We start from the raw sequence: 1071500 nt of genomic DNA, 5'->3' as shown, positions 1-1071500 counted from the left end.
AGGCTAGACTCTCACTCCATTTTACATATAAACACAAGGTACTTATTGTACGGGTCTGACAATACGAGTTTTCCAGGAATGCAACCGCCAAGTAAAGGAAGAGAAGACTGGGCTTCATTGTGCTCTAAGAGTTGTTCTCACTAAGAGCTGTTCAATGTTTTGGAAAATCACCTACGACAATGCTGCCGTGAACCTGGGTCGGTGATGCAACCGGCATATATATCAATCTATGTTTAAAGCTTTCACATTCCCAGAATTTATATTTATAGGTACAACCTTTAGACTATGTCTTCTTATCTTTCGGTGTGATTGTGCTGGAATGTACACACAGTATTCCAGCACACATAGTATTTTATTATATGTGTCTTTATTTTTGTTTTACGTTATAACTAGAACATGATTAAAAAAAACCGTGTGTCCTAAATTTCATTTTATAATAGTAAGGGAGGCATTAGAAAATATTTCTTGTAAAAAGGAGCTGTTGGGTATGATAGGGTGATGGGTATATTGGGATTTAGCTAGTTCTTGAAGAGTCTTCATAAAACTCACATACAACACAGATGCCTCCAACCCTGTGAACTGTGACAGGGGCGGTGATTAGGGAGTGAGTTTGGAGAAAGCCCTGCATCGCAGGCTGAGCTCTCCGCTGTGTACCTATTAGCCTTGAAGGCCTGGCTGGTGACGGATGCACAGACTCCCTAGGGATCTCTAGGGGTCCACTTTAATAGGCAGATGCAAATGCCACGGTTTTGCCTGTTCAGGGTCTGGGTGGCCCTGAGGAACAAGGACTCCTCTGGATGCCGTCCCCGGAGGGAGGTTTAATTGTCTCTTTGCAACCCTGCCAGTCCCATAGATTTACTCAGGAAACCCAACCCCTGAGCTAAAGTCAACTCCAGCTGGGCCAAACCCAGCCCAGCCCAGGTCCGAAGGTTCACAAGTTCCCAAGAAGGGGGCCTGGGAAGAGGAGGTGGAGGGACATCCCCACCTGGGGAAGAGCCTCGGGCCTCTGAATGCTAAAGTGGGCCAACAGCGGGGAGGGGATGCCATCTGGGGCTGCGGTAGCCAGGTGGCACCTGCAGCTGAAGGCTGAGAATGCCTGGATCTCCGTGGCCTGGTCAGAGTGCACAGCCTCCCTGCCTTGGGGACCTCATCCGCTACCACTCATCCTATCCTGAGTCTTCTGTGGCCTCACTCTGGCTCCCAGTCTCTCCTCCATTCCTGTGCCAGCAGCTCTGGAGGCCATGTAGCTGCTCTTCAGGCCAGTCAAATCCTGCTAGTGATTTAAGACCCTGTTCATAATATCATCAGCAAACATTTATGTAGCCTTTATATATGGGAGACACTGTTCTACCCTCTTTACATAAATAACTTATTTAACCCCCTCCCATTTTACAGATGAGCAACTGAGGCACAGAGCAGTTATGTAACTAGCCCCACGTCACGTCGCTGGCGAGGCGGACAGCCTGTTCACACGTTCCATCTCCAGCAAACCTCTTGCACTCTGCCTGGTCTGAAGGGCTCAGTGCCATTTCCAGGAATCTTGCATGGCTGCAGTGTGTATAGCCCTGACAATGCTGGGCACACCCTGTCTTGCAGGCCAGCTATTGTGTTTGGGTACTTGCCAGGCTTCAGGCTTTCTGGATCTCCAGCGGCGGTCCAGATCAGGAGTGGATTCAGAGCTGGGTCTCTGGCCCTGAGTTCAGCTTCACCAGAAGAGGCACAGAGGGGAGGGAGGCTGGGCTCTGCCCTCAGGGCGGCCATGCTTGGCCTTAAGGAATCTCAGCACCACCAGGCCTGGGTTGTGAACTGTGCTGGGGTGCAGGCCAGCAGGCAGCGGGGGAGCCAGGGAAGAGGGGCTGGTAGGGGACACGTGGTCAGGGAGGCGTCCTGCTGGAGACAGCAGGGTCGGGAAGCTGAGATGGGGTGACAGGCAAGAAAATGCTGGGCTCCTGGAGGGCCTGTGGTTGTGAGCTGGGCCTGAGAGTATCCCCTGTGTGTCTGCCCCAGGGAGGCCACTCAGGTCCCACCGCACACGTCATCAGGCCCACAGAGGCCCAGGGCCCAGGCTGGCTGAACATGCCCACTGGGTGCTGCCACCTCAACAGGAAAGAAAGCCCAGCCTGGGGTGGGGGATGGCGAGGCAGGAGTGGGGGGCCTCTGCTTGTCGTTTTATAGACGTGTGTGCACAGAGAGACACGCACACTGACAAGCACTCCCAGGCACACAGACTCACAAACACACACGCACATATACATACATGTACACTTACTTGGACATGGAGAAACCAGACACAAGCAAACGCAGGCACAGAGAGACACACACAACTCACAGACACACACGTACAGACATGACTGAGCGTGCCACAGACACACACACACACACAGCACACCAGGCAGACACATCCAGGCAGGTCCAGGCTTACACAAACACATGCCTCCAACACACAAAGACACTCAGAGTGAGGCACGGAGCTATACACCCCAGAGGCACAGCCATAGCCCTAGACAGACAGGGGCCAGGAGCACACAGCTGGATGTGCGTGAACATGTGCAGAGCCTCACAGGGTCACGGGCAGACTCACCGCCCACAGACCCATACATGCCCTCCTCTGGATCTCGGGCCAGCTGCCTGGTGACAGGGTGTTGGCACCTGCCATGCACCCTGTGCCAGCAATGACCTCATTGGGATCACGAGGGTGGCCTGCCCTTGGGGCCTATAGTCTGGGGTCTGGGCCTCTCTGGGTTGCGCATGCTCCCGGATCCACTGTGGAGCCTTTCCGAGGCCTGTCTGCAGCCTGGTCCTGCCTCCCTGCCCTGGCAGGGGGGTGGGGCATAGGCAGCAGGCAGGTCCGGCCACCCCTCTGCCCAGGCCGCAGTCTCAGGGCCCTGGGAGACAAAGGGCCGGCCCTCCTTGCGAGCTGGGAGAGGCAGAGGCCCTCCGTGATGCTATACACACGCTCACTGCCTCTACGGGAGGCAGAGAGCCTGGGCGGCAGGGCCCAGGAGGAGGGGCCCAGGACGGGGTGCATAACTGCCAGCCTCAGGGAGATGGGGGCACTGGGAGGCAAGAAGAAAGATGCTCCCTGCTCCTGAGCCAGGCTGCTACGTAACTGTAAGCTCGGCCTCGGGGAGGTGACCTCTGGGAGGGAGGCCCAGAGCTGGTCTGGGCTCCCCACTGCTCCAGCCCTCCCCCTCCCTCACAGGGAGCCTTGAACGCCACAGCCGCTCCCCACCTGCCACGGGCAGTAGGCCTGGGCGTGTCCCAATTTCCCAGCCTCTCTGCTTCTCCCAATCCTGCCCACCCTTCTGAGTCTGGCTCGGGCTGCAACTTTTGAAGGAAGCCATCTACTTCCTTCCGTTCTCACCCCAGGGCTGCTGAGCCAAAGGCGGGGAGCACAGGATCGGGGAATGAAGACCAGAAGGTGCTGCCATTTGATCTGATGGCCTCGACCTGAGAGTGGATCTGGGCTCACGGTGTGAGGGAGGGGGGCTCCTTGGGGGCTCCTTCTTGCCACTGGGGGCCTCACCTGTTGTTTCATTCTCCAGCTGGGCCTCCTTCAGGCACTGGTTGTGCTGTACCTTGATCATCTGCATATAGTCACACTCCTCCTGCTGCAGCCCGACTTCCCAGCCGCCCTGGGGAACAGAGACAGGGAGGGGGACCCGTCACCCTTATCCACAGCCTACTTGTTATCCGCGGACTCCAGGAGCACAGCGCCAAGCAAGGCCCAGTCACCGGACTGATCCAAGTTCCAGACTAAACCCCAATCCCAGCCCCAGAGTGAATTCGACCTTAAACGGAAGCCTGACCCTGACCTAGATCTGACCCCAAACTCTTGTCCATTGTCCCCAAAGCGGGGTCTGCCTTGAGGGCCCTGTCATGGTTTCCTGGTGGCCCTAGCAGTACCATGGCTGTAACAACACTGTCTCTTTGTGGGTGGTACGGCTATGGACAGAGGTTAGAGGGCCTCTCCTTAGAGCCCAGAGCTGGCCCACTGGACTTTCCAGTTTGGGTTGGGAGCCCTCAGTCACTGCTTCCGACTCCATGGATGAGTGGGGCCCAGGAGGTGTCACCTTGTTATGAGCTGGACCCTGGCTTCCTGTTCTTGGAGCCAGGCCTGGGAGGAATCCAGGAGTCTGGCTGCATCTTCCAGCCTCTGTCCCCATTCTAGGAGCCTGTGCTCAGTCCCCCTGGGTCACCAGGCTGGGAAGGGAATTCTGGGCCTCCTTGGCCAGACCCCCCCCCCGCCCCCACCTCCTTAGCTTCTGAATAATTCAAGCTCTGTCAGATCTAATGAGGGTGAGGGAGGTCTCAGGAAGTACAAGAGGCCCCTTTAGGATGGCTGGAGGTAAGGAAAAGGGATGGGAAAGCCCAAGCTTCTCCCCTCCCCTCCCCTGTGCCCTGGCCAGGGATTAGGGGTGAGATCTGACCTGTGTGCCAGGGAGACATTGGCATTGGGTCTGACATGTGAGTAGGGGTGATAGCTGCCCAGGAACAGCCAGAAAAAGCAGGTCTTGGGAGCCACTGGGTGAGGAAGGGGGGTAAAGCCCTCCGTGAAGGAACCACTGGGCTGGTGGCAGCTTCTGCCTGTCTCTTTGGCTTTAGGGAAGTGGCTGCCACCTCGCATCAGCTTCCTCATCTCTGCCCGGGGAGAAGAATGTCACAGTCCCAACAGGGCTGTGGGGAGAGGCCAGCAAGATTGCTCCAGAATCAGAGTTTATCAGCGTCTCTTCCACTTGTCCCCCCCCACCCCGGGACATGGTCTTCACCTCCCTGGACCTCAGTTTCCTGGTGGGCTAAATAGGCCTCAACCACCTCCGTTGCTGACCCACAGTGGGGTTTCCCTTATTTCCTTCTTTTAAGGGGTCCCCATCTGGCGTTGTTCTAAACAAGTCAATCCCATTGTAAGCATGTGACCCCAAAGAGGGACCACCCTCTTAAATCTCATATCTTTTCTTTTTTTTTTTTTTTTGGCGGTACGCGGGCCTCTCATTGTTGTGGCCTCTCCCGTCGCGGAGCAGAGGCTCCGGACGCGCAGGCTCAGCGGCCATGGCTCACGGGCCCAGCCGCTCCATGGCATGTGGGATCTTCCCGGACCGGGGCACGAACCCGCGTCCCCTGCATCGGCAGGCGGACTCTCAACCGCTGCGCCACCAGGGAAGCCCCCTCATATCTTTTCTTTTAAACAGTTATATGAACAAGCGTATCCTGCTCCGTAATAGATCTGTGTTACTTTCCATATGCCACGTTTGAAATGACTTTCCAGCTAATATCTTTACCTTAATTGGCTGGTAGCGTTAATGGTCCAAGATGGAACCCACGTTCACTATGTGGCTTCCAGGCTCATGGCACACGGGCGAGTGAGGTCTGGGTGCTGGGGTCACATGCTTCCCCTCCTGCCCAGAAGGGACGGAAATACTCATGGTGCTTTGTCTTAAGGGATCTGTGTCTCGCTCATCCTGCTGGGGCATGGGAAGAGGGGTGGCCAGAGGGATCCCAGAGGTGGCCTCTGGGAGAGGAGCCCAGGGATTGGCCACCCCAGTTTGTGTCCCACCGTTGGTCTCTCTTGCTTGCTTGGAGCATGTTTCTCCCCAAGGTAACTTCCCAGCTTGTTGTCCTCCAGCAACAGGGTTTGTTCCGCCTTCTGGTTCTCCCCTGGCCTGGCCTGCTTCTCCTGCCCATCACCCCACAACATGAAAGCAGAATGGGTAGTAGTAGACATCTGTGTTGCTGCCTTCTACCATCCTTCACCTTCCTCTGACGCCATGTCCTCACCTCTACCTGGAAAACCACGTCCTTCCCCACTCTTAGTCTATGGGGTTCTGATGAACCCTCTTCCAGGGGATCAATATACGACCAGATTTAAGCCAGTCAAAGTGTTCCTGGCCATAGTCCCTGGCACATGGCCTAATTCAGGCTCCTCAGAGCCAGGAAGCTCATTCCTGGGACCTTGGATTAAGCAATTAGGCAAGTGGATTTGTTCTTTCCCACTGGACTGGAAACCTCAAAGGACGCAGGGGCTAGAACTACTGCCACCACCTTGTTGCCAAGTATAGCACAATGATAAAGCCACACAGTTAAAGGAAGGATAAAGAGGTAGAGAAAAACTGGATCCCCTTGACATTGTCTGAGCCCCTGAAGGCAGCCATGCCTGAAATCAGCCCTGCTTCCAGGAACATGACTCAATAACTTTCTGTACGGCTTAAGCCCGTTGAGTTTTCTGTCCTTGTAACCAGGAGTCCAGACGTGTGCTCTGAAGACAGGACAATGGATGCCCTCATTTGCTGAGCCCTCTTAAGCCTGGGCTATGGCCATGCTGTTTGCCGGGACACGGTTATTTTCCAGTCACTGAGGGCATCATAGGGCTCCTGGTGGCTTCTGCCTGCTATTTTCTGAGGGTGAAGGGGTGTGGGGTCACCTTCTCTAGGCAACTCTGCTCCCCCAGCAGCACAGCCACAGTGTCTCTCCTGAGAGGCAGTGTGTAGAGGAAGGGCAGGAGCCCTTGGGATAACCTGGGAGCCTGGGGGTATCTCTGAATAAAGTGAGGGTGGTCTAGAGCACAGGTCCCCAACCCCCTGGGCTGCAGGATTAAGAACCGGGCCACACAGCAGGAGGTGAGCGGCGGGCAAGCAAGTGAGGCTTCGTCTGAGCCCCGTTGCTCACATTACCGCCTAAACCATCCCCCCCATCCCTCACATTACTGCCTGAATCATCTCCCCCACCCCCGCCTCACCCTGTCCGTGGAAAAATTGTCTTCCACGAAACCGGTCCCTGGTGCCAAAAATGTTGGGGACCACTGGTCTAGAGGATGAGTTCTGCTTTCACCACAGTTGGGTGCTGGGCCCCATCTGGAGAAGGGTAAAGGAAATAGAAACCCAAAGAGGGACTGGAGGTCACTCAGCAATGCACATTTCCAGAGGGACCTAAGTCTCTGGCCACTGGTCTGGACTGCATCAGTCCCTCTCCATGGCCTTGTCTTGGGCCATCTGGTCAGCCATTGCCCTTTGGAGGACAGGGCCGGGACAGCTGTCTCTAGCCCTTATCACTGAGGAATTTGGGCAGACTATGGACTTCCTCTTCTACATACTTCCCTATTCTAAACATCCTCATTATCCATCTGGACTCCAGACACACAAAATTAGAAAATTCCCAGCCAGATGTAGCCAAGTCTAATGGTCCCAGGGAAGGGTTCCAGGGGAGGATAGAGCTGGTGTGTGGGCTTCACAGAGAATGAGCAGTAGTGGTGGGCCTCTGATGTTGCGTAAGAGTTTGACAATTAGAGGTAGAGTAAGAACATTCCAGAAAGTAGGAGCAGTGTGTGCAGAAGCGTGGAGGCATGAAAATGCCTAATACATTCAAGGTTGCAAGAAGCCCGATGTAGCTGCGGCAAGGGGTGCTGGAGGCATCAGGAGACAAGTTGGGAGACGCAGGCAGGGGCCAGGCCTCATCAGCTCTGCCTGGACTAGTGTAGTAGCTTTCATTCCCACCACCTGCAACCTGAGGGATCTTTGTAAATTGTGTATCCCCATCCTCGTTCTCCTGCATCAAATCTCTGATGGTCCTAGGAGTCAAAGCCCAGACATCAAAACTGGCATTCAAGACCCTTCCTAATCCCACCACTGCCTAGGTCTCCCAACTTGCCTCCTGCCACCTCACGTGGAGAGGAGGAAGCAGGCCTCAAAGTCAATCTCACCTTGCAGTTGGTTTAAGATGAGAGTTTCAGGCTAGACTGGACCCCCAAAACCTTCTCTGTGACAGCAGTTCCTGAGCCCAAAAGAAGGGACTCAGGCAAGAGTGAAGAAGTCCATAGCATTCCTTCAATCCTGATCCTGTGTCTCCTGCCATTTTGTTGGCCGGATGTGGGAGGTGACTGACTGGGGGTTTGTAGGAGAGTCCTGAGTATCAGGCTGGGGGCGTGGATTCGCCAAGTCTTGTTAATTCCACTTGCTCAGTAGGCCTCTTCCTTTTTATTCCCACCGTGAGGGGCTTGGGAGAGGCCCTGCTTCCTCTTCCTGACGTGAGGCTGCCTGAGATATAGGGCAAAGGCTGCGGTTCTGGGGGAAAGGGTGAAGATGCTGAGAGTTGTAGCTCTTAGATGCTAGGGGCTCAGAGAGACGGGGTGAGGCCAGCTCAGGTGTTGTGGGCCATACGCAACCCCCTCAAGGGAAGCTTGAGACCACAGCTACCGGTCTTGAATCAGAACCTCCAGCTTCATCCCAGGGCCAGAGAACTATGGCTGCAGAAGCCACGGGAGACGGAAGCAGGGCGATGGGTGCGCGTGAGTCCCTCTGAGGAGCAGCTAGTCTGTGAGAGGGGTCTCGAATGCAGCAGGCTGGAATAGGTGAGACAGCAGAAAGAACTTCCTGCCTGTAAATTACCAAGCACTGTGGGCCACCATGGATGATTTGCGCTTCCGAGGTTTGTCAAAGGAGGGCTCTTTTTTTTTTTTCCTGCTAGGGATGGTTGGAACAAGCTGGGGAATGGGGAGTAGAGAGCGGGGGCTCGGGAGGGTCACATTTACCATCCTCCCATTACCATCCACGATTTATTTAAGCTCCTCCCTGCCCCCCACTGAAATAAGGGGGCAACAAAGAGTCATGAGGGGAAACTGAGGACCCAGAGAGAAAGCAGTGTGATCAAAGGCACACAGGACTGCAACCCAGCTTCCCCTGCTGCCCCCTTCATTTTGGCTTTTGTGTTTGAATCGGTAAGGAGATGGAGATCTTGTAGCCGAGGAGGAGGTGAAGGGGAGAGGAGAGAAGGAGTAAAAGGAGGAAAGAATGGGGGCAGGCATAGGAAGGTAAGGTAAATCATGGGATCCAGCAGTCACGGAAAACAGGAGAAACATGCTCCTGGCTTTGCAGAGGGCACTAAAAGAAGTTGAAATTATCATCTTAGTGGGAAGAGACACAAGGGAGTCTGTTGGGCTGATGGGAATGTATAATAGCTTGATCTGGGTGGTGGCTACACAGGTGCACACGTGTGAGACAATTCCTTGAGCCATCACTTCAGATTTGTACATTTCACTAGTTAAAAACTGCCTCTAAAGTCCCAGGGCGTCACGTGACATGCCATAGCCACTTTGGAAGAAGTAGCTCCTCTTCTAAGACAGCAGAGCCTAGTTAAGTCCAAAAGTTCTGGAATCATACTGTCTGCCACTTTCGGGCTGGGCGACCTTGGGCAAGTCACCTCACCTCACCTGTAAAATGAGGACAATGACAGCACCACCTACATCCAGGGTTGTGTTGGGTCACATGTAAGGGACACGAGGGGATTGCCAAGGGTTAGCAGTTGTTGCCAAAGCCCCAGCCCAGCCCAGCCCCTCATGCCTGGCTGCCTTGCTGTCTACGCCCGGACCCAGCCTAGCGCCAGCCTGAATGCCCTGCGGAACCCCAGGCAGTCTGAATGTCCTGCCCACTGACAAGTGGCAGCAGTGCCCTCCAGAGGAAAGGTCTCAAGCCTGGTTTTCCCCTACCCCGTACTGCAGTCTGATTTCTCTCCCCCTCCCTGTATTTTGACATCCTTTTGCCAATAGTCCAAAGCCTCCTGTCTCTGCAAGTCCTGGGGAAGGCTGAGCTCTGGTGGTGGGGTGGGGTAGGAGGATGGAGTGAGAATTGGTGTTGGTGGATGGGGGGTAAGAAAAAGAGTGGAGACATAGGGCTTGGGATGCAGGCTTGGGTTTGGAGCAAGAAAGAACTTTCCTCAGCTTAGGGTGGTACCAGGGCAAGGGCTCTCATTATTAGGAGAATGCAAGCAAAGGCATTCAGCCTGGGGTTAAGCCTGGTCCCTCAAGAGGCCCTTCTTGCAAGGTTTACTGAGGGGCATGAAGCCTTACAGGCTTTCTTTGCAGAGGATCGCCACAAGAATGGCCAGCAAAGCCGGGGCGGCAGAGACTCAGGTTTAAATTCTCTGTCCTTTGAAAGTCATCCTGGGCACCACTGGGGAAAGACACTCAGTTTCAAACATGGTGTCTGTGGGTGATGTTGATGTCGGGTCACCGGCAGAGAGCAGGGCACCGACACAGGGAGCCATGACTCCTCGATACGTCGGCTAGTGACCTCTTCTCCTCGTCTGATGACCCCCTGGGCAGGAAAAACTTGTTTTTAAGATGGTGGGAGGCACTTCCTGGGAGATATGGACCTTCACATCATGAACCACATGAGAGGAGGTGCATACAAGATTGGGCCCTGTCCAGTGAAGCCCAGCTTCCTGCCCACCCACCCTGCTCCAGACCTCCTGCTCATCCCCTCGCCCACCTGCCAGCTTGCTGTACAGTCCCATCATGGCACAGGCAGGAAAGGTCCTCGTAGTAGGTGCAACCCTCCCACCTTGATAATATCACCACTCATCTTGTGATGCTGGATTAAATGCTGCTGGGGGATATCTGAATATCGACTATTAAGGAATCCCTGTTAATTTTGTTAGGTGCGATAATGGTATCATAGTTACATAGGAAAATATCCTTTGATTTTAGAGATGCATCTTAAAATAATTTGTTCTATGATGTCTATAATGTATTTTAAAATAGTTTGGTCAAAAAAAGCAAATGATGCAAATATTAATGGTTAAAGGTTAATAATTTTCAAATCTAGACATTGGGAGTGGACAAACACAGGACATTCCTATACTGCCTGCCATTTTGCTGACATCACTCCAAGAAATGGGTATTTCCATGTTCATTATACTATTCACTCCACTTAAAAAAAATATGTTTGAAAATGTTCACAATAAAAGTTAAAAAAAAACCCATAATGTGATGGAAAGATTAAATTGTATTTCTTTTTCTTCTGAAATACATCGAAGGTATGTGGGAGAGTTTGCATGTATTGTACATTTTCCTGGGTGCAAAGAGAACAGCTTTGTGTTGGGAAAGTCAGAGAGGGGAGGGCTGAGTCTGGGAGGATGATGACAAAGAGCAGGGAGAAAGGGACAGGGCTCTGTCTAGTCCCCTGGCCCCATTCCTGCATCCACGTCCAGGGGTGCCACAGCGAAGGGCCCCTGCGAGTGGCAGGCTCCACCCAGGCTGGGTTGCCATGAGGCTGCCTGCGTGCAGGGAGGCCCATCATCCGTTGCCTACCTGGGCCTGGAGTCTCACCCCCCAAACTGTCTGGCCGCCCATGAGGAAGCACTACTCCCTGTCCCCAGTACTCCCGCCTGCCCTGGAAGCCCCTGGGCAAGGGGGGCAAGAGAGGGCTGAAGAAGGGTCCCTAGGGCTCCCAAGCTGGGGATCAAGAGGAAAGAAAGACCTGTCACATAGTTCACACAGCACTTTCACCTCCTTCAAGTCTCACTGAAGTCCTGACTGGACGGCCAAGCCCATTTCACAGTCAGTCGTGATGCTGGGGGTGGGTGGGTGGGAAGACTCTGCCCCAGCCAGGGTGGAGCTGGCCTCTCTTCCCATTTCTCTTGAATCTTGGGCCAAGGGTTCTCACCCTCCCTTTTGTGATGGGGAAACAGAGGCCCTTCCAAAGAAAGGAAACATGCTCTCCAGGTCAACTGGCCATTGCCATGGAGTGAGGGGAGGACCCAGCTCAGGCTCCTTATCATGGAAGCTCTAGAAACGTCAGGAAAGATGGAGACTCAGGGGAGCATGGGAGGGTGGAAACCTCTGAGGGGAGCTCGCTCTTCCAGCGCAGTCCCTGGGGAGCCCTGGGCAGGCCTAACTGACGTTGTCCCTTGACTTAAGGAGGAGACCTGACCCCTCTGTAGCTGTGTTTCTTAAAGCCCATAGGGTGGCTTGCTGGGGGCCGGGAGGGCTGGGTAGCCATGGACAGCTTCTGGAGCAGCTGGAAGCAGAGGGCTGGGGCAGCATGCCTACGGCAAGGTGAAGCCTTCAGGAGCAGATGGCCAGCAACCCGCTTCAGAGAAGAATCAGAGGAACCAAGTGTCCCCCAAGCCCAGGGCCACCCCAGTCTCTGGGGGGAGCTGAGGGCTTCCTCCACTTTCTGGGGTCAGGCTCATTGGTCCTGCCAACAGAGGTTGTTTTATGGTCTCAGGTGGAAGGTTGGACCATTTGGCTGAACTCTTCAGGGACTGCTCTTCCTCCTCCAGGGAGCCTTCCCTGACTGCTCCTCTCAGCAACCCTTGCCCCATTTCTGGGCAGCTGCACCCCACACCCACCTGGGCTGGTTCTCCTGGGTCACTGGCTCAGCTCTCCCCTACCAACTGGAGAATCTTCCCAGGGCAGGGCGTGGGTCTGCTCCTTCTCTATGACACCTCCTGCCCCTGCTCTGGGCTGGGTACTGGCCTGAGCAGTTCTGCTACCAGTGAGGAGCCCCTGTGCCTGCTGTCCAGGGGGTGGGAGTAGTGGAAGGCCTGGAGGGTGGTCTTGGGGCGGACTTCCTCTTCTGAGACACTGGAGGTTTTCTTTCCTTTTCTTGCTTCCCTGTTCAGAGATTTCCTCTTCACAGACTGAGGTCAGGGCTCCATAAACAGGAGTGATAAGGCCTTGGGCTTTCAAACTGAACTTTGCAGCTACCATTTTATGACTCTGGTAACGTACTCCCACCCCTGCCACCCCCACCCCCCCGCCAAGTCTGGCTGGAGTAGGATTGCCTGGTGTCAATTCCTTATGGGAGCAAGTGCTGGCTGGTGGGGAGGAGGGAGAAATAGAGAGGGAAATGGGGGCCCCTCATTCCAGCCTGCCCTCATCCACTCCTGGGTGAGTCCCTTCTGCTCTCATCCACTCCTGGGTGAGTCCCTTCTCCCTCTGTGGGCCCAGCCCTGCACTGGGCTGTAGGGAACATGGGAGGGTGAGAGACCTTAGCCCTTGATCCCATGGGATGGTCAAAAGAGCCCAGGCTGGGAGGTGAGTAGGGTTGAAGGGTGGGGTCAGAGGGGGAAGGGCTGAGTGGGCTGGAGCAATCAGGGAAGGCTTTCTGGAGGAGCAGCTCAAGTTGGGAACTAACCAAACAAAATGTGGAAAGAACAGGGGAGGGTAGGCATGGGAAGAGCCAGGCTTTGTACTTTCTCAGGAGGTGGGGGGCAGATGTTGCACGACAAGGGGCCCCACTGAAATCACTCTGCCCCTAGGCTGAGAAGCCTCCAGGGATGGGAGAATGGGGTGCCAGTGGCGGTCTCAAGATCCCTGGCTCATCCAGGGAGAATTTTTTTGTTTTTTTTTTTGCGGTACGCAGGCCTCTCACTGTTGTGGCCTCTCCCATTGCGGAGCACAGGCTCCGGACACGCAGCCTCAGCGGCCATGGCTCACGGGCCCAGCCGCTCCGTGGCATGTGGGATCTTCCCAGACCGGGGCACGAACCCGCGTCCCCTGCATCGGCAGGCGGGCTCTCAACCACTGTGCCACCAGGGAAGCCCCTCCAGGGAGAATTTGAGTGGTTGGAGCCCAAGGGTGGAAGAGCCCGAGGGTTGCTGGTGAGGCCTGGAGGCTTTGTGACACTGAGAGGCTGTAAGTGGTGCCAGAGCTACGGCCTCAGGGCCAGAACTTGGTGGGGCTTTGAGTGCTCAGGAGGTGGGTCTCACCACGGCCATCAGTGGGAGGAGAGGAATTATGCCAATTGTCTTAAGGCCTGCTCCCAGGACAAACGATGAGCACCCCTTCCCGGAGTGTGCAAGACATTAGCTAGATGGAACAGAGATTCCTGCCCTGGTGGAGGTGATGGTAAGGGAGGTAATCATGGGATAGAAGAAACTAGATGACCAATATACTCCATCCACCCACCAGCCAACTTGGAGCTGGTGCCAGACCTGGAACCCACAGGTTTTAGGCCCTGTCCAAGCAGCAACTGCAGATTCCTCAAGTCCTGGGGTAAGGGTAGAAAGAAATCAACCTCAGCCCAGGTCTGATGGGTGGGGGACAGGTGTGGCTCTGTTATCTTTGGGCCTCACTTTGCCCATCTGTAAAATGGGCTTGGGTAGTCTTCAGGTCTTCCCTGATCTTACAGAGAGATGACTCATGCATCTCCTGCCTCAACCAGAATCTGCCCTGCAGCCCAGGTAAGCCACACCCCCAGGCACACACATGGGCACACCCACACATGGGGCACGAGGGCACACATGCACCAGGGGCACACACACACCCATATGGAGATGAAGCAGAAGTGGGAGGAAGAGGGTGGCCACTGTTTGTTGGTTGTTTGTTCCCTGGTTAGCTTTCCCCATGCACATGTCTGGCCCTCCCTGAGAAACACCACTCCAAATCCTTACTGCCCACCACCTTCCACCTTGAGCTCCATACCTTTCAGCTCTGCTCAGTGGGAGGGCACAGAAGGGTCTGCCTGCCAGCCACCTGATCCCAAAAGCCCCTTCCCGGGTCCCAGGGTCCTCCGTGTTTGGTCTGCTGCTGAATGTCACTTCTACAAGTAGCTTAATGCCCCACAGACACCTCCGGTGGGGCACAGCACACAACGACGACCCTCACAGCCTGCCTCCAACCTCCTGTCTAGCAGACCTTCCATTTCAGTGGACCACAGTCCCCGACCCTGCATCCACTGACTTCCCCAACCCACAGGTACTACACGGAAGGCAAGTTTGGAGTCCGCCCTTAACCGTCTCCCCTCCACCGGTGTCCCAGATCCCGGCGCTGAGCGGGCTCCAAACAGCGCTAGAAGGGACTAGGCTCGACGGAGACCCCACCCCGCCCTCGGGTCTAGATCCGGTCTGGGGCGCAGGGGAGGCGAGACACGGTGCTCCGCGCCCCTTATCCCCTCCACACAGACTTGAGCACACGGCTGGGTTCCCGTCACCCTCGCTCCACCCCCAGCTGCCGGGACTCTGGGCGGCTCGGCGGACACTCACCGCTGGCCCGAGGGCGCAGGCTAGGGCGCCGACCAGCACGCAGAGCCAGCGGGCGGGCGGAGGTCTAGGAGGGCGCATGGTCCGCCCCGGGTCCGCGGCGGGCGGCCCGGCGCCGGTAAAGGGCGGGCGGATGGGCGGCGTACCGCGCAGCGGACGTTGGGGAGACTGACAGAGTGGCGCTGCTGCGGTGCCCCTGCGTTAAGAGGCCCCGCTCGGAGCGAGGGCGGGCCCCGGGGGCTCGTCTGACGGGCGGCGGGTGCAGCCAATGGCTCCGCAGAGGCGGGGCGGCCGCGCAGGTGTGGGGCGGGGCTGGGGGAAGCCCCGGCGAGTCGGGTGTCCCAGCGCTCCCTCCGCCAGTCTCACACGTCAGTCCTCAGAGGCGAGGTGTGGGCAGGCCTTCGTCCCTTCGGACCGCATCCCCGGAAGACCCAAACCGTCGCATTCTTTTCTGCTTGGCTCACGACGTTTCCAAGCGCCAGGTTACGATCTCCCACTCCCACACGCCCCCTTAGCCCCACCCCAGGGCGCTCTGCTCGTCCAACTTCAGAGCCACCTCCTCTAGGAGGTCCCCCCGCCAGCCTCCCCATTTTCCACTTCTGCGCCTCGGAGGGCTGGTGCAGGCGGGCCGGATTAGGAGACAGCACAAATCACTTCTGATTCTCTAGGCTGAGGGCGCGACCTGCCTAGGGTCCTGGGCTGCAAGTGCCCCAGATAGGTGGGGCTCACTGTTTGATCCATTTTCAGTCACCCCAACTCATCCCTCGCGCCGGAGAGGCCAGGCTAAGGGAAGCTAGGGCGCGAGTGAGTCCCGACGCCGGGTTCCTTGGTGCCTCCCCTGAGCCCCGGCGACCCGGCAGGGCGCGCTCGGCACCGGCTGGGCTCCCGGACCATTCACGGCCAGGCGGGGGCGGAGGGTCGTGCTTCAAGAAGGATGACGAGTCGGCTCCCTTGCGCGTCTGGGCCGGGGCACCTCGGGAAGGAGGCAGAGCTGAAGTTCCAGCGCCCCCACGCGGGAAGGGAAGGTCTGTTGCCAGCGCGCGGGCCCGGTCTGCGCTCTTCCGACCTAAAACAACCAGAGCCCTCCTCCTCCAGCCTTCCCTATTTTACGTACTGGGAAACTGAGATACGGAGAAAGGCCCGGAGCCGGCCTCTGATGCCTCACTTCCAAGGTTCGGCGGGGGACATCGGGCCAGCCCTCCTCCACCGTGCATCCTCAGAGCTCGGTTTATTCTTCCTTAGAATAAGGGGCAGGTTCACTGGCTCCGCGCCCTAGAAGGGCGCCTTCTTGTGGACCAAATGCAGGTGGCTGCCTTGCCCTCTTTCCGAGGGTTCGAGACTGGTGCAGTCGAGGCTGGAGGTGGCGGTGGTGGCAGTGGGGTAGGGTGACTGATGGGTGACTGTGATAGGGGGATGAGGGCAGGCGATGTTCAGTGGAGAGGCGGAGAGGGCCGCGCGTCCCTGGGCGCCTGCGGAATGTGCGGCTGCTTGAAGGAGGTCTTACTCCAGGCTCTGGCTGATCAGCAAGTGCGTCAGAGTTCCCTGAGGGCGCACCCTGCTCTCCCTCCCTGCAGCGCGGGGTACTCGGGCCGCTGACCTTCTAAAGGTAGGATGGAATTATGGAGAGACAAGGGAAAGCCAGGAAGGGATGAGCGCCGAGCCGCTCCTCGATTTCGGCTTATTTGGGGTGCTAGCATTTGCTTCCTATTCTCCCTCCCTCCCTCCTTCCCTCCCTTGCACAATCATTAAGAGTTTGCTGTGTGCCAGGCTCTGCGCTTTGCACTGGGGCACAGAGATATATAAGACAGTGGCACCTGTTGCCTGAGGAGGACCTGGGGAGCTATTGTACTCCCTCCAAATTTCTACCTCCTTCCAGATATAATCAGTAAGCCTGGACATAAGCCCTTCCCCAGACAGGAGAACTGTGGAGATGCCCTTGCCCTGGCCATTCTGGGGTTTGAACTCGCTTTCTCAGGGGAGGAAGTGTTTGAAGAATCACAAGCCATCTCCTCATCCATTCTCACTTCTGGAGGCCAGGTTAGGCTCAGGAGTCAGAGGTCCTTGCCTCCCTCTGCGACCCTGCCACTACTCCCTCTCAGGCCTCAGTGCTCTAGCAGGGCAGTGGAATTTTGTCCTCATTCTGGAAAGTCACCTTTGCTTGGCACAGTGACCCAGGAATCCTAGATATGAATGGCAAATCCATGAGCTTTGGATCTCATAAACCTTTGCCCACTCTACACACACACACACACACACACACACACACACACACACACACACACACACACCATCTGATCAGCTGCAGAAAGCTGATGAAATCCCACCATTAAAGCATGTCCTTTGGCCTGTTAAAGTTCTGCTCTCTCTGAGGACAAGTATCTTGGTTACTTGAGGGTGCATTTGAGGGAGGTGAGGATTGGAGAATAGGAGAGAGCCAGACCCCACTTTGCCAAGTAACCCTTGGCCAGGCCCAGAAGGGGGCAGATGGAGGAGGGGTGGGAATCAGCTGGGAGTGGCTGCCTCTCCCCTTGTTCTGGAGGGTGTCCACACGACACCCCCTCCTTAGCTTGAGGACTACACGTGGGCAGGCTGGAAGCAGCGAGAGTGACTGGCAGGGCCCCTGGATGCCCTTGCACCCAGGGTGACTGAGGAATAGTAGTTTCCATGCAGATTCTTTGCAATGAAAATTACTTCTTTGTTCTTTCAGAATCGTTCTCCTGGGAGACCCACCCTTCCTTACCTATCAAAAGTCACAAAACAACTTCAGAAGTAAAAGAAGCAGGAAAAAGAAAATAGCCAAAACAAACCAATACCTGAACAATTCAACCAAGAGTATGTTTGACCTTGTTTTGACGAATTGTTACCGCATGTCCTGTTCTATGTCCTGAGGCACTGTGGGGATCACCTGGGGGCCTACTCCTGGGGAGTTCTTGGAATCTGATGAGAAAACCATCCTTTCACCTGTCTGATGATCTGGGAAAGCTTCTGGGGTGGGAGTGGGATATCAGAAACAGGGGGTGTGTGTGTGTTGGGGGGGGCACAGAGGCAGACTATTTGAGGGGGTGGGAAACAGTGACTTGGATCTCCATTCTCCACCCCCCACCCCGAAGCCCGAGTCCCTCTGGAGTTGACCTTTGCCTCATCAGTCCAGGTTTGGGGAGGGGGCCACAGCCACCTCTTGCTCTCTGCTCCCCCATGTCCTCTTGAATGGATTCCTCCAAGGGTATTCTGTTCTGAAGTCTCTCCTCCTGGATCCCTGGAACCAGTGTCCAGTCTCTGGCCCAAGCCCCACCTCCCTTCTGGATGCAGGAAACAGAGGGGTGCAGAAGGTGGGGGGAAAGACAGAGAGGCAGAGTCACTTGCCTTCCCCCGTGATGACAGGCGAGGCAGGAAAGAGTCAGCAGTTACTCATTTGGAGACTGCGTGGCTTCCTGGCTGCCTGCCTCACTCTTGCTGTGGGTGCCACCTTGCCTCCCCCAGTCCTTCTCCCACCTCTTGAGTCGTGCACTCACTGCTTCAAGGCTCCCAGCTGAGGAACTCAATGACGGTGAGGTCTGCAGTGGAGTGGGAAGGGCAGCTGGGGACCACGGTGTGGTCTTGGCCTCCTTGGCAGGGACCTGGCCTGGGGAGTCACTGCTCAGGATGCCCCTTCCGGAGCCATCCACATTTCTGTGTGGATGCAAGCAAGATTTGCCCTTTCTGGGCTTCTGAGTTGAAGACACCTTAGGTCTTTATTCATCGAGTGGGGCTGGCAGCTCCAAGGATAAGAGGTGCTCATCACCTCCCCAGGCCTCTCCTTCTTTGGGGCCGGTTCTTCCTGTGAGAAGATGTTTCTTAACTCCAAGCCATGGTTTGGTGGAGGGCAGGAGAGGCCTATTGCTTAGAGAAGCAATATTCCTTTCATCCTTTCTGTAACTGCTTGCAGTGAATAGCATTCCTTCATCCCTCTTGTATCACCGCCTCCACTGACCTGGCCCTCTGATGAGCACTGGGGATGCTGCAGTGACTTAGACATTGGCTGCCCCTCTAGGACAGCCTACCACTGCTTCAGAGGGCACTGGAGGGATCTTCTGGTGATGCTGCAGCTGCACTAGCTAAAAAACAAGAGTTCATGGGAGTGCAGGTGACGGAGGGAGAATTGTTCTGACTTGAGAGATGGGGAAATGAAGCCCAGGGACGGGTTTGGAAATGGCCAGCATCACTCCTTGGTCCTGGAGGCTGGGCTTAGAGCTCGGGAGGGGAGGGGGCAGAGGGGAGGTGATGGTGCCAACTCTAGGTGCATCAGTTCAGGCCCTCTAGTGATCAGATGCTAAGACGGAGTTAGTATTATCGGAAGTTTATTGGATGGCAGGGGGGCCCTGTGAAAGACAAAGGAGGAAAAGGCAGGACCCAGCAGGGAGAACCTCAGACTGCGACCCAGCTCTGACAGAGCCTCTGCTAGCCTGACCCGGAGCTGCAGAGCAAAGGTGACACGTGGACGCCTTAGTAACCCTACTCTGCACAGTCAGTGTCTGGGGGCCATCTGGGAAGAGCAGAACCCTCACCTCAAATGCTGTGGTGCATCCTGAAAGCGCTACTCAGAAAGCCTGTCAGCTCACTGCATTCCCCACAGCTGAATGGCACATTCTTTCTTGACAGGAGATCCAAGTGAGGCATGTCTACGGCTACCACAGGGGGGAAACTGAGGCGTGGAAAATGAAGGCCGGGGGAGAGCTCCTGCTCCAGGAGACAGAGAAAGAGGAGCCTAAGGTCCTACCCTTGGGGAATGCCTATTCTGGGCACAGACAGGGATGACTTAAGAGGGAGCTCCTTTCCTCAGAATCCCAGGGCTCATTATGAGGGGGTCAGCGGTCTGTCATCAGGCGGCTTGGCATCGTGGTACAGCAAGTCTGGGAGACTCCAGAGGTGAGGACTCCCCGCCTCCCCCATTTACTCTCTAACAGCAGCCACAGTTTCTTGGTCAAATGCCTACTGCCGTATCTGTGTGCGCATGTGCGTGTGTGTGTCCGTGTGTAAGAGCACGTGAGTGTGTGTGCTGTGTATGGGTGTGAGTCAGGACAGACGCATCTGCTCCCAGCCGGGTCTGAGAGCAGGGCGTGGCCAGCGTGTATTGGGAGGAGGCTGAGTTAGGGGCAAGGCTCTGGGTGATTAGTGGCAGAGAGGGAATGAGTCACAGGGAGGGTGCCCAGGACCCCAACACCAGGCTGTGTCTCAGAGCTCATTCCTGAGGCAATGGACTCTGTGGCCCTTGTAGCACCCCGACCCCAGGAGGAGCTCAGCCTAGGTCCACAGAAGATCTCAGTTCCCACGCTCACCTCTCCACTCCCAGCCCCGGGTTCCTGTGAATTGTTGTGTAGCTGGCCTTGGACAGAGATTCTGGACAAGGAAGATAATGTTAACGGGACAAAACAGACCTGGGGATTAAGTAACATAATTGATGCCATCAGAGACTAGTGTGTGTGTTAAAAATTTAAGGCCATCGACGGAAAAAGATGGAAGTCTCAATGGAACTCCCAAACAACTAGAAGAAGGAAAAATAACACAAAGAAAACTCCGTCAATGTGGGAGATTAGAAACAAGAATACATGATACATAGAAGCATAAAATCAGATATCAGGAATAATCACAAACATTAATCATCACAGTAAATGTGAAAGGAGGAGAATTTAAGATGGGAAATTTAAGAGGAATAGTTCGTACTATTAGAACATTCAATCTATCAAAAAGATGAAATAATCATGAACATCTAAGCATCTAATGATATAGCCTCAAGATACATGAAGAAAGGATGAATTGTCAAATCTACAGTCAGAGTGGAAGACCTGAACACCCTTCCCTCAGGAGTTCCATTCAGCTGTCAAAAAAAAAAAAATCAACTAGAACCACATTTCCCAGCAGGGATAGCTATCTCAAAATATGGTATTGAGCAAGAAAAGCAGGTTGCAGAATGAGGTGTACAATACAGTGTTCCTTATATAGAACTTAAAATCTGCAAACAATACTATGTAACTTTTATGGATACAAAAATATATAGAAAAAGTCTAAAAAATGTCCAGGAAAGATAAACGTCTAAGTCCTGTTTTCTCTCTGTAAGGCAAGGGAGGGGAAAGGGATAAGGGAACTGTATTAGTTTTCTGTTGCTGTGTTACAGATTACCACAAACTTAGCATCTTAAAGCAACACCCATTTATTACCTCATATTTTCTGTAGGTCAGAAGTCCAGATATGGTCTACCTAGGTCCTCTGTGGAAATCAAGGTGTTGGCCTCCTACTCTCCAACCTCAGCAGGCAAGTTGAGTATTATTATTGTTTTTTAACTTGTTAAGAAAAGCTTCAAAATATACAAAGTGGATAAAATAGCATAGTGAACTCCCACGTATCCCCCATCACTTTGTTTTCTCTGTGTCCCCACCCCAGCCATGATCATTTTAAATCAAATCACTGATCTATCATTTTATATTTAATATAACTCAGTAGTTACCTCTACAGGATAAGCACTCAAAAAAAAAAAAAGAAAGAAAGACCCACAATACTATCATCACATAATACCATTTTTATGCTCACCACACCTCCCCACCTGCCAAAATTCCTTAACAGCGTTAAATAATGTCATTATTTAATTTTCTTTCTTTGCCTTATAAATACTTCTATTTTCTACCAGTTGTTTGTTTAAATAAGGCTCACATATTATAATTCAATATAGAGGCTCCCTCATCTCTCTGCCTCTCCTTTCCTCACAAGTTCTCCTTGGAAGAAATTGGACTGGTCCTGTTCACTGGCTTCCCACAGTCGGAGTTTTGGTGATTGCGTTCTGTGGTGTTATTTAACTATTTCTCTAAGACTGATTATTTTAAAACACATCTTAAAACATACATGAGGTGATTTGCTCCTTAGTTCAAAGTGCTTACAAATCCTGAGTGAGACCCCCATCACCTCCCCTTTACCTCTCCTCTGCTTCTCCCACTCTTGTCTCCAGCCACCCTGGCCTCCCTGCTAGTCCAAGAACTCATTCCTGGCCCACTCTTTTTTAAAAATTGAAATGTAGTTGATTTACAATGTTGTGTTAGTTTCTGGTGTACAGCAAAGTGATTCAGTTATACATATATTCTTTTCCATTATAGGCTATTACAAGATATTGAATGTAGTTCCCTGTACTATACAGTAGGTTCTTTTTTTTTTTTTTTTTTTTGGTATGCAGGCCTTTCATTGCTGTGGCCTCTCCCGTTGCGAAACACAGGCTCCGGATGCACAGGCTCAGCGGCCATGGCTCACGGGCCCAGCCACTCCACGGTATGTGGGATTCTCCCAGACCGGGGCACGAACCCGCATCCCCTGCATCGGCAGGCAGACTCTCAACCACTGCACCACCAGGGAAGCCCTACAGTAGGTTCTTGTAGTTTATCTATTTTATGTATAGTAGTGTGTATATGTTAATCCCAAACTCTTAACTCATCCTCCCCCACCTTCCCGTTTAGTACCCGTAAGTTTGTTTTCCGATTCCTAGCCCACTCTTGCTCTTGGGTCTTAAGTCCCTCTGCTTGGAATGCTCTTCTTCCAGGTATCACCATAGCTCCTCACCTTTCTCCTTAAGGCTGACTCCCTTACTTCATACTCTAAACTGCTTCCTCCCCTCCGAATCCTGGACTGGGCCCCCTCACCCTGTCTACATCTTTTCCCCATTGTGCTTATCACCTCCTAGGTTACAATGTCCTTTAGTTATTTGTGAACGTACTCTATTACACATATTGGCTGTTTCTCTCTGCTAGAATAGAAGTTCCACGAGGGCAGGGATTTGCAGGTGTTTTGTTCCCCAATGTATCTCAAGTCCCCGGAATGGTGCCTGGCACATGGCCCTCTATTGGTGTTTATTGAATGAACAAATAAGTGAATGAGTCTTCCTAAAACCCATAGCTGACGCCGCCCTCCCTTTGTCCCAGGATTCTAATGCTGCCCTCTCACAAGCTCTGAGGGAAGCTCTCCCCAGCCCCTCCTTAGTCTGGTCTTGGATATGCTTCCCCACTCCTGCCCCAGCCTTGGGCTCTGCCTTGTAGAACATCAAGCTCTTTCATGCCTCCCTGGCATTGCCTGTGCTGTTCCTTCTGTCAGGAATACCCTCCTCCACACGTCTCTCAGGGGAGACTTTGTCATGCTTCAGGGCTTGAGTCCATGTCAGTCACTGCCTCTGGGAGGACCTGGGATGATAGGCCCAGAGTGGTGATGATTGGGTAGCAAGAGAGCTGGAGCTCCTCCTGCAAGCCTATTCTGCTTAGACCTATCTTTGACTCTAGGCCAAATCTGACCCTTGATCACAGGCTGATCCCTAATGACCTAAGGCCTCCACCCAGAGTTACACATGATCTTAGACTGATCCCTGCCTCTAACCTGACCCCTGACCCTTATCATGGGTCTCAATTAAAACTAACCTTTGATCCTGATCATGGGCCTCAATCCAGAGTGACCCATGACCCCAGGATCATACCTAACTTCTGAATATGGGCATCAGCCTAGCCTGGCTTCTGACCCCAATCCACCTTGCCTGTCACAGGGAGTGAGAATGTGTGGCTGGCTCCCGTCAGGCAGTGCCTGAGTCTCCAAGTCCACGGTCCCTAGAGAGAGAGGCCAGGGCCTCAAGGCTGGGAGTCTCCAGGACACCTGGGGGAAGTTCTCACTTCTGCCTGTCTTCTTCCCATCCCTCCCTCTGGCTCCCAGTCCAGTGGGTGCTGCCCCAGACTGAGGGGAGACACCTCCCTATCTCAGGGAGCCCCACTATGAGGAAACACAGCCCTGCTCTCCAAGAACCACAGTCTGAGGGGGAGATGCAGCCCTCGCTCAGGGAGCTCACTCTGAGGAAACCCAGCCCTGCCCTTGAGAAGCCACAGTGAAGGGGAGATAGAGCACTCCTTCAGGGAACCCGACTCCGAGGGGAGACCCAGGCCTGTCCTCAAGGACCTCCAGTCAGAGGGGAGACACAGCCCTAAATCAGGGAGCATGACTCTGAAAAAACACAGCCTTTCCCTCGAAGAGCCCCAGTCTAAGGGCGGAGACGCAGCCCTGCCTCACGGAGCCCGGGAGGGGAGACACAGCCCTGAGGGGACACACAGCCCTGCTCTCAGGTCTCTTGACTTTGTGGCCAGGCACCAGGGGATGGGACTAACTGGCCAGAGCAACCCACACTTCTTTTTGCTCAGATCTGGGTAAAAATAGCCTCAGCTGCCCATGCCTCTCTCTTACTTCCCCTTTATCCTGACCCTGCTCAGGCCCAAGTCACTTGTCAGCTCCCCCTGCCCTCGGCCTCTTCTTGCCTGGGTTGGGACAGGGCCCAGAAAGATGGGGCCAGGGGCCCAGACAAGTTAAACAGTTCTGCTGCAGCCCAAGTGAATCCTGACACCCGTTGCTGCTTCTGGGTAGCCACTCTGGATTGGCTGTTGGCTCTCTTGCCTCTTGATATGAGATAATTTGCTCCAGATATGAGATAATTTATCCACCCTTGAGGTGTGTAGACATCTCTGTCCTCTGCCTTGAAAGGGGTGAGGAGGCAAGGAGGAAGTTCAGCCCCTGCCCTTGGAGCCCTCAGAGTGGTTGAGGAGACCAGAATCTTCTGCACGGATGAGTTAGGGTGTGAGTGGAGGCCACAGGCTGGACTTAGGCTCTCTGAGTGATGCAGCCCAGAGGTGGGGCTCAGTGGGAACAGTGCTCTGAAGGGGCCGGAGCACTAGGGAGGGGAAGTCTGGAACTGGTGGTGGAGGCGGGATTGTGTGTGTGTGTGTGTGTGTGTGTGTGTGTGTGTGTGTATAACCTACAGCTGGGGAGCAAGAAGGGAGTAGAGGGTAGAGGCCTTGCAGGCTAGAGCCAAGGCCACATTTGAGGACAACTGGGCACCACCAGAGGACCAGGAGAAAGGCCTTGGCCCAGGAAAGTACACAACTGTGTGCATTAAAGAAATGTCCCATCGCTGGTCTCAGAGAAGCATCAACTCATGGGGAAGCTTGGGCCTGAGGATCCCTTAATCTGCGACCAGAGTAGGGTTGGGGTCGTGGCCTTCCCTCCATGTGGAGGGGCTGGATGTGTTTCATCATGGCCAGGGTGCTCTAGCCTGGCGCATGCTGGCCACTCAGCTGTTGCAGACTCTTCCTTAGTCCTCCTGACGTCACGGTGAAAAATATATCCATGCAGAACACGTGCCCTTCTGGTAGCACCGTCTTGATTACTGGGGTGGAAACTACTGCTCCCCTACTCTTGGCCCACATGGTTCAATGGTGGAGTGGGGGTCAGCCTTACTCTGGCTCCAGTAGCGGGTACATGCCTTAGGCCTGACCAGTGAGAGCCTTGCTGATGGTCACATGCCTCAAGCTGAGCCAGTGAGCACCAGCCCTGGAACTTTTGCCAGAACTCTGGGAAAAAAGTGTGTTTCTCTGCTAGCAAGCCAGGAAAACATAAGCCTGCTGCTGTTGTGGCCACATTGACCTGCCTGAGATTTGAGCCAGGACACAGGATATCAGACCCAAGAGATGATGAGAGACATATCTGCTGACATTATCTGAGTCCCTGGATCCAGATGCACCTAAGGCGGACTTTTTTTTCCTTGAAACCTTTTTTTTTTAAAAAAATTGGGGTATAGCTGTTTTACAATGTTGTGTTATTTTCTACTGTCCAGCAAAGTGGAGTTCCCTGTGCTATACAGCAGGTACCTAAAGCCGATTTGCCTGTGGACTTTTTAGTTTCTGAGCTACAGCTCCCTTCTTTGCCTAAGCCAGTGTCTGCTGGCCTTCTGTCACATGAAATGGAAGCACCCCTTCTCCCCACCAGAGCCCAAGCTGTTCGGGGAGGCCACCTTCGGATCACGCTAAGCACCTCCATTGTGGATATGCAGAAGCCCAAATCTGACCTCTTTAGGTGAGGCTTATGTTTTAAGTCCTTCTGAACGCATCTTCTCCATCAAAATTTACTTGTCCCATGTCCCATCCCCCTGACTTTTCTCCTGCCCAAGAGCTGGCTAATCTGATTAAACAACTAATCACACATGTAGACCCTGGCAAGCATTTGCTCAAAGAGCCTTTTCAAGAAGGAGAGATTCTAATCTCGAGAATCTTGAGCTCCCTGTGGACAAGGTTTCCAGAGAGACTTTGGGGACCTGTCTCATTTCACTGGTCAAGCTGCCCCTTGGGAGTCCTCGATTCTTCACCTCTGGTTGCCTGCAGTGGGGAGTCCCAGCCTCGGGCCATGTGGCAGCATCACCACCAGGTGGCAGTGGCGCCAAGTTCCTGAGGCCTCAGGACGCCGCTCAGCCCAGTTTACTTGATGTAAATAGAAAGAGGAGGGTGTAAGGAATGGAGCCCCGGCTTTGGAGCCATCCAGATAAAATGAGAATTACTGCTCTGCTACTTAGCGACTCCAGGCCGTGGACAAGGGGCTAGAATTGTTCCTCAGTTTCCTCCCTCAGACTCAAAACTAATTGTGTCACTGCAGCAGCTTTTAAACTAAGCCCCACTCTCCCAGAATCTTAACTTCTTGAGGGCTTTCATGTCTCAGGCCTGCTCTAAGATCTTTACATATATTATCTCATTTGCTCCTCAGAAAGATTGTGAAGCACGTGCTATTATCGTCCTTATTTTCCAGATGTGGAAACAGAGGCACAGAGAGGGTCAGGAGCTTGTCCAATGTCACCCAGCAGAGCTGGCATTTGAACACAGGCAGGCTGGCTTCAGAGCCTCTCTTACCTAACCATCATGCTATTCCACGTCTAACACCAATGTGTGTTACATTCTACTCCCACATGACTGTCGTTGGCCACAGCCTGTGGCAGAGACTGAGTGTTGGGAAGATAGTAAAATCAGAAGAAATACAAAGAGAGATGCTTCATGATCAGGTCACCCCAAATCCTTGCCAGTTTTCCAGAGTTCATGACCTGGGGACTTAAGACTCTGTTGGGAGAGTCTTCTACAAGGCACTGATGTCTTTCGTACCTGGAGAGAACAGCTTCCACCACCCCTGCAAATTCCTTCCACTCCAGATCACAGGGTCTCTGTGTCCTGGCTTAGAGTATATGGGGATTTGTGAGGGAGGCATTGCTGGTTCTCTTCTGGGGCCATTATTCCCTTTTGTTCCCATCCTCAGTGTCTAAAGCTCATCTTTTTTTTTCTTTTTTTTTTTTTTTTTTTTTTGCGGTATGTGGGCCTCTCACTGCTGTGGCCTCTCCCGCCATGGAGCACAGGCTCCGGATGCGCAGGCTCAGCGGCCATGGCTCACGGGCCCAGCCGCTCCACGGCACGTGGGATCCTCCCGGACCGGGGCATGAACCCGTGTCCCCTGCATCGGCAGGCGGACTCCCAACCACTGCACCACCAGGGAAGCCCTAAAGCTCATCTCTTAATCCTCCTTCCTGTGTCCTGGTGTATCCCTGCATTCCCGGGAGGCCAGGGCTGACAGGAGGGAAGGCTGGAGACCCCGAGCATCTTTCGGTCTGGGCTGGCATTCTCCACAGTCCTGGGAGTGTCGTTGCCCGGGCTGCCCTCAGTCATAGACCTGCAACAGCGTCCTCCTGCTCCGGAATTCCTTAGGCCAAGCCCATGGAGGTTGAGAGTGCGGGTTCCGGAACTAAACAGCCGGCCTCACGCCTCAGTTCTGCCACCTGCCAGCAAGGTGACTCTGGGATACTCACCTAACTTCTTTGTCTATATTGCTTCATCAGGAAAATGGAGATAAAAAACACCTACCTTACGGGGCAGTTGCAAGGGTAGAGAGGCTGACAAAGGAAAGAATAACGCATTTAGAAAGGATTAAGCATAAAAGTGCACCAACTGGCACAGGGCTTGATCCATGGGGGTTTTTGCACAGAGGCACATGTATGGGGTGTGTGTGTGTGTGTGTGTGTGAAAATCTGGTCTGAGTCCCACCATCAATCTGCTCTGATGCTCTGAAGAAAGGGGTCCCTGCAGGTGGCAGCTGTGTTCTCCTCATCTGATTTCTGAAACCTTACCCAGAGGCTGGCTCTGGGGCTCCCTGGGATGCAGACCAAACATTTTCCTTCCCCTGCTGCTGGTCACGGGGTGGCGATGCACCCCAGGCTGCTGTGTCCTGCGGCCCTTCCTTGCCTGTGTCTCCCTCTTCAAGCTCAGAGTGAGGGGGCCTTTTAGATTCTCCCAGTAGTAGGGCTGCCAGATTTAGCAAGTAAAAATACGGGTCACCCAGTTAAATTTGAATTTCAGGTAAACAATGAGTGATTTTTTAGTCTGTCCCTAGTATTGTGTTTTATCTGCAACCTTAGGCGTGGACCCCATGCCTGTCTGAGGTCCCTATCCTATCCCCCTGGTCCCTAGGTCCCTAGGAAATGCCCCGCAGTTTCCATATAGCGGGTGGTGGAGGAGCAACGCCATTTCCAGGGAAAGCCCCAGTGTCCACCTCCCTTGCTGCCCACATGACCCCCAGAAGCTGTCCCTTCCTTAATCCTGGGACCCTCCTCTCCTTTGGGGCAGGGAAAACTGGCTCTGAGCTATCACAAGTCTTCAAAGTTTCTAGATGATCTGTAAATTTCATGCCAAGTCCTTCAGTTTCTTACAACTCAGAATGACTTTTGACATTTAAAAGCCAAGCCAAAGTTTTGAGTTTCTTGTTCTCTCATCCTGCCCCTGTGGGAGGTCTTAGCTATTGGGCTAAGAAAGAACAAGGACACACGAGGAGATGCAGCTAATATTTCCACGTGTTCCCCAGCAACACACAGAGGGTCTCAGTGAAATCTCCCCAGTCTCAGCCCTATTCCCATCCCAACCCTGTTCTTTGTTTCCATGGCCACTGGGGTGCTGGTCGTTCCAGGTGTCAGGCTATTAAAGGACAGGTGTACCTGGTCCATTCATATCCTCCTCCCTTGTCACCTGTCAGAAAATACAGCAGTCAGTTCTCGGAGCTGCTTCCCAGAGGGGACTGTCATTGTGTCTGTTCTATCAGTCAAATGCATCGCATCAGAGAATCGTAGCCCATCTCTCTGCCATGAGCTCGGGAGGGAGAGAAGACAGAGGAGCCTGCAGAGACTTCTGAAAACTGAGAAGTGCTTTATCACAGCCAAGGACACCCTCCTGGTAATGTTGCCTCAACATCCCCTTGTCATTCAAACATCGCTGCCCAGTGAGCTGGGAACCTGCACCGCCAGGCTCAGGAGACTGAGGGGACCTGGGCATGACGTCCCCACAGGGCACAGTGAGCCTGCGAGACAAAGGGAAATGGGAATTTAATTCTGGAAAGAGTTCTTCCTCAGCCATCAGGCTAAAAATGCACTCATTTGTGTAAGACACAGGCCTCAGTCACTGAAGAAAGTGAATGTGTGATGAAGGGAAGCGTCCTACACTTGGCAGACTTGCTGAGAATTCACACTTCCTGAGTCAAAGCCACTGACATTTCAGAAGAGCCAAATTTAATCAAGGCGTTTTGAAAGATCCAGACTGAATCAGAGAGACATGAGGCCCTATTATCAGCAGGAATCTCGATGACTACTTGGAACTGTGTTTGCTGGGAAGTATAACTTTCTCTTGAAAGTGATGGCAACATCGATTTTGTAAGAGGGCCTGTTTTTTGGGAGGGGTATAATTGTTTTACAATGTTGTGTTAGTTTCTACTGTACAGAGAAGTGGAGTTTCCTGTGCTATAGAGCAGGTTCTTATTAGTTATCTATTTTATACATATTAGTGTATATATGTCAATCCCAATCTCCCAATTCATCCCACCACCACCCCCGCTGCTTTCCCCCCTTGGTGTCCATGCGTTTGTTCTCTACATCTGTGTCTCTATTTCCGGAGGGCCTGTTTTAAGTCAGGTCATTAGCATCAAATATGGAAAGAATAGTTATGCCTGAGATGCCAGGTTTGCCCCAAGATGCAGCTTGGAGTGTCTTGGGAATACCATGGGCAGAAGTTTTGCAAACTTGAGGATTGTAGCCTTGAGGATTATGGGTTCAAGGGAAACCTCATTTAAAGGCTGAAATGCAAAACCTGAAAACGAGCTGCTCTGAGAAGGCCTGGAGGCCTTCGTCTGTCCCTGTCTGATATTTGCCACGTCTGTCTGTCTGTGTAGTATTTCTCCCCCTTCTAGAATGTAAGCTCCACAAGACCAGGAGTTTTTTAAATATAATTTTTAGAATCAGAAAAAGAATGAATATATGTATATGTATAACTGAATCACTTTACTGTACACCTGAAACTAACACAACATTGTAAACCAACTATATGCCAATAAAATTTTAAAATAATAATAAAATATAACATAATTTTTTTTAAGTTTGCAGTTATTACAAAATATTGGCTGTATTCCCCATGTTGTATAATGCATCCTTGTAGCCGATCTTACACCCAAATGTCTGTACCTCCCTCTCTTTCACCCCTGTATTGCTCCTCCCCTCTTCTCTCTCCACACTGGTAAACCCTAGTTTATTCTCTATAACAGTGAGTTTGCCTCTTTTTTGTATATGCACTAGCTTGTTGTACTTTTTTTTTTTAATATTTATTTATTTGGTTGCGTTGGGTCTTAGTTGCGGCACACAGGATCATCGTTGTGGCGTGCGAACTCTTAGCTGTGGCATGTGGGATCTAGTTCTCTGACCAGGGATCGAACCCGGGCCCCCTGCATTGGGAGCACGGAGTCTTAGCCACTGGACCACCAGGGAAGTCCCATGTTGTATGTTTTAGATTTTACATATAAGTGATATCATACAGTATTTGTCTTTCTCTGTCTGACTTATTTCACTTAGTATAATGCCCTCCAAGCCCACCCATGTTGCTGCAAATGGCAAAATTTCATTCTTTTGGTTTGGCTGAATAGTATTCCATTGTAGGATTTTTTTTTTTCCTGATTTGTTCATTGCCATATCCCCAGTGCTGTGAACATTGTCAGGCACAGGGTAGCCCTTGGTATGTATTCACTCAATGAATGAATGAGTGAATGAATGAATGAAAAGACCTCTGAGGCCAAGCACATCTCATCCTTTAATACTATTACTAATATTACTATTAGCATCCACTTATTATGTGCTCTATCCTGTATTCTTACAGCATATTTAGCAGCTCATACACCTGATCTTATTCAGTCTTACTCAGTCTTCACAATAAGCCTGTATAGTAGGTATTTAAGTTCCTACTTTACAGGTAAGGAAACAGAGGCTTCGAGAGATTTCCACATGGCCAGTAAGTGATGGAGCTGGTATCAGCACAGGCCTGTTTGGCTCAAAGACTGAGGTACCCCACTGCTCTCTCGCTTTCTCTTAAAATAACAGCCTTATCGAGATACAATTCAATAAGACTCAACAGGGCCCACATCTGGTCCACAGGACACACACACACACACACCCCCTTGATTTCCCAGGCAGGAGTACTACTCCAGGCCATGTTGTTCCCCAGCTCAGAGAACCCAAAAGCCTTCTGAATGTTCCCACTGAAGCCCTCTCTCTAGACCAAAAGCAATGGAGGTAGCATTCCATCTAAACTCTTGAAGTCCCAACACAGTTTTCTCCAAAGAATTCCTCCTCAAATCATATCTCGTTCCATGCTTTCATCTTGCTTGACATCCTTGATCCAGCTGAGGGTTCCCACTTACTTGGTAAGTTTGTGTATGGGAAGGCTGTGTCTCAGATTGACTTGGCTATCTTGTGGTTAACATAGTGAAGCATCTTCTGAAACTGAGGCCAGAGGAGCCCCGTTTTAACATCCTTCTAAACAGGCACCAAGATCATACAACTACTCAGGGTTTCCTTTCCTTTTGTCCTCCTGCCTGGATATTGGGAGCTTCATGGTTCGTAGAGCCGAGTTCCATTAGAGTAGAGTAGAATCAGAAGTAGCAAAATGCTGTTTGCCGTGAATTTATGGAGAGATGTTACTTTCAGATCCTGTTAACATTTCTGTCTTCCCAGAGCTACCTGGAGAGGGTCCAGAGAGGCTCAGATGATGATTACCTCCACCTGACTTCCTTCTTCCTCTTCTTTCAACTTATTTACTAAAAATACTTCACACCTTGGAGGAAAGCCCCAGAGGACTGGAGTTGGTGGCAACGTGGAGGAAGGTAGATGAGTTGGATACGTCTCTGGGATCATGAATCTTGGGTGGAACCGAGGTTTTTACTCAGAGCTTTTATCTGTTTATCCCCAAGAATCACTAACATCCACCAGATTTCTAGGAAGCCTGTATTTAAATTCACAAAAGCAGGTCTTCTGTGTCTTTCTACCCAGGAGCTGTACGGAGGAAAAAATGAGTGGGGATTTGGAATAGATATTTCAAAGACTTGCAGTCCCTGATGAGATATATTTCCAAATAGTTCTCTAGTTCTCCAAAGCGTTTATGACTTCTTTTACACACACACACACACACACACACACACACACACAAATTCAGGCATTTGATGTTTCTGAAACCCAGCCCGAGGCAGAACCTTAAACATATCTCAAGTTGTGATCACAGAAGCAACAGGCTCCCACTGGGGTTGAGGTTCTGAAGGGCATTGCATGTTAAATTTATCAAAGCCACAGCAACCAGATCTTTATAAATAATTCTGGCATCCTTCATTGCTCCTTTTTTTGCCATCAGCCTGTGGGGGGCAATTAGTTTTCATAGAAAAGAGAAGCTTCTCACTTACACCGTTGCATTCACAGCACTTTTGTTTTTATGAACACTTCATTTCCTCAGTCTCCAGATGAACTTCTGCAATATTGGAAATTTCTTATTTATGAAAACCCTGTAAAACTGTTATGTTTCAGTTGAACTTAAGGTTTTTCTATCCATTTGCGGGGTCACGTTCTGACAAACTGCGGCCCCTCTGTTTGCTGGGCACTAATGGAAGGGGAAGTAAAGCCCACGCAGACATGTCTCTGGAGATGAGCTGGAGAAATTCACAGAATTGAAAACAGACAGAGTTCAGTGAGAAGAATTCTGACACAGAGGCCATGCATGGAAAGCAGGTAGAGGAAAGGGGGAGGATACCAAGAAGGCTGGTTAGGTTTGGAAGGATGTGTGGAAGTCAGACATACCAAGAAAGAAGGAAGGGTTTTCCAGGCACAGGGAACAGCATGTGTGAAGGCACGGAGGTCTGAGACAAAGAGGACCTTGCCCACTTCTGGTGGATTCTGGGGAGGCGGCAAGATCTCAGAAGGAGGAAGTTTATGCAGTGTGTTTGGGCAAAATGGGCTTGATCCCTGGTGTGTTTGAGAGTAGTACTATATGACTCCAGATGAGTCATCTATTTAGAAAATAGATAAATTAAAAGCTTAAAATATGTTTTTGCCAACAGTAGAATCTTATTAATAAAATCAAAATTTAAAGAGAAGAAAAGGAGACTGATTTTGAGGAAAACAAAACTCAAAACCACCAGGAGTGAAAGTAGCCAAGGGACTTCCCTGGTGGTCCAGTGGTTTGCCTTCCAGTGCAGGTGGTGTGGGTTCGATCCCTGGATGGGGAACTAGGATCCCACATGCCTCACAGCCAAAAAAAAACCAAACCAAAACATAAAACAGAAGCAGTACTGTAACAAATTCAATAAAGACTTAAGAACGGTCCACATCAAAAAAATCTTTAAAAAAAAGTAACCAAAAGAATAATTTCTTGATTAGACTTGGAAATGGTAACATGTATGTAGTATGTAATACATATATTTATAAAATAGCTACATACAGACGTATATATTATATATAAAATGCATACATATATATTATATACGTGTTTATATATAATGTGCATATGGTATGTATATATATTAGTCTGTGTTTTAAAAGATTGGGGTATAAGTTACACACAGTGCAGTTTTAAAATCTTAAGCTTGATGAATTATTTTTTATTGAAGTATGGTTAACTTACAGTGTTGTGTTAGTTTCTGGTGTACAGCAAACTGATTCAGTTACACCTATAAATATATATCTATAATTTTTCAGATTCTTTTCCATTATAGATTAATGGAAGATAGTGAATATAGTTCCCTGGGCTATACAGTAGCTCCTTTTTGTGTATCTATTTTATATATAGCAGTGAACACATCCATTTTTATAGATGGGGAACCGGAGACTCGGATGCAGCCTGAGTTAGTAAATTGGAGGAGCCAAATCTCATCTCAGGTCTGCCTGGCTTTATCGCGTGGCACAGCGTTTTTCACAGGGCTGAAGAGAATTCACCTAAATCTGGGGTCTGGGTGGCTGAAGCCTCTTTCCACTCTGGCTTGCTAGAAATCACCATTCTGTAATCTGCAAAACAATGACATGCGTATCGTTGAGGCCTAAGAATGATCTTGCTTAAAGTTGCGTTTAATGACAGTCATAGCAGTGAACATTTTGATTTCAGAATACCTGTGTTGTTAAGTACTGACGTCCAGAATGTGGACCGCGGGTTAGGCTGCTTTAATCAGACGTACACGATTCACCTATTGTAATATGATATCACAATGTGCAACTCTGTGGTACCTGATAAACATCACTGGTACATGTAAGTGAAGGAGACGTGTATTGGAAAGGGTTTATTTATACAGGAGTCTGGGATAAGCAGAGGATTAACTGTAGGGATGAAGAGATTTCCTGAAACTGAAAGGCCGAAACAAGTCATAAAGAACACTTGCATAGTGACATTATTTGTTTAACTGGTAGCTGCATGAAGGGCCATCAGGCTATCCAATGAGTTAATGAAGATTATTCATCTGAGCACTTTCTGTTGCATGTGACTCAAACTGCTTTAAGCATGAACTTACAGTTTTTTTTGGGTTTTTTTGCGGTACGCGGGCCTCTTACTGTTGTGGCCTCTCCCGTCGCGGAGCACAGGCTCTGGACGCGCAGGCTCAGCACCCATGGCTCACGGGCCCAGCCGCTCCGCGGCATGTGGGATCTTCCCGGACCGGGGCATGAACCCGTGTCCCCTGCATCGGCAGGCGGACTCTCAACCACTGCGCCACAAGGGAAGCCCGAACTTACAGTTTTATTTACTAAACCATCCAAAGATAGATATGACAGGACTTCAAGGCTGAAATGTCGGGTTCAGGATCTGGTTTCTCTCATAATTTCTGGGCTCTGCTTACTTTATGTTGAGTCCATTAGCACAAAGACCCTCCCCTGTGATCCCAAGATGGCAACTGGCAGCTCCTCGCTGCTGTGGCTATAGCATTCCTGTTCCACATCAATAGGAAAGAGTAAATGGCCTTCCTTTAATTTTCACTGAGACTTTTTGGTCCTAAATGGGTTCATGTGTCTATCCCTTGACCAGTCACTGTAGCCAGGAGTATGGGATGCACTGCGTGGTTCAGCCCCATGTCACATGCTCCAACCTTGAGTACAGGGACTGGAAGTAGGTGGACCCCGAAAGAAATAAATGTGGCATTATCAGAAGTGCTAATGAATGCTGGGAAGCAAACCAGCAGAATTCCATTTTGGTCTGCTCCAGGACACTCTAAGGTGGATTCAAGGAAGTGATTCAGGGGTCTGTGGATTCCCTGAAGTTGTCGGTACTTTGTGTAGGTAGTTTGTGTTTATGTCCATTTTTTAAAAATGTATTTATTTTTGTCTGCATTGGGTCTTTGTTGCTGTGCGCAGGCTTTCTCTAATTGTGGCGAACAGGGGCTACTCTTCGTTGCGGTGCGCGGGCTTCTCATTGCGGTGGCTTCTATTGTTTCGGAGCACAGGCTCTAGGCACGTGGGCTTCAGTAGTTCTGGCTCATGGGCTCTAGAGCACAGATTCAGTAGTTATGGCACATGGGCTTAGTTGCTCCGCAGCATGTGGGATCTTCCCGGACCAGGGCTCGAACGCGTGTCCCCTGCATTGACAGGCGGATTCTTAACCACTGCACCAGCAGGGAAGCCCTATGTCCATTTTTTTAGAGAGAGGATCCATAGCTTTGATTAGATTATCAAAGGCCAACCCAAAGAATTGCCTCTGCTAAGATAATGGTGAATACTGAACCAGACTGAACTGCTTTTTAAAACTGAGTCTTCGTGTTTATACAGTCTTCTTGAATGCTTTCAGTATAAGATGTAGAATCTGCTTTCCAGCTGCCTTTTATCAAATATGTTGAACCCATCGGGATTACCAGAGTTAATAAATACTGATTAAAATTTAGTTTATAGGGCTTCCCTGGTGGCCCAGTGGTTAAGAGTCCGCCTGCCAGTGTGGGGGATGCGGGTTCGAGCCCTGGTCCGGGAAGATCCCACATGCCGCGGAGCAACTAAGCCCATGAGCCACAACTACTGAATCTGTACTTTAGAGCCTGCAAGCCACAACCACTGAAGCCCCTGTGCCTGGAGCCCATGCTCCGCAACAAGAGAAGCCACCCCAATGAGAAGCCCACGCGCTGCAACGAAGAGTAGCCCCCACTCGCCGCAACTAGAGAAAGCCACGTGCACAGCAACGAAGACCCAACACAGCCAAAAATAAATAAATAAATTTATTTTAAAAATTTACTTTATATCATTCCTTCAGGTTCCAGATGTTGTAGACCCCTTTTCCCTCCCAAGAAAGTCCTGTTTCTGGGGCCACAACAGAGCCTGCCCTGAGCTCTGTCACAGAGGTTGAGCTCATAGCCCTGCTGGGACCCAGCCGCCACCCACTCTCCTCAGACCCTGCCTCAGCAGCCCCTGTTTGCCCATCGATGAAGAGCTGCTCATTCTGGGTGAGGAAAAGGCCCTTTGGGAATTATTTCCCTATCATGATTCCAAGGCTTCATGCAGGCTGATATTTTCCTGCTAATCCCAGGCTACATGCATTGTTGACACCAGATAATGTTAGTCTTCTGGCTGATACAGTGGTGGATGAGCAAACACTGGGCGGCTGGTAGAATCCCCGACTTCCTGAGTGTCTGCGATCGTGGATTCATTGAAGTTTAAACATATAGAGACCTACCCTGCCCTTGCCCTTTGCATTTGCCAGGAGATGAGGTTATCCGTGAATGATTGCTCTAAATAGCTGCCCCTCATTTCCCCCCTCACTTGTACTTTGGCTTTTAATGGGGTTCATAGCCTGGCATTTTGCTGATTTCCCCCATCTGTGACCCACAGGCCAGCCAAGGGATGCTTAGAATTTAATGTACACACAAGGGACTTCCCTGGCGGTCCATTGGTTAGGATTCCGCGCTTCCACTGCAGGGGGCACAGGTGCAATCCCTGGTCGGGGAAATAAGATTCCACATGCTGTGTGGTGTGGCCAAATAAATAAATTAATTAATCAAAATAAAAAAAAATAATGTGCACACGAATCACCCAGGGCTGTTGCTCAAATGCAGATTCCGATTCAGCAGATCTGAGGTGGGTCTGAGATTCTGCATTTCTGACATGCTCCCAGTGACACCCATGCTTATCGAAGGTCCTCACGTCTAAGAGCAAAGGGCTAGGCCAATGGCTTTCAACTCTGTCTGCACACTGGAGTCACCTGAGGATTTGCAGAAATACCGATGCTTGGGTCCTACTTTCAGATGTTCATAATTACCTGGTTTGAGGTGTGACTCCCCAGATGATTCTGACGTACAGCCAGGGTTGAGATCCAACGGGCTGATGCCCCAGCCTTCAGCCTCTGCCTGTTAGCTCCCCTCACTATCAGTCTGGCTCACTTATACCACCTTTGAACTGCACTCCTGGATTGCCCTTGGCATCCATGGAGAGCTTATTACGGATTAGAACTTTCCACATAACCTGATGAGGTCAGCACTACTTCTAGCCCCATCTTGCAGGCAGAGAAACTGAGATTTGGAGAGTGAAGTTTCTTGTCCTAGGTCACACAGCTATTAAGCAGCAGTATAAGGACCCCCCCAGGTCTTCTGTCCCTGGAGCACAAAAGCAGCAGGGCGTGGGTTTAAGAGGATGGCCTCTGGAGTCAGACAGACCTGGGGTCCACCACTCACTATTGCTGTGAACGTTGGCAGGTTACTCTGAACCTGAAAGCGTTGGGTCCTCCTCTGTAAAATAGAGCCCCTTCTCAGGGCTGTCAGGAGCATAAAATGAAATGACCAGTGTCAGCCATGCCCCCAGAGCCTGGGCCCCAGGAGAGGTTCTGGCAGTCTCCACACCATAGTCCTTCCCGTGGGCCCGTCTGCTTTGGCACTGGGCACAGACTTCTAGATTGTAACTCATCTTTTCTGTGCTCACAACAACTCTTCAAATGGAAAGCAATTTCCTTCAAGGCAGAAAGGTGCACGTATGAGTAAGGACTGGGTGTGAATGTGAGTTTTCTGGATTCATGGCCTCAAATGGGTCTCCCTTTGCCCTAAAAGGCCTTGCTGGGGGAGGTAGTGGGTTCACCAGTGTTTGTCTTTTCTCTCTGACCTGATGGAGGGACTGAAGACAACTCAGCCTGAATCCCCCAAACCATAGGCCAGGCTGGCTATGCGGCTTGTTCCTCCCCATGGTGGCGGCAGGAGGGATGAGGAAGTCGGGGCTGCATCGCCTGTGTATCTCATGTATGCTGGGAAGTACAATATTAGAAGCTCCTCACCCAGGACTTTTCCAGTTTTTTTTTCTTTTTTACATCTTTATTGGGGTATAATTCCTTTACAATGGTGTGTTAGTTTCTGTTTTATAACAAAGTGAATCAATTATACATACACTTATGTTCCCATATCTCTTCCCTTTTGCGTCTCCCTCCCTCCCACCCTCCCAATCCCACACCTCCAGGCGATCACAAAGCACCGAGCTGATCTCCCTGTGCTACGTGGCTGCTTCCCACTAGCTTTCTACCTTACCTTTCGTAGTGTATATATGTCCATGCCTCTCTCTCGCTTTGTCACAGCTTACTCTTCCCCCTCCCCATATCCTTAAGTCCATTCTCTAGTAGGTCTGTGTCTTTATTCCTGTCTTACCCCTAGGTTCTTCATGACATTTTTTTTCCTTAAATTCCATATATATGTGTTAGCATACGGTATTTCTCTTTCTCCTTCTGACTTACTTCACTCTGTATTACAGACTGCAGGTCCATCTACCTCATTACAAATAGCTCAATTTCGTTTCTTTTTATGGCTGAGTAATATTCCATTGTATATATGTGCCACATCTTCTCTATCCATTCATCCGATGATAGACACTTAGATTGTTTCCATCTCCGGGCTATTGTAAATAGAGCTGCAATGAACATTTTGGTACATGACTCTTTTTGAATTATGGTTTTCTCAGCGTATATGCCCAGTAGTGGGATTACTGGGTCATATGGTAGTTCTATTTGTAGTTTTTTAAGAAACCTCCATACTGTTCTCCCTAGTGGCTGTACCAATTCACATTCCCACCAGCAGTGCAAGAGTGTTCTCTTTTCTCCACAGCCTCTCCAGCATTTACTGTTTCTACATTTTTTGATGATGGCCATTCTGACTGGTGTGAGATGATATCTCATTGTAGTTTTAATTCACATTTCTCTAATGATTAATGATGTTGAGCATGCTTTCATGTGTTTGTTGGCAATCTGTATGTGTTCTTTGGAGAAATGTCTATTTAGGTCTTCTGCCCATTTTTGGATTGGGTTGTTTGTTTTTTTGTTATTGAGCTGCATGAGCTACTTGTAAATTTTTGAGATTAATCCTTTGTCAGTTACTTCATTTGCAAACATTTTCTCCCACTCTGAGGGTTGTCTTTTGGTCTTGTTTATGGTTTCCTTTGCTGTGCAAAAGCTTTTAAGTTTCATTAGGTCCCATTTGTTTTTTTTTGCTGTTGTTGTTTTTATTTCCATTTCTCTAGGAGGTGGGTCAAAAAGGATCTTGCTGTGATTTATGCCATAGAGTGTTCTGCCTATGTTTTCGTCTAAGAATTTGATAGTTTCTGTCCTTACATTTAGGTCTTTAATCCCTTTTGAGCTTATTTTTGTGTATGGTGTTAGGGAGTGTTCTAATCATATACTTTTACATGTACCTGTCCAGTTTTCCCAGCACCACTTATTGAAGAGGCTGTCTTTTCTCCACTGTATATTCTTGCCTTCTTTATCAAAGATAAGGTGACCATATGTGCGTGCGTTTATCTCTGGGCTTTCTATCTTGTTCCATTGATCTATATTTCTGTTTTTGTGCCAGTACCATACTGTCTTGATTACTGTAGCTTTGTAGTATAGTCTGAAGTCAGGGAGCCTGATTCCTCCAGCTCCATTTTTCGTTCTCAAGATTGCTTTCGATATTCGGGGTCTTTTGTGTTTCCATACGAATTGTGAAATTTTTTGTTCTAGTTCTGTAAAAAATGCCATTGGTAGTTTCATAGGGATTGCATTGAATCTGTAGATTCCTTTGCGTAGTAGACTCATTTTCACAATGTTGATTCTTCCAATCCAGGAACATGCTATATCTGTCCATCTATTTGTATCATCTTTAATTTCTTTTATCAGTGTCTTATAATTTTCTGCATACAGGTCTTTTGTCTCCTTAGGTAGGTTTCTTCCTAGATATTTTATCCTTTTTGTTGCAATGGTAAATGGGAGTGTTTTCTTAACTTCACTTTCAGATTTTTCATCATTAGTGTATAGGAATGCAAGAGATTTCTGTGCATTAATTTTGTATCCTGCTACTTTACCAAATTCATTGATTAGCTCTAGTAGTTTTCTGGTAGCATCTTTAGGATTCTCTATGTATAGTATCATGTCATCTGCAAACAGTGACAGGTTTACTTCTTCTTTTCCAATTTGGATTCCTTTTATTTCCTTTTCTTCTCTGATTGCTGTGGCTAAAACTTCCAAAACTATGTTGAATAAGGGTGGTGAGAGTGCGCAACCTTGTCTTGTTCCTGATCTTAGTGGAAATGGTTTCAGTTTTTTACCATTGAGGATGATGTTGGCTGTCAGTTTGTCATATATAGCCTTTATTATGTTGAGGAAAATTCCCTCTATGCCTCCTTTCTGCAGGGTTTTTATCATAAATGGGTGTTGAATTTTGTCGAAAGCTTTCTCTGCATCTATTGAGATGATCATATGGTTTTTCTCCTTCAATTTGCTAATATGGTGTATCACGTTGATTGATTTGCATATATTGAAGAATCCTTGCAGTGCTGGAATAAACCCCACTTGATCATGGTGTATGATCCTTTTAATGTGCTGTTGGATTCTGTTTGCTAATAGTTTGTTGAGGATTTTTGCATCTATGTTCATCAGTGATATTGGCCTGTAGTTTTCTTTCTTTGTGACATCTTGTCTGGTTTTTGTATCAGGGTGATGGTGGCCTTGTAGAATGAGTTAGGGAGTGTTCCTCCCTCTGCTATATTTTGGAAGAGTTTGAGAAGGATAGGTGTTATCTCTTCTCTAAATGTTTGGTAGAATTCACCTGTGAAGCCATCTGGTCCTGGGCTTTTGTTTTTTGAAAGATTTTTAATCACAGTTTCAATTTCAGTGCTTGTGATTTGTCTGTTCATATTTTCTATTTCTTCCTGATTCAGTCTTGGCAGGTTGTGCATTTCTAAGAATTTGACTATTTCCTCCAGGTTGTCCATTTTATTGGCATAGAGTTGCTTGTAGTAATGTCTCATGATCTTTTGTATTTCTGCAGTGTCAGTTGTTACTTGTCCTTTTTCATTTCTAATTCTATTGTTTTGAGTCTTCTCCCTTTTTATCTTGATGAGTCTGCTAATGGTTTATCAATTTTGTTGATCTTTTCAAAGAACTAATAATTTATCAATGGTTTGTCAATGGTTTATCAATTTTGTTTATCTTCTCAAAGAACAAGATTTTAGTTTTCCTGATCTTTGCTATCGTTTCCTTCATTTCTTTTGCATTTATTTCTGATCTGATCTTTATGATTTGTTTCCTTCTCCTAACTTTGGGGTTGTTTTGCTCTTCTTTCTCTAATTGCTTTAGGTGCAAGGCTAGGTTGTTTATTCGAGATGTTTCCTGTTTCTTAAGGTAGGATTGTATTGCTATAAACTTCCCTCTTACAACTGCTTTTGCTGCATCCCATAGGTTTTGGGTCATCGTGTCATCCATTGTCATTTGTTTCTAGGTAGTTTTTTATTTCCTCTTTGATTTCTAAAGTGATCACTTCGTTATTAAGTAGTGTATTGTTTAGCCTCCATGAGTTTGTATTTTTTTACAGATCTTTTCCTGTAATTGATATCTAGTCTCATAGCGTTGTGGTCAGAAAAGATACTTGATACAATTTCAATTTTCTTAAATTTACCAAGGCTTTATTTGTGACCCAAGATACGATCTATCCTGGAGAATGTTCCATGAGCATTGAGAAAAATTTGTATTCTGTTGTTTTTGGTGGCATTTCCTATGGATATCAATTATGTCCATCTTATTTAATGTATCATTTAAAGCTTGTGTTTCCTTATTCATTTTGGATGATCTTTCCATTGGTGTAAGTGGGGTGTTAAAGTCCCCTGCTATGAATGTGTTACTGTCGATTTCCCCTTTTATGGCTGTTAGTATTTGCCTTATGTATTGAGGTGCTCCTATGTTGGGTGCATAAATACTTACAATTGTTACATCTTCTTCTTGGATCGATCCCGTGATCATTATGTGGTGTCCTTCTTTGACTCTTGTAATAATCTTGATTTTAAAGTCTATTTTGTCTGATATGAGAATTGCTACTCCAGGTTTCTTCTGATTTCCATTTGCATGGAATATGTTTTTCCATCCCCTCACTTTCAGTCTGTATGTGTCCCTAGATCTGAAGTGGGCCTCTTGTAGACAGCACATATATGGGTCTTGTTTTTGTATCCATTCAGCCAGTCTGTATCTTGTAGTGGGAGCATTTAATCCATTTACATTTAAGGTAATTATTGATATGTATGTTCCTATTCCCATTTTCTTAATTGTTTTGGGCTTGTTATTGTAGGTCTTTTCCTTCTCTTGTGTTTCTTGCCTAGAGAAGTTCCTTTAGCATTTGTTGTAAAGCTGGTTTTGTGGTGCTGAACTCTCTCAGCTTTTGCTTGTCTGTAAAGGTTTTATTATCTCTTTCAAATCTGAATGAGATCCTTGCTGGGTAGAGTAATCTTGGTTGTAGGTTTTTCTCCTTCATCACTTTAAATATGTCCTGTCACTCCATTCTGGCTTGCAGAGTTCCTGCTGAAAGATCAGCTGTTAACCTTATGGGGATTCCATTGTGTCTTATTTGTTGGTTTTCCCTTGCTGCTTTTAATATGTTTTCCTTGTATTTAATTTTTGATAGTTTGATTAATATGTGTCTTGGCGTGATTCTTCTTGGATTTATCCTGTATGGGACTCTCTGTGGTTCCTGGACTTGATTAACTATTTCCGTTCCCTTATATGGGAAATATTTTCAAATATTTTCTCAGTCCCTTTCTTTTACTCTTCTTCTTCTGGGAACACTTTAATTCGAATGTTCGTGCATTTAATGTTGTCCCAGAGGTCTCTCAGACTGTCCTCAGTTCTTTTCATTCTTTTTTCTTTATTCTGCTCTGCAGTAGTTATTTCCACTATTTTATCTTCCAGGTCACTTATCCATTCTTCTGCCTCAGTTATTCTGTTCTTAATCCCTTCTAGAGTATTTTAAATTTCATTTATTGTGTTTTTCATCATTGCTTGTTTCCTCTTTAGTTCTTGTAGGTTCTTGTTAAATGTTTCTTGCATTTTCTCTATTCTACTTCCAAGATTTTGGATCATCTTTACTATCATTATTTTGAATTCTTTGTCAGGTAGACTGCCTATTTCCTCTTCATTTGTTAGGTCTGGTGGGTTTTTACCTTGCTCCTTCATCTGCTGTGTGTTTTTTTGTCTTCTCATTTTGCTTATCTTACTGTGTTTGGGGTCTCTTTTTTGGAGGCTGCAGGCTTATAGTTCCCTTTGTTTTTGGTGTCTGTTCCCATGGCTACAGTTGGTTCAGTGGGTTGTGTAGGCTTCCTGGTGGAGGGGAGTAGTGCCTGCGTTCTGGTGGATGAGGCTGGATCTTGCCTTTCTGGTGGGCAGGTCCACGTCTGGTGGTGTGTTTTGCAGTGTCTGTGGCCTTTTTATGATTTTAAGCAGCCTCTCTGTTAATGGGTGGGGTTGTATTCCTGTCTTGCTAGTTGTTTGGCATAGGGTGTCCAGCACTGTAGCTTGCTGGTCGTTGAGTGAAGCTGGGTCTTGGTGTTGAGATGGAGATCTCTGGGAGGTTTTCGCCGTTTGATATTCAGTAGAGCTGGGAGGTCTCTTGAGGACCAGTGTCCTGAGGTTGGCTCTCCCACCTCAGAGGCACAGCCCTGACTCCTGGCTGGAGCACCAAGAGCCTTTCATCCACACGGCTCAGAATAAAAGGGAGAAAAAGTAGAAAGAAAGAAAGATGATAAACTAAAATAAAATAAAGTAAGATAAAATAAAGTTAATAAAATAAAAAATAGTTATTAAGAAAAAATTTTTAAAAACAAAAAAAATTTAAAAACGGACGGACAGAACCCTAGGACAAATGGTGAAAGCAAAGCTATACAGACAAAATCTCACACAGAAGCATACACATACACACTTACATAAAGAGGAAAAGGGGAAAAATAATATATCTTGCTCTCAAAGTCCACTTCCTCAATTTGGGATGATTCATTGTCTCTTCAGGTATTCCACAGATGCAGGGTGTATCAAGTTGATAGTGGAGATTTAATCCGCTGCATCTGAGGCTGCTGGGAGGGATTTCCGTTTCTCTTCCCTGTTCGCACAGCTCCTTTGGTTCAGCCTGGGTTTGGCTCCGCCTCTGCGTATAGGTCGCCTGAGGGCGTCCGTTCTTCACTCAGACAGGACGGAGTTAAGGGAGCAGCTGATTCGGGCGCTCTGGCTCACTCAGGCCGGGGGGGGGGGGGGGGGGGCACGGAGTGCGTGGCGAGCCTGCAGCGGCAGAGGCCGGCGTGACGTTGCACCAGCCTGAGGCACGCCGTGCGTTCTCCCGGGGAAGTTGTCCCTGGATCACGGGACCCTGGCAGTGGCGGCAGCAGCAGCCTTTGCGTCTCATGCCTGTCTCTGGGGTCTGCGCTGTTAGCTGCGGCTCGTGCCGGTCTCTGGAGCTCCTTTAAGCAGCGCTCTTAATCCCCTCTCCTCGCGCACCAGGAAACAGGTAAGAAAACGTCTCTTTTCTCTTCGCCAGCTCCAGACGGTTCCGCGGACTCCCTCCCGGGAAGCCGTGGTGCACTAACTGCCTGAAGGCTGTGTTCACGCCGCTAGTCCTCTCCCTATGATCCAACCGAAGCCCGAGCCTCAGCTCCCAGCCCCCGCCGCCCCGGTCGTTGAGCAGACAAGCCTCTCGGGCCAGTGAGTGCCGGTTGGCACCGATTCTCTGTGCGGGAATCTCCCCGCTTTGCCCTCCGCACCGCTTTTGCTGTGCTGTCCTCCGCCATCCGCTGTCTCCGCCCGCCAGCGGGCTTCCTGGTGTTTGGAAACCTTTGCTCCTTCACAGCTCCCTCCCACTGTTGCAGGTCCTGGCCCTATTCTTTTGTCTCTGTTTATTGTTTTTACTTTTGCCCTACCCAGGCGCGTGGGGAATTTCTTGCCTCTTGGGAGGTCTGAGGTCTTCTGCCAGCGTTCAGTGGGTGTTCTGTAGGAGCAGTTCCACAAGTAGATGTATTTCGTATGTATCTGTGGGGAGGAAGGTGATCTCCGCGTCTTACGCTTCTGCCATTTTCCTCAACTCCTCTATGTGGGGCCTCTTCTGTGAGGTGGTTCCTGTTTGGTTAATCATCCCCTTTGTGATGTGGGCACTTTGGTGTGAGGTGGTTCCTGCTTGGTTCCTCATCCCCTTTGTGTTGGGGGCTTTTGGTGTGAGGTGGTTCCTCATGCGTTCCTCATCCCCTTTTTGTTGTGGACCCTTTGGTGTGCGGTGTTTCCTGCTCAGTGCTTTATTCCCTTCGTAATGTGGGCCTTTGGGGTATGTTGTTTCCTGCTGTGTTCCTCATCCCCTTTGTGATGTGGGCTGTTGTTGTGAGGTGATTCTGGTGTGATTCCTCATCCCCTTTGGGATCTGGGCCCTTTGACGTGTGGTGGTTCCTGTTGGGTTCCTTATCCCCTTTGTGATGTGGGCCCCTTGGTGTGGAGTGTTTCCTACTTGGTTTCTCATCCCCTTTGTGATGTGGGCTTTTAGGGTGAGGTGGTTCCTGCTGGGTTTCTGATTCCCTTTGTGATGTGGGCTCTTTGGTGTATCATGGTTCCTTGTTGGTTCCTTATCCCCTTGTGATGTGGACTGTTTGATGTGAGGTGGTTCCTCCTGGGTGCCTCATACCCTTTTTAATGTGAGCTTATGGGGTGATGTGTTTCCTGCTGTGTTCCTCATCCCCATTGTGATGTAAGCTTATGGTGTCAGGTGGCCCCTTCTGGGTTCCTCATCCCCTTTGTGATGTGGGATTTTGGTGTGAGGTGGTCCCTGCTGGGTTACTCATCCCCTTTGTTTTGTGGACCCTTTTTTGTGAGGTGGTTCCCAGTGGGTTCCTGATCCCTTTTGTGATGTGGGCTTTCGTTGTGAGGTGGTCCCTGCTGGGTTCCTCATACGCCATGTGATGTCACCTTTTGTTTTGTAGTGGTTCCGACTTGGTTCCTCTTCCCCTTTGTGATGTGGGCCCTTTGGTGTGAAGTGGTTTCTGCTGGGTTCCTCATCCCCTTTGTGATGTGGGTCCTTTGGTGTGAGGTGTTTCGTACTTGGTTCCTCATCCTTTTTCTGATGTGGGGCTTTGGGTTAAGTGGTTCCTGCTGGTTTCCTCAGTCCGTTTGCGATGTGGGCTTTAAGTGTGAAGTTGTTCCTGCTGGGTTCCCCATCCCCTTAGTGATGGGGACCCTTTGGTGTGAGGTGGTTCTTGCTGGCTTCCTCATCCCCTTTGTTATATGGGCCCATTGGTGTGTGGGCTTGCTGATGGGTTCCTCATCCCCTTTGCGATGTGGGCTTTTGGTGTGAGGTGGTTCCTGATGGGTTCCTCATCCCATTTTTGATGTGGACCTTTGTTGTGAGGTTGTTCCTGCTGTGTTCCTTATTGTCTATGTGATGTGGGCTTTTAGTGTGACGTGATTCCTGCTGGGTTCCCCATCCTCTTTGTGATGTGGGCATTTATTGTGAGGTGGTTCCTGCTGGGTTCCTCATCCCCTTTGTAATGTGGGCCCCTTGGTGTGAAGTGGTTTCTGCTTGGTTCCCCATACCCTTTTTGATGTGCGCCCGTTGGTGCAAGGTGGTTCCTGCCGGATTCGTCATCCCCTTTGTGATGTGACCTTTTGGTGTGAGGTGGTTCCAGATGGGTTCCTCATCCCCTTTGTGTTGTGTACCCTTTGGTGTTAGGTGCGTCCTGCTGCGTTCCTCATTTCTTTTGTGAAGTTGGCTTTTGGTGTGAGGTGTGTCCTCCTGTGTTCCTAATACCCTGTGTGATGTCATCTTTTGTTTTCAAGTGTTTCCAGCTTGGTTTCTCATCCCCTTTGTGATGTGGACCCTTGGGTGTGAAGTGGTTCCTGCTGGGTACCTTATCACATTTGTAATATGGGCTTTTGGTATGAGGTGGTTCCTGCTGGGTTCCTCATCTGCTTTGTGATCTGGGTCCTTTGTTGTGTGATGGTTTATGCTGGGTTCCTCATTCCTTTTGTGATGTAGACCCTTTGGTGTGAGGTGGTTCTTGCTGGCTTCCTCATCCCCTTTGTTATATGGGCCCGTTGGTGTGAGAGCTTGCTGATGGGTTCCTCATCCCCTTTACAATGTGGGCTTTTGGTGTGAGGTGGATCCTAATGGGATCCTCATCCCCTTTGTTATGTGGACCCATTAGTGTGAGCTTGTTCTTGCTGGGTTCCTCATCCCCTTTTTGGTGATGGTTCTTTGGTGTTAGGTGGTTCCTGCTGCTTTCCTGATTCCCTATGTGATGAGGGCTTTTGGTGCGAGAAGGTTCCTGCTGGGATCCTCATCCCCTTCGTGATGTGGGGCCTTGGTGTGAAGTGGTTCCTGCTGAGTTCCTCATTCCCTTTGTGATGTGGGCCCTTTGCTATGAGGTGGTTCCTTCTTGGTTCCTCATCCCCCTTGTTAATGGGGCCCTTTTGTGTGAGGTGGTTCCTGCTGGGGTCCTAATCCACTTAATGTTGTGTTTTTTTTTAACATCTTTATTGGGGTATAATTGCTTTACAAGGTGTGTTAGTTTCTGCTTTACAACAAAGTGAATCAGTTATACATACATATATGTTCCCATATCTCCTCGCTCTTGCGTCTCCCTCCCTTTCACCCTCCCTATCCCACCCCTCCAGGCGATCACAAAGCACCGAGCTGATCTCCCTATGCTATGCGGCTGCTTCCCACTAGCTATCTACCTTACGTTTGGTAGTTTTATATGTCCATGCCTCTCTCTCGCTTTGTCACAGCTCACCCTTCCCCCTCTGCGTATCCTCAAGTCGGTTCTCTAGTAGGTCTGTGTCTTTATTCCTGTCTTACCCCTAGGTTCTTCATGACATTTTTTTTTCTTAAATTCCATATATATGTGTTAGCATACGGTATTTGTCGTTCTCTTTCTGACTTACTTTGCTCTGTATGACAGACTCTAGGTCTATCCACCTCATTACAAATAGCTCAATTTCATTTCTTTTTATGGCTGAGTAATATTCTATTGTATATATGTGCCACATCTTCTTTATCCATTCATCCGATGATGGGCACTTAGATTGTTTCCATCTCTGGGCTATTGTAAATAGAGCTGCAATGAACGTTTTGGTACATGACTCTTTTTGAATTATGGTTTTCTCAGCGTATATGCCCAGTAGTGAGATTGATGGGTCATATGATAGTTCTATTTGTAGTTTTTTAAGAAACCTCCATAGTGTTCTCCCTAGTGGCTTTACCAATTCACATTCCCACCAGCAGTGCAAGAGTGTTCCCTCCTCTCCACACGCTCTCCAGCATTTAGTGTTTCTAGATTTTTTGATGATGGCCATTCTGACTGCTATGAGATGACATCTTATTGTAGTTTTGATTTGCATTTCTCTGATTATTAATGATGTTGAGCATTCTTTCATGTGTTTGTTGGCAGTCTGTATATCTTCTTTGGAGAAATGTCTGTTTAGGTCTTCTGCCCATTTTTGGATTGGGTTGTTTGTTTTCTTGTTATTGAGCTGCATGAGCTGATTGTAAATTTTGGAAATTAATCCTTTGTCAGTTGCTTCATTTGCAAATATTCTCTCCCATTCTGAGGGTTGTCTTTTGGTCTTGTTTGTGGTTTCCTTTGCTGTGCAAAAGCTTTTAAGTTTCATTGGGTCCCATTTGTTTATTTTTGTTTTTATTTCAATTTCTCTAGGAGGTGGGTCAAAAAGGATCTTGCTGTGATTTATGTCATAGAGTGTTCTGCCTATGTTTTCCTCTAAGAGTTTGATAGATTCTGTCCTTACATTTAGGTCTTTAATCCATTTTGAGCTTTTTTTTTGTGTATGGTGTTAGGCAGTGTTCTAATTGCATACTTTTACATGTACCTGTCCAGTTTTCCCAGCACCACTTACTGAAGAGGCTGTGTTTTGTCTACTGTATACTCTTGCCTCCTTTATCAAAGATAAGGTGACCATATGTGTGTGCTTTTATCTCTGGGCTTTCTATCCTGTTCCATTGATCTATATTTCTGTTTTTGTGCCAGTACAATACTGTCGAGATTACTGTAGCTTTGTAGTATAGTCTGAAGTCAGGGAGCCTGATAGCTCCTCTAGCTCCATTTTTCGTTCTTAAGATTGCTTTGGATACTCGGGGTCTTTTGTGTTTCCATACAAATTGTGAAACTTTTTGTTCTAGTTCTGTGAAAAATGCCAGTGGTTGTTTGATAGGGATTGCATTGAATCTGTAGATTGCTTTGCGTAGTAGACTCATTTTCACAATGTTGATTCTTCCAATCCAGGAACATGCTATATATGTCTCCATCTATTTGTATCATCTTTAATTTCTTTCATTAGTGTCTTATAATGTTCTGCATACACGTCTTTTTTCTCCTTAGGTAGGTTTCTTCCTAGATATTTTATTCTTTTTGTTGCAATGGTAAATGGGAGTGTTTTCGTAATTTCACTTTGCGATCTTTCACCATTAGTGTATAGGAATGCAAGAGATTACTGTGCATTAATTTTGTATCCTGCTACTTTACCAAATTCATTGATTAGCTCTAGTCGTTTTCTGGTAGCATCTTTAGGATTCTCTATGTATAGTATCATGTCATATTCAAACAGTGACAGCTTTATTTCTTCCTTTCCAATTTGGATTCCTTTTATTTCCTTTTCTTCTCTGATTGCTGTGGCTAAAACTTCCAAAACTATGTTGAATAAGTGTGGTGAGAGTGTGCAACCTTGTGTTGTTCCTGATCTTAGTGGAAATGGTTTCAGTTTTTCACCATTGAGGACGATGTTGGCTGTCGGTTTGTCATATATGGCCTTTATTATGTAAAGGAAAATTCCCTCTATCTCTACTTTCTGCAGGGTTTGATCATAACTGGGTGTTGAATTTTGTTGAAAGCTTTCTCTGCATCTATTGAGATGATCATATGGTTTTTCTCCTTCAATTTGTTAATATGGTGTATCACGTTGATTGATTTGCGTATATTGAACAATCCTTGCATTGCTGGAATAAACCCCACTTGATCATGGTGTCCGTTCCTTTTAATGTGCTGTTGGATTCTGTTTGCTAGTAGTTTGTTAAGGACATTGCATATATGTTCATCAGTGATATTGGCCTGTAGTTTTCTCTCTTTGTTATATCTTTGTCTGGTTTTTGTATCAGGGTAATGGTGGCCTCGTAGAATGAGTTAGGGAGTGTTCCTCCCTCTGCTATATTTTGGAAGAGTTTGAGAAGGATAGGTGTTATCTCTTCTCTAAATGTTTGGTAGAATTCACCTGTGAAGCCATCTGGTCCTGGGCTTTTGTTTTTTGAAAGATTTTTAATCACAGTTCCAATTTCAGTGCTTGTGATTTGTCTGTTCATATTTTCTATTTCTTCCTGATTCAGTCTTGGCAGGTTGTGCATTTCTAAGAATTTGACTATTTCCTCCAGGTTGTCCATTTTATTGGCATAGAGTTGCTTGTAGTAATGTCTCATGATCTTTTGTATTTCTGCAGTGTCAGTTTTGTTACTTGTCCTTTTTGATTTCTAATTCTATTGAGTTGAGTCTTCTCTGTTTTTATCTTGATGAATCTGGCTAATGATTTATCAATTTTGTTTATCTTCTCAAAGAACAAGCTTTTAGTTTTATTGATCTTTGCTATCGTTTCATTCATTTCTTTTTCATTTATTTCTGATATGATCTTTATGATTTGTTTCCTTCTCCTAACTTTGGGGTTGTTTTGTTCTTCTTTCAATAATTGCTTTAGGTTCAAGATTTGGTTGTTTATTCGAGATGTTTCCTGTTTCTTAAGGTAGGATTGTATTGCTATAAACTTCCCTCTTAGAACTTCTTTTGCTGTATCCCATAGGTTTTCGGTCGTCGTGTCTCCATTCTCATTTTTTTCTAGGTATTTTTTGATTTCCTTTTTGATTTCTTCAGTGATCACTTCGTTACTAAATAGTGTATTGTTTACCCTTCATGTGTTTGTATTTTTTACAGATATTTTCCTGTAATTGATATCTAGTCTCATAGCATTGTGGTCGTAAAAGATACTTGATAGAATTTCAATTTTCTTAAAATTACCAGGGCTTGATTTGTGATGCAAGATAGGATCTATCCTGGAGAATGTTCCATGAATACTTGAGAAAAATTTGTATTCTGTTGTTTTTGGATGGCATTTCCTATGAATATCAATTAAGTCCATCTTGTTTAATGTATCATTTAAAGCTTGTGTTTCTTTATTTATATTCATTTTGGATGACCTTTCCATTGGTGAAAGTGGGGTGTTAAAGTCCCCTACCAAGAATGTGTTACTGTCACTTTCCCCTTTTATGGCTGTTAGTATTTGCCTTATGTATTGAGTGCTTTTATGTTGGGTGCATAAATATTTACAATTGTTATATCTTCTTCTTGGATCGATCCCTTGATCATTATGTAGTGTCCTTCTTTGTCTCTTGTAATAATCTTTATTTTAAAGTCTATTTTGTGTGATATGAGAATTGCTACTCCAGCTTTCTTTTGATTTCCATTTGCATGGAATATGTTTTTCCATCCCCTCACTTTCAGTCTGTACGTGTCCCTAGGTCTGAAGTGGGTCTCTTGTAGACAGCACATATATGGGTCTTGTTTTTGTATCCATTCAGCCAGTCTGTATCTTGTAGTGGGAGCATTTAATCCATTTACATTTAAGGTAATTATCGATACGTATGTTCCTATTCCCATTTTCTTAATTGTTTTGGGCTTGTTATTGTAGATCTTTTCCTTCTCTTGTGTTTCTTGCCTAGAGAAGTCCTTTAGCATTTGTTGTAAAGCTGGTTTTGTGGTGCTGAACTCTCTCAGCTTTTGCTTGTCTGTAAAGATTTTAAATTCTCCATCAAATCTGAATGAGATCCTTGCTGGGTAATCTTGGTTGTAGGTTTTTCTCCTTCATCACTTTAAATATGTCCTGCCACTCCCTTCTGGCTTGCAGAGTTTCTGCTGAAAGGTCAGCAGAAACTGATGGGGATTGGGGATTCCCTTGTGTGTTATTTGTTCTTTTTCCTTGCTGCTTTTAATATGTTTTCTTTGTATTTAATTATTGATAGTTTGATTAACATGTGTCTTGGCGTGTTTCTTCTTGGATTTATCCTGTATGGGACTCTTTGTGCTTTCTGGATTTGATTAACTATTTCCCTTCCCTTATATGGGAAATATTTTCAAATATTTTCTCAGTCCCTTTCTTTTACTCTTCTTCTTCTGGGAACACTTTAATTCGAATGTTCGTGCGCTTAATGTTGTCTCAGAGGTCTCTGAGACTGTCCTCAGTTCTTTTCATTCTTTTTTCTTTATTCTGCTCTGCAGTAGTTATTTCCACTATTTTATCTTCCAGGTCACTTATCCGTTCTTCTGCCTCAGTTATTCTGCTATTAATCCCTTCTAGAGTATTTTAAATTTCATTTATTGTGTTTTTCATCATTGCTTGTTTCCTCTTTAGTTCTTGTAGGTCCTTGTTAAATGTTTCTTGCATTTTCTCTATTTTATTTCCAAGATTTTGGATCATCTTTACTATCATTACTTTGAATTCTTTTTCAGGCAGACTGCCTATTTCCTCTTCATTTGTTAGGTCTGGTGGGTTTTTACCTTGCTCCTTCATCTGCTGTGTGTTTTTCTGTCTTCTCATTTTGCTTATCTTACTGTGTTTGGGGTCTCTTTTTTGGAGGTTGCAGGCTCATAGTTCCTGTTGTTTTTGGTGTCTGTCCCCAGTGGCTACAGTTGGTTCAGTGGGTTGTGTAGGCTTCCTGGTGGAGGGGAGTAGTGCCTGAGCTCTGGTGGATGAGGCTGGATCTTGTGTTTCTGGTGGAGAGGTCCATGTCTGGTGGTGTGTTTTGGGGTTTCTGTGGCCTTTTTATGATTTTAGGCAGCCTCTCTGCTAATGGGTGGGGTTGTGTTCCTGTCTTGCTAGTTGTTTGGCATAGGGTGTCCAGCACTGTAGCTTGCTGGTCGTTGAGTGAAGCTGGGTCTTGGTGTTGAGATGGAGATCTCTGGGAGGTTTTCGGCATTTGATATTATTTAGAGCTGGGAGGTCTCTTGAGGACCAGTGTCCTGAGGTTGGCTCTCCCACCTCAGAGGCACAGCTCTGACTCCTGGCTGGAGCACCAAGAGCCTTTCATCCACACGGCTCAGAATAAAAGGGAGAAAAATTAGAAAGAAAGAAAGATAGAGGACAAAATAAAATAAAGTAAGCTCAAATAAAGTTATTAAAATTAAAAATAGTTTTAAAGAAAAACTTTTAAAAACAAAAAAAATTAAAAAACGGACGGACAGAATCCTAGGACAAATGCTGAAAGCAAAGCTATACAGACAAAATCTTACACAGAAGCATACACATACACAGTCACAAAAAGAGGAAAAGGGGAAAAATAATATATCTTGCTCTCAAATTCCACCTCCCCAATTTGGGATGATTCCTAGTCTATTCAGGTATTCCACAGATGCAGGGTATATCAAGTTGATTGTGGAGATTTAATCCGCTGCATCTGAGTCTGCTGGGAGAAATTTCCGTTTCTCTTCTTTGTTCGCACAGCTCCTTGGGTTCAGCTTTGGGTTTGGCTCCGCCTCTGCGTGTAAGTCGCCTGAGGGCGTCTGTTCTTCGCTCAGACAGGACCGGGTTAAGGGAGCAGCTGATTCGGGCGCTCTGACGCACTCAGGCCGGAGGGGAAGGAGGGGCATGGAGTGCGGGGCGGGCCTACGGCGGCAGAGGACTGCGTGATATTGCACTAGCCTGAGGCGTGCCGTGCGTTCTCCCGGGGAAGTTGTCCCTGGATCACGGGACCCTGGCAGTGGCGGGCTGCACAGGCTCCCGGGAGGGGTGGTGGTGTACAGTGACCTGTGCTCACCCACAGGCTTCTTGGTGGCAGCAGGAGCAGCCTTAGCGTCTCATGCCCGTCTCTGGTGTCCGTGCTCTTAGCCGCAGCTGGCGCCCGTCTCTAGAGCTCCTTTAAGCAGCGCTCTTAATCCCCTCTCCTCGCGCACCAGGAAACAAAGAGGTAAGAAAACGTCTCTTGTCTCTTTGCCAGCTCCAGACATTTCCTCGAACTCCATCCCGGGTAGCCGTGGTGCACTAACCCCTTCAGGCTGTGTTTAATCCGCCAGTCCTCTCCCTGCGATCCGACTGAAGCCGGAGCCTCAGCTCCCAGCCCCCGGCCACCCCGGTGGGTGAGCAGACAAGCCTCTCGGGCCGGTGAGTGCCGGTCGGCACCGATTCTCTGTGCGGGAATCTCCCCGCTTTGCCCACGGACCCCAGTTGCTGTTATTAAGAAAGAAATTTTTTAGAAAAAAAAAAAACGGATGGACAGAAGCTTAGGATAAATGGTGAAAGGAAAGTTATACAGACAAAAAATTTTTAGAAAAGAAAAAAAGAAAACGGGCGGACAGAAACTTAGGACAAATGGTGAAAGCAAAGTTATACAGACAAAATCTCACACAGAAGCATACACATACACACTTACATAAAGAGGAAAAGGGGAAAAAATAATATATCTTGCTCTCAGAGTCCACCTCCCCAATTTGGGATGATTCGTAGTCTATTCAGGTATTCCACAGATGCAGGGTATATCAAGTTGATTGTGGAGATTTAATCCGCTGCATCTGAGTCTGCTGGGAGAAATTTCCGTTTCTCTTCTTTGTTCTCAGAGCTCCTTGGGTTCAGCTTTGGTTTGGCTCCGCCTCTGCGTATAAGTCGCCTGAGGGCGTCTGTTCTTCGCTCAGACATGACGGGGTTAAGGGAGCAGCTAATTCGGGCGCTCTGGCGCACTCAGGCCGGGGGGAGGGAGGGGCACAGAGTGCGGGGCGAGCCTGCGGCGGCAGAGGCCTTCGTGACATTGCACCAGCCTGAGGCGCGCCGTGCGTTCTCCCGGGGAAGTTGTCCCTGGATCACGGGACCCTGGCAGTGGCGGGCTGCACAGGCTTCCGGGAGGGGTGGTGGTGTACAGTGACCTGTGCTCGCACACAGGATTCTTGGTGGGGGCAGCAGCAGCCTTAGCGTCTTATGCCCGTCTCTGGTGTCCGTGGTCTTAGCCGCAGCTGGCGCCCGTCTCTGGAGCTCCTTTAAGCAGCGCTCTTAATCCCCTCTCCTCGCGCACCAGGAAACAAAGAGGTAAGAAAACGTCTGTTTTCTCTTTGCAAGCTCCAGACTTTTCCCCGGACTCCATCCCGGGTAGTCGTGGTGCACTAACCCCTTCAGGCTGTGTTTACGCTGCCAGTCCTCTCCCTGTGATCCGACCGAAGCCCGAGGCTCAGCTCCCAGCCTCCAGCCCCCAGCGCCCGGCCACCCCTGTTGTTGAGCAGACAAGCCTCTCGGGCCGGTGAGTGCCGGTCGGCACCAATTCTCTGTGCGGGATTCTCCCCGCTTTGCCCTCCGCACCGCTGTTGCTGTGCTCTCCTCCGCCACCCGCAGTCTCCGCCCACGAAGGGGCTTCCTAGTGTGTGGACGAAACCTTTCCTCCTTCACAGCTCCCTCCCACTGGTGCAGGTCCCGTCCCTATTCTTTTGTCTCTGTTTATTCTTTTTACTTTTGCCCTACCCAGGTGCATTGGGAATTTCTTGCCTATTGGGAGGTCTGAGGTCTTCTGCCAGCGTTCAGTGGGTGTTCTGTAGGAGCAGTTCCACAAGTAGATGTATTTCGGATATATCTGTGGGGAGGAAGGTGATCTCCGCGTCTTACGCTTCCGCCATTTTCCTCAACTCCTCTATGTGGGGCCTTATGTGTGAGGTGGTTCCTGTTTGGTTAATCATCCCCTTTGTGATGTGGGCCCTTTGGTGTGAGGTGGTTCCTGCTGGGTTCCTCATCCCCTTTCTGATGTTGGCCCTTTGGTTTGAAGTGCTTCCTGCTTGGTTCCTCATCCCCTTTGTGATGGGGGCTTTTGGTGTGAGGTGGTTCCTGATGCGTTCCTCATCCCCTTTTTGTTGTGGACCCTTTGGTGTGCGGTGTTTCCTGCTCAGTGACTTATCCTCTTCGTAATATGGGCCTTTGGGGTGTGTTGTTTCCTGCTGGGTTCCTCATCCCCTTTGTGATGTAGGCTGTTGTTATGAGGTGGTTCCTGCTTGGTTCCTCATCCCCTTTGTGCTGTGGGCCCTTTGGAGTGAGGTGGTTCCTGCTGGATTTCTCATATCCTTTCTGATGTGGGTCTTGGGATAAGTTGAACCTTCTGGATTCCTCATTCCATTTGCGATGTGGGCTTTGGTTGTGAGGTGGTTCCTGCTGTGTTCCTCATCCCCTTTGTGATGTGGACCTTTGGTGTGAGGTTCTTCCTGCAGCATTCCTCATCCCCTCTGTGATGTGGGCTGTTGTTGTGAGGTGATTGTGGTGTGATTTCTCATCCCCTTTGGGATCTGGGCCCTTTGGTTTGAAGTGGTTACTACTTGGTTTCTTATCCCCTTTGTGATGTGGGCTTTCACGGTAATGTGGTTCCTGTTGGGGTCCTCAACCCCTTGTGATGGGGCTTTGGGTTAAATGGTTCCTGCTTGTTTCCTCATTCCATTTGTGATGTCGGCTTTTGGTGAGAAGTTGTTCCTGCTGTGTTTCTCATCCCCTTAGTGATGTGGGCCCTTTGGTGTGAGTGGCTCTTGCTGGTTTCCTCGTCCACTTTGTGACATGGGTCCGTTTGTGTGAAGGCTTCCTGCTGGGTTCCTCATCCCCTTTGTGATGTGGCCTTTTAGGGTGAGGTGGTTCCTGCTGGGTTTCTGATTCCCTTTGTGATGTGGGCTCTTTGGTGTATCATGGTTCCTTGTTGGTTCCTTATCCCCTTGTGATGTGGACTGTTTGATGTGAGGTGGTTCCTCCTGGGTGCCTCATACCCTTTTTAATGTGGGCTTATGTGCCTCATACCCTTGTTAATGTGCCTCATACCCTTTTTAATGTGGGTGATGTGGTTCGTCCTGTGTTCCTCATACCCTTTGTGATGTAAGCTTATGGTGTCAGGTGGCCCCTCCTGGGTTCCTCATCCCCTTTGCGATGTGGGATTTTGGTGTGAGGTGCTTCCTGATGGGTTACTCATCCCCTTTGTTTTGTTGACCCTTTGTTGTGAGGTGGTTCCTAGTGGGCTCCTCATCCCTTTTGTGATGTGGGCTTTCGTTGTGAGGTGGTCCCTGCTGGGTTCCTCATACGCCATGTGTTGTCACCTTTTGTTTTGTAGTGGTTCCTGCTTGGTTCCTCTTCTCCGTTGTGATGTGGGCCCTTTCGTGTGAAGTGGTTTCTGCTGGGTTCCTCATCCCCTTTTTGATGTGGACCTTTGGTTGTGAAATGGTTCATGCTGGGTACCTCATCCCATTTGTAATATGGGGTTTTGGTGTGAGGTGGTTCCTGCTGGGTCCATTATCCTCTTTGTGATGTGGGCTTTAAGTGTGATGTGGTTCCTGTGGGGTTCCACATGCCCTGTGTGATGTGGTCTTTTGGTGTGAGCTGTTTCCTGCTGTGTTCCTCATACACGTTGTGACGTGGGCCCTTTGGTGTGAGGGGTTTCCTACTGGGTTCCTTATCCCCTATATGATGTGGGCTTTTAGTGTCAGGTGGTTCCCGCTTGGTTCCTCATCCCCTTTGTGATGTGGGCCATTGGATGTGAAGTTGATCTTGCTGGGGTCCTCATGCCCTTTGCGATGTGGGCTTTTGTTGTGATTTGGTTTCTGATGGTTTCCTCATATCCTTGGTCCCTCATTCCCTTTGTGATGTGGGCCATTGGGATTGAAGTGGATCCAGCTGGGTTCTTCATCCCATTTGCGAAGTGCACTTTTGGTGTGAGGTTGTTCCTGCTCGTTTTCTGATTCCCTATGTAATGTGGGCTTTTGGTGTGGGGTGGTTTTTGCTTCGTTCCTCATCCCCTTTGCAGTGTGCCCTTTAGTGTGAGGTGGCTTCTATTGGGTTCCTCATCGCCTTTGTGATGTGGGCTTTTGATGTGAGGTGGTTCCTGCTGTGTTCCTCATCCCGTATGTGATGTGGGCCCTTTAGTGTGAGGTGGTTTCTGCTGGGTACCTCATCCCATTTTTAATGTGGACCATTCGATGTGAAGTGGTTCTTGCTGGGTACCTCATCCCCTTTGTAATGTGGGCGTTTGGTGTTAGGTGGTTCTTCCTGGGTTCCTCATCCCCTTTGTGATATGGGCTCTTAGTGTGAGGTTGTTCCTTGTTTCCCCATCCTCTTTGTGATGTGGGTTCTTTGGTGTAAGGTGGTTCCGGCTGGGTGCCTCATCCCCTTTGTAATGTGGGCTTTTGTGGTGAGGTGGTTCCTGCTGGGTTCGTCATTCCCGAGGTTATGTAGGCTTTTGTTGTGAGGTGGTTCCTACTTGGTTCCTCATCCTGTTTCCGATATGCGGCTTTGGGTTAAGTGGTTCCTGCTGGTTTCCTCATTGTGTTTGCGATGTGGGCTTTTGGTGTGAAGTTGTTCCTGCTGGGAACCTCATCCCCTTAGTGATGTGGACCGTTTGGTGTGAGGTGGTTCTTGCTGGCTTCCTCATCTCCTTTGTTATATGGGCCCGTTGTTGTGAGAGGTTGCTGATGGGTTCCTCATCCCCTTTGCACTCTGGGATTTTGGTGTCAGGTGGTTTCTGATCGGTTCCTCATGCCCTTTGCGATGTGGGATTTTGGTGTGAGGTGGTTCCTGATGGGTTCCTCATCCCCTTTCTGATGTGTACCCTTTGATGTGAGGTGTTTCCTGCTGGGTTCCTCATCCCCTTTGTGATGTGGACCCTTGGGTGTGAAGTGTTTCCTGCTGGGCCCCTCATTACCTTTGCGATGTGCGGTTTTGTTGTGAGGTGGATCCTAATGGGATCCTCATCCCCTTTGTGATGTGGACCCATTCGTGTGAGCTTGTTCTTGCTGGGTTCCTCATCCCTTTTGTGGTGAGGGTCCTTTGGTGTGAGGTGGTTCCTGCTGCTTTCCTCATTCTCTATGTGATGTGGGCTTTTGGTGCGAGAAGGTTCCTGCTGGGTTCCTCATCACCTTTGTGATGTGGGCACTTTGGTGAGAGGTGGTTCCTGCTTGGTTCCTCATCCCCTAAGTGATGTGTGACTTTTGGTGTCAGGTTATTCCATTCTTCATGCCCTTTGTGATATGGGCCCTTTGTTGTGGAGTGGTTCCTGATGGGTCCCTCATCCCCTTTGTGATGTGCAGCCTTGGTGTGAAGTGGTTCCTGCTGGGTTGCTCATCCTCTTTGCGATGTGGTTTCTTTGGTGTAAGGTGGTTCCTTCTTGGTTACTCATCCCCTGTGTAATGTTGGCTTTTGGTGTGAGGTGGTTCCTTCTTGGTTACTCATCCCCTGTGTAATGTTGGCTTTTGGTGTGAGGTGGTTCCTGCTGGGTTTCTAATCCACTTTATGTTGTGGGCTTTTGTCATGAGGTGGTTCCTGCTTGGTTCCTCATCCTCTTTTTGATGTGGGCCATTGGGTGTGAAGTGGATCTTGCTGGGGTCCTCATGCCCTTTGCGATCTGGGTCCTTTGGTGTGCGGTGGCCCAGGCTGGGTTCCTCATCCCTTTTGTGATGTGGGCTATTGTTGTGATTTGGTTTCTGCTGGTTTCCTCATACCCTATCTGATGTCATCTTTTGTTTTGAAGTAGTTTCACCTTGGCCCCTCATCCCCTTTGTGATGTGGGCCATTGGGTTTGAGGTGGATCCAGCTGGGTTCCTCATCCCCTTTGTGATGTGCGCTTTTGGTGTGAGGTGGTTCCTGCAGGTTTCCCTAATCCCTATGTAATGTGGGCTTTTGGTGTGAGGTGTTTTCTGCTTTATTCCTCATCCCCTTTACGATGTGGACCCTTTGGTGTGGGTGGTTCCTGCTGTGTTCCTCATCCCATATATGATGTGGGCCCTTTAGTGTGAGGTGGTTTCTGCTGCGTTCCTCATCCCGTTTTTAATGTGGACCATTCGATGTGAAGTGGTTCTTGCTGGGTACCTCATCCCCTTTGTAATGTGGGCGTTTAGTGTTAGGTGGTTCTTGCTGGGTTCCTCATCCACTTTGTGATATGGGCTCTTAGTGTGAGGTGGTTCCTTGTTTCCTCATCCCCTTTGTGATGTGGGTTCTTTGGTGTAAGGTGGTTCCAGCTGGGTTCCTCATCCCCTTTGTAATGTTGGCCTTTTGGGTGAGGTGGTTCCTGCTGAGTTCCTCATCCCCGTGGTGATGTAGGCTTTTGTTGTGAGGTGGTTTCTGCTTGCTTCCTCATCGCTTTTATGATGTGGGTCCTTCAGTGTGAGGTGGTTCCTACGTGGTTCCTCATCCCGTTTCCGAAGTGGGGCTTTGGGTTAAGTGGTTCCTGCTGGTTTTCTCATTCCGTTTGCGATGTGAGATGTTGGTGTGAAGTTGTTCCTGCTGGGTTCCTCATCCCCTTAGTGATGTGGACCCTTTGGTGTGAGGTGGTTCTTGCTGGCTTCCTCATCCCCTTTGTTATATGGGCCCGTTGGTGTGAGAGCTTGCTGATGGGTTCCTCATCCCCTTTACGATGTGGGCTTTTGGTGTGAGGTGTTTCTTGCTGGGTTCCTCATCCCCTTTGTGATGTGGACCCTTGGCTGTGAAGTGTTTCCAGTTGGGTTCCTCACTCACTTTCACAATGTTGATTCTTCCAATCCAGGAACATGCTGTATCTCTCCGTCTATTTGTATCATCTTTAATTTCTTTCATTAGTGTCTTATAATGTTCTGCATACACGTCTTTTGTCTCCTTAGGTAGATTTATTCCTAGATATTATATTCTTTTTGCTGCAATGGGAGTGTTTTCATACTTTCAGATGTTTCATCGTTAGTGTATAGGAATGCCAGAGATTTCTGTGCATTAATTTTGTATCCTGCTACCTTACCAAATTCATTGATTAGCTCTAGTCGTTTTCTGGTAGCATCTTTAGGATTCTCTATGTATAGTATCATGTCATATTCAAACAGTGACAGCTTTATTTCTTCCTTTCCAATTTGGATTCCTTTTATTTCCTTTTCTTCTCTGATTGCTGTGACTAAAACTTCCAAAATTATGTTGAATAAGAGTGGTGAGAGTGTGCAACCTTGTGTTGTTCCTGATGATAGTGGAAATGGTTTCAGTTTTTCACCATTAAGGACGATGTTGGCTGTCGGTTTGTCATATATGGCCTTTATTATGTTGAGGAAAATTCCCTCTATGCCTACTTTCTGCAGGGTTTTTATCATAACTCGGTGTTGAATTTTGTTGAAAGCTTTCTCTGCATCTATTGAGATGATCATATGGTTTTTCTCCTTCAATTTGTTAATATGGTGTATCACGTTGATTGATTTGCGTATATAGAAGAATCCTTGCATTGCTGGAATAAACCCCACTTGATCATGGTGTATGATCCTTTTAATGTGCTGTTGGATTCTGTTTGCTAGTAGTGTGTTGAGGACATTTGCATCTATGTTCGTCAGTGATATTGGCCTGTAGTTTTCTTTCTTTGTGACTTCTTTGTCTGGTTTTTGTATCAGGGTGATGGTGGCCTCGTAGAATGAGTTTGGAGTGTTCCTCCCTCTGCTATATTTTGGAAGAGTTTGATAAGGATAGGTGTTATCTCTTCTCTAAATGTTTGGTAGAATTCACCTGTGAAGCCATCTGGTCCTGGGCTTTGGTTTGTTGGAAGATTTTCAATCACAGTTCCAATTTCAGTGCTTGTGATTTGTCTGTTCATATTTTCTATTGCTTCCTGATTCAGTCTTGGCAGGTTGTGCTTTTCTAAGAAGTTGTCTATTTCCTCCAGGTTGTCCATTTTATTGGCATAGAGTTGCTTGTAGTAATGTCTCATGATCTTTTGTATTTCTGCAGTGTCAGTTGGTTACTTCTACTTTTTCATTTCTAATTCTATTGATTTGAGTCTTCTCTGTTTTTATCTTGATGAGTCTGGCTAATGATTTATCAATTTTGTTTATCTTCTCAAAGAACCAGCTTTTAGTTTTATTGATATTTGCTATCGTTTCGTCATTTCTTTTTCATTTATTTCTGATCTGATATTTATGATTTGTTTCCTTCTCCTAACTTTGGGGTTGTATTTATCTTCTTTCAGTAATTGCTTTAGGTTCAAGGTTAAGTTGTTTATTCGAGATGTTTCCTGTTTCTTAAGGTAAGATTATATTGCTATAAACTTCCATCTTAGAACTACTTTTGCTGTATCCCATAGGGTTTGGGTCGTCGTGTGTCCATTGTCATTTGTTTCTAGGTATTTTTTGATTTCCTCTTTGATTTCTACAGTGATCACTTCGTTATTAAATAGTGTATTGTTTAGCCTCCATGTGTTTGTATGTTTCACAGATCTTTTCTTGTAATTGATATCTAGTCTCATAGCCTTGTGATCGTAAAAGATACTTGATACAATTTCAACTTTCTTAAATTTACCAAGGCTTGATTTGTGATCCAAGATAGGATCTATCCTGGAGAATGTTCCATGAGTACTTGAGAAAAATTTGTATTCTGTTGTTTTTGGATGGCATTTCCTATGAATATCAATTAAGTCCATCTTGTTTAATGTATCATTTAAAGCTTGTGTTTCCTTATTTATTTTCATTTTGGATGATCTGTCCATTGGTGAAAGTGGGGTGTTAAAGTCCCCTACTATGAATGTGTTGCTGTCACTTTCCCCTTTTATGGCTGTTAGTATTTGCCTTATGTATTGAGGTGCTCCTATGTTGGGTGCAGAAGTATTTACAATTGTTTTATCTTCTTCTTGGATCGATCCCTTGATCATTATGTAGTGTCCTTCTTTGTCTCTTGTAATAATCTTTATTTTAAAGTCTATTTTGTCTGATGTGAGAATTGCTAGTCCAGCTTTCTTTTGATTTCCATTTGCTTGGAATATCTTTTTCCATCCCCTCACTTTCAGTCTGTATGTGTCCCTAGATCTGAAGTGGGCCTCTTGTAGACAGCACATATATGGGTCTTGTTTTTGTATCCATTCAGCCAGTCTGTATCTTTTGATGGAAGCATTTAATCCATTTACATTTAAGGTAATTATCGATATGTATCTTCCCATTCCCATTTTCTTAATTGTTTTGGGCTTGTTATTGTAGATCTTTTCCTTCTCTTGTGTTTCTTGCCTAGAGAAGTCCTTTAGCATTTGTTGTAAAGCTGGTTTGGTGGTGCTGAACTCTCTCAGCTTTTGCTTGTCTGTAAAGATTTTAAATTCTCCATCAAATCTGAATGAGATCCTTGCTGGGTAATCTTGGTTGTAGGTTTTTCTCCTTCATCACTTTAAATATGTCCTGCCACTCCCTTCTGGCTTGCAGAGTTCCTGCTGAAAGATCAGCTGTTAACCTTATGGGGATTCCCTTGTGTGTTATTTGTTGTTTTTCCTTGCTTCTTTTAATATGTTTTCTTTGTATTTAATTTTTGATACTTTGATTAATATGTGTCTTGGCATGTTTCTCCTTTGATTTATCCTGTATGGGACTCTCTGTGCTTCCTGGACTTGATTAATTATTTCCTTTCCCATATTAGGGAAGTTTTCAACTATAATCTCTTCAAATATTTTCTCAGTCCCTTTCTTTTACTCTTCTTCTGGGAACAATTTAATTCAAATGTTGGTGAGTTTAATATTGTCCCAGAGGTCTCTCAGACTGTCCTCAGTTCTTTTCATTCTTTTTTCTTTATTCTGCTCTGCAGTAGTTATTTCCACTATTTTATCTTCCAGGTCACTTATCCGTTCTTCTGCCTCAGTTATTCTGCTATTAATCCCTTCTAGAGTATTTTAAATTTCATTTATTGTGTTTTTCATCATTGCTTGTTTCCTCTTTAGTTCTTGTAGGTCCTTGTTAAATGTTTCTTGCATTTTCTCTATTTTATTTCCAAGATTTTGGATCAACTTTACTATCATTATTTTGAATTCTTTTTCAGGTAGACTGCCTATTTCCTCTTCATTTGTTAGGTCTGGTGGGTTTTTACCTTGCTCCTTCATCTGCTGTGTTTTTCTGTCTTCTCATTTTGCTTATCTTACGGTTTGGGGTCTCCTTTTTGCAGGCTGCAGGTTTGTAGTTCCCGTTGTTTTTGGTGTCTTTCCCCAGTGGCTACAGTTGGTTCAGTGGGTTGTGTAGGCTTCCTGGTGGAGGGGAGTAGTGCCTGTGTTCTGGTGGATGAGGCTGGATCTTGTCTTTCTGGTGGACAGGTCCATGTCTGGTGGTGTGTTTTGCGGTGTCTGTGCCCTTTTTATGATTTTAGGCAGCGTCTCTGCTAATGGGTGGGGTTGTGTTCCTGTCTTGCTAGTTGTTTGGCATAGGGTGTCCAGCACTGTAGCTTGCTGGTCGTTGAGTGAAGCTGGGACTTGTTGAGAGGGAGATCTCTGGAAGATTTTCACCATTTGACATTCCGTAGAGCTGGGAGGTCTCTTGAGGACCAGTGTCCTGAGGTTGACTCTCCCACCTCAGAGGCACAGCACTGACTCCTGGCTGGAGCACCAAGAGCCTTTCATCCACACGGCTCAGAATAAAAGGGAGAAAAAGTAGAAAGAGAGAAAGATAGAGGATAAAATAAAATAAGGTCTGATAAAATAAAATAAAGTTATTAAAATAAAATTAGTTGTTAAGAAAATTTTTTTAGGAAAGAAAAAAAAAACGGACAGACAGAAAATTAGGACAAATGGTGAAAGCAAAGATATACAGACAAAATCTTACACAGAAGCATACACATACACACTTACATAAAGAGGAAAAGGGGAAAAATAATATATCTTGCTCTCAAAGTCCACCTCCCCAATTTGGGATGATTCGTTGTCTATTCAGGTATTCCACAGATGCAGGGTACATCAAGTTGATTGTGGAGCTTTAATCCGCTGCTTCTGAGGCTGCTGGGAGAGATTTCCGTTTCTCTTGTTTGTTCTCACAGCTCCCAGGGGCTCAGCTTTGGGTTTGGCTCCGCCTCTGCGTGTAAGTCACCTGAGGGCGTCTGTTCTTCGCTCAGACAGGACCGGGTTAAGGGAGCAGTTGATTCGGGCGCTCTGGCTTACTCAGGCCGGGGGGAGGGAGGGGCACGGAGTGCGGGGCGAGCCTGCAGTGGCAGAGGCTGGCGTCACTTTGCACCAGCCTGAGGCACGCCGTGCGTTCTCCCGGGGAAGTTGTCCCTGGATCACGGGACCCTGGCAGTGGCGGGCTGCACAGGCTCCCGGGAGCGGTGGTGTGGACAGTGACCTGTGCTCGCCCACAGGCTTCTTGGTGTCGACAGCAGCAGCCTTAGCATCTCATGCCCGTCTCTGGGGTCTGCGATGTTAGCCGCGGCTCACGCCCATCTCTGGAGCTCCTTTAAGCAGCGCTCTTAATGCCCTCTCCTCGCGCACCAGGAAACAAAGAGGTAAGAAAACGACTCTTGTCTCTTTGCCAGCTCCAGACTTTTCCCCGGACTCCATCCGGGGTAGCCATGGTGCACTAACCCCTTCAGGCTGTGTTCACGCCGCCAGTCCTCTCCCTGCCATCCGACCGAAGCTCCCCCGCCCAACCTGGTGGGTGAGCAGACAAGCCTCTCGGGCCGGTGAGTGCCGGTCGGCACCGATTCTCTGTGCGGGAATCTGCCCGCTTTTCCCTCCGCACAGCTGTTGCTGTGCTGTCCTCCGCCAACCGTAGTCTCCGCCCACAAAGGGGCTTCCTAGTGTGTGGAAAGCTTTCCTCCTTCACAGCTCCCTCCCACTGTTGCAGGTCCTGTCGCTATTCTTTTGTCTCTGTTTATCCTTTTTACTTTTGCCCTACCCAGGTGCGTTGGGAATTTCTTGCCTATTGGGAGGTCTGAGGTCTTCTGCCAGCGTTCAGTGGGTGTTCTGTAGGAGCAGTTCCACGAGTAGATGTATTTCGGATGTATCTGTGGGGAGGAAGGTGATCTCCGTGTCTTACGCTTCTGCCATTTTCCTCAACTCCTCTATGTTGGGCCCTTATGTGTGAGCTGTTTCCTACTTGGATGTTCATCCCCTTTGTGTTGTGGGATATGGTGTGAGGTGGTTCCTGCTTGGTACCTCATCCCCTTTGTGATGAGGACCTTTTGGGGTGAGGTGGTTCCTGCTGTGCTCCTCATCCCCTTTGTGTGCCCTGTGGTGTGAGGTGGTTCCTGGTGGGTTCCTCACCTTTTTTTTTTGGTCATTTTTTAAAGTAAAAATTGTATTGGAATACAGTTGATTTACAATGTTGTGTCAGGTTCAGGTATACAGCAATTTGAATCAGTTATACAAATTCACATATTCATATTCTTTTTGATTCTTTTCCGATATAGGCCATTATAGAGTACTAAGTAGCGTTCCCTGTGCTATACATTGTAGGTCCTTATTAGTTATCTGTTTTATATATAGTAGTGTGTATGTGTCAATCCCAATCTCTCAGTTTATCCCTCCCTCCCTCCCCCTTCCTGCCTGGTAACCATAAGTTTGTTTTCTACATCTGAGACTTCTCATTACCTTCTATTTTATATATTTATTTTTTTGGTACACGGGCCTCTCACTGTTGTGGCCTCTCCCGTTGTGGAGCACAGTTTCCGGACGCGCAGGCTCAGCGGCCATGGCTCATGGTCCCAGCCGCTCTGCGACATGTGGGATACTCCCGGACGAGGGCAGGAACCCGTGTCCCGTGCATCGGCTGACGGACTCTTAACCACTGCACCAGCAGGGAAGCCCTCATTACCTTTTATTTTATTTTACATCTTTATTGGAATATAATTGCTTTACAATGGTGTGTTGCTTTCTGCTTTATAACAGTGTAACTCAGGTATACATATACATCTGTTCCCATATGTCTCCCCTCTTGCGTCTCTCTCCCTCCCACCCTCCCTATCCCGCCCCTCTAGGTGTTCACAAAGCACCGAGCTGATCTCCCTATGCTATGCGGCTGCTTCCCACTAGCTATCTATTTTATGTTTCATAGTGTATATATGTCCATGCCACTCTCTCAATTTGTCACAGCTTACCCTTCCCCCTCCCCATATCCTCAAGTCCGTTCTCTAGTAGGTCTGTGTCTTTATTCCCGTCTTACCCTTAGGTTCTTCATGACATGGTTTTCTTTCTTAGATTCCATATATATGTGTTAGCATATGGTATTTGTCTTTCTCTTTCTGACTTACTTCACTCTGTATTACAGACTGCAGGTCCATCCACCTCACTAAAAATAACTCAATTTCGTTTCTTTTTATGGCTGAGTAATATTCCATTGTATATATGGGCCACATCTTATGTATCCATTCATCCGATGATGGACACTTAGGTTGCTTCCATCTCCTGGCTATTGTAAATAGAGCTGCAATGAGCATTTTGGTACATGACTCTTTTTAAATTATGGTTTTCTCAGGGTATATGCCCAGTAGTGGGATTGCTGGGTCATACCATAGTTCTATTTGTAGTTTTCTAAGGAACCTCCATACTGTTCTCCATAGTGGCTGTACCAATTCACATTCCCACCAGCAGTGCGAGAGTGTTCCCTTTTCTGCACAGCTTCTGCAGCATTTGTTGTTTCTACATTATTTGATGATGCCCATTCTGACCGGTGTGAGATGATATCTCATTGTAGTTTTGATTTGCATTACTCTAATGATTAATGATAATGTGCCTTTGGCAATCTGTATATTTTCTTTTGAGAAATCTTTCTTTTGAGAAATCTTTCATGGGTGTTGGCAATCTGTATATTTTCTTTTCAGAAATGCCTATTTAGGTCTTCTGCCCATTTTTGGATTGGGTTTTTTGTTTTTTTGTTATTGAGCTGCATGAGCTGCTTGTAAATTTCTGAGATTAATCCTTTGTCAGTTACTTCATTTGCAAATATTTTCTTCCATTCTGAGGGTTGTCTTTTCGTCTTGTTTATGGTTTCCTTTGCTGTGCAAAAGCTTTTAAGTTTCATTAGGTCCCATTTGTTTATTTTTATTTCCATTTCTCTAGAAGGTGGATCAAAAAGGATCTTGCTGTGATTGATGTCATAGAGTGTTCTGCCTATGTTTTCCTCTGAGAGTTTGATAGTTTCTGTCCTTACATTTAAGTCTTTAATCCATTTTGAGCTTATTTTTGTGTATGGTGTTAGGGAGTGTCCTAATCGCATACTTTTACATGTAGCTGTCCAGTTTTCCCAGCATTGAAGAGGCTGTCTTTTCTCCACTATATACTCTTGCCTCCTTTATCAAAGATAAGGAGCCCATATGTCTGTGCATTTATCTCTGGGCTTTCTATCCTGTTCCATTGATCTATATTTCTGTTTTTGTGCCAGTACCATACTGTCGTGATTACTGTAGCTTTGTAGTATAGTCTGAAGTCAGGGAGCCTGATTCCTGTAGCCCCATTTTTCGTTCTCAAGGTTTCTTTGGATATTCGGGGTCTTTTATGTTTCCATACAAATTGTGAAATTTTTTATTCTGGTTCTGTGAAAAATGCCAGTGGTTGTTTGATAGGGATTGCATTGAATCTGTAGATTGCTTTGCGTAGTAGACTCATTTTCACAATGTTGATTCTTCCAATCCAGGAACATGCTATATCTCTCCTCTATTTGTATCATCTTTAATTTCTTTCATTAGTGTCTTATAATATTCTGCATACAGGTCTTTTATCTCCTTAGGTAGGTTTATTCCTAGATATTTTATTCTTTTTGTTGCAGTGGTAAATGGGAGTGTTTCCTTAATTTCACTTTCAGGTTTTTCATCATTGGTGTACAGGAATGCCAGAGATTTCTGGGCATTAATTTTGTATCCTGGTATTTTCCGAAATTCACTGATTAGCTCTAGTAGTTTTCTGGTAGCATCTCTAGGATTCTCTATGTATAGTATCATGTCATCTTCAAACAGTGACAGCTTTATTCCTTATTTTCCAATTTGGATTCCTTTTATTTCCTTTTCTTCTCTGATTGCTGTTACTAACACTTCCAAAACTATGTTGAATAAGAGTGGTGAGAGTGGGCAACCTTGTCTTGTTCCTGATCTTAGTGGAAATGCTTTCAGTTTTTCACCATTGAGGACGATGTCAGCTGTCGGTTTGTCATATATGGCCTTTATTATGTTGAGGAAAATTCCCTCTATGCCTATTTTCTGCAGGGTTTTTATCATAACTGAGTGTTGAATATTGTTGAAAGATTTCTCTGCATCTATTGAGATGATCATATGGTTTTTCTCCTTCAATTTATTAATATGGTGTATCACGTGGATTGATTTGCGTATATTGAAGAATCCTTGCATTGCTGGAATAAACCCCACTTGATCATGTTGTCCGTTCCTTTTAATGTGCTGTTGGATTCTGTTTGCTAGTAGTGTGTTGAGGACATTGGCCTCTATGTTCATCAGTGATATTGGCCTGTAGTTTTCTTTCTTTGGGACATCTTTGTCTGTCTTTTGTATCAGGGTGAAGGTGGCCTCGTAGAGTGAGTTTGGGCGTGTTCCTCCCTCTGCTATATTTTGGAAGAGTTTGAGAAGGATAGGTGTTATCTCTTCTCTAAATGTTTGATAGAATTCCCCTGTGAAGCCATCTGGTCTTGGGCTTTTGTTTGTTGGAAAATGTTTAATCACAGTTCCAATTTCAGTGCTTGTGATTTGTCTGCTCATATTTTCTATTGCTTCCTGATTCAGGCTTGGCAGGTTGTGCATTTCTAAGAATTTTTCTATTTCCTCCAGGTTGTCCATTTTATTGGCATAGAGTTGCTTGTAGTAATGTCTCATAATCTTTTGTATTCTGCAGTGTCAGTTTGTTACTTCCCCTTCTTCATTTCTATTGATTTGAGTCTTCTCCCTTTTTATCTTGATGAGTATGGCTAATGGTTTATCAATTTTGTTTATCTTCTCAAAGGACAAGCTTTTAGTTTTATTGATCTTTGCTATCATTTCGTTCATTTCTTTTTCATTTTTTTCTGATATGATATTTATGAGTTGTTTCCTTCTCCTAACTTTGGGGTTGTTTTGTTCTTCTTTCAGTAATTGCTTTAGGTTCAAGGTTAGGTTGTTTATTCGAGATGTTTCCTGTTTCTTAAGGTAGGATTGTATTGCTATAAACTTCTCTCTTAGAACTACTGTTGCTGCATAGCATAGGTTTTGGGTCGTCGTGTCTCCATTGTCATTTGTTTCTGGGTATATTTTGATTTCCTCTTTGATTTCTTCAGTGATCACTTCGTTACTAAATAGTGTATTGTTTAGCCTTCATGTGTTTGTATTTTTTACAGATCTTTTCCTCTAATTGATATCTAGTCTCATAGCATTGTGGTCGTAAAAGATACTTGATACAATTTCAACTTTCTTAAATTTACCAAGGCTTGATTTGTGATCCCAGATAGGATCTATCCTGGAGAATGTTCCATGAGTACTTGAGAAAAATTTGTATTCTGTTGTTTTTGGATGGCATTTCCTATGAATATCAATTAAGTCCATCTTTTTTAATGTATCATTTAAAGCTTGTGTTTCCTTATTTATTTTCATTTGGATGATCTGTCCATTGGAGAAAGTGGGGTGTTAAAGTCCCCTACCAAGAATGTGTTACTGTCACTTTCCCCTTTTATGGCTGTTAGTATTTGCCTTATGTATTGAGGTGCTCCTATGTTGGGTGCATAAGTATTTACAATTGTTTTATCTTCTTCTTGGATCGATCCCTTGATCATTATGTAGTGTCCTTCTTTGTCTCTTGTAATAATCTTTATTTTAAAGTCTATTTTGTCTGATGTGAGAATTGCTAGTCCAGCTTTCTTTTGATTTCCATTTGCTTGGAATATCTTTTTCCATCCCCTCACTTTCAGTCTGTATGTGTCCCTAGATCTGAAGTGGGCCTCTTGTAGACAGCACATATATGGGTCTTGTTTTTGTATCCATTCAGCCAGTCTGTATCTTTTGATGGAAGCATTTAATCCATTTACATTTAAGGTAATTATCGATATGTATCTTCCCATTCCCATTTTCTTAATTGTTTTGGGCTTGTTATTGTAGATCTTTTCCTTCTCTTGTGTTTCTTGCCTAGAGAAGTCCTTTAGCATTTGTTGTAAAGCTGGTTTGGTGTTGCTGAACTCTCTCAGCTTTTGTTTGTCTGTAAAGATTTTAAATTCTCCATCAAGTCTGAATGAGATCCTTGCTGGGTAATCTTGGTTATAGGTTTTTCTCCTTCATCACTTTAAATATGTCCTGCCACTCCCTTCTGGCTTGCAGAGTTTCTGCTGAAAGGTCAGCAGAAACTGATGGGGATTGGGGATTCCCTTGTGTGTTATTTGTTCTTTTTCCTTGCTGCTTTTAATATGTTTTCTTTGTATTTAATTATTGATAGTTTGATTAACATGTGTCTTGGCGTGTTTCTTCTTGGATTTATCCTGTATGGGACTCTCTGTGCTTCCTGGACTTGATTAACTATTTCCCTTCCCTTATATGGGAAATATTTTCAAATATTTTCTCAGTCCCTTTCTTTTACTCTTCTTCTTCTGGGAACACTTTAATTTGAATGTTCGTGCGCTTAATGTTGTCTCAGAGGTCTCTGAGACTGTCCTCAGTTCTTTTCATTCTTTTTTCTTTATTCTGCTCTGCAGTAGTTATTTCCACTATTTTATCTTCCAGGTCACTTATCCGTTCTTCTGCCTCAGTTATTCTGCTATTAATCCCTTCTAGAGTATTTTAAATTTCATTTATTGTGTTTTTCATCATTGCTTGTTTCCTCTTTAGTTCTTGTAGGTCCTTGTTAAATGTTTCTTGCATTTTCTCTATTTTATTTCCAAGATTTTGGATCATCTTTACTATCATTACTTTGAATTCTTTTTCAGGCAGACTGCCTATTTCCTCTTCATTTGTTAGGTCTGGTGGGTTTTTACCTTGCTCCTTCATCTGCTGTGTGTTTTTCTGTCTTCTCATTTTGCTTATCTTACTGTGTTTGGGGTCTCTTTTTTGGAGGTTGCAGGCTCATAGTTCCTGTTGTTTTTGGTGTCTGTCCCCAGTGGCTACAGTTGGTTCAGTGGGTTGTGTAGGCTTCCTGGTGGAGGGGAGTAGTGCCTGAGCTCTGGTGGATGAGGCTGGATCTTGTGTTTCTGGTGGAGAGGTCCACGTCTGGTGGTGTGTTTTGGGGTTTCTGTGGCCTTTTTATGATTTTAGGCAGCCTCTCTGCTAATGGGTGGGGTTGTGTTCCTGTCTTGCTAGTTGTTTGGCATAGGGTGTCCAGCACTGTAGCTTGCTGGTCGTTGAGTGAAGCTGGGTCTTGGTGTTGAGATGGAGATCTCTGGGAGGTTTTCGGCATTTGATATTATTTAGAGCTGGGAGGTCTCTTGAGGACCAGTGTCCTGAGGTTGGCTCTCCCACCTCAGAGGCACAGCCCTGACTCCTGGCTGGAGCACCAAGAGCCTTTCATCCACACGGCTCAGAATAAAAGGGAGAAAAATTAGAAAGAAAGAAAGATAGAGGACAAAATAAAATAAAGTAAGCTCAAATAAAGTTATTAAAATTAAAAATAGTTTTTAAGAAAAACTTTTAAAAACAAAAAAAATTAAAAAACGGACGGACAGAATCCTAGGACAAATGCTGAAAGCAAAGCTATACAGACAAAATCTTACACAGAAGCATACACATACACAGTCACAAAAAGAGGAAAAGGGGAAAAATAATATATCTTGCTCTCAAATTCCACCTCCCCAATTTGGGATGATTCCTAGTCTATTCAGGTATTCCACAGATGCAGGGTATATCAAGTTGATTGTGGAGATTTAATCCGCTGCATCTGAGTCTGCTGGGAGAAATTTCCGTTTCTCTTCTTTGTTCGCACAGCTCCTTGGGTTCAGCTTTGGGTTTGGCTCCGCCTCTGCGTGTAAGTCGCCTGAGGGCGTCTGTTCTTCGCTCAGACAGGATGGGGTTAACGGAGCAGCTGATTCGGGCACTCTGGCTCACTCAGGCCAGGGGCAGGGAGGGGCACGGAGTGCGGGGCGGGCCTACGGCGGCAGAGTCCTGCGTGATATTGCACCAGCCTGAGGCGTGCCGTGCGTTCTCCCGGGGAAGTTGTCCCTGGATCACGGGACACTGGCAGTGGCAGGCTGCACAGGCTCCCGGGAGGGGTGGTGGTGTACAGTGACCTGTGCTCACCCACAGGCTTCTTGGTGGCAGAAGGAGCAGCCTTAGCGTCTCATGCCCGTCTCTGGTGTCCGTGCTCTTAGCCGCAGCTGGCGCCCGTCTCTGGATCTCCTTTAAGCAGCGCTCTTAATCCCCTCTCCTCGCGCACCAGGAAACAAAGAGGTAAGAAAACGTCTCTTGTCTCTTTGCCAGCTCCAGACATTTCCTCGAACTCCATCCCGTGTAGCCGTGGTGCACTAACCCCTTCAGGCTGTGTTTAATCCGCCCGTCCTCTCCCTGTGATCCTACCGAAGCCCGAGCCTCAGCTCCCAGCCCCCAGCCACCCCGGTGGGGGAGCAGACAAGCCTCTCGGGCCGGTGAGTGCCGGTCGGCACCGATTCTCTGTGCGGGAATCTCCCCGCTTTGCCCACGGACCCCAGTTGCTCTTATTAAGAAAGAAATTTTTTAGAAAAAAAAAAAAAACGGATGGACAGAAGCTTAGGATAAATGGTGAAAGGAAAGTTATACAGACAAAAATTTTTTAGAAAAGAAAAAAAGAAAACGGGCGGACAGAAACTTAGGACAAATGGTGAAAGCAAAGTTATACAGACAAAATCTCACACAGAAGCATACACATACACACTTACATAAAGAGGAAAAGGGGAAAAAATAATATATCTTGCTCTCAGAGTCCACCTTCCCAATTTGGGATGATTCATTGTCTCTTCAGGTATTCCACAGATGCAGGGTATATCAAGTTGATTGTGGAGATTTAATCCGCTGCATCTGAGTCTGCTGGGAGAAATTTCCGTTTCTCTTCTTTGTTCTCAGAGCTCCTTGGGTTCAGCTTTGGTTTGGCTCCGCCTCTGCGTATAAGTCGCCTGAGGGCGTCTGTTCTTCGCTCAGACATGACGGGGTTAAGGGAGCAGCTGATTCGGGCGCTCTGGCTCACTCAGGCCGGGTGAGGGATGGGCACGGAGTGCGGGGCGAGCCTGCGGCGGCAGAGGCCGGCTTGACGTTGCACCAGCCTGAGGCGCGCCGTGCGTTCTCCCGGGGAAGTTGTCCCTGGATCACGGGACCCTGGCAGTGGCAGGCTGCACAGGCTCCCGGGAGGGGTGGTGGTGTACAGTGACCTGTGCTCGCCCACAGGCTTCTTGGTTGCGGCAGCAGCAGCCTTAGTGTCTCATGCCCGTCTCTGGTGTCCGTGCTCTTAGCCGCAGCTGGCGCCCGTCTCCGGAGCTCCTTTAAGCAGTGCTCTTAATCCCCTCTCCTCGCGCACCAGGAAACAAAGAGGTAAGAAAACATCTCTTGTCTCTTCGCCAGCTCCAGACTTTTCCCGGACTCCATCCCGGGTAGTCGTGGTGCACTAACCCCTTCAGGCTCTCCCTGTGATCCGACCGAAGCCTGAGGCTCAGCTCCCAGCCCCCGGCCACCCCGGTGGGTGAGCAGACAAGCCTCTCGGGCCGGTGAGTGCCGGTCAGCACCGATTCTGTGTGGGAATCTGCCCGCTTTTCCCTCCGCACCCCTGTTGCTGTGCTCTCCTCAGCCACCTGCAGTCTCCGCCCACGAAGAGGCTTCCTGGTGTGTGGAGGAAACCTTTCCTCCTTCACAGCTCCCTCCCACTGGTGCAGGTCCCGTCCCTATTCTTTTGTCTCTGTTTATTCTTTTTACTTTTGCCCTGCCCAGGTACGTGGGGAATTTCTTGCCTATTGGGAGGTCTGAGGTCTTCTGCCAGCGTTCAGTGGGTGTTCTGTAGGAGCAGTTCCACAAGTAGGTGTATTTCGGATGTATCTGTGGGGAGGAAGTTGATCTCCGCGTCTTGCGCTTCCGCCATTTTCCTCAACTCCTCTATGTGGGGCCTTATGTGTGAGGTGGTTCCTGCTGGGTTCCTCATCCCATTTGTGATGTGGGCCCTTTGACGTGTGGTGGTTCCTGTTGGGTTCCTTACCCCTTTGTGATGTGGGCCCTTTGGTGTGGAGTGGTTCATACTTGGTTTCTCATCCCCTTTGTGCTGTGGGCCCTTTGGAGTGAGGTGGTTCCTGCTGGATTTCTCATATCCTTTCTGATGTGGGTCTTGGGGTAAGTTGCACCTTCTGGGTTCCTCATTCCATTTGCGATGTGGGCTTTGGTTGTGAGGTGGTTCCTGCTGTGTTCCTCATCCCCTTTGTGATGTGGACCTTTGGTGTGAGGTTCTTCCTGCAGCATTCCTCATCCCCTCTGTGATGTGGGCTGTTGTTGTGAGGTGATTGTGGTGTGATTTCTCATCCCCTTTGGGTTCTGGGCCCTTTGGTTTGAAGTGGTTCCTACTTGGTTTCTCATCCCCTTTGTGATGTGCGCTTTCAGGGTAATGTGGTTCCTGCTGGGGTCCTCAACCCCTTGTGATGGGGCTTTGGGTTAAATGGTTCCTGCTTGTTTCCTCATTCCATTTGTGATGTCGGCTTTTGGTGAGAAGTTGTTCCTGCTGGGCTCCTCATCCCCTTAGTGATGTGGACCCTTTGGTGTGAGGTGGCTCTTGCTGGTTTCCTCGTCCACTTTGTGACATGGGTCCGTTTGTGTGAAGGCTTCCTGCTGGGTTCCTCATCCCCTTTGTGATGTGGCCTTTTAGGGTGAGGTGGTTCCTGCTGGGTTTCTGATTCCCTTTGTGATGTGGGCTCTTTGGTGTATCATGGTTCCTTGTTGGTTCCTTATCCCCTTGTGATGTGGACTGTTTGATGTGAGGTGGTTCCTCCTGGGTGCCTCATACCCTTTTTAATGTGGGCTTATGTGCCTCATACCCTTGTTAATGTGCCTCATACCCTTTTTAATGTGGGTGATGTGGTTCGTCCTGTGTTCCTCATACCCTTTGTGATGTAAGCTTATGGTGTCAGGTGGCCCCTCCTGGGTTCCTCATCCCCTTTGCGATGTGGGATTTTGGTGTGAGGTGCTTCCTGATGGGTTACTCATCCCCTTTGTTTTGTTGACCCTTTGTTGTGAGGTGGTTCCTAGTGGGCTCCTCATCCCTTTTGTGATGTGGGCTTTCGTTGTGAGGTGGTCCCTGCTGGGTTCCTCATACGCCATGTGTTGTCACCTTTTGTTTTGTAGTGGTTCCTGCTTGGTTCCTCTTCTCCGTTGTGATGTGGGCCCTTTCGTGTGAAGTGGTTTCTGCTGGGTTCCTCATCCCCTTTTTGATGTGGACCTTTGGTTGTGAAATGGTTCATGCTGGGTACCTCATCCCATTTGTAATATGGGGTTTTGGTGTGAGGTGGTTCCTGCTGGGTCCATTATCCTCTTTGTGATGTGGGCTTTAAGTGTGATGTGGTTCCTGTGGGGTTCCACATGCCCTGTGTGATGTGGTCTTTTGGTGTGAGCTGTTTCCTGCTGTGTTCCTCATACACGTTGTGACGTGGGCCCTTTGGTGTGAGGGGTTTCCTACTGGGTTCCTTATCCCCTATATGATGTGGGCTTTTAGTGTCAGGTGGTTCCCGCTTGGTTCCTCATCCCCTTTGTGATGTGGGCCATTGGATGTGAAGTTGATCTTGCTGGGGTCCTCATGCCCTTTGCGATGTGGGCTTTTGTTGTGATTTGGTTTCTGATGGTTTCCTCATATCCTTGGTCCCTCATTCCCTTTGTGATGTGGGCCATTGGGATTGAAGTGGATCCAGCTGGGTTCTTCATCCCATTTGCGAAGTGCACTTTTGGTGTGAGGTTGTTCCTGCTCGTTTTCTGATTCCCTATGTAATGTGGGCTTTTGGTGTGGGGTGGTTTTTGCTTCGTTCCTCATCCCCTTTGCAGTGTGCCCTTTAGTGTGAGGTGGCTTCTATTGGGTTCCTCATCGCCTTTGTGATGTGGGCTTTTGATGTGAGGTGGTTCCTGCTGTGTTCCTCATCCCGTATGTGATGTGGGCCCTTTAGTGTGAGGTGGTTTCTGCTGGGTACCTCATCCCATTTTTAATGTGGACCATTCGATGTGAAGTGGTTCTTGCTGGGTACCTCATCCCCTTTGTAATGTGGGCGTTTGGTGTTAGGTGGTTCTTCCTGGGTTCCTCATCCCCTTTGTGATATGGGCTCTTAGTGTGAGGTTGTTCCTTGTTTCCCCATCCTCTTTGTGATGTGGGTTCTTTGGTGTAAGGTGGTTCCGGCTGGGTGCCTCATCCCCTTTGTAATGTGGGCTTTTGTGGTGAGGTGGTTCCTGCTGGGTTCGTCATTCCCGAGGTTATGTAGGCTTTTGTTGTGAGGTGGTTCCTACTTGGTTCCTCATCCTGTTTCCGATATGCGGCTTTGGGTTAAGTGGTTCCTGCTGGTTTCCTCATTGTGTTTGCGATGTGGGCTTTTGGTGTGAAGTTGTTCCTGCTGGGAACCTCATCCCCTTAGTGATGTGGACCGTTTGGTGTGAGGTGGTTCTTGCTGGCTTCCTCATCTCCTTTGTTATATGGGCCCGTTGTTGTGAGAGGTTGCTGATGGGTTCCTCATCCCCTTTGCACTCTGGGATTTTGGTGTCAGGTGGTTTCTGATCGGTTCCTCATGCCCTTTGCGATGTGGGATTTTGGTGTGAGGTGGTTCCTGATGGGTTCCTCATCCCCTTTCTGATGTGTACCCTTTGATGTGAGGTGTTTCCTGCTGGGTTCCTCATCCCCTTTGTGATGTGGACCCTTGGGTGTGAAGTGTTTCCTGCTGGGCCCCTCATTACCTTTGCGATGTGCGGTTTTGTTGTGAGGTGGATCCTAATGGGATCCTCATCCCCTTTGTGATGTGGACCCATTCGTGTGAGCTTGTTCTTGCTGGGTTCCTCATCCCTTTTGTGGTGAGGGTCCTTTGGTGTGAGGTGGTTCCTGCTGCTTTCCTCATTCTCTATGTGATGTGGGCTTTTGGTGCGAGAAGGTTCCTGCTGGGTTCCTCATCACCTTTGTGATGTGGGCACTTTGGTGAGAGGTGGTTCCTGCTTGGTTCCTCATCCCCTAAGTGATGTGTGACTTTTGGTGTCAGGTTATTCCATTCTTCATGCCCTTTGTGATATGGGCCCTTTGTTGTGGAGTGGTTCCTGATGGGTCCCTCATCCCCTTTGTGATGTGCAGCCTTGGTGTGAAGTGGTTCCTGCTGGGTTGCTCATCCTCTTTGCGATGTGGTTTCTTTGGTGTAAGGTGGTTCCTTCTTGGTTACTCATCCCCTGTGTAATGTTGGCTTTTGGTGTGAGGTGGTTCCTTCTTGGTTACTCATCCCCTGTGTAATGTTGGCTTTTGGTGTGAGGTGGTTCCTGCTGGGTTTCTAATCCACTTTATGTTGTGGGCTTTTGTCATGAGGTGGTTCCTGCTTGGTTCCTCATCCTCTTTTTGATGTGGGCCATTGGGTGTGAAGTGGATCTTGCTGGGGTCCTCATGCCCTTTGCGATCTGGGTCCTTTGGTGTGCGGTGGCCCAGGCTGGGTTCCTCATCCCTTTTGTGATGTGGGCTATTGTTGTGATTTGGTTTCTGCTGGTTTCCTCATACCCTATCTGATGTCATCTTTTGTTTTGAAGTAGTTTCACCTTGGCCCCTCATCCCCTTTGTGATGTGGGCCATTGGGTTTGAGGTGGATCCAGCTGGGTTCCTCATCCCCTTTGTGATGTGCGCTTTTGGTGTGAGGTGGTTCCTGCAGGTTTCCCTAATCCCTATGTAATGTGGGCTTTTGGTGTGAGGTGTTTTCTGCTTTATTCCTCATCCCCTTTACGATGTGGACCCTTTGGTGTGGGTGGTTCCTGCTGTGTTCCTCATCCCATATATGATGTGGGCCCTTTAGTGTGAGGTGGTTTCTGCTGCGTTCCTCATCCCGTTTTTAATGTGGACCATTCGATGTGAAGTGGTTCTTGCTGGGTACCTCATCCCCTTTGTAATGTGGGCGTTTAGTGTTAGGTGGTTCTTGCTGGGTTCCTCATCCACTTTGTGATATGGGCTCTTAGTGTGAGGTGGTTCCTTGTTTCCTCATCCCCTTTGTGATGTGGGTTCTTTGGTGTAAGGTGGTTCCAGCTGGGTTCCTCATCCCCTTTGTAATGTTGGCCTTTTGGGTGAGGTGGTTCCTGCTGAGTTCCTCATCCCCGTGGTGATGTAGGCTTTTGTTGTGAGGTGGTTTCTGCTTGCTTCCTCATCGCTTTTATGATGTGGGTCCTTCAGTGTGAGGTGGTTCCTACGTGGTTCCTCATCCCGTTTCCGAAGTGGGGCTTTGGGTTAAGTGGTTCCTGCTGGTTTTCTCATTCCGTTTGCGATGTGAGATGTTGGTGTGAAGTTGTTCCTGCTGGGTTCCTCATCCCCTTAGTGATGTGGACCCTTTGGTGTGAGGTGGTTCTTGCTGGCTTCCTCATCCCCTTTGTTATATGGGCCCGTTGGTGTGAGAGCTTGCTGATGGGTTCCTCATCCCCTTTACGATGTGGGCTTTTGGTGTGAGGTGTTTCTTGCTGGGTTCCTCATCCCCTTTGTGATGTGGACCCTTGGCTGTGAAGTGTTTCCAGTTGGGTTCCTCACTCACTTTCACAATGTTGATTCTTCCAATCCAGGAACATGCTGTATCTCTCCGTCTATTTGTATCATCTTTAATTTCTTTCATTAGTGTCTTATAATGTTCTGCATACACGTCTTTTGTCTCCTTAGGTAGATTTATTCCTAGATATTATATTCTTTTTGCTGCAATGGGAGTGTTTTCATACTTTCAGATGTTTCATCGTTAGTGTATAGGAATGCCAGAGATTTCTGTGCATTAATTTTGTATCCTGCTACCTTACCAAATTCATTGATTAGCTCTAGTCGTTTTCTGGTAGCATCTTTAGGATTCTCTATGTATAGTATCATGTCATATTCAAACAGTGACAGCTTTATTTCTTCCTTTCCAATTTGGATTCCTTTTATTTCCTTTTCTTCTCTGATTGCTGTGACTAAAACTTCCAAAATTATGTTGAATAAGAGTGGTGAGAGTGTGCAACCTTGTGTTGTTCCTGATGATAGTGGAAATGGTTTCAGTTTTTCACCATTAAGGACGATGTTGGCTGTCGGTTTGTCATATATGGCCTTTATTATGTTGAGGAAAATTCCCTCTATGCCTACTTTCTGCAGGGTTTTTATCATAACTCGGTGTTGAATTTTGTTGAAAGCTTTCTCTGCATCTATTGAGATGATCATATGGTTTTTCTCCTTCAATTTGTTAATATGGTGTATCACGTTGATTGATTTGCGTATATAGAAGAATCCTTGCATTGCTGGAATAAACCCCACTTGATCATGGTGTATGATCCTTTTAATGTGCTGTTGGATTCTGTTTGCTAGTAGTGTGTTGAGGACATTTGCATCTATGTTCGTCAGTGATATTGGCCTGTAGTTTTCTTTCTTTGTGACTTCTTTGTCTGGTTTTTGTATCAGGGTGATGGTGGCCTCGTAGAATGAGTTTGGAGTGTTCCTCCCTCTGCTATATTTTGGAAGAGTTTGATAAGGATAGGTGTTATCTCTTCTCTAAATGTTTGGTAGAATTCACCTGTGAAGCCATCTGGTCCTGGGCTTTGGTTTGTTGGAAGATTTTCAATCACAGTTCCAATTTCAGTGCTTGTGATTTGTCTGTTCATATTTTCTATTGCTTCCTGATTCAGTCTTGGCAGATTGTGCTTTTCTAAGAAGTTGTCTATTTCCTCCAGGTTGTCCATTTTATTGGCATAGAGTTGCTTGTAGTAATGTCTCATGATCTTTTGTATTTCTGCAGTGTCAGTTGGTTACTTCTACTTTTTCATTTCTAATTCTATTGATTTGAGTCTTCTCTGTTTTTATCTTGATGAGTCTGGCTAATGATTTATCAATTTTGTTTATCTTCTCAAAGAACCAGCTTTTAGTTTTATTGATATTTGCTATCGTTTCGTCATTTCTTTTTCATTTATTTCTGATCTGATATTTATGATTTGTTTCCTTCTCCTAACTTTGGGGTTGTATTTATCTTCTTTCAGTAATTGCTTTAGGTTCAAGGTTAAGTTGTTTATTCGAGATGTTTCCTGTTTCTTAAGGTAAGATTATATTGCTATAAACTTCCATCTTAGAACTACTTTTGCTGTATCCCATAGGGTTTGGGTCGTCGTGTGTCCATTGTCATTTGTTTCTAGGTATTTTTTGATTTCCTCTTTGATTTCTACAGTGATCACTTCGTTATTAAATAGTGTATTGTTTAGCCTCCATGTGTTTGTATGTTTCACAGATCTTTTCTTGTAATTGATATCTAGTCTCATAGCCTTGTGATCGTAAAAGATACTTGATACAATTTCAACTTTCTTAAATTTACCAAGGCTTGATTTGTGATCCAAGATAGGATCTATCCTGGAGAATGTTCCATGAGTACTTGAGAAAAATTTGTATTCTGTTGTTTTTGGATGGCATTTCCTATGAATATCAATTAAGTCCATCTTGTTTAATGTATCATTTAAAGCTTGTGTTTCCTTATTTATTTTCATTTTGGATGATCTGTCCATTGGTGAAAGTGGGGTGTTAAAGTCCCCTACTATGAATGTGTTGCTGTCACTTTCCCCTTTTATGGCTGTTAGTATTTGCCTTATGTATTGAGGTGCTCCTATGTTGGGTGCAGAAGTATTTACAATTGTTTTATCTTCTTCTTGGATCGATCCCTTGATCATTATGTAGTGTCCTTCTTTGTCTCTTGTAATAATCTTTATTTTAAAGTCTATTTTGTCTGATGTGAGAATTGCTAGTCCAGCTTTCTTTTGATTTCCATTTGCTTGGAATATCTTTTTCCATCCCCTCACTTTCAGTCTGTATGTGTCCCTAGATCTGAAGTGGGCCTCTTGTAGACAGCACATATATGGGTCTTGTTTTTGTATCCATTCAGCCAGTCTGTATCTTTTGATGGAAGCATTTAATCCATTTACATTTAAGGTAATTATCGATATGTATCTTCCCATTCCCATTTTCTTAATTGTTTTGGGCTTGTTATTGTAGATCTTTTCCTTCTCTTGTGTTTCTTGCCTAGAGAAGTCCTTTAGCATTTGTTGTAAAGCTGGTTTGGTGGTGCTGAACTCTCTCAGCTTTTGCTTGTCTGTAAAGATTTTAAATTCTCCATCAAATCTGAATGAGATCCTTGCTGGGTAATCTTGGTTGTAGGTTTTTCTCCTTCATCACTTTAAATATGTCCTGCCACTCCCTTCTGGCTTGCAGAGTTCCTGCTGAAAGATCAGCTGTTAACCTTATGGGGATTCCCTTGTGTGTTATTTGTTGTTTTTCCTTGCTTCTTTTAATATGTTTTCTTTGTATTTAATTTTTGATACTTTGATTAATATGTGTCTTGGCATGTTTCTCCTTTGATTTATCCTGTATGGGACTCTCTGTGCTTCCTGGACTTGATTAATTATTTCCTTTCCCATATTAGGGAAGTTTTCAACTATAATCTCTTCAAATATTTTCTCAGTCCCTTTCTTTTACTCTTCTTCTGGGAACAATTTAATTCAAATGTTGGTGAGTTTAATATTGTCCCAGAGGTCTCTCAGACTGTCCTCAGTTCTTTTCATTCTTTTTTCTTTATTCTGCTCTGCAGTAGTTATTTCCACTATTTTATCTTCCAGGTCACTTATCCGTTCTTCTGCCTCAGTTATTCTGCTATTAATCCCTTCTAGAGTATTTTAAATTTCATTTATTGTGTTTTTCATCATTGCTTGTTTCCTCTTTAGTTCTTGTAGGTCCTTGTTAAATGTTTCTTGCATTTTCTCTATTTTATTTCCAAGATTTTGGATCAACTTTACTATCATTATTTTGAATTCTTTTTCAGGTAGACTGCCTATTTCCTCTTCATTTGTTAGGTCTGGTGGGTTTTTACCTTGCTCCTTCATCTGCTGTGTTTTTCTGTCTTCTCATTTTGCTTATCTTACGGTTTGGGGTCTCCTTTTTGCAGGCTGCAGGTTTGTAGTTCCCGTTGTTTTTGGTGTCTTTCCCCAGTGGCTACAGTTGGTTCAGTGGGTTGTGTAGGCTTCCTGGTGGAGGGGAGTAGTGCCTGTGTTCTGGTGGATGAGGCTGGATCTTGTCTTTCTGGTGGACAGGTCCATGTCTGGTGGTGTGTTTTGCGGTGTCTGTGCCCTTTTTATGATTTTAGGCAGCGTCTCTGCTAATGGGTGGGGTTGTGTTCCTGTCTTGCTAGTTGTTTGGCATAGGGTGTCCAGCACTGTAGCTTGCTGGTCGTTGAGTGAAGCTGGGACTTGTTGAGAGGGAGATCTCTGGAAGATTTTCACCATTTGACATTCCGTAGAGCTGGGAGGTCTCTTGAGGACCAGTGTCCTGAGGTTGACTCTCCCACCTCAGAGGCACAGCACTGACTCCTGGCTGGAGCACCAAGAGCCTTTCATCCACACGGCTCAGAATAAAAGGGAGAAAAAGTAGAAAGAGAGAAAGATAGAGGATAAAATAAAATAAGGTCTGATAAAATAAAATAAAGTTATTAAAATAAAATTAGTTGTTAAGAAAATTTTTTTAGGAAAGAAAAAAAAAACGGACAGACAGAAAATTAGGACAAATGGTGAAAGCAAAGATATACAGACAAAATCTTACACAGAAGCATACACATACACACTTACATAAAGAGGAAAAGGGGAAAAATAATATATCTTGCTCTCAAAGTCCACCTCCCCAATTTGGGATGATTCGTTGTCTATTCAGGTATTCCACAGATGCAGGGTACATCAAGTTGATTGTGGAGCTTTAATCCGCTGCTTCTGAGGCTGCTGGGAGAGATTTCCGTTTCTCTTGTTTGTTCTCACAGCTCCCAGGGGCTCAGCTTTGGGTTTGGCTCCGCCTCTGCGTGTAAGTCACCTGAGGGCGTCTGTTCTTCGCTCAGACAGGACCGGGTTAAGGGAGCAGTTGATTCGGGCGCTCTGGCTTACTCAGGCCGGGGGGAGGGAGGGGCACGGAGTGCGGGGCGAGCCTGCAGTGGCAGAGGCTGGCGTCACTTTGCACCAGCCTGAGGCACGCCGTGCGTTCTCCCGGGGAAGTTGTCCCTGGATCACGGGACCCTGGCAGTGGCGGGCTGCACAGGCTCCCGGGAGCGGTGGTGTGGACAGTGACCTGTGCTCGCCCACAGGCTTCTTGGTGTCGACAGCAGCAGCCTTAGCATCTCATGCCCGTCTCTGGGGTCTGCGATGTTAGCCGCGGCTCACGCCCATCTCTGGAGCTCCTTTAAGCAGCGCTCTTAATGCCCTCTCCTCGCGCACCAGGAAACAAAGAGGTAAGAAAACGACTCTTGTCTCTTTGCCAGCTCCAGACTTTTCCCCGGACTCCATCCGGGGTAGCCATGGTGCACTAACCCCTTCAGGCTGTGTTCACGCCGCCAGTCCTCTCCCTGCCATCCGACCGAAGCTCCCCCGCCCAACCTGGTGGGTGAGCAGACAAGCCTCTCGGGCCGGTGAGTGCCGGTCGGCACCGATTCTCTGTGCGGGAATCTGCCCGCTTTTCCCTCCGCACAGCTGTTGCTGTGCTGTCCTCCGCCAACCGTAGTCTCCGCCCACAAAGGGGCTTCCTAGTGTGTGGAAAGCTTTCCTCCTTCACAGCTCCCTCCCACTGTTGCAGGTCCTGTCGCTATTCTTTTGTCTCTGTTTATCCTTTTTACTTTTGCCCTACCCAGGTGCGTTGGGAATTTCTTGCCTATTGGGAGGTCTGAGGTCTTCTGCCAGCGTTCAGTGGGTGTTCTGTAGGAGCAGTTCCACGAGTAGATGTATTTCGGATGTATCTGTGGGGAGGAAGGTGATCTCCGTGTCTTACGCTTCTGCCATTTTCCTCAACTCCTCTATGTTGGGCCCTTATGTGTGAGCTGTTTCCTACTTGGATGTTCATCCCCTTTGTGTTGTGGGATATGGTGTGAGGTGGTTCCTGCTTGGTACCTCATCCCCTTTGTGATGAGGACCTTTTGGGGTGAGGTGGTTCCTGCTGTGCTCCTCATCCCCTTTGTGTGCCCTGTGGTGTGAGGTGGTTCCTGGTGGGTTCCTCACCTTTTTTTTTTGGTCATTTTTTAAAGTAAAAATTGTATTGGAATACAGTTGATTTACAATGTTGTGTCAGGTTCAGGTATACAGCAATTTGAATCAGTTATACAAATTCACATATTCATATTCTTTTTGATTCTTTTCCGATATAGGCCATTATAGAGTACTAAGTAGCGTTCCCTGTGCTATACATTGTAGGTCCTTATTAGTTATCTGTTTTATATATAGTAGTGTGTATGTGTCAATCCCAATCTCTCAGTTTATCCCTCCCTCCCTCCCCCTTCCTGCCTGGTAACCATAAGTTTGTTTTCTACATCTGAGACTTCTCATTACCTTCTATTTTATATATTTATTTTTTTGGTACACGGGCCTCTCACTGTTGTGGCCTCTCCCGTTGTGGAGCACAGTTTCCGGACGCGCAGGCTCAGCGGCCATGGCTCATGGTCCCAGCCGCTCTGCGACATGTGGGATACTCCCGGACGAGGGCAGGAACCCGTGTCCCGTGCATCGGCTGACGGACTCTTAACCACTGCACCAGCAGGGAAGCCCTCATTACCTTTTATTTTATTTTACATCTTTATTGGAATATAATTGCTTTACAATGGTGTGTTGCTTTCTGCTTTATAACAGTGTAACTCAGGTATACATATACATCTGTTCCCATATGTCTCCCCTCTTGCGTCTCTCTCCCTCCCACCCTCCCTATCCCGCCCCTCTAGGTGTTCACAAAGCACCGAGCTGATCTCCCTATGCTATGCGGCTGCTTCCCACTAGCTATCTATTTTATGTTTCATAGTGTATATATGTCCATGCCACTCTCTCAATTTGTCACAGCTTACCCTTCCCCCTCCCCATATCCTCAAGTCCGTTCTCTAGTAGGTCTGTGTCTTTATTCCCGTCTTACCCTTAGGTTCTTCATGACATGGTTTTCTTTCTTAGATTCCATATATATGTGTTAGCATATGGTATTTGTCTTTCTCTTTCTGACTTACTTCACTCTGTATTACAGACTGCAGGTCCATCCACCTCACTAAAAATAACTCAATTTCGTTTCTTTTTATGGCTGAGTAATATTCCATTGTATATATGGGCCACATCTTATGTATCCATTCATCCGATGATGGACACTTAGGTTGCTTCCATCTCCTGGCTATTGTAAATAGAGCTGCAATGAGCATTTTGGTACATGACTCTTTTTAAATTATGGTTTTCTCAGGGTATATGCCCAGTAGTGGGATTGCTGGGTCATACCATAGTTCTATTTGTAGTTTTCTAAGGAACCTCCATACTGTTCTCCATAGTGGCTGTACCAATTCACATTCCCACCAGCAGTGCGAGAGTGTTCCCTTTTCTGCACAGCTTCTGCAGCATTTGTTGTTTCTACATTATTTGATGATGCCCATTCTGACCGGTGTGAGATGATATCTCATTGTAGTTTTGATTTGCATTACTCTAATGATTAATGATAATGTGCCTTTGGCAATCTGTATATTTTCTTTTGAGAAATCTTTCTTTTGAGAAATCTTTCATGGGTGTTGGCAATCTGTATATTTTCTTTTCAGAAATGCCTATTTAGGTCTTCTGCCCATTTTTGGATTGGGTTTTTTGTTTTTTTGTTATTGAGCTGCATGAGCTGCTTGTAAATTTCTGAGATTAATCCTTTGTCAGTTACTTCATTTGCAAATATTTTCTTCCATTCTGAGGGTTGTCTTTTCGTCTTGTTTATGGTTTCCTTTGCTGTGCAAAAGCTTTTAAGTTTCATTAGGTCCCATTTGTTTATTTTTATTTCCATTTCTCTAGAAGGTGGATCAAAAAGGATCTTGCTGTGATTGATGTCATAGAGTGTTCTGCCTATGTTTTCCTCTGAGAGTTTGATAGTTTCTGTCCTTACATTTAAGTCTTTAATCCATTTTGAGCTTATTTTTGTGTATGGTGTTAGGGAGTGTCCTAATCGCATACTTTTACATGTAGCTGTCCAGTTTTCCCAGCATTGAAGAGGCTGTCTTTTCTCCACTATATACTCTTGCCTCCTTTATCAAAGATAAGGAGCCCATATGTCTGTGCATTTATCTCTGGGCTTTCTATCCTGTTCCATTGATCTATATTTCTGTTTTTGTGCCAGTACCATACTGTCGTGATTACTGTAGCTTTGTAGTATAGTCTGAAGTCAGGGAGCCTGATTCCTGTAGCCCCATTTTTCGTTCTCAAGGTTTCTTTGGATATTCGGGGTCTTTTATGTTTCCATACAAATTGTGAAATTTTTTATTCTGGTTCTGTGAAAAATGCCAGTGGTTGTTTGATAGGGATTGCATTGAATCTGTAGATTGCTTTGCGTAGTAGACTCATTTTCACAATGTTGATTCTTCCAATCCAGGAACATGCTATATCTCTCCTCTATTTGTATCATCTTTAATTTCTTTCATTAGTGTCTTATAATATTCTGCATACAGGTCTTTTATCTCCTTAGGTAGGTTTATTCCTAGATATTTTATTCTTTTTGTTGCAGTGGTAAATGGGAGTGTTTCCTTAATTTCACTTTCAGGTTTTTCATCATTGGTGTACAGGAATGCCAGAGATTTCTGGGCATTAATTTTGTATCCTGGTATTTTCCGAAATTCACTGATTAGCTCTAGTAGTTTTCTGGTAGCATCTCTAGGATTCTCTATGTATAGTATCATGTCATCTTCAAACAGTGACAGCTTTATTCCTTATTTTCCAATTTGGATTCCTTTTATTTCCTTTTCTTCTCTGATTGCTGTTACTAACACTTCCAAAACTATGTTGAATAAGAGTGGTGAGAGTGGGCAACCTTGTCTTGTTCCTGATCTTAGTGGAAATGCTTTCAGTTTTTCACCATTGAGGACGATGTCAGCTGTCGGTTTGTCATATATGGCCTTTATTATGTTGAGGAAAATTCCCTCTATGCCTATTTTCTGCAGGGTTTTTATCATAACTGAGTGTTGAATATTGTTGAAAGATTTCTCTGCATCTATTGAGATGATCATATGGTTTTTCTCCTTCAATTTATTAATATGGTGTATCACGTGGATTGATTTGCGTATATTGAAGAATCCTTGCATTGCTGGAATAAACCCCACTTGATCATGTTGTCCGTTCCTTTTAATGTGCTGTTGGATTCTGTTTGCTAGTAGTGTGTTGAGGACATTGGCCTCTATGTTCATCAGTGATATTGGCCTGTAGTTTTCTTTCTTTGGGACATCTTTGTCTGTCTTTTGTATCAGGGTGAAGGTGGCCTCGTAGAGTGAGTTTGGGCGTGTTCCTCCCTCTGCTATATTTTGGAAGAGTTTGAGAAGGATAGGTGTTATCTCTTCTCTAAATGTTTGATAGAATTCCCCTGTGAAGCCATCTGGTCTTGGGCTTTTGTTTGTTGGAAAATGTTTAATCACAGTTCCAATTTCAGTGCTTGTGATTTGTCTGCTCATATTTTCTATTGCTTCCTGATTCAGGCTTGGCAGGTTGTGCATTTCTAAGAATTTTTCTATTTCCTCCAGGTTGTCCATTTTATTGGCATAGAGTTGCTTGTAGTAATGTCTCATAATCTTTTGTATTCTGCAGTGTCAGTTTGTTACTTCCCCTTCTTCATTTCTATTGATTTGAGTCTTCTCCCTTTTTATCTTGATGAGTATGGCTAATGGTTTATCAATTTTGTTTATCTTCTCAAAGGACAAGCTTTTAGTTTTATTGATCTTTGCTATCATTTCGTTCATTTCTTTTTCATTTTTTTCTGATATGATATTTATGAGTTGTTTCCTTCTCCTAACTTTGGGGTTGTTTTGTTCTTCTTTCAGTAATTGCTTTAGGTTCAAGGTTAGGTTGTTTATTCGAGATGTTTCCTGTTTCTTAAGGTAGGATTGTATTGCTATAAACTTCTCTCTTAGAACTACTGTTGCTGCATAGCATAGGTTTTGGGTCGTCGTGTCTCCATTGTCATTTGTTTCTGGGTATATTTTGATTTCCTCTTTGATTTCTTCAGTGATCACTTCGTTACTAAATAGTGTATTGTTTAGCCTTCATGTGTTTGTATTTTTTACAGATCTTTTCCTCTAATTGATATCTAGTCTCATAGCATTGTGGTCGTAAAAGATACTTGATACAATTTCAACTTTCTTAAATTTACCAAGGCTTGATTTGTGATCCCAGATAGGATCTATCCTGGAGAATGTTCCATGAGTACTTGAGAAAAATTTGTATTCTGTTGTTTTTGGATGGCATTTCCTATGAATATCAATTAAGTCCATCTTGTTTAATGTATCATTTAAAGCTTGTGTTTCCTTATTTATTTTCATTTGGATGATCTGTCCATTGGAGAAAGTGGGGTGTTAAAGTCCCCTACCAAGAATGTGTTACTGTCACTTTCCCCTTTTATGGCTGTTAGTATTTGCCTTATGTATTGAGGTGCTCCTATGTTGGGTGCATAAGTATTTACAATTGTTTTATCTTCTTCTTGGATCGATCCCTTGATCATTATGTAGTGTCCTTCTTTGTCTCTTGTAATAATCTTTATTTTAAAGTCTATTTTGTCTGATGTGAGAATTGCTAGTCCAGCTTTCTTTTGATTTCCATTTGCTTGGAATATCTTTTTCCATCCCCTCACTTTCAGTCTGTATGTGTCCCTAGATCTGAAGTGGGCCTCTTGTAGACAGCACATATATGGGTCTTGTTTTTGTATCCATTCAGCCAGTCTGTATCTTTTGATGGAAGCATTTAATCCATTTACATTTAAGGTAATTATCGATATGTATCTTCCCATTCCCATTTTCTTAATTGTTTTGGGCTTGTTATTGTAGATCTTTTCCTTCTCTTGTGTTTCTTGCCTAGAGAAGTCCTTTAGCATTTGTTGTAAAGCTGGTTTGGTGTTGCTGAACTCTCTCAGCTTTTGTTTGTCTGTAAAGATTTTAAATTCTCCATCAAGTCTGAATGAGATCCTTGCTGGGTAATCTTGGTTATAGGTTTTTCTCCTTCATCACCTTAAATATGTCCTGCCACTCCCTTCTGGCTTGCAGAGTTTCTGCTGAAAGGTCAGCAGAAACTGATGGGGATTGGGGATTCCCTTGTGTGTTATTTGTTCTTTTTCCTTGCTGCTTTTAATATGTTTTCTTTGTATTTAATTATTGATAGTTTGATTAACATGTGTCTTGGCGTGTTTCTTCTTGGATTTATCCTGTATGGGACTCTCTGTGCTTCCTGGACTTGATTAACTATTTCCCTTCCCTTATATGGGAAATATTTTCAAATATTTTCTCAGTCCCTTTCTTTTACTCTTCTTCTTCTGGGAACACTTTAATTCGAATGTTCGTGCGCTTAATGTTGTCTCAGAGGTCTCTGAGACTGTCCTCAGTTCTTTTCATTCTTTTTTCTTTATTCTGCTCTGCAGTAGTTATTTCCACTATTTTATCTTCCAGGTCACTTATCCGTTCTTCTGCCTCAGTTATTCTGCTATTAATCCCTTCTAGAGTATTTTAAATTTCATTTATTGTGTTTTTCATCATTGCTTGTTTCCTCTTTAGTTCTTGTAGGTCCTTGTTAAATGTTTCTTGCATTTTCTCTATTTTATTTCCAAGATTTTGGATCATCTTTACTATCATTACTTTGAATTCTTTTTCAGGCAGACTGCCTATTTCCTCTTCATTTGTTAGGTCTGGTGGGTTTTTACCTTGCTCCTTCATCTGCTGTGTGTTTTTCTGTCTTCTCATTTTGCTTATCTTACTGTGTTTGGGGTCTCTTTTTTGGAGGTTGCAGGCTCATAGTTCCTGTTGTTTTTGGTGTCTGTCCCCAGTGGCTACAGTTGGTTCAGTGGGTTGTGTAGGCTTCCTGGTGGAGGGGAGTAGTGCCTGAGCTCTGGTGGATGAGGCTGGATCTTGTGTTTCTGGTGGAGAGGTCCACGTCTGGTGGTGTGTTTTGGGGTTTCTGTGGCCTTTTTATGATTTTAGGCAGCCTCTCTGCTAATGGGTGGGGTTGTGTTCCTGTCTTGCTAGTTGTTTGGCATAGGGTGTCCAGCACTGTAGCTTGCTGGTCGTTGAGTGAAGCTGGGTCTTGGTGTTGAGATGGAGATCTCTGGGAGGTTTTCGGCATTTGATATTATTTAGAGCTGGGAGGTCTCTTGAGGACCAGTGTCCTGAGGTTGGCTCTCCCACCTCAGAGGCACAGCCCTGACTCCTGGCTGGAGCACCAAGAGCCTTTCATCCACACGGCTCAGAATAAAAGGGAGAAAAATTAGAAAGAAAGAAAGATAGAGGACAAAATAAAATAAAGTAAGCTCAAATAAAGTTATTAAAATTAAAAATAGTTTTAAAGAAAAACTTTTAAAAACAAAAAAAATTAAAAAACGGACGGACAGAATCCTAGGACAAATGCTGAAAGCAAAGCTATACAGACAAAATCTTACACAGAAGCATACACATACACAGTCACAAAAAGAGGAAAAGGGGAAAAATAATATATCTTGCTCTCAAATTCCACCTCCCCAATTTGGGATGATTCCTAGTCTATTCAGGTATTCCACAGATGCAGGGTATATCAAGTTGATTGTGGAGATTTAATCCGCTGCATCTGAGTCTGCTGGGAGAAATTTCCGTTTCTCTTCTTTGTTCTCAGAGCTCCTTGGGTTCAGCTTTGGTTTGGCTCCGCCTCTGCGTATAAGTCGCCTGAGGGCGTCTGTTCTTCGCTCAGACATGACGGGGTTAAGGGAGCAGCTGATTCGGGCGCTCTGGCTCACTCAGGCCGGGTGAGGGATGGGCACGGAGTGCGGGGCGAGCCTGCGGCGGCAGAGGCCGGCTTGACGTTGCACCAGCCTGAGGCGCGCCGTGCGTTCTCCCGGGGAAGTTGTCCCTGGATCACGGGACCCTGGCAGTGGCAGGCTGCACAGGCTCCTGGGAGGGGTGGTGGTGTACAGTGACCTGTGCTCGCCCACAGGCTTCTTGGTTGCGGCAGCAGCAGCCTTAGTGTCTCATGCCCGTCTCTGGTGTCCGTGCTCTTAGCCGCAGCTGGCGCCCGTCTCCGGAGCTCCTTTAAGCAGTGCTCTTAATCCCCTCTCCTCGCGCACCAGGAAACAAAGAGGTAAGAAAACATCTCTTGTCTCTTCGCCAGCTCCAGACTTTTCCCGGACTCCATCCCGGGTAGTCGTGGTGCACTAACCCCTTCAGGCTCTCCCTGTGATCCGACCGAAGCCTGAGGCTCAGCTCCCAGCCCCCGGCCACCCCGGTGGGTGAGCAGACAAGCCTCTCGGGCCGGTGAGTGCCGGTCAGCACCGATTCTGTGTGGGAATCTGCCCGCTTTTCCCTCCGCACCCCTGTTGCTGTGCTCTCCTCAGCCACCTGCAGTCTCCGCCCACGAAGAGGCTTCCTGGTGTGTGGAGGAAACCTTTCCTCCTTCACAGCTCCCTCCCACTGGTGCAGGTCCCGTCCCTATTCTTTTGTCTCTGTTTATTCTTTTTACTTTTGCCCTGCCCAGGTACGTGGGGAATTTCTTGCCTATTGGGAGGTCTGAGGTCTTCTGCCAGCGTTCAGTGGGTGTTCTGTAGGAGCAGTTCCACAAGTAGGTGTATTTCGGATGTATCTGTGGGGAGGAAGTTGATCTCCGCGTCTTGCGCTTCCGCCATTTTCCTCAACTCCTCTATGTGGGGCCTTATGTGTGAGGTGGTTCCTGCTGGGTTCCTCATCCCATTTGTGATGTGGGCTCTTTGACGTGTGGTGGTTCCTGTTGGGTTCCTTACCCCTTTGTGATGTGGGCCCTTTGGTGTGGAGTGGTTCATACTTGGTTTCTCATCCCCTTTGTGCTGTGGGCCCTTTGGAGTGAGGTGGTTCCTGCTGGATTTCTCATATCCTTTCTGATGTGGGTCTTGGGGTAAGTTGCACCTTCTGGGTTCCTCATTCCATTTGCGATGTGGGCTTTGGTTGTGAGGTGGTTCCTGCTGTGTTCCTCATCCCCTTTGTGATGTGGACCTTTGGTGTGAGGTTCTTCCTGCAGCATTCCTCATCCCCTCTGTGATGTGGGCTGTTGTTGTGAGGTGATTGTGGTGTGATTTCTCATCCCCTTTGGGTTCTGGGCCCTTTGGTTTGAAGTGGTTCCTACTTGGTTTCTCATCCCCTTTGTGATGTGCGCTTTCAGGGTAATGTGGTTCCTGCTGGGGTCCTCAACCCCTTGTGATGGGGCTTTGGGTTAAATGGTTCCTGCTTGTTTCCTCATTCCATTTGTGATGTCGGCTTTTGGTGAGAAGTTGTTCCTGCTGGGCTCCTCATCCCCTTAGTGATGTGGACCCTTTGGTGTGAGGTGGCTCTTGCTGGTTTCCTCGTCCACTTTGTGATATGGGTCCGTTTGTGTGAAGGCTTCCTGCTGGGTTCCTCATCCCCTTTGTGATGTGGCCTTTTAGGGTGAGGTGGTTCCTGCTGGGTTTCTGATTCCCTTTGTGATGTGGGCTCTTTGGTGTATCATGGTTCCTTCTTAGTTCCTTATCCCTTTGTGATGTGGACCCTTTGATGTGAGGTGGTTCCTCCTGGGTGCCTCATACCCTTTTTAATGCGGGCCCATGGGGTGATGTGGTTCCTGCTGTGTTCCTCATCCCCTTTGTGATGTAAGCTTACGGTGTCAGGTGGCCCCTCCTGGGTTCCTCATCCCCTTTGCGATGTGGGATTTTGGTGTAAGGTGGTTCCTGATGGGTTACTCATCCCCTTTGTTTTGTGGACCCTTTGTTGTGAGGTGGTTCCCAGTGGGTTCCTGATCCCTTTTGTGATGTGGGCTTTCGTTGTGAGGTGGTCCCTGCTGGGTTCCTTATACGCCATGTGATGTCACCTTTTGTTTTGAAGTGGTTCCAGCTTGGTTCTTCCCCTTTGTGATGTGGGCCCTGTTGTAGTTTCATAGGACAGGGCTGAAAGTAAGCTCATCACACGAGATGAATTGTGCCGAAGCACAGCAGTAGAGGGCTGCCGCTCGCTCAGGCAAAACAGCGCCGTCTGTCTTGCTGTGGTAACTTTTATTAAAGCATTATCTAGATTTACACTTTAAGACTTGTTTTCTTAACATTTCAGAAGTGCCAAAGCAGCAACCTATGTTTTTATTGATTATACAAGGAATAATTGGCTTTCGTGAGCACCTGCCATGCTTCGTCCTTGAGCGCAAGAGCAGCACAAAGTTCCCACCATTATTTTGATTATACTGAAGTAGCACAAGGACATTTTTCCTTGCGTTCCCACCACTCTGATTATACTGAGGACATCTCATGGATCAGTGCCCAAAGCACTCAGTGCTTCTTTTGCATGCCCCTGGTTTGCCGGGGGGGCTCAAAGCCATCAGGACTGTTTGCAGTTCTGGCTTATTCGCCAGCCCACAGTTTGCTGGGGAGGGGGCTCATGGGTCACGTCTCCTTTCCATGTCCTCAGTTATCCCACTACAGGGCCCTTTGCTGTGAAGTGGTTCCTGCTGGGTTCCTCATCCACTTTTTGATGTGGACCCTTGGTTGTGAAATGGTTCATGCTGGGTACCTTATCCCATTTGTAATATGGGGTTTTGGTGTGAGGTGGTTCCTGCTGGGTCCATCATCCTCTTTGTGATGTGGGCTTTAAGTGTGATGTGGTTCCTGCAGGTTCCACATGCCATGTGTGATGTGGTCTTTTGGTGTGAGCTGTTTCCTGCTGTGTTCCTCATACACGTTGTGACGTGGGCCCTTTGGTGTGAGGGGTTTCCTACTGGGTTCCTTATCCCCTATATGATGTGGGCTTTTCGTGTGAGGTGTTTCCGGCTTGGTTCCTCATCCCCTTTGTGATCTGGGCCCTTTGGTGTGTGCTGGTTCATGCTGGGTTCGTCATACCTTTTGTGATATAGACTCTTCAGTGTGAGGTGGTTACTGCTGGGTCACTCATCCCCTTTGTAATGTGGGCTTTTGTTGTTAGGTGGTTCTTGCTGGGTTCCTCATCCCATTTGTGATGTGGATCCTTTGGTGTAAGGTGGGTCTGGTTGGGTGCCTCATCCCATTTTTAATGTGGGGCTTTGTGGTGAGGTGATTCCTGCTCGGTTCCTCATCCCTGTGGTGATGTAGGCTTTGGTTGTGAGGTGGTTCCTGCTGTGTTCCTCATCCCCTTTGTGATGTGGACCTTTGGTGTGAGGTTCTTCCTGCAGCATTCCTCATCCCCTCTGTGATGTGGGCTGTTGTTGTGAGGTGATTGTGGTGTGATTTCTCATCCCCTTTGGGATCTGGGCCCTTTGGTGTGTGGTGATTCCTGCTGGATTCCTCATCCCCGTGGTGATGTAGGCTTTTGTTGTGAGGTGGTTCCTGCTTGGTTCCTGCTTGGTTCCTCATCCCCTTTGTGATGTGGGTCCTTTGGTGCGAGGTGGTTCCTACTTGGTTCCTTATCCCGTTTCCAATGTGGGGCTTTGGGTTAAGTGGTTCCTGCTGGTTTCCTCAATCCATTTGTGATGTGGGCTTTGGTGTGAAGATGTTCCTGCTGGGTGCTTCATCCCCTTAGGGATGGGGACCCTTTGGTGTGAGGTGGTTCTTGCTGGCTTCCTCATCCCCTTTGTTATATGGGCCCATTGGTGTGTGGGCTTGCTGATGGGTTCCTCATCCCCTTTCTGATGTGTACCCTTTGGTGTGAGGTGTTTCCTGCTGGGTTCCTCATCCCCTTTGTGATGTGCACCCTTGGGTGTGAAGTGGTTCCTGCTGGGTTCCTCATTCCCTTTGCGATGTGCGGTTTTGTTGTGAGGTGGTTCCTAATGGGATCCTCATCCCCTTTGTGATGTGGACCCATTCGTGTGAGCTTGTTCTTGCTGGCTTCCTTATCCCATTTGTGATGTTGGCTTTTGGTGTGAGCTGGTTCCTGCTGGGCTCCTCATCCCCCTGGTGATGTGGGCCATTGGGTATGAAGTGGTTCCTGCTGGGTTCCTCATTCCCTGTGTTTTGTGGGCTCTTGCTGTCAGGTGGTTCCTTCTGGGTTCCGCATCCTTTTGTGATGTGGGCTTTTAGTGTGAGGTGGTTCCTGCCAGATTCCTCATCCCCTTTGTGATGTGATGTTTTGGAGTGAGGTGGTTCCAGATGGGTTCCTCATCCCCTTTGTGTTGTGTACCCTTTGGTATTAGGTGGATCCTGCTGAGTCCCTCATTGCTTTTGTGATGTTCGCTTTTGTTGTGAGGTGGTTCCTGCTGGGTTCCTCATACCCTATGTGATGTCATGTTTTGTTTTACAGTCGTTCCAGCTTCGTTCCTCATCCCCATTGTGGTGTGGGCCATTGTGTGTGAAGTGGAACCAGCTGAGTCCACATCCCATTTGCGATGTGCCCTTTTGGTGTGAGGTGGTTCCTGTTCGTTTCCTGATTCCCTACGTGATGTGGGCTTTTGGTGTGAGGTGGTTTCTTATTTGTTCCTCATCCCCTTTGCTATGTAGGCTTTTGGTGTGATGTGGTTCCTGCTGGGTTCCTCATCGTCTTTGTGATGTACGCTTTTGGTGTGAGGTGGTTCCTGCTGGGTTCCTCATCCCCCTTGTAATGTTGGCTTTTGGTGTGACATGGTTCCTGCTGGGTTTCTCATCCACTTTTTGATGTGGGCTTTTGTTGTGAGGTGGTTTATGCTGGTTTCCTCACCAACTTTGTGATGTGGGCTTTTAGGGTGAGGTGGTTCCTGCTGGGTTTCTGATTCCCTTTGTGATGTGGGCTCTTTGGTGTAACGTGGTTCCTTGTTGCTTCCTCATCCCTTTTGTGATGTGGGCTTTCGTTGTGAGCTGGTTCTTGCTGGGTTCCTCATACCCTCTGTGATGTCACCTTTTGTTTTGAAGTGGTTCCAGCTTGGTTCCTCATCCCATTTTTGATGTGGACCCTTGGGTGTCAAGTGACTTCTGCTGGGTACCTCATCCCATTTGTAATATGGGCTTTTGGTGTGAGGTGGTTCCTGCTGGGTTCCTCATCCCCTTTGTGATCTGGGCCCTTTGGTGTGTGCTGGTTCATGCTGGGTTCCTCATTCCTTTTGTGATGTGGATTCTACAGTGTGAGGTGGTTACTGCTTTGTTCCTCATCCCCTTTGCAATGTGGGCTTTTTGTGTGATATGGTTTCAGCTGGGTTTCTCATCTCCTTTGTAATGTGGGCTTTTGGTGCATGGTGGTTCCTGCTGGGTTCCTCGTCCCGTTTGTGATGTGGACCCTTGGTGGGAGTTGGTTCCTGCTAGGTACCTCATCACATTTGTAAGTTGGGCTTTGCTGTGAGTTGGTTCCTGCTGGGTTCCTCATCTCCTTTGTGATGTGGCCTTTGGTGTGAGGCACCTCCTGCTGTGTTCCTCATCCCCTTTGCGATGTGGGCCCTTTGGTGTGAGGTGGTTCCGTCTTGGTCCCTCATTCCCCTTGCGATGTACACTTTTGTTGTGAGGTGGTTCCTGATGAGTTCCTCAGCCCCTTTGTGATGAGTGTTATTTGTGTGAGGTGGTTCCTGCTGGTTTCCTCATTCTCTGTGCGATGTGGGCTTTTATTGTGAGGTGGTTCCAGCTTGGTTACTCATCCGTTTTGTGATATGGGTTTTTGTTGTGATTTGGTTCCTGCTGGGTTCCTCATCCCATTTGCAATGTGTGCTTTTGGTGTGAGGTTGTTCCTGCTCGTTTCCTGATTCCCTATGTAATATGGGCTTTTGGTGTGAGGTGGTTTCTGTTTGGTTCCTCATCCCTTTTGTGATGTGGGCCCTTTGGTGTGAGGTGGTTTCTCTGGGTACCTCATCCCGTTTTTAATGTGGACACTTCGATGAGAAGTGGTTCCTGCTGGGTACCTCATCCACTTTGTGATATAGGCTTTTAGTGTGAGGTGGTTCTTGTTGTGTTCCTCATCCCCTTTGTGATGTGGGTTCTTTGGTGTAAGGTGGTTTCTGCTGGGTTCCTCATCCCCTTTGTGATGTGGATCCTTTGGTGTAAGGTGGTTCCGGCTGGGTGCCTCATCCCCTTGTAATGTGGGCATTTCGGGTGAGGTGGTTCTGCTGGGTTCCTCATCCCCGTGGTGATGTAGGCTTTTGTTGTGAGGTGGTTACTGTTTGGTTCCTCTTCCCCTTTGTGATGTGGGTCCTTTGGTGTGAGGTGGTTCCTACTTGGTTCCTCATCCCCTTTGTGATGTGGGCCCCTTGGTGTGAAGTGGTTTCTGCTGGTTCCCCATACCTTTTTTGATGTGGGCCCGTTGGTGTAAGGTGGTTCCTGCTGGATTCGTCATCCCCGTTGTGATGTGAGCTTTTGGTGTGAGGTGGTTCCAGATGGGTTCCTCATCCCCTATGTGTTGTGTACCCTTTGATGTTAGGTGGGTCCTGCTGAGTTCTTCATTCCTTTTGTGAAGTTGGCTTTTGGTGTGAGATGTCTCCTCCTGTGTTCCCAATACCCTGTGTGATGTCATCTTTTGTTTTCAAGTGTTTCCAGCTTGGTTCCTCATCCCCTTTGTGATGTGGACCCTTGGGTGTGAAGTGGTTCCTGCTGGGTACCTCATCCCATTTGTAATATGGGCTTTTGGTATGAGGTGGTTCCTGCTGGGTTCCTCGTCCCCTTTGTGATCTGGGTTCTTTGGTGTGTGATGGTTTATGCTGGGTTCCTCATTCCTTTTGTGATGTGGACTCTTTGGTGTGAGGTGGTAACTGCTGGGTTCCTCATGCCCTTTGCGATGTGGGGCCTTGGTGGGAAGTGGTTCCTGCTGGGTTCCTCATCCCCTTTGCAATGTGGGCTTTTTGTGTGATATGGTTTCTGCTGGGTTCCACATCTCCTTTGTAATGTGCGCTTTTGGTGCATGGTGGTTCCTGCTGGGTTCCTCATCCCCTTTGCAATGTGGGGCTTTCGTGAGAAGTAGTTCCTGCTGGGTTCCTCATCCCCTTTGCAATGTGGGCCCATTGCTGTGAGGTGGTTCCTTCTTGCTTCCTCATCCCCCTTGTTAATCGGGTCGTTTTGTGTGAGGTGGTTCCTAATGGGTTACTCATTCCCTTTGTAATGTTGGCTTTTGGTGTGAGGTGGTTCCTGCTGGGTTCCTAATCCACTTTATGTTGTGGGATTTTGTCATGAGGTGGTTCCTCATCCACTTTGTGATCAGTGTTCTTTGGTGTGGGGTGGTCCTGCTAGTTTCCTCATTCTCTATGCGATGTGGGCTTTTGGTGCGAGGTGGTTCCTGATGGGTTCCTCACCGTCTATGTGATGTGGGCTTTTAGTGTCAGGTGGTTCCCACTTGTTTCCTCATCCCCTTTGTGAAGTGGATCTTGCTGGGGTCCTCATGCCCTTTGTGATCTGGGCCCTTTGGTGTGAAGTGGCCCCTGCTGGGTTCCTCATCCCTTTTCTGATGTGGGCTTTTCTTGTGATTTGGTTTCTGCTGGTTTCCTCATACCCTATGTGATGTCATCTTTTGTTTTGAAGTGTTTCCACCTTGGTCTCTCATCCCCTTTGTGATGTGGGCCATTGGGTTTGAAGTGGATCCAGCTGGGTTCCTCATCCCCTTTGCGATGTGTGCTTTTGGAGTGAGTTTGTTTTTGCTTGTTTCCTGATTACCTATGAAATGTGGGCTCCTGGTGTGAGGTGGTTTCTGCTTTGTTCCTCATCGCCTATGTGAAATGGGCTTTTTGTGTGAGATGGTTCCTGCTGTGTTCCTCATCCCATAAGTGATGTGGGCTTTTGGTGCGAGAAGGTTCCTGCCAGCTTCCTCATCCCCTTTGCAATGTGCGGTTTTGTTGTGAGGTGGATCTTAATGGGATCCTCATCCCCTTTGTGATGTGGACCGATTCGTGTGAGCTTGTTCTTGCTGGGTTCCTCATCCCCTTTGTGGTGACGGTCCTTTCGTGTTAGGTGGGTCGTCCTGCTTTCCTCATTCCCTATGTGATGAAGGCTTTTGGTGTGAGAAGGTTCCTGCTGGGTACCTCATCCCCTTTGTGATGTGGGCCCTTTGGTGTGAGGTGGTTCCTGCTTGGTTCCTCATCCCCTATGTGATGTGGGTCCTTTGTTGTGCAGTGGTTCCTGCCAGGTTCCTAATCTCCTTAATGATGTGGGCCCTTTGTTGTGAGGTGGTTCCCGATGGGTTCCTCATCCCCTTAGTGATGTGTGACTTTTGGTGTCAGGTTATTCCTTCTTGGTTCGTCATCCCCTTTGTGATGTGGGCCCTTTGTTGTGCAGTGGTTTCGGCTGGGTTGCTCATCCCCTTTGTGATGTGGGGCCTTGGTGTAAAGTGATTCCTCTGGGTTCCTCATCCACTTTGCGATGTGGGCGGGCCCTTTGTTTTGCAGTGGTTCCTGCTGGGTTCCTCATCCACTTTGCGATGTGGGGCCTTTGTGTGTAGTGGTTCCCGCTGGGTTCCTCATCCCCTTTGCAATGTGGGCCCTTTGATGTGGGGTGGTTCCTTCTTGGTTCCTCATCCCACTTGTTAATCGGGCCCTTTTGTGTGAGGTGCTTCCTACTGGGTTACTCATCCCCTTTGTAATGTTGGCTTTTGTTGTGAGGTGGTTCCTGCTGGGTTTCTAATCCACTTTATGTTGTGGGCTTTTGTCATGAGGTGGTTCCTGCTTGGTTCCTCATCCCTTTTTTGATGGGGGCCCTCAGGTATGAGGTGGTTTCTGCTTTGTTTCTCATCCCGTCTTTGATGTCGGCCCTTTGGTGTGAGGTGTTTACTGCTTGGTTCCTCACCCCTTTGCGATGCGGGCTTTTGGTGTGAGCTGGCTCCTGCTGGGCTCCTCATCCCCATGGTGATCAGTGTTCTTTGGTGTGAGGGGGTCCTGCTGGTTTCCTCATTCTCTATGAGATGTGGGCTTTTGGTGCGAGGTGGTTCCTGCTGGGTTCCTCATCCCCTATGTGATAAGGACTTTTAGTGTCAGGTGATTCCTGCTTGGTTCCTCATCCCCTTTGTGATGTGGGCCATTGGGTGTGAAGTGGCTCTTGCTGGGGTCCTCATGCCCTTTGCGATCTGGGCCCTTTGGTGTGCAGTGGCTCCTGCTGGGTTCCTCATCCCTTTTGTGATGTGGACCCTTGGGTGTGAAGTCGATCCAGCTGTGTTCCTCATCCCATTTGTGTTATGCGCTTTTGGTGTGAGGTTGTTCCTGCTCGTTTCCTGTTTCCCTATGTAATGTGGACTTTTGGTGTGAGGTGGTTTCTGCTTTGTTCCTCATCCCCTTTGCAATGTGGGCCCTTTGGTGTGAGGTGGCTCCTGCTGGGCTCCTCATCACCGTTGTGATGTGGGCTTTTGGTGTGAGGTACTTCCTGCTGTGTTCCTCATCCCATATGTGATGTGGGCCCTTTAATGTGAAGTGGTTTCTGCTGGGTTCCTCATCCCGTTTTTAATGTGGACCATTTGATGTGAAGTGGTTCTTGCTGGGTATCTCATCCCGTTTGTAATGTGGGCGTTTGGTGTTAGGTGGTTCTTGCTGGGTTCCTCATCCACTTTGTGATATGGGCTCTTAGTGTGAGGTGGTTCCTTGTTTCCTCATCACCTTTGTGATGTGGGTTCTTTGGTGTAAGGTGGTTCCAGCTGTGTGCCTCATCCCCTTTGTAATGTGAGCCTTTGGGGTGAGGTGGTTCCTGCTGGCTTCCTCATCCCCTTTGTTATATGGGCCCATTGGTGTGAGAGCTTGCTGATGGGTTCCTCATCCCCTTTACGATGTGGGCTTTTGGTGTGAGGTGGTTCCTGATGGGTTCCTCATCCCCTTTGTGATGTGGACCCTTGGGTGTGAAGTGTTTCTTGCTGGGTTCCTCATTCCCTTTGCGATGTGCTGTTTTGTTGTGAGGTGGATCCTAATGGGATCCTCATCCTCTTTGTGATGTGGACCCATTAGTCTGAGCTTGTTCTTGCTGGATTCCTCATCCCCTCTGTGGTGATGTTTCTTTGGTGTTAGGTGGTTTGTGGTGCTTTCCTCATTCCCTATTTGATGAGGTCGTTTGGTGTGAGAAGGTTCCTGCTGGGTTCCTCATCCCCTTCGTGATGTGGGCCCTTTGTTGTGAGGTGGTTCTTGATGGGTTCCTCATCCCCTAAGTGATGTGTGATTTTTGGTGTCAGGTTATTCCTTCTTGGTTCCTTATCCCATTTGTGATGTGGGCCCTTTGTTGTGCAGCGGTTCCTGCTGGGTTTCTCATCCCCTTTGTAATGTTGGCTTTTGGTGTGCGGTGGTTCCTGCTGGGTTCCTAATCCACTTTATGTTGTGTGCTTTTTTTTTTTTTAGCATCTTTATTGGGGTATAATTGCTTTACAATGGTGTGTTAGTTTCTGCTTTACAACAAAGTGAATCAGTTATACATACACATATGTTCCCATATCTCCTCCCTCTGGCGTCTCCCTCCCTCTCACACTCCCTATCCCACCCCTCCAGGCGGTCACAAAGCACGGAGCTGATCTCCCTGTGCTGTGCGGCTGCTTCCCACTAGCTATCTACATTACGTTTGGTAGTGTATATATGTCCATGCCTCTCTCTCGCTTTGTCACAGCTCACCCTTCCCCCTCCCCATATACTCAAGTTGGTTCTCTAGTAGGTCTGTGTCTTTATTCTTGTCTTACTCCTAGGTTCTTCATGACATTTTTGCCCCATAATTTCCATTATATGTGTGTTAGCATATGGTATTTGTCTCTCTTTCTGACTTACTTCACTCTGTATTACAGACTGCAGGTCCATCCACCTCATTACAAATAGCTCAATTTCGTTTCCTTTTATGGCTGAGTAATATTCCATTGTATATATGTGCCACACCTTCTTTATCCATTCATCCGATGATGGGCACTTAGATTGTTTCCATCTCCAGGCTATTGTAAATAGAGCTGCAATGAACGTTTTGGTACATGACTCTTTGAGAATTATGGTTTTCTCAGGGTATATGCCCAGTAGTGGGATTGCTGGGTCATATGGTAGTTCTATTTGTAGTTTTTTAAGGAACGTCCATACTGTTCTCCATAGTGGCTGTACCAATTCACATTACACCAGGAGTCCAAGAATGTTCCCTTTTATCCACAGCTTCTCCAGCATTTATTGTTTCTACATTTTTTGATGAGGCCCATTGTGACTGGTGTGAGATGATATCTCATTGTAGTTTTGAGTTGCATTTCTCTGATGATTAATGATGTTGAGCATTCTTTCATAGGTTTGTTGGCAGTCTGTATATATTCTTTGGAGAAATGTCTATTTAGGTCTTCTGCCCATTTTAGATTGCGTTGTTTGTTTTTTTGTTATTGAGCTTCATGAGCTGCTTGTAAATTTTGGAGATTAATCCTTTGTCAGTTGCTTCATTTGCAAATATTTTCTCCCATTCTGAGGGTTGTCTGTTGGTCTGGTTTGTGGTTTCCTTTGCTGTGCAAAAGCTTTTAAGTTTCATTGGGTCCCATTTGTTTATTTTTGTTTTTATTTCCATTTCTCTAGGAGGTGGGTCAAAAAGGATCTTGCTGTGATTTATGTCATAGAGTGTTCTGCCTATGTTTTCCTCTAAGAGTTTGATAGTTTCTGTCCTTACATTTAGGTCTTTAATCCATTTTGAGCTTTTTTTTCTGTATGGTGTTAGGGAGTGTTCTAATCCCATACTTTTACATGTACCTGTCCAGTTTTCCCAGCACCACTTATTGAAGAGGCTGTCTTTTCTCTACTGTATATTCCTGCCTCCTTTATCAAAGATAAGGTGACCATATGTGCGTGCGTTTATCTCTGGGCTTTCTATCCTGTTCCATTGATATATATTTCTGTTTTAATGCCAGTACCATACTGTCGAGATTACTGTAGCTTTGTAGTATAGTCTGAAGTCAGGGAGCCTGATTCCTCCAGCTCCATTTTTCATTCTCAGGATTGCTTTGGATATTCGGGGTCTTTTGTGTTTCCATACAAATGGTGAAATTTTTTGTTCTAGTTCTGTGAAAAATGCCAGTGGTTGTTTGATAGGGATTGCATTGAATCTGTAGATTGCTTTGCATAGTAGAGTCATTTTCACAATGTTGATTCTTCCAATCCAGGAACATGGTATATCTCCCCATCTATTTGTATCATCTTTAATTTCTTTCATTAGTGTCTTATAATGTTCTGCATACAGGTCTTCTTTCTCCTTAAGTAGGTTTATTCCTAGATATTTTATTCTTTTTGTTGCAATGGTAAATGGGAGTGTTTTCTTAATTTCACTTTCAGATTTTTCGTCATTAGTGTATAGGAATGCCAGAGATTTCTGTGCATTAATTTTGTATCCTGCTACTTTACCAAATTCATTGATTAGCTCCAGTCGTTTTCTGGTAGCATCTTTAGGATTCTCTATGTATAGGTATCATGTCATCTTCAAACAGTGACAGCTTTATTTCTTCCTTTCCAATTTGGATTCCATTTATTTCCTTTTCTTCTCTGATTGCTGTGGCTAAACCTTCCAAAACTATGTTGAATAAGAGTGGTGAGAGTGGGCAACCTTTCTTGTTCCTGATCTTAGTGGAAATGGTTTCAGTTGTTCACCATTGAGGACGATGTTGGCTGTCAGTTTGTCATATATGGTCTTTATTATGTAGAGGAAAATTCCGTGTATGCCTACTTTCTGCACGGTTTTTATCATAACTGGGTGTTGAATTTTGTTGAAAGCTTTCTCTACATCAACTGAGATTATCATATGGGTTTTCTCCTTCAATTTGTTAATATGTTGTATCACATTGATTGATTTGTGTATATTGAAGAATCCTTGCATTGTTGAAATAAACCCCACTTGATCATGCTGTATGTTCCTTTTAATGTTCCGTTGCATTCTGTTTGCTAGTAGTTTGTTGAGGACATTTGCATCTATGTTCATCAGTGATATTGACCTGAGGCTTTCTCTCTTTGTGACATCTTTGTTTGGTTTTTGTATCAGGGTGATGGTGGCCTCGTAGAATGAGTTTGGGAGTGTTCCTCTCTCTGCTATATTTTGGAAAAGTTTGAGAAGGATAGGTGTTATGTCTTCTCTAATTGTGTGATAGAATTCGCCTGTGAAGCCATCTGGTCCTGGGCTTTTGTTTGTTGGAAGGATTTAATCACAGTTTCAATTTCAGTGCTTGTGATTTGTCTGTTCATATTTTCTATTGCTTCCTGATTCAGTCTTGGCAGGTTGTGCATCTAAGAAGTTGTCTGTTTCCTCCAGGTTGGCCATTTTATAGGCATAGAGTTGCTTGTAGTAATGTATCATGATCTTTTGTATTTCTGCAGTGTCATTTGTTACTTCTCCTTTTTCATTTCTAATTCTATTGTGTTGAGTCTTCTCCCTATTTATTTTGATGAGTCTGGCTAATGGATTATCAATTTTGTTTATCTTCTCAAAGAACAAGCTTTTAGTTTTATTGATCTTTGCTATCGTTTCGTTCATTTCTTTTTCATTTATTTCTGATATGATCTTTATGATTTGTTTCCTTCCTCTAAATTTGTGGTTCTTTTTTTCTTCTTTCACTAATTGCCTTAGGTTCAAAGTTACGTTGTTTATTCGAGATTTTTCCTGTTTCTTAAGGTAGGATTATATTGCTGTAAACTTCCCTCTTAGAACTACTTTCGCTGTATCCCACAGGTTTTGGGTCATCGTGTCTCCATTGTCATTTGTTTTTAGGTATTTTTTGATTTCCTCTTTGATTTCTTCAGTGATCACTTCGTTATTAAATAGTGTATTGTTTAGCCTCCGTTTGTTTGTATTTTTCACAGATCGTTTCCTGTAATTGATATCTAGTCTCATAGCATTGTGGTAGTAAAAGATACTTGATACAATTTCAATTTTCTTAAATTTACCAAGGCTTGATTTGTGATCCAGGATAGGATCTATCCTGGAGAATGTTCCATGAGCACTTGAGAACAATTTGTATTCTGTTGTTTTTGGATGGCATTTCCTATGAATATCAATTAAGTCCATCTTAATTGTATCATTTAAACCTTGTGTTTAATGTATCACTTAAAGTTTGTGTTTCCTTATTTATTTTCATTTTGGATGATCTGTCCATTGGTGAGAGTGGAGTGTAAAAGTCCCCTACTATGAATGTGTTACTGTCCCTTTCCCCTTTTATGGCTGTTAGTAATTGCCTTATGTATTGAGGTGCTCCTATGTTGGGTGCATAAGTATTTATAATTGTTATATCTTCTTCTTGGATCGATCCCTTGATCATTATGTAGTGTCCTTCTTTGTCTTTTGTAATAATCTTTATTTTAAAGTCTATTTTGTCTGATGTGAGAATTGCTAGTCCAGCTTTCTTTTGATTTCCATTTGCATGGAATATCTTTTTCCATCCCCTCACTTTCAGTCTGTATGTGTCCCTAGGTCTGAAGTGGGTCTCTTGTAGACAGCACATATATGGGTCTTGTTTTTGTATCCATTCAGCCAGTCTGTATCTTTTGATGGAAGCATTTAATCCATTTACATTTAAGGTAATTATCGATACGTGTGTTCCCATTCCCATTTTCTTAATTGTTTTGGGCTTGTTATTGTAGATATTTTCCTTCTCTTGTGTTTCTTGCCTAGAGAAGTCCTTTAGCATTTGTTGGAAAGCTGGTTTGGTGGTGCTGAACTCTCTCAGCTTTTGTTTGTCTGTAAAGATTTTAAATTCTCCATCAAATCTGAATGAGATCCTTGCTGGGTAATCTTGGTTGTAGGTTTTTCTCCTTCATCACTTTAAATATGTCCTGCCACTCCCTTCTGGCTTGCGGAGTTTCTACTGAAAGGTCAGCTGTTAACCTTATGAGGATTCCCTTGTGTGTTATTTTTTGTTTTTCCCTTGCTGCTTTTAATATGTTTTCTTTGTTTTTAATTTTTGATAGTTTGATTAATATGTGTCTTGGCATGATTCTTCTTGGATTTGTCGTGTATGGGACTCTCTGTACTTCCTGGACTTGTTTAACTATTTCCTTTCCCATATTAGGGAAGTTTTCAACTTTAATCCCTTCAAATTTTTTCTCAATCCCTTTCTTTTTCTCTTCTTCTTCTGGAACCACTTTAATTCGAAAGTTGATGTGTTTAATGTTGTCCCAGCGGTCTCTTAGAATGTCCTTAGTTCTTTGCATTCTTTTTTCTTTATTCTACTGTGCAGTAGTTATTTCCACTATTTTATCTTTCAGGTCACTTATCCGTTTTTCTGCCTCAGTTATTCTGCTATTAATCCCTTCTAGAGTATTGTAAATTTCATTTATTGTGTTTTTCATCATTGCTTGTTTCCTCTTTAGTTCTTGTAGGTCCTTGTTAAATGTTTCTTGCATTTTCTGTATTCTATTTCCAAGATTTTGGATCATCTTTACTATCATTACTCTGAATTCTTTTCAGTTAGACTACCTATTTCCTCTTCATTTGTTAGGTCTGGGTTTATTTTTACCTTGCTCCTTCATCTGCTGTGTGTTTTTCTATCTTCTCATTTTGCTTATCTTACTTTGTTTGGGGTCTCCTTTTTGCAGACTGCAGGTTCGTAGTTCCCATTGTTTTTGGTGTCTTTCCCCAGTGGCTACATTGGTTCAGTGGGTTGTGTAGGCTTCCTGGTGGAGGGGAGTAGTGCCTGTGTTCTGGTGGATGAAGCTGGATCTTGTCTTTCTGGTGGACAGGTCCACGTCTGGTGGTGTGTTTTGCGGTGTCTGTGGCCTTTTTACGATTTTAGGCAGCGTCTCTGCTAATGGGTGGGGTTGTGTTCCTGTCTTGCTAGTTGTTTGGCATAGGGTGTCCAGCACTGTAGCTTGCTGGCCGTTGAGTGAAGCTGGGTCTTTGTGTTGAGATGGAGATCTTTGAGAGGTTTTCACTGTTTGATATTCAGTAGAGCTGGGAGGTCTCTTGAGGACCAGTGTCCTGAGGTTGGTTCTCCCACCTCAGAGGCACAGCCCTGACTCCTGGCTGGAGCACCAAGAGCCTTTCATCAACACGGCTCTGAATAAACGGATGAAAATGTAGAAAGAAAGAGGATAAAATAAAATAAAGGAAGATAAAATAAAGTTATTAAAATAAAAAATAGTTATTAAGAAAAAAATTTTTTACAAAAGAATAAAAAACCGGATGGACAGAAACTTAGGACAAATGGTGTAAGCAAAGTTATACAGACGAAATCTCAAAGAAGCATAGACATACACACTTACATAAAGAGGAAAAGGGAAAAAATAATATATCTTGCTCTCAAAGTCCACCTCCCCAATTTGGAATGATTCATTTTCTATTCAGTTATTCCACAGATGCAGGGTATATCAAGTTGATTGTGGAGATTTAATCCGCTGCATCTGAGTCTTCTGGGAGAAATTTCCGTTTCTCTTCTTTGTTCGCACAGCTCCTTGGGTTCAGCTTTGGGTTTGTCTCCGCCTCTGCGTGTAAGTCGCCTGAGGGCGTTTGTTCTTCACTCAGACAGGTCGGGGTTAAGGGAGTAGCTGATTCGGGCGCTGTGGCTCACTCAGGCCGGGTGACGAATGGGCATGGAGTGCAGGGCGAACCTGCGGCGGCAGAGGCCGGTGTGACGTTGCACCAGCCTGAGGCACGCCGTGTATTCTCCCAGGGAAGTTGTCCCTGGATCACGGGACCCTGGCAGTGGCGGGCTGCACAGGCTCACGGGAGGGGTTGTGTGGACAATGACCTGTGCTCGCCCACAAGCTTCTTGGTGCTGACAGCAGCAACCTTAGCGTCTCATGCCCGTCTCTGGGGTCTGCGATGTTAGCCACGGCTCGTGCTCGTCTCTGGAGCTCCTTTAAGCTGCGCTCATAATCCCCTCTCCTCACGCACCAGGAAACAAAGAGGTAAGAAAATGTCTCTTGTCTTTGCCAGCTCCAGACTTTTCCCCCGGACTCCCTCCGGGGTAGCCGTGGTGCACTAACCCCTTCAGGCTGTGTTCACGCCGCCAGTCCTCTCCCTGCGATCCGACGGAAGCCCGAGCCTCAGCTCCCAGCCCCCGGCCACCCCGGTGGGTGAGCAGACAAGCCTCTCAGGCCGGTGAGTGCCGGTCGGCACCCATTCTCTGTGCGGGAATCTGCCCGCTTTTCCCTCCGCACCCCTGTTGCTGTGCTCTCCTCCGCCACCCGCAGTCTCCGCCCACGAAGGGGCTTCCTAGTGTGTGGAAACCTTTCGTCCTTCACAGCTCCCTCCCACTGGTGCAGGTCCTGGCCCTATTCTTTTGTCTCTGTTTATCCTTTTCACTTTTGCCCTACCCAGGTACGTGGGGAATTTCTTGCCTATTGGGAGGTCAGAGGTCTTCTGCCAGCATTCAGTGGGTGTTCTGTAGGAGCAGTTCCACAAGTAGATGTATGTCATATGTATCTGTGGGGAGGAAGGTGATCTCCGCGTCTTACGCTTCTGCCATTTTCCTCAACTCCTCTATGTGGGCCCTTATGTGTCTGCTGGCTCCTGCTTGGATCCTCATCCCCTTTGTGATGTGGGATATGGTGTGAGGTGGTTCCTGCTTGCGTCCTCATCCCCTTTGTGGTGAGGACCTTTTGGGGTGAGGTGGTTCCTGCTGGGTTCCTCACCTTTTTTTTTTTTTCATTTCTTAAAGTAAAAATTATTTTGGAATACAGTTGATTTACAATGTTGTATCAGTTTTAGGTATACAGCAATTTGAATCAGTTATACATATTCATATATTCATCCTCTTTTAGATTCTTTTCTGATATAGGCCGTTATAGAGTACTAAGTAGCGTTCCCTGTGCTATACAGTAGGTCCTTATTAGTTATCTGTTTTATATATAGTAGTGTGTATATGTCAATCTCAGTCTCTCAGTTTATCCCTCCCTCCCTCCCCCTTCCTGCCTGGTAACCATAAGTTTTTTTCTACATCTGAGACTTTTCATTACCTTCTATTTTATATATTTATTTTTTTGGTACACGGGCCTCTCCCGTTGCGGAGCAAGTCTACGGACGCACAGGCTTAGCGGCCATAGCTCATGGGCCCAACTGCTCCACGGCATGTGGGATACTCCCGGACCAGGGCAGGAACCCGTGTCCCCTGAATCGGCAGGCGGACTCTCAACCATTGCGCCACCAGGGAAGCCCTCATTACCTTTTATTTTATTTTACATCTTTATTGGAATATAATTGCTTTACAATGGTGTGTTGCTTTCTGCTTTATAACAGTGTAACTCAGGTATACATATACATATGTTCCCATATGTCTTCCCTCTTGCGTCTCTCTCCCTCCCACCCTCCCTATCTCATCCCTCTAGTTGTTCACAAAGCACCGAGCTGATCTCCCTGTGCTATGGGGTGGTTTCCCACTAGGTATCTATTTTACGTTTGGTAGTGTATATATGTCCATGCCACTCTCTCAATTTGTCACAACTTACCATTTCCCCTCCCCATATCCTCAAGTCCATTCTCTAGTAGGTCTGTGTCTTTATTCCCGTCTTACTCCTAGGTTCTTCATGACATGTTTTTCTTTCTTAGATTCCATATATATGTGTTAGCATATGGTATTTGTCTTTCTCTTTCTGACTTACTTCACTCAGTATTACAGACTGCAGGTCCATCCACCTCACTAAAAATAACTCAATTTCGTTTCTTTTTATGGCTGAGTAATATTCCATTGTATATATGGGCCACATCTTCTGTATCCATTCATCCAATGATGTACACTAAGGTTGCTTCCACCTCTTGGCTATTGTAAATAGAGCTGCAGTGAACGTTTTGGTACATGAATCTTTTTGAATTATGGTTTTCTCAGGGTATATGCCCTGTATTGGGATTGCTGGGTCATATGGTAATTCTATTTGTAGTTTTGTAAGGAACTTCCATACTGTTCTCCATAATGGCTGTACCATTTCACATTCCCACCAGCAGTGCAAGAGTGTTCCGTTTTCTCCACAGCTTCTCCAGCATTTATTGATTCTACATTTTTTGATGATGCACATTCTGACGGGTGTGAGATGATATCTCATTGTAGTTTTGATTTGCATTACTCTAATGATTAATGATCAGTTTTCTTCCATGTGCCTGTTGGCAATCTCTATATTTTCTTTTGAGAAATTCCTATTTAGGTCTTCTGCCCGTTTTTGGATTGGGGTGTTTGTTTTTTAGTTATTGAGCTGCATGAACTGCTTGTAAATTTTGGAGATTAATCCTTTGTCAGTTACTTCATTTGAAAATATTTTCTCCCATTCTGAGGGTTGTCTTTTGGTCTTGTTTATGGTTTCCTTTGCTGTGTAAAAGCTTTGAAGTTTCATTAGGTCCCATTTGTTTATTTTTATTTCCATTTCTCTAGGAGGTGGGTCAAAAAGGATCTTGCTGTGATTGATGTTATAGAGTGTTCTGCCTATGTTTTCCTCTAAGAGTTTGATAGTTTCTGTCCTTACATTTAGGTCTTTAATCCATTTTGATCTTATTTTTGTGTATGGTGTTAGGGAGTGTTCTAATCGCATACTTTTACATGTAGCTGTCCAGTTTTCCCAGCACCACTTATTGAAGAGGCTGTCTTTTCTCCACTGCATACTCTTGCCTCCTTTATGAAAGATAAGGTGACCATATGTGCTTGTGTTTATCTCTGGGCTTTCTATCCTGTTCCATTGATCTATATTTCTGTTTTTGTGCCAGTACCATACTGTCGTGATTACTGTAGCTTTGTAGTGTAGTCTGAATTCAGGGACCCTGATTCCTCCAGTCCCATTTTTCATTCTCAGGATTGCTTTGGATATTCGGGGTCTTTTGTGTTTCCATACAAATTGTGAAATGTTTCGTTCTAGTTCTGTTAAAAATGCCGGTAGTTGTTTGATAGGGATTGCATTGAATCTGTTGATTGCTTTGCGTAGTAGACTATTTTTCACAATGTTGATTTTTCTAATCCAAGAACATGGTATATCTCTCCATCTATTTGTATCATCTTTAATTTCTTTCATTAGTGTCTTATAATTTTCTGCATACAGGTCTTTTATCTCCTTAGGTAGATTTATTTCTGGATATTTTATTCTTTTTGTTGCAATGGTAAATGGGAGTGTTTTCTTGATTTCAGTTTCAGATTTTTCATCATTAGTGTATAGCAATGCCAGAGATTTCTGTGCATTAATTTTGTATCCTGCTACTTTACCAAATTCATTGATTAGCTCTAGTAGTTTTCTGGTAGCATCTTTAGGATTCTCTATTTATAGTATCATGTCATCTGCAAACAGTGACAGGTTTACTTCTTCTTTTCCAATTTGGATTCCTTTTATTTTCTTTTCTTCTCTGATTGCTGTGGCTACAACTTCCAAAACTATGTTGAATAAGAGTGGTGAGAGTGGGCAACCTTGTCTTGTTCCTGATCTCAGTGGAAATGTTTTCAGTTTTTCACCATTGAAGACGAGGTTGGCTGTCGGTTTGTCATATATGGCCTTTATTATGTTGAGGAAAATTCCCGCTATGCCTAGTTTCTGCAGGGATTTTATCATAACTGCGTGTTGAATTTTATTGAAAGCTTTCTCTGCATCTATTGAGATGAGCATATCATTTTTCTCCTTCAATTTGTTCATATGGTGTATCACGTTGATCAATTTGCATATATTGAAGAATCTTTGCATTGCTGGAATAAACCCCACTTGATCATGTTGTACGTTCCTTTTAATATGCTGTTGGATTCCGTTTGATAGTAGTTTGTGGAGGACATTTGCATGTATGTTCATCAGTGATATTGGCCTGTAGTTTTCTTTCTTTGTGACATCTTTGTCTGGTTTTTATATCACGGTGATGGTGGCCTCATAGAATCAGTTTGGGAGTGTTCCTCCCTCTGCTATATTTTGGAAGAGCTTGAGAATGATAAGTGTTATCTGTTCTCTAAATGTTTTGATAGAATTCACCTGTGAAACCATCTGGTCCTGAGCTTTGGTTTGTTGGAAGATTTTTAATCACAGTTTCAATTTCAGTGCTTGTGATTTGTCTGTTCATATTTTCTATTCCTTCCTGATTCAGTCTTGGTAGGTTGTGCATTTCTAAGAATTTGTCTATTTCCTCCAGGTTGTCCATTTTATTGGCATAGAGTTGCTTGTAGTAATGTCTCATGATCTTTTGTATTTCTGCAGTGTCAGTTTGTTACTTCTCCTTTTTCATTTCTAATTCTATTGTGTTGAGTCTTCTCCCTATTTATTTTGATGAGTCTGGCTAATGGTTTATCAATTTTGTTTATCTTCTCAAACAACCAGCCTGTAGTTGTATTGATCTTTGCTATCATTTCGTTCATTTCTTTTTCATTTATTTCTGATATGATCTTTATGATTTGTTTCCTTCTCCTAACTTTGGGGTTGTTTTGTTCTTCTTTCAGTAATTGCTTTAGTTTCAAGTTTAGGTTGTTTATTCGAGATGTTTTCTGTTCCTTAAGGTAGGATTGTACTGCTATAAACTTCCCTCTTAGAACTACTTTTGCTGCATCCCATAGGTTTTGGTTCGTCGTGTCTCCATTGTCATTTGTTTCTAGGTATATTTTGATTTCCTCTTTGATTTCTTCAGTGATCACTTCGTTATTAAATAGTGTATTGTTTAGCCTCCGTTTGTTTGTATTTTTTACAGATATTTTCCTGTAATTGATATCTAGTCTCATAGCATTGTGGTAGGAAAAGATACTTGATACAATTTCAATTTTCTTAAATTTACCAAGGCTTGATTTGTGATCCAGGATAGGATCTATCCTGGAGAATGTTCCATGAGTACTTGAGAACAATTTGTATTCTGTTGTTTTTGGATGGCATTTCCTATGAATATCAATTATGTCCATCTTATTTAATGTATCATTTAAAGCTTGTGTTTCCTTATTTATTTTCATTTTGAATGATCTGTCAATTGGAGAAAGTGGGGTGTTAAAGTCCCCTACTATGAATGTGTTACTGTCACTTTCCCTTTTTATGGCTGTTAGTATTTGCCTTATGTATTGAGGTGCTCCTATGTTGGGTGCATAACTATTTACAATTTTTATATCTTCTTCTGGGATCGATTCCTTGATCATTAGGTAGTGTCCTTCTTTGTCTCTTGTAATAATCTTTATTTTAAAGACTATTTTGTCTGCCATGAGAATTGCTAGTCCAGCTGTCTTTTGATTTCCATTTGCATGGAATATCTTTTTCCATCCCCTCACTTTCAGTCTGTATGTGTCCCTAGGTCTGAAGTGGGTCTCTTGTAGACAGCACATATATGGGTCTTGTTTTTGTATCCATTCAGCCAGTCTGTATCTTTTGATGGAAGCATTTAATCCATTTACATTTAAGGTAATTATCGATACGTATGTTCCCATTCCCATTTTCTTAATTGTTTTGGGCTTGTTATTGTAGATCTTTTCCTTCTCTTGTGTTTCTTGCCTAGAGAAGTCCTTTAGCATTTGTTGTAAAGCTGATTTGGTGGTGCTGAACTCTCTCAGCTTTTGCTTGTGTGTAAAGATTTTAAATTCTCCGTCAAATCTGAATGAGATCCTTGCTGGGTAATCTTGGTTGTAGGATTTTCTCCTTCATGACTTTAAATATGTCCTGCCACTCCCTTCTGGCTTGCAGAGTTTCTGCTGAAAGATCAGCTGTTAACCTTATGGGGATTCCCTTGTGTGTTATTTGTTGTTTTTCCCTTGCTGCTTTTAATATGTTTTCTTTGTATTTAATTTTTGATAGATTGATTAATATGTGTCTTGGCATGTTTCTTCTTGGATTAATCCTGTATGGGACTCTCTGTGCTTCCTGGAATTGATTAACTATTTCCTTTCCCATATTAGGGAAGTTTTCAACTATAATCTTTTAAAATATTTTCTCAGTCCCTTTCTTTTTCTCTTCTTCTTCTGGGACCACTTTAATTCGAATGTTGGTGTGTTTAATGTTGTCGCAAATGTCTCTGAGACTGTCGTCAGTTCTTTTCATTCTTTTTTCTTTATTCTGCTCTGCAGTAGTTATTTCCAGCAGTTTATCTTCCAGGTCACTTATCCATTCTTCTGCCTCAGTTATTCTGCTATTAATCCCTTCTAGAGTATTTTAAATTTCATTTATTGTGTTTTTCATCATTGCTTGTTTCCTCTTTACTTCTTGTAGGTCCTTGTTAAATGTTTCTTACATTTTATCTATTGTATTTCCAAGATTTTCAATCACCTTTAGTATCATATTCTGAATTGTTTTTCAGGTGGACTGCCTATTTCCTCTTCATTTGTTAGGTCTGGTGGGTTTTTACCTTGCTCCTTCATCTGCTGTGTTTTTCTGTCTTCTCATTTTGTTTACCTTACTGTGTTTGGGGTCTGCTTTTTGCAGGCTGTGGGTTCATAGTTCTCGTTGTTTTTGGTGTCTTTCCCCAGTGGCTACATTGGTTCAGTGGGTTGTGTAGGCTTCCTGGTGGAGGGGAGTAGTGCCTGTGTTCTGGTGGATGAGGCTGGATCTTGTCTTTCTGGTGGAGAGGTCCACGTCTGGTGGTGTGTTTTGGGTTGTCTGTGGCCTTTTTATGATTTTAGGCAGCCTTTCTGTTAATGGGTGGGGTTGTGATCCTGTCTTGCCAGTTGTTTGGCATAGGGTGTTCAGCACTGTAGCTTGCTGGTCATTGCGTGAAGCTGGGTCTTGGTGTTGAGATTGAGATCTCTGGGAGGTTTTCGCCGTTAGATATTACATAGAGCTGGGAGGTCTCTTGAGGACCAGTGTCCTGAAGTTGGCTCTCCCACCTCAGAGGCACAGCACTGACTCCTGGCTGGAGCACCAAGAGCCTTTCATCAACACGGCTCAGAATAAAAGGGAGAAAAAGTAGAAAGAAAGGAAGAAAGAAAGAAAGATAGAGGATAAAATAAAATAACGTAGAATAAAACAAAATAAAGTTATTAAAATAAAAAATAGTTATTAAGAAAAAAATTTTAAAAAAGCAAAGCTATACAGACAAAAATCTCACACAGAAGCATACACATACAGACTCACATAAAGAGGAAAAGCAGAGAAAATAATATATCTTGCCCTCAAAGTCCACCTCCACAGTTTGGGATGATTCCTTGTCTATTCAGGTATTCCACAGATGCAGGGTACATCAAGTTGATTGTGGAGATTTAATCCACTGCATCTGAGGCTGCTGGGAGAGATTTCCGTTTCTCTTCTGTGTTCCCACAGGTCCCTGGGGTTTAGCTTTTCGTTTGTCTCCGCCTCTGCGTGTAAGTCGCCTGAGGGCAGCTGTTCTTTGCTCAGACAGGAAGGGGTTAACAGAGCAGCTGATTCGGGTGCTCTGGCTCACTCAGGCTGGGGGAAGGGAGGGTCACGGAGTGCGGGGCGAGCCTGCAGTGGCAGAGGCCTGCGTTACGTTTTACCAGCCTGAGGCCTGCAGTGCGTTCTCCTGTGGAAGTTGTCCCTGGATCACGGGACCCTGGCCGTGGAGAGCTGCACAGGCTCCCGGGAGGGGTGGTGTGGACAGTGACCTGTGGTCGCCCACAGGATTCTTGGTGGCGGCAGCAGCAGCCTTAGCGTCTCATGCCCGTCTCTGTGGTCCACGCTGTTAGCCGTGGCTCGCGCCCGTCTCTGGATCTCCTTTAAGCAGCGCTCTTAATGCCCTCTCCTTGCGCACCAGGACACAAAGAGGTAAGAAAACGTCTCTTGTCTCTTTGCCAGCTGTAGAGTTTTCCCGGACTCCGTCCCAGCTAGCTGTGGTGTACTAACCCCTTCAGGCTGTGTTCACGCCGCCAGTCCTCTCCCTGCGATCCGACCGAAGCCCGAGCCTCAACTCCCAGCTGCCACTCGCCCTGGTGAGTCCCGGTCGGCACCGATTCTCTGTGCGGGAATCTCCCCGCTTTTCCCTCCGCACCCCTGTTGCTGTGCTCTCCTCCGCCACCCGCAGTCTCCGCCCACGAAAGGGCTTCCTAGTGTGTGGAAAGCTTTCCTCCTTCACAGCTCCCTCCCACTGGTGCAGGTCCTGTCGCTATTCTTTTGTCTCTGTTTATCCTTTTAACTTTTGACCTACCCAGATACGTGGGGAATTTCTTGCCTATTGGGAGGTCTGAGGTCTTCTGCCAGCGTTCAGTGGGTGTCCTGTAGGAGGAGTTCCACAGGTAGATGTATTTCGGATGTATCTGTGGGGAGGAAGGTGATCTCCACATTTTACACTTCTGCTCTTTTCCTCAACTCATCTATGTGGGCCCTAATGTGTGACGTGATTCGTGGTTGGATCCTCAACCCCTTTGTAATGTGGGATTTGGTGTGAGGTGGTTCCTGCTTGTTTCCTCATCCCCCTTGAGATGTGAGCCCTTTGGTTTGAGGTGGTTCCTGCTGGATCCTTCATCCCGTTTGTGATTTGGTTCCTTTGCTGTGAGGTGGTTCCTGCTGGATTCCTCCTCCCATGTGTGATATGGGCTTTTGATGTGAGGTGATTCCTGTTTGGTTTCTCATCCCCGTTGTGATGTGGGCCCTTTGGTGTGAGGTGGTTCCTGCTTCTTTCCTCATGCCCTTGTGATGTGGACTTGTGTGAGGTGGTTCCTGCTGGGTACCTCATCCCCTTTGTGATGTGGACCCTTTGGTTTGAGGTGGTTCCTGCCTGGTTCCTCATGCCCTTTGTGATGTGGGCCCTTTGGTGTGAGTTTGTTCCTGCTGGGTTGTTCATCCCCATTGTGATGTGAGCTTTTGGTGTGATGTGGTTCCTGCTGGGTTCCTCATCCCCCTTGTGATGTGGCCCTTTGGTGTGAGGTGGTTCCTGCAGGGTTACTCATCCCGTTTGTGATGTGGACCCTTTGTTGTGACGTGGTTCCTGCTGGGTTAGTAATTCCCTTTGTAATGTGGGCCCTTTGGTTTGAGGTGGTTCCTGCTGGATTCTTTACCCCCTTTGTTATGCTTGCACTGTGTTGTGAGGTTGTTCTTGCTGGTTTCCTCATCCCCTTTGTGACGTGGGCTTTTGGTGTGAGGTGATTGCTGCTGGGTTCCTCATCCCCTTTGTGATGTGGACCCTTTGGTGTGAGTTTGTTCCTGCTGGGTTATTCATCCCCTTAGTGATGTGGGCTTTTGCCGTGAGGTGGTTCCTGCTGGGTTCTTAATCCCTTTGCCATATGGGCTTTGGTGTGAGGTGTTTCCTGCTTGGTTCCACATCCCCTTTGTGATGGGGGCTTTTGGTGTGAGGTGGTTCTTGCTGGGTTCTTCATCCCCTTTGTGATGTGGGACCTTTGGTGTGAGATGGTTCCTGCTTGGTTCCTCATCCTTTTTTTTTTTTTTTTTTTTTTTTTTTGGCGATACGCAGGCCTCCCACTGTTATGGCCTCTCCCTTTGTGGAGCACAGGCTCTGGACCCGCAGGCTCAGTGGCCATTGCTCACAGGCCCAGCCGCTCCGCAGCATGTGGGATCTTACCGGACCTGGGCATGAACCCGCGTCCCCGGCATCAACAGGCGGACTCTCAACCACTGCGCCACCAGGGATGCCCTTCATCCCTTTTTTCTGTGGGCTTCTGGTTTGAGGTGGTTCGTGCTGGGTTCATCATCCCTTTTGTGATGTAGGCCCTTCTGTGTGAGGTGGTTCGTGCTGGTTTCTTCATCACCTTTGTGATATGGGATTTTCCTTTGAGGTGGCTCCTGCTGGGTTTTCATCCCGTTTGTGATGCGGGACCCTTGGTGTGAGTAGGTTCCTGCTGGGTTCCTCATCCCATTTGTGATGTGGGCCCTTTGGTGTAAGGTGGTTCCTGCTGGGTTCCTCATGCCTGTGGTGATGTAGGCTTTTGTTGTGAGGTGGTTCCTGCTTGGTTCCTCATTCCCTTTGTGATGTGGGCTTTTCGTGTGAGGTGGTTTCTCATGGGTTCCTCATTCCCTTTCTGATGTGTACCCTTTGGTGTGAGGGGTTTCCTGCTGGGTGCCTCATCCCCTTTGTGATATGGACCCTTGGGTGTGAAGTGGTTCCTGCTGGATACCTCATCCCCTTTGTGATGTGGGTGCTTTGTTTTGAGGTGGTCCCTGCTTTGTTCCTCATGCCCTTGTGATATGGGCCCTTTGGTGTGAGTTTGTTCCTGCTTGGTTGCTCGATGTGGGCTTTTGGTGTGAGGTGGTTCCTGCTCGGTTCCTCTTCCCCATTCTGATGTGGGCCCTTTGGTTTGAGGTGGTTCCTGCTTGGTTTCATCCCCTTTTGATGTTTGTCGTTTGGTGTGAATTGTTTCCAGCGTGGTTCCTTATCCCCTTTGTTATGTGGGCTTTTGGTGTGAGGTGGTTCCTGCTGGGTTCCTCATCCCCTTTCGTGTGAGTCTGTTCCTGCTGGGTTACTCATCCCCTTTTTGATATGAGCTTTTGGTGTGATGTGGTCCCTGCTGGGTTCCTCATCCCATTGTGATGTGGGCTTTTGGTATGATGTGGTTCCTGCTGTGTTCCTCATGCCCCTTGTGATGTTGGCCCTTTGAAGTGAGGAGGTTCCTGCTGGGTTCCTCATCCCATTTGTGATGTGGGCCCTTTGGTGTGAGGTGGTTCCTGCTGGGTTCTTCACCCCCTTTGTTATGTTGGCCCTTCGTTGTGAGCTTGTTCTTGCTGGATTCCTCATCCGCTTTGTGACATAGGCTTTTGCTGTGAGGTGGTTCCTGTTGGGTTCCTCATTCCATTTTTGATGTGGGCCCTTTGGTGTGAGGTTTTTCTTGTTGGGTTCCTCATCCCCTTTCTGATGTTGGCCCTTTGGTTTGAAGTGGTTCCTGCTGGGTTCCTAATCCCTTTCCGATATGGATTTTTCATGTGACGTGGTTCCTTCTTGGTTCCACATCCCCTTTGTGACATGGACCCTTTGGTGTGAGGTGATTCCTGCTGGCTTCCTCATCCCCCTTGTGATGTGGGCGCTTTGTGTGAGGAGGTTCCTGATGGGTTCCTCATCCAATTTGTGATGTGGGCCCTTTGGTGTGAGGTGGTTCCTACTGGGTTACTCATCCCCTTTGTAATGTGGGCCCTTTGGTTTGAGGTGGTTCCTGCTGCGTTCTTCACCCCGTTTGTTATGTTGGCCCTTCGTTGTGAGGTTGTTCTTGCTGGGTTCCTCATCCCCTTTGTGACGTGGACCTTTGGTGTGAGGTGGTTGCTGCTGGGTTCCTCATCCCCTTAGTGATGTGGGCTGTTGCCATGAGGTGGTTCCTGCTGGGTTCCTCATCCCCTTTGTGATGTGGTCTTTTGGTTTGAGGTGGTTCCTGCTGGGTTCTTCATCCTCTTTGTGATGTGGGACCTTTAGTGTGAGATGGTTCCTAGTTGGTTCCTCATCTTTTTTTTTTTTTTTCGGTACACGGGCCTCCCACTGTTGTGGCCTCTCCCTTTGTGGAGCACAGGCTCCGGATCCGCAGGCTCAGTGGCCATGGCTCATGGGCCCAGCCGCTCCACAGCATGTGGGATCTTCCCGGAACTGGGCACGAACCCGCGTCCCTTGCATTGGTAGGCGGACTCTCAACCACTGCTACAACAGGGAAGCCCCTCATCCCTTTTTTGATGTGGGCTTCTGGTCTGAGGTGGTTCCTGCTGGGTTCATCATCCCCTTTGTCATGTGGTCTTTTGGTGTGAGGTGGTTCCTGCTGGATACCTCATCCCCTTTGTGATATGGGCCCTTTGATGCGAGGTGATTCCTGCTTGGTTGCTCATCCCCTTTGTGATGTGGGTCCTTTAGTGTGAAGTGGTTCCTGCTGGTTTCCTCATCCACTTTATGATGATGGCTTTTGGAGTGAGGTGGTTCCTGCTGGGTTCCTCATCGCCTTTGTGATGTGGGCCCTTTAGTGTGAAGTGGTTCCTGCTGGTTTCCTCATCCCCTTTATGATGATGGCTTTTGGAGTGAGGTGGTTCCTGCTGCGTTCCTCATCCCCTTTGTGATGTGGGCTTTTGGTGTTGGTGGATCCTGCTGGGTTACTCCTTTCCTTTGCGATATGGGCCCGTTGGTGTCAGATGGTTCTTTCTTGGTTCCTCATCCCCTTTGTGATGTGGGCTTTTGGTGTGAAGTGGTTTCTGCTGGGTTCCTCATCCCCTTTGTGATGTGGACCCTTTGGTGTGAGGTGGTTCCTGCTGGGTTACTCATTCCCTTTCTAATGTGGGCCCTTTGGTTTGGTGGTTCCTGCTGGGTCTTCACCCCCTTTGTTATGCTGACCCTGTGTTGTGAGGTGATTCCTGCTGGGTTCCTCATCCCCTTTGTGATGTGGTCCCTTTGGTGTGAAGTGGTTCCTGCTGCGTTCCTCATTCCCTTTGTTATGTGGGCTTTTGGTGTGAGGGGGTTACTGCTTGGTTCCTCATCCACTTTGCAATGTGGGCTTTTGGTGTGAGGTGGCTCCTGCTGGGTTCCTCATCCACTTTGTGATCAGTGTTCTTTGGTGTGCAGTCGTTCCTGCTGGGTTTCTCATCCCCTATGTGATGTGGGCTTTTAGTGTCAGGTGGTTCCCGCTTGGTTCCTCATCCCCTTTCTGATGTGGGCCATTGGGTGTGAAGTGGACCTTGCTGGGGTCCTCATGCCCTTTGTGATCTGGGCCGTTTGGTGTGAGGTGGCTCCTGCTGGTTTCTTCATACACTATGTGATGTCATTTTTGTTTTGAAGTGGTTCCACCTTGGTCCCTCATCCCCTTTGTGATGTGGGCCATATGGTTTGAAGTGGATCCAGCTGGGTTTCTCATCCCATTTGCGATGTGTGCTTTTGGTGTGAAGTGGTTCCTGCTCATTTCCTAATTCCTTATGTAATGTGGGCTTTTAGTGTGAGGTGTTTCTGCTTTGTTCCTCATCCCCTTTGCGATGTGGGCCTTTTGGTGTGAGGTGATTTCTGCTGGGTTCCTCATCCCGATTTTAATGTGGACCCTTCAATGTGAAGTGGTTCTTGCTGGGTACCTCATCCCCTTTGTAATGTGGGCGTTTGGTGTTTCTTGCTGGGTTCCTCATCCACCTTGTGATACTGACTTTTAGTGTGAGGTGGTTACTTGTTTTCTCATCCCCGTTGTGATGTGGGTCCTTTGGTGTGAGGTGGTTCCTACTTGTTTTCTCATGCAGTTTCTGATGTGGGGCTTTGGGTTAAGTGGTTCCTGCTGGTTTCCTCATTCCGTTTGCAATGTGGGCTTTTGGTGTGAGGTGTTTCCTGTAGGGTTCCTCATCCCCTTTGTGATGTGGACCCTTGGGTGTGAAGTGGTTTGTGCTGTGTTTCTCATTCCCTTTGCGATGTGTGGTTTTGTTGTGAGGTGCATTCTAATGGGAACCTCATCCCCTTTGTGATGTGGACCCATTCGTGTGAGTTTGTTCTTGCTGGGTTCCTCATCCCCTTTGTGGTGAGGGTCCTTTGGTGTGAGGTGTTTCCTGCTGCTTTCCTCATTCCCTGTGAGATGTGGGCTTTTGGTGCGAGAAGATTCCTGCTGGGTTCTGCTGGGTTCCTCATCCCCTTTGTGATGTGGTTCCTGCTCGTTTCCTGATTCCCTATGTAATGTGGGCTTTTGGTGTGAGGTAGTTTCTGCTTTGTTCCTCATCCCCTTTGCAATGTGGGCCTTTTGGTGTGAGTTGGCTCCTGCTGGGTTCCTCGTCACCTTTTTGATATGGGCTTTTTGTGTCAGGTGGTTCCTGCTGTGTTCCTCACCCCATATGTGCTGTGGGCCCTTTGGTGTGAGGTGTTTCCTGCTCGGTTCCTCATCCCATTTGTGAAAGGGATGAGGAACCTAGCAGGAACCACCTCAAAGCAAAAGCCCACATCGAAAAGGGGATGAGGAACCAAGAAAGAACCATCTCACACCAAAGGCCCCATATTGAAAAGGGGATGAAGAACACAGCAGGAACCACCTCACACCAAAAGCCCACATCGCAAAGGGGATGAGGAGCCTATCAGCAAGCTCTCACACCAACGGGCCCATATAAAAAAGGGGATGAGGAAGCCAGCAAGAACCATCTCACACCAAAGAGTCCACATCACTAAGGGGATGAGGAACCCAGCAGGAACAACTTCACACCAAAGCCCAAATCGCAAACGGAATGAGGAAACAAGAAGGAACCACTTAACCCAAAGCCTCACATTGGAAACGTGATGAGGAACCAAGTACGAGCCACCTCACATCAAAGGACCCACATCACAAAGGGGATGAGCAACTAAGCAGGAACCACCGCACAACAAAAGCCTACATCACCATGGGGATGAGGAACCCAGCAGGAAGCACTTCACCCCAAAGGCCCACATTGCAAAGGGGATGAGGCACCCGGCCGGAACCACCTTACACCAAAGAACCTACATCACAAAGGGGATGAGGAAACAACAAGGAGCCACCTCACACTAAAAGCCCATATCACAAGGTGGATGAGGTACCAGCAAGAACCACTTCACATAGAAGGGTCCACATTAAAAACGGGATGAGGAACCCAGCAGAAACCACCTCACACCAAAGGGCCCACATCACATATGGGATGAGGAACAGAGCAGGGACCACCTCACACCAAAAGCCCACATAACAAAGGCGTTGAGGAGCCCAGCAGGAGCCACCTCACACCACAAGCCCACATTACATAGAGAATAAGGAAACGAGCAGGAACCACCTCACACCAAAAGCGCACATCGCAAATGGGATGAGGAACCCAGCTGGTTCTACTTCAAACCCAATGGCCCACATCACAAAGGGGATGAGGAACCAAGGTGGAAACACTTCAAAACAAAAGATGACATCACATAGGGTTGAGGAAACCAACAGAAACCAAATCACAACTGAAGCCCACATCACAAAAGGGATGAGGAACCCAGCAGGAGCCACCTCACACCAAAGGGCCCAGATCGCAAAGGCCATGAGGACCCCAGCAAGATCCACTTCACACCAAATGGCCCACATCACAAAGGGGATGAAGAACCAAGCAGGAAGCACCTGACACTAAAAGCCCACATGACATAGGGAATGAGGAACCCAGCAGGAACCACCTCACACCAAAAGCCCACATTACAAAGGGGATGAGGTACCCAGCCGGAAGCACTTCTCATCGAAATGTCCACATTAAAAACGGGATGAGGTACCCAGAGAAACCACCTCACACCAAAGGGCCCACATCGCAAAAGGGATGAGGAACCAAGCAGAAACCACCTCACACCAAAAGCCCACATTACATAGGGAATCAGGAAATGAGCAGGAAACACCTCACACCAAAAGCAAACATTGCAAATGGGATGAGGAACCCAGCTGGATCCACTTCAAACACAATGGCCCACATCACAAAGGTGATGAGGGACCAAGGTAGAACCACTTAAAAACAAAAGATGACATCACATAGGGTATGAGGAACCCAGCAGGAACCAAATCGCAACAAAAACCCATATCACAAAATGGATGAGGAGCCCAGCTGGAGCCACCTCACATAAAAGGCCCCAGACTGCAAAGGGCATGAGGACCCCAGCAGGAACCACCTCACAACAAAAGTGACCATCACAAAAACAATGAGGAACTCAGCAGGATCCACCTAATACCAAAGGGTACACAACACAAAGGGGATGAGGAACCCATCTGGAACCACCTCACTCCAAAACATCACATCGCAAAGGGGATGAGGAATCTGGCAGGAACCACCTCACACTAAAAGCCCACATCACAAAGAGGATGGGGAACCCAGCAGGAACCACCTGACAGCAAGAGCCCAAAAAACATAGGGAATGAGGAACCCAGCAGGAACCACTTCACACCCAATGTCCCACATCACCAATGGGATGAGGAACCAAGCAGGAACCACCTTACACCAAAGAACCCACATCACAAAGGGGATGACGAAACAACAAGGAACCACCTCACACTAAAAGCCCATATCACATAGTGGATGAGGAACCCAGCAAGAACCACCTAACAACAAAAGCCCACATTACAAAGGAGATGAGTGACCCAGCAGTAACCACCTCACACAGAAGAGTCCACATCACAAAAGGTATGACGAACCCAGCATGAACCAGCACACACCAAAGGGCCCAGATAACAAAGGGGATGAAGAACCAAGCCGGAAATACCTCACACGAAAAGCCCACATCATATAGGGGATAAGGAACCCTGTAGGAAACCCCTCACACCAAAGGGCCCACATCACAACGTGTATGAGGAACACAGCAGGAAACAGCTCACACCAAAAGACCACATCACACAGGGCATGTGGAACCCTGCAGGAACCACATCACACTTAAAGCCCACGTCACAAAGAGGATGAGGAACCCAGCAGGAACCACCTCACACCAAAACCCCATATTACAAATGGGATGAGGTACCCAGTATGAACCATTTCACAACCAAGGGTCCACATCAAAAAGGGGATGAGGAACCCAGCAGAAACCACTTCACAGCAAAGGGCCCACATCACAAAGGGGAAGAGGAACCAAGCTGGAACCACTTCAAAACAAAAGGTGACATCACATGGCGTATGAGGAACCCAGCAGGGACCACCTCACAATGAAAGCCCACATCACAAAAGGGATCAGGAACCCACTGAGAACCACCTCACGAAAAAGGGTCCACAAAACAAAGGGGATGAGTAACCCATCAGGAACCACCTTACACCAAAATCCCACATCGCAAAGGGGATGAGGAACCCAGAAGAAGCCACCTGACACCATAAGCTTACATCACAAAGGGGATGAGGAACCCAGCAGGAAGCCTTCACACAAACGGGCCCATATCACAAAGTGGACGAGGAAACCAGCAAGAGCCACCTCACACCAACGGGTCCACATCACTAAGGGGATGAGGAACCCAGCAAGAACAACTTCTCACCAAAAGCCCACATCGCAAATGGAATGAGGAAACAAGCAGGAACCACTTAACCCAAAGCCCCACATCACAAGGGATTGAGGAACCCAGCAAGAACCATATTACGCTGAAAGCCCACATCACAAAGGGGGTGAGGAATGCTCCAGGAAGAACCTCACACCAAAGGTCCACATCACAAACAGGATGAGGAACACAGCAGGAACCACCTCACAACCAAAGCCCACATTGCAAAAGGAATGAGGAACCCAGCAGGTACCACTTAACCCAAGACCCACATCAGAAAGGATATGAGAAATCCAGCAGGAACCACCTCACTCCAAAGGGCCCACAGCACAAAGAGGATGAGGAAACAAGCAGGAACCACCTCATAACAACATCCTACATCACAAAGAGGATGAGGAATCCAGCAGGAAACAACATACCACAAAGGCCCACATTACAAAGGGGATAAGGCACCGAGCAGGAAACACCGCACACCAAAGGGTCCACAACAAAAAGGGGATGAGGAACGCATCAGGAACCACCTCACACCAAAAGCCCCCATCACAAAGGGGATGAGGAACCAAGCAGGAACCACTTCAAACCAAAGGGCCCACATCAGAAAGGGGATGAGGAACCCAACCAGAACAACCTCACACCAAAGGGCCCACATCACAAAGGGGATGATTAACCAAGCAGGAACCACCTCACACATAAGGCCCCACATAGAGGAGTTGAGGAAAATGGCGGAAGCGTAAGACGTGGAGATCACCTTCGTCCCCACATATACATCAGAAATACATCTACTTGTGGAACTCCTCCTACAGAACACCCACTGAACGCTGGCAGAAGACCTCAGACCTCCCAATAGGCAAGAAATTCCCCACGTACCTGGGTAGGGCAAAAGTAAAAAGGATAAACAGAGACAAAACAATAGGGCCAGGACCTGCACCAGTGGGAGGGAGCTGTGAAGGAGCAAAGGTTTCCACACACTAGGAAGCCTCTTCGTGGGCGGAGACTGTGGGTGGCGGAGGAAAGCACAGCAAACAGGGGTGCGGAGAGATTCCCGCAAAGAGAATTGGTGTCGACCGGCACTCACCGGCCCGAGAGGCTTGTCTGCTCACCCAACGGGGTGGGCGAGGGATGGGAGCAGAGGCTCGGGCTTCTGTCGGATCGCAGGGAGAGGACTGGCGGCGTGAACACAGCCTGAAAGGGTTAGTGCACCTTGGCTACCCAGGAGGGAGTCAGGGGAAAAGTCTGGAGCTGGCAAAGAGACAAGAGACGTTTTCTTACCTCTTTGTTTCCTGGTGCGCGAGGAGAGCGGATTAAGAGAACTGCTTAAAGGAGCTCCAGAGACAGGCACGAGCCGTGGCTAACAGGGCAGACCCCAGAGACGGGCATGAGACGCTAAGGCTGCTGCTGCTGCCACCAAGAAGCCTGTGTGCAAGCACAGGTCACTGTCCACATCGCCCCTCCCGGGAGCCTGTGCAGCCCACCACTTCCAGGGTCCCGGGATCTAGGTACAACGTCCCCGGGAGAATGCACAGCGCACCTCACGCTGGTGCAATGTCACTCTGGCCTGAGTGAGCCAGAGCGCACGAATCAGCTGCTCCCTTAACCCCGTCCTGTCTGAGCAAAGAACAGACGACCTCAGGCGATTTACACGCAGAGGCGGAGTCAAACCCAAAGCTCAACCCCAGGAGCTGTGCGAACAAAGAAGAGAAACGGAAATTTCTCCCAGCAGCCTCAGATGCAGCGGATTAAATCTCCACAATCAACTTGATATACCCTGCATCTGTGGAATAACTGAATAGACTACGAATCATCCCAAATTGGGGAGGTGGACTCTGAGAGCAAGATATATTATTTTTTCCCCTTTTCCTCTTTATGTAAGTGTGTATGTGTATGCTTCTGTGTGAGATTGTGTCTGTATAACTTTGATTTCACCATGTGTCCTAAGTTTCTGTCCGCCCATTTATCTTTTCTAAAAAATTTTTTTCTTAATAACTAATTTTTATTTTAATAACTTTATTTTATTTTATCTAACTTTATTTTATTTTATCCTTTATCTTTCTTTCTTTCTACTTTTTCTACCTCTTATTTTGAGCCATTTTGATGAAAGGCTCTTGGTGCTCCAGCCAGGATTCAGTGCTGTACCTCTGAGGTGGGAGAGCCAACTTCACTGGTCTTCAAGAGACTGGTCCTCAAGAGACCTCCCAGCTCTACGTAATATCAAACGGTGAAAACCTCTCAGAGATCTCCATCTCAACACCAAGACCCAACATCACTCAACGACCAGCAAGCTACAGTGCTGGACACCCTATGCCAAACAACTAGCAAGACAGGAACACAACCCCACCCATTAGCAGAGAGGCTGCCTAAAATTGTAAAAAGGCCACAGACACCCCAAAACACACCAACAAACGTGGACCTGTCCACCAGAAAGACAAGCCCAGCCTCATCCACCAGAACACAGACACTACTCCCTTCCACCAGGAAGCCTACACAACCCACTGAACCAACTGTAGCCACTGGGGAAAGACACCAAAAACAACGGGAACTACGAACCTGCCTCCTACAAAAAGGAGACCCCAAAGACAGTAAGATAAGCAAAATGAGAAGACAAAAAAACACACAGCAGATGAAGGAGGAAGGTAAAAACCCACCAGACCTAACAAATGAAGAGGAAATAGGCAGTCTACCTGAAAAAGAATTCAGAATAATGATAGTAAAGATGATCCAAAATCTTGGAAATAGAATAGAGAAAATGCAAGAAACATTTAACAAGGACCTACAAGTACTAAAGAGGAAACAAGCAATGATGAAAAACACAATAAATGAAATTTAAAATACTCTAGAAGGGATTAATAGCAGAATAACTGAGGCAGAAGAACGGATAAGTGACCCGGAAGATAAAATAGTGGAAATAACTACTGCAGAGCAGAATAAAGAGAATAGAATGAAAAGAACTGAGGACAGACTTAGAGACCTCTGGGACAACACTAAACGCACCAATATTCGAATTAAAGTCATCCCAGAAGAGAAAAAGAAAGGTACTGAGAAAATATTTGAAAAGATTGTAGTTGAAAACTTCCCTAATATGGGAAAAGAAATAGTTAAGTCCAAGAAGCACATAGAGTCCCATACTGGATAAATCCAAAAAGAAACACGCCAAGACACATATAAATCAAACTATCAAAAATTAAATACAAAGAAAACATATTAAAAGCAGCAAGGAGGGCTTCCCTGGTGGCGCAGTGGTTGAGAGTCTGCCTGCCGATGCAGGGGACATGGGTTCATGCCCCGGTCCGGGAAGATCCCACATGCCGCGGAGCGGCTACACCCGTGAGCCATGGCTGCTGAGCCTGTGCGTCCGGAGCCTGTGCTCCTCAACAGGAAAGGCCACAACAGTGAGAGGCCTGTGTACCGGTTAAAAAAAAAAAAAAAAAAAGCAGCAAGGAAAAACAACAAATAACACACAAGGGAATCCCCATAAGGTTAACAGCTGATTTTTCAGCAGAAACTGTGCAAGCCAGAAGGGAGTGGCAAGACATATTTAAAGTCATGAAGGAGAAAATCCTACAACCAAGATTACCCAGCAAGGATCTCATTCAGATTTGATGGAGCATTTAAACTCTTTACAGACAGCAAAAGCTGAGAGAGTTCAGCACCACCAAACCAGCATTACAACAAATGCTAAAGAAACACAAGAGAAGGAAAAGATCTACAAAACAAGCCCAAAACAATTAAGATAATGGGAATAAGAACATACATTTTGATAATTACCTTAAATATAAATGGATAAAATGTTTCCATCAAAAGATACAGACTGGCAGAATGGATACAAAAACAAGACCCATATATATGCTGTCTACAAGAGACCCACTTCAGACCTAGGGACACATACAGACTGAAAGTGAGGGGATGGAAAAAGATATTCCATGCAAATGGAGATCAAAAGAAAGCTGGACTAGCAATTCTCATATCAGACAAAATAGACTTTAAAATAAAGATTATTACAAGAGACAAAGAAGGACACTACATAATGATGAAAGGATCGATCCAAGAAGAAGATATAACAATTGTAAATACTTATGCACCCAACATAGGAGCATCTCAATACATAAGGCAAATACTAACAGCCATAAAAGGGGAAAGTAACAGTAACACATACATAGTAGGGGACTTTAACACCCCACTTTCACCAGTGGACAGATCATCCAAAATGAGAATAAATAAAGAAACACAAGCTTTAAATGATACATTAAAGAAGATGGACTTAATTGATATTCATAGGAAATGCCATCCAAAAACAACAGAATACACATTTTTCTCAAGTGCTCACAGAACATTCTCCAGGATAGATCCTGTCTTGGGTCACAAATCAAGCCTGGGTAAATTTGAGATAATTGAAATTGTATCAAGTATCTTTTCTGACCACAATGCTATGACACTAGATATCAATTACAGGAAAAGATCTGTGAAAAATACAAACATATGGAGGCTAAACAATACACTATTTAATAACGAAGTGATCACTGAAGAAATCAAAGAGGAAATCAAAATATACCTAGAAACAAATGACAATGGAGACACGACGACCCAAATCCTATGGGATGCAGTAAAAGCAGTTCTAAGAGGGAAGTTTATAGCAATACAATCCTACTTTAAGAAACAGGAAACATCTTAAATAAACAACCTAACCTTGAACCTAAAGCAATTACTGAAAGAAGAACAAAACAACCCCAAAGTTAGGAGAAGGAAACAAATCATAAAGATCATTTCACAAATAAATGAAAAAGAAATGAAGGAAACGATAGCAAAGATCAATAAAACTAAGAGGTGGATCTTGAGAAGATGAACAAAATTGATAAACCATTAGCCAGACTCATCAAATAAAAAGGGAGAAGACTCAAATCAATAGAATTAGAAATGAAAAAGGAGAAGTAACAACTGACACTGCAGAAATTCAAAAGATCATGAGACATTACTACAAGCAACTCTATGCCAATAAAATGGACAACCTGGAGGAAATAGACAAATTCTTAGAAATGCACAACCTGCCAAGACTGAATCAGGAAGCAATAGAAAATATGAACAGACAAATCATAAGCACTGAAATTGAAACTGTGATTAAAAGTCTTCCAACAAACAAAAGCCCAGGACCAGATGGCTTCACAAGTGAATTCTATCAAACATTTAGAGAGAGATAACACCTATCCTTTTCAAACTCTTTCAAAATATAGCAAAGGGAGGAACACTCCCAAACTCATTCTACAATGCCACCATCACCCTGATACAAAAACCAGACAAGGATGTCACAAAGAAGGAAATCCACAGGCCAATATCACTGATGAACATAGATACAAATGTTCTCCACAAACTACTAGGAAACAGAATCCAACAGCACCTTAAAGGAACGTACACCATGATCAAGTGGGGTTTATTCCAGCAATGCAAGGATTCTTCAATATACGCAGATCAATCAACGTGATACACCATATTAACAAATTGAAGGAGAGAAACCATATGATCATCTCAATAGATGCAGAGAAAGCTTTCAACAAAATTCAACATCCAGTTATGATAAAATCCCTGCAGAAAGTAGGCATAGAGCAAATTTTCCTCAACATAATAAAGGCCATATATGACAAACCAACAGCCCACATCGTCCTTAATGGTGAAAAACTGAAACCAATTCTACTAAGATCAGGAACAAGACAAGGTTGCCCACTCTCACCACTCTTATTCAACATAGTCTTGGAAGTTTTAGCCACAGCAATCAGAGAAGAAAAGGAAATAAAAGGAATCCAAATTGGAAAAGAAGAAATAAAGCTGTCACTGTTTGAAGATGACATGATACTATACATAGAGAATCCTAAACATGCTACCATAAAACTACTAGAGCTAATCAGTGAATTTGGTAAAGTAGCAGGATACAAAATTCACAGAAATCTCTGGCATTCCCATACACTAATGATGAAAAATATAAAAGTGAAATTAAGAAAAAACTCCCATTTGCCATTGCAACAAAAAGAATAAAATATCTAGGAATAAACCTACCTAAGGAGACAAAACACCTGTATGCAGAACACTATAAGACATTAATGAAAGAAATTAAAGATGATACAAATAGATGGAGAGATATAGCATGTTCCTGGATTGGAAGAATCAACATTGTGAAAATGACTCTACTACGCAAAGGAATCTATAGATTCAGTGCAATCCCTATCAAACACCACTGGCATTTTTTACAGAACTTGAACGAAAAATTTCACCATTTGTATGGAAACACAAAAGACCCCGAATATCTAAAGCAACCTTGAGAACGAAAAATGGGGCTGGAGGAATCAGGCTCCCTGACTTCAGACTATACTACAAAGCTACAGTAATCATGACAGTATGGTACTGGCACAAAAACAGAAATATAGATCAATGGAACAGGATAGAAAGCCCAGAGATAAATGCACACACATATGGTCACCTTATCTTTGATAAAGGAGGCAAGCGTATACAGTAGAGAAAAGACAGCCTCTTCAATAAGTGGTGCTGGGAAAACTGGACAGGTACATGTAAAAGTGTGCGATTAGAACACTCCCTAACACCATACACAAAAATAAGCTCAAAAGGGATTAAAGACATAAATGTAAGGACAGAAACTATCAAACTCTTAGAGGAAAACGTAGGCAGAACACTCTATGGCATAAATCACAGCAAGATCTTTTTTGACCCACCTCCTAGAGAAATGGAAATAAAAATAAACAAATGGGAACTAATGAAACTTAAAAGCTTTTGCACAGGGCTTCCCTGGTGGTGCAGTGGTTGAGAATCTGCCTGTCAATGCAGGGGTCACGGGTTCGAGCCGTGGTCTGGGAAGATCCCACATGCCGCGGAGCAACTAAGGCCGTGCGCCACAACTACTGAGACTGCGCGTCTGGAGCCTGTGCTCTGCAACAAGAGAGGCCGCGGTAATGAGAGACCCGTGCACCGCGATGAAGAGCGGCCCCCGATTGCTGCAACTAAAGAAAGCCTGCGCGCAGCAACGAAGACCCAACGCAGCTAGAAATAAATATAATTAATTAATTAATTAAAAAAATAAAGAGGGGTGTTTTAAAGGGTTTATTCTGGATCTCCTGTCCCCCTAAATTATTAAAAAAAAAAAAAGCTTTTGCACAGCAAAGGAAACCATAAACAAGACCAAAAGACAACCCTCAGAATGGGAGAAAATATTTGCAAATGAAGTAACTAACAGAGGATTAATCTCAGAAATTTACAAGCAGCTCATGCAGCTCAATAACAAAAAAACAAACAACCCAATCCAAAAATGGGCAGAAGACCTAAATAGGCATTTCTCAAAGGAAAATATAGAGATTGTCAACAAGCACATGAAAGAAAACTCATGATTAATCATTAGAGTAATGCAAATCAAAACTACAATGAGATATCATCTCACACCGGTCAGAATGAGCATCATCAAGAAATGTAGAAACAATAAATGCTGGAGAAGCTGTGGAGAAAAGGGAACACTCTTGCACTGCTGGTGGGAATGTGAATTGGTACAGTCACTATGGAGAAAGTATGGAGGTTCCTTAGAAAACTACAAATAGAACTATCTTATGACCCACCAATCCCACTACTGGGCATATACGCTGACAAAACCATAATTCAAATAGAGTCATGTACCAAAATATTCATTGCAGCTCTATTTACAATTGCCAGGAGATGGAAGCAATCTAAATGTCCATCATCAGATAAATGGATAGAGAAGATGTGGCACATATATACAATGGAATATTACTCAGCCATAAACAGAAATGAAATTGAGTTATTCGTAGTGAGGTGGATGGACCTGCAGTCTGTAATACAGAGTGAAGTAAGTCAGAAAGAGAAAGACAAATACCATATGCTAACACATATATATGGAATCTAAGAAAGAAAAACATGTCATGAAGAACCTAGGGGTAAGACGGGAATAAAAACACAGACATACTAGAGAATGGACTTGAGGATAAGGGGAGGGGGAAGGGTAAGCTGTGACAAATCGAGAGAGTGGCATGGACATATATACACTACCAAACGTAAAATAGATAGTGGGAAGCAGCCACATAGCACAGGGAGATCAGCTAGGTGCTTTGTGAACACTTAGAGGGATGAGATAGGGAGGGTGGGAGGGAGAGAGACGCAAGGGGGAAGACATATGGGAACATATGTATAACTGAGTTACATTGTTATAAAGCAGAAAGCAACACACCATTGTAAAGCAATTATACTCCAATAAAGATGTAAAATAAAACATAATGAGAGCTTCCCTGGTGGAGCAGTGGTTGAGAGTCTGCCTGCCGATGCAGGGGACACGGGTTCGTGCCCTGGTCCGGGAAGATCCCACATGCCGCGGAGCGGCTGGGCCCATGAACCATGGCCGCTGAGCCTGCGCATCTGGAGCCTGTGCTCCGCAACAGGAGAGGCTACAACAGTGAGAGGCCTGCGTACCAAAAAAATAAATATATAAAATAAAGTTAATGAGAAGTTACAGATATAGAACACAGACTTACGTTTACTAGGCAGGAAGGGGGAGGGTGGGAGGGATAAACTGAGAGATTGGGATTGACATATACACACTACTATATATAAAATAGATAACTAATAAGAACCTACTGTATAGCACAGGGAACGCTACTTATTACTCTATAATGGCCTATATCAGAAAAGAATCTAAAAGAGGATGAATATATGAATATGTATAGCGGATTCAAATTGCTGTATACCTGACACTGACACAACATTGTAAATCAACTGTATTGCAATACAATTTTTACTTTAAAAAATGAAAAAAGAAAAAAGGTGGGGAACCCAGCAGGAACCACGTCACACCACAGGGCACACGTAACAAAGGGGATGAGGAACACAGCAGGAACCACCTCACACCAAAAGGTCCTCATCACAAAGGGGATGAGGTACCAAGCAGGAACCACCTCACACCATATCCCACATCACAAAGGGGATGAGGTTCCAAGCAGGAACCAGCTCACACATAAGGGCCCACATAGAGGAGTTTAGGAAAATGACAGAAGCGTAAGATGCGGAGATCACCTTCCTCCCCATAGATACATCCGAAATACATCTACTTGTGGAACTGCTCCTACAGAACACCCACTGAACGCTGGCAGAAGACCTCAGACCTCCCAATAGGCAAGAAATTCCACACATAGCTGGGTAGGGCAAAAGTAAAAAGAATAAACAGAGAGAAAAGAATAGCGACAGGACCTGCACCAGTGGGAGGGAACTGTGAAGGAGGAAAGCTTTCCACACACTAGGAAGCCTCTTCGTGGGCGGAGACTGCGGGTGGCAGAGGAGAGCACAGCAACAGGGGTGCGGAGGGAAAAGTGGGCAGATTCCCGCACAGAGAATCGGTGCCGACCGGCACTCACCGGCCCGAGAGGCTTGTCTGCTCACCCACCGGGGTGGCCGGGGGCTGGGAGCTGAGGCTTGGGCTTCGGTCGGATCACAGGGAGAGGACTGGCGGGGTGAACAGAGCCTGAAGGGGTTAGTGCACCACGGCTACCCCGGAGGGAGTCCGGGGAAAAGTCTGGAGCTGGCAAAGAGACAAGAGACGTTTTCTTACCTCTTTGTTTCCTGGTGCGCGAGGAAAGGGGATTAAGAGCGCTGCTTAAAGGAGCTCCAGAGACGGGCGCCAGCTGCGGCTAACAGCGTGGACTCCAGACAAGGGCATAAGACGCTAAGGCTGCTGCTGCCGCAACCAAGAAACCTGTGGGCGAGCACAGGTCACTGTACACAACACCCCTCCCTGGAGCCTGTGCAGCCCGCCACTGCCAGGGTCCCGTGATCCAGGGACAACTTCCCCGGGAAAACGCACAGCGCGCCTCAGGGTGGTGCAATGTCACGCAGGCCTCTGCCGCCGCAGGCCCGCCCCGCACTCCGTGCCCCTCCCTCCCCCTGGCCTGAGTGAGCTAAAATGCCCGAATCAGCTGCTCCCTTAACCCCATTCTGTCTGAGCGAAGAACAGACGCCGTCAGGTGACTTACACGCAGAGGCGGAGCCAAACCCAAAGCTGAACCCAAGGGGCTGTGCGAACAAAGAAGAGAAACGGAAATTTCTCCCAGCAGCCTCAGATGCAGTGGATTAAATCTCCACAATCAACTTGATATACCCTGCATCTGTTGAGTACCTGAATAGACTACGAATCATTCCAAATTGGGGAGGTGGATTCTGAGAGCAAGATATATTATTTTTCCCCTTTTCTTCTTTATGTAAGTGTGTATGTGTATGCTTCTGTGTGAGATTTTGTCTGTATAACTTTGATTTCACCATGTGTCCTAAGTTTCTGTCCGCCCATTTTTCTTTTCTAAAAAATTGTTTTCTTAATAAGTATTTTTTATTTTAATAACTTTATTTTACGTAACTTTATTTTATTTTATCCTGTGTCTTTCTTTCTTTCTTTCTTTCTACTTTTTCTCCCTTTTATTCTGAGCCGTGTGGATGAAAGGCTCTTGCTGCTCCAGCCAGGAGTCAGTGCTGTGCCTCTGAGGTGGGAGAGCCAAATTCAGGACCCTGGTCCTCAAGAGACCTCCCAGCTCTACCTAATATCAAACAGCGAAAATCTCCCAGAGATCTCCATCTCAACACCAAGACCCAGCTTCACTCAACGACCAGCAAGCTGCAGTGCTGGACACCCTATGCCAAACAACTACCAAGAAAGGAACACAACCCCACCCATTAGAAGAGAGGCTGCCTAAAATCGTAAAAAGGCCACAGACACCCCAAAACACACCACCAGACGTGGACCTGTCCACCGGAAAGACAAGATCCAGCCTCATCCACAAGAACACAGGCACTACTCCCCTCCACCAGGAAGCCTACACAACCCACTGAACCAACTGTAGCCACTGGGGAAAGACACCAAAAAAAAAACGGGAACTACGAACCTGCAGCCTGCAAAAAGGAGACCACAAACACAGTAAGATAAGCAAAATGAGAAGACAGAGAAACACACAGCAGATAAAGGAGCAAGGTAAAAACCCAGCAGACCTAACAAATGAAGAGGAAATAGGCAGTCTACCTGAAAAAGAATTCAGACTAATGATAGTAAAGATGATCCAAAATCTTGGAAATAGAATAGAGAAAATGCAAGAAACATTTAACAAGGACCTACAAGAACTAAAGAGGAAACAAACAATGATGAAAAACACAATAAATGAAATTTAAAATACTCTAGAAGGGATTAATAGCAGAATAACTGAGGCAGAAGAACAGATAAGTGACCTGGAAGATAAAATAGTGGAAATAATTACTGTAGAGCAGAATAAAGAGAATAGAATGAAAAGAACTGAGGACAGTCTCAGAGACCTCTGGGACAACATTAAACGCACAAATATTCCAATTAAAGTGGTCCCGAAGAGTAAAAGAAAGGGACTGAGAAAATATTTGAAGAGATTATAGTTGAAAACGTCCCTAATATTGGAAAGGCAATCGTTAATCAAGTCCAGGAAGTACAGAGAGTCCCATACAGGATAAATGCAAGGAGAAACACGCCAAGACACATATTAATCAAACTATCAAACATTAAATACAAAGAAAACATATTAAAAGCAGCAAGGGAAAAATAACACACAAGGGAATCCCCTTAAGGTTAACAGCTGATCTTTCAGCAGAAACTCTGCAAGCCAGAAGGGAGTGGCAGGACATATTTAAAGTCATGAAGGAGAAAATCTTACAACCAAGATTACCCAGCAAGGATCTCATTCAGAGATGATGGAGAATTTAAAATCTTTACAGACAAGTAAAAGCTGAGAGAGTTCAGCACCACCAAACCAGCTTTACAACAAATGCTAAAGGACTTCTCTAGGCAAGAAACACAAGAGAAGGAACAGACCTACAATAACAAGCCCAACACATTTAAGAAAATGGGAATAGGAACATACATATCGATAATTACCTTAAATGTAAATGGATTAAATGCTTCCATCAAAGCATATACACTGGCTGAATGGATACAAAAATAAGACCCATATAGGTGCTGTCTACAAGAGACCCATTTCAGACCTAGGGACACATACAGACTGAAAGTGAGGGGATGGAAAAACATATTCCATGCAAATGGAAATCAAAAGAAAGCTGGACTAGCAATTCTCATGTCAGACAAAATAGACTTTAAAGACTATTACAAGAGACAAAGAAGGACACTACATAATGATCAAGGGATCGATCCAAGAAGAAGATATAACAATTGTAAATATTTATGCACCCAACATAGGAGCACCTCAATACATAAGGCAAATACTAACAGCCATAAAAGGGGAAGTGACAGTAACACATACATAGTAGGGGACTTTAACACCCCACTTTCTCCAATGGACAGATCATCCAAATGAAAATAAATAAGGAAACACAAGCTTTAAATGATACATTAAACAAGATGGACTTAATTGATATTTATAAGACATTCCGTCCAAAATCAACAGAACACACATTTTTCTCAAGTGCTCATAGAACATTCTCCAGGATAGATCCTATCTTGGGTCACAAATCAAGCCTTGGTAAATTTGAGATAATTGAAATTGTATCAAGTATCTTTTCCGACCACAGTGCTATGAGACTAGATATCAATTACAGGAAACGATCTGTGAAAAATACAAACACATGGAGGCTAAACAATACACTATTTAATAACGAAGTGATCACTGAAGAAATCAAAGAGGAAATCAGAAAGTACCTAGAAACAAATGACAATGGAGACACGACGACCCAAATCCTATGGGATGCAGCAAAAGCAGTTGTAAGAGGGAAGTTTACAGCAATACAATCCTACCTTAAGAAACACGAAACATCTCAAATAAACAACCTAAACTTGAACCTAAAGCAATTACTGAAAGAAGAATAAAACAACCCCAATGTTAGAAGGAAACAAATCATAAAGATCATATCAGAAATAAATGAAAAAGAAATGAACGAAACGATAGCAAAGATCAATAAAACTAAAAGCTGGTTGTTTGAGAAGATAAACAAAATTGATAAACCATTAGCCAGACTCATCAAATAAACAGGGAGAAGACTCATATCAATAGAATTAGAAATGAAAAAGGAGAAGTAACAACTGACACTGCAGAAATACAAAAGATCATGAGACATTACTACAAGCAACTCTATGCCAATAAAATGGACAACCTGGAGGAAATAGACAAATTCTTAGAAATGCACAACCTGCCAAGACTGAATCAGGAAGCAATAGAAAATATGAACAGACAAATCACAAGCACTGAAATTGAAACTGTGATTAAAAATCTTCCAACAAACAAAAGCCCAGGACCAGATGGCTTCACAGGCGAATTCTATCAAACATTTAGAGAAGAGATAACACCTATGCTTCTCAAACTCTTCCAAAATATAGCAGAGGGAGGAACACTCCCAAACTCATTCTACAAGGCCACCATCACCCTGATACAAAAACCAGACAACGATGTCACAAAGAAAGAAATATACAGGCCAATATCACTGATGAACATAGATACAAATGTTCTCCACAAACTACTAGGAAACAGAATCCAACAGCACATTAAAAGGAACGTACACCATGATCAACTGGGGTTTATTCCAGCAATGCAAGGATTCTTCAATATATGCAAATCAATCAACGTGATACACCATATTAACATGTTGAAGGAGAAAAACCATATGATCATCTCAATAGATGCAGAGAAAGCTTTCAACAAAATTCAACATCCAGTTATGATAAAATCCCTGCAGAAAGTAGGCATAGAGGAAACTTACCTCAACATAATAAAGGCCATATATGACAAACCAACAGCCAACATCATCCTTAATGGTGAAAAACTGAAACCATTTCCACTAAGATCAGGAACAAGACAAGGTTGCCCACTCTCACCACTCTTATTCAACATAGTTTTGGAAGTTTGAGCCACAGCAATCAGAGAAGAAAAGGAAATAAAAGGAATCTAAATTGGAAAAAAAGAAATAAAGCTGTCACTGTTTGAAGATGACATGATACTATACATAGAGAATCCTAAAGATGCTACCATAAAACGACTAGAGCTAATCAGTGAATTTCGGAAAGTACCAGGATACAAAATTAATGCACAGAAATCTCTGGCATTCCTATACACTAATGATGAAAATCTGAAAGTGAAGTTAAGAAAACACTCCCATTTACCACTGCAACAAAAAGAATAAAATATCTAGGAATAAACCTACCTAAGGAGACAAAACACCTGTATGCAGAACACTATAAGACACTAATGAAAGAAATTAACGATGATACAAATAGATGGAGAGATATAGCATGTTCCTGGATTGGAAGAATCAACATTGTGAAAATGACTCTACTACGCAAAGGAATCTACAGATTCAATGCAATCCCTATCAAACACCACTGGCATTTTTCACAGAACTAGAACAAAAAATTTCACCATTTGTATAGAAACACAAAAGACCCCAAATATCCAAAGCAACCTTGGGAACGAAAAATGGGGCTGGAGGAATCAGGCTCCCTGACTTCAGACTATACTACAAAGCTACAGTAATCACGACAGTATGGTACTGACACAAAAACAGAAATATAGATCAATGGAACGGGATAGAAAGCCCACAGATAAAGGCACACACATATGGTCACCTTATCTTTGATAAAGAAGGCAAGAGTATACAGTGGAGAAAAGACAGCCTCTTCAATAACTGGTGCTGGGAAAACTGGACAGCTACATGTAAAAGTATGCGATTAGAACACTCCCTAACACCATACACAAAAATAAGCTCAAAACGGATTAAAGACCTAAATGTAAGGACAGAAACTATCAAACTCTTAGAGGAAAACATAGGCAGAATACTCTATGACATAAACCACAGCAAGATCGTTTTTGACCCACCTCCTAGAGAAATGGAAATAAAAATAAACAAATGGGACCTAATGAAACTTAAAAGCTTTTGCACAGCAAAGGAAACCATAAACAAGACCAAAAGACAACCCTCAGAATGCGATAAAATATTTGCAAATGAAGTAACTGACAAAGGATTAATCTCCAAAATTTATAAGCAGCTCATGCAGCTCAATAACAGTAAAACAAACAACCCAATCCAAAAATGGGCAGAAGACCTAAATAAGCATTTCTCAAAAGAAAATATAGAGATTGCCAACAAGCACATGAAAGAAAAATCATTAATCATTAGAGTAATGCAAATCAAAACTACCATGTGATATCATTTGACACCAGTCAGACTGGGCATCATCCAAATATGTAGAAACAATAAATGCTGGAGAAGCTGTGGAGAAAAGGGAACACCTTGCACTGCTGGTGGGAATGCGAATTGGTACAGTCACTATGGAGAAGAGTTTGGAGGTTCCTTAGAAAACTACAAATAGAAATACCATATGACCCATCAATCCCACTGCTGGGCATATAAGCTGAGAAAACCATAATTCAAAAAGAGTCATGTACCAAAATGCTCATTGCAGCTCTATTTACAATAGCCAGGAGATGGCAACAACCTAAGTGTCCATCATCGCATGAATGGATACAGAAGACGTGGCACATATATACAATGGAATATTACTCAGCCATAAAAAGAAACGAAATTGAGTTATTTGTAGGGAGGTGGATGGACCTGCAGTCTGTAATGCAGAGTGAAGTAAGTCTGAAAGAGAAAGACAAATACCATATGCTAACACATATATATGGAATCCAAGAAAAAAAACATATCATGAAGAACCTAGGGGTAAGACGGGAATAAAGACACAGACCTACTAGAGGATGGACTTGAGCATATGGGGAGGGGGGAGGGTAAGCTGTGACAAATTGAGAGAGTGTCATGGACATATATACACTACCAAACGTAAAATACATAGTTAGTGGGAAGCAGCCACATAGCACAGGGAGATCAGCTCGGTCCTTTGTGAACACCTAGAGGGGTGAGATAAGGAGGGTGGGACGGAGAGAGACGCAAGAGGGAGGAGATATATGAACATCTGTATATGTATAACTGAGTTACATTGTTATAAAGCAGAAAGCAACACACCATTGTAAAGCAATTATACTCCAATGAAGATGTAAAATAAAATAAAAGGTAATGAGGGCTTCCCTGGTGGCGCAGTGGTTGAGAGTCCGCCTGCCGTTGCAGGGGATACAGGTTCGTGCCCCTGTCCGGGAGGATCCCACATGCCGCAGAGCGGCTGGGCCCATGAGCCATGGCCTCTGAGTCTGCGCGTCCGGAGTCTGTGCTCCGCAACGGGAAAGGCCACAACACTGAGAGGCCTGCGTACCAAAAAAATAAATAAATAAAATAAAAGGTAATGAGAAGCCACAGATGTAGAAAACAAACTTATGATTAGCAGGCAAGAAGCGGGAGGGAGAGGGGGATAAATTGAGAGATTGTGACTGACACATACACACTACTATATATAAAATAGATAACTAATAACGACCTACTGTATAGCACAGGGAACGCTACTTAGTATTCTATAATCGCCTATATCGGAAAAGAATCTAAAAGAGGATGAATATATGAATATATATAACTGATTCAAATTGCTGTATACGTGAAACTGACAAAACATTGTAAATCAACTGTATTCCAATATAATTTTTACTTTAAAAAATGAAAAAAAAAAAGGTGAGGAATCCAGCAGGAACCACCTCACACCAAAAGGTCCTCATCACAAAGGGGATGAGGATCCAAGCAGAAACCAGCACACACATAAGGGCCCACATAGAGGAGTTGAGGAAAATGGCAGAAGCGAAAGACGCGGAGATCACCTTCCTCCCCACAGATACATACAAAATACATCTACTTGTGGAACTGCTCCTACAGAACACCTACTGAACGCTGGCAGAAGCCCTCAGACCTCCCAATAGGCAAGACATTCCCCATGTATCTGGGTAGGGCAAAAGTAAAAAGAATAAACAGAGACAAAAGAATAGGGCCGGGACCTGCACCAGTGGGAGGGAGCTGTGAAGGAGGAAAGCTTTCCACACACTAGGAAGCCCCTTCGTGGGTGGAGACTGCGGGTGGCAGAGGAGAGCACAGCAACAGGTGTGCAGAGGGCAAAGCAGGCATTTTCCCACACAGAGAATCGGTGCCGACCGGCACTCACCGGCCCGAGAGGCTTGTCTGCTCCCCCACCGGGGTGGCCGGGGGCTGGGAGCTGAGGCTTGGGCTTCGGTCGGATCGCAGGGAGAGGACGGGCGGCGTGAACATAGCCTGAAGGGGTTAGTGCACCATGGCTACCAGGGATGGAGTCTGGGGAAACCTCTGGAGCTGGCAAAGAGACAAGAGACGTTTTCTTACCTCTTTGTTTCCTGATGCGCGAGGAGAGGGGATTAAGAGCGCTGCTTAAAGGAGCTCCAGAGACAGGCGCGGGACGTGGCTAACAGCGCAGACCCCAGAGACGGGCATGAGACGATAAGGCTGCTGCTGCCGCCACGAAGAAGCCTGTGGGCGAGCACAGGTCACTGTCCACACCACCACTCCCAGGAGGCTTTGCAGCCCGCCACTGCCAGGGTCCCGTGATCCAGGGACAACTTCCCCAGGAGAACGCACGGCGCGCCTCAGGCTGGTGCAACGTCACACCGGCCTCTGCCACCGCAGGCTCGCCCCGCACTCTGTGGCCCTCCCTCTCCCCGGCCTGAGTGAGCCAGAGCGCCCGAATCAGCTGCTCCCTTAACCCCATCCTGTCTGAGCGAAGAACAGACGCCCTGAGGCGACTTATACGCAGAGGCGGAGCCAAACCAAAGCTGAACCCAAGGAGCTCTGAGAACAAAGAAGAGAAACGAAAATTTCTCCCAGCAGACTCAGATGCAGCGGATTAAATCTCCACAATCAACTTGATATACCCTGCATCTGTGGAATAACTGAATAGACAATGAATCATTCCAAATTGGGGAGGTGGACTTTGAGACCAAGATATATTATTTTTTCCCCTTTTCCTCTTTATGTAAGTGTGTATGTTTGTGTGAGATTTTGTCTGTATAACTTTGCTTTCACCATTTGTCCTAACTTTCTGTCCCTCCGTTTTTTTTCTTTTCTAAAAATTTTTTTCTTAATAACTATTTTGTATTTTAATAACTTTATTTTATTTTATCTAACTTTATTTTATCCTCTATCATTCTTTCCACTTTTTCTCCCTTTTATTCAGAGCTGTGATAATGAAAGGCCCTTAGTACTCCAGGCAGGAGTCAGTGCTGTGCCTCTGAGGTGGGAGAGCCAACTTCACTGGTCTTCAAGAGACTGGTCCTCAAGAGACCTCCCAGCTCTACATAATATCAAACGGCGAAAACCTCTCAGAGATCTCCATCTAAACACCAAGACCCAGCTTCACTCAACGACCAGCAAGCTACAGTGCTGGACACCCTATGCCAAACAACTACCAAGACAGGAACACAACCCCACCCATTAGAAGAGAGGCTGCCTAAAATCGTAAAAAGGCCACAGACACCCCAAAACACACCACCAGACATGGACCTGCCCACCAGAAAGGCAAGATCCAGCCTCATCCACCAGAACACAGACACTACTCCCCTCCACCAGAAAGCCTACACAACCCACTGAACCAACTGTAGCCAGTGGGGAAAGACATCAATAACAACGGGAACTACGAACCTGCAGCCTGCACAAAGGAGACCCCAAACACAGTAAGATAAGCAAAATGAGAAGACAGACAAACACATAGCAGATGAAGGAGCAAGGTAAAAAAACCCCAGACCTAACAAATAAAGAGGAAATAGGCAGCCTACCTGAAAAAGATTCAGAATAATGATAGTAAAGATGATCCAAAATCTTGGAAAAAGAATAGAGAAAATGCAAGAAACATTTAACAAGGACCTACAAGAACTAAAGAGGAAACAAGCAATGATGAAAAACACAATAAATGAAATTTAAAATACTTTAGAAGGGATTAATAGGAGAATAACTGAGGCAGGAGAATGGATAAGTGACTATAAAGATAAAATAGTGGAAATAACTACTGCAGAGTAGAATAAAGAAAAAAGAATGCAAAGAACTAAGGACATTCTCAGAGACCTCTGGAACAACAATAAACACACCAACATTCGAATTAAAGTGGTTCCAGAAGAAGAAGAGGAAAAGAAAGGGACTGAGAAAATATTTGAAGAGATTATAGTTGAAAACTTACCTAATATGGGAAAGGATCAAGTCCAGGAAGCACACAGAGTCCCATACATGATAAATGCAGGAAGAAACATGCCAAGACATATATTAATCAAACTATCAAAAATTAACTACAAAGAAAACATATTAAAAGCAGCAAGGGAAAAACAACAAATAACACACAAGGGAATCCCCATAAGGTTAACAGCTGATCTTTCAGCAGGAACTCTGCAAGCCAGAAGGGAGTGGCAGGACATATTTAAAGTGATGAAGGAGAAAAACCTAGAACCGAGATTACCCAGCAAGGATCTCATTCAGATTTGATGGAGAATTTAACATCTTTACAGACAAGCAAAAGCTGAGAGGGTTCAGCACCACCAAACCAGCTTTACAACAAATGCTAAAGAACTACTCTAGGCAAGAAACACAAGAGAAGGAAAAGATCTACAATAACAAGCCCAACACATTTAAGAAAATGGGAATAGGAACATACATATCGATAATTACCTTAAATGTAAATGGATTAAATGCTTCCATCAAAGCATATACACTGGCTGAATGGATACAAAAATAAGACCCATATATGTGCTGTCTACAAGAGACCCACTTCAGACGTAGGGACACATACAGACTGAAAGTGAGGGGATGGAAAAAGATATTCCATGCAAATGGAAATCAAAAGACAGCTGGACTAGCAATTCTCATGTCAGACAAAATAGACTTTAAAATAAAGATTATTACAAGAGACAAAGAAGGACACTACATAATGATCAAGGGATCGATCCAAGAAGAAGATATAACAATTGTAAATATTTATGCACCCAACGTAGGAGCACCTCAATACATAAGGCAAATACTAACAGGCATAAAAGGGGAAAGTGACAGTAACACATTCATAGTAGGGGACTTTAACACCCCACTTTCGCCAATGGACAGATCATCCAAAATGAAAATAAATAAGGAAATACAAACTTTAAATGATACATTAAACAGGATGGACTTAATTGATATTTATAAGACATTCCATCCAAAATCAACAGAATACACATTTTTCTCAAGTGCTCACAGAACATTATCCAGGATAGATCCTGTCTTGGGTCACAAATCAAGCCTGGGTAAATTTGAGATAATTGAAATTGTATCAAGTATCTTTTCTGACCACAATGCTATGACACTAGATATCAATTACAGGGAAAGATCTGTGAAAAATACAAACATATGGAGGCTAAACAATACACTATTTAATAACGAAGTGATCACTGAAGAAATCAAAGAGGAAATCAAAATATACCTAGAAACAAATGACAATGGAGACACGACGACCCAAAACCTATGGGATGCAGCAAAAGCAGTTGTAAGAGGGAAGTTTATAGCAATATAATCCTACCTTAAGAAACAGGAAACATCTCAAATAAACAACCTAACCTTGAACCTAAAGCAATTACTGAAAGAAGAACAAAACAACCCCAAAGTTAGGAGAAGGAAACAAATCATAAAGATCATATCAGAAATAAATGAAAAAGAAATGAACGAAATGATAGCAAAGATCAATACAACTACAGGCTGGTTGTTTGAGAAGATAAACAAAATTGATAAACCATTAGCCAGACTCATCAAATACAAAGGGAGAAGACTCAAATCAACAGAATTAGAAATGAAAAAGGAGAAGTAACAACTGACACTGCAGAAATACAAAAGATCATGAGACATTGCTACAAGCAACTCTATGCCAATAAAATGGACAACCTGGAGGAAATAGACAAATTCTTAGAAATGCACAACCTGCCAAGACTGAATCAGGAAGCAATAGAAAATATGAACAGACAAATCACAAGCACTGAAATTGAAACTGTGATTAAAAATCTTCCAACAAACAAAAGCCCAGGACCAGGTGGCTTCACAGGCGAATTCTATCAAACATTTAGAGAAGAGATAACACCTATCCTTCTCAAACTCTTCCAAAATATAGCAGAGGGAGGAACACTCCCAAACTCATTCTACAAGGCCACCATCACCCTGATACAAAAACCAGACAAGGATGTCACAAAGAAAGAAATATACAGGCCAATATCACTGATGAACATAGATTCAAATGTTCTCCACAAACTACTAGCAAACAGAATCCAACAGCACATTAAAAGGAACGTACACCATGATCTAGTGGGTTGTATTCCAGTAATGCAAGGATTCTTCAATATACGCAAATCAATCAACGTGATACACCATATTAACATATTGAAGGAGACAAACCATATGATCATCTCAATAGATGCAGAGAAAGCTTGCAACAAAATTCAGCACCCAGTTATGATAAAATCCCTGCAGAAAGTAGGCATAGAGGGAATTTTCCTCAACACAATAAAGGCCATATATGACACACCGGCAGCCAACATCGTCCTCAGTGGTGAAAAACTGAAACCATTTCTACTAAGATCAGGAACAAGCCAAGGTTGCCCACTCTCACCACTCTTATTCAACATAGTTTTGGAAGTTTTAGCCACAGCAATCAGAGAAGAAAAGGAAATAAAAGGAATCTAAATTGGAAAGAATAAAGCTGTCACTGTTTGAAGATGACATGATACTATACATAGAGAATCCTAAACATGCTACCATAAAACTACTAGAGCTAATCAGTGAATTTGGTAAAGTAGCAGGATACAAAGGTAATTCACAGAAATCTCTGTCATTCCTATATACTAATGATGAAAAATCTGAAAGTGAAATTAAGAAAACATTCCCATTTACCATGGCAACAAAAAGAATAAAATATCTAGGAATAAACCTACCTAAGGAGACAAAACACCTGTATGCAGAACACTATAAGACACTAATGAAAGAAATTAAAGATGATACAAATAGATGGAGAGATATAGCATGTTCCTGGATTGGAAGAATTAACATTGTGAAAATGACTCTACTACGCAAAGGAATCTACAGATTCAATGCAATCCCTATCAAACACCACTGGCATTTTTCACAGAACTAGAACAAAGAATTTCACCATTTGTATGGAAACACAAAAGAACCCGAATATCCAAAGCAACCTTGAGAACGAAAAATGGGGCTGGAGGAATCAGGCTCCCTGACTTCAGACTATACTACAAAGCTACAGTAATCACGACAGGATGGTACTGGCACAAAAACAGATATATAGATCAATGGAACAGGATAGAAAGCCCAGAGATAAACGCACACACATATGGTCACCTTATCTTTGATAAAGGAGGGAAGAGTATACAGTGGAGAAAAGACAGCCTCTTCAATAAGTGGTGCTGGGAAAACTGGACAGCTACATGTAAAAGTATGCGATTAGAACACTCCCAAACACCATACAGAAAAATAAGATCAAAACGGATTAAAGACCTAAATGTAAGGACAGAAACTATCAAACTCTTAGAGGAGGAAAACATAGGCAGAACACTCTATGACATAAACCACAGCAAGATCCTTTTTGACCCACCTCCTAGAGAAATGGAAATAAAAATAAACAAATGGGACCTAATGAAACTTAAAAGCTTTTGCACAGCAACGGAAACCACAAACAAGACCAAAAGACAACCCTCAGAATGGGAGAAAATATTTGCAAATGAAGTAACTGACAGAGGATTAATCTCAGAAATTTACAAGCAGCTCATGCAGCTCAATAACAAAAAAACAAACAACCCAATCCAAAAATGGGCAGAAGACCTAAATAGGAATTTCTCAAAAGAAAGTATAGATTGCCAACAGGCACATGAAAGAAAACTCATCATTAACCATTAGAGTAATGCAAATCAAAACTACAATGAGAAATCATTTCACACCGGTCAGAATGGGCATCATCCAAAAATGTAGAAAAAATAAATGCTGGAGAAGCTGTGGAGAAAACGGAACAATCTTGCACTGCTGGTGGGAATGTGAATTGGTACAGCCACTATGGAGAACAGTATGGAGGTTCCTTAGAAAACTACAAATAGAACTACCGTATAACCCATCAATCCCACTACTGGGCATATACGCTGAGAAAACCATAATTCAAAAAGAGTCATGTACCACAATGTTCATTGCAGCTCTATTTACAATAGCCAGGAGATGGAAGCAACCTAAGTGTCCATCATTGGATGAATGGATACGGAAGATGTGGCACATATATACAATGGAATATTACTCAGCCATAAAAAGAAACGAAATTGAGTTATTTGTAATGAGGTGGATGGACCTGCAGTCTGTAATACGGAGTGAAGTAAGTCAGAAAGAGAAAGACAAATACCATATGCTAACACATATATACCTAGGGGTAAGACGGGAATAAAGACACAGACCTACTAGAGAATGGACTTGAGGATATGGGGAGGAGGAAGCGTAAGCTGTGACAAACTGAGAGAGTGGCATGGACATATATACACTACCAAACGTAAAATAGATAGCTAGTGGGAAGCAGCCGCATAGCATAGGGAGATCAGCTCGGTGCTTTTTGAACACTTAGAGGGGTGAGATAGGGAGGGTGGGAGAGAGACGCAAGAGGGAAGACATAAGGGAACATATGTATAACTGAGTTACATTGTTATAAAGCAGAAAGCAACACACCACTGTAAAGCAATTATACACCAATAAAGATGTAAAACAAAATAAAATGTAATGAGAGCTTCCCTGGTGGCGCAGTGGTTGAGAGTCCGCCTGCCGATGCAGGGGTCACGGGTTCGTGCCCCGGTCCGGGAAGATCCCACATGCCGCGGAGCCGCTGGGCCCATGAACCATGGCCGCTGAGCCTGCGCGTCTGGAGCCTGTGCTCCGCAACGGGAGAGGCTACAACAGTGAGAGGCCTGCGTACCAAAAAAATAAATATATAAAATAAAAGGTAATGAGAAGTTAGAGATATAGAACACAAACTTATGTTTACCAGGCAGGGAGTGGGGGGTGGGGGGGATAAACTGAGAGATTGGGATTGACATATACGCACTACTATATATAAAATAGATAACTAATAAGAACCTACTGTATAGCACAGGGAACGGTACTTATTACTCTCTAATGGCCTATATCAGAAAAGAATCTAAACGAGGATGAATATATGAATATTTATAACTGATTCAAACTGCTGTATACCTGAAACTGACACAACATTGTAAATCAACACTATTCCAATAAAATTTTTACTTTAAAAAATAAAAAAATGTAAAAGGTGAGGAACCCAGCAGGAAGCACCTCACACCACAGGGCACACATAACAAAGCGGATGAGGAACCCAGCAGGAACCACCTCACACCACAGGGCACACATAACAAAGGGGATGAGGAGCACAGCAGGAAACACACCTCACACGAAAACGTCCTCATCACAAAGGGGATGAGGATGCAAGCAGGAATCACCTCACACCATATCCCACATCACAAAGGGGATGAAGATCCAAGCAGGAACCAGCTCACACATAAGGGCCCACATAGAGGAGTTGAGGAAAATGGCAGAAGCGTAAGATGCGGAGATCACCATCCTCCCCACAGATACATCCGAAATACATCTACTTGTGCAACTGCTCCTACAGAACACCCACTGAACGCTGGCAGAAGACCTCAGACCTCCCAATAGGCAAGACATTCCCAACGCACCTGGGTAGGGCAAAAGTAAAAAGAATAAACAGAGACAAAAGAATAGGGACGGGACCTGCACCAGTGGGAAGGAGCTGTGAAGGAGTAAAGCTTTCCACACACCAGGAAGTCCCTTCGTGGGCGGAGACTGCGGGTGGCAGAGGAGAGCACAGCAACAGGGGTGCGGAGGGCAAAGCGGGGAGATTCCCGCACAGAGAATCGGTGCCGACCGGCACTCACCGGCCCGAGAGGCTTGTCTGCTCACCCACCGGGGTGGCCGGGGGCTGGGAGCTGAGGCTCGGGCTTCGGTCGGATCACAGGGAGAGGACTGGCGGCGTGAACACAGCCTGAAGGGGTTAGGGCACCACGGCTACCCAGGATGGAGTTCGAGGAAATGTCTGGAGCTGGCAAAGAGACAAGAGACGTTTTCTTACCTCTTTTGTTTCCTGGTGCGCGAGGAGAGGGGATTAAGAGCACTGCTTAAAGGAGCTCCAGAGACGGGCGCCAGCTGCGGCTAAGAGCGCAGACTCCAGAGACGGGCATGAGACGCTAAGGCTGCAGCTGCCCCCACCAAGAAGCCTGTGGGCGAGCACAGGTCACTGCCCACACCACCCCTCCCGGGAGCCTGTGCAGCCTGTCACTGCCAGGGTCCCGTATTCCAGGGACAACTTCCCCAGGAGAACGCACAGCACGCCTCTGGCTGGTGCAAGGTCACGCAGGCCTCTGCCGCCGTAGGCCCGCCCCGCACTCCGTGCCCCTCCCTGCCCCTCCCTGCCCCTGGCCTGAGTGAGCCAGAGCGCCCGAATCAGCTGCTCCGTTAACCCCATCCTGTCTGAGCGAAGAACAGACGCCCTCAGGCGACTTACACGCAGAGGCGGAGCCAAACCCAAAGCTGAACCCAAGGAGCTGTGCGAACAAAGAAGAGAAATGGAAATTTCTCCCAGCAGACTCAGATGCAGCGGATTAAATCTCCACAATCAACTTGATATACCCTGCATCTGTGGAGTACCTGAATAGACTACGAATCATCCCAAATTGGGGAGGTGGAATTTGAGAGCAAGATATATTATTTTTCCCCTTTTCTTCTTTATGTAAGTGTGTATGTGTATGCTTCTGTGTGAGATTTTGTCTGTATAACTTTGCTTTCACCATTTATCCTAAGCTTCTGTCCGTCCGTTTTTTTTTTCTAAAAAAATGTTTTCTTAATAACTATTTTTTATTTTAATAACCTTATTTTATTTTATCTAACTTTATTTTATCCTCTATCTATCTTTCTTACTTTCCACTTTTTCTCCCTTTTATTATGAGCCGTGAGGATGAAAGGCCCTTGGTGCTCCAGCCAGGAGTCAGTGCTGTGCCTCTGAGGTGGGAGAGGCAACCTCAGGACACTGGTCCTCAAGAGACCTCCCAGCTCTACATAATATCAAACGGCAAAAACCTCCCAGAGATCTCCATCTCAACACCAAGACCCAGCTTCACACAATGACCAGCAAGCTACAGTGCTGGACCCCTTTGCCAAACAACTAGCAAGACAGGAACACAACCCCACCCATTAGCAGAGAGGCTGCCTAAAATCGTAAAAAGGCCACAGACACCCCAACACACACCACCAGACATGGACCTGTCCACCAGAAAGACAAGATCCAGCCTCATCCACAAGAATACAGGCACTACTCCCCTCCACCAGGAAGCCTACACAACCCACTGAACCAACTGTAGCCACTGGGGAAAGACACCAAAAACAACGGGAACTACGAACCTGCAGCCTGCACAAAGGAGACCCCAAACACAGTAAGATAAGCAAAATGAGAAGACAGAGAAACACACAGCAGATAAAGGAGCAAGGTAAAAACCCAGCAGACCTAACAAATGAAGAGGAAATAGGCAGTCTACCTGAAAAAGAATTCAGAATAATGATAGTAAAGATGATCCAAAATCTTGGAAATAGAATAGAGAAAATGCAAGAAACATTTAACAAGGACCTACAAGAACTAAAGAGGAAACAAGCAATGATGAAAAACACAATAAATGAAATTTACAATACTCTAGAAGGGATTAATAGCAGAATATCTGAGGCAGAAGAAAAATAAGTGACCTGGAAGATAAAATAGTGGAAATAATAACTGTAGAGCAGAATAAAGAAAAAAGAAGGAGAAGAACTGAGGACAGTCTCAGAGACCTGTTAAATGAGGTCTCCGAATGAAAAGAAGAATGAAAAGAACTGAGGACAGTCTCAGAGAGCTATTAAACGCACCAATATTCCAATTAAAGTGGTCCCGAAGAGAAAAAGAAAGGGACTGAGAAAATATTTGGAGAGATTATAGTTGAAAACGTCCCTAATATTGGAAAGGAAATAGTTAATCAAGTCCAGGAAGTACAGAGAGTCCCATACAGGATAAATGCAAGGAGAAACACGCCAAGACACATATTAATCAAACTATCAAAAATTAAATACAAAGAAAACATATTAAAAGCAGCAAGGGAAAAATAACACACAAGGGAATCCTCTTAAGGTTAACAGCTGATCTTTCAGCAGAAACTCTGCAAGCCAGAAGGGAGTGGCAGAACATATATAAAGTGATGAAGGAGAAAAGCCTACAACCAAGATTACCCAGCAAGGATCTCATTCAGATTTGATGGAGAATTTACAATCTTTACAGACAAGCAAAAGCTGAGAGAGTTCAGCACCACCAAATCAGCTTTACAACAAATGCTAAAGGACTTCTCTAGGCAAGAAACACAAGAGAAGGAAAAGATCTACAATAACAAACCCAAAACAATTAAGAAAATGGGAATAGGAACATACATATCGATAATTACCTTAAATGTAAATGGATTAAATGCTTCCATCAAAGCATACACACTGGGTGAATGGATACAAAAACAAGACCCATGTATGTGCTGTCTACAAGAGACCCACTTCAGACCTAGGGACACATACAGACTGAAAGTGAGGGGATGGAAAAACATATTCCATGCAAATGGAATTCAAAAGAAAGCTGGACTAGCAATTCTCATATCAGACAAAATGACTTTAAAATAAAGATTATTACAAGAGACAAAGAAGGACACTACATAATGATCAAGGGATCGATCCAAGAAGAAGATATAACAATTGTAAATATTTATGCACCCAACATAGGAGCACCTCAATACATAAGGCAAATACTAACAGCCATAAAAGGGGAAAGTGACAGTAACACATTCATAGTAGGGGACTTTAACACCCCACTTTCTCCAATGGACAGATCATCCAAAATGAAAATAAATAAGGAAACACAAGCTTTAAATGATACATTAAACAGGATGGACTTAATTGATATTTATAAGACATTCTGTCCAAAATCAACAGAATACACATTTTTCTCAAGTGCTCACAGAACATTCTCCAGGATAGATCCTGTCTTGGGTCACAAATCAAGCCTTGGTAAATTTAAGAAAATTGAAATTGTGTCAAGTATCTTTTCCGACCACAATGCTATGAGACTAGATATCAATTACAGGAAACGATCTGTGAAAAATACAAACACATGGAAGCTAAACAATACACTATTTAATAACGAAGTGATCACTGAGGAAATCAAAGAGGAAATCAAAAAATACCTAGAAACAAATGACAATGGAGACACGACGACCCAAAACCTATGGGATGCAGCAAAAGCAGTTGTAAGAGGGAAGTTTATAGCAATACAATCCTACCTTAAGAAACAGGAAACATCTCAAATAAACAACCTAAACTTGAACCTAAAGCAATTACTGAAAGAACAAAATATAGCAGAGGGAGGAACACTCCCAAACTCATTCTACAAGGCCACCATCACCCTGATACAAAAACCAGACAAGGATGTCACAAAGAAAGAAAACTACAGGCCAATATCACTGATGAACATAGATACAAATGTTCTCCACAAACTACTAGCAAACAGAATCCAACAGCACATTAAAAGGAACGCACACCATGATCAAGTGGGGTTAATTCCAGCAATGCAAGGATTCTTCAATATATGCAAATCAATCAACGTGATACACCATATTAACATGTTGAAAGAGAAAAACCATATGATCATCTCAATAGTTGCAGAGAAAGCTTTCAACAAAATTCAACACCCAGTTATGATAAAATCCCTGCAGAAAGTAGGCATAGAGGGAATTTTCCTCAACATAATAAAGGCCATATATGACAAACCAACAGCCAACATCGTCCTTAGTGGTGAAAAACTGAAACCATTTCTACTAAGATCAGGAACAAGACAAGGTTGCCCACTCTCACCACTCTTATTCAACATAGTTTTGGAAGTTTTAGCCACAGCAATCAGAGAAGAAAAGGAAATAAAAGGAATCTAAACTGGAAAAGAAGAAATAAAGCTGTCACTGTTTGAAGATGACATGATACTATACATAGAGAATCCTAAACATGCTACCATAAAACTACTAGAGCTAATCAGTGAATTCGGTAAAGTAGCAGGATACAAAATTAATTCACATAAATCTCTGGCATTCCTATACACTAATGATGAAAAATCTGAAAGTGAAATTAAGGAAACACTCCCATTTACCACTGCAACAAAAAGAATAAAATATCTAGGAATAAACCTACCAAAGGAGACAAAACACCTGTATGCAGAACACTATAAGACACTAATGAAAGAAATTAAGGATGATACAAATAGATGTAGAGATGTAGCATGTTCCTATATTGGAAGAATCAACATTGTGAAAATGACTCTACTACACAAAGGAATCTAAAGATTCAATGCAATCCCTATCAAACACCACTGGCATTTTTCACAGAACTAGAACAAAAAATTTCACCATTTGTATGGAAACACAAAAGAACCCGAATATCCAAAGCAACCTTGAGAACGAAAAATGGGGCTGGAGGAATCAGGCTCCCTGAGTTCAGACTATACTACAAAGCTACAGTAATCACGACAATATGGTACTGGCACAAAAACAGAAATATAGATCAATGAACTGGATAGAAAGCCCAGATACAAACGCACACACATATGGTCACCTTATCTTTGATAATGGAGGCAAGAGTATACAGTGGAGAAAAGCCAGCCTCTTCAATAAGTGGTGCTGGGAAAACTGGACAGCTACATGTAAAAGTATGCGATTAGAACACTCCCAAACACCATACACAAAAATAAGCTCAAAACGGATTAAAGACCTAAATGTAAGGACAGAAACTATCAAACTCTTAGAGAAAAACGTAGGCAGAACACTCTATGACATAAACCACAGCAAGATCCTTTTTGACCCACCTCCTAGAGAAATGGAAATAAAAATAAACAAATGGGACCTAATGAAACTTAAAAGCTTTTGCACAGCAACGGAAACCATAAACAAGACCAAAAGACAACCCTCAGAATGGGAGAAAATATTTGCAAATGAAGTAACTGACAGAGGATTAATCTCAGAAATTTACAAGCAGCTCATGCAGCTCAATAACAAAAAAACAAACAATCCAATCCAAAAATGGGCAGAAGACCGAAATAGGCATTTCTCAAAAGAAAATATGCAGATTGCCAACAGGCACATGAAAGAAAACTCATCATTAATCATTAGAGTATTGCAAATCAAAACTACAATGAGATATCATCTCACAGCAGTCAGAATGGGCATCATCAAAAAATGTAGAAACAATAAATGCTGGAGAAGCTGTGGAGAAAACGGAACAATCTTGCACTGCTGGTGGGAATGTGAATTGGTACAGCCACTATGGAGAACAGTATGGAGGTTCCTTAGAAAACTACAAATAGAACTACCGTATAACCCATCAATCCCACTACTGGGCATATACGCTGAGAAAACCATAATTCAAAAAGAGTCATGTACCAAAATGTTCATTGCAGCTCTATTTACAATAGCCAGGAGATGGAAGCAACCTAAGTGTCCATCATTGGATGAATGGATACGGAAGATGTGGCACATATATACAATGGAATATTACTCAGCTAAAAAAGAAACGAAATTGAGTTATTTTTAGTGAGGTGGATGGACCTGCAGTCTGTAATACAGAGTGAAGTAAGTCAGAAAGAGAAAGACAAATACCATATGCTAACACATATATACGGAATCTAAGAAAGAAAAACATGTCATGAAAAACCTAGGGGTAAGACGGGAATAAAGACACAGACCTACTAGAGAATGGATTTGAGGATATGGGGAGGCGGAAGGGTAAGCTGTGACAAACTGAGAGAGTGGCACGGACATATATACACTACCAAACGTAAAATAGATAGCTAGTGGGAAGTAGCCGCATAGCATAGGGAGATCAGCTCGGTCCTTTGTGAACACCTAGAGCGGTGAGATAGGGCGGGTGGGACAGAGAGAGACGCAAGAGGGAAGAGAGATGGAAACATATGTATAACTGAGTTACACTGTTATAAAGCAGAAAGCAACACACCATTGTAAAGCAATTATACACCAATAAAGATGTAAAACAAAATAAAATGTAATGAGAGCTTCCCTGGTGGCGCAGTGGTTGAGAGTCCGCCTGCCGATTCAGCGGACACGGGTTCGTGCCCCGGTCTGGGAGGATACCAGATGCCGCGGAGCGGCTGAGCCCATGAACCATGGCCGCTGAGCCTGCGCGTCTGGAGCCTGTGCTCCGCAACGGGAGAGACTACAACAGTGAGAGGCCTGCGTACCCAAAAAATAAATATATAAAATAAAAGGTAATGAGAAGTTACAGATATAGAAAACAAACTTATGTTTACCAGGCAGGAAGGGGGAGGGTTGGAGGGATAAACTGAGAGATTGGGATTGACATATACGCACTACTATATATAAAATAGATAACTAATAAGAACCTACTGTATAGCACAGGGAACGCTACTTATTACTCTATAATGGCCTATATCAGAAAAGAATCTAAAATAGGATGAATATATGAATATGTATAACTGATTCAAATTGCTGTATACCTGAAACTGACACAACATTTTAAATCAACTGTATTGCAATAAAATTTTTACTTTAAAAAATGAAAAAAAAAGAAAAAGCTGAGGAACCCAGAAGGAACCACCTCACACCACAGGGCACACATAACAAAGGGGATGAGGAGCACAGCAGGAACCACACCTCACACCAAAAGGTCCTCATCACACAGGGGATGAGGATCCAAGCAGGAACCAGCTCACACATAAGGGCCCACATAGAGTTGAGGAAAATGGCAGAAGCGTAAGATGCGGAGATCACCATCCTCCCCACAGATACATACGAAATACACCTACACGTGGAACTGCTCCTACAGAACACCCACTGAACGCTGGCAGAAGACCTCAGACCTCCCAACAGGCAAGAAATTCCAACGAGACTGAGTAGGGCAAAAGTAAAAAGAATAAACAGAGACAAAAGAATAGCGACAGGACCTGCACCAGTGGGAGGGAGCTGTGAAGGAGTAAAGCTTTCCACACACCAGGAAGCCCCTTCGTGGGCGGAGACTGCGGGTGGCAGAGGAGAGCACAGCGACAAGGGTGCGGAGGGCAAAGCGGGGAGATTCCCGCACAGAGAATCGGTGCCGACCGGCACTCACCAGCCCGAGAGGCTTGTCTGCTCCCCCACCGGGGTGGCCGGGGGCTGGGAGCTGAGGCTCAGGCTTCGGTCGGATCACAGGGAGAGGACTGTCGGTGTAAACACAGCCTGAAGGGGTTAGTCCACGACGACTACCCGGGATGCAGTCCGGGGAAAAGTCTGGAGCTTGCAAAGAGAAAAGAGACATTTTCTTACCTCTTTGTTTCCTGGTGCGCGAGGAGAGGGGATTAAGAGCGCTGCTTAAAGGAGCTCCGGAGACGGGCGCCAGCTGCGGCTAAGAGCACGGACACCAGAGACGGGCATAAGACGCTAAGGCTGCTGCTGCCGCAACCAAGAAGCCTGTGGGCGAGCACAGGTCACCGTCCACACTACCCCTCCCGGGATCCTGTGCAGCCCGCCACTGCCAGGGTCCCGTTCTCCCGGGGAAGTACGGCGCGCCTCAGGCTGGTGCAATGTCACACCGGCCTCTGCCGCCGCAGGCTCGCCCCGCACTCTGTGCCCATCCCTCCGCCGGCCTGAGTGAGCCAGAGCGCCCGAATCAGCTGCTCCCTTAACCCCGTCATGACTGAGCGAAGAACAGACGCCCTCAGGCGACTTATACGCAGAGGCGGAGCCAAACCAAAGCTGAACCCAAGGAGCTCTGAGAACAAAGAAGAGAAATGGAAATTTCTCCCAGCTGACTCAGATGCAGGGGATTAAATCTCCACAATCAACTTCATATACCCTGCATCTGTGGAGTACCTGAATAGAAAACGAATCATCCCAAATTGGGGAGGTGGACTCTGAGAGCAAGATATATTATTTTTTCCCCTTTTCCTCTTTATGTAAGTGTGTATGTGTATGCTTCTGTGTGAGATTTTGTCTGTATAACTTTGCTTTCACCATTTGTCCTAAGTTTCTATCGGCCATTTTTTCTTTTCTAAAAAATTTTTGTCTGTATAACTTTCCTTTCACCATTTATCCTAAGCTTCTGTCCGTCTGTTTTTTTTTTTTCTAAAAAATTTTTTTCTTAATAACAGCAACAGGGGTCCGGAGGGCAAAGCGGGGAGATTCCCGCACAGAGAATCGGTGCCGACCGGCACTCACCGGCCCGAGAGGCTTGTCTGCTCACCCACCGGGGTGGCCGGGGGCTGGGAGCTGAGGCTCGGGCTTCGGTCGGATCACAGGGAGAGGACTGGCGGCGTGAACACAGCCTGAAGGGGTTAGTGCACCACGACTACCCGGGATGGAGTTCGAGGAAATGTCTGGAGCTGGCAAAGAGACAAGAGACGTTTTCTTACCTCTTTGTTTCCTGGTGCGCGAGGAGAGGGGATTAAGAGCACTGCTTAAAGGAGCTCCAGAGACGGGCGCCAGCTGCGGCTAAGAGCGCAGACTCCAGAGACGGGCATGAGACGCTAAGGCTGCTTCTGCCCCCACCAAGAAGCCTGTGGGTGAGCACAGGTCACTGCCCACACCACCCCTCTCGGGAGCCTGTGCAGCCTGCCACTGCCAGGGTCGCGTGATCCAGGGACAACTTCCCCGGGAGAACGCACAGCACGCCTCTGGCTGGTGCAAGGTCACGCAGGCCTCTGCCGCCGTAGGCCCGCCCCGCACTCCGTGCCCCTCCCTGCCCCTCCCTGCCCCTGGCCTGAGTGAGCCAGAGTGCCCGAATCAGCTGCTCCGTTAACCCCATCCTGTCTGAGCGAAGAACAGACGCCCTCAGGCGACTTACACGCAGAGGCGGAGCCAAACCCAAAGCTGAACCCAAGGAGCTGTGCGAACAAAGAAGAGAAATGGAAATTTCTCCCAGCAGACTCAGATGCAGCGGATTAAATCTCCACAATCAACTTGCTATACCCTGCATCTGTGGAATACCTGAATAGACAATGAATCATCCCAAATTGGGGAGGTGGAATTTGAGAGCAAGATATGTTATTTTTCCCCTTTTCCTCTTTATGTAAGTGTGTATGTGTATGCTTCTGTGTGAGATTTTGTCTGTATAACTTTGCTTTCACCATTTTTCCTAAGTTTCTCTCCGTCCGTTTTTTTTTCTTTTCTAAAAATGTTTTTCTTAATAACTATTTTTTACTTTAATAACTTTATTTTATCTTACTTTTTAAATTTTATCCTCTATCTTTCTTTCCACTTTTTCTCCCTTTTATTATGAGCCGTGTTGATGAAAGGCTTTTGGTGCTCCAGCCAGGAGTCAGTGCTGTGCTTCTGAGGTGGGAGAGCCAACTTCAGGACACTGGTCCTCAAGAGACCTCCAAGCTCTACATAATATCAAATGGCGGAAACCTCCCAGAGATCTCCATCTCAACACCAAGACCCAGCTTCACTCAACGACCAGCAAGCTACAGTGCTGGACACCCTATGCCAAACAACTAGCAAGACAGGAACACAACCCCACCCATTAGCAGAGAGGCTGCCTAAAATCATAAAAAGGCCACAGACACCCCAAAACACACCACCAGACGTGGACCTGTCCACCAGGAAGACAAGATCCAGCTTCATCCACCAGAACACAGGCACTACTCCCCTACACCAGGAAGCCTACACAACCCACTGAACCAACTGTAGCCACTAGGGACAGACACCAAAAACAAAGGGAAGTACGAACCTGCAGCCTGCAAAAAGGAGACCCCAAACACAGTAAGATAAGCAAAATGAGAAGACAGAAAAACACACAGCAGATGAAGGAGCAAGGTAAAAACCCACCAGACCTAACAAACGAAGAGGAAATAGGCAGCCTACCTGAAAAAGAATTCAGAATAATGATAGTAAAGATGATCAAAATCTTGGAAATAGAATAGAGAAAATGCAAGAAACATTTATCAAGGCCCTACAAGAAGTTAAGAGGAAACAAGGAATGATGAAAAACACAATAAATGAAATTTACAATACTCTAGAAGGGATTAATAGCAGAATAACTGAGGCAGAAGAATGGATAAGTGACCTGTAAGATAAAATACTGAAAATAACTACTGCAGAGCAGAATAAAGAAAAAAGAATGAAAAGAACTGAGGACAGACTTAGAGACCTCTGGGACAACATTAAACGCACCAACATTCGTATTAATGTGGTCTCAGAAGAAGAAGAGAAAAAGAAAGGGACTGAGAAAATATTTGAAGAGATTATAGTTGAAAACTTCCCTAATATGGGAAAGGAAATAGTTAATCAAGTCGAGGAAGCACAGAGAGTCCCATACAGGATAAATCCAAGAAGAAACATGCCAAGACACATATTAATCAATCTGTCAAAAATTAAATACAAAGAAAACATATTAAAAGCAGCAAGGGAAAACCAACAAATAACACACAAGGGAATCCCCATAAGGTTAACAGCTGATCTTTCAGCAGAAACTCTGCAAGCCAGAGGGAGTGGCAGGACATATTTAAAGTGATGAAGGAGAAAAACCTAGAACCGAGATTACCCAGCAAGGATCTCATTCAGATTTGATGGAGAATTTAACATCTTTACAGACAAGCAAAAGCTGAGAGAGTTCAGCACCACCAAATCAGCTTTACAACAAATGCTAAAGGACTTCTCTAGGAAAGAAACACAAGAGAAGGAAAAGATCTACAATAACAAGCCCAAAACAATTAAGAAAATGGGAATAGGAACATACATATCGATAATTACCTTAAATGTAAATGGATTAAATGCTTCCATCAAAGCATACACACTGGGTGAATGGATACAAAAACAAGACCCATATATGTGCTGTCTACAAGAGACCCACTTCAGACCTAGGGACACATACAGACTGAGAGTGAGGGGATGGAAAAAGATATTCCATGCAAATGGAAATCAATAGAAAGCTGGACTAGCAATTCTCATATCATACAAAATAGACTTTAAAATAAAGATTATTACAAGAGACAAAGAAGGACACTACATAATGATCAAGGGATCGATCCAAGAAGAAGATATAACAATTGTTAATATTTATGCACCCAACATAGGAGCACCTCAATACATAAGGCAAATACTAACAGTCATAAAAGGGGAAATCGACAGCAACACATTCATAGTAGGGGACTTTAACACCCCACTTTCTCCAATGGACAGATCATCCAAAATGAAAATAAATAAGGAAACACAAGCTTTAAATGATACATTAAACAAGATGGACTTAATTGATATTCATAGGAAATGCCATCCAAAACCAACAGAATACAAATTTTTCTCAGTATTCATGGAAAATTCTCCAGGATAGATCCTATCTTGGATCACAAATCAAGCCTTGGTAAATTTAGGAAAATTGAAATTGTATCAAGTATCTTTTCCGACCACAATGCTATGAGACTAGATATCAATTACGGGAAATGATCTGTAAAAAATACAAACACATGGAAGCTAAACAATACACTATTTAATAACGAAGTGATCACTGAAGAAATCAAAGAGGAAATCAAAAAATACCTAGAAACAAATGACAATGGAGACACGACGACCCAAAACCTATTGGATGAAGCAAAAGTATTTCTAAGAGGGAAGTTTATAGCAATACAATCCTACCTTAAGAAACAGGAAACTTCTCGAATAAACAACCTAACCTTGAACCTAAAGCAATTAGAGAAAGAAGATCAAAAAACCCAAAGTTACCAGAAGGAAAGAAATCATAAAAATCATTTCAGAAATAAATGAAAAAGAAATGAAGGAAACGATAGCAAAGATCAGGAAATCTAAAATCTTATTCTTTGAGAAGATAAACAAAATTGATAAACCATTAGCCAGACTCATCAAGATAAAAGGGGAGAAGACTCAAATCAATAGAATTAGAAATGAAAAAGGAGAAGTATCAACTGACACTGCAGAAATACAAAAGTTCATGAGACATTACTACAAGCAACTCTATGCCAATAAAATGGACAACCTGGAGGAAACAGACAAATTCTTAGAAATGCACAACCTGCCAAGACTGAATCAGGAAGAAACAGAAAATATGAACAATCCAAACACAAGCACTGAAATTGAAACTGTGATATGGGTTGAAGAGCTAAATAGACATTTCTCCAAAGAAGATATACAGACTGCCAACAAACACATGAAAGAATGCTCAACATCATTAATCGTTAGAGAAATTCAAATCAAAACTACAATGAGATATCATCTCACACTGGTCAGAATGGCCATCATCAAAAAATCTACACACAATAAATGCTGGAGAGGGTGTGGAGAAAAGGGGACACTCTTGCACTGCTGGTGGGAATGTGAATTGGTACAGCCACTATGGAGAACAGTATGGAGGTTCCTTAAAAAACTACAAATAGAACTACCATATGACCCAGCTGAGCAAACCATAATTCAAAAAGAGTCATGTACCAAAATGTTCATTGCAGCTCTATTACAATAGCCAGGAGATGGAAGCAACTTAAGTGTCCATCATCGGATGAATGGTTAAAGAAGATGTGGCACATATATACAATGGAATATTACTCAGCCATAAAAAGAAACAAAATTGCGCTATTTGTAATGAGGTGGTTGGAGCTAGAGTCTATCATACAGAATGAAGTAAGTCAGAAAGAGAAAGACAAATACTGTATGCTAACACATATATATGGAATTTAAGGGAAAAAATGTCATGAAGAACCTAGAGGTAAGACAGGAATAAAGACACAGACCTACTAGAGAATGGACTTGAGGATATGGGGAGGGGGAAGGGTGAGCTGTGACAAAGCGAGAGAGAGGCATGGATATATATACTCTACCAAATGTAAGGTAGATAGCTAGTGGGAAGCAGCTGCATAGCACAGGGAGATCAGCTCGTGCTATGTGACCGCCTGGAGGGGTGGGATAGGGAGGGTGGGAGGGAAGGAGACGCAAGGTCGAAGAGATATGGGAACATATGTATATGTATAACTGATTCACTTTGTTATAAAGCAGAAAATAACACACCCTTGTAAAGAAATTATACTGTAATAAAGATATAAAAAAAGACAGGAATAAAGACACAGACCTATTACAGAATGGACTTGAGGATATGGGGAGGGGGAAGGTAAGCTGTGACAAATTGAGAGAGTGGCATTGACATATATACATTACCAAACGTAAAATAGATAGCTAGTGTGAAGCAGCCGCATAGCACAGGGAGATCAGCTTGGTGCTTTTTGACCACCTAGCAGGGTCAGATAGGGAGCGTGGGAGAGAGGGAGACACAAGAGGGAAGATATATGAGAACATAAGTATATGTATAACTGAGTCACTTTGTTATAAAGCAGAAACTAACACACCCTTGTAAAGCAATTATACTCCAATAAAGATGTAAAATAAAATAAAAATAAAAGGTAATGAGAATACACCAATGTAGACAACAAACTTATGGTTACCAGGCGGGAAGGGGGAGGGAGGAAGGGATAAAGTAAGAGATTGGGATTGACATATACAAACTACCATATATAAAATAGATAAGTAATAAGGACCTACTGTATAACACAGGGAATGCTACTTAGTACTCTATAATGGCCTATATGGGAAAAGAATCTAAAAAAAGGTGAATATATGAATATGTATAACTGCTTCAATTTGCTGTGTATCTGAAACTGACACAACATTGTAAATCAACTATATTCCAATAAAATTTTTTTTTAAGTGAAAAAAAAAAAAACGGGATAAGGAACCCAGCAGGAACCACCTCACACCAAAGGGCCCACATAACAAAGCGGTTGAGGAACCCAGCAGGAATCACCTCACACCAAACGGGCCACATCACAAAGTGGATGAGGAACCCAGCAGGTACCATCTCACACCAAAGGGTCCACATCACAAACGGGATGAAACCAAGGAGGAACCACCTAATACCAAAGGGCCCACAACACAAAGGGGATGAGGAACCAAGCAGGAACCACCTCACACCAATGGGCCCACATCACAAAGGGGATGAGGTACGAAGCAGGAACCACCTCACACCAAGGGTCCCGCATCACAAAGGGGATGAGGAACCCAGCAGGAACCACCTCACACCAAGGGTCCCCCATCACAAGGGGGATACGGAACCGAAGAGGAACGACCTCACACCAAAAGCCCACATCACAAAGGGGATGAGGAAACAAGCAGTAACCACCTCACAACAAAGGGACCACATCACAAAGGGGAGGAGGAACCAAGCAGCAACCTCCTGACACAAAGGGTCCACATCACAAACGGGATGAGGAACCCAGCAGGAACCACCTCACACTAAAGGGTCCACATCACAAAGGGGATGAGGAACCCAGCAGGAACCATCTGACACCAAAGGGCCCACATCACAGAGGGGAAGACAAACCAGCAGGAACCACCTCTCACCAACTGGCCCACATCACAAATGGGATGAGGAACCCAGCAGGAACCACCTCACACCAAAGGGCCCACATCACAACGGGTATGAGGTACCCAGCTGGAACCAGCTCACAACTAAATCCAAATCACAAACAGGATGAGGAACCCAGCAGGAACCACCTCACACCAAAGGGGCCACATTACAAAGCGGATGAGGAACCCAGTGGGAACCACCTCACCACAAAGGGCCCAAATCACAAAAGGAATGTGGAACCGAGCAGGAACCACCTCACACCAAAGGCCCCCTTTTCAAAGGGGATGAGGAACCCAGCAGGAACCACCTCACACCAAAAGGCCCACATCACAAAGGGTCCTTATCCCTTTTGTGATAGGGGCCCTTTGGTGTGAGGTGAGTCCTGCTGGGTTCCTCATACCCTTTGTGATGGGGGAACTTTGGTGTGAGGTGGTTTCTCATCCTCTTTGTGATGAGGGCCCTTTGGTTTGCAGTGGTTCCTGCTGGGTTCCTCATCCCCTTTGCAATGTGGGCCCATAAGCTCCCGGACCATAACGGTGGCTCCCTCCTGCGATGTCGTGATGTGTCCCCTGCTTGCTTCCTGCTCAGAGTCTCTCTCTGTTCAGCCTGAAGTCTTTCTCCTTCCATCTCAGCATCCGAGGGAGGCTTTGTCCTACACGGGCAACAACAAAAATTTTCATAGAAGAAAACACCTCCTCTCCCCTCTCCCTTTCCGCGAACACACTTTGCCTCAGACAACCCCTCAGTGAGTACACAAAAGTGGGGCTGTTTTCTTTCTGATGCCGTTTCAGCTGAAGTGTAAAAATATCTTTTCAAACTAGGGAAGCAACACCACAGCTAGAAATGCTTGGATTTGAAAATAAACATGTGGCAGATTTACACAAATCCCTTGAATCTGTCAGAGATGCTTTCGGCAGAAGGTACATTGCCTGACAAAAGGGGGCTCACGCCACAGAACTTTGCTTTTCTCGCGTAAGAAGAAGTCTGGAGATGGGCGACTGCTGATAGTGATTCAGGGATCAGGGGTATCAGGCTCTGATTTGGTATCAGTGTCATTTTCTAGGTCCCCTAATGTCAAATAATGGCAGCAGCATCCCTCGTGAGGCTGAGTTCAAAGGGGAAGCAGGGTGGGCTCGAATGGGACTCTCTCCTTCTTTGTGTCTGTTACCAAAAGGAAATCATTCCCAGGAGCCCTCTCCTCAGTGCATTTCCCCTTACATCTTACAGGCCAGAACTAGGTCATACACCCACCCCTAGGCCAGAGACAGGGGTCCTGCCCAATTCAGGGCTCTCTGCCCACCATGGAGGTTCTTTTAGGGAGGAATGGTTTTGGCTGGATGACCAAAAATATATTCTCAGACCTCTTTCTTTGGGCGCAGAAGCCCTGAGTTCCGGACCTGGTCCTGTTTCTGCCTTACTCAGATACGAATAACATGATGAACTGGTTACATCTTCCTCAAGCCCTGATATCATCCCTATGGGCCACTTGCAAAGGCAGCAAAGAAGGTGAGCTGTCATCAAGGGTTTCTGCATGACACTGGCTTCACTGGCAAGAAACAGTTTTGAGAACAGGCAAACTAGATCATTTCAAAGGGAACTTCTACCTTGCATGTTTTTGAGTGTCTGTAGGATTGGCTAGCCAGCCTCTTTTCTTGTCTCCAGCCTTTTTTTTCCCTTTTTTTTTGCAGACGCTGTACAGATATAGATGCAGATATTGACACAGATACAAACGTAATTATAGATTGTGTTATCGGGTGATGTCTGAGGAGCAGATGGAGATCCATCTGTTGGGGAAGGCTCGGGTGAAGTCCGGCTAAAGCCCGGGGCTGGGGCAAACCGAGAGGGCTCAGCCCTGCGAGAGCAGGTGAAACTCAGGGATTCAGGGCTGGCTCCCTGTCCCCGACTTAGAAGTGGCTGATCCCGGCCCCAATTCAGGGATCCTGGCTCCTGTAGTGGACTTGGGACTTGAAGCAGCCAAATTCATCTTACAGTTGGATTATAGTTGACAAATGATCTTTGCAATAACCAAAGCTGTGATGGAACAGTTGGCAGGGGCCCCCTTATGCGCACATCTCTGTATTCTGGGGCTAAAGGTGGCCTTCGTGTATACGCAGGTGTTCTCCACTTGTGGGAGGAGGGATCCTAGCAGCTTTGCTGGAAGACTCAGGACCATGGAGCTTAATGATTGATGCCTTTTCCTGGGTCACCAGGCCTGGGGAACAGAATGTGAGGGGCCAGTGTGATGTTGTGTAGGGCACGAGTGACACGTAATGTCAGGCCATCCCACTACTGTCAGTGCCAAGCCTGACACCTTGGTTAGAGTGGTGCTGTCAAGACTTCTCCACGCAAAGTACATTTCCCCCTTTGTAATTAGTACAGGCCAGGGAGGGAAGGAAACTACATCAGGTTCTAGGGCTGCAGGAGAGGATGGTCCCACAGTGCGCCTTCCTCAGGGCACGCACATCCCTGCCACTCCCGGAACCTAGAGAATGTCCAGATGACAATAAGCACTTATGATATTGACTCCCAAGGCCACAGTTTTCTCCCCTCATGCAAATTCAGTTAGGTCATAGTAAGTGAGGAATGGAGGCTGATACATTATTCCTGAGAGAGTGATTATAGCATCAGAACTTCTGGGGATCCCAAGACCCAGCCAGGGCCGCTCCCCTGGAAAACCTCCCAGAAGCAGCGTGTGCGTGCCCCATAGTAGAAATGAACATACCCTGACTCTGCCAGTCCAGGCCCACTGACAGAAGCTTGTTTGGGGGTAACTCCAAATGACATAAATGGGGAGATTATCCTGGAGAGTCTGGGCGAGCCAGTGTAATCACATGTGTCCTTAAAAGCAGGAGGGGAGGCAGAAGGTGAGTCCATGAGATACAACAGTGGAAGGAGAGGCAGATGAGATTCAGCGTGAAAGAGAGTTTTCACCCACCCTTGCTGTCTTTGAAGTTAGAGGAAGGAGGTAGAGTCCAGAAATGCAGATGGCCCCTGGCAGCTGGGAATGACCCTCAGCTGACAGCTGGCAAGGAAACAGAGATCTCGGTGCTACAGCTACAAGGACTGTATTCTGTCAACAGCCCAAATGAGCAAGGAAGTGGATCCTTCTTTAGGGCCCCCAGAAAGGAGCATGGCCCTTCCAACACCTTGCTTTTAGCCTGGTGAGCCCTGTTAGACTTCTGACCTATAGAACTTTGAGTTCATACATTTGTGTTGTTTCAGCTGCTAAGCTGGAGGTGACTTGTTATAGCAGGAATAGAAAACTAATACAAATGTGCTGGTGACCAACTCCTCCCTGTTTCAGAATACCCTGGTGCATAGCAACTGATGCCACAGAAAAGATTCTAGAAGAGCAGGTCACGAAGAAGGACTTAGGGTTTGCAAGCTCTTGGGTGAAGGCAAACGGGTTATCAAGGAAGGGACATCTGAAAACTCCAGGGAGCCGAGTGTAGATAGAGCGACTTTCCTGCAATAAACGTCGAGCCTGTTGCAGTGGCTGCTCTTCCCTTCCCCTGAGGAGGCACCAAGGGCCCGCAGAAGGATGGTAAGTGGGTGTACGGTGGGCACGAACTGGGACAGACATGACTATTCCCAGCTGCAGGAGATGCTCATCAGCACATTCACTTATTGCTCATCCGATGACAGTCCTGTTGGGAAGAGTAGGTTTTTGTTCAATCATTCATTCATTCATTCATTGATCAAAGATTCACTGAGCACCTACCGTGCCCCAGGTTCTGTTCTAAGTTCTGAGGCTAAAGCAGAGGACAAGACAGGCCAGTTTTCTGCATGTCTGGTGTTTACACTCTGGTATGGGAGGTAGACAAATGAACGAGGAACTTTCTGGAATTTATTTACATTGTGAAGAAAATGAAAACTATTTTCTGGGATGGGCAAGTGGTCAGACAATCCTATTTGAAGTGGTGAGCTTGTTTGAGCTGAGACCATGACAGGAAAGAGCAAGCTCTGTGGTGGTTGGGGGAATCATGTTCCAGGCAGAAGGGATAGCAGGTGCAAAGGACCTGGGTGGGAATGAGATGGGCAGGTAACAAAGAAATGGCCAAGGTGACTGTGACGGTGTGAAGGTGAACAAGAGGAAGAGAGGAGTGAAAGCAGAGGTGCTGTGAGGCTAAGAGACTTCTCTGCTCTTTCCAGTGACGACCCAGCTAATCACTGGCAGGTCCGGGCTGGACCAGGTCTCCTTGTGAGGACAATGAGAGAAAAGGTCACTGGAGTTTGGTTTGTAGACCACAGCTCGGAATATATTCCAGGATAAAAGGCAATGGTGGAAATAATTCAACAGGACAGTGGCTGTTGTGCTCATCGTGGTGGGACCGTGATGAGTTATTTTTTTCTTTTCTCATTTTCTATTTTCCAAAATGTGTTTCATGAACAAGTTCTGCTTTCACAGTAAAGAGGAAAAAAGCATTTGAGCATCTGTATCTACTGTCAGGAGAAATGATTCGGTTTTGCTGGAGGGAAAGAATGGGGGTGGGGGGTGGGAAGGAGACCTTGGAGAGAGCAGTTTCCTGAGAAAACAGGAGGTGAAGGGGAGGAGGAGAGGCAGGGCCTTGGGTACCATGGGTTTGCAGTGACACGAAACACAGAATTAGGATGGGAAGAGGTACTGTGATTAAGCCAGGAGGGCATCCCTGAATTGCACACCCCCAGTCCCACAGCACCCTTCTCTTCGGCCAGAGTCCCAGTGGTCTCGGTGAGAATTACCTGTGACTCCATCCACTCACCTGGCGGCCGTCACCCTGAGCTGGAGAGGATGAAGGCGTCCATGGTGCCCTGCCTTATTGGGTACCTGGTGGTTCCAAGTGGCGCTGCTGTCTTGGGGCGCTGTGTGGTGGCTAAAAAGCTCCACGAAGGAGGCCTGAGTGATTTTGAGGGCTACAGCCTCGAAAACTGTAAGTAGCCCCTCTCAGCCCCACTCCTCACGTCTTTTCCCACTGCCCCCTGCCGAGGATTCCCCAGCTCTCCTCTGAGCCACACCCCTCCCATTCCATCTTAGGGGTGTGCCTGACTTATTTTGAGAGCAAGTTCAACCCCACTGCTGCCTACGACAGCTTGCGCGGTGACTACACCGGCTACGGCTTCTTTCAGATCCGCAACCGTGACCGGTGTGATCACGGCAAGAACTGCTGCCACGTGTCCTGCTCTGGTAGATCCCTCCCTCCTTCCACCCTGGGGCCCGCGGGGGTGGCCGCATTGAGCTCAGAGGGCTGGCCAGCGCTTACAAGTTTGGAGCTGAGAGAAGGTGGGCCCGGCAAAGACAGGGCTGAACCAAATCCAGGATGGACCCCAGGGGGGCCAAGCAGAGCACTGCACTGCCAAAGGTCCGCGAGGAGAAGGGGCTGCGGTGAGTCAGGCTGGGCAGCCTGGGACGCAGCGATGGAGACCCACGTGCAGGTGGGCAGAGGGGGAGGCAGGGAGGAGCCTGACGGGTGAGGGCAGAGGGCTCTGGCTGGGCCTGATATAGAAGACACTCTTCTTCAAGGGGAGCGGAGGCTGCCACTTTGACAGGCAGAGTGATCACCGGGAGAAGATGGGCTGTAATTTATGTCTCATAAGAAGGTTATATATGTTCATCTCCAGAATCCAATACAATTATCTGTAATAGAGGTGGTATTGAGTGCTGTGATGAAAATACGGTGGACTAGATATCTCAAAAAACCCTCCCACTAGATAAAATGTAAAAAAGTAAAAAAACAAAACCAAAAAACCCCCCATCTTTTAAAGTATCTAGCTGAACTGGCAAGAAAGTAAGAAATCCCTAGAGGCAAAAGAGAGGAGCAAGAATGCAGAGAGATAAGTGAAGACTGAAGCCGATGATGACCCTGGGGGTTTGAGGTCACTGTGTAGACAGGGTCTGAGCAAGGTACGCAGGCGCACTGGCAACGTCCAAAGAGCCCTGAGAGCCCTGAGAGCTACCCTGTCAGCTGAAACGGATGAGCTAGAAAACCCCAGAGGGAAGACACTCTAACGAAAGGGGTAAGACAGTCTTCCCTGGGAATTTGTAACCACAAGCCAACAGGACTCACAAGGCACCATCTAGAGGGGCTAGACCTTGTGCTAAGTACTGGGGGCAATTCAGAGGAATTGCATAGTTCTCCTGTCAGGCAGGGTGGGGAACAGAAAAAGCACAGGCTTTGAGGTCAGACAGAACCTTGGCTCTACCTCCACATAATCACTAGTTATGTGATTTGAGCCTCAGTTTTCTTATCTAGAAAATGGAGTTATGGGACTTCCCTGGTGGTGCAGTGGTTAAGAATCCGCCTGCCAATGCCGGGGACACGGGTTTGATCCCTGGTCCGGGAAGATCTCACATGCTATGGAGCAACTAAGCCCATGCGCCACAACTACTGAGCCTGTGCTCTGGAGCCCACGTGCCACAACTACTGAAGCCCGCGTGTCTATAGCCCATGCTCCACAACAAGAGAAGCCACCGCAACTAGAGAAAGCCTGCGTGAAGAAACGAAGACCCAACGCAACCAAAAATAAATAAATAAATAATAAAATTTTAAAAAGAAAATGGAGTTAATAATAGTACCTACCTGACAAGGCTTTTATTTTATTTTATTTGATCTTAGCAGCTTTTTTTTTAATAGAACCCAAAAACTGGAGCAAATGTCCATCAACAATTGAATGGATAAATAGATCATGGTATATTCTTATTTAGAGACTCTTTAAAAACCAAAGTGCATGAAGGAATGTTTTCCTAAATATTTTCTTTTTTTTTTCTAATCACACATTAATGGAAATGAATAAGTTACAGCTATAAGCAACAACATGGATAAATTTCACATAATGTTGAATAAAATAAGGTAGTCACACAGAGTACGTACTATATGAACCCACATATAAAGTTTAGACACAGGCAAAACTAATCCATGAGCTACAGGTCAGAATAGGGATGAGGTTTTGGGGGGGGAGGGGAGTGAGGGGTGCTCCCACAAGGCTTTTACAAGTTTTAAGTCCTGAACATGGTGTCTGGTGCTTGATGAACACAATTTTCCTTTATTTAAAGAATTTACAAGATAGTTGGGCATTAGGACTGATACACGTATGTATGCGTGCATACTATGCAGGTCAGTATGTTTGTATGCATGTATATAACAGATAAGTGCCGAATCAGAGTGACGTTTTATTCAGAAAAGGGGAGAGGGCACAGTGGGCTAGGTGGTCAGTGACAGACTTCTAAGGACTATACTTTTGGATGAGCAGATGCAGGTTGGGAGATGAGTGTGAACAAAGTCTGGGAAGAGGATCTGTGCATGACCCCCAAGCTGTGGGTATCGGTACCATCAGGGTTGGCACTGTCTTTGCCTCCTGCCCCTTGACATGTCTTGAATGGTGGGGTCGTGGAGGAAAGCAGTGGAAGTGGAAAGCCACGTTGGGCAAAGTTGGACAAAGCCAAGGATTGAGGTTCTGTTTTCCGGGCAACGAGGGGGCAATGAAATAATGTTTTAAGGAGAAGCAATCAGACTAGGTTATGGAAGTGGGGAGACTGTAGTGCGGGCAAGAAGGAGGGGGTCCCATGTGGGAGGTCTTGGTTCCACGGTCCAAGGAGGGAATGGAAGGATGGATGCATAGACATGTTGGTTCTTCAGGGGCACCTCTGGGCCCTCTCACATGCTGTTCCTTCTGCCTGGAACAGTTTTCCTTCTGTGATGTCCTCAACCCCTTTTCCTTACCTACTCCACTAGATGTCACTTGGCCCAATAACCCTTCCCTGACCCTAATTCAACTCTGAATTAGGTGTCCCCACTCAATGCTGCATTCCTCCATGGTTCCAGGTATCCTTTGTATTATAATTGACTATAATCTTTATCTACCCCCTTCCAGACTGTAGGCGTTATGAAGGCAGGGATGGATTTATTGTGTTTCTCATTCTATCTCCACTGCTTCTTCTATAGCCTAGCACAGGATATTCACTATACATATACATTTTTTTTGGCTGCATCGGGTCTTAGTTGTGGCACATGGGCTCTTTCTTGCAGCGCGCAGTCTTCTCTCTAGTTGTGGCGTGCGGGTTTTCTTTTCTCTAGTTGTGGCACGCGGGCTTAGTTGCCCCACGGCATGTGGGATCTTAGTTCCCCGATCAGGGATCAAACCCATGTCCCCTGCATTGGAAGGCAGATTCTTCACCATTGGACCACCAGGGAAGTCCCCATCATATACATTTTTAATGAAAATATCATTATAAGGATTATAAGAAAAAATCAATAGATTTAGTAAAAGATGACCACATCCTGCTACTTCCCAGTGTTGTCTGAGAAAAATACAGGGATAGATTTATTCTTGGAATCACATGGAAGCCTCTCTAACGTGAGCCCCTGGTAGCTTCCTTGACATCACTCTGATTTAGCTGCCAAGTGGTGACACGGCATCATTCCACTTCATTTTCTTCTTTCACACCTTCACTGAATCCAAATTTAAAGGAGACAATTGAATGTGCCAAGAAAATTGTAAAAGGAAAAAGAGGAATGGGAGCGTGGTAAGTAGCCTGTATTAATGACTTTCACCCACTCATCAAGTCCCACTGGTTTGGGACTGTACGTGTATAGCAACCAAGATTAAGATGAAAGATTCTAAAGAAATCAAGCCATGTTTCCCTCTATATCAGAACAGTCCCTGGCACAAAATACCCTATGTTAAGTTTTTGTTAAATAAATTATAAAATAGAATTTTCATGGCTTTATACTTAAATGTTGGTCCTTCTTGGAAATTATTTTGGTATTAAAAAGTGAGACAGGGCATCCACCTTCATATTTTTCAAATGGCTGGTCGGTGGTCTCAACACCCCTTATTCGTTAACCTATCTTTCTCACTAATTTAATAGATTGCATTTTAAAGTGGGAATCCTCTTGTTAATGTTAACTGTCTTCTGGGTGTTGGAAATATCTTTCATGCATAATCTTGACTTTCCAATTAATCTGGAAGCTTGGCTGACCCCTAGGGCAAGCACTAATGAGCTAAAACCATCTTCATTGTATGGCACTAAGTAGAGATGTGTTGGGCCAGTCTGATCAAGGTCTCTTACATGCTCAGGATTTCCAGTGAAGTGAGCTCTCATTAAGCTAATAAGCCGCCATGGCTTTTCCAAAGCTCAGATCAGGCTGCTCTGTGGAACTTGGGGCGGACAGGAAGGGAGAAGACCCAGGCTCCCCCCACTCGCCTCCCCGCGGAGTCCCTTCTGCAGTGCCTGCCAGGGGCTATGGAGGGCACTGCAATTTCTGAAAATACGTCTGTGTGTGTTTTCCCTGCTGCTCTGTAGCTATGAGGGGCCAGGGGGTCACCGCCCCTTCTCCAACTGTGTGACCCCCTACCCTGGAAGACTCATGAAGCTTCATGCCCGGTCGAGGGATGGGACGAACTGATGTCTAATGGCCTGCAGTGGCCTGGTGACTCCCACCACTTCTAGGATGGGAGAGGAGGACCTGGGGTCTGAATTCTGGCCAAGGGGCTGGGAATAGGAGGGTCATGTTTGGGGGACCAGGAGAAAAGGTTAGAGAAACTCAGTCCAGCTGACCTTGGTTGAGGAGCTGGAAGGAATTTTGGAAGGTGAGGGGTGAAGCAGGTGCATGGAAAGGTAACAAGAGGCCGCGGCTGTGGGACAAGTGTTCCAGTTTCAGGACTAGGATCTGCCCAGTACTCACCATACATGTCACAGAGCTTCTCTGATGCTCACTTCAGAGAAGCTACAAATGCTTTGCAGGGTTGGAGAAGGATTTCGCAGTTCACAGCTCAGCCTCTCCATCTTGCAGTGTGGGGTTTACGGGAAGGGGAGATGTCGTGAGCAGGATGGAGGAAGCACCAGCTCTCATGCCAGCGGGTGGTGGAGCCAGCCAGCGAGAGAGACATACTTGGGATGCAAGAAAGCTTTCAGAACTGGGCCCACTCACATGCTCCAGGGGCCAGGCAGTGGGTTTAAATTGGCCAGCGGGGGCTGAGCTCCCTGGAGATGCCGAGCTGTGAGTATGGGGAGCCCCCTCCGGTTCTCTCTCCCTGGCCTTCCTCCCCGCAGGACCTCCTGGACCCTCAACTGCCAGGACTCTGACACTCTGGAGCGGTGGTTGGACGGATGCAAGCCGTAGCTACTGGGAAGCCCTCGCTGCACTTGCCCCTGGCATCTTCCTACTGAAGATGCTCTCCTGTTCACTGCCTTCACTCATCCCATTGATTATCTCACCGCTTGATGGCTCCAGGTGGAAAAGGGCAAAATTTGCTTCATCCAGGGACGCAGGATGCAGAATAAACCACTAGTTATTCAACCTGGTTCAAAGGGCTCCACTTGTCCTACTATACTGTGATTGTTACGATGAAAATCATTACTTACCATTATCATGCTTCCTTAGTATTTAATCTCAGGTGGAGGATTCGAAGGAAGGAAAACATCTGGAAAATAAGATGTGCCCATGAATGTCAATATTAATAGAGAAAGGAAGAAAAGATACAGAGGATGGGAAGGGGAGTCAAAGAAGAGAGGAAGAGACGCCAGTGCCAGCAGGACCCCCAGCTCCAGCTACGGTGTCCACACTGGGACACCCAGGTGGCAGGGAGGAGACCACAAAAATCCTCTCTGCACTTTTGTGGAGAGACTCCAGTGACAGTTGATCTTTCTTATGAAATGTTAAGTTTTAAAAACTTGTCAACACATACTTGTATTAGAGAACTTGTGCAAAAGACAGAAACATAAACAAGGAGAGTCCTCCTGTGATCTTAGAAGCCAAAGGCAATCAGTCACTGTCATGCTTTGGCTGCATTCCCTTTCGGTCTTTTTTCTGATTGAGGTTTTTCTTCTTTTCCAACAAGGCTGTGATAATGCTCTAGAGAGAGTTTTGTACCTCACTTTTTAGAAAGGAAGAGCATTGGTAATGAACCTTTCCCTACATGTATTTCCATTTTAAGAAGAAAGGGGTTTATTTCCAAAGCTTCGTGGCTCACAGAATCCTTGCACGGAGTGGAGCAGCAGGTGACAGTCTGGGCTTCCAGGGCGCACATGCCTGAGACATGGAAGCAGTAGTAGCGGCAGAGGACCTGTTCCTCGGAAGCCAGTTCATTTGCGGGAACCCAAGCTATGATGGGGGACCCTTGTACAGGAGGGAAAGAATGGAAGTGGCCCTAGAGAGCCTGTCTGAAGGCTAGAGCCTTCAGAATGAAATCTTAAGGCCAGTTAACATGCCATTGGATGAATACACCAGCTTTTACTTAACTTTTCCCCCTACTGTCAGATTTTTCGATACAGCCATTTTTTAAACCATTACAAAGAATGCTGTAGTGCCTGTTTGTGGCTTCCCCCTTTTCATTTTCTGCCCTTTTAAAACTAAACAACATACATTTCATAAGGAAAACTCAGAGAGTACAGAGAGTCATAAGGAAGGAAATTTAAAATGCTCATCATCCCCCCACCGGAAGCAGAAGTTTTCATTATTGTTAGGTAGACACAGCTGGGGGCACCCTGCCGCGGTGATGGTTAGTGTCAATCTCTTCATGTGTGCTCTTCCCAACTTCACTGTGGGTGTGGGCACATTTTTTCCTTATAAACGTGAACTACTCCTGGGTATACAGTTCTGTATCTTGCTTTCTTCACTTAATATTTCGTGGTCTAAAACTTCCACGCCTAGGACAGGGATCCCAGAACCATTTTTAACAACTGCACCGTATCCACTTAGTGGACACACTATAACGTATATAAGCCCATCTTGTTTCTCCGGTCAATCTAGACAGAAAGTAAACAATATGCGTGAATCATGGCCACCTGAAAGGCAGGCAACACTGAGAGCAAGTCAGCCCTTCCTTTTGTTTGCTTCCTGGTCATTTTCAGAAAGGAGAAGAAAGAGCTGCAAGTTAGAATTTCAGGGGCAGAACTTTTCATCATTCTCAGTACTGACTGATTAGCTTCATCAGTTGGTTTTGGGTGGCTTCCCCTACCTCTAGAGAAAAGGGTACTTGATAGTTCCTGCCCACACAGCATGAATCGTACAGTAGAATTCCTGCTGGTGGCCTCCCTTGCTGTTGAGGTCATTGAGAAGCTTTTGAGAACTTGAGAGCCCCTTTCTTCTTGAGCTGGGAACCCACATTGTTTCCGAGGTTGGGTCTGCGTGCGATAGTACACCTGACCTCAAGCCAACCTTATCCCAGACATTAATGACCACCTACAATTGATTAAAACGCTATCTCCTCAAGTGCCACATCCAGCGTGCTGCCGCCTCCTTCCAGCCCATTACTTCTGCCATGGCTGGTCATCGTCCTCTAATGGCCACTTGTGTCAACATGGGCATGAGCCTTGATGACAAAGCAAATGTTAGTGTATTGATTGGACCGGCCTCTCTAGGGTTTCCCAACACCAGCTCCTGGCGTGTTGCTCTCAAAGCCACCGATAATGGGTGTTACGATGAGCACTCATCCCAGGGCCAGATCTCCCTGTCTGCTTTACAGAATGATCAAAGCTAGGTTTCAAAATATCACTAACAATGATTCCTGTTACTATTCTATCACCAGCAACTACCATATTAACGCCAGTTTTACAAATAGTACACATAGGCCCTTACATGCAGTATTTTCAGAACTTGCAAAATCTTACAGGGTAGGTATGAAGGTATGAATCATAACTATATCATAGGTGGAGAAATTGAGGTTGGAGGAGCTAAATAACTTAGCTTTACTCCAGTCTGGTAAGTGATGGAGATGGAATGGGTATCTCCCCAAAACCTAGAGCTTCCCCACACAGCCCCTCCAAACTCTGGTACAGTACTGGTGTTAATTTTCCATCCCATTCATTAGCTGGAAAATCGGGTCTCCAGCTTTTTAATTAAAGACTTTGCATTGAAGATGTTTTAGGCAACTGGCACATAATAATGGGTCACTATCATAGTGTCCAAGTCAAAGGCTGGAAATTGAGGCCCCAGGAGATGAAGTAACTTTCTCAGCTACGGAAAATCAATAGAGAAGGCAGCGTGGTGACTTGCAATGTTTCCACACTTGTGTCATGATAAAAATCACCTGGAGTGGCTGTTAAAATGGTGATTCCTAGGCCATGCCCTTTATCTACTGAGTCGTAACTGCTGCAAAGAACTCTGGCCTGTGGATTCTTAATGTGCGCCAGTTTCTGTGAGATGGAGAATGTCTATTACCACCCTTCTGCCTTCTAAATTTCTGCAAATGTAGCTCAGTGCGGAAACCAAAACTGCATCTGGAACCCTGTTGGTGCAGGTACCTCCCAGGCCCCCAGCTCCTCCAACCCCAGGTAAAACAAAGAAGCAGGAGTATTGCTCACGACACCATCTTTTCCTCGGTGGGAAAGATTCATTTACTTGAAAAGAGACAAAGAGGATTGTACAAATCCTCAGAGAGGTCTGGTTTAATTAGGTTCATTTGTTAAGTACTTATTGCAGCGAAACACTTTAAGTTAGCGCGGTTTGTTTCTTTTAATTATTAATTTTTACATCGCTATATAAGCTCATAATATAAAGAGCAAAATAGGTTTTGTGGTGAAAGGGACGAGCGTTCATTGTAACGCACTCATGGTGATCTGACAGCATCACACCAGGAGCTGGTGTTGGGAAACCTGGGGACCTTGCCACTACGGCATCTCTGAGAACAGCAGCTCACAGATCCAGCATGGATGAGCCCTCACAGGTTGTGTCTACACTGCACGTCCCCACCCTCTTGGCCATCCCTGGCTGATATATGGGAGAACCCAATTTTGGCTATGGCCATCATGTTCTCTGCCCTTGAACTGAGGGGCTGGACCTTGGGTTGCTAAGTCGCGGACAAGTCAGTTCACCAAAGAGGTCATCAGCAAACCTACTGCTGAGTCCACAGACCTGTCCCTGGATCTTGCCCTTCTCCAGCCTTGGGTTGGCTGTTCCTTTTTACTCTGCGGGATCCAGCAGTATTTACACGGTAAGTACTGCTTTTTGTCTCATTTGACACCCTAAGAAACTTAATATGATGGAGATTTAAAAAAAAAAAACAGCAAATGATTTACACAGTGAGGGTTCAAAGAGATGCTATTATACAGTCAAGGTTACCAGCCCTGTGTCTGCGCAAAGTAGGTCATCAGGACACGCAACACGTACCTAGTCTCCCTTCCCCCTTTCCTTCTCTTGGGTACCCTACGCGCGGGAGAGACACACTCATTACCACAAGAATGCCCTGGAGTGTTGTCCTATTGCTTCAGGAGCCCACAGCCCTCTGCCCATCTCATCTACATACTAATGCAACTTCTCAGTATGATATATCGTAAGCGTGGCTAAAAATCCTGGAAGGTTTATTAAGTTCCCTAGTTCTTATAGATCAGGGACAATTTTTTATAAATTCTTGCTTTTGCTAAACACTTTAATATGCCATCATCTAGGCAACAAAATTTTCCTCGATTCGATTTTAAGGCTAATCTGGGGAAGAACTTTCCCCCTTCCTCTCCAATACTATTAGGAAAGGCCATAAGTCCTGATCAAGAACATTTGCTGGTGCCTCACAGGGAACTTCAAACCTGATTCTGTTTTGCAGCAGTACTGGGTCCTACTTTCTGCCCCAGACCTGATGTCTTGCTGAGGTGCTTGAGGCTACTAGGGGAAAGAGCCCTCACTCACATTTGGGGTCTTGGTACTGGCCATACAGAGAGGCCCCCACCAGGGAACACTGACCCTGGAGAATGAGTCACTCATCTGGTTCTTACCTTCAGCCGTGTAAGCTCAGAGATTGAATCTTTTCAGTCCCAGAAGTTATTGATGCTTGAATAAACATAACCCACGCGGGACCTGAGAACAAACCAGAAAGAAAATTACTAATTTCAAGCAGCCTGGAGGTTGGCAGCAGTGGGGTGAGAACATTCTCTCCTGGGAGGCATTGCTCCTCAGGAAGCCAGGTTATCCGATGGTGCCTTGGTGAACATGAACTCAGAAAGCGAAATTTTAATGGCTCCAGCCTCTCTCTTGGGCAGTGGGTGGGCAGACCCCACCAACGTGCAACTTCTGCCTCTCCTTCAGGCTTCCCTGTTTCATCAGCCTTCACCAAGGGACCCATTCTCCCTGCGAAGGAGTGATTCCATTGTGGGCCTGGGGCCTCTGCATTTCTGTTCACTTGATCATGAGCTGATTTTCTGGTGTAAGTCTCAAGACATCCTTAATTCCTTCCTTCCCATGCTCCCTGGGGTCTCTGTCTCTCTCTTTTTTTTTTTTTTTTTTGCTGCACCATGTGGCCCATGGGATCTTAGTTCCCCGACCAGGGATGGGACCTGCACGCCCTGCAGTGGAAGCCTGGAGTCTTAACCACTGGACCACCAGGGAAGTCCCTCGGGGGTCTCTTTTAGTCACCATGCAGATAGAATCTTGGTTTGGACTGGACTTGAAGGTGGGCACGAGGGAGGAGTTAAGGCTGACTCAGGTCGTAGGTTTGGGTGGCAGGCTGGGCAGTGGCACCATTCTGAGCAGTGTGACAATAGTCCCTGTGTATGGAGTGCTATGCTGTGGACCTCAGAATCATCATCTCGCTTAATCTTCTCAGTGTTCCAATGAGGAAAGTACCAGGATATTTCCCACTAGGCTGAATGGCAACTTTGATAAATTCACTTCTTTTGTTTAATCATTTCATTTTAATTGAAGTTTTCATTATGTCTTTATAGCAGCATTTAAAAGGAACATTCAGAGTGTCCTTGCTCCCATTTCCTGCTGCTGCTGTTGGAGCCTAAGGGTGGAGAGGGGGAGGGGGAGGGAAAGGAGAGTAATATATTCTTTAATAAGGAGAATTCTTATGAGCGTATTCTTCATTCATGCTTTCTTATTCATATGGATAATGTATTCATGAGAGTCTTCATAATAAAGAACACAGTCTCATGAATGTATTCTCTTTATGCATCGCCCCCAGTCCCCGCCCCAGCCTGCCTCCCTTTAATGCCCTGTCTCCCCTGTAATCTTCTCCCCCACTTGGTACTTCAGTCTCCAGCTGCAGCAGTGGAGAGCTGGGGAAGACAAGAGCTAAATATCCCGTAAAATCCTGATATGGGGACAAGACAAGAGCTGATCAACGGAAACAGGATACTTCAAAGAATCAAATGATTTGGTGACTCGCGCATTTGGCAGACTGGCTCTGTGTTTTGGGCGAACTGAGCATTTGACTTGCCTTTTGCCTAACTGCCCACGTTAAGTGACCTGGAGTCCTTTTCCAGATGGGGAAGCAGAGGCTGGGGAAGTTAAGGAAGTTGCCTGAGGTCACAGTAACTCACGTGAGATCCACAATTTTAAAAAGGCTCGTTCGTGGGTGTTGGTGTCTTTGTGCCATTCAGCAGGATAAGAGCACAGGAGAGAGGACAGTCAACCTAGGATGGTTTCCTGGTGTCTCTAAAGAACCGAACTGGGGAAGCTGATTTTCTTTTTTAAACAGTTAAAGAGGAATTTGTTTATTAATTTTTAAATGGATAATAGAGAGTATCAAATAACCATTCCATTGAATTCATCTAAAGAAGCTGATTTTTAAGTGTCAAAACCTCAAATGCCTACAGAGGCCAGGAAGGTGAGAAAACAATTGCGGGGGTAAAGGAATTAGAAAAATCTAATGCACTCTAAGAAAAAACAGAGTGCAAAGTGTGATGCTACCTGGCTCCTGTCACTTGGCACCAATGATAGGGAGGCATTAGAGATGGGTGGGGACTGCGGTGAACAGAAGAGGGAGCTGCCATCAGCATTGTAGATCCTCTGATTATTCACAAAGACCTGGAAATCTTGATTTTGATATCAAATCTCTCAAGCTATAAGTGTAACTTCAAATTACTTTTAAATACCGTGTAGGCCAATGTAAGCAAATCTGCAGCTGGATCTGGTCTATAAATTTGCAGCCTTGTCAGTTGGTTGGCATGGGATCATCACCAAGTCTGCAAGTCGAATCAAAACCATGGATTCCATGTGGCTGTGGGAATTCTGCAAATTCTGATTGTGATAAAGAGTAGATAAAACGGTCAAGAAATGACCTCAATACTTCCAAGAATACCATTTTACCACTCAAAGGAAATCAGTTTCAAATATATCACCTTGTACATGGAGTGAAGAATTTAAAGAGCAAGCTTTGGAACTTGAGAAATCTGGTGCTGAATCCCAGCCCTACCACTTAACCACTGTGCAGCCTTGAGCAAATCAACTAACCTCTCGGTGCCTTTGTTTCCTCATATCTGGATTCTTGTGAGGCTTCAATGTAATAAGATACAAAAATCAAGATAAGTGGCACATGGGAGATTCTCGAGAAATGGTGCTTGCTAAAATAGCAATAGTGATTGTTATCATTGATAATAATGATTGTCATCAGTACCTGTATTTATAAACTCTGAGGAAAACTCTAATGAAACTTGTGTTCTAAAAGCTCCTTTTTTTGTTTTTCGGCCTCAGCACGCGGCATGCGGGATCTTATTTCCCTGACGAGGGAACAAACCTGTGTCCCCTGCAGTGGAAGTGCAGAGTCTTAACCACCGGAGGGAAGTCCCCTAAAAGCTCTTTTCCTGGGTGATTTTTCCATGAGAATGGCGAGGCGTTTTGATGTTACTTTCTCATTTCATTATACTTACATTTGGAAGTCACAAAGTCTCTGTAATTCTGTCTGCAAAGCATTCAGGGAACCCAAGTAATCCGTTCAAATCCAAACCAGGTGGGAATTTCTGACACTTGACTTAGACGGCGTAAGGCATCTCCAGATACTGTTATCCCCTGGCCTTTGAGGGAGGCTGCGCCTTGAGAGGATTCACACAGAATTCAGCCCGTTTCTCCTGCACAGGGCTCCTTAATTCTGTTCTCTGCCCCTTCCATGTTGCCTATCTCTTATTGTGCTATTCATCTCAGCCCAGTCTGCAATCACTGTATTCGATGCGAGAAGGGGTCGTCCTCCAGGCAGTCCTCCCAGGACCTGCACACACACACACGCGCACAAACACACACACACACACACACACACACACACACACACACACACACATACCCCACACACGTGCACGCTCTCTCCCACTCTCATGCTTGGGGTGAATCTAAAGAGCTGGTACTGAGTGCTGAGTGAGGGTATGTGTGGGAAACAGGGACCCTTATGTTTTGAAAAGACTGAGAAAATCTCTCAACATAGTCCCAGGTCATCCCGGCAGAGAGAAAGCTAACCTGCCTCACACTGTGGCTAGTGCCCAGGAACACAAGACTTGGGGCTCCAGGACAGTTGATGACAAATGTCCAGGACCCCTCACCTCATTCCTGGCTCACTCCTCACCTCCCAGGGCCACCCGCACCAGCTCCTGACTTTTAGGTTTCGCATCCTAATTCTAGCCCAAGCTCAGACCTGATAGGACAGATCTGACTTCTCCTGATGAGCTGTGTTGCCTTGTAGCAGATACTGTGGGTGGCTTGCCCTGACCATTCCCATCCACGTGGACCCCATGATGTCCCCAGCAGCGGCAACCTGCTGCCCAAAGAAGGCTTTCTCTGGCTACTTACGCCCACTGAGCTGGCATAAGGAGCAAGCTGTGCTGGGAAATTAAGCCCAGTCCCCCGGCAGCCCTCAACCAATGGTGGATGGTCACTGGGGTGGATAAATATTCCAACTTCCTCACCCTTTCCTGGAGGGACAATCTGAGGTGTGTTCCACCTGCCTTCCAGAGGTCCCAAAGGGGTTGAACTCCAATTGCTCACAGGGGTAGGCTGCACATTAAAACATTCCCTTTCCTGACTCACTTCCCCACGCTCATCCTGGTGTTTCCTAAGATCACCTCCCAAATAAACTCCTTGGCCCAGGGTCTGCTTCTGGGGGAGCCCAGCCTGAGACCGCCCTCTTTCTTATTCTACAGAGTAAGATAATACTCACTGACCACCTTTATTCACCTCACGTCAGCTCCCCAGGGTGAATGTTTTTAATACTCCCACTTTTCAAGTGAGAAAATGAGGCCACAGGGCCAGCAAGCGGCAGAGGCAGAATTTGAACTCAGATCTTTCTGGCTCCAACAGTCCTGCCTGTCCCATCACAAGACACTCACCTGGTTCCTTCCATCTTGGATGTCTCTCCTGCCTGTTCAAGCCTCAGCTACCAGGAAACAAGTGGGCATGGTTGACCAGTTACTGTGATACCAATTATCACCACAAGTAAAGAGCAGGAAATTGTAATTCAGGAACCGAGTGTACCAAGACAGCTGGCTCCAGCCCACAGAGGCAGGCAGCACTATTATTTTGAGAATGCTCCTGGGCACGGAATAGCAGCCTTTGTGTCTGTGGAGGTTGGCACAGGGATGCTGATGCCCTCCCCAGGCTGTGTAGGAAGACCCAGTGGAAAAACCCAGCTTGGACCCTCTCTTGTCTGTCACTCTTTGTAAGAAATAGAGGACAAACACTCTGGAGTCTGCGCTTCTACTTCCCATGCTTCCCTTTATTTTCTGTGTGAATTTTGGTTTCTTGCTTCCCCACTCTGGGCATTGGTTTCATGGGTTCCATGTGCTGAAGCTATGAGCGCAGGCCACCATGGTCCCCTCAACTGCAGCAGAAAGGTTTGAGTGAATTCTGTGTTGGGTGCTCCATTCGGATGTTTTCCCATAAGGTTTGGCCCGTGGCTGACCCCAGACCCAACTTCATCCTTGGACAGGGTAAACAAGATCATAGCCATGTCCCACCTCAGGATAGAAGGAAGCACATCACTGGCCCCAAATTTATTTGTATTACGTGCTTATTCTGACCTGAGATTCTAGAAAAGATGGACATTTGTTCATGCCTGCATTCAAACAACCAAAAGCTCTTTGGAGTATACCTTTGTTCTTGGCTCTGAGCTTGACACCATGGATACAAAAATAGATACTACAAGACCCTTAATCTCAAGCGTCAGTGGCACCCCAAATGCTGCTGGAAAGTGACTAACAGGGATGAATGTGATGGAAAAGGTCTTGGGCTCCCTCTGCTCCCCCTGAGTGTTGGTCTCAGTGAGTCCACCCTGGTAAGGGAATAAACCATACAGCTCGTAAAGGAAGGTAAGCTGCCTCCGGACTAGGGGCAACTGCTTCCAGTATTGCAGAGGGGAGAGGGGATGCCCGGAGAACCTAGACATGGTGTTTGGGTGAAGTCCTGAAAGGTGCACAGGACTTCTGCCTCTGGAGATGGAAGAGGATGACCCAGGCAAAGCAACTGTGTACAAAGCCCCCTGACATTGTCCAGGGTACATACTGTTTCAGTTGGAAGCAGCAGAGGCCATTGAAAAAGAAAGGATGGTGGGGAAAGGCTGGAGTGGAGCATTCAGATCATATGATAGAGCTTCTGAATTCAGCCCAAGGAGTGGGCAACTCTGCAGAGGAGACTTGGCCCATGAGTTCTACAATCCGGACTGTGTGACAAGCCACAGAAATCAATTCCAACTAACTTTAGCAAAGAGAAGAATTTATCAGGAGGATACGATGAAGCTTGCAGAACTGAAAGGAAAGCTGACCAACCAGGCCTCAGAAAATGCAGGCACCAGAACATCTAGAAGAAAATTGTGGTAGGAGTAAAGAGCAGTGTATTAGTCAGGTCTTGCTGCAAAAAAGCTGCTCAACAAACAGTCCTTGAATCTCAGTGACTCACAACCTTTCATTTTTCTTGTTCTGGGCATGGAGGTTGGCTGGGATGGTTCTGTTTCAGGCTACAGCTAAGTTCAGATTGTGCAATACACACCTCCTCATTCTCATTGGACCTGGGGCTAGCTGGGGCTTGTCTTTTCATAATAGAGAACAGAAGAGTAAGACCAACCACAGAAGGACATTTGAGACCTCTGCTCCTGTCAAGCTCAGTAATATTCTGTTGGCCAGAGCAAGTCCATGGAGAAAGAGAAGGAAAACTAAGAAGGTGGGAATCCATGAGGGGTGTGGGTATGTATGTGGGGGAGAGGAGGGTGGTTTTTCAAGGAAAGATACTATAACTACCAAATAGGGGCAGTTTGTCTGTAGGATTACAACACCAGCCAGAGCCCCCTACTCTCCTCAGAACTCCACTTCCTGGGGAATGCCCTGGGAGTGCTACAATCCCCCCCCTAAGCCTCATGGTATGGGAGACCCTCAGGTGGCTTTACACATTCCTGCTCAGACCCAGGTGATAAGGCTGGACCCCCAGGGAGCAGCCTTCATGTCCACATTCTTTTTTTTTTTTTAAGTATTTTTTTAACATCTTTATTGGAGTATAATTGCTTTACAATGGTGTGTTAGTTTCTGCTTTATAACAAAGTGAATCACTTATACATATACATATGTTCCCATATCTCTTCCCTCTCGCGTCTCCCTCCCTCACACCCTCCCTATCCCACACCTCTAGGTGGTCACGAACCACCGAGCTGATCTCCCTGTGCTATGCGGCTGCTTTCCATAGCTATCTATTTCACGTTTGGTAGTGTACATATGTCCATGTCACTCTCTCACTTTGTCACAGCTCACCCTTCCCCCTCCCCATATCCTCAAGTCCATGCTCTAGTAGGTCTGTGTCTTTATTCCCATGTTACCCCTAGGTTCTTCATGACTGTTTTTTCTTAGATTCCATATATATGTGTTAGCATACGGTACTTGTTTTTCTCTTTCTGACTTACTTCACTCTGTATGACAGATGGTCACCTTATCTTTGATAAAGGAGGCAAGAATATACAGTGGAGAAAAGACAGCCTCTTCAATAAGTGGTGCTGGGAAAACTGGACAGCTACATGTAAAAGTATGCGATTAGAACACTCCTTAACACCATACACAAAAATAAGCTCAAAATGGATTAAAGACCTAAATGTAAGGCCAGAAACTCTAAAACTCTTAGAGGAAAACATAAGCAGAACACTCTGACATAAATCACAGCAAGATCCTTTTTGACCCACCTCCTAGAGAAATGGAAATAAAAACAAAAATAAACAAATGGGACCTAATGAAACTTAAAAGCTTCTGCACGGCAAAGGAAACCATAAACAAGACCACCCTCAGAAAGGGAGAAAATATTTGCAAACGAAGCAACTGACAAAGGATTAATCTCCAAAATTTACAAGCAGCACATGCAGCTCAATATCAAAAAAAACAAACAATCTAATCCAAAAATGGGCAGAAGACCTAAATAGACATTTCTCCAAAGAACATATACAGATTGCCAACAAACACATGAAAGAATGCTCAACATCATTAATCATTAGAGAAATGCAAAACAAAACTACAATGCGATATCATCTTACACCGGTCAGAATGGCCATCTTCAAAAAATCTAGAAACAATAAATGCTGGAGAGGGTGTAGAGAAAAGGGAACCCTCTTGCACTGTTGGTGGGAATGTAAGTTGATACAGACACTATGGAGAACAGTATGGAGGTTGTCAAAAAACCATATTCTTTTTTTTTTCACACCTTTTATTTTATTATTTTTTTAACATCTTTATTGGAGTATAATTGCCTTACATTGTTGTGTTAGTTGCTGCTGTATAACAAAGTGAATCAGCTAAGTGTATACATATATCCCCATATCCCCTCCCTCTTGCGTCTCCCTCCCACTCTCCTTATCCCACCCCTCTAAGTGGTCACAAAGCACGGAGCTGATCTCCCTGTGCTATGCGGCTGCTTCCCACCAGCTATCTGTTTTACATTTGGTAGTGTATATATGTCCATGCCACTCTCTCACTTTCTCCCAGCTTACCCTTCCCCCTCCCCGTGTCCTCAAGTCCACTCTCTACATTTGCGTCTTTATTCCTGTCCTGCCCCTAGGTTCTTCAGAACTTTTTTTTTTTAGATTCCATATATATGTGTTAGCATACGGTATTTGTTTTTCTCTTTCTGACTTACTTCACTCTGTATGAAAGATTCTAGGTCCATCCACCTCACTACAAATAACTCAATTTCGTTTCTTTTTATGGCTGAGTAATATTTCACTGTATATATGTGCCACATCTTTTTTGTCCATTCGTCTGTCAATGGACACTTAGGTTGCTTCCATGTCCTGGCTAGTGTAAATAATGCTGCAATGAACATGTGGTACATGACTGTTTTTGAGTTATGGTTTTCTCAGGGTATATGCCCAGTAGTGGGGTTGCTGGGTCATATGGTAGTTCTATTTTTAGTTTTTTAAGGAACCTCCATACTGTTCTCCATAGTGGCTGTATCACTTTACATTCTCACCAACAGTGTAGGAGGGTTCCCTTTTCTCCACACCCTCTCCAGCATTTATTGTTTGTAGAGTTTTTGATCATGGCCATCCTGACCGGTGTTAGGTGATACCTCATTGCATGCCCACATTCTTGAATGAAGCTTTGAGCCCTGTGGCTCCCAAGTATTGGCCACTGGGGAGCACCAAGTGTTCCAAGAGCCTCAGCTACCTGTCTCAGATCACTCAGGGGTGTGGCACCCAAGTTGTAAATACTGAGCTTCTGGTCACCCCTCAGAGTGGGGATCAAAGCTCCCAGAGGTTGTCCCTGAAGCCACGCCCCACCCCAACTCTGCCTCAGGACTCAGTGAGCCTAGGGTTCCCCTGGGAAAACGATCTTGGCTCTTCCTTCTCACGCAGTGCTGTGGCTCTGGCTGCTCTCAAGTTCAAAGCTAAAACTTTTCATTCCAATTGGTGATTTTCCCCTCTTGGCCAGGCCACAGCTTAGGTTTCTATAAGCAGAGCGCTGGTTGCTAGGTGACAGCCTCACTCCCGGTTCCAGAGGCAGCCAAGGCAGATATGAACCTGAGAATCTGCAGCTTCCCTTTTCAAGACAAAATATGAAAACTAAAAGAGGAAATAAGACCCTAAATTAATTGGAGGGTTGTATAACAGCCAGACACGGTCCTCATGCCCTCCCCACCACCCTGCCATGACCAGAGGGATACATTTAAATGTATTTTTCAAAGTAGACAAAAAAAGTAGGAAGTTGAACTGATAAATATAGTTGGGTCTTTTGATCGGGAGAGGACATTTCTAATTACGTTGCTTTTCTAAGCTCCCACAATCAGATCTACACCTTCATTAACCACTGAGTCATTAGTGAGACTTATTAAAACAATTAGATCTGCAGAGAACTGCAGCCATAAGCAGTTCTGACAGCTGCACCAGGAATTTAAACTTTTCATTAAAATTGGATGGAGGGTCTTGCAAATCAATGCGGAATAGATGAGCATTCCAAGCGAAAAATGAGCAAGGAACGTGAATAGGCGATTCATAAAAGAACCACAAATGGCCAATAAACAAATGAAAAAAAGTCCCAATTCATTAGCAACTGAGGAAATACATTAAAACAATAACGAGAAAGCATTTTTTTAGCCTATTAAATGGCAAGAATTTTAAAAATGATATTCTACTGGATGGTCAAATATACAGAATATCTGCTTTTGGGATACACTGTTGGAATGAGGATAGAGAAGACCTTTCTGGAAAGCAATTTGGCCACATATTGAAAATGGTAAACAGATAAGCATCTTTTGACAGAGTAACGTGATGTCCTTATTTACAAAGATGTTCGTTCATGCAGCAGCGTTTATAAAAAGGGAGAAATTTGAAAAAATATCTATCTAAAAATGGTATGTTAGTTAAGTAAAAAGAAAGCATTTAATCCTGCAAGTCATCCTTCCCCGGATGTGGTAGGAAAGTGTGCAGGGAAGAGGGGCCAGTTCTCATGAGTTGAGTGCACACATGTACCAGGTAAACTCCAGTTAGAATCAGGGCGGGACTCCTTGTCGCCTGGGTGATGGCTGCTTTAGCAGTTGCTTTTCTCTTTTGCTAAGAAACCCAGGGGATTGTAGAATGTGAGGTGATAACCCAGGGTGGGGTTCCTTCCTTCAACCTCACCCTTGGACGTGAGGCCCTGAAGATAAGCCTGCCCCTTATCACGGATTCATTTTTACTGTCTTTCAAGCCCTGGACTATAGGGCTACAAGCTGTTTGTAGGTGGTTGTTGAGTTGAGTGTTGATTTTGCTTTGGAGGAGCCATGTCCCTGCAATCTGCACATCGACAATCTTCATCCATAATGCATGAAGCTGGAGACCCAAACAAAGAGTACATTCATGTGATGGCCTGTGGGAGTTGATTATCCATACAGAAAAATGAGGAACACTTTCTCCTGGAAGAGTTAGCATTTATCATCACTGTTTCTGTCATCGTCCTAGGCTTTTATTTCTATGCAATTTTGTATCTTTCAGTGCTCCATGATTAGAAATGAATCAAACTCAACTCAGCATATCAACCAGGAACAGAGCACCCCGAAGACTCAGAGGATGTGCATGTAGTGTGGTGGGAAGAGCACTGGTCAGGAAACTGGAAGATCCAGACCTGTCTCCAATTTTCTGTCCCTTACCAGCTTTGGGTGTCAGCTTGTTTTTGTTTTTAATTTATAAAATAAGATATTTGAATGATATTATATTAATCAAGTGTCTGGTATATCATTTGTGTCAAATGTAGCTGCATCAATATTTATCCACCAAAACTCAGGCATAAAATGTAATTTTGTGTGTGTGTATGCATGTATCTGTGTGTGTGTGTGTGTGTGTGTGTGTTGTATGATATATATGAGAAATATATATGACCATATCTTGCTTCAGAGTTATTTCCCTCTGAGGGCAGAAAACCTTTACATTTATCAATTAAAGGTAATGAATTCTTTTAATCAAATTCTTCTGATCTGAATGCCTCTTTTGTGTAAATATTCAGTTAATTCTAAGTTCAAACTTCATGTCTGGAATGACGATGCTTGCCTCTCAAGAAGTCTCCTTACCCCTTTTCCTTCCCAAGGAAAATGCAAATCAAAACCACAATGAGCTACCACTTAACACTCACTAGTGTGACTAATGACAGCTAACAAGTGTTGTTGAGGATGTGGAGAAACAAACCCTCAAACGATGCCGATGGGAACGTAAAACTGTGCAGGCTTTTAGGAAAACAGTCTAGCAGTTCCTCAGAAGGTTAAACATAGAATAACCGTATGACCCCCTAATTCCACTGCTGGGTATATACCCAAGAGAAATGAAAACATATGTCCACACAAACACTTGTGCACAAATGTTCATAGCTTCATTGTTTACAATAGCCCCAAATTAGAAACAAACTCAAATGTTCATCAACTAATGAATGGATAAATAAAATGTTGTATATCCATCCAGCAGAATATTGTTAGACAATAAAAAGGAATATAATATAATACTGATATATACTACAATATGAATGAACCTTGAAAGCCTTATGCTAAGTGAAAGAAGACAGTCACAAAGGACCACACATTGTTTGATTTCATTTATGCGAACAGTTCAGAATAGGCAAAGCAGTAGAAACAGAAAGTAGATTGGTGGTTGTCTAGGGTTGGAGGTGGGAGCTCCGGGAAAGGGGGAATGACTGTTAAAGGATATAGAGTTTTGTTTTGGGATGATGAAATGCTCCCAATTGATTGTGATGATGGTTGAATAATTCTGTGAATAAATATACCAAAAACCATTGACTTATCAAGTGGGTGAACTTTAAGAGAGTGAGTTGTTTAATATGGGAATTATACCTCAAGAAAGCTCTTAAAAAAAGTGAAGAGTCGGTCTCTTACCTCTGATGTTAAGCTGGTAGAATAAAAACTTGAAACTGCTAGTGGTCATATTTATCTATTTCTGAATGAAGCCAACACAAAGGAAAGCAAACACAAAAAAGGTAGAGAAAGTTTCCTGTAGATATTATCTGAGCCCCTGCTTCAGCCATGCCTGAAGCCATATACTCCCAGGACTTTTTTGGTTATGCCAACCAACTAATTCTTTTGTTTAATAAATTTTATTTTGAGTCTCTCTCTCTCTCTCTCTCATAATTGAAAATATCCAGACTTGTATAGCAAGATGGGCAATCTGTTTTTGTAGAGTTTACCTTGGCTATGATTCCAACTCTACTTTTGAACAGGACTTCCAGAATTTTCTCAGCTACATAAACCTCAGTGTGGGTAAGAGGTGGCCAATTCTGCACACAGGTGTGCTGGGCCCTGAGAAACATCTGTACTGAGTCCATTCCTCACCAGGGATTAGCATGGATGGGACCCCAGTGTCTTGGGGCTCATAGTCACAGGATGGCCTGTAACATGAGGCTGATTTTGCTGCAGGGGTAACTATTTCAATCTCCACAGCTTCTCACTTGAAAATGTCTCAGGACTTCCCTGGTGGTGCAGTTAAGAATCCGCCTGCTAATGCAGGGGACATGGGTTTGATCCCTGGTCCGGGAAGATCTCACATGTCACGGAGCAACTAAGCCCCTGCGCCACAACTACTGAGCCTGTGCTCTGGAGCCTGCGAGCCACAACTACTGAAGCCCATGCACCTAGAGCTCATGCTCCGCAACAAGAGAAACCACTGGAATGAGAAGCCCGCGCACCGCAATGAAGAGTAGCCCCCGATCAGTGCAACTAGAGAAAGCCCACGCGCAGCAACGAAGACCCAAAGCAGCCAAAAATAAAATAAAATAAATAAATAAATTTATTTTTAAAAAAGAAAATGTCTCAGATGCTCAGACATAAAGTGTAGAGTGAGCTAACTCATTAAAGCCATGGAATACTTGAACTGAGGATAAAAAGTTACGCAAAACCCTGTTCGTTTCTGAAAAGCTATGTGAAATTTATTCAAGTTATTCAATTTAGCAAAAGCAAGACCATAAAAACAAACGTTTAAGCTGGAAGAAATCTAAGGCATTATCTGGCTCAGGAGCGTCTATTTTCAAAACTGAGTTAATGAAAAAAGAAAAATACTTTCCTTCCTGTACATTTGAAATAACAGTACTAAGCTCTGATTTCACTCCAGAGAAGTGTAGGGTGACATGGACAACCACATCCACATGTTTGTCTGTCAAAGGTGCCATGGGTTGGCCATGCAGGGACCACTCAATAAGCCCATTTTCTTATTTAGACCAAACACCATCATCTTATTAAAATTCACTTTAGAGCAGATTTCATGTTAAAATTTAATGACACAGTTTGAGTTTGTCAAGAAGTGAGGATGAAGTAGATGTAGGGTTGCGGACCGAGGGGCAGTGGTCAGGCTCAGAAAGAAGGGCAAAAATGGACAGAAAAGGCAAGGTGTCTGAAACTCAGGAGGCAAGAGGAGTCCAAGGTCAGTCAAAGGTGGAGAAGAGAAAAAAAAAAAAAAAGATGGAGGAGAGGGAGGCACTAAATCAATCAGGTCTCCATCCAGGGCTCCAGCAAGAGCAGGGACTCGGGGTGCTGGGTGGGAGACTGGACAGCAAGAACCTAGGAGTTTGGACAAAGGTCTGGGTCAGCAGAGGTCAGGGAGGGGACAGAGCCTGGGAACCCAGTGGAGCTCAAGGCCAGCAGGAAGGGCTCACAGAGCTCCGCCCTTGGGCTGAGGGCTACCAGTCAGGGCAGGCGTTCCTGGCTGGGTGGGGGGTCAGGGGCCAGTTCTTCCTGCACCCCAACCTGGCTCTCCCAAGGTCTCTTTTCCCACCTTGACCCGGCGCACTGTCCTCCAATGCTGGGCTCTGCTTGCTCTGGCTTTGGACATGGCTCCTGTACTCAGAAGTTAGCTTCTGACCTCCAGACATTCACCCTGTCTGCCAGAGCTCTGGTCTCTACCATAACTCACCCCACAGCTTGGAGCCGGAAACCCACCACTTATTCCCAGTCTCACTGTCACTGTCCTGTGGTGTCCATTGTCCCTCCCCTCCCCCTATGACACCTCTGCTCCCACCAGACTGTCCCAGCCTCCCGGGCACAATTCCCTCCTCCCCAGGAACCCGCCCGGTCCACTGCAGCTTGAAGGAACAGTGCTCAGACCATGATCTGAGCTGCTCTTTTAGCCCTTAGATTGCCCGTGAGTGTTAGTCATCTGATTTGTGCAAACGTCTTACCTCTCAACTAAAGTGAAAAGTCCCTGAAAGCAGGGAATTCCTCGCAGCCCTTATGCAATGCCAGATATACATGTCGTTGATGCCCAACATAAGTTACAGTTGAGTGAATGAGGCCTTTGCGTAGTTTTCTTTTCCGACCAGTTTCTCAGCCTGATTGCAGGAGGCTTTTGCTAACAAGCTGTTCTAAATAACGTTGGTTTTGTACTTCAGAATTTGGAATTGCTTATTGGGCTGTTGGTAAAAACCAAACCCAAGGGTGCCGTTTAAGTAAAGGACCCAATGTTTAAAGCTCACGGTGAAAATAAAATAATGAATACCCTGGAGGGATCTTGAAATCAGGGCTGGAATTTCAAATTGGTTATAATTATTTTCTGTCCAGCTTGAGAGCTCTGAAAGCAACTCAGAATTTCCCTTAAATACAATAAACAACCTCAAGTAAGGGAATGAAAGACTGTCCCTGGACCAGAGTCACACGGGGAGGGTTGTAAACGGGGACACCTGTATAGCTGGGCCAGGCGATTTACCTGAGCAACAGGGGGCTGCTTGCAGGCCAGGAGACGGAAGAGAAAGATGGAAATGCAATGCTTGTTTTTGTAGAAAAGTGCCAATGAGTAAAATAAACATAAGTGAGATGATATTAGATCATTATTGAGAATTTTTGATGTTGATAATGGTATTGTGGTTATGCTTCTAATAAAAGAATCTTTGTATTTTAGAGATATCTACTGCATGATTTACTAATGAAGTGATAAGCACCCTCCCTGGCATTTGCATAAAAATGAAAATAGATGCAAGTAATGGGTAAACGAGAATTTGTGTATACTGTTTTCTCTACTTTTATATGTATTTGAAATTTTCCATAATTAAGAAGTGAAAATGAACAATAAAATAGTCCTGAGCCATCCCAACTTGCTTACTGCTCTGGCTTCAGAATTTCTCCATGAGCTGACTTGGGGAGGTAGGGGGAGTGAGGGTAAGCTAAGGATAATTGTTTGCATGACAAGGGCACTCCTTTTACTTAGATGGTTTATTTGGAATGGCCTGGTGAGGGCCTGTCGGTAGTTATGGGAGAGGGGATGGTAAAGTCCCCCAAAGACTGGCTAATCCTAGGGACCTCCCAGTGAGTTTTTTCTTGAAGTCAGAAACATTCTGGAACGTGTGACCTGTTCCTGCAGGTTTGGGGACTTAGAGGAGGAAGAGAAGCAGCGAAACCACAACCGCTGTGTTCTCTGGCTGTAGAGGGACTGGGTCTACTCCTGTGATCTAGGCTGGTCTGGCTCTGTATGGCCAAGCCCTGGACTCAGAGTTCAAAGAGTATTTGAGGATTGATAAATTGACTGATTGACTGATCAATTGGTGATCCCTGTAACGCCAAGTTATTGGGAGGATTACTTGAGAGCACACACCTGGCCCAAGGCTAGGCACACTCAATAAATGGTCATCCTCTCCCTCTGATCCCACATATTATTTACCCCTTGCATACATCAAAACTGCACAGAGCAGTGCCTGGAAACAGAATTTTTCTCATTTCCGTTTCCTTGCTTTGCTGTATTCAGGTTCTGAACTTAGTAATTCTTTACCAGCTTAAATTTTAAAAGCGTGGGTTTTGGAGAAAACTTCCTACTTAGATGCTGCCTAAACTCAGCAACCATGTATTCTTTCTCTAAAAAATACATTATACACAGTTAAGCAGTCAGCTCAGGGTCCTGAAGATGCAAAGTGAGCACTATTCACTTATAATGAATATGGGAAAGGCACACGAAAAAGCCCACCTGTCATCACTCTGACCCTCACTTCTTTGTCCCCATGCTCAGTTGATTCTGTCTCCTGAACACCTCTGGAATCTATTCACTCTCTTCAATCTGAGGACTTTTTTTTTTTTTTTAATAAATTTATTTATTTATTTATGGCTGCATTGGGTCTTCGTTGCTGCGCGCGGGCCTCCTCTAGTTGCAGCAAGCGGGGGCTACTCTTCGTTGCAGTGCGCGGGCTCTAGGCGCACGGGCTTCAGTAGTTGTGGCACACAGGCTCAGTAGTTGTGGCTCGCAGGCTCTAGAGTGCAGGCTCAGTAGCTTGTGGGGCATGGGCTTAGTTGCTCCGCAGCATGTGGGATCTTCCCGGACCAGGGCTTGAACCCGTGTCTCCTGCCTTGGCAGATGGATTCTCAACCACTGCACCACCAGGGAAGCCCAATCTGAGGACCACTGATGGTTAAGAAGTTCATCATCTCTCTCCTGGATCCTGACAGCAGACTACAGCCTCGATACTTCCAAGTGAATGGATTTAAGGTATTTCCTTGAACAATGAGTGAATAGACAATCTCAGGAAGATAAGTAGGGGCAAGTCCATACTGAGAACTGGGTCTTTATCTATGCTCTTTACACTATCTTTGCAGGGAGGGGTAGGGGGAGGAGAGATAAGGTCCTTAGCCAAGAGAAGGGCACCATGGCACTGTTCTAGAAACCACAGACAACTCACCTTTGTCCTTGATTCCAGGTAGTCTCATATGGGTACATTAGCTCAGCACAACTTAGGAAACCTTACTTACAAAAAAATCTGGAAAATGTAGTTTTTAGTTTTTCAGAGGCTGCAGGACCAGAAGCCAAGCAGAAGAGGAAAGTGTGTGGTGGGTATTGAGTGAGTCCGTCTACAGTATCTGCCCCAGTGGCTCCCCAAACTCTTCCAGTGAAACTTTCAAGAAAAAAGGTAAGAGGAGATTCAAATAAATACTACGAAAGCTGTGACGACAAACAGCCTAAAGCCACCCTCCATAATTCTAACATTTCTTTGACATCTCGTATTTTATCTTAAAAATTAATGGTGAGATTGCTATCTACTCCATAATATGTCTGTTTGTTTGTTTACATAAAACTGTGATGCTTTCCCCTGAACCTTTCTGGAAAAATTGATATTTTAGATAAAAGTACCACTTTTATGTAACAGCTGCTCATACTCCTGGGATGCTGAGAAGCTCCACTGGGGTAGATTCACCTGCCCTGGCCTGAGAAGCTTGGGATGAAGCCAACATGACAAAGTTTGGCGACATGCCTGGAGCTCACCCAGGAGCTCACCCAGGTTCCAGCACCACCAGCAAATGAAGTTGAGAATTTCTCAGCGCTGAGGCTTCCTCTCTTACCTTCTGTAGGGTCAGGAACCAGGCAGGAGGAGCCCACGGGTGGTGAGGGATACTGTTTAGTACTCCTTCTCAGAGGAGCTGGGGAAGGTAGAATAGTGTGGGTATTCTTATTACCTCTACTGCTTTCATGGGCAATTTCTCCTGTACCACACAGATCCCTATCAGTTTGCAGATAAATTCAACTTCTTTCCACCATGATGACTGCTTCCCATTTGTAATTCTCAAGCTCTTACCAGCAAAACATTTAACATTCTTATTAAAGCTTGTTTAAAGATGTCTTCCTTGGATAAAGTGGCAATTGCCAGGCATATGGTTGTGACTTGGAATCATCTATTATCTTATGATTAATGGGATTGATTTAGATTCTGAGCACTACGGATCTGAATGTTTTCCAGCCAACAGTAGCATCACGGAATGGCAACCAGGTCATTGTTATTACAATGGATGACGGAGGAATCCCTGACAGGAATGGGATTCGAGAACACCATGATTCCCTAGGGTCCTTCCTTTGCAGTCTTAGGATCATTAATGGGAAATAGTTCAGATCGTAATTTTGCAGTTTCCATTCCTACTCTGGGAGCCCAAGGACAATTTTGTCAATGCGGCCTAATTGCCTGCTTATACTTTTTACAAAGTATAACCTTGGATCAAGAGAATTATACGTATCCACTGCAGTCTCCTCATTTAAATCCCAAGAAATTCAAGAAAATGTATCTTTTAAAAATCCATAACTATTTTGGAAAACAAGAGATGATGCCATTAGTGGACACTGTGAGAGATACCTGAAAGTCAGAAGGCCAATGGGATCGATTTGAAGGAGGACACCAAATTCCAAAATATGGAAAGGAAAGGACTCAGAAAGGAGGAAGGGATTCTAGGGGGAGCTCCGAGGTGGGAAGAGGTGGGTACAGAGATCTGAAGGGGTTCTGGCTGGGATATGACAGGAGAAGCAGACAGGTGGTTCAAAACATCTCCCACCTTCCACTGCTTATGCTACTAGTAGGTGACAGAAGTGTCAGCGTTCAGGAGGGAGAAGGGAGTGTAGATGCTTAGGTCACCAGGCAGGCAGTATCCTTCCCGGCCAATGACTCAGAAAGAAACCAGTGGTCCCCACATCCAGATATCTGGACTCTCCCCAGGCAGCTGTATGTCACCCATTGCCTGCTTCAGTGATGATAAACTGTGGCAAATAATAGCACACACACAGACAGGCTTTCAGGACAACTCAAATGCAAAAATGAACACACAACCAAAATTTACAAAACACCTGAAAAAAGTCAAGATCACATAAGAGAGCACTAATGAAGCAGAGAGAAGAATGAACACCCGAGGAAGCACAGTTAATCAAGAGAATAAAACTTCAGAAGGATGAGAGAGAATTTCACATTAAGCAAGAATAGGTTAGCTTAAAAACCAGCTTCAAGGGGACTTCCCTGATGGTGCAGTGGTTAAGAATCCGCCTGCCAATGCAGCGGACACGGGTTCGATCCCTTGTCCGTGAAGATCCCACATGCCATGCGTGCAGTAACTAAGCCCGTGGGCCACAGCTACTGAGACTGCGCTCTAGAGCCTGCGAGCCACAGGTACTGAGCCCGCATGCCACAGCTACTGAAGCCTGTGCACCTAGAGCCCGTGCTCCGCAACAAAAGCCACCACGAGATGCCCACGCACTGCAACAAAGAGTAGCCCATGCTCGCCGCAACCAGAGAAAGCTTGCGCGCAGCAACGAAGACCCAATGCAGCCATAAATAAATAAATAAATTTATTTAAAAAATAAAAAACCAGCTTCAGGTGTTTAAAGGAATGCATCCATATTTTCTTTCAGTACTTACGATTTCATTTTTTACATGTAGATCTCTGATCTATTTGAAGTTTCTCTTACTATACATATGAAGTGTAGGTCCAGTGTGATCTTCTCCCAAATGGCTGGCCAGTTGTCTCAAACCAGTTATTACATATCCCATTTTCCCCACTGATTTGAGACACCGCCTTTATCCTGTACTGGAGTGATATATGTACTTGGGTCTTACTCCAGGTCTTTCTACGGTGCTCCATTGCTCTGTCTCTTCAGGCACCAATTAGTTTAAATATTGAGGATTTCTAGTATGTTTTAATATATGATAAGGCTATACCATATTCTCCAGTATTTTTCTTTTTTCATGGTTTTCCTGGCCAATTTTGCCTTTTTGTTTCTCCATAGGAACTTCATATCTATCTTTGCAAGTTCCTGGGGGGCGGGGGTGGGGGGAGGAGGAAAGCTTTGTGTTTTTGTAGAGACCACATTAAATTCTTTAAATAATTTGAGGGGGATTTAAATTTTTATGATGTTGTCTTCCTATCCAAGAATACGTTATATCTTTCATTGGTTTAGGCCTGCCTTTTTGACTTTCAGGAGTGTTTCAGAGTTTTGCACATAAAGGTTTACACATTTCCTGTTCAATTTACTTCTAGATATTTTATCTTTCTGATGCTAAAGTGCAGTGGCAACAATTTCTTTCTTGCCTTGTTCTTATCTTTAGCAGGAACGTCTTCAGTATTTCCCCATTAAATAAGAAGCTGGCTTTGGGTTGAAACATATCTATTTTATCAGAACGTGACCTAACTTTTGACGTATTCTTTAGCCAGCTGGAGAATGAGCAGAAATTGTGCCCCAGGATTGTGTAAAAGAAAGGCATATTTAGAGAACAGTCAATAATTTAAAATCATTGTAAGTGGCAGGAGAGTAGGTTGCCTGTTACAGGAAAGGCAGGAAATGGGGATGGAGACGGTTAGAAGAAGATCATGAAGACCTCACAGGCTGTGCTGGGGAGCTTGGACTTCTTTCATAGTATAAAAAACCACCAAAAGGTGGTAAGTAGGAGAATGGCATGATTAGATTTATATCTTAGGAAGATTCTTCTGGAGGCAATGGCTGTTGATTTCCATTAACAAAACATTTCCAGTAAGACAGCAAATCAGACCAGATACGACCCCACTGGATAAGCCGGGAGGATGAACAAGATCGGTCCAGAAAAATACATTGCAGCCGTGCCACTTTTTTTTCCTTTAATGTCTTAAAAATTATGGAGTAAGTAAACCTATTCGGGACTAAACGTGAAAGATATTTTCTTTTTTTTTTTTTTTTCTATATTTTCAGGACATTTTCAGGGTTTTTTTCAAAGCCTGAAAGTCTTGCTGGGGAGATTCAGCTCCAGGAGGCTGCTGAATCCTCATCCGACCTCAGCGTGAGCTCGAGTGGGCAGACCTAGTCAGGAAGTGGCCCCAGTGGCATGGCAGGGCCTGAGGGACACTTACAGCAAGCCCCAGAATCCCTTCCTTTTGCTGAGGACATGACTCTCTTCTCTCCCTTTCTGTTTTCCTGAGTGGAGCGCTGGAAATAGTCAAGCACAAAGCACAGATAGTGGACAAAGAATATGATGTTTGCGTTCATGAGAAATTCAACCCTAATTATACCTCTGGGAGCCAGTGGGAGTTATTGAAACAGTGTGCCCAGAATGTTCATCTTGTGAATAGATGCTGGCCATGGGGTACTTATTTTCCATGCCATTTATAAAGCCTTTGATGGACAGAAAGAAGGTACTTGCATCAGTCCATAAAATAATAAGATATGAAGGATATTATAATTCTTTGGGGTGATTTTCTTTTAGTATCTGGTCTAGGAGAATGCCGTTCCTCCCTTCAGTGCAATTTCCAGCAAACGCAATAGTCAGCTTAGCAGGAGCTCTCAAAATATACACACTAACTTTGGTTCAGACACCAGGGGTGCATTTTGCTACCATTTAAAAGTAATTATTTTCAATATGTTTATGAAGGAAAGTCTTTAAATTTTATTTCTGACTCTCAATTTAGGAGTGATAGCTCCTAGATTGCTATCACATGGACTGACATACAGAAACCTTTCAATCACATGGTTTTGGACCCAACTGAAATGGGGAAAGCTCAAAGAAAGTTTTCTAAGGACCAAGGCAGACAAGATCCACTTATTCCAGCACGACAGCCAGCTTTCTGAAAGCAAATGAGCAGTCAGATAAGGTAAACACAAAAGAGTGAAAAGGGAAAACTGGCTGGTCCTTTTGTTAGAAGGACAGAGAATATACAAACAAGGGTCTTCAGCCTGAAACCAAGTTCAAGAACTCTACTTTAGCGACTTCCATCAATGCTTATGTATGTTGAACCATATGTAGCTCCTGACCTACAAAATCAGTCATTTGATACAGTTCAACCTAATGCTTTAGGAATAACATCATGTCCACACCCTAGAACTTGGCATAACCTGCCATTGCTTTAACTCTAAAGCCTTAAACTACCTGACTGCAGCTTCCTGTCCTTCTAGACCTCTTAGGTCCTCCCTTTCATCACAAATCCATGTCTGCGGCCCAGACCAGTTTGCTAGTCTTCAGGCCCAATGGAGCCAAAAGTCCCCTGGGTGTCTCTACAAGGAACTCCCCCAGATACTTCAGTGTGATGGTTTAAGAAATATGTCTACAAATTCTTTGAAACTCTTCCCTTTAAGAGGTGGAGTCTAATTCTTCTCCTCTTGAGTGTGGACTGAACTTAGTGACTTGCTGTTACTTGCTGAATAAAATGAAGGAGAAGTGTGTAGCTTACGAAATTGGCTCATGAAAAGCCTGTGGCTTTTGTCTTGGTGTCTCTCTCATCTCATCAACTCAATTCGTCTGTTGAGTTATTTTGAAAGTGGAGAGTGGTTCCTTCAGTTCCAATCAAGCTTTCAAAATCCTGCATCTTTGGCTAACATCTTGACCACAGTGTCATGACAGACTATAGACAGGCTTACCCAACTAAGAATGTCCTAAATTCCTGACTCACAGAAAATGTGAGATAATAAATGTGTTACTATAAGCCAGTAAGTTCACGGTAATTTGTTATGCAGCAGTAGATAACTAATACAACCAAGAATAAGAAGCCCGACTCCTAATTCACCATTGTATTGGTTTCCCAGGATTACTGTAGGAAATTACCACAAATTACCTTTCAACCCAGTCAGTCATTCCAGGAACGCAGGAATGTTTTAGACTCTTCTGTTTTACTCACTCTGACCATCAGTTGGTTACTGAGTTTTGTCAACTTTACTTGCTAGACACCTCAGATCTGCCCCATTCTGTCCATCCCCACTGTCACTGTCTCAGTTGGGGTTCTCATTTCCTTGTAGCCAGATGGCTGGATTTGCTTCCCAAGTGGGCTCCTTCACTCCATCTCACTCCCCATTTCTTTGCAGCCAGAATGGTTTTCCTAAAGCTCACCACGTCACTCTTCTGCCTGCAAAATTTTGATGACGGCTTGTTTCCTCAGGAACTCTTTGGGTTAACCCTAAAACAAATCCATGATCTAGACTCACCTACCTCACCTCCTGCCGTTTTTTACAAGCATCCTTGGCTTTAGCAATACCAAATTTGCCTTCAGACATCAGAAAAGCCAAGCTGTTTCATGCAGGTGCTGTTCTTTCCATCTAAAATGCCCATGACTTTCTCCTTTCCCACCTTTATCTAGCTACATCCAAATGTGTTTAAAATTCAGGTTATATTTCATCTCTTCCTAGAAGACTTCTCCAAGTCCCCAAAGGGATTCTGATGCTTCCCCCTACAGCCTCCCTGGGCAGAGGGTGTAATTCTAAATCCATCTTCCCCTTTAGAAGTGTGCTTCTGGGCTTCCCTGGTGGCGCAGTGGTTGAGAGTCCGCCTGCCGATGCAGGGGACACGGGTTCGTGCCCCGGTCTGGGAAGATCCCACATGCTGCGGAGCGGCTGGGCCCGTGAGCCATGGCCGCTGAGCCTGCGCGTCCGGAGCCTGTGCTCCGCAACGGGAGAGGCCTCAACAGTGAGAGGCCCGCGTACAGCAAAAAAAAAAAAAAAAAAAAAAAAGTGTGCTTCCATGAAATTCCAGGATAATGTCCATGTTCATCTACCTTTTTATCCCTAATGCCTGGCACAGTTGTTGCATGTGGTAGGTAAACAGTAAGAGTTTGCTACCTAATAAGTGACGGAATGAGAGCGTCAGGGAAGGCAACATTTATGGCATGATTATAGAGCCCTGATTGAAAAAAAAATCTTCTTCTTTGATAATACAACTTCACCCCTTTATTTAGATTAACATGGTGGTACCGTGTAAAAATTCACCTGTGTATTAACTGGGGCCCTGCTCACACCTCTGACCACGGAGGAAAGGGACAAAGCAACAGGGAAACATCACAGTCTTAATTTACTTCCATGCCTGCCATCCAGGAAGGATGGGGTTAAGTTTCCTCATTCCTGAAACAGCCAAGGGTAAACAGACTGAGCTTGAGGGAATCCAAAAATCGTCCTCTGCTTCCAGAAGACATGCTAGTCAAATTAAATGGAGGCCTGAAGAGTGCTGCCAGATCTCTGTTTTAGAAAAGGAGGTGGTATCTCCTCTTCCAGCAGATGGAAGGCCTCTGTGGCCTGAGGGGGAGGGAGCATTTCTAAGGTCCATACCAGGGCTTCCCACAGGTGCACCTCCATGGCTACCTTTTCATTGTCACCAGAAACAAGGGCCAGGCTGATGTAGACATCCGCCAGAGGGCAACTGGGATTTTCCAGATGGAACTGCCACACCCTTGATAGAGAATACCCAGGAAAAGAGGAAAGGGGGCAGGGCGGGTAGAAGCGGTGACCTGAGGGCTTGACGGGCCAGCAGAGGGAACCACCAACTAGCCTGAGAGAGCGGCCCAGGACACCAGCCTTGGGGAGCACCCTGGAGAAATGGGAAGATGGCTGGGGTAACAGGAGAGGATGGCGAAGCTCACCCAGCAGGACGGGCAGGCTAAGCAGTGTCCTTACACATCAGGAAGAGAGGCCAGGAAGGTGACAAGAGGCTGACAGGGAAAGGCTGGGCTAGGCAGGGCTGCAGAGTCTCAGGATCTTTATACCTGTCCCTGGGCCTTACAGAGGTGAGCATTGTTTTTCGGTCCCAATAAAGATGGTCACAAAGGATGCCCCTAGGTCTGAGCAGAGGGACAGGGATGTTTCTGGAGCAGATGGGGGGAGAAGTTAGAGCCTATAGGAAGATCCGCAGTGATGACCTTCGAGAATGGGGGTAGGAGAACACTGCAGGTGAGGGGCATTCGCATGCTCTCATTTGTGGTGCAATCTGTGATTCTTGAGTAGGAGAACTAAAACCTGCATGAGAGGGACCCCTCCAATTTCCTCCTTGCCTTCTAACCTTGTCCCTTTTTCTTATTTCTTTGCTATATAGCTCCCTCATGCTGGAAACCTTGACTAGAGGATAAGCCATGGCTTACAAAAATAATTCTTGGGATATACCATACTGATGATGGTATTGGGATTGCACTGATGACATGAGCAAGAGGCAGAAAACCAGGAGTGACTTTTAAACCATGAGTTGCTATTAAAGGTGAAAACTGTTGCCTAAACCCAAACCACATGTCCACGTGTTCAGCTCTCCCGTCCTATAAAAACCCCGACCGTGGTTTAATCCAGGGTCACCTGTCCTTTAGGTACTCTCTGATGTGCCTTAGTTGAATAAAGTCTTTAATTTCTATTTGTCACTTAAATAATTTTCTGATATTCAGAAAAATGGTCCTAGAATGTTATTTGGGTTGTCTGTCCCAAAAGCCACATTTTGGCAAGTGTCCAGTGGCATTCAGGGAGGGGATTAGCCTCTCTCTGCCATGGTTTTGGGCTTCATCTGACCTCACTTTGCCAAGCACACAGCTGTACAGGACGGGGAGAGTTTGAGGGCAAGCACGTAGGAGTTAGTGCAAACCAGATGGAACATAGCAGTCAGCTTACCCCGTCTCAGTCCATGTGCGAGGAAAGGAGGTGGGGTGGAGTAGGGGCAGGAGAGGGGAAGTTTAATGTCCTTGGGTGTGTGATAAGCATAAGTTTCATCTTTTGAAATAAAGAATTCAAGAACTAGAACTTGCTTTGTATCCTATGACTCTACTTAATTTCTTGCTCAAGTCCCCATTCTGCTGGGCTACAGGAAAAACAACCTCAGTCCTTCCTGGGAAACCCCACTCTCTAGGTGGTCCCACAATCCCCGGTCTTGCACAGTGCCAAGGCATTGGGGTAGGGGAACCCTATTTGGTCCTTCGTCATCAGTGCTCACAGGGAGTCATGACAACACGCGTCATCCTGAATTCCCAATTCCTTCAGGCTGGGCAGCTCTTGAAGAGAATTAGTACGTCTTTGTGAAGCACCAATTCGAGTGAGGTCAACATGATCTCCAGGCCAGGGGAGACCATCTCCTCTGGCAGAGGGAGGAGGTTGCTTTTGACAGCCAGGAAAGTTCAAGGGAATCTGGGGATTCAAGACTGTTGGGTTAAGCCACCAAAATGTTTCCCACCCAGGTGTCAAGCTCTCACTCTTTCCCTATTAGCTACTCATATAGGAAGTGGGATTGTTTTCTTAATTTCTCTTTCTGATAGTTCATTATTAGTGTATAGAAACACAACAGATTTCTGTATATTAATTTTGTATGCTGCAATTCTCCTGAATTCATTGATGAGTTCTAATAGTTTTTTGGACCACCAAAAAACTTAGGATTTTCTCTAGGGTTTTCTATATACAGTATGTCATCTGCGAACAGTGACAGTTTTACTTCTTCCTTTTCATTTTTAAAAATATATAAGAAAGATAAGAAGATATTGACATTCTTTAATCCAATAATCTAATTCATGGAATTATGCTTTAAGAGAATAATGAACTTAAAGGAAAAAGATCTATTCACGAAGGAATTAGGCCCTTACCTCCTTAAAAAAAAAAACACTGGGGCTTCCCTGGTGGCGCAGTGGTTGAGAGTCCGCCTGCCAATGCAGGGGACACGGGTTCGTGCCCCGGTCCGGGAAGATCCCACATGCCGCGGAGTGGCTGGGCCCGTGAGCCATGGCTGCTGGGCCTGCGCGTCCGGAGCCTGTGCTCTGCAAAGGGAGAGGCCACAGCAGTGAGAGGCCCGCCTACCGCAAAAAAAAAAAACACTGGAAATAATATGAATGTTCAAGAGTAGGAACTCTGGGGACTTCCCTGGTGGTGCAGTGGTTAAGACTCACACTTCTAATAAAGGGGGCCCGGGTTAAATTCCTGGTCAGGGAAGTCGATCCCACATGCATGCCTCAACTAAGAGTTCGCATGCCACAACTAAGGAGCCCGCTTGCTGCGACCAAGACCCAGTGCAACCAAATAAATAAATTAATTAATTAATTTTTTAAAAAGTAGTAACTCTGGTTCATTCATTCCTCCATTCAATAGATGTTTACTTAGCTTTTACTATGTGCTAGACATTAGGTTAGGAACTAAGAACCTAAAAACAAATGTGGCATTTGCCTAGGGATCTGCTGGGGGGAACATGCAAACACATTCAGTTCACAATGTGAGAAAACCACAATGAGGATGATTTCCCATCTTTAATGATTTCTGTGTACTTCACCCCGTGCACCACGACCTCCCCAGATGAATTGATTTCCAATTCATTTGACATTAATTTCTAATGTAATTGCAATGTAGTTTTATAAAAGATAAACAAAATGATTTTTCAGGTAGCACATATCGATAAACCTGTATCTCTGAAATACTGAAGAGTCCCACGATATGGGAGATGATATTTGTTCAACAATAGAATTCGATCCATCAAGTTTTAATGGCCTGAGAGAAAATGTATGGGGGGAAATGAGCATGATTTACTTGTAGAGGTAAATCTTATCAGTTTTTTTTAAAATAAATGTATTTATCTGGCTGCATTGGGCCTTTGTTACTGTATGTGGGCTTTCTCTAGTTGCGGCGAGTGAGGGCTACTTTTCATTGCAGTATGCGGGCTTCTCATTGCAGTGGCTTCTCTTATTGCAGAGCACAGGCTCTAGGCACGAGCGCTTCAGTAGTTGTGGCCCACGGGCTCAGTAGTTGTGGTGCACGGGCTTAGTTGCTCGCGGCATGTGGGATCTTCCCAGACCAGGGCTCGAACCTGTGACCCCTGCGTTGGCAGGCAGATTCTTAACCACTGCACCACCAGGGAAGTCCAAATCTTATCAGTTTTTAATGATGCCTTTTTACTCTCTCTGAGCCTAAAATTATGTCCCAAAGGTTGCTTACTTCATGGCAGTGGGGGGTCAAGTTTACACCATCACCAGGCCCAGGTTAGCAGTAGGGCAAGCACATGGGAGCAGGTGTGTGAATAGACCCATGTCTACATCAGAGGATCTGCTCATTGCTGACCTTTCTCAACACAAAGGCTTTCTGTTGATAATCTCAAAATGGAGCTTATCAAGTTAGGCTCAGACACTTTTAAATGTTCACTTGATAAGCTATTCTTCAAAGTATGTTTATGTAAAACACTGTAAAACTTTTTATGATTGAATCAGACCTGGATGAAGATTTAGGATGTCTGTAGTCCATTCCTCTGCCTTTAGACTGGACGGACCAAGGCTACTTCAACTCAGAAAGATGAGAATTTATCTTTTTTCCTGGTAGCATTATGGGTAGTAGCCAAAAACTGGAAACCCTCAAATGACAATTAGCAGAATAAACTGTAAGATATATTCATTCTATGAAATGTAATAAACCGAGCAAGGAAAATGAGTAAACGACAGCTACAATTAATTCCCCCTTCTATCCTATCCCTGCAACATCCCAGCCCTTCATAAAAAATAAAAAAAAAAAAATCAGTGATAATGATAATTGCCCCAAGAGCTAGTTAGCCATTTCTGCTAATTTGCTCCATTGTTTGGAGACATTAACATTTAAAGGCTTCCTCCTACATTCCTTGTGTTTCAGAATAAATTTAGTCCCTTTGGTTCTAATCTTGGCAAAATGAAGGGCCTTGGATCAGTCCCTTGGCCATCTCGCCCCCCTTATCTTTCTCTGCATCGACCTAACAGCCTTGGCTCTACTTGGATAACTCTTATTGCAAAGTTTCCAAACACATGCCACCCCCTGGGCTAGCCTATGGCTCATTTCTCAAGGGACAGTGAGAGGAAAACATCTAGGAATTTATTGTTGGGCAGAGAGGGTATCTGCTCCCAACTCCACCAGTTCAGGGGAGCTTTCCCCATTTGTTTTGAGGAGGCAGCACTGTCTTATCTAAACACTGTTTTCAACTCACTTTAAAATTATTATTAGCGAGCCTAAAAAATGGAAACAAATCTATACTGACAACAGATCAACGGTTTCCTGGGGCTTGGGAGGGAAGGTGGGAACAGATACTTGGAAACTTTGCAGGAGATGGAAATGTTTGCTGTCTTGATTGTGATGGATTCAAGGGTGTACACATAGGTCAAAAGTGATCCAACTGTATACTCTATGTGCTGTTTATTGTACTCTATACCTCAATAAAGTTATTTAATAAATTCTCAGCTGTTAGTTCAACATCCTTCAGACCTCGCCTAATTTCAAACGCCTTGGTTTACTGATTTGGAAAGCAAAATCCCTCAGTCAATAGCTGGTCTCCCCAGTCCTCAGAGCTGGAAACCACAGCAGTAACATCCTAAGCAAGCCCTGCTTTGTAAGACAGCCTTAGTTCCCTGTAATCATGCAACCAGTTCACTGTCAATGGAGCTCAGAGAAATTAAGTCAATTGCAATTTGTTCTTGCCAGAGAGCCTCATCCTTGTAGTTCAGCTGGGCGTGGGCCACTCTGTGACATTGGAGAGGCAGTACAATGGACATTTCCTAGATGAATATTATGAAGAGGACGTTCAGCTTCAGATATATGGACCACCACCGCCACCAAGACCTCCTCAAGGCCATGACTAACACTTTTCCTTTCTGAATGTGTTTGTCGAGGGGCCTTGGGGTTCACCCAGTGTCTCCTTCCCGGCAGCATCCCAGCTGTGTTAAAGGGAAGGGAATCTAAGGCTTTCTCTTCCAAATCAGTCCTCATCAGTCCCTTTTCTCCATCCCCTTCATGGGGGAGCAGTGGGGAGAGAACAAGAGAACCCTGGGCATCTTAGAACACCTCCAGAGCCTTCCTCAGCAAAGGCTCCAATTGCATTTCGCTCTAAGGCAAGGTAGAAGGGAGGAGAAGATGATGATGAACACGTGTATCCACGTCTGAGCTGCCTTTTCCAAGGAGTGGCGTGAGTCGTTGATTGTAATCACAAATACCCTTCCTATCCCAAGAATAGATGCTTCTTCCTCCATTCACCTGGATAAACGAGGCAGGACAGACTTGATAGAAGTCAAGGTTCAGACTGAAATGAATGTGACAAAAGCCTGGCTCAAACAAACTGGCACAGAATTGGAATTTACTGACTACCATTACTAGGAAATCCAGATGTAGGTCTTCTCAGGCACAGATGGATACAGGAGTTAAAATCCAAAATATGAAGAAATCAGAGCATCGTTAACATAAATCAGCACTGGAAGGGAACATAAATCTTTTCTTCTGGTTTGCTTTTTTTTTTTTTATGTACCATTAAATAGTCTATCAAAGGTCCTAAAAGAAATGAATGGCTCATTTTTCCTAAGGCTTACATCTTATGATTACAGGCATTCTGCGTTTTCTTTGTCATGTAAATTTTAAGAATCTCGCTAGTGGGCTTTCCTGGTGGCGCAGTGGTTGAGAGTCCACCTGCCGATGCAGGGGACACGGGTTCATGACCTGGTCCGGGAAGATCCCACATGCCGTGGAGCGGCTAGGCCCGTGAGCCATGGCCGCTGAGCCTGAGCGTCTGGAGCCTGTGCTCCACAAGGGGAGAGGCCACAACAGTGAGAGGCCTGTGTACCGCAAAAAAAAAAAAAAGAATCTCGCTAGTAAAATTTCACTAGTATTGGAAAAAAAGGCATTGTCCATCTCTTTTTCTCTTTCCTGTCTCTCTCTCTCTCAGTCCTCCATACTGGCTGAATTCTCAGGCAGACTCCTGCATTTTTGCAACCACCCACAGCCCTTGATTACAAAGGCCCCTACTGATCCTACTGTATCCTAGATAAAGACAAGCCAGCTCCCTCAGTGGTAATATATCAAGTCCTATAGAGGAACTCTGATTGGCTCTGCTTGGGTTAAGTGCTGATTTGGGAACCAATCACTGCAGCCAGGAGAAAGGCCATACCTACTGCCATGGCCCACCCATGAGGGAGTAGGTGAGGAGGGGAATTATAGACCCATCCAAAGCACATGAGTTGGTTCCCCCACAGTAAAGAGGAGCTCTGCTAGCAGAATGGGAGAGGAGATGGCATTCTGGGAAGCTGTCATGGTCCACTAGAAAGAGGAAGAGAAATTGCTAGCATCATACCAGAAGGCTGTTGCCTGAGGATAAAACTCTCTCCACTTGCTACCTCCTGGAGGGTCACAGAACTCGTCTTCTCTCTTGTGAACCTCCACAGTTCTCATTCATCTGGGGGAAAAGGAGATACTTCAACTCTGCTAGAAAGGCTACTGCCCTGCCTCTGCCTGTGCTATCTTGCTTCTGCAGCAGGAGGAAAAGCTATGGGACTGCCCTCCCCATTCACAGTAAGATAACGATGTCGGCTTGCGATTCATTCAGAGCACAGAGAAACCTGACCTTCACAGAAAAGAAATAGCTCAGAGGGGCAGAAGTGATGATGAAGGAAATGTCATTTTTCTTGGCCTTGACCTGGAAGACTTAGACATATAGTGATGACATTCATGGAGGAAAGGGGCACCTGTAATCATCTTCTATTATGTGCTTGAGGTTTATGTTCTCAGAAAGTCTGTAATTTGAGGTTCTTTCTCCCCCTCCCTTATTCAGTGCTATTCCACTTAAGAGAAAGGAAATTTTAGCTGATATTTCTGTGATTTGAAAGCAAGTCTAGCTTGTGCTAAAGCTTCTACTTTTACCATTGACCCCCCATTTCCCTGGTCCCTGCTTCGCCATCTGTTGGCTCTGTGGCCTCGGACAAGTACTCTAATCTCTCCAAGTCTATTCCCTAAAGGGCAGGTAGAAATAATCAGACCATTTTGGTAGGGAGACACACCAGAAAATGTTCCTCAAATTTCTTTCTTTCCCCAAAACCTAGGACAGCTTTTTAGAACTGCATTTTTAAACAGACTACACCAATAAAATGACACTTGTGCTATATACAAAGGAAGGTTATCCAGACCTCCTAAAATGTGAATTTATACACATTTGATATCACTCTGTGCTATTCTAAGAATTGTGTTTTTATCAAATGCTTTTCTTAAATCCATGCACAATTGCATCCCCTTTCTCCTGACTCTGATGTATGAGCTACTTCCTCATGAACACAACTAGGACAACAACAGGGGAAGGGAAAGAGAAAGAAGTGTGTGTGTGTGTGTGTGTGTGTGTGTTCCTGCACGTGCACACACAAGTATGTGGTGAGGTGGGTACCATGATTATTTGACCTGTGCATTCCTACCTAGCAAGGAAGTATTCTGATTATCACGTATGGGCTCCACTCCCATGAGGATCCTCTGTGGGAACCCAGTGCCTCCATGATGTGAGTGGGCATTCAACCAGTCCTAACTTCATACCTAAGGGAAGGGACTTGTCCTCCTGCAAAGTTATTCCACTCAGAAAAAGCAGAAAAGAAAAAACCCTGCATGCCTGTCTCCTTTCCTCTGCCCTGTTCTGTATCCTGATTGCCAAGTAGAGAAAAAAAATAATAGCTTAGGCTTGGTTGGAGCAGTGTATGAGGACAGAGATTTCAGGATGACTTTAAGCCCTTGACTATCGTTTGCTGAGAAAATACAGAATTGCAATCATTTCTCCAAACAATGAATATTTGCTTCACTGACAATATATCTAGGTCTTACTGCTGTTTCTGTGTAAAAGAAACACAGAAGAACCTTTTATTTTGATGCCAAATTGTAGTGTAACCTTATGAAAGTCATGAAAATAGTGTTTAAACTCAACACGCAACAATGCCATTACTTAGGTGAAGCGATATCAATGTGAACAACTACAGCAATCTAGTCTCCAGCAGTGGTGAGATGCCTGATTTCAAATGTTAAAATGTGAAAAAATATCTACATCTTAGAATTGATAAAATATGATAAACAGGGACTTACCTGGTGGTCCAGTGGATAAGACTCTGCGCTTCCACTGCAGGGGGTGCAGGTTCGATCCCTGATGGGGGAACTAAGATCCCCCTTCCGATTATAACCTGCCATCTCAATGAAAAATCGTGCTCCATCCAAGGGGCTGTCTAACAAGGTGAGGAATTAATGCTAAACTCACACCTCTGATTGCACAGCGAGCCCACTATTGGCAGTAGGTGTCCTATCCCAGAGGATGGGGAAAAGCGCAGCTGGTACCCCATTTTCCAAACACAACAGGCTTGGTCCATACCTGGTTTGCCACCATCCCCAAAGTGAAGATTACCAGCTCTCCAGTACTTACTCAGTCCCTTAAGCTAATGTTAGCCTTAAGAGGGGGTACGAGAATATGCCCCCAGGTGTTCTTGGGCCACATTTTGGCTCCAAGTGGGAAAGGTAATTATAAATTTCACCTAACCAAGAAGAAGGAGAGAATCCAGGCTTAAAATGGGGGACACCTGGTCAGAGAAATATTTTTCTTTAGATGCCCTTATTCTGGTTTGGCCCCAGATCTCACACAGACAGAGGATAGATGCAGGTGGGGAAACTGTAGAGGCAGGGGGATGTGGAGGTCACTGCCAGAAAAAGCTAGTTTTGGGGTGATTTGTTATGCAGCAATTGATATTGGAAGGAAGGGAAGGAGCGGGGATTGTTAGAGGCTATGATAACAGCCCCAGTATGAGCCCATGAGAACCTGAACTATAGCCTGAGAGAGAGAAAAAAATCACCTTTGATTTGACCCAGAAGACTCAGAGCTTCTAAGCCCTGACAGACATGAAATAATCCAGCAGCCAGAATTTCCACTGTCAAAACCTTCCAGATTGGACAACAAACCATCAGACAATTTTGGTCACTGCCCCATATAAAGTTCTACTCTGTAAATTTTCCCTGAAAGGAAGAGTGTGTTTTCATTCGCAGTGGTGATCAGGTTCTAGCTACAGAGAGGCTTCACTGATCTCAATGTCAAGCCCTTCTGAGGAGTGTTCTTGAGAAGTGGCTGCTCTGAGGAACAGAAATGTGTGTGAGGGTGGGAACAAGGTCCAGAAGCTCCTGGCATCCTCCTTGCCTCCTTTCCTAAATTTATCTGCTCTCACTTTCTTTTCTTTTCTTTTTTTTATTAGTTACCTATTTTATACATATTAGTGTATATATGTCAATCCCAATCTCCCAATTCATCCCACCACCACCCCCGCCCCCGATTTCCCCCCTTGGTGTCCATACCTTTGCTCTCTACATCTGTGTCTCTATTTCTGCCCTGCAAACCGGTTCACCAATACCATTTTTCTAGATTCCACATATATGCGTTAATATACAATATTTGTTTTTCTCTTTCTGACTTACTTCACTCTGTGTGACAGTCTCTAGGTCCATCCACGTCTCTACAAATGACCCAATTTCGTTCCTTTTTATGGCTGAGTAATATTCCATTGCATATATGTACCACATCTTCTTTATCCTTTCCTCTGTTGATGGGCATTTAGGTTGCTTCCATGACTTGGCTACTGTAAATAGTGCTGCAATGAACGTTGGGGTGCACGTGTCTTTTTGAATTATGATTTTCTCTGGGTGTATGCCCAGTAGTGGGATTGCTGGGTCATATGGTAATTCTATTTTTAGTTTTTTAAGGAACCTCCATACTGTTCTCCATAATGGCTGTATCAGTGTGCATTCCCACCAACAGTGCAAGAGGGTTCCCTTTTCTCCACACCCTCTCCAGCATTTGTTGTTTGTAGATTTTCTGATGATGCCCATTCTGACTGGTGTGAGGTGATACCTCGTAGTTTTGATTTGCATTTCTCTAATAATTAGTGATGTTGAGCAGCTTTTCATGTGCCTCTTGGCCATTTGTATGTCTTCTTTGGAGAAATGTTTATTTAGGTTTTCTGCCCATTTTTTGATTGGGTTGCTTGTTTTTTTAATATTGAGCTGCATGAGCTGTTTATATATTTTGGAGATTAATCCTTTGTCCGTTGTTTCATTTGCAAATATCTTCTCCCATTTGGAGTGTTGTCTTTTTGTCTTGTTTAGGGTTTCCTTTGCTGTGCAAAAGCTTTTAAGTTTCATTAGGTCCCATTTGTTTATTTTTGTTTTTATTTGCATCACTCTAAGAGGTGGGTCAAAAAGGATCTTGTTGTGATTTATATCATAAAGTGTTCTGCCTATATTTTCCTCTAAGAGTTTTATAGTGTCTGGTCTTACATTTAGGTCTTTAATCCATTTTGAGTTTATTTTTGTGTATGGTGTTAGGAAGTGTTCTAACTTCATTCTTTTACATGTAGTTGCTCAGTTTTCCCAGTACCACTTATTGAAGAGACTGTCTTTTCTCCATTGTATATCCTTGCCTCCTTTGTCATAGATTAGTTGACCATAGGTGTGTGGGTTTATCTCTGGGCTTTCTATCCTGTTCCATTGATCTATATTTCTGTTTTTGTGCCAGTACCATATTGTCTTGATTACTATAGCTTTGTAGTATAGTCTGAAGTCAGGGAGTCTCATTCCTCCAGCTCTGTTTTTTCCCCCTCAAGATTGCTTTGGCTGTTCGGGGTCTTTGTGTCTCCATACAAATTTTAAGATTTTTCGTTCTAGTTCTGTAAAAAATGCCATTGGTAATTTGATAGGGATTGCACTGAATCTGTAGATTGCTTGGGGTAGTATAGTCATTTTCACAATATTGATTCTTCCAATCCAAGAACATGGTATATCTCTCCATCTGTTTGTGTCATCTTTGATTTCTTTCATCAGTGTCTTATAGTTTTCTGAGTACAGGTCTTTTACGTCCTCATGTAGGTTTAACCCTAGGTATTTTATTCTTTTTGTTGCAATGGTGAATGGGATTGTTTCCTTAATTTCTCTTTCTGATCTTTCGTTGTTAGTGTATAGGAATGCAAGAGATTTCTGTGCATTAATTTTGTATCCTGCAAATTTACCAAATTCATTGATTAGCTCTACTAGCTTTCTGGTGGCATCTTTAGGATTCTCTATGTATAGTATCATGTCATCTGCAAACAGTGACAGTTTTACTTCTTCTTTTCCAATTTGTATTCCTTTTTCTTCTCTGATTGCCGTGGCTAGGACTTCCAAAACTATGTTGAATAATAGTGACGAGAGTGAACATCCTTGTCTTGTTCCTGACCTTAGTGGAAATGCTTTCAGTTTTTCACCATTGAGAATGATGTTTGCTGTGGGTTTGTTGTATATGGCCTTTATTATGTTGAGGTAGGTTCCCTCTATGCCCATTTTCTGGGGAGTTTTTATCATAAATGGGTGTTGAATTTTGTCAAAATCTTTTTCTTCACTTTCTTTTCATTATGATTCAAAAATATATTTATTTTATGTGGACATAACCCCTCCCCCACCCAAAAGAAATAATAATAAGCCTGGTTTTCCCAGGACAGTCTTACTGCTTGACACCAAGGCATCTGCTTAAAAATACAGCCATTGAAGTGACTCTCTCCTATTGTTCAAGTAATTACACCCACCTCTCCACTGTGAAACCCCGTAAGGCATTGGGATGTCCTTTGCAGTATCTGTGGGGAGGGAAGGAACTTGGCAAAAGAGCCCTGGGCCTCCTCTTTCCCTTCCAGCAGACAGAAGGAAGAAAAACCTTTGAAGGTTTCATCCAATTATGTTTACTCTAATGGCATGTGTGCATGCTTGTACATTAAAAGTTACCCATTAGACAACCAGGAAGACTGATCAGGCACATCTGCACATCTCAGTGGTGGAGAGATCTCGAAAGGAGCTGGCTTGGAGAGCCAAGCCCATCTGGAATTGTCTGACCCAACCACACTCCCCAAAGCACCCTCCATCCCCCGCCCGACTCCTGTCACCATCTCCACTCCATGGAGTTAATTCTAGTCCAAGATCCTGATTTCAAATAAGAATCAACAGATACGTGGACACGGTCTGTGTTCTGCCAAGGTGGATCAGTTTTGTTGCTTCTAATGGCTTCCACTTGTGATTTTATCTAGAGGGCTGTGCTCGGGCTACTGGAGTTTCTGCCTGCACCTACAGAAAACCGGAAGTGCCCACACCGCCCTCAGCCAATGATTGACGGGTGCAGCTATGAAAGCTCAGCCCCCTTGCCTCAAGGAGGGACATCACTGAGCTATAACTTAAATGCCAGAGCTTCCCTGAGGATCAAGTGGAGGCCATCCTGTGTGGGATTTCTCTGGGATCACACCCTGCCTTGGCTTCCCCATCCCTGTCTTGCTTCCCTCACTCTTCGACCAGTCTTCCCTGGGAACACTGCCTGCTGCATCACTCAGATCAGCTTCTGGGAAGACCAGCCAAGACATTTCAGGAACTTGTTAAAAAAGCAGACATCTAACTCATCTCCAGAGGTTCTGATGCAGTAGGTCTGAGAGGAGACCCCTAGTCTGCCTTTTTCATAGGCATCCCTGATGATTGGGAAGTAGGGGATGGATCCATGGACTCCACGTGGAGAATGATTAGTCCAAAACATGGCATTCAGACTCAAGGAAATATATACCTGGGGGTTACCCCGTGGTTTGATGGTCCTAAGAAAGCATGAAAGTCTGGATGCTGGATTGAGGCCACCTCTGCGGATTAGGGGCCATGAAATATTCAGCAAATGCTTTGCCAACGTGCGCAAAAGGAAGCTTCTGCGACCTGCCAAGATAAACCCTCGTGTTCACATCTACACGTCAGCCCCTGATGCCTGGGAGAAGTAGACTCTTCAAAGCCAACACGACACCCTACTAACCACAGCATCCCAGGACTGTGCAGGTCTCTTAGCCACGTGACCAGCAGAAGTTTATAGCCCATGGACAGGGGTAATAAGCAGGAGGAATACATTTAACCCTGGAATATGACTCAGGTTGATGGAAGCTGAAAATTCAACCATTGCAGTTTGGGTTTTTGCAGAAGTAGACCCTAAGCAAAGACTTTGAGGGCAAGTGGTTAATGTGGGAGGTGATCCCAGGAAGCACAGGGATGGAAATAAGGAAGTGAGACAAGTCAGGGAAGGCAGCCAATAAAGGGTGCATTACTGAGCATGATACCACCAAGGGCCATTAGGGCTGAACTGTGCTAGGGACCTATGAAGCCAGAATGGAACATGGTTCAGCATGAGAGAGCTGAGGTATGTGGTCACCACTTCCCACTAGTTGCTGGTTGAGGGCTGCTCCTCGGGGCATTCATTCCTTAGCCCTTGAAGCAGGTTCCGCTCTATGAGAGAGAGCACTCCAGCAAAGAGTCATGGGGGCTGGGAGCTGGAAGTCAGAGCAACCCACACAGGAAAGTTAAGTGCTAAAGAGACATGGGCAGGGCACCCATGGCATGTGATGAAGCACCTACACTAATACGTGAGAGCCTGGTCTGTGAAGGCAAGTTCTTTCCAATCACAGTGCCTATTGCATGGGCCTTTTTAAAGCAAGAAAGCAAATTGTTATGGGCAGAAGAAAAAGAAACACGACCACAGCCAAGAAATCAGTAGCATTTCTCCAGACAAATCCTTGAGACCCATCTGTATCTTCTCAAGGAGAGCAGATTGCCTTGTGAGTTCCAGGGTTTTGGCTGGTAACAAACCCAGCTCCTCGCTTCTGATTTCCCAGCTGTGTGTACAGCACAGGCGAATGCCTTTAGCAGCCTGGCAACTCTTGCGGCAATTAGGGTTGCCAAGAAATAGCTACACGTTCACTCCTGCTCTCTGCATCCATGATTTCCCGTTAAAATTAGCATCTTGTTATACAAGGGGTCGTCCCCAGGGAGCCCAGAATAAACCTCCTAAAACTTGACGGTTTCAGTGGACTTGAGTGCTGTTCTCTGTCACTTTGACATCAGTGGAGCTGCTGTTCTCCAAGTAACTGATAGAACTCAGGAGCCCTGGATCTGAAAAACTCCCAAGATTCCTCTCACCTCTGCTCTTCCCTTCCAGGGGCCGTGTCCTACTCAGTATCTCATTCTGAGGTCAATATTTTTGTTCCCAAAATTGCTGAATATGGAAAAGGGCTGGAGGTGCGAGTTTTCTTGTCCCCGAGCCCTCACCTCACAGGGCTAAGGTTTATCCCCTTGACGGTTTACATCCTACTAGGAAGTGATTTCTCCCCACCTTGGTTGGTTGTGCAAACGCAGGGTCGTGAAACCAAAGTGGCTTGCTCTGCGTGACACAGACAGTGGGTGTGAGACCTGAGACTCAGAACTAATACCATTTTCACTATGAAGTTCCCAGGGTCAGAGAAGAAAGAGAACAGCACCCACCATGAAAGAGGACATATTCCTTGAACATTTCTCCAGGTCAAAATATTTGTACACATTGGTGCACATGTTCCCCTCCAAACAAGAAGAAAATAGGGAGATTTGTGTGTTTTCACAGTTCAAGAATGTAATGGGGTCTTTCCTGAGACTTGCACTTAGGGGCTGCAGGAGCCGCTGTTGATGTTTCGCCTGATATCCCCTCTGCCTCCCTGAATTCACCTGCAGCTGTGGGGGGACACTTCCTGTACCAGCTGATGGCTTCCCATGCCGAATACCTGCATCTCTCTTCTCTGCCTGTTAGGTCTCCCTCTTTCACACTTGCTACAGAAACCCTCAAACAATAGGACATAGGAGTCATGGATAAACGCTCTAGTGGGAAAATTTTGAAGTGATTTCTATACAGCTTCTTTGAACCCCAGTGGGCCCCAGCAGTAGCCTGTTCTTTTTTTTTTTAAGACATTGTTTGCTTTATTATTATTTTTTAAATTTTTTTATTTCTGTCTTCGTTGCTGGGTGTGGGCTTTCCCTAGTTGTGGCGAGCAGGGGTTACTCTTTGTTGCGGTGTGCAGGCTTCTCATTGTGGTGGCTTCTCTTGTTGTGGAGCATGGGCTCTAGGTGCACGGGCTTCAGTAGTTGTGGCACGTGGACTTAGTTGCTCCGCAGCATGTGGGATCTTCCCAGACTAAGGATCGAACCAGTGTCCCCTGCATTGGCAGGAGGATTCTTAACCACTGCATCACCAGGGAAGTCCCAGTAACCTGTTCTTTAACCCATGTTGTATCGACTTTTCTCTCTTCCCCACCTTCTCAGTTCAGCTTCCTGGGATGCCCTCCCAAACACACCCCCTGCATCTGGACTTTGTCTCAGGGTCTGTTTACAGGGAGTCCCAAACTAAGGGACTCAAAATATAAGCCAACATTCTTGCTTAAAGACTGAGTCTCTTTTTCCTCCCCACTCCAAGCTCTAGAAACTTACATAAGAAACCCAATCTGGCAGCCACCATCATATTCTCACTCCTCTGCACGTCCTCGGCGACCCTGGGCCCAGCACCCTGACGCTCCCCGCTCAGCTGGAGGCCTGTCTGTTGCCAGCGTCTCCAGGGAAGTCTCAGAATGGGATAAACAAACCCCTTCCTTCACTCATCATCATGGGTGCTAGGAAAATCTATGCACAGATCCCTCATTTCCGGGCTGCCAATTTCCGCACAGGCTGCAGGTTCCTGTCATTCCTTAAGGAATGGATGTCGTGAAAATCTAAATAGAACTTTTACTTTCATGGTTAAATTCCCTCTGCTTTTTTTTAGCACTGAATGATTTTCTCTTTTCCTTTTGCTCCCTTTCCCGTCGACACGCCCTTTGCACATTGCTCAACATCATCCCTAGGCAAAGTAGCCCCAAACTTGCTTCTCCTAAAACCCTGAACCTCTGGAGCACCTCAGCTGGCTCTGCCCATCTCTGCGCTGAAATCTGACATCTCCCTTTCCACCCTCAGGTCTCAGGCTTGTCCAGGAGAAGCTAGTGCAAATGGGATGCCGTGGTCAGGCCCAATGGTCAGTAGCTTGGTGAGGAGGAGCTTCTAGGCTTGAATAATTATAGATAAGATTTTCACCCACATGAATCACCGGGGGTCATCCAACATCATGTGCTTGTCCGTCCAGCAGGTTGTCAGACACCCTGCCTCCTGGCCCCCTCCCACCAAATGCCAGTAGGCCTGCCTATTACCGTGCTCACCCAAAACTTCCTCATAAATTTCCAAAATGTCACCTAGAGAGCAGTATCTGCCGCATTGAGAAGTATCACCCACCCTTTGCCCCCTACATGCACAGGCCACAGGAACTCAAACAGAACGGTGACCCGAAGATAAAACCCAGTGGGTTCAGTGGGGTCAGCTCTCCACCACCTCAGACCTAGTGTTCTCAGGCAGTGAGGAGGTGGCCAAGAAGCTGGAGCTGAAGCATCAATAAGCAAGAAAAGATAAACATGCTGCCCTACGGACAGGTGCGGACAATTGCCCCAAGGGTAACTTGGCAATATTTACCAAAAGTTTAAGTGTACATACTCTTTAATTCAGCAGCTCCACCTCTAAGAATTCATCCCAAAGGTAAAAGTGTGCATGAGCAGAATGGTATATATTCAAGGATCCTCAGTTATAATTGGAACATATTGGAAACTATTTAAATTTTTATCAGTAGGGCACTGGCTAGATGAATTAAGGCACATCCATCCAGTGGAATGTTCTACAGAAACAGAGGTAGAATTATGCCAACAATACAAAGTGACCTCAATATATATTTTAAGTGAAAAAAGTAAAGCAGAGAACATTACGTATTATGTGCTTCCAAGTAGGAATTATATGTGTGTGTGTGTGTCTGTGTGTGTGTGTGTGTTTGACACTTAATTGATTTGCTTGTATGCCCGTGGACTCTCTGTGGAAGAATTCACTAGAAACTAGAAGCAGTCCTTGCTTCTAGGGAAGGACAGGGGCGAGGGGGAGACTTAGTTTTAACTATATACCCTTTTCTACCTTTAAATTTTTGAATTAAGTGCATTTAATACCTATTCAAACCACTTTAATTTGTAAAATTAAGAGCCTTCCCTGATAAGGCTGTCTAGGAACAGCTGTGTCCTCAAGCATTAATTTGGAGTAGGAGAAACAGCCGCCATTGACCAGCAGCCAGGGTGGGAGGTGGGACGTGTCTCTGCTGGAGGCTGGGACATTGCAGGGACACTTGCTTGTCCTCTGCTATGAGGGGCCCGCTTCAGAGGGAATCTGGATCAGCAGGACCTCAAAGACTTCAGACTGCCCCTCAAAGAATTTAAGTCTCCCTGTTCATTAACTTTTCCCAATTATGGCCATAGAGGCTGCTCTTAAAACTTCTACAAAGGCAAGTGACCCAAAAGACAGGCCTGGAGACACTGGTCGATGGTTTCCCCGGCAACTACAACTCCGTTGGCTTTTCAGTATTAGCTTGAAAAGCAAAGGCTCATTCTGCATGTGGGGATCAATGGGCTGGGAGATGACCTCTCCTCTTTCCTGTCCCCTGTTCAGGAGGCGACCTCCCATTTCTGGTGGCTCTTACATCCATGGCTGAAAGAAATGGTGTTACAAACAATTCCTGTGGCTATCTGGGAGTCCATGACCCACCAAGGGCCAACCAATGGCTTTTCATTCACCGCTATATGTCTCGTAAATCCAGTCAACTAAACTAAGAGTTGTTTCCTCAGTGAACATGTATTGATCACTTAGCATGTGTCCGGGTTCATTCTTGCATTGGGAGAATAAATCATGGCTCCTGTCCTCTGGCGTACTGGCAGATGAGATGTTCGTATAGGTGAAGAGTTCAGTTAAACATCTACTGAGCAACTGCTCTCCTCCCAGGCTCGGGAGTGCTGGTTAGGATGTGTGTGCCTTGGGTTATCTCACAGAGACCTCAGCGAGATTGTGTCCACAGCAGTAACCCCCTCATTAACGTGCACTTGATTTTCTTCTGTCTCTTCCCTGCTCCTTCACTCCTGCTTCCTTGAGATCACTCCCAAGTAATCTCCCTGCACCCAGGTGCTTGTCTCAGCCTTGCTTCTGTGAACATCTGAACTAAGACAAGAGATTCTGAGGGAACTCATCATTAGGAACAGGAAACTGTTCACCATGACCACAGCTACTTCTTTCTTTTCTGTCAAATTGCTTCATGTAATGGCAGATGACATTGGCTATGTGGGCCTTTGGAAAATTCCAGGGCAAATAATGGCATTTCTAATACAAGGTTAAGAGAAAAAAATTCAAGATCCCAAACAGAAGCCTTCAAACACATTTCTAATCACAGCAAACATTCTCCTGACCTCCTTTAAATGGGGATCACTGTAACAAGTTTAAATTCCATGAATAATAAAGTAGGAGTCTCTAGTAGGTCCCTGGAAATTCCACTAAGTTTTGTACAAAAGCAAAATGGACATCTATCTTTGAGATACTTCCCACGTCTTTGAGATACTACCTGGAAACGATCACATTCCTGTTTCAGGGACTGTTTTGGGGATGCCTCCCCAACTCTGGATGGGACCTCACTAAAATTATTTTCACCACAATCAGATGGAAATTTCTAGATTCCAAACCAATAAACAGTCATAGGTTTTCTCTCACCTCTACTCTCTCTCCAATGACACATCTGGATATGGTTCCCACCCTTTCAGTTCCCTGCATGAAGCTAGGGACCTTCCACATCATGGGGCATCTGAGTCCCAGCTGTGAGTCTCACTCAGTGATAAGAGGTTGGCTGGGGCTGGGGTGGGGGCAACAGAGAGGGCTCTGCCCTTTTCTATTCCTTTCCTGAGACAAGGGTAAAATTTAATTGCCATCTCACACTTGGGAAAATGGAAGAAGAACCTCCAAACAATGTAAAATTCCATTACAACTCCCCTGGTCTTTATTCGTACTGAGAAGAAAAACCATTTCACCTTAACATGAGCAGTGAGGTCTACATGTCAAAGACCCTCACAGAGGGACCTCAAGCAGGGGTTTGCACGTGTTCATGCAGATACCCTGCCCAACCCCCCTCATACCCTCGCCCGGCTCTACTTTTCTCCTAAGCATTTGTGACCATCCATCACCTACTGCACCTGCTAATATTTTTCTTGCTTATTATCTGTCTCCCCAACTAGAATGGAAGCACCATAAGTGCAGGGATTTTGCCTGTTTTTCTCTCTGCTGTAACCCAACAGTGCCTGATAGACAGTTGGTATCTTCAGTAGTATTATCCTGAAATTAGACAAAAGCTTGGGGGCAGGTGGTTTATTCGGGAGATGATCCCAGATACCAGAAGTGAGGAAATGAGGAGAGGACAGACAGGACACAAGGAAAATTGTTCAATAAATGTTAACTAAATGGATGGAGGGAAGGGAATTCAGTAACTGGCTTACCCTAAGGAAAGTCTACAGCAGTGGGTCTCTAAGTGTGGTCAGGGAAGCACCACCAGCAGCATTAAGGAACCTGTTAGAAATGCAGATTCCTGGGCTCTACCTCAGACCTACTTGAATCAGAGACTCTGGGAGGTGTTTCAACAAGCCCCTTAGGTCAGCGGTCCCCAACCTTTTTGGCACCAGGTACCGGTTTACTGGAAGACAATTTTTCCACAGACGGGGGTAGGGGTGGGCGGATGTTTCACGCAGTAACGCGAGTGATGGTTCCGGCGGTAATGCCAGCGATGGGGAGCCATGGAGAGCGGCAGATGAAGCTTCACCAGCTCGCCCGCCACCCGCCACTCACCTCCTGCTCTGAGGCGGGTCCCTAACAGGCCGCGGACCGTTAGCGGTCCGCAGCCTGGGGACTGGGGGCCCCTGCCTTAGGTGATTATGCTCTATAACAGCTTTTGTGTTCTCAGACACTTCTTGGCCACAGTCACAAATCAAACAAGTTTCCCCAACTGAACTACACAGCAGCCTCGTGGGAAAACCACTGGAAAACACCTAATCTGCAGCTCTGTTTCAAAAATGTTGCCTTTAGATTGCAGAAATGCAGCAGCTTCTAGAGTTTAGAAAGGGGGACGGCAACCAGAGGCGGCTCCCCGCCAAGCTCCCTGCCCCGTGCCAGCTCCCCACCCACTTCGATCCCTACAGTCCCACCGTCCCGCGAGCTGAGTACAGATTCCCATTTTGAAAGAATCACTTCCAAATCTTTCTCCGGGAGGGAAAAAAGGGGGAGGAGTGGAGGACCCCGGGAGGGGACGAGGGATGGGTGGCGACCCCCAAGTCCCAGGCTGGAAGGCCTCGGTGCGCTGAGGCTCCAGGGGTCTGTGGAGGAGCCTTGGCCAGGCGCTGCTCCTGTTCGCGCCTAGGTTGCCGACGGTGAAATGGGGTTGTCAGTGACTTTTGCAGGACGCGGCGAACTGGAGCACCAACTAGCGGACTCTAACCCAAACGGCTTCAAGGCGGAGGTGGATGTAGACCCCTACGGCGCACTAGCTGGGGGTCGCCTAGCTACGGAGCCAGGGACGCGACCGCGCAGGGAAGGGCGCACAGCGGCCGCGGCGCCACCCGTGTCCCTACCAGGTGGTGGAGTGACGAGGTCCTTATTTCAAAGCCGGCGGGGACCGGGCCAGGTGTGAGAGCTCGGGTACTCAGGGAAGGTGGGAGTGGCGGATGCCGATGCCAGAGGGGAATGGGAACTGGGAGGATTTGGGGGACACTCGCTGACGCCACTTGGCCACAAGGAGCCGCGGCCACCGCGGGCAGGAGGTAGCTCCGCTCGGAAGAAAACACAGCCCTTTCCCAAACTCCAGGCGAAGCCCAGTGGTGTCATCCTCCTTTTACAGCTATGTGAATCGGGGCCCAGGACGCCAACAGCCAGCCGTAGCCGAGCCCTTTCACTGACCCGGGAACCCTTGCCCTCGGAATCCTGGAGAACTTCGAGGGCTTTTCATGCGGCTGAGAACAAAGTGAAGACCCCTCTTCCCTCCCCCGCGGAGGAAGCCCACTCTCGGGTCAAAAGACCAAGCGGGGCCGACACTTCCTCCATCTCAGAATTACACTTTGCTGACACCCAGCCTGGTCTAGCATCCCCTCCACCCCACCCCCAGTTTCCCTTCTGGCCCCTCTGGTCCCCCGAGCGGACTATAGGCGCGCGGGCAGCTTCTCCATCCCGGAGGAGGGTCCCCATTCCTTGGTCTCCCGCCCTGAGAGGGGGAGCTTCGAGCTGGAATGGGCAAGCGAGAGGGGGTGGGCCCGGCTTGGGGAGGAAGCTCTCCCGACAGAGACAGGGCTGACGCCGGACACCCCGCCTGGGCCAGGTTCACCCGGCTCCGCTGGGCCATTGCCCCCTCTCTGCCGGCAGCCACCTCAATCTTTTGTCGCCCCGGTTGCCGCCCTCTGAGCACGTGTCGCTACCCGGCTGCGTCAGCGCTGGGTAAATAGATGACTGGCCAACGGCTCGGGCGGGGCTATTTAAGAGGCAGCCTCCTGCCCGCCTACCAGGAACTTGGCTCGGCTCCCCCGCTGCTCTGGCAGGAACGCGAAGCCGGTCGTGTCCTGTTCCGAAGGTAGGTTCCCCGCTTTGGGGGATCCAGGTGCCAAGTGTCCTTCATCCAAGTGAAGAAGGGTGTCTTCACTTTTGTGCCCCTTCCGTTTCATTTTTCTGTTTTCTGTGTCTTCTTTCCGACAGCTCGAAAGACATCTCTTGTAGTCAGAAAGGACAGTGCGGGTGGGTAGAGCTGCTTTAGGGACTTCTGCTCGCCGGCTTTGTTCTTCTCTCGCGCAGGCAACGCGGGAGTATCTGTCTGTTGGCTCGGATTAGCATGTAGATCGCGATTTGCTAGATGTTACACATCGGGGCAGTCTACTTTGCAATCTTTTCAAATAAACTACCGAGAGGTTTTAAGATTTAAATTCCTTTTCTGAATACTGCAGGGAAATTCAAGTCTTTGGGGGATAGAAACGTGCGTGTTTTCTCTGCCGGCGGATCTAAAATGCAGCGGCGCTTGGCTGAAGCCCGATGACTGAGCGCAGATTTCTGACTTTCTTTAAAAAAAAAAATCTGCCTGTGCTTTGCGTAGTGGCTTATTGCCAGTCCCCATGTACACCTTGAAGAAACTTGAAAGATGTGGCTTTTATTTATTGCTCCCACATTTTAAGCCGTGCTTCTTGGTTTTTCACCATTTCCCTATTGGAAGCTTCTTAGCTCTCTGGAAAGGTGCTACTATTCCTCAGGGGTCTCATTTCTCCCACAGAGTCTTCTCTTTAGGATAATTTTCACTTATCTTTAATCTCTTGCTTTTCCAGTTAGGAGAAGAGAGACGACACTCTGTAACACTTCCTCAAACTAAAGGAAAACAGAAGACATTCCTTCTGCTAAACAGGGCAGAGGACAGGGTCTCTCTCTCCTTCCCCTGCACCATTGCCCAGCCCCGGCTGTGGTTCCCCCCAAAGATGAGCGCGGTGAGCCCGGACGCGCGCGCTGGGGTCACGGCTCCCTCGTGCTTGCACCTGCCTGGCGGGTCCCGAGCCCCGCGCGTTTGGACTGAGCCCCCTTCTCCGTACCTCGGGGGCCCGACCCTCCGCGAGAGCCCGCGGAGGACCCACCTTTTCGTTCACGTCCCCTCCCCTCTGCTCCCCGCAGCCATGAACGGTGGCTTGTGCCTGTGCGTGCTGATGGCTGTCCTGGCGGCGGGCGCCCTGGCGCAGCCCGTGCCTCCCGCGGACCCCGCGGGCCCCTGGGCGCAGCAGGAGGACGAAGCCCCGCGGAGGCAGCTGAGGGCCGTGCGGAGAGTGGACGACGAATCCCGAGCGCACCTGGGCGCGCTGCTGGCCAGGTACATCCAGCAGTCTCGGAAAGGTACGCAGGCCGCCTCCCTGTCTCTCCCTTCTGCCTCCAGCAGGAGCTAAACAAGCCACACTTTTCTCAGCCTCAAAGTCTTTCTCCAGGAATAAGGTGATTCAGCAGCTCAGTAGCTGAGTGGCATATGGACAGCCCTGTCCCCTTCCTGGGCCTGGCTATCTCATCTGTAAAAAGGGCATGAGGGTGGGTTCCCCTCGGCCCCTTCCGGGTCTTTCTGAGATTCAGAGGGAGGCTTATTCATCTCTAGAATTCCTGGAAATCATGATTTGGACTGGGGCAGATTTTTTCCTACCACCTTTATCCACAGTGATACTGATGGCGAACACACTGACTGGGGAGCGGTATTTTAAACTGGACCAACACAGCTGGACCATAAACCACAGCTGCTGGGAGGGGGAGGGGTGGGCTCCATTCCCACGAGGCTCTCTTAACCTGCTGTTGTGCCACGACCTGGATTTGAAATTTAACTCATGGCTTGACGAGATGGGGAGAAAATAAAGGGCTTGGCTCTCCAGAATCTCCTATAATTCCATACGAAGGTGAGAAGGGACCTTTTTACCAGGGGATTTCAGAAGGAAAGAATAGAAGATGATTTGTTATATTTCATCCTCTCATTGGGAAATTGTCCCAGCTACCATCTTCTATGTTGCTTTCCTGCTAATTAAACGGAAAGATGTGGAAATACTAGTCCGATGACAGAGAACATCCGAAAATTTGGGGGGTGCCTGCTGTTTGTCTGCCTGAAAGTAATTTAGTATCTGTCGTTGGATATGGGTTGAATTGCAGCCAGACCAGTCTGAAATATCGTAGGCTTTTCATTGACCATAATCTGGAAGCCCCTTCATACCTTCAAGAAAGACCCACCAGAAACAGTTGTGGGTAAAAAAGCCAATTACCAGATGATTTCCCTAGAACTGACACTCGACAGTGGCTTTAAACCACAGATCTTAGCTGGAAGGTCCTTCCTGGTGCCTCTTCTCAGCCCTTTGCCTTCAGCCTGCCGTGACACACAAACTCATATGGGAATACCCGTCACTTGGAACTTCAGCTGCCAACACCCAGGATCAGCAGTAACTAGAAAATAATCATGCTCTTCTATTTGACAAATATGAACTAGAAATAAGTGTCTACATCTATAGAGTTTCTTTGACTGTTTTACACATTTTGAGATGACAGTGAATATTTACTCAACTATAGTATATATTATGCTTAAAGATTCCAAACAAGAAAACGCACCCTTTGGGGAGTGCTCAAGAGTTTATCATTAGAAACTGTCTGTAGAGCTTTCCGTGATCTGAGGAGAAGCAATTCTGTTAATGTACACCTGCCCCAAGTCCAGCAAAGCCCAGTGCTACATCTGTATTGTCTCTCTTCATCCTCACAACAGCCCTGCACAGTAAGGTCTATTATCCTCCTTGTGTCAGTGTGGAAGCTGGGATTCTGGAAGACTGAGTGACCTACATGAGGTAGCACATCTAGGCAGCATCAGGGTTGAGAGTCTACTCAAGTCCTGCCCTTCATTCAGCTTCCCAGCTGTACTGTCCATTTTACGAGATTTAAAATTTCAAGGAGCCCGGACCTTCAATTGTGTAAGTCAGGTGTAAGTGCCTACTCTGTGTCCACTAAGTGAGTGAGGACCCTGGTAAACGCACAGAACCATGTGTACGTCAGCAGCAACAGGCAGGAGGATGGGGCATATTGCCGTGTGACTGTGCACAGATAACTGGGTCTGAGAGTTTGGCTGAATGCAAGGACTAATATTTCACCTGAAAGTTGTTGAACAATTAAACAGCAGGGGCTGTTTTTCCTCTGCGTAGACTGGGGATACCTGCAAAGGGGCTGGAATGGGCTGGGGTGACGCTTAGTTCCAAAGCTGGGAATTAATGGAGCGGGGGGTGGGGGAAGAGAGAGGGGAGAGGAAGAAAGGGTGGGGATATAACCTGCTCTGTAGGGTTGTTTCTGGTTTTTAATTTAGCTAGCTTTATTTGATTATCCAACAAGACAGAATACCTGCTTCTGCACTGTCATCAATGAATAAGCCATGGTCTGACTCGATGCAGCCTGTGGGCAGGAGTTGGCAAGGGCAGCCTTGTACAGAAGAGCTCAATGTCAGCTGTGGGACCACGGTGGCTCCCAATACAATAGGAACCATCGAGTGCTCCTCCACCCCTCTGCCCTTGAAGCCACCTGGGCTTTGCCTGTCGAGGTCCCTGAGGGACCTTTCTTGGCCCTTAGGTTGTATAAGAGAAGGCATGATACTCATTTTCTACCCAGGAGACCACTCTGTGTGATCCGTAGGCCAGGACTGTCACACGCCTCATCATGGCTCTATCCGCTCAATGTGAATCACTCCTGGACTCACCCTGTTCCTAAGAACTTAACTCCCATCCCTAAGGGCCCAATTCAGGTTCAGTTATTGCATTTTGGTCAAAGTGGCTGAATTAAATTACCTCTTTGTTCTGCCCACCCTTCTTTGAGTGTTACTGAGGTGCTGAGATTTTAATCCGATGGTGTGCCTTTTTCTCAATACCATTTTTTTAAAAGAGAAGGTAGCTTTCAAATTAATCATTTTAAAACAGTATTTATCTAGCAGTGGGACTGGATTCCATTTTTAAAAAAACATCCTAACATCAAAATATCGTAATTGCATTACCTTAAAAAGAGTCGGGGGCTTCCCTGGTGGCGCAGTGGTTGGGAGTCCACCTGACGATGCAGGGGACGTGGGTTCGTGCCCCGATCTGGGAGGATCCCGCGAGCCGTGGAGCGGTTGGGTCCGTGAGCCATGGCCGCTGAGCCTGCGCGTCCGGAGCCTGTGCTCTGCAATGGGAGAGGCCGCAACAGTGAGAGGCCCGCATAACGCAAAAAAAAAAAAAAGGGTCAGGCAGGCTCAGGGATATTAAGGTGTAAACTTTAGAAGTGGGTAGTACTGGGGAAATCCTGGGTTAGCACCTGCTGAGAGCCAGCTACATAAGGGAAAACACCCCTGGGAGTAGAAAAACCTAGGCAGGTCCCAGCTGTGAAAGGTGAGAGTGAATGAATTCACCTAAATTCATACAGATCGCAAACCACACCCACGACTAGAAAAGACTACCCTGTCTCCAGTTAAACAGACATGGGTCCCTCTCCTCGCTTAGATTTTGGCCCAGCAGTCCCACTATCTTGATACCTCTTTGATACCTTTCAGAAGGTACATGTTACGTATTGTCTGGCCTTTTCTATTGTTTTCCTTTACAAACTGAACATGTGATGCTCTTAGATATAATGGTCCCGTTTCCTTCCTCTCTGCCCCTTGTAGCTCCTTCTGGCCGAATGTCTGTAATCAAGAACCTGCAGAGCCTGGACCCCAGCCACAGGATAAGTGACCGGGACTACACTGGCTGGATGGATTTCGGCCGGCGCAGTGCCGAGGAGTATGAATATACCTCCTAGAAGACCCAGCCTTCATCAGCACAACAGGAGGCAAACTCCTGACTCAGAGGAGGCAGAATAAGAAAACAATCACGCTCATAACTCGTTGTCTCTGACGTCTGACATTTAAAGTATCTATTTATTAAGTGTTCAATGTGAAAAATCTGTCTGTAACGTTGTCCAATGTAACCATGCACCTTAGCACAAATGTACAAGTGGAAGACAAAATGTTTCCCTCATCTGTGACCCACGCTCCCCGTTCTTAAAGTGTTGCTATGCTATTAAAGTGATTTCATTCTGCCCCTTATTCCCTGTTTCTACCGAGGGCAAAGGGTCCTTTAATCCTCAGAACATTCAAGGAGGGATTCCTGATGTATGCGTCCCAAGGAGGAATCCCTGTGGTAGATGGTCCCAGAAAGGGCTTGAGAAATGAGGGTCAGGCATAGAGCTGGCTTCTCTACTTCAGGCCAGGTAGCTAGTGAAAGGGCCTTCTGTGTCAGCCCTGGGCCCTGGGCCCCAGTGGGGCACCATTGCAAAAAAACCCTGCCCAGCTTATAGTGCTACTCGTTTGTCTGGGTGAATCCCAGAGAGGCAGCTGGAGATGGAGGTTTCCATCAGCCCATCCCCACGGGGTGTTCTCTACCAGCTCCATCCCACACCAGGGTTTCTCTGGGGGTGCTCTTGGCCTTTAAACAAATAACGGGGCAGCGCTGGTCGGCACTTTTATATGTATTGGACCTCTCCGTGGCCCTGTGGCACAGAGGTTATTGTCCTTTTACAAATGAGGAAACAGACTCTGAGAGATGAAAGTAACTAGCCCGTGGTTCCCCAGCTAAAGAAATTCACAGACTTGTGGGCATATGGCTCCTAGGTTAGCGTGACCTCCATCGCTCTAGCACTTCTCAGACTCTGGAGTGGGTATGAGTCACCTGGAAATCTCGATGAACTGCACATTCTGACTAAGCAGTTCTGGGCTGTGGTCTAAGCAAGCCCCCAGGTAATATCTGGTCCTGGACCACACTTGGGAGTCACGACAGTATAGAAAAGAGTCTGTGATTACAACCCCTTGGGTCTCACTGTATTCCAGAGATGTATTGCCGGGCATGTTCTGGGGGATCTGATAGTTACCCAGAGCAGAAGCTCTCTTTTCGCGGGCCACTCCCTCTATTGGGTCTCTGCCGGGATCAGCAGAGAGAACTAGTCCAAAGGAATGTCCAGGGATCATCTAACACCAGCCATCACACAGCAGCTTTTCTGTACCTCCTGGCTGAGGCCCCCAGGAACCCAGGGTTTTATCCAGCAAAGGCCGCAGGTGGCCCAATACAACAGGACATGCAGCCCCAAAGGGGACAGACATTGGAAAGAATGGTGGTCAGTTCAGTTTTCAAGGAAGGCATACTGCTGTTTGGTTCCATATCAGTTGGGCACCACCCAGTGACCAGTCTGGGAAGTAGATGGTGGTCTATGTGTTACTTTAGTTCTCAAAGTCTTTGATATGCTAATTAGGACCAGATTCAAGTATGCATGGGGTGAGCCCTGGAGTTCATGAAGGACTATATGGGGTTGCTTTCCTGAGCTACTCCCTTTCTACGATCTCCCCAGTACTTTCCAGTTCCCTGGGGCTCCCCTTTTTGGTCCTCCACCCAAAAACTTGGGGCTCTGGTTACCCTATTCTGCCACACACTGCCACGTTTGGGCCCATGTTCAGCTCCAAGTAACAGAAGAATAGAGAGAGAAAAAAAGCAATGGGGATTGACTCCACCCTCTTGGGATCACAGCTCCTCTGATCCAAGAGCAAGTTTCCCCTTCCTTAGAGTTTTGGCCCTGGCCAGGCTCATGACTGACTGCTACCACAGCAGCTGTGTGTTTGCCTGGGGGCTGTGGCATGAAAGAAAGAGAAGAAAGAAAAAAACAGGGAATGTTCATGCTCTCTGGCCATTAGGAATTCCCTTTTTCACTCCTCGAGCCAGAACTAAGGGGCATCTCCCGGAGGTGTCTGTGGCCCAGACCCCACTTCTGGTCCTCAGCTGTGTTAGGCTCAAGAAAGACCCCACTCATAGCCTTCAGGGACTGTCCCTGCCTCCTCTCTGCCCACCAGGGCCTGGGAGTTTCCGCTGAAATTCTAGGATCTTGATGAACTATTATCTCAGATGTGAAATTTAAAAACCCAGTTATTCACAGCACCAGCCTGATTGGGTAGCTTATTTTATTCTCTTAATTTTGAATCCTTTACTGTGACTCCCAAGAGGCTTCCGGTTTGGAAAATCCCAAGACAGCACAAATGGGATTAGTGACAAGTGGGATGTTACATCTAATCTAAGTTACATCTAATCTAAGCTCCAAGACTAACAACTTCTCTACCTTTCCTTTCCACGGCTCACATGCTGGTCTGGGCACATGGAAGCAGGCAGAATTGGCAAGAGTTCAAGCCTTACCTGCCCTAACACCTCTGGACTGTAGCCAGAGTGACTCAAAGTGTTTGATCTTTTTCCAAGTTCCATTCTAGAAAGGATTCAACCGCTCTCTGGCATCACCTCGTGTGGACTGTTACAAGCTCTTCACTAGCCCGACAACACTCAGGGAAGCGCACCTGTGTGTCAGGCACTATACTGATGTGGCAGGTACAGCAACCAAGAACTCCAGTGGGAGGTTCCCAAAAGCACAGTATAATGTTCCAAGAATGATGGCAGGTAATATTCAGAGGCTGGGAGAGAGCTGCAGAGCTGGCTGAATTAAGGGGCAAGACAGCTGGGCAGCTGCCCCAGGAGCCAGTCCCAAAGAGACATCTAATCATCACTGCAGCATTGGAATCTGGGTATCAGTGAAATTCTGCATACTCAGTAACTTAGCTAACTGAAGAAATGGGCATCGATTCCTCCTCTACAGAAGATGACAATGCCCTCAAGTGGACAGTTTTTTAAAACAACCACTCCTGTGGGTGCCAGCTTCTCTCCATAGAGAAACACGTTGAAATCTGCAGGATTCTCTTTGCCAAGCTGCTGGTTAACCCACCTAGTCAGCTGAAATTTTAAAACCAGATAATTCAGGCCCTCAGACTGTTTATTCTAAGAATGGGTGATTTATTTTATCTTAACATTGGAACTTGAATATGACTGCCAAAAGGCTCCAGAGCTTGGAAAATCACTCAATGAAACTGAAAAGAGAACAAGAACCACCGACAAATGAAATGCTTTTTGTAGAATTAAAACCAAGAAAAAAAAAAAAGGAAATCTTAGATGTATTTTAAAGATAACTTGGTAGCTATGGTTACCTCTAATTAGTGAGCGCCTCACGCTTTCCAGATTTGAGCGGAGGAAAGCTGAAGTGAAAAACAATTCCAAGTTATTAAAAATGTTAAGTTCCAATGAGTGCATGTAATGTACTTTGGAAATGTAATTTAATGTCTGTTGAATCCAGTAATTAAGAAGTTGGTCTTGCATTTTGGATTTTTTAATTCTATTTTTTTCTGTAACTTATCATTATAACGTTACAAAAAATATTGCCCCCTGACAGATCAACTTAAAAAGCAAAACCAGGGGGAACCTTTAAGATAGCAGAGGAGTAAGACGTGGAGATCACCTTCCTCCTCACAAATACATCAGAAATACATCTACACGTGGAACAACTCCTACAGAACACCTACTGAACACTCGCAAAAGACCTCAGACTTCCCAAAATGCAAGCAAACCCCCAAGTACCTGGGTAGGGCAAAAGAAAAAACAGAGACAAAAGAATAGGGATGGGACCTGCACCTGTGGGAGGGAGCTGTGAAGGAGGAAAGGTTTTCACACACTAGGAAGCCCCTTCGCAGGCGGAGACTGCGGGTGGCGGAGGGGGGAAGCTTCAGAGCCTCGGAGGAGAGCTCAGCAACAGGGGTGCAGAGGGCAAAGCGGAGAGATTCCCGCACAGAGGATCAGTGCCGACCGGCACTCACCAGCCCGAGAGGCCTGTCTGCTCACCCGCCGGGGCGGGTGGGGCTGGGGGCTGAGGCTCCGGGCTTCGGGGGTCAGATCCCAGGGAGAGGACTGGGGTTGGCTGCGTGAACACAGCCTGAAGGGGGCTAGTGCGCCACAGCTAGACGGGAGGGAGTCCGGGAAAAAGTCTGGAGCTCCCTAAGAGGCAAGAGACCATTGTTTCAGGGTGCGCGAGGAGAGGGGATTCCTTCCCTGTCTGCCCACAGAAGGCAGAGCACTGCCTAAACGAGCTCCAGAGATGGGCGCGAGCCGCAGCTATCAGCTCGGACACCAGAGACGGGCATGAAACGCTAAGGAGCATTTCACCTCCTGCAGCCACCAAGAAGCCTGTGTGCAAGCACAGGTCACTATCCACACACCCCCGGGAGCCTGTGTAGCCCGCCACTGCCGGGGTCCTGTGATCCAGGGACAAGTTCCCTGGGAGAATTCACGGTGAACCTCAGGCTGTTGCAATGTCACGCTGGCCTCTGCCGCTGCAGGCTTGCCTCGCATTCCAATTATAACTACCGTACCCCACACCCCCCAGCATGAGTGAGCAAGAGAGCTCTAATCAGCCGCTGCTTTAACCCCGTTCTGTCTTGGAACAGACCTTGGGGCCAAAACCAAAGCTGAACCCCAGGAGCTGTGCGAACAAAAAAGAGAAAGGGTAATTTCTCTGCAGCCTCAGGAGCAGCAGATTAAATCCCCACGGTCAACTTGATGTATCCTGCATCTGTGGAATAGACAACTCATCATCCCAAAATTGAGGCGGCAGACTTCGGGAGCAACTGTAGGCTTGGGGTCTGCTGTCCATGACTGATTTGTTTCTGATTTTTATGTTTATCTTAGTATAGTTTTTAGCACTTGTTATCATTGGTGGATTTGTTTATTGGTTTGGTCGCTCTCTTCTTTTTTTTAAATTATTATTATTATTTTTATTTTAATAATTTTTTTTCTTTCTTTTTTTCTCCCTTTCTTACTGAGCCATGTGGCTGACAGGGTCTTGGTGCTCCGGCCTGATGTCAGGCCTGAGCCTCTGCTATGGGAGAGCCAACTTCAGGACATTGGTCCACCAGAGACCTCCTGGCCCCACGTAATATCAATCGGCGAGAGCTCTCCCAGAGACCCCATCTCAACGCTAAGACCCAGCTCCACCCAACGGCCAGCAAGCTCCAGGGCTGGACACCCCATGCCAAACAACTAGCAAGACAGGAACACAAACCCACCCATTAGCAGAGAGGCTGCCTAAAATCATACTAAGTTCACAGACACCCCAAAACACATCACCAGACACCAGAAAGACAAGATCCAGCCCCACCCACCAGGAAGCCTACACAAGCCACTGAACCAGCCTCACCCACTGGGGGCAGACACCACAAACAACAGGAACTACGAACCTGCAGCCTGTGAAAAGGAGATCCCAAACACGGTAAGTTAAACAAAATGAGAAGACAGAGAAATAGGCAGCAGTTGAAGGGGCAAGGTAAAAACCCACCAGACGAAACAAATGAAGAGGAAATAGGCAGTCTACCTGAAAAAGAATTCAGAGTAATGACAGTACAGGTGATCTAAAATCTTGGAAATAGAATGGAGAAAATAAAATAGACATTTAACAACGACCTAGAAGAACTAAAGAGCAAACAAACAGTGATGAACAACAGAATAAATGAAATTAAAAATTCTCTAGAAGGAATCAATAGTAGAATAACTGAGGCAGAAGAATGGATAAGTGATCTGGAAGATAAAATAGTGGAAAAAACTACAACAGAGCAGAATAAAGAAAAAAGAATGAAAAGATTTGAGGACAGTCTCAGAGACCTCTGGGACAACATTAAACACACCAACATTCGAATTATAGGAGTCCCAGAAGAAGAAGAAAAAAAGAAAGGATCTGAGAAAATAGTTGAAGAGATTATAGTTGAAAACTTCCCTAACAAGGGAAAGGAAATAGTCAATCAAGTCCAGGAAGCGCAGAGAGCCCCATATAGGATAAATTCAAGGATAAACATGCCAAGACGCATATTAATCAAAGTATCAAAAATTAAATTCAGGGGCTTCCCTGGTGGCTCAGTGGTCAAGAATCTGCCTGCCAATGCAAAGGACACAGGTTCGAGCCCTGGCCCGGGAAGATCCCACATGCCGCAGAGCAACTAAGCCCGTGTGCCACAACTACTGAGCCTGTGCTCAAGAACCCGCAAGCCACAACTACTGAGCTCACATGCCACAACTACTGAAGCCTGCGTGCCTACAGCCCATGTTCCGCAAGAAGAGAAGCCATGACAATGAGAAGCCCACACACCACAACGAAGAGTAGCCCCCGTTCACTGCAGCTAGAGAAAGCACACAGCAATGATGACCCAACACAGCCAAAAATAAAAACAAACAAATAAATAAATTTATTAAACAAAATTAAATTCAAAGAAAAAATATTAAAAGCTGCAAGGGAAAAGCAACAAATAACATACAAGGGAATCCCCATAAGGTTAACAGCTGATCTTTCAGCAGAAACTCTGAAGCTAGAAGGGAGTGGCAGGACATATTTAAAGTGATGAAAGGGAAAAACCTACAACCAAAATTACTCTACCCAGCAAGGATCTCATTCAGATTCGACAGAGAAATTAAAACCTTTGCAGACAAGCAAAAGTTAAGAGAATTCAGCACCACCAAACCAGCTTTACAACAAATACTAAAGGAACTTCTCTAGGCAGGAAACACAAGAGAAGGAAAACACCTACAAAAACAAACCCAAAACAATTAAGAAAATGGTAATAAGAACATACATATCAATAACGACCTTAAATGTAAATGGATTAACTGCCCCAACCAAAAGACATAGACTGGCTGAATGGATACAAAAACAAGATCTGTATATATGCTGTCTACAAGAGACCCACTTCAGACCTAGGGACACAGACTGAAAGTGAGGGGATGGAAAAAGATATTCCATGCAAATCGAAATCAAAAGAAAGCTGGAGTAGCAATACTCATATCAGACAAAGTAGACTTTAAAATAAAGACTGTTATAAGAGACAGAGAAAGACACTACATAATGATCAAGGGATCAATCCAAGAAGAAGATATAACAATTTGTAAATATTTATGTACCCAACATAGGAGCAATTCAGTACCTAAGGTAAATGCTAACAGCCATAAAAGGGGAAATCCACAGTAACACAATAATAGTAGGGGATTTTAACTCTCCACTTTCACCAACGGACAGATCACCCAAAGTGAAAATAAATAAGGAAACACAAGCTTTAAATGATACATTAAACAAGATGGATTTAATTGATATTTATAGGACATGCCATCCAAAAACAACAGAATACACTTTCTTCTCAAGTGCTCGTGAAACATTCTCCAAGATAGATCATATCTTGGGTCACAAATTAAGCCTTGGTAAATTTAAGAAAATTGAAGTCGTATCAAGTATCTTTTCTGACCATAACACTATGAGACTAGATATCAGTTACAGGAAAAAAAACTGTAAAAAATACAAACACATGGAGGCTAAACAATACACTATTTAATAATGAAGTGATCACTGAAGAAATCAAAGAGGAAATCAAAAAATACCTAGAAACAAATGACAGTGAAAACAAGACAACCCAAAACCCATGGGATGCAGCAAAAGCAGTTCTAAAAGGGAAGTTGACAGCAATACAATCCTACCTCAAGAAACAAGAAAAATATGAAATAAACAACCTAATCTTACACCTAAAGCAATTCGAGAAAGAATAAAAAAAGAAACCCAAAGTTAGCAGAAGGAAAGAAATCATAAAGATCAGATCAGAAATAAATGAAAAAGAAATGAAGGAAACAATAGCAAAGATCCATAAAACCAAACACTGGTTCCTTGAGAAGGTAAACAAAATTGATAAACCATTAGCCAGACTCATCAAGAAAAAGGGAGAAGGCTCAAATCAACAGAATTAGAAATGAAAAAGGAGAAGTAACAAATGAAACTGCAGAAATACCAAGGATCATGAGAGATCACTACACACATCAATATGCCAATAAAATGGACAAATTCTTAGAAGAGCACAACCTTCCGAGACTGGACCAGGAAGAAATAGAAAATATAAACAGACTTACCACAAGCACTGAAATTGAAACTGTCATTAAAAATCTTCCAACAAACAAAAGCCCAGGACCAGATGGCCTCACAGGCGAATTCTAACAAACATTTAGAGAAGAGCTAACACCTATCCTTCTCAAACTCTTCCAAAATATAGCAGAGGGAGGAACACTCCCAAACTCATTCTACGAGGTCACCATCACCATGATACCAAAACCAGACAAAGATGTCACAAAAAAAGAAAACTACAGGCCAATATTACTGATGAACATACATGCAAAAATCCTCAGCAAAATACTAGCAAACAGAATGCAACAGCACATTAAAAGGATCATACACCATGATGAAGTGGGGTTTATCCCAGGAATGCAAGGATTCTTCAATACACGCAAATCAACCACTGTGATACACCATATTAACAAACTGAAGGATAAAAACAATATGATCATCTCTATAGATGCAGAAAAAGCTTTCGACAAAATTCAACACCCGTTTATGATAAAAACCCCCAAGAAAGTAGGCATAGAGGGAACTTACCTCAACATAATAAAGACCATGTATGACAAACCCACAGTGAATATCGTTCTCAATGGTGAAAAACTGAAACCATTTCCTCTAACATAAGGAGCAAGACAAGGTTGCCCACTCTCACCATAATTCAACATAGTTTTGGAAGTTTTAGCCACAGCAGTCAGAGAAGAAAAAGAAATAAAAGGAATCCAAATCAGAAAAGAAGGAGTAAAACTATCACTGTTTGCAGATGACATGATACTATACATAAAGAATCCTAAAGATGCTACTAGAAAACTACTAGAGCTAATCAATGAATTTGGTAAAGTAGCAGGATACAAAATGAATGCACAGAAATCTCTTGCATTCCTATACACTAATGATGAAAAATCTGAAAGTGAAATTAAGGAAACACTCCCATTTACCACTGCAACAAAAAGAATAAAATACCTAGGAATAAGCCTACCTAAGGAGAGAAAAGACCTGTATGCAGAAAACTATAAGACACTAATGAAGGAAATTAAAGATGATACAAATACATAGAGAGATATACCAAGTTCTTGGATTGGAAGAATCAACATTGTGAAAATGACTCTACTACCCAAAGCAATCTACAGATTCAATGCAATCCCTATCAAATTACCCGTGACAATTTTTACAGAACTAGAACAAAAAATTTCACCATTTGTATGGAAACACAAAAGACCCCGAATAGCCAAATCAATCTTGAGAACGAAAAATGGAGCTGGAGGAATCAGGCTCCCTGACTTCAGATTATACTACAAAGCTACAGTAATCACGACAGTATGGTACTGGCACAAAAACAGAAATATAGATCAATGGAACAGGATAGAAAGCCCAGAGATAAACGCACACACATATGGTCACTTTATCTTTGATAAAGGAGGCAACAGTATACAGTGGAAAAAAGACAGCCTCTTCAATAAGTGGTGCTGGGAAAACTGGACAGCTACATGTAAAAGTATGCGATTAGAACACTCCCTAACACCATACACAAAAATAAGCTCAAAATGGATTAAAGACCTAAATGTAAGGCCAGAAACTATCAAACTCTTAGAGGAAAACATAGGCAGAACACTCTATGACATAAACCACAGCAAGATCCTTTTTGACCCACCTCCTAGAGAAATGGAAATAAAAATAAACAAATGGGACCTAATGAAACTTCAAAGCTTTTGCACAGCAAAGGAAACCCTAAACAAGACCAAAAGACAACCCTCAGAATGGTAGAAAATAATGCAAATGAAGTAACTGACAAAGGATTAATCTCCAAAATTTACAAGCAGCTCATGCAGCTGAATAACAAAAAAACAAACAACCTAATCCAAAAATGGGCAGAAGACCTAAATAGGCATTTCTCAAAAGAAAATATAGAGATTGCCAAAAAGCACATGAAAGAAAACTCATCATTAATCATCAGAGTATTGCAAATCAAAACTACAATGAGATATCATATCACACCAGTCAGAATGGGCATCATCAAAAAATGTAGAAACAATAAATGCTGCAGAAGCTGTGGAGAAAAGGGAACACTCTTGCACTGCTGGTGGGAGTGTGAATTGGTACAGCCACTATGGAGAACAGTATGGAGGTTCCTTAGAAAACTACAAATAGAACAACCATATGACCCAGCAATCCCACTACTGGGCATATACCCTGAGAAAACCATAATTCAAAAAGAGTCATGTACCAAAATGCTCATTGCAGCTCTATTTACAATAGCCAGGAGATGGAAGCAACCTAAGTGTCCATCATCGGATGAATGGATACAGAAGGTGTGGCACATATACACAATGGAATATTACTCAGCCATAAAAAGAAACGAAATTGAGTTATTTGTAGTGAGGTGGATGGACCTGCAGTCTGTAATACAGAGTGAAGTAAGTCAGGAAGAGAAAGACAAATAGATATGCTAACACATATATGTGGAATCTAAGAGAAAAAACATGTCATGAAGAACCTAGTGTTAAGACGGGAATAAAGACACAGACCTACTAGAGAATGGACTTGAGGATATGGGGAGGGGGAAGGGTAAGCTGTGACAAATCGAGAGAGTGGCATGGACATATATACACTACCAAACGTGAAATAGCTAGTGGGAAGCAGCCGCATAGCACAGGGAGATCAGCTCGGTGCTTTGTGAACACTTAGAGGGGTGAGATAGGGAGGGTGGGAGGGAGAGAGATGCAAGAGGGAAGAGATATGGGAACATATGTATATGTATAACTGAGTTACATTGTTATAAAGCAGAAAACAACACACCATTGTAAAGCAATTATACTCCAATAAAGATGTAAAGTAAAATAAAAGGTAATGAGGGCTTCCCTGGTGGCGCAGTGGTTGAGAGTCCGCCTGCCGATGCAGGGGACACGGGTTCGTGCCCCGGTCCAGGAGGATCCCACATGCAGCGGAGCGGCTGGGCCCATGAGCCATGGCCGCTGAGCCTGCGTGTCCGGAGCCTGTGCTCCGCAACGGGAGAGGCCACAACAGTGAGAGGCCCGCGTACCAAAAAAATAAATATATAAAATAAAAGGTATTGAGAAATCACAGATGTAGAAAACAAACTTATGGTTACCAGGCAGGAAGGGGGCGGGAGGGAGGGATAAACTGAGGGATTGGGATTGACATATACACACTACTATATATAAAAAAGATAACTAATAAGAACCTACTGTATAGTACAGGAAACGCTACTTAGTACTCTGTAATGGCCTATATCGGAAAAGAATCTAAACGAGGATGAATATATGAATATTTATAACTGATTCAAATTGCTGTATACCTGACACTGACACAACATTGTAAATCAACTGTATTCCAATACAATTTTTACTTTAAAAAATGACAAAAAAAAAAAAAAAGGTGAGGAACCCAGCAGGAACCACCTCACACAACAGGGCACACATAACAAAGGGGATGAGGAGCACAGCAGGAACCACCTCACACCAAAAGGTCCTCATCACAAAGGGGATGAGGTACCAAGCAGGAACTACCTCACACCATATCCCACATCACAAAGGGGATGAGGATCCAAGCAGGAACCACCTCACACATAAGGGCCCACATAGAGGAGTTGAGGAAAATGGCAGACGCGTAAGACGCGGAGATCAACTTCCTCCCCACAGACACATCCGAAATACATCTACTTGTGGAACTGCTCCTACAGAACACCCACTGAACGCTGGCAGAAGACCTCAGACCTCCCAATAGGCAAGAAATTCCCAACGCACCTGGGTAGGGCAAAAGTAAAAACAATAAACAGAGACAAAAGAATAGCGACAGGACCTGCCCCAGTGGGAGCGAGCTGTGAAGGAGGAAAGGTTCCCACACACTAGGAAGCCCCTTCGTGGGCGGAGACTGCGGGTGGCAGAGGACAGCACAGCAACAGCTGTGCAGAGGGAAAAGCGGGCAGATTCCCGCACAGAGAATCGGTGCCGACCGGCCCTCACCGGCCCGAGAGGCTTGTCTGCTCACCCACCGGGGTGGGCGGGGGCTGGGAGCCGAGGCTTGGGCTTCGGTCCGATCGGATCGCAGGGAGAGGACTGGCGGTGTAAACACAGCCTGAAGGGGTTAGTGCACCACGGCTACCCGGGATGGAGTTCGAGGAAATGTCTGGAGCTGGCAAAGAGACAAGAGACGTTTTCTTACCTCTTTGTTTCCTGGTGCGCGAGGAGAGGGGATTAAGAGCGCTGCTTAAAGGAGCTCCAGAGACGGGCGCCAGCTGCGGCTAACAGCGCGGACTCCAGACACGGGCATAAGACGCTAAGGCTGCTGCTGCCACCACCAAGAAGCCTGTGGGCGAGCACAGGTCACTGTCCACACCACCGCTCCCGGGAGCCTGTGCAGCCCGCCACTGCCAGGGTCCCGTGATCCAGGGACAACTTCCCCGGGAGAACGCACGGCGCGCCTCACGCTGGTGCAACGTCACGCCGGCCTCTGCCGCCGCAGGCCCGCCCCGCACTCCATGCCCCTCCCGCCCCTCCGGCCTGAGTGCGCCAGAGCGCCCGAATCAGCTGCTCTCTTAACCCCGTCCTGTCTGAGCGAAGAACAGACGCCCTCAGGCGACTTACGCACAGAGGCGGAGCCAAACCCAAAGCTGAGCCCCAGGAGCTGTGCGAACAAAGAAGAGAAATGGAAATTTCTCCCAGCAGCCTCAGATGCAGCAGATTAAATCTCCACAATCAACTTGATGTACCCTGCATCTGTGGAATACCTGAAGAGACTAGGAATCATCCCAAATCGGGGAGGTGGACTTTGAGAGCAAGATATATTATTTTTTTCCTATTTTCCTCTTTATGTAAGTGTGTATGTGTATGCTTCTGTGTGAGATTTTGTCTGTATAACTTTGCTTTCACCATTTGTGCTAAGTTTCTGTCCGTCCGTTTTTTTTTCTTTTCTAAAAAATTTTTTTCTTAATAACTATTTTTTATTTTAATAACTTTATTTTATTTTATCTAACTTTATTTTATTTTATCCTCTATCTTTCTTTCTTTTTTTCTACTTTTTCTCCCTTTGAGTCTGAGCCATGTTGATGAAAGGCTCTTGGTGCTCCAGCCAGGAGTCAGGGCTGTGCCTCTGAGGTGGGAGAGCCAACTTCAGGACACTGGTCCACAAGAGACCTCCCAGCTCTATGTAATATCAAACGGCGAAAACCTCCCAGAGATCTCCATCTCAACACCAAGACCCAGCTTCACTCAACGACCAGCAAGCTACAGTGCTGGACACCCTATGCCAAACAACTGGCAAGACAGGAACACAACCCCACCCATTAGCACAGAGGCTGCCTAAAATCGTAAAAAGGCCACAGACACCCCAAAACACACCACCAGACGTGGACCTGTCCACCAGAAAGACAAGATCCAGCCTCATCCACCAGAACACAGGCACTACTCCCCTCCACCAGGAAGCCTACAGAACCCACTGAACCAACTGTAGCCACTGGGGAAAGACACCAAAAACAACAAAACTACGAACCTGCAGCCTGCAAAAAGGAGACCTCAAACACAGTAAGATAAGCAAAATGAGAAGACAGAAAAACACACAGCAGATGAAGGAGCAAGGTTAAAAAACACCAGACCAAAACTATGAAGAGGAAATAGGCAGTCTATCTGAAAAAGAATTCAGAATAATGATAGTAAAGATGATCCCACACCTTGGAACTAGAATGGAAAAAATACAAGAAACATTTAACAAGGACCTAGAAGAACTAAAGAGCAAACAAACGATGATGAACAACATAATAAATGAAATTAAATATTCTGTAGAAGGAATCAATAGCAGAATAACTGAGGCAGAAAAATCGATAAGTGACCTGGAAGATAAAATAGTGGAAATAACTACTGCAGAGAAGAATAAAGAAGAAAGAATGAAAAAAACTGAGGACAGTCTCAGAGACCTCTGGACAACATTAAATGCACCAATATTCGAATTAAAGTGGTCCCAGAAGAAGAAGAGTAAAAGAAAGGGACTGAGAAAATATTTGAAGAGATTATAGTTGAAAACTTCCCTAATATGGGAAAGGAAATAGTTAATCAAGTCTAGGAAGCACAGAGAGTCCCATACAAGATAAATACAAGAAGAAAGACACATATTAATCAAACTATCAAAAATTAAATACAAAGAAAACATATTAAAAGCAGCAAGGGAAAAACAACAAATAACACACAAGGGAATCCCCATAAGGTTAACAGCTGATCTTTCAGCAGAAACTCTGCAAGCCAGAAGGGAGTGGCAGGACATATTTAAAGTGATGAAGGAGAAAAACCTAGAACCGAGATTACCCAGCAAGGATCTTATTCAGATTTGATGGAGAATTTAAAATCTTTACTGACAAGCAAAAGCTGAGAGGGTTCAGCACCACCAAACCAGCTTTACAACAAATGCTAAAGGACTTCTCTAGGCAAGAAACACAGGAGAAGGAAAAGATCTACAATAACAAGCCCAAAACAATTAAGAAAATGGGAATAGGAACATACATATCGATAATTACCTTGATGTAAATGGATTAAATGCTCCCACTACAAGATACAGACTGGCTGAATGGATACAAAAACAAGACCCATATATGTGCTGTCTACAAGAGACCCACTTCAGACCTAGGGACACATACAGACTGAAAGTGAGGGGATGGAAAAACATATTCTATGCAAGTGGAAATCAAAAGAAAGCTGGACTAGCAATTCTCGTATCAGACAAAATAGACTTTAAAATAACGATTATTACAAGAGACAAAGAAGGACACTACATAATGATCAAGGGATCGATCCAAGAAGAAGATATAACAATTGTAAATATTTATGCACCCAACATAGGAGCACCTCAATACATAAGGCAAATACTAACAGCCATAAAAGGGGAAAGTGACAGTAACACATTCATAGTAGGGGACTTTAACACCCCACTTTCACCAATGGACAGATCATCCAAAATGAAAATAAATAAGGAAACACAAGCTTTAAATGATACATTAAACAAGATGGACTTTATTGATATTCATAGGAAATGCCATCCCAAAACAACAGAATACAAATTTTTCTCAAGTACTCATGGAATGTTCTCCAGGATAGATCCTACCTTAGATAACAAATCAAGCCTTGGTAAATTTAAGAAAATTGAAATTGTATCGAGTATCTTTTACGACCACAATGCTATGAGACTAAATATCAATTACAGGAAAAGATCTGTAAAAAATACAAACACATGGAGGCTAAACAATACACTATTTAATAACGAAGTGATCACTGAAGAAATCAAAGAGGAAATCAAAAAATACCTAGAAACAAATGAAAATGGAGACACGACGACCCAAAACCTATGGGATGCAGCAAAAGCAGTTGTAAGAGGGAAGTTTACAGCAATACCATCCTACCTTAAGAAACAGGAAACATCTCGATAAAACAACCTAACCTTGAACCTAAAGCAATTACTGAAAGAAGAACAAAACAACCCCAAAGTTAGGAGAAGGAAACAAATCATAAAGATCATATCAGAAATAAATGAAAAAGAAATGAACGAAACGATAGCAAAGATCAATAAAACTGAAAGCTTGTTCTTTGAGAAGATAAACAAAATTGATAAACCATTAGCCTGACTCATCAAGATAAAAAGGGAGAACACTCAAATCAATAGAATTAGAAATGAAAAAGTAGAAGTAACCAACTGACACTGCCGAAATACAAAAGATCATGAGACATTACTACAAGCAACTCTATGCCAATAAAATGGACAACCTGGAGGAAACAGACAAATTCTTAGAAATGCACAACCTGCCAAGACTGAATCAGGAAGCAATAGAAAATATGAACAGACAAATCACAAGCACTGAAATTGAAACTGTGATTTAAAATCTTCCAACAAACAAAAGCCCAGGAAAGATGGCTTCACAGGTGAATTATATCAAACAATTAGAGAAGAGATAACACCTATCCTTCTCAAACTCTTCCAAAATATAGCAGAGGGAGGAACACTCCCAAACTCATTCTACGAGGCCACCATCACTCTGATACAAAAACCAGACAAAGATGTCACAAAGAGAGAAAACTACAGGCCAATATAACTGGTGAATATAGATGCAAATGTCCTCAACAAACTACTAGCAAACAGAATCCAACAGCACATTAAAAGGAACGTACACCATGATCAAGTGGAATTTATTCCAGCAATGCAAGGATTCTTCAATATACGCAAATCAATCAACGTTATACACCATATTAACAAATTGAAGGATAAAAACGATATGATCATCTCAATAGATGCAGAGAAAGCTTTCAACAAAATTCAACACCGAGTTATGATAAAAACCCTGCAGAAAGTAGGCATAGAGGGAATTTTCCTCAACATAATAAAGGCCATATATGACAAACCGACAGCCAACATCATCCTCAATGGTGGAAAACTGAAACCATTTCCACTAAGATCAGGAACAAGACAAGGTTTCCCACTCTCACCACTCTGCCCACTATGTTGAATAATTCAACATAGTTTTGGAAGTTTTAGCCACAGCCATCAGAGAAGAAAAGGAAATAAAAGGAATCCAAATTGGAATAGAAGAAATAAAGCTGTCACTGTTTGAAGATGACATGATACTATACATGGAGAATCCTAAAGATGCTACCAGAAAACTACTAGAGCTAATCAATGAATTTGGTAAAGTAGCAGGATACAAAATTAATGCACAGAAATCTCTTGCATTCCTATACACTAATGATGAAAAATCTGAAAGTGAAATTAAGAAAACACTCCCATTTACCATTGCAACAAAAAGAATAAAATATCTAGGAATAAACCTACCTAAGGAGACAAAAGACCTGTATGCAGTACATTATAAGACACTAATGAACGAAATTAAAGATGATACAAATAGATGGGGAGATATACCATGTTCCTGGATTGGAAGAATCAACATTGTGAAAATGACTCTACTACCCAAAGCAATCTACAGATTCAATGCAATCCCTATCAAACTACCACTGGCATTTTTCACAGAACTAGAACAAAAAATTTCACCATTTGTATGGAAACACAAAAGACCCCGAATATCCAAAGCAATCTTGAGAACGAAAAATGGAGCTGGAGGAATCAGGCTCCCTGACTTCAGATTATACTACAAAGCTACAGTAATCAAGACAGTATGGTACTGGCACAAAAACAGAAATATAGATCAATGGAACAGGATAGAAGGCGCAGAGATAAACACACGCACATATGGTCACCTTATCTTTGATAAAGGAGGCAACAGTATACAGTGGAGAAAAGACAGCCCTTCAATAATGGTGCTGGGAAAACTGTACAGGTATATGTAAAAGTATGTGATTAGAACACTCCCTAACAGCATACACAAAAATAAGCTCAAAATGGATTAAAGACCTAAATGTAAGGCCAGAAACTATCAAACTCTTAGAGGAAAACATAGGCAGAACACTCTATGACATAAACCACAGCAAGATGCTTTTTGACCCACCTCCTAGAGAAATGGAAATAAAAACAAAAATAAACAAATGGGACCTAATGAAACTTAAAAGCTTTTGCACAGCAAAGGAAACCCTAAACAAGACCAAAAGACAACCCTCAGAATGGGAGAAAATATTTGCAAATGAAGTAACTGACAGAGGATTAATCTCCAAAATTTACAAGCAGCTCATGCAGCTGAATAACAAAAAAACAAACAACCTAATCCAAAAATGGGCAGAAGGCCTAAATAGGCATTTCTCCAAAGAAGATATACAGGTTGCCAACAAACACATGCAAGGTTGCTGAACATCACTAATCATTAGAGAAATGAAAATGAAAACTACAATGAGGTATCACCTCACACTGGTCAGGATGGCCATCATCAAAAAATCTACAAACAACAAGTGCTGGAGAGGGTATGGAGAAAAGGGAACCCTCTTGCACTGTTGGTGGGAATGTAAATTGATACAGCCACTATGGAGAACAGTATGGAGGTTCCTTAAAAAACTGAAAATAGAACTACCATATGACCCAGCAATCCCACTACTGGCCATGTACACTGAGAAAACCATAATTCAAAAAGAGTCATGTACCACAATGTTCATTGCAGCACTATTTACAATAGTCAGGACATGGAAGCAACCTAAGTGTCCATCGACAGATGAATGTGCTGGCAGAAGATGTGGCACATATATACAATGGAATATTACTCAGCCATAAAAAGAAACAAAATTGAACTATGTGTACTGAGATGGATGGACCTAGAGTCTGTCATACAGAGTGAAGTAAGTCAGAAAGAGAAAAACACATAAATATGGAATCTAAAAAAAAAAAAAAAAAAAGGTTCTGAAGAACCTAGGGGCAGGTCGGGAATAAAGATGCAGACATAGAGAATGCACTTGAGGACACGGGGAGGGGGAAGGGTAAGCTGGGACGAAGTGAGAGAGTAGCATTGACATATATACACTACCAAATGTAAAATAGATAGCTAGTGGGAAGCAGCCGCATAGCACAGGGAGATCATCTCGGTGCTTTGTGACCACCTAGAGGGGTGGGATAGGGAGGGTGGGAGGGAGATGCAAGAGGGAGGAGATATGGGGATATATGTATATGTATAACTGATTCACTTTGTTATACAGCAGAAACTGACACACCATTGTAAAGCAATTATACTCCAATACAGATGTGAAAAAAAAGGTGGTTGGTTACAAGCAAATCAGAAAAACAAAAAAACAAAACCAACCAGCCAATCCTTCACCACTGAGGGCTGAGAAGCAGCACAGTACATGTTGTTAAAGTCCCAGGGGCTTGGCTGGCTGTTGACACCTGGCTAAGACCCTTGTATTCATCCCTGTGTCATCTGCTGGTCAGAACTCTGGCCTTGAGAGGGCAGCCTCAGTGGGGCCCAGAGACTGGATATGAGCCGACGGGAGTGGAGGTACCTTCCTACCCAGTTCCTGAGCCAAGCAACCGTTTCTGTGGTGGGTCAGCCGCTCATACATCCGAGCATGCAATGCAGTTTCTTCTCCAGTCACAGACTAGTAGCCCAAGGGTGGTGAAGGCCACCGGTGGCTGGACGTCATGTAACCAGGAGAGTCAGGGGTCACATGCTGTCACTGCTACTCTGGGCCTTAGTGTCACAGGTGACACATAGAAGCCCCTGGGGGGACCAAGGGTTTATATACTGGGGGGCTTGGGAGAACGACACACCTGTGGCTTTTCTCTTCTGAATAATGTCCGTAAACTTTAGCCTGCAGTTGGGAGTCTCTGCTACCGACGGCCCCCCAGTACTGCAGCTGCCTGGCCCTAGAAAATCCTGCGGAATTCTGCCCTGCCCTCTGTCTTACCTCAGACGGGGGCTCTTCGAGAGCAGACCAGTTTTTCCTCGTAGTCAGGCACCCTGAGGCAGGGCTGTGTCTTCCCTCAGAATGTGGCCCCTCAGTAGCAGTGCTGTGTTTTCTGAGAGTGGTTTCCTGAGGCCGGGCTGTTTCTGTCATCAGACTAGGGCTCCCTGAAGTCACGGCTGTGTCTCCCCTCAGAGTATGGCTCCCTGAGGCAGGGCTAGGGCTCCTCTTTTTTCTTTCTGGCCATGCCCCTCATGGCTTGAGGGATCTTAGTTCCCTGACTAGGGATTGACCCCGGCCAGGGCCAGTGAAACAGTGAAAGCGCCGCATCTCCTCCTCACTGTGTCTCCTCAAGGGCGGAGCTGTGTCTCCTCAAGGGTGGAGCTCTGTCTCCTCAGCCTGAGGCTCCCTGAGGCGGGGCTGTATCTTGCCTCAGGCTGGGGCTTCCTGAGAAAGAGCTGCGTCTCCCCTCAGACTCAGGGTTTCTGAAGCAGGGATCTCTCTCTCCCTCTTTGAGAGCAGGGCCGTGTTTCCTCACACTGTGGCTCCCTGAGGGTAGGGCGGTGTTTCTTTCAGTTTCTGGCTCTCTGAGGAAGGGCTGTACCTCCCCTCAGAATGGGGCTCCCTGAAGTCGAGGCTGTTTTAATCCTCAGATTTGTTTGCGCTCCCTGAGGCAGCTCTGTGTCTCCCCTCAGATTCCGGCTCCCTGAAGGATCGCTGTATCCCCACCTCCTCACTGTGGCTTCTCGAGGACGGGGCCGTCTCCCCCTTAGACTGGAGCTCCATGAGGCCAGGGCTGTGTTTCGCTCAGATTCGGGCTAAGGAAGGGCTGTATCTCCCTTCAGAATGGGGCTCTCTCAGCAGGGCTGTGTCACCTCTCAGACTGGAGCTCACTGAGAACAGGGCTGGGTCTCCCCTCAGATCTGGGTTCCCTGACGGAGCTCTGTGTCTCCCCCTCACTGTGATCCTCAAGGATTGCAGGGCTGTGTTCCCTCATAGTGCGGCTTCCTGACTTAGGGAGGTGTTTCCCCTCAGAATGGAGCTCCCTGATTGCAAGCCTCTTCTTCCCCCTCAGCTTCCCGCTCCCTGAGCCAGGGCTGTATCTTCCCTCAGCCTGGGGCTCCCTGAGCCAGGGTTGTATCTCCGACTCAGACTATGGCTCTTGGACAGCAGGGCTGTGTTTCCTCAGACTGGGGCTCCCTGAGGGTAGGGCTGTTCTTCCATAAGATTTTCTGGCTCCCTGAGGAAGGGCTGTATCTCCCCTCAGAATGCACCTCTCTGAAGGCAAGGCTGTTTTTTTCCCTCAGATTGGGGCTCCCTGAAGTCAGGACTGTGTCTCCCCTCAGAGTGAGGCTCCCTGAGCGAGGGCTGTATCTCCCCCTCAGACTGTGGTTCTTGGAGAGCAGGGCTGTGTTTCCTCACAGTGGAGCTCCCTGAGGTAGGGAGGTGTCTCCACTCAGACTTGGGCTCCTTGCAATCAGGGCTGTGTTTCCCCTCAGAGGGGTGCTTCCTGAGGCGGGGCTGTCCCTTCCCGCAGACTGGGGCTTCCTCAGGGAGAGCTGTGTCTCCCCTCATCTCGGGCTTTCTGAAGCAGGGCTGTATCTCCCCCTCAGACTATGGCTCTTCGAGAGCAGCGCTGTGTGTCCTCATGGCAGGGCTCCCTGAGGAAGGGCTGTATCTCTTCTCAGAATGCAGCTCCCTCAAGGCAAGGCTGTTTTTCCCCTTAGATTCGCACTCCCTGAGGCAGGGCTGTGTCTCATCTCAAAGTCGGGCTCCTTAAGTCAGGGCAGTGCCTCCCCTCAGAATGTGGCTTCCCCAGGTTCCTGTCTTGCTTGCTTTCTCTGAACAGATACTTCCTCCAACTCTGGATTCAATCATAAAGAATAAAGATTATTTTTAAAAGGAAGATGTATTAAAAGTGGGGTGGGTTAATTTCAAAAGATGGAAATACCGTAACATAGAATTTTTTTTGTAAACTATTTTAAAAAGGTGATTTCGGGCTTCCCAGGTGGCGCAGTGGTTGAGAGTCTGCCTGCCGATGCAGGGGACACGGGTTCGTGCCCCGGTCCGGGAAGATCCCACGTGCTGCGGAGCGGCTGGGCCCGTGAGCCATGGCCGCTAAGCCTGCGCGTCCGGAGCCTGTGCTCCGCAACGGGAGAGGCCACAAAAAAAAAAAAAAAAAAAGGTGCTTTCCTCTGTCTCCTGAGTGTGGCAAGAGGATATTCGAGGTGGTTTCCTCCCCATTCTACACTCAGTTTTTTCACTAATGCCCCAAACCTGTGTGTATGTCATGCCCTTCGCTGTGAATGCCTGCCTTGGGTTCACCTGGTGAACTTAGACCAGGCCTCATGACTTTCCTCAGTGTCTCTACTAGGACAGCTGCCTGCCTTGAATTACTTTCCAGGGAAAAGCACACCCACCTGATTTTAGGATTGGATCATCAGGGCAGGTTCCTTCAGGTCTTCTGCTGTCTCCAAGTGCCCTCTACAGGCCAAAGAAAATAAATCCTCCCAGGATATGGTGTTTTCCAAATGTGCAAAACATTAATTTTTTTCTAAATTTGACTTAACCCCTATTATGATCTCCCAATCAATTCAGGTAATTCAGAGTAACTTTCTACCTCCACCAACTTCTCCCCAGGAAGCACCTAAGTTCTGTGCACCGGCTCTCATTCGAGCTTGGGGTAGGCACGGGTCCACTTTCTTTATCCTGTTGGGAAGCCCCCAGACCATACCTGCCTCTGCTCCCAGGCAATGTTTGGAAGTGAGTCCCACATTTGCCTGGTGCTAGACGCTTCGGGACCTCCTGCGGATCCTTCCACTGAGACCCACTTGCTGCCACTTCTACTCTCCCTGTGGTCACTGCCCTGTGATGGGGGTGAGGAGCTGCGCAGGGGTTCTGGAACATCTCCACTTTCTCAATCCCCTCAGGAAATGAGCTTGCCTGTCCTTGGATCCCCACACTCATCTGGGGCTTCCCCCGGACCCTGGACTTGGTTCAGGGACAGGGAAGGGGAAGGCTGCCGCAGCAGCTCCCTCCTTCCTGCATCAGCTTGGTGAACCTGTTTGGGCCCTGGGAGGCATGGAGTGGGGCATGGGGGAGAGGCAGTAAACAGTAGAAGGAAAAACTGCTAGGTTTTCCATCCAGATCTTTTTGTCCTATGCCAAAACAGATACTCGGCCTTTTCTTTCTTCGTAACTAAAAACCAAGACTTTGACATCTTTGTTTCCTGGTCCCATCAGCTGCCTCTTTGAGAACTTCCCTTTGGGCCATGGTGCCCTCCGGTCAAGCTCCCTGGGCAGGGGGCAGGGCTCAGATATACAGAAGGAATTTCGTCATAGAACAGGGAGGGGAAAACCAAACCACCTCGAGCAACCCTCTGCCACAGTCACAAGACGGAAGAATGCATTCATTTTTGTATTTACAAAACATATAGTACGAGGGTGCTTCCCACCTTTTGAGGGTTCCTTTTCTTGCACCTTCCTTTAAAAAAAATTCTTATTTGCTTTTGCAAGAAATATCTGAAGGTGACTTGCAGAGAGGCAGCAATCCCCTTTATTTTAACCCTTTGGCTAGTCTCTGCTAGGAAATAGGACATGTTTTCACATAGAGTACAAGGACTGAATTCAGGAAATTTAATATTAATACAATATTTTAAAATATACTCCCAATATTCAAATTTCTCCGATCATCCCAATCTTTTCTTGTATAGCATCTTTTCCAATTTGGGATCATGAATTGCATTCGTTGTCCCTTTATTCTGGAACAATTCCTCTTTCTTTCATGGCATTGATGTTTTTCAAGGGAACAGGTACATGGTTTTATAAAACGTCCCTCAATTTGGGTTCGTCAATTTGCCAACTTCATGATTCAGGTTTTGCATTTTTGGAACAGCTGCATAGAAGTGCTGTGTCCTTCCCAGGACATCACACATGAGTGGTACCTGATACCAGTTTGTCCCATTTGGGTAATGTTCAGTTGGATAACTTGTTTAAAGTGTTGCCCGACAGGTTTCTCCACTGCAAAGGTACCTCCCCAGCACTTTGAAAATTAATAAACATTCTATGGGAAGGTACCATGTATGTAAATATCCTGCTACCTAACAAATTCTTACCCAATAGTTTTAGCATCCACTGTTGTCTAAACGAGTTAGTTTTGCAAAACTGTGGCTTTTCTAACTCTATTGTCCCTTCTACTCAGCATTCTACTTAGAAGCATGCATTCCAGGCTCCTTTTCCCATCCCTCCTCCCCTTGGAATGCCCTCCCCACTTGGCAAATCCTGCCCATCCTGGAAACCCAGATCCAGGGTCACCTTGTCTCAAAGCCTTCCCCGCCCCAGCCGGTAGATTAACCCACCCACGCTCTCTCTCCACTTCAGGCAAGGTGGCTACAGCTACAGCTGTCTGGCCTCCCTGAGCTCGAGATAGGGAGACACCGGGGAGGGGAACCCACTCCTCCCACGGCAGGACTCCCACCCGAACTCCGCCTGATCGAGCACAGTGGTTCTCAGAGCCTAGTGAGCCCCAGGACCCCTTGCCGGGCTTGGTGAAACACATACCTGGACCCTACCCCCTGGGATTCTGATGCAGCACCCCAAAACCTCACTGGCTTAACAACAAAAGTGGGTTTCTCCTTCAGAGCATATGTCAAATGCTAGAGGGCAGGGAGTCTGGTCCACACAGAGACCCAGGATAATGGTGGCTCAGCCAACTTGTGATGCCATCATTTCAACATGTGGCTTCAGAGCAAGAGAAGAGCAGAGAAAATCATGCATGGACTTTTCTCTGCTCACAGCTCACTGGCCAGAACGAGTCCTGTGCCCTGCCCACTGCAAAGTGACTGGGAAACATGGGGATCAGAAGGGCCATTTGGTGACACTGGTTTCTCTGCCGTAACCATGCTCCCCTTCTCTACTGGCACACAGCCATGCAGACCTTCTCTCTGTTCCTCAAACACACCACATGCTTTCCTACCTTTGGGCCTTTGCACCAGCTGCTCTCTCTGCCTAGATGCCCGTGTGCCGGCTCTCACATGGTTGGCTCAAATGCCACCTCCTTGGAGAGGCCTTTCCTGACTGCCCAAAGTAGCCAGCCCATCTCTCACGCCAGCCTATTTCAATTCTCTGTTGAAATAGGCCTTATTATGCCATGTTTGGGGTCATCCCTCTCTTATTAACAGTTTCTCCATGAGAGAAACTGATCACTTATCACCATGTCCCACAGATGTTCAAAACACATCTCCCTCAGCTCATCAACCCTAAGGTGTATTACTATTCCCATTTTACAGGTTAAAAAAATGGAGGACCCAAACAGAAGTGGCTTGCCCAAGGTCACACCACTACCAAATGGTAGCACCTGATTGAAATCCATGCCGCCACCACCCACTACTGTTTGCTTGTGTGATTTCACTGCTCCCAAATATTAAGGTGGCAGAAAATTTTATTTTATCCTTTTGTTCTCCATATGGTGATCCTCCACTGTGCTTGGTTTTTAAGTCTCAACAAGTTCTATGGGGGGCAATTTGGCAACATCTATCTGGGAATATATCCTACAGATATGCTCATGTATGTGGAAAATTACACATACGCAAGACTTTTTCATTACAGTGCTGTGAGAGCAAAAATTTGGAATTAACTTAAAGGTCCAAGGGGGTGTGTATGTATTCACAGTGGGCATGTGCACGTGGTGGAGTAGTATGCAGCCCTGAAAAGTGAGAAAGAGCTTCAGGTTCTGATTGGAAGGTTATCTAAGGGAATGTATTACATTAAAAGAAAGGTGGGTTATGACAGAAGTATATGACTTTCGTTTCAGTTCCCCCAAGAGCTGCATACCTTCAAGTCTTTCATAGAGATTGTCTCCTCAATGAAAAGAACAAAATACAAATCAGAATAGCAGTGTGCTTTCCATCATTTGAACTTATTTTATTGGTACTCACTAGCAAATAAAATTTAATTGTTGATTTTGGATGCATTACAACACACTTTTTGGTAGTGGGTGCACAATGTTGATCATTTATTAACTATACTAAATACTGCAACCTCCGAATTGTTGATTTTTACACGGGTATTTCCTTTATGATGATGGGTGGCCCCTCTCTCTGAATACATAAAATGGTCCGTTCCATCCATGGTTTTCATATTCCTTTGTTATTCTACCTACGGCTTTAAAATACATTCAAATAAAAAGATATAAGTTCCTTGCAGTGAGTGCACACATACCACAGCGAGGAGAGTTGAAAACACAATTAACCAACACCCTCGTGTTCAGAGAATAAATAGCATGAAATCATAGGACCAAAGCTTGCTCCTGGGGACTTTCTCGAAGTATCTTCAGTGGACGTAAGGTCACACTCACTCAACTGAAGGATACGTCTTTTGCCAAGGGTGGCGGGAGGAGGGTAATGGGGGGTGCAAATGACAATTTCATTTTCCTATGGTGCTATCCTTCCATAAATGTCTGGAAGAAATGGCCACAGAGCACTGTGATATGCAGTGCAGTCCTCAGATCAGAATAAATAAATGACCTGCTTGGATTGGAAAGCCGCAGGCGCACCGTGACCGAGCTGGAGAGGACAGAAGATGTTTGTTTAAAATACAGCACACACAAATAATAAATAGAAGTTTGAAACTGAGTCAGTGACGGCGATGGGACCAGACTCCCTGTCCATTCATGGTTCTTCTCACAACACCTCTACCTTTTCCCAAGGATGAAAAGTGGTACAAGGACACAAAGGGCTTTTGGGGACCGCTCTGTTCTGAAACAAGAGGGCAAAACGTGTTTTGAGGGCATCGAACGGCTGCAGAAGAAGACCACAGACATGAAAGCAGGCTCACCAGTCTAGGGTCCAGAACAAGGACCAGAACAAGAGGACCGCCAAAGCCTCATTTCTCTGTGAACCAGTCTGGTGTTACCTTTGGCCGCGGTTCTTCTCTTTTACTGTCGACAAAATTTCATCCACCACCTTTCCCCAACCCCCTTTCCTTATGATCCTATTGTTAAAATCGCCTTGGTCTTAATTTGGTTGTGACACTGGGTCCCAGAAATAAGCTGCTATCTCATGAGCGGCTTGGTGTGTCTGAAACTTGTATTTTGGTGTCACAGAACCACAGAGAGAACATTCACTGCGACTTCCCATCTAGTACCATTACTTCCCTGCATATATTAAAAAAAAAAAACAAAACAGAAAAAGAAAACAAATCACACAGAACACACAGGGGCTGCCAAACGGGGCAGCAGGAGTGTAAATACATTCTCTTTCAGGTCAGACGTCTGGCCCGACGGTGGATTACAAAACACGGAGGGATGAATTCAGGTTGAAGGCATGAGAAGAAAAAGTCACAGCTCAAGAAAAGAAGCGACCGTCCGTTGGGGCCGAGCCGTGATGGTCTTGAAGAAGCTGGGACCCAAGAAAGAAAGAACAGCTCTCCCATCGTGAAAGCTACGGCAGCTGCACGTGGCAGCGGACGGAGGCCCCTTACGCTCTTACAGGGAGGGTGAGACGAGGTGCCCAGTGACACCAGGCGGCACAGCCACTGTGCTACGTGACAGCTCAGGATGCGTGGCTCCGGCAGCCAGCCACTTCACTGGTTTCCTATCCATGGGATAAGAACACACGTGGGGGTTTCAACGCTTCTCAAAGGAAAGAAGGAGGAAAGACACCGGGCTGCCCCTGCCCCCGGCCAGCACGGGCCAAGTCCTCAAGAGAGCGATGTCGGTGCTGGGGTGCTTCCCGTGGGATTCGAAGGAAGGGCAGGGCAGATACAGGTCTCCAAGTCCTATGTACACATTATACAGAGTCTCCACTCTGCCCCCATTAGGCACGAGGTTGATTTGTCTAGCTCAGGAGGGGATGGGCAGAGGAGAGCAGAGGAAGCGTGCGCAGTGAAGGGGGAGGGGAGGGAGGGGAGAGCAAGACTGGTTTCCTCTAGGGGAAGGGCCTTCTCCCAGCCTCACCGTAAGCTAGTTTGTTTGGGGAGTTTAGCACCCATCAAGATGCCCGAGGTGAGCGTCACGGGGGCTTTCATCTGCATGCTGGACCCCACCATGGTGGGGAAGCTGCGGTTCCGTCGGATGCCACTGTTGAGCTGGAGCCCGCCGATGGCACTGGTGACAGTGGGGCATCCAAGGGGCAGGCCCTCAGGTACCAGGCCTCCGGGGACAAGGGCCTGCGTGGGGCCCGGGGGCCCACAGAGGAGAGGTCCCTGGTCCTCAGTCAAGGTGGGGACGTGGGCTCGCCCCGAGTTCACCACTTTGGCCACACCAAACCTCCTAACTTTGTCCACGAGGTTAAGGTTGGAGACAGACACATCGGTCTGGCTTTCGCTGCTCCGGACAGGCTTCTTCTCCCTCACCTCCCTCAGGATGGAGCTGGCTGGCTTGGAAGCCAGGAAGTTGTCGTAGGGAGGGCTCGTGCACTTGAACTCGAAGGAGGGCGGGGAAGACATGGGCGACTGCATAGGCGAGTTGGGCGGGGTAGAGGGGATCACGGCCATCCTGGGGGTGTAGGAGTGTAGGAGAGAGCCCCGGCCGGCCCTGTCCCAGCTCTGGGGGTCGTAGACAGCCGCGGAAATGCCCCGCTCCTTCAGCAGCCACACCAGCCCCAGGGATGTGCTCATGGTGGTTGTGGACTCACGGACGTTAGTGAAGGATTCGGCCAGGCTCAGTCTCCGCGGAGTGCATGGCGTGGCCACCGGCGTGGACTTCAAGTGGCTGCTGCTGCCACAAGCTGGAGTCGGGGCCGAGTTAAGGCTGATAAGAAAAGACAGGTCATTGATCAGAAAACGCCCATGAGCACCAAGGAAGCAGTCCGTGGCCAGCCGCCTGCAGGGGTGCAGCGCAGGCCTAGGACATGCTAAGGGGACTCCCCCAGCCCAGGCTCCCCAGGTGCCTCTTTCCATGTCTGCTTTTCCTCTCACCAAAGGGGCCATGGATTCCCCGAAGTGGGGACGTGGTTTAAGTTAAGGAAGCTGCATGTGATTTCCCTCTTTCAGCCCTAGAGGGTGGGTACAACTGCCCCCTTTGCAGGTGAGGGAACTGAGGCTCAGCTTAGGTGACTTACTCAACGTCACACTCAGCTACTCAGTGGAAGACCCTGGATTTAAACACAAGTCTGAGTGACCCCAAAGATAAGGGGAGGAAGGCCTTCAGCAGAGAGGCTTTCTGTCCCTACCAAATTTACTCAGATTCCTGCCCTCCTTCCCAGTAGCCGCTTCCCTGAGGCAAGACGTTAACCAGGGCTACGGGATATGGGAGTTTATCCTGGGAATGGCCGAAGCAGGTGGGACATCTCGGTGGAGGACCCTAGGACCTCTAGTCCTTCTCCCGTGGGTGCCCAAGTCCACCTTGATGAGTGGAGTTATTGGGACAGAGCGAGCCACGTCACGTATTATCAGATCTTCATCTATGGAACCACCTAGAAAAAGGCCCACTGGGTGTATGAAACCTGGTTACTAAAGGAAAAGTGGAAACATTCGTCTACTCATGCCATGCTGACTGAGGACCCACTATGTTCCAAAAGCTGGTATCCAGCAGTGAGGGAGTTAGGGCAGAAGGTGTAACAGAGGGGCAGCAGCGGGGAATGCACTGCTGTCTGCCTGAAAACCAGGAGAGATCCACTTTTAACAACTGCTTCAGGGATGGAGGGAGGCCACCCAGGCACAGAGGCCCTGAGCTGCTGCTGGATGAGCAACTGAGCGGCACAGAAAACACATCCCTCCTGACGGTCTCATGAGATCTGCCCTGGCACCTGCCTAAGGACGCAGCAGGGGCTGCAGGTGCCCCTGGGAACAGGCAGCTGGGTGGTCTGTGGGAGCCGGGGGATAGAGCCCTCTCTCCCCAGCCTGACAGGGGACAGGCCACATACCTTGGACAAAGCACCAACTTAGGGAAAGGGGAGGAAGGGGATGGGCTCTGGAGCAGGTCCTTGGAATGAGTGGAGCAGGGCACCCTCCTGCAGGAGGGACAGGTCAAGGGCAAGTACAAGCGGAGGCATCACTTGGCTGCACACTCAGGTGACCTCACCACTGGCCAGTCTGCACAGGGTGAGGAACCCAGAACAGGCCTGTCTCACACAAGCTCGGGACTGGGGATGCTGGTGGGTCGGGAGTACTCAGAGGAACATGGGATTAGAAACCACAGCAGATTCCTAAGGTTAAAAGGTGGATTCTTCAAAAGGCACAGGTGGGGCTTCCCTGTTGGTGCAGTGGTTGAGAGTCCACCTGCCGATGCAGGGGACACGGGTTCGTGCCCGGGTCGGGGAAGATCCCACATGCCGCGAAGCGGCTGGGCCCGTGAGCCGTGGCCGCTGAGCCTGCGCGTCTGGAGTCTGTGCTCCACAACGGGAGAGGCCGCAACAGTGAGAGGCCCGCGTACCGCCAAAAAAAAAAAAAAAGGCACAGGTGGAATTCTACAAAATTGACCTACAAGCAATAGAGGGCCCAAAAAAATCTGGACTTAAAATCTTGTTCACAGAGCCATTCCTAGGGAGATCCTCTATCTTGTTTCACGCTGCCATTCTTTCAAACTCAGGTAAAAAGCCTTTTCTTACTACTGACTTCTCAGGCTTTTTCATCCCTGACGAGGCCAGAAGGACTTAGAGAAGAAGGCAGGAGTGTGGTGCTGAGTCCTACGGCTACAGTCAGAAGGGCACCAGGATGCCAGCCTCTCCCAGGGCGAAGCTCTGTCCAGTGGTTTTAAACACGATCTCTTCAAACATAAAGCTGAGGGATAGGGAAGCCGGGTTCTCCAGAGGCAGGAAGGGAGACGGAGAGACAAGCTAAAATTTCGAGGTCCCCTTCCGGTGAGAACCTCGGTTAGACCTGTATTAGTGCTGGCACTCGGAGTGACTGGGGCATTTAGACAGGTTAGGGGTATCCGTTGTCAAGGCCGAGTTAGCCAGGCACAATCAGAGACACATCCACGCCTACATCGTGGGTTAGTGGCGGCCACGCGTGTACACACAGCTCCTTCACGGGGCCCTGCTGGTGGTGTTCTCACCCCCTGCCTTGCCCGCGGGCTCACTCTCTGCCCTACATCTGCTCTCAGCTCAACGGGGCCTGGGGCTGCTTCGTCGTCCTCCTCACATGACCTGCGGAGAATTATTCATCATTGAAGGTGCTCCTTGGGGCAGCTGCTCCCTCCGAGCTGGCCCTGCTCGCCTCTCTCCCGTAAGTTACCTTCCACTCACCCTGCCACCTCGTACCACAGAGAAACCAGCTGATGGGGTCACGCTACCACGTTGGGGGAGACCATTTTCCCTTTTACTGGAAGCTCTGAAATCCAGCCAAGCTGACCGCACCCCACCCCACCCCCCCGCCCAGGCCATACAAGTCCTCTCGTCCTATGGTACCAACTCTTATCGCTTCTCGGAGGTGCCCAAGGGAAATGGACCACGCTGGGCATGTGGTTCCATTCAAGTTTTATCATTTCGGTCATTACAGGGTGGCTGTGATGCATGGCCCCTGGGGCCATCGCCAGAGGCATAAGTGCTACCACAGGGCTCAGTAACTCCATTCCGTGAAAGAACACGTTCTACTGACAAACTTCGGGGCAAAAAGCCAACAACTTGGACTTAGGGGCTGTGGTAGTGCCCTAAACTTCAGCTGGTTGAGAAGGGACGTAAGAATCTTCCACGGCCAATAAAAGAGCAACTAAAAGTGGGTCCAGGTCTCTCTATCTGTGCTGGATCTGAATCAATAGGGGTCTTGATTCAAAAAGAAAGAAAGAAAGAAAAGAAGATGGGACTCAGAACAGGCGACTGCAGTGCTTGGGAGATGCTTCCACTGGCTGGGGGTAGATTTGAAGGAGCCTCTCTACTTTGGCTTTCCTCAACGTTAAGTCTCACAGGGAGTGTCTCAACCTCACCCCACCCTGCCCACCCCCCGGCCGGGTCCCTTACCTTGGTGTGACCCGCGTGAGCTCGTCTGAAGGGTGCAGGATGCGACAGGTGGTGAAGGTGAAGGTGGAGTTTGTCTGTGACATGCACTTCCCAGGGTGGTGGGCTAAATCGGGGTGGGGGGGAAGGGAGGAACAAAATATAGTCCTTGCATCCAAGTACACCCATGAGAAAAGTCAAAATCCCGCATGACCCTGGACAGATGCAAGAAGCGATGGGCTACCTTGTGAACTGGATCTGGGCGAGGAAGGTGAAACGCAAATGTTCTGGATCGAAGGTGGTCCCTCAAAAATAACCACACTTTTGAGCACTGGTGTGCAGAGCATCGAATTCCAGCTTCCAAACCAGTCCAGACAGGGTTTCCCATCAGCGTTCTTTGGCCAGTAGTGGATCCAGTTTGAAGGGCTAATGGGCCCTTGGGGGTAAATTTGGGTTCCCTCCTCAGAGGTCCAAATCGGCTTCCTTCTTTTGTTGCTTTACTTTTCTTTTCATTGGCAAGTAGGTGCCAAACTCTGCCAAGGGGAGGGGAGAGGTGCAGGGCAGGGAGGGGCACTCGCGCCTGGGAACAGGGCAAGGCTCACGGGCTCCCTTTTCTGTTTACACAAAAAGGGGCTTGAGGAAGCTGGCTCCACTACTGTCTAACTGTGGTCGACAGGGAGGGAGATGGGGCCTCAGCTGCCTCAGCAACAACGTGGCAGGAGTCCCAGGGCCTGGGTTCTCCGTGGGGCTGAAGTCCCAGGACCTGGGCTGGGCTGACACACAGTGGTGCAAAGCAGCACCAGTCCCCCTGGGCTGCTTTCTTGCCATCTCTAGGATGTCTGGTTTCTGATGAAAATGAGACAGAACAAGTCGTCCTCAACTTATTTCCTCTGAAAGCTCCAAAGAGTTGTTAAGGCAGCTGAAAGACTAAGATCTGGAGCGAAGTAAATCACAGAAGCGTTAGGACCATGCACCAGAAAGCCGGCAGGGGATAAGGAGGAATAGAGTCTACGGGAGACATCATGATTGTAGAGGTCATCCTCATTCATAACTCAAATGTAAAAAAAGAAGAGAGAAAAAAAGGAAAAATGATGCTGCTCCCAATAGCATGCAAGGTGAGGTCTGGGTCAGCCCCCCCTCCCCACCCACTCCACCCCTGCAGCCTCTCAGCCCCCAGAGACCTCCTTGGGAGACAACGGATTAGGATATCGGAGGCCATGAGCACGCTGAAGATTCGAAAGGCTGGAACTAGAATCTTCTAGCTCTTTATGGCAAGTTTTCTCTTGGATTTGACAAAAAGGAAAAGGAAAACAAACCAGAAGAGATCGGTGCCCCGAACCTACAGATCCACACACGGGTGATTGTATCTTAAAACAAAAAGAAAAGAAAAAACTAGAACCCAGATGAAACAAACAAACAAAAACATGTTGGAGACACGCAAATTGAAGGCAGGCAGGACACAGCCAAGGCACAAAAATGGTGGCAGTGACTCAGGAGCTACGCAAGGCTGGTTTCCCGATTATTGTGGTCCAATCCATGTCTTTGTGTCAAGGAAGGCTCCCATGGCCCCTGGCATGGCAGCCAGCACCACGGCCACAAAAGCAAACTCTCAGCCACTGGGAGCTCCAGGCAAAGCAGGAGGGGGGTGGAAAGCACACGTAGAAATAGCCTTTATGCATCTTGGTTTCTCAAGCCAAAAAGTAATGGTTTAGGAACTCAGATAATTGAGAAATGACTGCAAGCAAAACAAAAATGTTAGAAGCTATGAAGAAAAGGCAACCAACCAATCACGATTCTCTGATTGCAATAAGGTCTAGAAGCAAAAGCAACAAAAAACCTGAGAAAAGCATTCCGAATAACAGGCGTGAGGGGTTATTTGGAAGGGAGGAAAGAAAAGTGCAGTAAGTGGAAGTAATTAAGACAGAACAGTTGAAAGAGAGAGAACATTTTTTAAAAAAATCAAACAAAAGCAAGGCTTGATTTAAACTTAGAAGTGTACCCCATTTAAATAAATACATGGCCAGAATATCAAATCAAAAGGTCACACGTGTTCACCTTCTCCACCCCATTACATATCGGATCTTCAATCGCAACAGTTAGTGTGAGATGGACATTTTAGAGAGACAGTTGCATCAGCAGAAGCAAAACCCATCTTATTGCAAATGGGTTTTGGGAATAGGAAAAGGCTGCTAAAATTCAGAGGTCATCATTCCCCAGAAGCGATGGACAGCTTTAGAAGACCAAGGAAAATCAACAACAAGGATCAAAAGTGCCAAAGCCAGAGGTTCGGCCCCTCCGCAATACCACTGGGACGCCTGGACCGGCCAGCTCTCCGAGTCACCACTGCCCACCGGGCCGCTGCAGCATCTCCCTTCCTTGGGACACAACACAGAGACAGTGAGTCACCCGAGGCTCCTTGAGCTGCTGGGGGCTGATTCCTACAGTTCTGTGAACAGGAGAGAGCAAATTCCCAAAGCAGGAGGCACTGACAGAGTCTTCTAGGCAGGGAGCAGGGGCTCAGTGGGAGCGCTCACTACTGCAGTCACCACTGCACCCCAAAGCCCTGCCTTAGGTGCTGTGGGTTGACCGCATGCTGCTCGCTTGGGGCCTCCAAGGACAGGGGTTTGGGATTTAATGTTCTGACTTCCTACTTAAATCCTCATTCCTTTTCTCGGTCTGACTGGAGGACTGCAGTGTCGTGAGCCAAAAGTGTTAACACTGACAAGTACTTTCATCAAGTATTTTATTTAGGAACGAACTTGCATTTCACGCCCTCAAAAGACCCTAACCTTTATTATTTTTCTTTGTTCCTCCCGCCGTGGGTTCTGAAACTGGTACAAAATTCTCATCTGTCAAAGAGAACCTTTAAACTTAATTAATCCTTGATTATTCAAGACCGTCTACGTTGGTGAACTGCCTACAGGTAGCTACGGTGTAGATTTTTTGTTCTTTAAAATGTGCCACGCAAGCACACACCCTGCAGCCGAGGTGGGGTCTCGGAGGGCTGTATAAGGAGGACAGTGCCCCTGCCCACCTGCACTCGGACCGACCCCGGTGTGCTTTCTGCCCAGAGCAGGTGCACTTGGTAAATGGCTCTGACTGGCTGTGCTCCTCTGGGGGCACATGGTGCCTGGTACCGACTGGAACATTGGGTGCTTGGGACCTTGCCGCCGCAGCCAGTCGTGAGGGAGCCCTGGCCCAGCCCTGAGTCTCCAGTGAGTTGGGGCTTCCTTCTTGGATGCCCTGAAGCCCACGCTGGGGATTATCTGCAAGTGTGCTACCCAGACCAGGTTGACTGCTGCTTGGGGGAAGGCTCGGGTCTCCAGGGAAGATGGGCAGGAAAGCCCAGGGCTCTCCTCGCAGCCCAGGAATCCAATGGTGAGAAGAGGAAAGAAACACGGATAAGGTTGGGTATACCGGCAGGGACCTGCAGGGTGACTGGGCTCTGCAGCCTGGCCATCCACGTGACGAGATCTGTTCACACGAGCTCATACATGTCGGTCAATTGGAACGATGCTTTCCTTCCCCCACCCACAGGGAAGGCCAGGCTGGGAATGTGCTGGGGAGACCAGAAACTTCTCTCTCTAAAGGCCATCGTAGCATCGTCCTTAAAAGAACCCTCCCGGGAACCCACACAGCTGTCAGGATGCAGCTCACCTACTGAACTCTATGGGGAGCTGGGACCTACACACACACACACACACACACACACACACACACACACACACACACACACACACACACACACACACACCTTCCAAGGGGATCTCTGAGGACAGAGGAATGCTGGCCATGCTACACATCCAAGCTATTTTTTGGCTTACAGAAGTAACTTATTAAAATATTTTCTTTAAAATGACAAATCCATCCCAAAATCTTGGAAAAAGGGGTTTTATCTTTGTGACATACTGAGAGCCTTCCACATTCTTTTCCCTCTCTTCATGGGAAGAGGCCAACTTGTGTAAAATAAACAAAATGCCTTGACCTTTTTCCCCTTTTCTTCATTTGAACATGTCGTGTGAAGCTACCATCACACGACTTGGATCTGCTCTGCCATTTCTATAAACTCATTCACCAACACACACACACACTCCCCCCACCTCCTTTAATTCTAGTAGCTGCCACCACAGCAACAGTGGCATCCACTGGCCGACCTTTTCCGTCCAAGAAAAAACAAACCTATTGAAAGTAAAAGCATTGTCCATCCAGCTTAAAGGCATGGCTTGAAAGCCCTGCAAACATCAGCACTTTTTTTTTTTCATCTTTTTACCAGCTTCTAATGACTTTGTTGTTTTTGCTCAAGGAGTAACCACAGTGGAGGTGGGACGCGTATCCTTGCCTGTCAGCTACAAGCCCTTTTTTTTTTTTTTTTTTAAAGCAATGTTTTAGAATTCTTCCTAAAAAACTAAACTCTCAGGGCATAGAAAGATGCTCTAAAGACTTTTTCTATCACTTCTTTATATAACTCTGCATGTGAATTTTTCTGGAAAAAAAAGTTGATGAGTCCATGTGGGAAAAACTCCATAAAACCTTTGTTTGCCGTGTGCTTCATCATTTACATAAATGTTACATAAAAGGGATTAATGTGGCTTTAACAAGTGTTTTTCTCTGGGAGGGTAGGGAATCAAGGGCAGTTTCAGATACAGCAGTACAGCTTCTTTTCTTTTTTTAAAAATAAAAGTGATATTAAACTACACAGTATTACAAGATGACATTTTTAAGCCCTTAGTTCCAGGCTTAACATGGGCCTGTGACTCTTTTTCTCTGCTTAAGCATTTCTTTTATACAGCCCCTGTCTGGTCCTGCAGCTCTAGGGATCCCTGAGTCCCCGATGCAGACATCCAGCCCATAGGCACTGGGGAGGTTTCTGGCACAGAGATTGTGAACCACATCACAAGATCTCTTCCTGGTTTCTGTACAACTTGTGTTTCCTGCAAAATTTTTAAAAATAAAAAGTCTACTTGTCCCCCTACACCAAGCTGTCTACTGTTTCATCTAAAAAGTGACTTAACAGAGGAACAATCTCACGGAATGGCAAAGAGAGGACCAGAAATTCCCTCAGGTGGCCCTTGGGGTATCTTCAGGAGATAAAATGAGTTAAAAAAAAAAAAAGATATATTTATTTATTTTTGCCTGCGGCAGGTCTTAGTTGCAGCACGCAGGATCATTGTTGAGGCATGCAGCATCTTAATTGTGGTGCCCGGGCTTCTCTCTAGTTGTGGCGTGTAGGTTTTCTCTTCTTTAGTTGTGGCGTGCAGGCTCCAGGGTGCATGGGCTCTGTAGCTGTGGCCCGCCGGTTCCAGAGCACATGGGCTCTGTAGTTTGCGGCACGCAGGCTCTAGCTGAGGCGCGTGAACTCAGTAGTTGTGGCACGCCAGCTTAGTTGCCCCGCGGCATGTGGGATCTTAGTTCCCTGACCAGGGATCGAACCCATGTCCCCTGCATTGCAGGGTGGATTCTTTACCGCTGGACCACCAGGAAAGTCCCCAAATCACTTTTTAGAACGCTGTTAAAATATCAAAAGGGCAAACGCAAGAGTCTCTTTGGATCCTTCGGATGCCAACAAAGCTGGACCCTGCGCCCTCTGCCTTCATGTCCGTCCTGTGGCAAACACCAACAGGTGCGGGGAGCGGGCCTGGCTAAGCGGCCGCAAGTCCATCATCCAGCTAGTGCTACCAGAGCCTGTTCAAGAGCGTACTTCTCCCGTGCGTCGATAGGCGGCGCAACTGGACAACTCACCGGAACCTCAACCCGCACCCACGTGCTACCTCAAGGGCCCTCCACTTTAGAAGAGGCATTGTGCAAACAAACGCCCACTCAACAATCCAAGTGGGTGCCCCTTGGAGCACGGCAGTGCCCTCCTATGGTTTTCAGAGGTGAGGTTCCATAGAAAAAGCGACTCCAGCAAGCGGGCTTGTTCTGGAAATGTTAAGCAGGGTTGACTCCGAGCTGTTTGGGACGAGTCAATTACGTGATTCTTCATTCATTTCTCACTTTGGGCTGCACTGGCCTGGTTCCGGTTTACTATACATTTTGATGCAAGAGCACAGGGCTTCCTCAGCATCTCCTAATACAGGGGGGTGAGAGCAGACCCCAGCTTTGTCCGTAATAACCAAACTCCTGTCACTGCTACACACCAGGGTGGGGTTGAAAAGTCTTCTCATTAGAGTGGGATCTCTTTGTCAACTCCCTGGGTGGAGATAAGAAGGAACCTTCCCAGAGGGTCTGTGAATCGAATGTATCAGACTTTCCCTTCTACCTTCATCAGGTCCTCACGGCCAACGTTCCCTCACAAGCCCCTTTGGGTCCTGCTTCTGCAGTGGGACTGACAGTGCAAGAGGATGCCCACCCGGGGCTTTGCTCACACCAGCCCCTGCCCCAGAGGAGGCTGGAGTGATACACAGTTCCTCGAGCTTTCTGTCTGCCTCCTTTCAACCACCAGCTGTTCCCTTCTCTTCACGTAACCTCTCCTGAACAGAGCCTGGACCTACGTATCAAATAAGCAAGCTACAAAAGAAGCTAGTTCCTGGCTTTTGCTTCTGGGGGCCCAAGTGCTGCAGCTTCAGGGATTTTCAAGGGCACTTTTGACCAGATGTGATTTTTGCCTTCAACGCTCAGCCTCAAAAATGACACACAGCTCCACTGCGGCACCACTGCCAGATAGGCTGCCATGATTTATCGGAGCCTGTTTTAGGATATTTCTCCCACTGGAAATGGTCTCCATGTGTATAAGCATTAAGTAAACTGACCTTTGCTTTCTTCTATGCCTCTGTCTCTCCTTTAAGAATCAAGGCATCCACGATAATTCACCTGGACTGTCCATCCAACCATCTGCTGACCTAACGGTGTGACTTTAAACTCGGACCTTAATCCTTTACCACACGCAGCCTCTTCTCTACACATAAATACCTAACATTCAGAACACTGGCAGTACGAGATTATGTCTATTTCTGATAAAAGTGCACTTTCTATACGACTTAAAACATAAAATATATGACTGAAATAAAGTAAAACTGTAATCTAAAAATTGTTTTACATAGTCCATTTTAATCATCTAAATTATTTACAAATATAACAAGGATTTATCCTCTTTAAAGACATGGGATTATAAAAATCAAATAATGACACAATAATACATTAAAATATATTAATAAATATTTTTCAGTACTCAAAATGTTTTCTCCATGAGAGCAGGCTCTAGACAAAAGTGCCTAATATACAAGTTTTCCCAATTTCCTCCCATAATACCAGTTGTTAAAAAAGAAAGGTTAATCACCTTCTGTCTTCAAAGGTTCTCCCTACTAAGTCTTGCCAGGCAGATGGCAGCTCCTGGAACTCTGCTGTTTGGCAACAGGAAAGGGCAGACCAAGGCAGGAACCAGGCCAGCAGGCGGTACAAATTCCAAGACAGAGGAAGCCCCAGGCTTTCCCAATGAAACTTATCTGTCTGCCTGTGACTCCAAGATTGTGTGCGTAATGCCACTCAGGGTCCCTGGGATGATGTATGTAGAGTGACGTGCTTCTTACATTCCTAGAATCAAAGTGGTTCTGTCATTCCCCACAGGGAAAAAAGAGCCAGATCATTGTCCGTGTCTTTCCCTCCTGCACTGAGCTTTTATCAAGTCTTACCCAGAAAATAAGCTCGAAAGAACCTTTGCCGAGATGATCAGACCTTCCCTAAATTACCTTCAGCGATCTATATAATTCTTTCTGGTTGCACGCTACCATTGTGACTCCTCTGTAGTTTCCACTGTACGTCTGTGTGCCTCTCCTCCAAGTTGCTGGGATGGATTTGCTGCAGGTTTGAGGAAGGTGGGAAGAAGCAATGGATACGCCTTTGTGTGTGGTAAGGAAAATGGTTAGGACTTAGCTCCTCATAACCGGTCCCCTTGCTCCCTCTGTCCTCAGAGAGATATTCTTAGCTGAATTGATAAGCTTTAGTCCTTCTCTACAACTTCTCCAAGAGAAACCGAATGGTGCTTCTTTAAATTTACAGGATTCACCTTCTAATCCACCTGCAAGGCTGCAGGGAGGGGTCACCACACTCAACACGATGCCTGCCCCTTCAGCCACAAAATTAGCAGACACAGTGTCTCCTGTACCACGGTCTGCCTTCCAGAGGGGCACCAGTGCCGATGACACAGGGAGGTAACAGTACCGGAGGGAAAAGGGTTCCTTTTCTTAAGTGAGAAGACCCTAGATAATGTGCATTTTCATTCCCTTGCAAGCTTAATCTGGTAACTCAGTGGCTAAAAATTAAAATAAGACATAAATAAACCCAGGTGCTAAATAATCCTTTTTACTTGATGATACGTCTAAAGTTTATGTCAAAGAAAAAAGAAAAGTTCCTTGGCCAGAGGTGTGTGAACTTAGCCAGGGGATGGGAGACACCACCATGAACCTCAGCTCTCTCCTGCCCTGTACTCTATGGGGTGTTGTACCTCTCAGGAACGAAAATTATCAGTCACAAAGATGAACGGCCTCTCCTCAAATCTGGTGGCTTGGGAATGTCATGAGGATGACGACATTGGGTTAATTCATCTTTTTCTGGGTCTCTCCCCTCAGCCCAAGCAGCCAGGGGGTCCAGGAAGTCTGGGGTAAATAGTAAACCACGTGACCCTGTGATGCCAGGGCCCTGGGCACAAAGCTTTTCATCCCAGTGAGGCCTAGGATGTGTACTTCTGCAACCTCATGGTCATATCTTTAATATTGGGGTGGAGGGAGGTGGGCACAGAGATCAGCCAGTGCTCTTTCCAGATCCATCTAGAGTTCTCTCTCTAAAAAAGCTTACTGACATCCTCTCAGAGTTTGCTGGATTAAGGAGTATTGCTAAAACACTTAAAAAAAAATCTGCTTTGGGGCTTCCCTGGTGGCGCAGTGGTTGAGAGTTCGCCTGCCGATGCAGGGGACACGGGTTCGTGCCCCGGTCCGGGAAGATCCCACGTGCCGCGGAGCGGCTGGGCCCATGAGCCATGGCCGCTGAGCCTGCGCGTCCGGAGCCTGTGCTCTGCAATGGGAGAGGCCACAACAGTGAGAGGCCCGCGTACCACCAAAAAAAAAAAAATCTACTTTGAACACATGTATAAGCTGGAAAGAAAACACATACGCCTTCACTGCAGTTAGGAAAGGGAACAGGCTGATCTATGAAGTGATCTCTGAGATCCCGAACACTTTCTGGGCTTCTTCCAATTTTAATGCATCGTGTAGGTAACAGATCCTCTCATTCACCTTCTGAACGATCCAGCACTCATAACTGCCCCTAAAACTGCCCAACTCAGCTCAGCTCAGTTTGGAAGTCACCAGGGGACCCGAGAAGCTGCCTTTTAGACAAGGGGAGAGAGCCAGAACAGGAAGGGGGAGCTGATGCTCGGGGCGGGTAGGGGGCAATCATCCACTTCTTTTTAGCAGCCTTTCCTGCTCCCCTTTAAGAGCCCACCGGGCCATGCACCTCCAAGGTGGGCAGGGAGCCGCACCTATCTGTTACAAAAGGAGGCATCAGACTCTATTAAAAAACGGAACCGCACAGTGGGAACGCTTTCATCATCACCCACACAGACGAGCAGAAGCTACAGACAGAGAGCCACTACGGATGGCGCTTGGGACAGAAGTGAGAATGGCCCGGAACTCTGCCTCCGGTAGAGATGCCAGGTTTACAGGAGTGATCGCGATGCCCTCACCAGACCCCTCCTCCTCCTCGGCCGCTGGCGGCTCCTGCATCTCCTCTGGGAAAGCCTGAGGCCGGCTCGGGTAACTTCTGCTGTCTGAGACAGTCACGCGTGCTCGGGACCTCTCACCTGAGGTCTCTGGGTGCTGAACTGGCGTGGAGGTAGCTAGGCCCGGGAGGGAAATGTGGTCACCTGTGTCATCTTCTTCGAAGTCGTTAAGGCAGTACACTTCGTCCAGGTCAACGTCCAGCGTCCGGAAGCCCTTGGTGACCACACCAGGCCGGGGGTCCAGGATGCCCCCGAGGTGAGGCTGGGCCAACTGCTGCCAGTGGTGAAGGGTGGCAGAACCTTGCAGGAGAAAGGGCAGAGGGGGCGACAGGGAGAAGAGAGGGTTAGGACGGGGGTCTAAGCGGATGGCTGTTCACCACCCTCCAGTGCGGAGCGTGAGCCCCAGGGGGCCCTGGGTGCCACAGGTGGACTCTGGTAGGGACACCCATTGAGCTTCCCTTGCCCCTCCTGCTGTGCAGCAGGTGCTAATCCCCTTCCATGCCTGGAAGGGGCACCAATTAAGGAGGAAAATCAATTTTTTTACAAAGTAAAATTAACGCCATACTATGTGACAAGGATGTTTGGTGACAAACTCTTTATTTTAATCAACTGATGTCAACCCCCAAATCCAACACAGAATCACTTTAGGAATAGAAGAGGAAAAGATAAACGAGGCAAGCACAGAAGAGGGGTGGGAGGGGGGAATGTGTATAGATTCTATACCAAGTACACACAGCTGGGAACAGGGAAGACAGAGCAGAGGCAGAATAAGACGATGTCAAACCAACTCTAGGACCCACAACAAGAGAAAAGCAAAAAGAAATTAAAGGAGCATACAGAGAAGTGGTGGGCACGGCCGTTACCTCCTTTACCTAGGTTTTCTGTATTCCGCCAATAAGCCTGACAGGCTGCAGGCTTTGGGGAGTGGGAACTGACTTAAAGAGACGTGATTTAAGAACACATAAGTCCACACAGAGGTCTGAAGCAGAGGAGCCCATCTCCTGGCTGACACCAGAGCCTGGGACTCGGATGACACCAAGCAAGGTCTGTAATAACACCGGAGTGCGTCCTTGAGGACCTGGAAGGTAAACCCGGTGCTCCCAAAGAGAGGTGTTCCAAGACCAAGTCTGCTTAGGAAACTTTGGTTAAGAAGTGTATTTACTGAGGCACTACATCTCAGAACCTTTAGCATGTTACTCTGTGCCGGGATTCTGCCCAACCCATCTGCTAGAGCAAACCTTCTCCCCCTTAGGACACTTAATACCCCTCACATGGCCCTGGTACTGTGGGTGCCCCGCCCGTGGGCATTCTATCCCCATTCCACAGATGAAGAAGCTAGCCACACCAATAACATTCCACGCTCAACAGAGAGACTTTGAGAACAGTTCTCAATGAACTCCCAGACACTCACTGTTGGTTTCCCGAGGGCATCCTCTGTTGGGAGGGCAAGAATCCCTCCCGACTACCAGCATGCCCTGGGGAACGTCAGAAAGGGGAACCAGGGATGCCAGGGGCCAGCAGCTCAGGAGTCAAGATGAAAGAGAAGTGAAAGGCAGGCAAGCAGGCAGTGGGCTCAGGAAGTGGTCCAGGAACGTAACTGAACTCCCCGACCCTCCCCTGTGCCCAGTGAGTGCACTGCCTCCAAAACACTGCTGGGAAATAACTCTTCATGGGGCAGTCTCGGCCGAGGAGTCTTGAAAGGATTTTGCAAATGGGCAATTTCAAATCCACTTAAAAGAGAAAAAACTGTACACACTTAGGTGTCTCTCCCGGTTTTAAGTGTCCCAAGTACGATAGCAATCTACGTAACCCCAACCTATTGACTATAACTAGAAAGTACTCTAAATGCAAAAAAGAAAAGAGATGCAAGGTACATATAATGAAACAAACCTGTGCGTGGGATCCTGAGTCCCAGGTGCCACGGCACTATTTTTTAACAAGCTACCCTGTATGGAGGCGTACCAGCAGGGCAGTTTGGTTTACACGTTATCACCTAGACTCACTCCTCAAAATCGCCCTGCAAGGTTAAGTATTATTACCCACACCTCACAGACAGAGGTTCACTGAAGTTACGTAACTTCCAGAGTCACTGAGTTAGCGGCAGCATAGCCAGGGTTCAGTGCTAAAGGCCCAGTTCTTTCTGTAAACTCATCCTGCCTCCCTCCTCAAACCATAGGTCTGAAAACTAGCCAGGAAACTGGGCTCAGTGAGAATATGGAGGAATAAATGGCGGGCAGGGCAGCTTCCCCGTGGGCGTCCGGGGCCTGCCAGGAGATGCACACTCTCCCACCAGTGGGGTTTCTCCTGCCACTCCTGGGGACCTCCACGCATAATAGTCCAAAATGGGCCCCCGGTTTGTGTGTTCACTGTTCACATGTCCACATTCCTGGCAACAAAACTGCACTGGGGAGAAATTTTAAACAAGGCAATACGACACCCAGCTTGGGGCGGTGCATCCAGGTCTTAGAAGGAAGATGAGAAATCCCCAGATGCAATGTGGCCATGGCCACACGGGGGAGGGGACTAAAGGGAAAGTCAACACAATGGAAAGTGAAGAACCATGTCAAGGAAGTGGCAGATCTCCTCATCCTTCTGAAGGGGGTTCTAGATGTTTACAACGCACCGGGAAAGAACTCATTGAGGCTGGAGGTCTGGGCCCGGAAAAGAGTCCTGTGGGCCTCCATTCTCTATCTGTTTAACAGGTTGCCCCACCTCTCCCCACCCCATGCATGAGTCCGAGAGAGAAATGAGGCTACAGAGAGTTGCTATTTGGAGTTAAAGAGGCTACAGAAGTACATGGAGTTTTTTGCATTCCCTGAAAATGCAGAGCAAGGAAATCTAGTGAGATTACAATGGAAAGGTTATGCGGAAAGATGCATAACACGTGCCTTTTTACCCCACGCCTCAGGCCTCCTTTACTCATGGAATAGCCAACCTTTACTGAGCACTGAGGGCCAGGCTCTCTTCTAAGACGCCTACACTTACTGACTCAGTCATCAGGATAACCCTGCCATCCTCACGTTACAGATGAGGAAACCGGGCGCAGGGAGGTAAAGTGACTTGCCAGAGGCTGCACAGCCAGGCTTTAAACCCAGGCTGGCTCCAGTGCCCAGCCTCTTACCATAAACACCACCTCTCAGACAGCACTGAGGAGGCCTCACATAATGTGAGCCTCAGAACTCAGGTCAGTAACACACGTGAATGGTGTTCTAATTCTCAAACAGGTGTTTTCTATTCTACAAAAGTGACTATTGGTGAAAACCTCTGTAAACACGACTGTCATGTGAGTTATGCCATGCAGGGAGCTCATGGACCATCTCCACTCCCGACTGGTTCTGAGGGCCTGAGCAAACGTGGTGGTCCAGGCGTGGCAGTGGATGGGAGGTGGAGTGTGAGGGGTTCTGCCTTATTCAGAGCCTTTGTTGTCTCTTTCCTATCCCGTTTCCCCAGCTCCCCACCACCTCCCGTGCCCACCCCTCCTGGCCTCCTTTATTTGTCAAGCACAAAGCAGGAGGATTGCTGTACTATTAGCTACCTCCCATTACCATCACCTTCTCCCACCCACATGAGAATGAAGCTGGGGTCAGGCAGGCAAAGAGGGGAACCTTCATGTTCCTAGCTGGCACCAGGATGGTCTATGGAGCAGGGCGTGGACAGCGCAGAAACGTAATTACAGTCACTGCCCCTTTCCTTCTGTTTGCTTTCTTTCCACACCCCACTGTTCTAACTAAAAGGTTTTCATGTCACCAAAGGAGAAGAAAACTAAATCCATGTATGTCAGCAGAGCACCTAGGGCTTAAAAGTTAGAACTAAACCTGCTGGATAATGTACAGCTTGGAAGTGTATGCTTTTCCCTAATTACATATTAACTTGTTTATATTTGGAAATACTATCTGGTTATAATCAATCAGAAAGGAAGAGCAAAATAGAGGGGAAAAATACTGCCTGATTCATCCTTTTAATGCCGATATATCTCTTTCTAGTTTGAATATTTTGTTTGTCCTTTACCTGCTTAAAACGTGTAAGATAAGATGAAGAGACAAGAGTGCTAGCATTCTTAAACACCTAGCCCAGTTATTTTGGCTGACACCAATGAGCAGATAGCAAGATTAATTAAATAGGTAAGGGAGACACAGATGGACGACACAGATTGGCTCTCTGCTATGATCCCAGCCAACATTCTCCAGGGGCCTCACCACAGGTACATTTACCTGGGCCACTGGAGAGCATGGGAATCCTATCAGCTTCTTGGTGGCAGTGGAAAAGGATGTAAGAACACTGGCCCCAGCAAAATACTGGTCCAGGTCTCAACACTGGTAAGGCTAGCCCTTATACCTGAATTACTGGAATAGGGGCAAGTGCAAGGAGCCTACAAGTTAATAAGCACCTATCAGATGCTGGGCACGATAAAAACACATCACATTTATTCCTTGACACAATCTTGTGTGGCAGATGTGAGCCCTATTTCACAATAAGGGAAACAGGACTCAAAAAGGTAAAGTAACTTATCCAACACCACAGTTAGAGCTGTAATGAACCCAGCATCAGGCAGACTTCCATGTCAGCACTTCACCATATCAAATTAAACATGGTAACACAGAAGTAATTGTAGAGGAGAGGAAGAAAAAAAATATTGGTTGTATTTTAAACAACTAAGAAGTCAGAGCACTACAAAATGGAGCCAGAGGGACAGATCTCTATCATGAGGATACCTTACAGCCCATAGTGATAAGACATGACTTTTTAATGGTAGTGATATGGGTTCCTGGTGAGCAGGGTACTAGAGTTGAAATTTATCTTGCAGATCTAATGGGATTTCCTCTTATTCTATTATCACAAAACTACGGCTATCTACGTCACAAGATTAAAAGAGAAAAGGATGAATTGGTCAAAATAACTTTTAAAAAAATCTCTTCCTACAAAATGCTTGGAAAATGAATCCAAAAACATATCCTTAGATGATCTAATGAAACACAAAGTAAAATATAGAAAGCAGACAAGATAGAGATGATAAATTCCAATGACCTCTGAGAGACAAAGGAGAAAAAAGAAAAGAAAGGCAAAAAGTAAAATTGCAGAAACGGAAGATTTTATTGAAAGAAAAACAGACATAATTATGGATCAGAAAACAATCACCAAGCTTACAACTGAATAAACAGTTAAAAAAAGGATGAGCCATCCCTCTTCTGAAATCTAAGAAGGACCTAAATTATACAATTAAAAAGTAATTATGAAAAAAGAATGTTCGCCCACCCTCTTCCTTCCTTTGGAGAGTTATGGCATCCAGCATTTCTTGGGTCTTTTACAAGTACAACCTCATCTTACGGCATGCATCCTAACAGGGGTGATACTGCCCCCCAGGGCTGAAAACTGGGTCTTCTGGGGTGAATAACTGTACTCTCTTTAGGCACAGATACACATATAACACATATATCTATGGCATTAACTTTTCTGGGGGGGGGAGGGATTGGGAATTCATGTCTAAAATGGCTTCTTAAAGAGGGTAACAAAAAAAAGGTGAGAAATACTGCCTTACAGAAATTCTGATTTGGCTTTGCGTTAGATACATAGTAGAATTCTGAAATACCTTCTCAAACTCTCTTGGGTTTCCAAACTAAAGAAGAAAAAAAAAGAAAATTACAAGCACTTAGTGGCTCTCAGCAGGGTAGCGGGAGGTAAGGGGAACACATGTTATAATGCCTAAAGCAAAAAGAAGGAAAAAAGGGGAGTTTTTCCATGGGGTTAATCATCTAGGGTGTCCATGACACTAGAAACTGAATTGCCCCTGGAAAAGGTAGGCTTAAAGAGGGACAGGACTCACTCGCCCCCACAGCCACCCCCTTCCCGGCCCCCAAATTGTGGAGGTCTACAAGCCTTGCTCAGAACACTGCATCTGCGGAAAGCCACACCCTCTTTATTTGAAGACCAAAGCGGAACATGTGAGTCAACAAATAGCAAACCGCGTTCACCTGGTTATTGAAAAAAGCAACTTACAGCGTTTGCTTTGCACACCCCCTCCCTGACACCAAATTTTTTGAGAAGGCAAAGCATCAATTGGCTACACTTCTCACACCTCCAGGCATGTCCTGATTAACCTCTGAGGATGTTAGGAGCGCCTCTGCCTCCCCAAAAGATTTGTACTTCTAAGGTCCTAAATGCAAGAGAAAGAGAACTAGGAAAACCGGCGCCAACACGTTTTCTTTTCTTTGGCTGTGTTGGAGGTTAGTCTGGGCTGCCTGTGTGTGCATTTCCAAACCTGCACCGGGAGAGGTGGAGGCCTGGGCACTTAGAGGAACTCAAACCAGCAGCGCGGGTGGCTATCTCGGAAGAAAAACGAGTAGGCGTTACAGAGGTTGCCAGCTTTCCGGTGGTGGATCAGGGACCACAGAGAGTCGCTGAGGAGGGCAGAGAGGGGCCGAGGCCCCTTGTGATCACCTTCCAGCGGCTTGACGATCTGCAGCTTCTCGGGCAGGTAGGAGCGGCTGCTGAACGACATGCCAGAGAAGCCGGTGAACTCCGAGAAGCGCGAGTGCGTGCCCAGGGACATGATGCTCTCGGTGGGCGTCAGGGAGCCGCTGAGCAGCTCGCCCTTCTCCGCCAGCTCCCTGAGCTTCCGCTCCTGCTCCTCCTCGAAGAACCTCCTCTCCGAGAGGTAGTTCTCCCGGCGGAGGGACAGCCGCCGCAGCGCCGTCTCCAGGTCGTGGGAGCCCGGGGTGCCCGGCGTGCCCGGCTTCTTGCTCCGCTCCTCGTTTCTGGAAGGAGGGGAAACGGGGTGGGGGTGAGCGCGGAGCACCCAGCAGGGGGCGCTAGACAACAACGGCCTTACTGCTGGTTTCCAGGTGGCAGCTGGATCTTTTAAGGAAACCAAGGCAGTTGAAATTTAGGCTAAAACGGGGAAACAAATGCCTGTCCAGAATAACAATTCCCTCTGTTGGTTCTTTTCTTCCTCAGGGAGGTGAGGAGGGAGCACTAAGGTGCATTGCAAATTTGCACACACTACATAAAATCCAACCCCTACAAAACATCTCCCTCATGATGCCTTAGGAAGAAAACTTCTTCAGGCTGATAACCAATATTTTATAATAACTCTAAGTGGGCTATAACCTTTAAAAATTGTGAATCACTATGTTGTCCACCTACCTGTAACTGACATAATATTGTACAGCAACTATACTTCAATAAGAAAAATGATAAAGTCCAGAAAAACCCAAAGTTCTGATAGAGCAGTTTCCAACTGTCTAACCCATCAGTCAGAAAAGCCAATTTTGTGAAGTCACAGGAAAAGGATGGACAATGAAATGGCGGTGGTGCTGGGGTCCTGCAGAACTTCAGGATGAGAGGGACAGACCACCACTGAAGAGGACCCATCCCAGTAGACACCCTGCACCCCACCTCCTGAAGCGAACCAGATTCTGCTCACAAGACCCAGCCTGAGTCCTCCTCAGCCTTTCAGAATCCAAGCTACAAAGGGGTTCATGAAACGAATGTCTGGTCTGTAGCCTAACAGATAAAGGTTAACAGAAAAAAACTGTCATTTCTCCTCTCCTCCAACATTTTACAGGAAAGCCGACTTCTGGTGCATCCTGTTATAACTCTTTAAACTGGTTAACACAGCAGCATCAAGATAAGCATAAGCTCAGCCGGTTGGATCACAGATTTGAGAACTGAAAAGTCTACACTTTTCAGGCGACTCTTATCAGCCCCCCTTCTTCTGATTACCGAACCTGTGTTCAATCCCCCCTACCTGTCCCCAAAGCAGAAAGATAAAAGACCCTGGCTGGCTCACCCCAGGTCTGCTGACTCTGCTTCCAGGATGATGCTGTTGGTCTTGTTGTCAAGGACGACACTGCTGACATCGCTGCCGTAGAAGCTGGACCGGGGGGTGCTGACACAGCTGGACAGGAGGGAGTTCATGGCCGAGGACTGGTTGGAGCCAGGGATGTTCATGGGGGACGGGGTCAGAGACCTCTGCTTGACGACCTGGTTGATGTTTCTTACGGTCTCAAAGACTCGCTTCTGGTGACTGGGGAGAAGGCACAACATCATCCATGACTAAGCAAATGCAGGAATGACCCTGGAGTTCAACCCTCCAAACACTATCCACTGAGAAGCCAACAGGCAGCTGGCCCACTGTGACCCCCAAGCAACCCGACACCCTGTGCCTTTCACGTGTTTCTTAGGGTGTTGGTTGGAATTCAAGAGACTCAATACCCACAGAATTCAGGGCTCCACTATGTGGTTGTGTCCTAAAGTTGATACTGCTTCCTACCGGAGCACAGGCTCCGGATGCGCAGGCTCAGTGGCCATGACTCACGGGCCCAGCCGCTCCGCGGCACGTGGGATCTTCCCAGACCGGGGCACGAACCCGCGTCCCCTGCATTGGCAGGCGGACTCTCAACCACTGCGCCACCAGGGAAGCCCCTACAAATATATTTAATGGTAACTTTTGTCTCCCACCTAGTTTTCTTCTCTCATGATAGTCTCTAGAAAGCAAATTCCAGGAGGGCAGTGTTCACTGCTCAACACATAACAGGGCTCAATAAATTTTTGCAGAATGAGTCTTTGTTGACCATTCATATTAAAAAAAAGAGTAAGACTTAAAGTTAGTCTTAAAAACTTCTATAATGAGATGATAAACACCAAATTAGTCTTTTTTTATTTCCTGGAAACTGCCATTTCTAAGAGCAGAACCACATTTTGATGCTCATTTGTTCTCTTTTAAGAAGAAAAAGGTAGGTATGTTTCTATAATGGCTGCTTCTTTCTGGGCTGCAAAGGGTTTCACATATGCACCGAGGCTTAGGGACTGGTCACTTCCAGGATCCCGTTTAAGTTCTGTCTATGGGATTTGGGTACAGAGAAAACTTGATGAAATCAGATCCACAGGTTCCTTACACCTCTGAGCAGGCCAAGTGCAAGGTCTTAAGTTAGGAAGAGAGATGGCACAGGCCGGTATGTATGCAGAAAGGAAACGGAAGCCTTGCTCACACCCCATCCCCCAAAGAGCCCTCTGTATCTCAGATTGCATCTTATTTTTCTTTTCCTGACAGACGTCAGAATTTTTTTAAGTAACATTTTCCACTGAAAAGAAAGATAAAAATGAGCGGTGGTGTCAAGATGGAGCCTGTGTGAAGAGAGATGGGAAATACATCCGTCCTTCCCTAACTTTCTGCAAGTTCATAATATATATTTAAAACCCAACCAGAGGAGGACGGGGGCTGTCAGCAGCATTCTCTAATTTCCCTTAGTCTAGACTGTCTGCGGAAGGATCACAGCGATCACTGCTGCCATCTGAGGCCCACCCCACAGTCCCTGGGAGCTGAGAACCAAGGCCGTACGCGATGTCTGGCGACTCGGGCTCTTCCAGCTGCAGCTCCTTGCGCATGGTTCCCTCGATCTCCGCCGCCAAGGAGTCCTGGGAAAAGCCGGGAGACACACAGTGAGTGAGCAGCAATTCGAGTGCTCTGTCTTTAGAAGAGGCGCCAAGACAGCCTGGACACAGCATAAACCGAGGCCTCGGAACACAGGGTGACAGCATCTGCCACGGGCAGAATGCCGGGCTGAGCGATCCCCATGGAGCTGAGTGTAAAGCCCCTTAGTCCTATGAACTGAGGGTCTGATAGCAAACCCTACGTTCCCTGGGCTAAACCATGGAGCTGTGGCGGTGACCACAAGAAGAGGCAGAGAGCTTGCGGGGGAGGACCTGAGTGATAGGTGCTGTCATTTGGGCTCTGCTCTTGTGATCCCCGGCCTCCGGCAGGGAAAGCTCCCGTGCCCACCAACCATCTGCGGCCCACCCACCTTTAACAACCGGCTCACATCTCACTTCCGCCAGGAATCCTTCCTCTCCTCCCCAAGGAGACAGCAAACACACGAAGACCTTGCCAGTTCTCTGAACACTCCACTTGCGTCTTTCTCTAGCCAGGTTGTGAATTTGTGGGTCTGGGGAAGACCAGTCATTGAGGACTTCTCACCTCCTGGATGGGCCAAGCCCCAAGCTCAGACTCAGCAATGGAGGGGCCTGCTGAGTACCCCTCTCCCTGAACCGCCCACCAGGCCAGGCCTCACTGGGCGAAGCGGGGCCTGACAAACCATCCCTCATGCTCACGCAGGTGGATGCCGACAGGACCAGGGTGTGCAGAAAAGCACCCGCTGAGGCCTCAGAGGAGGACACCACCTAGGAGAACCTGAAGAGAAGGGCTAAATGCGTGCTGAACAACAGAACTTCCTGCGGTGACGGGAATGTTCTCTTTCTGCACCATCCAGTATGGGAGACACTGGCCACACGTGGCTACTGAGCGCTTGAAATGTGACCAGTGTGACTGAGGAACTGAGTTCTTCTTTTTTCGCGGTACGCGGGCCTCTCACTGTTGTGGCGTCTCCTGTTGCGGAGCACAGGCTCCGGACGCGCAGGCTCAGCAGCCATGGCTCACGGGCCCAGCCGCTCCGCGGTATGTGGGATCCTCCCGGACCGGGGCACGAACCCGTGTCCCCTGCATCGGCAGGCGGACTCTCAACCACTGTGCCACCAGGGAAGTCCGGAACTGAATTCTTAACTGCACTAATTTTAAGTGATTTAAATTTACATAGTCACTTGTGGCCAGTGGCTTCCCAGCTGACAACGCATGGGGCCTCGTCCAGGGTTTCCACCTCCAGGGCCCCCCAGTCCACTGGGGATGCTCCCGTCTGGAATTTGTCGTTTTTAAACTAGTTTATTTTTCTTAATACTGTTTACATTCCAAGTTCTGCACAAGGGAAGGACCTTCATACCACTTAAGAGAAACAAGATACCAAACTACTAATGACACTGCTGTTCTGAAGGAAAGTCACAAGCAAGGTCTGTGACATTTGTGGCCATGATCCCCTCTGGGCCATCTGGAGATGAGCATGGATCCCTTCTCAGAATGATGTTCTTAAATGAATAAAATAATTAGGATTAAAGAGGAAGCCAGATATACTGAGTTAATTACTAAAATATTAATAACTGCAAGTATGATAGAGTAACACACAGGATCGGGTTTCAGGACTGGTAATGACTGAAGCGGAGATTAGCACAGGTGGTGTCTTGGGACATCTGTGGCCACTGACATGTGCTATGAGAAGAGCTGTGATTTCGATGGATGACAAAGTCACGGGGATGCTAATATCGCTGTGGTTTGTTACCTACCTTCATGAAGGAAGGAAACACCAAATACAGTTAGGGATTAATGAACATATAAGATATCATCCTCCCTCGAAGTTCAAGGGCCCACTGAATCCTGTCTGTAGATCCCAGATTAAGAACTCTTGGCCATAACGCAAGAGAACTGGGAACATACTTGAGCAAAACCTGCTACTCACTGTTTTATTCAGCCGTTAGAAGGGCTGGGAGCAAGAGAGGCAGAGCCGGGTGTTCTGCTCCAGAGACACAGGCATGATGCAAGTTTTAGATTGCCTTAAATACCTTTCATGCATAATGCACTTTAAAAATAGCCGTCTTCAAAAACTGAGCTCTGCCAACAGCAGAAAAAGGGCAAACAAAAGGTCCACCTCAGCAAATAATAAACACTGAGAATCAATCTCTCCAGAAGAAATCCAAGTGCAGACTTTCAATTCAACTTTTCTTACATCCTGGTTTAGCTTTAAAGGGCAGGTCTGTCCTTGAGAGCAGGAACACAGGAGAGTGAACCCCAGGCATGCAAGAAACAAGACAGCCCCAGGAGATGTGAAACCGGGAAGGAGGGAAAGGGAGGCAGGGAGTGTACAAAGCTACACGGGCCTGTCTGTGAGCCGAGCATAGGCAGCTCTAGATGGGGATTCAGGGGATATATTGTCCTTTGCTGCCTTCACTGGGATTCTTGGAATCACTGGATCACCAATCTGCTTCTTGGAAAGCTGACTTATTTACGTTGTGTCTTTCTTTTTGGTTTCCCTTAGATTTCAATCAGGTGGAGAGAGAGCGCCTGACTTTATATACGAAATCAAAGAAGAAAAGGAGATCATGATTTAGAAAAAGTGGTTCAGACAGCAAGGGGTTGGGTGACAGTGTCTGCAATGGGGAGGGGGAATCTGTGAAGAAAAAAGAGCCCTAAGTAAAGGTCAATTTGAAAGGGACCAACTTTCACAAACATTTATACAGCCCTCCACTCCTAGTTCACTTAGGGGAGTTTCTCTCAAAAGTTCTTCTCTCCTCAGAGAGAACTGGTATCTCATCAAAGCATGGAAATAGAGCCTGAAAAGTTCTTGGTGGTTTGCTTTTCAGTCTGTTGATCCAGTCATCCAGATCTAATACCTACAATATACCAAGCACTGTGCTAGGTGCAGAGTATTAAAGAGAGGGAAGGAGGAAAGAGCAAATAAGACATGGTCCCCACCTTCAAGGGGCCCTAGTCTGACAGAAGAAGATAAAATGAGAAAGTTCCCCAAATACTACTGGGAAATGACCAGCAGAGGGGCACCACCCTGTGCTGGCCATAGGGAGAGGCCAGCCTCCTGGAAAGCCCCCTTCTCAACCACATTCCCCTAACGCTTAAACACGAAACAGATCAGGCCAGGGTGAAAGAAATAGGATTGTGGGGAACTAAGACGAAAAATATAAAAACGTCACACCCAGCATAGAGGGAAATCTTTTTTCAGATCACAGATGCCGAAAGCCACCAGAACGGTTAATAAGCATACAAAGAACCAGCGGAAGCTTAAGGCAATTTAAGAATTCTCGAATGCGCTTGTGAGCCCAAAATAGCACATACGCTAAAAAGCTGGGGGGGGAAAATAATGTAGACTGCCTTCCCAATACCTGAGGTGCCTACTAAACCTAGTTCCTACTAAATTTATCTTCCAAGGGCAGGAGTAGAAAAGACAGATTCAGAGGGACGGAATATAAAGGACCAATTCGTCTCACGTGGTTAAGAAGCCACGGGCTGGGCTCGCGAGCCCTCACCTCGGATCCAGATCCAAGCTGCAAAAGGAGAAGCCACCTGCAGAGGCTCAGCTCCAGACCCGCCCTCCTCCCAGGAGCACCCGCTGGCCTGAGGGTGGGAAGTGGGGGTCAGGCAGCAGGCGGGCACTCACCATGGGAAACAGGCCCAGCGAGTGGTAGCGCCTGGACGTGGTGTTGGGCATGGTCTTGTTCCGGAGGTTCTTGAGCTCTTCCTGGGCCTCGTGGAGCATCTCCATGCACTCGGCGTACTTGTCCTCCAGCTCGCGCAGCTGCGGGACACCAGGAAAGAGCAGAGGGCTGGGATGTGAGACCTGGTACCGCCCACCCACCCACCAGGATCACTACCAGAGGCTCCCGCCCTCCACGGGGACCAGCTGCCCTGTGTCCTGAGGCCAAAGAGTCCTCAAGGCACAGTTTTTCTTTTACTTGCAGACTCGGAAATCTCCTAAAACACTAACGAGCAACTGAGAGAAAACAAACGAGAGGGCGAATCATCACTCCCTCGTTTCCTGCCACGTCTTTGAACGGGGCTCCTCTGACATGGCGTGCTCTGTGTCCTTTCCCTTATTGGAACGTTTGTCGGGGGCCCGTGAGCGCCGGGCTCCAGGCTGGTGTACAGCCCAACCTCCCAGGTGCTCACGACCAGCGTCAGCTCAACTGGGAGCTGCCTTAGGAGTAAGAATGACATTCAATTCAAAATCAGAATGGCTGTTAAGATGGACGGGACCCACACAGCCTGCTGGAGGGAGGCTGATGTACCCCAGCTGGGACCGGGGCCCTGATGAAATGAGGGAGAGCCACTCACCTCGGCCGTGAGCTGCCGCTGGGCATCCTTGGCGGCCCCCAGGTGTTGGACAAGTTCTTCATTTTCCACTGCACACTAGAACGTGGCAAAGGGAAATCAGCTTCTCTTTTAAGACACGTAGAAAAGTCTAACTTTTCCCCTCTTATTCCCTGATCCGTTATGATCCTATCACACGTCCACAGGGAGATTTTATCTTATACTGGAGTAAAATTTTGTCTTTTATATAGTTTGGAAGGCAGCGTACTTCCTGTGTCGGCGTTCATTCCCTATCGCTTACCCCTCCCCTCCATAGTCACAGCCGCTCTCTGGAAGCATTTCACCTCAGGCTTCTAGCAAAGGCCTGACGTGGGGAAACTTAATTGTTTTTCCGCTGCTTCATCTTAAATCTAAAGGCGACAAGGTTCTACTGCAGAATATACAGATGCCCTAAGGACAAATACCAAACGGGATCATTCAGACTTTGAATTCCCAAACTCTCTGTTTACAGCCCCTTTACCTTTCTTAAAGAGTTCTATTCATTTGCAGATTTTTCTTCGGAGGTAAGTGGTGATAAATGTGATCCCCTTGCCAATTCAGGGCAACAAATTTTATGCTATTGAATCCGCTAAGCTTTAGCAAAAGCTCTAAAGGGACGGCACAAATTCCTAAAATATGAATCTAAAGGGCACTGTCTTTGGGGTAAATGCCCCTTCTCGATCTCAGAACAGCTAGTTTTGCATCGGCCAGAGAAACAGAAGCCTTACAGCTTTTGCCTTCTTCTGCAAATCAACTATTTGAGAGAGCAGGTGTGTGATCTCCTCCTGCTGGCGGGCAGCATCTTCCGTCTTCTTGGCCAGTTCCTCCGAGATACTGGCAATCTGCACGTTGGCGTCCCCTTTGACCAAGAAACGACAGTCACAAGAGCCAGAGAGAATGGTTTCTTTGTGGTTTGTCCAAGAAAACAACATCTTTATTACAAGACAGGGGGGAGTAGTGGAGAGGGCACGTGAAGATGGCTTGGAGGGAGAGTCCCCATCTTCCTATATGGGCTCGGTCTGTCGTGAGGAGGAACCGGCCCACCGGCTGTGGCTCGCAGGCTCTGTGTGGGTCCTCACCCCACTGCCCAGAGCCACCTCCCCAGAGAAAATCGGGCAGGCATTCGCAGTCAGCCCGGAGGTGCTATAGCAAACAGAAGACGCCTCTGGCCAATTCTGCACGTTCCACACAGGAACACACCCCCATCAGTAACAGGAACCCCTGCTGCACTCTGTTCTAGAAAGGAACTATCGCCATGCACAACACAATTCCCCTGGGCGTTTTCAACCCATATTCAGAGCCGTAACTCATTTGACTAGATTTAAACATAGGGTGCGTTTCATTGACTTAGTGTTTCGCGGACACTCAGAATACTGTGTTGCCCGTTTGTCTTAACGTGTAAACTTATAATGGAGAGGGTGGGGGGAAGCACATCGTATTTGCAAAGCTGAGAACTCTGGCCTCAACGTTTACACATCAAATTACTGATACTATAAGGCTGTTCTTCCACATCTTCAGCTCAGGACTCCGATGCTGGACCTAACTCAGACATTCGATAACCAATATTCCAGCAGAAAGCCAAAATTAAAATTAATTTTAATTAATTGCGAGAGACTGGGAATGTATGGCTGACAACACCGCACCCGCTGTCTCATACACGAGGGTGAAGGGAGCCACACAAGATCAGGGAAGGCCTCTAGTTTTCAGAAAAAATGCTACTGAGCCCAGGCTGGCAGGAAGACCACACTCTATCAGGGGATGCAAATCCGTCTGGTCTTAATGATGGCAGGTGGGCAAAGTAAAAGCGGGGGACAGGAGGGGCGGGGGGCAGGCCATACTCAGCTCCTTCACGCAGTCGTTGACCAGCTGCTGCTCCTTTTCTTCATAGGTAATGGTCTCCGTCTTCAGCTGGCAGGCCTGTGGACAAGGCTCAGGTCAGAGACCCCACAGTCGCACCTGGACAGCCTAGGGGATGCAGCAAGGGCTAACCTGGGTCTGGAAAGCTGCCCTTCAGCATCTCCCCAGCTGTGACCCACTGAGCCCTCAGAGATAGAAAGTCAATCCCAACCACTAGAGGGCACCACACGAAGCAGCTGCTGAAACTCTTGTGAGCGCCCCCTCTATCCGTCGGCCTGTCTATTCACGTGTGTCTGTCCTGGCTCACACTCATGGACCCCCTTGTGACCCAAACAGTGGCTATGACACAGCCCTGCCTACCGTGGGCATTCTAAGGATAATCACCACCACAAGAATGGCTAACACTTAGCACACCTACTACGTGCCGGGCACCATCCTCTGAGTTTCTGAGTGGGAGTTAGACCTGTTGTATTCAGCTGAGTAAAAACAGGGTAGAATATGAAAGCATTAAAGTTCAGAGACCCAAGAGCTACCCCTCGGACTCTGGATGGCTTTGCTCCTGGCTGAAAAGGTGGGAAGATAAGACACCTGAAGGCCCCAAGAAAATGCCCCAGTTAGAGAGGTATCTCTGAGCCCTCAGGTCCTGGCCCCAGAGATGCCACAGTCCTGAAAGCCAGATGCAGGAGCCGGAATCTGTGGCTGGGATCAGATTCCCTCCGCTTGCTTTAGGGGAAGACTCCGACACAGGGACAAATTGCTGTGTGCCTGGGGCTAGAGCATTTACTTGGGACAGATGCTGGAACTCAGAATGGGGAAAACTGGACTGTCGTCGTGGCTCAGCCACTGCCTGGCAGAGAAAGCTTGGTCGCACTGGGCTTATGTCTCCCATCAGTAAACGAGAGGCTGGAAGTGTTGATGGCTAAGAGACACGAATGACCCTTTCCTCAGGCAGAAGAGCATCCTGTTAAGCCCAGACACGAGGCTCTTCCCAACACGTGAAGCAAGTTAGAGGTGACAGGTGGTCTGCCCTACTGGAGGGACTTTGGGGAGCCCTGGGCCAGCTTAGGTGAACATGCAGCCCAAACTTGACAGACAAGGGCCTGATCGATAGGGCTGTACCACACCTCTGGCTAGAGAGCATAAACTCACTGATAATTAAACAAAAAGTACTAAATTTGCATGCATCTGTATTTCTGGATGGGGTAGTGGGTGAAGGGAAATAATGTGGGGTTTGGAGCCACAGAGACTTACAAACCCTGGCTCTGTTGCTCACTAATTTGCAAGATCTTCGGCAATCAAAACACTTAGTAGGGCTTCCCTGGTGGCGCAGTGGTTGAGAGTCTGCCTGCTGATACGGGGGACACGGGTTCGTGCCCCAGTCCGGGAAGATCCCACATGCCGCGGAGCGGCTGGGCCTGTGAGCCATGGCCGCTGAGCCTGTGCCTCCGGAGCCTGTGCTCCGCAACAGGAGAAGCCACAACAGTGAGAGGCCCGCGTACCACAAAAAAAAAAAAAAAACACTTAGTAGCCTGGGTCCCGGTTTTCCCTACTGTAAATGAGAATCAGAGTAACCAGCTTCCAGCCTTGTTGTAAAGATTTTTTTAAAAAAAAGAATGCAGGCAAAGTACCCACCACAGTGACTAGCCAATCAGAAATACTCAAAAGCACGGGTTTCCAAGCTGCCTCACTCAGTTCAACCTTTTTAAGTTAACTGTCTAAGAAATATGTCTCCAAGTTCTCGGGTACTATTAGGGCACATCTGACCTGCAGTAAAGTGAAAACGAGGCTTTCACACCAGGCCTCCAAGTCACTTCTACGTCCGAGCTGGAGACCACCACGGCAAGGCCCCACTTTCCAGGAGCTTTGGCCCTGACCGAGAAGGAGAAGGGTTTGCCACTCTTACCCAGCCTCACGCTGCATAATTCGCCAGTCCGTCTGCTGCAGCCCGGACAGTATGTGCTGCCCTTTGAAGGCAATGCCCAGCTCATAAATGAGGCACGCCCTCTGGGCACTTGGTGTGGCTGTGACCCCAGGTCCACATGGCTCTTTCATAGACCATCACCCTGGAGGATGGCGGGGCTGTAATCACTGCTATTCTCACCAGACATGCAAAACGGGACCACCACCCTTGCAGAGGGGACGAGGGCAGGGAGTGCACTTCACCTCTGATCGAAGTACAACGTTCTCCTCTTCAAGGTCCTTCAGCTTCTTCTGGAGAGAATCCAGATGGAAGTAATTCTGGACGGAGGAGGACGACTCATTCCTCTTCAACCTGGGGGAGAAAGTTCACTTTCTAGGGAGGGAGGCATTTCCTCCGACCACCTGGCAAGCCATGGAGAAGCACAAAGAAGGGCCGTTTCAAGGAAAGCTCATGAAAGGTGCAGGGGTAACAATGACCCATCAGGCTGCTCCCTCACCACCAGGAAAACAGCACAGGCTTACAACACTTCAGAGCCACATCCCAACCCTTTGCTGCCACTTTGCCTCAGGTTTCGGGGGAACCAACTCTATTTGAAGTCTACACGATCTGGGATGCCTTCTATGTGCCAAGAACTATTTTAAGTACTCTACGTGTATGAACCCATTCAGTGCTCACAGCCCTAAGAACTGAGTACTATTATTATGCCCACTTTACAAATGAGGAAACAAGCACAGAGAGGTTAATAACTTGGCCATGAGCCACAGAGCCAAGATCTGAACTCAGGCCATCGGGCTCTAGAGTTCATGTTCCTAATAGGAGACTCTGCTGACACAGAGAAGCCCCTCCCCCCAGGCACCCCCCAAGGACCCACCACAGCACTGCTGGCTCCAAATGCAGAGTCCAGCCTGTTACTCCTTAACAGCCAGGCCAAACCAATCTGAACTGACAAATAAGCAGTAAGACCCAGGAAGAGGAAAACTAAAATCCCATCAGAATAGGAAAATCCATCTGTCGGAGGCACTCAGAGATGTCTGGCTGAGAAGGCTGAGAGCAGCTGACCTGTGCTGCCAGTGAAGGTGATGCTGTCTAGGCAACTCCAAGCACATGGACCACAGCCAGCCAGTGCTCTGGCCTCTAGAGACAGGCCCTTGGGTGACTTACGGGGTGGAGCACACAGACTCCGGCTCGCTCTCCTCTGCGGCGCTGGTGTAGAACTGAAGCAGCTCATCCTTCATGGACAGTTCATGCCGGAGCTGTGACACCTGCACAAACACAGCCCGTCACGCGCTCTCTAAATGTGACAGCATCCCCACTCGTGCTTAAACACTTATTGCTCACTGACAACATTTTTTAAATTCCTCATTCAACGTGAAGGCATGCCACCGATTTTGTGCTATTCAAGGAAAACAAAGGGTTGAGTCTGATCCCATTCAAGAAAAATACAATCAATTACTTTTTGGCAAAAATCCCTCTGTTTAAATTTGTAGTTTTTACTTTGGTACAAAGAAGAGGTGAGAGGGGACTAGAAGGTGCTAGAATGATGGCTGGGGCGGGGGGGGGGGGGTGGGCAGCAAGACAGCAGAGGGGCTTTGCAAGTAAATGGATGACCAGCTGGGAAAACACTCAGAGAAGCGGACCATGTTACCACATGGAGGAAGAGGCCATTCACTTCTGCCAAAACCAAATCCCATCTCGGACCAGGACCCCTGGTGATGTCAGTCCCGGGTGGGCAGCTACAAGCAGCGAGCCCGGCAACCCTTGTTCTCCCGGCTTGGAAAATCTCCTAGCGCCACCCTGTGACTGCTACACCCTCACAGGAATTCTGGCCAAGCTTGGCCAGACCTTGCTTTGTACTCAGTGACTACAAGATAGGCATTCCAGATACAGGAAGAAAAGAGGCAACCGTGAGGAACTGGCCGTACCGACTACTCTGCAAGGATGGCTCTGCAAGTCGCACTTATTTATACTTCAGGTTTAAAATAAACCTGAGCCATAAAAATTTTCACCTGCCCTTTCACCATTCAGCACCGATGAATAGGCAACCAGCACGGTGAGCGAGGATCATAATCGTTTTAATTCTTTCTTGTTTCTAATTTGATTTGGGGTCTAGAGTTTATCCCAACTTTCCTACACAACACCGTGAATATATTTTATCTTCCATGGAGAAACCAGCTTTATGTGCGTAAAGGCTTCGGATTCAACACCTAGACTGATCATTTAATGACGTGCCCAGGGGAAACAGTTTTCAAACTCCAAGGTTTCCCAAGGGGACAAAAAGTCACTTCCACCCCCAAGCGCGGGATGCACTTTGTGTGAGGAAAGGAAGCCCCAAGCAAGGGCAGCACCTTGGAGAAGTAGCGCGTGAGGGGCGACGGGTGACCATTTACTGGTTCCTGATGGCATGTCCCTCTGCTCAGAAGGGGCCAAGTAGGGGGCCAGGCTGACCTTCTCCCATACTTGGGAGAAGGGAGATTCAGGTCATGATGCTGGAGGCCAGGAGAGCAGGGGTCAACTTTATTTCTCCTTGAACACGACCGTATCTTACCTCATCACCTTTTAAAGAAAGCCCAGGATTAAAACTTGCCTTTATACAGTGCTGTACATCACTTATATCTCAGTAACACCGGAAGGGGAAAAAAATCAATAAAAATTACAATAAACCCTTAAAAAAATGTTTTCTTATCGAGTGGCTACTCTGTTTCATCACATTAAATGATTGGTAAACACAGACAACAATAGCTGGGAATATCTTTAATGAGGAAAAAGTCTGAATACGTCTTAGGGACATGAATAAGGGCATCCCCGTCGCCCCCCCCCCCAACTAAGAAAGTTTCTGATAGAAAATAAGGGAGAAGAAATGAGAAGAAGGAAAGCCAATCAAAGTCCTCACAGTTCAGATTCACTGTTCAAAGGCCAGTTAGGGGGTTTCCCTGTTGGCACAGTGGTTGAGAGTCCGCCTGCCGATGCAGGGGACGCGGGTTCGTGCCCCGGTCCGGGAGGATCCCACATGCCGCGAAGCGGCTGGGCCTGTGAGCCATGGCTGCTGAGCCTGTGCATCCGGAGCCTGTGCTCCGCAACGGGAGAGGCCACAACAGTGAGAGGCCCGCGTACCGCAAAAAAAAAAAAAAAAAAAAGGCCAGTTAGGATGATGGCAAAGACACTAGCAAGGGGGGCCTGGCTGTAAGCTCCTAATGCTGGTTGTAGCAAACCCGCCCGACTCTGCAGCCTTCCTCCTCCCGTCCACACCGTATTCCTCCCAGAAAACCAGTGCCGCTCCTCTGAGACCTCAGCCCCTAAGTTAAGCCTAAAATGTTCTTCCCCTGCCCCCCCACCCCCCATAATGATGGGGGCTGAAGATATAGACCAAGATTTGTATCATTAACATAGTAGGGCTTCGATCATGAAAACAATAGGCTATTTTTGGTTTTGTTTTAGAAACACAAAATTATATTGTGCTGATGAAGGGGCAGTCACTGCCTCACTCTGCAGCATGGCTGCAGTTCCTTCTCCGCCTGCCAACGCCCACCCCGGCTCAGGAATCTCCGCTCATTGTTGGAATAGCCTGTGTGCCCTTCAGCCAGCTCTGAGTGTCTTTCTCAGCTGACATGATGATCTAGACTCTTGGAGGACACGGGCTGTAGCTGGTCCACACTGGGGGCCTACTGACCATGTGAGGGCTGGTCCCAGCCTGGGTGACCCGTCCACACTGTCGGAAGGAGACACAGATGAACAGGAGGGGCAGCAGGAAGGCAGCTCTCCATGTCCGGGGAGGGCCTTCCCCAGCGGGATGCCGTGAAATCATCACCTTCCTCAGGCACGCCTTTTGCGGCACCCAAGCCCCTGCAGACGCCCCTGCTGGCAGGTCCTCACCTCCTCCCTGATGTGTTCCACCTGCTCCTCCAGCAACTCATTCCTCTCGGTTAGTGTCTTGTTCTTCTTCAACAACGACTGGCCGATCCGAGCAGCCAACTCTAGATCCCGCTCTTTCTGTGAAAGGCAGAAGCGAGAGCAGAGGTTGAGAAAACCCGTGCTTCCAGCAGGAGCCCACAGAACTCAGGGTCAACTGAGGAAAACAAGGGCGTTCAGCAAGGACAAGGGAATCAACTAATTCACCATCCACGCACCAGCGTCTGATACCTGTTCAAAGAGGAGCTCACTCAGCTACCAGGGCCCCAAGCAATGAAAGGGAACCTTCCGATCTAATGAAAACAAGTCTCTTCCTACAGGAAAGACATGCTTCCAAAAACCTTTCTATCCAACTGCTTTTGGTCCTTGTGTAATCATTTGATAACCTATCTCTCTACCTGAAGGGCTGAGCTATTGTATCGCCAGCACCCAGCACAGGGAGACACTCGGTAACTATTTGCTCAATGAATAAGTGAATCCAGAAATTCCAAAGTGCACTTAAAATAGCCAAGGCAGCCTCTCTGGCACACGTTAAGCTGGAATTTACTGAGTTCCTTAGATTTACCGCGTATGAAACAAAAATGTTTAAAGTTACTCTAAAACAGGATACAGTTATGTTTCTTTTACTTACGGAAGGTAGGCTACTTAGGCTTTATTTTTTTAAAAAAATAGCTTTAAAAACAGAGAAACAATGCATAACATTGCCCTACTTCAGAAACAAAGACTGTTGCAGACAGAATTTTCTGTTAGCTCAGTTGCTGACATTTAGAGCACAGCAGGGCACAGAGGAAAATCTTTACTGGCATACAAAGATACAGCTGCCTTTATGGGAGGAAAGTTGTTGCCTGACAGTGGGGACAGCGGGGTGGATGCCGTCACCAAATGCAGACTCACTGATCCTTGCTGGTGAAACTGCTGGCCATTACGAGTAGATGCACTTGCTCACTTTTAGGCGGGGATTGGCATAGGGGGGAGAACTCCGGAAAATGAAATCCTTTTAGAAGCCTACGCTAATTATTCTGCTCATCTGGTGTCAAAAAGCAGAAGAAGAGGGACATGGGGTTTTGAGCAGAAAAAAGCTGGGGATTCAGGAATCCCCGCTTCTGATAACCATGTAGTCTTATGGCTTCCACTCATCCCAAACACAGACTAGAAACCATCAGTAGGTTGAGAAGCATTTTAGTCATGGCAACCGCCATTTTGTTTTAGATGACATTCAACAGCATAGAACTGAAATACCAAAGTGCGTTCCACATAGTAAGGTTATCACTTCATGCTTAAATTTTGCTTGTCACACATTTACCGACAACCTGAGAGGCATTTCTTATAGCAGGTACCCGTCAAAAGTTTAACTGCTCCAGGTGAACCGTTCTACCCTAAAATTTGAGAGTCTGGGTTCTGATTCAACATCCCTGGGGCCCAGTTCCCTCGTCTGTGAGATGAGGTAGGGTGGATGGGCAGACTTGCTGAGGGACCCTTGGAAGAATCTTCTAGCGCTATGATTCATTGAGTGGTAAGATATTTCAAAAAGCATCTTTTGTTTCTAACTTTTTATATATCCACCAAATTATACCATGCAACAGTAGCACACCTTCCTTTGCTCATCATGGGAGTTTGGCTGAATTACGAGCAGAGCACTGGAGGTCAGAGCATGGTTTGGGGGGACTGAATCCAACAGCGATTTGGCTCTCTGGAGCTCTTGCATGAATGATGGTCTCTCTCCCCTAGGTCTTCCATGGTCCTGAAACCTGTAACTGCTGTTCCAGAAGCCAGCTGGGTGTCAAGTGAGCCATAAATTCCTCCAACTCTTTCCCAATCTGTGCCTCCCCCTCATGCCCTCCCAGGGAACAAAGGGGACCAGTGAGTCTGCCCAACGAACCGAGACGCCCCTCTCTGTGCATTCATCCGTGCCGGCTACTGTGTCTACCAAGGAGGGTCCTTATCTCAGCGGCCCTTTATTACTTTTCAGACACAACGGTTATGCGTATTTGGTACTGGGAGGAAATGACCCACAGGGATTGTGTGAGGGAACCCACTTCTCCAGGGGCCGTCTCAAAATTAGCAACTAGTGCAGGTGGTTTCAGCTGGCTAACTCTCCGTGAAAACTGTAGTACCACCGTCCATTTCCCTTTGGAAGTGTGGTCTCCATAAAGCTCTCACTCCAGTCAGTTAGATCTTTCTACTAGAGCAAGCCCTCAGACTGAATACCCAGCAGGTGCTTCATGCTCGCTGGTTCACTGCCTACCGTTCTGTGCTGCTTGCCGTCATGCAATCCAGCTGCTAAGCTCCAGCACACATAGACATTTCGTAGGCAGATTTCAGTGCAAACGAATCAAGCCAGAATCATAATGATGAAGACAGGCTGGGCAAGGCACCGATGAGCACGTGAAGAATGCTGAAGGCGTCCCACGGCACACAGGGGCCAGAACCCAAGAGGAATGGGACGCAGGCAGGGGAAGGAAACAAATGCTGAGGGGCTCGACAACGAAGCCCCTCGCCCCTCCCCACTATACCCCAATACACGTCAAATCTCAGACTTGAGGGCCTCCTTGCCCTCCGGAGGGGACAACTCTCACTGTGTCTACACCCAAAATCTAATCTGTATAGTAACATAAAGAAAATGCTCTGCTGGAAAAAAAAAAGAAAAAAAAGGAAGTTAGAGTAAAAATATTCAGAGATGAAATGAAATTCTTAAACAAAAAAGTCATCAGAAGGTCTCTGGTTTTTCAAAGGCAAAAGGCCAGCTGGGTTTCTCTTTAAGAATTTCAGTAATCGGGCTTCCCTGGTGGCGCAGTGGTTGAGAGTCCGCCTGCCGATGCAGGGGACGCGGGTTCGTGCCCCGGTCTGGGAAGATCCCACATGCCGCGGAGCGGCTGGGCCCGTGAGCCATGGCCGCTGAGCCTGCGCGTCCGGAGCCTGTGCTCCGCAACGGGAGAGGCCACAACAGTGAGAGGCCCGTGTACCGCAAAAAAAAAAAAAAAAAAGAATTTCAGTAATGAAAAGAGTCTCATTTCTTACAACCAGCCAACATGTGATAAATATTTACTTCGAAAACCAGGAAAACAGCTAGGAAATGACCACTGGATCAAACTCCAGTGAGAAAATGAGACATAAATAAATCTCAATTGGGAAATCAGCTATTAGAAGAACTGGTTCTTTTATTCCCCAGGAGATGGCGGTCAGGTGGGGCTCATTCTGGCTCTCCTAGCTCCCTCTCCGCAGCTATGTTTCGCTGAAAACTTAATGCACTGTAGGATATACGTATATGTATGGCTGATTCATTTTGCTGGGCAGTAGAAGTTAACACAACCTTGTAAAGCAACTATACTCCAATAAATTTTTTTTTTTAAAAAGACTGTGGCTTGTGTCTCAGCCCCTTTTAGCAATGACCATGAACACTCGAGCCGCCTGGCACGGCCCCAGAGACGGAGAGCTGCCTGCCTCCCACGCTGAGCAGCTGACTCATCTCATTCACCCATTTGGGGATAAAAAAGCATGACTAAGGAGCTCCTGGAATAACCCTCTCCGTAACTGGGGAGGAGACAGCTTTGCCCAAAGGTAAATTCCGAACAGCAGCAGAAGCCAGGGCGAGCTGCAGAATCCTCTTCCCCTTTAACCCGAAAGCAAACTCTTCACATTGGCCAAGGGCTGTGCTCCAGCATCCCGTGCAAATCCCGCCAGCACCCCGCCTGCCTGCGGCAGCCGTGCAAAACCAAAGCAAACGACCAGAGGAAACGGAACCAAAGCCAAGAAAAGCACAGCATGGCACAACCTTCACGCGACTGGGGCAATTAGACTTTAACCAGAAAACCCGCCTAGTTCCAAAGAAAGGCAGCAACTCAGATGTGATTCTCATCAGGAAAAGGAGAGGCACAGCGTTGTATATAAAACACGCTGATGCACACAGACCATGGCCATGGTGAGCTGTTAAAAATAAAACAAAAAAGCACGGCAAAGAGCCACCTGAAGAGACTGCCCCACAAATATTCTTTTGAGCAACTCAGTTTTTTTTTAAAGATGACAGCATACTTCTTGATACACTGACACTCATTTAAGCAATGAGCTGCGAAGTGTTGATGACCAGGATCTCCATACAGGGCTGGAGTCCCAGGCTCCTCTGACGTGGTCCTCAAACATCCAAGCAGAGACGGGTCTGGCCCTGCAAAGTCCTCACCCAGCCCTGCCAGCTCACACCCGGCAGAAGCCAGGAACCACGGGCCATGGATACTCACTGAAGCAGCATCCCATTAAAAAAAAAGTTATCCAGTTCATGTTTTTAAAGTAAAAATGTCTCATTGACAATCAACTCACCGTATTCCCCAAAACTAAATAAACAGGGCAGTAAACAACTACAGCCAAAATCAACAGGGCCACGTGCATAGTGGTTAAGGGCCCGGGCTGGAAGGCAGCTGAGCCACCGGGTGTCGCCTGTCCTCTCAAATGTAGGTCCCCTCACAGTAGGATGGGGGAAATAGTGGCACCTACTTCTGAGAACTATCGCAGAATTAATGAGATGATGCACAGACGACATGCAGCTCTCAAAGTTTACCCTTAATTTTAAGCGTGACCACAGAGGCAGACACTTATCAAAGGCCCATCATTTCCAGGATTAAAAGGGCGAAAGAAATCAGGACCCAACAGGGTCCTCGCCTTGGAAAAACTTCTAACCAATCCAGTTGGATGAACAAAGCCAACAGAATGACAGGGTGGCTCCCGAGCTCAGGGCTGGCTGGGGCACGGACTACCTGGGGCTGGAGGAGTGTGAGAGCTTCAGAGATCCCCAATGAGCCCTGCAGTATGACACTCAAGGCAAGAAAAGACAGAGGGGCCAAACGGTGCAAAAGGTCACAGGTGGGAGAGCAGGAGGCAGGTCCCGGTGATGAGTATTAAGAGGATTCAGGAATGTGATCAAGTGTGTAGCCTTGAATGCCGTGCCAAGGAGTTCTGAGTGTCGCGGGAAGCCGAGGTCATTAAAGAGGGCGTGGGAGGGTGGCAGCTGCAGGGAAGATGACAGCAGAGAGAAAACTCAAATCTCACTGCCAGGGCTCCAGAAGCTGGAGTGGTGGCCTTGGAAAAAAAATAATAAAGGTACAGACGTAGGACCTCCCTCAGAAGACTTGAGGACTAACTGGGTATGGAGTGAGGAGTGGATTAGAAACAGGACAGTGTTGGGGAAAATTGACACAGCAGGAAGGGGGAACATGGTAAAAACTATTTTCAAAAGTTGGTGGTGCCAACCAAGCTAGCCTACGAGGTCAATAATGCCAGCCGCCAAGACGGCTGCAACTGGAGAGTCACCAGAAGGCCAGTGCCCTAAAATGCCTCACCAATGGCCCTGTCACACGGCCAAAAAATCTAAACTCACTTATTCGGGGCTGAGGAGTTTGTAACTTCCCTGACATGCAGGTGGTCAAGCGGGTCTCGGCTCCTGCCCTGTCTCAGCTTCACTGGGTCTACCCGTGGGTGGCCTTCAGGAGAATGGGAGGGGAGTGTGTAGCAGGGCAGGTGAACCCTCAGGAACTTGAGGTAGGGGTAGGGGAGTATTGGAAGGGTCCAGCCCTCAGAGCAGGTAGGAGAACACTGGCTGTGCAGAAGGGAAAAGCGCAGGGAAAGAGAGAGACATAAAAATGGGGTGAAAAGGGCTTCCCTGGTGGCGCAGTGGTTGAGAGTCCGCCTGCCGATGTAGCGGACCCGGGTTCGTGCCCTGGTCTGGGGGGATCCCACATGCCGCGGAGCGGCTAGGCCCGAGAGCCGTGGCCGCTGGGCCTGCGTATCCGGAGCCTGTGCTCCGCAGCGGGAGAGGCCACAGCAGTGGCAGGCCCGCGTACCGCAAAAATAAATAAATTAATAAAGGGATGAAAAGATGCCCCCCACCAAAAAACCTCAGGTCCCACACTCCTGCTTGGTCCTGTGTTTCAACTTCGTTCTGCCACTGGCTGAAAATGATGATTTCTGTGTCTCTCATATCTTTCTACTCTCTTCCTCAAGAAGGGCTAATGAAGAGTCACATGACCCCAAATCATTCTAGATTCTAGAGCAGAAACCAGGGTCTAAAAGTCAGCACCTCTGGGACTTCCCTGGCGGTCCAGTGGTTAAGACTTCGCCTTCCAATGCAGGGGGTGTGGGTTCGATCCCTGGTCAGGGAGCTAAGATCCCACACGCCTCAGGTCCAAAAAACCAAAACATAAAACAGAAGCAATATTGTAACAAATTCTATAAAGACTTTAAAAATGGTCCACATCAAAAAAAAAATCTTTAAAAAAAAGGTTAGCACCTCTGCATCTGAGGTCTGATTTTGTGGGGAGAGTGGGAGGTAGTGCTTTAAGATGGGCACTTATTCAATAAATACTGAGAACCTACCATGTTCTGGCCTGTTGAAGGCATGGGGATACACACATTACACTCATCTGCTTCCAGAGGCCACCAAAGCACCTTAATTCTCAACTGTCAACAGAATGCTGAGAAGAAATTGAGAAAAGCATAGTCTCTAAACTAACTGCAGCTCATCTAATCCCAAGCACGTTTCCTAAATTTTCCTTGCCATGCTTGTTTTGGTTATTTCCATGCTGACACCGCATAATAATATTCCCTTAACCTGATGTAAATAAAAACATAACAAAATACAACTAAAACATTACAAAGATGGATAATGATGTATTTTTCTGACATTTTTTGTATACACTTAACATATATCATTAGTATATATTTTAAGGGTTTATAAATCTTAAACAGGGTATTCTACAGCAAGTATTTAAATGCCACCCTATTCTGTGTCATTAATACATTCCTTTTAAAATCCAAAATACCTCGTACAAAGTTACAGTGACAGAAGCCAACATAGCTCTCAGTTCAAAAGATAAATAAAATAAAGCCACTGAATTCTACCCTGAGAGGGCTCAGTTGCTGAGATCCTTCACCGAGAAAGATAGTAATGTATGCTTTAATTGATGTAAATTATAATCAGCTGTAAATGACTCTTTGCCTTGCCCCAAATCACTTACCTCCTCAAGAAGCCGAGTTACAGAATCTATGTCATTATATGTCTTAGTCATCTGGCCAACTCTTTCAGCACATAAAACTGCAAGAAATAAAAACGACAATGAAACTACTGATGCTGCAAGCCTGCCAAACAAACAACCCACCTAAAAAAGTGACTAAAGTCGTACTGGGCATAAAGGGTGATTGGTTTTGCTGGGTTCAGCCCCACCAGGTTTTGTTCCCCGGTTCCAGAGAAAAGATTCAAGCTGTGGGGTGAGGGGGCAGGGTCTACTGTTCACTGCAAAGCCTTGACGCCGCGTGTGTGTGTGTGTGTGTGTGTGTGTGTGTGTGTGTGTGTGTGCGCGTGTGCGTACGTGCACATACGCACGTGCACACTCGAGGGTGGTGCTGAGGGCAGGGCGCTGGAGTGGAAGGGGGTCTGGCTTCGTATACGGTCAGCAAACCAAAGTGGGTCAGCAGCACAGCGACCGAGGTATGAACCGACAGAAAGATCTAGAGGATCTCGAACCCACTCACTGTACAGACCCCACTACGTGGATAGGCTGGGTCCTTCCCAAAGCAGCTCTTGGTATGATTATTAAACAGCCTTAGCTGATAATTTCATAACGGCACACAGCCCACTCTTCTAAGGCTATGCAACCGGTTTCCAAACCGTGAAAACCAGGGTGACAGATTTTGTTTTTTTAATCCACACTCCCACCCAATACTCTCACATATGGTATTTCATGACATATGCCATTTGCTTAAGAGGCCTTAAGAGGCGGTCTGCGGGCCACTTTAGGACTGTGTTCTTCCACTGGAGAAAAAGGGTGTGCACTGAAAGGAGGTTTTAGTCTCCAGAAAAGTCTCAGGGTGCTTTTATTTTAAATCAATGGCAAGGAATTGATTTGTAGTCCAAATACCATGAAGGTAGCATGGGTTTTATTCTGAGGAGGAAGGAGTGAAAGCAAATGGATTTAGGGCCAAAGTGTAAAATTTTTTGAAACCAGCCACTTAGGGGCTACATAATAACTTGTTAGTAACTCCTAATAACTAAGACTCTAGAAAATCATTCTTTTAAGCGTAGAGGACTTAGCTTTCACAACAACCCACTTGCAGTCACAGCCCATGCAAGGCCTTTGGGAACTGAAGTGTATTGCTAAACCAAACTCAGTAGCGTTACTAATGGCTAACTGCAACTGGAGAGCGATAGGTCTCTAAATATTTTATAAATCCAAGTAGAGATCATCCTGGTGGGTGAGCGCAGAGAAATCTGATCTGTTGGAATGATTTTCTAGCTTAAGGAGGAGACCTGAAATCTGGTTCCAAATCTGAAACCCTCCCAACACAGGGCCCGCAGAGCTGGGGGCTGGGGGGATGAGCAGAGGTTCCTTTGCTGGCCTCTCCTCCACCCAGTTTATGGCAGGAACCCTCCAGCCACTGGAGGGAGCATTGCCTCAGGCATCTTCCTTCTCTTCCCACAAGGAAAAGCAAGGGAGATGTACAGGGTTGCTTTGAACCAGAATTTAATTTGATGGAGATGGAGTCCAGCTCAAATTGCTCTAAATAGATCATCAGCTCCAGGTCACAAGAAATCCTTAAGTGGAGATTCCTGTGCCTCGGACAGGAGGTGGTTTTCATGCTGCACAGCTGTGATGCTCTGCAACGGTACAGACAAGACCCGGGAGCCCTCTAGCCAGGTCCCTCTAGGATGAGCATGGCGTCCCCTGTCATCTACCGGCGGGTACAAAGGCCTCTCTGTTGAAGCTTGTGCTGCGACTCTAGGGCCAGCTAATGTCTCCCTTGCTCTCCTCAAAGGACCAAGTCCTCTGCTTTCCTGGAAAAAAAGACAACCAGGCTACATTTTAAACTAATCTTGGTTCTGTGTCACCCTAACATAAGAGAACAAGATTCAGAGCAGCTTTTTGCTCTGGGATTGTATTAAACGGAAATTACACTTATATTTTTGAAGCTATTTTTCTTTAATTGAGATCACTGTCGTTAATCACGTGTAGATAATCAGATGCAGATGTCAGAAATAACACAGAGATCCCATATACCCTTTAAGTGTCACCCAACAGTAACATTTTGTAACACTATATTCACAACCAGGGTACTGACATTGCTACAATCCAGGAATCTTACTCGATTTCCCCATTTTACTTGAATGCGCACGCGAGCGCACGTGATTGTGAGTGTGCATGTGTGTGTGTGAATATTAAGCTCTAATGATGTTATCGCCTGTGTAGTTTCTTGTATCCCCCAGCACAAGGACCCCTTGTGTCGCCCTTTTATAAAGCTAATTGTAGAAATATTTAACATGCTTTAACAATTGAACCCGATAAAACGTACACCTGGGCCAGGGTTTTTTCCAGCATTAACCAGTCAGGCACATAGCGTCACCACCTACACAGTGACCGGAGGCTTGGGGTGCAGAAGATGCAGGGAGAACCTCCGGGAGGTTCTGAGGTCTTTGACAGAGCCCACTTACAGAAGTCAGAGGCAGAAATGAAAAACTCCTACGGAAGCATGTGCACTATTACTCCAGTTATGTTTTCAAAATACATATAATCTCACCGGCGGGGGGGTGTCCGGATTTACAATACACACAAGAAAACAGCAAAGCCATTAAAAACACTGATATTTGGATAGAACTTACCAATTTTAATATTCTTTTGTGTGCTTAAAAATTTTTTTTTGTAGTGATCATGCCCTGATGGGGAAAACATTACTTAAAGTATTTTTCAAAAAATATGCAGTTGACTACAACAGAGGGTCCTTCCTGAGGTAACTTTTAAGAGAAATTAGTAGCAGCAGCAGCCTACTTTTACCAAAGCATGCTGTCTACAGCCTGGCCTTGTTCTTAGCCCTCTAGATGGATTATACCATTTATTTCTCAGAGCAATAAATACTACAGGGTAGGCACTCACATTAACCTCATTTTACACATGAGAAACTGAGACCCAGAGAGGTTAACTAACTCATCCAACGTCACACAGCTCGCAAATGGCGAATTTCAAAATAAAAGGAGACTCCTAGCAGGGGCAGCAGCTAACATTTATGGAGGCCCTGCTACGTCCGGGGATTTAATGTGCTTCTTTCGTTTACTTCTCAGAACTATCTTGCAGGGTAGGCGCTGTTATGATGACTACTCCATGGATGAGGAAACTGAAGCTCAGAGAAGTTAAGGACCCGACCAAGGTCACAGCAAATGAGGTTGCATATGGAGGGAACTGAACCGAGGCCAGTCTGGCTCCTGAACTAAACTAAGGAGCCACAGAGGACGCCAGGGCAAGGCTGAGGTCAGCACAAATCAACAAAGTTTAAGAAGCACAAAGAAAGAAAAAGCATCTGCGGTGTAGGTCAGATCCCTGACTCTGTGGCCCTGAGGCTGAGGTTTTCATAGGAGACTCTACCAAGGTCATGAGGCCCTGGGCAAACTCCTGGAATTGTGTGTCTTGGGTTTCTCTTCCGAGAAATGAGGAATAACAAATGACTCTTTAAACAGGAAGACAAACACAAGCTGCACTTTTCAAGCACCAGTTTTCTAGATACTCAATCTAAAATAAACCGTCACAAGTTTCTCTCTCCAGGAGAACAGTATTTCAAATAGAAGTTCCACTTCTGACCAAGGGAGCTCTACCAAATAAATCCACTTCCCCCAAAAGGTGTCCAAAACAAACGAAAATGTTATGCTCAGTAGAAGCTAGACATAAAAGACCATCTATTATATGACTCCATTCATATTAACTATCCAGCATAGGCAACTTATAGAGACAGAAAGCAGATCGCTGGTTCCCTGAGATTAGTAGGAGTAGGAATGGGGATTAACTGTAAACAGGCATGAAGGATCTGACAGGAGGGAGATGTGTATGTTCCAAAACCGAATTATGGTGATGGTTGCCAACTCAGTAAATTTACTAAAAAACACTAAACTGTGCACTTAAAATGGGCGAATTTTACAGTATGTAAATTATACCTCAATATTTTAAGTTACCACCAAATAACACGGAAACAAGCATCCCTGAACTACCTATGCCATGTTCCAGCCACGTCCCCAGAACAGGACAAGGTAAACACATTCTTCCACGATCTCATGACGGAGCCTTCCTCCGGCCACAAGAATGTTCTCAGACAGCAAAACTGTTTAGGAATAGCAAATCATCCGTTCGAAAAATCAGCATGATGAACGGCACATAAATGTACTAATCTATCTCACACAGACTATTTTTATTTTTTATTTTATTTATTTATTATGTATTTATTTTTTATTGGAGTATATAACTGCTTTACAATGTTGGGTTCGTTTCTGCTGTACAATGAAGTGAATCAGCTATTTGTATACATATATCCTCTCCCTCGTGGACCTCCCTCCCACCCCACCCCCCATCCCATCCTTCTAAGTCATCACAGAGCACCGAGCTGAGCTTCCTGTGCTTTATAGCAGGTTCCCACTAGCTATCGATTTTACACAGAGATAGTTGTCATAAATACTTGCTCAGATGGCAGAAGAATTTCATGATACGTCCATAAGAAAACCGAGAGCCAGCTTTCTCCAGTTTTACTCTTCCACCCTTCTCCCAAGTTACAGCCACTTCTTGGAGATTCAGCCATGCCCTTCCTTTGCCTGTTGCCCTTCAACATCTATCTTCAAAATAATTTAGACTTGGCCCCAAAACCCAAGGGTATTAACTACTAAGACCCATAAGACACACATGATTTGCCTTAAAAAACAAATAAAACCTAACTATTTTCATGCAGCCCTTGAAGTGTGTACAGGAGTAGGGTGAGGCCCACAGTACCTGGTAATAAAAAACAATGCTCATTTGTCAGTAATTAGAACAAAATGAAAAAAGGCAGAACAAATGCTTTGTATTCTTGTTTAAATGGCTTCACGTCAAAAATGGCCAGAAGCATAACGAACCCAATTCTTACAAATGTCCCAGGTCCCTTCCCACCTGTATAAGTCACATGATGGCAGCTGAGTCTTATTCATTTGGGGCCCGACACATGGTTGATGCTCAAAAAAAATGGAAGGTTTTGTTTTACTCCCAGACCAGTCTTTGCAAAGAAAGGCTCATTTCTAAGCAACCAGAGGGCCCAGAGAGGGGTGAAAACATAAAAGCCTGGTGTATAGCTCATCACCTCCAGAGGAGCATGTGTCTTGGAAAGGGGAGGTATCCCCTCCCCGCCAGGCTTCCTGCATGAAAAAGAAGCCATCTGGAAAGAGGCAGTCAAGTTCAAATCCAGTGTGACACAAAGACATGATGAGGCACAAAGCTGCGAAGAAAGAAGCTGCATTAACAGAAAGGCATCAACTAATAAGCCGCTGTGGTCTTAAGCTAGAAGCAAATGGGCAGGCTGCTGGCTACTACGACCGCTCTTAGGTGGAAGGTGCTGGTTTATCATGGCAGCTTCAGGGACGGTCTGTGGGACGGCGTGGTGGCAGAGGCCGGCCTAGAGCCCAGTCCATCGCGAAGAGGGGTCTGTTTGGCCACGACCAGCATCTGCATGGTGCTGGGTCTGTGCACTGGGAGGCGGGCGCGAGGTGTCTTGCCAAGAGCAGAGACCTGACCGTACAGCTCTGGCTACATTTACCTGCCCATCAACATCACCATCAGCTGAAATTTTAGTGTGACGGTTGCACAGGCTCACTTCCCCTTGCCAGGGTAGTCTGAGAGCAGGGCACCAAAGCAAGTTACTGAAGAGGCCGGGAAGAAGAAAGGAAATAACTATTAAGTATTTACAACATGCTAACTGCTACCATGGGCATTTTACAAATATTATTTCACTTAAAACCCAGAATAACCCGATGACACAAATATGACCCCTGTGAAACACCACGAGACAGAGAGAGGGGCTAAGTGACTCGTCCAAAGCCAGACAGGACATAAGCATGTACTTGAACCTGGTCTGTTGGGTGCTATAACCATCCACCCTTCCCTAACCTTGAACACTCAGAGTTGACCTATGGTGGCCATTCATCACCAGAGCATTGAATGAAGGCCTCCTTGGTAATAACCAAGCTTCTCACTTATGGACCGCTCACTGTGTGCCCAGCACTCTGCTAAGTGCTAGATGTCTAAGTGCTGGGTGTAGACCCCGCCTTCAGGGTCTATCCTCATCCTAGGAAGGAAGTAATACTATTACCCACATTTTAGACATGAAACTGCACAAGGTCACAGAGCTATCATGAGAGGGTCTGATTCTATTTGACCCCCAAGTTGGGGCCCTTAACCACAGCTGAGTAAACACATGAATCCTACCCTCGAGGACTTCGAGGCCTAATTGGGAAGGTCAGACACATGTATAAATTCGTATGGAACAAGCAGGAAGTACCAGGTGACAAAATGCTCTTGGGGAGTTCAGACACAAGATGGCTGGGGACTGGGGGACAGGTGCCCCAAGAGGGCAGGGCAGAGAGGGGACCCCAAAATGCACAGGCTGTTGGCCAGCTTTGCCCATGGCCAGCCCTGGGATGATGCTGGTACCCCCACCCCAGAAAGAGAACCGCCCTGAACAAGGGACGTCACCAGAGGCCCACGTGGAGTAGCCATGGATACTAACAAACAAACCCTAGGCTGAAACCAAGGTGATGAAAACCATGGGCAGAGAGACCTTTGTAACAGTGCTGAGGTCAGTGCTGATAAGCTAGGGCAGCTCCTTTCTCTAATGTGACCCTACAGGAGACAGTCCTGTAGGGACTCAGTGCTGCTGGCCACGCTGAATCAATACAGACCGCAGGGCCCAGGCCTGATGGCTCTTTCCATGGGGTGGACATTCCCACCCCACAAGACAGCACAACCACCAGCGGGACGCGGCACCATTCCCCACATGGCCCAGTCTTGCCCCTGCAGCCCAGGATGTCCCTCTCAAACTGGAGGAATGAGCTCCATTTGCACTGCTTCTTGTGCTTCACCTTGGAACCATCTGGAGAATTTGGACATGGGACGTTGGCCATCGTTTTCATCTCAGCTTTTGCAGGTGATAATTACTGGTTAGTGCTCAGCACCTGCAAACTGCCCTTTGTGCGGAAGACTGACAGCAGCCGCCTCTGAGGAGGGGACGTGCGCTGTCCCACGGTCTCAGTAAACCCCAGACCATGCCACATGCTCTTTTCAAATCCTGCCACCCGAAGGCAATCCTGAATGACGCCTGCCAGGAACTGAGTGACCAAGCTTGCAATTGGGTAACAGCCTCAGAAGCGTCCAGGTGAAAAAACATTACACAGTCGGGCTTCTTCAGGCCTCTCCTTGAGAAAGCTGAGGGAAACTGCCATGCAACAAACTACAAGGGAGTGATGACAAAACTCCACTCTTCACCAGTGTTTTCCTGGTGTAGGTGCCGCCACTCGGGCACAGAGGGGGTGTGACCACCATGTCACTCAGCATCACTGCGATTCCCCCCGCTCCAGCTCGTCCTGAGCAGACGGGATGGGGGAAAACAAGCAAAGCCTGTCTTCAAGAACACCACTCAGTAAGAAATCACTTGAGATCGACTCAGTTTCTGCACAACGCAAGCCTCCAGTGACCAGAAGACACAGAGCCCAGGTATTTTCTCTCCTGAAGACAGAAAGAGCAATGCTGCCTCTGACAGCTGTGTGAGCCAAGCAAGCTGCTTCTCCGGGTGCCTTGTGGGTTATGAGGATGACAGGAGGTAATGGGAGGCAAGGGCCCGAGGCTCTACTAGCTGAGAGCCTGGGTGTGGCGGAGGGCAGACCCCAAGGCAGGGCGAGGGCCCTGCTCTGTGCTTGTGGCCCTGGGACTCTGGACGACATATCTGAGCCTCAGTCTCTTTGAGTGCAAAATGGGAGTAATGCTTATTTCAAAGGCTGTTTTGAAGATTAAACGGGTGACACTGGGAAGCCTATCACCCCCACAAGGTGACCTGGGAGGGAACAACAAATGTCTCCTGTATCCATGGCTACCAATATGAGTGTTACCCCAAACTCATTTTGTCCTTCAGTTTTCAATCAGAAGTATCTCTTTTAGAACCATTAGTGGTATAGAAAACCACCTAGATCACCTCAGAATCCAGGGAACATGGTTACATCCATGTCTTGCACATATTCTCACTATTCACAGGGTCAGAAGAAAACAGGGTCCCGCCCAGTGAACACCTTGCTCTGGGATACAGGTCAGGCTTCCAGCAAAACTGGACACAGAAACCAAGCCTTCCAAACCAAACCTCTGTCTTCCTGATCTACGCCACAGACTTCCTTCAGGCCGGGAACAAGTCTAGTGAATTTCAATTTACAAAGAAAATTAAGCATGTTGACAATGAAGTCTAGTTGGCCTTCCATATCCACGGGTTCTGCATATGCAGATTCAACTAAGTCCAGATTGAAAATATTCAGGAAAGAGAAAATTCCAAAAAGCAAAACTTGAATTTGCCACACTGGCAACTACTTACATAGCGTTTACATTGTATTAGGTATCATGTGTAATCTAGAGATGATTTAACGTATACGGGAGGACGTGTGTAGGTTATATGCAGATACTATGCCATTTTATATAAGGGACTTGAGCATCCGTGGGTTTTGGTATTCAAGGGGGTCCTGGAGACAATCCCCGGCTGATACCGAGGGGCAATTGTATCTTTCTTTTGCAGTTACTGTCCTGAAAATATTATTTTCACCTTCAGGACAGCTAAAAAAAAATTTTATTACAGAAAGGAGGGAAATTGGATGGGAACAAAGAAGAGACAAGGAAGAGAAATGTAACAGTCTATCTTAAGACGGCAAATACAGAGACTGTTCCCCCCAGCCCCCCCGACCCCTACCATCGAATGTGATCACAAAGTAGAGACCCTGTCATCTGTGAGATGTGGACCAGCACAGGACGAGGTGCACTGGAATCACCCAGAAGGTGTGTTAAAACCCAGATTGCTGGGTCCCACCCCAGCATGTCTGACTCAGCAGGTCTAGGGCGGGGCCCAAGAATGTGCATTTCTAACCCGTTCCCAGGTGATGCTGCTGCTGCTGTGTAGGGACCCTACCTTGAGAACTGCTAGCACAGTACCTAAGAGCAGTCTATGCAGGGCCCTAGAGCCAGTCTATGTAGGCTGAAATCACCTATGAGCTGTGTAACTTCAGAAGAGTTGCTGAAGCTTCCTCTTATAAGTCTATGAAATGGAAAATGATAACAGTACTTAACCTCTTATGGTTATTTTAAGGATTAAATGCATGAATCCACTTAAAGTACTTGGAATGGTGCCTGGCACATGGCAAGTACATACTAAACACTGGTATCATCATCATCTGGCTATCAGTTTAAAAAAAAAGTTCAAAATATATAGATATATGTACAGAAAACACATACAATATGATTTTTCTTCTCTTGACGAGGATATATGATACTGCTCTAGAACCTAGTGAAACCTTTCATTTTAGAATCATATAGTTCAATAATTGATTTTAAAAATGATCTTACTATGCTTTTAGGCAGCAGCTCATCTCATACTTTAATGTGCATAGGAATCCCCTGAAGGTCTTGTTGAAATGCAGATTCTGACCCAGTAGGTCTGGGGTGGGGCCTGGGAGTCTGCATTTCTAACAAGCTCCCAGGTGATGTGGGTACGCAGGATGCACGCTGAGCGGCCCAGCTTCAAGGGACACGAGCTGATCCAGTGAAACGTGGGCTGGCCCTAGTTCTTAAGAGCAGAGGGAGGCCTTTCTCTTGATCACTTCCAGGAACCCAACAAATGCACAGTCCCAGTCGGTCTTTCACTCCTCTCTCCTTTCACCTCCATCATCTCTTTCATGAAAGGACCAGGCAGGGGGTGCCAGGTTTCAGCACTGCTCTCCCCTTTTCTCCAATTAAACACTTTTAACTGTCCTATAGGTGAAGTGTTAATATTTTCAGGGCAGTAACCTCAAAAGAAAAACACTTTCAGTATATAGCCAATTGTAAACCATTTAAAAAATAAAAAGTTATTCTGAGACGTGAAAACAGGCCATCACAGAGGAGAATTCTGAAAAAGTGTTTTGATTGCTTTTACTCAAGACCTAAAGAACTTCTTGCAGTCACTCTTTAAACATTCTTTTTCACAATACCCCCCCCAAAAATCCCTTTTTCCGGGCTGTGAGTGAAAGCCCCAAAAGCCCAATTAGGAAACTCACACTCAGCATTTAGGTGTATCTTTATTTAAAACACTCCCCCTCTTCTCCAAAAGCAGCACCCCTCTGATACAGCCTGGTGGTGAGTTCCCAGGTAATTTCAATGTCAGCCCTTGTACTTTTCTATTTGAAATATTTCCAAACTTTTTAAAAATCCCTATTTCAAATTGGTGATTAATAATTTTTTAAAATAAACAATTTCCTAAAGTAAACAAAAACGTATTATTTAATAATGACTCAGTTTCTTGTCCATTAATCAACCAAAAGCCATTCAGTCAGAAGAAAACAATGAAAACTCTTAAAACAGAGTGCTGGAATGCCGTAAAGTGTGTGCATGCGGGGGGACTACCGACGTTTGCAAAAAGTATGAATTTCAGGGCTTCCCTGGTGGCGCAGTGGTTGAGAGTCCGCCTGCCGATGCAGGGGACACGGGTTCGTGCCCTGGTCCGGGAAGATCCCACATGCCGCGGAGCGGCTGGGCCCGTGAGCCATGGCCACTGAGCCTGCGCGTCCGGAGCCTGTGCTCCGCAACGGGAGAGGCCACAACAGTGAGAGGCCCGCGTACCGCAAAACAAAACAAAACAAAAAGTATGAATTTCAAAGACCTCGGTTAAGCAACAGAAGCTAGACAAAATAATACACACTGTTTGATTCCACTTACATAGATCGAGAACAGGTAAAACAAATCTAAGGTGATACAAGTCAGGACAGTGGTCTCCCAGGAAGGAAGTGTAAACTAGAAAGAAAGGGGGGCAAGGGGACTTCCCAGGATGCTGGAAACGCAGCTTCTCTCCTGGCAGCTTTACATTCGCCACGTAAGACGTGTGTACTTGACCTTATACCCCACTACGAAAATAAAAGACTGCTGTGAGATCAGTGAAACAGCCAGGCCTACATAGACACTGAGAGGGAAAGGATCAGACTGGCACAAAGAACAGAATTTACCCTCCTCCAAGAGGTCCAGGGTTTCAGGCTGCTTGTGGATGGGCTTCCTCTCTTCACCCTGGCAGTCACACTCAAAATATTCTTCTTCTCCTCCCACATCTCTTAGGGACATTGCTGAAGTCACCCCAAAGCCAAAACATCACCCAAAGGAGCGGTCCCTGAAGGAGCTCCTGGCTGCCCTCCCGGAGGAGGCATTGGGGCCAGGGCCCCCGGGGCGCACGCTGGGCCTTGGCTGGGGCCACGGACAAGCCCTGGCTCAGCCGAAGTGGAGAGTGTGCACAGGGCCACTGGCCCATTGGCACCCAGGTGACCCGGAAGCGGGTGGCTCCCACAGAAGGAGGCGGGGCGGAGGGGGGGGAGAAGCACCTATCGGAATGGGAAAGCCCTGCCCAGCCCTGGGGTGGCCCTAACGGGTGCTCTGGAGTCAGAAGGAAGGTGAGCAGGCAGGTGCACGGCCTTGGGCCAGCTCTCTGCATCCAGATTCTTCTTCCGCTTTTGCTCCCCCAGAAGCAATGAGGAATGGTAGCTTCCTGGAAGTTTCGCAGCAACTGCACAGGGCAATACCATCCATGCCTCAAGCAGGCACACCTATCTAAAGGTGGAGCTCTGGCGGAGGAGATGCCCTGGTGACTGATTGCCCAGTTCCCTCAGGTGAGAGAGTTCCTGTGGGCGTGCTTCAAAACTTGAGACAAATCTGACTGTGACAACAGCATGACACAGGGCTGAAGAGGGAAGGAAAAGATCATTCTGGTTTCTAGCAAGAGGAAAAGAGAAAACTGCAGTGAGCACTACTTGTATTAAGCTTACTTCATCCCAGCTTTTCTTTGGTAATAATACATCACATTTGCTCTTTTTTAAACTGTGTTTTGTAAATCACACTCTCACCCTACATCTGTGTATACACAGCCCAATTTATAAAGATCTTTTCTAATGGCAGGATAAGGGGAAAAAAATCTACAGCCTAATAGTTTGCAAAGTTGCCTGAGAAAAGAATCAAGTTTTATTGCACATCTCACGACCAATTCCTCTACACGGTTTGATTTTGCCTGTAACAGTGAAATGGCAGGTCCTTCCATCAAACGCACTGAAAGGTGGCCCGAAGCAATGGTGTCTCAGAGAATCATGGCACATTCTACAATTCCTTTGCTTCAGCCACCTCCCCGCTACACTGTGGCACGTCTCCCTGCTCCTAAAAGCTATACCAGCAGACCTACACCACCTCTCTGCCCAGTCACCTCCCTCAGGTAACCAAGGGGGCCTTTAGCAGAGGCCAGATCGTCAGCAAGAATTCTCTGCACAAGTTCAGGAACCAGGTCTCGTCCATCTTTAAATCCTCAGGGCTGCAGATCCTGCTAAGTCGGCTAAAAATGTCTGCTAAACTGAATCGCTACCTCCATAAAAACCAACAGAAGACCACAGACCAGTGTCTATAAATACAAAACCAGAATAGAATAAAGATTTTATTAAGAAATTAACACCTAGAGACATACTCGTTGCCAGGTTACTTTTCTGGAACCTGAAAATGATTGCTACATTTTAGGATGATAAAAATGTGTTCTTTGTAAAACGTAGGGTCAGGGCTTCCCTGGTGGCGCAGTGGTTGAGAGTCCGCCTGCCGATGCAGGGGACACGGGTTCGTGCCCCGGTCTGGGAGGATCCCACATGCCACGGAGCGGTTGGGCCCGTGAGCCATGGCCGCTGAGCCTGCGCGTCCGGAGCCTGTGCTCCGCAACAGGAGAGGCCACAACAGTGAGAGGCCCGCGTACCACAAAAAAAAAAAAAAAAGTAGGGTCAGTAGAAATTCAGTAGCAGGGAGTTCAAAATCACATTTCGAAAATCTTCATAAGCTTTAAATACAATGTTTATAAAGGCAGACACTCAGGGGAAAAAAATCGTTCTTTAACGATTGGGGCTTGTTAACTCAATGCAAAGGACAGTGAGTCTGAAGCTCTGGGAGGGGAGGGAGGGAGGGAGGAAGCTCCACTGTGCATTATTCATTCCGCGAGTATCAGATTGACTATAAGATGTGCAGGCTAGTGGGAGGGGCTGTAGTATATATAAATGAAAAAAAAAGCTGATTTCATATATTTGAAAATACTTTTAAGTGATTTTACTCATAACCAGTTGGTTATACTCATCTTTTAACTCAATTCTAGGCTACCTTTAGCAAATGATGTTCAAGTCTCTATATATTATATAATTAAAGTATATATACATGTAAATTAAAAGATAAATTTAGGACATGGCATTGTGAACACAAGAGCATCCTAGCCTCCCCATGTCACCCCATTTCTCTCATTCTTCGGGGTACTCCCCACCTCAAACCCTTCCTCCTTCCCTCCCTCCCTCTGCAGGGGTGTGAGGGAATTCTCCAACCTCATCCCCATCTGCATTCACTTCAAGGTTAAAGGCAGAGATGGGACAAAGTGTACCTTCTCTGAGAGAACAGCTTTCCAAAAGTCAAAGCAGAACAGACCCCTAAAGACCAGCACGAAAGCCCGGGAATCCCTGTGCCAGGTGACGGATGGACCATGGGACATGGACATGGGAGGTGGAGCTGAGGGTGGCCCAGCTTACCCCGGACAGTCAAGCAGCGACAGTGTGTGCTGTCCCAGAAGTAAGGACTAGAGCCGTGGCCCAGAGCAGGGGCGCAGGGCACGGGTTCTGACCCACGTCCGGGAACGTTCAAGGCCACAGAAGGCAAGTGGCACTCGCCTCCCTCCAATCAGAGGGAGCTCTTCCTGTGAGTGTCCTCTCCAGATTTATTCTGCACACCCCACAGAAGTCCACCCTCCGCTGCCCAAAGAGTGGTCACGAGCCACTAGGGCTATTTACATTGAAATCTCTATTGATTAAAATTAAATAAAATCCAAAATTCAGTGGCAGTAGCCACATTTCAGATGCTCCATAGCCACATGGGGCTAGTGGCTACCAAACTGGACAGCACAGAACGTTTCCATCATCACAGAAAGTCCCACTGGACAGGCACGCCCAAGGATGCCCCTCGTCTTCAGACATGAACTTGATGCTCCTCAGCCAGCTTGACCTGCTTTTCCCCTGCAACCTGTTCCCGCTGACACCCCCTCACCCTCTGCCAAGAGTCTCCTTCCCCTCTGTATCCCATGCATTCTGCTCCTCTCCACGAGCCTCCCTGTCCTTTTACTTCTCTGCCTGTACAGAGCAGGGTGGCCCGTCACTGAGGGTCACTTCCCCAAGGCCCTTACTTATGCTATTTTAAAAAAATAAATGAGAAACACAAAGCTTGGGCTCTAAGCTCCCTCTGGCCCTCTCACCAGTCCTCTAGTCCTCCGCTTCCACATCTGAGGGAGGACGTTATCTCTGCTTTACCAAAGTTGCTGATAAAAATGTACAGCTACGTCATACATTTACATTTAGTTCTTTTTTTTTTTTTTTTTAAATCATCTTAACAGCCATTCAGAAGACTGCTGAGTTGGAAAGGGAAAGTCAGCCTCTACCTCCAATGGTGCGTCCCACAATAAACACACATGAAAAATGGGGCCTGTTTACATGTCTGAACACAAGTGCAGGAAAGTTAGAAAAGCATCTCAAAAGCCTAGTAACAGTTTTTCAATTAATGCTTAAAATACCTCTGACAAAACTTCGCTCGCAAACCAGCCACCCTGAGCCTGGGTGACATTTTAGAGGTCACTGCAGTCCGGGAACAGCACCCGTGCCACCTGTGTGTCATGCTGTGGGTTTTCATTATGGAATAAGAAGTCCTAAAAACAACCACTGCGCAATCTGCCTGAGTGTCCCCATTTATAAAACCAGTATGAATTAGACCACCTCCTGCTGTGACATTCAAACCTATAATGTTGTAAAAGGGGACACGACGGTGGATGATTACAAAAGAGATTGCAGCAAGAAACAGGTGGTCAAGATACTACACCTGTTTTTTTTTTCTGGCTGCGCTGCACAGCTTGTGGGATCTTAGTTCCCCGACCAGGGACTGGATCTGCGTCCTCAGCATGAAAGCGTGGAGTCCTAACCGCTGGACCCCCAGGGAATTCCCAAGATACTATACCGTGTTCAAAATACCAATTACCTTTTGAAAGGGATTTTTAAAAAGAACTTAATAACTAGTACTATTTCTGAAAAAATAAAATTAAGCACTGGCCTGGCACTTAGCCGATCACAAAGAGTTTTTACTTTATTTACACACATTACCCTCCTTCGCGATGGTTCTGGCCAACGTAGTTACCCCCATTTGCCAGATGAGAAAGCTGGGTTGACAGAGGCTCACTGGGGTCCCAGGATGTACCCAACCACTGGTAAAAAGAAACAACAGGCCCCAAATGGAGTTGCTCGTGCTAAGCCCCAGGGCAGCCAACCAAGACTTAATACCTGACCTAAACGCAGTTTCAGCCTCTCCCAGGAATGGAGTCTTAACCAGTCCGTCTGGAATTTCCCGGTCAGCAGTAATGAGGTAATCTGCCCGATAGACCCCATCCATCCCCCAAAGAAAGAGAGATAATCTGCTTTTTCCCTGTCCCTGCTCCCATCTGTCTATAAAAGCCTTCCATTTTATACAGCTCCTCAGAGATCCTTTCTACTTGCTAGACGGGATGCTGCTCAATTCATGAATCGCTGAAGAAAGCCAATTTGATCTTTATATTTATCCGTTGAGTTTTGCTTTTTAACACCACACAGCCATGCAGAATGCAAAACAGGCCCCAAAGGCAGACTCCAGGCCAGCACTCTTTTCTGGCATTCTACCTATTTCTAGAATAACTACAAAAGTGCACTCCAGGGCTTCCCTGGTGGTGCAGTGGTTGAGAATCTGCCTGCTAATGCAGGGGACACGGGTTCGAGCCCTGGTCGGGGAGGATCCCACGTGCCGCGGAGCAACTAGGCCCGTGAGCCACAACTACTGAGCCTGTGCGTCTGGAGCCTGTGCTCCACAACAAGAGAGGCCGCGATAGTGAGAGGCCCTCGCACCACGATGAAGAGTGACCCCGCTTGCCACAACTAGAGAAAGCCCACGCACAGAAACGAAGACCCAACACAGCAAAAATAAATTAATTAATAAACTCCTACCCCCAACATCTTCTTTTAAAAAAAAAAGTGCACTCCATTTCTTTAACTTAGGGACATATATAATTGAACCCAAGCCTTTCTGAAAATTAAAAAAGCCTCACACTCTTTATAAGCATACTTTTTTTAAGTGACCAGTGTAGCCAAGAAACAACATAGGATTTCGTGACAGACATAAAGAATTATCTTCCAGACCCCTGTGCCCAGGAATGGTCTCCACTCACACTGGCATAGTTTCCCAAACACACCTGATGTAAGGAATCACCGAAAGCGTGCACTAAAGATTCAGATTTCTCAGGGCCTCTCCTGGTCTGGAGTTAGTCTGGGAATCTGCTTTTTTAATAAGCGAAGGATTGCCATTATTTGCCAGCTTTTAGAGGTTCCTGCAATGAGAGGTGGGACACAGCCAACGTAGGTAACCAGGACCCTGTTTGACGCTACAGTTGTTGTTGTTGTTTTTTTCATTTTTATTGGAGTAGAGTTGATTTACAGTGTTGTGTTAGTTTCAGGTGTACAGCAAAGTGACTCAGTTATACATATACCTATATCCACTCTTTCTGATGCTAGAGTTTAAATGGTAAACACTGAGTACATGTGTGAAAATTCTGCAAAGACCACTGCTGTACTCTGTTGATCGCTAGCTATTTCAAACCTCTAAAAATTACCTTAAGGTATTGGGCAATCAACCCCTCCAATTTCCTACTATTCTAAGCCCCTGCCCCATACCCCTTGTTTGGGCAGTAGTGGGGGACACAGAGTATTAGACTCCACAACTAAAACTGATTAAGGGGGAAGGATACAATCAGTGGACTGAATAAAGCTCTCCTAAACCTCAAAGAGAAAAGAGAAAAGCAGCCATTTCTTAATTCCACCTTTAAAAGAGGGGTCTCTAATCATCCTGCAATCTATATTCCCACCCATATGTATTACTTTTTCGGTACTCACCCTGCAATTTAAGTGCGAGTCGGTAACTCTGACATAAATGATGATTTTGCATCTTTTTCAAAACATATGACTTATCTTTTGTTATTAGTATGGAAAGTTCCCTAGAAGCTTCCCTCACTAAAGATTCGAATGGCAAATAACAAGAGAGACAAAGCAACGCTGTGTGTCTAACTCCTACCTGGCCTCCTCACCAGGAAGTTCAGGACCAGGAGATGAAAGGGTTACTCAAAGACTGATTTGCAATTTTAAAGATGCATAAACACAAAGGCAAATTGCCTTCGTTTCCAGACTAACCTGCCGAGGTCAGGAAAGAACCCTAGTTAGACACGTATAAACAAGTAACGACAACATTAGCATATTCTTGAATTCCACCCCCTTTTGTGGGGTTTCCTAAACCAGATTAGTTCTGAGCTTCCATTCCTTTAATTCCCTGCTTTACTTAACTATCTTTAAAACGAAATGTAACGGGGATTACGAAAATGTCAGTTGCCACAGTAAATTCCGTCCCAGTGGCCTTCTCTGCTTCATCTAAATTGGGATGGAGGATAAAGGCAAGTATTTTACTCAACATAATTCCGACAGTAATTGCAATCAACATTTATTTACCCTTGGACAGATGAGCTGCCTCTTCTTCCATTTTCCTTTTCTGCTGGAAGAAGAGAGATCTGGCTGCCTCGGGGCCAAAAGACTCAACTGAGAAATGGCTGGGTAAGAAAATCCTTCCGATAGACACTCAGATAAGAGCAGGCCTCCTCTCACCCTTCAGATTAACCACCGAGAGTGACTGGCTTCATTTCCTCAGACAAGAGTGTAAACAGAGCTGGACGGTGTCGCAATTGGGTCAAGACAGTAAGAAACCTTCCTCCCTCACTTCCAGGATGGCTCCGTGGGAGCCATGGCCACACCCAGTGCATCCCCGGGCTGTGAGACAGGGCCTCTGCTGTAACCAATGCTCCGTGACCCTGTGGTCCATACTTTAAAAAGTTATGGAGGGTTCAGCGAGTCACAAATCACCAAGAAAACTTCAAGAGGTCAATGATGGATTCTGAAAAGAAGCACCCCTATAATTGCCTCCTGGAGTTGGGTAATAGGATGGGAACTTGCTTCAAGAATAATATACCCCAAAGAGAAAAAACTGAGTCATCTTTTCCCCTCATGACCCTGGAAGTTGCCCACCATCATCATTACTCAGGATGTTTAAAGATGCACAGGGACTCAACATGGCAAGGTCTTCATCTAATGCTTGGGGATGGTGGGGCTCAGCTAGGGAAGTTTCTCAGCACATTTAAATATCCATTCACCCCCACTAAGAAAGGCTCTTGGCCCTTTTCCTGCAGCCCATAGTCAAGGCACAAATCAGCAGATAACGAGGTAATTATGTAGTTCTTAGCTTACTAATGAGGTCAGGTCCCAGCCTGTTACATCATTCAGGTTAATCAAATGTAGTCATGTTAGAGAGACTGAAACTCCAGATTCAATTAAAAACCAGATAGTTACCTTACCTATTACTGGCTCGTGTGAGGCTGGGAACGTATCATCACTGGGGGAATGGACCCTCTAAGTATATATATTAATTGTGTCCTTTTTGTGTGTGTCTACGTAAAGGCATAGATTGAGTCACTTTAAAGAAGAAATTAAAGACGACAGGTTAACTGTGTCATATACAATTTGATGCAAACAGCACAGGAGCCCGAGGCTCCTCCCCTGTAGCCTGAGAATGCACCTCAGTGCAATTTCCTGATGCCTAGAACCTCCTGAGGCCGATCCAGCCACATAAACTCCACCCAGTCTCCTCTGGAATGTGCCACACCCTCCCTGCACACACAGCGGAGGATACAGGCTCTTCCAGCCCCTCCCAACATCTCCCACCCCCATCTCTGGGAGCCCACAAGGAAAATTCATTTGACTTGTCTGCCAGGTGGGAGGCTGCTTCTGCCTTTTCTCCAGCCTCCCCTGTGCCCCCAAGTCTGGGCTCAGAAACGGGTGGATTCTCCCAGGGCAGAGGACCACTTCCTGAAGACACTAGTCCCTGAACCCTAACGAGGACCACATCTCCACTTGCGCGCGCGCGCGCGCACACACACACACACACGCATCACCCCAGAGAGAATCCAATCACACTGAAGTGTGATGTTCACAAGCCCATCACACACCAACACCACCTCCAAACTGCCAAGGAGCCTCCCACAATCACGAGCCCTGCCCACCTGCTGTCTCCACCATGCCTTCGCAAGGGTCAGAGCCATGCGGTGCTGGTCCCGTGGCCCTCCTTCTTCCCGTCTCCCCAGGAAGATTCCAGGACACCCCCTCCCCCGAAGGAGACAATGGCCCTACACATCCCCGCTCTGTTCTGCAGGAGTCATAATTACCGTCCGAGCATTCTTCATAATACCAGTCTAGTTCATAATAATCCGCTTCGATAAATTTCTGCATAGTCAGTATTCTTGCAGAGGAGAGAATGCACTTCACGGCGCCATCGACGTCAAGTGAAACGCTGCCATGCCTCCCCGCCCTTCCAAAACACTGGGCAGAAGAGCGTCCCAAAACACGCCAGAATTAAGCTGTGCATTCTTAATGACAGTCTGGAGCCAAAACAGAAAAGGGGAAGTGAAAAGAAAAATTGTGGAGGGTCGGAGGAGCAGAAAGAAAGGCAATTTGCAGAGCTATCAGAGACCCTGGCAGCCCCGCTAATAAAGCGGCACCAGCCAGCAGCCCTGAATGGGAGTAGCCAGAATCGTCCTATCCAGAAGCACAGAAGGTGACGTCAGGGACACACACCACCACCCTGAGGTCTCACTCCAGCCTCGCCTCCCGCTCCCGCTCATCTTTCAATCTCACAGTTGCCATAGAAACAGGCCGGCTCTGAAAAATGATGCAGAGATGGAGGAAATGTCTTCCAAGGATGCTGGGAGCAGGGGCTGAGAGGTGCCGCGCTGGCAGAAAGGAGGGTGCAGGTGGAAAAGGGGGGCAGCACCAGGGACCTTACCACCATCGTACCCTCCAACAAATGTCAGCACAAGTTTATTTGCTTAATTCTGGGTCACTACAGAATCTGCATTTGAAAAGGCCACCTTTAAAAATCTGCAACCATTACTTCTTTCCTCAACCTGATTTTAAACATTAAGCATGTTTTCTTAAAAATTTTAACGACCACCTAAAGGAAGTGTAAAATACTCAGAAAATGGAAACATTTTCATTTAGATACAGTCCTGTTCTCTGCTCATGCCTTTGCTCAAACTCCTAGAAAAAGAGCCTGCAACATACAAATAGAGGAGAAGGCCATTACAAAGGGGCCCGTGCAATACAATAGGCTGTTTTCATGGACATTCATATGTGTAATCAAGGTACAAAAATACACACCCGAAGGAAACAGCTCACCCTCAGGAAGGTGGTTCCCTCTGGGGAAAGAGTGAAGGAATGGGACCTTGAAACTGTACTTATAAATGCATCGGTAACGTTTTATTTATTAAAAAAAAAAGTGAAGTTAACATTTATGAGTCCTAAGTGTTTGGCATGTTTGAGATATTTCTTTTAAATGAGTAATGGGATAATTAAACAGATTTGAGACTTCCTATAAGTTAAACTCACTCCCCAAAGCAGGGTTTCTCAACCACAGCACTACTGACATTTAGGGTCAGATAATTCTTTGTTGCGGGGCGCTGTCCTGCTCTAGCAGCATCCCTGGCCTCTACCCATTTAGGTGCCAGAAGCACCACCCTCTCTCTCTGTAGATGTGACATCCAAAAATGTCTCCAGATGCTGCCGAATGACCCTTGGGAGCAAACTCTCCCTCGGAAAACCACTGCCCTAAAGCAAAACTACCTATAGAACCTCACCAGCCTGTTAGCCAGGTACTGTAACCATCTGTTGGTGGCAACAGCAACAAGTGTGGCCTTGATTCAGTTTTCCTCTTCACTTTCTACTCAAGACTGTATAATTTGTGAACGAGTAATAGTAAAAGGACCCTTCAACCACCACTGGGAGGGCAAGCTTCCTTCCTTCCACAGTGACCAAACGGGGACAATTTCCCTTTATCCTTCCAATGGCATATGATACCTCAGTGAATGAACTTGGAGGAAAAGGCATCCCTCTAGGGCAGGGCTTCCCAGGCTTTAACGAGCATGAATTACCTGGAGCTCTTGCTAAAGTGCAGATTCTGAGGCAGCAGGTCTGCAGTTGGGCCCAAGATTCTGCATTTCTAACAAGCGCCCACATAATAGCAATGCTGCTGGTCCCCAGACTACACTGGATGGCAAGGCTCTTCAATGGAATAGACAGATTGGGGTGGGGGCAGATTTTACCGTGTGTGTGTATATATGTGTGTGTGTGTGTGTGTGTGTGTGCGTATCTGCCTGTCTGTCTGTGTGTCTGGTAGAAAATTTAGAGGAAAACTATATAAGTGTGTGTGTGTGTGTGTGCGCGCGCGCGCGCGCGCGCGCGCACACCCTCCTCAGACCCTAACTTGGATACACATTTAAAATTTTCTAGGACATTCACCTAATTAAAGTCAGCAGCCAATGATTTTAATTCCTGCTGTAACTGCCCCCATTATCTGAACATATCTCATCTCTCCCTTTGGTCCTTATCATGTCTCTTCCTGGCAATGATGGCACGTCTCAAGAGCCCCACAGCAAACCACTAGGCGACCTCTCAGATGTCATTCCTCATGACAGGTGAGCTGAGGCTGGTGTCCTAAGGTTTTCCGAGACTTTATTTTTTTAAAGTTCCCTAAGGTGTTTCTAAAAAGATGATTATAGGCCTCATAAATAAACCGATCAACAGTTAACAGGTTCCTCAAAATCAGCATGTTCAACAAGTTCAATCCAATATTCGGGGTGGGGAGAGTCCAATATTAATTTTCAAAATGAAGATGTAATAAAGGAACGGGAAATGCAAACTCCACAAAGCATCATAGAAAAGTTAGGTGCAGTTAGAAACCCCTTAAACAAAGGCTGGGCCCATTTACCTCACAGTGCTACAAGTTTCAAAAATATTTTATTCATCCCACATCACCATAAAAGCAAAAAATCAACGGATGGATGGATGGATGGATGGTCAACTAATGGCAGGCAGTTTAGCTTCATAGCTAAGAGCGGAGCTTCTGGAGTTGGGCGGCCTGAAGTTTGGTCCAGGATCCTCATTTCCCGTCTCTGTGACTTCTTAGACACCTGAGTCTTATCTGCTCAATGGGGTGACTATACCTGCCGCATAGATGGGGCGAGGCGTTAATTAATTAATGCATGGCAGAGCACTTAGCACAGTGCCTTGGGACAAAGTGAGTTTGCGATAAATGTTAGTTGGGATCATCTTCATCACTCTAATTCCCTAAAAAAGGAAACAAGCCAGTATGAGCAATTAAAAACAGAGTACAATTTTCTAAGCTGTAATTAGGGAAATGAGGTAGAAACGTCATTTATTAGCTTTTCCCAGCATAATTCATTAGAAGGCATTGAGTTCACAGTAATGAGCAGAAGTGGCAATCTGGGGGTGGGGTGAGGCCATTTACAAATTACTGAACACAACTTACATCAAATCCGAAGACTGCATATACCCAATTGACTTTTTTTAAAAAATTAATTAATTATTTATTTTTGGGAGCTGCGTTGGGTCTTTGTTGCTGCACGCGGGCTTTCCCTAGTTGCAGCGAGCGGGGGCTACTCTTCGTTGAGGTGCGCGGGCTTCACATTGCGGTGGCCTCTCTTGTTGCGGAGCACGGGCTCTAGGCGCACGGGCTTCAGTAGTTGTGGCTCGTGGGCTCTAGAGCGCAGGCTCAGTAGTTGTGGCGCACGGGCTAAGCTGCTTTGCAGCATGTGGGATCTTCTCAGACCAGGGATGGAACATGTGTCCCCTGCATTGGCAGGCAGATTCTTAACCACTGCGCCACGAGGGAAGTCTCCCAATTTACTTTCTTAGAAAATGCGAAAGAAAGCAGAATGTGTATGAATAAGGAAACAGCATCATTTATGGGTGAATTTTATGGGCCTTGAGCAAATTTTAAATTGAACCTCTATACCAAAACTGCCATGTGATAGGCTTAGAAGGATGCAGTAATCCATCCACAACTCTGCAGAGATGGTTCCGAGGTTAAAATACAGGTTTCTCTGCCTTCAAATCCACACTTTCCTCCAACATTCCCACGACTCGAGAGAGTTACAGCCCTTCCTTGGCCCAGGCTTACTGCAGCTGAAAAAGCACCTCCTCCTCCGATGTTCCTGGGCTCCCCCCCATCACTGCCCCACCCCAGGAGGATCAGGAATCAGGACTGGTCCCAGGAGCAGCCTCAGAGAAGACACCCTCACTCACCCTCATGTTCACACAACACTATTTAAGAAATGCTGACTGCACATCAGACAACAGCCCTTTACAGCTCACTCACGCCTCAGACCCCTGCTACCTAATATCCCCTCATTGGGCAGACAAGGAAAGGGGGCTCAGAAAGTTGAACTCACTCGACCAGGATCACTCAGCAAAAATCAAGAGCAACTGAATCCAAACCGGGCACCAACCACCTCCAAAGCCTTTTCTGTTTATAATTGAGAAAACAGGCCTGGGCTCTGAGCAGCGGCGGCCGGAGCGCTGGGGCGGGCCGCTCTGCTTTCCCAACGCCTCCCGCCGCGCCGCCGCCTCCTGCTCGGCCAGCCGCCGGCTTCTCCTCCCCAGACGGCCCTCAGCCCGCACGCCAGCCGGCTCCGTTACGGCGACCCGCAGTCCCAGCGTCGTGATTAGTGATGATGCACCAGGTTATGACCTAGATTTATTCTGTAGACCTAATCAGTATGCTGAGGATTTGGAAAAGGTTTTTATTCCTCATGGACTAATTATGGACAGGGCGGAACGGCTGGCTCGAGATGTGATGAAGGAGATGGGAGGCCATCACATTGTGGCCCTCTGTGTGCTCAAGGGGGGCTATAAATTCTTTGTTGACCTGCTGGATAACATCAAATGAACAGAAATAGTGATAGATCTAGACCTTTGACTGTAGATTTCAACAGACTGAAGAGCTCCTGTAATGACTAGTCAACAGGTGACATAAAAGTAATTGGTGGAGATGATCTCTCAACTTTAACTGGGAAGAATGTCTTGACAGTTGACGATATAATTGACACTGGCAAAACAATGCAAACCTTGCTTTCCTTGGTCAAGCAGCATAATCCAAAGATGGTCAAGGCTGCAAGCTTGCTGGTGAAAAGGACCCCTCGAAGTGCTGGATATAGACCAGACTTTGTTGGATTTGAAATTCCAGACAAGTCTGTTGTAGGATATGCCCTTGACTACAATGAATACTTCAGGAATTTGAATCATGTTTGTCATTAGCGAAACTGGAAAAGCAAAATACAAAACCTAAGATGAGAGTTCAAGTTGAGTTTGGAAACATCTGGAGTCCCACTGAAATCACCAGGAAAATGATCAAATGTTCTAGTTCTGTGGCCAGCTGCTTAGTAGAGCTTACTGAATGTATCCTCTAAGAATTTTATCCGTTTTGTATTTTAGAAAGGTCAGTGGCTGCATCCGCGAACTCTTTATTTGCACTATGAGCCTATAGACTCTCAGTTCCCTTTGGGTGGGTTGTTGTTTGACTTGTGAATGAGAAATCGCTTAAACCACACCACTATTTAATGACAATATTGAAATTGTATCTGTAAGAAACATTTAAAGAGAAGAATATATTAGTTTTTTAATTGGTATTTTAACTTTTATATATTCAGGAAAGAACAGAAGTGATTGAATATTGTTAATTATACCACTGTGCGTTTAGAAAAGAAGCAGTCAGTTTCATATCAGTGACAGCATTTAGAGGTATCGTCATGTCGGATAAACCATATGTCCTGGAATTATTTTAGTAGGTTTCAGTAGTATTAACTGTATTTTCCCGTTTGTTCAGATTATTTCTGGCGAATCTTTGTCAACAGTTCCTTTTAAATACGGGTCAGTAAGTTCTAAAAACCTACCACTTTTTGAAGTCTTCAATGTAAAAATCCTTAAAATAAAGGCTGTCTCTTTAAAAGAAAAAAAATAATTGAGAAAACATTCAAGGAGTATTTACAAATAAAATTTGAAAGAAAAAAAAAGAAGGGGTAGAATTAAAGGAGATAACTCAAGTTGGCATCGCACAGAGAAAACAAATTGAAAAGATATTTTTAAGAACGATATTAAAAATGATCAGGAGAGTAAGAGTTAAGTTAAAATTACCAATGTGTCTTTTGTGATGTTAAAAAAAATTCTATAGGTATACCTCAGAGATCCTGCGTTTTTGGTTCCAGACCACCACTTTCATAAACCAAATATCGCAATAAAGCAAGTCACATGAAATTTTTGGTTTCAAAGTGCATATAAAAGTTATGTTTGTATTATACTGTAGTCTATTAAGTGTGCAATAGCATTATGTCTTAAAAATATGGACATACCTTAATTTAAAAATAACTTATTGCTAAAAAAAATGCTAACCATCATCTGAGCCTTCAGCAAGTGGTAATCTTTTGGCAACTGTAACATCAAAGATCACTCATCACGGGCTTCCCTGGTGGCGCAGTGGTGGAGAGTCCGCCTACCGATGCAGGGGACATGGGTTTGTGCCCGGTCTGGGAGGATCCCACATGCCGCGGAGCGGCTGGGCCCGTGAGCCCTGGCCGCTGAGCCTGTGCTCCGCAACGGGAGAGGCCACAACGGTGAGAGGCCCGCGTACCGCAAAAAAAAAAAAAAAAGATCGCTCATCACATCACCATAACAAATATAATAATAATTTAAACTTTTGAAATATTGAGAGATTTATCAAAATGTGACACAGACACACAAAGTGAGCAAATGCTGTTGGAAAAATGGTGCTGACAGATTTGTTCGTTAAAAAACCTTCAGTCTGTAAAAAATGCAGTTATCTGCAAAGCACAATAAAACGAGGTAGGCCTGTATTGTCAGCTCTGTCAAGAAAGCGGCCCAACTAGGACACTATTCCACCCAGCCCCAGCACATCAACATTCTGGTGCCCAGATTTGGGTTAAATCTTAACAGAGCTCCTTGGAGAGTTGCTGATTCCACGTCTTTGGGCAGGAAAATTCAAGACAGGCCTGCAGTAGCGTGTTGCACAAAAGCAAAAGACCATTCCAAAAGGTCTGGGGTAGAACTGATAAGGTATAGGCACCTGCTTAAAAGGACATCACCAGCCCGCTTGTGATAATTCGAACACCAAAAAGAAAAGATAGCTAATAACAGTTAAAGGAAAGGGGATGAGTCTGTAAAGGCCACAAACATCAATGAATATGAAAATAAAAAGGGCAACCAAGTGAACAAGGCAACTGATATATTGCCTTAGGGAAAGGGGAAAATAATAGAGAGACATTTTTAATCCATCTTAAGAAGTAGGGGAGGGCGGGTGTGTATGACTGTTCTCTTTCTGGCACTAATACCTTTTATAAAGCACTGTATGAACATTTCTCTAAGTAGGGTGGCTATGAATAAGCCAACCGCATATGGAATGAGGAGGTAGGTAGAAGAACAGAAAAACCTCATGTTGTGGCCACAACTACCCCCAGGTAGGAGGAGGATCAGATCCTGGGCTGCAAAGTTAGTTATATATTGTCTTTTGTGAGCATTTAAGAGACTCTAATAGATTTGGTCTGCAAAGTTAAGAAAACTCTAATTAAATAAACCTGTAATCAAAGTTAAATGTGTACAAGAATTTAATAAAATTTCTGAGTTTCTAATTATTAGTTGTGTGAACACATAAGTATTCATATACACATACACAATTTAATAGACCCATATGCATATATATATACATATAAGAATTTTTAAGTTATTCAATCCATTTTAAAAATGACTGAATGCTAACAATTTTGGATTAAATTACTACTGATGCAGTTATGAGTTTGCAGATAACTGCAAATTAAGATGAGTTTCTGATCTTAATTTTTTAAAACACTGCCACTACCAGCCACTGAGCTTCTGTGGCAGAAGGCAGGCTGCTAACGAACAGCTTGCTGTCAACTACCCCCTCCCAAACCATCTCCACCTCATTTCAAGCGCAGGAAAAGCAGGCACCCGTCCCACCTCCAGGGAGAAGGTGGGGACAGAACAAAGGCAGGAGACGGCACCCAACAGAGACCTACAGACTCAAGTGCACCCCAGCCTGGATGCAGTCCTCATTAAAATCACTCATACATCTGAGAAGGATACAGAGAAGAAACAGAGTTCGGATATGTTGCACGGTTCCAAGTTTGCTTCCCGCAACCTGGGAGGGCTGCACAGGGCATCTCACGCCTGGGACCAGCAGGTCATGTAGCAGACGTCACAGGGTTCAAAACACAAACCAGAAGCTCAGAACACAAACCGTACCTCAGAACCACTACGGCCTGAGCCCATCACCCAGGAGGGGCGGATGGGCTACAAGCTGAGCTGTCATGTCAATTTCCCACCTGAGTCCGTTCCAACTTTGTCTTAGACATGCTAGATTCACATGAAAAGGAAAACGGTCAATCTGTACAGAATCGCTTGCCAAGCATTTCTGTTCTTAAAAGAAAAAGCAAAGATAAATCAGCATTGGAATCTGGAATGATGAGAAAGAGTGAAAGCTGGCAGGTGGCAGGTGACAAAGTAGGCCTAAGGGTCACCGGGTAATCTGCTCACTAGGATAAGTAGCTGGCAGCCCTGCTCACCAGACACTGTGCCCAGGGCTCCTGGTCCCGGTCGGTACCCTGCACGGATGTGGCTGTTTTGGACCTTCAGAGATAAGCCCCTTCAATTCTCCCGGACGCCTGGTGCCCAGGCCCACGCCTGGAGGGGAATGGCGGGGAGGCAGCGCCTTGACCGCGTGTCGCTGACATGTGGGGAGTGATGGTGCAGCCAGAGCTTCTCTGCTTCCATCTTTGACCCTGCAGGCCTCTGTGTAGCTAAAAGCAATGAAAATGGGCCCAAGGAAGAGCCCGCTCACAGGAGGAGCGAGCAAGAGAGGGGAGAAGACACAATTCCAGGGCTCACTCAGGTCCTCACCTGGAAACAAAATTGCCTGAGGTCTTGAGAGCAGCAGAAAGGACACAACCAGTACGTGGGCGTTTACGTGAGAGAAACTCACGGCAACTATTTATAAATATATTATAATGTATACATTTTAGTATTATTTTTGTTAGCAAATGATAATGAAATGTTTTCTCTGGCGATTAGATCCCTTCTCCATGCCCTGTACAACCTCCCCTGACTCCCATCTTTTATCTTTCCTTCCTTCTTTCAACCCCACCTACCACAATGTTTGTCAGTGCTCCACGTGGCTCCCCTCCTGCAAACACACACACACACGCATGCACACAGTGTTTTCTCTTAGGTCACCATCTCATGTAACTTCTGACCCCTCCCTTTAGAAGGTCAGCATTGTGTGTTATTGATCCCTTTAATTTGCACAGGCTCAGTGCATATTGTGGTGCCTTTATTTTGGTTTCACTTACAATTTTAGTTAGATGAAGGCAATCTTTGGAAGGGGGCAACAAACAAAATGATCTTTCTATTCTGTACGTTGTTTTTAATTTTGCTTTGTTTTTACAAAAAAAGAGAAGAAAGGAGAAAAACTTGTTTTTAATTTGAAGAAGATGCTTTTCCATTTTCTCTTATTTAAGAAGCACTTATTAATCACCTACTTAATACAAGGCACTGGGCTGAGGACTCTGGCCTATTCGAACATGAAGTGGACATGGGCTGTACCATAATGGTTGGACTAGATCAACGGCCTTTGATTTTTTTGCCGTTGTTTAAATTAAATGTTACAAAATTAAAATGGGACGGAGAGCTGGTTTAACATGCAGGTTCCCAGACCCCATTCACTCCTCCCACACAAGCAAGGTAGACAACTCAGTACAGGATGCCAACGGAAGGCCTCAAGGGCATCTTGTGTTGGCCCAACCTGGTGCAAAGTCCCTGGTTAGGTAATGAAAGAAAATCAATAATCAGATGTCTTTGCTTCCTTAGCCAGAAAACCTCAGCTGAAACTCAAACAAGTCAAGCTCATGAAAGATTACAGGTACATAACAGGCACTCAATAAATACCTGTTGACTGATTCATTAATCATACTTTACAGCAAAAGCAAACAGTGAGATGCTATCTTGAAACTCTTATTTGCTTCATAACCTTCTCTTCTTAGGAAAAGGATTGTTCCAGATAAACTCAGAGGTGAAGTTGTCAGCAGATCATTTGCACTTGATACAGAGAGAGATTTCTTCTCTCGTCCAATGCTCCTTAACCAAAAAGTTAACAAAAAGCAGTGCTCTTAGAAAAGGAATCAGAAGGAGGCGTAACTACCTACATACCAACACGGCAACCCTCGTGGCTGGTGTCCACTAAATGTTATGAGACTAGAAAAATTTACAGCACACAGAGTCATCTCCACTTGAGTTCAGGGAAGCATAACCTATAGACCACAGGACACAGGGGCAAAAATCACAGGGAAGAAAGAAACCTCATCTTGAAATTAAGCTACATCAGGCTAAGTTTCACTTGGGACCGTGACCTTGAGTGAAAGAAAATGAATTTTGAATATGTCGGACACATTTTTATAAATAAATAAGCTACTGACATATTCTAAAGCTGAGGGTTTGCTTTCTTCACGTTTACTAAATGTGTTTTATTCCTAAACTAGAATTTTTTTCTTATTTAGCTTCTCTGAGAGAATGGCTAATTAAGACATAAAGTGAGACCAGACAACCTAGGTTTGAAACTCAGCACCCCACCTTACTAGCTGTGTGATTTGGGGCAAGCTCCTTAACTTCCCTGAACCTCAGTATCCTCATCTGTAGAATAGGGAGAGCAAGACTATTTTATTCAGAGGTCACTGTGAGAATTAAATGAGATACTTGTAAAGCATTAAAAACAGTGCCTGGAGGCTTCCTTGGTGGCGCAGTGGTTGAGAGTCCGCCTGCCGATGCAGGGGATAGGTGTTCGAGCCCTGGTCCGGGAAGATCCCACATGCCGTGGAGCAACTAAGCCCGTGCGCCACAACTACTGAGCCTGCGCTCTAGAGCCCGCAACCCACAACTACTGAGCCCACACACCACAACTACTGAAGCCCACGCACCGACAGCCCGTGCTCCGCAACAAGAGAAGACACCACAACGAGAAGCCCGCGCGCCGCAACTAGAGAAAGCCCGCGTGCAGCCACAAAGACCCAACACAGCCAAAAATAACTAAATAAAATAAAACAGTGCCTGGCACACAGTAAGACTATCCTTTCTTCCTGTTGCACCATCGAATCCTAAATGCTCCATATTTATGGGTACATTTGCTGTGTGGGTCATTTTCATTTTCTGTGTTTCTCAGACTCAACAGGACTGAAAATCCACTTGACTGTTGAAATTTGTCTGAAAAGGTCATTCTACCACCTGGTAAAGGTGGAAACCCAAAGCTTTCTTGCCTCTTCTTAACAAGCCAGGTGAGGGCCAGATTTAAAAGGCAAAGCATCGTTTCTCTCCTCTGGGGGATGACATGTAGGAAAGGGAGATGAGTTTTATCCCACCCAAGGTGTCCACTCTGATCTGTGTAGCAATGGTGTAGGTGACCCTCTTGTCCAATGGTTCTCACCTGGGGGAGCGTATCAGAACCCCCTGGGGAACCACTTACCCTGATTCCCAAAGAGAACCACTGCCCTGATTGATGCAGAAAATAAATCTAAAATGAAAGGAAGGTTTACGTTGTCTTCCCACACACCTCACGACTGATTTAATACGCTGGTGAGTCTCAGTGGTGTGAACCATGGCGTGTCCTGGGTTACACGTGTAAACAAACAGATGAAATCCAAAAAGGACACCAGGTACAGAGCAGGGCTCCTAACCTCTGCTTCCACCGACCCCTGGGCCAGTCCGGCCAGGCTCACAGACCCCTCCTCAGACGAAAGATTTAGAGACGTAAAATAAAATACAAAGGACTACATAGGAAACCAATTGTATGTCAATGCAGTTATTAAAACTTCAAAAAGAAGTCTGCGATATACGTGCCTCTTTATCAATGCACATTAAATAACAAGATCAGCACATCTAATAACGAATGTAATTTCAAAGCAGTGATGAGTAAGGACCTTATTTCTTCTGTATCTGCTTCTTCTGTAGCATGACATGAAAATATCTGTGATTTCTACTGGTGGCAAAGTCACAGGCCCTGGTAATACCACTGTGCTTTGTTTTGTCTATGTTCACAATGAAAGTAAATGCTGCATTTCAGTTAGAAGTTTATGAAATTAAGGATGTCATTTTTTTTTCCTTTACAAGTTAACAGAACTCCAATTTCTCTCTACAGACTCTTTGGGGGTCCCAGGACCTCAGTTTGAAAGCCCTGCTCTAGAGGGCGCTGTATTTAAGTTAAGAGTTAACGCTTGATCGTTCATTTAATTGATATTTAGCAAATACCCACTTTGCTCTAAGCGCACGTACCACAGAAGAAAATACAGAATTAAGGTTAGACTTGAAGGCAACCATGCTCTAAGAACTTTCGGAATCTCTGCTCAATGTTTATTTTGATTTTCTAATTTTATTATAATTTGTGTTATGCACTGCCAAATCCAGCAGGATTTTTTTTCTCTCTCTCCTTTAAATATCACTAGAAGCAAAACAAACAAATAATAACAAGCCACAATGTCTGTTCAAGTATACTGTTAAAAGGATGTTAGAAGCTATAGATCAGTGCTACGGAATAAATACTACGAGCCCTCCACACCTCAATTTCTTTGATAATAAAATCAGCCTGGCCCAAACTGTAGACATTTTACACGGATGAGATGAGCCAATTCATATGAAAGGTCTCTGACAACAGTGAAGTATTATCCTTGGGTGGTGTTCCAATCATACTGTGAATGTAAGTGATTAATCAGTGTGTGTATGAGGGACCCGGCAGCCTCCCTCAGCAGAAATGGCCAAGCGGAGTCCTGCAGGATCATAGGAGGGTCTGTTAAGGAAGAGTAAGTAACACACAGGGATTTCTGGAAAAATAACTCTGCTGTGAATTCTACTGTGAAGCAGTCTGGAGAAACCAAATACGAAACCTACCAGGGAGGTCACCCAGGACGCGGTTTTCCACACAATACCACATGTCCCTGGGCATACAGATACCGTGAGTAAACAAAAGTGACTTGTAATGAGCCTCCTCTAGGCTACAAGATACACTGGAAGTTCTGAAGCGTCAACTTGACCATTAGTTCAAGTCTAATGTGCTTCATCTCTGCCCTGGTGTAGACTATTCTATTTTTACTCCTATCAAAACTGACCGTCTGCAGTGCTCACAAACAGACTGTAGGGTTTGCATGAAGTATAAAAACACAGGCCAATTTAAACAAAATTCCTTCCTTACTAATATCTAATAGAGAAAAATGTGAAAATAGCCCAGATACATGCTAAAGAAGAAACTTGCAAGTTCGACTTGTTTATTATTAATGACTTCACAAATTCAAGAATATTGGAGATTGGTTTGTATTAGCAAAAATAATTACAGAAAACTTTACAGATGCACAAAACGCTGGGGGTTTTTCCCCCACTTTATTTATTTATTTATTTATTTTGAATAAGTCGGTTTTGAACCAAGTTATCTCGAAGTAGAAGCAGGACTGCTGTACTCTTTTTTTTTTTTTAAAGGTGACACAATGATACATGGATATGTAAATGATGTCACTTTCAAAGTGACATCACTAATTTAGACTAGGTTCAAATTAACTTGAATTTTAAGTCAGGAGGGTCAAAACAAAAGAGAACTGGTCTTCCCAATCTCACAGGGCTGCCGTGAATTTCTAAAGAGAAAAATTACATCTTGAGTGAACATCAGAGATATCATTGGTATGTTGTAAATCAACTAGACCTCAATCTAAAAACAAAAAAAGCAATATCACTGGTGTGAATTTTTTTAATTATCGTATATTTTTCAAACCTGCAAAATCAAGTTTCACATCCTTGTCATCACAAACACACTGAAAGAAGCCCCACCTAGTGTACTGCTCACCCTAACAGGTGTCAGCTCTGCAGCCCACGGCAGGACCAGTTTGCTGCTGCAGCAACATTTTGCCTCTCCTGAATAACCAGCTTAGTGGGCTTTCATACAGAAATCAGCAGCCTTGATATGTCAGGCTATGTCCTATAAACACTGAGCAGCCTAGAGATTCCCAATACCTTGGGTTTTAAATGCAGACAAGCTCCTCTCCAACACAAGTTTCTAAGGATTTACATGGAAGGAAATGGGAGCATTTTTTTTTTTGGCCCTGGCTAGGGAAGTCCCTGGGAGCATTTTCTTTTTTTTTTTCCATCTTTTTTTTTGTTGTTGTTAGTAAACTTTTATTTAGTTAGTTTTTGGAATTTTATTTATTTATTTTTATACAGCAGGTTCTTATTAGTTATCTATCTTATACATATTAGTGTATATATGTAAATCCCAATCTCCCAATTCATCCCACCACTGCCCGCCCCCGCCCCGCTTTCCCCCCTTGGTGTCCATACGTTTGTTCCCCATATCTGTGACTCCATTTCTGCCCTGCGAACGTGGGAGCATCTTCTATTCTTCAATATGGTTAAGAGAAAGCTGGTTTAAATGAAAACTCATCCTTGTCCCCACTACTCTGACATTTCTATCCAGAAGACTCAAAGTCAAGGCCTTTTATGGGGCTAAATCCCACAGCCGCATTTCTTCAAGTACTTTCCACAGATGGCAGGCTGCAAGATGCAGCGGCCAGGACAAGCGCTCACGTGCGGCCATGGCTAAGGAGGACAGGGCATCACAAGAAAGGGGAATCACTCACGGAAGTACTTCAGCGTCTCCTCAATCTGCTCGGTCGTGAGGTCAATGTTGGCATCTGGAGAAATGAGGGGGGTATGAAGCCAGTCGTCGTGGTCATAACCGTAGATGGTGTCAGCTCTTAGCTTGTAATGGGGCAGCTGCTCCTCCAGCAGGCTGATGATCTCAACTTCCGGAAGGTCAGTGCTGTTGCACACGTCTGGAGGGGACAAGATGGAGAGATGAAAGCCCGACCTGGTGGTGGCCCTGCCGCTGCTGGTGGCCTAACCCTGGGGCCTACAGCCAGTGTCTTGGCTACTTACCCGCAGCACAGAGAGGCCAGATGAGGCCACATCAGAGATCCTTTTCCAATTTAAATTCTACTCTTGAAACTAGGAGTTATGCATGCTTACTGCCAGACCTACCTGAAATAGTTCCTGCTTGTTTAGCTGCCCACTTTCTGTGATGTAAAGCCAAATTTCTTGTGCTTTCACCATTTGGGCTAAGTCTTTCTTTCCAACCCTTTCTCTGGCCATTCTCTCAATGACTCTACAATTAAGCCAAACCAGTTATAATTTCACCAATATGCCAAACTTCTTCCTGCCACTATTCAAACCGTGTCTCCACAGAGATAAGATTTTGCCTTTGTTTAATTCAGTCATTCACCTGTTCATCCTCCTGCATTTCCTTCCATCCACCGATCCATCCATCCATCACCATCCAACTACATCCTGAGTCCCACAGTCACAGGAGACACGATGCAAAATGCAACAGTCATGGTCCTGCCTTTGCAATGCTTGTATCCTCATGGGGCTTCCAGCCATTAAACCAACAAGTGCCCCTCCGTCAAGGCACAGCTCGAATACCACCTCTCCCCCGACAGAATGGTGTTTTGAGCATACCAGGCAGTATTAACCTGTCTTCCTCAGGAAGAATGTGGACACCTTTGCCCAGAAGAAGGGCTATGCCAGAGACTTACCAAAATCCCCATCTCCTTCGTATTTAATAAGAAGGCTGCACGGCGGCCAAAAAAATTATGGAATCACAGGTAAAGAGAGCGTTCAGCGGCCAACTTCCCCCCTTCTGGGGCAGGAGCCCAGGGAAAGCACCTGCTAGCCGCCCCCCCCCCCGCCAAACCTCCTACCACTCCACGCTAACCGTTCTTGCTTAACTCAACATATAAAGCTTCACTGCAGGACATTTCGACTCAGGAAGTCCACATGGCTTTTCAAGTGCTTGTGGAAAGAGTTATAAGTGGAAAGTAAAGACATCTCAAATTTTCCTTGGAGCTCTGGGGACTGGAGGGGGACATGTGAACGCTCAGGATTCTCTGTCTCATGTGGGAAATGTCACAGCCAGCGCACTTGGCATTTCAGCCAGCCCCCACCAGGCTGGAGCTGCTCAGACACTCTGCAAAGGTCTGCGGAGAACAGAGAGATGCCCTCCCCTCGGTCAGGGCCAGCAGCCCAACCTCGAGGCAGAAGATGCCTCATATCTCTTTATCATCTCCCACCAACGACAAAACACCCTCCAAAAGGCTCCAGCTGAGCTCCTAACTAAGGAAGTACTTCCTCGTCTCACAGTCGAGTGGGGAGTAAGTTCCCACAAAGCTCATCTCGAGGTGAGGCCTCACAACCATAAAATGACGAGCATCTGGCTGAGGGGATACAGGGTCAAGGAGGGATGACACCCAAACGATGGCATCTCTTGGCTAACCATAGATCTGCTCCACAAAAGCCCACGCCAGCCTGTCCCTAGGAGGACGGGCAGGGTACCAACACATTCCTGCGTGACGCTCCCACACGACAGGCTAGAATCTTCTGGTGTCACTGCCATTTGGTGGTGGGAAAGGCAACGGACTCCAAAAAATAAAAATAAAATCCCTTCTAAGAACACCGTGTTACTTGTGAGCACACTGGCAGCTGCTCAAACGCTGAGACTCCCCTGTCCTTCCAGGTTCCCAGGGCTGAAGGTCACCATATTTACAGTGCGGGTCCTTGTGCCCGAGAGGTATCGTTTTCCTTAAAGTGTTTGATGACCAGCGAGATCAAGTATCCAAAGGTGAGGCTGTGTCAAAAAGCCTTTTTAAAAAACTCTGAATGTTTGATTTTTCCGTAATGTGACCCGCCATGTAAACGTCAACAAGTTTTCAGCTGTGTGGCAGGCCCAGAGAATTAGGAGACGATTATAAAGACTGCCCCGGGAGCTTTCCTGGACCCTGGCTGCAGGGCTAGGGGCCCCAAGGACCCCCTGTGGAGCGGGACACCACCTCTGCCACATGGAGAAGACACATCTGAGGCCTGAGGTTGGGTAAACATAATATGAGAGCCTTTGAGAATTCCCCCGGAAGGCTTTCACCGTGCCAAGTACCAAGCCAGGAGCCTTCAGTGCATTCTCTGACCCTCCCGGCAACCCGTGACGTAGCTAATATTTGCTCTGACTGATAGGTGAGGAAGCTGATTCACAGGAGCTGTGGAATGTCTTGTAGGGCAAGGTCACCTGGCTAAGTAAGTGGTAGGTTGTGTGCGAGAAGCCTCAGCCGTCTGACTGTGAGCTGTGCCCTTCCCTCTGCCAACTGCTGCCCGTCTCCCAGGCGAGAGCACTAGAAATGCTGGGGGATTCCCAGGCTATTCTCAACGGGAAGTTTTCGTTCTCAACAGGTACAGATTTCCTAAGTATGGTAGAGGTGTCCAACTAGACACACTGACAAATCAGGGAGGTGTCTGGATGATTTTTCCTTCCAGAGCGTAGGAAGTAGAGACAAGAACTGAAGTAGCTTGTCTGCCAACCCACCCCCACCCCTGGCGCTTACTCAAGCTCAAGTGCGTGAAAGGGCACTGCTGGCCTCACCTGGAGGAAAGGCACCTTTGAATGCTCTCTACGGTCATCATTTCTCCACTGCTCCAGCTCACACTATTAACAAGCTATACCATGGAGTCTCGGGTAAGTCTCAAATGAAGGGCATCCACCTCCTGAGTGAGCCCAGGCCCCGAAAGGTCCATGGCTTCTGGCAGATCGACAGCAACAGCAGCCCGGAACCCACCGACCCCCAGCCTGGCAAACCATCGAAGGCCAGGCTCACCCAGGCAAGTCGGGTGGACTTAGGCTCAGCATCCTCCCCTTCTCCAATTACAACAGCCCCATGGATGCCGGCTCCATCTGTGAAAAACACTTTTAAAATCACAGTATTGCCCTGCTTTAAAAACCTCCCAGCTGCCTATAAAGTGCTTCATGATTCAGCCCGCACTTTCCCAAGACAAAGTCTACTGACTGCTTCCCGATATCCAATTTCTGCTTCTTTCTTTCGGTAAAGTCACCCCGAAGGTGTGGCTGGGCACGTGGCCACGCAGCTAAAAACTACATTTTCCACCTTTCCTTGCAGTAAGGTCAGTCCATCTGCCTGGTTAACAGGATGTAAACAGAACTTCCGAGTCAGACCCTATCCAACTGTCGAAATGCAGAGATGGGGTGGTGCTGGAGGAGCCGCCTTCAACTGTATAAGTAAAGGCAGCACCTAGGGGGTTACCAGAGCAAACCTGGGTGCCTCGGACAAGCAGGCAGGGGCAGCACTCCTGGGCCATCTACCACTTGGACTTTTAAGAGAGAAAGAAATACACGTCTACCTTATTAAAGCCACTTCTCAAATATCCCTTCAGTGAAGCCACACCAACTTTTTGCCATCCTCCAAACACATTTTTGCACAGACCTTGGTTTGGACACCAGCTGTTCTCGCTGTCTGGAATGCCCTTCCCTGCCAGCAAACTCCATCGCAAAATATCACTCACATTCACCCCATATTTCAAGCTTCCCTTGACCTCTCCCCTCTGGCTATGTGTTTAGTACAGAGATTATTTCACTACAATGTGACATGCGTTTTCTAACAGAGAGTCCCTGGGGAGGAGCTCTGAATTACCCCTTAACATCTAACCCAGCCCTCAGCATCACGCTGGGCAACAGGAAGTGCTCCGTAAGCGCTGGATGAATGATGGGAAAAAGGGAGGAAGAATCAGCAACGGGTGGCAAGCCTAGTCGGACAAACACCCAGCCTTTAGCATGGGGGAGGTGGAGCCATCTAGTGTCCATGTCTTTTCAAGTCTCGCTCAGTATCTCCGTCCAGCACAGAGGAAAGTCCCCACGGGGAAGTGAATGTCGCCTCAACCGCTCAGCAAACGCAAATCCAATCCAATGTCCAGCATTCTTATAGCACCGCCCTGGGAGCAGAATGTAAGACCTCTTTTCACCTCTTCAGAGCTATAACCCTTCCTAGCTTTCTCCAAGGCGTAAGGTTTGAAGCGGGTCCTCCTGTCCAAGGATGGGGGCTTCACTGAGGGCTGTGGGAGGTGGGAAAGGGCCCTGAGGGTCTGGGGCTGTAGGTCCAGCTATGTCCACTCTCCACCTGACTTGGGCTAGATCCATAACCCCCAGACGGGGCTTGAAGGGGACCCCTCCATCTAAGCATTTGCACTGATGCAAAGGTGACACGCCAGGTTCATGAAACGTGCCAGGCGCCCCAGATGATGCATACACTTTACAGCAGAGACTGCAGCTCTAAATTAGTGTCCAACGTTTAAAAATCAGAGAATCTCATGCAGAAATACAGATCCCTAGCCTGTTGGAAAAAGCCAGCATATCTAGGACCACACAGTTATAGGCTCTGAGTGGTGGCCACCTCCAGATGGGCGGGGGGGGTAGCTCCACTGGGGTTTCTGGGCCTTCTGCCTGTACACAGGAGCTGAGGGCGCTGGGCCCAGGAGAACAGAGAGCTGCAAGGGAGAGGAGGACAGTATCCTGAACACTCCCCCAGGCTCCGGAGATCCTAGGAAAAACAGCAGGGGGAGAGGCGAGGATAAAAGGAGGGAGAGAGTGCAGTGCTGGACAAAGGGGAAAAGCTTGGCCAGAGAAAATCTGGCAAAATCAAAGTAAGAGAGGAACAGAAGGGCACAGGAAAGGAGGAAGGAGGAAAGCCAGACCCTGAGGCAGGCCAGCCAGCACCACGACTGCCACCTGCTGGCAAGTGCCTGAGGCCCTGGATGCAGCAAGAGCGGCTCCAGGAGTTCGGAGAATGGGCTCCCAGCCCTGGCCCTGCCCCCAACTTCGCCACGTCACCCGCAAGTCACGTCTTGGTTTATCTGGGACTTTGTCTCTCCATCTGCAGAACAAAGGCATCAGGTTGCAGAAAAGCTCTTTTTCTACCCAAAGTGTCTCTGAGCCACCAGGCTGTGTCTGGGGGTGGCCGCCACTCCCAGCACACCCCACCTCCACCGAGGGGGGCCCATAGCACCTGGATATGCCGACTTCTTCTGAGAAGGCGGGGATCTGTATTTCTACATAAGATTCCCTGATTTTTAAATGTTGGACGCTAGTTGGGAATTCTGTAAATACCTGAGGTCAAATTAAACACATGTGCCTCCGGTTTGCACGCCGGGGTTTCCCATCCTGGTGTCTAACTCTGGGCCTTGGGAGAAGGTTCCAGACTGCACTAAAGGTGACAAGCAAAGAACGTGACCCCAGCCCGCGCTTGAAGAAGTTCTGGCTAGGGTCCTAAGCCCCTGTCATTACCCATTAACCTTGGCAGTGACTGCAAACCCATAGCCATGTTTTAAAGTCTTCACAAGACGAGGCAGCTCACCTACTCAGCCGCCTGCAAATCATTCTGTACAGACTTGGAAACAACGCCTTTTTCTGGAGTTACTAGGATTAAAGGGCATGGGCTCAGAGACTCACACACAGGCCATACTGGTGCCAGGGACACACCTGATACTTTGCAACTGGTATCTGCCAGACGTCCTTCTGGAAAATTCTTCTCTATCATAGGGTCACATAGTTAAGAGCCTCACCTAAGCTTCGTCGGGGAACTCAGTGTTAGTAATTATTCTCTAGAATACCACAAAAGTTATGATTTCACCAACTACAAAGGGACCTTTAGAACTAGAAATCACTGGCTCAACCACGTCATTTAATAGAAGAGGGCTGCACTCAGAGAGGCTGAGGAGGTGGCTGAACGTCACACAGCAGCCAGTAACAGACGTGAGACCGAGGCACGGTCCGCTGCATGGCCCCCCGCACCAGGAGCCTCAGGAAGCGGCAGGACCACCCCGCAGGCTGACATTCTCCACTGTTTACCCAGCACCCTGCCTGGTAACCAGTAAAATGCTCAATAAACATTCTGCTGAACGATACAAACCACTTGTATCTATTCCTGCATTTCACTTCCTCTCACAAACCAGCAGGCAGAGCAGGGGGAAGGGCGGGAACACATTTACAAACCAGGAAACCACGGTCCCAAAGGTTACACGAGGAGCCCAAGTCATTCCACTAGGAAGGGACTGAGCCCACTGCACACGCACCCCTGCCCCCAACACCGTCCCCCCAACTCTAATCCACACGCGACTCGCTGCTACTCTCTGCGGCCCCTTGAGAGGATCACCTAGGGAAGGAACCTGCAAGAAAGCATTTCTCCTCCCTTCACTCGTTTGTGGGCATTTCAGCAGAACTGGGGGACCCTCCCGAGAACTGAGCCTGGGGTGATGGTGCCCCGGGGCAGACAGCATTTCTGTAATGGGCTCTTTATATGCTCCTTCGCTTCTACCGCAGACCTTCTGTGCCAGGATCTATGACGGTGGGATCCAGGAGCTGGCTTTTACGTCAAGTTCTCCAGGGGGATCTCGCCCATCAACATTTGAGAGTTGACAGCCCCTTGTGATTTTCATTAACTAAATTTGCTTTCTTTAAAAAAAACTGAGAAATAAGGCCTGTGGCTCAACGTTCAAACGGTCTAAAAGGGCAACGTGGTCCCCTCGCGCGTCCCTCCCACGCACCTGCACTCTCCCCACTTCCACCGGAGACTTCTCAGACCCCTCCCCAGGGCTGGCGTGAGCTCACACCCAAGCCAGCCTCTCCCAGCCCTGCCACTTACAGAAGGGGACACTGAGGCCCTGCCAGAGGTGCGGGGACCTGGGCGAGATCTCGTGGCTGAGCAGTGTTGGCACTGGACGCCAGGTCTCCCAATGCCTTCCTGTCCCCACCATCCTGAGTTCACCTCCCGCTCACATTCCAGCCCCACAAGGACATGACGGGGACAAGATTTCTCTCCTCTTCCTTGATGCCTCGCTGTGAGCAGTAACCAGTGTCTCCAGAGACACTCGCATGGAAGCAGAGAGGCCAAGGTAATCAGGATTCAGAGAGAGAAACAAAACCTGACGCTGGAAGGGCCGTGGCCTTACCTGCCACCAGAAGTGACTCTTTCTAAGAAAAAGGATAAACAATGACCCCGGTTCAGTTCCACACAGATGGGGTGTCAGGTTCTGAGCAGTGGCTTGATCACACACGACACCAGCTCCCCATGACAGCAGCACAAACGGAGACGGCCGAGCCGCCCAGCGGCCGCCTTCACGAGCAGGGTCTCCAACACAAGGCTGAAGTGCCGCCTCGTGCAACTGAACGTGGCCCCGTCCACTCAGACTCGCCAGCGTGTTGTGCAACCAGAGGGCAGGAAGAGGCGGGACAAAGCAAAGTCAGAAGAACCCTGCTATGGAGGCCCCCGGATATCAAACTGATTGCAGTGTTTTGCAGAAATAGTGACTCCAAGGGGCTTGGCACAGAAATCTACAAAAGCAGACGATACCACATTACAAGATAGATTGATTCTAACACTAAGACATAAAGCTAGAACTGCACAGAAATTTTATTTTAAAAGGAAAAATTAATGTGTTAATTTTGAGTTAAACCTGCAGGAAAATGCTCAAAATATGGGGTGGGGTGGGGTGGATTAATATTCATTTCAATTTGTTTTACTAGGAAATAAATAGAAAAAAATACTTTGGTTTTCCAGTTTTCTTGATAATTTCTCTTAAAAGCGTACATATTATATATCTTATAATTATTAAATTACCAGGCGAAAATATTTACATGAAAATAGCCAGTGTCAGTGTGATTGTAATTAATGCGCTCACAGCTGAATTAGTGTTTAGCCAGATGGAGCTGGTGGAAATTGGAACGACACTTGCAGTAAACGGTTTGACAGCATGTTTGGAGAACCAAAATTCTGCCATGACCCTCAAACAAGTAATCTCCCATATGGGATTAAAAATGAGAGCGGAATCCAAAACATCTGAAGGGCAAAATACATAAGTGTGTTTATAGTACATACCTGATAAAGTTAAAAACATGCACAACCAGGTTCCTTGAAAAGTTAAACAGAATTACCATATGATCCAGCAATTCCGCTTCCAGGTATATACCCAAAAGAAGTAAAAGCAGGGACGTGACCAGATATTTGTACACCGGGTTCATAGTAGCATTATCACAATAGCCAGAAGGTAGAAGCAACCCAAGGGTCCTTTAGTGGGTGAACAGATAACAAAATGTGGTAGATATGTACAATGGAATATTATTCAGCCTTACAAAGGAAGGAAATTCTGACATAAGCTACGATATGGATGGACCTTGAGGACGTTACACCAAGTGGAACAAGCCAGTCACAAAAGGACAGACACTCTGAATCCTCCTGTGGGGGCTGTTAGAGGAATCAAATTCAGAGACGGAACGCAGAAAGGTGGCTGCCAGGGGCTGGAGGAGCGGGGAAGAGGAATCTGTGTTTAATGGGTGCAGTTGCATCTGGGGAAGATGATGACGTTCTGGAGATTTACAGAGGTGATGTGTGCACAACAAGGTGAAGTGTACACTTAAAAATGGCTAAAATCGGGCTTCCCTGGTGGTGCAGTGGTTAAGAATCCACCTGTCAATGTAAGGGACCTGGGTTCGAGCCCTGGACCGGGAAGATCCCGCATGCCTCGGAGCAGCTAAGCCCGTGCGCCACAACTACTGAGCCTGCGCTCTAGAGCCCGCGAGCCACAACTACTGAAGCCCGCGCGCCTAGGGCCCGTGCTCCACAATGAGAGAAGCCACCGCAATGAGAAGCCCGCGCACCGCAGTGAAGAGTAGCCCCCGCTCGCCTCAACTAGAGAAAGCCTGCACGCAGCAAAAGACCCAACACAGCCAAAAAAGGAAAGGCTAAAATGGTAAACTTTATGTTATGTATGTTTTACCATTATTTTTTAAAAATAAATAAAAGATGACCACTCTACTCACGTTATCTCCCAATGTACGGTTTTTATTGGTTCTGGTTACAAAGTCACATAACTCCTGTTATTTTTAGTGTCCCATTTTGTAGAACACAAAGTTTTTCAGAAGCAAATACATTGTGCTACAGCAAGAATGCCTGTATAAAGTTTAATTTTTGTGCAGTCAAATTTTTTTCCACCAGTTTTACTGAGATATAATTGACTTACAGCACTGTATTAAGTTTAAGGTGGACAGCGTACTGATTTGACTTACACACATCATGAAATGATCATCACAATAAGTTTAGGCAACATTCATCACCTCATATAGATACAAAATTAAAGGGAGAAAAAATTGTTTCCGTGTGATGAAAACTCTTAGGATTTACTCTCAACAACTTCCATATATAACAACAGAGTTAATTATATTCATCACGTTGTACATTACACCCCTAGTACTTATCTATCTTATAACTGGAAGTTTGTACCTTTTGACAGCCTTCATCCAGTGCTCCCTCCCCCGAAGCACCCATCCCCCCCTTTGGTAACCACAAAGGTGATCTCTGTTTCTATGAGTTTTTGTTTGTTTGTTTCTGAAGTACAACTGACCTACAACACTATGTTAGTTCCTGTTACACACAACATAGTAATTCAATATTTCTATATATTTCAAAATGATCACTAGGATAGGTCTAGTCACAGTCTGTCACCAACCAAAGATACTACAAAACTACTGACTATACTCCCCACACTGTACATTTCATACCGTAAATCATTTGTTTTGCAACTACAAGTTTGTACCTCTTAATCTCCCCTTGATCATTTCCTTTGTAATCCTAGCCTTTGGATGGCCTTCCCCATCTCAAGATTACTAAAATATCCAGCAATATTTACTTCTAGCACTTCTATGGTTTCATTCTTAACATTCTATCTTTGAATCACCTGGATTTTATTGGGTTTGAAGGAGCTATATAGGGATCCAGCTGTACTTTTTATAACGATAACGAACAACAGCAATAATAATGGCAAATGTTTATGGATGCTACCATCTCCAAGCATTTATCTCCACTGACTCATTTAAACTTCCCAACAGCCCTAAGAGTGGAGACTACTATCATCCCCACTTTACAGAAGGGGAAACTAAGGCACAGAGGTTAAGCAACTGGACCCACATCACGCGGTAAGTATTAGACCTGGCTTTCTCACACAGAGTCTGGACCCATTGGCCACAGCCACCACCCACGCTGCCTCTGGCCCTCTGGTCGCACTGATTAAATAATTCCTCCGCGTAACTCTCTTTTCTCTAAATTCTCCTCCTCCTCCCAACTTCCACTCTCTTGAGTACTTTGCTTTGAGACTTCCTAAAACATAGCACATCGCTAAAGCTTTACTTTTGACCCATTCAGAGACTTTGTCTTCAAATGTCAGACATAACTGATCTTACTTTTGTCCTGCCTCCTGGTGGTTCTACTCTCGAGGTTCTGTTAGTTACCTGTCTTTTGTTTTATAGAATATGTGTCACCAGATTCTTTTTTCTTTTCCCTAGTGATTTAGGGCTGAGTTTCCTCCAAGTGCTGGGAATGGAGGGCGGCAGGCACTAGGCAGGGTGGCCTCCAGCTATGAGTTACCATCACCATTTACCTTTTTGTTTGTTTTGCGGTACGCGGGCCTCTCACTGCTGTGGCCTCTCCCGTTGCGGAGCACAGGCTCCGGACGCATAGGCTCCGCGGCCATGGCTCACAGGCCCAGCCACTCCGCGGCGTGTGGGATCTTCCCGGACCAGGGCACGAACCCATGTCCCCTGCATCGGCAGGCGGACTCTCAACCACTGCGCCACCAGGGAAGCCCACCATTTACCCTTTGAGCTATGCAAACATCATCATTTTCTTATGGGGGTCATGTTGTGAAAGACAAGGAAACACTGATTTGGAAGGTTCACACTATCTTTAAGATATGACACCTTATGATATCACACCAAAGAGGCATGGTAGACACTGCTAGTGGCTTCCCAACCACCCATCCTCTCCTACTTTCCTTAGTATCAAAGACCTGGGAAGTCTACATTTCTCAGCCTCCCTCCTAGCAAGGTATGACCAAGAGCGTTAAGTTCTGGCCATTGAGATTTAAGCAATGGAATGGTGAGGCTTTCCCAAAGGCTGCCTTCCTACAGCCTGGAACTTGGACATGATAGCTGGAGCTTCAGCAGCCTTCTAAGACCATGAGGTGACCTTAAGGATAGAAACCATGAGTATGGTGGAAATGAAGGACAGGAGAAGCCCAGGCCTTTGAGGACAGGAGGGCCACACCAGCACTGCAGAGCCTCCCTCTGAACTTCTTTTACGTGAAAGAAAAATAAATCCTATCAGGTGAAGGCACTGTTCTATGCAGCTAAGCTTAAGCCTTGCTGATACAGGTAGTTACCTTTAAATTACTAGAAGGTAAATCTGTATTTCTCTCATTATCTGTAGCAAAAATAGGATAACTTGCTTATACTTCATCTCACTAATCTTCCTCCCCCCTCTTAGGTTGTGTTGCTCTAATCTGGGGGTTCAGATCCAATTTCCTGTTTTCAAATTATTAACTCTTTACACTTAACCTTTGCTTTCTGGTTTCCAAAAACATTTACACCCAATATTTACAGTTAGACTCTCAAAGACCTTCAAGGCAGCCTGAGCAGCTACCAGAGTTCAGGGCCCAATCCTTCTGTCCATCCTCTCCTCCCCAAAGTCAGCCCTTACCAAGGAACAAAGGAAGTCAGTTAGCATAAGGGATAAACTTTGAGATAAAGACTTATGTGCCAAATCACAGAAACTTTATTTTATTAATAGAACAAAATTTTGTGAACCCGAAATTCCTGCTGTGCCTCTACCATTCAATGCAGTCAACTGTCTTATTGTTAATCTAAACTAACTTCCGGAACAGGAAATTCTGTTTATAAATGAACAATGGTTACTTTTTCAGAACATCACATGAGATCATCTGGATATTAAAAGATTTCAAACTCATCCAAAAACAGATCACTACAGCCTGATAATAAACAGTTAAAACAGATGAAACAATAAAACCTGGGCGTGAAACGATTCCACGTTACTTGAACCAGGTTTCAAACCAACACAAATGTAAACTCAAAATGTAGAAAATTACAAAGGATAACCTCCTACAAAGAAGAATACACATGAAGAAATACAAGCCTTTGTTAAATATAAATAAATAAAGGAAAAAAATTAAAGTTATCTCATCAGGTGACGTATGTATGATACACAAGTGTCAGGAGCAGTTAAAGTTCCTCTGAGGTGCGCACTTGAATAGCATGGATGACCACTCAAGATTCCTTGCTCAACTCCCCAACGCCAGGGATGAGCCAAGAAAAGCAAGGACAGCAGAAACCAAAAAGCGACTCTCTGAAAGCTTATTGAAAATGCAGGGCTTCCCTGGTGGCGCAGTGGTTGAGAGTCCGCCTGCCGATGCAGGGGACACGGGTTCGTGCCCCGGTCCGGGAAGATCCCACATGCCGCGGAGCGGCTGGGCCCGTGAGCCGTGGCCGCTGAGCCTGCACGTCCGGGGCTGTACTTCGCAACGGAAGAGGCCACAACAGTGAGAGGCCCGCGTACCGCAAAAAAAAAAAAAAATGCAGCCACACTGGGAGACATGTGAGTGTATTGGTGAGTGACAGCTAAAGGGCCTGGGGTGTCTTTTTGGGGTGATGAAAATGTTCCAAAATTAACTGTGGCGATGATTGCACAACCCTGTGAACATACTAAAAACCATCAAATTATACACTGTAAATGGGTGAATTCTATCTCAATGAAGTGGTTACTCACACACCAAAAATGTAACCCCACAAGGAATGTGAAAAAAGGTCTCTGGGCACACCTACCACCCTTGGGCATGTCTCCAAATCTCCTGCCAAACACTGTTCATGAAAGACGTATCTGAATCCATCCAAAAGGTTAAATCACCTTCCCTATCATCCTAGGAAAGCCCAAGGAATTTCTAATACCCTTCACTGCCATTTCTACTGAAAATGGGTCAAGCAAAATGAGATTTCATGCTTAGAAACAATAAACTCTGGCTGCCTGGAGACTCCAACGATAATGGAACAACTGTTCACGGCTTAACAATGCTGAGGGGAATGGGCTATTACTGGACCCAACAGGAGCCCTTTGAATTTTTATTTTTGGCTTCTCAGCTAAAAAGGGATATTTCTCTCTTATTGTTAAGTTGAAGTCCTGATACAGATCATGGCTTGAAGGTCTAGACCAGCAGTCCACCAACTACAGTCCACAGTAAAATTCGGCCCCCTGCCTGTTTTAATAAATAAAAATTGCATTGGAAAAGAGCTACGCCCATTCCTTTAGGTATTGTCTGTGGCCGCCGTCAGCTACAACAGCAGAGACCACGGAACTGACAAACCTAAAATATTTACTCTCCGGCCCTTTAGGGATAAGTCTGCTAGCCCCTACTCTAGGCCATTGGAGCCCAGGTCCTTCCCCTACCCACCCCCACTGAGTTCCCTAGCCCAGCAGAGCTAAGAGACTAGGCAAAGGGCTTAAAGGTCACTGACACCACTTCAGGGGCTTTCCTGAAGACCACCTACATGCCTGTGCCATTCAAGACCACTACTGCTACCTGAGGGTCTCCTAAAATCCAGGCTGATCTTCCCTCATTCCCCACCCTTGCTATGGCTCACTTTGAATGAAGTATCATTTTGCAACTCAGTGACCTTGAGCTAGGCCATGGAACTTCCCTGGGCCAATGGAATGTGTCACTTACTGCATGTCCAATCAGAGGCTATGACTGTGCCTGTGTGGTTACATTTGTCCCCTTGAGCTCCTGTCCCCTGCCGGGAGAAGAACACGGCCCTACACAGCTGCTGCCCGTCATCCCAAATCTTCAAATGAGACAAGTGAAGCAGACCTGAACTGAAGCTCAGGCATGGAAACTTAAGACAAAGAGCAAGGAGTAAATGTTGCAGTAGCCACTGTGAAATTGAGAGTCGTTTGTTACCCAGCATTTCTACAGCAAAACCTAACTACTACACACACCCAATTTAAAAGCATGTAAAGTACGGCCACCGATAACTAGGAGGATAAAGTTCACTGCATAGGACTGACATTCCATCACCATCAGGATCTCCTAACAAGTAGTCTAAGCAAGGAAGATGTGGCCACTCTTGGCTTTCATAACACCCTCCCTTAAAAAAACAACTCCTGGAATTAACTCCAGCAAATAGCAGATGGGAATAAAATAAAATAAAGGTGGGATGGACCAAGGCAGGAGAAGAGATGGGAGCAGATTTCTTTTGTTCTACACATCTAAAGTTGCCGGCCCTACCTGTCATACTCTTTAGACAAGTAACTCCTCTCTCCTCCAATCCCTTTCAAAAGTTGCACACCCAGGGCACTGCAGGTGTCTGGTCTCAAGGTTAAGGCTACCACTCCAGTTGCTAGTGCTCCTCTTTCCCACTAGGTGGCGCTGCATCCGCACCTGGGCAGGCCCACACCCTCCCGCAGGTCCCAGACAAAGGGAGGAGAGGACACCAGAATGCAGTACTTCCAGGCCTGCCTCAGACTCAGACTTGACCCTTCCCATTTCTACTCTCCACAAACCCCTCCTTAAATAGAAATGAAATAGCACTGAGCAATGGAGTTCAAACCTACAGTTAACGACAACCTGAGTTGTCTGTTGTGAGGTTTTTCCAACACCGAAAAAAAAAGTATAGTTATTAGATACACTGAAATCTAACGTGTTGGGTTGGGTGTGAGAACTGAATTCCTACCAAAAGAAGAGAAGGGAGGTCAGGGTTCCCATGCCCATCGGCTCTGCCTCATCATCATGTTTCTAACCATTAAGAAGCAAGACCTTCCTTCTCTCCCACCAAGAACATGACCCACATGCACGGTCCATCATGTAGATCAAAATCCAGTTTAGCGCTGAAAACCTCCTGGAAGAGGAAAATTCGAGTCTTGCCCTAAGCTGACTCTCTGGGGGTCTGGGCTTCGTGTTGGCAATCTCTGACTCCTCTGGCCATACCAGGTCATTTTCTTCCACCTGCCTTAAAAAGTCCTTGCTAGCTTGAGACTGAAAAATGGAATACTGCCTGCTATATCAGTAAACAAAGGATGTCACAGTCATCACCGATTGCAGCCATCACCAGACAGTGAGCTGGCGAGCCCCGAGGGAACTCGGGAAGGAAGAGAATACCTGCCATCTAGCAGCCTTCAGACTGCAGCCACTCCCTACCGTGAGCCCCGAGGAAACTCAGGATGTGAAAACACAGGATACTGGCTGGCCCCAGATAGCTGAGATGCCTATCAAAGGAATGATTTCGGTGAGCCCAGACTCTTTCATCTTCCCATACATAGAGAAGTGCTAAATGCCTTAACTTGGGATATCTGTTTGTTTTTAATTAACAATTATCTTTTTTAAATTTTATTTATTTATTTATTCTGGCTGCAGAGGGTCTTCCTTGCAGCACACAGGATCTTCCTCGCGGCATGTGAACTCTTAGTTGCGGAATGCACGCGAGCTCTAGTTCCCCCACTAGGGGTCGAACCCAGGCCCCCTGCATTGGGAGCGCGGAGTCTCACCCACTGGACCATCAGGGAAGTCCCATAATGATATTCTTTTTTTGTGTGTGTGTGGTACGCGGGCCTCTCACTGTTGTGGCCTCTCCCGTTGCGGAGCGCAGGCTCCGGACGCGCAGGCTCAGCGGCCATGGCTCACGGGCCCAGCCGCTCCGCGGCATGTGGGATCTTCCCGGACCGGGGCACGAACCCGTGTCCCCTGCATCGGCAGGCGGACTCTCAACCACTGCGCCACCAGGGATGCCCCAATGATATTCTTTTGACATTCAGACTACCTGCCCTTTGTTGCAAAACTTCTATACAACCTGGCTCCCCACTTGCCTCCTTGGAGCAGTTCTCTCAGGGTTACTTGAGATGCTGCCTCTGGGTTTGAAGTCCTAAAAATTCCCACCAAATAAAACATAACTCTCAATCGTTAGGCTGTGAATATTTTTGAAGTCGACAGGACTCACGCTGCCCCTGGCTTGTGCTCACTTGTCCACTGCCCAGTCCGTCCCCCTGCGGCATCAGGCTTGCAGTCATCATCCCCATGACGTGATGGGCACGTCACCTCCAAGCCAAACACCGTCCAACTCCCCACCGCTCAACTCCTGGACCCCATGCTCCCCCTCTGCCAGCGACCTCTGAAATCTGAAATCCACACATCTCCCTCCCTGCCCACAACCCCCAGTCCTCACAGTTCTCAAGACCCCCTCCCCTTGATCCCCCATATCGCCTCCATCGCCTCTTCCCATGCAGCTTCAACCCCACAGCCCGCCCTCCCTCCCTCCCTCCCTCTGTGGTACTTTCGCGGCACCCACAGGACAAAACCCAATTCTGCACAAAACCAACAGTCCACCTTACTCTGCCCTGAAGCTGGGCTCTGGGGGGTGAGAGGTAATCACAAAGCATGATGGGCAGACGGAGAGCCCTAGAATGCCGTGGGCTCCCAGGCTCACCGCGCTCGGTACCCCAGCTCCTCCTCCAGCCCGGTGCCCAGGGGTGCCAGGGAAGAAAGTCCGATGGGCTGGGTAGGGTCTGAAACAGCCTCTCCCTGGGCGGGAAACTAGGGTAACACAGCTTCTGCGCAGCTTCCAGGTGCCCAGAGCGGAGGCGAGCTGGTCCTCTCTCCTTTCCTCCCCTCCCAGAGGTCACTTCCCTCCCGAAGACTCCCAGAACTTCCAGCCTTCAAGCCTCCTCTTCACTCCATTCCTCTCCCAGCACGTTTACCTCCATCCAAGAATTCAGAAGATGTCCTGCCCAGGGACTGCAGGCAGAGTGAGACAGGCCCTCCTCCCTCCATCCCCTCACCTGCAAGCTCACACCTTCACGACAAACCCCTGTGTTTCCCAATGAGCATTACAAAGCCCTTCGTTATCACAGGAAGCCTGTTACCTAAGACACTACAGGGAAAGGGCCAGCTTTACAACAGGCCAACCTCACCTCTCCCACATGCTGGAAAACACCAAAGAACATTAACGCAGCACTCCCTGTAACCTGCTGTCTTTACCTAAGAGGTTCTGACTGAACGGGACGGCGAGGCTTACCAAGTCTTCACCAACCGAGATCCACCTCCGTTGTCAAATTGTTTTACAAGGCAAAAAATTAAAAACTGTAACTGTTTCTTTTTATGCAGTGGGGGAGGGGAAACACAGGGAAAGGAAGGAGAGAAGGGAAGGAGTAGGGAGATGGGGAACAGGTAGCACGGAGGAGAGAAAAGGAGTGGGAGGAAAAAGAAAGAGGTGGAGAGAAGAAGGGGGACGCAGTGGCGAGAGGAAGAAAGAAGCAAAGGAGAGAAGAAAGGAAAACTGAAAGCAAAAGTTCTCCAAGAGCGCCCTCTGGAACCAGAAAGCCTGCTGGCCCCTGTCTCTGTTCGATTTCCCTATTCCGGACATTTCACGTGTGACCTTTTGTGTCTGGCTTCTTTCAACGAGCACACTGTTTTCGAGGGTCATCCATGCCATAGCATGTATCAGTACTTCATTCCTTTTTATTCCTGAACTATATATACTCCATGGTATGAATATACCACATTTTGTTTACCCATTCATCAGTTGATAGACATTTGGGTTGCTTCTACTTTTTGGCTATTGTGAATAATGCTGCTTGGAACACTCCCATAAAGTTTTGTGTGTGGAATTATGTTTTCATTTCTCTTGGGTACGTAACTAGGAGTAGAATTGGTAAGTCAAACAGTAACTAGTATGTTGAACCTTCTGAGGAACTACCAGACTGTTTTCCACAGTGCAAGCTTTCACCTTGACTGCAACATCATGAGGGACCCTGAGCCAGAGCCACCTAGCTAAGCTACTCCTCAACACCTGACCCACAGAAATATGTGAAACTATAAATGTTTGCTGTTTCAAGCTGCCAAGGTTTGCGGAAGTTTGTTACACAGCGAGAGATAACTAACAGATGAGAATTAAACGAAGTTAGACACAAAAGGTGTTTAGGACAGTGTCTAGCACATAATAAGTGCTCTATCAATGTCAGCTACTATTATCACAGTATCTTCCTACCACAGGGCCTTTGCTCATGCTATTTTCACTGCTTGGAATGCTCTTTCCCTCCCTCCCTTCCTGCTATCTCCTACTTATCCTTCAGATTTCTGCCAAGACTACTTTCCCACAGAAACCTTCTTAGAAATGCCACTTCAGGGAATTCCCTGGTGGTCCAGTGGTTAGGACTCTGCACTTTCACTGCCAAGGGGCTGGGTTGGATCCCTGGTCAGGGAACTAAGATCCCACAAGCCACGTGGCGTGGCCAAAGAAAAGAGAAAGAAATGCCACTTCAGAAATCCCCTTTACACAATCTCTTAGCACCCTGTACTTCTGTGAATATCAAACATAGTCATAGTTAAATCGTATTTTCAAGACATTTTTTCCTCTTCCGAAATATAAAAGAATCTCAACCTGGCACACCGCCCTACCCTCTGTACACACAACGATATCTCAAGAATACCTCTTAAAGGCCAACAACCCACCAGAAAAATGAGCAAAGACAAAAAACAGGTTGTTTGCAGAAAATGAAATAGAAAGGAGGCAGAGACTCATTCATAATTAAAAAGAAACAAAATAAGATGAAATACCATTTTTTATGACTATCTGATTAACCATGATGAAAATGGTTGATCAAACTCAGAGACTGCCACTTCGCCACGTGGATGCTGGGCACTTAATGGGGGCAGGCTCTCTGGAGGGCCGTGCTGCGATGCACGCAAAATCCTAAATGAACGTTTCCTGTTAGCCCACAGACATGCAGGATAAGTGACCCAAAAGATGTACACGCAAGAACGCTGTTCCTTGGAGCACTGTTAAAAAGCAAACACTGGAAACAACTTAAAGCATCCGTCAAGAGGGGACAGACAAAAAACAGAGGCTCTTTTTTGGCCACTGAGTGGCGAGTATGATGAACTCCCTGCCCTCGTAGCTGCTACTTGCACAGCAACCCTGTCTGCAGGGGCAGTGCCTGCCTGCTCACTACATACCCTAATGAGGCCAGGTCCACACACCTACAATCAGAATCCAGGCTCCATCATTTTAATTTAGTTTCTCCTTTACATTACAGTAAGGCATTACCCTGGTTCTTCTAAGATGATGTGTTTAGAGGGATTCGTTACCTATTAATTTCTGATTAATAAAGGAGGAACTACACAATGTTTGTTATAAAAAAAAAATCATGTCTGAGAACAGCTGGTTTAAATAAATGGAGATGATAACGATACAGCCAAATGAGTGACTATAGAGCCACTGCAAAGCATAAGGCAATATTCTAAGTACTGTAATGAAACAATCATAAGTAGTAGTTAATTTTTTTAATGCAGATTAGGGTATATGGTATGGTCCCATTTGTGTATTTCTAGAAAAGGAATTATGTGCATAAAAACTTCCTGGAATGATTTTTTTTAATGGTTAAACTGTACAGATGGACGAATGATTGTTACCCTACGTTGACTATGCTTTGGTACAATTCCAAGTTTTACAATTTGCATGTGTTACTTTCATCATTTAAAACCCTAGTTAAATGAAATTATGAGAAGAGAAAAATCCACAAGGAAGGAAGTTAAATAGGGTCAGAAAACAACACTACTGGATTGTAAACCCAAGGATGCCTGGTTTCCATGAGAGGACAGGCCACCCCACTCTGCACCTCCTTAAAGGTGAGGGTGGTAACAGTACCTGCTTGGCAGGATCGTGCTGAGAAAAAAGTGAGTTTCCAGAGCAGCGCCTGGAAGCCTGCCAAGCACAGAGCAACTACTCAATAAGTGTCAGCCATTGCTAGGACCTGTGATGGCTGTCAACCTGACTGAGCCATGGGGTACCCGGATACCTGGCCAAACATTACTCTGGGTGTTTCCGTGAGGGCGTTTTCGGATGAGATGAAGATTTAAATCGGTAGACTGAGTAGAGCAGATTCCCCTCCATGATGTGGGCAGGCCTCATCCAATCCACTGAAGGTCTGAAGAGAACAAAAAGGCTGACTCTCCCTCGAGTAAGACAGAATTCCTCCTGCCTGACTGCTCTCCAGCTGACATCAGCTTTTTCCTACCTTTGGACTCAAACTGAAATACTGCCTCTTCCTAGGATGGCGAGCCTGCTAATCTCTGGACTGGAATTACACCACTGGTTCCCCTGGATCTCCAACTTGCCAACTACAGATCTTGGAACTTGTTAGCCTCCATAATTGTGTAAGCCAATTCCTTATAGTATGATATATATATGTAATATTTTATATATATATATATATATATATATATATATATATATATCTCCTGTCGGTTTTCTCAGGAAAGCCCTAATACAAGATTTATGAAATTTGATTTGTTCCAGGTCTAATTACAGTTACAAAGTTTCTGTTCATAATAGTTTCACTTGATTTGCTCAAGTCTGTCAATGTTCACACAAGATCAGACGTCAGAGAAGAAAGTCAAGTTTCTCTGGGCCGTGAGTCCCAGAGTCACCAGTGAACTGTGCGGCTGGGAGAACATCCAAACCCAGCTGCAAGGCACACCCAGCACCCTCTCTTGCTGAATCCCTGGGAAGCCCCTACAGCAAACCTCCGCAGAGTGGGACACACAGGGTGCTGACGGCAGAGGCCCACATCTGGCCGCTCCAGTCCCACTAGAGAGCATCTTGAACGAAGTGTGTGTGAAGTGACACTTGCTCTAATACTTGCAAAACAAATTAATGTAAATCCGTTATGAAAACTTGGCATCTAAAAGAACACCCTTAGGAATACTATTTGTGGCTGGGACCAAAGCACCCCTGATCAATTCTTTAATAAGATTACTCTTTACTTTTCTTGTAATTTATTATTTGGCAGCTTCCTAAAATGGTTTAAAGTAGGCAAGGGCTAACACCAATACATTAGGTGCATTAAAAACCTGCTTCAAATTCAGAACGAAACCAATTAGGAGGATAAAAATATAGCAGGCACCTGCAACTGTAACCTCCCAATCACATGTCAAGAATCTTACTAATACATTTTAACTCAATTTTACAGTATATGTCAAAACCTTGTGTGATAAACATTCTACCCACTCACCTAAGGATGAGAAATGGAGAAGCAAGGTCAGCTGGTAACTCCCAATCTCATTTACAGCATGTTTAAAAGGCCAATGCGAATGTTTTGTGTTTTGCTGAAGATTAAGTGTTACCTCTAAAATCAGCACAACAAGGTCCTCCTCCTGCACTGCATTTGCAAAAACAAACCAACTGCTAAATAGGGGCCATTCCACTGAGAGAAGAAGCAAAGAACATTTCTAAATGATAAATTTGAAAAAAACTTGTAATTCCCTAGATTCTAATTCACGTTTTCTCTCTCTGTGAAAGAAGAGATGTTTCACTGTCCATTCTTTTCTGTTTCACCCAGCCAAGTAAGTACGATTTACATCATATATTTTCAATGGAAAACACAGTAAAAGTTTTATTCTAGACAGGAACTGACAAGCAAGATTTTACATTCAATTCATAAAAGAAGTCCATAATACTTTAATTTGAGCATGTTTTCAGAGGACAAATCATCAACTCTGATGGCTTTAAATCAGTGACAGAAAAGGAACAAATCTGAAATGGTGGCCCTGTGATGACAAGGACACCAGACAGGACAGTTCCCGTAAGCATAGTGGCAGCAATCCTGTCCGGGGTCACAGCGAGTCATTTCCACCGCTGCCCACCTCCAGGGCTCTGAGGGAGAGGCCAGAGCTCATCTACGGACACCAGCAAAAAGCTGGCCTCGAACAGATGCCAGTTGAACAGAATTATTGAACAAGCCTGAAAATACTTTAAATATACAGACACACACACACACACACACACACACACACACACACACACACCCCACAGCATCTCCATTATCTCCCATCCAGAGTCTCATCTGTCTTGAAACCTAAAACTGAATAGAACAGGGCAAGAGGAGCTCATGCCACTGAGGAACTCACTGGTTTGTGGCCCAGCAGATTGTGAGTAACAGCATATAGACAGGACAGAAACCAGATGGGTCATCAATCATCAGACTCTGATCAGCCTGGAGGAAGCGAGGAGAAACGTCAGCCCCACATCAAGAGACAAGCCAGAGCAGAACTGATTAGCAAGCTCGCCGTCACCGGGGTGTGGATGGAGGTACAGGGCCAAGGACATTTAGTGCAGAGAAAAAGAAAAGTGGGGCAGAAAAGAGAGAAGGAGCGGGGGAGACACCCTGCCTGACCCTGTTCTTCACCTGAAAAATTCCTTGCTGACCCAGACACCAGGTGAAGCTTTAAGAAACCAGGATAGGACACAGGATCAGGAAAATCAGTAGGAGAGGCCAGAAGGGGCCTCAGAGATTGTGGTCAGTCGCTGCAGAGAATTTCAAAGAGCAAGGTGGTGGAGTCCAGAAGCCCGGTCCCAACTCAGACCCACTGCTCATGGCCCTGCAGGGGTCACCTGCCTCCCCTGAGCCTGGATGAGGGGCTGAGGGGTGAGCAGCCTCCGAGGTCCCTCTGCTCTGCCTGTCAATAACTCGATACTGCAATTCCCCACCCCAGGTCCAAGGACAACCTGCCAAGCCGAACACAACAGGAGAGAAACAACTTTCCCCGTGGCCTTTTCACCCTTCCGGCCGCAACTTTCACAAAGAAAAGCAACAGCGGACATGCCGGGCAAACACACTTACCACGTGAGCTTGTCCGAATGAGCCTGCCTGGGCAGAGTCTTGGCAGAGGCTGGGCCCTCACGGGCTGCTCAAACCGAAATACCAATGCCATGTGCAGAGAGAAACTCCAACGGCAGTTCAGAGCGAACAGCGATCCCCCATCAGAACCCAACCCAGGCAGCACCTCAGCACAGCCAGCTTCTGCACCTACTCAGCAGTTCTCTGAGCTTGCTTGTTGGGGCAAATCCTAAGACTGCTCGCTGCCCTGGAAGCACAGTGGGTTACGTAACTAGAGGCAGCATGGGCACCCTATCGGCTCATCTTGTTAAACTGCCCCAAGAAGAAAATGACGCACCCCAAAATGTGATATCTCTAGGTTGAGGATAAGGGGAGGGAGAGGGGGAGCAGGGCTTTGTGACGGGCGTTTGGGCTTTGCCTAAAAATTAAAGAGGAACAAAAAGCTTGCTGTTCATCTCAGCGCTCCCCAGGAACTGTGGGTGGCGTGGATTTATGAGAGGCCGGGTGCCAAACGGTCTCCCAGGACTGCACTTGGCAAAGCCCTTGGAGTCCACATACGCATTCTCGGAGAAACTCCAGATCTCTGGGAAATGTTTTCTGTTTTGTGTCTTCCTCTCAGTGACCGACAAATGAGACTTTAACCTGAGCGTGTTCTGCGTTGTCGGGCTGCACCTTAAACACGTAACCGTGTCTGTGTTTACGCTCCTGTTTACCAAGCCACTGCCAAACGTGACAGCACTGAGCTGCTTCTCAGCTGTCCTATGGTGCTTGCTACAGATGTTCCCGCAAAGAACCCCCAGCTACCATGCCCCATAGCCTCTGAAGTTTCAGCACTGCAATTCTGCCATTACTTTGCCCTCGGTTGTCATGTTCAAAGCGAAACGACTTTAGCAAGCTAAATGTTTCCCGGATTTCACTGGCACAGATGCCACTAGAATCCCAGCGATTAGCTCACGTGTTTAGACAAATGAAGATGCAGTTGGGACACTGCCTCCTCCGAGAAGCCCTCCTAGTCTCCCGGATCCTTTCCCCTCCAAGGCTCACCCAGGCACCCTCCTTGATGCTCTCCCGTGTGCTGTGCTTATCACTGGTGTAACCATTCTGCACAGCCTATTTCCACTCACTCATCTACGTCCCCACCCAACTGGACAGTATTCCTTGGTGGGGGTGGGGGGCAGGTGGCAGGGAACGCATACCCCGGGGGTCATGACCTACACGCAAGCCCCGCCCCTTAGAGCTCAGGATCTTAGGCCAGATGCTGAACCTTTCCTGATTTAGTCTCTTTACCTGTAAAAACAGGACAACAGTCTCCATTTAATGGGGATGCAGTACTAATTAAATGACACAACTCATTCATTCAGCAAATGTTTACTGAGCACTGGCCACAGGCAGGCGCTCTTTCAGACACTGGGACTCGGTGGTGCACAAAGTCCTTGCCCTTAGCGACTTTCTATTCTACTGTAAGTTTGGTCAACGAAATACAAACATGTAGTACTCACGGCTAAGTATGGGGAGACAGCTAAAGCAGGTAAGGGAGATGGGGAAGGGGGGTGTGGACCACCCTCTATGCAGGGGAGTCACAAAAGGCCTCTAAGGAAATGCCATTTGGAGAAAGTAAAGAAGGAATCAGGAGGACATCTAGGGTTAAGGCGATCCAGGTGCTGAGCAGCAGCAAGAACAAAGGCCCTGAGGTGGGATGTGCTGGGTGTATCCAAGAATTAGTGAGGAGGCCAGTGTGTCCGGAATGGAGTGAGTGAAGAGGAGATAGGTCAAAGGGGCACAGGCAGCTCTGTCACTTAGGCCACGGTCAGAAGGGAGCCCGCTGGAGGTTTGGAGCACAAGAGTTAAACCACCTGACGTTGTATTTAAAAAGCCACTCTTTTGGCTGGGCAGAGATTGGATTGCACAGAGGCAAGAAGGGAAACAGGAGGCCCAGTTAGGAGCCCACTGCAATGATCCGGGCGTGAGATGAAGGTGGCTTGGACCAGGGTAGTTACTGTGGGGCTGGTGAGAACCAGTCAAACTCTGGACACACTGGGAACAAAGAGTCAACAGACTTCCCAGCAAACCAGGGTCTGAAAGAAATACAGAGGTCATGAATGCTTCCAAGGCTTCTGGCCTGGGCAACTGGAAGGATGTAAGTACCATTTAGAAAGACTGCAAAGAAAGCAGGTGGAGGGAGAAATCAGGAGTTCATTTCTGGCCAAGTTAGTCAGAGATGCCCAACAGGCGTCCAAGTGAAAGTGTTGTTATGTGGAGTCAGACCGACACATCTGGCCTTCGGGGCAAAGGTCCAGTCTGAGGACAGGAACTGGAAAGTGCTCAGCGTAGAAGCAGATTCTAAATCCCGGAGCCCGCGTGAGATCACTTAGGGCGTGGGTTACCCAAGAGAGCGAAGGGCTGAGCCCCGGGGCCCCCAAAGTTCCCAGAGGGGAGCAGCTAGCAAGGTCGGGACCCAAAGCCAAGGGAGGACCGTATTTCCAGGAGAAGGGGGTGGTCGGCCGTGTCAACTCCTGCTGAAAAGGCTAAGGATGGACCCCTGAACCGAATGAGGCCGTCAGCACTGGGGGCACGGTGGGGTCACAAGCCTGCTCGCGGTGGACACAGGAGAAAAACAGGAGGAAAAACAGAGCAAACCGAAGAGCAGAGACACAGGCGCTAGCTGCAGGGAAAGCAGAGCAAAGAAGGATTCTTTTTAAGAAGGGAGCGACGATAGCATGCTTTTGTGCTAACAGGGAAGATCCAGGCACAAGGAGAAACGGATGGTGTAGTAGAGAGAGGGCGGGGGCCGGAAGCGTGTCCTTCAGGGCACAGGCAAGCAGCAGTAGGATTTAGTGCACACGTGGAGGGGAGGCCCCTGGTGCCATCGGGAGCTCAGGGGGTCAGCACCCAGGCATTCGGCTGGGATCCCGGCACCTCCAAGCCCCTCACACCCAGGAAGCTCTTGACGTGGGGTGGGGCTGGGGGCCCTCAATGCCTAACTGGAGAGAGAACAGGGGAAAACTACACACCATTCCCACTCAGAGCCCCCTCCTGTGAGGGCTCCAACAGTTGTCTCAATGATCCCTTGAGGAAAGACACAAACGAGAGCTCCGTTACAATGTGCCTGAATAGCAGATGTAGCCAGTGCGCTGGGGGATGAGCGCCCTGTTCTCGAGACACTGGGAAGGCATGACTGACAAAACTCGACAAAGTTTTTGTCTGTGCAAAACTTGACAGTGTACAAAGGGTGCTGCAGGGAGTTCCCCATTGCCGCAGCCCACAGCATCATGGCATGTTATTTCCATTACACCTATCTTATGTCTGAAGAAACTGAGCCTCAGAGAGAGGGGCAGCGGGCCAAACTACACTGAGCCCCGCTACGGGCCAGGGACGCTGCTCAAGGTTCAGTGATCCCGTCTTTAACCTTCACGACAGTTCTGTGAGGTGCTGTCTTCATCTCAGACAAGTCAGTTCTGGATGGCCAGTCTCACGATCCCAAAGCTCAGACTCTTTGCACTTCGGTAGCCCCTCCCCACTCTCCACATCCCTCCCCGGGACCCACTCCTACGGCCCCACCCTTCCCCGGTCCTCACTGCCTTCCCCGGTCCTCACTGCCTTCCCCCGTCCCTGGCAGGGAGAGGCGCCCTTACCAGTGATGGTGCAGGCATCCCGGTACCCTCTGCAGCCGGGAGCATCTTCCACAGCCTCGCTTACATAGTGTTCCTCGGGGATGCCCGGGCTGCAGGCTAGGACTGCATGGTTGCACGCCTCCGAAGGGGGCACGGAGTTGGCCAAAGTGTCGTCGTGCAGAGCTGTGGCGTCCAGCTTGGCAGGTTTCACGGGGAGGTGCCCACTGCCATCGGGGACCCCGCTGCCGGAGTCAGGGGCAGTCGGGCAGACGGCCCCCAGGAGGTCTGGCACACCAGCAGCAGCTCCTCACGGGGAATCTATGGGACAATCCAGAGAGAGGAGCTCAGTGACTTAGAGTCTCTGAAAAAAAAAGAACAGAATCTTCAGAAAATAAGGACCCCGAGATGATGTGGGATCAGACTGTAAATTCTGTTTCCTTCAAGCCAAGGTACTTCCAATTGAATTCTTCAGTTTCGATAAAAGAACTGCAAGTGAAGTTCCATTCACCCAATCAGGTCCCAGTACAGAACAAAATACAGAGTGTGTGGCTTCATTTACTACCTGAAACCTGTCTTGAAGCAGCTCTAAGCAAATCAACAGACTGGACCACAGCTGAAATGATGACACCTACCCTGAAATGAGCACACCCAGGTCACCTGGCAGCCACATGGAGTGTGGGAAGAGCTATGCACGAGCATCCTGGGGAAGACATGCACCCCTCTAAAAAAAAGCCATCTTTTTTTTTGTATATTGAATTATGTAAGATGTGATACCTCTCTTAAACCCTTTCCAACCACCGTATATTCTCAACTCTCCAAGAGCTTGAAGGCATGCCGCAACCTTAAGCTACAGCATGAAGTTAGAAGACTTCTTTAAGAATATGATGCAAACTACAGACCTTAAGCCAAAAAAACACACGCAGGTTCAGGAAAATCAGCCCATTCATAGGCTCTCAGGAATCTAAGGGCAGCAGGTGAAGGGTCTGGGGACTAGCAGGTCACTCTCTCTAGGGGCCATTCCAGCAACATCAGCCTGACCCAGGGTCCACACCCCCACGTAAAATCTGGATGGGCCTAAAAAATACCTGCTAAAAAAGGGATGGTGCATGGCAGAGGCTACTGAGAACCCCACTTGGTTCCAGTAACAGCAAACCTACATGCAAGAGATGTCTCCACACGGTTCAGGAGAGCGCTACTGCCTTAGACATTAACTTTCAATTCAGCTACGCCCCTTTCCTCCCAGCCCACCTCCACATACCACATACTGTAGGTATGCACACATATACCCAGAAAAAATGCCAAACATGACCATTATGAACAAGACAGAAAGCCTGAGAAACATTCTTCAGCAGGACAGTTCTCAAAGTGTGGCCTGAGAACCCCTGGGGTTCCCTGAGACCAGTTTAAACGGTCTGCAAGGTCAAAATGATTTTCTAAGGTACTTTCACTATCATTCTCTCACAGATGGTACGATGGAGCTCTCCAGAGATTTCCATGATGTGTGATGATACCTTTGTTCTGAAGGTTAACGAAGGGAATGTGTACTTCTGAATCCTTGTGGTTTAAAATTTTCTGTTTTGATTTCTAATACAATATATGTAAATCAAGGTGACACACATGAACAAAAGCTCTTTGGGATCCTCAAGCATTTTCCTGGGACCAAGAAAGTTTGAGAATTATTGTTCTAGTAATGATATATTTACAGTTCATTTTTTTTTAAATAAGAAAAAAAGAGAAAAAAGAGGAAAGTTAACAGAGATTTACTCAACATGGTGCAGTCAGTGATGAAGGGAAACTACAGCCCTCAATATGAAGTTATTTACCAAAATACACCAAGAGTTCCTATTGTAAATGGTGATAAACTCCCTGCCCTCATTAAAATGAACACACAAATATAAAGTAGGAAGAGGTGCGGGAGCCTGTACATCCCTGGTGAAAAGTGATAGGGAACCAGAGATAAAGAACAGGATTGTATCAACAACATCTCCTCAGTGATTCAAGTACAGGCAAACGGAGAAGCCGCCCAGTAAGAAAAAGCCTGGAATTTTCAAGAACTCCCAAAATACTGTGGGCAGCAGAGGCCTGAGGGCGTGGACTAGAAGACCTTCCAGAAGGGAACCAATTAAGCTATTGTTATAGGGTACTCTGAGATATTTAAAGACATAACGACCCCACTCTTCCCGAGGAGCTGCAGGTACTCGGACCACACCTTGTGAGCTATCACTATTAAACAGATGGACAAAAAGAACTCAGAGGGGGGGAATACAAGCTAAGTAGGAACGGCAGTGAAATTAAACCAGGGACACTTAAAAGAAGAAAAATGGGCAAAGGATATGAAGATTCTCTCCCCTCCCCAAAAAAGAAGTATACAAACACACACACCAAACATTTTCAGGACCCTTAATTGTGATCCAAAAAAAATCTCTTTATCAGACTGACAAAGATTTAAAAACTGTAACAATGCTCAATTTGATAAGACTTTTAAGAAACTTATAGTGGAGCGATGGGTAATAAATTCAGAAGGGCAGCTTGGCTAAATGCATGTGGCTTTTTGGCCCGAGGATGCACAGACCAAAGGTGCTTATCACAGTGAAAGGCTAAGAACAAGCTAACACGTAACAGAGTATGGAGCTAATTACGGTGCAGCCACAGAGACGTGAACTCTGCCGCTGCTAAAAGGAAGTCTCAGAGCAGATATGAATTGATCAGCGTGGAAGGATGCTCTACGCAGAGAAATGGCAGGTAATGAACATGGGCTCTAAAAGGTTTTGAAAACTCATTAATGGATTGGACCCTCATTCGAATTTTCTTTAATCTGTACTTCCACGCAGTCTATAGGATCCTTACACAAAAGTTTGAAATAGTTTCTCCCTTTGTAAAATGCCACTGTCCCCCTGAAATCAATAGGGTTTTTTTAATTGAAATATAATTGACATACCATATTTTGTTAGTTTCAGGGGTACTACATAGTGATTTGACATTTGCATACGTTATGAAATGATCACCGTAAGTCTAGTAACCATCTGTCCCCACCAATCAATGTGGTTTTTAAAACAAAGGGTCAAAAACATAAAGATTTCTTAAAGAGAACTTCAATCATGGATTTTACAACGTTTGCTTTCATTTTCTATAAAATGAGGGAGTTGGCCTAAATCCCGATCACCAGCCCCAAATCACTACTGTCCCTCCTCCTAGTACCTTTGCTTCAACTTACAGCTCTCACACACTAACTCAGGAACACAGCCGAATAGTTCAAGTAAGTGCAAACATTTTCTCAAAAAAACAAATTTTAGAGACACCAGCCCGTGCTCACTCAAGCCTCAAGGGGAACTCAAGCAACCACATTCAAGTCCAAAGTCCCCTTTTTATGAGCATCAATTGGCAAAGCCTTCAAAAGTTTGAGAAGCCCTCTTTTTCTTTTTTTTAAAGTAGAACAAAACTACTCCCATTGATTTTTTTTCATCTCAAACCCCAGTTAAAATAATTAAGCACACAGATGTGTATATTCACATGCATACCAACTTGAAGTCCATCATATCCCATGATCTGTGAATTTTAATTCTCACCGTATGCCTCTTTTGCCAAAACAGTATTTTTGTTTTATTGTGGTTAAAAACAAACACATAACATGAAAGGTACCATCTTAACCATCTTTAAGCTCAGGAGTGTTAAGCACATTCACACTGTTGCACAACCCATCTCCAGAACACTTTGCATCTTGCAGAAATGAAACTCTGTACCCTTCCGCTCCTGCCAGCACAGGGCAGCCACCAGTATGCTGTCTATCTGTATCTCTATGAACTCACTACTCTTAGTGCCTCCTATAAGAGGGATCCTACTGTATTTCTCTTTTAGTGACTAGCTTATTTCACTTAGCATAATGTCCTCAAGGTTCATCCATGTTACAGCATGTCAGAATTTCACTCCTTTTTAAAGCCTGGATAATATTCCACTGCACTGAGAAACCCTTCTTGAAGTAAAAAGATCAATCTTTAGCCCATGAAAATCTAGTGGGAAATAATCTAAATCTCTATCAATACAAAAGCAGTTTATAAATTATGGCCCGCCCAAATCACTGGATTTTATAAAATAAGATTATCCACATAAGGCACTTACATCCATGCCAGGTACATATCACATTCTCAAAATAATCATTATCATTGAAAGTATCATTTCCAGACTCTCGGAATCAGGCACCTTTCTGGACTCTCCGCCAACATCCATAGGCCAACATTTCCAAACCTATTATATCACGAAACCTTTTGCCACAGGATACCTGGTCCCATGGCATTTATTTCATGGAACAGACTTTGGGGAAAGCGTCTCTGTATTTGGCAAACCTCCATGCCTTCATCACCCCCTGTCTAGGACTCATCTCTCCCACAGGCTGTGGGAGCTCCTTGAAAGCATGGGCTGGCCCTAGCACCTGTTAGTTACTGAGTAAATATCTGCAGAATAAATAATAATGAATGAAACAAGGGGTTTGGTCCAAACGACCTGAGGATTTCCTGAAGCTACGAAGCTGTAGTTCTATGATCCATACAGGAACCAAAGGGTCAAAACTCCCAAATTACACACAGCTAACCCTGAAGATTCACAGAAATCAATGGGGAAACTTTCTGAAACACTCCTGAGGTGTTCCGGGGATGCAGACCCCCTCCCATGGGCCCTTCAGAATGGCCTCAAATGAACCGCACTTCATCCTTTCCAATACAGATCAACAGACACCAAATGTGATGTCATGATTAAACGTGTAAGATCATCCATATACAATAATTCAGGAATCAGGAAGCCTCATTTATAGACCACTCAAAATCTGGGTTGCAAGTCCCTCATCCAGTTTCTAGAAGAAAGAGTCACAGCAGGTACCCTCTGAGGAGACCCAGGGACCGTGCAGTGCTGAGTGGTGCTCAGAAGGACATCGTTAAGGACTCAGTTTCCTAGGACAACTGTTTGTCAGTGTTTTTATTCATAATGCATTTTTTCTGCTGATAACTCAGGATCTCTAACAGCTCAAGGATCAGAAATAAACAGAGCCAGGCATCTGATCAGACTCGCAGAGAAGGCAAGCATCCACTGTGGGAGAGACCGCCTAGCACATGGCGTCAACGACCCCAAAACATCGTTTGGGGTGAAGAGGAGAGAGATGAGTTCCTGTAGGTCTCCAGCCTCAGTCTCCTCCTCTCTGAGGTAATAATACCCACACCTCTCGGACTGTTAAACTGATTACGGACACAGATGCAAATAATGTACCCAGCACAGTGCTAAGCACACAGCAACCCTCCAAGTTCACACACTCTCAAAGTGGTCACCTCCCCCTCAAAATGATTCATTTACTGTCTAAGAGAAGTGACCCTTGCATGTTCCTAAATTTTCACAATTTCCCACACCAGTATTCTGTAAGGAGGTGCACAATTGTAAAATCTTAACAGTATCAACTTTTGTTGAGACTTATGGTGTGCGCCAGATACTATGTCAAGTGCTTTGGAACCTCTAACTTCTACCACCTGCCGCTGGTCACCTCTCTCTTAGCTGCGTACTGTTACCAGTTCCATTTTACAGCTGAGGACAAGAATGCTCAGAGAGGTTCAGTAACTTTCCAAAGGTCACAGAGCCAGCAGGAGGGGGAATCCAGGTCTGAACTGAGATAAGTGATGGGAACCCCATGGGAAAACGATCCTTGGCACCTGGTTACTGCCCCTCACTCTAATGGACGCAGGCATTTCCAAGACTTCACACAGGGTTCAGGAACAAAGCAGCCACAGCCCTGGATGCTCTCTGGCTCTGGCCAACCCTGGCACACCAAGCAAAAGGCTTCTTTCAGGCAGAGGGAACAAACGAGGCTTCAGCAAAGTGAGAGAGTGGATGGCCCTGAGAGATGAAAGCGCCTCTGTCTTATCGATTCTGCTTGGGGAGCCTTTGGGAAGGAGAGATTTTTCTTCGCAGAGGAGTGAGAAATTCTGCAACCTGGTCAAATTTTCAGCAAAAGAGGTACCAGGAAAAGAAGCAGGAAATAGTACCCAAGGAGGCAGGCTGTTTTGCATTTGAGCTGAGAGGGACCTCCTGCCTCTCGCCTGGGGCCCTTGGCCCAGGTCCGGTGCCTCACTCTTCTCCTCAACTGTGATCAAGATTCCAGCCCCTAGGCTGTCAAAGAGTACTGACCGAGCTGCTCAAGGCTAATGCAGTTTGCTGCTGACAGAATACATGTGTGCACGATTTCCTTCCCCTCCAGCATGGGATTTTTGAGGTTCAGAACCTGAGCAAAAACTCCAAGAGCTGTGTGACACTGAGGGGATGGTGTCACTCCTCTGGGCCTCAGCCACCCCATCTGAACAAAGAAGAGACTGAATGAGCAACAAAAAGCCAGTGGCCTTGCAGATAAGCCATGCCAGGAACCCCAAGTGCAGGCAGGTGGAGCTGCAGGAGGGCTTCTGTGTGATAGTCAGCCCTTCCCCCACTGCCCCAGTGCTATTAGCATGAACCCTCTGCCACCCACGTGTAGGCAACTTCTGGCAGGAGAGCCAAGTGATACTGTGCAGACAGAGCTGTCCTTTGTGAACATAGATCACCTGTTTCCCAAGGGCTAAAGGAGGAGCTTCCTCCAGGACAAACTCAGAGGCTGTCAGGAGAAAACCAGAACAGAGCTTCGGGGTTGGCGGCCCAACAGGTGACAAGGAGAAGCCCGTGCTGGGTGACCCCCCTCCATGGTCAGCCAGGTGCCTGCGCTTTCAAGGTTTATGTTTGGGGGGTAGAGGCAGCCAATGTATCTGGGGGACTGGCTTACTGTCACAGTTCAGCAATTCTGAACAAACAGGTACCAGTGCAGCAAAAGTTTTCAAAAAGGGACAAATTGTTCTCCAGGATCGTATCAGCCCTCTATTGCTATTGTGACAAACTGCCACAAATTTAGTGGCTTGAAATAGTCATTTTTCAAGTCACAGTCCTATAGGTTAGCAGTCTGACACGAGCCTCGCCGGGAGCCAGCGGAGGCGTCAGCAGGGCTGCGCTCCTTCCCGGAGCTCCGGGGAAAAATCCGTATCCAGGTTTATTCAGGTTGTTGGCAGAAATCAGTTACTTGTGGTTGCAGGACTGAAGACCATACTTCCACGCTGGCTGTTAGCCGGGGGCTGGTCTTTGTTCCTAGAGGCTGCCCGTGTTCCTTCTCCTCCTTTCCTCCTTTCCATGGGCTCCTAGAGGCCTCTCTCCAGTCCCTGCATGCGACCCCTACATCTCAGAGCCAGCAAAGGCATGTCGAATCCTTCACACACTCTATCTTCTCCTTCTGCTGCATCTTTCTAGTCTCCTCTTCTGTCCTTTTCTGTTTTTAAGGGCTCAAGTGATCACACTTCAGATAATCCAGGACAATCTCCCTATCTTAAAGTCATGTGACCAATAGCCTTAATTCAACCTGCAAAGTCCCCTCATAGCAGTACCTAGATCATTACTTGACTGACGAACCAGGCGACAGGAGCCTTGAGAGAACAACTTCAGAATTTTGCCGCCCACAAGGGCCTTCGGTTCTAAAGGCACGGTATGCCTTAGAAGCCCCCACTAGCCCCAAGCCTAGTGAGAAGGCAGACGAGGGTCAGCCCACAGCCTCCCAGGCCCTTTCAGCCCCAGAGCAAGATGACTCAGATCCAACGATGGGTACCACACAGGACTGGGTTTAGTCCCAGCCCAGCCACCCCCTACTGACTGCAGTCCCGGGTCAGGTTCCAAGACGTCCCATCTATAAAATGTGGGTACGACCAACGGTTGACAAGCTGCCGGAAGAAGCAGACACAATGAAAGGAAATGGGCTGCCAGGCCTAGGACGGCAGGCCTGAGACCGAATCAGAAGTCTGGAGACCCGCCTTAGGGATCACAAGCATTTAGCACCTGGACATGCAATGGAGGCGCTTTTTCACCACATTGTTTCTATCTTAGGAATAATCACATGAGGCCAAGGAACTTGCAGGCTGTGGATAGTCCTAAAGGAAAAGAGCCATTTGAAATCAGGGTGAGCACCCCAGAACCTTGATACCTGCTTGAGGCCGACACGCTCGCAAAGGATCTTGACTAAGGCATGACTAGCACCCGGGTTCCCCCCTCTCTGGCCAGGGCTATTTGCTTTGATGCTATCTTACAGCTACTTCTCTGAGCAAACGGCTGCCTGCTGACATGGTGATAAGACGAACATGTGCTTTTTGAAAGTGCAGAGAGCCCCAGCACTCCTTGCAAAATGAGCTACAGGTCTGGCACTGGGCTTGTTCATTTACATGCATGATCTCGTTTAAGGATCACAACCTATGAAGTAATATCCGTATCTGCTTTTTACAGGAGAGAAAACAGGCTCAGAGAGATTAAATTACTCACCCAGGATGTGAACCTAGATTTGAATGGCTCCAAAGATGTTGCTGTATTACAGTTCTGAGTGTATTGTGCTTATGTGCTAAAGTTGTTCGAAGTCCAGTGGAGAATCAGATATTTCATGGGGTCCTCGACCAATGATCATTCTCCTGCATCTAGCCACTGTCTCTCAAAACAATGCTCTTGCCATAACAGAGGCAAAGGAACTCAAAGCGAAGACCCCACTGAGACCACTCAAGCCTGTATAAGAAATATGCACACCCCGAATTCAAAAAGAGTCACGTACCAAAATGTTCACTGCAGCTCTATTTACGATAGCCCGGAGATGGAAGCAACCTAAGTGCCCGTCATCGGATGAATGGATAAAGAAGATGTGGCACATATATACAACGGAATATTACTCAGCCGTAAAAAGAAACGAAATTGAGCTATTTGTAATGAGGTGGATGGACCTAGAGTCTGTCACACAGAGTGAAGTAAGTCAGAAAGAGAGAGACAAATACCGTATGCTAACACATATATATGGAATTTAAGGGAAAAAAATGTCATGAAAAACCTAGGGATAAGACAGGAATAAAGACACAGACCTACTGGAGAACGGACTTGAGGATATGAGGAGGGGGGAAGGGTGAGCTGTGACAAAGCGAGAGAGAGGCATGGACATATATACACTACCAAACGTAAGGTAGATTATTAGTGGGAAGCAGCCGCATAGCACAGGGATATCAGCTCGGTGCTTTGTGACCTCCTAGAGGGGTGGGATAGGGAGGGTGGGAGGGAGGAAGATGCAAGAGGGAAGAGATATGGGAACATATGCATATGTATAACTGATTCACTTTGTTATAAAGCAGAAACTAACACACCATTGTAAAGCAATTATACCCCAATAAAGATGTTAAAAAAAAATATGCACACCCCAAACAGCCCAAAGATGGGGGTCTGACCTCCAGGGCCATGTAGGGCTGGCGGACAGCTGATGGGCGACTGTGCAGGTCTTCTCCTCTCCTACTTCTGCATCATATCACTCCCCACTTCATCTGACTTTTCTGGCTAACGGGACAAGGGGCTAAGGAGTAGAAAAGATCATGTAAGAGTTGAACAGCTGGAGGAGGAGGAGATGAGTTGCAGTTTTGCAGCAACGGTGTCAGGAAAGAGCAGGACCGCCAAGAAGCAGCCACTGGCCCTACAGGACAATGCTGCTCTCTGTGGGCTTTCACACGCGTAACGCCATTTGTCCCGTAAAATAAATCTATGCCATAGCTTGGTAGAACCGTTCTCATTCTGTGAGGTGGGGAAAGATAAAGCGACTTGCTCAAAGTTTTCTCTCAGATAATGGCAGAAGCATCTCAGATAATGACGGGAAGCATTTCTTATTTACTCAAAAATGTCAACTACTGCTATACCATGCTGCAAAAGGACGGAGCATCTTGGGAGAGGGCATGTGTGACCACCCACAGAATGAGGAAGAATACTCGGAGGAGCTGATATCAGCAACTACAGCCAGAAAGTCGGAGCCACGTGAGGTAACCAAAGGCACAGGAAAGGAGATGCCATATGGTCTCCAGGACGGCAATCAGGGCTCTCTGTGAAGTCCTATGAGCACGCCTGAGGGTTCCTAAAAAAGGAGAGGCCAGGACAGCTGGAGACTAAGGCAGATACTGTCAAGGTTTCCACTAGGATGACTGAAGGGAAGAACTTGAGCACGGAATGGGGGCTGCACGGGTGTGCCCGTCACATATGCCCAACACCTGCGCCTGTCACTTGTGTCTGTCACGTCTGCCTGACCCGGACACCTGACAGGTGTGCCCGTCACGTGCGCGGTGCCCATCACGTGCACCCGTCATGTGCCCCTGACCCGGGCACCGGACAGGTGCGTCAGTGCTCCCATCACGTGCGCCCAAGACGAGTGCGGTGCCCTCACATGTGTCTTTCCTCCCTTGCTCTCTCTCTCTCCCAGGCTCTCATGCCCAGGCACACACAAGCACCCACAGACACCAACATACACGTGTGAAGTAAATGCCACTCTTAAGGCCATACTGTTCTCTAGCTCTGAAGGTGAATCCCTCCGATTTTTTTTTTTTTAATCAAGAATCACTCAAAGAAAATTTCCATCACTCAAGTCAAGTGGAGAAAAATGCCTCCGACCCAGCTTAGTCCCATAACTCAGCCTTCTCTTTCTAAACTGTGCTGAGGACAGAAGCAAACCCACCAATACAAGGCACTGCCCCCCGCAGATGCCTACGAAGTAAGGACAAAGCCATTTCATCGGTCAGGTCTCACTGAATGAAAAGTGTCATGTGACCAAATTCCCCGGTTGCCAAAAATAATTCTGCTACAACCCAGAGCACTGAAGTGCCCAGCCACGCTGCCTTCTGTAAGCCCAGTGCCCTCTCCCAGAATAAGGAAGAAGGGAGAATAAAAAGGCAGCGCGCTCTGGCAGCCTTACGTAACAGTCCCTGTCTCTCCGGCTGGCAGCAGCAGATTTATAATGTGCCATAAATAGCTCCCTCTCCGGGGAAAGGAGACCACGCTGTGAGGCTGAGCTGCAGAGCCTCACTGACAGCCTGCCTCTCCTCTTCCATCCCCAACGGAACCTTCATGCGTCTTGCAGCACAAAGCGAGTTCAGTGAGAGCAGCTGGCCCGAGCCCAGCGCAGACCTAAGAGACCTGAGTCACCTAAGAGACCCTAAAAGCTGAACAAGACATTCAGGGAGCACCGTGTAGCACAAGCCAGTGTAGGAGCCGTAACTACAGCACGGTCCTCTGCAGACAAGCCTCCCCAGTATACCAGGCCGACAGAGCCGCTCTGTGCTCCCAAACCAAGTCGGGACAAACAGCAGCCTCTGGACGTTTCATTCTGCCAGCCGGAGAGCGTAAGCCACCCTGGCAGGTGGCAGGCAGGCTGGAGGCGGTTCTCGGTGGGGCATCACGGCCCGTATGCTCCCTGCCCCAATTCGAACCCCCATCAGAAAACCCCGATCTGCACCAGAGTCCTCTCCACATTCCCAGGTCCAGGGAGGAACCCTAGAGGCTGGCCAAAGCCAGGCAGGGTGTAGCAGGAGTGGGAAGCTCATCCCAAATCCCTGTGGGGTGGCTTGGTGGAAATCTCTGTGATTCCAGGCTGGAAAGCGGTTGCTCTGAAGAGGAAAACTTGCCCTGAGAAGACTCAGATGTTTTAAATGAGGAAGCCCTGCAGCCCACACTGCACGTGCTGTCACTTCGAAGGGGCGTGGGGTGCAAGAAACGGGGAGAGAGAGAGTCGGGATCCACGGGGAAGGCAAGTACGTGAGACCTGTTAGTGATAAAACCTCACCCAGCCAGAACAGTGGCTGCGGAGCTGTCACGCTCAAGGATAAAGGTTAATATAATAACCAGACTGAGGAAGAGGCCTGGGAATGCGGGGCAAGGGTGAGAGAGGAAGAGAGGGAAAGAGAACAGTTCTCTGTACGGGACCCCTTCTTGGGTCCCGGCTTTTACTGCACTCACTCCCCGGGTGGAGTCTGGCTTTAAAAAAAATCATAATGACTCCAACAGGGAAAAGAACACGAATGCTTCCCGGTTATTGCAGTGACCGTGAGCCTGGCCAGGCCCGGGTACATTACCCCAGGGAATGCTGACCTAAAACTCAGGGCAGCCTGCAGGCCTGCGTCATGGCCCTCCTCCAGTTGCCGATGGGGAAACTGGGGCTGGAGGCAACGCCCCACAGTCCCAAGAACCTAGAGGCGGGGCCGGTGTTGAACCCAAATGTGTTTAATGCCTCAGCACATGGCAAACGCGCCAATAAATGCGTAACGACAACGTCAACTTAGTTCATGGTATTGTTCTCTTACCACTTATGTAGATCTAAAATTTTCAAAGCCAGTTGGGACATAAAAAGGAGCGATCCTACATGAAAAAGAAAATTTTAAGATTATAAGAGAATGTCGATTTCAAGACAAATGCTTTCAAAGAAACCATGAAGATTATTTTACACTGAAAAATGTTAACCTCCCCAATAAAAATACTCATGTAGGAATCATTATGAGAGAAAATTCAATAATAGTTTTCAGGAGAGAAATCACAAGTAATCAGAGAAATGAAAATGAAAACAAGTATGAGATACTCTCTTGTTATCTATCCCACATGCACATCTTTTCCCCCTAGTTATAACCTGTGCCTCTGACCATGTGGGTAAGGAGGTCACTCACACCCGGGAGTACGCATCAAAAGCAGTTCCACTTGGGGCTTCCTGGTGGCTCAGTGCTTAAGAATCCACCTGCCAATGCAGGGGACACGGGTTCGAGCCCTGGTCCGGGAAGATCCCACATGCCACGGAGCAACTAGGCCCATGTACCACAATTACTGAGCCTGTGCTCTAGAGCCGGCAAGCCACAACTACTGAAGCCCACGCGCCTAGAGCCCGTGCTCCACAACAAGAGAAGCCACCGCAATGAGAAAGAAGCCTGTGCACCACAAGGAAGAGTAGCCCCTGCTCGCTGCAACTAGAGAAAAGCCAGAGCCCAGCAACGAAGACCCAACGCAGCCATAAATAAATAAATTTATTTTAAAGAAAAGAAAAGAAAAAAATAGCAGTTCCACTTCTACAATTATTTCCTAAGGAAAAGTCATAACGGTGCACAGAGATTGAACTTTCCTCTTCCAGCACTGCGTCACAGTGAAACACTGGAAGATAAAAAATGTCTAATAATACGGATTTCAATGAAATAAAACATGGTCCATCCATATAACAGGTCTGTACATGTTCCATTCCTAATGATGCTGCAGAGAAACCCACGGAAGCCAAGAAAAGGTACTCGGGATAGCCTGAGTGGGAAAAAGGCAGCTCACCAAACAGGGTATAGAATATAGTGTCTCTGTTTCAGTAAAAATGAGACACATACAAATATAATTGAAGAGTATCTCCAGTAGAATTTCATCTCCGCAGGCATCCTTTTCCCATCCACAGAACTACACCCAATAACCCTGTTACCCCTCCTTATTAGGTCCTTGGCTGTCCTCCAGCACGACAATCGAGCCCTCACCTCTCCACGCTTCAGCACCGCTGCACCGTCCTACCAGCCCACACGTCTAAACAGCCTGGATATGAGCACATGTCCTCACCATGGCCACAGAGGTACAAATGCCATTTCCTAAAGCACATCCACTACAAGTTCAACCCCTCTGGGGACATTAGTCACTATGGGATGTTGAGCAGGTGACATTAGTCACCATTAGTCACTATGGGATGTTGGGCAGGTCAGTTTAACTTCTACAAGCCTCAGTTTTCTCATCTATAAGATGGGAAATAATAATAGTACCTAATGATGCAGGGCTCTCACAGGGATTAAAGGAGATAATACACTAAAGTCAAATGTCCTCTAAGCCCTTAGTAAATGCTCAATAAAGCACACCTCTGCTCAGACCTCTGAGAAAACTCCCCAGAAGCGGGGGTTAACCTTCTGGGGAAATGGACGCCCTATTTCAACAGGCACTTTCCTACAATCAGACTTTATAAAAAGTTCAAGCACACATAATTTAAATTCCATGCCTCCTATAGTATTGGCAGAAACTGAGTAAAATAAAAACTTACTCCTGTCTGTTTTGTTCACTGTTGTGTCCCCAGTGCCTGGAACATAGTAAAAGTCGAGTGTAGAACGAATTAAATGATTCACACTTTATGCTCAAACCTACTGAACACAACCAACCCAACTGTTCTATCTTAATCACAACTACACGATAGGCTAGTCACCACGATAACTGTGGTGACATAAAGTACAATGGATTTCCACTGAGTCATCTGTCATATTAGGAAATGAGAAGGAAATGTGGGATCTTCCCGGACCAGGGCTCGAACCCGTGTCCCCTGCATTGGCAGGCGGATTCTTAACCACTGCGCCACCAGGGAAGTCCTTAAATTGTGTTTTGAAGAAAGCTTCATTTCCATTTCCATATGAGCTTCTCAGTGTGCACTGAACCTACAGTGAAATCATAGCCTTGTGTTTTTGAAAACAGATTCCGCAGCTATGGAAACAAGTTGTCACTGTATACTGACTTCACTGTAGGATCAAGTGAGAAGAAACATCTCAGCTTGGACACAGCTACTTAGCTACAAACATTGTTCTTTTCAATAAAAGTGCTTAACCGTAATCAATAAAGCCCTTAAGTTCCTAATTCTCTAGACAAACTGTAGCACATAAAAGTTCCTTCAGCCAACAATTCATACTTCAGGCACATGTGTAGTAAAAAAAAGTGTCCCATTCCTGATTTTATTAATTCTAAATAATCCCCCGAGAGGCAAGTGGGTTCCACTTGGTCCACATTCAAAGTCAGATTCTAGACTTAAACCAGCCTGACGGCAAAGAACAAATTCTCTATAAAGCACTAATGCAGGCATCTGGAAATTACCAGAAAGGAATGGGAAATCTTAGCTCAATTTTTATCATCCACTTTCAGTAAGTAATCCAAAACAGACCTTGGAATTACTCATGAAGTAGCACAAATAATTAGGAATGTGTGGTACTGACAGCAGAAGCCCGAAGTCTCTATATAAGAATATCCCAGGAAGCAGTGAGGTCAGAGATCAGAGCCACCAATGGGCTGAAGGAAGCACGTTTTTCCCCCAGAAAAAGGCACTCCATTAGTCTTTCTGACTGAAATTAACAGGGCCGTTACTAGGAAACTCGTCAAAACAGCCATGCAAACATTGAGTGAACACTGACAGCTGGGCCTTCAGTCACAGAGCTTCCTGGGATGGCTGGATCTCACTAGGGTGAGGGATTATGGTTAGTACAATGCATAAAGGCAACAGCAAGACAGGAAGTGAAAGGAGGAAACACACCAGCTAGGAACTGGATGGCGGGGAGCCGGGGGGGAAGGGGGCAGGGAGGACTGAGTCATCCCCAAGCAGAAGAGGGCTGGTGCCTCACTAGTCCCCACCAGACACCACCCCCAAGGGTGCCAACTGCGGGAGGCCCCACAGAGGCACCCCATCTGACCGTTGATGACCTTGCTCAGAGGGACCAATACCCACATGCAGCTCTATTTAGCAAGCCAAGCTATCTCTTTGTCTCTCCATCATATTTCCAGAACAGAGCAAGCAGCGTCTCTGCACAGCCTTGGTGGGTCTGACACACCTCACAGCTCCTCTTCACAACTTAAAGTTGAACAGCAGACCCAGCTAAGACAGCTTGCTCATAGCTTTAAAACACCACCACCCACGTGGCCTCAGGGGAACTGATGGGGTCACATTTTTACAACTGTGTTATGCTTTGCCTACACTGTGTTTTTAATTTTTGGACTAACTGCCAAGTTTTAAAAATCATAAGTTTTCACACACAAAAGTCTGGATTGCTCAGCCCCTCTTGATAAATGTGGAGATCCGGCTACTTGAGGCTCACATTCGTGAGATTTTGCTGACAAGTAACACTTGGTCAGGACCTAGAAAGCAGCTGCCCTCCAATGTGCCAAAGTCCCCACCACTCCCTAGTACCTGGTACCCAGTTGATCTCATCCCTTTGTGTTATCCACCTGGCCTCTGTTAGCATGTTCTATAGGAAAAAAAGGGGGCAACATTCTGGAATAGCTTTGCTTCCACTAATACAGAATGATTCCAATCTTGGCAGATCTCCTTTTATATGTCAATGTCATTTGCAAAATTTCAGTTAAAAAGAATCTCCGGAAAGGGGATTGGTTTTAGGTAGAGTTCTGATTAGTTTATTGTTTATACTTACAATTGTGACATATAACCCAACATAAAGATTTTTTAAGAAATCCTTAAACTTCACATCATGAGAATTTTCTCCAACAAATTCTACCGTTCAATTTACAATCAGAATCTTACAGGAGATCTATTAGACCTTCAAAGACTAGATCATCCCAATTATACTTAAATTGTTCCAGAGCAAAGGAAATGAAAAAGAAATCCATTTCTTTTTATGAAGCACGTATAACACTGACACCTAGGTACTTCCCTGGTGGTACAGTGATAAAGAATCCGCTTTCCAATGCAGGTTGGGTTCGATCCCTAGGACCCCACATGCCGCAGGGCAACTAAGCCTGCGCGCCTCAACTAGAGCCCGCGTGCCGCAAACTACAGAGCCCACGTGTCCTGGAGCCTGTACGCCACAACTAAAGAAGAGAAAACCCACATGCCACAACTAGAGAGAAGCCCGTGCACCACAACGAAGAGCCAGCAGGCCACAATGAAAGATCCCACATGCCACAATGAAGAGCCTGCATGCCGCAACTAAGACCCGAGCCAAAAATAAATAAAATAAAAATAAATAAATAGGGACTTCGCTGGTGGCGCAGTGGTTAAGAATCCGCCTGCCACTGCAGGGGACGTGGGTTCGGGCCCTGGTCTGGGAAGATCCCACATGCCGCGGAGCAACGAAGCCCGTGCGCCACAACTACTGAGCTTGCACTCTAGAGCCCGCAAGCCACAACGACTGAGCCCGCATGCCACAACTACTGAAGCCTGTGCGCCTAGAGCCCGTGTTCCACAGCAAGAGAAGCCACTGCAATGAGAAGCCCGCGCACCACAACGAAGAGTAGCCCCCACTCGCCGCAACTAGAGAAAGGCCGCACACAGCAATGAAGACCCAACGCAGCCAAAAATAAGTGAACAAAAATAAAATTTATAAAAATAAATAATAAATCTTAAAAAAAAAAAACACTGACACCTAAACCAGATAAATACAGCACAAAAAAATGTAAACTAGAGACTAACCTCACTCATGAATAGCAACACCTTACTCCACGAGGAAATGCCAGCAGCATTCTCAATAAGGTTGGCGACAAAGTTATATCTATACTACTCTAATATCTCCACAACTATGTAACAATGTGCACAATAATCAACAGCCTTCATCAGTAACCAGTTAGAAGATGCAATGGAAGATAAAACGCCAAATACGACAACAAAATATAATACTCAGAAGTAAATTGAACAAGATATATGTAAAACACAGGAAAACATTTTTAAAAATCCAAGTTATTCATTATGACACAAATTAATTGTAAGAGTAAAATACTGGAAGCAACCTCAATGTTTACATATAGGAGTTTATACCAAACAATGGAATACTACGCCGCAGTAAACAGAAGAATATATCAGGAAGATCTCCATAAACTGATTCTAGAACAGTCTCTGGAATATACTGCTAAGTGAAAAAGAAAAGGTTACTACTTTCTCTACAAGGAAAAAGGGAAATAAAATATTCACACATAAGTAGCTATTTATTTTTACAAAAAGAAATAAGGAATAAACTAACAATGGAAAATGGATTACCTTTGGGGGTGGGTAGGAAAAGGGTGAAAGATTAAGAAGGTCATGAGCCACCTTTGGGTAGAGCTTTTCCTACACTTTGGACTTTGGATCATGTTAATGTTTTACATAATCTAAAAATTTAGTTAAGCCAATGAAGATGGAGACTCTAACACTGAATATAAACAGAAAGAAATGGACATAACCAGAGAGCAAACGGTAACAACCTTGGCAACCTTAGCACTCAGAAGAAAAGAAAGCATCAATCAATGTCACTAGTGCATACAATACTCTTGTATGTACTCAATGAGATACATTCTCTAAGGGTCAAAAAGAACTGCAAAAAGTAAATCTTGAATTTTATATAGTAGGTCTGTTGATGGTAGTGGTATGGGTGTAGCCAATTTTTAAATTATTTGGGGTGCAGTGTGTAAATATATTGGTGTTGTTTATAACAAGGTTCGGGAGTTGTCAGTTTAGTTGGAAGGGCAGGGAAGGCATTTTTGGCAGAAGGCACAAGAAAACCGTAAAAAAGTTCAACGTGGGTGGAACTTAAGATTTGGGGAGTAAAGGTGGAGAGGCGAGTGCAGACGCAGGCCACTTCAGCACACAGCTCCGGGGGGCTACTACTCACACTGTAATCTATGTAATCGTACACTAAGGTGGCCCTGGCCTCGTGCCGCATGCTAAAAAGAGCTCGGCCTTTGTCCAGAGGCAAATAATCCACCATGGCAGACATTCTCTCGGCTGCAAGTTCACCCTGAGATGCTCAATGATTTAAAGGTAACCATGGGCTTTGACATGAGAGCTTCATGGCCTGGAGGTCAGGAATACTCAGTATAAACCAACACTGCCAATTCAGATCTGCAGAAAGACATGTATTTTAAAACCTATTCTAAAACCTATTCTAGAATTTCCACAATTCTGTGACCTCTGATTAGACTCAAACAATATCAAAGCAAACGGCCTTTACCCAACGTAACTACTGAAAAAAATGTGGCTACTTAACCCATTGAAAATATATCCTTAATATTCTAAGGTAAAATCAATTCATAGATCATTTTCAGAAAAGCGTTTTCATTTCCCAGAAGAAATCTAGCACAAATATTTTAACTTCAGTATTTTAGGAAACATTCTGTAAGCTGCTTAACATCTTTACTTTTCAATTGCTTTTCCATGATAAGTTCATAATAAAGCAAGATTCATCCTGTCCTTATTAGTCTAGAATCACACGGTAGCTTCCCAGATTCCACTTGAGAACATCCTAAGAGTTCTTAGGAATTACATTCAGGTAACTCAGCAAGTTCAGCAAACTGTTTCACAACTCAAAAGTCCTCCTGCACTGACTTGGGACTGTCTGTGAGAGAATTCACATTTTTGTGATGTGTCACCATCACCCAATCCAGGAGCCTTCTGTGGCGTGTCCCCCAGGTCCTATCTCACCTTGGTCTTGGGGTGTTTCAGTTATCTACTGTTATACAGCAAACCACCCCAAAACATAATTGCTAAAAACAACGACGACTGACTATCTCTCACATTTCTGTGGGTGTGGCAGAGGCTCAGCAAGATGGTTCTTCTTCTGGTCTCACTTGGGATCTCTCACGAAGTTGCATCAGATGATAACAAGGGCTAGGGCATTTAAAATGAGTTCCCTCACATGTCTAGCACCTTGGCAGCGATGCCTGCAAGACTGGGACCTCTCTCTCATGTGGAAACATGTTGTTTCCACCATTGGGCTTCTCCAGTGGTGGCAGGAGCGTTCAAAGTATGAGGCAGAAATCGAAGATCTCTTTAAACTCGGTCTTGAGAGTTACACAGTGTCACTTCTGCCACAGTCTACCGGTAACAGTAAGTCCCAAGGCCAGCCCAGATTCAAGGGGAAGAGAAACAGACTCCACCTCTCCACAGGAGTGTGGCAAGAATCTGGAGCCCAGCCCAGATTTGTATAAACTCCTATATGTAAAGACAGCATCGTTCCCCTCGGACAATAAGGTACAGCTGTGCTGCCCCTGCCTGCTTTCTCTTCGTTCACCATATGGCTCACAAGAGAGTAAGAACTTGGGACTTCCCTGGTGGTCCAGTGGTTAAGACTTCGCCTTCCAATGCAGGGGGAGCTAAGATCCCACATGCCTCGCAGCCAAAAAACCAAAACATAAAACAGAAGCACAATTGTAACAAATTCAATAAAGACTTCAAAAACGGTCCACATCAAAAGAGTAAGAACTCACAAAGTCACCAAGCCTTTCCTGCAAGAAAAGTCTGATTCCACAAAGAACCTTAATGCTTCTTCGGCTATGGTCAAGGACAAGAGTTGCCAAATTTTTTCTATAAAAGGAAAGAGAGTGAATATCTCAGGCTTTGAAAGCAATATGGTCTCTGTCACAACTATTCAACTCTGCCGCAGCAGCAGGAAAGCAGCCGTAGATAATATGCAAACAAATGGGTATGGCTGTGTTCCAATAAAAGTTTATATACAACAACAGGTTGGAGGGGGATGGAGTTGACCTACAGGACTTAATTTGTCAAGCCCTGGGCTAGGAGAATGAGTGCTGGATTTCGGACTGGAAAATCAGGCCTGGAATTCTGACTTTTCTCACTAACCATGTGACCTGAGTTTCTTCAACTTTCTGAGGTTACCTTCTTCATCTAAAACGTAGAGAAAATGCCATTCATCTTCTGAGGCGGTTGTAGGAAGGGCTATGCGTGAAAGTGCACAGCCCCTTCCCTCAGTAAGAAAAACATGCCTTAGTTCTAGCCTGCAGCGCCTGGAGAACAACTCCTCCAGAGGGGGGTCCCAGGGAAATCTAGCTGGCAGGACAGAAGGACTGTCCACCACTGTTTCCCAATGAAATGGAACCTTCACTGATGAAAATTGTATTTCGCAGCAGACTGAACAGTCTTTGTTAGAGACCTGGCCCTGTTTTGCTCTTCCTCAATAGCAAAATATCTTGTTTTAAGGCATATAGACAGTATGGACACAGATGGTTTTTCACAAACAAGTAAGCATACGTGGTCAGCGAAAAGAAAAAACATACCGAAGTAAGCAAGCCTCAGAAGTGTGATTACTCAAATAGAAAGTCTGTTCAGTGGCACAGCAGTATAATCGTATTGTAGTTAAGCTGGTTTTGTAGCTTCTGAAAGGTTAAACAAAAAACAGTCTCTGAGACAAGTATATAGATACATTTTTTAATGCTAAAGGCGTAACTGGAATTTTTTTAACATGGGAGTGCAAGCTTTACTTTTCTAAAATTGGCCCTGATAGGGAAAAACAAAGTATTCAAAAAATCTATTCTTAGCCAAAAGGAATTTAAAGCATTAAAGTACTTTGTTTGCATCTCCCCTAATAGGGCAGTGCTTTGTAATACCAATAGTCCTCTAAGAAAATAAGAGATTTCTATGTAGCTGGCAGCGTTCTACTCCAGCTTTCAGAAGATTCCATTCATCCACAGGAAAGTAGACAGATTAGAAGCTGAGTGATTTGTCCACTGTCAAAACCTTGTCCGCTGTAGGATTTTCCCGCAGCACCCACACGAGCAGGATCTCAGCCATGGCCCCTCTTGCAATTTCATCGTCCCCTTCTGCCACAGCAGTGTGGCCCTGGCCAGAGCAGCTGTCCCAGTCTCCAGGAGAGACAGCTGCGTTCTGGGGGGACGGCGTTAGAAGGGCGTGCGTTCCCTCCTAAGCCCCAGAGTGAGTGCCAATGGCTGTCATCATTTGGATTGAATGTCCCCTTCCAAAGCAATCTGGATTACTTCCAGAGCAAAATACTACTGAATAAAGTTAAAATCTAGGCAAACGGATGGATGGAAGGATGGATGCTTCGGACTTGTTGCTCCTGATCCATAAATTAATAAATGGATGCATATTGTTGGTCTTCTGAGTCAGAAATGAGATGGAAAAGAAGTGAGATGACTTAGCATGAGAAAAGCGAACATTCCCAGATTCCCTTGTATTTGTACTTGAGCGGAATGGAATTCTCACATGATAGCTGGGATGTCTATATTAAGGATCTCAGGCCAATCTTCTACTAAATAAAGTTCCAGTGGCGTTGAGTTCACATGATACCCAGAGCTCTCCAGACAGCTGCTTGTTCTCCCCATATCTCCCGCTTTGGAACTGCAGCTTCAGAGTAGCTCCTTGCCTGCTCTTGCCATGGCCAGAGTCCATGCTGTAACCAGGAGGTGTGAGGGTGATGAGCTATCAAAGGACTGACAGATAACAGAGCTGCCTCTCTCACGCTCTCTCTGTGTGTGTGTGTGTGTGTGTGTGCGTGCGCGCGCGCGCGCGCGCACGCACGCACATATGTCTCTAACTGCCTGCATATGTACACATAAACCCACCACTGAAGGTCGATGGGTATGTAACGTGTTAACATCAGGGGAAGATGGATCAAGGGTGTGTGGGAACTCTCTGCACTCTCTTTGCAAATTTTTTGTAAATCTAAAATTATACCATAATAGAGGGTTTTTTTAATAAATAAATAAACTTTAGGTCAACTTGAAGCCTTGAAGCATATCATTCCAGTTTCCAAAGGTTCCTTCTGCATAAGGAGATGAAGCTGATCAGGTCCCCAAAGGACTGCAAAACACACCTGACATTCTGTGGCTGTTTAGTGTTGACATTAAGACGTTTCCCCCCCTCCCCGATGGCAGGCTGCAGCTATACACTAGTGAGATTGCTAAGCGGAGTCCCACCTGCAGGACAGGCAGTCAACTGCTTATTATGTTCCTAAGCCTTCCCACACTGTCGGTGCCTCTGCCTCCACTCTCCCAAACGCAAAGGGACAACAAACATCAAGACGTGACAATGCGCAGGGGAAGCAGAGGGGCAGTATTCACATGTCTCCTTCTTACCCACAAGAACCTTCCTCAGGAGACCGAAGCAGACTGGTCCTAATTGCAACGGCCCGTGTCAAAACCATGGCAGGGGGTGGTGGGGAGAGGGTGGGGGGATGGAGGGTATGGGGGTGATGGTCACTGGGGGTGGAGGGTGGGGGAAATGGGGGCGAAGAGGTGGGGGGATAGGGGAAGGGGGGGTGAAGAGGTGGGAAGGGATGGGACCACGGTGATGGGCCTGGACCAGTCAATGCCTGCTCATGCCTCCCCCTCCCCCAGCTCCAGGTGTGGCAAAGCAGGAGGCTAAAGAGTGGAACAAAATCCGGATTCTGTTAGGAAAGAGGAAAGGGTAGTAGAAGACGGATATGTGAATTGGCAATCGGTTTCTGCTACTCCCATCATTCATTCGCTCCTTCATTCATTCAAGCAGCACGACTGTGAATCTGCTGACAGTCTGTGTCTTGAAAACTCTTGCCCAGAATTGGATTCTAGCCCTCCAGGAGCTTATGGTAGAGCCACATTTGCATAAGAATATTCCATTTCTCTGATATTCAAAGTAGCACTGGATATCCCAGGCCGTCTAAATACAAAGAGTAATTTACTGGTTTCAGAGTGATTTTAATTACTGCATCGTAAAATGCACCAGTGCCCCACTTCCCATCTCCATGGTCACTGCTGGCTGGGAAGCTGCTTAAGCTGAATCGGTTGAGGCAGCAGAAGGTGCCCTTCACCAGGCCCCATCCTATTAATAGCAGCTGTGCGTGACTCAGGTTACAGGTTGGCTCAAATCCGTATCAAACTGGCTCCTCCAACTGAGGCAATTTTGGTACTTAACTTTGTCTCTCACATGAGATTCTTATTTTTAAAACCCAAGTACTGGAAACAGAAAAGTTGATGTTGAAGTATATTAGAAAGGATATAGAGCAGTCTATTATTACAATTAAGGCCAGAAAAAAGTAAGCACTGTGATTTTCAAAAAAAAAAAACATCCCAAGTACTCCATGTTGTATCCTCATGTGGCACACAGTTAAAGCTTAAGATACGAAAAACACATACTATTATGTTGCATTTGGGACATTAAAAAGCAGGATTTCTTACCTTGCTTCTACAAGATTTCTGAGTGAATAGAACAAAAAAGAATGCTTTTGATTTTACAATTTCTAACATTCACCTGGGTTAAACAAACTAATCTGTCAGTTAACAGATATACTATCTATAATTTTAAAAATCAATGATACAAGAGAAAAGGGTATATTTCTATTTATGTTGAAATATGGTAAGCATTTATTGCAGGATACCTAACCCCAGGTATATTTCAATTAAACAAAATCATTTCAAAGGTTTGCATGACACAAATGGCCAACAGGCACATGAAAAGGCGCCCAACATCAACAGACATCAGGGAAACGCAAATCAAAACCACAGTGAGACACCAATTCATACCCTCTGGGATAACTAAAATCAGAAAATAATAATAAGGTACTTCCCTGGTGGCACAGTGGTTAAGAATCTGCCTGCCAAGGCAGGGGACACAGGTTCGAGCCCTGGTCCGGGAAGATCCCACATGCCGTGGAGCAACTAAGCCCATGCGCCACAACTACTGAGCCTGTGCTCTAGAGCCCGTGCTCCACAACAAGAGAAGCCATCACAATGAGAAGCCCGCACACGGCAATGAAAAGTAGCCCCCGCTTGCCGCAACTAGAGAAAGCCTGTGCGCAGCAACGAAGACCCAACACAGCCAATAAATAAATTAATAAATTAATCAAAATAAAAACAAATTGTTTTTAAAATAAAAAAAGATAATAACAAGTGCTGGAACCCTCATACACTGCTTGTGGGAAAATGTAAAAGGGTGCAACCACTCTGGAAAGCAGTCTGGCAGTTCCTCAAAAAGTCACCATATGACCTAGCAATTCCACTCCTTCCCATCTACCCAAGAGAAATGAAAATATATGTCCACACAAAATCTTGCCTATGAATGTTCGTAGCAACATTATTCATAGGAGCCAAAAAGTGGAAACAATCCAAAAGTTCATTAACTGATAAATGGATAAACACAATGTGGTATATAACCACACAGGGAATATTATATGGCAATAAAAGGGAATAAAGTACTGATCCATGCTAGAACATGGATGAACCTCGAAAACATCATGCTAAGTGAAAGGAGCCAGACACAAAGGACCATATATTATATGATTCTATTTATGTGAAATGTCCGGAATAGGCAAATCCAAGGAAACAAAGCAGATTAGTGGTTGCCTGGGGCTGGAGGATTGGGGGAAATATGGAGGAAGTGGTGATGAGTACGGGGTTTCTTTTTGGGGTGATGCAAGTGTTTAAAATTGATTATGGTGATGGCTGTACAACTCTGTGAATACACTAAAAACCAGTGAATTCTACACTTTAAAGGGGTGAATTGTATGGTATGTGAGTTCTATCTCAATAGAACCATTTTTTTAAAGCTGTTAAAGTCTATGGGAAGGGGTGACAATAAAGGGATAGGCACAATTTGGAGTGATGAAACTATTCCGTATCCTGGTGGTGGTCACACAACTCTATACATGTATTAAAATTCACAGAAGTGGATGCCAAAAGAAAAAAGTCTATTTCGCTATATGACAATGTGAAAAATAAACATTTTTCCATGAGTCTATGGCTTTGGGTATGCACAGTTGACATATTATGAACAAATGCTCAAAGATAATCACGTCAATGATTAGTCTGTCCACTAAAAGTCAAAGGGAATGACTGACCTCTTGCTGACTTGGCTGTATCTGCTTCAGTGAATAAAATAACCAAGTCACCTCCACTTAGCACCATGCATAAATTGTAACATTCCCTTCCAAACAGTTCAACCATGCTGGGAACAGGTATGATGGTGATAAAACAGCAGAAGGCCATTTTGATAGGAAATAATGGAGTCTTCCGATATAATGCTGCTTCTTCCAGCCACTAGGTGAGGAGTGGGACTGGCTGTACAACTGGTGAGCAGGTGACCTGGGGTGAGTTATTTCAGACACTCCTGCTTAAACCTACCCACAGCTTCTCATCATTGCTTAAATAAAACCCAAGCTCCGGATTCTGGCCTGCAAGGCTCTCACTGTGCAGCAGGTATCTGGCTGTACCAGGCTGGGGGCCAGGACAAGGCAGGACAGCAGCATGGGCCATGAAGCCAGCCAGGCCTGACCCTGTAGCCAAAGGGAAGGCTGAAGGAGGTCATTCACTCCACGGGATTGATTCATTGATCACGCTGACTCAGTGCTCAGCGCAGTAACTGGCACATATGAGCCCTCAATAAACAGCAGCTACTGTTACTAATTTTTTTTTTTGGGGGGCTATGTTGGGTCTTCGTTTCTGTGCGTGGGCTTTCTCTAGTTGCGGTGAGCGGGGGCCACTATTCATCGCGGTGCGCAGGTCTCTCACTGTCGCGGCCTCTCGTTGCAGAGCACGGGCTCCCGACGCGCAGGCTCAGTAGTTGTGGCTCACGGGCCTAGTTGCTCCGCGGCATGTGGGATCTTCCCAGACCAGGGCTCGAACCCGCATCCCCTGCATTGGCAGGCAGATTCTCAACCGCTGCGCCACCAGGGAAGCCCCTACTACTGTTACTATTATAGACACACAAGTTCCACACACATACACAGACACACACACACACACCCCAACGTCAGCTTCCTAAGGACAGGTGTCTGCCTCCCCCGTATCCTCAACACCCACAAAACCAGTCTTAGAGAACAGAGGTAAGATTCAGGAAGAGCCCAAGTGTTTAGAGAAAATTCTACAAAAACTGAAAGCAGACCTTTCCCAATATCTCTGTCACAGCTTACCTAAGTGTCAGGGTAGAGTAGGCTGTCTTCAGGGAGAGAGATTTTGGTTCCCACCTGTGTGAGACGAGCAGTAAATCCATTGCTGGTCATGGAAAAGGCACAGGGGACCCTCAGCAGACAGGGGCTGGGTCTCATTTCTCTCAGGAAAGACAAATCAAGGAGGCAGGGAAGGCAGTGTCCCTGGATTTGGAGAACCTCTTTGCTCGGGCCAGTTGAGGCCTGCTCTACCTGCCCAGCCAGGTCAAGCAGGGTCAGTGTGAACTTGGCTCAGAGCAGGCCCCTGCCAGGGCTCCTGTGGGCCTGGATCCTGGGGGTGGCGGCGGGGAGGCGGTGGCTCTTCTGACAGCATTTCTCCAGTCTTCACCCGGGTCCAGGAGGAAAGGAGACCACACCACAGAAGGGGGCCAAGCAGAGTGCACCCAGCTCCCTCACGGAGAGGAGAGGCTTAGCAGGACCCTCGAAAGCAGTCACTTGCCCCAAGGGTCCTCTTTTACCCTCTTCCTTCGCCACCAACATGATCCCTAATTCTGAATGGGACTGTGGTATTTTCTCTCTCGCAGAGTGTTCGGGTTTTTTTTTTTGGTTTTTTTTTTTTTCAGGGATGGGCGGTTGGGGGGTGGTCATCATCCACCTTTTCTTTCTCTAGGTGCAAAGGATGAGCTCAGCTATCACACTACACAAACTGTAAACGTCCACTAAAAGTCAAGCAGATGGGGTCCATAAGGTCCACCAGCTTAAACAAATGGAAAAGAAAAGATTTCATTGTATGGGGCATTGCCTGGGAGAAGCAAGAACTCATAAAAACAGCCATTGTTCGCGAGGAAAGAATCCGACGGCTTTATTCCAGGCAGCACATGAAAAAGCAACATTCAGCCAGCTTGCAGAGTCAGGGAATCTAAATGGCAGTGGAGTGGCCGGTCAGCCGGCTCCCCCTGCCTTTCCCCCTTAACAGAAGGCTTGAGAGGAGCCAGGCACACCAACACCACCAAATGCCATGGGAAAATGACTTCTTGAGGGCCTGTGCACCTGGCCCCCGATTTGCTTAGGATGCAGGGAACTCTGACAACGGGAACTCAAATCCTGAGGCCCCTCACCACCCCAGTCCTTAGCACACTGGTGTCCGCGGCTCTTGCATGATGGGGGGGGGAGGGTCAGAGGGAGACAAGGGAGAACAATGCATACAGTGTGAGCTCAGCCAGGTTAAACACACATCTCATAAGCATATGCACACAGAATAAAGACTGGAAGGAACCCCCAGAATGCCAACTGCTGTTATCACTAGTATCCACACACACAGACCTTGTTAGTTCTTCACATCATGTACAATAAGACAAGTTATTTTTTCCTTCCAGATTTAATCATGCTTTGGGTCCACTTGGCTACTTTCCCAAATCAGAGGCTGAAATTGCTCCACAATGGCATAAGCAGCCTTAAGCAGTGACGCGGCAGGGACATTTCCCTCAGGAAGCCTCAGGTGAGATGACGGCTCCCTAGCGGGATAGCTTTCCAAGTTTTCTGGGACTAAACCCCAAACCCACAACAACTGACTTTTCTGTGTGTGTCTACAAGATCATCTGAACGAGTTAGCGTGCACTAGAACCTTCTGGAGGGCTTGCGAAAACACAGATTGCTGGGTCCCAAGCCTGAGTTTCTGTGGTCTGGAGTAAGGCCCGAGAATTTGCATTTCAGACAAGCTCCCAGGTTAGCTGATGCTGCTGGCTGGGGACCAGCAGGAGGGCCACTGTTCTAAACCAAAAGGTTAATTTCAAGCCAGACGCATCCCTAAGACACCAACACACTGAACTCCAGCACAGGGCTGATGCCATGCCCCTCAGAGCCCTACCTGGGGTGGAGCGTTTTTGCTCTGTAACCTCCTTTAAATTCTTGTGAGTTTGGACTTCAATGATTACTCCCTGCTTCTGACGGAACCTGCAGATCTAATAATTCAAAAACTGGGCACGCGCTAAGTAAGCTATCGTATCACGAGGCCATAGCGCAGCTGCAAATCACAAAAAGGTCTCCAAATAAGTCACTGGGGTGTCGCCAGGCAGGAGGGAACACAGGAATAGAAGGGGGAAAAGGCGATCCTGATGAACAAGAAATAAAGTTATTTTAAGACCCTCAGAAAATACCAAAACTCACAGTGTTCAGAATTGACAATCAAAAAGCATACATGTACTGGGAACGAGGAGAAAACTACTCAATGAGCACCAGAAATATGACCCATTGGTGCTTTATGGATTTATGATTGGCAGTTAGTTTTAAGGGAAAACATTTCTATTTCTTCCTCCCAAAACAAGTACTATAAATTGCAGCAGACACTGCACCTTCTAGCCTAAATCCAAGCATAACAACTGTGAACACACTGACCCATCTTCCCCCCGTTAGACGGGCTCCAAGCATGCAGTAGACATCCTCTGAATTCCATCTTCGCAGGAGTGGGAACTCCAGCAAGAGCTGGTTTATCCTCCTGTCCGGTCAGCTGAGCCACAAACTCCTCCAGAGCAGGAAGGTCTTGTACAAGCAGCCAGGCAAGGCAGCACAGAAGCAACCAACCAGAACCCACACCTGCCCGTGGAGCCACCTAACTCCAGCCTGCCTTCCTAAGCTATGGCCTTCTGAGGGGCTCTTAGGAGTTCCAGATTAGTGCAAAACTTACGTGTGATTTTTTTTTCCCCCAGATGTGCTCTATGGCAGATCTGAATCAATAAAAAGAAATAAAACTGTAACAGCTGGACTTCCCTGGTGGCGCAGTGGTTAAGAATCCACCTGCCAATGCAGGCGACACGGGCTGGAGCCCTGGTCCGGGAAGATCCCACATGCCACGGAGCAACTAAGCCCGTGTGTCACAACTACTGAGCCCACATGCCACAATTACTGAGCCCACGTGCCACAATTACTGAGCCCACGTGCCACAACTACAGAAGCCCGCGCGCCTAGAGCCCGTGCTCCACAACAAGAGAAGCCACCGCAATGAGAAGCCCACACACCACAACAAAGAGTAGCCTCCGCTCGCTGTAACTAGAGAAAGCCCGCGTGCAGCGACAAAGACTCAACACAGCCAAAAATAAAATAATAATAAAATAAATTTTTTTAAAAAACAAAAAAACTGTAACAGTTGCTCAGCCAAAACACAACACTTCCAGTGATGCAACGCTACCCACGTGAGTCCCCAGTTTTTATCTGTTTGCCACTCAGTTGGGAGACCACTGCCCCAGAACACACATTACTGGCTCAGATACCAGCCTGGTACAGGAGGGAGGGAGGGAGGAAAAGAGGGCCAACCTCTGCAGGTTCAGAGGTGTGCAGGCACAAGTGCTCTGCTTATATACTAAATTGTTCAATTACCTGAAGTTCACGCAACCAAAAAGCTCCAACAAACAGATTTTTTAAATTACCTTTATATGTAACGGGCCATTATGACAATTCTGAAGAACGTCTAAATAAAGAGTACACTGTGCAGTGTTCCAATTTATTAAGCACAACAGCCTGATTTCCAGCCCTTGCAGGTGAAGGAGCCTCGGCTAAGTGGAAAACACATGCCAAGTCCTCGGGATCACAGAACACCGCAGGCTGGGCTGAGATCTGGGTCCCAGTCTGGGGCCCAACCACGGCAGCGAATGGAGAATCCAGGGGCCTCAGAGGCCCCATCTTCACTTTAAGCGTTAGCATTAGGCAAAGGGTATCTGATCTTCCTTATCCCAGATTAGACCCATGACTACCCAACCTCACAGAGAAACTTCACCTTTTGTTTAAATGAATTAAATAACAATGTGATTCCACCTTTAAAACTTCTACCCTGGAACAGTTTCCACAGTGGGTTTCCTGTAAGTGAAGATGAGTCCAGCTTCTAAATAAGATTATAAAATGAAAAGGTATACATTTATAGAGATAAAATATACTATAAAGTGTGTTCTCATGAGCAGAAGTTTATGGTAGCAATAGGTTTCTGCTTTGAGAAATTTTAATCATCACATTTCAAGATTGCCACATCTTACAGGAAATCTTTTTTTTTTATATCTTTATTGGAGTATAATTGCTTTATAATGGTGTGCAAGTTTCTGCTTTATAACAAAGTGACTCAGTTATACATATACATATGTTCCCATATCTCTTCCCTCTTGCGTCTCCCTCCCTCCCACCCTCCCTATCCCACCCCTCTAGGTGGTCACAAAGCACCGAGCTGATCTCCCTGTGCTATGCAGCTGCTTCCCACTAGCTATGTATTTTACGTTTGGTAGTGTATATATGTCCGTGCCACTCTCTTGCTTTGTCACAGGAAATCTCTTTAAAGAAACACACAGGCATCAGCTGGTAAAGATTTTATTTTCTTCAAGGAAACTGGTTTTATGGCTTGAGTTTCTTAAACGGAGCTAACTTAAAAATCCAGAGAAATCATGTAATTCAAGTGAAAAAACAGAGCCCAGAAAGAAAACTGGCAGCAGGCTCATAGCTGTTTCAGTGGCTGACCAGCTGACCTTTGCTACTAAATATTTGTTATAACTAATAGATAGCATTTATTAATAAGCACTGAACCTGTAGCACCTCCCCTCACCCTCACTACCTGATGAACAAAGCACCCCATCTCAGTCCTACTGAGCGGGAGACCGCAACTTTAGAAGCTTAGGAAATGATCACACGGCTGGCAAGGGGTAGAGGGGGCTAGAACCTGGGCGGTCTGGCCCCAGAGCCCAAGCTCTTGGCACCGCAAGACGAAACTTGTACTGGCGGATCCAATTTATCGACTCTACTTTCTAGGAAAGTTGCCCTCTTACACAGAGAAAACTCCTTCCACATAACACAAATGAGATGCAAACGACCTTTAAAAAAAAAAAAAAAAACAGCCTGAGCCTGGATGGGAGGGGAATCTGGGGGAGAATGGATACATTCTCAGCCATATGTATGGTTGAGTCACTTTGCTCTGCACCTGAAACTATCACAACATTGTTAATCGGCTATACTCCAATATAAAATAAAAAACTATCACAACACTGTTAATTGGCTATACTCTAATATAAAATAAAAAGGTTTTTTTTACAAAAAAAAAACGGGCTTAAGAGTAGATGGGGGTGAGGGAGGAAGACACTGTAGTAATGAAAAAGCAGTATTTTAAAATTCCAGCATCAGTGTTATGGTCCACAATCTACAACAACCCAGTGCCTGGGGCCACCTGAAAGGTGGGTTTGTACCCAAGCCAGGGGACAGGGACACCTGGACTCCAGCAAGTCAAGAGAACTAGCTGGTCACGGGCCACACTTTTCATCCCATACCAATCCACTTCCGGAGATCAGCACAAAGAATCACAACCAGACGGCAAGGAACACTCGCGTTTCCATTTTCAAAACACTAAACTATGATCACAGTCATCATTTTGTTTTATTTAAACTATACAGCCTCCCACTAACCAAAGGCATTTTAAAGGGCCAGGAAGAAGGCTGTCCATCAAGTTATCAAGAGCTCTAAGAGGCCAAAGCATTGTCCTCTTCCAAATCCCAGTCCCCTGGGGAAGGAGTAGGGAGGGGCTCCTGTTCCCTCAGCAGGCCACTGTGTGAGAACCGGAGACACAGGGAGCAAAGCCAGGGACTGGCTCAGAAACGGCCAGACCTTGCAGACACAGCCTGTCTGAGACCATGGACACTGGGATCCCCTTTACTCCCCACCTCCATGGAGAAAACAGGACACAGGGGCTCGCGTTGGTAAAACCCACAGGCAAAGAGCCAAAGACAACATCCATCTAAAGCTGGAGAGATTCGCCCACAGGGCTGGGGGTTTGGAGCAGTTACAGGGGTGCTGGGGTCAGAGCAAGGACAAAGGATTCCCAAGACAAAGGGGGAAGGGAGAGGGCAGGGGTCAGGAGGAGGGAACTAGGGAGAGGAGGAGGGATGAAGGAGGGACCAGCAGGAGAGGCCACGGGGAGGAGACAGGAGGAAGAGAAATGGGGAAAAGACAGGAGGAGAGGGGCGAGATAGAGGGGAGAGAAGAGGACAGGCACGAGGAGAACTAAAAGCAAAGACAAAATGAGACAGCTTAGGGCTTCCCTGGTGGCGCAGTGGTTGGGAGTCCGCCTGCCAATGCAGGGGACACGGGTTCATGCTGCCCCGGTCCGGGAAGATCCCACATGCCGTGGAACGGCTGGGCCCATGAGCCATGGCCGCTGAGCCTGCGCGTCCGGAGCCTGTGCTCCGCAACGGGAGAGGCCACAACAGTGAGAGGCCCGCATACAGCCAAAAAAAAAAAAAAAAAAAAAAAAAAATGAGACAGCTGAGCTCCATGAAACGGTTGCCAAGCTGCTGCCCATAAACCCACAATAACAACCACCGATACACTAATCCTTACCCCAAAAGGGGAGGAAAGGTCAGCAAGAACCGTAAAGCAGAGTTCCCAGGATCGAATTCCACATAAGCATCCTTCCTAATGAATTCTTTACAAAGGAGACCAACGTCCTCTGGTAATAAGAACCCAGGATCATCATTCTTTTTAAAAGATGAGACAAAGAGATCAGTATAATTAGCAGCACTTCCAGACCATGACAGGTCAGGGTCTACTTCAATATTAAAGACAGTAATCACAGCAGTGGCAAGGATACATAATCAGCCCTAGAGAGTAGAACAGCCCTTTCGCCATCCAAGTTAAGAATTGTATTCCTTGTCTGGGACATATATTGTGAAGCAATCACTTTTATGGGTTCTTTTTCCAAAAGAAAAAGGACAACTTTAGTTCAATGAAAAAGAATTTTTCAAGCACAATTTCTCTTAAGAAGTGTCTATTTCATTGAAAAGAAAAGGTATTTTCACTTAATGGCAGTTCTGAAAAATAATATAAAAACGTAGTGAGGCAATTTCTGAAAATCATTTATTGTAATATACCATATTAATAAAATAGAGGACAAAGACCATATGACCAGCTCAAGAGATGCAGAAAATGCATTTCACAAAATTTCAACAACCTTTCATGACAAAACATTCAACAAATTGGGAATAAAAAGAAACTTCCTCAACCTGATAAAGAGCATCTATGAAAAACATACAGACAACATCAGACTTAATAGTGAAAGACTGAATGTTTTCCCCTATGATCAGGAACAAGACAAGGACGTCCACTCTTGCCACCTCTCTTTAACACTGTCCTGGAAGTTCTAGCCAGAGAAAGTAAGCAGAAAACTACTTGCCGGCTGGGCAACCTCCAATTGGTTTCCATGAACCCACCTCTGGGGGGGGGGGTCGGCTGTGAGGATAAAATGCTATAATCCATGTAAATGCTCAATAAATGTTATCCACTGTTATCATTAAGAAAGAAGAATTTCCACTAAGATCAGGAACAAGACAAGGTTGCCCACTCTCACCACTCTTATTCAACATAGTTTTGGAGGTTTTAGCCACAGCAATCAGAGAAGAAAAGGAAATAAAAGGAATCCAAATCGGAAAAGAAGAAGTAAAGCTGTCACTGTTTGCAGATGACCTGATACTATACATAGAGAATCCTAAAGATGCTACCAGAAAACTACTAGAGCTAATCAATGAATTTGGTAAAGTAGCAGGATACAAAATTAATGCACAGAAATCTCTGGCATTCCTATACACTAATGATGAAAAATCTGAAAGTGAAATCAAGAAAACACTCCCATTTACCATTGCAACAAAAAGAATAAAATATCTAGGAATAAACCTACGTAAGGAGATAAAAGACCTGTATGCAGAAAATTATAAGACACTGATGAAAGAAATTAAAGATGGTACAAATAGATGGAGAGATATACCATGTTCTTGGATTGGAAGAATCAACATTGTGAAAAATGACTCTACTACCCAAAGCAATCTACAGATTCAATGCAATCCCTATCAAACTACCACTGGCATTTTTCACAGAACTAGAACAAAAAATTTCACCATTTGTATGGAAACACAAAAGACCCCGAATAGCCAAAGCAATCTTGAGAACGAAAAACAGAGCTGGAGGAATCAGGCTCCCTGACTTCAGACTATACTATAAAGCTACAGTAATCAAGACAGTATGGTACTGGCACAAAAACAGAAACATAGATCAATGGAACAGGATAGAAAGCCCAGAGATAAACCCACGCACATATGGTCACCTTATCTTTGATAAAGGAGGCAGGAATGTACAGTGGAGAAAAGACAGCCTCTTCAATAAGTGGTGCTGGGAAAACTGGACAGCTACATGTAAAAGTATGAGATTAGATCAATCCCTAACACCACACACAAAAATAAGCTCAAAATGGATTAAAGACCTAAATGTAAGGACAGAAACTATCAAACTCTTAGAGGAAAACATAGGCAGAACACTCTATGACATAAATCACAGCAAGATCCTTTTTGACCCACCTCCTAGGGAAATGGAAATAAAAACAAAAATAAACAAATGGGACCTAATGAAACTTCAAAGCTTTTGCACAGCAAAGGAAACCATAAACAAGACCAAAAGACAACCCTCAAAATGGGAGAAAATATTTGCAAATGAAGCAACTGACAAAGGATTAATCTCCAAAATTTACAAGCAGCTCATGCAGCTCAATAACAAAACAACAAACAACCCAATCTAAAAAAGGGCAGAAGACCTAAATAGACGTTTCTCCAAAGAAGATATACAGACTGCCAATAAACACATGAAAGAATGCTCAACATCATTAATCATTAGAGAAATGCAAATCAAAACTACAATGAGATATCATCTCACACCAGTCAGAATGGCCATCATCAAAAAATCTAGAAACAATAAATGCTGGAGAGGGTGTGGAGGAAAGGGAACACTCTTGCACTGCTGGTGGGAATGTGAATTGGTACAGCCGCTATGGAGAACAGTATGGAGGTTCCTTAAAAAACTACAAATAGAACAACCATATGACCCAGCAATCCCACTACTGGGCATATACCCTGAGAAAACCATAATTCAAAAAGAGTCATGTACCAAAATGTTCATTGCAGCTCTATTTACAATAGCCAGGAGATGGAAACAACCTAAGTGTCCATCGACAGATGAATGGATAAAGAAGATGTGGCACATATATACAATGGAATATTACTCAGCCATAAAAAGAAATGAAATTGAGCTATTTGTAATGAGGTGGATGGACCTAGAGTCTGTCATACAGAGTGAAGTAAGTCAGAAAGAGAAAGACAAATACCATATGCTAACACATATATATGGAATTTAAGAAAAAAATAATGTCATGAAGAACCTATGGGTAAGACAGGAATAAAGACACAGACCTACTAGAGAATGGACTGGAGGATATGGGTAGGGGGAAGGGTAAGCTGTGACAAAGTGAGAGAGTGGCATGGACATATATACACTACCAAACGTAAAATAGATAGCTAGTGGGAAGCAGCCACATAGCACAGGGAGATCAGCTCGGTGTTTTGTGACCACCTAGAGGGGTGGGATAGGGAGGATGGGAGGGAGGGAGACGCAAGAGGGAAGAGATATGGGAACATATGTATATGTATAACTGATTCACTTTGTTATAAAGCAGAAACTAACACACCATTGTAAAGCAATTATACTCCAATAAAGATGTAAAAAAAAAAAAAAAAAGAACGAAGAGACAAGTCCATTCTCTATGTCTACATCGTTATTCCTGCCCTGCAATTAGGTTCATCAGTACAATTTTTTTTTGATTCCATATTTATGCATTAGCATATGGTATTTGTTTTTCTCTTTCTGTCTTACTTCACTCTGTATGACAGACCCTAGGTCCATCCCCCTCACTACAAATAACTCAGTTTCGTTTATTTTTATGGCTGAGTAATATTCCATTGTATATATGTGCCACATCTTCTTTATCCATTCATCTGTCGATGGACATTTAGGTTGGTTCCATGTCCTGGCTATGGTAAACAGGGCTGCAATGAACACTGTGGTACATGTCTCTTTTTGAATTATGGTTTTTCAGGGTGTATGTCCAGTAGTGGGATTGCTGGGTCATAGGGTGGGAGGGGGAAGCTGGGGCGAAGTGAGAGTAATATCAACATATATACACTACCGAATGTAAAACAGTTAGCTAGTGGGAAGCAGCGGCATAGCACAGGGAGATCAGCTCGGTGCTTTGTGACCACCTAGAGGGGTGGGATAGGGAGGGTGGGAGGGAGGCTCAAGAGGGAGGGGATATGGGGATATAGGTATGCATATGGCTGATTCACTTTGTTGTACAATAGAAACTAACATGGTATCGTGAAGCAATTATACTCCAATAAAGATCTATTAAAATAAATAAAATGAAATACCTTGCCCAACATCAAAAAAAAAAAGAAAGAAGAAGCAAGTGTTAGAGCCCACTTTTAGAGGCTGAAAGAGATTATCCAGATCTTGCTCGGGTTGGTTCCTCTAACACACTCTCCCAACACAGAACATGCTATTCCCTCCACCTGAATGGCACTGTCCCCTCAGTTTGACTGGGTACTTTTCCTTTAGCTCTCGGCTCCTCAGGGGAGCCTTCCCAAACTCCCTAAGTCACAAGTTCCTATGATAGCCCTCCAAGCACAGTGGCCTCATGGTCACAGTTACAACTTTACATTTGTTTGTGAAATTGCATTATGTCCATGTACACAACCATACTGTAGACTCCGGGGGGCAGGTCTGTGTGTCTGTTCACCATCCCCAGCATTGTGCCTGCCATTCATTCAACAAAATCACTGTGCCAGTTATCTAGAGTAATCTTTACTTAAAACCAACTGATTATGGACTGTAATCACATTTACAAAATACCCTCAAAATAACAGCTAGATGCGTGTTTGATTGCATAACTGAGGACTACAGCCTAGCCAAGTGGACACATTGAACTGACCATCACACCCCCTAAGATCAGGAACAAGGCAAGTATGTCACCTTTTACCACACTTACTCAGCACAGCGATGAAAGTTTGAGCCAGTGCAATAAGGCAAGAAATGGAAATGAAAGGCGCATGGGTAGGAAAGGAAAAATAAAACTGTCTCTATTTGAAAAAAACAAAACAAAACACTGTGCCAGGCACTCTGCTAGTTCCTGAGCATCCCCAGTTCACATGATATATGACGTCCCTGACTTACAGCAGCTTCCATTCTATTTAGGGGAAAGGCTGGAAACAAAACCCATAAACCAGTGAGTAAGATCGTAAAAGAAAATAGGCAAGAGTGGTCCAGTGGTTAAGACTCTGTGCTTCCAATGCAGGGGGCGCAGGTTCGAACCCTGTTCAGGGAACTAAGATCCCACATGCGGCGCTGCCACAAAAAAAAAGAAAGAAAGAAAATGGGCAAAAAATGGGCACACCGTAAGTATCTGTCCAATAAAAGAACGACAAAGACCCTTCTCTAATTAGTTACTTAACTCCTAAAACTATCAAAGTAACTCTTGTTTGTATCAGACCACAATAGCACGGCTCTCCTCCATGGTTCCACAGCGCTATCTACTGCACTCTGCCAGGTTAACTTCAAAGGAGCATAAGCTCCCCAGAAGGTTAAAAGGCACTTCAATAACCAGAGACAGATCTGGCCTGAAAGTGAGGCGACACTGCCTCTAATTCTCAGGACCAGAAACACATCAATTTTTCCCAGTTGCGACATGAGTCAGAGCAGCCACGGCTATCTCATGACCCAGGAATTCTGTTACATGGCTCTTGTGACTACAACTTGTGAATGTGTGATAAAAGAGAGCACAGGGAGGCTGCAGAGAAAGTCGGCTCCTGTGAGGCCGGCTGCTATTTCCAAACCCATGCCCTTCTATCACCCTGGCGGAGGGACGGAGCAACTTAAACCAGCACCATGAAAACCAACTGAGTTAAGATTGGAAAGCTCACTTTTGCCCTTCAGTCATTCGAGAAATATTTATTGAGCAACTATTATGTGCCAGGCACCATTATGTGCCCCCCTAGTCCTGGGAATATAGCAGAAAATGAATACAACAAAAACTCCTGCCCTTGTGGAACTTGCAATCTGTGGGGAGTAACTATCTCAACAAGTTTTGTCCCCTATACTACACAGACAGGAATGGCCCTTTGGGTCAAGAGCTGAATGCCGAGTCAGACGTCTGCATGCCTTCCACTGTCCAACTGAAGCCTTGCACAATGCTCTTTACCGTCAAGGAGCCACAGACAAAAATAACAGCAGTGATAGGCCACTGGAAAAAAACCTGCTGATACAGATGGGTAACCTGGTGTCAGGAAAGGCTTCCGAGGCCAATCTCAGGTCAGAACGAAAAGGTGAGTGGGAATTAGCCAGGCTGCCAGAACAGGCTGTGCAGAGATTGGGGGGGGCGGGCGGGGGGGTCCTCTACAGGAGAGGTAACAGCAGAGGCAAAGTCCCAGAGGAGGAAGAAAGCATGGCTCAGTTAGGGAACTGAAAAAGCTCTGAATGGCTTCAGCAAAGGAAGGAGGGGCAGCAGCCTCTTTGGCCCCATGGGGAGTTCCTGAATGGGTTTGAAGCAGGGGAGGGATGGGATTCTATCTGCACTTTAGAAAGGTCACTTTAGCAGCAGAGTAGAGAAAATACTGGAGTAGCCAAGCCTTAGCAGGGCATTAAGGGAGATCTGGGAGGCGACTGCCCAGAAGGGAGGGAATAACAGAAATGGAGAGTCAGGAAAAGGTCCAGGTTCCTGCCTGAGCAGCTGAGAACAGTGGTGCCCTCCACGTGACTAGGCAGACCCTTTTTATGGCGGGGAGAAGGCGAGCACGAGGGGGAGTACGTGGTGGCACTGGCGGTGGTAATGAGCTGGGCAGTGTCTGTGCATCTTAACACGGAGGTGTGCGGTGCGCAAGCCGGTAGGTAAATGGGTCCAGAGCTCAGGAGAAAAGATTTGGGTTGTGATGGGAACCGAGGCCACAGGTGTGGTGGCCTGTAGGGGCAAAGTACAAGGCAAGGTGCTCACCTGAGGTGACACACCCTGAGGACACCACCACTGAAAGGCTACACGGGGGCAGAGGAGGCTGCAGCCCGCCAAGGCGGGGTGGCGGAAGGAAGGCGAGGGAGACCGTGAGGGTGTAGCTTTCCAGAAGCCAAGGGAAAAGAGTGTTTTGGGATGGAAACGATGCAAGTAATGCAGTCTGTGCTGTCAAAGGTCAAGAACGCCAGGACTGGAAGGTGTGCTCCGGGCTTAGCACCAAACTCACTGTGCTGGTGGTGGTGGAATCATGGGCTCAGGTGTCCAATGGTAATAGGGCCAGAAAGAAGAGGAGAGGACGTTTCAGTGAGACTGGCAGCGAAGAAGAGAAAAGCTATGAATGGGGGTGAAGACATGGGGTCTAGGAAGATGGCAGAGAACTGAGTATGTTATAGGATAGTGGGTGGGGTCCACGGATAGATGATGCTCTCCTAAGAGACAGAAAGGAGGGCCGATCAACAAGCACCAGCTCTGAGTAGGTGGAAGAGGATGCGATCCAACAAGAGGGCACAGATCAGCCTCAGGCAGGAAGAGGGTCCTTCCCTCACGTGACAGGAGGGCGGACAAGAGAAAGGCACTCCCACGGCCGGCCGGGCCTGAAGGCTGCAGGGCAGCTAGGCTGCTGTCTCCTGCTCACTCTGTTAAAAGTATCTACTGGGCTTCCCTGGTGGCGCAGTGGTTGACAGTCCGCCTGCCGATGCAGGGGACACGGGTTCGTGCCCCGGTCCGGGAAGATCCCACATGCCGCGGAGCGGCTGGGCCCGTGAGCCATGGCCGCTGAGCCTGCGCGTCCGGAGCCTGTGCTCTGCAGCGGGAGAGGCCGCAACAGTGCGAGGCCCGCGTACCGCAAAAAAAAAAAAAAAAAAAGTATCTACTGAAAGCAAGCACTTAGGTATTTGAAAGAGGCATGGGAAGTCTACATCAGTCACTGCAGCAAAACGCAGAGAGAGAAGCCCAAGGAGCCACAAGGGAACCGCTGGGCAGAGCCCATGGCCCGGCTGAAGCTGCTTTTACACGGTCATCACGCTGGGTGACAGGTGATTATATAATTTCTCCAGCCATCCCCAAAAGGCAGGGGCAGAGTTCTGCCAGGTGGCACCAAGGAAGGACAGCAGGTACTCAGTGAAGACAAGATAGGGTGGAAGGGGAGAAGCCAGGAATCTGGAGGGGGCAAGGAATGCGTGCAAAAGGCTGGAAGGACTGGAGTTCAGAGAGCAGGGACGTTACGCCTAGGATCTGAGGTGGAACAGATAACTCCAGATGACACAGTCCAGCTGTGACCGGGGCAGAGGGTGAAGCAGGGTGGAGAAGCCACTGCTGGAGGGGAGACAGGCAAGGTGCTAGGTGAGTCATCAGAATCCAGAATGATTCAGAAGTAGGTCGGGGAAGATGACCTGAAGTCAAATGCTTAAGTCTTCCCTGGAGGAGGCAGTGAGGCTGGGAGCCGACAGGAGGAAGGAGGGGATAATACACCGAAACTCACCAGCCCCAAAGGAACGGGCTCAGAGCCTCTTCACTGAATGCCTGCTACATGCTGCCAACCAGCAAGAACAAGGCAAACCTTCCTATACATCCCCTTCTTTAATCCCTGCAATCACACTACACAGTCTTATTCTATAGATGGAAAAATCGAGGCTCATTGGCTAAGAACTCGCCCAGGGTCACAGTGCTGGACCCAGAATATGAGGTTCCGGCTTCTGAACATCAAATCAGCTCGTGCCCACCACATTCACAGAGAAGACAGGGTAGATTGCATTATTTATGCCCCAGCAATCACATATGCCCATGCAAGGGTTCTCTAATTGCGCCTCACACCATCTCCGAGGAGGAGGGGGTCAGGGGCCACCCGCTGGTGGCTAATAAGCGACCACCTGTCCTCCTGAATGGCTCACTGTACTCACTGAGATGGAAGGCCACAGTAATTACCCAGAGCCCATTAAAAAGAGCCCAGAACATGATGTGCTAACAATTCCAGAATAAACTCATCGAAATATCTGTTTTTAAGGAAACACTAGTCTGGAATTTATATTTCTAAAAGAGCTAACTTGACCCTACTCAACAGGAAAAATCCCTTCCTTCCCACACTTCCAAACAAAGCAGCCAGCGTTTTAATTCCAATGACAATGGATTTTCATTTTTAGGAGGACAGCGGCCTACCACACTTTTTTAGGGAGGTAAAAAATATTGGTGCCACCGTCTCAGGGTGATTTAAAAAACAAACAAACAAACAAAAAAAACAACTCTGCCAGAAAGCAGCATGATTTTCTGTCCTCAAATACTTCAGATTCCAAGAGAATGCACCCTTCAAATTCTTTACCCATAACCTCAGCCTCTGACCCACCTGAAGCATGAGCACCTGCTTTACAAGGGAACCTGCTAAGCATTCTTAGCTCAGTCCCTCCAAGGCTGCGGTGGACCAGCCGAGTCCCCTCACTTCTCAGGAGCTATGGCTGTGTTTAGTTTCTCCCCTGTGCCACGCCTCAAGGCCAGCCTTGCAGGGAGGGAAATAATCTCAGATTGCTGATGTGAGCAACAGTGATAATGATAAACCTTGGATCAGCTGTTTAATCTTTTTTAGTCTCCCTGGCCCCTGAAATTCTGATCCTCCCTGGGGGGAAAATGCTATCATCCACATCCATCATAAGGAAACCGGAAGCGTACCTTCAGATAGCCCCAGTCTAATGTATGAGAGAAGCGTTTTAAAATAGTCAATTTCCCAATGCCATTTGCAGCAACATGGATGGACCTAGAGATTACCATACTAAGTGAAGTAAGTCAGACAGAGAAAGACAAATAACACATGATATCACTTATATGCAGAATCTAAAAAATGATACCAATGAACTTATTTACAAAACAGACACAGACTCTCAGACATGGAAAACAAATTTACAGTTACCAAAGGGGAAAGGGTGGGGGGAGGGATAAATTAGTTTGGGATTAGCAGATACACATTACTATATATAAAATATATAAACAAGGTCCTACCCTATAGCAGAGGGAACTATATTCAGTATCTTGTAATAAACTATAATGGAAAAGAATCTGAAAAAGTATATATATACAAAAATAACTGAGTCACTTTGCTGTACATTAGAAACTAACAACATTGTAGATCAACTACACTTCAATTAAAAAAACGTGAAAAATAAGAAATAAAATGGTCAAGTTCCAATAGGGCACTGTCTCCAGACACTGGTTAAGCAAATATGTGTACTTACACTGAGACAATATTATCGAGCCCTTTAAGAATCCCGGAGATTTTTCAATTTTGAAAATCCATATTCCTAAGGTTAACAATCATCAATTGTTATTGATACTGTGCTCTGAGGCATATTGCTCCTCTGTCTCTTCGTCATCTGTTCAGTGGTTACTTCACGCTCATTGATTTGAGATGCACCTTCTGACTTCTGTCACGAAGCGTCGTTTCTCAGCCATAAAAGAAAATAGCATTCTCGTCCTTCTCACTGTTTAGCTCCAGCTTGAGATGAGGATGCCTCCACTCATTGCTTTGGTGTTGGGAAAACTTAAACCCCAGTGCCCCTACCAACCACTTGACCAACAAATTGCATGTAACGATTTTTAACACCAGGATTCTTAAACTGTGTAAATGCTTTGTGATGTTAAAAATTCCACTTAGAATACATGTAAGGTTGAAGGCATCACACTAGATCTTCTTTGCTCGTGGCTTCCCTCACCCAGGGCCAGGTGTCCCGAACTGCCAGCCACCGGGCCACAACACATCCTTCCACTGGCCTTCAGCTGCTACCACTCTCCCTAGGCCTGTACCAACCTCTCCTCTCTCCCTGCTTCCACTCCTGCCCCCATACCCTGGCTCTCCACACAGCAGCTGGGGGATCGGTGAAAAAAGTCAATCAATTCATGTCACTGGCCTGTCCAGAATCCTCCAGCAGCTTCCTTCCAATCATACTTGGATTAACATTTCAATTCCGGACCAGGGCCCAGAAGGTCAATGAGATGCAGGCTTGTGCTGACCATCCCCCTATCCGTGTCCACTTACCCAGTGGGGTGCTGCCCTCCAGCCACACTGGCCTTCTTGCAGAGGCCTGGGCGCTTGCTGTCTGCCCTACCCGGCACTCTGTGCCTCCTTATTTTCCCATGGCTCATTCCCCTCCCCTCCCCAGTACTGGGTCTCTTCTTACCCACAACCTTTGCGCCTCTCTCGCCTGGCCCCAGACCTGGACTGTCTATTTACTGTCAAATCTCAAGGCCTGGTCCAGAGAAGCCACTCAACACACGCTTAGCAATCATTCTTCTAAGGAGACCTCCAGCTCCTACCCTGCCAAGAACACCCTCACTCCAACCAAAGGTGACTCTTACCTGCAGAAGGCCAATGAAATCAGAACCAACCACCTTTCTGGAGAAAACATGAACCACTCAGCAAATACATCGGATGTGGCATGTACACATCTCTGCCCACAGCCCGGAGCTCCAGCACCTGCACCCACCAGTCTGTAAGATTCCTCTTCTCCAGATAAAGTTAGGAAAATGAAAAGAGACTGTTCTTGTTTTTCTTTCCTATTCTCTCAATTGGCAGAGATACCAATGCGAATAATTAGTTGCCCAGTTCAGTATCACTTTTCTCATGCTGATCTCACTCTATAGTTGGAGTTTGGGGTGTGGTTTTTTTTTTTTTACCTTTTTTGCAACTAAATACTTTTTTAAATTCAAAAAAGTATTTTTCTACAATAGTTACATTTACTCTCTCTTGAAGAAAAATGCCTAGGTTACAGAAACTTTTCTTAAGATCTACTTCTGACAGTTATAGCCATCATTAGAGTAAGAAAAGATGCTAATGTACGAAAATATTATTTCATTATTTTTGAAATAAGAATATAATGCTGTGTCATAGCTACAAAATTAATATAAATATTTCAAAATATCAACACTTTGAAATAAACACGAGGAAACTTCTATAATGAAGCCTGCATCACTCTGAGCTTTAAAGAATATACGTTGAGGTCATATCATATAACAGCACATTTCCTGCAGAAATTCAGGCTCCTAGAACAATAATTTAAGTCAATTTGATATTGATTCTATCTTGTGATCCCAAGCTGAGATGTAGGTTACTATAAAAAGAAAGGGAAAGGGGGAAGGGCCATGTGGAAGCTGACTGATAAAAGCTGGTCAATGAAATGCAGGAGAGGTCATCAGCAGAACCAACAAGGCACAAATCGTGTGCCAAACTAAACAAAAATTACCCGTGCTCCAGGCCAGCTCATCGATCTGTTCAGGCTTAGAGTGGCCCTGCAGCCACCGCTGTGCGACAGGAATGAAGAGGGCATTTAAAACGGACACTTGGCCAAACAACCTCCAGTGTAGTCTCACCCTCGGACTTACCTGCCCTCCTTATACTTTCTAGAAATGCCAAGGTTCACTTTTACCCTAACATGGGCAAACTTTCTTCCTGTCCTACTGTGTCTTTTTCTAGTTCCACACAGGGTTAAATAAAAGGGCCTAAAAGGAGAAAATAAGGAAGTATGGAAGGGAGGGACAGAGGGAGCACCAGGGGAGTGAAAACAACACAGAAATGGAGAGAGAGAGACAGAGGGAGGGGAAAAGACACAGAGAAGACACACAGAGAGAAAACAGAGAGAGAGACAGAAGGAACAGCAGAGAGAGAGAAAATGACACGGAGGGAGTGACAGTGAGAGGGAAAAAAAAGGAAAAAGTTCATGGGAAAAAAGGAATAATGTGTTTCATGGAAAAGCTATTTGTTTCCGAGTCGCTCTTTTTTCCATGTACTGTATTATGCCATATGTGGGAAGTGAGGGAGGCTGGAACTCCGCCTAAGAACATCTGCCAGGGACCTTAAAAGCCTTAATAATAGCACAGCTGGTGTCCCCAGCCTAATGAGCTCACCACCCACGTGACCCTCCTTCCTCAGAGGCTCCTCCGGGGAAACGAGGGGCCGAGGGCTGGCCCAGGCCCGCCTCCTGCCCTCCCCCACGTCCAGGCTCTCCTTCCTCCACTGCCTTCGCCCTCCCTTTCCTGAAATCACCCCCACCCGTTTTCCTGAGCTAACTTACTCTGATTCCCCCAGCTCCTCGGAACACAGAGGTTCTTAACACGAAAGGCAAATATCAGAAATAAAAGAGGTGGACATCACTACAGATCTTCTGGACATTAAAAGCACAATAGTTATGCCAATAAATAATTCAACAGCTTAAATGAAATGGACACACTCCTTGAAAGAGGCAACTTGCCAAAACCAACACCAGAGGGAAGAAAAGGTCTGAAAAGCCCAATATCTATTAAAGAAATGCAACTCCTAAATGAAAAACCTTTCCACATTCAAGGAAAGGCCAGGATGCCACCACGTGGGCCTTTCTGCCAGGGTACAGGCCCCTCCAGGATCTCTGGCGATTCACTGTCTCTGACAGGGAGGCTCTCGGCCAGCTTGACTTTCCCACTCATCACTGCCTGTAACTAGGAGGAAACCATGCACACAAAATTGGAAAGGAGGGTGCTGGGGCATGGGAACAAAGAAGTGAAGCTTTACAAGTTTGGGAAGTTTTAACCCTCGCTGCTATAATTTTTTGAAACCAATTCCCATCACAGTGCACTTTTAAAGGCCCTCTGGCACTTGAACAAAGGGCACCTTAGCATCAGGATGGGCAAGGATTTCAACTTCTAAGGGGAAACCTATTGGAAACTGACAGAGAGGAGACTCCAGTTGGCCCTGACACGGTATCCATAGTAATTGGAAGAAGCTGAAAAATCTGCGATCTCTCTCTCAGTCCGAGCAACACATCCCAAGCACAGTGAGGAGCCAAATGGACATGATACATGGGGCTTATTCACCAGAAAAAGACAAAGGAGGCCACGTTTCAGAAACCGCGCTTGGGGACACACAATACCATGGATGTCTGTAAGCTCACAGTACTGAGGCTAGCAAATTACATGATTCTATCCCTGCCTACCAGGCAATTATATCAACAGCAATCACATGATTAGCTGAAAGGTGGGCAATCATTAACTTTTCCTACTGTTAAACACTGTTACACACCAAAAGACAGTGTTTTATACCTTGTTAATGCCATGAATAAGTTATCTAAGCCTTGACAACTTCCTGTTTTGATTTATAACACCAATGCCACTCCTGCCATAAGTTAACATGGCAAAATTCACAAAAATTTAAAGAAAAATTATGGTATTTTAAGGACTATAAGCACTTTTATACATTATTCCCTTTTGTTGAAATGTTTAATAAACTGAGAATCCTTTCCAAAAATAAGAGTTGTTTCCGTTCGCAAAACACCAAAAGCATTAACAGAATCAGTATATTCTTCATCAACCTTGTCCTTCCACTTTCACTCTTTTTAGGTTATACATCCAAGGTCAAGTCTATGGTTCTCAAGTCTTAGGGACTCCTCCTGGCTCCATCTTCGGGCCCATAACAGTACACCTGGCCAAGCTGTATTTGTGCATCAGGCAAAAAGAAAACTCAGTAATACCAATTCTGTCTTTATTTAAAATTTTGATTTTTTTCATCACTGGTTTCTTTACATTAATTTAGATTTTTTTTGAAATATTGCACTAAAATACCATTGATATTGATTACTTAAATTTTTTGGCAACTCCCCCGCCCTTAAATTTTGTACTGTAGGCAAGTGCCTCACAGTCACTTTAACTTAGCCGAGGTCCTAGCCCACAATAATAACAATACACCTTGGGTGAGCCAATGAAGCAGAATAAACACCCATGCTCCCTGTCAGAGACTGGACAATAGCTGCCTTACGGACCATCTACTAGGGGTATGTACGTGTGTGTGTTCTAAATGACTCCAAGGGGACGGGGGATTGGTATGAAAGCCACAAGTTCGAGCACAGTTAAATTCTGTGGAATAAATATTTTACATCATGTTGCATTAAAATCTAATAGTGGCCAAATTAACTAGAATCTTTAATTATCTTACACATTCAGCTCCATTAATTTTTATTTACATATATACTACTTCCTCGGAGGTAACCACCACTATTCTGATCCTTATTACAGGATAGTTTTGCCTGTTTTTTTTGTTTTATTTTTTGTTTTATTTATTTATTTTTGGCCTCACCACGCAGCATGCGGGATCTTAGTTCCCCAACCAGGGATCAAACCTGCACCCCCTCCAATGGAAGCGCGGAGTCTTAACTGTTGGACCGCCAGGGAATTCCCTGCCTGCTTTTGAAAACGGAATCCTACAGTGTATAATTTTGTGTCTGGTCTCTTTTGCTCAATATTTTGCCTGGAACTTTCATCCATTTGTTGCATGGATTAGTATTTCATTCCTTTGTACTGCTGAGTAGTACTCCGTTGTGTGGATATACCAATTTGTGTATACAGTCAGCAATAATTAATGGACATTTGGGCTTCTTCTAGTTTGGAGCTATTGCTAGTAAAGCTGCTATGAACTAAGTAAAGAACACTGGTTTCTGCTGAGTACACGCCCAGAAGTGAATCACTGGGTCATAATATATACGCTCAGCTTTAGTAAATATTGCCAATGTTCCCAGTGTTTGTTCTTCTTTGCATGCGGTGCATGAGGATTCCAGCTGTTCCACATTCTCACCAGGGGTTGATATTGTCAAATTTCTTATTTTGTCCATTCTGGTGGGGCTGCAGAAGCATCTTTGCTAAAACAAGCGATTTCTAATTCCAATTTTACCACGATTCTACAGCTCCAATAGTACCAACCGGAAAACCTCAAGTAAGATGTACGTGAGTCAGAAAGCGCAGAAAAATCTCTAATTCAGAGCTCATTATTTCAGGAAGTCATAAAAATATGGACACAAGCCATATGTGAGACAAACACACATGATGCCTGGCAAGAAAACCTGAACACATTCATGAAGACCAAAGCAATTCTTACAGTCAACGTGTTACTGTAAGATGTTACAAGGCTAAGCCAGCATCTCTCCTGAACCATGGAGAAGCGAGTGATACAACTCTACAAATAAATGCACACCTATTATGTACGAACGAACCCAAAGAACATTTTAGCCCTTATCCTCCTTGGCCTCTCACAGCAGAGGGACCCTATGAACCCCACCTATCGCCACAAGAACACTCTCTCCCAGCATTTCTGGTCTCCTCCTGGTCAATCTCTGGGAGTGCTTCTACATGTGGTATCACCACTGTCCACACGGGGATAGCCCCCAGACCCTGACCTCACACTCAGATCTTTCTATGAGCATCAGCCCCAGATGTCCCACTGCCCTAAATACCTCCCCTTGGAAATCTCAGGAGCACATCAAACTCAGCACATTCACAATAGGATCCTCCAGGCCTCCACCCCTACACGACTGATCGATGTTAATCCAATGTGGAAATCTTGGCCCCAGGCTTGACTCTGCCCCCCTCCCCCAAACCCTACCACCATCTCCCCGAAGAGCAGGGCTCATCCCCTCAACATCACTCAAAGGAATCCACTTCTTTCCACCTACAATATCACTTACGACCCCAGGTGAAGTCACCACGCTCTCTCTCCCTGAGTAAAGCCAGGGCTTTCACTGCAGGTCTCAGTCAACCAGGAGGTGGATGAGGCCTGGGACCACACGCCGGCCTGGGCATGTTCACCAAGGGAAAGCCAGCCACCTCCCCTAAACGACACCCCTGCCCTGCCATGGCTTTCTCTTAGGAAAGTCTACAAACTGCATCCCTTTTCCGCCCTTGTGAACAAATGTAGCTGCAGCTTCAGAGTTTATGAGGGAAATTCTGAGACTTGATTATCCTCGTCATTCTCTGTCTTGCTGCCGCTTGCCAAATAGAGAATCCAGTATATCATAAACGATAAAGGTCTGACTATAAGATAACCAAACTCCCAGGAATATTTATTTTCTTTTTTCCCTTCCATAGGAGTATTATTTCTCTTCTAGTATCAAGAGACTTACCCAGCTAAAAGTTTTTCATGTCATGGATAGACCTAGAGATTGTCATATTGAGTGAAGTCAGAGAAGGACAAATATCATATGATATCACTTATATGTGGAATCTAAAAAAATGGTACAAATGAACTTATTTACAAAACAGAAATAGAGTCACAGATGTAGAAAACAAACTTACGGTTACCAGGGGAAAAGGGGGGAGGGATAAACTGGGAGATTGGGATTGACATATACACATGACTATATATAAAATAGATAACTGATAAGCACCTACTGTGTAGCACAGGGAACTCTACTCAATACTCTGTAATGGCCTATATGGGAAAAGAATCTAAAAAATAGTATATATATGCATGTATATAGCTGATTCACTTTGCTGTACACCTGAAACTAACCCAACATTGTAAATCAACTATACTCCAGTAGAACTTTGTTTTTTTTTTTTAATTTTTTTTTTTTTTTGCGGTACGCGGGCCTCTCACTGTTGTGGCCTCTCCCGTTGCGGAGCACAGGCTACGGACGCGCAGGCTCAGCGGCCATGGCTCACGGGCCCAGCCACTCCGCGGCATGTGGGATCTTCCCGGACCGGGGCACGAACCCGTGTCCCCTGCATCGGAAGGCGGATTCTCAACCAATGCGCCACCAGGGAAGCCCTCCAATAAAACTTTTCAAAAAATAAAAAGTTTTTCATGGTAACATTCAACAGTTGCTATGACATTCCTCTTGTACTTGTAAAGTACCTCCTCGTTTAATAATACAAACTATTTTCCCACCTTGCAAGTATAGTATAAATACATCCACTGCATTAGCCAGCACTTTAGCCTATTTTCCCAATGATCTGTTTGTCATTCCTTATCTACTGTTGTAGTAATAAGAATATTCTGCTTATTTTCTCAAATAGAAAGGTATTTTCTCAAAATTTTAACACCAAACTACACTTCTCCCTTTAAGAGACCTTTGAAATGTCTTGATATTTGTGTCCAAATATCAAGTCAAAGGGATTTCTCTAATACCTTGGGATTCTTGCAAAGTTAACCCTTTCTCCTCAGAGCTGAAGGAGGGAAGATAGTTGTCAGATGAAAAAAAACCACAGCCTACATCACTGCCTTAGATCGTGGGGGCTATTCCTGTTAGTATCACAAAGATGAAGGCCAGCACACACCCCTAGGGCATGGCACAGATATGTGCTCCAAAATTATCTGTGGATGAATGGATCATAACGAGTTCAATAACAGCAACAATAATAATGGCTAACACAAAATGCTTACTGAGTTAAGCGTACATATTAATTCATGTGATCCTCTTAAATAACTATATGAGGTTATCATATAAGGTAATGATTCAGGAACTCACTATCATAAACAGTTCTTTGCTGGGTTCAACATATCTAGCCCTGACAAAGCACCAATCTTGAAGTGGGGAATAAAAAAGGAACACGGCTTCAAACACATCAACAGTATGGTAGCTTATCCAGACACATTGTTAAATCTGGACGTTTTTATTTTTTTGACAAATGAAAAAAAAAACAAGGCTATACACTACTCAGGTCCATAAAGCAAAATTTTACAATTCCCATAGTACTCAGCCTTTTACTGAAAACATTCTAGATACAAAGGTTGAAATGAAATACCCACCGTCCAGATAACAATCTTTTCTTCTCTGCAATGAAAGCCAGTAAGCCAGTTGTCTCAGAAATTCTGCACCCAAATGTAGCACTCACAGAGCACCAGTGAGTCATACATGTAACAAATTGCTCATTTTCCTGCTCCCCACCTTTCCTCTAAATCATTACGCTGCTATCCCAGAATCACAGGTTTGGTTTTTTGTTTTTAATCCCCCATCACAAAGCTTACCAATTCCAACTTCGTTCCAATTTCGTAACTCAACAAGAATCTGCCTGTCCCTTTAGTTTAAGTAAACCTCCAATTTTCTTCCCAGGTTTGAAATTCTCCAACGAAAGCAAGGCCCACATCTCTGGACTCCTCTTTTAATTGAGAAAAAAAAAAGGCCCTTGCCATTCTGACTGTGCTGCCAGATTTCTGCCAGTGTCAGACCACCAACACCCCACCCCCACTGAAAGTCAAGGTCCAAGGGGAAAACCAAATTCACTGTTTGAACCCGGTATTCAGAATCACAAAATGTAACAGATTGTCTTCCTGAGTTGCCCTTCTGTTTTATCCTCTTTGGTCCTCCAACTCACACACTCCAATTTCCATTCAAAATAAAAAAGGTGAGGGAAAAATGGAGGCAAAGACCATAAACACAGAGACCCTAAAACACTGGTAGCGTCTAGAAACCTTATTAACCTGAATCCCACTACACTTGCTAAGTAAATTAAATGTGACGCTCCCAGAGCAGCAATCAAAAGCAAGGGCTGAAGCAAGAACTCCTATTACCAACCACTTTTCAGGAATTCCCCACAGCTCAAAGCAAGGCAAAGACCATGGTTAGTGCTGGGAGGATAACAGAATGAAGGGAGAAAAGTGACTTGAAATAACCATGTCACAACCATTATGATGGCAACTATAAAAAACAAAAACAGAAAATCGGACTTCCCTGGCGGTCCACTGGTTAAGACTCCATGCTTTCAACTCAGGGCTCATGGGTTTGATCCCTGGTCGGGGAACTAAGATCCCACATGCTGTGTGGCTAAAATAATTAATTAATTAATTATACATAAAGTAAAATTTAATAAAACAGAAAATCACAAGTGCCAGTGAGGATGTTGAGAAATTGGAACCCTTGTGCACTGCTGGTGGGAATACAAAATGGTGCACTCACTGAGGATAACGGTATGGTGATTCCTCAAAAATTAAACACAGACTTACCATAGGATCCAGCAATTCCACTTGTGGATACATACCCAAAAGAAGTGAAAGCTGGGACTCTAACAGTTGTTTGTATACCCATGTTCATAGCGGCATTATTCACAACAGCCAAAAGATGGAAGCAACCCAAGTGTCCAAAGATGGATGAATGGGTAAACAAAATGTGGTACATATAACAATGGAATAACATTCAGTTTTACAAAGGAATGAAATTCTGGTACGTGATACAACATGATAAACCTTGAAGATATTATGCTAAGTGAAATAAGCCAGATACAAAAAGACAAATACTGTATGATTCCTCTTATATGAGGTTGCTAGATATTCAAACTCATAAGAGACAGAAAGTAGAATGGTGTTTGCCATGGGCTGAGGAGAGGGGGAGAATGGGGAGTTAGTGTTTATTCAGTACAGAGTTTCACTGGGGTAAGATGAAAAAGTTCTGCAAATAGATGGTGGTGATATTTGTACAACAATGTGTATGTACTTAATGCCACAAAACTGTGCACTTTAAAATGGCTAAAATGGTAAATTTTATGTTATATTTACTTTACCACAATTTTTTTAAAGAAACAAAAATGGTCACTGCATTAGGGATTTCCCTTCATCTCTCAGACTGGAGGACTTGGGCACCTCTAAGGGAAAAACAGAATTTGGCAAAGATAGGTTATCTGCTCCCACACCCCACAGGAGGTTATGGAAGGGGCACGGCAGCCCCGTGGCGCTGCACCTGCTAAGGAAGCAGGAGGGAAGATGGTAAGGTGAGGAGAAAGTTACACATACTGGGGTCAGATCCACTCACCTTCCATCTGGCTCCCATTCTGTCATTCTTGTGGTCTCCCATATTCACAGTACACAGGAGCCAGCACTTAAGATTTACTCTTCAAAGGGTAGGTAGGTGGATAGGTAGGTGGATAGATGGATGGATACATGAATGGACATTTCAACTACTTGGCTAGAATTTGAGAACTGCCTATGACCGCTCTGGCATATTTTTAAGAACTCAAAATACCTCCCAATGTTGGGGTAGGGAGGGTAAACCACTGGTTAAATTTTGGGCTGCTTTTCTCACTACTGATTTAGAATGACAGTTTGTCCCTTCCCTCTTGGGTCCTCCGATTATACAGTTCATTGCATACAAGTGAAGGAAGGGAAGAGGTGGGTGTTGGGAAGAGAGTGGATTCAGCAATCTTTTCTGAAAACCCCAGCCCCTTTCTTTTCAGTGGAGGGCAAGGGGTTGAATCCAGCTTTGAGCACCAATTCTCCCCAGCAACGCAGGGAGCAAGTGTGTGCTGGCGACTTACTCTTCCCAACATACAAGAAGTCTGGCCTTGTGCTTCTGAAAAGAACATTCTGTGTAACCATGAAGGAATGTCTAACGATTAATACCACCTGGGGACGTGTTTAAAATTCAGATTCAGATTTAGCAGGTCCCGGACAGGGTCTGCCATTTTGCAGGTCTTACAAGCTCCCAGGTGGTGCTGAGGCTGCAGGCCGACCCACCACACATTGAATAATAAGGCCTTACACTCCTGCGATCAGCTGGAACCATGACAGCAGGGACCAAAATCAGGCAGAAACAGCAACAGTCAGGATCTCCCTCTAATGAGCATCACTCTCCTCCCACTGCCATTCTCCACCCAGGCCACAGCCACTTGGTTCCACCATGAATCTGGACCCTTTGTCACTTTGGCATAATTAGCCAAGCCGTCTGCAGTCACTCACTCCCAGCTTTTCTCATCATACTGAAGACAACTGATGCTCCTGGAGGTCAAAGACATTTTTGCTCCCCACTCCCCAAGAAAAGTTTCCCCATGGTCCTCAAACAGAAACTCGAGGATGGCTTCTGCATTCATTGCTTACCTGCTCCTCTTGGCTAAAATGCATGATTCAATAATACAAGTGAAGCCAAACTATTTTCAACACTCTAGGGAGACATTTTAGCTTTGGCCACATCACAAACTGGAAATTTTGGGGGAAGGACCATAATAAAAGGAGGCGAGCATACACTAGATCATGCCTCCTCTACTTTTTGCAAAACTGAAAAACTGAGAGCTTGCAGGATGCTACCATTAAAAAAAAAAAAAAAATCCAGGCCCACCCACAGTATATGCTGTTGATATTAAAGAACTGCCTGGAAGGACTTTTTTGACTTTACCAAAACATCAGAGGAACTGATGGAGAACCTCGAAAATCCTCTGGTTCTCCATATGCATGGATGATGCTTCTCTCCAAACCTGGAGAGAGAAGAAAAAATAAAATCTCATATTCCTATTCTAATCAGTACCTATTTTAAGAGCTGCAAATACACCTGCATCTATGTTATCAAATGTAGAATTTACCAATAGCTAATCTGTGTAAACACAAGTCAGGAGACTGGCATTTTTTTTTATGGTCTTCCTTTTTTTAAAATAAATTTATTTATTTACTTATTTATTTTTGGCTGTGTTGGGTCTTCGTTGCTGCATGCGGGCTTTCTCTAGTTGCGGCGAGCAGGGGCTACTCTTCGTTGCGGTGCACAGGCTTCACATTGCAGTGGCTTCTCTTGTTGCAGAGCACGGGCTCTAGGCGTGCGGGCTTCAGTAGCTGTAGCACGCAGGCTCAGTAGTTGTGGCTCATGAGCTCTAGAGCGCAGGCTCAGTAGTTGTGGCACACGGGCTTAGTTGCTCCGTGGCACGTGGGATCTTCCCAGACCAGGGGTCGAACCCGTGTCCCCTGCATTGGCAGGCGGATTCTTACCCACTGCACTACCAGGAAGCCCTCCACAGTCTTCTAACTGAGGTCACACACCTGGTTTTAGGACTTAATTAAGTTCAGGTTCTTGATGTCTCATCGCAGAAAGAATTCAGTGAGAGACAAAGTGATAGGTTAGAAGCGGATTTATTTAGAGAGAAACAAACTCCAGAGTGTGGGCCATCTCAGAAGGCAAAAGCACAACGGTGGCATTTTTTTAGTCAACATAATCACACTATCTACTAACTAAGCCTAGGCATTAGGAGAAGTACAATAAAGAGGGAAGGGCTCTGAATGGTACGCTAAAGGATACTCGTCAGAAAAAGTCAAACCACTTACTCCACATGTTTGCAGTTATTTCCAACTAATTCTTTTTTTTTTTCTTTTTCAATTCTTTTATTTTTCGTTGCATTGGGTCTTCGTTGCTGCCCGCAGGCTTTCTCTAGTTACGGTGAGTGGGGCTACTCTTGGTTGCGGTGTGCCGGCTTCTCATTGCAGTGGCTTCTCTTGTTGTGGAGCACGGGCTCTAGGCATGCGAGCTTCAGTAGTTGCGGCACGTGGACTCAGTAGTTGTGGCTCATGCGCTTAGTTGCTCTGTGGCATGTGGGATCTCCCTGGATCAGGGATCGAACCCGTGTCCCCTGCATTGGCAGGCGGATTCTTAACCACTGTGCTACCAGGGAAGTCCCTCAACTAATTCTTTTTTTAAAAAAAGATTTCAAAGCCCCCTGCATACCCCGAGCAGGGTCTTCCTTAACATTCAAATCCAGATAATTTATATTCTGGTGGTTCTTTAATTTACTCATATACCTATTTCCCCTAAAAAATGGAGCATCCTTTTCAGATGTCAGTACAAAACCCATTTCCTCTGGGAAGATTACCTTCTGCTGTGAAGTGTCCTGGCGTATCATAAAATCTGGAACTAGAAGAGATCCTAGAAATAATCCAGCTACAAGACTGTCAAACTGGGGTACAGGTGCTTATGCTGTGGGGAGCCCCCAGAGCCCCAGGGAAAATAAGGTGCATCTTCCCTGAGCGCTTTTTGACTCAAGGCAGCAATTTAAAGCATTTTTATACTAAAATACGTAAGATGAATCCTGCATTCCATTCTACATCAAAGGAATCGCTGAGGGCTTCCTTGGTGGCAGAGCGGTTAAGAATCTGCCTGCCAGCCGCATAGCACAGGGAGATCAGCTCAGTGCTTTGTGAGGACCTAGAGGGGTGGGATAGGGAGGGTGGGAGGGAGACGCAAGAGGGAGGAGATATGGGGATATATGTATATGTATAGCTGATTCACTTTGTTATAAAACAGAAACTAACACACCACTGTAAAACAATTAAAAAAAAAAAAAGAATCGGCCTGCCAATGCAGGGGACATGGGTTCAAGCCCTGGTCCAGGAAGGTCTCACATGCTGTGGAGCAACTAAGCCCATGCACAACAACTACTGAGCCTGTGCTCTACAGCCTGCGAGCCACAACTACTGAGCCTGTGTGCCACAACTACTGAGCCTTGTGCCACAACTACTGAGCCTGTGTGCCACAACTACTGAAGCCCACGCGCCTAGAGCCCATGCTCCGCAACAAGAGAAGCCACGGCAATGAGAAGCCCGTGCACTGCAACAAAGAGGAGCCCCCGCTCGCCGCAACTAGAGAAAACCCGCCAGCAGCAACAAAGACCCAACACAGCCAAAATAAATAAATTAATTAATTAAATTAACTAATTAATTTCAAAAATAAAAGGAATTGCTGAAGTAACACTGAAAAGTCGTGGAAATCTCAGGCTGAGCTCCCCCATCCCCCTTTCCAGGGTTCCTTTGCCCTGAAGGTTATGAGGGCAAGTTTCAGAAGCATGAAGAGAATCCATTTCCTAGCTTGAGACACGGAAACCAAAAGACTTTCTCAAGGCTGTGAGTGGCCATCTGAAAGGTCACTGCCCCTAGATAGTCTTCAGAGAGATTTACAGTGCTTCTCACCACCACCCAGGTGAGTCTGGGAGCAGTCTTTCCTAGAATGCCAGACTAGAAGCACAAACAAGGATTTTAAGAGCTCGCTTCCCACCCAGTTCCACCCTCTTCTACCTCAGGTGCAGTATTAACAAACACATAATTAAATAGGCTTCTCAATGAATAATGAAGCCACACAGCCCTTCATAAACACATGTTAAACCCTTTCTTTAATCAGCTACACATCATTTGGTATTATATGTAGCTCAGAGGCATCTAGATTGACACATATGCTATTATTTACTGTCTCTTTGCTGAAGCTTTGAATTTTTCAACAGTGCAGGTGGCCTCCATTTGGATACACCTAATAAGAAGGCAAGTCAAAATAGGGAACATTTATTCAAAAAGAAGAAAAAAGAGTGGGGGAGGAACCAGAAGACCCATTCACAGTGTATCTCTATACAACAGACACTCACCCAAGATAAAATCTAAGAACACACATGAGCCTTGGGCTTGGTGGAGATAGTTCTCTCCCTAACATCTGAATCACCTTAAAAGAACCATCCCTGGGCTTCCCTGGTGGTGCAGTGGTTGGGAGTCCGCCTGCCGATGCAGGGGACATGGGTTCGTGCCCCGGTCCGGGAAGATCCCACATGCCGCGGAGCGGCTGGGCCCGTGAGCCATGGCCGCTGAGCCTGCGCGTCCGGAGCCCGTGCTCCGCAACGGGAGAGACCACAACAGTGAGAGGCCCGCGTATCGCCAAAAAAAAAAAAAAAAAAAAAAAAGAACCATCCCTTTGTCCTCCCTCAAAAATCATGATGCATACCAAATACAGATGAGTTAAACAGATCAGGGTTCATTTTCAAAACCAAGGGTCATGTAATCGTATATTTGAACAGGCTGGCCACTGTAATATTATCCTCAAGTTTATTAAGCTGCAAGACAGGTGAAAGGCTTGATTTAATATCTGCAACCCTCAGTGAGTTTAAAAGAACTCTTCACCCTCCAATGCCTTTCTCATTGGAGCCCTATAGGAGAAATAAAGAACTGCCCCTTCAGGAAAAGCGGCCACCAACCTGCTTGCCTTCCTCGGCTGTCTTCCAGGCTGTATGGTGCCAAAGAATAATCAAGTGTATGAAAACACCAACAGCTGATGGGGCAGAGAAAGCCCAAGGTCTGCTGCCCATCTTGGGAGCAGGCAGTCAAGATGGGAAGCCCAGAGGGTTAATTCCAGACTCATCTAACAATTACAGAGACCTACTATGTGCAAAGTCAGGGGTAGGGGCTCAGAAGAAAGTCCACATCAGATGGCAAACAGTAAGATGTCGCTAGTTTGGAAACTGAAAGTTTAGGAACTCCTCGGAATGCGAACAATGCTATTTTATTTTCAAAGTCCTTTTACAGGATCTGATTCAACCCTCACAATAAATCTATAAGAAGGAAAATAACCGCTATTATATCTGCTATCTTATCCCTGTTAGGGCTCAAAAATGTTACCAAGTCACAAATCTAGACATGTTGGAATGAGACCTGAAAATCCTCCCAGGTCATTCAAACTTTTACAGACACTTTCATTCAAAACACTCTTTAATCCTTACAACAGTCCAGTGAGGTTTGTTTGGGTTTTGTTTGTTTGTTTTAGGGGGGCCATCCCAGAGAGGGGGAAGCCAAGTCAAAGAGGTTAAAAAAGGACCCAAGGTCACCCAGCCAGCAAAGAGAGAGAAGAGCTGGAATCTGAATTCAGGTTCCCCACTCCAAGACCAATGTCCTTTTTTAACACACCAGAGAGGAGTGTGGGCAACACAGCGAGAGTGGAGACACCCTCCACGGAGAGCTGGGGATGGGAAACCAAACCCCACAGGTCCCTGGGGCATCAAACAGGAAACGGCTTGTGCTCAGGCCAAGCTGAAACCCAACCCTTGCCAAACCTGCTGCACACAGACATGGGCTTTCTACGCAGCTCAGCATCATCCCTGAGCCCGGCTCAGCGCTCCAGGTGGCTCAGCCCATGACTGTCTGGGCACCTCTGTGATAAAGCTGGGGCCAGAGGTCGAAGCGCAGACAAGACTGATCTTTCCAAACCAAGAGGAGGGTGCCATCTGTCACTCCAGGTCGAACTCTGAACCTGCCAGCCAACCTGTCATCCTCCACTGGAACTTGGGACACCCTTCCCAATGCAGCCTGCCCAGAGCCCACACCGCTCAGTCGGCCACCTCCCTCTCTGCTGCTCTTGTAGTTGGAAACCGGAAAGGACCCTGTTCCTAGTTTCCCTGGGGTTTGTCTCCCCCCCACGCCATAACCAAAAGATGCTCCACGGAAAGGGTACCCAGCCGGCCTACACACTCGCAGACACTGACAACGTCCACACATTTGTTTGAAGCAAACAAAGTTCTAGGGAAGCTTATGGGAAAGAATATTTTTTAATCAGAGGCCTAGACATACTTAGGAGGCGCTCAAAGTGGAGGCTGATTTCAGTTTCTGAACAAGTGCAGCGAAGGGTTCTACAGCACGTAGACTGAACGGGTAGGGGCCATCCAGCGCCAGCCCCAAGAGCAGCGGGGCCGGGCTTTTGACCTGTACTTCCCTAAACACAACTTTACAAAAGAAGCAGCAATACATTTCATTAAGTTTCTTGTTACCTGCAGGAGGCTGACCTTGGAGATTCGAAAAGAACTGAAAAACTCAGGTCAAAAAAGTGACAAAGTGAACTTGTTAACTCTCAGGACGGAAAGGAGGGGTCCTAAAAGCCATTTGTCTCGACCGAAACACTCTCAGAATATGTAGTTTACATTCGTTTTGCGGGTGAGTGGCAATCGGGGTTCAGCTCTCGCTCAGCTCGGGACTCTTTGAAGGTCGCCTCACTGTCACTTCGGAGTGCCGGAGCCCGGAATCCAGGCCACGCGGCGTGACCGATACGATGCACTACTGGCACCCTCCTGTGCCCCCCAGGGCCTCCCGCAGGTGCGGCCGATGCCAGAGGGGGGCCGCCCCCTCAGGGTCCCTGCCTCTCGCCGCTACCACACCACGCATCCACACTCCCGGGACACCCGTGTCCTTCCCCACCCACCCCCGGGCCCGATGCGCCTGAGGCACGGGTCAGCGGTCCACGGGCTTACCCTCGAGAGGCGCACGAAGCGCGGCCCCGTAGCAGGCGTGATACCGGGGGCCTCCGGCGCGGGGCTGCCCGGGCGCTCGGCTCTCCTGGCCGCCTCCTCTTCGTTGTCCTCGGCCGAGTCCCGGCCGCCCGGCGGCTCCGGTTCCCTCCTCAGCAGCCGGCCGGGCGGCACCGGGGTGCACGCGACGGGCTCGGCTGGGGCGCCTCCTCCTCCTTCCTCTGCCCGCCCGCCGACTCTGCGCTCCCGGGCTCGGGGTACGAGGTTCCGGACGCGGGGTTCGTCGGGGCGCTCGGGAACCCCAGCGCTCCCTCCCGCGCCGCCCTCCCGCGCGCGGCCGCTCTCTGGGGGCGTCTCGCTCGTAGCGCGCGGCCGTCAGGGGCTCTGGGTGCGCGGGGGCGGCGGCCGGGTGGGCCCCAGGGCGGCGGGCGGGGGCGCTGCTGTGGACCGGGGCACTGATGCGGGCGCCGCGCCGCGGCCTCTCGCCATGGCTCTCGGCGGGCGGGCGCTTCGCACCTCCCCTCCGCGCTGCCGTCACCGCCCGACGCTCGCCGAGCCCTCCCCTTCCCCCGGCCCCGCCTGCCGGCCCGCGCCGCCACCTCCAGGACGCCCGCCGGGCGGAGCGCGTCCCAGCGGCCCAGAGCCAAGCCCCTCCTACCTCGCTGGCAGGTGACCCGCTCCTGCGACTTTGGGTCTGGAGCAGTCCCCGGCGAAATACCCCGGGTCAGGAAAAGATACCACACACCACCACCACCACTACCACCACCCCCGCCGCGAGCGCTTATTTACTTCTAGGACTTCTCCGTGCCCGTCCAGCCAGTCTAAGGGCAGGGTGGAACTCACGCGGAGGCTGTTTGCCGAGAATACAGTAGAAGTCCAGACGTTTCGTTCCTGCAGGCCGGGCCGTCCCTTAGGAAAGCAATCCTTAGTCTTAAATAAGGGTGGGACAGAGCTGGGAGGTGGGGGGAATATGGATGAACAAAATGCCACCAAAGGGTAAGGGAGGAGGACAGGTGTGTGGCGGATCAGGAAACGTTCCAGGAAGTAAGTCCTCACAGGCTACTCTATTATGTAAATGAACGGTGGACGGTGTAACGGGGAACAACACGCATGACCTCATTTCCACTTGAGGCTGCTGAGTCTACAGCGTTGGGCTAGTCCCTGGCCAAAGGTCATAGAGGACATTGGGAGGACATGGAGAAGACTCAGACCAGAACCGAAGACCCAAGGAAACTAAACCATAGAAAACCTGGTTTCCAGTACTGGAAGAGTCAGTGTATAGTAGAGACTGGGTCAGGCAAGAATCATCAATGGATACTCACCCTAGGGGAGACTTTACTGGGGAGCAGATATTTGCCTGGATTAATGTGTTTTCCCATAGGTGGTTTAGGCTTATTAGTAGCAAGAGGGAAATATTCAATATATAAAGGCACAGGGAGACAGCACCTTGACCAGGATCAAAACTGACATCACTGGGCTTCCCTGGTGGCGCAGTGGTTGAGAGTCCGCCTGCCGATGCAGGGGACACGGGTTCATGCCCCGGTCCGGGAAGATCCCACATGCCATAGAGCAGCTGGGCCCATGAGCCATGGCCACTGAGCCTGTGCGTCCGGAGCCTGTGCTCCCCAACGGGAGAGGCCACAACAGTGAGAGGCCTGCATACTGGAAAAAAAAAAAAACAAAAAACTGACATCATTAGTGAAAGCAGATGGATATCTTGTCCTCAGAACACATCACCTATGCAGTATTTCCAGGAAGAATGCATAACCTGAATCTAATGATAATGAAACCCCAGACAAACCAAAATGAAGAATATCAATTAAAAGGGGGCAGGAGTTGTATTCCTCAAACATGTCAATGTCACAAAAGAAGGCTTGGGAAATGTTCCAGATTAAAGAGTGCTATAAAGTCGTGACAGCTAAATGTGATACCTGGTCCTAGACTGGATTCTTTTGGGGAGAGGGGACGCTGTAAAGGACATTCCAGTGGACAAAATTGGAATCCTGAGAGTAAAGTATTGGATCAATGTTAAATTCGCTGATGTTAATAATTTGTACTATGTTCATGTGTAAGAATAGCCCTATCCTTGGAAATACACACTGCAGTGTTGTGTAGGGGTAAGGGGGCATTCTGTATGCAACTTACCCTCAAATGATTAAGGAAAAAAATGTTGATAGAAAAATGATAAAGTAAATGGGCAGAATACTAACAATCAGTGAATTTGGGTACAGGGCGTATTGGAATGTTTCCATAAGTTTGAAATTATTTCCAAATAAAAAGATTTTGAGCAGTGGCGCAGTGGATAAGACTGCGTGCTCCCAATGCAGGGGGCCTGGGTTCGATCCCTGGTTGGGAAGATAGATCCCACATGCATGCTGCAACTAAGAATTCACATGCCACAACTAACGAGCCCTGGAGCCGCAACTAAGGAGCCTGCCTGCTGCAACTAAGACCCGGTGCAACTAAATAAATAAGTAAATAAATATTAAAAAAAAAAGATTTTGAAAAACCATCAAGTGGGAGAAGAGATGAGGTGGGAGGAAGGCAAGAAGTGGTTATAAAAAGACAACACAGGGGATCCTTGTGGTTTTAGAGCTTGTGGCTTTAGAACAGGTGATAAAATTTATATAGAACTTACACAGACACACATAAGTACAAGTAAAACTGGGGAAATGGAGTAAGGCCGATTGTATGAATGTCAGTATCTAGTTGTGATACCATATTAAGGTTTTGCAAAATGTTATCACTGAGGAAATTGGGCAAAGTGTTTTATTTCTAATGACTGAATGTGAATCTACAATTATCCCATTAAAAATTTCAATTGGGGGCTTCCCTGGTGGCGCAGTGGTTGAGAGTCCAATTTCAATTGGGCTTCCCTGGTGGCGCAGTGGTTGAGAGTCTGCCTGCTACTGCAGGGGACACGGGTTCGAGCCCTGGTCTGGGAGGATCCCACATGCCATGGAGCAACTAGGCCCGTGAGCCACAACTACTGAGCCTACGCATCTGGAGCCTGTGCTCCGCAAAGGGAGAGGCCGTGATAGTGAGAGGCCCGCGCACCGCGATGAAGGGTGGCCCCGGCTTGCCACAACTAGAGAAAGCCCTCGCACAGAAATGAAGACCCAACACAGCAAAAATAAATTAATTAATTAATAAACTCCTACCCCCAACATCTTCTTAAAAAAAAAAAGAAAATTTCAGTTACAGGGAGTTCCCTGGTGGCCTAATGGTTAGGATTCCAGGCTTTCACTGCTGTGGCCAGGGTTCAACTGAGATCCCTGCAAGCCACGTGGCAAGGCCAAAAAAAAGAAAAAGAAATTCAATCACAAAAAGAGATCAAGCATATTCCAGGTGTACATAGATGAGCATGGCTGCCTGGGAATTCAAAGAGCAAATGTGCTGGAGCTGACTCCTAGTGGGTTTAGAGCAGACATGGAGCTGTTACCAACAGCGAGGGTTTTTAAGGAAAAAAAAAAAAGGCTATGTGAAGTATAACTGACAGATCAGGTTCCTACCAGTTCTGTAATTTAAGAATCCTAGAGCTGGGGGATCTTTGAGATCATCTAGTCCAACCTTCTCATTTTCAGGAAACTGCGGGCAGAAAAGTGGTACATGACCAGAGGAGCATCAAATTAGTGGTAGACCCATAACTACAACTCTTGTCTGCTGAACATGAGCAATGGTCTTTGCACCTTTACCAGCTGCCTGTCACTCTCTATATCCATGAGATTTAGTCAAGTTTGGTACAGAATTTTGAAGTCATTCATTCACCCGTTTGGAGTGTGACAGTGGCCTTGTGGGAGCAGGGTCTTGACATTTGGTTTCCAGCACCAGATGGCAGACATGTGGATCCCGCTCAGGAGGAGGAGGGGCCAATCTCCCTCTAGTACTCCCAGCTTGGAGGAAACAGGTGGCAAGCGGAACGCCTGGAGTGAGTGAGCCCCTCCCCCCAGCTATGGGCCCTGAGCTACTTGGAGATGCTGATAACCTGCTGCAAGTCAAGGGTGCAGGGCCCTGGGAGGGAGGCAGGATGGGCACACAGAAGAGAAAACAGTCATTGCCCTGGTAGGTCCCAGCCTCATCCAGTGTTAGCAGAGGTCTCTGCACCAGAAGTGACTCTGGGCTTCCCTGGTGGCGCAGTGGTTAAGAATCCGCCTGCTGGGCTTCCCTGGTGGCGCAGTGGTTGAGAGTCTGCCTGCCGATGCAGGGGACACGGGTTCGAACCCTGATCCAGGAGGATCCCACATGCCTGGGAGCAACTAAGCCCGTGTGCCACAACTACTAAGCCTGCACTCTAGAGCCCGTGAGCCACAACTATTGAGCCCAGGAGCCACAACTACTGAAGCCCGCGCGCCTACAGCCTGTGCTCTGCAGCAAGAGAAGCCACCGCAGTGAGAAGCTGGGGCACCACAACGAAGAGTAGCCCCCGTTTACCGCAACTAGCGAAAGCCCGTGCACAGCAACGAAGACCCAATGCAGCCAATAAATAAATGAAATTTTTTTAAAAAAGTCACTCTGGCCTCCCTTGAGCCACAGAAAGCCATGCCATTCTTTCCTTTTGTCAAATCAAATCAAAATCAACACGTTTGTTGATATTTGCCAGGCTCTGAATTAGTAACTGGGGGAAAATACAAACAAAACAAACAGCAAAAAAAACCCCGTATCTGATCCCTGACCTTTAGGAACACAAAATACAGCAAAGGACCCAAGATGGAAATGTAGAAAATGATCTGACAAAAGAATTAAAATGCTATTAGCTCTGTAGGCTCGGGTTCTCCTCAAAAGCAGTGTTGGAGAAGGGCTTGAGGGCCGTGATCACTTTTGGTAAGTGATCCCATGGAACAGGGATGGGAAAAGGAACCAGGACCACACAAAACAGAGAGGGAGAGAAAGCCCATCCAAGGGTGCTTAATCTAGGTGGTCACCTCTGTGATCAACTGAGCTCAGTCCCACTGGGGGGCCCTCTGAGGAACTGCATAGAATGCAAGGCAAAAGGAGGATACATCTATCCACCAGCTCCTACCTCTCATTGGTCAAGTGGTTGCTGAGCAAAAAAGTAAACCAAGCAAGTATGACACAGGACATACATGCATAAAATGATGGCTGACTCACCAGCAAAAAAGCAGCCTGAGGGCAGGGATTTTTGTCTGTTTTATTCATTGTTGCTTTCCCAGCGCCTGATTCATAATGGATGCCCAGTCAATACATGCGGAATGGTTGAAATACTAACTCAGGTTGATAATAGAAGACGTTGTAAAAAAAATAGGAGCATAAGTCATTTTTTAACAATTTGTGTCTATATGTGTCTATTTGTGCCAGGTGTTGGATAGGCTAGGGTGACAGTATAGTGAAAACAGGTATAGTCCTGGCCTCATTGGATCTTTCAGTCTAGGAGAGGTGTCAGGTAACATGATACATACACACATTGAGTTAGCTTGTGACAAGTGCTATGAAGAAAAGGATGCAGGCACTAGAAGTAGGTAGTAGGCAGATTTAGGATAGATTACTTGGTCTGGGAGGACCTGTCTAAGGAGGTGACGCTTAAGTTGAGACCCAGAGGAATAGGAGCCAACCATGCAAAGGGGAGGGGGCAGCATGAGACAGAGACCCAGAGGCAACAGAGACTCGCGATAGCTGGAGCTCTGGGGAAGAGCCAGACCATGGGCCTGTGATGGTTTTGGTAAGAGAAGAGTTTTAGGTAAGGGAACTTGAACCTGCCACCATTCCAGAATGAGAACAAAGGTCCAACTACCTTATATCCACATTCACATTATCATTGAATGTCTTATCTTGGGGTTTTAATCTAACATATATTGAGCACATATATGTACCAAGCACAGTACTAAATGCTTTCATAATAACAGCTCATTGAATCCTCACAGTAACTCTATGGGGTAGCTGTTATCATCTGCAGTTTATAGATAAAGAAACTGAACCTCAGAGAAGTTAATTAACTTACCTAAAGTCACATACAATTGACAAGGTCAGAATCCACTCCAGGTTTCCAGCCTCTTATGACTAATTAAACACATTGCTTTTGTTCCCCGCATATAAAGGAGAATCAACCTGAGTCTCGGAAGATGGGAAGAATGGAGAGGTGAGGATTGGGGCGGGAAAGGAATCCTATAATTAAGACATTAATATCGATGCATTGCTCACAGATTCCTTAGAAGGAAAAAAAAATGGATTAGTACCAATAGCTTCTTTATTGCATCTGGTGTTTATCTTGAGACTTTAAACACCAGCTATGCATGGATAGCTTCCAAATTTATACTTCTAGCCCCGACTTTCCCTCCTGAACTCCAGACTCCAGAAGTTTATAAACAAACTTCCTACCTGACGCTGCCCTTTGGATGTCTAATAGGCATTTCAGCCTTCTATGCCCTAACCTGAACTGCTGGTCTTTCCCCAATTTCTGCTCTTCCAGGCTCCTAGGTTTCAGTGGCTCAGGCCAGAAACCTTGTAATCATTTATAACTTCTCTCTTTTTTCCACCCCACATCCAATCTGTCCTCAAGTCTGTAGGTTCTACCTTCAAAATATAGGCCAGAATCTACTTCTCACCACTGTCACTGTTTCCGTCTTACTACAAACCACCGTCACCTCTCCCAGATTCCTGTTAGGGCCTCCTAAATCCCTGCTTGCTCCCCGGCCCCCATCTCCCCCACAGTCCATTGTCAACACAGGAGCCAATGTTCTGGAAAATGTGAGTCACATCATGGCTTTCCTCTTATCTATCTATTTATCTATTTATTTATTTAGTTTTGGCTGCGTTGGGTCTTCGTTGCTGCCCACGGCTACTTGTGGAGAGTGGGGTGGTCTACTCTTCACTGCGGTGCACGGGCTTCTCATTGTGGTGGCTTCTCTTGTGGAGCACAGGCTCTAGGAGCGCAGGCTTCAGTAGTTGTGGCACGCGGGCTCAGTGGTTGTGGCTTGTGGGCTCTAGAGTGCAGGCTCAGTAGTCGTGGCGCACGGGCTTAGGTGCTCTGCAGCATGTGGGATCTTCGCGGACCAGGGCTCGAACCCGTGTCCCCTGCACTGGCAGGCCGATTCTTAACCACTTCGCCACCAGGGAAATCCCAGCCTTCCTCTTTTAAAACTCTAAAGTCTCCCCAGTGCTCTCAGTATAAGCAAGAGTCTTCCCAATGACCCATAAGACCTACATGGTCTGCCCCCGACCTCATTTTCCTCTTTTCTCCGACTCACTCACTCATTCCAATGGTCTCCTTGCTGTTCCTTGAACGTGCCAGGGACACTCTCACCTCAGCACTTTGGCTCTGTTCCCTTTGCCTGGAATACCCTTCCTCTCCTTGAACCATCTCATTTAATAATGCCACTTCTATTCCATTTGCATCACACTTCCCTTGCCCTGCTCTATTTTTTTCTTATTTAGCACATTTAAAAATACTATAAAATTTATTATTGTTTATTTTCCATCTCCTCTTTCTTGATCCATGAGGTAGACTTATTCCCAGATGTATCCTCAGCACAATATCTAGAACATAGTAATTGCTCAATAAATATTTGTTGAATGATCAAGCCTTCAGAATCTAACCAAAGATCAACATTTTATTGTTTACAGGGTGGAAAATGTAGTAATTTTTGTTTTTCATATCAAACTTAAAAGATCTTCAGGATATGTCCCGAACATTCTTAGCTGTCTTTTCACAGCCCACTGTGAAGTGACCATCTATCAAAAACCTACTAGATTGCATTTGTTTTCAAGATCTACATTATTATCCTTGGGGTAATGAATGTCCCACATTACTTTCTGATTATGGTAGAAAAGGACTTCTTATCTCCAAGTTCTAGGACTCTACAGTTTCATTGGATGACTCTGTTGACACTGGCTAAACCTCCGGCTTTCATGGACTTTGAGCTCATCTAATCCTCTAAGCTAAAGAGTCCTAATCTCAGTTTAGCCTGGTAGAAAACTACCTCTGCTATTTTAATTCTCTAGGTGCTCCTATCTAAATCTTTTCAAATGTATATGCCTTTCTGAGTTTCTGGTATATATTTTAAGTGTGGCTAAAATTATCCTAGATGCTTGTTTCCTAGTGTTGTGGGTATATGTTTTGTTTTATTTTCCCCTGAGCAAGGATTCTTCATCCAGGGTCCATGGGGGTCCCAGGGTAGGTGTTGGGGTTAATTAATATTACAGTGGACTAAAGTGATATAATAGGTAACACTAAAATATAATGGCTGAACACAATGCCAATTTTTTGCTCAAGTAACAGCCTAGAGTAATTCCAGATTGTTTCACACCTTATTAAAAGACTTGGGCTAATTTTGGCTCTGCCGTCTTAGGTCACCCTGGGCCTGGCCATCTCAGTTAGGGGCTGGGGTAAAGAGCATGGAGGAGGTTTTATGAGTCAGGCCTGGCAGGGGCACACATACCACTTTCACTCAAATTTCACTGGCCAGAGTTCCTACTGACGTAGCCACACTTAACTGCAAGGGAGGCTGGGAAAAACAGTCTAGCTGAACAACAAAGAAGAAGGGGAAAATAGATTTTGGTGCTCAGCTAGCATTTTCTGCCAAAGGGGGGTCTGAGAAATGGACACATGCACAAAATATATTTTTTATTCCATTTGTTTTGTGCTATTTTGAAAATTATCAAGAAAATTTGCTTCATCAGTTAAAATTATTAGCTTATGGTTTTACTATACTTTATGCTTCACCAGGAAGCATGAAGTTATATGACTGGCCCAGCTCGGTCACATGACTGTAAGGACTTAGGGTTGCCGTCTGTTACTCATGAAAGATGCCAATACATATGATCTGGCAAGGTACAAGCATCATCATACCATCATACTGTGTTATGACATCTGAAATAATTTCTTGTTAATAAGAATGGAGCAAAACCTGCTCTGAGGGACACTCTTGGGGCTCCAGCCACATCCTTTGTGGCCCTACAGTTTCGTGCAGCCAGTACCAGCTGCCAGCCCCTGCATCTCTTTCACTGTCTGCCTCCCCTGGGCACTGAAGGCTGCTCTGCTCAGTACAGTGGCCTGGAAGTTCTGGGGAATCGATGACCTTGTACCAGAAGTTTCTCTGTCCCTTAGGGCAATGTATGTTTTATGCTGGCTGCCAGAATCCCTCCACGTGATTAAGTTCCAGTTAGTTTTGCTTGATTAAACATCCTTCATTGGCTATCCTCCTTCCCCTGTCTCACTTCTCTTCTCTCCTGCCTATGTTTCCTGGGATCACCAAATAAATTGCTTGCATAGCTCTGGATCTTCTTCTGGAAGAACCCAAACTAAGACACCTATCCTGCCATGAGTATTACGCATATTAGTTAGTGTTTGCGCTCAGAACAGGTTATATTGGAAGCTGTCAAAGCAAAGAAACGAGCCTCAAAGAAAATTCTTTAGCCACTCTGTGATTATGTCACAGTAGAAGGGAGGTGAGGAGAGGCAGGGTCAGCTGTTTCCGCACTGCAAGGTCTCTGAGAAGAAAACGAAAGTAACAATCTTGCACGGCTCAGCACCATCAAGTAGAACATTTTCCTCCTGGTGTTACTAAATTTATCGCATTTAGCAAAATAAAGCCATTGGCCCAATATGAATAGATTCCTGTTTTTTTGACTGGGCCCCGGGAATAAAGAACCAATAAGAAACAAACTCCAGGGCTTCCCTGGTGGCACAGTGGTTGAGAGTCCGCCTGCCGATGCAGGGGACACGGGTTCGTGCCCCGGTCTGGGAAGATCCCACATGCCGTGAAGCGGCTGGGCCCGTGAGCCATGGCCACTGAGCCTGTGCGTCCGGAGCCTGTGCTCCGCAACGGGAGAGGCCGCAACAGTGAGAGGCCCGCGTACCGCAAAAAAAAAAAATAAAAAAAAAGAAAAGAAACTAACTCCATGTAGGGTATACTAACTTGGCAAAGACACAGCTGAGTTAAATGATGGAATAAGGTGGCGAGACACAGTTTAACTTATTCCTCCCAAGCCCACCCTGCATGGACCAATTAAATGGAGGATGCAGCAGCAGCAGTCTCTTAAAGGAAGATGCCAGGCCTGTCAGCTGAGTACACAAAGAAGGACTTTCAGGAATGGAACGAAACGCTCATTCCTTTCATTTTACTTGAATCACCCCACAGGACAGGACACAAAAGCCACCTCATCACATGGGATGACATTATTGCCAACAAAAGCACAAAGCCCAGGGCAAAGTGCAGGAGTGCCTACGTCTGAGCATCTTGGACATTCTGAAGAAAGCGTGAATCTTTTTCCTGAAAAGTCAAACTTGAGTCAGCTTCCATTCAGAAACCTTGTTTGAAGCAGCCTTCAAGGTCATACATCCCAGTGCCAAGCAGGAAAAAATGACACACTATTCGAAGAAACTTGATTAAGTCATTGTTTTCCTTTTTCCCCCCTATTTCAGAAGCTTGTTGGATAAAACACATTTTATTGATTCTTTTCCTCCCCCTCTCAATGGGTTTGAAAGTTTTGCAAACTATTTCTATTTCTTTAATATTTACCATTAAAATTTTAACAAATTTGTATTTCTTTAAAACAAGATGTAATCTTACTTGAGGATGTACTCTAGGAAAACAAACAAGAATGAACACAAATAAAGAACGTAATCGTTCACACGCAAAACATGATGATAAAATACAATATATGCCTGGAGCATCTGGGAGTGCCAGCAGGTAAGAAGTGCTCAAAACACAAAACCCAATCCAGCCCACAGTGATAGGGTATGTCAAAGGGCACAGGAGTTCACTGAAAGAGCATCCAATGGCCAAAGCTGAAATAATATGAACCACAAAATAAAGTAGTATTGGATTATAACCCAAAGTACAAAATACATAGCCATGAATCCACACTGATAGAGATAAATGATTGAATAAATAAATACATGGGGAGGCAGAGACAAACCTCTCATGCAGAAGAATTCCAAATAAAGTGTGTAGATCTCTACTCTCAAGTGCGTGGGGCACAACTCCCCACTCCATAAGTGTGGACTGCACATAGTAACTTTCTTCAAAGAGGGCAGCATAGAAAGGGGGAAGAAATCACTGTACGGTGGAAAAACCTGACAACCACCAGCTCAGTTAGGCAATCAAGGTTTTCAACAGTGATAAGTCAGGTTGATAGTATGTAATTTTGATATGATGTGATGAGAATGGTACTTTGCCTCGGTGGTCATTCTCTCCCAAACCCACAACTCCAGTCTAATCATGAGAAATATATTATAAAAATCCCACTTGAGGGACATTCTAAAAATATCTGACCAGTACTCTTCAAAACTGTCAAATTCATCAAAAAGAAGGAAAATCTGAGAAACTACCACAGCCAAGAGGAGCCTAAGGAGACACAACAGCTAAGTGTAATGTGGTGTCCTGGATAAGATCCTGGAACAAAAAAAAAGAATATTCAGTAAAAACTCAGGATATCTGAATAAAATATGGACTTTAGTTAATAAGGTATCAATATTTTTTCATTATCAGTATTTGTGAAAAATGCACCACACTATTATGAGATATGAATAATAGAGGAAACTGAGTGTTGGTCATATGGGAACACGTTTACTATCTTTGCAATTTTTCTATGAATCTAAAACTATCTTAAACTAAAAAGTTTACTTCAAAAATAGTGGTAAACATTGAAATTGGTATAATTTAAGGTCTAAATAATTTTTAATAATGTGATGAGGATGTTTAATGTATTGGTTATTAAACAGCCATTTCCATTAACAGTATTATTTAAATGTCAACAAAATGAATGACTTGAAATTAAGATATAATTTCTGCAAAGTCTGGACCGTTATGGGAGACGGAAGAAGATGGAGAAAGGAGATCAGTCTAAAGGTTTCATCCTGTGTAAGGTATGATTTTGATGGAGAAAGGTAAGTTTTTTTTAGATATTAGGGGTTATTGCTAGAGAAACTGAAGTATAGCTGTAGAACATTCAGATCAATAGAGGGGAACAGTGATAAAGTCAAAACAAAATATGACAAGAATAAGGGCAATGAGTAACCGATGGTCAGAGGAAACATTAAAAGGTAAATCCTCCTTTAGAAAGAGAAGACTCTCGGACAGGGTGAAAAAACAAAGTCCAACTTTCTGGTGTTTATGAAAGACACACCCAAGAGAACACGATTTTTAAAAAGTTGAAAGTAATGGGAAGGGCAAAAATACAACAAAAGAATGCACAATAGGGGGCTTCCCTGGTGGCGCAGTGGTTGAGAGTCCACCTGCCGATGCAGGGGACACGGGTTCGTGCCCCGGTCTGGGAAGATCCCACATGCTGCGGAGCTACTAGGCCCATGAGCCATGGCCGCTGGGCCTGCGCGTCCGGAGGCTGTGCTCCGCAACGGGAGAGGCCACAACAGTGAGAGGCCCTTGTACCGCAAAAAAAAAAAAAAAAAAAGCACAATAAGTTAAGAAAAGAAAAAATAAAGAGAAAGCACAGGTGACTGTTAATATGGCAGCAGTGTCCTCAAATTCTGTACACCGGCCTTTCTCAGTCAGCTCACATACAACCTGAGTCCACATCTGGCCTGGGTGCAAGGAGTTGTGCCCTTCCCCCCAGTAAACCTGAGGATCCTGAAAACTTCACATTTTCCAAAAATCCATCCCATTATTCTCATCACTTCTTGTGCTGGGCCTTTAAATGACCCATTGCAGGCCCCTTGCCTCTGCAGATCTCACTAGCCAATGCCACTTTGAGGCCCCCCAACTGTCTGCCTGAGCACAGCTAATATAAGGTTGTCATGTTTAATTAGAGTTGACTAAGACCTGCGGATAGTAATTACACGTTAGCCCAGTTAACCAGATGGAAAGACTCGATGTTGTGATATGTCATTTATCCCCAAATTAATCCGTGAATTTTATGTAATTCTAATCAAATGCCAAAGAAATCTTATTTTAAGGAAATGACAATATATCCTAAAGTTCATATGAAAGAAAAAATACATAAGAATATACATGACAATTAAAAAAACAATCAAGGGGTACTAATTTTGACCAGAAAGAAAAATATGACATAAAGTGACAGTAATTAAGGGGTTATTTCTGTCATAAGAATAGATGAATTGCACAGAACTGAGAGTAGAAAAGCAGAATAATGTATCTGTGAGGTTTTAGTTTTATGGATAACGACACTATTTTCCCCTCATTATAGTAATCTAGATTCTTAAGGGTCCTGGATAATCAAATAGAAGCTATTTTACTGGAAGAAAACTGTATTAAGTTTCATTAATCCTATGGTGCCCACTGTGACATGGGTTTTAGGCAAAATCCTGGGACAAATCAGAGAAAACACTTTTCAAAAAAACCACTTTTCTCTAAGTGTTCCAGTCTTCTCTAATTTCTTCTTCCTCTTTTTTTTTTTTTTTTTTGGTACGCGGGCCTCTCACTGTTGTGGCCTCTCCCGTTGCGGAGCACTGGCCCTGGACGCGCAGGCTCAGTGGCCATGGCTCACGGGTCCAGCCGCTCAGCGGCATGTGGGATCTTCCCAGACCGGGGCACGAACCCGTGTCCCCTGCATCGGCAGGTGGACTCTCAACCACTGCGCCACCAGGGAAGCCCTCTTCTTCCTCTTTTTAAAGAGATGATCCTGATAATATATCCCTAGGGGCCTCACTTCATCCTTAGAAATTCCAAGATTAACAGCCACCACCAATAAAATCAGCCGTTATTATTATTTTTTTTTTTTGCGGTACGCAGGCCTCTCACTGTTGTGGCCTCTCCTGTTGCAGAGCACAGGCTCCAGACGCGCAGGCTCAGCGGCCATGGCTCACAGGCCCAGCCGCTCTGCGGGATATGAGATCTTCCCAGACCAGGGCACGAACCCGTGTCCCCTGCATCGGCAGGCGGACTCTCAACCACTGCGCCACCAGGGAAGCCCTCAGCCGTTATTTTTAAAAAGTTATATTATAAAAAATTTCAAATATAAAAATAGAATCAAAGGGATTTCCCTGGTGGTCCAGTGGCTAAGACTCCAAGCTCCCAATGCAAGGGGCCCGGGCTCGATTCCTGGTCGGGGAACTAGATCCCACATGCCACAACTGAAGATCCCACATGCCGCAACGAAGCTCCCGCATGCCGTGATTAAGACCCAGTGCAGCTAAATAAATAAATGTTAAAAAAAAAATAGAATCATAGAGTGAGCTCGATGTATTCACCACCAGCTTCAAGAATTATCAGTGTGGAGCCGACCTATCTCTATCCTCACACAATCCCCTCATCCCTTGAATTATTTTGAAGCAAATCCCAGTCCCGGACATCATATAATTTCACTCATAAACATCAGTGTTACAATTAGGGCAAAAATTAGAGTTCGGGTTAAGGTTAGGTCTAGGGTTGCAACAGAGTGAGTTTTAGGGTTATGGCTTGGGCTTGGCTTCGGGTATTTGTTAACCTTAGGACAAAGAGCCATAGGGTGGAGGTAGGGCTACGTCCCAGCGTTATAATTAGGATTAGGGTTAAAGCCAGTGGAATGCTCATATGGTGAACGTAGTACATGTTCTTGATTTCACACCCAGGTTTTCTAGCCTGGCTAGTGTGCGCATCCTCCATTCACTTCCTTCTTCTGAAATTTACTCTTACCTTAACTGTAACAACCTCAACCCTGGAAATTAGGTTGCCCGTCCCTAGTAGCCTGCAATCACAGTTTGACTGCTACAGGCATTCTAAAGTGACACCCTTGCCTCAAGGTGGGACCAGCTCTGGGGTGCAAATTTTGGTTCCAGGCTCCCCGTGGGTTCAGGCCTATTGTAGTCTCCATTGCTTAGCTCTTCTCATGCCCTGTCTTGTTTCCCTCACTGCCCTCCCCCTACAAGCACTTTCCCAGTAAATCACATGCACAAGAATCCCCTTCTCAGGTTCCACTTCTAGGCAACTCAACCTGGGAGTGATCAACAACCCAAATATAAGAAGGAGATTAATATTCTGAGCTGTCAAAAACTGACAATCACCTACAATGCTTATCTCAATAAGAAAAGGAAACAAGATGCATAACCCCCACTGACTACATATCCTACTCCAGGCACAATATTTTTCTCTCTCTCCTTCCAGTAAGCTCAAGGAGGCAGAATTCCATTTTTTTGTTCACTGCTTTAGCCTCAGGAGCTAATAATGTAGTACCTGACACATAGTGGGCCTTCAATATATATCTGTTGAATGAATGGACAGATACCTATGGTTCCTCTAACCCTGCTCCTGGACTATTGCCGACTCCAGGCAGTCACGACGCCAGACTTTTCTCTCATAATTTGAGGTTCTTTAGTTAGACGGCTCAATGCCTTGACTCGAAATGACCCCCAGTCACACACACCGCACTGCCTTGTCTTAACCATTTTCCCTCTCTGTATCTTTTGTCATCCTTGCCCCTTCATTCTCTGCGATAATTTTTCTTTCTTCTGTATTATTAACATCTAATACCCAGGGGATTAAGAACCATCTCCAACTGGTTCAGAAATGGAGAACTCAATGGCGCAACTTTAATAAGCTAGCAACAAACCTCAATGTGCTTATTAAAAAATTGGTCTGTAATGAAGGAGGCACTACAAATTCCTGAGGAAAGGAAGAATTTCAGCGCTAGGATAATTGGTTAATTATTCTGAGGGGTAATAAAGTTATAACCTAATTTAGCAATGTTCATCAAAACAAATTACAGATGGACTAAGTAATCTGATACCCAAAACTGAAACAAGTAGAAAAACAGGTGAATAACTAATCTCCATGTGGGAAATGCCTTTCTAAGGTTAAAAATAATTTTTTAAAAATCACAAAGGAAGTGTTAAACCTTTGGCACCACCCCATCACATATGAATTTATCCTCAGGCAAAAAGTCAGAGATACTTGCCAAGATGGATGTATAAAAACGTTCATTTCAGTGTTAACTATGTATCAGGAAAGAGGAAAAGAAACTGGCGTTTACTCTGGACAAGGAGAGTGTGCCTCTCCTCTCCCCTATCAGAGACTGTTAGGGAGGTTGACCTAGTAATTTGTAAGAGAAAAATCTGAACTCAAATAATCTGCATATTCTTTGCACTGCTAAAGGTAAAAGTCAGGAGTGGGCGACATTTGTTTAGGCAAACTCCTCAATGACTTCGCTGATGATGAAAGGTTAGATTAGGTTAGTTCTGTCTAGAGGGAGGTGAGTAATGGATAGAGAGCTCAGATGCTCCAACAGATAACATGCTAAGACTTACAATTTTCCCCTGAGGACAAGGAAGAAATGGAGGTAAAGTCCTGGATGAGTAGAAGAGGTAAGAAAACTTGCAGGCTGTAGATGGGCCACACTCCATTTTGTCCATTTAAATTATAAATGTATAAAGTACACACTTATATAAAATATAATTTAAACATATATTCATTTAAATTACATGGTGTACAGATAGAATAGGTAGTACAGTTGTGTGCTTCCAAATTAGAACTGTTCAAAATGCATCTCTTATACCCAGTCCTGCACCCATTCACCCACTTCCCCTCCACGGAGTCAGTAGTTACTGGTTTCTCGTCCATCTTTCAGGAGATGGTGGGTCTACTCTTTTATATATGAGCGACGTATATTCTTGCCCCTCTTTTTTTCTTTCCACAGATAGTAGTCTACTACACTCGGTGTCATGCACCTTGTTTTTTCCCCTTAATCATTAGTCTTGGAGATATTTTCATACCAATGCACAAAGAGCAAATTCATTTCTAATTTAATCAGTCTCCTGTGGATGGACATTTGAGCTGTTACCAATTTTTAAAAATTACAAACAAGGCTGTAATGAATACTTTTGTGCGTACGTCGTTTTGCAAATGTAAGAATATATCCACTGGATAAATTTTTAGAAGTAGAATTTCTGGGTCAATGGGGATGTGCATTTATTATTTTGATAGATATTGACAGATCGCTCTCCCATCAGCAATGTGAAGGTGCCTGCTTTCTAACACCCTTATAAGCATCATGTCTAACATTCACTTAAAATTTTTATTGAAATATAGTTGATTTACAATGTTGTGTTTCAGGTGCACAGCAAAGTGATTCAGTTATACATACATACGCACACATATATTCTTTTTTAGGTTCTTTTCCATTATAGGTTATTACAAGATACCAAGTATAGTTCCCTGTGCTATACAGTAGGTCCTTGTTGGTTATGTATTTTATATATAGTAGTGTGTATATTTTAACCCCAAACTCCTAATTTATCCCTCCCCGACTTTCCCCTTTGGTAACCAGAAGTTTGTTTTCTATGTCTGTGAGTCTGTTTCTAACACTTTTCAGTTGTTCTCTTTCTGGGTTGTAACCTCCCTCTGTTATTGCCACAACCTCAGTAAAACCTGTTTCACACAGTAACGTGGGCTTTGGGGAAGGAAGAAGAAGAAAGCACTGTCAGGTACATGAGGGGAGTCAGGGCCAGAGGTGGACAGGATGTGCTGGAGATAAGATGGTCGGAAGGGACAAACCATTAAGAAATTTTTTGCAAGAAGTGACCAAAAAATACATTTTCACTGGAAATCTAGTTCATCCAGGAGTTGCCACAGTATGTGCAGTGGATGTTAGAGTGATTAATTTTGTTATTAAAGGAAAAAGACATCCTAGGAGGCCAGACATTTTACGGGCAATGGGTTAGTATTATAAGGTTGAAAATCCCCCATCCAAGAGGGAGGTGGTGTTTGGCTTTTCAGGAATAAGTTGGTGCTGGAAGGATGATGATGCTCTCTCCCAGGTCTTCCAAAGTGATGGGGCGCAGCAGTCCTGAGGCTCCAGGACTCCAGCTTCTGTCTCCAGGAGAATCTGTTCCCTGAAGGGAGGGCTGGAAACCCCATGACACCTTGGCCAGCCTCTGTGCCCAGTTCTCTGGGGAAATGACAACCTGGAATAACATCATAGAAACCATCTCCTGCCCTCTCGGTTTATACCCCTGGTTAGTGGATTCCTCCCCACCCTCCATTCTGTTTCATTCATTTCTGTTTTTTTTGTTTGTCTGTTTTTGTGTGTGTTTTTTTTTTTTTTTTAGGTACGTGGGCCTCTCACTGCTGTGGCCTCTCCCGTTGCTGAGCACAGGCTCCGGACGCGCAGGCTCAGCGGCCATGGCTCACAGGCCCAGCCGCTCTGCGGCATGTGGGATCTTCCTGGACCAGGGCACGAACCCGTGTCCCCTGCATTGGCAGGCGGACTCTCAACCACTGCGCCACCAGGGAAGCCCTCATTTCTGTTTTTATCTTTACTAATGCTTTCCTTCTATTTCCATGGGGATCATTTTGTTGTTATTTTTCTAAGCTCACTGTCCTTGAGCTAAACCTAACAACAAAGGATTGGCAAATCCGCAACCATAACGAGTAATGGTTCTCAGGAACTGGCAGAGCAAGCAGGACAAAGCAGCGTAAAAAGAGGATTTGGAAGATTTGAACATGCCAGTTAATAAGCTTGAAGATATGCATATGAAATTTTGAACCCAACAAATCTTCTTTTCAAACTCCTGTGGAACATTTAAAAATAGTAACCACTGATTAGACAACAAAGGAAATTTCAAAAAATCCCCCAAAGCCAAATAACATACAGGCCAACCGCAACAACAGCAAAATTTGTTAATTAAAACCAAACAAAACCGTAACTCTTAAATATCTCTTAAAGAAAAAAGATAATGCAAACTATGGATGCTATACATTTTCACGTCTATAAGGCTATTAATTATAATTGTGAAGTTTTAGTCTGCTCTCTGCATTGTTTTTGTTTCCTTTGTGTTACTTTATTCGTTTGCTTATTTTAATCTTTGCCTTTAGAGTCTTTTCTTGTATATCATGATATTTCTGGCTATGTGTTCACATGCAAGGGTAAGGCACTAAAAGGCTCATTCAGTGTTTATTGCACATTTTGAGGGTTTATTGATGAATAAGCTTCATTTTGTGTCAAGGCACTGAAATAGCTCTTTTATTGGGAGAACTTGCCTAAGCCAGATGTCAGTATTTTCTCTTGGGTAAATCTCTTTTCCCAGCAAGGAACCTTCCAATCTTTGCACCAAAGATGAGAACACTAGCTACTGCCATCGTTCTGGTCAGGAAGGGCCACAAGGTTCAGAAGGCATTCTCTATCCTCTAATGCTCTAAGTCCTTTATTCATGTCATTAACAAAGTACTTCCAAGTTTTTATCTTGAAAGCAGAAGCAAGGGCAGAGAGACACTGCCCAGAGTTTCGAGTCAGTTGGTAGCAGAGGTGGAATTCCTTTCATCCACTACCAAGACGAGGATTAAATGCCCAGAGACTCACATGTTAGTGGCTGAGTTGGGGTTACTTCTGCTATAGATCCTCTGCTTATGTGAAGCCAAGTGCTTTCTGTGTTCCAGATGGAAAAGCCTCAGATTTTCCATCTGATGATGATTTCTTTCCTTGTTCTTAAGTTTGGTTTAAGTTCTGATTCAGTCATTTTAGTGAGGATTTGGGAGGCTGCATAGTAAATTCACGTGTTCAGTTCCTTGAATCATGAGTCCCAAATTATTTTGTTAGGACAGTTATAGCCTTTTACAAGTGTCCTGGTTTGGCTTCCTTCTGAGTAGAAGTGGAGCATCTTTCTCAGGTTCCCCAGTTGTCATAAGAATATGTGAACTTCTTTTTTTTTTTTTTTTTTTGCGGTACGCGGGCCTCTTACTGTTGTGGCCTCTCCTGTTGCGGAGCACAGGCTCCGGACGCACAGGCTCAGCGGCCATGGCTCACGGGCCCATCCGCTCCGCGGCATATGGGATCTTCCCCGACTGGGGCACGAACCCGTGTCCCCTGCATCGGCAGGTGGACTCACAACCACTGCGCCACCAGGGAAGCCCAGAATATGTGAACTTCTTCAACACAGGTGCTGCATATTTAAATGGCTTTAAGGAAAAACTACACTCCAGGTATTTTTCATGGTAGATAAACCTGGATTTAAAGTTCTTCTATCATTAAAAGTTGTGACCTAAGTGTAGCAGTGTCAATGGAAGCTTTTCTGCTGAGCCTCTACTCTGAAAGCTTCCCCAGACTAAACAGACCAAGAGGGCTGAGTGCCCTGAAGCATACCCATTCCTGAAGAGGCCAGCGGCATTGAATGGGGTAAAGCTATCTGCTTATGTGGAGCGAACATGAAGAGGAATCCGCCTACGAACTCATAGTGTTTACAACAGTGCAGCTTTTCACAGCACATGTTATAGACCTCGAGGATGCATTTATTTCAGGAATAAATTTTTCCTGACTAAACGGTTTGTTTTTACTTTGTAGCCAGTGAAGATTTAAGATTTTCTCTCTAATAGCAGCTAGAATACACAAAGCCCATTTCAGGGCCCATTCTGCACACTTACCATCATTCAGAGCCTTCAAAGTATGTATTTTTTTGTTGTTGTATCTTCTATCCAGGATCCAGGTGAATTTTCTTAATTTGTTTGCCCTTTCCCTAATTTTTTTTTTTGCCTAACTTTACATGTATTATTATTTTGCACGCTTCTTCGAATGAAGAAAGATAACCAATAAGTGATTTTTTCTCCTCTGCAATGTCTAACATAGTGCTTTGTTCGAAGGAACTTTGTATGTGACTGAATGAAGAGATTCTTTATGATAATCTAGACAGTAGGAAGAGGAAGCAGAAGGTATTTCTGAGAGGAAGAGGTTGCATGTAATTCAGCATTTGGTATCCTTCATGTCAGATTCATTCTTACCAACTATAATGAGAAGGAAAATCTAAAATTAAGGTGAAGGCAAAGGTCACCCTGAAAGTGCCCAGGAATTGAAGCAATTAAGAACATGGTATTTCAGCTCTGCCCTGTTCAAGAACCTAAACAGCACTCAGCTGTTTTTTATTTTTTGAAATTGAACTAATGCCTGTTGAGGTCCTACCTTTGGTCCAGTGGTTGTCACTGAGCGGGGTGAGTTTTTCCTTCAAGTACTCTCTAGCTTGTGTTTGTGATATTGTCTTAAAATTATCTATAGCAGTTCTTAAACTTTTCTGGGTCATTGGTACCTTTGAGAATCTGATCAAACCATGGCCTCTCCACCCAGAAAAATGCACATGCACACAACATTTTAACTGCCTTGGCAGGTTTATGTATTCCCTGGAGGCATCCAAAGAACTTAGGCTAAGAAGCACCAGGATTTGGTTTTGTTTCTGACATGAACGCGTAGGCTGTCAGAACTCGGAATAAACTAGCTGATATTTCATTGTATGTCTTGATTAATTAGGAAGTGATAGATGAGGAATTTTTTCTACATCAATTCTCTTAAATACAAAAAACTGACAATAATGGCTAATGTAAGACTCCTGAGAAGGCAAGAAGGGTTAGAAGAATAGGAGACGTGGTTAACTTGAGATCAGAGAGAGGCACGGTTCCTACACGTAAAGGTTTGCAAAGCGTGGTCCCTTATTGGCAATATCCACATCACCTGGAACCTTGATAGAAATGCGAAATTAGGGGCCTCGTCCTGATTTACAGAATCAGAAGTGCTGTGGGTGGGTGGGCTTGTTTTAACAAGCGCTCCAGATGATTCTGATGCCAAAGTTGATAATCTCTGCGCTAACTCGCATGGAAGAGAGGAGCTGGTGTTAACGTTTCTGGTGGTTGGAATTTGAGAACGTGGAGCTTTGAAAGTCATAAGCAACCAACTGGAGATCAGGGATCTGGTCTGTTTTCTCATGTACAAGAAAGAAGGTAATTCATAGCCTTCTTTTTTCTAAAGGGTCAGGAAGCTATTCGAGGAGCCATTCGTTATCCGGATTATGCCGTCACGTCCACCTGAACTCTGGAGGGCGTCAGAAAGAAAAAGGATGGAAGGAAACGGAGGACAGTGGGTGCAGGAAGAAATGACGAGGGCCCAGGACTCCACTGCCGCCAACTATGCAACTACCGCCCAGGCAGTTCTCCTCCACCCGCCCAAGCCCCCAGTCCCCACACACAGCTCGGATGGACAGACACTCCAACACTGCCGCCCACTTCCGGGCCCCAGCCAATAGCTACTCAAAGTGCTCAGCCAGTCAGCGCCCCTGCGCTCCTTCCGGCGTTCGGCGTGCTGCCCTGGAAACGGGATGGGCTAATCCAAACGCGGAGGGGTGCAGAACTCGCAAGGCCGGTCGCCGACGCTCTGAGCCCTGCACTTTTTACCCCGACCTAGGGTAGATCGGTGGACTCGTCCTAACGCTGGGCGCGAGGCGGTGTCACTTCCAGGCCCCAGCCAATGGGAAGCGAAACTGCTCAGCCAATCAGCGCCCTGCGCTCCTTCCGGCGTTCTGCGTGCTGCCCTGGAGACGGGCAGGCCGAATGCAAACACAGAGGGGTGCTAGACCTGCACGGCCTCACGCTGTCGGCCTTGCTCCATTGCTTCGCCCCTGGCTTTTGGCCAGTGGACTCGTCCTAAGGGGTCGGGGGCGAGACGCGCGCACTGGCGGCAGGCCTCCAGTGGACCTGCGGCTTCTCCCCACAGAGCTAGAAGGTGAGCGGTAGTGCCGTTTTTAAAGTGGGTTCCTGTGTCTTTCAGCGTTTGTTGGAGAGACTAGGCCTGCAGGGGAGCTGCCCACCACCCTCCCTCCCTCCGTGGACCCTGTGCCCTCAGCGCCCCCTCTCTCTCTTCGGGTTCTGCTTTGTGTTTGTGTTAAACCCCGCACAACTTTTGGTTCAGGGTACGCGGGACACCTATTCTAGACCTGGGTTCGGGAGACGCGCTTTATAGACGCCCCGTATTCGGAGTTTTATACCTTAAAACGCTGACTTAGCTTTCCGGGTTCTAAGCCGGCCTCGCTGACTGATGTCGGTGGACGTGGGGAGGCAGTGAAAGCCGCCAGTTCGCTGGCCGCGATCTACTTGGGGTGGGGAGGAGAGGGTGTTTACGTAGAGACTCAGAGCCTACACTTTCGACGTCAGACCACGCTCAAAGCTTGCAGTTGATTTGGTCCGAAAAGTGTTGCGAGGAGGAGCACTTGTTTAGTGCTTAGCATAGTGCCCGCCGCCTTTTGTGCCCTCGGGAAAGGTTGACTTCGCCTGCGGTTTTCAAAGGTAGCGCGCATCCGGACGGCGAGTTAAAACGCAAAATTGCTGGACCCTGTTTCGAGAGTTTCTGATTCAGTAGATCTGGGCCCAGGGCGAGAATTTGCATTTCTATCGAGTTTCCTGGTATTGCTGATTGCCGCTAGAGAGGGAGTTAATGATTTGAAGGTGGGGATGATTAAGAGGAGGGTTCACTCATGTCTTTACCAGCGTGCTGTTACCACCTGAACCGTTTCAGAGTTTGTTGAATGTAGGCTCTGTCCGCTGAATCTTAAATGCTTCAGTTGCTCGTATGTGTGAATTCCTCTGACTTCTGGCTTCTCAGATGATACCTAGGTGAACTTGTAGATTAAAAGAGACTTAAAAATGCGCCATGCTTTTAGAAAATGTGGAAGACTAAACTCTGGTGTCTGGGAATGCACACTACAGTGAGAAAACTATAAAGAAACGCATCAAAGTCCGGAGAGTGATTACTTTTGGGGAGTAGGAGTTGTTAGGGTCCTAGGCTCAGGGAAGGGATTCTGGGGTCGCTGGCAAAGTGCTATTCCTGACCTGAGTGATGATTATGAGGATGTGTCTCTTACAATAATTCATTAAAGTATACATTTATTTTGTGGGTTTTTCTGTATTTGTGTTTCATTTTACAAGTTGAGGTTACAAATGTTAAAAAAAATGCATATTAGGAAGTCTAAGGTGAGGAACATCCCTGGAGTGAGTCAAAAAGAACCTTAGTCACGGGCTTTCAAATTTGGAAGATAACTTAAACTTAGAAGACCATCTGATCCAATTCTTATTTTAGCCTAAGGAAGTTGAGCTCTCAGAATCGGGAAGTGCTGCAGGTAATAAACGCTCGTCTAAACCCAGTTTGTAATTGATGTGTTTTGTTAATTTCAGCTGCCTGCTCTGCTCAGGTGCCTCTATTCAGTGAAAGATTGAGGACGTGAATTTGGCCTGACTCAAATTCAAAATTTTAAGATTTTATTTTTTTTTTGTGGCCTAAAACCTTATTGTCAAGGAATCACTTACTCATCTTACATAAAAACTTATTATTTCAACATCTTATTCTGATGTATCCTAATGTACCAATTCGTGAACGTTTAATTAAGGTATCTGGTGATTTTTTTTTGCCACATAATTACTCCTGTTAAGGCTGCATTTTAGTGGGTCAGGACTCAGCACTGGTTCTGTTTACCTGAACCAAAAGACTGGCACACATTTCTCCAGGAAAGATGGGTTTATTTGGCATCAGCAGGGAATCCCAATTCAGGGTGTGTAACCATGACAAGCCACTGTGCAATTCCCCAGCATGGCAGGGAAGGCGAAAGCTTTTTTAGAGATGAAAAGGCAGTTGGGAGGGCTGTAATAAACAAAGAATCCATGGCTTTTCATTGAGTTGAGTCCTTGCCAGCAAAGAAGAGGAATCTTTCTTCTTCTCGTTGGGCTCTGCTATCTTTGCAGGGCATGAGAGCTCCCCGCTTCTGGTCTTCTGACTCTAATTGAGGTTTCTGTTTATTAGTTTTTTACACTTCTCCATTTTGATCAAGATTTTTCTCTGAAAGCATTGCTGATCAAGAGTCAGGTTTTCTAGTTTCAGGGGCTTTTTGTCCCTCAGTGTCGGGAAGTATCTTTCCTGGGTGTAGTGTCTCAAGTTGGAGGGAAAGTGCACAGATGGGAAACCTATTAAGGTCACAAGTAACAAGGAAAGGTAGGAGGGAGAACTCTCAGGCACTTTTAATCTAAAATCCATATGTTGTCAAGATGATAGACATTGGCGATCCTCTGAAGTCTTAGGCCATCATCAAAGGTTTGGCTACTGTCTGGTTAGGCCGTTCAAAATGGCTGTTCTCTGCTCTCTGTACACGCCCAGCTTGACCAGTCCCTGCTTCACTCACATGACTATCCAATCATCTTAATTATAGAGGTTAATTAGTCCCTGGTAACTGATGAGCCCATCTGATGTCAATTCCCGCCCCCATAAATGGTAGCCTCCTCCTCCCTTGAGTAGTGAAGAGTGCTGCCGTGTCCTGTCCTGCCTGCTGTCTGCCATACACGGTGGGGTGTCACTCCAGGACCTTGCTTCAGGCATGTAAGATCCTCTGTCCAGTAAGCCATTTATGTCTCTGTCACTGAGTCTGGGCTCTTCGAGGCTTGGCAGCTACAAGGCTTGCAGGCCTGAGGGGTGCAGCCTAACAGTGGCAACCTTCCAGCAGGTCTGATCTGGATATCTTGGGAAAGCTGTCTCATCAGATACTGTCTGCTTCAATTCCGGGAAATCTTTACTTTCAGGTCACCAGAGGATGTGCAGGTCCAGTCAGAGTGCGGTGCTTCCTGTAGATGTATTGTGAATCCAAGAGTTGTATTCCTTGGAGTTTGGTGGCACAAGGGTTGGTTACTAGTACTTGATAGGGGCCTTTCCAGTGATGCTGAATACAGTTCTTCTGGAAGTGTCTTTTCCAGTAAATGAAATCTCCAGGTTGCAAGGTGTGATGCTTAAGGTCTTCATGCCCTGAGGGTGCATGGTAAAAAGACTGCCCTACCGGGCTTCCCTGGTGGCGCAGTGGTTAAGAATCTGCCTGCCAGTGCAGGGGACACGGGTTCCAGCCCTGGTCTGGGAAGATCCCACATGCCACGGAGCAACTAAGCCCGTGCACCACAACTACTGAAGCCCGTGTGCTTAGAGCCCGTGCTCTGCAACAAGAGAAACCACCGCAACGAGAAGCCGGCCCATTGCAACGAAGAGTAGCCCCTGTTTGCTGCAGCTAGATGAAGCCCGCACACAGCAACAAAGATCCAGCACAGCCAAAAATAAATAAAATAAGTAAATTTAAAAAGACCGCCCTACCAAAACTTGGTTTTTTTTTTTTTTTTTTTGTGGTACGCGGGCCTCTCTCACTGTTGTGGCCTCTCCTGTTGCGGAGCACAGGCTCCGGACGCGGAGGCTCAGCGGCCATGGCTCACGGGCCCAGCCGCTCCACGGCATGTGGGATCTTCCCAGACCGGGGCACAAACCCGTGTCCCCTGCATTGGCAGGCGGACTCTCAACCACTGCGCCACCAGGGGAGCCCATCATGGTTCTTTTTAATAGAGACAATTAGACCTTTCAGTGTTGGAGTATCTCTCCTTTTATTAATTGTGGGTAGTAAGAAGCAGGGGACAAGTGCTTTGGGTGTCCTGTGATGATCTCAAAGGTTGAGAGTTTCTGAATTCCAAAAGGGGTGGATCTGAGATTTAGAAGAACCAACAGCAATGCTTTTGGCTAAGGTGTTTGGAGGGTCTTTACACATTTTGCCAGTTGAGTCTTCATAATGCTGTTAGTACGTTCAACTAAACCAGAGGATTGAAGATGGTAAGTAAAGTGTAAGTGTTGTAAAACCAGCTGAACAGTGCACACTTGTTGAAGCACCTGGCCTGTGAAATGGGTTACTTGATTACTATGAAGTTTGAGAGGAGTTTCCCAAGTAGCGATACTCTTTTCCAAAAGGACTTTAGCCACGTTAAGAGGCAGTAGGCTGTCTGCAAGGGAAGTCCAGTGAAAATGTACAGACCGTGACTAAAGCATACTTCATTCACTAGATGAAGTTTTATGAAATCCATTTGCCAGACCTCAAATGGTCCATCATGCAGATGAAGATGTCCCAGGACAGTACGCACAGGCCTACATGGGTTGTATTTTGACAAGTGAGGGAGGCACCTTTTGTGGCGTTCTTAATGTTTCCGCAGCAATATTGATTCATGAAGGCTTTCATTTTGTCAGTAGACTGATGCTTTAATGCATGTACAGTGGTGAGGAGTGGGGATCTTGGTCTCCCATAGGACTGTTGTTACTTAGTTCAAACCAGAGCTTTCTGTTCTATCAAACCAACAGTTGCTGAATTTCTAATTTTTTTTAAGTCAGCAGGCAGCTTTTTAAATTTATTTTTATTATTTATTTATTTAATTTTGGCTGCATTGGGTCCTTGTTGCTGCGTGTGGCCTTTCTTTAGTTGCCGCGAGTGGGGGCTACTCTTCATTGCGGTGCGCGGGCTTCTCATTGCGGTGGTTTCTCTTGTGGAGCACGGGCTCTAGGCACGCGGGCTTCAGTAGTTGTGGCACATGGGCTCAGTAGTTGTGGCGCACAGGCTGTAGAATGCAGGCTCAGTAGTTGTGGTGCACGGGCTTAGTTGCTCCGTGGCATATGGGATCTTCCCGGACCAGGGCTCGAACCCGTGTCCCCTGCATTGGCAGGTGGATTCTTAACGACTGCGCCACCAGGGAACCTCCTGAATTTCTAATCTTGTTTTTCCTTTTCTGAGGCCAGCTGTTGGGCCTTTCTAGCCAGTTTTTCTAAATTATCATTTGGAGAAATATCTCTTTGGACCATGACAGAGGATTGGCTGTCGTTGGTCCCTTTAAGGGCAGCATTCCTTGCAGAAATAGCAGCAAGGTGATTTCCTTTTGCTTCCAGAGAATCAAGCTTAGAATGCCCTGGAATCTTAATAGCTAAAGCGGCAGGTAAGAGTATTGCATTCAATAATTCCTGAACATAGGGGCCACTTAAAATTTTATTTCCACTGGAAGTAAAGAAGCCACATTGCTTCCCCAACATTCCAAAATCATGAGCTACTCTAAAAGCATATCTACTGTCAGTGTAAATATTGACACTTTTGTCCTTGGCTAAACTACAAGCCCCTGTAAGGGTGTATAATTCAGTATGTTGGGCTGAAGTAGCCATAGGTAAAGATGCTGCCTCAACAACATCAAAAGGAGTTGCAATAGCATACCCAGCAAAGTATTTGCCATTGTCACCTTTAAAATAACCATCAGTGAACCATGAGAAGTCACGTTTACCCAGTGGAATTTCCTATAGAACCATGAGGTGATTCGTGTGGAGAGGTACTTTGGTGGAGGAGGGGAGAAGAGTAGCCAGGTTAAGTTATTACAACAATAAAAGAGTTATGGGAGAGGCAGTTAACAAAAGGATTTCATAGGCGGTGAGGAGGCCAGCTGATAAACGTTGAGTGTAATGAGAATTTAGGAGAGCTTCTATTGCATGAGGTACAGATGGTTAAAGGGGATCCCGCATGATTTTCCCAGTGGCCTTAACGAAAGGGCAGTGGCTGTAATGGCTCTAAGGCAAAGGGGTATCCCTGTGCCACAGGGTCCAGTTGCTGTTTATAATACCCTTTGGGCTGATGGTGGTCTCCATGGTTTTGGGTGACTACCCCAAGGGCATGCTCTTCCTTTTCGTATACAAAAAAGAAAAAGGGAATGTGATAATGGGGATGCCCAGGGCACATAGGTTCATCAAACTCTATTTTAAGGCCTTGAAGGCTGTGTCTTGTGGTCCTTCTCAAAAGGTGGGGTTGAGGTTGTTATTGTTGAGTAAAACATGTAGCGATTTGGCAGTAAGAGAAATTTGGGATCCAATTTCTGCAGTAACCAACTAGCCTGAGAAAACGTCCCAGCTGGTGCTTAGTTTTGGTTTTGGGAAATTTGGCTGCCATGAAGTCTGCCTGGGTCTAGGTGTAGCCCTTTTTCTGATATTAGATGCCCTAAATATCAAACCTGGGTTTGGGCAAATTGTAGTTTTTCTTTGGTGACCTTATGTCCCTTTAAGGCCAAAAGCTTTAGGAAGTGGATGCTATCTTCCTGCGTTTCTGTTTATTAATTCAAAAAAAATTTTTAATTGAAATATAGTTGATTTACAATGTTGTGTTAATTTCAGATGTACAGCAGAGTAATTCAGTTAAACATGTTTGTTAATTTTTTACAGTTCTTTTTAATGAGTGGGTTTCAGGGAGGAGAGGAATGTAAAAGGGACTTAGTAAAACTGTTTCTTAAAATAGATATTATCTGTACCTTTTTTGGGTTTGATTGATTTAAATTCAAAACTGTCCCACATTTTTTCTACTTAGAATTTAGAAATTTCGCTGTTAATAGTTTGATTTCTTATTTGATCTAGATACCAGGTTTATAATCCAAATTACTAAATGTAATTACTAGCCTATAAGTGTTCTTAATTTTTATTTTGGCTGCATTGGGTCTTTGTTTTGTGCGGGCTTCTCATTGCGGTGGCTTGTTGCGGAGCACGGGCTCTAGGCACATGGGCTTCAGTAGTTGCAGCACATGGGCTCAGTAGTTGCTGCACATGGGCCTTAGAGTGTGTGGGCTTCAGTAGTTGTGGTGCACGGGCTCTAAGGCACGCGGGCTCAGTAGTTGTGGCTCGCGGGCTCTAGAGCGCAGGCTCAGTAGTTGTGACGCAGGGGCTTAGTTGCTCCACGGCATGTGGGATCCTCCTGGACCAGGGCTCGAACCCATGTCCCGTGCATTGGCAGGCAGATTCTTAACCACTGCACCACCAGGGAAGTCCATGAGCCTATAAGTTTTTATAGTAGAATTTTTCCCATCTTGCAGTAAGTTTTAATTTCACTGGAAGTTGGAATCAGAGTTATTCCTAGATTCTTAGATTAATGGTTTCCTATACCAAGATAGGGGTCAGTAAACTATTGCCTACCGGCTAAATCTTGCTCCTCTGTCTGTTGCTGTATGGCTTATAACTAAAGATGAATAAGTTCTGGAGATATAATGTACATCATCGTGATCATAGTCAGCAAAAATGTACTATGTACTTTGAAGTTGCTAAGAGACTAGATCTTAAATGTTCTTGCCAGAAAAAAGAAATAATTATGTGATGAGATCGTTACCATCATAGCATTACTTAACACTATTATAATGTATAAATGTATCAACACGTTGTACCCTTTAAACTTACATGCTGTTATATGTCAGTTATACCTCAGTAAAAGTATTGAGATAAAATTCACATACTATAAAATTCACCCCTTTAAAATTGTACAATTCACTGAATTTTAGTGTATTTACAAAGTTATACAACCATCCACATTATCTAATTCTAGAACATTTTATCTGCCCCCAAAGAAACCCCATACCCATTAATTTATTGCTCTTTTACGTTCTGTTTCATAGGGATTTTGCTATGTTCTGACTTCCTGGGTACCATACAGAAACATAAGCTGTTTTTAAAGAGGATATCTTACTGCTTGGATAATTTCTGGGAAGTTTTATGTAGTCTAGCATGTATAATCCTCTCAAAGAGATGCCATTTTAAAAGATGTTTTTGGTTGAGTAAATAACTTTATGTTGGAAATATGTTTAATATATCAAGTCCATTATTTTATTTCAGTTTTAATTAAAAATCTAGACTAGTGGGCTTCCCTGGTGGCGCAGTGGTTGAGAGTCCTCCTGCCGATGCAGGGGACACGGGTTCGTGCCCCGGTCCGGGAAGATCCCACATGCCGCGGAGCAGCTGGGCCCGTGAGCCATGGCCGTTGAGCCTGCGTGTCCGGAGCCTGTGCTCCGCAACGGGAGAGGCCACAACAGTGAGAGGCCTGCATACCGCAAAAAAAAAAAAAAAAAAGCTAGACTAGTAAAAGACTACGTCAAATTGTTATTCACTCAGGAATATTAGGGAATTTTTCTTGGCGAAGAAAATGAACTCATTATCCTTGATAATGATGTGGATGTTTAAAAAAAAAATTCTTGATTTAAAACAGGAGTTGGCAAACTTTTTCTGTAAAGGGCCAGATAGTAAATATTTTAGAGGGTGTGCAGGCCATAGGGTCTCTGTTACAACTACTCAACACTGCCATAGTAGCCTGAAAGCATCCTTGGGCAATATATAAATGATTGAGCATGGCTATGTTCCAATTAAGTTTAATTTATAGAATAGGCAGCAGGCTGGATTTGGCCCAGGAGCCAGTAATTTGCTCAGCCAGTAGTTTATTTGCTTCGAATAATATTTGGATTGACGCCAGTCCTTATGGATTAGATAGATGTACTATCATTCCATATTTGTTTATAGAGTGTATTCACAGACATTGTCTCATTTCTCATCATTTGGGTTTAGGTGGGGCATATTACCCCATTCATTATACAGATATTGACACAAAGTGCTTTCCAGTGTAACAGAGAAAGTAAGAGAGGTATCAAGATACACTGGCTGAAATCTCATTCATTGCCTGATTTTGTTCCATGTGTTGGAAATAGCTGTCATTTTCATTATTTTTATTAAAGTCTTGTGACTAGGGTGTTGAATATTAGTTTGTGAATTGTTTATTTTTTTCTTTTTTTCATTCTATGAAAAAGACTTGTATTCAACATTTGTAGGCGAATATTTTGAATTTATAGAATTATTAGATTTATTTACATATTAAATAGCTTAGGCTAATTAATCATGCAACTAGCTTGCATTTTTAAAAAATAAATTTATTTATTTATTTGGCTGTTATTTGGTGTTCGTTGCTGTGTGCGTACTTTCTCTAGTTGCAGTGAGTGGGGGCTACTCTTAGTTGCGTGGGCTTCTCATTGCGGTGGCTTCTTTTGTTGCACGGCATGGGCTCTAGGTGCGTGGGCTTCAGTAGTTGTGGCTCACGGGCTCAGTAGTTGTGGCTCGCAGGCTCTAGAGCGCAGGCTCAGTAGTTGTGGTGCACGGGCTTATTTGCTTTGCGGCATGTGGGATCTTCTCAGACCAGGGCTTGAACCCACGTCCCCTGCATTGGCAGGTGGATTCTTAACCACTACGCCACCAGGGAAGTCCCAAGCTTGCATTTTTAAGTGCCATTTTTGTTTACTTTTTAGGAGCTAGAGATGCTATTAGGCTGCCATTTCATCAAACGTGAGAAGTCAGCCCAGAGATGGAAAACTTCATTCTGTATGAAGAGATTGGCAGAGGAAGCATGACAGTTGTCTACAAAGGGCGACGGAAGGGAACAATCAATTTTGTAGCTATTCTCTGTACTGATAAGTGCAAGAGACCTGAAATAACCAATTGGGTAAGTCAAGTATGTTTCCCTCCCTTTGGGAAAAGACAGAGTTATGATCAGATAGAATAAGTAGTATGTAAACAGAAGCCATTGAACTCACTATAGCAAATGGCACATTTTCAGTTTGGAATGGGCAGCCTTTTCTCTGTAGTGCCACCAATCCTGAATAATGACTAATAAACATACCCAAGTAATTAGCAACTTAGGTTTTTGTTGTTTGTTTTTGTAAGAGTCAGAGAAAATATACTCTATTAGATCACTTACTTTTAAATTTAGTATATGATTATGAAGCTTTCCAAAGGAAGGACATTGGGTGAGAGTGACTTGGGTTTGCAATAGCTGTACCAACTTTACAGCCCAGGCTCCTTGGACCAAATCTAGCTTTTTTTTTTCCAACTTTATTTTAATTGCGGTAAAATACACATAAAATAAAATTTATCATCTTAACCATTTTAAAGTATACAGTTTGATATTAAATACATGCATATTGCTGTGTAGCCATCACCATTTTATATGAGGTAACTTTCAGAAACAAAGTACAAAGGTGATTGCCGGAGGCCAGGGAAAGGGGAAATGGGGAGTTATTGTTTAATGTGTATAAAGTTTCAGTTCTGCAAGATGGAAAGAGTTCTGGACAGTTCAACAATCAAACTCTTGGTATTTTCCCAAAAAGAGTTGAAAACTTATGTCCACACAAAAACCTGCACACATGTTTATAGTAGCTTTATTCATAATTGAAGCAATCAAGGTGCGCTTCAGTAAGTGAATGAATAAACAAACTGCTACATATATGCAATGAAATACTGTTCAGTAATAAAAAGAAATGGGCTATCAAGCCACAAGGAGACACAGGAACCTTAAATGCACGTTGTTAGGTAAGAGAAGCTGATCTGAAAGGCTACATACTGTATGATTCCAACCATATGACATTCTGGAAAAGGCAAAAGTATGGAAACAGTAAAAAGATGAGTAGTTACCAGAGTTTGGGGGGCGGGGGGAGGAGTGGGAAGGATGAATAGGCGGAGTACAGAGGATTTTAGGGCAGTGAAACTCTTCTGTATGATACATGTCATTACATATTTGTCCAAGCCCATGAAATATACACTCTTTTCCACAGAAGCTATACCATTTAATATTCCCACCAACAGTGCAAGGGATCCCATTTCTCTACATCCTTGCAGGCACTTGTTATTTTCTCTGGTTTTTTTTTGGTTGGTTTGGTTTGGTTTTTGTTTGTTAAAACAGCCATCCTCATGTGCATGAGGAGGTGTTGGCTTTTGAAAGGTGTGTGAACAGTTAAGGGAAGACAGGTATATGGGTGGCAAGGTGCACAGTAGTTGGTAGATTTGGAGCTGGGGACATGAGGAATTTCTCTTCTGATTAGGATTTCTCTGAGGTGAAAATCTAAGCCTTCAGTTAGGAGATGGGGGAAGGGGAAGGCAGTGTTCTAGAAAAGAGGAAAGAAAAGGTGTGAATTAGTCACCTGGAGAACAGACCAGCTGGGGCCATTTGAGATTGGGACTCATCAGTGGAAGGTAGCTCAGTCAGCGTGGTTTGTGTCTGCTTAAGTGCCTTGGGTGTACGCAGAGCGTGTGGAGGGTTGAATTGAACTGGAATAGCAGTACTAGAGCAAGTGAGCTGGAAAGTGAGTGAGTGATCATGGACTAGGATGTGTGGAAGAGATTTTGGAGAGAATACAGTTATCAGTAAAAAGAAAAAATATAGGGCTTCCCTGGTGGCGCAGTGGTTGAGGGTCCGCCTGCGATGCAGGGGACGCGGATTCGTGCCCCGGTCCTGGAAGATCCCACATGCCGCGGAGTGGCTGGGCCCGTGAGTCGTGGCCGCTGAGCCCGTGCGTCCAGAGCCTGTGCTCCGCAACAGGAGAGGCCGCAACAGGAGAGGCTACAACAGTGAGAGACCCGCGTACCGGAAAAAAAAAAAAAAAAAAAAAGAAAAAAATCTAGCAATGCTGTCCAGTAGGAATATAATGGGGGTTACAGACATTTTTATTTATTTTTTATTTTTGGCTGTGTTGGGTCTTCGTTGCTGTGTGAGGGCTTTCTCTAGGCGGTGAGCGGGGGCTACTCTTCGTTGTGGTGCACGGACTTCTCATTGTGGTGGCTTTTCTTGTTGCAGAGCACGGGCTCTAGGCGCGCGGGCTTCAGTAGTTGTGGCACACGGGCTCTAGAGCACAGGCTCAGTAGTTGTGGCCCGTGGGCTTAGTTGCTCCACAGCATGTGGGACCTTTCTGGACCAGGGATCGAACCTGTGACTCCTGCATTGGCAGGTGGATTCTTAACCACTGCGCCACCAGGGAAGTCCTTGTGGTTACAAATCTAATTTTAAAGTTCATAGTATCTACGATGAAAAAGGAAAAATCAGTGGAATTCATTTTATTAATATATATTACGTAATCCAATATATACAAAGTGTTATTATTTCAGCGTGCAACCAGTATAAAGTTATCGAGATATTTTTCTAATTTTGATGTTAAGTGTTGAGCATCTGGTGTGTATTTTACACTTGGGGCTCGTCCCAGCTCAGACCAACTGCTCCTCAAAAGAGCACAGTAGCCATCTGTGGTGAGTATTGGCCGCTGTATCTCCTGCATTGGCCAGCGCAGGCTGCAGATGGGTGGTTGCGGTGAGGGTGGAGGGTGAGATTGGCAGCCCAGCGTCTGGAAGAGTGGGTACTTGGTATGTACTGAGTGTTGAGTGTACAGGAGGGTCCGGAGGGGTGTGCTGTGGCCTGAATTCTGTCGGGATTTATGTACCTCTTTTATTTTTTCACTAGGACCTTCCCTTTTCTGTGACAGAATCAGCAGAGATCCCTTTAAACTTGCTCACTGAGGGTTCTCCGCATTTTCTGTTGGCCTTATATTAGGGATCTATTACAAGGTGCTCTTCAAATTCTTTCTTAGTCACTCTGATGCTTGGTTTTCTACTCATCTGTCTTCTAAGTCATGTAGATTCATTTTCCTTTATTTTTGGTACAGTATGAGCCCACCTAATTGTTCCTAGAGTGTGCCAAATTCCATTTCTTTTTTTTTTTTTTAATATTTATTTATTTATTTGGCTGCGCCGGGTCTTAGTTGCGGCACATGGGATCTTTTTTTCTTTTTTTTAGCTGAGGCATGCAGGATCTAATTTCCTGACCAGGGATCGAACTCAGGCCTCCTGTATTGGGAGCATGGAGTCTGAACTACTGGACCACCAGGGAAGTCCCCAAATTCCATTTCTAAAACGGGGAGCTCTGTATTTCTACTCATTATGGGCCCGTTAGCCTGTGTTGAGTGACAGTAGAATTTGTAATTTTTTTTCTTTTTTAAAGAAAATCAGAAAGCAAGGGTGCAAAGCACTTTGGTAAGTTAGTCATCAGCAATCCTGAGTCTTGATGGTTCGCATACATTTTTGTGGTTTTTAGTTCCTATATTTAATGGGAATTTTAAAGGGAGAAAGCAAAAATTCCAGAAGCAACTTAGCGTTTTTAAACGGACAGGCTTTTGCATCTTTATTGTTGAGTTTTGAATTCACTCTTGTTTTTGGTGCATAAGTATTCTTATAATCTAATGGAAATGTACATTTTAAGATCAGTATGTTCATTGTAATCATTCCTCTTTTAAGAATCTAGGTGAATTAATATTAGAATTCACTAAGGATATGCTGAAAAAGAAAATAGAAGGCTTTGAGAGTTCTTTTCAATATTGTAAAAGTAATACACTGTCATTATAGGAAATTTGAGAATATAAAGAACTGAATAGAAGGAAAGAGCAGCATTGTTGTATCACCCGAAGGCAATCATTGTTCTTTTTGGTTTGTTTGTTGTCTTTTTTTCTATGGGCTTTTAAAAAATTTTCTAATCATGGTATTACATAATTTTATTTCTTGCTTTTTTCACTTAACATTATAACGTCATTTTTCCATGTTATAAAATTCAACAAATACTTTAATGTTGGCCCAATAATAATTATTAATATACAACTTATTTCACTATTATTGTATTATTGAGCCTTTAGGTTATTCTTACTTAAAGGTTTTTTTTGTTTCCTTTAAAATTATTTCTTTTTTCCTCATTATGAAAGTACTGGGTACTTAATATAGGAGATAGAAGATGAGAAGTAGAAAGAATTTAAAAACACGAGTAATTCTACTCATAACGGCAGCTATTTTGATGTATATCTTCTGGTCATTTTTCCTATGAATATTCTTTTGTGATGTTAATTTACACAAATACACAAAACTTTTGTACAAGGTTTTGTTTGTTTTTAAAGACTGTATATTGAATTAGCATTTTTCCATGTCACCAGCCTTCTTAACCATCATTCTTAATGTCTGTATAGAATTCCACTGAATAAATTCCAGTGTTTTCTTATTTATTTCCCAGTTGTGTATTTAGGTGTTTCTTAATAGATGCAAGGGTTTAAGAACTTTTTTATTTTAGTGTGAATGCTGTGTGTTTTTATAGGTTCGTCTCACCCATGAAATTAAACACAAGAATATTGTAACTTTTCATGAATGGTATGAAACCAGTAATCATCTCTGGCTAGTCATGGAACTCTGCACAGGTAAGGTCATGTAAGAAGTGCTACGATTGTAGCCACAATATATAGTTTTGAAAAAACATATGCAGTTTTTTTTTTATAAATTTATTTTATTTTATTTATTTTTGACTGTGTTGGGTCTTTGTTGCTGTGCGTGGGCTTTCTCTAGTTGTGGCGAGCAGGGGCTACTCTTCGTTGCAGTGAGTGGGCTTCTTGTTGCGGTGGCTTCTCTTGTTGCAGAGCACAGGCTCTAGATTCGCGGGCTTCAGTAGTTGTGGCACGCGGGCTCAGTAGTTGTGACTCATGGGCTCTAGAGCGCAGGCTCAGTAGTTGTGGCGCACGGGCTTAGTTACTCTGCGGCATGTGGGATCATCCCAGACCAAGGCTCGAACCCGTGTCCCCGTTTTGGCAGGTGGATTCTTAACCACTGTGCCACCAGGGAAGCCCTGATATAGTTTTTGCTATTTTCCATTTTTCTTCTATTACAGATATAAGCAGTGTTGATACTATTGAGTATGTTAACTTGAACACCTATTGCTTGATAGATATTAGGGACTGGAAAAGGGTAAAGGTGTTTGGTAAGAGGAAGACATGTAAAATTCAATTTGGGGTTAACTTTACTTTGGTATAAAATAATGCTAAATCACCTGTATAACACTTAGAAATATTTTTTAGTGATTATTGATCAAAAAAGCTTTCCCATTCAGTAAAAACAAAGTATTTTAGGTCAACTAGCTATTAGCTAATTAGTTTATAAAGTGCTTATCTTTTTATGCAAAGGATACTTGCTCTTAAAAACTTAAGCAATATGGAAAAATACAAAGATGAATCAACAAATACCACCACCTAGCAATAATTAGAGATAACATGTTATAGCTCTTGCTTGCTATAACTTTCTAGGAGTATATACAGGAAGAAAGGTGACTAAATACATAGATACTGTATTATCTGGGCTTTCAGTTGCAGTGTCTTTAGGAAAAAATGTAACAAGTACCATGGTTAGTGTACTTCTAGTTATACACTGAGTAATAATAAATCATTAAATATTAGATGAAATATAATTATTTATAGCTTTATGAATCTCCTACATACTGGCACTTAGGATTTAATGCAATCATTAAAGAGGTTATTTGGAATAATTTATTTGCCTTTTATTTTTCTGAATCAATAGGAGGAGTCTGTGGTTTAATTACTTTCATGAGATGTACACACTTTTGAGGTAGTCAGGGCACTCAACCTGTTTTACTTTTTGCTTCAGCTGTTATTTGTGACCCCTGGCCATTGTAATAGCCTAACTCTAATTTATGCCTGTGTTTGGAATGGTTCCTCACCCGCCAAACAAAATGAACAGACCCCAACATACTCCTACCTTCATTGCACTAATTCTGATTGAACTTTCAGATGCCAGCTAAGACTTCACTTTCTCTGAACTTGACTCCTGTTATAATCTTGACCCTAAAAAAAAAAAAAAAGGCTTGTTTCTGGCACTTAGATGATAGGAGATGTGAGTGGGACCCTGGTAGGGTATAGAAATGGAATTTGCAGTGTGTCTGCCATTGGCCTTTTATTTCATCAGTGGTGTACATCAGAGTTTGTGATTTTCTAACTATTGAGGAAGAGCACCTTTTTTTGTTATGCAGTTCTTGTAGAATGTGACCTAACTTTGCACAGGAGTAAACATAACTGTACTTTGCACAGTGTGATTAAAGTGCACAGCTTAGGTTAGTATTTAACACTAATTTTTGTAGCTGTTTCTTGCCTGAGGGATCTGGAGTGAGAAATCACAGCACCAGAGTGATTCTCCCTTCATCCCACTGGCTTATTTATTGACTATTCTTACAGTCTGAGCAGTCATTCTCCCTGAGCTGGCTCTGGAGCGTGGAGGTTTTCATTTACGGTGCTTGGACCACTGTTTGTTAACATGTATGTTTCCCCTGCCAGCCTGTCCAGGTATACTGATTTGATCATGTTTTAATGCTCAGGTCCCAGCATGGAACCTCCCAGAGGCACTGTGTAATATTGGTGGGTTAAAGTGGGTGATTTTAATCAACTTGCAGGTGGTTCCTTAGAAATGGTTATTGCTCAAGACGAAAACCTCCCAGAAGATGTTGTAAGAGAATTTGGGATTGACCTGATTACTGGATTACATCATCTTCATCAACTTGGCATTCTCTTTTGTGACATTTCTCCTGGGAAGGTAATTCATGAAAGTTTGGCTTTCCTGTTTGTGTTTCAATTCATAGGGCTTCCTCAAAGATGTTTTTATTTTTAGATACAATTTTGATACAGAACATCTTGAAATTTTAAGTTAACTTTTTTTTAAACAAAAGGAAGTACATAGTACTATGTTTTAGGTTCCTATTTAGCTACCTATTGAAGTAGCTTTTAGAAAGGGAAGTCTCCCCTCCTTTCAGGGTCCTTTGAGTAATTATCATTGCTCTTGAGGTATATGGTGAATGATGAGCTCAACAGGTCTGTAAAATAAGATTCCTTGCTCTTAAATTATAGTACACAGTTATGAGCCATTATTTTAGTTTGATGATGACATTATTCGCTATGTATGTATGATTCCTGATGTTATGGATCAAATATTTTTCTTTTCTGGTAAAACTAATTAACCATAAGTAGACGTGCTTCAGTGTAGTAGAGTCACAAAACCTGCTTAGAGCCTGAGCCACATGAACGCTGATATTCAGAAGCTGTGGGCCCTGGACAAGTTACCTTTTCTCTCTCTCTGTACCTTGGTTTTCTTGCCTGTGATGTGGAAGTAGATATTTCAGGGAGATTGTGAGGATTATGCATTACGTTTAGGTTAAACTTTTAGGACATTTTCTTAGGGATTGTATGTGTTACTGGTCTTAGCTGCTAGTTCTTTTCCTTTGTTAATGTGAACACAATGAAATGAAAAGTTGAATATTTCCTTGTTAAACATTTCTCTAGGCCATCTATATAAGAACCTAATTAAACCTACAAAAAGCTCCATAAAAATTCTGTATAACAAATAGAAGTTCTTGTTGAAATATTCATATACTTGTGTCAAGACTATAACCACTTAACTGCATTACAGCCCTGAAAGCAGCTATAGACAATATGTAAATGCATGGGTGTGCCTTTGTTTCAATAAAACTTTATTTATGGACACTGGAATGTCAGTTTCATGTAATTTTCACATGTCAAGAAATATTAGCTTATTTTCATTTTTTTCCAGCTGTTCAGAAACATAAAAACCTCTCTTAGCTCATGCTTGTACAAGCCTAGAGGCTATAACGTACCAACCTCTGTGTGGGAGCTCTTTAGTGAGGTCTAGTATCAGCTCTTTATAACCTAGGAGCTTCAGGCTGATAAGTAAGGTTACTTTTATTCCAGAACTGGGGTTAGCAGAGTTCCGGCAGGATGACTGTTTCTGTAAATGGAGTTTTACTGGAACACCCACATCCTTTCATTTATGTATTGTCAGTGGCTGCAGAGTTGAATAGTCAGGACAGAAGCCTTACAGCTTGCAAAGTCCAAAATATTTACTAACTTAAAATTTTTATCTACCCCCTGCCGGTGGTTTTCAAAGTGTCTTCCCTGTACCAGCAGCATCAGCATTACCTGGAACTTGTTAGAAATGCAGGTTCTTGGGCCCTACCCCAGGCCTGTTGAATCAGGAACTCTCAGGGTAGGGACTAGTAGTTTTTCTTAACAAGGCCTCCAGGCGCTCAAAAAAGAAGTTTAAAGATCACTGTTGTAGACTAACTGACATCCTTAGTATTTGTGACTAGAAGCTGAGGGTGAGGGTAAACTTAAATTGCTTTTAAGGACCAAGAAAGCCCCCTGATCCATTGCCAGGGAGGAAGAGATAAAGGTATGATTTCAACAATCAACAGATAACTTCTAATCACAAATTATATTAGTAGACGTGCGCACTTAACACATGCCAGTCACTGTCAGAAGCCCTCTGCATTGTGTATAACCTCAGTCCTTACAACAGTCCGAAGAGTTAAGTATCATTTTTTCCATTTTGTAGGTGAAGAGACAGATTTACAAAGGTTAAGTAAAGTCTGCAGGTCAGACTGCCAGTAAGTGGTGGACCTAGGGCTCAAATTAGATCTCTAACTTCAACACCCTAGTCTTAACCCTAAATCATACGTCCTCATTTGAATGAACAACCCCTAGGACAGGTGGGCTTCCAAATCCTCTTTCAACTGTCACTGAGAATAGGTGAGTATAGATTGTTTCATATACTTTCCTCTTTATCTTTCCCAAAAGACTGAGGTTTCCCTCTGTGGTTAAATGATATGTTTTTCGTCTACATCTGAGAAGGGACAATTTAATATTTGATTTTCTTACTAGTCAAATGTTGAATTTATGTTTCTTTGGCTTCTTTTTTTAAAAAATTGTAAGCATTTAATTTTCTGAGTTGTGATGAAGCAAGAAAACCAATACTCAGAGTTCTATAGTGAGATTATAAGAGGTACGGATGGAAATGCAAATTGAATAGAATTTGTTTCTAAACACATTTGTTTTTTTAACCTTTATAGATACTCTTGGAAGGGCCTGGCACACTGAAGTTTAGTAATTTTTGCTTGGCCAAAGTGGAAGGTGAAAATTTGGAAGAATTCTTTGCATTGGTGGCAGCAGAAGGAGGAGGTGATAGTGGGGAAAATGTACTGAAGAAAAACATGAAAAGTAGAGTCAAAGGTACGTGGAGAGCTTCCAGGTCAGAACTCTAGTTGTGGGCCGCCCAAGTCACGTGTTTAGGAGATAATATGTCCACCTTTTATGTTGCCAGTCAAAAAATGTATTAAAAATGATCAGGAGAAGTCTGGATTTATGGATGGTTTTGTCCAGGGCCTACCTTTTCCGTGTGGCTCTAATGCCGTGTGAGGCGCAGGGGACCTCTGACCAAGCCTTATCCTTAGCTTTGTCACTGACCACTCATTGGAACATAAGGAGGGGGGTTTTGTCTCCCTTCCTGCTGTATCCTCAGCACTTAGAACAGTGTCTGGCATACACTCGTGGCTCCGGAGATACTCAACGTTGTTGAGCAGCTGATAATCTTCTGCAAGTAAGGAAGATTTTTAAGGGTGCGTCCTTGGGAGGTGGTTTTGTCAGTGAGATGGGGCCTGGGCCGTTAGATTGCTGTGCTTGAGGGGAGACTGTGAAGTCATATTTCTTAGACCAGAACTTTTGATAGAAGTGATAAAGATCTCTTTTCCTCAAGTTCCTGGTGTATGTACTTGAGACTTTGGACCACCGAAGCTCTGGTACACTCACCAGGAAGCAAAGGGCACTGAGAGAGAGAGTGGCATCCTTGGGCTTGGTGGTCATATGGCCGTGGATGAGAGGAATGAGGGAAAGGGACGGGGGGGGTGGGGGGGAGCAGCGGGTTAATAGAGGCCCCATAAATATGAGCAAGGAACTTTAACTTGCAGGGCCAGTCTTGAAGTAAGATTTCACGCCCAGGAAGAAGGCTTTCTAAATCCCCAAATATCATTCCGTGGCCTCCTATGAAAATGAGTATTATGGACTATGCTTTTATATAGAAACCAAGGAGGGCAATATGTTTCAGGAACGTGTATTTGAAATTTTCCCCCAATTTTCCCCTTTCGTAAGGGGAAGAGGGCTGTGTTGTGAAGAAATGTCAGAGTTTCTAGCAGTGACACTCGATTACTTCTGAGCTTAATCTAAGAACAGTCCCCATGGTGGGCGCACATTAACCTCTTTTCCAAGGGATTGCTGATTACTCACTTCATGGTAAGAACATTCTCATTGGAAGATGGGAGGCTGTGGGTTTTGGCGAGCGCTCTGGTACTGCCCAGCTCTGTGACTTAGAGGATGTTAGAGTACCTTCCAGGCTTCAGCTGCTCTCATAAGTAAGCAAGGGAACTTTCTGTCTCTAGAATTTGGTGTTTCTATGTAATACTAAACTCTGTATCAAGTGTACATGATACACACTAGTGCTGTTCACCAAATAGGTCCTGTTCTGTTCCTCTTCTGGTTACATGGTAGGATTGCATCTTCCCTGCCAAAGCTCACCAAGTGTGCGTAAAAGTGATGCGAGTCTCTTTGGGAATTTTAAGAGCCAGTGTTTAATTTGCTACGTTCTTTGCCCATGCCTTGGTGATTGAGGAAGCATGGTTGAAATGAAGCCTGGGTCTTGGATGGACTGACTGTGAGGGTCGGGGTCCCTTGGCTGACCTGTGAGGGACGTGTAGTTTCAGTTATAAGAAAAGCTGTGTGGTTAAGTCAGTGGGAATTTGGGGTGCTTACTGCTGCATAACTTAACCTATCCTATTCAAAATACTACAATCAAAGGTTCTTTTCTTTCAGCTATTTGAATTGTTAATTTAAAAAAAGAATGCACCTCAATGTGCCACACCTCTTACTCAGGTGAATATTCAAAATCTTTGTATTTTTATATATTCTCACATAGTCTTGGGAAGTGGGACCTTAATATTAGAAAACATTAAAAAATGTGAAATATGCATGAAATTATATTTATGTGCGTGTTCTCCCATCTTTTTTCACCTCACCTGGTCTCTCCTAGGTCGATTTGTGTTGGGAACAGGACAAACGCCTAACAAAGCTGTCCTTTCTCCCTTGTTCTTAGGATCTCTTATCTATACAGCTCCAGAAATTGTGAGGGGTACTGACTTCTCCATTACCAGTGACCTCTGGTCCTTGGGCTGCCTGCTCTATGAAATGTTTTCAGGTGATTACTTTCTGGTTCAGTTTAAAATCAGAGCTGGACACACACACACAAAGGTTACATCTGGAGTTTTCAAAGAGTTTACCTATAAGATGTGAAAAAGCTAGTTTTCCTAAAATTTTCTATGTACTGATTTTGGCCGACTTGCTTGGTGTCTAGGCATAAGCAGATTTGTAGGAACTTTTGACATAGAGGTATTTTTCATGATAATCATTTGGAATGTTGAAATATGCCTAACTGATGTGTCTAACTGATTATTAGTAGAAAGTCTTGTAAAGGTACCTGTGACTGTGAATTACCAGATGTATCCAGTAGCCCATGTAGCCATTGGATCATGGTTGTCTATAAGTGAATTTTGTATTTGTTAGGTTGATAAATTTTGAATTACACAACTATAAAAATACAGACAGTGTGCCTGGTATGTACTAGGCATTCAATAATTAGTTATTGCTATATACATATTTTTTCCTGTAAATTATGCAATCCTGAACTATCTGTAGTTGAGATTTCTTAAGAATTACTGGTAACAGCAAACTGTTGTTTAATTTTGCAAGTTTTCACATGATTTCAGGAAAACCTCCGTTCTTCTCAGAAAGTTTCTCAGAATTAGTTGAAAAGATTTTTTATGAAGATCCTTTGCCACCTATTCCAAAAGGTAGGACGTTTTTATTATAAATGCAGTTAATATACTCCTTACGTGGACTAAAGGTGCACTTTCATCCCCAAAGTGTGTTTGTATTGATTCATAACCCCTCAAATTTATATTTTCTAAATAGTCACAAATTGATATTTTTAGAAATGCTAGCATTCCTTTTGCTATTTTTAAAAAGATACTGAAATGGAAAACAAAGTACTACTAAGACTTTCCGTCATTTAAAAATACAAATTACCTTGTGCTCCTATATCAGAAGAAGTGTGGTTCAAAGATTTAAGAAACTCAAACTTTTGTCTTTTTTTGGTGTGTTCATGTGTATGTACCATTTACTTAATGTGTAGTCATGTCCCATGTAGTTATTTCTATTTAGTGCTTGAAGAGGAACAAAAAGGTGTTTCTCAGTCCTTATCTTGATGAATCAGAATGCTACCCAGATAAGCTTTTAAAGTCTTTTAAGCTAGATATGGTTGTATTTTTTTTTTTTTTTTTTTTTCTTTTTCGGTATGCGGGCCTCTCACTGTTGTGGCCTCTTCCGTTGCGGGGCACAGGCTCTGGACGCGCAGGCTCAGCGGCCATAGCTCACGGGCCCAGCCGCTCCGCGGCATGTGGGATCCTCCCAGACCGGGGCACGAACCCGCGTCCCCTGCATCGGCAGGCGGACTCTCAACCACTGCGCCACCAGGGAAGCCCATGGTTGTATTTTTAAAGTGTTGGCAATTTAATCATACAAAGTGTAATTAATGTAAGTCTACCATTAACAATTTTAAGAAAAGAAAAAGAAGGTACAAACATAATAAAACACTTTGCTACACAACTCAAAAGATGTGAATCTTAATTCACAAAGATGAAAACAGGACTTTATGAAAAATAAGGTTGTGAGTTTTTAAAGAAAAAAAATCCTCAGTAATTAATGGAAAGAATAGAAATACGGAATATTTTCAATATTTTAAGAATCATCCTTGGTGAAAAAAACAAGTCTCGATATTTTGAAAATGGTCTCTATTTCTTAAAAAGCATTTCTTTTTTATTAACTTTATTTTAGTTTTCGTAGAAATCAGTCTTTCCTGTCTCCTATAATGATGACTTCTGATTTTTTTTGCTGTTGTTTTAAGTACTCATAGTACTGAGTATTGTTTTCTCCTAATAAGTTAAAGATTTTTATGTAGGGAAGAGAAATCTGAGAATGAAGGTATCAAACGTCTGGTCAAGATACCACTTTGGCCTAAGTGTAATTATTTCACAGGGATCTTGATCAGACTGTGGCCACAGTGCCTGATAGCACCATCTGTTCTGATGGCTTTGGCCGTTATCTTCATGGCCACTTCTTTTAATGATAGACTGATAATTTGACCATGGTATGTATCTTTCTAATATAAAAAGACAAAACGCTTGGAGATTAATGGAATTGGACATTGTCATAATATTGTGATGGTTATTTTCCTGTTAAAAAGTCTTTAAAATAAAGAGAGATGGCAAGTACTCTAATCATAGTATATTATAAAGCAAAGCTGGTCAAGTTAAGAGAAAATGGTCAGAAAATGAGGCATAATTAATAGCTGAAGACCAAGGGTATGAGTTTGTCAAGCTGGTGGTCCTTACTGGGGTTGTTCAGTAAAGAGAAAGTTTAGAGGTTAGTCAGAACTTAGTTTTTGAGATTCATATTTTTTGTGGTCCAGGGAAAAGTTTTTAATTTTTGTGTCCTGCCCCCGCCAGCCCTCTCCTGGCATTAAATGAAGACTGTAATTGTTACTATGTATTCTGTGTTCTCTTAAAAATAATTTATGTGCTTAAAATACTATTATTATGATGTTGATGTAGGGTGTGTTTTCAGCTACTTATCACTTTTTTTCTTTCTTGGGTATTACTTTGTGTATAGATTCTTCTCGTCCTAAAGCTTCTTCAGATTTTATTAATTTGCTTGATGGTTTACTTCAAAAAGATCCTCAGAAAAGGTATGTATGGGTAGTACTTTAACATGAATAGAGACTGGAATCCTTTTTGCCTTTAGTGTACTTCTAACACTGTACCGGTCTTAATATAGAAAGAACTGTTCAAATTATCTTTTTTGAAAAAAAAGAAATCTGAGTTTACACTGAGTGGCTGCTCTCGGTTTACAGGTGTTTTTAATCATGAGGAATTTTAACTCTTTTAATGTAGCAAATAGTTGCCTCATAGGTTGACAGATTTTCTTGTAACTCCCAAATCCAAGAGGTACATTTTTTTTTTTTTGCCCCCCCCCGTTGTGGATTTCAGGCTAAAACTGACTTAGCCTACTCAACTAGGGATGACACTGCCAAGATACTTAATGTAGTAACGACTAACGGAGCAATATTTCAATGCGATGTGATTTATGATAATCCTGTCATACTGGGAATATCAAGTGACAGGATAATAGGCACAGTGTGAATTTTCTGTGTTGCAGGGATGGCAGGAAGTTAGAAATCCTTATGGTGTGGAGTGGGGGAGGGCAGGAGGGAGTGGGGAGTGAAGAGGGGGTCTCCCTGGCCTGGGAGACAAGAGAACCTAGGTTCTGGTTCTGCCACTAGGTATCTAGGGGTTTTAGGCAAGCATTTGGGGTCTCTGCTTCAGGGTATAAAATGAAGAATAAATTTAGTGTAGCATGTAATGTATCTTCATTAAATTTAACTGAAAAACTGCAGGAGAAAATGTTGATTCTCCTATAAGTTGTAAGACACTCCTATGCTTACAATAGAATGCTTTTAGGATCAACGTTATTTTAGTGGATACCTCCCCAGACGTATTTGGATAAGATATAAATATACTTAATTTAACTTACTTTATTTAGAATTTATTTAGGACACATTTCCACATATTTATATCCCATATTAAATACTTTTTTGCATACATGAGACCACCCCATAATCTAGTCTTTTTCTCTCTATATAGTTGCTTGGTTATTTTAAATGGCTGCTGATTGTACATGTAATAACCTGTAATAACAACATTGAGAGTTTTCTTGATTTAGAATATCATATACACTGACTGCTACAGTAAATATCCTATTTTTGTTGTTGTTGTTCACTTAGGCAGTTATCACCTTTGGATAATTTTCTTAAGGTGGGGTGGCTGGCCAAAGGCTGAGAACAGTAAAAAGTTTGACACATTTGCTGCATCCTAGGAACACGGGTGGGTTTATACCTCCAGCATTAGAAATTTCCTTCCCCCCGCCATTGTTACCTACAGTGGGTTTTGTTGATCTTATAGATTTTTGCTAATCTAATGGATGAAAAAAGTTCCATTTTATTGGTAATTTTAATTGTTAGTGAATTTTAGGAGCCCTTTGTATAAAAGGAATATTATATGTGGTTGCAAATTCTCTCTTTTACATTTGTGTTTTAATTTTGATCAAGGTAGTTTTTATTTCAGTATGGAAATTTTGAAAGATTAAATGAATCAGATACAAATTACTATTTTGTTTTAAAATTTTAGTCGAGCTTAATCATTCTGAGTTTGAGTATACCTCAGGTATAATCTATTTAATTAATTAATTTATTTTTTGGCCGCCTCTGCGGCATGCGGGATCCTAGTTCCCCAACCAGGGATTGAACCCGTGCCTCCTGCAGTGGAAGCATGGAATCCTAACCACTGGACTGCCAGGGAATTCCCCTCAGGTATAATCTACTAGTAGTAAAATTTGATGCTTTGCTAGTGAGTCTGGGTTTTAAATATGGCCTGAAGTCATTTTAAAGTGGGTGAACTAGTTAGATAACATTTTGACTTCTAAAGAGAAGTGTGACTCTGGATATAGTCATGAGGTTGATAATCTTGTTTCTTTCTGAATGAAGTTCTAAAAGTGAAGTTCCAACAAGAATGTGTGAAACAAATCTGATCTGTGTAACTGGGGCATGTCCTGGGAATTCTCCATGGTAAATCATGTTAAAATAGATTTTTAACATTTATGTTTTATAAAGATTAACTTGGGCAGGACTACTGCAGCATTCATTTTGGAAGGATGCTTTCACTAGAAAAGATCAGGACTCAAGCAACGAGGATTCCAGTGTCAGGTAGTATAAGCTTATTTTTGTGTGTGGGGCATGGTTATTAAACACTTGTACCCTTGCTATTCTATTTTTGCAGCATCAATGACACGAATTTCTATGCCTTCATAATAGGAGAAAATCAAGCATGTGTTTAATTAAGGGTTGCTTAAAGAGTTCAGTCATGACATTTTGTGTTCATGATTTTGCTCATTTTCTGGTCAATTGTTTATCCAGGCAGGGATTTAGTATGGTCGTCATTAGTTTTTGTTCAGTGTGTTCAGCTGGCTTCCCACCTTGTCAGCACATGGTAGGATCTCATTTCCCCTTTCAAGTTAGGTGCAGTCATGTGACTTGCTTTGGCTAATAAAATGTGAGCAGACGTGACCTGTGTTATTTCTGGATAGAAACTCAAAGAGCCACTGTGGGATGTGCCACATTTCTTTCTCTTGATGAAGTAATTGGGAAGGAAATGTCCACGTGGAGTTGCTGTCAGGCTGGGTCTTTAGTGACCATGATGAGCATAGCTTTCCTGCCAGCCTTCAGTGGCTGTGTGCTTGAGTGAGACGTAAAGCTAGGAGATTCTGAGTTCTAGGATTTGTGGATTTTGTGTTACCACAGTATAACTTAGTTCATCCTGACTAATCCACTTCACTTTTATTATAAAATCTTTTTAGCCCAGGACAGTTATAAAAGTGATGGTATTTTCAAAAAATTAATTAATTAATTTTTGGCTGTGTTGGGTCTTAGTTGTGGCATGTGGGATCTTTTGTTGCAGCTTGCAGGCTTCTCTCTAGTTGTGGTGCACAGGCTCAGCAGTTGTGGCGCCTGGGCTTAGTTGTCCCACGGCATGTGGGATCTTAGTTCCCTGATCAGGGATTGAACCTGTGTCCCCTGCGTTGGAAGGTGGGTTCTTAACCACTGGACCACCAGGGAAGTCCCAAAGTGATGATATTTTGAAAAGAACAAGGTGAGAAGTAGATGAATAGAGGCAAAGTCCAGATAATTGACTCCCCCTCTCCTCCATTCATTCGATGGTAAGTGGTTGTCTGATTCTTAATTTTAATCTTGTAAATTCAGTGTATTGGATAGAGAAGTCTGAATTCTATTTAAGGTCTCTCCCAAACTTCGGTTTCTGTGATCCATTGAGCTTCAACTATGTTTTCACATTGTATCAGACTCTCTGAAAAGTACAGAAACCTGGGCTTAGGACCTGGTCCATCAGTGTCAGCAAATCCCAGGACACCTTTCACCTTAATTTGTCAACTTCCTTTTAATCTGTATGCCTTTTATTTCTTTTTCTTGCCTTACTTCCCTTGCTGGGACTTTTTCGGTAAGGTAATGAATGAGGAGTGATGAAAATGAACACATTGCCTGGTTTCTCATTTTAGAATGAAAGCATTCAGCCTTTACTTGTTAAATATGATGAGCTGGAGGTTTTTGTAGCTTCCCCTTTTCAATTTGAATGAATGTTAAATTTTGTCATTCTTTCTGTATCATTTGATATGATCATGCGGTTTTTCTTCTTTAGACTCTCATTATGGACTCTTACATAAAGTGGTTTTCATATATTGAGGCAGCCTTGCCTTCCCACAATAAACCCCACTTAGTCATGGTGTATTATAGTTTTTATGTCTTGATGGATGTGTTTGGGACCAAGTAGCAGTAGGACAAGGAGAGAGGAGAAAAAAGAGAACAGAGCGACAGGGATTTGCTTCACATTCTTGGGGGTCATAACTCTCTGGCTAGAGAAGAGAATGTTCCTCCTTCAGGGTTTTAGGCACTGGCCAGAAGCGGCTACTGTCCCCTGTAGCTGCTGCAGGATTACCTGCAGGCTGGGGAAGGACAAAATGGAAAAAGCAAAAGCAAAAGAACAAACAAAAAACTAGGGTGTTTCTACTGCTCTGACCCTTAGGGGTCCCCTTTCCTGTTCCTTGGAACAGAAATAGAGGGCTTCTCTTGGGGCTCCTGTCTCTACTCACTGCTTTTGAGTCCAGGTCGAACAATACTGGAAGGGAAAAAAATAAAAGGGAAACTCACTACTGGTTCACTGATATCTTGAGTTCTGGTTTACTTCTCCGATCTGCCTGCTGTTACTTATTTTTCAGGGATAAGGTTTATAGGCTTCTTAGTACAATACCTACCATGTAGTAAGTGCTCATTTTAGCTACTCAATGAAAAATATTACTTTTCTGACTCGCTAGTTGTTTTTTTTTTCTGGCCACGCCACACAGCTTGCAGGATCTTAGTTCCCCGACCAGGGATTGAACCCAGGCCCTGGCAGTGAAAGAGTGGAGTCCTAACCACTGGACCACCAGGGAACTCCCTCTAACTCAGTAGTTTTGCCAAATGTCCTGTACAGTTTAAGTATCTTTTCCAACCTCTTGTTTGACAGAGAAAACTCTACAGAAAGCTCAGTAGTAAGCTTGATTGTGTTGGGTTTCTGTCGTTGAACAGCAGAAACCTGGAGTATTCTGGGTCACAAGATTCCAAGGAGCTTCTCAAGAGCCCTCATTGTGGACAAGCAAAAGGGGAGAAGAGTGGTGAGCAGCTCAGTCACTCGTTCAGACTAGGTGAGCTTTCATTTGGCACTCTTGAACTCAATGCTATTTCTGAGAGTTCCTAATTTGCGTTACCTTTCTCTTTAAATCTCTGTGTACGTCGTGCCCTGCTCATATTTTTGTTCATTGATGGATATTGTTTTATCTTCCTGCCACAGAAAATCCATCTGAGTTGCGGCCTAAGAGCACTCTTGGGGGTCAGTTGAATGAGTCCATGTTTCTTCTCAGGTATGTAAAATGACAGAGCAATAAGGGATCCATGGGAGATGAAAGTGAAATCTTCTTCAAGTGTCTGTTGTCTGGCTGGTAAACCATGTTACACAGAAATAAAGGACAGGGAGAAATGCAAATTCCAGTCTCACTCTCTACTTTCAAAGTTACTGTTAAGTGCTGGCCAATGGAATGTAGACGTCGCTACGTATTTTTAAAAAATTTTAACCAAACCACCTTATTTTTCCTATTTATAAGGGTTAATTAAAACTTTTTCATTTTGTACTTCTACTTCAAATAAAATTGAATTTAAAATTTCAGAACTCCAGCTTTATTTAGATAAAGACTTATAGAAAAAGGACAGGTTGTGTTTTTATTTAAATGTCGCTTTATCTAGGAGGCTTAAACAATATTTGCAATCATTGAAATAATAAAATCAGAATGGTATTTAAAGTGACTAAGACCAGTGTATTTAAAATTTTATTAATGTGTAAATATTGTGTTATATTTTATTTATAGTTTTAGTCTCATAGAGAAATAGTTTAATTTCATGACATAGGGGTTATAATGATAAACTAAAATTTCCTGATTTGTTTTACTCATATTTAAATATAAAGCATGTTAAATTTATTTATACATATCTTAGGCATTTTAAATTCAGTTTTTTAAAAAAAATTTTGTACAATCTCTGGTATATTTTATGACCTAAGTAAGTCCTCGTTTAATGAATGAATAAAAAGGCAAGTAGATGAAGGAGGGGTGATATTTGGAAATTTGAAGGAATTCATTAAAAGAGACCATAATGATCTGAATGGAAGAATTTCTTAAAATGCAGAAAACTCAAAATCAGAGACGTGGGTGTAATGGAGTGGTCCACAGAGTATGGCAACCATCGATAAGTGTAGGAGGAATCATTAAAAATAGATACAGAATATAACTTGTTGCTTAAGTAGGTACCAAGGTAATTTTCCATTTCAAACATTTTATGAAATAAAATTGTAAACCTTGTCTATGCTTTGTAGAATATCTGTTCTATTTTATTATGTTAATCCTGCCTAGATCAGCAGACATTAAAAAAATAAAATCTTTTTTTTAGGTTTCTGGTTAAAACAGAAAATACTGTATATAGTATAGAAGCTCCAAATAAAAAAAACAATTACCCAGGAAATTACTTTGAAAACAGTTTAAAAAAATTAGTGTCATAAACACAAATTAGAGTTTAAAGTTTTTAAAGTCTAACGAGGTCACATAGAATCATCATATTCTACCGTTTTTCATGAGATGTGTTTTTTAACCCAGAAAACAGTAAACAGGATAAAGTTTCTGAAATGTGAGTAATGTTAACTGGTGTGCACTTTTCAGTTCTCGTCCGACTCCAAGAACTAGCACTGCAGTGGCATTAAATCCTGGTGAGACTATGACTCAAAATTCACCACAGAAGACTTCTCCCTTGACCAAAGTAAGCAGAGATGGAATTTTCTTTTTTCTTTTTGTGTAGGATACAGGGATTCAGAAGAATAATTGCAAGTTAATCTCTGAACTGTGTTTTTAATTGCCAAATTTACAGCTGAGTCATCTTCCTTGATTATCACTGGTTTTTCTAGTAAGTACTCTTAAGAGAGAGGTGCTTCATAGGTGTTTTTTTGATAACAGCTTTATTGAGATATAATTGACACACCATATAATTCACCCATTTAAAGTGTATAATTCAGGGGCTTTTAGCATAGTCACAGAGCTATGCAGTCATCAGCACAGTCGGTTTTAGAATGCTCATCATTCTGCAAAGAAGCCCTGTACTCATTAGCAGTCACTCCTATTTTCTTCCAGTTTCTCTACCCTCTTGCCTGAGGCAACCACTAATCTACTTTCTGTCTTTATAAATATGCCTATCCCGGACATTTCATATAAATGGGATCATGAAATATGTGATCTTTTGTGACTGGCTTTTTTCACTTAATGTAATGTTTTTAAGATTCATCCAAATTGTACCATGTATCAATACTATATTCCTTTTTACTACCCAATAATATTCTGTTGTATATACCACATTTTATTTTTCCATTCATCCATTTGTGGACATTTGGACGGGTTTCCCCTTTTGGCTATTCTGAGCGATGCTGCTATGAACATTTGTGTACATCGTTGTGTGGGTGTGTGTTCTATGCTGTATCATATGGTAACTGTTTAACCTTTCGAAGAACCGCCAAATTGTTTTCCAAAGCAGCTGTACCATTTTACATTCTCAGCACCAGTGTATGAGGGTTCCAATTTTTGCACATCCTCACCAAAACTTGTTATTATGTCTTTTAAAAAATTGTGGTAAAATACACATTACATAAAATTTACCGTTTTAACCATTGTTAAGTGTACAGTTTGGTGGCATTAAGTACATTCACACTGTTATGTAACCATCACCACTATCCATTCCCCCCTACCCATCCCTCCCCCCAACCCCACCCGCTGGCAACCGCTGTTCTACTTTCTGCTTCTGTGAATTTGCCTAGTAACCTTATATAAGTGGAATCACACAATATTTGTCCTTTTGTATCTGGCTTATTTCACTTAGCATAATGTCTTCATGATCCATCCATGTTGTAGCGTGTATCAGGAATTTCATTCCTCCTTAAGTCTGGATAATATTCCATTGTGTGTATGTACCAATTTATTAATTCATCTTTTGATGCACACTTGGGTTGCTTCAACCTTTTGGTTATTGTGAATAGTGCTGCATCGTCTCTTTTTGGTTACAGCCATCTTGTAGGTGTGAAATTATATCTCACTGTTGTTTTAATTTGCATTTCCCTGTTGGCTAATGATGTCGAGCATCTTTTCATGTGCTTATTGGCCATTTGTATATTTTCTTTGGAAGAATGTCTATTCAAACCTTTTGCCCATTATTGAGTTGTAGGGATTCTTTATATATTACAGATATATGATTTATAAACATTTTCTTCTGTTCTGTGAATTGTCCTTTCACTTTCTTGGTGGTGTCCTTTGAAGCACAAAGGTTTTAAATTCTGATGTAGACCAAATTATCTTTTTTGTGTGTTTGTTGTTGCCTGTGTACTCTTGGTGACATAACTAAGAAATAGTTGTCTACTCTAAGATCATAAAGGTTTATTTCTATGCTTAGCTCTTACATTTAGGTCTGTAATCCATTTTGAGTTAATTTTTGCATATGGCATGAGGTAGGGGGTCCAACTTCTTTGTTTTGCATGTGGATATCCAGTTGCCTCAGCACCATTTGTTGAGAAGGCTCTTCTTTCCCAAGACATTAAATAATGTCTTGGAATTCTTGTTGAATATTAATGAACTTTAAATGTGAAGGTTTACTTCTGGGCTCTCAGTTCTATTCCATTGATTGATATGTCTTTCGTCATGCTACTAGCACACTGTCTTAATCACTGTGGCTTTTTAAGTAAGTTTTGAAATTAGGAAGTATGATTTCTGACTTTGTTCTTTTTCAGAGTTTTTTGTTTTTGGCTATTCTGGGTCTCTTGCATTTCCATATGAATTTTAGGATCAGTTCGTCAGTTTCTGCAAAGAAGCCAGCTGGGATTGTGACAGCAATTGTGTTGAAATCTCTAGGTCAATTTGAGGAGTATCGCCATGCTAACAATATAAAGTTTTCTTCCACAAACATGGGATGTCTTTCTATTTATTTAGTTATTCTTTAATTTCTTTCAATCATAGTTTTTTTGAATGCAGAAATATTTTGAAGTAAAAAATTTGCCAAGTTATCATTTATTGTACTTATTGCAGTTGTTGCTGTATTTTTTATGTAATGTGAAATGCATTCGAACCATGTGAAACTTAATTTTGTATTGAAATGAAATGTAAATAGGTTGTAATAAAATCTCACTGTGCTAATAATTGTTTGGTTATATGTGAGATAGAAAATCAGTGTAAAAGTAAAAAATGCATTCTGAAATGCGATAGATGTTGAATTTCTTCTGCCAGATGTTTATTGTGGAGGAGTGTATGTAATTATTTTATTGAGAATATTTAAGCACTAATTATATAAGGGAGCTTATGTTTTGTAATTTTTTAAAATAAATTTCTAAGTTTGTTTACTGGCTGTGTTGAGTCTTTGTTGCTGAGCATGGGCTTTCTCTAGCTGTGCCGAGCAGGGGCTTCTCTTGTTGCGGAGCACGGGCTCTAGCACAGGCTCAGTAGTTGTGGCGCACGGTCTCTACCACTGCGCCACCAGGGAAGCCCTCATTGCAATTTTTGATTAGTTTATTCCTGAGCATTTTATTTAACAGCTTATTTTTTGCTATTGTGAATGGGATGTTGTATTTTTATAACCTGTTTTTGTGCATACATTCACTTTATGTATATGAAATTAATTTCTACATATAATTTTCTAATTGGTCTACCTTACTCATTTTTAGATTATTGTAAAAGTTTTTCAGTTGACTTCATTTTGGCTTTTCTTTCAAGTTTATCTGTTTTGAAAGTCCATGTTCTTAAATTTTCTTTAACATATTTTTTTACAAAAGTTCCTCCTTACTTATTCTTCATGTGTTTTTAATATGTCTGTCTTCTAAGTTGAAGAAGGGTTGTTGTGGTTTCCAGGAACTTTGTTAGCTAATTATTCTGTCCCTTACCTTAGTTTTGGATCATTTCCTTTTCTACTTAACCTTTCACTTCACTGATTTGATTTTCTGGTTAGCATTTTTTTGGTCAAAGTTTCAGTGGAAGTTCTTAATGCATAAATCCTCTTTTTTTTTTTTTTTTTGTCTGATGTGAAATACTAAGGCATAGCACCAGGAATAAAAGTTGAGTTTTGGGCTTCCCTGGTGGCGCAGTGGTTGAGAGTCCGCCTGCCGATGCAGGGGACGCGGGTTCGTGCCCTGGTCCGGCAGGATCCCACATGCCGTGGAGCAGCTGGGCCCGTGAGCCATGGCCTCTGAGCCTGCGCGTCCAGAGCCTGTGCTCCGCAACGGGAGAGGCCACAGCCGTGAGAGGCCCGCGTACCGTAAAAAAAAAAAAAAAAAAAAAAAAAAAAAAAAAGTTGAGTTTAAGGAGAGCACAAAGAAACATCTTGAATAACTGATGGGGAACATCTAGTTATTCATTTTCATTATGTGTCAATTCCGCTTTAACTAGGATTTGTAAAGATGTGGGTGTTTAATACTTATATAACAGGTCAGTACTTAAGCTTGAAATTTTTTTATGCTGTAATTTAAATTTCATATTGAATATTCTGTAAAGCAGAAATAAGCTGATTAATTTTTGGTCGATGAAAGATAACAACCCTGCTGGTAATTGAAAGACCAATTTGTCTTATCATAGTTTAGAACATCAAACTGTAGAAGATCTGTTTTCTAGTTCTAACCAGCCATTGTGGTAAACACGAGCAAGTCAGTTACTTTCTCTGAGCCTTGTTTTTTTCATCTGTAAAAATGGGAATAATGATACACTAGATTTAGGATTTTTGTGAAGATCAGATGAGACTGTCTGTGGAAGTGTTTTGAATAGCAGTGGAGGTCCATTGATACAGGTGACTTTTTTCAGTGGGGTCTACTCAGCATCTTACTAGCTCCGTCTCTTAAAGCTTTTCACTAGTCACAGAAACTGGGTCTAATTTTTGTTCTTGTTTCAGATCACAAGTGGACACCTGAGTCAGCAGGACCTGGAGACCCGGATGAGAGAGCTTATCTACACAGACTCAGATCTTGTCATCACCCCAATTATTGACAATCCGAAGGTGCGAGAAGGCACCCTAACAACCGAGGGCTGAAATCTGGGTGATGTTTTCATTCCCAGTATACTTTGCCTTATTTTACTTTTTAAAAAAAATTATTTATTTTTTTGGCCATGCTGCATGCGGAATCTTAGTTCCGCGACCAGGGATTGAATCCACGCCCCCTTTCAGTGGAAGCGCAGTCTTTTTTTTTTTTTTTTTTGTGGTACGCCGTCCTCTCACTGTTGTGGCCTCTCCCGTTGCGGAGCACAGGCTCCGGACACGCAGGCTTAGCGGCCATGGCTCACAGGCCCAGCCGCTCCGCGGCATGTGGGATCCTCCCGGACCGGGGCACGAACCCGCGTCCCCTGCATCGGCAGGCGGTCTCTCAACCACTGCACCACCAGGGAAGCCCGGAAGTGCAGCCTTAACCGCTGGACCACTAGGGAAGTCCCTTCTTTGCCTTATTTTCTCTCCTGTTCTTGTTGTCTTCTGCTTTTCTTTCTTTCTTGCCACGTGTCTATATTCCTAACCCTCACCCTTTTTGTAACCCTCTCCTCTTCCTGCGTCACTCTTTCACTGGAAGGGTAAGTTTTCTTCCCCCTTTGCAGCAGCTCTGCCTGTCAGTACATGAGCTGGAGAGTGGCTGCTGACTTCTAGACCTCAGACCTTAGCCTCAGTCCCTTCATTTCTCCATACTTAGGTGAATTACTCCAGACATTCTCCTCGCTGATGTGTTGTGAAGGCAGATATCAGGGAGCAGCGCTCACCAGACTGGGGTGGGTGGGCAGATCACAGGGAGACCACACCTCTCACAGGTTGTCAGGATTGTAGGGCAGATGATGGGGAGACACGGGGAGCTTGGGGAGCCTTGGTTACAATGCACTTCTAACCCAGTGGGATTTTCATTGCTTCACATCTTTGGAATATAATACTGTATTAGGGAATGATGAGTACTCTCCTTGGAAAAGGAAATTAATTTCTCAGTTCCTCTGTTTTCTGTTGATTTTCAGCTCCAACACACATTTCACCACCCATTATGCATTTTTATTTTCTTCCTTTTTTAAAAATGTTTTTTTCTTTATTAATTTATGACTGTTTCATCTCACTGGGGAAGCTTCTATAGTTTGGAACAAAAGGCTTCTTAGATCAATGTTTATTTACTAGATAGATAACATTTAATATAGATTACTTAGCTATTTGTCATAATGGAGCTATCTCTCTTTTTATGCATTCAGGTATCTGGCAGAGTAACTGTATATTATACCAAATTTCATGTGTAACAGGGTATTTTCCCAGTGGAACTTCTAGAACAATTTGTGCTATCTTTTGACCATATTCTGTATTTCTTTCTTTTTATAACCAGACTTAGTTGTTTCTGGGAAACCTTAGAAGTTTTTTTTTTTTAACTTTTAATTTTGAACTAATTTTAGACTTAAAGGTTCAAAAATAGTAGACTTCCTGTATACCTTTTACCCAGCTTCTCTTAGTGTTAATATTGTACAGGAACACAGTACTGTTAGCAAAACCAGGGGATTGACATTGGTACAGTGCTGTTAACTGATGAGCTGATTTGAATTTCATCAGTTGTGCCACCAGTGCCCTTCTTCTTATGTTCCAGGATCCCATGTTACAGTTTTTTTTTTTTTTTTTTTTTTTTTTTTTTTTTGCGGTACCCGGGCCTCTCACTGTTGTGGCCTCTCCCGTTGCAGAGCATAGGCGCCGGACGCGCAGGCTCAGCGGCCATGGCTCACGGGCCCAGCCGCTCCGCGGCATGTGGGATCTTCCCGGACCGGGGCACGAACCTGTTTCCCCTGCATCGGCAGGCGGACTCTCAACCACTGCGCCACCAGGGAAGCCCTACAGTTGGTTTCTATGCCTCCTTAGTTTGCTCCAATCTGTCCTTGTCCTTCACAGTCATGTGGTAATTTCGTATTCTTTCCTTGTCTGTCATGACCTTGACACTTTGAAGAGTACTGGGCAGGTATTAATATTTTGTAGAATGTCCCTCAATTTGGGTTTGCCTAAGTGTTTCTCATGATTAGAATGAGGGTATGTATTTTTGGTGAGAATACTACCAGCAGAAGTTTAAAAGATGCTCTATAGAGAGGTTTTGGAGAAGTTAGACATAGAAATGATGGTTGAATTTTTTTTAAATTAATTATTTTTGGCTGCATTGGGTCTTCATTGCTGCATGCGGGCTTTCTGTAGTTGTGGCGAGCGGGGGCTACTCCTCATTGCGGAGTGTGGCTTTCTCATTGTGGTGGCTTCTCTTTGTTGTGGAGCATGGGCTCTAGGCACATGGGCTTCAGTAGTTGTGGCACTCGGGCTCAGTAGTTGTGGCTCACGGGCTTAGTTGCTCCGCAGCATGTGGGATCTTCCCAGACCAGGGCTTGAACCTGTGTCCCCTGCACTGGCAGGAGGATTCTTAACCACTGGGCCACCAGGGAAGTTCGATGGTTGAATTTTTTAATTAAAAGTGTCATGTTGAAGTACCCCAGCTATTCCAAACTCATGAATCCAGCTGCTATACACTTTCCTCACTTTGCTCAAGGAAATCGTGTGCTTTCCTATTCATGAAGTTGTATCTTCGCCAATTCAGTCATCAAGTCCTCACCACTCTTCAAGACCTCATGCCACTTTCCAGGTCTTCCATAAGCCCTGCCCTGACCACATCAACCTAAAGTCCTTTCTGATTCTCTATCTTTTTGGAAACATTTCTCTGAGTATTTTGTCTGTAATTATGTCCCGCCTGTTTTGCATTCTAATTTAAATATCTTATGTTTTTCTGTTGTTTCACAGATGTTTGTCTTATCTTTCTAACCAGTGTGTCAGCTCTCTGGCAGTAGGATCATGTCTTTGTATCCCCCTTAGCACTTAGCATAGTGCCTCACCCTAGCAGGTATCCAATAAATATTTGTTGAGTAACTAAATTTCTAACCTAGAGGTAAATTAGCCTAAGAGTAAGCCAGGATAGGGTGACCCTTTTCCATGATGCTTTATTTTATTGAAGATATCAATTGAAATGATATTATTTTATGCATTATTACCTATATTTGTATATTTTAATCTGAAGGGGCTTTGCTGAATGCTTATTCTTTTTGGTGATAAATTTTACAGTGTTATTTTCTGTCCTCATTGATTTATAATCTGATATAGGAGACATATCAGGAGATAGATACCCATCTTAAAAGGTTTTGTTCTGTTTTTTTAACCACAGATAATGAAACAACCACCAATTAAATATGATCCAAAAATATTGCATCTACCAGCACATTCAGGTAGGATCATAAAGGGCTTATCAAGCACATAGATTCATGGCGGACAAATACAAATATGAAATTTAATAGCAAATGGAATATTTTATTTATGAATAGCTAAATTTTTATTTTCTTGCCAACTGGCTATATTCTTGAGACACTGTATAAATTATTAACAACCTGTAATCCATTTGAGCCAGCGTTTGACCTTACTCAGCTGGGTCTAGGCTGCTCAGTACTCTTGTGAGTGGGAAAGTTCCTATGAAACTGGGCGAGTTTTCCTGTTGAACGGGTGGGCCCTCCTCCTGTCCTTTCCCTTGTAAAGCCAGTTGAATTTCCAACATTAATGGTGCTCTTATGGGTACAGAAGGTTGGAAACCACAATGAAGAATCGAGAGTCTACTTGAGGGAGTAGGGCAGTTGAGATCAGGGTCAGATGGTTGGTTCACTTTTGTGGGGTTGATGTAGGACTGGAGATACTTAAAGGTTGATTGTTACATTCCCTTTCCCCTAACAAAGTCTTACTTAGGGTGAGCATAAGAATTTTTCTTATACCTTAAACTTTGATGTATTTTGTTTGATAAGTTATATTTTAAGCTGTTAAACTAGATCTGGAAAAATTCTTCATCATAGAGTAGAATCTACGATTTGAAATCAAATCAAAGTAAATTCAAAATAAACAACATAGGTTCAAATTGAAATAAACTGTTCCAAGTAGAAGCACTATTTATGAAAACTTAGAGGAAAATTATCTCAAAATAGTATTCCGTCCCTTTCCCCCTTTACTTTGAATTATTTTAGGAAATTATTGTTATAGCTTATTTTGTTTAAATATAGAGATTAGGTGAAACTATGTTAATTTTAGCTGGCATTTCATTTCCCAGTTTTTGTCTTTTGTTTGTATAGGGGTTTGGAGGTGGGACTCCCAGATGATTTCAGCTTTGTATTAACCTAGTTATGTTTACTAGTAATTTCACTGGGACCTTATAACATCTGTAGAAATTTTGGCTTTTCCAGTACTTCAAGGCTAGGTTGCTTTATTTTATGCAAAGGGTATCTTGTTTTTTCCATAGTACCGTTTTATTTAAGTTTGCATTTTGTTATGTTCTTGGTTGCAAGAACATTCTCCTAAATTTAGGCATCTACCTTCTTTTTTTAAGCATAGGTTTCCATTGACATAGTGCAAACCGTCTCCATGGGGAGAAAAAGAGATGAACATAGAAGAGCAAATAAAAGTAGTGATGTCTTTCGAGTATTTTTGGTTTTGACAGTGTAAATTTATAATTTTCTGTGTGCCCTCACCTTAGGTATTGAAATTCTGTGTTCCATTTTATTCTTCTTGTAATGTTCTCAGCAGTCCTTTTTCACGTGGTCCCCACTTTTAATATTTTCTTTCCTCTGCAGTGGATAAATTAGTATTTCTAGAAGACCAAGATTGGAATGACTTTCTGCAACAAGTGTGCTCACAGATCGACTCCCCCGAGAAGAGCACAGGGGCCTCCCGAGCCAAGCTGAATCTCCTTTGCTACTTGTGCGTGGTGGCCGGACACAGGGAGGTGGCCACCAGGCTCCTCCACTCACCCCTGGTACGTAGTTAAGTCGTGAAGTAAAGACTCCTCTTATCACGGGCTTGCAGCTCTCCTTCTGCACATAACTCTTTTATTTCTGTAGAGATTAAAACAAGTGCTAAAATACTAATAAGATTTAGTTACAATGAAAAAAAGTGACTCATCAAGATGATAGGTTTGCCAGAATTGTCCTCTGTTTAATGCTTAGATCTAAAAGCAGTCGAATCGACAGTGATTTTGAACAACTCCTTTGGTAACACTCAGCTTGCATTTTACGTTAATTTGTAGTAGTTGTAAGGTATTTTTCATCTGTGAAATCATAAGACAGAGGTCTTGTCATCAGCTGCTGGAGTGAGCTGCCCACGTGGAATAGGGGCTCTTTTTACTGGGTCTTCCTGGTAAATTCCAAGGCTTCCGATGTGACACTGAACGGGGAACTGAGTCTCTAAGACTTTTCTTTTTCCTTCTTCCCCTGGAGATATTTCTTGGACCGTCTTGATTCATCGATGAAACCGTGGGAACTCGGCAGATCTTTTGAAGTCGTCCTCAGAAAGGAGTTACAGTGGTCTGGGGCCTTTTCCCTTGTGGGCCTTTGTTTGGGAACTGGCTTGAAAAAATTTAAGTTCATTTTCTTCCAGGATAGTATTACAGTTCCTTATTTGGTACTTGGTGTGTGTTTGTGGGGTGAGGGGCAGAGGCATATTTAGGGAATATAATTCAGTTGGAGAAACTGAACGTTCTTATTCTTAGTTTTTATTTTTATCTTATATTTACAAAGATGCAAAAACACTGAATGTAATTCATTTCCTTGGTGCAGGCTTTGCATTTCATGTGTATACTGGTTTGATTTGTTAACTTAGTGGTCACTTTCTGTGTCATTTCATGAATTAAATACATCTTAATTTTTTTTTCTAGTTCCAATTGCTAACCCAGCATTTGCGAATAGCTCCAAACTGGGATAGGTAAGTAATATTTACATCTTAATAAATTATTATATTATTAAGTAGTTAAAACATACATATTTATCAAAAGCACATAGTCCTAAATACTTATCACGAAATAGTCTAAAGTAATGATGACCCTGAATCATAGCACTTTCTATAGGCATCCCAGTTGTCCATTTAAAAAGATTTCAAAATAGTCTTTATTCTAATATTATAAATATAATTCCAAGGTTATGTAAACTACATCTGGAAGCTTTATTAATGATTACTCTTTTGAATATTCTTTATCAAATACTTTACAATTATCCCTGTGTTTTAATTTAGTTATGCTTCTAAGGCGTTTTCCCTTGCCACTTTATCTTTCCTTAAGATGGTTTACAAAATCTAATGAGATTGTGTTCTGTAAACTCCTGATGGAAGGATGTGTACTTGCTTATATGAGGGCAGCATACTCGGTGAAAAGCTCATTAAAGTGTAAGAAGGCTCTGTGCTCTGGTTGCCAATGAGACTTGGTCAGATAACTGATTACCTCTTTCCGAGTCTCAGCTTCTGGGGGACTGTTTGTGGGATGATGAAAGTGCTTTGGATTCAGACAGATGTGGGTGTAGATCACAAATCTGCCCCCAGGCAAATTATTATAACTGCTGAGTGTCAGTTTACTCATCTGTAAAATGGGCATAGTGTATCAACTTCATAGATTTTTGGTAACAATCAAATTTTTTTTAACTGAAGTATAGTTGATTTACAGTGTTGTTAGTTTCAGGTGTACAGCAAAGTGATTCAGTTTTATATATTCTTTACAATTAAATTTTGAATGAAGTAGGTGTATGAAATACCTTGCCCGGTGCCTGGTTCTTATTGGGTACTTAGTGTATTTTGGGGGTTTGGAAGTTGGTGTTATCAATCCTACTTATCTTGTATTATTGTTGAGAAGCTTGTGAAAACTTGAATGTGAAGGGGTTTTGTAAAATGTGCCAGTGATAGGATAGTAATTATTTTCCCATGCTGCCAAAATATAGGGGAAACACTAGGTGTTCAAAAATGCTTTTTTGGATAATTATTCCTATGCATCTTCTAATGTTACTCTCTCAAGGTAAAATCTGGCGTTACAAAATAGGATTTTTAGATCATTTTTGGGCATGTTAAACTTTGAGAAGGATTGTGGCATGCTCACTGTAAAAGAAACCAACAAAAAAATCTTAGCACTTCGGCTAAAACAAATTATATCCTTGAATAGGGTGCCCTCTGCTGATTTTTAAAAAACAGACATTCTTAATCCTTTCCAGGTACTACTATTTTTTTCCATTTTTTAGATCTAAGTTTAATTGTAAAACAGTTTTTATTTGAGGAATATATGGATAGATAAGCCCTATGCTTGGAGCCTTCTTTTACTCTCTTTCTCCATTCAAATACTACTTCTTCCAGCGAGGCCTTCTCTGTCCTGGGTCATATCACCTTGACAGCATATGATAAGGGTCTTTAACTTAGCTGGGGGACAATCACTGTTGAAGTATGTATGTTTATTCCTTGGCTTTGTTCAGTATATAGAAAAAATAACATATAACTTTTTATGTTTCTCCACTTTATAACATGTATTCTTTTAATGTCACTAATTAATTTGTCTGAGTTTTTTTATGGTATGCCTCTTTTTATATGCTATGAATATTTGATCATTTTATTTACCCTTCCCTATTTTTGGATAGTATTATAATATTGTAAATAATATATTGATGAACATTTTGTGCTTAAATCTTCATGCCTATTTTTCCTTTCTCCCCTAAGGGCAGATTTGTAGAATTAGAATGAATGGGTAGAGGGCAATAGATATTTTTGTGACTTCTCATAAGTTGCTGAAATGCTCTATAGAAATATGATATCAACATGCATTCCCAGTCAATGTGTGTAAAAATGCTGTTTTGTTAGAACTTTTAACAGTGAATACTTATCAAATTTTATAGCCTTTGCCAATCAACTTTATTGAGGTATAATTTACAGATAATGCATAATATTTTAATTTAAAAATTCTATTATAAAATATATGTAACAAAATTTACCATTATAGCCATTTTAAGTGTATAATTCAGTGGCATTATGTATATTGCGATACGTATGTTGTGCAACCACGATCACTGTCAATTTCCAGAACTTTTTCATTATTCCGAACAGAAGCTCTTCCCCATTAACCAGTAACTCCCATCCCTCCTCATCCCAGTCCCTGAAAACCTTTGTTATACTTTTTGTTTCTATGAATTTCCCTGTTGTAGGTACCTAATATAAGTGGGATCATACATTTGTCCTTTTGTGTCTGGCTTATTTCACTTACCTGAATGTTTTCAGAGTTCATCTGTGTTGTAGCATGTATCAGACTCATTCTTTTTTAAGGCTGAATAATATTCCATATGTGTATATGCCACAGTTTATCTTTTCATTTGTTGATGGACACTCGGGTTGCTTCTACCTTTGGCTGTTGCAAGTAGTGCTGTTGTGAGCATTGGTGCGAATATACCTGTTTGAGTCCCTGCTTTCAGTTCTTTTGTGTATATACCTAGGAGTGGAATTGCTGGATTATTTGATAACGTTATGTTCAACTTCTTGAGATACCATCATAACTGTTTTGCACAGTGGCTGCACCATTTTACATTTCCACCAGCAATGCTTGAGGGTTCCAATTTCGCCACATCCTCTTCAACCCTTATTTTTTTTCAGTTTTTTTTAATAGTAGCTCTCCTAATGGGTATGAAGTTATATGTCGTTGCGGTTTTGATTTGCATTTCACTAATTACTGATGTTGAGCACCATTATTTACCTTCTCTGGAGAAATGTCTGTTCAGGTCCTTTGCCCATTTTCTGACTGGGTTTTGTGTTGTTTATTTATGGGAGTTCTGTATGTATTCTAGATATTAACGACATACTAGGTATATGACTGACAAATACTTTCTTCCATTCTGTGGGTTGCCATTTTACCCTGATAGTGCCCTTTGCATAAAGTTTTAAGTTGTGATGAAACCTAGTTTTTCATTTTTTCTTTTGTTGCCTGTGCTTTTAGTGTTCTAAGAAGTCACTGCAAAACCAATGTCATAAATCTTTTCATTTGTTTTTTTCTAAGGATTTTATAGTTTTAGCTCACATTTAGGTTTTTGATCCATTTTGAGTTAGTTTTTTTTAATACAGTGTTAGGTAAGAGTCCAGTTTCATTCTTTTGTTACGTTTATATCCAGTTTTCCCAGCACCATTTGTTGAAAAGGCTGTCCTCTCCCCATTAAACGGTATTGGCACTCTTGTTGATAATCATTTGACCGTATATGCTGACGGTTTGTTTCTGGGCTCCCTGTTCTATTCCCTTGGTTTATAAATCTGTCTTTATGTGAGTATCACAGTGTCTCGATTACCATAGCTTGGTAGTAAGCTTTGAAATCAGAATATGTGATTTCAACTTTGTTCTTTCTCAGGTTTATTTTAGGGTCCTTTGATATTTATATTCTAGGAAGGATTTTTCTAATTTTTAGTATAGTTTGGTACTTTAATAAAGTAAATGCTCATCGTCAATTTTTAAAATACAGTTTCTCCATTTGTGAATTACTTCACTTCCTGGTTGATGGGATTTCATTATTTGGTAGTTTTTTGTTTTGTTTTTTAAATAGAATATCTCTCAGGCTCTGCTTCTGGAGTTCCTCCTTCCTTGAAGCTTTCTGCCTGTGGTTTTGGGGCTCAGGCATAACAGGCTGAATGAGACCTTCTTGCACCTTCAGGCCACACTCACCTCTGTGCCGTGCTGCTTTGTTGCTCACTCGTGTGCTGGCTGCAGCTCTGGAAGACTCAGGGACCAACCTGACTTTTTCTTCCTCTTATATGTGACTAGTTTGATTTTGTTTTCCAGTGAAAAAAGAATTTTTCTTTATATTCCAGGCTTGCAAACTTTTACTAGAATGTATCTAGGTATCCCTTTTTACTAATTTGCTTTGCCAGTCGGTCTGTTAAATGCTGCAACCTTTCTTTCGCTTTCCTATTTCCTTATGATTTCCTCATCTCTATTTCATCCTTTTTCTGCTCCTGAAACTCCTGTAGGATGGGTGTCTCTCTCTTTTTTTTTTTTTGCTTGCCTATTTATTTATATTTTTGGCTGCGTTGGGTCTTTGTTGCTGTGTGCGGGCTTTCTCTAGTTGTGGCGAGTGGGGGCTTCTCTTCGTTGTGGTGCATGGGCTTCTCATTGCAGTGGCTCCTCTTGTTGCGGAGCATGGCCTCTAGGCGCGTGGGCTTCAGTAGTTGTGGCACGTGGGCTCAGTAGTTGTGGCACATGAGCTCTAAAGCTCAGGCTCAGTAGTTGTGGCTCACAGGCTTAGCTGCTTCGCAGCACGTGAGATCTTCCCGGACCAGGGCTCGAACCCGTGTCCCCTGCATTGGCAGGTGGATTCTTAACCATTGCGCCACCAGGGAAGCCCAAATTTAGTGTCTATTGACTTAATTTTCTTTTGCTTTCTCACTCTTCTATTGAGATACAATTCACATATCAAAAAATTCACCTTTTCTTGGTTTTTGTTGAGTTTATTTTTTAGAGCAGTTTTAGGTTCACTGCAAATTAAGGGGAAGGAACAGAGTTTTCCCACATATCTCTGCCCCCACATATGCATCGCCTCTCCAATTATCACTATCCCCTGCCAGAGTGGTACATCCTAAATTGACACATCAAAATCATCCAAAGTCTATACATTACGATTCCGTCTTAGTGTTGTACATTCTGTGGGTTTGGACAAATGTATGACGATGTGTATCCATCACTGTGGTATCACACAGAGGATTTCCACTGCCCCCAAAATCTACTGTGTTCTGCCTATTCATCCCTCTGACAACCACTGAACTTTTTATTACCTTCATAGTTTCTCCTTTTCCAGAATGTCATGTAGTTGGAAACATAAAGTATGTAGTTTTCTCAGATTGGCTTCTTTTACTTCGTAACATTCATTTAAGGTTTCTCCATGTTTTTTCATGGCTTGATAGATCATTCTTTTCAGTGCGAAGTATCCCATTGTCTGCAGGTACCACGGTTTATTTGACCATTCACATACTGAAGCTCATCTTGATTGCTTCCAAGTTTTGACAATTATGAGTAAAGCTGCTGTTAACATCCATGTGGACATATGTATTCATCTCCTTTGGGTAAATACCGAGGAGCCTGTTTGTTGGATTGTGTGGTAAGAGTACATTGAGTTTTGTAAGAAATCACCAAACTGTCTTATAAAGTGACTGTACCATTTTGTATTCTCATCAGCAATGAATGAGGGTTCTATTGCTTCACATCCTTGCCAGCATTTGGTATTTTCAGTGTTCTGGATTTTGGCTATTTTGATAGGTGTGTAGTGGTATCTTGTTGTTTTAACTTGCATTTCCCTGATGACATATGGCGTGGAGCATTTTCTCATATGCTTATTTGCCATCTGTATATCTTCTTTGGTGGAGTGTCTGTTCAAGTCTTTGGCCCATTTTTTCATCAGGTTGTTTTCTTATTGTTGAGTTTCAAGAGGTCTTTGTATATTTTGGAAAACAGTTTTTTATCAGATGGGTCTTTTGCAAATATTCTTTTCCAGTCTGTGGCATATCTTCTCATTCTCAACATTTCTTTTGCACAACAGAAATTATTAATTTTAATGAAGTCCAGCTTATCAATTATTTCTTTCATGGATCATGCCCTTGATGTTGTGTATAAAAAGTCATTGCTGCACCCGAGGTCATCTAGGTTTTCTATGTTATCTTCTAGGAGTTTTATAGTTTTGCATTTTACACTTAGGTCTGTGATCTGTTTTGAGTTGAAGTTTTGTGAGCAGGTGTAAAGTCTGTGTCTAAATTCATTTTTTTTCTTGTAGATGTCCAGTTATTCCAGCACCATTCGTTGAAAAGACTGTCTTTGCTCCATTGTATTGCCTTTGCTCCTTTGTCAAAGATCATTTGATTATGTGAGTCTATTTCTGGGCTCTCGATTCTGTCCCAGTGATCTGTTCTTTTGCCAATACCACACTGTCTTGATAACTTTCGCTTTGTAGTAAGTCTTGAAGTCAGGTAGCATCAGTCCTCCAACTTTGTTGCTCTTCTCCAGTATTGTTGGTTATTCTGGATCTTTTGCCTCCATATAAACCTTGGAATCAGTTTGTCAGTATCCACACTGACAATGTGGAATCACATCGAATCTACAGATCAATTTGGGAAGAATTGACATCAGGACAATATTGAGTCTCATTCATGAACATGGAATACCTCTCCACTTGTTTACTTCTTTGATTTTGTTCAGTAGCGCTTTGTAGTTTTCCTCATATAGATATTATACATATTTTATTAGATTTGTTCCTATGTATTTCACTTATTGGGTGCTAATGTAAATGGTATTGTGTTTTTAATTTCAAATTCTACAAGTTTATTGCTGGTAAGACTTTTATATATTAACCTTGTATCCTGCACCTTGCTGTAATCACTTAATAGTTCCAGGAGGATTTTTTGTTGTTGTTAATTCTTCAGGATTTTCTGTATAGACAGTCATTTCATTTGCAAACAGTTTTATTTCTTCCTTCCCAATCTGTATGCCTTTTGTTTCCTTTTCTTGTCCTATTGCATTACCTGGAGCTTTCAGTGTAATATTCAAAAGGAACAGTGGTGAGAGGTGATGTCCTTGTCTTGTACCTGATCTTTTTTTTTCCTTAACTATTATTTATTTATTTTGGTGGCGCCAGGTCTTAGTTGCGGCACGTGGACTTCTTAGTTGTGGCACGTGGGCTTCTTAGTTGTGGCACGAGAACTCTTAGTTGTGGCATGCATGTGGGATCTGGTTCCCTGACCAGGGATTGAACCTGGGCCCCCTGCATTGGGAGCATGGAGTCTTACCCACTGGACCACAAGGGAAGTCCCTGTACCTGATCTTAGTGGGAAAATTTTGAGTTTATCACCATTAAATATGATGTGAGCTGTATTTTTTTGTAGATAGTCTTTATCAAGTTAAAGAAGTTCCCTCTATTCCTAGTTTACTGAGTTTTTGTCATGAATGGGTGTTGGAATTTGTCAAATGCTTTTTTTGCATATATTGATATGATCATGTGATTTTTCTTTTTTAGTTTCCTGATATGATGGAAATTCACTTTTTAAAACTGTACAGTTTAGCGGTTTTTAGTGTAATCACAAAATTGTGCATGTATCACCACTATCAAATTCCAGAACTTTTCATCACCCAGTGAGATCTCGTACCTGTTACCCTCTTCCCCTCAGTCCCTGGAAACCACTAACCTACTTTCTGTCTATAGATTTGCCTATTCTGAATATTTCATATAAATATACAAAATGTGATCTTTTGTGACTGGCATCTTTTCACTTAGCATAATGTTCTCAGGGTTCATCCATGTTGTAGCACGTATTAGTACTTCATTTTTTTTGGCTGTGCCACATGGCTTGTGGGATATTAGTTCCCTGACCAGGGATCGAACTTGGGCCCCTTCAGTGAAAGCAGGGAGTCCTAACCACTGGACCACCGGGAAATTCCCACTTCATTCTTTTTTATGACTGAATAATATTCCATTGTATGGATAAACCGTATTTCATGTATCCATTCTTAATGGACACTTGGGTTGCTTCCACATTTGGCTGTTATGAATAACACTGCTCTGATCATGTGTATAAAGGTTTTATGTGAACATATGTTTTAATTTCTCTTGGGTACATACCTAGTAGTGGAATTGTTGGGTCATATGGTAATTCTGTGTTCAGCCTTTTGAAGAACTGCCAAACTCTCTTTTACTGCTCTTCCCTGATTTTACCTTTGAGTTTTCAAGCTTGATACTTATCCTTGCTCATTTTACTGAGAATCACTATTTTATTTCAGCAGTCATATTTTCAAGTTTTTGTTCATTTGTTCTCTGATTGGTCCTGTTTCCTAGCTGCCTATATTTGATTTAAAATGTACTTTTGAATTTGAGGATAAAGTATAGGATTATAAAAATTCCGTTTTGGCATAGAATTTAGGGTTAAATATTGTGACTAATATTTAAGGTTAAACATTAGGATTATAAAAATTTTATTCTTTTTAACCTGTGGGTCACTTTGTTTTCATCATGGTCCTGCTTTTTAATGCTGTTGGTTCCTCAAATGCTTGGTGATCTTTGGTACTTAGTTTATATTATGAATAAATGGTTAAATTGATCAGCATAGAAGCTGGCAGTACACATTTCCCCTATGGTTCTCTTAGTCTGTTTCTCCAACAGCGTCTTCTTTAAAGGGCTGGCCTGTGAGTGGATGATGCCTGTTGACTAGTTGGCTTGTATGTTGGGAGCCCACCTAGCTGAAGGAGCAGGTAGGCAGGCTGGAGGCCTCGTCAGTTTCCAGGCTGGGTTTTTCTTTGGGGTGGGGCTGGCTTTCCTCCAATAACCTCTTTCCTTGCTCTGGTATCTGGTGGGGAGGACCACTCTCTGTTCTCCACATCCATACTTGTATCCCACCCCAGAGTAGATTGCTCACTGCAGGGATAATTTTACATTTTTACCCTGGAGGCCAGGACTGAGGGTTTATTCTGTGTATCAGGGAGGGAGATGGGAAGGAGGCAGGACCTAATTGGCTCACCTGTTCATTGTGAAGTTCTCTAATCTGATGATTGTCTATGACTCATCCTTGCTTTCTGTTTTACTTTATTCCAAGCCTCTGTGGCTTGTTGGGAAGACCTGTCTTTACCTGTGGTTCTTAGACAGGAATTTCTTCTCTCCATTTTCTGTCTAGTTCCATCTAAGTGTGTCATCTAGGATTTCCTCAAACATTCTGGTCTACTTTCAGCCCTTCTTTCTGTCTCCAGTTATTTAATTATAAACTTCTTTTCTTTTAGCAGAATCTTGAGGGAACAGAAAAGTGGGTGTCAGTGTCCCGTCTGCTATCGTAAAGTTTTTTTTTTAATTTTATTTTTTTAAAATACAGCAGGTTCTTATTAGTTATCTGTTTTATACATATTGGTGTATATATGTCAATCCCAGTCTCCCAGTTCATACCCCCACCCCCGCGTTCCCCCCTTGATGTCCATACATTTGTTCTCTACATCTGTGTCTCTATTTCTGCCTTGAAAACTGGTTCATCTGTACCATTTTTCTAAATTCTACATATATGCGTTAATATATGATACTTGTTTTTCTCTTTCTGACTTCACTCTATATGACAGTCTCTTGATCTGTGTTATTTACACGATTGTGATTAATGGGCAATTTTTTTTTTTTTTTGCGGTACGCGGGCCTCTCACTGTTGTGGCCTCTCCCGTTGCGGAGCACAGGCTCCAGACGCGCAGGCCCAGCGGCCATGGCTCACGGGCCCAGCCGCTCCGTGGCACGTGGGATCCTCCCAGACCGGGGCAAGAACCCGTGTCCCCTGCATCGGCAGGCGGACTCTCAACCACTGCGCCACCAGGGGAGCCCTAATGGGCATTTTTGTTTTTCATTTGCTGTCTAAGCTATACAGAAGTGCTTCTAAATTTACAAATGTTTAGGATTTTTGGTTTATGTTTGTTATTTCACTTTTATTATATCATCATATGTCCTGTATAACTTCTGCCTTTGGGAATTCTATGAATTTATCTTTGTGCTCTAATAAAAAATCATTAAAAAAATGTCATGGGGCTTCCCTGGTGGCGCCGTGCTTGAGAGTCCGCCTGCCGATGCAGGGGACACGGGTTCGTGCCCTGGTCCGGGAAGATCCCACATTGCCGCGGAGCGGCTGGGCCCGTGAGCCATGGACGCTGAGCCTGCGTGTCCGGAGCCTGTGATTCGCAGCGGGAGAGGCCACACCAGTGAGAGGCCCGCGTACCGCACACACACACAAAAATGTCGTGACTGTAGTAGACAATGTGGTAATCATAGCTAGCCCATTCAGCATATATTAAATGTTAGACACCATGGTGATTTCTCCACACGGATTATTTCCTTTGACTCTTTGAGTAACTTGGTGAGGTACATATTGTTGTTAGTCCTACTTAACATGAAGTCATCAGGCACATGAAGGAGGAGTAACTAACCCAGGGTTCCTCTCCTCCCCCGCCCCAACCATGGGGCCAAGACTGGCCTCAGGACATTTCATTCCAGAGTCCTGAACACCATCCTATACAGCCTCCCACTGAGTAAGTGTGGTCCGAGTTTAGATCGTAGAGCTTGATATGTACATCTGTTACTATGATGCTTGTATGTTTGTATTCACTGTGGCTTTCTTGCTGTGCTTGGGAGAGAGGTAGATTGGAGTTTCCCACTACTATTGGGTTTACTTTTTATTCTTTATTATTATTAATATAATAATATTATATATTATTATTCTTTATGAATATGGTTTGTAACGACTCACAGCTTACATCCTTTGTAGGTCATACTGTTTTTAGTCCTCAAACAATCTTTTCCTCATTTAATGATTTTAGCCTTAAATTCTGTTTTGATATTTACGTTGAAAATCCTCCAATTTTGTTTACCTTTATTCAGTCATATTTTTACCCACCCATTTTCTACTAATGTGTTTAGTTACTTTGTTTTGATGTTGATATTATATTCATTCAACAAACATTTATTGAGGGACCATGCTAGGTACTGTCTTAGTGCTCGCAGCCCTGCGTTCATGGACCTTGTGGGCTAGTGGAGGATATGGAAAATAAATAGTCTGTTTTATTAAACACACAAAGAAGTAACTGTAACATTTTAGATCTGCTCTAATACAGTAGCCACTAGCTGCATGTGGTTATTTATTTAAATTTATTTATTTATTTAATTTTTGGTTGCATCGGGTCTTCGCTGCTGCATGCAGGCTTTCTCTAGTTGCAGTGAGCGGGGGCTACTCTTTGTTGCGGGGCGCAGTCTTCTCATTGTGATGGCTTCTCTTGTTGCAGAGCACAGGCTCTAGGCGCACGGGCTTCAGTAGTTGTGGCACAGGGGCTTCAGTAGTTGTGGCACAGGGGCTTCAGTAGTTGTGGCTCGCGGGCTCTAGAGCACAGGCTCAGTAGTTGTGGCACATGGGCTTAGTTGCTCCGCGGCATGTGGGATCTTCCCAGACCAGGGGTCGAACCCGTGTCCCCTGCATTGGCAGGCGGATTCTTAGCCACTGCGCCACCAGGGAAGCCTCATGTGGTTATTTAAATTTAGAAATAGTTCCATATTTCTCAAAAAACTAAAAATAGAACTACCCTGTGACCCAGCATTTTCACTCCTGGATATATATTTGAAAGAAACAAAAACACTAATTTGAAAAGATAATGCACCTCAATGTTCATAGCAGCACTCTTCACAATAGCCAAGACATGGAAACAACCTAAATGTCCATCAACAGATGAATGGATAAAGAAGGTGTGGTACATATATACAATGGAATACTACTCAGCCATAAAAAGAACCAGATTTTGCCATTTGCAGCAATGCAGATGGACTTGGAGGGCATTATGCTAAGTGAAGTAGAGATAGACAAATACTGTATGATATCACTTATATGTGGCATCTGAAAAATAAACTAGTGAATATAACAAAGAAGCAGACTCATAGAGAAGAAACTAGTGGTTATCAGCAGTAAGAGGGATGGAGGAGAGGCAAGATAGGGGTAAGGGATTAAGAGGTACAAACTAATTTGCATAAAATAAGCTACAAGGATATATTATACAACACAGGAAATATAGCCAATGTTTTATAATTATATGTGGAGTATAATCTTTCAAAATGGTGAATCACTATATGGTACACTTGTAACTTATATTATACATCAATTATACTTCAGTAAAAAATAAACTAGTTCCTTAAAGTAAATTTTGTGTGTGTGTGGGTATACATATACACATATATATTTCTTCAGTTGCACCAGCCATACTTCAAGTGCTGGATAGTCACATGCATGTGGTGGATACTGTGTTGAACAATGTAGACGTGGAATGTTTCTGTTATCGCACGAAGGTTTATTGGCCATTGCAGCTTTGCGTGCTGTTATGGATGTGGGATGTTCTGAGCTACAGCATAATGGGTCATGGGGGCACCTGAAATGGTGACCTTTAAGAAGAATTCTGAATTATGAGACGGAGACAGTTTTGTGAGGGCATTACATATAGATATAGTTGTATGTAAGTATTTGGTATAAATTGAGAAATACTGTCACTATTAGTTTAAATAGTTTACAACTTAAAACTGTAGGAGTTTCAAGGAGGGTGTTTTCTCTAGTTCTGATAGGAATTGTTTCTCGTGAGAATGGGAAAAATATTTAATTAGCATGTCCTGATACATTTTTCTTTTAGTTGGATAAATCTGGTTGCCATTATCTAATTTTGTAGATTGTAAAAATGCTTCAAGGTTTCTGAAGTATTTTGAGCTTGTCTTTGAACTGAGATAAATAAGTTTTTGCCTTGCATCCTTTAATTCATTAGTGAGTTTTTGATAATAGCATTTGTTTTACATTGTGAGAAAACTTAGAAGTTAATCCATCTGACCTTCTAAACTGCACACATTTAAGCAATTCAAAACTGAAGTGTAATTGACTTGACTGTGGTCCCGTATCTGGTCAGTGACAGAGCTGTGACTGGAAGCTTTTCCTTGTAACTTTTGGGCCAGTGTCCTGCCAAATCTTTTTCAAACCCATTACTTTTAAAACATAATCTTCTTACTCAGAGGCAGAATGCTAATCATAGAAATGCCTAGGACTTCTTTAATCTGTTTATGTTTAGAGATTTAGATGGCTAATCCAAGAAGCATTGAAATCCATAAGAATTATCTCTGTATGATAGAGTTCTGACAACATGAACACTTACCTGTGGTACTTCTCTGAGTGTGATTTGTTTCCCTCCACGGGTTCTGCACAGTTTATTTTACGAATATGAAAAGTAGAGGCTCTCTGGATGAGGAACATGCAATGCAAGCATTACTAAGAGTACAGTTATAATCAACTCAACCATTTTTTTCCAATTAAAAAAGTCTTATCAAAACTAATTTTCTCCGTGAAGTGAACTTTTCCAAATCACCTGAAGTGATATTTAATAATTTATATTTCATTATAAAACTACTTTTATAATTTAATACTTCATTTTCCGCTGGGTAATGAAACAAAACACCTCACTGAAGGTATTTTTACAAGATTTGTTAGACTTGTAAAAATTTCTTTTCAAGTGAATATATACACATATGCTTCACTATCCTGATATTAACTACTGACTACTTGCGTATAAAATCATTGGTCTACTAATAAGTAGAGCAGAAATCTTGAGAAAGAAAGACGGAGCTGGAGGAATCAGGCTCCCAGACTTCAGACTATACTACAGAGCTACAGTAATCAAGACAGTATGGTACTGGCACAAAAACAGAAATTTAGATCAATGGAACAGGATAAAAAGCCCAGAGATAAACCCTCGGACATATGGTCACCTTATCTTTGATAAAGGAGGCAAGAGTATACAATGGAGAAAAGACAGCCTCTTCAATAAGTGGTGTGGGGAAAACTGGACAGCTACATGTAAAAGAATGGAATTAGAACACTTCCTAATACCATACACAAAAATAAACTCAAAATGGATTAAAGACCTAAATGTAAGGCCAGACACTATAAAACTTAGAGGAAAACATAGGCAGAACACTGTATGACATAAATCACAGCAAGATCCTTTTTGACCCACCTCCTAGAGAAATGGAAATAAAAACAAAAATAAACAAATAGGACCTAATGAAACTTAAAAGCTTTTGCACAGCAAAGAAAACCATAAACGAGATGAAAAGACAACCCTCAGACTGGGAGAAAATATTTGCAAATGAAACAACTGACAAAGGATTAGTCTCCAGAATATACAAGCAGCGCATGCAGCTCAGTATCAAAAAAACAACCCCCAAATGGGCAGAAGACCTAATTAGACACTTCTCCAGAGAAGATATACAGATTGCCAACAAACAAATGAAAAGATGCTCAACATCACTAATCATTAAAGAAATGCGAATCAAAACTACAGTGAGGTATCACCTCACACCAGTCAGAATGGCCATCATCAAAAAATCTGCAAACAATAAATGCTGGAGAGGGTGTGGAGAAAAGAGAAACTTCTTGCATTGTTGGTGGGGATGTAAATTGATACAGCCACTATGGAGAACGGTATAGAGGTTTCTTAAAAAACTGAAAATAGAACTACCATATGACCCAGCAATCCCACTACTGGGCATATACCCTGAGAAAACCATAATTCAAAAAGAGTCATGTGCGCTTCCCTGGTGGCGCAGTGGTTGAGAGTCTGCCTGCTGATGCGGGGGACATGGGTTCGTGCCCCGGTCAGGGAATATCTCACATGCCGTGGAGCGGCTAGGCCTGTGAGCCATGGCTGCTGAGCCTGCGCGTCGGGAGCCTGTGCTCTGCAACGGGAGAGGCCGCAACAGTGAGAGGCCCGCATACCGCACCAAAAAAAAAAAAAAAGTTATACCACAATGTTCATTGCAGCACTATTTACAATAGCCAGGACATGGAAGCAACCTAAGTGTCCATTGACAGATGAATGGATAAAGAAGATGTTGCACGTATATACAATGGAATATTACTCAGCCACAGAAAGAAATGAAATTGAGTTATTTGTAGTGAGGTGGATGGACCTAGAGTCTGTCATACAGAGTGAAGTAAGTCAGAAAGAGAAAAACAAATACCGTATGCTAACACATATATATATGGAATCTAAAAAAAAATGGTTCTGATGAACCTAGGGGCAGGACAGGAATAAAGACACAGATGTAGAGAGTGGACTTGAGGACCTGGGGAGGGGGAAGGATAAGCTGGAACAAAGTAAGAGAGAAACATTGACATATATACACTACTAAATATAAAATAGATAGCTAGTGGGAAGCAGCGGCATAGCACAAGGAGGGTGGGAGGGAGATGCAAGAGGGAGGGGATATGGGGATATACGTATGTATATAGCTGATTCACTTCGTTATACAGCAGAAACTAACACAACATTGTAAAGCAATTATACTCCAATGAAGATGTTAAAAAAAACAAGCAGAGACTTTAAAAAATTTTTATTTTCCATTTCACTATTAAAGCACAACTTGTTCAGTTTTTGTCACTGTTACAGATGGTGCTACGGAGGGCATTGCGTTCAGGTCTCCCTGTGTACACAAGGGAACGTTTCTCTGGACCATATATGTACAGGAATGTTTGCTCACCCTGTCTCATTCCACTTCTATCTCATGTTAATGCTTACAGTTGTGTAATGTGACTAACTGGGCTTGGTTTCCTCGGTCCTAACTCTCCACTTCTGAGCCCATTTTCTCTCTGTTTACAGAAGGGCCAAGGTAGCTCGGTTGATTGGTTTACTGGCTTCGCACACAACGGAGCTCCAGGAAAATACACCTGTTATTGAGGTAATTTCTTTTATTACTGAAATGTTACGAATGGCAAAGATTGTTCTTGATTTTAGAACATGCAGCTTTCATTGGTGTTAAGTGTGGAATTGTGGCAGTTGTTATAAAATAACCTCAGTAGACCTGTACACTTCAGCACAGCCGCTCGTTTACAGCATAGTCTGTTGTCAAAGGTGGTGCGGTGGAATTACAAGGCTTGTGGACTCTAGTCATCATTACTGCATTTCAATAATTTATGGATAAGGTTTATTTCATTACTAGTTTTCATGTGGTCTACTCAACATTTTATTATAACTAAAGTATTTTCTACTGGAAACCCAGCTCAACTTCAAATTAAATTTTTTTTGGGTTTTTCACATTGAATTTAGTGTTTTTATCCCCACCAGTTGTCATTTATTTCTGACAATAGTGACAGTATTTAACTGCCAGGCATGCACTAAAGGTATTTTCAAATGTGGTCGGCACTGTGTATTCACGGGTTCTGAGTCTGTGGATTCAGTCAGCCATGGATTGAAGATATTCAGGGGGAGAAAAGTTCTAGAAAGTTTCAGAAAGCAGAGCTTGAATTTGCTGCACACTGGCAAGTATTTATATAAAATTTACACTGTACTAGGCAGTATAAATAATCTAGAGATGATTTAAAGTATGTGGGAGGATATGCATAGGTTATATGCAAATACTAGGCCATTTTATATAAGAGCATCTGTGGATTTTGGTATTTGTGGGGTTCCTGAAACCAGTTCCCCACAGATGCTGAGGGACAACTGAATCAGTCATTTCTTTCAAATACCAATATTGGGAAGCCCTTATTAATTAACCAGTAATTCCAAGTCCCACGAAGTGGATGCTACCATTGTACTGCCCTTTTTTTTTTTTTTCGTGGTACGCGGGCCTCTCACTGTTGTGGCCTCTCCCGTTGCGGAGCACAGGCTCCGGACGCGCAGGCTCAACGGCCATGGCTCACGGGCCCAGCCGCTCCGCGGCATGTGGGATCTTCCTGGACACGAACCCGTGTCCTCTGCATCGGCAGGCGGACTCTCAACCACTGCGCCACCAGGGAAGCCCTGTACTGCCTTTTTGAATGTTCCTGAACACTAAAAACTACTTTCTATCTATCCTGTTAATGTGTACTGCACTTAACTGGCAGTAGATTTTTATCCCTTGGACTAGGAGAGTGTTGAGTCAAAATAGGTGAGAAAAACCAAGGCTGTTAAGGGGGAAGGGCAGAACTCCTGAAGGAAGGAGAAAATGGTAAAAAGAAGGGATTTTTGTAGAGCCAGACCTGCTAGTGTGGTTTTTGGGGCTTTGAGAAGAATTGTTTAGCCAAGTACCGTCTAATAGAACTCTGCGGTGAAGGAAGCTGTCCTGTGTCTGTGCTGTCCAGTACCGTAGCCAGTTGCTGGGATGGCATTCCAGCTAGTCCTGGGCTGTCTAGGTGGAAGCAAATGGGGGACTAATTTGTGCTCTGTGCGTTTCCTCTGCTTATGATTCCGTCCCCATTCCCTGCAATTATTAGACCTCTGAGCTACTGAAGAAAATGTTACTAAGTCTAAACTTTTCCTTCTTTTTGTGACCAAGAAAAATGAATTGTGACCTGTATGATCACTGATGGTACCCAGCTTGGCTATCAGAGATCTGTAAACTAGATTTTTATGTAAAAGACCAAGCAGATAGGGCAGTGACACTTAGGCAGAAGAGGAGAAGACTTAGGAGCTCAGGAGTGGAGGCTCCTTCTGGTGACTCAGAGCAAAGGGTCTCCAATGAAACGGATTTGCTGCAGGAGATGGGAGAGAACTTGATGAAAATTCTAAGACCAAGTCCTGACATTCTGGAGGACATTCCTGGATAATCAAAATAGGAGGGAACAGTGTGCCATGAAGAAGGAGCCCCTGAAGGTGTAAAATATGACTGAATTAAAATATTCAGTAGATGCAGTAGTAAGTAGGAGATACTGGGTACCTTAGAAGCCGAGTTAGTGAATTTGAAGATAAGTAAGATGTGAATTCTCTTAGGATTCAGAAGAAGAAAAAAGGATAAAAATCATGAATTAAAAAGGCACGGAAGACAGTTGCAGAACATCTCTTACACTGTCCAGTATGGTAGCCATCAGACAAAAGTGCTACTAGGCACTTGAAAAGCAGCAAGTCTGAATGGAGATGAACTGCAAGTAGAGACCACACACCAGATTTTGAAAACTCAATATGAAAAAAAAAATAATGTAAAGTATCTCACCTGTAATTTTCTTTATAGATTACATTTTTATTTTAAATTTTTATTGGAGTATAGTTGATTTACAGTGTTGTGTTAGTTTCAGGTGTACAGCAAAGTGAATCAGTTATACAAATACATATATCCACTCTTTTTTAGATTACGTTCTAAAACAGTATTTTTGGATATATTAGGATAAATATTAAAATTTTTACTTTTATTTTTTAATGTGGCTACTAGAAAATTTTAAATTGCCCGTGTGGCTTGAGTTCTATTTCTCTGGGACAGCACTTATCCAAGATAAACGCAATGGGATTTCCAGGAGGAGAGATCCAAGCAAACAGAAATGAAAAATAATAGGAGAAAATTTCACCCTGAGCTGAAGAAAGACTCACATCTTTAGATGAAAGGTTTTTCACCAAATGTCAGGCAAAACATTGAAAAAAAGAATGCATACGTAGACCTATCCTGGTGAAATTTGTAATTTCAAAGATAAAAATAAAATCTAAAACCCAGGTTATAAGCAAATAATAGCACGTTAGACTTACATTTAATTTTTCTGTAACACTAAAGGCTAGAAGATAAAGAAAATGGTGGAAATGGATCGACACTTAGGAGGTCATGTGATGTTAAATTTCTCTGTTACGTCCATTGTACTGCCTACTTGTGGGGACAGAAGACATTTTCAGAAACTCAATCTGAATTTCACCAACATTTCTAAAACAAATTTACTTGAGCAAGCTACTTGAGGAGCTGCCAACTTCAACACCCACTTTCCCACCCAAGTTTTAAGATAATGTAAAGGAGAAACAAATAAAAACAATGAATCTATTTAAATGTAAGTCTAAATAATAGCTGCTACTGTTGTGAAATATAATCTGGAAAGAATGGATTCTTGAAAAAAATATAAATATTCTTAAAAAATAGTAGCATGGAAGTAAATTCTGCATTGTTTTAGAGGGTCTGAAAAGGTAGGGGAGAAGGGAATGGAGAAGGAAAAGGCAAGTTCTTTCTTGTTCTTTTACAAATTGAACACTTACGGAGTACCTCTTGTGGGTATGGCCTGTGTTACTTGCAGGAAGACCGTCGTTCCAGGCAAGTTCTTGTCTTGTTCTAGAAGGAATTCATAGATGCCGTTTTATTCTTGGCACTGATAATCCATTTCATTCTTGGCATTGATACTCTTATTCTTTTTTTTTTACATCTTTATTGGAGTGTAATTGGTTTACAATGGTGTGTTAGTTTCTGCTTTATAACAAAGTGAATCAGTTATACATATACATATGTTCCCATATCTCCTCCCTCTTGCGTCTCCCTCCCACCCTCCCTATCCCATCCCTCTAGGTGGTCACAAAGCACCGAGCTGATCTCCCTGTGCTATGTGCTGCTTCCCACTAGCTATCTATTTTACGTTTGGTAGTGTATATGGGGAGGGGGAAGGGTAAGCTGTGACAAAGCGAGAGAGTGGCATGGACATATATACGATACTCTTATTCTTAACAAATATTTGTCAGTACCTGCGTATGTACAGGGTGCTATCTAGGTGCTTATTTTATAAAAATAGATGGCAATCTCTGTTCTTGCAGAGCTTGTGTTCCAGTGTAAGGAGAGAGATAATAAACAAATAAATATATAAAATTTGGTGGTGATAACTTCAGTGGGAAAGACGTAGCAGGGTTTGGAAATGATGAGGTGGCAGCAGCGGTGGTTTAGAGATTGGCTGTTTGGGGAAGGCTGAGCAGAGACCTGAGGGAATTGAGGGAATAGTTCCCTCAGCTGGGGAAGAACATTCTTGACGGGAAAGACACATGCACCCCAATGTTCACTGTAGCACTATTTACAATAGCCAGGATATGGAAGCAACCTAGATGTCCATGAAGAGAGGAATCGATAAAGAAGATGTGGTATATATATACAATGGAATATTACTCAGCCATTAAAAGGAATGAAATTGGGTCATTTGTAGAGACATGGATGGACCTGGAGACTGTCATACAGAGTGAAGTAAGTCAGAAAGGGAAAAAGAAATGTCGTATATTAACTCATATATGTGGAATCTGAATAAATTGGTATAGATGATCTTGTTTACAAAGTGGAAATAGAGACACAGATGTAGAGAACAAACGTATGGATACCAAGGAGGAAAGGGTGGTGGTGAGATGAATTGGGAGATTGGGATTGATGTATATACACTATTGATACTATGTATAAAATAGATAACTAATGAGATCCTACTGTAGAGCACAGGGAACTCTACTCAGTGCTCTGTGGTGACCTAAATAAGAAGGAAATCCAAAAAAGAGGGGATATGTGTATACGGATAGCTGATTCACTTTGCGGTACAGTATAACACAATATTGTAAAGCAACTATACTCCAATAAAAATAAGTAAAAAGAAAAAAAGAAAGGACTGGGGGTAGATAAGTGATCGGCACGTTTCGAGAAGCAACGAGGAGGCGAGTGTAGCTGGAACTGAGCATGAGGTACCGATGGGAGATGAGGTTAGTGAGGTAGCCAGAGGCCAGGCCATCCAGAACCTTGTTGTAAACCATGGTCAGAGCTTGGGGTTTTAGTCTGAACGAGATGGGAAGCCATTGCAGGATTTGGAGCAGAGGAGTGCCGTGGTGTGGCCGATGTTTGGAAAGGATCACTTTGTTACAAGGACGGGGGCAAGGTGGAATCAGACCAGTTTAGGGGGCTGTGACAGTTCAGATGAGGGATGGTGCTGGTGACTTGGACCAGGTTTGTAGTGGTGGAAAGAGTAAAAAATGATTTTATTCTGGATACGAGTTTTTTTTTTTTTTTCCACAGATAGATTTTGAAGAGTGTTGATAGATCTGCCGATTGCTATGATATTTGAAGGCAGACGTTAATAACCAAGTCTGGCCAATATAAATTCTAGTATTCAATATGAAAAGTGTTGAGGCATCAGAAAAGCAAATCCGAAATGAAATTTCAACACAGGCACCGGACTGGCAAAAATTAAAAAGCCTTAACAGTCCTCAGTGTTGGTGAAAATACTGAGCAGAAGGAGGGCTCACATGCTGCTGAGGAATGTAAATGGGCAGAGCCGCTCTGGGAAACTGCTTGATCTCTGAAAGCTGAGCACGTCACTACCCTGTAACCCAGGGTAACAAGTGACATGTACAGGAATATATATTGCCAGCATGATTTGTAACAGCCCGAGATTTGAAACAACCCACGTGTCTATCAACAGCAGAATCGACAAAGTATGTCGCATTCCCACAGTGGAATGCTGAATAGCATTGCAAATGAGTTCATCCTTTCAGCACTGGGAAATACGCTGAGATGAATCTCACAGTCATAGATAGTTTGCCTAGACATCAGTAGGACATTCCCTGGGCAAGACTGATCTATACATTCAGGAATGTCCTGGGGCTGTGATGGCTCTTGTTTAGAGGGTCAGCTCCCGCTCGGTGCCAGAGGTGATGAGGGAGACGCATACGTAGGTAGGAGTCACGGAAGGTCTGGAGATGAGGGCTGCCTTGGGGCACAGAGTCTGGGCAAGACAGAACAGAAGGCAGGGCTGGAGCTGAGAGGCTGCCCAAGTCCTCGTGCTTGGGACTCCTGTGGCTCTGATGGGATAGTGTATTCTGCCACAGAAACTGGGCAGGTCTGGGCAGAAGGCATCAGCTCACCCCTGGCTCCATGCCTGTGGCCTGGTCCCCCTGGAAATTGCTGCGGCTGCGGCTGTGGCTACTGGGAGCATTTGGCCCAGCAGTTCTTGAGCTGAACCTGTCCCCGTGCTCACTCGGGTTGAGTTCTGTGGCCAGTGCTTTCTTCTCTTCAGAGACTGGGTACTCTGTGTTCTCAAAATATTTCCCCAGCTCCTGTTGCTGTCCCTTATTAAACATTGCATTCCTGGGCTTCCTTGGTGGCGCAGTGGTTGAGAGTCCGCCTGCTGATGCAGGGGACACGGGTTCGTGCCCCGGTCCGGGAAGATCCCACATGCCGTGGAGTGGCTGGGCCCGTGAGCCGTGGCCACTGAGCCTGCACGTCCGGAGCCTGGAGCCTGTGCTCTGCAACGGGAGAGGCCGCAACATTGAGAGGCCCGCGTACCGCAAACACACACACACACAAAACAAAAAAAACCCATTGCATTCCTGATGCTCCATTGAGAGGAGGAGGTGCGTGTTAATTCCTGAGGTCCTTATGTACTCTGTTCTTTCACTTTTCCCTCTCTGGGTGTTTGCTGATGTTTTATTAATTTGAAATGAAACTTGGGAAAAATCATACTTAATTTAAAAAAGCAAGTGTATATTTAACTACCTAGGAAACTTTTGAATTATGAATATACTATACTGTGAATTATTTTCTGTTGGATAATGACGAGTTTACAGAATAACTTGAAATTGTGTCAGGTGCTCCTTTGTGATGCCATCTTTTTTTAAATTCTGTTACTACTTAACGTTTTTTAGTTCTTGATTAATTCCTATGACCAATTGGCTGTAACAATTAAAACAGCCACAAGAGGGCGCTCAAACACTGGAAACAAAGTTTTTCAAGTTAAGAATTTATTTTACAACTTCGGGAAGAAGTAGGCTTGGCAGGTATTTGGTACCGTGTTCATCTTTTCCCTGTTTTTTGGAGTTTCTGCTGCATGAAATGTGGTTCCAGTCCATTGGCAATGATTACCATTTGAGATTAATGAAAGCCATGACAGCCTCTCCAGAACAATGCAGTCATTCCAGGAGATTTGGACTCCTGGGAGGCCCTATGATGAGCCTTAGGTTCAGAACTCTTGAGACCAGCTTTCTGGAACACAGTTGTGTCTTCATACATAGTTTTTCAGTAAATCATTAATAAAATGTCAAGTGTGAGACGCGTTCTGATTTTTCCAGTAGGTTTACTACCAGCAGACAATAAAACTCATGGTTGAAGATCCTGTAGGCATTTTAAAGGCATAGAATCTTATTTTATTTTATTTAAGTAAGTTATTTTTTAAATTTTATTTTATTTTTTATTGGAGTATAGTTGATATAGTGTGTCATTTTCAGGTGTACAGTAAAGTGATTCCGTTATGCATACATATATATTCTTCTTCAGATTCTTTTCCCTTATAGGTTATTACAAAATATTAATGGTTTCCTGTGCTATACAGTAGGTTCTTGTTGGTTATCTATTTTATATATGGTAGTGTATATATATGAATCCAAAACTCCTAATTTATCCTCCCTCTCTTTCCCCTTTGGTAACCATAAGTTTGTTTTCTATGTCTGTGGGTTTATTTCTGTTTTGTATATAAGTTGATTTGTATCATTTTTCTTTTTTTTAGATTCCACATATAAGCGATACCATATGACATTTGTCTTTGGCTCACTTCACTTAGTATGATAATCTCTAGGTCTTTCCATGTTGCTGCAAATGGCATGATTTCATTCTTTTTTTTATAGAACCTCATTTTTTTTTTTTTTTTTTTTGCGGTAACGCGGGCCTCTCACCGCTGTGGCCTCTGCCGCTGCGGAGCACAGGCTCCGGACGTACAGGCTCAGTGGCCATAGCTCACAGGCCCAGCCGCTCCGCGGCACGTGGGATCTTCCCGGACTGGGGCACGAACCCGGGTCCCCTGCATCAGCAGGCAGACTCTCAACCACTGCGCCACCAGGGAAGCCCAGAACCTCATTTTAAAGATAGATTTTATTCATTTTGTTTTATTAATTTTGGCTGTGTTGGGTCTTCGTTGCTTCAGGCGGGCTTTCTCTAGTTGCGGAGAGCGGGGGCTACTCCTTGTTGCGGTGAGCAGGCTTCTCATTGCGGTGGCTTCTCTTGTTGCGGAGCACAGGCTCCAGGCGTTGGGCTTCAGTAGTTGTGGCTCGCGGGCTCTAGAGCGCAGGCTCAGTAGTTGTGGTGCACGGGCTTAGTTGCTCCGCGCCATGTGGGATCTTCCCGGACCAGGGCTCGAACCCGTGTTCCCTGCATTGGCAGGCGGATTCTTAACCACTGCACCACCCGGGAAGCCCTAGGACCTCATTTTATTATTCATCACTGTAATCCACAGTGCCTAGCCAGCCAAGTAATCTGTATTTCTGGTATTCAGTCAGTGTTAAAGGATTTAATAAATGATTATAAGAATGGTGGGAAAGTGTGGCAGTATAATTTGTTACAAAGAGACAAGAAGAGATGGAGAAAAATCCATTTTACTATCCTTATGATACAATTTAAGTCCCTTCCATTCCTATTCTATCATCAATGGCTACAGAAAAGAGTTGGTCATGATCTCTTGTATATATTGAATATTTAGAAGCATTTATTCAATTCTTCTTTATCTTTTCTACAGAAGAATATTGCCAGCTTCTTAAACTTTTCTTCCTAGATATCACATTTACCACCCTGTTGTGGTTTGTTGTGGTTCTTGTGTGTAATAATTTAAAGTAAATGTTATATTATCCTATATATATGTAGTCTTAAGCATGCAGTGGATATATTTTATGGAATTAAATATAGAGCCTTAAAATTTAGAACTGGAAGGAATATTAATAGACACTCTAGTTTGATCCCTTCATTAAACATTTTTATTATGGAAAATGTCAACATACATAAAAGTAGACTGAAATAATGAGCTATCAATTCCAACAATTATTAGAATTTTACTAATATTGTTCGTCTGTTGTCTTCTCTCTCTCTCACTCACCCTCCCTATCCCATTCCTTCTCTCTGTTCTCTTCCCTCTGTCTTCCCCCTCCTCCTTTCCCTTCCCCTTGCTATAATTTTTTTTTTTTTTTTTTGGCTGTGCCGTGTGGTGTGCGGGATCTTATTTCCCCAATCAGGGATTGAACCTGTGCCCCCTGCAGTGGAACTGTGGAGTCCTAACCCCTGGGCTGGCAGGGAATTCCACCACCACCTTGCTATAGTATTTAAAAAAAAAATTCCAGACATCATATTATACTCTTAAATACTCTAGTACATATATCTAACAGAAAAGGTTTTTAAAAAATACAATCACAATACCATTATCACACCCAACAAAATCGACGGTGGTTTCTTAATATCATCTAATACCCAGTGTTCATGTTTTCTTGATGATCTTACACATGTCATTTTTTTTTTTTGCGTCACGTCTTAGTTGTGGCACGTGGGCTCTTTGTTGTGGCGCGTGGACTTCTCTCTAGTTATGGCTCATGGGCTCCAGAGCACGTGGGCTCAATAGTTGCAACATACAGGCTTAGTTGCCCCACGGCATGTGGGAGCTTAGTTCCCTGACCAGGGATTGAACTAGCGTCCCCTGCATTGGAAGGCAGATTCTTAACCACTGGACCACCAGGGAAGTCCCTCATACATGTCATTTTGTATTTTATCATTGAACCAGGATTGAAACAAGGTCCTATACTGCATTTAGATAACGTTGACTCTTAAGTCCCTTAATTTCAAATATTTTCCTATTATCTTTTAGTGCCATTTATTTATCAAAGACAAATTGTCATTTGTTTTAGCCAAAGCTGGAATGTTGGAAACTTTCTTCTGTCCTTTTGGTGCCATGGTTCTCTCTCACCTGTATTTCCTGTGACTGCTAGTTAGGTGTAGAGCCTTGATTACATTCAAGTTGCTTTATGGAGGAAGGGTAGGAATTCCCCCTACCTGGTGCTGTGTGTTTCCTGTTGCCTCATAGGGAGATGTGTATAGTAATGTCTGGTTGCCTCCTTATTACTGGTGTTGTGATTGCTTGCTGGCTTCAGGTGTGGTCAGCTCTGTGGTTATGAACTTGCCCATCACTCTCATACTTAGTAGTTTTAGCATCCGTTGATGATCATTGCTTAGTTGCATTAGTCCTTTAGGGTTGCAAAAATGATCATTTTCTCATTCTGTAATTCCTTTCTCATTTACAGCTGGGAGTTTTCCTTACATAAGAGCTTTCCCATATCAGCTAATTGGTTATCCTAAAATACAGTTTGTTTAGCAAAGGCAGGATAAATGATTGTTGCCCTTTATAGACCAATATTCAGAATAATAAGTTGGTGCCTTAGTTGTCTTAATCTGTCCAATGAGATTCTCTTTATATTAAGAAATTATGGATTTACATATGTATGTTTATTTCAGTCTGTTGCAGTCATTAGTCTTTTGGGTGCTAAAGTTGTTCCATCTCAGGCCAATGGGAGACCGTTCTAGTTTGGTCCTCTCTACTTTCTACATGAGCCTACTACTGTGTCTGATACCTTACTTGCTTCCTGTCAACAAGATTTCACTGTTCTTGGGAAAAGTCAGCCCTAGTTCTGAAGTCAATTCTATAAGGAACCTTGTTTAATTTTAGCTGAAAATGGTGCTTCGAGAATGCAGTCTGGGTAGGGGTGCTCATTGCTGCTGGGATTGTCGTTTCTTTTAGAACTTTTCGTGGGTGAGAGCTAGGAAATATTTCTTAAAGAGAAAAGTCACAAGTTCTTTCGTACCTATACTTCCAGTTCACATTTAAAATTATGGTTTTTACCTTTTTATTTAAAATTTTAATTTCTCATAAACTGAAAGTCTTAGCTGCTAATGACATTAACGTGCCTATTTTCTTTAACCTATAGTTTAGATTAAATAGTTTAAAAATAATAACCATATTATTCCTAACAGTAAAACTACAAAGTGCTGTTTAAGATATTTCTGTTTTGTTTTGGTTTTTTTGGTCCTTGGGATACAATCCACTAGGTGATATATACAGTCAAAATACTGAGTTTTCAGGTCAATTCAAATAATTCTTCACTTTGTACTTCTGTCACCAGTATGATATATAATTATGTATATTTTTCAATTTGTATTACATATTTTGGCATTACAGATTTAGGGATTGCTTTGTGCTTTCTTTTTGAATCAAAGATGGTAATGCTTTTTTTTACTGAAGAGTTACAAATATACAGAAATGTGTACAAAACATAAATTTCATGCTCACTGAAATGTCACAAAGTGAAAACCCAGGAAGCTGCCACTGGTTCAAGAAATAGAACATTGCCAGCCCACGAGCACACCCCGTGTGCCCTGTCTCGATCGCTAGTCTCTCCCTTTGCTCTGAAGGTATCTACTACCGTACCTTCTGGTTCTCAATCGCTAGTCTCTCCGTTTGCTCTAAAGGTATCTACTACCGTACCTTCTGGTTCTCAGTCGCTAGTCTCTCCCTTTGCTCTAAAGGTATCTACTACCATACCTTCTGGTTCTCAATCGCTAGTCTCTCGCTTTGCTCTAAAGGTATGTACTACCGTACCTTCTGGTTCTCAATCGCTAGTCTCTCCCGTTGCTCTAAAGGTATCTATTACCATATGCTCTGGTACTGTGATTATTTTGCCTGTTTCTGAATTTTATTTAAATTGAATCATATGACGTGTTCTTTGGTATCTGGCTTATTTTGTTACGTGTCATGTGTGAAATTCATCCTTGTTTTAGGTGTCTAGTTCCTTTACAGTATCACACCACTAGTGATGGACATTTGGGTTGTTTGCCATATTTGGCTATTATAAATAGATCTTGTAAAAACATTTTGATGCACTTATGTGAACTTTCTGTTAGATAAACCTAGGAGTTAGAATTGCTAGGTCATAGGGTATGTGTATGTTCAACTTCAGAGGGTAGTCTAAACTGTTTTCCAAAACAGTTGTATAAACTTAAAATCCTTTCACCAATGAAAGAGAATTTTCAGTGATTTGTATTCTCATTAATACTTGGTTTTGGTATAAAATCACGTTAAATTAGTCTCTACCAAGTTCTTTATTTTTAACATGAGTGAGTATTGAATTGGTTATATGATATCTATAGAGGTGATTGATGGGTTTTATTCCTATCTCTGTTAACAGGTGGATTATATCAGTGGCAACCCTAAAATTAAACCACCCTAGCATTTTTCAAAGTAACTCTACTTGAGTCATGATGTAGTAACATCTTTATAATGCACTGTTGGATTCTTTTTGCTAATATTTCTTCTGGATTTGTCTCCCCATTTTTCCCCCCATGACACTGAGTTCTTGAAAAGCCCAAGCCAGTTGTCTTGTAGAATGTTCCACATTTGTCTACTTGCTTTTTCTTAGTATCATGAAACTTGATTTTCTAGTTCCTACATTTCCTATAAAGTGTAAGTTAGGTTTGGAGGCTTGATTAGATTCAGGTTAAAGTTTTTTTTGTTTTTTTGTAAGACTATATCATAGGTGATGTTGGGTGCTTCATATTTCGTCATATCAGGAAGCATATGGTGTTTGTACCCTATTAATTGTACTTACTTGGATCACGTAAAAGAGGTGATGCCATGTATCTCCATTGTGAAGTTACATCTTTTTCCTTTGCAGTGTCACTTTCAGTGCCAAGTTAAGTATACAATAAGGAAATAATTTGAAAAGTTATAGAGATTGTAACTCGCTCGTTTTAACCTTTTTCTAAATTGAAATGCACAATTTTAGTTAGTTCATGACATGTTAATGTATTAGCTGTCGTTAATTGCCATTGCGTTTTTCTCATTTCATTTTCAACAGATTAATTCACTAAGTTCATCGTGCTATGCAACATTATTATTGCCATTGCTGTTTTGAAATTCATCTAATTTTCAAGTTTATTTTGCTTTTTATGTCCTAATTTTTTTTTTTGGTAGGATAATCGCATCTTGTGATTTAGTTGCTCAAAAGATGAAATCTTCTCTGAATTCTTGATTTAAGAATATTGACACTGTTATTCAGCCTTCTGCTGAATTGGTTTTAGACTTGAACTTTATGTTAAGCAGTAGATATATGGTGATTTGAAGCATTAGTCAACTTAGTTCTCTCTGAACATTGTGTACTTGTGGAACTCTAAACACGGGACATGATGAACTGTATTTAGGGACAGTTGGCTGTTCTGGCATCTGTTTTAGAGGTTGTGGTGTAGCGTGCTCCACTTTGGGCTCTTGCTCTCTATTAAGCTGCACAATTGCACCACTTCCTCCGCTGTCCCGGCGCCTTGCATGCTGTAGCTTTTCATTACTGGAACAACTGCACATGGCAAGCTCAGTCATGGTCCTTATTTTCCACAGTCCTCATTTCCAGCTTACAGCTGTTTTGAAGAACAGATGATACTTGTTGCACTTTTTGGGGATGTACATATTTTATGTACATAAATGAAATTGTTTTTACCTAGAGTTTTCCCCATGTAGCATTTATTATGCTTTTTTCTAATTATAAAATAACGTATGGTTTTCTTCTTTAAAAAATATTGCATTTATTTATTTATTTATTTATTTGTCTGAGCCGGGTCTTAGGTGTGGCACACGGGGTCTTTAGGTGTGGCGTGATCTAGTTCCCTGACCAGGGATCAAACCCTGGCCCCCTGCTTTGGGAGCACGGAGTCTTAGCCACTGGACCACAAGGGAAATCTTTGGTTTTCTAATTATAAAAACTTAGCTACTTAGATTACCTGGAAATCCTCCCACAGCAAAATAAATATCTAGAAATTCAGGATAAAATGTAACAAAAAGATTTGTAAAATACTTAGGTGCACAAGAAAGGGAAATTCTCGAAAGTCAGAAATGGGGAGCTGAAATCTGAAATGGTAAGACTTTGAGGCTGTCTGAGGCAGAGCAGGGTGGTGGTTATTGCTGTTAATTTTGAGATCTGGTAGAACCTAAGAACAGTAGATGAGGCCTTCGGTTCCCCAGTGCGCGTTAGTTGGAACTAAGGCTCTTGAAGAGCTATCCCTGTAGTAAAAGGGGAATTTTGCAGGGAGAATAAAAAGAGGAGCAATCCATTTATCTACACGGGGAGATAACAAGCAAGCTTGTTGATTTTATCTTCAGCTCTAGAAAGGTTAAAAAAAGTTTTCATGTAAGTTTGTAACCACGGTTTTTTGAGTTCATTAATGTTTGGAGTATGCATTTATACTTCTTCCCAACTGAGAAATTAACATAAAAATAAGACCTGGGTTGGAGTTCTGGTTCTGGTCATGGTTGAGAAGCTTCTGCCAATAATGATAATGAATCTGGACAGATTATAAAAACGGAAGTAGGTAGAAGCTAGAGGGGACACACAACTTGAAAGAAAGGAAGCTGTGTGAGCTGTGTTTTTAACTGGCTTATCTTCAGGCAGGTGCTCTGAGTTCACACAGGGGAACAGAGTTCAAGTAGAACCCAACAGTCTTCCTGGATCAAGGAACTGAGTCCCACCACTTAACTTGGTGGGACTTGACCTCCAAACTCCATCTCCCCAGCACACTGAGCAACTGTTGAAATTCCTGCTCCTCTTTGACCTCTCACTCACTGCTTTCTGCTGGGGTCCAGGGAGTTTCACTCAACGCGCACACACAGCCTCCAAGTTAGCCAAGGACCTCAGAAACTTTTGGAAACTTTTCCACAATTATCCCATCAAAATTTTTTTCTATCTCATTCTATATTTTATGTGTATATTATGTTGTATGTACACATTGTATGTGTTTTTGCATTGTATGTGAAATAGGTAATGTTGATTTAAGGTGAAATGTGATTACTTAACGGATGCTATCGTAACCTGAAGAGTATCCAGTAAAAACGTAAACAAAGAGCTATAGCTAATTTGGTCAGTAGAAGAAATGAAATGCAATTCTAAATTAATACTCAATCAAAAATAAGTCGGGAAAGGAAGATTAAAGGGAGAAAGATCAAATGGGACAAATAGAAAGCAAATAGCAAGATGATAGACTTAAACCATACCACATTAATAATTACATTAAAGTTCAGTGGCCTAGATACTTGAGTCAAAAGGCACAGATTGTCATACTGGATTAGAAGGAGAAGCCTAGCTATATGTAGTTACATAAGCCATACTTTAAACATGAAGATAGACTAACAACATGGAAAAAGATATACCATGGAAACACTGAAAACAAGAAAGCTGCATGGCTATGTTAATAACAAAGTATATAGTAAGGGAGTTACACTAGAGATAAAGATGGGTGTTTCATAATGAGAGTTTCAATTTTTTAGAAAACATTAACAATCCTGAATTTGTAGGCACCAACCAAGAGCACTTTAAAATAAATGAAGGGAAAATTGACAGAACTAAAAGAAGCAGACAAATCTGTTATTGTTGGGTAAGTTTTAAACAAGCAAGACAAAGTCAGAACACAGAAGATTTGAATGATATGAATGAAATTGAAATAATTGACATTTATAGAATACTAATTTGAACAACTGTAAAATATTTACATTCATTTAAAATGCACACTGAATATTCACTAAGACCATAAAGTCAGCCGTTAAACATATCTTAACAACAAAGGATTAAAATCATTTAGAATATATTCTCTGACGACGATGGAATTTAGAAGTTAATAAGAGGAAATCTAGAAAATCCCTCAAATATTTAGAAATTAAGCAAAATACTTTTGAGTAACTCATTTTTTCCCCTCTTTTTCCATCAGTTTCATGATTTATTTTTATTGAAGTATAGTTGATTGACACTGTTGTGTTTCAGGTGTACAGCACAGTGATTCAGTTATACATAATATATATCTATTCTTTGTCAGATTCTTTTCTCATAGGTTATTACAAAATATTCAGTATAGTTCCCTGTGCTGTATTGGTCCTTGTTGGTTATCTATTTTATATGTAGGAGTGTATATATGCTAGTCCTGGACTCCTAAATTATCCCCCACCCCTTTCCCCTTTGGTAAGCATAAGTTTGTTTTCTATGTCTGTGAGTCTCTTTCTGTTTTGCAAATAAGTTCATTTGTATCTTTTTTTGTTAATTCCATGTATGAGCGATATCATATCTGTCTTTAACTTAGTATGATCATCTCTAGGTCCATCTCTGTTGCTGCAAATGGCATTATTTCATTCCTTTTTTATGGCTGAATAATATTCCATTGTACACACATTCTACATCTTCTTTATGCATTCTTCTGTTGATGGACATTTAGGTAGTTTCCATGTCTTGGCTATTGTAAGCAGTGCTGCAGTGAATTGTAATAGTGCTGCATGTGTCTTTTCGAATTAGTTTTCTCCAGATACATGCCCAGGAGTGGGATTGCTGGATCACAGTGGTAACTCTAATTTTAGTTTTTCAAGGACCCTCCATACTCTCCTCCATGGTGGCTGTACCAGTTTACATTCCCACCAACAGTAACTCATGTGTTAACGAAAAACTCTGAAGAGGATTTAGGTAAATTTTAAACTGAATGATAATGGACACCTAACACATCAAGAGTTTTGTGATGCTGTTGAAGTGGGAGTGAGAGGGAAATAGTCCACAGCTTTAAATGCTCAGAGTAGAGCACTAGCTATGAAAAGCCGAACACATATCCCAGTTGCCTGGAAGGCTTGTTAGAATGCAGATTGTTGGACCTCACCTACAGAGTTTCTCATTCAGTAGGACTGGAGTGGGGCACAATTTGTATCTTAATAGATTCCTAGATGACTTTGTACTGCTGCTGGTTCCAGGACTGTACTTTGAGAACCACTATATGAGAAATCAAGAATGTTCTAAGTTCCAATTTAGGAAGTTTAGGGCTTCCCTGGTGGCGCAGTGGTTAAGAATCCACCTGCCAATGTAGGGGACACAGGTTCGAGCCCTGGTCTGGGAAGATCCCACATGCCGCAGAGCAACTAAGCCCATGTGCCACAACTACTGAGCCTGTGCTCTAGAGCCCACGAGCCACAACTGCTGAGCCTGCGTGCCACAACTAATGAAGCCCACGCACCTAGAGCCCATGCTCTGCAACAAGAGAAGCCACTGCAATGAGAAGACCGTGCACCACAATGAAGAGTAGCCCCCTCTCACTGCAACTAGAGAAAGTCCATGTGCAGCAACAAAGACCCAATGCAGCCAAAAATAAATAAATAAAATAAATAAATTTATTAAAAAAAAAGTTTAGGAAAAGGAAAGCAAATTCAACCCAGTGCAATTAAAATAAAGGAAATACTAAAAAATAAGAGCTGAAGTCAATGAACTGGAAAAGTAAAAGTATATAAAAACCAGTAAAACTGGTAGTTCATATGTTGATAAACTTATTAAACTTGTAGCCAAATTGATCAAAAGAAAATAAAGAGAAAATACAAATAAGCCATGTCAGGACTAAAAGGGAGACAGCAAGGGAGTAGATTCAGCACTCAGGGTACTAAGGGGGTAATATGAATAGCTTTATGCCTACTTACTTGACAGCTTAAATGGACAAGTTGTCCGAATAACACAACTTTCTGGAACTGATAGAAGACAGAAAAATTTGGAGAACCCTATGTGTGTGAATACATTAATAAAAAACCTTCCGCTCCAAACAGCTCTGGGCTTCTATGAGTTCATTGGTGATTTCAACCACCACCCTGCCCATATATTAGTGTGTGTGTGTGTGTGTGTGTGTGTGTGTGTACACATATATAACAGTATATACATTGATATACGTTTATATTTACTCAACATCACGTTTACTTAGCTTTATGAGAAGGTACAAGACGGGCAACATAGCATGAATGATAACAGGGTAATTGTCCTTAAATCAGAAGGGACACGATTCACTGTCACAGGAAGAAAGGATTAATAAATGGAGGTGGAGTGGGGGGTATGATTTGGTGGTGGGAGAATGAGGGATCTTGTATCTAATGGCTTCTGACAATGGAGTACCTCAAGGTCACCACCAGAAAGAGGTGGAGGAGAAGATATGAAGTTGTCATTTCAGAGAATGGGAAAGAGAATAAAGCACAGAAACCAAGTTCGGTTTGTTTCACCTTAAATTGTTTATCACAATCTGCCTAGTTGTGTGATGTTCTCCAGAAGATAGTTGGGTCTTTAATTAAGGGAGGACTTGAGTCTGTTGAGGGGGGAGAGTGGTCATTTCCAAACCCTCTTGCCTAAGGCCTTACAGTTTTAGGTCTTTTCTGTTCAGAAGCCAGTCTATGTAGGAAAGCATGTAAAGAAAGACTGTGAGAAGGTGGTGGGATCATTGGCTTGGGTGTTTAAAGGAATATTGCTGAAGGGCTTTGAATAAGGAAGCTTGAGAGAGGTATGAGTGAAGGTGAGAGGGTGTCTGAATTGGAGAAGTATTGGGGATACTGTGAGGGTTCTGGGTGTGACTGTGGATGAGTCGTGGTAGAGGAACAGGTCAAGGGACCAAGTGTTCTGAGCTCAAGGGACCGTTGTGTGGTCAGGGTTCCAGTGTGTCTCCCATAGGGACATCCACTTGGCGGAAAGTGAGGACAGGAGTATAGGTGGGGAGGAAGGTGGTGAGCCAGGAAGGAAGCCGTGTCCTCAGTGGACAAGAAGCATGAACAGGGGGGTCAGTAGCCAAGGGCACTGAGGAGAGAGGACAGTGTGATAAGATGATGGGAGACTCAGAATCACAGGCCCTTGGTTAGGACAGAGGGTGTGAGAGCATCAGCAGGAGTGAGGAGGAACGCAGCCTCACCCAGCCTCAGAATACACTTTGAGTTCGGCTAAGGATGTTTGCTGCTTGGCAGGGCAACAGGAAACAGAGAGAGACGTAGGTTTTCCACGTAAATCTCAGGGAAAACGATCTCTCTCTTCTTTGGATAAAGTGCTATTGATAAATTTGGCCCACCATAAGGACTCGCTTAACAACAGTGCCGCCTGTGTGAGGGTTTGTGTTACGGCCAAACACAGAGCACTAGTCAAAATGTTGCCGGTGGGAAGAGCTCTTAATGAATTAGCCATGTTTTTGTGAATACTGTTCTTTCTAAAACCTGCATTTGAGCAGGATTTTCTTGTTGATGGTAATTTATGAAAATGGTGCTAGGTGCTTTCCTGAAAAAACTACCTCTACCTTGTTGGGCTTATATTTCCCCCCTTTTCACAGGTATCAGATGGCCCCGCAGGGTGCTCTGTACCCCACTGCTGCCTCAGTGTAGCATCCTCAGCAGTTTCTGTGCTGAGCGGCTGTAAGACGCCATCTTTCACACCAGGCACTGCGCGACCGTTTCTGGCTTGTTTGAGGGCCTGAGCTGGGACTGATTCTCATTTATAATTCTTCCTCGTGGTTAGTTTCAGTGAATTTGCCCTTGTAACTTTCTGCTAAACAAACTTCTTTTTCTGTTACTTTATGGACAGCATGAGAGACAGATTTGTTAAATAATAAAGCAAGGGTTGAATGATATTCATACCTTTGTGTAGAACGAAGTGAAACGTTCTGGGTTTATTATATTAAGCCATGGTGCTGAAGTGCGTATCGTTTGGGGAATTGCCATATTTGAATCACTTTTGCATACAAGTTAAACATCTCACATCAAAGGATATTTAAAAGGCATGCTTCCTAATTTCTTATAATAATAGAATTCATTTAATTTCTTACCTGACATCTTGTAGAACAATTTTCAGCCTCTGTGTTTGCTGCTCTAATTTTTATGCTCATTTTACCTGGACTATGAACATACCTTTGTTATAATATTTTTAGGACAGCAGTTGTGAGGCTTATATATTTGAATGTGATATAATTTAGTAATCCTTGGGAACCTAGCAAAGCATCACATTTAATTTTCTGTTAGATGAAAGAAACATGGGAAGAGAATTGGTGATGGAAAGAATTGCAGAGAACACGAAATGAGAGCTGATTCCTGAAGCAGAAAAATGCAATTTAAAAATGAGCTTCCCTTATATTTCTATTTGAGGAGTGTGGAAAAGATGACATTAAGAATATAGTGACGGGCTTCCCTGGTGGTGCAGTGGTTGAGAGTCCGCCTGCCGATGCAGGGGACACGGGTTCGTGCCCCGGTCCGGGAAGATCCCACATGCCACGGAGCGGCTGGGCCCGTGAGCCATGGCCACTGAGCCTGCGCGTCCGGAGCCTGTGCTCCGCAACGGGAGAGGCCACAACAGTGAGAGGCCCGCGTACCGCAAAAAAAAAAAAAGGAATATTGTGACAAGTAAATAATACTAGTTGTATATAGCAAGCTCAGAACTACAGTATTGGAGCTATGTCTTTGTGCCATAACTTTTAAATTATTATACATCGAAAAGAATTTTAATGAAGGACAATGGTAACTTGACCTCTTAAGGAAACATTTATGTCGTGAGCATGATTGTCTTCTGCTCTTCCCAAGTAAAATGTCATTTAACCCTCAATAAATAAATAAATAAATAAATAAATATCTCCTTTGCCCCCCAGTAGATGCTTACATTAGATACAGAAGAGGGGACCTGCCACCGTGTGGCCATACCTGGAATATATGTCTGGCTTGGTTTCTTCTGCCTGGCCTGGAATGGCCTCTTCCTCTGTCTGTGTCAGGTTTAGTTTGTGGTCACCAGAAGGAAGCAGAGAAGAGTGGAAGGAGGGTATATGCCTCTCTTTCTGGTATGGCTGCCAAGAATTGTGACTGTAGTACCCTATGTTGGTAAAAAGGCACGTGTTAGGGCAGCACTGCTGTTCTCGTCTCCGTAGGTAGACTCTCGCTGGAGGCCTCTGCAGGCTGCCAGTGTCTACTTTGCACCCCTCTCCTTAGCCTCTGCCACCCAGTTGCCATCTGTGTACATCGATGCTTGAGGAGTAGTCAAGAAGTGGGATTCAGAGGCTGATTCTCTGATGCTGAGATGACATATGAATTCAGTGTCCCTGGTGATTCCAGCAGTTTCTTTCCCTTTTTAAAAAATTTGAGTAAGACTAACTCAAAACTATAAAACCAGTAGTTTGTGAAGGCTTAAAAGACCATTGCTCAAAATGAAGCCTGACAACTTATTAACTGGTCAGTCTAAGTGTACGATATGGGGTTCCACCATTCCTTTCCAAGGTGGAAAGGATGAATCCAGCTATTGGGGTGAACCTGTCATTTTCAGTATTAATTGATTTCACAAGATGATAAGGAAAAACTGGCAAGTGAAGCTTTTCAAAGGGGACTACCATTCACCCTCCCTAACCTGTGGCACACTCAAATTGGGATCATTCAATGATGGTTTATTTACAAAGGGGTGATTGAGTACAAGGGATGGTGCCGTTTTCCAGGGTTGGTAATAGTAGAATTGTTCTCACCTTTCGGGCCCAAAGGAATAAGTGGGTTGGGGAACTCCCTGGCGGACCAGCGGTTAGGACTTGACACTTTCACTGCTGTGGCCTGGGTTCAGCCCCTGGCCAGGGAACTAGGATCCCGAATGCTGTGTGGTGTGACCAAACAAAAAAAAAAGAAAAAGAAAAAAAGTGGGTTGGGATGAATGTGGTTCCTGGAGCCCAGAAGGAGATGCGTTTGGGAGGCTGATTGAAAGGGGCAGGACCGTGGATGGTGGAGTTGGCACAAGTGCAGGGGCAAGGATGGCTGATCCGTACCTGGAATGGGCATCTCTTCCTGTGAGGGCACAGTGCTGTCCCCTCCATGATCAGAGGGTTCTAGTGTAGTCAACCTGCTGCTGGCCGGCCGGCCAGGCCCTCCAGGGAATGGAACTGTATCATGGCTCAGTATTGGCCTCTGTTCATGGCAGGTTGGGCACCCAGCAGTGGCAGTAGCCAGGTCAGCCTTGGGGAGCAGAAGCCCATGTTGTTGAGCCTATGCATTGCCTCCATCCTTCCCCCCACGTTCTTTGTACATGGCCTCGTTGAGCGAGCACCAGTGTAGCTGGTGAAAGATGCTGCCTGGCATCCGCAGGATCGTTCTGCTCTTCCAGCTGACTGGTGATGCCCTCTTGTGGGCATTTATATGGTGGGCTGGAATGTCTTTACACTCTGTTCCCATTCCAAGAGCCCATCTATACCTCTCTCCCCCAGACTTTTTTTTTTTAGTACAATTGTTTTCTTTCTAAGTATTTGACCCCCTGGCAAGCCTATTAGCTACTGCTTTCTGAGTTGGTACAGATGCATCCCTAAGTCCATCTCTCTCTGGGCAGTGCATGTACATTTACCATAAACAAAGTCCTGCCCACTCAGGATTTCCTTTCACCGCTGTCCTTCCGGGCCACTTTTGGGTGGGATTGCACTGAAGTGGCCATCGACTTGGTACTGGTGCCAAAGTACCATGCAGAGCCATGTGTGCACCAGGTCTGTTTATGCTTTTTCGTCCTGGCAGGGAGGAAATGTAGAAGTCCCTGGAAAGTCACGGGGATGGGCTGAGGAAGGGCGAGACAGCTGAGCAGTGACAGCAGATACCATGGGAGTCCGAGCTGCCTGCATATGGAATGTGAATGAGTGAATCTGCTTAGCTTGGGCTCCTATGTACCATTTCAATTTTAAAATAAGATGCTACTGTGCATAACCAATTTTATGGCAACATCCGGTTCATGATGGGCAGATCAGGTCCCGAAGTATCTGGAGGCAGGCATTCAGTCTCAGCCAGGGCCCAGCAACAAGCCAGGAATGGCTTTTCAAATGGAGAATGACGGTCGGCAGAGGGGAGGGCAAGACTTATTCCAAAATCTGGGGCATTTGTGCTGTGAGTCTGCCACAGGGGCTTGCCATGGGCTTTCTATAGCATCCCTTTCTGCCACAGGCAGTTCTGACAGTGATATGACACGTCTGCTGGGTCTGGCAGACAAGCCTGGACCTGCTGCAGAACTCCTCCTTGGGCCTCTCTCAAAACTGGCAGCCTTATCAATGATCACTAAATGGTTGGAGCCTCTGAAGTCCAGATGGGCTCGCTAATCATTGGACCTCCTAATCGTGGTGGGTAGTGCCAGGTGTAGCAAATTCTGTCTCGCTTTAGAAGGAATGTAATCACATGCTCCAGGACCACTGGATTCCTAGGAACTTCACCAATGTTAATAGACCGTGAACTTGTGGCAGGATTTATCCCCTACCCTCTGGCATGTAAGTTAGGGTGCTGCTCACTAGGTCCAGTTAGCATAATATCATCGGTGTAATGGAATAGCATGTTGTCCCGCAGAGTATCGAGATGATCAGGGTCCCTCTGGACCGTATTATGACAGAGTGGGAGACTTGATATAGGGGCAATTCAGCAAGTAGAAACAACTTTTTTTTTTTTTTTTTTAACACTGATTGGCATAGAAAAGAAAGTACCAGGGGCTGTATTGATTTGCTTCTGTAAAGATGCCACATCTAAAATTGCAGCTGCAATCAGCATTGCCATCTGATTAGATTTGCAAAAGCTGCAGTCATTCTGCATGACCCAAGTGGATTCTGCCCTGGCCTAACAGGAAGTTAAATGGGCATGTGGTGGAAATCACTGCCCCGACACCTCTCAAGTCTTTAATGGCACTGATCCCTACTCGTTGATCTCCATGGATATGATTTGCTTTTGGTTTACTGTCATCAGGTGGGCAGGCAGGGGAGGTTTTCTAGTTCTAGTTGCTGCCACTTTGGTCCTTCCTACTCTAAATAGGGATCTGTTGTGGGAATCCTGCTAATTAATATCTTTTTTCACTGTGTGTTCTAGGGCTAGGAAAATAACCAGGGCTAGGTGTGTGGGCCCACTGGACAGATGTGAGATGGATTTGGTTAAGACTCCACGCAGCCCCAGGCCTTAATAAGCTCCTCCTCTGACTCCTGGAGTATAGTGGCACCTTAGGGCTTCAGAGGTCAACCCTCGTTCAGAGCCAGTATCTAATAAGTTCAGAGAGTCTGAGCACTTCCCTTTCCCCAGTGCTCAGTCATGGTAAATGGCTGAGGACCCTCTGGGGAAGCAGAGTGCTGGGACAGATTCACAGCATTTACCTGTGGCCAATTTGTAGACATCTCTTTCAGGGGGACTTCAGCTTAGTCCAGGAGCTCTGGGTCTGTGAACCAGCTTGGGCGTGGGATCTGGATAAGATGCTGTGAGTCCTTGTTACGGGGGTTTTTGTTAGGTCTCTGCCCAAATAGACCCAGACATTTTCTTACTGTATGTCAAGTATCACCTTTGTAGGCTGATTTGATGGTCAGTTTACCACTGTCTGAGATTCTAATGGGTCAGAATACTCTGATCACCAAATTGCCCTGTGACTCACTTGTACAGTTAAGTGCTGCCATTGGTCTTTGCTATCCCTAAATTCCTTTGCTCCCTCTGTGATCAGACCCAATTCCATCGTCAGTGTGTCTTCCCACTGTCATTTCTGACCTATAAAGGATCCCGCTGCAGAGCTGCTCAGAGGCGCTGGTGCCCACCCCCCCCAAGGCATGTTTCTTAGGCCCTCCCAGGAGAGGTGGTTTAGGGGGATGGCTGGGCAGATTGCACTTTGCAGAACCATTCCAATGTTTCCAGTTCCCTGAGCTTTCAGACTCTGTCCTCTGTAGCAGTGGTTCTCAACTTTAGTGGCTCATAAGAATTCCCGGGGGGCTTTAAAAATTCTCATGTCCAGGCTATACCCCAGACCAGTTAAACCAGAATCTCTGGGGGTGGATGCAGATGGCTGTAGTTTTTAAAGCTTCACAGGTGAGTCGAATGTGCAGACACTGGAGTCCGGCAGTAGTGATCCTCAGTGTGGTTGAGGCCATCAGCATTAGCATCTCTTGGCAACTCGTTAGAGTTGCACGTTCTTAGTGCCCATCCCAGGCCCACTGCATGAGAAGCTCTGAGGGCAGGGCCCAGCTTTCTGTGTTTTTACAGATCCTTCAGTGATTCCGTTGCATACTAAAATTTGAGAACCAGTGCTCTGCAGTATGCTGGTGAAATCCTAGCGTTTTGACCTCATTAATTAAAGGCCATCATTAAGGCCACATTTCAGTTGGTCAAGCTAGGAAACGTCCAGGTGTTTGAACCTCTGGCCTCCAAGGTGAGAGGCATTGTGACTGTGAGCTGCAGACCTGCTTTTTTTAAAAAATTAATTTATTTTGTTTATTTTTGGCTGCATTGGGTCTTTGTTGCTGAGCGCGAGCTTTCTCTAGTTGCGGCGAGAGGGGGCTACTCTTCGTTGCGGTGCACGGGCTTCTCATTGTGGTGGCTTTTCTTGTTGTGGAGCACGGGCTCTAGGCGTGTGGGCTTCAGTAGTTGTGGCACATGGGCTCAGTAGTTGTGGCTCGCGGGCTCTAGAGTGCAGGCTCGGTAGTTGCGGCGCACGGGCTTAGTTGCCCCTCGGCACGTGGGATCTTCCCGGACCAGGACTCGAACCCCTGTCCCCTGCATTAGCAGGTGGATCCTTAACCACTGTGCCACCAGGGAAGCCCTGCAGACCTGCTTTGTTTTGATTCTCAGGGAAGATTTTTTTTTTCCCCCATTGCTTCATTCAGTACCAAGGTCTTGAGGTTCCTTACTGCCCTCTCTTGCAGGCTGGTTCACTTCTTATTCGTACATCCTTGGGGTACCAACTTAATGTGAATGATTTCCTGTGTGATAGCACACCATGCGTAAGCCCTAGAGTTTGTGTCTTGTTCCATTTCAAAAGGTCATTTCAAGGTCACAAAGATTCACCCACACGCCTGCAGGGTTAAAGTGTCTTGAATGCTTACCTATTTCTTTATTTTCTTGTTTTCTCTCTGTTTGAATATTTTTTAAGTTTCTGTCTTTGAGATTTCCTTAATTTTTTGCCAGTTCAGCTGTGCATTTTGTAAGGATATTTGAAACTATTTTATCTGGCATTTTCCAATTACTTTCCATGGGAGGAATCTTTAGGATATTTTGTCTGCCATCTGCCAGAAATGGACAAAAGAATTTTAATGATTAATCGGGTTTTGAACTACAGATATATTACAGATTTATTGCAGTTTGACATTGAATTTCTTAACCTGTATAGCAAGATTTCTCAGTATACTTCTCATTCGCAGCTTTTCTGGTGATTGGTGCTTTGCGACACTGGTGTCAGTTCCATGATGTAAATGTTGACGGCAGATCTTAGCTGCCACACAAACGGTCTTTTACCCTAAGATACGGGTGCAGTAGTTTACTGACTTGTTTTGTCAGTGATTCTTTTAAAATGGGAAAACGTCATCATTCCTATGTATCCTTAGAGTGGTCTCTGTGAATTGGATGATTAGCGCTGTGTCTCAGTCAGGATATGACTCGCTAAAGATATGGTAATGGAGACCATCAAAATCTCAGAGGCTTAAAATTCTCTTGCTGCAGGCCTAGGTGGCTCTGAGGGCAGCTGCCCTCAGCATTCCAGGCAGCTTCCAGCTCACGTGGCATCTCCATTCAGCAGGATGCTTTCATGTTTCCTGGGGCAGGGGAATAGAGTAGGGAAAATTGCACGTAGGTGTACATACATCATTTCTACCCAGCCAGTTGGTCAGAGCTACTCACATGGCCCCACCCAACTCCAGGGGAGCTGGGAAGTATTTTTGTGTGTCCAGGAAGGGAGGGGAACTGGACGGCGCAAGTACTGTTTACCGCTTTTGCAGGTTGACTCTGCCTAACTTAAGCATAAAGGGTATTTATTAGGGGAAGTGAGCAAGGTCAGAGACTCCAAGAGGAGGTCTGGAACAGTCAGGACCTGGGAGCTCCAGAGGGCCTTTGGAGCAGGACCCTCTTGGAGTTTTGCTTGGGACCATTGCTAGAAGGAATGAGTGAACTTCAGCTGTTCCTTTATTCTCTGTCACCCGACTCAAGGTTCAGATTTCTGAGCAAGAGCCTTGGCTGTGGGAGGAAAGATGTTTCTGAAGGGAGCCAGGGGCCCTTGCAGGTTCCATGTTTGGAGGGCTTCCCACACAGTGCCTGCTTTGTCGTCCCACAGACCAAGCACAGTACAGGAGAGGTATTTCTTCAAAAGGAAGTTGGGTGATGTTAGGAAGAGGGATTGGGTGACTGTTGACCAAAAAAATGACACATTCTTTTGCAGTTGGAATTTGTTGACATCTAATTAAAAAAAAAAATCCAGGAACTTGATAAAGTTTGTGTACCTACTACTTCTAAACTTTTTCTACGGCTGTAAAAGACTGAGAAATTTACTATGCATTTTATTTGCTTTTCCTGACAGTTCATAATCTTTAAGAGAAAAAATTCCATCAGTTACAGGTTGTTTGTTTACATTTAGGCCTTGACAGGGAAGTGACAAGATAGCAGTCCTTACTTCTCCCTGATTATTTACTTTTAGGAGTTCGATGCCACGTAGTTACCCAATTAACATGCAGAGAATTAGGGATTAAAGTTTACATCCATAGATGCTGTTTTTTTTAAACATCTTTATTGGAGTATAATTGCTTTACAATGTTGTTAGTTTCTGCTGTAAAACAAAGAGAATCAGCTATATGTATACATATATCCCCATATCCCCTCCCTCTTGCGTCTCCCTCCCACCCTCCCTATCCCACCCCTCGAGGTGGTCGCAAAGCACTGAGCTGATCTCCCTGTGCTGTGCAGCTGCTTCCCACTAGCTATCTATTTTACATTTGGTAGTGTAGATATGCCAACACTACTCTCTCACTTTGTCACAGCTTACCCTTCCCTCTCCCCGTGTCCTCAAGTCCATTCTCTACGTCTGTGTCTTTATTCCTGTCCTGCGCCTGGGTTCGTAAGAACCATCTTTTTTTTTAGATTCCGTATATATGCATTAGCATACGGTATTTGATTTTCTCTTTCTGTCTTACTTCACTCTGTATGACAGACCCTAGGTCCATCCACCTCACTACAAATAACTCAGTTTTGTTTATTTTTATGGCTGAGTAATATTCCATTGTATATATGTGCCACATCTTCTTTATCCGTTCATCTGTCGATGGACACTTAGGTTGCTTCCATGTCCTGGCTATTGTAAATAGTGCTGCAGTGAACATCGTGGTACGTGACTCTTTTTGAATTATGGTTTTCTCAGGGTATATGCCCAGTAGTGGGATTGCTGGGTCGTATGATAGTTCTATTTTTAGTTTTTTAAGGAACCTCCATACTGTTCTCCATAGTGGTTGTATCAATTTACGTTCCCGAGAACAGTGCAAGAGGGTTCACTTTTCTCCACACCCTCTCCAGCATTTATTGTTTGTAGATTTTTGGATGATCGCCATTCTGACCGGTGTGAGGTGATACCTCATTGTAGTTTTGATTTGCATTTCTCTAATGATTAGTGATGTTGAGCATCCTTTCATGTGTTTGTTGGCAATCTGTATGTCTTCTTTGGAGAAATGTCTGTTTAGGTCTTCTGCCCATTTTTGGATTGGGTTTTTTTTTTTTTTTTTGATATTGAGCTGCATGAGCTGCTTGTATATTTTGGAGATTAATCCTTTGTCAGCTGCTTCGTTTGCAAATATTTTCTCCCATTCTGAGGGTTGTCTTTTCGTATAGACGCTAATGTTAAAACTTTGATATCCAGACATCACCAAGGAGAACTTCTTACAGTGTTGCCACATTGCAACAACATTTTTAGTTATTAGATACAGAATTTTTTTTTTCTTCAAACAGGTTTACCATCTTTCTGTTCCTGCCTGTTCAGCCTTCTCCTTCTGTCTAGTGTGTTTTCTCTCTCTCAAACTTTTTAAACCAACACTTGTGAAAATGAGAACTTGAAGTTTCAAGTCTACAGATCTGAAATGCAATACCCAAAGAAATCTAAGATTTAATAAAATTGAAGAAAGAATTATGGGGCTCTTCTTTTTTGTGCCCGAGCTCTGTTTGGGACATTGAAAATGGTGTTCTAAGAAAGAAAAGGGCTGGGCAAAGTGGTATCAATTGGAATTCTCTGTTCATTTGAGATTGTGGAATGCCTCTTACTTCAGGCATTGGGGAGGAGTACTGAACAGTATCTAATTTAGAAGACTCTGTTGTTGTGATGGCTTTTGCTGTATCTCCCTTTGGGAATAGTTGTATAGGGTTTCAAAAATGTCCCTTTGGCCTAATAAAACACTGGGTCTGGAGTTTAGTTCAGTTTCTCTTTGTAGCTGTTAATTGTATAACCGTTAACATGGACATTTAAAAACTATAATTTGAGAGTTAAGAGCAAGCAAACTCTTTCTGCAAGTTCAGAATATTAGTTTTATAACTGCAGAACTTCTTATTTCATCATCTTCCTGTCTTTCTGCCTAAGAGGCTCAGTCCAGGGTATGTGAGATTGAAGCACATTTGACCTTTTAATGTCGATCTGATGATTTCAGATAAAGCCAAAAGAGGCCTGGCTTCACTTTGTCAGAGTTGTTGTAAAATGGGTTTTGATTTCAAAATAGTTTAGGAAATAGCATTACAATCTTAAATTATTACTAGAAATAAGCAACCCATCATGCCCGTGGTTGCAGAAGGATAGTTTCTATTAGGGTAATAGAACCAGTGATGGCGTAGATATGCCTCAAAGCATAATGATACTAGAAATAAGAGTCCCCCCACCAACCCCCTAATTTTCCTTAGGTTTTCCAAAAACGCACACAATAGTAGCATAATACTTGAATATCCCATTTTTTAAATCTCTTTTAGTTTCAATGTTAGAAGACCAGGCAAATTTTTTTTTTATAAATTTATTTTTGGTTGCACTGGGTCTTCGTTGCTATGCAAGGGCTTTCTCTAGTTGCAGAGAGCGGGGGCTACTCTTCGTTGCAGTGTGTGGGCTTCTCATTGTGGTGGCTTCTCTTGTTGCGGAGCACAGGCTTCAGTAGTTGTGGCACACGGGCTCAGTAGTTGTGGCGCACAGGCTTAGTTGCTCCTCAGCATGTGGGATCTTCCTGGACCAGGGCTCAAACCCATGTCCCCTGCATTGGCAGGTGGATTTTTTTTTTTTTTTTTTTTTGCGGTACGCGGGCCTCTCACTGTTGTGGCCTCTCCCATTGCGGAGCGCAGGCTCCGGACGCACAGGCCCAGCGGCCATGGCTCACGGACCCAGCCTCTCCGCGGCGTGTGGGATCTTCCTGGACCGGGGCACGAACCCGTGTCCTCTGCATCGGCAGGCGGACTCTCAACCACTGCGCCACCAGGGAAGCCCATAGTTTTCCTTTTTAATATTAATATTTCTTTATATTTTTATAGAACAAGTGGAAAATCTATACAAATAATATTGCAGGGAAACATTATTTGTTGTGTATTGTTTAGTGGTATCCAAAGTTAATTTTTGCAAGTGAGATGTCATGTTGCTGTGGCATTACTGGCATAGATTATATGATGTTTGTCAATTTACAAGACACTGAGCTCCAAAGCAATTTCTTTTATGCTGGAGGCAGTTCAGTTTTATCTCTTTAAGGGTCTGCAGCATTAAAATGTTTTTAATTTCCTGTGATGCTTACTGATACAAAATGCCAGTGGATGATAAAATGGAGAAAGGCTATATGTCCCTGCTATGAATTTTGTGAAGCAGAAAGTTGGATCTGGATTTTAAATTTAGCATGAGGTTGACTTGAAAAGAAGTAAACCTTTTAGTCTGAGATAATTGTAGATTCACATGCAGTTGTGAGAAATAGTACAGAGAGACACTGGGTATACTTCATCCAGTTTTCCCCGATAGTGACATCTTGGAGAACTATCGTGCAATATCACAACCAGAATATTGACGCTGAGATAGTTAATGAAGAGAACAGTTTCATCCCCACAAGGATCACCCTTATTGCCCTTTATAACAACACCCTCTTCCCTCTGTCTCATGCCCCTCCTTCCAACCCCTGGCGACCACTAATCTGTTCTCCAGTTCTGTACTTCTGTCACTTTGAGGATGTATGAATGGAACTGTATGGTCTGTAACCTTTCAGAGTTGGCTTCTTTTCACTTAACATAATTCTCGGGCTATTCATCCTGGTTGTTGCACGTGTTAACAGTTTGTTACTTTTTTTTATGATTTTTTTTTTTGATGTGGACCATTTTTAAAGTCTTTACTGAACCTGCTACAACATTGCTTCTGTTTTATGTCGTGGCCCTCTGGCTGCGAGGCATGTGGGACCCCAGCTCCCCGACCAGGGATTGAACCCGCACCCCCTGCATTGGTAGATGAAGTCCCAACCACTAGACTGCCAGGGAAGTCCCAACAGTGTGTTACTTTTTATTGCTTAATAGTATTCCTTAGTATGGCTGTACCACGGTTTATTTAACCACTTACCTGATGAAAGATACCTGGATCATTTCCAGTTTGGTTAGTTACAGATAAAGCTGTTGTAAAATTGATGTACAGATTTGTATGTGGATGAAAGTCTTCATTTCTCTGGGATAAATGCTGATGAGTTTCTGGGTTCTCTGGTAGCTGCATGTTCAGTGGTTCATTTGTGTCTTAGAGGAACTGCCAGCCTACCTGTACCAGTTTACATCCCCACCAGCAATGGTATGAGTGATCCAGTTTCTCTCCATCCTCAGCAGCAGGTGGTGGTGTCACTCTGTTTTATTTTTGTGATTCTGATAGGTGTGTAGTGATGTCTCATTGTGGTTTTAATTTGCATTTCCCTAATAGCCAGTGATGTTGAACATCTTTTCATGTGCTTATCTGCCAGTTGTATAGCTTCTTTGGTACAATGTCTCTGTGCTTTTGGTATCAAATCTACTCTTTACCTAGATTCTGAAGACTTTAGCTTATTTTTTTACTTCTAGTTTTCTGTTTTACATTTAAATCCATGATCCATTTTGAGTTGATATTTTGTATAAAGTGTCAGATGACTTAGGTTGATGTTACCTTTTTGTTTTTCCTGTGGAGAGCCATTTGCTCCAGCAACATTTCTTGAAAAGATTGACTTCCCTCTGTTGTATTGCCTTTGCACCTTTGTCACAAGTCAGTGGGCCATACTTGTATGGAGCTAGTTCTAGATTCTCTGTTCTGGTCCATTGATCCGAGTGCCTGTTTCTCTGACGATGCCACACAGTCTTGATTACTGTAGCTGTATAATAAGTCTTGAAATCAGGTGGAACAGTTTCAACCACCTTATTCTCCTTTTTCAAAATTGTTTTGGCTCTTCTGACACTTCTGCTTTCCACATGAATTGTAGGATAATCTTATTGATATCTACCAAAAAAATCTTGCTAGGATTTTGATAGGAATTTCAATAAGCCAAGCTGTCAGTTTGGGGGAAATTGACATCTTTACCGTGAGTCTTACTATATATGAACATAGTATATCTCCTTTTTGTATTCATTTATGAGATGGTCAGTCAGGAGTGGCCACAAGAGTAGAGAGAGGAGAGGCTCAGGAAAATAAAGTTTAGTATGTTTACAGGTCCTAGAGACAGGCATGGCATAAAGGGCCATATGGAAAAACGCCAAGTGGTCAGGAGGCAGAGAAGGGGAGTGCTTAAGCCATAGTCTTTATTGGGGTTTGCACGGGAAAGGCGAGGCAGGATAAACACCTTAGAATTGGCTAGTCTGAATAATTTCAGCAGGCTTTGGGCTATAGGAAGAGTCTCTCGTTGCATGGTACCTGGTCCTGGGATGATGAAGACGAAGAATATTGCCTCCTGAGGTGTAAGGGCCAGATAGAGGAGGTGTGGCTCTGGATTGGCGAGTTTGCATATTAAAGACATGCTCTCCTGGGCCTTTGCTACCTCTAAGAATTGGCTTGCCCTGGGAGGGTAGGGTCATTCTCTCCCCAGCCAGAAAGGTTTTTTTAAGATGTCAAAGCATCATATAGTACAGAAAATAAAATACACAGACACAGACACACACACACACACACACACACACACACACACACACACACCTTTTCATTTATTTAGCTTGTCTTTGATTTTTTAAAAAACAACATTGTTTATATTTATATTATACATAACTTTATCAGTCTAGTGGTGTCATCATTTTACCCATTCAAGTGAAGTATGGAAAACTTACTTCCCTTTTCAACATTTCACCTCCCTCATTTTTATATAGTTGTCTTAAATATATCCTCTAAATACATTTAGAACCAAATCAAGCATTTTCCTAACATTTACTTCACCCATCCAACATAATTTAGAAAACTTAATAGGAGGCGGAAAGCCTATTGTATTTACCTGTATTTTTGCCTACCATGTTTTTGCTTCCTTCCTGATTTTCCAAGGTTTTTTTTTTTTTTTAATAATTTCCTTTCTCTTTAGAATACTTCTTTTATCCGTTCTTTTATGACAGGTATGCTGGTGACAAATTGCTGTTCTTGTAGGTAAAAAGAAAAGGCTGAACATTGTTAATTTCAGATGGGTTCAAGGTAATACTAGTGGATGATCAGTACAGGTTGAAAGAAAAGGAAGACTGTGTGTAGAAGTGACCTGCAAGGGCTAATGTGATGTATATGATTCCTTTTTCCTCCTCAACCACTTTATATGGGGGATTCACTGTGTGTAAGGCAGTGGGTAGTGGGAGTTACACAAGGTGGTATCTGTGTACAGGGGAATACTACTCAGCAATGAGAAAGAATGAACTATGTATAAACATAACAACATGGAAGAATCTCAAATGCATTATGCTAAGTGAAAGAAGCCAGACAAATAAGAATACATAGTATATGATTCCATTAACGTAAACTCTAGAAAATGCCAACTAATGACAGAAAGGAAATCAGTGGGAGGAGAGAAAGTTAGTGAAATGGAGGGATTACCAGGGAAACTTGAGGAAACACTTGGGGGTGTTGCTATCTTGATTGTGGTGGTGATTTCACTGGGACGTGCATAGGTCAAACATATCTAACTGTACACTTTAAATATATGCAGCTCTGGAAATTCCCTGGCGGTCCAGTGGTTAGGAGTCGGCACGTTCACTGCCGTGGCCCCGGGTTCAATTCCCGGTCAGGGAACTAAGATCCTGCAAGACTCACGGATGGCCAAAAAAAAAAAAAAAAAAAAAATGCAGCACACTGTAGGTCAGTTGTAACTCAATAAAGCTGTTCATAAAAAGCCACGTCAACAAGTGTTCCTCCCATGCATGAGTATCGTGCAGCTCCCTGATGTGTAACTCCAAGTTGTTCACGCTCTTGTTTTACAATACGGGACCAGTGATTACATGCTGGGATGTTGTAGCATCTGTCAAATTGCTCTGAAAGTTTTAAAGTGCTCAGTTTCAGTTTTTAAACTTTTTTTAAAAAATGTATTTTATCTTTTGTTTATTTATTTTTGGCTGCATTGGGTCTTCATTGCTGCGCACGGGTTTTTTTCTCTAGTTGTGGTGAGCGGGGGCTACTCTTCGTTGTGGTGCGCGGGCTTCTCATTGCCGTGGCTTCTCTTGTTGCGGAGCATGGGCTCTAGGTGTGTGGGCTCAGTAGTTGTGGCTCACAGGCTTAGTTGCTCCGTGGCATGTGGGATATTCCCAGACCAGTGCTTGAACCTGTGTCCCCTGCATTGGCAGGCGGATTCTTAACCACTGCTCCAACAGGGAAGGCTTAATTAATTTTTAAAGTGAGATATAATTGACATATAACATTGTATTAGTTTTAGCTGTAAGACCTAATGTTTTGATATATGTTCAATTTAAAAACTTATATCTTGTCACAGTAAGAAATCATCTTGTTTGTGCACCATGTTTTCAGTTGCATGCACTGTTTTGGAGCAATGCTTCACACTATTTATATGCAATTTTTCCCCATCTCATTCTATATGTATCATTCTGAAACCATTATACCCTACTTCATGGTCACAGTATCATTTGATTAGCCTGTGTTCTGGGGCATACATTCTGGCATGGAGCACATGGGATTTTCTCAGCATGAGTCCTAGGAAATTAACTAGATCTGATAAAACATGCTGCCGGATTTCAAAGTGGATTATAGTGGAATGTTGGTATAATGTTGCCCCACTTGTATTTTTGAAGGAATCATTTAAAAGTTTCATGCAGTGTAAGAATTTTTCAAACTGGGGTGCGCTGGAGCATCCCAGGGATCTGGCATGGGAAAATCTGTGTTCAGATTCTGGTTTCCAAGTGGACTGGATGGCATGGGGGCAAGCTGCTGCAACTCTCTCAGCCTAGGTTTTCTGGCTTTAAAGATAGAGCAACGGTTCCCTCACAGAAGATTGGCGATATAGTGAAAATGCTTGGTAACCTGATAAGGGCTGTAAGTCGGTAAGTTTATTTCACTGGGTGTATTTGTATCTTCGTCTGGGAGAGTTCCTGTTTTTTTCCTTCAGGAATAAGGCCCGTATATTGAAAATAATTTGGAAACCAGTTCTTAAAAATGCAAGGTGAATTTTGTAGAGTGTCTTGCCTGTTACATATAGGCTAAAGAACCTAGAGATACACATGAAATAATAGACTTTTCCCCTCTCTTTTCAGGCAGTTACTCTCTTAACCGAATTAATTAGGGAAAACTTCAGGAACAGCAAATTAAAACAGTGCCTTTTACCAACCCTGGGGGAGCTGATCTATCTTATAGCCATCCAGGTAAGATTGTCTGGTTAACTCTGTTGTTCTTTGATGTGTTCTGACATATCATGGCGGATATCAAAATCAAAGTTTTTTGATTTTGCCCCTTTGAGCACACCTAAGGAATTTAGGAAAATTTTGACCTCTGGAGGAGAGAGGCTCTCAGTGTCTTTCTGACTCTTCTTCTGTCTCTCCTTGTCTGTCTTCCCTCTCCCCCAGTGCCTCTTTTTCTTTAAAGTGTAGGAGATTCTCAGGCTGTATTTTAAAACCAGTGGACCAGAGTCCCCAAAGTACTTCCTAGGTTGCTGCCATCTTTGACTCCTTCATGCAAGAGGGTCCTGTTGGTTCTCCCAGTGTAAAGGCGCCATTATTATTTAAAACGCTGTGTGTAAATATAGCTCTTAACATGGCACGAGAATGTGTGACTGCAGAATTTGACTTCTTATATTTGGGAATATATTGAATAGATATAGATAAATTATGAGTTATTCATTTCATGTGATGCTCTGAGTGTTTTAATGAGCACCAGTAAGTTACAAGTTAATCAAAAGTTCTCTCCTTGTACTTATGTTTTGCTTCTAGAACTTGCTTAAATGTTATATAACCTGAGTATCCTTAGTATCTAAATTGACTTTCTGGATGATCATCATTTTAAGGTAGTTAACTTAATTACTATAAAACATCAGTATTTAAAATCATTTAGTTCCATGCTTAGTATTGATAACCTGTACGGCAAATCTCACCTCCTTAGTCTTCGTTTTCATAAATGTCTTGGCTATTCCTGGCCCTTTACATGTCAGAATAAATTTTAGAATCAGATTGTCCAGTTCTGAAATCATCTTTTGAACCCTACATTGACTATACAGAAATACTGCTGTCTTTGTGATTTTGAGTCTTCTAATGCATGTTCGGGATTGTACTGCATCTATGAGGAAAGTATTAGCACATTTATGATACGTTGTCCTTTAATGCACACAAAAATGGTGTTTTCATATATTTATATTAAAAGATTTTTCATTTAAGTCATTTAAATTATTGGGTTGGCCAAAAAGTTCGTCATCTTAACAGAAAAACCCAAATGAACTTTTTGGCCAACCCAATATATTTCACTCATAAAGCTTTTGTACATTTAGCTTGGTTGAGTTTATTCTCAGGTAATTTTATATTTTGAAGAGATAACACACTCATGAAACTAGAAAACTTGGAAGTATAGAAAGGTATACAGAGAAGGGTCTCTTTTCTACTTTTGTCCCCCATCTGTGTAGTTCCCCAATAAATAACCAGTACGATTACCTTCTTACTTATATTTACAGCATTAGTTTTGCACAAATGAGCGATTAGAAATGTAGATTCTTACTTTGTCTCATTTTATATAGCAAGTAGAGCAACTTTTTTCACTTAATAGTTACACAGTATTAAAAACAGTGTATGGCGATACATACACTGGAGCTATTTCTTAATAATTAATATGGATGTCTTTCTCAGTTAGTACTTAGAGCTCCCTCCCTCCTCCTCTTGCACTGGAACATTCTCTTGTGTGCTGAGTTTTGTGAAAGACAGTTTTCCTCGCAGTTCTTCGGGGGCGGGGCTGGAGAGTTTATATTGACTTTACTCTTACCTTGGGCCCTGGAGGCCTTGACATCAAAGCTCAAATTTACCAAGTTCTGCAGGCCCTCAGAATAAAAGCAAACTTCAGTGCTCTGTTTATCCCTTCACGCTTGCAGCTAATTTTTGGCTTGATTATTCTTTGATTTCTTGTCAGCTCTCTGAGGCATTTTAAGGATACAGAATAAAACTGCTTTCCTTAGAAGAAAGGTCAGGTATCTCAGACCACAGGAAGTGTGGTCTGCCATCTTATCATGGGTGGGAGTCTAGTCCAATTTTTGGGGGGGGGCATGTGTCCCATTTTTTTTTTACCTTTCCCCCCAGCTTAATTGAGGTATAATTGGCATACCATAAACTGCACACGTTTAAAGATTAGAATTTGATCAGTGCTAATATATGTATACATCTGTGAAACCATCACCACAGTCAAGATAATGAAAATATCTATCGCCTCCAAAAGTTTTCTCAGCACCGTTTGTTACCCCTCCCTCCTGCCCCTCTCCCCACCCCCAGGCAACCGCTGATTGCCTTCTGTCATATAGACTAGTTTGCATTTTGTAGAGTCTTATATAAGTGGAATAATGCAGAATCATACTTCTGTTTGTTTCTAAAAGTAGATCTAGAGAATCATTTCCCTTCGTTCTCACTTTAATTGGATGTAAGCTAGGCTGTTTTAATAAAGGGATGGTTCTGTGGCCATGACATTTGACCACATTTTATGATAGCAAACCAGAAAAGGAAGTTATGTCCCTGGACCCACACAAGTCACTAATATTTCATGAGATGAGGCTGTTTGTGGCGTTGTCACTTAGCATATAGGTAAACCTTAACATCTCAGGTCAGTGCTGACGTAGTGAGACTGACCTGAAGTGATATATGTATACGCACACACACATACGTACATACGTGCATATCGTATATAATGTAGACACCTAAGTCCTGTCCTTTTGATTCCCTGGTAACACCCTAAGGTTATAAGCATGAGAACAGAAGACCAGACTGTGATTCTGACGAGGATATTATGAGGCAACACACTTATAGTTTACATATTTTTTTTTCTGACTTTTGTCAAGGATACATATCCCATTGAGGCCAGGTATTCTTATATTTTGTCCTTTTTGTCCAGCCCGTAATCATTTCCAGATGATCTCCTTGCTTCACTCTTGTGTCCATTGAAGTCTTCCCCAGACATCAGCCAGAGTGAGCCTGTTAAACCCATGAGACTCTGCCGTTGTCACTCCTCAGAGCCCTCGCATGCTTCCTGTCTTCCCGGTTGTCACAGCTAAATCTCCAGTTACCTTCTGGGCTCTTGTGAGCTGCCTCCCCAGTCCCCATATGACCTCTGCCCTCACGACCCTCTTACTTGTTTCCTCCTCCCAGGCGCACTGCCCTCCCCACAGTTCCCTGAAACCCCTCGTACCCTGATCCTGCCTCCACACCTTTGCATTTGCTGTTCCTCTTGCTTGCATTGTTTTCCCCCTAGATGTTTACAGTTTCTCTCTGCTCACGTGGATCCCTGCAGAGAGCCTTCTCCTGGCCCTGAGCAATGTGAGATGGAGCCTGACTACAGTCTTCCTCTAACCCCTTAGCCTGCTGTGCTTTTCTTCCTTTTTTTTTAATTAAAAAAGGTTTTTTATTGAGGTATTTGATGTACATTGATGTACAATGTTGTGTTTAATTTCTGCTGTACAGCAGAGTGACTCAGTTTTTTATATATATATTCTTTTTAATATTCTTTTCCATTATGGTTTATAACAGGATATTGAATATAGTTCCCTGTGCTATACAGTAGGACCTTGTTTATCCATTGCTATGCTTTTCTTTATAGCGCTCATCACTATCTTGACTTGTTTATTTTGTTTAATGAAAAGAAAAAACTTTGTCCCCCACTAAATACCATTAAGACAGAACGTTTATCTTTCTTGCTCACAGCTGTGTGGCTATTGTTTAGAAGAGTTCCTGGCACACAGTAGGCGCTTTTTTCCACTCATGAACTGCACCAAGGCCAATGGGACTGGAGGGGAATGAGCAGGAAGTAGGGCTGCAGAGACTGGCAGGGACGTGACCATGGAGGTCTCCTCGGCCAAGTCGGATGCCTGGGTCTTGATCCTGAGAGCAAGGGGAAGCCGATAAAGTTTTAAGAAGGGTAAGGGTGTCATCTGATTTAAGTGCCACAAAGATGACTCTGCTTTAAATGTGGAGAATAGATTGGAGGATGGTAAGAGAGGCGTCTGGATCCTAACGGAGAGTAAGTGAAGCAGGAGCAGACTTAGGAGAGGAGTGGGCATTTCAGAAAAGAGAATGTCGATAGGGCTGAATGTCCAAGAAAGAGGACCACAGAGTCCCCTGTCTTGAGTGACACGAAAGTCACCGGTAACCCAACAAGAGCTGTTTCGTGTATTTATTTATTTAATGTGGAGTGAGTGAGGCCGAAGAAGTCAGACGGCAGCGTGTTGAGGATTTAGGGGGAGGTGAGGACACTTGAGGAAGTGAACGTAAAGCTTAGGATGGTTGTGGGAAAGAGCGGAGGGGCGAGGGGCTGTTTTGAGAATGGGAGACAACAGGGGGCCAGATCAAGCTGGCGGAACAGAAGGACGTGGAGCTCACTTTCTCCCACAAAGACATCAAAAATACACCTCCGGGGGACTTCCACTGCCGGGGGCATGGGTTTGATCCCCGGTTGGGGAACTAAGATCCCACATGCCATGTGGCCCAGCCAAAAAAAAAAAGGAAGAACATCTACATGTAGTTCTCACAGCACATCTGAAAATGGGAGATGACAGTGAGTCTGTTCTAGTGGAAATGGAAGGGATCCCGTGGAGACAGGGCATCGAGCACTTAGGAGCAATAAGGGATGGTCCAGACCCTCGTGACCCTGAAGAAAGCAGGGTGGGAATGGGCTCGTGGGCCCACGTGGAAGGGGTGGAGGAGCCCGTCCTGCTGTAACCACTGGGTATGAGCAGCAGCTCGCTGCAGGTGGAGGTGAGGCAGTAGTTCCTCTCTCATCAGTTCCATGGTCTACGCGGAGGAGGAAAAGTAGGTGAAGTGATGGCAGGGCCACGGGGTTAAAATACTGTGGTCCTTTAGGAGAGGGAATTGGTCAGAGAGAGAAACGGGCCTGGAGAGTGACGTGGAAGGTCCCTGGGCTTATCTGATCCTGGGTCCTTTGTGGACTCTGTGTTCTTGGTGTCACCCCTCCAAGAGCCCAGCTGTCTGAGCGCAGGCCTGGAGAAAACAAGCCACTGGCTCCCTCTAAGGTTGAGTTTCCCCGGGCCCAGGACAAGGGCACTCCAGAGGATGAGGTCATTCAGGCCTTTGGCAAGAGTGATTAAATGATAGACCAGGAATCTAAATGGCTGTCAGGGAGGGTAGGGGATAGACTGGGGGAAAGGGAAGGGGTGGGGGAGGGGAGACGGGGAGCAGAGTCCAGTGATGTTAAGGAAAGGTTGTGGTGGGCCTCCTGAATAAATGATCTGGAAGGGAGGAAAGTTGTGTTTGGAAGTTGAATTGGGTGCTGAATTCACGATTTTGGGGCTGGAGCAGCTCTGGATGGTAATGTCTAGATTATGACCGTATGTGGAATTCCATGATTAAGGGTACAGTTTTAATGGGTCACAATTCTCATCATGGGTATTAAATACTTTTGGATCAGTAAGGTACCAGTTCTAACATTTGGACAATCTTAAAGACACATTCTAAGCAGAGCTGAATTTCTTCTGCTATAAAGAGATTATTGTTTTGCACCTTTCTCTGTGGCCCCTGGTTTAGTTTGTGATTTTATTTCATAGGTTCCAGGAGTGTTCTTGTGGTTCTCTCTCTAATTTGGTTCTTCTGTGGAAGAACGTTTCCTGATGTCATTAAAATCAGTGTACCCGCTAATCATAATTGTTGACTTTTATTGAGCTTTGTCTTGCTAGGTAGCATCCTGAGTTATACTAGTTCCTGTGGATTATCCGGAGATATTACTCAAAGCTGTGTGTTCTGTGCTTTCAAATCGTTACAGATAATGTCATACCTTTTAGGTAGGAGTAGCTGTATCATCACCTACAGTTATCAGTGGAATGGCTTCTCTATCGACCAGGTCATACTGTCATTTCTTAGTTCTTTCCATCTAGCTACTGCTGAGGGGATCTTATCAACATCATATACAACATAATGAGAAACAGAAGAAATACCTTGTATGTACAGTGCAGTAAAAGACCCCTCATCAGGTCATAATTGTCAGGCTGTACTTTCAATAGAATGTTAAGAAGTTTTAGGTAGTTTGTATATATGAAACCGAGCCTTTTTCTTGAAAGGGTTAATATCTTTTGTGCTATTAGCTTCACTGCCTTTCCTTCCACTTCATTTTAGGAAGAAAAAAAAAAGAAGCCCCGAGAATGCTGGGCTGTTCCCTCGGCTGCATACACGGTGCTAATGAGGTGCCTTCGGGAAGGGGTAAGCCTCCTTTGTTGTCCTCTGTAGACGCTTGCAATTGTAATAACCCTTCAGGCACTGTGTGAGGATTGTAGCCTGCAGCAGTGCAGGAGCCTGTCAACCAAGCACTGTATTGCTCCTGAATTTAAGCAATGCCGACAAGCCACTGTGAGCCGGGGACCTACAGTGGATCAAGTGTAAAAACCAACTAACTCTCATTCACTCGTTTAAATGTCTTGCTTTTTAAGAGGTGATAGCAAATATAAACAACCTAACTTGTTCTCAATAACATATACTTAATCCTCCCCTCTCTTTTAAAGTTATCAATACAACAGTTTAACAGGCAAGGTGTATGCAGAGAATTTTCTGCGAACCTCAACATCCCTGTGATTATCTTGTCAGGTTGCCATTTTGTGGTTCAGAAACGGGGAAGCTGCCACTAGTATCTGTTGATTTTAATATTAAGTAGTAATTATTATGTGATGTGGGTTTTTTTTTTCAATTTATTCACATCCCTTCTCATGCTATTGTTAATGGCTGAAAACCAGCCAGCTGACCAAACAACCAACCTGAATACGTAGCTCCTGTGTGTAATTGTGTAGAGGATTTAGTAACTGACCTAGAAGGTTGGCATTTTTCTGTTTGCTTTAAACCTTGACATTGTTTCACCCAAGGCAGAGCCATAAGCTAAAAACATTCCTTAAGGAATGAAAAAAACACATGTCAGAATAAACATCTTTCTTTTGAGTTCATTACTTCATGCGTTATATGGTAATGGAATGATGTCCCAAGTGTAGAAAAATCTCTGCAAGGTTTTCCCCTGGTGATCCAGAAAGGAGGTGTGAACACTTACCCGCCTGTAGGGTTAACTGTGTAGTCATTTGTCACTGTGGGATGTGAATGAAGCCAGTATTCTTTACTTTATCAACAATATGAGAATTAAGTTATTTTTATCTGTAGTCAAAAGACATGTTTGGATTTATCATTCAAGGCCTCAAGCTAGGCACACCTGGGGGCACATGGATGAAGAAGGTGGAATTTCTATTCATGCACAGATCCTACCTGTTGTGGGAGCTAAGATAAAAATATAAAGTGGAATCTGTCAAGTACATTCATGCAAAAGAATAAAATACAGGAGCTCAAAGGAGAAAGGAGTCTTCTAGGAATTTTTTAAATGGTGTAAAGAAATTTTTAAAACTTTGTGTCTTTAATTTATAAAACTTAGATTAATGCCTAGTAAAAGATGATCAATTCTAATCCATGAGGTGGTATCCTTTATTAAATATATCCTCCCCATGCCCTCCTGTGTTTTCATTGAGTACATACTGTAAAGAATACCGTTTGAGGGCTTCCCTGGTGGCGCAGTGGTTGAGAGTCCGCCTGCCGATGCAGGGGACACGGGTTCGTGCCCCGGTCCGGGAGGATCCCACATGCCGCGGAGCGGCTGGGCCCGTGAGCCATGGCCGCTGAGCCTGTGCGTCCGGAGCCTGTGCTCCGCAACGGGAGAGGCCACAATGGTGAGAGGCCCGCGTACCGCAAAAAAAAAAAAAAAAAAAAGAATAGTATTTGATATACATGTGTATTGTTAACAAATAATAACTGTAAAATAGCGATGTAGCTAATGATATAGTTAACGAATATACACACTTGCCTTTTGTCTTGGTATGTATGACAAGTCTTGTATACTTTTCATTAAGAGGGAGAAAAGTCCAGAACTCTCTAATTTATGAAAATTTTATATGTTTGAAAAGCATTTAAGTGTATGCTTTGGCAGCATGTACACTAATATTGTCCCTATTAAATAAATTCAGAGGTGATCATCCCCCCCTAAAAAAGGATTTCTATCCTTACAAAAATAATTCAATTGTAGCAATTTTTTAGCATATTTGTCTAATGTATTCAGGACATAGTTGAGGTAAAAAAATTTTAAGCCACTTCAATGATTAAAAAAAATTTTTTTTTAATGTAGAAAACTGTTTTCCCAGCCCCTACTGGTATTTCTGAATGTAGGTTCTTTAATAGTGAAATGTATCTCATATACAGAAGAGTATACGAAATGTAGGAGTATGGTTAAAAGCACACACTCTGACGCACTTACTCTATTTAAAAAAAAAGGGGGAAGGGACTTCCCTGGTGGTGCAGTGGTTAAGAATCCGCCTGCCAATGCAGGAGACATGGGTTCGAGCCCTGGTTCAGGAAGATACCACATGCCGCAGGGCAACTAAGCTCATGGGCCACAACTAGTGAGCCTGCACTCTAGAGCCTGTGGGCCACAACTACTGAAGCCCTTGTGCCCTAGAGCCTGCGTGCTGCAACTACTGAAGCCTGCGTGTCGCAACTACTGAAGCCTAGGGCCCGTGCTCCACAACAAGAGAAGCCAGTGCAATAAGTCCATGCACTGCAACGAAGCCCCCACTAGCTTCAACTAGAGAAAGCCCGCACGCAGCAACGAAGACCCAATGCAGTCAAAACAAACAAACAAACAAAAAAAAACAAAAAACGCCAAGGGAAAGTCACCGGTTGCTTAGAGAATTTTTCTGTCTCCCTCTAGGATTGCAATTTGTACTTTCTTTCAAAGAGTAAACACTATTCTGAGTTCGGTGATAAACTTTCCCAAGGTTTTCTAATTGTTTTCTCTTTTTACTTTCCCAAGTTTTTCTTTATAGTGTTTCCCTTTTTGATTGTATTGCTAAATATTATGTTGATTGAGTCTAAATGTTAAACTCTATAAATGGACTGGCACTGTGTTCTTTTGAGACTTAAGTTTTTTGCTTAAAGTTAGGTTGAGATTGGTACATGCTGATTGTGTAAAGTGTTTGTACCACTGAATAGTATGTTGTTGATGTGTGCCTCAGAGACACACGTGTGTATCAGTTTATACTCACACCAGCAGTGTATAGGAGTATCCATTAACTCACATCTTCTTGAACATTTGATATAGTCAGACTTTTAAGTTTTTGTCAGTCTCGTGGGCATTAAATTGTTTCTCAAAGTATTATGTATTATGTAATAATGTATGTATTTTCCTGATTACTAACGATAATGACCATCCTTTTCTATTTATTTTGGTTTCTGTAGTTTTTCCTGTTTTGAAAATGATTGTCTTAATTTTTTCTGTTGCTTTGTAGGAATTCTGCACACCTTCATTCCCACTCTCCCACCCACCCAGCCTATTGTTATAAAATGTTTCAAGTATTAGAAAAGGAAAGAAAACTATAATGATCACCTCTATTTTCATCACCTAGGTTCAACTGTTAACGTTTTGTCCTCTTTGCTTTGTTGTAATATGTGTGTGTGTATATCTTTCCATATGTGTGTATTTATTATTCATTCATTCATTTATTTTCTGAACTGTTTGAAAAAAATTCAGATGTCATGGTACTCCACCCATAGGAATTTTTAAAAAATGTATTCTGGGTATTAACTTTTTGTTGTTTATGTGTATCCCAGATACTTTCTAATTTGTGTTTGGTCTTTTCATTTTCTTTACAGTGTCTGTTGATAAGCAGAAGTTCCTAATTTGAATAGAAATTTATCAATCCATCCCTTTATTATTTGTGTTTTTTATATCTCAAGAAAAGCTTCTCTCCTCCAACTTCATTAAGATGGTCTATTACATATTTCTTCTGAAAGTTTTATTTTTCCTTTTTCCCTTTAGAAGTTTAATCTATTTGTAATTGTTTTGTGTGTGTGGTGCTATGTGTGGATCCAGTTTTATTTTTTAAAATAAACATAATCTGTTATCCCAGCATCACTTAATTAAAAGTCCTTCTTCCCCCCATGGCTCTGCAGTGTACCTCTGTCATGTCAACGTGCATGTCTCTTGTCTTTATTTAGTTCTGTTGGCCTATTATCTGTGCCATGCTGTCTAAATTAATAGTATTTATTTTTAATAATTTAAGAATATAGAGGGGCGTTTTTTCTTACCATTTTAATCTTTTTCATGAGTTTCTTAGCTTTTTTGGTCCCTTTTTACTTAAAAAGTTGATTCTAAAAGTTACATGCAAGTTCACCTGTTGGGATGTTGATTGAGAGTATATATCTATGAATAAATTTGAGGAGAATTGGTTGATATTAGTGAAAATGGAAGGCATACTCAGTGAGAAAACTAAAAGGAGAATGACACATTTGGTTTAGAAAACACTGGAATAAGATGATTGAAGTTCCTTTGAATTCCTGATGACATTCAGCTAATGTATTTAATTCATTGCTTAAGGTAACTCTCTCATGTACAGCTCCCGTTCTTTACAGGTAGCATTTATGAAACATATTATGTACTGGCTGGACACAGGAAAGGCGAAAATGATTAAGACACTGCCCTATCTTCATTTATTCGGAAAGAAAATTTTTTTTTATCCCTGGTTCAGTATGCCATTTATTGTTGTTTTGTAACTACATTTGCTTTTTTTTTTTCCTTTTTCTTTCTTGCGTAGTTACTAAGACATTTAAGGCTATTAACTTTCAACCTAGTGTTAGCTGTATCCCATTGTTTTGACATGTAGTGTTTCCATTATTGTTATTTTATAGATAATCCCTAGTTTAAAATTTTATCTTGGTCCAGGGTTGTTTATGAGATGGTTTAAACTTTTTCAAGTGGGTGGGATTTTATTGCCTCTTTTTTCTTTTGTTGCAATAACGAAGTTGCATTACTGTATAGATCAAGAATGTGGTCTGTTCTATTTCTCTTGTATTTTTTTAAATTGTGGTAAAATATATATTTAATACAAAATTTACCATCTTAACCTTTAAGTATATAGATAAGTACATTCACATTGTTGTGCTATCTCTGTTGTTCTTAAATATATTGAGATGTTTTTTTGCCTAACTTAATTGACTTCTTTTTTCACTTTCAAAACTTAGTAATGTACCTTTTTGGACATGGGCCGTTGATTCTGGTTTGTACTCCCTTTTCTCCTCCCTTTAATCTGTGCATTGAGAGAAAAGCGGAATGGAAATTTTACTTTTTTGTTTTAATTGATATGTAGACTTCTTAGAAGACAATTTTAGTTTTAAATTATACATATTGTTTTTGTTCATTGTGCATAGATAACTAGCTTTGCCATGGGAAATTCAGACATGTTTTAAGGGTTTTCCAGTCAAATATCTTGGGACACACTGGGTTAAACAAGGTTGAATAGTTTCGTTTTGTTTGTAGTTAGTACTTTTCAGAGCTTTTATTTATTTATTTACTTTTTTCAGAGCTTTTAATTATGAATCTCCATGGGCGCATATCGAATGCGATGTTTTCAAAGTTATTTGCCCGCAGACCCACCTTATCCTGTGGCATGCTGTGAGATCCACTTAGGGAGAAGAAGATAGTCTTACACTGGGGCTGTCATGAGTTTGTTTAAATAGTTTTCAGTAGGTTTTCTCTTTTTCAAAAGGTTACCTAAGAGATCATGACCTTGTTTTCCAACCAGGTCAACCTGTTATGATTTCTATAATTTTAACAATGGTAATAGAGATGTGAGTCAAATGCCTTTGATCTTGTTACAGGTGTAAACGCTCAGGTGGAAAGAGAGGAAGTATTTAGAGTGAGAGACTTAAGGTGGAACACACACACACACACACACACAAAAAGGAAGATCTGGTATAACTGTTTTAAAAAGAGTGTGGCAGTATAGAAGAAAAGGTACCCATGATGACACTGAGTCATCGTTTCAGAGTTGGGGCTGGCATTTTGGAGACCTTGAGCTGGGAGTCAGAGGATGTGGATTTCAGTCCCAGGTGTGCCACTCTTGAGTAGTTTGATACTGGCCAAGCCCTGGGGCCCCAGCTGATGTTTTGTATAAGGAAAGGTACCTGTGTTGGTTGATCTTCCACATGCTTCTGACTTGGGCCCTCTTTGACAGCTTTCCATTCCATTGCTTTGACCTATTGTAGACAATGGCAAAGAGCAGTTCTCCCCTTGGTATCATTGCTGTATTGATCTCAGGAATATTTGGCATTGAACTTAGATGGCATATGTTCTGTATGTGCATGGAATAGGGAGGCTGAGAAAGCTGGCTTTTCTTGAAGGTAGTTATTTTTATCTGGGTAGGTAGCAGCCTCCTGTACAGTGCGCACAGAAGCTGGAAATAGTACCAAGAGTGTTTCCACGTGTTTAGAGGAGATTAATTTATGCATTTGTATCTAATCAACCACCTCTTTTTTTTATAGCTTGCATAATAGTCTGTATATAATTATGGGTGCTGAACTGACACCTGGCATATGTTAAAATGTGAGGTTCAAAACATAAATGGTTGGCTTTATTATTCATTTCTGAACAATAGCTTATTAGATAATTTTGATGTAACAAAATTCTTTTAAGAGGAAATTGAATTTTCAGTTTTAGTGCTTTTTAAAAAAGAAAACTATTGGTAAATTGCTTGTATTTAATTAGGAAAAGATGGGGCTTGAATTAGAATGTATAGAGGTGTTAGCCATTATATGTATTATCTTTGAAGTGTTTTTAGACACTAGTTAACGAAAATGAGAGAGAAGTTAAAATTCTTGATACTGGGTAAAAGTGAAAATGTACAGCTGTATTTTCTGTTTTTGTAACTGTCACAGTTTAAGTTTAATCTTCCTAATAAAGAATGTGTGTGCCGTCAACATTGGGTTCTCTGCGGGTACGCACAGTTCTCCTCGCCTTTATGTAGTGAAAGTGAGCAACGTGTATGTGGAATAGGAATGATGCAGGGTTTCTTGTGTTTTTCCTTTTAATATCACTATTCATAATATTAGGAATGCTGTTATTAGTAGGATGCAGTACTAAGTATGGAGTTACCTAATGTGTCTTGAAGCAAACCTTTGAGAATGGCACAAAGAAGCGATCCTGAGTTTGCACTGAGTAGGGAGTAGACCAGCTTCCAGAGACTTGGTGGGCTAAGAGGCACAAAGTATGGTATGTTCACTGCTAGGGTGAGGTTTATACCTCCTCTTCTCCTGCGGCAGCTAATCTTCAGGGGGAAGCTCCACGGGGTTCTACGATTTATATTGGTTCGGTTTCTCTGTAAATTTTCATGTTCCTTTAACTGTTTTATCCCATTACATGCTTTGTAAACTTAACAAATTCTACACCTCTTTTGTTTCTTTCTCATTTAATACCTGTCTCTATATTTTTTCTATTTATCTTTTTATTGTTTAATGGTATTGTGGTTAGAGGGAGTGGTATATGTATGATTTTAAATCTTTGGTATTTGTGGATACTTCTCTCATGGCTCAGTATGTATATGTACTTAGGGGGAAAGAAAGGTGAATTCTGCCATTGTTGGGTGATGTGCTTTTTTTCTTATAGTAGCTCAAGCTTGTTAATCTGATAGATAGATATAGATATAAATCTATGTTGATGCTGATTGTTTTTTGTCTGTTTTATCAGAGATAGGGATTTAAATTGTTTTTCAGCTTTATTGAGGTATGATTGACATAAAATTGTAAGATATTTAAAGTGTACAAAGTGATGATTTGATATATGCATACATTGTGAAAGGATTCCCCCACTGAGCTAACACATCAGTCGTCTCATGTTTTATCCCGTTAACCTTTTTGGGGGGTTGGGGTGAGAACATTTAAATTCTTCTCTTTTAGCAAATTTCAATTATACTATATGGTGTTATCAACTAGAGTCACATTGTTTTACATTACAGCCCCAGACTTTATTCATCTTACAGGTGAAAATTTGTACCTTTTTACTAACCTGTCCCTATTTTCCTCACTTTTACCTTTGTTCTTTTTTTTTGTTTGTTTTTTTAAGAATGTCCCTTTTCTTTCGTTCTTAAATTTACTTTTTAATATTTATTTATTTATTTTTACTTTTGGCTGCATTGGGTCTTTGTTGCTGCGCATGGACTTTCTCTAGTTGCGGCCAGTGGGGGCTACCCTTTGTTGTGGTGCTAGGGCTTCTCATCGCGGTGTTAGGGCTTCTCATCGCGGTGGCTCCTCCTGTTGTGGAGCACAGGCTCTAGGCGCGTTGGCTTCAGTAGTTGTGTCTCATGGGCCCTAGAGTGCAGGTTCAGTAGTTGTGGCACATAGTTGCTCCGTGGCATGTGGGATCTTCCGAGACCAGGGCTTGAACCCGTGTCCCCTGCATTGGCAGGTGGATTCTTAACCACTGCGCCACCAGGGAAGTCCCTTACCCTCTTACCGCTGCGGCCTCTCCCGTTGCGGAGCACAGGCTCCGGACGCACAGGCTCAGTGGCCGTGGCCCACAGCCCCAGCCGCTCCGCGGCACGTGGGATCCTCCCGGACCAGGGCACGAACCCGCGTCCCCTGCATCGGCAGGCGGACTCTCAACCACTGCACCACCAGGGAAGCCCTTTACCTTTGTTTTTGAAAGGTGTTATTGTTGGATATAGATTTATAGGTTGACAGTTATCTTTTTTCTTTTTCTTTTGGTACTTTAAAGATTGTTCCACTGTCTTCTGGTTTTCATTGCTTCTGATGAGAAGTCTCCTGTCATCCTTATTTTTGTTAGGTTATGTGTTAGATAATCTCTACATAATGTGTCTTTTTACTCTAGCTGCTTTTACAGGTTTCTCTTTATTACTGGTTTTTAGCAGTTTGATGATGATGTACTTTGGTGTGACTTTTCTTTTTTCTACTTGAGGTTCATTGAGTTTCTTAGAGTGTGAATTATTAATTTTCATAAATTTGAAAAAATTTCAGCCAGTAGTTCTTCAAACAAATATTTTTTCTGCCTCCCTCTGCCCCCTTTTGGGATTCTCATTGCACATACATTAGGTTGTTTGAAGTTGTCCCACAGTTCACTGATGTTCCAATGCTTTTTTCTTTTTTACCCAGTCTTATTTCTTTCTGTGTTTATTTTGGATAGTTGTTTCTTTTTTTTCTTTCTTCTTCTTCTTCTTCTTTTTTTTTTTTTTGTTAAGTGTTGTGTCTTCACTAATCTTCACTAATCATTGAGTCTGCAGAGCCTAATATGTTAATCCATTTCAGTGTATTTTTCATATAAGACATTATAATCTCTAGCCCTTTGATTTGGGTCATTTTTTAATTTTCTATTTCTTTCCTTATGCTTCTTTCTTTCTTCTTGAGTGTATGGACTGTATTTATAGTAGCCATTTAAATACTTTTTTCTTATTCTGTCACCTGTGTCATTTCCCTTAATTAAATTTTCTTTTTATGAGTCATATTTTCCTGCTTTTTAGTGTGTGTGAATTTAATTGGTTGTCAGACGTCGTGATTTTTATGTTGGGCACTTTTGTTTCTTTATAGCCTTTTAAGTACTTTTGTGCTTTTTCTTGGACTCATTTAAGTTACCTGGAAACAGCTTGATCCTTTTTGAGACTTTTAAGCATTGTTAGAACAATCCAGAACAGCCTTTAGTCTAAGGGTTAATTTGGTCACACCACTGGTGCAGTCTCTTTCTTCGGGCTTTCCTTGATGCCCTGTATTCAGGTGGTCTTTAGCTTATTGGTACACTAATTATTTCCAGCTCTGAGTAATTTCTAAAGATTGTTCTGCATACTCCTTATGATTTTAAAATTATCTTCCAGTTTTTATGTTATGCTGTAAGCTATAATTGTGTATTTTCCAGATTATTTCAGCCTTTTTATTGAAATATGTGGAGAATTATGTTATGCTAGGTTTAGTGATTGACCAAATGTAATCGTTTTATAATAGCCTGAAAAAATGACCACACCTCCTAAAACACCTAACACATCCAGGGGCACTCTCGGTATCAGGGCTTTATTTATAAAGCAGTGATTATGAAGAAAGGATGTGTATATATTTCTCATAATAATACCTATTTAATTTTTCATTGTTTTCTACTCCTTCTCTCTCTCTAGGAAGAACGTGTTGTGAATCACATGGCAGCAAAGATTATTGAAAATGTCTGCACTACCTTTTCTGCTCAGGCCCAGGGCTTTATTACAGGAGAAACTGGGCCTGTTTTATGGTACCTATTCAAACATTCTACCGTTGATTCTCTTAGGATAACTGCAATATCGGTAAGATGGAGCATCTTTTGGGGATATATTTGCATGTATTTAAATACCAAGCTTGAAGAACTGTGCTAGATACAGAGTAAATTTCATTGGATAGGTAGAAATCTCAGAGTAACAGTTGGTGAGAACAGTAATTTGATTTTCTCCTGAAGCAGGAGGACTGTCAGGAAATTCCAATAGGATCTTATATGACCATGAATTACAGTTTCAAAAACTATTTGGAGGTGATAGTGGAAAACCATGGCAGTGGTTAGGGCGCAGGATTTGGTTTGGTATATTTCTAGTGTCCCTTGACTTTTCCTGTTAGCTCCCCCTTTCAGACTTTACGTTAAATGGGTTTATCATGTGGTTCAAATGAATTCATATTAATGTTCAAGCATCTGTGATTTTGCAGTTTCTGTATTTTGATTGGTTGTCTACTGCTTTGCTTCCATGGTTATAATGACTTGATGTAAAGGATAATTATGTATGAAGATGTGTTAACCTGGTTGTATCAATTTAATAGTCGGTTGAACAGATACAGGCCTTTCTCATGTGATTTATTTATATATTCTTTTTGATCACCAGTCTTATCTGGACTCTCAACGTTATCTGGTACCCTCCCTGTATTTCTCTAGTCTCCTCATTCTTGTGCTTCTCACTGTGCCAATTTCAGACCTTATCCTCTTTCCTTAACCCTCCAATCCCATGGTTTCCCTCCTGCATCCTCAGTAAATGGCTTCCCCCTCAGTAAATACTTCCCAGAGAAAAATGGAGACATCCAGCGGGAATTATCCCAGTGTCTGTCTTACACATCTTTGGACCTATTTGCATCCACAACTATCCTGCCTCAGTTCTTTCTCTCCTGTTACAGCTGATGAACTGTCCCTTCTCCTGTCAGAGACAAACGCGTCCATGATTCTTCCATCTCTTCTTTTTTTGAGAATCTCAACTCAAATGGTTATTTTTGCTCTTTCCTAAATCTTTACCCTCTCCTTGTGTACTAGATCTTTCTAATCAGTGTTCAAGTATTCTTTACCACATTAAAAATAAAAAGACACACATAAAAACATATCCAGAGTTTCTTAGGCGGTACCTCCATCCCTTCTCCCCCCGTCCCCCCCACCCCACCCCAGCCGTACTTCTTTAAAGGGTTATTGCCACAAGCTTGCTCCTTTCTGGACTGTTTTCTCTTCAACCCTATCTGGTATCTGTCCTAAAAACACCAGTGAACTTTCTCAAGTCATCTTTGAGTCACATCTTAAGGCGTTCGTTTTAATCCTGGGCCTTTAAAAAAAAATCCTTGCTTTAATTGGGTTTATATTATCATTTTCATTTTTATGCTCAGCATGATTTCTTTTCTTGGCAGAGATTTTTTTCCAGTTGTTCCCACCAAAGTCTCACATCTTCTAGCTCTTTCTTCGTTTGACACATTAAGCTTCACTCTTTGATCTTGGGCTTTTTATATTTTGTTCTTAGTGTTCATCTAATTTATTAATTTTTGACTGTAATTTTTCCGATTTCCTCCAAAATGTCTCTTCTTTTCTGCTCCAGGATCATGTTCAGTATCATACGTTATATATTGTTTTCATATTTCTTTAGTCTCCTTCAGTTTGAAACAGTTCCCCAGTATTTCTGGGAACTTCATGTCATTTACAGGTTTAAAGGACACAGGACTTGTATTTTGTAGGGCAAGGCTCAACTTGGGTCTATATAGTGTTTTCCCGTTAAACCTCCTTAACATCATTGAGGACCCTTACCTGTAGCATATGCCTCTGTGATGGTTGCCATATGATGACCATCTGTTTCATTCCTTTTATATCAGAGATTGGCAAATACTTTCTATAAAGGGCCAGATGATATGTATCTTGGGCTTTGATGACCACATATGGTCTGTGTTCCATATTCTCTTTGTTTGTTTTATTTAACACTTTAAAAATGTAAAAGCCATTGTACATTGTTCTCATGAGCTGTACAAAAACAGGCCTTTGGTATTGGTTGGAATTCTATTTTAAAGAAGCTCTTTCCCTTCTCCCACACGTATGTGTGTATTTATATCCTTATGATCATGGATACCTTTTTTTTTTTTTTTTTTTTTGGTGGTACGCGGGCCTCTCACTGCTGTGGCCTCTCTCATTGCGGAGCACAGTCTCCGGACACGCAGGCTCAGCGGCCATGGCTCACGGGCCCAGCCGCTCCGCGGCATGTGGGATCTTCCCAGACTGGGGCATGAACCCGTGTCCCCTGCATCGGCAGGCAGACTCCCAACCACTGCACCACCAGGGAGGCCCCATGGATACCTATTTTATTCAATGAATTGTAATGTGATACTACTATTACCACTATTATTATTTATTGTTTGGATGCTCAGATCATCCTAGAAGCCTTACAAGCTGGCTTTTGTGTCACATTGACCTATTTCTTTTTTTAAAAAATAAATTTATTTATTTATTTTATTTTTGCTGCATTGGGTCTTCGTTGCTGCGCGCGGGGTTTCTCTAGTTGCAGCCAGCAGGGGCTACTTACTCTGCATTGTGGTGCTCAGGCTTCTTATTGAGGTGGCTCCTCTTGTGGAGCATGGGCTCTGGGCACACAGGCTTCAGTAGTTGTGGTGTACAGGCTCAGCAGTTGTGGCGCATGGGCTTAGTTGCTCCATGGCATGTGGGATCTTCCTGGACCAGGGCTCGAACCCGTGTTCTCTTCATTGGCAGGTGGATTTTTAACCACTGTGCCACCAGGGAAGCCCCCATTGACCTATTTCTGTCATCGATCACTTCCGTACTTTCTGACACCATGCAGTTTCTGGGCTACTTTTGTACTTGCTCTGCCAGCCCTGGAACCAATCATTTCTCCAAGGGACCTTTGGTATTTAGAAACCAGGATCTGAGTGCTGTGCTTATTGCTATGGGGTGTTATTGTTTTCAGGCCTTCTTAGTATTCAGAGCTAGAAAAAAGTATAGGTACTCATAATACGCACGCATATAGAATTGTTCTTATATCTATCATTGTGGGTATTTGGAACAAAACTCATGCATTCATATTGATACTTCCAATTTGAATCCCATACGTAGGATTCTTTTTAGCCTTCCCATTTTCTGTGTTTGTAAATCTAATCTCATACAGAAACCTGGTTTCAGTTATTCTCAGTATATTTACTGATCTGTTCAATCAGTTAATTTATTCATTCAGCGTAACAGACTCCATCCACTCTGGCCGCTGCCTCTATGTCATTCTCTTTCTCCCGTGTCACTGCCGAGTGTGTCCTGAGCCACTTGTGCTCAGTGCTCCCATTCCCCTCTGACCTCTTTCCTCAGAATCTGATGTATTGCCCTTGGGAGGGGAAGGTAAGGGAAGATAGACTAAGGAAAACAAAGGGTTAGGTATCATTTTTGTTGCTTTATCTTCCCTAATTCCTTCCCCTTCCCTGTTTACATCCAGCCAGTCAACCTGTCCTCTGATTCTAATTCATAGATACTGCTCAGATCTGTCTGCCTCTCTCTGCAGCTCTGCTGCTGCCTCCATAATCCAGGCCACCACCGTCTCTCACTGAGACCAGTGGAGTGGCCTTAACTGGTCTCCCACGGCCAGTTTGCTGCTCCACTAGTTCCATTTTGCATACAGGGTGAACTTCATAAAATCACATCTCCTCTTCTTACTGCTCTGCTAAAACTTTTCAGCATCTTAAAAAAAATTTTTTTTTAAAGGACGATAATACTAGATAAATACTACAGAGTACTAGGTAGAAGTTAAGAATTGGCAAGTGCTTTGAGTTTCAGGATAAAATTTAATGTTTAAAGCAGTTAGCACATTTTGTGGGGTAAATCAGTTATGCTAGCTTATTTTACTATAATCCCTTATAGACTGTAAACTCCTGGAAAGCCAGGACTGTGTTTTGTTCATCTTTCTGTCAGTTTGAAGCCAGGTCTTTGGTTGCAGGTTTGGACTTTTCCTGCAAAGGTTGGTATGGAGCCTCTTGTCTCACGTCATGAGTGGAGGGCAGGAGGTTGATAACATTAAACGTTCTTCTTTACTTGGGCTACAAGGGGAAATAGGCCACAAAGGTCCTGCTAATAACAGAATGGGGAATACAGTATGAGATCATTGTTTGGGGATCCTAAACAAAGTTATTCTAACATCATAATCTTAAGAAAATTCATTAAAGGTTGAGGATATAGAAACTGAAAATACGCATCCTGAAGACACTTTACACAGATTCCTAGAGGGATGACAGTTGAATTTTCCCCAGCACGCCTTACAGAGCTGAACTTCTTTTTTGGTTTCTTTTCCGATAACAACCTTTCAGGAATGTGCTCTGGAGGTTAACGTACCCATTTAGTGATAAAGATCAGAATTCTTCACGTGACTTTCAAGATGTTGGGTGATTTTTGCCTCTGCCTGCCTCTTTTGTCACATCTCCTAACACTCATTCCCTCACTTCCTGTGCTTCAATGACACACATGTTCTGATATTTTCAAGAATTTCCAAGCACTCTTCGGCCTCAAGACTTTTCCCCTTTCTATTCCCTGTGCCCAGGATGCCTTCCTCTGGCTTTTCACATGGCCGATTCTTCATCTTTTAGTTCTCAGCTTAAATGTTACCTCTTTCATCAGGATGTGTCTTGCCCCTCGTGTCTCTTTGTATTTTCTGTCATAGCAGTCAACACAGCTGTATTTATGCAACCTATGTGTGCACATCATCATACATCCTGTTAGGAGGTCAGTTCTAGGAAGGTAGGGACCCTGTTGCCGTTGTTCCCTCCTGAGCACGTGTGGTAGGTGCCCGGTGGATATCCGTTGACTTGATGGCTGCAAGAGCAAGGCTGGAGGATGGTGTCATCAGTGCTGAGTCACCAACTTGCTCCTTGTTCCGCGTGTTACCAGTCTGTGCCTACTGCCTGTGTCACTGACTTTCTGACCCATTTCTCCTAGTCATCTCTTGGCCCCATAGAGTCCCCCTGGACCAGTGTGATGCAGATAACCAGCATTAACATCACCTGGGAACTTGTTAGAAACACAGGTTTCTGGACCCTGACCCAGACCTGCTGACTCAGAATCTCTGCAGGGAGAGGCCCAGTAATCTGCATTCTAACAAGCCTCCAGGTGCTTCTAATGCCTGCTGAAGTTTGAGAACCACTGCCCTAGACCTTGGAGCTCTTGAAAAACACTGGCCTGGCTTGGAGTGAAAGATGGCTAATGAATCCTTCCCGCTCAGGAGTGGTGGCATCCATTGCTTAGGGATTAGTTGTTGAAGGGAGCGGACCTGACTTGGGAAGTGTATTGAATGCATAAAAGGGTTCCTAGAATTATTAGGATTACAGGGAATCTCTGTATGAGCCACAGTGGGAACGAGAGAAACCTTTAGAGTTAGATTGAGTAGAATGGCTCCTATGAGGGAGGTTACTGGGCTAATTATAATTACTGAAGTGCTGAGAGGAAAGGTGACAAAGTGAAGAGTTTTTCGGGGCAGTGGTTCTCACTGGGGTTGGCGGGGAGCTTTTCAACAACACTGACTGCTTCCTCCTCTCTCTCCACCCCCTGCCCCTGTTCTGATGGGTCTTAAGATCTCAGAGGTCAGATGAGAGTGTGTCTAGTTTGAAAAAGTTCCCAATGTAATTTTCATATGACATGAAAAAATCATTCAAAAGACAGAAAAGAAATGGTTCTTAAACTTATTCCGTGGAGATTGTGTTCATGTTTCTAATAGATATGCCGCCTTCAGTTTTGAATTAATCTCTTTCTTAGACATTGCTTTTAATAAATAGATGGTCACAGGTTCTGGAGGTAACACAATGTCCTTTTGGAGGCAAATTTTGAAGTGAATTTTGAACTGGAAGTGTTCTTTCCAGTTTTAAAATGTAGTCTCAAGCTCTATTTTATTAAGTAAATATTTCAAAACCTAATCACTGAAGGTCTATCTTGAGATTTGATTTTTTTTGATTTGGAGAATACAAGCCCTCATGTGCTCTTAAGCTTCTGTGAGCTTTCAACTGTGTTTGATATCCAGAAGTGACGGGTTAAAAGTTATTTGCTGCGTGAGCTCTTCAAAATGGAAGGTAGGTTAGGCTTTTGAGCAGCTTTCTGTAGAGGAGAACTTCCAGTTGCCTTCATATTGCTTTGAATACACTTAGAAGCAGTCTGGACAAACCTTGTATCAAGAAACATCCCCATTATGATTGCATAGGGATTTTATATCAATAGGAAGTCAGTTGTGCTGTGAAAGCCTCTCTAAGAATTGTTACAGTGCTAATGAGACTTACTGTTCATTGTCTCGAAGCCAGTTTAAGGGAGACCCCTAAATGTCCTTGAAAAATTCCAATCGTAGCGTGATCTTTAGGGACTCTATTTAGACTGCTCTTATTGTTTTTAATCCAGGGATTGAATAATCTTTGAAATAATATTGACTGAAATAAATGTGTTTTCTTAATTGAAATATAATTGATTCACAATATTATATTAGTTTTAGGTGTACAGCTTAGTGATTCAGTATTTTTACAGATTATACTCCATTAAATGCTATTCCAAGATAATGCTATTATTTCCTGTGCTATATTCTGTCTCCTTATTGCTTATCTATTTTATACATAAGTTTGTATCTCTTAATCCCATACCCATGACTTGCCCCTTCCCCTTTTTCTCTCCCGTCTGGTAACCACTAGTTTGTTTTCAGTATCTGTGAGTCTGTTTCTGTTTTCCTATACACATTGGTTTGTATTACTTTTAAAAATTCCACATATAAGTCATATCATTACAGTATTTGTCTTTGTCTGATTTATTTCACTAAGCATAATATTCTCTAGGTCCATCCACATTGCTGCAAATGGCAGTTTCCTTCTTTTTTATGACTGAGTAGTATTCCATTGTGTATATATGTACTACATATTCTTTATCCACTCATCTGTTGTTTAGGTTTCTTTCATATCTTGGGTATTGTAAATAGTGCTGCTGTGAACATTGGGGTGCATCTATGTTTTCGAATTAGTGTTCTCATTTTTTTCTAGATATATACCCAGGAGTGGAGTTCCTGAGTCATGTGGTAGTCCTATTTTTAGAGTTTTGAGGAACATCCATAGCAGATGCACCAATTTGCATTTCCACCAATAATGTACAAGGGGTCCCTTTTCTCCGCATCTTCTCCAACATTTGTTATTTGTAGACCTTTTTTTAAAATTATTTCTTTGGCTGCGTTGGGTCTTCGTTGCTGCGCACAGGCTTTCTCTAGTTGTGGCGAGTGGGGCCTACTCTTTGTTGAGGTGTGCGGACTTCTCATCGCGGTGGCTTCTCTTGTTGCGGAGCATGGGCTCTAGGGTGCGCGGTCCTCAGTATTTGTGGTACGCAGGCTCAGTAGCTGTGGCCTGAGGGCTCTAGAGCGCAGGCTCAGCAGTTGTGGCGCATGGGCTTAGTTGCTCCATGGCATGTGGGATCTTCCTGGACCAGGGCTCGAACCCGTGTCCCCTGCATTGGCAGGCGGATTCTTAACCACTGTGCCACCAGGGAAGTCCCTGTAGACCTTTTGATGATAAATATTCTGACAGGTGTGAGGCCACCATTAGCCTGATACCAAAATCAGACAAAGACAGTACAAAAAATAACAGGCCAATATCTTTGATGAACATAGGTGCAGAAATTCTCGACAAAATATTCGCAGAACAAATCCAACAGTATGAAAAAAGGATCATACACCATAATCAAGTTGGCTTTATTCTAGGGATGCAAGGATGGTTCAGCATTTGCAAATCAATCAGTAAGGTGCACCACATTAACAAAAGGAAGAATAAAAATCACACGATAATCTCAGTAGATGCAGAAAAAGCATTTGACAAAATTCAACATCCCTTCATGCTAAAAACTTTCATTAAAGTGGGTATAGAGGGAACATATCTCAACATTATAAAGGCCATTTATGACAAATCCATACTACCATTATACTCAGTGGTGAAAAGCTGAAAGCTTTTCCTCTAAATTCAGAAATAAGACAAGGATGTTCACTCTCACCACCTCTATTTAACACTGTATTGGAGGTCCTAGCCATAGCAATCAGGCAAGAAAAATAAATAAAAGGCATCATCTAAATTGGAAGGGAAGAAGTAAATTGTCACTGTTTGCAGATGATATGATACTTTATGTAGAAAAACCTAAAGTCTTCACCAAAAAACTATTAGAAGTAATAAGTGAACTCAGTAAAGATTCAGGATACAAGATTAATATACAGAAATTTGTTGCTTCTCTATACACTAATGAACTATCAGAAAGAGAAATTTAAAAAAATATCACATCAAGGGACTTCCTAGGTGGTCTAGTGGTTGAGACTCCAAGCTTCCACTGCAGCGGATGCAGGTTTGATCCCTGGTTGGGGAACTAAGATCCTGCATGTCATGTGGCCAAAAAATTAAAATTAAAAAATAAAGTAAAGTCACATCAAAAATACTAAAATACCTAGGAATAAACTTAACCATGGAGGTGAAAGACCTATACTCTGAAAACTATAAACACTGATGAAGGAAATTGAAGATGATTCAAAGAAATGGAAAGGTATCCCATGCTCTTGGATTGGAAGAATTAATATCAAAATGACCATACTGTCTAAAGCAATCTATTAGATTTAATGCAATTCCTATCAAAATACAACATTTTTCACAGAATTAGAACAAATAATCCTAAAATTCTTGTGGAACCACAGAAGATCCCTAATTGCCGAAGCAATCTTGAGAAAAAGGAATGAAGCTGGTGGCACCACACTCCCAGGCTTCAGACTATACTACAGAGCTACAGTAATCAAAAAGTATGGTGGGCTTCCCTGGTGGCGCAGTGGTTGAGAGTCCGCCTGCTGATGCAGGGGACACGGGTTTGTGCCCCGGTCCAAGAAGATCCCACATGCTGCGGAGCAGCTGGGCCTGTGAGCCATGGCTGCTGAGCCTGCGCATCCAGAGCCTGTGCTCCGCAACGGGAGAGGCCACAACAGTGAGAGGCCCGCGTACCGCAAAAACAAAGCAAAACAAAACAAAAAAAACAGTATGGTGCTGGCACAAAAACAGACACATAGATCAATGGAACAGAATAGAGAGCCTGGAAATAAACCTATGCACCTATGGTCAATCTTCAACAAAGGAGGTAAGAATATACAATGGGGAAAAGACAGTCTCTTCAATAGATGGGTCATCATTTTCCCTTCTTTACTACTCTCTCTGTCCTTCACCTGAGAGATACATCAGACAAATTTCCCTTCCGAGAACCTGCTCTGCTCTTTGTGTCTCCATGTGAATACTTGTCCTCTTCTCTCTGGCTAGAATTTTCTTTACTTACTTTTTCACCTTACTTTCCCACTCACCTTCAAAAACCGACTCAATTATCATTTTCCTTATGTAGCTTTTGTTCACTTGCTTTTCCTGCCCTTCCAAGCATAATTGAGCCCATTTCTATTACAATACTTTAAATTCTATTAGTTTATTAATTTTAAGTTTCACCTTTGATAGTCTATGAGCAGTTGAGGAGTAGCTCAGGGGTCTGATTACCGTGGTTTGAATTCTAGCTTTGCCATTTACTAGCTATACGCCTTTGAGCAAGTTACTTAAATATTCTGTGCCTTAGTTTTATCACCTATAAAATGGGGTTAATAATAATACCTTTCATGTATGTTATTTGGAAGGATTAAATGAGGTAGTCTTCAGATATTCTCAGATCATGTTTTTTACATACTGAACAATAAACAAATACTTTTATGACTATTTTTCAACCCTTAGCTTAGTGTCTGCACAAAGAAGGCTTATCTTAATGTTTTTTATTAAAGTTTTTCTGTGTAGACTCATGAATTATTTTCTCATTTTAGTTAACTCATAATGCATATGATCATTGTAAGAGTTTCTAATGTTTTACAGCAACTTAAGTATTTATTGGTAGCTGGATTATTGTTTTAATTTTACCTGTGTTGAAATTGCCCAAATTTCTTATGCCAAGGTAAGTAATGAAGGAGCAAGGTAAACACCTTCTACTCCTTTCCACAGAAGTATTTGTTCTCTTTCGGGGGACTGGTTCGTGGGCTTGGAGTAGTCTGATGGATCTGTTCTCCTGTCCCTGCAGGCCTTGTGTAGAGTCACTCGCCATTCTCCTACTGCCTTCCAGAATGTTATTGAGAACGTGGGACTGACCTCAGTAATAAACTCCCTGGCCTCTGCCATCTGCAGAGTCCAGCAGTACATGTTGACCTTATTCAGTGCTATGCTGTCCTGTGGGATTCATCTTCAGAGGCTAATCCAGGAAAAGGTTTGACCTGTTACTCTATTTGAAAAATTGTTGTGTTCTCATACAATTTTAGTGGCTCAATAAGCAATGTATCTCTGTAGAATTTATTTTTCATCTCAAGGGGCCCTTTTGAACTTTGCCAAACCTCTGTACCACAGGGCATTCATCTGAAGTTGTTATAAAGTCTTTTAGTGATTAAAATAGAAATCTGCCTGCTTGTCCCATTTTAGTAATGAAAAGTTAGAAAATTTATGAGTCCTTCTTACATGCTAATATTTCTTATGCCTCCTTGTCCTCAGCCGTCATCTCTTTTCCCATATCCCTTGCCTGCCTTAAGGAGGGGTCCCTTTATATTCTCTGTTTGCCCTGATTCATTTTTATTCCTTTCCTTGTCCTAATACCCTGCCAGTACACATAACCTTCAGAGCTCCCTTTCTCTTGTTTTTAACTTAGTCTCCTTCCAATCGTTTGATATTCCTTTATTTTATGGAGTGTAGAGTTTGTAAGTATTCAATTCGTATCAGAAAACTACATAGCTACAAAGGAGTCCCTGTAGTAGCTTTCCTCAAAGTGTCTTCTCTAGTGCCTGCTAAGGAGTGATCCCTGGACCAGAAACATTGCATCACCTGGGAGCGTATTGGATACACAGACCCTCAGGCCCCACCCACACCTGCTGAATCAGAATTGACATTTTAATGAGGTCTCTTGAGGACTTGTTGGAACTTTATGGTTGGAGAAGCCCTGCCCTTGAACATTAGTGTTCAGTGAGGTGTTAACAGGTGAAAAAAGTGGACCATGGTTATATACCCATTTGGAAAGCAATGAGTCAGACATATTTTCAGTTGTACAACCTTTTCCACTTTTTCGTGTGCTCATGTATATTATGAGTCTTCATGAGTGTAGTGTAGTATGCAGTATTCTTTATACTTATTGGACCAATTACCCTTTTTCTGAGGGGAGATAACTGTCAAATTGGAGTTTTGTACAACATGGTGAAGGTAGCACTGCTAGGAAGTATGGAATGGAGCCACTTAAATATAGTGTTTGCCATGTTTCTCCTGCATGAAATGCAACACGTTAAATTTGGTTTTTTATAAAACTAAAAATTTCAGTAATTAATAATTGTCAGGCTTACATAATAAACTTGATCTTGAAAGTCAAAATAGAAAGCAATCCATTTTTTGCCTTTAATTAATCTGATTTAATTCTGTGAAGAAATTTGAGCCTCAGAGAAAGTATAGTCTGTGTCTAATTTTTTGCTATTAAATTTTCCAAGTCATTGTATTAGAAAAAGTACCACTTGAGTAGTTTTGCTATGTAAATTGTGGTAAGAGAGGCTGAGAGTTTTATTTTTCTCGGATTTATTGAGTTTAAGATATTTCACAAAGGTAGTAAAATAATATGCACTAATTAATATGACTTTGTAATTGTTTTATAATGTTTAATGTCCCATGTATCTTAAATAAATGATTGAATAATTACATGTATTAAATGAGAAATAATCTTTTGATTCTAACTAATATTGACACTTAAAAACTTTTTTTAAATTGTGGTTAAAAACATAAAATTTACTGTTAACCATTCTTTTTTTTTTTTTTTTTTTTTTTGGTGGTACGCGGGCCTCTCACTGCTGTGGCCTCTCCCGTTGCGGAGCACAGGCTCCGGATGCGCTGGCTCAGCGGCCATAGGTCACGGACCCAGCCGCTCCGCGGCATGTGGTATCTTCCCGGACCAGGGCACAAACCCGTGTCCCCTGCATCGGCAGGCGGACTCTCAACCACTGCGCCACCAGAGAAGCCCTGTTAACCATTCTTAAGTGTACAGTTAGGAGTGTTAAGTAGATTCACATTGTTGTGAAACAGAGCTCCAGAACTCTGTCAACTTGTTTAACAGAAGCTCTATATCCATTGTATATTTTGGGTGTTATGTTTTAAGACTCTGGATTTTATTTAAATCTTCTGTTTTAGTAGGCCTCCTCTGACACCGAACTGGCAGAGGAAGGATGGTGATGCTTTGTTCCTTCCAGGTTGGGGTGAAAGTCCAGGTTCCCCTGTAGACTTCTCTTGACACCCGAGGTGTGTGGTAGAGCCCCTCCTTACTGCAGGGCAAGGGTGGAAATCCAGGCTTTCCACTGGGCTTCTTCCTATGCCCCCCTGGCTGGTAGGGGGAGGGCTCCTCATTATTCCTCCACTGACACTGGTTGGGTAGGGGTGGGCGCCCCATTCCTGGTGGGAGGTGGTAAAGTTGCAGGCTTCCCACTTGCCTCCTCTGATGCCATCCCAGCAGAAAGAAGGAGGGGAACGTGATTACTGCTATAAATGGGTGGAGGTCCAGGCGTCCCATCAGTATCTCTACTGATTCCATGGTTGGGGCCAGGGGGCCTTGTTATTGCTGGGTTGGGATGAAAGTCCCAGCTCTCTCTTGGTCCTTTCTATTTCCCTGGCAGGGAAGAGTGTTGGGGTGCCTTGTTACAGTCACGTGAGGGTAGGAGGCTAGTCTCTCCTCTTGCCCCTTGCTGAAGGGGCCATCGTCTTTCCGTGGTGTTCGGCTAGAGTAGAGTAGCTGTTGTCTTAATGTTTTTGGTCTTTCCACGCTGCCCCTTTCCTGATCCTTTGGCTTGAGAGAGCTGATTTTTCCTGTGTATTTGTGTTTGTGTGCTGTTTGGCTCCTGGATTATCCAGCACCCAATCTGGGATGTATGAGGCAGAGAGAAAATCCAGCAAACTCAGTGATATACTGATCCTCAGGTGCTGAGGCCTCTAACCATTCTGCATCTTTTCTGCCTTGTCCTATAATCTTTAAAATGTATCTGTGGCCACTCAGTAATATACAGTGAATTGTCATTTAAAAGGTAAGGTTCTATTTTTTTTTAATTAAAACAATTTATTATTATAGCGAACATTTATTATAGGCCAGACACTTAGTGACTTATAACCCTGGGTTATTCTCAAATGAGACTTAGTGTGTTGAGTGATTTTGTCAAGTTCATGGAGTTTATAAATGCTAAAGCTGATGCTCAGGCCAGGCAATAAAGAAGGAGACAGAATTATTTTGGATAGTGTTAGCGCTCTGAAGAGCATTACACAGGATGATGTTGATAGAGTGTCTTGCAAGGGGAGGTGTGCAGGGAGTGGAGCCAGACACCGTTTGCTGGGAGGGAAGTCAGGGAGGGCCTCTCTGAGGAGGTGATGTTCCAGCTGAGCCCTCAGTGACAAGAAGGAGTGTGCTGTGTGAACCGCAGCAGGAAGAACTTTGTAGTTCAGCTTCCCTGAGGTGTGAGGGGTCATGGGGAGACCCGGGAGGAGAAGGAAGGCCAGCAGTGCTGAACGCAGTGAGCAGTGAGGAGGGGACATAGAAAGAGGCTGAGCAGTAGGAAGAAGACCCGGCTCATGTACGGCTGTGATACTGGCCTTAGGCGTTTCGACACAATGGCCATTGTTTTATTTTTACTTAAAGAAAAGTACAAATATTTGTATATAGGTGTGTGTTTTAGGGGCGGGTTTACCAATCTTAGTATTGCTAATTGTGTTTTTTTCAAGTGCTTGGTTGTTAATGGGCTAGAATGAGTGAAAGAGGAAGGGACCCAGGAACAAATACCAGGCTTATTGCTTCCTGCTGGACAGGGAGAAAGAACTGCACCTGTTTTTTTGGGGGGATTGATGCCTCTATATGGTGATATTTTTTTGTTGTTGAAATTCAGTCCCCAAAAGAGGCCCATGCCATTCCTTTTAAATAAGAGAAATTACTATTTACTGCAGAAAATGTAGTAGAACCTAAAGAAGAAAACAAAATCGACTGTAATTTCACTACCCAGAGCTAATTACCGTTGCCATGTGGGTTTATCTCTTTTGAGCCTTTGGTCCGTATGTCTATGAATTTTATGCATACATTTATACAATTACGATAAAAATGTGTCGATTTATCATTTTCATGAATATGTCATTAAATATACCATAGGAACATTTAAAAAATTACTATATAATTTTTCATTTTGTGCCACTATGGTAACTTAACCCTTCTCCCACTGTCGACCTGTTTGCCTCTGACTTTTTGGTTTGCACTCACCCTGATGCAGTAAGCATCCTGTTTACATACAACTTTTTTTTTTTTTTTTGCGGTACGCGGGCTTCTCACGGTTGTGGCCTCTCCCGTTGTGGAGCGCAGGCTCCGGACGCGCAGGCTCAGCGGCCATGGCTCACGGGCCCAGCTACTCCGCGGCATGTGGTATCTTCCTGGACTGGGGCACGAACCCGTGTCCCCTGCATCGGCAGGCAGACTCTCAACCACTGCACCACCAGGGAAGCCCTACATACAACTTCGTGTCTGCTGCTAGTAGATTACCACAGGTGTTATGCACACTTAGAAGGCTGTGCATAAACAATGCTAAATTGTTCTCTAGAAAGGTAGATGATGAGAGTACAATTTACTTGTGATGGTATGAAAAGTGTTCACAGCTATGGTGACAAGGGAACTCTTTTGAGTTACAAATCATGTGTTCTGCATATTCAAGTAAATAGGAAAATTGGGCAAAACAAAAAGTGACAAACTGTTTTTCTACCCTGTTTTCAAAAAAGAAAAAACAAATGAAACTCTTAAAAGGATACTTTCTGTACCCATGGTAGATGGTCCTTTGTAAGTAATTCTTGCATCATCACTAGATGTAGGGAATTGATAACCTTTTCACAATTCAGATACTTGAATGACTCTCAGCGAGAAGCTGCTGGAAGGCCTGACCAGGCATAAGAGAAAACCTTGTAAGTTAGGTGTGAGTTTATTTACTAATCTTTGCCCTGTAAACTGATTTTTTAAAAAGAATTCCTGGTTTACTTTGTAGTTTTATTTTTCGCATTCTTCCAAGCTTATTAATGTGTCCTACAAATATTCGATCTTGAAGATCTGGGGCTGGAGGCGTTTGGGAGTGCATAAAGGTGTTTCTTGCCGTTTTACTAGGAAGACAGGTATTGGATGAGGTCATTGCAATTTCCCTTAATTATAATATCTACAAACCTAAAGTAGCTAATGCCATTTTAATTTATTTTTATCAGATTATGTTTATAACTTTTATGAATTTGAGTTTAGTATTGAAAATCTAGAATATATGAGATATAGAATACAGAAGACTAAAATAAACTGCTTAACCACCCCAAAATAATCTCTTTAAAAATTTTGATGTATATCTTTCAAATTCATATTTATTGTGCGTATATATGTACACATACACAGACCTTCACGAATTTCCTTCTCCCTGCTGCCACATACACATGCTACTAGAATCTTTTTACAGTAATTGGATCAGTTGTATACTGTTTGTTCATATTTTTCCTATTCAGTGATGTTGGGATTGTGTGTCTAACTCAGTATAACTCTTCAATATTGTTTTTAAAGTGTTATGACGTTCCATCATGTGAAGTTATCCCAATGCATTCCAGCAGTTCACTACTGCACATTTTAAAATTTCCTTTTTTTGCCAGGGAGAACATTCTTATGGCTAAATCTTTTCACATGGACATCTGTAATTATTCCTTTAGGATAAACTTTTAAGTAAAATTAAGCACTATCTTAGCTGCTCCTCCCAGAGTCTCTCATCAAGGATTTTATATTCAATATCTTGGGTGTTCTGTTACAGAGACCACAGGTAGGTGTATGAACATGGAAGAGATCAGTTCCCATGAACTCTTTCTGAGGAATCTGTCAGAGGATGAGCTTTAGACAACCAAGAAATGTTTGAGTAAGTTAAGACCAAGTAATGTGGGACTTCCCTGGTGGCGCAGTGGTTAAGAATCCACCTGCCAATGCAGGGGACATGGGTTTGATCCCTGGTCTGGGAAGATCCCACGTGCCGCAGAGCGACTAAGCCCGTGTGCCACAACTACTGAGCCTGTGCTCTAGAGCCTGCGAGCCACAACTACTGACACCTGTGCACCTAGAGCCCGAGCTCTGCAACAAGAGAAGCCACCACAGTGAGAAGCCCACGCACCGCAACAAAGAGTAGCCCCTGATCGCTGCAACTAGAGAAAGCCGTGCAGCAACGAAGACCCAATACAACCAAAAATAAATAAATAAATAAATAATTAAAATAAAAATTAGAAACAAACAAAACAGGGCTTCCTTGGTGGCTCAGTGGTTGAGAGTCTGCCTGCCGATGCAGGGGACACGGGTTTGTGACCCGGTCCGGGAAGATCCCACATGCCGCGGAGCGGCTGGGCCCATGGGCCACGGCCGCTGGGCCTGCGCGTCCGGAGCCTGTGCCCCGCAACGGGAGAGGCCACAACAGTGAGAGACCCGCGTACTGAGAACAAAACAAAACAAAACAAAAAAAACAACAACCCAGTGCCCGATTCTTGATGTTAGAAAATTGAAAATATATAAAACCCCGGGAACCCTACTCTGCTGTATTTCAATTAATTGAGCATAGTATACTCACATCAACTTTTTTACAAGTTACATAGATTCAAACATCTGCCTCATTTATTTATTTTTTTTTGAGGTATGTGACCTTGAATGTACTTTGTAACTGCATAATCAGTGATGCATACATTGCACTTCATATGCTTTGGGGTCACTTAACAATTTAAACATTACTCTTTAAAGTCATACCGTGTTTCACAGGTGGGTTTGTTCATGCTCGTTGGTAAGATGATTTCCTCCTGGGTGTTACTGACTACGGATACTGCCTTTCTAATTTTTGTCTTATTTGCTAGTTTTGATAGGAGCTGCTGTCCATTTTTATTTTAGCAGTCTAGTTTGACTGGAGCTGTTGCTTCAGGTTTCATGTTTTGACCAAGTAGCACAACAGTGATTAATAATAAGCCGGAAGGTGCAGACCGCTTATGTTGTTTGGAAGTACTATGGAAGATCACTATGAAATTTCATGCATAGAAAACTTTGAAAAATTTGAAAGCTCATTCAGCTCAGGTTTTTTTTTTCTCACAAAGTCACTAGGCATCCTGACTCAGTGGTTGCTAATTTAAAATATGGTAATTAGTTTATGCATTTTAATAACATGAGTTTGTATTGACATTTTTTTGTCTACGCTAATAAATATGTCTATAAGAAACATTTTACTAAGCTACTTGGCTAAACTTCTTTAAGGAAAGTGTAAACCAAAAACAATTTTAGATTTAATCAGTACATTTTTCACTTCCATCAACCTTAAATGGGAAAATCGTGTCAGTGTATTATCCACATGATTTCTTTTTTTTTTTTTTGAGGCTATTATCATTTGATGGCCAGGCTGTGCTCATTGATTTTCACCTGTGACAGTTGCTTGAAACAGATCAGTTTTACCTCTTGAGAAATAAATAACTTGGACGTTCTCTACATCATCATTATTTTTTATTTATCTCATAATTTTGTCCTTATGATATGTACTGGAGGGGTTTTTATCCTTTTGCTTACTTTTGATCAAGATTATCATTTTCTTTGTGATGGAAGCTTCATATATTTCGACCAGTTCCTCACATTGTGAACATTTCATCACGCCATCTTTACATTACGTAGGTATGTCCGCTCTGAAATCACTGCCAAGAACCATTTGAATGTTGGACATGAACTCGTTGTTCCGTGGTTTGGGCTATAGACCTAAACAGCTTCTGTTTTTTTTTCTCCACGTGTAAAATTTAGTTATGTTGAGCCAAATGGCAAGATGAATTTAAATCAAAGCTGAATACATAGTGGATTGCAAACTGAAGTGACCCGAGGTCATTTTTGGTTCTCTGAAGTAGCTTTGATTATTCATCCTTGGCACTAGGCTTTGCCTGCAGCCTGTAATCTTCCCTCCTCAGTGTTGTAAGATTAATACTGTTCTAGAGGTCTGGTGCATGTTGCTTAAGATTAAATATGGTGCCCTGGGCAGTTAGTTTTAGGGAGTCAGTCAGTACTGTTCATTTAGTTTTTCTGAAATGACTAAATGAGAATTTATTTAGGGCACAAGATGCTTGTAGGTTTAGATCCAAAATTAGAGTCTGTAGTATATTGTATCTTCTAAGGGACTTGGAATTACTATGTTAGAAACAAATCTTGTATGCAGTTTCTTTTATCTTCGGGTATTTGCTGTGCTAGTTTGTTTCACTCAAAATAATAGGCATTATTTTAGTTTTGCCAGATTGTTAGTAATGGCTGCATAACACTCCGTCAATAAGAAATATGGTAGACCTTATCATCACTTCTTAGTGACATGTCTGTGTTTTTAAAATTATGACTCTTGCTGTACGAAACTTTTGTTGCGCCTGGAAAAATTTCCTCTTTTGTTATATGCTTAAGCTATATTTCACTTTTGCTGTGTAACTACTTCAAAATGTAGTGGCTTAAACAAGAGCAGTAATTTAACTTTGCTCACCAATCTGTAATTTGGGCAAGGTTGGGAGAGATTGAGTGGGAGCTGGAGAATAAACTTTCCAGAAGGCTCACTCAGATGACTGCGAAGTTGGTGCTCGCTGTTCCCTGGGAACCTTACTGGGCTGTGGGCTGGGAGCCTCAGTTGCTTTCCACATGGGCCCCTCAAGGCTGCTTGGGCTTCCTCACAGTGTAGTGGCTGGGTTCCAAGAGAGAGTGTCCCAAGAGAACCAGGCAGAAGCCGCATGGCCTTTCAGAGCTGGCTTTGGAAATCATGTAGTGTCACTTCGGTGACTTCCCTTTCCTTCTCCACCTGCCCTCCCCACATGCATCATTAGTGTTTGTAATGAAAGAAGGTAAAACTGGATATGGGTAGATGCAATCTTTTCTACAATTGGGATTTAACAAATTCCCTGTTTTGGGAATGTTAAGGTGGTTTCTATTTTTGTTTGTCTTATAAACAGTACTACCATGAGCATTCTTCTTCTCAAAGCTCTTTTGTTCATCACTTGGTTAGGCTAAAATTCGTAAGATATAACAACTGTGTCAGAAGAAAATAACAGTTTTAAGGCTTTGGAGAAGTAACAACTCACTTTCCTACCAGCTGGAGGAAAGGTTGAACACTTACTCTCATATGAGCTATATTTGAGATTTATCCATTTACCCATGACCATGCCAGCTCATCTTTGCTAGTCTGCTTTGTTTTAAAACAGATTCTTATTCTTCCTAAATTTGCATTTCTTTGCCTACTAGTTAGGGTACATGATTTATTTGCTTGTAGGCAGCTTAGAATTCTTTTATTTGTTGTTTGCTTGTTTCTGTAATTTTTTACACTAGAGTGTTCATAAAAGTTATATTGGTAAAAGTTATTTATACCTAAAGATATTGATTCTTTGTAAAAAGTTTCAAATATTTCAAATACTTTTTCCAAGGTTGCATGTTTATTTTGACAGATATATAGTATCATAAGTTTGTTTTCCCCCGTTATTTAAAATTTTCACAACCTGTTGAGAGTCTTTCTGGTAAAGTTAGTAAAGTAAGGATATCATTAGATGAATAGTCTGCCCTTTATCTTTTTTATTTACTGAAGTCTTAAATATACTTGTGAATGCTTTGCTCTTTCTTTTGTTTTATTTGTATTTTCCATACAAATTTCAAAAATGGAATTCTTGCAGCTTTATGCCTTATGATATTTTCTGGTATCTAGTTGGACAAACGCCTTCAGTCATTATGTCAAGGCTATGAAATGTGTGTGTGTAATCATCTCCGACATGCTATTCTGTCAAGCACTGTTGCACTCACACTCAGGTTTCTTGACTCCAGATTACAAGTTCTTTACCACTATATTAAGCTGCTGCTTCATTTTTTCCAGTGTTTTCTTATCGCTCCATAACAATCTATAGTTTTCTTTGTGTAAATCATACATTTCTCTTTTAAGTTTTCTTAAATTGTTCTGTATTTTTGTCATCCTTAATCAGAACACATATTTATGTGTTTACTAAAAGACACGTATAAGAATGTCCATAACAGCTTTACTCATTGTGGTTCCAAACTCCAAACAACCCAAATGTCCAAGAGTAAATGGGTATATACATTTTTCTGTGTTCACACCATGGAATATTATACAGCAATAAATTATGAACTACTTCTATACATAACATAGCTGACTTTTTACACCATTAAATTGAGGTCAGGCAGTGGTAATTTTTCTTTTTGTGTATCTTTGCTGTCTCCCCTTTTTCTTTTCTTTTTTTTTTGCGGTACGCGGGCATCTCACTGTTGTGGCCTCTCCCGTTGTGGAGCGCAGGCTCAGCAGCCATGGCTCACGGGCCCAGCCGCTCTGCGGCATGTGGGATCTTCCCAGACCGGGGCACGAACCCGTGTCCCCTGCATCGGCAGGCAGACTCTCAACCACTGCGCCACCAGGGAAGCCCTCCCCTTTTTCTTGATTAATTTAGTGAGTGCTTTATCTATTTTGTTGATATTTTTCAAAGGCAGCATTTGGATTTATCATTTTCCTTTTTTTCCTTTTACCTTGTTAGTTTCTGCTTGCATCTTTATTTTCTCCCTTTGCTTCATTTTGCTTTACCTTGTTCTTTTTACAGCTTTTTGTGTTGGGAATTTATTTCACACTCTTCTTTCATTTTAATTTACAAATGTATTTGCAGGTCACATTTTCTTCTGATGACTGCTTTAATTGTATCCTATAGATTCTTCTATATAGTGTTTTTACTATTTTTTTTTTAAGTTCTACAATTTTGGTTTGCATTTTTCCTTTACTCAAGGATTGTTTAATAGAGTGTCTTAAAATTTTCCAGGTAGAAGGGCCTTTTGGATATTGATTTTTTTTTTTTACTTTCTACTTCTACAGCACTGTGATCATTACAGTCATTACTTTTTACTTTATGGATTCTATTAAGGTTTTCTTTATCACCTATTATGTAGGTACCTTAAAGGAACATTTCATATTTAAGAAAAAGGTACATTTTCTATTACTTGAGTCTAAATTTTAATACATACCCATAATATCTAATGTTTTACTTATGTTATTTAGGTCTTCTATATCCTTATTTTTGTTCTCATGACAGTCTTGGACTGAGAGTAGTGTGATTAAGTCTTCTATTCCTTCTTCCATCTCCTGTAGTCTTCACTTTTTAAAGGTGTTCACTATACTATGTGAGGCATAACCTTCCTTACTGTATTCAATACTGTTGTGTATGTGTTGTGAATAGTGGCCTTCGGCATTAAAAATGTTGTTTACTTCTTTTGGGCCTAAATTCTACCCTATATATCAGGAAAAATCATTATGTAATTCTTTGTATATCAGTAACAAACTTTCTGCTTTCGTTTTTGCTTGAATTTGCCTGATTGTGTGTTTATATGTATTGATTTATATATAAAATTTATACACAATGCAATTCATATTTTTTTGGAGTGTAGTTGTACGAGGATTAACACATGCAGAGACTCTTGTCACCACCATAAGAAGGATACAGAACTATTCCAACATCCCAAAGAATGACCTTGTGCTGCTCCCTTTTTTAGGTAAACCATGTCCCATCCCAGTCCCTGGCATTCAGTGATGCCCGTATGGTTTTACCTTTTCCAGAATGTTATATAAGTGGGATCCTATATGCGGTATGTGGGCCTCTCACTGTTGTGGCCTCTCCTGTTGCGGAGCACAGGCTCTGGACGCGCAGGCTCAGTGGCCGTGGCTCACAGGCCCAGCCGCTCCGCGGCATGTGGGATCTTCCTGGACCAGGGCATGAACCCGTGTCCCCTGCATCGGCAGGCGGAGTCTCAACCACTGCGCCACCAGGGAAGCCCAGTATGTAATTTTTGAGACTGGTTTCTTTTACTTAACATCATGCAGTTGAGATTCCTCTGTATTATTGTGTGTACCGTTAGTTCATTCCTTTTGATTGCTGAGTAGTATTCCTTTATGTGGATATACCACAGTTTATTTATCCATGTACCTGTTCAGGGACTTAAGGATTGTTTCCAATTTTTGACTCTTATGAGTAATGTTGCTATCAACTTTTACATGTAGATTTTTCTGTGAACATAAGTTTTCATTAAGTGAAATGATATGCAGTGGTTGGGGCATATACGATAGATATGTGTTTAACTTCTTTTTTTGGCTGCATTGGGTCTTCGTTGCTGCACGGAGCTTTCTCTAGTTGTGGTGAGTGGGGGATACTCTTCGTTGCAGTGCGTGGGCTTCTCATTGCAGTGGTTTCTCGTCACAGAGCGTGGGCTCTAGGCACGCAGGCTTAAGTAGTTGTGGCACGCGGGCTCAGTAGTTGTGGCTTGCGGGCTCTAGAGTGCAGGCTCAGTAGTTGTGGTGCACGGGCCTAGTTGCTCCGCGGCATGTGGGATCTTCCCGGACCAGGGCTCGAACCCGTGTCCCTTGTATTGTCAGGCGGATTCTTAACCACTGCACCACCAGGGAAGTCCCTGTGTTTAACATTTTTATGAAACTGCTAAACTATTTTCCAGAATGATTGTGCCATTTTGCGTTCCCAGAAGCAGTGTATGTAGAATTCTAGTTGCTCCACATACTTGTCATTGTTAATTTTAGTCCTTCTAATAAATGTGTTGTGGTGTCCTGTGATCTTAATTTGTGTTACTATAATGATTATGATGTTGAACATCCTTTCATGCGTTTATTTGACATCTGTGTACATTCTTTGGTGAAATGTCTGTTTAAATATTTTGTCCTGAAAAATACTTTTCTTAATGTTGAGTTTTGAGAGTTCTTTATATATTCTGGTAACAAATACTTTCTCCTAGTATGTGGCTTATCTTTTCTTACAGTGTCCTCCCCAGAGGAGACATTCTAAGTTTAATTCATCAATTATTTCTTTTATGGATTGCAATTTTGGTTTATATCTAAGAATTCTTCCTAACCTAAGGTCATGAAGATTTTCTCCTCTGTTTCTTTTTAAGATTTTGTGTTTTTACATTTTACATTCAATTCTATGATCCATTTTGGGTTAGTTTTTGTATATGGTGCAAGGTGTGAGTTGAAGTTTAGTTTTTTTGCATGTGGATATCCAGTTGTTTATAGCAAAAACATTTTTCCAAAATTCCCTTTGTACTTTTGTCATAAACCAATTGACTATAATATTTCTGAACTCTCTACTGTTTCCCCTTAGTCTGTGTGTCTGTCATTTTGTCAATACCACATTGTTTTGATTACTGTAGTTTTTAAAATGTCTTAAAACCATTGTGTGATTCTCCTGTCTTTTTTCCCCCCAAATTGTTGTGCTTATGCTAGTTGCTTTGCCTTTACGTATAAATTTTACAATTAGTTTGTCTGTATCTACTAAAAATCCTGCTGGGATTTTGATTGGAATTGCATTAAATCTATGAGTCAGTTTGGGGAGAATTGATATGTATATTAACTATCTTGAGTCTTTTAATACATGAACAGATAATGTCTTTTATTTATATCTTAAAAATTTTTTCTTACTGTTTTGTAGTTTACTGTGTACAGATTCTTGGCATACTTTTTAAGGTTTATACCTATATTTCTTTTGTTTTTGTAGCTATTTAAAAAAAATTGTTTTCCAGTTGTTCATTATGACTGGAATGTACAAATTCCAGTGTATACAAATATATCATATCTTGCTAAAACTCACTTATTTAGAATTTTTTTTTTTAAGATTATTTGGGCTTTTCTATATTGTCTTGATATCTGATACTATTTCTTCCATTCCAATCTGAATACCTTTTACTTTTCTGTCCTTATTGTACACTGCCTATGACTTTCAGCAAAATATTGAATTATGAATGATGGGACAGCCTTGCTTAATTCCCAGTTTCAGGGTGGGAGGAAGCATCAAGTCTTTGAACATTTAGTAGTTTGCTGTAGGTTTTTTTCTAGATGTTTTTGAGACAGGGGAAGTTCCCTTCTATTCCTAGTTTGGTGAGAGATTTTATCATGAGTGGATATTGAATTTTGTTAGATGCTTTTTTGTTATCAACTGATGTGATTGTGTGGTTTTCCTTTTTTAATCTATTAATATGGTGAATTACACTGATTGATTTTCACATATCGAACCAGTCTTGAATTCCTGGGATAAATCCCACTTGAGTGTAATGTATTATACTTTTAATATATTGCTGGATTCAGCTTATATTCTGTTGAGGATTTTTTTGCATCTGTGTTCCTAAGGCATAGTGTCTGTACTTTCTTTTCTTGTATAGCTAACTGTTTTGGACCTTTTTTATGTCTAGAAATGCTTGTTTAATGATACTTCCTTCTGATTGAGCTGTTATATTACAGATTCCCTCTGTTTCATTTTTTTGTTTTGCTTGGGTGGTGTTGGAGACTCTTCATTGGCTGAAGTACTTTAATTCTCACTTTTTGTTGCCTTCTTAGAATAGCTTTATATGAAACTTGCGTCCTGTGTTCTGTACATTTTGAAACGTCTTAAATTATTCTGGGATAATGTTCCATGTAGAAGAGATCAGAGGTTTCAGTTGTCTCTAGGGCTCTTAGTTATTTTCATTTCCCTTAGTTCTTTTTGTGTTGTTGTTAGTGATATTTATATATCAAGAAATTTAGCAATTTATCCGTAAAATGTGCTACAATTATCTTACCTTGTTTATGCAATTCTTTTTTGTTCATTTATAGTGTTCTATCTCCATATAGAATTTAACATTTTTTGGTATTCACATTTCTCATGCTTGTTTTCTTCCTTTCTAATACATTATTTATGAACATTTTCTCAAATCTGAGATTTTATTTATTTATTTATTTTTGCGATACACGGGCCTCTCACTGTTGTGGCCTCTCCCGTTGCAGGGCACAGGCTCTGGACGTGCAGGCTCAGCAGCCATGGCTCACGGGCCCAGCTGCTCCGCGGCATGTGGGATCTTCCCGGACCAGGGCACAAACCCGCGTCCCCTGCATCGGCAGGCAGACTCTCAGCCACTGCACCACCAGGGAAGCCCTCAAATCTGAGATTTTAAATATGCATAAATATGTATCTGTATCTTCCATGGCATCTTCTAGATCTTTTAATCATTTGGTGTTTATTTTTTAAATCTTAGATTTGTCTAGGGCTTATTTTCAAGTAGGACAGAACCACCACTCATGACTCAGTGTATTAATTTTGGTTAGATCAACATTTAGCAAACTTTTATAACATCACTTTTTGTTTTCAAATTGCATTCAGATGCATCAGGTATTCTGTCAATTTTTTCTTCTTAAAGATATCTCTCCTGGAGCCTTCTGACCAACTCTGTTATGAATAGGCAGCCTCTGTACCTGGTTATAGTAGCTATCACCGTGGAATCATCCTGGGATTCCCTTTGCCTCTTTCCTGTGTTCTCCGCTTCCTTGTTTTATTTCCTCATGGTGACTGTTGGGAGTATATGAGAGGAGTGGTAGTACGATAAGTGATTTTGGAAAGGTAATAACAAGCCAGATCATGAAGGACCTTGTATGCCGTGATAAGGGACTTTAGCTTCTCTCAAGGGTTTTAGCAACTGCTGAGGATATTTTATAGGCGAATAATGTATTTGCTCTTATGGAAGATCACTGTGGCTGCAACTTGTAGAATACGTGGAACAAAGCAAAGTTAGACAAAGCCTGCTACAGTAATTCAAGAAAGATATAAGGATGCATTGAAATAGGGCAATGACAGTGTGAGTGGTGTTCTCATAGAAATTGGGTATCAGTTGGACACCTGAGAGAGGAAGGAAGAGTCAAGGAGGGTGCTCATTGATGACCTTCATAGTAGGATTATCATGCTTAGGGTAGGTGCCAAGTTTAGTGTTGGATGTGCAATACAAAGAATTGCACTATATCCTGTACCCACATTCACCAGATGTTAACGTTTTACCTTATTTGCTTTATAGTTTCTATCTTTTACCATGTGAGTGAGTGTCTGTGTGTGTGTGTGTGTGTGGGTGTGTGTGTATTTCTATTCATTTGAGATGAGGTCACAGACCTGATGCTCCTTTACCTCTAATTACTTCACTGAATATTCCCTAAAAAATAAGCCATCAATTTAAAAAGCAAGAAGCTAACATTTATTTAACATAAATTGCTAATCTGGACCGTATTCAGATTTTGAAATTGTCCCAGTAATGTTCTTTGACGTGAAATAAAACTTCCAGATCTTGAATTGCAGTCAGTTATCATGACTCTCTAGTCTTCTATAATCTGGAACTGTTTTTAAGTCCATGGCTAGTGGGTATTTGAATGGTTTTGGAATTAGGCACGTGGATGTGTGGGAGCAATGTTAATGTGGGAAACAGATTTGTGGTTTTGGTCCTTGGACCACAGTGTATAAATTAGAACTTGGGAGCTGACTGTGGGGAAATGGGCTTTCTACTGTCGACTGGAAAGGTGGAAACAGATCTGTTACTCAAAGGCACCTTGGTGTTGATTCTGTTTTTTACTCCAATTGATGAATTAGTTTATTTGGTTCAGGATCTAGGTGAGCCTGATGCAGAGGTACAGATAAATAGTTATACAGATGTATAGGTATATCTCCATCCTTAAATAGAAGCATATACCTGGCTGTGTAAGCTCTTCCTGCCTGACAATATAGCACTCAATGTAAAAGAACTTCGGCAAAAAATTGAGCTTTTTACATCTACGTTGGACACACAGTGTCACTGCTAGGTGCTTACCTCTGTCAAGGACTCTAGGGAACTTAACGTTCCTGCTCTCTGTAGCCATCTTGCTAACAATACGATTCCATATTTCTGCCTACTTACATTCATTAACGCTGTGTGTGTGTATTCCATTTTTTTTGCATATCAATAGGCACCTGAAGTGATGTACAAATCTGTCTGTTAGAAGAGAAAATGACACTAATACTTGTCAACAGTTATTCCTCTGTGTTGTATTAAACCTTTAATTAAAGAATGTTATAGAAATATAGGTTTTTCTTTTGTGTCCCATACTGGCTGTTTTTTTTTTTTTTTTTTTTTTTTTGCTGTACGTGGGCCTCTGACTGTTGTGGCCCCTTCCGTGGCAGAGCGCAGGCTCAGCGGCCATGGCTCACGGGCCCAGCCGCTCCACGGCATATGGAATCCTCCCGGACCGGGGCACGAACCCGTGTCCCCTGCTTCAGCAGGTGGACTCTCAACCACTGCGCCACCAGGGAAGCCCTGGCTGTTGTTTTTATTTTATGTCTGTAGGACCTCAGCTGTGTAGACTAGAGACGTGATCTCTGTGTGTGCAGGTTTGCTCAGAAGTTGATGTCTCCATGCAGTTGTGACTTTCAGTTCTAGTTATTTATTGCTACGCTTCTAGTCGTGTGATGGAGGGGTTAAGAAGCAGGCTTTGTCATCTGCCTGGCCTGGATTTGAATTCAATTTTGTGAATTGGGGCAAAGTGCTTAAATTTTCAAGATTCCTTTTCCTCTTTAAAATAGGGATAATATTATCAACTCTTCATAACTTCTTTTCAGGTTTAAATGAGATCATACATATTAATAACTTGGTATAGGGAGCAGCACAAATTAAAAATGCAAAAGCAATAGCTCATATTATTTTATTTTCTGCTATCTGTTTGGTTATTACAGTCTATTGACCCTCAGAGTTGACTGCTCTATTTATTTCATGTTTTCTCAAAAAATATTCTAACATCTCTCACAGGATTTTGTCTCTACAATTATCCGTTTACTGGACAGCCCCTCGACATCCATCAGAGCAAAATCCTTCCTGGTTCTTCTGTATATTTTGATTCATAACCACGAGATGCTGCTGCTCAGCTGTCAAGCACGGTAAGATTTTCTCTGACAGTTTCACCAATGACGTCAATTTGACCCCTGTTTATTAGTTTTATTAGTAGTATTTCTTGGCCCCTATGTACCTGGTATTCACAATTGTTTTCCTAGATTTTTCCAAGGGTTTAATGTTTCACTTGTCACCTCAGCTTGGAAACACTGAAGCAGGATGTTGGGAAGTGCTTGGAGTTTCCTAGATCTGAGTACAGTCCAAGACAGGGTGTTAAAGTTGGTTTTGGTTTACATTTTTGCAAGGCGTTCTTGACTGGTGGTTTGGTCATAGTTCTGATTTGTTCGAGCTTCTGGAATGAGTAGCTGAAAGCCCAGAGGAGCAGCCTAGAAAAGCGGAGGAAGAGGCAGGGCGAGGATCAGGAGTACATGGACTGGTTCTCAACTAGGCAGATCTCTCACTGTCTCTGGGTCTCACCTCCTTCCTCTAAAAGGAGAAGCTGTTCTGATGCACCTCAGGTTCCCTTCATCCTTTTTTTTTTTTTTTTTTTTTTTGTGATACACGGGCCTCTCACTGTTGTGGCCTCTCCCGTTGCGGAGCACAGGCTCCGGACGCGCAGGCTCAGCGGCAACGGCTCACGGGCCCAGCTGCTCCGCGGCATGTGGAATCTTCCCGGACCGGAACACGAACCCGTGTCCCCTGCACTGGCAGGCGGACTCTCAACCACTGCGCCACCAGGGAAGCCCCTCCCTTCATCCTTTGTTGCTTCTCGATTAACGTTTTTGAAACTGTCTGGTCCGTGCTCTTGAACATACGGTTTATCGCCTGTTTCTCGATCTGGCTTTTTACTTGTTGTAGGATACTGGGGAGATCCTAGAATTGCTGAGATGGATCTAGGTTAGGAACTAGAAAACTTCTCCTGGAAACAGAGAGTAAATGTTTTAGGATTTACGGGTCAAGAAGCAAAATTGCTAACACATATATATGGAACCAAAAAAAAAAAAAATGTTCTGAAGAACCTAGGAGCGGGACAGGAATAAAGACGCAGATGTAGAGAGTGGACTTGAGGACACGGGGTGGGGGGAAGGGTAAGCTGGGACGAAGTGAGAGAGTGGCATGGACATGTATACACTACCAAATGTAAAATAGATAGCTAGTGGGAAGCAGCCGCATAGCACAGGGAGATCAGCTCGGTGCTTTGTGACCACCTAGAGGGGTGGGATAGGGAGGGTGGGAGGGAGACACAAGAGGGAGGAGATATGGGGATATATGTGTGTCAAAACTCAGAGTTGTTTAGGCTTTGTAGATTAAAATTAATAATATAAATTACTTTCAAAATCACATAGGTAGCCAGTCCAGACTATGGAAGAATGGTTAGTATTTGTTCTTTTTTGCTTTGCAGCCCAGGTATTACACTAGTGTGCATATAAAATGCAATGTTGAATATAAAGGTATGCGAAAGGGAGGCAGACTTCAGGTTAGCGAGATGTTAAAATTCTCTGTGATGAGTTTGTATAGCAAACTCTTCTCCCTTCCACACCTGTGCCTTGAAACTCCGCTAGCAGCTGTGTTTCCGAGCTAACCGTGATGCTGCCTGTCTGCCGGAGAACTGAAACCTCATATCAGGAGCCCACGATAACCTTTGCTACATTATGTAGATATTTTTTCCTGCTTACCATCATCACCATCAGCCTTTTATGGATTAAATTTCAGCACGGTTTCTATGATGTCAGCTCTCAAATCTATCTAGTACAACAGGCAGTGAAATTGAGCTGTCAGGGTTAGATAAAAATGATATAATAGCCCCCAAGTGTTCACCTGTTTCTCCAAACGATTTCATACTCATATTGAAAATGACAGGAGATAAAATAGAGTCTTGTGTGTCTCTAGAAATGATAACCGTTTGAGGGATGAATGGTCTTGTAAGTTCATTGTGTAGGTTTGCTGTGAGCCTGCAATGTCAATGCCTCCTGATGGATCAGGTTTTCCTAGAGGTTTTTTTTTGTTTGTTTCCCCATAGCATTGCTATTAATATGGTAATCAGTGGGGAAAAAATCTGCTTTGATCTTAAAAGAAAGATTTTTTTTTTAAAAAAGGAAACGTTTACTTTGTATAATTGGTTAACTGTGTGGGAAAATGTTTTCTCAGCTTATACCATACAAAAGTCAATTCTAGATGTATTAAAGAATTATATATGAGAAAGAAACTGTAAACAGCTGGAAGAAAATATGTTTACATATGGGCAAGGAGAGCTTTTCTGAGCAGAAAAGGGTTGAAAGAAACCATGAAAGGAGATAGTGATAGTTTAGCTATATATAGTTTAGAAACTTTTATATCCCCCGCAAATCATAAATAAAATTTCATGGTAAGAAAATCTGTAAATTATTGCATTGTATATAACACAGAGTTAATCTGTGTACTGTAAAAAAGATTCATAAAGGTATTCAGCTTCAAGTCTAATCAGAGAAATGCAAATTAAAATGATAACCAAATACTGTTTCTATCCATCATAATGTCAAATTAAGGGAAGAAACCTTGCAGTGTCTTATATCCAAAGTACAGTTACAGGGGCAACTTTTAGCCAGTAGGTGAGGTTACCTTTTTGAGGGCATTTAAAAATGTGTGTCATGAATCCTTATGATTCAGAAGTCCCACTGTTATAAATAAACTTGAATCACAGATTCGTACTTTTCTGGGGATGTCAAGTACCTGAAGGACCTGAACCAGCCGTTTCTTGGTTGCTTAGATTTTTGTTAACTTTAGCTTCTAGATGTGGAAGTACCGTGAGGCTCTTCAGAGAATCTCCTGGGTAGCCCCAGTCTGCACTGTTTGACAGCAACGTAATATTCCCTTGGTGATCATGAATCCCTCACTCTTAATCAGTAGAGTAATCCTCTTCATCCCCCAAAATGGAATTTTTGCTATGTCCTCTGGTGGAAATCTTTCTTCCTTGGACCCATTCCAGCAGAGCTCAGGGTCATGGAGACTGGAAGTAAAAATCTTGTGAGTGGGCTCTTAGGTATAATACCGAGAGGCAGTCACTCCCACTTCTACCCCTTGATTACCAGACCTGTGTGTTTTGACTGTGGGGAAGGCAAAAGCATACATTTTGTTTACTGGTTCAAAGCATACACTTGTTATTGTAAGGTAGGACCCAGTTTTTCGCTGTGTTGTTTCCCAGCTGGCAGCACGACTGGGTTTGCAGTCGGCCATTCCTCCTTTGAGTCAAGCCAGGTGCCTCTGGGTGATGGCGTACTCGCTGACGAGCAGATTTAGTGGGCTTGAGCGTATTAACACATTTCTTTTGCTATGAATAAGTTCCTTGATCAGATATAGTGTTACATTGATTATCATGATGATAAATGAGGTATTTCTTAAGTCTGTACGTAGTGGCACTGGCAGAAGCATGTGGCAAGGACAGCGAGTCCATATTCAGGGTATAACTATTCCAGCGAGGAGAGTTTACTGCCCGTTTTGTACACCAACCTGTTGCTAGATGACTGGCTGTTCCCCCCAGGATATGGGCCCAGGCTGAGGGCTCAGCACTGGTTTCTCGTGTTGGATGGAGCGGCAGAATCTAGGCCATCGTTGATGAGGAGCCTTCCTTACATTGAGTGTTAGGATTCTAATGTACATTTTGGGGAGGACACAAATCTTCAGCATATAGTGACCCAAAGATCAGGGTTGTGATTCACTTATTGATGCTTCCCTGGGGCTCCATGCATCACCCCTGTTTTCCAGGCACCGAGAATATCAGTAGACGTGCTAGGTCATAAGGCCCAGCATACGGCAGAGCAGCTACACTGCAAGTTGGAATTGCAGCAGAGTCTTTATTCACTCCAATTCCATTAAAAACTATTAAATTTATGAATCTCTCAGATAATGAGTCAGAGGGACACATTCAAAGGTGGTATGTATGTATTGCCTCCTAAGTTCACAGAGCCCACTTTTTGGGTCATAATCAGTAGAAGACGCAATAACTTGTCTTTGACCTGGAGGGATAGCCCAACATGCTGTAGACCATTGAGCCCTAGGAACTTCATTGAGGACTAGCAGACCATGGATTTTTATGGGGTTTATCTGTCTCTCACATGTTTTACTAAGCCAGCTAAAGTGCTTGCTGCTCCCTGTTTCTCAGATCCAGTCAGCCTCATGTCATCAAAGTGCTAGTGTGCAAGTACAGGTGTGATGTTGATGGGACATCAAGAGGATGTGGATCTTTGCGGACTGTTTTGATGGCCAAGAGCAGGATTGTCAGCATAGCTCAAAGGCAAGGCAGTGAACTTTACTGTTTGCCCCGAGTAAGAAGCAAACACGTGCTGGCGGTTCTTCCAGATGCATACGTAGAACAAAGCCTTTGCCAGGTTGGTAGCGAGTACCACGTCAGGGCGATGTTGATTTGCTCCAGTAGAGGTACCAAACCTGAAACTGCAGCTGCAGTTGGAGTCACAACCCGTTTATATCTTGGATAATCCACACAGTCATTTTCTAAGATTCTTCACAGACCAGACAGACGAACGGGGATATGGTAGATTTTATCATCCCCGTACCTTTCAAGTTTTTGATGTTGGTATCCACTCCTATGATTTGGTTTTCTGTGGATATGGGTTGCTATCTTTTTTTAGAGAGGGGACATGCCAGGGGCTTCTGTTTGTCCCTTTTTACCATAATAGCCCTCACTGCACAGATCAGATGGCCGATGTGTGGATTCTGCTAGTTGCCAAGTATGTCTATTCCAGTTATAAATTTAGGAGCTGAAGAAATAAGCATGGAGTGGGTCCATACATGTGGTGTGTCAGTGTAATTTGAATTTGGGCCCAAACTGACTCTAGCCTGACCATCATAACCCAAGAGACAGCAGCTTTCATTACAGACAGAAGTGTTGGATGATGAGTTTGCTGAAGATCCCATATTTATTTTTTTATTAATATTTTATTATTTATTTATTGAAGTAGAGCTGATTTACAAAGTTTCAGGTATACAGCAAAGTAATTCATTTATATATACATATATATATTTTTTCAGATTCTTTTTCATTATAGGTTATTACAAGATATTGAATATAGTTCCCTGTACTATGCATTAGGTCCTTGTTGTTAATCTATTTTATACATAGTAGTCTGTATCTGTTAATTCCAAATTTATCCCTCCCTCCCAAGATCCCATATTTAAACTACAAATTTTTCCTTAAGGGGGAAGATACACTTATAAGTTAAAGGATGTGCAGTAGAGAGATAAAAATGGGTTTAGATTGAAGTGAAGCAAAGACAAGCATGGTGTCTTGATTTTCTGGAATAGTATATGGTCTCAACAAGGACCTGTTTGTGAGGTGGTCCAGGGTGAATCCAAATGGGATAGATTAGCCACAGTTTGCATCTCATGTCAGCATCATACTGCACTTGGGGAGATCTGCAGTAGAAATAGACAGTGGAGTAGTCCATTGATGGGCACCGAGCCCAGTAGGACCAGAAGGGGAGGGAGGATGTCTCAGGGGGGTAGGAATGGGGGTGGGGCAGGGGTGAGGGCATCCTGGAGGAACCCGGATTAAGGTAAAGCAGGGGGTGTGGCTTCTTCATGTTTAAACCCCGTATAATTGATTTCTCACCGTGTGAATGTGCCATCCTCTCAGTAAGAGACTGGTGGAGTCTTGTCTGCGGTTCACACCATTTCCAGGCAGCCAGCTCTTCTCTGCTCTTGAGCTCCCTTCTGTTTCTCCTGTTCACCTGCATACTCGTAACTCCTAATTGCCCTCCCGGCTGACTTCCTCTCTCATCATTTATCTGTGCCATTACCAGATTCATAGTCCTCAAATGCCACTTTCATGACGTCATTCCTTTGCTTTGTCCTTCAGTCTCCCTGTGACCCCTCTCCTCTTAGTTACCATGGTCTTTGTTCCACGTTTGCTGATACTAGTTCCTTTAAAAATGGTTCATAGCGTTGAGAAACTCACCTCTTCGTATCAGCTTCGAAGCGTAAACTTGTTCCCCTGCCATTCAGAGCTTAGGGTTCTGCTGGGGTTCTCCTTGCTTCCCAGGCACGTTTTTCCTTCATGTGAGCTTGGGCCTTCCCTTAATGCACTTATATCTGCACCATCATCCTTAGGAAATTCTTTGAAGGTTCTGGCTGTGAATGGTGCAATTTCCTGTTTTTTGGGATAATGTGAATCTCCTTTGGGAATGTGAAGAAAAAAAAAAAAAGGGAAGTATAATATTTGGGTTCAGTTGGCCAACTTGAACCAGAATGTGCCTCTGTAGTTACAGGGCTCATGGTAGGAAGTTAGCATACATTCTTTGCTTTTGTCCCACCTCAGTCTCTTCTTTGCTGGTTCTCCCTCTTCTGCATCTTCCTGGGCCCTCTGTTTCTCTTACATTGCTATCCTAATGTGATTCCACCTAATCCAGTGGCTTCAAATACCATCTATTTATTGATATGCACCTGTATGACCTCTCTACACTCCAGCCTTATATTATCTTAACATATTCAATGGCATGCCCAAGAGGAATCTTCAAGTTGCCATAAACGAACCAAATCTGTTCCCGAAGTCCACTTCCACTGCCAGACTCCCACCATCTCAATAATACTTGGATTACTGTTCAAATTGTTTATCTTTTTAACTTGATATCTTTGTAGACCACTAAGAAATAACATTTGCAGTTCCATCGTAGAACAATTTTGAAGTGTTTGTGGACACTACCCTCAAATGTTTCCACATCTTATTTCCTTCATAGAATGTGAGTTCTTTTACTAACTAATGTTCCACTGTCAGTAAAGTCAATTTATTCTACTATAGCCTGTGTAAACACATCCTGTAATGTGAAGGCGTCAGGGAGAGCATGAAGAAATGAAGCATCATTCTAGAGTGAGTTTTATATTATTTATAAATATATTATTTATAATATATTATATGGATCCCTTCAGTCTTTTATTTCTCCCAGCAGAGGTAATAGATATTTTCTTATGTGTTAACAGTCTGTGCTAGTGGTTGAAAAGTGAGTAGTTTCTGCCTTAAAGAAATGGTATTTCATACTGTCATAATTAAGTAGCACATTATTAGATTTTGTAATAGATAATATGGATTTTAGAAAAAATTGATTCCTTAGAGACAAGTGTGAATTTACTTTTTATACTCTGTAAACTTTGATGGGATTTCTTTTGTATTCTCTGATTTCCAAAAGATAAACATTTCCATTTTCCCTGCCCTCTGTTTCTGGCAACCCTGTTATTTATATGGAGGATTTCCAGGCATAGGGAAAGAACCACTTTTGAATCATCTCAATCTCTGGTTGGGTTAAGGTGATCCAGGATTGTATGTAAATCCTGTCTCGGGAAGTCTAACCCTAGGCCTCAAAATATCCTTCCACTGTTCACAGACTGTGTGGATAGAGTCTAACACTCATCAGAAAGTAATCAGGCGTATGAGAAGATAAGATGATATGATACAAAAACCAAATGAGATAAACTACAGTATCCCCAGGAGTTACAATGGAGTTAATCAGATATAGACCTTAAAATAACTACGATCAGTATATTCAAAGAATTTGGAAGATGGAGAATTTCAGTAGACAATTAGAACTATAAAGACAAACAAAGTGGATGTTCAGTAACTGAGAGGAAGAACTCAGTGGATTGGGTTAACTGCAGATTAGACACAGCTGAATAGAGAATTAATATACTGTACTCAAATCATCTGGGATCAATGGAGAGTGACAAAAGGATGGAAAATATGGAGAAGAGCAGAAGAGACATAGAAGAAAACAGTGGGGAAATGATGGTTTTTAACAATAAATGGTGCTGGATCATTTTGGCATCAATATAAAAAAAACCCTTTATCTCTAAATTACACTGTACAAAGGAGTTAATTCATGTAGATTGCACATTGAAATGTAAAAAGATAAAACAATACAATTTCCAGTAGATCAGACACATGAACATTTCTTCATTACCTTGGAGTAGACCAAGAGTTTTTAGCAGGACACAAGAGCACTGTCATAAAGGAAAGTATTGATAAATTGGATTGCCTTAAATTTAAGAGCGTCTGTTCATCAGAATGCATCACGAAGAAAGTAACAAGAGTAGCCATAGAATAGGGAAAAGTATCTGCTATACACATAATCGACATGGGCTCTTAACTAAAATATATAAACAACTGAAGGGCAGATAACCCAATAGAAAACTGAGCACAGACTTGAACAGGAACTTTACAGAATTGGTTTTCTTTGAATGGCCAATTAATACCTGAAAAGATATGTTAATAATCATCAGGAAAATGCACTTTGGTCACAATGAAATACCAATGGATGTCCCGAAGCATGGCTATAATTAAAAAGCCTGATAATGCAGAATTGTGGCAAGGGTATAGAGCAACTGAAATTCTTATACCTGCCTGTTGCAGTGTAAATAGACTTAATCACTTTGGAAAACTGATCATCAGCAATGCCTATTAATCTGAAGCTAGGCATACCTTATGATCCGGCAATTTCACTTCCAAATACATATCCGACAGAAATGTTTCCATGCATTCAGCATAAGAAGTGCTTGGCCATATTCATTAATTGAAATAGCCCCAATGTCCATCAACAGTAAAATGAATAAACTGTGGTATATTCACACACTGGAATACCACACAGCAAGGAAAAAGAATGTAGATGAAGACCTGTAAATATAATGTCAAACAAAGAAGGCATGCTCTCAGATAACTGGTAATATTTAGTCTGGTGGTTGAAGAGTTGAGGGAATGCCAACCTGTTCTAGAAGTTCTAGAAGTTCAGCACATGGGCAGATTTTGTTGACTTTGAGCTTCACACCAAGATCATCTCTATGGGCATTTTGACATGAACTTTCGCATCAGTATCTCTAGGGTGTTTCTCTTGGGCCAGTTAGTTTCACCGAAGTGCGTTGCAGGTGTCAGCCTGGAGGGCAGGGACCTGGCTGCCTGGGTCTGGGGAGCCACCCTGGGGAAGGTGGCTGGAAGTTCTAGTATTCATTGTGCAGAAATTCACCTAGTCTCCTGGTTTTGTTTGGTGGCCACCTCCTTTTTTTTTTTGGCTGTGCCATGTGGCTTGTGGAATCTTAGTTCCTCTACCAGGGATTGAACCTGTGCCCTCGGCAATGAAAACACAGAGTCTTAACCACTGGACCGACGGGGAATTCCCCTGGTGGCTCCCTCTTTGACTTGGTTTGCTTTCTCCTAGTGTAGAAACTTTCTGTTTGACTTTCTTTAGAGAATACATCTCCAGACTTCCACCTGTGTGCAAGTCTGGCAGTAGTCACCTAGATTCACTGGGTAGAGGAGGTAATCTAAACATCAAACACTTTTTAATCAGATTTTGCCAAATATTTGTATTTTTGCTCCTTTTCCTTCACCCTTAGTTTTTAGAAGTATCTTTTCAATGCGTGGTACCAGGGCAAGTGGTTATCTACTTGGAAAAACAGTGGAATTAGATTTCTTCTGAAATCCATATGATGAATCGGTTTCCAGTGGATTGAAGACTTCTGTGTGAAAGACACTCAAAGGAGAAGAAAGAGAAAGAAGAAAAAAAGAAAAGGAAGGGGAAGAGGGACAGTTCTGGATCATATAAATAATGCCTCCAAGTCAATAACAAAAGATCAATAACCCGTGGGAGAATGTGCAAAAGACCGGAACAGGTATTGCACAAAAGAGAAAACATGAACAACAAAGAAGTAACAGAATATGCTTACCATATTAATAATTACTAAAGTTCACATTAACACCACAAGATATAAATGAGTAAAAATTGGATACTACTAGATATTGGTGAGGTGGTTGCTCAGGGGGACTTGTACACTGCTGGTGGGAGTAATTGGGACAACCATTTGGGGAAACCATTTGGCAGTGTTGTGAAGTGGGACATTTGAGGTTCCATTTCTTTTTTTTTAATTGAAGTATAGTTGATTTACAGTATTGTGCTAGTTTCAGGTGTACAGCAAAGTGAGTTATACATGTATATGTATATCTATATTTTTTCAATTCTGCTGTAGTTTATTATAAGATACTGAATATAGTTCCCTCTGCTACACAGTGAGTCCTTGTTGTTTATCTGTTTTATACATAGTAGTGTGTATCTGTTAATCCCATACTCTCAATTTATCCCTCTCTCCCCTTCCCCCTTTGGTAGCTGTAAGTTTGTTTTCTATATCTGTGAGTCTGTTTCTGTTTTGTAAATAAGTTCATCCCATTTATAATTAGAAAACTGAAGCTTTAAAGAGCTTAAGAAATTTGGGCTTCTCTGGTGGTGCAGTGGTTGAGAGTCCGCCTGCGGATGCAGGGGACACGGGTTTGTGCCCCGGTCCGGGAGGATCCTGCATGCCGTGGAGCAGCTAGGCCCATGAGCCATGGCTGCCAGGCCTGCGCACCCAGAGCCTGTGTGAGCTTAAGAGATTTGTTCAAGATCACGCTGTTAGAAAGTGCTAGGGTGGGAATTATAGCCAGATTTGTTGAAATCTCTGTCAATATTATCAAGTTAAAAGAACGACCCTACTGAAGGAAAGGAGAAAAATAACCTAGAAATCATAATGGGGCACAGGCTGTAATAAAGTTTTGGGGTACTGGTGTGGTATTGCTGTTGATTTATCTCTTTTTTAAAGTCAGCCTGACTCTTGGCACAGTGAGAAGATGGAGGTCTATAGCTCTTACAGAAAGTGGTAGTCTGTTTGCAGGGCACACGGCATTTATCACCTGGTAGCGTATCCTGTGTAATTGAGCATTACATCACCTAAAAGTTTGTTTTAAAAAGTTGGCTGTGTAGAACAATGATACTACTTCATGTTTTCAAAACATTTTAGCTTAAGTTTTGAATAGATAACTCCTACTCATGGTTCATAATCCAGAAAAATTCAAAAAGTAAGAAATTACACCTCATGCTCCACAGCCCCAGATTACCACCATACGAAATAAAGCATTATTATTACTTGCTTATTCATCCTTCCAGAATTTTTTTTTAAATCCAAGCAAAAGTGAGTATAGATTATATTCCTCTCTTGTTACACAAAAGCATGCTATTTTGAACTTTGCTTGTTTTACTTAACGTACCTTGCGTTTTTCCCAAAATATATGTAGGCTTGCTTATTTTATTGGTAGCTGCATTGTAACAGTGGACTGTATTTTATTTAACCAGTCCGCTTTTGCCGGACAGTTTCCACCTCAAATTTTTGCTGTGTGTCATATGTATACAAGTATTTTAATAGGAATTGGAAATGTTTTTTCCCAATTTATCTTAAAAATTTTTTAGCTTTATTGAGATATAATTGACATATAGAATTATAAGACATTTAAAGTGTACATCGTGGTGCTTTGATATATACATACATTGTGAAAGGACCCTCCCATCTAGGTAACACATCCATCACTTCACATATTTTCTGTTTCTGTGTTTGGTGAGAACATTTAAGTTTTACTCTTAGCAAATTTGAACCGTATAATACAGTGTTCTCAATTATAGTCACCAGGTTTTACGTTAGACCCTCAGACCTTATTCATCTTGTAGCTTAAAGTTTTGTACCCTTATACCAGCTTCTCACTATTTACCCCAATCCCTGGCAACCACTTTTCTATTCTTAGTTTTCTATGAGTTTGACTTTTTTTTTAGATTCCACATATAAGTAATACCATGCAGTGTTTATCTTTCTCTGTCTGGCTTATTTTAACTTAGCATAATGTCCTTAAGTTCCATCCTTGTGTTGCAAAGCAATGATAATTCCATTGCATGTATACACCACATCTTTTTTTATCCATTTATCTATTGATGACCAAATGGGGGACATAGTTTTCCCCAACTTATTTGTCTCTTGGTTTTGCTCATGGTACCTTTTCCTAAGCAGAAGATTTTTTTTACTTCTTATGTGATCCAGCAGTCTAATCAAACAGTAGAATTAAGAAAAAGGCCTTGGGGGAAATAAGGACCAAGGAATTGATGTAGAGAACTAGGTAAAGTCTTACAGCAATCTCAACAGCCATATGTATCTATTCAGCTGATGTTTATTGAGCCCTTATTTTGTGTCAGGAACTATGCCCATAAGTGCAATGATGTTGTGGTGAGAAAAATCAGATACAGTCCTTGCCCTCGGCTATTTTTAAATTTACTGGAAAGACAAACATTATCAGATAATAACAAATATATCAAGAAATTGCAGTTGGGTAAGGGCCTTAATGCTATGAGACAATGTCATAGGTTTAATTTAAGAAGTCAGTGAAAACTGCAGTGAATTATGAAATATGTATAGGAGTTCGCTGGCAAGGAGCGGAGAGAAAAGCCATGCAGGCAGAGAGGCAGTACCTTGTTGCTGGGGGAGGTATTGAGTTTGAGGGACTGTAAGAAGAACAGTATGACTGCCGGGGAGAGAAAGCAAGTGGAAGCTGGAGAGATAGTTGAGAGTGTTGTAAGTTATGATAAGGAGTGTTAAGAACTCCCATGTTAAGAAGAGTGGGGTTCCACTGAAGGGTTTTAAACATGGGAGCAAGGTGGTGGACAAGATCAGTTTAGATGTAAGGTGTGTAAGGGTTAGAGTAGAAGCAGGTAGGCCAACTAGGAGGCTCTGGTGGGAGAAGAAGGAGAAGGGAATTTGGAAGCTTGCATTTGGTGAGGAGTGGAAAAGTGTAATGGTTTAAGGAGTATTTAATGATTGACTTGGTGTGGGAAGTGAGAGAAAGGGAGGTGAGAAGGATGACTCCTGGGTGTCTGGCTGGTAGAGAGTGGCGCTGTATGGTGGAATATTATATTCTGAAAGACAACCAGTTTTGTTGGGATGATAATGGTGTTTTTTGGGGATCTGTAGAGTTAGGAATGCCTTTGAGACAAGCAGAAGCAGATGTCAAATCAAGTCAGCAGTTGAGTGTACAGGTCTGTAGCTTGAGACACCAGGTTTGGGCTGTACATAGGTGACTGGAAAATGTCTGTGTAGATAGGTGGTAAATTAAATCATGGGTGGGGATGAGATGACCTGCGTGAGATGGGTACAAAGGAAAGAGTAGTGGACCCAGAACTGAGTTTTGATAGATTTGAGCATTTAGGAGCATGAACCAACAAAAGACACAGAGAAGGAAACTAGAACTGTATGCTGTCATGATGTATAGACAAGCAGGAGTGGCAGGTGTATTGAACCCTGCTGAATTGTTCAGACAGGTGAAGGCAGACAGGTGTCCATTGGCTTTGATGTCATGGAGGTTGTTGGTGACCTCAGAGCAAGTGATGGGAGTGAGAGCAGATTGTGGTGGGTTGAGGAAGTTAGGAGGAAAAATGGAGATACAAGGTGTAGATTTCTCTTTTGAGAGGTTTTACCGAGAAAGGGAAGAGAGAGGCAACGGGGCAGTTTGTAGAAGGATGTGAAAAGCGTTTTGTTAAATGGGAGAGAGTGAATATATAAAAGCAGAAAACGAGTGATTGGCAGTTTTAAGGTTCTGAGAAAGTGGAAGGGAATGTGATCCAAAGCACAGTTGGAAGGAGAGAGAGGTCTGCAGTTGTGATGGGAGGAACGGAGCCTAGGATAGGACACACAGTATACTGAGAATTAGGAAGAAGAGTTTTTTTCATGATGCTCTCTATTTTCTCTCTACAGTAGGAGGCAGAAGCACTCACTGAGAGTCTCATGAGAGGATGGAGATTTCAGGGTATAAAGAGAAGAAAAATTTGAAGCTAGACTGAATAAGTCGACCAGCGAAATGTAGTTGGGTCGCTGGTACTGTCCAGTGCCGCTGAGTACTGGTGACATGCATTTACAATAGAGTGAATCTGCCCCATATTTAACTTGAGCAGCCTCTCTGCAGATGTACGGAAAGTATACAGATCATTGGATTCATCCAAATCATTTGGCTACATGGGTGCAAAGAAAAGAAAGAGGGCAAGAGTGTAAGTGAAGAAGTGCTGATGGACTGGGAGAAGATGTCATGGATTTAATTAGTGGAAGTTCCCAGCAGGCTGAAGAACTGTCACAGTGGAAGATCGTGCAAGTAGGAATAAGAGCAGATTATGGTCAGAGGGCATGTTTGTAATACTTAGCTTGGAGGGGATGCAGTTAAATGCCGGAATCTTTAATGTTGGAAAAGCTGTTCAGCAGATGGCGAGACTGGGCAGGGAGATATCGCGACCCATCTTGGGGAACCGAAAAGGAAGATGGTATTTTCTGGTCCCGCTCCTTAGCTGGGCTGATGGAACAGGTGTCAACTAACCAAACTTCTGATTTGGTTTCATTCCCAGGTGCTTTACTAATAGGGCTCCAAAAAATAATAAGCAGGAAGGCAAAAGGCTGCATAAATCTACTAAGAGAACCACGTAAATGCTAAGTGTTAAGATTTCAGTGTACGTTACGTATGTGTATTGTGTCCAGAACCACCCCTTTCCGGTTTATAGTGGGAATTTTTGGAAGTTCTGAGAAGTAGAAGTTGGATGGGATGAGTGATTGCAACAGAGCTGGAGAGATGGATAATGGCAAGGGAGTCCAGCAAGGGAGATTGCTGTAAAGGGGCCTTTGAAGTCAGGGGACTCATTGCCTTTTAGGGTTTCGGGGACTAGGAACTTGGGGAGTGGGTCCAGCAAAGGGAAGGAAATGTGGGCCTAAAACTTTTCAACAATACCCTAAGTAACCAGACTGATGGTTCAGTATGTCCCCTAGCTCTGGATTGGAGGCAGTTGGTTCAGAGATTAATATTTAATAAATGCCAATTGTTTGAAGAAGAAATAAGTTTATTGAGACAGATTTCATAAAACCAGTGGACAAAAGGGCACGTGAAATCCAGATGTTCAAATAGTGTCTGCTATCTATATCACCCAGTGCTGAAATGAAACTTTTTCTTTGGATTTATATACACCATTTAATGAAAGAACTGGAATTTATGTGACTTGCCTGGGGTTCAGAGCAAGTTTAAGACTGATGACCAACACAAGTGCAGACAACTTGTGGTTCTACGTTGAATCTTCAGAACACCAAAGCCCTCTTCTCTCCAGTCGCTTTTGTTTGCCTTTCATCTGTCATCTGAAGAATGTGGTTTCCTTTCATGGGCCGGAGGCAAATGAAGTCAGGGCATTGTTTTGTAATACATTGGCAGAGAGATTCAAAGTTGCCTTATTTTCTCTCTGCATAAATGTTTCGATTTTTCGAAGGCAAAAATAGACTGTGCTTGACAAGTTGCTCCAAATCTAAATGTCAACAAGATGGGGACTGTGCCCCCTGGAAACACTTGCCTTGGTGGCATGTTCAGGCAGGTGCTATCAACTGTTTTATCATGAGAGGTAATCTTTTGCATTTTGCTGTGTGTAGACTGGTGATGTACATCGAGAGAGACAGCAGAAAGACCACTCCAGGCAAGGAACAGCAAAGCGGCAATGAGTACCTGTCCAAATGCCTGGACCTGCTCACCTGTCACATCGTGCAGGAACTGCCACGAATCCTGGGTAAATTGGAGTCTCGTCCTCAGGCCCCTTGCTGCTTACCTTTCTGCGACTTGGCATTTAGGCATCCCTTCTTTTTTTGTTCTTGCCGGTTTTTTTTTTTCAGGCGAGTGCAATGACGCTTTGTCTTGAATGTGTAGTTTCAAAATTTGAATGTGCCTTATCTGTTTTCATAATTATTTTGTATCAGTGACATGAATGAGGCAATGAGCAGGCTAACGGTTACATTGAGTGTCATCTAGCAGTTTTGGAAAATAGAAGGAAAGCGTTTTAATTGGTTAAAATTGGACTTAGGCTATCATTTTAGGTAACTTTTCTCAAGATTTCTCTCTGCATAATTCTGAAGAAAAGCTTTTTCCTTCAGGTTATAGCCACAAATTTATTTTTTGTTAAAAAAAATTTTAAATGCATAGGCATTCACATTTAATATTAGAGAATTTTGATATTAAAGTTCAACGTTTGAAATTTTCTTTGGTCTGAATAAAAGATGAAAGTAATAATGGTTTGCAAAGGGTGTTTATTACAGCTAGCAAAATTGGTTATTCCACTGTTATTTACAGACATGAAAATAATCTAAGGAATGCGTACGCGTACGTTTAGTTTAAATCTCATTCCATGCTTTTCCAGCAGATGTAGCTATAAACCAGAAATGTTTAAAATGTTAAATTTGACCCAACCCATTACGGTAAAAGATATTTAGATGCAGAAATTCAGAATATTAAGTCAAAGTAATGAAAATATCTTCATGGCAGATTTGACAGTAACTTTTTGCTCCTTACTAATACTGTGGGAGATTTTTGCCTGTTAATGACTGAAAATAGAGCATTTCAAAATTTATTTGGATTGTAACCTTTTTAAAATCTGCAAACCAGAGGCCATGAGCTGGTCAATTGATAGTTGAGTTTCTTATTACCTGACTCATCCTATCTTAGGAGATGAGGGATTCAGGTATCCAACAAACAAGTTTTATTTATTATTGGACTTGCCATCCAATGAGAAGTATTAGGAATTGATATCTTATAACTACCATCCTGTTCTATTATTAAAAAATTCTGATCTATAATCTGTTCACTTGTAATTTTTTAATAACTTTTTTCTGTTTACAAAAGTAATGAGTGCTCATGGTTGAAATTTGGCAAGTGCAAAAAAAAAAGAAAAAAATCATTTCTATTTTAAATTTCTAGGTGAGAGATCAATTTTATATCCATCCTGACCCCAGAGGCCACAACTTTCTGTTGTAATGTCAAGAGTTGTGAATAAAACAATGCAGCTCCTACCCACTTCTTTTATTTGGAGATTAATTGCCTCACTCAGCAATCCCATTAGTGTTCAACCCACAACCAGTGGTCCCTACGTATCTGTGGTCTCTAACCTCACGTGTGCTCTGGGGTGTGCTTCGCAGGTGACATTCTGAACGCCTTGGCTAACGTTTCCGGTCGTAAACACCCATCCACAGTTCAAGCGAAGCAGCTGAAGATGTGTCTCCCCCTCATGCCTATAGTGCTTCACCTCGTAACGTCTCAGGTATCATCCTGTTTGGAAAAAATGTATATAAATGTGACTCCCTTCTTTGTAAACTGGAGCTGAGAAACATCAACTCAGACAAAACATTTTCATTTTTCTTTTGTACATGGCTTTCGGGATTTAATCTGTGGAAACTTTCGTCACACAGGTATTTCGACCTCAAGTTGTAACGGAAGAGTTCCTTTTCAGTTACGGAACTATTCTTGTGAGTAATGCTGAATTCTTCACGTTCCTAATAAAAATGTGGCTGTCTACTGTTTGTGGGATTTGGTGTCAGAATGAGGTAATTTTAAAGTCTTAGTGGTATTTATTTGTCTCTAGGGAAGTGACCTTTTTGTATTTTTATCTGTTGACTGTAAGAAAATTTGACATTTGGAGGAAAAATACATTCTCTCCTGATAATGCACTTTGTTCAGAGACAGACCCAAGTAGCGTAAATAAGTCCATAGAAAACATTTTCATAGATTTTGATATTAAACATCATGAAAAAATTTAAAATAATAAATTAAAAATTTTAATATATTTATATTTAAAGTGTGCACTTTGATACACTTTGGTATGTGCACCCCTACGTTTATAGCACCACTGTTTACAACAACCAGGACATAGAAATAACCTAAATGTCCGTGGACAGAAGAATGGATAAAGAAGATGTGATACATATATACAATGGAGTGTTACTCAGCCATAAAAAAGAATGAAATAATGCCATTTGCAGCAACAGGGATGGACCTAGAGAGATTATCATATTAAGCAAAGTCAGTCAGACAGACAAATATCATATGATATTGCATATATGTGGAATCTAAAAAAAATGATACAAATGAACTTATTTACAAAACAGAAACAGAATCACAGACATAGAAAACAAATTTATAGTTACCAAAGGGGAAGGGAGGGATAAATCAGGAGTTTGGGATTAACATATACACAGTAATATTTAGAAAATAGATAACCAGAAAGGGCCTACTGTATAGCACAGGGAACTGTATTCAGTATCTTATAATAACCTATAATGGAAAAGAATCTGAAAGAGAACAGATTTATACATATATAAAAAATGGAATTCTGGGAATATAGCATCGTCATTTACTTTGGCTAGCGTTGTTGAGTTTTGTGCAGTATCTCTTTTTGTGATGGTATTTCTCTAACTTGAGCTCAATTTTTTTTTTTTTTTGAGCTCAATTTAATCTTGCCTTTAATGTTGAAGAGATGAGTAACAATGAAAAACAAATCATCATATTATCTTTCACTTTGATTTTTGCTCACAAAAAATAGCCTCTTTGTTCAAGTTGTGGCTCGTGAATTATGTTATCTTTTTCCCTTGCCTGGAATAGTTACAGTATGTACTATTGATAAAATGGGGAGCTGTACAAAGGGTCACACAGCATCTTCGGTCTTACTTTGATATTAATAATAAACAGTGAACGGAGATTTTCAAAATGCCATGTCATATAGGTATCTAGTTAAAATGAAGTAAACATCTCAATTTTATTGCTTGTTTGGAATAAAAAAAAAAATGATTGCCACCCACAAGAGAGAATATAGTTTTCTAGAAGAGTCATCATACGGTGAAGTATGATGTTTTGAAGTATGAATGTTGAGAAGAGAGGTCACTGATTTTTGTAAGCAGTGTGTTTAGTCAGCACAGTATAGGTCCTTTTGTACTCATTTTCAAAGTGTTACCATCCTTGAGTCCTGAATTCTACAAAGCACATAATTTTCCTAGTACATTCATGAATTTGAAAATTATTAGAATTTTGTCTGCCACCTCCTTTAATTTGCTTTTTAATCGTTTTAAAGGACAATGTGGGCATCATTTTTAACAGAACTATAATTCTATATTTGTAACTCCACTGCACTAACATATTGATGCCTGAAAAGAGTAATTTTGCCCTTGTAGCCCACCTTGGAATATTTTGGCACAGTGATCGTTTGGGACAGATATAATTGTGTTCATTCTCTTATTTTTTCTCATGTGTAGTACTTTTCTGGGCCTACATTAACTGAGTACAGTTTAGGTTTTCAAGGAACTACCAATATAAAAGTCCTCCAATATAAAAGTCTTTGTGGACTTTAGGGAGACCTCATCTGCTCCATGTAACTCATCGGCTTCCACTGAGAAAGGGCCTCCTAATCTTCTTCTCCCAGGGGTGGGTGTACCCTTTGAAGGTTGGGGGTGTTCTGTAGGGCTCTGTGTGGGTTTTCTTAACAAAAGCACTTTCAGGGCATAGAAAACAACTTGCCTAGTTCAAAGGTAATTGTGATAACTGAAAATTCTTTAGCAGTCTTTCCCCTGATAATGTCGCTCAAGTACTGGGAGTTCATACACATAATGAAAAAGGTCTTTTGGCTCTCTTTGGACCATTTTCCTGGTTTGAGTCATGGCCAGTCCCGGAAATCTTTTGTTGTTTTTCTTAACTCATCTGTTATTTGGCCTTAGCTGTGTGTTCATCTTTCTTTACTCGGTGTTGATGGCACTGATGAGACACTAGTCCAGGGAGAATAGTATTGGCTAAAATCAAGGACCTGGATTTAGTTACCCACCCAGCTCTAGTGTACGTTATGATGAACCGTTGAGAGTTAGATGTTGCTTCTGTGAGTTGATTCACAGTCTACTCAGAAGATGCCACAAATACTGTTGAAGTCACAGTGCCCCTCTGGTGCCGGAGGCATAGACAACTCCCCGGCAGCCTACAGCCCCTTAGAAGTTCATGGTGTTCATTTGCACAGTAAAGCCTCTTGAGTTTTCTGCTTTAAAAGAATTACTTTACATTTTGCATAGGCAAGGCTTTCCTGAAGTTGTTTGAGAGGTTTTGGGTTTGTTTTTTCTGGGGGGGTGGTGGTGGGAAGGTTGCACAATTATAAATGTTTGTAGGCCAGTGTGCAGAATGGCTTTGTGGAACTGGCCAGAGCACAGTGCTTCTCCCGTCCTGGTGGCCTGAGGGACCAGACCATTCATGTGTATACACTTAGCATGGTGTTGTGAAAGCCCTGCTGTTCTACCTGGAGGTAAATGATTAGTTTTAGTGTTTCTCAAAATGTGTCTGGTTGAGTAGCTACTGTATTATGGCAGGCCTGTTGTCCTTTTATATTTAAAAAATACACCTTACTTTGAGGTATCCAAGCTTGGTCCACCTTTAGTAGCTGTATACTTGACTTCTGCTGAAGGAGCTCTCCAGGAACTGCTGGCCTGCCTCAGGTGGTATGATCTCCCCTCATTAGAAGGCTCCTGACGGCACAGGCCGGAGGGGGCATTGGAATTGTGTTTCCCATTGGCTTCCGTTTTCCTACTGGCACCAGGCATGGTTTGCCTGTTAACCTATAGACATCTTTTATCTTTTTGGTAGAAAAATTCAGGGTACTTCTTAGATGGAGGCATGAGTAGAGGAATTAACTTTTTGTAAACACTTCTTCTTCCCCAAGTAAAATGAAGTTTTGGTCTCCTTATGTTTTAAAGAGGCAAGTGTTTGGAAGCAATTTAACAGGGCACTTTTAAACCATTATTAAGCTTTCAAAGGGTCCAGGCCAAAGAGAACTACATAGCTGATAATTTCTATTTTCACTTCTTATTGGCAGAAGCAATGTGCCATTGTATCTGCCTCCCTCTCCAGTTTAAAAAAAAAAAAAAAAAGTACCTAGGGATACTTTTAGCAGGGAAGCATCTAGGGAAGTGCTATGAGGAAGTTCTGTGGTTAATTTCACTGTAGTTCTTTTGAGCCTCCGTTGAATTGGGCTGAGAAACAGGAAGTAATGACAGGAAGGAAATCTGTTTGAGAACTCATGATGTGTATTATCCTTATGTTCACTGTGTTTCTTGTGTCCTTCTGAAAGTGCTCTTGATTAATGAGCTGAGGAAGAGGACTTTGTTCTTAAGTTCTGGCCTCATCAGTTTATAAAAGTACAGTGGTTGTGTGGTGGTTATAGTTTTCTACAAAAAGACATCAAAATTCAGATTTTCAAATGAAAGATGATAAAATTATTGTGATTTTTCACATAAGAATATAATTACAATCTCTGTCATTGATAAATCTTCACTCATCCTGGGCATTGGGATGATTATTAAAAGACATACTTCTGCCCTCTGCAGATTTTTATTTATTTTATTTTATTGTTTTGGCTGCACTGTGCAGGTTGCGGGATCTTAGTTCACTGACCAGGGATTGAACCCGTGCCCCCTGCAGTGGAAGCTCTGAGTCCTAACCACTGGACTGCCAGGGAATTCCCTGCAGATTTTTATTTTAAGTGAATGTTGTTTTGTTGATAGATTGTGACTTCACTTGTAGCAGATAAAGCAGAGAGAGTGTACTCCTGTATTTTTTTAAAAATATACTATATAATTATTTTTTTAAACATCTTTATTGGAGTATAATTGCTATACAATGGTGTGTTCGTTTCTGCTGACTATATACTTACTCATTGCCACACGAATGTTCTTGTTGTAAGGTTTTTTCCTTTTCTCTTTTCTTTTCTTTCTTTCTTTCTTTCTTACTTTTTTTAATACAGACCCCGAATTGATATACCCACCTTGCTTTGAGAGCTTATTCTCAGCTTCTCTGAAGTACTGGATAGTAATGCAGGGCACTGGTCTGCCCTGGAGACACAGCTTTCCCTTTTTCTCTCTAGATAGGGCCATTTTTTTGCCCCACAGTAAGTGCCCATCCTATTTGTTCCCCTGCTAAACTCCCAGCTTTGAAGCTCACGCCCTTAGAAGATGCCCCATGTACTGTGGTCATCTACAGATTTTTCTGGGTCATTGCTTCTCGCTCAGAGTCTTTTAGCACTGGGCTCACTGTCATTCTTAGAGAATCGGGTATCCCTAGGGAGGATCCTTCCAACATCTCAGCCTCTCAGCTCCTCAACCACCTCTCTCCCCATGAGCTTGTCTTTCCCTCCCTCAGTTCCCTCCACCCATGGCCTTATATTCAGCGTCACTGCTCTCTGGCTCCCACACCTAATTTTCAGCTCTCTAGCCCTGCTCCCCATCTCCAACAGCCTTTTAATTCCTCTGAGACTTAAATTGGCCTTTTACCACTTTGCACTCACCATCCTGCCCTCCCTGGGCCCAGTGACTTTTCTCTTTACTCCCCTTAGAGTCCCTGGTTCAACCCCTATCCCTGCCACACACACCCGTAATCCCTCTCCTGTCTCTTCCTCCGTTGTCCTCCTCTGGCAAACCCAAGTCCTCGTTCAGTTTAATTCTCTACCTACCCCACCCCTGCTTTGAGTGACTAAGTATGGCTAGAGGAAAACACGACGAAAATAGCTGGTCTCACTTTAAATTCATGACTGCTCATCTCAAACAAGCCCTCTCTGCAGACTGGGACATCTAGTTCCTTTTCCTAATTTATACACCTTCACGCTCACCTAGATGACTCTTCATACGTTCCCTCCTCTCCTTGAATCTGCAATGCCTCCTGCCCTGTCCTCACTCTCACCTGATTAATTCCTATTACACTGAGAATGAAAAAGAAGGAATAGATCCAAAGAGATTTAAATTGGTAAATCAATGAAACATTCAGTAGGGATTTTTTTTTTAAAATTAAACTGGGGAAGTATAAGGAAGAAAATAAATTGAAAGAACCCTATAGTTTCACCATCTAGAAAACCCTTGTCGCTGTTAAAACAGAAAAAAAATGAATGCATGTGCATAGCTAGAAAATTCCAACAGTGCAGAAAAGCAGAAAATGAATAGTGAAAGCGTACCTCCTGGGCCAGTAGTCCTCCCCAAAGGGAGCCTCTGCGAGTGGTTCCTGTGATTTCTTCCTCGAAAATTTTTGTTCACATCTATGTTTGTATATTATCTATATATTCTTTAAAAAATTATATAGAAAGATCATACTATAAATACTGTTCTCCCTCTTCTTTCTTTACTTAAGTAAGCTATTGACATTTAAGTAGATTTATTGAAGTCAAAAGACATCTTTTTATGAACTCTTTTCAACATCAAATCCATATTTATTCAGCCAAAGTTATGTGCCCATGTTGAAATTTTATGAAATTATTTCAGCCAAATTATTATGAAAAGCTTACAGTGCCTCTTTTTATTATTTATTATGTTATTTCGTTGTTAGTCTTTTTTGTTTTAGTTATAGACTGAAAAAGAGAATTCAAGCATTTATAAGATATATGCTTATTAAAGAAAATGTAGAAAATTATAGTGATATTGGAAGAAAAATATCACCTATAACTATCAGTCGTTAACAACCATTGTTAACATATTGTTGTTTACTTAGTGTTTTCATGTATATGCATTTGTGTGTAGAAATCTACGTATGTATATATAAGATATGTATATGACTTATACCAATACATGTGGTTGAAACTATGTTGAGTATATATAGATTTGTATTCTTTTTTCCATTTAACATTGTATCATAACTATTTTCCCGTATCTTAAATTTTTTTTTCACATTTTTTTTTTTTGCGGTACGTGGGCCTCTCACTGTTGTGGCCTCTCCCGTTGCGGAGCACAGGCTCCGGACGCACAGGCTCAGCGGCCATGGCTCACGGGCCCAGCTGCTCTGCGGCATGTGGGATCTTCCCGGACCGGGGCACGAACCCGTGTCCCCTGCATTGGCAGGCGGACTCTCAACCACCGCGCCACCAGGGAAGCCCTTTTTTCACATTTTAATGGCTACATACTGTCCCATCTGTATGAAGTGTATACAGTTTGATATCATTTCAGTTAAGTTTAAAAATACTGAAACAAAAATAGTATTTAGAGACATATGTATATGTGGTAAAACTATTAAGAAATGCTGAGGAAATGATAAATTCATGGCAGTGGTTATCTCTGGAGGAATGACAGGCAGGTGGGATGTGGGAAGCTCATGCAAAGAATTGGGAATATCTTAGTTCTTAACTCGAATGGTAGGTTTAAGAGTCTTTATTCTTTATAACATAAAATCTATCTATATATCTTCTTTTGTGTATGTTATATATAGTCTTGTTTTTTGAATTTTTGAATTTTATTTTTTTATACAGCAGTTTCTTGTTAGTCATCCATTTTATACACATCAGTGTATACATATCAATCCTAATCTCCCAATTCATCACCCCACCCCCCCACCCCCCACTGCTTTCCCCCCTTGGTGTCCATACGTTTGTTCTCTACATCTGTGTCTCAATTTCTGCCCTGCAAACCGGTTCATCTGTACTATTTTTCTAGGTTCCACATACGTGCGTTAATATATGATGTTTGTTTTTCTCTTTCTGACTTACTTCACTCTGTATGATAGTCTCTAGATCCATCGACGTCTCAACAAATAACCCAATTTCGTTCCTTTTTGTGGCTGAGTAATATTCCATTGTATATATGTACCACATCTTCTTTATCCATTCGTCTGTCGATGGGCATTTAGGTTGCTTCCATGACCTGGCTATTGTAAATAGTGCTGCAGTGAACATTGGGGTGCGTGTGTCTTTTTGAATTATGGTTTTCTCTGGGTATATGCCCAGTAGTGGGATTGCTGGATCACATGGTAATTCTATTTTTAGTTTTTTAAGGAACCTCCATGCTGTTCTCCATAGTGGCTGTATCAATTTACATTCCAACCAGCAGTACAAGAGGGTTCTCTTTTCTCCACACCCTCTCCAGCATTTGTTGTTTGTAGATTTTCTGATGATGCCCATTCTCACTGGTGTGAGGTGATACCTCATTGTAGTGTTGATTTGCATTTCTCTAATCATTAGTGATGTTGAGCAGCTTTTCATGTGCTTCTTGGCCTTCTGTATGTCTTCTTTGGAGAAATGTCTATTTAGGTCTTCTGCACATTTTTGGATTGGGTTGTTTGTTTCTTTAATATTGAGCTGCATGAGCTGTTTATATATTTTGGAGATTACTCTCGATTTTGTCTTTTATAGCTGTTATCAGTTGCCTTATGTATTGAGGTGCTCCTATGTTGGGTGCATATATATTTATAATTGTTATATCTTCTTCTTGGATTGATCCCTTGATCATTATGTAGTGTCCTTCCTTGTCTCTTGTAACATTCTTTATTTTAAAGTCTATTTTATCTGATATGAGCATTGCTACTCCAGCTTTCTTTTGATTTCCATTTGCATGGAATACCTTTTTCCATCCCCTCACTCTCAGTCTGTATGTGTCCCTAGGTCTGAAGAAGGTTTCTTTTAGCCAGCATATACATGGGTCTTGATTTTTTTATCCATTCAGTGAGTCTGTGTCTTTTGGTTGGAACATTTAATCCATTGACGTTTAAGGTAATTATTGATATGTATGTTCCTATGACCATTTTCTTAATTGTTTGGGGTTTGTTTTTGTTTTGTGGTACGCGGGCCTCTCACTGTTGTGGCCTCTCCCGTTGCGGAGCACAGGTTCTGGACGCGCAGGCTCAGCGGCCATGGCTCACGGGCCTAGCTGCTTCACGGCATGTGGAATCTTCCCGGACCAGGTCACGAACCCGTGTCCCCTGCATCGGCAGGCGGACTCTCAACCACTAAGCCACCAGAGAAGCCCTGGGGTTTGTGTTCGTAGGTCCTTTTCTTCTCTTGTGTTTCCCACTTAGAGAAGTTCCTTTAGCACTTGTTGTAGAGCTGGTTTGGTGTTTCTTAATTCTCTTAGCTTTTGCTTGTCTGTAAAGCTTTTGATTTCTCCATCAAATCTGAATAAGATCCTTGCTGGGTGGAGTTATCTTGGTTGTAGTTTCTTCCCTTTCATCACTTTAAGTATATCATGCCACTCCCTTCTGGCTTGTAGAGTTTCTGCTGAGAAATCAGCTGTTAACCTTATGGGAGTTCCCTTGTATGTTATTTGTCATTTTTCCCTTGCTGCTTTCAATAATTTTTCTTTGTCTTTAATTTTTGCCAGTTTGATTACTATGTGTCTTGGCGTGTTTCTCCTTGGGTTTATCCTGTATGGGACTTTGTGCGCTCCCTGGACCTGGGTGGCTATTTCCTTTCCCATGTTAGGGAAGTTTTCGACTATAATCTCTTCAAGTATTTCCTCGGGTCCTTTCTCTCTCTCTTCTCCTTCTGGGACCCCTATGATGCGAATGTTGTTGCGTTTAATGTTGTCCCAGAGGTCTCTTAGGCTGTCTTCACTTCTTTTCATTCTTTTTTCTTTATTCTGTTCCACAGCAGTGAATTCCACCATTCTGTCTTCCAGGTCACTTATCCATTCTTCTGCCTCAGTTATTCTGCTACTGATTCCTTCTAGTGTAGTTTTCATTTCAGGTATTGTATTGTTCATCTCTGTTTGTTTGTTCTTTAATTCTTCTAGGTCTTTGTTAAACATTTCTTGCATCTTGTCGATTTTTGCCTCCATTCTTTTTCCGAGGTCCTGGATCATCTTCACTATCTTTATTCTGAATTCTTTTTCTGGAAGGTTGCCTATCTCCACTTCATTTAGTTGTTTTTCTGGAGTTTTATCTCGTTCCTTCATCTGGTACATAGCCCTCTGCCTTTTCATCCTGTCTGTCTTTCTGTGAATGTGGTTTTCGTTCCACAGGCTGCAGGATTGTAGTTCTTCTTGTTTCTGCTGTCTGCCCTCTGGTGGATGAGGCTATCTCTAGCTCATTTTTTAAAGGAAACAAACTGATATATTTCCTGATTGTGTGTTTCATAATAAACTGGTAGGAACACTTTAGTGATTGTGATGAATTATTGGAGAGTCAGCATGAACTAGCTTGAGAGTTGAAAACTCCTGGGGGCTCAGTCTAAGGTAGGGGACACTTTGTGGGTTTTACCTCCAGAAGCTCTACCTAGTTCTCACATTAAAGATTGGGAAAAAATCTCATGTTCTTGACAGTCCAGTGATTAAGACTCTGCGCTTCCAATACAGGCGCTGCAGGTTCGATCCCTGGTCTGGGAACTAAGATCCCACATGCTACTAGTGTTGGAGGGTCTCCTGCAGAAGTAGGGGGGTGGCTGTGGTTTACCATGGGGACAAAGACACTCTATAGTCTTTTATATGTACCAAAAATTTTAAGAAAATCATTGGATTATAATGAGATCTATTGATATTTTCCGCTCCAGGCTAATTGCTGACATAATTAGTTTTTATTCCAAGGCTATCTTATATTTTATTTGCTATTTGTTATCATATCTAAAATATGATATATGTATTATTTTGTGAGCTGGGGCAGGCACTCAGCTGCAGTGTCTCCGTGCATCACCAGCACAGGTGCTCCGCCTGTTATTAGCCGGGGCAGTGATGGTTTCATTCACATCATGTTCACAGAGCACCCCTTCTGTTCGGAGCACTCACTTGGGGTCTGGGAGGTTCACCCCAGGTTGTTCACAGCTGAGCTGCTCAGGCCTGCCTCTGAAACATTGTTGGGGGTCATCCCACAGGGAGGCATGGGCATGGTGTGTGGGGCACAGTTAAGGGAGTTGGGATTGGGGTACAAAGTATGTAGGAGGGTCTCAGAACAGTGGTGAATTTTGAAGACAGGCCTTTAACTGCTGCATCTTGATGCAGTACTGATGCTCAGGGTAGCTAAAGCTTGACCTCCCTTTGAGATGACTGTTGCTCCTGATTCAGTGCCATCCTCACTAATGTCCCAATGTACTGCGTGAGTAAGTGTGGCACGTTGGAAATGGTTTAGGTGTCAACTGGATTATCCTCACTTTACCAGGTTGACCTTTCTGTGCTTATATTGCTATTGATTTTATTTTAACATTTCATCTCACTGGTAGTGATTTGTATATTTAAAAATGATTATAGTTTATAGTGTATATATACTATTCATATGATCATGTTTCAAAGCTATGATTATAGTGTTCATAATATGTATATAGTACTTAATGCCTTCCATGAGTTATTTCATTAAGAATGATAGAGAGAGTTTTGGGCAAAATGTTACTGTTTTTTAAGGACTGTCTTATAAATATTATTTATTTGCAGTTACCATTCATGTGTAGTTTAGAATTATCCAAGTTTTAAAAAAAATTTCTAATGACTTTTGTGCATTAACTCCATCAAGAGACTTTCTAAAAATATTATCTTTCCGCTTCTGGGTAAAGAAATTAATGCCTACTTATCGCATGAAATTTAGAAACTGTAGAAAAATATAATGCGAAGATAAAAATCACTTGATCCCTACTGCCTGGAGTTCATCATGGTGAACATCTATAGGATCATATATTCAGTTTTTTCTGTGCATGATTCTTATATCAGAGCTATTTTAAAATCTCTATTTATTAACGTTTTTATTTTTTACAGAGTCATATTAAATCAGTAGACTCAGGAGAAACTAACATAGATGGAGCTGTAGGTGAGTAGACCATGGGACATTTTACATCTGTACTTGAGGTATTCTGATATTATGATTTTGGACATATAAATAAACATCTATAATAATTAACTGTATTTCTAGGACTGATGGCATCAGAAGAATTTATCAAGATCACCCTGTCGACTTTTGAAGCAGTGATACAGTATCCTGTTTTATTGAAAGACTATTGCTCTACGGTCAGTTCTGGCAACTTTGGAGAAAGATACTTCTTTGTTTACTTGGTAATTCCGTATATAAAGAGACTAGTTGACATGTGCTTGGTTCGTATATGTTCCTCACGTGAAATAACCATTGAGAAAAGTTGCCCCTTGACAGGATGAACATAAGAAATCCCTTCCTTCCTTGTTGACTTGTTTCTGGTGGTTCTTTGCTCATTATTCCCTTTCCCTTCTGGTCCACACCTTACCCCCAGTGTGCTCCTTCTTACTCCTTGCCTGATTATTGGTTGTAACCAACAGCGAAGACTCTTAGCACAGAGTTTCTCAACCTTGGACTGTGGGCATTTGGCGATGGGCAGTTCCTTGCTTTGGGGCATGTCCTGGGCATTGTAGATGTTTAACAGCATCCCTGGCCTATACATAGTACATGAGGGTAGCACCCAGTCCAGCCCCCCTCGGCTGCAACAACCGAAAGGGTCTCTACACATTGCCAGATGTCTTCTGGGCAGCGAAATTGCCCCCATTTGAGAACCTATGCCTTAGGGTGATCCTTAGGTGAGCTGAGCGATGACTTTAGAGGAGGGAGGAAAGTTTTGTGACTACGTTCTCATCAGCAGAAAGCCCTCAAGAAAAGGAGCCAGGTAAGACGAGGACCACAGCAATCATTTTCGTATTCTCTCTCCTGGTTCTAGGGGTTGACTTAGGTCAGCAAGGCAGTTCTCAGTCAGGGTCTTTCAGGAGGTTCCAGTCAGTGGTGCCTGGGGCTGGAATCATCTGAAGGTCACTCCCTCACATGTCTGCCTCCAGCTGGGACTCTGCAGGCATCTCTCTCCATCTCTGTGGGTGTCTCCAGCAGGGAGACTTCAGGGTGGCCCGACTTCTTACATGGCAGCTTAGGACTTTAATGATACATTCTCAAGAGAGAGGGGATAATTATTTTTTGAGGGTAGGAAATGTCTACCAGCCCTTTATGGTTGTTTTCTTTTCAATATATTTTATTATAAAATATAAAGTACAGAAAAGTGTATTAACGTGTGTGTAGTTTGATGACTAGTTGTAAAGCAAGTGCTCAAGAAATCACCACCCAGTTAAAAAAGAAAAACAAAACAGAATGTTACCATTCTGAGCCCCGAAGTCCCCTCAATCACAAATCCTTTCCTCCCTGGAGAGGGGACCACTGTCCTGACTTTCATAGTAATCATGCCTGTGTGTTCCTTTGTGGGCCTGTGCCTGCATTCTTAAACAATGTAGGCTGGTTTTGCCTGCTTTTGCTGTTTGTTTCAATACGGTATGTATTCATTTGTGACTTGTTTTTTTTGCTCAATGTTTGTAACATCCATGTTGCTAAGTATCTTTGTGCTTTTATTCTTCATGAGTGTATAGTGTCCCATTGTAGAAACCTGAGTATATGAAATATCACAGTTTACTTATTTATCCTTGATAGACATTAGGCTATGTCTAGTATTTGGCATTTACAAACAATACTGCTATAGATATTCTTGTTTATGTATTTTGCTCCACATAAGCATGCATTATTTCTGGGGTACATACATAGGAACGGAATTAGTGGTTATAGGAAATATGCAAACTCAGTTTGTCTAGAAAGTGACATTGTGTTTTCCAGAGAGGGGGTGCCAGTTTACTTTCACAGCAGCACTGCAGGACCTCATGTCCTCGTTCTTCCCAATTCTTGTTATTTCAGCCTTTTAAATGAATGGGTGTATAGTGATGTTTCACCATAGTTTTAAATTGTATAGTCAAGACTACTTATGAGGCTGAGTGGTTTTTCAACTGTTTACTGGCCCTTTGGGAATAATCTTTTATGACATGCTTGTCCACGTCTTTCTAAGATTTTGGTTTTCTTGGGTAGTTTTTCAAATTTATTGGCATAAAGAAGTTCATAGTATTTTCTTGCCAATTTTTCTTAGTGTTTGTGTAATCTAATAATATATCCTTTAAAAATATTTGCTATTTACTGTTATTCCTTCTTTTTCTTCTCTTGAACAATCTAACTAGAGGTTTCTTAGTTTTACTGACTTTATCAAAGAGCCAGCCAGTGTTCGGTTTTGCTAATCTCCTACATACTATATGTTTCTTTTCTCTTTTATTAGTTTCTGTTCTGTTTGCTTAATTTTGTTCTAATTTTGTTAATTTCTGTTCTGTTGGCTTCCTTTCTCCTTTCTTTGGATTTATTCTGCATTCTTTTCCTAACTTTTTGAGATAAATAGTTGATTTTTAAAAATATTTCTTCCTTTCTAACATATGCATTGAAGATTGTGTCTCCCTCCTAAATACTGCTTTAGCTGCATTCCACAAATGTTGGTATGTAGCATTTTTGGTATATTTCAGTTAAAATATTTGCTTTCATTCATGGGTTATTAAGATAAATAAATTTTCAAACATACGGGCACTTTTTAGTTTTTTTTAATAATTGATTTCTGACTTAATTGCATTGAAGTTAGAGCAATACTCTAATTTCAGTCTATTGAAATTTATTAAGGCTTGCTTCATAGTCCAGTACAAAACTTTTTGGTAGATGTTCTGTATGTGTTTGGAAAGAATAGGTATTTTGCAATTCTTAGGTGCAGTATTCAGTTATATGTCTGTTAGGTTAAATTTATTAGCTATCTTGTTCAAATCTTTTCTATCTTTTTAAATTTTTGTCTGTTTGTCCTAGAAGTTACTAAGAGAAGTGTTTCTAAATCTCCTTTAAGGCTACTATGAATTTGTTTATTCTTGTGTAGTTCTGTAGTTTTTGTTTTATATGTTTTGAAGCCATATTATTAGGTGCATGCAAATTTAAAATTATTGTGCCATTTTATGAAATTGACCTTTTTCTCATTGTAAAGTGACCTTTATTTTCTAGTAATGTTTTTGTCTTAAGATCTGTTTCATCCCAGCTTAATATAATCATACCTGCTTGCTTCCTGATACATCTTCTCTCATTCTTTTCCTTTCAACATCTCTCTGTCCTTATGTTTAGATCTGTGTCAAGTAAATATCATATAGTACTTAAAAAAATCTAATTTGACTTTTCCCTGGAACATGTACTCCATTTACATTTACTGTAATTGTTAGTATATTTAGATTCATTCCACCATCTTCTTTCAAGCTTTGTCGTACATATTTTCTCTTTTCCTACTTCTACTTTCTTATCTTTCTTTTCTGTTGGCTAACTTTTTTCTGCATTTTTTTTTCTCTATGTAAGGTTGGTAGCAAAAGCTGAACTTAAAAAGAAATGATCTTTTCTTTAAGTAAAATACAGGCCATAGCCTACTCAACTCCATTTAGTCCTCTCATGATATATATGTAACTTTTACCTGATACATATATATATTTTTTGATATTTTAAAGTCTGTCTTGTTTCTCTCTCTTTTTAACTCCCTTTTGTTATGAAATGATAAAAGAATACTCATTATTACTACTATAATATGTTCATTTGCCTTTGCCCCCATATTTACTACTTTTCTTGCTTTTCTTTCTTTCTTACTTCTCAGTCCTTCCATCTGGGTTCACTTATTTCTGACTGACATTCATCCTTCACAGTTTTCCTTAGCTTTGGGTGAACTGGTGGCAAACTCTGTCTGATAAAGTCATTGTTTCTTTTTGTTTTTCCCCAAATATTTATTTATTTTATTTGGCTGCGTCGGGTCTTAGTTGCGGCATACGGGACCTTTTAGTTGCAGCATGCAGGACCTAGTTCCCTGACCCTGGATTGAAACCCAGGCCCCCTATATTGGGAGCACGGAGTCTTAACCACTGGACCACCAGGGAAGTCCCAAAGTCATTGTTTCTTGAGGTAGATTTTTTTTTTTCTGAGTGTTGAATTCTAGGTTGGCAGTTAACTTTTGTTGTTGTTTAGTACTGTGAAGATACTATTTCATTATCTTATGTTCTCGGTTGTTGCTATTGAGAAGTTCACTGATAATCGGTTTTTCCTGTGAAGATAATGTGTCTCTCTGTTCCTTGTTTCCTCCTAAGACTTTTTCTGGGGTGGAGGGGGGAGGGCCTTTGGTTTCTATAGACTCACTGTGTCATGACTAAATATGAACTTCTTTTTGTATATTCTGCTGAGGATTCTGTGTACTTTTTGAATCTGTGGATTGTCCCTTTTTCTTGAACGTTGCAAAATTCTCAACCCTCATCTCTGCTTATCTTCTCTCTCCCCTGCTCCGTCTCCTTTTAGCAGCTCAGATCCCGTGTATATTAAACTTTCTCACTGTATTTTCTATACTTCTTACTGTCTTTCTGTATATTTCACCCTTTCTCTCTCAGTTATATTGTGGTTAATTTTGCTCTGTTTCTGTCTTCTGTGTTCAGTCTGGTGCCAAATACATCCACAATGTTTTAAATTTTGGTTGTTTTTCACGTGTAGAAGTTATGTTGTCACTAGAAATTCTGCTTGTCTGTTTTATTCAATCTACTGTATTGCTTTTTATAATTTCCTCTTCCTTATAGTTATTTCCCAGTTTGTGCTTTGTTTATTCACATTTGTTAGATGTAGTTATTTTACAGTGTCTCATAATTTCAGTGTCAGAAGACTGTGATGTGGTGTCTGTTATATCTTGCTCATACCCACTTCGTCTTGTTTTCTTGCACACCTTGTTAACGTTTACTGCGTGTTGGTCATGGGACTTGAAATCTGTTTGTGGGCATTTCCTCAAGCCTAGTGTGGATGTTCCCTCCTCCAAGAGGCTTCCTGTTTGTTGGGGCCCTGCCAGCCAGGGCTACCTCAGACCACGGTCATTTGTACCCAGTGTGAAAATTCCTGAGACCGTAGGTCTGAGAGCATAACTTCTCAGGGCAGCCTTCTCAGCAGTTCCCAGGAGTGTGAATTTATGTGGAGGGGTTGGTGACTAGATCTGGTTTTCCTAACTCTGAGGGTATCATCCCCACACCTGCCCCAAAGTGCCCAGCTCCGTGTAGAAGACTCCCAAAACTCCACACGCTGGGCAGACGTGAGCTCAGACCCCTGTCTCTCTGGTCCCACTGGCCTCCATCGGAGCCTTGTGTTTGTGGTATTGGTAAATGCCTCCAGAGCGCTGTCAGTTCCATGCTCATATGTTCTACTCAACTCTCTAGTTAAGGCTTTCATTCAGAAATTGGTAGGAAGGCTCCCCCACTGCCTTTTCAGGTCTTAAATATTTTAAGGTTTTGTTTGTTGATATTTTATCTGGCAATTTTTCATTGTGAATTTTCAGTGAGAGAATTAATCCAAATAACCATACTCACTATTGCCAGAAAGCCTGTTTGTTATGGTCACTTTCTTAGCAATGATTTCTCAGTCTTCCATTGAGATACTACTTGCTTGAGTGTTGCTTATTAATTCTTTTCCTTAATGAGCAGTAACCCCATGGATAATTTGTTAAGATCCAGTATTTACAAATGTCTATACTTATATTTAATGAGACATTTAATTAGTTTACTTTCTAATCATGAAGTGCTACCATAATAATCATTGCAAGGACAGCCTGTGTTACTATAGGAAAGCTATCACTGTAACTCATGGACTTCCTAAAAAATATTTTTTTAATGCTGTAACTCATGGGAAATCCTCTAATTACCTCTTGTTGAGCATGACTGGAACACGTGAAATTGAAGATCCAGCACCGCAAAGGGTATCACATTGTTGGAAATGTTAGCACAAACTGTATTCAAGGGTACTGGTCAGTACTTTGTTATATGGAAGTGGTTACATGCACTTAATTCTTGCCGAGCACAGATAGTTAACTCACATTCTTTCCCATAGTTGAGATCATTTAGTGCCTCATAGTTGGAAATTATCAGTGTGGCTTGCAGAGCAGTTAGAAATACCATAATGATTTGGTTTGTACAGAGAATTTGTTCCCATTCATGGTGGTTTCAAAAAAATGTTATTAATAGCAAAGGGGAAAATAAAGATGATTCTTTATTAGAAATTTCTAACAGTAATATACATAAATTGCCTAAAATATAATCTGTTTAAACTTTAAAAACCATAAAAGCTTAAGCCATGGCTTTAAGCTAAGCCATCCATAATACCTTCTTTAATGAAAAGCCTGTCCTTTTGTAAGTTTTTAAACTGAAGGCTGGAGGCGAATAAACATTGAGTAGTTTAACTTGAATGAAACTAAAGTTTTGAGTTAGTACCAAGAGTTGGTAAGGATGTAGAGCAAATGGAACTCTCAGAAACTTCTAGTGGGAATGTAAGTTGGTACAATTCCTTTGGAAACCTGTTTGGTAGTAGCTACTGAAAGTAAACATAAATACATTATGACTCAGCAATTTCACCTATAAATATACATTCAATAGAAATGCAAGCGTATGTTCGTTCACCCATATACACATAGAGGATGCTCATAGTCCCAAATGGAAAACTATCCAAATGCCAATCAACAATCTAATGGGTAAGTAAACTATGATTTGGTCATGCAATAGAATACTATGCAGCAAGGAAAATGAACGATCTGTAGTTACACTTAAGAACATGGATAAATCTCACAAAGTTAATCTGTGACAAAGATAACAAATACGAAATAACATGATCGATTTGCATTAAGTTTAAAAACAGAGAAAACTAATCAGTTACAAGTCAGGTTAGTGGATACCCTTGGGGCAATTAAGGGTTTGCAAGGGGGCTTTGTCCAAAATGTCCTGGAAGTGCCTTTTTTTTTTTTTTAATCTGGGTGCTGGTAATATGAGTGTGTTCATATTGTGAAAGTTAACTAAGATATATACTTAGGATTAGTACATCTTTGTGTTATATTAAAAAGTTTACATAGATATGGAAAATTTTTTCTAATAAAATGTTTAGAGCTTAATGTAAGCCTATTTTTTTAAGCCTATTTTTTAAATGAAGTTAACTGATATGAATTAGCATATCTATGTATCATTGACATGGACTTGTATTCTGTATTAGTTTCCTGTAGCTGCTATAACAAATTACCACAAATTTAGTGGCTTAAAAAAACACAGATTTATTATTTTAGAATTCTGTAGGTCAGAAGTACAGAATGGGTCTTTGGGGCTACAAGCAAGATGTCAGCCTACCTGTGTTCCTTTTAGAGGATCTAAGGAGAAAATCTGGTTGTTTGTTTGTTTGTTTGTTTGGCTTTTCCAGCTTCTAAGAGCTGCCTGCATTCCTTGGCTGTGACCCCTTCCTCCATCTTTGAAGCTGGCAGTGTAGTACCTTCAAATCTCTCTCTCCCCTCTCTCTCTCTCACCTCTGCTTTTGTTGTCACATCTTCTTCTCTGACTCTGGCCCTCTTGTCAGGGACCTTTGATTTTACATTGGGCCCACCTGTATAATCCAGGATAAACACCTCAAGTTCCTTAACTTAATCACATCTACAAAATCCCTTTTGCTGTGTAAGGTAACAAATGAACAGGTTTCAGGGATAAGGGTGTGGACATCTTTCTGTCTACCATCATTCTGTCTACCACAAATTCCTATTTTTTTCGATGGCTTCATTACTATAATTATTTTGGTGCTCTAATTATATCAGATTTGGCCTTTCAAGTTGGCTCCTCTGTCCTTGTGACATACCCTCTCATTTTTTGAGTGAGTTTTTACTTTGTGTCACAGCAAGGTATTCTTGCCTCAGCTTGTAACTAACCTGACCTGGCTCTAGAATCAGTCATTTCTTTGAGGAGCCCTGGTTCCCTTTCGTGGGAAATGGCTTTAGAGACCACAATCAGGGCGCTAAATGTCTCCTGTCTCCTGGGATGTCTTAGCTTCTAGACGCTTCCAAGAAACAGAGCTAGGAAATATATACATGTAAGTACACGTATGAACACACAGAGGACACACTTGTATGCATACTTACATATACACGTACACACACATAAACATATTTTGAAATCATGAGTTCACACCAGTGTCTTCAAATCCAGTTCATCCCCACATGGTTCTTTCTTGCCTTGCCCCATTCCATATTTTTGTGTCCTTCCTTTGTAAAAATTCTGGCTTCTAGCAACATCAGCACATTTCCTCATTTGCTTAATGTTATAATATGTCTGAAATTGTTGCAGAATTGCTTTACCCAGACCAGTACGAAAACAAACCTCATGAAATCAGGATTTGTTTGCAGGATTTCCTCCTCCCCCCCACCTCCCAGATGTCACCCAAGCAAGGCTGGGGTGTACAGTCAATACTTGGATTAGTGCCCCGTCTTCCCTTTTAGTGTGGTCATATTGAATAATATTCATTTGAAATATAGTTGATTTATTTTCAATTTGCTTTCAATTTTAGGTTTTCTTTTCTTCCCTTCTTATGCTTTTTGATTTGATTTGATTTTTTTATTTTATGTATTTATTTATTTTTGCGGTACGCGGGCCTCTCACTGTTGTGGCCTCTCCTGTTGCGGAGCACAGGCTCCGGACGCACAGGCTCAGCGGCCATGGCTCACGGGCCCTGCCACTCTGTGGCATGCGGGATCTTCCCGGACCGGGGCACAAACCCGTGTCCCCTGCATCGGCAGGTGGACTCTCAACCACCGCGCCACCAGGGAAGCGCATTGATTTTATTTTTTGAATATGTAGAAGGTTAGCATGCTTCCAAAAGTAAAAACTGTAAAAACAGACATATTCAGAGCAGCATCACTCCCTTTCCCTCTCCCCCCCGGGTATATAGCCTGTTCACTTCATCACCATTCCATCATACCCTCCCTACTCTTATAGGTAACCAGTCTCGTTTTCTGGCTTGTTCTTTCAGTGTTTCTTTTTGTAGAGATAACGTTTTCTTATTTCCCCTTTCTTCCTTATACAAGAAGTAACATACTATATTTTCTCTTTTGCACTTTGCTTTTTCATTTAGTATGGATACTGGAAATTATTCCATCTCTTTCTTCATAAGAGCAGTGTAGCACTCCGTCATGTTTGTGTATATCATAGGTTGTTCAACCCCTCTCTGATGTGTGGACATTTGGGTAGTTTCTAATCTTTTCAATCACAAACAAATAACCTTGTGCATGTGCAGTTTCCTTCTGTTGGAGGTGTCTCTTCAGTGCAAATTCCTAGACTGTGGGATCAAAGGGTAAATGCGTATGTAGTTTTGCTAGATACTTCCCGAGTCCCTTCCACATGGGTTTACTATTTTGCTTTCCCACCAGCGGTGATCAGAGGGCCTGTTTCTCCCCAGTCTTGCCAGTAGTGTATTGTCAGACTTTTGAAATTTTGCCAACCTGATGTGGCCTCGGGAATTCCTTAACATCTTTTTAAGCACTTAATATTGTAAAGAAGATTTAAACAGTGTTGTGTCTAGTTTTTATAGTTAGTTGTTCTCCTCAAAGGGGCCTTCTGAATCATCTGCTCTGCCGTTAGCAGTGGTAGAGGTCATGTTCTAGGCACGTTTTTCCTGGACACCTGACAGTACCTTGTGTGGGGTAAGGAGACTTGCAGTTGGTGTGAACATGTTAATTGTTGTGCTGTCAGATGTATCAGATTTTTTTAAGGTCTACTGAAATGAAGGAACTGCTGATTAATTTTCAAAGGTAGAATAGGAATTTTAGTTGAGTGCTTAGAATAGTAAACTTCCATTTTCAAATTATTTACTTCCATCAGTAAATTTTTTTTTAAAGTAAGAAAAAACACCCTCTACAAAAATAAGAGTATAAAGCATACTTTCATTATAAATGATTAAGGGTTAGAAATACACTTTCCATAGGTTATAAGATTGTTGCTTTATTCTTTGTGAAATAAGAAAATTTAAATGTGGGTACGTGGTTACTTACAGTTTAAAGCTGCTGAACTTCAGTATCTCATGTTCAACCTTTCTTAAAATGGAAAAGAAGTTTTTAAAATTATAAACAAATCTTCATCTTGGGCATCAGTGGCTTTACTTAAGAACAAATGAAATATGGTTTAGCGTGAGTGTAATTTACATGTTTCAGTGCATTTGTGATTGTTTAGCTTGAAGGTCTTAGAGCTGTCTTTAGCATCCCTACCTCACAGACATTCATTTCTTCTGAGCCGTATTGTTGAGGACCATTAGTAGTAATTAATGTGCATATACAGACACATGTTTTTTGAATGAGGGACCCAGTTTTTGAGCACAGAAATTAAAAAGTCCCTAGACTTGGGAATCTGCATTTTCAAAAAGAGTTCAGAATGACTCTGTTTTTATGACATGTCGTGAAATGGCCTTTAGCACATATGAATATCTTTATTTAAGAAAGCAATACCACTAGCATTAAATATTAAAATTCCTTGGATTGCTCCATATAGGTGTATTACCTCTGCAACTAAAAAAAGTAATGAATGGTGGAATTTTATGATAGAGAAAAGTCATTAATGCAGGGACATTGCATAGAGTTACAGTGGTATTTATTTAAATGGTGTACATGTTGTTTATAAGTTCTGTGGAAGATTCTAGAAGGGGAAGGCACTGATGAACAAATCATCTAACTCCACAGCAGCAAAAGGGCTCTCAGTCTATTGTCTCAGATGTTCCAGTCTCTTCTTTTTAACAAGGAGACCTAGTACCAGTGAGCAAACCATGCCAGTTCGAAGGGTTAGAAGAGTTTCTCTGTCATAAGCTGTATCAGATTTTTGTCATCCTAGATTCCTCACTGTGACTTGGAAGTGATTTGGTAAAGAGAGTTTTTAGGTTTTTGTCCTTTTTTCTTCTTCATTGTTATCTATTTTATTGCCATTTGGCATTGGGTTGTCATTAAAGCATACCATTTTCCTTGAAGAAACAGTGTGTGGGGGGGGTGAAGCGTAAGGTGGGACGAACTGAGAGAGTGGCATGGACATATATACCCTACCAAATGTAAAATAGCACAGGGAGATCAGCTCGGTGCTTTGTGACCACCTTAGAGGGGTGGGATAGGGAAGGTGGGAGGGAGATGCAAGAGGGAGGGGAAATGGGGATATATGTATACATATAGCTGATACACTTTGTTATACAGCAGAAACTTAACACAACATTGTAAAGCAATTATACTCCAATAAAGATGAAAAAAAAAGATACACGCAAAAAAAAAAGCATATCATTTTCATGTGACTTCTCAAAATGCAGATTGAGGTTCATCATGGGTCAGACCGCACTCCCCAAGTGATATTTTTGAATCACACATTCTGCAACATGATTAATCGATAATCATTCTTCTTATTTTTTTTGAAGATGTTGGGGGTAGGAGTTTATTAATTAATTAATTTATTTTTGCTGTGTTGGGTCTTCGTTTCTGTGCGAGGGCTTTCTCTAGTTGTGGCAAGCGGGGGCTAGTCTTCATCGCGGTACACGGGCCTCTCACTATCGCGGCGTCTCTTGTTGCGGAGCACAGGCTCCAGATGCGCAGGCTCAGTAGTTGTGGCTCACGGGCCTAGTCGCTTCTCAGGATGCGGGATCCTTCTGGACCAGGGCTCGAACCCGTGTCCCCTGCATTAGCATGCAGACTCCCAACCACTGTACCACCAGGGAAGCCCGATAATCATTCTTCGTATTGGTATTGAAACTGCACAACCTCAGGTGAGATTCAAACACAGCCAAAACTCAGACTGGAGCTCAGACCCACTGTCTTTTAATTGAAGTCGCACACCGGGAAGCTCAGGTTCTTTATGTCTCAGTGCAGAAGGAATTCAGTGAGAGGCGAAGTGATAGGTAAGAAGTAGATTTATTGAGAGAGGTACACACTCCACAGACAGAAAGCAGTCCTTCTCAAAAGACGAGAGCAGCCCCAAAATACAGGGTGGTTACTTTTTATGGGCATGGTAATTTCATCGGCTGATCAGTAGGAGGATTATGCCAGCTATTTTGGGGAAGGGGCAGGGATTTCCAGGAATTGGGCCACCGCCCACTTTTGGGCTTTTTATGGGTGGCCTTGGAACTGTCTTGGCACCTGTGGGCGTGTCATTTAATATATGCTAATGAGGGAGGGCTTAAGGTGTGCCCTGATTGCCATGGGGGGACTGGAGTCAAGCTAATGAGAAACAGAGCATCCTATGTGGTTTGGATAGGAGAGCATATTTAGGTTTCTCTGGTTGGTCTTGAGTCAAAGGGACACAGTACAAAAAAGAGTGAGGCTGGCAGTTATCGACCAAGTCCTCACCATTCTGAGTTTATGGCTGCAGCTGTTACAAAGTGGCTTCCATGCTGTTTCCTGCACAGGTTGCGGCAGGAGTTCTTTTGTCATAAATAGTCTGACCACTGTTCATTTGTATATTCAGACTCTTGGAAGCAAACATTAGGAGAAGGTGAAAAGCAGATAAAATACTAGAGTCAGTGAGGTAAAAACTCAAGCATTGGCAATGAACCATGGAAAGTAAATAAGCCCTTGCACATTCCTATAAATCTTGGAGAGGACACTAGATTTCTTAGAGCGTGCAGGGCTAAGGGTTTTCCTTTTAAAGCTCAAAGTTTGGGGTGATGGCAGCTGACAACTAGGATACAAAATCAAATGAGGTTTTTTTTTTTTTTTGAGAAATTAGCATTCTATAGGACAAGCACTTTTTATGTTTCAAAGTTTTTTTTTTTACATCCTATTCATATTAATAGGATAAATTAGTATGAATAGAGGTATAGCAGTGATATAAATATGGACACAGAAAACACTTAAGTATTTTGTTTACTCATATATTCATAATAAGTGCCTTTTGCAAACCACCTGTTTAAATGAAGCACTGAGAATACACTGGGGTGCTAGAATCAGGCCCTGCTCTGAATCGGTTCAGTGTTGGTTGAGAGGAAGGGACCCATATGGAAAGCAAAGATTGGACCGCCGTAGTTGATTGGACTGTGTTGGTGGTACGCATGGGGCATGCCGCGAGCCCTACTCAGTCTAACAGGGTCTGGAGATGATTTTTTAGAGGAGGCAATTCTTGAGCTAAATTTTGAAGGCACGTAGGAATCAACTCCTGATGGGCTCCTGTGGGAGGAGTGGGTGTTATAGGCAGAAAAAAATCATGTATACAAAGGGAGAGGAGTGTGAAACGATTTCATAAGTCATTTTATGGTTTCTCCGAGTATTATTTTGAGAAACCTAGTGTAATTTACTTGAAACTACTTAACCTTTCACAAGAAGTGTGAAATTATATGCATGAGTTAGTTTTTTTTTTTTAACTGAAGTAGAATTGATTTACAATTTTGTGTTAGTTTCTAGTGTATGGCAAAGTGATTCAGATATATATATATATATATACACATACACACATACATACACATATATACTTTTTCAGATCCTTTTATAGTTTATTACAAGATATTGAATATAGTTCCCTGTGCTATATAGTAGGTCCTTGTTGTTTATCTGTTTTATATATAGGAGTTTGTGTATCTGCTGATCCCAAACTCCTAATTTATCCCTCCCCACCCTTTCCCCTTTGGTAACCTTACGTTTGTTTTCTGTGTCTGTGAGTCTGTTTGCGTGAGTTACTTTTAATCTCTGTCCTAGGAGAGGTCAGTTTATATGTGAAGTACACTTTCAGGAATACATCCTCCAGGGGTGATTAGTTAGCATTTGAAAAACTCTGATCAGAAGTTCACACTTGTGAGTTGTCTTTATATTGATGATACTTTTGTGAGAAAGATTTTTTTCTTTGGTGAAATTAGTCCTTTTTGCAAGAGATGTGGATTAGCTAGAAATATTGTACAGGTGGCCCACCCTTGGAAGGGTTCAAGAAACCACTGAGCCCAGCCGAGTGGTGTTCTTGGCATTGGATTCATTTGTTCCTGTGTTTTGTATGCTGGAAGCCTTGGGCAGTCTGCCGAGGTTTGCGGACTCCTTCTAAGAATGGTGTTTTTAAATGCATAAAGCAAATTAAATAAAATGCACAGGGTTATATAGGAAACGATTTGTACTGAAATACAGTTGTCAGGATATTTTTTAAAAAAAATTTGCCCTGCTCCTGGGCCCAAGTAACCATCGTTACTGTGGTTGCAAGAGCCTTTTCCTGTGTTTGTTCTCCCCTGTGCCCCCAGATCACTTCGAGCACCCTTGGAGCTGCTCTTTTATTTTGCAGCAGTCCCCTTCTGTGAGCGAGTACCTGTGACCTCCAGAGATTTGGGGCCGGAGGCTGAGGCTAGAACTTTGCTTCATTTGTCATCTTGAGACAGTCTCTCAATTTAGAGTTCCTTTCTCATCTCTGACTGGAATCTTGCAAATTGTATGTCTAGATGATTGTTTTAATTCTCATGTGAATGTTTTCAAATTAAATTCAGAGTAAATTACTCTAAATATCTCAGAAAAAGAAGAAAGCAAGCCTAAGTCATCGCCTGGATCTCTAGGCCTTTAAATCTAACTTCTGGCAGCTCTTTAGTTTAAAGGCAGTGGCAGCAACAATAAAATACATCCCAACCTCTTCCAGGAAATAATGTTATAGTTACTTTATACATATGTGTATACATATTTGTAAATGGGCTCATTTCCTTTCTGGCCCTTAGTAGCTATTAAGTTCTGAGAGTGGTGGTGATAAAATCCCCTTACCTACATACTGTGAGCTCATCTAAATCATTTATTTTATGTTTGTGTGTATATGTATATGTATTATATACACACACAATTAATGTTTGTAAATGTTGGGATGTGTCAGTTATACAGACTTTTTTCCCTTGCTTTTTTTTTTTTTTTTTTTTTTTCGGTACGTGGGCCTCTCACTGTTGTGGCCTCTCCCGTTGCGGAGCGCAGGCTCAGCGGCCATGGCTCAGCCGCTCCACGGCATGTGGGATCTTCCCGGACCGGGGCACGAACCCCTGTCCCCTGCATCGGCAGGCGGACTCCCAACCACTGCGCCACCAGGGAAGCCCTCTCCTGCATTTTGTTGAGAGTAGATACCCTTCTGATTTGTATGGGAATTTATTGAAATGGTTTATTTTCTTTAACTTCCTTTGTTACATTTTCTTTACATTTTCTGCCTTAAATGCTACTCCAGGAACTAAAGATGTTTCTTTGCTCTCATCTCCGAAGTAACTAACATTTTAAATGTTTTATTTTCATGTTGTCTTTTTGGCTGGAATCATTGTATATGTAACTTTAAGTGAACATTTTGCCAAAAGATATTTGGTCTCCTTTTTCTTGTGAGGATTTAAAAAACAACAGTCTTTTCCTGAACACCATTTATTATTTCAGTCTCTGTAGTTATTGAATAGAGTATAAATAAAACTAATGAAATTGTTCTTCAGTTTTTATATCCTTTGCCTGTTTTGACTAGCTAAGCATGCAGATATTTTCAGTGTAATTTCATTTTTCAGTTCACGTCTTAATGGGTAGCTTTCGTTTGATAAAGTAGTCAACTGTCATTGCTCACCAAAAATATGAATTAAAGGTGAATAGTCAGATAATGTTCTAAACTTTCTTGTATTCTTCATTTACGTATTATAAAAAGCATTTTATCTTTCCATTACCACCCTCCTGTTACTTCTTCTCAAGGATCATTCTCAGTTGGAAGGATTAAATTTGTATCATCTTGGGATGCTATTATAATTGCCTTGAGTTATTCAGAGGAATACTGTGTTAATTTAAAAATTAAATAATATTATAATTAAATAGATTTCTTCTTTTAAGACTTACGAAATACATTTTTAATACAGAAATTTACATTTAGTATGTATTTTAAGATTATAGGTGTTGTTTCAGGATACATAGTGTCATGCTGCCTGTATCATTTTGAAAGCTGATGTTTTCATTAAATAATGAAATATAAATGTAATGATTTATTCACTCTCTTTTCGCTCCTGAAATCAGATCTGCAGTGAGTGTTTTTAAATATGTCACGTAGAAGCTGAATTGCTGAGTTGTATGCTGTGTTCATGTTCAGCTTTGGTTGGTATTGTGAAATTGTTCTTCCAAGTTAAATACTGATTTACTGATTTTTTTTTTTTGTGGTATGTGAGTACCCATTTCCCCCAGTCTTGGTATTATGTGATTTTCTAACTGGATTTGTGTAAATTGGTATCTGTTTTGTTCTGCCTTTCATTTCTCTGATTATTAGTGGAGTTGAGTAGTTTTGATATGGTTACTGGCTATTTAGGTAGTCTCCTTCGGGGGGCTCCCTGTTCATGTATTCTGCATATTCGTCCATTGTCAGGTATAGGGATTGCAGAGCTTTCTCCTAGCCAATGGCTTTTCTTCTCATTTTGTTTATGAGGACTCATCTTCTACGAGTATTTTTCATTTCAATGTCAAATTTATTAGTATTTAAAAAAAATTATTTATTTTGGGCTGCATTGGGTCTTCGTTACTGCACGCGGGCTTTCTCTCGTTGTGGCGAGCAGGGGCTACTCTTCACTGCGGCGCGCGGGCTTCTCATTGCGGTGGCTTCTCTTGTTGTGGAGCACGGACTCTAGGTGAGCAGGCTTCAGTAGTTGCGGCTCGCGGGTTCTAGAGCGCAGGCTCAGTAGTTGTGGTGCGCGGGCTTAGTTGCTCAGTGGCATGTGGGATCTTTTCGGACCAGGGCTCGAACCCGTGTCCCCTGCATTGGCAGGCAGATTCCCAACTGCTGCGCCACTAGGGAAGTCCCTGTTAGTATTTTCTTTTAGTTTGTACTTTTTAGGTATCATTTAAAAAGCCTTCTCCTACTCTAATAACACAAAGACCATTCTCTCATGTTTTCCTTTAAGAGCTTTTGTTTTAACTGTTAGATCTTTAAGCCTCCAGTAATTTTTTTTTTAACATTATGATATATTTTTTTTTACCAAATAGACAACTAAATTGTACCTATCCCTTCAGTGAATAGTCTATATGTTTTTCCACTGTTGGTAGTACTCTATCTGCTACTTACTGCGTTCCCATATGTATCTGTTTCTAGGCTCTCTGTTCTGTGCCATGAATCTCTCTGTCCACCCCTTTGCTTGTGCCATCATGTTTATTTCCATCACAGTAAACTTGGAAACTTGAGAAGGTGAACCAAATATGCCTCATGCTTTTTGGAAAATTTTCCATTATTCCTGACCCTCTCCTTTCCAAATACATTGTAGAATCAGTATGAGGAGTTCATGCAAACCTCGTTAGAATATTTATTTTTATTGGAATTACAGATTAATTTGCACAGAGTTGACCTCTCTGAGGCTTCTCATCAATTACTATATTTTACCTTCATTTATTTTTTCTCTAACGTATAGATCTGAGTGTCTGACCTATGTCATTTTCCTTCTTTCTGAAAAACTTAACATTTCTTGCAAGGCAAGTCTACTGGCAAAACATTGCTTCAGTTATTGTGTGTGTGAGAAAGTCTTTATTTTTCCTTTTACTCTTGAGGGATAATTTCACTCAGAATTCTAGGGTGGTGTTTTTTTTCCCTCTCAGCACTTCAGATATTTCACTCCAGCATGATGTATCAGGTAAAATGAACTGAGATCACTGAGCCGTTAGTGTGAAGTTTTATGTTTATCTGGCTAAGAGCCAGGCTGTGTTTACTGTTTGCCGTAGCTGTAGGTTTCAGAGGCTAAAATTCCCCATAATGTCCTTACTTTGTCTCTCCTGTTGTCTTGGGTTTCCCTAATAGCTCCTTCTGAAATAAAGCCTGTGTCTTTATAATAAAGCAGCTCTCTGTTGTAATCCTGTTATTACACAGGAGCCCTATTGATGTGGTGAGGTGGGGGGAGGAGGGTTCCGTAGCCCCTCTGATTTGGTCTCATTCCTCTTCTGAGCATGTGCGCCTGGGCTGTGAACTTCACAAGTGCTTCTCACCTCACCCCCCTCCCCTTTGTCAGGTGCAGGTGCACGCAGGGCCTGAAGGAGGTTTTCTCTCTTCTGCTCAGACACCAGCAATTAGTCAGTTACCCTTTATGTTTTTGCTCCAGCTGCTGGCTCCGCTGGTGGTTTCTGCTCCTGTTAAGCCATGATTCTCTGTCTCTGCCTGTCTCTTCACTTCTGGGGGACAGCTGGTTTGCCCTGTGACTTGAAGTCTCTGGTATGTCTGAGAAGAGTTGCTGATTTTCAGTTTGTCTTTTCTCTTGTTGTGAGCATGGTTGTGACAGCTTTCAAGCTGTTTTTCAGAAGTCCATCGATGGCTGTCATACATATTTTATATATATATGTATATATATACGCACACATATATATATATTTCTATGAAAGTCATGATATCATAGACGCCTTAGAATTTTATTACTGTTGTAAATGGTATCTTTTTCTAATTATGTTGTTTGTTTGGTTGTTGTAGACATATTGGAAAACTACTGATTTTTGTCTCTTCATCTTCTGACAGCCTGGCTTTTTGGACCATGCCTAATTGTTGGTTTTCGAACTTATTGAGTTGGACATGTAGATAATTTCAGTGGGAATATTAATTCCCACTCCTCTCTTAATATGTTCTCTTAAACCTTCAAGATAGATGTTGAGCGTGTTGATAGCGGTTGATAGTGGGATGTATTTCTCTTCTTTGCATAGTTTTTGCTTTTGATGTACCTGGGAGTTTAGAGTTCTAAAAATTCCTTAGTGAAGCTTGATGTCTATGCTTTGAGTGATGTGATGTCACTTAATGGAAGAGGGTAAACAAAACATCCCTAGTTCTTAGGGTTGTGGTACAAATATCTAGATATAATGTTACAGTAAACTTATTTTGTGGAGTGGAGCTAGAACAGGGTAACACTGACGGACCCCTACCCATGTGTGGAGATCCTTACCCGTGTAGGGTATCCTTTCATTGGTTTGGACAGCAAGAGGGTGGTGTTGGGCCATGGACCGCTTTTCCTGCCCTTTTGTCAGTGTGGTGAGGAGAGCAAATACACATCTTAGGATCAGGAATCAGTTCAGCTATAAACAACAGGAATTTTGTTTATTGTCACCAAAAGAGTTCACCAAATGAGATAGTAGTTTTCAGAATTACACTGTGGAAATGATTTGTCCTTCATTATCCATTTTCATTTGGGGGGTAAATTTGTTATTTTGGAGTAGGTTGCAAACCATGTTTGATTGTGCTCTGTCTGATACAACTAGAAAATCGTAGAGGTGGTTTGTGTAATGGGTTTAGATCTCTGGAATCTATTTCTAAAAATCACCAAGATTAACTTGTCATAGCGCTTTGATGTATTTGCAAAAGCATGAGGATTATGTATCTCCTTTTCCTCCAACGTTTGAATTGTTGTTTACTTTAAACTTGACTAATTATCACCACCTTACATATCTTTATTTGACGGTTCAATGTCAACCCATGCCAACCAGAGTTTGTATTATATACTAAAGATCCTTTCGTAAACTCTGAAGGTTTTGATAAACTACTGTCTTGATGACCATAATGTCATTTTGACCTGAGGACTTTTTCAGATTTAAATGAGCTTGGTGGTTTATTAAATGTCATGCAGAGTGTAAATCCTGGGTAAATTTAGCTGTTGCTTTTTTTTCACTCCTTTGACTAATGATTCTGTCAGTGGAAAAGGCATGAGTAGTGGTTGATATTGTAATAGGGGTGGAGCGGGTGCGAGTGACAGCGTGTGACCCTTAGTGGGGTGGTTAGATGTCCTGCTCCCCCAACAGTCAGCCTCACAGTGGTCTGCGTGTAGCAGAGAGTGCGGTGAGAGACGGATCGTGGCTGGCTTCTCCTTGGGGCCCTCCAGGCCCTCTGGCCTTGGGCCGGCGGGTGAGCTGGGGGCCTTGGGGGTAGGCTGCGGACTGTGTCCTGCAGGGCTCCAGAGCCCTCACCAGGCCGCCCACGGTCCAGGCTCGGCCTCGAGGCAGCGGCAAACCTCTACCCCATCCCTGCCTCCACGACCTAATGGCGGTGGCGGTGGTCTCCGTGGGTCGCAGTGCGTGGGACCCGGCCCCTGATTTGGGCAGCCTGAGGGCCGGCTGGGTCCTGGGCGCCTGGCTCCCTCAGGGATGACGGCTGGGCGGGGTCTGGGGACCTGGCACTGAGGGCGCCTCCAGCTGAGATCTGCCTCCTCAGCCGGGCTGGGCACTGGCGGGAGGACCCGGGCTGGGTGCTGGACCGGCACTCCTGGGCAGGGTGACCGGCCCGTGCAGGGACCCCTCCTCTTAACGAGGCCTGGACCTCGGTGGGCGAAAGTTGAGCCTTGAGATCTTGCCCCTTCTTGTCAGAACAGAGACTAACATTTGTTTGGTGGACGTTTACAGGAACATCATGACCTGACCTCAGTAACAAAGGATCTGACACCAAGAAGCTTCCAACAACTAACCCTGCCCCTCCCTCGCCTTTCCTGTAAAAGGGCTTTGCTCAAAGCTTTCGGGAAGTTCAGGGTTTTTAAGGCAAGAGCCACCCGTCTCCTTGCAGGGCCCTGCAATAAACCTTTGTCCGCTCCAAACTCCGACGTTTCGGTATTGTTTGGCCTCACTGTGTGTCAGGCACATGGACTTGAGTTCGCTAACAATATCAGTTTTTTGTTTGTAGGGATTTGAACCAAGTCTTTTACGTCTTTCCTTTTAGGTGGTTGATTATATCCTGCCACCCTTGGTCTCCTTGGTTCAAAGCGGGAATGGTAAGTGTGACCACATCAGTGAGAATTCCATCAGTTACACATTCTGTTTTCATTCTATCTCCATGTGGTCACATTCTTGGCATTTTTTTTTCTTTCAAGTGGAGTGGAGACTCTTCAGCTTGCGGCTGCTCTCAGAAACCACATCTCTGCTCGTGAACCAGGAGGATGGTGATGGCAAGAAGGAGGCGAATGTCGATTCTGACAGCAGTCTTCTGGCTCTCATTAGAGATGTCTTACTTCCCCAGTAAGTCCCATGCACTGCACTCAGGCAGAGAACTGTAGGGTGCCCAGGATGCTTCTGGCAGACGAGGTCCAATGATGGGCTCGGAGTCGCAGGGACCTTATATTTTTGTCCGGGGGCTTATGCACTCGCTGTAAGAGGTCTAGAAAGAGAGGCAGTAACTACTATGCTGCACAGGATGCAGGAGAATCTCAGTCCATCTTCAAAAACATCCATTTAGAACTTTATCTGTTTTCTACAGGGGACATGACTGGAGTTTTGCAGATTTAAAAATGTTTGTGGCCAGAGGGATAAGGTTTATTATTCAAGGTCCACATGACAAGACTCCTGAACATAAAATTGGGACTTTTCCTGGACCTACTCAGAAATAATAGAGATGGAAGAAATCTTCCTTTCCTCCCCTCCAAACTCTTGGAATGGAAATTAAGTTGAGTTAAAAACAGAATGTTTTTTGCGGGGGAGGGATGCTGGCAGAACAGTTAATGAGTATTAATGAACAGAAGGGGAGTATTTTTTTCCTTTTACTCCATTGCTCACACAGCACACACAATAGGATGACTGCTAAGAGCACCCAGTGCAAATATGTTAAGCTCTAAAATGGCACCTTATAATTCAGACAACACTGTAAATTTTATCAAAGAAAAAAGTTGAAGTTAAAAAAATTGAAGCTTAAAAAAAGTGCATGCCACATATCACTATTAAATAAATTTTTTATAAAATTAAACAAATGTTGGAAAGCGCGTCAGGCATTAAAGCGCGTGCCTGATTCTGCTTCCTCAGGGCCTGGCCTGCAGTCTGAGTCAGTTCAGCAAGTTTTCAAGGATGGCAGCTCCACCAGATGCTCCCCGATATTTGTTAAACTTCTCAAGATCTGTTCTTATTAAAAATCCTTTTTTTTTTTGCGCAATATAGAAACCAGACCTAATTATATTCCGAAGAGCTCAACCACTCCTTGTTGGCTTAGGAAGGTATATTTTATGAAGTGTGTAGCCAGCGTGTGACAACCCTTCTCCCTGCTGAGGGAGCCTGTCTTGACTGACGGGAGCTTGACCTGTGACGGCTTGATTCACAAGCTAGCCCCTTGGTTCTTTTTGCTTCCCGTGCTTCTGCAGTTGGCTTCAGGGAGACTCCTGGTAATACATACAGTAAGAATACTTTTGATACTCAGAGTAAGAAAATGATTATCTAAATGAAAAACAATTAAACTTTGTCATGTGGAGCTTTCTCAGTGATAAACTATCAGTGAATATATTTTTGGTTGCATTTGTTATATATGCGTGTGTGCATGTGTGGTTTGTACTTAATGTGGGTAGATATAAGATTCCAATCTTGTTTCATGGGATTAATTAATGCTATCAGTGCCATCTTATCTGCTACCCGACGACTTGTACTGAAGCATTTTTCAGGACCTGAGATGTCCCCCAAGAGGGACAGGATTTCCTCCAGCAAGACTTCTCAGTTTAACAATAGTTTGTTAGCACCGATGCACATTTGAAATAAAATCTCATCGTTTCTAAAGTCTGCCCACTTATGGAACAGTCTGTAGTATAAAAAGTATTGAATCTAGGGCTTCCCTGGTGGCGCAGTGGTTGAGAGTCTGCCTGCCAATGCAGGGGACACGGGTTCATGCCCCGGTCCGGGAAGATCCCACATGCCGCAGAGCGGCTGGGCCCGTGAGCCATGGCCGCTGAGCCTGCGCGTTCGGAGCCTGTGCTCCGCAATGGGAGAGGCCACAACAGTGAGAGGCCCACGTACCACAAAAAAAAAAAAAAAAAAAAGTATTGAATCTATAATTTTAGTGCTCCTGTTTTATTCATTTGAGCTATCATAAATAATATGTATTTCCTTTAATGGGCATCTTTACCTTTTCCAGAGATGAGGAATTAAAGAGGAAAACACAAATGTAAACTACATGGCAACTCAAGAACAAATGTAATGTAGATGAGCTCAGGTTTTGATTAAGCAATTTGAAATGCACTTTGGATAATGTTATGGGATTTATTGGGATGTGGTGTGGAATGTTTTCCAACCTTGTGTACTGATTCTGATGTGAAGTGCAGGTCTTGGCTCTGCATTTAATTCTTTAAGCCTCAGTTTCCTCATCTATAAAATGAGGATAATAGTACCTAATTTAGAAGATTCAGAAATGAGGATTACGTGGGATACTTCTTGTAAAGCACTTAGTACAGTGTGTGGGACATAGTACGTTCTTTTTTTTAGTGTTTATTTTATTTATCTTTGGATGCATTGGGTCTTAGTTGCAGCATGCGAGGTCTTCGTTGAGGCATGCGGGCTTCTCTATAGTTGTGGCGTGTGGGTTGTTTTTTCTCTTCTCTACTTGTGGTGTACGGGCTCCAGGGCGCGTGGGCTCTCTAGTTGAGGAGCGCAAGCTTAGTAGTTGTGTCACGTGGGCTTAGTTGCTCCGCAGCACGTGGGATCTTAGTTCCCTGACCAGGGATCGAACCCACATGCCCTGCATTGTAAGGCAGATTCTTTACCACTAGACCACCAGGGATATCCCCCATAGTACGTTCTTGACAAATATGTAGCACCACTACTGTTATTATTAGGACCATTGTAATCCCTCCTATTAAACTTTAAAATGAAGATTGTAATGGTACAGTGATAGTAATACTACATACTTCATAGAAGTGGCCATTAAATAGATGCTGATGATTGTGCCCACCTGGCATATATAGTAAGGGCTCAATAAATGTTATGTAAAAAAATTTAAAAAAATGAAATACAAATGATGAATTCATTTAACTTTGATACTGGAAAACTAGAAACCTTGACAAGGAATTTGGTCTTTGAAGATAGCTCTTGGTAATTAATAAGTTTAGAAATGCTCATAATGGAAAATTCATGTTCTTCAATGAGTATGTGCATATAATGGCTTAAGAATAATGAAGTTTCTAGAGCTTATAAGAGCTATATAAAACCTGCTTCAATGTGCAAATAGACATATTAATGTCGATCCTTTTAATTTTGTTAAAGTTTTAATCCTTCTTTGACCTTAAAAAATACTTTGGGTAAAGCCAAGGTGACAATCTTTTCAATCTTTTCACCTGTAAGTGTTGTATTAAGACGATTTCTTTTTTTTAATAAATTTATTTATTTTATTTATTTATTTTTGGCTGAGTTGGGTCTTCATTGCTGCATGTGGCTTTCTCTAGTTGCGGCGAGTGGGGGCTTCTCTTTGTTGCGGTGTGCAGGCTTCTCATTGCGGTGGCTTCTCTTCTTGTGGAGCACGGGCTCTAGGTGCACGGGCTTCAGTAGTTGCAGCACGCAGGCTCAGTAGTTGTGGCTCATGAGCTCTAGAGTGCAGGCTCAGTAGTTGTGGCACACGGGCTTAGTTGTTCCGCGGCATGTGGGATCTTCCCGGTCCAGGGCTCAAATCCGTGTCCCCTGCATCGGCAGGCGGATTCTCAACCACTGCACCACCAGGGAAGCCCCAGTTAAGACGATTTTATGTGCAAACAGTAATACTTAACTCAGACTAACTTGCAAAGTAATTATTTGCTCACATAATGAAGAAGTCAGAGACTTGTGCTGGTGTCAAATATAGCTGGATTCAGGGGTTTGAATTATGTCTACAGTACTGTGTGTATGTCTCTTTCTTACCATCTCTTCTCTGCCTACACCTATGTGGCTTTGTTCTCAAAGAGGCTTTTTCTACTTGGTGGTTAAGTGGCTCCTGGTTGATGATTCTAGCGAAAAGAGTGGATGTCTTTTCTAATGGCTGTTACAAAATTTTCAGGGAGCACAATAATTTAATCTTGTTAAATACCATGTAATACCTCTGTTCCAGGTGCTTTTCAGAGCTGCGGTGTGATATGAATGAAAATTCAGTTGTAAGAATAAATATCATATTAAAATAAGTATTAGTTATGGTTCTCAGAACAAATAGGATATATATATATATATATATATAGAGAGAGAGAGAGAGAGAGAGAGAGAGAGAGGGAGAGAGAGGGAGGGATTGAGATTAAGGTTTATTATAAGGAATTGGCTCACATGATTATGGAGGCCAAGAAGTCTTAAGATCTGCAGTGTGCAGGCTGGGACCCAGGAGAGCCAATGGTATAGTTCCAGTTTGAGTCTGAAGGCCTGAGAACAAGGAGAGCTGAGGGTATACTCACCAGTACCAGTCTGAAAGCTGACAGGCTGGAGACCCAAGAAGAGTTGATGTTTCCATTCAAGACCAAAGGCAGCAAAAGACCCATGTCCCAGCTCAAGGAAGTGGGGCAGGAGGAGTTCCTTCTTACTTAGTCTTTTTGTTCTGTTTTGGTCTTCAGTGGATTAGATGAGGCCCACCCACAGTAGGGAGGGCAATCTGCTTTACTCAGTCTACTGACTCAAACGTTAATCTCATCCAGAAATACTCTCACTGACACACCCAGAATGTTTGATGACACACCAGTAATCAAACGTTGGTGGCCTGTAGCCCAGTCAAGTTGACGCGTCACCCCTTCTATCATAGATGACATGAGTGAATGGCTTACTATATAAATTGTGAATATCAAAGAACTGTTACCCCTTCTCACCATGCATGCTTTGCTTTCTAAAGAGATGAAGTTTAGCTACAAGCATTTGTTTAGTGCCTTTTGTATGTGGAGGGTTATGTAATAACCACATATAGAGAGATGGTATTTGAGTTAGACTTTGAAACCTGGGTATGATTGGATGGAAGAGGCGTGGCTACCCCAGGCAGGAATGGGGTAAGCAGAGGTGTGAAAGTGGCAGAGTGGTGGGCAGTAAGCAGAGCAGCTTATTTCTAGCAGAAACCTGTATGTGAGAGTTCTGTGAAATAAGCTTGGGAGAAAATGTTTTCTCTCTTCATCAGCCCGTTCATTCACTGACACTAACTGTATCCATCTTATTTCATGGGCATATTTCTAATAATGGCTAAGATAGGCACAGCCTCTGCCTTTGTGGAATGGATTGTCTGGTAGAGCCAGGTATTTCATAAATGAATCATTTTTTTTAACCATGGAAGTTTGTAAGTCATAAATGTTTAAGTATAAATTAAATAAATATCAAAGCTACTGGCTTAAAACAACAGAAATGTGCTCTCTCACAGTTTAGGAGGCTGGAAGTCTGACATCAAGGTGTCAGCAGGGTTAGTTCTTTTTTGAGACTCCGAGGGCGGATCCACTCATCTCTCCCAGCTTCTGGTGGCTGCCGGGCATCCTGGGTTTATGGCAGCATCTCTCCCGTCTGTGTCTGTCTTCGCGTGGCCTTCTCCCCTGTGTGTCTGCCTCACATTCGCCTCTGCCTCTCTCTTGTAAGGACATCTGTCATTATCTTTAGGGCCTACCCTTAAATTCAGGGTGATCTTACCTCAAGATCCTTACCTACTTCTGTAAAGACCCTTTTCCCAAATAAGGTCACATTCACAGGGGGTCAGCACTTGGACATATCTTTTGGGGGCCATCATTCATCCCAGTATACAGATGCAGGACCAAAGTCACTGTTTCTGTGCTGCCTCACGTTCTTTTAGGTGCCCGTAATTCTTTTCACGTGGCCCCTGCATCTTCACGTCAACAGTGGTTTGTCAAATCCCCTTCATGCTTGCCATTACTGTGACTTCCTCTTTGGCCACCAGCTTGAGAAAACCATATGCTTATTGAAGCTGGTAGTAGTGTTCATTGGTAATGTGGATCTTGTGATTAGAATGTATTTGTATTCAAATCTTGGCTCTGCCATTGACTTGGTGTGTGTGCCCTCCCTTCCTCCTTCCCCTTCCTGCTTTCCATTTCTCCTCCTTTCTTCCAGATAGTTGAAATGCCAGGAACGTAACTGCTATCTGTATGGTTAATGAGGAAAAGTTTTTTTCTGGGAAGAAAGATAAACCACATATACTCAGAAAATTGCCATGACTTTTTCCAGCAAAGAGATAAGATTTAATTTTAAAGGTTCATGCAGAAGAGAAGAGGCAATATTTAATGGAACTTAAGCCCAGAGTGACCTTATTAATTAAAAGCAGCATCTCTCAGAAGTTTTATATCAAAGTCATTATCAGTGAAATCTTAACATTGAAAGTAGTCCTCTGCTGACTGTTTGAACTTTTTCTTCTGACACTTGTTACATAAGGGGAGAGCATTGCTCTTTCAGTATTTAGCTATGAACAGGACTAGATCCTCCACTCAGGAAACACATCACTGCTCTTGGGGAAGAGGAAATTCTAATATTCCTACAAATGTAAATAATGTAATTTGAACTACCTTGTGTGATTGTTCACAGGAGGTTTAAAACCCTTTCTCTGCTCTCCTCTCCCTCCTTTCTCCCATTTATCATATAAATGATATATCAAGTGACTTCTGTGTGCCAGGAACTCAGAATACAGTGGTGAGAAAGACTGAATCCTTGCCCCTCGGTGTTCTTACAGTATATTGGGTGAGACAAAGCAGTAAATAAATATGTAAGGCGATTTCAGTTAATTGTGTGTGCTCTGAAGAAAATACAGAAAATGGTGTAAGTAGGTAGAGAATGACACCTGCCGTATCAGTAAACAAAGGGTGTTGTGGCCATCAAGCCCTCAGCCACTGCCACCACCCCAGACTGTGCACCCTGGGGGGATTCAGGATGGAGAAAAGCAGGACACTGGCCCCAGGTAGCTAAGGTGCATATCAAAGGAATGATTTCAGTCAGCCCAGACTTTTGCATCTTCCCATACAGAGAAAAGTGCTAGATTCGTTCACTTGAGGTGCCTGGTTTTTTCTTTAATTGACAGTAATCTTTTGATGTTCCGACTACCTGCCTGGTTTTTGTTGCAAAAGCTCCTGTATATCCTGGCTCCTCCCTTACTTCTCTGGAGTAGTTCCTCAGATCGACCTGAGAGGCTGCCACTCAGGCTTAAGTCCTCAACAAGTCTGCCAAATAAAACATAATTCTCAACTTCTAGGTTACACTTTTTTTTAAAATCGACAAGGGGAAATGGAGGGAGTGCCTATTTTATTTTATTTCAATAGCATAGTCAGGAAAGGCTTTATGCCAGGCAGCAAGCCGTGGGGAAAAAATGCGCTGAGCAATTTGCCTTTGGTAGCCTGGAACCACTTTGCGACATGTTTTGTTCTGTTTTCATCTTTTTCTTTAGCTTTGAGTGTTTTGTATTGAAAAGAGATCACGCTGATATAAATGTGTTTACAGTGTTTTTATGACAGTAGGACATTCAGCATTTCTCTCCTGGGGAAAGTGAGTACTGTCTTTTTTTTTTTTTTAACAATTCTCTTGTGACCTGTACAATCATCAGGGCCATAATGACTTCATAAATTATTAAGGCTTTGTTTTTTAAAATCTCAGAAAGGACTGTATCCTTGACAGCTTAGAATTGTATTTCCTTTTAGAAATTTGAATTTATAAATGGATTTGATTAGTTGCAACACACTGTAGAGTTGATGTCTCTGAAATAATACCCAGCAAAAGTCATGAGTTTCACTACCTGATTTCTGTGTTGGTGGCTCAGAGGACATCCAGATGTTTCTGTATTGCATCTTTGTCTCCCTTAACTACAAGTATTCTATGTTAAAATAGGCATGAACTTGACCATCTTTGATGGGAATCAGAATATATAGGAGTATTTCATTTTTGGCCATTCCTTAGATAAGGTTTTCTTTTTTTGCAGATAATATTTAATTAAATATTTTTGCACCAAAAGAAAGTTCCACTTTGTTCTTTTTACTTAATCCTTTTATGTTTTGAGTGTGTACCTAAATCAGTGCATTTAGGTGGAGTGATTTTTCCTCTTTTGGGGGTACAACCTATGGGAATCTGAATTGCGATAATTTGGGAGTTAGAGTAAAGGTAAAGGTACTTTCATCCTTCTGAATCAGAATAATTCTAGTGCTCCAGTTCTTGGGATAATATTTTGTAAACCTTAAGTGTTGCTTTAGTGAAGTCATTGTTTGGTTGGTTTTTTTTTAGCCTTTCAGACCTTCATAATGAAAATTTGCTGTTGATTCTATCGAAGAAGCCCAGACGTTAGGGCTTACTATCTGAAATTATATTTAATACTTATTTTGAAGTCTTACTTATCTTTCTCTCACTTAAAAAATATAATATATATATGTATGTATATATGTGTCTTCCCACCATTTGTTTATTTCTCCATCCACTGTGTATCCATGTAACTACTGATATGCCTAAGTATCTATGCATCCATGCAAGACAATAGAGTGTCGCGTAGAACTTAGGTCACATAAAAACACAAGATTGGAAAGTCTCAAGATACCAACTGTTTATCTGATTTATGCCCTCTCTCAGTTCATAAAATTTTGGAGTTGACTCAAGATATCACCTAGTGCAAATTTTGGAAGAACCTGTACAGAAAATGCCCAAAAGAGTAGGCTATCTTCCCCTTTGTCATAGCAGTCCAGGGAAAGTCCACAACCTTCTCCGAAGGTAGATTTCACCTCCATGCTTTTGCTGTTTGGCAGCCTTCTCTTTATCTAACCCCACACATCTGCTTCCTTTAAACTCTTTAAGCCTGGAATCCCCCTTGCACTGTTACAAATGCATTTTAACATAATGCCTTCCTCATAGCTTCCTTTGCTCAGAAACCTTGAAACCTTTAGGTTGCAGAAAATAACATTAATAGTTCTTACCCCGCCATTCAAGACTCTCAGTGTTTTGCCTCTTGCCTACCATTTTATGTTAACATCTGCCTTCTCCACTATACGGTTTCTCCATTCCTGGTGAGATTTACTTAGTACTTTCTGAAATTTCCTCCTTGGAACCTGTGTCTTCCTCCTACCCCCAGACATCATACTGTGAATATCTGTATCTGTACTTATATAACACTCTTTTATTGACTGTCTTGTAATCTCCTTACCTATACCTACATTTATAAATGTTTTAAAATCATTAAACAATTCCTGGTTAGTAAATATGTAGGATTTTCCCAGTATTTCACCATTATATGTACTGCTACAAAGACCATTTTTAGGGCTACATCTTGGGGTGCATACTGATTTCCTTTTGTTGAATCTCTAGATGTGGAACCACTGTGTTGAAAGTTAAATACATGTTAAGGGCATTTGACATGTTTTGACAATTTTCTTTTGAAGATGACAAACGGTGTATACTACCAGCTTCTGTTTATGAAACTGCCTGTTTTTCTGTACTCTTAGCTTCAGCTTGCATTCCTTCAGATAGTCATGATGCTGACAATTTTCTCCCCATATTTGTTGGCCATTTATATTCTTCTTAGGTGGATTTTGTACTTTTTTTTTTTTTTTGGTGGGATGGTTGTTGGTTTGCAAATAGCTCTTTATATATTAAGAATGTATAAAATATACCAATACTCTGCAAATAAATTTTCCTGCATTTGATTTGTTTATGGTGGTTTTGCCACTGAGAAACATTTACTACTTAAAAACTTTAAAACTGTGAATATTTTTTGGATTCATTTCTCTTTGTTGTCATGCTATAGAGGCCTTCTCACCTAAGAATATGTGAATATTTACTCATTTTAGTATTTCAACAAAGTTAAAAATTGGTACTTGAATTTTTAATTTATTGATGATACATTTTCTTAAGATATGGCCTGACCATTCTGTCTCCCTTTCTGTGATGACTCTTTCTTGTCCAATGTTGGGTCACCTTTCTTTCCTTTTAATATTTGTGTCTATTCTTGATCCCACGCTACACTTAACAATTCTAGTGGTTTTGTAAAGTACTTTAGCTTTTCTTTTAGCAGCTTCTTCCTCATTGTATTTGTCCTTAAAAATTCCTTGGATATCCTGGAATCACTCTTTCCTCCCAGATTCTCAGAGTACACTCCATTGTCCTGTGAAATGTGCGTTTAGGGTTTAATTCCAGCAGAGTGGACCTTTTCATGATGTGGTGCCTCCCCTTTCCCTCAGTGAAATAGGCACTTCTTTCCATGTGGGCAATTCTTTGGTCACACCCCCAGAATAACTCCTCACAATAATCAGTTATCTAGGTAGCCTGTTTCAATGTTCTGCCAGCCTACCTGCTTGACACTGGTTACTCCAGGCACTTGACAAGGTAGAGAAGAGTCTATCCCTCGGATCCCTGAATATGTGATTTTTAGCGCTTTTCTCTCCTCTTGGATAGAGAATTTAGTATGAATGGCTTTTCTTGCCTGGTTTTCAGCTGTTTGGGACCTAGCAAAGATCCCTTATTTGGGGAGGATCCTAGAAGTGGAAGAGAAGGGTGTTGGGACACTATCTGGACAGCATGCTCTCATGTCGATAGCGATCGCAGTCTCTGGCCAGGCTCAGGGCACTTGGAGGGCTCCTCTCCAGCCTCCGTCCATCCAAGTGGGCCAGTTCCTCACTGGACACTCTCCTTTATAGCCATATCAGGAGTCTGGCGTTATCTTTTTTGTTTTGTTTTCCTGCCAAGTCTTATTCAGAGGAGTGCAAAATACAATTACTATCAGCTCAGTTGCATTCTCTCTCTTGAGAAAGACAAGCTTAAGAAATCACAGCATTCTTTTGGCTAGTTCTTGCTGACCATTAGAAACCTATCTAAAATATGTTCAGTAGCTCAATAGTTCTATTCTAAACATATCCATTATAAAATTTGCCCTTCTTTTTCCAAGGGGGGAAAAACATAGCAATATTCTTTGGGAGAATTGTTACGCGTTAGGCTGGTACAGGCTTCATCCTTCCCTCCTGTTTCAAGGTTAGATAACCTTCAAACGACCTCAACACATTTGTATTTCAGACAGTAAAAGTTTCATCAGTGTTTTGTTTTTAAATGTAGGTTCTACATATTCTTAAGTCCCTTTAAAAATATTTCATAGTTTTCAGTCCTCTGGAGATTGTTTTCTCTATTATATTTCTAACTAATTGTCCATATATTCTCTTCTGCTTTCTATACAAGCATGTGAGTAAGGACATCCCATGGGCAGCTTTTTAAAATTCATAGTTTTGTGGTCCTTTCCTCAGTGATTCCAGTAAGTCTGGGAGTGGGGACGAGGGGAGCTGGTCATCTGGGGTATGTGAGTGACTCCTAAAGGAGCTTCTTACTCCTACTTCTGTTGAAATTCTCTGGCTGACAATTTGCGAATACCAGTCATCAGTGGAAGAGTGCATTCTTCTCTCATCTCTGACTTTAATGCCTCACTATAAACTCAGCAGTGCCTCCGTTTCCCTGTTAAGGATGTGTGCTGCAAACGCTTAGCTCAGCAGGTGTGGGGTGGTTCAAACCCTGCACATTATGAAGAAACTGGCTCTTGACTCCCTTCTGGGAGAGTCCTGAGCCTTTGGAGTATCCTTCCTGATAAGAGAGTCTGTATCCCTGGGGCCTTGAGCCATGCCAGATAATTCACGCTAACAATGTGAATTAAGGCGGGGCATTGGGCCACACCGTATCAGCTTGACCCTCGGAGGGGCTGGAGACAGAGGTTAGCCACACAGGCACTCCACACCTAGGGGACTGACCGCTAATAAGACCCTGGACGCCAATGCTTCCCTGGCTGGCAGTACTTCACACGTGTTTTCACGCCTTGTTGCTGGGAGGATTAAGCTCTGTCCACACAACTGCACTGGGAGAGGACAGCTAGAAGCTTGTGGCCTGGTCCCTCCTGGACTCTGTACTATGTGCCTTTCATCTTTGCTGATTTTAACCAGTATCCTTTCTCTGTAATAAACCGCAATCGGGAACATAACAGCTTTTCTGAGTGCTGTGAGTCCGTCTGGCAAATCATTGAACCTAAAGGTAGTCTTGGGTGCTCCCAATTGAGGATGATAAGAGCTTTTTATTTTATAAGACTATTAAGAAAAGGAAAATGCTGAGTTGTTCCTTTTTAAAAACATTTCAAATTGTATGTTAATTTCACAAATATATTTTTATCACCTCTAAAGATGTTCCTTGATTTTTGTTTTATTCGTATGATAAAATGTCTGGTTTTCCTCAATTTGATTTTTATTTGTTAATATTTTATTTATGAACGATTGGTATTTTGTCTTTTATCTTTGTCGTACATGGGTGAATCTTTAATTGCTGTAACTTAAAAACATTTCATCAGAAAAATTACTAAAATATGGTACTTCCTGGCTCCTTAAACAGAGTGTTCTACCCAGTTTAACATTTTCTTGACTCACTACCCCCGTTTTGAACATTATGGTGTGTAATGGGCCCTCAGGTCCCATTGGGGGATGAGCGGCTGCTTCCTCTGCGTTAAATGCTCCCTGGACTGCTTTCTGCTAGGAGTTCCTGGGTTTGCTTTCTTTTGTTTTTCCTATGCTTTCAAGCCCCACTTCTTGTAATTCTTGGGTTGTCTTTCTGTAATAGTCCCTCTCCTCCCTTTATTGGCTCCTTTTTTAAGGACTGTGGGCTTAGAGGCTGCATAATTAAGCTTGTTATGTAATGATTTCCAAAATGAGAGTAAATAGGCTCTGAGTGAGAGCCTGGGGCCCTCTTCTCTAGAGGATAAAACATCTGCTTCATGTCATGGAGTTTTAAATACACATTTTGGATTTTTGGAGATGTTCTGCTCCCTCGTTAGTTGGTTGTTCTGGAGAGTTAAGTCGTAAAGTTGATTGGTTAGTTTGTCCATTTATTCATTCATTCATTTGGTGCTTATTAATTGAGCATCTACATGGTGTTGTTTACTGGATAGCTGAACCTAAGTAGGTCACACACAGTATACAGGCCAGCTCTATATCTAGCAGATAACATGGGGGCGCAGTGGAAACTTTGGATGAAGACATTTTGTTTTATTCTCTCTGGTAATACTTTTCATTTCAGGTTCTAAAGTATTAATAAGAATGCCATTCAGCAAAGAGTTGACATAGCAGATCTGAGCCTGCTCTCCTGAGAAAGCCCTGCTTGCAAGGTTGGCCTTGGCTGCCATCTTGGAACTTGGCTTTCAGAGAGCTGCCAGTCAGTGTTTAATTGATGAGGGTAGTGCACAGTGCCCAGACTGTTTGTGCAGACAGTATGGTTTATGCTGGATGCCTGCTTTCATTCTGGGAGTCTGGGATTTTTGATACTTGTTAGGTTGCCTATGCGACCAGTCCCACATGATAAATACCTTGGTCACCTGAGTGTCTAATGGGCTTCCTTGGGCAGTAACATCACGCACACATGCTGCGTTTTTGTGGCTGGGGGGAGAGTGTGCTCTGTGTGACTGCTCGTGGGAGGGAGAGAGGATAAGAAGGTTGGACGTAGAATCTTCCAGCCTCCACCTGTGTCTGTCTCCCTTATGACTCAGCTGTGTGCCCTTGCTGTGCTGCTGTACAAAGTCTGTACTATAAATACAACTGTATGTGAGTCTCATGAGTCCTCTAGAATCCCCGAATGTGAGGGTGGTCTTGCGACACCCAAGACAAATGCCTAATGTTTCTGGGCCTCTTGCTGTGTGTGCAGCTCAATACTGATCATTTTACCTGCATTGTCTCATTGAATTTTCCCAACATCCCTACTCTGTGAGGTAGGTCAGTCTCATCACCACCATTGGCAAATGCCGGTCCTATATCTCCTACATTTATCTCAGTATCTATTTTCTTCCACATGTTTAAAACATGGAATATTGTTTCTGTTGTTCAGAGGAAATGTTAAGTGACAAAAGCACTGAGTGTTTTTTAATCACGTTGTCATTTCAGGTACGAGCACATCCTCACGGAGCCTGACCCCGTACCAGCATATGCTCTGAAGCTGCTAGTTGCCATGACTGAACACAACCCAACTTTTACCAGGTACTGTCACTTCAAATTTTCTTTTCTTTGTTTCTCATCTAGAAAGTGAGTTTTCTGTGTTCTGAAAATGTTGTTAAAGATGATGAGATTCTACAAGGCTTATGTTTGAGTTACCAAAGTGGTAAATTTTCATGTTTTATGGTTTGTAGTATCTGTCATCTGTGGTGTTTTGGGTCATGTTCTCATATTTTTATTCTTTATTAGAGTTTGCATACTGTGGAATTCATAATGCTTTAAAATTATAAATTCTTTAAAGAGAAAATACTAACACATATACTTTTATTCTTTTTAACATCTTTATTGGAGTACAATTGCTTTATAATGTTGTGTTAGTTTCTGCTATATAACAAAGAGAATCAGCTATATGTATACATATATCCCCCTGTCCCCTCCCTCTTGCGTCTCCCTCCTACCCACCCCATCCCACCCCTCTAGGTGGTCACAAAGCACTGAGCTGATCTCCCTGTGCTATGCAGCTGCTTCCCACTAGCTAGGTATTTTACATTTGGTAGTGTATATATGTCAGTGCTACTCTCTCACTTTGTCCCAGCTTACCCTTCCCCCTCCCCGCGTCCTCAAGTCCATTCTCTACGTCTGTGTCTTTATTCCTGTCCTGCCTCTGGTTTCATCAGAACCTTTTTTTTTTTTTTTTTTTTAGATTCCATATGTATGTGTTAGTATACGGTATTTCTTTTTCTCTTTCTGACTTACTTCACTCTGTATGACAGTCTCTAGGTCCATCCACCTCACTACAAATAACTCGATTTCATTTCTTTTTATGGCTGAGTAATATTCCATTGTATATATGTGCCACGTCTTCTTTATCCCTTCATCTGTTGATGGACACGTAGGTTGCTTCCATGTCCTGGCTATTATAAACAGAGCTGCAATGAACATTGTGGTACATGGTTCTTTTTTTTTTTTTCAGCATCTTTATTGAGGTATAATTGCTCTACAATGGTGTGTTAGTTTCTGCTTTATAACAAAGTGAATCAGTTATACATATACATATGTTCCCATATCTCTTCCCTTTTGCATCTTCCTCCCTCCCACCCTCCCTATCCCACCCCTCCAGGAGGTCACAAAGCACCGAGCTGATCTCCCCGTGCTATGCGGCTGCTTCCCACTAGCTATCTACCTTACGTTTGGTAGTGTATATATGTCCATGCCTCTCTCTTGCTTTGTCACAGCTCACCCTTCCCCCTCCCCATATCCTCAAGTCTGTTCTCCAGTAGGTCTGTGTCTTTATTCCTGTCTTACCCCTAGGTTCTTCATGACATTTTTTTTCTTAAATTCCATATATATGTGTTAGCATACGGTATTTGTCTTTCTCTTTCTGACTTACTTCACTCTGTATGGCAGACTCTAGGTCTGTCCACCTCATTACAAATAGCTCAATTTCATTTCTTTTTATGGCTGAGTAATATTCCATTGTATGTATGTGCCACATCTTCTTTATCCATTCATCCGATGATGGGCACTTAGGTTGTTTCCATCTCCGGGCTATTGTAAATAGAGCTGCAATGAACATTTTGGTACATGACTCTTTTTGAATTATGGTTTTCTCAGGGTATATGCCCAGTAGTGGGATTGCTGGGTCATATGATAGTTCTATTTGTAGTTTTTTAAGGAACCTCCATACTGATCTCCATAGTGGCTGTACCAATTCACATTCCCACCAGCAGTGCAGGAGTGTTCCCTTTTCTCCACACCCTCTCCAGCATTTATTGTTTCTAGATATTTTGATGATGGCCATTCTCACTGGTGTGAGGTGATACCTCATTGTAGTTTTGATTTGCATTTCTCTAATATTAATGGCATTGAGCATTCTTTCATGTGTTTGTTGGCAATCTGTATATCTTCTTTGGAGAAATGTCTGTTTAGGTCTTCTGCCCGTTTTTGGATTGGGTTGTTTGTTTTTTTGATATTGAGCTGCATGAGCTGCTTGTATATTTTGGAGATTAATCCTTTGTCCGTTGATTTGTTTGCAAATATTTTCTCCCATTCTGAGGGTTGTCTTTTCGTCTTGTTTATGGTTTCCTTTGCTGTGCAAAAGCTTTGAAATTTCATTAGGTCCCATTTGTTTATTTTTGTTTTTATTTCTGTTTCTCTGGGAGGTGGGTCAAAAAGGATCTTGCTGTGATTTATGTCATAGAGTGTTCTGCCTATGTTTTCCTCTAAGAGTTTTATAGTGTCTGACCTTACATTTAGACTTTAATCCATTTTGAGTTTATTTTTGTATAAATGACTCTACTGCCCAAAGCAACCTACAGATTCATTGCAATCCCTATCAAACTACCAATGTCATTTTTCACAGAACTAGAACAAGAAGTTTCACAATTTGTGTGGAAACACAAAAGACCCTGAATAGCCAAATCAATCTTGAGAAAGAAAAACAGATCTGGCGGAATCAGGCTCCCTGACTTCAGACTATACTACAAAGCTACAGTAATCAAGACAGTATGGTGCTGGCACAAAAACAGAAATATAGATCAATGGAACAGGATAGAAAGCCCAGAGATAAACCCATGCACATATGGTCCCCTAATCTATGACAAGGGAGGCAAGAATATACAATGGAGAAAAGACAGCCTCTTCAATAAGTGGTGCTGGGAAAACTGGACAGCTACATGTAAAAGAATGAAATTAGAACACTCCCTAACACCATACACAAAAATAAACACATATACTTTTAAAAAGTCAGTTCTCGCCTCATTGTACTGAACAATTATTTATTAAATCTCTGTAGTATTTATAGACTATAATTTTTCTGCTTTTTTTTACAATTAATGTTTTTTTAAAAAATAAATTTATTTATTTATTTTTGGCTGCTTTGGGTTTGTTGCTGCGTGTGGGCTTTCTCTAGTTGCAGCGAACGGGCTACTCTTTGTTGCGGTGCATGGGCTTCTCATTGTGGTGGCTTCTCTTGTTGTGGAGCACGGGCTCTAGGCGCACGGGCTTCAGTAGTTGTGGCACGTGGGCTCAGTAGTTGTGGCTCGTGGGCTTTAGAGTGCAGGCTCAGTAGTTGTGGTGCACAGGCTTCATTGCTCCGTGGCATGTGGGACCTTCCCTGACTAGAGCTCGAACCCACGTCCCCAGCATTGGCAGGCGGATTCTTAACCTGTGCGCCACCAGTTAAGTCCTTATTATTTATTTATTTTTTTAGTTGACATATTTTCATTGTGTAGTGGAGAGCTTTTTGTCTTTATTGAAGACCCTACCTGTGATGATACCAAATTTTTTAGTGCTAGTTGCCTAGGGTAGCAGCAGCTGCTTCACACTTGCAAAGAACGGTTTTTCAGAGAGCACCCAACTCTGCAGAAAGGCAAGAGAAGAGTTGTTGCTTTCAAACAAGAAGACTAGTTTTGGTTGTATGGGTGATGTGTGAGGACCTTTTGGGTTTGGATCCTGTACCTGTAGGTGCAGTGCACCTGTAGAGTTTCCCTTTGATCTTTCTCAGAGAACTAAATCATACAGTCCCAACCACCTGGATTTCACCTGGTCTTCTGTTTACAAATCCTGCATAGTGATGAGCCAGCATCATATTGTTAGTGCTGAACAAGAAAGGCTATTTGTAGAGTATCTGTATTGAGTGAAAGGCTGACCTAAGACAACCTTCGCAAGGGGTGTGCCAGGGCCCGGGGTATGCCATGACCCAGTCACAGGGCTGCCCTGGTGCTCTGGGTCTTCAGGTCAGCCACAGTGTGGGGCCTGTCACAGCTCTCAGGCCTATGTCCTGCTGTGAGCAGCCTCATTTGTTTCCAGAGAGTGACATATAAACATTACCCTGTACTCCCTGTTCCACGTTGCAAAAGAATTTGGGGAGCACTTAACCCTTTATATTGTTGGCAATTCTGAATCCTGTGTTTCTGTAGTCTTTTAAAAGTCTGTCCAATGCGCCTTCTAAATTTCTCACTCAGAAGGCACCATTCTCTATTCCTACAGAAGAAGTTTATGTCTAAAGAGTGATCTGTGTTAGGAGTTAAAGCCAAATTCAGATAGTTGTTTCTTTTCTGGACCTTTGATACCAAGTGGGAATAATGTATACTGATTTTATCCTTTCATTAGATTGAACAGATTGCATTTCCTTTTTTTTTATGTTGACTCTTGCTCATTGATGTGGCATGTTTTCAGGCTACTTTCTCTTCTTGCCAATTCCTTATTAAATTCATCTGAATATCCTCATATTGAGGGAAAAAACCTAGTGAGATGGAAACAGATAACTGATGACCTATAACCTTTTTATTTTAAAATGGTTAGACAATAGGTTTAGAAGTCAGTTTATTTTTTGTTTTAGTTTGCAAGCAGAATTCAATGGATTAATTTTTATAAACTTTTTCCTTTGTTTTCCTTGCATAATTAATACTTGAATATGTTGTCTTTGTATTAAATTCCAACACTATGATCAAGAGGTCCCCTGGGCTTCCTCATTCCCCACCACTGCTGCGCAGGTCTCTCCCCCAGGGCTAATACTTGTTATTATTTTGGTGAGTGTCCTTCCTGAACTTTTTGGGGGGCTGTTTAAATTCAGTATGTATAGCTTTGCTTTGTGGTGGTCAGTTTTTTAAAAAATCATAGATAGTATCATTGGGTATGTGTTTTTCTGAAATTTGCCTTTTCATTTATCAAAATTATTTGAAGATCTTTTTGTATCAGTATTTATTCACAGTCTTGGCAATATCTTTGCCAAAATTACGGGTGAAAATGGGATTTCATTTCATTTTGCATTCACTTATCTACTGATAAACTCGAACCTCTTAGTATTTATTCACTAAATTCAATAGTAAAAGGTCCACAGCCTTCAACTGTCAGTTCTACTTCTAATTATCTGTTCAAGAGAAAAACTCATATATACACAAAGATTTCTGCCTAGGCAAATAATTTTTAAAATGAGAAAAATGGTTTTAAAATTAAGTTATGTTATAGCTATAATAAACACAACTATGTAAGGGTTTGAAAGGGCAAGATACATTTTGAATACTGCTCTACAAAAATATCCTAATAATTTTGTAAACTGAAATTGTTTATCACCCCCAAACCCCATTTAAATACCACTTTGCCTTTTGTAGGGTCTCTTTCTGTCTTCACTGTTCTCCTCTGTTTGCCTTTTCTCTTGAAACAGGATATTAAAATGAGAGTTGTCCCATGTCGATTTTGGCTGGGGCTCCAGAGGTCAAGAGCAAAGCATTAAAGGCCTGTTTCCACCCACCCGCTCTCTTCTCCCCAACCCCTTCTAAAGGGAGGTGCTAGATCCCACAGGCCGTAGCAACCTGTGTGCATTTTGCAAAATCCATTCATATACCTTGAAGCGGGGGGTGGGGGAAAGGAAGTTTTTTATTTCCCTAACTGGATTTTCTTTTTTTTCAAAAACGAATTTTAAGTGCAACATTTCAAAATGGGTAATACATTTCTATTTGGGGGAAAAAAACAATATAAAAAGATAATACCGAGAAGACCTGTTCCTTCCTCTCACCACTGTGGTCTTTCCTCATCTTCCCATTATATCCCTACGGCTGACTGCTTTATTCCTTTTATGTCCAAAGGCAAACTAATGTGACTGTGTGTTTTGTCATCTCTCCCTTTCACACACAAATAGCATATTATGTATGTTTTTCTACCCTATGACTTTTTTCCCCGATTTTGTTTCTATGTCGATACATAGAGAGCTTCCACGTTGTGTTTTACAGTTATAAACTCTTCCATTGTATAGATATACCATACTTTGTCTCATTAATGTCTAATGGATAGACTTGAGTTCTTTCTAATCTAGTGATAGAGCAAAGAATGAATAATCTTATATTCATACTTCATTTTGTATGTATGCATGTACGTCTTACAGGCTAAATCCCTAGATATGGTATTTGTGTATCAAAGGATAAATGCACTTAAAATTTGTTTTCGGGTTCGGCCAACTTGCCCTATGGTGGGGACTTTACCATTTTGCATCTCCAAAGGACATGTTTGAGGATACCTGGCCCCCTACAACCTTGCTATCAGAATTTGTTGTTAAACTTTGGAACTTTGCCAGGGTGATGAGAGGTTATTTCATTGTAATTTTAATTTGCATTTTCCTTTTCATGAGTGCAGTTGAATACTTCTTTATATGGTTAAGGACCATTTGTATTTTGCTTTTTGCTCATGTTCTTTGCCATCAGTCCTTGGTCTTGGCAATGCCACCCTTCAAACTGAAACACCTCCTGCTTGGCTTTCCATTGCACAAATACGTTACAGGGCACTAATCCGTTTTACGTCTAACAGTGGCTACACTATTCCTATTTTTTTTTGCTGTCGTGAGTAGCGTGACCATGGCTGTTACTTTGTATGCTACTTGTGAATCCATGTACGTGTCTCCATTGTGTATCCCTTCTAGAATGGAAATACTGTCTCACAGAGCTTGTGCTTGCCCAGATCCAGTAGATACTGCCAAGCAGTTTTCCAAATTGGTTGTACCAATTTACATTCCTACTAGCATTGTTCACAAGGTCTGGTTGTCATGTAAGCTTTTAATTCTTTTTTTTTTTCCTGCGGTACGCGGGCCTCTCACTGTTGTGGCCTCTCCCGTTGCAGAGCAACAGGCTCCAGACGCGCAGGCTCAGCGGCCATGGCTCACGGGCCCAGCCGCCCCGCGGCATGTGGGAACTTCCTGGACCGGGTCACGAACCCGTGTCCCCTGCATCGGCAGGCGGACTCTCAACCACTGCGCCACCAGGGAAGCCCTAAAATTTTTTTTTTAAGTCAGGTTTATTGAAGTATAAGCTTACATAGAGTAAAATTCACTCATTTTAGGTACGCAGTTCTCTGAGTTTTGAGAAACATACACCATCATGCAACCATCACCACTATCAAGATAGAGTATTTCCATCATTCCAAAATGTTCCCTCATGCCCCTTTGATTGTTAGCTTATAAAAATTCTGTTTGCCTGGAGAATGATATGACCAGACTGATTTTAAGTTTCATTTTAATTTTTAAAATTTATTTTTTAAGAGTTAATATATAACACATTTCAAATTTCAGTGTTTGAAAGAGTTTACATAGAAAAGCATATTTTCACCCCAGAGATAGCCACCCTTTGACCAGTTTGTATGTGTGTGTATATTATCTTTCACATATATGGTAGTATGTCGACTGCACCATTCTATACTTCTTTTCAAAAATATGTATAACAGCTTTATTGAGATATAATTCACATACCATCTGTACTTTTTAAAAAAACAGATACATAGTATTACATTTTATGAATATTCCGTGTTTATTTAACAAGTCACCTTTTGGTGAACATTTATGTTTTTCTAATCTGTTGGTATTATAAAACAAGGCTACAATTAATAATTAATTATTCATCATGTGTGTATATATATGGATAAGATAAATAATGAGAGGTGGAATTGCTTCATCACAGGGTACATAATATCATCTGGGGATCTTTTTTTTGCTGTACGCGGGCCTCTCACTGTTGCGGCCTCTCCCATTGCGGAGCATAGGCTCCAGACGCGCAGGCCCAGCGGCCATGGCTCACGGGCCTAGCCGCTCCGCGGCATGTGGGATCCTCCCAGACCGGGGCACGAACCCGTGTCCCCTGCATCGGCAGGCGGACTCTCAACCACTGCACCACCAGGGAAGCCCTGGGGATCTTTTAAAAAGTCTAAAACCCAGGCCAATTAAATCACAATCGCTAAGGCTGGACATAGACATCAGTAGTTTTTGAAGCTCACCAGGTGATTACAGCGTGCACAGAAGAGGATTTTCTTTTTCTATTTCAATTGAGACCTGTTTCTCTGCCTTTTCATTTTGCTTAACTTACTCTGCCTCTGTAAATTTAGGTGAAACACTTAGAGGTTGCTGTCTTGAAGTGTTGTCCTTATATGGGAGTGTCCCTGTGTAGACTGCGCGTGCCCAGTGCCTTTCTTGGGATATCTGGATTTGACGTGGACCCAAGTCACATCAGTGAGTGCTGGCAGCTCTCTCCTAGGTGGGGGTGGAGCTGGAGATGGAGGGGCTAGAGCTGGCGCCAGGTGTGAGGCAGGACCACCCCTCTGCTCAGTGGCCATCACCACCTAACAGGGGCAGGGTCTGATCCCAGGTTGTAGAGCAGAGGCCCTAACGGTTGGGCCGGAGCTGGCTCTTTGCCTTTAAGCATGTGCCTTCCCTGCTCCGTGCCCTGGGACCCTTGCCCCAGAGGAGGCAGTGCTGAAGTAAGGGGTCCCGTGGGGGCTTTTGGCCCATGTCAGCTGCAGACAGAGGTTCGATCTGTCTCCAGTGCTCCTCCTGCAGAGGCACCAGCAGTTGTTTCCCTTGCTCTGCTCAGACACAGTGAGTCCAAGTCCCCTTCGTCCCTCACAGCCGCCCACTCCCCTAGAGCAGTCCTCAGTTTGCACTCTCCATCCTGCCTCGGGGACGAGCCAGCATGCACTTGTGCAGGAGTGGAGTCCAGGCTTCCCACAGCCCTCCTGTCGGTCCCAGTGGTCCTCCAGCCAGCCAAGGGGGCTCATCTCCCCTGTGTAGGACCCCAGGGTTGGGGCCCAATCTGTGGCTCACAGCACTCCCTCTCCAGGGCGGGTCTCCACCCGTGTATCTTCCCCTTTCCTCTGAGTTCCCTCCCAGTGGCACACGTCCCAGCCTGATTGCTTTTCTTCCCTTCCTACCCAATTACTTATGGATCTTTATCCCAGCCTTAGTTGTACAGAAGTCTTTTTTGCCAGTTTCCAGTTAGTTTTCAGTGAGAAGTGTTCCTCATGTGGATGTATTTTTGATGTGTTTGCGGGGGAAGCCGAGGTCCACATCCTCCCCCTCTGCCATCTTGATAGATCTCCCACTGTTGTTAACTATTTTTTGAAGGTAAAATATCTTACATTCTTATGGAAGATTTTATAGATGGATGTGTTTATGTTATACTGTCTGGTTGTAGGGAAATCCGGAGTGTATACACACGTATTAGGATGTCTGTCTGCTTTCCTTGTAAACGATTTTTTGATTTGTGACCCTGTTGAGTTTGTGACCCCTGGACTTTAGACAGGATGCTTATTTCAACAAAGGAATCTTTTCTCATTGTTTTCTTTCAACACAGATGTGAATTCATGGTTACATGAATACTTAGCAGCTATTTCGGGGTCAGGAGTGTATGGTTTCAGATTGCTTTTCTGGTGTGACATTTACAAGGCAACCACTTAGAGTTTACTGTACACCTTTAAAAGTAGTGGTTCCCCAGTTGTGTACAATAGAGTGCTGGTAAATCCTAGTAGGGGTTCAGTAAAGCTTTTTGTGTTTCACAAGGCATCCTTATCTGTAGGCTTTCCCTGGTTGTCTAAAACAGAGATTCACAAGCTCTGGCCCACAGGGCCAGGGCCTGTGAGGTAAGAGTGGGGGTTATGCTGTTAAAGAGTTGTGCAGCCTAAGCGGGCTTCCCTGGTGGCGCAGTGGTTGAGAGTCCGCCTGCCGATGCAGGGGACACGGGTTCGTGCCCCGGTCCGGGAGGATCCCACATGCAGCGGAGCGGCTGGGCCCGTGAGCCATGGCCGCTGAGCCTGCGTGTCCGGAGCCTGTGCTCCGCAACGGGAGAGGCCACAACAGTGAGAGGCCTGCGTACCGCAAAAAAAAAAAAAAAAAAAAAAGAGTTGTGCAGCCTACAGACACAGACGAATTTGAGGCACAGAGAACTTGCGTCTGGCAAAGCCTAAAGATATACTTTCTAGCCCTTTTCAGAGCATGTTTCCTGACTGCTGAACTGAAGGAGTACAATTTTTTTGTCTTTATTCATGAGAATAGAGAAATATTAGAACATTAGCACTATATGAGACTTTGGGGAGATCATTAAAATGTACATTAACAAAAAATTACTCTTGATCGCTGAGATCAACACACCAGGAAATGACTGCCCTCAAAGAGAGGGTGTGTTACACTCACAGATTACGAGAGGAGGGAGCACACCACGCCACGGGCAGCCACGTGGGGAAGCAACAGAGGCAGTCGGGAGGCAGAGGAAGGAAGAGGAGAACATGGGCCAGAGCCTTTGTTGTAGTTGACAAGGGTAGGAGTGGGTGAGCAGGCTTAGGATTGGCTTCTCAAATCATTTCAGTGGGCTCTGAGGTGTGGGGTTTATCTCTACTTAGCTGGTACCTGGCCCTGGGATGGTCAGGGCAGGGAAACAGTGGCCTGGAGTTTAAGAGCTCCATATAAAGGAGGCTGTTGGGGGTTTGGTTGGCTTGCATAGGAAAGGCGAGCTCAAAGGAGAGTAGTTTGCTATCTCTGGGAACTGTCTGGCCCTGGGAGGGGCCTTCCCCCCAGAGTTAGTAAGATCTTAAGATGTCAAAGAATCAAAAATACAGAATAAAAAGACATGATTAGTATCCTGGGCCGATGTCTTCATGTGTAAACATGAGGAAAGTGAGGCCCCAGAGGGAATTTGTGTGCCCCAGACACCATAGTCAATGCGAAGAAGATCAGGTTTCAGATCTAGACCTCCCAGTCCCCTGTTGTTTGTACTTATCCAGCAGAGCCACATTTTCAAAGACACCCAAGTGAATATCACAGTGGATTTTGAAATAGGATTGTTTTAAGTTTCTTTGTGTCACATTTACCTGTAAGAGTGGTCCAGTTCCTCAACATACTTGTCTTCAGTGTCGTGTGGATCTGATAATAGCACACGCATGATTCTCCTTTGTTTCCCTCTGCCATCATCGTTAGGTTCTGGCACTCCTCTCTCTCTATTTTTATCATTGAGGCAGCTCTTGGCACAATTCTGGTTAGTAATATCCTGGTTGCTGACCTGTGCCTTCCCTCACTCTCCTGGATTTTGAACCCTCCTCTGCTCATGACTTAAACCACACTTACAGGGTTGAAATCCTTCCTTATTATGTTAATTATGATATAATGCATCATCCTGTCTCCTACAGGAATTAATGTAAGTCTTTTGTTTTTAAATAAACTTATTTATTTTATTTATTATTTTTATTTATTTATTTATTAGTTTTGGCTGTGTTGGATCTTTGCCGCTGTACGCGGCTCTCTCCACTTGCCGTGAGCAGGGGCTACTCTTCGCTGCGGTGCATGGGCCCCTCACTGCGGTGGCCTCTCCTGTTGCAGAGCACGTGCTCCAGAGTGCACAGGCTTCAGTAGATGTGGCGCGTGGGCTCAGTAGTTGTGGCTCGTGGGCTCTAGAGCGCAGGCTCAGCAGCTGCGGCACACAGGCTCAGCCGGTCCGTGGCATGTGGGATCTTCCCGGACCAGGGCTTGAACCTGTGTCCCCCGCACCGGCAGGCGGACTCCCAACCACTGCGCCACTAGGGAAGCCCCTAACGTAAGTCTTTACGTAAGCACTCATGGAGTAGGTATTAAATTAATTCTCTCCAACCATCCCAGTCTTCTGATAGAATTATGGAAGGACACCAATCTAGAGCCTTAGGAGTTTGATCCAAGGCATTCTGTTTTCCTTAGTGCTTTGTGAGGAAGATCAACAGTAATTGATCCAAATCTGTTTTGATGTTTTTAAAAATCTTTTCAGGAAATAAAAAACTCTTATGTGAGTTTTTCCTGGTGCAAGTGGTAGTAATACTTCTGCTTATTTTCTTCTATTATCTTGTTCATCATCACAGAGATTTCCCCTAAGTTCCTGGTGACTTGGTACACGCTTTATTGCCTAACCTTACTGTATGGGGATCAGTTGGGTCCATTGAGACTGTTGATCTCGGTCCTTAGAAACAACTTAATCTCTTGAATCTGTATTCCCATAGCAACCCTGTATGCTGGAGGCTTACTCACTTCAGTTATCCTCCTCTGATTCTCATGGGACCAGAGACAACTTTCCTTATGGAGTGGCAACCAGGGCCTGGCCAAGAGCCCAACATGCTGATGTGTCTTTGGTCACATGATGCCTGGGCTTGAGCCACTCACTTGTCGTGTTGGAAGCCAGCATTTAGTTGAAGTCTTTGGTCAGAGCAGTCCCTGGCATTTTGGGGGCTACAATCAACAATAATTCGCAGTTCCTTCCTTCTTTATTTAAATAGACGTTAAGGGATTTTTAACAGAATGCCCCCTAATGTTTCCTCTTGAAGTAGTTCCTTACTTGCCCACAAGAAAGTTCATTTGTTTCTTTTCTCTTCTTCACAAAGTCTCTTGAAGGTTTACAGTTCATTTCCATTGTAGAATTATGGAACTTCAGGGCAGAATCAGCTTTGATATTTTTCTACCTACAGGAAAAGTTAGTATTATTTATTCATTCACTGAGTCACCTCACAAATAGTTGTGTTCTCTGAGTTGGACAAAACATACACGGTCCTGATTTTCATGGAGCTTATGAATGCATGGGGGTAATAGACAATAAACAAGGAAATCAATTAAAAAAACCCATGATTTCAGCTAGTGATGTAAGTGGTGTACAGAACAGTAAAGCGGGGTTAGAGAATGGAGAGTGATGGGCTGGGGTCAGCTGTTTTCAAGAGGGTGGTTAATAACGAGCTTCTTTGGGAAGGTGACAACATACAAGATTGAGGTGACGAGCTGCATTAATGCTAGCTTCATTATTAAAGAAGCAAGCCTCTGATTTTCTGCAACTTTCAGCTGAGGGGAATAACAACAGTGTCAGATGCTGCTGCGAGTGTAGGTAAGATGAGGATGGAGAATTAACCATTAGAGCTGGCAAGAGGAGCGATTTCTTAGGGGTTATTTTTGGTGGCATTCAGGGGCAAAAGCCTGGTGGAGTTCACTGAGAAGGGAATGATGAGGTGGCGACAGGGAACATCAGTAATTCTAAAGAGAGTTTTGCTATAAAGCAGAGCTGGAAAATGGGGAGCTGGAGGGAGATACAGGATCAAAGCAATTTTGTCGTTCTGAATATTTTAGTGATGTTTTTATGTTGATGAGGATCATCTAGTGCAGAGGTTGGTAAACTACAGCTTAGGGGCCAAATCCAGCGCACCTGCTTTGGTAAATAAAATGTTATCAGCACACAGCCACACTGATTCATTTATTTATTTATTCATTTATTTATTGTTTGTGGCTGCTACAGTGGCAGAGCTGGGTAGTTTTGAAAGAGACCACATGACCTGCAAAGCCAGGAGTATTTACTTCTGGCCCTCAACTGGAACAATTTCCCAACCCTTGATCTCATCGGAAGGGTAAAACTGATGAAGCAACAGGGTGAGCAGTGCCTTGTTAGACTGATATCCTTGCCTCCTAGGTGGGTAGCCCCTGCAATGCTCCCTAAGGGGGAGGTGTTAGAATCCAGTGCACGGGCGCAGGGGTAATTGAGCCCGGAAGTTAGGAAGTGTTGCTCTGCCTCTGGGATGCTTGAAAGTGAGACTTTTGAAGTGGTGCAATTAGTAGTCATAAAACTGTCTAGAAACTGGGTGCCTGAGGGGGGATTAGAAAAGAGTTTGGAAGTGATGAGGTCATTGAGTTGAGTGGTCAAGGTACTGAATTCTTATTTGGGTAACTGGAAACTATGTTCTGTATTCCTATTTTTAGACTATTTATAAAAACGAACTGTACTAAAGCCTCAATGTTGTCTACATATTTCTGTTTGGGGCTGTTGCCATTTGTTACTATCCTTCGTTTCCTACTTTCAGATAGAGAGTAAAATGGTAACTATTACTGTGATTATTGTGGTCATTATTTTTTATGAGTTCCTCTTTTTATACTTGCGTTTTAAAAAATTATTAAGACATTATTTTCTCTATGGAAAATGCATTATATTTCCCTTATTAAACTGTTTAAGCATGCTCAGAATTACTATTTATTCTTAGCTCTTTGAGGTAGGACAGAGCTCAGTCCTCCCTGGAACCCTGCTTAGAGGTGTTTTTTAGCCTGGGTCTTCTATCTAGAGTAGATATCTTCTGCCTAGAAACATATCTAACCATAGAATGTTGGTTAAATCTCAGGTGTGCTATGCCCTTGGCCATATTTTATCACCTGCTCATTACTTGCTCAGACTTAAGCATTAGAGACACAGTTTGGGCCTGTGATTCTCCATGTCTTCCCTGGTGCAGCTTGATGGAACCTTGGAGTGGTGGGCAGTGTGTGCAGCTCATAGGTCCCTGGTCATTTCCTCCTCAGCTGTTCACTGTCAAGAGCCTTAGGCTTCGTGCGCCCCTAGACAGAGCCAGAGACTGTTCTGCAGACTCTGTGGCCATTGTAGAGATGACATGAAAGCGCTGGGAAGATAGTACTGCTCACATACCACAGTTCTTTTAGCGCAAGAGTCTAGCCTGGGCTGTCAGAGCATAATGCGAATTCTGGGACTGCATTCCAAGCCTCCCAAGTAATTGAACACTGGGCTTAATTCAGTGGCAGGCTCCTCAATTCACCAGTCATTATTAGGGAATGAGTCAGTCACGTAGAGAAACCTTTCTCTGGGTTTTGTGCCAACTGTTTTATAGGTGTGAGTCCGCAGTGAGCTTTTCCTGCCAGTTCTATGAGGAAGTGAAAGCTCTAAGTGGCCTGTGTGCCAGTAGAGATGAGACCTTCCCCTTGGACAGTTCTAGGGTGAGAGTGTCAGTGTCCATGGCTAGATGGCAGTCGTGGGCATTGGTAAACCCAAAACCTTCAGTAGCTTTCGTAAGCCATTGCCGTCTAAATACTGATATCCTTCAGTAGAACACTTGATTTCTCATTTACATATAGGGTATGCCATCAGAGCAATCTACTTTATTCTTTACCATAATAAACAGTTTTCCATTTCTTTATCCAGCCACCATAGGCATCATTATCTTTAGGATTTAAAAGGAGTACTCTTTAAATTATTTGTTTATTTAACATCAGATTAACATCTTCATTTAATTGGTTCGTTAAGGAATATGTCAAGATGACAGTTGAACCAATGGCCTCAGACCAGAATATTAATGTATGATATGTTTATTTTGACTGATGCATTTATTTATCTTTGCTTGGTGGGAGTTTCCAACTTTTCTTATTTGCGTCTTTGATTCTTTTTGACTCATCAGCTAATGCCTTTTGGGTATTTTGTACTTGTAAAACAAATTTGTTTTACTTCAGATGGTGTTAAAATGTGCAGCACTGGGGACTTCCCTGGTGGCGCAGTGACTAAGACTCCACATTCCCAATGCAGGGGGCTCGGGTTCGATCCCTGGTCAGGGAACTAGATCCCACATGCATGCTTCAACTAAGAGTTCAGAGGCCCCAACTAAGGAGCCCACGTGCCACAACTAAGAGCCTGCCTGCCACAACTACTACCCACCACAATCAAATAAATAAATATTAATAGATAAATAAATAAAATGACTTGGCTGAAGAGGCCCACCAAGTCACTAAAAGAGCCTTCATTTAAAAAAAAAAAAGGGCAGCAGTGAAAACGGTGGCAAAAGGGAAAAGATAACATTGGCAATGAAACATTTCTATATTTCGTACTTATACAGTTATTAGGTCTCTTTATGAATCATAGTTAATTTAGGAACCTTTGTTTACTTGGTTATTACAGCCAGCGAACCATCATGGCATCCTAACTGTAGAAATAACAGCTAAACAAAGTCTTTTGACATGATCGGTGTACCTTCTGAAGTCTGAAAGAATAAGTCCCTTGATAATTTTTGGCAAGATTTAGCCTCATATTTCTGTTGTCATGTTTGCACTTTCTTTTGGTGATTTACCAAGGTAATGGACCATTTTAGAATTAGCAATGTACTTATGCTGCAGACTCGTCGTTGTTGTTAATCTACTGTTGATGAAGCCAGGCGTTGTCTGAATCCATCACATACACCTGTCACTGTCAGTCATCTTTATAGAACAAAGTGAAATCCAACCGAGTGGAATGTAACATGAGGCACAAAGCACAGATTACCAATTCAGTCCTCTTGTTTCAACACCACCCCTCTTCCATGTCAGGTTTTCTGATTTTATATGATGACAGTTATTGGTCAGAATATATTACAGTGTTTGCTGTACAGACGGGGCCTTTGTCACGTAATTAAAGAGCATGAGAGCTGCCAGACTAAACAGTGGTCTGAGTTTCAAATAATGTTCTGCGACTTCCTTGGCACATTTTTATCACCATCTCGAACATGTGTTATTACTTAGTATTCTTTACCATAGCTAGATTACAGAGGAAAACAACCCAGGCAGTGAAGGAGACTAACCCTGGTTCTTCAAGGAGATAAATGCCTCCGAGATACCTTGTACCCTCAGAATGCACCATTTTTGTGTGTGCATCTCTCTGCTTGTACTCATACATCCTGCTTAAACCAGCTGTTTACAAAGTCAACATAACGGTCAGCTTTTACGGACAGACTTCATTAGTTATCTTGAAATTCTAAAGAAGGGTAGGCCCAAAGGGCAAATGGACAAAGAACTTGAAATAAACATGAAAAAAAAGAGCCCCCCTCATTAGTAATCAAAGAAAATTCCACTACGATGATAAAAAACATCAAACTGGTAGAGTTTTTTAAAAAAATAGCACTTGTTCAGAGGCTAGTGAAACATACACTGTCATAAATTGGTACATCTTTTATGACAGGCAAACTGACAGTATGTATTAAACCTTAAATGTAGCCTTTGATTCCACTTCTAGGAATTCATCCTAAGAAAATAGTACAAGATATACACAAATACTTATATACAAGAATGTCCATTAAAACATGATTTAAAACAGCAACAACAATATTAGTAAAGACAGCTGGTATCTGTCTTTACAGAGAGCTTTGTATGTAACAGGCAGGGCTGGGTGCTTCACAGGCACAACCTTATTTGCTCCTTACCATCAGGAAGGGAAGTAGGCAGTGGTATCACACGGGAGGAAAGTAACGCTTGGAGTTATGTGTGCAGAGCTAGGAAGATTGAATGAGAAGTTGAACTCATTTGACACGATTCCTTAACCATTACATTTGTTTTTTTCCCTAAAGAATACTAGTAAAAAGTGGAAAACAGGGTTTCCCTGGTGGCGCAGTGGTTGAGAGTCCACCTGCCGATTCAGGGCACATGGGTTCGTGCCCCGATCCGGGAAGATCCCACATGCCGTGGAGCGGCTGGGCCCGTGAGCCATGGCCGCTGAGCCTGCGTGTCTGGAGCCTGTGCTCCGCAGTGGGAGAGGCCACAACACTGAGAGGCCCGTGTACCGCAAAAAAAAAAAAAAAAAAAAGAGGAAAACAGGGGTCCATCAATAGAGGACTCGTTAAATACAATGTAGGGTAGAAAAGTATACAATGGAATATTACTCAGCCATAAAGAAGAATGAAATAATGCTATCTGCAGCAACATGGATGGACCTAGAGATTATCATAGTAAGTGAAGTAAGCCAGACAGAGAAAGACAAATATTGTATGATATTGCTTATATGTGGAATCTAAAAAAATGATTGAAATGAACTTATTTACAAAACAGAAACAGACCCACAGACATAGAAAACAAACTTATGGTTATCAAAGGGGAAAGGAGGGGAGTTTGGGATTAACAGATAAACACAACTATATATAAAATAGACAACCAACAAGAATCTACTGTATAGCACAGGGAACTATACTCAATATTTTGTAATAACCTATAAGGGAAAAGAATCTAAAAAAGGATATATATATATATATATATAAAAAATATATGTGTATATATATATGTATAACTGAGTCACTTTTCTGTACACCTGAAACTAACACAACATTGTAAATCAACTGTACATCAATTAAAAAAAAAAAGAAAAAAAAGTTGACCCTAATAACAAAAACAAAAAAAGTATGTAGGTATGAGAACTCATACTTTAATTGAATATGTGATAACATGGGAAATGTTTTAAATACATTTAAAAAATCCCAATATATGTAGGATGATTTGAGTTTTTCTCTCACCCTCTACTGTGATATAATACACCTAACGATCTATTAAAATAGGCAGATTCCAGTTCTAACCCCAGATCTATTGTTGGCTTTGTGAGTGAGTGTGAGCAGGTTGCTTCACTAGCCTAAGCATCAGTGTTTTCCTCTGTAGAATGGACTCAGCTATGGTTATTACACATTAAACAAGGCATGGCTGTCCAAGCAACACAGAGTACATGTACAAGAAATGGTAGCTATTATTTTAATGAGTTGGTCCCCTGTCTTATATGAATCAAAAAACAAGGAAATAATACATTAAAACTTATTATTTTCTTAGAGTGCTGGCATTATAATATTTTATTTGTAATGCTTTGCTATTCTCCCAAACGTAGCATTCAGTGTATTATATTTTATGCCTCCGTATGTATATATTTTATAGAAAAAATTTTATATAAATAGCTACATACAATTATTATGCTTTTTAATAATTTTCTATAATCAAGAAAAAATACATTTGTTAAACACATACACACAGAGACACAGGCTGGTGGTTCTTATCAAAAGTTAAAATGTGAATGACAGTCTCTAATCCATCTTACGGTTTTTCTGGTCAGCAAGGTAGCCTTTGGTTCAGTAGCTTCAAGTTGATCGTCACTCTCTATTTTTGTCTGTTAGTACCATAGTATCATGGATTGATCTTAGAAGTAGCCCCTGAAATGAGCTTGGGGATACTGAAATTATTCAGCGTAATGAAAGTACAGTTTATAGGAATTGGGACTGAAGCGAAGGTCTGAACATCAGGGAGGTTGAGCTGAGTGTTAAGCTGTTCTTTTTGACCCTTTTCCATTCCACTCCCATTGACGTCCTTGCTTCCTACCTCCTGTGAACTTTTGAGACTTCCAGGTTTTCTTTTTCTTGCCAACTCTTTAAATGTTGGTGTTCCATGGGTTTCTGTCCTCAGCTCACTTCTTACTCCTCTTTCCAAACTTAACTCACTTCTTCTCCAAACTAGCCTTTCCCCCATACGTTAGCTTAATATTGTATCTTAGAGCAGTTAAAAATCATGAACTCTGAAACTGATTAGCTGTGTACCTTGGATAAGGTTCCATGCTAGTGTCCTCCTCTATAGAATAGGTTACTCATTCCTACCTCAAGGTAAGGATTAAGTAAGAGGTGAAGCCCTAAGCCCAGTGCATTATTGCATAGGAGCTTCCATAGATGAGATCCTTTGCCGTGATGTTTGTTGTTCTGGTGGCGGTCATGGCGGTGGCCTCCAGGTAGGACAAGTCAAGCACCTAGAGTCATTCTGAATTTCCTTCCTCCTCTGTCTCTCCTGCATCCAATAGATTTTCAAGTCCTGTTGATACAACCTCGTTGGTCTTTTCCTATTTACTCCTGCTTTGGTTCTTATCACCTCTTATCTTGAAAGTGGTCATTGGCAGCTACCTGACCTTCCTGTTCCCAGTCCTTTTTGCATTCAGTCCATCCTCTCACTGTAGCCTGAATAATCATTGTAAAAAGGTAAAGCTGGTGATGGCATCATTTTGCCTAATCCTTCTCTTAGTGGTACCCAGTCACCTAGAGCAGGGACGTGTGCTAGCTCAGCAAACTTTTTCTGCAAAAGGCCAGGTAGTAAATACTTTGGGCATTGCTGGCCATATGGTCTCTGTTGCAGCTACTCTGTCATTGTGGTGTAAAAGCAGCCATGGACAATATGTAAATGAATGAGCATGGCTGTGTTCCAATAAAACTTTATTTATGGAAGCTGAAATTTGAATTTCATGCAGTTGTCATATATCATGAAATATTCTTCTTTTGATTTTTTTCCAACCATTTAGAAACCTAACAACTTTTCTTAGCTCGTGGGCCACACAGATACTGGCTGGTGGCAGGGTTTGGCCTGTAGGATGGAGTTTACCAAATAAGTTGAAGTTCTTCAGCATGGATAACAAGATCTTTTGTGATCTGCCCTGGTTTATTCCTCCAGCCTGATCTTTTAAAAAAATTATTATTATGTTTTAATGCAGACTTTATTTATTTACTTATTATTTTTGGCTGCATTGGGTCTTAGTTGCGGCACACGGGATCTTTCCTTGCGGCGTGCGGGCTCTTTGTTGAGGTGCACGGGCTTCTCTCTAGTGGTGGTGCGTGGGTTCCAGAGGATGTGGGCTCTGTAGTTTGCGGCACACGGGCTTAGTTGCTCTGCAGTATGTGGGATCTTAGTTCCCTGACCAGGGATTGAACCAGTGTTTTCTGCATTGCAATATGGATTCTTAACCACTGGACCACCAGGGAAGTCCGCAGCCTGATCTTCTGTTACCTTCTCCTTACTTCTTCCATTTATTCAATAAACTCACCTTTTCTCTGTCCTTAATGAGTCATCATGTTTTTGCTTTCTCTCATGCTGTTCCCTTTGCCCAGGGCACAACTCATTCTTAGCTGTCCTCCCTCCCCTTCTACCCTGTCTTCCATCCACTACTTGTAGATAACCTACTCCTCTTTCAAGGTTCAGCTCGAGCAGTACTTACTCTGTGCAGTGAGGACACTCATGTCAGCTGCCTGGGTTTATATGTCAGCCCCACTTCTTGTCTCTCGATCATTTCTTTGTCTCTCAGTTTCTCGTCTGAATAAAAAAAGGAATTCATCATCATCATCATCATCCCTATGGTTTCTCTTTGTTAGAATCCACTGAGCTAGCACATGGACAGCACTGGGAATCATGTTTTTCACATAGTTATTGTGCAATCCACGTTTACTCTGCATCTCAGATAGAAGAGGCTATTTCTGTTGTCCCTTCTGTACCCTTTATAGACATCTGTCATAGCACTTATAATACTTGATATAGCTCTCGGCCCAGTGCATTGCATTCAGTAATAATAGGTACTCAGTAAATGTTTATTGGCTGAATGAGAGAGAAAAGGGAAAAATCTTAGCTTGACTTTAAGTGGATTCCAAAACAAAAATCTCTTGCATGTTACTAAGTAACAGGACAAAAAGGGGCCATAGAGAATAAGGTTCATTAAATTGAAAATAAATTTTAAAATATCTTATATACAATTGCTGTTTTTTAGTACCGGGCTCATGTCCATAGGAGGAAAGAAATGCCACGTGGACAGTCTAGTGGTCCTCTTAGGAACCTGTGTTCCTGCCAATCCTTTCTCTTACTGATTTGCGTTTCTTTCTGTTCCTTCCCCTCCCCAGTCCTGCAAGGATGAGCACACTTCTTACCTGTGGTTTCAACATGGGGAGCTGTGGGACCCATACAGAATCATGTCTTGGAGAAAGTGCCAAGGATTCAGTGAATTTTTAGAGTAAGGAGGCCAGCTGCAGAGCCACGGGGTTCAGAAAGACAGAAGGTGAGGGCTCAGGACCCAGGCAGAACAGAAAGCCCTGGGCTGGATGTGGGGAGGCGGGGCCAAAGCCCTTGGCTGGTTAACAAGAGCGTCGTTGCCTGTGCAGGGACGGTTTGTGTAAAGCCGAGGACAGAACAGGACTTTCAGGCATATCACAGCATCTAGAATTGGAAGGAGTCAGAGATGTCTTGTCAATGAGCGATACACTGCGTGGAGAGCCTCTTGGCTACTGTTCTTCCTTCTCACCTTCTGTACTTTCTGTGATAGAAACATTCTGTTGCCTGGATTCATTCAACAGATGTGGATTATCACAGGGCTGTATTGGGCATCTATGGAGGTAATAGGTAGAAAAGCATTTTTGAAAGTTGCTAATGTAAAGTTCTTCTGTTTCCACCTAAAACCTCCTTTCTATTGGAAAATGTTTGCTTTATACATAAGCAAAGTGTCTCTTACTGAAATTCATATCTTTTTCATGCTGTTTTAGGCAGTGGGAGATTTTTGTACATCAGAGGTACATTCTGGTATAGCTCGTGTGCTAGCTTAATTCTGACACTTTCTCAGCAAATGAAGCAGTCAACTTTATAACTTGGGTTAAGTTATTTTTATATTGTTTATGTTTTGTGACCACTGGGGTGCAAATTTCCTCAGGGAATAAGTAGAATGCCTATCCTAAGGAGGATTCTGTAGATGTTGGTAAAATGACTAGATCTGAAATTCTCTGTGCTAAGACTGCTCACCTCTTAACCCTGCCCCTTCTTTTGGGGAAAAATAAGTCTTTATATGTGTACCTTTATTGGTAAGACTTCTGCAGTTCTCTGCAAGAGGATTAGCAAGCATTGCAAGCAAAGGCAAACATTTCAAGGAAAAACCTTACAAATATTCTTGCTTTCAAGATAGACATAATATCATGCCATAAGTAAACATGAAACCATTTCCTTTTGAAGTTGATTCACTGAACCAATAATTTGAAATTCAGCTTGATGTTAGAGACCTTTTATTTTAAATGACTATTGTTGGTCCACTAGACTGGTAAATTAGGTGAGCCATTAAGAAACAAAAAAGCTTTGTGTGTAGTCTAGCAGTCAGTTATTAACAAATATGAAATCTAAAACTCCTAACCAACGTTGTTGGAAAGCTAACAGACGTCCAGCATCTATTTTGGGTTTGTACACAAGTTGGCCAGAAGCAGCTTAATTCAGAGAATGAAATCTGAATTATTAAAACAAAGGAGGCGGGGGTAAGATGGAATTGGGGTGGGGGGAAAGGTCAAGTTTGTAGTGGGCAGAATTCTAAGATGACCTTCAACACTCCAAGCCCATCTTCTCCCAGTGATTCAGTTAAACACTAACTTAGTCCTGTTGTGAGGGGATATTGCAGATGTCATTAAGGTCCCAAACTAGTTGACCTTAAAATACGGAGATCATTTGGGTGGCCCTGACTAATCATATGAGCCATTTAAATCTGGTCTAGAGGTCAGAGACAGGTAAGTCAAAGAGATTTGAAACTTGAGAAGGATTCTACGTGGAGGAGATTCTCCGTTGCTGGTTTTGGAGATGGAGGGAGCCACGTGGCAAGGAGTGTGAGTGGCCTCTAGAACCTGAGAGGGACCCCTAGCTGACAGCCAGCAAGGAAATAGGGGCCTCAGTCCTACAACTGCAAGGAACTGAGTTCTGTTAACAGTGATGGGAAATGGATCCCTTCCACCCTCCAGATGAGAATTTAACCCAGCTGGCATCTTGATTCCAGAATTTTGATACTCTGAGCAGATAACTCAGCCATGCTGAGCTAGACTTCTGACCTACAGACCTTTGAGCTAATCAGCAGGTGTGCTTTAAGCCATGAAGTTTGTGGTCATTTGTTATGCAGCAATAGAAAACTAATATGAGGCCTCTGTCATGTCTCCTTTGCGTCCCTGTAGTAGCCTATTAACTGGTCTCTCTGCTTCTAGACCAGTGTTGCTCAAACTGGTGAAGAAACAGTTTTTGAAATTCCAGTGTGTTGCAGACCAATACTGTAGCAGATTGTGCAGATGGCTGCAAAAACATCTCCCGTCCCTGTGCTCTTCTGTCACGTGACCATGCCACTCCCTCTCTCAGGAGGCTCTAGTTTCCTCCACCTGAGTCTGGGCTGGCCTTAATGACAGGCTTATAACCTCTTACCATTTTCAGGTGATACCCTGTGTTGCAAGGCTGTTAGAAAAGGCCGTGCAGCTTCTGCCTGGTTCTCTAGGAAGGCTCCTCCTTGGCGCTCAGCTGCCATGCTTTGAGAGGCCTTGCCACGTGGAGAGGGCAGTACTGGGTGATCCAGTCAACGGAATTAACAGCCTTCCTTGAGTCATCGCAGCCCAGATGCCCGACATGTGAATGAGAAGCCTTGAGATAATTACAGCCCCTAAGCTGGTCTAGTCAACCCCAGCCTTGTGTCTTCCCAGCTGAGGCCTCAAACATCGGGGACAAAGACAGGTCATCCCCACTGTGCCCTGTCCAAATTCGCGACCCACAGAATCAGTGAGTGTCATAAAGTACTTACTGCTTTCTGGCACTACATTTGGGATTGGTTTGTTATGCAGCAACAGATAACCAGAATAAACATTTTAATAAAATGCTATGAAAGCGAAATTATAAAAGGACAGAATATAAGCAGAAAACACACAGTGTCACTGCTATGCTACTCTGTCGGTCAAAGTAGTTACAAACCTGCCAAGATTCAAGAGGAGAGGATACAGGCCCCACTTCTCAAAGAGAGGAGACTTGAAGAATTGGGGAGCCATTAAAAAAAATTTAAATTTTGAAATAAATTTAGCCTTATCGAAAAGTTGTAAAAATATTACAGAGAATTTCCATATGCCCGTCACCCAGCTTCCACTAATGGTAACATCTTATGGAACCATAGTACCGTTGTCAAAACCAGGAAATTATCATTGATGAAATGTTGTTAACTGATCTGCAGATTTTATTCCAGTTTTGCCAGTTTTCCTAATAATGTCCTTTCTCTGGTCCCAGGTCTAATCTAGGACTCCATAGTGCATTTAGTTTTCAGGTCTCCTTAGTCTACTCCAATATGGGACAGTTCTCACCCTTCCCTGTCTTTCATGACTAACGCTTTTGAAGTGTACAGGTAGTTATTTTGCAAGATGCCCCTCAAATTTGCTTTAATTTTTTCATGGTTAGATTAGGGTTATGCATTTTTTACAAGAGTGCCCCAGAAGTGATGATGTGCCCTCCTTTGTGTGTGATATCAGGGTGTACATGACGTCAGTATGTCTTATTCCTGGTGATGGGAAACGTGCTCCTTGGGGAAGGTGCTCCCTGCCAGGGTTCCCCACTGTAAACACCTTGTGGATAGGTCCTTTGAGACTATGCAGATATTCTCTTTGTCATCATATGTTGCTGGGGCCTTGTTACAAAACTGCCACAAAGTTTAAATTTTTTATCATTAGATCCAACAGATTAAAACTTAATCTTTCCAGTTTCTGTCGTTATAGTGTCATAGATGTGGGCTGTTTGCAGACTGGCTCTGGTCTGCAGACCACACTTTGAGGAGCAATGTTCTAGGCTGCACTGCTTCGCCAGTTCCTTTATTCCTATTACTGTCAGACTGGAGTTTGAATAGCAAATCCAACGGTGTCATTCTTCAGCTTAAAATTCGTCAGTCTTCCCATCCTTTTAGGGTGCAATCCAAACTTCTAAGCCTGACGGTCAAGGCTACATCATTCTGCTCCATCTTTCACATTGTCCCTTTACTAGTTAGACTTCTCCGATTATCCTCACCATTGTATCCATGTAGGCACACCTGGCTCCTCCACACACTGTAGCTGGCCAATCCCCTGTCTTTCAAGGCTGATGAGCACCTCTTTTCAGTAGTCTGGGCTCACTAGGTTTTCCCCACGTCTAGTCCTCTGTATCCTGTGCATATATCTCTGATAGAAGTTGAATTTTGTTTTTATGTTTGGTTATGTATATGTCAAGCCATTTTTTAAAAAAAATTTTATTGAAGTATAATTTATTTACAATGTTGTATTGGTTTCAGGTGTACAGCAAAGTGATTCATTTATATATTAGCTATATCATATGATATTTGTCTGTCAAGCTATTTGACTTGACTGAGCTTAAAGGCATCGATTTTGAGTTATAAGATTAGCCCATGACAAGGGTTCAAGAGTGTTAACCATAACTTGAGATAGTATCCACGAAGAAATGTCTCCAGTACTAAGTAAGATCTGTATGACCAGATGGATTCCAGAAATGCAGAGACAGTGTGTGGAGAAGCCCTTTGGGGAGGACATTGTCCCTGATGGATAGGGTTGACTGTTGGGGCCTTTGGCTCTAGACTTGTGGCCCTTCTTCCTGTGTATGGTCTCTACCCCAGGGGTAGATAAAAACTTCAAGCGAGGAAGCAAACTCAAGACAGTGCAGCTCCATGGGTGGACCCCTGTGTCTCTGTAGGCCTGTTTTATTGCTTTTGGGGACCACTTTCTTTGTCCTGCAAAACTGAGCAAAGAGCAGGTGGAGATCCTCTGCCTTCCTCTCCCTGCACCTCCTTCTAAGTTTTAAAGGAAAATTTTAAAGAATGCTAATAATGGTTTGAAATTCAACCCAACCAAGTGTTAATAGCTCTCTGAACAGAACAGGAGTGATCTCCCTGTACCAATTTTTCCTGTGTTGCAACTAGTCTTTTATATCTAAATATTGCTAGGCTTACTTTATATTTAGCCCTATTTTCAAATTATATGAAATGTAATTGTGCCAGAAAATAGAGAAAAAGCAAGGCCGCCATGATTCCATAGGTCACTGATAATAACTTTACCTCGAACGCAATTGTTGTTTCTTACGTCAAAAGTGTTGACCTATTATTTAAAGTATACATTTTAGTCTTTTTGGTAATCATTTAGCACATTTTGTGATAAAATCTTCTTAAAATTTGTGCTTATAGCTTCCAGAGATAAATCTCAACTTTAAGTATTTATCAGAATTTAAATACATGGTATTTTAAATGAGTTATCAAGCATTAATAAATACATGAAAATGTTATCAATAAATGATTTATCAATTAAAAATTATCAATAAATAATTGATCAATAAATAGATTTTTAAAAATTTCCCAATACCAGTGGCAACATTTACATTAAGAACAGGAGGGAGTTAGAATGCCAAATAATGTATCCTAAAGATTTTCATAAATTCATTCAAAATTTTCTAATTCAAACAGCACCTCTTTTGTTAATAACATAAACCACATATATACAAAGTCTCAGTCAATCTCCTGTAATAAAACCTTGTACGGAAAACTCTTTCACCATGTACAATCTTATCATTAAATTACACTGTTAAGGGGAAGAAGAACCGCCCCTCTCCAACAAAAAACCCAAGGTAAAGTAGTCCCAAGAATGGAATTTGGAAAGGGCAGTATATTTCAATTTAATCATCTGGAATTACTTAAATACAGTGTGCTTAGATGGCTAACATAAAGGAAGAAAAGTTTACTGTGCTACAGTTACTAGCGTCACAGTCCTTTGAAGATTTGGGATAATTTTAAAAAGATCTCTACTTTGTTTTTGGTTTAAAAAATTCAGATAAATCTTTTCCCTTCCTGTCCTTCAGGCTGTCTATAAACCATAGAAATTTCATTCTTTTCAAATTTAGGAAATAACAGACTCGTAGTAAGATGATACTGGTCATTTAAATCATGGGGGCCAACCACAACAGAGCCCCCGGATAAGATAGCCTTTTTTTTTTTTTTTTTTTTTTTGCGGTACACACAGGCCTCTCACTGTTGTGGCCTCTCCCGTTGCGGAGCACAGGCTCCCGACGCGCAGGTTCAGCGGCCATGGCTCACGGGCCCAGCCGCTCCGCGGCATGTGGGATCTTCCCAGACCGGGGCACGAACCCGTGTCCCCTGCATTGGCAGGCAGACTCTCAACCACTGCGCCACCAGGGAAACCCAAGGTAGCCTTTTGAGTCATGATTTTCCAAAGTCTCTGTGATGACTTAAGACCTGCTGCCTGAATAAATCCCTGAGAACCGGCCACATCCACTTCGCTTAGAGGTAAGCCTCCTCCTCCCTGCTCTACAGAGGCCTGAGCACCGGAGCTGCTCCCCAGAGGACCAGGTCAGAGCAAGAGAGCTCCATTACTCAGAGCACATCAAGGGTTGATCATTTGAGAACCGAGCTACTAATTGGACTTATGATGATATGAAAGGAGATGCTTAAAGTAAGGAGACGTATTTTTAAAATCAAAATTTAAGAACATATTGAAAACTGTGATCTCTAAAGCAGTCTAAAATCTGTGGATTTCAGATATTTTATATACAACTCACAATAAAACAAAATGCATTTTATGTCACTACCCAGTACACGTATTCAGAGCCATAAGTGAAATAAAAATGCCACGGACAATACTGTGTGTGACACCCTTGAATATTTTCTATTGTATTGTTTTAAATTAAGAAAATGCTACTCAGTAGCCAGTAAACTCATTGCCCACTTATCAGTCACTTCCCATGGTCTGGAAAGATGCTGCCTCAGATAGTTGTAAGTGTATGCAGCCACCGTTGTCCCATACCTGCTTTAGAGTGCTTTTGGGATTACATGTGAGGTTAGTGCACGAGTCACAGAAAATGTCATAGAAAAAAATTTTTTTCACTAAAAGTGATTTTATTTAGCTTGAGTTCCCTTTTTATTTACCACATGTGGCTCTAAATTATGTGTTAGTCAAATCAAAGAACGAAATTTTTCTGGTTGATTGTGTTCAGAAGAATGTGAGGATCGAAGTGTTAGAACTTGAAGGAGACTTAAGAGGTAGTGCAGGCCAGCCTGCTCGTCATGCAGAGACCAGGAGACGAACTAGTTGCAATTTTTAAGAAAGAATTAAGGTTGTTTATGTAATCATATGTTAGTAATAGAATGTATTTTAAAATACCATCATAGAGAGGCTGGTGTTGTGAGTGGCTGCTTCTGGATCTGAATGTTGGGGTAGACTGTGATACAGGGAGCTGTCACTTCTAGGTACCGTTGGGGAGGCAGTGGTGCCTGTGTCCCTGTGACTTTCTTGGCTGTGGTTGCTAGGGCCACTTGGAGATGTATGTGCTTGGCTCTTTCAGCCTGGGCCTAATAAAAGTATATATCATAAAAATTGAAAAAGACCTATTTAGCAAACGATATGGTTAACATCTAGGAAGCTGAGGAAGAGGATTAAGAATGTGCTGACGTAAAGTTGCGCTTGCTCCTGAGTCTGTGCATTTCCTGTCCTGCCCAGGCGTGGTATAAGGAGCTCCATCCTCACATCTGAGCCTTCAGTTGCCCAGGAAAGTGAGAGAATGTAAATGAATTTAATATCTGTAGTCAAAACCTTTTCCCTCTAATATGTCGAGACTACAGAAATCATCGCGTTTATTTTTGCTGGATACTGAGCTAGGGCTTTCTAAGTGCTTCAGTCTCTGAGACTTCTCTCTGTATCTCACTTTTCCTTAACAGATATTTGTAAAACACTGTGATCTTTTTTTTGGCTAATCTCATAGGCTTTTCTTTCATCAATGTATTATCATAGACAAACAAGCTCTAGGGAGGCCAGGCGATAATTCCCTTCCTGTCCTCCTGGCCTTTTCTGTGAAATAGACAAACAACACATACATGCAAGGAAAACAACATGCTTGTCTTAAGTGCTGTAGTTTATCCTACAAAGTAAATTCTAGTCAAGTTAAGGAATCTGATTGTTTTTTTTAACTGGAGCAGGATCAGAAAATTATAGCTTGTGGGCCAAATATGGGACACTGCCTGTTCTTATAAATAAAATTTTATTGGAACACAGCCATGCCTATTCATTTATGTATTATTTATGCCTGCTTTTACATTATGGAGACAGAGGTAAGTAGATGCTATAGAGACTGTGTGGCCTGCAAAGCCTAGAATATTTACTATTTGGCCTTTTATAGAAAAAAGTTTACTGACCCCTGGAATAAAGGAATATTTAGAGATTGAAGTATTGTCCTTAAAAAACTATCACTTTTGAATCAAGGCTATTTTCCCTTAAGTAGCATGAAAAAATTCTTCTGTTACGAACAGATGACAATTTATAACTAGGTTTGATGAGAGAAAGTGCCTAGAAACTATTGAGTGATTGATGTCTACCTTTTTTAAAGATCATTAAAAATCATTGTACATTAAATCATTAATGCTGAGAAGATAACTAATGAGGCATATATGAAAGATTACAGTGTGGCATGCTAATAATTTAACTACAGGGAGGATTGGTTACATTATTTCAACTGGCATTGCCTATTTTGACAGTCTTTATAATAATTGTGAACTTTAATAAAATTTTACATTTATAAATATCAGTCTGAGGTTTTACCTGCTACAGTCCAGTGAGGCTAAGCTAATAGTCATTTGCAAAGAAGCCTCATATTTCTTGTGTTTAGATGTAGTTTAGTGTATTAAAATGAGTATTTAGTCATAATATTTTTCGGTCACAGAATTTAAGCAATAAAACATGGGGCTGCAATGCTCCATACCAGGGTAGCAGTTTAAATAATTTTAAAATAATTAATAAATTATCTTTTCATTTTTTAACAGACTTGTGGAAGAAAGCAAACTGATCCCACGCATTTTTGATGTAATTCTGGTAAGAGAAGAAATGTGCGTCTGAAATTCAAGTGAAATTTAAAAGTTTTTAAAGTTTTGAGCACGTTGTTTGGTTGGGTTCTAACCCTAACTCTGCCCAGAAGGATTGTGTGTCCATCATGTCACTTAACCTTATTAGGACTCAGTTTCCTTGTATGAGCTCTTGTCCAGCTCTGAAATTGTGTAGGGATGCTGTTTAATGACCTGCCCTCTTTCTGAAAATCCTTTGCATTTTATTTCTATAAAGTTAAAAACTATGTTATCTAATATAGAAAGAATACTGTATCTGAGGTTGGTTTGTGGAGGAAAGGCAGAATGACGATCACTGTGCTTCAATATGAATTTTCTGATTTTCACCATGAAGCTCTCTGACTTTGTCATCACTGGGTCAGATCAACAATTTTATGCCTATGGGCAGAAGTTGTCTTCTTCAGAACGTAGAATAGCTTAGCTTCTGTACACCATTTTTTCCATTCGTAGGACACAACTTGATTGAAAACCATCGGTTAAAGAAAACCTTTCCTCTCTGGTTCCTATGTGTAGAGAATAAAATGGGACGTAGGGTTGGCTTTTCTCACTTCTGATAAATCCCTATTTATACTAAATAGAAATCTGAGAATTAGGCTGAAAACTCAGTTGGTACTTATAGCAAGGGAGTGCCCTTAGCCAAAGAAGTGTTCTCTTGTACCTTAGTGGGTTGTCCTCTCTTTACCAAAATGTTTCCCTCCATAGCTGACTGACAGTGCAAGGGACAAAGGAGGGGGACATGTCCGCAGTCAGATCAGCCGAGCCTGCCTTGGTCATCAGTAGAGCAATAGCTGTTATTGTCTGATAACCCTACCAATGGAAGATTAGCCCTGTTTAATCATCCTAAATTATTAATCTACAAGTTGTTTGTGTGCTGATAGGGCTGTATGGTAAAAACATTATTTTTCTTAGCTGCAGATCGCCCTTTTTTTTGGTGGAGAGCTGTTGGGTTTGCTGAGCTATTTGAGTTAGGCGGGGAGTAGGGGTGGGCATGCGTAGTATTCCCAAAGCACGCTCAAGTGACAACAAGATGACCCAGAGCTGCCATGCTAAGAGAATTGTATTGCTTCAAATAGTCAACGGGGATTTTAGAGGTAGTATCAGGAGAAGAAAGGGAGAAAAAGGAGATGAAGACCCATGGAGATCATCAGCTGTCTAGTGGGGATTTTTAAGCTTTGCCCAGTGGTATGTGCATCTCCCACCTTCAGTAGGACATACATCACTTGCTAATTCGTTGTGGAGTTGGATTTGCTTTTGGAGGGCCACGGGGGCCGTTAATGTTGGGTTCGGCTGCACGGTTGGGCAGGGGGCAGGAGCCAAAGCTGTCCACATTCAGCCACCTCTGGCTTGCACTTGAAAAGAGACTTGGTGCTGCAGACAGAGAGAGCTGGAGCTAGACTGGACCTTAAACTCATGGATGTGACTCGTCCCCTTGCTGTGCCAGGAGGGCTTCTGACCTGCTGAGGTCAATACAGCTCCTTTTGTGACTGATAGAAAGTTCTCTACCCAGCCTTTGGCAATCATCTCAAGGTCTAAAATCCCACACATGGAAAATTCTTCCGTGTATGTTACCGAAACCCCTCCATACGTGATGAATCTTTGTATAACAAGCACCTAGCAAGGCTTCATATTGCGCAAATGTTTAACTGATTAATGCCACCATTGAAACCCCTGTCATTGTGTTGTAGCTGTCGTTGGGGGTGCGTAGAAGTGACATATACTTTCCAGGTCAGGATTTCAACTTGCCCTGAGCCCTGTGACCTCGGAGGCATTTCTGGGAGGAGGCTTTTCCTCCTGCCGGAACAGCTCCATACTCAAGTGTTTTGTAGGCCCTTATTTTGAAAAGAGGTCCTGCTGCTAAGAAAAAGTAAAGAAAAAAAACTGTTGGAAATCACTGCTTTTTGGGACAGGACTTTTGATGTATTTGAAAAACATTATTGAATCCCTATTCTATTTTTGACTTTCTTGAGTTGAATAATCACTACTTTTTTCTCTGTATAAATACATTTTTAATCAATGAAGTATCTTTGTAGCAGTTATCCTATGAACTATTACCTTATCCTTTCTAAATTTTTGTCACCGAGCTAGACATAATATTTTATTGATTCTATGCTGTACTTTTTTTTTTCCCCCTCATATTTTAACATTTCTGAATCCAGGCTATACTTCCCAAACCAATGACATTTTACAGTTGCTTTCAGCCAGGTGACCTGGTTGTCATTGCCTTAACCAATTCACTTCAGTTTTATTTTTCTTTTTATTAGTGCCCAAGAACGATATATTAGAAAAATATGTCTAAGTTTAAAAGCGCTCTTTCAATAAAAATAAAATGAAAATTCTAAGTAATAAGAAACCATGCCATAGTTTAATTGGCAGCATTTTTCTTCTTTAGTGCTTGATAAAATAATGGTGTATCTTAGAACTGATGGATTCCTGGATTCAAGAAAACACAGTGTATACTTCAGTTGGGTTTGGTTTCTAAGTTCAAGGGCCTAGGTGGTGTCTGGCATATATATAGCAGCTTCTAGCAATGGTTTGATCAGAACGAGACGTAATGAAAAGATTGTACAAGACCCTTTGGCTACTGCTTGTGTCTTTTAGCCACTCATTAAAAAACACAGCAGCATTAGACTCGTTTAGCTGGTGGTCCACTGTGACCTCTTGATGATTTTTTTCTTCACTCTTAGCACATAACTGTTTTCCATCTTCGGTTTGATGTACTTAGAGCCTGATAATGGGCTTTATAACATCGTTGTTTTCTAGAGTTCCTCGTACGATATGCTCTTACCCACAGTGTAAGACATCCTCTCCTAGATGTTTTTCATTACAAAGCAAAGCTGTTTCTTCTGGTGGGCAGGAATTGCAGTCAGCTTCCATGTCTTTCCTGCAGGCTTGGAGGGAGGTGAAAATGAAGGCAGCAGAATTCTAAATTTGTCATCCTGTTTGGTAGGAGGTTTCTCAAGGGAGAAAGAGAATACTGTGAACTCCAGGGGAGGGAGTGATTGGCTCTGCTCCGTGTAGGGAGAGGAGTTTCACAGAAGAAGTAACCTTTGAACAAGGGCCTTGAGCGGCTTGTTGTGAGGAGAGGGGGCATTCCAGCTTTGGGGGTGGTGAGTACTTAAATGTGCCTGCACCAGGGCCGTGGAGAGATGGTAGGGAGTGAGTAGTTTGGGACCAGATTCCCGCAGGGCTGTGGTTCTTTCTTATTTGTTGGCTTTGCAAATAATTTATGCTCTTCAAAATCACAGTCCTCTAAACAAACTAGTGGTTACCAGTGGGGAGAGGGGAGGGAGGAGGGGCGATATAGGGGTAGAGGATTAAGAGGTACAAGCTATTATGAATAAAATAAGCTGCAAGGCTATATTGTACATGGGGAATATAGCCAGTATTTTATAATAACTGTAAATGGAGTATAACCTTGAAAAGATGTGAATCAATATCTTGTACACTTGTAGCTTATATAATATTGTACATAAACTATACTTCAATTTAAAAATTAAAAAAAATCAGGATCCTCTATTTAAAAGAAGACTTTTTGAGCCCCTCTGCTGCCTGGCCATTGAGGTTGGGTCTGGGAGAGGATCAGGATTAGGATCACGGGCTTATACTGGAAACTTGAAATGGGTTGAAAGCTGGATTCTGGGAGTCACCCGTAGGACTCCATCAGCGAGGCTTTTGACATCAGCCAAAGGGACTGTGGGAAGGGAGCTTAAAAGATAGAGCCGGTCTCAGAGATCTCATCTAAGGGTCCAGGAGTTCTAACACCACATTCAGGCCAGAGAACAGGCAGGATGTTTTTAATCCTGTGTTCCAGCTGCAAGTGTCCCCACTCTTGGCAGGCCAAGCGGTGGGAAGAACCAGGTAGCTGATAGCTTACAAAAGGGAGCTGTCACAGCAGCTCGGTGCTGCTTCCCTGGCAGACACCGCATTTTCACTGGCAGCACAAGGCAGCTGTGTTGAGGGGAGTGGAGGCTCAGGCAGCCTGCATCGATTTTAGCTGACTCAATTCCCACATACAGCCTTCAGGGTCTATGACTCTGAGGCAGTCTGGATCTGCTCAATAAATGTGGGCTCCTGGAGAAAGTCAATCATAGGAGGACCTGGTGGCTTGATTTTTGAGTGCAGAGTTGCTTGGCAAGCAGGATGGAAAGCATTCTTCTTTCTCCTTTGCCACTTTCCAAAGAGTAGATATTGCTTTGAAATGTGTCTTAAGTATGAATTTGGATGGATCAGCCTTTGGGTTTTGCTATAACTCTAATCTCTCTTCATTTTATTTCAGTGGTTTATGTTTTGACCTACTTCCGTAAATCATTTTAATGCCAAGTAATATGGGCAACCTGTATTTTATTGGAAAAAAAATCTATATTCATAGCAGATTTTCCAATATGTGCCAAAATATTGCTGTCATGATATTTTATGTGTCTATTCCAGAGCAGACAATTAAAGAGCAATCTCATTGGCAAATGTTAACAATAAAAATGGGATTAACAGCACACGAGTTTGACAATTATATTGTTTTAACAGTTCTCGAGGATAGCAGTTGAAGCAAGCTTGAGTAAATCTTCCAAGTCAACTGTATATTTAGAAAAGAGCCTCTTTACCAACCTTTGGAACCTAAAGGATTTAGTCCCTGAAATACCAAAGTAGTACAGACTGGTAGCCTCATCCCATTTAAGGAATGTTTCCAATCCTGAGCGTTCATCAGGCTTCTAAAATTACTTTGCTCCATTCTAGTTGCAGCCCATCTAATGTGAATTGGGTCTCAGGGTTAAAATGACAAGTTACTTATAAGTTTAAGCGTCTGCAAGCTTGTGTCCAATATGCCATTAATAAGTGCTGCTCTGCACTTGAGCATGAGTTGCTAAAATAGAAAACATGACTTGATTAAAATTTCAAAATGCTTGACTCAGGAGGTTACTTTAAAAGTTACACAAAGAGTACTTACTGGATGCAGGGGATAAATCTGAATCTTCAGTCTACATGGATACCTATCAGGGATTCTGTAGACTGTAAGATGGAGCTCTGTAACCAATTCCTGGTGTATACGAAGATGATTTTATACACTGCTAACACACTGCCATTAAAGTATGTACTTCGAAGTGTTTTGTTCAGTGGGGGTGAGGAAGGAGATGGATTTGCGCAGATCTGTTCTGTAAACTGATATTTACAGAATAACTCTCTGGGGCCAGTGTGCAATGTATTGATACTGGATTGAATGAAGTGAAGTTGCCCATACAGCAGCTGAACTAATGGCTTTGATCTGATCAATACCATGTTATCTGGTTAGCTGAATAAATGGGTTGAAGCTAAGTAAAATAAACTTCTATCAGTATACTTGGACTCAAGCATGACTAGTTACTGCATCATCAGCCCAAATGGTTTGAAAGAAGATGGACTGTATTAAGATAAAAACTACATGTTATATCCACTGAAAAAATGCTAAAATAGGGCTTAGGATATCTTTGGCCAATCACAGAGCATATATTGGGAGTGTGTTACATAGGGCTTCTCCCAAGTCAGTGTAATCTTGCATGATATCATCATCATTCTTGTTTCTAGTTCTGCTCTAGTTCCTGGGCTTCACTTTGAGGAAACAGGTACTATTCCCTCTTCCTTCTCTGTAAGGAGATGGTCTAGTTACAAACCGTAGAAGTAGAAAGTGATAGGATGTCAAATAATGTACTTCCTAAGAGTGTTAAGCTTTTGTGTTTTTTTGGTTTTATTCTTAATTGATCGTGGGATTAGACTTGTGAAGAAGTAAGTGTAAAATTAGGGCATAGCAAATAAATGAAACCTCAACAAGAATGAGTTACAGACCAGTGAAAAGAGGCGCATGGTCCAATAAGGTGTTATAAGGGAGAATCAAGAGAAAACAAACACTGGATTAAATTTTGAACAAGCAAAAGAATTAGTATAGTACTGGAAGAAGAGGCGGTGTTCTTGTTTGAAGGGCTGTGAATCTTAGGTACTTATGTGAGCCTGTCCCCCTGCACTCATCTCATTGCCTGTGCTGTTGATTAAATTTCTCCTGCAGACCTGCGCTTTTCAATATGGTAGCCAGTAGCCACATATAGCACAACGAGCACTTGAAACGTGGCTGTCTGAATTGAGATGCGCTCAGAGTGTCAAATAGATACCAAATTTCCAAGGGAAAAAAGAGTGTAACGTAGCTGATTAATTTTCCTGTATTGATTACATGTTTAAATGGCAGTATTTTGGGTGTGTTGGGCTAAATGGAATATTATTAAAATTAATTTTATCTTTTTCTTTTTTTACTGCAGCTTTGAGAATATTAAAAATACGTGGCTTGCATTATATTTCTGTTGGATAGTGCTGCAGTAGGTGATTTCCTGTCTTGTATCCTCAGTCACATTGTGACTTTCGCTTCAGGAGGAAATTGCTCTATGTACAACCAAACCGCGTTTGTCCCCAGCACATTGCCCTCCCTGCTTTTGGTTTTTCAGTACGTTTTGATTTATTAGTGAACAAGTGAGGGAAGTGAGGCATGGCTGTTATATTTAGACCCTTTCTTCAATCACAGCTGACCTTTCGCCCCTTGATGGTGGATTGGAAGATGAAACGGTAGGAAGCGCCAGTGTTCTTCAGTATAATGTACTCACAAAAGGCAGTGTGGTTGTAGCTCCCCTGAATTTCGGCCATGACTAGTGATACCACTCAATTTTACTTCTTTCCTAACTCTGCAATATATGAGGATGCCCAGTGATTGGCCATTGGTCAACTTTGGGTTCAGGCTTCTGTTAAAATGCCCACTGTGGTCATCAGGCCTTGCCCATTCTCACTACTCCAAAGCCCTGTGTGTTTGGGGCCCTTTGATAGATAGAACAAGGTGAGGTAGCTTGTGGTATATACAAAGAGGTACTGGAAGAGCCAAGTTTAAAAGCAGTGATCATTCATTCTCAATATATGACCAGTGAATGTTATGTTATCTGAAAGTTCCTCAGTAATGTAGGACCCCATAAGTTTATTCATGAACAAAATTATTGAGATACCCACTTTTTTGAGACTATGGAAATATCAGTAAAAAGTTACTAGTTTTGATTAAAGCAGCAAACATCTACTAGCATTTGCTTTTGATGCTCTTTGCGTTTGTTTTCTTGGATGAGCAAGAAAAAGCAGAATTTATGTGCTTACCCCCTCGCTGCAAAGGATTTTCAAGCTGAGCCAGGAAATCTGATGCAGTAAAGCAGTTTACAGATTTATGGGGAAAGGAGAGCTTTTTAAATAGCTCTAGCAAGTGAATTGCGTTTTGGATTTATTAGAGGTACCAAATTGGAGAAACACTATGATGAGATGCCAGTAAGGGCAAGTTATTACTCAGGATTTTTTGGTTTATTTTTTTCTGACAACAAAAACAATACATGCTTGTAAAAAGTTCAGATCGTACAGAAATGTCTAAGATAGAATGGGAAATTCTTCCATAATATCACAGCCTACAGCTTGATGCATATTTTCCTCATTGTTTTTCATGTATGTATTTTTTAAAAAATATTTATTTATTTATTTGGCTGCACTAGGTCTTAGTTGCAGCATGTGGGATCTCTGTTGCGGCACACGGGATCTTTAGTTGCGGCATGCGGGATCTCTAGTTGCGGCATGTGAACTCTTAGTTGCAGGATGTGGGATCAAGTTCCCTGACCAGGGATCGAACCCAGGCCCCCTGCATTGGGAGTGTGGAGTCTTAGACACTGGACTGCCAGGGAAGTCCCCCACATATGTATTATCTCTCTCTTCTTTTTTTTAAAAAAATGGGACCCTACTAAATAATATATTTTATATCTGTCTTACTTTACAATGTCCATGGCAGCAGGGTGTGTGTGTGTGTGTGTGTGTGTGTATGTGTATGTATGTATGTACACCCATATGTATTATTTGTTCTATTTGATGGCCATATAATATTTTTTGTATTAGCACAATTTATTTAGCCAATCCCCACTGACGGACATTTCAGGTTTCCCCCCCCAACTTTCTGCTAATATGAGCAGCACTGAACAGAGAATATCTTTGTACATCTGTGTGAGTTTCTATAGGATACGTTCTTAAAAGTTGCATATTATACCAAAGTATATACATCTTTTGTATTTTAATATTACTCTCTGGAGTGGTAATATAAAATTCCCCACGCAGCAGTAGTATAAAACAACACCTGCCTTGCCATACTCACAACTGAGTGTTACTGGTCTTTTAAATCAGGGGTCCCCAAGCCCTGGGCCACGGACCAGTACCCGTGGTCCTTGGCCTGTTAGGAACCTGGCCGCACAGCAGGAGGTGAGCGGTGGGCCAGTGCGTGAAGCTTTATCTGTGTTTACAGCTGCTCCCCATTGCTCACATTACCGCCTTAGCTCAGCCTCAGCATTATGGTGAGTTGTACAATTATTTCATTATATATTTCAACGTAATAATAATAGAAATAAAGTGCACAATAAATGTAATGCACTTGAATTATCCCCAAACCATCCCCGCACTCCGGTCCGTGGAAAAATTGTCTTCCACGAAACCAGTCCCTGGTGCCCAAAAGGTTGGGGACAGCTGTTTTAAATTGTCAGTTGTTTGTATTTTGACCCGTGTGCTTTTTAATATCAGAGTCAAATTTATCAGGTTTTTTTGCTTATAGCTTCTGTTAGGAAAGAACTTCTCTTCGACAAGGTTATAAAGTATTAATCCATCTTTTATTCTATACATTTATGGTTTTATCATTAAATCCTAAATCTTTGCTCCAAAATAACTTTGTTGTGAGGAACGACTACAAGTCCAGCTTTTCTCTTCCCCATACCTCCCTCTCACCATCACCAAATTCTTTCAGTGGTGTTCGTTGATGTAATTCATCATGATGGTGACTTGAAATGCCATATTTATCATTCATTCACTGTATTTTGTTTATTGTCTGTATTGACATATGTAAGCTGCATATATTAAGTGTATCAATATAATTTGATGAGTTTTTACATAAATATTCAATCAAGATAATGAATGAACATACCCATCATCACCAACATTTCCTTGTGCCTATTTTTAACCCATCCCTCCCTACCCCCATTCCTGTCCCAAGCAACTATTAATTTACTTTGTCTCTGTAGATTAGGTTACATTTCCTAGAATTTTATATAAACTAGTAATAAGGGATGGACTCTTCTTTTTTAATGAATCCCTGGCTTCTTTTGTTGAGCATACTTACTTTTTCCTAGGGAGAAAGCGTTATGTCTGATTTGAACCATTGGGTTTTGTTAGAATCCTTTAGCAGGTTGAGAAGTTCCCTTTCATTCCTAGTTTGCTGAGAGATTTCACTGATGGATTTTTTTTCTTTATCTCTTAAAATCATCATGTAATCACTTTAAAACATTTTTTAATATGGTGAATTTATTGATTGATTTTTGTACGTTAAAACAGTCTTGCCGCCTGGAGTTAAAAACCCATGTGATCATGCTGTATTTTTTTAATATATAATGCTGGATTTGATTTAGTAAAAATTTTAAGTATTTTTGTGACTATGTCCATGAAGGATATTGTTCTATAGTCTTCTTTCCTTATAATCTTTTTCTGTTTTTTTGTATCAGGGTAGTGTTGGTCCCAGGGAATGAGTTGGAACATGTTCCCTCTTCTGCAAATTTTTGGGAAAAATTTTCTTTTAGAATTGGTATTTATTTTCTCCTTAAATGTTTAGTAAAAATAACCGGTGAAGCCACTGGGGCTTGAAGTTATCTTTGTGGGAAGCTTTTAAAGTACAAATTCATTTTCACTACTGGATAGAGGGTTATTCAGTTTATTTCTTTTGGTATCTTTCAAGGAATTTGTATATTTCATTTAAGCTGTGAGATTTCTTGGCATGAAGTTGTTATGGTGTTACCTTATTATCCTTTTAGTGTCTGAGAATCTATAGTGATGCCTCCCTCTCATTTCTGATACTGCTTTTTTGAACAGTGATGAAAAATTGAGTGTTCTCTTTTTATTTCCCTTCTAATTTAGTTAGCTAGAGGTTTACTGCCTTTATTTGCCCTCTGAAGGAACTAGCTTTTGGTTTTATGGATTGTTTTTCCTATTTGTTTTTTCATTAATTTCTGTTCTTTATTACACCTTTTCTATTTCCTTTGGGTTTCATTTTTTGCTCTTATTCGGATTTTTTAAGAGATGCTGAGGTCATCAGTTTGTGACTTCTCTGTTTTATTACTGTAATCACCTAGTACTATAAATATCCCTCTAAGCACTGTCCTAGTTTCAATTTGGATATGTTTTATGTCATTTTCATTTAGTTCAACATAATTTCTAATTTCCTTTGTGATTTCTTCTTTGATTCATGGATTATTTAGAAGTCTGTTAGTTAGTTTTCCCATATTTGGGGCCCAAATGTATTTTTTATTGATTACAACTTAATTACATTGTGGTTAGAGAACATACTTTGTATGATTTGCATCCTGTGCAATTTCTTCAGACTTGTTTTATGGCCCAGTCTATGGTAAATGTTTCCTATATACTTGTGGAGAATGTGTAACTGCTGTTGTTGGTTGGAATGTCCTGTGAATGTCAATTAAGTCAAGTTGGTTGTTAGTGTCGCTCAAGTCTTCTGTGTCTTTACTGGTTTTCTGTCTACTTGTCTGTCACTTACTGAGAGAGGGGTAATAGTGTCTCTGGCTAAAATTGTGTCTTTGGCTAGTTCCCTTTCAGTTATATCACTTTTGTTTTCTGCTTTGAAGCTCTGTCATTCCATGTAAAAATTAAATTTGGGATTATGTGTCATTTTGAGGAATGGATCTCCTTATCATTATGAGATGCTCCTCTTTCTCCTTGGTAATATTCTTTGTTCTAAAACCCACTTTGTCTGATGTTAGTATCACCACTGCAGCTTTCTTTTTCTTTTTCTTTTTTTTTCTTTTTTTTTTTTTTTTGCGGTACGCGGGACTCCCACCGTCGTGGCCTCTCCCGCTGCGGAGCATGGGCTCCGGGCTCACAGGCTCAGCGGCCACGGCTCACGGGCCCAGCCGCTCCGTGGCATGTGGGATCCCCCCGGACCGGGGCACGAACCCGCGCCCCCCACATCGGCAGGTGGACTCTCAACCACTGCGCCACCAGGGAAGCCCATGCAGCTTTCTTTGATTAGTGTTAGTAGGCATATCTTTTCCCATCCCTTAACTTTTAACCTGTCTACATCTTTGTATTTAAAGGTGTTTTCCTGGAGATAGATGTACTTTGATTTTACCTCTTTATCCATTCTTACAATATTAGTCTTCTTTTGGAGGTGTTTAGAACATTTTCATTAAAAATATTTAAATCTACCATCTTACTACTAGTTTCATGTCGCATCTTCTGTTCTTCTTTCTCATTTATTTCTGTCTTTTCCAGCCACCTTTTATATCAGTTGAGTATTTTACCTTTTAATGGTTGGTGTAGGGTTTACAATATGCATCTTTAATTTACCTCAGTTTGCCTACTATCATGTAGGTAATTACCCTGATGTAATGATTACCTCCCAATATACTACCAGGCAAAGTAACCAAGGGTCATTGGACATAGGGGATCACAGATCAAATAAAAAAAACTCACATCACGTGATTTATTGACCCAATTAAGTGCGTATAGTGAGAAGTAAGGCATAGGGTAAATTAACACCTTTTAATAGGGTGCAAGCAGAGTGAAGTACACTCCACCTGAATCCTGAGGAACAGTGTGTTCGTATGCTCTCCCCCCGCACCCCCAGGCTGCATCAGCCTTCCTCAGAGTTGCGTCTGAGGAACAGTTCCCACCGATGGAAAGTATCTCAGGCCAACAGCACATACTTGGAGCGACATGTATAGTTGGCCCTGGCCGTACTTGCCAGTGAACTTGCTGACCATCCATGGGTTTTATTTGTGTTTCTTAAGCAAAGAACACACCTGAGTAGATGTCACCAATGTGTGGCTTAATTAAAACTTCATGTATTGGTATCTGCTATTTTAGTATTTAGTTTAATATTTAGTGTATCATGAACGTTTAGGGCCCAGATGTCTTATGTATGTTTAATGACTCGTGAATACTAGGTATCTTCTGGTCGTTTCATCCATTTTTATTCATCTCTAGCACACTTATGCTCTATCTTTATATGTCACATCGTATGGGCATCAGACATTGCATTTTCTCTTCCGTCTCAGAATTAAATCCTCCATGTGATATGGAAGTGTACGTCACACCACTCCGTGTCTTATGTGAGAACCTTTCAGCAGCATATTTCTATTTGTAGTGGCTTCTTATCACCTACATCATGAGATCCAATTCCTTCCGAACCCTGCATGATCTGACTGTGGTTTCCTGTCCCGCCTCATGTCATCCTCACTTTCCCTTCCTGACTGTGCTGTCATCATGTTGACAGCTCAGTTTACTGAGTAGGCTACGCATAGGCCTCCTTTTCTCCTCCTCAGGACCTTTGCTTCTACTAGTCCCTCTCCCCAGAATGTTCTTCTCCCGTCTCCTTGCATGGCTGAGTGCATCTCATCCTTTGAGTTTCAGAGACCTCTCTACCTCGTCCGCACTATGAGAATAAGGAGCCACACCTGTCTCTGTAGCCTCGCCTGTCATCTGGCACAGAATAGCCTTAGGTGTTACGTGGCTATATTATATAGTTAAGGTATAATGCATTATTATTTCTAATGTCGTGCTAGATTTAATACGTGAACTTGTAGAAGGGTTTTTACTTAAGTATTTGTAAATGTATGAAATTGGTCTGTAGTTTTCATGTGAGGCCTACTACTGTTCTTAACTTTATATTGGGATACAGCTATAGTTTCACAAGAAACTGGAAAGGTGGCACAGAGAGGTCCTGTGTACTGTGCTCAGTTTCCCCCAGTGGTTGTAGCACACTTAACTATAGTACAGTATCAAAAGCAGAAAATCTACATTGGTACACCATGTTCTGCATCATTCAATTTGTGTACATTTTTTGAGGGTTGTTTTATGGCCAAGGATATGGTCTTTTGGTTTATGTTCTGTGGATGCTTGAAAGGAATATGTATTCTGCTGTTATTGGTTGAAGTGTTGTATAAATGTTGATTAGACTGTTTTGGTTGATGGTGGTGTTGACTTCTATATCCTTGTGATTTTCTTTCTAGTTATTTTATCAGTTGAGGAGAGAAGGGTGTTGAAGTCTTTAATTATAATTATGGATTTGTTTCTTTCTCTTTTCTCGTCTCCCAGTTTGTGTTTCCGTGTGTTTGCATCTCTGTTGCTTGGTTCATACATATTTAGGATCGTTAAGTCTTCTTGGTGATTTGAATCATCATGTCATTTTATCATTATAATTTTGTCATTATGTAATATCTGTGTTCCTTTTAATTTTCTTTCCTCTAAAGTCTGTGTTTTCTGATTTCAATATAGCCACACCTGCTTTGTTTTGATAAATGTTTGCAAGGTATGTCTCTTTCCATCCTTTAAATATTCAGCCTCTCTTTAACATTATAGTTAAAATGAGTTTCTTGTAGGCAGCATATAGTTGGGTCATTTTTATTTCTTAATCCACTCTTCAAATCTGTCTTTTCAGTGATTTATTTAGACCTTTTATATTTAATGTAAGTATTGATGTTAGATACTAAGTTTGCCATTTTATTTTTCTGTTTTTCCTTTTTTGTTTTTGGTTCTTTCTCTGTTTTCTTTCTCCTGCCTTCCTGTGGATTACTTGAATATTTAGTTATCATGTCTCCTTAATCTTCTCTAGGCTGTGGCATTTCCTCAGACTTTACTTGTTTTTGATGACCTTGGCAGTTTTGAGTGTTACTGGTGTTTTGAAGAATATCCCATAATTCGAGTATGTCCAATTTTTTTTCATGATGAGATAGTTATGGGCTTGGGGGGGGAATACCACAGAGGTAAGGTGCTGTTTTCATCACATCATATCAAGGGTACAGGCAATCAACAAGACCTGTCACTTAGTGTGTTAACCTTGATTATGTGGCTGGGAATTGTCAGGTTCCTCTACTCTAAAGTTACCTTTCCCCCCATTTCCATCCTTTACTCTTTGGAAGCAAGTCATTAGACACTCAGAGGTTGGGGATTAAGTTCCACCTTCTTGAGGGCAGAGTAACTAAGTAAATTATTTGGAATTTTCTATACAGGAGATTTATCTCTTCTCCTCATTTAATTACTTTTTGACAACTTTAAAATTTCTTCCCTGGTTATTGGCTCTTCAGGGTTTTTTTTTTTCCTTCTTTAATTTACTTTGGAAATTTGAATTTGTCTAGAATATGCAATCCATTATTTATTAAAGTACATTGTGTAAATATTTATTTTCATATTGGACATTTACGTTTCTTCCTAATTTGGTGTATTTGTGACTTCTCTCATTTTGTCTGCATTAAGATAGTGTTTAATGCTTTTTTTCCCAAATCACTAGGTCTTGGATATTTACCAATTCGACTGATTGTATTCTATTACATTAACTTAAAAAAATCATTAATCATTCCTTTTTCTCTCTTTTTTTTTTTTTTTTTTTTTTGGCGGTATGTGGGCCTCTCACTGTTGTGGCCTCTCCTGTCGCGGAGCACAGGCTCCGGACGCGCAGGCTCAGCGGCCATGGCTCACGGGCCCAGCCGCTCCGCGGCATGTGGGATCTTCCCGGACCGGGGCACGAACCCATGTCCCCTGCATCGGCAGGCAGACTCTCAACCACTGCGCCACCAGGGAAGTCCCCTTTTTCTCTTTTCATTAGAATTATTTTGTTCTTGTCCTGGTCTTTTGATTTAAGTGCTTTTATCCATTTATCAATTTTCCTTCTGAGAAATAACAGGCATCAACCTGAGCTACATCTGTTTCCTGAGTGTGTGTCAGGGAGAGAAGTGGAAAGTGGTATCATGTGGAGTTTTGGGGTGTGACCTGTGGCCATCATTGTTGTTCAGTCAGTTGGTCATCAGGCACTGCTGGGATTAGAGAGGAGAATGAAACACAGGTCTTGGCCTCAGTGAGCTCACAGTTTACTGTGGAGGCAGACATAACTCGAAAGCTATAACACAGAATGGTGTAAATTGTAACAGAGGCACAGTGGGCCAACTCCCTGCTGTGGGGTGATCAGCGCCCCTTCCAGGAGGGAAGCACACTTGGGCTGAGCAAGAAGTGTTGCAGTTTGCACATTGGACCATATTCACCAGCAGAAGTGTGTATTTGTTCTGTCTGCTCCCTTCCCCAAAGGGCGGGCGTGCCTGTCCTTCCTGTGCTTGGATGACTCTGTTCTCCTGCCAAGGTAAACTGGCAGTGAGTCCTTGTCTCTTTTCCCAACTGTCTCTTCTGAGGATCACCTGGTCTCTGTTGACCAGGTGAGAGGCCTTTGTCACAGGTGTTCACAAAACCCTGTCCTTCTTCATAGCACTTGTCATTTTGCAGTTTTATGCTTGTTTTGTGTGATTAGTTGATTAAAAGTCTACCGCATGATTACTGACTTCGTGAAGCAGGAACTATGTCATATTTGGTCGCCATCGTATCCCTGCACTCAGATCACTGACTGGCACATAGTAGGTGCTCAGTGAATACCTACACGGTCGAGTGAGTGTGTAAGGGGGAGTGGTGGTGGATGGAAGGGAGGTGCTTGGGGTCCACACCCCTGCCAAGGGGTTCAGACTCTGCTTCTTGTCCTCTGTGAGCCTCAGAAGAATATTAACCAAGGATTTGACATGGTTCCATTTAATTTAGAAGTATCTACCCGGGAGCCATTTGTGTGCAAAGCACATTTTACAACACGTGAGTAAAACAAGCAGTGTTAAGTAGATTATTTTTGTAGATATTAACCAGTAGTTATTATTCACTAACCTTCCCATTTTGAAAATGCCTTTTCTGAGCAGTCTTTTTATATGTTAATGTAGATTCTCTCCTGTGCTGTGGGTAGGAGTGATGTTGAGAGGTTTTACCTATGAATATTGTCTCCACCCACCGAGATGTCCACGTCCTAATTCCTGAAACCTATGCACATGCTAGGTTGCTGGGCGACGGGAATTTAAGGTTGCAGGTGGAATAAGGCTGTTAATTAGCTGACCTTCTGATAAGGAAATGATCTGGATTTTATCCCCCCGGGCCCAGTGTAATCACAGGGTCCTTAACTGTGCAAGGAGGAGTCCTCAGAGATGTGACCAGGACTCCACGGTCACGGGTGGCTTTGAAGGCGGAAGGTGGGGCCCAAGGGATGCAGCGGCCTGCAGAAGCTGGAAGAGAGAAGGAGACAGCTTCCAGGAAGGAATGCAGCCCTGCCAACATCTTGATTTTCAGTTCCGTGAGACCCGCCTTGGACTTCTGACCTCCAGAACTGTAAAATAATACTTTTGTGTTAAGCTACTAAGTTTGTGGTTAATTTGTTACAGCAATAATGGAATACTAAGGGAACACCGCTTACTGTATTTTATGATAAGCCTATCTTGTAAACGATCATGAGGAACATCACAGAGTAGTCTTTGTAGAAGCAGCAGCTGAGACTGACTTGGAAATCTGCTTGGGTCTTTTTGTGTTGGTGTATTTGGTAAGTGATACAAATATCCACATATATTTGATGTTTTCTTAGATTAAGACTCACATGATGATTCTTGATCTAAATTGGTCGAAGCAGAAGAAATGTTCTCTTTTTATGCTGATGCTGCCCACATGATTCACACGTGAATACTTCCTGCCGCACCAAATAACTACGGCAGTTTCTAGGTTTCGTTGTAAAAATGATTCATTTTGCTCTCCATGACAGGCTTTCGTTTGAAATATATTACTCGTGCTCTGGGAGATTGCTCGCATACGTCTCTCTCCCCCTGTCTGGTCTCCTGAGATGCTCTGTATCCGTTGAATCACTGGAATTTTATTTTACTTCACTATAAAATGTTTTATAGTTTTCCATAGCTCCAGTTGAGCTACTTTTTAACAATTAATATTTTAGAGGGTTTAGTTGAGAAAGTATGCAGTGCTGTAAACTGTTTAGACAGATGCCGGGGGTTGCAGCTGGAGCCAGGCCTTTCTCCCTGCGATGGAGGCTGCTCAGCCGTGGGGTGCTGAGGTCAGCTGGGACCAGGGCGAATCTGCTTTCATTGGTTTTGCATGTTGGGGATACTTGTAATGTTTGGTGGGTCCACTCAGCCCTCAAGGGCCTTAGAACTCTTAAGGGTTATTAGCTTGGGTTCTTTGGGAAGTCAAGGATTGCCAGTAATGAAAGGAATGCTTAGAAAAGAGTTTTTGTTTTTTTAAGGAAGTGGTCATTATTTTTTTAATTTAGGGAAATACATGTCAAGAGGCACGTTTTGGTTTTCACTTTTTGCCACGTGGTATGTTTTGCCAGTGTATCTCCCTTGGTCCACACAGAGAAAAGAATTCTTGGATCCTGTTGAGTTGCCTCAAGAATCCTTAAGGAAGGCCCAGCTACAGAAGAAGAGTTAGCTCTTGGGTTGGCTTTGGATGGCACGTGGGGACATATGTCCCTTAAGGCTTTTCCACGGTGCCCCACCAGAGGGTGGGGAGATACCAGAACATCTGGGTGTCCATTCTGGGTGGGACTTCCCTTCTCAGTCACCTCCATGCTGCCTGCGAACAGGGGCGCTCAGTGGATTTTACCCCTGACTCTTAATTGAGGACTCTGCAGGTGTGGCCTGTTCTCAGGCCTGGCCGCCCACCCGGGGAGCTGCAAAGAGACACTCGGGGGGGATGCTACCTCTGTCTCGAGGGTGGAGGTCAGGGATGCTATGGTAGCATGCAGGACACAGGGTTGGCCCCAACAGAGACCTCCCTGGCCCCAAATGTCAGTAGTGCTCACGTTGAGAGAGCTTTTCCTGGAACCTGGCTCACTTTCTTCCTTCCCACGTCTACTGCTGTCGTCATTCTTGGTAACTTCAGTTTTCGTGTAGATGGCCATCAGTATACCTCAGCTGTCTCACTTCTGATGTTCTGTTCCATCCCCTGCACATACCTCGTGTGTCCAGCCTGGGGGACACATTTCTAACCTTGTCCTCGCTCATCAGGGAACTCCCTTCACAGTCTCACTCCAAGCAGCCCACTTTGACTGCCCCTCCTGTCCTTCCAGCTCACCTACTGTGGTTCTCTCAGGAGTCCTTCCGCCTCATGGGGGTGTCCAGACCCTTGATGCCGCCATTCTCACTATCTGCCCGTCCCTTATGTCCTCACTTGCCTTTCTCTGCTCCGTGATGTATCCGTCTCATGCCCTTGGACCCCAGTTCCCTTACCGCCCCCCCATTCCTTACCTGTCACAGCCACAACTTTTATTAAGCCCAACTCTTTTCCTGTTTTCCATCAACCCTAACCTGATAAATTAAAATCTGCTGGAGAAAAACACAACCATACTGACTATACCGGTTTCTCTTTAACTGACTAAATCTCAACTGGGAATCCGTGGTGCTCTGTGTGTTCCCACTTTCAAACCACAGCTCCCACTACCAAGTGGCCTTTAGCTTCGTTGAAACATTTGCTCACCCAGCACCAAAGCTGCCGACCTCTAGGCACGTGTACCCGTCTCCTTCTCTTTCTCCCCCACCGTCCCCTTGGTGGAATGACTAGAATAACCCTCCTTTTATCGATGGCAAACCAAGTCTTCGACTTGTGTTCTGGGCCCACCCCCTCTGGCCTTTGTAAGGTTTTTCTCTCAGCAGTTGTCTTCTCTGGCTCTCTTGTTACGAAATAGTGACACGCTCTTCTTCCCACACTCCTCTGCAAGCTATTACTTAATTTCTCTTAGCACCCTCATAGCTAAATTTCTTGAAAGAGTTGTCTTTGATGCTCGCTTTTTTACCTTAGGTGGTTTCCTCAGCTACTCTGTACGTTTTTGTTTCACTTCTTTACTGAGATTGTGCCTGTCAATGTCAGCAATGACTTTCACACTTGCACATCCCGTGGTCTCTGTTGTTACTTCCTTGACCTGAAAACAGCTCTTGATAAAATTGCCTGCCCTCCCTTGTTGAGACCATTCTCGGCCTTGGCTTCTGTGGCCCCACCCTCTGCAGTTTCCCTCCCACCTCCCTAGTTCCTGCTTCACAGGCCCCTTTGCAGACTCCTCAAGCTGTATTTGACCTCGAAGATACAGGGCGCTGCAGAGCCTGTCTTGGGACCCCTTCTCTTTTTTATCTGCATACTTCGCCGTAAGTAAATCTATCCATGTCCATAGCTTCAAATACCATTGCATTAGTAATTCTCCATTGACTGCCCTTTTTAGGACGAACAAACTGCATTTTTAGCCTGCTCAGTGCCCCGGGAGGCCGACCCAACCAGCTGCATCACCTGGTTTCCTTAGCCTCTGGCTTCTTTGGGGTTCTGCCAGTAGGAGGTGCTGACGTGATTGAGGGCATCTCCCCGCCTGGTGGCCGTCCTGGCAGTGGCTGAATTCCTTTATAACTGCACTTCCTGTCTGGGGTCCCCTCCTCTGTGGCTCCAGCTCCTCTGGGGCTGTGGCAACATGATCCCTTTCCCTTGTCACTTCGGGCCTAAGAGTAGCCACTGCTGGTCCCTGGGTGCTTCAGCACCCCTGCAGGCTCTCTCCAGCTTGCCTACGCATCTGTGGAGAGTCTCTTCACTCTGCATTTTCAGCTGAGTCCTTTTGAGTGTGCCATGTGTCATCTCATCTGTGCACCACCTGTAATCTGATAACACTGTCTGTATCTGCTGCAAACTTCCAAATCTTATGTTCAACCTTGGTCTTTCATTTGGAGCCCAGAGTCTTGTGTTGAGCTGCCCATTTGAAATCTCCACATAGGTGTCTTAAAGGTATCTCAAACTTCACCTAGGCAAAGAGGTTTTCTGATTCTGTGCCCACTGCCCTTCCTCACCCATACCCAAACTGTTGCTTCTATAGTTTTCTCCATCTCCGTAAAATATACCTCTCTCCATCCATGTAGGACGATCCCAGATTATATTCTCTTCTTCTTCTAAACATACCTCCATTTGCCTACTTTTTCCATCTCTGTTACCACCACCGTGTCCAGCTCACTGTCATATCTCACCTGGATTGCTGCGATGTGTCCTGCCTGACTCATCTCTCTGCTTCATGGTTTCTTTTTCTTACTATCCGTGCTCCAGATGGCAGCCAGATTTTACCTTCTTAAAATGAAAATGATATATCCCTCTCCAGTTTAAAACCTGCCAGGGCTTGCCATCCCACTGAAAAGAAAACCAAGCCTCTTTACTCGGATTCACAAAGTCCACATCATCTCTTCCTTGCACCCCTCACCATTGCCCCATCACCTGCTTCAGCCACAGTGGCTGTCCTGTTTCTCCAGCTTGTCGACGTGATATCCACTTGGGACCGTTATGTAAAGTTCCATTTGCCTAGAATGCTCTCCCCTCACCTTGGTATGGCTGGTATCCACTTATCATTCAAGTTTGTCTAAATCTTACCTCATCTGGGAGGTGCTTCCCCCAACTGACCCAGTATTTACTTAGTCACTATTTATCAGATCACACCATTTTAATTCTTAATGTGGCCCTTAATACTTTTTGATAGTTTTGTTGCTTATTTGTCAGTTTTGTGTCTTCACTCAGTAAGATTTAAGCTTCATGAGGGCAGGGACCTTCTTTGTCACATTCAGCACTGAAACCCCAGCACCTGGAAGAGTGAGTGACATTACTAGAAATTGTATTTGTTTTTCTATCGATTGCCTATTCATGGCCTTGCCCATTTTTCAATATACATATGTATCATTTTCTTAGTGATTTATAAGAGCTCTTTATATGTTAATTACATTAAATTTATCACATATGACCTATATATTTTCTTCGTTTGTCATTTGATTCTTAGTCGTATTTGTTGATCTTAGACATTTCAGATACTTTTGGAGTCACATCTATACACTTTAAGATTTTGGTTTTGATATTAGACTTTAAAATAATTTCCCTGCTCCTAATTAGAACAACATTTCTCTCTCTTTTATGGTTGTGATTTTATTTTCTAACATTGAACTTTTGAATCTACTTAAAATTTGCTTTGGAGTGTGATTTAAAATAAAGATCTGAAATTGTCTTTCTCCAATATTTAATGATTTAACACATATTTAGGGCGTTTAGTATATACAAGGTGCTTTATACATATTAACTTCTAATCCTCATAACAACCTTATGAAGTAGTTTGCCTCATTGTTACCATGAAGAACGCAGAGGCACGGAGAGGCTAAGTACTTGCCCAAGGTCACAGGGTGGTAAGAGTCAGTTCTGTCTTGCTCCGGAGTTTTGTACTGTTAACCATTAACAGTCTGCTACCTCTGTTACTGTTAAATATTCATTTCTGCACTGTTTTGTAAGTAGCCCATCCATCTCTACTGTTTGGAAAAAGCCCCTTTTAGCATGATGTGAAGGTATATACATACTCAGGTCTCTTCACAAACTTTCTCACCTGCTTAATTGTTTTAACCTCTATTGTAGTGAAAGTACCACACTTAAAAATTTCGACTTTCATTTAATCTTTTCCGCATTCTTCTTCTTCAGGTGTTTTAGTATCGTTATACATTTTTACTAAAACCCAACTCTATAGAAAAATAAAAACCTGGACCATCTCTATTAAGGTTGTTTCAATTCCATAAATTCTGGCTTTATTATAAGGAACCATGAACAGACTCTTAGTGGGATATGAGGAATTACTTTTTCACACTATGATGACTCAACTCTACGGCCACTGCAGGTCGAGTCTTCATTGGACATGAAATTGTAGTGTGAACGTGATTAGCACAAGGCTGGTGACAGAATAGATGCTCAATAATTATGCTATAAATGTAGAAATGAGAATAATGTGTCAGTCTCCACATTCTTTTTCTAATTTTCATTTGTATCCTTTCTGTTAGCCTTACATATTTAATGAGTAACAATGACTTTACTCAAATGAGCTGAGGCATTGAAATCTATCCCCTTGTGCCAGTTCCTTTTGGGGAGAGAAAAATGCTGAGTTTCCAGGGTTACCCTTTCCTCCTCCACTGCTATTATCATCCCTACTGGAATGGATTAGGAGAGGCACCAAGATGTCTGGCTTCTCTGCAGGGACTTTCAGAGATTTTATTTTCAGAAAACTTTCCTCATTAGAGCCTAGGCAATTTGGGTCCACAAGACGAAGTTTAGTAACACAAACCCATCGTTTCTTACAAGGAATCGTTACGTAACCCATTGTTTCTGAGAGAAATGGAAGCATCCATTATATGAAACACTAGTCATTGGAAACCAAGATGAGCAGGGAGATAGAGAGAATATCACTGGGTAACCTTTTGTTCTACTGAGATTGGCATTATGTATGGCATCTTTCCAAAACCGATCTATAAATAAAATTCCATACCTTTTTTTTTTATTATGCCGCATGCTTTTCTTTAGGTCAGCCTAGCCACAGAATGGTTTATATCCTAGGGATGAATGACGTCATTCCAGGAAGAGTGTTTTCCATTGAGTATTTTCATAGAATGTTCCATATATCAATATTTGTAATGGATTTCTTATGATGAGGCTTTGGAATTGATGTGCTACTTTGAGGACCACATTGTTTTCTTTTTTAAAAAAATTAATTAATTTTAAAATTTATTTTTGGCTGCATTGGATCTTCGTTGCAGTGGGTGGGCTTTCTCTAGTTGCCGCGAGCGGGGGCTGCTCTTTGTTGCGGTGCATGGGCTTCTCATTGCAGTGGCTTCTCTTGTTGTGGAGCATGGGCTCTAGGGCACGCGGGCTCAGTAGTTGTGGCTAATGGGCTCTAGAGTGCAGGCTCAGTAGTTGTGGCTTGCGGGCTGTAGAGTGCAGGCTCAGTAGTTGTGGTGCACGGACTTAGTTGCTCAGCGGCATGTGGGATCTTCATGGACCAGGGATCGAACCTGTGTCCCCTGCATTGGCAGGCAGCTTCTTAACCACTGCACCGCCAGGGAAGTCTCCATATTGTTTTCTAATAGATAAGACATTAACCTCCCACTTATATGGAGTAATTGTTGGTCCTAATGGTTAATCCTTGAAAACCACCCCCCCTAAAAAAATAAATAAAAAATGTCAACTGAGTCATGCAATTTGGCTTGTATTATGCATGTATTATATATGGCTTGGGTTCAGTTGAAAAGTGAAAACAAAACTGGACTTTAGTGACCTGTGGCAACATTCACACTTTGCAGTGCAGATGTATGGTTCTATATGACTCAGTGTCAACTGAATATATTTTTTCTGTGTGTGGTTAGTTTGTGTGTCATTAATGAGGTTCGTGATATTAGTTGCTTAAGAAAAATACACTCACCAAAATACTAGGGTGGGAATGTTAATGTACCTACCAGAAAGCAATTGTGTAAGTAATCAACTTAATGGTAATATTATTTTATACACTTATTTCTGCATGTATTAATATTTCCTCTTTTATGTTTCAAGTTAAGGGGCCATTCAAGGGTAAAACACTTCACATAATATATGGATAGAGTTTGATAAACTCCTAGGCCAAGCTAAGGGTAGTGCAAGTTTTTGTTTCACTTACTGTGTTGTTTTGTGCTTTCACCATGTGTGTACAAACTCTATACACATCTGCATAATTATTGACATGTACACATCAACATTTTTCCTTTGACATTTTCTCAGGCAAACTCGTTGCACTTATATTGTTGGGGAGAAATAATTTATGCCAAATAATTTTAATAAGGTAAATATTTAGGGAAATGAGCTATGACTTTTCCCCCCTGGTTAAATGTTAAAATATATTTACAGAACCCATCACTGCTATAGGAGTCAAAGAACTTGGGAAAAGGAAGAAAATGTGACAGTTTGTTCATTGGAAAAGGAAAAACAAAACGAACTAGAAAATATTTGCGGCACTTAGATGAAATAGTCCCTGTGACGTTTGATCAGTATTTACCTAAGGAAAACTGTGGGAAAAAATACGCATTTTCTGATTTCCGGTGTTTTGTATGAGTTTAAAATTATATATGTTTGGTCTTCCCTGGTGGCGCGGTGGTTGAGAGTCCGCCTGCCGATGCAGGGGACGCGGGTTCATGCCCCGGTCCGGGAGGATCCCACATGCCGCGGAGCGGCTGGGCCCGTGAGCCATGGCTGCTGAGCCTGCGCATCTGGAGCCTGTGCTCCACAACGGGAGAGGCCACAGTGGTGAGAGGCCCGCGTACCGAAAAAAAAAAAAATTATATATGTTCTACACCAGGAAATGGTAACAGCCTGGATCATCAGTTTGAAAAACTTAATATTGTCCTTTAAATATAGTGATTGCTTTTCCTTTTTGTACAAGTGTTACATTTAGATCTTCATTGTATGAAAACTGAAATACACAGAAAAGCCCAAAGAAGAAAATAGAAATTAGCTATAACCCCATACCCAGAGATAATCATAGTTAATATTTAGTGTATTTCTGTGTTTGTTTCTATGTGTCTTTCTCTCTATACGTCGTTTCTGTTTTAGATATGAACTAATAAATTTCTTTGTGTGGTTCCAGTATGCATGAATTTCAACTACTGTGGTTTAGTTAAGTAACTCCAGTTTCCTAGAAACATGGCTCACGTTTCACTTACCATGGTATATAAACTGTGAGTAATTGCATTAAGTATACAGTTCACTGCTAGCTTTTTAAATCAAGTCACTAAGTGAATAACAGATGCACATCACAATGAGTGGCCTATCACATCGCTTCTTTCAAAGTCTGTTGGTGATTTGTCACGGTGTTTCTGTTCAGGCTTAGACAGCAAAATCTGTAGTTGTGTTTCCTTCTCATCTTCCAGTGATAAACCTACAGGACATTTCACAAATGTGGATAATTGAAAAAGAGATTGAAAGACAAAAGTTCGGCAGAGAAAGGAAATGTGATAATGCTGGAAATAAAATTTTAATCAAATGTAAATGGAATTAGAGAATAAAAATCTGTGGGAATGTTGACCCCTGCTGCCATTCCAGGAAGTCTATATATGCAGCCAGAGGAACTCAGCAAAGGTGCATGTATTGACACTAGTGAGGAAGGTGGTTGTGCTGAAAAGAGTTAAGATCTCCCAGAGGAAGTGACATCAGTTAAACAATAGCATGAAGGGAGCTCTCAGAGATATTTCACAACATGGAAAGGCAAATGATAAAATATTAGAAAATGAGTATGACAATTCCCCAAAGCATAGAAGAGATGATCAGTTTATAAGTTATATGATGAGGAAAACACAAGTACTGTTCAAACTGTTGTTTGTTGGTGTTTTACAGCGATGAAATAAAACACTTTAATTCTCAATGTTTCTAATGTTTCAAATGACAGTGTAGTAAATATCAGGGATTAAAAATTCCCCTCTACATGCATAGCTGATAATAAGAGTTTTGAATGTTTCAACAACAAATTTTAAAGGTCATGCAACAATTATATTTTTTTCCCATTAATTATTAAGGTCACTTTGTGTGATTTTTAACTTGCACGGTCATTGTAGCAGTAGTTTCTGTAATAACTGTAGAGGTTACAGATAGTATATTTTCCATCAAAGAGAGATCCTTTTTTTCTTAGGCATTTAGGGTAAGGGGTGGATCAACTTAATCCAGTCAGAAAGCAAGCTGTGTTAGGGCTGTCTTATTAAGACTCCGTTCTAACTTTGGTACAGTCTGTTCCTTAGGTGTGGCTTTCCTGGATGTTTGACTGAGACCTCTTAGTTCTTTGTCCCCTCAGCTCTGTAAGACTGGAAGATTCAGCTCTATGCTTCAGAATGTCCCAGCCTCATTCTCACATCTAATGCCTCATGTACATGCAAACATATTAAGGCAAATATCTTAAGGGAGAGACCATCTGAATGCTTGAAATGGATTGCTTTTCCTGACTTGTTGTTGTTTCTTTCTTTCTTTCTTTCTTTCTTTTTTGTTATTGGAGTATAGTTGATTTACAATGTTGTGTTAGTTTCATGTGTAGAGCAAAGTGAATCGGTTGTACATATACATATATCCACTCTTTTCTTAGATTGTTTTCCCATACAGGCCATTACAGAGTATTGAGTAACTCGAGTTCCCTGTGCTATGCAGTAGGTTCTTATTAGTTATCTATTATATATATATTATATATATATATATATATTATATAGTAGTAGTGTGTATATTTCAGTCGCAATCTCCCAATTTATCCCTCTCTGCCGCAGAGCAGAATAAAGAAAAAAGAATGAAAAGAATTGAGTACAGCCTCAGAGACCTCTGGGATAACATTAAATGCAAGAAAATTTGAATTATAGGGTTTCCAGAAGAAGAAGAGAAAAAGAAGGGGTCTGAGAAAATAATTGAAGAGATTATAATTGAAAACTTCCCTAACATCGGAAAGAAATAGTCAATCAAGTCCAGGAAGCACAGAGAGTCCCATACAGGATAAATCCAAGGATAAACATGCCAAGACACATACTAATCAAACTATCAAAAATTCAAAGAAAAAATATTAAAAGCAGCAGGGAAAAGCAACAAATAACATAAAAGGGAAACGCCATAAGGTTAACAGCTGATCTTTCAGCAGAAACTCTGCAAGCCAGAAGGGAGTGGCAGGACATATTTAAAGTGATGAAAGGGAAAAACGTACAACCAAGATTACTCTACCCAGCAAGGATCTCATTCAGATTTGATGGAGAATTTAAAACCTTTACAGACAAGCAAAAGTTAAGAGAATTCAGCACCACCAAACTGGCTCTACAACAAATGCTAAAGGAACTTCTCTAGGCAGAAAATACAAGAGGAGGAAAAGACCTAGAATAACAAACCCCAAACAATTACGAAATGGTAATAGGAACATACCTATCGATATTTACCTTAAATGTAAATGGATTAAATGCTCCAACCAAAAGACACAGACTGGCTGAATGGATACGAAAACAAGTCCCATATATGTGCTGTCTACAAGAGACCCACTTCAGACCTAGAGACACATACAGACTGAAAGTGAGGGGATGGAAAAAGATGTTCCACGCAAATGGAAATCAAAGGAAAGCTGGAGTAGCACCACTCATATCAGACAAAATAGACTTTAAAATAAAGACTATTACAAGAGACAAAGAAGGACACTACATAATGATCAAGGGATCAATCCAAGAAGAAGATATAGCAATTGTAAATATTTATGCACCCAGCATAGGAGCATCTCAATACATATGGCAAATGCTAACAGCCATAAAAGGGGAAATCGACGGTAACACAATAATATAGGAGGAGACTTTAACACCCCACTTTCACCAATGGACAGATTATCCAAAATGAAAATAAATAAGGAAACACAAGCTTTAAAAGACACATTAGACCAATAAACTTAAGTGATATTTATAGGATATCCCATCCCAAAACAACAGAATACACTTTCTTCTCAACTGCTCATGGAACATTCTCCAGGATAGATCATATCTTGGGTCACAAAGCAAGCCTCGGTAAATTTAAGAAAATTGAAATCGTATCAGGTATCTTTTCTGACCACAGCCCTATGAGACCAGATATCAATTACAGGAAAACAACTGTGAAAAATACAAACACGTGAAGGCTAAAAAATACACTACTAAATAACCAAGAGATCACTGAAGAAATCAAAGAGGAAATCAAAAAATACCTAGAAACAAATGACAATGAAAACAACAATGACCCAAAACCTATGGGATGCAGCAAAAGCAAGTTCTAGGAGGGAAGTTTATAGCAATACAATCCTACCTCAAGAAACAAGAAAGATTTCAAATAGACAACCTAACCTTACACCTAAAGCAATTAGAGAAAGAAGGAAAAAAAAAAAACCAAAGTTAGCAGAAGGAAAGAAATCATAAAGATCAGATCAGAAATAAATGAAAAAGAAATGAAGGAAACAGTAGCAAAGATCAATAAGAATAAAAGCTGGTTCTTTGAGAAGATAAATAAAGCTGATAAACCATTAGCCAGACTCATCAAGCAAAAAGGGAGAAGATGCAAACCAACAGAATTAGAAGTGAAAAAGGAGAAGTAACAACTGATACTGCAGAAATACAAAGGATCATGAGAGATTACTACAAGCAACTATATGCCAATAAAATGGACAACCTGGAGGAAATGGACAAATTCTTAGAAAAGTACAGACTTCCAAGACTGAACCAGGAAGAGACAGAAAATATAAACAGACCAATTACAAACACTGAAATTGAAACTGTAATTAAAACTCTTCCAACAGAAGCCCAGGACCAGATGGCTTCACAGGTGAAATCTATCAAACATTTAGAGGAGAGCTAACACCTATCCTTCTAAAACTCTTCCAAAATATAGCAGAGGGAGGAACACTCCCAAACTCACTGTATGATGACACCATCACCCTGAAACCAAAACCAAAGATGTCACAAAACAAACTAAAGACCAATATCACTGATGAACATAGATGCAAAATCCTCAAGAAAATACTAGCAGACAGAATCCAACAACACATTAAAAGGATCATACACCATGATCAAGTGGGTTTTATCCCAGGAATGGAAGAATTCTTCAATATACACAAATCAATCAGTGTGATACACCAGATTAACAAATTGAAGAATAAAAACCATATGATCATCTCAGTAGATGCAGAAAAAGCTTTTGACAATATTCAACACCCGTTTATTATAAAAAATCTCCAGGAAGTGAGCATAGAAGGAACATACCTCAACATAATAAAGGCTATATATGACAAACACACAGCCAACATCATTCTCAATGGTGAAAAACTGAAACCATTTCCTCTAAGATCAGGAACAAGACAGGGTTGCCCAGTCTCACTGCTATTATTCAACATAGTTTTGGAAGGCTTTGCCATGGCTCTCAGAGAAGAAAACGAAATAAAATGAATCCAAATCGGAAAAGAAGAAGTAAAGCTGTCACTGTTTGCAGATGACATGATACTACACATAGAGAATCCTGAAGATGATACCAGAAAACTACTAGAGGTTGTCACTGAATTTGGTGAAGTAGCAGGATACAAAATTAATGCACAGAAATCTCTTGCATTCCTATATGCTAACGATGAAAAATCTGAGAGAGAAATTAAGGGAACAATCCCATTTACTACCGCAATGAAGAGAAAAAAATACGTAGGAATAAACCTTCCTAAGGAGAAAAAAGACTTGTATGCAGAAAACTGTTAGACACTAATGAAAGAAATTAAGATACAGACAGATGGAGAGATATACCATGTTCTTGGACTTGAAGAATCAACCTTGTGAAAATGACTATACTACCCAAAGCAGTGTACAGATTCAGTGCAATCCCTATCAAACTACCAATGACATTTTTCACAGAACTCAAACAAAAACTTTTTACAATTGGTATGGAAACACAAAAGACCCCGAATAGCCAGAGCAATCTTGAGAAAGAAAAATGGAGCTGGAGGAATCAGGCTCCCTGACTTCAGACTATACTACAAAGCTACAGTAATCAAGACAATATGGTACTGGCACAAAAACAGAAATACAGTTCAGTGGAACAGGATAGAAAGCCCAGAGATAAACCCATGCACCTATGGTCACCTAATCTATGACAAAGGAGGCAAGGATATACAATGGAGTAAAGACATCCTCTTCAATAAGAGGTGCAGGGAAAACTGGACAGCTACATGTAGAAGAATGAAATTAGAACACTTCTTAACACCATACACAAAAATAAACTCAAAATTGATTACAGATCTAAATGTAAGGCCAGACTTTATAAAACTCTTAGAGGAAAACACAGGAAGAACACTCTATGACATAAATCACAGCACAATCCTTTTTGACCCACATCCTAGAGAAATGGAAATAAAAATAAACAAATGGGACCTAATGAAACTTCAAAGCTTTTGCACAGCAAAGGAAACCATAAACAAGACGAAAAGACAACCCTCAGAATGGGAGAAAATATTTGCAAACGAAGCAACGGACAAAGGATTAATCCCCAAAATATACAAGCAGCTAATGCAGCTCAATATCAAAAAAACAACCCAATCCAGAATTGGGCAGAAGACCTAAACAGACATTTCTCCAAACAAGATATACAGATTGCCAACAAACACACGAAAGAATGCTCAACATCACTGATCATTAGAGAAATGCAAATCAAAACTACAATGAGGTATCACCTCACAGCAGTCAGAATGGCCATCATCAAAAAATCTACAGACAATAAATGGTGGAACAGGTGTGGAGAAAAGGGAATCCTCTTGCACTATTGGTGCGAATGTAAATTGATAACGGCCACTCTGGAGAACAGTATGGAGGTTCCTTAAAAGACTAAAAATAGAACTACCGTATGACCTGGCAATCCCACTACTGGGCATGTACCCTGAGAAAACCATAATTCAAAAAGAGGCATGTACCACAATGTTAATTGCAGCACTATTTACAATAGCCAGGACATGGAAGCAAGCTAAGTGTCCATCGACAGATGAATGGATAAAGAAGATGTGGTATATATACACAATGGAATATTACTCAGCCATAAAAAGTAATGAAATTGAGTTATTTGTAGTGAGGTAGATGGACCTAGCATCCGTCATATAGTGAAGTAAGTCAGAAAGAGAAAAACAAATACCGTATGCTAACACATATATATGGAATCTAAAAAAAAAAAAAGTTCTGATGAACCTAGGGGCAGGACAGGAATAAAGACACAGAGGTAGAGAATGGACTTGAGGGCACTGGGACAGGGAAGGGTAAGCTGGGATGAAGTGAAAAAGTATCATTTGATATATATACACTACCAAATGTAAAATAGATAGCTAGTGGGAAGCAGCTGCATAGCACAGGGAGATCAGCTGGGTGTTTTGTGACCACCTAGAGGGATGGGATAGGGAGGGAGGGTGGGAAGGAGGTGCAAGAGGGAGGGGATATGGGGATAGATGCATACATATAGCTGATTTAGTTTGTTATACAGCAGAAACTATACAGCAGCACTGTAAAGCAATTATACTCCAATAAAGATGTTAAAGATGTATATATATCCAAAAGCATTGAAAAAAAAATAGTACTGCTCATTGACAATGCATCTAGTTATCCAAGAGCTCTGATGGAGATGTACAACCAGATTAATGTTGTTTTCATGCCTGCTAACACAACATTCATTCTGCAGCCCATGAATCAAGAAGTCATTTCAACTTTTAAGTCTTACTCTTTATGAAAGACATTTCATAACGCTGTAGTTGCCATAGATAGTGATTCCTCTAAAGGATCTGGGCAAAGTCAATTGAAAACCTTCTGGGAAATATTTACTATTCTAGATGCCATTAACGTCATTCATGATTCATGGGAAGAAGTCAGACTCTCAATATGAACAGGAGTTTCGCAGAAGTTGGTTCCCACCCTCGTGGATTACTTTGAGGGGTTCAAGACTTCAGTGGGAGAAGCAACTGCACACGTAGTGGACATAGCAAGAGAACTAGAATTAGAAGTGGAGCCTGAAGGTGTGACGGAATTGCTGCAATCCTGTGATAAAACTTTCATGGATGAGGAGTTACTTCTTGTGGATGAGCAGAGGAAGTCGTTTCTTGAGATGGAATCTACTCCTGCTGAAGATGCTGTGAAGATCGTTGAAATGATACAAAGGATTTAGAATAGTACATACACTTAGTTGATAAAGCAGTGGCAGCGTCTGAGAGGAGTGATTGCAATTTTGAAAGACGTTCTGTGGGCAAAATGCACTCAAACAGAATTGCAAGCTACAGAGGAATTGTTCATGAAGGGACAAATCCATGGATGTGGCAGACTTCATTGTCGTTTTAGTTTAAGAAATTGTCGCAGCCGTCCCAACCTTCAACAGCCACAAAAATGACCAGGCAGCAGCCATCAGGATCAAGGCCAGGCCCTCCACCAGCAAAAAGATTGTGACTTGCTGAGGGTTCAGGCAGTGGTTAGCATCTTTTGGCAATAAATTATTTTTAAATTAAGGTATGTATGTTGTTTCTTTAGACATGACGCTTTCGCACAGTAGACTATAGTAGAGTGTAAATGACTTGCACGTGCCCTGGGAAAGCAAAAAGTTTGTGTGACCCACTTTATTATGATATTTGTGTGTTTGTGATGAAACTGAACTTGCAGTGTCTCTGAGTTATGCCTGTACCACTGACTGTGGGAGATTTTACTCAGCCTTTACAGACTTTCTGTTCGGCTTCCTAGCCTTGTGCAGCTTCAGAATCCATAAAATGTCTTCCGGGGACACTGCTTTTGCATTCGAGGCCCCTGAAGTTTCCTGTTTGTCATTCCAGCCCCATACAACCTTTCAAACCATTGCTAGTTTCTCATGCCTTCAGTGGAGGCCCTCTCTAGGTACCAAGCTTAACTTTCAGCCAGCATCTAGAACCAGCAGATGTCCCCCTCCCTAGTGGGGGAAATGTTTGGAAGTGTCAGTTCACCCTGGAAAAGTTCTCTACTTTCTGGATTTTAGTTCAGTTACTTCTTGGTGCTTTTGAGCCCCCTGTTATCTCTACAAATATGATTTTGTAATTTTTCTGGAGTTTTCTAGTTGTAAGGTGGTATTTTTGGCCTTTGTGACCCATTGTATCCTACTAGAGGCAGAAGTGTCCTAATTCATTATACTTTGCTTTTATCTTTTTGAATTTTCTTTTGCTTTCTTTTGGTAACTTCAGTTTTTCCTTAGCTTTTTAAAAACTGAGTGTGTATTTGTATATTTTTATTGTTGTAGTATCTAATGCTGTATGTTTTCCTCTGATAACTTTAGCAGTATTCCATAGATACTAATGCGTTGTTTTCATTATCCTTATTTTCATAGAACTTTGCAATTTGGATCTGTATTTCCCTCAAGAGTTTTAAAATAGCATTTCAGAAAAGCTTGTTTGGTTTTTTAATTACTTAATAGTATTGGATAATTGCACTGAAGAATTTTTATTTTGGGGGAAATTTATTGATGTTTTCTTTGTGTCTGCTCTGTTGAATTTTCATGAATTCCCTGCGTATGCTTGTGTACACTCTGTGTACATATGTCGGAATTTGACACATCTCTAAGATACGGCTTATGGAGCAGTTATCATGCATAGCCATACTAATAAGCTATCTCAGATGGAAGGAGGTGGTATATAGTACCCGATTATTAGTGTGGTTTCATGTATTTCTCTTCACTTCTTCTGACTTCTGAGAGTTGGTGCTGTGTTATTGGGTGTTTACATATTAGTAATCATTATGAACTTATTACATTTTATGATCTCTAGTTAAAGTTGTTTCGTAAGTGTATCCTTAATAATAATTTTTTTTCATTCTCTTCAGACCTTAATACAAAGTTAGAATGGAAAGTTGGTACGGATTTATGTCTTCATCATATAACACCCTCCCAACCTCTTTTCCCATTGGTACCATTCTTTCTAAATGTGAGTTTTTCTACTAAGTCCTTTATTTCTTAATAGCCTCCCTTAGGATTTGGCCCAGAGACTCATTTAATTAGCGAATGGTGATTCTAGTTAAGCTTCATAGCTTTATCATCGTGACACGTTTTGCAAGTAAACATGCTTTGGAAAGAATATCTAAAACCCCACCTACCTATTCTGACAGGTGCTTCCGGTTCTCTGCAGAGACCAGAATGAACACCCTCTCCCATCTTCCTCTGTGGCATTCCTTGAGAGATCGCATGATTGTTGACAGTCGTTTGCCTGCCCCTTGACAGATTGTGTGATTGTTCACAACTCACGTACTCAAGGATTCACATCTAGATGGCTATGCGGGAGCGTCTTGCTGGACGCAAACAGTCCGGCAGTTCCAGTCTGTAGTAACAAAACACTCGGAACATGGTACCAGTCCATCAGAGTCGTAGGAGGAGAACAAGCATGGGGGCTAAGTCCTGAGGAGGTGAGGTGGCTGGTAGTGTGGGACCCACCAGCGGCTGAGGTGGGGATGACTGTGACTCCCTTTCAAGCCTGGTCTAGAAGGAGTTGCCTGGTTGGAGATAGTCTCTCTAGCAGGTAATACGTTACTGTTGAACAGGATTCTAATTAGAGTGTAATGTTTTCCTCTGAAATAAATATAAAACAAAGTATTCATCTCTCTGAATGGTTACTTCCTCACTGCAGAATGAGTAAAATTTTAGATGATCCGTCTCATCTTATTAATCCCACTGGCTTTATTAAATGAGACTTGTTTATGCTTGCAACTCAAATTGCTGTAAAAGGTTGTTTCAATAGACAGAGGTAAAATCATAATAAAATAATTTAGTAAAAGTGGGAGCTAGGATTATGCTTAATGGAACATGATTAGATTTAATTTTCTTACTGTTTCCATCATTAAAGCTCCATTATCTTTTCTGAAACCTCATTTAGGCTTCCAGCCACAGCACAACTCTGAGGCATTTCTGGGGAGCACATAGAAGCCGTGAGTTCCATTAAAAAACAAAAATAGCCAGTAATATGCTGTTCTTTCATTTTTGCTATTTGATATCAGCATCTCACATCCAGAGTATTGTATATCCTCCGTCTAACCTCATCTCTCTCTTTTTTTAAAATATTTTTTTAGGCATAATCACCATGTGTGGTTATGTTTTTGGTTTTGGTTTTTGGGGTTTTTTTGGCTGCATTGGGTCTTCGTTGCTGCCTCTGGGCTTTCTGTAGTTGCAGCGAGCGGGGGCTACTCTTGGTTGTGGTGTGCGGGCTTCTCATTGCGGTGGCTTTTCTTGTTGTGGAGCACGGGCTCTAGGTGTGTGGGCTTAAGTAGTTGCAGCACGCGGGCTCAGTAGGTGCAGCACGTGGACCCTAGAGCATGCGGGCTTCAGTACTTGTGGCTCGTGGGCTCTAGAGCGCAGGCTCAGTAGTTGCAGCGCACGGGCTTAGTCGCTCTGCGACATGTGGGATCTTCCCGGACCAGGGCTCGAATCCGTGTCCCCCGCATTGGCAGGCGGATTCTTAACCACTGCGCCACCAGGAAAGCCCTCTGACTTCATCTCTTGAAAGCCGTATGTATCGTTATCTGAGAGCTTTCATACAAAAGAAGTTTGGTTTTATAGTTGAAAAGAAAACTAAGACCTACTGATGACTGTCCCTAAAGTGCAGAGGCTCTGAGAATTCCTAAGTATCCTTCTGGTTAGCCCTCTGCCTTCAAGGATATCCACAGCTACATCATATTTGTAGATAATAACAGAATCAGTGTTAGCCTTCTACTTATGGTAGAAAGATAGTTAAGAATCCATATGCCTTAAAAACCTCCGGAAGTTTTTGCCCCCTCTGTTTGCTGTAACTAAGGAGTGAGAACTGGCCTTTCCAGCCAGGGAGGTAGAGCCTAGTGAATTCAGGCTCAGTCTGAAGTCAGTGCCCAGAGGCCCGCAGGGCCAAGTGAAAGCAGGAAGGGAGGTGTGGAGGCCAGGTGATGAAGGCTGCTCAGAGGTGAGCTGAGCGAGGTTGGCAGGGAGTGACCCCTGTGGAGTTGACCACGAGGGTGACCTGGTGCCACTCCTGCCCACTCTGTGCGGAGATGATGTAACTCAGATCCTTGAGTCATAGTGACAGTGGATGTCTAGTTTGCTTTCAACTCCCCTGAATCCCCAAGAAATTAATATCCTGGGCATTTACTATAAACCAGGATTTAGTGTGGGTTCCAAAAGTCTTAGCCAAGTGTTGAGAGTAACCGGCCTCAGTGTGCCCTTGGAACGTCTTCTGTCTCTCAACTGCATGTTCCTAAGTTGCAGGGTCTCTGCTTTTCCTCAGGTTCTAGACCTCCCCAGGTTCCTTCCCAGGTCCGTTCCCGTCTCCTGCCTAAAATCTTCTTTCATCATCTCAGTTCTCCAAGGTCTCATTCCCTGGGATACTTAGAGTAGGGCTTGCCTTGATTGGCACGCTGTGCTGCCCCTTAGCCTGTTCTGACTGTCTGCCCCGCCCACCCACTGGATGGGAAGCTCCCCAATGGCAGGTATCTCGGGGCAGGTTTGGGGCACTTCATCAGGATCTAGGGCAGGCCTGGCATGTGCTGGTCTTCAGTACAGATTGTTGAAGGAGTGACATTCATTTGTGTGCAGAGGAGATTTTTCATTTTTTACCTTCTTCAAAATTATATACTCTATTTTCTGTAATACAGCAGGGTATCAGTTGGGCAGACTACTCAAAATGATGAATAATTAACAAATTGTTCATGTAGTACTTTGTAAAGAGTTTTGTGTATGTCTGTGCAAGTGTATGTGTTTGTATGTTTTTAAATTTATGCAATTTCACACTAAGACCTTTTTGCTTTTTTAGTGTGGGGTCTTAGCTACCATCCATTTATTCTGTCCAAGTCAGTTTTGTTTTCTATGTTATAAAACCCTGTGATTCAGCAGACAGTAATTCATAAACATACTCTTTTTCTCCCTCCCTTCCAAAATTTATGCGGTGAGGTTGGCATTGATGGTAACTCAGCTGGATTCTGCTGTTTGGGGTTCTTCTAGGGGGCTGAAGAAAGGCAGGATTCTGAGGACTTTTTTCCTCACATTATATCACAACTTTATATTGTTCTTGGGTTTGATCAGTGAGCATTCTGTGGAGGGGTAGATGGGGGGATGCCAATCTAGTGCTAAAACTTATTTTTAAGTGATCTTTGCCACAACCCACAGATAAATATTTGAGACTGTGCAGAACAGTTTCGTTTAACTATAGTCCCAAAGCTTAGAAATTGTTATATAATTTGACATTGTTTAACCTCTCATTCAGAGATTCATTTGGGAAAGACACAGCATCGGGTATAGCATCAAAGGATGTTAGGGAAGAAAAGGACCTTAGCTGGAGTCTCCAAGTAGATGATTTCTCTCTGGGCATCCATTTCTGCAGCCATAAAAGACCCTGCTGCTGCTTCCAGTGGAGCTCGCAGCCCTGCACCTGGATAAGGCAGCTGATGCAAAATGATGCATCTGGGCGCTCTGCCCCTCTGAGTTGCTGTAGGGGAAAGTCTCTCTGTCATCTGTATGGCTTTAGACAACGTGTTTCCAGCTGCCTGAGGTTTTGCCTCTTTCTCTGCCCTTGTTGGATCTGGTGACAATGAGTTGGACGATGTGGCCTAGAGGCATTGCTCTCGGCCTCTCTCTCTGGTGGAGTGCAGATCCCTGGTGGGAGCAGAACCCACACGTTTTGTTGAACTTCAGAGCACAGAGACGTGCAACGTTTCAGAACTGGAGCTACGTGAATTATTTCTTCTGCTTCCTCAACAGGTTTTGGTTGGTTGATTGGTTTGCTTAACCTGCTACTTGTGCCCTGAGAGATGAGATTCTAAGTTTAGCCAATAAGACTGGCGAATGATAAAGTCCAGTCCTCCGGGAGTGGGCTGTTTATGCCTGTGAAGCTCAGGGCCATCGCCTAAGGATCAACACCCCTTCTCTGTTCACCCCACACCAACACAAGCTCATGACAGCCGTCACCATTCATTATCATGCACCCCAACAGGAGGAAGGATTCCCGGCCAGCCAGTCAGCCCGAGGGGACCAGGCATCTAGTCATTTGCAGCTCATCAAAATTCACATGCAGGCCCCCACTCACTGCAACTAGAGAAAGCCCGCGCGCAGCAAGGAAGACCCAAGGCAGCCAAAAAAGAAATAAATGTAAAGTAAAAAAAAAAAAAATTTCACATGCAGGAGGGGCTGTGACACCATCACTCTACTCACAGGTGAGAGTGTGGTAGCAAGAAAGCAACCCAAAAGGAGGGCTCCACGAATCCAGAAACAGCTGGAAGTGCCCAGAGTTAAAGAGAACAGTTAAGGTGCCCAGACTTAAAAAGCACTTCCTCTTGCTTTTCTGCTCCCTGGCTGTTCAGAATGGCAGGGGTCCCCTGGGGGCTGACAGTAGACAGTGGTGCCCTGCAGGAACAAGAGCTCTGTCTGTGTGCACCTCCCTCTGAAACACTGGTCAGCATTTCATTGCAGGCACCCAGTGGCTGGATGTGTGCTAGGTCTGTGCCTCATTTTTCGTTCCAGACGGAGGTGAACAGCTGCCTTGGATGCAGAGACCTCTTGATTCAGCACCTGCAGACGAGGGGTTATTCCCTGAGCTCAGCCCTACTGGGCTGACTTTTCCTCTTGGGGAAAATCCTTCTGACCCTCCTTTCTTCCTTCCCATCCTTTCTCCCTCCGTAGTCTGTCTCCCTTCCATCCTTCCTCCCTCCCCTTATTCTTAGCACTCGTTCTGATTTCTGGTTTTCTCTCAGACCTGCATGAGGAAAATTTAATGATGCCAACTTGACATCTAAGCTCTTCAAGCTGAAGTTCATTTATTGAAATACAGGAGTTAAAAATATGAAAACACCATAGCTTTCCCTTTTCCCTCCTCCTCACTTGCTCATTCCTGAGCTCAAGGGACTTTTCATGAACTGGTGGGACTGCTGGTTTCATGCAGAAACAGTGCCGCGACCAAATGGGCACTCCATAGATGAGTCTTGGATGCCTAACCTATAGCCAAGGCTGCCAAGGGTGTTTGTCCCAGAATAGATATTAAAGGGGAGGGTCAACTGATGTCTCAAGGCTCTTAGACATACTGCCTCGTTTGGCATAAGAAATTAATTTAAACTGTCATTTCCCTTTTCAACTTCAGAAATGGACACTGGCAAGTATATGGCCACTTTCTCCCATGGTCAAGTTGGTCAGTCTCCTGACTCTTCTTGTTTGCCCAGCCCATGCCCTGCAGGTTTATTGATCCTTTTTCTCAAACCTTTTCCCAGCAAAATACACCTTGATCCCCCCTGTGGTTGTCCAGCATGAACCACATTAACACTGACCAGTTTATGCTTATATCTAGGGAATCTTCCAATTCCATTTAATTTTTTAAATGCTAGTAAGAACACAAAATATCATCTAGGAAATGAAAAATTCCTGAGATGATTTTATCACATTGCAGCCAGTTTGTTTTCCAAGATGTTGTAGTTTTTATCGTCGTGTGGCCAAAAATGAGCTCATCGAACGTTCCAACAAATGTAACTGTTATTATCTAAGTAGAGTCTAAGAAAAGGAAAACTGCCCTCCATTATGGAGATTGAGAACAAAAGTGTGATCATGCATAAAATACCAAGTGCAGCAAATTTTAGGGAGAGTGACAGAGATCTGGGCTGCCTTAGATGCTGCTGATTTTTAAACATCACATATATGTGTTTGCAGTTCCCCTGATGTCTGATTTGTTACCTGCTCAGAATCATTTATTGGGAAAAGGTGCTCCTTGTTTAACATTTCTATGAGATGGCTAGGCTCTCCTATCACCTCTTTAGAGATAACCCTCTGCAACAAAAACTGGTTGAAAAAATCCTGTCAGCTCCAGAAAGTATGTGCTTCCCAGGCATGGGGGTCAGTAGGCATTATGTTGAGGTTTTCCCATTTCCCCAACGCTATCTCACCTACCTGTTCAGGGATAAGAGCTGACCTATCAAAGAAGATGCTAAGGACAAATGAGTCTGCAGCCTTGGGGAGCAGTACTTAAAGCACTACTCCAGTGTGCACAAAATTTGTATCCATCTTTAAAGTTACCTCCTTGACTCTGCATACCTCGATATGATCGTTATTTATTTTTTTTATTGAAGTATAGCTGATTCACAGTGTTTTGTTAATTTCTGCTGTACAGCAAAGTGATTCAGTTATACATGTATATACATTCTTTTCCATATTCTTTTCCATTATGGTTTATCACAGGATATTGAATATAGTTCCCTGTGCTTTACAGTAGAACCTAGTTTATCCATTCTGTATATAATAGTTTGCGCCTGCTAATCCCAAACTCCCAATCCATCCCTCCCCCACCCCCCTGCTCCACCTTGGCAACCACAAGTCTGCCTCTATATCTGTGATTCTCTTTGTTTCGTAGATAGGTTCATTTGTGTCATATATTAGGTTCTGCATATAAGTGACATCATATGGTATTTGTCTTTCTCTTTCTGACTTACTTCACTTAGTATGATCATCTCTAGTTGCATCCATGTTGCTGCAGATGGCATTATTCATTCTTTTCTATGGCTGCGTAGTATTTCATTGTGTATATGTACCACATCTTCTTTATCCATTCCCTGATGTGAATTTTAGAATCGTGAGGGCAAAGTGAGGTAATGGAAAAGGAAGATGCACTTCTGAGTTGAAGTCCTGGCCCTATTCCTTATGTTCCCTTCTCAGGGCTTTGATTTCTTTATTTTTAAAATCAAATGATTGACATAGAAAGTCCTCTCCAGTTCTTCCAAAGTCTGGTAGTATGATTCTTGCTTTGCTCCAGGCTTGCCACCTGTTTTGGGGCAGGCCAAGGAGCTCTTATGTTTTTTTCAGCCCGGTTTTTTTTCACTTACTGCACCATTTCTTTATGTGCCTTGCAACCCTAGGTTTAAGTAAACTTCCAGTCGTTTCCCGGTAATATCTTTTTCCTGCAGGTTTTACTGGTTCTGCTTTGGGACAGGAACCATGAGTACCAACGCCTGGGGAACTCCCACTGCAAAAACTGCCAACTCCCACAGTCACGATAGCTGTAATTGAAAGCTGTCTTGTGCTAATTCTGTGTATTGATCTTTTCATTCATTTTTGCCTTCTGTAATATTTTCTTTCTTTAGAATAGGACACTTCTTTATATTTGTGAGCAGTTATCTTTAACGGAGGGTCCCATTAAAACTGTCAGCGTCTTTCAGAATTTTAGAGTGTACATTTTCCATGCTGATTCAAGTGCTTCATGAGTACTTGACAAATATGTAGCAGGCGAGAGATTTTATGTGTTTCATTTTAAGTCAAAATATCTGAATGCATCACTTACTGCAAACATTATTCAGATGTAAATAGATACTGGTTGAAAACGTTTTGAGAAAAGTCTTTTTTTTTATCCTTTTGTAGTTCTGTTTCATACCCTTAAATAGCAAACTTTAGGCGCTCCATAAATATTTACTGATTGCTTCATTGAAGGCAGTTTCTAGTTGCTGACAAGTTCATTTCTCGAAAGAGCATCCCCCAAGCTGTATATCCCTTCCCAAGCTGTGTTCCTATAAGCGACATTGAGCGTTTCCTTATTTTACCAGAGGCCACTGCATACTGGGCACTGCACCTAGGCTCTGGAGACCCGGCTAAAAGTCCTGATTTTTCCCTCAAGGGGCTCGGCACTGGCCGAGGAATCGATGAACAACAGTTAAGGGATGTGGTAGGTGCTGTGATGAAGGCAAGCACGGGAAGGTGATAGAAACGCCGTCCAACGTGAGAAGGGCAGCTTTCGTGCCTGCCCGCACCCCAGCTTCAGCAGACAACGTCTGGCCTGAATTTTTAAGAGGGAATATGAGTTTGCCAAGCCTTTAATGTTGTTTTTTTATTGTTGTTGTTGTTCTTTTCCTTTTTTTTTTTAATTCGGGTATAGCTGTTTTACAATGTTGTGTTAGTTGCTACTGTACAGTGAAGTAGAGTTCCCTGTGCTATACAGCAGGATCTCATTAGTTATTTTATACATATTAGTGTATATATGTTAATCCCAATCTCCTGATTCATCCCCCCCTCCTCCTTGGTGTCCATACGTTTGTTCTCTACACCTGTGTCTCTATTTCTGCCTTGCAAACTGGTTCATCTGTACCATTTTTCTAGATTCCACAGATAATATACAATATTTGTATATTATATACAAATAATATATATAATAATATATCATTATATTATATATAATAATATACAATATATGTATATACATATATATAATATACAATATATATAATAATATACAATAATATACAATATTTGTTTCTTTCTGACGTACTTCACTCTGTATGACTGTCTCTTATATACAAATAATATATATAATAATATATATAAAATAATATACTATATATAATAATATACAATAATATACAATATTTGTTTCTCTCTTTCTGACATACTTCACTCTATATGACTGTCTCTAGGTCCATCCACATCTCTACAAATGACCCAGTTTCGTTCCTTTTGTTGTTGTTGTTCTTACTTTGCACGTTGGCAGGGATGCTAAGAGAAGGCAGGAGGGGTTTTGTGTCTGGATGCACACTTGTATTTTCTCTTTCTCATCTGTCCCCGCTATTTCAGGCCTGTATTTAGCTCAGAGAGTGTGTTGTGGGCCAGAGTGGCCTGTCTTTCAACACTCCAGGCAGACACATGAAAGGGGTACAATCCATCCCTGGGGACACTGGTCCTGGCAGCTTCCCTTCGGCTCCACGGCCAGGGTTCTCCCTCCTGAATAGTGTTGGCTCGGGCCTACTACGCCTGCCTTGAGGCCTAGGGCCCTGCTGGGAGCCCAGAGGACGGAAGCTTCCTGCTAGAAGCCTACATAATGTGAAAGGGCACGGCTGGGGAAGCCAAGTGACACAATTAACCTGCCGGAAGGGCATCCACAGTGCACTGCCGTTGGTGTTGCACAGCACTGGGATTCTAGAGCCGAGCTGGCACACTGATTGACAGATGGTACCAGCCGAGCCAGACTCCCTTCTGTGCCAGCTGGAATGTATTGCTGATAATAACTTGTGTTTGCTGCCAGAGGGGCTCTACCATGTTTGTCAGTCAAATTTAAAAACAATTTGAAACTCTTTTCTCTTGTGTGTTTAACCAGAAGGATGGAGGGAGATCTAAATAAAAGAAAGGACTTAATTTTATACCTCTAGGCCCTTAGGGTGAGAGCATCATATGTTTTTGGCTACAGATTGGAGAATAACATTTCCAGGCCCTTGGAGTCTCCTCAGAGCCTGCTCAGCCCCACAAAACCCCGACCACAGGGCAGAGGAGCTGGTTAACTGCTTCACAGCTGGTAGAGCAAAGGCCCAGTAGTGGTTACCCCAGCACCAATTTCCTCATACCCCAAACAGTCCCACTTTGGACCCCTACATCCTGGCCTTTCTTCCCAGGAAATCCCATATATATATTTATGAGTGAATTCATTTTAAATCACTCTGTGCCCTTGCCGCTTAATCCAGTTTGTTTCCTTCCCTGTTTCTCACCCCCAGGGGTCAGTATTTGTCTCGATAAGTCTTGAGACTATTTCGAACTCATAATGCAATGCTCCTCTGGGATTGAAAGCCTTGGAGCTCCAGTGCCCTTGCTCTGTCATCTCCTGGTTCTTGTGGCTTCTCCCCCTTTCAGGCCTTGGAATCCCACTGGGACTTTGGACACAAACTGGACTGTGGGTAACAGTGGCCTCCCTCCACCCTGGATCTACTGTAGACTCTGACACACTCACTCCCCAGGCTCGCGGCCCCCGATGTCAGCCCTGAGAGTGGAGCCTAATCTCTGCCACTTTAGAAAGAGGAAGCTGGTTAGCAGTCAGAACGGTGAGGCCGGAGGTAGAGATACCTTTAGGAGACGGTGGTGGCCCCGGCCAAAGAGGGCAGTGGCAGTGGGGTTGGAGAGCAGACGACAGATTCAGGAGGGGCTCGGGGAGAACCAGGGGACTGTCATGGCTGATTGGATGTGGGAGATGAGAATAGAGACAGCAGTCCCGGGTGATTCCAAGATTTATGACTGGGTAGCTGGGCAGATTGGAGGGTCGTTCATTGAATTGGAAAATGGAAAAGGAGAAAGTGTGAGGGGAAAGGAGCTGAGTTCAGTTTAGATTCCACTGAGTTTGAGCTGCCTGTGGGACAGCCTTGTGAAAAATCAGTAACATGAAAGTGTCCTCTTCTGCATGCATGTACTCATGTGGTTTGGGTGCTCTGAAGGCTCGATTCTGCAGGCTCCAGATCTCTAGCATTCTGGGCACGCAGGAGAACGTATGAAAAGGAGAGTGGATGGACACCCCACTACGTCCTGGGGCAGCACATCTGTACCAAGTGCAAGTACACGTGCAGTACAGGGGCAGCTTGCAGAACAACGTAAGTTTTTCCCCCTGAAAGGTAATGTGAATGTGTGTTGCATGGGATATGCTGTGTGTTTATTTCTAAGAGATCGTGGATGTCACGTGTGCATCACTTGTGTGTGCTTCTGCTTTTCGTTCTCTCGGTGCTCTCTCTAACCTTGTAGGATCGGTTCTTGTCTTCTAATGTGTTGTCTTTTGAATCCCGACCCACACCAAGGGCGGAAGAGAGTTGCCACAGTTCATTATTATTTTTGATCGTTAAAGGTATCTCCTACCTGGACTGTTCAGACCCCAGCCCCACTTTTTCATTTGGACATCTGGAGTCTTCTAGTGCCGTTTCCATCGTCAGATATTAGCGTCAAGTATAATGCTCCGTTTACAGTGAAAGCATTTTGGGAAGGCTGATCGTTTTTTAGCGGTGTTTCCTTGCTGTGCCCTTGGTGTTGCAGAGCTGTCCTCTTCAAGCACTGAAGCAATTAGTTTCGAGAAGGCTGATTCTTCAGGGTCCAGTGCTCTCCTTCCTTTCATTTGCTGAAGCTGTACATTTTAATGAAGTTGTTTCATCTATGTTGCCAAACACTAGAATTTTGTGGCTTCCATTCTAATTATCTCTACTGGCAAATGCTATGTTTTATTAGAACTCTCAAGTGCCCTGTTTGTTAAACGTCTGTACACTGTGGCGTTGGGCACACAAATTAGGTCAGCCTTGCTTATTGGGCTGTGGATGAAGGAGTTAAAGATTTTTGTCATTATCTTAAAGTGCAGTAGGATCGCCTTGGGTGTCTTTGTAGGATAGCAGTGATGGCTTCTCCTGTGAGCTCAGCTTTCTTTCTCACCCGTCAAGCCTACACTGACACTGAGCATCTCAATCATGTGGCTGTTGACTGTGGGGCCAGTATGTGATTTCATCCTTGGGGGTAGTATGCCCATTCTTCCCTTTCCTTAGTTGCCTAATACCCACATCTTGCTTCCCGGGTTGCACGTCTTACAGCAAATGATCTGTATTAAGGGCTCTTGTGAAGCCAGGAGTTCCCAGTGGTGGTGACACAGGGCTGGTCACATTGTAGCCGAAGACGGAGGGCAACATTACAGTAGTGGCCCCGAATCAGTATGTCTGTGCCTCTTTCCACCTCTGCCTCTGGATTCTTTTAAGTCCGTGGGTCCTCAGGTCATGTTGGCTAACCGGGGGTGTGCTGGCTGGTGACCCTGACACCCCACCCTCCGCTCTCCTGCTCCATTAATGTGGTCACCAGGCAACGTCGCTTGGTGATTAGGGACCCCTGCCATCCTACAGACTGGATCCCAGCTTCACAATAGAGGAGCTGGGTGATCCTGGGCAAGTGACACTTCATCTCGCTAACCTCAGTGTCCTTATCTGTAAAGAGGGGAGAACTGTAGTCACTTCAGGATTTTGGTGAGGATTAAATGAGATAGAATGCTTGGGGCAGAGGCCATGGCACATAGTACCTTATCAGTATATTGTCAGTGCTGCCTTGTCCTGGCTCGGGCCCACGTGGCAGCTCTGCTTCAATCAGCACAGAAGGTGCTGGTGCCTGGGCCCCAGACCCTGTGCCAGAGACCCTGTTGCAGGTCATTAAAAGCTTCCTTCTCTCCACACACCACTTTTCTTCCATGTGTTGGGGTGCCAGTGGTGTGGACCCCTTTCTTTATTAGTGAGCCATGGGGATTAAAAAAAAAAAAAGACACCAGAATTTTACCTAGGCTTCTCTTACAGTCCTTTCACCCTGGGTCTCAGGTAGACTTTTTAGGGAGAGGGGTTGTCTTAGAGGAACATCTAATGAAGACACAGCCTTTAATCAGCATCTTCCCTTCCCTCCAGCTCTGACCCAAGGTCTTTGAATCAAACTTGTGGTTCCCTTTCCTCTTTACATCAGTCTTCCAGGGGCCCAGGAAGAACCCTTGTCCCACATGTTTACCCTGGTGGTTTCTCCCTTCATATAATTGTCTACTCTGACTTTGAAAGTAAATATGATGTTTTTCAAAGCATAATTTATCCCCTGTGGGCTATGAATATGGTTGTGAACAGCAAGAACAAATCTTAATAAAGTTGCTAAGAGAAATGAAATAATTCAATTTGATAGAAAGTAATAGAAGTATGCTTAATTCACATTTATACCTTCTCAACTACTCTTCGCCTGTCTTTAGCATTCTTTCTGGGGGAAGTTATGATCTAGGCCACAGCAATAACTGTCTAGGTTCCCCCTCGACAACCATGTTGTCATCCTGAGCAGGAACAGTGACTCTGTTCCGTGGTCTCCCTCCCTCACACTAGGTAATAAACATTTATACCTACAAGAAGGAAGAGGAAGTAAGTACAATTTTATAATATAATCTTAATAATGCCCCTACTTTATTTAGAACAAAGTTCAGTCTATGAATGGTCTGAAAATCAACAACAAAGAAACTAAAACACAACAGTGTTTTGAATAATGGCTAGAATAGAAAAGGAATCATGCCTCCCAGTCTGGTTGTAGGATTATTGGTCTCTATTCTCTGCATCAAATATGGTGCCCTGAGTGTTTCCAGTGATAAGGTTAGTGGGGGCTTTTGATAGAGTGTACCTTTATGCCCCTCTGCGGATTGAGTAGTGGGGCTGGCAGAGCCCTTCCTTCTGCAGTGATTCTGGAAACTCCAGGCCAGGAGTCTCAGGACCTGGTTGGCTGGGGTATGGTCCTGGGTTCTTAGTGTTCAGGGATAACGGAGGTTTGGAAACTTGGCTTTTGTACTTAAGGGAAATGCCTACATCAGCAGGTGGCTGTCGCTCTGTGAGCACAAGGAAAAACTAAAGTATTGGCTTTGCAATGAGCCAGAAATACTGCCAAGAGCACAGAAAAGGTGCATTTAATCATAAAAACATGTGTATGGAAGGAACAATGGATTTATCTCCAGTAAAACTGACCTATATTTGCCGACAGACTGGCCTTTGAACCAGGAGTGGTATGTGTTATTTTACCAAATGGGACCAAAAGAAGAGATTTGTTAGTGTCTTTATTCTTCACAAGAATAGGTTTCCTGTGTATCGTTAGTTACTTTATCATGAGTAACATGTCACGTCATCTTCGTGCTTATTAATCACCCTTTCCTTCCAACCAACTGTAAGAATAATTAGATGAAATTGGTGGCAGCCCATTGCTTCCACATTAATATTCTTAAGCTGGTGTCAGTGAATTTTATATGGTTGAGGCTGTTCAGTTTGGCTTCTCCGTATCTATCGATTGCCCTTTTTGAGCAGAATGAAGGTGTTTTTATTAAGCTTGGATGCCAATGAGAGTTATTTTATGGTGACCACAATGCAAGGCACTGTCAGCATGTCAGGGAATGGCAGGCGTGGCGCTGGACGGGCTCGGCTGTCCCCCGGGCCCGGCTGCCAGCCCCGCAGCTAGTAAATCTTCTGTTTAGGCTCGTCTGATGTCTTTCCCTCACTTATACTTTCAATGACCTTTTGTGTATCTATCTGTAAAGGTAAAACAGAGAAACTCACAGCCTAGTAGCATCCAACATTAACATCCACTCTTAAGCCTGTGTTTCTAAAGAATATAAATTTTCAGCCAGTGGTATTTGGAAAGTAGACCTTTTGGCTTGTATTAAAGATATAGATGGTAAGACTCATGAAATCAAGTGGCTCCTGTTGGTGGGATGTACAAGTCTGTTAACTGCAGTTTCAGAGCCTGATGCCGTGTTGGTATTTTGGTGCGCTTTGGAAGCCGTGTGTTCATCAGGGGAGTCCCGGTGTCTCTGCTGCACGTCCTCACTCTGAGACCTGGGCTACTGGAGCCTCTACCGTCTAGACCATCACTGGTCTTAAGGGCAGAGGAAAGACAGGACGGCGAAGCCCTCTCTGACCCTTAAAGCGTCTGCCCAGATGAGTCTAATTGGCCAAAGTAAGTCCAGTTATGGGCATCTCGAATTATGAGGGAGCAGGGACGTGTCATCCTCCTGCACATGTAGGAGGGGGAAGTGGGAAATCGTGTACATTTGTAATGACTAACTCGAAGTCACAAATGTAGATTCTTGAGTAAAACGGAAAGCTGGGTCCTTGAAAAGACCAATAAAATAGGCAAGGCTTTGGTGAGTCTGACCAACAAGAAAGAGGGAGGAGGCAGGTAAAAGGTGATGTCAGTCGGTTCAGAGAAGACAGGTGAAGACTGGTGACTGCTGTGTACGGTTCTATTACAATACGTTTGGAAACTTGGACATTATAGGTGATTTTCTTGGAAAATGGAAATAAAATTGGGTCAGTGTGTACATTCCTGAGTATAAGATGTTTTTCAAAAAAATATTTAAAGATCTACCGGTAAAAATACACTGAGCCCAGTTGCTTTTATTAGTGAGTTCTACCACGTCACCCAGAAATAGATGCACAATAAGTTATTTGTGGAATAAAATGGATGGACAAGGCTAGCGTGAAACTGATACTAAAATCAGATGAGGATGTCACTCATAGGCCAATAACATTGAAGAACATTGATTCAACTACCCTAAAACAAACTAGCTAACAGAACCTGGCAGCATAAAGAGTAAATCCAAACCAGCTCAGGCGCTGCCTTCCGAAGGAGGTATGCCTTACGTGCCTTGTTTAAAACTGCAGCCTTCCCCCACGGCACTCCCAAACCACTTTACCCTGTTCTGTTTTCTCCTGTAGTGTGTATCATCTTTAACATACCATGGAATTATTTACTATGTTGTCTTCCCCCTCTGCTTCAAGGTAAACTCCACAGGGCAACCGCAAGGGCAGGGCTGTTTCTTAAAAAAAATTAGTGAAAAAAAATTTTTTTTGGTCTCTTCTATTCACTGACATAAGCCAAGTACCTAGAACAGTGGGCACTTAGTAAATATGTATTGCAAAAATGAGTTAATTCTAAATGCACTATGGGATCCTGGATTGGATCCCAGAACAGAAAAGGATGTTAGTGGAAAATGTGAAATTTGAATAAAGTCTGTAGTTCCACTGTGAGTTTTGTATCAGTGTTAAGTCCCTAGTTTTGTTTCTTATTTTAAAGATTTATTTATTATTTATTTATTTAATTTATTTTTGGCTGCGTCAAGTCTTAGTTGCAGCACACGGGATCTTCGTTGAGGCATGCGGGCTCTTTCGTTGTGGTGCGTGGGCTTCTCTCTAGTTGTGGCATGCGGGTTTTCTCTCCCTAGTTGCGGCATGCAGGTTCCAGAGCGTGCAGGCTCTGTAGCTTTCCAGCACGCAGGGTCTCTACTTGAGGCACGTGAGCTCAGCAGTTGTGGATCATGGGCTTAGTTGCCCCGCGGCATGTGGGATCTTAGTTCCCTGACCAGGGATTGAACCTGTGTCCCCTGCATTGGAAGGCGGATTCTTTTTTTTTTCTTAATGTTTTTATTGGAGTATAATTGCTTTACAATGGTGTGTTAGTTTCTGCTTTATAACGAAGTGAATCACTTATACATATACATATATCCCCATATCTCTTCCCTCTTACGTCTCCCTCCCTCCCACCCTCCCTATCCCACCCTTCTAGCTGGTCACAAAGCACCAAGCTGATTTCCCTATGCTATGCGACTGCTTCCCACTAGCTATCTATTTCACATTTGGTAGTGTATATATGTCCATGCCACTCTCTCACTTTGTCTCAGCTTACCCTTCCCCCTCCCCGTGTCCTCAAGTCCATTCTCTAGTAGGTCTGCATGTTTATTCCTGTCTTGCCCCTAGGTTCTTCATGACCTTTTTTTTTTTAAGATTCCGTATATATGTGTTAGCATACAGTATTGGTTTTTCTTTTTCTGACTTACTTTACTCTGTATGACAGACTCTAGGTCCATCCACCTCACTACAAATAACTCAATTTTGTTTCTTTTTATGGCTGCGTAATATTCCATTGTATATATGTGTCACATCTTCTTTATCCATTCATCTGTCGATGGGCACTTAGGTTGCTTCCATGTTCTGGCTATTGTAAATAGAGCTGCAATGAACGTTGTGGTACATGACTCTTTTTGAATTATCGCTTTCTCAGGGTATATACCCAGTAGTGGGATTGCTGGCTCAAATGGTAGTTCTATTTTTAGTTTTTTAAGGAACCTCCATACTGTTCTCCATAGTGGCTGTATCCATTTACATTCCCACCAACAGTGTATGAGGGTTCCCTTTTCTCCACACCCTCTCCAGCATTTATTGTTTGTAGATTTTTTGATGATGGCCATTCTGACCCCTGTGAGATGATATTGCATTGTAGTTTTGATTTGCATTTCTCTAATGATTAGTGATGCTGAGCATTCTTTCATGTGTTTGTTGGCAATCTGTATATCTTCTTTGGAGAAATGTCTGTTTAGGTCTTCTGCCCATTTTTGGATTAGGTTGTTTGTTTTTTTAATATTGAGCTGCATGAGCTGCTTGTAAATTTTGGAGATTAATCCTTTGTCAGTTGCTTCATTTGCAAATATTTTCTCCCATTCTGAGGGTTGTCTTTTCGTCTTGTTTATGGTTTCCTTTGCTGTGCAAAAGGTTTTACGTTTCATTAGGTCCCATTTGTTTTTATTTCCATTTCTCTAGGAGGTGGGTCAAAAAGGATCTTGCTGTGATTTATGTCATAGAGTGTTCTGCCTATGTTTTCCTCTAAGAGTTTGATAGTGTTTGGCCTTACATTTAGGTCTTTAATCCGTTTTGACTTTATTTTTGTGTATGGTGTTAGGGAGTGTTCTAATTTCATTCTTTTTTTTTTTTTTTTTTGCGGTACGCGGGCCTCTCACTGCTGTGGCCTCTCCTTGCACAGGCTCTGGACGCGCAGGCTCAGCGGCCATGACTCACGGGCCCAGCCGCTCCGCGGCATGTGGGATTTTCCCGGACTGGGGCACGAACCCGTGTCCCCTGCATGGGCAGGCGGACTCTCAACCACTGAGCCACCAGCGAAGCCCTAATTTCATTCTTTTACATGTAGCTGTCCAATTTCCCCAGTACCACTTATTGAAGAGGCTGTCTTTTCTCCATTTTATATTCTTGCCTCCTTTATCAAAGATGAGATGACCATATGTGCATGGGTTTATCTCTGGGCTTTCTATCCTGTTCCATTGATCTATATGTCTCTTTTTGTGCCAGTACCATACTGTCTTGATTACCATAGCTTTGTTGTATAGTCTGAAGTCCGAGAGCCTGATTCCTCCAGCTCCGTTTTTCTGTCTCAAGATTGCTTTGACTATTTGGGGTCTTTTGTGTTTCCATACAAATTGTGAAATTTTTTGTTCTCGGTCTGTGAAATATGGAAGGCAGATTCTTTACCACTGGACCACCAGGGAAGTCCCATTTCTGAGTTTTGATCAGTGTACCTTGGTTGGGTATGCTGTTAACATAGGGAACATCTGGGTGAAGGGTATATGGAAACTCTCTACACTGTCTTTGCAACTCTTCTGTAAATCTAAAATTATTTCAAAAGAAAATTTTATTAAAACTAAGTCCAAAGAATTCTAAGATCCTTCAGCATTTAAAAAGTAAAATAAAATTTCCACTCAGATGACACCTTCTCAATGAGTCCCACCCTGACAACACCATGTAAAATGACGGACAGCCTCACTGCTGAACTCCCAACCCTCCTTTCCTGCTCTGCTCTTTTCTTTTTCTACCATAGCACTTGTTATCTTCTAACATGTAGTCCAGTTTACTTACTGTGCCTGCTTTTTTTTTTCTTTTTTTAGTATTTATTTATTTATTTATTTGGCTGCTACGGGTCTTATTTGTGGCACGCGGAATCTCTGGTTGGGGCACGTGGGATCTAGTTCCCTGACCAGAGATCAAACCTGGGCCCACTGCTTTGGGAACACAGAGTCTTAACCACTTGACCACTAGGGAAGTCCCTGTGCCTGTTGTTTGTTGTCTCTTTCCATGAGGACAGGGAACCTTGTTTTGCTCTCTCAGGTGCCTAGAACAGTGCCTAGAACAGGTACATAATAGGTCTTCATTAGTTATTTGTTGAGTGACTTAATAAATATGATATAACTTATGTTTAGATAACAGAGCAAACCATGTATTCTGTGTGTGTGTGTGTGTGTGAGAGAGAGAGAGAGAGAAAGGGAGAAAATGAATAGGAAAGGGTCTGGATGGAGTCTACTAAATTGATACACCCATAACTCTTTAGGATAGGACTTGTTATTAACAGAGTGACCAAGGGGCGGGGCCAGGGCTAGTGTGGGACAAGCTAGCCGCCTAGAAGCACTCACTTCCAGCAAGTGCTTGCATTGGCACAGTGCTGAGAGCGAGTGCCTCCATTCTTTCTATACTCTGTGCAGCTGGCTTGCCTCCCCTAGTCCTGGAGCTTAAAGACTTTACTTTTATACTATTTGAAATTTTATAGTTTCAATCACAATCAGTGCTAGTTTAATTTTTTAAAAATTCAGAAGAGTGAATAGGAAACAAAACTAAAGCAAGTTATTTTTTTTAATTTATTTATTTATTTTTGGCTGTGTTGGGTCTTCGTTGCTGTGCATGGGCTTTCTCTAGTTGCGGCGAGTGGGGGGCTACTCTTCATTGAGGTGCACGGGCTTCTCATTTCTGTGGCTTCTCTTGTTGCGGAGCACGGGCTCTAAGCATGGGGGCTTCAGTAGTTGCAGGATGCGGGTTCAATAGTTGTGGCTCGCGGGCTCTAGAGCGCAGGCTCAGTAGTTGTGGTGCACGGACTTAGTTGCTCCGCAGCATGTGGGATCTTCCCGGACCAGGGCTCGAACCCATGTCCCCTGCATTGGCAGGCGGATTCTCAACCACTGCGCCACCAGGGAAGCCCCAAGTTATTTTTAAGGTCCCTTAAAAGTTACAAAGAAGTTGTCTTTTGTGTCTTTACAATGAGAAATGAAGGCCAAAGTTACTCCCTGCTGTATGATGCAAAGCGTTAGGGAAAGCAAAATTCACTTTTTCAGGTCCCAAGTGTAGTTTATTACACTGAAGCAGTGATGCAATAAGTCATATCCGACATAACCAGCAATGTGTAAGACTAAAGAAGGAGCACAGCAGTTTACTCTCCAAACTGCAGAAATTATTTCTTTCAGAAGTTTTTCTTCTGTGATCTCAAAATCACTTTCATGTGGTTTCCTAAGTTCCACGTACTTGATCTCTGATCTCTCTGACTCCTTTGGTGCCCTTTGAAAGCACAGAGGGCTATGTGGTTGTCCCTCAGTGCATGGGCAGGGGACCGCATGCAGCAGTGCTGGCGCTGAGCGATTCGTACTGCCTCCCGCTCACCTAACGCACTGATGGGGCCTTGCCACAGAGGGGTCTGCTTCACCCAAGTGCAGAAAGATAATCATTCAACCTTGTAAAAGAATGCAGGGATGGAGGTCGTTTGATCATTTGTCTTTATTACGATGTAATGCTATTTCTGTACTGTTCTGATGGAATGGTGGTCTGTTGCAGGAACATCAGACGAACATTCTGGGTAACACCATGCAAAGTGTGGTTGCATTGCTCAACAATCTGGTCACCTGCAAAGATCTGAATATGAAGCTCCTTTATGAACAAGGTAAATGTTTCTTAGACTTCATCTTTGATTGTGTTGAATTTTGCCTATTTGTAAGTTTCCTCATTTTACCTAGTAGAGAGTCGAGAAGTACTATTTAAAGTTGATCAATCAAAATAGATGTTTAAAGGTGTACAAATAATGATAACATTACCAGCAAAAATGGAAAGTGTCGTTAGATTGCGATAGATTCTCTGAGTTAATTCATTGTCCTTCATGGCACAAAATCAATACAAACTCCTTACAGATGAGAAACCAAGAAGTAGAGTGTAAGCAGAGTATTTAGACTTATTTGTGCTTATCAAAATGAAAGCATATATGGTCAAAAGCACCTTGGAAAATGAGACTGGATGAGTTGAGGGTGGCTTTACGTTGCACTTTATGGATATCTGTAATATTAAAATGAAAAACTTTTTAAGGGCTTCATTTTTTTAGAGTAGTTTTAGGGTTAAAACCAAACTGAGAGGGAGGTACAGAGATTTCCCATAAAACCCCTGCGCCATTGTCAACATCACTCACCAAAGTGGTATGTTCTTTACTAAAGATAGACCAACACTGACATCCTAGTCACCCAAAGTCCTTAGTTTACAGTAGGGTTCACTCTTGGCGTTGTACATTCTATGTGTTTGGACAAATGTATGACATATATCCATCATTACAGTATTACACAGTGTCTTTTCTTTCATTGCCCTAAAAATCCTCTGTGTTCTGCCTCTTCACACCCCTGCCTTCTGCAAACTCTGATCTTTTTATTGTCTCCCTAGTGTTGCCTTTTCCAGAATGTCATAAAGTTAGAATCACACAGTAGGTAGTCTTTTCAGATTGACTTCTTTCACTTAGTACTGTTTATTTAAGGTTTCTCCATGTCTTTTCATGGTTTGATAGCTCATTTCTTTTTAGCACTGAATAATTCTCCGTTGTCTGGATGTACCACAGTTTATTAATCCATTCACCTAACAAAGGACATCTTGGTTGCTTCCAGGTTTTGGCAGTTCTGAATAAAGCTGCTATAAATATCTGTGTGCAGCTTTTTTGTTGTTTTGTTGTTCAACATCTTTATTGGAGTATAATTGCTTTACAGTGGTGTGTTAGTTTCTGCTTTATAACAAAGTGAATCACTTATACATATACATATGTTCCCATATCTCTTCCCTCTTGCGTCTCCCTCCTTCCCACCCTCCCTATCCCACCCCTCTAGGCGGTCACAAACCACCTAGCTGATCTCCCTGTGCTACGTGGCTGCTTCCCACCAGCTATCTATTTTACATTTGGTAGTGTATATATGTCCATGCCACTCTCTCACTTTGTCACAGCGTACCCTTCCCGCTCCCCATATCCTCAAGTCCGTTCTCTAGTAGGTCTGTGTCTTTATTCCTGTCTTACCCCTAGGTTCTTCATGACCTTTTTTTCCCTTCGATTCCCTATATATGTGTTAGCATACGGTATTTATTTTTCTCTTTCTGACTTACTTCACTCTGTATGACAGACTCTAGGTCCATGTGGACTTAAGTTTTGAACTCCTTTAGGTAAATACCAAGAAGTGCAGTTGCTAATCATACACTAACTGTTTGATTTTGTAAGGAACTGCTAAATTGTCTTCCAAAGTGGCTGTACCATTTTGCATTCCCACAGTGAGGGAGAGGTCCTGTTCCTCAGCACCCTTGCCAGCAGTCTGTGTTGTCAGTATTCTGGATTTTGGACATGCTGATAGGTGTGCAGTGGTAGCTCATTGTTTTAATTTGCCTTTCCCTGATGGCATATGATGTGGAGCATTTTCTCATATTCTTGTTTTCCATCTGTATATCTTCTCTGGTGACCTCTGCTAAGATCTTTAACCTAATTTTTAATTGGGTTATTTGTTTTCTTACTGTTGGATTTCAGGAATTCTTTGTATATTTTGAACAAATGTCCTTTATCAGATCCGTCTTTTGCAAGTATTTTCACCCAGTTTTGTGGCTTGTCTTCTGATTCTCTTGGTATTGTCTTCTGCAGAGGACAAGTTTTCAATTTTAATTAAGTCCAGCTTATCAGTTATTTCTTTTATGGATTTTGTCTGTGGTGTTGTATCTCAAAAGTCATCACTATACCCGATGTCATCTTGTTATGTTATCCTCTAGGAATTTTATAGTTTTGAATTTTTTACAATTAGGTCTGATCCATTTTGAGTTAATTTTTGTGAAAGGTATAAGGTAGGTTTTGTGTGTGTGTGTGTGTTAATTTTTGTGAAAGGTATAAGGTAGGTTTTGTGTGTGTGTGTGTGTGTGTGTGTGTATGTATGTGTATGTTGCTGTCTAGTTCCAGCACCATTTGTTGAAGGGACTGTCTTTGCTCCATTGTATTGCCTTTACTCTTTTGCCAAAGATCTTTTAACTATATTTATGTGAGTCTGTTTCTGGACTGTCTGTTCTACTCCATTAATCTATTTGCTTATTCTTTCACCAGTACCACACTGTCTTTGATGTCTGTAGCTTTATAGTAAGTCTTGAAGTCGCGTAGCATCAGTCCTTCAACTTTGTTCTTCTCCTCAATATTGTGTTGGCTGTTCTGGGTCTTTGCCTTTTCATATAATCTTTAGAATCAATTTGTTGATACTAATAAAATAACTTGCTTGGACTTTGATTGGGATTGCATTGATTCTATAGATCAAGTTGGGAATATTGTTGCATTTTAAACATAATGTCTACTACTTTTATATTAATAAAATCTTTCATTTGAATGTTCATAAAAATAAGACTTGAATGAGATCAGTCAGATCATTAAGATCAGTCAGATCATTAAGATCATTAAGTCCCTGTTCTGATTTTTTCCCCCAAGAATTTAGAGTTTTGTTTCTATGTGGTCATTATATTTAAATGTTGGCAGTATTTTTTTCCTCCCCTAAGAAAAATGTACATTCCCAGTAGTGATAAATATTGCCAACAGTTGAGGGATTTTAGTGCATAGAAATATTTATTCTTTTATACAGCAGCATCCTATTCTGTTTTATGAGTATGTCAGAATAGACCAGTACTCTAATGGATATGGGTAATGTCCAATCTTTTGCTGTTACAGATAGTTCTGCAATGAATAACCTTATGCATGCATACCTTCACACAGGAGCAGGGCTATCTATAGGGTAAATTCCTGGGGTTAGAATAGCTGGATCAAGGGGTATATGCATCTGTAATTTCCATAGATATTGACAAGGTATTGTAAGTAACATGCCAATTTGTACTTCCGTCAAGTCACATGAGATTGGTTGTCTTCGGACCTAAGAGTATGTTATGTTTTCCCATTTGTTTGACTTTGTTTCTTTATAGTTTTCCTTATATAGGCCATATGCATTTCTTGCTGTTTATCTCTTCCCAGGTTTCTTCCCATCCTTTTATGCTTGCTGTTAGAAATAAGGAACTTTCTGCCAATATAGTTTTCAGTTATTTTTTTAGCATGTGTTTTTGATTTCTATTTATTCACTTTGTTCCTAGGTTAATTCTCTTATTATTTTACATAGTAATCGTTTCTAAATGATTCTGTTTACTTTCTGGTTATATAATAATAACCATTAGTAACCATCTTTCTTTTCAACTTTTATAGTTCTACTTTTTCCTCTCTTGTCCAGCTGCAAGATTCAAAGAGAATGAGGTAGAGGATACCTTTGTATTACCTCAGAATCTTTTGTTCTGTTTAAGAAGTACCTATCTATTTAAATTTTATCTTTTGTAATCAAAAATAAATAATGACTTTTGTCAAATGCTTTCTTGGCATCTCTGGAAATGAGCAAATGATTTTTCCTTGGATCTATTCATGTAACAGATTATATTTAATAGATTACGTAATATTAAATCATCCTAGCATTTGAGTCAGTAACCACACTTAATTGTGATATAATATTCTTTAATTGTGCTACTTAAATTCTTTGTTAATCTTTTATTCAGGATTTTCCATTGCTACTCATAAGTGGGATTGGTCTGTAGTTTCGTTTCCTGTTTCTTTTTTAAAAATACTGTTTTTTGCTAGATTTTGGTGTCATTGCTATGTTGCTTCTTTTTTTTTTTTAAAGGAAGTTTTCTCTCTTCTTTTCTCTCTTCTTTTGAACTGAATTGAGATAGCAGGAATTATGCAGTGATAGGAGATATAGGAATTCCATCCTAGCAGAAATTATGCAGTGATAGGAGATGTAGGAATTCCATCCTAGCCAGTGAAGAAACCTTGCTATGCACCTAAGTAAAGTTATACCAGCCTGAAACTAAAGGCTACTCTAACCTGCCATAGAGTTTCGACCATGTCCTAGGACTAAGGATTAAACCACTATAGACCTTTCCTAACAAATAATAAAACTAATCCCTTAGGGTCAAAAGATTCACAAGGAATTTAACTGCCTGCTAGAACAAAATACCACTTAAGAGATGACAATATAACCCACACTCTCTACAACGTATTATCCACAGTGACAAGTATACAGCCAAAACTTAATGTACATGAAAAAGAAGCTAGAAAATGTGGCCCATGATGATGATGATGATGATAATAATAATAATAATAATAATAATAATAAAATGTCAGTTCAAACCAAGCCCAAGATCACCCAGATGTTGGAATTACCGATCAGGCACTTTTTGCCTATCTGTTAAAAATGTTTATTAGCAAATAATAGAGAGGTAAGATAACCCTAGCACCCAGCTGATGCTTTCTTGACAATCAGGAGATTTGAAAGGAGAGTAATGCTCTCACTGTATTATTCAAGGTGATTTCATGTCATCTTGGCATTCTTGTACTTCCTAAAATCATCCCAAATTCTGAGAAGCTCAAAACCAGGAATCTGTACCAGTTTTCACGTGTTGCACTTTTTTTCTTTGTTTTTGGTTAGAGTTTTTTCCAGCTTTTTAAAGATGCAGCCGAACTACAACAATGTGTAAGTTTAAGGTATACGATGTGATGATTCGGTAGGTGTATATATTGTGAAATGGTAGATCAGGCTTTTAAACAACTATTATAAATATATCCAAAGCCAAAGAGAAAAGAGGTAGGGAATTTCATCAGAGAAATGGAATCTATGAAAAACTAGAGCCAAGTAGAAGTCTAGAACCAAAAAGTATAATATCTGAAATGAAAACTTCCCTGGAGTTTAGCAGATCAAAAACTGCAGAAGAAACAGTAACTAAACTTGTAAGATTAGTAAAGTTTTCCCATTTGAAGAACAAAGAGAAAGATTTTTTAAAAATGAAAGAACGTCAGTGACCTGCGGGACAGTAATCAAGCATTCTAATATATGTGTAATTGGAATCCCAGAAACAGAAGAGGGATGATGGGGCAGAAGAAGAATTTAAATAAATAATGGCCAAAGTATTCCCACATTCGGTGAAAATATTTGCTTATAGATCCAAGAAGCTAAGAAAACCCTTAGCAAGACTGAAAAACAGAAACTACCTAAGGACACAATATCCAAACTTCTGAAAATTGAAGATAAAAATTTTGAAAGTGTTCAGAGAAAAATGACACTTCAAGGAGGTCAGCAATACAAATGATGGCTGATCTCTTGTCAGAAGCAGTAGAGGCCAGAAGAGCAGAAAAATACCTTGAGTGTTGACATAATAAAAGCTGCCAACCTAGATTTTTATATTCAGTGAAAATATCCTTTCAAAGTGAAGGTGAAATATGGACATTTCAGATAAATGAAAGGAAGGGGAATATTCTGCCTAATGGTAAGTGTTAAATTAACTTTTCAAGATACAGGGAAGGGATACCAGATGAAAACTGAAACTCAGGTCTGCAGAAAGAAATAAAATATACAAGGCAGGGCTTAACTAGAAAAGAATATCTTTTTTTCCCTCTTCTCTGAAATTCTTTAAAAGAAAACTTACTAGGCAGGCTTCCAGAATGGGTACATTGATGACCCCCATAAACCTATCTTGCAATGAAAGTAACAAAAACACTGGAAAAAAAAGTTTGGTAGTAAACTTTGTGAGCTCTGGAAATTACCAAATTACTATAGGCTTGCAACAATGTAAGGAATGTTTATTCAAGAAAAACTGATGAGTCTCTATAAGAAGAGAAGAAGGCTCTCTGGCTGGAGCTGTAAAGTGCCTAAATGTTGAAGGCATTCTCCAACACACACACACAGCCCCTTGGCAAAGGTGGAAGACTTACTGATTCAAGGCATTTAAGGAAATCTCTGGCCAGTCTTTAGCTGGGTGCTGAGCTAAATGACACAGACTTCTGTGGCTTGACACTACAGGTAATACAGACTTAAAGAATTAGCACAGGAAAGTCACTGAACTAACTACAACAAAACAGCAGTAACTGAAAACCGTTAGTGTGTGTGTGTGTGTGTGGGGGGGGTCTGATTTCCAAAGTTTACACATTATATGATCTAAGATATCCAGTTTTAATCAACAATTACAAAGCATGCCCCAAAAAAATAAAAAATAGGAAGGTATGGCCCATATACAGGAAAAATGCAGTCAATAAAACTATTTCAGAGGAGATCCATATGTTGGATTAACTAGACAAAGATTTTAAATCAGCTGTTATCAATACATGCAAAGAACTATAGGAAACCACGTCTAAAGATTTAAAGGGAAAGCATGAAAATGATGTCTGCACAAGTTGAGAATATCAATAGAGATAACATTATAAAAAAGAACCAAATGGAAATTCTGAAGTTGAAAAGTATAATACTTGAGATGAATAATTCACGAGAGGTTCTCAACAGTAGATGTGAAATGGCAGAAGAAAGAGTCAGCTAATTTGCGGATAGGTACGTCATTACTACTGACCTTATAGAAATAAGAAGGATTATAAGGGAATACTATAAACTAACTCTATCCCAGTAAATTAGATAACTTAGATGAAATTTCTAGAAAGGCAAACTATTAAAATTGTTCAAACTATTAAAACATCTGAATCATTGTTCCTTTTCCATAAGAATGACCCGTATTTATAGCTTAGTAGGTTTTTCAGCCTGATTCCTGTGCATGGAAGTTAGGGGGCCCCAACACCTCTTTTCATTCTGAAAATGAATTATCCCTGTCCTTTTTAATCCAAGCTGGTGGTTCTTCTGACGTTATAATTCTAGCAAAAACTTTGTTAGTTTCCTGTAAATCTTATTGAAGTTTATTCCATTAAACAAAAAGCCTACCCATGAATCCTTCAAAACATTCTCCTCTCTAAGGTGGGCTGAGAATCAGGATACTGTGGAATAATGCCTGTAAGATTCTTAGTAGCCCTATTGGCCAGCTGAGAGAGTGGATGAGGAGTCAGGTGCCTGAAATTGAGATTCCAGTGGTTGCAGCTACTAGCCCATGAAAGCATGGGATTGCATGGCCGAGGCAGGATGAAGGAAAAAATCCTAGAAGACAGAATCTTAGGGAATTGAGAGGTCAGGCATGGAAGGATTGTCTATGATGATGGAAGGCATCTACTGAAATTTTGTGTTCAGAGGACTGTTAGATTTGGAGCACCGGAAGAAGCACAGGCGGATTTAACACGAAGCTTAAGTGTCAAGGGCCCTCATTTATGCAGGGACAGTTTACATTCATAGTTTTTGTCTTCTTACAGCCTATCCCCACTCCCCAGCTGGATAAGCTTCAGTTCTCATAATATCTAGCCCCTTGCCATGTTTTGTGGAGTGGAGTGGACATCACAAAAATAATTATGGCAAGAGTAGTGTTAGTGTAAAGTTGAGCTCAGAGAATAAGGCGGCAGGGGTGATCTAGGATGATGGCAGTTGGAGGAGGGGAAGTAGGTGGGACAGACTTTTGATCTGAGATTCAGTACATTATAGCCTGCCAGCTGGCTGCTTACTTTTACAAATACATTTTTGTTGAAATATATATATGTCCATTCATTTGCATGTTGTCTATGGCTGGCTTTGTCGTATAATAGCAGCGTTGAGTAGTTGAGACAAAGACTGAAATATTTTCCTCAGGGCCTTTTAAGAAAAAGTTTGCCAACATCTGGTCTAGAAGCAGCAATAGGGTAGAAGGCGACACCACTAAGGCCCAGTGTTAAATGCGGACAGAGTGGACAAAGAAGTATCCATCACTTGAAGGTCCTGCTGAGGAGACAAGGCTGTAAAAGGGGCAGGTTTCAGGTAGAGTAGCAAGATAAAAGGTACATATAGATGAGAAGTGGATGATTTGAGGGATTTAGCTGATAACTGACTGTGAGCTCCAAATATCACAGTGGAAGGGGTTCAGAGGTTGGGCAGGGATGGGATGTGGCCTCTGAAAGGAGATGCACAAATCCTCTTGCTGTTTCTACTATTTGTGAGTGACTGGGAGTCCTGAGCTTCTTGTGACAGCATGAGTAGGGACAGAGGGCATGTTGAGTCCAGGTGGTCTTAAGGCTGAGAAGGGTGGTCAGGCTGCAAGTGTGGTGGGGTGAGGAAGGGTAGTGGGATTCCAGGAGTACACCAAGGTTGGGATCTCCTTCCTGGCCCTTGCTAGGGGAGGTTAGAGGGGAGGAGAGGCGAGGCCCTTGTGGCTGCAGAAAGTCTGATTTCATTCTCCAGAGATAACACCAGGTCTGACTTTCCGTTATACTCTGCTGCTTTCCAGACCCTTTGGCTACTAAATGTGTGGGCTGATTTTTCCAAAGTTGGGTAAAAGAGCTGTTGGGTGTTTGCCAACCCAGAGTGTATTAAGATTCAGTGGAGCATGGCCACATGAAGAGTTACTAATGATCTGCCACTGTATGGGCTTGAATGTATATGGTTGGCTTGAATGAAGTCTTCTTGTTAATTTTTATTTTGGATCAATTCTGGCTCAATCATTGGTTTATGTATTCATTACTTGTCATATGGAATTAAATTCCCTCTTCCAAACATAGTTAACTTGTAACATTAATACCTTAAAAAATCACCCCAATATAAGTGAGCTGTACTGCAGATGGAGTAGAAATGATTATTCCTGCCTTGAAATGCTTCATTACGGTGCTGTATTAGGCCAGTGTCAAACTGACTTTCATCCTCAGACCACACACTAACATCCAGTGGTAGAATGAATTCTAAGGCATACATTTTTTTGCCCCTCCCATTTTAATATCTCTGAAATAAGTACTTCAACCATTGCTATCCACATGGCAGTCCTGATATAGTTTTTGCTGCTGACATGTGTGTGTTGAACCTTGTGGACTGGGTGTGAGTGCCCTGGAAGTGAACCCAGAGACCTCAGGAGAGATGCTTTGCAGTGCTCTCTTGCATCCGTGTTCTCATGGAACAAAGCTTACGGAGCAACGTGGACGTTGGTGATTCCGAGTTGACAAATGAGACGAGTCAGCCTCCAAATGGGAAGAATTTTTTAGAAAAACTCAAGCGATTAATTTTACTTAGATTTCCTTTTTTATGTATTATAAAGGCAATATATGAGAAAATTCATATCAAAATAAGTCTCAGAGCACTTGCATTGAGTGTTAAGACGAAGTTCTAAGTGATAAAGCGTGTGCCATGTAATTGGTAGCGTTTTTTTGTTCTTAGTGGTACATAAAATAATACTGTTCCTTCTGATCACTGGCATCTTAGGCTCACTGAGGTGTGCTAGGTAATATATGTGAGGACCTCCGTACAGCGTCTGCCACCTGGTAGGCATCCCACAAAGTATGCAAACTCTGAGAAGTAGAGTCATTGACACATCTCCAGTATGCAGCTACATTGTATAATTCAGGTGTTTTGCTTAAACATTTTCATTTTTAAATGAAACGTTTAGGGAAAGAATTAAAAAACAAAGACCTTTTGTTTATATTTGAAAAAAGTGTTAGAGTTATTAACATTTTAAAATGGGCTGCCGGCTCATCTCGGTGCAATGACCTTTTGATAATGGATATTAATTCCAGCTTCAGTTTTACCAGCAGAGCTGTCAGCATAATGGATGTACATGACACACTGCAGTAGCCAAAAAACTGTAGCACCTCCAAAGGAGCATTTAAGGAAATTGTTTGTCCCCGTTGGTTTATGGTGTGTCAGAAATCAAAACACTCATTTCTTGCTAGGTTTATTATAAAACTGCCTAAATCGGTGTTTCCTCAAGAGACCAGAAAATCACTATGAGAGCTGTTTGGGCTTTGAAGGTGTACTTGATAGCTCTCTTAGATTCCTTTATATTTAAGAATAACATTCAAAATGATGTCACAGAGCAGGAGTTGGCAAACTTTCCTGTAAAGGACGAGATAGTAAGTATTTTAGGCTTGTAGGACCATATGATCTTTGTCGCTACTGCTCAATACTGCCAGTATAGCAGGAAAGCAGCCACAGAGAATGCATACATGAGTGGTTATGACCTTGTGTACATAAATTTTCTTTAAAAAATTAGGTGGCCAGCCCACTGGCCGTGGTTTGCCAACCCCTCTTGTACAGTAACTAACTCAGACTCTCCCAAAACTACTCTGAAATTTTCACATCAACATACTGGTAAAATTCAGTTATTAAACTATGATTCAACTTAAGAAGTAACCGAAAATTACATTTAAATGAATATATTCAGAAAGAGGCCACTGCCTTCACAGTAGTGTGAGGATTTGTGAAGAAGAAGTGGAATATTTGCCCTAAGGGCTTAGTCTAAAAATCATAATAAATACATCTTACTGAGTCAATTAGCCTTTGTTAGATAATAAACCACCCCTTAAAGCTAAGTGACTTAAAATAATATTTGCTTACTCTTCCGTGGGTCGGCAGCACAGTCTGGGCCCTGCTGGTGTCAGCTGGACTCGCTCGTGTGTGTGTGTGTGTGTGTGTGTGTGTGTGTGTGTGTGTGTGTGTGTGTGTGTGTGTGTGTGTGTGTGTGTGTGTGTGTGTGTGTGTGTGTGTGTGTGTGTGTGTGTGTGTGTGTGTGTGTGTGTGTGTGTGGAGCCTTGTGTGGCTGGGGCGATGCTCACCCTCAAGGAGGCGCCCTCAGGCTTTTTCCCGTGGTGGCAGCATTCAAGAAGAGTCTGCGTGGAAGCTGCAAGGGCCCTCGTGGCCTGGGCTCGGGAATCTTCTGTCACTTCCATCACGTGCTATTGACTGAAGGAAATCACTAAGCCAGCCTGGGTCTAGGGATAGGGAAAGAGGCTCCGTCTTTGATGAGAAGAGCCGCAATGAATCCATGGCCGTCTTTAGTCTAGTATAGTTACCTAGACATTTAGAACCAGAGCGTTACATGACACCATGACTGGCGCAGTTGGGGTTGGCACACTACCCTGTAAAGAGCCGGATTTTACATATTTTAGACTTTGTCGGCCATAATCTGTTGCAGCTACTCAGTTCTGCTCTTGTAGCAGAAAAACAGCCATAGACAATAAATACATAAAGGGATGAACATGACTGTGTTTCAGTAAACATTTATTTACAAAACAGATGATTTTCCACCCTGATCTAGATCATCCAGTCTTTCAACAAGTATTTGTGCACCAGGCATTGTTCTCGGTGTAAGGAATGTGCAATGGACAAAACTGGCAAGACCTCTGCCTTGGGGCAGGCATTCTGGTGGAAAAAAATAGACAACAAACCAAAAAAACGAACAAGAAGTTTACATTAGATAAAGTTAGATGTTACACGGTGATAAATACTGAAGGAGTCAAAAAAGAAAAAGGGGGTATGAGGTGTCTGGATGGGAGTGAGGTCGACATCCTACCTTGGGGAGCCAAGGAAGGCCTCACTGTCAATATGGTTGTTAAGTAAAAGCTGGAAGGAAGTGAAGAAGCAGCCATAGGGATAAACCTGAGGGAAGGTGGGCGGAGAGAACAGTAGGTGTGAATCCTAGGTGGGAGCCTGCCTGGCAGGTCAGAGGAACAGTGGGGAGGCCAGTGTGGCCGCAGCAGAGGAAACACTGGGCAAGACACGAGGAAAAGCCAGCAGAACTGGCTGGTGCCTTCGGGGAGTACAGAGTCATTTTTGTCAAAAGCTGTTTGGAAACTTATGGCTAGACTGCAGTTCAATTTGAACTGAGGATTAGGAAATTGGTTGGTAATTACTGACTGACTACTTACCCCTCTATCTTGGTTGACTTGTGAAGATTAGACCAGTAGCTTGGGAAGCAGTGGGACTGAGGACGGTTCCAGGTGAGGCTAATGATAACCCAGGTTGGAAAATCTTTGCTGTATGGACTCAGCTCCCACACAGAGCCGGACTCTTGTTTGCTGTCACCCTGAGGGATTGCTGTGTGAATGGGTCTGGAATTAGAAAGCCCTTTTCCCACAGGAGCAGCACACTCCATCCTTTGAAGAATTCTGATTGTTAGAAAGTGTTTCTTTACCTTGAACTAAAACTGGCTTATCTGTGATTTTTACCTTAGTTGATTCTAGTTTTCCCTGTTGGGACTACTTAGACAACATTTGTTTCCTTCCTTCTTCCTCCCCCTCCCCCTCCCCTCTCCCCTCCCTCCTCCCTCCCTCTCGCTGCATAGGGTCTTAGTTGCAGCACACAGGATCTTCATTGAGGCATGTGGGATCTTTCATTGTGGCACACGGCTTCTCTCTAGTTATGGTGTGGGGGTTGTTTTTTCTCTTCTCTGGCTGTGGTGTGTGGGCTCCAGGGCGCATGGGCTCTGTAGTTTGCGGCACGCAGGCTCTCTAGTTGAGGTGCGCAGGCTCAGTAGTTGTGGCACATGGGATTAGTTGCCCCGCAGCATGTGGGATCTTAGTTCCCCGACCAGGGGTCGAACCCCTGTCCCCTGCCTTGGAAGACAGATTCTTTACCACTGGACCAGCAGGGAAGTCCCTTAGATACCATTTGTTATTTCAGTTACTTATAGGAGGAATTAAATACCTTCCAGTATGCAAGTAAAGTTTAGACTGTAGTAATATCACAGTTGCTATCTTATAATATTTTACATTTAAGATGCCAGAAATATTGTATTGAGTTTTTTCAGCTAACTATTGATAAGAGGCATGTGTATTTCTTTACTACCCTGTGTAACTATTTATAGCATCCCTTGTTAACATATCTGTCAATGTTTGGTGTTCCTTGATTTCAGTGTTCACTTTACTTGTCCTTTATTGAGGGGATTTATTCAATTATACCTATTCATTCTAGATGGAGTTTATTTCAAGTTCATTTGGCTGTTGTTGGATTACAAACCACCCCATAACTCAGTGAATTAAAACAAAACCAAAAATCTGTTATTTTGACTCTCGTGTCTGTGGGCTAAGCTCTAGGGTAAGCTGTGAAAACTCTTACATTAACAAATTGCCTAAGTTGGGGTAACTCCAGTGGAGCCCAGTGAAGTTGGGTTCTTCTAAAGTTCTACTTGGTTCTGGGTTGTCTTCCCAATCCTTAAATGCATTCAGTGGCCATGGTCAACGTCACCAAAATAAGCATGGTAGTCTTTTACCAAACAAGGGCCCCTGACTGTGACTCCCTGACTGCTATGGCTTAATTTCCTTAATGGTCTCGAGCATTTCACGTGAGTTTCCTGCACCCTCATCTTTCTGAATGCCCTGTTCTACCTATCAGCAGTTCCTGTGGTCTCCATGCCTAAAGATTCTGTGATGGGGGAGCTAAGACTGATTTAAAAAATTTTTATTTGTTTATTTATTTGGCTGCATTGGGTCTTAGTTGCGGCATGCAGGATCTTCGTTGCGGCATGTGGGCTCTTCGTTGTGGTGCATGGGCTCTCTAGTTGTGGTGCTCGGGCTCCAGAGCACACAGGCTCAGTAGTTGGGGCACACGGGCTCTCTAGTTGTGGCGCACGGGCTCTAGAGCACACCGGCTCAGTAGTTGTGGTGCACAGGCTTATTTGCCCCATGGCATGTGGGATCTTAGTTCCCTGACCAGGGATCGAACCTGCGTCCTCTGCCTTGGAAGGTGAATTGTCATCCACTGGATCACCAGAGAAGTCCCAAGGATTGATTTTTTTTTTTTTAATGTTACCTCCAAGATAGTTCTAGAAAATGCTTAACTCTTCTGTATTTAGTGAAATTTCACTTGTTTAATGTGTAGGTTTAAACACTGAGGTGTAATTCACATGCCACAAAATTCACCATTTTAAAGTGCACAGTTCACTGCTTTTTAGTGTAGTCACAAGGTTGTGGGACTGTCTCCATTATCTAATTCTAGAACACTGTCATGACTTCAGACAATCCCGTGTACTCCTTAGCAGTCATTCCCATTCGTTTGTTCCCGCAGAAACCACTAACTCCTTTCTGTCTCTGTGGATTAGCTTATTCCGGACATTTCATATAAATGGAATCATATAATATGAAGCCTTTGTGTTTGGCGTCTTTCACTTAGCAAAATGGTTACATTTTAATGTTAAAAGAAAAGGCACAAATAATCTAATTTATTTTTTTTAAGTCTTTATTGAATTTGTTATAATATTCTTCCTGTTTTACGTCTTGATTTTTTGGCCGCGAGGCATGTGGGATCTTAGCTTCTCAACCAGGGATCGAACCTGCACCGCCTGCATTGGAAGGTGAAGTCTTAACCACTGGACTGCCAGGGAAGTCCCAAATAATCTAATTTAAAATCTTGTCACCTGAGAAACTTCTGTATGTTTAAGTAACAGTTATTTTCATCATGTACTTGAACTTTTCTGATTTCTCACTACCTTGATATCACTAAAACTTTGCATTAACAAACTGTCCCTATTAGCTTCAAAGAGTATTTAAACATATCTACATGAAGTTTTGAATCTGAAGTAAATTCTTATGCGATGAGTAGGTATAATCCAGCTCTTAGTTTTAAAAATTGTTCTTATTTTAAGTGACTATAGGGGAAATGTATAAGATATGAATGCTCTCAAAAATATTGAACTTAGGCTGAACATAGAGTGGGCATTTCTTGAATTTGACATGACATTATTCAGTAAGATAATATTACCAGACTTCATTTAAGAATAGTATAAGGTGGATGTCAAGTTGGCTTTTCTTTTCTCTTAAAGATGCTTTGAGAACTCTTCTCTGTTAAGCTAATACTTGGATAAAGATAGGCTTGTGATAAAACTTGAGGAAAACAAGGATCCCAACTTAAATCTCAGGTTATATCTTCCTTCTCGGACAAGAACACACTGCAGCATTAGTTTTCAGTGCTGCATGTGGGTACGACATAAAACTAGGTATCTGGAAAAGCCTTCATTGAACTAGATATATTTTCCTTTAATGGAATCGCGAGGTAAGACACAAGGTTCTCTTTCAGTTTCTATTGCTACGAAGTGTATCTTTTCATTTCTTGTCTTGCCACTCATATGAACCAACAGTTTACTGTACTGAGTGAATCAAAGAAAAAGCAGATACTTTTCCCTTTTCCCCATTTACTTGGCTTCCTACTTGTAAAGTGGCTGTAGTATTACTTGACTCATTCAGGTACTATGCAGGTAAATGAAGTCTTAAAGACTTCTGAAACCTGTCAGGAAAGATGCTGTAGTTAACAAAACCCTCCCTAACAAGTGGGCTGTAAGATGAATTCTTTATACGTAAATGTCTGTGTCTATAAATTTCCATTGATAAATTCAAGTATACAGTTAGACCTAAGCTCTAACAGAAAATGATAAAAAAACATTGACCTGTGAAGGCAGTAATTTGAAGAGTGGTTTCAGGGTATAGTAGTAGTAAGTGACCTCCAGCCTAGACTGTGCCAGTCTGTGCTTCTCAAGGGCGTGTCTGTCTATGGGCTGTGGTCAGTCTCCTGTCTGATCGTTATTTATACCTCCTGCTCTCTGAGGGAGTACATTATTTTAATTTTCCTTTCAGAAAGTGAAAATTTATGGAGATCTGAAATTCCATCATTCTATTCTGTCCTTACAGTAGCACCGTGAAGTTGGTTTCCTCATCAATAAAATAGAGCTTAAATCTTCTTTGCAGGGTTGGTAAGATTTAAATGAGATAATGTATCAATATGTAAAGTGCTTAATAAATAAAGGACTCCCAACAAATAGCTGTATTATTACCACTATTTGTTACCATCCTTGGGAAATAATAATGACTTGCTAGATGAATTAAAGATTTGATTTTTAAAGGCCCTTTTGAATGTTTCTGGTAATAGGAAAAAAGTGACTTTAATTTTACATCTACATTCCCAGACCCAAATGGAGCAAAAGTACAACTCCATTTTTAGTGAAGTTTTTAAAAATTGCAAAACCTTTGAAATATATCTGCCAAATATTGTGAATTTTATACAAAGGTAAGCAATATATACCTCATTAGGCTGAGCAAGGTATATATTTTCCCCACATAAGCGCCACAGTCCTGAAAGACAGCTTCCTGGGCCCTGCGTGGCACCCAGGGCTGGGTGGGGAAGGGTAGAGAGTGGATTGGGAAGGGAGGCAGGAGACATACAGCAGGGGAATCAAGATCATTTTTTCTTGTTAGTTAATCAAGAAGCTAAAATTAGTTTTGGATTCTGTTTTGTTTATAGGAATAGGCAATGCTGTCTTAATTCCCCTCCAGCCATGCTGTAGGACTTGGGTCTCAGTGAGGCCCTGTATGAGACCTACAAGAGATGGGGGGCAGAGGGGGGCTCGCAAGAATCTTTCACTTGCTCAGTGGGCGCAGATGCCCCAGTTGGACAGTTGTGTGGAATAAATCACAGCAGAGAACAGAAGCAGTGTTGCAGAATCCTAAAATGTTTATTTGGACCCTGTTATATTTTCCGGTGATGTTCTCAGTCCCACCTTTCACCTGGGTTTGCCTTCTTTACTTCAGCCTTCGCTCTTCTTCCTCTCTCAGGTGTATTCCTGTCTCTGGCCTACTTCAGGCCAGTGGACTCCGTACTTGATCCCAGTTTTCTTTTCAGCTCTAATCCTGAGTATTTTGGAGATCAGGAAAGACTGGAGGAGAGCATTGAGGGCCAATTTTAGGACTGTGGTATTGATAGGTTTTCCCTGTACTTTGTCCTGGACTCCTGGTTGGCCACTGGTTTGTTACCAGGGTCACTACTGGGCATCCCTTTGAAAGTCCATTCAAAGGATGAAGAGGTGAGAGAAGGAAGAATAAGAATGGGGAAGGGGAGGATGCATTTGTGTGAATGATAATCGCTTGTTCCTGGACTCCCTCTACCTTTTAGTCACTGTTTTAAAAACAGCTTTATTGCGATTTAATTGACATACCTTACAACTCAGCCATGTAAATGGTACAGTTCAGTGGGGTTTTTTTTGTGTATTCACAGAGTTGTGCAATCAGTTTTAGAACATTTTTTCATCCTAGAAAGAAACCCCATGCTGGTCAGCAGTCATTCATCACATCCCCCCAATCCCCTCTGTCTAGGAAACCATTTATCTATTCTGTCTTTATTGATTTACCTGTTCTAGAAATTTCATATACATGGAATTATATAATATGTGGTCTTCTGTGACTGGCTTCTTTCACTTAGCATCATGTTTTCAAGTTTTATCCATATTGTAGCATATCTCAGGACTTCATTTCTTGCAGAATAATATTCCACTGTATAGATATACCACGTTTTGATTATCCATTCATCAGTTGATGGACATCTGGTTTTTCCATCATTCAGTTATTGTGAATGCTGTGAATATTCATGAACAAGTTTTTGTGGGGACATATGTTTTCATTTCTCTTGGCATATATCTAGGACTTGAATTTCAGGGTCATATAGTAACTCTATTATTAATCTTTTGAGGAATTGCCACACTGTTTTCCAAAGTGGCTACACCATTTAAAATTTCTACCAGCAGTATTATGGGGGGTTCCAATTTCTCCACACCCTTTCCAACCCTTGTTATTATGTGTCCTTTTTTATTATGGCTATCCTAATGGTATGAAGTGGTATCGCACGTGGTTTTGATTTGCATTTCCCCAAAGGTTAAGGATGTTGACATTTTTTTCATGATTTGTGGAGGACTGATCTTGGAACAGAAGAATCTTGGAGAAGGAGATGAGAACTCTCTGATGTATTTTTCATGTAGCGACAGCCAGAATGATCATTTTAGGGGGCAAATTTTATCATATCACTCTGTCTGCTAGCTTTCTGCTGCTCTTAGGAGCAAGACTGGAATCATTAACATAACCAATAGCTCTTATTTCACCAACTTCATTTCAAGCCACTTTTCCCTCTTTTGTCTGTGCTGTAGCCACAGTCACCTTGTCTCTGGTTCTGTCAGGTACTGTGTTGCTTTCCACCGCATGCCATCCCACGTACCATTCCCCACCCTTCTTACCTTATTACTTCCTTCAGTGCTCAGTTCAAACACCATTTTCTCCAGGAAGCCTTCTTTGATATCCTATATTCTCCTTTGTTGCACATATTACAATTTTAATTAAAATATGAATTATGTAATTAATTGGTTAATGTCCATGCCATCTGCTAGAATGAAAGCCTCACGGAGACAGGAACCTGCCTGTCCCATTCACAGTTGCATCCCCTGCACAGTTCCTGGTGCGTGGTCATCGCTCAATATACACTGAGCAAGTAGTGAGTGAGTGATAGTGGCTAAGAGTAGGGCTCACGTTCCACAGTCTCAGCCGCAGTATGCCCTATGCCATATGTGTTGTCTGACTTCAGACCTCATCTGCAGTGATGTGTTTCATATATTTATTCCCTCGACGTATGTTTATTCAGAACCTGATATACGTAAGACAGTAGAAGCTGAGTTCTTTTAAGGCCACCAAAATGGTTAAAATTTGGGCTGCTTACCCAGGTCTTACCCAGTTCCTCACTTTTGGAATCCAGCTGACTAATCTCCAAGGGGCAGATCCTGTTGCTTTGGAGCACAACGAAAACCACTGGTAGAAACTGAGAACATAATCTTGGATTTTGCAGAGCAATTTTTGGGAGCTACAGACTTACAAGCAGTGATTCTATTTTTGCTTCCTTCATTTTGTCTGACCTTAATCTTGAAATATGGAGAACTATGTGTTAAATAGATTGAACTGTCCACTTTTCCTTCTTTAATGTTTCATTGAGATGGAATGTCTTTATTCCCCTTCCCAAGAGTCTTGTCACCAGTGCTCACTTACGCTTCTTAATCTGAAATACTCTGAGATATCAAAGCCATATTATAACTTACCAAAAAAGTTTTTTAATAAAAGAAAAGACATTTAACAAGCTCTTTGGCTAGGTCAGATTAAAAGCATGTTAAAAATAGGAAGGAGGGACATATAATAGAAAGTGCAAATCTATAATAGTGTCGGGAAATAGCATACAATGAGTTGTACCTCTTATAAATATATCTCAAAGAGCTACTCAAGGAGGTTTGAAGTTATCTTCCCAGAAAAAGGAAATATGTAAGTCCATTATTTAGGGAAGAATTTGAGAAGTTAGCATGTGAGTGGAAGAAAGTAATATGGTATGGTCATTGAAATAGCTGGGTTTAAATCCTGAGTCTACAGTTTATTTGGTGAGATATTTTGGGTCTTAATCTCTTTAGGATAATGGTACCTATTTCATATGTGTGTTTGGAGGATTAAATGATCATATATGTAGATTTGTCATGTATAATTAATACACTTAGCATAAGTATTTAAAAATAAGTACTAAAAATAACTGAGTGGTCCTCGCATGGGACCATATAAGCAGATCATTAGAGTGAGAAAAGTGAAGCCCAAGATAAGATATTAGATTCTAAGACAGTATCAGGCATTTTAAATGAGTTAAACTTTACTGCTCCAAGTAGGTTACGATGCAGTGTATTGAAAAATTCACAAATATGATCTCAGAGCCCTTTTTAAAAAAAAAAAAATTGAAGTATAGTTAATTTAAAATGTTGTGTTAATTTCAGGTATACAGCAAAGTGTTATACAGGTATATATATATATATATACACACACACACACACACACACACACACACACACGCACACACACATATATATACTTTTTCATATTCTTTTCCATTATAGTTTTTTTCCACAAGATACTGAATATATTTCCCTGTGTTATACAGTAGGACCTTGTTGTTTATCTATTTTATACACAGTAGCTTGTTGCATCTTCCAATCCCAACTCCTAATTTATCCCCCCACCCCTTTCCCCATTGGTAACTATAAGTTTTCTTTATCTGTGAGTCTGTTTCTGTTTTGCACTTATTTAGTTCATTTGTATCATATTTTAGATTCCACAGATAAGTGGTATTGTATATTTATCTTTTTTCGCCTGACTTACTTCACTTAGTATGATAATCTCTAGGTCCATCCATGTTGCTGCAAATGGCATTATTTCATTCTTTTTTATGGCTGAGTAGTATTCTATTTTGTGTGTGTGTGTGTGTGTGTGTGTGTGTGTGTGTTTGTTTATATATCTCACATCTTCTTTATCCATTTTATATGTGAATGGACATTTAGGTTGCTTCTGTGTCTTGGCTATTGTAAATAGTGCTGCTATGAACATTGGGGTGCATCTTTTCGAATTAGAGTTTTCTCTGGATATATGCCCAGGAGTGGGATTGTTGGATTATATGGTAACTCCATTTTTAGTTTTTTAAGGAATCTCCATATTGCTTTCCATAATGGCTGCACCAGTTTACATTCCCACCAACAGTGTAGGAGGGTTCCCTTTTCTCAACACACTCTCTAGCGTTTATTATTTGTAGGCTTTTTAATGATGGCCATTCTGACTGGCTGTTGTTCTTTTTTTATAATTAATATTTATTTGTGGGATCCTTCCTTCCTTCCTTCCTTCCTTCCTTCCTTCCTTCCTTCCTCCCTTCCTCCCTTCCTCCCTTCCTCCCTTCCTTCCTCCTTCCTTCCTCCTTCCCTCCCTCCCTCCCTTGCTTCCTTCCTTTTCTATTGAGATATAATTTACATATAATGTTGTATATGTTTAAGGTATACACTGTTGATTTGATACACATATATTGCAAAATTATATTATGCCACATAATTACCATTTCTTTTTTGTGGCGAGAACATTTAAGTACTACTGTCTTAGCAGCTTTCAAGTATATAATACTGCATTATTAACTATAATTACCATGCTGTACACTAGATCCCTAGAACTTATTCATCTTATAACTGGAAGCTTATACTCAGAGTTATAGTTCTTAAGAAGTTACAAAGAAATAGGGGTGCCTAAAGAGCTTAGGATGGAAAATATCTCATTTACAGAAAGAAGAATGGAGGAATTTCAGAACTATAGATAAATCTGGCTACATAAAATGATGATGATGTTAGTCTGTGATAATTGAAAAACAGAGAGGCTAATCAGGGAAGGCCTGAGACCATAATTAAGAGGCACTAATAGAGAGGACATCTTGGAGATGGAGATAATTAACTCTTAGATGATATAAGTAGGCTGTGAACATTTGTACAGACAACTGTTAAGTTGGGTAATGCTAGCTTGTGGGAAAAAAAGAACCAAAATTTCAGTAGATTAACACAAAAGAAGTATATCAGTTGTATAATTGTAGAATTTGTGGCCTTCCTGGTCAGTGGGCTGCTTTCTTTCATCTCATTCCATTTCATGCATCTTGAAACTGTAGGATCAGAAGATCCTGAAAAATTCTTATCAAACATGAGCCACGTAAAAGAAATGAATATTAAAGTTCCCATTTTACTAATTATAGTGTATGAAATGTTTAAAATGAGTAAAGTGTTCCTTATATTGTTTGTGTTTGTTCCATGTCTTATTATTAAGGTTTCCATGAATGTACTTTGATTTTCCTGTCCCTGTTTTCCCCATATGTTCACACGTGCTTCAACTTCAAATTCTCGACCACATTGCTTTCAGCAGGTGGACTACTATCTGATGGCCCAACTGTGGGGCATCAAATGACTCGTCTGTATAAGGAAGAATGTTGAGTTTACTTCTGGGTTAAACATTAAAGAAACGTTGCAGGAAAAACTAGAGGCTCCTTAGCTTTAGGCATCCATGGTGGAGAGGCTAATGGAAACCATTCCTTCTAAGGAGTGCAGAGGATGCTGGGATGTTTGGCTTGTAAGCCAGATGATTAATCAGAGCTTCCAGCACTGTCTGCAAATGTGTCTGCCTCTCCTGGGAAACGGGAGGAGGTTCATGTTGTGAGTTGCTCCAATAGGCAGGACTTTGGGTCCTAGGGAAAGTTCCAGGGCAGCCACTTCCTGTTCAGCATAAGACAGTTCTTTCCAAGGGTCTGAAAACTTAAGTAGAAAGATGTCGGCTTCTGGACAAAGTGAGTGCCACAAGTCTTCAAGGGAGACCAAACAGATAAGCAATTCCAGTGTGGGTGGGAGGTTGGCTGAGGGCCTCTAGAGCCCCTTGACAGCTCTAGAGATTCTGTGATTCTTTCTCATACTTGCCAGTAGTTTGCAAATATTCCTACAACCTCTCAGATGAAAAGCAGAGGAGAAGTTAACGTAATGAAAGAACACTATTAAGATGTGAATCGTTTTCTCTGTTAAGTGCTTTCCCAATGTGCTGAAACACACATTTACTTTTATTCCCTCCTGTCTAGGCTGCTGACACTCAGGAACTAAAGACGAAAATGTGGAGTCAAGCAGGTTATACCTGTACGAAGAGAGACAGCTAACATCTGGCTCTTTCTTTTTTCCTTTAAATGATATAATCAGTGTTGCACAGTGTGTCTAACGCCTTCTCTTTTATATCCTTAGTTTTAGAGAAAAAAAAATCAAATGCCAGGTGACCATTATTGCAGCACATTGTTGACATATTCAGCAAACAGTAGGCCATTGAAAGTGATGACAGTTATTAATGGGATTAGAACAGTAATAAAACTTTATAGAGGAGTTTAATAACTCGTTTACAGACCATGAAACAAAGCTAATAGTCAACCTTCATGGGTGAAGTGTTCTATTTGTCCTGTGGTCCACTGCTTTGACTTTCAGTCCAATATCAAGAGATCACTTAGATTTCAAATGTCTTAATGTGCATCTTATTGTTAAAGCCTGTAGAATTTCGCACAATTAAAAAATGAGTCCCCAAAGAGCAATGATTTAGTGTTAACATTTTCAGTAAAATGTAAGCTATCAGCTCTTTCCATTTACAGATACATAAATGAGTGATTGGCAGACAGTATGATCTTCTGTCTATATAAGCACCAAATTTTGGATTTAATCCAGTTTTTTTCTTTAGGTATCTCTTGGATATTAGGTATAAATAACTGAATAAATCATAGGGCTTTTGTTTCTCATTCTGTTAACAGTTTCCACCGTAACTGAGTCTGGGCATTATAGTTTGTCCTCCCCTCCCTCCTAAGAGCTCTTCCACTGCACCATGCCCAGAAGACTTCGTTCCTGTTGGAAACAATTCTTCTGATTTGGGTTTTGTTTCCTTCAATTTCATTCAGTAACCCTTTTTTGAACCACAGAGGGTTTAGAGATAGAGTATTCCTGAAAATCATTTATTCAAAAACCGCTCATTGTACGGAGGATGAAAGCAAGGCCAACAAGGTGCAGAAACTTGCCCTGGGCTCCCCGAGCTGGAAAGCAGCTGGGATGACCCTGAGATGTAGAGATCGTAACTTGAGCCCCTTTGCTCCCTATGCCTTCTCCAAGGGCTGGCTTACCTCCATCTTCAGAACTGCAGGTGTTTGGTCAAAGCACCATTGGGTATTTTCTTCTGCCTCTCATTTGGAACCAAGCTTTTGCTTTAGTTTTGTTTGCTGTTGATGAAATTGACTGGAACACTGCCTTCTTTCTTTGAGGGTAATATTACTGATGACTCATGGTCCTCCTTTAAAGACATGGGTCAGTATCTTCTCCCTTGATGTCCTTGGTGACCAGTGGCATGCCATATCTATCTATCTATCTATCTATCTATATAGATAGATATATGTATAGATATATCTATCTATATAGATAGATAGATAGATAGATATCTGGCCAGTGTTAAGAAAAGACATCTCTGCCCAGAGAATAAAGCCATGCATTCTTTAATCCTGGGCTTCCACCAGCTGAGCTTTCTATCTGGGGATGGCATTCACCCTAGTTCTCTGATATGTAACTGGTATGGAAAGCTTGATACCTACTTTAAAGATAGGTTTCAAATAATCAAAAAAGTGAGGAGTTGTTATATTTGAAATAAAGAAGAAAGAGTAATTGTTTGGGGACAGGTCCATTTTCTGAAATTGAAGTAGTAAGCAGGTTGGTGGAATTCTCAGTCCTCCTAATCATGTCTTGACAGGGTGGCCAATCCAAAGGGTTTTGACTCAGACAGCTTGATCAGGTATTTGTTATTGGGTAAAGGGATACTCATTCAGATTTTTCTAGCACAACACTGGGCATGTCATTGTTGCTCAAGAAATATTTATTAAATGAATCAGTAAAAGAATGAATGAGCAAATGCACTTGCAAATTAAAGATCATTGCATATGGTGTGTGCCTGTGAGAGGATCAGGTGATAGGAGAGAGAATAGGTCCAATAATAAAAATAATGACAGTAATTACAGTAATAAGATGTAGGACCCAAGATGGCATGTTTTCTAAAGACCAAGGTGTCTGTCCTTGAACAACTCTGAATCAGGGTCTCTACCTGGCAAAGTGAATGTCCCTTGAGGAAAACCAGTCATCCACATCCTGGGAGCCCATAGGGGGAGCTTTCAGAATGGCAACATGAAAGTGGAACCTGGTTTTGGCCTGAGGGGTTATTTTACTTTAAAGTTGAAGTGTCTTAAGGTAAAACATATGTAGCCAATGATGCCGTAGACTCATATATTGTTGAAGGGCCAAAAATGTACAAATATATACCAATGTAAACATTTTCACAGGCCTCCATTACAGCTGTGTAGCAAAACCAGAGAGAGAGAGAGAGAGAGAGAGAGAGACACACACACACACACACACACACACACACACACACACACACACACACACACACACACACACACACACACACACACACACACACACACACACACACACACACACACACACACACACACACACAGAAAAACCCTGAAGCGTTAGTCCTCAAACGTGGACTTTCCAATTAAATGTGCCTAATTCTTTTCTGGTTTAAAATGGCCCGATCGTAACTCACTCTGCAGTCTTTTCAAAATCCAGCTCCCTTTGAGAACAGTTTCTCCTCTCCCACTCCTCCCCAAGACAGTCTGGACCTACAGGGGTGCTTGTGTGTCCTAGTGGGCTGGGGGAAGAGAGAGGCTCTTTGGATCCCCTTACAATTAGATACAGATAAACATTATTTTAAGCTCATTTCCTTCATTTTAATGGTATGAAATGCCTTTTAGATTTTAATCAAATATGCTCCATTATTTTTGAAAATGTGATTTAGCATTTTATGATAGAGCAGTTGGTGATTTAGTTTATCTTTTTTCTTAATTAGTAGACTTTAGTTTTTAGAGCAGTTTGAAGTTTATAGAAAAGCTGAACAGAAAGGACAGAGGGGCCCCTGTATGTCGTCCTCCCCTATCTCCCCTGTACGGGTTCCCTTCTTATTAACATCTTTCATTAGTGTGTTATATTTATTATAGTTGAATCAATTATTATAATTGAACCAATTGATACATTATTATTATATAAACTCCATAGTTTTCTTTAGGGTTCACTCTTTGCATTATACAGTTCTGTGGGGTTTGCCAGGTATATGATGTCATGTATCCACCATTACATTATCATACAGAATAGTTTCACTGCCCTAAAAATCCTCTGCTCCACATGTCCATCTCTCCCTCCTTCCCACCCCAAGCCCCTGATCTTTGTAATATCTTTCTAGTTCTACCGTTTCCAGAATGTCATCTGTTTGGAAGCATCCAAATGCAGCCTTTTCATACTGGCTTCTTTTACCAAACAATATGCATTTTAAGGTTCCTCTGTGTCTTTTTGTGGCTTGATAGCTCATTTCTTTTTATTGCTGAATAACATTCCATTGTATTTACCTTATTTATTTATTTAGGCTGCTCCGGGTCTTAATTGTGGCACGTGGGATCTTTGGTGTGGCATGCGGGCTCTTTAGTTGTGGCCTGAGGACTTCTCAGCTGCAGCATGCATGTGGGATCTAGTTCCCTGACCAGGGATCGAACCCGGGCCCCCTGCATTGGGAGTGCGGAGTCTCACCCACTGGACCACCAGGGAAGTCCCTACCATATATAGTCTATCAGTATTCCATTGGGTTACCACAATTTGTTTATCCAGTTACCTATTGAAAATACCTTCGTTGCGTCTAAGTTTTTGTAATTATGAATGAAGCTGCTATAAGTATCTGTGTGCAGGTTTTTGTGTGGACTTAAGTTTCCAGCTTGTTCTAGTAAACACTAAGGAGCAGAATTGGCTGGATTGTCTGGTAAACCTATGTATAATTTTGTAAGCAAGGCCCAGACTGTCTTCCACAGTGGCTGTACCGCTTTGCATTCCCACCAGCAACGAGTGAGAGTTATTTTTACTGTGTATCCTCACCAGCACTTGGTGTCAGTGTTTTGGATTTTCACTATTCTAATAAGTTTGTGGTGGTGTCTTGTTTTAATTTGCAATTCCCTAATGATGTACGATATGGAGCATCTTTTCATATGCTTATTTGGCACCTGTGTGTATTTTCTTTGATGAAGTATGTGTTCAGATCTTCTGCCTGTTTTTTAATTGGGTTGTTTGTTGTCTTATTGTTGAGCTCTAAGGAGTCTTCCCGTATTTTGGATACAAGTCCTTTCTCAGATATGTGTTTTGCAAATATTTTCTCCCAGTTTGTGGTTTATCTTTTTATTTTCTTCTGGTTTGATTAGTTTTGATACTTGGTTTTAATGGCTGTTACAGCTGAAAAGTAAACCTCATCACAGTGCATAGATCTTTGTGGAGAAAACGCACCATTGACTCTGCTTCCTAAATTATACTTATTTTCAAAACCGTATGCCAGTTATGCAAATATTTTAAAAAATAATTCGTCTAGTAAAATTTCATTTTCCCAGAACATTGCCTATTCTTACAAACTAATTGGAACACATCACATTCTTCTATAAGAATTGCTTGGAAAACATTTAAGTGGGTGTGAAAATAGCCTCCATTTTTTGGTCCTATCTCATTTACTTTTTACTGAGTTTTAACATGTAGTAATAAACTACATAATTTTTAAGCATACAGCTTAATGAATTTTTACATATGTATAAACTTATAAAACCAACACATAGATCCAGATAAAGAACATTTTTACTACACCAGAAAGTTCCTTCTTATCTCTTCCCAGCCCATGCTCATATCCAGGGCCAATCAGTATTCTTATTTCTATCACCATTGATTACTTTAGTCTGTTCATGAACTTCATATAAAAGAAATATAAATATATCCACTTTTGTGTCTGGCTACTTTCATGGCATAATTTCTGTGAGACTCATCCACCTTGGTTCTTTTATAAGTTTTTTTTTTAACTTAAAAAACTTCTGTTTAGTATCCCATTGTACTAATGCATTACAGATTCTTTCTTTTCCTACTGCTATACATTTGGCTTGCTTTCAGTTTATGTCTGTTATGAATAAAGCCGCTGTGAACATTCTTTTTTTTATATATAAATTTATTTTATTTTTGACTGTGTTGGGTCTTCGTTGCTGCGCGCAGGCTTTCTCTAGTTGTGGCAAGCGGGGGCTACTCTTTGTTGCCCTGCGTGGGCTTCTCATTGCAGTGGCTTCTCTTGTTGCAGAGCACGGGCTCTAGGCACGTGGGCTCAGTAGTTGCGTCTCGCGGGCTGTAGAGTGCAGGCTCAGTAGTTGTGGCTCATGGGCTTAGTTGCTCCGCGGCATGTGGGATCTTCCCGGACCAGGGCTCAAACCCGTGTCCCCTGCGTTGGCAGGCGGATTCTTAACCACTGTGCCACCAGAGAAGTCCCTGAACATTCTTGTACATATCTTATTGTGCACATATCCCCTCATTTGTTTCAGAAACATACAGAACCACGCATGCACATCCACACAGACACACATACCTACATACATACATCTACTAGTGGAATTGCTGAGTCATAGGGAAGCCATGTTAGTCTTGAATAGATTTTGCCAAACCGTTTTCTCAAGCGTTATGCTAATTTGTACGTAAGCTGGCAATGTAAGAGAATTCCAGTTGCTCTACGTATTTGGTCTTTGTCTTTTTAATTTTAGTCTTTATGTTGGTGTGTAGTAATATCTCGTGTTTTAAATTTGTAACATTTTTATATATTGATTGGCCATTTGGATATCCTCTTTTGTGCCTCGCATGTCTTTCACTCATTTCTAATGTTGACTTGTGTTTTTCTTACTGAGTTATAGGTTTCTTTATATATTGTAAGCAGGAGTCCTTGGTTGGATATGTGTATTGCAAATAATTTCTTCAATTCTCTAGTGTGCCTTTATACCCCTCAGTGATAAACTTAAGGAACAAATGTTCTTAATTTAATGAATTATACAGCAAGGCCCCTACATATGAACGAATTCCATTCCGAGAGTGCGTTCGTAAGTCTAATTTGTTCGTAAGTCCAACAGAATTAGCGTAGGTACCCAACTAACACAATCGTCTATATAGTACTGTACTGTTATAGATTTATAATACTTTTCACACAAATAGTACATAAAAACAAACAAAAAATAAAGAAAACATTCTTAATCTTACAGTACAGTACAACAGGGGCTGGCAACGAGTAAACAGGCAAGACGAGTTGCTGACTGGAGGAGGGAGAGGAGGTGGGAGATGGTAGAGCTGAAGGGCCATAGCAATAGGAGACAGAGGGCAAGCTGCAATTTCACTCATGCCTGACGTTGATGGTTCTGCTTCCTTGCTGGAACCAGATGCACGTTTGCATCTTTGAAAGTTCTCAACTTGAAGGTCCATTTGTAGGGGACTTACTGTAATTTATATTTTTATGGTTCATGCTTTTTGTGCCTTGTTGAAATATTTTTGCCTGTGCCATAGTCATGAAGATGTTTTCCTATGCTTTCTTCTAAGCTTTATTATTTTCCTTTTATATGTAGGCCTATGAAACATCTCCAATTACTATTTGTGTATGGTGTGATAAAATGGTCATGGTTCATTTTTTATCTTCTGCATTATTCATTTAAAGACATTTTCTCTTTGTCTAATTTTTCTTATGGTATATATCTGAGGATTTTCAGCAGATATTAGAACAAATTATGCTATAGAAAAACTCCATCAGATGATGCTGTATACTTTTTCAAACATCCTTTTTCAAAATGCTCTCTTTATAGTAGTTAACTTTTTCACTCAATGTTAAAACTTCTCTTTCACCTTGAAGGGACAGGTGAAGAGTGTGTTAAGAAGGGATGTGTGTGTGTGTGTGTGTGTGTGTGTGTGTGTAATCATCTGCTAGATAGCATACTGACAACTTATTTGTTACCACACAAAATCTTAGCAAGTTTCTTTTTACAAAGAAAAAACTGCGTAAGTCATTTTCAGGTTTAGCAGCTCTTTTAAGATCTTGGTCATGACATTAACAATGATCACTCTATACATCTCATTACAAAATATTATAAAGACATTCCTATTTTAAAGATCTTGCTTTTTTTTTTTTTATTGTTTTTAAAAAACTAACCCCATCACTGGCTTAGTGTTTGAGAGTGGGCTCTCTTGATCCAGGTTGCCTGGGTTTAAGTCCTGGTTCTGAAACTTATATCCACAATGACCTTGGGCAAGTCTTAACTTCTCTGTGCCTCAGTGGCCTCACCTGTAACAATAGGTTTAATTACAGTGTCCAGTATAGGGGTTGTTGCAAATAGTACATGAATGAGTGTAAAGAGGTCAGGATGTTGTCTTGTACAAAGTTCATGCTCCATAAATAGTATACATTCAAATACTGTCAAGTATGAAACCTCAAAGAGGCTTCTGTATATCTTTCATTGTTTCCTAAAATGTTGAGAAATACTAGACTGAAAATCACATGAAACAGTTTTATTTTTCTATTGTAGGTGCTTAGTATAAAATTCTTTCCAATGATGGTGGGAGTTAATATAACTAACATAATCATATAATTTCTAGCGAAAATATCAGGATAAAATACATTGCAGGATTTGTTGCTATAGTAGTAGCTTTCAGAATTTTAGTTTTTTAAACTGACTTCTTTTCAGGACTGATTAGGTTGTCATTGCTTTTAGCATCATGCTGTAGCTGAGGAAAAGTGTAGGAAGCAGAATTGTTCTGAATTTTTGTTTGTTTGTATTATTAGTATTAACTTCAAGTTCACTTTTTTTCAGGACTGAGATACTTTACCTTTTTTAAAAAAAATTTTTGGCTGCTTTGGGTCTTCATTGCGGTGCGCGGGTTTCTCATTAACGTGGCTTCTCTTGTTGCGGAACACAGGCTCTAGGCACGCGGGCTTCAGTAGTTGTGGCACGCAGGCCCAGTAGTTGTGGCTCGCGGGCTCTAGAGCGCAGGCTCAGTAGTTGTGGTGCACGGGCTTAGTTGCTCCGTGGCATGTGGGATCTTCCCAGACCAGGGCTCAAACCCGTGTCCCCTGCATTGGCAGGAGGATTCTTAACCACTGTGCCACCAGGGAAGTCCAGTACTTTACCTTTTGATTATAATTTAGTTAATACTAAATAATATAGTTGGTGGCATCCATTGAACCAGATGCACATGAACTGCTATTATGTCCCAGTCCCTGGAATTTTACAAAACCCATGGGATTGCCCACTCTCCCCAAGTCCTGCAGCTCACTCTTTTCCCTCTGGATAACCAAGCGCCACTCTCTTTGTGCAGCAAAGTGATGCATAGATCCAGTGGAAATACCAGTTTTGTTATTTTTTTTGGTAAAAATAATTATAAGTTAAGTTCTTATATTTTCTTATCACACTCCAGTTGATCACTTTGGCCTGTGGTCTAAAATAGCAAAAACACTAGCTTAAGTAACAGAGGACACGGAAATGATTCAATAATGAAGGACTCAGTGTTGGAAGGCAAGAAAATTAATCTGAGAGGAAAAATAAACTATTTATGGGAGACAGGCATTTCTAGTTTAGTTTTTCTTACTATGTGGACAGTTAAAAGAATAACACTACAGAAATGCATTTGACAAAATATAACACCTGTTTGTAATTTAAAAACCATTAGCTTACTAAGATTAGAAGGGAATTACCTTAGTTTGATAAAGAATATCTGAAAAAAAAAAAGCCCAAAACTAAAGCAAAATGTCATATTCAATGTTAGAACATTGAGAATTTCACCCTGGGATTCAAATAAATCAAAGATATCCATCATCATCACTTTATCAGTAAACATTGTATTGGATGTCCTAGCCAGTGCAAGAAGGTAAGAAAAAGAAATAGATGTGTAAGAATTGGAAAGAAATAAATAAAAGTACTATTATTTTCAGATGACATGAATGTGAACCTAGAAAATTCAAAAGAATCTCTGAGCTATTGACATTAATAAGAAAATTTATCAAGGTTACCAGTGACAAGGTCAATATAAAAATCAATTGATATAAATATTAAAAAATCAATCATGTTTCCACCAAGTTTAAACCAAAAATTTAAGACTTGCTGTGTATAAGTAGCATCCAAAATTCAAGTAACTAGGAGTAAATGTAATGGGCAAAATGTCTACACTGAAAACTATAAGATGTTATTGAGAGGCATGTACAAGGATGTTCATAGTACAATATTTATAATTACAGAAAAGTGGAAACTACTCAAATACTCATCAACTTTAGAATGTTTAAATATACTTTGGCATATTCACACATTGTAATGCTACACAGCAACGAGAATAATGAACTACAACTACTCTTAGTACAGTGTGAATGGATCTCATGAGCATAACTTGTGATTCTAGTTCTGCCGACTACAAAACCAGGCAGTTAATCCTTGAAATTGGAAGTCAGTGCAGTAATGACTTTTGAGGAGGAGAATAATGTCTGGCGGAAGAATAAGAGGATTCTGGGTAATGGTGATTTTCTCTCTCAAGCTGCAGGCTCTTTACATGGGTGTTTTCAGTTGGGAAAATTTCATCTAGCTGTGCACTTATGACATTTACACATTTTTTTTGTTTAGATCAATAAAAAGTTTTTCTAAAAAAATCTATTACTGTTTGTATCCACAGATGGTAGGTTAACACTGAGTATATGCCTACCTTAGATTCAGTAAGTCAGATTGGTTTGTCATTTGATAGTACCACATAATAGCTGTGTGACCTTGTGCACTCAGCTAGGGCACATGTGTGAATTGCTTCCTCATCTGTAATATGGGGATAATATCATCATTGTTTAGTTATATTGAGAATTAATATGGCACATAAATGTCACTGAGAAAATGATCATTTCCCTTTAAGGGACTGTGTGTGTGTGAATGTGTGTAAAAAAATATATGTATATGTGTGTGTATATAAAAGTATGTGTGTATGTACACATACACACATATCTATGATAGAAAGCAACAACTCAGTGGAATTTTATATTACAACTCACGATTAGATGATCTTTCTACAAATGAAACCGTATGTCTAAATGTACGTTTATAATTTACATTTTGAAACGAAAGTATAGCCATATATTTAGCTATGTTCAAATATAGAGCAGAGTTCATTCAAAAATTTTTTACAGTGAGATTGTGGCCGTATTTTTTTTCCTCTAAAAGCTATTATGTATGATAAAATGTATCATTAGTTACATTTAGGTTGTTATAGATGATAGGTTGGGATCTAATAATGATTTGTCTCCCTTTGCAGCTTGTCAGCTTTAATCAGTAGGTAATGAGACATTGATGGAAAATGAAATTCAGAGTTATGCTCTACACTTCCATATTTGCATACATCACTCGGAAGACCTGAGCCATTTTATAGTCCAAAATAACAGAAATAGCTTTTATTTCCGTTCATGTACTCATTCAAACGTTTATTTATTTGAATATTTGTTGAGAATGACTAATTCCAACTACTTTTTTAGGCACCAGTCATAGCAATGGATAAAACAAGGGCCCCTGTCTTACCGGTGATTATATTCTAAAGGAGAGAGGCAGTAATAATTTGTGTGTCAAATATATGTCAGATCATGACATGAATAAAGGGGCAGGACGTGCGAGATGGGGGTGCGTACAGGAAGATTGGGGAAAGCTTCTCTTTTAAGATGACATTTGAGCAGAGACGTGAGGGAAGGAAGAGAAAATCATATCATTGTGAAGGGGATGAGCATTCTCTAGCTGACCAACTGAATACCTCGGTCTTAATTCAAAATCAAATGACCCAAAATAAGAATTTAAAAAACATATCTACTTCAATGGGGTGTTTTTCTTCTGTTTATTTTTGTCTATTTCGACTCAACCAAAATGGCCTTTCCTATTGCTGAGATCAAAGCAGTGATTCAAATGACTAGTTCTGAGTGGTGAGGCTCTGTAATTCAGTATTTCTAGCTCTAGCTCCCCTTTTCAGAATCCTTGCTTTCAAAATGTATTTATATCATGAGGGACTTCCCTGGTGGCGCAGTGGTTGAGAATCCGCCTGTCAATGCGGGGGACGTGGGTTCGATCCCTGGTCCAGGAGGGTCCGACATGTCACAGAGCAAGTAAGCCTGTGTGCCACATCTAGTGAGCCTGTGCTGTGGCGCCCGCGAGCCACAACTACTGAAGCCCACGCGCCTAGAGCCCGTGCTCTGCAACAAGAGAAAGCCTGCACACAGCAACAAAGACCCAGTGCAGCCAAAAATATAAGTAAGTAAGTAAATAAATAAATAAATAAAATGTATTTATGTCATGAGTAAAATTCAGATTTTTTTTTCAGAAGAACACGGTATTGTTTTATGTCATTTTAGAACATTCAGATGTCAACTATTAATCATCAGGTTTCTTCTTAACAAACCAGGAAAGAAAAAGAAAACCAAATGATTCATAAAGCATGTGTACTAATTACATATATGTTATATTTTTAAGTTAAATATAATGTGAAAAAGGGACTTCCCTGGTGGTCCAGTGGCTAAGGCTCTGCGCTCGCAATGCAGGGGGTCCGGGTTTGATCCCTGGTCAGTGAACTAGATCCCGCATGCTGCAACTAAGACCCGGCGCAGCCATATAGATAGATAGATAAAATGTGAAAAACTCATTATTTAGGTTAATTTTTTAGCCAGTTCAGAACTCAGTGTCTTTAATCTTTTTCAACATTCTAACCTAAATAAATGATTTCTAAACAAACAAATAAAAATTAGTTATCCTGTGACATTAGCAGGAATTTTTCTGAGATTTTTAGGGCAGACAGGACCTTTGGAGCTCTTCTAGTCTGATTCCTTAGTGTCGGTGAGGAGGTCCTGAGGAAGGTAGGGTGCCTGCAAAACTAAATGAGACAGCTGTGATCTGCAGGCTCTAAAACCAATGCCTCTTCCTCTTCCCCAGACCAGTTATAGTTTTGTCTTTTAAAAAATGTGCTGGGGGCTTTCCTGGTGGCTCAGTGGTTGAAAGTCCGCCTGCCGATGCAGGGGACACGAGTTCGTGCCCCGGTCCAGGAAGATCCCACATGCCGCGGAGCGGCTGGGCCCGTGAGCCATGGTCGCTGGGCCTGCACGTCCGAAGCCTGTGCTCCGCAATGGGAGAGGCCACGGCAGTGAGAGGCCCGCGTACCGCAAAAAAAAAAAAAAAAGTGCTGGACTGAGAGTTCTGGGACATCACCAGCACTTCTGGTGTCCCCCACAGTGTAAAGAAGAGGTGATGTCATGATTATTTGTGTAAATAATCTCTGAAACGTTTTACATATATTTAGTTTGTTAACAACTAAAGTTTGATCTCTGTTGGCTTTGTTATTTGCCTTTGTGCTCCCAGTGGCAGAGCCACTGACGGTCCTTCGGGTCGTCAATTACATCTTAAGCGATGTCCAGCTCCCTGAGATTTTGTTGCACTAACCTGGTTTCTTGTGAGAGTTACAAAATTAAATGGTGACTTGCTGAGAAAAGGCTTCCTTGCTTCTAGAAGACTGAGGCTCTGGGCACCTGACATTCATAATTCTAACTTAGTCTTCGGTATGTAGGATTCCTTTTCACAGTCATATGGGGCTAAGTGTTTTCTGTTCTCTTCGTTAATTAGCTGATTAGTTACCATGCCCATACCTTCTCTGAACTTCCGCAACTATTGAAAAGTCCATTAAAAATGCAGGTATTTTCTTCTTAGGCTAGTTTATCAGTCTGGTGTATTTCTATGTCAAAAGGCATTGCTTTTTTTTTTTTTTATAATTGGAGTATAGTCGCTTTACACTGCCGTGTCAGTTTCTGCTGTACAGCAAAGTAAGCATTGCATTTTTAAGGCAGTCGATGCGTAGATTTGGTGTGCGTGTTTAACCAGATTTATTAAGATATAATTTACATGTAATAAAATACACTAATTAGGTATGCAATGTGATGAGTGTACAGTTGTGAAACCACCACCATAATCAAGATATGGAACATATTCCCCAGTTTCCTTGTGCCCCTTTGCAGTGAATTTTCTCACCCACTCTCAGGCCCATGCAGCTGCTAATTTTTTGTGTGTCTATAGTTTCGTCTTTTAAAAAATGTGCCGGACTGAGAGTTCAGGGACATCACCAGCACTTCTGGGAATTTCTGAGTTGACCTGATCCTAGAGATTGGCTACAGGGAACATGAGGGCCCTCACTCCATCTCCCTGATTCCTGAAGAAACGTTTCCTACCTTTGCTCAGCTTGGCTTCTCCTTGCCCTTTACACCATCTCTCCTGCCTCCCACCACCAGAGATAAAAAGACTAAAATAAGGAAGCTGAGACCCTGGCCCCACCTTAGACCAATGAAATTAGGGTTATTGTACATTGGGACCCTGGCATTGCTATTTTCTAAATATCAGGGTGTCAGCCAGGATTGAGAACCACTGCCTTAAATGGTTTCAGTAGAAAAAAAAAGATAAGATGAAAACTAATGAACTAGGATTCAACTTAAGAAGTTAGAAAAAGAAAAGAAAGGGGAAAAACCCAAAGGAAGGTGATAATAAAGAGGAGAGCAGCAATTAATGAAGCAGAAAAGTTCGTTAATACAGTAGAGAAGATCAGCAAAGGCAACACATAGGTCTTTGAAATGATTGATAAAATTGATCAAACTCAAGAAAGCCTCAACAGAAAAAGGACAGAGGGTACAAATAAATAGTGATAAGAATAAAAAAGAGCAGTGACTGAAGAAATAATAAAAGAATATTATGGAAATATTATGGCAATAAATTTGGAAACATAGAAAAACTCTTAGAAAAAGATAACTTACCAAACTTGATTCAAGATGTAGAAAGTCTGAATTGTATTATAACTAGACTGAGTATATAATTTATCATCCAAATCTAGTACTTTCAAAATATTTGTTTAATATGTGTAAATCAGTAGTGTTCCAGACCAAGTAGAATACCTAGTCACCTTCCCAGAAAGAATAAATCAGGCCCAGATGGTTTTACATGGGAGTTCTACCGAAAGTTCAAAGGCCAGATAATTTCAACTTTACACTCTTCCATTATCCCCTACTCATTCTGTGAGGTCAGTTTAATCTCATACTGAAACTAGCCTAGGACAATACATTAACAAAAAATTACAAATCAGTCTCATGTATGAACATAAATGGCAAACAGAATTCAGTGAAATATGAAAGAGAAAATACAGTGTAAACATAGGTTTTAATCCAGTAATCTAAGAATGGTTCAGCGTTAGAAAAATCTATAAAATGTCACTAACCACGTTTACAGACTAAAGAGGAAAAAAGTACAATTGATACAGAAAGCCATTTGATAAAATTCAACACCCCTTTAAGATTAAAAGGAACCCCCCCAAAAAAAGCTCTTAGCCAAATAAAAACAGAAGGAGACTTCCTTAACTTGCTATAGAGCATTTACCAAAAATATCCAGCAAACCTAAATTGTAAGATAATGCCTAAGAGGCATTACTTCTGAAAATTAGGAACAAGATTATTGCCCATAGACACAGTAAGCCCCTATCCAGCACGGAATGATGTTTAAAGAATATAAAAAGTATAACAATTTTAAAGAAACAAATTGTTGCTATTTATAGATATAATTTTCTACATGGAAAGCCACTACAAGAAAATTATTAGAAATAAAGGGAATTAGCAAGTTGGCTCAATTTAAGATTAATATATAAAAATTATTTCTATATATAAAAATATAATATTTAGCAGTAAAAAGTGAAGTCCCAGTACATTAATCTAAAAATCTATGTGCAAGGCCTTTATGTGGAAAATTGTAAAACTTTATTGAATGACGTTAGTGAAGACAATTGGAGAGATCTGTCTTATTCATGGACTAGAAGACCTGACTATAGCAGAGGTACTAATAGTCTCCCAAATTGGTTAATGAACTCAGTACAGTTAAAATAAGTGTACTATCAGTGTTTTGATTTTGATTTTTGAAAGTTGGCTATCTGATTCCAAGCTTTATATCAAAGAAGAAAGGCCATGTATAGTCAAATTCTACTAATTAAGACAGCAGAGTTTTGGTTCAGATATGGTCAAATAAACCCATGGAACAGAATGATTGCTTAGAATTAGAGCCCTACTTGTTCTGTGGCAGAAGTAGCATTCCAGATCTCTGGAGAAATGATGTAATATTCAATAAATGGTCCTATGATAATAGTTTCTTAGGATAAAGAAATAAATGGGGCCTCTGCTTCATACCATTCACAAGAATCAAGTCCAGATGTTTTATATATTTAAAATACAAAAGAGTGAACTCTAGGGCTTCCCTGGTGGTGCAGTGGTTGGGAGTCCGCCTGCCGATGCAGGGGACACGGGTTCATGCCCCGGTCCGGGAAGATCCCACATGCCGCGGAGCGGCTGGGCCCGTGAGCCATGGCCGCTGAGCCTGCGCGTCTGGAGCCTGTGCTCCGCAACAGGAGAGGCCACAACGGTGAGAGGCCTGCGTACCGAAAAAAACAAACAAACAAACAAAACCGAGTAAACTGTAAAACTTTTAGAAGAAATGTTGAGTGCCTTAAGGTTTTAAAAATTTGTTCATCGTAAGGCACCATATTCAAAGTGAAAAGACAAAGCATAAACAGAGAGAAGCTGTTTCTGACGTACATAATTGGCATAGGATTAGTTTCCCATGTATATGAAGAACTCCCACAATTCAGTGAGAATTGAAAAAGACAAACAGCCCACTAGAAAATTAAGCAAAAGAAATGAATAGGTGCTTACTGAACAGATATATGGCTAATAAATATGAAATTGCAAATAAATATGAAAATAACAGTGTTTTTAATAATCAGGAAATACAAATTAAATTCTCAACGAGTTATTTTTATACTATTAGATTGGCTCTAGATTACTGCTAAAGTTAATGGATCAAAGTGAGCACTGTGTATGGGTGTCTACAGTCATGACGCGACTGTGGACAATAGTTACACTATCTTGTAAAATCGAATATTTGTATGTCCTTTGAGCAATTTCTCTCCTACAGATATATCTTGGAGAAGTTCTTGCATATGTGAACCCAGAGAAATGTACAAAAATATTTATAGCAGCATGGAAACAACCCAAATGAACATCAATAGGTAAATGGATTTATCAGTGTGATAAAACCGTATACTGGAATATTTTCCAGCAATGAAATTGAATGTCTCCTAGCTATATGCACCAATAAATATTAAGTGAGAAAAAAAGTAGGCTGCACAATTCTATGTGTAGTATAATAACCAACTTTATAAAATTCAGAAACAAAATTAAACAATACATTTAGGGATACGTATAAATAATAGGATTGTGAAAGCAAAAGCAAGGGAATAGAACATTCAAAATCCAGAATAGTGGGTATATCTATGGAGGATTATCGAGGAAGGTTAAATGGAGTTGGTGAATTTTTAAGTTCAGTGTAACATTTCTGTGCATTTTATTATTATGCTTCATAATTTATATGCCAATATTTTGATTACATCAAAATAACAAAATTTAATAAAATGTTGGAACTACAATGACAGATTATTTAGAAAATAATGGCTCAGGAAAAATGATATATTCACACTTTGTTTTTTCAGTTAAGCTCTTCTCGGACTGAAGTTAATGGGTTTGAATTCTTTTGTTAATAAATAAGAAAAATGAAGATAAATGGACCATGTATTCAACTCAGGGAGTTCAAATGAAAGCAGCAATAGAATGGAAGAATTAATTAATAAGTGTTAGGCAAATAGTTCAAAGCTAAAAATAAAGTTAGCAGAACAAATATCAGAGCTTAAACGTTTCTGCAGAGGCAGATAGGGCTATGCAACAACGTCAGGCAACTACAAAACGTCCAGTGGACCTTTGTCTGGAGGTGCTCCTGTGGGGAGCTGAATCCCCATGTAGGAAACTTCTATGCAGAGAGATGGGTGAAACCTCTCAGGAGACGCTGGGCCATAGCACGTGGTACACTGTGGGTTACAGGGACTGGAGAACTTGGTCATTCTGGCCGCAGGTGGGTAGGACTGGGGTGGTGGGTTCGTAGGCAGGGAGTCTCTGGTCAAAAACAACCTTGTTCTTTACCCTACTGTGCCGTGCTGATGTTATCTTATTGTCCCCCACGAACGTGCCATTTCCATCAACATAAAGCTAGCAAGCTCTTGTGGAATTAGTCCATTAATTAAAATTTCAATACATTAATTGTTTATTGCCAGATATTTAAAGCCAAAAGTGAAACTGGACAACTGAAAAAATCTTTAAACTCCTACCCCTTGCATTTTGCAGTGGATTGTCCTACACACAGGAAAAAAGCTGCCCCTTGCCAAGAAACATTAGTATTCCACTGTGATGCCTCAGAGGCTTTGCAAGTATTTATTTACTTCAGACTTTAATGTAGTCGTCTCATAATTGCCCAGGCCACCAGAAGGGGAAAGTGCATGGTTGGAAGGGGGCATTTAAGGATAGATCACAAGCAAGACATCTTTCTCTTCAACAGTGCACCTCTACTCTCAGCTGTTTTGTATATTAGGGTTCTTCATGATATTTCCTAGCAAAAGAGTTTTCATCAGTTAAAAAAATTTTGAAAACCAGTGTTCAGTTGCACTTTACCTGTAAGAGTTGAGTTCCTTGCTCAATGAAAGTATTAGCAAGAGAATGAGAGAATGGATGAATGAAGTGGTCCCATGGTAAGAACATGTAACCGAGTCAATTTTAATTCAGCTTGATATTTAAATTGTCATTAGATTTGATAGCACAGTATAATACAGAGGCATGAGATTTAGGGCAGGTTTTTTGCTGGGCCCGATTTCCCATCTGAGCTTTTGGTTTCTAGAGATTTGTCTTTTCAGGTCATTTCACATAAATGGAACCATACAATAGAGTATAGTCTTTTGCATCTGACTTTTTAAAAACTTACATAACACTTTTGAGGTTTATCAGTGTTGTAGTGTGTATCAGTATTTTGTTACTTCTCATTAAAGAATAGTGTTCCATTGTGTTTATTTTTTTTAACTTTTTATTTTGTATTGGAGTATAGTTGGTTAACAATGTTGTGACAGTAACTGGTGTACAGCAAAGATTCAGTTGTACATATACATGTATCTATTCTTTTTCAAATTCTTTTCCCATTTAGGTTGTTACATAATATTGAGCAGAGTTCCCTGTGTTATACCATTGTGTTTTTACTTCTTTATAAATTTATTTATTTATTTATTTTTGGCTGCGTTGGGTCTTCGTTGCTGTGCACGGACTTTTCTCTAGTTGCAGCGAGTGGGGGCTACTCTTGGTTGCGGTGCTCGGGCTTCTTACTGTGGTGGCTTCTCTTCTTGCAGAGCACGGACTCTTGAGCACAGGCTCAGTAGTTGTGGCACACAGGCTTATTTGCTCCGCGGCATGTGGGATCTTCCTGGACCAGGGCTCAAATCCGTGTCCCCTGCATTGGCAGGTGGATTCTTAACCACTGTGCCGCTAGGGAAGTCCTAGTTTTTATTTCTTAAAGAATTCTTCCTGTTAATTCATTATGATCATATTTTCTTTTATGTCTTTCAACATGTTTTTATTTGCTGCTCTAAACCCTGTGTCATCTTGGTGTCTCTGATGTATCTTTTCTTGGTTATGGATAACATTTCCATGACTTTTTGCATATTTTTCATTGCCTGGTGGCAGTTCTGGAGGCTGTATTGTGAATCTGAATTTTCTTGTCTTCCTTTAGAGAATGTTGACTTCTGTACTGGCTGTCATTTTATTTACTGGTGGTTCTGTTTGATTCTTTCAAGGCTTGTTTTAAATTTTTGTTACCACAGGTTATTAGTAAGGTGTGGTTTTTCTATGGTCTCAGTTGAATACTCAGTGTGTTTAACAAGGTCTCCTTTCTCTGGATTGTCAGAACTCCTTGTCTCCCAGCTCTGTGCAGTTTTCACACTCTCCATTCAACCTACAACTTCCAAAGTACTGTTCTCTATCACATACCCTGGAATCTCATCCAGTGAACATTTTAGTATTTGGCTGAAGACTTTAGGGTACCACTAAGCAGGTCTCTAAAACTTTTTTTTTTTTTTGCAGCACACGGGCCTCTCACTGTTGTGGCCTCTCCAGTTGCGGAGCACAGGCTCTGGACGTGCAGGCTCAGTGGCCATGGCTCATGGGCCCAGCCGCTCCGCAGCATGTGGGATCTTCCCGGACTGGGGCACGAACCCATGCCCCCTGCATTGGCAGGCGGAGTCTCAACCACTGCGCCACCAGGGAAGCCCAATGACCTAATTCTTGCAGATCTGAAACTTTTTTTCTGGACAGCTCCACCCTCTTCATTAGTCTCCCTGGCAAATTCTAGCTGCTTCAGCAAACCCTAGCTTCAGTCTCCTGCTCCTCAGCAAAGTGAGTCTGCGATGCTCTGCTTGGGCCCCATCACCCTGTGCTTAGTCTGGAAAGTTCTTTTGGGAAGAATGCCAGTGTGATTATAGAGCTCATTTCATGCATTTTCCCTCTCTTCAGGAATCAGAATCCTGTACTACTTGTCTTACATCTGAAAAACAGTTGTGTCTTTCATTTTGTCTAGGTTTAACATTATTTATGGTAGAAGGACTAGTTTGATACCAGTTATACCATCATGACTGGATGTCAGATTCCTCAGTCTGTTTTAAATTAGAAGTTTACTTATTATCCATATCTCATCCTTTATTCGAGTCATTTGTGTTTCCTTCTTTTCAAAAGGTATATCTATTTGTTTCGTTTGAGCACTTTTCTTCTGTGTTTTTAGTGTTTTCTTATTGGCTTGTCAGTGTTCTTTACAAATAAATGAACATTGACCCCACCATATGTTATGCAGGTATTTGCTATTTTCTTGTTTGACTTTTAATGTTGTTTGTTAATCTTGCATTTTAGTACAGAAATACGAGATTTTTATAAATATTACTTATAAATCTTTTATGGCTTTTGGGTTTTGTGTTATATTAGGAATGCTTTCTCAACTCTAAATTAAAAGTTCTCTTTTATTTTTTTCTGTTACTTTTATGAATTCAGTTTTGATTATTAAATCATTGATTCACCTGGAATTTATTTGATTTTAAATTGTGAGAGTGGGATTTATTATTTTATGAATACTCAGTAGTGCCAGTACTGTTAAGTGAATGTTCCGTCTTTTCTCCATTGATCTGAAATGCAATCATATTACATTTCTGTGTATTTTTGTGTGGATTTCAGGCCTCTTCATTTTTCCCTCCAAGTTTATGTACTCACATGCCAGTGCCAAACTCTTAATTTTTGTAGTATTGTTAGTTAAATGTTTGATTGGGATAATTCTCACTTCTAGTTACTTTACCTTTTTCAAAAAAGGTTCCTTGCTATTTTGATTTCTTTCCATGATAACTTTGTAATTAGGTTGTCTAGTTTCAGAAAACACACTGAGTGCTTATTCTTATCTCAATTACTTTGAATTTATAGATTAATTTAAGCATCAAAATTTTATGATTTTGAGCTTTTCTATCTAAAAACATGTTATGACTCTCCATTTGTCTATCTGTCTGATTCAGTGTCCCTTGATAGTGTTTTAAGCGTGTCTTCACATAGACCTTGCAGAGTTCTCATTACATTTATTCCTAAGTATCTCATCTTCTTTTGTTGCTATTGTAAATGGAATTGTCTCTTCAATTCCGTCTTCTAAGTGGCTATTACTCTTTTACACTGAATGTTTTTCTTTTTGCAACAAATTTTAATCTGTGATATTCATAACCTTCATCTAAACGCTGTTCCCTGTCTCTGTCTACTTTTGTCACTGTCAGTCACACAGATATCTATTGAGCACTGGTAGATGTCAACCACTGAGATGGACTCTGGGTATATGATGCGGAAGATGTAGTCCATACCCTCAAGCACCAGTGATTTTATTGTCCCTCTCATCTAAATTAATTTACATATGCATTTATTCGTTCAGAAAGTACTGAATATATTTCAAACACCATGATAAGCATTAAAGGACCCACAGAAAAAGCACCCTGTTCAATTCAACTATATATATTCCAATATTTTTTAAATGTACTTTTCATTCCATTATAATTTCTTTCTTTGAGGAACTTGCTGTCTAGTTGGGGAGAAACATTTTGCGTGAAAAGATAAGTAGTACCAGAAGATGATATTTCAAAAATGGAAGGCATAAATGGAAGCTCTCAAAGGAGAAGGAAGTGAGTGGAAGTGTGTACTTTGAGTGAAGTGGAGGCTGTTGGGAAGATGAGGAGGAAAGACCACCTTGGCTTGAAAGAACAGCAGGAACAGAGGTCAGAGGTAGGAGTGAAGGAGGAGGTGCAGGGTGCCGAGAATATGCATCCTGGCTTGACAGGTGGGTCTGTGTTGGCAGGCAGGGTGTGGAGGACCTTGAATGCTGGGTTGGACTCTGACTTGGTCAAGTAGGTGATGGCACAGTGCTCGGGATCTCTCTTGGCAGTGAAGGGACATTACGTCAGTGATACTGAGCCAAGATTAGGCTGCCCCACTTGTGGGATGGAGATTGGAGGCAGAGAGAACTGACAGGAGGCTGAAACAGTAATTGTAGATATGTGGTGATACAAGCCAAAACTGGAACAGGAGAGGAACAGCTGTAGCATACAGGGTCATTCAAGAGACACGGCAATAGGGCACAGGCGTTTGGGCGGAGAGGGAAGTGATAGCCTTGCTACCAAGGTTTCAAATCTCGGGAAAATTCATCATACCTTTGACCTTTTCCTGAAGATGTCAGTCAGGGGGTCCTATCCTCTGAATCGAATTAACATGTAAAGTTGGGGAAGTGAAAGTATTCATATGTTAGAATAATCCTAGTCATACCCTTTGTGTATTGATATTAATACTATATGTTTTAGTCTTTATAGTTAGAATACAATGATTAGAATTTTGCTAGCCAAGGTAGGTGGGAAGTGACATCTGAAGGACAGTCTCCTTTGAGAGACATCAGTTGAAGAACTCCTCCATAGTAGAACTTGTGTTTACTGGATGTCAGAGTGTTAGTGCTGAATGCTTTGGAAACTTAGCAGCAAAGTAGATGCATTTCTTATACTAGAAACAAGAACTTTGCACGTAGTGCCAACGGAGATGAAGCTTAGGGGCAAAGCATGTATTGGGGGGGTTTAGGGGGAGAAAAGATTGTGCCAGGAAGGGTGATGGTGCTGGCTTTTGGGTCATCACGTTATTAGTAGGATTTGGCTCCACTACCAGAGGAGACCCACCTATTAATTGTGAAACACTGGGCCAAGCAAGAGAATGAAAGCATAACACCCCCTACCATCTAGATACTCCCAGTCTTCAGAAAGATCCTGTTACTGTCCCCTTGTGCCCAATGAAACATTCTCTTACCAACCAACTGGTGATGAGTGACAGAGAACCCAGCAAGGCAGTGAGAAATAAGCCGTTGTTGAAAATAGATGATCAAATGCTAAAGTGCTTGTAGTGAAGTACTTTTTGAAAATTCTATTGATAACTTTAACAGTAGGAAAAATAGGAAGGAAACAGACTTATCTACACTGTATGTAAAAGAAAGAGAGATAGGGCTTCCCTGGTGGTGCAGTGGTTGAGAGTCCGCCTGCCGATGCAGGCGACATGGGTTCGTGCCCCGGTCCAGGAAGATCCCACATGCCGCGGAGTGGCTGGGCCCGTGAGCCACGGCCGCTGAGCCTGCACGTCCGGAGGCTGTGCTTTGCAACAGGAGAGGCCACAACAGTGAGAGGCCTGCATACCGCAAAAAAAAAAAAAAAAGGAAAGAAAAATAGGATGGTAATTTTGAGGGACCACCAAAGCCAAAGCCAGTGGGAGGTTTCCTTTGGATTGAGAAATTGGCTTAGTTGAAAACAACAGGTGAAAGGGAGAGAGGAAGGAAACTTAAGTGAAATTGAATAACTCAGAAGTGAGGGTGGGTTGGGGGGAAGTGGGTCGAAGGTTTGGAGAAAGCAGAAGGGTATGGGATAGCAGTCCTGTTTTTTTTTTTTCCCCCATAACATTCGGTTTTTTTCTCTCTCTCTTTTTAAAAAGAATTTATTGGAGTGTAGTTGATTTACAATGTTGTGTCAGTAGGAATGAGACTGCTTTTGCTCTGAGACCTCCAGGAAGGATGACCAGAGTATGTCATTTTCTCAGCTCCATTTTCTGTCTCCTTGACTTTCACAATTCCTGTACCAAAGCCATCCCAATTAGATAAGCAAAGCCAGTACTTAAATGTCTCACAAGCTTCCAAGTAGTATTTATTTTCTTGGTATCAAGCTTCCTCAAAGCTGAGACACTTGAAACTTTCTTCAAGGTGGAACAAACCTCATGAAAGTGTCAGAATGGAATACAAGTATACTTGGTGTTACAAAGGTTAAAACTGAACTCTGAACAGAAGCCTTACTCACTGCTAACAAATTTGTAAGTTTCAGATCATGATTAAAAAAAAGAAAGTGCTGTCAATTTACAATTCAATTTTTTATAAGATGTAAAATATCTGTATCTTTTCCAATCATAAAAGCAACATATACTCATTATGAAAATTTATATAATGAGGAAGTGTATGAAGTTAAAAGCAAACCCAGGTGACCTGGGTTATCCATGTACGTAGAGCTTTCCCAGCAGAAGTAGACAGTGAGGAAGAATCCAGGTCTGGAGTTAGCTTGCCTGGGTTTACACCTTACTTACAATTCTCTGGGAGGTCCCCACTTTCTCGTCTGCAAACTAATGGGAATAATAACTGGATGGCCATGGAGGATTAGATGAGATGTGTGTAAAGATAAAGTGTGTAAAACAGCACTGTGCTGAAAAACTAGGAAGTGTTTAATAAAAAAAATTACTCTTAAATGCCTGTAGTATATATGCTATTATACTGTATGTATTATTTATTAACTTGGTTTTCCATATTCTATGCTGTAGACATGTTTCTGTATCAGTACATGTAGCTCTACTTCATCTTTTTTAATGGTTGCAAACCTCATTAGTCCCCTCCCCACATAGGCTTTTAAAGAAGCCTGTTAACTATGAAAGTAGTTAACTATTATTATTGACTTGGCTAGATTATCCAACAGAATTTTTATTTTTTTAACTGAAGTATAGTTGATTTGCAACATTGTGTTAGTTTCAGGTGAAGAGCAAAATGATTGTTATATATGTGTGTGTGTGTGTGTGTGTGTGTGTATAAACTGAATCATATATACATATATATATTCTTACATTCTTTTCCATTATAGGTTGTTACAAGATATTGAATGTAGTTCCCTGTGCTGTATATACAGTGGGTCCTTGTTGTCTTCCAACAGAATTTTTAATGAAAATTGTGAGAGTGGGCATCCTCTCCTTGTTCCTGCCCTGAATGCATATGCCTCTATTGTTGATTGGCCAGTTATATAAATGGACAGTGGTCAGATCCTATATGAAAATAGACTTCCGACTTACAACCTCTGCAGCAACCATTCCAGGACGCCAGACCATCACCTCTGTAGCATTTGGCCCAAATCGGTCAGGACTTGGTCAGTAACTGCCGGCTTCCTTAATTTTTTCCCCTGCTTCCAACTCACGACCAGCCACAGAAAGTCAAATATGCTCCCCCAGACAAGGACAAGGTGCCTTGCTCTTAGTTAACCCACCTCCAGCTTCCCCATGCCAACAGCCTCCAATCAGTGTGTTTGCGAAGCCTCTCTGTCTTTTCACTGTAAAGCTGTCTCTCTCCTGCCTGCCTGCCTTTGACTCTCTGCCAAACACAAGTGATGCTAGCTGACTCCTTTGCTACAGCAAGCTCCGAATAGCCTCTGCTTGTTCTCATTTGGGTAATATTTGTTTATTCCCACACACTGTTAAGTGTGTCTTCTATTAATGGTTTTTCTAATGATTAATCAGCTATGAATTTCTAAACTGAGCCCTTCTTCGATCTTGTTGTAATGTCAGTTACTCAACACAAGTTTGTTGAGTACCCAGTATGAGCCAGGGACTGTGCTAGGCTTAGGTGAGACAGGAATAGCCCCAATAGATGTGTTTCCTGCTCTTGTAGAATTTACGGTCTAGTAGGGAAGACATACAACTCATCAGATAAGTACACACCTTGATTGCGGTGTGAAGGACAAAAGAGCTTCAGGAAACTGAGGAGTGAATGGGGAGGAAACCCAGAAGTGTGGGGTATCCTGTAAGCCGAGAAGGCGGCAGCATTTCCAGGAGGTCAAATGTGTCAAGAGCCATGAAGAGGTCAAGTGTAAGGAGGTAAAGAATGAGTATTACGTTTTTCTGTTTTTAACCAGTATTCCTCATATATTTTCTTCTATGGTTGTTTCTGCCAGCTTCATCGTTTACATTAATATTTAAGTGAGTTTTTTGCAAGTTCCTTTATAGCTTGAATTGATTTCCAATGTGACTTCAGATTTTTCATAAATTCGATATATAAAAGCTACATATAAAATTCTTTGTGAGGATTTTGGCCAGACAGGTGAAAAGGAACCCTGAGGCCAACTGGCTGTAATGAGAGTCAGCCGGAAAGAAGACATGGCCCCAGGAGAATCCTTCCCTGATCCTCTGGACCGGCTCTGCAGTCTCTCTGGTTTCACATCTCATGTCACTTCATTGGTATCTCCCGGTGGCATTTGACATCTTCTGCTTTGGGTTAGATGTGTTTGTCTGGTGTCTCCTCATCCCTGATTTGTGGCCACTTACCCAAGCCACAGAGGGAGGGACCCCTCCGCCTGTGCCTCTATAAACATCAGGAGTGCTGCCTTGTACTTGACAGGTGCTCAAGGATTTTTTTTTTTGGACTTAAGTTCAGGTGTTGAGGATCTAGTGATAGCTATCACTAAGAAGAACAAATTCCAATAACTGTTTAGAAAAATCTTGATGAATTTATTCAATTAGATGTTTGAAAAGAATGATGGGGGAGGATCCATGCTAAGCTCCGAATTTCAAGGTGGAGACCTAGGAGAATGGTGATGGCTGCCACAATGCTGATGTTTCCTAACACTGCATTTGCAAGCTCGACATTCAGTGTTTCTTCATTTAGAGTCCGCAGCAATCGCTGGGCAGTGCCGGGTTTTGGCATGAATGCAGAATACTATTGTAAAGATATTTTGCTTCATATAAAGACAAGCACAGCTGTTGTTAAGCATCAAAGCTAAGTACAAATAAACAAGGACCTGCTGTATAGCACAGGGAACTATACTCAATTTTTTTTAATAACCTATATGGGAAAAGAATCTGAAAAAGAATATATATATTCATATATATATATTAATCACTTTGCTGTATGCCTGAAACTAATACAACATTATAAATCAACTATACTTCAGTAAAAAATAAAAAAATTAAAAATGCAAAAAAAAGAAATTCTTCCTAATGTTTATTTTCTCCACCAGAAAATGGAAAAGGATATACATTCCCTGCTGATTGTTGTCGTTTACTTGACAGCACTGGTGTGGAATACCTAATATTGCTTTGTGTCTCCTGCACCATCAGCTAGAATAGGCTCATTCTGTGAGTGGCATCTGTTAATTAACTAATGTGGAAAGATGTCACTGACGTGGAAGACTGTTGTGGGATAATAGACCTGCTGTGTACAAATGCCAAAATCACTTTTGCAAAATAAGATTTTTTCTTTTTTCTTTTTTTTTTTTTTGCGGTATGCGGGCCTCTCACTGTTGTGGCCTCTCCTGTTGCGGAGCACAGGCTCCGGACGTGCAGGCTCAGCGGCCATGGCTCACGGGCCCAGCCGCTCCGCGGCATGTGGGATCTTCCTGGACTGGGGCACGAACCCGTGTCCCCTGCATCGGCAGGCGGGCTGTCAGCCACTGCGCCACCAGGGAAGCCCACAAAATAAGATTTTAATGAAGCAGATTGATTTTCAAGGCAGAGTGTCTTGGTGCCATGGCAGTTTTCTAGCCCTTCTTTTTGTTTACACTTCTTCTTTAGCCCTTTCTATTTCTCTAGTAGTGGGAGAGATTCAACTTGCTATGTAAAGCCCTCCCCATTACCTTGCTTATCCTTATCTCTTCCTAATTACATCTTTTAAAATAAATCTGGGGTTTTTTTTGCATTCACTTATTAGACTGAATAGTTTTATTTTCCTCTTTTTCCTTTTTCAGTCATTTCAGTTACAGAAAAGCAATCTTGCATAGTGTGTAATAGCACAGACTGTGGAGCCAGATTGCCCTGGCAAAGGCATCTAACCTTTCTCAGCCTCAGTTCCATCTTCTGTGAAATGGAGCTGTTAAGGAGATTTTTTTTTTTTTTTTTTGTTAGATATCTGTTAAAGCACTTAGAATAGTACCTGGCACGTGATAAGAGCCATCTAGGTTTTTGCTATTATTACTGTTTCTCTGGCTAGTTCTAATATCTAGCTTTTAGTTTAGAGTATTGATGCTATTTTATTATTTATTTATTTATTTTACTAATAGTCACAGTTTGTTATTGTGAATCTTTATTGAAGTGTCTGCAAATAATTTTCCATGTAGCATTTTAGTAGGTTTAGAAGAACACAACATTCATTTGCCACATTCTGACTTATAATTACAAAGTATCAGAGCTAAAGGAAACCTCAGGTGTCACACAGTGCTCCTTCATCATCATTTTCTAGTAAGGAAATTATGGCTCAGTAAGAAGGAGAGAGTTGACCACAGTCACTCTGTTAGGTTCTGTAGGGCTGAGACCAGGATATGTGTCTCCAGGCTGTCAGTCCATTGTGCTTTCTCTGCTATAATTTGAATGATATAGTCTCCCTCTCCATATTTGGCCAACCAGAAATGAGCCAATTCATAAGCTTTTCCTACAGAACAAGGTAATGACTATAGAACATCTCTAACATTATCAGATTGGGTTCTCTAAGGCTTTGGTCTATCAGCTGATGCAAACGCAGAAGTATGTCTCATCAGTAGGAACAGTGGCTGAGGACTTCTTGGTAAAGACGACAGACTAAGCCAAAAGAATTGCTTTTGTTTCCTCCTTGTATTAGTTTCTAACAAAGCGACAGGTTTAGCATCCTAAAACAACATAAAAAATGTATTCTCTTACAGTTCTGGAGCTCAGAAGTCTAAAGGCATCTGTTGGCAGGGCTTCGTTCCTTCTAGAGGTTTCTGTTTTCCTGCCTTGAAAACCCAAGTTGAAGAGCTGCTAGAAGCTGCTGTATTCCTAGGCTTGGGGCCCCTCCCTTGCATCACTCCAACCTCTTGCTTCTGTCGTCACATTTCCTACTACTATCTCCAATCTCCTGCTTCCCTCTTCTAAGAACCCTTGTGATTACATTCGACCCACTTGGATAATCCAGGATAATCTCTCCCTCTCAGGATCCTTAATCACATTTATATAGTCCCTTTTGCCATTATAAGGTAATATTCACAGTTTGCAGGGATTAGGATGTGGATACCTTTAGGGAGAGGGGGCATTATTTATACTACCATGGTCTCAAAATGCCATTAAAATAAGAGTCAAATTATTAAAATTGAAATTATTAATAATTAATTATTAAATTATTAATAATTTATCATTAATAATTATTAAATTATCAAAATTTTAAATTATTAAAATAAGAGTTAAATTATTAACTCCAGGGAAAACAAGAAATTTCCCAGGAAAGGAAAAATAATCATAGTTTTCTATATGATTTATTTAGGAATAGTGTTTACAGTCATAGCAATGTAATCACTGAACATCAATCTGATTAAAAGTAAGAGATAATCATAGTTGGGGATGAGGTGTGGGAATTGTGTGCATGTGAGTTGGGGTGGGGAAAGAGAGCTGCATCTTCATTATTTTTAAAAAAAATTTATTTATTTATTTATGGCTGTGTTGGGTCTTCGTTTTCTGTGTGAGGGCTTTCTCTAGTTGTGGCAAGCGGGGGCCACTCTTCATCGCGGTGCGCAGGCCTCTCTTGTTGCGGAGCACAGGCTCCAGACGCGCAGGCTCAGTAGTTGTGGCTCACGGGCCCAGTTGCTCCGTGGCATGTGGGATCTTCCCAGACCAGGGCTCGAACCCGTGTCCCCTGCATTGGCAGGCAGATTCTCAACCACTGCGCAACCAGGGAAGCCCTGCATCTTCATTATTGCGTGGTAGGAAGTCATCAGATAATGTGTAAAGCTAAAAAACTGCAAGCGTGTTATTTAGTGATACAGAGATAAAAAAACAATCAAGTAAAACTAGTTGCCTCTGGGGAGAGGAAGATGACCTGGGGCTGCAATAGACTGACAAAAATAAAAATAAATAAATAAATGCAGATTGAAAGAAAGGGAAGTAGGACGGAGATAACGCATGGAGTCAAGAAAGGATTTTTTTGAAGATGACTGAGTAACTTGAAAATTGACAGTTGGGGAACTGCTAATCTATCCAGTTAAAAGAGGACTTAAAAACAAGAATTCCCAGTCTCCTGTGTTGGTTAGGACTCTTACCTGCATGTATCAGAAACCTGACTCAAACTAGCCACCTGAAACGTGGAAGGTCTGCAAGTCCAAGGGTGTCTGATGGCACTCGAGGCAGAATCATTCCTGGGCCCCAGAAACAGCTAGAACCAGGGACCGGAATGTGACACCTGAAGCCCTTCTCCCCCCAGTTTCTCTTTTCTGTCCATCACTTTCCTTTTCTTTCTTGCTATAGCCCTGCATCCTTGCTGTTTGATCCTTGAGATGACGCATCACAACTGCCACTCCCCTGTTTCAAATGTTAAAATGTGTTCCCCAGAGAGATGTGGCTCTCTCCTTCCCTGCCCTGCTTCTGGAACTCCAGGGGAAGAAAACAGGGCTGGGGACACAGTCGCCTCGCGCAGAGCATACAGCGGCCAGGCGATATCTAAACTTCCCGGCTTCTCCTTCTTGGGATTAACTTTATCATGGAATTTTATTTAAAAAATGGGATACTATCTAGTTATTTAAAAGAACAAGTAAGCACGTTATATAGTGCGGGAAGATGTCTCTGACAGATTCTTCAGTGAAAAAAAGCAAGCCATAGAATCTGTTCCATGCATGTATGTGTGCGTGTGTTTATGTATATTTCACATGCCTCGAAAGAATCCATAGCAAGCCCTTATGTATCGTGATGTTTAAGGAAATGGAATGTCTGGGGAGTTTTAATTCTCTATGTCACACATTTTATATACAAATACATATATCTGTATTCGAATATTTACAGAGTGTAAGAAAAAAATGCAAAATGTGAATTTGTCCATAATGAGTATATATCGCTTTTATAATAAGAAACCAATGGGAGAAATCTTTGCCACTTTGCATTGTCTATAGGATAAAACCTAGGGTCTTCTGCCTTGGGAATCTGACTGCAGCCGCCCTCTCACAGGCCCTGTGTTCTAGCCCTCACACAATTGCTTGACTACGGCATGTTCAAATCCCAACTGGAAATCTTTCTCGTGTTTCTTGACCAAAACTAGTGAGCCCCGCCTCCCTCCTGCCTATCCAAACCCTCATGTCCTACCAAGGCCACTTTTAGTCCCTCCTTCCCCTGTCCTCCCACCGATCATTGGTCTCTGACAGATAGCACCAAGCTGACCTTTTATTCTGTGATGTTTCCCATGTGGATATCTTTTTAATGGGCCTTGCAAAGAAGGAGCCACTTGTTGAGTTTTTTCCCCCATTGTCTGGCACTATGAAATGTACATCATATGAGCTCTGCATATTGCAAATGAACCATTGGCTAAGGGACTGATGCATGTTTTCTCCTGAACGTTTACCCACCAGCTGGGAGGTAGATGGCAGGGGAAGGAAAGACTGAAAGTCTTCTGGGCCCTCAAGAGCACATCTCTAGCTCAGGGCCCAGCTCACAGAAGCCCCTTCATAATTCAGCAAGTGCTGCGTTGTAGTTGGAACGGAATTAGACAAAGCTTCCAGGCTTTGGGGAGTGGACTTCGGGCTGTGTTGCTGCTGAGGAGTCTCCCTCCCTCCCAGGAGGGTTTCCTTCCCTGCTCCTCCACTCCACTCTCTTCTAGCGCTTTCCTGGGCGTTGCACGTGTATGATTCATTGTTCTTTACCCATTAATTTCCTGATAAAAACTGGAAAGTTTCTGTACCTTTGAGTTAATAAAATTTACTTAGTCATAAACAACATTGTATTATAAATTTCAGGTATGAAATTAGCATCCACTTCTACTTTTTATAGTCTCACTTTCCAAAATTGTTCCAGGCATATTTGTTTAAATTAATCCTATGCTCTCTTAGCTGTCTCTGAGTAATTAAAATTCACGTTATCTTCAGTGCATAAATCCTTTACGTGTTAAGCTGCTCCTTTCAATGGTTTTTATAATTGAGTTCATTCTGTCCAAAACTTTTACCTCTCAGGTATGCAACTAGAGCCTCATTCTGGCCACACAGAAATAGGTTTATGTGTTGCTAAAATTCAGGACCTCTGTTTAAACCAGAAAAGGGCATTGCAGCCCCTGAGACAGGTGGCCAGGATAAATCATACACCTGGAATAATTCAGTCCAGTGTTCTTTATCTGTGGAACTAAGTGATTCTGTGCTAATCACAGGAGAATCCAGGGAGAGTTGTAGACTCAGGGGAGCTGGAGTGAGTTTGTTTTTAAGATACTCTCATAGACAAAGTTTTCTTAGGAAAGTAATTCAGAATGAATGCCCTGAATACAGAGTCCGTTCAGGTTTTCGGAAGAAAAATGTCATTTAAACATTAGTGTCTGTCATATTTGAGAGGTCCCAGCCTATGACATACTTTCCGTTTCAGGTTCAATGAGTTAGTAATTTCAGAGCACAGAATTATGAATTGGCTAGTCATCCTCATCTAGCAAGACCTACTCAGTGTTCCTCTCCTGACTGGGGAAAGCCAAACTCTCATGGGCCCTCGGTGTTTGGGAGGGACAGGTGTGAGGCTGAGGGCTTTAGGTGAGAGTGGGCACCAAAGCTCCAGGGCAGAGGCATGCAGAATTGGAAGGGCAGGGACTTCCCTGCTGGTCCAGTCGTTAAGACTCCGTGCTTCCACTGCAGGGAGCGCGTGTTTGACCCCTGGTCAGAGAACTAAGGTCCTGCATGCCACATGGCATGGCCAAAAAAAAAAGAAAAAAAAAAAAAACAGAATTGGGAGAGCAGATGCGGGAGGAGGATGAAGGCTGGGGTGAGGGGTTGGGCTGGGACCGGGCACTGTGTGGACACCCAGGGCCTCTTAGGAAGCACCTATGCCAGCCTGTGCAGGCAGGTTGGACACAGATAAACGGGCTGGAAAAACAGAGGCAAAGACTGACACTAAGATGGTTCAGTAATTCTTAACCTCAGAGATGTTTAGACGTGTTTTCGTTTGGGGTCATTTCTGTGTGTGTGTGTGTCAGCTCCTTAATTTTGGCCAGGAATGGTTGCTGGGATGCTACAGCTCAGGACCCATGCCGTTCACAGATGCCTCCGTTTACCCTTCAGTGTATCCAGGACAGCATTGCCCCTTTCACCCTCCATGTTGTTCTATTTAAAAGGAGACGTTTAACTCAGCTGATGTGATGTGACTTTGGTGGTTTTGGTGGTTAAGCATTGATCATTTTGGGAAAAACAAAACCATTTCCCCACATCGAGTTGCACAGATGCTTTTATACTCCTCTTCCGGATTGTCTGTTTAGGTTGACTCTAATGAACCCTAGTGGAAATGACCACATGTTTGTATGATGTAAAAGTAGAATTATCTGCAAGGGAGCCTCTATCTGGGGAGCTTATGCTTGGATTTAGAGTGTTGTTTTCAAATCATTAATGATAGAAATGGAAAGTACTTTCAAAAGCTTGGAATTTCAAAGTGTACTCTTATATTAGTTCTCTGCTCCAACAGATTTTGAGAAAGTAGTGTTATAATAAGGACACAGTGACCAAAGCTGGGAACAGCTCATGCACATTAATATTTCTGGAATATGAAACGCTTGAAAATAACTTATGGGGATGACCCCTTTAGAGATTTGCTTATAATTAACACAGAGTAATTCTTGGATTTTTTTTGAAGAGTTGGTTATGATTCATGTAAAATAGTTCTTGCGTTCTATGACTTAATGAATTTTGATTTCTTTTAGAGATGCTGGGATGGAGTACTAAGATGGCATTATGGCCAGAGGACTGGGAAGTACTAGGACGCTATCCCAAATGTCTTTGTACAGCATCTCTAAGGGAGATGACAGGCAAGCAATGCACAGAAACCCTTTTCATTATACTGGTCTCCATAGAGGACCGCCCTTAGCCCCACTTCCTATACTAGGTCCATCTGCTGGCCTAGAAACAGAGTTGGGTGTTACTATTCCTGTGTATTTGCCTCGGCGTTGGAACTTCACTCTTGGATCTCAACACCCTCCTGCAGGAGAGCCTTCTCTTCCTTGCACACAGATGCAAGCCAGCTAGCCCGAGGGGAGGGCCAGGGGACATAGCAAGGGGCTGTGCATTTGCCCTGAGGGTCTGGAGCAGAGCTGACCTTAGCCACAGGTGGCTAGTGTATCTCAGACTGGGTCTGGTTGAGGGAAGAGGAGCAGAAACCCCCTCCCAAGACAGCAACAAAAGAAATGGCTGGGCCCTTCCCAGGGGCTCAGGCCTCTGCCTCTGCTGTATTGTCATTAGCCTTCTTAGGGGCAGGGGAAGGTAGAAAAGAGCCATATACACGTGCCTGCTGACAGGTGAATCCCTTGGAAAGTTTTCACTCTGGAGAACACAGCGTCGCAGTATCCTGGAACTTCATTCAGTCTCTTGGGAGGTGGAGTGTCTTTCTCTTGACTGGGGAGAGTGAAAGTACAGAAATAGGGAATGTTAACTTCCTTTCCTCCCCTTCGCCACCTCCTTAGATTTATGCCTTCACTTTAGTAAAATGCATCATGTGTTAGCTCATTCACAGAGCTTTGCCTATTTGAACAGTCTAATCCTCAAGTTCCATAGGGTGAGGTGAGGGGACCAACAGGCTGCCTTCTTTGCTCCCACAGAGGATGTGGACAACTGATGTGGTCAGCTTTATGCAAATGCCAGTCCACGCTCTCCTGCCTTCCAAGAAACTCTATTTCCTAACTCCCTCTATGGGGAAATTCTGGACAGCATGGAAGCAAATATGTCAAAACCTACATGGTATGTGGGAAAATGTAACAAGGAAGGTCTGGCAACTTGAAGTCTGACTTCAGGGCACAGGACCTAACAGATTTTACCAACAACAGTCATCAGTAACCTGGAAGTGACCCAATCGGTGAACTTTTCTCAGGCTTTGAACTGTGTCAACTAGGTACCCTTGACGCCCTTTTTCTGTTTGATTCTGGTCATTTGTTGATGTCTGTGGCATTATGTTATTATGGCTCTTTCTCTGTTATGTTGGCACCTTTGCCTCCATCTCCCCTGTAAATTCCTCCCCTGTCTGGGACCTACTCATCTTTCAGTCTTTAACTCTGGGCCTCTGTCTTGCCCGTCCTCGGGAACTTTTCCACTTTCTCCAGTCGTCTCCCACCTTTTTCCGATCTGACTGTTAGCTGGTTTCTAGGCCTTTATCTCCAGCAGCCTTTGGGCCTTGGCTTTTGGATGTTATCTCAAACCCAGTGTGTCTTGAAAACTAACGTACATTATAGTTCCTGGGAAACTCGCTTGCCCATTTCCTCCAGTGAGGGTCTAGTTCTCCTGTCTCTTACTGAGGCTGTTTGGCCACACCTCACTGTTGCCAGGAAGTCACAAATCACACTTGCTGAGGGATGTTTCTGCCCCCTCCTTGCTTCCCACCTCACCAGCACTTGGTCATGGCATAACTGCAGAGGTTTCCTCATTGACCTTCTGGTCTCAGTTCCCCACTGGTTGCTCCCAGAGGCTCCGTGGTATTGACAGAAATGGACCTTGGAGTTATATGCAGGTTCAGATCACTTTGTGACTCCTGCTTACTCTGTGACCTTGAACTGGTTACTTAAATCCCCCGAGTTTTCGTTTTCACATCTAGAAAGTGGAGATATTAGCATCTGTCCCCTGGAGCTGTTAGAGAATTCAGGTGAGATATCAAATGTAAAAAGCCAAGTAAAAGTCCAGTGCCAGGCACAAAGCAGGTGCTCAGTAAATGCTGCTCTCATCCCAGCAGAGACCACACTTCCTGCTTCACTGAACTTCCTCCGACCTCTCTCAGTCTATCCCAACTGATTTTCTTTTAAAATTTAGGTATGGTTTATATACAGTGAAAGGGACAAATGTTATATATACAGTTCAGTCATTTTTGAAAAATGCATACATTCCTGTAACCAACACCTCGTTAAAGTATAGAACGTTTCTGTTACCCTAGAAAGTTCTGTTCTGCCCCTCCCTCAGAAGCGGCTACTATTCTGTTTCAATCAACATAGACGAGTTTTCTTTAAATGTATTCATACAGCTGAGTTTATATACCCTCTTTTTGTTCCCGGTGTCTTTCTTTCAGCCCTGTTTTTGAGATTCAGCCATGTTATTATGGGATTTAGTGGTTCATTCCTTTTTGTTGCTGAGTGGTACTCCATTGTATGAATATATCTCAGTTTGTTTATCTGTTCTCCTGTTGATGGACACCTGGGCTATTTCCGATTTGGGGCTATTTTGAACACAGGTCTAATGAGTCTTTCTGTGGACATACGTTTTCATTTTACTTGGCTAAACCCCTAAGAGTGGAATTGCTAGGAAATGTACATATGTATTTAAATTTATAAAAAAATGCCATCTGTTTCCCATCAGCAGTATATGGAAGTTCTGGTCATTCTACATCCTCACCAACATTTGGTGTTGTCAGTTTTTTCATTATAATTATTCCTGTTTGTGTGTGGTGGTACCTCCTTGTAAATTTGGAGTTTCCTGATGACTAATGATGTTGAACACTTTTCATGTGCTTACTGACATATCTTTTGTAAACTAAGTGTTCAAGTCTATTATCCATTTTAAACATTGGGTATTTTGGGTTTTTATTATTGAGTTTAGGAATCATTTACGTATTCTGGATATAAGTTCCCCTTTTTTTTTTATCACCGGTGTCCCTGGAACTTTATAATGCCACCACTCTCTCTGATTGTCATTGTCATGACAGCGCAAGTGGCTAAATATGGCTACTTGTGATACACATGATATTTGGACTTCAGTTATTCCAATTATTGCTTACTTAAGGTCAGTTCAACATACATGAAAGAGAGTTTTAAAACCCACATCATCTGTCAGTTGACACCATCCATGTCGCATTTATTCCATTTATCCCATGATAGTTTGCTAAGAGAAACTGTCAGTTGCCAAGTGTCACTTCTGTGGCCAAAATCTGAATTATTTTTTAATTTTTATTTTATTTATTTATTTAGGAATGTTAAAATATTTATTCAGAGATTAGCCATATATTGGGAGTCCTTTCCTAAAACCCAAACATGAAAACCCCCAAAGGAAAATTCCATATAGACTATGATTGCAAATGACTAATGCAATATAATTTAAGTAAAACATGGAAAATACATTGCCTTTTTAATAAAGATCTAAATTGTGTTCCTTTTTGAAGGCTTTGTTTTGTTTTTGAATTTTATTTTATATTTTTTATACAGCAGGTTCTTATTAGTCATCCATTGTATACATATTAGCGTATACATGTCAATCCCAATCTCCCAATTCATCCCACCACCGCCCCCCACCACTTTCCCCCCTTGGTGTCCATACATTTGTTCTCTGCATCTGTATCTCAATTTCTGCCCTACAAACCAGTTCATCTGTACCATTTTCTAGGTTCCACATATATGCGTTAATATACGATATTTGTTTTTCTCTTTCTGACCTACTTCATCTGTATGACAGTCTCTAGATCCATCCACGTCTCTACAAATGAGCCAATTTTGTTCCTTTTTATGGCTGAGTAATATTCCATTGTATATATGTACCACATCTTCTTTATCCATTCATCTGTCGATGGGCATTTAGGTTGCTTCCATGTCCTGGCTATTGTAAATAGTGCTGCAGTGAACATTGGGGTGCATGTGTCTTTTTGAATTATGGTTTTCTCAGGGTATATGCCCAGTAGTGGAATTGCTGGGTCATATGGTAATTCTATTTTTAGTTTTTTAAGGAACCTCCATACTGTTCTCCATAGTGGCTGTATCAATTTACATTCCAATCAACAGTGCAAGAGGGTTCCCCTTTCTCCACACCCTCTCCAGCATTTGTTGTTTGTAGATTTTCTGATGATGCCCATTGTAACTGGTATGAGGTGATACCACACTGTAGTTTTGATTTGCATTTCTCTAATGATTAGTGATGTTGAGCATCTTTTCATGTGTTTGTTGGCAATCTGTATATATTCTCTGGAGAAATGTCTACTTAGGTCTTCTGCCCATTTTTGGATTGGGTTGTTTGTTTTTTTAATATTGAGCTGCATGAGCTTTTTCTACATTTTGGAGATTAATCCTTTGTCCATTGATTCGTTTGCAAATATTTTATCCCATTCTGAGCGTTGTCTTTTCGTCTTGTTTGTAGTTTCCTTTGCTTTGCAAAAGCTTTGAAGTTTCAGTAGGTCCCATTTGTTAATTTTTGTTTTTATTTCCGTTACTCCAGGAGGTGGATCAAAAAAGATCTTGCTGTGACTTATGTCAAAGAGTGTTCTTCCTATGTTTTCCTCTAAGAGTTTTATAGTGTCTGGCCTTACATTTAGGTCTCTAATCCATTTTGAGTTTATTTTTGTATATGGTGTTAGGGAGTGTTTTAATTTCATTCTTTTACATGTAGCTGTCCAGTTTTCCCAGCACCACTTATTGAAGAGACTGTCTTTTCTCCATTGTATATCCTTGCCTCCTTTGTCATAGATTAGTTGACCATAGGCATGTGGGTTTATCTCTGGGCTTTCTATCCTTTTCCATTGATCTATATTTCTGGTTTTGTGCCACTACCATACTGTCTTGATTACTGTAGCTTTGTAGTGTGATCTGAAGTCAGGGAGTCTGATTCCTCCAGCTCCATTATTTTCCCTCAAGACTGCTTTGACTATTCGGGATCTTTTTTGTCTCCATACAAATTTTAAGATTTTTTGTTCTACTTCCGTAAAACATGCCATTGGTAATTTGATAGGGATTGCATTAAATCTGTAGATTGCTTTGGGTAGTATAGTCATTTTAACAGTATTGATTCCTTCCATCCAAGAACATGGTATATCTCTCCATCTCTTTGTATCATCTTTAATTTCTTTCCTCAGTGTCTTATAGTTTTCTGCATACAGATCTTTTGTCTTCCTAGGTAGGTTTATTCCTAGGTATTTTATTCTTTTTGTTGCAGTGGTAAATAAGAGTGTTTCCTTAATTTCTCTTTCAAATTTTTCATCATTGGTGTATAGGAATACAAAAGATTTCTGTGCATTAATTTTGTATCTTGCAACTTTACCACTTCATTGATTAGCTCTAGTAGTTTTCTGGTGGCATCTTTGGGGTTCTTTATGTATTATATCATGTCATTTGCAAACAGTGACAGTATTACTTCTTCTTTTCCAATTTGTATTCCTTTTATTTCTTTTTTTTCTCTGATTGCTTTGGCTAACACTTCCAAAGCTATGTTGAATAATAGTGGTGAGAGTGGGCAGCCTTTTCTGTTCCTGATCTTAGAGGAAATGCTTTCAGTTTTTCACCACTGAGAATGATGTTTGCTGTGGGTTTGTCGTGTATGGCCTTTATTATGTTGAGGTAAGTTCCCTGTATGCCCACTTTCTGGAGAGTTTTTATCCTAAATGGGTGTTGAATTTTGTCAAAAGCTTTTTCTGCATGTATTGAGATGATCATATGGTTTTTCTTCTTCAGTTTGTTAATATGGTATATCACATTGATTTGCTTATGTTGAAGAATCCTTGTATCCCTGGGATACAAGGGATAAATCTCACTTGATCTCTTTCCTAGTATTTTGTTGAGGATTTTTGCATCCATAATCATGAGTGATATTGGTCTGTAATTTTCTTTTTTTGTAGTATCTTTGTCTGGTTTTGGTATCAGGGTGATGGTGGCTTCGTAGAATGAATTTGGGAGTGTTCCTTCCTCTGCAATTTTTTGTTAAGTCTTTGAGAAGAATAGGTGTTAGCTCTTCTCTAAATGTTTGTTAGGATTCACCTGTGAAGCCATCTGGTCCTGGACTTTTGTTTGTTGGAATCCTTTTAATCACAGTTTCAATTTCATTACTTGTAATTGGTCTGTTCATATTTTCTGTGTCTTCCTGGTTCAGTCTTGGAAGGTTATTCCTTTCTAAGAATTTGTCCATTTCTTCCAGGTTGTCCATTTTATTGGCATAGAGTTGCTTGTAGTAGTCTCATAGGATGCTTTTGTATTTCTGTGGTGTCTGTTTTAACTTCTCCTTTTTCGTTTCTAATTTTATTGGTTTGAGTCCTCTCCCTCTTTTTCTTGATGAGTCTGGCTAATGGTTTATCAATTTTGTTTATCTTCTCGAAGAACCAGCTTTTAGTTTTACTGATCTTTGTTATTGTTTTCTTTGTTTCTATTTCATTTATTTCTGCTCTGATCTTTATGATTTCTTTCCTTCTGCTAACTTTGGATTTTGTTTGTTCTTCTTTCTCTAGTTCCTTTAGGTGTAAGGTTAGATTGTTTATTTGAGATTTTTCTTGTTTCTTTAGGTAGGCTTGTATAGCTATAAACTTCCCTCTTAGAACTGCTTTTGCTTCATCCCATAGGTTTTGGATCATCATGTTTTCATTGTCATTTGTCTCTAGGTAGTTTTTGATTTCCTCTTTGATTTCTTCAGTGATCTCTTGGTTATTTAGTAACGTATTGTTTAGCCTCCATATGTTTGTGTTTTTTATGTTTTTTTCCCTGTAATTGATTTCTAATCTCATAGTGTTGTGGTCAGAAAAGATACTTGATATGATTTTAATTTTCTTAAATTTACCAAGGCTTGATTTGTGACCCAAGATGTGATCTGTCTTGGAGAATGTTCTGTGCGCACTTGAGAAGAAAGTGTAATCTGGTGTTTTTGGATGGAATGTCCCATAAATATCAACTAAATCTATCTGGTCTATTGTGTCATTTAAAGCTTGTGTTTCCTTAGTAATTTTCTCTTTGGATGGTCTGTCCGTGGGTGTAAGTGAGATGTTAAAAGTCCCCCCATTATTATTGTGTTACTGTCGATTTCCTCTTTTAGAGCTGTTAGCAGTTGCCTTATGTATTGAGGTGCTCCTATTTTGGGAGCATATATAATTGTTATATCTTCTTCTTGGATTGATCCCTTGATCATTATGTAGTGTCCTTCTCTGTCTCTTGCAATAGTCTTTATTTTAAAGTCTATTTTGTCTGATATGAGTATTGGTACTCCAGCTTTCTTTTGATTTCCATTTGCATTGAATATCTTTTTCCATCCCCTCACTTTCAGTCTGTGTGTGTCCCTCAGTCTGAAGTGGGTCTCTTGTAGACAGCATATATATGGGTCTTGTTTTTATATCTATTCAGTGAGTCTGTGTCTTTTGGTTGGAGCATTTAATCCATTGACGTTTAAGGTAATTATTGATATGTATGTTCCTATGACCATTTTCTTAATTGTTATGGGTTTGTTTTTGTAGGTCTTTTTCTTCTCTTGTGTTTCCCACTTAGAGAAGTTCCTTTAGCATTTGTTGTAGAGCTGGTTTGGTGGTGCTGAATTCTCTTAGCTTTTGCTTGTCTGTAAAGCTTTTGATTTCTCCATTGAATCTGAATGAGATCCTTGCTGAGTAGAGTAATCTTGGTTGTAGGTTCTTCCCTTTCATCACTTTAAATATGTCATGTCATTCCCTTCTGGCTTGTAGAGTTTCTGCTGAGAAATCAGCTGTTAACCTTATGCGAGTTCCCTTGTATGTTATTTGTCTTTTTTCCCTTGCTGCTTAGAGATGAGGTTCCATTTCTGGAGTGTGGAATTGGAAATATCTGCATGAACTCATTATTTTTTTTCCGTCTAGAAGATGTATACTTCTCATCTCTGTCCACTGAATCAGTGACCCAGTAGCAATGAGTGCTTCTAGTGCTGAGACCATGGTCTCTAAATACCAGTCTCATTAAAAGAAACTGGGACTCCTTCGAGAGGTAGCTAATGCACAGTCTTAGGCAGGAATTCATAAGATGAGCTTGAGACATATTATCTTAGTAGAAGGTAGGTCACTTTCAAGGGGCTCTCAGTGGCCAAAGATGGAACAAGTTTAGCATAAAAATAATAGTGATTGAAATCAACTAAAATCCATAAAATATGTTATTTAAGAATCTATTATATTCACATTGATGCTCCAAAGTGAACTGATCAGTAACCTTGGTGATTTCTAGCTTCCCCCACCCCCCTACCTCAGTCCCATTTGGACTTGCAAACACTCCAAAATCATTGTTGTGAAAGCTGGTGAATGATAACAAAGAAACATTTATCAAGCATGTACCTTGCCTTTCCTTTACAAACCATATTTTAGGATAGCAAAATAAATTGATAAATGAAGGTTCTTTATGGAAGAAAAGCAGATGAAAAAATATACAAGGAATGACAGAATTTGGAAATTCCGTATTGCCATGTCTAAAGAAATAATACAACTGGACATTGGTCATTAGTAGATAACGTTTGATGTGGAAGTTTATACTGGATGAGTTAGGCTAACAACCCGTGAACCCATGGGTCAATTTCAACATCATTAAGGGTAGACCAACCAGACCGTATATCCTTCCAGATATAATGCGACAGGATATACACAGTAGCCAGCTCCAAGTATTCTTGCCAAAATAATCAAACCTGAATTAAATTGAGTCTCTAGGTCTAATTACCAGTTTACAGGAAATGCAGGGATATAAGAACAACCCAACAAGAGTATCTGCAGGAAAAGTATTCTCATTTCTCCAACAAATAAATGGCCTGAAAAATTGCAGGTGGGGAAGAGGACTGTTAGAGGTTGAAGGAGACTTAAGATCTGTGGCCAAATGGAATGTGTGGACCTGCTTTGTATCTTGAGTCAAACAGATGAACTGTAAAAAAAAGACAGTTTTTTTTGTGACAGTTGAGTTTTGAACGCAGATGATATATTGAGTATGTTAAGAAGAGGGTTAGTTATATTAGGTGGTAATGACGTTGTGGTTATGTTTTTTAAAAAAAGGTATTTGTGAGACTTACAGAAGCAGTTACAGGAGAAATAAGATGATATCTAGAATTTGCTTTAAAATACTAAAAAAAAGGAGATGGGGATAATTAAACAATATTGGCAAACTATTGATAATTATGAAAGAGGGTGATAGGGATTCATTTTACTGAAATTTCTCATGACTTTCTTTGTTTTCATAATAAAACGTTTAAATAAGAAAAACTTGCATTTTCATCTGAAGTGAAAGTTCTGTCTATGAAGAGCAGTGACTATATGGCTGAGCTAGGCCATGTAACATCGTATTAATGGACTTCGCTGGCATTTTCACTGTTATGAAAAAATATTTAGGTCACACTTCATTTCTAATCTCATATGAGCACCTTCCCTGACAGCAGGTGACTTCCAAGTGTAATGTCAGAGCTTGGTGTTCGTTGCCTGTTTTTTCACAGGCTGGAAAGGCTTGCCAGCCCAGCGTGGATTCGATCGCATTCATTGTTTGTGCTCCTTGCTTGAAAACTGAATAAAGATCAAGAAGAGCACAGTTGTTCATCAGCTGTTTCGTCTGAATCAAGCAGCATGTAGATGGGTATCCAGGGGTCCACCTCCTCCTTCTGAAGGACCGCTGTTCACATAGCTGGGTCCCTTGCACCTCTGACCATCAGCATGATGTGTCACAAAGTAATCATGAACTCCCCAAAAGAGAACATCTCTCTTGCAGCATATGTTTACCACATACTACGTTTTAAAGCCCTTCTACCCTACCTGCAGCTCACAGACGCCAAGTGCCGATTCATAGAGTGCACTTGAGTGACGCATGCTAACTCAGAAGAGAACGCCTGTCGGTGTAATGCATGTGTCCTAATAATTGCTTTTCTTTACTATGTGTCATCGATGGTTTATGCTATGAAACCTTGTCACTTGATAGAGAAATTTTGCTAATAATTCATTCAACTTTCCCTTCAAGTGTGTTTATTTTCAGCTTTGCGGCTTATACCGGTTTTTGCCGCAAGGATTACAACTTTGAATGATGCTCTGTAATTTTGGTTTCTCTCTGCCTTTAGTGATAAAATTAATTGCTTTTGTAGTCTAATTACTTTGCACTTGTCTAGGAACACTAGATTGGTTTACTGAAAATGACCGTGTGCAGTGTCTGGGAAAGGTACCAAAGGTCGGATGGCTGTGCCTGGCAGAGTTTCCATCCGATTGTCCTGAGAACTAGCGACCAGTGGATTGCAGGGCCAATAAATAAGTGGATGGCAGGTCCAGCTTACAACACGTCCTCCTTCCTTACCATGTTTTATTCCCCATCTGCTCGTGTAAAATATTTATAGTCGAAGATTCACTTTTTTCTAGAACATTGAGATCTGTTGATACTGAAGGACCCCCTTACCGTTTCGGTTTATAACATTTCATGTTGTCTTTTCACCACGTTTACATCTGAATCATTTTGGGAATTCAAAATGTAATGCTGTGTTACAATAATAATAAAAATGCCAACTTAAATGTATTGGTCATAACAAACTACATCAAAGTGAAAGTTGAGGGCTTCCCTGGTGGCGCAGTGGTTGAGAGTCCGCCTGCCGATGCAGGGGACACGTGTTCGTGCCCCGGTCCGGGAGGATCCCACATGCCGCGGAGCGGCTGGGCCCGTGAGCCATGGCTGCTGAGCCTGCGCGTCTGGAGCCTGTGCTCCGCAACAGGAGAGGCCACAGCCGTGAGAGGCCCACGTACCACAAAAAAAAGAAAAAAAAGTGCAAGTTGATGAAGGCCAGCCACAGTGTGAATATGAAGTTTGCAGACACAGACCTGGCAATTTCTCAATTTCACATTGCTTAAAATCATTATCGTACACTTTGGAATGCATGTGAAAAAAATCACTTCATTTCTTTAGCCTCTGGAGGTGACCCAATGACTTTTCCATCCTTGATAGCTCCCCAGTTCACTTGTGGTCTCTGAGCCACCCCATGAAGAACTGTACCTTTAAACAGAACCTGGGGACAGGATGTTTGCTTACAGCACTGTGCAGTGTCAGGGAGTCTTCCATCCCTGGAAGCCTGTCCATGTAGTATAGTGTTTCTCAGAGTGTAATTTGGGGAACCCTTCCATCAAAATCAGCGGGGGAGCTTTTTAACAAGTATATTCCTAGGCCTCATTCCAGGCTCCTGAGCAGACTCTCTGGGCGTGTGGCCTGGGAACCTGCATTTTAGAAACCTTTCCCAAGTGTACCTGGTACAAATACAGTTGAAGGACTGTTTAGAGTTTATGCAACGTAGACTATGTATGCCTGCTCTGCTGGGTTTACGTGACACGTTATTTTTATATTTTATGATGAATGTTTTACCCTTCTCCTATTTTACCCCCAGGACTGGTCCATCATGTCTGTAACCTGTTCACTGAAACTGCCACACTGTGCTTGGATGTGGACAATAAAAACAACAACGAGATGGCAGCCGCCCTGCTATTTTCCCTGCTGGATATTTTGCACAGCATGCTGACCTATACCTCCGGGGTCGTGCGACTGGCTCTGCAGGTAGAGGACCTCTTTCTCCACATCTTGAACAACCCCGTGCCACGTCCCACTTCCCTTTCCTTCTCTTTTCTCTAATCTTCCTTGAATGTGGCTTTATTTTTGGAAAAGAACATATGATTCCATAGGGAGGGAATACCATATTTATTAGCCATCTTTGGGTGACCAGTGTCAAGGACAGGTAATTTGAACACAAAGTCTGAAAGGAAAGCAGGAGAGGCCCAAGCAAAGAATTGGTGAGTACTCATTAGGGAACTGCTGGCGACCCAGAGATCATCTGGACTGTGAGGTTGGCCAAGCAGTGTGTAGTCTTTCCTGTCCAGAGATGGCACTCCAGCCCACCCCCAGCAGGATGGATTAGCTAGCGAGCAGCAGCGGATTGAGGTTTTAGGTGCGCATACACACGCACACATAATGTGTTTGTATGTGCATAGATACACACACATACATATACATGCATATGCAACACATAAACCCTCACACTTGCTTTCCCGTTATGACTGATAATGTGGAATTGCAAGATGGTTTTTTGGTTTTTTGTTTTTTAATATCTTTATTGGAGTATAATTGCTTTACAATGGTTTCTGCTCTATCACAAAGTGAATCATCTATACGTATACGTATATCTCCATATCCCCTCCCTCTTGCGTCTCCCTCCCACCCTCCCTATCCCACCCCTCTAGGTGGGCAAAAAGCACCGAGCTGATCTCCCTGTGCTATGTGGCTGCTTCCCACGAGCTATCTATTTTATTTATTTTACATTTGGTAGTGTATATATGTCCATGCCACTCTCTCACTTTGTCCCAGCTTACCCTTCCCTCTCCCGGTGTCCTCAAGTCTGTTCTCTACGTCTGCATCTTTATTCCTGTCCTGCCCCTAGGTTCTTCAGAACCTTTTTTTTTTTTTAAGATTCCATATATATGTGTTAGCATACGGTATTTGTTTTTCTCTTTCTGACTTACTTCACTCTGTGTGACAGTCTCTATCTCCATCCACCTCACTACAACTAACTCAATTTCGTTTCTTTTTATGGCTGTAATATTCCATTGTATACATGTGCCACATCTTCTTTATCCATTCATCTGCTGATGGACACTGAGGTTACTTCCATGTCCTGGCTATTGTAAATAGAGCTGCAATGAACATTGTGGTACATGACTCCTTTTGGAATTATGGTTTTCTCAGGGTATATGCCCAGTAGTGGGATTGCTGGGTCGTATGATAGTTCTATTTGTAGTTTTTTAAGGAATCTCCATACTGTTCTCCATAGTGGCTGCATCAATTGACATTCCCACCAGCAGTGCAAGAGGGTTCCCTTTTCTCCACACCCTCTCCAGCATTTATTGTTTGTAGATTTTTTGATGATGGCCATTCTGACCAGTGTGAGGTGATACCCCACTGTAGTTTTGATTTGCTTTTCTCTAATGATAGTGATGTTGAGCATCCTTTCATGTGTTTGTTGGCAATCTGTATATCTTGTTTGGAGAAATGTCTGTTTAGGTCTTCTGCCCATTTTGGTATTGGGTTGTTTGTTTTTTTGTTATTGAGCTGCATGAGCTGCCTGTGTATTTTGGAGATTAATCCTTTGTCAGTTGCTTCATTTGCAAATATTTTCTTCCATTCTGAGGGTTGTCTTTTCATCTTGTTTATGGTTTCCTTTGCTGTGCAAAAGCTTTTACATTTCATTAGGTCCCATTTGTTTATTTTTGTTTTTATTTCCATTTCTCTAGGAGGTGGGTTAAAAAGGATCTTGCTGTGATTTATGTCATAGTTTTCCTCTAAGAGTTTTATAGAGTCTCGCCTTACATTTAGGTCTTTAATCCATTTTGTGTTTATTTTTGTGTATGGTGTTAGGAAGTGTTCTAATTTCATCCTTTTACATGTAGCTGTCCAGTTTTCCCAGCACCACTTATTGAAGAGGCTGTCTTTTCTCCATTGTATATTCTTGCCTCCTTTATCAAAGATAAGGTGACCATATGTACGTGGGTTTATCTCTGGGCTTTCTCTCCTGTTCCATTGGTCTATATTTCTGTTTTTGTGCCACTACCATACTGTCTTGATTACTGTAGCTTTGAGCTAGAGGAATCAGGCCCCCTGCAGGATGGTTTTTGAGGGCTAGAGATGTATTGGATTGGCCAAAACGTTCCTTCGGTTTTTAAGTAAAAAGACACATTTTTCATTTGCACCAAGAACTTTATTGAACAACATATTCACCCTTTTTTGTTCCACTGCCTTCTGCCATTTTCAGGCAACTTCATAATTCCATTTTCCCAAAACTTTTTGTCGTTTTGAGCAAATAACTGTTCCAGGTGACTTTTACAGTCTTCCACGGAATGGAAATTTTTTACATTAAGAGAATTTTGTAAAGACCTAAATAAATGGAAATCCGAAGGTGCAGTGTCTGGTATATATGGCGGATGAATCAGAACTTCCCAGCCAAGCTGTAACAGTTTCTGCCTGGTCATCATAGAAACATGCAGTCTTGCGTTATCCTGATGGAAGATTATGTGTTTTCTGTTGACTAATTCTGGACACTTTTCATTGAGTGCTGCTTTCAGTTGGTCTAACTGGGAGCAGTACTTGCTGGAATTAATCGTTTGGTTTTCTGGAAGGAGCTCATAATAGAGGACTCCCTTCTGATCCCACCATATGCACATCACCTTCTTTGGAAGAAGACCAGCCTTTGGTGTGGTTGGTGATGGTTCATTTCACTTGCCCCACAGTCTCTTCCATTCCACGTTATTGGGCAGTATCCACTTTTTATCACCCATCACAATTTGTTTTAGAAACAAAACGTTTTCATTACATTTCAGTGGAGAATCGCATGCGGAAATACGGTCAGGGAGGTTTTTTCCCCTTATGTGGAACCCAAACATCAAAATGATGAACATAACCAAGTTGGTGCAAATGATTTTCAGCGCTCGATTTGGATATTTTGAGTATGTTGGCTATCTCCTGTGTGGTATAATGTTGATTTTTCTCAGTTAATGTCTCCGTTTGATCGCTCTCAATTTCAACTGGTCTACCCAACCGCGGAGCATCAGCCAGCGAGAAATCTCCAGCATGAAACTTCAGAAACCGCTTTTGACATGTTCGATCAGTCACAGCATCTGCTCCATACACTGCACAAATCTTTTTTTGCGTTTCAGTTGTGTTTTTACCTTTCTTGAAATAATAAAGGATAATATGCTGAAAGTGTTGCTTTTTTTCTTCCATCTTCAATATTAAAATGGCTACACAAAAATCCACCAATTTTGATAAGTTTTTTTTTTTTTTTTTGTGGTACGCTGGCCTCTCACTGTCGTGCCCTCTCCCGTTGCAGAGCACAGGCTCTGGATGCGCAGGCCCAGTGGCCATGGCTCATGGGCCCAGCCGCTCCGCGGCATGTGGGATCTTCCTAGACTGGGGCACGAACCCGTGTCCCCTGCATCAGCAGGCGGACTCTCAGCCACTGCGCCACTAGGGAAGCCCGATAAGTTTTTATTTAAATGCATGCTGATATGACAGCTGTCACTAACAAAATTGTTTCAAATGAAGTTAAAGACAACTAAGTGCCACGAGGGCCATCTTTTGGAGAAACTGAATGAATCTTTTGGCCACCCCAATATTTAGTGGCTATAGAAAAGTCAGGTAGCTCCAGACTGTAACCTGGCATCGTGCTCTGAGGAAGGAAGGGCATGTGAGTTCACTGAGTAGTACTTTCTTTGTTAGGTACCACCACATGCTTATCTCCTTTCATGTTTTCTCTAAAGAATTGAGTCAGCTGATACTTAGATCATGGGATAGCACACAGCCAATATGAATTCACTGTTATATTTAGAATCCCAATAAAATTGCAAGAGATGGTATATCAGTGGTAGCATCCTGGCTTGGATAGATGCAGAAGTTGATGTTGAAAGCAGACTGTTCTGTTACCTTGCCAAGAGTCACAGTAGCACACCCAAGAGTGAATCGCCAGACCTCGGTTTAGTGTCTGTTATTCATCATTATCTTTTACCCGCAGTTAAGGTGGTGAAGTATGTAGCTTGTCTTGTGTGTTTTAATAAATAATTCCAAGATCCCCTCAACCAAGATGATAGTTAGTCAATAAGTTTTAACCCAAACTTGTAAAGCCAGTAGATGAAAATGGCCTTTGGACTACGTTGCTGTTTTTATTTGCACATATTCTAAATGAACAGTAAAGCTTGGCTAAGTACTTATGGAATCCTGAATTATGGATTTCTCTTAGTTTTCCCTCTCTTTTCTAATAAGTGTCTCTTCAGAGAGCATTGTTTCTTTTTCTTAAAATTTTTATTAGAATATAGTTGATTTACATTGTTGTGTTGGTTTCTGCTATACAGCACAGTGAATCAGTTATACATACACATAGATCCACTCTTTTTTAGATTCTTTTCCCATGTAGGTCATTACAGAGTATTGAGTAGAGTGCCCTGTACTATACAGTTGGTCCTTTTAAGTTATCGAGAGCATTGGTTCTTATTTCAGTTTCCACAGTGGTAGCTTTATGTAATTCTTCAAGGTGTCGTTGATAGTTACTCTCACAAGATGCTTTGATGATATCAATCTGTAAAGATTATGGGGCTTCCCTGGTGGCGCAGTGGTTGAGAGTCCGCCTGCCGATGCAGGGGACACGGGTTCGTGCCCCGGTCCGGGAAGATCCCACGTGCCGCGGAGCGGCTGGACCTGTGAGCCATGGCCGCTGGGCCTGCGCATCTGGAGCCTGTGCTCCGCAACGGGAGAGGCCACAACAGTGAGAGGCCCGCATATCGCAAAAAAAAAAAAAAAAAAAAAGATTGTGTAGGTTGTGGATAAAAAGGATCAGAAGTCTAAAAATTCTTTAAATTCCAGAACATAGAAATCCTCTTTTATTTCAAGTGATCAGGTAGGGTGTTTAAAAGGAAACTCCTTAGTACAAAATATTTTCTAATTCTTTTTTTCAATTTGTTAGTGTACCAACAGATCACTGTTTTTTATTCTTTCATTTTCTTCAGCACCACTTTTTTTTTTTTTTTTTTTTTTTTTTTTTTTTTTGCGTTACACGGGCCTCTCACTGTTGTGGCCTCTCCCGTTGCGGAGCACAGGCTCCGGACGCGCAGGCTCAGCGGCCATGGCTCACGGGCCCAGTCGCTCTGCGGCACGTGGGATCTTCCCGGACCGGGGCACGAACTCGTGCCCCCTGCATCGGCAGGTGGACTCTCAACCACTGCGCCACCAGGGAAGCCCTCAGCACCAGTTTGTATTTTACTGCTCTCATCTTTCTAAATCTTTCCCTATAATATCTGCCAAGTATTGCTTTTGACCTTGATGACCGACTTTGATCTACATGATACCTGGTGTCAGTCTGAAAGAGGTAGGGTCCTTGAGACTGAATTAGGGAAAAGGTTGGGAAAAGAAATGGAGTGGGCACCAACGACACATCCTTCTAGAACACTGAGCTGAAAGTTCTTTCCAAAGCGTGTCACCTCTTCCATTTGTCTGCACACCTGGGATTCTTCTGCATTCAAAGCTCATGTCTGCTTTTAACAGGAACCTCTCGAAAGCAGAAGAGCTGAGTGTTGCCAGTGTTTAAAATGATAATAGTGCTTAGATTTATGAAGCGTTTTCCTTTTTCAGGGAGGAGAGGGATATGATGCAGGAATGTGTACTGGGAAGGTGAGGAGTAGGGGAGGGAGGTGTCACAATCTCTACTAGGAGTCCAGTCCCTATCCCCAACCGACCTTGTGAGTTTGTGTGTGAAAGATGTGGAAGCAGAGACAAATAGATGCTCAGGACTCACTGGTGTGGTGGGAGCACCTGGGCCTTGTGGGCTGGAACACCTTGGATTTGAATCCCAGCCACGTCACTTTTTTTTTTTTTTTTTTTCGATACGTGGGTCTCTCACTGTTGTGGCCTCTCCCGTTGCGGAGCACAGGCTCTGCACGCGCAGGCTCAGCGGCCATGGCACACGGGCCCAGCCGCTCCGTGGCATGTGGGATCTTCCCGGACCGGGGCACGAACCTGTGTCCCCTGCATCAGCAGGTGGACTCTCAACCACTGCGCCACCAGGGAAGCCCCCAGCCACGTCACCTTTACCTGTGAGGCGCTGGGCACGTTACTTGACCTGAGTATCAGTTTCCTTGTCTGTAAAGTAGACATGCTAAGTACTCAGCAGGGGACTTAAATGAGAGAATACAAGATATGTAAATATGATGTGCCTTAAGTATACCTGGCCCAGGGAAGGTAAGCGATAAATGGTTGCTGTATTATTAATAGCAACAAGATGAAAGGTGCTCACTTCCCCTTCCTGTTTACAGAGGGTTCCTGGGGGCGGTGATTTCTTCGTTTCTGTGTCCTGGCACATGGGAGGGCACTCAGTTCGTATTTACGGAGTGAACTAACTCCTAGCAGGCTTACGAGATATAAATTTATGGTTTTATTTTGCATTTGTGAGCCTAGCCCAGGGCTTGGCGCCTGTGATTTTGGCAGGAATCGAGAGAAGAAGGGTGTTAAGTGTCAGGGAGCTTCATTTTGGTATGACGGTCAATACCCAAATAGTGGAGCAAATCAGCATCTTAATACACTGAGATGCCTCACCACTGGAAGGTACAGGGTCCTGCAGAGTGAACAGTGGCGGGGGATGTTACCAAGTTTGGGGGCTAGGGAAAGAAAATATTCAATATTAAAATCCAGGTCACCTGACTTCCCAATCTGGGCCTTGTCTCTCACTTCTGGAGTGATGGGAGACAGCTTGATACATTACTCTGGTAATAGGACGGTTTAACTGCTGTTGGTCGGCAGGTGTGTCGGCATTGCCTGGAAGACTGAAATGTGGCCCCTGAGTCGTCTTTGATCTCACACTCACGTGAAGTCTGCCAGGGTAGGGGCTACAGTCTCTATTTCAGTATCCCTTGGAGTTACCAGTTCGACTCCTCCAGGCTTTGCCCTTATTGTTGTCCCCCATGAGCTACCCTGTCTGGTGGCTGAGTGCAAGTGAGATTTATCTGCTGTAGTCCGTGGTCCTCCTCGTTTCTCTCCTGCCCTTGAAAACTTCGATGACATCTCACTATCTACATATCATTTTCTAACTCCTTGGCAAGACGGTCAAGACCTCGTATGATCAGCCCCAGGGTGGTTTTCCAGCCTCGTCCACCAGCCCTCATGCAGCCCACGCGCACCCCAAACAGTCACCTTGGCATTTTCCACATGGATCCGGTGCCTTGTCACTCCCGGCCTTTCCTCACGTGATTCCAGCACCTGAAACACCAGCTGTCCACGTCATTCCCTGCAGACCTCGTCCCCACCATCCAAAAGGTGACTTTGTGTCACCTTTTCCTACTCCCGCCCCAGCTCCTCTATTCCCTCCTCCACTGTGGCAGTTTTCACACTCTGCCTTTAGTGCAGTTATTTGAAAACTTGCCATTCTTCTTCTTCTATTTTTAAATTTTATTGAAGTATAGTTGATTTACAGTGTTGTGTTCATTTCTGCCGTCCAGCAAAGTGACTCCGTTATGCATATGTGTACTCTTTTTCATTATGGTTTGTCACAGGATATCGAACATAGTTCCCTATGCTATACAGTAGGACCTTGTTGTTTATCCCTTCTATGTATAATAGTTTGCATCTGCTAATCCCAAACTCCCAATCCATCTTCCCTCCCCCACCCCACTCCTCCCGCCTTGGCAACCACAAGTCTGTTCTCTATGTTTGTGTCTGTTTTATAGATAAGTTCATTTGTGTTGTGTTTTAGATTCCACATATAAGTGCTATCATATGGTATTTGTCTTTCTCTTTCTGACTTACTTTGCATAGTATGATCATCTCTAGATCCATCCATGTTTCTGGAAATGGCACTATTTCATTCTTTTTAACGGCTGAGTAGTATTCCATTGTATATAGGTACCACATCTTCTTTATCCATTCATCTGTCAGTGGAGATTTAGGCCGTTTCCGTGTCTTAGCTACTGTAAGTCGTGCTGCTGTGAGCATAGGGGTGCCTGTATCTTTCTGAATTATAGTTTTGTCTGGATATACGCCCAGGAATGATATTGCTGGATCATATGGCGACTCTGTTTTTAGTTTTTTGAGGAACTTCCATACTGTTTTCCATCGTAAAGCACGCCATTCTTTTAATGAAACCGTGGGGTTCTACAGAGTGGGGACTGAGTCGTATCATCTGTGCATGGCAAGCGTGTGGATGATGGTGTCTGGGGAGCGCACCGAGTGTTGACTTGAATTGTCTAGGCCACACCATTGCACGTTGTGCTCTGTTGTGCTTGAACCTGCTTAGGGCGTTGGCAGCAGCTGCCTGAGGAATTGACTCTTGTTCACTACAGGCGCCGTATCTCTGTGTTTATGTAACAAAGCTCTGTTGAGGACCTGCCCCCTGTGCACTAGATTCATGTAGCAGTGGTAGATGTAATAGAGTTATATTCTTCCTGGCCTTTCTTCTTGTGCCAAGAAGTTAGCTGTATCCCCTTATCTCATTTTGGGTAATGCTGTAATGCCATTTAATATTACATACGGCTCATAAGTTGACATCCCGTGTTTTATATGTTTACAGCTATTAAATTTATATTTGTACCTAGAGTTCTCGTCTGAGATCCATACTTAATATATTCAGTAGCTTCCTAAACGTGACCACTAGAATGCCCCACAGTCCCCTCAAATTCAACATGTCTAAAGCGGAGCTCAGGATTCACCTCCCAAACATTCCCCTGCCAGCAAGCCCTGCCCCTCTCATCCTGCTGTGCAAACTAGAAACCTAGGGGTCCTTCTTAAAATTTCCCTTTTTCATATTCCTCATTTAATTTGTCAGCAAATAATTCAGATTTTGCCTCAAGCACTACTGCTAGCACCCAACTCAGGCTGCCCTCTCCTCTTGCCCAGGCTGTAACAGCTGGGTGAGCCAAGAACCATGGATGGCCAGGAGTGGGGTTGGTTACCAGCCAGCAAGGACTGGGGCAGTGAGTTGCTGAAAGGGATCAGTGGGACAGAGGCAGAGGCAGAGGACTGGACAGGGAGGACCGTAGCAACATCACGGTAGAGGTGGGTTTTCTTGCTGTGGAAAGAGCCCCTTGCAGAATGCACACGTAAGGTATCTGGGAATCGAGAGGCTGACTCTGGAGAGTGTACCGTTGGGGAGCTGGAGAGACCCTGAGAGAGGCTGGCCAGGCCCCTGTATTCATTGCTCGGCTACCCACACGTGATCTCCTTGGCGCACAGAGTTTCTGCTGTGGGCCTGGATTTTTGTGAGGACAGTTGAATTTCATATGCATTCCTGATGTGCACCTTCCTCTTGTGCAAGCTATAGCATTCCCTTTCTGGAACGCTTGGCATCTTTATAAGGAGGTGGTACCCGAATACTGGCGGGCTGGGTCAGGTTGTTTCTTGGTGACAATAACAAATGACTGTAGAGGGTCTGGAGGCCCACTGGATATCCTGGCGGGAAGAGTCCCACAGTGTGTGCTTGTGCTTGTAGCCGTGTCTCCTTGCTTATGTGTGTTTGGAAAGGAAGCAGTGGCCCCATGCCCCTCCCTGCCTAGGTGCTGGTTTGCAAGACTGCCTTATTTTTCCCAAGAGACAGTCGGTCCTCTCTAAAGGATAACATATTAATGTGCAAAGGCCGATATTCCACCTCACATGGTGCTTCAGAAGGCAGGATCAACAGCTGAACTTCAGAAAGGTTCAGACCTAGGGTAGTGCTACGCGTTTGTTTTCTGGGAGGAAATTTCACCTCTCTAACAGAGGCCAGGGGTTGAGGTAGGGATAGGGGAGGGGAGAGGGGAGAGGAAACTTCTAGCTACCAATTATTGTTGTCCCCCTCGGCTGCAGAGAGGTGCAAGCTGTTAAAAGGAAGGTGTCTGATTTTCCACAACATCCATTTTTTTTTTCTTTCCTTTTGAACGAAGGAAAGTGCGCCACTTAAATTCTCTCCATACGCCCGAAGGCAGAAGGAACCTTGGCATTTATGAGAGGGTTAGTGACCTAAGGCGGGGCAGCCTGCTTTAAAAAGGCTCTGGCAAAGGTCATTACCTAAAAGTAGTTTTGTTCTGAGTGAAATTAAAAACAGAGAGGGTGTATGCGAATGAAATGTATATGTGCTATAGCAAATACAATAAATAATCAGTGCCTTCTCTCAGTATAAAATTATTCATCTCTATGATAGAAATCTTCTCTGAAATGAGGCAGTTCTATAAAACTCCTGGGAAAGACACACTTAAAGTTAAAGCCACTCATTTGTGAATTCTTACTTCCATTGTGTACTTCCTAAGCAACGTAGACCTGTATCTGAAGCTTCTTCATGCAGTGGTCCAAAGCCTGTTCATTCGATAAATATTCTAGATGTTATTTGAGCAGGTGTGTGCATATAGAGAAGGAAAGCACAGCAGAATGCATTTGGTCTGCGTCATATAATGTGTATGTATAACAGTGCCCAGAAGAGGTGAGCTTGTGTGATTTGGAGGCATTTAGCCTGGATTCATCCTCCAGCTTTGTCACCCATTGTCCGTGGGACTTTGGACAAACTACTCAACCTCTCTGAACTTCAGTTTTCTCCCCTGAAAAATGGGGATAACTGCACCTCGTCTCAGGATGGTTGGGAAGATAAAGTGCTTTACCACCCGCAGTGTGTGAACATCAATATCATCCCTCCAACGACAGCCCTGGTTGTTGCTTTATCTGTGGTCCGCCCAGATCCGCCTCTGTGGCCTCAGCTGGTGGCAGTGTGTGTGCTCTGTCACGTGATTACCGAGCATAACTTCTCTTCAGGGGCCTGAGGTCAGATGCTTCCTCTGCGCCGTCGTCTGTTGGGACTGGGTGGACCTGTCTCCTTCGGCCAAACTGACTAATCTCCAAGACCCCCTTCCCCTCTCCTCCCCCTGTTCAGGCACAGAAGTCCGGCTCTGGAGGGGACACTCAGGCCGCAGAAGACCTGCTGCTGCTCGGCAAGCCTCTGACAGACCTTATCAGCCTGCTTATCCCGCTGGTAAGAGCTCACACACCTGCTTGTGTGTCTCTCAGGTCGTTGCAGAGGGTGAAGTGATTTTATTTGAATTTCATGATGTCTTGAGTTGCTATGCTCTTTTGATTCCTTTCAAAACTAGAACCAAAAGAAATTTCAGAAGATTATTTAGTCTGGAAATACTAAATTTCTACTTTAATATGCGGTGGCTAATCGTTCATTTAGGTGGATATTTAAGTAAGGCAGAGCCTCAAATTCTTCGTAATGGATGTGAGGTTAAAATAAAAAAAAAAAGGAAAATCAAGAAATGAATTCCAAGAAGGAAGAAGAAATCCATTGTGGGCATCAATTCTCTTTCAAAAAGATATTTTAGGGTTACTTGGCATGCAGGACTACCCTGAAATGCAGAAGCGCAGACAGAGCTAGAGCATATCCACCACAGTCTCCATAGAAATAGAATGAAATAAGTGAAATTACACGAAAACAGATGAGACTGCACGAGACTACTGAGTATGTGAAAAGAACCCAATGGAGACTTGGATCAACTGAACCTCATTGTAGTTTTGACGTGCATTTCCCTGATAATTAGCAATGTTGAGCATCTTTTCATGTGCCTGTTGGCTATCTATATGTCTTCTTTGCAGAAATGTCTTTTTAGGTCTGCTGCCCATTTTTTGATTGGGTTGTTTGTTTTTTTTGTTATTGAGTTGTATGAGCTGTTTGTATATTTTGGAAATATGCAGGACATAGATGGGGCTCCAGTGAACAGAGGGAAGACTAACCAAATCATGCACTCTTTAAGGACATATAAAAGACTCTAAACAGCCCCATTAAATATAACTGATGCAATATATGGTATGTAGGATAATACTCATATTAATAGCATATAAGATTTAAACAAAAAAAGCTTAAAGGCAGTTGAAGAATCTATTTCAGGTAAACTTCTAGGACACTCTATTTCACATATGTATCTTATAGACAGGGTTTTGGTGTTTGCCACATTCTGAGATTTGCTTTAATAGTTGAATTTATGCCAATTAGATTTATTCTTAAACTTATCTTTGGTCTTAATTTTATTGTCTTATTGTATATTTGCTTTCTAAACGTTTTCCTCTATTAGACGTAAGGTTTAATGCAAAACAAAAAACCTTTATCAGGACAAAGAGAAGGACTCTACAATGGTAAGGAGTAAAATCCACAGGAAGATACAATAACTATGAACCTTTTTGTGTCAAATATCAGAGCACAGAACTATAAAAACAGAGAAGGACCAAAACATACAGGGAAAGACCAAAACATATAGGGGGAAAAAAGTACAGTAATATCAAGAGATTTAACCTGTCTTTCTCATTGCTTGACGACCCAAGTGGATGAAAATGATGATATAGAGCAGGAGTTGACAAACTAAGGCATGTGGACTAACTCTGGCCCACTGCCTCTTTTTGTAAGTAAAGTTTTATTGAATACAGCCACACAAACAATTGTCTATGGCTGCTTTTGCATCTTGAGGGTAGAGTTGAGGAATTACAACAGGGACTCTGTAGCCCACAGGCCTGTGTTGTTTACTATCTGGCTCTTTACGGAAAAAGTTTGTTGACCCCTGGTATAGAGGATATGAAAACTTTAGTAAGATTAATCTAATAGAAGTATATCTGTCTTTCTACCCTGAAAATAGAGACTGTGCCTTCTTTTCAATTTTCTGGAAATACTTTAAAAAGTTCACCATGCATTAGGTTAAAAGCATATCAATAAATTCCAATAAGTAGGAATTGTATAGACCACATTGTTTAACCGTAATATACTTAAACTAGAAGGAAAAATAAAAACAATAAAAATACACTGTTAGCAAATATTATCGATGAGCACAGTCAAAGACATTGTGATTGCGTCAGTCTGGGTCCCATCAGAAGACAAACCACATAGTGATTTAAATAAAAGAATTTCAATATAAAGAATTATTAAGCTATAACTGACGAGTAAATGTAAGATTTAAAAAGAACTCTGTAGGGTATCCGAAAGCTGAGGGAGAGGGAGAGTACCTCAGGAAGGACAAACTTGAAAGGGGATACCTCTTCCCCAAGGCTGTGGGTTAGACCTCATTGGAGAAGGTGTGACTACAGCCCACAGGACAGTGGGCAGATTTGCTGGGTTGCCCAGGCCAGAGCTCGTCCACAATCCCTGGGAAGCAGGAAGCAACCCTTGAGAGTGCCGGTGAATCGTAGCTAGTGGGCAGACACACAGAGGGTGGCAGGGTGCCGCTGCTGGTGGTGGGAGGCCTGGAGGGTCCGATGTCTGTGTAGGGAGGACCACAGGAGAAGAACCCAGAGAGGCAGGCAAGTAGGGGGAGTCGGGGTGCCAGTGCTCGGGAAAGCCTGGGATGTACAGTCTCCACTAGGGAGAGCAGTGGAACTGTGATCACAGGCCAGGCTAGGATGAGGGCTGCAGAGGGGCCCAACATTGTGGGCCCCCCGTAAGGTCAGACCTCCACCAGATGCCACGACACCCGTACTTCTGGCCTACACTATAGCTGCCAGAAATAGCTGGGGAGCCCCTTCTTGCTGCAGTGTATCCTCTGAGATATTTTCCCCAGCCTTTGGGACTCTGAACTCCTGTTACTAGTAACTTGATCACACTTAGGTTCTAGTACATTGGCCAGATGTCTGCCTAAAGTGTGTGAACTGTGTTGTGTACATACACATTTACCACTGGAGTCATTAGGTTTAAAAATGGCCTGCGACAAACAATATGTCTTCTCTGGAAAAGATTAATACACATTTACAGCTGTGTATACAGTGAAGAAAAATAGTAATAAGGCTATTGAGGGCCTCAACTAGAGCACATACAGACCAAAGATAAATTTTTACAGTGGTTGTTAAAAATGTGATAAGTTACAGAATGAGGTGCTGGAATTGCTTTCCCACAGGGAAAAATAAGCAGACTTTTAGTTTTCACTGGACTTGGGTAATTGTAGAGGTATTTTACCTAAAGGAAGGAGAGTGAACTTGTTAGCTTTTGAGGTTCCTTCCAGATAGGGTCCTGTGAAAGTAAGCATACTTATCCTTCAGGGAGCATGAAACCTGTCAACCCATAATTTACGACCCATGTTTACACTATAAAATCATAGTGAACTGTGGGTATTAGATGGATTCTCAGTCTGTTTTTTTTTAGTATAAACTTATTTATTTTTGGCTGCTTTGGGTCTTCGTTGCTGCACCCCGGCTTTCTCTAGTTGCGGTGAGCGGGGGCTACTCTACGTTGCGGTGTGTGGGCTTCTCGTTGCGGTGGCTTCTCTTGTTGCGAAGTCCGGGCTCTAGTCGCGCGGGCTTCGGTAGTTGTAGCTTGTGGTCTCTAGAGCTCAGGCTCAGTAGTTGTGGCTCACAGGCTTAGTTGCTCCGCGGCATGTAGGATCTTCCCAGACCAGTGCTCGAACCCATGTCCCCTGCATTGGCAGGCGGATTCTTAACCACTGCGCCACCAGGGAAGTCCTCTCAGTCTGTCTTGAGTGTGAACTACTTAGAGAATCTGATGATTCTAGACTCTCCGGGAAAAATGCCTAGACTCGCCTATATGCAAAGTTCTGTACACAATACAGAATTTCAAGGGGCTCTTTGAACCCTCAATTGGTAACCGTACTGTGAGTAAGATATGGCTAATAAAATATATAACAAGTTGACTATGTCTCCTGAAGAAAAGACAAAGCAGGGTAGTTGTTTGATGTAAATATTTTCTTTTTTTAAAAATAAATTTATTTTATTTATTTATTTTTGGCTGCGTTGGGTCTTCATTGCTGCACACGGGCTTTCTCTAGTTGCGGTGAGCAGGGTCTACTCTTCATTGCAGTGTGCGGGCTTTTCATTGCAGTGGCTTCTCTTGTTGGGGAGCATAGGCTCTAGGAGTGCAGGCTTCAGTAGTTGTGGTGCACGGGCTCAGTAGTTGTGGCTCGCGGGCGAGCGCAGGCTCATTAATTGTGGCACATGGGCTTAGTTGTTCTGCGGGGCTCGGAACTGTGTCCCTTGCATTGGCAGGCAGATTCTTCACCACTGTGCCACCAGGGAAGCCCCTAAATATTTTCTTTTTCAAGAAAATACAAAGCCAGGATATGTATCCCAGATGAGTTTTGTAACTAGATAATTAATTGCTATAAAAATTACACTGCAGCTTCCTTTTCCCCTATTAAAATAAGTATTTTCAAATTTATAAGAGAGAAGTGTTTTTAAGGTTTTCCTTATTATATGCCAAAGATGCCAGTCTTCAGCCTGGCTTATACTTTTCATATTAACCATGCCTTTCTTGGCCACCGGAAAGCTGTCCCTCTGCAGTCTGGGTAGGATTGCAGTCCTCACCTAGCATCCCCGATGTTGATCTCCTGTAATATCCTCTGGATAACTTTTTTTTTAGTGAAGTGTCTGGCATTTCTTCTTGGCTGTAAACTTGTAGCCTCCTGGCAAAAAATTATTGAATTACAGAGATCCAGCATATACTCTGCAGATAATAATATACAGGATCCTCAGTATACCTCCATAAGCATCATGCATAAGATCAAAGAACAGCCATTGAGTACACAAACATGCCAATTTATCACACAGTACAATATAGAAATTCTTTTGCTATGCTTCTAGGTTCCCTGGGGCCCTGTGGAGGGAATAACTAACTACATGATTTGGGCCAAGGAAGAAGGGCTGTTTGAATTTTTCTCTTTTTTTGTTGTGATGAAATAAACATAACGTAAAATTTACCCCGTTAATCAATTTTAAGTGCCCAGTTCAGTAGTATTAAATATATTCATAATGTTGTGCAGTCATAACCACCATCCACCTCTGTAATTCTTTTCATCTTGTAAAACTGAAACTCTATTCCCATTAAACAGTAACTATCCCTTCCCCGCTCCACACAGCCACCCTTCTATTGGGTTGGCCAAAAAGTGCCTTCTGTTTTTAAGTAAAAATAAAAGACACATTTTTCATTTGCACCAAGAACCTTATTGAACAACGTATTCACCCTTTTGTTCCACTACCTTCTGCCATTTTTCAGGCAACTTCATAATTCCATCTTCCCAAAACTTTTTATCTTTTTGAGCAAATAACTGTTCCAGGTGCCTTTTACAATCTTCCAGAGAATGGAAGTTTTTTCCATTAAGAGAATTTTGTGAAGACCTAAATAAATGGAAATCCGAAGTGCAGTGTCTGGTATATATGGCGGATGAATCAGAACTTCCCAGTCAAGTTGTAACAGTTTTTGCCTGGTCATCATAGAAACATGCGGTCTTGCGTTACCCTGATGGAAGCTTATGTGTTTTCTGTTGACTAATTCTGGACACTTTTCATTGAGTGCTGCTTTCAGTTGGTCTAACTGGGAGCAGTACTTGCTGGAATTAATCGTTTGGTTTTCTGGAAGGAGCTCATAATAGAGGACTCCCTTCTGATCCCACCATATACACATCACCTTCTTTGGAAGAAGACCAGCCTTTGGTGTGGTTGGTGACGGTTCATTTCACTTGCCCCACAGTCTCTTCCATTCCACGTTATTGGGCAGTATCCACTTCTTATCATCCATCACAATTTGTTTTAGAAACAAAACGTTTTCATTACATTTCAATGGAGAATCGTATGTGGAAATACAGTCAAGAAGATTTTTTTCCCTTAACTTATGTGGAACCCAAACGTCAAAGCGATGAAACATAACCAAGTTGGTGCAAATGATTTTCAGTGCTTGATTTGGATATTTTGAGTATGTTGGCTATCTCCTGTGTGGTATAACGTTGATTGTTCTCAATTAATGTCCCAATTTGATTGCTATCAGCTTCAACTTGTGTACCTGACCGTGGAGCATCGGCCAGTGAGAAATCTCTGGTCTGAAACTTCGTCAACCACTTTTGACGTGTTTGATCAGCCACAGCATCTTCTCCATACACTGCACAAATCTTTTTTTGCATTTCAGTTGTGTTTTTACCTTTCTTGAAGTAATAAAGCATAATATACCGAAAATGTTCCCTTTTTTCTTCCATCTTCAATATTAAAATGGCTACACAAAAATCCACCAATTTTGCTAAGTCTTTTTTTAAATGCACGCTGATATGACAGCTGTCACACACAGTCTAACAAAATTGTTTCCAATGAAGTTAAAGACAACTAAATGCTGCTAGAGCCATCTTACGGGAAAAGTGAACAAAACTTTTGGCCAACCCAATATTTTCTGTCTCTGTGATTTTGACTATTCTAAGTACCTCATGTATGTGGAGTCATATATTATGTGTCATTTTGTGACTGGCTTATTTCTTTTAGCATAGAAGTGGTATTTCATTGCAGTTTTAATGTGGTTTTCTCTTAACTATTAGTGATATTGGGCACCTTTTCACATGCTTATTGATCATTTGGATATCTTCTTTGATGAAATGTCTATTCACGTCCTTTGCCCATTTTTGAATTAGGTTGTTTGGTTTCTTGCTGTCGAGTATTAGAAACTGTGTAATCTGAAAATTAACCCATTATCAAATATATGATATTAAAATACTTTATGCCATTCTGTGGATTGCCTTTTTACCTTGTTGATATTGTGTTTTGACGCACACTTTTTGAAAATTTTCATGAAGTCCAGTTTGCCTAATTTCTCATTTGTTGCCTGGTGCCTTTTGTGTCATATCCAGGAGATCGTTGCCAAATGCAGTGTCATGAAGATTTTGCCCTATGTTTCTGCAAAGAATTTTATAGTTTTAGGTCTTACACTTAGGTCTTTCATTCACTTTGAGTTTATTTTCACGTATGGTGTAAGGTAAGGGTCTAACTTCATTCTTTTGAACGTAGGTATCCAGTTTTCTCAGAACCGTTTGACGAAAAGACTATCCTTTCCCATTGAACGGTCTTGGCACCCTTGTCAAAAATCATTTGACTATATATGTGTGGGTTTATTTCTGGAATCTCTGTTCTCTTCAGTTAGTCTGTATGTCATTCTTCTGGTTTGATCATTGTAGAGTAAGTTTTAAAATCAAGGAGTCCAGCTTTATTGTCCTTTTTCAAGATGGTTTTGGTTATTTGGGGTGACTTGAAATTACATACGCATTTTTGGATGGGGTTTTCTATTTCTGCAGAAAACTTTATTGGGATTTTGAGAGGGATGGCATCGAATCTGTAGATTGCTTTGGGTACTATTGTTGTGTATTATATTAATTGATTTTCATATACTGAACCATCCTTACATTCCAGGAATAAAGCCCACTTGTTCATGGTGTTTAATACTTTTAATATGCTGCTGAATTTGGTTGTCCAGAATTTTAAGATTTTTGCGTCAGTGGTCATTAGGGATACTGATCTGCAGTTTTATTTTTTATACTGTCTTTGTCTGGGTTTGGAATCAGGGTGATGCTGGACTCATAGAACAAGTTAGGTGTTCCCTGCTCTTCAATTTTTGGGAAAAATTTGAGAAGGATTAGTATTAGTTCTTCTTAAAATGTTTAACAGAATTCATCAGTGAAGCCCTCCAATTCTGGTTGGGGAACTAATATCCCGCAAACTGCACGGTGTGGCCAAAAAAATTAATAAATAAGTAGGGACTTCCCTGGTGGTCCAGTGGTTAAGAATCCGCCAGGGGATGTGGGTTCCATCCCTGGTTGGGAAACTAAGATCCCACGTGACGTGGCGCAACTAAGCCCGTGCACTCTACAGAGCACGCCACAACTAGAGAGCCCATGTGTTGCAACTACTGAGCCTGTGCGCTCTGGAGCCTTCACGGCACAGCTAGAGAGCCCTCACACTGCGACTGCTGAGTCCATGCGCTCTGGAGCCCACGTGCCACAAATACTGAGCCCGCATGCCACAACTAGAGAGAAGCCCATGCGCTGCAACAAACACACCGCACACTGCAAGGAAAGGTCCCGAATGCCGCAATAAAGATCCCGTGTGCTGCAACTAAGACCCTAAGCGGCCAAATAAATAAATAAAAATGTTAATAAGTAAATAAATAAATGAAAGAAAGGAAAATAGGAGACTATTTTTTAAAAAAATCACATTATCTCACTTGGCATCCAGCACGGGCAGCAGAATTGGTGTTTGACGTGTAGCTGAGGAGCCAGCCCCATGTGCGTGCCAGGAGATAGCACCTAGGCTCTGTGCTGTTGTGGTCTGCAGAGGTACTTGCAGAAGATTTTTGATTACTAATTCAATTTCCTTACTAGTTACAGTTCTCTTCACATTTTCTACTTCTTCATGATTCAGTCTTGGTTGCTTTTGTGTTTCTGGGAATTTTTTCAGCACGATATTTTTTTTTGTAGGAATTGTTTAATTTGTTCTAAAATGTTCATGAAATACAAAGAACCTTAGTATAGCCAAGACAACTTTGGAAGAAAACAAAGTTGAAGGGTTGACACTACTTGATGTCAAGATGTACTATCAAGTTACTATAATCAAAATAGTGAGGCATTGGTGGAAAGATGCCTTTGAAGTTTGTGGATATGTTTGTTACCTTGATTGCTGTATGTTATAAATAAATATGTGTAGTTTTTTGGCATGTCAGTTATGCTTCAAGGAAACTGTTAAAAATAAGTCCTTTTGAGGCTACTCTATTATTTTCATTTCTTCCTGAATGAATTCACCCGGTAGTCGTTGTGTTTAGTGGTTCTCTTTCTCTATTTTAGGCTTCCTTCCTAGTCAGGCTCATTAGGAGTGGATGTTATTTGTATTTTGTGATGCTGCTGTTTCTTTTCTCTGCACCAGCCCCTTGCTATCTAGTGATATTATGGTTACCTTGACTCTGCTCTGGGTCCCCAAATTCCAATATCATGATGATACTGGATTTATCACAAATCCAGACATCGAGCCTGCAGGGGATTTGGCACAGGTTCTGTTGCTGCTCTTTTCAACAGTAGAGCAGCTTCATTTATTATCCAAAGCCCCAAGGCTGGAACAACTTCTTCAGCTTCCTTTTGTGGACAGGAACCCCAACCTCCATTTCACACTCTGTGCCTGACTTTTGTCCTAGCTCCACATGGGGTGTGGCCCCAGTTGTACTGGAGATCCTAGTTGGTATAGATACTTCTAACAGCTTTTGAACCTCAAGCTTCCGTGTGTTTGTTTCATTTCTGGTCCACAAAGATATTTGTATCGTATAATTTTTTTTCTTCTTGTAGTTATTATGGAGGTAGTAGTGCAAAATTTGAAGTCACACACTATCTTGACTGAAAGTCACTTGTCTGTTTAGTTCCCAGCCTTACTACCCACCCTTTCAAAGTGGTTGGCCATCACAAGCTCTCAGTAAATAATTGTGGGGTGCATGAATGAGATATAACAAGTGCCAAAGCCTAGTTACAAAATTGTAATACGAGCTGATTTATATCATGCTGTTTGTATGTGTGTATAAAGGACACAAAAAGAAGTGAGGGTAGAGTGATTTATACCAAGGACTTAACAGGATATTTCTCGACAATTTTTTATTAAAATTTTGATTTAGGGTGTGAGTCATAAATCAGAAAGGTTTAGTGTAATGAGGTGGGGCAAGGATCCTCCCGAGAGGGCACAGGACAGGTGACATTCAGCCTCAGCCTTGGAAACATTCTTCCCTCAAGAGTGGCCAGAAGCTGGCCTCAGAGGCAGCTCTCACCCTGCATCAGTGGGAACCAAGGGGTCTTCTTGCTTTTGCCTGAGTATAGTATGTAAGGCATGGAAGCAAAGCAAGGAAGCAGCTTAGTGCCAGCTCTTTCCTCTCTAGAGATATCTGACATTCTGTCCATCAGGTGGAGAGTTGTATCTGGACTGTAATTTTAGCTTCAGAATCTTGAACATTTTTCCTAATACACCTTATTTTTAGTAAACAGTGAGGTTTTGTTTCCTTCTAAATTTAGGATTCGAATTCTCAGAGTCAGATCTGACGGGTACTCCATGCTTCTTGAATGATTCAGAAGCATGTATCTCTTCCACCATCTCTGCCAGTGGCCAGCACAGTAGGAAAACTTCATAAATATTCACCAGCTCTGCAACTCTTAAGTTTCTCACAGTAGCTGCTACAACAGAATTCACTCTTTAATTCTGCCAGTAAGGGTCAACATACTGTTCTGTTCAATGGAGATGAAGAACGATTTGGTTGGATTTCCGGTGGCAATAAATTCGCTCTGTGATGCTATACTAAACTATATTTTGATCCTCCAAAGTAAGCAACTAGGTATGTCTCAGTAGAGCATAAAAGTTTATGTTGAATTTTAAAATGTTGTTCTTCTACTTTAGGCTCAGGAAGTTCCATGTCTGGGCACCTGTGCTACATCCATGAAATGATAAGAATAGTGATTTCTTTTAGAAAAAAGCAAATGAAATTTTTTTGATCTACATTCATTGTGATGATTTGCTAATCGTAATTCTTTTTTAAAAAATATTCTTTTATCTTTTTTCCTATTTTTTAAAAAGTGAATCATAGTTAATTTACAATGTTGTGTTAGCTTCAGGTGTACAGCACAGTGATTCAGATATATACTTTTATCAGATTCTTTTCCTTTATGGGTTGTTACAAAATATTGAGTATAGTTCCCTGTGCTATACAGTAAGTCCTTGTTGTTTACCTATTTTATATATGCTACTGTGCATATGTTAATCCCAGACTCCTAATTTATACCACCCCACCGCCCCCTTTCCCCTTTGGTAACTGTAAGTTTGCTTTCTATGTCTGTGGGTCTATTTCTGTTTCGCAAATAAGTTCATTTGTATCGTTGTTTTTAAGATTCCACATTTAAGCGATAGCATATGATGTTAGTCTTCCTCTGTCTGGCTTACTTCACTTAGTATGACAATCTCTAGGTCCATCCATGTTGCTGCAAATGGCATTATTTCATTCCTTTTTTTAAAAAAATTATTTTATTTATTTATTTTTGGCTGTGTTGGGTCTTCGTTGCTGTGCGTGGGCTTTCTCTAGTTGCGGCGAGCGGGGGCTACTCTTCGTTGAGGTGCACAGGTTTCTAATTGTGGTGGCTACTCTTGTTGCAGAGCAGGGGCTCTAGGCACGCAGGCTTCAGTAGTTGTGGCACGTGGGTTCAGTAGTTGTGGCTTGCGGGCTCTAGAGCGCAGGCTCAGTAGTTGTGGTGCTTGGGCTTAGTTGCTCCACAGCATGTGGGATCTTCCCGGACCAGGGCTCGAACCCATGTCCCCTGCATTGGCAGGTGGATTCTTAACCACTGTGCCATGAAGGAAGCCCTATTTCATTCCTTTTTATGGCAGAGTAATATTCCATTCTTGATGCCCTTCCTGAGTAGGTGTGTCACTAGCAGCAGCCCCTGGGTCTCCTTTCTAATTACTGTCAAAGAGCATGACTACCTGGTCCCCCTTCCCAAGCAGGCCATTTTGGGCAGATGGACCCTAACATGTCCTTATCCAGTGACCCAGCACAGCCAATTGACACAGTGTGTAAAAAGCACCTTTTTCATCCAATTTATCTGAAAGGTTCACCAGGGAGTTAAAATGACCATGTCTTGCCTACAGGTCAGTAGTTGGACCAGAAGAGCTCTGCTGGTCCCTTCAATCTCTGTCATTTTAAAATTCACTCCAGAGATAATGAAAACTACCTAGTATCAGTATCAGAAAAGGTGTAGTATTTTTCAGAAAAAAATTCTCAAGGAATCTTGGTTACATGCCGTTCCATGTTCCTACTTTTAAGTATCACTTGGGCCAAAAGATAATTGTATTCATATTTAGTTCAAAGTTATGACTTATTCTCACATAGAATCTTAGCAATTTTAGACTTATTTGGGGCCATGTCTGCATGATCTGGTGAAACAAATTGAGAATCATCAACCTTGACTGAGTTGAACTCATTAGCATACTTCTTAGAAATTGGTGTATCGTTGTGTGGATTCTAAGCCTACGTGTGTACCTTCTAATAGGTATTTTTATTTTTATTTTCATTCGATTCCCTAGGGTCATTAGTAGTCAGGTTTCCATAGTTTCTGTCTGTCCTTGAAATTGAGCCATCTTCGGGAACAACAGTATGACATCACTAAAGACTTGTCATGCAGAATTCATTTCCTGTCATCATTCTACCATCAAGAGCATGCCTTTTGGACTATACACTTTCAAATGCAGTAGACAAACACTCATTTTACAGAGAAGTAGATTTGCATATAAACTGTTTGGTTAGGCTTCTCCTGGCTTTCTTTTTGTCAGTGTGAATGGAGGGGTTAAATTTTCAACTCACAACTTTTTTTATAAGTGTGGTTTAGCACATAATTAAAGATACACTTGAGGCAAAAACAGGAAACTCACATTTCACATAAATGAAACCTCAAAGCTGTTTGGAATGTGGAGGCCCAGATAATTACAAAATCCATCATGCAGAAACACTGCAAATACAGAAAATTCAATGTGTAACTTTGTGATCAGTTTCTCTTAATTTATCACTGAGAGAAAAATAAATTGAATATTTAATAACTAACCTCTTCTTTCCTGTACTAGTTATTGTTTAAAAATCAGTTCAAAACATTTTGAGCATTAACACTGGGAAAATATAAAGTACCAAAATATAAAATAATAATAGAATAATGTATTATGTTTTTATGCTGGAAACTCACATACATGATGCCAGAAAGTGCAAATGAAAAATGAAACATGAGACGGTAATCCTGATGTATGGGTAGAACAGCTCCCTTCTGAGTTTTCATTTGTTTGTTTGTTTTTAATGCTTATAGTGACATGTAGTTTCTGGGTGTGCCTGTGAAGGTGTTTCTGAAAGAGATTAGCATTTGAACAGTAGACTCAGTAAAGCAGGCAGAGGAAGGTCAATTTGCTCTGCGCTTGAGCTGGGACTTATATCTGCTGCCATCATATGTTAGAACTCTTGGATCTTGGGTCTTTAGACTCAGACTAGGATTTACACCATTGGCTCCCTTGGTTTTCAGGGCCTTTAGGTTTGGAGAAGAACTATACCATCAGCTTTCCTGAACTTCGAGCTCATGGATGGCAAATCATGGAACTTCTCAGCTTCCATAACCATGGGAGCCAGTCCTTCATAATACATCTCTTTCTGCATAATTATATATCTCCTGTTGGCTCTTTCTCTGGAGAATCCTGTCTAATATACTAGGTGAAAGGGTTGTAAATTTTAAACTTTGATATATATTACCAAATTGCTATCCTAAAAGGTGGAGAACCAGTTTTCATTCTCACTAAAAGAGAGACTGCCTGTTTCCCCACAGCCTTGCTGATACTGAGTTTTATGAAATTACATCATTTGCTTTTCTTATAGATGAAATTTTGTATGTCTTTGGTGTTTTGTATTTATTTCATTTTAAATTTAATTTAGCATCTTTTGTGGGTTTGTTAGCCGTTTGTGTGTTTTTTCCTATAAATTGCTTTAGTGTAATCTTTGCTCATTTGTTTTCTATTTAGTTTTTTTCTATTGATTTTTAAAAATTCTTTGTATATTAAGAAGTTTATAATTTTGTCATAACAAATATACTTTTTTATTTTCTCTTTGTATTTCTAATTTTTATTGGTACTTTAGCTATAAAGGTAGTTTTCATTCAGTAGTCAACATTATCAGTGTTTTTCTTTCTTTTTTTGGTGGTACTTGGGCCTCTCACTGTTGTGGCCTCTCCCGCTGCAGAGCACAGGCTCCGGATGCGCAGGCTCAGCGGCCATGGCTCACGGGCCCAGGCGCTCCGCGGCATGTGGGAACTTCCCGGACCGGGGCACGAACCCGTGTCCCCTGCATCGGCAGGCAGACTCTCAACCACTGCGCCACCAGGGAAGCCCATCAGTGTTTTTCTTTATGACTTTTGAATTTTATGTCATCTTTTAAAAGGCCTTCTCATTCCAAGACTATAAATATATTCACCTGTATTTTCTTTTAGTACTTTCATGTTTGTTTGTTTTCTACTTTTAGATATTTGATTTAGTCAGGATTATTTTGTTGTAAGGAGAAGGGTGGACATCTACAGGGTGGTGTATTTGTAAAAGATTTCAAACATCAAGTACTATTAAGATTTTTGTTTTGTATCCTTTGCCATATAATTATTAGATAAGTGGGAGTAGCACCTGCATATCTTATGAAAATACCATTTCTTTGAATATAATTGATTATATTTATTCTTTGTGCCACAATCAGTAAATAATAGGGAGCAGTTTGTGTCCTAAGAGATAATAGGAAAACATGTCCTATGAAAATAGCATCTCTTTGGCCTAATTGGATGTTTTCCTAATAAAACTGAAGGGGATGAAACCATAGTGATTCTTTTATAGCATAGAAAAGGAAGTGAGTAGTAGCCTCCAAGTAGGAGAGCTATTCTGACATATCCTGCCAGGGGTTACACAGAAGAGCCTTGCTTTTACATTATGTGATCCTCCAGAGAAAGTAGCATTTTCAGCTGGTTTCCTCTGTGGAAAGACACCTTTTCTCCATTGGTTAATCAGAGAGAAACAGTCACACTCAAGACATGCGGGGTGATGAAGAAAATTCCATTTAAAGTTGCGAGGTGTTGATGGATAACAGATAACTTGAGATATATATTTATGTATGTGTGTGTGTGTGCGTGTGTGTGTGTGTGTGTGTATTGTATATAGGTATTTTATGTCTACTTTAAGGTCATACTGATTGCGTTTTACTTTGTCAATGCTGCTCTTTAAATATCCCGGCCTCGTACAGTGTATGCTAGATTTTTAAACTGTGGAAACTGCTGTTACTTGTCTTCAACAGGGATAATAGCCTAATAACGCGGAGCTCTGCATTTATAGATAACAGCAACAAAAAGAAAATGGTTACATCTTTAAAAAGGGGAAACAAAACAATGATATCTGATTGATTTGACAGTCCATGTGAGGCTGTTTGGCAAGGCACAGTGGCATTTCCATGATGGAGTTGGGTCACCTCTGAACACCAGTTAATTTAATTACGGTTGTGTTGGCTTCATTGGTTGCCCAGACGAAAGACCTTGGGCAAGTTAGTAAGTCTCCATTTCCATGTCAAAAAAAAGGAGAAAATTTTAACACCACACGGGGTTGTTGGGAAGACTAAAGGAACAGTGTGTGAAGAACTGTTGGCACGGCACTTGGCACATAGTAACCCCCACCACCAGTGTGCTTTTCTCCCTCTGTTGTATCCATACTGGTGGCGGCGTTATCTTTATTACTCAGTAGTACAGTAACATGCGATGCAAAAACCCCTACGGCTACAACCTCAAAATGCAATTCCCAGGTGCCTTCAGACCATATTTAAGATGAGCAGTAAACACCCTGAATTTGTTTTATTTTTGCCACCCGGAAAAAAGCCCTTTGATTTCATGTAACTTCAGAAAGCATGCCGGTGCATCATTTTTGAAGCAGAAAAATAATGTGGATATTTACCCGTAACTGTGGTACAGTGAAGTTAGCAGTTTTGATAATGGTGTTTGGCTTTTTTGTTTTGTTTAATGCCCGCAAAATTATCCTGCCTATAGCTCCCAGAGGTCCTTCCCATACAGCATGTTCTGTAGTCATATTACGGATCTAATAAACATCTCTCTTATTGTAATAAACTCTTTGTGAATAGCCTCATTAATGTGCTGAAATAATGTACCCAGGGGTATTTCCAACAATTTCATTGTAGCTCTAAAATAAGCTGCCCTAACTGCCACTTCATCTCCAGTGAGTGTGCCCTGCAGTGTCTCACAGATCACGAAGGTACAAGGGGCAGAGCCTCCCAGTAAAGCTGCTTTGGGGGCAACAAAGTCCCACAGAATAAAACTTCAGACAAACAATCTCACTTTTATTTTAATTCTGGATCAGTTTCTTTGAATAAGTGAACCATTAGTTTGTAAAGCTGAGACTTTACCATATGGAATTTATGCTTAATGTCTAGATAATAAAGCCATAACTATAATTAACCATTTTATGCAGAGAATTTTCTTCTCCCAATTGTAAAAGGTTGCCTGGTTTCATAAGTTTTTTACTGTAAGGAAGTGTTTTTTAAATTTTATTAGCCTGGTAACTTTACTATAAAATATCCATTCGTTTAATGGAAATAAAAACCCTTTTTAGGGATAAATGTATTATCTCCTATACATTTTCCTTTGGGGTATATTCTCTACCTCAAACCTGTATTATTTAGATATGAGCTTTTCAGAAAGGGATTATTTTAGCATAAAGAGAACTCCAGGTGTTTTTTGATATCCTGGATTCAGTAAACAGTAATTTTTGCAGAATTCTAATCCATGTAATTCTGTAATAAATTTTTGAATCCTTTTTTATTATTATTATTTACTTATTTATTTTTGGCTGAGTTGGGTCTTCGTTGCTGTGCGTGGGCTTTCGCTAGTTGCGGCGAGCGGGGGCTACTCTTCATTGTGTTGTGCGCGGGCTTCTCATTGCGGTGGCTTCTCTTGTTGCGGAGCACGGGCTCTAGGCACATGGGCTTCAGTAGCTGTGGCTCTTGGGCTTAGTTGCTCCATGGCATGTGGGATCTTCCCGGACCAGGGCTCGAACCCGCGTCCCCTGCATTGGCAGGGGGATTCTTAACCACTGTGCCACCAGGGAAGTCCACATTTTTGAATCTTATAACCAAAAAGTAAAAAATTCGAGTTTCTTTGTTCATTATTTGGCAGTCATAAGAAATCATGATGGTCTGTTGCAGGAACTGTTAAATGCAGCCTTAGCCCTTCACATCTTCTCCAGCCATTATCGTTCGTTATAGTGAGTCTTGCGTTTACCTCTTGACAGTTTGTGAGGGTCATTACCGAAGGTACCCAGGAAATTTCCCCTTTTTAAAATTTTTGGGGTAGGGAAGACAGCTTTACTTCAGATATTTGAATTACAAAATATGCCATCAGCCCATTAAAACAACTCCAAGCAATACAGAAATGATAGAAGTAAAACTAAAGTCTCCCCTCCCCGAACCAGGAACTACCTCCAGTGTAACTATGGCTTACATTTGATGTGTGTCCTGGCATTCTTTTTACTTTGCTTACAATCACATGCGTTTGTATCATTGTTTTTCTCTTGTATTGTTTTAGCTTCCATTTCTAAAAATAGTACCAGAGGATAGATATTTTGTAACTTGCTTTTCTTTTTACTTATGGCAATAGTATGGACATCTTTCCAAGTCAGCATTTATACTAGAGAATGGACTTGAGGATATGGGGAAGGGGAAGGGTAAGCTGTGACAAAGCGAGAGAGAGGCATGGACATATATACACTATCAAACGTAAGGTAGATAGCTAGTGGGAAGCAGCCACATGGCACAGGGAGATCAGGAGCTTTGTGACCACCTAGAGGGGTGGGATAGGCAGGATGGGAGAGAGGGAGGTGCAAGAGGGAAGAGATATGGGGATATATGTATATGTATAACTGATTCACTTTGTTATAAAGCAGAAATTAACACATCATTGTAAAGCAATTATACTCCAATAAAGATGTTTTAAAAAATGATCTCGTTCTTTTTATTTTTTTAATTAAAAATTTTTTTTTCTTTAAACACAAGATAGCATATATTTTTAACATCTGTATTAGACTATAATTTACAATGGTGTGTTAGTTTCTGCTTTATAACAAAGTGAATCAGTTATACATATACATATGTTCCCATATCTCTTCCCTCTTGCGTCTCCCTCCCTCCCACCCTCCCTATCCCACCCCTCCAGGCCGTCACAAAGCACCCAGCTGATCTCCCTGTGCTATGCGGCTGCTTCCCACTAGCTATCTACCTTACATTTGGTAGTGTATATATGTCCAAGCCTCTCTCTCGCTTTGTCACAGCTTACCCTTCCCCCTCCCCATATCCTCAAGTCCATCCTCTAGTAGGTCTGTGTCTTTATTCCTGTCTTACCCCTAGGGTCTTCATGACATTTTTTTTCTTAAATTCCATATATATGTGTTAGCATACAGTATTTGTCTTTCTCTTTCTGACTTACTTCACTCTGTATGACAGACTCTAGGTCTATCACCTCATTACAAATAGCTCAATTTCGTTTCTTTTTATGGCTGAGTAATATTCCATTGTATATATGTGCCACATCTTCTTTATCCATTCATCCGATGATGGACACTTAGGTTGTTTCCATCTCCGGGCTATTGTAAATAGAGCTGCAGTGAACATTTTGGTACATGACTCTTTTTGAATTATGGTTTTCTCAGGGTATATGCCCAGTAGTGGGATTGCTGGGTCATATGGTAGTTCTATTTGTAGTTTTTTAAAGGAACCTCCATACTGTTCTCCATAGTGGCTGTACCAAATCACATTCCCACCAGGAGTGCAAGAGTGTTCCCTTTTCTCCACACCCTCTCCAGCATTTATTGTTTCTAGATTTTTTGATGATGGCCATTCTGACTGGCGTGAGATGATATCTCATTGTAGTTTTGATTTGCATTTCTCTAATAATTAATGATGTTGAGCATTTTTTCATGTGTTTATTGGCAGTCTGTGTGTGTTCTTTGGAGAAATGTCTATATAGGTCTTCTGCCCATTTTTGTATTGGGTTGGTTTTTTTTTCGTTATTGAGCTGCATGAGCTGCTTATAAATTTTGGAGATTAATCCTTTGTCGGTTGCTTCATTTGCAAATATTTTCTCCCATTCTGAGGGTTTGTCTTTTGGTCTTGTTTATGGTTTCCTTTGCTGTGCAAAAGCTTTGAAATTTCATTAGGTCCTATTTGTTTATTTTTGTTTTTATTTCCATTTCTCTAGGAGGTGGGTCAAAAAGGATCTTGCTGTGATTTATGTCATAAAGTGTCCTGCCTATGTTTTCCTCTAAGAGTTTGATAGTTTCTGGCCTTACATTTAGGTCTTTAATCCATTTTGAGCTTATTTTTGTGTATGGTGTTAGGGAGTGTTCTAATCTCATACTTTTATATGTACCTGTCCAGTTTTCCCAGCACCACCTATTGAAGAGGCTGTCCTTTCTCCATTGTACATTCCTGCCTCCTTTATCAAAGATAAGGTGACATATGTGCGTGGGTTTATCTCTGGGCTTTCTATCCTGTTCCATTGATCTATATTTCTGTTTTTGTGCCAGTACCATATTGTCTTGATTACTGTAGCTTTGTAGTATAGTCTGAAGTCAGGGAGCCTGATTCCTCCAGCTCCATTTTTCGTTCTCAAGATTTCTTTGGCTCTTTGGGGTTTTTTGTGTTTCCATACAAATTGTGAAATTTTTGTTCTAGTTCTGTGAAAAATGCCAGTGGTAGTTTGACAGGGATTGCATTGAATCTGTAGATTGCTTTGGGTAGTAGAGTCATTTTCACAATGTTGATTCTTCCAATCCAAGAACGTGGTGTATCTCTCCATCTATTTGTATCATCTTTAATTTCTTTCATCAGTGTCTTATAATTTTCTGCATACAGGTCTTTTGTCTCCTTAAGTAGATTTATTCCTAGATATTTTATTCTTTTTGTTGCAATGGTAAATGGGAGTGTTTTCTTGATTTCACTTTCAGATTTTTCATCATTAGTGTATAGGAATGCCAGAGATTTCTGTGCATTAATTTTGTATCCTGCTACTTTACCAAATTCATTGATTAGCTCTAGTAGTTTTCTGGTAGCATCTTTAGGATTCTCTATGTATAGTATCATGTCATCTGCAAACAGTGACAGCTTTACTTCTTCTTTTCCAATTTGGATTCCTTTTATTTCCTTTTCTTCTCTGATTGCTGTGGCTAAAACTTCCAAAACTATGTTGAATAGTAGTGGTGAGAGTGGGCAACCTTGTCTTGTTCCTGATGTTAGAGGAAATGGTTTCAGTTTTTCACCATTGAGAATGATATTCACTGTGGGTTTGTCATGTATGGCCTTTATTATGTTGAGGTAAGTTCCCTCTGTGCCTACTTTCTGGAGGGTTTTTATCCTAAATCGGTGTTGAATTTTGTCGAAAGCTTTTTCTGCGTCTATTGAGATGATCATATCGTTTTTATCCTTCAGTTTGTTAATATGGTGTATCACATTGATTGATTTGCATGTATTGAAGAATCCTTGCATTCCTGGGATAAACCCCACTTCATCATGGTATATGATCCTTTTAATGGGCTGTTGGATTCTGTTTGCTAGTATTTTGTTGAGGATTTTTGCATCTATGTTCATCAGTGATATTGGCCTGTAGTTTTCTTTCTTTGTGACATCCTTGTCTGGTTTTGGTATCAAGGTGATGGTGGGCTCGTAGAACACCTCATTCTTTTTAATAGCTTCACAGTATTTTATAGTGTGAATGTACTATTGTTCATTCAGTTGAAACATCTCCTGATGCATGGCCAGTCAGGTTGTTTCCACTTATTTGCTATTAGGAGCATAATACAATACACATCTTTGTTTGGGTTTAGGTACTTCTGTATTTCCTTTGGTAGATAAGCACCCAGAAGTGAGATGGCTAGATTAAAAGGTACTTTTCAATTTTAATAAATATTAATTGCTATATGGCTTCCCAAAAGATTTTAGCAGTTTATATTCTAATTAAAAGTGTATAAATATACTCATTTTCCTACATCTTCAGCACTACATCTTCTGAGTCTTTCTGAAATTTTGTCCATTTGACAGGTAAAAATGATGTCTCACTAACTATATTAATTTGGATCCCATGGCTGTAGCATTGGGAAAGAGAAAGGAAATATAGCCACACAAATGGAAACTATGTGTAACATTAAGGCATTAACTTTGTATAGAGAAGTAGATGATTTTATAGAAAACTAAAAATTACCAAAATTGGCATCAGAATAGATAAAAATATCAAACTTCAAAAGATGTAAGTTTGATCATCTAATAATATGTCTCTCAAACTATTTAAATAGGAATCCACAAGGTCTAAACTTGTTTTCACCACAAGCATGTGGAAAGGAAGGATATGGCAATCCAACGGAGATGTTATGAGTATATATACCATGTAGAAATTCACAGATGTCAATATAGGTATTATCACGAAAGCAAATGTTGTTAGGTAAGGTAAAAATCAGAATTATTTATGTTTTAAAAGTTACACGTTGGTTACAGAGGACATGATCACCCTCTTTGCCTTCTAGATGTCTTATGAGACTCCATTATTAGAAACGATATTTTCAAGGACAACTTTATGATATACAATAGATTCTCCTTTTCTGCAACTGCAGGGAAAGAAGGAACATTTTCCTCTTTATTATTCTGCTAAGATTTCTTTCACAAACAGTTAGAAGGGCTGCCAATTTGAAGGGTAGATACTAGAATTGCATCAGTTACTACCGAAAGAAAAAACTTAAAATATAGAAAAAAAAAAAAAACCCAGACAACCAGATTCTAATAATGTGATATTTTGCATCTACAAGATCTATCATTAAAACATTGCAGGCCTGGGTGGTTTTACAAGTGAGTTCTAAATTTTCAACAAATAGACAACCTCTATACTATTTAAATAATTTAGAGTACAGAAAAAGATGGAAAGCTTTTTAGTTTATTTTCATAAAGCTATAATAAATCTAATACCATAACCTACTTTAAAATAGTACAGAACAAATGAAGATCACTTTTACTTATTAACAGAGGTGAGAAAATTTCAAAAAGGTAAATCAGATCTAGCAGTATATTAAAGGACCACTGTAACCAAATAGGTTTTTATCCAGGAATTCAAGAATAGTTCAAGCACTCGAAAAGCATAATTTAATATTTTAAGAAATTGAAGGAGAATAAAAACATGATCATAATAATCAGTGCTAAAAATTAGTTCAGCTAAACCAGTCTTCATTTTTAAAAACTCCATTTAAGATAGAGTGAATCTTCCAAACATGTTGAAAGTTATTTTCTAGAAATTAATTGTAAGCATTTAAAATAAACATTGAAAGCATTTTCATTAAAATTGAATAAAGAGGGCTTCCCTGGTGGCACAGTGGTTGGGACAGGGGACAGGAGTTCGTGCCCCGGTCCGGGAAGATCCCACATGCCGTGGAGCGGCTGGGCCTGTGAGCCATGGCTGCTGGGCCTGCGTGTCCGGAGCCTGTGCGCCGCAGCGGGAGAGGCCACAACAGTGAGAGGCCCACGTACCGCAAAAAAAAAAAAAAAATTGAATAAAGAGGAATGTCTTCTACTGTCCCGAAGTAGTCAGCAGTGGCGGGGGGAGGGGGATGTGTTGTTGGTAATGCTGTAAGATAAGAGAAATATTAAGTCTAAAAATGACAGTTACTTTCAGTTGCTAAGGTTTTTATACCTAGGGAAGAAAAGATTGAAATAAAAAACTTGTTGGACTAAAAGCAAATTTCAGTAAGTTGGTGGCTTAAAACATAATACCCCAAAACCAAGAGCTTTTCTTTATACTGGCATTAATCTGTTAGAAGTTTTTCTGTGAAAAGAACTCCACACCCCTGCCCCCCGCAAAAAGGCCAAAACTAAATGTAACGAGAAAATGCAAGTTATATGACGATAACTGTGTAACATTCTCAAAGACATAAGATAGGACCTGAATGAATGGAGAGACATGCAGGTACCTGGTGGTAAGATTTAAAAATACAGATTCTTCCCAAACTCATCTACAAATTTTAAATCATAATTTCATGCACACTCTTTACTTCATTAAAATGGTCCTGTGGAATAAATGTGAGATTTACGAAGAAAATCTTGAACAGGAAGGTCTCTTTTCACTGCTCTCACTCTTCACACGTCCATCCCCTCTCACAAGACGCCTTTAAAGGAAAAGTGCAGGAACTCAAGAAAGAATAAAGCTAGAACAATGAAGAGAAAGGGAACATGGGAGTCAGTAGCAGATTAAGATTTCAACATATTTCTAGGAGATAGAAGGAAGCCTGTAGAAGGATTAAACAGGCAGAGGAAGCCTGGCCCCAAAACACCCTGCGGGGTTGCCAGCAGGGTGGTGGGAGTTGGCCTTCCCACTGAAACCCCACAGCATCTCTGGCCTCTGGGGAGGAGATGAAAATAGGGATGTTTTCAAAAGTCTGTATGAGGAAAGCTCTGCACTTGATCCCTCTTACGCTTTTCTCCAATTTCCACATACAGAAGACCAAGTAGCCCTAGTACATGTCCTCCAACATGATGCCGGGACTTTTCCTAAAGAAGTCGAAGCTGAGAAGAAATCAGACAGTACCCCAGAGTAACGCCTGCCTGAATTTTCTGAGGAGGGTGGTGGTAGAAGTGATTTGAGTCTTCCCTGAAGAGAAGCTTTCCAAGCTCCACACTGCAGTGTAGGGCTGGGCTACCACGCTCTCCCCGGGTGATCTCACTCAACTCCTTGATTTCAGTGGTGGCTATACAAGGAGGATTTCCAAGTTTGTATCTTTAGCCATGACCGTCCCTGGAACTCCACTCACATATCCTATAATGCTACCTACAATATCACCATGAGAATATCTAAGCCCATGGTGGTTCAAGCAGTGAATGAGGATCTGACTCAGGTTTGTGCCGGCTCTGCACCATCTTGCCCTCTCTGGCCTCATTGTCTAGCCTCTTCTACCACATTCACTCCAGTCATGCTGCCTCGTTGCTCAGACAGGGTCTTGTCAGCCACAGCAAGGCCTTTGGACTATATCTAAATGCGCTGAGAAGTTTTCGGAGGTTTTGAGCAGGAGGGCGATATGATCTGATAAAAGTTTTTTAAAAAATCACTGTGGCTTCTGTGTGGAAAATAAATTGTAGGGAACACAAGTGGAAGCATAATGGAACATTTGGTTACTTCTTGGGTATCTGTCTCGAACATCTTTCTGTCATCCAATGACAAAAGCAGAATCCACCTGAATGTCTACAGTGGAGAGAGAGAAAAATAGCAGAAAGGGACATATGATCAGGCCAAAGCTTTTACACAGAACCCTAGCATCTTAACAGGCGGTGTTGACGTATTTACCCTCTATGGTTTCTGCAACTTTGGTGCTTCAGTAGAATTAGTTAAATCTTCTTCTATATTGACTGGTTATAATTTTTTAAATGAGCTATGTTTTCCCATTCTTTAGTTATTGATGAGGAAAATGTGAAGTTTATTATGAAACTAGTCAGGGCAGTGCAGGAGGCCCAGAAGTCGATGCTGATTTGACCTACCAGTGACTTTCAACTTATTTTTGGATTTTTTAAAAACCCTGGTACTCTAGTCCATGATATATAGACTTACAACTGAATCAGTAATGGTAATGGCAGGTTTTCTTCCCTCAAAATTTCCACATTTAGGAATATAATGTGCCTGGGGGTCCAAGAAGTAAGGATAACTTCTCAGGGGAAGGGGACAGTGTCAAGGCTGTGGTCAACAGTGTTTCTGGGATGCTGTCATAAGGAATTAACCACCATTCATCAGCTTAATGCTCTTTTCTGCTGCCTCTTCAGCTGAGTTTGGGCAGGAGGGATGTATTAAAATGAAGAGGAACAGGGATTCATGGCCTAATGTGAAATCTTGTTAAAGATGTCCTGGTGAAACAGAGGGAATCTTTTCTCCAGGTGTTTAAATAATATCAAAAGGGTAGAAAACCTTGTATTACTAAGTGTTTTTCTTTCTTGATTAATATATTCTCTTCTCTGAAAATAAATATTCCCTTATAATTTTGGCAAAACACTGTACTAGGCAATATTTTAAAAATAGAATATAAAATGAGAAAGGTTTTGAAATGCTGTATTGTATTATGCGGGTTGAGTAAAGGGAAGTGAACAGTACAACTGCGATTTTCAATTGTTTTAAAACAGTTTTTAAAGTTGAAGTATAAGTTTACTTTGAGATATATCCAATGTGTGTGTGTGTTTATATTTGTTATCTCTCTCACAAAGCATTTGAGTTTGCTAATGACAATGTTTGCTATCAAGTTAGGGTTGTCCGGTAAATTACAAGATGCCAAATGGATATACTTACACTAAAAAAGATAAATTGTTTATCTGAAATTCAAACTTAATTTGGGTGTCCTTTAAAAAAAAGGTCTGGCTGAAATTTCTAAGTAGAAAACGTGAAGAAAACAATGAAGGTAAGATAGGGTGAAGCTTCTATACAAATATGAAGTCTAATATAATTGCTAAAGTTGGGCCATGGTTTTGGCCTTAAGAGTCCTGGTTGCAAGACAAAAATGAGAATATAATCATTTACAAGATGTACCTTGCCCAGTAAGTGGGGTGAGTAGTGGGGTGAGAGTTCTTTGGGGCAAAAAACATATTCTAGTTTTTAGCTCTGAAAGAACACTTTTTTTATGGGTCTCCATTAAAGGGATCCTTTGCAATGGGGGTGGTGGCGGTACTATCTACCCCTTATTGAGCATTTATGAACTAGACAGTGTTTTTCAAAGAGAAGTTTTTGATTAAATGAAGTCCATTTTACCTTTTTCTTTTTCTTTTGTGAATTGCACTTTTTGCATCATATGTAAGAAATCTTTCCCACATCTAAGGTTAACAAAGTTTTTGCCTCTGTTTTCTCTTAGAAATTTTACAGGGGTAGGTTTATATTTAGGTCTATCAATATATATATTTTAAAGAACCATATGAGTTTCGGGGATTCCTGAGGATTCTGGCTTCTTTCATTTACTGTGGATGTTCCTTGGTGGTTCTGAGCTACCTTAGCTAACCCTAGAATTGGCACGTGCTATCAACTATTTTGAGTTAATTCTGGTACGTGGTAAAAGGTCTAGATTGAAGTTTATATTTCTGCATATTGTTTGAGCACATTTGTTGAAACTGTATTCTCAACTGTATTGCCATTGCACCTTTGTCAAAACTCAGTTGTGTTTGTGAGGGTCTAGTTCCTGGGCTCTGATCTGTGTCTAACTTTATGCCAATGCCATACTGTTTTAATTATTTCAGCATTATAATAATGTCTTGAAATCAGGTAATATTATTCTTTCAACTAATATATACATGTATAATATAAAAACTTAGTTTGTTGATTTCTACCAAAAAAAAAAAACCTATTGGGGTTTCGATTGGGATTACATTTAGTCTTAATTTTGGGAGAATTGGCATTTTAACAAAATTGAGTCTTCTCACTCATGAACAAGATATATTCCTCCAGTTATATGGATCCTCTTTAATTTCTCTCGGCAGTATTTTGTGGGGTTTAGTGTACAGGTCTTTCATCTTTTGTCAGATTTATCCCTAAATCTTTGAATTTTTTAGATGTTATTGTACATGATATTGTTTTTTTATGAGTACATATTATAATTATTTACTGTTGGACATTTAGATTGTTTATAATTTTTTCACTTACAGCATTGCAATAAATAACTTTGTACATGCAGATATACTCACATGTGATTATTTCCCTTTAAAATTTTTTAAAATTATATTTTATTGAAGTATAGTTGCTGTGCAATATTATATAATGTTATGGGGGTACAATATAGTGATTCATAATTTTTAAAGGTTATACTCCATTTATAGTTATTGTAAAATGTTGGCTGTATTCCCCGTGTTGTACAGTATATCCTTGTAGCTTTATTTTTAAAAACTGATTTATTTATTTTTTAGTATTTATTTATTTATCTATTTATTTATTTTGGCTGCACCGGGTCCCAGTTGCAGCATGCGGGCTCTTAGTTGCAGCCTGTGGGCTACTTAGTTCCGGCATGCAGGCTCTTAGTTGTGGCATGTGGACTTCTCACTTACGGCTTGCATACTCCTAGTTGCAGCATGTGAACTCTTAGTTGCGGCATGCATGCGGGATCTAGTTCCCTGACCAATGATCGAACCCAGGCCCTCTGCACTTGGAGCATGGAGTCCTACCCACTGGACCACCAGGGAAGTCCCCCTTGTAGCTTATTTTATACCTAATAGTTTGTATCTCTTAATCACCTACTCCTATTGATATATTGCCCCTCCCCCCCATTGGTATCCACTAGTTTGTTCTCTGTATCTGTGAGTCTGCTTCTTTTTTGTTATACTCACTAGTTTGTTGTATTTTTAAGATTCCACGTGTAAGTGGTATCATACAGTATTTGTCTTTCTCCATCCCACTTATTTCACTGAGCATAATGCCCTCCAAGTCCATCCATATTGCTGCAAATGGCAAAATTTCATTCTTTTTATGGCCAAATAGTATTCCATTGGGTGTGTGTATGTGTGTGTACATATATTTATTTATTTATTTATTTATATACTGCATCTTCTTTATCCATTCATCTGTTGATGGACATGTAGGTTGCTTCCATATCTTGACAACTGTAAATAATGCTGCTATGAGCATTGGAGTGCATGTATCTCTTTTCCATTTAGTGTTTTTGTTAACTGTGTTAAACTCATTTATGGGGTCTAGTGGATTGTTTGTGAATTCCATTGGATTTTCTACATCGAGAATCATGTCTTCTGCAAATAAGCAGTTAAGTCTTCCTTTCCAATCTGGATGCCTTTTATTTATTAATTTATTTTGGCCTGACTGTGCTGACCAGAACCTCCCATGTTGAGCGGAAGTGGTGAGAGCAGATGTTCCTATCTATCTTTCTGATCTCAGGGTGAGGCATTCAGTCTCTGACATATTTTTTATCAGGCTAAAGAAGTTTCCTTCCACTCCTTGTTTGCTGAGTTTTTGTTAGAAATAGGTGTTGAATATTGTTAAATACTTTTTCTACTGAGATGATCATATGGTTTTTCTTTTTTAGTTATTATGGTGTTATGGGTTGACTGTATCCCTCAAAAAATATGTGTTAAAATCCTAACCCCCCAGTACCTCAGAGTGGGACCTTATTTGGAAATAGGCTCATTGCATGTATATGTAATTTGTTAAGATGAAGTCATACTGGAATAGTGAGGGCTCCCTAATCCATTATGACTGCTGTCCTTATAAGAAGATGGCCATATGAAGCCAGAGACACAAGGGAGAATGCAGTGTGACAATACAGGCAGAGATTGGAGTTCTGCTGCCACAAGCCAAGGAACGTCTGGGGCTACTGGGGGCTGGAAGAAGCAAGGAGGGATTCCCCACTGGAGGCTTCAGAAGGGGCATGGCTCTGCCTTGATTTCAGACTTCTAGCCTCCAGAACAGTGAGAAGATAAATTTTTGTTGTTTTAACCCACCTAGTTTGTGATCCTTTATTATGATGGTAGCCCTGGGAAATTAATACATATGATTTATTACATTGACTGATTTTTGAACATTAAACAGACCTACATTCCTAGGATACACTCTGTTTAGTCAGGATGTATTGTCTTATTATTATCCTTTTAATATTTTGTTTGATAATATAATATCCTTTTAATATTTTATTGTTCCTTTATTTAATATTATTATCCTTTTAATATTATTATCCTTTGATTTGCTATAATTTTGTTTAGAATTTGTGCATCTGTGTTCATGTTTTGTAGTTTACTTTTTTATACTGTTTTTGTCTGGTTTTGATATCAGGGTAGTGTTGGTCTCAGAAAATGAGTTGGGAAGTATTCTCTCCTCTTCGTTTTTCTTGAAGACTTTGTGCAGAGTTGCTGTTGTTTTTTTAAAAAAGATTTATCAGGGGCTTCCCTGGTGGCGCAGTGGTTGAGAGTCCGCCTGCCGATGCAGGGGACACGGGTTCGTGCCCCGGTCCGGGAGGATCCTACATGCCGCGGAGAGGCTGGGCGCGTGAGCCATGGCCGCTGAGCCTGTGCGTCCGGAGCCTGTGCTCCGCAACGGGAGAGGCCACAGCAGTGAGAGGCCCGCGTACCGCAAAAAAAAAAAAAAAAAAAAAGATTTATCAGGAAGTATTTGTACCTTTAACCCCTGTAAAGTGTACAGTTCACTGCTGTTTAGTATTTTCTCAGAGTTGTGCACCATCACCATTATCTAATTCCAGAACATCTTCGTCTGAATGTTCAGAAAGGAATTTCATATTCATTAAGAGTCACTTCCCATTCTCTCCCCTCCAGACCCTTTTCAATCACTAATTTACTTTCTGATTCTATAGATTGGCCTATGCTGGATATTTCTTATATATGGAACTATATAATATGTGGCCTTTGTCTTAGCATGATGCTTTTTCCAAGGTTCATTCATGTCTGTAGCATGTATCAGTACTTCATTCTTGGTTTTGGCAGATAATATTCTATTACATAGATACACCATAGTTGCTTATCCATTTATTATGGACATTTGAGTTGTTAACACTTTTTGGCTATTTTGAATAAGGCTACTGTGAACAATTGTGTACAAGTTTTTGTGTAAATGTGCTTTCTTTCTCTTGAGTATGTATCTAAGAGTGGAATTGCTCAGTCCTGTGATCAGTCTGTTTAACCTTTTGAGGAAATAGAGTGCTTTACAAAGCTGCCATCAGCACCAGCAATGTATGAAGGTTCTAGTTTCCCCACACGCTCACCAGCACTTGTCATTGTCTGTATTCTTAATTATAGCCATCCTAGTGGGTGTGAAGTGGTATCTCCTAGTGGTTTTGATTTGCATTTCCCTGATGGCTAATGATGTTGAATATCTTTTCCTGTGGTTATTGACCATTTATATACCTTTTGGGAAGAAATGTCTATTTTCTTTGCCCTTTAAAAATTATGTTATTTGTCTTTTTATTACTGAGTTGTAAGAGTTTTTATATTGTGTGTGTATGCAAGTCCCTTATTAGGTATTAGATTTATAGCAATTTTCCCTTATTCTGTGGGTGGTCTTTTTACTTTCTTCATGGTATCATTTACAGCACAAAATGTTTTAATTTTGTTGAAGTCCAGTTTATCAAAATTTTTTTGGTTGTTGCTTGTGCTTTTGGTGTCATACCCGAGAAACCATTGCCTAACCCAAGGACACAAAGGTGTAATTACTCCTATGTGTTCTTCTAAAAGTTTTATATGTTTAGCTCTTGTATTTAGGTATTTGATCCATTTGGAGATAATTTTTGGTTGTGGTGTGGTGTACAGGTCCAACTTCGTTCTTTTGCGTATGGATATCTAGTTGTCTTAGCACCATTTGTTGAAAAGACCATTTTTCTCACCACCCCCCCATTAAATTGTCTTGGCACTCTTGTTGAAAATCAGCTTACCATAAATGTAAGCGTTTAATTAGGGGCTCTAAATTCTATTCCATTGATCATTATGCATGTCCTTATTCCAGTACTACATTTACTGGATTACTGTAGCTTTGTAGCAAAATTTGAAATTGGGAAATGTGATCCCTCCAAATTTATTCTTCTTTTGTAAGTTTGTTTCGGCTATTCTTAGTCCCTTGCATTTCCATATGAATTTTAGGATCATCAATTTCTAAAAAAAAAAAAAAAATCCAGCTGCAACTCTGAATGCTTTTAATCTGTAGATCAGTTTGGGGCATGTTGCCAACTTAATAATGTTAACTCTTCCAATCCTTGAACATGGAATGTTTTACCGTTTATGTACCTTGTTTAATTTTTTCCAAGAATGTTTCACTTTTCAGTGTACAAGTTATGTACTTCTTTTAACATTAGTTCTAAATATTCTGTTATTTTTGATGCTATTATAAGTGAAATTGTTTTCTTAATTTAGTTTTCAGATTCTTCATTGCTAGTGTATAGAGATACAATTGCTTTTTTTTATTGGAGTGTAGTTGCTTTACAGTGTTGTGTTAGTTTCTGCTATACAGCGAAGTGAATCAACTATGTGTATACATATATCCCTCTTTTTTGGATTTCCTTCCCATTTAGGTCACCACAGAGCATTAAGTAGAGTTCTCTATGCTATACAGCAGGTTCTCATTAGTTACCTATTTTATACATATTAGTGTATGTTGATCTCTTATTCTACCACCTTTCAGAACTTGTTTATTTTTATAGTTAAAAAAAAGTGGATTCTCTAGGATTTTCTGTATGTAAGATCATGTAATCTGCAAATAGGGTTTGCCTTTCTAGATGATTTTTATTTCTTTTCCTTGCCTTATTGCCCTAGCTAGAACTTCCAATGTAGTGGTGAATAGACCTGGCAAGAATGGACGTCTATCTTGTTCATGATCTTAGAGGGAAGGAATCCACTCTGTACCCATTAAGTATGGTGTCAGCTATAGATTTTTCCCTAGATATCTTTTATCAATTTGAGAAGGTTCTCTTCTATTTATAATTTGTTGAGTTTTTTTTATCCTAAAAGAGGTTTTAATTTTGTCAAATGCTTATTCTATGACTGTTGAAAGGCTCTTATAATTTTTGTCTTTTATTCTATTAATATTGCACCTAACATTGATTTTTAGATGCTAAACTAGCCTTACATTCCTAGGATAAATCCCACTTGGCCATAGTATACAATACTTTTAATATGTTGCTGAATTTGGTTTGCTAACACATTTTTTCATCTATATTCATAAGGGCTATTGGACTGAAGTTGTCTTTTCTTGGAATGTGTTTGTCTAGTTTTGGTATCAGTACTGGCCACATAGAATGAGTTTGGAAGTTTCCATTTCCTTTAGCTTTCTGGAAGAATTTGTATAGACTTGGTAGTCACCAATAAAGCCATCTGGGCCTGTAGTTTTCTTTGTAGGAAGGTTTTTAACCGTAAATTCATTTTCTCTAATGGATAAAGTGCTATCCAGGTTACCTGTGTCTTCAGAGTGAGCTTTGACCTGCTCTCTTCTCTCTGGTACTTTGTCCTATGAACTCTAGCTGCTTTGGTTTTCTGAGACTTTTCACTCTGTCTCCTCAACTTAAAATTTTTATCTGCTGGTTTCCACCTCAGTTGCCGTCCCTGTGCTTAGGCCTGGTGACCTCGTAAGCCTCTGACCTGGGACAAGAGTAGAGCTCACCTCAATTGTTCTCCATCCCTTGGGCATCACTGTCCTACATTACCTGATGTCTAGTGTCTTAAAAACCATTGTTTCATGTATTTTTCTGCTAGTTTGTTTTTGCAAGCACTTGGGTATAATCTTATCCTGTTAGTCCAGGGAAGATGGAAAGATTTTTATACCATCACAATCTTTTTGGTAGTGGTGGGGCAGGGCACACAAAACAAAACAAAACACAAACATTATCAAGTTTACAAGGATCCAAGAAATAAGCCGTCTTTGAAATTATTACTTATGATAAGCATCCTCCCATCATTTCAACAGTGAAGCAAAACTAACTCAGAAATGTTAAAGTAGACTGAAATAGAAGCATGAATGCCTGTTCGTATCTCACTAACTACCCAAAAGCTATGAAAATAGAGAAAGGATTAAATATCTTACAATCATGGGAGAATGGAAGGAGAAGCTGTTAGTGGAAAAGAAATTTTGTGCAGTTACTAGATGATAGAAAGCAGATGGAACTGAATCGAAATACAGTGAAGAAACCTATCACCCAGAACATACATAGGAAGAAACTAACCAGAAGGTAGGAACAGATGCAGATGATCTATAAACTCAGAGTGGAAAACTGATGGAGGCCCTAGGCACTTAACCAGGCTAATTGAAGGTGCACATTTAGAACTGGCAGGCCTGTCAGTCCCCTTCCCTTATTAATTTTGCTCTGCTTTATTGCAACATAATAGGTCAAGAACTGCACTGTAAAGAGAATGAACTATCTGATGTGATTTCTAGTTTGGGGTTATGCCCTAGAGAGAAGCATTGTGGAGCTTGAGGAAATCATAGAACACAGGCAGAGGAGGCAACTTGAAGAATCAGACATATACAAATGGAAAGGAAATGGAAGCCAGCTGCCTATAATAATCTGACCAATCTTTCATTCATAGAATAGAAAGCCAAGGACCACCAGACATTTGGGGAAGCATAACAGCCAGAAGGAGAGAAACCAACGTGAATAAACAGCTGAGCACAAAAGAAAGTTGATAGGAAGTGTAATGGGTTGAATTGTGTCCGCCACAAAAATGATATGTTGAAGTCCTAACTCCCAGCACTTCAGAATATTAAACCTCATTTGAAAATACTGATGGTCTAGATGTAGTTAATTAAGATGAGGTCATACTCAAGTAGGGGGGGGGCCCTAATCCAATATGACTGGTGTCTTTGTAAGAAGACAACCGTGTAAATTCAGACACACACAGGGAGGAAGCCATGTGATGGCGGAGGCAGAGATGGGAATTATGCAGCCACAAACTAAGAAATGCCAGAGGTTTCCAGCAAGTCATAAGAAGCAAGCGAAGATTCATACTATGAGTTTCAGAGGTAGCAGGGTCCTGCTGTTTGATTTTGAACTTCTAGCTTCCAGAACCGCGAGGTAATACATTTCTGTTGTTTATGTCACCCAGTTTGTGGTACTTTGTTATGGCAACCCTAAGAAAATAATATTGGGAATAAAAGAGAATTTAATAATACTTAATGAAAACATAAAACAAATGTTTAAGTAACCCACAGGAAGGTTAAAAAAAGAGAGAGGGAATCAGAAAAATAAGAAACAGGGGAAATAAATAGAAGACAATAAAATTGCATGTTGGACTTAAACCCTAGCATCTTAATATTTATCATAAAAATGTAAATGGTCTAAATGCACCAATTAAAAGACAGAGATGACTAGAATGGATAACAAAACATGGTCCAACAGTATGTTGTCTACAAAAATCTCACTTCAAATATGATACAGGCAGGTTGAAAGTAAAAGCTTGAAAAGTATATACCATGCAAATATTAATTTTTAAAAAGCAGGAGTGGCTGCCCTAATATACATGTTAATTTCCTGATTGTGATCTTGTACTATAGTTATGCAAGATGTTTCCATTGGGGAAGTTGGGTGAAGTATGTGTGGTATCTATTTGTATTGTTTCTTACAGTGGTATATGAACCTGCAAATATCTCAAAATAAGATTTACTCACCTGCAAAAGAATGAAGGTGGTCGCCTACTCATACCGTATACAAAAATTAATTCAAAATGGATCAAGACCTAAATGTAAAAGCTGAAACTATAAAGTTCTTAAAAATAAATGTAAGAGCTAAAACTATAAAAATTCTCAGAAGAAGCTTAAATCTCAGGACCTTGAAATAGGCAATGGTTTCTTAGGTTTGACACCAAAATCACAAGGAATAAAAGGAACAGATAGGGACTTCCCTGGTGGTCCAGTGGTTAAGACTTTGCCTTCCCATGCAGGGAGTGTGGGTTCAATCCCTGGTCAGGGAGCTAAGATCCCACATGCCTTATGGCCAAAAACTCAAAAAAACATAAAATAGAAGCAATATTGTAACAAATTCAATCACGACTTTAAAAATGGTCCACATCAAAAAAATCTTTTAAAAAATGGATAAATTTGACTTCATCAAAATAAAAAAATATTTTGTGCCTCAAAGGACACTATCAAGGGACTTCCCTGGTGGTCCAGTGGCTGAGACTCAGTGCCCCCAATGCAGGGGGCCCAGGTTCGATTCCTGGTCAGGGAACTAGATCCCACATGCTGCAACTAGACCTGGCGCAGCCAAATAAATAAATAAATATTTTTTTTAAAAAAGGACACTATCAAGAAAGTGAAAAGGCAACCCACAGAATGGGAAAACATTTTTGAAAATCATATGTCTGCTAAGGGATTTGTATTTAAAATATATAAAGAACACTTAGACTCAATTCTAAAAAGACATATGACCTATCTTAAAAAGTGGGCAAAGTATCTGAATAGACATTTCTTCAAAGATGATATGCAAATGGACAATAAGCACATGAAAAGATTTTCAACATCATTAGCCATCAGGGAAGTACAAATGAAAGGCCGCCACGAGTTACCACTCCACATGCACTAGGATGACTGTAATTAAAAATATAGGTAATAACAAGTGTTGGTGAGGATGTGGGAAAACTGGAAACCTCATGCATTGCTGGTGCTAATGGCAGCTTTAGAAAACAGTCTGGCGGCTCCTCAGAAAGTTACACATAGGCTTCCCTGGTGGCGCAGTGGTTGAGAGTCCGCCTGCTGATGCAGGGAACACGGGTTCGTGCCCCAGTCTGGGAAGATCCCACATGCCATGGAGCGGCTGGGCCCGTGAGCCATGGCGGCTGAGCCTGTGCGTCCGTAGCCTGTGCTCCGCAACGGGAGAGGCCACAGCAGTGAGAGGCCCGCGTACTGCAAAAAAAAAAAAAAAAAAAAAGTTACACATAGTGTTATCACATGACTCAGCACCTCCACTTCTAAGTATATACCCAAGAGAAACAAATGCTTGTCTGCACAAAAACGTTTGCACACATGTTCACAGCAGTGTTATTCATACTAGTCAAAAGGTGAAAACAACTCAGATGTCCATCAACTGATGAATGGATAAACAAAATGTGGTATATCCATACAGTGGAATATTACTACGTAATAAAAAGAAATGAAATACTAATACATGCTACAGCGTGGATGACTCTTGAGAACATGCTAAGCGAAAGAAGCCAGTCAGATAGGGTCATATTTTGTATGATTTCAAGTATCTGAAATGTCCAGAATAGGCAAAGCCAGAGAGACAGAAAGCACGTTAGCACTGGGCAGGGACTGGGGGTAGAGAGGAAGAGATGACGTGAAGGTAGCGGTTACAAGGTACAGGGTTTCTTTTTCAGGTAATGAAAAAATTCTAAAATTGGTTCTGTTGGTGGTTGCACCACTCTGAAAAATACTAAAAACCATTGAATGGCAGATATATGTTAACTGACTGAATTGTATGTCACAGGAATTATAGCTCAACAAAGCTATTAGAAATAAAATAAAACATTAAAAGGTTAAAATGCTTATGGTATGATTATTATTTCATAATATACCTTTTAATACAGAAACAATGCTTTCTCTCTGCCTGTTTAGTCAATAATGATTTGGAAACAGACAAGTTCAACCTTGTCTGTTTCTTAATATCTTCTAGAAAGTGGATTTTCCTAAACAAGTAAACAAGAATGTAAGTATTGTGCCTCGGAAAAATCAAAGTGTTTTCACACCTATAGATGCGCATACACCTGTATGAATATATGCATATATACATATGCATATAAAATATATGTTGGTCCTTTGCTTGTCACAGGTCATTCATCACTATGGATTAAAGAAAGGACTGCAGGATTTCCTTCTGATTTTGTGCTGTTAGCCTTGTTTGAGTTACTGTATGCATTTTGAAAAAGATCCATTCAAAAAAATACTCCTTTAATTAAACTTTGTACTCAGACTGACATTTTATCCGTTACGCCAAATTTTACTGTGGTTCTTGAGGAATACCAACACCATCTTCAGTTAAGCTTAAGTCATCCAATTTATTAATTTTCAGCTTCCTAACGAGGATCCTGAAATTTTTGAAGTTTCATCCAAGTGTCTGTCTATACTGGTTCAGTTGTATGGAGGAGAAAACCCAGACAGCCTGTCTCCCGAAAATGCAGAGAATTTTGCTGATTTACTGATGTCCAAAGAGGACCCGAAGGAGCAGAAGCTTCTGTTGAGGATTCTCAGAAGAATGGTGAGTCCACACAGAAACTGGGGCTTGGGTGGGTGGCCTCAGTGGCAGCCAGTAGATGGGGAGTTGTCATTTTTTTCGACCTAGTTTCATTAAAGAACTCCCAGTTACCTTTTCCCGTAGTCACCTACTGTTAACATTTATCATATTCTGCATATCTATCTGCATATACAAGTATTTTTCTTGAACTGTGAGAGAGTAAGTTAGACACATTGTTCTTGCTTACTCCTTAGTATGTGAGTGTGTATTTCCTAATGAAATGGATGTTCTGTTACTTAACTACAGTTATCAAAACCAGGAAATTTAACATTGATACAAATCTTTTACTAATCAGCCATCTGTATTCCAGTTTTGTCAGCTGTCCCCATAATGTGCTTTATAGCTTGTTTTCTGGTGTAGAAACCAGTCCAGGATCATGTATTTTAGTAGATGTGTGTCCTTAATGTGGAATAGTTCTGCAGCCTTTCTTCGTCTTTCATGACATTTCTGAACAACGGGCCAGATGTTTTGTAGACTCTCCCTCAATGTAGGTCTCTCTGATGTTTTCTGGACAATTGGATTCAGGTAAGCCCCAGAAGAAACACTGTGTCCTTGTCAATCCATCAGATCCAGAGGCTTATGATGTCTGTTTGCCCTTTACTGGTGATGTTAATTTTGATCACGTCATTAAGTCAATGTGTTGTTGTTATTTTTAAATTTTTTAATGGTTGCAAAAGGGAGATTTTCAAACTCGCAACGTTTCTAATCCCCAGTATGGTACTGTAGGAAAAATTTTCCCTTTTGCCCATTTATTTTTTATTTATTTTATTTTAGTTTAGTTTTTGGCGGCGTTGGGTCTTCGTTGCTGCACCAGGGCTTTCTCTAGTTGAGGCGAGCGGGGGCTACCCTTCATTGCAGTGCACGGGCTTCTCATTGTGGTGGCTTTTTTTGTTGCAGAGCACAGGGCTCTAGGCGCACGGGCTTCAGTAGCTGTGGCTCACGGGCTCTAGAGCGCAGGCTCAGTAGTTGTGGCTCACGGGCTCTAGGGCACAGGCTCAGTAGTTGTGGCGCTCGGCTTTAGCTGCTCCGCGGCATGTAGGATCTTCCCGGACCAGGGCTCGAACCTGTGTCCCCTGCATTGGCAGGCGGATTCTTAACCACTGCGCCACCAGGGAAGTCCGTCGCCCCATTTATTTTATTTTTAAAAATACAAATAGCTGATGTTTACTTGAAAGTACTTTTGAAGACTGACTTATTTTCTTTTTCCAGTAGATCTCGTTCTGCTGCTTTCGAAGGCCGTTATTTACAGCAGCTGTTGTGGAAGTTAGTCGAGGAGTGGAGGTCCCGTTAGTCTGTGTCGTGTTCTGGCTTGTCAGTCTGTGTTCACTTCTAGATCCAATTATCTTGAGGGGTCCTTTGGCAGTGGAGGCCATGGATGCTCCAGAGAGTTGCCTTCAAGACAGTTTTTATGCTAGTTTGATAGACAGCTGAAGTACGTGACCCAGCTAGATCTACACAGCAGGTTATGGGTGACAGAACTAGAACAGAGATAGAGAGTTACCCTCCTCGCTGCTACATTATGCTTCTGTACGGCCAGACCTCCCGACCGCAGCAATGCTTCCCGTCTAGTGGAGTCATTCCCTGAGTAACCGGATGATGACACAATCTAAGCGAGCCTCCCAAAGTGTAGGATAAATACTTCTGGGGAAAGTAGATCTTGGGCATGGTACTCCAACCTAGCACTAGATGACATTGAATCACATAGTAAGGCAAATATTGCCTCTTCCATTTTATTTTGATCTTTCTGATGATTTAAGGGGAAAGTCTCAATTTGGTACTACTGTGTCTTTAACATCTCTCGAATCCTTCAGAATGTCCCTTTTTAACAGAGAGGAAGCCTCTCAGATGACTAGCTTTTTCAGTAGAGATAAGATATTTCTTTCAAAAAATAATTTTATTCATTTAAAAATGGTGAGTCAATGTGAGGTCAAGTACTACAAAATATGGTAATATGAGTGATACGTACATGTGGCAGAATCGTGTGTTTGGTACAGAAACAAAAGCTTGGGGATATTGACCTCACATCTGATACAATTAATTTTATAGAGATTCACCATCTCGTATTTGAAAATGTGAGGGCCAGATTTAGTTTGGAATTTATAATTTCCAGATCTTTTGGGCATGGTGCTTATACTATATATGATATGACTCCACAGCAGTCACCTGGGGTGGTACCGTCGTCAAGCATGGTAATATTTCTGCTACAAAGTGTATGAACATTCACACCAAGTGGGTAAATAAAAACTGTATGTGACCCCACGTGGGTTAGGTCAGGTTTTGCCACCAAATATGGTTTTGAACCAAACTTAAGAAAAAAAGTTTTGATTTTCAGAGCTTTCTAGATTTTAGAATTGCAGAGAGATTATGGACCTATCTTTGGAATAAATTACATCATTTTTAAAAACCAGGTTAATTTAATCATGCAGGAAACAGTTAGACCCCAACTTGGTCAAAGTAACCAGATTACACCATCTTTTAGTTAATTTTACTGTCTGAAATGATTTCCTTATAGTTTCTGACCTGCCACATATAGGGCCAGGTAGGTTTTGTTGGTGGAAGAAAAGTTGAATCCAAGTGACTTTATCTGTGTATGTGAAAATAGAAGTAGTTTCTGGTTCTGCTCATCTGCTTGTTTTTTTTTTTTTAATTGTAGTAAAGTAAACATAATATAAAGTTTACCAGCCATCTGTGATAAGTGCTTTATATAATCTTCTGAAAACTTTCTAAATTAGCCATGGATGGGTCAGTGTTGGGTTCAAGTGGTACAAAACACACAATCAGGGATTCTGGGCCTTGAACTTGCCTATCCTCGGTTCTGCTTAAACTTAGTACTGAGTTCAGTACGTTTGGAGAGAAACAGCAGCAGATGACCCAGAGTTGTATGATGCCAGCGCGCACTCCCGACTGATGTGGTCCTTCCCCTCTCTCTCGCCGCTTCCTGTCCTCACCTCCGTGATTGCCATTGTTTTGTAACTGTCAGCTTACCGTCTGTTCTCACCTTCACATTACCCTTGTTCAGGGTAGTGATGTGGTCTTTTTCAGCGTGTTATAGTGTCTAGCCCATGAAAGGTTGTCAGCAGATGATGCTTCTAACTGTGTTAAGGACTTCTGGTGAATTATCTCATTTAATCTTCACAGCTCCCTTAGCCGTCAGCTCCAGTGACTGCTTCCATTTATAGGTTACAAGCTAAGGCTCAAAGAGCTTACGTAACACTCCCAAGGCCACCAGCTAGGACTCGGCAGAGCTGGGACCAGCCAAGCTGACCTGACCCTAGCTTGTGCTCTTGCCAAGTAGCTAGCCACCTTGCTGCCGCTCTGTCCAGGACTGATCTGGACTCTGAGGGCATTTGTTAAGCTGAACCTGACTGAATTTCGATCTAGAAGGCACCGAAGAGATTCATTCTTTCATTCATGGGAAAATAATAGTTATTACTATGTGCATCCTCTACGCTGGGGGAACTAAGACAGTAGGATATGCTCTTCCTGCTGCCTGTTCTCAGGGATCCCTAACTGGAGCGAGAGAGAAACGCCAGCTTCATTATAAAGCAGAATGCAATCAGTGCCACGCTAGAGGAGCCAGCAAAGTTCCACAGAAACATTCCCTTTGGGGAGGAGATTGGCCAGGACATGGTGTTTGAGCAGTGTGTAGAAGGATGTGTCGGTCATCCATGCATGGACCGGGAAGAAGCACATCCTGAATCATGGCCCCAAAATCCACAGGGCTAGACTGACAGACATAAAAAATGGACCAGGAGAGGCCAGAGGGTACCAAACATTTGGAGTTCGGACACCGTTGTTAGAATTAGGAAGTTCTGGTCTCTGAAACCAAAGGACAGTGGTAGCATCTCAACTGAATTCAAATTATGTTTACGGTGAAATAAAGCTTTCTCACAGTGCCTGGCATGTAATTGGTATTTAATAAGTATCCACTGAGCTGAGTAAGAAATGTCTGTAAAATCTCTACTTTTGTTATTGGCAGTTGTTCATTTTTGCTCTTCAGTGTATATTGTGAGCTCATTTGAGTGCTTTGTAGATGCACAGGCCAGAATGAGAGGGACCTTAAAAGGCATTTAGTTGTTCCCCAGTCTGATGCTTTGGTCCCCTCCACACTGTCCCTGCCAAGTTTCTTAGAAGGGGGTGAGATTGGATAGGTAGATGCATAGAGGATGGGAACCTGGGAGATAGAAAGAATGTGAGCAAAGATTTCCTGTGATTTTAAGGAGGCTGGTGTCTCAGGCTCTCCTCGGTGGCCTGGGGGAGCCAGACTTGATAGAGAGGCAGGGAGCAATTTGGATTTGTTACCTGAATCAGTAATTGGATTAAGGAGGCTTGTTAAGTGCAGCCTTCTGATTGTAAGAAGTTAAGGAGGTAAAGACAAGCTCTTTAAGGACCTACCTCAAAGGGCATTTATTAATTGCACACTCCTTCTGGGAGCAATTCTTTTTTTCTTAATTGAGGCAAAACCGGCATATAGCATTATATTAGTTTTAGGTGTACAAGATATTTGTATATATTGCAAAATGATCAGCACAGTAAGTCTGGCTAACATCCATTGCCATAAATAGTTACACATTTTTTTCTAAGATTTACTTTCTTAGGAACTTTCAATTATACGATACAGTATTATTAACTATAGTCACCATGCTGTACATCACATCCCAATGACTTATGTATTTTATAACTGGAAATTTGTACCTTTTAATCCCTTCACCCATTGTACCCACTCCCAACCCCTCACCACCAATCTATTGTCTGTATCTATGAGCTTGGCTTTTACTTTCCATTTTTTTTCTTTTAAGATTCCACACAAAATTGAGATTATGTGGAATTTATCTTTCTCTGTCTGACTTATGTCACTTAGCATAATTCCCTCAAGGTCCATCCATGTTGTCACAAATGGCAAGATTTCTTTTTTTTTTTTGCTTGCACCAGGACTTAGTTGCAGCAGGTGGGCTCCTTAGTTGCAGCTCATGGGTTCCTTAGTTGTGGCATGCAAACTATTAGTTGTGGCATGCATGTGGGATCTAGTTCCCTGACCAGGGATCAAACCCAAGCCTCCTGTATTGGGAGCATGGAGTCTTATCCACTGCACCACCAGGGAAGTCCCAAGATTTCATTCTTTTTTATGGCCAAATAATATTCCATTGTGTGTGTGTGTGTGTGTGTTTGTGTTTGTGTATCAAATTTTCTTTATACATTCTTCTATCATTGGACATTTAGATTGTTTCCGTATCTTGGCTATTGTAAATAATGCTGCAGTGAACATTGGTGTATATTTCTTTTTGAATTAGTGTTTTTGTTTTCTCTGCATATATACCCAGAAGTGGAATTGCTGGGCCTTATGGTAGTTCTAATGTTAATTTTTTGAGGAACTTCTGCACTGTATTCCATGGTGTTTGCACCAGTTTACATTCCTACTGACAGTACACAAGGATTCCCTTTTCTCCACATCCTTGCCAACATTTGTTATTGGTTGTCTTTTTGATAATAACCATTCTGACTGGCATGAGGTGACATCTCCTTGTGGTTTTGATTTGCATTTCCCTGGTGTTTAGTGATGTTGAGCATTTTTTCATATACCTGCTAGCTATCTATATATCTTCTTTGGAAAAATGTCTGTTCAGGTCTTCTGCCCATTTTTTATTCAGATTGCCTTTTTACTATTAAGTTGTATGAGCTCTTTCTATTAATATATTTTGGATATTATTCCCTTATAAGATATATGATTTGCAGATATTTTCTCTCATTAGGTAGGTTGCCTTTCATTTTGTTGACGGTTTCCTTCACTGTGCAGAAGCTTTTTAGTTTGATGTAGTCCCACTTGTTTATTGCTTTTGTTGCTTTTGCTTTTGGTGTCAGATCCAAAAAAATCATCTCTAAGACCAGAGTCAAGGAGCTTACTGCTTATGTTTTCTCCTAGGAGTTGTATGGTTTTAGGTCTTATGTGCAAGTCTTTAATCCATTTGGAGTTAATTTTTGTGTGTGTTGTAAGATAATGGTTCAGTTTCATTCTTTTGCATGTGTTCAGTTTTCCCAACACCATTTATTGAACAGACTGACCTTTCTCTATTGAATATTCTTGGCTTTTATGTCAAAAATTAATTGAACATATATGCATGGGTTTATTTCTGGGCTCTCTATCCTGTTCCATTGATATATTTGTGTGTTTTCAATGCCAGTACCATACTGTTTTGATTACTATATCTTTGTAATATAGTTTGAAACCAGGGAGTGTGATGCCTCCAGCTTTGTTCTTCTTTTTCAAGATTGCTTTGGCTACTTGGGGACTTTTGTGGTTTCATACGAATTTTAGGATTGTTTGTTCTATTTCTTTGAAAACATGCCATTGGAATTTTGATAGAGATTGCACTGAATCTGTAAATAGCTTTTGGAGCATTTCTAAAAACAAGAGGGCTCTACTCTGTGAAACTGTTTCTTTTTAAGCCCTGATTGAGGAGTGCCTCTTTCCCCAAAGCTGAGCAAGCCGGGATGATTTCAGAGAGGGCAACCCCAAAATACCCTTGGCCCTACAGTTTCTATGGCCACGTAATGAGCGTGTCCATGACCGGTAAACTGTGGTTATTAGAGAGCCATCTTAGGAATAATGTGGCAGATTCCTCCCTGTGAGTTACACAAAAGGCCCTTTCTTGAAATATCTGTTTCAGCTCCCAATCTTGTGACTGTAACTTTCTAAAAGCAGAATTTTCACTAACAGATGAAAGAAATAAGATGTTTAATTTGTGCTGATGGGGTTGGGATATGTTTTGCCCCTAGGGTGCTCTTTCTTATTTAGTCTGCATTTAGAACAGTGAGAAAATGTTGGGGAAACTTGAGAATTTAATTATGTGCTGTAATTTACCAGGATGTTTGGTGGTTTTATAATTATACTTTGTACTCTGGCTTTAAAAATGTGATGGAGATCCTTCCGGTTGCTGCCAGGTTTACCTGTCCCTTAAACTTGATATCAGTGGGAGTTTTCTCAGGGTAATGATCGTGGATCAGCTGCTTGTCACTTAATTAAAGCTAGCTTTACTCCAACACTCAAAATATTGACTACACACAAGCCACCACAAACTTGTTCTGTAAAACTGACTGCTCTCTGAAAGCAGAGGGTGGTCGTAACACGCTGAGGTTGCTAACTCCTTTCACCTGCCCGCTCACCCATCTACCTGGTACAGCAGAGGTGGCAGCAGTGGGACTTGGGCTCGCTTTCTGAGGGTGATTAGTATTAAAGATTATTACAAATATCCATCCCTTGGGGACCCTTTACCCTGCCGCCTTCAGAAAATCTTGCTATGCTCGCCACCATTTTTCTTCCGAATTCTCATGTAGGTCCCCTGGTCCTTTCCATTTTCACCATGAGAGCAGAGATGTTGTGTTGCTGAAAATCAGTGTAATAGCATTTCTTCACATACAGAGTTTTTAAAGCTCTGAAGAGACCAAATGAGGAAACTAGGAAATCTGCAGCCATTCTTTTTCTGTTTTAGGAGCAGGATGAGTTGTAGATGTAGAATCAGAAGGGACCTAATTTCTATTAGAAAAGTAAAGAACTGTTCCTTGAGGTGTAACAAGAAGGCAAAATGATACCTCTCCCTCCTAGCTTATTTTTCTCATGGTAAGGCCTTCTTTTCTTGACTTATTTTCCTAAAGGGAAAGAAGTGGGGAGATTGTTGTGAAGCCAGTGAAAATTTTTAGAGAAACACTATGTACCCAAAGGAGTGAAAAGCAAATGTAATCAATTTTTGTGAAATCTCGCCCCTTAGAACGTTTTCCTGAGACTCTGAGAGGATGCTCTTAGGAGTTTCCAAGAGGGATCTTTCCCTGAATCCACACACACCGTTTATTGGTACACTGGATGAGCGTCTATGCCCGCGATTGCCATAGGACTCACAAGTTAATTGGGAACTCTTTGATTAATTTGGTTTTATCTTTCCAACAAAGAAAAGAAACATCTTGCTGAAAAATTTTTCCTTAGTTCCCTGAGGGAACATTCCTGAGATTCTGAGCAAGACAAAATCAGGAAGCTTATGGCCAGTGGAATAGGGTCATTTACAGCCAGTCGCTGTCAAGACCGAACCTTCTGTGTTTCTGTGAGTGAAGCCACATCCACCTCAGAGAGGAAGTATGTGGATCTTTGCCGTGGGTTTCCTGAGGATGTGCAACATGTCTTATCCCTCTGAACATGTCTCATTCTCATGCACATTTCCCGTGTGCATCTGCCCTCTCCCTTGCCCCTTCCCACATGGAGGTTCCTCAAGGTCAGGCTGGGCACCTTCCTGTCCTCCTTCTCAGTCTGATGTTTGCGGGCCCTGGGCAGCATAATTTCCCTTCTGTTTTGACTTCTTGTTTCAAGAGATTCAGCTCCCTACCTGCCTCCTGAAATTCTTCTGTCAGATAAAATTCGTTCTCTAATGAGTCTTTTCCTCTTTCCGTTCCCATTGCCATGGATGGTATCTTTATCCACCTTTCTATTATGAAAGGTTTCAAAACCACTCGAAAGTTGAAAGAGTAATATGATTGAGAACCTGTGTAATCAAGAATTATTTTCAGAATTGTTATCATTTCACCATATTTTTCAAGTCTCCGTATGTACTTTATTCATACAAAATGTTGTCAGCCTGATATTTTTTATTTCTACGTGTGTGTTTTAAATCATGTGAAAGCAAAGGAATCATGACACTTGGCCCAATAACATTATCACACCCAAGAAAATTAATAACGATTCGTAATATCATTAATACCCAATTCATATTTAATTTTCCTAGTTAAAAAACGACTTAATAGCTTTTTTTAAAAAAGCCATGTTCCAGTCAAGGCTCACATACTGAATTTGTTGTTTTCTTAGCCTCCTTTAATCTAGAAGAGTCTTCCTGCCTTTTTTTTCCCCTATGAAATTGACTTTTTGGAGAGTCTGAGTCAGTTGTCTGGTAGAATGCCCAACAGTCTGAAATAGTATGAATATTTCCTCCCGGCATTTTTGGTCACAGTATCTCATTGGTAACGGCCCCTAATCTTGTATCCCATCAGGAAGCATATGATGCTAGGCTGCCCACTTTCAGTGATGCTAAGTTTGATTGCTTGGCTAAGGGGTTATCTTCTGCTTCTCCATCAGGTAGATACATGTTTCCCTTCGCGATCACTAAGTAATCCTCACAGAGATGCTTTGGCACTGTGTGAATATCTGTACTCCCCACAACTTCTTGAAGAAAAGACTATAAAAAGACTATAAAAACTGGGCTAATGGTGATGGAGCAAAAGAAATAGTTAATTTTTAAGCATTCATTTTTAAACTGTGGAAAGGACCAATCTGCTATCCTTGAGAACAGGTATCCCTCAAAAAGAGAGAAGACTTACTGCTTTCTTGCATAGTATTAGTTTGTTGAGAATCTACCCATTGTAAATTATAAGTAAACAGCTAAGGGTCCTTGGAATTTGTTTTATGTTTTGTATCCTCCTCATGACCAAGGAGGGGAAGAAGCTGTGAGGGATCATTTATTTATTCAAACTTTGAATATTCTCATTTATAGGTACTTATTATCTGGTTCAAGTGATAGTGATTACAAGTAACTGTGGACTTTTCCTGATTCTTCGTGATCATTCTGACCATCATCAAGCCCACTGTGCAGCTGTTGCTGTGCAGAATGCTCTAGACTCTCTTGGTAATGTGGGATTTTTTTAATGACATGCTTTTTTTTTTTTTTTTTTGGCGTTACGCGGGCCTCTCACTGTTGTGGCCTCTCCCGTTGCGGAGCACAGGCTCCGGATACGCAGGCTCTGCGGCCATGGCTCACGGGCCTAGCCGCTCCGCGGCATGTGGGATCTTCCCGGACCGGGGCACGAACCAGTGTCCCCTGCATCGGCAGGCGGTCTCTCAACCACTGCGCCACCAGGGAAGCCCATGACATGCTTTTAACAAAACCATTCTTAAAATAGTGAACATTCAAAGCATGTTAAAAATTAGGATGAACACGTTTACTTCCTTGTGGATACAGAGAGCAACGAAAATTGCTCTGGAGGACCTTTCCTTAGGAAGACCTGTACTAAATGTTTCTAATTTTTGTATTTAAAAGAATATTTTAAATGCAATTTTCCTTTGTATAATCTATAACAATTTTAATAAATGAATTCTGTCCGCTAAAAGAATAGTTAATGTCTACATTATATTCATAGGAATATCTTCCTTTCCTCAAAAGGGTTGTTTTCAAGTTGTTTTACTGTATATGACAAAGAACCAGAGTTGGGTTTTGGGTTTTCAGTTTTTAAATAATCATGGGAAAAGCTAAAGATAAAAAATCTTTCAGTTGATATTTTACATATTTATCTGAGAGAGTATTTTAAATTCAAGCCGTTAGAAAAGTTTAATTTAAAGGTGAATTATGACCTCTTATTGTTGTTTTGTATAAGCAAGTGTTTTGAAATTGATCAACAGAAATACTTGACCAAGTTTAGGTATATGATTTTGCAACACAGGGGTTCCTTTTTGTTATGGAATAAGTAATACTGGAAAACTAACCACCACTTCATGTAAATTCACTTAAACTGGCCGCCTAACAACTGTGGTAAATAATGAAAAAATGTGTGGCTGGGGCTTGAGCTCAAGAAATAAAACTGACATTTATTTAAATGCATTGATTTTGTCTTTTAACAACATTACGAAGACATTCTTGTAATGGGTCACTTCGCATTTTGTAAGCCTGTGCAGAAGAAGTCTTCGCTAAGGGTGACCACTCGCTCAGCAAGTAGTTATGCAGTGCCTGTTCAGTGCTGGGGATAGAGCTGCGAACAACACAGACTAAGATCCCTGCTCTACTGGAGCTTACCAGGGAGAGTGAGATGACAACTGCATTTATTAAATAAACTATTGATATTTTAGATAGTAAAAGCACTAAGAAGAAACATATAGAAGGAAAGAAAGATAGGACGTACAGTGGGACATCTGCAGCCCTGGATGATGTGACCAGGGAAGGTCTCACCGAGATGACATCTGAGTAAAGACCTGAAGGAAGCCAGGGGGAGATTTGGAGCAAGACACACTAGACAGGGGACAGCATTTGCTAAGTCTGCAAGGCAGGTACCTACCCAGGAACCCCAAGGAAGCCGGTGTGTCCAAAGCAAAATGAGCAAGAAATAGATATGTAAGATGTGAGGGAGATGACAGAGAAGGGTTTGGTGGAGGGAGGAAGTTATCCTTGCAAGACTGGCCTTCATCCTGAGTGAGACGAGAGGCTGTGGAGGGTTTTGAGCAGAAGGGTGAAGCGATCTGGTTGCCACGCTGAGAGCGGTCATTGAAGCGGGCGAGGGGTGAGAGATGCCAACAGGTTATTGCAGTCCTGGGGAGTCCTGGTCATGGCTTGGAGCGGTTATATTTTGGATAAATCTTGACAGTACAACCAGTAGAATTTGCCAGCAGATTGGATATGGGCTGTGAGGCAAACAGTAGTCAAAGATGATTCCAGTTTAGGCCCAGCCCAAAACCTAGATGGCCAAAACTCAGGAGGAGCTGGTCTGGGGGAAGAGGGGAAATCGGGAGCAGTGTTTGGGACACGTTATGGGTAGATGCCTGTCAGCCATCCAAGTGGGAATGTCTAGTTGGCTGTTGGATCTACAGGTCTGGAATTCCAAGTAAGAGAAGTCTGGACTGGAGGGAGAAGCGGTGAGAGGTGGTGATCAGAACATGGGCTGTTCGAATGTGGATTCTGGAAGGCTGCCAGTTAATGGCAAAAACCAGGTCTAGAGTAAAGCCACAGGAGTGAGTGTCTGAAGTGTGGAGGAAGACAGGGTCATGGGAAGGAAAGCCAGAGACCTGAGTGGTACTAGAAGGACCCTCTCTATGGACAGCCATATTACCAGGCACTGTGACAAGAGTGGCACTGGGGACAAGGACAGTGAGCTGGGAAACCAGTGATCCACAGCTGCAGTAGGGAAGAGTAGCAGGCGGTATTCTCTGGCGACATTAGGTTTAAAGCTGGGGGGGGGCGGCGCTTCCCTGGTGGCGCAGTGGTTGAGAGTCCGCCTGCCGATGCAGGGGACGCAGGTTCGTGCCCCAGTCTGGGAAGATCCCACATGCCGCGGAGCGGCTGGGCCCGTGAGCTGTGACCACTGAGCCTGCGCGTCCGGAGCCTGTGCTCCGCAACGGGAGAGGCCACAATAGTGAGAGGCCTGTGTACCGCAAAAAAAAAAAAAAAAAAAAAAAAAAAAACCCTGGTGGGTAATGGAGGAGAGGTGGGGAATGGTCAGGAAGCAGCAGGGAGGACCACGGAGCCATCTCCGTGAATAAGGAACCCGAGAAAGGGCTGTACAGAGCACTGTGGGTGTGAGCCCAGGGGAAGAGGGGTGACCTGGGAGACCTGGGCTCTGCATTGTGATCAGTGTAAACTAGGATGAAGTGTGGGTGCTGGAGACTGGTCCCGACTGAGATTGCGCCGACAGGATGCATGAGGCTGTGAGCAGGAGGCAGGGACCTTGCCGGTGCCTGCAGAGTTCTGGGCCTTCTCCTGACTCTAGCCAGGACAGAGGTGACCCCACGTCTCTCTGCCCACGAGAATCAACAGAGGGCTTGTCTTGCTCTGAGTGGGCAGAACCCACCCGAACCCTGCCAGGGCGGCCTGTAGCTGGGCCCTTTTCCTCCGTCACATTGGGCTGTACCAGCAATTCTAGACATTTTTGCGTGTCATCTTTCACATTCTCAAAAGTGCATGATAGCACATTATAACCGCCTTCATATCTAACCTTCTCAGCATCATCATAAAATGCGGTCTTTTTTGCAAAACTGTTTAAGGTCTTAATTAATTTTCCATTGCTATTCAAATTAGTATTCCCCTTTGAAGTTCCTGCCCTTTCTTCACACTTGAAGAGATTTTTCTCTTCTTTAGCTGGTGACCATCCGGTGTTGTCTATCTGTCAGACCTTCCCTCTTCAAAGACTTTGTATGTCTGTGTCTTTATTTCTGTCCTGCCCCTAGGTTCATCAGAATCATTTATTTTATTTTATTTTATTTAGATTCCATATATATGTGTTAGCATATGGTATTTGTTTTTCTCTTTCCGACTTACATAGAGAATGGACTTGAGGACACAGGGAGGGGGAATGGTAAGCTGGGATGAAGTGAGAGAGTGGCATGGACATATATACACTACCGAATGTAAAATAGGTAGCTAGTGGGAAGCAGCCGCATAGCACAGGGAGATCAGCTCGGTGCTTTGTGACCACCTAGTGGGGTGGGATAGGAAGGGTGGGAGGGAGATGCAAGAGGGAGGGGATATGGGGATATATGTATATGTATAGCTGATTCACTTTGTTATAAAGCAGAAACTAACACAACATTGTAAAGCAATTATACTCCAATAAAGGTGTTAAAAAAAGAGACTTTATGTAATTCTTCCACTATTGCTGGCAATGATTTAATGAAATCCCATATCTTTTGTAAGATTTGAATTTTCCCTTTGCAGTTGATTTCTATATCACAGATATGCTAATTAAAAAAAACAAGAAACATTGTGCCTAGGCCTGGCTGAACACGTGTGTGTGTGTTTGTGTGTATGTGTGTACATGAGAGAGAATCACCCATCAGTTTATCAGTAAACATATTCATGCCCCAAGCTCCTGGAGGCTGGGTTTTTGAAAATAAAAATTTGGGTAATAAGAACCCTTTGCCACTCTGTAATCACCCTTTCAGCTTAGCAAATCTGATGATCCCACATTCAGGCATAGTTTCTGCTTAAGAATTTGCCTTTAAAATTAACCATCACAATAAATGACCCTTCTGATCTATGTCAGTAGACGTTTACTTTGATCTTTCAGTGTTTTGATTTGTGGGGTGGATGAGTAAGCCTGAGCAAACCCACACGATCTCTTTCTAGTATTTCTCCTTAGGACTTCAGGAGATAGATGAGGAGGTTAGGTGGCTGACATGTGGGGTACAGAGACCAATTCTCATTGACATCTTAGGGAGTTGAGCCAAAAATCCTAGACCAGTATCTCAGGGGTTGTTACTGAGACCTGTCATAACTTTTTCTGTTTCGGGGATTAGCTTTGTCTAACAACATTGCTAAAGGAAACGTATTGAAAGTGCTCCTGAGAATTATTTCCCGTAGCATCTTGCTTTCCTATTTCAGTTGCAAACATGCCACTGTCATGACCTTCCTGGAAGCAAATAATGATTGAGACTCTCATTTCGAATTATCCTCGCCTCCCTTGCTGATTTATACACAGAACAGATTTATCCTTTTGTCAAAGAAAGTTGTTAAGTTCTACACAGTATAATTTTTTTCAGGATATTAAATACTTTTATTTACTATAAACTGATAGTACTTTCTTTCTTTAAACCCCAAGAAGCATTGTAGGTTTCATTAATTGGGTCACAAAGATACTTGGTTTTAAGTACCACAGAAGTTTTGATGCCATTTGCTTTTTTTAAAATTCCTTCATTATTATGTCAAGAAACAAAGACTGTTTATAAACTCCACATGGACTTTTTGTGTGATGGTTATGAGAAGGTTTTAATGAAATTTGAGAGTGTCTCTAGAGATCACAGATCCTGGGGCCTTTAACGTTACTGTGTTGCTTAGCAACCTGGAAGTCATTTCATTTCCAGGCTCTGTAATAATATGATATACTTTTCTTTGCCAGTCCCTGATGAAAATGTAATGGAAATAATCCCTTTCTAAAGGTTGCACTCCATGAGTGGGCGGCAACATAGACTTTTTTTTTTCACCGTCTGGGCAGGTTTTTAATTCATTGCACAAGTATTGCCTTCTGAATGTTGTACGTGACAGAATGAAATATATTCTAAGATGGTATTCTTAAAAGGAAGACCTACTCTTCTGATATAATGATTAGAAATACCATAGAAGTTGTCAACATACATAAGTGTACTTTCACCATGTTGAAAAAAAGGGGTAAACTTATCAGTTGACCACCAGTTAATGCAAGAATGTCTGCTTACTCCTAGATAATTTATTAAATCCAAGTATTTGCAGGTATTAGACAGGTCTTAAGAGTACAGTAAAACCAAATGCTTTTGAGTAATAGGAACAAAGCCAGTCTACATTAGTGAAAAGTTTGACTTATTTACTGTTTTTGAAAAAATATTTTTGTAATTTTTCTAAAGCAGTATTTTTTAATTATAAAAGTAATACACAGTTTGCACATGAAGTTCATACATAGTAGCATTGGTCATAAGAAGTGGTAACAATCCAGATGTCTGTCAACTGATGAATGGATAAATAAAATGTGGTATATCCATGCAATGGAATATTATTCAGCCATAAAAAGGAATGGAGTACTGGTACATGCTATCACATAGATGAACCGTGAGAGTGTTTTGCTAAGTGAAAGAACTTAGATGCAAAATGCCACACACTGTGTGTTTCCATTTTTATGAAATATGTACTAGAATTGACAAATCTACAGAGACAGAAAGAGTAGTGGTTGCCAAGGGCTGGAGAGAAAAGGGAAGGGAGAGTGACTGTTAATGGATACGGGGTTTGGGGGAATGATGAAGGTGTTCTAAAACCTATTGTGGTGATGATTATACACCTTTGTGCATATTCTAAAAACCACTGAATTGTACACTTTAAAATGGTGAATTTTATGATACGTGACTTTGTTATAAAAAATAACGGCATCCAAAAAAAGGAATATGACTTGGGAAATATATAAGAGTAAAAAGGAAATAAGGTCACCCTTAAACTTATAATCCATACATTACCATAGTTAATGTTTTATTTCTTTCTAGACACACAGATGACATATATGTATCTATGTGTATATACATATGCACATAAACACATACACATATATTGACATACAATTTCTAAACAAGATTTTAAATTATGATGGTGAAAAAGTTCATGTGTTTACCTTGATTGCCTCCCAAAATCATTGAAATGATCAAAATAGGTATAAAAATAAGTGAAAATGCTCAACCTCACTGGAAACAAGGAAAGGTATCAGTGATAGATGCCTAATTTGGGAAGTTTCTACAAGACACAATTAGTTTAACAGAAAGACTATTCAGAATTTAGGAAACCATAGACCGCCATAGGGAAAGAAGCAGAAATGCTGAGACGCTCTGGAAGAATCTCAGGAACAGCAGAGGCTCAGAGGAAGGGCAGAGCCCAGGCCCAGCCCACACCTTGGAGCTGTTCACTGTGCACAGGGTCTTCCCTAGGGTGCCCTGTGGTGGGCACAAGAATAACTGAATTCCAGGCTGGGCTGCCCTGGTCCTCCAGAGCCACTGCCCTCCGCCAAAGTGGGTGCTCAACCTTCCATCCTGTTCCTTCTCTGAAGTTAAGTCTTCATTCATTTTTCTTACATTTCTCTCACTCACCCCAGGGCAAGGCTGCCCATAGCTCTCAGCAGCATCCTTCAGGAGCAGCTTCCCCAAGGAAATCAAAGCGAGATCTTACAAATTCCTGAGGTACCAGTCCTCACTCATTAGATCTTCATTTTACGAAAGATGGGCAGACAAAGAAGAATTGCTGGACATTTGAGGAAAGTCTGTGGCCAAAGAGTGGCCACAGGTGAACCAGAAAAGCCAGTGGCCACAGGAAAAAAAATATAAGAAAGAAGACTTAAAAAAAAATTCTAATTAGTATTCTCACAGAGACTTCAAAGATTATCGCATCCGTAAAACAAAACATGACGTTCCAGTTTTAAAACCCAGTAGAGGGATTGAATAACGGAATAAACTGACAAAAGCCAAGTGAATTATTTATGAAACCAACTTGAAGAATTCTTCCTGAGCACAGAGTGAGAGAAATGTTACGAATTGTGGCAGATGGGTCCAGGAAACCCCACAGCTCTTCGTGGGAACAGTATATTAGCAGGTCTGATGATCCACCCACATTCAACACCCTCCTGGCACAGAGAAGGTGATGAAACCCTCAGTTGTGGACAGTTTCCCCACATCCTCCACAGGAGAGCACTTTGCTTATAGCGTATGTGCCTAAGTGGATATCTATTCCCTTCTTTTTGGTCTTAAATGAAGCAAGTGTTAATGTTTACTGTGATGTGAAGAAGTGTTCACTCACGACAGGCCCTGGTAGGACAGCTAGATTTTCCAGACCAGATACTGAGATGATTCAGCAAAAGGCACTTTTAAAAAATTGAAGCATAATTGATGTACAATGTTATATAAGTTACGGGTGTACAGTACAGTGATTCATAATTTTTAAAGGTTATACTCCATTTATAGTTATTTTTAAATATTGGCTATATTCCCTGTGTTGTATAATATATCCTTGTAGCTTGTCTTGTGATAATGGTTTGTACCCTTTACTCCCCTGCCCTTGGATTGTCTCTCCGCTCTTTCCCCTCCCCACTGGTGACCGCTAGTTTGTCCTCTATGTCTGAGTCTATTTCTTTTTTGTTATATTCAGTAGTTTGTTGTATTTTTAATATTTCACATATAAGTGATGTCATACAGCATTTGTCTTCCTCCGTCTGACTTATTTCACATAGAATAATACCCTCCAAGTCCTTCCATGTTGTTGCAAATTTCATTCTTTTTTTATGGCTGAGTGATATTCCATTATATATGTATACACATACATACATATACATGCGTGTATGTGTATATATACATATACATACACACACACACACACACACACCACATCTTCTTTATCCATTCATGATGAACACTTTGATGAACACCTAGATTGCTTCCATGTCTTGGCTATTGTAAATAATGCTGCTATAAACATTGGGGTGCATGTATCTTTACCAGTTAATGTTTTGAGGTTTTCTTGGATATATACCCAGGAGAGGAATTTCTGGGTCATCTGGTAGTTCTATTTTTAGTTTTTTGAGAAACCTCCATACTGTTCTCCACAGTGGCTGAACCAATTTACATTCCCACCAACAGTGTAGGAGGGTTCCCTTTTCTCTGCATCCTCGCCAACATTTGTTGTTCATGGTCTTTTTGATGATAGCCATTCTGACACATGTGAAGTGATATCTTGTGGTTTTGGTTTGCATTTCCCTGATAATTAGCGATGTTGAGCATCTTTTCGTGTGCCTGTTGGCCATCTGCATGTGCTCTTTGGAAAAATGTCTATTCAGGTCTTCTGCCCAATTTTTAATCAGGTTGTTTGTTTTTTGGATGTTGAGTTGTATGAGCTGTTTATATATTTTTGGATATTAACCCCTTATAGGTCATATTATTTGCAAATATTTTCTCCCATGCAGTAGGTTGTCTTTCATTTTGTCGATGGTTTCCTTTGCTGTGCAAAAGCTTTTAAGTTTAATTAGGTCCCATTTGTTTATTTTTGAAAAAGCACTTTTGGATTCAGAACTGAGTCTAGTGAAAATACTGAAAAGTGCCACCTTGGGCATAGTTTCCTGGTGTGGTGGAGTTAACAGGACCTCTAGGCCCTTGCTACTCAAAACGTGATCCCAGACCTTCAGCAGCTTCATTACTTGGAAGCTTATTTGAAATGCAGAATCTCAGGCCCCACCCTATGCCTGTTGAGTCAGAATTTGTGCTTTAACGTGGTCCCCAAGTGGTTCTAGAGGTGGTTCTAGCATGGTCTAGAGGTGGCTTCTGAAAATCCAGAATGGGTGGTTAGCAGAGCCGTAAGCAAGATTTGAGTCTGAGAGATGCCCTTTTCAGAACCCAGTGTGTCTTTAGCCAATTCCAGATACTTTCAGTTATGTTTGCTGGGAAGGGGACTGGAACTCTTTTGCTTTTTGAGACTGGAACTCTTAATTTGTGTCTGTCCATTTATTTCTGGAAGACCTACTGACATCAACTTCTAAAAATCTTTTTTATTTCTTATTTTAATTTTTCTCTTATTTGAAAATGATAATGACATTCAAAATTGACGTAACTGTTCAGGGTTTCTGTCTCTAAAGGCTATTTTATCTAGTAAAGAATTCACAAGGGGAGAGACTTGGAGCAACACCAGGAGAGAAATATCAGGAAGAGAATACTGATTAAATAAAGCTGTGAAACAGGCTAGCGGAAAGTAGGAGAGTTTTTTAAAAAATCTGTTAAAATGGTAATATCCTCCGGCTAATGCATTAATAATGCAGTAGCAAGGGCAAAGGGCCCAGCTTAGGGGCTGGCGGAGAGCAGGTGGGCCAGCATTGTTGCTGATCCATCAGTTCAGGTGCAGAGGCTGGGACATGGGTTCGGGGGAGTACTGAGTGAGCCCTTTTAGACAGTCAAGCACCAGTGACTGGATTAAGGGAAGACACTTGGACATGGACAGGCAGGTTCAGACCTCACTCTGTCCCTTACCTGCAGTGTGTCCTTGGACAGGTCACTTAACATCTCAGAGCTGAGTGCTAATTTACCTGGTAGGGCCCTTAATAGAGGATTACAGGAGATAGTTACGCAAAGGGTTTATCATAGTGCAGTGCATCCCTTGTCACAGCACAGAGAAAGCCACCGATAAAAGACTTAACGTACACGCGCGCACACACAGATACATATTTTGGAAATGGCAAGTGTCTTCCTAAATATCCGGGATCCAGGCATACACGCCTACCAGATTGTACACTCACATCCTTCTTATTTGCTCAGTAAAGGCTTTTTCTGGTTGAGAATGCATCCTTCCTGTCAGGGATACACACCTCCTGCTGAGGGGTTCAGTGGCAGCCGAATGAGAACACATACCGCATGACGCACGTGTTTTCATTGCTTGTCTCTGCAAGAACCCAGAGCTCGGAAGTCAGCTTTCTTGCAGCTACAGTCAGCTGTGGGGAAGCAAGCCTGGGCCCCAGCAGTCTCCCGGCACAGGGAAGGCGTCTGCCGTCTGCTTCGCTGAACTAGGGATCTGTCTCGCCCAGGAAAGCACAGAGCAGTCACCAGGGCTGCTCATGACTTATGCATGAAGCGAGGTGATCCCATCTGGCCTCCCTCAAGGTCTTGACCCTTCCTTGGCCCTTCCCTGCTGCCAGCACATAATCCTTAACCCCTGGGGAACCAGAGGCCCGTGGCCAATTACTGTGGGCATCTCCGTGTGCCCCCCAAGGAGCTCCTTGTGCCTTGTTAGGCTTAATTGCATGGCCCCTGAGAGCTGGGCCTCTGGTATGGGTCTCATCAGTGGCCCCGGGGCATTCTGAGGATGGGCCGCACTCCTGGGAGAGTCCACTGCGAGGTGGTGCACGGGCTGGCGGCCTCCATTACCACTACAAAGGCTGCAGGCTGGCGGGCTGGCGGACTCTGCATCACTGCACAGTAACCTCCCAGGGACAGTGCAGCCAGAGTGGGGCTCTGTTCTCCGGAGCTTCTGAGCCATCGTAAAGCTGGAGTGTTCTCTGCTGCTAAGTGCAGGGACCTTCCAGTTATTGTCACTGTTAATCAGATGACTCTAAAGACTAGGAAACGGTTTTCTTCAAAGTTACTGTCTTGACCACCCTCTTCATAATGATATAACAGCCAACGTGTATTGGGTGTTTTCTCGGCTGGCCACTAAGCTGAGTCACTGACCTGGAAAACATTAGAGCCACCCTATGAGGGGAGATAGGAACACCCCATTTCCCCAGTTGGGGAAACTGAGGCACAGGAGGCCCCGTGAGTATGTGGGGAATCGAGGATTTGAATCCAGATATTTTAATTTAACATCTTTAACCATCATAAGTAGTGTATATTGTATCATATTTACTGCAAATAAGGAAGAAATTGTACACCTTAAACGATTAAGATGGTAAATTTTATGTGACCTGTATTTTACCACAATTTTTAAAAATTGAAAAAAGGAAAGGAAGAATGGGCAAAATCCTCCAGGGACCTGTTTTTGTAAACGTGTTGCTGATGTGACTCTTCCTAACTGATCTCTGCTTTATCAGTAGCCTGAATATGTCAGTCTCTAATTCAATCCCAAATGTCTTTTCTCTTAAAATCGTCTTTTCTCAAAAAAAAAAAAAAAATCCCCAAATAATTTAGCACTGTCATACCTAGGAACTTTCTGTATATTTCAGGCAGCAGTACTTGGAGGGGCTGCATTTTTCATGCTCTTTAATCCACAGGTCTATGCCTGTAGGACCTCACACCTGAAATGAATCACCTTACTATAATTAACCCTCTGCTGTCTGCTCTGGCCCAAGAGGTGGGCTGTTCTGGTTCATTGAGGCATTCAACTGATGGTGTCTCAGGAAACTAGACTGCAGTAAGAGAATGTTTATCAGCAAAACTCTTCTAAACACAAATTAAGCTCTGCTTGACTATTTTGAGCTCCTTTCTGAGTAGACAGTGACCTGTGTAATGTTTCAAACAGCGAAACGCCAAGTATAGGCTTACTCAGTTATTTTGTTGTTTTTTACAAGAAGGCTGAAGCTCTTACTTCATAATGATATAAATCCATAATATAAACCACCTTCCCTAGAAGCAACTCCAAAGCATTAGAATCTACCTTTAAAGATATTATGGCAGAAACTTGCATGTAATACACATCTATTATATCAGAATTTGAGTAAGGTGCTGCATTTTATTATCATTATTGCTATTACACACTCACACAGAAACATGTGGAGAACAAAATAATAAAGACTCATGTAACCACCACCCAATAAGATGCTGCTTTGAAAAAAGGTTTAATCACACTAGGATATGAAAACTGATGGTAATGTTGTAATATAAAATAATCCCTTATAATGATGTATGTCCAACAGTACAGCTTTCCAGCTTCTAAGCAGTTTTCTGGAGTATATGCAACAAGTTCTGATGGATTCAGTTGCCCGCATCCTCAGGGGATGGCCCGTGTCAGCCCTGATCCCAGGAAAAGATGAATTTGTGTCCCAGAGCACTTTTCAAACAACAGGAGAGGGAATTGGTACTTTTGATAATTTTGTCTATTTTTCCTGAGTTGTATCTCATCAAATGAGGGTTTTCTCTCAGTCGACTCTTAGTTTACTGTTTTCTCTTTCAAACCTTTTTAAAAGATGTCCAAACCCATCATTTTTTTTTTCATCTTCTCTCTCGGCTAATGATTTTTCTTCACACTTCGCTGAGAAATTAGATCAGGAGAGAGCTGCCACAGGCTCCCACCCCGACATCGCCACCTCCCTCCTCTTCTGCGGGGGAGGCCAAGGCCTCCGTCCCCTCCCTCTTGCTCAAGGATGTGCCTGCAGCGTCTGTTCCCCTTCCATCTCCTGCATCACAATGTTCCCCTCAGCGGGGTCAGTCCCATCAGTGTACTGATACGTTGTCACATCAGCCATCTTTAAAAAGGAGAAAACACTTTCTGTACCCACATCTCTGCCTAGCTGCCCCATTTCTCTCCCCGTCCCAGCACAGCTCCTTGGGATCCAGCTAGCCAGGCTTCCGTACGCACCCCTCCGTCAAAACAGCCCTGAGCATGGTGGCTTGTGAACAGCAGTTCTCGGCCTTCCTTTCACTCGGCCTTGGCACAGCTGGTGGCTCCTTGAGGAAACTCCGCCCTTGGATTCCGGGACGCCACACTCTCTTGCTTCTCCTCCTGACACGCTGGCCATTCCTCTTGATTTCCCTTGCTGGTCTCTCTAAACACTGTGGCGCTGAAAACTCCGCCCTAAGCCCACTCCTCTCCATCTGCGTCTGCTTCTCAGGGAGCTCAGCTCCCGGGGCCCCTGAACTTGAATCTGATGGCGTCGGCAGCCAGCTCCCCATCTTTGCTCAGCCGACCATGGGTATCTCAGATGTCCTGTGGCCTTCCTTCCCGAAGCCTGCTGCCCCATCACCCTCCCCATCTCAGCCATGGCAGCTTCAGGTGTGTCAGGTCAGACCTTGCACAGGCTATACGAGTGCTTCTCCAGCAGGGCGGCCTTTGAGCGGGGCCCAAAGGAAGCAGGGGAACAAGTGACGGCATCTTTAACTTCTCCCCATCTCGCTCCAACCCCGTTGTCCACACAGATCAAGAACCTGATCTTTTCAGTACCTCCACCTCCCCTGTGCTGATCCATCACCTCTCATGTCAATTATGATAACTGCCTGAACGGGCCTTCCTGCTTTACCAGTGCGCCCCCCCACCCCCACCCCCACCCCCATCCGGCCCCAGCCCCGCCCCACAGGCTGTTCTCAACACAGCCACCAGGGCGATCCTTTTAAAGCCCAAGTGAAGTACGGCTCCTGTCTCAGAGGAAAGTCACAGCCCTTTCCTCACCTGCAAGGCTCTCACAGTTTGGCCTCCACTCCCGGCACATATCAGCGTCCCTCCTGCCACCTTTCTTCTTGCTGCCTCCAATCCAGACATACTTGCTGCTCCTCAAACACACCAGCCACGCTGGTACCTCAAGGCCTCTCTCTCTGGAAGATGCTTTCCCAATCCCACATGGCTTCCCACCTCCTTTCAGGTCTTGACTCAGGTGTCACCTGGACCGAGAGGCCTTCCCTGGGCAGCCTCAGTGAACGAGACGCCCCTTTCCCTGCCTCTGTGCCCTCTGCCTCCTGACCCAGCTTGCTTTTTCTCCATTACACTCATCGTTTGCTGGTGTCTTGTCTGTTTGCTTGTTTATTTTCTATTGCTTATCTCCGTCACTAAGATATAAGCTCTATGAGGTCTGTTTTTAGCATCTTTTCTGTGTCCCTCACACACAGAATTATACTGGGCCTGTGGTTTGTTTGGATAAATGAATGGTTTTTATAAACATTGCACCTGTTCCTCCTTGGCTGGACTCAAGCCACAGGCTGGCCTGCAGAGCCCACTACTTCGTGGTGTGTTTGCCCCCAAATGCCCTGTGGCAAGAGATCGTGTAAGAGGCAGCGTGGCATAATGATAAGCAGCCAGGACTCCAGAGCCAAAATCGCTCGTTTGAAACGTAGCTCCGCTTACCAGCCCTGTGACCTCAGGTTCCTTAACCTGCAGTGTCCCAATGTCTTCATCTGTGGCATGGGATTCTAATAATACTGTCTTTGTGTAGCGCTATTGTGAAGATCAGATGAGTTACTTCTGCAGAAGCAGTTAGAACAGTGCCTAGCACATTGCGAGGTACTATCTAAGTGTCAGCTCTGTTATTTTTATTTATCTTTGGATCTGCCGTGACGCCAGCCACAGCAGCCTGAATTAAGTGAGCATTCATCAAATTGACATGTCTCCTGTCGGGGGGACGACGTAAGGGAGAGTGGGTGGCATGTTGGATCGTTGGGCTGCAGACTGATACCCAAGCCACTCCCATTTCATAAAGGTGTTCAGCAAACGCGCTGAGCCCTGCTCTGCACCATGCTCTGTGCTGGGCATCGGGCAAAGCATGATGGGCAAACCCAGATAGGTCTCCAGTCCCAGGGAGCTCTCAGCCCTGCCCTGTTGAGCCGTCCCGCTCCGAGAAGCTGACAGTGAGGGAAGTAGCCCAAATGCAGTCTGTGGTTTCATCTCACTGGCTCCCACCCACCCCAAGGCGGTTGTGGTCTTCCTGCCAGCTCCGTGCACCACGCTCAGAGGAACGTTCTGCCCACACACCACTGACGTTCTCAGAGTTGGCTCAGAGCTGCTTCCCTCCAAGATATGGTTCATGAGGAGACAAGGCTTTCATTTCCAGTCTAGGTATAAGTCCCTGTTTATGCCATTGGGAAACCTTGGATAAGTTACCTAACTTCCGTAAACGTTCTTTGTTTTATCAATGAACTACAGATGAAAGCATCTGCCTGTAGGCTACTATGAGGATCAAATGTTTACCTAAATGTCGTCACATATCCCAAGCTTTTAGCGTCACCATTTCCCTTAATCTCCAAGGAAAATATGCCATAGGGTCCAGCACTCCCCCAGGGTTGCAGAGGATGCCTGGAAAGTGGAGGGGGCTTCGATTTTATAGGTTACTTACATCCCCAATTCCTGCCTGCTGCTGGCCTTTCTGTCCCTGCCCTGCTCAGAGCTTGGACCTGAGCCACCTTCAAAGTTCCACCTTCCCAAAGGTGGAGAATGGGGTGTTTGCAACCTGCTGCCTGAATCGGTAGGCCATATTCTACTCTGCATCCCACTTCCACGCTGCCCCTTTATTTATTTATTTTTTTGCGGTACGCGGGCCTCTCACTCTTGTGGCCTCTCCCATTGCGGAGCACAGGCTCCGGACGCGCAGGCTCAGCGGCCATGGCTCACGGACCCAGTCGCTCCGCAGCATGTGGGATCTTCCCAGACCGGGGCACGAACCCGTGTCCCCTGCATCGGCAGGCGGACTCTCAACCATTGCGCCACCAGGGAAGCCCTGCCCCTTTCTTTTCAGCTCCTGCCTTGTCCCCTACCTGGGACTTGCCCTTGCCACTTGAAGCTACCCCTCAGGCTCCTGGCTCTCATGGGCTTTGCCTGGTATCACCTTACCTTCCACACTGACCCTGCCTTCCTTGTGGACCACCTAGACTGGAGGAACATTCTTGTTTTCTTAGCTAACAAAATTCAATCTTTATTTTATTTGCTGATTGTACAGGTAACATCAGACCTTTAGTCATAATCATTCAAATGTTGCAGAAATGACTAAGAAAGTTAAAAATCCCAGAAAAGGGAGTCCGACTAAACATACTGTCCCACAGCTGCCCTTTTGCACTGGCTGGTATGGCGTGGAGTTTTAAATCTGGTTCGTCTACAATTAATAAATAGGAAGCGTATAGTTTACCATGCTGTGATTTGGAATACCACCGCATTCTCGGACTTCTGTGAGTGATTGTATCAGAAAAGAAAGGTCAGAACCACTAAGAATTCAAAAGGGAGTATCAAGAGAAAGGGCACTAGCTGATAATAGGGCAGACCCGACAATAACAAGTCAGATGCGTTTCTGCCAGGCAGCTTCAGGTCTCGTCTGTGTGTCTGACACATCCCAGTGACTGTCACAGCTCAATCTCCTATTAACAAGACCTGATGTTTTTTTGAGCGATCCTCTTTCCTTTATAGAAATGCACGTAAGGTCACAGTAGAGCCAATGAACAGTTCGGCACAGAGAACACGAAGGGACAGGACCCCTGCGTGGTAGCCTTCAATATGAACATAAATTTAATTACGAGGGCCATGGCCTATTATTCATCTTACCCAAGTAAGAATGATTTTTAAAAATTACCTGTATGGAAAAATTACTGGAGAGTTAAATGAAATATCCAGGTGTTTACCTGAAAGAGGCTGTGGGGTATCCTCAGGGCTAGAAATCAGGTTTACCAAGAGTTTTTGTTCATAAGTTTTCTGTTTTGAATTTGATGACATTTTTCAAGCTAGCGGTTTCATTTTAGCATACCCAGTAATGAAATAAACAAAGTGTGAAGTGTGAGACACTGCTAGTTAAACATTTATACCAGCCCTACCCTGTCATTTCTTGAAACTATTAAAATGTAATGTTTTTATATGAAATCATTATAAATTTATAACAAGTCTAATCTGTGGTGATGCGCCGTTCCATGGACTGTGAATTATTGTTCTAAATTTCGGGTGGCAAATGCTTTCTCTGAGCTGTGGTGCTCAGATTAGTTCCTATGATGCAGTGTAAGAATATATCTTCTAATTTGCATAAAACATGAGTGCTGATTATACAGTTTGATTTGAGACCTTCTAAAATATTTTTCCCGAACAACAGTCTTGACAATCAGCTCTCTTACAATAAGGAAGTGCTGATTGATTTGTGAATATTTCCCTGAAGACTTTCTACCCCAAAATCTTTATTATTAAGAATGTATCTGTAGCGATGATGACACCAAAAAACATCACCAAGTCTTCAAGATGGGTGCAATAATTGGGCTGTAAGCAGATGTCAGGTTCTGCAGGGCTTTAGCTACGCCCAAGGGCGTTCTTGGGCTTGGAGGTGGGGATTTAACCCAGGGCTGGATCTCTCTTCCAGGGCAAGTTTAGGTGTGGATGGACCAAAAGCTACCATGTTTTGGGGGTGATTGAAGAGTATTAGGAATGCCTTTTCACCTCAGAGTATCTCTGCCTTTCAGGTCCTCCCTGAAACCATCATCAGTTCCTAAAATTCCACCACTAGAGATCTTTCTTTGGGGAACGAGCTCTCATTAATAGGCAGGCACTCTTGGAAAACGTGTTGTGTTTGCCCTTAGCACCGTTACTTCCTTGGCAAATAAGAGTTTTCTAGCGGCTTTCCAACGTGGTAGGGAGCTGAGAACAACTCCTTGAAGAATGATGAAGCTAATAGGAAGAGGGCAGTGATTTGATGCATGTGTTAGGGGAAAGGAAAGAAGATGATCCAGATCACTGGGGATAAGGGAATCCACAAGGTAGGAGTGGGGTCAGCAAGCCATTCTGGATTTCCACAATATAACAGAAGGCAAGTGTTTACCTAGACAACACTGCACGGTAGCTCCTGTCTGCAATTGCATGAATACAGATTTGGAAAACAAGTTATACTGTAGTAAACACAGGTTCTTTGGTGGGCTGGCCTGAACCCCTCAGAGTTTCATTGCTCTGTCTCACAGTGGGGCCTTCGTTTCCTGAGCGTCCAGGACCCTTTTATAAGTTGGCCTCGGTTAAGCTTCTCTTTGGTTCCCTCACTTAATAGCAGATAAAGTACAATAAAAGAGCACTCTATTGGGTCTTGACCTCAAAGAGCTCCCAGTCTTAACAGGCAGGAGGCCTGTTACCACACATTGTTTGTAATTAGAAGGTGAAATCAAGAAACAGTTAAACAAAGATGAGAATTACCTGCAAATGGGGTCTAAAGGTAGCTGGTTGAAAACCATTCAGCATGGACATCCCGGAAACAGCCAGGGAGGCTGGTTTGTAATGGATGCAGCCTCTGCTAAGTCACTCAAGCCTTCAATAAAAGGGCATTGGTCCTCACGGTCTCATAAGGCCCCTCCCCATGAGGTCACGACCCCAACACAGCCTTCGCTCAGCCACTGTGGACTGATGGGAGAAGGAGGGTGACGGGAGCCAGTGATGCGCCAGCCATAGTCATCCTCTCATGTGACTCACAACTGGACTACATATCCCAGCACCCCTTGCATTCGGGTTCTAGCCAATGGGGTGTGAGCACAGGTGTGGCCTCTGAGCTGAGGCTCCTTAGGAGGCAAAGGTGTCTTTTCCATCATCTCTCTTCCCCTTTGCCAGTTGGATACACAGGGCTGTGAGGTCCCCGTGGGACAGTGGGGCCACAAGATGGAAGGAACATGTGCCTCGGAGGTATCAGGTCACCTTTGAAGCTTGCACTGAACTGTTAAAGGAGACAGTAATAAACTTCTAGGGTGTTAAGTCCCTGAGGTATAGGTGAAAGAGTGGTAGGGACTATCTGCTACTTCATCTAGCATTATTTTAACCAATGTAGTAGATGTTACGTTAGTTACTTCTATGGAAGTAAGATGGAAAGTTGTTTTGCTTTAGTTGTGATTGACTTTTTTTTTCTTCTGTATATCCTTACAATGAATATTATTCAGCCTTAAAAAGAAACAAAATTCTGACACATGCTACAACATGGATGAACCTAAAAAAATTATGCTAAGTGAAATAAGTCAGACACAAAAGGACAAATAGTGTATGATTCCAATTTACTTGAGGCACATAGTGGTTGACTTCTTATTAACGGATTGTTAACCAAATACGTCAATATAGATGTGTGCCTATTTCCCTGGCCTTCTGAGAGCCTTACCGGGTTTGTATTCAGTGAAGTAGGTCACTGCTTAGTGGAGCCAGGCCCAGCAGGTTCTAGCCCATGGGAACCTGATGTCCAGAGAGGCTTCTAAGATGGGGAGACTCAGCAGAAATGGGTGTTAAGCTTAGAACTTCATAGAGTAAGCAGGTAAGCAGGAAACAGTATCCCTGGGAGAGGCCAAAGTCAGATGGTTTCTTAGATTCTTTAAGCCCAACGAGGAAGGCCACCAGATACTGCTGGCCTTGAAGGCAAGTCCAGTTGAGGAAAAGCACGGGAAGGAAAGAGTAGGAGGCAGATGTCGAGGCCCATGGGCACCATTCTGACCCAGTGGAAGAGGCTACTGATCTGTTTTGCTTGGGATTGGAAAATGCATATACCCTGTTCTCTTGTGAGTTGACCTTGTCTGACCTCGAGAGCTTTCTCATCCCCTGTTAACCATCACCTTAGGTAAGATCCCCTGAGTCATTTGCCTTCCTCCGTGCCACACAGCTTCCTGTTTGGGTTTTGGGCTCCGCAGAGGCTGGGAACCTAGTCTAAAGGAGGAGGTTAAGCAAAGAGGACTGCTAAGTTGCTCTGCTGGGCCAGTCAAAAGGGCACTTTTCTGGGAGGGGAGGTTACTGTGGTGTTAAGTACTTTTGGCTTCTTCTTGGTGGCCAGAGAGTCCTGAGCCTGGAATCAGAGCATGGGGAGAATGAGCTTATACCTGAGAGAGAGGGGTCCCAGCAATATGAAGAGGACAGGGAAAGCACTGGTTAACAGGCGACCAGCTAAAACCCCTAGAGGGACACAAAAACTTGATACAGACTTCTAGGTGTTCTTTTTGTTTTTGGTGGTGGCCTTGGGTCTTCGTTGCTGCGTGCGGGCTTTCTCTAGTTGTGGCGAGCGCGGGCTACTCTTCGTTGTAGTGTGCGGGATTCTCATTGCGGTGGCTTCTCTTGTTGCGGAGCACGGGCTCTAGGCGCGTGGCCTTCAGTAGTTGTGGCTCGCGGGCTCTAGAGTGCAGGCTCAGTAGTTGTGGCGCACGGGCTTAGTTGCTCCACGGCATGTGGGATCTTCCCGGACCAGGGCTCTAACCCGTGTCCCCTGCATTGGCAGGCGGATTCTTAACCACTGCACCACCAGGGAAGCCCTAAGTCTTCTGTTTTGAATGGCAAATCCTTTCTCATACTCTCAGTAAATACTGTTGTAAATATTATTCAAGAAAGCTGTGACTGGAGGGATAAAGGAAGTGGGAGCAGTGTGCACCCTGGCAGGGGCAGCGTGGGGTGTGACCTCACCTTTGTGGCTACAGTGACCGTTGGAGCGCTTGTTGGGGAGGGAATCAGTGGTGCCCGAATCCAGGTGGTAAGTAGGAGCTGAGTCAGAGGATGCCTGCAGCCGAGTAAGAGTGTGAGGACATAGCTATACCTGGGAACAGTCTGGAGACATCCCATCCCCCTCACATACACTGGAGCAGTGTTTGTCTTTTTTTCTTTTGCCATTTTGTACCCAAGGAAACTTAAGACATTTTTCCTATTTGCTTCTCCCTATAAAATTTAAATACCACAGATATTTTATATATATACATACATACATATATACGAATATACGTGTGTATATGTGTGTATATATATATATGTGTGTGTGTATGTGTGTGTGTATATATATATATATATATATATATATATATATATATAGTGGTCCTTTGGAGGGACACGAATCATTGTAATAACTAAGGTGTAGTCCTGTCCCCAGCCAAAAGCCAATTTCTACCCCTATGGGAGCAATATTGCCCTGGTAAAAATGCATCTCCTAGAAGGTGACCTGGATAGAGGAGGGAAGGTCGGGTCCTGTACCCCGTGGATAGGGTGACCCCAGCAGTCACTTGGGTGACTGACGCTGGACACAGAGGAACACCTGTCCCTCTGGCGTGGAGATTCACTAGGTGGTACGGAAGTTGGCTACGTTTGAAAAGGCAGAAACTTGGATATGTCCTAAGTTTATCTTTAGGCAGTCCGTAAGGCTCCTGTAGCAATCCTGGGGCGTGGGTGGCAGGTGGGGAAGTGTCTACAGCTTGTAGCTGGAATAAGAAGAGAAAGAATGAAGCAGTGCCCTGTCAAATACCATCCACTCTGGAATGCCTGAAATTTCTAATTATTTCAAAATATATCCTGGAAAAATTGGCGATTATGCCACTTTTTATCAGCTGCAACTGGATGCGTGTGGTTTCAACCAAAGAGCTTCTGGTTTGACTCCTTTTGCGAAGAAGGAAGGGCCATTAATCTCTGCCTCCACGGGCTCTGGTATCCGGCCTTCCACCAACAATCCCAAAGAAGTATTTCCTGCCAGCCTAAGTTGTCATTTAGGAGAGTCAAGGCCTTGACTCACCAACTTCTGAAGGGGTTTGTCAAGTGGTGACACAGGGTGTGAAGTTCCCCTCTCCTGCCCAGAGGCTTGCTGGTTGTCCAGAGGACAACTCTCGGGTGGTTTGGCCCATCTTCCGTCCAGAACACTCCTGTTGGGAGTGAAAAAGGTGGCCGCTCACTCTGAGAGCCATCTGGAAGGGAGAAATTGATCATGTGACACACTTAGAAGTTTTGTTTTGGCTTTTGCCGAATGAATGAGGGGAATCTTTCATTACAAGGTCCTACGGTTGCCATCACTGATGCTCCTGAGAAACCCTGAGTTCTTTTGACTGAGCTTTCATTGTGGAAAAGCCGGGTGGAGGCAGATACTTCGTGAACCTCCCTGTGGGGGAGGAAGAGACCCTGCCGCTCACCCTCCAAAAGGACCAAGTCTCGTTAATTCCTCTACAGAAAGAAATCTGCAGACGTCTGGCGACAGTACCCAACTCCTTTGAGACTTTAAAATGGAAATTCAAACTTCTGGATCTTTTCTGTGATGACAGGGGCAGCTCCAGTGAGGCAAACCTTTCCAAACACAGAGACACTTCTTGAAAGACGTAGGAAAGAGTGAGCCATGAATACTACACAATTCTGGAGTTGCTTGATGCGAGCCTAGATTTGGTTACTGTAAAAACCTACACACGCACACACACACACACCCCTGGCTATCAAACACTCTGCCATAATCTCACTTTCTTACTGAAGCTAAATATAACAGCAAGCCTTCAAACTGAAGTTTATTCTGAAGCAGGATTACTTTTTGGTTTATATGCACAATAGGCATATAAAAAGGATAATGAAAGGTATATAATACTTTATACAGATTATTTCTACATTGTATTCATCTTAAAGAAATAAACTTGCAATGAAATATAACTAGTTGCATGAAAACTCTTGCGTTTCTGTTCATGCACATTTTTCTGGAGAATGGATCCATGACTTTTAGTCTTAAAAAGGCCCATGACTTAAAACAAAAAACAAGAAAAATAAAATAGAAAACAAAGGGTCAAGGACAGGCTCTATAGGGGAGAGAGAAACAGCCACGTTAGAATTTTATAAAATGATTCCCTCAGCTTACGCTTTCATTATCTTCTTAGGTTAAATATGAGGGCGCTAAGTATGATGAATAGTAGGTTTGCATAAAATATGGACAAGATCTGTGTTTATGAAGGAATGACTCAAATCACATTTATCATAATGTAATACTAAATTATAAAATATATGCCATGTGCCTGGAAATATACCCGTGAAATAGCACAGAGAATTTATGTCCATATTAATAATGGCAAGATGGTCAAAGTAATCTGGGTCTTATTTTTCAGAAGGATATGTGTGACCTTGACAGTGGTGCCACGGTGATACTTCCTTTTATGGAGGAAAAACCGACATAAAGGAAAATTATTCTGTCTCATTGAAAGTAGAGATGAAGTACCTTGGGCCCTATATTCCATAGCGAGACCCCTCCAAGGAGAAACTTGTATGCCTTGTATGTGTGCTCAGAGCTCCAAGGGGAAATTGGCCTTATGTTTATATTTGATAAATGGGATGAGGGTAGAAAAGACCCTGTTCCTGTTTTGCCATTCTAAAGCCTGCCTTTGCCTTTCCTAGAGTTCAGTTCTACATGAGGGACAGGACTTTGAAGCTGCTTCTTATTACTACGACTAGTAATACTTCTACTAGTAACACTACTACCAGTGCTACCACTACAGGTCCCTCTCACCTATCTGCTCAAGAAATGTTGGGTGTTGGCGAATGGGGAAGTTCCATGCTGGCCCCTGAGGAAGACTCAGGCATAGGGGCTGGGAGGAGAGGAGTTTGGCTTAAGTCATCCCAAGCTGAATGGACTTAGAGGCCAGCTCTCAGGAACCAACCTAGAAAATCAGACTTCCTTAAGGATGACCCCAGAGACCTGCAGCTTCTGAGCGTGCATTATTCTGCAGGTGCTTCTTTTGCCCCAGTCAAGTCACAAGAGTCTGTGACTGCCTTCTAGGAGCTATATTAGATATGGACGAGAGATGGAGGGATGTTCTGTTATTGTGAGAAAACTAGGCTCTATAAATGATAAAACTAGGGGGCGGGTATGAGGTAAATTCAGTAGGAGTTCAGCCTTCCATCTCGTGTGGCCTTTGGTATGGCCTGACCTCTGGAGATCCACTGGTCTTCCAGATGTGCCCCGTCTCTCTTGGCACCTGTATTTTAGAGACTGACTTAGGGAAGAGTGAACCACTCAGGTCACAGCTTTAGGAGGGCACTTTGGTTCCTTGGGTCTCTTGGTTCGGGGTCAGCTTACGGAAGATGTTCTCTTCTCTGGAGTCGCCAAGCTTTCTGAGTCTGGGCGTAAGAGGAGCACCAAGAGGGCACAGCCAAGCCATGTTCATACCTTCTAATTCAGATTATGCTGAACGTAATAGATGAGTAGATTGATGGACATGGAAGGAAGCTCTCTGGGAAGTGTGATGTATTATGCCAATGTGAGGAACTTCTGTTGACCTCTTGTGATTTTTCCTGCTGTAAAACTAACAATGCTCTGAAGAGTTTGATATGTACATTTTGTGTGTGTGTGTGTGGTATGTGGGCCTCTCACTGCCGTGGCCTCTGCCGTTGCAGAGCACAGGCTCCGGATGCGCAGGCCCAGCGGCCATGGCTCACGGGCCCAGCCACTCCGCGGCATGTGGGATCTTCCCGGACCGGGGCACGAACCCATATCCCCTGCCTCAGCAGGCGGACTCTCAACCACTGCGCTACCAGGGAAGCCCTGAGGTGTACATTTACCCTTGTTTTCCTGGAGCTCGGTGTGTGTGTTCAGTTACACTTCTCTCTCTTAGAATATGATGATCTTGGGGCAGCATAAGGAGAGGGACATAGGCTTTGGAGGACAAGAAATTTCAGCTGTTTGGACCTCCCTGAGCTCACGTAGCCTCTCTGACCCCCATTTCTCCTCTGCGAAGCAGAGATAATAAAATGTACATTCTAGAATTGTTTTTGAGAAATAAATAAAATAGTGTAAAGAAAACACTTGCAGAAACCCCAGCATGTCACAGACACACTCAGTGGTAGCCATTACCTTGTTCTCCAGGACACCTTGTGTAGGGACCCGGAAATGCCGCATTGTGTTTGCTGGTGGTCAGTGCTACACCTGTGCCAGAACTTCATCCTTTTGCCTTTGAGACCTTGTCTTTCTTTTTGCCTCCTCTCCATCCCCATTTAGTTTTTGAACGTATTAAATCAGCAAATCTGCCTGTTCATAACTTTCTGATACCTTATTTTTCATATAGGGAACAGGTACTGATGCCTGTGGTAAATCAGGCTCTGCACTAGGGGTTACCGTGGGTTTACGCTGCCCTCAATGAGCCCACAGTACGTGGCACAGCAAGGCAACATGTGGTCCATGCGCTGCAATGACTCCATTGGGACGAGGGCCTCCTTTTTTTCCTGGAGATACTAGGTGGTATCTGAGATGAGTTTGAAACATTCATGTATGATGTAGGCGTGCTGATATAGGGGGAAGAGCATTCCAGATACAGGGAACAGCATGAGAAAGAGTATGGAGGCAGAAAAGGGAGATCCATATGGGGGAAGGAAAGGAAGTTTTAGATGGAGGTTTTTTAAATTTAATTTTTTTATTGAAGTATAGTTGATTTACAATGCTTCAAGTGTAGAGCAAAGTGATTCAGTTATACCTATATATATACACACATACTTATATATGTTCTTTTTCAGATTCCTTTCCATTATAGTTATTAAAAGATATTGAATATGGTTCCCTGTGCTATACAGTAGGTCCTTGTTTATCTGTTTTGTATATAGTAGTGTGTATATGTTAATCCCAAACTCCTAATTTATCCCTCCCACCCTCTCTTTCCCCTTCGGTAACCATAAGTTTGTTTTCTGTGTCTGCGAGTCTATTTCTGTTTTGTAAGTAAATTCATTTGTTATCATTCTGTTTAGATTCCACATATAAGTGATATCATTTGATACTTGTCTTTCTGTCTGACTCACTTCATTTAGTGTGATAATATCTAGGTCCATCCACATTGCTGCAAATGGCATTATTTCATTCTTTTTTATGGCTGAGTAGTATTCCATTGTGTGTATGTGTACACACACACACACACACACACACACACACACTGTATTTTATTTTTACAAGAGATAAATAGACTGACACCAAGCATTGTAAATGGATGACCACAACAAAAGCAACGATTGCAATTACCAAACACGAAACACACTCATACTATGTCATAATATTGACATTCAGCCCAGGAATCCTCCACTGTAACAGCTCCTTTACTTTGCAGTGAAAATTGATTTGTATATTCTTTGCCTCTGAGTCCTTGTGGGATTTTTTTTTTAATTCAAACAGAAAGTCACAAAAATTATAATCATCCTCATCAGTTCACTCAGTCCCATGTAATTAATTTTTTTTTATCTTGATCTTTTGTTAGCACTTTTTTGAGTTCATCAGTTTTTCATTAGAGTTCTGAAAATGCTTATTCATTCAGTTCAGCAGTACAGTCAGATACCAGAAACTTGCATTTGTCAGAGTCTTTTCCATGAATTCCTTGGAGATGAAACCCTCTTATAGGAACATATTTGCAAAGGCATCAGAGTACACCCAGAGCTGTCTGTAAATGACAAAAGACTTAAAAATGACCATGGTTAAAGATTTGATGAAAGTTCATAATAATGCAATTGACAAGGAAATTTAGTTATTTCTGAGATATACATTTTAAAGTAATAACTAGAATTATGACTTATAACATTATACCAGAACATATAAGAGTTTTAGAAATTTCATGTAATGTCTGAAACATTTATATTAACATATTTCCATACAAATAACCCAATGAAAGTTTAGTATTAGTTGTTTTGTTTGTTTATACTGCAGGTTCTTATTAGTCATCAATTTTATACACATCAGTGTATACATGTTAATCCCAATCGCCCAATTCAGCACACCACCATCCCCACCCCACCACAGTTTTCCTCACTTGGTGTCCATATGTCTGTTCTCTACATCTGTGTCTCAACTTTTGTCCTGCAAACTGGCTCATCTGTACCATTTTTCTAGGTTCCATTGAGATGGAACATTGAGATGATGGACATTGAGATGCGTGTATCTTTTTGAATTAGAGTTTTTGTCTTTTCTGGATATATGCCCCGGAGTGGGATTACAGGATCATATGGTAGCTCTATTTGTAGTTTTTTAAGGAGCCTCCACACTGTTCTCCATAGTAGCTGTGCCCATTTACGTTCCCACCAGCAGTGCAGGAGGGTTCCCTTTTCTAGATGGAGTGTTAAATGCATGAAAGGGAAGAGGAAGAAATGAAGTTGCCAAGATGAATCAGAGCCTGATCTGGAAGGGGTTTGTCTACCGCCTGATTTTTGAGAGCTGGGAGAAATATGTCTTGTCTCCTGCAATGTTATAGGCTGTCAATTCTCCCTTTTTTTTTAGACTATGAACTCTAAACTAGAAATATGCAAAGTTAGAATTCTCTGTTTTATGATTTCTCCAAAAATAAAGAAGCATTTTGCATGCTGAAGACTTGAAAGCAGTAGACACACAACAAGTCTAGTTAGAACATGTGTAACTTTGGACTGAGTCTACTATTGGGATAGACTCTAAAGCCGATACTGTGTGCCTTTGAACTCAGCCAGAGCTGCAGGGATAGCACTTTCATTTAGTTCTATTCAGAAAAAAGTATAAATCTTTACTTGTGAATCCTATGTTGTTGTTGTTTTTTTACCTAAATACTTGTCCCTGTGTCTAAAAAGGGGGGATTCCAGTGACTAAATTCTGTAATTGGAGTTCTTTGAAGATAATCCTGAGTAATGACTCATGTATTACAGGTTATTTTTAAACCATTAGAAAAGTTGGAAGCTCATCAGAAAAAGCATTGAGTCTATACATGACAGAGCCCCCAAAGCCACATGACTGACTCACACCCTTGTCACGTTCAATGCCGTATACTCAAAAATACCTGGAAAATGGTTTTCTAAGTGAATTATTTTAGGAGAAGAGAACTCAAGGATATAGCATCTCTGCTTGCTGTCATCTTTTTCGATTATTTTACCTAAGATTTCTTTTCCACGGCATATGTGAAAATGTGCTTCTTCCTTACTCATTTTGCGGTTATTACGAAAAGTCGGTCACGATGCAAATGAACGTCATCCAAAAGCTTGCACGTATTGAACTAAGCCCGAAACCATTCGATGTCAGGATTCTTCTGCCCCTTTCAGCCTCCCCTGCTCCCTCCCCACGTCTGCTGTAGATGCGCCTCCTGGGCCCCATTTTCCGGGCACTAAAAGCGCTGAGTGGGTGCTTGCGGAACTCACCTTCTGCAGAGAAGGAGAGCTAAGGACTTCAGTAGCCAAAAAAGTTGGGAACAATGCTGTGGAAGAGGAAATCTAGTTGTGAGACACGTACAAGAAAGAGACAATACGAACTTTCAAGAAGCTGATAAAATTAAGTACCGATGTCATGACGTGTCCAAACGTGAGCGGTGTGTCATGTTGAAGGTGACAAGAAGGATGGACGGTCCCAGTGAAAGCATGTCCTCAGTGCATGGGGCAATCCGCTCGGTAAATACTGGTTGAGCGCCTCGTGAAAGCACCTTCCTGCCCTGCCGTGAGCCTATCAGCGGGTCCCCAGTGCGCTCAGGATAACCCTGGAGTCTTGAACTCGGCTTTTGAAGTCCCTGCTGACTTCTGCTCATCTCCCTAGTGTTGCCTTGCCCTCCTCCCTCCTTGTACCTTCACTGCAGCTACTCTGGCCACTGACAGTTCCCCTCGCTGACCGGACTCTTGTTCACCTTTGAGTTGCTCCCTGTCCCTGGAGCTCTGTTCCCTCCCAGCTCTACCTCCTGTACTCACCTTCTTCCCCTGGCAAACCCCTGCTGTCTCTGCAGGCTCAGTTTACAGCCTTTTCTAACCCGAGTTGGGTAGCATCTTGGGCTTCCCCCAGTGTAGCATTTCACGGCATTTTTGTGTTTCGTTTCTGCACGTAGACTGGATGGTCTTTGAGGAACTGTCTTGTTCACATCCACTAGCAGTTAGCAGAGTGCATGGACCATACGTAGAAGACTCCCTGACATCGAGAGGGAGGGAGGACAGAAGAATGGAGGAGAGAAAGAAGGGAGGAAGAAGAAAGAGAGAGAATCGAATGCCTGCAAGGCATTGAGCCAGACACTGGGAGTAAAGCATCAGTTAAAAAAAATAAATTCCCCCGCCCGCAAGGAGCTCACAGCTTGGTGGGGAAGAGAGGTTCGTACTAAATTATGAAAAATACAGCACGAGAAAGCATATGACACAGGTGCAAGTCATATGCAACCAAGTGTGCTGAACCCCCTCAGGGCAGCTCTTGAGCACGAGAATGAGGCCTTGCTACAGACCTCAGGGTCCGCGGGGAGCAGGGGCCTCCAACAGGTGAGGCCAGGCGGTCGGGTGAGGAGGCCGCCCTGGGTGGAATGCTGGCTGGGGAGGTTGCCATCTGCAGACACAGGTGCCCACGGGACCCACCTTGCTTCCTCTTGGGATGGTTGGATCAAGCCTGTGCTTTGTGTAGGGACACTGAGGACCTCTGGACTTACGTGCCCCAAATCACAGAAGAGCACCCAGGGCTGCCCTCCTCTGATTCCTGCAGGCGTGCTCTCTCTCGCGCTCTCTCTCTGTCTCTCTCTCTCTCTGTCTCTCTCTCTCTGTCTCTGTCTCTCTCTGTCTCTGTCTCTGTCTCTCTTTCACATGAAGAGAGAGGGAGGGAGGGAGGGAGGACTTTCAGCATTAGTATTGTTCTGAGGAGCTGCTTGAAGTAAGGTTTACCCTCTACCCAGAGCTAGCCCAACTTCAACAGTTGCTGCGATGCTGTTATAATAAAGAATACGGGTGGCAAAGTATATACAAGCTTATCAAATTTGGGCATTAACCACTATGATCTTGGTTAAAGTGTTTAAAAACATATGAAGCTAATATAAAGATGCCCAAAATACAGTCTAAGTGAGTCACTGTTTTTCGCGTAAACTGTTTAAGACCAAAGAGAGGGGCACATCAGCCCTGCTGCATCTCCTTGTTTCCCGTTTATGTCTCATCAGTAATCTCACGAGGCCCCGGGTGGGAAAGAAAAAGATAATTAGCATTAGGCTGTGGGAGAAGCTTCCACAGTGACAGAGGCTTATTCATTGTTACGGACAATCACAATGCGACAGGAGCTCATAAGGATGCAAATTAAAACAAGACCACAGCTTGTCAGTGGTTTGCTTTTTTGTTCCTCTGACTCTTTATTAGACAGTAGCCGCTTGCGTATTTCTTCTATGACTTTAGCTCTAATAACAGTAGCAACATCCTAATTATTAGGGGCCTCTAAATCAGCTTTGATTGCAACACGGACAAGGAAAAGCTATGAGAAGCCTCAGCTCAGTAGAAAGTCGAGGTGGAAGCTTTAGATTGTGGTGCAAGTCCATTAGCCTCTCAGGCAGCCCTTTTCCTCTCCACGCCCATCCCTTTCCCCGGGATGTGAAGTGGCCTGTGGCCGTGCACATCTGATATGACTGGGTGTGCTGGCCTGTCCCCATGCACGAAAACGCAAATGGTGAAGCTTGATTCTGAACCCTCACCTCAGTAACATCCTCTCCCCATACGCTTCTCTACTCAGCATCGACCAAGAACTGAAAAGGAGGCAGAGAAACTTATTAAACCATCATGGCAGTTTCTTCCATTTCATCCACGTCTTACCACAAACCATGTTTGAGTTTTTTTCTCCAAAAAATTACGTAATTTAACACATCTGCTAAATTTTTGTGCATTCTTAACTTTTAATATAGTGCAATTTGTTTATAAATGTTTCAGGAAATGTTCTTCTGATATTTGAGATGATTTTACAGATGCTTTAGGTCTTGTCCTTCTCCCTTGTAGCCTCCACCAGGAGATATAGCCAACTTCCTCCAGCGATTCTCAAGAAGAGTAGTCCTGAGCCCAAGGGACAGAGATGAGAGGGGTGCCTGCCCCACTGGGAGCAGACCAAGAGTGTGGGACGGGTGAGGAGAGTGGCTCATGACTGCCATTCATACCTGTCTGTTCATCTGTTCTCCTGGGCCAGACATGGCTACTTGCTGGTGATGTTATCCCTAGGGATACCTGTTGATAACGTTGGTAGGAGAGAAAGGAGATTTGAGGGATGAGGTTATTTTCAAAGTTTCCCCTTCCCCTGTCAGTTAAAGAATTTGCAGTAGAGGCATATAGTGTGCTCTGTGAGCATGGCTTAGGCACCTCTGTCTTTTGTGAAATCAAAGTTACAATATAGTGGTAGTGATGGTTCCAACATCAGGCTTTCTCTCTTTATTTAGGTTGCTGTTCTGGTTTGGGCAGGTTTCCATGGTGTAGGTAAACTTCCACTTGTGGGGCTGTGGTTGTCCAAGCTTCCCTGGTCTGTGCTTAATGTGGTACCACAGGCCAGAGCTCAATTCCCAAACAAAATCACAGTACTTTCTCTGTACTTTTTCTGAAACGGGCCTAGCCCTGCCTTTTGTCACCATCTGTAATGATCAGCTATTATGACAGTAATGCACAGCATGGTGATAAAACACACTACCCCAGAACTCTGTAGCATTGCGTCAATAAGCATTTATTTCTTGATCACATGATGGCAGGTCATCTGGGTTTCTCTGATCTAGACTAGGCTCAGCCAGGCCTGGCCCAGCCCACAGGTTGGATTCAGCCCTGCTCCATTCCTCAGGGCCAGTGGACCAGTCGGAACAAGGCCTTCTCCTGGCAGTGGCAGAAGCACAAAAGACCAAACCCAACCATGCGAGTACATTCCCGGCCTCTGCTTGTGTCACGTCCACGAACATCCCATTGGCCAAATCGTGTCACATGGTCAAGCCCCAACTCAAGGAGATACAAATATCTCTACCCGCTGTGAAGCCAGATCAAGTCGCATGGCCAAGGCCCAGTGAATCGTTGCTGAAAGTAATGTAAACTCTCACACCATCACAGGGCCTGGCCACAGGAGGTAAATCCCATATCAGTCTCCTTGTTCCTCTCTTGCTGCTTATGCTGAAGACTCTTAACACCTTCATGGTGTAACCACAGTACTTGCGGGAGAATTAAGAACTCACATGTTGGAGAACAATTATAGGCTCTTAATCCAGAGGGAGCACCAGTTATGACACCAGCCTGGGACATTCCCAGATGGGATGACACAACAGCCAGGCTTCCATTTGGAAATTTGAGGAGGCTGGTCCTATTCTCAGCTTAGGAACCATTCTCTTACCCCCAGCCCCAGCGTATCATTTGTACATGTGTCTGTCTCCTCTGCTGGGCTCTGATGTCCTTCAAGAGCAGAAACTTGTCCCTTTGTCCCCTGTGTTTCCACCTCAACCCCATCCAGTTCTATAAAAGACTCCCAGGGAACGCCTAGAAAATGGCAGAAACTTCAGCCTTGCACTGCACGTGGTTACCAGTATGAACTTGGGCTTATTTTCGCATCATTTTAATCACAGAACATTTGAGATGTAAAGACTTTGAGCAATCATGCAGTTCAGCAGTGTCCAGTAGCATCTCCTGCAGTTGGAAATGTTCTATGTCATACTGTCCAATACAGCAGCCACTAGTCATAGGTAGCCCTTGAGTACTTCTAATGTGTCTAGGGGAACTGAGGAACTGAGTTTTAATTGTATTTAATTAATTTAGATGTATACTTAAATAGCCACATGTGGCTAGTCACTACTTTATTACAATGTAGGTCTAGTTAACCCCTTGTTGGTCCAGAGTGGACATCAGTAGATATTTCTTGAATGGATGGATGGATGGATGGATGGATGAGTGAGAAAGAGAGAAATGTCCCCCACCCCAGTGTCACACAGCAAATTCGTGGCAAAACCAAAATAAGGGGCTGGGGTATGGACAGGCTGACCTGGGCGCTCCCCTGACGCCATGTCACCTCCTCAAGGCCTGTTTGCATTACTTTCATCTTAACTTCTGTACTTGTAACCTTCTAGCAACATCTGAATACCTCACGGTCAAATAGGTTGTGGGAAAAAAAAAAAAAACAGAAAAGCAAAACTATTTTTCTGCCTTTAGTAATTTGAAGAGTGAGCATTAAAAACCCAAACATCAAATAATTTTTACACAGTAGAAATAACATATACTTTCCATCCAAATTAAAACCCACGCTCCCAGCAATTTAATTATGCAAATGTGATATAAGCAGCAGTGAAACAGTGTTAAAGGGGAAGAATGAAGATTGATAAGCTGAAATTTCTGGTGACATTTTCCTTTTTAATTTCCTCTTCTGGTTAATATAATGCTGATTTTCATGCACTGCTTAGGTGGAGACTTTCTTTGTGATAAGTGCCTCTACAAATTTATGCAAATAGTATTAATCACTGTTGAGAAACCAGCAGCCTTTCCCAGCCCTGCTACCCACAAGTGTTAGACAGCAACGCTAGGTGGGTCTTGAGCTCTGAACGTGATTAAATACACTGGTTAAGCAAAGCTGCTGTGTTCAGAAAGGACTGTTTTCCTTTAGCTGCTTGGAGAATTCTAAATTTAAAGTATAATTCCCACCTTTGCTCTAAGAGGGGCCCCCAACCGAAAATTGAAGAGTGGATGTAGGTTGTGTTGCTCCCACTTCACCCGAGGAGCCCCATTCCACTGGTCCTTTCCTTCAGGAACTCTGTCTTAGGGTGGGTTCTTCAGAAGCAGACCTTGAGATGAGGATTCGGGTACAAGGAGTTGACTGAGGAAGTGCTCCCTGGTGAAACCTATAAGGGGTTGGGAGACACAGGACACGGAAGGGGAGAAAGCCAAACAACAGTGGGATCTCAGGCAGAGTTCTGAGGAGGGTGGTCTCATCCTGATTCCACAGGGGACACTGAATGTAAGTTGTGCATCAGAATTGGTCCCCACTTGAGACCAGGGGACTGGGCTTTTGTCCGTGGCCCTCCAGTCAGTCATTGGCAAGAGGTATCCTGTGGGATGTGACTTCCCAGGTACTGCAGCCCACTGGGAGTGCAGGCCCTTGGGTGTGCTCTGCAGACTTGGGAAGAGAGACCCGAGGGGATTGGGCAGAGCACCAGATCTGGAATCTTACTCCAGGCCCCTGCTCACAGCTGGCACCCCCAGCCTGCTGCTCTTCCTCCAAAGCACGTGGTCTCTCTTCCTGGAGTCCGCTTGGGGCCCTTGAGGGCTTCCTATCCAGGCAACTGGGATTTCTTTCATAAGGGTTATTATTCCATCAGATCACAGTGGTATGTTAACAGCAGTCTTCAAGTTTTAAACAGAGGGGTGAGCCGTGGAGGGAATTTGTAGCCAGGCCAGTGAGGAAGATGTTTGGGTCAAGAGAGCTCCTCACGGGCAAGGCCAGCTAATGAGGAGCCCACATAATCCAGAAATGAAGATTTGGTGTTTTTCCTCCAGCATCTGGGAATTTCCTTATAAATCTTAGGAATGCTGTGGTGATTCCTGCCTTGCCGTGGCCAGCACGTTCCGAGCTTGATCTCGGAGCAGTGGAGTGTCCAGCGGGTCATCCTGCCACTCCTGCAGCCGCCTCCACAGGCCTGGGCACAGTCAGGGGAAGGAAACTGGAATTCCGGGTGTGGGTACCCTTGTGTCGAGGCACTCAGATCCTACTGGAGAAAAATTGGAGCCCCAGACACTCTCTCTCTTCTTATTTACTTCCTCCCTCTCAAAGAAGGTGCTTCTCTGATGGGCTCTTTCTGCAAAGCAGAAATGCTATTTTGAAGGTGAACATAAAAGCTTTCTTGGCAAAGAAATTGCTTTGTTCCATTTGAGAATCCTCTCTGCCTTTGAGAGAAGAGAGGGTGTGGGGCTGTGAGAACTTGATTAGCCCTCATCAACTTTCCCTCTGGTTTTCAGAGACGAGGCTAGACAGAAAGGCTCACACATTCTCCCCATGGCTCTCTGTGTCCCCTAGTCGCCGAACTTCAAGGACCGCCATATCCAGAGCTGCCGGAGGTCCTGAGATTCTATTAGGATGGCAAACCCAGGGGGCTGGGCCAGAGCCCATACTGCGGGAGAGGAACCAGATTTGGATTTACTGTCCGGGTTGAGACAGACTAAGTGGCTTTGATAATTCCACCTTATGAAATGAGGACATTGTATGAAGGGGGAATTGTATACTGTAAATTTTAGCTCTTGGTGGTGATAATGGTGGTGAATTCTGGGCCTCAAGACTTCACAATTCTATGTGAATGCACGGCTGTGTTTGCATCTGTGCACACACATGTGCCTGTCTGTGTGTGTGTGTGTGTGTGTGTGTGTATCGTCTTTCCTATCCTGGCAAGTGTGGCTGGTGTTCATGTGACCTCAGATACCAGCCCTTCCCGCACCCCGCCCCCCAGAACAGGGAACGTAGGAGCCCCCTTCTTCACCCAGGCCCTTCCAGACACCCCCAGTGACAGAGAGGGGTGACAGCTACTCTTATTCCCAACCCCCTCCCCCTCCCCAAGCCTATACAAGGACTCTGTCAAAACAATGTCAATTTTATTTTCCCAAAATTGCCTAGTTTCGTATTTTTAAATAAACACAGTAAATATATACTGTGTAGTAGAATTTTAGAGCCCAGAAATGTAATATTCAAAATAAAAATTAAATCATCATCAGGATTTGGAGTTACAAGACATGGATTTGAGACCTGCATTTACCGTTGGCTCATTATGTGGCCTGCGGTGTCTCGGAGCTTCCCTTTCCCCATCTGGAAAGTGGGGCTAAGGCCCAAGTAGAAAGACTGTGTGACAGTCCAGTAGGATGACATTTGAAAAGCGTAGTGACCTGGAGAGGACTTCTCACACAGAGCTAATGTCATCAGCGTCTTTAATAAAGTGTCTGGAGCTGTGGTGAAGCCCCTCCCCAGTTGGTATTTTTTTAATAGCTCTTTACTGGAGTATAACTGCTTCACGATACAGCACTAGCCTCTGTTGCACAGCAAAGTGAATCAGCCACATACACACATACATCCCCATATCCCCTCCCACCCTCCCTATCCCACCCCTCTAGGTGGTCACAAGGCACTGAGCTGATCTCCCTGTGCTGTGCAGCTGCTTCCCACTAGCTGTTTTACACTTGGTAGTGTATATATGTCGATGCTACTCTCTCACTTTGCCCCAGCTTCCCCTTCCTTCCCGTGTCCTCAAGTCCAAGCAGAGCTTCATTCTCCCCCGTCATTCCCAGCAGGTTACTGGCAGTGGGGCTGTAGCCGCACGGCTTCCTGTGCCGGGCATCCCTCAGGCTGCAGGCAGACGGCAGGAACGTCCTGACTCCCCGTCTCCCAGGCTCCCCAGAGACCCCATCCTACCTGGTCCCACCCATTGCTGGGCTCTGTAAGTGCAAACGCTGGACGCCTACCTGGGGCAGTTAGTGGCCTGGCCAAAGAAGGGGCAGCCCACGGGCATTTGTAAAGGGGAGTGTGGGTGGACTTTGCAGTGAAATAGCAGTTTCTCCTCCAGCCCCACGCCTGCCTGTACCAGCAAGTTCACTTCTTAAACCTTCAGTACATTGACTCCTCCTTGAGAGCTGGTGAAGAGAAGTGGCTTCTGTGCTTGTGCAGAAGCAACGTGGGACAGACATCCATGGGACACTCCTCTGACCACTTTGTCTTTCCCAAGCTGGAGCCCAGCAAGACCCCTGGACTTCAGATGGGGCTTGAAGTTCTCCCACCTTCATTTTCTGTTACGTTTTCTTACAAGCTTTAAACTTGGTGTGGAGGACCCTTTACTGCATGTTATTTTCCTAGAGCTCTTGTCGGTAGTTTCTTTTGTACAGAAAGTGTCGTCCTCCAGAGGCAGTTTCATTATAGTGGGGGTTTTCCTGGTAACAATACGGGGGTCCCGCTGGGAGTGCCTGAGGCTGGGATGCTGCGTGTTACAGGGGCGGCAAGCTGAGCCCTGATTCTCCCACTCGCCTTCCCTGCCTGGTCTCCAGGCGGAGCTGAGTGAGTCTGGGTGGAGGACAGGCTCACCTTCTTTGTGGCAAATACTATGCAGTCAGCTGGCATAACTGGTTCCCTCTTTCCTCCATGTAGCACCTCTCTTTCTCTCTTTATCCCTCTCTCTCTCTTTCTCTCAGCCTTGTTCTAGAAAAGGTTTACAAGGTTTTTGGGGTTTTTTTTTCTATTTTCTGGTTAAGTATTTCTTTATAAGAATGTAGAGCATTTTTTATTTGGGTTCTTTTCATTTTTTTGCATATTCCTTTAGAGGCTCAGAATGGACATTTAAAAATTATCTAAAATAAGAAATAATGTGAGACAAGAACATTGGTGCTCTTCAAAGACCAAATACATCCTTTCTTTCTGTCCTCATGCATGTGACATTCAACTCTCTTAAATGCCTCATGCCTCCAAGACACACGTGTTTTGTAACTGCCAATTTCCATGGTGTAAGTCAGCATTATGTACAGTATTCCTTAACAAAATAGTTCTTTGCGTATACACCTTATAATAATTTATAAGGCCATAATTTTCTTACATCTTGTGTCATTAGTGGTTGTGACTTCTTTGCAAAAGGGAAAAAGTATTTCATTTTATGATACTCTTTCTTGTATATTTTTTGTCTGTCCCCAAGACACATCAGCTACCACCAAGAAATATTTTAGTAATTTCCAATGCTGTTAAACTTGATGATAATACGAAGATGAAGATATTCTCATTTAACTACTTAAGAATTTATTAAATAAAAGAAAATAGAGATTGATGAATATTCAGAGTCACTGATGACATCAATTCTCCTGTCCCAGGTCATGAAATGGGATTCTGTACACTCAGATCGTCTTACTGTGGAGTTAACCAGCATTAAGCGACCTGAGCCTTAGTTTCTAACTCAAAGTAAGCTAATTAAAAAGTCCACTCTTTTTTTGTTTTGTTTTTTAGCTGTCTTTTTAAAAAATTATCTCTTTTTTTGCAAAGACATAATGTAATTATTAACTACATTCCCCTCACTGTGCATTTTATATTCTGACTCATTTATTTTGTAACTGAAAGTTTGTACCTCTTAATTCCTCCCCCCAAGCACCCTTCCCTTTGGCAACTACCTCTTTGTTCTCTTCTGTTTCTATTTTGTTACGTTTGTCGTTTTTTCTTTTTTTAGATTCCACATATAAGTGAAATTGTATGGTATTTGTCTTTCTCTGACTTATTTCAGTTAGAATGATACACTCTAGGTCCATACATGTCAAAAATGGCAAGATTTCATTCTTCTTTATGGCTGAGTAATAGTCTACTGTATGTGTGTACATGAGTGCATGTGGGTGTGTGTGTGTGTATGTATCTCATTTTCTTTATTCATTCATCTGTCAGTGGGCACTTAGGTTGCTTCTATATCTTGGTTATTGTAAATAATGCTGCAGGGAACATAGGGGTGCTTATATCTTTTTGAATTAGTGTTTTTGTTTCTTTGGATAAAGACCCAGGAGTAGAATTGCCAGATTGTATTGTAGTTCTATTTTTTTTTTTTGAGGAATCTCCATACTGTTTTTCATAGTGGATGCACCGATTTCCATTCCCATCAACAGTGCATGAGGGTTCCCTTTTCTCCACATCCTTGTCAACACTTGTTATTGGTTGTCTTTTTGATAATAGCCATTCTGACAGGTGTGAGGTGATATCTCATTGTAGTTTTGATTTGCATTTCCCTGATGATTAGTGATGTTGATCTTTTCATGGACCTCTTGGCCATCGTATATCTTCTTTGGAAAAATGTCTTTTCGGATCTTCTGCCTAATTTTTATTTGGAATTTTTTTTTTTTTTTTTTTTTTTTACTATTGAGTTGTATGATTTCTTTCTATATTTTGGATATTAGCCCCTTATCGGATATATTGTTTACAAATATCTTCTTCCATTCAGTAGGCTGCCTTTTTTTTATGTTTTTAATTTGGTTTTATTTATTTTTTTTATACAGCAGGTTCTTATTAGTCATCAGTTTTATACACATCATTGTATACATGTCAATCCCAGTCGCCCAATTCAACACACCCCCACATCCACCCCCCCGCCGCTTTCCCCCCTTGGTGTCCATACGTTTGTTCTCTACATCTGTGTCTCCGTTTCTGCCCTGCAAACCAGTTCATCTGTACCATTTTTCTAGGTTCCACATATATGCATTAATATATGATATTTGTTTTTCTCTTTCTGACTTACTTCACTCTGTATGACAATCTCCAGATATATCCACATCTCAACAAATGACTCAATTTCGTTCCTTTTGATGGCTGAGTAATATTCCATTGTATATATGCACCACATCTTCTTTATCCATTCGTCTGTCGTTGGGCATTAGGTTGCTTCCATGACCTGGCATTGTAAATAGTGCTGCAATGAACATTGGGGTGCATGTGTCTTTTTGAATTATGATTTTCTCTGGGTATATGCCCAGTAGTGGGATTCCTGGGTCATATAGTAATTCTGTTTTTAGTTTTCTAAGGAACCTCCATACTGTTCTCCATAGTGGCTTTATCAATTTACATTCCCACCAACAGTGCAAGAGGGTTCCCTTTTCTCCACAGCCTCTCCAGCATTTGTTGTTTGTAGATTTTCTGATGATACCCATTCTAACTGGTGTGAGGTGATACCTCATTGTAGTTTTGATTTACATTTCTCTAATAATTAGTGGTGTTGAGCAGCTTTTCATGTGCCTCTTGGCCATCTGTATGTCATCTTTGGAAAAATGTCTATTCAGAACCTCTGCCTATTTTTTAATAGGATTTTTTTTTACTATTGAGTTGTATGAGTTCTTTCTATATTTTGGATATTAGCCCCTTTTTGGTTATATTGTTTACAAATATCTCCTTCCATGCAGTAGGCTCCCTTTTTATTTGTCGATAGTTTCCTTTGCTGTGCAAAAGCTTTTTAGTTTGATGTAATCCCATTTGTTTATTTTTGCTTTTGTTTCCCTTGTCCAAGGAGACATATCCAAAAAGTATTGCTAAGACTGATGTCAAAGAACATACTGCCTATGTTTTCTTCTAGAAGTTTTATGGTTTCTAGTCTTACATTTAAGTTTTTAATCCATTTTGAGTTTATTTTTGTATATAGTGTGAGAAAGTAGTCTAATTTGCTTCTTTTGCATGTAGCTGTACAGTTTTCTCAGCACCATTTATTGAAGAGGCCGTCTTTTCCTCATTGTGTATTCTTGCCTCCTTTGTTGTAAATTAATTGCCCGTATAAGTGTGGGTTCATTTCTGGACTCTCTATTCTGTTCCATTCATCTATATGTCTGTTTTTGTGCCAGTACCATACATTTTGCTGACTACAGCTTTGTAGTGTAATTTGAAATCAGGGATCATGATACCTCCAGGTTTGTTATTCTTTCTCAAGACTGTTTTGGTTATTATGGGCCTTTTGTGTTTCCATATGTATTTCAGAATCATTTGTTCTAATTCTGTGAAAAATGCCACTGGTATTTTGATGGGGATTCCATTGAATCTGTAGATTGCCTTGGGTAGTACTGTCATTTTAACAATATTAATTCTTCCAATCAGTGATCGTGGTATATCTTTCCATCTGTTTCTGTCTTTTTCAGTTTCTTTCAGCAGTGTCTGTTTTCAGAGTATAGATCTTTAGCCTCCTTAGTTAGATTTATTCCTAGGTATTTTATTCTTTTTGATATGATTGTAAATGGGGTTTTTCTTAATTTCTCTTTCTGATAGCTCCTCATTAGTGTATAGAAATGCAACATATTTCTATATATTAATTTTGTATCCTGCAACTTTACTGAATTCACCAATGAGTTCTAGTAGTTTTCTGGTAACATCTTTAGGATTGTCTGTGTATACCTCATATCATCTACAAACAGTGACAATTTTACTTCTTACTTTCTAATTTGAATTCCTTTTATTTCTTTTTCTTGTCTGATTGCAGAGGCTAGGGCTTCCAATTCTGTGTTGAAAAAAAGTGGCGAGAGTGGATATCATTGTCTTGTTCTTGATCTTAGAGGTAATGCTTTCAGCTTTTCACTGTTGAGTATGATGTTAGTTGTGGGCTTTCATATATGACCTTTATTATGTTGAGGTATGTTCCCTCTATACCCACTTTGTGGAGAGTTTTTATCATAAATGGATATTGAATTGTGTCAAATGCTTTTTCTGCATCTGTTATTATTCTTCAGTTTGTGAATGTGGTGTATCACATTGAGCAGTTTGCAAATTTTGAACTATCCTTGCATCCCTGGGATAAATCCCACTTGGTTGTGGTGTGTGATCCTTTTAATGTATTGCTGAGTTTGGTTTGCTAACATTTGTTTGAGAATTTTTGCACCTATATTCATCAGTGATATTGGCCTGTAATTTTATTTTTTGTGATATCTTTGTTTGGTTTTGATATCAGGGTGATAGTGGCCTCATAGAATGAGTGAAGAAGCATTCCTTCCTCCCCACTATTTTGCAATAGTTTGAGGAGGATAGGTGTTAACTCTTCTCTGAATGTTTGTTAGAATTCACCTGTGAAGCCATCTGGTCCTGGACTTTTGTTAGCTGGGAGTAAAACTCCACTCTTAATAAGTAAGCTAACTACTATTTTTTTTTGTAACTTAATTACTCATTCTAAAGAACACAATTATAAAGAAAGAATCTTGTGCCATTGTTAAAAGTACCTTTTAAAAAATCAATTTAGAATTGTCAAAATTTTGTTTCTGTCACTTGTATAACCATCAGTTTCATGTAAATAACAATTTCCCTTTGTTGACCTTTCACTCTCAACTTTATAAATTTTCATCCTACTTTAAATTCTCTGTCCCTAGGAAAAGAGTCATCATTTTGACTGTCCCTTTCCCCTCCAGCTGTGACGTTCCAGAACCCTGTTCAGTTTTTCCTTCCCCCTTTATCTGAATCTTGATCTTTACTCCTTCAAAGGGTGAATTAAAACATAAGTTAACTAAACATGAAACTTTTGGGCTTGCCTGTGGCACAGTGGTTAAGAATCCACCTCCCAATGTAGGGGACCCAGGTTCGAGCCCTGGTCTGGGAAGATCTCACATGCCACGGAGCAACTAAGCCCGTGTGCCACAACTACTGAGCCTGTGTGCTCTAGAGCCCGTGAGCCACAACTACTGAAACCTGCACACCTAGAGCCCGTGCTCCGCATCAAAAGAAACCACCGCAATGAGAAGCCCACGCACTGCAACGAAGAGTAGCCCCTGCTCGCCGCAACTACAGAAAGCCTGTGTGCAGCAATGAAGACCCAACACAGGCAAAAATAAATAAGTAAAATGAATAAGTTTAAAAAACAAAAAAAAGTGAAACTTTTTTGTGGTTAATTCTTTTCCACAAAATTCACATCCATTCTGATACTAATATACACATCTCAGATATCTTTCTTAGGCAGTAATCTTCAAAGACCCAGAACTTTTTCTTTGTTTAAATGGTATGTAGCCACACAAGGGGACTTCCTGCCACCCTGTTTGGAGAGTATGTGGAAGTTGAGTGAGGGAAGAGTAGCAGACAGAAGCACCTGCAGAGCCCACATTAGCGTCACTCTCCACAGCTCATGGTTATATATATTTATGGACAAGCATGAAGCCTCCAAAGATGCTTAAAGCAGGTTTACCAATTTTAAAATGTCTATATTTATTCATATTTATATAAATATATGGTCTACGCAGAAAAATAGCCCTTGAAAAAAATCCCCCGAAGTCATGATGGAGGTCCAAGAATTTAGAGCTGAAAGGAACCTAGGATATCAGATGGGACACCCTTTCTTTGTAGCCAAGGCTTTGGGTCCCTCCAGTGTAACGGAGGAAAACAAAGAACACAGTGGCTAATAGAACCGAAAGAGACTTGACAGACCTCCAAATGAGAGTGGATGAGGCAGCCTGTCAGCCCAATTCAGAGCAATAATTTTAACAAAGATTTCTATAGGTTAAGCTCTCTCCAATTTGCAACCCCTTTCACAAACCTCCAATTCCGTACTCTTCCTATCACCATAGCAACACTCTTCTAATAAACAACTAGAAGGGAAGAAGCGATTTTGCAAACGTGACTGTCTCCTACCCTCAGTTTTGCCATTGTGTGTGTGTGTTTTCCTCAGTTTTCCTATCCTGTTAACTTTTATTCTCTCTCAAGATCTTACCATTTTATAATAAATAGCACCTGGCCATTAAAATGGGAAAGCCAGGCCTGGAAGCTTTAATAACTTGGCACTATGTATTTCACTTAGATCAATGGTTCTCAAGTGCCAATCCATGGCCCAGCTGCTTTGGAGTCAATTAGACCCCAATCCAGACCCGCTGAATCACAATCTCTGGTCAGCCCAGGAGTCTGAATTCTTAATGTTCTCCACTGAGGTGCTACCAGGTTTGCCAATCATGATTTATCTTATATTATACGTGACCTGAATAGCCAGCATCCCAACTGTTTATATGTCCTTTACAGCAAATAGATGAAAAATAAAACAGCTCAGTTCAAACTGCCTGAATGATAAAAGGAAACTACAGGATCTGTTTCTGACAACTTCTTCCCGCAAAAAAAAGAAGAAAAAGAAAATTATCACAAGATGACACTACCCTTAGTTACCCTTAGGTAAGATATGAAAGATTTCAGAATTTTAAAAATACCAGACACTGAGGCAAAGAAACAGTACTGCAGGCCAAGGTGAGTATGAAACATTTGCTGATTTCAACTCTTTCCCCGGGCAGAGGCCCAGTACAGATCCCCCAATACTGATTGTCTATCCGACTTCTCAGCACTAACTTTTCCATGATTTTTAGTGTATCTCCATTTAAAGGGAAGTAAAAGGCGTCACAGTCACAAATAGAAATGAGTGGTGACTGAATCACCAGTTCCCCTCTGTGAATGCAGGTCTGTTGAGGTTGTGTACACCGTCGGGTTTTACTATTATAACATTAATTTCCATAGATGCCACTGGCAATCAGTCTGCAGTTTGAAATTATCCAGGTCACACTTGTCTGCATGATTCAATTTAGTGACTTGATCTGAAACATTTCTGGATGATGTCTTCACAGTTTATTCTGACTCTGATATAGTCTGAAATGGGACCTTCAGGAAAGATTCTCTCTCACGCTGTCTGGATTTATCATGGCCATGCATAAGTCATCCAGCAGTGTGTTATTTTCCTGCCCTCTGCGTCTCAATGCACGATGCTTTGCTTGAAGAAAGAAAAAAAAAAAAAGATTTGTTTCAGAAATTTCAGCTGAGATGACTAGAAAATCTTTTTGAAGATTGATTAAAATTGGTTTAAAGGTTAATACCAACCTTCTTAAAGAAAGGCTCTTAAACTATTACCTTGCTTGCTATATACCATCTGGCCTTCCGAAGCAGCACAGTATAGGCTTATTCCATTGAGCAACTAAGGCTTCTGGCTTCTGACCAAGACTGACGTTGGGAAGATGGGTAGCTCTAAATACTGTCGCTTTGTAGCACTAAGTGTCATTAATCATGATGAAATCAAGTGGTTTCTTGCTTGGACTTGACTGTTCTCCAGAATTTTTCCTAAAATCACTTGAGTGTTTGACTGGAATTCACAGATGTTGATGTGGCCCTCAGATCCGCTTTGTCATTGGTGCTTCTCGCGTTGATCGGCTTTGAAATGGAAATGTAGGCTTGTTGATTTGTGTTTTATTTTTTCCCTCTTGGCGGGAGAATCTCTGCTTACTGGAGGAATCAGCCTTGCCCTCTAGGCCATATAGTGGTCATGCTCAGGTTTCCGGTGGGTGCAGAAGAAAGACTCGTGAGCTTTTAAGATTCAGCATCCCAAGATCTTACTTCTTTTAATTATTATCTTGTACTGCTACACCATATATTTCTTACAGCTTACTTTCTCTTGAAAAGCTATTTATTTTAGCTTATAGAAAACTTGGAAAGACACTTAAGAGGGAAGAAAAATTATACCATCGTCCCAGATAAATTATTGGTTATAATTTTGATATATTTCCTTCTAGTCATATACCTACTCATTCCATATTAAGAGATATTCACTGATCACTTGCTCTTTATAAGGCACTAAGGAAGACTCTGAAGTTATTGACAGTCAACCAAACAGAGACCAGTTGCATTATTAGGTATCTCTCATTAAATACAAATGGATAAAACAAAGTGCTTAGAAATTTGCCTTCAACAGCCTTAGAGCTCTATTCTGTGGGCTTGGCAAAGGTGTTAATGATGAGGGAAGCGGATTGCAGAGAAAAAGTTCATTTTCACCTTGAATCTATAAAATACTTAGGAAAGTGTGTAAGTAAATATAGAAAAAGGAGAAACTGAGGAATCCTAAATGATGTCGTGACACTTTTGTTACCCTGGGGATGTGGAGAGAAAAGAAGAGCATAGGAATAACCTCAGGTAGACATTTTTCCTCGTGTTTTTACTTTTTTCCCAAGGATCTAAAGGCAAGGAATTAATATTAAACAGTCAGGTTTTATTCTATAGTTGTGCATGTTATTATCCCAAGAACACTCCATTTTCTTCAGGTAATTGGAGTAGATTAGCTGTCAAGAACCGTGGAGTAGATGCCCAGTTTGAATTGACTCGCCCAAATGTTTCTGCTCGCTTGATGAGTCCCTTACATGCATCACTGCTGTACCATTTCCTCGACTGCTGGCCCAAAGGAGCTCCCTGCCCCTCGGTAGACAGTCTTGCCTGACACAGTCCATACTAACTAGATCTCTTACCCTAATGAATGGTTGCAGGCCCGACCTGCAGAACTAACATCTACCTAAGTCGGTCTGGGGGCAACTCCCTTCTTTCACCCAAACGGCCGCTGTGCCTGAAAGAGTTCATTATGGAGTTTACTAATAGCCCGTGTGTGTGCGTGTGCGTGCGTGCGTGCATGCGCTACATGAGCAGACTCCTTGGTCTTTGGGAAACTGCAATGCCAAGTGCTAAGCTGCAGATCTCATGTGACTCCCTACAGAGCCTGGCAGATGGACCATTCCTTCTGGTCTCCCTCTGGCCTCCTCACCTCGTTTCTCTATGACCCTTTTAGCCACTGTGAGCATAACAGCATGGCTTAGTAAGAACCCTGAACTCCAGACTCCTTCCCTGGCTGTGGCTGGACTGCTTTCATAGGCTTAGCTCTGCTGCCTGGAACTATTATGGAGCCCAAGTGAAATTATGGGCATAAAAGTCCTTCTAAGCCACAGAGTGCTGGGGTCAAAGGGTTCTTTGGAGTTTTTAGATGCCTTAGGGGTAAATGGGTCTCTTAGCCTGTGACTTGGCTCTGGGCCTCTAACTCTCCAGTCACCCCTCACCTTGATGATCCACAGGCTTCTTACAGCATCATTGCTTGTCCATGCCCAGCCGTGGTCCCTGAACCCTCATTCCCAGATGGTTTTGTAGCACAGTAGGAGAATAGTTAGACCTCACTTAACTGGTTTTGCCTATAAAAACTGCCTAGGTAAGCATTGCCTGAGGAACTGGGACAATGTGTGAGCAGTGGCCAGCCTCGGGAAAGGTCCAGATGTGCTCAGATTGTCAGATAAGTCATGAAACTCATAAAAAAAGAAGTCAGCATAGCATCCATTTCCTTGGGAAAGCAAAAGCAGTCCCAGGAGCCTTGTGGGGAGGAGAGAGAAGTCGATTGAATGAAACAAGGAGGAAATAGGCATGCAGGGATCCGAGAGATGCAGAGCATCCTTGTGCTGGCAAATTCTAACGTCTCTGGCATTAATTCTAGTACACTTGAGTCCAGAAAGCTCAGTGACGGCAGGGTTGTAACATCAGTGGCAGGAAACAGCTCTCAGCTTCAGGGGAGAAGCACATTTAACTGTCTAAAGAGAAACCACTGGGGCTGTGGAGGTGAGGCCAAGTAATGTGATATTAATCTGAAACATCTTCATGCTTGTACACATTGGGAACTTCTAATCTTGGTGCCTGTGTTTTAATAATCCTGTATGTTTCTGTATTTTTATTCCTTAATGCAATACCATTTTTCAAATCTAATATGCTCTTCCAATAAATACCCTTTCTTATGGAGAGCTTTATTTTTTCATTCAAATGGTTTTAAACCCAAAGATATATAAACAAAGGTGTTTATTGTTACATTGCATTAGTGAAAACTTGGAAATAATCTAAATATTCATCAATATGGGGACCTATTATGTAAATGTCGGTCTATCTGTATAATAGAATACCATGCAATACACAAAAATAATGAGGTGGAACTATATATGTTGATAGGAAGAGATGTTTGTGGTATTGGGTTATAAAACTGTATTTTTGGTAAGACTCCGTTTTTATAAATACTGAATATATGTAACTAAATAAGTTTAGAAAAGAGTTTATAAGGAATAGGCATTACACTATTAAAGCGTATTCCTCTAAAGGTGAAAGTTGTAGAGGGAAATTTTCCTTTTCTTATCCATGTATATATGAATTGATCTGTACTATGTGGGTTTCTTACAGTGAGCATGTGACTTTTTTTTTTTTTTTAGAATTCAGGTTCCTTCAAAATTAAACAGCAGTAGAAAGAAAAAGATCCCTAGAGGCACCAGATATTATAATTTTCTTGAACTGGATTCACTGCTCCCCAGATTAAGCCAAGAAGTTTGGCAAACCTGAAAAACCAGAGATTTCAAAGTAGCCATAATAGCCACTGGATGTTCCCCAACATCCTCTGTTTAAGAATTTCAACTGTTGACACACACAGCAACCTGGACGCATCTCAGAGGCATTGTGCTGAGTGAAAGAAGCCAGTGTCCAAAAGTTCCATATAGTAGGATTCCCTTTATCTGACACTGTCAAAATGACAGAGCTATGGGGAAGAGATCAGTGGTTACCAGGGTTTGGGAAAAGGGGCAGCAGAAGGGAATTAGTTCTGGTGATGGAATTGTACCATATCTTGATTGTGGTGACGGTAAACGTGCAATTTACACGCCAAAATTCTCAGTGACAGAAACATATATTTTACTGTACGTTAATTAAAAAAATTTTTAAAGAGGTAAAATAAAGGGGAACCAAGGAAGATTGTGTGTGTCTGTCCCACCTAAGAACTTGGCTGTGGTCTTCTGGTTTGTTCAGCACCATATATCCACCTACCCTGCAGGCCTCGCTCTCCTTGGCCGAGTCCCAGGGGCAACCTCACCCTCACCTCTGCCCAGGATCAGTTCCTCCACCTACAAGGGATTGTTTGGTTTCTATTTGAGTGAATCCCGTATCAGGAAGCTCAGCATCTTTCAAGGCTTTATGTTGCATTTACATATAGGCCTTCTGTGTAGCTTCCTCTCTGTAACTTCCACCAATGGAATTTAATTTTGCTTACTGGTAATAAAATAAAACTAAGTCCAACCTCTCTTAAAACTCCAGAAACTTCTGTATATTGCAGTCACATCTCTGCTCTCTCAGCATCCCGCCTCTCCTCCTCAGAACTGTTTCTTTGCTCATCCTGCTACATGCTGGTTTCCAGACCCTCCACCCCTCTGGTCTCTTTTGTCTGCCGCCTCGTTTGTCAGCATCCCTCTGAAAATGCAGGGCCCAGAGTGAATGTGCTTCTCCGTCTGTGGTCTGACAATAGAGAACAGAGCTGGCCCACTCTCTTGCTGATTCTAACAGTTCTTAATTTAGTGACAGTGATGGTTTCTTCTCCATCTGTAGAAACTGTATCACTCTGTGGACTGGAAGTGTGCAAACACTGCCTTTTTACACATGCCGCTGTGAAGCCTCAACTCCCCATCCTGTTCAGTAGGAGCGGGTTCTTTTGTCGTTCGCTGCAGAATTCCGCATTTATCCTGTTCAGTTACGTCCTCCTTGGGTGACCATCCTGAATTATCCAGATCACTTTGCATCCTGCAGTGTTCTGGCGTCTGGCATATCTACCTTTCTCCCCACGCTCAGGCTCAGACGTGCCAAGTCTTCATCTCCATTATCTTCATCCTCTAAGACGTGAAGAAGGGAGAAGTCTGAACTTCATTTCTGCCCCATTGCCTCTGACTCGGTGGGAGAGCCTTTTCCACAGGAAAAGAAATGGCCAGCATGCCCTAAGGTTTCCTCTGCCTGTGTTCCTTTCCAAAAAGATCCCTCTTGTGTTCTGAATGTTGTCACTCTTCATTGGTGACTGTTAACTGTACGCCTTGATGCCAGTTTAGGTGGCTGGGGCAGGATGGCGCCGCAGAAATACAAGTTATCATGCTAATTAGCATCACTGCATACTTAAGCAGGTTGGAAACCTCACGGCCTCCTCTGGTACTTCATAGGTGTGTAGTTATTATGAAATTACTACACATCTGCATGTCTTATTTCCATAATTGCTGTACTTGAAAGGTGACTACTGGTCTCTTCCAGAATGAAAAGGTGTCAATTATGTTCATAATTGGGAATTCTGAAGCAGCTTCTCTTAGTGGGTCCTGGAGGGGAGTGTGCTGGAGATGACAGAGAAGGCAAGTGGCCGGGGCCCCGGTGCCAGTGCGAGGGCAAATGGCTATGAACGGAAGTAGAGATTCCATAGAGAGAAGTGAGAAAAATATCTCAAGGAAAAGCAATTTATAAATGGTCATCGACTTGAGGACATGGGGAGGGGGACGGGTAAGCTGGGACGAAGTGAGAGAGTAGCATTGACATACATACACTACCAAACGTAAAATAGCTAGCTAGTGGGAAGCAGCCGCATAGCACAGGGAGATCAGCTCGGTGCTTTGTGTCCACCTAGAGGGGTGGGATAGGGAGGGTGGGAGGGAGACGCAGAGGGGAGGGGATATGGGGATATATGTATACATGTAGCTGATTCACTTCGTTATACAGCAGAAACTAGTACAACATCGTAAAGCAATTATACTCCAATAAAGATGTAAAAAAAAATAAAAAAATAAATATCATCGAAGCACTTTGTTGGCATGATTAAAAAGTGCCCTTGCTATAATGAGGTAAATTAAATAGGCCAGGGATTTGGTGCAATTTCCTTCTGAACAAAGTCCCCTGTGGACTTTGTCCAGCAAGACATCTTCTTCCAGCAGGTTGCTCAGGATGTGAGGATAAAGGTAGAAGGTGCTAGATTGTCCTTTTTCTTCCCCTTCTAGAAACCAGGGGTTTAATTCCAAAAATTGTTTTTTCTCATTTCACCAAAAATAAATAAACCGCCCCCAAAGCAAAACTTCTGTGCTGGTCCACCTTATCAAAAGCTTGGAAACACCAAGTCAGAGAGCCTAACATATAAATGCAGTGTTATCAAACACTGAGCTGTTTTATATAGTTATTGCTAAACTAGTTGGTCAAGGGACTGAATTCAATCTGGAGCCCTTACCTAAAACATCTGCCAGTGTGTTCTAAAGGCCCTGCTCTTGATGGGATGAGCGGGGGGAGAGGGGTTATGTGACTTCTGGCAGGGGTCCCTCTGGTTGCTAGTCTGGCTCATGGTGCCCCTGTCCTCTGTGGCCTTTACTGTGTCCCTCCAAAGCATCAGGCGCTGTCAAAGAGGACCATTTCTAAATGACCTTGAAACAGTTAAACTGTCCATCCTACCCATCAGCGTGAAGTGACTTAGGGAGAAAGAGAAGAAGACACTTCATTAAAAACAGCTTACAACTTCTGTCAAATGGACTTCGCACATGACCACCAATAGATTGCATGTGAGCTTTTCTTTTATTCCAGAATCCCCAAACATGTACCCTATTGACTGTAAGCTTCTTTGCCTTAAGTCTGCCATTGACCTAATATTTTTCTTTTTACTTTTTTTTCAACACAGGAGGGAGGATATAATGTAATCCACTATATGCGTGTTCTTGTGTATATACAAGCACGCAAATGGAACTTTCTTTAACTTAAGGTTAATACATTTTCCAACAAATGTAGGGTAATCTAGTTGAAGAGGAGAATTGGGAATTGTAGCCAGCAGGCGTTTCAATCACAGATTCTAAAGTGCACTTCAGTTAATAATGAAATTCTTGCAGGAATTAGCTGCAAACTTGTATTCAGGAATCGAATTTGAGGAGTTGTCCGTATTGATTTGTGAGGTATAATGGTACCTCTCGTGACCAGAATGCTTGTGAATTTGCTGCCTGCAGAAAGAATGAGAGAGCGGGTCAGAGCAGTCTGTTCTTGGGGAGCTCCAGCTTTGCTGAAGCAAACAGTCCCAGTTAGTGGGAGGTCCAGGAGCCTCATCATTTTGCACAGTGATTTTTACTGGAGTATGATAAAGACCTGGCTTTACTTTATTACATATATAAAAGCATTATTTTATATGTCTATATAAATATATACATTTATCTATATAGATGTGTACAGACATACACACGTGCACGTATACACATACAATTAGGTGTGTGTGTGTGTGTATAGTATGTAAAATAAAATCCATTGTTTCATTAAAAACACCTTCTCAGTTCCAGGAACTTGGCTCCTCACATGCAATTTCAGTGTCTCTGAAAATCATTTTCAACCAAGACAATGACATAAATCCTTGAATTTACTGAATGGATAAGTATTTGTATTGAAAGTATCTGCTTTACATAACATCACATAAAATCTGATTTCTTTTTTATACTTAATTGGAGTTTAACTCTTATCTTTCTTCTAAGAAACCAGTGAATAATTTATATTTAAATATAAATATTGTTTGAAAAGTTGTTTCTGTCTCTAATCCACACGTAGTCCATCTTAATTCTTCCAGCTGCCCAGGACACTCCCACCTCCTGGGCTTCTTTTATTTATTTATTTTTAAAATATCATTTATTTATTTATTTATTTTTGGCTGTGTTGGGTCTTCGTTTCTGTACGAGGGCCCTCTCCAGTTGTGGCAAGCAGGGGCCACTCTTCATCGCAGTGCGTGGGCCTCTCACTATCGCGGCCTCTCTTGTTGCGGAGCACAGGCTCCAGACGCACGGGCTCCGTAGTTGTGGCTCACGGGCCCAGCCGCTCCGCGGCATGTGGGATCTTCCCAGGCCAGGGCTCGAACCCGCGTCCCCTGCATTAGCAGGCACATTCTCAACCAGTGCGCCACCAGGGAAGCCCCTGGGCTTCTTTTAGATGTCATTTTTCTGAGTGACCAAACTGATATTGTCACTTTTTGGATAGAGAGCTTTGCCTAGGGGATTCTTGGGAGAATATTGCCACGATAGCCGTCTTATAGTCACCAGGGGCTGAGTGTACAGTTCAAGCAGTTCTTTAATGAAAAGCATATCATTTAAGCCATCAGAAGATCGTGGTTTATGCTGTGAAGAAATGAGGGACATTCTTCCCACTGTAAGAGGACCAGCCCTGCTGGCCCTTCCCTTCTCCCTGCTAGTGTAGATAATCTCATTTGGCTGGGTAATTACCTCCTTTGGAAGGGTGATGGTATGTTTTTATTCTCGCGGTGCTAATGTTTTCCCAATCTATAGTTTTAGTACAAGGTTTCCTTCACGGGGCTTCCCTGGTGGCGCGGTGGTTGAGAGGCCGCCTGCCGATGCAGGGGACACGGGTTCGTGCCCCGGTCCGGGAAGATCCCACATGCCGCGGAGCGGCTGGGCCCGTGAGCCATGGCCGCTGAGCCTGCGCGTCCGGAGCCTGTGCTCCGCAAAGGGAGGGGCCACAACAGTGAGAGGCCTGCGTATCACCAAAAAAAAAAAAAGATTTCCATCACCCAAGAGGGAAACGTGCACAGTTTATCATGATATGCTGGTTGGAAAACAAGAAAACCAAAGGAGGCTCTTCTGAGATCACGGTGCACAGGGTGAAGGAGGAAGATGTCCTTATGTTGCTTTTGATGAAGTGAAGAGAAAAATGCTGGTGAGTAGAGGCCCGGAGAGAGAGGGTGCCTTTCACCTCAAGCCTTTGCTTTTGCGCCTACTGTTCCCCCATTGTTCTTTCCACTTGCCCAAATCCCGTCCATCCTTCAAGACCCATTGCCATTTCTGCTCTCTCAATAGCTGTCAGCCCCCTCCTCTGCTGTCTGCACACTGAATGGTTGTTCCCCCGACACTTAATCCTCTGTACCTGATGGTAGTTCTCTGTGCCCTGTTGTCTCTGATTATTGAGTTCTTATTAAACTTTTCATGTTTGCTCTGCTATATCACAATGCCTCTGTGTAGCTCTGCACACAGAGTAGATACTCAGTAAATGCACTGAATTTGCTAAAGGATCTTCATAAGATGTTCCGTGGTTCCCCCCTCACTCAGCTTAGCCTTCTTATTCTGCAGAGGATTGATGACTGTTGCACAGTAGGAGATACAGTGACACTAACTAGCTATCTCCTCCCCGGCAGCCAGGCCTCCATCTTCTTTGTGTCCCCTTGTGTCCCCAGCACAGGCCAGGCACACCAGAGATTCTCAGAACCTGCTTGCTGAATTGAAAGAAAGAGAAAGGACTGCCGTCTTGATGCTGCGGCCCCAGATGAAATAGCTGCAGCCTCTGAACCCTGATCTCTGGCTTGCCTGCCTTCCTGCTGAGCCAAACCTGCAGTGACAGTCATCATTCCTCAAAGCCAAAGAACTGAAATGCTGCTGGATCATGAAGCAGCTCAAGATAACCAGGTGTAGGCTTTGCTGCCTCCCCCGCTTTAGGAACCCAGGGAAGTAACTAACCTGTACCGCCCACAAGAAGGGGGAAACATTTCCAATCTTTTCTTTTTTTTCTATTTTTTTAAATTCTAACGTCCATCTGTTCCCTCTTGAATTGCGGTTATTTTGCTTGTTACTTTTTGTTGACAGTAAAAATGCCTCTCCATCACCTTACCTGCCTTTTACACCACCTGCAAGCGCTCATGGGAGTGAGATTGGGGAGGGGGTGCTGGGGGGAAGAGGACTCTCTGCAAACCTGCAGGTGCAGCCAGCCCTGCCTGGTGGGTAGTAAGTAGGCAGGGCCATATGCATGGCTGCAGGATCCCTGAATGTCAGTCAGCTCCTAGCCGGCCAATGGAGAATTAACTTTCTATAGCACGGGAGTGCTGAGACCACTGGAGTATTTAGTCAATACTGTAAATCCTGGTTAACAAAAATGTGTATTTCTTTGTCTCAGAGCTGAATTTAAAGTTTCTCCGTCTAGAGAGACTTACTTTCCCCACTCTTTTTTGTTGTTTGTTGCTGTTACTCAGCTAGGACCCAGGATTTAGTTGTTTCTTCTCCTTCTCCAATCTCCACTCACGCACAGAGAGCTCTTTTATGTATGTATGTGGGTGCATTTCAAATGACACTGTACTATTGATAATGTTTTTTTAAAACACTTTTTTCCCGCAACGCTGTACTTTAAAACTCCATTCATGTTACTATATGTGCATGTAGTTCTTTGCATCTGGAGTACAGATCCAGGATGAACTTACAGGACCAAACGTAGGGCATGGGCAGGCTGTCTTTCAAAAAGTACTGAAAGATTGTTTGACTTGATTTGACAGAGGTTTGACCCGCACCAGGTTAAACCCGTCCACAGTGGCTCTTGAGGGTTCTTGGCTTCTGCACATCCTTGCGGGATTCGGTATTACCCAACTTTCTGTTTGCTGGGCACTGATATCCATTTTGACGGGTGTCAAGTAATAGCTCATCGTAAATTTAATTTGTGTTTCTCTGCAAACAAATGCTTCTGTGAATTTTCTATTTCTATCCTTTGCTCATCGTTCTGTTGGCACCTTTGGCCTTTTCTGGTTGATTTGCAAGTATCGCTTATATGTTCTGGGTATTTAGGTCTAAAGATGGCACATATTATCTCCACGCCTGTCATGCTTGTTAACTTTGCCTGTGATGTGCTTCGTTAACCAGAAAAAATATCAGCTGTTTGCCTTTGGTTTGTATCTTTGGAGCCTTGCTTAAGAATTCTTTCCCTTATCCAGATCATATAGATAACTACCTACAATGTGTCCTTCTCACCTTAATTTTCAAAGTGTCATCCTGTAAATCTTCGGTATATATTTATTTCTGTTTCTTTTTGAGTGAAGCAACAATTTTGACTCGAGTTTTAATACGTTTGTGATGTAGTCTAGCAAGTACGCTGAGATTGGCTGATTTGACCGGAAGGAAGCATCCGTCATTTCTTTAACCAGTGGTTCCCAAACTTTAGTTTTCATGGGAATCACCTGGGAGCTTTGAACAAATACAGATTCTTGACCTCTACCAAAGATTCTGGTTCATTAGGTCTGGGGTCAGGCTCTGCTTTTTATCCAGTTCTAGGTGGTTCTGATGCAGGTGGTCTGTAGCTATTACCTTGAGAGCTACTACCTTACAGGGGGTCCAGTTGTATCAGGTACATTGCTTTAAGAAACACTGTCCACAAAAATTCACATAAGGGACTTAGAGCAAAGGGAGCGTCACGGAAAATTTACCTGCAACATCAACCCAGCCTTTAGAGTGGGAGTCTCACTGGGTGGGAGGGAGCAAGGCTTCTATATATGCAGGAGTTGTTGAATATTTTATACCCCAGCTCTTTGCACACTAATGCTGAGTTTCTAAAGGACACTGGAGACTAAAAAAGGGTTTTCCGAGGCTGTTACGACCCTAATTATTACCTCTCATCTTATTTTAAAGGGGCCCCCTGAAGTAGTAATGGAATCGTGAAATCTTGGGAGGAAAAACCTTCCCAGGATCCGAATTTGCTGCATTATAAAGGGAAAAAGTAAGAACCAGGAAGACCTGGCAGTTAAGATCCATGGACTGTTTCCAGGCCTAAAAAAATGCAGTAAGATATAATTGCATGCAATTACTGAATCTTCAAACTCATTCTGAAGCAGCCTACATGCCTTATTTGAAGGTTGGGCCTCAGGATCAATTCAGAAGCCTGTTCAAAACTGAGAAGTGGGCTTCCCTGGTGACGCAGTGGTTGAGAGTCCGCCTGCCGATATGGGGGGCACGGGTTTGAGCCCCGGTCCGGGAGGATGCCACGTGCTGCGGAGCGGCTGGGCCCGTGGGCCGTGGCCGCTGGGCCTGCGCGTCCGGAGCCTGTGCTCCGCAGCGGGAGAGGCCACAACAGTGAGAGGCCCGCGTACCGCAAAAAAAAAAAAACCAAAAAACAACTGAGAAGCATTTTTGTCCAGGACCGTGGCTGGCGAAAGCTGTTCTCAGTGGCCAGCCTGGGTTGTGGAGCTGGGCAAGGTTAGCAAGTGTCCTCTTTGTCCCACAGACACTGGAGGAATTTATGCTAGGTGCGTGAGGCTCCTGGGGACCCAACAACTCTCCCTGTTACTGAAAATTCGGCTGTAATTCCAACAGTTGACTTGTATAATCACATTCATCGTCGTTTTCAGGGTAATGATAGTGATACCCCCTGGATTCACATAGCACGGTTTACATAGGACTTTGCACTAGATTATCTCATAATAATAATGGCTGCCTTTTGTTGAGTGCCCACAATGAGATGGAGGCTTTATGTATATGACCCTTAATTCTCCCAAGAAATCTGTACTTTTATAGTTGGGGAAACAGGCTCAAAACCACTAGGAGAATTTCCTTTAAGTTTCATAATCAGTAAGCAGCAGAGCTGGAATCAGAATTCAAAGAGCAGATTTTCTAATCATATATGGCCTATTTCATAATTTAAAGAAAATTCAAGTTTATTTTCGTTTAAACCCTTAAACATTTGAAATATAACGTATTTATATCATTACTGAGTTTTACTAAGTTATGGGAAAGTTTTGTATCTAAACGTATGAAGAAACCATTATGGAATCAGTAGATAAAAGCTTGGTCTCTCCATTTATTAATTCAGTGACTCCGGCTCCACCTCTTATTAATTCAGTGGTTTAAGGAGACTTATTTAACCTCTCTGACCTCAGTTTCCAGATCTGTTAATTGGGTACAATAGCAATACCAATTTCATATAGCTTTTAGGAGGCTTGCATGACCTAATATATAAAAGTGTTTAGAAAAGTATCAGGTGCATGGTAAACAGTAAATGTTAGATGTTTAAAAATTGAATACGGTGATATGGCATTTCCTTGGCAGATTGGAGATGTACTTGCTTTGATCACATACCAGAATATATTTAGGCTAGTAAAAACAGTGTTTGCAAAGGTCTCTCCTTGTTTAATAGAACCTAGATTTTGAAAGAACCACAGACCTGCAGGTTCTCCCTTTTGATCTGGGCTCTCCCCAGATTGATAGCACTTAAACATCTAGCTCATTCTTTTCTGGGCGGGGGGGTGGGGGTGGGGAGGAACAGTAAAGCTTTATTATTATTTTTTTAACATCTTTATTGGCATATAATTGCTTTACAATGGTTTGTCAGTTTCTGCTTTATAACAAAGTGAATCAGCTATACATATACATATATCCCCGTATCTCCTCCCTCTTCTGCCTCCCTCCCACCCTCCCTACCCTACCCCTCTAGGTGGTCACAAAGCACCGAGCTGATCTCCCTGTGCTATGTGGCTGCTTCCCAGCTATCTATTTTACATTTGGTGGTGTATATAAGCCCATGCCACTCTCTCACTTAGTCCCAGCTTACCCTTCCCCCTCCCTGTGTCCTCAAGTCCATTCTCTACGTCTGCGTCTTTATTCCTGTCCTGCCCCTAGGTTCTTCAGAACCTTTTTTTTTTTTAGATTCCATATACATGTGTTAGCATACAGTATTTGTTTTTCTCTTTCTGACTTACTTCACTCTGTATGACAGTCTCTAGGTCCATCCATCTCACTACAAATAACTCAATTTTGTTCCTTTTTATGGCTGAGTAATATTCCATTGTATATATGTGCCACATCTTCTTTATCCATTCATCTGTTGACGGACACTTAGGTTGCTTCCATGTCCTGGCTATTGTAAATAGCTAGCTCATTTTTGATGAGTTATGAAAACCATGCACATATGACATGAAAAGCGCTTTTAAATCTTTTGAGCCATTGAGAGCTCAGTGGAAACGAGGTGTCCTAATAGCTCTTATGATGGAAATCACCTGGTTTGCGGTATAAATTGCTGTCACAAGCAGCCCCTTGTACTAGTCCACAGACACCCCACCCTAGAGGAGATGCCCACAGACACCTGAGAAAGAAACAGTCTGCAGGTCCGTTCCCAAGGCTGCCTCAGTCTCCACATGGCCACTTAAATGTCTCTGGGGCCATCTTGTACTAGTTTTAATATTGCGTTTAAGTAAAAAAAAAAAAAAGGACCTATTTCTAGAAATCCACAAGAAATATCTAAACTCATTTTCATAGACCTGTTACTGTTAATCATATCTTTTCAGACGCGATCCTTTATTCCTCAAAATCCATCATAATAGAATCAGTGGTACTGAGTCCTACACAGTTCTTTTTAGAACAAAATTAACACATCCTGGAATTAAGTTTTCTAAATGAATCAGTCATCTTCTACCAGTTATGGGGACGTCACTGATTAAGACCTCCTCATTCCAAATGCTGCCCATTTTCTTTGTAAGCCACAGTTGGACACACAATGTCAACAACAGTGTCCAAATAGTTTTTCTAGATTTGCTCTGACCACGCAGACCACACGGCCGACTGCCTGCCACTGTCACTCCGAGATGACTCAGGTGGCTGGCTGGCCCTGTTCATCAGGATTTGCCTCGGGGCACGTCACAAACCCTGGACTTTTCTTTCTACCAGCATCGTGCATAGTACTCTAACTACAGAGAAGATTCTCATTAAAGTGTTTTAGGATTAGGTAGCTATAAACAAATCTTCATTTGTGGCATTTCTCGTAGTACTATTATATTTATACTTAAAAAGCTACAGTTTTGAAGTAAAAACTAAATATAACTGTGCCTACTTACTGAATTCAAGACCAAACCCAAGTATTCATTTTTATGAAAATATGCAAACAACCATTTTTTAAAAACTAACACATGTATATGGAATCTAAAAAAAAAAAAAGAAAAGAAAAAATGGTCAGAAGAACCTAGGGGCAAAACGGAAATAAAGATGCAGACGTAGAGAATGGACTTGAGGACACGGGGAGGGGGAAGGGTAAGCTGGGACAAAGTGAGAGAGTGGCATGGACATATACACACTACCAAACGTAAAATAGATAGCTGGTGGGAAGCAGCCGCATAGCACAGGGAGATCAGCTCGGTGCTTTGTGACCACCTAGAGGAGTGGAGTAGGGAGGGTGGGAGGGAGGGAGGTGCAAGAGGGAAGAGATATGGGGACATATGTATATGTATAACTGATTTGTTATAAAGCAGAAACTGACACACCATTGTAAAGCAATTATACTCTAATAAAGATGTTAAAATAAAAATAAAAAATAAAATAAAAATGTAAAAAAGAAACTAACAACACAGTTCAAACAGATGTGTACTTCTTAATTTATAACCTCAAACTTAATCTACAGACTGAAATTATGTTTTGAGACCCACATTTTAAAATTATCTTCTCAAGTCTCTATGCCAGAGAAACAAAATCTCATCTATTACCATTTATCACTCATGGAATGGAAGAACAAAAACAAGGGTTTTTTTGTCCATCTTACTTTTTTCACCTATATTTTCCTTCATTAGGATTTGCTCAAGAGGCAAGATAAAGAGTTGTAAGCACTTTTTGCCTTAAAACATTAATAATTTACCTTAATCCCTGGGACAATAGCAAAGGATATACCCATTAGTTAAAAGGTCAATAAAACTACATCCACAGGAGAAGGGAGGTCAAGTGACAATTCCCTGCAGCATGTGTGAGTTAACAGTAAACAGCTATCAAAAGAGAGGAGCTGGCAGCAGCTTTCCCAACCTCAGGACCGGAAACTAAGTCTTTCTTGTCTGTAATCATGGGAAGTTATTCTAGTGAGTGGCAGAGCCCCAGTCTGTGGTTTAGATAGCATTGCAGGATAAACCAAAACACCTTCTGGAGTATTTCGATAAATTTCTCCATCAGAATTGCAATTCTGTTCGGCATCAGCTGTTTATCCTGAGGTTCCTACTATGATAAAATGAGTAAATTTTTGTTTAGAAGGATGTGTATTTGACCAAGAAAAAAAATGGTGGTTGTGTCTTGGTCAGTGTGAGGGGAGGGAGGGGGACATCAGGCTGGAACTGGGCTATGTCACCTCCTCTTCCATCACAGAAGTTTAGCAAACCCTTGTGTTAGATTAGTTACCTTTATAAATAATCAGCTGTACAGGGACAGCAAAAAAGTGAAATGATAGTGTTTCAAAATCAGAAGCGAGTTTGAATTGCTGAGAGAGTAGATGTAATTGCCTATTTTACATTAAAATATTCAATCATTCAAACCTTTGAATGTTTAAGGAGAGTATTAATGTTTTTAGAAAATGATATAATATGTTTTTAAAATTTCAAAGAAAAATATATGGGCGAAGAGCAAAAGAAGAGGAAAATATTCCAAGATGTTAACTCATTCACTTAACGAAGATTTGAGTGCCTGTTATGTACAAGAGGCTGTTGTAGATGCTGGCATATGATGACGAACCCAAAAAAAGACAAGTTCCTGCCTTCATGGAGCTGGCACACCAGCTGTGGGGAGGGGGCACACATACTAGTTTGTTTGTTTTTTTAATTGAAATATAGCCAGTTTACAATATTATGTTAGTTTTAGGTGTATAACACAGCGATTCAGTATTTTTGCAGATTATACTCCATTATAAGTTATTAGAAGATGATGGCTATAATTGCCTATGCTGTACAATATATCCTTGTTGGTTATCTATTTTATACATAGTAGTCTGTATCTCTTAATCTCACACTCCTAATTTGTCCCTTCCCCTTTCCCTCTCCCCTTTGGTAACCAGAAGTTTGATTTCTATCATTTTTGATTGAGGTGTAGTTGATATACAATACTGTGTTTCAGGCATACATAATGATTCACAATTTTTAAAGGTTATACTTCATTTATAGTTACTGTGAAAATATTGGCTGTATTCCCTGTGCTATATAGTATATCCTTGTAGCATATTTATTTTATACATGGTAGTGGGTTTTTAAAAATATTTATTTGTTTATTTTGACTACGCCAGGTCTTAGTTGTGGCACATAGGATCTTCGTTGCGGCATGCAGGCTTCTTAGTTGCGTCATGCGAACTCTTAGTTGTGGCATACATGCAGCATCTAGTTCCCCGACCAGGGATAGAACCCGGCCCCCCTGCATCGGGAGCTCGGAGTCCTACCCACTGGACCACCAGGGAGGGAAGTCCCTATACGTAGTAGTTTGTACCTCTTAATCCCCTACCCCAGCAGTCCTCAACCTTTTTGGCACCAGGGACCGGTTTCGTGGAAGACAATTTTTCCACCGACAGTGGTGGGGGGTGGGTGTGGAGGATGGTTGAGGCGGTAATGCAAGCAGTGGGGAGCGGCAGATGAAGCTTTGCTCACTCGCCCACCGCTCACCTGCTGTGCGGCCCGGTTCCTAACAGGGCTTTGGGGACCCCAGCCCTACCCCTATCTTGCCCCTCCCTCCTTCCGTCTCTCCACTGATATCCACTACTTTGTTCTCTGTATCTCTGAGTCTGTTTCTTTTTTGTTATATTTACTAGTTTGTTTTATTTTTTAGATTCCACATGTAAGTGATATCATACAGTATTTGTTTTTGTCTGACTTATTTCACTTAGCATAGTAGCCTCCAAGTCCAGTCACATTGCTGCAGATGGCAAGATTTCATTCTTTTTGTGGCTGAATAGTATTCCATTTTTGTGTGTGTTTGTGTGTGTGTGTAACATATCTTCTTTATCCATTCACCTGTTGGTGGACACTTAGGTTTCTTCTATATCTTGACTATTGTAAATAGTGCTGCTATGGACATTGGGGTCCATGTAGCCTTTTAAATTACTTTTCGTTTTCTTCAGTTATATATACAGGAGTAAAATTGCTGGACCATATGGTATTTCTAGTTTTAATTATTTGAGAAACCTCCATACTGTTTTCCACAGTGGCTACACCAATTTACATTCCCACCAACAGTGTACAAGGGTTACCTTATCTCCACATCCTCACCAGTATTTGTTATTTGTGGTCTTTTTGATGGTAGTCATTCTGACAGGTATGAGGTGATAGCTCATGGTGATTTTGAGGTGCATTTCTCTAATTATTAGTGATGTTGTGCATCTTCTCATGCGCCTGTGGGCCATCTGTATGTCTTCTTTGGAAAAATGTCTTTTCAAGTCTTCTGCCCATTTTTAATTGGTTTTTTTTTAAATATGTTGAGTTATAAGAGCTGTTTATATATTTGTGCAAAAGCTTTTAAGCTTAATTAGGTCCCATTTGTTTATTTTTGCTTTTGTTTCCTTTGCCTTAGGAGACAGATCCAAAAAAATGTTGCTGTGATTTATGTCAGAGTGTCCTGTCTATGTTTTCTTCTGGGAGTTTTATGGTTTCTGGACTTATATTTAGGTCTTTAATCCTTTTTTTTTTTTTTTTTTTTTGCGCTGTGCGGGCCTGTCACCACTGTGGCCTCTCCCGCCGTGGAGCACAGGCTCCAGACGCGCAGGCTCAGCAGCCACGGCTCACGGGCCCAGCCACTCTGCGGCATGCAGGACCCTCCCGGACTGGGGCACGAACCCGTGTCCCCTGCATTGGCAGGCAGACTCTCAACCACTGCAACACCAGGGAAGCCCCTTTAATCCATTTTGAGTTTATTTTTGTATATGGTGTTAGAAAATGTTCTAATTTTATTATATATATATATATAGCTGTCCATTTTTTCCAATACCACTTATTGAAGAGACTGTCTTTTCTCCATTGTATATTTTTGCCTCCTTTGTCATAGATTACCATAAGTGCATGGATTTATTTCTGAGCTCTCTATATTGTTCCATTGATTTATGTGTCTGATTTTGTGCCAGCACCATACTGTTTTGATTACTGTAGCTTTGTAGTAGAGTCGGAAGTCAGGGAGTCTGATACCTCCAGCTCTGTTCTTCTGTCTCAAGATCATTTTGGGTGTTCAGGGTCTTCTGAGTTTCCATACAGATTTTAAAATTATTTGTTCTAGTTTTGTGGAAAATATTCTAGTTCTGTGTAGCTGGGTCCTGGAGGTCCTGGTCCTGGACCTTCTCACGGGCAGGGCATGTCCAGGAGTGGCTAAGGGCTCAGGGGGGTTCTTAAGGCAGCCTATTTGCTGGTGGGTGGTGCTGTCTTCACCCAGTTAGTTGCTTGGTCTGAGGCATCCCAATACTGGTGTCTACATACTGGTGGGTGGGAGTGGTGCTGGGTCCTGAGGCTAATAAGCCAGAGGGAGGATTCCAAGATGCCATTTGTCAGCACCAATGTCCATGTGCTAGAATGAGCTCCCCAAATTCATTGCTGCCAGTGTCTATGTCCCCAGGGTGAACTCCAGTTGCCCCTTGCTTCTCCAGGAGACTCTGCAAGATCAGCAAGTAGTTCTGACACAAGCTCCTTTCAAATGACTGCTTCTGCCCTGGGTCTCAGAGTGTGTGAGATTTTTGTGTGCATTCTTTAAAAGTGGAGTCTCTATTTCTCACAGCCCTGTGGGTCTCCTGAAAGTAAGTCCTCCTGGCCTTCAGAGCCAGATGTTCTGGGGGCTTGTCTTCCTGATGCAGGACACCCAGGCTGGGGAGCCTGACGTGGGGCTCAGACCCTTTGTTCCTTGGGGAAAACCTGTGCAATTATAATTATTCTCCCATTTGTGTATTGTCCACCCGGGGTTATGGGTCTTGACTATACTGCTACTCCACCCCTCCTACCCATCTTGTTGTGATTCCTTCTTTATGTCTTTGATGGTAGAAGATCTTTTCTCATAGGTTCCAGTCTTTTTCACTAATAGTTGTTCTGTAAATATTTGTAATTTTGGTGTGCCCATGAAAGGAGGTGAGCTCAGCTTCTTTCTACTCTCCCTTCTTGGCAGTCAAGTCCTCTGTTCATTTTTCTTCATTCTTGTTTTCTCTTTGTTCTTTGGATTGCATAGTCTCTCTGTTGATATAACTTCAAGTTTACAGATTCTTTTTTCTGCCCTTTGAAATCTGTTGAGGGTCTCTAGTGAACTTTCTGTTTCATTCTTGTACTTTTCAACACCAGAATTTAATTTTTTTAAAAAAATTATCTGTATTGATATTCTCTATTTGATGAGATATTGTCATCATACTTTGCTTTACTTCTTTAACCATGGTTTCTGTTACGTCTTTGAGCATATTTATAACGCTGCTTTGAAGTTTACGTCTGTTAAACCTAGTGTCTGGGCCCTGTCACGGTTTCTGTTGCCTTTTTTTCCCTGTTTGGGTCATGTTTTTCTGTTTCTTTGCATGTTCATAATTTATTGTTGGTAACTGGATATTTAAGATAATATATTGTAGCAACTCCGGTTACTGGTCCACCTTCCCTCAGAGTTTGTTGTTGCTAGTTGCTTGTTTATTTGTTCAGTGACTGGCAAGTTATTGTAGTGGAGTCTGTTTCTCCTCACCCTCTCAACAGCATGGAGCCTGTCATGAAACTTTCTCAGGAGTGCAACCTTGGATATATTGCACAGTCACCCTGAGATGATCATGATTTCAGTAGGCTCTCTATCTCTTTCCCTGATCTCTCCAATAAGCTGTCTGCATTTTTGGTATCATATCAAACTGTTAGCCTTTATTAATTGCCGAGTACTATCTTTGTTTTCAAAATGCTCTGGGAAGAAATTGCTCACAGTCTGATCCAATTAAATTTGGGCCCCTTTGCAGGGAATTTTTGAGGCCGGTCTTGAGATTTGTTCTGACCCCAGGAGGGCTCCTCTAAGCTGTCTCTTTCCTTGGTTCTCTCTGGTGAAGAAGTTGGCCTGCAGCTTAGGTTGTTGCTATGTTGAAGCTACTAACCTCCCGTTGCTTGCTTACTACCAAAAGCTTATTTGTTTTTGAGAGCATCCTTTGCCTTGAACCTCCTCACACTCTGTTCCAAATAAAGTCAGTTCCTGTGGGAAGAGCTTTGGCGTTCTTGGTTCTTAAATCCTGCCTCTTCCCCTGGGCAAAATCTCTGAGCCACAAATCTGGAGCTGGGGGAGGAGACAGTGACCAGTTTCTCTTACAGTGACACCCTTGTTTTGTGAGCAGCGTCAGGTGGGGGCTGAAGCCTCTGGCCTTCTCAGTTTATGTATTCCAGGGTGGATCCTCTGCCCTATGAACAAACAGGGGTGAGGGCCATCTGGGCACCAGTATTCTCAGTGTGCCACACCTGATGTTAGAGCATCTGCTCTCTGAGTGGGAGCTGGGTGGAGGAAGGGAGCCCCCAGCCTCTCAGCCGTATTTGTCTAGAGTTTAGCCTCTGCAACACATAGTTGGACAGGATGAGAAACACAGGTGGCTTGCTCCTCCTAGGAGTGTATCATAGCCCTTAAGCGGGAACTGGCAGGAAAGGGAGCACTGTATTCTTGGTGCACCAGCCTGGAGTGGAGTTTCCATCATACTGAGGTGGAAAGGGTGAGAGATTAAGTGGATCATGGTTGAAATGCCACAGACTTTCACTGTTCATACTAATAGTGGGTTTTCTTTAATAACTGTTTCTTCATTTGTTGTATGCCCTTAAGACAATTTTAGACACCTTTAAAAAATAATTTCTACCAATTATGCTTGTTTTGCTGGGACTGGGTCCATGGAGCTCCTCATACTGCCATTCCAGAAGTCAGGAATACCATATTTACTCAAAAGAACAACTAATGACAAACTGATTAGACTCAAACATTTGGCAGTCATTTTCTCAAAAATGAAAGAAGTCAGTCACTTTGGAAAAGACAACACATTTGTTGCCAAAAAATTCAGTTTTCAAGCAAAAATTAGAATTTTAGAAATGTGTAATCGCCACTGAGAGTTTGGCAGCCTCCCGATACTTAAAGACTTTTCTGATGAGATCAGTGGTGATATTAATGAGTATGGCTTTTTTAATATTAAATAATGAAATGTGTCAACATTTGGGCATATCTTTACAACTCAGTAGAACAATATTTTCAAGATGACAAACACAAGATATTACAAAATTTTATGTGGTAAAAGACCTATTTTAAGTGCATGATAAACTGATCAATTTCAACATAATAGAGTATGAAAAGTTTACTGATACGGTTTCCATTTCATGTCAGTTATCCTTAAGAAACTGACACTTGCTGTATTTTGGAGTAGTATCAAAGAAGAATATTCACAGTTCCTGAAAAGACAATTATGATACTTCTCCATTTTCCAATTTTGTATCTGTGTGAGGCTGAACTTTCTTCATGTACTTCGACCAAAACAATATATCCCAGCAGATTGAATGCAGAAGCAGATATACGAATACAACTGTCTTTTAATACACCAGACATTAAAGAATTTTCAAGTGTAAAATAATGCCACTCTTTTTTTTTTTTTTTTTTTTTTTTTTTGCGGTACGCGGGCCTCTCACTGTTGTGGCCTCTCCCGTTGCGGAGCACAGGCTCAGCGGCCATGGCTCACAGGCCCAGCCGCCCCGCGGCATGCGGGATCTTCCTGGACCGGGCACGAACCCGTGTCCCCTGCATCGGCAGGCGGACTCTCAACCACTGCGCCACCAGGGAAGCCCAATAATGCCACTCTCGTTCCTAAATTTTCTTATTTTAAAAAATGCATTTTTAAGTAAAACATTTGCTAATATGCATGGTTTTATTATTATAATTTTTAAATGAATTTATAAATATTTTTTAAATGTCTCAGCTTTAATTTCTAGTACAGTAAATCTTGATAAATATACCCCACATAAACAAAATGTCTTTGAGGTCCTCCAGTTTTAAAAATGTAAGGGGTCCTGAGAACAAAAACTTTGAAAACTACTCATCTAATGTAGACCTACATATAATTTTCATTAGATCAGTGTTTTCATATATATATGTGTGTGTGTGAGTGTGTGTGTGTATATTTGTACATATGTGTGTGTGTGTGTATATATATATTATATACACACACACACAATACATATATGTATGAAAGCCTGCACCAGACAAAAATGTATTCTTTACAAGGACATATGGAACAATTACACTTACAGCTTATTAAAAAAATTGTTAACAAATTTAAAATAAATAATATACTCAGACCACATTGCTAACCACAGTCAAATTAAATTAGAAATGAATAATAAAATAAACCATCCCATCACCACTATCACCACTACCATTATTTGTTTGTTTGGAAACTATGGAATATACATATTCTTAAATAATTCATGTCTTTAAAAGAATTTCATAATGTTAAAGTTAAAAATATTTAGAACAGTTATGGTTGTCTATTGCCACAAAACAAAGCATACTGAAACTTCGTGGGCTAAAAATATAACATTTATTTTGTTGACCGGTCTGTAGTTTGGCTTAGACTTAGTAAAGTCATATGTCTCTGCCCCTCTATTCCACGGGACATCAGCTGGCACACCTCAAAGGCTGGGGGTTGGAATCATCTGAAGGCTTACTCTTGTGTCTGGCAGTGGATGGTAGCTGTCAGCTGGAACACCTATACACGGCCTCTTCACATAGCCTGGACTTCCCCAGAACCTGCTGGCTTGTTCTAAGGATGACCGTCTCAGTAGAGCCTTGCAGTAGCTGTATCTCCTGCTATGACCTAGCTTCAGAAGTCACTCACCATCACTTCTCTCCACTTGAGCTCAGTCAGTCAGGCTGAAGGAAGCAGGAAATTAGACTCCATCTTTTGATAGAAGGATTATCAAAGAACTCCTGGGCATGTTTTAAAACTACTATAGAATTGAAGTAATAACATTATGTAGCTTAACCTAGGCAGTACTTTAGTGCCTTAGCTAGCTAGAAGGACATTTTAGCATTAAAAACAAATTTTGAAAACAAGAAACATTGAAAATAAATGTGTTGAATGTTCAATTAAAGAAGCTTGTAAAAGAATAACAGATTAAGCTGAAAGAAAGCAGAAGGAAATGCTAGATATGAGTGGAAATTAATGAAATAGAAAATAATGCAATAAGTGAGAAGATCAACAAAATCAAAAGATGTTCTTAGAAAATACTAATAAAATAGTCCAACTGGCTAAGGGAAAATAACAAATAAGTACCAACAATGGGAGCAACCCCTAACGTTTAGTGAGCACTAGATATAATAGTTGTTATCACTTTTATTGCCAAGGATGGGTCTAAGCATATTACATACATTAACTAGTTTAATTTTCACAACAATCATGTGAGATTGGTTCTTTAGGTAACCCTAATTTACAGATGATGAAACCAAAGTATTATAGAGGTTGAATAATTTACCCATGGGACACATAGCCACTGAGTGCCTTACTATTTGCTGTATCTGTAATTATGCACCTCTTTTGATTCCTGATGGTATTTTTTGTCTTCTCTCATTTTCTCCTGAGGTTTGTCTACTCTATTGGTCTTTAAGAACCATCTCTCGACATTGTTGATTTGTGTGTTTGTTTGTTTCTGTTTCATACATCTTTGCTCCTACAGTTCTATTTTCTTTAGATTTAGTCTTTTCTGCTTCTAATTTATTATTGAATAATTTTCATGATAAGCTTGTTACTTTTCAGCCTTTCTTCTTTTCTAATATAATCATTTAGGGCTATAAATATCCCTCATAGGGCCATTTGCGCAATTCTACAAGTTTTGATATATAGCATTTTTATTATCACTCAGATCTAAATTTTTTAACAATTTTATGATAATCCCTTCTTTGGATCATGAATTATTTTTAAATGAGGTTTTGGAGTTCCAAATCTCTGGGTTGTTTTGTTGTTACTGACTTCTAATTGAATTGTCCTATGGTCAGAGGACCTTATCTGTATGCATCCTAATTCTGGAAAATTTTTGAGACTTGCTTTATAGCCTAGTGTGTTATCACTAATGTTTTATATGTGCATTAGGAGAATATGCGTGCTTCACTTGGGTGTAAAGCTCTATATATACTCATTAAATTGAGCTTATTCGTTATTTTGATGAAATATTCTATATCTACTTAAATTTTGTATCTGTCTGATTATCAGCCAGATTGTAAATTTGTACCTTTCTCCCTTTAGTTCTATCAGTTTTTGCTCCCTATATTTTGACACTATTTTACTGGTGCATTCGAGTTTAGAATTGTTTTATGTTATTGGTGATTTCAAACCTTATTATTCTGTAATAACTTCTTCTATCCCTAATAATGGTTTTTATCTTAAGGTCTATTTTTTAAATTAATATAGTTACACTAGATTTCTTTGATTATTACTTTCCTGGTTGGTCTTTTTCCACATTTTTCCTGCAACCTTTCCATGCCTTTGTTTCAGAAGTATCTCTTATAAAGAGCATGGAGCTGGATTTTGGTTTTTTTGCTATTCTTTGGATAACTCTCTTACACTTTTAACTTAAATGTTTTCTTAGTTTAACTCTTTTATTGTAAAATATCTTTCAGACAGAGGGCATGTAAACATATTTGCATAATTTAAAGAATAATTATAATGCAAACAGATGGGTAAGCATGATGCAGTTTAGGAAAAGAACATTTTCAGCCCCTCGGAATCCCTTGTGCTATATTCTGCTCTCTTCCTCAGTGTAACCACTCTCCTTGCTTTGTGATAATCATTCCGTTGCTTTTCTTTATAATTTCATCATCTTTCCCACTAATTTTAAAATTTCTTTTAATTTCTAATAAAAACACTTAAGACTTTAAATTATCCTTTCAGTAGCCCTTTAGTTAAAAACTGCAAATTTCAAATGTAGTCCTTCTATTCTTTTTTAGTTCTAAATACGTTCTGTGTTCCATTAAATACATTCCGTATTCCATGAGTTCACCCTTGGTCATTTAGCAGTATGTTTTAAATATTCAAAATTTATGATTTTTTAAAGTATCTTTTAATTATTTTTGTCTATTTTAATTGTATCATAGGTCAGAAGATACCATCTTGCTGATAATAGTTGTTAGCTATTCATTAAGCCTATCCTTTGTGGTCAATTTTTGTCATTTTTTCACGTGTTTGAAAAAAACTCTACGCTTTAGCTATAAGGATACAGAATTGTATGTGTGTCCGGTATATTTATCTTGTTAGTTCTATTCCTTTCCTGTCTTTATCATCTTCCCAATGTTTTCATCTGCATGATAGACATCTCTCATGTGATTATAGATTTCAATATCTCCTTATAATTTGTTCATTTCTACTCGTGTATTTAGGGTTGTAGTGTTTATGTATATGCACATTACAGTTGTTAGCTTCCTGGCAAACTTCCTAGAGAACTGTTGTTTTATCAGTGTGTTCAGGCCTTCCTCATCTTCATCCTGGTTTTTTTATTTGGAGTATCATTGCTGTACAATATTATATAAGTTATAGGTGTACAATATAATGATTCACAATTTTTAAAGGTTATACTCCATTTATAGTTATTATAAAATATTGGGTGTATTCCCCATCTTATACAATATATTCTTGCAGCTTATTCTATACCTAATGGTTTGTACCTTTTAGTCCTCTATTCCTATGTCCCCCCTAATGCTTTTTACCTTAAGGTTTGTTTTACCCTTTGTTTGCTTGTTGTGTTGGTCAGGGTTCTCCAGAGTAACAGAACCAATAAGATTTGTATATAGAGAGGTTTATTTTAAGTAATTGGCTCACACAATTTTGGAGGCTTGGTGAGTTCAAAATCTGCAGGGTAGGCCAGGAGGCTGGAGACCCATGGAAGTTGCGGGTGGAGTCCAAAGGCAATCTGCTGGCAGAATTCCCTCTTTTTCTGGGGGGGTCAGTCTTTTTCTACTAAGGCCTTCAACTGATTGGATGTGTCCCACCTACATTATGGAGGGTAATCTGCTTTACTCAAAGTCTGCTGATTTCAATGTTAATCTCATCTAAAAAATGCCTTCACAGAAACATCTGGAATAGTGTTTGACAAAATGTCTGGGTACTGTGGCCTAACCAAGTTGAAACATAAATTACCATCATACTTGTTACTTCATTTTTAGTTTTACTCTCAGCCTTGCTCTGCTTTTGTGCTTTTAGGTAGGTTTCATTTGTTATTCATTTGAATAACATAAAGTTAGATTTTGTTGTTGTTGTTGTTGTTTTAACATCTTTATTGGGGTATAATTGCTTTACAATGGTGTGTTAGTTTCTGCTTTATAACGAAGTGAATCAGTTATACATATACATATGTTCCCATATCTCTTCCCTCTTGCATCTGTTGTTGTTTTTATCTGATCTGGCAATCTCTGTCTTGTAACTAGTCCATTTATTCTGTTCACATTTATTGTGATCATATTTGGAGTTAATTTTTTCTGCCATTTTATTGTATTTTTCTGATTCTTTCCCCTTCCCTTTTTTTTTTCCTGGCTTCTAGTAAACTGATTGAGAAGTAAATAAATATATACCTTTTTCCTTCTTCTACTGGTTTGAAAAATAGATACATTTTATTTCTTTTATTTAGTAATCATCTTTAAATAGTTAACAGGTATAGTTAATTCAACGAAGTCTAAATGCAGTGTTACTCAAAGCATGAACCATAGATTGGTGCCAATCCAAGAACTTTTCTCTACAATGAGATTTAGTTCACAATGAGATTAATAAAGAGATTGAGTTTGCTCAGCACGTGAGGATGGAAAGTGAGACCTTCGATAAATATGAGAAGGGAAGTGGAAACTCTAGCTTTTGTGTACAAAAATGAGCATGTTCTCAGGCGGCCACCCCTGCTCCAGGTTTTAATTTCTTCCTTGTGTTTTCCCACTGGGGATTTCCCTTACTTCCTTGCTAGTTCAGCTGTTTATTTAAGGGAATGTGGGTTATATTTTATCAGCACATCTAGGCTATTATAGTGTGAGAATTTTTGGTCTAGGTCTTAACGTTGGGAATGGAAGTCTCTCACAAGGCATCTTTATCATCAGGAAAAATATTAATTCATTTAAATGAAACAAAGGGACCCACCTTTACAGAGGGCTGTAGAAATCTTCCCCCTCTGGGCCTGGCCCTGTCATTCTGATGGCCCAGCATGTGCACCCCTCTCCGTATTAGGGGAATGTTCCCCGCCTTGTAACTCTTGGCAGGAAGCTGCCAAGACTGCCTCAAGTGATAATACTTTGTACTCCTGTTCCAGCCTCCCTTGCAGCTGGGCTGCAGGTGGGGATTTCAGCTCTATCTCTCAGACTCCCTCACTGCACAAATGGCATTGCCAAGAAGAAGCGGGGCTGTTGCTAGTCATGGCTGTAGGAAAATGAGCTTCCCACTCAGCAGAGAGCGTGGGGTAGGCTGGGGTCCCTTGTGGCGGTGGTGGTAATTGGTGTGAGCTTTGTCCCTGAAGGCTTAGCCTCAAGGCTTCCAGCTCCCCCCAGAATCGTGAGCCCCTGATGTCTTTCTCTGCTGAAGTCAGCCAGGGTTGATCTCGGCAGCTTGCTACTAAAAAGTAAGAATCCAAGGGTTACATTTATCCACGTTCAAAGTTCCTGTTTCTACTGAGCCAACAAGACCACGTTCTCTTGAAGAAGGAAACCCCGGGCAGATGTTTCACCGTTTTACACGTGCTACTGAGTACCCCCTACTCACATTTTTCAGGCCTTCAAATGTGTCCGTCTCTTTAGTGACAAATACAAGCAGAGCATCCATTGGACATGACTACTGGCTGTCCGGCCCCCTCCCAGGTATTTCTGGGTATTCTTGGGGGTTTTGAACACCTCTTGGCTGTCACCTCTCTCGTTATTCTCTGCCACGCAGCTCCCAATTTCAGTCCCGGGCACTTCTGCAGGCTGCTGTCCTCCCCAGCTTGGCATACCTCAGAGCACAGGTGTAGCTACAGAGCTTGCTACCCAAGGTGACCCTGAGTTACAGACTTGAGCATGTCAGAAGGAAACTACAGTGCAGAAAAGACACATTTACAGCTGCGGTGTTAAAGACCATCGCTGGTCCCTGGCCCAGAGAACCCCTTATCTCAGAGGACACTGCTAGACACATATGGAGAAACTCACTTCTGTTTGTGAATCACTTCTGTATTTTAGTGTGAAGAAATAACTTAGGGAGAAATCAAGCTGACACCTCACTCACTTCACTGCCTCCATGGAGAGGCATTTGCACGTTACTCCAAATGTGCTCTAATATAAATGTGGTGGCACAGTTCTGCAGTCACAGGATCTTAATCTGAATGATTACCACTTCTCCCGTTTTCTTTGGGAAGTGGAATTAACACTCCAGCATGAGCTAGAAATGCTAAATTGTTAATAGCCTCCCTAGACTTTTACTTCTTGCTATGACATCTTCAATGATTTAATCTTGATTTAGGGAGAATAAAATATCACAGTGTAAGCTCCTGAACTGGAAGTTCTTTAAATGTTCTTCAAGAATAGGCAGCTCTTTTCTCCTGAACCCTGAGAAGAAGACAGTGTCAAAATCAATTATGAGCCAAATTATCATTATCAGAGCCAATGCTATCATTTTAAAAAATTGTAATGACTTAAGAATAATGATAACATTTGCTCATTTATATTTGAATGTTTGACGTTTTATGAATTTTGAATACGATACTGATTTTGGTCCTTCTGACATAAATGCATAATTCTGTCTTCTAATCTTTTGCTATGGACTGTTTCAGTACACTTCATTTTAAGAAAAACTTCACTTTAATATTATGAAATTCTCTTATGATGTCTGCATTGAATTAGGGATAAATTATTTAGATTTTCAAATATTTAAATAAACTTGTTTATCTAAAGTTTGACATAGAGAGAGCCAAAGATAGCTGATTTGCTAACGTAAATCACTGAAATGTTTGAAATTATCCATATTCCCCAACAGACATTCATCATGATTTTTTAATTTAGAATCATAGCTTTTTATTATTTTTCTTCATTTAAAAATTCTATGTTCACTTTAAATAAGGACTGTTTTGCAACTTGGAATCTGAACTTTTGGCAGAATAATTGGGAAGTAAATAAACCTGTGCTACAACAGAGCAGTATTCTAAATATTTCAAGTACTTTGAAAATAGTTAAAGTAAATGGCTCATCACAACATGCTGAGTTTTCATAAAACTATCTCTTTTGATCACAAACTTGGGTATTCAGAGAATAATCTCACTGCATCGTTCCTGTCAGCTATTCTTGCATATTCTTTCTTCAGAAGGCCACCAGGGGAACTTCCCTGGTGGCCCAGTGGTTAAGACTCCACGCTTCCATTGCAGGGGGCATGGGTTTGATCCCTGGTAGGGGAGCTAAGATTCCACGTGTGGCCAAAAAAAAGGCCACTAGACATTTAAAAGCCACAATGGTAGGCTGGCCTCCACCGTCATCCGTGTTCCCTCTCTTATTCTGGATTCAAGACATATGAAAATCCCTGTGTACTAGCTTGCTTAAGCAACTGAGTCTTGATTCAAATATCATTTTGTGTCCACTCAATCATGAGCTGGAGAAAACTCCGTTTATCTCAGAGAGGAAAGCTGAACATACTTTAAACTGATACTCAAACTCTTTAAATACGTCTATTCAATTCTCCATTAGCCAAGCATTCTTCATAGCACTTCTATTGATAAAATTTGTTTCCTACACAAGAGAAGGAAAAGACCTACAAAAACAAACCCAAAACAATTAAGAAAATGCTAATAGGAACATACCAATCAATAATTACTTTAAATGTAAATGAATTAAATGCTGAAGTCAAAAGACACAGACTGGCTGAATGGATACAAAAACAAGACCCATATATATGCTGTCTACAAGAGACCCACTTCAGACTTAGGGACACATACAGACTGGAAGTGAGGGGATGGAAAAAGATATTCCATGCAAATGAAATCAAAAGAAAGCTTGAGTAGCAACAGTCATATCAGACAAAATAGACTTTAAAATAAAGACTATTACAAGAGACAGGGAAGGACACTACATAATGATCAGGGGATCAATCCAAGAAGAAGATATAACAACTGTAAATGTCTATGCACCCAACATAGGAGCACCTCAATACATAAGGCAAATGCTAACAGCCATAAAAGGGGGAATTGACAGTAACACGATAATAGTAGAGGACTTTGACACCCCACTTACACCAATGGACAGATCATCCAGACAGAAAATAAATAAGAAAACACAAGCTTTAAATGACACATTAGACCACATGGACTTAATTGATGTTTATAGGACATTCCATCCAAAAACAACAGAATACACTTTCTTCTCAAGTGCACACAGAACATTCTCCAGGATAGATCACATCTTGGATCACAAATCAAGCCTTGGTAAATTTGAGAAAATTGAAATCATATCAAGCATCTTTTCCAACCACAGTGCTGTGAGACTAGATATCAATTATAGGGGAAAAAAAACTGTAAAAAATACAAACACGTGGAGGCTAAACAATACGCTACTAAACAACCAAGAGATACCTAGAAACAAATGACAATGAAAACACGACAACCCAAAACCTATGGGATGCAGCAAAAGCAGTTCTAACAGGGAAGTTTATAGCAGTACAGTCTTACCTCAAGAAACAAGAAAAATCTCAAATAAACAACCTAACCTTACACCTAAAGTAATTAGAGAAAGAAGAACCAAAAAAACCCTAAAGTTAGCAGAAGGAAAGAAATCATAAAGATCATGTCAAGGGCTTCCCTGGTGGCGCAGTGGTTGAGAGTCCGCCTGCCAATGCAGGGGACACGGGTTCGTGCCCTGGTCCGGGAAGATCCCACATGCTGCAGAGCGGCTGGGCCCGTGAGCCATGGCCACTGAGCCTGTGTGTCCGGAGCCTCCACAACAGTGAGAGGCCCGCGTACCACAAAAATAAATAAATAAATAAATGAAAAAAGAAATGAAGGAAACAGTAGCAAAGATGAATAAAACTAAAAGTTGGTTCTTTGAGAAGATAAACAAAATTGATAAACCATTAGCCAGACTCTTCAGGAAAAAAAAGGGAGACGACCCAAATGAACAGAATTAGAAAGGAAGAAGGGAATTAACAACTGGCACCGCAGAAATACAAAGGATCATGAGAGACTACTGCAAACAACTATATGCCAATAAAATGGACAACCTGAAAGAAATGGACAAATTATTTTTTTTAATTATAAATTTATTTATTTTTGTCTCTGTTGGGTCTTCATTGCTGCACATGGGCTTTCTCTAGTTGTGATGAGTGGTGGCTACTGTTCGTTGCGGTGCATGGGCTTCTCATTGTGGTGGCTTCTCTCGTTGTGGAGCACAGGCTCTAGAACACACACTCAGTAGTTGTGGCACACGGGCTCAGTTGCTCCGCAGCATGTGGGATCTTCCCGGACCAGGGCTCAAACCCATGTCCCCTGCATTGGCAGGTGGATTCTTAACCACTGCATCACCAGGGAAGCCCCTGGACAAATTCTTAGAAAGGTACAACCTTCCAAGACTAAATCAGGAAGAAACAGAAAATGTGGACAGACGAATCACAAGCACTGAAATTGAAACTGTGGTTTAAAATATTCCAACAGGGCTTCCCTGGTGGCGCAGTGGTTGAGAGTCCTCCTGCCAATGCAGGGGACGCGGGTACGTGCCCCGGTCGGGGAAGATCCCACATGCCGCGGAGCGGCTGGGCCCGTGAGCCATGGCCACTGGGCCTGCACATCCGGAGCCTGTGCTCCGCAACAGGAGAGGCCACAGCAGTGAGAGGCCCGCTTACCACAAAAAATTAAAAAATTAAAAAAAAAATATTCCAACAAACCATAGCTCAGGGCCAGATGGCTTCACAGGGGAATTCTATCAAACATTTAGAGAAGAGATAACACTTATTCTTCTCAAACTCTTCCAAAGTATAGCAGAGGGAGGAACACTCCCAAACTCATTCTACGAGACCACCATCACCCTGATACCAAAACCAGACAAAGATGTCACAAAAAAAGAAAACTACAGGCCAGTATCACTGATGAACATAGATGTAAAAATCCTCAGCAAAATACTAGCAAATAGAATCCAACAGCCCATTAAAAGGATCATACACCATGATCAAGTGGGGTTTATCCTAGGAATTGAAGGATTCTTCAATATATGCAAATCAACCACTGTGATACACCATATTAACAAATTGAAGGATTAAAACCATATGATAATTTCAATAGATGCAGAAAAAGCTTTTGACAAAATTCAACACCCATTTATGATAAAAACTCTCCAGAAAGTGGGCATACAGGGAACCTATCTCAACATAATAAAAGCCATATATGACAGACCAACAGCCAACATCATTCTCAATGGTGAAAAAAAATGAAAGGATTTCCTCTAAGATCAGGAACAAGACAAGGATGTCCACTCTTGCCACTCTTATTCAACATAGTTTTGGAAGTTTTAGCCATGGCAATCAGAGAAGAAAAAGAAATAAAAGGAATCCAAATTGGAAAAGAAGAAGTAAAACTGTCACTGTTTGCAGATGACATGATACTATACATAGAAAATCCTAAAGATGCCACCAGAAAACTACTAGAGCAAATCAATGAATTTGGTAAAGTAGCAGGGTACAAAATTAATGCACAGAAATCTCTTGCATTCCTATATACTAATGATGAAAAATCAGAAAGAGAAATTAAGGAAATACTCGCATTTACCATTCCAACAAAAAGAATAATACACCTAGGAATAAACCTACCTAAGGAGGCAAAGGACCTGTATGCAGAAAACTATAAGACACTGATGAAAGAAATCAAAGACGATACAGACATCTGGAGAGATATACCATGTTCTTAGATTGGAAGTTTCAACACTGTGAAAATGACTATATTGGGACTTTCCTGGTAGCACAGTGGTTAAGAATCCGCCTGCCAATGCAGGGGACACAGGTTCGATCCCTGGTCTGGGAAGAACCCACATGCCGTGGAACAGCTAAGCCCACGAGCCACAGCTACTGAGCCCACATGCCACAACTACTGAAGCCCGCATGCCTAGAGCCTGTGGTACACAAGACAAGCCACCACAATGAGAAGCCTGCGCACTGCAACGAAGAGTAGCCCCTGCTCGCTTCAGCTAGAGAAAGCCCGTGCACAGCAATGAAGACCCAACACAGCCAAAAATATATATATATAAATAAAAATTTAAAAAAAAATGACTGTACTACCCAAAGCAATCTACAGATTCAATGCAATCCCTATCAAATTACCAATGACATTTTTCAAAGAACTAGAACAAGAAATTTTACAATTTGTATGGAAACACAGAAGACCCTGAATTGCCAAAGCAATCTGGAGAAAGAAAAACAGAGCTAGAGGAATCAGGCTCCCTGACTTCAGACTATACTACAAAGCTACAGTAATCAAGCCAGTATGGTACTGGCACAAAAACAGAAATACAGATCAATGGAACAGGATAGAAAGCCCAGAGATAAACCCACGCACATATGGTTACCTTATCTTTGACAAAGGAGAAAAGACAGCCTCTTCAATAAGTGGGAAGCTGGGAAAACTGGACAGCTACTTGTAAAAGAATGAAATTAGAATATATCCTAACACCATACACAAAAATAAACTCAAAATGGATTAAAGACCTAAATATAAGGCCAGACACTATAAAACTCTTAGAGGAAAGTATAGGAAGAACACTGTATGACATAAATCACAGCAAGATCCTTTTTGACCCACCTCCTAGAGTAATGGAAGTAAAAACAAAAATGAACAGAAGGGACTTAATGAAACTTAAAAGCTTTTGCAGAGCAAAGGAAACCATAAACAAGACGAAAAGACAGCCCTCAGAATGAGAGAAAATATTTGCAAATGAAGCAACTGACAAAGGATTAATCTCCAAAATATACAAGCAGCTCATGCCACTCAATATCAAAAAAACAACCCAATCCAAAAATGGGCAGAAGACCTAAGCAGACATTTCTCCAAAGAAGAGATACAGATTGCCAATAAAAACATGAAAAGATGGTCAACATCACTAATCATTAGAGAAATGCAAATCAAAACCACAATGAGGTATCACCTCACACCTGTCAGAATGGGCATCATCAAAAAATCTAGAAACAATAAATGCTGGAGAGGGTGTGGAGAAAAGGGAACCCTCTTGCACTGTTGGTGGGAATGTAAATGGATACAGCCACTGTGGAGAAGAGTATTGGAGGTTCCTTAAAAAACTAAAAATAGAACTACCCTATGACCTAGCAGTCCCACTGCTGGGCATATCCCCTGAGAAAACCATAATTCAAAAAGAGTCATGTACCACAATGTTCATTGCAGCACTATTTACAATAGCCAGGACATGGAAGCAACCTAAGTGTCCATCAACAGATGAATGGATAAAGAAGGTGTGGCACGTATATACAATGGAATATTACTTAGCCATAAAAAGAAACAAAATTGAGCTATTTGTAATGAGGTGGATGGACCTAGAGACTGTCGTACAGAGTGAAGTAAGTCAGAAAGAGAAAAACAACATGCAAATGCATACATATGGACTCTAAAAATATGGTACTGATGAACCTAGTGGCAGGGCAGTAATAAAGACGCAGACGTAGAGAACGGACTTGAGGACACGGGGGGGAAGGGGAAGCTGGGACGAAGTGAGAGAGTGACATGGACATATATACACTACCAAACGTAAAATAGATAGCTAGTGGGAAGCAGCCGCATAGCCCAGGGAGATCAGCTCGGTGCTTTGTGACCACCTAGAGGGGTGGGATAGGGAGGGAAGATGCAAGAGGGAGAGGATATGGGGATATATGTATACATATAGCTGATTGACTTTGTTGTACAGTAGAAACTAACACAACATTGTCAAGCAATTATACTCCAGTAAAGATGTTAAAACAAAAAAAGTTTCCTGTGAGAACACACAAAATGCCTACGTTCTTCACCCAAGAGCTTTGAATGATTCTAATTTCCCCCTGTTCTTGCTCTGACTCTGGCATCTTCAGCCTGGCCATTTGTCATCAGATAAGCCTGGGCTTCAGTGTCAATCTTAAATAGAAATTTTAATGAATTAATATTATAAAAATATTTATTAATCAAGAGGCCTAGATTGTTTTAGAACCTTGAACTGAGTTTTACTATAGGTAATCAACATCAAATAGCTCTTAGAAATAGAGTGCCTCTTGCCAACAGGTGTTACATTCATCATGGATTCAAAGTTAGTTTTCACAGACATGTTTTGTCCCTATAAGTATTTTGATTATGAGATCTTTTAGTGATATCTGACAATGTTTATTAAATGGCAACGAGTCTCTTGATTTTATGTTTTTCACATTTTTTCATTTGTATTAATAGATACTTAAAAATGAGTTTACCCAGATGCATTCCTTTGCAGTATTATAAACACAGCACCCCTGTTTCTGCAGAAAATCATGATCAACCATTCTACCCAGTGCTTAAGCTGTTGTCTGGCTAAAAGTTAAGTAAGTTAGGATTGGCGGGAAATCTTTTCAGCTGTCTCTGTACCATTAAATAAGTTAGTGATCATGTGTTATATCAGTTCCTGGTGGGTGACTCGGAGCTAATTAGTAGGTATCCTGGGTCTCAGCAAGATTCAGTCCACTGTATTGTCATCATATTGAAATGCACATTTCCTCTCATTTTTAAAGACTGAATAGCATTTCACTTAAAGTGAAAAAGAAATGCCAACTGGTTAAGAGAGAAAAAATCTACTTAGTATAATATTCTTCATATCAGCGGCACCATCCCTGCAGGTATCAATTTCTCCCCACTTCGCTCAGCACAGTCTTGACTAATGAAGGAAGACGGCAGTGCCGATGATCCCTGGGCAATGAATGATTCAGAAATCACGCCTTTTCATTTCGGAGTGAAATACAGCAGGCTCCTCGGACCCTTTCTGGCTCCTGTTCCATCAGTACGGACGTGACCTTGGGCAAGTCCCTGAGCCAGTCACACCACGTACTTCCAAGACCCTCCTCCTCAGTCTGGGTTCAGCTACTTCCTTATTGTGACTTTAGATCCCAGATATTCTAGGTCAGAAGAAGCCCCCAAAATCCGTGAGATGGTCAAAATTTTATTATGTTCAGTCCAGAAAGTGTTCCGTCGGTATTGTGAGATCTGTGCTCAAGAGCTGTTCTGGGACTGACGTTCAGTTAATGCGTCCCGGAGCTTTTGGCTTTTCTATCGTCCATCAGAGGCCAGAAGTGCTGCGCCACGCCCGGCACTGGATTGTCGCACTGGTAATACCATCTTTTATTGTTTCAAGGCTCCAAATTAACAGGACCTTTTTTGGAGTTGAAGGTTTCACAGTTTCTTTCTTATCCCTGATCCCAGGGTCTAAAATTAAGGGGAGGAAAAAAAGTCAATTGAACAAATACTTGTCTACCATGTACCAGACTTTGTTCCAAGATCTGGGGATGCATCAGTGAAACAGAACAGACATAAATCCCTGCTCTTGTAGACTTTACGTTCTAGTCGGGGGGAAGCTGACAGTCAGCAACAAGCACAGGACATTATATTATACAGTGTATTATGAATTCTACAATGTAGCAGGAAATACTAAGTGCTGGGGGCAATTCACAAAGGAATGGGAGTATAAGGTATGAAGGGGTTTGGCTGCAATTAGGAAGGTGACATTTGTGTAAGGACTTGAAGGAGGTGAGGGAGTGAGCCGTGTAGGTGTCTGGAAGAGAATCCCGGGGAGAGGAAACGGCAGATGCAAAAACCCTGAGACGGGAGCGTACTTGACTTACTCAAAAACCAGGAGGTTCATGGAACAGCAAGAAACCTGGCGGGCTCAGGGAACATCAGGGGAGGCCAGTGTGGATAGAGAAGAGAGAGGGAGGAGGAGAACAGTGGAAGGTAACGTCAGATCACTTATTACAGTTTCAAGAACAAAGACAATCGTGGCTCGGCCCAGGGTGGTGGTAGCAGGGGTGGTGCGAAGTGGTCAGAGTTTTGAAATGTTTTGGAGACAGAACTGGATTTCCCAACAGATTGGATTTGGAGCGTGAGAGAGAGAAAGGAGACAAAAATGACTGCAGGTAGAGTAGATTTGGAGAGCAAGATGGGGTGTTCACTTGTTCAATATGTTAAACTTGAGATGCCTATTAGACACACAAACTCGTGTCCACCAGCGTATTTGACTTTTCCTTCCAGTCTTGGTATTGACTTGGTCTTGGCGAGGCATGTGCACAGGCTCAGAATCTTCTGGGATTTCCTTGCTGTTGCATGGATGTGATAAGCTGAAGGTTAGGCTGAGTTCCTAGAGCGTTAGCTATAACCCACCCCTTAATCTGCCATGCAAAAGAGCCTTCCAGAATGCAAGAAGGTGAATGTAATATTTCTAGGTGGTAACCTTGGGTTTCTAATCTGTTTTCTAAGAAGAGAAAATTAATTCTTTTATAAATGTCAGTGCTCTAACTACTGTTAGCCACAAGTCACTTGTATCATGCCTGGGAGGATGTCAGCATAGCATTCTCCTAGCTGAGACCTATGTGGTGCTTTCTTGTCACCATCTGGGTGAGGAAGTGTCCAGTGCCCTCACCAGGCTGTCTGGTGGCTGTGTGTGGACATCCTCAAATTAAGACAAAGCTTCTCCCAGCTGTGCTCATGTTATTTGGGAAGGGTTCTGCAATCACAGGATAATTTTAATACAAAAATCAGTGAAAACTGATTGCAAGATTCTGTATCGTTATGATTATGTTAAATAATGCCCATTAAAAACATACATGTAGAGCAAAGTTACACATACATACATACTCAAATACTGTATCTGTAGTGATGAAGCTTCCTCCTCTAAAAACTCATTTTTTGAAACGCCAATACCCACCAGTTCTCACAATTCAGAACTGCTGTAAATGTCCCAGAAATAAATATCTAAGTAACATTTACCTCTTCCTTAATTCTCTGCATTTTCAAAATCTCATGCCAACCTCATTTATCCAGTGGTATATAAATCAGACAGCTCTGTGGTTGCCCCAGGCTTTCATCCATTCAAAGAAATGTAACCAAAGCTCCCAGTTTTCAATGTTTCATCTGCTAACTGTGTACCTCCTAAAAATAAATCCAGTTTTGGCAAGTGTATGATGACACTGGTGCTCAAACCCTGCTCATGTCAATGGAAATTGGTTCAGCCCCTGTGGAAAGGATCTGATGGCGTGTTTCAAGGGCCGTATTATTGTTAATATCCTGCACTCAGTAATTCTGTCCCTAAGCATCTCTCCTAAAGAAATCATCCAAAACATGGGAAACGTTTTATGTAAAAAATTGTTTATAATTCTTGGAAGTTACAAGCAATCCAAAAGCCCGTCAACATGGGCATGATTAGATAAATGGTATTATACTCCTTCAGTGCAGTATTTTATAGTCAGAAATTACTATAATAAATACAGGTTAGCAATGTGGAAAAAGATATGGGCTATAATGGTTGGAAGTAAAGAAGCACAAAAAGCGTACATTCACTAGAGTCACAAACTGCTCCTCTTGAGTAGAGAATCACAGAACATAAAAATCTCCCCATCTAAATTTCTGGGAGACCCCACCCCCAGTTGCATCAGTTAACTATTGTTGCATTAACCAATCACCCCGAAACTTGACTTAAAACAAGAGCCATAGTCATAGCTCATGATTCTGCAAGTCAGCCATTTAGGCTGGGAGGTGCTGGCCTTTCTGGGGCGTCTCGTGCATCCCTGCTCAGCTGCAGGTCAGGTAGGTGGCTCTGCAGGACTGCTGGGCTGTCTCACATATCTGGAGCCTTGGCTGGGACAGCTGGGCCAGTTCTGCCCCATGTGACCTCTTCTCTGGCGGGCTAATCCGGGCTTGTTCTCTTAGAGGTCCAAGAGGGAGAATGGAAGTGTGCAAAACCTCTTGAACCCTAGGCTTGGAACTGGTACCACATGGCTTCCATCACATCCTATTGGCCAAAGCAAATCAGAAGGCCAACCTGGATTCAAGAGCGGGAAATAGACGCTACCTCTTGATGGGCGGAGCTGCGGAGTCACGTAGTCGGGGGTGTAGATACAGAGGGGAAAATCATTGCAGCCATTTTTGTACATGTTCTGTGCCGCCAACTCATTGAATTGTTGAGGTTCCTAACCCTCGGTGATTCTTTAAAGAGTTCAGCTATTCCAAACCTGATGTTTTACTCCAGCCTGAGATCCCACCCAAACACCCAAACAAGCACCACTTGGGATGGGCCATGGTGTGCATCCTGGCTGGTCAGTCCCTTGCCATGCCATTTCTTACGTATTTTGAATATTTCTTCCATTTGACCCTCTCTGATTGGAGGACTCCTAATATGCATGAAAGTTCACAACCTTCCCGGTGTTATCACTCCTCTAATATACAGTCTGGAGAAGGAGAACCTAATTGTTAACTGATTTAATCTTCAATAACAGAGGGCATAGCTATGGAAGCTGGGACCCTTATTTCCTATTTCTAGATCAAATCTTATTTTCTTTTTGATTTAAGAGGGAGAAATGAGAATAGGAAGATCTAAATATTTCCAAATAGCACCAATTCTGGTGAATTTATTTATGTTAAAGACAGGAAAACATGAGTGGACAGGGCATAGTGTTGAAGTTCTCTCTGACTTTTGGGGACTGACCAATATGGGGTTGAATAGAAAGCTTTTAAACTCTTCAGTTTTTATCTTTAAATTCTTAGCAAAAGCCACTACTTTTGGGTTTTGAGTCCCAATGTTCTCTCTCCTTATGGACAGAAAAACTTCAATAGTTCATCCATCAGCAAACACAAAAGCTCAATTTTAAAAGTATCTCAGCAGCTTTCTGGTTTGAAGTTTCTGTATTAGCCTTGTAAGCCAAATATTATTTTTCATCCATTGCATTTTAAGCTGAATATCGCTTGCTGTATGTGTTGTATGATACCGTTTTGGGGTCTGATTCTTCCATTCATTAGCAGAATCCAGTGATAGATGCAATGTCCTCCGTAGAGATGGGCAGTTTTTTGCCTGCTGTAAACCCATAAGGTGAAGTTCTGCCTAGTCAATTGTTGACTGGGGAGGTATTGATTTGTGTTAGGCCTTCGACCTATAGGTGCTACCGGTGTGGACGTTACATTGCCAAGAGAGCATCGTTCGTGTCCTTTGCATCTGGGATGATGAGCTGAAGTTCGTGCTCTTCTGCAATATGATAATGCATTAGCCCATCCAAGAACTTCTGATGGCCTGGCCATCCTCAGCCTCTTACGGTGCGAGAGGCTGTGCTTGGCAAGGTACTTTGCTTTGGAAAGCAGCAGTGGTCCATCAGAAAGCACCTCAGGTGCTGGAGAAAACACATCAGTTAACAGTGTGAATTTTTCTTTGCCTTCAGTTGATTTCAGTGGCTGTTAACCTATGGAGCTTTAAGAAAGTGTTGGCCCCTAGTCCCCGAAGATTCTGATGTGCTGGGTCTGGAGGGACCCGAAGACCTGTGTGTTTCAAAGCTGTGGAGGTGATTCTGGTGTGTAACAAGGGTTGAGACCCCCTGGATTAGACCTGTGTTCTGAGGAAGGAAGGTCTGGCAATCCTTTAAAGAGGGCTCAACGTCGGCAGCCTTTGGTCTCCTCCTTTCCAGTGCAAGATGCTGGGAAACTCTGTGGGACCCTCCTGTGGTGTGGCATCAGTCTCAGAATCAAAAAGCTGAGGCACACCCTCTGTTCTGCTTCCCAAGTGACGGTAGCGGGAAGCAGCCACCCCCTGCAGGTGCCAGGCGTCAGTGACTACAGAGAGTCAGGAGCTAGGGGTCCGGAAGGAATCCAGGATCGCAAAGCACACACGGGAAAGCTAAACAGCAAATAAGTGCAGGCGAGAGCACGGCAGGGACTCACGGAGGCTGTAAGAGGCAGAGGAGTTTCTGGAGACATGGAGTCCCTGCAGGATGGATGGGCTTCAGTGAGGCAAGGAGAGAGCACCTTCCCGGCAGGGAGCTGGTACACGGTAGCACCTGGGGCATGGCCCCCTCCCCGTCTCAGGCCCCATTTGCAGAGGTCTGAAGCGTGACAGGCCTGTGCTTGGGAAAAGTTGGGGGATTAGGTCTTACCACTGTGTTCACTGTCCGTTTCCCCAACCTGATACTTCCTCCTCCTTCCTTCTGTGACCCCCATTCTGCTTGTTCTGCCTCGATCTGGATGTCACCCCAAGGCCCTTTGCAGCCTGGGCCCCGTCTCCCCGCAGTGACCAGCTTCTGGCCGTGGAGACCCCGGCTTTTTGCTCAGGCCCTTTGTGGTCTTAGAGCCGTTAGGCGCGGCATTCCCTCTGCTTACGACACTCCGATGCTCCGCTCTTCCTCTCGCTCCTCGTGTGGCGGCCTCCCGTTCTCCTTCAGGCCCCAGCGTAAATGTCAGCCCCCAGCAAAGGCCTCTCATGTCTCATGCTTCTTCCTTTTTGCGCCAATGGCACTGAGCTGGCCGCCTCCCCGCCGTGGTCCCCAGCTGCTGGGCAGAGATTTCTGTGCTTGTTCTACAGGCAGGACACACCTTCCTGACTCCCAGCTCAGCCAAGGAGCTCAGCTCTGGTTTAGCAAGTCTGGGGCCTGTAACCTCGGGCGCCCACCAGGCTGGTGCTACAGCCGCTCTTGTGGTGGGCACCCTGGTCAAGATCCCTGGAGGGTTCGGCTTCCCGCCCTGCTCTCCACTACCCTTTAGGAATCCTTTCCCTCTCTTTCAGACTGAATTTTGTGTCTCCTCGCCATTTTGGTTGTGTGCTACCCTGCGTTTCAGTGCGTTTCGACAAAAGGAGGGACTTTCCCCCCTTCACTGCTGCTGGCCATATTGACCCGGAGTCACATTACTACAAACCAAATCTGATCACTTCCTTTCCCGAAACTCTCATGATTCTCTCCTACTCACAGAGACAGGTACAGGCTCCTTCACATGGCGCACGAAGCCTGGCACAGCTGGCCCCATGGTGCTGGACTCACCACGCCCTTCACACTGTCATGCCTTGGTTCCTGCTGTCCTCTCCACAGACAGTCGTTTTGCTTCCTGTCCATCTCACAGACTGCATCTAATCCTTCAAGATGCAGATCAAGTGTCGCCTCTACCATGAGGCCCTCTCCACCCATCTCACACCTGCCCTCTGCTAATCCCCTGGCGTCCACCTGTGCTGCTCCCAGCGAATCATGGCTTCTCTCGGCCTGACTGATCTCACCCCCAAAATCGAATCTGCCGTCAGCTGGAAAGGGACCCTGGGGATTGTAGTTTCTGGGGTTCCCTGCTGTGACAGGCAAGAGCTTAGAAGGGTACCGATGGTCCAGAGTATCAGGAAATGGCCTACCTGTGCCACAGGCCTTCCCCACAGGGAACTCATGACCTAGAGGAGCCCGAGTAATCCTGGGCAGCACCCGGTACGTGCTTTATGACATTGCCTCCCAGCCACTCGGTATCTCAGCAACAGAACTCAGTCCAGTTCCTTGGGCTTCCCCGAACCGTTCCCAGTGCAAGCCCACTGGTCACTAATACCACCACGCAACCAGAAAGGGCTCATTGAGGAGTGGAAGCCAGGGACGATGGCAGAAGCCTAGGCGAAAGGCAATATCACCTAGAGAGTAAGAGCAGAGGCTTGGAAGCCAGAATGTGAGGGTTCGAATCCCAACTCCTCCACTTTCCAGCTGGGTGGAAGTTACTTGACCCCTCTCTCAATTTCCCCATCTGTTAAATGGAGGTCATAATCATGCCTCTGCATCCAGCTGTTGTCTGATTAAATGAGTTCATACATATAAAGTGCCTGGGACATAGTAAATCTTCAGTAAGCTTAGCTGTCATCGTCACCACCACCACCATAACCGGCATCAACGTCATCCCTATAATAACATACGGTCTTGTACCAAAGTAAGGTTGCATTAATGGAGAACGTGAACATCGGGGGCCCGGTGCCAGGTATTAGACTGACTCACTCTCCTCCTTGGGCTTCTGCCCTCCAGTCTGAGCTCTGTCACCTCTGTACAACGAGGAGAGTTTGGATGAATATGCCCCCAGATTCCTCCTGCTCTATCAGCCTTGGATCCTGCAGCCACCTTCAACCCGAGGCTCGGAATGATGCCGGGGGATACCGCTCAGGCTTTCATCCTGGCGAACGTTCACCTCCGCCTTGGCCTTTGTCAGTAGAATGTGTTTGTGTTGAGTCGCCAAGTCATATTAAAGTCACTTTGTATTTTGTGGATATTTTCACTAATGCTAAATTTCTGAGGGAATTTTGTGGAAGTGATTATGATTATTGTTATGGGTTTTGGGTACAGATGATTATAAAATCTAATTAAGAATTCTGAGTATTGAGTCGCCCTTGAGGATTTAAGCATTTATTCCAGTCGTTTTAGTGCACTGTGTCTTCTCCCTCAAATGCCTGAAACGGTAAACTCGGCAAGCAATAGCCATGATTTTTCAATGGTCCTTGCACTCAGATGATGGTGTATTATTCCAGAGGCAAGAACATTTTAAGTATGTGGTTTATAATTGCCATAACAACAGCCGTAACGAAACAAAGCAATTTCAATGAGTTAACTAAAAATGTGTAAATGTGTGGGAGATGCAGCTATACTCGCAAAAGGTCGAAAGCCTCAGGAGTGGCCTGGCTGCTTCACATGCTCCCCCCACGGTGCCCTCGGACACGGAGCCTCCTCCACACCCAGTGTGTTTGGTGCTGTGGGTCCCCGACAGTCAGGTGGGGAGGCCCGGCTGGGGAGACGCTGCTCTCTTGTGAACCAGAACAAAGGGGAATCCAAAGGTTTGACCATCAACATTTCAAGACTAGGTTGGAAATGATGGCCACTCAGAGAATTACTTTGAGGAGGGTCCTTCTCCGAGTATACACAGCCACCGGGCACGTGCGTGAGTGGGGCTGGCCGGTCTTTGGCTGCCGTTCCCTTGGGGTATGATAAGTTAAGGCCCCTCAAAGCGTTCTCAGCGCCACGTATTAGGTACTAGTAGTTATGTTATCAGCAAGTCACAAAAACCCCGAGTCAGGGCTTCCCTGGTGGCGCAGTGGTTGAGAGTCCGCCTGCCGATGCAGGGGACACGGGTTCGTGCCCCGGTCCGGGAAGATCCCACATGCTGCGGAGCGGCTGGGCCCATGAGCCATGGCCGCTGAGCCTGCGCGTCCGGAGCCTGTGCTCCGCAACGGGAGAGGCCACAACAGTGAGAGGCCCGCATACAGAAAAAAAAAACAAAAAAACAAAACCCCAAGTCAAACAGTGCAAGCAGGGAGTGGGTGTGTTACACCTCATGGAAGGGGGTCTGGAGCTGCACGAGGTTCCGAGTCTCTGCTTGCCCCTCATTGTGCAGCTGCCCTCCTTCTACGAGCTGCTTTCTTGCGCTGTAGCAGGACATTTGCCGCAGCTTCAGATCATACCAAGACCGACCCTCCACAGTTTCACCACCTCCTGCCCAGGTCTTAGAGAAGGGACCCTTTCCAAGAAGCTCCCAGCAGAGTTGCCCTAAAGTCTCAGTGACTAGATTCAGGTCAGGGTCCTGGCTGGCGATGAGCTCCCAGGATTCACTCAGACAGGCAGAAATGACCTCCTGTCCCCCGGAGGCTCGGTTAGGAAGGGAGAAGTGGAAGCTGGCTTTGTTATGATCACACATGGTGTATTTCAATTTTTTTTTTTTCTGTTTGTGAAATCACTTGAAGTTGAGTTTTCCCACAAAACTACATACAAAGTAACCAGACTCAAACTGAATTTTAGTGTAATTCTTATCTTTGTCCAAAAAAAAATCACTGTGTTCCCTTTAGGTCTCTCCAAGCACCCTGAAGGTAACTCTGAAGACACTTAACCCAGTCACATTATGTTACACAGACTCATGGCATCTCTTGGCCAACTGAAGGTCCAACTGAAGGTCCAACCTAGTTTAAGAAAACAAGGCTTACATACTCTGCCCCCAAACGTCCCCACGTGTAGCCCTGATAAATAATAAAATTCACTGGACTAAACTTTATGAATAAATGTGACTTTGGTTCCGGTGCAATAACTTCCTGTTCACAGATGGCTCTCGTTCATATGTTTGGACTCTGGCGGATGTTAATATCATCCTAGGAAGGTTTGAGGCTCTTACTGGGAGGATTTGGTTGAGAGAAAAGCTCTTGCTTCTCCTGGAGTTACCGCCAGGCCCTCGATGTGCAGGGAGTGCCTTGTGCATCGGCCTCTGCCATCTTCTGTGAGCGGTTTGCACAAACAGTGAACAGCGCATTACAAGGTGAAATTGCAGCAGGCCGACCCTGAGACAGATAGTCCAGGCCTTGCTGTCTTGGGCCCCTGGAGAATCACGGTTGGGTAAAGATGATGGACATCCGTGGAGAGCCTCCTGGATGAACTGTCACTCCTAGGGTTGAGGTCTTCAGAGGAGCTGAGGGCCTGAGGCAGCGAGGGCTGGTGTGGAGAGAGAAGGCAGCCCCGAGCGTGTGAGGGCCTGAGCTTGGGGTAGAAGGAAGATGCCCTGCAGTTTGGGCAAACCTGTGCCCCTACCCCGCTCTGAGTGTGTGTTCGGGGCCACCTTTCTTCACCAGGCGCCAGCCTCCCTGCCTCCCTAGCCGTGGCTGTGGCTGCAGCCTGAGGTGTTGCCTGGGCCCTGCCTCCTGTCCTGAAGGCCTGGACGGGCCTTGGGGCTACACCCCAGCGGGACCCTCTGCGGCTCGTCACCGCCTCAGCCAGCCAGCTGCCCTCGCTCACTCCCCCTTCCGCTGCTGCCTCGGCTTAGGGCAGGTTCGTGGCCTCTGAGGTCCTGGGCTGGGCAGATCTAAAAATGCAGCCTCGTGAGGCTACGTTTAGGGCCAAATCCAGGCTCAGGAACTTCCCTCTCGGGCCCAAGAAAGCCGCTCTGAGCCACACTCCAGGTTAATTTAGGGCCAAATCCAGGTTCTGGAACTTCCCTCTTGGGCCCAAGGAAGCCACTCTGAGCCGCACTCACCCCCTCTGAAAAGCTGAGATAAAAATAATGCCCACCTCAGAGGGTTATTTCAAGGATTCGAGAAGATAACATATGAATGACCTTCACAAACCATAATGCACCGATCTATTATCTTTTTTAAGGAAATGGTACCATATCGTTCTCTGAAGATACAGTCTGTCTTGTTCAGCGTGGCACGTAAATCTGTCCATCAAAACGAGGTCCCAGAAAAGACCTTCTTTCCCTAGTTCTTGACAAAATGAGTTCAGCTTTAAGGCAATCTCAGGTTCAAATTTCAATTGATGAAAAGAATGTAGAGTGAACAATCTCTCATCCAGTGCTGTTTTCCAATCACTAGACTCTCCTCTCTGGAGGCAGCCAGAATGATCATTTTTCTGGGCATTGCTTCAGAGATGCTTTATGGAGGGGAATGTTGACTGTCCGTCATCCTCCCTTTTTACACAAATGGCAGCTGACTCTGCACACTGCACCTCTCTTTCCCACCCCCCCCACTTGTTTTATCTTTGCCAGTCAGAGAGGTGGTAATGGTATTTTGCTGTAGTTTTCATTTGTATTTTACTTACTGTAAGTGAGACTAAGCACGTTTCCTGTCTTAAAACTATGTGAGTTTCCTTTCTTGTGAACTGTGTTTTTGTATGTTTTGCCCATTTTTAAAAAAGTTGACCCTGTTATTGATTTCTAGGTGCTCTTTACTAGGGAAAGGAGCTCTTCGTGAACTATGTCGCAACTCTTTTCCCAGTTTTTCATTTACCTTTTAAAAAAATTTTTATTTATTTATTTGGCTGCGCCTGGTCTTAGTTGTGGCATGCGGGATCTAGTTCCCTGACCAGGGGTCGAACCCAGGCCCCCCCTGATTGGGAGCGTGGAGTCTTAACCACTGGACCACCAGGGAAGTCCCTCATTTACCTTTTGATTCTGTTCGTATTGGTGGTTTCCGAGCAGAATTTGATTTTATGTAGTCAAGTTTCTGTCAAAATTCTTTGCAAAAAAAAGAAGGAGGACAAAGTGCTGTTCAGCTCTGACCTTCCAGGGAGTCTGTCTCGAGCCTTTATTCTTTTTCAAACCCCTGTTGTGATCCTCTGATCTCCACTGTCAGCCAAGGGAAGGTGGCAAGGGCTAGGGCTTTGACCTGGGATGGTCCAAAGAAGCAAGGGAAAGTCTAAAACTTTGAGCCTTGCACCAGATGGAGAACACAGATGACACCTGAAGTGAAGGGCTGTCTTGAAGGCCAGGTAACTGGAGCATAGGGCTTCCCCAGAGCTCTGGGAAGGGCGTCTTTTGTTCTCTTGGGGTTGGTTAAAGGTTCTAAGCCCGCTCCACACTTACCATCATCAGACAACTGTAGGAGAATGAGAGAATTCACCTAGTCAGTGAGTTGAAATCCACAGTGTGTGGTCAGCCAGTGGGGCAGGTGTCTTCCATTCACAGATACCTTCCCTAGCTCACTTGCTCCCCCCAGACACTAAACCAGGCTCTTGTGGTTCAGCGATAGTCTCACCTGTTACATATTCTGTCATTGTAGAATCCTGGAATCAGGGGCTGGTTCTCAGTCCTTTCTGCATTGAGGTCCCTTCCTAAATACAGGTGTGGCAAGGCCCATGCCCAGCAAGGACAGCTTGCTACCCACCTGCTCTGCCTGTAGGCTGGTGGCAGCAGCAGCTGAGTCAGTCTTGGTCGGTGGGCACAGCAGAGCCTCACGTTTCCTGGGCAAATGGCATCACCGTGGACCCCACCAATGCTGGGAAAGGTTCTGAGCGGGTTCACCAGCAGCTGAGTTATCCTCTCTTGAGCTTTCCAACATTTGGCGGATACACCAACTTGTCTGAACTAGTAGCCGGAAGGTTTGCTCCGAATGCCATTACTGCTTCTTCCCCACCCTTTCTCTCTCCGCCCTTTGGCCGTTCTCTTAAAGCCGGATTCTAATCTTTCTTTGAATAGAGTATTTCTCAAAAGAAATGTTTTCTCCCTCTGCTAGATACTCGTGCAAGAGAAGATACGCAGGAGGCTTTGATCTTCTAGGCATTCTATTTAAGTTTGATCTTTTGATCTAATGTTTTGTTTCTGTGTACTTAATGGTTTGCTTCAAAATCACCTAAATATCAAGTCAAAGAAGACAAATACTTTTCAAGAGCCGAACCCATACCCATGCTTTATTGTAGCCCCTAACAAAGCGCTATTAAATTGTCCTTTGCAACCAGCAAATTGTTTCTACCCTGGCAGGAGGTGAAGAGCAGAGCTGCGCCAACCGGAAGCCCAGATAGCGAATGACACGGCAGTCACTCTGCTTTGTCACATCACTGTCCTAATATCCTTTATAGGAAGTAATATATAAGTTCTTCTTGCAGGACGTTCACTGAGCACCACAGGCTGTGCAGTGGGCCCACGTCTTTCTTGTGAGGGCTTTGAGTTGACCTAGTTCACCCGACTTCAACCCCATTGGACTCTGGGCCTCTGAGGCAGTTTAGTGGGCAGTGCAGGGCCCAGCTGTCTCAGGCACTCCCACACAGAAGTGTTAGTGGACAGGGCACCGCATCCAGGTTATCGGAGTTGCAGAGCTATGATAGAGGCATTCTTTTCCCATCACCTTTCATCTTCCCTGCTGCCAGGTAGGTAGGAGTCCTAGGCACATGAAGCCATGAGATACAGGACGCAGAGGAATTCCGACAGCCTGGAGCACAGCCGCATGGGATGTAAGTGGCTGCAGTGCTTGCTGAAGTGTCAGAAATCTAAACAAACTGCAGTGGCTCAAGCCCACCAGGATTTTGATTCTGGTTCAGTATAGGTATAGTCATGTAGTCTAGGCCAAGGCCTGTAATTAATTTGGCTATATCTGCCAAAAGGTTCTCGCAAACAAGAATTTAAGATTCTGTGTTTGCTACGCATCTTTAACTCCGTGAGTCAGTCCTTAGAGCTTTTTTTTTAGAAAAAGGTAATTAATCTGTGCTTTCTGAAGAAAACTGTTACCACTGTAACTGAACATCAGTGTATTATTGGCTATCCGTGTTGCTGTACAACCTTAAAATATACTGCAAAGTAATGCATGTGCACACAAAAAAGGAAAAACTGGACATGTTCTAGGTATCCAGCGATAGAGAAATGTTTAGATAAATTTTGGATGTGTAAGCATTACAAAGTAATACATGAGGACTTCCACTTTAGGGCAAGGTGGAAGAATAGGAAGAATACAGCCTCTCGCCTGAAACAACAACACGATATATATAAACAGTATATAATGAGCAATAAAACAGTGGTTTTTAAGACACTGGGCATTAGGCAGTGAAAGATAGTGATCCCTGAAAGACAGTATACAACAGTCCTACCCAACAGCCAGTATCCTAGAATTGAATCTCATTGGCCTGGCTTGGGTGACCTTCCACTGGGACTTCTTAGACAGGCTTTGGTCATATGCCCACACCTGGAGGAAAGGGTGGGTATCAACCTCATCCAAACCACACCCAAAGAAAAGTCCAGAAGAGAGAAAGCGGTCTGGACAATTAAAGTACTGCTCCCATCCCAACAGGCTGTACCCAAGGTCCTAACGCCTTTGCCCTGCCAGGACCATGATCCTGGGGTGCGCTGGGAAGTGGCTCTCTGAGGGGGACTTTGGAAGGGATGTGGCTGGGGCCTGGCCTGGGTGTGCTGCTGGCTGTCAGGAGAGGGGACCGCTCTGGACACTTGAGAGGAGGAGCTTGTTGGGGTGGTTCCTTGGTATTTTGTATATTTTCTCTTCCAGACGAACCTCGAATCATATCAAATTCCATCCAAAAAACTCTCATTGGCATTTGATAAGGGTTGCATCGGATTTTCAGGTGAACCCTGAGAGAGCTGACGTCTTTCTGTATCTTCTTCTCATCCCTGAGCATGTAATTTCTCTTCTCGTATTTGAATCTTCTTCAGAAGTTTTCAGTTTTCTTAATAAGTCTTGCACAGTTTTTGTGAGTTTACTTTTCCTCTCTAGGTATTTCATAGCATTTGTCATCTTTTCTTTATTTTCTAACTGGTTATTGTAGATTGTATCACGTATGATTATTTTGGTTCCCAAATGACAAAGAAAAACTCAGTTAAAACTTCTTTATGATAAGTGATTGGATAAACAAACTGGTATCTCCATACAATGAAGTACTAAGTAATAAAAAGGAAAGGATTAGTGATACGGGCTACAATATGGATGAATCTCAACATAATTATGTTGAGTAAAAGAAGCTAGACAGAAAAGAATATGTACTAGATGACTCCACTTATATAAAATTTCATGAAGTGCAAAGTAGCATATTGTGACAGAAAGCAGATGAGTGGTCACCTGGATGTGGAGGGGGGAGTGGGGAGGAGAAGGAAGAGATTATAAATGGGCAGGAGGAAACTTTTGAGGGTGGTGGGTATGTTCACCATCTTGATTGTGGTGTTTGCGTCACATAGGTATGCAACACGTGTACATATACACATATGTATACAACTGTATACATATGTACTATATACTCATATATACACAGCTGTATACATATGTACAGTTTAACAAATTGTACAGCTTCTGTTTGTATAGTTTATCATGTCAATCGAGCCTCAGTAAAGCTGTTGAAAATTAATATGTGCAGACAGAATGAAAGTGATAAAATATAGAAAAAAGATGTAGAAAATGTAAAAAAAAATACAGTTTTATAAGTCCTATATCAATTAGGTAAAAACTGCACGTGATACAGATGGTTAGAAAGAAACCATTTAGAAAGATGGTTATTTTAAGGAAAAAAAATTATTACAATAAATTTTGCCAGTTGTTTTAATAACACAGAAACAAATAGAAGACAAAAATGCCCTCTATTCTCAGATTTTGTCATTTTTATGGATTTGAATTTCTATTTCTCTATTTAAGGTTTTTAATAGCTTCCTTAGAAATATAAACTTTCTGTACCAAAATCGCTTCATGTATAAAATGGGAACTTTAATAGCACTTAACCCTTAGAAGCTTAAATGAGCTAATTCATTTGTAAGTTCTTAGAACAGCAGTACCTGGCGTACAGTAAGTGCTCAGTATTTGTTCGCTCCTGCCATGACCAGCTGCTACTAACAGGGCGTTGCCACAAGGCTACCTTGGATCTCGGAAGGACCAGCAGAAGATTGAGCTTTAGAGCACTGATCCCCACCCCCCATCTCTGTGTACTCAGAGACAAATAACAAAAGTTAGAAAAGAGATAGGGAGGGAAGGGAAGGGGCTCAAGATCTTTGTTTATACTTTCTCACTCTGAGGACTTGAGACCTCACAGAAGTGCAGAGTGATTCTTTGGGTTCTGTAGGGAGAGGAGTGGACAGGTGGGGAGGTGGAGCCCTCAGTCAAGGTCATGGGCCCTCAGCTGGGTGCAGTATGATGGGTGGAGTGAGTACCTTACCTGAATGTCCAGTCCTGGCCCTCAGACCCTCCCCCATCTGGCTGTCTCATCCTCACCTCTTTTTTTTTGGACTTTGGGCCCGCTATTTGAAGAGGTCGTTTTTATTGTGTACAGATCCTTTTTTCTCTGAGTGACCTCTTGGCCTCCACGTTAGCTAACAGCCTGGTCTGTCATTATCCTGGGCGGCTGACAGTGATGTGTGTCCGTGTGTTTATTCTAATGTATATGTATATTTCACCTAGTACAGAAAAGTCTATAATTTTCACATATAACAGTTCATACTGATAAATAGTGTTTTCATTGCACCTTCAAACTAGAGGTAGTGTCATCACAAAGTACTAAGGGTGGAAAAAAGATGAGCCACCGCAGAGTCCAGGATGTTCCCCAGCACCCTTTCAGCTACAGTTATGTTCAAGTGCTTTACTCTATACTTCTATTTACTAAGTAATTTAACGTTATACGGAAATGTAAAATCAAATGTTTACCATTTGAATAACTCTAAGAGGCATGGAGATTGTACTATTTAAAGGAATCCTATGAAGGTCCAGTATGTAGATAATCTGCCCAAAGTTGCATTTCCTTAAAACAGTCCCAGAATCCCTGAGGTCTTAACTCATGTTTCACCATCATGAACCAAAGCATCCCATCAAGGTAACAGTGGATCGTGGTGCTATTCTGTCATGAGGTGAAATGGGCTGTAGCCTCATAATAGCCCTAAATTAAGGGAGCCCGTGTTCCCCTGAAGCCATCTCATCCGGATATGGGACACTGTGCATTAGCAGAGGGCCATCAATTCCTGGAACTCATTTATCTATCCTCGGCCCAGTAACTGTTCCTAGGATCTTCTGTAAAAGGACATGTTGAGTGGCGTGGAAAATTCCTACAGCCCGTGGCCTTTATTCTTTTCGTGGATTTGCACTGAAATTATTAGTGAAGCTAATTGAGGAGGATTATCCATTTCCAAGGGATACCTTGGAATGGTGATCGAGTGATTAGCCTCTAAATACAAAATAAGAACGTCGTGCCCGTCACACTTTTTCCAGAATCCTGATCCATTCCAAAACTCATACAAAACTAATTTCAGGGGAATATAATAAAGCTTGCTTAACTTAAACTCTCACTCATGTTGGTCATATGGGAAAAAAAAGAAATACCTAGTGATAGCCGAGGGCCAGTTTGGTCTGGATATAAAACATCTCCCCTGGATTGGTTGAGTCAGTCAGTGTAACTGGTGAGCACTTTGGTCCAGAGAGCAGCTCAGGGGCTGGCCTCTGTGAGCTGCATCTGAGGTACTGCTGCTGGGTCGGCAGCAGCTATATGCAAAAGCTGTACTTTCTGGAGCCACATTCAGGGATGGCGGAGCGTGGGGTTTCAAGGATGTTTCGCCAGGGGGCGCTCTGCCTTAGGAAGCCTGGGAGGGCCCTACAGCACACGTGCATTCCCGGTGGGATACATCCCAGTGATGGTCACAGACCCAGGTACCGCAGAAGGAAGGCCATTGTGTATCACGACAAAGGCTGGTCCAAGACCTAGCTTCATATGTAAAAAAAAAAAAAAAAAAAAAAAAGGAGAGGTAACGTCCTGAATTTCCTCAGACATCCTAGCATAACTTGAGAAGGCAGCATAATCCGCCCCAGCCAGGATCCAAAACCCAGGGTCTCTCAGCCTCAGCGCTGTGGACGCTTGAGCAAGGTTCCCCCTCCTCCCCTCTAGTGAAAGAAACCCTTTTCTCTGTCTCAGTTTATTTTCCTGTCTCTGCTCAGTGAAGACCTCCTTAGAATACTTCTGCCTCTGAACTAGGGTCCTTGAGGCACTTTAAGTCATGAATACTCAACCTCATCTGAAAGCACCGAACGGTTTCCTCTTGGGCGATGCTCTTTGGCTTCTAAGAAGCTTGACCTTGTACTCGGAGCCATTAAGGAAAACGTGGAGAAACCTCGGCCCAGCCTGTCTGTGGGCAAACCACCTACTTCTGAGAATCCCCCCACGGTCACTCGCCTGGGTCGAGGGGGAGGCCCTCTTGGTCACAGAGCTCTGGGCCCGACTCTGCGAGGCCCCTTCTGTGTCCCGTCTGCTCTAGAAAGGAGCGCAGGCAGAGCCTGAGGCTTTTCTAGACCTCCACCCACTAGAGACTCACGTGGACCACAGCTCTGGCCTCCCTATCAAAGTGCTCAGGGTGACCCGGAAGGAGGCCGCACGAGTGGTCACTGCTCCCTTGAGTCCAGGACCCTAACCCTGTCCTGTCACCAGCACCGGCTCCTTGTCCCCGTGCCCCGCCTCCACCGGGGCCCAGCCACCCAAGGATGAGGGCGGAGCCTGCAGAGGTAGGCCACCTCAGCCTGCCAGACCCTTTCGTAGAGGAATACCCAGGCTCTTTGATGTTGCTCCGGAAGGCTCCAAAACCTCGCTTCAGTTAATTTTAACCGAGGCCAGTTGGACACTTGTCGGGGAAGTTGTTTCCTGCACGTACCAACTCTGCTTGGCCCTGTGCGGTCCATCAGGTTCGCCCAGAGCGGGAATGTTTGGGTCGGCAGACTTCTCCTGGGAGTTTTCCACCCCCTGTCACGCACATGCACACACCCTGTCATCACCCAGCCGTGCAGAATGGATGCCTTGGGGGCAGCTGACGGCTGACCTGTCTCTCTGAGGTGAAAATCCAGGAACTTCACCAGGCCCCTTCCCCCTTGTGGGACCAGCCTTTCTCAAAGGGCCTCACAAAGATTTCCCTCCAGCGGTGGTCTGGCCTGTGGGAGGGGAGCCCGAGATCTCAAAGGAGCTGCTCATTTTCTAAAAATGGTCATCAGTAAAATATTTCCAAATGGAGTATTTGATCAAGTCCCTCAACAAACATAAGAGCCACCAGGGGAATTTTCAGCAGTCAATGTCTGGCCTAAATTTGGACTAATTGATGCCTGATGGTTTTAATTATATCAACCAAATGTGCTTTAATTTTCCTTCCCATTTCATTTCCCTCCCGGTGTTATCAGTCCGAGGAAATTTCAGCAGCCCCTAATGTTTCCTTAGAGAGTCCCAGAGGATAAGGTAACGTTTGGAGGACAGTGCAAGACAGCAGAGGAAGTAAGTAGACGCTTAGGTCTGCCCGACCGTGTCTGCCTTGTTCGGATGGGTGTCTAGGATGCTGCCGAGGTGACCGAGTCCCTCAGAAAGCAGGCTGCTCCCCGCGGCCACGCTTTTGCTGACCGTGGCTGCCTGTGTCTGCAGACCTGCCCACCAGCCCTGAGCGGCCCCTCACTTGCCTTCCTGGCTGGAGGCCAGGCTGAGTGTTCTGGTCCAGTCTCCAGGCCTGGCTGTCTTGAACTGCAGCCCCCGAGACCCTCTGTCAGAACTTACAAATCCCAACTCCATGCCTCTGGAGTCCTCTGTCGTGGCGGCCCTGAGGGCCTGTGGTGACAAGGTACTAGACCCAACCCCAAGGCTCCTTCTATACTTGTGAATTCAGTGGATTCACGGCAGCCAAGGGGCTTCTGCTCAGCGCAGCGTGTGACTATAAGCAGAAATTACAGCCGGCCACGACCAACTGACCTTTCCCCCCACCTGTGACATGTGTGTTTCAGGAGGAGGTTGAAGACTTCGCTCATTTAGGTGACAGTTTCACCGTGTGTTTCGGAAGTGGTCACTTACCAAAAAATGAAACACTCGTTTACGAAGTCTGTTTACAAGCTTGCTGGTAATGGTCAGTAATTTATGCCCGCCCCCCGAGAATTAATATGTAATCCGTGTTAGCAGTTTTTCAGATCTAAGCTCTCCATGCCTGCCTTTCCTTCCTCTTCTCGGAAAAGTCCTTGAATTGCTTTATTTCTGATAGAAATCTCCAGGGCTCTGTTTCCATAGCATAGAGGCTAGGATGCAGACTCTCCTCTCGTTCCCCCCCAAGGGTCTGTTTAGGTGCTTTGCCTGCGAGGAAAGGTCCGTCAGCACCCTCACCCCGGCGGTTACCCACGCCTCACCTCTGCTGACGTGCAGGCTCTGCTGTCCAGGACGAAGGGCCCGGCAGCATCTCGTCTGTGCTTAGTCGAAGGCTCAGCAGAAGGGAGGGTGCTGGCCGGTGAGTCCTTGGGTGTGGTTCGCTGAGCCCTGCCGCCTCCCCCTGGGCCGGTTCTGCAGCCCCTCCTCACTGGCTCCCTGCTTCCAGCGAGTCCCTGCATCTGCCACCTCCAGGTCCCCAGCAGGGTCCTTCCCCGCTTAGGACCCGCGTGACAGCTGCTCTTCCCCTCCGCAGAATACGGGCCCCCAGTCTCTTCTCGTGGCTGGTTCTTTCTCACCGTCACATCCTCACGCGTCGTCTCCTCGGGGAGACTGTCCTGGGCACGCGGCCGCCCGCCGCACTTTCTCTTCTCCCCTCTCCCCTGCTTGATTCTTCCTGACGCCCACCGCTGTCTCAAATTATCCTGTTTACTCTTTTTTTAATTGAAGTATTGTTGATTTACAGTGTTTCAGGTGTACAGCAGAGTGATTCAGTTATACATACATACATACGTATATTCTTTTTCAGATTCTTTTCCATTATAGGTTATTACAAGATTTTGAATATAGTTCCCTGTGCTATACAGTAGGTCCTTGTTGTTTATCTGTTATATATAATAGTGGTTCTCTCTCTGTTAAACCCAACTTATCCCTCCCTGCCCTTTCCCCTTTGGTAACCAAGCTTGTTGTTGTCTGTGAATCTATTTCTGTTTTGTAAATGAGTTCATTGTATCAGTTTTTAGATTCCACCTGTGAGTGATATCATATGCTATTAGTCTTTCTCTGTCTGACTTATTTCCCTTAGTATGATCATCTCCGGTTCCATCCATGTTGCTACAAAAGGCATTATTTCATTCTTTTTTATGGCTGAGTATTATTCCATTGTATATACACAGACAGCATCTTCTTTATCCATGCATGAGTCAATGGACATTTAGGTTGTTTCCATGTCTCTTGGCTATTGTGAATAGTGCTGCTAAGAACATTGGGGTGCGTGTATCTTTTTGAATTAGAGTTTTCATCTTTTCCGGTTATATGCCCAGGAGTGGAATTGCTGGATCATGTGGTGACTCTGTTTTTAGTTTTTTTTAAGTATATTCCGTTTACATTTTAACTGTGTTTCTCACAGTGGAAGCTCTGCCTTGACACCCATCCTACACTATATCCCCAGAATCTAACTAAAGAGGACTTGGCATATAGCAGGTGGTCAAGACACCCTGTCTTCTTCTTTTTTTTTGGCCACGCCATGCTGTTTGCGGGATCTTAGTTCCCCAACCAGGGATCGAAACTGCGCCCTTGGCAGTGAAAGCGCAGAGTCCTAGCCACTGGATCGCCAGGGGATTCCCAACACCCTGTCTTCTTGACCACAGAATCATGCTAACTAAGATTTGTCAGACCCTTTACTGCTGCAGAAAGAGCCTTCATGTGTATTCAGCTGGTGTCGGACTGTGATTTCTTCTCTGCCCGCCTCTCACTAGCCTGAGGGCCTTGGGAGCGAGGATGATAACGCTGGAGACCTCAAACTGAGCATGTGCCCATCGTCATTTCACGTAATCGCAGTCACGTTCCACACATTGCTTTTGTATTTTCTGCTCTTTACCTAACATTACAAGGTGTGCGTTTTCCTGATTGTTCTTATTTATGATGCTGGATCACAGCAGCGTGGTTTAGTGGCCGACAGTATCCTCACTAGGTCGAGTGAGGAACTGGGGAAAGAAGGAAACTGGGGGGACCTATGAAGCCTTGTTGACCTGATATCACTCACTTGCCCCCGCTCCTTTCCCCACCATCCAATAGAAAGTTCAGAAAAAGGACTGGAAGCAGGCACTGAATAAGCCACTTCCGCTATCTACTTCTCCACCTCAAAGCCCCGCCATTAACACACACACCCTACCCACACCACAAATTCAAGGACTGCGTTGTCAAATAGACCCCTCAGTATGACCCCATAGAGCATTCCTAAGGATCAGCTGAGATTTGTCTGGGTCAGGGTCCCATAATATCTCCTCACATAGTTCCTCACTTCTTACTACCCTAAGTTCTCACACTTACCAAATCACAGGACAGTTACTATCTTGGGTGTTTTCTCTTGTGAGGAACTGATTCCAGACACATCCCGTGGTTGACATCCTAGCACCACTGACTGGGAAATGTATTCTATCGTGTTTGCCTTTCTAAGCACTTGGATCAGGTCCTCTGGGGAAGATGGTGCGGTCTGATCCTGTGTTTCCCCAGAACTTTCTTTGGGCCAACTTACAGTTTATTCTTATATCCACAAGAGATCCACAATCCTATTTCTTTGCCAATTAAAACTGCTTTTTCCTCACTTATTTTGGACTTGGCTGTTGTAGTTAGTTGGATCAGGTCTAAGAGATTTCCCAAACCAGCTATATTTATATTCAACATTTTAAACTTACTGGATGGAATGGCCAGAAGCTGATGTCATTATGAACAGTTTCTAAGCATTAAGGGCATTTTTACTGCCCCGAAGAGAGCTGAAGAGAGCTTCATTTAGCTGGCCTAAAATGAAGAGGGCAGATACGGATAATTTTCTTCTAGAAAGCAACCGTGTCTTACGGGGTGAAAAAGAAAAGCATTTACATCCTCAGCATGTCATTTCCATGAGCTCTGGATTTAGCAGGTGCCCACAGGCACAGACGGGAGTTTGGAGAGGAGAACTGAGGTGTCGGGCCAGGTTGGGGAGCGTACAGACCCCAGGAGGAGAGGAAGGAAAGGTCAACAGAGAGAAGAAAATCCTTCCACACTGGCGTGTTCTCACTAAGGTCAGCTCGCCCATGCCACTTGGTAACTATTTGCCCACCATCTGTCCTCCTTTGCTTTTGCTGCTTTTCCAAATCTGGAAAGATCAGATGAGAAGAGAGTGCTCCCCAATTTGACCCCGGCTCTAGAGACTGCGGTCTTAAACATGGCAGGCCAAGCCATTCCTTACGGGACCTGGGCTCCTGGAAGCCGGGGCTGGCTCCCCCTGGGCCAGAATGGCAGCCTCCTCCTTACTCATGGAAGGTGTCAGCTCCCGCCTTCCTCAGTGGCCACTGGCTGTCTCTGTGCCACTGCTTCTGCAGCCAGACCCTTATGGGGGCGGCAAAGGGCAGCACGGCGACTGGGGCAGGGAGGGCGGTGGAGCGAGTTGGCCAGATCTGGGTCTCCATGCCAGCCTCACCCCATCTCTAATGTGAAGTCATAGAAGACCTTCCTCGTAGGGTTATTGTGAAGAGAACAGGAGATAACGGTACACAAACTGTACGTTCACGTCCCATCCCCAGCAGGGACAGCCCTCCACCTGAGGGTGTGAGGAGAGATGCAGAAAAGCCTTCTGGTCACCAGGCGCTAAGAGAAACTGCGAAGCGCGTGGTGGTCTGCACATCAGGGTGTGTTTACTGGAAGTACATATGATCCAGGGACTCCTTCGGTCAAGACCTGGAACCCCTGACGCTGTCTAGGAGAGTGATTCTGTGGACGCTGCTCCCACTGGAAATGATGGAGATCAACAACAGCAACAGTGAGGGGAGCAAAGGGTGCCAGACGATCTACCGGGGTGGCAGGGGGCACCAAGCAGCACGGTTGGTAAGCCTTTACACTAGATCACCGGCGTGCAGCCAGTGGAGCCTGAAGTGAAACACCGTGTCATCGGTCTCTCGGTCATTGATGGTTATTCATCAGCCAGTCGGCCAACAGCTGAGCAGTGTGCTTAGCAGACGTGAGGATGGAACGGACTCTCTGGAAGGCCACGTGGATCTTGAAGGTGGGGAGACTGGGTCTTAGCTCAGTTCCACTGCCTGCTGGCCAGGTGACCTTGGGCAAGTCACATTAGCCCTGCTGGCTTCCGTTTCCTCTTCCGTAAAGTGAGCCTAGGAATACTTCTTTTTCATGGTCGTCAGAAAGATCACATATTTGAAAGCACTTAACTCTGTTCCTGCACATAACAGGTGCTCAGAAATGGTGGTTTCCTTTCTTGAACCAAATTCCAAGCTCTTTTTGCTCTAAGGCCTGCTGACTCAGTTAGTTTTATAGACAAAGGTGAATCACGACAGTTTTTACCTGAAACCGAGGTTTTCTTAGCTCTGACTGTGCATGTTGGTGAACGCCCTGTGCATCCTCCCACCCTCTCCCCTCCCCGTCCTCCTTGAATGCTCGGCATGGAAACTCGTGGGTGCTTTTGAACAAGAGGAGCTCAGCTATTTTCTTCCTCTTCAGCCTTCTTCAACTTGAGGAATCACCATATCCGGATGCCACCGTCTTCCCGGGCCTCTGTGCTGCCAGGGTCTCCCTGTGGGTTAAAGCTACACTGGGCTCCATGCAGCGCGTGGAAGAACACCTCCGTAGCAGTCCGCCTGGACGCAAAGATGGTGCCACTTCTGGCCCGATACCACCCAGGTTCAGTGTAATGTCTCGGTCTCCCTGCAGAGAACCTGAGTTCACAGGATCTGGGCCAAATCCGGGTGACTAAGGCTTTGGAACTGGGCCTGCCTCATCCACAGGCCCACACCTCTGCCCTCGAGATGCCCCAGTGTAGGTTCCAACTGGACCCCCTCCTTGGTGATCAGCAGATCTACTGACAGGCATTCTTAGGGATGCCTCTAGATTTCCTTCAGATCATCCGCCTGATTACTAGCCTGGGTCAGAAGGGGGCCTTTTGTTGAGGAATGTAACATTTCTAAATGGACTCCTGGGAAGGTACAGATGCCATGAGGCAGCCAAAGGCCGTGCACGAGAGTTACTCCCTTCCACCCCGGATGCATTCAGCAACTCATGGAAGACGCCCACGGGCCTGGATGCAGAGCAGCTTGTGTTCATACAGTCTTGCTTTAAATGTGGATGTGAAAGGCAGCTCAGGAAATTTCTGGAGACACCCAGAGTGAGCGCCAGGTGGAAAGCGGGGAGGGACTGCCAGATTCCATCACGCCGACCAGAGGTTCTTCCCAGATTCCAGCCTGGCATCAGACGGCAAGGGGATAGCGTGTCTCGATATGCAAGGGGTAGAAATGGCTTTGAAGTAACAAAAACCTTAACTGAAGAGAAGACAAAGTATATGTTAAGAGAACAAAATAAAGGGGCTCGATGGACGGGTTTATTTTTGAAATTGAAACGCTCTGAAGTAGAGTTGTCATCGTTACCTGCTTGTTTTTACTCGTATTTATGAGATCTGAAGGCCACGGAATTAAAATAATCCTCCCGTGTGTGAAGTGTGTGTCTGTAACAACAAGCACCGGGGAGCACCTGGGCCACGCTTGCTCTCGTCAGCTCCGTCTGCTGGGTTTTTTCTGGTCTGTCCGTGTTGCCCGGGCCTGTCTAGAGGAACTCACGATTAGAAAACTAAGGTTAACTTGGCGGCGTCGTGCCACACACATTCAGGATCAGGGAAGAGACAGACACGTATTATTACACACTCGTAACAGAGGCCGGCGGCCTGCCTGTGCCTGCCTCACTCACGGCTACGGAGCTCCACACGTGAAACCGTTTCCAACCAGAGACGCTGGCAGCGGAGCTTTCACGAGCTGCAGGAGGACGATGCTGTGAGTCAGATTCACGGGCATAAACTCACAATGTATCACGGTGATACGAAGTAAAGTACATTCTGACTTAACGCGTTTTTAAGGCCTTTGCTGAGGAATGTTGGCACCAGGCCTGGCTTTGTCCCCCGGTGGCCACTGTGCCCCGGGAGACCTAGTCTCCCCTCAGCTCCCCCGGGCACACTGAGGAGGCTGCCAAGTTCAGGCTCCTGTCATTACCGAGGGCTTGAGATGGCTTCTTTTGGTAGTTTGCATTTGGGAAGCTGAAATCCGGAAAGGAGCCAGCCCACACTCTGTCCTGGACGGTGGGTGTGTTTAAAAAAAAAAAAAAAAGCCATTACCTTGCAATTTGTGAGCCTGGTGGGAACGTGAGGGACGATTCTGCAGGACACCAGCCTCTCCTTTCAGTGTTTTGGTTACACAGTGATTCCTGAATGCTCATTGACACAACCCACGTTCAAGGGGCTGTAGCAGAAGGTTGAATAAAGTAGCGTATTTACCCAAAGTCCATCATCTGCTTTTTCATATCCCCTCAATTAAACAGAGATGGAGGAATTGTCTTTCCAAGTTGATCTTAATTCTAAGCTCAAATTCCCAACCTTTTTATGGTGTTTCCCTTAAAGATCCCAATGTTTTGAATGGATGCCTGTCTACCAGGTGAACTGCATGTATTTAGTATAATTCATGTTTCCATTTTGATTGACTTCAGCCATCCAGCTACCAGTCAGATGTCTTAGGAGCAGGAACAATGTGAGGCAGGCATGGCTTAGTTTTCAGGAAATGGACACCTGCCATTTGATGTTTTGAAATAATAAAATCTACTCATGGACTCTTAGAGGTCCAGGAACCTCTGCTATAGAACGTTATTGCAAAATAAAATTGTTTCCTTGTCTTGGCTAATGGAAGTGACTTCTAATGAAAATATTAACTACAGGAGGAAGGTACTGTGTTGACACTCTTCGCTAGTGTCCTCTTGCATTATTTATTTTCTTAGAGAGTCACTGCAGTGCTCGCTCTTGACTACTGTCATCAGAGCCACGAGAAATTCTCCAGCAGTTGTTCAGCCGTGAATTCAGTATCTCAGTGGACAAGTGTCACTTCCCCTCCTGCTTCATGAAGGACGGGTCTCAGGGTGCCCAGAACGTTCTCTGCTTAGGTAACTCAGAAGAGGAGGAGGTGGGATGACTTTTGAGCAGACCCACAATTTGCTGTTTAACAAAGTTTAAGTACTGAGAAAATAGAAGGGTAAAGGCCACCCTGTCTGATAAATACAGTGGGATGTTTCTAAAAGAAGGTCGGTACCCATCATAATTTATAACCTTTGGTGGCCAAAGAGGAGCCCAGACTCTGGGAGAAAGGAGTAACTCATTCCAAAGGATTATTTCAAAGTCATTTAAAATCCTAACATTACAAGCGTGACTAATCCTAGGAAATTGGTGTCAGAGGGCAAAATAATTTAGCAAGGCAAATTTAAAGTCTTATCTTTTCAAAAATTATCCAGACTTATCTTTACTGATATCTCATTAAAAATCCAGTCAGACCTATATACCAAGTAGGGCATGAAGGCTTTCCTAGCTGTTTTTCCATTTCCCTGTTGAAGGACATCTCGGTTCCTTTTTCTTTTTAGTGATTTTTGAATAAAGCTACTACAGACTTTTGCACACAGGTTTTTCGTGTGGACATAAGTCTTCATTTCTCTTGGGCAGATACCTAAGAGTACAATTGCTGGGCCGTATGGTAAAACTACGTTCAATTCTATAAGGAATTGCCAAAGTGTCTTCCACCGTGGCTGTACCATTTTGCATTCCCACAGCAATAAATGAGAGTTTCTGTTACTCTGCATCCTGGCTGGCCTTTGTTATTGTCAGTTTTATGAATTTTAGGCATTCTAATAGGTGTGTAGTGGTATTACATTGTAGTTTCAAGTTGTGTTTCCCTAGTGACAAATGATATTGAGTATCATTTCATGTCCTTGTTTGCCATCTATAATACCTTCTTTGATGAAGTGTCTATTCAGATTTTCTGCCCATTTAAAAAATTGGGTTATTCTCTTGCTGAATTTTAAGAGTTCTTTATATGTTCTGGATAAAAGTCCTTTATCAGATATGTGATTTGCAAATATTTTCTCCTAGTCTGTGCTTTGTCTTATTCTCTTATCAATCTTCTACAAAGAGCAAAGGCTTTTTAAAAATTTTTATTGATTTATTTTTTAATTTTTTAAATTGAAGTATAGTTGATTTACAATAATGTTGGTTTCAGATGTACAGTAAAGTGATTCAGTTATACATACATATGTATATATCTATATTTTTTATTCTTTTCCATTATAGTTTATTGCATGATATTGAATATAGTTCCCTGTGCTATACAGTAAATCCTTGTTGTTTATCTATTTTATATATAGTAGTGTGTATCTGTTAATCCCAAATTCCCAATTTATCCCCCCCGCTTTCCCTTTGGTAGCCATAAGTTTGTTTTCTATGTCTGTGAGTCTGTTTCTGTTTTTAAAATAAGTTCATTTGCACTATTTTTTAGACTCCACATGTAAGTGATATCATATATTTGTCTTTCTCTGACTTACTTCACTTAGTATGATAATCTCTAGGTCCATCCATGCTGCAAATGGCAAAATTTCATTCTTTTTATGGCTGATTAATATTCCATCATACATATATAAAGAGCAAAGTTTTTAACATTGATAAAGTCCAATTTGTCCATTTTTTTCTTTCAGAGATTGTGCTTTTGTGTTGTATCTAAAAACTCATGAACAAACCCAAGGTCTCATATCTTTTCTCCTATATTTTCTTCCAGAAGTTGTATAGTTTCACATTTTGCATTCAGATCCATGATCCATTTTGAATGTTTTTTTTTTTTTTTTTGGCCATGCCTCACGGCTTATGGGATTTTAGTTCCCAGACCAGGGATCAAACCCAGGCCCTCGGCAGTGAGAGCGTGGACTCCTAACCACTGGACCGCCCAGGAATTCCCTTGAATGATGTTTTATTTGAGGTATTAAGATATGTTCCTAGGGTCATGTTTTTGCATATGGATGTCTATGTCATATGGATGATGTTCTAGCATCATTTGTTCAAACATGTTCCCCCATTCAGTTACCTTTGCACGCTTGTCAAAACTTCGATACTGTTTGTGTGGGTCTGCAAAAAATCCTGCTGGGGTTTTGATAGAAACTGCATTAAACCTATATTTTGGGAAAATTAATATCTTTACTATATTGAGTCATCTAATTCATGAACACATTCTATCCATTTATTTAGTTTTTTAAAAATTTTTTCAGCATTTTATAATTTTTAACATATAGATCCTGACATATTTTGTTAATTTATATCTTTGAAATTTGTCAGAACTTGCTTTATGACCCAGCATGTGGTGTATGTTGAAAAGTTTCCATGGACATTTGAAAAGAACATATATTCTGCAGTTGTTAGATGAATTTTTCTATATATGTCGATTAGGTCAGGTTTGTTAATCTTGTATAAAACGTCCATATCCCTTCTGATTTTCGTATGCATGTTACTGGGAGAGATTGAAAAATATCCCAGAATGATTATGGATTTGTGTAACTCTCACTTTGGTTCTGTCATTTTTTTGTTTTACAGATTTTGAGGTTGTTATTAGGTACGTTTAGAATTTAGACTTGATATATCTTCCTGGTCAGTTGATCTTTTTTTTTTTTTTTAATTAATTAATTTATTTATTTTTGGCTGTGTTGGGTCTTCGTTTCTGTGCGAGGGCTTTCTCTAGTTGTGGCAAGTGGGGGCCACTCTTCATCGCAGTGCGCGGGCCTCTCACTGTCGTGGCCTCTCTTGTTGTGGAGCGCAGGTTCAGTAGTTGTGGCTCACGGGCCTAGTTGCTCCGCGGTATGTGGGATCTTCCCAGACCAGGGCTCGAACCCGTGTCCCCTGCATTGGCAGGCAGGTTCTCAACCACTGCGCCACCAGGGAAGCCCAGTTGATCTTTTTATAAATATGATATGTCTCTCTTTATTCCTAGTTATAATTATTGGCTTAAAGTCGACTTTGTCTGATATTAGCTATACCAACTTCCTTTGGTTACAATTTGTGTGGCGTCTCTTTTTTCGTTCTTTAAACTTCAGTTGCTCTGTGCTCTTATATTTAAGGTATGTTTGTGAGCATCGTGTAGTTGTGTTTTATTTTGGTTATATCTAATCTAACAATGTTAGTTAATCTTTTATTTGTAGTACTTGGTAAATTTAGATATTGATATATTTGGGCCTACATTTACCACATTACTCTTGATTTCTGCTCTGTTTTTCCTTCCCTCTTTGGGTTTGGGTTTGTTTTGCTCTTTTTCTAGTTTCTTAACATGAAAGCTTGGATTATGGATTTGAGACGTTTCTTTTTTAATGCAAGTATTGTACTATAAATTTCTCTTTAAGCACTACTTCAGCTGCACCCCACAGACGTTGATATACTGTATTGACATTTTCATTCAGCTCAGAATCATTTCTGATTTTCCTTGGGATGTCCTCTTTGATCCTTGGATTATTTGAGTGTGTTGTTTAACTTCCAAGTGATTTGGAGATATTTTTGTTATCTTTGTTATTTATTTCTAGTTTAATTCCATGATGATCAGAGAATATAATTTATATGATTTCAGCTCTCTTAAATTAGTAAATATTTGTTTTATTACCCAGAATATTGTATACCTTGGTGAATGTTCCTGGATTCTCGGGAAAAAATGTAAATTCTGCTGTTGGTGGGCTTCGTGCTCTACGAATATCAGTGAGATCCAGTTGGATGACGGTGTTGTTCACCTTTTCCATATCCGTGCTGATTTCTGGTCTGCTCATCCTATCTGTTACTATAAGAGTTATTTGAAGTCTCCAGCTACAGCTGTGGACTTGTCTGTTTTTCCTTTCAGTTGTATCAGTTTTTCTTTATGTATTTTAAATTCCTGTTGTTAGATGCATACACATTTATTGTTTTATCTTCTTAGTGAGAGAACCCTTTTATCAGGATGCTATGTCTTTATTTATCCCTGATAATTTTCTTTGTTCTAAAGTCTTCTTTGCCTGATATTAATACAGCCACTCTAGCTTTCTGTTGATTCCTGTTTGTATGGTGTAGCTTTTTTAACCTTTTACTTTAACCAACACAGGTTGAAGGTGAGCCTAGAAGTTCATAAATAATTTTATGGGGTTGCTTTCTTGAGCTCTTCCCTGTTATTATCTCCCCAGTACTTTCTGGCTCCCTGGGTCTCCCATTTTCTGTCTGGCCACAAACTGCTTAACCTCCACAACTGTCATGTCGGGGCCAAACGTTGTGAGAACAGAGAGAGAGAGAAGAGTTTTGGCTGTTGGCTTCTGTTGCTGCCACCACTGCCACCACAGAATTGCCTGGGGCCTGGGGCAAGAGAGAACTGAGGAAAAGGAAAGGGGGGTTCATCTAATCTCTCTGAGCTTTTCCAAGTTTCCTTTCCCATTCCTCAAGCCTGGCTTCTCCTGGGGCTCTCTCGTGTGCCCCACTTCTGGGGTTTGGGTGTGTTGAGTTCAAGGTGGTCTGTACTGGAGGGAGAGGGGAGACGGCGCTTCCGTTTCAGGGTCCTTCCCCAACCTGCCAGTGTTGTTTACTTTTCAGTGTTCTGAGAGAGCTGCGCTGTGCATCCTGTTCAGGCTTTACATGGAAAGGGTGGCATGTGCTTTCTCTGTCTTTCCCAGAACTAGAACCTCTGATTGATATTATTTAAAATTTTTATTTTCTAATTAACTCATATTGATAGAACAACAGTTGATGTTGCTAGTAAGAGTTCAGGTAAGTGGCCAAATCACATAGTTTTCAATGAATTCTCTTGGCTTTGTTTATGCTTGCATTTATGTCAGCTGCACACGGTGCTATTCTCGTCTCTCCCTTTGATCACATAGTTTTCTTCTGTTTGCACCTTCCAACTAGCCTTCTGTTTGCACCTTCAACTAGTGAGTGAATGTAGTCTTGTTATCTCTTTGCAACTTGGAGCACAGCCTCTTACCCACGATCCCACGGTAGGGCTGGTCAGGGCAGTGAGTCTGGATGTAGCTCAACTGAGCTGAATGAGGCAGGGTTTTGAGAAAAATTAGATGGGAATCCTCGCTGAAGACCCTTTCAGGGTAAGTTTGTGCTTGCTTCAGACAGAATTGAACTACAGCAGCCTTCTGAACTCATCAAGTGGGGTGTAATTTCAGAACAAATTTATACACAGCTCTTTGAAGATGCAAATCTTTGCAGAAATTACACCTGATGCAGTCGAGCTGGCAGCTGGGGTGTGGCACACTCAGGAAGCAGGATAGGATCTCAGTGGAGGTGCACATTCATTCACGTGCAATTCAGAGGCCACATTAAGGTCTAACTACCCCTGTGAACTTCCTATCACCATGAGTGATTGATTAAGAAATATTCAGCCTCTCCCTGAGAACTACAGAGATGATAATCCAGCCCTGGTTGCTATGATCAAGTGGAAAGACAGAAAAAGGTGGGGACAGCCGAGGCCAGCCTGGTTCCAGCCTCATGTGGGGTTAGGGTCAAGCTCCCTGTGTACTGCCGTAGTGGTCCCTTAATGTCACTAAGCTTCAGTCACCTCATCTATAAAACACACTACATGCTTACCTTGCAAGGTGAGGCTACTGAAAGGGATAAGTGAGAAAATGTACAGGAAACTGCAGAGCCTTCTGAAATGTGAAGTTCCATACAAGTGTTTATTAGAAAATATGTATTAAATATCAAAGATAAAAATAGGACATGAAAGGTGAATTAAGAGAAACAGTCTAACTGCAGAATCAAGGTTCATTCCTGAAGTCTTCTCTGCCTCGTAGGGCATGGACTCGTTTTACCGAAGGGCTGAATTAGGAGGTCTCCAGGAGCCTGGGCTGGGTCAGCACCTATCCGAGTCCCTTCCAGCCCTGAGAGTTGATGATTCTGCCTCTGGTGCCCAAGTGTCCCTCCTCTGTGTCTCCCGGGCCGGTGGCCGTTGGCAGAGGCACACTTCCCAGGGTACGCGGGTGAGGGTGTGACCAGTTTGATTCCTAGTGCCTCTTTCTTTTCCCAGGCTCCTGAGATCACGGGAGCCCAGCATCATCCTTCTGTCCATATGAAAGAGGTTGTGTCGGGCTTGGGACGCATGGGCCCACTGGGTCCCGGAACCGACAACTGGAAAGTTTGTTCACCCGTGATCTGCTTTAACTGAAATGTTCAGGCTTCCAGAACACAGACCCTCCTGAGGGACCGACGGGAGGCACCCCATCCTCCCCTGGCGCATCTCCAGCTGCAGCGGACTCCTTCCTGCTCACCCCAAGGGTTGCCTCCGTGGTCAGCAGTGCACTGGGGCTCAGCGCTCACTGCCCAATAGCACTGGTGGCCTGAGACTCAGGGTGCCCGTCCAACGGATCATGGGTCAGGGATGGGCCAGCCGACCGCTTTCCTCTCCCTCCCTTGCAGATCACCTCCAATGAGAAGCACCTGGAGAGCCTCAAGAATTCGGGCAGCCTCCTGCGGGCTCTGGAGTGGCTGGCTGCGGCTGGGGGGTACGTAGGCCCAGGAGGGCTGTGGGAGGAGCAGCACAGAGCGTACCTGGGCTCAGCAAATAGCCTGGCATTCCTTTTCTCCGCTCTTCTTTCTTCCCCCGCCCCCCGGTTTCGCCTACACACCAGGGACCGTCACCTTCCCGCCTGACACTGCCCACTGAGATCCCTCCCTCCCAGTGTGGGATGGGCCACTCTGCCCCACCCCCCACCCCCCAGGAGTCCCCAGTGTGGAGGCAGGGAGCGGTAACGGGAGGGAGAAAAGAAGAGCATCCCGGCCCTGCAGTGCGGGGAGGCCGTATTCCCATCTACAGATGGCGACGGGAGCGGATTATGACCAGGTGGGAGACCTGATGAACCTCATGAGAAAAGCAGTACCTGTGTGTGCACACGTGCCCCCCGCAGCAGCCTGGCCAGAGGCCCCATTACCACCACCTTGCAGAGGGTCTGGAGGCCCACTCTACAGCCCCGGCTGCCGTCAGAGGGAAAACTTGAACGCCTAGAACAGTTTGACACGGAGAAGCTGAGGTTAGGTCAGCCTCTCAGTCCTCAGCTTCACAGTCAGTACGTCTAGAGCATCCTGGAAGTGAGGTGCCGAGACCAGGACGGCCGTGTCACCCGGAACACGCTGCACCCTGTGGAGGGAGGAACCGGCCTCTCTGCCAGCCCCCCGGTGACGCCGATACTGGTGTAGTGAGGGCGCTGGGAGGGTTCTTGCCGTTGCCGCACACACCCCTGCACTCCCTGGAGAGGCGGTTCCGGGGTTGGGGGGGGCAGGTAGGGCTGACGAGTCATTTAAAATGTTAGTGCCACGTGACCAGAGAAAAATGGCATGGGAATAAAGAGAGAACTGCCCCCAGGTATCCACCCTTTAGGCAGCCGGTGTGCTGTGTAATGGCTCACTGCATGTGACAGTGCCAGGGCCTGGCAGGTGGGCTCTGGGGGCGGTTCAGGGGCTTGATTAAATGACTCGGGTGAGTGCCTTGTCCCCAGAGCTGAGGGAGGCGGCCGGAGGGCGTGGTGGCCCCTGAGCTGCAGCTGCTCTCCCTGCCCTGGGGAGGAGGCCCCACCTGCTAAGGGGTACCTGGCCTTCGCTGGGTGTGCGGGACGCGGGGTGGTGCACGGCATTCCTGGTAGTTTGTTTTCAGGGCCACAAGGTTCTATGGAATCTGCTTCCTGGTGTTTGGGGTTTTGTATTAGTTGGAGGAGCATATGCGGCTGAGGTATTGCTGGGAAGGTGAGTCTGCGAAGGCTCAGCTCCATGCAGCCTTGTTGTATTAATCCTGGATTGGGTGGGGAGGGGACAGCGCCTCCTGGCCTACCCCACCCCCTTTACTCTGTAGCTTAAGCCAAAGATGTCAGTTCTTACCCGTGGTTACTGTGAGCTGAGGGGAAGGACGGGCTGACTTTGATGGGAGGGGCCCCTGCTCAGCCCGGTGGCCCCTGTGGTGTGTGAGGCACGGACACTGGCTCCCCGGGCTGGGCCACAGGCCTTCCGCTAGACTGGTTTTTGTGAGGAGCAGGTGATGACCATACCTGGGGACCCTGGGCTTGTGCAGACAGCTGAGATGAGGCCCCTGTGAGCAGAGCAGATGTGTGCTGGCAGAGGGTGGGAGAGCCACCGGGAGGCATGGACTTGAGTGGGGAGCTGCTGAGAGCCCTTCCTCTCCACGGCCTGCCTGTGTGGGACTCCCCCGCCCCCCAGCTGGGTCCGAGGCCGGCACATCTTCATGCTGTACCAGTTTGGGAGCGCTGGACCCAAATTTGGACCAAGCATGTGAAAACGAGCCTCCCTGAGGCTGGTGGCCTCTTCCATACCCACACGTGTCACTCCAGCAACTAACACGTCTACACCAGGCAGATCTCATACTGGCCGACAGGCTGCTGCTCTGAAATTGTCCTGTTCGGGCTTTGTTCGGATGGCCCCACCAGAAAAAGGGTTTCTCATGTTGACAAAGAGTGACTGGATGGCAGCATTCTCAGTTCTGATGGGGCCCTGCCAGGTGGGTGTGTCCTCCTTGCCGGTCACTGGCCCCCAAGGGCTGCTCTGGCAGGCGGAGCGGGCAGCACGGCTCCACCCGGGTAGCCTGGTCTCAGCCGGGAGCAGGCCAAGTTCAAGTGCATTCCCCCAGCCCTCAAAGGGGCCTTTGATGCACAGAGCAGGAATGCATGGCACCATCTCCGACCACAGTCCTGTCCCCCTGCGACCCACCTCTTTTATGCAGCCCCCTGGCATTTGGCAACAGCTGTATTTCTGTGTAGCGAAGGGTGTGCTATCAGCTAATTTTATACTTCAAGGCACACTGCTGTGCGCCATTCTTTTCTTTGGTGACAGTTGTTAAGGCACAGGTTTAAATGTGTCTCAAACAAGTTGCTCCAATAACGAAGTTTCCATTTGAAGCTCTTAATTGCACATCCACACCTATGAGAATAAGAAACCCAAAGCTTCTGGCTGATTGACCAGGAAGGGGCAGCATGGAGCAGGGAGTGTCAGCAGCTGGGATCTTTGCTGGATGGCACAAGTCAGCTGCAGGCAGGCGCCGGGCAGGCTCACTGTGGGCCTCGGGCCAGCAGGCTCTGGCTGCCGTCCGCCTGACTTGCCCTCACAGCTCAGCATCGGTGCACCTGGCCAAAGTGAGCTGAGACGTCGAGGGGTGGGTGGCAGGGCCAGTGCTGAGCCCCTGTGGGACTGTGGGCTTCGGGGTCCTCACCTCATGGCCCTGGAGCCTGCAAACGCTGTTTCTGCTTCTCAAGATGATGCTAGGGGCAGCTCTGGGAAGCAGCTGGTCCATCAGGTACTCGGGTGCAAAAGAGGCCAGCCCCTTTGGAAGACAGAGCATTTTACCCTGGGGATGCCTAAATGTCTCTACTTTGGTTTTTCTCACAGTTCGTCGGCCAACAGTGCAGTGGCTTCCTTGGCCCTGGAGATCCTCCAAGCTGCTGGACACTAGGCAAGAAGGCATTTAGCGCGAGCCCACTCTGCGGCACCCACCCTCAGCTACACACGTTCACCACGTGGCACCTACAGCTCTATTTGGATCTAATAAAGTCAGCTGAACCCAGAACCTCTGGCTGAGATGATCTAACTCCAGACCCTAGAAAACCCACTCAGAATGGACCTCCTCAGTGCATGTGTGATGCATCTGGGAACCCCAGGTTTGCTAGCTGTTCTCAGAATGCTCTTTCCCTGTGTGGGCCAGGTAGGCCTCTGCTAAAGCCTGCACTGCCTGTGCTAGTCTAGGCCTGCCAGCGTCTATAAGCATCTTGCTTCTCTGGAGAAGATTTAACAGGCTAGGCAGGAATGCTCTCCCAGCTACAGCTCCAGAGCAAGCCTTTGGAAGTTATAGTCTCTTCTCTTCCTCCTACTTTTACCTGCTTGGCTTTTCTTCATTTCAGGGATGAAGTGATTCCAAGAATCTTGGGGAGAACTGGGCAAGACTGCACTAACAGGAACAGGTGGTTAAAACTTTGCCTAAAGGAATGCAAAACGCTCAAGGAATGCTGGCTTCCTTGAAGATCTGCTCATCTAGATGGGATGATGGCATCAAGGTAGAATCATACCCCCAACTTCTACCAGTGACCCCCCTTATCCTCGAAGCCTTTCCGGCTTCTTCCTCACACATATGCCCTTAGTGCCCCCTGTGTAAGAGTCAAGCCTGTGAAAATACTGGGTGGACACTGCGGAAAGGGGCTGGGACTGTTGTACTGAGGGAGGGAGGGCTGGACCGTGGGCAGCTTGAACCAGGTGAGCAAGTTGAGAACAACATTCCTTGGCCTCCTCTCTGGGTCCTCTGTTTCCCCACCTGCAGAATGAAAGGGCTCGACTAGATCAGTAGCTGCAGTGCTCTGGGCTGCTTAGAGAGGGGATCTGCCCCTTGACACACACTGCCTGAGCCCAGATGGGCTTCTGTCCCAGGCAGCAGCCCCTATGTGGGGGGAATGGGCGGGGGACGCAGAAGCGGGAGGCACAGGGGCACAAAGGCGGCCCCACACCTACTGCATCACGGGAAGCTGGGCACACTGTCGCCAACAGGCCCACTTTGCCGCGGTGATCTGGGTAATGTGCCAGCTTCCATTTGGCTTTGTAACAAACACAGCAGCTCCGTGCCCCCCTCCGTCAAAGGCGTGGATGTCACTTACTTTATTTAAACCTCACCACCTGCCAAGCAGACCTTCTTATCTCCATTTCACAGGTGAGAAAACTGAGGCTCAGAGGAGCCAGTCCACTTGCCCAAGGCCCCACTGCTGGGTTGAACTCGGGACTAGGACTCCGCAGCCTGTGTGTCTGCCAGTGGGATGTCCAGAGTCGAGCTGAGTAGCAGGGCTGTAAGGGGGAACCCCACCCAGGAGCAGGCAGTGTCCTCTGCTCTCATAGCCTCCTAACTGCCCACAGGAAGTCCTGCTGGGCAATGTGCCCATCACCAGGCTGTGCACCCAGGTGGCCCTGGCCTGGCTGGATTTGTTCCTGGGGTGAGGGAAGCTGATGGGGAGCAGCTGGAGGCCTGGCCCTCAGCTCCTGTTGCTTTGCCTCTTTGGTCCAGGGAACAGGCACAGTTCTCCCTGTTTTCCCAGAAAATCTGTTCTCTCCTCTTTCATTCAGCTCTTAGGGGAAGCACCCTGGAGTTCTGGACCTAGAGCCCCCCAGAAGGTATTTCAGAGCCATCGAATTCGTCTTTCTCTACCCTTTTGAGTTGAGCAGGGAGGAGTCTTTGCTGCTTAAGGTGAAACAGGAGGAAAGTTTTAAAATTCCAGAACCACGTTAAGTGGACCGTGCCTGGCCCTGAGTCCCACAGCCTCGCCTCTCTGAGGAAAGGCGTATTTGAATAGGCAAGGGGCAAGGAGGAGATGTTCCCAAGCAGGGCTAGTACCCCACCAAGGGTGTTCAGCGCAGGGCGACAGGCGCTAAAGCTAGCCCACGCCAAGTTTTGCACCCTGGCATGAGGCTATGTCCTCCTTTTTGTCCTTCTCACAAAGGTGCCTTATGAAAGCAGCAGCCCCAATCCTAATGAGCTGAGGCAGGGGACGTGAGCAGTCTGGCTGAGTAGACAAGAGGGAGGCGGAGAGCAGTGCCCTTCCCTGCCCCACACGAGAGGCCCATACCCTTTTGTGGCTTCCCCGGCTCCAGTTCTGAGAAGACCTGGGCCCCAGCCACCCATCAGAGAGCTCTCAGGATGCTCGCAGTGACCAGAGGCCCAGACCCAGGTAACTACCGGCCCTCCTCTTCCCACCACCTCCAAGCTTTAGCTGTTTGCTAACTGGCTACATGTAGTCCGTCGGCTGAGCCCCCCAGGGATGAATGGCATCACTGAAGTTGCAGGGTGAGGGGGCAAAGGAGGCAGCAGGAGCATGCCTTGCATGGAGCGGAGCAGAGCGGACCGGCGAGTGGCTGCACTAGGCTGCCTTCTTTCCCTAACAACAGGCCCAAAGCTTTGAGACCTTGCCTCAACTTACAGCCTGAGAGTAGGTGCCCAGTGAGCTGTCCCTCTGTGACGATCTATCTGGGGTGACTCTGGCCTGGAGGGTATCCTGAGAGGAACTGACAGTCATCTGGCAGCTAAGCAAGTGGCTCTGTAGGACGCAGCAACAGAATTTACTGACTGACGGTTCTTTGGGCTTGTCTAGCTCTTCCTGTTTCCCATATTATCATGAGATTTCCCCTATTACCTCATGAGGTTCTGAGGTCAATTTTGTGAATGCAAGGCAGCTCTTAGCCCTGTGGGACAGCTCAGAAGTGGAGGCTCTGGTGGCTAAGGCTTTTGTCCATAGTGAGCGATAGTGAGAGGACCTGGGTCTCTCCTGCCTCCACTTGAAGCAAAATGCCCTTTATTCTCCCTCCTCCAACAACAGAAAAATATGTAGAAATAAATCTCTGTGATAAATGGACTTATGCAGGGGCTGAGGTAGGAGCCTCAGGAGGGAACTGGTAGGGAAGGGGGCGGCAAGAAGCTACAAAAGCCCAAAGAGGCTTGGTCCCTGGGGAGACCTGTCTGGAGTGGGGTGGGGACAAGACTCACTGAGTTTCAGGAGGCTTTGGCCCCAACAGCCTCAAGCTTCCAGGAGGCCAAGGGAGGGAAGGGGCAACAAGCACCAGCCTTGGCCCAGAATAAGGACCAGGGCGGTGTGGAGTCTTGATGTGACCTGGAAGAAGGCTGGCCTTTCAAACCTGGCCTCTGGCCTCTCAGAGGCTTGATGCTGAGGTGGCAGAGGAGGCCAGTCACCCCCCTGTAGATTACGCATGAGGTGGGGAGGTGGAGTGGACACCACACAGGACGTTGATGAATAAGAAAAAGGAAGCACTACCTTTCAGCCTCCCGCCCCCATTATTTTCTAACTGCATTTGATGGGTGTTCACTCAAGCAAGGCAAGCAGTTAGATTCTCACCTAGTAGAACAAAACAACTGCAGTGGAGCAACTCAGCTCTCTGCTGGTTTACAAACCATACGGCACGATTCGGATCTTCTGTTTTTATTACACTAATCAAGACATATTTATCTCAAGATCTTTCACTGTCAAGGATTCCAATAACCAGATCAAAGCCTCATGTCTAGAACACCTCATCCAACATGGAGAAGCTTCATTTTTCAGCTCATTGGTGGTCACTGCAATGGGATCAGATGTCCTACGCACCTCCATCCCCAGGTAACCACTATTCTGTTTTTTTGTGGTAATCTAAATTTTCTTGCCTCTTAGGGGGCACTAATTTCTTTAGTTTTACTATCTCTGGATGATCTCCTTAAAACAGTTTGCCTTTCTCTTTGCACCAGTGCAGTCCTACGGCATGCATTTGTGACTTGCTTTTGTTCAGTATCATATTTGAGATATACCCATACTATTGGGTTGAAGCTGTGGTCTTTTACTGCATTGCGGCCATTCTCTTGCAAATTATTGGACACATGGGCTTCCAGTGAGGGCTTCTGATATTTTGTTGATCATGGATTTTTTCTTGCATTAATTTCAGTTTTATCCAAATGGCTACCTAACTGTTCTACACTTTTACTAAAAAGTCCCTCTTTTGCACACTGACTTCCAGTGCTACCCTTAAAGTGTCTATTGTCTTCATCTTATTCTGTTCCCTTAGTGTATACTTCTACACACATGCCAATAACAGTGTAAATTTAACCACCTCTAGCTTTACAGTTAGGCCTTGACAGCTGACAGAACAAGTCCTCCTGTCATCTTATTCTTCACGAGTGTCTCTGCCGTTCTTGGCTCTTTGTCCTTCTAAGTGCATTGCAGAACTACCTTTGCTGAATCAGATTAACCTTCATGTAAAGTTTTTACATGGAACTTCAAAACTATAATGATTTTAGGCAAAGCTCTGGAATGTTTTCTGGTTTTAAAAAAAAAAACCCACCCTGCTGTGGTTCTTTATGTTAAAAGCTGAACTCGCTAGAGATCTTCACTCTGACCAATAGCTCTAGCCTACCTAATAGTTATGCAATGCTGCCTTGGTTCTCTGTGTCATGCACTGGAGGCACAACTGCCCCCTCACCAGGTACACAAATGTTTCCTCTCCAATCCCAATTACATCTTAGACCACAGGGAAGAATTTATAAAGCTTTCTCCAAGGGTCCTCATCCAACAAAAAGGTACTGAATACGTGTTTTTAAATACACAGTAAATCACAAACAGCCCTCCCTAAGCACAAAACACTTCCATGCTTTTTAAAGCCCAAAACACAGGTTCTAACAAACAGCTCTACTGACTCTGCCCTCAGGGATGAACTAAGCTTGTCAGACCTACCACCAGGATGACAGGCTCACCTGGCAGAGAGCATGGAAGAAGGCCCATTCTAGTTCTCTCTGATATGTTCAGATAAACATCGGCAGGTAAACCATCTTAACTATCAGTTCAAAGTGGAGTTGAAGGAATTCCCCGCTCCAAATGAGTCACACTTCTGTGAAGGTGCTTGAAGTCCAAATCCAGGTGAGTAATTCTTCATTATTACCTTAAAGGAATGAAACCATGTGATGGAGTCTGGGGTGGGGGATGCCTATTGGGCAACACAGGACAAAACTGAAAGCCAAAGAGCTAGATGCCTTTAGTCACGTGGGCAGGATTCTACACATGGCTGCAGCCAGGATGAAGGAGTCTTGGCCATAGGCTCTAAGCCCAGAGTCCTTCAGTTGGAGACGATGGACTCCCCCCTCTTCTTACACAGGCTCAGAATCAACGTTCAAGGCTGAAACACTTTTGGTGCAATTTAACCCAGGGATAAGTGCTAAAGAGGCCTGGCAAACAAACAATTCCGCCTACTAGCAGTAAGGCTCTTTCCATCATTACTTAAGTAAGTTTATTCAACTTCATCCTGAGGAAGACACATAGTGAAATAATTTATTACCCTCGCAAACCACTAAGTGACAAGGAAAAAAAGGTGACACAATCGAATGAATTAAAAGTTTAATTCTGAACCATTTTTATAACCGCATTTTCTCTTGAAGCATTGTATCACCGCAGGTTACAACAACTTTGGGATAAAAGGCAACTGGTAAACTGTCCAAAACAAGGTTCCAAATAACACCTCTTACTGATTTACCCTACCCATACATATCCCAAATAAAGTTTTTGATCAAAAACATGAAATAGATCCACCTGCTTATTTTAAGCATATTAAAAAGGAAACTAATTGGACCATTTCTATTTGTCTATTTTATACAAAAAGGCTACACAATGTTACACTTTATTCAGATTACAATTAGAGTGATTATGAATTAGTGTTCTACACCATTACTCAATTTTTAAAAATTAGAAATTGCTGTAGCAGTATTCACTATAACTTAACACTATGAGAGACTTAAAAAACTAACAGTTACTGCAAAAAAAAGAAAAAAAGAAAAAAAAAAGCTACTTCAAAGCAAGCAAAGTCAGTACCATTACAGATATTTTAAAAAAAATTTTAACAAGCAAGGCTAGAGTTTGATAAATTCCATCTTGTGATCCATTCTTGTGCATTCTTCACTTCTTGAGTCACTCCCAAAATCCATTTGTATTGTTACTCCTCGACCAAAAAGGACCAGAACAAAAAGTTTACTTCAATTGTTCCCATAGGAAACTCAGCTTGGTTAGTGTGTCAGGCACTTTCTGAGATACCAGCCCACCCCTCGAGCCCTCTCAGCAACTCTACAGGCCAATCACAATGCAAGTTCAGACAATACAGCTGTATAAAGAGAGAAAGGCTGCTATTAATGTTTAGAACAGCAAATGTTACTCATTTGAGTATTAAGTTGCAAAAGCTGTGGCAAAAAACATTAAAGTTAATAACTAACTTCCACACATGACCACGTTAACAAACCAGAAATCTGAGAACATTCACATGTTCCAAGACATCTCCTTTCAATGTATCTTTTTTTGTGGCAGATTTACAAATAGGCCTAAACCACTCCCACCCTACCAACCAAGTCTTTCTGAAGTTCTGTAGGCAGAGTAAAAGTATTTTACCCAAACTGGCTTTTTTAACTTCTTACCTAAAGGATGATTACAGGTCAGTATCAAACCAGGCCAGCTGATTGCTGTCACCTGGAGGCAGCCCATCCATGAGGTCCTGGGCATGCCCCAGATCTGGCAGCCCATCAACTGGATAGTCAGCACCAGGGTGGTGGCCGCCCATCTCATGCTCCATCATGGGGTCCATACCCAAGGCATCCTGGCCGTATCCACCAGAGTGGAAAGAACGATAGCTGGGATCTAGGAGAGTCAGGGGTAGCAACGAAATGGGTAAGGGAGAGAGAGAGAGAGAAGACATAGAAGTGAACACTAAGGTTAGGGACATCCAAGGGCAGCAAGCTTGTCAGAAAGCGCTGCTTTCTAACCTCTTCAGCGTCTGGCTTTCTTCAGCTAAGTGCCAGTGCCAGGCCACCCACGAGGCCACACAAAGCCTGTTTCCACCAGAGGCAGACCAGCAGGTTCTAGTCCTGAGCCTCTGGCATTTACCCAGGCAGGGACAGGTTCCTGAGGGGGGAGCAGCAGCAAGCAATCTACTGTGTGTGACACCTAGGCATCAAGGAGTCATGGCAGGAGGTGAAGGCAATAACAAGGAGGTCTGGCAACTAATCTATTTGTTAGAAAGTCCAGGCGACACCCACAAAAGAAAACGTGCCAGTTTCCAATGAAACCTTTATATGTTTTGTATTAAGGGTTAACATTTACATGTACCTGTGAAAGGTAAGAAGCTTATAAGCTTTAGTGGTTAACTAGGAAAAACCAGGTAAGATTATAAATTTAAGATGAATAGTTACAGCTGTTAGTGGTCTACCCCTAATTATGCTCCACTCGCCACTACCCAGGTTTGAATTGTATTTTTAGAGTTTTCTGCAAAGCTAACTATGTAAATACCCGTCCCAGAGCTGAGCTTGGGGACAGAAGTTTCCATACTCTCACTTCCTGGGTGGGTTGTAGACACAGGTATTATGGGTTCTCTGAACAAAAAAAACTGAATAGAAAGCCAGGCGACTTGTAACATCCTGCACTGCACTGCGGAGGCCTAGCAGTAGCGACACATATTTATTGGTGTGATCCTACTGCTTGCTCAGTGTGTGGCTCAGAATTCCCTGTGCTCCAATAAAGATACTGTTGCTGACTCTAGAATTTAAGAACTGCCTTTAATTGCTACCACTACTTTCCTGCCAACACTGGTTTCCCAGATGAGCAAACCAGCTCTTTTGATAAAGCTTTGGACCTTTAGCTTGATCTGGAGATAATCAAGAAATGTGAGACACATACCATCCTGGCGATATCCAAGGGGTTCTCCCTGGGCACCGATATCAAGTCCAAGATCAGCAGTCTAGATAAACAGGTATAAAGCAAAGAAGCAAAATGAAAATTCTCAACTCAAAGCATACTGTCCAATATTTTGAAAACATACTTATTGTCAGATTATGAAAAGAATAAAGAACTCAAACATTATAAAAATACTTAGAAAATGCAGAATTATTTTGAAATACAGATGTATACAATACAGAAATACTTCAAACTCTACCCTTCAAAGATACCTAGAGATACCTAGAGAAACATGTTTTCCCATTGCACACAGTATTAAAAATACTAATTTATTCTTTCCACAAGTATACATTATTAAGTACTTACTACGTGCCAGGCACTGTTCCTGGTGCTAGAAATATAACAGGAAACAAAACAGGCAAAGTGTCTACCCCCAAAAGGAGCTGCTGACAGGATATGTTATATGAAAAGACTTTTAGAGCCTGCGCAGCTAGAAGATCAAAGTTGCCATTAACTGTGAGAGGAGAGGTCTGGAGAAAGGGAGTGGGTGAGGAAGTTCAGAGCTCAAGATGGAACATATTAAGATTGCCTACTAAACAGCCAACTAACATACTACTCACTGTTGGGCAGTTTGCTTTATTTTTTTTCCACCTAACAATATACAGGATCTTTCTCCTTTCATTCAACAAATATAATTCACTTTATGACTATGTACCATAATTGAAAAAACTTTCAGGGTGGTTCTACTGTTTCAATGAACAACTGTACTGAGGACAAATACTGAACAAATTAATAGAAATTCAAGTAGAAAAGTAGGGGAAAAATTGAGCATTTTTTAAGAAGTACTGATAAACCGACCTCCAACTAACAGTGGTTAATAGACTGCCTCTTTCCTAACAACCTTTTGAAAAATGTTCTTTAATCTGCTAACTTTTTCATCTGTCTCCCTTGGAAATTCTAACTTGTTTGTTCTGAATAGGCTGTTTTTAAAGCTGTAGTTTTTCCTCACAGCAGTTGCTAAAAGAGTGTAAAGAATGAATATTCAAGCCAAGGACACAGTCAGTGCAAATGAACGTGTACTGAGTGGTTTGAGAGGAAACCACAAACCGCCTTATACCTGCTCTAGCAAACAGCCAAATAAACGTGCTCACGCTGCCTACCTCATTCCAAGCCATTGGCTCCGTTCTGAAGAGAGAACTGGTCAGCTCAACCGAAAGCCGTTTCTTATAATCCTGTGGCTTGTCCTCAGACATTCGGAACAAAACAGCAGCTGCATATGTTGCTGGGAGAAGGATGGAATAAAGGTCCTTGAGGAGAAGCTGGGGGTCACTGTACACAAGCTAAAGGCTCTGGTTCCTTTCCTACTTACCCACGCCTTCATTCCTAGAATGAAGTAATTCTGTCAGAGGAGCTGTGGCTCCCTCAGCTTCAATAGCTTCTGCAGCCTCCTTGTCCTGAGCGAGTTCACAGAGGACCCCTGCAGCTACTCTTTGGATATTTTCAATGGGAGAATAAAGCAGCTAAGGAGAAAACATACACCCAAAACCTAATTAAGCCTAAAGTTAAAACATGACAAGCACCCACTGCACTGTAAACATTCCCAATTCAGAGTGTAAGCGGTATTTGTACTGCTTGTATTAAATCATAAACTCTAAATTTATGTTCTTGAGTGATGCTCAGGAGCAATGGTTTTCTAGAGCATTTTTAGCTATGAACCTTTCCTTCAGAGTTTTATTCAAGCTAAAACTTGGAAGACCCAGAGGTGGCTGGAGGCCTGTGCTCTAGCAGCCCAGACCAGCTTTCGTCCCTTCAAAACTGAGCAACCCTAAAGGTGGAGTAGAAAGTCTCCTTCCTTTCTTGAGGTTCTAGTCCCAGTGTTTCTCCTTCTACTGCCCAAGAAAAACGAAGGGAATTTTTCATAAATGTATTCAACTAAAAGGACATGACACGCTGAGATTCTATTTTTTATACTTTGAACAGGAAGCATGGGCAGTACTGCCATTTTAGAAATGGTGATAGTAGATGAAAAATTAAATGCTGGTGCCCCTATTTTGGTCTCTAATTTCCTGATATTTTGCTTATCTTTAAAATCCTGAAATTCTACTGACACACAGAATCTAGAACACCTCACTTAAAAGCAACATACCTGCACAAACAATGGAATGGTATTTAGGCCTCTGATAACAATTCGGTTGTGAACATCCCGAGCTAGGATGTGAAGGGCTCCAGTACAACCTTCAACTATTTCTTCCATGCGGACCCCCTCCTACCAAAAGAAATATGGTTAATAAATAGGGCATTGTCCTCTCTAAAGTTTATATACTTGAAAGGCTTTCTGTTCTGAGTAGCAATTACTAGATTATTCACATTATAAACCCAAAGTTCCCCCGAATTTGCAATTAATTAGTTCAGGAATGAAGGTGGACTCCATTCAGTTGAATGTCACTTTCTGAAAGTGGCCTCTTGTCAGCACTAATTCCAAGCAGCACCCCTCCCCCATCACGGTACTGTGCACAGCAAAGCACAGCTTCAATATACCTCTGAATCCCAAAGATAACTTTCTTACAGTCAGGGCACCAATCACTCTGGGTAAAGGGATATATAAAGAAAAGATACACAAAGATGGGAAAGTAACGTGCAGACTATGTCAGTGTTTTCCTTCAGATGCTCCCTCTATCTTTGTACATCTATGTGTATTTGGTGAAAACTTAGCAAAGTTTTATCACCAACTGCTAAAATTCTACTGAGCTGCCAGTAGAAAATCCACTCACCCCCTCCAAGACTGTTCAACTGATAGCCTATACGGGAGAAGGAAGTTAGCTTTTGCAAAATATAACTACAATCTCCTTTCCCTCTATCTGAGTTTTTTAAAAGGTCATAATTCTGCTACTTGCGGCAGCTTTTATATTCAACTTCATTTTTATAAGGACACAAAAGCTCCTTTCTTCCTAGAGAGATTTTAAAAGGTACCCTTTGCATTCTATTAAGCCACCTCATGGAGACAGGCCAACACCAAAAGTAATGAATAGAGAAAGGCAAAGCCTCCTAATGAGTGCATCCATATCACAACTAGCAATCAGAGTCTCAAGATCTGTTCTTGTAAAGTCTTGTTCTCTAAAGTAACCTGATTAAATACGAGAGAATCTTTGAAGGTCTGAGTCTTAAAACACATTCTGAGGAATCAGAAGTGTCTTTAGATACTTGTAATGAAGCTAGTTTTAAGACTGCAAACTTGACATCAAAGTTTCAGGCTAAGATTATAGGTAAAGATCCCAGAAATGCTACTACTTAGTCTTGTAATTTGTTGGCATTCGTTAAGTCGAGGGAAATAGTTTTAAACCACTCTTGGAAGAGCTAGTAAAAGGTACGTTAAACATTTATAGGTAGAACTGCAGTGGGGGATAAGAGACTCTGAAATCAGACAGACTTGGATTCAAATTATGGCTCTGCTACTTCCTAAGGATGTGAACCTTTTGTATGGATTAAATGAGACCCCAAAGCAGTAAATCACACTCCACACCCCCATTGTACGATTGAGGAGGCAACGATGTTAAGGACATGTCAAAGGACATACCACTAGGGGCCACATTACTCCTTCTTATCTTCTATGCAGCCACAGAGACACGTCAGTTTTTTTAGTCAATAGCAAGCAGCCCTTCAGGCAGGCAGGAGGATGGAGGGAGCCAATGACCTCAGTAGTTCAGAATCTTATGGATTTTTGCATTCCTTTTAAATAGCCAGATGTCACTATTAAGATTCACCTACCACAAACTGCTGCTGTGTTCCACCCATAGATGTACGGCGCTGGGTATCCTGATGTGCACGAACCAGCAACTGAACTAGTCGTGGAATGGCACCCTGCTCACGCAAAGGTGCGTGATTTGCGGGACAAAGGGCAAGATTTCGAATCAATCCAACGGTAGCCTGCAGAAAAGAAGGAAGAGTAAAGAACTGGCAAACAACTCAACAAAACCATTTTCTTACCCTAAAATTCCTAACACACTACATCTATCACAATCACTTGAAAGTAAAACTGACTACAGAAACACTTCAAACCCTCACCTCCATCCCAGACATATTTCCTATTTACTAAAGCATACAACTCCTACTTACCAATGCCCGGTGCCTAGACAGCCATCTAATAATAGTCAGAGGCAGTTCATTTTCAATTCTGCAACCTTCTACTTTCACTGACAATTTACCTTGATCAGAGGCCAATGGGATGGTGGATGTAGGAGTTTAACCACAACTGGCAGTCCATAGTGAAGGCGAACAGCATTCTGGGCCATCTCAGCTTCCTGGTGTCGGCTGGTCAGATGACGAAGAGCACAGATGGCAGGCTCAGTGATATCCTCCCTGTCACCAGCACGAAGGACAGTACGCACAAGAGCCTCTATACCACCCACTTGGCACACCATCATCTTGTTCTTGTAATTATTGCAAGTGAGATTAGAAAGAATTCCAGCTGCGCAGGTGACCACATTTATATCATCTGAGCCCAGAAGCTGAACAAGGGTCCCAAGAAGACCTTCCATCCCTTCCTATGGAGATGAAAACAGACGCTCAGGACATATTCAGCTTGACTCTTTTCATTAAGGCACCAGTTTACTCAGAATTTACCTGTTTAGTTGCAGCATCTGAAAGATTCCTCAGAGTCCAAAGACAATTCTGAACAAGACGTTGACTTGGATCTGTCAGGTGAAGTCCTAAAGCTTGCATTCCACCTAAAAAGATTTAAAAATATCTAAGGCGATGGCTATTAGCTCACAAGTCGTATCAGTACAAAGTGTCTTCTCTAGTCTTAGAAGGTGTCCCTCTTTATTGCCGAAGCTTATCCCCTCCATCGAAGTCCTTTATTTCCTTTCATTTTCTACAATGCTGCTCAGTTTCCCTTTCTCTTCCAGTTCATCTCACCTAGTGACAATTTCTGTCAAATATCTATTGTTCCTCCCCTGTGTGGAAAAAGCCTTCATTCTCTCCACAGTCCCCCTGTAGGTAATATTCCTATTACTTATTTCCTTCATCCAATTATTTCAAAAATATTTAATACCAGGCCCTGTTTTGAGTTGGAGCTATACCAGTGAGCAGAACAGTCTAAAATTCCTACCTTCACAGAGCTCATGGTCTACTTGGAGGCAGACAATAAACAAATACACAACTAGTAAACTAAAACTATACAGTGTGTCAAATGGTGTTAAGTGCTACAAAAAACATAACACAAGACAAAGGAGGGGGCTACATTTTTAAGTAGGGTAATTAGGTCACCTAAGTGTGAGGGTGACATCTGAGCAAAGACCTGAAGGAGTTATGTAAACTCATGGGGTGAGAAGAATCCAAAAAGAAGGCACCAGAATGCTTAATGTCTCGGACTGTATAAAAGACACTGACTCAAAAGATGTGCTTCCAAGCTTCACAACCTTCCATCATTTTAGGACCCTAATGAAGGACGTTTACGCTGGCAGAGGAGTCTAAATGGAAGCTCAACTCCCCACACACTGGCTTAACTTTACCATCTCTCTGCTACCGACATCACTTCTAAATGCAGTGGGATGTACTTTCCCTTGTCTCCTTGTTTATCTTTTCAGGTCTGCTTTATTTCCTCAATTAGGTTAGGTCTACCTGCTATAATTCTCACGGCACCCTGTACTTTTCCCTTCACAGCATTTATCACAACTATAATTTAGCCTACCACCCCTACAGTAAGACAATATCATCCCTATCTCGTTCATTCCTCACAGTAGCTCCAGCTGCTAACAGAGAGCACAAGGCTGATGCTACTTCCCTGGTGGTCCAGTGGCTAAGACTCCATGCTCCCTATGCAGGGGGCCCAGGTTCGATCCCTGGTCAGGGAACTAGATCCCACATGCCACAACTAAGAGTTCACATGCCACAACTAAAGACCCCGCATGCCCCAACTAAAAGATCCCTGACACCACAACGAAGATCCCACGTGCCGCAACTAAGACCTGGCGCAGCCAAATAAATAAATAATTTTTTTAAAAAAATTAAAATTATATTTAGAAAAAAAAGACTTGATTCCCCTCAGATCTCATTCCCTCCCTCCACTGTTAAGAGAGTGGATCTTAGTTCCAGATGCCTCTCAGAATAGCCTGCGAGACTTAAACACACACATTCTGATTCAGCATGCCCAGGGTAAAAGTCCGGTGCAGATGGCTTAGAGGCACCCCCGCCTCTTCCCTGTAGCCCTTACTCATATACACTAAGAGGGCAACTCCCAAATCTCTATCCCAGCCCAGTCTTCCCTTGCATTCCAGTAGCATACATTGCCAGCTACCTACTGATCTTTAGTCACTTTGAATATGTCAACTCAAATAACATTCATCCTTTGCTATGTATTTTTAATATCTAATGACTTTATTCCTAGAAGCCTGTAACACATCCCAGTGGCCTGGTCTGCTTGCCTTTGGTCATTCGAACTGTCATACGATGCTAGTATTAATATTCCCAACACCTCACTGTGATGCTGTGCCACTGCTCAACAGCCATCAATAGCTTCTCATTATAAGATAAAGACCAGGGACTTCCCTGGTGGTGCAGTGGTTAAGAATCTGCCTGCCAATGCAGGGGACACGGGTTGAAGCCCTGGTCCAGGAAGATCCCACATGCCATAGAGCAACTAAGCCTGTGCGCCACATCTACTGAGCCTGTGCTCTAGAGCCCATGAGCTACAACTACTGAGCCCTTGCACCACAACTGCTGAAGCCCACGCGCCCAAAGCCCGTGCTCCGCAACAAGAGAAGCCACCGCAATGAGAAGCCCACACACCGCAAGGACGAGTAGCCCCTGCTCGCCGCAACTAGAGAAAGCCCACGCACAGCAACGAAGACCCAACGCAGCCAAAAATAATTAATTTTTTAAAAAAAAGAAAGATAAAGACCAAATGCTTTAGCATAACCTTCAGGAGCCCTTTAGGATTTGGATCCCACCTAGTATTTCAAATTGACCTAAGCATTCTACACCTGTGTTTCCAAAGCTGGAATAAAGCATGAATAAACATCTTCCAGGGACCTAGAAACTCCTGCACAATATAGCCCTGCCTGGCTCTAGCTCATTACCCTCATCCTGAGCTATTCATCCCATTTACTCACTAGGTTCTAGTTACACAGACTTTCTCTTCGGCACCTAGAACTCAACAATTTCTTTCCTACCTTCAGGACCATCTGGAAGGCACTTAATCCTTCTCATATAGCTTACACCTTCTCATTCTGCAATTTCACTTAACATCTCCCCCTCTCAAGGAAGCCCCTTCCCTCCCCATTAATTCTGTATCACTATTTGCTTGCTGTTCATTTCTCTTGTAACATTCATTCCAATGTGATCACTCCATCTTTTTGCATATTTTTGTCACCTTCACCACCTATAAGAATAAATACAGGGACCATACCTATTTTGTTATCCATTGTATACCATGTGCTTATTACAGTGCTTGAAACACAGGGGCTGAATATTTTCAGAATAAACAAATGAGCATCAGAATAACCTAGGGAACTTCTAAAAATCAAGATTCCTAGGCCTCCAGTCCCATACATTTCCAGCTGCCTACTGACTCTCTTGTCACCTCAACACTCCAGGGATTCTGATTAAATAAGTCTAAAAATCTGTATTTGTTGCACACATTCCAGGTATTTCTGGAATAGCTGTTATCAAGCCAAGTATTAGCCATCATTTTTTTTTTTTTTTTTTTTTTTTTTGCGGTACGCGGGCCTCTCACCGTTGTGACCTCTCCCGTTGCGGAGCACAGGCTCCAGACGTGCAGGCTCAGCAGCTGTGGCTCACGGGACCAGCCGCTCCGCAGCATGTGGGATCTTCCCGGACCGGGGCACAAACCCGTGTCCCCTGCATCGGCAGGCGGACTCTCAAGCACTGCACCACCAGGGAAGCCCCTAGCCATCATTTTTGATGGGTAATATGAACACTGCCTAAACTAGGCTTGCATAGCACCAAAGAAGGTGTCTAGCAGAACATACACTTTGTCTGAATGCAACTTTGGCTTCAAACTGAATAGGACCATCTACTTTCAGCCTGTTAACGTCAGTTCTATCACCCTTTTCCTAAGAAAGGTAATCTAATTAGAACTACACGTGCTGCAAACATGAGAACCCAGAATTGACAAGTATACTTACCAGCTTCTACAATAGCCGGCTTATTACTAGAGCAGACAGAGAGCACCTTCAGTACTCTGCTTGTGGTCCACAGTAGTTTCTCATAGGTGTAGGTCCTCATTATATTCACTAAAGCTTGAGGTCCACCACTAGCCAAAATTATCAGCTAGAAAGATGCATATATATTGTTAGTCATGGAATCTTGATCAAATGCCTGAGAAAAGCTACTATTACCAACCTATTTTATTATACAAGAATTTCAGCCAGCTTAATGACTTAAATATATTCCTGGTCGTCATTAGCTAGACCCCCATACTGGGGCCCTATTTAACCCCTCCTTGTACAACATTTCACTCAAATTCATGCACCCCAGTCCTCCCAAAAATATATAAACTCTGGCCCAGTTTTCTTCTTCCCACACGATCATAGCAAAAGGAAAAACAAAAACAACCAAACACCATGTTGGTATGAAACAGTAATGCCCAGATACACAAGTTACATCAAAGCCAATGTTGACTGAAAACGTGAACCAGAATGGGCACTTAAAAACTCTTAATGATCTGGCTCTTTGCTATTCCTAATCATAACCACCTCAAAAAGAGACAGCATAAAATAGTCATTCTTGCCCTTTACTCCCCCGCACACCCCCACCTCCTGACTCTACCCCGATCTGAAAACACATCTCATCACTTCAGGCCTCTGCTAAAAACTGTTTCCCATTATTCTTTTAACATGTTCCACTAAGCCCTGCAGGATCTGCCCTTTCTCAACAGTCTCACCTCACACACTTCCTCTTCCTTACTCTTTGCATTTCTTGAATTTCCAAACCTTGCCCTGCTCCTCCCTCAGCAGAACTGTCAAAGATGCCATTTCCTCTCCCTAACCTTCATTCACCTTTAATCAATCCCATCTTATCCTCAAGAGCTAAACTCAACTATCACTTTCTCCAAGAAATCTGCTTGAACCCTCAAAAGAGGGTCTGGTTCATTTACATGCTCTCATAGCCCCTTTACTTCCTCCTAACACACGAATTAAATAGTAATTAGGGTATTATTTCAGTGTCTCTCTTCCACCCAAGAATAAAAGCTTTAAGAGAAGCTTGCATGCTATATCCCTATCACCTAGCATTAGTGCATTACATACTGACAACTCAAATATTTAAAGAAATAGAGATGTCCAACTTTTCTAGGATACATACAAAGGGTGAGGCATACAATGAATTTGCCAAAATCCATAGAAGGACATGACATTGGGGGTCTCCCATGCTCCATGACAACCACATTCAGTACAATTCTTTTACCTTGCTTTCTTGATTGCCATAAGCTAAAATCTGAAGGCAGTCTGTTGTAATAGCCAAGAATTTAACATTTGTTTTGTTGAGCAAGGCAACCATTTTCTGCAGCCCGCCAGCTAAACGCACTGCCATTTTAGCTCCTTCCTGATGCAATAAAAGGTTGTGGAGAGTTGTAATGGCATAAAACAATACAGAATCCACTGGTGAACTGGGAAGAAGAAAAAAGTCTCATCAGAAATGTTGTGACTGCACTCTTCTCCTTCTGAGCTTGGAGCATTCTGACCATGTTTTCTTACCCAAGCATCTTCACCAGGGCAGGAATGCCCCCAGACTTAAAGATGGCCAGCAAGCCCTCACGATGATGGGAAAGATTGTGTAAGGTCCCAGCAGTACAGCGAGCCGTTTCCACATCATTTGTATTCTGCATGGTGCGTACAATAGCAGACACCATCTGAGGAGAACGCATGATGGCGTGTCTGGAAGCTTCCTTTTTAGAAAGCTGATGGACCATAACTGCAGCCTTATTAACCACCACCTATAATGTACAGGAATTAAGAGACGTCATTTTCCAGTTTTCAAATACTGATACTGGGTAGATATTATAAGACTACTTCCTTGGGAGTTTCCTTCAAAGCAGATTAAAAAGCTAGCCATGTCACTACTTACCTGGTCTTCATCATTTAGCAGTTTTGTCAATTCAGGGATTGCACGTGTGGCAAGTTCTGCATCATCTTGATAGTTAATCAAATTTACAACTGCATGTTTCAGCATCTGTGATGGTTCAGCCAGACGCTGGACATTAGTGGGATGAGCGGCATCAAACTGTGTAGATGGGATCTGCATGCCCTCATCTAATGTCTCAGGGAACATAGCAGCTCGTACCCTCTGAGCTCGAGTCATTGCATACTGTCCATCGATATCTGGAAAAGGTAAATTCAACACTCACTATCCACAGCTCAGCATTCACCAAGTATTTGCTATCCTAAACAGTCAAGGTGATATTGCAATCACTCCCTTCTCTTTACCACACCATTTTATTTAAGCTATTACACACTAACTTTTATTAGAATAACTATTTAATTCTCAAAACTGCATTCTGACTTTCAGTAAGGCAATAATACTCTTACCAGCTACTTGTTCTTGAGTGAAGGACTGAGAAAATCCCTGCTCCCACTCATACAGGACTTGGGTGGTATCCACATCCTCTTCCTCAGGATTGCCTTTACCACTCAGAGAAGGAGCTGTGGTAGTGGCACCAGAATGGATTCCAGAGTCCAGGTAAGATTGTTGCTGCCAGTGACTAACAGCTGCTTTTCTGTCTGGCTCCATGGCCATGTCCAGCTCCATCAAGTCAGCTATAAAAATCAAACAGCACTAGTATTACTACCAGGGAAATGTTACCTTAATTAGAAAATAAAAATCTACGATATGACTCACTGAAATCTTTTTAGAAATAAAGTCAAGTCTGAAAGACAGCCAAGGATAAGAGAATGATGGCCAGGATCAGCTCAGTGATGAAAACTCTGTACTCTTAGGAGACCACCTAACAGTTACTCACTGAATCAGTGAAGAATGGTACTGCAGCCAGGCTCCAGAAGCAGTCATCCAGCCTAGATTCCTGCTGGTGGCTTGTTTGCTATTTCACCAAGCCATTAGGAGGAGTGAGCAGAAAATGGAGCAAAAGGTAGCCTGACAAGTAAGCAGGGAGAGAGGAAAGCAGGGGAATCTGAGCCAGACTGGGTTAATGGCAATGAAGCAGAGCCCCAATTCAGTAACTAAAGACTATGATACAAACCTTGGGTAGCCATTGTCCACGCAAGACTTTCAAAACCGTAGTATGGTGTACTTCAGAGACCCTAAAAGAATTAATCAAAGTCATTAGGATTTAAAATTGTTTGACTTTAATACTCGTAAGTCACTAGGATGGCCTGTCAAACATCATGGACTACATCCACAAAAAGCCCCAAGTCGTCTTTTACCATGTGATATAGTGAAACACGGACCTCATGGTCTCCTCCAAACACTTCAACCACAGCTCTATCATTGCCAAACTTCTAAGTGAAAACTTCTCTTTAACAAGCACCTCTTTTCAGGAGAAATATAAATTACAGATAAACAGGATGTCAAAAAAGCAAAATTACTGAAGATGACAAAGAAAGCATAAGCACTCTACTAATGAAAGCCAGGGAGGGGAAAAAAGCTATTCAAAATCAACTCCTCCTTGAGTTCCAAAAGTCCTCTCCTCTCCCTTTTTAATTTCTTTCACTGAAAAATTCATAGGGCTTCTTTGGACAATAGAGGTCCAGTGGGATTTTAAGAACACCAAATTTAGAAAAAACACCAAATTTTCATTTAACGGGTCAATTGTTACTGTTTTCTTTTCTGATATAATACAATGCCATCTAAAATAACTTCATAAGGTATTTTATGTGTGGTGACTGGATCAGAACAGTAGATTTCAGATTTTGTACTAAGAAGTAAAATTACTTCTCAAATTAAAGTTTGCAACACAAATTAAAAGCACCATTTTAATCAAACTTTTCTAAGTTCAATTTTATAGCAATGATTTATTATAAATACAAGTGAATGCTTTGCTCAATGTAAAAATCATTCACATATATATTTAAAAATCTTAGCATCTAATTTATGTCTGCATTTTGGCATTTTTGTGTAATATTCAGGAAAACACTGAATTACACAGGGAGCTATTTGCAAATGAGACCAGTTTAAGGGCTCATGGTCTCTAGATATTCCTAATAACAAAACTTCCTTTATTACATAGTTTGCCCCAAACAAGTTCCTCTTGCACTACAAATTAAAAATTAGATGTAAATTACCAACGTGGACTAAGATATTTAAGTGTGAACTGTGTTTTCTATCAGTGTCCAAAAAAGTTTAAATGTGTTTAATACAATGCAGTTGGAAACTGTACTCTGAAGTCCTATTTTCTCTATGTAAAGGAAGCATGTGTTGATTATTCCTGGATTTGCTCTTCCAAAACTAGATTTTTATAACCACGAAGATCACTTGACACCTAAAGCTGACAAGAGTTGTGGACACAATTGTTTTATCGTCCACAGTAGGAACAACTGACGATTTACTTACAAGGCAAAGTGAAGGACAGAAAATAACAAAGGTGATTCCTGTCAACAAGAAACTTATATTTTAAAATCATGTACTAAGTAGGATTATGTGTTTACTGTTTCGATTCAATAGGATGGGAAGGGGTGTGTAGAAACCTGCACTTTTAATGAACATTCTAAGGATGCAGAAAGTGATCTGCAGACCATATGCTGAGAAATACTATGATGGAAGAAACCCAGGTTCTCTGTCCACTGATGGCTGTATTTTACTTCGCATCTTCTGCCTATCTTTGAGAATGGCTATTTAACCATTTCTCCACCCCTCTGAAAAATGGGTTCCCCACTCCAGCTTCCAATATATTTCCAGGGAAGGGGACTTAAAACATGTTTTACACTGAGCTTCTCCTCTGGCCAATGCCACAGGACTCAAAAACCAACTAGTCACATCTACAGGTGCAGCTGTTTAACAAGTGCTTTGATGTACCTGGCATCAAGAAAAAAAAAATACAGTGTTTTTTTCCTTGTTGAGACAAAGACAAAACATATTAGCCATATTACTGGGTAAAATCTACTTATGTGGGCTGACCTAGTAACTTGACCAAGATTATAATAATTTTATGGAAAAAAGCAAGTTCATGTTCCAAACTTACAATATCTACTTGCATGTTGGGGACGTCTTAGTACTATTATTTTTTTATAGCACTTTCAAACTTATGCAACATACATAAAAATTATTCTTGCTCTTCACGGCAACCCTCTGAAGTGAGGGAGGCCAAGTGTCAATCAGCAAGTAAAGAAGTAAAAAGTAGGAATGAAAATGGGGATCTACATAAGCAGCAGTATATACCAACTCACCCCTACACTGATCTGCAGACAAATCCAAATTTACCTAAAATTTGAGAAATATTTACTGAAGAAATTGAATTTCCTATCCAGAGAACTACGGCAGAATCTTGCCCCAAAGGAAAGCTTTCCTTATTCTTCCTCTTGGCAGAGCTTTCAGCCCAAGGGCTGGCTCTCCTCTACTACCCCCTGCCATACATTAAGGGCCTAGAGCTCCTAATTAACTAAGGCTTATCAAAGACTTAAGGAAAACCAGACTCCAGAGAAACAAAACTTTAAAATCGGGGTAAGGTGGGGAGGGAAACAGAATGTTTCACTTTATTGCCCTCATAAAAATTGGAGAGAATAAATAAAAAGTTCAATAGATAACTGAAATTGAGAAAAACTCCTAGAGGATAAAGGAGAAAGACACACAGAATACAAGAGAAGAAACAAGAGGATCAACTCAGGGGATCAAAGCTCCAACTTCAAAAAGAATTATAAGAAACAAAAATGAGGAAAAGCCCACTATGTACCAATCAAGATAAAGGGAGTATAATGATTAAAAAAAAAAAATGAAGTACTAAATGTTCCCAGATGCAAGTGACCACAACTATAGACTACATTTAGAATGCTGTGTGTCCTGACAGCTTTATCACCACCAAGTGGTGCTCTGACAAAGAAACAGGGTGCTGGGGGATCACTAACTTATCCAGTCTAATGAGGTAATGGATACATGCACACTTCCTTTTATTTTTCTCTTTTTGCTTAACATATACGCTTTTCCAATTATATATTTTGTAAAGAACACCTCAAAATTCATCTATTTCTGACTTAAACTCTGTAAGGTTTAGAAAAATATATATCCATTACATATAATTTCAATCTAAGGAGAAAGTTCATCCTACACCGTACCTTATTCAAAGTATTACTATGAGTAATTTTTCCTTCAGCTTTTCTAACAAGACTACTTAAGCATGCTAGGTTTTTCTTTTTTCTTATGAAATTTTTCTAATATGCAGAAAAGTGGACACAACTTTATAATGCACACATCACCTATACTTAACAATTATTAATATTGTGCCATACTGATGCCTTCCTACAGAATGATTTTAAAGTAAATTACATACATAAATTACATACATTAGTACATTACGTGGCTATAAAAAGTAACGATATTTTCTTACATACCACAACATTATTATAAAAGATTAGCCTTAGAGCTAACTTCAAATGATTGTTGGGGGGCTCTACTTCACCTTTTGTATTTTAAGTGGCCTTCAGTCAAAATCTACATGAGAAATCTTGACACAATATAGATATCACCCATCAACACAAAATTATCTTAATTACCTTGGATTTCAAAGTTTGAGTACTACTAACTAGAAGTAACTTTGCTATAAAACAGATTATAAAACCAGTTTATAATAGATTACTGGCTGTTCATGCTAACAATTAACTTTTCCAAGAATCTAGTAAGAAAGTGCACGAAAAACTTGATATACTCTCAGGAATCAGAAAAAAAGTTCTTACTAAAGTCTATTTTGTAAATCTAAAAGCACATACATATGCATTTTTATTAACTGTCACTACTAATACCTTGCCATTTAAAAACTTATAGTCTCCTCAAATCTTCCTGTCTCAGCACTTTTTATTCAACATTAACACTTTTAAGTCACAACTTACTCCAGTTTCCTTTCTGCTTTTACTCCTCAGCTGTGTGTGTGTGTGTGTGTGTGTGTGTGTGTGAGAGAGAGAGAGAGAGAGAGAGAGAGAGAGAGAGAGAGAAGAGAGAAAGAGAGAGAGGGGGGGGGGAGAGAGAGAGAGAGAGAGAGAGAGAGAGAGAGAGAGAGAGAGAGAGTCAGTCCATGTCCTGGGAGGGGTCTTCCCCAAACTGGGCAATAAAAAACAAACATTTAATGACACTTGCGCTCCTCTGAAACACCTAGATTGATACTCCTGGTATTATCTTTAAATATGTAGGTACAAAAATGGCCATGAGAAATCTGAACTGTCTGCGGCTAGGGAAAATTAGGATGTTCCTGATCATTTTCCTTCTTTCATTTTAGTGTCTCTTCTACCTCATCCATAAAATAATATATGCTTAGTATAAAATGGTATTTTCCTTTGGCATTCCCATAATAATGACATTGTTGTATTTGGTATTCTGTTAAATTTACTGTTAGGAGGGGCTTCCCTGGTGGCGCAGTAGTTGAGAGTCCGCCTGCCGAGGCAGGGGACACGGGTTCGTGCCCTGGTCCGGGAGGATCCCACATGCCGCGGAGCAGCTGGGCCCGTGAGCCATGGCCGCTGAGCCTGCGCGTCCGGAGCCTGTACTCCGCAACGGGAGAGGCCACAACAGTGAGAGGCCCGCGTACCGGGGGGGGAAAAAAAAAAAAATTTACTGTTAGGTGTTTTTTTTAAATATAAAAATATAAAAGCCAATTCCTTGTGTTGCAGACCCTTACCAAATATTATCTGTACTGTATCATAGGTCTATACTATAATTTAACCACACCTCCCATTCTTGAATATTTAGTTTGTCTTTCCTATTTAGTTTGCTATTCAAACAACACTGAAAAAACATCTTTGCATATAAATAGTTCTCTTAATTTCTTCCACCTCCCTTCCACCTAAGGACTGCTTCAATTACTGGGTTAAAGAATAAGAACGTTTAAGTTTTAAGGCTTTTGATACATAGCTCCAAAATACTGATGGAGCATAAATTGATACAGTTTTCAAAGAAGGCATTGTACTAGTGACCACCTTATCAAGGGCCTATCAAGCGTCAACTGTTATCTTGGACAATTTTTTTTTTTTCTTTTTTGGCTGCGCTGGGTCTTCGTTGCTGTGTGTGGGCTTTTCTCTAGTTGTGAGGAACGAGGGCTACTAGTCGTTGCAGCGTGCAGGCTTCTCATTGCGGTGGCTTCTCTTGCTGCAGAGCATGGGCTCTGGTGTGCAGGCTTCAGTAGCTGTGGCACACAGGCTCAGTAATTGTGGCTTAAGGGCTCTAGAGAGCAGGCTCAGTAGTTGTGGCGCATGGGCTTAGCTGCTCCACAGGATGTGGTATCTTCATGGACCAGGGCTTGAACCCGTGTCCCCTGCATTGGCAGGCGTACTCCCAACCACTGTGCCACCAGGGAAGCCCTCGGACAACTTTTAATAGCTATGTCCACCCATCTAATGTATATACCACCACCCCACCCTACAAGTTTTTCCAAATTCTGAGAAGACTGAATGCTTAATTTTTTCCCCTACTTGTAGCCGTTTGTCTTGCCAGATTTTTATGTCGTCCTTTTAACATTTTTATGCAGTACATGTATATGTCATGCATAAGAAGTCACTTGAATAATCGCTGATATAGTATATTTAAACCAACTACATGTGTCTGAGAATATGATTTTACTATTTAAAATAATTCAATTATGGCAATATACTTTACATGTATGATGCATCCTTAGTCTCTCACTGATGAGTAACTGCACACAGCATCTCTGGTCAATAAACACAATCCTAAAATAGTTCTGATCCGTCAGGAAAAAAAAAATGTTTTAAGACAAATTTTCACTTTTTCCACTCTAAGAACAAATTACTACAAAAAGTAGAAACTGTTTTTCTCCAGCTTATACTAATATAAGCTACCAAAAAGACGGATCTTTTTCAATTTAATTTCTTTCTTTTAATTTTCCTTTTTTTTTAACTAAAGTTGACTTAAAATATTGTGTTAATTTCAGGTGTACAGCTTCAGATTCTTTTCCATTATAAGTTATTACAAGATATTGTAACCTCCCTGTGCTATACAGTAAACCCTTGTTGTTTTTATCTGTTTTATATACAGTGGTATGTATCTGTTAATACCATACTCCTAACTCATCCCTCCCCCTCCCCTTTCCTCTTTGGTAACCCTTTTCCCCTTTGGTAACTATCTCTGTGAGTCTGTTTCTATTTTGTAAATAAGTTGATTTGTATCATTTTTTTAGATTCCACATATAAGTTATATCATATGATACCTGTCTTTCTCTAACTTACTTCACTTAGTATGATAAACTCTAGGTCCATCCATGGTGTGGCAAATGACATTATTTCATTCTTTTTTATGGTTGAGTAATATTCCATTGCATGCATATATATATATACACACCACACACATACACACGCACACGCACACACTGTGTGTGTGTGTGTGTATATATATATATATATATATACACACACGAACACACACACACACACACCCCCCACATCTTCTTTACCCATTCATCTGCTGATGGACTGATGGACACTTAGGCTGCTTCCATGTCTTGGCTATTGTGAATAGTGCTGCTATGAACACTGGTGTGCATGTAAGATTGATATTTTAAAATACAGCTATTTCAAAATACATACAGAATAGCCTTTATCGACACAGGCACATTTTTATAATTTCCAAATATAATTTTATGCAAGTTGAAAAAAAACCCAACACTTCATATTGTTTATGTAGTAAAAGTACAAAGAATACACACCAGCTTCTTAATACTCAGGGGCAAAAGGCATAGTATGCAAAAGGATATTAAAGATGGCTTCAACTCTTTAGCTCTGTGTGTGTGTGTGTGTGTGTGTGTGTGTGTGTGTGTGTGTGTGTGTGTGTTTAATCAAACAAACAGCAAGGGCTTCCCTGGTGGTGCAGTGGTTGAGAGTCCGCCTGCCGATGCAGGGGACACAGGTTCGTGCCCCGGTCCGGGAAGATCCCACATGCCGCGGGGCGGCTGGGCCCATGAGCCATGGCCACTGAGCCTGTGCATCCGGAGCCTGTGCTCCGCAACGGGAGAGGCCACAACAGTGAGAGGCCCGCGTACCACAAAAAAAAAAAAAAAAAAAAAAAACAGCAAAATTACATCTGTTAATCTGGGTGGTGAGTACATGAGTGTTTATTACATTAATCTCTACACTCTGCATAGCAAAAATAGCTAAATAAAAATAAGAAAACAGCCATACATCAATATTTCAGATAAAATAATTTAAACTCCAAATATGATTTTAAAACACTTTTGTATGTTAATCTTTTGAAGTTCATTAAAATGGAGTTACCAAAAACAACATGAATATTTTATAGAAACTTTTGTTAAATCAGCCAAACCTTACACACTCAAGTCTCGAATATGAGAATAAAATAAGCATGTCCATCTCCTTGAAAAGGTAGCAGTCACAAAAGCTAAACAGCCTACATACAAGTCTATTTTAAAAGGCTAGGGGTTGTAGTTATGTGGGAGGATCTGTTTCCATTACATCTTGAAACTGAAAATTCTGTTTCTCAAAGTTCACAAAATGATGACTGGCTAAATACTTTTAAACTGAGGACACTCTTTTTTAACATTCTAGAGACACTTTTATACCCATTTTAAGTGGATTTTACAGTCTGATAAAGCTGCACAGAAAACACAGTTCAACCAAATTTTTAATGAAAGTTATTAAATTATAAAAACTAGTTTCCTATATACATTTAGGACAGTCAGAAAAACATAATCACAAAGAGTTCACTCATAATTGCAACAATAAAAACAACAAAAAAAGGTACATACAAAATTAAAGGAGAGCTGTCTTATCCTTGACTAGAATTTTTTTGTACTATATAAAGATGCCAGTTTTCTCTTAGTTTATAAATTCAATGTATTCCCAAGAAAATGCTCAGTTAGATTTCTTTAGGAGTGAAAATGATTCTTTTTTTTTTTTTTTTTTTTTGGCGTTACGCAGGCCTCACTGCTGTGGCCTCTTCCATTGCAGGGCACAGGCTCCGGACGCATAGGCTCAGCGGCCATGGCTCATGGCCCAGCCGCTCCACGGCATGTGGGATGTGGGATCTTCCCGGACCGGGGCACGAACCCACGCCCCCTGCATCGGCAGGCGGACTCCCAACCACTGCGCCACCAGGAAAGCCCCTGAAAATGATTCTTAAATTCATTTGGAACGGAAGTGTGAAGATAATAGAAAAAAGACTAAAATAACGATAAGGGACCAATTCTATCAGATACTAAAATTCATTATAAAACAACAGCCAAAGCAATTAACAATTACATTATAGGGGGTAGGAATGGTTAAGAGACTATAGTAATCAGTAAGCACCCAGACTTAATGTAGCAATTTAATAAATGTAAACGGTGATATTTCAACTGGTGGGAGACAGCTGGATTCCTTGATTAATAGTATTAGGAGAAAGGGACTTTTCCTTATAAAACACCATTTTTTCATTCTTACTGTATTAAAATTAAACCTACATATGCCAAATATTTACAGGTTAAAAAAAAATACCAATGGGATAAAATATGGTCTACACAAGGGTGGTATATATGGAAATAAAACCATGGTAAGAAGCCCAACGTAAGCATGACTTGGAACTCTGAAATCAAAAAGATAGGATAATTTGTGTGTGTGCATAAAAACTTAAAATCCCAAGCAAAAAACCACCATGTATAAAGTAATTTTTTAAATGACATATTGGACACCAGAAGCGAAATATGATTAAAGGCTAATATCCATAGTACACAAAGAACTGAGGAGAAAACAATAAGTACAGCAGAGAAAGGGCAGGAACCATCACTGAAGGAAAAATAGAAAGTAAGCAATAAACATATGCAAAAGGTTTAAACTCATTTATTTCTGCTTATCAGACTGGTAAGACTGAAAAGATAATACCGACTGCTGAGATGGATATAGTTAAACTAGCAGAAACTTTTTGGATGGTAAGTTGACACTATCCATTAAATATAAGTGTAAACACTTTCACATAAAAATTCCAATTTTATAATAGAAATGTACTCTGCAGAATATTCACAGACAGAAGCATGCCAAGGGGCTGCACAGTGACGCATTCAGAGAAAAAGCTGGAAATTACCCAAATGCTCATCAACAAGGGAGTGAATAAAAAATAATGTGTCCATTGAATGGAATGTATATTCATCTCTTCAACAAATATTTAAGTATCTTTTACGTTACTAGCATTGCAGGAACAGTGAATAAGAGAGAGTCAAGGTCATACGTCTAGGAAAGCCTGCATTCTACTATTAGAGAGTTAAGCAATAAAAACAAGATAATTTGAAGAGTGAGAACTGCCGTGAAGAAAATAAACAAGGTAAGAATAGAGTGACTTAGTTGGGGAGGAGGGCTACACTATGTAAGAGTGAGTGATGAGGATGGAAGCGACAGGAGCACAGGAGGAGGAGCTAGCCAAGTGAAGATGGGGCAGAACACTCCATGCAGAAAACCAATGCAAAGGAAGGAAAGACCTGTAGGGAAACAGTACTGAAAGGTCACCAGTATAACTAGAAATCAGGGAACCATGAAAAGAGGTAGGGAGCAGATGGATAAGGGTACATACTGGGAAGCCACTGGAATAACTAACACCTGTGATTTAGGATTTTTAAAGTTCACTCTAGTGTCTATATGGAAAATAAAGACCACGAGGGTCAAAAGCAAAGCAGGGACAAGAGTTAGGAGACTACTGTAAATCATCCACGTTGAGAGGGTTAGAGAATTACTATGAAGCCGTTAAAAGTTAAAAAGAATACATAGAAAAAATTCAACATATATCTAATATGCAAGGCATTGCATACTTTTTAATAGACATTTTTGCATGCATTTGCAAAGAAAATGTATAGAAATAATACATCGGTATTAGAAATGATATTTGCCCAAGAAAATATCTATCATTTAGCCCACTCTATGTTAGCCAGTGATATACAGCATTAAGTAAATGTTTCTAAACATAAAAGCTAAGTGGCCTATAAAATGGACTTTCTGCAAAAGAAATGTGGAAACTACTCAGCCAACCATTAGCACCTCAAGGCACAAAGAAATTGCTTAAAAAAGAGACATTCTTAGGAAAAATAACCAATGTTTTCTAAAAGCAAAGAAATCAAACTTACTGTAGGTTTTTAAAATATTTAGGCAAATGTCATTTTATTATATCAATAAATTTCTATTTTTAGTAATTTAATCTAACAGATTTTTCATTCAGTTCTTATTCTACTAAAGCGGCGATATTCTAAAAATCAACTGCATCACAAAGTAATGGAATCTTCCCAAGCAACCTCATAAAGTAGATAACATTCCCCCAAATCATCAGATTAAAAAAATGACTAGCAGCAGTTAATATGAGTAGAGCTATTAAACTGCTCTGTTAAAACTCATATCCAGGTCTGTTTAGCTCAGTCACATGCCCTTTCAATCAAATCATTTATCCCATCCCCACCCCAAAGTTACACACTATTAGTATTTAACAATCACTGTTGCAGTTAAGTGCAAGAGAAGGATTAGCAACTTTTAGATAAAAGTATCATAAGTAATACTAAAGAACTACATTCTTTAAACAGTAACCACAGCAAAAAAAAAAATTTAAAAATATTTCTAAGATTTGAATCAGTACATACTCCATATTTTGACTCTGTGCCTAGCAAAAATGCTGACAAGAAAATGCAGGATTTTCAAACATGAGTACATTATGCCAAAGAAATGGAAGATTTTACTTCAAGGAAGTTTCTAGATGTTACTCTCTAAATTCAGGCTACAGGCAGAATTAATGGAAGGGAATCAAAGACTTCCAGAAGCAATTTAAATGCATTGCTTTTTATCCCATAACAATAACCTTCCTCTTCTCCACTTGTTATAAGAGTTCCCCTTCCCCACCATACCAGCACACTGATCTTTAAAAAAAAAAAAAAGAAAAAGCAAGCTCAATATGTGAACTGAGAAGCCTTGGGGCTGTACCTTTAGCTCCTCACTGCTTCCAAAGTGCTTAGCACACATTAAGCTCTTAAATACTTGATGGACTGAATGTGCTAAAAACAAGAAAAATATTCTAAAAGTAGGCAGAACAACTAAAATGTAATATAGAGGCTTAGAAAGCCAACAATTATATATACCTGAGACTTCTTAAATGCCTTTACGAACACGAAAGATTCATTTGTGAACAACGTATATCATCTAGAACAGAAGTCAGCAAACGTTTCCTGTTAAAGGCCAGACAGTAAATATTACAGGGTTTTGCAGGCCTTAAGCTCTCTGTAGCAACTATTCAACTCTGCTATTGTAGTGAGAGAGCAACCACAGACAATATGCACACTAATGAGCATGGCTAGGTTCCAATAAAACTTTATTCATGGGGCTTCCCTGGTGGCACAGTGATTGAGAGTCCGCCTGCCGATGCAGGGGGCGCGGGTTCGTGCCCCGGTCCGGGAAGATCCCACATGCCGCCGAGCGGCTGGGACCGTAAGCCATGGCCACTGAGCCTGCGCGTCCAGAGCCTGTGCTCCGCAATGGGAGAGGCCACAACAGCCAGAGGCCCACGTACCGCAAAAAACAAACAAACAAAAAAAAACTTTATTCATGGAAAGTGCAAATTTGAATTTTGTAAATTTCACGTGTCATGAGATATTATCTGTCTTTTGATTTTTATCAGCCATTAAAAAGTATAAAAATCATTCTTAGTTCTCAGGCCATACAAAAACAGGTGGTAGGCAGCAGTTGGCCAACCCTTCATCTATTTATTACTTTCACTAAGTACAAACGAAAGGCAAGTGAGTTTACATTTTAATTAAGTACATTAAACCTAAATGTGAAGATCAACAACAGAAAGGGTTTTTAAGTGGGCTACTAGGTTACTAAGAGAAGTCACTCACCTTTTTCCCAGGAGTATCTTCAAAAGCAGGCTGTGTGAAAAAAATGAAACTGGACCAAATGACATATGAAAGCCACATCAAGTCCATTTGTTTGGGAAAAACATATCAGGCCATTAAGATCAGGTATATGCCAAACTAGAACATGGCTTCAATATGCCTTTTTCTTCCCCCCATAAAAAATGTTAGCCACTGTTGTTATTAATTAATGATCATTATTAATATCACTTAGACCCGCACGTTTGGCCAATGGAGACAGTGTCTACAGAGGATGTTATGATGACACAGAAATTATGAGTTACCTAGAATTATTTTTTAACTCTCTAGAAACAATTTCTAGTGTTACTGTCAGAGAGAGAATGATTTTTCATCTACTTTTCCCCCAATAGTGTATATATATATATTTTTTCTGATTATAAGTTAATAAATACCTTTATACAGAGGAATATGAAGAATATTACTGTCTTAATAATTCCAACTTTCTCTCTATGCATTTTAGTCTAATTTTTCAACAGTTACACACCTGGTACTTTCAGAAAGTGCTCAATGAACACTTTTGAAGATATATACACGGCTGACCGTTGAACAACACGACAGGGGTTTAGGGGCACTAGCCCCCACATGGTAGAAAATCTGCATACTGCTATCTCTGCCTCAGATACAAAGGAACTGATAAATGACTCGCCCAAGGATGGGACAGAATCAAAACTCAAACCCTCGTTTTTTTCTTCCACATACTGCGATCTCTAATCCAACAGAAACTTTTCCTCACACTTAAAGATTTGTAAAATCAAAATACAGGCACTACATTTATTGGTGGAAAAAAGTGTTTAAGTTGATGTATGCAGTTCAAACCTGTGTTCTTCAAGAGTCAACTGTACGGGGCTTCCCTGGTGGCACAGTGGTTGAGAGTCCACCTGCCGATGCAGGGGACACGGGTTTGTGCCCCGGTCCGGGAAGATCCCACATGCCGCGGAGCGGCTGGCCCCGTGAGCCGTGGCCGCTAAGCCTGTGCGTCCAGAGCCTGTGCTCCGCCACGGGAGAGGCCACAGCAGTGAGAGGCCCGCGTACCGCAAAAAAAAAAAAAAAGAAAAAAGTCTACTGTACTACATATCTTCATACCAAATGTGTTTTCTAAAGCATTTTAACTAAACAATGTATCACAGAGATATCAACGGATGTAGATATAATACCAAATTCTGTAAAACTGTACAGATTATCAAAGAATTTAAATTTCTTATAGCAAACTGACTTTGATACAAATACTGTTACTTCTGCTATTTATATATCATTTGATATATTTTTGCTACTTCTCTTTCACCTTTTGAATCTTTGTTTTAATTGTTTTAAATGTGCCTCATACATTGAATATCATGTTGGGTGTTATCTTTTTTAACCCAGTTGGAGAGTCTTTTTTTTAAACATGTTTGTTCATTTATAGCTGTTATAAATTATATGCTGGTCTTGTTCCTCTTGTCTTACTTTTGTCTGCAAATCCTAACATCTGGGTTATTTCAGCATTTTTTTTCTCTTGACTTTGGGCGACTTTTTCTTATCACATGTCTAGTAATTATTGATTGTATATTGCATACATTATAGATTGTGTATTAGATATATTGTGGAGACTCTGGTTTCTGGAGTCTTCTAAAGACTGTTGAGTTTTCTTCTTTAAGGCAGTTAAATCACCTTAATTTTACGGAGCTTGGTTTTACACTTTCTTAGGAGGAATCTATTTCAGATTTTACCCTTAGATTTAGGGTAAATTACCTTAATCCTGGGAAACGTCTTTACTCCTAAGGTGTGACCCTTCTCTGGTTTCAAATGAAAAGCATGAGGTGTTTACCAAGACCCCCTAACTTGGCAGGACCAAGCTCCAAACTCTTCTTCACTGTGAGGGTGGAAGCTGAAATCTCTGCTCATGTTTCTCAGTGTTCCATGAGGGTGGAAGCTGAAATCTCTGCTCATGTTTCTCAGTGTTCCATGTATTGCTTTAAAATGAGTTCCTTGCAGCTGCCACCCCCCACCCCTCGACACACACACACACACACACACACACACACACACACACACACACACACACACACACACACACACACACACACACACACACACACACACACACACACACACACACACACACACACACACACACCTGGGGTAGGCCGAGGATCTGAAGGGAGTTATGTACAGATTCTGAAGCTCCCCTCTGGGACTCCCTCCACTGTGAATCTACCTACCCCCCAACTCAACTTCCAGCCATCCTGGCAACCCTGAGCTCCATCGTCTGATACTTCATGAGTTCTAGTCGTACTGCACCAGAAACACTGGTGATTGTTCTCATTAGAGAAGCCTTAGAAATATAGATGTCACCCAGTGAGTGTATTTCCCTTCTTTCATGGGTCACATCTTCTCAAACTTCTTTTGCAGCTCTCTTGGTACCTTCCAACAGTTATTTTTATTTTTTTTCCAGAGTTTATAATTTTTTCTTCCAGTTTTATTGAGCTATAACGGACATACATACTGTATAAGATATACAGCATGATTTGATTTACATACATCATGAAGCAATTATCACAGTATATTTAGCAAACACCCATCATCTCATATATAGATACAAAATTAATAGAAAAAAATTGTTTCTGGTGATGAGAACTTAGGATTTACTCTCTTAACAGCTTCCATATATAACATAAAGCAATGTTAATTACCATGTTGTACATTACATCCCTAGTACTTATCTATCTTATAATTGGAAGTCTGTACCTTTTGACTGCCTTCATCCAATTTCCCCCTTTAAAATTGTGTTTTACTAAAAAGATCTCCAAGCTTGCTTGTAGAGCCCTTTAAACTGGCAAACAGATCCTTCCAAAGGCTCTAACCTGGAACTTTAAAAAACACAGGTTACCAGGTTCCATCCCCACGATTTTCTATCAGTAGGGCTGGGATAGAACCTTGGCACTGTATTATTTTTTTAAGTGCCATACATGTTGCTGATGCTGCTACCCTCAGAGCAAAGGGCTACAGCTGTAGACAAACTATATGACTCAACTCTATATATAACATTAGTCAGTAACCCAAGCTAAAAAACCCAAAACATAAACCTGACTCCACAGAGTAACCCTAACATCAGCTCCTTGCAAAGCATCTATTCATTAAGACAGCACATATTCTAACTTAATCTTTAGCAACCTTCTGCCCCACACGACGCGTATCAAGTTTACGGCACTCTCCCAAGCAGAAGGACATCTTGCTGCTTTTGACAGCCTTACCATAGCAGTAGGTCTCCTAATTATGAGGCTCTCTTAAATTTAGGAAGAGTAGTAGAATATTATAGAAAGTAGGGTAAGCTAGGAAACTTTTATTTTCAAAATGTGACTCCATTACCTCAAAACAAAGAACTTCAAGGAACTCTAAATCTCTGTTCTATTGTGAGTCCAAAAATACACCAATAAATAAGTCATAACCTGGAGCTATATAAGAATGCCCAATTGGTATATTATCTTCTCAGTTTACCAAATTGTGATTTAATCAAGAGATTTTCTGTTCCACAAGAAATCTCTCCCACAATTCTTTCATTTATTCCATAGTTCCAGGATATAGCAATACCAATAGCATAAATGCAATGTAAAGATTTCATATATTCAAATTTTGTTATGCAACTGCTACATACCAAGAAGAGTAATAGATTCTGGGGACACAGTGGTGATATAAAATAGATGTGGTCTTTGCATTCTTGATAGACAGACAACAACTGAATAAACAATTACAAAGAGTGATAAGTGTATAACTAAGTAACAAGTGGGAGAATGGAGTGGAAATGATACTAGGACAAGTGCAAGGCCCTATTCAGAGTGGCCACAGGCTTCTGTGGTAACCTTCAAGGGTACCTTTAAGCTGTGAGGATAACTTTCAAGCTGAAACCTGAAGAAAGATGCAGAAGAGCCAGCATGTAAGGAGCAGAGCAGGAACATTCCAGAAACAAGAAAACATGTGCAGAAGCCCACAATCATCAGGACCCCATCATCTTTTAAGACCACGGTGGTTCGATTAAAGTGGGAAAGTGTGATTAAAATGAGATGAGACTGAAAATAGCCACATCATGTAGGGCTCTACAGCCTTTGTTAAAAAATGTATTTTTTACTCTAAGTGCCACTGGAAGTCCATAAAAGGTTACAAGCAGGTGAATAACAAGATCATATTTGAGTCTTTCAAAACTGGCTTTGGCTATAATGAAAAAAAACTGAAAGGGGAACAGAAAAAAGGGAAACCAGTAAAGCAACTATAGCAATGTCCACGTAACAGACGGTGGTGGCTTAGGCTAGGGTAACAGCACTAGGAACAAAAAGTAGCTAGCTTAGAGAAATACTTTGGAGATAGAAAAGAGTCTCTGGTTGATGAACTGATTGCAGTAGATGAGAGAAATTAATGTAGATGAGAGGAATTAAAGATGACTACTAGGTGTTTGGCTTGAGCAATTAGGTTGTGATACTTACTGAGTTTGGTGCAATGTAAGAAAGGAGAACGTTTCTAGAACTGCGCTGTCCAATACAGTAGCCGTTAGTCACACATGACTATTTACATTTAAATTTTATTAAAATTTAGCTCATCAGTGACATTCCAAGTGCTCAAGAGCCACAGGTAGCTCGTGGCGACCGTATCAGACCACACATATGTAGAACACTTCCACCATCACAGAAAGTTCTACTGGACACTGCGGTTCCAGGGGGAAGTTAAAAAAAAAAAAAAAATGCACCAAATGCTGAGTGATCCAGCAAGACTAAAGGTAAAAAGTATCTCTTTGACTGGTCAGCATGGAGGTCCAACAGTGAGTTCAGCAAGAGCACATTCACTGAAATAATGAAAGCAGAACACACACTGGAATAGGAGATGAAAAATGAAGACCATATCCATAGGATATCTCTTTCAGACTATGAAAGGGAGCAGAGAAATTAAAGGGGCATTAGCTGGAAAAAAACAAAGGTCGTCCAATTCCAGAATATTCACCCATTCAACAAGTATTTATTAGCACCTACAACTTCCAGTTGCTGTTCTGAGTACCAGGCATACAAATCAGAAAAAGACAGTGATGGGGGAAAGAACAAGCGAGTAAACAAATGTTACTTCAGAGTATGATTAAGTGCCACAAACTAAATAAAAGAATATAATAAAGTGAAAATGAGTGAAGAGGGAAGAACTCAATCTGACATGAGCCATAAATGACAGGAAGGAACCACCTCTGCAAAGATGGAATATATTTGTATGCTATTGGGAAAGATCCAAAATGAGGTGAAAAGATTTAAAAGTCATTCACTCCACACATATTCACTGATCATCTAGTTATGTACTATTATTCTAGGTACTGGGAAGAAAACAGTAAGGAAATAGACAATAATCCCTGTCTTCCTAGAGCTTATGTTCTAGGAGGCTAAGAAAAAGGGGGTAAAAAGGTAAAATATCTATCATGTTAGACAGTGATGAGGCCTAAGGAAAAACATAAAGCGAGATAGGAGATAGGAAGTTGGGGAAGAACTGCACTTTTACTGAGTTTGCAGAGCCTATTGTTTCTAACTCCAAAGCATTCCTCCAATCTAGCTACTCTGTGCCTACTGCTACTACCCTAACCTAAGCCACCACCATCTGTCACCTGGATGATTGCCGTAGTTATTTTACTGGTTTCCTCTCTTTCTTTCTTATCTCCTTTCAGTTTTATTTCTATGAAGAGTGAGAGGAGGAAAGGAGTAGGTGATAAAGAGAGTAGTCCAAACACATAGGAGTTAGTGCTTTTACAGAATGAGACGGTTAAGCCCCTGGAGGTTTTCAAACAGAGAAGTTATATGATCTATTGCTTTAAAAGGATTATTCTGGCCACTGTGTTGAGAATACGTTTAAGGGGAACAAAGGTGTAAGCAGGAAGACCAGTTAGAAGACCTGTGCAGTAATCCAGGCAAAAGATTAGGACAGCAAGGCTATGAAATGGCATGGTAAGAAATGCCTAGATTTTGGACATATTTTAGAAGGAGAGCAGACACAATTCTCAGACAGGGTTTGGATATGGGGTGCGATAAAGACAGTCAAGAACAGCAAGGTTTTAAGTGTGAGTAACTGGAAAGACAGAGTTCCATTTAGGACAGACTAAGAGAAGCAGCTTTAAGAGAAATTGGGAGCTCAGTTTTAGATATTACATTTGAGAATGCTTCTGAGACATCCAAAATGTTGGGGGAAAAGTTGGCTATCAGGATCTATAGTTCAGGGGAGAAATCCAGGCTAGGGATATAAATCTGGAAGCCATGAGCAAATAGATTAAATACCATGTTTAAAGCTATGAGACTGGAGTGTATTTACACAATGAAAAAGGAGAGGTCCAAGGACTAAATTTTCAGCCACTACAACATAGAGGTCAGAGATGACAGAAAAAGCAAGGAAGACTAAGGAGGAACCACCAGTGAGGTAGAAATAAAACCTGCTAGCAGATGCGGTGGCCTAGAAGCCAAGGGAAACTTGTGTCTCAAGCAACTGTACCAAATGCTACTGAGAGGTTAAGTGAGATGAGGACTAGAGATTTATAAAATGGTGGTCACTGGTAGGGGCTGAAAAGAAAAGGGGAGAGAGTGTATCCAAGCAATTGTTTCAAAGTGTCTTGTTCGAAAAAGAAGCAGACTGGGTGGATGAAAGGGGAAACAGGAAGAAAAGATTTTTTTGTTTTAAATGGGACAAATAATATCATGTCTGTATGCTCATAGAAGGAAAAACCAATGATGCAAGAGAAGGAGAATGACAGGGTCGTATTCTTGAGATCAAGAGGGAACGGGATCTAGTATAGAAATGAGCTGGTTGTCCTTATCTCTGAACACTACAGTTTGTCCATGATGACAGAGGAGAAGGTAAAGGGCACAGTCACAGATGTGGAAGCATACAGGAATTCTTCCAATTATTCAATATGCTTTGTGAAATAGAAAGCAAGGGAAATAGATGAAAGCAAGGATGGGCGAGTGGGTTTGGGGAGGTTTGAGGAGAGAGGAAAAAGATACAGTCATAAAGAGGGGTGAACTAAGAGACCAAGGACCACTGGACATGAAATCAGAGAGGGACAAGGTTGTTGAGAGTGTATATAAGGAAGTGATTATGATTCAACATGAAATTTCAGTTGGGTAGAAGTGAGGGTGAGGGATACTGAAAAGCTTAGAAAGACAGTGTAAGTTTCAGTGGGGCTGAAAGGCTGTTTGAATTGAAGTACTGGGGTGGCTGAATCAGATGGAAAAATAAGATCACTGGAGGAGAGGACATCAAGGAACTAAGAGGTCAGAACAGCGGAAGCATCCTCTACATCAGTGTTACTCAAAGTACCAGACCACGACACCCTAAGGAGCTTGTGCCAGATTATATAAACCAACATACTGCTTCCTTCATCAAAAAAGTTTTGGTACCAAAAAAAGCCAGCTGAACTAAACACTGAACTTAGCAACACAGGTGAGTTACATTTTGGCACAAACTCCTTACTGCAATTCATACTGGTAACAAACAGTTCACAGACCAGGTGACATTTTGAGCAGCACTGCTCCACATGGATATTGATATCACCAAGAACCAAGAATTATGACAGAAATAAAGACGACAGTGAGCCAGGAGATAATGGTATTCAAGGAAGTAGGGGAATGACCCAGGAAAGTTGGGAGATGACTGAAATGAGGAGGGGTAGTGGGTGGTATAATTTGATGGCATGAGAGTCAAAGCTTAAAGTTTTGGAAAAGAATGGTCAAGAAGTGATAATGAGGAACAAAGAAGACATCTACTCTACCTCTTCATTCACCAATAAAAGGTGTGCAAGAAGAGGAAACATCTACCACTTCAGAGAGTTTCAAAGTCAGCAGCATTATCAGCGGAGAGGCTAGGTTACAGCTGGAGCAAGAAAGAGAAGGAAACATTCCCAGAACAGATAGACAATAAAAAGGATTTGCTAAGGACTAAGAGTTCCAGAAGGCACAATGAATGGACTTCAGGAGATGATAATATGTGGGAGATGGAGACCAAAAACAGCAATGGGATTCAAATGTGGAGGGATACGGGTAATACATACAGAAGAGTGAGGCATAACTAAAGAAACAAAGTCCTACATAAGGCATGTGTTAGGACTGACCTCTGACCAGAATATAATGCTTACTCCTTTATAAAGATGGACCCTCCATCCATGCAGATTGATGATAAGAAGGTGAAGGAGTTCCTACTTATTTAGCTTCTGATGGGGAAAAGGGGACTAGTATGACGAGCAAAGAGATGGTTAAACAGTCTTCTGTCTTAGCACTTTCTAGAGAAATGTAATACGATCTGGGGTGTAACGGCAATAAGGAGAAACCTAAGGCTCTTTGGCATATAGTCAGGGCATTCTTCAAGCATGATTCAAGAATGTAAGTATTCTTACAAAAAAGATCCAGTTTTAGTATTTTAACTATCATTACTTTGTCTTATGAGTGACTCCCAGATTTCTAATCTGTTAAACTTTCTAGCCTCTTTTCATTCTATGGGGAACAGACTGGCTGGCACTCTGACTCGGACCTAGGAAAAATGACAGCAGAATTAAGGCAGGAAACGGTGACCTATAGAAGACAACTATCAGATATGAGTTTCACCTTGTAAATGGATCACAGAGGACATTCATAAGTACAAGTTACAACGATATAAACCTCACTCATATCTCATATGGCTTTTCCAAGAGAAGATATCAAATTAAAAAAAAATAAAATAATTTAAAAACTAAACAAACTTTAGGTAAAACAACTTTAAGCAAAGTACCAGAAAGACTAATAAGAATCTATCTAAAGAGTACCATGTCAGCATACTATGTTTCCTATATAACATTTATGTAGTGTCTACTTTTGTATCTAAATGAACTGTTGGGTATAAAGTAATGTTTGACATTGCTACATTCTTTCAGTTGCTCAGGAAAGATTTGAAGTGTCTACCTCAGCACTTTCTACACAATAGAATGGAACTCCACTTAGAAACCTCCATAGTTAGTTGGATTGAAAAATATTTCCAAGAAACCCTTGTTCCTCCCTTACACATGGGTCATTCATCTGATATACAGAAGACTTCAAAGACAGACTCACTCCCTACACCCTTACCCCCAAACCACTTAATTATACTATAAAGTAGGGGGGCAGCTTTTACAACCCCCTCCCTGAGAAGCAAATTACAATCATTAAGATCATCTTCAAAATGCATTCCCGAGAAAGTCTGCAGTAAATCTAACTTCTCACAATTTTATATGGATAATGTACAATAGTGTGTGTACATAAATATCACAATTATTTCAGCTATCATAAAACCCTGTTAATAAAAGAAACTTATTAACTAACCCTTTAACATGTGCACATCTTTTCGTTCCAAGTCAGATCAGCTACCAGCATTTAAGATAAGATTTATCACAGCTATCCTTTATATGCCATGAGGACTGATGAACTTCAAAGAACTGAAACAGGTTAAAAATATCTCCCTCACCCCCAATTTTTTAACTAACTGTTTAACACACCTGTTACATCAGTTAAAAGGAAAATATCAGTCCAGCAACATGTAAGTTATGAAATCACAAGTAAAACCATGGGAATATTAGTGAAGAAATTAATAGATGGAAAGAAACGGGAGCAAAATGGCACTGCATGAAGCAGTTTCAAACCAGCATCATCCAGCTATTCATACTTTTCAAACTGTTTTTTTTTGGGGGGGGGTTGCGGGAGAGGCCTTTTCAACAAGTTCAAAAGAAATCAGGGGCAGGAAATTTCTGGACTATTACAAGAGAAACTTTACAGTGGCTCTGTAAAGTTATATGGGGATTGCGGAACAGGCCAAGGGATGAACACCTTGGGATGAATGTTTTGTGAAAAGTCCACTGATCAGTTTGGCTTGCATTCTATACCATATCATATAAAAACAATTGCAGTCTACAGCACTATTTTCAGATTTTTTTTAAAACCAATGTTGGCCTATGTTTTGCGTTTTCAGCCCAGACATAGTCTGCCATTTAAACATGTAGTCAGAAAACTAAATACCTAACTTTCCAAACTCTGGAAATGAAAAACCTTGCCCTAGCAGCAAAAGATTTAACCAATATCTACTTAATTGCCTGCATAAATTTATTCTGACCAAATAGCAGTAAGCCATTAATTTAAATAAAACTAATATTCAATTAATTTTTCATTACCTAAACTTTGCTTTTCAGTTTTAAATCTAGTCTGATAATAGTTTATCACAGAAATGCAGACTTTGGCTGAAAACCAGGACATGAGTTAACGCCATCAATAAAATTTCAGGCTGACATGATTGTGTACACACAGCCAGAATTTGCCCAGCATTTTAGGTACCTTCAAATATTAAGTTTTGAGACCTCATTTAAGAAAACATTTTAAAAAACTATACTTAAGATGATCAAGTAATAAACACGTTATTTCTCCTCCTTTTCCTTGACCCAACCCATCTTAATTCCTAAACTTGTAAGTGTACGTTTCCCAGATTTCACAAAGTTAGTAATATGAACCTGTTTTAAGTTCCTAATCTATAATCAATTGATACAAGGCATTTTTCAAGTGCCACATATGAACCTAATAGTTTAACAAATCTTACTTCCTAAGTTATACATATATATACTTATGTATACATAGATACAGATGCATACACACCCGGAGAATCGTATTACCTTCAATCATTTAGTAGAATCATCATTATAAAAAAACTATACTCTAAATGGACTACTGCAGATGTCACAAACTGGCAGATCCTGCCAACAGGTGTATTTAATTTGTGTTACAGTGTCTCAAAACACGAATTTCATTCACCAATGTGTGCAAATCATGGGATGCACATTAATCCAGATTTCCTCCTTCTCTTAGGGGAAAAAAAATTCAGATGATGTGGAAACATGAACTACTTTCCCACACAATGGCTGGAGCTGAAGACTGGCTTAGATAGGACATGTGTTCCCCAATTTGTCGTAGTTCACAGGGTCCCAGTTAGTCCATACCTGCCTGGCCCTGGAGACACTGAGTAGTTATTCCCACTGTGATGCAACATCAATCCTATATGGTTTGTGACAGCAATCTTACTTTAGTCACTTATCTTGAATGTCAAATTGTTGCATGCTATATAAATGAAGACAAGCAGCCTATTTCAAGAGATAAATTAGGTCCTCAACAGGCAGAATTTTTTTTTTTTAAGTAAGATGTACATAGTTTTCAGGAGAACTTTCAAATCTACTCTCATCTCATAAAAATCTTGGAAAACTGGAATAGAAGCTATTTGACCTACAGACAGTAAATGATGCAAATACTAGTTATGGACTTAGACATTACTTATTCCACACATGATGCTTTATGAGGGATCACAACCCATTCTGAAATAACCATTTATATAAAACAGCTGAGGCAATCTTGCCTCATGTTTTTAAAAAGGTATAACAGGGACTTCCCTGGTGGCGCAGTGGTTAAGAATCCGCCTGCTAATGCAGGGGACACAGGTTCAAGCCCTGTTCCAGGAAGATCCCACGTGCCGCAGAGCAACTAAGCCCGTGTGCCACAACTACTGAGCCTGCGCTCTAGGGCCCGTGAGCCACAACTACTGAGCCCGCGAGCCAAAACTACTGAGCCCGCACGCCTAGAACCCATGCTCTGCAACAAGAGAAGCCACCACAATGAGAAGCCCGCGCACCCAAAGAAGAGTAGACCCCGCTCGCCACAACTAGAGAAAGCCCACACGCAGAAATGAAGACCCAACAAAGCCAAAAATAAATAAGTTAAATAATTTTTTGAAATCTATTAAAAAAAAGTATAACAATACATTTCTTAAATAGTCAAAAATCATTATCAATGTTTCCACAAAAATATCCTAAATTCCAAGAGCAAAATAGAGCAGTAAGTGATAATAGTCATTTTCCCTCCCTACTCAATCAACTTTTAAATTTCATTTCAAGCACCTGTTTATGGAAAATATACAAAGTTAAAATTTTTTTTTCTAAACTGAGAATTTTCCATAAAATGACCATTTGACTTCTAAAAGCTATTTTTTTTTTAATGTTTGCTTTTATTTATTTTTGGCTCACTGGGTCTTCGTTGCTGCGCGCAGGCTTTCTCTATTTGCAGCGAGCGGGGGCTACTCTTAATTGCAGTGCACGGGTTTCTCAATGCGGTGGCTTCTCTTGTTGCAGAGCACGGGTTCTAGGGCATGCAGGCTCAGTAGTTGTGGCTCGTGGGCTCTAGAGCGCAGGCTCACTAGTTGTGGCATACGGCCTTAACTGTTCTGCGGCATGTGGGATCTTCCTGGACCAGGGCTTGAACCCGTGTCCCCTGCATCAGCAGGCGGATTCTTAACCACTGTGCCACCATGGAAGTCCCTAAAAGCTATTTTTAAATGGGCTTTCTTCCTGTTACTAATCAGAATCTGATTTAAAACAAGTATTTTCATAAAATAATGATACTAATAGAAACAGCAAGAACTTTTAACATAGGAGTGTGGAGAAAGGTTTTTACTGAAAATTTTAAAGGTCAAAATACTGGTATTGTGCATCACAGCACTTTACAAATGTATATGCTACACAAATGCCTATAGTCACTAGGCATTGTGCTCTTGAGTTCACGTAAGTTGACTCAACTAGCTTTGTTGATATCCAGTTCTTAACACAGACATAATATTCCTTGAAAATAAAACCAAGCTGAAGACTTACTCATGTTCTACTGTATAAGAGATTTTAGACAAATTGACAATTCACTTCTTTGTTAACTTCTTCTGAGAATTTTAGTTTCTGTAATTCATTAATATGGCTAGACATGAGGATCATTTACCCCAAAATTATACTGAGTTTTTGGTTTATAATTATGATATATTTAAGCAGAACTTCCTATTTTAAGTAACAAATAAAATTTAACCCCAAACTTAACTTTGACCTTTCTCCTGCAAATAATGGTTGAGATGACATGTTCTCAAGACAATCTTTTAATTAGCAGTAATAATATAAATAAGCTATTCTAGAATTCAAAAGGTTCCTTGACTGATGCTTTCCCATCAAAACCGTTTGTAAATATATTCCACGCAAACTTGATGGGGAAAAAAATACCACTGGCATTATATCCACTGGAGGGCACTCAATGTGACCGCAGCATGCAATAACATGCCCTAACTCTATTCTCACTCAACTGCATCAAGTTTGAGGGAGACTTTGGGGATAGGGAATCTCTCTTAAAAGAAGAGATGCCCACAATTAACAAACTTACAAAGATAGTTAAACTCTAAAAAGGGTTCCTAATGTGATTGACTTTGTCTATTAAGAGCTGCTTTTTCCTTAGGAAGAAAGCAGATTAAATACATACTTCAAGGATACAGGCAGGGTTCAGGCCTCAACAGAAGTATCTAGATTTCAAACCTGGTCAAGCTCAGACTTGCGTAAAACACAAAAACAGCATTCTTAAGTAAACAGAGGAAATAAAGAACTTTCTCCAGAGTTTAAGTGATGAAAAACTACACAAGTTAACTCCTACTCATTTGCAAGCAATACAAATCATATATTTTCCTTTCATGAAACTTAAGTACTTATTTTAGCCTATTACTCTATCACACCACAATTAGAAAAGTATTACATAAACAATAGTCTGTTAAAGAATGAGAACTGATTCTGCAACTCAGTATCCTCTCAATGAGGGTACAAGAGGCAACAGCTACATGCTCTGGACTAATCAGCAAACAGTAGCTCCTAGTCTATGTTTTACTATTTACTTTTATGGTATAAAAATGTTTTTAGTCAAGGTGTTTCAACTAAAGATACCATATTCGCAACAAAGAGAGAGCTACAAGAATACAACTAAGTTAACACAACTAATGTTTTCACAACCAATGTCACAAGTCAACATGTAGCACGAAAGAGTTGCCAATACTTTTTATTAGAAGTTTGTCCTGCTCTAAATGCATTCATCCCTTCTGCCCTGGGTTGGCAATCAAGCACGCTTCCAACCAAGCTCAAAGTACAAACTTAAAATTTACCACCTCCTCCTCTACAATTATTATCAGCAACTAGTAAACCATAAAAGAGAAATAAAAGCTTATTATAACTGGACAGATGTATATTGTTTCATTTCAATAACACAGAAGTTTCATTTGGCTGAAGATACTACATATACTCCATTTCTGTGGTTTTAAGTTCACTGCTACTTATAACTATAAAAGACTGAGATTCAAACTTTTGAATTCTCCATGTTCCTAGTTTCAACAGTACTTACGCTCCTCTTTCCACCCCTCCCAACAATAAAAAAGGATATCTGCAGATAAAGTTTTCCTAAGAACCAAATCTCAAAACACTCTTAGAGAAATTTGCCTACTTCATATTTTCCCTTTCCCATTTGGGGAGGTGGAGGAGGGAAGTGTCTATGAAAACAAAAATACACTTCATTTATATGTATAATTTTTATTCTCTTCATCACTAGTAACAGTAGGAAGCTCAATTCAGTTTCAGTTTTAATATGGGAATCTACATTTTTCTACATAATTACCTTGGTAAAGGAAATAGACAACATTTCAAAAGAAAGAAAATTATTGAACACTTACTGACACTTGAACACTGCTAAATTTTTTTTTTTTTTAACCACTTTTTTTTTTTTAAATTGGTTTTTCCTGAAAGTGATTTTAAATGACTGCTCTAGCCTCTGGGAGAATCTCAGGCCTAGAACTCCACAAGGGCTCTAAGTTACATACTATACTAAACTTTCTAGTGCAGTTTTTTAATTTCCCCCTCAAGGACTTCAGACTTGAATAGTCTCAGCATTCCTTTAATCCTATAGAATAGTCTTCTGGAAGTTTTTCAAGCTACTGTTGCAATCACTTTAGGGCCTTGTACATGGCCTTCAGAACAAAGACCAGGTCAAAGTAATGAATACTGGGCACAACTTAATCAAATTTTGTGAAAGGATATTCTCAAACCTTAATGGTACTTTTTTTTTTTAACCCAGATATTTGTGGGTTTAAATGTAAAAGTAAAATAAATGTAGCAGCCGCCTTAGTTCACACCGGGGGGCGGGGGGGCGGTGAGCCTCCCAAGTAGAAGTTTACGTCACTAATTTAAGCAGATACTAAACAGCAGCATTATATAAATAACATTTCAAGCTATGTCCACTATTTCTTAGGACGAAGACAAGTTAACAGGAAGATAGCTAAAGGTACTTAATGTACACCAAGGGACAATAATGAAATGGCTTCCCAAGTTCCAGACAAAATACTTTATAACTTAGCTATCTAAAAAACAGCAGCCCAGACTTTATCAAAGGCTAGCCGTCTCTTCAAGTTGCTGTCTAGTCTAAGCCACCACTATTCACGACACAAAGCTCTCGTTTCACTAAAACCACTCCTCGATTTCCTTCTGCCGACCTCTGCATACCAGCAGGCCAGTCTCCCTTCATTCACCACTCACAAACTCGGGGGGGAGGGGAGACCACAGATGTCTGGAAGATACAAAGTAGGAGACAATGCTCCCTCCAACAGGGAACAGAAAACGAAGGAAACAACTACATCCGACTGCCAAAGCTTTCAAGTTTAGCGGATTCAGAAGCGGGCTGTAAGAACTGAACTTCGAAAGTCTCTGTTCCAAGTCCTCTCCCCAGACAAAACACGGAACGAAGTTGCAACGCTTGAATTTCCTTCGGGCAATTTCGTAGCGAGGGTAAAATTCAACCCGCTGGAAAGTGTTCTCAAAATCAAGTTTAGCTGCCATGAAACTATCTGAATAAAGAATTTCCACGAACAAAATTTTCGAAGCAGTCAGAGGCTGAATCCCATGGGTCACTTGATAAGAGCCAGTAAGCCAGTCGCCCTCGCCCTTATTTTTCCCAGGACCTCCCTTGCACGCCGCTTTCACCCACCTGCACCGTACAAGAAAATATACGTGCAAGATATGGATTTTTATCTGTGCAAACCCTCCTGGCGCATCGCACCGTCTGCAATAATAGTTTGGATCCTCTAAGGTTTAAAGTTGCTTCGATTTAAACAAGCGCACTCACACCGGCAGGGCATTAAAAAAAAAAATACTAACGATCCTCCTAGCAATCCGTCCTTAAGCACGAAAGGGGGAACCTGGAGATGGGACCTCGGGTGGCGTCCCAGGCCCAGCGCCCGCACCCCAACTGCCCGCGGGGGCCGGGAAGGCGGAGTCCCCCGTCCCCACCCCGCCCCCCACCCCGGCGCATCCCGAGGCGCAGGGTCCCTCCCCCAAACTCAGCCACGGCCGGAGCCCCGGACAGAAACCACAGCACTCACCCCCACACCCCGCCGGCCATCCGAGCTCCAGGACGCGCCCTCGCGGCGCCCCCTCCCCGAAAGCGGTGCCCCCCGGGCCCCCTAGGAGCGGCGCGACCGGAACCGGGCCAGGCCGCCGCCCTCCACCCCCCGAGCGCGGCCCGCCTCCGCCGCCTCTCCGGCGTCCCCAGTCCGCAATCCCCGCTCCCCACCCGGGGCCTCTGGGCTGCGCTGGGCCCGGTTCCCAGCCGCCGCCGGGACCGCGCGCCCGCGACGAAGTTTGGCTCCGAAGCGGGAGTGGGAGCAGCCCCAGAAGGGTAAGGAAAGGAGCGCCCAAGCACCTCAGGGGAACAGGCTCCTCCCGCCGCGATAGTCCGACCGTCCTCGGCCTGCAGTGGCGGCTCAACGAGGAACGGAGCTGCTCCTCGGACCTTCCTCGGTCTCCGCCTCCCCTCGCTCTCCGCTCCCGGGGCCGGCCTAAAGCGGCTGCCACAGACCGAGAGGCTTAAAATGGCGCCGCACAAGGAGCTCTTATAAGTCGCGCAGCAGCCTCTGTATCCTGCCGCCAGCGGCGCAGCGCGAAGCGTTCCGCCGCGCGAGGACAAGGGGCGGGGCGCGGGGGGGGGGTGGAAAGTAGTCCCCGCTCTGCGGAGCAGCCCGCCGCCGTCTGCCCGCCCGGGGCAGGGGCGGGGCGCACGCGTCCTCTACGGACGCTGTCCCGGGTAGAGGCCGGCGGCTGCCCCGCCGTGCGGAACGGGAGAGCGGCCTGCTAAGGCGCCGTGGTCCGAGTCAGGGAGGCCGGGGGCCCCCCGCGAGCCGGGGTAGGCTGGGGAGAGGACGAACGCTGGTACTCTCCACTGTCCCGAGCCCGACGTCCCGCCTCGCGCGTGCCCCGGGCCGTGAGAGCGGACGCGGGGCTGGCCGCGCGCTGCCCGCTGCTCGCGGGAGGCGGCATCGGGACCCAGGCCCTCTGGGGCCGAGCGGGCCAGGAGGCACAGGTCCCGGGAGGGCGGAAGTTTGGGACCGGGGCCGCGCCGGCGGCGCGGGGAATGAGGTCGGGGCCCGCCCGCTCCGGGCGCTGCTGGGCGCCGCCGCCGCCCGGCTCCCGGTCAGGGGACCCCGGCGCGTTCGTGCTTCCGCCGTAGTTGCGGTCTGGGCCCCAGGCTGTCTGCAGGACTTGGCTCGCAGGCGAGCCAAGAGCCCCAGAGTCCCCCCACGGTCCGGATCGTGGATCTCGCATTCCTACCGGCTGTTCACCCCGAATCTGGAAATGAAGTACCCGGCCGAGCCGCCGGTTCTCCCCACTCCCGAAAGCTGTGAACTCGCGTTAGGATAGGCGCCTAGCCCGCAATTCAACAAGTCCTGATTAGTCCCTACTGTGAACAAATGACTGATAGAAATGGACTAGCTCTAGAGCCCTGCCAACTAGGTTAATTCTTACAGATTCCATTTTCATCTGGTTCCACTTTGTTACTAAGTATCAATAGATTTTTGTGGTGGTGGCGAGGATTTTTCTTTGGAGGAGGTACATTTATAGGGTATCACTTATTTAAGAAATCCAAGTATGTTGTTTATGGAAAGAGCTATCGATTAGGCAGCTTCTAATTTTTAAAAACGCATTTTCTATTCTTCAAAAACATTTTCGAATTCGTCTTAATAGGTTGAAGTTGGTTCTTCATTTACCTTGGAAATGTCTCCATTGTAATCCAGCAGGATTGGCATTTGTCAAAGCTGAAAAAATTATGATCGATTCACTTTCTCTAGTCTGTTGTTGTATGCTTATTTTTCCTCCAAAACAATGGAGAGAGTACAAAAAGCAACAAAGTTATCTTGAGGCCTTTATCTCTGTAATTAATGCATGCAAACAATAGGTCTTTATACATAGGTACTGGCAGGAAACCGTCTTACTCATTCACTCATGGAGTAGGTTATGTAGTTTTACGCATAGCTATGCTTCAGGGGCAACATGTTCTTTAAATAATTCAATTTTTCCCCCTATCTTAAAGATATTTTATTATATACCGTGGTAATGTTAACTGCTGTCTATCACCATAGCATACGTGGGGCCCTGCAGTGGGAAAAGTCCACAGACTAAGATGATGTTCAGTGAGATCCATTGTCTACAATGACTTTCTCATTTGTGTCTTTGCTAGTAGTTCTGTAGAATTAAGAGTAGAGGATGGTTGCAGTTAACCATCTGGTCATAATTTGAACAGATCGAAAGGAAAAAGATACTTCATCAAAGCAGTGTTTCTAATATAAACTTAAAAGTGTAAATGGCATTTTTTCAGGTACTGATCCCCAATTTTAATGTTTATGTACACAGTTAAAGAATATGCAGTTGATTTGATTAAAGTCATATATTTAAAATAAGATGACTAATAAATATCAGAGTAATTTTTTAACAGACGTTTCCTTTTTCTGTGTTCAGGTTTGGTTTGGTTTTGCTGAATAAGGCACACTATTAAAACTGGTTAAGAAATATCTGCACCATTAGAACATCTAAAGGATAAAAACTCTTCTAGGTTTGTATTTCTCTATTTAGATGCCAAAATAATTGAAGCATTTTTCTATAATTTAGATATCTTAATCTAAATTTATAATTAATATTTAAAATCTCTAGTTAATACTTTAAGCAAACACATGTTAGTAAAGGAAATGTAAAATTTGCAGCAAGCTATTTTTCCCATCACATCTAAGTGTACTGAAGAATTACTGGGTGACTAGCACTAAGACGAATTAGTTGAATTTAACAAATTGCTCAGAATTTTTATTTGCTTATCCCCAAGATAGAAATTGTTCCAATTGCCTCACCAAAAATATGAGATGAATAACTTCTCTGAAATGAAGACAAATATTAACATTAAACCAACAAGAAATACAAGCCTCAAAATACCTGATGAGTTAGTGAAATAAGTGATTTTGTAAAAATGATTTTTAAAAATTGACCTTGGGCAATATATTTCATAAAAAACACTTGGTTATCTTTTTACACCTTTTCCTTCTAGAGCTAGCCACTTGGGTTTGACGTGAATTAATCCATTTTGTGAAACTGCAGAGGACAAATGGTTCTAAATTTCAGGCTGTGTTCCTGGAAACCAAAAGTGTCTCCAGCTGGTTTAACAGAGGAAGTATTACCTGTCATGATTTCAGACCATTGGCACATCCAGCAGTGGTTCCATGGAGCCTGAAGGTACAGCGTCCCTTCACTAAAACACATACTTTTGAATCACCTTAGGCAAAGAAAGAAATGCCCAGATTGTTTTTGCACTTCCGACAGAAACATTAATCAAGGCAGCATTGCAAAGAAGGCCCGTTCCTTTTTGGGACAGTTAACTCTATCAAATCCACTAATTAAACATTTATTGAACACTAAGACAATGAGCTTCCTTTAGAGAGAAATGGATGCCTGGCTCCTTTTGATGAGGATCCTTAAATGAATGTGTAATTGGAATTGTTAAGAAGCCCTCCTTGAAAAGAAACAGAAACAGTAGAAAACAGTGAAACGAGGGTGTGGTCTCTTGTGGACAATCTGAATCTCCTTGGGAAGAATCCTCCCCCAGCAGAAAGGTAAGACTAAATAATATTCCATGCATTTATAAACAATAACTCCCGACTCTCTAAGAAGGCTCGGCTCGTTCAAAAAGATTTCTTTTCAACAACCTGCAAACACTGGACAAAAATCAGAATCAGCTTTTCATTTAGCAGTTCATCAAGTGGGCTGTTTATGGATTGGGGCTTTTGATTTGCAATCCATCATCTCAGGGTTCAGTGTTATCTTTTGATTTCTTTCCAGCTGAACAGACTAAGTAGTTGTAAATACCTCTTGTCAGACTACATGGTTGGCTATTCTTACACACAGAAGTCATCTAGGAACCCACTGGGCAAATTCGGCGGAGAGCCACTATGGAAAGCTTGCATCTGGTGTGCACTGCGGCACGAGGGGGGGCAGTGAAGGTGGTGGGAGGCGATGTCCATGGTGGTGGCGGCGGCAGCAGCAGTGGTAGTTATGTTCATGGCCGCTTCAGCTATGCCAGGAACACTTTTCATGCTTGGAGTTATGTGTTCTCCAGGCCTTCATTGGCTTGACACAAGAGTCTCTGCCATACTAAGGAAGTACATTTTAATGGCTACCATAGAAGGTGTAAGGAGAAGCAATGGAGACATCGTCCATCATATTCAAAGAGCACAAAGGTATATGTTTCTCAATGTTTCTAAGAACTAAGGCAAACACCGCTGCATTGCTAAGAAATCATGCTTTGGAGGCATACCTCCCCCAAACATACACACACACATACACAAATACACACACACACACACACACACACACACACACACACACACACCCCTATTAAAAATTTCAAAATGGTTGCAGATACTTCATTCACAAGAAGGTTAAAGGCGTTTCCCATCGAAAGAAGGATTAACTTACCGGAGGATTCTGGGACTGCAGATGTATACTGCGACAAAATCCTAAATTCATCGAAAAAAATCATTTCTAGACTCCAGCTGCTAAAAATAATAGAATTATAGTAAATCATGGATAAGATTAAAACAAGCCATTTTCACATTCCAAAGTGTTCAGGAAAAAAATGATTCTTTTCTTTTAACTCTTTTCTTAAACAATGCAAATTTTAAAGTAGCTTTTTCTTTCCAGAGCACGCAGCGCCATGAAATCGATAATTTTTGATCTTTCGGTTAGTAGGCAACATGGTGAGCTATTGCAGGGACTGCAGGCAGCAGACATGTTCTTGTCAGCTAAAAATTTTCATATTGTTTTTGAATCCATTGAGATTTGTAGATGTGATACCACTGGTTTTTTGTTTTAGCTTGCACTAGGCTATAGGGACACAAACCCTCAGTTTATCGACATATCCAGGTCTATTGCTTTATATATATTAAAAACAGGGAGTCTTACTGGATCTTAAACAAAAAATTATGTAAAAGGAGTGGCTGGTGTGATTATAATCCCATCATGCAGGGTCCACGGTTCCCATTTAGTGAAATTTCGCAGAGGGCAACTTCTTAAGAACATCCCTGCTGTGCAGAGTGAAAAGCATGAACAAACCAAAGACAGAATTCATCTGTGTTTATATTTTACAAACAATGAAAAACCTACTCTTTGTATGCCTTTTTTCCCCCACCTTATTATTTCATGAAAACTGCAGCATTTTCCCCGCCCCCATCCAAACACTCACCACCCCAGCACTGCAGTATTCCGTCCCTCTGTTGCTTCTCCTTCGTCTTCTTTTTCGCTTTCACAAATTCTGCACGCGCCATCTTTGTGTGGGGTGATTCTTTGCTAATTTCAGTTACCCATTCTCTCACAAATCGGTTCAGAAATAGAAAATTATAGTGTGCTTTGGGGCTTAATTTGCCTAAATTTCTCCCAGCCTTCCCTTCTGACACAGAAACATGGAAACAAGAGGGAGGGGGGGCAAAAAAAGAGATATTTCTATTATTGCCATAACCTGTTGTATACAGTGGTGATAAAAAATATTATTAACATAATAGCAACAGCTGCAGCCTAAATAGAAGCTATGAGATAATTAATGTGCTACAACAAATTAATTTGCTGCAGGTGCCTCTGCTGCGAACTGAGTAACCCATGCCATATAAAGTCTAAATAAAATGATGAGTCCCCCCACATGCTAAAAGAATACAGAGCAAAACGTCTTGTTCAGTAAATATTATGCGTGCCTATTGTAAAAAAAAAAAAATCCTCCCCAGCCCCTTCCCCCCCTGTCCCCCACCAACCTATCTCAAATGGTTTAGTCATCAGTGGATAACAGTGGAGTTGGATCGGGTGTTTATGTGTATGAGTGTGTATGTACGCAGGTGGAGGGTATAGCTTTCTTAAACATATGGAAGTTTGATGCTGGGTCTTAGCTGGAAAACGTATGGAACAGCTATAGATTTCTTTTTAAAAATCAGCTCCATTGGTTTTAAAACAAAAATTAGTGTATTCATGTGTATAGCCAGAAGGAAAATAACAGTGTTGAGCTGTAGCCCATCTTTTAAAGATGATTAATCTTTTAAAAAATCACCTCTCTTACAAAAAAAGGAAATGTGTTCATAGGGTGGCACTCTTCATTGATGTGAAAGAGAGACTTTTTCTTTACTCTCACTTGCTGTCAAGTTGAGTGTTTATGGAGAATGATTGCTGGTTATATCACAAGTGTGTTCCAGAAATACACCGCGTGAGACAGGGCAGCATGGACAGGGCCTGGGGAAGGTCACAGTGCCAGAAGCAAATGTCCATTTTCCATTTTGCACCACTCAGCAAAAAATAACTTTGAGCCTAGAAAAGTGGAGGAACATATAGATTGATTTTTTTAACTACTTGACCAAAAAAAAAAAAAAATTCTCTTAGCATAGGGATATAGTCATTTCTGAGTTTTCTCCCAATAATGCTACCGAAGGAAATGACATTTCTGTTTTCATTGCAGCCTCAGTTTGTTGTTTGTTTAAAAGTCAAAAAATATAAATTTGACCATTGATCTAAATTTTCAAGGATATTGTTTATTCAAATTTACTTTATTGGATGATCTTAAATTTTAATTCTAAATCTTACAATAAATTAGATCTATAGTTTCTTAAACAATGCATAGATTTTTTTAAAATAGCATTTTGCTTTAACTTTGCAGAAATTTTATTTCTAGGAGAGGATATAAAATTATTCAAACAGAACACTGTTCCGGCTGTATCCAGAAGGGACACTGCATTTGCACGGGTTTTCTTTTAAATATATTTTACTTCACATATGCTTTCAGGTGGACAGCAATGCTCTGAGTTACCACCATTCTCTAGACGAAATTACCGTGTATTTGTCACACCATTTCTCATGCAGTGACGGACATACATTTTACTCCATCTTTCTTTTGTTTATGCTAAAGCTTTTTCTTCATAATCCACTTTCAAATCTGCCCACATTTTGAATTTATGATTATAGAATCTGAATTAGGGGGGAAAGAAATAGAAACAAAGGCTGTATTGTTTTTCTCATAAAAAGAGGAGAAACAGCCAATTCTTTGATAAAAATGAGAAAAGTTGGTAAGTATGGAATATATCCATCTCCTCTGGGATTTTCCAGTAATTTTGATGTTAGTCGACTGTGTCGTTCCACACAAATGGAACTCTGTGAAATCATATAGTTCTATAATTATGAAATCAATTAGAGAAAGAAAAAATGCTTTAATTTCTGTTGCTTTAAGGGATCATCCATTCAAAATATTACCCTTCCCCTATAAACTGTATTAGAATCTAAGCTATAGGAAATCAAGACTGTAAGTGTCTAACACACATATTCCTCTTTCCTGTGAATGTTCTCTTTTCCTAGCATCACGATGCCAAATCTCTCAACCTTTCCTCGTAAGACTTAGTTTTCAGAACCCTTATTCTTACATTATCAGAACAAGGGACACTGTGCAAGTTCTAAATAGTAGAAAATGATTGTTGTAAACCAGCTTGCTCTGGGGTGGTTTGTTACACGGGAAAAGCTAACTAATATAGCTACGATGATACAACTTTTGCCTTGTTTTTAATAATCACATCATACCACAGGTTTATCCTGAGCTTGTTGTCTTCTAAAACAAAAATGTCTAAAGATTTTAAATTATGCAGTCTGCTTAGTAAAAAAAAATTTGAGCATATGCTCTCTAGATGTCTATTTATTTAAATCATATACAGGTACTGCTGTCAATACGTATATGAAATACCAATGAAGCTTGGCTTCTTTTTTCTAAGATAAAAAGTCAGTATAGGAGTTGCAGTATTTTATTTCCTCATCCCAATAGATCCTCCTGGGCACCTTTTGGGTTATATTCCCACTATTCAGGACCACTCTTCTAAAACTATGAAATCTTCCACAAAATCTGCCTTAAAGCATTGTTCATCTATTCTGAATGTGTGCGATTTGTTTTTTAAAACTAAACTCAGCTTTATTTATCACAGTTGCTGATTGTTGCAGGACCCTTTTGGAAATTACACATTGATCTTTTCTATTAACTGAGTTCAAATAAACCCCCTTTGGTAAAAAAAAAAACAAAAACAAAAAAAACCACCATTTGCGTTTCTAGCAAATGTACCTAGAATATATACTGGTTTGTGGGGTCTCTTGCATCACCATCTTCTCTTGGTATTTAACTCTTTTGTGTATGTGGATATGTATCCCATTTCTTTCTTTAACTGTGTTTTAAGAAGGGGGTGTTGGGGACTTCCCTGCTGGTCCAGTGGTAAAGAATCCGCCTTGCAATGCAGGGGGCGTGGGTTCCATCCCTGGTCAGGGAACTAAGATTCCACGTGCCGCGGGGCAACTAAGCCCAAGCGCCACAACTACTGAGCTCACATGCCTCAATGAGGAGCCCGTGTGCCGCAAACTACAGAGCCCACGTGCTCTGGAGCCTCTGCACCACAACTAGAGAAGAGAAAACCCGCATACCACAACTAGAGAGAAGCCCGCCCGCCGCAATGAAAGATCCCACGTGCCACAACCAAGACCTGACAGCCAAAAATAAATAAATAAAAGAAGGGGGTGTTAATGACATTTTCAACAAAGAGGATGAGGATGCCTTTTCAATGTCAAAAGATTCTGAGATACCTCACACGATAGTTGCTGTACTTTTAGTATCTGTTGATTAAGAATCTGCATGATGACAAAAAGCTACTATAAAATCAATAAGGCTTTTAAACAAATTTATGTTTTATTAATCACCGTGGAATCTACATGAATGTGAATACTAATCACAAACATACGTGGAAGACTCATTTTTCAGTGCACAGACGATTCTTCATGCCCTTCTGGGGTATTTGGGCCCTTGCTTAACTTGGTAATGAGAAAGCCACTGCAGGAATGAAAAAGGGAAACACAAATCCCGCTCTGTGGTGCACTAGTTCAGTGACCTGGACAGACTCTTTAACCTCTCTGCGTCCTGGCATCCCCTCTGTAGTGGCAGAAACAGCAGTGGTGGCGGGAGTCACAGTAATCCAAATGGTGACATCCAGGTTATGGGCTAGATACACAGAGCTGGAATTTGAACTCTGTACTGTCCAGTGCAGTAGCCATTAGCTGTGGGTGGCTATTTAAAGTTAAATGAATTAAAGTTAAAATAAAATAAGGTTAAATTAAATTTTAATTCCTCAGTCTCATTAGCACATTTCAAGCACTCAGTAGCCACATTTGGCTACCATATTGCACAGCATGAATAAAGAGCCATCATCGGTTCCATTGGGCATTGCTGAACAAGACTGTCCAACTGCAAAGGCTGTACTTTTGCCACTGGATTTGAATCTTCCTTACTCATACATTCCTTTACTTTTCCATCCATTTAGCAAACATTTACTGAATACCTACTACATGCCAGGCACCACGTTGAACACTGGGGAGTTATCTCACTGTGTTGTTGTCAAGGGCAAATGTATAGACATAAAAGAGCTTTTTAAACTATAAAGTTTCAGATGAAAGTGAGATACTTGTAGGTTGCAGTTGCTATAATAGTTGGACTCCGCTTCATTGAGGGCAGGGTCTATATTACTCTTCTTGGAATCCTCTCCTCCCTCCCCCACCCCACCTCCAGCACGTACCCATCAGATGTGAATGCACAGCTTCCCATTATAGTGCATATGTGTCAGTTTTTATCCATTCACTTTCTGAACCCTTTTCCTAAATTAGGGGAATTCATCAGGTAGCGTATGGGCCGTGGAGCTGGATCATGGGCATGATGCCTCAGCTCAGCCAATCAGATTCTCTGCTTGGGACTTTGAAACTAGAGCACATGACGTGAAGAAGCAGGTTTACTTATTTCAGTGACTGCAGCAGTAATGTCCACTTTGTACGCAACTGTCACTTTACCGGATCTACGATGGTTAATCTTAAAAGCAACTTTATTTTGTCCACCCCAACCTGACACCCCCCTTAAGCCTCCTTCTTAGGGGTGGTCCCACCATTACCATTGGATGCCACATGAAATGAATGCCCGTGACTTTCCTGGTCTTTGTCAGCTAACCAAGTTTTCTGGTCACTACGTTGCAAAACACGGTCTCAATTTAACAGTTCCATCTTCAGTCGAAGGTAAAAATTCTCCCCTCGTCCCAGCTAGGGCTGCGAGGAGGGTGGCTTGACTCCTGCCTCACACCGTCATGTCCTCCCCGCCACCCAGTTGCTGTTTTTGACCCTTCTGGGGTTGCGGCCATGAGGAAAGGTAAGAGGAACGTAGTATTTCTTAACAGACTAGTTACTGTTGTCAACTGGCTTTTGCTCTCTGGGCCCGGCCAATGATTAAAGGTGGCCCTGTTGTGGACATTTTTGTGGGTTCTTGGGCAGCTCCCCTGCCAGAACACTCTGCCACTCCCTTGGGTACGGAGTGACTCCACAACAGCCCCTCTGACGTTCTCTTCAAGGATCTGCCTCCAACCTCGATCTCTCATCCCTTTCACGTCCTCACTACGCTCAGTTCTGGGTCATCTGCTTTGACATTTCTGCCTGGTGACCTGCCCCATACCTTACTCTGACATTTAAAAATTGTCATATCTTTGTGGCTCACTTGAACCTTCTGGCCTGACTTCCTGCTCCCCTAGGGACAGCAGTGAGGGCGATGACAACAGTGACCTCATCAGATGCTTCTGTGGGTATTGTTTCCTCACCTCCTTGGGCTTCAGCTTTTATTTTGAGCCTGTTGCTTCTACCTTCCTGGTGATTCTGTGAATTATCTAATAGCCTTTCAATACATTCCTTTTCTGCTTTAGCCAGACAGTCATTTTCTATTCCTTAAGTTCAACACTTGCTCTGATAAGCATTTCCATTGTAATGTGTTTTTTTAAATAAATTCATTTATTTTTGGCTGTGTTGGGTCTTTGTTGCTGCGCGCGGGCTTTCTCTAGTTGCAGCAAGCGGGGGGGGGGCTACTCTTCGTTGTGGTGCGCACGCTTCTCATTACGGTGGCTTCTCTTGTTGCGGAGAACGGGCTCTAGGTGCGCGGGCTTCAGCAGTTGTGGCTCGCGGGCTCTAGAGCGCAGACTCAGTAGTTGTGGCGCATGGGCTTAGCTGCTCCACAGCATGTGGGATCTTCCCAGAGCACGGCTCGAACCCGTGTCCCCTGCATTGGCGGGTGGATTCTTAACCACTGCACCACCAGGGAAGCCCCGTAATGTATTTTTGACTTTTGTCTATCTATCTCCCTAGTTTGCATCTAGTCACTATATCTCCAGTGTCCTTTCACATTGCAAAGCAACGCAGGCACCATGTACAACAGTCAAACAAATCCGAAAGATGTAACATGGAATAAAAAAGTGCTACATAATTCCATGCCCCTCAGATTTCCACGTTCATCAGCATTTCTAAATTTATTTTGGAAGCAAATAATAGATTCACATATTTTAAATATATTTCACCCTATCCACAAGTTACCATCACCACAACCCTCACCTTAGCTCTTATTTCTTCCGTATTCCGCCACTTTCTCTGTGCATATGTAAACAAACATGACCTTGTGTTATTTTCCTTTTACCCTCCCCCCTTTTTACGCAAAAGATAGTATAATCTTCTTGCACTTTACTTTTGTCACTTAACAACGTATCTTGGAAATCTCACCACATCCACTACCCAGAGAACTGCCTCAATTGTTTTTAAAGCTGAAGAAAGACAAATACTGTATGATATCGCTTATATGTGGAATCTAAAAAAATACAACAAACTAGTGAATATAACAAAAAAGAAGCAGGCTCACAGATACAGAGAACAAACTAGTGGTTACCAGTGGGGAAAGGGAAGCAGGGAGGGACAACATAGGAGTAGGGGAGGAAGAGGTTCGACTATCATGTAAGAAATAAGTTACAAGGATATATTGTACAACATAGCGAATATAGCCAATATTTTATAATAAGTATAAATGGAGTATAACCTTTAAAAATTGTGAATCACTATATCGTACACCTGTAACTTATATAATATTGTACAGCAACTATACTTTTTTAAAAAGCTTCATTTTAACTCTCCCCTTCCCATCGATGGACGTTAGATTGTTTCCAAGAGTTTGTCATTACAAATAGCACTGCATAAATCATCTTACACGTGTGTCATTTACGACAGGTGCAAATCTTAACTGTAGGATAAATTCCTGGAAGTGGGACTGCTGAGTCAAAGGGTATATGTACCGGGAGGGCGGAATCAGTACTAGGTACTGTTAGATTCCCAGTAACTAATTGGCACTCCCAATTGCCATAGATAGGTGTTGTAACAGTGTCTGTTCTCACCAGCAATGAGAGAGAGCCTGTGCCCTGGGAGCTTCACTGATGGAGAGTGTGGGGAAAGATGCTGCCCTGCCTGACCCACACCCACTAGAAGGTCTTCTCTAGACCAGCTGCCACTCTGCCCCAGGGCTTCTTTCTGGCTCCAGGAAACAGGCTTGACCTGTGTGTGAGCCGGGGGGAAGGACAAGGCAGAAAGGCCTGACAGTTCATTCTCCACAAGCAACCATCAACCAGTGATGGTAAGGGAGTTGGTGGATAAATACCTCAGCTTCCCGTTCTTAGAGGGGATAACCCTGGAATGTGTTCTGCACTGTCCCCCACGGTTCTCCAACTGGGCTCCAGGCTTGGCTTCAGAACACGCCCTTCATAACACCTTTCCCTTTCCTCCTTACTTCCCTACCTGTGTTTCCTGCCCTCACCTCCCAAATAAACTACCTACACTGAAATATTCATCTCAGGGCCTGCTTCTGGGAGAACCCAATTGAACAGCCTGTCATCAAAATTTTGGAATTGTATGAATGATACTGCAATGTCATTTGGATTTGCCTTTCTCTTGTGAGTGAAGTTGAGCACATATTCATTCATTTGAGCTATTTTTAGTTCTATTTCTGTGAACTGATAGTCAAATCTTTTGTCTATTAGTCTCTTCAATTTCTATAAAAATCACTCCATAATAGGAAGATGAGCTCTTTGTCTGCAATATGAATATTTTTTCCAGTTTGTTGTCCTTTTTTTTTTCTGTTTTTCTGCTTTCTTTTCTCCTTCTCTTTTTTTTTTTTTTTTGCCATTCAGAAGTTTTACTTTTTATGTAGACAAATTAATCAATCTTCTCTTGTCTCTTCTGTATTTTGAGTCATAGTAAGAAATGCTTTCCTCCGTTCCAAGTTATAGAAGAATTCCATGTTTTCCAATAAATCTTTAAAAAAAACCTTTGGCTTGCATCTTTAACCCACTGGAATTTACCCTAGTGGATATTCATCAACTATTACCTTCATCATGCTTCTCCTGCACTGTGATCTCCCCTAGAATCACGATCACCCTGAAACTGCCCTTGGATTACTTTGAGCGAGGTGTCCTATTTCACTGCCCCAACCTATTTCCTCTTGTAGATGATTATAGATCTCTTGGCTTTCCTCTTAAGTTGGCCTTTACCACCCTTAGTAGCAGAAGAGTTTCCCGCTGCAGCCTTTTTCTACCTGCAATAGCTCCCCTGTATCTTTTTCTTACTGAGCCCATAGTTTATCTCATCTGATAGTGTACATTTTCTTCCTTTCCCACAACTCTTCATTTTTTCCCTTTTGTTCTGTTCAAAATGGCAGAGCAACTTGTGTGCCATTTTCATACGGTATTGGACCGGATGTCTCCTCAAGATTGCGGTGTGTTTTTCCTTGCAGCCTCAAAAAAGTAATAAAAAGGATTGAGAGTGCCACAAACAATTTTATAAATCTGTGGGGTCCTTTTGCAACTCGGGATGTTGCAGTGTACATTTTAAATTTATTTTTGTCTTGATAATTATTCACTCTTAGGGAGAAAAATACCAAAAATAGACAGATCGACAGACAGATAGACAGACCTGATCTGTATTCATCTATAGAGTGTTAAATAAGTCACCCAAATCACATCTGCATATGAACTTGATTAAATTCTGTTGTTTTGGCCAAAGTGGACAAATTAGAAGGATTAAACCTTTTTTTTTGATTTGTTGCTGCCTTTCTGTTTGGCCATCCCTTAGGCGTGCTTCTAAAAATACTGCTCTTGCACTTTTGGTGCTTTTTTATGACATTCTAGGTCAATTCTGCCCCCTAAATGTGGGTGAATCATACTCAGTGATCTTTGACCTTCTTCTAGTTAAGTAACACCCATGGAGGGCTAGTCTCTTCTTGGAATGAAAGAAGCCCATCATGTTCTATTGGCCTGGTTAACTGTCCTACCATTGAATCAGAGGCTCTATTCAACGAGAGAAAAGGAAACCAGCTATCATTCCTTCCTCCCACGGGCCTTTTAAGCTCCTTTTGCCCACAGATGCCACAAAGAAAATGCATCACCTCTGTCTGTTTACTCATCTGCCTCTGTGTGTACCAGACTCTGCTTGTTCTACCTGAGGAGAGAATATTCCTGCCTGCTGCAACTAAAGTAACACACGGTCCCCTTTCATGGATACCCTCCACGGCCTTTCTTCCTTTTTCCTGCACGAGACCACGGGAGGAAAATTGGGCGGTGGAGTGCCCATCTCCCTACCAGACCTTCATTCTTCCTGCCTGTTTGCAGTGTCGCCTCTGTGGAAACTTCCATCACAGACGTCTCCTCCAGGCATCCCCACCTTCCTCATCAGCATACTCCTCCCCTGAGTGTCACTAGCTGTGGGATTGTAAGACTCCATTATAATAAAGGTGACAATGACAGATCTCAAGGAAGTCGAGCTCCAAAGTGAGGGAGGGAGGCACATCAGAGAGAACGGGCCCTGGGAGCCTGATAATGAGAGGGAGAGGACTTCTTCTGCTTATGGGTGAAAAAGACAGGGAAGTCTCTGAAGACAAAGCACATAATAATGTGATCACAGAGCCCTCCTAATGGGGCCGATGTGATGTTCAGAACATATATTCTTTTCACTGCCTTACTCTTATGTTCCAGCGGAAAGGTCTTCAAATGAGTGTTTACTCAGTGTACCTCACTCGGTAACACCACACTCTGGGCAGGACTTTTATTACAGCAAAGTTACATGCAGGTATATGTTTAATTGACTTAATAACCCTGGGGCTCATAGATAATTTTTTCTAAACTCTTTGTCTCAGTTACAAGAATTTAAAAAAAATGTTTTGTCAGACATAAATCCCTCAATAACGTTGTCAATTTATTTCTTAAAGATTTTCTAACACGCTTAGCTGGGTGCTCCGTTACCCTTTTCTTCTCCTAAAAGGCGGCTTTTTTTTGGAACAGAAGTGTATAAACTGGGTCAGCCATCATGGCCAGCTTCCTGTGTAAGGAACGCCCTGTTTTCTCCAAGCTGGAATTTGGAGATGCAAGACCTCTTTAGGAAGTGACTTGAGGTCCTCTCGGTGTTCAGGGAAGAAACAGGCCATAACTCTGCCTCATGTGCTGGAGGGGACTGCTGCTCTCACGGTAGCTGGGGATGCAAATGTTCACGTTTCTCTTGGACTGGACCCGAGCCGGACCTATTGGCATGGCTTGATTGAGTTGATATAGCCTTTCCCTTTCTTTCTGTTGATATAGCCTTTCCCTTTCTTCTGTTTCTCAGTCCCTGAGTCTGGCAGTCAGAAAGGCAATCGAAGTCATGACTCTCCCAAGTGCATGTAGATAACAGAGGATTTTCCAGAGCTATTTGTTCCCAGAGGGCTTTCTGGATGGTTCCTGAAATTAGGAACGAGAGGGATGGTCCACCAGCCCTAAATATTTTTTGCTTAGGACTAAGGTTTTTCCAAATCCTTAGTGGGAATAAAGAATGATAATGGGTATGGGGGTTTCTTTTTGGAGTGACGAAAGCTTTCTAAAATTGATTGTGGTGATTGTTGCCCAATTTTATCAATATACTAAAAATGACTGAATTGTACACTTTAAATAGGGAAATTGAATGGTATGTGAATTGTACTTCAACAAAGCTGTTATAAAACTGTATTCATATATTTGATTGTTAATAATTAATCCTATGCTTAGAGGATCCCATCCTTAATGAATCTAATGATATGCATCGCTCAAGACCAATAGGAATCACCTGGGACTAAGGGCAGGTGTCAAAATAGATGAGCAGAGTTGGTGCAAAATTTGTTCCTGTGACAGACTCAGAAGCTCACATAGTTCTTACAAAACACTGTTATGCAATTCATTCATTTCAAAATAGGGAATCTGAGTTTTGTATTACTTACTTACGTAGCCTAAGATTAATTTTTAAAATGTTAGGGTAAATAAAAGCTCAGAAATACACATAATCTTCTGGTCACCACTTGCCCGTCACCTGCTACTTCCTGATTCACTGGCAGGAGGGATCACACACAAACATTCCCAGTGGAATTCTGGGGTCGTGTACCTCAGTATTTTCTCAGGGCAGCTGCAGGTAGGGTCGGGATGTTGGGAAGTCATTGAATCCAGGGCTTTAGAATGCCTGGGACCCCTCCCCTCACTTTGGTGTTGACCTCCAAGAGCTAGCACCTGTGTTTCTTTTTTAGCAGCTGGTCCTCAGTCTATAGGAACCGTATGCACAGAGAGCCAGCAGTGCCTAGGGAGAGATGTGCCCACCCACACGGGGCGTGGCCCTCAATCAATGACTGATGGGTGCACACGGGGAGCATTGAAATGCCAGGTGGAGACGACTCTAAGGCCTCACTCACACTCTAGAGCCCCTTACGGCAGCGGTCCCCAACCTTTCTGGCACCAGAGACCGGTTTCCTGGAAGACAATTTCTCCACGGAAGACGGGGGGGAGGGATGGTTCAGGCGGTCATGTGAGTGATGGGGAGCAATGGGGAGCGGCTGATGAAGCTTCACCTGCTCGCCCACCACTCACCTCCTGTTGTGCAGCCCGGTTCCTAACAGACTGGTCCGCGGCCTGGGGGTTGGGGACCCCTGCCTTATGGGATCAGGCAAGGCCCCTTCGAGGGTCTCTGCGGGGGAACGCACCTTTGCTTAGTTTCCTCCCCTTCCCTGCTTCCCTACAGGTCTCCCCTGGGAGCACTTCCTCTAGAAATCCCCTGCACAGGGATCCTCACAGCAGAGGCTACTTTCAGGGGCCTGACCTAAGACCAGAGTCCACATACCACGGCTAATCTGTGTGCTGGTGGTTAGCGTGCCTAGGCACACTGTGGGTACAACTGGTCTCCGAGTCTTAACTGTGTGAATCCAGCCTTTCCCTCTGGAAAATTGGAGTTGCGTGGGCAGGCAAGGGGTCAGGTGGGACTTGACAGAAGCAAGATGTAGAGAGAGAAACACGGGGGTCCTGGAGCAGGGCCAGCTTTGTGGGAATGCAATCTGTTCAGTCACATAGGGCTCTGCACTTAGAAGGACCCTTGGTTTAATGCTCTTACATCGTCAACTTGAAATTCGTAATACTTTTTGAAAAAGGGTCCTGCACTTTCATTTTGTGCTGGGCCTTGCACATTATGTAGTTGGACCTAGTCCATGTATCTAACCATATCTGAAGCTACATACTCCTGGATGTTTTCGGTTTCACAACCCAGCAAATGTCCTTTGGGCTTCTGTCATTTGCAGCATATACAGCTATGAGCACAGTGGGGTCCCAACTGCAAATGTCAGAAACTCATTCTAGCCGGTTTCAGCAGAAAAGGAATTTGTTCAAGCATTATCAGGTAACTCAGAGAATCTGAGAGGTCCAGAGGAACAAACCTGAACGCCCAGCGGCAAAAAACAGTGGCCAGATTCTATCACAAATAGAATACATCCCTGGACACAAATATCACGTTCACGTACCCGAGTCTGGGGCTGGGATGCTCCTTGGAACCTTTGTCACAGGGAACTGGATACTCTGCCGCTTCGCTCAGCTGAATGGGTTCCATGCACCACCAAATTCTTCATGGCATTAGCTTCCCAATCGAAGTCTCCTGTGGGTATCAGGTTGGTGAAGGCTATCTCGTGCCTGCACCTGAGAAGCAATAGCAGCTGGGCAAGAGGCATTCTAAATAGCTTCTCTCTTGCATTGGGTGGGGGCGGGAGGGGGGCAGTCATGAACCAGGGAATTTCCCCAAACACAGTAAAGGCATTGAAAAACGTTGGGAGGCATCCACGGGTACCCACTACCCACAACTTACATACATTCGAATTCTGCTGCTGACTGTGCGCATAGGAAGTACTTCATAAACGTGGAATGAATCCCACACACTTTCTACTGCTCTCAGTGATTCAGGGGTCTCCCAGTATGCTCCCCCCAACCAACCCTTAGGACATCTTACACCTTGTTGCCCTTTCGGGGCTGCCCCAGGCCCACTTTTCGACCCCATGTCCCTGGTACTGTACTATTTTCCACCCATCTGGAATCCCAACCAGGACAATACGGGTACGTTTCTGCAAAGCAAAACAGAAACAAGCCCTTAGGTTATAAGGTGTTTGTTTACCTGGAGGCAGGTGGAAAGTGCTTGATAGATGTTGTTGGCTGCCACAAAGCAAGTCCCACACACTTACTGCAGCTGGCAGGTAATGAACCTATTTCTATGCAAAAAAGGATCTCTTTGTTGCTAATCATTTTTATGCCGCTTCCACCCTGTTCAGAAGGAGTATTTTTCGGAATCAGGTGTTAACAAAATAATGAACCAAATAAAATGTACAGTTAGCAATTATCAGTTTCCTTTGATGAATCCGCCCTCGAGTTTGTTATTGCCAAGGTGATGTAAAAATTAAACAGAAGAACAAAAGAGTGCCTTTGGGAGGGGCATGAAATCATTTAAAAACAACTGTTTCATCCATTTTGTACCGCTGTACTGAATACATTTATTTCAAAGGAGAGGCTGGAGTAGAGAGTGGAAATGGGCGGAGGGCCCGCCATGGACACCAAGCTCCTCGAGGCGGGGCTTTTCGGCTGTTTTGCAGGAGGCTCTGGGTAGCCTGTGGGGAGAACACCTTGGTGTCAGAGGGATGAGGTCGGGCAGACATCGGCGGGGCCAGAATCGCGTCTAACTGGTGTGTGCTCGGGGCTGTGCAGGATTTGGAACACGGAAAGAGCAAAGAGCTGTGTCTTGTCTCTCTCTGCCCTGGGTGAGCTCATCGGCTCAGTTTTTCTGAAGCTTCACTGCTGGTTGGGGTGGGGTTGGCATGAACCAGGGCTCCTCTAAGACGTTCTTCTCTCCCCACACCCCGGTTAGAAGGACTGTCAACCTTCATTCTGCCAGACAGGTCAGGCATTGCTAGAGCCTTCAGTGTCCTTCAAGGGGGGCGGGGGGTGGCTCTGAACTCTGCTTCCCTGGGAATCAGTGAGGAGGCTATGGTAGGTGCTCAGAAGACATTTGCTGAACAACTGCTTGTTCACTTTAAACATTCATCTGGGCTGTTTCCACTACAGCATTCTTCCTCTTTCTCTGCTGCCCATCAGTCACTATGGCTTCTTGGAATTCTGACAGAAAGCATTAAAACATAAAATGAAGTCATAAATCATTCTCCTGAATGCCAGGAATACACATCCACCCTGCGTGGACTGCCCCGCAGTTAGGGTCCGCTCCTGCATCCCCAATCCTCAAGCCCGGCTCCTCTGCGTTGCCCAGGATGGGATAAGAACACAGGTCAAATTCCATGTTTCCACTGTGAAGGAAGCAGCCACCTCCTTAGAGGCAGTTTCTGAATAACCTATGCTGTATGTTTTCACTGACCTTAAATCCAAAGCCAAATCGATGTAGAAGAGCCATAAGGATGAGACAGGAAGCTTGAGAGATTCACTTTTTAAGGGATCAGCCATGTCTGAAATCTCATCTCGGCTCCCAAGTGCCGGTCTTCACGCCTAATACACTGCTTCTCGCGACCTCCCCTGTGGCATCCTGTGGGCTCTGGTCTCATCTCCTATCATCTGTAGGAGATGACGAGGCTTTCTTCACATTGAAGGGGAGACACAGGACACACACTTCTCAGCTGCCATCTCTGGGATGCAGAGCACACTTCCTCCTGTCCCTGGTGGAACCACGGCAGTGGGTTTAAATCCACAATCAAACTCATTTCTGGGCATGTGGGAGGTCACTTTCTGAACTGAGGTTCCCTGCCTGCAGCCTCCGAGATCAGAGTGACCAAGTAGAGCTTCCTCTTTTTCTCCCCAAATTTGGCCAAGACAAGATCTTCCAGTAGGCCAAGCTGCAACTCACCACCAAGATACTTCTGCATTTTTTCTGTTCAACGGGATGCCTAAATCCACAAAGGGGGCAAAAGCAACTTTTCAGAAGAAATGCCAAATCAGCTGCTGATTACCCGTGCTAGAAGTATACACAAAAGAATAAAACACCATGCTGTAGATCGCCCTCCCCGTTCTGCTCTTGGAAGAGCTTTGGCTTCCTGAACCTAAGAAACATCATGGCCTGGCAGTGTAGGGCATACCCATGATTACGAATCCCGGCTCTGCCACTCTCTGTCTACGTGACCTTGGGCAAGCAACTTGACCTCTGCGACTCAAGTTGGTCATCTGTAAAATGAGGGTAACGATTGTACTGCGTCACAGGGGTGCTGTGAAGATTAAATGAGACAGGGCACAGCCTGGTACCTGGAACATTCGGTAGGAGCTTAGCGAACATCAATCATTAGCCCGTTACTCAGATGTGGGCAGAGGAGAGAGACATAAGCTTCCTGGGAGCCTGGAATCCTGAAAGGGGTGCAGGAGCATGAACAGCGTATTGGGGCAACTGCTATTGCCCTTTCAAGTGGCTGCTGGGAGCCTTCAACTCTGACCAGCCTCCCCCGCATGGATGGCTGCCTCTGCCTGGATGACCTTTAAAATGGGCAAAGCCATGGGTCCAGAGGCTTTTGCTCTCCCTGTGACTGATTTAATTATCATTCTCCCTGGGATTTGACTGACCAGAGGTGAGCTCAAAAGAAAAGGAGGGGTCAAATATCAATAGAACCTTCTGCCCAGCACAGAGGAATTGGAGTTTTCTGGAAGCTAGGGCAAGCCTTCCAAAGATTTTCAGCAGGAGGGTGGCAGGATCAGAATTACGTTTCTGGAAAACCACAAGGGAAGACATTGTACACCCACAGGTGTCTGTGGAGGGCCATAGAGTCAGGCAGGAGGCAGTGGGTGAGGGAGACCTGCAGTGCACTCCCCAGTTGCTCAGGGAAGAGGTGACCCACCTAGACCAAACAGGGCAACAGAAATGGAGAGGGAGAACGAGGAGAGAAGGCGTATGAGTGAGTCGAGAGGTAGAATCAGCTGTGCTTTGTGAATGACTGGGTGCAGGAGCGGGACTGTGGGGAGAGCAGCTCTCACGGTTCTGGCTGGAACGTGACGCTGCCCAAGGCAGGATGAAGAGCAGGTTTGGGGGAAGATGAGCTTTGGGACATGCTGAGTTTGGGATGCTTGTGGGAGGCCCCAGTGGCAGCTCCTCCCTGAAGATGCGGGCTCAGAGTGGGTACGGTCTGCACTGGGGTGGTTAGTTCCAGCTGTGGATGAGCTGCCCAGGGAGAGAAAACTCAGATGAGCACAGTGATGGCTTTGATGTCAACTCAGCTGAGTTACAAATCAGCGTGGCCTCAGCATGGCAGGGCACCGCCCACCCCGAGGTCCTTGGGTGTGGGGGGGTGTCCAGGCTGTACCTCCTGAGACCACTGCTTCTGGAGAACTTGGAGGAGAAGCAATGTGGAGATTCTGTGCAGGGCTGGAAGCTGGGGAGCCGAGCAGTCTCACAGGAGTGTCAGCCCTCCTCTGGTTCCCCGGCCTTGCACACAGTGCCCCACTCCCTCTCCATGCCCTGCACAGAGCCACAGTCAAGTGGGAGGGAAGCCCGCCCCTGAGACAATTCTCTGCCTGCCCTGAATCCCTGGGGATGCCTGCCAGGGAGCACTGGGCCTCTGGGGAGCTTTGCTTTCTCGCCTCTGAGGCTCTGCAGAGCCTTGGCTGTCGGCGGGAGACAGGAGGGCAGCATTCCCTGAGGCTTGGCACTACTGGGGGGGGGGGGCAGCACGCTGGTTCTGCTCCAGCAGAGGCTTCACAGGTGAACACTGCGGGTGCGGTCCACAGCCGCCGAGGAAACAGAGAAACACTCCAAGCTGTGCCTTGTACAACCAACTAAAGCAAAGATGGACAAAGCGACTCGGTCTCCTTGAGAGCCTGCTTGAGGCACAAGATTGATGATGGGGTCCTCTGCAGTCAGGGACGTCACTTATTCACTCATTGTAGGTCTTGTGGAAATGCCACATCAAAATGGCCTGAATCACTAGCACATCCATAGGCTCACATACTCATGAATCACCTACGCTCTCGGCGTCAAGAGGAACTTCATCATCCATCCATCCACCCCAGAGACTGCCACTGTGCCACACCCTCAAATGCGTGTAGAGGACACAGTGGTGAATCAGACATGAACCTAAGAAATGCACAGCCTGGAAGGAAGAGAGGGATAAATAAACAGCCCCCATTATCTCCACCATGATAGTCTTCCTGTTATGATTGGTAGACTTCAGAACAATGGTAGGGACACAGAAGTGGGCGTGATCAGTTCCACTTAGGTTGGAATGGGTGGCTGGTCAGAGAGGACATAGCTTTTGAGATCAGTCTTGCAAAAAGCAAGAGGGATGTTTAGCAATATGCTATTCTGTACATCTCCAAAGTCCCTGAAGTTCTAGTAGTTAATCTTTGCTACCTTGAACTAAAGACCAAACTTGAGGTCTCTGGGGGTATGCAATGGACTGAAGAGCAATGGATTCTTTTTAAGGTCCTGCTTAGATATTAGAAAATTACTTAAATTTAACTTTTCCAAATATTTTGAAATATGAATAAGTGGATAAAATTTCACTGAATAAGAGAATGAGTCTTTTCTAAGAGCCCTGGTTATTGTCAAAAGAAAGAAAAAGGACGGCAAAAGGGAGGTTCTTCTGTTACAAATGGGCCTTTATAACTTTTAGGGAGGAGGAAGCCAAAATATGGAAATTTCTATCACTCATTTTTATTGTGTTTCATAATCACCTGATTCTGTTAAAAGGAGGTTTTTTTTTTAAACTCTCACATGATTTAAACTATCCTTTTAAAGTAAGTAGAGAGACAAGAATTCCAAGATGTCAGAAGAATGGAGGCTGTACTTACTGAAGATGCGCATTAGAATCACGTGGGCCCCGCTCAGTACTTTGTTCCAGCATGCCCCATCCCTGCTCTGACGAACTGCACATCCCCAACTCCAAACACATGACCTGGGAGGGGGTGTGACAGTTACAAGACTCTGACCCCTTGCTGGGGGATCATGTGACCCAAGCAAGACCAATCAGGGTCCGTCTCTGAGACTTTTCGGTTGGAGTTGGAGAAGGGCCCTGTCCCAGAGGTTATGGATCAGAAAGGAGTTGAAGTTGAAGAAGAAGGTGGCCTTATTCTCTACCACTCAGAGAAAGCCTGTCTGCTGTGGGAGAGAATGAACCAAGCAGATATAAGCAAAGCAAAGGGAGAGACAGAGAGCTCTGGTTTCGTTTCTCATCCCTAAAAAGATACATAAAAATGAGCTTTGAATGGCTCAAAAGGATTAGGAAAAATAGGTCAACTAAGAGAATCCAAATGTAAGTGGTTCATTGGGAACACTCAGTGTGGTAGAGATAGAAACATGAGACATGTTTTTCCTCCCCATTGCTGTGCTCTGTGATATCTGCTTTTCTTGATCTTTAATTTATCTTGGCACAGCCCACAACTTTCTGGACACTTTCAGTGATTAAATACAGCCAGGTCCTAATAAAAACACCAATCTTCTATCCAGTGCTGTGATTTCTCCTCTGCCATTGCTGCCTAGACTTGTGGCTCAAAGGACTAGTAGGGAGAGAAAACATGGTCTTCCTTTCCCTTATTTCCCATCGCTCATGTTTCTAGCTGGTCTACACTGGGCAGTAGGGGAGGGATGGGAAGAAGGGGTCGACTTACACAACTCTCATGTGGTAAGGGGGCCTTGATTTCTCTCTGGTTCAGTACAGCCTGCCAGGTGATGCAGGTTCCAATGGCTCCGAATATGCTTTGCCTAGATGAGTGACCGGTGGACCTTTTGTCTCATCTGGTAGGCTGAGAGGAAATGGAGCTGCCAAGCCATATGAAGCTCCCACTGGAGATTTAAAGGAAGATGAATGGTACTTAAGTAACAAGAAGACCGTGAAATCAAACCATTAAAAAACAATTTCAAGACGAGTCAACTTCCCTCACCTTCTTTTCACTGTGATAAAGCCCCCCAAAGTCATCGGATGGTTCTTTTGATCTTGCTTAAGTTGACTGTGTTGACTGTCTCACCATTTTCCACCAGGGCACAGAGGTACTCCTTGCTTTGGGGGAAATGCTGCTTCTGGGAGAAGATGGGGAAAGGGGAGACTCCCACTTCCTTCCCCCACTTTCTCCAGTTATTTTCCAGTCTTGAGGACAAAGCTGGGATTTCTGCGGCTGAAGTCACCAAGGTTGCCTGCAAGCATACCTAAAAGAGAGAGTCTCACTAGGTTTACTTTTCTCTGATTTTTAAAAACTTCTTTCATCCAACGTGAGCACTCTGTCACTCTCTACCCTAGAAACTTGAGTTCCAAATTGAGGTCCAGAAGGGATTCGTGTGGGTTTTTGGCCCATGGAGCAAGATGCCTTTAAATCTAGTGGTGATGGTGGTGTGAGTGTCACCTAGGATGACATACATTTCTTCTTCTGTCCCCAAAACCCAACTTCCCAACTTTCCATTTTTTAGTTTTTAATTTAAAAGTTAATTATACAAATGATAAAGAAATGCATTCTCCTTGTGAAACATCAAAGCAAAACACTTTGGATAAGATTACAGACCCCTTTGACAAGCAGTGCCACCCTCCCACTAAAGAAGTAATAGCTATTGCAGGAAGACGTGTACCCCCTAGTTCTTTTTCTACTCATCAACATGCATGCTATGTATTTATGTCCCCATAGAAAATATAAAGAATGTGTGTTTAAATTTATTAAAGGCATTCTGTTTTGCACACTCTTCTACAACTTGTTTTTCCATTTCACATGGTCCTTCAGGTTGGAAGGACTGAACTCAGAGCTCTCTCTCTGGTAACACAGCCTGGAGGGCATGAGGGAGGCTGAAACCCAGCCCATCTCTGCTAGCTTAACCCAAAGAGAAGGCTGTCCTTCTCTGACTATTCTAATTCATTCAAAGATAGGGTGTGTGATGTGGTGGCCCTGGATGGACCCTCCATGCTCTATTTAATTGCTTCGTAGTATTCGCTTAGCGTGGATACACTGCTTTCGATGAATCCATCCCCGTGGTTGGACATCTAAGTTTTTTCTAGTTTCTCATGATCGTAGGAAATGCTGCCATGAAGTTTTATGTCTATTTCTGTGCACATGTGCAAATATTTCCCTAGAGAAGTAGTGAGATTTCTGAGTCACGGGGATACACATTTTAAATTCTACTAGACAATGTTAAACTGTCCTCTGAAGGGCCCCACCAATATGCAGTCTCACCAGCAGCGTACAAGAGTGACCATTTCCATCCTCCTCACCAATACTGAATGCTCCAGACTTGGATCTTCCTTCCAATTGCCGTCCCCTTCTTAGTGTGCGTCTGGTCGACCCTACCGCTCTGGGGTTGTTCCCAACCCACTGTCTTATTTTATTCCTGGTTTCTTCATCAACTTGATCTCAGTCTTGGCTCTCTGGCCACCTGAGTTTCCTTCTCCTTTGTCCTGACAAGGAGCGTCTGCTCTCATGCTGGCCTGAATTCCAGATGGCAAGTGAGCAGGAGAACAGCTCTGCCTCCATCTAGCTGTGTGACCATAGATGAGGCCTCAGTTTCCCCATCAGTAGCATAAAGGAACTGGGTTCCAGGAACTCCAGGATCCTAGCTCTCACTTTAACCAGGCGCTCTTGCCCGCATCAGAGCTAACCACCGTTTGGTCCGGATGGAATGCTTTACTGCAAATGCCCACAGTCAGACATGAGGCATCTGAAGAAATGACGGGTAGGTATGGACTTTATTGCTCCAATAAATTATGTCACCATTCATTACTGTGTTTTCATGGGTGAGGATGGGTGACGAAGGAAGGACCTTTCGGTCTGCCCAAGCTCTCCACCATGTAGTGAGCCTTTCTCAATTAAATCGGGCTTCCTTACACCTCTTCAGCCGCTTCCTTCTTGCTTTTCAGACCAGATCTTCCCCATTTATTCTGAAAATATTTATTGAGCAGCTGCAACATCCCCTTCTCCACGACCACTTTTGCAAGGGATGAGAGTAGAAGATGCAGGAGGTGGAAAAGGGCTTTTCTGAGCTGCCTGCTCTCATGGCTTAGTTCACTGCTGTCTAATAGAACTGTCTGAGATGATGGAAATGTTCTCCAAAATCCGTGCTATCCAGTATGGACAAACTGAAGTGCCTTGGACCACTTGTTATAGAAGGTGTGGTTGGGATCCCTGTGCCAGTGCATAATGAATGTAAGGAAGCAATACAGTCCTGGGGGGCTCGCAGCAGACACTCCAGAACTCAGTCCTCTCCACTCTCTTTAAAGCTTCAGTCTCTTAATCAGTAAAGAACTGAATCGAGGATGAAAGGACATAGCGTGTTTAGGCCTTGACCCAGGGCCTGGCCCACTGTAGATGGCCAACTGGGGTATTCCCTTCCCCTCTGCTCTGCTGTCTGGGTTCTCAGGACTCCTACATGCTTCAGACAAGTAAAAGTTTCCACCATGAGGAGGCGGGACTCAGGGAGCAGAGCCTATGCTTCAGGTTGGAAGGACTGAACTCAGAGCTTCTGGGAGGGGCAGGCTGAAGAGGCCACCTCCCCCTTCAAAGGCTTCCAGAGCCTCAGACTCTGATTCACCCAGGTGAGTTGCATAACTTTATGGACGCCACAAATCATATCACTCCCACCGTGGGGATTTCCAAGGGTGGGAATTTGCCTCTCCCACTACAGCCTACCTGGACAGGTGTTGGAACATAATAGGTATTCAGTGAATAACGGTGGGTGGGTTGATCACCCAAAGTCATGTAGTTTGAATGGCAGCCAGGAGCTATGAGTTTTAGATACCACCCCCCACCCTGCCCCCAGCTCTGTTCCAGGAAAACGCAAGGACTTTGGGGTCGCAAGTTAGGGCTGGACCCTCAGCTTTGCTGTTGCCTGGCTCTGTGATCTTCGCAAGTGCTGACTCTGTTTGTTGTCTTTATTTCCCTGGTGCCCTCCAATTCTGGGACCTGAATATGTATGGCCTGCTTTTGCTGGGCAGGTCCTGAGGCTGGCATAGGCATTAAGGACACACTTCTCCTCAGGCTGGGGTTTGTTCTCCCAAACCCCCGCCTCCTCTCCACACAGCGGAGCTTGCAGCTGGCTTCCTGTGGCTCCAACAACAGGCGGGCGGCGTTCTCCTTCCCTTCCCTGACCTCACCCAGCAAGCACTCCAGAGGCGGTCAAAACAAACAGGACTTGCGCGACCCGGCCAGGAAATCCAGAACAAAGGAGGGCTTCTTTTATCAGCTGTTTCCTTTTGTCAGAAGATAAATCGTGAGAGCAATAACCTTAAAAAAAAAAAAAAAAAAAAACTGGAACAGAAAGAGAAATAAAATCAGTTAAATACTACTTTGATAAATTTGAGTAATTCATTTATTTTTCATTCAATGAGTATGTGATTATTATGTGTCAGGTACATGGAGCTGTGGCTGTTTCATGGTGTACAAGACATGCAGTTTGACCTAGAAGAGTTCAGGGTTTAGTGGAGATTAGAAATAAGAAGCCGACAGGACTACAGTACAGTAGGACTAGGGGTCACTGACTTGGTCATTACTGTGTCCCTACTGCCTGGAATTCGGTGGGCATGTAATGGGTGCTTAATAATGATCTGTTGAGTGAATGAGGACAGATGCTTGGGAAGCCCATAGGAGGGGTGCCTAATCCAGAATCCAAAGCTTCTTGGAAGAAATGACAGAGAGACCAGAAGACTTGAAGAAAAGGCAGGAGTTAGCAAGGCAGAAGTGGTGAGGGGAGGTAGAGAAAGATGGGGGTGGGCAGGGGTTGGGTGTTGCAGGCCGAGGAAGCAGCATCGGGTTGAGAATAAGGGTCTTGGGTGAGTTCAAGCAAATAAAGTTGCCAATAACTGACCACTTTTGACTAAGAAAAACTGCAACATCATATGGTTCAACCAAATACTTAAAATGTCACTGAATAATCAGAGACAAGATCACGTGGGGCCGTATAAGCTGTGTCAAGATATTGAATTTTTCTCCTGAGGGCATAGAGAGGCAACGAGGTTTTACTTTTTTCTCCCCCCTAAAATAAAACTATTTTTTTTCATATGGCTCTATAACCAATACATGTTATTATTTTAAAAATTCATATTATAACAAGAGTGAAAAGAAAAAAGATAGTAGTCATCTTTGATCTCACCACCCAGATAACCATGGCCAGTTTGAACCGACGTAGTCACAACAGTGTGCTCTACCTTTTCCCGACTTTTCTCTCGAGTTGTATACATGAAGAGGAGCAGGGCATGAAGCTGCTACTTAAAAGTTGCCAGTGGCCTCTGTGTCTAACCGAGGCAGCTGTAGGTTACCATGGAAAAATTCATTTTTGTTTTGTGAGCAATCAGAGTGGGAGAAAGACACGGCAGGACTTTTTTGGGCTTAGTTGCTGTATTTCCTCACACATGGCTCACGTGAGGTTGCTCGGGACAAGGTGGATACATAGGTACAAGGTCAAGGTCAAGGGCATTGAGATCTAACATTTTCTCTAAAAGACGAAAACAAAACCAAAAACATTGGAAATTTGAAAAATGGAGAAAAATTCAAAAAAGAAAATGATCACCTGAATCCTACCTTGCACAATCCCATTATTGACATTTTTGGTATATTTGCTCCCAGAGTCCTTTTTCTCTATATATTGTGTTCATATACATAGTGATAGATCAAATTGAATTAATGTTCAGCAAATACTCACTCTTTAGTATTTGCGTGTGCATGTATTCATATGTGTACACCCACACCCATAGAAAATAAGTAGTAATGTTTTGTGTCCCTCTCCCTTTTGCCATTTTATTTATTTTTTAAATAAATTTATTTATTTATTTTTGGCTGCATTGGGTCTTCGTTGCTGCACACGGGCTTTCTCTAGTCGTGATGAGCGGGGGCTACTCTTCGTTGTGGAGCGTGGGCTTATCATAGCGGTGGCTTCTCTTGTGGCAGAGCACGGGCTCTAGGTGCACGGGCTTCAGGAGTTGTGGCACGTGGGCTCAATAGTTGTGCCTCGCGGGCCGTAGAGCGCAGGCTCAGTAGTTGTGGTGCAAGGGCTTAGTTGCTCCGTGGCATGTGGGATCTTCCCGGACGAGGGCTCGAATCCGTGTCCCCTGCATTTGCAGGCGGATTCTCAACCACTGCGCCACCAGGGAAGTCCCACCATTTTATTTTAGAACTCTAGCTTGGAAATTCCTAAAGGGATTTTGTTAACCTGAAATAATCCTTTGCAACTCTTTGATGATATGCCCTTAACTCTAAGAAGGTCTTTTATATCCTAAAATTGGTGGGTTGGAGCCACTGTTGGTATCTCTTCAGAATCAGAGCCTCCTCCTTTTTGTGGCGTTATGTTTCTTACCAATTTTACCAAGGGTGGGCATAATTGACATTTATAGAACAACAAGTCAAGTCCTGCCGCTTATAAAATTGGTAAGCGGGCCACAGATACTTCTCTGTCTCTGTGGCTGGCTTTCATGGGGTGAGGGTGGATGGCAAGGCTGTCCACACAGAGCCCAGACCTGCTGCCCAGAGTGGAGAGTGAACACCTGAAATTGATCAAGTGGCTGCTTGTTCATTAAACAAGCCCTGCGCCCCTCCTGGTCCAGACCCACCACTGCCCCCCACCTCCCTGAGCCCCCTCCCCAGGGTTCCAGGCTGACTGCTTCTCCATGATGGGGGAAGCTTCAGCCCACAGGCCCCAGCCCTCCCAACCCAGGCACATTCTGGGTGGGGCTCAGGGTTGGCCATGGAGAGGCAAAAATTATGGAGACTTGTGACATTTCACTGATACACTGAGCACTGAATCCATTTTATCTCTGTTTCCATATTTCTCTCGGTGAAAGACTTCACCTACTAAGACCATTCCCGTGCAAGATGGAGATGCCTCAGCTCTCTGCCCTCTTTTAACACCTTTCAGTCTTCCAACTTTTTCTAAGTGCCTTTAACTTTTGCAGTTTTAGAGAAGAGTTCTCATTCTAAACTTACTCTTTTTTGCATATGCTCATGCCCTCTTAATGGCTTGTCCTATGCCACCAGCAACCCTCCCCCTGCACGTCCCCGGGATTGCAGGCAGCAGTTCCATCTGTAGGTTAAGGGCTCGCCTGCCCAGCCACCAGGGTCCTGGTGGGTTTCCTTGCAGTCCCCTCAGTTGCTGTGTATTCCCTTTCTGTTGTCTTGGGACTCAACCCCTTCTTCTGTATCATCTCATATTAATTTTATTAACCAGAAGAAATTAGAGATTTCCTGTGGTCTGGCAATCAGAACTCCAGCCTTGATAATGACACCTTCTTTGTTTCTTGTTCTTTTCTCTACTGCTTTCCATAGCGAGCTTTGAGGCTCCGAATCAAAGACATTTTTACTCTTCATCTAGTATGATATTAATAACCACTCAAAGTAACAATAAAACAACAATAACAACAACAACAGCTTACATTTATTGAGCGCTTACCACGCACCAGGCACTGTTTCACGTATCTTACCCATATGATCTCTTTTGACCCTAATAACTGTCCCCACTCTATAGATGAGAAGAGTTAGGCACAGAAAATTTACATAGCTTACCGAAGTGCTAGGACCAATGTATAAACCCAGTTAGTATCCCAGATTAAAAGCCAGGAGAATACACTGCTTTTAGAAATACCCGCATATCCCGTTGGCCCACTTCCCAAAGCCTGCTTACGTGGTCTTGGGCCATCAGATACGCTTTGTCCTGAGGGCATGGATGACTGCACATGTCTTCTTGAAGGCTCTGCGTCAAGACTCTTTTTTTTTTTTTTTGGTTGTCCCTGTCTACACTGGCTGCAGCTGCTTCTGTAGGTTCTCAGGGACGTGCTTTATCGGGATTCAGATGTCCCTTCCCCAGGCTCGAGCAGTGCTCTCTGGGATGCATCTCTGATTGGAGCCCCTACGATTGTGTTCCCGATACCTTGGTCTAGCCTGTGGGTGATTCCGTGACAGGCTCCGGGCTTGGGCCGGAGGCAGGGATCTGCATGCGTCAGCCAGGGGCTGATCCTCTGCTTCAAAGGTGTTTTAGTGAGGCAGGCATAGCCATCAGCTTCTAGATACCTGGGGCGGCTATGATGGTCCATGGTCCTGGACATCAGTGTCCTGTTCCTGCTGGTATACCTTGCCCCCAGTACCTCCCCCCAGGTGCTCCTTTGAGCCAGTCTCCTGGCTCTCCTCCAGCCCTCTGGACCCCAGCGATATCAGGTGATGGGGCCAGACAGCTGGGATCAGTCTCCCTGAACGGCTCTATCTATAATTTCATGGTCATTTGGACTGGTATAAATGACAGTGGTAGAAAAAATCACCCCATGTGCAGAATGACTCTGGTAAGGTGGGTCAGACTCAGTGACAGAGGTGTGGGTTATGGTCAGAGTGAGGCTTCAGTAGAATCGACACCGACCCAGCAACCCCCTTCAGAGACGTAGGCCTCCTGAAAACAAGACAACTTCCTATAGTAATGGTGTTACCAGGGGTCCTGTCTCTCTGCCGTGGGACCACTCCTCCACCCAATAACTGGATGAGTTAGAAGAGAATGGTGACCCTTCCAGCCTGCTGGATGTGATAACCAGACATCAGGAGGCAGAGGGTGAGAAGCTTCCCATAAAGGCAGAGGAAGAGCTGATGTGGGGAGTCTGGGCCAGTGGTCCCTGAGGGGGTGTGCAGAGGTGGTCAGCAGCAGCATGAATGTGCAGAGGCTCAGAAGCCCAAGGCCTCCCCGAGGGGCGCTAGAGCCGAGGAGCTCAGAGCTACTGACAGCAGCTGACAGGCTAAGTGAGGAGGCATTCAAATGGTCCGAAAACTCGGGAAAAGTGCCCCACCTCATTTAAGTTTGTTAAAAATCAGGTTGGCAAAGATGAAAACAACTTATTGGTGAGCACATGAAGAAAACGGCACTCTCATACACTGCCGGGGGAAGCATAAATTAACACTGGTCCACAATCCATTACCTGAAACTCTTGGGGACAGAAGTTGCTGGAATTTAGAATTTTTCAGATTTTTGAAAAGCAACATGATGTATAAATTATATAACACTCCCTGTAGGAACTAGGGCAATATATACATTTATGTGTCTGCATGAAATGTACAAATACTCATACTACGTGGGACAAATAAAGCCATAAATAGCCTCGTGTCCATTCAGGTCAGGGTGAGCCACCAAATGACTTTCGTTGTTAAACTTATTAAAGCATTTACAGTTTTCAGAGTTTTCGTGGGATTATAGATCTTGTGACCTTTCTGGAGGGCAATTTTACCATATGCATTAAGAATCTTAAAATAGGGACTTCCCTGGTGGCGCAGAGATTAAGAATCCACCTGCCAATGCAGGGGACACGGGTTCGAGCCCTGGTCCGGGAAGATCCCACATGCCGCGGAGCGACTAAGCCCGTGTGCCACAACCACTGAGCCTGTGCTCTAGAGCCCGCGAGCCACGACGACTGAGCCTGCACGCCACAACTACTGAAGCCTGCCCGCCTAGAGCCCATGCTCCGCAGCAAGAGAAGCCACCGCAATGAGAAGCCCCTGCGTGCACTGCAACGAAGAGTAGCCCCCACTCGCTGCAACTAGAGAAAAGCCCGCGCGCAGCAACGAAGACCCAACGCAGCCAAAAATAAATAAATAAATTTACTAAAAAAAAAAAATCTTAAAATACACATGCCTTTTCACCCAACAATTTTTTACTTCTAGGAATTAGTTCTAAGGACATAATTGTGATTATGTGCAACAATCTAGTAATAAGGATGCTCATTACTGCATTGTTTTTGTTTGAAAAGGAAAGAAATTAGAAACAACCTAAATGTTTACTAATGAGGAATTGTTTAAATACGCAACAGACTATGAGGTGATCCCTAAAAATATGTTTGCTTACTGACTTGGAAAGAAGTGCATGATGTATTGTTTGAAGGCAAATTTAAGCTATGAAGACAATCTTATTTGTGTAGTAAAACTTAGAAGAGGACATATGCACTAACCAGAGTTATTTCTAGGTTTTTATTATGCATAGTTTTTCTTTATTTATTGCTAATGTGGGTTTTCTCATTTTCTTTGAGTTAGAAAAGTAAGACTTTCAAAGAATTCAGATGTATATAAGCTAAAACAAAGGCTTCCACTCTTCTCACCCCTCCCTAACTCCTCCTTGGGGGTAACATATATCCATTAGGTGGGTTTCTTTCCAGACAATTTTTCTCTGTTTGTAAATGCATAAAAACTTTTTTTTAAACATCTTTATTGGAGTGTAATTGCTTTACAGTGTTGTGTTAGTTTCTGCTGTATAACAAAGTGAATCAGCTATATGCATACATATATCCCCATATCCCCTTGCTCTTGCATCTCCGCCCCCCCCCCCCCGCATCCCACACCTCTAGGTGGTCGCAAAGCACAGAGCTGATCTCCCTGTGCCTTGCAGCTGCTTCCCACTAGCTATCTATTTTACATTTGGTAGTGTAGATATGTCAATGCCACTCTCTCACTTTGTCCCAGCTTACCCTTCCCCCTCCCCGTGTCCTCAAGTCCATTCTCTACATCTGTGTCTTTATTCCTGTCCTGCCCCTAGGTTCATCAGAGCCATTTTTTTTTTTTTTTTAGATTCCATATACATGTGTTAGCGTACGGTATTTGTTTTTCTCTTTCTGACTTACTTCACTCTGTATGACAGACTCTAGGTCCATCCACCTTACTACAAATAACTCAATTTTGTTTCTTTCTTCTTTATCCATTCATCTGTCAGTGGACACTTAGGTTGCTTCCATGTCCAGGCTATAGTAAATAGTGCTAAATGCATAAAAACTTTTAAAGTAATTTTTCCATCCATGGAATTTTAAGTAATTTTTCCATACCGTGTATATTGTTCTACATCTGACTCTATCAACAACCTGTTTCCACGTTGCAAGGGTGGACCTTAGTTTACTCAACCCTTTCCACCTTGTTGGACATTTAAGTAGCTTCTGTTTATTGACGATCTCAAACAATGTTGCAAAGAACATTCTTGGGCACGTGCCTTTGTGGACATGTGCGTCATTTATGTGCAAGAGTTCTTAATTTTCATTTTCCTACCGTGAACATGTGTTCTTTAGATTATTAAAAATCTTATTAAACATATTAAAAGATCCCATTAGATTATTTCAAATAGCCTGAAGCCACTCAGGTGGCCCATTTTTTCTCAGGATAAATGAGCTATTTGCTAGCACCACCTTATAAATAAATGCCACGTGTTTTTGAGCCATGCGTATTTTTTACAGATTCATCCTCCCTGAGGAGTCTCTGGTCCAGGGCAGCAGACGGGAGTCTTGGCTGCAGTTGCCAAAGCCTCGAGGGGTGGGGTGTGGGTGTGGATTGTCCTTGGATGGCTCTGGGTGTCCACTTTGCACAGACAATCAGGTGACCTGGGGGCCTTCCCTTGGCAGTTGGTGGTCGCTGACCGCTCCTGGGAAGGCTTCAGTTGCTGATCCCAGGGGATAATGGTTTCCCTGGGGGTGGGCTGGCTTCTCTGGAGTTTGGGCCTGATGGGTTTTCTGGAGGTATACGGGGGTCCTGGATCCAGAGGGGAGCTCCTGGGGTAGTGAGGGCAGGCAGAATGGGTCCCCATCCTGGGCCCAAGTTCTGGGCTTCCAAGCCCTCTCTTCCTTTTGTGAGTGCAAAGCAGATGCCACATTTCCTTAATTTTCAGAAAACCATTTTTCTTTTGCATTGCAATGCACCTGCAATAGGAAGCGGACATTGAATGTGGGAGTGACCGTCCCCTGCACTGAATGTGGGGGTGACCTTCCCCTGGCCCTTCCTGAAGCCTGTTTTATCAGAGGCTGGAAAATCCCATCCCTTGTATGCAGAGGATAAAGGAAAGTCTTTTCTGAAATTCAGACTGGACTTCAGTGTGAGGCAAAAGCCGAACTCATCATTCCTTTTCCTGGCTGCTCGGTGCCCATCCCTTCTCATAATGCTGCCAGAAACCCTCCTGTGTAATTAGTGGGGCCGTAATTAATACATTAGAGGAGTCTTCCTAACAGATCCAAGCCAGTGTGTCCTCTTAAAATGGGGTGGGAGGCAGACTTTACAGGCTTCTACACGTTGACCCGAAAACGTCCAGTCAGACAATCGCATTGTCATCCCCAGCCATGAACATTCATATGCTTCTCAGGCACAGCGGCCCCGTGGAGGAAAGCAAAGGGGTGAGGAAGGGTTATGAGTGATTGAACTGGGGACTGGAGACGGTGGGCTTAGAGAGCTGGAAAAACTGTGCATGGAGCTGTGGTTCCAGTAATAGGAACTTAGGAAGGCAGAGGTGAACTGGGTGGCGAGGCAGATTGGGGATGTCACAAAGAAGTGAGTGTTTATGAAGCACCTACTATGTGCCAGGCACTGAGATGCTGTCTCATTCAACTCCTGAGACAAATGTCAAGATCTCCCCTTTTACAGGTAGCAACGGGGTCCCACAGTGGTGATGTGACCCTCAGAAGGCCACAGTTACGGACTGAGTCTCTTCTGGCTCCCAAGGCTTAAAGGAAAATCATTCTTCCTGCAATCTTTCTTCAGTCTTTTCCCACCAGTCCATCCAGCACTCCATTGGTGAATGAACGTCCTAGAATCTTGGTTCGGCTCACTCTCTCCACAACCTTGCTGGTCCCTACCTCTGCAACCTCATTGCCTGTGGATGGAAAACGGGCCCCCTTTTTTACAGCCTCGCTCGGGTGACGGTGAAGATATTGGCCGAGACACTCTCTGAAGTCTCTTCTAGGCCTACTGGTCATGATTTTATGGTTGGAAAATATTTATAAAATTCATAAATATTTTTCTAATTAATTTTACAGAAAGAAAGAAAGAAAGAGAAAGAAAGAAAGAAAGAAAGAAAGAAAGAAAGAAAGAAAGAAAGAAAGAAAGAAAGAAAGAAAGAAAAGAAAGAAAGAAAGAAAGAAAGAAAAGAAAGAAAGAAAGGAAACTCACCAGACACTCCTAAGAAAAAAATAAAATCATGACCATGACCATCCTACACTCAGTTGACCAAGCAGAGCCTTGGTGTTCCTTTTCCCCCTCACCCAGCCTTAACCGTTCAGTCACGAATCATTAACAAAGCCTAAATAGCCTCTAACCCACCCCTGTCTTTCCATTTCTCTTACCTCCAGACCTTTCCACCTGCTTGTCTCTGAGGCTTGCGTCCTCTTTCTTCCCCTCTTGGTTGGTGGATTCCTACTCCTCTTTTGGGATCTCACCTTGGACGCACCTCTTCCAAGATTCTTGGAGCCATTCCGCCCCCAGGTTGGGCTTGGGAGCCCCTCCTGTGACCGAATGACCCGGCCCACAGTTCTCCTGTGGCGAGCACCAGTTAACATATGTGAAGGTGATTTTAAACTGTAAAGTGCCATTCAAGCATTTCCCCTTCTTTTCCCCTTTTCTTTCTTCTTGCTGTTCTTTCTTACTTTCACCCTTCGTCCTCCTCCTTATTTAGCGGAGGTCCTTCATCTGAGGGCCAGTAGGCGGCACTTCCCGTGTTTGGGTAAATGTGTATGTTTCCGGGGACGAGGTCCAGGGCTTTCATCAGTGCCTCAGGTGTCATTGACCCAAAAAAGGTTAAGAATCACTGTAAATTTTCTTGGCACAAATGGGGAGCAAGATGAAGTAGGCTTTATTCTTTAGCTCGTCATCGTTCTCTCTGTCCTGCTTTATCTTTCTAGAACACAGACACAGACTTAACGTGGTAAGCCAAACTTTCAGATCTAGGTTGAGGTAATATTGGAAGCACTAAAGTTCAACCTCAAAGCAACTTCTTGCCTCAACATTGTCTGTCCCCAGGAAGGCAACTCCAGTAAACAGTGCTTCCTTTAAATGCTGGGGAGAGTGAGGAGTGAAAGGCCAGGCTCCCTGTGTGGCTTGATTTTCCTGGGGATCAACTGAGGCAGCAGGTGCTGAGTGGGATTTGCACCATGGACCAGAGGCACCCCCCCTGGCATCCCCAGGAGAGCTGCCTTCCTGCCTCGTGGGCCCAGCATTCCCAATTGCTTCCTCCCAATGAGGCCTGAGGCGCTTGTGAGAAGGGATCACTATCGCTCAGTTTAATGTCCATTTAATATATATTTCAAGATAAAGACCGAAGATTCATGGGTTCAGCCTGTGAAGGTACAGCATAAATATGTGAAAATAAAATATCTCCTGACCTCGCCATCAGAGACATAGATTTTATTTTTTTCTTAGGAGTGTCTGGTGAGTTTTCTTTCTTTCTTTCCTTCCTTTCTTTTTCTTTCTTTCTTTCTCTTATTTTCTTTCTTTCTTTCTTCCTTTCTTTCTTTCTTTCCTCTCTCTCTCTCTCTCTTTCTTTCTTCTTTTCCCTTTTTTTTGGTGGTGGTTGTCGTAGCTCAACGGGGCTTTCAATTTAGGGAGTAGTCTGATCAGTCATAGCCAGAGCGGGCAGGAGCGTGGACGATGTGACCTGGAAATACAGGCCTATGAGTTTTGTAATAAAGCCCTCAGTCTGTGGCTGGGGCCCTGAGGGGAGGCTCCAACTTTAGCCTGCCCTAAACAAAGTGTGGAGTCATAGAAACAGCATCATAATAACACTCTCAGAGTGCTTATCGAGGCCCTGTCTTAGTGTAGGGGGCCCCCAAAGCAGATCGAGGTAGGAGGAGTTTGGAGAAGTAGGACAGGGGAGGGAAGGGAGCTGATCCAGGGTGAGTAAGTGAGCAGGTCACCTCTGTAGGCAAGTGGGGCTCAGTCCACCAGGGAGGAAGTTGGGGCATTTATTCATGAACTCCGGTCCCTCACTGGTGGAGGATTGCTCTCCAGGGTGTTTTCTGGCTTCTGTGACACAATATTCTGCTACACCTCCAATGGTTTTCAGTCTACTTTTTGGGGTCCTCTTACTCTATCCATCATTTTTTTAAATATAAATTTATTTATTTATTTATTTATTTGGTTGCGTTGGTCTTTGTTGCTATGCACAGGCTTTCTCTAGTTGCGGCGAGCGGGGGCTACACTTCGTCGCCGTGCACGAGGTTCTCCATTGCAGTGGCTTCTCTCGTTGTGCAGCATGGGCTCTAGGCACGCGGGCTTCAGTAGTTGTGGCATGCGGGCTCGGTATTTGTGGCTCATGGGCTCTAGAGCACAGGCTCAGTAGTTGTGGCACACGGGCTCAGCTGCTCTGCGGCATGTGGGATCTTCCCGGACCAGGGCTTGAACCTATGTCCCCTGCGTTGGCAGGTGGATTCTTAACCACTGCGCCACCAGGGAAGTCCCACACTATCCATCATTAAATGTAGAAGTGCCAGAGACTTGGTCACATCCCCGTTTCCTCGGTCATCTGCACGATCACCTTAACACTATTTATCTTATCTGCTCCCTTGGCTTTAGCTCTACCTGTGTACTCATGACTCTGTAATTGCCAGCTTGCGCAGACTCCTAGTTGTCCCCCCAAATGTCACCTGCATCCCTAGATATTTGTCAAACACCACCCGCTGGCTCTGGAGCCTGAGGAAGGGAGAAATAACATCAGAGGATGAGCTCAGGAAGGGTCTGCTTAAAATAGGCGAGATTGACGGCAAAGGAATCGTGGCTCATCCTTTTCAGTCATTTCCTTGTAAATAGCAATGAGCACCTTCCCCTTTTTTTGGCAGTCTAATCACCACGAACTCCCCTCTGGTGGGTACTTTTTTTAGAGCATAATAGAAGGTGTGATATCTTGTGAGAGGCGCCAGAATCACTTGGTGAACGGCAGCTCCGGGATTGAAGAAGGAGGTGACAAGTTCCTGGGAATATTAAAGATTAACACCAAATACTTTGTTGCTATTTAACTCTGACGATTCATGTTGCTGGAGCGGAAACAGAACATTTCTTTCCCTCCCTACTGTTTATTCCTTCCCTTCTCTGTTCTAGGGATTCAGAAGCTGCGGATGTCAGATGCCAACTCCTTAAGGGCTGAAATGGTTTTATATAATAACAGAGAGGGGGAGCCTACAAAATGAAGAAAGAATCTAATTCAGTGCTTGGACTGAAATGGGAACTGGAAACGAGGGTGGGGGGGAAGGAGTCTTAAAAATAGCTCACTCAGAGAGAAGAATGCGGCTTGTCTCCCAGTGGCAGGCAGGCGCAACCCTTGGGTGAATTATAGGAACCTACTGTAGGCCTGTGTGTTCGCTTTTGAAATGTTGATCATGGCTAAAAGGAGGCAGGTGGAGGGGAAGGCTGCTGGTGCCTGATGCTGGGAGCAGCCTCTGGCAATGGATGAGGCTGTCAGGCCCAGGTCCACTGCCTGCACAGGCAGCGTGCCACCTGGATACTTATGCCCTGTGCCCTCCTGCTGGTTACTTATGCAGCTCCCGGTGCTGAAACTCGAAGCCTTCCCAGTGGGGTACACAGGTCTCCAAAGGAGGCGGGGGAAGCAGCCTAAGAAGATGGGATGGAGGTGGAAAGAGAAGGAGGAGAGAGGGCTGAGACAGGAGATGGTGATGAACATCTTAGACACCCAGTGGCACACACACACACACACATGCAAACACACAGAGTGAGAGCATGAGAGAGAGACAGAGAGAGACAGAGAGAGAGAAGACAGAGAGAGGGAGAGAGAAAGAGCGAATGGGAACAGAAGCCCACAGGGAGAAGCAGAGAGAAGCCAGACAGACCCAGAGACAGAGGGAAGGAGGAAGACCGGCAATGGATTTATTGCTGGGTAATGAGAAGGAATGAGATACAGCACTGGCCCCCAAGCTGCAACGATGCCCTCTTCCTATGCCCCAGCCCCTCACTGCGCTTGCAAGAGAAGCCATGGTTGATTTTGTCTTGTGGTCACATCTTCGCTTCTAATGGACAACCCCCAGGAGGAGGCTCAAAACTGTAGGATTACTGCAGGCTTTCACTGCAGACCTCCACCTTGGCAGGTGGTCAACCAAGGCCTTAGCTTCTGTGCCCAGTGCGTTGAGGGATTTCTGGATCAGCCCTCTTTCTTTTCCCTCTCATTGATGACAACGCCAAGTGCCTCATCTATATCCCCCTCAGATTCCCCCAAACAGGGAAGTGAACCCTGATTCCTTCTTCCCTGGCCCGTGATGCCTGAGAAGGTGAGCATGCAGACAGACCAGGTGACCAAGAGCACCTCCTATAGCATCTTGCAAATCTGCACCCATAAGGAGGAGGATGGGAAAAGAGGGCAAGACCTCTGTCCTGCATTCCTAGTGTCTGGCGCGGCACCACCATGGGGGCCCCTCAGCACTCACCAGTCCCCCTGCTGCAGGTTCTGGTCCCAGACACGTGTGTCTCTCTCTGCCTGAGGACTCTGACCACAAGTGCGTTCGGCTTTGGGAACAGACCTAAGCCAACGACCGTGGATAAGCACTCCAGCTGCCTCATCTCTTGGATGGCACAACTCTGAGGCCTGTCAACACAGCTTCCCAGGGCACCCCAGGTGCCCAAAGAGGTGACCTGTCCATCAACATCCCCTGTATCGTCTGTCTTTCCTTCCCTATCCCACTGCACCTACTGCTCGCCTGCAGCTTTCTGGGGTGGCCTCCCAGTGACCCAGGTGCCCTCCAGTTCTAATCCTTGGGGGGACCCCCCTCTCCAAGACAGGGTCTGTGTGGTTACAGTTGTTTCCTCCCAGTGCCTGTGAATGGGCTGGGCTCTGTGACCAGCGTGTAAAGCGTCACACCTCATTCTCATCTGGGTCGCCCAGAGACCCCCCAGGGAACTTGCTAGAGTCAAAATGTGTCTCTAGGACTGCCAGGCAGGAACTGCCTTAATCAAGAAACAGCAGAGAAACAAGAAAATCATGGGAAAAGAATAAGCACGGGAATTTCTGCACTTTGACAGACATACTTTGAGAATTAACAACCCAAATGAAGTCAAAGGCCCTTGAAGCAAACCCTGAACTTGGAGTGAGCAGACCCAGCCTATCTTGGTCCTTCTCAAACTCTGGCTTTCGACGGTGATCTGTGAGGCGGGCGCAGACAGTAGAAATGTGGACAGTGGCTGCCGCCGCCTCCATCCTTAAAGAGAAAGATTCTGGGAAGAATGATCCTCCTAAGAGAGGGGCCAGTGTCTGAGCAGAGTTTGGTCACTGGAGGACACAGGCTGGAGTCGAGTCGCTGCTCCGCCACATTCTGGCTGTGTTACTTTACTGAGCCAAAGATGTAACCTCTCTGAGCCTCAGTTTCCTCACCTGTACAATGGGGGCCATAACACCTCATGAAATTGTCGTGAAGATTAAAAATGACTTAACGCACGTCCAACAGCTGATATCAAGTATAGCCCCCTTTGCCTTCTCTTTGTCCTCCTCCAAGGGAGCCACCCCTGACAGAGGGCAGCTTGAGGGTAAAAGGAAGTGTGTCCGGCCACACGGTCAGGCATCGGGACGGCCGGACACCACGGCTCCCACACACAGCCCGTCTGCATCCGTGGGCGTGGGAAAGAGATGTAAACGCAGACGGGCATCAAACACGAGTTAGACATGCCATTCCGCGCCACCGACACATTTCAGAAGTGCACATCACAAGGCTCTTGTGGAAGGCCTGGCGGCCGGCCAGGGTCAGACCACAAAAGGAAGTTGTTTCCCCGCTGGAGCAGCCGGGTGTGGCCAGGGCACCACGTCACTGCAGAGAGTGGGGCTCTGCTGGGATTTCCTGCCCTCCCTTCCGCTCTTTCTCCCATGGGCCCTGCTGCGAACGGCTCAGGTGCCAATACCCCGGCCAGCGAGGAAAGTCAGCTTTCACCTGACCCTTCCCCACGTCCCCGGAAGGGCCGAGCCGGTGCTGTTTACACAGGGCCTCTCGATGTGGCCCTGCAGCCCTCCGGACACCGCCATAGCTCTTCCTCCCCTCAGAGGACCAAGGAGAAGCTTCTTTCATCCACAGTTGGTAGAAGTTGCATTCCGTCTGGGGCATCAAGGTCTGAAAGGCAGCCACGGGCCAAGAGGTGGCAGAAGGTGTGTGACGTGGTTGGCCTAAGTCATGCCTCATTCCTGGCAGACAGTCTGCAAATATTTATTGAGGGGCTGCTCTGTAGCAGCTCTGTGCCCAGGTCTGACAGAGATGCCCTTGTGCGAGACAAGGGGCTTATGTTCCAACTGGGAAGACCAGACTGACACGTGGAAACCAGGGGTCCCGTTGACCCCAATCTATGCTTATAATACTCCGATGTGCGGGAAGGTGCAGACCACACATGAAGACGCTGGTTACTCTCCGAACCCCAAGGAGGCTGTAGAAGGATTCTGGTTTGGCCCATGGACTGTCCTCCATGTAGCACTAAATGCACTAAGTTCTCAGATGGGCCCCTTGTGGTCTCTGGCCTCCTTCCTTACTCTCATTCCTTTGCCCCGTATCTTCGGTCCCACATAAGTTTGATCCCTTCAATCTAAGCTTGAAAACATCCACAAGATGTTTGCATTTGTCAATTAGCCCTTGCAAACAACCTTGCAATTGAGGTCCTACTATTTCCGTTTTGCCAAGGAGGAAACTAAGGCTTATTCAGCCTCAGGTATCAAACCGGATACCTTATGTCAATAGCATCGTGCTTTTGTAGAGCACCTCGGTTCCATTTTCTTATTTGTCCAATGACAGCCTGGCTCACGTCTAGCCTTCCCTCATCCGGGGGCCCTGAGCACGGTGCTGGGCATACAGTAGCTGCTGTGGGAATTAATTCCACCAGCGAGTTCGCTCTTGACTCAGAGCTGAGCTCCATGTACTAAGGGAACGAGTATTTGGATTAGGGAAATAGAAGGGGGTCATGGTGGGACTGAGGCTCAGTCATGGGGGTGGGGAGAACCTGGGCCCTTGGAGGCAGGGAAAGGGGGTCCTAGGAGGCCAGAGATGGACACAGAAAAGGAGATGGAGGTGGCCAGACATAAGCTTCTCCTGTGCTTCCACTTTGTTCCATGCAGAGAGAACTCCTAGGATCTAGGGGTTCGTGGACAGCCCCTCCCGGGTCATGAAAACCCCCGCTTTCCCTCCTTTCTTTCTTTCCTCCCTCCTTCTCTCTCTCTGTCTGCCTCCCAGACTCCCAAAGCTCCTCCCTCCCTAACTGCATTAGGCTTTAGCCTTAGAACTGGCACCTGTATTTTTCAGGCAATGAAAGCAAACCCTGACTGTGTTGTGATGTTCTTTTCAACCAAACTGCCTTTTAGGTAAATACTTTTTGGGCCAATCTCACTGAATTAACTATCTGGGTCATTTGAATTTCTTCTCCAGGAGATAATTATGGCCTTTGGGATATGTAAAGTGTACCGCAGCCCTATGAGCGGACAGGAAACGCCAGCCTCTCTCTCCCTACGCCACCTCCTTCCATTTCTATGTGACCCAGGGAACTAAATTAGCAGTGACTCCCATCTCCAGGGTCCAGTGTTGCTTTGTCTCTCTGGGGGAAGTCCCTTAGGCGTTCAAGGTAGCTCTAAATGTGAGGGAGAAAATATGCATGTTCTTTTCCGTGAGAGCAGTGACTTCCTTCCAGGCAGCTACATTTTTTTTGGAAAAATAACACTCTGTAGACTCCCTCTCCAATTCTGGAAGGTGAAATAGAGCAATAAGTAGTGTCGTTACCATGCTATCGCTTTGGGACCACCAAGGCTCATTCACAGCACAAGACAAAATCTCTTAGACCCGAGGTGGGGAGTGGGTTGCTGGTAGGGGTAGCTGCGTAGCTTTGATTATAGTAATGAAACTCTGTGGAGGAAGAAGCCGCTAGCCCTTCTCTGGCTCGGGAATACGGGAAGCCACCTTAAACATGAGAATGGTTCCTCCGTATCATGAAAAATGTAAGATGAGTCAGTGTCGTCCTAGGGGAGAGTGGACACCTTCTGTGTCAGAACAAGGCTGGCTCTTCCCAATACCCCTCGAGGGGCAGAGCTGGCAGGAGGGAAGATGGTGGGAAAGTTTGCAAGGGGCTTTCTATTCATTTGCCAGGACAGCCATAACAAAGTACCACAGACTGGGTGGCATGAACAACAGAAAAACGTTTTTTCTCACAGTTCTGGAGGCCAAAAGTCCGAGAGAAAGGTGTCAGCAGGGTTGCTTTCTTCTGAGGCCTCTCTCCTTGTCTGTAGTTGTCCACCCTCTCCCTGTGTCCTCACATGGTTTTTCCTCTGTGCAGGTCTATGGTCTAATCTCTTCTTGTAAGGACACCATCGGTCACACTAAGGTAGGGTCCACCACATGACTTCCTTTCACCTTCGTGACACCTTTAAAGGCCTTATCTCCAAAAAAGGTCGCAGTATGGGGTACTAGGGATGAGGATTTCAACATATGAATTTTGAGGAGGACAAAATCCAGTCTCTAACAGGTTTCCTGGGAGGAGGGCTGGGAAGGTGGGAGTTGAGTGACTAGGGAGTGGAGGGGAGATTACTACTTGTGCCCCAAGCTGCCGATGTTCAGATAGTTTAGAACCTCCATGGGGCACTGGGTCATCCTGAGGCCCCTTGGCCAGAGGATACCAAAGGGCCCAAAGGTGAGCTCACCACGGAGGAAGGGAGGCCTGGGCTCTTGACCCAGGCTCACCAGCACGGTCTAGAGGCTGGCATGTGTGGGCGTGAGGAGTCGGGGGGAGAGCAGGGGTGGGGAGGGGAGCTGCAGCTGGACGTTCCTCCAACTCTACAGATGGAAATGGCTGAGCATACGAATGCAAATCAAAGAACTGCAACCCTGGAGCCCAAACTGGGGCATCACAGGCCTTGCGGAAGCTTGTGTGAGCGAGGCTGCTGTGCACAGCTGTACCAGCTGCAGATGGCATATTTGTGTCCTATGGCCACATGGCTGTGTGTGAGAACGGCACCCCTGGAGCTGGGCTGCGGCCTGCGCGGCGGGGCAGTGTGGCTCTGACCCCAGTGGAGGGGCGTCCATCCAACTCTGCGGGACCAGTTTTCAACAGTGACACCATGTGGCAGCCACAGAAGCAATACCAGGAACAACACTGGGCGGACTCTCACTCTCTCTCCATCAGGCATTTCAAGGCAAGGCTGACCTCTTTAAGTCTGTAAGGCCCAAGTATATTGGGAGACGGAGATAGAGAAGGTGCCAGGGAGGAATTTTCTTCCACATAAGGTGGGAAGGTGGGAGTTGGGTGATTAAAGAATACAAGAGATATGACTGATTTGTACCCCAAGTTGGTTGAATGGAACATACCAGTTGTATTAAGATCCCTTTGGGAAGAGGGGACAACTTTTTTGGGGTGAGATTTAAAAAATCTGCAGTTCTGACACCATTAAGCTCCTAGAAGAGATCATAGGCACAACATTCTCTGACTTAAATCGTCCCAATGTTTTCTTAGGTCAGTCTCCCAAGGCAATAGAAATAAAAACAAAAATAAACAAATGGGACCTAAGCAAACTTACAAGCTTTTGCACAGCAAAGGAAACCATAAACAAAACGAAAATACAACCTATGGAATGGGAGAAAATATTTGCAAAGATGCAACCAACAAGGGCTTAATTTCCAAAATATACAAATAGCTCATACAACTCAACAACAAAAAAACAAACAACCCAATTAACTAAAATGGGCAGAAGACCTACATAGACATTTCTCCAAAGAAGACATACAGATGGCCAACAGGCACATGAAAAGATGCTCAACATCACTAATTATTAGAGAAATGCAAAACAAAACTACAATGAGGTATCACCTCTCACCAGTCAGAATGGCTATCATTAAAGAGTCTACAAATAACAAATGCTGGAGAGGGTGTGGAGAAAAGGGAGTCCTCCTACACCTTTGGATGGAATATAAGTTGGTGCAGTCACTATGGAAAACGGTATGGAGGTTCCTCAAAAAACTAAAATAGAATTACCATATGATTCAGCAATCCCAGTCCTGGGCATATATTCAGACAAAACTATAATTCAGAAAGATACATGCACCCCTATGTTCACAGCAGCACTATTCACAATAGCCCAGACTTGGAAACAACCTAAATGTCCATCGACAGATGAATGAATAAAGAAGATATGGTACGTATACACAATGGAGTATTACTCAGCCGTAAAAAAGAATGAAATAATGCCATTTGCAGCAACATGGATGGAACTAGAGATTGTCATAGGAAGTGAAATAAGTCAGAAAGAGAAAGATAAATACCATATGATATCACTTAATGTGGAATCTAAAATATGACACAAATGAACCTATCTATGAAACAGAAACAGACTCACGGACATAGAGAACAGACTGGTGGTTGCCAAGGTGGAGGAGGTTGGGAGAGGGATGGAGTGGGAGGTTGGGATTAGCAGATGTAAGCTATTATATATAGAACGTATAAACAGCAAAGTCCTACTGTATAGCACAGAGAATTATATTCAGTATCCTATGAGAAACCATAATGAAAAAGAATATTAAAAAAGAATGTATATATATGTATAACTGAATCACTGTGCTGTACAGCAGAAATTAACACAACATTATAAGTCACCTATATTTCACTACAGAAAAAAAGGAGAAAGTCTGCACTTTTGGATTTTGGTTCAAATTTTGACTTGTCACACATCCAAATGTACACGTTTTATCAGTTTGTACTCATCAACCGGGCAAAGATTCTTATGCAGGCACTCTGGCAGACACGGACAGAGCAGTATTAGCCTCCAGTGACTTACTAATGAAGGAGGAGAGACCTGAGCTGCTCTATCAACTCTGTCCCACATCCAAGTCAGCTGCCTTCAGGGAAGAAATGCTCTGTCTTAGAGTGGGTTTCTCAGAAGCAGACCCTGAGACAGGGATCTGTGGGAAACTGATTTATTAGAGAGGTGCTCCCAGAGGGAGGGATGGGGGAGCAGGGTTGTGAGCCCAGGCAGAGCTCTGGAAGGTCACAACTCACAGTTTGTGGGCTTTCCTAGTCCCCAAACAGTCAGTCCTTGGCTAAGGGACTCCTGGGAGGTCAGAAATTTCCAGGCACTTGGAGCCTTTTGCTCTTGTGAGCAGAGTGCCGCGGCAGCCCAAAGACAGTCCTCCCTAGGGAGAGGCAGGTATGGCTGCTGGAACCAAAGGAACCCACTGCTGGGGGAAGGGTGCACAGAAAGGATCAAAGGAATGCCTCTGGGGGTGGGTAGGGCTCTGTCCAGGGTCCCACCTCACGAATGAACAGCTCCCACACCTCATGTTGACTCCTCCCCCCAGAACTGTTCTAAGACCTGATTCAGTGGAGGAGTGTGAAACTTGGGCCAGAACCACCGAGGCTGAGGGTGACTCCTTAACTCACCAGCTTTGTGACCTTGAGCAAATGACTCTGACCTTCACTGTCCTCCCTGGCAAGATGGGAATGGTAATTCCTCCCTCCCAGGGCAGTTGTAGAGATAAGAGAGGCAGAGCCTGCTAGGCACCTGGCCCCCTGCTTGGCCCACAGCAGGAACCTGTGAAATGCCAACTCCCTGCCCTATGACTTCCCCTCCCTCTTCTTGGGGAAGAGCCTGTTCCCCGTAAGCGCCAGGTGCGCTGCAAAGTCCCTGTGACCTGCTCGTTTTGTTTACGTACCGCTCAGCGGAAGGTAACAATTTAGATGGCAAATTGCACTGCCAGAGTCGGGGAGTTGGTGTATTAATTCCTGACTATTTACTGTGACAGGTTTAAAGCCCAATATGTCAGGGCATACTGGGGCTCCCACTCTGCAGCACACAGAATTACAAAGACAGACGCACCTTGCTGCTTCCCGGCAGCATTAAGCATTTCAGGGCACTACAAGTTCCCATCATCTCCTGTGCTCAGGGGGCTGGGAGCACCCAAAGGGTTGACTTCATCCTGTCTCCTTTCCCAGCAGCTCCCGGGCTTATGGGTGCTGGGGGAAGCCACCCTTTCTCTCTTGGAGGGGCACAGACAAGCCCTTCCGCAATCTGTATAGCTCTGTACAGTTGCAGGACGTACTTCATTCCAAATCTGAATTGATTTGTGGAAAGGTAACACGACACAAAGGTTCTCTGTGTCCAAAGAGAAGTAGTTTAGGAAATGTCCAAGAGAACCTCTGCCATTATAGGAAATTTCTCTAACACACCCTGTCCAACACAGCAGCCAGTTAGACACATGTGGCTACTGAGCCCTTAAAGTGTGGTGAGTGTGGACAAGAACTTGCATTTTTAATTTTAGTTCATTTAAGTTTAGATAGTCACACATGGAAACTGGCTACTGGTTTGAAAAGCACTGGGGTAGCCTCCTTTTGCTGTGACTTATGGAGGCTATAAAAATGTTAACCACAGCATACATGGGTAGTGTCCATGAATAACCATGAATGGCACACATGAATGCTCCACAATGAGTTATTGCTAGAATATACATCCTAGTGGAGCTAAGAAACATAGCACAGGCGTCATAAGGGATTTGCTGATCATTCCTTGGAGGGGACCTGCCTAAGACACAAACACTCATAAGTGATTCCTGCCTTCCAGGTTGACGAAGGATTCCTGTGGGGAGGACCACGATGATCACCTCTGTTTAAGCGAAGCTGGTCATCTTCTCGGCCTCAAATTGAAATGGGAAACGAAGGCATTTAGGCCCCTTTGAATCCAAATGAGCAAGTTTCCACTGATGTTCCTGGCTGATTTCCAGGGCTGATTTATTTTAAGAGAGGCAAATATCCTGGGGTAGACTGAAAAAGCCAATTCCTATCTCTTTTCTTGAAGCTTCTGCATCAAACCCTATTAAAGTATGAAGAGGATCCTTAAGCCAGAAGGCCAGGTAATCCTGTGTCTACCCTAAAATAAATCCGCAAGAGGAGCCTTTTAGAAATCTGAATATCTCGCAACACTTTTGGAAACAAGTGCGCCAGAATGAGATGTGTTTGATAACACGGGGACAGATGACTCAGTAAAGTGACCTGAATCGTAGAAACTGCTGGTGCTGTGAACACTGTCCTTTATCATGTGGCCAGGGAGGTTGAACTAACCGGCCCAGTAAGTGATCCCGGCAGATCCTGGCAGAGTGAGGAGGCGCGGGGAGAGAGGGAGGGGTGGAGTGCTCCCAGAACCAGGGACTGAGGGCTGCACAAGGGTGGCAGAGACCCAGTCAAGGCTGGGGACACCGAGGGGGGACACAACCTGGCCGGTTAATATTTTCCAATTCTCCCAGTTTCTTCTTTTTCTTTTTCTTTTTTTTTTTTTTACAGTATGCGGGCCTCTCACTGTCGTGGCCTCTCCCGCTGCGGAGCACAGGCTCCGGACGCACAGGCTCAGCGGCCATGGCTCATGGACCCAGACGCTCCACGGCATGTGGGATCCTCCCGGACTGGGGCACGAACCCGTGTCCCCTGCATCGGCAGGCAGACTCTCAACCACTGCGCCACCAGGGAAGCCCCTCCCAGTTTCTTGAATGAAAAACTAAACTTTATGCTAAAAGGAGTTTTCCTGTGGATGATTTAGGGAAATTGTTACAGTTACAGTCCCCTTAGGAAGGGATTGCAAGTAGGAACACAAGAATCAGGGCCAGTGGAAAGTCTGGTTTCAACCAGCGTTCAGAGAGTGTCCACTGCACTCCAGGAACCGTCACTCAGGGTCATTTCCTGGGTCACCTGTCCCTGAGTCACCTAGCACAGAGCATTTTGTGCCTCGCCTTCCAAAATTATCTATTGCTATCTAGATTTCTAAAAGACTCCTCTTGTTGATTTAGACACAGGATTCCCTTGCCTACCGATTTAAGAATCCTCCCCACAGGTTCGTAGGTTTGACTCAAGAGCCTCAAGGAAAGGAGGTAGGAAGGGGTGTGAGAGATAAGGATGAGAGAGGCGTGGCTGTCTTCTGGTTGCTCCTGCTAGAGTAAGGTAGACGGGGATGGCAACCAACAATTATAACACCATGCAGTGGTTGTTTAAATAAAGCTGGGCGCTGTGTATCTTGGAGCTCAAAGGAAAGGATGACTAACTGGGGAGCAGAAAGCAGAAGGTGAGTTAAGAGAAGTGAGCTGGGGAGTTACAGCAACTTAGCAGACCTTAGAAAATAAGTAGTAGGACAGAGAAAGGAAAGGCAGGCTTTCTAGACGGGGTGCAGAGGGCACAGGTGCAGAGATCTGTGTATTTGTGGATGAACAGAGCCCTGTAGCCTGGGCAGGGTTGGGGGGAAGTGTGCAGTCCCAAGAGTCAAAGCAGGGGAGGGAGGGAGGGAGCATTAGGACCAGAAAGGGCCCTGCGTGCCAAGTGGAGGAATCAGAGTTTTATCCTGTAGGTTACTGGGAAATAGCAGAGGTCTTGGAACAGGAAGTTTTGTGATTAGCTTTGTTTTTTAGGACTGGAACTGGGTATTCTTCCTTCCTTATCAGCCTGTGCGTATAAGTGAAGTTACAATGGAAGTGCGACCTGTGTTTTGCTCCCGTAATTTCGTATCACCCTCCCACCTGCTGAAGGGAAGGACCCCACCACACCTGTGATATCCCCAGGGGACCCTGAGGAGGAGGGTCCTGCTGGTAATTCCACGGCTTCCTGCTGCCAGGCCGGCACACAGCTCTCCAGGGTTGAAGGTGGCCCTCCTGCCTCCAGAGACCACCTGTGCTCCCCTCTCCCACCTGTCAGGATATTACTTCTTCTCTGTGTTAAGTCCTGTTAGAGGGCCCCATGGCAGGGTGACTCAGGCCCATAAGAATCACTGGGTTGTCAAACTTCCTCTTCGTCTTTTTTTAATTAAGATTTTTTTTTTTAAGGGAACCCTCCTACATTGTCGGTGGGAATGTAAGTTGGTACAGCCACTATGGAAAACAGTATGGAGATTCCTCAAAAAACGAAGAGTAGAATTACCATATGATCCAGCAAGCCCACTCCTGGGCATATATCCGGACAAAACTATAATTCAGAAAGATACACGCACTCCTATGTTCACAGCAGTACTATTCACAATAGCCAAGACATGGAAACAACATAAATGTCCGTCAATGGATGAATGGATAAAGAAGATGTACATTTATACAATGGAATACTACTCAGCCATATAAAAGAACGAAATAACGCCATTTGCAGCAACATGGATGGAATTAGAGGTTATCATACGAAGCGAAGTCAGAAAGAGAAAGACAAATACCATACTATATCACTTATGTGTGGTATCTAAAATATGACACAAATGAACCTATCTGTGAAACAGAAACAGACTCACAGACATAGAGAACAGACTTGTGGTTGCCAAGGGGGAGGGGGTTGCGGGAAGGATGGAGTGGGATGTTGGGGTTGGCAGATGTAAGCTATTATATATAGGATGGTTAAACAACAGGGTCCTACTGTATAGCACAGGGAACGATATTCAATATCCTATGATAAACCATAATGGAAAGGAAAATAAAAAAAGGATGTGTGTGTGTGTGTGTGTGTGGGTGGGTGGGTGTGTGTGTATCTGAATCACTTTACTGTACAGCAGAGATTAACACAACATTGTAAATCAAGTATACTTCAATAACAATATAAAAAATTGAAAATTTTATTTTTTTTAAAGAAGTGTAAGGTTCACAACCAAACTTCTGCTTTGCTTTGGGACCCCCCACTTTCTTCCCAGAGCACGGGGCTGGATTTGAGGCTCTTTGCTGGGTTGAGACATTGCTGGAAGCTTTTCAGCCTCCCCCGAGACAGGCAGATGATCCGTGGGAATTTATGGTTGTGTTTAAGTGAATTCTCAGCAACTCAGAAATATTTTCGAAGGCAAATTGAATTTTGGAGGCTTTTCCATCGTGAATGCTGTGCTTCTCCTCTGTAGTGTCAATAATTCTGTACAGGAGGGCAGGGAATTGGTGGTACGGCCAGGTCCCAGAATTGAACTAAAGTAGTGCAAATCCCAGGTCTGCCACTTGTGGTGTGACCTTGGCCCAGTTACTTAGTTTGCTCTTTCTCAGTTTTCTCCTCGATTAAATGGGGATAATAACAGTATCTCCTACACAGAGTTGCTGTGAAGATTTAAACGGGTGGATGAAGTTTAGGGCAGTGCCTCGTATAGCACGGGGGCTCAGGCAGTGGTGATGACGTGCGATTGCTTTCTGCTTCACTTAACGGGAAGAAAGGGAATGTGGATGGTATAACTGCAGTGGTGTAGTAAAGCGTTAAATTAGTAGGAATTTCAGGTGGATCGAGCTGTGAGACACTGCTTTGCTTTTCAAATGAGCATGGTCACAGGAAGTTGGAGAGTATTTTTCTGTAGATAAGATTCAAGCGAAAGCTGACAGTGCTGACAATGATTTTCATGGGGGATGTTAAATGTAGCTTTGCTACATAGATGACATAGCGATCCTTGCTACATAGATGACATAGGGATCTATGAGGGACATAGATGCTCTGACCTGGACAAGCGTTGTCTCTGTGAGATTATGCGGCTCTCATCGTGGGGTGTGGAGGAGTTTGGAAAAGTGAGCTCTTGAGAAAGACACGTTGCAAAAGGAAGACATTATACCCCTCTGGCCCTTGCACTCTAGTTGTTCTAGAAGCAAGGTGCAGGCAGGCTCGGAGACTAATGAAATAGCTGCTAGAAGTCCCCAGCTCTCCTCTGGCAGCAGGAGGTTCCTCAGCTGCTAACTAAGGAAGGCTGGTTCTTTCCCGCCCGGGCCTTGGAGCCTGGGGCTGGTGTTCAGTGTTTAGCCTGGAAGGCAGGTAGTGTCCTCATGAAGTTCATTGTCTCAAGCTGGTCTCCTTGTTCATAGGCAGTAAATGCAGCACGAGCACGAGAACCCCAAGCGGCCATCCAAACCCAACGTCCCAGTGGTTTTCGGCCCTAGACCGGGAGGTAGGACAGATGGGAGTGCTCGCTGTGGCCGGGCTGGATGGTGCCGTGGGCAGAAGGCCTGCATCCCAGTGTTCCTCAGCAATTCCTGGCTCTAGTGGATTCCACTCGCCACCCAGAGAGGTGTCTTCTCCCCACACCTCAACACTCCATCTTTATGTAAACGTAATTTTCTTTTATCAAAAGCTTATTAACATCAAAATTTTAGTAAAGTCAGCTTTAGAGAAAGAAAAAAAATCCCCTTTCCACCAACACAATTATTTTTGCATATTCTCCTTCAGTCTTAGCCATATTCTACATATAGTTTTAAAGATTTGCAACCAGTAGTCTACAACCTGTAGTCTAGTTCTCACTCGACATCATGTCATAAGCGTCATTAGTGTCGCTCTATGATTTCCTAATTATTTTTTAGAGCTTTATGACATATATTCCATTGAGTTACTAGACTATCATTTATTTAGTCATTCTCTATTAATGAGCATTTAGATCATTGTCAGCGTTGGCTCTGATGGTGACTGCTGTATGAATGTCTTTGTATTTACAGTCAGTTTCTTCTATTAAATTCTTTCTTAGGATAAAGTACAGGAGATGGGCTTACAGGATTGAAAGGTATGAACATTGTTTATCTTCTTAATACATATCACCTTCCAAAAGGACTGAACTAATTTACAGCGTCACCAGCTGCATATGATGGTACCATTTCCTTCCCAACTTCTTTCAGATTGGCAGTTGCAATACAAATTTGTATTATTAATTTTTAGAGTATCCTATATCTGTTTCAATCACATTTCTTGGATTAGTCCTCCCTCTTTCTGACCCTTTAGTCCACGAAGATCTAGCAATCCACCATGCCCTGCTGGCCTTAACTTTCTAGTACCTCCCTACAGCCTCCAACTTAATCCTGAATCTGTTTTCACTGATTCCTAAAGCTGGGGAGAATCTCCCTGCCTGCCCCTGGCACCTGCCAGGTTTTGTTCTCTTCTGGATTCTTCTAGCATGGCACGTTTTCTGTCTCGTCAACTCCTCCAATTGTTTCAATTAAGGAATTACTGTCCCGTGCCCTCTGGACAGCATCCCTCCCTCTCCTGATAGCAAGCACGGATGCGGACAATTAGTGCAAGTGGTAAAGAACACTTTTCCATACATTTGATTATAACGTGCTTTCTCTTTTGGGAGTTGTCTATATCCTTTGCCATTTCATTCATCCATGCATTCATTCATTCCAACAAATAGTACTGAGTGCTTAAGGAATTCTGGATGGTAGAGATATGACAGTGAAAATATAATCTCTGCCCTCATCTAGCTCACAGTTTACTGGGGCACACAATATTAACAAGTGAGCAAGTGGACAAGTAATATCACAAGCAGTGATAAGTGCTAAGGAAACAAAAGCTAAAGTAGGGTAAAGGGACAGAGAATGCTGGGGAAATGTAGGCAATGGTGTTCTGGAGCTGGCTTGCACCATCTCTTGAAAACTGTGTGCATCCCTCCCCAGCCCGTGTCCAGTGACCTCACAGTGGCAGCTTGAAACTGGTCATGGTGGAAGTGTTGACATCACAAGCATAAAATTCTACACTTCAGGAACAGCTTGTTGTTAAACTTTTGTCAGCACACAACTGGACGTGGTGTTGCCATTTTGTGTGGGTTGGTCAGGGAAAATCTCACTGAGAAGGTGACATTGGTCCTGCAGGAGGTGACGGAGGAGCCCTATGGTATCTGGGGGAAAGGCATTCCAGGCAGAGGGAACAGCCAGTGAAAAGTCCTGAGGCAAGTTGTGGTTGGCATGTTTTAGAAACAGCAAGGAGGCCTGTGCAGCTGAAACAGATCTGGAGGGGCTGGGGAGCGGAAGGGTGGTAAGTGATGAGATGGCATGGGTAGGGGGTAGACTGGTAGGAGATAAGATCAGATATTGGCCTTGCAGGTCACTGTAAATATTCTCTCTTTTAGTCTTGATTTGAGATGGAAGTCACTGGATAATTTTGAGCTGAGACGTGACATGTTCTGATTTATGTTTTAAAAGGACCACTCTGGCTGCTATGTTGAGTATATAAGTGTAGGAGGGCAGAATTCCAATCATTAGCAGGCTTTTGAAATCAGTTGATGGTTGTTTGGATTGGTAGTGGAGGTGAAGGAAGGGTTAGATTCTGAATACATAGCCCAGGAAGAACCCACAGTATTTACTGATGGATCAGGTATGCTGTGTGGGAGAAAGAAGCCAAGGATGATCTCTTTCTATTAAGGCCACTTCCTATATTAACTTTAAAGCAAGTGTTTTAGTTTAGGAAGATTTGAAACGTGGTGGCAGACACCACTCAGCTCTTTGGTTTATACTTCTTTCTTCAATACAGATCTTACTCTGATGAAAGATTTCCATTTAACTATGTTTGATTTTGAGCAAGCCAACTGTGCACAGATGTTGGGGAGAGTGCCAGAGGTCCACAAAAATCCACGGTCCCCTGTTCTCACATATAGTAGCAGAATTCACACTGGGCACAAGGCAGCTAGATGCATCTCTGGGAGCAAGTGTGGGCCAAGGGGAGGTGAGTGGAAGTATCACCTTGAGGTGAGCACCACACAGAAGAGAAGACATTTTCCCTCTTCTCTTACCACATAAGCTCAAACATTGACGTCAGATGTGCCGATGACTTGGCTGTGACCATGAACCGGGAACTGCGAAGGAATAAGCCGGAGGAAACCGAGGTTCTGAGATGACCAGGTGGAACAGAGCTGCCCGCCACCACTTCTATCAGGACTGTTACATGAGAGAGAAAACACAATCTTTTCCAAGCCATAGTTTCTTGGCAGTCTTTTTGGTATAGCAGCTTAAACTTTACCCTAACGTAAGAGCCGGTTCCAAAACAAACCAATGAACCAGTGGAAAATCAGAAGGTAGAAAGTGACATATTCCAACTGAGGAAGGAAGCCTGAAGGATCAGACCCTTTAGGCGAGTACAGAATGGAGGAAGACCAAGGGCAAATGGCCACCCAGTAGCTGGGAGCACCTACAGAAGGTTAGCCGTGATTTTAGGTGGGCGCAGTGGGAACAAATTTGCACTGGTAACAGTGAGTAGAAAGGCATTGGGTGGAGGAGAGGAAGCATTCTGGAGTTTTAAGACAGAAAGATTTTCCTAACATGAAACCAGTGTGTACTGGGAAGTGGGGACTGAGGTCAAAAGTCTATTAGGGGGGTATCATTCCACCGTGAAGAAGGCAAAACATGAGAAACGATCCTGGGAGAAGACACTCTTGCAGTCATTGAAGAGGTGGAAAGAAAGGACCCAGTAGGCCTTTTGAAAAATATGTCTTTTATTATCCATGCACTAACCTTGATCTATGCTAAGGGAGGGGCGGAAAGACACCTAACAACCTTCCCCATTAAAGTTAATGGGGAATCTTCTATAAAGTCTAAGGGCAGAATATGACATGATGAATCCGTATGATTATATCATGAAGCTTCCCAAAGATAAATAAGGCTCTTAAGAGACATGTTTATTGGTGAACAATTTATATCGGTGTACGTACCATCAGCTGGAATGTAACACACAATTGCTGAGGATAAGGCAGGAAATGATGACCAAGTTTGGCTCCAGCTGGCGCTGCAAGAGCTGGAGTGCAGTAAATAACTGCCGAATCGCAATGAAGATAAATTGGTGCACTGGGTGAACACTTCCAGAGAGCCAACACATACTTCTTACTCTCTACAAGGAGCTGACATGGCCTGGCCCTTGAGGGAAGCAGCAAGGTTTCCCATCAAGGCCACTTCAGAGGTTAGGTCAATGTCTTTGGCAGGAGGAAAGGAGCTGCGTCCTCACGCTCCGGCATCCTGGTCAGGCACACGTGTGAGCCTATGTTTCAGCCAGAGGGACTGGACTGCCATCTTTTCCATAGCCCTCTGGGTGTCTGCACCTGGAAGAGCTCTGCCCACTTCATTTCTCTCTGTGTCTTCAATACTTTGTCACTCTAAGGGGACATTCTTTTTTTTTTTTTTAATTGAAATATAGTTGAGTTACAATATTGTGTTAGTTTCCGGTGTACAGCAAAGTGATTCAGCTCTACATATATATATATATATATATATATATATATATATGTATTTCAGATTATTTTCCATTATAGGTTATTATAAGAGATTGAATATAGCTCCCTGTGTTACACAGTAAATCCTCGTTGCTTATCTATTTTATGTATAGTAAATAAATATACTACATTTTTGTCTGTTAATCCCATACTCCTAACTTATCTCTCCCCTCCTTCCCCTTTGGTAACCATAAGTTTGTTTTCTATGTCTGTGAGTCTGCTTCTGTTTTGTATATAGATTCATTTGTATTATCTTTTAGATTCCACATATAAGTGATATCATATAGTATTTGTCTTTATCTGACTTACTTCACTAAATATAGTATTCTCTAGGTCCATCCATGTCGCTACAAATGGCAATATTTTATTCTTTTTTATGGCTGAGTAATATTCCATCGTGTATATATATCACATCTTCTTAAGCCAATCGTCTGTTGATGGGTTATTTCCATGTCTTGGCTATTGTAAACAGTGCTGCTATGAACACTGGGGTGCATGTATCTTTTCAAATTAGAGTTTTCGTTTTTTCTGGATATGTGCCCAGGAGTGAGATTGCTGGATCATATGGTAGCTCTATTCTTAATTTTTTAAGGAACCTCAATACTTTCCCATAGAGACTGCACTAATTTACATTCCCACCAACAGTGCAGGAGGGTTCTAAGGGGATATTCTTATAGTTCCATTCCTCACCCTCCCAAAACGTCTAAGTCTTCTGTGGTTTGGATTTTATTTCCCTACTCTGCAGAAGCTTGCTAATCCCTGTGTAGTATGACAGTAACAAACATGTGGGCTGTGAAGTGGGCCTGCTTGGGTTCAAATCCTGGCCATGCGATGTATGAAATCTGTGATGTTGGGCCCAGTGTCCTCATTTGTGAAATGCAGATGATATTTATGATGAAAGGCATCATAGTACGGTGGTTCAGAGTGCGGCCTCTCTGAACTATCTGGGTTTGAATCTCATCCCCGCCATTGACCAGTTGTGTAGCCTTGGGCAAGCCTATTTAACTCTACTTAAAAATGAGGATGACAGGGCTTCCCTGGTGGCGCAGTGGTTGAGAGTCCGCCTGCCGATGCAGGGGACACCGGTTCGTGCCCCGGTCCGGGAGGATCCCACGTGTCGCAGAGCGGCTGGGCCCGTGAGCCATGGCCGCTGAGCCTGCACGTCCAGAGCCTGTGCTCCGCAACGGGAGAGGCCACAACAGTGAGAGGCCCGTGTACCGCAAAAAAAAAAAAAAAAAAAAAAAATGAGGATGACAACAGAACTTGCCTCATGTGATTGTTGTAAGAATTAAGTTAGCTGATCCATGACACATGGCGAGCACTTACTAAATGTTACCAATTATTAATTGAAGCGTTGTGGTAAAGATTACTTGAAAAATACATATACCAGGCTTAGATTGATGCTAGGACACGGAAACACTGGATAACTGTTTGCTATTATTAATTAAATTCATTGATTACCTCTCCAACTGCCATATCAATTGAGCATTTTCTTCATCTAACCGGAGTGCATTGGAAACTGCTGGTCACTCCTATAACCTTGAACTTGCTGTCCTTGGGTATCCACTGACACTGAAGTCTCCCGGTTCTCCCCATACTCTTCCAGCTGCTTCTTCCTTTTCATTCATGAGCTGTTCCTTCTATTTGCTTTCATGACTTCCTCCTTTTCCAAAAATCTTTTACATGTTGATGTTCCCTAAGGGTCCTCCTAAACACTCCTTTTATTTCCATGCTGCACCCTCTCCCTAATTTAATCTACTTTCTTGGTTTCATACTCTTCTGTAGCTCAATGACTCCAGTCCTCTCTTGAGCTCAATTCTAAGGTATCCGATTGCTTCCTCAACACCTCCGTCTAGAAGTTCCATAGACACCTCAAAACTCACGCTGGGTCACACCGACCACCATCTCCTGCAGCCTGCTTTTTCTCTTATGTTCTGTGCTTCTGTCGGTAGTTACACTCACTCCCCTAAGCTGGAAACATTGTCAACCTGACTTCCCCTCCTCCAGCCTTTTTAGCCAATCAATCTACAAGCTCTGCCCATTGCTACCTCTTAAGTATGTATCGGAAAAAGCAACTCTTCATGCTCACTGCCATTCCCCAAATCCAAGTCACTTCATCTCTCAACAGAATTACTACCATCACTTCCTAAGTGACCCCCTCCCTCCCGGCTTCCTATGCCAACACGTTTCCTACACAGCAATCAGGATGATATAAAATACAGATTATTCCAATTATTTCATGCTTAAATCCCTCCAGCCTTCTTGCCCTCAGCAGTAAATCCAACATCTTCAACACAGCCCACAAAGCCCACAGCTCCAGCTTCATTTGTGCCTTGTGCTCCAGTGAGATGAAGAGCTCTGGTTTCCAGTCCACATCCTGCTGGTTCCTACTTTTATTCACTGCCTGTGACATTCCCTCTCCACATAGCACCTCCCAAAGCTCATCACCTCTAGGATTCATTTCAGGTGTCAGCCTGCCCTACCTCCTCTATCCTCCAAGTCTTACTGGACTACAGCCCTGCATTCATTTCTATCACTCCACTTAAACCAACAGAAGAAAATGGTCTTCGTTTGTATCTGTTTATCCCACTAGGCTGTAAACTCCATGAGGGCAGGAACTGGCTCTAGTTTTCTCCTTATATTCTTAGATGCTAGAACACTGACAGGCATATCACAGGGGCCCAATAAATGTTTTTTTAAGAGAATGAGCTCATGAAGAAATAGACTGTGATCCAGCTGAGGTCAGGTCCTTCAAACGAGAGGCAATGGGCTGTCCTACCCTGATTAGCTGGGTGTGTATGCAGAGAGACAGTGTCCCTAGGCTCAAGTTTCCGGAAGAATTGAAGAAGCCTATTAGATACAAGGCAGAAAATGGGGTGAGGACTGCATGCATCTATCTGGTTAGGGCTCTTCAGGATAACCTGAACTGGATAGGGACGGGCAGGAGTGAGCACCTTCCTGGGGAAGCATGACGTGGATACTAACAGGGCTGATGCAAAGCCAGTTGTGCTACATTATCTCCCATAGTAATTATTCCTCTCTATATAACCATACCTCTTTGCAATGACTTTGCAGCTCTTCCTATCAGGAGGTGACACCTTTTTCCCTACCTCTTGAATCTGGGTTGGCCTCATGACCTATTTCAGCCAACAGAAAGTGGCAGAAGTGACATTGTGACAGGTCTGAAGCTAGGATCCAAGAAGCTTTGTGGATGTTTCTCTCTTGGAAACCTGTCCAGTCATGTGAACAAGCCCAGGCCAGCCTGCTGGATGATGAGAGACCAAGTGGACAAGAGCTGAGTCAGCCCAGTCGTCCAGCACAGGCCTCAGAAATATGGGAGCACAGTGACCACCAGCAAAGCCACCCTACAGCTGACCTGCAGCCGACTGCAGGGGTACGAGGGAGCCTCGCCAAAGCCAGAAGGACCACCCACTGAACCCAGTCCCAAATGCCAGGACATGCTATTGTGAGCTAGATAAATGGCATGGTTTTAGCCACTTCGCTTTGAGGATGTTGGTTATATAGGAATGGATAACTAATACATCATTTAACAAAGTTGGATGGGATCTGAGAGTCAGAGAAAGTGATGTGGGTCCCTTTCCCCACACTTAGCTCTCACTCCAAACAAATGCCATTGTCCTTTAAACTTAATTTTACTGGCCATTACAGGGGAAAATTTCTGGCTCATGTCTAGGTCAGTGGCACAGCTGATAAACTGGGTGATCAGTTTATATCCTGTCTCCAAATGCCCACTTCCAGAGCCCCTCTCATCTTTGGACATTATCCCCAAGGAGAACCAGCAGCGATGGCTACACCACCCACAGCACTACCACCTGAGCTCCTTCCGCCACTCCTTGAAGGTGTGTGCCATGATGGGTGAGCATGGGAAGGTAAGGACCATGGCAGTGACATGTCTAGACCTGAAACCTAACACTGGCTCACTGTGGGACTTGATCTCCTTTTTTTTTTTTTTTTTTCCGCTGCGTTGGGTCTTCGTTGCTGCGTGCAGGCTTTCTCTAGTTGCAGCGAGTGGGGGCTACTCTTCTTTGCTGCGTGGGCTTCTTGTTGCGGTGGCTTCTCTTGTTGTGGAGCACGGGCTCTAGGAGCGCGGGCTTCAGTAGCTGCGGCACGCAGGCTCAGTAGTTGCGGCACATGGGCCCTAGAATGCGCAGGCTTCAGTAGTTGTGGCACACGGGCTCCAGGAGTTGTGGTTCACGGGGTTAGCTGCTCTGTGGCATGTGGGATCTTCCCGGACCAGGGATCGAACCCGTGTAGCCTGCATTGGCAGGCAGATTCTTAACCACTGCGTCACCAGGGAAGTCCCGGGACTTAATCTCCTTGAGCCTCAGTTTCTTCATCAGTAAAATGGGGCCAATAATGCTTGCCTCAGAGGGTCACTATTAGGATTAAATGAGATAGTACTTGTGATGGGCCTATCTCATTGTAGGGTCATTATGAAGGGTGGGGGAAATCATGGAGGCATGGGGCCTAGCATAGCTGAGCTTGAAAAAGATGTCTTTTCCTATATGAATGAGGAGACAGTCCCAGTGCTCCTTGCTAGCTACAGGCATGGGTTCAGATTATCTTAGAGCCATCAGAGGAGGCCTGAGGCAGGTGGGGCTTCCCCCCGGAGCCCCACCCCCCCACCCCGCCTCAGAAATCATGCCCCTGGCCAGAAACCATGGGTCCTGCCCTTAACGACTCTGCTGCTGTCCTGGTCAGGACAGGGCCATGCTCTTGGCAAACCTTCTCTGTGCTTTGTGCTGGCGATGTAGTGTTTAGTGAATTTCTTCCTGTTTGGGAGCCTAGAAGTGATTGTCTTGGTGGCCCGGGCACGTGTTTTCCTAGCAGAAGAGCACGTGCATGGGGGATGGTTTGCTCGTTTGCAGCCAGGTCCCCCCTGCTCCCCACTGGTCTACACCCACACCCGCAATATTGCTCCAATTCTTGTGGGCCAGCAGGCTGTGCCCAGGGGTGTGGACCGACGTCCATCACAAGTCAGATTGAGGGTTAGGAAAAATCATTTGGGACGTGATGACAATCGCAGGCACAGACCCTACACTTGTGGCTGCTGTTTCTTTTCATAGATTCTTCCCAGGGGACCTCCGTCCTGAGCAGTTGCCGATCTCTGCTAAAAACCTCCATATTCCCCCAGACCTCTAGAAAACTTTAAAGAGGAAAACACTTCAGCTTTGAGTCATCTACTCTTCTTGCTACCCTCTATCTCATTCCACACTCTTCCAGTATTTTTGCATATGCACACATATATACACACTGATATACATCATACGTACGTGTGAGTACCTCTCTCCGTATATATGTATGTGTGTATACATGAAGAGATAATACATGTGTGTATGCATGTACGCACACACACATGTGTATGTGTAAAATGGGATCATACTGATTAGCAGGCTTTTGTTTTCACTTAATATATCATAAACATCTTTGCTGATCAGTAAACTTTTATTAAAAGGCCACAGTTTAGAGAAGCCAAAATTCAGTGCCAAGTTCAGTGCCTAAAAGATCTTGTTTGACAGTGTCTTTTTTTTTTTTTTTTTTTTTTTTTGCGGTATGCGGGCCTCTCCCGTTGCGGAGCACAGGCTCCGGACGCGTAGGCTCCGGACGCGTAGGCTCCGGACGCGTAGGCTCAGCGGCCATGGCTCACGGGCCCAGCCGCTCCGCAGCATGGGGATCCTCCCGGACCGGGGCGCAAACCCGCATCCCCTGCATCGGCAGGCGGACTCCCAACCACTGCGCCACCAGGGAAGCCCGATAGTGTCTTTTAAAGACTTTAATTTGAATGTCTTAGGAAGGGGCATAAATCCTTCAATCCCTGACTGGCCCTGGAGGCATCTGAGACTGTCATCCTGAATTTTCTATTATTATTTAAAATTATTATTATCCTACCGTATTAACCAACATTTCTCAGTAGTAACTGGCATTTGGGGACAGACAATTCCTTGTCTTCTGGGACTGTTTTGTACATTTCAGGGCACTTGGTATCTCTGGCCCCCGCTAACTCAATGCCAGGATGCCCCCAGGTCAACGTGACAACCAAAACTGACCCCATGTATGGCCAACCTGGGCCATCTGTTCTTGTCCTGGGTGAATGATGAGATCGTTGTAGACTCTCCTTCATTGACATGTTTCAGGATGATGATCATATATCCTAGTTCACCTGGGACGGTCCCAGGAACTCCTGGGGTCCAGATGTATTTATTACTAGCACCCACTTTCACTCTTAGAAGTATCCTTGTTTGGATGATAAACGGCTACCCCCAAGTATAAGGCCCTGCTTCAGAAATGGTTAGAGTTGACAGAGCTCTGCCTGGGAAAGACTGCCTGCTAAAGGTGCTAAGTGTGTCTTCCCAGAGTTAACCTATCTGTCTGATGGTGGATGGCTTCCGCTGGGCGGTGCCGTGGACAGATCCCATTCCCAGTTCCAGGGCTAAACATCAGGGCATTCAGTGACCCGGGCACACTTTTTAAGAAAGTGAGCAGAGGATTGGCTTAAGGACAGTACTCGGTGGGAGAGTCAGGGTGTCTGATGACCCCTTAGATTGATGAAGACCTGGGGCTTTACAAAAAGGGAGAACCTCTTTTATCCACCCTCTGTGGAACCCCAAGCAATGAAACAGGCTGCAAGTGTGGTATTAACACTTATGCTATGGACTGCACATCTATTTCCATGTTGCATGTATATCCGTGCTTTATATATAAGGATTAAGAATTTTTTCAAGCCCCCCTTTAAGAACTAATTTTTGCCCGCTTGTGGGTGATAGCACTCCCGTTGAGAATGCATGGCCTAGAGAGGTCTGCCCAGGCTCCACATTTAATAGATGGGGAAGGGAAAGGGGAGGGGAGGGGAGGGGAAGGGGAAGGGGAGGGGAAGGGGAAGGGGAAGGGGAAGGGGAAGGGAGGGGAAGGGAAGGGAAGGGGAAGGGGAAGGGAGGGGAAGGGAAGGGAAGGGAAGGGGAAGGGAAGGGAAGCAGAACTTTAGGGTATGAAGGGCTTCAGGGTCCTTGAACCCTCCCTTCCCTGGAAACTTGCATTCTCCCTTAGCATATCCACAGGTGGAGGGTCAACCTAGCTTGCAAACCCTGGCCCTAACCTTAACCCTGACTGGATGGTGGATGCTGTGTCACAGACATCACTCAGGCAAGAGGCAAAGTCAGGACTCGGGGCTCCCCAGTCTTGGGCCAGAGCTCTTACTTGGGTCCATTATGTCTGTCTTTGGATCTCCTCTTAAGATGCTTAAACCTTCACTCTCTCATTTACATCTAAAAGATACAGTAGGTTTGGAAGGACCAGATGTCTCAGAGAGAAGGCTCCTGGAGGCTGTGGGAGATGAAAGTTCAACAGTCACTTAAAAACCAAACCCAAAGGACTGAGACTCCTCTGTGGGTTCCTTGGAGAAGTGAATTCCATCAGGAACCTTCTAGTTAACCCTTTCATGTGGGGACAAATGCTTCACTCACTCAGGTCTTGGGAGAGGTCTTCCCTCAGGAACCTTGCCCAGGCAGCTGGTTATCTGGGACACGGAAGGAGATTCACCCCAAACCTTTGACTGCAAAGGAGTTGGGTTGAAGGTAACTTGGACTGACATGGCTGCAGGCCCCGCTTCTGCCTGATGCCATTTCCAGGTGGATCCTTAAGTATTTAGAGCAGGCCCCGTGCAGGAAATGTGTCCTGTGTGGAAAGCTGAAGTTCTTGCTATTGTTCATTCTTATTTATGGCCTTTTATGGATTGGTGCTCCTTTAAAGAGATGTGTCAACTATTCCTGCGGGCAGCTCTGTTTATCGACACACGATTTGCTCTGTGTTAGTTATGCATGAATCATGGGCATTACTACAATCTGGAAGACCACAGAATTTTACATGAGGTGGTGCCTTTCCTGCCATCAGGTTTCTCAAATGTCCTTTCTGATTTTGCTCATCTAACCTCACCTCAGATTCATACTTTCCACTAGGAATGATGTATTGCTACTGGATTTTAAAAATTAAAACTATTCTGAACATATGCGGCAAGAAACACTTTGGGAATCAGTACATGTTAATATCAATATTAATCAAAATAATAATATTGTTGGGGCTTCCCTGGTGGCGCAGTGGTTGAGAGTCTGCCTGCCGATGCAGGGAACGCAGGTTCGTGCCCTGGTCCGGGAGGATCCCACATGCCGCAGAGCGGCTGGGCCCGTGGGCCATGGCCGCTGGGCCTGCGTGTCCGGAGCCTGTGCTCCGCAGCGGGAGAGGCCACAACGGTGAGAGGCCCGCGTACCACACACACACACAAAAAATAATAATAATAATATTGTTTATTGGGCTCTGTGTACCAGGTCTATGCTAAGCACTTCCATGGAGTAACTCATTTAATCCTCATAACTACATTGCGATATATATATATATATATATAATCAATTCTCTCATGTCACAGAGGATAAAACTGAGCCTCAGAGAAGTAAAGTAACTTGATCTCACCAGTCAGAATGGCCATAATCAAAAAGTCTACAAATAATAAATGCTGGAGAGGGTGTGAAGGAAAAGGAACCCTCCACACACTGTTGGTGGGAATGTACATTGATACAGCCACTATGGAGAACAGTATGGAGGTTCCTTAAAAAACTAAAAATAGAACTACCATATGATCCAGCAATCCCACTCCTGGGCATATACCCAGAGAAAACCATAATTCGAAAAGATACATGCACCCCAATGTTCATAGTAGCACTATGTACAAAAGCCAAGACATGGAAGCAACTTAAATGTCAATTAACAGATGAATGGATAAAGAAGATGTGCTCCATATATACCACAGAATATTACTCAGCCATAAAAAGGAATGAAATAATGCCATTTGCAGCAACATGGATGGACCTAGAGGTGATCACGCTAAGTAAGACAGACAGACAAAGACAAATATCATATGATATCACTTACATGTGGAATCTAAAATATG

At 43.3% G+C, this 1071500-nt stretch overlaps 6 protein-coding genes, 1 long non-coding RNA gene, 1 other non-coding gene and 1 pseudogene across 37 annotated transcripts in view; 6 read left to right on the top strand and 3 right to left on the bottom strand.

Moving 5' to 3' along the window:
- The window catches only part of VIPR1 (vasoactive intestinal peptide receptor 1), a 32944-nt gene extending 17970 nt beyond the window's left edge, over nucleotides 1-14974 (bottom strand). For all 3 annotated transcript variants that reach the window (XM_060308248.1, XM_060308249.1, XM_030830291.2), the window contains exons 1-2: nucleotides 14758-14974; nucleotides 3527-3635 (exon numbers count right to left, since the gene is read on the bottom strand). In XM_060308248.1, coding sequence (XP_060164231.1) covers nucleotides 3527-3635; nucleotides 14758-14835 — 187 coding nt within the window. In that variant the 5' untranslated portion in view covers nucleotides 14836-14974. The remainder of the gene's footprint in view (nucleotides 1-3526; nucleotides 3636-14757) is intronic.
- A 122-nt stretch (nucleotides 14975-15096) lies between these two features.
- LOC115838816 (uncharacterized) lies at nucleotides 15097-30143 on the top strand. Of its 2 annotated transcripts, none has more exons than XR_004033781.3 (6): nucleotides 15097-15236; nucleotides 17462-17586; nucleotides 19393-19659; nucleotides 20965-21042; nucleotides 21953-22137; nucleotides 28696-30143. It is a non-coding gene; the product is annotated as an uncharacterized lncRNA (long non-coding RNA). The 2 variants fall into 2 exon arrangements; XR_009565852.2 differs by lacking the exon at nucleotides 15097-15236 and adding an exon at nucleotides 15809-15926.
- Nucleotides 30144-169573: 139430 nt separating this feature from the next.
- LYZL4 (lysozyme like 4) lies at nucleotides 169574-175053 on the top strand. Its single transcript, XM_030846224.2, has 4 exons — nucleotides 169574-169863; nucleotides 169968-170117; nucleotides 173375-173453; nucleotides 174984-175053. The coding sequence occupies exons 1-4, from the start codon at nucleotides 169725-169727 to the stop codon at nucleotides 175051-175053; spliced, it is 438 nt and encodes a 145-aa protein (XP_030702084.2). The 5' UTR covers nucleotides 169574-169724.
- Nucleotides 175054-224961: 49908 nt separating this feature from the next.
- Nucleotides 224962-230122, top strand: CCK (cholecystokinin). The gene is made up of 3 exons (XM_030846213.2): nucleotides 224962-225119; nucleotides 226196-226411; nucleotides 229710-230122. The coding sequence occupies exons 2-3, from the start codon at nucleotides 226198-226200 to the stop codon at nucleotides 229841-229843; spliced, it is 348 nt and encodes a 115-aa protein (XP_030702073.2). The 5' UTR covers nucleotides 224962-225119; nucleotides 226196-226197; the 3' UTR covers nucleotides 229844-230122.
- Nucleotides 230123-255079: 24957 nt separating this feature from the next.
- Nucleotides 255080-359634, bottom strand: TRAK1 (trafficking kinesin protein 1). Of its 14 annotated transcripts, none has more exons than XM_030846154.2 (16): nucleotides 359353-359634; nucleotides 332969-333163; nucleotides 299185-299261; nucleotides 292148-292264; nucleotides 289439-289539; nucleotides 288520-288628; nucleotides 286338-286416; nucleotides 285228-285358; nucleotides 284485-284559; nucleotides 283811-283948; nucleotides 280099-280175; nucleotides 278548-278784; nucleotides 277197-277513; nucleotides 270726-271061; nucleotides 261074-261176; nucleotides 255080-257925 (listed from the first exon to the last, which is right to left on the bottom strand). In XM_030846154.2, exons 3-16 carry the CDS (start codon nucleotides 299233-299235, stop codon nucleotides 257127-257129), a joined length of 2670 nt encoding a protein of 889 aa, XP_030702014.1. In that variant the 5' UTR covers nucleotides 299236-299261; nucleotides 332969-333163; nucleotides 359353-359634; the 3' UTR covers nucleotides 255080-257126. The 14 variants fall into 14 exon arrangements, with proteins under 14 accessions (XP_030702014.1, XP_030702007.1, XP_030702008.1 ...); XM_030846147.3 differs by lacking the exon at nucleotides 359353-359634 and adding an exon at nucleotides 355724-355900; XM_030846148.3 differs by lacking the exon at nucleotides 359353-359634 and adding an exon at nucleotides 355724-355899 and having other exon boundaries at nucleotides 270843-271061.
- Nucleotides 322995-323647, top strand: LOC115846909 (hypoxanthine-guanine phosphoribosyltransferase pseudogene; annotated as a pseudogene).
- An 81563-nt stretch (nucleotides 359635-441197) lies between the features above and the next one.
- On the top strand, nucleotides 441198-964619 carry ULK4 (unc-51 like kinase 4). Of its 11 annotated transcripts, none has more exons than XR_009565980.1 (39): nucleotides 441198-441348; nucleotides 450537-450730; nucleotides 455186-455285; nucleotides 457319-457458; nucleotides 459785-459944; nucleotides 461857-461958; nucleotides 462527-462610; nucleotides 464487-464562; nucleotides 466543-466635; nucleotides 469066-469181; nucleotides 469328-469397; nucleotides 470742-470838; nucleotides 474988-475092; nucleotides 478289-478349; nucleotides 479733-479914; nucleotides 480812-480858; nucleotides 496106-496184; nucleotides 531214-531321; nucleotides 537262-537345; nucleotides 547113-547274; nucleotides 557324-557506; nucleotides 574943-575070; nucleotides 590294-590427; nucleotides 591827-591948; nucleotides 592097-592153; nucleotides 603134-603185; nucleotides 603288-603382; nucleotides 623663-623714; nucleotides 623814-623958; nucleotides 637536-637628; nucleotides 667301-667349; nucleotides 720340-720445; nucleotides 786856-787022; nucleotides 797884-797982; nucleotides 833871-834056; nucleotides 955729-955814; nucleotides 958699-958967; nucleotides 959208-962450; nucleotides 963529-964619. XR_009565980.1 is itself a non-coding variant. In XM_030846182.2 (37 exons), exons 2-37 carry the CDS (start codon nucleotides 450593-450595, stop codon nucleotides 958760-958762), a joined length of 3822 nt encoding a protein of 1273 aa, XP_030702042.2. In that variant the 5' UTR covers nucleotides 441198-441348; nucleotides 450537-450592; the 3' UTR covers nucleotides 958763-964619. The 11 variants fall into 11 exon arrangements, 1 of the variants encoding a protein (XP_030702042.2); XR_009565982.1 differs by having other exon boundaries at nucleotides 958699-959360; nucleotides 962310-962450; XR_009565981.1 differs by having other exon boundaries at nucleotides 958699-961013; nucleotides 962310-962450.
- Nucleotides 964198-1006291, bottom strand: CTNNB1 (catenin beta 1). 4 transcript variants are annotated; one of them, XM_060308636.2, is made up of 16 exons: nucleotides 1006098-1006291; nucleotides 977740-977800; nucleotides 977503-977633; nucleotides 977072-977299; nucleotides 976611-976864; nucleotides 976241-976479; nucleotides 975951-976152; nucleotides 974672-974816; nucleotides 971148-971251; nucleotides 970730-971068; nucleotides 970293-970451; nucleotides 968674-968793; nucleotides 967897-968047; nucleotides 967688-967809; nucleotides 966531-966591; nucleotides 964198-965495 (listed from the first exon to the last, which is right to left on the bottom strand). In XM_060308636.2, the coding sequence occupies exons 4-16, from the start codon at nucleotides 977289-977291 to the stop codon at nucleotides 965287-965289; spliced, it is 2325 nt and encodes a 774-aa protein (XP_060164619.1). In that variant the 5' UTR covers nucleotides 977292-977299; nucleotides 977503-977633; nucleotides 977740-977800; nucleotides 1006098-1006291; the 3' UTR covers nucleotides 964198-965286. The 4 variants fall into 4 exon arrangements, with proteins under 4 accessions (XP_060164619.1, XP_030702049.1, XP_030702050.1 ...); XM_030846189.3 differs by lacking the exon at nucleotides 977503-977633 and having other exon boundaries at nucleotides 964198-964968; nucleotides 965276-965495; XM_030846190.3 differs by lacking the exon at nucleotides 977503-977633 and having other exon boundaries at nucleotides 964198-964809; nucleotides 965276-965495.
- Nucleotides 972307-972379, top strand: TRNAR-CCU (transfer RNA arginine (anticodon CCU)). The gene has a single exon. It is a non-coding gene; the product is annotated as a tRNA-Arg (tRNA).
- Nucleotides 1006292-1071500: the final 65209 nt, after the last annotated feature.

Source organism: Globicephala melas, chromosome 11 (genome assembly GCF_963455315.2).
Source record: "Globicephala melas chromosome 11, mGloMel1.2, whole genome shotgun sequence".
Taxonomy (NCBI): Eukaryota; Metazoa; Chordata; class Mammalia; order Artiodactyla; family Delphinidae; genus Globicephala; species Globicephala melas.
This window is presented reverse-complemented; position numbering and strand designations above follow the sequence as displayed.

What these genes read in the sequence shown, in the direction of transcription:
- LYZL4 (XM_030846224.2), top strand. Translation starts at nt 169,725, where the DNA reads ATGAAGGCGTCCATGGTGCCCTGCCTTATTGGGTACCTGGTGGTTCCA. An exon ending in GGGCTACAGCCTCGAAAACT is followed by an intron (nt 169,864 to 169,967) that starts GTAAGTAGCCCC and finishes ATTCCATCTTAG; the next exon opens with GGGTGTGCCTGACTTATTTT. An exon ending in CTGCCACGTGTCCTGCTCTG is followed by an intron (nt 170,118 to 173,374) that starts GTAGATCCCTCC and finishes CTTCTTTCACAC; the next exon opens with CTTCACTGAATCCAAATTTA.
- CCK (XM_030846213.2), top strand. Translation starts at nt 226,198, where the DNA reads ATGAACGGTGGCTTGTGCCTGTGCGTGCTGATGGCTGTCCTGGCGGCG. An exon ending in CATCCAGCAGTCTCGGAAAG is followed by an intron (nt 226,412 to 229,709) that starts GTACGCAGGCCG and finishes TGCCCCTTGTAG; the next exon opens with CTCCTTCTGGCCGAATGTCT.
- TRAK1 (XM_030846147.3), bottom strand. Translation starts at nt 355,814, where the DNA reads ATGGCATTGGTATTTCGGTTTGAGCAGCCCGTGAGGGCCCAGCCTCTG. An exon ending in TGGAACACATCAGGGAGGAG is followed by an intron (nt 289,540 to 292,147) that starts GTGAGGACCTGC and finishes GTGTTTGTGCAG; the next exon opens with GTGTCACAGCTCCGGCATGA. An exon ending in CCCGAGTCGCCAGACATCGC is followed by an intron (nt 278,785 to 280,098) that starts GTACGGCCTTGG and finishes CCTTCTCCCCAG; the next exon opens with TCACCAGAAGCGAGTCTTTG.
- ULK4 (XM_030846182.2), top strand. Translation starts at nt 450,593, where the DNA reads ATGGAAAACTTCATTCTGTATGAAGAGATTGGCAGAGGAAGCATGACA. An exon ending in CATGAAAAGTAGAGTCAAAG is followed by an intron (nt 459,945 to 461,856) that starts GTACGTGGAGAG and finishes CCTTGTTCTTAG; the next exon opens with GATCTCTTATCTATACAGCT. An exon ending in CAAAAAGATCCTCAGAAAAG is followed by an intron (nt 464,563 to 466,542) that starts GTATGTATGGGT and finishes TGTTTTATAAAG; the next exon opens with ATTAACTTGGGCAGGACTAC.
- CTNNB1 (XM_060308634.2), bottom strand. An exon ending in TGCTAAATGATGAAGACCAG is followed by an intron (nt 976,480 to 976,610) that starts GTAAGTAGTGAC and finishes TGTACATTATAG; the next exon opens with GTGGTGGTTAATAAGGCTGC. An exon ending in TTCTAGGAATGAAGGCGTGG is followed by an intron (nt 967,810 to 967,896) that starts GTAAGTAGGAAA and finishes TCCTTCTCCCAG; the next exon opens with CAACATATGCAGCTGCTGTT.